At 40.1% G+C, this 988685-nt stretch overlaps 9 protein-coding genes, 3 long non-coding RNA genes and 2 other non-coding genes across 32 annotated transcripts; 7 read left to right on the forward strand and 7 right to left on the reverse strand.

The window, feature by feature from the left end:
• The first annotated feature begins 224269 nt into the window (after window positions 1–224269).
• LOC132340749 (uncharacterized) lies at window positions 224270–229266 on the forward strand. The gene is made up of 4 exons (XR_009489996.1): window positions 224270–224458; window positions 224608–226434; window positions 226584–228410; window positions 228560–229266. It is a non-coding gene; the product is annotated as an uncharacterized LOC132340749 (long non-coding RNA).
• A 44291-nt stretch (window positions 229267–273557) lies between these two features.
• Window positions 273558–645409, forward strand: EPHA6 (EPH receptor A6). The gene is made up of 18 exons (XM_059871825.1): window positions 273558–273695; window positions 300567–300631; window positions 360112–360775; window positions 450126–450281; window positions 458837–459172; window positions 520606–520730; window positions 539699–539861; window positions 548276–548384; window positions 551178–551248; window positions 553141–553266; window positions 558459–558644; window positions 573545–573667; window positions 586857–586918; window positions 596762–596971; window positions 624672–624821; window positions 629975–630168; window positions 632485–632634; window positions 635588–645409. Exons 1-18 carry the CDS (start codon window positions 273593–273595, stop codon window positions 635700–635702), a joined length of 3108 nt encoding a protein of 1035 aa, XP_059727808.1. The 5' UTR covers window positions 273558–273592; the 3' UTR covers window positions 635703–645409.
• Window positions 645410–646916: 1507 nt separating this feature from the next.
• Window positions 646917–665081, forward strand: ARL6 (ADP ribosylation factor like GTPase 6). 4 transcript variants are annotated; one of them, XM_059871856.1, is made up of 8 exons: window positions 646917–647013; window positions 649626–649776; window positions 651574–651635; window positions 653341–653409; window positions 655853–655947; window positions 659604–659733; window positions 661192–661247; window positions 663763–665081. In XM_059871856.1, exons 2-8 carry the CDS (start codon window positions 649654–649656, stop codon window positions 663786–663788), a joined length of 561 nt encoding a protein of 186 aa, XP_059727839.1. In that variant the 5' UTR covers window positions 646917–647013; window positions 649626–649653; the 3' UTR covers window positions 663789–665081. The 4 variants fall into 4 exon arrangements, with proteins under 4 accessions (XP_059727839.1, XP_059727846.1, XP_059727820.1 ...); XM_059871863.1 differs by having other exon boundaries at window positions 646970–647013; window positions 649623–649776; XM_059871837.1 differs by lacking the exon at window positions 646917–647013 and adding an exon at window positions 647029–647355 and having other exon boundaries at window positions 649623–649776.
• Window positions 665082–677572: 12491 nt separating this feature from the next.
• CRYBG3 (crystallin beta-gamma domain containing 3) lies at window positions 677573–759191 on the forward strand. 3 transcript variants are annotated; one of them, XM_059872060.1, is made up of 22 exons: window positions 677573–677777; window positions 691595–691673; window positions 703475–703908; window positions 714949–719422; window positions 720412–720459; window positions 720801–720916; window positions 721882–722029; window positions 728323–728462; window positions 729735–729849; window positions 730861–730896; window positions 731594–731727; window positions 733485–733611; window positions 737438–737580; window positions 739089–739215; window positions 740215–740247; window positions 744199–744308; window positions 744841–744967; window positions 751548–751687; window positions 754956–755079; window positions 756327–756485; window positions 756735–756894; window positions 757413–759191. In XM_059872060.1, exons 1-22 carry the CDS (start codon window positions 677677–677679, stop codon window positions 757499–757501), a joined length of 7164 nt encoding a protein of 2387 aa, XP_059728043.1. In that variant the 5' UTR covers window positions 677573–677676; the 3' UTR covers window positions 757502–759191. The 3 variants fall into 3 exon arrangements, with proteins under 3 accessions (XP_059728043.1, XP_059728027.1, XP_059728035.1); XM_059872044.1 differs by lacking the exon at window positions 677573–677777 and adding an exon at window positions 679347–679606; XM_059872052.1 differs by lacking the exons at window positions 677573–677777; window positions 720412–720459 and adding an exon at window positions 679347–679606.
• A 558-nt stretch (window positions 759192–759749) lies between these two features.
• RIOX2 (ribosomal oxygenase 2) lies at window positions 759750–770891 on the reverse strand. Of its 3 annotated transcripts, none has more exons than XM_059872088.1 (10): window positions 770743–770891; window positions 767899–768334; window positions 766702–766821; window positions 766007–766135; window positions 765174–765277; window positions 763270–763372; window positions 762797–762962; window positions 762315–762403; window positions 761028–761138; window positions 759750–759991 (listed from the first exon to the last, which is right to left on the reverse strand). In XM_059872088.1, the coding sequence occupies exons 2-10, from the start codon at window positions 768328–768330 to the stop codon at window positions 759833–759835; spliced, it is 1413 nt and encodes a 470-aa protein (XP_059728071.1). In that variant the 5' UTR covers window positions 768331–768334; window positions 770743–770891; the 3' UTR covers window positions 759750–759832. The 3 variants fall into 3 exon arrangements, with proteins under 3 accessions (XP_059728071.1, XP_059728055.1, XP_059728064.1); XM_059872072.1 differs by having other exon boundaries at window positions 759750–759994; XM_059872081.1 differs by lacking the exon at window positions 770743–770891 and adding an exon at window positions 770613–770719 and having other exon boundaries at window positions 759750–759994.
• A 13-nt stretch (window positions 770892–770904) lies between these two features.
• On the forward strand, window positions 770905–772972 carry LOC132340913 (uncharacterized). The gene is made up of 3 exons (XR_009490025.1): window positions 770905–771179; window positions 771313–771465; window positions 772713–772972. It is a non-coding gene; the product is annotated as an uncharacterized LOC132340913 (long non-coding RNA).
• Window positions 772973–773584: 612 nt separating this feature from the next.
• GABRR3 (gamma-aminobutyric acid type A receptor subunit rho3) lies at window positions 773585–800698 on the reverse strand. The gene is made up of 9 exons (XM_059840337.1): window positions 800194–800698; window positions 792998–793110; window positions 785235–785302; window positions 783688–783911; window positions 781480–781562; window positions 780743–780883; window positions 777945–778097; window positions 775639–775835; window positions 773585–774724 (listed from the first exon to the last, which is right to left on the reverse strand). The coding sequence occupies exons 1-9, from the start codon at window positions 800319–800321 to the stop codon at window positions 774422–774424; spliced, it is 1410 nt and encodes a 469-aa protein (XP_059696320.1). The 5' UTR covers window positions 800322–800698; the 3' UTR covers window positions 773585–774421.
• Window positions 800699–828977: 28279 nt separating this feature from the next.
• On the reverse strand, window positions 828978–904048 carry DCAF6 (DDB1 and CUL4 associated factor 6). 7 transcript variants are annotated; one of them, XM_059871884.1, is made up of 21 exons: window positions 903861–904047; window positions 887813–887874; window positions 881460–881552; window positions 878681–878866; window positions 875190–875303; window positions 873972–874107; window positions 872886–873100; window positions 871002–871095; window positions 869565–869684; window positions 869103–869348; window positions 865150–865314; window positions 858198–858257; window positions 852654–852759; window positions 850626–850741; window positions 849773–849856; window positions 849302–849620; window positions 838830–838968; window positions 835141–835297; window positions 833549–833637; window positions 830912–831017; window positions 828978–829422 (listed from the first exon to the last, which is right to left on the reverse strand). In XM_059871884.1, exons 1-21 carry the CDS (start codon window positions 903952–903954, stop codon window positions 829358–829360), a joined length of 2766 nt encoding a protein of 921 aa, XP_059727867.1. In that variant the 5' UTR covers window positions 903955–904047; the 3' UTR covers window positions 828978–829357. The 7 variants fall into 7 exon arrangements, with proteins under 7 accessions (XP_059727867.1, XP_059727858.1, XP_059727875.1 ...); XM_059871875.1 differs by having other exon boundaries at window positions 849302–849623; window positions 903861–904046; XM_059871892.1 differs by lacking the exon at window positions 865150–865314 and having other exon boundaries at window positions 849302–849623; window positions 903861–904044.
• Window positions 895894–903771, reverse strand: LOC132340815 (uncharacterized). Its single transcript, XR_009490016.1, has 2 exons — window positions 896467–903771; window positions 895894–896095 (listed from the first exon to the last, which is right to left on the reverse strand). It is a non-coding gene; the product is annotated as an uncharacterized LOC132340815 (long non-coding RNA).
• Window positions 904049–904600: 552 nt separating the features above from the next.
• Window positions 904601–911761, forward strand: MPC2 (mitochondrial pyruvate carrier 2). The gene is made up of 5 exons (XM_059871991.1): window positions 904601–904822; window positions 908234–908274; window positions 909780–909864; window positions 910929–911040; window positions 911535–911761. The coding sequence occupies exons 1-5, from the start codon at window positions 904717–904719 to the stop codon at window positions 911572–911574; spliced, it is 384 nt and encodes a 127-aa protein (XP_059727974.1). The 5' UTR covers window positions 904601–904716; the 3' UTR covers window positions 911575–911761.
• A 754-nt stretch (window positions 911762–912515) lies between these two features.
• Window positions 912516–950093, reverse strand: MPZL1 (myelin protein zero like 1). 4 transcript variants are annotated; one of them, XM_059871957.1, is made up of 6 exons: window positions 949967–950093; window positions 935850–936010; window positions 932477–932690; window positions 926880–927012; window positions 923468–923573; window positions 912516–918169 (listed from the first exon to the last, which is right to left on the reverse strand). In XM_059871957.1, the coding sequence occupies exons 1-6, from the start codon at window positions 950076–950078 to the stop codon at window positions 918068–918070; spliced, it is 828 nt and encodes a 275-aa protein (XP_059727940.1). In that variant the 5' UTR covers window positions 950079–950093; the 3' UTR covers window positions 912516–918067. The 4 variants fall into 4 exon arrangements, with proteins under 4 accessions (XP_059727940.1, XP_059727950.1, XP_059727959.1 ...); XM_059871967.1 differs by lacking the exon at window positions 923468–923573 and adding an exon at window positions 925249–925322; XM_059871976.1 differs by lacking the exon at window positions 923468–923573.
• Window positions 950094–954365: 4272 nt separating this feature from the next.
• Window positions 954366–954437, forward strand: TRNAP-AGG (transfer RNA proline (anticodon AGG)). Its single transcript has one exon. It is a non-coding gene; the product is annotated as a tRNA-Pro (tRNA).
• A 370-nt stretch (window positions 954438–954807) lies between these two features.
• Window positions 954808–954879, reverse strand: TRNAP-CGG (transfer RNA proline (anticodon CGG)). The gene has a single exon. It is a non-coding gene; the product is annotated as a tRNA-Pro (tRNA).
• Window positions 954880–955861: 982 nt separating this feature from the next.
• On the reverse strand, window positions 955862–986103 carry RCSD1 (RCSD domain containing 1). Of its 3 annotated transcripts, XM_059872013.1 has the most exons (7): window positions 985906–986103; window positions 964860–964967; window positions 962348–962437; window positions 961017–961088; window positions 959563–959757; window positions 958262–958985; window positions 955862–957443 (listed from the first exon to the last, which is right to left on the reverse strand). In XM_059872013.1, the coding sequence occupies exons 1-6, from the start codon at window positions 985909–985911 to the stop codon at window positions 958275–958277; spliced, it is 1182 nt and encodes a 393-aa protein (XP_059727996.1). In that variant the 5' UTR covers window positions 985912–986103; the 3' UTR covers window positions 955862–957443; window positions 958262–958274. The 3 variants fall into 3 exon arrangements, with proteins under 3 accessions (XP_059727996.1, XP_059727989.1, XP_059728005.1); XM_059872006.1 differs by having other exon boundaries at window positions 955862–958985; window positions 985906–986102; XM_059872022.1 differs by lacking the exon at window positions 962348–962437 and having other exon boundaries at window positions 955862–958985; window positions 985906–986101.
• Between the last annotated feature and the right edge of the window lie 2582 nt (window positions 986104–988685).

The raw sequence follows: 988685 nt of genomic DNA on the forward strand, positions 1-988685 counted from the left end.
GACTTCTGAGATCACACCTTTTGCTTCTGACCCTTGCTAAGTCTCTAGATGCTCCCTGAATCTTTGTTCTCTCTCAAAATCAACCCAAATCTCTTTACTCCTTCTTGCTCTCCACTCCCTGTAGGGTTTCACTCAACAAGCCATTCCCACTGAAGCACAACACAAAACAGCTTCTCTCCTCTTTACTTTTCTGTGCCCTTTCCTTGTCAATTTTTCAGCAGCTCTTTGCCCATGCTGTCCTTCAGAAAGAACAGGCAACCTTGAACCATCCCATGAATTTTAGCTCCACAACACCAGCCATATCAATTTCAAGAGCAAACCCACAACTTCCACAGGAAAGCAAACCATTTAAAAGCAACCCACTCAAACTGCAGCCCTGGCTGGTATGTAAAGAAATGGGGACCATTTCAGTGCCATTTTTCAGAGGGAACAAGAGCAGCAACCTCCTTGCTTACTGTGCTGGACCTGCACCAGCCATGACTTCAGCAAAGTGTGCGACCACCAGAAACTTGGGACACTGAATCCCTGCAGTTGGCTCTCAGCACAGCTCCATCCTTACACAAACCAGCTCTATGTGCTCCTGCCTACTCAAACAGTGTAAAACAAGCAATATGCAAACAGCTTTCTTCTTCCTTGCATATTATTAGTTCAACATTTTAATAGTCTCCGACCTGCAAGACCAGAAACCAATTCTGTTTCACTTCCCCAGTAACCCCTGCCTGTCTTGTGGCAACATCCCATTTTTAGTACAGATGTGGTGTTCTTATTAGCCAAGTGATACACCTCATCCATGGCAAAAACTTCCCAGAGAAAGAGAGTGTGTATGAGTGAAATCTAATGGCAGTGAATGCAGAATTCTGGCAGCAGGAAACAGCCATTTTTGTCAGTAATAGCATAAGATTTTAACCATTCCTCTGCCAGAAAGGAAAAACTCAGCATAGTCAGACTAACAGGTTTTCTGTGGTACAGGAAATGATGAGTGCCATTGCTAGACCATGATTAAAGTTACAGCATCACTGTAAGATTGAATTAAAATTTAGATTACAACACACAGTCTGCATACAGTTGTCTAGAGAAGCTATACCAAAATTTGTGCATAAGATGTATTGTTAAGGTTGCTAGAAGCTTCTGCTAAAAGAACTACCAGGCTAAGCTCAACACCATGTGAAAAAGTACCCACAACTTGTCCTTGTTTCTGAGATAGCAGCTCTTACATTTGCAAATGTTAAACTAGAATATGTTCCATCTCACCAACCAACAGCCTTATGACTGTTTGTCTTCTGTTAAAAGGGGAAAAAAAAATAATTTCCATATGCATATATTTTATGTGGATATCTTGTTATCCCGGCTGTCTACAAGAGGAGTGGAAATCCTGAGTTTTCAGCACGTGTGGGTATCAGCCATCCCTGATCAGAAATCTGCTGGGGTGCCAGCAGTAGCCAAGGGGCCTGTGTGATCTGCCCATATGCCTCCTCTTTACACAACAGATGGATGCCATAGCAAAGCAGTTCAAATGTTTTCAGTGCTCCTTCATCACGGCCAGCAATCTGCAAACAATCTGAAACTGCTTTATTTAGTCACACTCTACAAGTGCAGGTTTTAACTTGGAGCATAAGCTCCCCATTCAGACAAGAAATGCCTCCACAGAGCTGAAAATCTTCCTGAAAAGATGAAAATCCTGCTTTGAGGAAGTCTGGGTGGAAATCTGTGACTGAACTTTTCAACAACGTTTCTGCATTAAGGCAAAAATTCAGGCAGTAGGAAATCTGACTAAAAACCAAATAAAACTGCTGATTAGTTCTTATTTAGAGATTATATTAATTAAAAATTATGTTTGTAATGATGGCAAGAAAGAATTGAACATGCTCTGGGGACCAAATCTAGATCCTGGTACCAGTAAAATCCAGTAGCATATGACATCTTGAGACTCCAGTTTTTGGTGTATATGCTGCAATCAAATACCAGACACTAAGAATTTTTTTTTTTTAATCACAGCCCATTTCTGAGTATAAAACCCTGTTCAGAAATGAATATAATACTCAGCAGCAGTAAATGGAAAAACAAAGTGTAGCTGGAGAAGAAAAAGAGCTTAAAGAATTCAAACTTCACAGCCTGACCTAACTTTTCTTTGTCAGAGAACTACTAAAATGCTTCTCAGGCTAAGGAAAACTTCCTTAATTCAAGATACAGTCTCGTATTCAGACCACTTTATCAAAAGTTGAATCACATCAAACACATCCCATTCTGTTCTTTACCTCTTACAGGCTGGATCTCAAGCTTGCTCATGTTTGTAAAATTACTTGTTTCTCCCAAACTGCAGGCAGGTAAGTGAAGTCTACAAGACTGCATTGAAAATTGGAAAATCCTATAATCAATCAGACAATCAATTTATGGCTTTTACCCCTATACTTTGACATTATTTCAGAAGTGGGATCCTAATATTATTCCAGTGTATGGCAACATAATTTTGGTGTCAGAAGTGAGACCATAGCATAGCAATAGAACACATTTTAAATCACTGAAATATCCCCAATACGAAAAATAATTCTGCCAGAAATAAATGTGGTGATAGAAAGGACAATCTAATCATAGTCACTTATAAAGATTTTATATGCCCTTACATCCTATTTTGGCAATTTTCTGCTCAGCATGGAAGCAATCACTGATCTTGATCTACTTTTGGCCTTAAAAAAATAGCTAAAAAATACTGTGCTTCTCATTTGTTGTTTCTGCAGCAACATTTTACAGTGGCTAAATTTTGGAATGACATTTTATATAACAGAGTTGTTTTTCTGGTTTAAAAACTTATTTATTATTGATAATCAACAGTTGCTTCAGACTTCCTGAGGGCTGTATCACCTAGTGGGCCCTAACAGGCAAAAATGAGAAACATTCCTAAATTGAAGAAGATGAGTTCAAAGCAAGAAAACTTCCACAAAGAACAAATTTCCAGACCACATTGGAGTGGCCATTTCTGTGAGAAACACTGACTGAGAAGTCCTTTTTAATTTGATTTAAAATAAGATGAGATGGCCTTATTCGCATTTCCATGGATTACAGTAGAAACCAAAATTATTGAAAACTAACAAAGCTGCCCCCACACACAGTAAAGAACTATGTTACAGAAGATTTTTCCACATCTGTTCTGGCAGCACCACTCATAAATCACAACCAGCAAATATAACTGATTGCAGAGATTAATGTATCAACTTCTACAGGATCTTTTCCATACATGCCTTTCTGAAAACTTTTTGCTCCAAGAGACACGCTGTAATTAGAAAATCAGCAATGAAATCCCAAACAATATAAAGAATTATGGCACCAATTAATTACAGTGCTTTCAAGCTGAAAAAAAGCAATTTGCTAATGAAAACCACCATCGCTTAACAGTAGCCTTAACAGCAAAAAAATTGTTGCCATAAATCACTCTTCATAAACATGGGCTTCTATTGGAAGCCTCCCTAATCCAAATGTGTTACACTCAGCAAGTTAGCCAAGATGTTCACTCCTCCAGGATCCACTGTCCACATCCAAAAAAAAAAAAGTGACAAAGGCACAAATTGTCAAGGGTGGGAGATGCTCTGCAACAAAGCCATACCTGGGAGGGGACAGCAGGTACCTAAAGGTTTCCTTGTACTACACTGGAGAAGGAAAGGCCTGGGAACACTGGTTAAACTCAGGAAAACAGGATTAGAGCAGAAACAGTCACACCACAGTTCTTGGAAAGCAGAAGGAACCACAAGTTTCCCAGAGGGACTGTGGAACCTCCACTTCTGAAGAAACTCAAGAACCATCTGGATGCACTCCTGAGCAGCATCCTGACAGGACCCAGCTCAGACAGGAAGGTTCCTCACCTTTTCCAGCCTCACCCATTCTAGGATTCCATGATTGATAACTGGGGATAACTGGAAGAACAGTCAAAGAAGGCCTTGAAACAGCCAAAGAACTCCTCTCATGTTTCACACATTAAACCAGCAACACAAAAGAAGCAGTTTATTTCTCAGCTGCTGTGGTAAAGCAGACAATGGTGACACAATATAGGAACGTCCAGTGCCAGAAAATGCCAGACAAGTCACTGTAAGCATCAACATTTATACCTGATCATTTGTATCTTCTGGACACTGGCTAAAGATGATATCCTAACTGATCTAATATCCCATGGAGCAAAAACACACACAAAGCAAATAAAATGTTATGAACAACATGAAGAGCTGCAAGGAAAGAGATAGACCAACCACATGATTTTGTTTAGTGGAAAATTACACAGGTACTTTTTACAAAATCTCAGGGAAGAGATCACATGTCTAGATGCCAAAAATCTATTCAAAAAAATGAGGTATAACCCCTTTTTAAGTCAATGCCATCTTGAAAGAACCCTGAGGCACAACTTCAGTTTCCCTCACACAGAAGAGTTTGAGAGTTTGGTTTCAGTGAAGAGTTGAGGCAGAGGGTGTTTTTGTGGAAAGAAATACACATTTAACATAAAACACAATTTAAACTATTCCCTCACACAGTAAAGGGTCCACAGATGGACCACTTAAAAGGCTTCAGCTGCAGAACACTTCTGCAGCTCAATTCTGATCTTGATCCTCTTGATTCAAGTATAAGCATGCATTGCTTTTATTACCTGCATTTAGCCCTTGTGCATTTATTTAGTTTTACACCTTTTTTTGTCTTCTATTTCCAAAGCAAACTTAAAAATCTCTGGAGCTCACACTGCTTTTGTTCAGCTAGGCACATTTTGCATACATGTCTTCATGGAGTATTTTTCTATTCAAAGTTTCAGAAATGGCTGAAATTCCTGCTTCTTCAGTTTTGTGACATTTTACCAAATTAAAAAGTCCAAATCTCTGCTGAGGAGTGTCAGCCATGGACTTTTCTACATTAAAAAGTTACTCTCATTGTCTTGAATGTTTATCAACTGTTATTCCCTCAAAAGCACATGTTACAGATCCCTGACAGGATTCATGATGCAGATTAGAACATATTGTTTACAGCTCATAAACACATTTTATTATAGTTTCATCATAAGGTAATTCCATTCTGTGGGGTAAATTAACATATATTCCAGGGCTCATTAATCCTCATTTAATCACTCAGTGAACATGAACCAAACCCATTAAAAGGAAAATCAAGACATGAACTCTTAATTTAAGCCACTATTTTACTAATTGCATTTACCTTCAGGAAATCCTTATATATAATACTACAACTAGTTTCCTCTTCTTTATATTTAGTGTACAAAAAGGCCTTGGGATATAAACCATCCTCTAAAAGCTCTTTTCTCCCTGATCCTTGATTTCAACCAGTACCAGTGGATTTGTAGGAAGCATAGCAGGATTGCTCTGTGTCCAGCAAAATTATTCTCTTATGAAACATGCACAGGGTATGTGAAAAGGGGTCTTTTCACTCATTCAAAATATCCAAGCTATAAACAGGGCTCCATTGTGTGGGTTTCTTGTGCTGTTACAGACACATCCCACTGAGAACTTCCAGGAGAATAAATGGACATGAGGCACAGGCAGAGGGATGCAGGGGAAGCACCAGGAAGGGACTCAGTGATGGAGGAAAAGATGTCACAACCAGTGACAAAATTTTCAGGCATCAAAAGAAAAGAGTTTTATGAGGAGCAGAGACTGAGGGAGAGAAAGAGAAGGAATGGGAAGCTGAATTGAAAAGTGACCTGAAGCCCAGCACCTGAAGAGCTGAACTGCCTGACAAACCCTTTGCCTGATGAAGCTGTGCATGCCTCACTTCTGCCTCTCCTTCAGGCACTGGGACAAATTTGCAACCGTTTGGAAGTCAGCTGCCCCCAAAACCCAAACAAATATAATTCCCTCTGTAATTTAAAGACAAAACAGACAAGTTTGAAGATACCAGCTTGCCAGAGGCTCAGACACCACTTTTCACAGGCTCTGCCTCTATCACAATCCCACTTTAAACCTTTTTTTCCGGCTTAAAGATGAAATCTTACAAGAAACAAAGCAGTGAACAAGAAATTCCTTGAAACATGTACTGGGTAATACAAAAGAAATACCACATATTCTGGGACAGAGGACCAACTATTTTCAGCATTTCCCAAGGCAAATAAACTATTCCACTTGAGAGATGCAGGAGGCAAGCACGGGCAACCCAAGATTTTAATTTATTTTAGTTGTAAACCCTTCCTTACATCTAGAAAACCCAGGATGGAAATCAAGGGGGTTCAACCAGATCCCTCTGAATTTTCCAGCTGTCCCACTCATTTCAAGCAACATCACCTTAAAGGCCAGTGATGGCACTACAGATGTTAAAAAAAGTGTATAAAGAAACACAAAGTGCTTGCTGCAGAGGGCTGCTTATTCTGGTAAATCTGCAACACCTCAAGCAAACCAAAGTTGCCTGGATAAGTGGCTGGTTTCATTGTAAAACAAAAAGGAGTCATTAACATCCAGAAACTGGGGATTGCAGCTATCAGTTAAAAAGCTGGAGGTCTGAAGTTTTTCTACCACTACTAATTATAAATTAGATGGAAAAAAAAAAAGAAAAACCACAAGCTTCTTCTGGACAACTGAAAAGAAAGTAAACTAGTTTTTTTACACACTCTTAAAAAAATGTTTTAATATTTAAGGTCTCTGTGCTATTAAGAGGCCAGAACACAATGCAGAATGAGAGAATTAATTCACTCTCTTCTAGCCAAAGGCAAATATAAATAACAACCAAATAAATTAAATGAGGCCTAAAATGGGATCTATAATTAATGACATTTCTGCTGACCGTTTCAGTGACAGTATTATTTTAAAAGTTACTTTCACAGAATGTCAGCCTCTAAGATAAGATACATTAAGTATGAAGTTAATTGCATTAGTACATAAATCCACCAGCATTTATTACCCACAGAAAAGAAACACTGCCCGAAAAAAATACTGAAGTGACTTTCTTACATCAGTGTTCTTCCCCATGAGTGTAAGGAACCAATTGCAAGCAGATTTTTAGTTTAGAGTTAGAACTCTTTCTAGCATTTTCAAGCAACATTTTTCTGCCATGTATGGAAAATAAAGATCTCAAGGTGCTGACTGCCCTCAGCAGAAATGCATTTTCCCCACCCAGAGAAATTAGTTTAAAAGGTAACACTGAATACAGCAGGCTACTAAACTCAAATCTGAAACATGAATCATTCAACACTTCCACTGAAACAGTAATTGGTAAGTTCTTTGGGGAAGAGATCAGCTTGTGGTTCAATGTTTATATAACTTTCAACACATTGAACTTCTGATCCATAGCGCTCTAATTTAAACAATAACAATCCCTTTAAAATGGGGGAAAGGGTGTACTCAGCTTATTTATGATCTAAAAGGAAAACAGAAAAATATCCACCTGAGGCTAATGTAAAACATTCTCCTCTGGTCTTTGGACTTGACACAAGCCATAATTTTGTTATATTTGGGTTGAATATCATGTGTCTTATAAAGAAGATACAAAGTAAGCAAGAGCAATGGTGGTCAAGAATTTCTATTTTTACCACACTGGTTTACTCAACTTAGAACAAATCTATAAGGTAGTTGGATGACCTGATATTGCCTTTTGCTTTAATGAAGATCATTTTGGCCAGACAGTTCTGCTTCACACTGCTGTTAATGCATTTTCTGGACATGCTGAAAATACCACCAACATATGGTTTGAGAAAATTTAGGTTTGCCTTATATAGCTCCCAGTTTGGTCAAATCAATATTCTCTTTTCAAAATGGGACCCTTATCCTCAGTACATGAAATATATCACCATGATGGATCAAGTACATAAGAAATACCTGATGAGGACATGGCAGAAATGCTTTCACAAATTTACATCAGCATTCCAAAGTATCACCTTTCCATACCACTCCGCAAAACAGGAATTCTATGTGGGAAAGGGAGATTTTCTGCATTCCAACCTTTGTTCTGTCAACAGCAGGAAGACTGGATACAGGAAATTATCCACCAGGTTTGTATGGATTTATTTTCACTATGTCTCTTTGCTGAATTAGCACTCAGAATTCCTTTTCCTTTAGCAAAAGTGATCATCCCAAAGTGATTTTGGGGAAAAAGGATCTTAAAAGCATAAAATATTATAGCTAAAGAGGTGATAAAAGAATAACAATATATATGAATGTATGGAGTTATCAAAATTCATCTTTGACATGCAATGTGCTGTATTAATAGAGAAAAGGGCATTGCTCACATCCTAAGGAGCAAAGGCAAGGCTAGAGCTGTAGGACACAGCATTGGGACTCTGTGTGCCCTGCTGCTTAAATGTGACCTGTTCCACATCAGGAGTTTCTGTTATTCACAACAGCTGCCTTGAAAGACACATTGGAGCTTTTAGGACACCCTCATCTGTCACTGCTCCACCCCATGTCCGTCCAGGAACACAAACATCCAACATCTACCAAGAAGTGTGAGCTGGAGCAGGGAGAACAAAAATCTGTGGATAATGCATTGGTGACTAACATGTCATGTCCTTGGAGCATAAAAGACAAAATTAATACTTAATGTCATGAATTATGGATGCTGCTGAAAAGCTGTGCTGGAAGAGAGGCTGGGAAACCACTGTGGGGCTCCATGTTCAGGAGGCAGTGACAAACCCTTGAAGGACAAGGTTTTCTGTCTGCACTTAAAAACTTCTTTGGCCATAATATTAATCATTATTGTCCCTATTTATTTTTCAAATAAATAATTTCTCAAAAAAGCTGAACTGGTAAGAAACGTTCGGATTTGGCAGTGAACAGACCTAAAAACACAAAAAAAGTTCTATTTCAAGGGACAATGCATCCTGAATGAAAATAAATGTTCAGCATTATTGTGCTTCGCTGACAATAAGCAATACACCATTATTCCCTTTTTTTTTTAGTTCACCTTCAGTACCTATTTTCATGCCACTTTTTCTGTCAGGTGTTCAGAGCCCCCTTTTGTAGTTCTGTGCTGCTAAACAGAGCTAGAAATGGATAATTCTGCCAGATTTCTGTGAAGAGTCCCAGAAAACAAAACATAATCAAAATATCTACTTGGGTTTCTGGCAGATATGCTGAAGGCTGAGCTCTCTGCTTCTTGGGTCTCTGACTTCAAGATTAATGCAGCTCAAACTAGAACAAACCTTGAAAGAGAGGAAACCTGCAGATAAGAAATGCTGCTTTCTGGACAGTGCTATTGTTAAGTTGATAGTGCCTTTAAAAATTGTCCTATGAGTCTATAAAAATGAAAAAGAAGCTAAAAATGCATAAAGATAGAAAAAACTCCAATCCACAGTTTGATGATCCAGCTCTTACTAATTCTCAAAGAATGAAAATTCCTGCTATTTCAAGAACATCAGTATAACTCTTCCTCCAACATATAAAGCAAAACTGTTATTATTTTGGCTAATTTTAATTTTACCTTACTCTAACCGTTTTTCTTTGATTAAAAAATGAATTCACTATTTGCAAAAAGTAAAAAAATAAGACAAAGCTCACATATGAAAAGTCAATTATACCAAGTTGATTTGACTTTCTTTTCTTCAAGTCAGCAAAAATTAAATCAGAACAGAGTTTTTTTCTTGTTGTCCAAACTTCAGAGTTTTTGGAGTATGAATTAATCAAGTTTAAACCTTTATATCTTTCCTAAACATGCACTCATAGATTGGATATGGATTTCCAAAGTACAAAACACTTAAAAAAGTTGAATTTGTCTGTGTGATAGCTGTGAAAAGACATGACAGTGCTGAATAACTGGGCAGCAAAAGGAGAATGAAATCCAAAATAAAAAATAAAACAGACGTAAATGCACTTCAGAAAAAGAAATAATCCTAATTTCACATAGAAAGTAATGGGCTGTACTGGACCATGCAGGTGGTAGAACTTGTATATTTATGATACACTATTATATCCACAAAATATCACCTCAGTGTCCAGCAGTGGCCAAAAAACACATGTGGGAAATAACTAGAAAAGAAGCAGAGACCCAAAGAATTATCAGGTCAGATGAATACCAAACTGGATTCAAGACAGCCTGCACAAATACTTTTTGGAATTAAATAAATATACATGTGCTGATTCCAAGTACCTGTTGCTACAGACCCGGCTCAAAAATGCTAAAATCTCAGCTGTTATTTGCTAAAATGTATTGAAAGTTTACTATGAGCAAAAAGATTTTGAACATTTTGAAGACAAAATGGTTCCAAGCAGGTATATTTTCCCCACATCCCTGGCACAAAGGACACCACCATACTTAGAGCCACCTGTACTCTACAAAAATGTTGCAGAACTTGTTGAAAAATTGGCAAGTTAATCCTTCAACATCCTAACAAAGCTGAGCTCATGAAGTTCTTTCACTTCGTGTTGTACTACTGCTGAAAATGAAAAAATACAGAGCCAGAAATGAACCTGAATATCATATCCTAGCTTAAAGCTTCAGTTCATTGGTTTAAGCATAGGAAAGAGAAAAGGCACAAAAAGGATGAAGGCACCTCTTCTACTGAGAAATACTAGATGGTTTTACTGGTAGGTACCAGTACCATAAGTGCAGACATGGTGTAAGAAAGTTGAACCAAAGAGCAACTGGTGAAACTCACACAGTGAATTTCATCTAATTAAAAATCCACTTGCATACTCATTGTGTCAGCCTTGTTCTGAAGGTGCTTTTCCTCAGATCTCCAGTGCAACACTGCACACACTGCCAGGCTCAGCTATCACACCACAGCTACACAGCACACCCCCAGATAGGCAAACACTTCCCTCCTAAAATATTCAGCTGCCACCACTGCTGTCTGTCTGTCTCACGCTGGGGGGTGCATGAAAACAAAAGAACCCAGCTCTTCAGAAATTCCTGCCAACAGCACTATATCCTCCTTCTGCTCTGTGCCTCTAACTTCTATTAGGGAGAGATAAAAACTACAAACTCTGCATGACTCCACTGGTTCAACAGCTGCTGTGGTGTTCTTTTCAAGCCCTGCAAAGTAATTATTTAATTCAAAAGCAGAATGCTACTGCTTATGATGAGAAAAACAGTTATTACTTAACTAAAAGTGAGCATAGCCAGTTCCTTGGAAATTTAAATTAAGAAATGACTTCACCGTTTGCAAAAGACTTTGCCTATTTATATAAGCTGAAACTCTGCCTAGAAACTCTGAAATGGAAATAAGTTCAAAAGGAAAAAAAAAGGAAAGAAAAGTGCACTGGCAAAATCAGAACAATAAAAGACACCATCAAAACAGATAAAATTACTTAAAAATAAATGAGCCTTATTGTTTTCTACCAAAATTTAGCATTCTCAAATAATTTCTTTCTATTCTATAAAAATGAAGCCATAATGATTTCTTTTTACTGCAGTGGGAAGAACATCTCTACACCCCTATAATCATCACAATTTAATTTTTTTGTTCTGCTTTAGATTGCACATTGTAAAACAACTTCCTGAGTGAGAGATCAGTGCCACTCATATTTGAAACTTGTTAAAATATTGTTTCAAAAACAATGAGGCTGGAAAATGTTTCTAAAAGCAGAATCTCTCACCAGAGCCCCAGCTCAGTACTTGGACATTTTGCAAGAGAAAGCCACAACAGATTTATGTTATAAAACAGAATTTTTCTATTGCTCTTACCTTGCCCACTCTTTATATTAGTTGCCATTTTTGTGCTAAAAATAGGCTGTACACATCTCCCACCACCTTTAGGATAATTCCTCTCCATTCATTTCTCCATCTGTCCTAAATAATTGACAGTCTCTTCACCTCGTTTCAACCCCATCAATTACATGTGTGCTCAAAGCACTTTCTGTATGACACAAAATTAATGTTTCACAGGCACAGCATTTGAGAACAAATAATTCTGCTTCACTGACAAAGTATTTAATCTGGGGTTGAGGAAAAAGTACATCAACAGCTTGGGTAAGGAAAGCTTGTACCAATCAGAGATCTTGTAAAATTCACTTCATTGGTGTTTTGATAGAAAATTTCTGTGGAACAATTTGACACTTTTAAATGATTATGGGTTCAGGCAGAACACCTCATTACTTTCTCCCTGTAGCACATAAGTAAATGCTTTCAAATTTCATCTGCCTCTTCAGTCCACTGATGCTGCACCATTTTATCCTAATTTAGAACAGCAAATAAGTACAAACAAAAGACCTGGGAACCCAAACCCTGTTACACTGATGCTTTACTAGACTGAACTAGACTTAAGTGTGCAAGGAAAGAGAATTTGTGAATCAGAGCCTTAGACAAATTTCAGGCAGCTCTTGGGTAACTCTGACATCAGCCTGAGCACAACCCTTGTGAACACCAAGTCTTCCAGGGATTTTAACACAATTTCCAGTGCTGTCTCTTTGTTCTGGCCTTTGTTAGACCTTCTTCAAGCAGGGACCACAAACTCACTGCTCAGGCACCACTTTTCTGCTCCACCTCTTTTCTATGTCCAGTCAAGTCCCCAGAGAGGAAAAGGGGAGAGGCAAGGCCATACAACAGCTAAAAATCAGTCAAAGGTATTGAATGAAGAATCTCTTTGATGTTTTTCAGCAAGATACCACAAAGACATAGCCAAAACACTTCACCACATCCCCTATGCCCTCCTGCACTGCCTAGGCACTCCTTTACTGCTTAGGTACCATCAAAACTGGCATTCACCAAAGATTAAAGACCTGCATCCAGAAGAATTGAATGGCTCACTGCTTATCAGAACTGCCTCCAATGCTAGACAAAAATTCCTAATGAATGTTCAAGTATTGAAAAAACCCAAAATTACTTAATAGCAATGTATTCAACCATAAGGATCTACTTTTCTTGCTGGCAACATTTTAAAACAGTAAAATATTGACGATTTCTACATAAAGGAAAAATAGAGGTGCCCATCTGCTTGTCTGAAACGTACACACTTTTAGGGCTTTTTTAAAGTTCTGCTCCTAAATGTACCATGAAAATTTGTTTGATGACATAGACATGCATGAGGAATGAGAGTTGGTAGAATATTTTCTTATTGCTACATGGCCGGAGCTGTGATGCAAAATTCCATCTTTAAAATTTCCCTTAAACCCTCACTTCCAGTGTTGTCTCTGAAAGGTTGTGCATTTACTGGTGTGTCCCAAAAAGCAAAATATCCTTCTCCAAAGGCTCTCATGAAAGGCACAGGCACACTTCCAGGGGACCTGGGAAATTCCTTGTACATCCACTGAAATATTTTGCACATCCAAGGTTGGGTTTATGGAAAATGAACATCTTAAACTATAAGATGAACATCTGTTAGCACTGAGAAATATTTTTCTCCAAATTTTTCTCCTCATGCCAATAAGATAGAAATGTTCCAGGGAAATACACAAGACACTGCCCTTGGAAGTGCCACAGCCATTTCTACCAGCCTAGGGAGGGTTCTTCTCTGTAGTATGACTGCTCAATATATTTTCATTTATTATTTAATTTGGGATGTATTTGCAACAAAGAACTTCTACGATCTGAATAATGTTTTGTACATCACTCTGGTACAGAGTAGCTTTTCTTGTAATCTGATTTCATTCTTTCCAACTTGCAAATTGAAAAAGAAAAGCTGTCAGGGTAGATCATAGTTGGCATGTCACTTTCCAAATATCATTTACATTTTTCTTTTACATTCATCTTTAATAGTCAATTTCCTTTTTTCTATACATATTTTAGTGTGAAAATGTTTGCCATCAATATTAAAATATGAATTATCTGCATAGCCATGTACATAGCTTACAGAATTACCTCAAATCTCATCTATTACTCTCATACTGAAAAGCCAATACCTCTTTTTGCTATCATATTTTAATATTAGGTTACTTCCTTAGCTGTGCACATAAGGCTTTCTCAGTGCCTTCATATATATATCCTCCTAGAGCAGAAATTAAAAGAAACCTTAGTAAGTTTTGTGATGTTTAAGTATTGATAAACTAAAATTGAAACCCACAGTCCTAACATAAAAAATTAAATTCAGCTGCATTTCAAAATTAAATATCTTGTAAGGTATCTTAGAAATTCTTTTTAATGCTAAAAAAGCCACACTTGGAAGTGGTGACCAAATACTTGTAAATCACTCCATGCACATTTGCAACTTCTCAGCTTGGCACCACAGCAGAAAAACCATAAAAAAAGGTTTAGTGTTGATCCAAGCTGCTGGTTGCAATTCCATATTCTCATGGCTGAATGGAGATGACACAGAACTAATACAGGTGAAAAAAATTCAACTTTGCCATCATGACCAAGCTGTGAGACATTCCCTTCATGAATTAGTAAACTTTGTCAGTTTGCCCTTAGTATCCCACCAGGCCATACACCAAAGAGTGGAACAGATCAGAAGACAAAAGCAATTAAATTACACTGAGTTTTACATGCTAGGGACTAATGACACTTCATTTGTGTCTTTTCCCATGCAACCCAAAGTAAGAGCCATCACCTATGGCCTGGTTTGTAGACATGTGCTACTCCCAGCAATAACTATTCATGCAGAGGCCCAGGTCTAAAAAAGAAATGTAAAAGACAGAGCACTGCTTCACTGTCTGATATTTCAAGTTGTGCAGGGGGCTTCTACCTAATTCACAGATTTTGCCGGGCACTAAAAAGGGGAATTAGAGGGGTCATTTCTCGTGGCAGCCAACTTGAAGCCAAATACTAAAAGAGTCTCTGTATACCAATATTACACCTTAAATTACCAAGCCTTGTAGAACACCCTCTATTAAAAGACACCTGGATTGGAACTTGCCCTAAAGATAGATGACAAATCCTTTAAGAAAGAATGGCGCTGGTTGCATTTTCAAGCTGAGGTAGTGACAGTGCTCCTGCTGCTTCTATTTCTATCCTTGTTTAGTTTTTTTTCAGCAGCTAAATGGTTTGATGAGGTAGTGTTATCCCTGACAATGCCAAAGCAAACCCAGCCCACCGACTACAATTATTGCTGCATGCCACCCCTCAGATCGAAATCATGAAGCTTTCTGGGATTCAGGCTAATGACCACTTCAGTTCCTTGCAAAATTGAGTGGATTTAAAAAATGTGTGGTGTCTCCAAGAAGAGAGACATTGAGCATCTCAACTTATTACACAGCGTCATTCATTGGTCCCTACCAAAGGCCAGAGGTGGATTTCAATGTCTGGGTTAGAGGATGGAAGAGCATCATGAGCATTCCTCAGCTGGGAAGAAACCTGGAACACCAGGCTGCAAACAAAAACAAAATATACCCATGCTGCTCCTTCAGACAGACAAGAATTGCTCTCAATGCTACATCTGCCCTTCCCTGGGGACCTCTGAGAGGTGGGAAAGATGCAGATGCTGACCCTCTGTCACTGCTCAGGTTCCCTGGGCTTACAACAAACCCCAGAGTTTCAGTCCTCAGGGAGCCTACACTTCAAAAGCTGAGTCACCCCTCCCTGTGATGCCTGCAAGGTTGTGAAAGAGTTTGTGAGGATTTCACACCTGGAAAAACCTGCCTGCATCTTCACTGATTGGGAATTTTTGGAACATAGCAAGAGAACACAGGACAGAGTCACTTGAGGTCATTGATTCAACCTCAAAAATCCATAATTACACATAACAGATGCCAAGGCCAATAAACTCAGCAGGAATAATCACTGCCATTGGCAGGATTAAACATTTTCCCCGAGATTTTGCAGGAAAGTTGACATCAGTGAAATGCACCAAACTCCTCCATGTGAGCAAATAGAGCCCTGGGAAAGAGCAGGAAGAAAACAAAAGTGCAAGTGTTCATTGTGATAAAAGTGCTAAAGCAATGAACTACTCTTCACATTGCTAAGTGATTCTCACTATATCAAAAGTTTTCTTTTGACAAACTTCCACTGGTGGTATTTTCTCCAGGTCAGCTGCTTGTTTCAGGCAATTTTAGCTCAACCCTTTGCCCACTTCAAGACGTGGAAGGCATCTGGTCCCAGGTTTTTGTGTGCTGGTTCATCCAGTGTATACTTAGCAGGTACAGGAATTTGTCCAAGCAAAGAAGGAAGGGTCAAGAGTTTAAGGAGCCAATGCTTATGAAGTCACATCTCAGTAGCTTTGCTGTGCAAAGACAATTTTGAAGCATCAGTCTTGATAAAGATTTTAAGGGGAAGCTTTGAAAACCCACAAAAGAGCCAGAATCTTAAAAAGGAGACTTGCAATCTTGTTCAAATGCTTTTGAAAAGCCTATCCACAAACCAATCTGAGTATTGATACATGATTTAAAGGTCCAAAGTCAGGCAACACAGAAAACATACCAAAAAGTACATCATGAAGACTGAGGAAGTTGCAAATAGAGACATAAGACAAAACACAAGATGCAACAAGGAGAGGAGAATGACACTAATAAAAAGAAAAAGTTTGGGGAGATATATATTCTTCATCCTTCATGCCTTTTCAGTGTTTAAACACATGGCTGAAAATGACTTACTAGGCTGGAAAAGCTCCAGCTACTCTGGTGGCATGGCACTCAAAACAGCAGGTGGTTTATGGTCCATTGAGCAGAATGAGGGGCAATGCCCTCCTCCATTTCCCTGTATTCAGACTCTGCTTCCTGATTATGTGCACGTTCAGTCTTGGAGTAAAATTCCACACGCTCCATAAATCTTGAATTAGCTGTTGTACTGGAGGGGCTTTTTTATTACTGTTAGAAAGCTCCCAACAAAGCTGTCAACAATAGCAGGCCACCAAAATATTTCTTGTTATAAAAATGGCAGGAGAAATCTAGAGGCATGACTGTCTGGTAATAATTTTGAGCTGTGGTTGTAAATTGCTCCATTCATTAAACTGAGTTGAAAATTGCACTGACTAGATGAGAATTCAAGAAGACTCCCATAGAACTTGCAGGGAAAAATGGCCCATGGGAGTCTCCTCGTGACTACCCAGTAACTTCCAGTGCAGGAGCAGGGGGGGTTATGTTTGCATAGATATATATACATAGAAAAAAAGCATCAACTCAGGCATATATGTGCATATTTTATAATCTTAAACTGCTGGGTTTTCACAAGAATCTTATTATAGCATAGATGGCACTGCTGGCTGCATTCAGATGGCAGATTCACAGCTAACAACCTAAATTAATTCAACACAATTCAGGCCCTGTCATTTTCTATTTATTAATTATCTCAGAACAGTAAGAAAGTCTACTGAAATGTGGGAGAGCAGTAATTTGTGTTATGAAATATAAACGGTCATTTCCTACAAAATTTGCTTGTAAGCTTTTCCAATGAACTGCACACATGCACACACAGGTCCTCTTGATGCACAACTGAGAACTGACAAACCCAGGGCAAAAGATTCTGCAGCAGCAAACACAGGGAAGAAACCCAGACCCCATGAAGCAGCAGAAACCAAAGCATTTAATCCACAAAGAGAGCAATCAAGTCAAAGATAGTGTTATGTTTATGCAGAAACAGAAAAGTTTTCAAATTGGAAAAAAACCCAAATAAGACAGTGAACCTCATCTGATAGATTCAAGCAAAGGCAGAGAAATTCATTCCCTATTGGGTTTTCGGTGATTTACCAGTAGCACCTTCAAAAGCTGTACACTGTGTTATTAAAAAATGAAATCTTCACAGTTCATGTGCACTGTGCAAGGGTTCTGCTATAAAATAGCCTGCTATCCAAAAGGGAATGTCACTGGGAAAGCAGGGAAGAGGCAGTGCTACAATATTTAATTTAACTGGCTGTGAACAAGCACTGAAGAGTCAGGAGGAAGCATCAGGGACCCCATCAGAAGTCTGGGTTCAGAGAGTAGGTGCCAAATTCAGAGCCACAAAAGCCCAAGGAAATGAAGGGCACCGAGTTGCCCTGACCAGCAGAAAGCAGAGCACACAGTGCCAGTGTGCCAAATGGAAGCAATGAACCTGGCAGGTTTTTGTCCCAGTTTTACCTGGAACAGCCCTGCAATCCTGAAAGCAGCACAGGAAGATACAAGGAGTAGTCAGAGAAGGTTTTGTCACCAGAACTGCTCAAGGGAAGAGCAGCAATTTGGGATTTTGAACCTGAAAGGAAGTGCTAGAAGATGAGGGGCTGTAGAACACTGCATCTTCGTTCATTTCTCAAATATCCATGGCACCCAGCTTCTGGGGAGTTTGCACGTAAATCTTCACTTTATACAATGTTTAAAGTAATGCAAGGAGTTAAATAATTTATAAACTTTAAGTCACAAAACACAAAAAGTAGGACAATGCTCTCCTTTGGCAGTCTCTTGACTATATTTTTTTCCCAGTGGCACAACTCACTCACAAAAGGTGAAACACAGAAATTAATTTTCTGCTGAAATTCCCTTTTTCCCACATTCTGACTACAGAAAAAACCATTTAAACTCAAATGTAAACAAGATTATTTACCAGTAAAGCTGCATTAGCATTCAGTATGTGGTGACGGGTAATCAGCCTAGGAAGCATCCTAGGGATTACTTAAAAAGAGAAATCAAGACTTGAAACATTTTTCAGAATTTCCTGTGCATGCCATAAATACAAAAATGTGATGAACAACAGTCAGGCACAAAAGATGGCAGCCTGCACCCTCATACTGCAGTAGTGACTAGTCATGAGGATCAGTGACTGCCTCAGCCCTCTGGTCAGCTGAGTCCCTGCCCTAAAAGGCTTTGCATCTCAAAGGGCACGAAGGTGCAACTGCTGAAAAGGAGATGATTTTAACTTCAGAGGTGATCAGCTGTAACATTTCAGACTAAAAGGGTTCACTGGGATTTCATTATCCAGTCTGCTGAGTAGTGTCTCAAGAAATCCAGTAAGTTTTTCTCACTCCATTTTACAAATAATTATGACCCTCACAAAGGGAAGGCAATGATCCTTAGTTTTACTTGGGGGATACCTGGAAATCTTAAAGTAGATTTCGGACATGCCATGATAGCTTCAATAATTTCTTTTGGTCACCTCAAAGCATGGCAACCTGAACACAGGAAACTATTAAAAATCCAGGCCCTTGAGAAGGGGAAGACTTGCACATGATTTATAATTGGGTTACTTGCCTTGGTTCACTGGATTCCTATTAAAAAAAAAAATAAAATCTGGAAATCTTTAAGCCATCACAGTTCAGAAGTTCCCTTCATACAATCCAAGGCTGCAATGTGGTTGGTCTGTGCCACCACAGAAATCTGACCCTGCCATTTGCTTTCCAATGCTGGAGAGAGCTTCAGGCAACTTTGCCCAGGTTTATAAAGCAAGCAGAAAGTGTTTAATGAGATGGTTTACCCGTATAGGAAATTCAGTGGAAAGCTCAACCAAAAAATCACTAAAATGTTCAAATATATAGGATTATAAAATAGGCTTTGTCCTTTTTATAAAAAAGTCATCTTAAGGTGGTTGCTGTACATATATAAAACCCTTAAGCATTTAAATTTCAACTCCATTATCTGAGCATGAGCTCTAAAATCAAGATCGGCTCTCAAGATGAGAATCTCAGTGCTCCACATTGTCCACCACGATGGATTTTAAAAGAACATTTGGGATTTAATTTACTGCAGCCCAGCTATCTCCAGTCATGCTCTGTTCACAGGGCACTGCCTGTGAACTACCATTCCATTTCCTGAATTACAGCAAATTACAAATTATGTAACTAACATTTCTCATCACATGCATAGAAGCTCCTCATTAATGTTCCAGTTATTTTTTTTTCCTTTTTTAAACACTTCATATGCTTGCACAGAACTAAAAATTAGGATCAGGCAAACCTGCCAACAGCTCAGTAAGGAGATAGAAGGGGAAATGCAGAAGCGGGCTGCTTGCACAGGGAATCATCTGCCACCTGTATGAACTCAAAGGAACAGACACAAATTCATATGTTTATTCCTGAGCTCAGCACAGGTATCATCACTGCAGCAGCAGAGAGGTAAAACTCTCTATAGAAAGAGTCATTTGTGCCACTCTTCTCTAATTTGAAGTAAAGTGGAACTGCAAATACAATTAAAACCATGTAGGCAACAGCAGTAATGTCAGTTAATTTAAGCAGTGTCCAAAAGCCTTTAATTTTCTTAGAACAGGAAAGAGGCCATAGGAACTGCAGTCACAATCTTATTCCACAAATATTGATTTTGTTTTGGGCAGTGACACGTGCCTATTGTACTTGCTGCTATTTTGCAAGTTTGGAAAATTAAAAAACAGAAATTGAATACTCTGCTACACTTTTAATATAAAAATAATTAAAACAAAAGACCCCTAACAAATGGAGTTTCCTTCCTCTGGAAATCACTGCCTCAAATTGAATCATTAAAAAGACTTTAACACAAACCATTATCAGTCTCACTGTGGCAGAAATGTGCTTACCACTGGTTTTAGTTATGCAGATAAATGATGAGCACTGGTTCTGTAATTGAAAAGCTCACGACAAAATGGCCTTGGCTATAACAATATAAAGGATGGTTATAAAAGTGCTGGAATAACCATTGTTCCATCTAAATAAATGTGATGGATTGCTGCATCCCCTGCAACAGTGTGGAAACAAGAAGGGTGCACAGCACAAGGCACCTGCTATGACCTCAAACTCTTTAAGGTGTCAGCAAATGCTTCTAACCCATCTTTGACATAAAACTGATCAGCTTTGGTTCCATACATTGTAATTTACCACAGCAGAACTTCCACAGTTAAATTGTCCCCTTTCCCCCTTATCAGACAATGCAGATTCATTCACATGAAAAGGACCCATGTTTAGCACATAGACATTTCAACAAGAAAAGAAATCCCAAAGGGCTTCTATCCATTTACTCATAAACATGCAACACAGAGGGGGTTTCAACCCAGCGACACCAGCTCAAAGGTCAGCAATGTGCTTGCAGAAACTAAGTAAAGAAGCCATATCACCTACAAAATTACTCCTACAATTGCTACCCCTACCACATCTTAAGAGTATATTTTTCCCCAGACATTTGGTTTTTCACTTCATGAAAAACCTCTATGAATTGGCACGTACAAGAGACACTACTGCCTAAGCCTGATGTTTTTGACACCCTTAACTGGAAATGCATCATTTCTGCCAGGGAAACCTCCCCATCTGCCTGGGGGCAATTTGCATATGGAAATAAGTCTTCTCTTTTTATTGAGCTCCTTGTTCTTACACATATGAATTCAAATTATTAACAAGCCTGAGACACTAATAATGAAGTGACTTGAGATAAGGAAATACAACACTGGAAAATCATCTCCTGCAGCAATTTGAGGTTTTAAATGAATATTGCTATTCATCTGGGCAATGGAGACAGCACCAACCACATTTTAGTCATTACTCACCACTCTCCTTGTTCTCCATTACAAATACTTATTAACCTAATATGAAATGGTGGGAGCTTAGTTATATTTGAGAAGGAAACTACCTAAAAATACCTAGAAGCAAAGTAACAAGTGCTCGCACACTTTTCCCTTGTATTATTCAATTTTCCATTGTACCAAAAGCAGGATGCAATATTTTTGCTTCTGTAAAGCTTATAGAATAAAATGTTGATATCTCTGAATAACCACTGGCATTTCTCTTAGTATTTTGGTATTCTGCTGCAAAGGAACAGAGCAGATTTATTTCAGAACTAGGGAATATTTTAGAGTTTGCTTCTTTGATATGATATCACTCTTCTCCCTTTTTCCCCTTCTGTGCCAGAGGTGCAGGTGAGTGGGCAGGACCAGGACACTGCAGGGCATCCCTTGGATCCAGTACTGACATCCCTGTAAATACACTGTGCCTAGTCCTGGCTCATGGCAGAAACCTGAACACACTCCACAATATTTTCTGTTACCTCCACACTTGTTTCTCCCTTCTAAAACAGAAGGGAAAAAAGCCAGCCCAACCACCCCTAAACAAAAACCCCAAACACAAAAATAAACACCAAAAAACCATATCTGATAAACAGAAAGAATACAAATAAACAGTCAGCAAAAGTAAGTGTTTCACAGACAGAGTCCTGTGAGGAAGCTTCAAATCCAAGTCAAGAGTTGAGAAGTCAATTGACTGAAAATTCTTAATTATGATATTTATCCCCTTTGAGTAACAACATACTAATTCTTCTAGGTAAGAAAGGCAGATGGAGGCACTCTCCCAGCTCAAGTTTTCTGCAGCTGTAATTCTGCATTCCAATTAGATCAATGGAGACTCTTAATCAAGATACAGAGTAGAAAATTTTAATTACATACAGAAAACTCTAAAGAACGTGGCTGTTTAATCTACTATGTGGTACTTTAAGAACATGAACATGTGAGTTGATTTATCAGGTGCCAAGATGTGAACTTAATGAGCCACAGCAGTCTATACCACACGCACAGGATGCTATTTTCTGCTGTCTCACACAAATGCTTTCAGCTATTTTATATCAAATGCACACAGAGAAACACTCTTCTGAAAGCAATATGCCAATTTGAAGTTCAAAACCGCAGCATCTTCTGTGCACTGGACCTAAAGTAACACAGCTGACACCAAGAAAGGCATTTTTACTTAGTGCTAACTTGCACACACCTGTATTCAGTTGACAGCATTTCAATCCTGAACATTCAGGACACATTTGTCATCACCCCAAGCAAAAATTTACTTCTACAATCTGAATATCCTTAAACATAACAGCACAAATGGTCCAACTGCAGAGGGAAAAACCTCAGTGCAGTTCTCAGGTTAGTAACATGGCTGTTAGCAGAACCCTGAAATTCAAACTAGCATGGTGAGCATTAGCAGCAAAGTCTGTCTCCAATTTCTCCTTCATTTTGCTTTGCAGATGTGCCAACTGACTCTAATGGGAAAACAGTAAAGCAAATGCAGGATACTTCCAACAAAGAACCCTATCCTTGCTTCTCAGCACCCCTTGCAGTGCCTGGGAGCTCATTAATGAACTTAAAATTGTAAAACACAAAAAGCCAGGTTATTCTCAGAACTGAAAGCAACAACACAAAAACTACTGGAATGAGTAAAGAAGCAGAACTGAGGAAAACACATATAGTCCCTTGCATCTGTGATCAGCAAATTAATAATTTCATCACCATGTCAAGATACCATGGTGAAAATTTACAGCAGCCCTACTTAAAGACCAGATTTGCAGAATAAATTCCAAGCCCAAATAAGTCCCCACATTTTTTAAACTTGGTGACTTCCTGGAAAATTCTCAATTGTTTTCATTAGAGCCATGATTTGCTAACCTGCAACATCAGTAATTTTTTTGTCATTTTGCAATAGGATGCAGAGATAACGTGTCATCTGTACTTTGTGTGATGTTAACAGGTGCTCACTGGCACAAGGCAACAGAAAAAAACAGGAAGGTAATTTGTCCAAGCTGAAGATAGTCCTGTGTTATGAGGAGCAATATCTACACAGATATCAATCTCTTAGATTCTCAAGAGAGGATATTTTCATTTTAGAGCACCTGCTACTTGATGTCAATCTGTCGAACAGTTAAAAATACAAGAATACAGTTTTACCTCAGGGGGAAAAACCCTGCTAACAAATTGGCAAATGAAACAAGAAAGGAGGCTAAATATTCACACAGATCAGCCCATAAGATGCTGTAAGACAGCAGAATTTATGATAAACAGTAACAACAACAAAACTGTTGTTTTCTATAGAATGAGAGGAGAATGTCACCATGGACAATCCACAGCAGTGATAACAGGACATAGCTAATTTACTCCCTGGATTTCCTCTATCTCAGATTTATGGGTTCTCAAAAGATTCTACTAGAAAACATTGGTAGAAAACAGAATATATTACTTAAGAGAACTGCAATAAAATTAAGTGCAAACATTCCTTACTCAGCATTTAGCATGCATGTGTATATACACACATTTACATATGTACATTCTCTTAAAGAAATATATTGATTTTTGGAGCAGGGAAAAAGAACACAAAAAAAAGGACAAGACCTTTTTCTTCTCTTAAGCAACACTAACATGAGCTTGGCAATCACAATGTGCAGAGAAGAACCCAGCAGATTTATAACCCATTCAAGTCTGGCTTTTCAGACAAACACTGAAGTAAAATTGGTGTTTATTAAAACAAATGGACTATAATACATTAACAAATGCTATCCTTAAGAAGAAATATCTGCAGTTAATGTAATAGAACTCGGGATGTTCACTAATTTACAGTCAGCAAAGACATTTGATACCCACAACACATGGCAGCAATTTCTTTACAACATTTGAACAGCAATTTTTATCAGGATCCCTGCATGGGAGGGCTTGAGCATCATCATTTACATTCTGCACCACTCAGGGAAAGTTGCCACCACATTTCCACAGCAAAAAAACTTCATCATGCTGAAAGAAATGGGTGGTTAACTCAAATATTTTTTCCATTTCAGCTCCATTTTGCCAAGACAAAGAATGGATTGCAAAAGCACAGCAGGCAGATGAGTACTGAGTTAAAAGACTGCTTGCTCTACAATTATCAATATTGTAGAACATTTGGGTTATCTTTTAAGGGTTTTGATTTAAAATTGCCAGAGTTCTTGTTTATGTTTGCTTTGCAAAAAAAACCCCCAATTTTGCATATAAATAAACCTTGGGTTGCCTAACTTAGATGACTTAAAAACCTCAAGCCCTAGATGCAACTAAAAAACAAAATCAAAACCAGACACCCATTTAAGAAGAACTCAACTGCTCTGTCTGCTCTTCTCTCAAAAAAAAAAAAAAAAAATCCCCACAGAGCTGAAGAAAATGCTATCATTACATTTATCTACAGTACTTCATTTTACTGACTATGCAAAGAAATTCATCAGTTCAGTGAAATGCTTTGAGGATGCCTCTTACTGCAGCTGGAGGAAACACCAACATTTTTGAGTGTCCAGATTCTATTGTCACCCTGAAACACTGGCCAAATATTTAAAACGTTCAGCACACTTAAACACACCAAAGGACAGGTCTTGAAATTCAGTGACAGGAACTATTCCCAAATAAACACAAGTCCTCTGGTTCTCTGGAAAACTGAAAATTAGGAAGACTCAAAAACATTCTTACAAAAGAAAGGCACATGACTCTGTATTGGTAAATAGGTATGACAGATGTGGATATTTCTTCTGTGTTCAATACTAAAGATATTTTTGGGTCTGGCTGCAATAGGAAGTCCTTGCCTTGTTGGTTTCGGTCCTTTCAATTCTCAAAATTTCCAGCATTAAGGGTTTTTTAAGAATCTGGAATGTGAGAAATATAATATGATAAATAGATCTATGAAGAATAAAATGTATGATTTATCCTGTCATATAAATCCAATCCCCTTGAACACTCAGTCCTACAAGCTCACAGGTGTTTGATGGCTACAAAGCCAACAGATTAGTGACAGCAGTGAAAGACAAACTGAAAAATTCACGAGTGTTCCTTGAAACAAATACAAGAAACACACACTCCCCATCTTATTTCTTCAGGCATGCTTCTCTAATTCTATGATCACATCCTTTATTCTTGGAGAATGCATTCAGTCTGCCACTTGAATGTCAGGTAGTGGAAAAAATACAGCTAATTATCATTTTCATCACCACTCTTCAAGTGATTAACTTTTACTTAATGAAAGTATTTCTGAAAATCTCTTTCAGACTCCCATTTCACTCCCTACATGTGATCTGCTGGGCCCACTAAGGCTTCCAATTATCCCCTCTTTTATACAGGCATCCTTTTGGATTAACTCCACATTTTTAACTCAGTGCTTAATTTCAGCTAAATCTGAGGCATCTCCTTGCAGAAACATTCTGATGATTAGTCTTCATCCCAACTTCATTCACCTAAGGAAAAACAAGGCTCTAAAATAAATTACTGAGAATGGAACAGAATGTACTTGAAGATCAATATAGAAAATGAATCAGTCTGTATTGGAGGAAAGCACCATCAGATATGAGTTCTGAATTTTCTTTGGGATCCCAGACACTGATAGGAACTCCAGTCACTTCTGCCATTAATTTTGCTAAGCCCCAGGACAAACCAGCCTGAAGCAGGAGGGTAACTCAGGATATTTTCCCCTGACTTAATTTTTACCATCTACAAATGGCTGCTCAGTGTATTTCTCCAAAGTCAAAATAAGTTATCTACACCAACCACTGCTCCTGGGATCACTGTATTTTGGTCTAGGTACCATTCTACCTCTCAGGAAAGAACTTTCAATGTAGCTTTCTAAGTAATATCAGCAAATGGTGCTCATTTTCCATTATGCACAGAATTCCCACATAGATTATTTAATATGGAAAAAGGAGTTAATAAAAAGTCTTCAGTCCCAATTAAGTCATATTAAAACTCCAATAACCAAGACTCTCTCATCAAGTGATATTGGGACAACAACTTTTAAGTTCAAAGTAATTAACTGTATTCACCTGATAATTTCTTGTGTAAGGATGGAAAAAGAGTGTGTTTTGCTGGTCCCTAAGCAGTATTTCACAATGAAAATAAATTATGTATTGGCATGGTTTACCAGATTGATTATTTCAACTTATTCTGACCCTGAAATGCTGAAATTTAATCTAATTTATACAAATATATTACACAGAAAATAATAATTTGTAAAACCTGGCTTAACATGTTTTCAAAGAAGCAACATGAAGAAACAAAGGTGAAGCTAGCACTTCTAGGTCTCTAAAGTCATGAAAATCATCCAAAAGATCCCATCTCTCTAGGCAGGACAACTCTTTGGGGTTTTGACTGGTTTCTTTCTCAGTTTCCAGGCAAGCAGGCATCCACCCTTGAGATCCTTCCACATCCCTCTTAAGGGCTGCTCCAGCTCTCACTGGCACAGGAATAAAACCCCACTGCTGCTGTGAGCCAGCCTCATCCTGCAGGGCAAGGCTTCCTCAGGAAGGTTCACTGCATCAGCATCTTTGGGATCAGACTCATGACAGCAGCACGTTGGAGGACACTACCCCAGCACACACCACCCCACTAATTGCAGCTCTGAGATTCTTTGAGCACAAGGAAAAAGGTGCTTATCTTAGGAAACCTCAGTGCTGTTCAATACTAGCTTCATTAATATAGTAGAAGGAATTTTTTGTGATTCTAAGTAAAGAACCACATTTGCAAAAATACATGTAAGATTAAAAAAAAAAATCCAACTGTAACAAACCAAGAAAGCCTCAAACACACAAAAAACCCCCCAAAGAAACAAACAAAAAAACCCAACAGCAAAGTCAAAGAAGCAGAACTTCTGCTTTGTATTTTCCACAAACAAAGCAGAAGTAGCATAGTGAGTTATGCTCTTAATGTACAAATTCTAAACATTATTTATTTATGCATAATAGTCTCATCTCCTGTCCTTTTTGGACATTGTATACCTCCCAGCAAATGTTAGAGTGGATATTTTAGTTACTTATAGAAATACTAAATCACTTCTGAATCTTCCTGAGCTCTTGGCCTGGCTCATACCTTGTTGCAATGAATTTCACCTGTTATGAATTGCATAGAGAGGTATCTGCAAAGTGTTTTGCTGGAAATTAATTTCAAGTGAACACTTCATACACCTTTCACCCCATAATTATTATGGGGTGAATTATATTATTAGATATCTGCTTTCTCTTTGTGCTCAATTATAACAACTCTGTATTGAGGATTTACCCGTTATTTTCATATTCAACTTCAGTGTTATCTGCAGTAAACACATCAGAACTTTCAGATGTGTTAATCACCTTCTTAAATAAAGAACTGCCTTATGAGTATGTTCAACAATGAAGAATAAAGTTCTATGTGAGCAACTTAAAATGTGTAATGGGAAAAAATTATTTTCTTTCAAGGAAATTAAACTCAACTCCACTTATTATCAAATGACATCAGTAAGCAGATAAGTTTGGAATCGTGGGGTTTGAAAATTCTCAGGCTGTCTGCTGTCAGCTAGAAGTATGAAACCACCTCCTGAACATACTTCTCTGTAAACAGTTCTAAATAAAAGTGGGGTATTTTTAATTCACTGACCCAAAGTCACAAAGTCTTTTGGGTATTTCTGTACAGACTAAGCCACTGTGTCCCTGTAAAAGCAGAAGGCACCAACCTTAGTTTGCTAAAGAATTCATCTTATTCCTCTCTGGAGTCTCAGCAGCCTGACATCAGGGCTGCACTTCTGGACTGAAATGCAAATTTTTCAACACAAAAAACCTAATTTGAGCTTATGATTATGTTCAAATTCATGAAGAGTAAAAAGCTTATGCTTTTTACTCTTCATGATTAATCCTCTGGTACAACAAGATCCAGTGCAACCCTTAGCTGGCTTGCCACTGATTAAATCATTCTGTTGTAACTCATTTAAAAAAATCTTAAAGCGATTTATAACAGTTTTCAAAGAGCTGTCAAATGACCTGGTCTCTGCCACAGCCTCAGAGGGACACAGGAAGGGATACTGTAAACATCATGGGTGTTTAAGAGAGGTGTCTGCACTGGTTTTTGCTGCTGCTATCCAAGTATCTGACAAAGCACAGTGAATGGCACTGATTAAATGCTTTCTTCAGCTATAGAAGTGAAAATTCACTTGGCCATTTTTGTAACTGGTAGCACTAAGATAGCACAAAGATGCTGATATTATGATTTTCCTGTTCTTTACACTAACTGCACTAAAACACCAAAGTAAATTATGAGTGTTTCTCTTTCTAATGGAGATAACTAAAATCCAGGGTCTCTCTCATCATGACAGCTGACAGGCTGCAAATCAAACCTTTCAATAAATTGGAATCACAACCTTTATCCCACAATCACAATGAAACTTTCCCTACAAAAGGAAAGCTGTTTTTTAAAGACAGATTTTCCACTTTCAGGGTAAACTCACGAGTAACAAAACCCAGTGAGAAGCTCCCTGAAAGCATCAGCATTTTGTTTCCAGCAGCAGAAACCCCCTTCATGTCACCTCTGTGCTCACAGAGCATCAACACACTAAAACCATGCAAAATCACACAAACTTTCTCCCCATCCTCTTATGGGCCAAGGGGGGTGTGGTCCAACAGTAATGATTCAAGTCACACCACCTCCTGCACTCCTGAATGGAACCTGCTCCTGGGATTTAACCCCATGTCTGACAGGAAAGCAGCAACTGCAGCAGGAAAGCTTCACTTCCACAGCAAAGGCACCAAGGGCAGCTCCTCCAGACCATACAGGCACAAGGTAGACCTCTCAAATTATTTCTGGATGAATTCTCTGCTTAGGATCTGTATTGGGAGCCTCATGGACTTGATTCTGTTTTCATTTCAACTCCAGGAAGCTTCTCTATCACTCTTTGGGGGCTGAGGAAATGGCAAAGTGAAACTCTTCCAAGCTAACACAGCACCTACATGTAAGTGTCACCTGATTGCATTTCATTTCTCATAAAAACTACTGGTTACTTTGGGGGTTTTCATGTGATTTGCTCCAATAACAGATTTTTCATAACAACTGAGCAGTATTGAGAGCACCTAAATACCAGGTTTACATTAAAAGAAAAAAGTTTAGCCTATTTACCCACTCCAGTGTCCATGGTGAAATTGTGTGCTGCTTCACAAAAGTTCTCCAAGTGCACACCTACAGGGTGCTGTGTGTATCTTCATTCTAATTGCTATCAGACTTTTACTTTGATTACTTATCTCAAACTTACCCAAACCCAAGGTTATTCAGTTCCACTTTAAATTAAGTGATTGAGATAAAGAATTAATTGCAATATAATTAGATACTTATAGTCAGTTAAATACTAATTGAAGGCCTTACTTGAAACTAAATGCTACTGATTTTTTTCTAATGAAAAGGCAAACAAAAGTTTAAAAAAAATGTATCAGGCTTGTCATTATTTTTAAGTAGCTGCTTTGTACATTTCTTTGTGATCTTCTTTCAAAAAAACTTTTTTTAGTGTTTTCTCACAGAAAATATCTACTCATTGATCACCGCTGATTTAAATAAACAGGTACCTTCAAGTTACAAAAATTGCCTCTAAGGAAAGTACTGGTCCTGAAGAACTTTATGAAAATTAGACAGTATTATGATAATGAACTGAAAGAAGTGCAGTCAAGGTCTTCTAAGAAATAACTATTCACTATGTAATTTTCTCAGTGGAGCCTAACTGCTTAACTCTCTTAACCAAGCAGATACAAAGAAGCACATGAATGACTTTAAACTGAGGGAAGGCAGCTTTAGACTAGATATTACAAAAAAATTCTTCCCTGGGAGGGTGGGAGGCCCTGGCACAGGGTGCCCAGAGAAGCTGTGGCTGCCCCTGGATCCCTGGAAGTGTCCAAGGCCAGGCTGGATGGGGCTCTGAGCCATCTGGGATAGTGGAAGGTGTCCCTGCCCATGGCAGGGGGTGGCACTGGATGAGCTTTCAAGTCCCTTCCAAGCAAGGCCATTCTATGACTCTGTGAAAGAAAGACAATATATTTACTGTATTAAGGAGTGAAGATTATTTCACTTGGAATCACTCATGAAGTTACTCAAAATAATGAAGTTATGTACCAAGTGTACCTCTGGCAGCATTTGTATTTTTCATGTGTCAAAAAATAATATAAGCCATGCCGTTCTGTTTGGCTTTTATGCCTGTGCAACAATAAAGCATAAAGTTATTATACATAATCCATAAAATATTTTTGTTTCAATAACTCTTCACAGACAGCTACTAATGTATTTTTAAAAACACCAACAAAGGTGTTACCATTTTTTTACAGGAAAATGAGAATTTAAACAACCTAAATTTTATTCAACAGGAGAAGGATACATTCATTGAGAACAAAATGATTCTGAGAATTAATCTAACATATTATTCACTAATTTACTTAATCACATTTGAGTGAAATGACACTCTAGATTTATTGCTTTATTGTGGTCCACAACCCAACAACATATTTACACTCATAAGTCCTTGTTATTTCTCTTGTCTATTTTGGAATTGAAAGCCCTCATTCACATTCATCTTGCAGAATGCAGATTGGTGCCAGAGCAGATCTCATCTGGGTCACAGGAATAAAGTCCACAGCTCTGCTGCAGAGTTAATTGCCTGCTGCATCTGGTATTTCTGATCTACATCAAAACCAACCAGTCTGATCCATTTCAGGAGTCTCAGCCTTGATTTTGTGCACATTATCAAGGCCATACTCAGCAGAAGGCACCTAGATTTGGGGTTTGGATTTCAACTTCTTTCTGACCTGACATAAACCTATAAGCTTTTAACAAAAAAAGCTGCACATATCCATCAAATGGAGTGAGAATCTGGATGAATCAGGACCAATGTGGCTTGCTGGAAGTACCCAGCTGTGGGCCTGCTCCTGCCAGCAAAGTGCAGTGGGGTGTCAGAATTCCCAAGATCACAGCTTAATCACCACATGGGGAAAGGACAGGAAATCTACCCTCTGCTGGCACCAAGGGCCTCCTGCTAACAAGGCAACAATCTGCTCATGCCAAAGATGAGGATGATCAGATTTGGAGGCAAGCAAAGAGGACTTTGCAGGAAGCACTGCTGGGCAACATTCAATAACAGCTCATGAGTCAGAAAAACTCCAAACATCTTAGGTTATCAAGGGGGTTGAGAAAGTGCACAACAATGTGATAGAGACCTTCAGAGGCTAGAAAGTTTTTATCAAAAATACCTCTCCACCCCTTTCTAGATAGCTTTCAGCACCACAATGCAATTAAATTCTAAAGCCTTAGTCTATTTCCCCACTCATAAAAGATGTAGGCATACCATTTGTCTAAAAAAAAATTCCAAATTATTCTTTTTTCCACATCAGTAGTCTTCAAGTACTAAAAACAAAAAAAAAAAAAATCTGACTGCAAGGTAGTAAATTTTTCCCAGATATGTCCAATATCAAATAAATAAAATTTCTATTAGCATATTTTTATAGCACCTCCCCAACCACAGAAAGACAAGAGAAAGCACAATGGAGCAAACAATGCAAAATTCTTCACAAGTTTTTAATAGCAAAGAACAATGAAATTGGCTTTTGCCCTCTTCCCTCCCACAAGGCACTCCAGAAATAACTAAAACCAAAGACACCTGAAAATTGTGCAGATCCAAATGGAGAGAGAAAACACAGCAAAACACACGTTAAAAATCTCTCTTTTTATATTCCCAGAATTGCAATTGTTGGGTGGTGCCTTTCAACACCATTTAAAAAACAAGGCACTCACATAAACCATGGTGCAGACTCCTCCATGCTCCTGACAAATGAGCAATCACCCACAGGATAATTTTTGTCCTGCTCACTACATCTGCATACACACAAAAGTCCAAGCTGACTGAAAAACTTCATTGGGAAATCCCAGGGTCAAGTCCCTGATTTTACTCAGTCCGTGTTCAATCAAGCTTTCAACAGCCTCTCAAAAATGAAGCTCAAGTCTTTAGGATCTGGTTCTGCCTGGTACCTAAATTTAAATCCTGCAGTCACCAGGATTCACCACAGTCACCTCAAGAACCAGAAAAATTCTGCTTCATTCAAGACTTGTCCCTGATGCTGGGGTTAGGGATGCCTGTAAAGAATTCAAAGGATGCCCTACTCTCCTTTTGTTTTTACACTCAACAGGAAACAAAACTATGAAAATTATTCTCAGCTTGAAGTTGCCCTTTCTCCTTCTTTCAGTGGGAAATTGGAGCAAAAAACCTCTACCCTTCCCTTCATTTTGTAAGATAAAAGCAAGAGGTCGCACAGGTGGCCACTATCTGCAGAAAAACTGAGTCCCAGGACAAGAAGTCAGACAACAGTGTGACAACTGCAAATGCAGCCCCCCCCTTTGCCCTGGAGGAGATCTGAACCTTCCTCAGAGTTTCAAAGGCGCTGAGAAAAATCTCCAGGAGATCAAAGAGGCCAAGAAAAGTTCTCTCCTGACCTTTGCAGGCTTCTAGAAGAGATCTGAAGTACGTGGTTCACTCAGTACAGGTTATGATGAAACAGATGAAATGAGGAAATGAAAAAAAACAGCTGATTGATGACCTAAGTGGCACAATCAGCTTGCAGTGGCTGAACTATTTCAGAGCTGAGTTTATTACAAAAGACTCCAACTTAATAACCACACTTCGAAGATGCATAAAAAGGATCTTTTTTTTTTAAATTAAATCAAGTAAGGAGCATCAGAGTCAGTGGTTTTGAATTTTTATTTTCTCTTGAGGTATATCTTGATGGAAATCTAAAACTCGAAGCTTGCACTAAATTAAGCAAACCGGTTGAAAATTCCTACTACCTTGAAAATCTGCCAGTTCATCTCAGACTCTGTTTACACCTGAAATCTGGAGTTGCAAGAGGAGAGGATGACAGGAAGGAACAGATGCTGCTACCTTTTTCTCCTTCCATTTGACCTAAGGGATTGCAGGGGGATGGGGTGAGGAACAAATCAAAAAAACCCAACAGCAGAATGGCATTTCCCTAAAAATGGAGTTGAAGCACTCATTGCTGGGCAAACACAAAGGAGAGCTGAGGATGGGAGGGGTAAAAAACAGAAAAAGTACTTATTCCCTGTTAAAATTGAACCTCAAAACCCTACCAGTCAATGTTGTAGCAGTGATCAAGCTGACCAAAATGTAGATTAGTAAACCACATGCTTCATCTTAGAATCCTTAAGGGAGGAACATTAAGCTATTATATCCATTAATTAGTTCATGATTGATGAAATTTAACTGTTCCTCATAAGACAGGAACTGGGGGGGATAAAAGCTCTGTTGGTCCTTACACAGTACTGTGTTAACTTTATGTGATTAAAATTTCCTGCACTTGGTTAAAATCAGAGGTTTATCCAGCCACACAGAAAAAATACTCATTTCAAGACTTCAGAAAGGAAAAACATTTAAGTGAGGAATCAGCTTGTTCGGTGCCAGTTTCCTTATGTGAAAAGGAGATCCACTACCAGCTACTCAGCTGCGTGCTCTTAGAGGAAAAATACACTCATCTCTACAAAAAGAAATTCAAATTCACTGACAATAAGCAACTTCGAGCTGAAGAGAAAAAAAAATTACTGAGTTCAGTGTGACTTTAGAAACTGGCAAACATTATGCTCTTGTTCTGTCCACCAAGACCATTTTAATATCTCACTGACATTTGCCTACCCAAACATTTTCTATAGCTGACATTTTCTCAAACAGCACGAACCTTACCTTGGTGGAGACACAGTTTCTCTGGCAGGATTGTAATAGGATGACACAGCTGTTGCCATTTACAGATATAAATACAATTGACTGTTATAAAGGAGTTGAAGCTCTCCTGAGCATGCAGAAAGAAAAGTTTTTAAAAAAAACCTCAGTAATTCCTTTTCAGAGGAACTTTCAATTTCAAGCATTTGTCACACTCCTACTTCAAGCACACAATGCAGAGCTAAGGCACAGTAAGAAAAGAGCATCTAATCCTTCTATGACTTACTCAGAAATGCAAATAGACTTTACAGGGGGTTTAACAAAGTAAAAAAATGTGATTAAAATATATTTCTCAGTTTGTGAACTTATGTTAAAAAAAACACATTAAAAACTAAAAAAGCCAAACTGTTCACAAGTTAAAACACTGCACTCCCTCAAGGATTTTCTTCTCCAAAATCTTTTTGCAGTCCCAGAGGTTTGTGGGCAGTTCTAAAAGTCCCTGAAGTAGATCAAATGACCCCATACATTTGTAACTATTGCAAAAAACCGTGGGCCATGTGCAAGGGGAAACGCTTTGGTGCTGGGCTCTGTGCATGGACACAGCAGAAGACAAACATCACCCTAAGGAGCTTGAACAGAGATACAGAGAAAGCAGGTAAAAGCCACCTGAAAAAAAGGGCTATGACAAAGATTTTCTTCAAGAAGATTCCAGAGAAAGTTCCTGATCTCACAGCCACGTGGTTCCTTCCAATACTACACCTCTTCTAGCTGACCAGATTGTTTTCAGAATAGAGAGTAGCTCTCACCCACTCCAGTACAAATTGTATTTCATTTTAAGCTTAGATTTAAGGGAAAACTTCTGTAGAGTCTTTGCTCAGCTACTGCAAAACCAAATTGGAACCAGGCAGCAAAAAAAGTGAAGATTAAAGCAAAGAAAAAGAATTTCAGCTAAATTAGAAATAATACCTAATACCTAGATGCACATCTTGTGATAATAGCTTCAGAAGTTGTGGAATTACTTTTAATTCAATCAGAACTACTAATTTTTTTCCTCATATTTTGTCTTTTGCCTTTTTTCATGTTCTTTTCTGGTAGGAAAAAGGAAGCTAACAAAGTAACTAATTTATACAGCAGTCTGGGGAAAAGAGGCTCTCTTCAGAGAAGGTAACAACCACAGAAATTTTCATAGATTTGGAGAACACAAACAGCTACTTCTTCAAAATCTATACAGACCCTGCTCTTGAGGTGAGAAAGCTGAGATCTTCCCCTTAAGTTTTAGAGCCACCTCTTAGGATCAAACACCTTTTATGTCAAAGTATAAATTGTCAGGTTGAAAATACTCATCAGACTCCTCCTCTATTTCTTGTCCTCTCTGTCGCTGTCATATGCAATCTCTGCCAGTGATATCTGTGATATCACAAGTGATATCTGACTCTGAGACAGGAAATTTAGATCATAGAGGATGTCACTGAAGAGAGAGATGTCCAAAAAAGAGATTTTTCATTGTGGTCAGAGAAACTTAGAGGTTTTCAAGCACAACATCCCAAAACCACACAATGCCAATTTTTTAGAAAGTTATTCCTAGGAGAAGGAAGGAGGGGGAAAAAAGAGAAGCTCCTTTACAAACAATGACTGGTCAAGCAGAAAGATGGTGAAACAAGCCATTAAAGTCAAGGGAATCTTAAGAAATCTTCATAACAGGCATCTTAAAATATAAAATTTGATAAGTAACACATTTGGAAACCATTGATCAGCCCTGTTACAGACTATCTTACCATTAGATACAGAAAATAGTTTAATCTGATGACATTATAATACTAGAGATACCAGAAAAAAAGAAAAAAATACATAGATAAAAATTTAAATCTAAAATCCCTCTTACCATTCAAAGTAATGTTGCTCACTTTCATTTCAAAAGGCACATACCAAGTAGCTCTGGCTTTCTTGTATTACAGAAGACACCAAACTCACATTTTTAGTACATGAAGTAGAAAGAATAAGTTAACATACAGCTATTGAAATTTGTCACCCTCTTTAAAAAATAAAAATCCCAATCTCTTTTCTGTGTAATGCAGTATTTAGAACAGCATTTTTAGCATTTATTCACCAAACTGCCTCTTCAGAGCAGGCCTTACATATACACACACTCACATCACACCTACTGTTTGTGTAAAGCTTTTGTTCCCCAAAAATTGCAGAAAAAGATGAAAGGCAATATTTAACTTGCTAAAATAAATCACATTGCTCCAAAGAACATCCCCTTTGCTGTGTGCATGTGTTCCAGAGCAAAGCCAGGCTTAGATAAAACTCCCCAAATAGTCTGGGCTTTGCACTGATCCCTGCCACACCCTAACTGGACACAAGGAGCCCAGAGCTGTGTTCTGCCCTGCCCTGCCTGCTGAGGCACTGCTCCTTCCTTATGGTGCTCAATCCCACAAGGAAAATAATGCCCACACTGCAGCCCTCTGGCACAGGAACAGGATGAGAAAGCAAGAGGAGACTCATGTGAAATTCTCACATTCTAAGAGACTGGAGAGAAAAATCCAGAATGTGACAGGCACACCAGCTAAACTGTTCTAAAAATCATAGCAGAGCAACAAAAATGCTTCAGATAAATCTTTCTCAACCTTTTCACCCTGAGCTTAAATTCAGACACCTCTTGATAATCAATGCCTGTTGGGGTTCCAACTAATCCTTCACACTTCACTTGCTGTTCATAGACACTGCAACTGGAGCTCCACATTTCAGTGAGCCGGCACCTCCACTATCAACTTCTCTTCTTTTTTTGGTTCAGCTAATTGTACAGGGGGGAAATCATTCCAGACTGAAATCAGGAACACACGCACAAAGTTATCCTTCCCAATACTGGAGACATTTACACATGATTCATCTTTGCTCAATAGCACTGCTTTTTTGTCACACTCTGGTTTCACAGCAAATTAAATGCAGCTCTGGAATTTCAAGTCCCAAAAAAGTACCAAAAGTCCCAAAAAAATCAAAGCTGCCCCATCATGATCATGTAAGCACAACCCATTCATTACTTTCCCCTCCCCAATTAATTTATTTTCCTTAGGGATAAAAGATATTTCTTTCATTCCCTGTCTTTCAGAACAGAGTGTGGATCAGCAAAATCTTAAGGCAGATAAAAATGACAGCACTGGCAGGCAAACAAAACTGTCAGTGCACAGTGCAACATACACTGAAGGATGTACAAAAGATGTTGGAAGAAGGTACAACACATTTTTGTCATGTTCCTGAGGTTTTTGAGTTTTCCACTGACTAAAGCAATGCCCCTCAGTCAGCAAAAGGAGAAAACAATTGTCATTTATGCAACAGGTAAGTAATGTGGATGCATTGTCAGTTAAAAAATGACAAAAATATAAAAAAAAGTCATACCCTAAAAATGTAATCTGATGATTTCAAGATACAGAGTGATAACACCACTTTTTGCATGAAACCTCTGAATCCTGGATATATCAAGTGGACAATAAAGGAAAACTTTCTGCTTTTGTGAAATTTCAAGTATTGTCCCTCACCTTCTGGGAGTTCTCAGTTTCATCTCATCTGCTCAATACCAACACTATTTAATTTAGATTTCTCAAAGGTCCATTTATTCAAAACTCCACTAGTGGTGTACTGTTTATTTCTGTACATAGTCCCTTTTCACTTGATGAAAATAAATGTGCAGTAGATACACTCTAGAAACAAAAATTCATTAGCAGTAAATATCACCATTAGAATTTTTAGCTTTGTTATTAAGAATACATTACTTCAGGGAGTCTTTTTAAGCAGAACCTACTGTGCCACTGTCAGCAATTATGCAAAAAAATGAAATATCAAAATCCCAAGTGATACTCATGAAGTTGAAAGGTTTGGGCAGCAGTGGGAGTTAAAAAGCCAAGTTCCTGACCTGCAACTGTCTTCAGACCTTAGGGAGAGCAAACAAATGCAGACCAAACTCCACAGGACCCACAGGGAGTCAGGGCGATTTCTCTTTGAACCTCTTCTTTCTTTCACTAATAAGATTTTTAATAATAACTATTCATTTATTCATATGATTTGGTCAAATAGGAGACATGTCCCTCTCATGCTTTTCTTGCTGCATGCTATGAACACAAGTCACAGGATTCCCTGTCTTCTCTGGAATGCAAGCCAGGGAGCCTTGCCATACTGAGCAGCCTTCCACATGGTGTCAACTCTTTCCATTAGGTAATGCAACAGCAGTGACCAGATTATAAAGAATAAAAAACCAAAAATAGTCTGATAGTTTGGGCTGGACACTCTACTAGCTCATGCTCTTAAGTGGGAAGCTTTCCAGACTGGTGTTTCAATAATGATTTGTTTTCAGTAAGCAACTCTTCTGAGTTCAGGTCACACAAACCAGAAGAGAGCATGGTGAAAAGTGAACACAAATTTGCTTTCAGAGTGAAAGACTAAGGAAGAGAAGGACAAGGTCAACCTTTGTCTTACTGGGCAACTGTCCTAACAATTTTATCTTGTATACAGAAAGAAAACACACCACCAGAAAATTACACAAATGTGCTCAAAAACTTTTGACCATTAGGGAGTTAGATAGAAGGATGAGCTCGTTCATAGTAAATATTAAAAGCAACAAGAACACAAGTCTTCAAGCTTTCCCAAAGACTACCTGAACTCCAAGGAAGGAGTCCTGCAATCCCCAGTCCCTTATAAATGATGATCTGATCATCTGACAAAAGATTCCCCTCAAATAATGCAGAGATTTGGGTCACGATGGTAAATCCTTACCCACATCTCACATTTGTGGGCACCCAAAAACTTCCAAGTTATTCCTCTATGACAAAGCTACCTTTCTTATGCTTATTTCTGCAGTAAAGACCTGAGTTCAAACAATTTAAGAATGTGTAAAGTCTCATATCACTCAAAAAGCATTCTGTAGAAATGACAGTATTTTAACAGTCCATACCAGAATTCAACCAGAGAATTCCCCAGTTTAGAAATGAAACAATTGCCAGACATAAATTTAAGTCATTTGCAGGAAAAATAGTGGAGAAAAAAGAAAGGGGGGAAAAAAAAGATTAATGAACAGGTATAAATTGTGGCATCAGAACTCCAGAACAGTGAGGAGGAGATAATTTTATTTAATCAAGGGAGCTCTTTGATGTGACACAGGATAGGGAGGACTTGTATACTGACAGTAATTGTTTTTCCCCTCATTTAATGTCAGGGTGAAAAAAAAACAGTCATGGACAATCTAACACTACATCAGATAATTTACAGTCTTGATAAGGGTCTTGACAGTACCCTGGCCTTTCATATCTAATAGCATTCTTATTGCTACACATGCATTGAATGGATGTTAAAAAGTTCAATGTATAAAAAATGCAACAAAACACTACAAATATAGGAGAACAAAGGCTAAGATAATCTTAAATAATTACTTTCTTGAGTATACCAGAGATACTTGAAATTGACCCTGCAAAAAAAAAAAACCAAATAAAATTGTGATAATGACAATTGAAAATTAGCAGAGAATTTAGAAAATGAGAAAATGACCTTTCAAATTTTTTTCAGATTACAATTTAAGTAACAGAACTTAAAATTTTTAAAATAGCAAAGTTTTAATTTATTTTTTAATCTACCTCTTCCATAGCTATCAACCCTCTCACACACAAGAAGGAAAATGAAGTAGAAGAAGTAGCAGTCACTTTCACCCATTTCCCTGCTGAAATCTGAAACAAGTTCTCCTCCTTGTGCCATATCTACAAGTATTCCTAACAATACTTTTACAAGATTCAGAGGTTTCTGAACAAAGTTATGTGGAGAACAGTTAGAGCCTTTCAGTAAATGAGGACCAGGTGGTGTAGCCCAGTGAGAAATCCTCAGGAGGAAACCATGATTTTCTCTTGTCTAATAAAACAAGAGTCACAAAACCTTATCTAAGGGGTAGAAAGAAGCTCTACAAACACTTCTGTCAAAATTGTAAAAAGGTAGGGGAAGGGAGGTGAGGGTGGAAGTAGAGAAGAAAAAAACTACAGAAAAGAAGATGAACTTATTCTCAGAACTAGAAATCATTCTGTATGATGTACTCCTGCTATATTTTTAACCTTGACACTTTCATTAGTCTGTGACATATATTAACTAAGGATGAACAGCAGAGCATGACATGATTAAACACTTAGCAATGCAGCATTAAACTCATTAGGTTATACCTCCACTACCAGCAATACCACCCTCTGCAAGAACAACACTGACAGAAATGAATGACATTGACAAAAATGAAGGTATTTTCAAGCATTTCTCAGTTCATCACACCTGAGCTTTAACCCTCATGTTCAACATCAATGGAGCAACATCACTTCACTATAGCAAGGGTAGGTGAGGCTATGCAGGTCTGCACTGTAAAAATGAAGACACATTCATCAAAAAGCCACATGCAAACAATCTGAATTCTCTGTTAGATCAACTACACTTTCCTATCATGAAGACATAACAGTAACACTCATGGATTAATGAGACACTTGGCAGATGGGCACTGCTACCAGGGACACCACCACCACATGCCATTTCCATGCCATTCCTAATGTTTTCAAGACATGATTCTTCCCCTCTTCTCTGTTGCAGGAAATAATAATAAATTTTCAAAGCCACAAAAAGGTGAAACCTGACATTTCCTGCTACAGCATCAAATCAGCTGTAACACACACTCAGCCCTTCTCTCTTAGCTGCAGCCAAAAGGAAAAGAAGGTATAGATAAAGAAACATCTCTTATCCTTTTACTTGTTCAACTCTGATACATTCTTCTGTGTCCTGCATGTACAGGCATCATCAGCATTTTCTTAAGTCATCTGGAGAACAATTACTTTGTTTTCTCCTATGTCAAATGGAGCTACAGTAGAACAGCCTAGTGGCACTAAGAGAACTCCTTTAAAGTCCAAAGAAAGCTGGAGGACCCAAAACAACAAAAAAATAATCGTTTAAGGACATATTTATGAATATCTATTGTTTCTTTGTTAGTAAGCCGTCTTCTACTTCCTTTCACTTTCTTATGGCCCTCATACAAATAATGTCCACCAAAGAGCACTTGAAAAACAGTAAGAAGAAAAACCAGCAGGTTTTTTTAATTATTATTATTTGAGACTTTTTTTTTCAAAAGGAAACCTCTGCTGGTTTCTCCAGAGTTCTCCATTATTCTTTTAAAATTCCCAATCATCCTGTCATCCATTACACCTGCTATTTCATAATTAAACTTGGCACTTAAGATCAGTAAATTCATGCTGCTAGGTCTCTTGGTCACAGTAATAAAAATCCTATGTTTTTTTCCTTTTTTTAATAAGTGCAGAAGTGGAACAGAAGGCTTTTAAGGTGTGTCAGAGTGCAAAAGAGGAAAAGAAGGCTTTGGAGATATTTTATTGAAGAACTTTTTTCAATCTACTTCAGAAGTGGAATTGCAGAAGAAAACCATTTTACAAAGACTGCATGCTTTGATTCTGACTGTATTCTTTTTACTTCTTGCACATCATGTCTTTCTCAAAGATGTGAGTAAAATCTCATTCACTCTACCATAATATTCTTGCTTTATGTACACCAGCTTCCTAATGAGCTGGCACATTAGTCAAATGCAATCAAGGTAATAACCTAATTCAGGTTTAAAATATTATCAAGATGTTTTACAAATTGGCTCAGTATTTAGCTATGCAACATACATTTAGAAAGTTCCTTTCATGATGAGAATAGCAATGCACTGTAGAAAAAGGTGGGGGGGGGGGGGGGGGGGGGGGGGGGGGGGGGAAAGGAACCAGCAACAAAAGAAGAGATTTCACAGTTCTGCCAGGCTGCCTGGAACACCTGACATGGGTTATGTGCTTATCTGGTTTTTCAACTCATCCACAGAGCTGCTGATCCAATACCCTGGGCAGAGAATTTTGAGGCCTAGGGAATAGATGACAAGGGCTCCAGCACCTGACATCTTTAATTTGCATTTGGAGATGATTAATAAATGACAATCTGTTACATACATGGCACTGGATGATGTGGAGGAAATGAAAGTTTAGCTCAGCAGGACTGAGGTTGTGGAAGATCTTTGAGATTAGAAGTAAAATGTGAAGTGAAAAATTAAGCAGAAAGTAATATATTTAGGCAGTGACTGGAACATGTTCCTCAACTGGGAATTAACCAGAAGCACTAATATCTTCAGTCCTCAAACTATTAAAAAACCTGCTCATTCCTAAAAGAAATCATTTATCCTTTCATATACACTGAATAAATCCCCTAAACCTAGGAAACAGCAGTTACCTAACTGCCTGTGAAATCAATTGTTGTCCCCTTCAAACTCCCAGGGCAAAGTCCATGAAGCACAGCAAAGATCTACTCTTAAGATCATCAGCTGCCACTCTTAATTACTGAAGGTATAAGGAGAAAAAAACCTCCCTTTTTTCAGAAATAGCCCACAAGGTTCAGTTTTAGACACATTCAAAATAAAAACCCAGCCCTGTATTTAAGAATCAGAGTTTTTCTAGAAATTAACACTCCTTGTAAAGCCAGATCAGTTACACACTGATCCAGCTACTCTGATTCAACACCTCTGACACCTCATTTCAAGCAATGCCATCGGGGGCTATGTTAAGTGTTCCCTATATGTGACACTGGGGGAAAGGCACCCAAGTGTCACTGTGACACCAGAGCCAAGTTACTGTCAATATTATCCTCCCCAGAATTTCCACTACTGCATTTTCTTCACATCACAGGGACAATTTTCCACTTTATTTCTAACTACAGAATGTAATAAACACCAGACTGAAAAAGAAAATATTTATTAAGTTACTCTAATTTACTCATCACCTACTATGAGAAAGGTTGTATTTGGTCAGGACTCTAAAGTTGTCTCATCTCTTGTTTTAATCAGAGACCATAAACACCTAGTTTAGAAATAACATATTTAAGACAAGCAAAGAATTTCAGAACTCCTGAAGATTGAATTTTATATCTCTTAAGTACCTTGTTGAGCAGAAAACCAAATGTGGCAGCATGCTGAGACAAATTATATACCTGCACACATACCACTGGCATGAAGAGAAATAGTTATTCACTGCCATCATTGCAACCTCAAATCTCTCAGATACTTTTCACAGCATTCTTCCAGGACATTTTTAATAAACTTTAATGAAGCTACAAAAAATGGGGGTTTTTTTGACATTAGGAGACCAAAATTTTACTTTGACTTTTTTTTCCTGTTCATTTATTTTTTACTCTGCTTCCTGTTTCATATAAAATTATTTCATTCTCTGACATTCACAAGCAATATAAATGCTAAATTGAAAATATTCATGTTAAACTGTGAACATTTGTAAAGACATATAGCTGTCACAGAACAGCATTAAAATATCCATGGTTTGGGTCAACACACACAAATCCCATCAATGGCTTCCATTGATCCTTGGATTCTTTTGGAGCAGAGATCCTCAGACTTTTTAAATTCCTGGTTTCATTCTCATGCTTCTCACACTGTGCATTTAGTATTAACATTGCCTCTGGGGGAACTGCTCTTTACAATGCCTTCCAACTCATGAAGCACTTCGAAGCTTCAGTAAAAATTATGGGTTTGTAACAAAATAATTAGGCACAAAAAGAAGCAGAGCATTGGAAAAATAGGAAATTAGATTTTAAACTTTTAAAGTTTTATCTCCAGAACTAAAGTTTAATAGAACAAATAATCCTCCTACCCGAGCAAGGAAAGTGACTGCAACAGATTTTATGGGACTTCCCATAACAATGCTTCAACTAACTTTATTTGTTTTGTTACCAGTAAATATGATGTATTAGAAAATTCAGAATACATCTAGCTAGTAAAAATCAGAGTATTGCTCTTTTTTGTCCCCCTTTTGTGTTAGAATTTTAGTGCTAAAAGGCAAAGCTTAAGCAAAAATAGGTTTGTGCTTTTAGAGGGCTACAGGTGCAGAAAACTGTGCCCTTAATTTTCAGATGTATCTACCTTTTTATCTGGTTCTCTTTTGCTGATTTGTTTCTTCAAATCTCATTCCAATATAAAGGGAAATAAATTGCACCTTTTTTTTCCACCAGGGAAAGGGATGGCAGGGGGCTGTGGGAAGGGGAAGAATACTAAAATATCTTTGCAAAATTTTAAGGTATTCCTTGTTGCTACACCAAGATATACACATTGATATTACTTGTGCTGTGTTTATTTACTTTCAAGAACCTGTACTAAATCTTGGCTGTAGAAGGTCAACACAGACTTGAAACTTTGGGAAAACACTCTGCATTTCTGTAAGAACATGGCAACATACTTGATAAAATTCACAGTGATCATAGCTTATAAAAATATAAAAGGTAAAATTTTTCACAGAAACATCGATTGGCAATTAAGTTTAAAAGACCAAGGATCCAAGTGGCCAAATATTGGAAAACAGGCTCAAAACCTTGAGTTTGGAAGAATCGGTTCCCAAGAGAAGATCTTGCATTCTTTTACTCCTGTTTTTCATTACATATTGCATCTGAATGCCCCTATTTGAAGACATTGGCTGAGCGTTGTTAAAGCCCTCAAAATAATTGCACTGACCCTCTTAGGAGTTCATGTGATCTCTAAGTCAGGTAGAGATTATTAGCCCACTATTAACTGCAATATTTCAGCTCAGCAGCAGCTGAATTTCATACATGGAATGACTGGACTGTCCATGTGACTTAGAAAGTGCTATAAAATAACCTGCTTTGAACATTTAGTCACTCTCCAAGACCATAAGCATTATCTGACTTCATACATAGTATAATAGATGTATAATGAATGAAGTGTGAAGTTTTAGATGTCCCATTATCACATCAATATGACAGTTGCTAGGTGTACTTTAAACACCCTTTTTTGTAAATAACACTATTGTGGGATGAGTAAGTACCTATTAAACCAGTCTAAATTATCAGCTTGCTAATTAATGATCAGCTGCTCCATGTTTCTGCTCTGTTTACAGTTAGTCATATATGTTCCTCTCTCACACCTTGTTCCTGTATGAATAATTCATCACTCCAGCACATCAACCCATGGGGCAGCCTTTTTATCATCGCCATACATTGGAATTTTTTGTTTTAGATTTTTGTTAATGGTGGTTTTGGTGAGTTATTTTGGAGCCAGGACTCATAGCTATTTGTAAACAGTAAAGAAGCACCTCCAAAGATACTCACAGGACTTCATAATCAGCAATGTAATATGATATTTGGTTTCATTTTTTTCTCTTTTCAGTGGCATTCACCTAACCCATGAGATATTACTTGAGTCAATGTTGTAAAACATTCTTATTTCTGGTTTTTACCCAAATTTTTCCCCATATCCTCCAGACTATCTGCCAAAAAGAAACTCCTTTTGTCATACATCATCTTCCTCTCCATCTGCCTACCTAACCCAACAAAATCCCTACTCAATGAACTGTGTATGCACCAATTCTCTGTGAAGTGCATGAAAAAAGCCAAAGTTCATACCCTGTTCTAACCACTGGTTAATCCCGTGGCCCTCCAATAGCCACCAATTTTAGCAGCTCTGCTCCCAAGAACTTCCAGTATTGCCAAAGAGTTGCCTGTGGGAGGAGACTTTCCTCCACTTTTCCTGTCACAGAAGCTGGGTCTGCTCTGGTGCCAAGAACCCGACTGGGACACAGCAGGTTTGCTATGGAACCTTGCTCCATTCCACCTTTTTAGGCTGTTTCTTTCATGCTGTTTAGTACCTACAGCTGTTTTTGAGAATTATCCATCCCTGGCATGACCAGGGATAAACCCACAGCTCCCAAGGAGTTCAGAGCTGAAATCCATCACTGTCCAAAACTCACTGACCCTAAAGGTACCTTACAGTATTTTCTGTCCACCCAAACATAACAGGGCTGAGCCCAAGACAAATGTGTGTCCACGTTCAACCTGCTGACTGAGCAACTCAGGCAGTGCCAGGAAGTCTCCAGGATTCATGGATTCTGACAGCCACCACAGACCCAGCTTCAGTGGCTGACATTTCACGAATTCCAGAGGAATCTGGATCTCTTTAGAACAACTTACACATATTCAACTGAAAGCAACACTTCTGGGCTATGCTGCTGTGCAGTAAAACACTGAATTTTCTTGTAACAGGTTGGGGGACCTTTATCTCAAAACAGAATATGAACAGGAAAAATCCAACACATGATGTTGTTTTGCCCTAATAAATAATGTGGAGTTTATGAAAAAAAACCAAAACAACTACATGCAAAGAAAACTGGAAAATGTTTTTTCTAGCTGTGAATAGAGAGAAATAATGAAAAATGCCTCTTTTACATTTACAAAAATGCCTCACTTACATTATGGTATGGATCTAAAATACATTTTACATCCATACCATCAAGGCTAACCATTTTTTGAAGTTGCATAACACCTATTGAGAAATACATGCAGTTTTAGTTCTAAATTCAAATTACTGTGCAATCTGAACTCAGGTGAATTTTCAGAATGAATAATCTCATGACATAAATCATTCTCAACCAAAAAATAAACAAACAAACAAAAGCAGCAAAAAAGCACTACTCAACCAAAACCCAAAGGAGAGCACCAAGTCTAGGCCACAATGACAACTTTAAGAAAACTTGTCATGGAGCATGAATTAATTGCTAGGGCCAAATTTGTTTGGCCTAAAACATCCTTATCTCTCCTTCGTCCTAGAAAAATGTAGGAGGCAGAACTGGCAGCAGGGTGTTACAAGTAATATTATCTTGGAAAACATTTGTCAAGGAAAATAAGTGTTTGCTGCTATAACACCAGAAAGGAAAGAAAGACCAAAACAAACTTCTGGGTTTATAATGAAAGTCTTCCCCGATTCCTTTTTGTGTTAGAATTAATAGATTAAAAATTCAGCATTTGAAAGACTAAGCCTCTGTCAGATCTTTTTGAGTTCAAAGATTTCTTTATATTAATTTTGTTTTGGCAAAATTGATCAAAAGGGAGTAGAAAATATGCAGCTATTTGATAATGCAAAGAAAACTCAAGGAAGGAGAAGAATATGTTAAGATTTTCTTGCCTGTATAGGGAATTTTATATTTACAGCACTTTTTAGTATTGTTGCAAATAATTATGTACATATGAAAACTCTTTTATCTTTCATCATCAAGCCTTTCCAGTCTTACTCTCTCAAGCCAAACACTGATACTGAGGAGAAAAAACAAAGTCTAAAGTAAACTGGAAGCATCCCATGCTCTGCTCTTGGTGCCTTCTGCCAGCTGTGCCAGCAGCAGCCCCAAGGAAAACACCAAATGACAGAGGACATCATTCTTGTACACTACAATGCTTTTAATAAATTTCTATAAGCATGCAAATCTGGGTGTGCTGATTCTCTTTTTTATTTCCCCCTTTGGATGTAAACAGGGCATCACTTCCATCACTCCTTACTGTTGTCAAACTACAAATGCATTATATTGATATGTCTCTGTCATTTAAAATAATTTAAGGTTTTTTCAGTTTAGTTGATCTAAAAATTCCTAGTGCTCAAATAGCTACACAGTCACAAGGTAACCATGCACACCAATCCACAACTCATGTGCTTTTCCTTAGTGTTTTCAGGACTTGGCAGAAAATTTTTAACACCTCTTATCATAAGTGAACTGTTTGATTCAACCTCACTTCTTCCAGTACAAAAAAAAAAGGAATTCAAGGTAAAATACAAAGAGGAATAACAGCAATGCATTTTCTTGCATTGACAACAACAACAACAAAAATCTCTATTCAATAACTTATCCAGCATGAACCAATCATCACCATTGAGGGCTTAATAAGGTGCAATTGACACTCACAGGGATTTTTTTTTTCTTTTTTCCTCAGAAAATACTTCCTTCATGATGCCTCAAATGTATTTACCCAAATTAGTTAGCAATATTCAGCCTGTGCTATATAGAGTACACTTATCTTTTCATGTAAGGAAAATAAGCAGTTCCAAAAGGTTTGTGCCTGCAGGAAGAATGAATTTCAAATTTTAAAAGGATATTCACAGTATATAAAATACAGCAAACAGCTACCAAGCAGAAGTACATCATTAACATTTTGTGCATTTGGTTTACTGATAAGTCTGAGAAAGATAAAGCAAAATTCAATATTAATTACATCTTGACAATCTCTGTCCATATAATAACTGTGCTTTCAATCTGTAAATGTGTAATTATTCTGCATATATAGTATATTAGAAAAGTTCAAATACTATTTGCAACTGCCTAATTTTCTCATTCATCAAATAGTATCATCTCATCTCAGCATTTATTTTTTTCCTGGGATTTAATCACTTTATTGACATGCTGATTTTAAAGTACAATAAATGCTATTTTCTAATTAACATTAACACAACCACCAATTTAATGGATTTGATGTGACTGAGGTGAATGGGACAACAACATACAAGCTGCTTCTTGTCTATCATGAAAATATCCAGTGGTTTACTGCAAAATGAACTATCAAGTCTGCAAAGTAGAACGTAAAACCTGCCACAACTGGCCCTAATGCAACAACAAGACAAAGTGTAGTTACCCCCCCCCCCAAAAAAATCAAGTATTTGAATGGAAAAAAAACCTTGGTTCCCTTCTGTAACCATGTCCCAAACTTTGCATTCTTATTAGCTGTACAGAAGTTAATAAGAATGTATTTGTTTCTGCTCATATTTTCAAAAAGAAATTCATTCTGGTTGATAATGAAACAAACAAATTATCATTTGCCTGCCTGCTTAGAAGAGTGAAAGGAGTTTTTCACATGAACACAATGAAATCAGCCCAAGTTAGCACTAATAGTTATTACCATGTGCCACTCAAAAAAGAAATAAAATCTTTTCCGTATCATCAGCACTCTTTTTAGCACAGATCCCAAACACAGCCCCATTCCAGCCACTGGGAAGGAAATTAATTCTACCCCAGCTCACACCAGCACAGCCAGAGAAATGGATGAGTATAGATGGTTACCCTTTTACCATTACTCTATGAATATATTGTCTCAGTGGCATCTCTTTTTTTTTGTTATTTCTCATCACTGAAGGGACAGGACCTGCCAGATCCCTCAGAAAAAGGTGTTTGAGGTATTAGTGAAGAGATCTTTATACCAATAGCCTAAACAGAACAGGTGAGCTGAATTCTCCTGCAGAGGAACATATTTCAGTTCCAGTCACTTAAATTCACCTCCAGATATCAACCTGCTAAACTGTAACTTTAGTAACTTGCAGAGACTCCTGTGAGTGCTTGGGTTCTGAGCCTTTGTTTTACATGTTGTAAATCTCATTTATTTTGCCTATAAAATGATCTGCTCACTAATCAAAGGCAGCTTTTTCATCTCAAACTTGGGAAACTCCATTTAGCAACTTTTAAATAGCATCAGTCAGGTTCCCAAGGCTTCAAACTGTAACTTAAAATTATCTGCTATTCAGACAACATTAACTACCATCACATTCAAAGTCAAATGCATCATACCTGCCTGTAAATCTATCAGACCACCTCTCCGTATACATAAGCTTAATTTTTGTTGACAGGCCTAAATGGAATTTAACTTGTAGCAGAAGAGCATTTAAATGTAAATTTACTTTTTCACAGCACCAGATTTTCCAAACTTTGGATGAAAAACCTGAATTTAATCAAGATATTTGCACACACAACTTCCTGTGAAAAACAATCATGCAGACAAATTTAGCAAGTGAGTTATTTCCATTTGGTTGCAAGTGTCAGTGTACATCCAATCTGACTGGGTAAAGCTTTGCACATGCATTCAATCCAGCAGGAAAATTGCATGGCAAGCTGCCCAAAAGATAAGGTTTCAAGAGCTGAAAGTGTTTGAAAGATTAGAATACTAAAGAAAATAATACTTAAGATATCAGTGTTTCTTAAAAACCTCATTACACATTTGTATCCACATTAAAAAGCAAAAGCCATGGGGCAAGAAGAGTAAAAAGGAAGAGAGAGAGGCTTTTGTTTCCTTTTGTTAAAGATCTTATTGTAGTACTGTCTGTGTGGAAACTGGTATCAAAAAAAAGAGAAAGAGGTATAGAGAAAGCAATATTTTATAATTTAATGTCTCTTTGTAAAGTCTATTAGCAAAGGAGATAAAAACCCGTGCAGACACAAGTTATTTGCCATGAAAGTTCTGGTAATGTATCTGTTTTCTAAACCAATAATCTACTCTGAGTTTAACCTAAGGTTGAATTTAATACAGTGTTAATGATTATGAGCAGCAAGAAGATCTGGACAGAGAAACAAAGGGGGCAGAACCAAGTTTTGTTCCAGAGAATCACAGCAGCCCCTGCCACCCTTCACATCCACTTCCCAGAAAGAGCTTGACAGGCCTGACAGGAGCTGCAGAGCAATGCTGATAAAGAGTGACAAAACTATAATGGATCTTCAGATATTTAGACACATCAGCTATTTCTCTCATTATCTCCTCAACAGCTGCTTACAAACAATGAAAATCATTAGCAACTAAAATGGAAATGAATAATGACTAAGTTGGCTACGTCTCTTCAACAGCCTCCTAGATTGAATTCCCAGGAAGATGGAACTTGGTGGCCAATCCTTTACATCCTTTCTTTGCTTTCACTCCTATATGAAGACTCCACCATAAATATTAGGAGTGAAAGCCTCAGTGCCACAGCTTGAACTGAAAATGGGGTTGCAAAAGGGCCATAAAGCGCAGGGTGGACTTCTTCCACCCGAGTCTGAGTCTGTAGTTAAAAATAAACATGTAGGTACTTCATTATTAAAATAATGCCAGCATGAACAATTCCATACTGTCTGGTGTAATTAAAGTATTTGGCATGCACTGTTTGGGGGGGTTAATATAATATTTTAGATAAATTAAGATACCATGAACTCAAGTTTTACCAAAGAACAGCTCATCTCCATGGCTGCAGAGAGTGACCTTACCCCATCTTTCTCAGCCTTCAGCTTATATCACTTCATTTAATTCCAATGTACTGACTATTTTTTCTTTTTGGCTACTGAGTTATGGAAAGCCACTAAGTGTAGACTGTTACCAATTTTACTCCTTTATGGCCTTTGCTTATCTTCTTCCCTTTAGAGCTTTTCAGATTTAAAACAAGAGGCCCTAGGTCAATAATCTTATCCATTCCCAAGGGTAACCAGTGATGCCACCAATTTTGCTAAAAAAATAGACCAACAACATGAGACACTGTCACACAAGTCTGAAGTTTCCAGGTTTCTTTTGCAAACAGCACCTGTTGTACTGTAAAAGTAAGAATTTTAATTACTCTGGTTTCTTCCTTTCTTTTGGTACAGAAAATAATCCTCACATTACTTAAAACTTGACCAGTTTTTCCACGAGCACCAGTTTCGGTTACTGAAACTGAGTAACTTCTCTCTTTCCACTGGCACCCTCCCCACAGCTCCACTAATGCAGGAAACCTAAAGAGAAGGAACAAAAGATAGGGGAGGTTCTTGAGGTTCATGCTACTCTGGAAGCCATAATACCCACAAAGTTAGTGAAAAGTTGACTTAGCCAATATAATACACTCGAGTTCGGACAAAAAGCTGAAAGCTTTTCCTTCTCTTATGAATAATGAGAACTTTCATGCAGGCAGAATGGCTCAGAATTCAACAGCAAAGGGTTCATGATATTGAGCCATGTGTAGCTCTGGCAACAGAGTGGCCAGAAACAGAACCTGGCAGCAAAAAATTTTGCAAGGAGGAAAAATAAAAATAGTGACTGTATGGAGACAGGATGAAGATGTGTTTGTTTAACCACATTATGAACATGATTGTGTTATTAGCACAAAAGAGTGGTACAGCTAAAGCAATAACAATCCCTAACTGTACAATGGTACTAGAGATTTATTTATTACACTCCAGGTATAGTCAGTGAGCAACAGAAGTCAAGCCCTTAAGCATAACTATTAAACCACTCACCCAGCCATTACATAGTCAAAAGACAATTCTGAAGGAACCTAATGTTTAAGACCTAGAATATACATAAAATGAATCAAGACAGATGCAGTATGACCTGCAGAAAATCTGAAAATTAGACAGCTCAATTACTCTTTGGAAGTAAACAGGAAAGTATCAGGGCAGCATACAGAGCTTAAAGCTTTTGACAGAATAGAACAGAACGAGGACAGAGGAGTGCCTTGTTTTGTAATTTTGGCCTAAGAGTCAAAAATAAGATGGCCCAATGCTCCCAGGATGTGAGACACACAGAGGCAATAAAGCTCCAGCCCCAAATGATGGTGACAAGGACAACACCTATTCCAAGCAAGAGCCATCAATGAGAGGGTTGGGAAATTTTTCTTCCTCTAGGAAAACCAAACCAAAAACCACCACAAACTTATCAAGTATTTAAAATATTTAAAATGTTCACATCTTGTGAACATTCACTGTCTCACTATGTGCATCCCTAATTAAAGCAAGGTAGGGCAGTATCTGCACAAACTGCAACAAAGAACATATGATAACTGTATCTTACTGCACCTCAGGCTCCAAAATAACTCTGAATATTTGGCACATAAATGGTGACTGGAAGCAATCTTTGAGGAATACTGTAATTGTGAGTACTGCCTGTTTAGACAGGGGAATACTAATAACTGAACACAGAAACATCCACTCAGAGCAGAAATAAATTAGATAGTGATCCCTAAAAAAATTCAAAGAAGGACTATCACTTGAAAAAAACCCTGATTTAAAACAATTTTTTAAATCTATTTATTGCAGGAAGGCAAGGAACATGGTAAAATAACCACTTTAAAAGTGCAATATAAAATTTTACTTTAACAACTGCAATAGGAGTTAAGTATTAGAGTTGACCTGCACATAATTTCTTCCTCTGTACTTGCTTTCTCCTCACTGTTGATTTCTCCTTAAAACCTTTTTCAGTCTTTTTTTTTTTTCTTTTCCCCTCCAGGCTGCTATCCTCATTGTCTACTTCAGCATTATATTCAACACATGCAAAACTTGGAAATCCTAGGCACAGGCAGTGCCTGTTCTATTACCTCACAAATGGGCTGCTCTATTTTCTTGGTCAGCATTACCTAAGGGATGACACCTTCACAGCAGTATTTACTACCCAGATGTCCCTTGGCAAAGCAGGAACAGCATGGACTCAATCTCTGGGGTCTGGAATGATGCTCTATTTCCAACACTTCTCTGGTCCTGTCTTTTAATATTACTTGATCTTTTGGTGTTGATCATATTTTCCAAATACACATTTGCTCTGACTGCAGCCATCTGGAAGTCCAGCACATCTTTGGGTGCCCTAAGCACATGTCATCACCTGATTTATCCCCACATCACCTTTTTTGTGATTTCTCATGGGCTCACAGCTGCAAGACTTTTAGAACTGTGTATTTGTTTTTCCCCTCACTGACAGACCTGAAGTAGAACTTAAAGGGCACAGGCTACTACAATGCAAATGGTGAGAGCTAACAGAAAATATGTATTTCTTACCAGACAATATAACATGGTCTAGAAAACTCTTACCCATACAATATAATGCAACTCATTGGTTGCTTAATATATAAGTATTAGATCTTGCACTAAAGGCTGAGACTAGACCTCTGCTCACTGATTGCTAATTTAACCCTGCAGGAAAGAAAAAAAAAAAAATAAAACTAGGGGAACACACAAAGCAGAAATCCCCAGCACCCACAGGTAATGTACCTGGATAATGACAAGATTATTAGATCTTAATTACCAAGCTCTAAGAATAGCTGCTATTCACACAGCAGATTGGAACAGCCATTCAGATCTGCCCATCAATTCTAGGTTTCAACTCAACAGAAAAATGAAGACATATTTATACACATATAGATCCATATCCAGCCAAACACATATGGATAGATTGATATATATATATTTAATTTAGGACAACATTCACTTCCTAAATCAAAAGAAAACTGCCCAAGTGTTCATTGCATTCTTTTAACTCCCTTTATTGCCTTTTTTCCTCCTGCTTTTTCTCCCTGTCTTAGAAACTACCTGAGACTTATGCCTGGCAGCCAAAACTGAAATGTAGATGGCTGTAGCCTGGCAAAGATCCAAAGAACTGAAAGCAGACTTTTACTTTTTTACTATAACAGGTGCTGAACAGATTTGTCTGCACTCAATGATTGTAATGGCACCAACAATAATCACAAAGATGTATTAAGGTTTCAGAAGCAAATGGATAAACATTCAGGTGCATTGCTACAAAACAGCAGTATAAATGTGAGAGTACAAGAGCTCTGTTTAAGTACTGGAATTTGTGTGAATGACACAATAGCACAGCATTAAATTTGGTATTAGCAACATCAAATTTAAGAGCAGTTTTGAAAAAAATGACTTTTTGTAGTAAATATCCTATAGAATATTAACTTTATCATAACCAGCTATAAATAACTTCTACTTCAGCATTAAAGAGTAAAAATATTTAATGACTGCATTTCAAAGAGTCTTTGTCCTCCTCATACTATGGAGCTATGTCATGTGCTGGGTTGGAAGAGACATTTAGGATCATTTATCCCATCTCCCTGCCATGGGCAGGAACATCTTGCAGTAGATCAGGTTGCCTAAAGTCCCATACAAACTGAACTTAAACTCTTCCAGTCATGAAGCACCCACAAATTCTCAGGGTAATCTCTTCTAGTGGCCTGCACTATCTTTGTGCACTTTTTATCTTTATTTGCAATCTAAATCTACCCCTTTTTCAGTTATTAAACAATGTAAGAGTGTAATTTATTTATACCTTTAGATAACTCAGAGTTCTGGGAAAACACACATTTAAATCTCTGTATTTTAAGGATCATTTTTCATGGTTCTGCTTATCCTGAGTCCTGGCAATAAAAGAAGGGTTAAGTTAACATTCCATTGTACTTATACATAAGTCTTCATGTTATTACATAAACTATTGTCATTACAGAGTATTTAACTATATACAATTTAAATATGTATAGAAAGCTTTTTTATGTAACATATTATTGCAATGATATATTAACCAAAATCCAAAGGTCCTCTTGATCTCTCAAGCCCTGTGAATGAACATTCAGTCCAGTGGTAATGAATAAGCACTTATTACACTGCTTCACTTCTCATGGTACCTTTGTTATAATCAAGTTGATTGATGCCAAAATAACAATAATTACTTATTTTCTGTGTCCAACACACTGCTTACATATACATTTCATATAAGGCTACTCATGCAGGTACATGTTAATACCATTATAACAGATTTCCAGATGATTCTCTGTTCCTCTTCCTAAAGGGTTTATTCTGTGTCCTTGGAATTAGAGCCACTCTCCAACTACTAAGAAGCACCATCAGCCTACAGCAAATAACATTTCTTTCCTATTAAGAATTCACAGGGGTAATTTTTGATTAAAAATTCCCTGCTGAAGACCAGAGATGAAGTGTATCACCATGCAGTAACATCAAATCTCACACTGTTACACCACAATCAAGACTGTGTTAATCTTTTTTCAGTACACATTGTTTTCCATTTGAGATCCCTGCAAATAAATTTCTTTTGCTGGCCCATTGTTAGATCTTAAAAGGCACCCTGCTTCCCAAACAGTGGGTGCTTAGCCCTTTCTAAAAACTAAACCATTTCAAGGCATTTCATGCAGAACAAGTAGTGCTGGACAAAACAACTCAACAGCTTTTTCTGCTCTCAAGACTAAGCATTACCATGAATTTTTCCTGAGAGAAGCTGCAAATAAGAAGGGCACTTGATTAGTAAGAGGACTGGACAAGGGGGCAACCCAGTGGAACTGAAGGTCTCTGGTGAAGTTTTTTGGGAGTTGCCTTTTTTTTTCCTATCAAGGACAAAAGGACAGGGAAAGCCTTTGAAGAGTTACTCCATAAATTGTACTTTTAATCCTTTGGGGTGAGCACTCTGGACACTGGGACACAGAACACACATGATTTCAAAAAGTTACCATATTTTTCCCCCTCCCAAAATCCAGTTGTCCTAAAATAAAGAAATGGATGAAACATACACACTCTGGTGACTTCTGTACCAAATTCTTAATTAGATGCTTCTACCAGTAAGCAAAAGATCTGACAGAGATTTGAAAAACTGTAGATGAGAAATAAACATACACAAACTCTACTAGATTCTTGATCCGAACTTTTTTCTTGGTGTTTTTGTTGGTTTTTTTTTTTTTTTTTTAATTCTGTGACCAAGCTTTTAGAGTCGATATAAAAATCTTCCTTGGATGGTTTAGGACCCTTCACAGAAAAAAAAAATCATTAGGAAAATCTGACAAAATTATTTTGAGGGTTTATTTTTTTTCCTCAAATTTACACTATTTTATTTGTGAAATTGGCAAAAGGATTCAGTATTATATGACCAAGAAGACAAATCACACAGGAGCATAAATATAGAATAGCTGAAGACAGTTTGTGAGGATGCCAAGTGCTTGCCATGCTATTTTTAATAATCAACAAATGCATTAAGCTGTAACAACAGATAATGTGCAATAAGAGAGAGAAGAAACTACACTGAATAAATAGCTGACAAAGTTTCACAGAAACTGAAGGAAATAACAAAGTCATTCATTCACCCAGGAATAATTCAGAGCCCAGAAGTGGAAGTGGCCAAGCCAGAGGAGGGCCAGAAGATGTTTTGGGGGTTGGAGCCCCTATCTTCTGAGGGCATCTCTGCAAACTAAGAATTGGGTTTCTTTAGCCTGAAAAAAAGGCTCTGAAGAAACCTTACAGCAGCTTTCTAGTACCTAAAGGACACTTGCAACAGAGCTGGAGAAGGCTTCAAGCAGCCTGGACTACTGGAAGGTGGGAGGTTGGACTTAAATGGTCTTTGAAAGTGCCTTCCAAGTCAAGCCTTTCTATGATACACATGGCATTCCTAAAGAAACAAGTTGAAGATGGAACAGACAAGGCAAAGAATATAATTTCTGCATCACATTCAGCTCTTAAAGGTGTTTATGCACATGATACCAATACATCTCCACACCTCTCCAGATAAGGCTACAGCTTTGGGGGAAAAAGTGTTCATTTTGCTTAAACACATTGATCCAACTTAACTGAAAAATCAGCTATTGCATTCAGAGCCTAATATCACTGAGGCAGCTTTTCTGAGTACAAGACCACCATGCTTTTTTGCATCTTACTGCTGATTTCCCCTCTCCTAAAGCAGCTGCTGAGTGCTCACCATGCTCACAAACCTACCCAAAGCACACACGATATCAATAAGGGATGCATGTTTACAGAAGCCCTGTACTGAGCTTTGTAGCAGTCCCAGGCCTTTAGCCTGATTAGTCTGGAGGGCAGCAACTCCCAGCTTTATGTGATATACAGCTTGAGTCAGAAGGCATCAGAAAGAGCAGTAAGAAGTGAAAGGTTCCCCTGGTGAACACTCTTTGCTGCTGTTCTTTCACGCTCGAGGACACTTGTGTCAAAGGCTGTGACTAAAGCCACCTTGCTGGTTTAGACAACATCATAAAGGAGGGAAAAACAAACAAGTAGGGAATTCTATGGCAGCTCTATATTGCTTTTCATTGTTCCTAAGCAATCTATCTGAATAGAGAGGCATTGCATTGAAACTGCAGCAGAAAAAAAGGCAGAAAACAAAGACTAAATCTCCAAAGATAGATACAGTGCATTGTCATAGTCTAGACAGTTTTGATCCAGCTAAGGCTGCTGAGTGATAATCCCTAAGAGGCACTTGTTTAATATTCAAGACAAATAAGCAGGGTGACTAGAGAGTATTTAAAATAAAAAAAAAAGCTTGAAGATGAGAATGCCTCCCTGGGGATAACTGCCAGGATTCATACATCTCTGAAACCTCTGAACAGTAAAGAATAAAAGAAATTTTCTGTTAACTTCTTATATCTGGGATGACACCTGTAGTTCATTTGGGTTTGTCTAATTAAAATATCAATTAGTCTTTGCAGTCCTATCAGCCTTATGAAACACTTTAATCATAACACAAGCCTTGCTGTGATCCAAGTCGCTGTGCTTTCTAAGATACATATTCTTTGGGTTTTGCCTTTCAATATCCATTTTTTTTAATACTCTGGCATCAATTCCAACCATATATCATTTCCCAGAGTGCTCTAAATTGAGAAAGAAGTGACCTTTGGGTACTCTCAGAGAACTGTCCTTTAAAGCTAATCAGTTTACTCTAGCATTCACAGGACTGCCACCTGCAAACCCCATGAACTGAAGGTGGCACCATCATGCCCCAATCACCAGGCTTGCTCGTCAGAAACAAAGAGTGTGATATGCCAGGGGGCTGCAGACTGCAAGAATAGAAGTTATCAGATAGCTGACAATGAAACAAGATGGTTGAGTCTGAAAGAAGAAAAGTTAGTTATATCTCAAACTGAGATATATTGACAGCTTGGATACAATTTTCATTTGCTTCAGAGAAAAAAAAATCCTCCATTTTCATAGTAAGGGACTGAATTAGTAAGGAAACACACTTGTCTGAGGAATTCTAATATTTCATATTCATCTCTTCCAATTTATGTAGGAATGAATCTTCAGCTTATTGTCTCTTTCCATCCTTACAGAGCTCACTTTGGCCTACTTGCTCTGCCAGGGTTTCCTGGTAGGAAATACGAAGCTAACCCACTGCAAACTGTCATCTCTGAGGAGTCACTCACTACAGAAACAGCTGGCCCAGGCTTCACATATAACTCACAGATTCCATATAACCGCTGAAATTCCATTTCAGGAAGCCCCTGCAGGATGTAACCTGCACCAGTTTGATTCATCTGCTGTCCCTATTCCATCCTCTCATCAACTCTTCCAACCTGATTTCAACAAACAATCACAGAATGGTTTGGGTTGGAGGAGACCTTAGAGACCACCCAGCTCCAAGACCCCACCACCACCTCCACTCCCCTCTAGGGTGCCACCCACCAGATCAGGTTGCCCAGGGCTTCATCTAATCTGGTATGAACACATCCAGGGATGAGTGATGTGACACCCACAGCTTTTCTGGGCAGCCAATTGTAGTGTCCCACCACCCCCTGAGTAAGGAATTTATTCCTAACCTCTAATCTAAATCTCCTCTCTTTTAGCTTGAAACTCTTCCCCTTTGTCCTATCATGTCCATGTAAAAAGTCAGTCTCTCTCTTTTTTGTAAACCCCAAGCCTTTTAGCCACTAGAACCACCAAGTCTTTATGCACAGGGCTGCTCACAGTAAGAAGTTCTACCAGCCTGTACTAATATCTCAGATTTCTGCCAATTCTGGGACAGTGGACTCTTTTGCAGGGAATATTACTTGCTCAGATTCTGCATTTTACCAGCCACTTCTGCCAGATTTCCAAGTGTTAAGAGAAACGTGAAAAACAAACAAAACAGAGGAAACAATAAAAACAGATTCACAGCTTGATCTGACAGCGAGAAGGAAAAAATATTTTCCCAGATGGAACCGGTATCTTCTCTCAGAAGCCCATCTCTACCCCAAATCAAGGTGCTGAAGAAGACAGAGCACTCTCTTGTACCAAGCACCATCCTGGTTTCAAAATTCATAGGTGCACCACTGTCACAGAGCCCTCTACAATAAACCCCTGCACTGTTTCATAGGACTTTTAAATGAAGAACTCAGATATACACAGTCACCATGGCTGACTCTACAAGGGCAAAGGAAGAGACTCAGCAAAAGCTCCCTCCTCCACACACAAATTTGCTATGGAAACAGGATGAGGGCAACCAAGCTGTTCATGCAGGGGGCTGTACTTTATTCCTGAGCCAAGTTATGTAACACAGTCTCAGCTGTTAGCAGCTCTTCTGTTTTTCTTTTGCCCTTGTTGCTGGAATCTGTGTGAAGAGTTTATAGAAACATCAGGGTAAATCCACCTGTATCCTATGTTCTGAAATTTGCCATATATTGCTTTTCAGATATTTTATGGCACACAGACATCCCTACTAGATGGTTTTATAGTACTCTCAGAAAGAACAAATTCCAAAAAACATGGGAGTTTTCCAAGAGCCCCCAGCAGCATACCTGTGTTTCACACGTCATAGTCAAATGTGCTAAACTGAAAGAACATGGAATATTTTTCCAGCAAAAAATCTATTACTTCCTGGAGGGAAGAGCCTGTGTGTAGTTAGTGATATGGGTGCAGTTCAAATCCACTTTTTCTGATGCATTTCATACCTTTTTTAATAAGCTTTGTAAAGTATCACTGAAAAATACATCTTTGTTCAGAAGACCTGCACCATGATATCAGATAAAAGTATTCTGTGAACCACATCCCTGTCTCCTCATTATACAGTTCTCTCCATTACTAAGTTTTCAACAAATAGAAGCTGTGCCTATTATCCAAATTTAATGGGAACATTCTTCACAGCTCTGTACATAACAGAAATGCAACAGAATCTATTCAAGTGATTATCTGACAAAAGAATGGATTTGCTAAAATGTAGGCCAACAAGTCTCCATTCTCTGCAAATTTTCAGCACAAGTGCACTCCTCCACAACCTGGCATATTCTGAACTCACTGTCAGTGTTAACTGCAGGCTGGGATGTTAACCAGGAGCAGCATCTGCCACTTAAAGTACTATAAGTTTAAGGATTAATCTATTCATTACTTTACTTCCCAAATCTTCACCTCCATCTAACTTGTACCACAGCACTGCCATACCATCACAACCCAAATACTCCTTCCATCCCTCAAGGGCAAAATAATGAAAGGACTGATTTATAAGAGATACCTCTTCTGAGATCCTTGGTGAATGTGTGTAAAAAAGCTCGACTGCTCCATGCCAATCTACAATGGGAGAACTACAGTTTCCATCCTCAAAATCTTGTAAATCTTTCCTTTTTCTTCTTTTCAGTGTCATAAAGCAGCTCCAGCAAACTGGGGCAAGGCTACAGCATATGTCTCAGCTTGCTTTTGTAAGTTCTGCTGTAAAAAATACACAACAGGATTTTAAACCCCAGAACTTGAAACTGCAATTCACATTGCAATGCATGACTTGTCCTCTTAGCAGCTTTCTGTACTGGGAATCCAAGCCTGGGGATATATCTGCTCAGCCTCCCACAAAGAAGGAAACATAAGCAGGCAGAGATTAACACCCTTCATTTTGCTTCTATATTAATAACTTTCATCACTGATTGTAGCCTAATATTTGACTGATTTTCAGAGTCATTAGTTTATCACTGTTAAAAAAATATTTGGGGAGAAAGGAAAATTTCCAATAGCCTGAAATTGCTGATTTAGGGGTGAAGAACAAAAAAGGGAACTCTGGTGTTCCACTTTATCAGCTGTTCAAGCTTTCAACCCTTCTAAAACACCACTTTACCAACACTTTCAATGGTAACTATGTACAACTTTTCAACTCACCTTTTCTTGTCAAAGTTCCCTAAGCCTAGACTGTAAGCCAATGCTTTCTCTTGGTTCATTCTTGAAAAATTCATGTTTTTACCATGTCAGGTTCCCCTCTCTTTTAAGATCAATGTGAGCTGCATTTTCATTCTCCCAAAAGAAACTCCTTCTATAGTGAAGAAGATCCAAGCACTGCAGGTGCACCAAGTAATACTGAGGGCTTTAGCAGTAGCCCAGGGCTTAAAAGCCTCTGTTTCTCTCTGACCTACTTTTCACTCAACATGGAGTTTTTTGAATCAGTGAGACCACAAAGACTCACCTGAGTGAAAAGGAAAAGCCTGGTTAAGACAGGTGAATTCATGCTAGGGACAAAGGCAGGCACAAAAAGCTATGCTATGCAAGGGAGAAATAAACCAAAACAAACAACAAGACAACAAAATGAACAAACCCACACACTGCACACCTAATCCACTACACAAACCAAACACACACACTGCACACCTAACACGTGGCTGTCACACAGAATTCACAAGCCAACCACATGCCCAGCAAGTGACAGTGACATGGCCTGTCCCATGCATGTCACCAGGAGATCACCACCACTCTTTGTCCATCATAACAATCCCCCTGTATTGCTTTTTAGCCTAATCAACATAAAATCAGCAAATTCTGGGTACTTGTTTAATAACTCTCAACCAGAAAAATAAGATTTGATTGATTTCTGAGCTGTGTAATGTGGGGTTGATATGGGCACATTTAATGAAGTATAATGTTTCCAGATCCATCCAGCTCTGAAAGTTAAAATAGTGCAAGGTATAAATAGAGCTGTATCATCCTGAGTTTTCTTTTGCATTTTGCTCATTCCTTTGATATGAAAAGCTACTACAATTCATTACCTTGGCAGAAGGCAATACTCTAAGGATGAAACAAGTAGTGATTTGAGGTGAGCTAAATCAGGGTGGAAATATTTTACAACAGGAGAGCTGCAAGGAGCAAAAAAAGAGTAATTCTGCTATTAAAAAGTTATTGCCAAAAACAATAACCTTTATGGAGTCATCATGCCTTTGATTTAGCAGAGCACAGAACTGAGGCTTCAGTCTGAGATACCAGTGCAATACTTAACAAAGACAAATGATGCTTTGCATGAGAAGAGGCCTCTCTTATTGCCTCACACATCAGCAGTCTAAACTTTTTCCACTTACTTTGGTTTATTAATTTTGAAGATAATGACATTTAGAGGCCACAGTTGTCACAGGTGTAGGTATGTTTGCTGAATTCCATGGACCAGGAGGATTTAGAACAAAAGAAAGCCAATTCTTACTCTTTGCCTAAAAAAACCCTAACTCCTTTGAGAATGGCAGATGAATGGTGCCAGTGCTGTGCCCTTATGTTCTTAGCATAAAATGCAAACACAATCTTTTAATATTTGTCATACATACAGCTAAGTGAATTAGCATTGCAGTGCTAGATTACTTTTTCTTGAATACAAGAAAAGGTCAGAAGAATTCTTCTTATTGTACCACTTGATCTTTAATGAATAGATATTTTGTTCCTCTGAGGATGTAGCCCTAGGCTTTGACAAGAATGGAATCATGCACCATTTGCTGTCTGAGATAAATACTTAACATTTAATTGGTATTAATTGATATCATGCCAACAATAAGAAACAAAATCACATTCTTTCATTGAGAGAGCTGAGAATGCTCACTGTGCTTTGCATTTGACCTCTATAGAAAGGATTAGAACAGTGAAAACCAAAGTACCAATTTTTTGGCAAAGCTAAACATACTGATGGCTTTTCATTGCTGTCTGTTACGTTACAGAAAGTCAGTTAAGAAGTTATTAAATTACTTTCTCCATCATAAGTCCTATGCCACTGCATTGCTTTCCATCTTTATTGGGCTGTACCTAGTGGACATTGGGCAGGTCAGAGAAGCAGCAAGAAGAGCAAAGACCTGTTATGATGAATATGAGAGCTCTTGGAAAATCAGAAACAAAAAGGGACCTGAATTTATTTTTATCATGAAAGCTACTCTCTCCTTTAATCTTCATAGCCAATAAAGAAAAACTAATTACTCATCATGCAGTCACTCACAAAAATGAGTAACATGAAAGCATTTTCCTTTATAACTCTTTTATAACCCCCTGTAATTATTTCCCCCAAACCTGTAGACTTCCTAGTATTACTGTACATTAAAAGACTGTCTCACATTGAAATCTATGATCTCCACTGGGGGTTGCTGACATTTACAGGGTTGCTGCCACAAAAAACAAGGTACAAACTCCTGTCATTTCAGACAATGAGGAGGTACTCATCTACCATGTGCCAATCCTCATTTACAAAGCAGCTGGCAGTGAAAAGTGTGGCTAAAAGTGATTAATAGCTACCTGCCAGCAGCATGCTCTGCCTACACTGGCTGCACCTCTGAGCTCCTAAATATTCCACAGAAACCCACATTTGAAGCACTTAGCTATTCTGCTATCACTGCATCAACCACACAGATGGTAAAAAAGATTCTGGAGTCGACTGCCAAGAGACTGCTGAAAGTGCCCCAACAGTGGTGGGAAAACCCTGATAACTCCATGTAGATTGGCATGAGATGTGCACCAGACTGACAGCTCTGCAGACCTAGCCCACAAAACAGGGAGGGCAACAGCTGAGCCATCTTCTCCATCCTGCCCTATCAACTCTTTTCCACTGCTGACCTGGAGGGACCACCAGCAGAAGCAAAGCAAAGTTTCATTTATTTTGGCACCTCTGATGAGGCTTCTAGCAAGGGTGCCAATTAGCACCAGGTTTCATCATATCTGTAAGGTGGAAAGATGTTTACTCAGAACTGGGCTGAGATCACCAAATTAATTTTACATGGAGCACTCAGCCACCAGGTGGTAACAACTTCCAACTGCTAATGATTTGGCTGGCTTTGAATCCTAGAGGGAAAATGGGAAAGGCTGCCTGTCCCACTGGTCCCTTGACATACCCTGACCTCCACTAAAGTTTTATAATGAGGAGGGAAAGCTGTTCATCTGTTGGGCACACCAGGACCTGAGGAAGATACCTGTTCTCATGCAACTTTGCTTTTCAGACTCACTTAGGGCTACATAACATTGCAACATGTTTATAGTGGTTCTTTCAAATGTGGTATCTCAGAGCTAAAGTAAAATCCCTTGTTTGTGGTAGACCACAAGGACAGCCTTCTGTCACCAATGATTTTTAGTGCTTTAACATGCATTTTGCACTGTTTCAGTAGCAGGAGAATTTGGGGGACTAATGCCTCCTGCCCAAGGCTATGAGGTGTCCATTTTGTTTTATTGAAAAAGAAAAATCTCCAAATGTTTCCTATCACAAATGTGCAAATAACACAGAGGCACACTTAAAAGAAATTAATCTTACAGTTGAGAGTTCTATCCAAATTTTAAGGAACACATGCCACTATAACTACACTTACATCTGGAGCACAAGTATCATGAATTTGAGAAAAAAAGGACTCTAAAATCTGTCCCTTAAAACCATGCCCAGCTCCTTATTAAGCACTACAGCTGAGAAATTCTTTTTGACTTTAGGAAAATAATCCAACTTCTCATAAATAACTTCAGCAATGCTGTATCTTGTAACCCCCTCAAACACCAGGCCACCAGAAGTACATGTGAGGCACTACAAAACTGCCTGGTACTGTGCTTGACATCTTTTCTGCTCAGGTTTTCACCACCATGAGCCTATTTGTGTGCTTTTATTTTTTTCTGACATGGACATTCAAACCACTTTTTAAATGACTGGGAACCAATATAAAGTACTCCAGCTCACATTAGAAGAGGGATTAGCATAGCAGTTTGCCCAGCTGAAGTATAATGAGCTACATTTTTGAGCCCTAAATTTGTAGACCTAATCTACATTAAAACCTGCATTGTGAAGCTCCACAGGCAGATAACATCCTTCAATTTTCATAAGGTTAAAAAAAAAAAGGTCCTGTACTTAATTTCATTTACCCACCCTACAACCTTGCAAACACACCTGAGCTTTAGTTCAGCATCTTGGGCTAGGACATTCTTTCCTTCAAAGGCCCAGATGATGACGGGAGTGAGAAGGGGACTCACCCCCTTCCTAAAATAAACTTACATAAATTTGGCTTCCACAGGGAAAGCCTATGAACACCACTATCATGGGGGCAAGATGAGCTGGTAGAAAAACAAGTTCAGAAAGTCCAAATGTAATCTTCCCATCACAGCAATTCACTGGGTCTTCCTGAGATGGGGATAATTTTCCTCATAGCAGTGCATGTGATGCTGTGTTTTGAATTTCTGAGATAGTGTTGAGAACACACCAATGCTTTGGCTGCTGCTGAATAGTACTTGCACAGTATGAAGGGGTTTTTTAACTCCTCTCTCTCCCAACAAGAAGGCCAGGGGTGAGAAAGAAGTTGGGATGAGACACAGCCAAGACAGCTGACCTCAGCTGGCCAAAGGAACATTTCATGCCATAGAATGTCATAAAATTCCTAAGCAGAAGGCAGTTTTGGGAGGTGGTGATTCCTCAGAGACTGGCTGGACATCAGGCTGCCAATGGCCTTTGCATCACTTCTGGGCTTTTCTTGTTTGTTACTCTTTCCCTGACTTATCAACTATCCTTAGCCTGAATTTCCTAAACTTTGCCTTATTCTCTTCCACATAATGCTGAGGGGGAAGTGAGTGAGCAACTCGGTGATGATGGCTTAGATCATGACTGGGGTCAATCAAGCACAATCAACTATAACAGAAAGTATTCTTTAAAGCCATGTCCAAAATAGCATTGCAGCTATTTTCCTCCAATGAGTAAGGTTAAGGAGGAAATAAGGAATCTGACATAGCACAGATAGTGCTGAATTTAGAGTCCAATTTTAATAAAATGTATTAGTCAAATTAATGAGATTTAAGACAGTTATTAAAATTGAAGAACAGAAATGTAATAGCAGATGTTCAATGAACTCTATTGTTAAAATTAGTTTGTGTGAAAGAGATTAGAGAAAAGGGGAAAAAGTGTTCTGTATCATAGAGGTAACCTCTGACCTATTCTGCAAGAGACCAGAAAATTTGCACATGTGTGGACACAGGTGAAAAATACAAATATACAGGCCTGCAACTGTAATGAAAAGGAACACGCAAGGAAATGCCTTATCTTTGCCACAGACCTAACAGGCATCTCAGTTTGACATTTATAGAGAGAGCAAACAGCAGGAGTTACAGAGCAGGGTGAGCACACTGTTTGGGAGGTCACACCTAAAGGCTGCAGTGGTTTCACACTGCCAGGGTAGCCAGGGAACCACAGCTCTTGCAGGACCAGAGGCAGATTGCAAGACATCCATGGTGCACTGATGAAAGCACTCTTAAAGGCTGAGAAATTACATTCAAAGCTGTTGGGGGGAGGTTTTATTTTGAACTTTTGTGTGTTTATATTAAACCAATCACTATTACTCAAGCCCTGGTTTTATTATCAAGCCTTCTGATCCCATAGGCCTCTAAAAAACCCCAGAAATGAAGGTGGTCCTAATTGTCTTGGTATTTCACCCCAATCAACAACATGAGGTTAAATTCCAGTAAAGCAAAACCTTGTGTAGCAACCAAGCCTTGCACTCGTGCTATGTCCTTTTTTTAGTAAGATTGTCTTTCAGACTATTAAGGATACTTTAATAGTAAAAGAATAAATTACATATGAGGGTGCTGGGACAGAATATCCCACAGCCAGTGATGAGCATACATTGGAGAGATGGAGATGCCAGATATTATGAGGATATTGTCCAAAACCCCAAACCAATTAGGGGAACTGTGGTTTCACTGAGAAATAAGTAAGCTAACTGGTTAAAGAAAAAGCCTAAGAAAAACAAAAAGATCACAAAACCCATTTATTAAGAGAGAGTGCCACCAAAAAGCAGAATTCCTCCCAGAAAGAAACTGAAAAACTGAGTTGCAGTACACACAATAACTCTTCCTTTTTCTTCCCCAACTTGTATTCTTCCTTCTGCCAGCTATATGGAGATTTTAATCAATAACTTAATTGAATCTTCTATAATATTACCACATTCCATGCTAATTTTGCAAGGCCACAACTATATCAAGAGCTGTGTGCAGTTATCACTGCCATCATTTGAGTTTATCCAGCCTACAGCATTAATAATAGAGATAAACTTAACCAAGAGCCATAATTCCTTCAGCCACTGCACTAAAGCAAATGGTGTTTACAGTTTGTCTGGAGCATTAATACAGTAAAAATGTCAAGTGCAGAGTTTTCTTCCAATCAAAGCAACAGGAAATAAAAGCCTTCTATTTTTAATTACTCTTTTGTATCCGATTTAAAAACAGAGTTGGAAGTTCTTCTGGAAACAGCATCAGCCTAAATAAAATAACCAAACACCCTTAACAACCATTGTCTTCAATCCATCTCATTGTAAACCAGCCTCTACACCATTTTTCACTTTTACTCTGAATAGCAAAATAGTCCACTGATGAAAGAGAATTTATCCAGTTATTATAAGCAAAGTAGCTTTAACTTCCTTTAGATTTCCACTAACAAGATATAAAATGACACTTCCCGGACACATCACCAGCACAACAGGGCCTCTATTGATTTTCAGATCATGTTCTTTAGCCTGAGATGATTCCCCTGTGGATTCTGCTTCCCAGCAGGAAAAAAATTGCCTTTTCTATGTTTGAATTCAATCTATTAATGCATCCCTTGCTGTAGACTGTGTTCTTTTTCTTCTTTCCCTCTGTAGTTGAAGTGTCTACACCTTGCTGGCATGGGGTCCTAATGGACCCCAGGGTTAGAGGTCAAGGTACAGAAATGAAAAATGCAATTGCTCAGCTTGGGAATCAATAAAAAAGTCTCTTAATCTTTCTGAGGGTGAAATGGGCAACCAATGAGGCATGATAAGTGTGTTCAACCTTATGCCAAAGCTATAAATAGAGTATCAAATCCAAAAGAAGTTACACACCTAAACTAAGAGTTAATATTATTGTTCAGCTGGCATTAATGTCATCAGGAAACGCCATTAATGCCATCACAGCTGGAGGAACAGACACTGCTCCTCTTCTGTCATTAGGAAGGTTTCTCTGGTGCAATGTTGGCATCATCACTTTGCCTTATAATTTAAAAGGCTAAGAGACATTCCAATTACTTCTGAGGTAAGGTTCACATATTAGGATTAATTAACTTTTGTCATATGTCTGCATTTAGCTGTGATTACAAATTCCATCTGGGAAAAAGAAACAGCAATACAAACTCTTGGAGATAGCAGGAAGAAGTTCCCACAGCCTTCACTTGAATTTGAAAGTACAGGAAATAAGCTCTGTATTGTGCAGTCTATGGCTTGCAGGAAAGGATGAACTTGAAGAAACATTTCAAGCTTGCAATATCAAAATAGCTGTATAAAAACACAACACCTGATATCTTGTACCACCCAGTACAGAGTAAAATGGTCCTTAACAGCCAACATTTACAGAGCTTAGATCACTGGAAGATGAAAAGAGGAAAGTTAAAAAGGCACAAAATAATTGCATGGCTCAATTTTTGCCTATCTTTGTACCTGATATAAAATAGAACTCTGTGACAGCTCAGACAGGAGCTAACTCCATTACAAAATGAGGAAGTCACTTGACAGCTAAAGAAACTCATTCTGATAACAGACACTACACACACTGAAAACAGAGCTCTCAACCATGAACCCTACAACATCCACCCATCTGCAAATTCACTCCTCTGTGCAAGGGTGTAGCAGAACATCAACACTTGGGCCAGGAGGTTGAACCTTCATTCCCCATAAAGAATAGCTGTTTAAAGACATGGCATGCACACAATCCATGAGTCCACCCTTCTGGATCTTGGTCTCCAGTTCTTCTGTCACACTGCAGACCCAGCTGATGTACAAGTTCCCCTTTGCCAGCTGGGGGACAAGAAGATCTACTGCAGCCTCAATAATCATCTGCTCCAGTCAGGTGTCATAGGCTTAATTCTGGGGGAATAACGGGAAGATCTGTCCACCTCCACGTGGACACCCAGGGACAGTTTATAAGTGTTCACAGACATGAACTGACAGCTCTTTCACTTATCTCAACACTTAATGACACCAGAACTCATGCAACCAGTGGGGAACTGTATGCATTGTTGTTTTCCACAGAACATTTAAAACAGTACACAACTAACAGTGACCAAACCATCAGGTTTTATCTCTATGGGTTGCATCCCCATTTGCATTTTTAGAGAGAATGAGAAGTTAGGGGGACTCAACTAGCAATTTGAAAGATCTCAAGAATGTTTTGTGCACATTCCTGCCTCCCTGGCAAGTTTAGCAAAACAGATGATTACAAACCATTCAGCAAGAAAAGCAAACCATACCCTCACCTGCTTCTCTTACTTCAATTATCACAGTCACCAAGATGACGAAGAAATCCAGCTCAAGGCCTTATCATCCAGTTTCTACCTTATACCTGAACAGTTCTGCTTCCAAGCATCCCATCTACTTAAAAGTTAAATGCAGTAAAAAAGAAAGAGTCCTGAAAGAATTTATATGAGATTGATTTTTTTTTTTCCTAGTGGACCAGAGTCATCTGGACAATTTTATTGGGAAACACCAAGTTTCTTAAAACAAATATCTTCATCACTTTGAACTTGCCTTCCTTATAAACATGAGAATGTGGTGCACTGGTCTCGACATGGGATTCAGAGATTTGTAAGAGCTTGAGATTCCTCAGCTCTCCACTTATCATTAGCAGTCCTTTACCACCTGCCAAACCTTCTTCCATGGTATAACAGGGTATCCCTGCAAGGTGTCTGTCTCTGGCCCTGGAGAGGTAACTTTCACCTCTTCAAAGGCCTGCTTAGAGGAATCCTGTGGCTTAGGGCTCCAGAAAAGAAGGGGGTCCAAGAGGGCTGGTCTTGGAAACAGAAGACTCTGAGGAGGAGGAATTTCTGTATGACTTCTTTTGCTGCTGAAGGTTGCCCCCAGAAATCCCACACTTAGGAGGCAAGAGCAGAAAGCTGGACAAAAGAATCTTTTCACAAAACCACATTTTCAGTAACTCAGTTGAAGTCTATTGTATTATTAGCATCAGATGATTAATTAACCATCTCCATACATTATATATTACTGACACTTACTAGGATATCTATGACCTACTAGAGGGGATATTTGCCATTCAGCTCTGTTGGCAAAACACCTGCTGAGCAGACACAATCCCAGTTTTGGCTGGGACAGCACAGGGAATGTGCACACAGCAGGAACCCCGCAACAATGACTCGGTCAATTGATTCAATCTGAGCTGTGACCAGCAGGTGTCTTTTCAGTGTGCTTTGAACAGCTCTCCATGAAGCCCTGTGATTCACAGGAGCTGGATGCACATCAGTTTGGTCATACATCAGCTGTCAGGATTTTCTAATGCAAGATGCAAGCATTTTAAGCTCTCAGAGGTAGCAGCTCCCCACATGCTTCAAATTCAGGTATCTCCTCGGGAGATCTCTCAAAAATTAACAAAATCAAAGACAAGAGGAATGTACTCATTCGAGTTGGCTTTGAGGCAAATGAAACCCAGTTTGATTTGTGGCTTTTCCTCCCTGTGTAACAAGTGAAGGATCAGAGGAGCACTGCCATAGCAGCCAACTCTTGCTGCAAACTGTCACTGGGCATCTGAAAAACAGACATTTGATTCTGTTGTGCTTTCAAAGAAGCAAAATAATTATATACTTCTCTCACATTCTTCTAGCATGCAGTTTGTCAGATTTGCTGAGAGGCTCAGGGTAAATGCCTGACTGTGAAGAGGGCTCATGGCATTTCACCTCATTCTTGGAGTTTACTGACCATTTTCCATATCCCCCATGACACAGCTTTTCTATTCAAGCCCATATAGGGCCTCTCAGTAGCATTAAACATGCACCAACACAGAAAACACAGCTCTTCAGTGAACTGCCAGGAAATTCAACTGCACAGTTTTGGTCTACATAGCAGTGCATTACAAGAAGAAAAAGTAACTTTGAAAGCAACATGATTTGAAAAATACCTTCAATATACACACCACCATCCTCAGAGTTTAGACACAGTAATTTCAATCAGATAGTCCAAAGAGGGGTTATTTTAAATGTCATTAAAAAAATAATGGCACATTCAATCTCTGCAGATATTATAATGAGAACCCTTCCAGCAAAAGGAGCCATGGTATTCTCAGTCCCAAAGCAATACCAAAATCCCAGAAGCAAACCAGGTTCACACACAAACTCCAAATTCTTTCACTTACAAAATTGTCTGTCCACACCTTAGTCTGATAAATTTGGTGTCTCTGTAAAGGCACCACTTAAAAATATTTATTTTCTCTGCACAAAAAAGACCTTGCATGTGATAAACTGACAGTTTAGTAAATGGCAAAACTCAGCACATTTTGAAACAGAAAATAGAACATACCATTATTTAACAAGGTAACAACACACAGAAGAAATGGTTCTACTGTCCAGAGCCACAACTGACATTAAATATCTTTTGTGGATGGATCAGTAAACATTTCCCACATCACATGACAAATTCATGCCTACTCATTAAAGATCCAAATGAGATATAACCATAGATGTACCTTTATCTTATGATTTTTTAAAATTATTTTTCATAAATGCAATTCCACTAGCAAAAACAAGTACTGCACTAGACTAAGTTTGAATGTGCTGTAATGCAAATCATTATGGTCTGAATCCAGGGACATTCTCAAAGCATTTACCTTGTGATCTGAGTTAGGTATTTGTATCTCACACAAAAAGTGAGGAAGTTGCCCAGGAAGAATTGACAGTCTCTCAGTAGCAATGTACACCTTTGCACAATCAGATATTTGACCTTTTATATTAAACTGCCAAATGCTACAGTGGCTTCACAAGGGGAACATGGCACTAGGGCAAACTCCAGCAGAAGGGAGCTGCAGTGAGGTAAGAAGCTTTTCTGATCAGATTAAGCCCTCTGAAGGGTCAGCATCAAAATACTTGACCAGAGAGCAAGTCTGGCAGTATTTTATGAGCAAGGTACCACTGAACTTGCAACAGTAATTTACAGTACACACTTCTCTAAGCACAGCCATCATCTGTAGGCTCAATAAACAACGCATTACTCAGGATCAGCTCCAGGCTTCTAGAGGCAGCTCTGTCCTTCTGAGGAAACTCTTCATCCTTGAGGAGCTCAGATTCAGCTTTGCCACAGAAAAAGGGGAAAGTCAGAGGGGGCTGGCAACATCCAGGGGCCACCAAGGCACTGGAAGTAGCTGAAGCCAGCAGAAAGAGTACAAAACAAAAGCCTGCTGAGGCTTCTTGGAAACAAAAGCTGCAAAATACAAGACTGCTGCTCCAGATAGGAGGACTCTGGGTGCATAGGACTACTGATGTCCCCAGCAGCAGCAGTCCTATGCACTACACTGGCATTCCAGACCCTGACATTGGCAAAGGTCATGCCAGAGGAAGATGCAGGGTTTCTGTGCAATTCTGACCCTGCCCTTACTATTCCCCTTTTGTACCAGTCGGCATCTTGGCCAACTCTTTCCTCAAATGAGGATTTTACCCAGGTGCACTTCAGATCTCCATTTTATACAGCTCTTAAATTCCACTGGGGGAAGAAAAACTGAGCCAAAAGTCTTTACCTTGACAAGCAAGGGCTTGTAATCTTACAAGTTATGATTTCTTCTTCCATCTCAGACCCCAAGCACAAGCAGCACTGAACCACAGACTCTGAAATACACAAGCCTAAGGAACCTGAGGGCTTTAGGGACACATTCCTCATGAAATTGCCATCTTCAAGTCTTCCAGTTTAAGATTTAGGCAGTCTCACTACTCATTCAAAATCCATCTGTGGCTTGATATGAGCCACTGCCCAAAAAAACACTGAAAATCATTATCTGGAGTATCACTAAAAATACAGACAGAAGTATTTCCACCAACACAAAAGGCTGAAAATATCCCTGAGGTTACAGTTTCCATAACTAACTGAATCACATCAGCAATCTTATAAATAAGCTGGGAAAGGATTTAGAAACACTTGACCTTCAGGAGTCAAAGAAAGATGCAGCTGTCCTCGTTAACATTTGAAACTTCACTGCCACTTGCAGAGGCAGATTTAATGCATCCTCCAAGCTTATCAGCAGAAATGGTAAATAGTCCACATTAATCAGCACATAACCATCTCATTGTTCTGGAGATGAAAGTCCATTAGGGAATCAAAAGTAGATAAAGCAGAACTTCAGTATCTTGAAGCTTCTGCTCCGATTCTGCCTGAATTATCCTTGGGTTCCTCATAGAACCAGGGTGGAAGAAGTGATTTATTTTCCAAGGTTTTTCCCATTAAAAACAAGACAACAGATTTCCATTTTCTTATCCAGTTTTTTAAAGCACATAAGGGCAGGCAGATGCCAATAAAACTAACAACTCAGTGTTTCCTGGGTTTTCAGCAAGCAAACACTGCTCTACACTCTGCACTTCCAGATCAGAGCAGCTGAAGGTGCTTTCAGGCAAGTTAGGTGAGAAGAGACAAAAAAAAAACATCACCAGCTTTTACTCCATGTCCTTTTGAAATAATTTTTCAACTGTTGTAATTCCCAATTCTCAAAATTAGCTGAAGTTTAGAACACAAGAAGCCTGGATGTGGTACACAAGCCATTATCAAAGTTGTAGTAATTCTTCATGTGACAACTGGTGTGACTCTCAGACGTTGCACTGGGATCAGGGCAAACACTTATAATGCAAACATGTTACAGTGGGGTTTTTTTCCTGATTATACTACTTTTGGCATAAATAAGATTCCATCAAGAAGCATTTTCCAACAACTACACTGTTTCAACAAACTTGGTGCAGACATAAAATACTGATTTAGACAGCCAGGATACATCTGGACAACCATAGACTTCAGTTACTTCTATCTCATGGGTTTTCATTTTCAAAGGACTACAGAACACACCCTTCCACATTAAACAATACCTTTAATATATATTTTGGCTTCTCTCCCTGCACAAGATAACATGCTGTAATTCTTACTTATATCCCTGCCATCTCAGATAAATTCAGATGAAATCCTTCAGACTGAAATATTTTTAAAGCCCATAACAAAGCAGGAAAACGTGGAAGAAGAAAGCCTGAAAATAAAAAGACCAGCTGTGTATATTTTGTGTAGAGCCACACTCTTACTTCAACCCCCACTCACTACTCCCAGGTTCTAAGCAAACTGCAAGGAGCCAAATTCTAAACAAAGTTGTATTCAGTGACACTGTGGAGCCACTCAGCATTCAGAGCAGCAACATGTTCATTCCTTCCATGCAAGGAGATGTTGTGAATGCTAGCAGTAAGTGGCTGGATTTGCTTTCATTTAATCCAAAACAGTAAAGTTCTTCTCCACAGAGATTCATTACAACACATACCACAACCATTGCAACGTTTCTGGATAGAAACGAGTTAATTTTGTGTCCCCTCTGAGAGGGGAGGCACAGTTCCTGAAGAAGGTCACAGTGTAAGAAACTCTGTAAAAGGCCTAACAGCATGTAAGGCTGGTTACCCAGCCTTATTCTTCAGAAAGATACAATACACCTCTCTCAAAAAGCTCCTTTCTAACTGATGTTTCTGAATAGCAAGAAGAACAGAGACCTATGTCAAAAACAAAAAAATTTATTAAATCACTAGTTCTCTCAGACTGAATCTACTCTGAAGAGGCTGACATCATGCAAATCCATCTAGAGACACAGTAAAGCCCCACGAATTAACACTGTGATCTTCTTATAACATTTTGTACATAAGCATACACAGTACTTATTGAGAAAAAAAGTGGTTTATGAATGCCCTTTTCCTTCCAGTGGAACACAATCATGCTTTGCATAGAAAGCTTTTGTGGAAAAGACAAATGCAAGTTCTGTCATTTATAAAATCACTTTTTCTAGGAAAAAAATGCCATCTCAATCCCCAGCTTGTAATAATTTCCATGGGTAAGCTTGTTTTGAAATTATAAACCCCCAGACTGAGTCTTATAATTTCAAAAGACTCAGAAAAGACCAATCCAATACCAACAGCTTCACTGTGGATCCAGGCACTGAGAAGAAATACTCAGGAACATAAACCTGGGGCAGGCACCATTTGTGGTGCTGCATGCACAAGCAGCTGGCACACTGCAAGGAAGCAGCACATAGGACTGGGACAAATTTAGCCAGGTACATTCAGAAATTACAGCTGCTGCTCTTGGAAGAAAGCTAAGTTGCTTTCAGAGTTTGCTTTGTGCATTTTTGAGGATATTTCTTGGCTTTTGTGGCATTTATCTGGCCACTGCTTGCAGGGCACACCAAGTACAAAATTGGCTTGGTTTTACTCCTCTGTATTTAACAGCCTCGACACACAGAGAAGTCTGTCAATAATCAAATGGACTGGCATAGGAGTAACTCTTTTTCTTTCCTTCAAGCAGAGTTGCAGAGCAGAACAGGCAAATGGGAAAGGACAGAAGCTGCATTCTCTTCCTCTTGGGAGGAATTCTGCCTCCCTACAGAGACTGCCAGAAGCATCCCAACACACAGTGCTTCCATATGAAGGGCTCTGCTTTAGAGCCACCATCACCCAGTCTCCTGACAGATGAATACAGCCTGAAAAAAAATTATCCATTGAAAGCAATTTATCCGACACAGTGATATTTACTCAAAATTCCTCTCAGCAGGTCATTATTTGACCAGCTCCACAGACTGTCCACATCCAGCAAATAACTCTTTCAACAGTTTTTTCCCCGCTCCTGAACACCTGCTTAGGAATGAAGATTTTTATTATTTTACAAGCACATCTGTCAAGGTGCATTTTGTCTCCACTTTCAGTGTAGTGGCACTACAGAAGCAGAGGACACATGGCAGCATCTCTAGAGGAGATTCAAGAAAGGCTACAAACCTTGCAAGGTAAACACCAGAACTCCTGATGCAGAAGAGTTCTAGCTGAAATGAAGATGGATGTAGCACCCACTAACCCTCTGCCATCACTCACACAGAGCAAAGGAACCGAGTCACTAGTTCTCCACTCAGAGATAAATGTGCTTGTGTTGCAAACTTGCAGCCTGCTACCAACCTGGAAGTGGATTTCACCACACACAGCAACCTACAGGACTACTCAGATTGTACAGACCTAGGGCCTGAAAAATAACATTCAATCCTTACCTCTGCTGGGAGGTACAGGATGAGTCTAATATTACAGTCTGACCCTTTATGTCATCACTTATCATGGTGTGAGCAACACGACAGGACAACTTTTTAAAACAGTCTTATAATACCAAGAAACTGCAAAAACAGCAGGTGAATGAAGCATTTGCACCCCTGTTTTAAACAGTGAACTCTTCCTGGTGTCACAAGGAGATGCTATCAGGGTAGACAAGGAGGAATATTTCCACCATGGATAGCCAAGAGCAACTATTCTATACTGTAGAGGAAAAATTAAAAGTCTAAATATAAAAACTGAAAGGAAACTTACTGGGTTGCATCGCTCTGTTCTTTTGCCCCTCCACATTTACAATTTAAACATAAACAACTGGAACTACAGAGAGATTTTTCTGGGTTGTTACTTCCTCTATCCCTCCTTGCAAGGAATCAGCAAAACAAACTGCTGTACCACCACACAAACTAAAGCACTCCCTTCTTGTACTTTAAAGTTCAGCCCTTTTTGCCTGAGGAATTCTCTTGGCTCACGGGTTTGATGTCAGCCCTTGATTGTGTTTTGATGTTTCTGCAGGTCTACAATTGAGTTCAATTCTCAGCAGCCAAAACAGACATTTGTCATCCTGTATGCATCAAATTTCCTGTGGCACGCTGCCCACTTAATCATGCAGGCAAGGGGAGCTTTGACAAAGCAAGGGGCTGTCTGCAAGCCCCCGTGACCCAGCATGTGTGGAGTCACTTGTAATTACCATTACTTAGAAGGATCACTCAAGGCTTCCCAGTGTTGCTGCACACCAGCTCAACCACTCCAGAGTGTCTGAGTAAATATTTGCACGCAACGAGGAGCTGGTGAGAGGGTTTTGTCTACAGCCACAGCCCCCAGCACATGAAATATTCAGCACGTTAAATGTCTCCACTGATGCAGAGTGGTGGGTTTTCACTCTGATTTGATTAGCAGTGATGATTCTTTCATGAGGTGTGACTGTCCTTCTAGATTAGCATCAGCCCAGATTCCATGCAGCAGTCACGGAAAAAGGGAGAAAGAGGAGCCTGACATGTTACAAGGGTTACTGTGCACAGTCCCTGTCAGGTCTCAGATTCCTGGTTCACAAGAAAATGCTGGAGCCTAAATTCTAATTTCATAAAAAGCATTGCTCCAAATGGAAACACAAAAGTGTAGCTCAAATGTCAATATTAGTAGTAATTAACTAGGAAAAACCTAAAACAGAGGTTTAACTGATGGAATGTCTGAACAAATAAGACATCAACTCTTTATCCATAACAAGCTGGAAGCATTTCACCAGAAGACATGCTTCCATGTTAAGCATAATGATCATCTCCTAATGAACACTGTAGAACTTATACTGATTTAAAATGTGGCTGCATCACTCCTAAAAATTTTTCACCTAAATACATCTCCTCACTACCCAAGCAATCAGCAATTTTCGATGATGATGATGTGACATTGGCTGCATACTTTTAATATCTATCTATTTTAAACTATTCCCTTATGGTAACATTTCCATATTATTTCTATACCATAGCAGTGAAGTGAATCTAATGGAAGCAAGCAAATTCTGCAGGAAAAAGCAGTTTATTGGACTGAGTAATGTACCTGGAACAGAGATAAAGGGCTGGTACTCACAAAAGCTACACTTGTTTGCCAGTCTGATCAGTTGCCTTGACCAACAGTAGTTTGGACACAGCTCTGACTTAGACAAATTGGATTTTGAAAATATTTGAAACTCTGCAGCAAGCATTCTGCCTTAATAGGAAAGGCTGACTATGCACCCACTTAAAAAGCAGAGCACTAACCTCCCTAGTTAAATCTTGGTATGTATGTCAATACTGGCTGCACTGGGGACAAATGAAAAGTCTCTACACAAATTCACAGGCACAGCAAAGAGAAAATCCAGGGTCTATCAGACACAGAATTTTCACAGTGCATCAGCAGTAGTTATTCAGCACAAGAGGACTCTAATTGTCACTGAATAGGAAGACTCAGAGTAACCAATAAGCTTCTGTTCCCTGTGCAGGCTTGTGTTTAAAAAGTCAAACAGAGTTTATCTCCAGAAACTGATATGCTTCTATCTTCCACAATAAAACTAGTTTAGAAACAGGATGTCTCACAATCTGCTTCAAACCATTAGAAAAGTTTTTTAAAACTATCAAAGGCCAGTGTTGACCTTGGAAGGCTTCAATCCCCATGAGCAAGCTCATCAGCATGGTTTAAAAAAAAAGACAGCAAGGGGTAGGAGCCCACCATGCTGCTCACAGAACTCCTCTTCACTGCACCACAGGCCCCAGACACAATCCCACTTTTCCATTTAGCTCCCATTTAAACTGAGGTGACAGGAGGCTGCAAGTTACACATGCACAAGATGTCTCACTTCCTAGGAGCCCAACCAACAATTGTATTTTCCTAATTAGACCAGCAAGGATGATGGGGGAAATTGAACTACCCAGGGCTAGATTAAGAAAATTGTAGCGGACATCCAGTGCTTTTAAGAAAAGCATTTTACAACACTGTCACTGGTGCACAGCAAACTCCAAGGTGAAGAAGTCATAGTACTCCTTGTACTTTCCCAACTTCCAGCATTGTAGGTAGATTATAGTTGCCTACATACAGAAACTGATGAGAATACTATTATGCCCCCAAAGAAGAAATAAAGCTACATGCACTTGCTCCCAGCCACATGCAGATTTCACTTCACTCCATGTACAAAATGTCATTTAGTTCTCTCTGTATTTTCAGCTAATTCTTTCAGGAGCCCTGAAAGAATCAGCTGAAAATAGGAGCCCTTGAATAAGAGCCCTTATTCACCATTTCCTCAGTCTTCACAAAACAGTGGAAATTGGGGTAAGTGTACACTTGCTGAGGAAACCAGGTGAGGATTTGCTTGCCACAGTGGCAGAGCTCATGGAAAACTTAAACCTTCTGTGCCTTCTTACCCTTGATTACCTGAGGTATGATTTGAAGGGCTACTAGAGCAGATTTTCTTTCACACATTCAGGTAAGGAGAGGTAAAATTAAAATGTGTCTGCCAAGACAAAACCCATGTTTTATAAACCCCACTTTCCTCTAAACTGGCACCTGCAACCTGTGGTATTTGCAAAGCAATTGCTTCAGCCATTCTCAGGGTCAGCATTTTACCTTGGAACAAATAAAATCCACATCTACTCCATATAAACCAACACTGAGATGCATCATCATTCACACAAGCAGCTTCCCAAATCACAAACCAGCACTAGGTCTGCTCTGTAGAAATAGCTACAGGAGTGCCAGCAACCTCAGGAATCACTAATGATGACAAATGGCAGGCCTGGAAATTCCACAAGATGCCAGTTTTTCATAAACTGCTGAATCTCTGCTTTCTGCTAAGTGTGGCCCCTTGTTCTGTCTCCAAAAAGGAACAAGCAAAGAAAAAGCTACCTAAAATTTCTGGAGTGGGAAGCAGAGAAGAGAGGAGCAGCAACGCAAAAATGCTGTCCAGCCAAACAAATCAGGAAATGCAAATAAACAGAGTGAATTCCCCAGGAAAAAATTCCAAGATTTCATGCACTGCAACAGACCAATCACTCAGATTGTGTGACTCTTATTGACTTTTTGATAACAATTGCACTAATTGATATGAATTTTGTCAACAATTTCTACCAAATTTGTATGGCCTTTTTTAGCTTTGTTAGAAAAGATGGAGTACCTGCAGAAAATTCTCATATCCCTCTTATTTCTTATGGTGCTTTGAAAACTCACTTAGAGCTGATAGGCTGAATTTTCAATTTCTGTTGAGGCCCAAACCTTACCTTAAAGGGCTGTTTAATAAAAATGTAACACTCTAATTATAAAATGCTACTAAATAATTTGCATTCCAACATTATGCAAGCTTCAACATAGGGTTACATTTTATAGAGACTGAATAGGGTGAGCCTGTAGATCACAGAAATCTAAGATTCAATAAACCAGCAAGTTAATTCTTCACATGTGCAGGGGTACATGTGAGCTCAACAGCATTGAAAGCCTCAAGAGACAAAAGTGCATTTCATGGAAAACAATACTCAGATGCTGAAGTAGCTAAAAAACCCCAAAAACCAACACCAAAATGAACTACAGCTGGAAAAGATCAAATGCCAACCTGATTTGGACTGAGTTGCTTTTGCTGTTGCCATTCTATGTCAAGTCAAAAATCCAAACTAAATAATAATAATCAAATTAATGGGATATATCAGTTGTCCCTGAAGTACCAGGCAAACATCATATAACCTTCCCCAGCCATAAAGTGTTCTTCAATTAACAAAAAAAAAAAAAAACCCACCCCAAACAACTAAAAGCACCAAGCCACACACATAAAAATAACCCAAATGCAAACAATCTTAAGTGATACAATTTGATTTTGAGACTTGGTGTTTCAAATGGCAAAGACAAACACGCTCTTCTCTACTCAGCCTCTCTGCCAAGTTTGAGAATCTGAAAATCTGTTCTGTTTCTTTGTGAAATTTCTAATGTTAATATTCAAAATTAATTATGTTGGTGTCATCTGAAAATTACATGAAGATTTAAAACGAATTTTTAAAAACCTTTAAAATATTTCAAGCTATTTATAAACAGCATCACTAGATTTATAGTACATAGACATAAAAAAGGGGTTTAAGTTTACTGGCATAAAGTTAAGAAGAGGAGAAATGCCAGCATTAGTGATAAAAGAACTGAAATTCAAAAACAGAATTAAAAATTGAGAGGAACAAAATAAAACAAAAACCCCCAAAAATAAACAAAAAATCACACACAAAAAAAATATATGTAACCAATCCAAGCTCCACTTCTACCATGCTGCAAAAACCTCTCTGTTGGGTCAGCCCAAAGTCTGAGGTTTTTTAAACCTTCATCATTAAAACAGGCATGAGAGAAAATTTTACTTGATTTGGCATTGAACACTCACAGAGAAATTTAGCAAGTGGAGAAGTATGAAAGCTGTTCTTAAAAAAATGATTCGGCTCCAAACCTCATAAAAACAAAAGTTGAAAACTCATAATTCTTGGAACCCTCTGAACACAAAAGGTTTGATGTTTGCAAGATACTGGGCACCACAGGGCTGGCCTATTTCTCCCACAATTTACAGCAAATTTAACCTTATCAGTATTCAGGACCAACCTTAACAGGGAGAAGAAAGATATCATAGCAATAGAAGAAGAGGAGATAAAAGGAAAGCAGCAAGGAAGAAAAGCACATCACATCTTAATTGAACTGGGGATGAGATGGGGATGGCTGATACAGCCTGGAGCAATGGGAAAACACTTCTGATGGTGCAGCCTGCAAGCCAAGCCAGGGTGGATCGGCCCCAAAACCTGTCACTTCTCGAGGACAGCTTCAGCAGCACTCAAAGCACAGCAGCTGCTGAGTGCTCGTTAAAGCTGAATGAATAATTTGCCACGAACAATACGTTTGACAAACTTAGCCACTCTCTTTTCATCGTGTTCCTAGAACACCGTGAATGGAATTGCATTATTCAGATGTAGCTAAATTTCTCGGTAGCATTTCCCTACGTAGAGCTCAGCTGCCAGTATTCAGAGGATTGCTGAGCTGTGTTCAAAAAAGACAATCTGGTACTCTTCTCCTTTTCCTGACTGGGTGAACAAATGTAACCTACTTCTGAAAACAGACATGCACAAGTATTTAAAAATTGATTTCTGTGAGTAACAGGCTATGTGGCACATTCAACAAGGAAAAAAAAAGGATTTAGCAAACATGAGTAGGACTCCCTTGCACACCAAGTGTGGTATTTTATGAGGCCCCCATTGAAGGGAGAAATGAGTGAATCTGACTCCATGTTCTTAAAAGGCTAATTTATTATTTTAAGATCTATATTTTATTAAAAAATGCTATACTAAAGAATAGAGAAAGAATACTTATAGAAGGCTTAACAAGACACTAATGAAGAACACATGACTCTCTCCAGAGCCTCAACACAGCTGGGCAGAGATTGGCCTTTAAGTTAAAACAATTCACATGAAACAGATGAACAGTCACCTGTTGGGGAACAATGTCCAAACCACATTCCAAAGCAGCAAAGCACAGGAGAAGCAAATCAGATAACTATTGTTTTTATTTTCCTCTGAGGCTTCTCAGCCTCTCCTTTCTCAGGAGAAGAAATCCTGGCAAAGGGATTTTTCAGAAAATATGACAATGACACACCGAAAGTTGAGTTTACTGAACAAATTTAACTGCACCAAAACCAACACACATTACTGTATGCTGAAGGAAGATCTCTCTCGTAAAACTCACATTTTCTGGCTGTTCATGAAATCCAGAAATTAAGAAAAGTTTAACCAATTAAGTTTAAATATTTAAAGTTAAGAGTTATGGCTGCTTACATTCATGTCATTGTACAATACTAATCCAGATCCCACTAGCATTATTAAATTGTGTTATCTTTCTAAGGCACTCAGTCATTTATAACTACCTAAAAAAAAAAACCAACAAACTACAACTTCTATCTCACTGTCCCCAGGATCTGCTTCTCACACAGTACAGCAGTGAGAGCACAATTACTGAAATGAAGATGTTGGCAGCCATCCAGGTGCCAGTAAGAATACAGTGGGTATTACTCACCAGTTCCTTGTGTGCTGTAATCTGCCAGCTCTAAAAACAGAACATTCCCAGCAGTGCCTGTTCCCTCCTTTTGATGCCAGATTCTTTTGTAAAAGGCTGTCATCTTAGTTTAACACAAGCATTACTTCTTTTTTAATTCCCTGGTGATATTTATTTTTCCTGTTCTCTAACATGGACCTCTGAGATGGCTGCCCTACTCCAAGAGCCCAAAACACAGTAAATGAGCACCTAAAAATCACTGCCACATGAAATTTAGCTGAGTGCAAACAGGGCCTAAGAGACAATCATGGGTATTTCTTGACCTGTGGGTGACATGGATGGCTTTCAAAGTCAAATCTGAGCAATGACTTCAGAAAAAAAAACATCATTCTAGGCATTAGGAAATTACCACTTTGGATGATTATTTTCCTGCAGATACCAGTTTTGCACTCCTCAAGCCCAGACCAGCAAGGCAAAATGCAGAGGGCTTTTGGAGAAGCTGACAGGCATCAGCCAAAGGCAAATTAATCAGGGAAAGGCAAACAGAATAAGCATTCTGGGTTTAATTGAGGTGCCTGGTTACATTTCCTGTTCAACTCTTGAACACTTGGTTAACCTTAGCAGAAACACTCATATTCCTTTGTAGTCTCTCTTCTGCAAAGATGTTCTTGGTCACCTACCTTAAACATTGTGAATTCCAGAGTTATTTTGGCATAGCACTAGTTGGTACAAGAAAGAAACTTTCACATGACCTCAAAAAAAGCTGTACTGGTGAAACAAGGCCATTTTTAGTGTTGGATGTTCTCTTTTGTACTCCTGACCCTTCCCCAGCTCCATTGGCAGTGTCTGGTCACTCTCCAGTTCCTCACTGTCCCTCCTGAACCAAGGGACCCAGAACTAGGCACAGAACTTGAGATACCCCTCATCAGTGCTAAGCACAGGATAAGCTCCCAAGATACAAGCTCAGATGCTGAAAAAATTTCCCTAATGCATTACAAGTATCAGCACAAAATCAAATCACTGCTGCACATCCTAAAGCATTCATAGGTGCTCAGAAGCCACAACCACCCCAGGACCAGCCAGTATTGCACCTACCTCCATATGGGCCTCCAAAGGAGCTGCTCAAGATGCAAAATTCAGCCTGGAGGAAGGGCCAGTGTCAGGACAATGATGGAGGCATAACTAACACAAAAGAAAACTTCAAGCATCTGCAGATCTTTCTTGTTCTACAGTACAAACTTTTATACTCTTCAAACCAAATGCACTGCACCTGTGTGCCCCCTGTTCCCTTTGGTGGTTGGTCAGTGCACTGGGCACTCCATGGCTCATTGCCTTCTCACAGCTGTCGCCCATTAAGGATGAGGATGGGCCACAGCCCCACTCCCAGTCACCACAAACTGTGTGCCTACAACAGGTCAGGACCAGACACGATGGGCACCTGCCCTCAGCTGTGGTGCTGCCCCAGGTGTTGGACATGATACAAAATTTAATTTTTTTTTAATGTAACTTCAGTCAGTTTTCACAGAATGGCAGAATGAACTAGGTAGGAAAAGACCTTTGAGATCATCAAGTCCAACCTCTGTTCACCCTTGCCCCATGGAAGTGAATTGAAGTTTCTTTCCAGGGCATTGTTCCACCAGGTGAGGCCTGGTGAGACCTGAGCATCTCAACAAGCTGGGAGTAGCACAGAGGATACACAAAAGATAATAACCATTAATTTAATTAATTTAATTGACTGCAACATCACCACTAACTCCAAACAGCACCTCTGGCACTGTTGGAGACACCTGCTCTGGGAAAGAAGAGATAAAAGAACCAAGGAATGAGGACTTAATTATAGGAAGCCAAATACTTTGAAGTGTGTTTCTTGGGGCCAATGAACACTGAACCAATGAATTTCTATGGGTTTTGACTATATAAGTATCTGAAAAATCTAGTAAAATTCATGGGTCATGGAATGATTTCCTCTGCACAGCCCAGGCCATGTGTGGCTGAAATTATTTCTGTTGTACATCCTGGCCAAAACAGCATCCTGGCCGGCATAAAGTAATGCCTTGATTCTCCTGCACTAAAAATGCTGTTGGAGGGGTTTTGTTTTTCCCTCAGTTTCAGTGACTCAGGTGTGCCCTGCAGGGCCATGAGGGATTGCAGGGACAGCCTGGCCGTGGGTGGGGTTCTGGATCTTCATGGGGCCACCTCAGCTCACAGGACCTCACAATCAATTAGGTTGGACAAGTCCATCATCAAGTCCAGCCTGTGACCAAACACTGCCATGGCACTGAGTGCCACCTTAAACACCTGCAGGGATGGTGACTCCAACACCTTCCTGGGCAGCCCATTCCAATGTCTCATCACCCTTCCTGTGGGTTCAATTACTCCAAAATTCCCCCTGATGTCCAACCCAAACCATCCAGGGTGCCTGTGCCCACATCAAAGCATGGCGAGGGCTCAGCACCAAGTCTGGGGTGCCAAGGGGGTGCTGGACATGAAAAAAATTAGTTGCTTATGCAGAGGAAATCAAGCTGGATGCTAGACTCATTCTTTTGGCTTGTCCCCATTTTGTAAAAATCATTTCCTGCGTGATTAACATGCATGCTATAACCCTGAGCTGGGGAAATCCAGCACGCCTTGCTGTAATATTTTAATGGGTTTGGATCTGGATCCAAGGAAACAAGCTGGCAGAGCAGTAATACAGCACAGCCATAGACAGACTGATGTGAGCTGCTGCTAGTAAAATCCCAGCGGGTATAATGATAAAACAGTTGTGGCCATAACCCCAGCTACTGTCAATGGCTCACACAGATATCATTCCCAAGGAAATTTCTTGTGTGTAATAATAAGTCTGATCGTAGCCTACTGATTGCATATGAGCCTGAACGCCTTCCTTGGGAGGATGTTAACAGATAGGCACTGAGCCTTGCAGTTCCCAAAGGCTCTGCAAACATCACCTCTTTCATCCTGAAGTCAGCTAAGCAGGCTGGATAATGCTAGCTCATTTTATATTCAACAGCTACAGCAAGCAGATTTGGGAAAATAAATAAATCTGTTATTATGCCTAGAACTCAGGAAAGACTTTCAGGGCTGGTACAGATCTCTGTGTTTTCTGACACCTGTGGTGTCTATTAAGGTAAATTCTGACTCACTAAACAGTCACCTCAAGTATTTAATGGCATCCAGCTTTGCAATGTGTTGACATTACTTTGAGATATTGCAAAGTAAAAAAAAAAAAAAAAAAAAAAAAAAAAAAAATTTAAAAAAGGCTGCATCACTTTAGACTTCAAGTTATTACAGCAAGCTCAAAATCCATCAAAAACACCACCAAGCTTATTCCTTTTTACATTTATATTTACAAAAATAAACCAGAAATAATCCATGCAATAAAAACTGTTACATTTCTCTTATATTAAAAAACTTCAAGAGAACAAGGTGTTTTTCTCTCATCCACAAAGAAACAGCAGCACATTCTGAGAAAAACTGTTAGTGAAGTAGAATTGAGAAGTTTCCAATGAAAGCAATTCAGTCAGTTCTACTACAGTATATTGTCATCCACATGTCTCAAGTTATTATTTTCTTTTAGAGAAGACCATAAAATCTTTTCTTAAACATAAAATGAAAAGAGTGGCCCAAGCCTCTCACTAAGATACAAAACCAGAATCTTTGGCTCCCGAGACCAAACCAAAATCTGACTAATAACTATTCAGTGCAAAAATTACTCATCTGGAGTGCAGCATGATTTTCCAGCCTTCAGTCAAGATCAAGTTCTTGATTATCACATGCACAATTAACGTCTTGCAGCTGTGAGTGAGGTTTTCTCCAAAATTTTCCTTGCTACATTGGAATAATGAAGGAAATTAAGATAACTGATCTTTCCAGCTAAATATAAAGACATTTTAAGTATATAATGCACCCTAAAGCTGAGAGGGACAGCACTTTAGCAGACAGTTGGAGAATAGAAATTGTGCATGAAATTGCAAGTGGTTTCTGTTCATTTGTTAAGAGAATTACATCTAGAAAGGACCTGGCCACTTTTCACTTGCCTTCAGAATGTGAATTGATCCATCTATGGTCTTTTGGACCAAGCTTTAACTTTTTTATCCAACAATCAGGAACCTGTGCCCTTCAGACTTCACTATTCACATAGATCACTTCCAAAATAACATGGTTTTTAGCCATAAATCCCAGTTTTGATAAATGAAACTGTTGTGTCCCCTTTTTTCCCCCTTAGTTTTTCAAGATTTAGTTGAAATTCCCAAGTTGCAGTGAAACTATTCAATGAAAGTCATAAATAACTAAAAACCATATTTTCTTCCAGGGGTTGGATTAGCACACAAAATAGACTCTACCTTGAAAGAGTTTTTTCTCTGCATCAGTCCTGTACAGAAGGATTGTGAGCCGGTTTTCCAGGCAACATTCCAAGACAGCCTCTTTCCTCTGACCATGGTAGGCTTCAAATGGGCCATGCAGAGAAAGACATTGGCCATTCACAGGGATGTGGGTTTAAATGTGAGTTTTCTCAAATGATAATTTTGTATTTTGAAGGAGGGAGTGGTGGGGTTACTGAAAATAAGGTGTAGGACAAATGGTTTCCTTTAAAATTTTTTTAGAAGACACTCTTTGGAAGACCAGAGAACTCTGAGTATTGAGCAAATTATATTTCATAAGTATAGGGATAAATTGATATACATTATTTAAATAATGGAGAAATATCAAGAAAATATTTGCAGACAATCTCCATCAATCACAGCTTGTTCTGTTCTATATTAAAAATCATGGCATGGAGCAAGAAGGAAGAGCTCAAGTTTGTTATTTTGACAAGAGATTTTTTTTCTGGAAAAACATCAAACTGACTGTGTGCATATGGTCAAAACCCAACAAGATAAATCATTAGTGCTTCTATAGAATATTTAGCCTCAGGATCTCATAGTGTTTTGCAAACTTTAATTAATTCCTACATTATTTTGGCAAGACAGGAAATGAAGTGCTACCTCCAGATTGCCACCTCATCAGTAATTAGAGCATTTCTTCCAAGGCTGCACACCAAACTGGTTCCCAAGTGAGGAGCTGAACCCAAGTGAGGCTTTCTGAGTCCCTGCTCTGACAACTGCTGAGCTCTCACAGCCACTGCAAAGCGAAGTTAAAAGTCCTGCAGGTTTCTGGTTGCTCTTTATTGAAAAAGAGCGCAGAACCTACAAAAACCAGAATTCAAATAAACTGCTGTCAAGGCCACTGGCTTCTGCATTTGTAAATTCTGCTCCAGACTCCCTTTATCTAACATTGTAAAGCAATTTGAAACTCCCAGCTTTGATTTGGAATGTCTCTGTATAATACATAAACCTACCTATTTTGTGGGATGGTGATAAAGAAGACTGAATTGTTTTCACTGTCAGCTACTAAGCACGTTCTTAGCTGAGAGATCAGGCAAAAAACTTAAGGGGTTTATTTTTTATAAATGCTTTTAGACCTCAAAGAAAGCAGAGCAAACCCCTATTAGTATAACAGTTTCATTTCTATCACCCACTCCTCCCTTTCAAATCATCATGGGACCAGGCTCAAGAGAAGATTTCCCTTTCAGATTTATTTTTCTGATTACCAGTGACATATTCATTACATTTTAAGGCTGATTTCTGACAGTAGGTGCACTTGCTAAAATTATGAGCTGTGTTCTAATGAAGAATTGACTTCAGCTGCAATGTGTATGAAGTACTCTCAGTTCCTTACTCAGTTTTGACAGGGCTGTGTGTCATGGGACTGAGATGTGTTCTTACTACACCAGGACCTATAAAGCAAAGCAGTCATGGTGGGGGCCCATATATTTCAGAGAAAGGTGCCAAAATCTATTCCTTTTATTCTATTTATTTATATTCACAGAAATTCCTGTGCTAATGCCAACCAGTGTATGAAACAATGAAACTGGCAATTTGACATTTTAACACAATAAGTAGGATTTTTTAATTTTTCCTTTGCCTTTATTTACACTAACTTCTTTTTAAAGATATATTTTTATACATTTTCTCCCTTATATATACTGACACAATTGCGTGAAATCTGTTTCAAGGGATCTGAATCTGATGGAACCTGGAAAGAAGCCCTGGATTGCAACAGCATTTTGGGCAATAATTAACAACATTTTAGCACAAAAATCTCAGTCAAATTAACTTTGGTTGAAAATTACCAAATTAACTATTAACTACTTTTGTCCTGCAGAGTTTTCATTGGCCCATCCTACTTCATCCCCTGCAATCATTATTTTGTAGAATAATGCCTACAAAAATAACAACTAAAACCCAAGGAACTGACTCTTCTCTTGCTCCTCTTTCACCCTTCACAAATGTAGAACTTACAGAGAGGAGCAGAGGAAGGCTAAATGTTCTCTCTGCATTTTGTCCTCTTTATGATTTAAAACCTTCTGTATTGCTTGAAAGAATGGGGGGGGAAAAAAAGAGGTTTAGTTTCTATTTCTGTCAAGCCCTGCTGATAGAAAAGTTGTGTGTCCTTTGACAGAACTCATGGTGTCCATTAAAAATGTCATTTCAGTCCTTTCCCAAGAAGGGGTAAGTGTCAAGTGCAGGTGTTGTTAGCCTGCAGCAAAAACCATATTTTTTGTAAAACGTGTAGTCAGTGGAATTAAGACCTTGGTGAATGCTCAGGTAAAAGCACCTGGCAGCACCCTATCTCTTGCAAATCCCACAGTCTCTCTCTCTTTAAGTTGACCCAGTTTGCAGAGGATTTGGGAAGCATTTAGAACATTGATTCCGTGTGTAGGCAACCGGTATTGATTGCTTATCCAAAAACCATCAAACAGAGAGGTAAATTTTAAGAAATTCTACATGATTTTTGCTTAATTCTCTACTTTAAACCCTGAATTCACTCAGAGAAGTTGTAATTTTCTTGATTCTAGCAAACACCACGATGAATTTGAGACACTGTCTCAATTCTACATCAGCTTGTCAGTGCTTGATCATTAATTCTCTGCTATCATATGAGTGGAAGGTCCCCAGCAATGTTTTATCCTATTAGTGACATCTGCTGTCTCTCTCACTTGTATCTGCGTAACCCGTAGTGTATTTTCACCTATTTCTTTCCACTAATGCAATCCTTTAGCTATGCTGCTTTAGGCAGAACACTTGAAAATGCAGAGGATGTGCCAGTGGGTTGGCAGAATCAGGTATTTGCACAATGGTATTTTTATGTTAATCTGAAGTTTGACAAATATTCTATTTATATTCAGCAGCGCTTCTGTGTAATAAAATGTGCCTGTACATATGTGCATATTTTTGGCTAAGCAGAGTACAGAATAAAAGTATGATTTATGAACAGTGCCAGATTTCTTTCATGCAATGTGCAATAATCTCTAACTAACAAATAAAACAGTTCCCTTATAATGCATTAACCCCTAAATAATCTACCACAGGGAGAATCAGGTACATATATGTCTACTAGATTATAGATACACTCTCTTGTCTCCTCTTTTTCAAGCTGAAAATACAAACCAGCCCCCAAATTTCTGGCATGCAGACCCATAGCAATAGCTGCACTGAGTCAGAGAATGAAATGACTTATTTAATGTATGTGGGTGGGTGCAGATGCTGGGACACAGGTATTAACTGTCATAAAGAACAAATTGCCCTGTTACATAATGCTGAGAACTGGGAGAGAGCAGACTTTTAATCAGAAATAACTCCTCTAACTGAAGAGAAATGTCCCTCTATGCCTGTGGTCATTTTCACTGTTCAGCCTTGGACCTGTGTCTATTTATAGTTTTTATAAGGAGGATAATTGAAGAGAATATTTGTGATGAGACTACCAATCATATGACACCACTTTACATAGTTCTATTATTATTATTATTATTACTACTACTAATGTAGAATTTGTTCTTCTGTGGTTTCCAGACAGATAAAAGTATCCCGGGATGTTGTACTCTGCAAATTGGGCCCCTGCAAGAATCCAGGTTAAAAGTAAAAATTTAAAACTGCTGTTCAACTTTTTTTTTCTTTTTTTAATTTTTTTTTTTTAATCACAGTCATTTCTGCAGTTTGACTCACCCTGACTCACCACAACCTCATGAATGGGAAAAAGAACAGAAGTGACTGGCTGGAAGAAGCTGTAGGAGGTGGAACAATAAGTGGAAAGAACACAGAGGGAAGGTAGTTATTAAGCTGAAGAAACACTGAAAACCCCTGCAAACAAGCTTAATTTCTGATTAAAATTTTCATGAAACTAAATTATTCATCTGGCTCTGAGAATGTCAGGGCTGATTCTTGATTTTTTAATTACTATCAGCTAAAGAAACACATTTCTGTGTATGAGGTGAGGGAGAGAGAGGAAAAGCATCTTGGAACAGACAGGTGGGGCCAGAATTCCTGCCCTTTGGGAAGTAACTGTTCCTTAAGGCTCCTGGGAATGGGAACTTCCCTTCCCTGTGCCAGAGTGCATTGGCTGTAATCCCAAATCAGTCTTCATCCATTTGACAGATGCTCAGGCTTAGCTGTCACCTTCTTCTAGCAGCTGTCACCTAATCCCAATTTGCAGTCCCTACTCAAATTGTGCCCCTACCCACATTTTAGGCACCTCCAAACCATCATTCCCAGGGGATGTAGAGTTTATTACCCCTGCTGTACCTGGACCACCACTCAAATGACTCCTCAAGGCTGGTACAGGTGACGGTCCCAGCCTTCAGATCTGTCACCTCCATCATTTGTCAAGTGCTGTCAGCAGTTCCAATCTTCATTGGACTGCCTCTCTCAGTAGATCCAGCACCATCTTTGCAAAGTCAGTGCATTATAAATCTCCTCTGATGAATATTTTCACTGAAATTCTACCTGCAAGAGACAGGGTTTTTCTCTCCTCTCTGGTCTCAGAAGGCTCTGTGCCCTCTCAGTGGTGGTCAGGGTGCTGCTCTCTGCATTCACAATGAAAATAATTCCCTGAGAGAAGCATTTTTGAACATAAATCCAAGTGTTAAAGATACCTCATCTTTAAGAATACATTTCTGTAGAGGGTTTTATTGTTTGTTTTTTTCTTTAAAAATACCCCAATTCTTGCACAACTTAAGCAGACACGTTCTGGCCTGTCTGATCATATTTCCTAGCTGTTCAAAAAGGGAATGAGGAAAGGAATGGAATAAAAGATGAAAAGAGGTTTGAGTGTGCAATGAGAAGGAAGGCCAATGACTAATGTGCACTTAGGCATAGGAAAGGAAGGCTGTAGCAAAGACTCAGGTCACTGTCACAGGGGAGAGGTGTTCCAGTCTAAAAAAAGCCAGAAGTTTCCCTCTGTGAGAGGGGAAATACATTAAAAATTGGTGCTACTGCCCAGCTTCAGTTCCTGGATAATTTTTCTCTACCATCTTTGGTATTGACATTAGGAAGCAGTCTCTTGTACAGATCTGCCCTGATTTTGGTATTGCTCTTGTACCTCCTAAATTGGCAGTCATGCATCTGGTTCCTTCCAGTTCTGATCCAGAGACAGCACCCTCCTTAAATTAGGCTTCCATTTATCTTAGTTATCTTGATTTATGCAGCGTTTTGTGGACCATTCATCATACAGCTAATCTCAAGTAACCTTGAGGAATATTTTAATCTTGCTGCCCCTAATTTCACCCTCTCTTTCTCAGCATTAGCCTTGAAGACTTCTCTTTCTGCCCTCAAAAAAAAACCTATGAAATCTTAGCAGGTAGCTCATACTTTCCTGCTAAATTTTTCTCCCAAACTCTTCCCTTCTCAGCAGGTCTTGTTCCCCACCAGGACTAAAACTGTTGAAAAGTCTGAGGTGTTTAAAGGGGCATCTCACTGGTGTGACACTGACTGCCTACAAAATCTTCTGGAAAATTTCACAACATGAAGTGTTTAAAGCTTTGGTTCTTGCCAATTCTCAAAATCTGGTTATTTAATTTGGGGTTGCAGAGATACTTTTATTAGGAGTTTTTGCTTCTCTAGAAACTTGAGACTGTTTAAAACATTGTTAAATTGTCTGATAAACCTTGTGTGCCTCTAGACCAAATTGCTAACTGAGGCATCAAACAATATCTCCCAGGCATTCTATTTCAGAGTCCAATCTCCAGGGACTAGACCTTATTTATTTAAAGTTTAATGCTTTTTTACACCTCAGCCATTATCATTCTCCCACACACCCATGATCTGTCACCTTCTGAGGCCATGTCTTCAGCCCAGCTTCTTCCCAGCCAGATCCCCTCTAGGCTGCATTCTGCAGCCTTCAGACCCAAATTTGATAAATTAGGATATTTCCATGCCTAGGCCCTCTGGAAACAGCTCTGCAGTGATCCCTGGCAGCAGAGCTAAGTCTTTTCTCATTGTGATCTTGAGGCTTCTTTTGGTCTGGGCCCACCTAAGCCTGAAACCAAGCTTGCATCCCTCAGAAAGGGGTCACTCCACTCAACCTCACTTATTTACACTGATTTACTAGGAGAGAACTCTCAAATCTATCCAAAGGTTTGCACTAATTCCTGTGTTTCCCTTCTCCTCCCTGTACAATCTTATTTTTATTTAGGAAAAAAAATGGAACAGTAAAAGGACTCACTCCATATTTTGATGGCAAGTTTATGCAACTGTAGCATGAAAAATTTAGAGGCCATGATAAAACTTTATTCTGCAGCTCAATGTAAAGTGTGAGGATCTAAAAGGTCTCCAAACAGCAAGTAATTTCTCAAAGTGTATTCTATGCACAGTGATTCAGAGTGCACTAAGGACAGAATCACAGGCTAAATGAGTTTTGTGCCTTGATTTCTGCACAGTTTAGTGCCTTAATCTGAAAAATTAGCCAGAGACACCCAAATTGTGCAGTTCTTACCATCTCTGTGAAGCTGTTTGATGAAAATTTAGAATCATACTTGTTGCCTTTGCTTTCTCTAGAGCTCAATTCAGAGCACTTCATGAACCCAACTTGAACCCCGCCAAGGCACAGCTTTGCTGCCTCTCCACCTTGATGAGTTCCTGAAACTCCTTTTGCTGAAAACAAAAGGGGCAGGAAAGATTTTACTCAGGGATTTCCCACAGGAGAATGTTTTGTTGGCTGGGATTTTTGCTAGTAGTACAATACACAACAAATAACAATATTTGGTTAAATATGAATATGAAAGAAATAGAAATGTGAATATCAATAGGGGCCTGAACAACATGGTTTAATGGACGGTGCCCCTGTCCATGGTAGTGGGGTTGGAACTGGATGATTTCTAAGATCCCTCCCAACCCAAACAATTCTTTGATTCTATTTCAAAAGTTTTCCTAGCAGGAAGCAGGAAACAATGTCCCTGGAGACCTTGTGATAGTCATAAAAAACACCACAGCCCCAAAGCCTTGTTGTTAGTAGCCTGAAATGTCCATTCTTAACTCTCAAATCAAGGGGGAAACAGTAGCTTGCAGGAATTTTCAAGTGTGTGTTGAAGGACTCTCAAGTTTGTTCACTTTTCCCCCCTCATTTACCAAATACTTTCAAAAAAGTATTTTGGAGATCCTGAGTTTTTCTTTTTATCTCTTGTTGGAGAAGGAAGTAAAGATGATGAACATACAAATAGAAAAGCTCCCACACAAATACTGCTTGTGTTCCTCCTGGGATAAAGCAAGCAAACAACAAACTTTTTTTTTTGTGGAACAAATTTTAGTATATTTTTAATAGGAGAATTTCTGTCTGGGAAAGGTTATGTATTTAAGAAACATGCAGGTTTGTTCAGACAGTGTTTTGTTTGTGTCATTTTTTGGGAGAAGATCCTCCTTTCATATCAAGTAGCTCAGAAACAGTATTAAATATTAAGAGAATTTAAGTTCCTTTTTAGCAAACACAAACCTGGACTAGTAAACATTGCCAACTTTACAAATTGGATCCATTTGAACAAGAAAAAAAAGATTTAATATTCTTTTCAGAAGAGATGAAAGATATTTGAACTGTCCATCAATAATTAAAGTAGCACTGAATTTGATGATACTTTGCTATCTCGCTGTGTGGTAGATAGTTGGATAAATCCACCTTATTTTCATTTCCTTTTCACCCAGCAGGAGTTCTGCTATTTGTGTCCATAAAATGCTGCCACTTCCAAGCATCTCTGAGTTATTGGAGAATTATTCAGGCCACGTCACAACGCCAATAGCATGGCACCACACTAAAAACTGTTGAACCTAAATAAATTATGCATTTATTGTAAACCCAAAAAAATTAGGTTTATTTTGAGACTTATCTTCAGCCTAAATGCCTTTTCCAGAAAAAGTGAAATCATACAAGTGAAAATACCAATGCATAATTTGAAAACACAGCAAATTCTATACTCCTAAGGAGATATTTTGTGGAGATGCTGAGCACTGCTCATAGGCAGTGAGTCAGGGAGACTGAGATTCCCTCCTGGCAGTTTCTGTCAGCTGTGAAAGGATGTGTTGAATGCAGTGAAAGGATGTGTTGGATGGGTGTCATGTGGGGACAGCCCTTCTGAAGCAGTCACTGCTTCAGCTCCATTGATTTTGGCAGGAATCTTGCTGACACAGAGCTTGATATTGAAAAGATGCTGACCTCCCTTATTACCCCAGGAGATGGGGGTCTCAAGAGCTTCACTGGAGACTATTTCCTATTGATTTTAAGTCTGCTTGTTGTGACATGGATCACATTAATCTTACAGGATGAAGGCAGCAGAGCAGCACCACAGCAGACAGGATGGCCTGGGCTGGCTGCCTTTGTGGTGCCATCCATTCCCAGCAGCTGGGTGCAGTCCAGGTGGGAAATGGTTATGGAAAATGACCCAAACAACTGGCAATTTTCAAAAGCAGAATGTGCTCTGCTGAGGTTTGCAGGGCAATCTCCTACCACCAGAAGCTACAGGCTGGGGTTTCAGCCAGATAAGGGAGAAGCTGACCCTGTGGAGGTGGGATAGTGCTGCCTGGAATAAAGCATAAAACTTTTTTCCAAATGGTGTTAAAATAATATGAATATTATAATTAATACAAAAACAATCTAAATAATACAGAAAAAGATACATAAAAATATAAATAATAGAAAATCTTCAACTGAAAATCTTCAAGGTGCACAATATAGTGATATGCACATGTGAGACAGTATTTCTACAATTTTATGAGTTAGTTGATCAATATATCTATCAAATATTGTCCAATTAAAGGAGCAGTTGGTGAGGTGATTTCCCCCCAGTTTCTGCCCCATTGGAGCCCTCCTCCCCCAGTCTCTTAACCCTACACTTTATTGTGTCTGTGATGTACAGTGCAAAACAAAGTGTCCTTGCCAGACTGATAAGGCAAGACTAAAGAGAATTTCAAGAATGTATTAGTAAGGGTTTGTTAAATCATGGGAGAAGGAAAAGTACCATAAATTATAACTGTGTACTAACAGTCTAAAAAGTTACAAATACATGAAAAATATCTAAAAAGCTAAAAATCTTTAGGCATCAGTGCTTTCCATCATGCCAATGCCCTCCCAGGCACAACTGGCCCAGGCATAAAACTCCCCAAAGTGCCCCAGATTCATTTCTGGGTCCTTCCATTAGAGGAGTGCATGTGACCCCTAGTGTTACATCAGACTGTGTAAAACTCACCCCTGAGGAGGCACCTGAGTGTTCCCATGTAAACCTGAGCATTTATTAATTTATAATTAATTTATGAACATTCACGAAGTTTGTGTTTCATGGGCTTCCCCCACCTCAGATGGATCAAGGTGGGACCATCAACCAATGGACATCAAAATTAGAATAATCAAGTCCTATCTCTAATTCCATGAGTGGTGATCTCTTTCTATTCTTATCCATTATTTCTCTTTCTTTTTCTTGTACATTTTCTTCAATGTTATTTTTATGCTTTTATATGGCTGTATTTCTAGAGATAAGAACCCAAATGGCTACAAAACTCCTTTCCATTGCAACCAAATTGTCCTAAAATAAACCCACATACATATACACACACACATAGTCTGGAAAATAATTGAGCATGAAAAAGATTGAGGATTCCTAATTCTCTTTAAAGGGACTGCTGATCTTTTGTGAAGAAACCAAAGAGAAAAAGTCTCTATGACCCCAGCATGTTTCCATGGGAAGTAATGTTTTGTATCTTCATATTCCATTTTATGTCTTTAGAAAGCACTTTTAAGGTACTAAAAACTAAAAATAAATCCTGAAATTAATTGCTAAAATTCAACTAGCAACTTGGAATGACCTGTGGTTTGGAAAAAGCCATATATATATGTGACATAAAATGTATTTTTGTTTAATATATTTGAACACAACACTCCCCTCAAGACAATCCCAATGTTTTTGCACAAGTTAAGAGGTTTCTGTGTGTATAACCCTCACAGAACAAGTATTCACTAAATAAAGTGTTGCTATATTTATGCAGCCAAAGATTAATTTCTATCATTTTCATTCTGTGATTACTTAGCTATCCCAAGATTTTTTTTTTTAATATCAGAATTTTATATATATATTTTTTTAATATCAGAATTTTAGTTTCTCCCTACAACTGCAAGTTTTCTGCCACACTCACAACAAATTGTATCTGTCTTTGGGGTGATGCATCAGTGCTACTCTAACTCTTTAAAGTTGGTCTAGATCCCCAGACAGCTTTTTAGTGTTCCATTACTTTGGGATTCTAATGCAGTTTCCTGTAAGCATTTCAAGGGGGAAAAAAAAAAAAGAAAAAAAAAATTAATTAAATTCATTCCATTACAGTCTCCTCTGTTCTTTCAATGCTCACATGTGGTAAAATGTTTGGAAGGCAGACCTATAAAAGGGTGGCATTGTGGCACTGCCAGGGCAGAGGCATGGGGTATGGAGATGTAGGATGCAGTGGGGCAGTGCTCACCCACCCCACAACACCTGATCTTTGTCCTGCCAGAGCCTAAAAAACAAGTCAGACAATCTCAAACTGTTATTAAATGAAAGCAATGTAAAAATAAAAATTTTGGTATAATAAAAATTCAAATGACAACTGCACATTTCTTCCTCATAAAATTTCAGCCACAGTGGCCTTTCTGATGAATATTAAGTTATGTATCCACTGTAATGTTTAGAAAACCTTCCTTAACCTCAGTTAAAAAAAAAAAAATATTTTTTTTTTCTTTATCAAAAAGAACACAAGTTGTCCAAAAATGCACTGAGTAACATTTGGGAAAACAGAATTATTAAAACCCACTGAGTAAAATATGTGACTGGATATGCTAAGCATGAAGCAAAGGAAGTATTTGAAGGGAAACCTCTGAACCTCTTCTACTGACACTGTTTTGCTGTGTGAGAATGAATACTAATTAGAGCAAGGAGTAAACACTGAGTGAGCAACACTTGGATCAGAATTTGGCCCGACAGTGGGGAGGAGCAGTGGTTGGGACACTCACCTGGGCCGTTCTCCAGTGGACACCAAAGTCTGGCAGCATTGGCAGAAAGAGCTGAGAGCTCCTGCTCAGAATCACCTCACCATGGGGCGTTTCACAGGAGGGGGGAGAGGCAGGTTGGAAGAACTGACAGATTTGGGATTGCCTGCACCCTTGGGGGACACCCCCACCTCTAAGCTCCTGAGCAAAAAGCTGGGCCCAACGATGCCATCTCCTAACTCTGCATTTAATTAGCTCCAAGCCCCCAAGATCTTGGAGTTATCTTCCTGAACGTTTTAGGGGCAACGGAACCCACAGAGCTTGGCTAAGTATCATATGCCAAAAATATCAATCCATTTCACAGGTCTAATTGGCATAAGTTATTCCTGCTGGGAGTCTGGGGGATTGGATGTTTGCCAATTCCTCTTGAAGCTTGTTTACTGATTTGATGTGTTAGAATCTTTTATCATATTAATTATTTATGCCATCAGTTGGAGGAAAAAATAATTGTAAGTAAATGCTTGCTGACTATTGAGACAGCTTAAAAAAAAAAAACCACAACAACTCCATAAGCTTGGATCCAGACAAAAAACCTCCAATCTATCTTCAAAGTCTCTACACATTTATTAGTGTGCTCAGAAAATTGTTTTGTACAAACTGCTGGTGCATTTCTTTAATTAGATAAAAATATGTGTCACCAGGAACTTGCACCCTCCCAGCTCCTTAATTCTGCTTATAGAGAAGAAAACAACAAATCCATCTGGAATGCCCTTCTCATCACTAATAACATAAACCGTGTTTGTTAGCTGACTTAAATAAAGAAATGAAAAGCAGATCTTACACACAAACACAGCCTGTGTAAACTCCTGCCTGTAGGCAGTACAACCATGGGAATGTTTAGGAAAAAACCCACTACCTACTTTATTCTAATTAATTTGTGAGAAATTGAAAACCAAAGGCAGCATCTTTAACAAAAAGGGGAAAGCTCTAATAAATGCTAACAAAATTAGAGCTTCATGGCCTTTTATAACTTAAATTATTGACCAAGAAGAGAATTTTCAAACCTGCTCATCAATTTTGAGGAGGTTTTTTTATGTTTCTTATTCCCATCAAATAATTTTTGAGGTGTTTTTTATTTTGGGAAAAACAAATTATCTGAGATGCTTAAATTCAGACTTGTCTAGGCAGATAAAAACTGTAAGTCAAAAGAGAGCATCATTCTTTAGTGTTTTCACAGACAAAGTACAGTTTCAAATTAAAAATAAATGGCACAAGTAATTTTTTTGGTGGAGGGTTGGGAAAATAGGGGAAAAGGTCTTTCCAATTAAACATAACAAAACCCATCAGTTGAATAACAATGGCACTGTAAATACAGAGTGTGCATCTCATTACATGCAAATTGAGACTTGAAGAGGAACAGTCAAAACCAGCCAAGTGCTCAGCTCCTCTTTCCTACAATGAAAATTCCACCAAAATACTGTGAACACTGATTTTGTAGATGAGATTTCAAACACAGCATTGCTGCTCTCAGAGGGAGGACCATTTTTTGGGGGAGTCCAGTGCAAGACCAGGAGTTGAACTTGACCTTGTGGGTCCCTTCCAACCCAGGATATCCCATGATTCTGTGATTCTGTGAACAGGAGCATGGGCTAAAACCGTGCAGGAGAATGGTTAATTTGAAAATTGAATTCCCACATTCAATAGAAAAAACTGTTTCTTCCCCTGCCAGAGTAGCTGGATATGAATTCCAGTTTTGCACAGTAGATGAGAATAATGTATGAGAGAGGTGCCTTGATACCAATCTTCCAGCTGAGAGGGACGTCATTGCACAGCCAACTGTGGCAGTCTCTTTTGAACAGAACAGCAAAAATCTTTTGCTATAGGACATCAGCTGTTTTCTCCCCTTAGTTAAGAATGCTTTAGATGATGAGACAGCTTAATTTGTTTCTTCAAATAAATTTTTGATTTCATATGAGCTAAGTAGAAATTCTGTCTGCTAGTGAATAATAACTTCACAAAAATCAGCTAAGCAATACAAACCCACTCACAAATCACTTATGAGAAAAGGATGTGTCCAAAGTTTGATGCTTTTTAAAAATCATTTCAATTATATTGTTAAATCTAAACTCCCTTGTTTCTAGGGATTCCATAACTTTTCCTGTCTGAGTCTACAGCAACAAACAAGTTTGTCTCTGTACTGAAAAGAATTAGTTATGCTATTGCACATTAATGATGTAGAAAAATGAAGCTGTTGACAATCAAAAGCTGACAGTATTGACAAGTTAAAAACTGCAGGGTTAGTTTCAGATTAGTGCAAAACAAATCCTATTTACCAAATAAAAACTTATGACTTTTAAACCAAATCATATGGGCTTGAGCTTTTGTTTGTTTGTTCTCTGTTTTGTTTTTATTGAAGAACAAACAATGATAGTCTGAATAAGAAATGTTCTAAGTAATGCTTAAATAAATATTCAGACTGAAAACTTTCTTCAACACTGCAATAAAAAACTGTATGAAATAAAGTGACTGAAGATAAAATGGGGATATTTCTGCTCTTTGTTGTTTGTTTTTGTCCTATTTTTCCACAGATTTTCAGAGTAGGTTTAAACCTTGGTGAACAAAAACATAATCTAAACAAAGAATATAATTTTTAATGCTTTTAATTTATTCTTTGGAGCAATGCTGAGTGCAGGGTCCTAACATCTCTTTGAATTGTGGCCTTCAAACAAGACACCATCAGGGTTCACCAGTTTTTATTTGTTTTCATAACACTCTTTTCTGAAGAAAAAGGCCCAAACCATTGGTATTTGCTGTCCCTAAGTGAATGGTTGGGATGAGCTGTCAAGGAATGGTCTGGATGAGATCGTAAGGAATCCTTACTCTCTGCTTTCCTTTTCTCCTGGTGAGCATGGCCTTATCCCTTGAGAGCACTGTGGAATTTGATTTCTTCTGCAGCCTTTGGCTGCATTGGGGTCTAGCTCAGATTTCCTGCCAGGCTGCCTAATCCCTGAACAGGGAGCAGACCATGCCCCATGGGCTGTTTAGGGTCCTCAGGACTTTTCCTGGACCGTGGATCTGGCAGCAGCAGTGGGCTGACAGGAACTCTGCTGGAAGTTTTTTTTTCCTGGGGATCTCCAGAGGGTTTGGAATGCCAGGGTAGAGCCTGGCAGTCACTGCTGTGGTGCCCTTTGTGACAGGCTAGAGTGGCACTTAAAAAGTAATCAGCTCCTATTAAGGAGCTTCATGGGATTTTTTTCCAAAACCTGACCCTTGGCCAAGGCAAGAAGAACTTTAACCAGCTGCTTCCATCACTCAGAAATTTTCCATGACACCAGCTCAATGCAGGCTGTAGGAAGCCTGAATGGCAAATTCTTGGCCCTGAGGGCACATTAAAAAGCTCTCAGAAAGAGCAAATTCTGCAAGGCTTGTAGAGTCACTCTCAGACTATCACAGCTAGGAGGATTTGGTGCTCAAAGAGATTTTTTTTGGCATAAAACCCACACTGGATTTTCCTCTACTAAGGTCCTTTGGGAACAGCTGGTGCAAAGTTAGTCCTCCTGCAAGGTATGAAAGTTAATCCAAGCATTCCCATGCCCTGTGGGAGGCTGGTTCAGGCACCAGCCCACAGAGGCAGCTTCTCCCTGCCTCTGCAGATCCCTGCTTGAACACCAAGAGGCTGAGCAGGGTGGCTCTCAGGTGATGTCTGGTTCACAGTGTCCAACAACAACATGAAACCAGAAAAAAGGACTCTCCAGATGAGCAAAGAGCAATTTCTACAGCCTGTTGATTGCTGTGTTCCTCCTAACATCCTGCCAGCACAGTATTCCCTCAGCTTGGGTTTTGCCTGTCTATGGAGAAAGCACACTCCCGTGTTCTACACAAAAATTGTGTGTATTTTCTGCACCCTCTCTCACTGACCTTGATCTAAGGCTGGCTCTTTATTCTCAACATACTGCCAGGCAACTGTAATTATTGCTTTATGTGCCTGATACATTTCATGTGAGATAACACATTTCAGCTGGAGGCTGGTTTGACAAAGGGAATCCAGAAAAACAGATTTGTTTACACTGTCGGGCTGGCAGCATGTGGACTGCTTGACTTTTGTTAAAAAAAAAAAAAAAAAAAAAAAAAAAAACAAAAACAAAACAGGCACTCTGAAGAGGTTTCCAAAGTACTGCTATCAAGATTCAGAAAGTTAGTCTTTTTCACCATTGAAAAGTGTGGCATTTTTAGCTCACTTGCTGAATGTTTTTTTTTCTTTTTTTCCCTTGTGTATGAGTAGCTCTCAGCACATTTTAAAAGGAAAACTTGAAACATCCATTAAAAATAATTGAAGCTGGGGGGAAAAAAAAGTGAGCGGATAAAATTACTAGTTTTTCACTTCCATAGAAAAAGGCCAAAAAGGACACACATTGCATAACAAAAGCCAAAGGAAACTTTTTAAACAGAAAACTTCTCAAGAGTTTGAGGCAAGTGTCCTGCAGTTCAGCAGATAACCAGATCACAGACACAAACACTTTTAGTTTGGAGCAACTACAGTGAGGTTCTGTGCTCCAAGTCAGTTTTCCTTGGGATTTTTTTACTGACCTATATACTAAAATAATGGATAACATTGAATATTAGTTCAATCGCACTGCTGACTCTCTGCCTTCAGATTATTTTACTTCAGCTTTTTCCCTGCATCTGTAAATTCAATTAGCAAACAATAAACTCTTTTGTAACACTTTCTTGTCTTTTCCATACAGTGCTGGGTCATGTACAATCCTTCTTGCTCCATACTCATAATCTCATTCCTCCCTGTAATGGCCAGTGTTGTATTTCTGTCAATTTACTGCTCAGAGTAGCTGCTGCAACCTCTGTAGGACAAGAGTGGGCTTAAAATGCAGATCAGGAAAAGCTTCCAAAGATATGGCCAGCAGAGCCCTGGGAGAGACTTCAGGAAGGCTCAGTTGGAGACATTCAGGGATAGATCAAAAGGGCTCTGTGATGAGAGAGGATCCCCCCCCAGGACCTCCTGGTGCTTGTTCTGTTCTTCTTTAGTAATTTTCTAGAAAAATGTTTATGCAAAGCAGAGTGTGGAGTTACCTCAGGACTGTCACAATGGGACATCCACCCTCACATTGTTCCTCCTGTCCCAAGGAACGAGAACTTCCTCTTTCACTTCCCATGACTGGTCTCCAGGTAAGTGTTTGAGCCCCAGTGCCAACTCCTCCCCATCCCTGTCTCTACAGATTCTCCCTTTCCATCCACACCTTCCTCCAGGCACATCCGCCCCTGTCTCTGGCAGTCTGACTGTGCTTTCTCCTCAGCTCCATAAACCCCCTCTTAAGTGCTCCCCCACTGGGCATCTCCACATAACTGTTCCAAAGGAAATACTCTTTGTCCTCCTTTCTGCTGCTTCCCATGGCAGTGTGAACACACAGGGAGCTCTAGAAGAAGAAAGGAAGGGACAACAAACAGTGAAAGTTATTGTTTTTCTTCAGTTTTTCTGTGAATAGTGTCCCTCCTGCAAGTCCATGTTGTCTTTTCATTTCCACTGAACACTTTTCTGAGAGCTCTGTCTTGAAGGTGATTCATTTTTAATTGTTCATGGGATTTTGCTTCCTAATACTTTGCATTTTTATAGCCATCTCTGTGAAAGGATTTTAAAGCACTTTCCAAATGATAAATGATAAAGCCCTTTCAAAAACTCCTTATTGTGGCAAACAATGTGAAAAGTAATACACTTACCTCTAGCTGAACATTTGGTCTCCAAAATGCCCAAGAGGAAGCCCCTAGCTTTCACTGCTTACTCTTGTACTCTAATATCACTTAAACTACATTGGTGGGGAAAACTGCAATCAAATGGTTTTCTCCATGATCACAGTTCCTGGTATAATAATGGAGAAGGCTTCATGCCTCCACCAGAGCAGGTCAATAAACCACATTGTCTTTTCTAGACTTTTCTCTGCTACTTATTTCAAAACAAATACCTGCAATTGGATCTTACTCTTATGAAATATATGTGTTAATAAATAGATATGTATACTATAAATATAAAATAAAGACATCTTCTACTAATTCACTGAGAATACATTCCAAAGAAAAATACTTTCCCAAAATTGCGTTCTGCAGGAAAAATTCACAGGAGAAATAGGAAACATCAGTTGAGTTGTTTGATGTGTTTTAGGCAGAAAATGTAGTCAAGACTCAGGTGTGCTCCAAAGTTTGCCTATCCTCTCTCAGTTCATTGGTTTCACAAATGAAAAATTGCCTTTTAGTGTATTTGAGGGGCTTAGGAAAGCTTGGAAAGAGAAATAAGCCTGAGGACTATTAGAGATGCATTTTGACTTCTTTTGTATTTAACAAATTAATAAATAAAAAGAGAATTAAACTTGCTACTGAGGTTTAGGGAGAAGAGGAAAGAAGCCACTCTGAATGAAAATAACAAAAATGAGACAAAGAAGCTGAAATGAGAAGAATCTTTATCAGGGTGAATTCAGCTCAGTTCAAATACCAGTCTTGCTAACCCTGCCCTGACAGCACCTCAGACAGGCTTGATCATCAAAGGTGGCAAAAACTGCCCCAGCACTGTGGTAGCACTGAAGGAAACTTCTCAGGGAGCACTGCTGGGAAAAAAAATTAATCCTCAGTGCTTGGCTGCCCACTCCCTGCTGATAATCCTCTGCAGAGGGAGGCTCCAAGCAGAGCCACAGTGTCCCTGCCAGGACACCCACGTCACCCGAGTAGCTCCTGTCCTGTCCAGCTCTCCAACCTCTCCAGACAGGTTGCACCCCAGTGGAGGGGTTTCAAACTGCAGCCAAGCAGGATTTTGAGGCGATCAGAGCACAGTGTCCCACCTGACAGTGTTCTTTCTGCTTTGGGTTTTTTGCTCTGGGAAAACTCTTGTGCTCAGCTGCCACTTCAGAGCCCGTTGTTTATTGGGAAGCTCCTGGCTTCCCTTGGGAGTTTTGTTCCTGGGAAAGCTCCTGATCAACAAGTAGCAGTTGAACACAGATCTCTGCAGCTGAAGCATTGATCTGGCAGGACCTGTTGCAAGCTCAGAAGCACAATCTCAAGCTGTCACAAATGTGACCTCTTGCAATTCCTTCTGCTGTTCACAGTATTTATTCGACAATGTGAAAATGCACTCCTCCGTGGTACTGAAAGGCACTGCTTCATTATCCCACATAAACTGGCATAAAATATATTAAACTTTTATGGTTGTTATTGCTAACATTGTGTCACAGTGAAACCTCTGCTTGGCTAGGGGTGTGAAGTGCAAGTATAAGGAAAAGCTGCATGACACTGATATATCGAGCTGATGGGAATGTATTGGCAACGGTCAATAACACTCTCGAGAAACAGAGTTTTGAATTTCTGATCAGAAGAACCAGGCATGTTATGAGTAGGTTTTAATTTTTTAGTGATCTAAGGGGGTTTTTCATGCCACAATTAGGTAAGGGTCTCCTTCTCAGAGGTGCCCCTTTACCACACAGCAGAGCAGATTTTCTGTGTGGGTGATTTGCTGCAAGCCACCAGAGCTTGTGATGTGCTCTGCTGCACATCACCTGCCATTAGCACTTAACAGGAGTTCATTAACAGGGTAATTTCACTGTGATGCTGCAATAGCCACTGCTGAAGCATGTGCCAGAAACATGACTGTTTATCCATAAATATCCATTTTCTTTTATTTTGGTAATAGAGCAATATGGGTTTTCTTCCAAAGCAGCTGGATGGTTGGTTTGGTCCATGCATGGCTTATGACTGAACTGAAGTGGAAAGTGCTTGCTAGTTGCTGGAAATATAAGTCATCTTTAGCATCTGCTGCCAATCTGACCTTCCTGGGAAGGTGTATTCTGTAGGAAATTAGAGGCAGAAGTGGCACAGAGTGAAACAAAGTAAACACAATCAGTCAAGCAAAAAAAGGCAGATGCTGCACATGTTCCTGTCTGCTGGAGTAATATGGGCAAGTGCCATGGATGTATGGGGGGTTTCTACAGGCCAGAAAGAATGAGCACAAACTAATATAATATAAAACATAAACATATTATTAATATAATGGTATAATATAGCCTAACACAAATCACTGCCTTCCAATACTGAGAGATCTACTTCGAAATGTTTGGCTAAAATAATATTTTCTCCTCTAAATGAACTGGCAATAAATCTGAACTTCAGCAAGCAGTTTGGGGGTCTTAGATGTTGGATGGGGAGTCAGGAGCTGCAAGCCCTGCCAAGAGAAGTGCTCCTTGAGGAAGTGGTTCCTCCTTGTCTGACTTTTGTTCCCTTGGGCATTTTCACTGGCAGTCCTTAGGGACGGGGGCTGTCTTTTACCAAGTAATATAAAGACAGGTTTAGCAAAACAATCCCTCCCCTGCCACCCTCTCTCCCTCCTGTAATCCTACCAGTCTTTAGCTATTAATTGTGTCAATATTTCTGTTTCCAGGGGTTTTAGGCTCCTCTGAAGTTATTGCAGCTCCTCTTCCTCAGCCCTTCTGAAGGAAACAAAGATTCAGATGTAAATTATCGAATAAAAACAGGCAGGCATCTTTACCAAGATGTATTTGTGCAGATTTGTGCTGGCTGAAGGATGCACCTGAAAGACTGCTGATGGGAATTTGGCTCACAGGATGGATAGAAACCCAGAGGAGGTTTGTTTTTGCAGTGAATAGTTCACCCTCTTGAAAGGCTGCAATCTGTGTGAGGGTGTACACATATATATTTATCACTCTTTTTTATGCTCTTGCATAAAGATACTGTTCTAGCAGCTGTTTCAAATAAAAAAAATCCTCTGTGACTGGTGTGTTGGTAAAGATCATTTGTAAAGAAAAGATCTTACTACACTGTGGATCTGTGTCCCATGCAGAATACTAGTTTTAGTTACAACATTTCTGGATTGCAGGGTAGAGAAAATAAAGCATCACAATGAATTTTTTAAAGTTTTTTGTTTGCTTGTTTTGGGGGGTTTTATTTGTTTTTGGTTTTTTTGGAAGAACTGAGTCAAATTTTTTAGAACTAAATAAAATGATACTGAAAACTGGAGCCTTCCATCAGAAACTCTTGATGCTGAAGGCAGAACAGGCTGGGGTCTAGATCCTGGATGTGAACTTGGATTTGCATGTTTTCTTGTCAGAAGAGTATTTTTTAGCTCAGAGGCAGGCCAAAAACCAATGACATAGCTTCACTGAAATTTCATAACATCAATTTCTAAGCCTTCTTGGACCTCAAAGTCAGTAAAATTCAATTTGCTTTAAGCCACAAACTGTATTTCTTAATGTGTTTTGGTGGGCAGCCAACAGTTCACATTTGACAAAGACTTTTGTTCTGTGGGCATTTTCTGAGCTTCTGACATTCTCTGGGGGGAGCCTTTTTCCTCTCTTCTGGATTATTTCAAAGAGATGCAGACTCCTGTCCCACTGCTGAAGTTCCAAGAGCACAGAGGCTCCTCCTTCCAGATGCAGAAATGATGGAAGGGGACAGAAAACTCCTCATTCTGCAGTGGGGTTGTTGACATCTTCAGCCTTCCTGAGCTGAAAACATCTACAGCCTCTGGACTTCGAATTCATTAATCACATGATGAATTGGGAAAAGTATGCTGATTTGAGTATTTATTTTCCAAAGGCTGTGACAGTGAATATTTAGCAAAACAAGCAGGGTTTTTATCATAATCTGCTTTTAAAAGCATCTGGCAGCAGGCAATACCTGTCCAAGCTACATCAAAGTGTTGTGGCTGCACTGACATTAAAAAGAGAGACTTTTTCTCTTTGTATCACAAAATGTGAAATACAAGAAATCCACTGTTACAGCGCTGCAAAGGATTTCATCTGAGTTATTCTAGAGTTACCCTGGTTTCACTTGAAGCAGAAATGGGAACAGAAGTTGTCCTCCAATTATTGCCAGAAAATTCATGATGACTGAAATACGCAGAAAAATCCCACATAGCTGTGATGAGCAAAAATCCTGCCAACTTGTGCTGCATCTAGAAGTGTAAACATGTCATGGCAGAGAGACAAAACTGCTTTGATTAGCACAGGTCACCGCTCGTTTATTCCAAATAATTTCATTTCTCAGAATCCCGTTGTGCGCATTCAACCCACTTCACTACTTCTGTGGGAGCAGAGACAGATTCTGCTGCTCTGCAAGAATTTCTTTCTTTTTCAAAACTTTGGGTGTGGGTTGAGGTGCTGTTTTCAAGTTTGTCAGCAGGCTGCTCTGAAAAGGATGAATGATAAAGCAGGCTCTGATTCCAGGGATGTGTTTTGAGATGCGATGCACGTAGGGAACGAGGGACTGACTAAAAATCTTGGAGAGCAGGGAAAAGAGGACGTGGGGAAAACATTTAAGTCTTCAAGCTATTTCAAAAGATGTTTGTCATGATTTTGGAGGTCTATCATACACAGCAGGTGTGGATTTATTGCACAGATGTGCCCTTTATTGACTCATAGAGTGCAGGCTTTGCGTCTGTGTTGTTCTACACGCTCCTGAAGTTTTACAGCTTCACTGATTTCTGCACTAGAGCTTGGGTGGCTTAGAAAGCAGGAAACAAACCCCCACTGAATATAACTCATAATTTACCTAAAGATTAAAAAAAGGATGGGTGAGAGAGAGAAATACCATGGCTTTGGGCTTACAAGTGAAGCTGTTTTCACTTTTCTCTCAGATGCAGATATGTTCATCTAAGCCCTCATTTATTTTTGTCATGTATTACAAATCTAGTTGCAAACAGCAATACATGAGTCCGCAAGATGTGAATATTTCAGTAAGGACTGGTAGAAGTTGAGACGTAATGATTGTCTTGAAATTGTCTTCCTTTTGACCAGCAAGAGGCAATTCCAGTTCACTCCCTTCTGAGCAGTGATAATCCAGTAAAATCCAAAAATCTTGTTCCCAAAGTCCACTGAAGCCAGAGAAAAGAGCTGTTGATTTCAGCGAGTTGTGGGCCAGGCACTTCTGTTCTCAGAAGTGCTTGGCCTACAGGAAGAGGAATGACCAGAAGGGAATGTATCATGGTTTGCCATTAGGACAGAATTTTAGACTAACATCACTTGAAATGATAGTGAAAGAGATTTTGAGGGTAATAAAATTACAAAAGTGTGGGAAATAGTGGTCTGAATAGGCATAGACCTCTTTTGCTTGAATTTATTCCATGACATTTTCCTTGTTACAATGAATTTCTGCGTGAAAGCACACATGGTTTTGCTCCCATGGAAGTTAAATTATGTTTTAGAGAGAAGGTTCTTTTTATTTTCTCACTGCTGCCTAATGATAAAACAAGTTGGACGATTTGTAAGGAATAGAGAATGCAATGAAATTCAAAAAGAAACAAACAACAACAACAAAAAAAAAACCCCAAAAATACAAAAGGAAACCCAAAAGAAAAAAAAAATACTGAAGTGAAGTACTTTAGAAAAACTTAAGAGATTGCATCAGCTACTGCTGTACAGTGGAACACTGTCCTCTGGGTGCTTTATCTCCACAAGCTGGCCAGCTGTTACTGTGTTTTTAGTTGATAGGGTGACATTCCAGGCAGTCTCCCTAAACCCTGGGATGGGCTGAAAGAGAGCAAATTGATAGCTCATAAATGCATATTTGTACCTATCTATAAGTATGTTTGATATTTGAAACGGTCACTGACTTCAAAGCAATGTTGCTCTATTAGCACAAGTTTAAAATAAGAATTCCTTTTGAGCCACAGCAAAGGGCATATTACCATTTCTTCCAGAAATACTTCCAGTGGCTGATTGTACAAGAATTTTCATTGACATAAGACCTTTAATAAACCTCTCCTAATAACAAGAAAACATGCAAAGCATGGGGAAGGCTTTTCTCTGGGTCTCTAACCTAAACATTTTCCCTCCTTTTGTCTCTTCCTTTCCCAGAGGTGTCAGCAGCATTGTGAGGACCATGTCTGCTTCAGAACAGGAAATCTTGACTAGAACAGCTGCCCAGAGGCAGATCTCTGAAATATGTGACAATTCTAGTTTAAAATTGTCAGAAGAGTTGATAAAACTGGAGAATTAAATCTAAAGAAACATCATTTACTGACTTCTTAACCATATAATCAGCAGCACCCTCGTGCTGGCTTCCAGGGGAGGACCAGTCAGGTTCAGGGCTCCTGGTTGTGAAAAAGGTTCTTTTCTGACAAGCTACCAGAAGGATGTCACAGTTTCTTGGTGGGTTTCACAGGTTTTAAAGGGTTTCTCCCATTGAAATACAACAAAGGAAACTTGCTGACTCAAAAACATTGAAACTCTTCTTTGCAGAAGCTGTCATTCTATTTAGAATGAAGAAGAAATTAAAAACCATGTGGAATAAAAACAGGTGACTCAAACAAGGAAAAAGGAAAAAAAACCTGTCTAGCCCAGGGTTGCTGATAGAGCACTGAGGTAAAACCTTGCACCCCACAGCTGCTGGTGCAGCAGGTTTGCAGACATCTCTGGGTTTAGCTTTTACCTTCATGTCTGCTCTTGATTTCCTCTTTCAATTCAGGAGCAAAGCTGCTCCTCTCTTCCTGTTTTTTGTCACAGATCCCATAATATCTGACTTATAGTGTGTGCAGATAAAGCAGATATTAATTTAATAAATTAATTAATTTAGATAAAGCAGAATCTAGTGAAAGGATGCAAAATACATGGAAATAATGTGAAATTAGATGAAAAGGGTTACAAGTTTAATGGAGGGCTATTTAAAATGCAGGATGAGATTCTTACACAAAAGATGGTTGTTGTCTGAACTCCAGGTTTTCCAGTTCTCCTGAGAGACATGAGAAGCCTCCAGAAGATGGAAGACCAAAATAAAATCAAAATTTTAAAACAGGAACCATGACTCTATCCTCAAAACAAATTTATTTTCCTCAGAGCAGATGATAAATACTGTTTGAGCGTTTCCTAGCTGTTCCCATAAAAATTCAGTATTTCCCTGCAGGATTCTGAATTTATTTTCAGTTACAGCAAGTAGATCTTCAAGGATAAAAAGGGAGAGTACCAAACTTGCCTCCAGGCTGTGTTTTTCACCAAAGTGCATTCTCTGCCTCTATTCATCATCATTTAGATGCTATGGGCTACAAAACCCATTCCCAATATTGCAATTCCTGCTTTCCACTGCTAAAACCCTACCCCAGTTGCCTTTTTTTCCTCTACCCTTTTTCCAGTCCTTCTTTGAATCTTCGTAATTTTAACTTAGTGATCACTTCCTCCACACCTCTCTTGTATGCCAGAGCCAGAGAAGCTTCAGCTCATGTCCCAAGACTCACTGGGAGGGTTTTATTTCAAGTTTCAGGTTCTAAGGGGGAGTCTGTTGGCTCCTTGATCTGTGTGTAAGTCATACTCTATGACTAAAAAGAAAGAAAAAAAAAAATTGGACTTATCCCCAACAAAATTCACTATTTTCAGTGAGGAATGAAAAGGACAATTTTGTACTCCTGGACCGGAAATTCAAAGATCTTTTTTTTTTCCCAACAGACTTTGTAAATTTCTGCAAGTTATTTTAATAATTTTGACCTTTTTTTCCTATTCAGGAAAATAATCTCAACCAGGTGTAATATCTTAGTCTGCATCTTTTTTTTCTCACTGGTCTGGTCAGCAATGAAGCTTTGTGTGGAAAGGTTTTATTTTTGGTTTTGAGGGGAGGGGATGGGGATATTGGTGTTCATGTAGACTTTATATAAATTTAAATGAGGTCATAATTTTAGCTGGGTTAAATTACAAAAATTCCTATGACTGGTATGATTAAATCTCCTAGGCAAGTCCATTTTATTTTGAGAACCATGAGGCATTGGTGTTGCCTGTTTTAGTCAGTGAAAAAGAAACACCTTTGACCAATTTTTCCAGAAAGAGAAACCATAACAAACTGAGAGCATGCAATGTTTTTTTTACTGTCACTCATCCCCAGGATGTTTCTGAAAATTAGAAAAGCTACTAAAATTAGAAATGCAGAATATTATGTCAGATCCAAACTGGAGAACTACAAATAATGTTTGCCAAAGCTGAATGGCTTAGCAAGACCAGTTCCTTGAAGCTTGTAAAGAATAATGAAAAAAACTGAGAGATGGAAAGGAGAACTACTTTAAAAATATGTGATTTGATGGCAGGCAGCAAATTATATGGCAATTATATGGGGAGTGGGTTTTGTCAGTAAATAATTGCAAATATGAAATAAAAAACTGCTTTTCAAAGAAAGCACAAAACTTTATTCTAGAGCAGAAATAATGTGAATACTGTACGTCCCCTAACCTTGAGTAATCTCCAAAATACACAGGGACTGCTGCTGCAAATTAAGGCCTTGAATTGGTGATACCTTGGTTTAAACATTAAGGTTCTGCTACTAAAGACTTGAGTAAATAGCAATCAATTTAGGCTGTGATTTTCAGTGTCTGTATTCCATGGGGACTGGGTACTGCAGGTCTCAGAGCAGATCTATTATCTCATACCCAAGATGATTTTTCATTAGTGCTATTATTAATTTAAATCAGATATGTGCTGTGGAGGAAGCTTTTGTAATCCCCCTGCTCTCATAAAGCTGGTTCTATTACAATCTAAAGAGAGTGCTCAGTTTACAGCCTTGTTAACATGCTAACAAGCAAGATTTTATGTTCTACAAGCCCCTTAATAAAGTGATAAATTAATTAGCTGGTCTGGACAATAAAGGTCTGAGACCATCAGCTAATATGAATTTAATTTTGCTTGTGTTCCTAACAAGGTCACTCACATTCCCACAACAAAGCTTCCAAGGTCAGGTCAGTGGTGTCAGGACTGGGTTTCTACTTGGCCTCTCTTCAAAAAAGAAGAGACAATCTCTGACAATCACAAGCAGAAACTCCAGCCACCACTGGAGTCCTTCTTTTCTGCTCTAAACTCAACAGTAAGTAATATTTTTCCTCTGTGGGAAAGAAGATTCCCTATAAGTACTTGGCTCTCAGTACTCAGTGACTTTATTAATCTTTTTTTTCTGCTTCCACTCTTTTTATGCCAGTGGAGAGAAAGTTGCCCACCTCTAATTAGTGAGATGCAGAATTGATCTGCATTTCCTATTCCTCTTTGGAATTTCAGAAGTTTATCCTTGCTTCTGCTTCACCCATACCTATTACTAGAATTTCATGTCATCCTCAGAAGTAAAATATTGTTTGCCCTCCTCTTCTGGCTCTATCCTAGCACCCCTTTTGCTACCCTTCCTCACCCAAATCTTTTATTTCTTTATCTCTGCATTATTTTGATTTTTTAAATCTGTTTCTAAGAACATAAAACTCAGAGCTCAGCCTGAAGCTTGCCCTTTCAAACCAAGTCTGTTTGTTTGCTTCTTGGAAAACCAATATTTTGTGGGGATGCAGGGAAACCATGCAGCCCAAGCTGGGAATGGGACACAGCTGGATTATTGGCAATTGGCAAAGAGAAAAGCAAAGGATTATAGAGGTTCAATCCATTCTGTGTGAAATAGAGGCATGAAATATTATAACCTTTTACCATTAGCAGCAGCCATAAAGCTGAGAAAACTTATTGGAATCCTGCTTGCTTAAAATTTAATGGTGTTTTCCTGCACTGCAGATATTGTTATGGCCAGATCATAGTTAAGCACATTATAGGATTCTGAAGTGTAGACATTAGTGGAAGCAGACACTAAAATCCAGAAGGGGGTATCATTTTCTAAGTGAGCATAAGAGGTGATCAATCCATGTCTTCCAAAAATCTCATTATAAAGTCTAAATACTTTATGGATAAGAGATTCAGATAATTCCCAAGCTGTTTAGCAACTGGAAACAGGTGATGGCTTTACTAATGGCTTTTCAGCTGCAAACAGTTCAAATTGTGGCTCCAAGGTTCTAGCACTTCTGTTTGTTTGTTGGTTTATTTATTCAATGTTTGTTTCTTTGAGAACAGAAATCATGGGCTAAAGTTTTATTTGGTTTTTGTGTCTTTTGGTTGGTTTTTTCCCCCTAGAGATCTTAAGGTAACACATGAAAATTTCTTCATCTTAAAGGCAGGCAAATTAGAAGACCTTTATAAACAAGAAGCCTCAAAGAGTTTTGCTAAGATTACCCTGGATGTCTAAGGACTGTCTGTCCAGAAGGATCTGCAGTGAGCAGCCTCTGTTTGGGTGACACAGAATCCTCACAGATCTTTGCACTGGCAGAAACAGAGAAAGAGTCCCATAAATCAGAGGAACAGACACCAGTGAAGACTGAGTTTTAAACTTCTTGCAACCCATTATTCTTAAATACTTTCTAAAAATTAATTAAATAATCAGTGAAGACATAGGAACTATGCTGAAAAGCAAAATGTAACCAAATATTCAAATAGCTGCCATGTTGCATCTGAATGAGAAAGAATTTATGTTGATACTTCTGATTCATAGACAAGGTTCAAAAATAGTTTTTTGCTGTATAAGAGGGAGAAAATTGTAGACTGGGTGGGTGGTAATGAATAGGCTTGGAGGAGTTTGGTTTGTATAAGGAAATAAACACATTTGAACCTTGAATTATGAAAAGACACAGGGCAAGAGCATGTGATTGAAAGATAAAACTTGTTCAACAAATAATTTAGAGGTAGGCTCTAAGGGGTTGGGAGAATACATCATCATTATTGCAACTGTAACATTAGGAAAAGAGGTTTAAGATTAGTAGTATCTTTAAAGAAAAGAAATATCCTGCTTTTAAGGGAGGAATTATCCATGAAGCACTGTACAAGGGAAAAATGAGAAACCAAGGTCATGTCAAATTCTTACACTCAGTGCATGTTAACAAAGAAAGCCATTCTTACACATTTTTCAAATCCATCCTCTTTTGTCCTTCAATGTCAGATTAAGTGCCTGTGATGAGAATGGCAGGAGGTGAAATCCAGTATGGATTGGGTGCACTGTGCTCTGTGATCAGATCCTTTCAGTAAGAACATTGGTTCCTTCACAATGCTGTACACATCTCCTGACACCCCTTTGGTGATATACAACCCCCTAAGGTTAAGAAGGCCATTTCTGCATGAGTGTGTGTTCAACCTGTGATCTTCAGCAGAGCTGCACTTCTGTATTTTACTGGCACAGGCATCTGTCCACCAGGAATTGGTGTAGGCACTGTAGGTCACTGACAGAGAGGAAGGAGCAGCTGCTATCAGAGCAGAATTTATAAGGGATCTGAATGGATCTTTTCTCATTTCATCTGAGACACCCTGTCTTATCAACAGCAGTGAGATGTATTTTTTAGTTTTTGCCTGGCTGGCAATCTTTCCAGTGGGAGAGCAGCATTTTCAGACTAAATTGTTATTCTTCAAGATTTCTAGTTATGAAATACTCAGGGTGTTTCATAAAAAACTCTAGTCTAGTTTTCAAGAATAGAGCATCCATTTCTCCCAGAGAAGTACCAGACTCCTGCTATGTGTGGCCCAGGCCACTCTGGTACTGCCTGGGGACCCCAGTGAAGTCAGATACTTGGGCAAAAGCTCAGACCTTGGCTCTGAGTTTGGGGAACATTTATCAAACATAAGCAATTCCAAATCAAGTGCTCTGGTGTTGGAGAACTGGTGGTTTTCCATAAACAAAACTACCAAGTGTGCAGAAACATAAAGGCGAAAGGAACTGCAACCACTTCAGAAGAAATGTTGGATTCCATCCCTGTTTCCATCTATTATAGCTATGTTCTGAAAAATTGTATCCACCTATGCCTGAAAATCAACTTGTTATAGTCAAGGAGAAACAACCACCAAGACAAATGTAATTGACTGGATTGCAGTTCTACAGAAGTGGTTCACAAACAATATTATAGCTAATAATGCCATGCTGCTGGGAAAAGGAAAAAAAAAACATTCTGGAGCCAGGCTAAGTAAGACACAGACCAGTCTTCTGTTCTGCCCAGCCCTAGAGACACCTTGGCTGGATTATTGTCTCTGTAATGTGGGATATTTAAACAAATACAATGGCCCCTTCATATTCACAGAGAGACAGAAATATGATCCAAGCTCTAGAAACCATGATCTGTGAGGCAAGATTGAACCAAGTGGCTTTGTTCAGTTTAAAGAAGAGACAGAAGTAGGCTGGGTCTTCTCTTGGGGTGCACAAACAGCTGCTGCTGAGTAAACACACAAGGAAAACAGTCAGTTTGCATTTGAGCTAGATAGAGGGAAGAGTAACACAGTGACAGGATAGACTGAAGGAGATGTTATAGAATTTTCACTGCAGGAGCTAAAAAAAACCAGGCTGGGCAAAAAACTGTTAGGATTTAGTATTTCTCACCATGCCCTGGAAGTGAGCTGAACAGATCCTGCCATCTTGAGCTTCATCCTTCCCAACCTCTGATTCCCAACCAGCTCTCTGTGTTAGAGAAACAAATTTATTCAAGGTTTCTGCAGAAAATATTATTGCCCTTGATGGGAAGAAGTAGATATGTCATCATCAGTGTCACAAAGAGCAACCCAAGAGAAAGGAAAAGGCAGGAGAGCTCTGTGCAGCCTGGCTGGCTGAGGAACCCTTCCTGCTTGTGCTGAGTAACCCAGAGATGTTTATCTGCCTCCCTCTCTTCCCCCTCCCCTCGTCTAGAAAGCAGTCTAGACAAAAAAGATTTAGATTTTCTGGAAAATATTTGTTCCATTTTATCATCACATGGTAAGGCAGGAAGATTTAATGTGCTAAAATAGAAAAAGTAATTGATCTTTTATCTAGGGATAATTATCTGTCTTTCACATTGCTTTTTCCCACACAGAAGCTCAGCTAAAAACACTCTTTTACTTTTCAATTATATTTTTTCTGGAAAACCTTTTGCTTGCTAAAGCTTCTGAAAACATGGAACAGGTTCTACACAGTACAGCTAATAAAAAAAGGCTCTATTAATCATAATCATAAATTGTGATCAAGTCCACTACAGGTGTAATTTCTCTCTCTCAAAATATGATAAAAGATAGAATTAATCATCTAATATGCTAGTCACAGCAGTATTTTTCTTTTAGACACATTCTGGATATACAGGATATGCTGAGTATCACAAAAAAATATTTGGGAGAAAATAATAAAAATATAGTACTTTTTCAATGGAAATCACTGTAAAGAAATCTGGCAGTTCTGTTTTTCTCTTTAACTTGTATCACAATTTAGCCTTATGCCAGAAAAGTCATAACCTCCAAATCTGCCTCTTGAAGTTCCCACCTTACAGAAGTTGAGACCATAGAAGGGGATCCTTAATAAAATATCAAATGCATTCATCTACAAATGTCATGAGGGCCATAAATCAAAATCAGGGTTTTCTGAAAAGCTTCTGTCTCTATAAGACATGAAATCAAAGTTCAAGATTCACTATAGATTTTTTAAACTGTGGCTAAAACTCAGCAGTTTTGTAGAGGCCTTATTAAATTCTAATTTTATATCCATGATGGGCAAGATTCATATAAAGGCACCCAGATTTCTGCCTGATTGGACAGCCTAGAAGGTGAACATGGCTCTAACAGTATTTCATCTGTGCTGTATAAATTTGCTATTAAAGCTATGAATACAGCTTGTCCTTTTAAAATAAAACCCAACAGGCTAAATAGTCTAATTTACATCTCCACTGAACTCCATTGTAATGGTATTCTGTGATCTTGTTAACTTCTGTGTCAGCAGTTTTGCTGGCCCCAAGACCTTCGAGCTTCCTTTAAATAGAAACTTAACAATTTGCACTGATGACTTGGAGAATAAAGTCAAAAATTCCTTGATTTAGAAGAAGAATCTAACAGCAAATCCATGCGGATGTTCAATGGAAGTTCTGAATTTAGAAATCCTAATGCTCAGTGAAAAAAGAGCAAAGACTCACTTCTGTGCAGCTTTTAAGCCATACCAGGAATATTTTGTTCAGCTTTGATCTTCCCAAGTTTGATAAAGACAATATAAAAATTGCCTATATAATGTCCTTGAGGGATTTCATAAAATTCTCAAGGAGAAAAATCCTCATCTCTGTTTATAATTGACAATATGTATCTATTGGCATCTATCAGTAAGTACCTACATGTCTAAGCTCCTGCCTTGTTAAAAGAGTAGTACAAAAAATTCCAATTTAATTTCTGATTTCAAAGCTAAGCTCTTTTAATTTTTAGGAGGACTATTACCTTAGTCAAAATTCAAAACTTTCTAATTTTGTGCCTGCGCTCCAACTCTTCTGGAGGTAACTTAAGCAGCCAAAAAAAAAAAACCCTTTTAAATATTTTTACTTTTTAAGAATTCAGGCCTAGAAATGTATGAAGTTACCAAGATGAATTAATATAATTTCATAGCTGATTTTCTATTCAACAGCCTAGGCACTGTCTGTAATTTTTTTTTCTGCTTGGATGATTTTTTTTTGTACCAAGTGTCATTTTGCCCTCTGTTATTTTTTGTCTTCACATAAAAATTGTCATATAAATGTGAGACAATGTTTAAATCAGCAATCTCTGTACCCTGTTAATGTGAATTTTATTTATACATATTTGTGCTGGTAGACAGAATTCTACAGTAGAACTGCATCACTTGTAGAACTCTTTGCCACTGGAGATGAAAATGTGATTTTTGTCTTTCTTTTAGTTAAAGGAAGCTAAAGATAGATGAGTTCTGTTCAATCCTGTTTTTTTCCCACATCTGAGTTATCTAAGGTGTCTGATCATATCTTGACCTGAAGATGTTGAGAAAAATGTATTATCTTTGCAAATTCAATTAATTTCAAAGACCTGATAATTAAAAAGGCTGGGGAAAATTGTGTAACATTATTTTCTTCAGTTAATCAAAGAGGAGAGTAGGTGGCAGTTTCAGAGGGTTCAAACAAAAAAAGTCTCTTGTTGGACCAGCTCCTAGGATAAGATAGATACTACAGAATTTGCTTTTTACCTCTTGTAAAATGTGCAGGCACAGTGAGAAGACATGGGTTGAAATCAAGCATAAAAATAAAGCAATTATTAGACACTTATGATCTTTTTTTCAGGGTTTGGAGGTTCTTTTTCATAATTAGCATGTACAAACCACCAAATTTGTCAAACAGTGTAATAACAGATGAAAGCCATGCCTTTCTTACATTGCCCTTCTGGAGCTGCTCCCTGACAGATGGCCTTGCTGTCAGCATTAAGGCTGATTTTTATTTTTCTTTTCAAGCATGCTGATGAATATTAAGGCCTTTTAAAAAGAACAAGCATGTAGGTAAAATCCAATACTGATTGTATTAATTGCCTGAAACCTTGATTAAAAATTTAGGATTTTTAAAGAATGGTTGTTGCTCCCCATTGGAAGGAGCAGGAGAAACCTGCTAGGCACAGTATTTTATTGTTTCATAGTATTTTGTTCAGTCCATTAGATCTATACATGCTTTAAGCTGCACAATAGTTTATTTTACAACTGGCAAATCATTATATACTTAAGAAAAAGTGCAGCTTCTGAGTTTCAGCACAAACTTAAAGAAAAGGGAGAGGCAAGGGCTGCAATTATCTTCCCAAAACCTTTCACTTTGAATTCTGTGGTTGGTTTTGGGGAGCCTTTTTTATTCTCTTCTTCTTCTTTTCTCTGTTTTATTTAAGCAAACAGTTATGAAACAGCCAAACAAATTACAAAACAGGCTCCAAGTTAAATTTAACCTCACTATATCTAGAATTTGAGATGGCAAGTCAAGCACAGGCAGCCTTCCAAAAGACCTCAGTCCAGCTCTACCAGGGTCAGCAGCCAACACAAATCCCCAGGCTCTGACTTTATCAGGAGAGGAGATAGCTATAAAGGAAAAGCAGCATTTTCCCTCAAGTAATGTGATTATTTTTATGCTTCCTCCACCAAAGGTGTCAGATGACATCTTTACAACAGAGAAATAGATTTTCTTTCTTAACAGCCCTACAACTGAAATGGGAAAAATTGGCTGTTATCTCCAGTTTGTAGCTGGGTAGCAATGTGGAGAAAAGTTAAAGGATCTGACCTGAGGCAGAGTCCCAGGTGATTGTGCAGCAGAGCCCAGTCCCCCCTGCTCCAAAGAACCCATCAGCACAACAGCATCACTGTTTTCAAACCTCCACACTCCTTACACAGCCAGGAAATCTGTTCCTGCCCCTTACCTGACTCTGCCATCCATATGGGGACCCAGACAGGTGACATTATAAATGTTAGCTCATCAAATTTCATCCAAGAAGCCACACTAGGAAGGACCTTCAAAGTATTGTTTTCTCTTCCAACAGGATTCCCTGACCTGTCCATGTGAAGTGTCTTGGTGTGAGCTCTCCAGCACAAGGCAGACACCTCAGGGACACACTCTTTCCCCACAGAAATCAAAATTTAAAATATTTAACATTGCATAGTTCTTCTGGCTTCAAAACTGGCACTACCTGTGCATTGATTGTTGAGTGGAGTGCAGCTACACAATTCCTTATGAAATCAATGCTGTTGGAGCATCACCCATTGAGGTTTTAAGCAAAAAATACATCTTGGAAATTCCTGAACCTGTACCCTGCTCAGTAATTCATCTTCTGGATGACAAAAACATGGCTAATTTTGACACTTTTCTTCTATTTTGACATTTTTGCTGGTGTTTCACTAGTGCTTGTGGAAGTACAGGGAATCTCTCCCAGATCAATAAATCCTGTCAAAATGTGGGGGGAAAATCTCTTAATTTATTAATTGTCCTGAATATACAGAAATAATCCACAGAGCTAATGAGATCACCAGGTCAGAAACCTTAAGCTGAAAAGGCAGATAAAAAATCTGTCAGTAGGTATCAGAGATATAATTCCTTTTTTTCTCTTAGTCAAGCCATTCTTCAATGCAGACAGGTTTATTCTCAGTCTCTGAGCTCTCATCTGCTGCAGTAAGGCAGTAAATGCCTCTTCACAAATGAATCCACTAAAATCTAACTAAATATAAGAAATTATACTCAACAGAGAAGACAGAACATGTTGTGTTATGTGTGGGGTTATAATTGTCCACATAGGATTTCCTCATGGCTGGTGAAAATGAACAATAAAGATTAATGTTGGCACCCTAAAGACATTTTGTTTCATGCATATGTGAGTTCTTATAAAGTCTCATTATGCCTTTACCCAGACAGAAGTAACATGAATTATTCTTTTATGCAGCTTCACCTTCCTTTCCCCAGCCTCCTCTTTCTGTGCATGAAACAGTCAAAGGCAACACTGCAAAGTCAGATTAGATAAAATGAATATATATGTAAAAAATATATTAAATATATTACACGAGTTAAATATTTGCTCAACATCTGTCAGGGCGGGTTGAGCACTCTCTGTAGGCAATCTGCAGTAAAACCCTGAGTAGATGAATCTTTCTGAATCTTCCCAAAATCTTGCTCACCTGTTCCCCAGCTTTGTCAGCACAAGTAACTACAGCTGTCCTGTCAAAACTGCAGGGCTGTCCCATGGCACTGACACTCACTTCATTTTTACTTACAGCCACATTGGCCAGACATCCGCTCCTCACAAGATTTTCACTCAGCAGCAATGCACTGAGATCCAGAAAATCAGGTTTTCAGAAACCACAATGGACCCTCTGTTTAAGTCCTCCTCAAAATTCACACACTCTATAAACCACAATTGCAGCTCATGGAATCTGGCTGTATAGAAATTATATCTCTTAGCATTTTTTGGAACTGATTTCCTGCCTGGTTTTCTCTATGAAATTCTAATTTACCACTCAGTGACTTTAGAGAAGGGTCTACAGAGAGACTGTCAGGGTACTTTGGAGATGATGAAATATGATGGACAACATGATGATGGAAATTACCAATGCCTTGGGAACACCAGTAAGGTAAGATTTTCTCTCTTATAAAACATATCTTTGCAAAAGCAATCTTTACATACTTCCAAAACCTTCTTGCACTGGATATATTAAACTTGAAGTTACATAAAAATTCTGAGGAAATGTCAGTTCTTTAGACATTACTGGAAACAGGGTTATTCATTAAGTCTAATTACCCACTTCTAGTTCAGAAAAGCTATTTAATTTGTGGGCTAACCCCTCTCTCAGATATTTCAGGGGAACTTTCAGCAACATGGGATCCTGTCCCTGAATTACCCTTAACAGCTTTTAACATTTTGGTATTTAATTTTTCTCAAGTTCATGACACTTGAAGTTGCATCTACAAAAAAATCTTGTTGGGGTTTCCTGGCAGGGGGGGAGATTTCAGGGGTGGTGATCTCTGTGCTGTTATCAATTCTTGCATTTACCACTGAAATTTTCCTACTGCTGGTCTGCAAATCCTTACAGGGACATCTAAAATTAAATGTGTGCCCATAAGGCCATTCCTTTTTAGGACTAAAAGAAACCAAACAGCTCATACACTCAAAAGTTCAGTACACAGTCTTAATATCTTACTGAATATTCAGGCAAGAGGGCTTCAGGAAGCTCATGGAAGGCAGTGTTGATGAAAACATCAGGGAATTGAGTGACAAGTGGTTAAGATATTTTTTAACAGCTGGAGAGAATCAGACATCAATATATCTTAGTTGCAAATTACTGACTGTCAGTATTTGTTTTACAATTGTGATGTTTCTGTTGCTGTTGACAACTGCTTGCTGCTCAAAATTGCAGAAAGTCTTTACATAAAATACTATATAGCAATTTTTTCAAATCATCCTTTCTTTCTCTAGTAATAAATTTATTTAAAGTTATACAGAGATCACTCTATTTTCATTGATAATATAAGAAGTCCATTTTAACACTGACCTGTTTGCCCCTTTTAGCTATTTTCCCCTCTTTTAGGAGGAGTTTAGGACTAGAAGAATAATCCTAACACATAGTATTAAACTATAAAATATTTTCCTTTTTGCTTTTCCTGTCATACATTTCCTGAAGAATCAATGTCTTCTGAACTGGTTGAACAATTAGATTTCTGTGTAATACAACACAACACCTGACCAGCAGGGTCTATTCTTAAATTTACTTTCCTCTTTATGTTTTTTATCCTACAAGCTGCACAGTGTGGGGTGTGAGGAACTCTTCCATTTAACCAGGAGGCAGCAGGTGCAGCACTCCCATGCCCTGACAGACGAAAATAATTTGGCAACAGGTAAAATCAGCAGTGCCTAGAAATCAAACAGTGGTTATCAAGGAAAACAGGTGGAGTTTTTTTGAACAGCTGCTCCTCTGCCCTGTCTCTGAGCCCTGCCTTGCCTGCAGTCACTGTCGGGGATCAGGGTGCAGAGCAGCTGCTTTTATCATGGTTTTTTTATCATGTTTTATAATGGTGTTTTATGTTTGGATATCTACCTGAGATATCTGTGCTCATCAATAAGTTCAATAGCACAGACGTAGAATGAGAATGGAGAGGGTGAGCCCCCTCAACGTGGCACCTGGTAGAAATGTGATGTAAGGTGCTCATGGCTGTCCCACTCCCAGGTAATTTATAACAGCCTCAAGCTCTAGTATAAAGAGCACAAAGCTGCATGAGTACAAGTCAGCTTTCCTTACACTAGCTGTCATTCCCTTGGAAACATAATAATTAAGATGTCTGCTGTAACTGCCTCTGTCAGAAATATTTTTAGATTTCAACCCATTTCAAGAAACCCAGAATATAAGGGGGAAAGAACTGTATGCTAAATGACAAACTGGGGAAAGTCTTCCTACTGTCAGATGAAACATTTCAACAAATAGAGGCAAAATTCCTTGTCAATAATGTGAAAATTGTCTTTTCCAAAGAAAATGTAAATGTCAAAAAAAAGTAATTAATGACAATAGGAAAGAAGAGCATTAGTTTGGCAAGGAACAAGGGCAGCTGCAACAGAAGTGAAATGGTTGGTAGTGATGTGAGAGATCTCCATCTGCTTAGATGTGGAGTTTTCCAAGTCTGGAGGTGTTGGTGTGAGGCAGCAGCTGCCCCTGCAGGGCTCTGGATGGATGTGGGATGATGGGGCTGAGCAGGGGCTCAGGAGCTCTGCTCTCCCAGCTGGGCACTCAGAGGCTCTCACCTGCCTGAGAACAGCCCTCAGGAGATGAAACAAATGCAGTGAGACAGGGGCACAATACTGAGGGTGCTGCTGGCCTGTCAGAAATACTTAATTCTCATTTAGTATTAATCAATGAAATAATACTCAATTAAACAAGCTGCAACCAGGATTAACAAGCGACATTAATTTGCCAGTTTGGAAAGGATGATTTTTCTGCCCAGTTACACCTTTTCATGTAAGTTTCCATCTGTGGAGCTATTTAAAGGGAGATAAGTCTGCTTGAGTTGTGTTCCCAGGCTTTTCTCTGTAAATATTGCCACAGAAAGGCTACTCAAATATTAAGGCCTATATTCTAATATACATTAAAGGCCAGGGAAGAGCTCAGACTGCTCAGTGTGGAGGAGAGACCCCCTTGGCTGCAAGTGCTCAAACATCACCTGCTTCTGAAGCTGATCAGAGAAAGCATCCAGCAAGGATCAGGCAGGAATCACAATTCTTTGGTTTTAGGAATTGCTCTCTGCTGTCACCCAGCAAGTTTGGGAGCTGGAGGAGCCAAAGCAACAAGCATGGCCATGATTAAGTAGTAGACCAGGGAAATAAAATAACAAAATTAGAGAACAAAAGGTTAAGAAAGGAGGAAGGAGAGGAAAACTGGTCATGTTTTCAGTTTTCCACATCTTTCCAGGAAGGTGGACACTGAACTCCAGCTGAGACTGAGGATGTAGAAATAAGTGAAGCAAAAGGATTATTTTTCATGCCTTGCATAGGTGGGCCCACTTATGTACATCATTATATTGTCTGGAGTTCTTGCAAGAACACAACGTTGTTAACATGTTTTCACCTGATAACTGTGTACCTTTTTTATGCAAAATTGCCATTTTCCAATATATTGTCACAGGTAATTGTTTCCCAGGATTTCTACCTTGCTCTTATTGCACTGTGCACTTTTGGTGCCTTCCTCTACCTCAGCAGAGTCATCCTGAATCTGAATTGTGTTCTCCCCTGTGTTTGAAGCAACCCTAGTTACAGTTCACCTACAAATTCCATATTCCAAATTCTCCTACCCAGGTCACCCATGAGAATTTTAAGCCATCAGGAAATCTGTTGAATCTCATTTTGGGCATCCCTCCATTTTGAAAGCAAAGCTCAATGATTATTTCCTTCTGGAATTCTAACTACATTCACACAGAACTTACATTTTTCCTTTTTTATTTATTTTTCCCTATGTTGTGGATAAGAATGTCATCTGAGAAAATGCCAAAAACTTTATCAAGTTTCTGACATCTCTTTCTTCTCCCTTTTCCAATGAGTTATGATTCTGCCTTAGAATGAAATTAAGTAAGTCTCAAGTGACTTTTTTCTTGATAAATGTATATGGGTTCTTATCTTCTCCTTGTCTTCTGGATGCAAACAAATATTTTGTTGAACCATGAATTTCAGCATTTTACCAGGAAAGATAGGTCAATCAAGTTAACCTTTATGCTTTAACTGATTCTTCTTCTCCCTTATGAAAAATAGCTGCCTTTTTTCTTGTCTTTCACTTTTTTTAGTGCAAGAATTGCCTGTGCAACTGCAAACTGTCTGTATTTTTAAAATAATTATTTCAGTGGATATGGTAAATTGCCAGTACTTTATTTGCATTCAGTGCCCTAAACAATTTTTCTATGAAGAAATATTTATTTTCCAATGACAATTATAAGTCTGGGTGATGCTAAAATTCTCTAAATTCATTGTAAAAACTTCATCTTAAAGATATTATTTTTACTTTCCCAAGCATGGTGAAACACTGATTATAAAAGTTGGGGGTTTTTTAGTGAGTTTTTCTCTGTTAAATATTCACAAGATCAGTAATTTTCTGTATTAATGATCCAAATGGGGTTTTTTCCCCACATCAGAAGAAAACCTTGCAGAAAAGAATGATTTGTATTCACAGACTGCTGAAAAATATTCTGGCCTTAAAACCTGAAGCTTGACCCTGAAGAGGTTGTAGAGACCTATGGAATTGCAACTGGACACACACATACACACAGACAGAAGTCTTTAATAGAAATAACCTGAAATGATTCTAAGGATTGGAGACCTTTGATTGAGATGATGAAAAAAACTTTCTTCTACAATCTGGGTTGGAAAGAGCTCTCCCACTTGCAACACAGAAGAAGAAAAAATTTCATTAAGTGGATACCATATTTTATCAGATGAATACATTATTTACCCTTTCCAGTCATGGGTCTCCATAATTGAAACATCCTTTTGGAAGGGCTGATGTATTCGGTTTATTTTTGTCCTCAAGCACTCCATCCACTTTTTTTAAAATTTTTAATTTAACCTTCTGTACTCCCATCTGCCTTTATATGATTATTCCAACTAAAAAAATTCAATTCCCTAAGCTGTCCATAAATAAATTTTGTGTTGGCTCTATTTTACAGCTGCCAAAAGATGCTGAACAACAGAGATTAACCTTGTAGTTGTATTAATTCCATCTCCAACTATCTTTCAATTATTTTTCAGTTTTAACTACTGAAAGGAATTACCCAAACCTTGCATTTTAAAGCTAAATATGAACTAAATTGTATTTATCTACAGCTTTATCTCAACCATATAGCCTGACACACTTTTCTTGCCATTCTCAAGGTTGCTCAGTTTGTTGGTGATCTGACCTTGTCGCTTGAAGTTCACATCCAAAATTGGAGTAATTCCCACAATATCCTGCATTTTTTCCCTTATGAATTGTCCTGGCTACTTCAGAGATTCCCAGCCCTCTGAATAATGAATGAATAATTTAAGATTCAATTTCTTAATCTGTTGCATTCATGCATTTTGCAATGACTTTGATGAGAAATGAAGGCACTAACCATCTTGCAGGAATGAACGTATCAGATGTGATTTTTTTTTTTTTTAATGACTTGTTCTCAGAAAAAAAACCCATCCCCACACAAAAAAAAATTAGATAGAATTTAAAGGAGTAATTGAAAGTGAAATCCATGCACATACAGACATTAATTAACCCCCCTCTCTTCCTAACCCCAGCAAATGAAGCCTGTAGTTGCAGTTTAATGGATAAATTTCACTTTTATCACCTCACCAGTACAACACTGTGTGTGCAAGGACAACATCAGCCACGTAAACAATTTCCCACTCATTCCCACTCCTTGAGGAAATGAATATATTGCAAAAAGATGTTTTCAAAATCACCTATATATGTCTCTTAGAATTCGCCAGATTTATTTGAAACAACCACCTGAACATTATCTTCAACTACAGAGGCACTTTGTTCTGCTGTCTTCATGATTAAAATAATTTTAATAGAAAGCATAGGAATTTTAACACGTCATTAATAATTAATATTTCAAGGATAAAATCTCTTAGAAGTTCTTGTTTTAATTCTGTTCTTTGGAGTTTCACAGAAAACCTAAAAGAAGACAGTTTAGGGTAGTTAATATGCATAAATGCTGGAGGTGAGACTCACTGGAATCCAACATTTTTGAACTCTTTAATTAAAACACTGATTATGAACAGGTTTGTTTTATTTCCTAGCTTTGTCTATACAGGCCCGAGTTTAGTTAAGAGAAGTTAGAGAGAGCAAAGGAATTGTGATGGAAATAAATAAATAAGGAAAATAAATTTGAAACAGGAAGGAGTGGTTGAATTTAACCCATGAGATACTTGTAAGTGCTAACAGCTGAAGGAAGGACTGGTCTCTGCTGGGAGACAATGCAAGGAAAAACAGCTTTTAGGGTACCCAACCAATTCTATCAACAAGAGATTTCATAGCTGGTGTTGGTTTTGTTAATATCTCTCATTTATGTGCCCCTCATGGGGGCCAGCACAGCTCAAATGTCCTTTTCTTTGACATACAAATGATATAATCAGCAATGATTGCAGAGACCAAATCAGGTGCTAAGTGTTTCTGCACAGGAGAGGCTCTGGGGCTGCATTTTATTACTTAGAGGAGTTTCAGTGCTAACTCCTGGAGAGAGAAGGATGGCAAGCACAAAGAGAACATAGAGCTGAGCACTGTTACTGACAATGAAACTGCTCTCTTGCACAGAAGGTTAAAGAGAGCACTGAGAGCCCCTACACACAGGTGATAGGACAAGAACCCGTATTTATTGATGGTGATGGATAATTGGTGATTGTCATTAGCTCTCCTGAACCTGACTTGGGCTTACAAAATATGCCTGGAGTGCTCATCTGCCTAATGAGATTGTGGTATCTCTTTACACTCTCATTATGGGTATATTGAGATAGGTATACCTATCAAAAAAGCATCTCATTTATTTATCTTTTCCTTCACCAAAATGTCCTCTTTGCTACTCCTAAAGATTATCCAAAGCTAGTAGGCTGCAGTCTCTTGGTTAGAGGCCTTTGGATAGACATGAAGAACTGAATTAGGAAATCCAGGGTGCTGTGGGATTGTTCACACAATTCCTGCTGGCTTTTTGGCTACCCCAGCTCATGCTGAGCCCTGATGTGTGCTGGGAGCTCACATTCGGTCAAAGCAGGGCGTGGCAGGCAGGGCAGGAAGGGCTAAAGGGCATTTCTGCAGCCATGGTCACCTGCAAATCCCTGTCATGTTTGGTTATTTTAATTCTTAATGAGCTCATGAAATAAAGCTTAAGTCAAAGTACAGGTTGTTCTGCCAGTTTGAGAGATCTAAATGGCCCTTGACATGCTGTCAGATTTAAATATCTTAAAGAAGTGTTCCTTACAGGAACTGCAAAAATAACAAAAATAAAAGAAGCTGAACTGAAAAAAATTGAATGCAACTGCTCTGAGGTGTACTCTTTCTACAAGCAGCAATTCTTGAGCTTTGTTGAACAAAGCTCTGAGTGCTTTTCTTGTCACAGTGTTTAGAGAGAACAAACATTCATTGTTACACAAGCTTCACCTAATTAACCTGACATGCATCCCATGCTCTAAACCAGCCTTCCAAAGATTTAAAATGTTTCCAATGTAGTCTTGGCATTTGTGTCCAAATAGGATCAATTGCCTTTGTGACATTTCCTTAAAATATAAGAAAGGTGGTTTTTTACCTGTGCTCAGGCTCCAGTGACTTAACTCCTTCTCTCATTAAGAAAAATTCTGTAGTTAGCAGGTGGATTTGTACACCTGAGAGCCCAGAGCTCTCCATAACTAACCCTAGGGAAAAAAAAAAACATTTATGAACATGTAACTCTTATTTACTCACTGGACTAAACCAGTACCTTTTTCACTACAACTCTTGCAGTACATTCTCTTTTTTTGGCTGAGCACTGCAAAAAGTGCCTCAGATTTTAAGTGGCATAATAGATGTTTCTGGTGTGTGAGTCAGGTGTTTGAGAGTACAAAGAGTTTGAGCTCAGTGTGGCTTTTCCAGACTTTAGATATTCAAAAAATATACCTCTTGTTAAGAAGAAAATACATATTTGGTTCATTTAAAACAAATTCCTTCTGGATTTTGCCCACTTTGCAAAAGAAAACTTTAGCAATGTGCAAAAAAAGCAAATAACAAAGGTTTTGCTGAATTGAACTTCAAATTTCTGCTAGGATGTAAAACATCAATGCCAGATGCTAATCAGCAAAGAGATTCTTTTCAGGTTCATCATCATTTCCTTGAAAATTCTCAGATCTGCCTAACTGTTGCAAATCTGCTTTCAAGAGACCCATTGCATGAAATTATTTTTCTTTTAACATTTCTCATGGCATACTAAACCCCATCACCTCACACATCATCAACTCATCTTCTCTCTCTGATACAATTTTGCTGATTTTTCAACAATCCTTTCACTAACCTGGACTATGACAACTTGAGAGAATTCACATTACTCTCCTTCATGCAGCTGATCCTTGCTAACATAATTGATCTCTTCACTTTAGTAAGATGATATTCTTACTAAATATTCTTACCTAAAATAAAGCACCTGAAAACAACAGAGTGCCATGTTTCAAAAATCTCATCCTAAACTTTTAAAGTGTTTGGGAGAAAAAAAAATCCTTGAGGGGTGTTTACTTCCAACATCCATGTTCTTCTGCTCCAACAGTAAAATAAATGAGGCACTGTCAGTAGGGCACATGCTATTACACCCAGGAAAAAGAATGCAAAATCTTTACTTGTACCTAATCCAAATGTATGCTCAAGGCAGAAAAGATTCCAAATTTTGCAGTGACAGAGTTGCACCACTCTATCTCTTTTGGTGTCTACTTCTCCTAGAAATTAACAGGTGTTTTAGATTTCAGACCAAGGAACTGTCTCACATAAATTACTTCTCAGAAGAATGAAAATATTGAACTTACTTAAACTCTTGGATTAATTTTTTTTCACATATATATATATATATATATTTAAAAGCAGGAAGGAAAAGATTCTTCCATAAGGTTAATGACAGACTTATATGGTTTTATTGACTTAGTTCTATATTTTCAGTGGCTAGAATAAAAAATAATCTTGAGAGTTTATTCAAACAAGTTTTCCTTCTGCAACACCAGGCTCTGCAATCAACTCATACTCCAACTTTCCAAGTTATGCAAATTTGTATTTGCTCAGCTAATGCTTGGTTACAGAAAGTACAGACACTTATTTGCATTTCAGAGCTAATAAAAAATCATGAAGTTCCAATTTTAATCAATTTTACTTAGTCCCCATGGCAATCCTGGAGGAAATATGAGGGGAAACAGGGTGTATTTTTCCTATAAATATAGCTGATTGATGGACTGATTGACAGATAGATAAATAGATGATGTGTTACTCCTAAAAGAAGATCAGAAGCCTCCACCATAATAAGAATACCATTAAAGGTAATAGTTCTAAATGTGAGATAAAGTGCTGTGAGAAAAGCAGGTGCATTGTCAATACATCTTCAGTTTTTCCCTCAGTGTTTTACACTGTCCTGCTTGGATTGATGTCCCCCACATGCAGAAGCCTCCTACTGATAGATTTTGTTATTTAAATTCAACAATGGGGTAACAATTGGTCTAGTTAGAGCAGATGGATTTGCAGCATGGCAGTAAATAGAAATACTGGAAAGGCAAGTGCCAGGCACTTGTTGGTTTTGCATTATGAGTTTTTGCCTTTATTTTTCTGGACAGTTTGGAAAAGGAAAACAAGCATTCTCAAGTCCAAGGATAGAGCTGGAATAAACCTACCTACTCAGAACTAATTGGTATTCAAATGAATAATTACTGGCTTTGTCAAATAGATCTATTCTGATTATTTTCCTATATTAGGTCTGTCACTCCTTCTAAATTCAAACACTGTGTTTACATCAACCTGTCTTTAGCAATTTGCCAGAGCTACACATTTGCACACGTAGCGATTAGAGAGAACTGGGCATCAAAAGCAGCTCCTAATAGAAGTGTGGATCAGTACATTCATTCATTAGGTTATTATCACTGATAACATAATGACAAATGGACACATTAATTAAGGGATTTCTTTTCTAGATAATGATTGCTATGTTCAAAACTGTTTAAGGAGATATTTCCATTTATGTCTTCTTCAATACTACATGGAAATAATAGTTAAGTCACTTATAAATCTAATATTCGTGTGCATTATTTAGGCAACATACATCCAGCTGTGTACACAGCACACATATTTTCCCCCATTATGTGTGATTTTACCTTTTCAGTGTGGTATCTAAATTCACTGCCTAAATCATATGTAGAAGCAGGGACTTTCCAGTTCACGTCTTCCACAAATATTTCTGGAACCTCTGGTGCAGCACAGGTTAACATACGGCAGATGCATGAGCTTTCAAACAAGAAGATTCAGCTTGGTTCCAGACAGTGACAACCCAGAGCTCTCAGCTCTGCCCTTGCCCTGCCTCAGTTTCCCCCCTCCCAACCCTCAAAGGGGTAGCAACCCCTAGGCACAGGTTACTCCTGTGCTTAAAGCATCATTCCTGCAGCCCACAGCCCACTCTGCCTGCAGATGTGTGACAAGAGCATGGCTACAAAACAATTTGGCTTTAAAAAGCACGCTCCAAACCTAGATCTCATTAATAGGTGTGGAAAGGTTCCCTACACTCATTTGCCCAGAGATATCACAACAAGATGTACCCCATTTTCCCTCCTAACTGTGTTCCTCAGGAGTAATGTTTTGTCATAAATTCACTCACTGGAAAATTTCTCAGGGGCATTCAAGCACTCCCTGGGCCCATTTCCCACCACACATGCAAGGAAGATGACTGCACACAACTCTTGGAGCTCTCTGGAAGATATTTTTGAAGATATAAGCAAGTCCCTAAGCATGAACACTAAAAGCCTCGTAGACTTTAGGCCTTACAGGAGATCTCATATTCTTGACTAGGACACAGCCTGAGATTCAGCTCCTCTGATTTTATGTGCCAGGAGCTGACTAGATTCACATGTGATCTGGGTGCTGTTAATCCCTTTCACAATTTATTTACAGTGTCCCCCAGACTGACATGCACAGGACTTATTTCTGTGACTTGACGAGGATTTCTGCTGACTCCTTGAACCAGTGAACCCAACAAGTGCTCCCAGTAGATCAGCACAGGCCAACATGCAGGATTCCCAGAGCCAAACACATCTCCTGCTTCCCTGGAATTCACCAAGGACAAATACTAAAGCAGAAGTGCTGGAAGAGAATATCAAATGTAGGGTTTAGGTGGGAACTGGATGCCAAACTGCTCAGCCCTATGGATGTAAAAGTGATTTCAAGTGGGTCCATGGGACAAAGATCCTTGCAGGACAAGACCAGTGATTTTCTTTTTCTCTCCCCTGCTTTTGCACTCAGCTTAGGCCCAGCAGAACAGTGGAGCTGCACATTTGGAAGTTTTCCTTGTAACTCAGACAGATTGCAGCTCAACAACCTTTTCCCTTTTTCCCTGAAATCGGCAATGCTTGTGGAGTTACCTCTCTGAGCTTAGAAACCCAAAGTAACACTCAATTCCATGAGTGCATTTTCAATAAAGTCACACTTCCTACACAAAATCCCACCTTCAATCACAGAAAGTGAGGTCTATCAAAGCCCTAGACAAGTGAAACCTATTCCCATTTGCACAATTTAGACATATTTTGTAGTGTGTTTTACGATATTAGCTTGATTTAAAATAACCAGCCACTCCTACATGAGAGAAATGGTTGGATTTTCTATAGAAAATCCATAGAATTTCCACATTGCTAGATCAATAATTACTGAACAGAAAGAAGTGCAAAAAACAAAATGATATGACAGGTTCATTTGTAGACAAAGCATGGTGTTTTGTATTAATAAAAAACATTCTCACTCTAAGGCTAGTATTAATGAGAAACTTATTGATTCATTCAAACTTCTTTAGTTTTTCTGTAATCCATATTGAGCTGAATTTAAAACTCACTGAGTTGTCTATAAATATTTTGCATAGGAATAGCAATGTGCTGATCTGTGAAATATGTGGGCTTTTCTGCATAAAACGTTGCTTTTCATTTTGCTTGAGTGCAGAATGGATGGGTGTACACATCTTTCAAATTGCTTTGTTTTTAGTAATGCTTAGATCTGTAATAGCTAAATTTTTTAAGTGCTGGCCATTTCACAGGTGATATAATTCTTCAAGTTACCATCAATAACAATTAAACAACAACAACAAATAACAACCCCAACAAACAAAGGAAAAAAAAAAAGAAATTGCAGTAAAGAAAACAGTACATTTAAGATCACCTAAGAGAGAAGCACTTCTTCAGCTCCATGCTAAGATCAATTGTGCCAGCTGCACTACTGGTGACAATCCAGTGGAGAGAGAAAAATGAGGTTATGTTGGAAAAGGACGTATCCAAAAGAAGTGAACAATTTTTTTTTTTGCTTGGATCATTTTTGTTGTGGGGTTTTTGGGGGGGTTCCTTTTTCTGTTTGTTTTGTTTTGAATGAAAATCCAGGTCACTGCACAGAGTACTGGGAATATGTGTGAGGTCACAAAAAAATCAGTGACAGGACTTATACTAACAAAACACATTTAAAAGTTGCAAACATATGAAAAAATGTCCTCCCAAAAATTAAACCCCTCAGGTTCATGCTAAATCTGATGCCAGCACACAACCCATGTGTTCCCCAGCACCAAACCAATCTGTTTTTCTTGCTGTGTGCAAGAACAGGGCACCTACAAGCCTTGCTTGTGAATCAGTGCATTCCATAAATAGGCCAGTGGCTTCACTTCATCATTTCCCTCCCCACTCCTCCACCACAGTCACTGAGAAAATATTGGAATAGTTGTGGGCACAAGGCCACAGAAGAGTTTCAGTTCAGGAATTTATTTCTGCAAACAGAGTGCAAGTGTGCATCTCTATTTTCCATCAATTTGTGTTGTGCTGTTAGCACTAAAAAAGTCTTTAGTTACATCCTTGGTCATTGAAGTCTGCACACTTTTGCAGAGATAAAACTGAGTATTATTTGCCATTTCCTTGTTCAGGGATATATTGTTACTTGTTACCTGTAAATAGACATTTTTAGGTGTTGCTTTGTCTCCCAACTACACTTCCTTTCTTGCAGGCCACTTCAAACCCATTATGCTGTAAAATGCACCACCAGTACAAAAGAAAAGCACTAAACACTTCAGAGATCTTCACTGCCCTTCTCCACATTGCCACCCTATGAGAATAAAAATGAATATTGGTAAAAATCTTACAAATTTTCAGATTATTCCAGGACTGGCACTAATAGCTACATCGTCTGAGCACCCAGGAGAAATATTTTAAAAGGGAGAAATAAAGCGTTCCCATTTCTCTGATTTTTACAATCCCTGGGTATAGTCAAGTGCCTGACTGTCTGGTTCTGGTCCAAATAATCTCCAATGTGGGCACTTCATGGGGCTAAGTGTGGGGAGTGGTGGCCACTGGAAGATTTCCTTCCAAAGCCCACTTCTGATCTGATATACAAGGTTTGAAAATGCTACTAAAACCAAATAAATCTCAACTTCTGAACATCTGTATCCACAGTACACCACAACTGCAATAGGGTCACAAGTTTGGCAGTTTCTGGAAGTTCATCAGTGAAAAAACACCTCTGAAAAGCAAAGGCAGCTTTGTCTGTGAGAAGCAGGGCCTGTTTTACCATCTTCTGCTGCTCACCCAAGAACTTGTACCTTGCAGTGGGATCAGCAAACTCAGCATGAACACTTTCTACAGTCACACTGGCAGCTGCTCAGCTTGAGTCAGCAGGCAGCACATGCAGTCTGTAACTTCCCTAGATCAGGAAGATAATACACAAATAATGCAAATTAGTTACTATCAAGCCCTCTGTTCACATAATAAGCAACTGATCAAAATTTTCTAGTCAAAAAAGAGTCAGCAGAGTAAAGTAGTAAATTTCCTTAGCATCTGTTGTGATGGAGATGGAGTAATGGTTCACGGGCAGGAGCTGGAGCTCTCAATCAGCTTGGTGCAGTTATGGGAATTATCACTGTGGACAGGAGTGTTTCAGGGAAAATAGAGTTCTGGATTAACCAATTGGCTGTGAATCATTAAGGGATAGGGCATGAAATGATATTAAGCCACAGCAACAAAGGACTTCCAATTATTTATGAAAAAAGTCAACCGAGACAAACTGCTGTAGCATTCATTAAACTAATGAGGGGAAGCACCATGGACTGCAGTTTGAGGATAATACCTCGAGGTCAGAATGCAATTTGATGCAACTCTGGTTTGATCTCTCTGCTGAGAACTATGACACTGTTTAAAAATTAAATTTTATAAAGATCTGAAGCTGTAGATGTGGCTGCCCTTCTTTCAGAGAACAAAAGGGAGAAAAAAACATGAAAAGTGCATCTCTGTGGTAAGAATGTTGGAACCTGAAGGGCTGCATTTGGGTTTGATAATGATATACTTAAGGAATAAAAGCTGGAAAAAGGATGAAGCGGCAGAACTGACCTGGGTTGGCATCTGTCCCCCAGCACAAGCACAGCAGTACCCTCAGACTTGTACACCCTCCTGGCTAAATTCTGGCATGGGCAGAAGGACTTCCAAAGTCAACAGGAAAACATGCTACTCACAATTCTGATTTATTGCTAAGTTTAAAGAACAAAGTATCAGGTCAGAGACCTAAATACATATTGTGGTTGTGTAAGGTCTGGCATGAAGCATTCAAAAGCTGGAGAGGAGGGGTTTAGTGCCATATACCCTGTAGGAGCAATGGCAATCCTGGCAGACCTGCTTCACATTCTGTGTTTTTTCCAAGAGATAGATGAGCAAGTCCTCACTGCCTACAACTGCTTATTCAAGAAGTAATTTTCTAATACCAGAAAGTTGTCACGAGTGACACAATCAGATGCAACAGCAAGGTCAGAGGTTGATCTAGGCAAAATTAGACAAAAAAATTGGGAGCAATTTTACCCAGAGCTAAGACTATAAGCATTGGAATGAAAATGGCAGGAGGGAGACAGGCTTGGAAAAGAAAAGGTGTATTTTCCAGGGATTACTTTCACTCTGAAAAACAAACAGAAATAAAATTGAAAAAAGCATGTTTAAGTTCCAAACAAAATTATGTTGTTGCTATCAAAATCAGGATCTTCTATTTTTAAAGGTTTTGCCATCCAGGAGATCAGACCAGGCAATCTCAGTAACCCAGTTTGGATTTTAAGGTCTTTATACACACAGGACAGGAAAATTATCATAACACCTGGGCAAGCCTAGAGCAGGAGTTTGCTGAGACATTATGCATGTCAGCTCTGAAATCAGCCAGGCCTGCTGTCTAACAATCAGCTACAGCACAGGGATCCCTGACAAGAGGGCTTTTCATTCAGCCCCACTCTGCAATCACTTCTGATTTTCTAAAAGTAACAAAGCTGTTATTATTTCAAACAAGAGAGAAGGAGACAAGATAATTGAGTTTTAAAACTCCTGCAGAAGCAAAGCAATCCTCCTGGATTCAGGTGGAACAATTTTATTTGAACACCAAGACATTGCATCTCTCAAACTTCTGTTGAGCCATGGAAGTGGAGTCACTTGAACGAAAGTTTGAAATAGATGTACGTGCGTGATCTGTTTTGGGTATAATATATATTAAATATTGTAAATAATATTTATTATCTGTACAAGGACTGCATAAGTAATATTTCTACAAAGGAAACACCATCACAAACTATTAAATGCTTCTGAGGCTGTAAGCAGCTATAAAATGCTGGAAATAATAAAGAAGAATAAAGAAAGAATGGGATTTTCTAAAATGGTTCAGAATATTCATTAGGCAAGTCTGGTGTTCTGTCTCTGTCCTCTACCATGCAACTCACAAAATGAAAGTCCTTCAACAGACCTGCTAAGCTGCAGAAAAATAATATTTCCCTCAGCTGCTCAAAATAAGAAACCAGCCTTGACAAATGAGATTTGATTACTTCTGTTTCAGCCTGAAAAATAATAAAAAGTCATCACAAGATTATCCACACACACAATTTGAATTCAGAAATTATATTTGGACCAATTTTCACTACTGATGTACGTTTTATTATCTCCACATGTTATGGTAGTTTTAGATCAGAATTGAGTTTGTCCCTTAAACCTTTAATTTTCTCCTTCATGAGCTCACAATAATAATCTGGCCATGTTTTAAATTATTCAGTTATAATTTGCAAGAAAGTCTCGTTTTCTGTGCATCCTCTGGTATCAGTGAAAGATTAAAATAAAGTGTGTTGTGCTGCAGCTAAAATGTGCTGCAGTGTGCTTCAACAGAATTGCTTGAAAGAGCAAAAAATAGTATTAAAAATGAATAAAACTGCTTGTTATTGATTGACAGGATCAGCACTGCAGAAAAAATGTACAGAATTGGATCATGCTTCAGAAAGAAATGAAGGGAAGGAACCAACACTTTCCAAACAAGGACAAACTGAGAGCAAAAGGATATAGGCTTCTGCATGCCAGAACTCATGATTTTTTTAAAAACACTGAGAAGTAAAGAAAAACAAAACCCACAGCAGAATTCTTGAACATTTCCCTTTAAATGCCCAAGGTACTGCTACAGCTTGGATTATGATCCCAGCCATTCCTGCTGGAGCAGGTGTCCTTCACATTCTGGGCTCACAGTCCTCAATCATTCATTGAAGGGGAGAGCTGCAGAAAATGCAGGGAGACCACTGGAAGTCTGGGCATTGGATACATTTTTTATTTCTTTGCATTTTCAGTAGTCAAAAAAGAAAACCCCTCATCCATCACTTTGATAGAAGTCCACAGGGCATCCATTTATTCTCTTCCCAACATGATTTGATGAGTTTGGATCCTTATTTATGTTCTTTCAATGCTCAGGTGTTACATTTTTTTTGGCCATTATCTGAGCATTACTATTTATTATTGGTCCACAATGAAGATCTTATTGTAATGAACTGTGATACACTGACATTTTTCATCTTTGCTGGTTATGCCAGATTTATTGCAATTACTCTTGAAAGGGATGGAGTAATTTACTGAAATCTCATTGTGGGAAAAGGAACTCCTGCAGGAGGTTTTCACTGAATTTCTATGAAGCTCTGCTAAGATCTTCTATTCCAAGAGCCTGAATGATTGCCAGCCTGCCTAACGCTCATGCCTTACAGAATAGAAAGTTTTAATTAAAAATGAGCCATAAGTTCATGATAGATTTGTCTCATATCAATAGCAATAGCACACAATTCTAGTATTTTTTTTAAAGGTCTTGTTTAAAGATGTGTTACAATGAAATTCCAAGCAAGATGATGAGGAAAAGGCTTTAAAATAAAACCTTTCTTATAAAACCAGGCTGTCTGTGGAGATGCTTGGTTTCCAAGGAGGTGCTTGGTTTTGAGAAGTTCAGCTGCTTCTTGGATGTCTCTGGGAATTTCTCATTTCAGCCCTCAACCATCTACACCCATGACCTGAGCCCTGCCCCTTCCTGAGGTCAGCAAGGTGTGTGTGACATGAATATGCTGACACAGATTTTCAATAGATTGGCCCTTTCTCCAGGCTGAGCTTTTGGATACATATTTCAGATTTCATGTAATTAAGAAGCGTGCTTGAAAATTTAAAAATGTTTTCAATCAAAATGATCAGACAGACATCTTTCAGTGATGTAGGCAGCTTTCCTTCATTCATTTCTGTTATATTATTGATTTTGTTGGTGGTACACTTGGGATGAATTTGGCTGCTTCTTCCTAAGAAAAAAACCATTTGAAGTCTTATTGATAGTAACCAAGTGAGCATCTCATTATATTATCCCCTAGATTCTTAACAATAGGAGGGAATAACCACCAGGGAAGGAGGAAAAGGCTAATCCATAAATTTCTCATTAGCTGAAAGAGAGAGAAACATTTGCTTGAATAATGGAATATGTTTAGCATCACAGCCTGCAGTTAATCATGTTTACTTGCCCTTAGTTTTCCAATATTCACAGAATGAGAATGCATGGGTTTTAGCACAAAATCATCAGCTATCAATATGTAAACTGGCTGTTTAAAAGTACATCTAAAGATGCACATTTTTAAAGCAATGAGAGAATAACTGTGTTCAGAGTAATAATAAAAACAATTAAATTTGCATTTTGCACCATTATTCTACCTAAACATCAATAATCAGCAAAACTTAGAAATCAAACTAAATGGAATAATTCACAGCAAATAAATTATTCAAATAATTTTCCTTAGTTTTCTGCTTAGGAAGATTAGGATATTTTTTAATCCATTCATTGATTTTTTTTTTTTTTCACATAGACTAGGAGATTCACCAAAATCCAAGTTCTGTTCTTCATTTCTACAGTTTTATAAACTATTTGGGATAAAAAAGACAAATCCAACTGATCACTAGAAATAATTTGTGACTTGAGAATAGCTTGGGAACAAGAGAGCCAAGGGAGATTTTAGCATTGAAAAATTTTAGGAAAACTTTTGGTAAAATCTGCTTTTGTCCTTTTCATCATGTATGGGGAGAACAGGTTCTTCTCTTGCTCTTCAGGGAAGAGCTCATTTCAATATTGAATTTCTTTTTCCAGGATTGAAGCTGACTCCAACTTTCCTTGCAGCCATTGCTTTCTAGGTTTTCTGGGTGAGCCAACTTGTTTCCCTTGCCACATTAGCGGTGATGATTTACATTAATTTTATAATATAGCATGGAGAATTGGTACAAAGTCTGTTTCTCAGCCTGTATTTGTGCTTATCAGCATTTATACCTCAGCAAAACCTCCCTTTCAAAGTCCACATCTCCTATCTGTCAAGATCACCTGAACTTCTAATCCCATCTGCAAATTTTCTTACAGTCTCATCCACACGAAGGCATAAGCAAATTTTAGTCAGCAAATTTTCACCTAAAAGTAGCAAAAAAAATTGGATACTCACAGGCCCAAGAGAAACCTTCAGCTATATTCAATACATTCTTTCATTTTCATGAATGAGAAGTCACTTGCACTTGATTTTGGTTTTTTTCTTCAGTCGTGTTTTATATCATACAAAACTGATATCCTGTCATAAAGTATCCTTCACAATAAATGTCATGATGGAAAGGTTCATGAAATTTCTGTGATTGCAGATGCTTTTCTTGTATTTTTTTTTTTTTGGCAGTGCCCCAGCTAAAATATCAAAGTGAAGCTTAAATTTTGAACATACAGAAACGTAATTGTTTAAGTACCAGTGGCAAACTTAGAACTTCTTCAGTGTTTTCATTTGGCAAATGGCCTCATAATTCCTTCTAAATACTTTGACTTCTATTGGACAAGAGAACTACTTTTCTAAGGCATAACTCCTACTGCAAGAGAGACAAGTTGGAAAAAACCTTCCTCATAAGAGCTCTAAGCAAACTGAATATGGCATTTAACCCCTTCCCCAAGCAGTGCCTCAGATGCCAAGGTAATTCCAGCTGCTTCACCTTTCTCTGTAAATGTTGTATGTGACTTCAGTAAAATATTTGGTTTAAATGCCTTCAAATTCCAACTCCATGGCTGACAGCAGGAGGATCATAAGTAGCAAGTAATACAGATGTACTGATAATGAGTATGCCCAAAGTACTCAACCACAGACAGGTGGGACACACCTCTCTGACAGATTTGCACAATTTCTGTGCCAAAACACCAAGCAGGTGCTCACAACAGCACAGGGCTAAGACCAAACAGAGCTGGCAACATGAGCCATCTTCTCAGAACTGAAACAAGGGAGTTGCTTGCCAAAACTAAGATGCAGGATGAAAATACACTCAGAAAAACCACAAGCAATAGTGTTTCTCTGGGTCTTCAAAAGCAGATTTCAGATGCCATCATTTTTGTGCATTTGTTTAATTTAAGTGTAATAAACTGACAACATATTGACAAGTGGTGGCCCTTAAAATACATTATATAGATGGCTTAATGCATTTTTAATTTTTTTTTTTTTTTTTACCAAAATGGTGCTATTGGTATGCTCTAAGTAGCTTGCAAGAGTCCTGCTGTACCAGTCTTTCATGGAAATGTAATTAAACATTACAGCTTCTTGCTTTACAGAAAAACCAAAACCTTCAGGTCCTTGGAATATGTGTGTGACACACAGAAAATATCTTTACATCTAGAGCATGGATGTTTTCAGTTAATTTAGCAAGAATTATTGAAACCATTAGTCTTAATAGCATTATTGAGACTAATAACTGGGTGGGTATTCTAGAAACCATTAATTTAGTTTGACCTCCTATTCACAGATAAAAACAATTCCTTTTCTTTGCAATCTAGACCACAGTAAGTTCTACCTATGTTTAAAAAATTTAAACAGAAATGCTCATCACCCATTCTGTGCCTTCAGAGTTACATTTGAAACCAGGAATGTCTTATCTTAAAAAAATTTTTTAAGTAGCCCGTTAATATATTTCTTGGCAGAGTTGAGCTATTTACTAAAGACAACCTGTTCTCAAGAACAGAGACCTGGAATGTGCCTCCCACCTCAGCAGTGTCCCTACTCTGCTATTTTAGTGGCTTTACCCTCTTTATATCATCCCACTTATCAAGCTATCAAAAGCTTTTTGGGAAGTGTCAGCTTTCTTACCTCCTCCAATATCCCCACATCCACACATTTCTATTGGAAAAAAATCCTTGCAAAGATGATCCTTTCAGTTCTCGCCAGAGCTGAACTAAAGATCAGACCCTTTCTGTCTCTTTGGGTAAGAGAATCTCACTGCTCCACTGATCTTCCCTGAATTCAGGTCAGTTTGAAACCTGTTCTGGAGCAAAGCCCGTCAGAGGTGAACAAAACCCTTCTATGTGTCAAGATTACCCAGAAAACACTGATAAACCTAAAAATCTTGGTTTATCCTGCTGCACAAGGAAGAACTCCAATTTTAGTTGGCCAGCTTAGCTGGGAACTTCCAGAACAGCTGAGAAATCCATGTGCATGTGCTAAATCACTGGCCTACATTTCTGCTGTGCAGGAGGTCACCAGACAGTGATCACAAGTTTCACAAATACATTGAGAACTTGGTGTGGGATGCATTTGTCCATCACACCAAACTAACTTTGCTATGTCTGTGTTCAGGACTGTTTTTCAAAGCTGGTCTGGCAGTGTTGGAGATGTAAATGAGGTAGCAGGCACAAATAGAACAGCATTTCTCCAGAATTTCAGAGTAATTGCTTTTAAAACCATCAGAGTTGGTTAGTCTACATTTCAGTGATTTTTTAACAAGTTCCCTGCTTTGAATCCCAAAGTTGGTAAAGCTCCATATTTATTTTCCATAAAAATCGAAACAGACTGTCCTAGAGTCTGTAATTTTCTTACAGTCTGGCTTTCCACTGTAGTCTGAGCTACAGAGCAATATCCCTGAAAAGAAAGGAAGTCTTTAGAGATCACAAATAACCAATTTCACAGTACAAGCAGTTGTAAATAGAGCTAAATTCCCTTTAGTAATAAACTATTCATCTTTGTGCTTCATTGAGTTCAAAGAAAAGCATTTTTCAGGTTTAAGCAATTAAGTTTACATTTTATTTTCTCCTCTTGAAAGGAAGCTATCACAAAAGCAAGGGATTGAGAAGCCACTGTGGTATTTCAGGTATTCTCTGCCTATGAAATTTCAATTTAGCAAAGCATCTAAAACTCTACAGGCAGTTAAGGTTCAATACACTAAGCCCACTTTGTTTTCACACTGTGTTTGTTTTGAATCATCACTGACCCAGCTGATTAGCTGCTGAATTAGGATGTCTGAACATTAGAACCGTAGAATTGCTGAGGTTGTAAGAAGACCCTTAAGAGCATCAAACTCAACCATTAAGCCAGCACTGCCAAGTCCACCTCTAAGCCATGTCCTTCAGGGCCATGCCCACAAGTTTTTGAAATACCTTTGGGGCTGGAGACTCCAGCACTTTCATTTTGCTTTCAGCCCAGCTGTGTGACTCAAAATTCACGTTCAGCCTACACAGTCTGAATCCCAGGGTGCAAAATACCTGCACTCCTCCTGTGTCCTATGACAGTGAGCCAAGCACAGGAGACAGAGGGCCCTAAGAGCTCAATTTCTGTTGTGTCAGTGGGGATATAATATTATATCTCTCTGAAGAAACACAAGGTGAAAAACCAAGATCCCAGCCACTTATGGATGCTGGTAATGTTCCCATGGCTCTCCTGTTAAGTGCAAAATTGTTAATCTCAGTGTCATGGACAGACTCAACCTCAGGTAATAACAGTTTGTCAACCTAAACTTCCCATGCAGATCCAAGCGGGTTTTCGTTTAGCTGAGCAGTCCCTTTGTTTCACAGCTTTTCAGCAGAGCATGAAATGATTTCTGCACAAGATTTGAATACCTTTAAAGTTTGCCTTCAGCTGCACAGAGGTAAGACCAGCATTATTGATACCATATAGTTGCATGGTAGATTTTGTGACTTCACTTTTTCACTGGTTCCAGGGTGTTAGAGCTGTATTGACAGTCCATCCCACAGTCTTGCACAGGCCAGGTAAAATCCCTTCAGATTTAATTCCCTTTATTCTTGTCATGGTAATTGTTTTCTTTTACACTGTAATAGATGAAATGCAGTTGAACCAGCTGCTTTGCACGGACTCATTTGTCTAATTTTGCCCTTTTTTCCAAGAAGCTGAAACGTGTGTGGCACACCATGATTGTTTATTTGCACATTGATTCAGCAGTACACTGAACCAGTAGATTGGAGAAATTACTGGAGCAAATCTCATGAAAAGGTGAATGAAGACAAGGTGCTGTGATATAGGTGCAGCCCACTGAAAATCCCTAATTTTAAAACAAGCCAGAAATTTGGAAACAAATAAGGAAAGAGCTGGTGAAGCATGTGACCTTGGTGCTATAAAATCAGAGGTGGGAGCCTAGCAGCAATTGAAAGAAATTCAATCTGTCAGGGAGAAGCCTGTGAAAAAACAACACCCCCAATGAGCTATTTCCATGAGGAAATATGAAATCTAAATATTCTGATGCTAGAATCCAGGCAAGGAATGTTGGAGCTGCTGAACGCTTGAAAACAGAACAAGTTACCTCAGGAATATTATCTTTTGATGCAGAACTCAAATAGATATCATTCAGTAATTCATTCTATAGTCTCCTTTCTACATATGAGACAGATGACACATGAATGAAAGCTCTGCCAATTCACTCTTGGATTTCAGTAAATCTACTCTTTACCCACGCCAAACCAGTTGCTCGAACCTACAAAGCACTGAAGAAAATATACATTGCTTATATAGTATTTCTTGGATTCAAAAGATTATAAAATTTAACAAGATAAACATTTCATGCAAGTATGGCAGGTATCTTTAGGATAAAAATCCTGGCATCATGATTAAGATGATTTGCTGCAGTTAAAGGATATCACACCAGGTGTGAATGCCATTCACAGCATTTCTTTATGAGGTGCCAGCAATACACAGCCCATCTTTTCTTTACAGTACCACTGCTGTGCTAAGCACATTTAAGACTGGTACAAATCCCAGATTAAGAAACTCAGAGTAGTCAATGTTCCTTTATCTAGGGAGGGGACAGCACTCTTTCCTCTTTCCTTTTCTCTTCCTCACTCCTCAGCACTGCCTGTCTTAAATCAGATACTGCTTTAAATTTCATATTACAACTATTTTAAATATTGTATAGCAGTCTAAAGGATCAGAAATAGTCAATACATTTAGCTCACTATGTCTTTTCCCATCTGAACAATTCTAAATGCTTAAGGTAAATATCATCATTTCCATTTTTACAGAGGAAATACTCAGTCCAGCTTGCCCAGAGCCACAGGGGTGTTTGGGTCATTGTGGTGACCTAACAACTGGATTTCTAGATATTGAAAATCACATAGTTTAAAATGGCAGAATGACACAAAACTTGTTCTGAGGCAGCTCTAAAGTGGAGTTCCTCTGATCTTTATCTCTTGTTTTCTCTCTACACACACCATGGTGTGGCAGAGAAGAAAAACTGAGAGCAGTTTTTTGGTTGCAAATAAGTTTTCAAGTAATAAGCAGTACAATTATGTCAAACAGGTGCTATTAAAATCTTTATACTACAATTTCAAGACCCACATAATTCTACACTGAAGTCGTGTACAACGAAATCTGAGTGTGGCATTACCAAGCATTGAAATCCATGCATATCCCTATTAGACAAACACTCTCTGTATCTGAATATATGCTTCATATTGATATAGCCTCTAGCTACCTTCCAAACATTTTTTTAATAATTTTCTAAAGGTAATTTGTGCCTTTGGATCCATTTAGCAAAATCCCATGGAACTTGCATGTGCATATCTGAGCACAGCCTTAATAACTTGTTTCCCTTTCCCAACATATTGCATTGTTACCTGTAACTTCTGTATTTGCCTTTCTTTTTTTATCACACCTGAATCTTTGGGGGACACTATAAAAAGAAGTGCAGCATGTTCTATTTGTTGACAGCTCATTTCTAAAAGAAGATTCAATAATGCTGTACCCATACTGTTCATAGGCAAGTGTAAATGGGGTCTTGCTGCCAGTGCTATCCCTCAGACACATTTCTTTTCTACCCTCATTGAGCCTAAAAATAAAAGTTGAAAAAGGCAGAAAAGTCAAAATGAGCAGAGGAAGGCAAGCTATCCCTACCAAGATCATCAAAATACAGTGATCTTCCAAAATGCTGAACACAGGATAAAAATATCAAAATACAAAAAAATTGCACAATACAACACTTTCCTCTTACACATAAATTTTATAAACCTCAGGGTCCAGCTCTTCTCCTCCCACTCTGACTCAACACACCCCCTCAAGAATTATTAAAAAAATAATAAACATCCATTATATCATTAGCTACAAGGTTATGGATTAGCCCTGATCACAAACAGACATACATTTAAGTTACTGAGTTCAATCAAAGTGAATCTCTGTCCAAACCTTAAAATTTGGTTTTGACTTAGGATCATTCAGTTGATAACTACTAGTTTAAAGTTTCTTTCACAACACCCAGATTCAATTTGCTTTTTTAACATTGTAATTTTTTAAAAAGTGAAAATTTCACAGTTTAGGTGTCATGAATTTTAACAATTGTGAAAGAACACAGTAATAAACGTGTTGTCCTTGCTACCAAAACTGTGCTTTAAAGGCCCAGAGCCCAGTTTCTGGGAAATGAAAAAAGGCTTTGCCATACATTTTCCATAAGAAGAAAACAGTTTTAAACAAGTCAGTTGCTTTGCAATAAACTATATTTTGGATTTATTAGGCAATGTTTGCCATGTGGCATGCATAATGCTTTTTAATTTTTATTTATTATGAATATCAGTAATGCTAAAGGACTTCCTGCAAGGGGTTCAAGGCAGGTACCTACAGGAATCAAAGATTTCTTACTTTATAGGCTCTTACTCTGGATATTTAATAATGATTCAATGAAACTCCTGACCATCCTTAAGGACCCAAGAGTGCTCTCCAAAGTTGTCTTGCCCTAAAAAAATTTCTTCCATTAATACCTTGATTAGAGGATACCTGAAAACCTGAAAGCATTGCAAATAATTTTGAAACGGGTCAACCCATCTAACCAAACACTCCTGTATCAAAAAAAATCCCTGTGTAACATCAATATGAAAAATAACAAATGAAAAGAAAAAAACAAAACCATACTGGCATGCAAAGGAATTTTACCTGTAATATTTGCCTCAGGTTCAATAGACTTCAACTAATCTATACTTTTATATCCCACTGTCCTACTTACAAGCCAAAATCAGGGAGACTGGACATTCCTACAACAGCAAAGGAGGCTGTTTCTGAGTGTGAATTTACCAGGCTCCTTTATCTGGATGTTTAATACACTTGCCTGGAGTTGTCTCCCCCCCAGCCCCCACCCTTTCCTTAAAAAGGAAGAAACAATCCTTTAAGCAAGTTATTTATCTGCAGTAAACCTCCCATGACCAGATCACAACCACCACCCCAGCCTAAGCTTTTAATTGAAATAGATTACCATGGGTTTTTCTAAATTCCTTTTTTCTTCAAACACATAACAAATCCTCCAAATCCAAGCTTTCTATTTTCAGACCATTTAAAACTATTACAGCTTTGAATCACCATACTGCCATTAGTGGCCTAGCTGCCAGTCACATATTGTTGTGCCACTCTATTTTGAAAGGCCTAAGATTTCTTGTTAGCTTTCTGAAAGCAAAATTTTTTGTTTGAAATAAGTTTCTCAGACTATTGTGTGCAGCTTGCAGTGTAAAAATAAACACAGGGAAATGCTGCAAATAAATTGCTGTAGAAATACTGACATTGAGCATGGCCTTTTGAAAAGAAGAAAAGAAATCTGGATATGGTAGTTACTGTCAACATTATCCTTCCTCTAGGAGAGGAATTCAAAAGCAGACGCACAGTTACACCATTTATAGCAAAACCTACTAGTCCATGAAATCAGAAGCTGCTAGAAAAGAATGGTTTTTTATTGTATCAAAATAGCAGAGAATAGAGCTTGGCTCTTGCAGCTCCCAGAGAGCCTTGAGGCCTTGAATCATGACTGTTTAATAAGCAGGTCTAATTCTGCAGCAAGTACAAACAGGACAAAACCTCTTTGAATGGGTTTGGAACCTCTTGTAGTAGCTGCAAAGACCCTCTTCAAAACAGACTTGCCTCTGTTTTCTATGTTCTGCACATCAGGAAAACCAAACTAAAGTAGGAATTAAATAAATGAAAAGGTCTAAGACATGCAGAAAAATTAAAATCTAACCTTTAATTTTTCCTAATCCAATTTTTTTGTCCAACACTTACAGCACAAGAACAGGGAAATGAGAGAACCCAACTATTTAAACACCTACCCAGTCCAAACAAACTAAAAACCCACTGCACTTTTTTTTTTTTTTTATTTTTTACCAAAAATATAACTAGCAAAACCTGTCATCAGATTTAGGTTTTGGAGGTTACAATTTCAGGCAGAAATAGAGGCCTTGTGCCCTTAAAATGTTTGTTCAATATTTAGTTCCATGTGATTTGTCTTCTGAAGTTGGAAAAAACAAATAAGTTATTTCTGAAGTTAAAAGTACTGTCAATACTGTCATTTGCTCTTAAAAAAAAGACATCTGGCTATATTTAGATATGGAACACTGTATTATCTCAAGAATATTTGCCCAGTGACTGGGGAAGGACTACAGCAAACATTTGGAAAAGTACAAATTAGAGGGAATTTGAGCTTTTTCATTTTTCTTATCTCCATGAAAATGAAGTTTTTACTAGACTTAAAAAAAAAAAAAAAAAAAAAAAAAAAAAGGTGAGGGGGAGAAAAGAAAAAGTACATCTTAAAAAGCAGCTTCACTGTATTCATTAATAACACACAGCTACTGTGTTGTTGTGTGCATTCAAACATACAAAGACTAATTTAATAGGACTGTAAATGAACCACTGGTCTTTGCAGGCTGTCTTGTTTCCAAATTTCACAACAGCAAGGCTGGAATAGTAAAACAAGTTCCAATTGAAATGCCTTTTTTCCTGTACCCTAATTGGGATAGTGAATAGAATTACATGAAAAATACATAAAAGGATCTATTGTAGCAGCTATGGGCTCTATTTGCTGTACTCTGTCTTCTTTCAATACAAATTCTGAAAATAGAAGATACTCAGAATCTAAATCTCTCTCAAGGCTGAAAAAATGCTTCTAATAATCAGTGCCTACCAAAAATAGATTTTAACCATACATCACTCTCTGTTTACTGATGTCATTAATAAACAACCCAGAGTGTGAAAGGTACACCTTGTCATGTGTCATTCATTTGAGAGCTGACCAAGTTTTCATGTACTGCAGCTTACAGAAATGCTGGACTAAATACATATTTCCCTCATAAAAGTCACCTGGAAGACTGGTAGCTTGAGAAGCTGCAGAAAGCCATTAATCTCTATAATTGTCTTCTGCTTTTATCACCTAAAACACTTTTTAACCCAGATACTTGCCAAAGCTTTATAACAGACAAGACTGAGATATTTTGAACATACCATTTTAGGAAAAAAAAAAAAAAAAGAATTAAATATTTTTAGCAGTAGAGATGCATATTCTTTTTAAAACAGCACTTGTTAAAAATTATTGTGCACCAAGAGGCAGAATAAATATATTTTACTCTTCTTCTTGTTCTAAGTAATAAAGACCAAAAGGGAACAGAAAGCTGTTATTACTCATTAAAAACTCACTATATTTTACCAAGGATGCTTTGGACTTGTAATGGAGTCCCAAGATCTGTGTGAGACCCACATGAATAAATCTCAACCCTCAAAAATCTTTGGAAGTGTGGGAGAACACTCCTAAGGATTAAGAATGTTTATCAACTTTTGGTGACACATCAGGACTCAGAAGACTTGGGTTTGATCCATTAAGCCTCACCTAGTTTACAGAGCATTTTAAAGGGATATAGTTTGCATATTGAAAGTTTCCTGTAAATATAAATATTCATTAAAATTTATTAGTATTTTTAAAACTAAATAATATGCAATCCAATGCTTGTTCACAGAGAAGAAAAGCCCAGGGACCTGTCTTAAAACTAGAGAGAATATTTTATTGGTAAAGTGCTATAAAAAAACCATGCCTGGATGAAATACTGAAACACAGGAAGATGAGACAACTATTTTTTCTTTATTCCATGCAAAAAAAAATTGCATATTTCATGCATATTTGACTTTTCTAGACTCATCAGTGTTTAAAAGCTTCTAATTTTGCTTAGAATGCTTTGTATTAATTTCATTCCAAAAAAAGTTCTGTCCTCATGTAGAAACAGAGGATGCACTCGGTCCTTTGTGTGCTTCCTGTCCTTCTAGAGCTATCTTCATCTTGAACTGTAGCAAAAATGAAATATCAACCCACCCAAACACTTTGGAAAATAAATTCTAGAAAAATTTCTCTACCAGCTTGCCAGTGTTTTGTATTTTCTTAAAAGATCATCTTAAAACAGCTGTTAATCAAGGTGGTATTTTCTGTAGGTTTGTAGGTTATTCACCTTGAACAGCTCCTTCCCTAGGCTGAAGTTGAACAAAGTTCTGCACTAAAGACCAGATTTTTTTCAGTTCTCCATCATATCCCAAAGCAGAGTCCCAGTCCTCCTGGAGCAACAATTTTTAGGTTTGAAGATTTTGACTTAGATGCAGAAACAATTTTAAATCTGACATTTACAGAAGTGGCTGAGCACATCTTGGTGCTTTCAATCTTCTCCCCACAGATGCTGTCCCCACCACAGCAGCTGCTGCTACTCTAAGGTGATGCCTGGTAGTTTGGAACACGAATCTCAGGAACAAAGAGAAAAAATTAAACAGGGGAATGGCTTCTAATGTGCTAACATTTGCAAAACAGAGTTCCAGCTGATACGAAGGCAAAATAGAAACAAGACCTTTAGGATGAACTTTGTATTTTTTAGCAGACGGCCTTTTTGTGTGCAAAAAACTCAAAGCATTTTCTGCTGACACAAATGGAATTTAAGGAGAAGTAAGAAACAGTTTTGCCATTAGGCTAATTATTACGTTTTGTACAAAACAATTATGATAAGAAATCAGGATATTTTGTTTCTTCTCAGTTTAGTGGGACCTTGACATTTGGATCCCTTAGGCAGCACCAAAACTCTTTGTCTTAATGCTCATGTTGAAGACTCAGAAATGCATTTCAACCTCTGAACTTACTTTGCAGTACAGGCATAACCCTAAGTAAGCACAAAAACTAAATAAAAAAGAATAAAAAGTCTATGTGTCTAAGCATTCCCTATAGAATTTGGGAGAATTCAGGAAATTCTTTCCTGAGAAACAGGAAAGAATTTCCCAAAAAATCTGAGAAACAGATATTGGCACAATCTACCCTGAAAGGTTTTTACAGCTCAGTGGAAGATTAAGCAGACAAAGGGAGACAGTGTGAATTCTGGATTTTAGCAGAAGTCTCAGGGAACCTGGCAAAAGAAGACCATGCTAAAAATAGGGGTAAATGGTGATGTAAAGCAACACAATTACAACAAAAGATGTCACATAAGACATCCTACAAAACAGCATTCTCCTCCCTATCCAGGCCAGTATTATTTAACATGCCAGCAGAGGATCTGGGGGCACAAATCATCTCAGCAGCATTTTCAAAGCAGCAGCAAGATATAACTAGACATAATCAAGTTGAGTATGGATTTATTTTCCTAATCTTATGGTTTTACCCAGAATTTTGTGAAATGCTTGTCTAATAAAGGATCAGTTCAGAGCAAAAAAAAAGCATTTAAAGATTACCTCCATGTCATTTTCTGTAGTCATATGATTTCTGGTATACTCTTTAGTAAAGGCAATACTGTCTTTAATGCTTGATTGTTCATGATAAGCAAATGTGAGGGGAATATGCAGTAGAGATGAAAGAGTAATTTCTATTCCTATTTACTGACTTCATGACAGTGATTTAAAGATACCACTTCAGGCCCTCAGCATAGAGAAGAAAATAATTTTCCAAGAATTCTTTGCCACTTTTCTCTACAAGGAGTGTGAACGCCTCTCTTCACCCTGCCCTACAGTTCTCACTGCTGCATTCAGACTTCTTGTCAATTCACAGACATTTCAGTGGCACTCCTCTGCAGCAGGAATATTCATTGATCCTATGCAAGGAGCAGAAAGCTGATGTAAGTGGAGCTGGCTGGAAGAGAGGTGATGAATGGGATCAGCACAGCTCAGCTCCCGGGATCAGGGCTCTGCAGGGGTGGGCCCAATCAACTCCTCTTCCAACCCTGCAAAGCAGCTGAGTGCCCCAGGGCAGGATAAAAGGCAGTGCCCCACTGCCAGGGATGGCCTGGAGGCTGGCAAAAGGCATCTGAGGGGAAGTCCTTGAGAAGCTGCTGGATTTATGTAGCAGGAGCAGAGGCTGGGTGAGGCTGCTGGAGAGGAACAGAACCATCAATCACCCCAGGTGCCCAGAGCTATCAGTGTTTGTAGGTGGATGGCAGTGACAGAACCAAGGGAATGCCTCCTCCAGGAGCATTGCAGAGCTTGCCATCCTCATCTCCCGAGGAGCCAGGGCAGCAGCCATAGGAAACCTTGTTACCAGGGTCTCAGTGCTTTGGAGCACCCGGTGCTGGCCTGCCAGGCATGGGAAGGATCCTTGGCCTCCCAGGCTGATCAGGACAGAGCCATTTCACTACTCTCAGATGCCTGAGATGGCTCCAGAGTGAGGGAGAACAGGACTTGGACATCTCACTGTAGGACAGCAACATCTCCCTTGGACAGGCCCGTGGCAGATGAGAAGACCAGGCTCAAGAACATCTGAGGAGCTAAAGGTGTACAAATCCTTGGGTTCTGATGAGATACATCCACAGATCCTGAGGGAATGTCCTGAGGAAGTGGCTAAGGCTCTATGCAGCACATTTGAAAAGCCACAGCATTCCAGTGAACTTCCCACTGACTGGAAACATTGATCAGAGAGCTGGAACACCTCTTCTATGGAAACAGACTGAGAGAGTTGGGGTCATTCAACCTGGAAAAGAGAAGGCTCTGGGGACACCTTATAGCAGCCTTCCAGTACCTAGAGGAGGGTACAAGAAAGATGTGAGTTTTTACCAGGGTTCCATTGGGAGGAAAGGGTTAAAAGCAGAAGACTTGGTGAAGAGGGAGTAGCTTTGCTCAAAGTTACCCTGCAGCTGAGAATGCTAACAATATGGCTGTGGGAAACCTTCCCTTCATTATACCTATTGTTGTTCATCCTCTGCCTGCTTTGAGAGGAGGAATTCCTGTGTGGAGATAATGCCTTCTGAAACACAAGCTTGAGTCTCCTGCTGGGAGAGAGAAATCATAAAAGCAAAACCTGGTGATAAACCATGTGTGCACAGAGCTCTTTGATGTTTTGGGGCAGACAGCAGCCCATGGATGAACTGAGCCTAACAGAGTCCCTGTGAGTCTCTGCAGCCCAGCGTCATTAGAGAGGCAATGAGATAAATCTCTTTTGCATGTCAGCTGTGGTTTGATGGTCACCCTGTTTACCTGCATGTGCCCATTCCCACAGGCATGCAGTGAGTGATAGAATGAGGGGAAATGGCTTCAGCTGGAAGAGGACAGGTTTAGATTAGAATTTAGTAAAAGATTCTTTCCTGTGAGGGTGGTGAGGCTCTGGAGCCAGTTGCCCAAGAGAAGGTGTGAATGCCCCATCCCTGGAAGCGTTAAAGGCCAGGCTGGATGGGGCTTTGAGCAACCTGGGACAGTGGAATGATTCCATGTCTATGTTGGAATGAGATGATATCTAAGGTACCTTCCAACCCAAACCATTTTACAAAATACTTACTCAATAAGAGCTTATTGGTTGATACATCTAAGAAATTTTTGCTGACATACACACACCATTTAGGGTTTGCAGTCCTTTTAGTTTTGCAGCTAACAATCTTACCTCTGACCCACACTTCAGGAGAACAGTGTGGTATGTGCTTACACAGCCAAATTAACTTCAGAGTTAACAATCCCACCCACTGAACTGAAGATAAAAGAAGTAATAAATGAGGAACCATATTGCTAAAAGAAATAAAAAGTCATCTTTAGTGTAAAACAAAAATTAGAACTATCAAGATATACACTATAGCAAAATCTTATTATCAAATGACATCTGAATAGACACACAGGTTTATATTAATAATGAAAATAATGAATATCAGGTGTGGAAGAGGAGGCACTCAAATAACCCAGTCCTATATACTGCCACCAAGAAGAGTAATGAAATCGCAGGGTTTTCTTCCCTCAAATCTATATATTCTCATAGCACTGTGATCTTCCATTCATGCTACACTATTTCACAAGTGCTTTATTATAAAAACATTTTGCTGTTGAGGAAAAAGCTTTGAAAATATTTTTCATCTAGAGCATGCCAAGAAAATCAAGTTAGTGTGGATGAAGCAAGTTGAAAGCTTAGGCAGCCACTCCTCATTATTATCCAGTTTAAAGGTTCCCATTCTCCAACAAGTGTTACTCATTGCAAATTGAGATAATTCAGTTTATTAAACATGTTTTAAATAAGTCACCAACTGCAACAACAAATTAAAAACCCCAAACATCCATGCTTCTTTCTCTGGTCTTCCTTCCGTTTCATCTTGCTGCCTTATGTTATAATAAGTACAAAGATTTTTGTTTGGTCAGTCAGTAATACAGTCTGAGGAGCACATACACTTTTTTGGCATAAAGACATCTCAATTAACATGATCTAGAGAATAACATCATCTTATGCCCTAGAAGCACTCAATAATACTTGCTTCCTTCAAAAGAAGGTTCATTTTTAGGCCTTACTGCTTTAACCTGTCCAGAGGCAATAAAAATCCAAAGGGGAGAAAAAAACCGCGATTCTGAACAGCAGAAGTTTTTATGAGCACTGCTTTTCAGAGCTTGAGATCTCAGAAATAATCTTAGTGTTTAGGTATTTTGCCAAAAAGCTTTATTAATTCACAAGTCCTGCAGAATTATAGTCAAGAGTTCACATAAAGGTGGAGAGGAAAGAAAAAGATAATGGTGAAAGAGAAGCATATACATTTCATAATGCATATACCACATGACTTTACATATTTTCAGCAGAACTTTATGCTCTTGGTACTTTCAGCCTTATGGGTAGGCTGAAAAAAATAAAAGCTGTTTCTTTTTAGAATTATATTTAAGGTAACTTACTTCCCTTTCTACCCTGCTTTTAAATTTTTTATTGCCTGTAGCAAATTTAGAATACGTGGTTGAGTTCCATGGAGAGCTGTCTGATATGGCACCAAACAGAGAAAGAAATTTTTGCTAAAATATTTACAAAAAATATCCTGAAGAAATCATAGAAAAATTGACTGGGTACAAAGGAACACTTCCCAAAAAATGCATTTATAAGTATGACATTTCCCAGAGATATGGAAATCTTGATTTAAGGATGCTGTTATATAAAATCAAATGAGCCATATTTATTTACCCCGAATAGTTTCTGGAGGTCTGCTGGTCACTGTGATCCATCTCAGAGGGCCTGTATTTGATAGTCATAATAAACACTCTGATCATCTAATCTGGTGATTTGGTATTTCACACAGAACTGTAAGAAAGCTCAGTGGCCAGTGTTTGAAAAAAATCTTGAAATCATAATGAAGAATCCTGAAATTGAGCTTAATGAAGCTCAAATACACTTATTGCATGCATAGGTTGTAAGAATAAGATCTCTGTTGGAATTTTGAAAGCATCATCAACAACAAATAATCTTTAAGTGAAACCTATTTATTATACTTTAAATTAGATCATGGGGCAATACCATGATCTAATATAACAACAATATAATTACATTTCTTTTAAAGTTCTGAAGTTCTTTAATGAGTTTAATAGAAGACATTTTAGAAAATTTATTATGAAAAGCTCAAATTCTGTTAAATTCTGTTAATGCTAGATTATTTTAGCGGCTTGCCTTTTTACACTGCCCAGTATTTTCCCCCAGCCATTGAGTGGATTACAAAAAGTCCTTCTAGTGATGACTTGTCCACATTATGATAAGGAAAAACACAAGAAATACAAAAACACAAAATCCATTTAAGGAGATGTTGGGGCATTTTTTCCCCTCTCTCCCATTGACTTTGCATGGAAAACACCTGATTATTTCAGAGAAATTACACAAGAAGTGAATTCAACACTTATTTTCTTTCTGCTCCAGGCTAACCCTGTCAAAACTGTAAGTGATTACAAAATATGCCCAGAACTGGAATGTTCTGTTTTGAGTCTACAAATTAGGGCTCTTTTCAGCACACACAGCAGTTTTTTAAGAACCAGGAATAGTCATAGAACTGTTTTTGTTCTCTCCAACACACCATTAGTGAAATGATGAAATGGGGATTTTTCAATGAGTATTGGCATATTTCTATTAACTCATCCTGTTGGCTTTCCCCAAAACACCTCTCAGCACAAAGCATAAAAATACAGAAGGATAGAAATACCCTTAGATTTTGTTCTGTCTTCAAGTTCTTGGTCCCACGGGAATATAGTCCTAAAGCTTGTTTGTCCCCTTTTCATTTCTAGCAAGTGATTCCACATGCACAGCTTGGACATTCTCCCCCTAATACTGAGGAGGTTTATTTCATGGAAATAACTATAGAGGTATCAGAATTATATAAGATATAGAGGTATTAGAAGTATATAAGATAGGCATCCTTATTGTTGCATGCAACTCCCATAATACAAGCCCTAGAGGAGCCCAAAAGACATACAAATATACAACAAATCTAATTTTCTCTTCTGTATTTATCTTTCTAAACTACTGAATTACTTATATTCCATAAGATTCAGTTTTAAAACTGATATTAAAACTTGTTTTCTCATTTTGGCTTTTTTTTAAAAGCTTTTCCTTCAATTCTATGGTACAATGGAACAAACAAATCTCTGGTTCTCCATTGTTACACAGGCAGGCAGATTGCAAACTGACCTGAAGTTAATGAAATTCTGCAAAGGCAAAAATATATGTACCTGTATAGGTTTGGGGTGCAGGTGTACAACTAGCATAGGATCTTCCTTCATGTTTTCCTTCATTAAACTATGTATAAAAAACCCCAATCTCATACAACCAGTTATAGATAAATATCCCAGTTTTAAAGCCTCACTACATTTAAGCTCAACATTTAGGTCTAGGAGTGCTGGAACAGAGGCTAAATAAATTTGAAATGGACTTATGTGCAAAATTATTCATATTGGTTTTGACTGGAATGGCAGGAAGTTATGTTCAAGCTGAACTGGCAGCAACAGTGTTGGAACTGTCCTCCAAGCAGCCAGATGTTCCTGCAATTAACTAACAAGGATGGGCGGATTACTGGGTGATCCATGGTAACGTTAATGAACCTCTTTTCCAGCAAATGCAGGAGTCCAGGGAGGTGTCAGGGAGATAAAAATTGCATAGAAAGGAGTGTGGACACATTCTGTACAAAAGCAAAGCTATTTACATTTGAGATGTCAGCAGTATCTTGCCTGGCATTTCTCTGTCTGGAACAAGTCATATTTCAAACTGTATTGACATGCCCAGAGCAAGCTTTGCTTTATCCTGAATCGATCCCAGCTCAGAGCAACATTATCATTCATCAAGTTATAGACAAGTTAAACCTGTTTATGGACCCAGGACAGCTCACAGGCAACAGAGGGACTTTTCCCTGTTTGTTTCAGCACTGAGCAAAATTCTTATGATCCAAGATTTGTCTTACACACAGAAAGAGGGAGATTTGGTCTGTAAGTCTTGATTTACAAGTAAGTCATGGTAATGCAAGTCTGAAATAGCAGATTCAGAAAATTATATATACAAAACCCTACCAGGTTTTTTCCATTCTTTATCCTTCACACCCAAATACTGATGGAAATACGTGGTCTTCCCTCTATTTTTTTGTAAATCAGGGAAAGATTGATTTACTACCACTTTGATACCAGCTTTCAACCAACTTCTCAAAATATTTTCCAGAACATCAGACTATTAACGACTTTTCAAAAATGGAGAAACTGACCTTTCAGGTGCTGGAGATCTGAGCAGTCCAAGTGAAAATGTAATTCAAGACAGGTCAGACAAAAGCCTCCTTAGCTATGATCATAGTGAGAGAACACACAAACTGCATTTCCCCCTCTGTTCCTCTTTTCTCTACCAAGTGATTTCAAAGACCCAACCTGTACAGTGTTTCAGAAGGGGAAAACCAACCAACCAAAAAAACAACACAAACAAAAGGAAAACAGCACTTCTAAAAAGGCAAACAGCAGCTAGTGTGACATCTTGCTATGGTTCTTGTTTGAGCCTGTAGGACTGGCACACACAGTGTTACTTCAGTGCAGTAGTGGGCAGTTGCAAGCAATCCCAAACACTTACTTTGCAGTTAAAGGGAATGCTCTTTTATTCAGGATAAACTTGTTAGCCAGACATCTCAGATCTCATATATTAATAATTTTACCACCACTCAAGGCAAGCAGAATTAATCAGTGAGAGTGAAAAATGACACCTCACCCAAGTCTCCTAAGCACTCTCCTGTTTGTCATAAGAGTTCTCTCATGAAAAAAAATTGTGATGAAAGGGAGATAGAGGCAGATAATCTTTAAAAAAATAAGGAAAGAGCTTAAAGCAAGAACCTGAAAGGGGAAAACGTGGGAGAAGAAATGCTGTTCTCTTGTTTGAAACATTAAAATTTGCAAGAGATTATTCTGAAACCCTCAGAAATTAGAGAAAGTAAGAATATTCTGTGAAAACCTGAGTTGGAGGGGACCAACAAGGAGCATCAAGTCCAAATCTTAAGTGAATGGCCCATACAGGGACTGAACCCATAACCTCAGCATTATTAGCAACATGCTCTGACCAACTAAGTCTTGTAGTCTTAGGTTTTCTATCAGAAATGGCTTCTTAAGCTGTGTGAAAACATTCAGTTTATTCTCAAGGTGATTCTCAGAATGTCCAGAGAAGAGCATTGGTATCTAACTGAGGCCAATGTTTGGTATCAGTCAGATTCCTGACTCCAAACATTTTAGTGGAAATCAAGCCCTTAACCAAGGGCATTTATAGCAATTCGGACAGAAATAAAAATTCACAAAAATCACAGTGTTGGAATAAAAAAGCAGAGTCTGAGAAACCACATTCTGCAAATATTTAGGACACAGCATTTGCTGAAGGTTCTCCTCCATTCAGGGCCTCACTCTGAAGTGAGCACTAACAGTGCTTTCTCAAGAAACAAATATTGGTCAGGCTACATTTCTCCTACCTGGCATTCAATTCCTGGATACAAGCTTAGCAAATCTAAGCCCACTCTACATCACTGGAGTTTTAAGTTCCACGAAGAAACACTGGCATGAAGCTTTTGTGGAGAGAGCTGCCTGCAGCAGGGGCAGCCAAAGGGAAGGGAGCCAGGATTTTGAGAAGGCACATGAGTGACACTGCCATGGAAATGGGATCACACACACCTCTCTCCCAAGAAAATGTGTTTGAGAGAGAGTGAAGGAAGCATCAGCTGATCAAAGCCTCCAGGGAGCAAGGATCACTTGGTACATCAGCAGTCACACAGCTCTCCCTGAGAAGTGAGGGAAAAGTTTCCCTCCCACTCATCAGCTTCGCGTGTGCCTTCCCACTTGAAGCAGCTCCTTGGAGCACCAACACTCTTAAAAGCTCAGGTCTAAGAAATTCGCAGAAAGAACTGATGGAAATAAATGCATTTTTAGCAGAACTCCACCAGTTTCAGCTCAATTTTGTCATCTACATGACACTTGCAGCAAGTAAATAATTTCAGATGGGAAATCACAGGTGGATTAGTGTAAGCTTATTGGTTGTCAAGATAATCATTCTGCAGCACAGAAATCTGAGACCTCTTGACCAGAAAGGGAATAGAACACACATCTTACAGAAGCAGGCTTTTATGAAAAGATAATTTAGAGGCTTCAGGGCAATAAAGACCAGTTTGAGAGCAGTTACAATCCACTTTTAGATTATATTACCTCTCAGTCCTTTTCTCCTGAAATAACCTGCTTCTCCACCTCCCTCTACCTCAATCTTCCTTCTTTCTTTGCCTTTCTTCAGAGCAGCAAGGGAATGAACATTATGAATTATTGATATGAGAAACACAGAAATCTCATCAGGAGAGGGTTGTTTTTTGGTTTTTTTTCCCCCAAAAAGGCTCAGGAGAAAGTTTGGACAGGAGCAGAAAGCCTACACAGCAGAGGAAGGCATGTGCATAACCATCTGTAGCAGCTCCACACTTCCTACTACTTTTCAGAAATCACTAAGACAAGTGACTTAAGTAGAAAAATCCCACCAGAAACACAAACAAACAAACAAAAAATCCCATAAGACCCAGAAAACACAGCAACACCCCACACCAAAAAGAACCCTAAACCAACACCAAAACCACCGGCACCACCCTATCCAGAATATTCATCACAGGCATGTGTGATTGTTATGCTGATTTAGACATTTTGAGACCTAGTCAGTCCCACCTGAGAGTGCCAGTGAAATAATTTGCATTCTTTCAAGTTTCTTATCAATATCAGAGACATTCTAAGCAGCCTTTGGAGTTTTATATTAGCAGGGGAATGTCCTCCTTGTGTTTCCAGAAAAGGAAGGAGGTTTTACTCACCTTTTTTTTCCCTTCACTGACCAAACCTGCATCAAACATCAAAGGCTTCCTGCCTCAAGGCTTTCACATTTCATTTCTGCCTCACAAGGTGACAGTTACAAATGTCCATGTGTGTGAGCTGAGGCCATGCCTGTACCCAAAAGGACCTTTAGGAGGGCAGCATAATGTAAAGGAGCTTGTAAGACTCATACAAGCCTGTCAAATACCTATAAACTTTTACAGACACCATGGTTAGATACTGGCTACCAGTCTGCACTGGAAGACCTTAGGTCAATTCTTTGCCTTTGATCCTTCTGGACATGATTTCACTGATGGAAGGTTGTGGGTTGCCATTACGTGTATCCCAGAACTCTCATGCACAGCAAAGATACATTTAATATTTGAAGGCATAGGGTCAAATGTGTTTTTCAGTCTCTGTCTCTCTCTGTTTGTTGTTTTTAATGCACACTAATGGGATTTTAGGGATTATTCCAAGTTCTTTGAACATAAATGCAACCCTTAAGCCTTTCTTAACTTTTCTCTTACTCCATTAAAGGGCCAATCATGCCAAATGTGAATTTTCAAAGCAGATATCAATAACCTGAATCTAGTTCCACATCTACCTTGAACAAGAAAGAGGAAAATACCACTGATGCAGCAGAAAAAAGCAAAAGGTATCAAATATGCAAATGGAAGTCTGCAGACTGACTGCTCAAACTGTTCAAGCTGATAGATTCAATACCACTCAGTTTTCCTTCTCACTTTGGCAGACATGTCTGCCTTAACCAAATGTCTTTGCTTCCTTTCCCTAAGACTAGGGAAAAATGCATCCTCATTTCTTATCTTCCTCTCCCCCCTTCTTCCATATGCTTCATTGATGTTTTTATATAAGTTTAGGTTTAGTCTCATCATCTTCAAGAGTTTTTTACCTCAAATTCTGCTTTCCTAAACTATGGATAGAAACCTCTGGCTGATGTCTGGAGGATCCACTCATTGTTGCATCTTCATTTTTACATATTCTGCTCTTGGTGGTTATTGCTTCTCCATAACTGCTCTCTCACTTCAAGAAAAAATAAAAAAAACCTACATTTTTTTACTTTCTTTTTCCTCACCATCTCCTGTTCTCCTTCACTGTACTGTTTGCTATTCCAAGACTACGTCTGTGTTTTGCAGTTAATCCCTACTTTGCATTACTGAAGTGCTGCGTAACTCTGCAGCCATATCAGTTATTTTTAGTGCTAAAAACAATTATTAGGATCCTCCATTTTACAAGGCTATAAACTGGTTTCCACTTAAAATGGAAATGAGTGAAATCTTCAGCATATATCAATAGAACTTGTTTGTAGAGTTTCATGCTCTGCTAACCTTCATCTTTATTAAGGCTGAAGAAGTCAGTCCCATGTGTCACATTTAGAGGAACACTGGCAGAAATGGCCCTGAAGACATAACAACCCACTAGCCCAAATAATTTGCACTTTAAATGTAAATGTCTATCTTTCCATCCCCTGAAGCTTCATCTCCAAAAATCACCTCTAGAGGTTTATCATCTGTATTCAAACATAGATAAATGCTTTCCATAATTTAATAAAAATAAAAAAGAGAGAAAGAAGAGAAAATCATGAGGAAAGGAGAGGTAGGATAGTGAGCCTGAAACACTTATTAATCTGCTGTGGATAATCAATTTGTGGACTACTTGAACAACTAAACCAGTTGAAATAACCATTAGTAAGTTCTGGAAGACACAGCTTCCACTTTAGTTGTATTTATACGTTGTCATTGCTTTAGTAACAAACATTTACGGACTGATTACCTCAGACGTTTCAGCCCTATGGAGTTACAGGAGGAAGTCAGGTGACATTATTATAAATCCTATTTATTCTATATTTGAAATAGAATCTATTCTACATAGCCTGCAAAATGCAGAGTCAGAAATAGAGACATCATTGGGGGGACACACACTTAAGCAAATTCCTGAAAATTGCTATGCTTTGATAGTCAAGTTTACAAAGCTTACAAAGATTCCCTGACTTGGGAGCTGTGATTGAACAGTGTTCTAAATAAATACAAGGAGATGAAGCCCACTAAATAAAAACCTAGGTGGAAATTATTAGGGAATGGAGATACTAAAATCTTGCAGAGCTTTGATTACTTCAAATAATTAACAAGTCAAAGGAACAGGCAAATAATGTAAGATTATCTGTATATACAAATTCTATACAAGTAGTTTTACAGTGCAAAACCTTTAGTCATTACATTATGGAGTTCTCCTACACACCTGTTACTAAATTTAACAGAAAATTACTAAAATTTTCAATAAAAGATGAACTCATGCAATGACATTATAAGCTGGATTTAGAATGTGAAACTTCCTATTCTCTCACATCTGTACAATTTTCCCACTTAATTTACATAACAAATGAATTCCATTCAGATTAAAATACTTCAGGCTCTCTGTTCTTACTGTATTTGATCATGAAGAATTACCGGGCACACTGACATTTCAGATAAAAATCAGAGTATTGAACATTTTTAAGGTATTTCCTTTCATAATATTTTAAACCAAGAAATACTAGCATAACATCTGTATATGCTTACAAATGTGTGCTAAATACCTATAAGCCAGTAAGAGTAAGCAAGGCAGGCATCACTCAACACCTTCCTTGCCTTAATACTGTTTAGAATATTGGGGGAAAGAGCCATTATGTTCAGTCATTTCATATTTATAACAAAGAGGCAAATTGTCAGGGAAATAAAAAGATAAAATAGTCCCCAAGCTGTCATACACCCACTGAAAAATTAAGAATGAGATGATTTTGTCATGTTTCTGTGTTTTACTCCTTCAATGCAGAATGTGGATTATGACATCCAAAAAAGGAAGGGGAGGGGAAGATGAAATATTGACACATACACACACACCAAATCCTATAAGTTCTTTCAAAGGTAAAGTTCGGGCACAATTCTGGTTGCAAAACTGGCAACATCGTCTTGCTGCATAAAGAAAAACACACTTCTTATCACAAGGGTTTTGGAAAAAAATTGTTTAGTCAGGTAGACTGATATGTGAAGACTGGATATTCAGTCAAGCCCCTTCCTTGAAATAAAAAATGACTTTGCACGAGGTGCTGTAGGAGGTCAGTCCCTGGCATTATGAAGTGTGGTTGGCATTCCAGCTTTGGGGATTTGGGTTTGTTCCTGCATACTGCAAGGGGTTTTCTTTTGTTTTTAAAGAAGAGCTCCAGAAAGATCTGTTTGTACCTGTCAATAAATATGTAAAAGTGCTGAGGCCATAGGAAAGCTGAAAGAAGAGGCTTCAAAATCAAAGTTCCTAGCAGAGCTTCTATCCTGACACCAGATCTCCCTGCCTATACCCAAGAGGTCACCTTCCTTATAGGTTCACTGTAAACTAAACACAACCCCAAACAACCCTCTAAGACCCCTCTCTTGGAATTATTCCTCATTATTCCACAGGAGAAGATTAGCACGTGACCTATTCAAGCCTCTATTGTTTGATTGTCAATCACAACCTGACCATGAGGCTTGAAGAGGTTTCATGAGCCACCACAGGAGCACAGACCCTCCCATCAGCACCTGGAGTGGTCAGGTACATTTAATATCAAGCACCTTTATCAGCCTTGCAGTTTCAAGCATCAAAAAACATCATCATCCTCAGAAAAATAATCCCTTATTGCAGCACTTCCTCACAGCAGGGAATGAAACAAACCCACTAAAAAAAGCTCTTAAGAAGTTAAATTGGGACATATTGTCACTGAACAAGGGAAAAAGGAATAGACTTCCGGTATAAAAGATTCCCCAGCAGAAAAACAGCAAAAGAGTACTTGGGCATAAAAAGAAGAAAACAAGTAATTGACTTTAAAAAATGTCTGCTTTAAAGGCATTAAGTCATAAAGACACAAATGCAAAGTTTCTGTTGTGTTTGCTCAAGTCTCTCGTTGTAGAAAGTGCTGTTACAATGGGTGCTCTCACTGAACAGGGAAATTTACAGTGGCATCTGTAAGTACAGAAGGCTGCAAGGACAAGCCTATGCCAGCATTTGTAACGTAATGCTTTTCTGAGGAGCTGAACTGCTATTTAACATATTGTTTAGTTTTTCATCTGAGAAGGAGATTCATTTGACACTACCACACCAACAGGGTGAAAAAAAAATACCATGTATTCTCTGCTAGAGATACTGATCTACCAAAACCAGCTTTTTAAGTCAGATGAGAGCTACAGTGAGGGTGAGAAACCTGGGAAGATATCCAAGAATGACACTACAGTCTTTCCATTAGTGGGGTCTCGTCTAGTCCCTGCACTTTCACACTCCACAGTATGGCTGGAAAATGTGGCAAAACCAGACTCTCCCCTCATTCCCATCAGACCTGCACCAACCCCATAAAATAGCAGCACAGCAGTACCACAACAGAGAGTTTGGCCAAATGTCTTGTGAAACACAGTTTGTGATGTGGGGATATCTAGACCCAAGCAGCATCCTCAGGTTCCAAGGAGCTGTGAAGGAAACCTCAGCCTGAGGCACCTGTTTGTTTACCCCAGGGAGAATCTGCTGTGCAAAGTACTTGAAGCTCAGTCAGACACCAGATATTGAGGTGGGTTTTGCTCACAGACACTGCAAACCTAATGAAGTCTGTGAAAAACAACACCAGCTTTGTGTGTATTACCAAAGCCAGGCTGAAAAGTGCAGCACAAATCACTGGGATGTCTTCAGCCATTTTCTTGCTGTCATGGTACAAAAAAATAGTGACATATGGGTGCCAGCAATTTAGAACCTTGTCTGTACTTCACCCAAAGCAGAAAGGTTACCCTAAGCCACAGTTACATTTCACAGAAAACATCCTGCCTGCTAACACTGAGAAAAAAAGGAAAGCAAATTTAAAATTCAAAGTTTTCAGGAAGCTCAGGATTCTGCAATACAGAATCCATCTTAAGCGAATCTTGCTCTGTCACAGCCAATTGTGGTCAACAAAAAAGCAAGCAGAAATTTAAGTGGTTAATCTTTTTCTTTCTCTTTAGATTAACTGAAATAGCATTTTCCTGAAAAGATGCAGATTTCATGCTCTGACCCTTGATTTTGAAAGGCAAGAGCTGACAGTCCAATTGAAAACTCAGGCTGGTGGCAGAATTATGCTCATTCTATTCCTCCTGCAAGTAAGTGGACAAAAAACTGGCATGTATGTGTATGGTGTACAGGGAAGGAAAAGAGAGGGGAAGTAGCTCAAGTTTAATATTTTGTGTTTTACATCCATATATTCACAGAATAAGACGGAATTTGCAAGTGTCTACCCAACAGATTTATATTTTAATATCCCACCCAAATTTAAACCTGAGATCCAAACAACTGAAAATAAGTCAGGCGTTTGTAGTGCAAGCTAAATTGCCTCACAGAGAAAGCTGTAAAATATGTACAAGTTTATGAAGCCTGTCAGGTATCAGCCAATGGGAAAAAAATTTATGCATAGCAGGACATATGCACGTTACATAAGCAGAGAGTGCAATCAGAATGTTAGGGGTGGAAAAGAAGTAAAGCACCCAATTTCTGTGAAAAATCAGTGACATCTTAACAGAGTTTAGCAACCAAATCAGCTCCATGATGTTCATGACTTCCCTTCCAAAGTAGCTGTCTGAAAATGAAAGTCATGCTGAGGTGAAATGCATTTCTCCACACTCTTGGGTAGGGAGTCACCCCTGAATCACCACAGTGATATTCCAGAATGCACACAATAAGTGACCATGGATTTCCACAGTTCTGAGGTTCTGTTGGGCAAGAATTATATTTGAGAGGTGGTGGCATTATGGCATAAAACTATTCTATCTACAGTAATTTGTAGCATGAATACACTAGAAAGTGTCTTCAGTCATTTCATTAAGCTGCATCATTTGCTTATGAGTTCAAGGTAATGAATGAGGGAAATAAAGGAAACCTCTGAAGGCTGTCCTGAAATTATCAGTAGATTTGGTGCTGCCTTTAATTCAATGAGACTCTCTGGTAATTGTAGTTTTTAACTGTATGATTGCATAAAGTCAGAACCAGCCAGCAAGTGCTTAAGATAATTTCACAGGAAAAAGCCACACTTGGAAACCAGAGCTCGGATTTAAAGACAAATATCACTATCCAGCAGACTTTGGATGGTAAGACGGCCTAGTTAAAGAAGTTTCCACAGGTCACCCTCCCAGTTAGTTCTAATAGTTTTAAGGCAAGAACATGACATGTAAAATAGGAGGTATACTGATATTCTCTAATTTATGTCAAAACTTGAACGTGTTTTGCATTAAAATGCTGCCACAAAGTGTCTTGGCTCAGTGCCCAAGGTAACATTCCTTACGCTGCTGTCTTGACTCACTGCCAAAAGGAGGCAAAGGAGGCATTTCCCTCAGACAACTCTGCTAATGAAAACTGTCAAAGTCCTTTCAACACCCCTGATTTTGTTGTGCTTGTCATCTCAATTGTGCAGCTTGCTAGACTTCTGTTCTCAGCAATATGCTCGTGCCTTAACAATAACACTGAAATCTTTCCCTTTCATTGAAAAGGGCACTCTGAATACAAGAGACTTCACCTTTGGTTTCAACAAAAAAAAAAAAAAAAAAAAAAAAAAAAAAAAAAAAAAAAGACAACCAAAACTCCCCAAACCAAAACTCTTCACATTCACCACTGAGACAATAATGAAAATCTGTTCTTCCTCACCATTTTTAGGAACTATCACCTCCCTCCCACCCAGCAAAGTTCAGGCTGGGAAGGAGGTGGCAAAGGAGCTTGAGCTCTTGTAATCCTCTCTGCCCTGCTGCACAGCTGTTTGGCTGAAAATGCCTCACTTCAGGTGGGAACATTTCCTGAGAGCCCCACCATGTGAATATTATAAAAGTTGTTTGAATAAGAGCTGTTATCTACAGCTTTTCCACAACAAGGAAGCATTTGGCCTTAGCCTGATAGCAAATATTTTTGAATCAGCTGAAAGAAATATCAGATGACATCTGTAGCCTCTGCTTCCCTGGAGGAATGAGATATGGTACAATTCAGGTGCACTGTGAGGAAGTCATCACTTCTCCTGACATCTGGATAAAAAGACAACTCTGTTTACCAGAGCAACCAAGTGCACCATTCACACAAAGAGAGTTTGTCAGACTGTCTCAAGGAGAAAAAGCATTGCTGTGCTCATATTCAATCAAACTGGAGGCTTGAAAGCCACAGGAGGATGGTGGCTGGAGGCTGAGCATCTGTCTCACACATAATCTGAACACCATGCAAAAAAAAAAAAAAAAAAATGGGGGGGAGAGGAAGAAAAGTGGAACAAAAACATCCTTTTGACTTAAAAACTCTATCAGAAACAGAGACTGCTACAATCATTTCCTCCCAACCCATCCTGTCACCATCACACACTCCCATCGTGCCTTTTTCCACATCTGCAGAAAGAATCAAACACAGCTATTCCATGCCACCCTTTGGTAGCCAAGCTTTCCACATCTCACAGCTGCTCACAATGTGCACTAACAGGAGGGGTGAGAATGAATCCAAGACACCTCCACAGGGGCCTCCCCTCAACTCACCAGTTTCTTGTGAATTCTCTGCCAGTCTTCCTGACAGTGACTCTGGAAATACCAGCTATGAGGTATTATTGGTAAATAGAAAACATTTGGGGTTTTTATAAAAGCCAAATGATTTTAGAGCTACCTACCATACAAGACAGGTTATGGCTGCTGACAAGAATTAAAAAAAAAAAAAAATATTTGGAAGAGAAAACTTGAAAAAAAAATTTAGGACTCCCAGAATATGCTTAGATCATTATTGGATAAAATTCTGGTTCACACTCAATATAAAACATCCCAGCAAATAATAGAAATTAAGCACAGTGATGAATAAATTTTCCTGTCATCCCACAGAATCTCACTGAAATGTGAATTGAGAACATTTCATATGCTTAAACCATTAAAAGAGACCAAGAACGATTTGGGATAAGTTAGGAAACATAGAATTTTGATTTTTTTTTTCAATCCCATAAAAAAATTATTGCAGAGCAGGAATAGATTACATTAAGAAATCTCACAAATTTTAGACAGATGCTGCATACACAACAAAATCATATCAAGTTAAATGACACAGACTGCCCAGTGAGGTATAAATTGCCCTTCAACCCTTACCACCCACAGAGTTAACTCCTCTCTCCACAAAAATAAAGTCAGCATTGCAAGAAATCTTATTTTGCCACAAGTGACTTAAGGAAAGCAAGATGATATAACCAAGGCAATCATTTGCATATTACAGTGCTGCTCCACCTCAACCTACTCACCACATTTCATCACTTCCCTTCCAAATCCACGGCCTAGAAAAGCAAAAAGAAATGGCATCACTATTTCTGTTCTTACATGAGAGAAAAAAACATTAAAAAGTGTAAAAAAACATGAAAATATGGATCAGTTTTCCATTATATTTCCTAGGGTGTCAGGGTGCACTCATGTTTCCTATTAATTGATGCTTTTCTGTTTCTCTCCTCAGTTACATCCTGATGCTTTGTTGGATGCAATTTACCAATCTAAAAAGTGGAATTTGCACTGCTGCAAGTCTTGGATGCCACAGACGGGTCAGAAGAAAGTAAAAGCTCTCCAAGCACCCCAGAGCTGAAAGAGAAAAGGGATTCTTGAGTGGTCCATTTACTGCTTTTGTGATCTTTTCAAAATCAAAAGGAAAGTGAGAGAATCAAAGGCTGCAATTTCCTCTCCCTGCTTTTCATTTTATGTATTCCTTTACTTGTCACCCTCTGTCTGAAGAAAGAAGACAACCTTCCACCATCCAAAAAAAAAAAAAAAACAAAACCAAAACCAGTTGCTCAAACTTCTACACCTTTATCTATCAAGATCTTAACAAAACTACCTTTACTGTATTCTGATAGCAAGATAGTTGAAAATTAAGAGAAGAGAGTACTGCTCTTGTTCCCAAGTAGGTTATCAACATTTAGCCCTTGTCTAGCCCAATCCTACATAACCAATATAATTTAATAACATTTTTAAATGCCATATAAATTATTTGTAATACACACATTATCAGTCCCAAGTATCAGCACATTTAGTTTTCTAGCTATCACACATACAAACAGATCTCTTGGAATCTATTTGGCATTACTACAATTATTCTCAAACAATAAGGCATCTCAACCAAACTCTTTTCACTCCTTACACTCTCAGCACCCTGCAGAGAGGCCTACATCCCCTTGGTTAACTTTTAGAGAGATATTATTTTCAATTCTATGAGAAACAGAAAAAACTCAGTCCATGCTTTTTGAATACTTACCAGACCATGCAAAAATTCGTCTTTCTTTTCATGCCCTCGCATTCAGTCCTAACTGCATTTTTTGGTGTTTTTTGATAATTCTTCATTTAAAACAACTGTTTATAGACACCTTCATGCTCAGAGTTCTTTCTGCAGCTTGCTTAAGGACAAGCTCAGATTCATCACAGAGATCAAATCCACCTGAGAATACAAAAAATACTTGAGATAGCCATCACCTGGTTTGAGTTTTTCTTGATTTGTTTTGGCAGTATGAGTCCTGGTGTCAGCAATCTCAGTTAATTATCTTGTTCCAGCAGTTATACTGATCGTCCCACATCCACCTAAGGCTAAAATGTCTGTGGAGAAGGAGGAGTGAAGAGTTGATTGTGATCTGCAATGGCAGAAAACTTTGAATGAAGGGAGTGAATTCCTATTGCAAGCAATTTTTCCCCTCTAGTGCTTTCTACTGACCAGTGACATCCAGTTTTATTGTCTTTCCTACAAAGGTTTTATTGGAGGATCCATCTTGGTGAGGGGGTTAATTACTATAAGGCTGGGGAGATCAGCCCTCCATCATATACATCTGATAAGAGTAAGTTTGTAAGAGTAGTTCCCATTTCTGTGTTTTCTTCAATTCTTAATCAAAATAAACATTTTTAGGGAAGTTCAAGATTTAGGCTGTTCCATATAAAAATTTCTAATTGTAGAAAGACAAATTTTTAAAAATAAAGAAATATTCCTAGTAGCCATAAGAAGATTTAGATTCTTCTTCTAGTACTCAACTAGCTCATAGGTAATAAGCAACTTTTATTTTATATTTGAAAATTTAGGAAATTCAGGAAATTTTTGAGGCAAATTCATCTAAGTGTCTCAGATCTCAAAAGATTTTGTGACTTTGACACCTGGGCACTAAAGTGATTTTTTTAAAATGAGTCTGGGTTAATGAAAAAAAATAAACTAAAAATCTTTGTCTTTATTCCTTTTGAAGGTAGTATTCTCTTTGAATTGCATCATTTCTTGTACCATTATCTCAAGAAACAGTAAATAACTTCCAGAAACCTTTTTATGCACGTTCTTTTTATTTTTTTGATTCCTAATTGCCACTTTAAACTTATGCATCAATTTTTGCTTGAACATCCCTGCAAAAGAATGGGATAGAGTTTCCACTTTTCAGGACTACTGCAGCAAACAGAGGAAGCTGATCTATTACATCTAATGATTTGTCAAGTGGGAGCACAGTTAGCTGGGGGAAAAAAGGAAGCTTTTATTCTGCTCTTAATGTAAGACAGAACTGCTACCAGAATAGGCACGAGATCCTTTTCCTTTGATACTTCAGTAACAGTTAATGATCAAAACTTTAGAAATGTAAACTGAATTGTTTAGGATCATTCCCTTCTGAGGGGTTTTGAGTGACTCCAGAAAACTTGCACTGTGGCTTGGATTGTGTAACTGCTTTTGTTGGTGTGTCTTCAGTAAATAATAGCAAGAGCTTCTAATAATGAATAGCAAGTTGAAGCAAAAAGAATGTTTTTGCTTTTATGGGTATCACTGAAATGCCATACTGAAGAGCATGTAAAAAGGGAATAATTAATAATTATTTAATATTATTTACATTTAATAATTAGCGTAAATCATATAAATGATGGCCTATTTTTTACATAACACATTTTCTCCTGTAAGATGGTTGATTAATACAAACTCCTTCAATTGTCTTTTTTAAGTCTATGTTCAAAACTGCCAAGTGCTTAACAAAGGAGACAGTGAAGGCAGTTTTGGTCTCCACAAGCCTCCCCCAAATGCTATTCTATGCAACTTCTACTGATTTCTAAAGGCATCATTAAGCTGGGCTGAGGACTTGAGCTGTTTCATAGATTATTCTGTCCTCCCTCTGTGCCCCATGCCAGCTGCAAATTGTGTGGCTTCTGTCTGCCACTCATGGGGACGTGGAAACTGAATGGGGAATCAGCAAACTGCCTATGAGCAGAGCCTAGCTCTGGAGGAGAAAGGGTGGGAGCAGCTTCATCTCATGGCACCAGCAGAGAACCTGCTGGTTATCTTAACTGACTGCAGCTCCTTGCCTGCTGGCAGTGAAGGTGGCACTCAGGGACATGACTTGGTGGTGGGCATGGCTGTGCTGGGCTAATGCTTGGATTCAGTGACCTTATGGTACTTCTCCAACCTAAATTATTATATGATTTGGTGAAGTCATTCTTGCTTATGAAGCAAATTGGGCTGCAGTTATGATAAAATATGAAAACTGCTCTGTATGCTGGAAATCTAAAATTCTACCTCTGTGGTTTTTTGCAGCAGTGAAGAGAAGCTCAGTTTCCTGTACTACAAAGGAAGATTTGCTGCTCTTACTCAGCTGAGTAAGAGGGGTGAGCACACCATGAAGTTCACATCCCAGATGCTGAAGTACCACTGAATGAGTAAAGGAAAAAAAATTTTAGATGCTTCTTCTAGTAATCAACTAGCTCATGGTAATAACTAACTTGATCATGGATAATAAGCAATTATACAAATAAAAAAAGGCAATCCTTGGCTATGGAGTATTTCAGTCTGTTGGAACAATGAGGTTTTTAATATATTGAATTTCAACTTTTTAGAGGTCAGAAGACAGTGCTTCATCCTCAGTCAGAAATTAAAGCTGCATATGAAAACCAATGTGATCCTGTTTGTATGTTCCTTCTGAGTGTGGCTTTTGCAACTATTCTCAATCTCTGTTTCAGATAGAGACCTTATTTCAAGAAGGCTGGCAATGGGTAAGCACTCAGGAACAAGAAGCTGCAGGTAAAGCATTCCTCCTTGCTGAAGGCTCTCTCCCAGTGCCTCTTCAGTTGTAGATATCAATTGTAGCAACTGTTTGGGAACAGTTTTATTTTAGTTTTCAACCCAAGCTCATATGAACTGTAACACACACACACACACAAAAATTCCACGATTTGTTTCACCTAGTATTTAAAAAGCAGCAGAAGTTTTCCATAGGATGTGCCTGGATGGAATAATGCTTGTTAATGGTGTGGCTGCCTTGCCAGGCTGCTCAGATAAAAAACAACATATGAGACAAGCCTCCCATGTATGCTTAGACACAGCTCCAACTCAATATATACAGAATGTATATGTATTATTTCTTGAGAGAAAGAACATTTTGTGTTTTGAGAGCTCCAGGCTGATACTAGAAGAGCACAAGCCAGCTCTTCTTCCACATTTGTCTTTCAATGCATCACCCAAAAAAAACCCCTCCCAAAAAAAAGCTGAATAGATCAAGTATAAGACAGTAGCAATTGTGTGGAAAACAAAAGGGCTCAAATCCAGGCTGTCAGCCCTATATGAAATTTTTCCATAAACTTCTTGGAGGACTTTTCAGAATGTCATGAAAATAGAGCAGTCCCAGGAAGGTGCCATTTGGTACTCCAGAGAATTCTCCTTCTATTTGCAAAGAAATATCACAGGAACAGCCTGTTCTCATAGTGGGATGGGAACTAACCCTCTCCATAACATTTTCAGTGCCAAGCAGCAAGCCCCCATCTGTCTGCCAGCAGGAGAGAGAGAAAACAAATGAAAAATGGAAAGGAGAAGCAACCAGAATTTGGGCATAGGAGAGAAACATCTGCTAAAGGGACAGAAAAAAAAGAGGCTCTGAGAGAATCAAACAAAGAATCATAAAGCAGGTAAAAGAACATAACCATGTTCCCAAAAAAGAGAAAGAGAGGGAGGAAAAAACAGGTGGTGGCCGTAAAAATGAAGGACATTTTTAGAAAGAAAGGAAGAGAAACAAAGCCAGATGCACTGTAGGTATTTACCTGTGTTAATAACAAGAGATTTGATGAAAAGAATGGCTGAAAAACAGTGGTTTCTGATTGCTGCAATATATGGGCTTAATCATTTGGTTTGGTCTTAGTTTCTTAGCTTTTGAAATCCATGTCATTAAAATGAAACAAAATCAAGATCATTCTGTTACATCTATTTTCCATATTTGCATAGGAATTGAGAGCAGGGGAAAAATCCGCCACTGACTAAAACTTCTTGAGTTTTTTGATTGTTCCAGTACAAACAGAGGAGCATTCCTGTGTGCCTGGATGAAAAATGTGGGTAAAATTTATTTAAAAATCTATTTTAAAAACATGAAGAAAATAAATTGGAATTAAGTACAAAATCCCAATTCTCCCAGAGATACACACAAGTAGCCACAGATGGAATGATCCAGCAAGATGATTCAGTAATAAAATTGTTGGGATTGACTTTTAGTCCTCAACACTTCAGATTTAGAAATTGGGCTTCTCAGAATTACCTTTAAAATACTCATACATGAAAAAAGTAAATAACATCTGATTTTTTTGTTTTGCATTGAGATAGATACATTCTGAGCACCCAGAAATCATTCTTTGGAGCATTTTTTTTTTTTTTAAAGTGTAAGACTTTGTTTCTGTATCTAAATTTTCTGCCTTAGTTTCACTAAACCCAGAAAAAGACAGCACAATAATTCATTGTTACTTCATTCATGCTGCCATGACAATGATTAAACAAATGCTTTCCCAAGGCATTGCAAAGGAAAGCATCACTCTGCTGTTGCAGGTTTCCATTGCTGACACCCAAATGCGACAGGTAACAACCATGAATTTAGATTATCCTGCAGCATATTCCCCTTTAATACTCTTTATTCTGTGTATGTAATTTTCTGACTCTGTCAGCATTTTTGGGAAATGCTTATCTTAGCTACTACAACATTATTGTTTTGTTTTTATATTTTAGCAGAATTCTAAACTCTTAATAAAACTCTGACGTTCAGTGACAGCTCCCAGTACTATTTTTGCATTTTATCACAGCTGCTCATTATAATATTAAAAGTGCTCCCAATTTGTGGCCAGTCTTGAACAAGCAGAAATGTATCAAGTGTTTAGAAAAGGAGAAGGAAAAAAAATAGACACAGATTTTCTTCTACACTTTGATCTTTCCTGTTCTGTTGTCTCATGCAAATTATTTTACCTCTTAGTGATGCTTTCTTGGTGGTGTATCAGAGATAATTCACAGAAGAAAATATACCTGCCTCAAAATACAGCAGGAGCATTTCTAAAAAGATTTCTAGATATGTAAGCCTTTGATGTTTATTAGTCTCACTGCATACTTAAAATTCAAATCAAGTCATCAGAAAACCCTTAAGACAAATGCATAATTCATATTTTCTATTTACTATACTTGTTCTATGCATTATACCAGCTTTTATTGATGTCTGTTCATGGAATATTCACAAAATACTAAAATTCTCAATATTATTAATTTCTTCAGAGCTGACTCCAAAAAAAATGACACTAATGTCATTATCTGTTTGGCCATATTGGCCATATTTTTTAGATTAATACATTATCAGGGATTGTGGGATTTTCTGAAACACACATCAGCATATTTATCCAATTATTTTAGGAATGTCTTTCCTACTCAAGGGAAGAAAAGCTGATCATTTTTTCTCACTGTACAACTGCATCATATATCAATAGGGGATGGATATTTCCCATTCATTTCTGATTGAAGAAATTATTTTAATGCTTGCTGTATAGGAAGCTCTTTTTATTTTAGATTTGTCTGTTTTCCACACCTGTCACTGGCACAGTTTGGTGGGGCACTTTCCATTGAGATGTTTCTACAGCTGATGACAAAAATATTTCACAATTAAGTGCTGTCAGCATGACTGAATCAGGTACTCTGAGATCAGCTGCACCTCAAAGATGGTACACTTTGTGTAGGAGCTACAGTAGGAAAATCAAATTGCAGATGGCTTGAAAGGGAGTAAAAAAGGGGCCTAAAAAGGAGGTAAAATTTCAGACAGTGTTCTGAAACTCTTCTCTGGAAAAAAAAAAAAATCCACATATGAACCTGGGAATAAGAAAAAGCCTTCAACCTTTACCTACAGGACATCAGCAAAATCTATCCTGTGGTTTCAAATCCAGCTTTACAGAGCCCAGCTTAAAAGTATTGACTTAACTATTATCTATTATATACTATAATAGCAAAATTTTACTCATTATGAAGTAATATTTAATTAATTAGAGGCATAGAAGACTTAATAAAAATATGGCATTTTATCAAGGCTGATGAAATTAGAATTGTTGTCAACCAAAATCTTCCTGCTTTTCCATTTGAAAATACCTGAGAAGCAGTTTTCAGACAAAATTTGGAATCTCAGTTTCTGAAATATACCTAGAATATAAATAGGATCAGAGTCTGAGTTTCTTATGCACCTATTATGCAGTGAGAAGTACCTCTGGCCTTGATTTTTGGAGTATTACAATGCTTTTTCTAATTCTCATGAGATGTAGAAGAAAAAAATACACAAGCTGAAGGACAAGGACTTGCAGCTGCATCCTGTAAAGTTAAAAGAAAAAAATCAAAATCAAATTAAAATAATTTAAGACTGTACTGCTTCTCAACCATCCTAAGAGTATTAAATATTGTGTAAATTATGCTTAAACCAGCATTTGCTGAGAGAACATTAGTCCAGGGAGGAACAGTTACTCCTTTCACATTATCTGTTGGACTATAAGATCATTACTGCTGACCACTTCCCTATTTACTGTTTATAGAGCATCTCAAAATTGAGAAAAGCCCTGAAGTATAAGGTTTTCCTATTATAAAAACAACAAAAATTTGCTTTTTTTTTTTTCATGTAAATGTGTCTATATGTGGAGGGGAGGGAGGTGGAGGAAAACAGACCCTGTGTTTTCAATGTTTTGAAATACAGGGAATATATTTTTGCAATGAGTTAACCCACAGAATGTACAATGTGAAACAGAAAGAAGATTATGAAACCCATTTTTCAGTGGTACAACTTCCTAAAAGATAACAGGCGTACTGGAGACAGGATTTAAACTTAATTCAGTCACAACTTATGTAATGAGGATAAAATGGAAGATAAAATGTAGTAAGATTTCCATATGATTTCAGTAATCCACAAAAACCCCAGAGTTTTCTGTCACAGCACTTCTCACAAATGGTCACTGCAAGACCTTCCTTGGACAATGATTTCTCAGATACAACAAAGAGAATAAAAATGCAGCAAACTGCAGTGCATAATTCCTCAGGTCTTTTGGTAGCTCTGTCAGGGAGTCTCAGCATTCATCACACACTAAAAGACAATTTTAGGAAGCATCTAAGGGAAAAAACCTCTTTGAACTGCATTTTTATACATCTCTTTTACCTCAGAACCTGGTTTATAGCTACCAATTCTTTAAAGATGAGACCACATGACAGAGTATTTGGCAATCTTAGCATTTTCTGTTCAGAGGGACAAATGCACAATGAAGAGTGGGGACACTTCTAAAAGAACTTTTAGAGGTTCTAAACTTCTAAAAGAACAGTTTTACCATGCACACCAAAACATGGTCTTGTTTTAGTAACTTCACTCATCCAAATACAGCCTGGAATGGTTTGCAGGGCTTGTGCTGCCTCTGAGGAAAGGCATGAGGATATTCCTTGTCTCACAACCACCCCTCATTTCTCATGGTTTACTTCTAGGCTTAGTTACAAGCTGCAAGCCATTCTCATCAATTCCCATGGAAGCAACTGCAGGATTTTAGAAGACTTTAATTTTATAAAATTGCCCATTTCTAAAGAGCATTTTCAATGGGCATGGCTCAAATGGCAGTGTCTGTATTGACAAATTCAGTCAGGAAAAAAAAGAAAAGCCTCATTTTACATCTTATTTATCACACTCAAGCTGCCAAGTATGGCTGTGAAAAATCTGTCAGTTTTTAAGTGCTACTTACTGCATATTCAAAACCTCCTCAAAGAATATTTCTTGAGTTACGTCACATGCAGCCACCCACACCTCCCCACGTCCTGCCTGCACCTCCAAACAATTCAGGGAGCAGGGTGACAGAGAAGCATTAACCTATCACATCTGAAGGGTATGTAGGGTTTTACTTTGATGGGGAGTTTTTTTAAAGACAAAAATAGAACAAAAACCCCTTGCCTATTTCAACATTAGGTTTCCTAATACATAAATTCTCTTTTGGAGACTATTTCCACCAGTAACAAGTGCTGGCTCCTAGGGCCCCTTTAGGTAATGATTTCTGCAGGAAGTCTTGTTAAGGAAAAATGTAAGAAATAACAACCTCACCCACCAGAACTCCGTGTTGTGAATATTTGTACAGAAAAATTCCAGCAAGGATTCCATTCTGCCACTTCAGCTCTAGAGAGCAACACCTAGCTCAAGATGAACAGCTCATTTTAGACAGAGGGATTTAGCTCTGGCAAGGAAGGATTACTCACCATGAGTTAGAATGGCAGAATTTGGCTAGAGAAGCCAGGGCAGCCTTTGCAATACCAACACATCAATTTAAAACAGCTGGGAAATGGGTATTGAAGAAAAAAAAAAAAAGGTTATGAAGGAGGATCAAATGCTGTCTTAATTGAAGCAGGAATTCTGTCTTTAATTCATCTAATTGTGTTAAACTGCTAATAAGCTAATTTGAAGAGCTCAATGCATTCAAGAAGCTGGTATTTAATTAACAAAATCACATTTCACACAATGCCAGACAAGGGGTCAATCCTTGAATGAGGAGCTCCCTTGAGAGGAAAAGGCACAATTAATGCTGCAGAAACTTCTCATTCATTCTTCTGCTACTAAATATCACTGATTGGGAAGGACACCACTGGTCCTTAGTTAACTTTTTTTGGCATAGATTTCCCTCTTTCCCTTGTCTCTGCATCTGACTCCTGCATCCTTTCCTCTAGTGGATTTTGACCTCTATCTGGCTTCATGCATTTGTGATTATATTTACTATAAAGAGAGTATTATCCATGCAGACTTCTGCCATAGAAGAACGAGTTTCAATGATGCCATTTTAGTGTCCATCTAGAATTTCCAACCATGTGCCAGGAAAATGGCTTCTCCTGGCTTTGAAGGATTTTATACACCGCTAAAATTACTGGGCAGACTTCAAGGGATTCCTTAAAAATGTTTCAAGCTGCTATGCCAGTCAGCCTCCCTTCCTTAACTTCAGGATAAGACCTTGTAAGTGTTCATTACCTCAATTCAATTTTATTTGGAGGCATTTCTGGACATGAATAAGGTAACAGAATCCAGTCCCTGTCAGGGCAGCATGCACACACCAAACTGAAGTAGTGAGAGGCTCTGGAAATATCGGTAAACAAGGAGAAGAGGTTATTTCAACAGAAGCAAAGAGAGACTACTTGGTGAACATATTCAAGAGTCCTGGCAGGCATGATTATAGAGGTAGAACTCAGAATAATTTTCAGTCAGGGAAGTTTCTTCCTTGGTCCTTAAGTTCAGAGCATTTAAAATCAAAGTTTGCTATTTCTCAACTGAGGAGACATTCAGGAGAACATCTATAAATAGCCACGAGGGTCTTTAAAGGTAGTTTTTGTCAGTGGCAAGATGCTTTCACAATTAGAAAACTCTGCCTGCAGTTCTATTAACCACAACAGCCTTTCCTCAGCACCCAGACTTTTCAATTAGCACTAAGAGTTGCTTCTGGCTCAATACTTCCCATAAATAATACTGTGCTTGTTATCCTCAATTGTTTAAATTAAGGTTAGTGACCATCTGTTATTTATTACATGACAGTTATTTGGTGTTGACCTTAAAGAGAAGGTGTTTAAATGTATATGAACATGCATTCATAACACTTCAGGAAAAAAATTTACATTTATATTGCATGGAAAGACTACAGCTTTCTGTTTCTGGCATTTCTGGTTCTTACAGACTATTCTGCGGACAATGCTAATGACTTATAAAGTGTAAGACTTTTCTATTTTAAAGAAAATGTCACATTTCCACAACATATGTGGAATATATGATTCCTCCCTGCAATTCAATCTGTACACAGTACTTGAGCAAAAGATCAAGTACAGCATCTTTTGAAAGAAAAATAATTAAAAAACAATAGAAAACAATACTGGGATGGCAATGTGTGGGCAGCTTTTGGTAATAATCTAAGAAAAAAACAAATTATATTTACATTCTATCAGCAAATAGCTTGATAAAAAATACTTATTCATTGGGCACAACCTCTTTCCTTTTAGGCTTCAGCAATATGTTCCCCTTTCTTCACAGCTGAAATAACTGCTTTCAGAATTACTTCACAGGTCTGAAAACAACTCCCTGGAAAAATGTCACTTCTGTTCTCTTTTCCTATTGTATTTGTATGATTCACCATGAATGTTCAGCAGTCTTAGGCAGAGAACTTGGGTTGCAGCAGTGCAATTACAGAAAAAGCAATTTTATGGTGTATCTTGGGGGGAAAAAATAGCATTTTATTAAAAATATGGGCATGATTTTTATTGGCTACCTCTGTGATCTAACTGTAAGAACTATAAAAATCCTTTACTATTGTCTCTCAATTGTTATGTCAGAATTAACCGGTAGAAATTAAATCTATTATGAGAATAATTTCAAGTGGAATTTTCAGTAGAACATTCACATACCCAAAAATTATATCCTTCTCACCTTTAATATATTTAAACAGAACAAATATCTGAAACAGCAGATAAGCTCTACTCTTTTCTCTAGGTGAGCAAAACCTTAAAAAGAAAGATTCTTTACCATTTCATGTTAGACTGAGCCTTCCACATCTGTTCAACCCTCTAATTGCAAATACAAAAAGAACACAATCCTGAATTACACCTTTAAAAGTTAGATTAAGTGATTTCAATGTCTGTGTATGATCCTTCTTCAATGCAGCACAGATTTACACTGCTTTTCGTGTAGCTTAATTAAAAATGAAGAAATAGGTTCTTCCTGGAGAGCATGAAAAGCTTTCAAACAATGTGACTTATATAATAAATAATTTAATTTATATAATCCAAAGCTTCCCTTGAATGCAGTCACAGAAGCACAGTCTTACTACACTTCTGACCTGTGACATCACTCAGGGGCTGTTTCAAACCTGATTCTAAGACAGTTTGTAGTCTTCAAAGTGTTATTAAGCATTATTGCAAAGAAAAAATTATTAGAAAAGCAAGAAATTGAATTCTCCCCACAGTGCAGATACACAGTCCCATAAAAAACTCCACATTCTTGTGAGAAACAAAAAAAAAAAAAAAAAAAGGAGAGAAAATACACAAACATTGTGTATGTACAGTCAATAGAAAATTGACTGTACATACAGTTCTACATGAAAGTTTATTGGAGCTCTTTGCCCAAATTCATCTTATTTATCGATTTTAGTTTCTTCATGCAGTTATGCATGCAAGGGCTTCGTAATACCCTCAAGGTCCTAAATCTGTTGGTGTTCTTACATTTTTACAGCTTGTTAATTGTCTTTGAAATAATTTATAAAATATTTCCTTAGAGAGTGTGCCTGTGGTTCCTAACAGCCTCTAGAGAGACAAGTGAGTGAAGCCCTTTATCACACGGGGGGGAAAATGTTTTTTTATTCATCAGATGTTCAGATTTTCATTTAAGACCTACTGGATAAAAGTCCAGAACTCATTCTTTGGTTCCTTTGTTTTCATATGTTCAATAGAAATTAGCATCTGCTTTATTTTGAAACATTTTAGAAGAAACTTCATTGGAAAAAGAGATAGCAAAATAAACTGACAAGTAGGTAAATATTTCTTAGCCCCTGCATGGACTGGAATCATACTGGAGGTCCTAGAAGTGAATTATCAGCTTTTCCCCCTTTTTATAATTTTCAGGACCTTGCTTATACCAATAACCTGAAACATCTCTATTTCTTTGTTTCAGAATAATACTTTGTGAGCAGAGTAATGAAAATTGAGTAATGAATGTTCTCACTGTAATGACGCAGAACTTCTGAAAGCGTGAGGAATTCAGAATAGAATTGTACTTTCTAATCCTTATGTCTTCCATGAGATAGAGAAGTTAGAGATCATTTAGTTGAATTACAGGTTTAGGATCTGTTTTCATTATTTCATGAAACCCTACTACTTAAGTGGCTGCTTTATCAGAAATTAGTATTTTTGTGTTAAAAATATTTCCCTCATAGAAATAATTTCTTTCATGCACTCATAGAAACCCTGCTATACTATTACTCTGAAGGTTACCAGAAAAAAAAAAAAAAATCAATGGATTTTTCTAGGAATCAGTGTTTTTATTAGGGAAAATTGGGGTTGGAGTAATAAACAGGATCCGTTTACTCACCTGAAATTAGTATATTCTGCATCCCTGCACTACCTCACTAGAATATCTCTGAATAGCTGTCATCTCAATGGCATACTCTGTTCCAATTATATAAATTTTGGGTAACAAGAATAGAAAAAAAAATAGTTTCTTGATGCCTGCTACTGAATTGGGTTTTCACATATGAATTTTGATAGGCTTCAGATTTTTTCCTCTGTTCCAACAGCACCAGAGAAATAAATTCAGATTTCTGCTTTAAAAGTGTATTTATATGTATTTAGTTTCCTAAAAGCCTTGATGCACAACATTATTTCACACAATTTTATGTAGATTTCAATTTTTTTCCTTTCTTTAGATTTTAGAACATCCTAAGAAGGAAAAAGAGATTAAAGATTCATAGACATGAGGAGAGATGCCTAGGTGGGCAAACATTTTCCTATATTGTGATGTAATTCTAAGGGCCATTAAATGCTGAAAATTTAACTGAATCTCAGTAGAAAATTACAATTCAGATTATTACAGAAGCAATAAAATAACTGAACTCTGGAGCTGTTCTTCACTGATATAAACTCTCACATGTCAACTAACTGGCTGGCCTGTGGAAATTAATGCCAACAGACCCAGACTTGTGCCTTTGGTTTTCTCACACTACTTTATCTTCCAGTTTTTATTTTTGCTGTTAAGAAGGTTTAAATTCTATTTACACTGCAGCCTTTCAGTGTTCTCTCAATATGTTCCATTTTTTTTCCAAAAACATTAATAGGTTGACTCTCATTACGAACTCAAAATAACCCCAAAGCATGCAAAGCCAAACCAATAGCAAAAAATAGAAAATGAAAGACCCTAAATGTTATATATCAGTTAAACAGGGTTTAATATTAGCATAAAATTAGATTGTTTATTCATACATTGCCTTGGTACATATACCACCATCTTGTCTGTAAAGATCTTCAGCATATTAAAGATTTTAGCTCCTTCCTCACAAAGAACCCTCTTCTATTCTAGACACGCTTAATATAAAGAGAAAGTCATGTTGAGAGCTTTTCTGCTTTGGCAGATTGGTTGGAGATGAAGTATTTCAGCTTTGAAGAGCATAATTTGGATTCTTAGGAAAACATTTCTTTACATGTTCACTTCTGAGTTCGTGAAGTGTTATCCCTCCTGCTTTTTTACATTACAGGGACACAAGGAATTTAAAGTGTAGCACTTAAGTCACTCTGAGAAACTTCTCCATGCCCAAAGATATGAGAATTTCAGATACCTTTTTACACAAATATTTTGAGATTGGGCCTCTCACATAGACAGATCACTTCAGTGCCTCGTTAGACAACAGCAGAAAATAAAAGTATGACATCTGTAAATAAGGAATCATGATTCAGGGAAAGAAGTTGAATCTGGATACAAAAAGAAATAGAGTAGAGGAGGGTATAGAAATTTCTATTCTTTAGTATTTATTAGCTGCAACCACAACTTCAGCACAAATGACTGATGGATGATGAGTGAATATTTGTGTGGTTTCAACAAGCTTCATAATTCAAAAGTGGGTTTTTTTCCTTCTCTTAATTTCCTTTTTACAGAAAGCCCACTGATGCTTTAATCAGGCATATTGGACATTAAAAAATTAGCATAACTTTAGCACATCACAATTTTTCACTACACTATCTATACTCCCCCTCACATTACTACGAGCAGATCAGAACATCTATCAATTTCCCTTTAACACAGGCCACAGAAGTGATATTTTTACTACACATTCCAGCTTTAAAAACAGCCTCCCAGCACCATCCTTACAGGCTCAGCAGTGTTCTCTTTGGTTTGTTTAATGTTACCTTTTAATCCTCAAGTAGAGCCATGTCAGATTTTCACTTGCCATTACTGTGAATTGAGAGGGTTTTCAGTTGTTGAGTTCTTCAAAGAACAAAGCACAAAGAGGTTTTTGTGCACTTTTCTGCAGGTGTCAGGAATTAATGAACTTGTAATGAGCCACACATGTTACTGTGCTAAGTTCCTAGAGATGCAGACGACAAAATATATCATCTGCCTTGAAAGATAGTGGCAAACAATTTTTGGGACAAAAAAAAAACAGTAGTCCAACACAAAGTCTCTTGTCTGAAGCCCAAACTCTTGAGAATTGTGCCAGTTCCCTATTTTAGCTCCATAATGGCCAATATTTACCTTAGGATTTGGAATGTTCTAGCAAAGACTGGCACAATAGGGGAACTGGAAAGGAAGGGAAGGGTCTCATTAGTAAACAATTCTTCAATTTCTTATATTCCGGCCTTTGGAATATGCACTTTTCCACCCAGAAATGGAGTCTTTTTCTTTCCTCTGCTGCAGAACTCATGAAAATTTTCTTCCTCTTGGGTTAATCTTGGGTGTTTTAGGACTAAATAAAGATATTAGATACAGTATACAGAAACAGATTAAGTAATAGCTAGAATCCCACTGAAACCTCTTTTTTTCCAAAGAGAAACAGCATGACATCTTGTAATTACATATGAAATCCTCATACTGATCAAGACAATTTGGATTCCACAGAAAATAGCATCACCCAGAGAAAATTAAATATGTACCACCTAACCAGTGACAGTCACCCCTTCTTTTTCCTTTTTACTCCTTATTGAGAAAGCTTTCATTTTGTTGTTTTCTCCAAAGCATTTATAATTATTCAGAATTCATTTCTAGTTATTCAAGCAAGAGAGAAATCAGTGAACTTGAATATCCCACATCAAGTCACTGCCCTTTGGTCAGTATTTATCAGGAACTGCATCACCTTTAATTTTTTTAGTCCTGGAGATGAGGAGAAGAGTTTAGGATTAGCAATTCAGAGCTTTTAAGGCCTCTTATGAGAAGTGATTTAATGGACTGACCTTTTTGGAGATATTCATGACAGAATGATGAGAAAGAAAACAGCTTAGAAATTTTTCTGTAAGCATGGGGCTTCCAAAAGCCTTCCACAAGGCTTGTGAAATACTGGCATCACTGAAATTGACTTAAATACTGAAATTTAATTTGTTTTCACTCTCCAAAAGGTGAACACTACCAGCAAAATTATATGCAAAACATGCAAGCTACATGTAAAGAAAAAGGGATTAAATATGCAAAGAGGTGTTGACTCAGTTCTCCTGGAACACGCTTAGAAGCAAAAAGCCTGTTCTTTAGCAGTGTTTTACTGCTCTGTTCCTTCCTGGGAAGCTCTTCAGAGAATCCCCAAGTCACCTCTTCTCTTTTCATAGGTGTTTTTTGTTTGGTTTTTTTTTTTTTTTTTCCTTGAAATCTCCCTTTACATTTGGTGGGAAAACCTAAATTCCTCACCAAAGTTTTTTGAGATTCTTTCCTTCTACATCCTAGAATTTTTCAGCCTCTTCAAGTTTCTTTACCTAAACTTCCCCCCTTTTAGAGGTACCAAATAGCTTCTCTGATTATCAAAAATTGAAGTATCGTGTATGTATTGCATAGAAAATATACAATTACATCTACCTACACCGCAGAGCTGAAGACAAAAAGCACAAGCAAGCAGCTGGCAATAGAGAGGCACAAACACTTCTCTAAGTTATAATTTTATCCATTTTCTCTCTGTTTTCAAGTAAGATATACAAGAGGAGCCAATATTGTAGTAAAATCTTCGTACTTGTTATTGCAGTGGGTTCTTAGGACTGTTATTTGAAAGTCAACTGCTGAAATCTGGTTCTGAGAGCTGTCATCTGCTGCCTGCCTACAAGCTGCCAATAGATTTCCATTTCCTATTGCCATGGAAACAAAGGCTGGCCTGACTTGGAGGGGGAAAAGAGAGCCTTTTAGACAGCCAGTTTTCAAACTTTGACCCAAACTGGAATTCACCTTTATTACTCATAAAGGTCACACTGAAAGGGTCAGGCAGGGATAATGCCTGGCATTGTCCTTTCCTTGTCTGATCTCCCAGCTGTCAAAACTGTGAGCCTGGCCAGATTGAGTCATGGATACCTTCTCTCCAAAGTAGCTGTAATCAGGAGTGGGAAAGGAGGATGAAAATCTGGGATTTGTCTCACCTGGAAGCAGGACAGAGCTGCTGAATGTGCCATGTGTGGGAACCTGCAAAGGATTTGACAAGCATCACAATCACTTCAGGCCCTGCCTGAGCACTCCCATACTACAACCAGAAAACACATTAATCTGTAGGAGCTGCATTTCTCATTGCAAGAAGAAAGCACTTCTGAACTATCAGCTAAAGAAGATCTTTTAATGTCTGTTTAACAGAATAATCATGGGATAGGAGTCAAAATTTACCCAGCTTTAAAGTGGAATAACCCCTGTCACAGATTTAGTAGCCATTCCCTGAGTCTGCCAGGTTTCAAAGGCTCCTGCAGGTGTTTAGCTGTTTTTATTACAGCTGACCACAGCCAACTAGAAACGGAGCTTTAAACATTTTCAAGCTTCCTTTCACCCATTTTTTCTCCCTGATACTTTGTCTTCATTTGTCACCATGCATCATTACAAAGTTATCCCAACTCTTTCATTTTTTTATCAAGTATCATTCATGGTTTTGAGCAATCATTTCACTTTTAACTTAGCACAAGGAAAACTACAGTTTAATAAACAATTGGAACACACTGTTGATCTCAGTTTAGTTAGCTGGTGTACTTATGGTCTGTTTATTAAATTTTTCTAATGATGCCTTGCTATTGACTGCTTGAACATTCTGTCCATTACAGCTCCTGTCTGATGCACATTTCCCCCCCCCTATTTCTTAACTTCTTTTTGTATGACCCTTTCTTTGCTTCCTTTTACTTGAAGGGCACTAGTGGGGACCTGCTGGTGTTTCTCCTTGATCAGTGAAGTGCCCCCTGTGCCATCCTCTAAATCACACTGTGTAAGCCAGAGACTTAAGCACCTTGAAGTTTCTGCAACAGACAGTACCTCATCTCCTGAGATCATACAGAGGAAGTAGATTCTGTGGGCAGTATTGTACCTGCAGAACTTCCAAAATTACTGCCCTGAATACAGACTGGTAGATAAACTGGAAAATGAATAAGAAAATACACCTGGACACAGGTGTCCCTACACACCTGTCAGATTCCTGTTCTAAAGAATTTAAGGGTAAAAGTCACAGGTATTCTGGCTTCATGTGATGCTTCCAGATCAATAAGGTGGAGCAACAATCAGGGCTAGCAAAGGTGACAGAACACTACCAGAGCCATAATTTCAGGGGTTCAATAGCAGTTTCTCAGAAAAGTAAAGTAGAAATTTCTTTTCCCTTCATATTCCCTATCCTTTATGAAATTATTTTTAAAAGAAGTTTGCTCTGGCCAATATCACAACTGGATAAAAACTCACAGTACAGAACATAACAATTTGGTCTATATTTGTGGTTTGGTATTAAAAATTTTCGGATTCTATTTCCATTTTTCTAATTACATATGGAAAGGGTAGCAGTGGCTTTCTTGAAATGCACAACAACAAATGATTAAATAATCGTGTAATCACTACCCCAGGAGAAAAAGAAAAGCAAAACATGAAATATCACATGGCTCACAAGGAAGTGCAAGACCTGAAAAGCAGCAGTGACACTCCCCTGCCAGCCCACAGGACTTGGGGAAGCAATTAGATCCTGGTGACCTGCAGACATTTACCTCCCCTTCACAGCTTGTTCCAAAGGAAGCCTAAAAAAGCCCTGCAATGAAACAGCTCTGTTCTGCTCCAGAGGATTGTAGGCACTCTGAGAGGACAAGATTAAGCAAGGGAGGCCAGGAATAATGAAGGTGGAGAGAGCAAACAGAGGCAAAGACAGAAGTGACATTCAGAGAATTAAGAGATGGAATACCAGGTAAGCAGAGGTGAAGAAAGATATGGTATTTTCTTGCCCAGTGGAATCAATTGTGTTTCAAAAAATGCCAACATGCTGCTCAAAAGAGGGATCAAGGACACAAAGAAAAAGTTTAAGGAAAAAAGAGGATTTATGAAACTGCTACACAAACATCCCTCAAACTACAGGCTAAAATGTTGTATTCAGTCTGCTCCTGCAGTGGGTGAGACCCACAGCCACTGGCCCTTGCACTTCCATCGGATTATTTCCACGCAGAGGTTGTCAGGGAATCCCAAAACTTGCCTTCTCTCCCAGGTCCAAAAAGCCATGTTTAAGGCTACTTATTTCAGTCACTAATCTCTTTTCTTTACCACTACTGTCATTTGAAATACTAAGCTTTAGCCACCAGCAGTTTTCAGTTTCTCCAGTTGCTACATTTTTTTGCTTGAACATTTAAAGATTATCTGAAAGTTAAGGTCTTTTAAGAAAAATAATAATTCCTATTTTTTTTTATGGTTAAGTATCAGGATACAAGTTCTTTATTATAGTTATATGATAAAACAGGCTTGACACAATATTGGAGAAGACATACACAGAACAGGCATGGAGCAAAGAACAATTTGCTGCTCCTGACTGATTTATTTTTCAAGACCAAAGATTCCCACCTCAGAAACCTACTGAACAAAAAACATAAAAGTGGATTGAAACCTCTGTCAGACATACATAGGCAAGTCAATGCCTCACTATTTTCCAAACACTGCTTTTCTCAAACTCTGGACTCCACTTCTGGGGAACTCTGGCTGGACTTAAGTCTGTAGCTGAAGAAAACACAAACTGCTGTGAAAAAACAGCATGGATACAGTGCAGAGACAGGAATTTTTCTGGGCCTGCCTCCAAAAAGAGTAACTGTTGGCTAAACTTTGCAATTAAGTGGGATTTTTTTCCCAGTCGTTTCAAAACTCGTCAGGACCACTGTGGCTTCTCACAGGCACACTAAGCCTGGCAGCAGACACAACCTTCCCCTCTCTGAGCCAAGCATCCAAAATGATGCTGCCATGATTCTGTCAGTCTCTTGTTCTCTAAGCTTGAAGAACCAGTTATAAGAAGTGACAATCAGAGAGAAGAGGCATCTTTGGCAAGGGTTTCCCAAGTCACTTTGGCCTGTCACATACCTGCAGTGAGATCACTCCACAGAGTTGCCCCTCCTCCCCCCCACCCAGAACTCGACAGTTATTTATATTCTGTGCTTCTGCACAAAATATGAATTGATTTCATTATTTCAAGCACCAGCTACCCCACAGAATTTTACTCCTGAGCAGCATCACATGGAGTAAACTTCTCCCAAAGACTTTTCAGAAAACCACTTTGGTGCCAGCATAGCCACACCACACTTTGTGTGTAGAAGTTGCTCAAGTAGGAATGATTTTTGCTCCTTGGAGAACTCCATACATGGAGTTGCTGCTTGATAAAGCCCAGTGCAGCAGCATTTGTTTTCTAGTGAGCATCTCTTGGAGTGTCAGTGACAGCTCTCTCATCAGTGCTTTGTCTCAAAAGAAACATGTAACAAAACTTGACACATGTTCAGATTTTTTTTGGCACAATTGAAAGCAAGAAAGAAATCTCCATTTATAAGAAAATGCAATTATTTTCTCAAGAGGTGTAATTTAAAAGAAATAAGCCTATTTTACTCTATAGAGGGCTTCAAACTAAATGAGCTTGAGGAGAGTGGCACTTTGAAGAAGTAAAGTACAAAGATATTGCCCCATTGATGAATTTTGAAGCATCATTAATAAAAGTGAAGGCCAGGCTGATCCCAAATGTGTTGTAGAAATGTGTTTTTTTCATATTTGTCTATTTATCCTTGGTCTGCAAAACCTTGCTAGTCCTAGTATGCATTTTTAAATCAAATTTAAAAATGTGAAAATTTTGTGATGAAGAATTAATAGTTTTTAAAGCATTATGCAATCATTTCTGTGGTATATTTATCAGACCAAAGAGTGTTTTATCTATCTATTAGAGAGAATAAAAATCAGTGTTTTTCAACATACTGCAGAAACTTGGTAAGAGAATGTAAAACATTGCCATTCTCCAAGTTAGTCTATTGGCAACCAGGCAAATAAATGTTGGAAAGATACGTGCATTAGCACTTTAAAGCACCCAGAACAAGAGAAATTAAGGCAAAATCCATGATATTAGACAGAAAATATTATCTTGCCAATGCTTTTACACAGAATTTTAATTGGCTGCCTAGTGAGTGCAAATTACCATTTGTGATTTGTTGCCACTACTACAATGTTTCATTACAGCAGTTTTGGAAAAAAAGCCATGTAACAGATCTGCTTAATTTTCTATATTCCAGTGCAGGAGTTCTATGACAAACAGTAATTGCTGTATCAAAGAGGTCTAGCTAATTCTCAGTGTTCCACATTCATGCTGATCTGCCACAATTGGTAAGGCAATTGTTTTCCAATATTGCATTGAAAAATAACAGATAAAGACCCCATGCTGATTTTTCACTGGCAGAGGTGGGAGAAGCGAGAAGAAAAATTTTAATCTTTCTCTCTGATTGATGCTGGAGATGACACTTCCTTTCTCTATCTTTAATATGTACCTCATGTTCTAACCCAAACCAGCAAGTGAGAACCACACAGAACTTGTTCCCTTCCCTCTGCCCTTCCTTGGTGGGATGGGGTAGAGAATCAAGGGAAAAAAGTAAAACTCATGGATTGAGGTAAAAACAATGCAATAGTGGAAACAAACTAAAGTGTACTAATAAAATTATAATTATAATTTTAATGAAAGAGAGGGAGAGAAAAAAAACCTGAGGGAAACAGGTGATGCACAACAAAATTGTTCACCATGCACTGAGCAATGCACAGCCCAGCTCTGAGTAACAATCAGCTCCTCACAGAAAACCTCCCCAGGTTTATACACAAAATCTCTGGGGTATGGAATCACTTGTCCTGGCTGTGCACCCTCCCAGCTTTTTGTGCACTGGCAGAGCATGAGACTCCATGGACTTGGGGTGAGCAACAATCCAAACATTGCTGTGTTACCTTTGTTATTCCCATAGTAAATCCAAAACACAGCATTGCACCAGCTGCTAAGAAGAACAAACTCTATCCCAGATGAACCCAAGACAAGGCAGCTCCACAGGAGAAATACTGGGGAGCTATAGATAGGAATTTGAGCACACAGACATTGTTGTAAAAATAGCATGTTAAAGTACAGATATCTGTAAATTGAGAGGATGTCTTGATTGTATTTTCTCGACCTTATGCTGACTGCCCTTTCAATCAAACCTCCTCCCTTCCTGTTTATCATTCACAGTGGATTTATTCCTTCCTTGCACCTCTTATATTCTTCCTTAGCCCTCACATTCTCCCTTTTCCCCTACAATGTCTCACTCCACCATCACCTAGAGGTGGCAAGGGAAAACAGAAAATACGGTAACTTTTTGTAGAAAGTTTACTGGGCTTTTCCTTGCTACATGAATCCCAAATCTTCAGCTTGGTTTTACAGATAAATATCCTCTTTTGCAAAAAGCTGATTTCTCCAAACTTGCATAATGCCCTGTGGCCATGGGTCTGGTTCTTGGTAACTCTTCAGGACCACTGTGCTGACCGCTAATTCTTCTGACTAATTCTTCTTGGTATCCACAGCAGCAATTCAACAAAGGATCTGAAACCCATCCATCAGACACTGTAGCAGATGATCTACATAACTTTAAAGGGTCAGAGCTCTACAAATTCTGTCCCAAAGGGAGCCTGGTCTGGCTATGCAGATTACATTGCCACAGTGTAAGGAAAAGGTTCTTCCAGCACACACACACGGCAGCAGATGCTCTGACATGATACATCTTTATTTTCATCTTAAAAGTCCCTAAAGAAGAGAAATTAGAATGTCACCCAACAAAAAGGTGTTCTTTCCTTAAGAATGGCGAGCTCCCAAACTGAATGGTATCAAAGAAAATCTATCTGAAAACAAAGCATCTCTTTTTCTAGCAGATGAGAAAAACTCTGCAGTTTGCCTAGGGCACTTTAGAGCATGCTTTTTAAAGCATTCATTAACTTCAACCTTGTTATCACCCCATCTCCCTCTGTTCATCACCGGCCATCATTAAGTTCTTTTAAACTCTAAAGGTTAATTACAACATAATTGTTCCCCTTACAGTGACTGATCCATAGATATACAAGTTTTTTTCCTTTTAAGTAACAAAAAAAGAAATGGAACAGAACTATTCTTATTTGGGATCTGTTCTGAAAGAGCTTCGTTAAATATTAATAAACAATTTCTATGCCAATAAAACCCAGCCAGTACCTATATAATTTACTTAAACCAGTGGGATGCCTTGAAAGGGGGGTTTAAAGGAATTGTGGGGAGGGAGATAAAACTACCCTTGTGGTCCATATTTTTCACATCAGATGCAAAATACAACAGTAACTGTCACAGTGCAGCTGCAGCAGCTGAGCAGTTAATGGAATTTGTAAGTAGGATTAGCAATGGGTTTCAACTTTGCTACTCACACAAGCACACATAGCTTTAATCTGGAGGGGAGATGCCATTTTGCTTATCTGTATATCAGTCAGACATGGAAAAGTGCAAGCAAGTCATAACAGAAACAGACAGACCTCTCCTCACACCCATTTCATCAGTATCCCAGGCTTTAGTTTTTGTTCTTTGGTTTTAGATTCACTTTCCTGCCACAACAGATGACAGATTCAGAGGTGGCAGATTAGCATTACAGAACTTAGGCACTTTTTGGTGACAGACCAAAACCTTATGCATAGTTTAAAATGGTAATTATGCAATTCCAATGTTCTGTCAATTTTTATTATATTTTTGGTTTATTTTCATTATAAGTCACATGTTAAATTAGACTGTTAGTCTAAACAGAGGCCATGAGATAGGGGACTTGAAGGGGCTGATGGACAATATCCTGACAGAGAGCAGTAGTCATGCAGTAGTCAAAAATATATTTTTGATGATGTAAAATCAAATAACAATATCAAGACAGAGGTGGGATTCAGTGACAGCACAGACATATTGTCAAGAGTATATCTGTGGGGAAAAAATGACAGAGGGCAAGTATGTGAAGCAGTAAGAATAAAATATCACTGATAAATTAGTGGCAGACAGTATAAAGAGCTCCTTTGTTTAGGTGCTTTAATTTCAGTTGCCTGTAGAGAGGCAGCAGTTGGTGGCAGATGCGAATAAAGTGTCAATAATAATCACTATTTTAGAGATATGTGTTCCACCTGCAGCAGGGGAGAGGGAAAAGTCTGGCAGTGAGAAAGACACAAAAATTAGAGAAAGCAATGAGAAAGAAAAAGGCAATGGAAAAAGGGAGGTTATGAGTATGAAATATAGATTTGTGCAGTAGGCTGAAAAAGGAAAAAATAAAGGTCATAGTATAAAGAAAATGAACTACTGGACAGAAAGCAGACATCACAATGCAGAGAAAAATGTTGTGAAAGGCATGGGAGAGTGCAACACAGATAATGGTTGTTAAACCTGTGCCCCAAAGAAGAGGAATAAAGAAGCTCTTAGACAAGCGAATAGGGAAAAGCAGAGAGGGGTTTGGACAGAAAGGGTTGTTATCATTAGGAAACATTTTGACATTTGGTAAATCTGAGCTTAGATTCATTGGTACCAGTTTCAGATAGTGAAATATCTGTTAGACATTCAAAAACTGAAAATCAGATTTTAGATAAATGGCATTTCCAAATACTTATGTCCTGGATTACAGATTGCAACATATCTCTTAGTTACATTAGGACATTTGTTGTGCTGGCAAGATTCAGAGCTAAACACTTCAGAAAAGGACATCTCAAACTCTAAAAGCCTGTACAGTCCAAGAAAAAAGGTAATAAAAAAAAAATCTAAAAAAATATTTTCTCTGCTGTTCTCTTTTCTAAATAAGATAAAATTTTGAATTTCAAAGGTAGATTTTGGTCTTCCTTTCCTTTCTAAAATATTAAAGGCAGTTGATTGTCCTTCCAATTCCTGATATTAATTAAGAGATGAAGTTTGCTTGCATACAAGCTGTGAATGTTTAGCTTCAAGTTTCTGGCAGAAAGCATGTCAAATCTGTGTGTCCATAGTATTTTTGAAAGGTGTTCAAAAGTCTCACTAATGTTACAGAAGATGTGATAAAATCCAGATGAAAGCATTGCACTTGGGATGAAAAAGACAAAAAAATCACTCAGTTATATGAAATTAAACTCTTTGAAGATGTTATTCTTACTTTCTTTTGAAGAGCCTTGAGCTTATAATCATTTTCTCATTCACATCTGAGATAGGAACATCTTTGGAGCAGCCATTGCCTTTTGTTTGAGCAGCCAGCTGCACCCTAAACAAGGTTTATGTTCGCCAGCTTCAGGTTAGAAACGGGTTTATTCCTATACTATCTGTTGGCCTTTATTGAGTTGACTTCATTATTAAATTAATGCCAGATATTTCAAGATCTAATGAATATAAATATCAAGAAATCTTATCTCTGTCTCTTGAACTCCTTACAGAATAAGCATGGAGTCTGCTTCTACAAAAGTCAGGCATCAGAGTTCTGTGTTGCAGCGCCAAACTGAGGATAATGTTGGATTAAATTAATAAACAAGTAATCTTGTTGGCAAAACTCTCTCTCAAGAATCTTGGTAAACACTTTGGTTGGATATCTATTAAAACTTCTGAGTGTTCACAATATTTTTCTATTATGGTAACATGTGTCAACATAAAAATGCTACTTGTTTATTTCCCGTGTCAGTCTGCAACTTTCATTTTCTGTTTTCCCTCCCAAAAGTGAAAATATAAAGTAAGAGGAGCAGAGAAATTTAACACTAATTGGTAGCAAAAACAGCATCATCATTTAAAATCACACCATGTCATTAAACTTTGTTATGATGAACTACTGGGGTTCATTTAGCTTGTGAATCACTTAGACCTTTCACTTCAGATGAAGTAGTGACAAAGCCAGAGCTCATGCAATCAGGTAGTAGTACATAAAATTAAGCAGTCACCAGCTGCTCCATCAGAATTAATGGAAATGTGGAATACAGAGTTCTTCTTGAGCAAAATGAGATTAGACACTTGGGAATATGTTTAATCTCACTAGGACAAGGTGGTGCAGTTACAACTGCTTAGTGGAAAATCATAGGAAAATCCAAAAGGTACTTAAAGTTAGTATATCAAGGTTTGGTCTAACAGAATTAATTTCCTCCATCACCATGTTTTATAAGCCATTCTGACATTAACTGAAATATTCTGCAGGTTTCCTGCTGTATAGAGCCTTCTATTCACGCAGGAGAAAAAACCCAGTCCAAATCCCTGTTCAGTTACTGGCTATACCCAAACTCCCTGCAAGGCATCACACTTTACCTAGAAAAAAAATAACAAACCAACCCACAGCTGAAATGTTGATTTCTGGTTACAAACCAAGCTCAGAAAGCAACAACTTGAGAAAGCTTGTTAAATCTCTTCTGAGAAGACAAATATTCAAAACTCCCAATTAAATAAACCAACAACTCCCACCAGCCTTTTGCTCCACCATTTAATTTGGAGTAGTCAAACATGTGCAAAGGCTAGAGTTTGCAATATTCAGTACAAAGTTTCATTAAGGTACCATGCTAAGGAACAGCTTTTTCAAAAGCATTAACAAGTGACTACAGCTGCTTCACCAGATCTTTCTCATTACAGCAAATGATTTTGCAGCACTTTCTTTAGTGCCACACAGATGTCCCATCCACCATGAGAGGGGATGCACACTCTGGATTTTAAATACCCTGGAAAGGAAGCCAGCCCAAGAAAACCGGATTTTGTCAGTGGCCTATCGGTGATGAAGAGAGATGGGGAAGACTGAGGTGGTCAAAGAATCCAAATTTATTGTGGAGTACAACTGTTTATATACTTATTCTAGGAAGACTAGTAATGTTTACTACAATGATTAGGTTAATATCACATATAGAAACTTAGGCATATTACAGCATCTCTTGCTTGCATAGTTTAATGAAATTTTCTTTTTCCAGTAAACATGTCTGATTTAATTTTCTTGCAATCTTGATTTAATTCCCAAAGTTCCGTTTGCTTTTGCCAAGCCATTTTATTTATCAAATCTCTCATGCTAATAAGGCCCAAAGCCCATCATCTGTCTTGTGTCCCAATATCCCAACAGTGGCCTACCTACAAGTGATACTCTGTAAAGACCCAAAGGTCAAAAAACCCCATTCTGTAATAATGCTGGCCCAGTGAAGTCAGTTCAGTGACCATTTCACTGTTTTTAGCACAGGTATGTGGAATTCTGCTATGGCATCTCAGAACTATAAGTGGCTATAAACATTGGGGAAACCCTCAGCAGGTTCTGAGAACTACTAATGACTTACAAAAGCAAGCTTCCAGGCTTGAAAAAGCCTTAAAAAAGAGAATTATTATGACAAACAATACTTTACAATTAGGCTGAACTATTGTATTTGCATTGTCCCCAGACGAAGGAATGAACAATGAATCTGACTCCATGTTCTCAGAAGGCTAATTTATTACTTTATATTAAAGAATATTATACTAAACTAAAGAATATAGAAAGGATACTTACTGAATGCTAAAAAGATAATGAAAACTTGTGACACTTTCCAGAGTCCCACAACAGCTTGGCCCAGATTGGCCAATGAGTGGAAACAACTCACACCATAATCCAATGAAATAACCACCTGTTGGTAAACAATCTCCAAACACATTCCACATGAGCAAAACACAGAAGGAGCAAATGAGATAAGAACTGTTTTCCTTCTCTCTGAGGCTCCTCAGCTTCCCAGTAGAAAAATCCTGGGCCGAGGAATTTTTTCAGAGAATATGAATGCCATATACTCCCACTACTGCTCTGGTGCTGCTTAAGAGCAAAAGGACAAAACCATACAGTGGTAGGATAAAAACACTTCTTGATGAAAGCCTTCAGGTGCACAAATATGGCTCTGAACTCATGTGATAAAGAATTACAAGAATTTTTATATTGTTAATTCATATATCTTGCAGGTACATCCAATAGGAGACCAGTTACCCCAGCACCCCACCCGTGATTCAACCCCTTGGAGTTGGTCCACAGGCTCCTTTGCCCCATTTCTTGTTATGTCTCAAGTTCCAGTAGGAAGAAAAAGTCAGAAATTTTCTTCTTAAGGATAAAACTAAACAGAATTTCAACAATATATCAGTAAGAATCTGCTAAACTGTGAGAGAGGGCACAAAATGTACTAGTACAAAATGTACTACAAATATATAGTACATTTTGTACTAGAATGTACAAAATGTACTATATATTTGTGCAGTACTATTTGTACTGCACAAATACATATACTGAAAATCCACAAGGCTAAAAATATATGAAAAACAGATAAAAAGCTGTAAAAAATCTCTAGGCATGACTGGCACCCTGGCCCTGTTGACCCTCACTGCACACCCACAGGAAGTTAGTCTTCCCCCGCCCTGCAATCTTCCCCTCTTTTCTTACCCGCATACACTGACCACTTAAGACACAGGACATGCTTACTCCAGCTTGATTTCTTGTTGCTCAGAAGACTGCTCTATCAGGGCCTCTAATCAGTATAATCAAGAACACACTTATTACTTTCTCAGCACATACTGCAGTTGCAATTGCTAGGATAACAAATGGAAAAAAGGAACAGTAAACCCCTCTGCTAGTTTTCAGTATTCATTCATTTCACCGCAGTATTTTTAGCTTGCTGCTTACTATTATTCACTTATTCCAAAGCTGAGACTTATCAAAGCTTTCAAGGAACCGTGGGTGAAAAACTCCTTCAAGATCTTCAGCTGGGGACAACGATGGCTCTGCCCTTCTTTTGCAAAACACCTCTCAGGATGAGCACAATGAATTTGTAACAATTCGAGTGAGACTGTTCTGCAGCCACTTCCTTTATTGTTGTGTGAAACATCTTTCTCCAAACTCTTCAAAGAGGCCTCAAAGATAGCAATTCACCACAATAATCTTATTCATAATGTATCCATTCTTCTTTCCATTTACATTTGAAAGTACTGCTCCTGGACTCCGCCACAGAACGGTATTCACAAGATTAAGCACTTCTGTCCATTGAAAAGATACCTTTGAAAAAGTAAAAACCTCGGTTCTAATTGAAGAGAACTTAATTGCTTCAATATACTCTCCTATCTACCTTAATAAACTCTGTTCCAACAGCCCTGATTAGGTCTTTTTAAATCTAGTTTTTCTTTGCTGAGTGATTACAAGACAAGTGACTCAGAAGATACATTCTGTAGGAAAAAAAAAAAAACCAACCACATTTAGGCTTGGGAATAAGCTGTACAACACCTGGGGAGTTAAAAAGAATGACAAAACCATTATACTTCAAGACAAAAGAATGATGTTTGGAAGTTGGCTAAATCAATAGCTAATTGTAAAGTATACATCCAGTCCTAGAGGTGATCCAATAATTGAAATCTGCTGCTGGTCACCTGAGTCCTGTTTAGCAGGGTCAGCTCATAATTCAACCGACTTTTGCACTTCTCATTGATTTTATTTAGCAGTAGATTTGTGATTCGGATAAGACTATTCATTCCTCAGCACTGGTTCAGATTCAATGAAAGCAATCACACTTGATTAAATGTGTTTGTATGTAATCATTAAAAACATGTAAATAATCTTTTTTGACCATATACTAATAAAACTGTGCACAATAAAAATTGCTGGGTTTATTTTCCTCTTTAACCTTACAGTATTCACAGGAATGCTGTATTAGTTTCCTGATTCAAAAAAAAGCCAGTTGATAATCTTTTTCTATAAATATTAGTTATCAGACTCAGGAGTAATTAGAGCAGTAGGAGACGAAGGTATAAAAAGAGAGAAAATCTCAAGAAACTAAAGAAGTTGTCTCAATTACAGAATCACACATTAGCAAACCAAACTGCTATTTTCGCAATTTGTCATGCTGCTTCTCCAATGCAGAGAAATAGCTTCCCTCTTTTTTTTTTTTTGGGGAACTTTGACAATTCTATTTTATATGACATGGAATTAAGGGAGGAAAGAATAGGGGATGTGCTGTCTTCAGGAGTCATCTTCACTGAACTGCAATGGGACACAAGATCTCCTCAAAGCTTCACCTTGTGTCTGGCACAGGGACTGTGGGGATCAGGGCCTGACTCTAAGGAAAATTATTAACAAGATTTATATTCAGCTTTTGTAGAAAGAATATATTTCACTTTTCATTCATGTGATGAGAAAGTATTTCATTCTTGACTCACTTGTGATAGCTCAGTGGTGTCAATGGATGTGCCTTCTCACTGTACCTATACTTTGCATTTCTATACCTTCAACTGTTAAAGTTTTTGTTTCATGGTTTTTTTCTTCTGTCTTTTTGGAGTCCACCAGACAGGAGCCAATATCAAGGAACTAAGAGGGGAAAAAACCTGCAACAGCCACTGGGAGGTGAAGAGCCAGGATGCTGAGGCACAGGCAGCAAAGCTCAGAGATAAAAATGGAAAACTCTGTTCCAACTCCTAGGCTGCCAACACTTCTCTTCGAGAGCCCCAGCAGATCAGCACAGGAAGAAAGACAGTTACAAAATTGTGGTTTGACATAAAATTCAGGCAATCAGCAGTGTGAGAAATAAAAGCAACATGAGAATTCTTACACCTTTCAGCTCTGGGGTATGTGCAATTCAGGCAAATAGATATTTCTGAACCAAGAGGGGTTTTTTACCCTACTCTAAAAACCTAAATAACATTCTGCAGGTACTTTATACAGGTTATTTTCCTTTGGTTTAATCTCACCATTAGCATTTCAGGCTGAAGATTTCTGTGATGCTCTGCCACAATTCGCTATTGCCCTGGTTCCCATTCCTAACCCATGACAGAATTCACCAGACAGAAGGAGCAAGAGAGAGAAGCAGAAAGCAATGTCTATGAATTCTTTTTCAGATCTGCAGAAGCTTGTGGTGCCATTATAATCTTTGTGGGTGATAGAGAACTGAGCAAGTGATAGCAAAGTTATAAGATTTTGATTTAGAAGCAAAAGTAAAGTGTCTGTGCCCTTAAACAGTTGTTTAGAAAATGCTGCTAACCACTTCACTATTTAATTTCTAGCACAAATTCATAGCAAACTTGATGAGATGGTAAATTACATCAACTTTAAAAAAAAACCTCATGTATCAGATTTTCCATGTGTATTAAAACCATCAGAAAGAATCAAGAGGGGAAGAGGACTGAATTTTGTTTTATAAGACCATGTTCACAGTTTTCTTTGCAAATTTTCCAATTTATTTATGATGAGATACTTAAAGTAATATTTTCTGATCCTGGTTCTCCCATGTTAGTTCAGAATGCCTCCATTAAACCTTTTTCAGTATTCTTTCATTTCTGGGACAAGATTAATGGAATTGAAAAGATGGCATCTTTACTAGTTTACCTAATGTTAAGTAGAAGCAAGCTGGAAAACATGGACCACATCTTCATTTTCTGTCTCTTTCTTTTAATCAGTTTTGGTTTGGAAATTTGCTGTCAGTGCTCTACATCCTAAAATAGCAGGAAGGTCCATGTTATTTCTCACAAGAGAGACACTTCCCAGTTTTTAAGTGGTAAGAATTTAGGCAATTTATTGAGAAGTCTTCCTCTAAGTCAGTTTTAAGCTAAACTGGCCCCTTTTGTGAATGAATCTGGAAAAGACAATGTCATCTGACAGACTACAACAAGCATTTATTAATATAACTTGCTTATTCACCTGAGTGAAGTCTCAGAGAACTACTTTAAGAGAACTCCAAGAATAGCAACCCTTTTAGCCTGTCTTGTCTGAACCAACAACCTTAACAGAGAAAAAAATCTAGTCCTAGGCCTACAGAAAAGCAGCTTCCTAATTAATATAGAGAGCTGATTATGAAACCTAGTCCCATGTCCTGCCTAGAAGCTGTTGAACAGGTTTAAAAAAAAAAAAACCACAAACAAAAAAACCAACAACAACAAAATAACCCAGGTCCTTAATTCTCAAGTAAGCAGAGCATACAAAAATTAAATCCCTGTTTCTCTTGCATAGAGCTGTTCTAACACAACTTGCCTTTGTGCCAGCTGGGTGGTGCCCTTTGACTCCTGCCTAAGACAGAATGCGTGATTACTATTGGCAAAAATCTCACTCTAACAGGTAAATTGCAGAGGACAGTTGAAAATTATGCTGATCTAGGAAAAAAATAGAAAGAGACCAAAAAACCCTGTGAGCAAGCCTTATCATATTGCAGGCCTGCTGCCAAACCTCTGAGCTCCACAAATATGAGAGGTTTGAGGCATTAGTGTAGAAAACACAAATGTTCCCTACCCTCCATATCATTTGCAAGAAGTGTTGCAGCTATGTAATCAAAACCTGTGTTTAAATACGCCATTTTCCATGAACATGATAACTTTATTAAACTACACTGTGAGCTAAACAAACTGGGTTAATACCCTAGAACTGCTTGCTTTAGGACTTTCAGGTCAAATTCTGTCACACTAATTGCTGGGAATAATAAGTGACATTACAGCTATATCTGTACAAACAACTTGATTTGCTCCAAATCCCAAATAGGTGCTTCAGAATGCCCATAAATGAAGGCCCTTAATTCACATAAAACTTAATTTCAGTGCTCAGAAATTAACATCCTCTGGGCTATCATACCATGCAGCTGTGAAAATTCCCAGGTCACAAATCCTGAGCTAGGGAGCCTTTAGACCATGCTCTTCCATATGAAAAAAATCAATCCTACAACTAATGCAGCGACCTTCTGGTTCCTCAAAACAGTCATTTTCATTTCCACCTTGCCCAGCCTGTGCCTGAGGCAGAGTGGTGGCACTTTCAGGGAGTACAATTTCACATCAAGGGAAGAGCTGTTTTCAACAGTACTTCAGAATAATCTCTTTTTTTGAAAGAGTGTTATTTTAAAGTAATTCTTACATTTACGGCCTCCTCTACTTTTGAAAGCACTTGAAAAGACCAGTAAAAAGACTTACCAGCTATTTAGATAGAAAGGACAGTAGAATATGATTGTTAGCTAGAAAATCCCCTGGCATCTGTGCTTGTTTGATGAAACCCAAGACATCAGGCTTGGATGCAAACTCATAGTAGCTGATTTCATACTAAGACAAGAGCTTTAGCTTAGCTCTTTAAAGGTACATGAGGTTGTACCTTTAAAACAAGCAGGAGACTTCAGCATGAAATACTCCTTATTTGAGGATGGAAAGTACAATGCAATCTTTTGCTTCATTATTGTGCCCCCTAAGAAAACTCATGCAATTGTCCCATTTCTTCGCCAGACAGGGTTCATTTCTCTGGTGTCCACACAGACCAAGTAACACTAACAAGCAAACCCCTTCCAGCTGCACCTCACACCTGAACAGATCACAAACATGGCCTAAATTCCATTATTCATTCCAAAATTAATCTTGGACTGCCAACTAATGCCCCAGTAATATTTGCTGCCTGCCAAAGTACTGTATAACATTAACCTTGATCATACATTTAAAGTAAAATTTGTTTTTTACTTTTCACTACACACTGATTCTGACAAAATCCAGTATATTGCTGTCACTCAGTGGTGCTAATCCCACAGTTACCTCTAGGAGACTTGGTATTTGAAACTGCTGTAGAGAAAAAAATTGTTGCTACATCTCTTAATAGTCACACGTGGAAAAAGAATCAGCCATGCTTTTGTTTAAGCTTATTTTCCTAAGGATAAAAAAACCTTTTAAAAACACATCATGGAAAAAAAACCATACATGCTTATACCACCACATGTTTCTAACGACAAATCTTACATAACCAGCATAACAAATAACAGACAAAATGCCATCTATAGAATTGCTTTTAAGAACACAAAACATTGCTGTTCCTACTACTATTTACTACTATGATTCATAGTCTTGAAAGTGCTATGGAACAATTGGAGACTTGATATTGCTAATCTTAAAGATTTTATATGGAAGCTCTAATTAATGTTTTCAAGTAGCAAACTTGCATGTAGACAGCCTCCCTTCTGGTTTACCTGCAAGTTTCTGACAGGGTTCACAGAATGTATCAGTGATCAGTTGCTACATAAACTGTTTTAATTGCTCAGTGGAATAACTTTCAGGCAGCACTATACTTGCCTTGCTATATAGTGACCATCCAGGCTGTTTTCTCTTACCTTTCATTTCCAAAAGGACAAATGCTCAAAGTCAGAAAAAAAGAAGAATTATGTTCAAGTCCTACAGCACTTGAGGCAACTCAGATAGTAAAATAAGCAAAAGTATTACAATTACTAATCTTCTGAAACACTGAATAACAAATAATGAGACACTTAGAGTTTGTTACTAAGATGCATCCTCCTACTAGCTTTGGGAGGTTTCCTTTATAGTGCTGTTTGTGTTGCAGGTGGGTTTGGCAAAGTGTGATCTAATTAAAATTATATGTGTTAGTTAAATTGTATTGCAAACATCTGCAGTTTTCGCCACACAGACTTCATTAGCACAGCATCAGCCTTGGAAATACAGCTGAAGCTAAAAGCTCTTCTAAATTTCCTGTGACCTTTGAATCTTTTCCTGTCATGCAGTCAAATATCTCAGCCTCAAAATTGTTCTCTTAACATAGTCCTAGAGATGCCATTGGCTACTGAGAAACACTGTTCATTCTGCAGTGAGAAAACAATCAAATATTATAGGAAAAAATATATTTTTTACAAGTTAAAAGCTACTTGTTTCAATTGCCAGCTAAGAAGAAAAGATGATGATGTGTTTAGATACTGCTGTGTTAATGCTCCTAGTTAAAGAACAATTTTACATACCTTGAGATGAGATGAAAATGAAATGGAATTTGACTTGAAATTCATGTTAAATGCTGTATTTAGCAGTTCCTAATCAACTGCTAACCAAGACTCATCTACAGAATAAAGCATAGAGATTTTAAACAGTTTATTAAGATGGTAAAGAATTAATGCAGAACTCAATAAAAATCTTTGAAATATACAAATAATGCAGGTATAAAGCCTAAGCTCAGCCAGACAGATAATGTAAAATTACATATAAAATACAAGATAAATGTAACAAATTTACATATAGCCAGATACTGACAGCAACATTTTATCTGACTGGTGAAACAATGAACAGTAATTATTATTTATACACTGTTATTTTGATTGCTACCCTAAGGTTAAAAAAATAATCAGCTTGGCTCATCTTTAAAAAAAAACACTGGAGAATTTAGCAATAAGAATCAGAAGCCATGCTGCCAAGCCATGGGACATGTTAGATGTAGATCTGTGACCCTTTTTAAAAATGCCAAGGCCAAAGGTGATAATGTTTAGAGTCACTTTTGCAGTTTGGTACCTGTGAAGCAGCAGCTTCTGGAAAGAATGCAGTACATCATACATCACTGCAGCCTTGTTTGCTTGTGCTAAACAAAATAAATTCCTCGAATTATTTATGTATGTCAGTGCATTGCTGATTCACAGCTTCTCTAATTTCAACTGTGTTTGGCATTTTGCCCTGGATTTGCTTCAGACCTCTGTCATTTGTCTTTGCAAGGAAGTAATCGTTTCCTTGGCAAAGGATGTGACACTTATTGTGAGATACTAAGTAGCCAAGCAGTTGTTTCCTTAAACACAGAGGGAAAACGCGTTTTAAATAAAGAAGCCTTTAAACTAAATAGAGTAAGTGTCAGGGGCTTAAGATGTATATTCCATTTCACTGAGGGGTGATATTGCTCCATTCATTTTCCACGGGTATGTAGTAGTCCAAAGAGTTGTTTATATTCCCACACTACAGTAATGAATGCTTGTAGGGATTTAATCTAGGAGATGACAGCAAGGCTGACAAGGACACTAAACAAAAGGAGAGGGACAAAAGAGCCTGGAAATAAAATGGAGGTTTAAAATAAAGGCCAGTGGGACATCTTAGTCTGGTCTGCCATAGAAGATAACCTGGTGCCCTGCAATCCTGAGAATATTCTCTTCCTACACCTGAGAAGACTTGCAATATGGAAATTGTGTTTATGCATGTCACAGACAAACCTGAGAGCTCCTGTGAACAGTGAAGGCAACAAACCAAACAGTAATGGGGTATGATGGAATTATTAGGGGTAACAACTTAAAATGTAATCTCAGGCCTGGCTGGTACTTGTACTAATCTTATTCTCTGTTGTTAAACACATTTTTGATGGGGTTCAGGCCTGGATAAATCAGATGGCTGCTAGCGAATAAATCACACTTGTCAGCTCAAGATCCAGCAAATAAGGCTATTGCTCCTGAGAGCCACAGGAAAGGAGAAATTGCTTTATCACTGGATATCCCAATGCCTAGTGAGAGAAACATCCAGTATGTTCACTCATAACACAAAGGGGGTAAAAAACTTCCAATATAGCACCTCTTAAATAAGCACATTTTCGGATTCTGGTGATATTGCAGAAAAACAAACCAGTTTATTTTTAATGCTTTGCATGAGACCGGAGTTTAGAGGCAGGAATAAACATATGAACACAGAAATGATGGACTAAACCTCTGATTTTGAAAGGTAAAAAGATTGTGTAGCTCTGGACAAACCCTTGCAAGTAGAGGAACTGTAACTCATTCAGTTTAAAATAGAAATAGCCAGCAGATTGTGTTGTCTGTGCTCACACAAGGCTGCTTATTTCCAACAGTTACCAAAGGAGACTCCAGTGTGATGCAGGGAGGAGATTGTTTGCTGAAGGATCCTGGCCTTGTCTGTGGCCTTCACCTATGAATGCCAAGAGAAAAAGGGTAATTAATTCTTCAGCATTCAGCTATAATTTATAATTTACTGGGATAAAAACAGCCAGAGTAATAATTTCATCATTTGTAAATTTTCATCCTGCTAAATAAAACTGAAATCAACAACATATTTAAATATTTACTCACCACTTTCTCCTCCTTGCTCCTTCCCTGTGGTACCTAGAGGTACCCTGGGGCTTATGGGCCCTCCTGAGGCTCTCAGGGATGTCTTTTCCAGGGCTCCAGAACCCCCCTCAGCCCCCTGGGACTGCCAACCCCTGTTCCCAGATGTCACATCAGGGCTGAGGTCCCCAGGGACTGTCTCCACCTTGGCAGGGGCTTGGGGCAGGAGTCCCTCCTCTGCCTGGACCATCAGCAGCCATGGCAGGCAGCAGGTCCTCTGTCCAGGTAACCCTGAAATGCCTGGAGCCCGAGCAGGAGATCCACAGGGATGTGGGACCAAGGACATTTTGTCTCTGGGCTTTAACCTAGAACAACCCTCCCTGCCCAGTGCTTGAGATTTTAGCCTCTGGTACATGGTGGTCATCAAAACACACATTCTCACCCTCCAAAACCTGGTTTTCCTCTCCTCACCCAGTGCCTGGGGGGATTTGGGATAATTGTAGGAATTTTAAGTCAGGAGAGAGGGCTCCCTCTGCTTCCAGGTTTCCCTCCACAATCAGCACATGGAGGGGCAAGGCAGATGTCTTGGAGCAGCTACCTAAACCAGAGGGTAGGCAAAATTAAGGGAACAAAAGTGGGTGTTTATGGAAGGCCTTCAACAGATACACTGTGGGCAATCAAAAGCCTCTGAGGGGCTACACTCAGAATGGATGACAGCCATGAGTTTTTCAGACAGATATAATTTTGGTCCATTGACGTATCAGGGGTTAATCCTCCAACTACAGTTTCAGGTAATGAAGTAATTTACTCCAAGTTTGCCCCCCCAAATCACTGTTGTTTCCATCTTTCAGGGCCTGAGACAGTCCTTGAGTTTTAGATCCAGAGAGGAATTGTTTTGTCTGAAAAAAAATAGGAGAACAGTAGCTGGCAGGCCATGGAGTTTTAGAGGTATACAATAAAGCAGTACAGGAACTGAAAAATAAAAAAGCTAAATCCTAAGGCATCCCTGGGATCCCTGTGCCAGCCCTGAGCCAGCATACAGGGCCTACATGAACCCCAGGGCTTTTTTTTTACATGAACGCCAGCTGCTTTGTTTGCAGCTCCTGGATGAAGAAACACAACCCTGATTGCCCCACCCTGAGTAATCTGTGCTCACAGACTAAGTGTCAAGATGAAAAAAATCACACTTTAAATCATTTTGCAGCCACAGTAAGGAGGGTGAAACTACAGTTTAGCATTTCCTTCACCACTGATTACTCACTGTAAATATATTCAAGCAATTGTGCTCCAGTGTAGAGAGTAAAATGACTTTTTCTCAGGGGAGCCATAGAGCTGTGGAACAACTTTATAACGTGAGATAAACTTCTGACACACCAGACATAGATGGGGTTTTGACATTTAAGCACCTCTCTGGCTTCTGAGTGTCATGTTAAATAGAATACATTTTCTCTGGTGAAATAGACCTGTAAGACAGAAATATGTTGCACACTGTATAAACAGGGAGGATAAAGCTTTTCCTGTTTTAGTGCCTTGTAAAAAGGGAGAGATGCCCAGACTCCTACAGCACAGGTTGGGAGAAAAAATGCAGACATTTTGTCTTCTTTTTTGTAACTAGTTCATGCCTACTGGTACATGACATCTAACCAGTCCAATCTTTTAAAATACTTTAATTTACTGGGGTTTTATACTGGTTCCTTTTCCATACAGTCCAATGGGGTGAGCCACATCCAGATCTACGACAAAATTAATACTTGTTAGTACTTACTAATTGTTTATTTGGGTACAGATCACTCTGTCCCTAGTAAATACATACAACACTATCTAACAAGTGTTACAAGAATTTTGGGGACTTTTGGGCTTCCCATTCAGCATTATGAAAGAATACACCTGGCAGAGCATTTAAATTCCTGCTTTGTGTATTGGGAGACATTTCATCCTTCCCCATGTTAAGCTGTCATTAGGGCCTGATCACCAAAATGAGCAATTTTTTAAGGCTGTAAAAGAATACTTTGCACCACAACAATTTTTTTTCCTGTGTTCTTTCAGAGGAGCAAGTAGCCAATGTAAACAAATCTTCCTTGTTGACCTCACCACAAGAGTTTCCTCAGATACAATTTCAATGCTTGGATTCTCTTTTAAGAAACTGAATTATGGAAAACAGATTTTCCACATAATAGTGTTCAAGAAGGTGGACACAAAGAGTAATAGGTTAATAAAGGCCATAATTAAGTCTGTAAGGGTAGTGTTACTAAAGAGAAGGACAAGCTTCACACAATTTTCTGGGGGATTTACATTTGGCTTTTAGAGAGAGCCATACATAAGAGAGAGCATAAGATGATGCTTTGGTTCTTTTGAAGTTCAGAACAGTGAAAGTCTAGATGATAGTCTTCAAATAGATGTTAGTTTATAATCTGATTTAACATCTATTTTATCTGTTTAACATTCAGCCCTCCGTGTTGGTTATCCGTGAGCATAGACTGAATGCAAGCACATCAGTGTTACAGATAGCAGCTCCAGTGAATTAAATATGTACTAGCTGGGATCAATTAGCATTGCAACCATCCTAAGAATTAACAGGAGTGAAAAAATAAAGTCTTGCTGTAGGTAGTTCCTAATTACATTTAAGCTTTCTTAGCTGTATTTGACAAAAAATCCAGAAAATGTGAGAAATGGCAAGTTTCCTACATCTTAAGGACCAGGAATTTCCTGTGGCTCTGTAATAAATTTCAACATATATATTTCTAGATTTTTGGCAAATAATATATTAAGTCATTGTAGAGTATCTAAAAAGTTTCTGCAAATGTACCAATGGATTGGATATTTCAACATCCACAGACTGCCAGTAATTTATTGCTCTGCACTCTACAGCAAGAAACTTCCAGCCACAGTGTGTTAGCACCTGGATAAATTACAGTCATTATTCCTCCATCGTCATGCTGTAGCATCACCCCAGTGATAAGATCTGCTTTTGGTTCAATAAGAAGGTTGTTGGAAACCGTGCATTTTCTGCTCCCTGGAGAAAGGCATTCATTTCCACTTGGAATCAAACAAAAAAATCTATCACAGCATCACAGAATATGCTGAGTTGGAAGGGACCCATCAGGATCAGGGAGTCCAACCCCTGGCCCTGCACCGAACACCCCAAGAATCACACCCTGTGCCTGACAGCACTGTCCTAACACTTTTTGAACTCTGTCAGACTTGATGTACCATCCACCTTGATTTATTTTAATTTTTTTTTAATTTCCCAAGAGATTTATTGTGACTTACTCAGAGAGACCTATTTTTCCCATATGTGGCAAAATAACATTCTTGCTGAGAAGATAATTAATTATATATATAAATATTTATCTATTATATATATAAATATAATTATATTTCAGTTCTTCAGATCATGGTTCTTGCTTATCTTTTTGCTCAGATAAACTTTGGTGAAGTGGTTCCTGATTTGGAGGGTCACTGCTGGTGGTAGAGGTGCCACATCCTTGATATTGCAGCCACTGGATTCCTTGTGGCACATCTTGGGTGCTGCTTACACTTGAAAAACCAATTCTGATTGCAGAAAGACAAAAAGAAACCTATGCAAAAGTTCTGCTGCAGTAAAAACATCTATGAAATAGAAAAATTTGGCCTTTTTTATTACTGTGCAAACCATAAAACCCTGAAAATATAAATGTCTGTCTTAATTGATAAAAGCTACATGAAATTGTAACATCATTCACTCTTTCACCATTGCTGCAATAGAAGGAGAATCAAATGCTGGGGAAAGGAGTGTGAGTTTAATTCTTGCAGGCATGTGTGGAGCCTTGTCTGGTTGCAGAGCTCCCAGCCAGGGACTCAGTTTGGGAACATTTTGTGTGACTTACTCAGTGAAGGCAGGTGTTATCAGGCATTGCCTTTTGCTTTAACCTTTTTGTTGATTCACCAGACCCGGCTGTCTTGGCTGTCACGAAAAGTTAGAATACTTTGCCTAGAAAAAGAAAAGAAACAAACTGGCAGCATGGAGCAGCAAAAAAAATGCCGGTTTGTGAAAGTAACAAAATGGCAAAGGTTTTAAGTTTCAGCTCCCACTTGAGCAGAAAAATTTATTTTCAAATTAAGTTGTTAAAACACAGTATTGGTATAACAAAATACTAAAATGAACTAGTTTTGAGACCTGCATAAAATAAAAATAAATTATGAATTTTCACAACTGAAACACCAAAGAATCAGTGGTGGTTGACTACATTTTGTCTGGGTCCAAACTCTGTTCATGGGTTGAGGATGATGTTTCACCTCAATCCTTCAGAAATTTTCAGGGAAAACATTTCAGCTTTTTGAGATTCTGAGTTAATATCCAGTCAATGGATCCTGAAATCCTTGAAGCAATTCCTACACACAGCTTTTCTGACTTCCAAATTTGCCCCAATTTCTCTTCAGTCGAGTTTTTGTGCTCTAAGATGGAGACAAAACTGAATGCACACTAGACAATTTTAATAAAATCACTTTCAGCATAATTTTTTTTTTAAAAAGATGGAAGATGGGCTGTGGAACAAAGAGATTTATTTTAAATGAGTTTTAAATGAGGAATAAAATTTAATTTCTTAGCACCAGTTAAAACTCTTAAACAATAATTATATCTCTGTTATTCAGGATTCTGCTAGATTGAAAAAGCAAAGAGCATCATTTCTGTTGTAACCAAAAAAATCCTTGCTCACAGAAAAAAAAGAGAAAACAACTTTCATTATGAAACAGATTTTATATTAAACTAAACTATTTCAGAGGGTTTTTTTTCCCACTCAATGCTTTTGCCAGTAATTGCCTTTTCTGTATGCCCCAGATGAAGAGTCACAGCTCTTTAGAAGCATTTTGTGTAATAAATGTTACTTGTTTTGTTTCTCTTTACTCCATTTAATGCTGATTCTATTTTTCTCCTATTTCTGTTGGTCTAATGCCCACTTATACCTTCCTGGGAACACCAGAAGTCCAACTATAACTTAAATTCCATGGGGATACATCTACATCTGTAGGAAGCAGACAGAAAAAAGCTGCTTCTTTAAAATTGATTTGGCAGTTTGGAAGCTGAAATCATCCACCCAGATGGAATTAAGATTCTCTAAAGGTTTTATGCTATGACATTTCTGATAAATCTTTTCAGAGGGATATATTATTCTGGGAAGTGGCACAACTCAAAGTTGTAGAAGACAAAAAGGCAATAAAATACTGCTATAAACTCAAAAGGAAGTAAATGTTTTTAAAAATCTGTTTAAATAAAACTTATATCAATTTGATGGTTGCAGGCATGTGTATCCTTGCTTCATGCACTGTCTGAATAAAAATTAGAAAGTTCTTGATCTATATTTCAATGACTAGACACAATTCTTCTGAGACTAAATCCAAGCACGTGTGTCCACCTCCATCTTACCCAGGATGAGTATTGATTATTCATTAAGATTCATTTGCATGAAATTCAGGAAGAGGAACAAATCTGCAGTTGACTAAATATGCAACAAAACCATTGCAAAGTAAGATATGCCTACTTCAGAACTAGAATGTGGCTTGAATCTGAACCTGTATTGAATTTTGAGAGACTTTTTAGCTCCCTGACACAGGTGCAGATAGAGATGTTTTATATTTTGTTTGGGGCATAAGACTTCATGAGGTCTCTTTTTTAAGAATGGTGATGTTGAAAACTTTGATTCCTTAAGAAGAAAAGTTCTACTTTTCTTAGGGCAGAAGGAGGAAGTGAATATTGTAGTGTAGTCTTCCACAACCCCAAACTCACCTTGGAAGGCACCCTAGAGAAATGAAATTGAATGTTTTCTAGGAAATTATGTTTTTGTTATGTAAACAGATAAAGGTGTTAATGTTCTGCTCTGTTTTTTATCCACTTATTTTTTAATTTCTTTCCCATATTTGGCTGAAATCTACCTCAAATTACAGACACTTTATTAACATCCTTTTGTTCATTTCCTTCTTTGATGAAAAGTTAGAAACTACCTTTCCAACTTTCACCTAAGTTTTATATCCTCCTATCCTTAAGGTGAACAGATTTATTAAAGTGCATTTACACAGTTCTGTAGAAACTCTTGACATTTAATGGACTTTTGACAGGATGTGTGATGTCATTTATAGGATGAATAGTCTAGATATGATATAGAAACAGAAGGCTGAGGAGTTAGGGTTAGTTCCTTGAGAATAGTCTAGATATGATATATAAACAAAAGGCTGAGGAGTTAGGGTTAGTTCCTTGAAGACATTGAACATTTTCATTTGCAGAAAGAAATTCAGTAATCAATAGCTTTCAGTATGCAATTTATAATGTCTAACATTAGAGAAGATTGGAGACCATTGAAAATGTCACCAATTACCTATAAAAAGGCTAAATCTTCCAGGAATGAAATCAAAAAACAAAGAAGTTTATAACTATGAATTGTCTTCATGGATTCTGATCATATTTTCCTATAACATCAGTGATACATGAGTGGTCTTAAAAATTAGGTAGCTCCAGGAATAAGAAGAGAATATAGAGGAATAATGAAATAAATACCTTCAGCTGAGTTTCGTAAGATAATTATCCAGACAAGGCATAAATGCTTTTATGAGATTTGCTCTTTCAGTCTGATCTAAAGGTTCACCATATGGGCCTGACATTTTTTGTAGGGGTATCACATTCAGAACTCACAAATGAGATGCTCCCTAAACTACCCTGTGTCTATAGAGCACTGTGTGGGGCAGGTGTCAGCCTTGAACAAAGCTCAAAATGTGCATAGCTCATTCTGAGACAGGGCCTCAATTCTTACAGCCAAAGATGTAAGAAAGTGTAATCCATATTTTATACAGAAGGGAAAATGTGGCATAGTTAGAAAATTGTTGAAGGCACATAAAAAACTTTATATTGAAACCAGGTGCAAAAGTCAATTCTCCTTCCAGGCCAGTTTTAAAAAATCATTTTTTCTTCTCTGGTCTTTTTATTGTAACAGCATCTCTTGTTTGACATATCAAATTATCTTATTTTCCAAAGGCAGAGGGGAATAAATGAGAGAATCTCTTCCCTTTGATTTAATATTATGGTACTAAGATGAAGATTTCACAGAACCCTTGTGAATCAGCAGCATCAGGGCCTAACCAAAGCTTTTCCCTTTTGTGGGGCATTGCTTTGTAGTGTAACAACAGCTGGTGGTAGGGAGGGATGGAAATACAGAAGAAATTCATTAAACAGCACAGATACCATTATCATCATAAAAATGATAGAAAAATATATCAATTTAGATAGCGAGAAAAAAAAATCAATTTAGGTAAGGTAAGAGAAGGAGAGAGACAGTATGGAAAGGAAACAAGCAGCACTTGTTTATAATGATTGGGGGAGTTAAAATGGGCCTTATGATGTGAGAGAAGGGATTTATCCTTTCCAATAAAACCAGGAGCTGAAAATCTCTAAACATCATGAAAACAGCTCAGGGTAACTTGAGCTCTTTCATCTGGGAAGTTAAGGATGTACCAGAATGTGTCTGTGGAGATCTACAACATGAAATAATGTCAACTATGCACATTTCTATACCTTTCATACTGCTGTTTTAAGAGGTTTCCTTGAAATTACATAACTTCCCATGGTTTGCCTTTGAAAAGTCCAAATGGAAATAATGTCCACCTAAACCCCTCAATCATCACTAGGGTTTAGTGTAAGGCTGATTGTGTCTTTCTCTCTCCAGACCAAAATTATAGATGAAAAAGTGGTAGATACAGAGCATCAGACAAAGTACAATTTTCCCATCTCCCCTGTTAGGCAAAACCCTCCTTTTGGTGTGTCAGAAAAGGGAGTTCTTCTGATGGAAGGCTGGAATTAAATTCTGGTCTTTTCAACTGGCATAAAAGCATTGCACAAAATGTGCTCCCCATAAATGAAGTAGTCAGGATAAGTTTATTTTTTGTCTTCATTTTGAGGGGATGCATCAATATCTGGAGAATAAACCACAGTGAATTGACTCAACTTGCATGAGAGTATCTTTACTCAGACCTTTGCTGTATCATCTGCTATTTGCTCATGTTACTGTTCTCATCAAGAGATGGTGAAAACTGAAAGGGACAATTGAGAAAATATTATTGTACAGCTGATAATTCAAAGATTTTTCAACTTTGTTCTTTTCCAACTCACCGTTTTCTTTTTTACTGGATGTCTGTTCATGACAGGGTCATGAACAGACAGAGCCAAGGTACAGTGGGATGAAGGAGATGCAGTGCAGTGGCTGCTAAAAGCTTGAAATTTTGGTAGCAGCATGGTGAAAGCGGAGTCCAGCAGACTGCTCTTATGAAACCATGAAAGCAAATGAAAAGCAGAACTAGTACTTCTAAATGGTGTCTTTATTTTCTTGTGGATTTTACAATCTTTCTCAAGAGGTTTTGGGACATATCTTACCTGGTTTATATGGGCCTTTTCCTATTTTCATAGATACTATTACAAAATTAGTGTCAGATAGGCTGTGTTTAATGGTAAATGTAGTATACTAACAAAATTTCAATGTTTTTAAGTAATTGTTACCTTTAATTTCCTTATTCTTTTTGAGACATTGGCTGGTTTTTGAATATCCATGATATAGCTGTATTCCACCTTCAAGAGACAGAAAATCTGCTGCTGCAAAAATGATCTGAATTATTTTACAAACTGGAAGTAGATTTTCTTCCAGTTTTGCTGGGTAACTCAAGTCCTGGGTTTATATGTTTTTGCTTACATGAAAGGTTGATAGAAAACACAGCCCATCCTCCAAAAGCAAACGTGCATTTGGATTTGGGATTGAAAATTACCACAGGAAACAGCAACACAGAACTTCTGGGGTGACTGAGAGCTGGGTTTGGCTCCCATCTTCCCACTGTCTGTGCAAATACAGCCATGTATAACACACAGATATCTCCAGATCAACCTCTTGTGCATTCATCCCGCCCATCACCAAAACCCCTAGATTAAAAATCTATAGCTTTTTAAACAAAAAAGGAGGAGTATCTTGCCTTAGAAATATTACTGTCTGTCAGGGTTTCCTTGCTGCAGAGCAGAGACTTACCTGTAAAACCTGCACACAGTAACTTCTTAATGATTTTATCCTGGCTCATTAGGAGAGCAGCTACCACTGAGACTTAAGAGTAATCAGGCAGATGTACCAGTGACACAGCTGCCATGCAGGTTGGGATGGAACATCAGCATTAGCTGGACTGAAATTGAGATCAAAGCCAGACAATACAAAGCTTGCAAAATGTCTCCATGATGTTGTATGTTATAACAACACCAACTGTTGACCTGCTGGAATTTTGTTGCTGTTTGCTTTGCATATTTTATTGGAAAAAATTGTTGGACACTGTTTAGAACAGTACACTTTTAAAATTTTGGATTTGAAGTTTGCTTTACGAAGGATCATCATGAGTTATAGATTTGCTGAAAGTATCTGGAGTCCCTTCTTGCTTTTCTTTTACCCTGTTCAGAACATAAGTCATGCCTTTCCAGTCATCCATGAGAATTTGGGTTCACACAGTTGGCCTAAGAAGCAAGCAGGATTTTGGAATTTCTGGTGAGATTAAACAACTGCATACCCATAACTTACAGCTAGGGATTTCAAGTCATTCTTGGAAATGTGTCCTTTGAAAAAGCTAATTTAATATGTGAACTGTGTTTTCCAGTTCATGTCAGCTCAAGCTTCTGTGTGAATGTGAGAAAAGCTCACCAAAACACACTCAAAAAACCTCACAAAACACTGAGAGCAAGTTCTCAAACAGGGAGATATTGGTTGAAGACTCTATGTCTTAAAAAATCAAAGAGCAAATTCTTGGAAAGAAATTAAAGGTTTTAGGCAAGGCCTTCTTTTTTCATTATGCCAAATTTTGAATCATTAATTTTTTGATTCTGTCAATGGGACAAGCAGAAGCATCTTTTAAAAGACTTTTAGGAAGAAAAAACCATAAATACATCAGGATCTGATAAACACAGAATTAAAAAAATATGCAATAATTGGAAGATTTGAATTAAACAAGCCATCATATAACTTCCTTTTTATTTATAAAGAAAACAGTCATAATTTTGTCCTCGAATGACTCAAACTGTAAATCAAAATGCTATGAGCAAACCCATGCAATTACACTTGTTACTTTAACAAGACACACAATTAATCTGCTTGGTCATGTAGAATATGCTAACTACACACAGAAAGATGTTGAATTTTGACACTGCTTCATACACCAGAAAGCAAATAGTTGTGCTAAATGTCATTCCCTACACATTATTTATTATACAAAAGTACCTTGTATTTAACTGAGGTGGTGGCAGATGCCGTGATTGTCACTGAGGGGGGATGTGGGCTGTGTTGCTGAGGGGGCACCGCAGGGCAGGGATCGCGCCCGGGGCGGCGCCCTCAGCTCCCCTCAGCCCCGAGGGCGGGAACTCGAGGCCGCTCTGGTGGGCAGGGGCGCCCCCGCCCCTCAGCTCCCCTCAGCCCCCCTCAGCCCTGAGGGCGGGAACTCGAGGCCGCTCTGGTCGGCAGGGGCGCCCCCGCCCCTCAGCTCCCCTCAGCCCTGAGGGCGGGAACTCGAAGCCGCTCCGGCCGCCAGGGGGCGCCCCCGCCCCTCAGCTCCCCTCAGCCCTGAGGGCGGGAACTCGAAGCCGCTCTGGCCCCCGGGGGGCACACTCGCCCCTCAGCTCCCCTCAGCCCTGAGGGCGGGAAGTCGAAGCCGCTCTGGCCCCCGGGGGGCACACTCGCCCCTCAGCTCCCCTCAGCTCCCCTCAGCCCTGAGGGCGGGAACTCGAAGCCGCTCCGGCCGCCAGGGGGCGCCCCCGCCCCTCAGCTCCCCTCAGCTCCCCTCAGCCCTGAGGGCGGGAAGTCGAAGCCGCTCTGGCCCCCGGGGGGCACACTCGCCCCTCAGCTCCCCTCAGCCCTGAGGGCGGGAAGTCGAAGCCGCTCTGGCCGGCAGGTGCGCCCCCGCCCCTCAGCTCCTCTCAGCCCTGAGGGCGGGAACTCGAAGCCGCTCTGGCCCCCGGGGGGCACACTCGCCCCTCAGCTCCCATCAGCTCCCCTCAGCCCTGAGGGCGGGAATTGAAGCCGCTCTGGCCCCCGGGGGGCACACTCGCCCCTCAGCTCCCCTCAGCTCCCCTCAGCCCTGAGGGCGGGAACTCGAAGCCGCTCTGGCCGGCAGGTGCGCCCCCGCCCCTCAGCTCCCCTCAGCCCTGAGGGCGGGAACTCGAAGCCGCTCTGGCCCCCGGGGGGCACACTCGCCCCTCAGCTCCCATCAGCTCCCCTCAGCCCTGAGGGCGGGAAGTTGAAGCCGCTCTGGCCCCCGGGGGGCACACTCGCCCCTCAGCTCCCCTCAGCTCCCCTCAGCCCTGAGGGCGGGAACTCGAAGCCGCTCTGGCCGGCAGGTGCGCCCCCGCCCCTCAGCTCCTCTCAGCCCTGAGGGCGGGAACTCGAAGCCGCTCTGGCCCCCGGAAGGCGCCCCCGCCCCTCAGCTCCCCTCAGCTCCCCTCAGCCTGAGGGCGGGAACTCGAGGCCGCTCCGGCCGCCGCTCTCGGCGAGGCGACGCGCGGGGTTCCACGCGCGGGCCGGGAGGCGCCCTCAGGCAGCCCCTGGGTTGAGGCAGAGGAGGAATGGACGGCCCTCACGCGTCTGCACGGTGCTTCGGTTTGCGGGAGGAAGAGATGAGGTAAGTCAGAGGGGAGAAAAAGAACTTCATGGGGGAGGAATGCTGGAACTCCGTGGCATCACCTGGAGAGCACGGAATGAACATTTTGAGGTAAAATTGAGGAGTGTGGGAAAAACAGCTGCAGTAATCTGTGGTGATCACATAGTGGACATTTTTGGAAGGAAAAACCTTTCTCCAGTGAAGAAAATTAGTTTTGGAGAAAAGTCTGAGGTAATTTCTGGAAGCAGTGCAGTGAAAGTTTTGTGATAAGACCTGAGGTAATTTTCAGTGGCCAGAAGGAACATTTTTTGGGGGTAAAATGTAAGGTAATCTGCAAGGAACTGAAGGAATACTTTGGAAAGAAATCCTGAGGTAATCTGTAAGGACCACAATGAGCAATGAGGGAGAGGTGGCTCTCCAGGTGATGCTGAGGGGATGTGAGAGTCACTGAGGGAATATGCGTGTCAATGACAGAAAATGTGTCCCTGAGGGCATGGCAGGTGTCCCACGTGTCACTGAGGGAGTAACAGGTCACCAAAGGAATGGCTGATTCCCAGTGTGCTGCTGAGGGGCCATGAGTGTTCCTGAGGGGAGGTAGATGTGAAGCCCAAAGCCTGGCAAGAAAACAAAACTCTATAGTCAGATGGCTACAGAGCAGGTGTTTGTTTATTCAGAGCTGAGAGTGAGGTGAATCTCTCCTCCAAACCTCACTCAATATTGTTTTGCCTTCAGTTGGATTCTAAAATGTAAAGTTCCAGTTCCAAGCTATCATTAGCATACTCATATTTGTGTAAAGCTGTGTCGTGGTTCTATGAGAGTTTGTTAATTTCGTGCCTGCATCAGTTTCTTTGTGATCCTCAGTCTAATGGTGATCTTTTGATGAAGATTTATGTAGTCTTCCCTATGTCTGAAATTTTTACCTCTGTCTTCAGGACATTTCTGGTGCTTCCTGATTTTGTTCAGTCCATTATGTTTTTAGTTTTGCAGTATGCAACTTCCATTACAATTTGCAGTTTTGGTCGTGAAGGTGATTGCTATGTCACTGGCTTTGCTGTCTTGCTTGTTTCACCTGCACATCTCAGTTCAATCTTACTGGGTACACTATTACTTGTTACCATTACTTGATACAATATAACGTGCAGCCTTTTGTCACATACGGTTTAGGATTCAGGTGCTGCTTGTGTTCCTCGGAGGGGAAATATGGGAGTCATTTGAGTGGAGGCAGGTGCCCCGTGTTCCTCGGAGGGGCCATGCTTTTTCCTGAGGAAAAGTAGTTGGGAAGCCCAAAGCTGGGAAAGAAAACAAAACTCTATAGTCAGATGGCTACAGAGCAGGTGTTTGTATATTCAGAGCTGGGAGTGAGGTGGATCTCTCTGAGAAACCTCACTCAATGTTGTCCTGCCTTCAATTTCATTCTAAATTGTAAAGTCCCAGTTACAAGGTATCATTAGCATGCTCATATTTGTGTAAAGCTGTGTCATGGTTCCATGAGAGTTTGTTAAGTTCATGCCTGCATCAGTTTCTTTGTGATCCTCAGTCTAATGGTGATCTTTTGATGAAGACTTCTGTAGTCTTCCTTATGTTTGAACTTTTTACCTCTGTCTTCAGGACATGTCTTGTGCTTCTTGGTTTTGTTCAGTCTATTATGTTTTTAACTAATTATGCAGTTTGCAAGTTCCTTTGCAATTTGCTATTTAACTCTGGACGGTGCTTGCTATGTCACTGGCTTTGCTGTCTTGCTTGTTTCGCCTGCACAACTTTGTTCATTCTTACTGGATATAATATTACTTCTTACAATTACTTGATACAATATAACGTGCAGCCTTTTGTCACATACGGTTTAGGATTCAGGTGTTGCTTATGTTCCTCTGAGGGGTAATATGGGAGTCGTTTGAGGGGAGGCAGGTGCCCCGTGTTCCACTGAGGGGACATGAGGGTCACTGAAGGGATGATGGCAAATGCCCTCCATGTTACTGAGACGGCATGGGGGTCACTGAAGGAGAGGTGAGTGCCCAGCATGTTGCTAAGGAGACACAAAGGTGATTGGAGAGGGAGGCAGGTGCCTCGAATGTGGCTGAGGAACCCGTGAGAGAGGAACGCGAGGTACCCTGCATGTAACTGGTGGTGGCAGATGCCGTGCGTGCCACTGAGGGGGCCTGAGGATCACGGAGGGGGGATGCGGGTTTGCCGGCTGTTGCTGCGGGCACGGGAGAGTTCCTGATGGGGATCCGGTTGCGCCCTGAGGAAGGTCCCTCCCTGAGGGTCGGGGGTGGGGGTGGGCCTGTTCCCGTCGTGCGGCCGCCGCCTCCCGATTGGCACCGCAGGGCGAGATTCCCGCACATGCGCGGCGGCCCAGCCCCGCCGCTTCTGTCACCGCAGAGGCGGGAACTCGAAGCCGCTGAGTCCGCCCGCGGCGGCGGCCTCGCACCCCGGGCCCCTCAGGCCCCAGTGCGGGAACTCGAAGCCGCTGTGTCCGCCCGCGGCGGCGGCCTCGCACCCCGGGCCCCTCAGGCCCCAGTGCGGGAACTCGAAGCCGCTGTGTCCGCCCGCGGAGGCGGCCTCGCACCCCGGGCCCCTCAGGCCCCAGTGCGGGAACTCGAAGCCGCTGGGTCCGCCGCTCTCGGTGGATCGCCGGGCCGGGAGGCGCCCTCCAGCCGCCCTCGGGTAAGAGAGGAGGAATGGACGGGCGGCCTGCACGGTGTTAGTTTGTAGGGTTAGAGATGAGGTAACTCATAGGGCCAGCAAAAACTACAGAGGGACCACTGCTGGAATTTCCTGGCTTCACCTGTGGGGCAAGGAGTGAACATTCTTGTGTAAATTGACTAGCGTGGGAACTAAAGCTGCGGAAATCTGTGGGGATCGTAGAGGAGACATTTTTTTGGCTAGAAGGTTACAGGGGATCTCTAGGGAAGAAAATTGTTTTGGGGAAAAGGCTAAAGTATTTTCGGGAGATGGGGGCAGAGAAAATTTTCTGATAAAACCAGAGGTAATTTAAAGAGCCAGAAAAAACATTTTTTATTTGAAATCCAGTTAATCTGCAATGGAATGAATGAAAGTAAAAAGGTAATTTGTATGGTATAGAATTTTTGAGGAGCAAAATGTGTGTTAATCTGTAGGAGATATTTTGAAAGCTAATACCTAACAGATTTAATAGATGTAAATGAATCTTTTTGAATATTCTTCCTCAGAATAAAGGATTACAAACCACATCTATTCACATAAACTCATGTAATTTCTCATTAAGATACACAAAAGTATCTTAATGAGAAATATTTACTACACCATAAAGACGAAACAAAAACTAGTGTAGTGTAATACCCAATCTGAAACAAAAAATAATTGCACTAAAGCTACAAGAAACCCATATTCAATGAAACTTAATATGGAAAAGCCATGACAAAAAGAGAAGAAAAATCACACTTGCTACACTATAACAGAGAACGGAGGAGTGTCTACAATCAGGGAGAAATCTGTACACAAAGCACTCCAAAACTAAATATATTTCAAAAACAAATACTAAAATTCCAGTTGTCGTCCTTCAATATCAGCCTGTGGGGCACTTGGGTGGCGGTTCCCTGCAGGCACAGGGTCTGGAGCTTCTCAGGCTCTGAGTGTGTCGTCGTGCCTTGGCAGAAGCCGTGGGACGACGAGGCAAGAGCGGCAGCGTCTTCAGGATCAAGTGTGGGACGGCGAGGCAAGAGCAAACTTGGAGCTGAAGAGGGACACGAGGGGCCCTCTGGGCAAAGGGCTTTTCCAGGCCAGGGCACCTTCAGGGTGCCGCGGCCGGCTTTGCGCTGGGCGACCTCCCTGTGCGCAGGGCTGGGTCTTTGCTGCGGTTGGCCTTTTGCCCTTGTGCTCCTTTGGCTGCCCGGAGAGAGGGGCAACCCTGTAAAGGAGGGTGAGTGCCCCTGTCTCCGCACCGGAGGGGGGAAACGGAGCTCTCCCGGCCCCCAGCCCAGCTACCCTGTAAGCAGGGCAGGGCTTTTCCCCAGCCCCGGCAGCTTTCTGCCTGCTGCCAGCCCCTGGCCAGTGTGACCCCCTGTACTCGGGGCGTGTCACAGCCCGTGTCCCCGTGCCAGGCCTGAAGCGCTTCAGCGCGTCGAGGCCCCTTGTGGCCTCCTCTCAGTGCACGGGCAGGTCTGATGCTTTCCTCTCCCGCTCAGCATTAGGAATGGCTCCCTAGAGTAGGTTGGCTGCACAGAGCTTGCTCCCTCTTCTGGGACTGTCTGTCTCCCCCTCCCCTGTCTGTCTCCCCCTCCCCTGTCTTCCCCTTAGCTGGGTGTGAGTGAGGAAGTGTGTTTGTGCTTTAGCCCCCCGCTTTAGAAACAGAGCAGTGTAGCTCAGACTTCCCAGGAGGGAAAGAGGAGCTCTGTGCAGCCACAGGCGGGTGGCCAAAATGCACGGGTGGCGAAAGCGTCCGGCCTTGCCCCTGCTTTCTGAGGACGGCGCGAAGCCGCTTAGCGGCAGCGTGGGCACCACGACCCGCCTGTAGCCAGGGCCTGGGCGTGCGCCCACGCTGCCGGTGGTGCTGGTGAACTGCCAGCGTGCGGGCCCCGTACTCGGGGCACGTGTCAGGACCTTGGCGGCACCCTTTGTCCCCAGGAGCAGCCCCGCCCAGGTCCCTGTAAGCAGGGCTGGGGAGGCTCCTTTAGCCAGGCGACAGGAACGAGCGCTCCCGGGCCCTTGCCAGGGGGCAGCTTGCAGAAGGGCCGTGCCGCAGGGCACGGTCCCGCCTTTGGCACTGCCTCGGGCTGGCGCCACATGCCTGGCGGCCTTGTAGAGGAGGCTGCCGAGGCTCTGCAGACGGCTGTGCTGCCGTGCTGCGCTGCGGCCGGGCTCCGGCCTGTCCCTAAGTGGGGTGCAGGCCGGAGCCTGTGCTCCGCAGTGCTTGTTGGGGGGTGCCGGGCAGCAGGGGGCGGCCCCGTAAGTGGGGTTCTGTGCGTCCCCTGGCCTCGGCGGGCGGTTGGAGGGACCCCCTGTAATCAGGCGGGTGTCCCTGGCCCCGGTCTTTCAGAGGCATGGGGCCAGGAGTCATGGGGCCGGGCGTGTGCCCTCCCTGTCCTCGGGGCTGGGCTCGCGGCCCCTCGGGCCCCTCGGCTTTAGGCCGTGAGCTCGACTGCCTGACTGTAGAGTCAGGTTCCTGTTGCCTTGGGGGAAGGCCGAGCTCCGTGGCTCCCTGGGTGTGGACCGGCCTGTAAGCAGGCTGCGGGTCTGGGAGCCTTTGTGCTCCCTTCAGCTGGCAGCCTGTGTGCGGCGCCCGCCCCGTTAGTGGGGAGCGCCCCGGAACTGGAGAGAAGGAGCCTCCATAGGCCTTGGGGACCAGAGCCGCCCTGTAAGTGGGGGCCAGTGCTCTGGAGTCCCGGGCACTTTGAAGTCCAGGCAGCGGCTTGAGCCCCCTGTAAGCAGGGGTGCAGCCTCTTGGCCGCTGCTTTGCGTGCCCAGCTTCATTTGCCCAGAGGGCCCGGCTCCCAGCACGGCGTGGGACTGCGCCGGACGTCGCCATGGTGAGTCAAGCTGAAGTTGTTGGCTTTTGGGCAGCCGGGGGGCTGTGTGGGTGGTGGCATGAGGATCTCGCTGTGGGGCTCTGGGGTGGCGGTTCCCTTTGGCAGCTGGAGCTCCTCAGGCCTGATTGTGTCCTCGTCGACGTTTGCAGAACCGTGGGACGGCGAGGCAAGAGCAAACTTGGAGCTGAAGAGGGACACGAGGGGCCCTCTGGGCAAAGGGCTTTTCCAGGCCAGGGCACCTTCAGGGTGCCGCGGCCGGCTTTGCGCTGGGCGACCTCCCTGTGCGCAGGGCTGGGTCTTTGCTGCGGTTGGCCTTTTGCCCTTGTGCTCCTTTGGCTGCCCGGAGAGAGGGGCAACCCTGTAAAGGAGGGTGAGTGCCCCTGTCTCCGCACCGGAGGGGGGAAACGGAGCTCTCCCGGCCCCCAGCCCAGCTACCCTGTAAGCAGGGCAGGGCTTTTCCCCAGCCCCGGCAGCTTTCTGCCTGCTGCCAGCCCCTGGCCAGTGTGACCCCCTGTACTCGGGGCGTGTCACAGCCCGTGTCCCCGTGCCAGGCCTGAAGCGCTTCAGCGCGTCGAGGCCCCTTGTGGCCTCCTCTCAGTGCACGGGCAGGTCTGATGCTTTCCTCTCCCGCTCAGCATTAGGAATGGCTCCCTAGAGTAGGTTGGCTGCACAGAGCTTGCTCCCTCTTCTGGGACTGTCTGTCTCCCCCTCCCCTGTCTGTCTCCCCCTCCCCTGTCTTCCCCTTAGCTGGGTGTGAGTGAGGAAGTGTGTTTGTGCTTTAGCCCCCCGCTTTAGAAACAGAGCAGTGTAGCTCAGACTTCCCAGGAGGGAAAGAGGAGCTCTGTGCAGCCACAGGCGGGTGCCCAAAATGCACGGGTGGCGAAAGCGTCCGGCCTTGCCCCTGCTTTCTGAGGACGGCGCGAAGCCGCTTAGCGGCAGCGTGGGCACCACGACCCGCCTGTAGCCAGGGCCTGGGCGTGCGCCCACGCTGCCGGTGGTGCTGGTGAACTGCCAGCGTGCGGGCCCCGTACTCGGGGCACGTGTCAGGACCTTGGCGGCACCCTTTGTCCCCAGGAGCAGCCCCGCCCAGGTCCCTGTAAGCAGGGCTGGGGAGGCTCCTTTAGCCAGGCGACAGGAACGAGCGCTCCCGGGCCCTTGCCAGGGGGCAGCTTGCAGAAGGGCCGTGCCGCAGGGCACGGTCCCGCCTTTGGCACTGCCTCGGGCTGGCGCCACATGCCTGGCGGCCTTGTAGAGGAGGCTGCCGAGGCTCTGCAGACGGCTGTGCTGCCGTGCTGCGCTGCGGCCGGGCTCCGGCCTGTCCCTAAGTGGGGTGCAGGCCGGAGCCTGTGCTCCGCAGTGCTTGTTGGGGGGTGCCGGGCAGCAGGGGGCGGCCCCGTAAGTGGGGTTCTGTGCGTCCCCTGGCCTCGGCGGGCGGTTGGAGGGACCCCCTGTAATCAGGCGGGTGTCCCTGGCCCCGGTCTTTCAGAGGCATGGGGCCAGGAGTCATGGGGCCGGGCGTGTGCCCTCCCTGTCCTCGGGGCTGGGCTCGTGGCCCCTCGGGCCCCTCGGCTTTAGGCCGTGAGCTCGACTGCCTGACTGTAGAGTCAGGTTCCTGTTGCCTTGGGGGAAGGCCGAGCTCCGTGGCTCCCTGGGTGTGGACCGGCCTGTAAGCAGGCTGCGGGTCTGGGAGCCTTTGTGCTCCCTTCAGCTGGCAGCCTGTGTGCGGCGCCCGCCCCGTTAGTGGGGAGCGCCCCGGAACTGGAGAGAAGGAGCCTCCATATGCCTTGGGGACCAGAGCCGCCCTGTAAGTGGGGGCCAGTGCTCTGGAGTCCCGGGCACTTTGAAGTCCAGGCAGCGGCTTGAGCCCCCTGTAAGCAGGGGTGCAGCCTCTTGGCCGCTGCTTTGCGTGCCCAGCTTCATTTGCCCAGAGGGCCCGGCTCCCAGCACGGCGTGGGACTGCGCCGGACGTCGCCATGGTGAGTCAAGCTGAAGTTGTTGGCTTTTGGGCAGCCAGGGGGCTGTGTGGGTGGTGGCATGAGGATCTCGCTGTGGGGCTCTGGGGTGGCGGTTCCCTTTGGCAGCTGGAGCTCCTCAGGCCTGATTGTGTCCTCGTCGACGTTTGCAGAACCGTGGGACGGCGAGGCAAGAGCAAACTTGGAGCTGAAGAGGGACACGAGGGGCCCTCTGGGCAAAGGGCTTTTCCAGGCCAGGGCACCTTCAGGGTGCCGCGGCCGGCTTTGCGCTGGGCGACCTCCCTGTGCGCAGGGCTGGGTCTTTGCTGCGGTTGGCCTTTTGCCCTTGTGCTCCTTTGGCTGCCCGGAGAGAGGGGCAACCCTGTAAAGGAGGGTGAGTGCCCCTGTCTCCGCACCGGAGGGGGGAAACGGAGCTCTCCCGGCCCCCAGCCCAGCTACCCTGTAAGCAGGGCAGGGCTTTTCCCCAGCCCCGGCAGCTTTCTGCCTGCTGCCAGCCCCTGGCCAGTGTGACCCCCTGTACTCGGGGCGTGTCACAGCCCGTGTCCCCGTGCCAGGCCTGAAGCGCTTCAGCGCGTCGAGGCCCCTTGTGGCCTCCTCTCAGTGCACGGGCAGGTCTGATGCTTTCCTCTCCCGCTCAGCATTAGGAATGGCTCCCTAGAGTAGGTTGGCTGCACAGAGCTTGCTCCCTCTTCTGGGACTGTCTGTCTCCCCCTCCCCTGTCTGTCTCCCCCTCCCCTGTCTTCCCCTTAGCTGGGTGTGAGTGAGGAAGTGTGTTTGTGCTTTAGCCCCCCGCTTTAGAAACAGAGCAGTGTAGCTCAGACTTCCCAGGAGGGAAAGAGGAGCTCTGTGCAGCCACAGGCGGGTGGCCAAAATGCACGGGTGGCGAAAGCGTCCGGCCTTGCCCCTGCTTTCTGAGGACGGCGCGAAGCCGCTTAGCGGCAGCGTGGGCACCACGACCCGCCTGTAGCCAGGGCCTGGGCGTGCGCCCACGCTGCCGGTGGTGCTGGTGAACTGCCAGCGCGCGGGCCCCGTACTCGGGGCACGTGTCAGGACCTTGGCGGCACCCTTTGTCCCCAGGAGCAGCCCCGCCCAGGTCCCTGTAAGCAGGGCTGGGGAGGCTCCTTTAGCCAGGCGACAGGAACGAGCGCTCCCGGGCCCTTGCCAGGGGGCAGCTTGCAGAAGGGCCGTGCCGCAGGGCACGGTCCCGCCTTTGGCACTGCCTCGGGCTGGCGCCACATGCCTGGCGGCCTTGTAGAGGAGGCTGCCGAGGCTCTGCAGACGGCTGTGCTGCCGTGCTGCGCTGCGGCCGGGCTCCGGCCTGTCCCTAAGTGGGGTGCAGGCCGGAGCCTGTGCTCCGCAGTGCTTGTTGGGGGGTGCCGGGCAGCAGGGGGCGGCCCCGTAAGTGGGGTTCTGTGCGTCCCCTGGCCTCGGCGGGCGGTTGGAGGGACCCCCTGTAATCAGGCGGGTGTCCCTGGCCCCGGTCTTTCAGAGGCATGGGGCCAGGAGTCATGGGGCCGGGCGTGTGCCCTCCCTGTCCTCGGGGCTGGGCTCGCGGCCCCTCGGGCCCCTCGGCTTTAGGCCGTGAGCTCGACTGCCTGACTGTAGAGTCAGGTTCCTGTTGCCTTGGGGGAAGGCCGAGCTCCGTGGCTCCCTGGGTGTGGACCGGCCTGTAAGCAGGCTGCGGGTCTGGGAGCCTTTGTGCTCCCTTCAGCTGGCAGCCTGTGTGCGGCGCCCGCCCCGTTAGTGGGGAGCGCCCCGGAACTGGAGAGAAGGAGCCTCCATAGGCCTTGGGGACCAGAGCCGCCCTGTAAGTGGGGGCCAGTGCTCTGGAGTCCCGGGCACTTTGAAGTCCAGGCAGCGGCTTGAGCCCCCTGTAAGCAGGGGTGCAGCCTCTTGGCCGCTGCTTTGCGTGCCCAGCTTCATTTGCCCAGAGGGCCCGGCTCCCAGCACGGCGTGGGACTGCGCCGGACGTCGCCATGGTGAGTCAAGCTGAAGTTGTTGGCTTTTGGGCAGCCGGGGGGCTGTGTGGGTGGTGGCATGAGGATCTCGCTGTGGGGCTCTGGGGTGGCGGTTCCCTTTGGCAGCTGGAGCTCCTCAGGTCTGATTGTGTCCTCGTCGACGTTTGCAGAACCGTGGGACGGCGAGGCAAGAGCAAACTTGGAGCTGAAGAGGGACACGAGGGGCCCTCTGGGCAAAGGGCTTTTCCAGGCCAGGGCACCTTCAGGGTGCCGCGGCCGGCTTTGCGCTGGGCGACCTCCCTGTGCGCAGGGCTGGGTCTTTGCTGCGGTTGGCCTTTTGCCCTTGTGCTCCTTTGGCTGCCCGGAGAGAGGGGCAACCCTGTAAAGGAGGGTGAGTGCCCCTGTCTCCGCACCGGAGGGGGGAAACGGAGCTCTCCCGGCCCCCAGCCCAGCTACCCTGTAAGCAGGGCAGGGCTTTTCCCCAGCCCCGGCAGCTTTCTGCCTGCTGCCAGCCCCTGGCCAGTGTGACCCCCTGTACTCGGGGCGTGTCACAGCCCGTGTCCCCGTGCCAGGCCTGAAGCGCTTCAGCGCGTCGAGGCCCCTTGTGGCCTCCTCTCAGTGCACGGGCAGGTCTGATGCTTTCCTCTCCCGCTCAGCATTAGGAATGGCTCCCTAGAGTAGGTTGGCTGCACAGAGCTTGCTCCCTCTTCTGGGACTGTCTGTCTCCCCCTCCCCTGTCTGTCTCCCCCTCCCCTGTCTTCCCCTTAGCTGGGTGTGAGTGAGGAAGTGTGTTTGTGCTTTAGCCCCCCGCTTTAGAAACAGAGCAGTGTAGCTCAGACTTCCCAGGAGGGAAAGAGGAGCTCTGTGCAGCCACAGGCGGGTGGCCAAAATGCACGGGTGGCGAAAGCGTCCGGCCTTGCCCCTGCTTTCTGAGGACGGCGCGAAGCCGCTTAGCGGCAGCGTGGGCACCACGACCCGCCTGTAGCCAGGGCCTGGGCGTGCGCCCACGCTGCCGGTGGTGCTGGTGAACTGCCAGCGCGCGGGCCCCGTACTCGGGGCACGTGTCAGGACCTTGGCGGCACCCTTTGTCCCCAGGAGCAGCCCCGCCCAGGTCCCTGTAAGCAGGGCTGGGGAGGCTCCTTTAGCCAGGCGACAGGAACGAGCGCTCCCGGGCCCTTGCCAGGGGGCAGCTTGCAGAAGGGCCGTGCCGCAGGGCACGGTCCCGCCTTTGGCACTGCCTCGGGCTGGCGCCACATGCCTGGCGGCCTTGTAGAGGAGGCTGCCGAGGCTCTGCAGACGGCTGTGCTGCCGTGCTGCGCTGCGGCCGGGCTCCGGCCTGTCCCTAAGTGGGGTGCAGGCCGGAGCCTGTGCTCCGCAGTGCTTGTTGGGGGGTGCCGGGCAGCAGGGGGCGGCCCCGTAAGTGGGGTTCTGTGCGTCCCCTGGCCTCGGCGGGCGGTTGGAGGGACCCCCTGTAATCAGGCGGGTGTCCCTGGCCCCGGTCTTTCAGAGGCATGGGGCCAGGAGTCATGGGGCCGGGCGTGTGCCCTCCCTGTCCTCGGGGCTGGGCTCGCGGCCCCTCGGGCCCCTCGGCTTTAGGCCGTGAGCTCGACTGCCTGACTGTAGAGTCAGGTTCCTGTTGCCTTGGGGGAAGGCCGAGCTCCGTGGCTCCCTGGGTGTGGACCGGCCTGTAAGCAGGCTGCGGGTCTGGGAGCCTTTGTGCTCCCTTCAGCTGGCAGCCTGTGTGCGGCGCCCGCCCCGTTAGTGGGGAGCGCCCCGGAACTGGAGAGAAGGAGCCTCCATAGGCCTTGGGGACCAGAGCCGCCCTGTAAGTGGGGGCCAGTGCTCTGGAGTCCCGGGCACTTTGAAGTCCAGGCAGCGGCTTGAGCCCCCTGTAAGCAGGGGTGCAGCCTCTTGGCCGCTGCTTTGCGTGCCCAGCTTCATTTGCCCAGAGGGCCCGGCTCCCAGCACGGCGTGGGACTGCGCCGGACGTCGCCATGGTGAGTCAAGCTGAAGTTGTTGGCTTTTGGGCAGCCGGGGGGCTGTGTGGGTGGTGGCATGAGGATCTCGCTGTGGGGCTCTGGGGTGGCGGTTCCCTTTGGCAGCTGGAGCTCCTCAGGTCTGATTGTGTCCTCGTCGACGTTTGCAGAACCGTGGGACGGCGAGGCAAGAGCAAACTTGGAGCTGAAGAGGGACACGAGGGGCCCTCTGGGCAAAGGGCTTTTCCAGGCCAGGGCACCTTCAGGGTGCCGCGGCCGGCTTTGCGCTGGGCGACCTCCCTGTGCGCAGGGCTGGGTCTTTGCTGCGGTTGGCCTTTTGCCCTTGTGCTCCTTTGGCTGCCCGGAGAGAGGGGCAACCCTGTAAAGGAGGGTGAGTGCCCCTGTCTCCGCACCGGAGGGGGGAAACGGAGCTCTCCCGGCCCCCAGCCCAGCTACCCTGTAAGCAGGGCAGGGCTTTTCCCCAGCCCCGGCAGCTTTCTGCCTGCTGCCCGCCCCTGGCCAGTGTGACCCTCTGTACTCGGGGCGTGTCACAGCCCGTGTCCCCGTGCCAGGCCTGAAGCGCTTCAGCGCGTCGAGGCCCCTTGTGGCCTCCTCTCAGTGCACGGGCAGGTCTGATGCTTTCCTCTCCCGCTCAGCATTAGGAATGGCTCCCTAGAGTAGGTTGGCTGCACAGAGCTTGCTCCCTCTTCTGGGACTGTCTGTCTCCCCCTCCCCTGTCTGTCTCCCCCTCCCCTGTCTTCCCCTTAGCTGGGTGTGAGTGAGGAAGTGTGTTTGTGCTTTAGCCCCCCGCTTTAGAAACAGAGCAGTGTAGCTCAGACTTCCCAGGAGGGAAAGAGGAGCTCTGTGCAGCCACAGGCGGGTGGCCAAAATGCACGGGTGGCGAAAGCGTCCGGCCTTGCCCCTGCTTTCTGAGGACGGTGCGAAGCCGCTTAGCGGCAGCGTGGGCACCACGACCCGCCTGTAGCCAGGGCCTGGGCGTGCGCCCACGCTGCCGGTGGTGCTGGTGAACTGCCAGCGTGCGGGCCCCGTACTCGGGGCACGTGTCAGGACCTTGGCGGCACCCTTTGTCCCCAGGAGCAGCCCCGCCCAGGTCCCTGTAAGCAGGGCTGGGGAGGCTCCTTTAGCCAGGCGACAGGAACGAGCGCTCCCGGGCCCTTGCCAGGGGGCAGCTTGCAGAAGGGCCGTGCCGCAGGGCACGGTCCCGCCTTTGGCACTGCCTCGGGCTGGCGCCACATGCCTGGCGGCCTTGTAGAGGAGGCTGCCGAGGCTCTGCAGACGGCTGTGCTGCCGTGCTGCGCTGCGGCCGGGCTCCGGCCTGTCCCTAAGTGGGGTGCAGGCCGGAGCCTGTGCTCCGCAGTGCTTGTTGGGGGGTGCCGGGCAGCAGGGGGCGGCCCCGTAAGTGGGGTTCTGTGCGTCCCCTGGCCTCGGCGGGCGGTTGGAGGGACCCCCTGTAATCAGGCGGGTGTCCCTGGCCCCGGTCTTTCAGAGGCATGGGGCCAGGAGTCATGGGGCCGGGCGTGTGCCCTCCCTGTCCTCGGGGCTGGGCTCGCGGCCCCTCGGGCCCCTCGGCTTTAGGCCGTGAGCTCGACTGCCTGACTGTAGAGTCAGGTTCCTGTTGCCTTGGGGGAAGGCCGAGCTCCGTGGCTCCCTGGGTGTGGACCGGCCTGTAAGCAGGCTGCGGGTCTGGGAGCCTTTGTGCTCCCTTCAGCTGGCAGCCTGTGTGCGGCGCCCGCCCCGTTAGTGGGGAGCGCCCCGGAACTGGAGAGAAGGAGCCTCCATATGCCTTGGGGACCAGAGCCGCCCTGTAAGTGGGGGCCAGTGCTCTGGAGTCCCGGGCACTTTGAAGTCCAGGCAGCGGCTTGAGCCCCCTGTAAGCAGGGGTGCAGCCTCTTGGCCGCTGCTTTGCGTGCCCAGCTTCATTTGCCCAGAGGGCCCGGCTCCCAGCACGGCGTGGGACTGCGCCGGACGTCGCCATGGTGAGTCAAGCTGAAGTTGTTGGCTTTTGGGCAGCCGGGGGGCTGTGTGGGTGGTGGCATGAGGATCTCGCTGTGGGGCTCTGGGGTGGCGGTTCCCTTTGGCAGCTGGAGCTCCTCAGGCCTGATTGTGTCCTCGTCGACGTTTGCAGAACCGTGGGACGGCGAGGCAAGAGCAAACTTGGAGCTGAAGAGGGACACGAGGGGCCCTCTGGGCAAAGGGCTTTTCCAGGCCAGGGCACCTTCAGGGTGCCGCGGCCGGCTTTGCGCTGAGCGACCTCCCTGTGCGCAGGGCTGGGTCTTTGCTGCGGTTGGCCTTTTGCCCTTGTGCTCCTTTGGCTGCCCGGAGAGAGGGGCAACCCTGTAAAGGAGGGTGAGTGCCCCTGTCTCCGCACCGGAGGGGGGAAACGGAGCTCTCCCGGCCCCCAGCCCAGCTACCCTGTAAGCAGGGCAGGGCTTTTCCCCAGCCCCGGCAGCTTTCTGCCTGCTGCCAGCCCCTGGCCAGTGTGACCCCCTGTACTCTGGGCGTGTCACAGCCCGTGTCCCCGTGCCAGGCCTGAAGCGCTTCAGCGCGTCGAGGCCCCTTGTGGCCTCCTCTCAGTGCACGGGCAGGTCTGATGCTTTCCTCTCCCGCTCAGCATTAGGAATGGCTCCCTAGAGTAGGTTGGCTGCACAGAGCTTGCTCCCTCTTCTGGGACTGTCTGTCTCCCCCTCCCCTGTCTGTCTCCCCCTCCCCTGTCTTCCCCTTAGCCGGTGTGAGTGAGGAAGTGTGTTTGTGCTTTAGCCCCCCGCTTTAGAAACAGAGCAGTGTAGCTCAGACTTCCCAGGAGGGAAAGAGGAGCTCTGTGCAGCCACAGGCGGGTGGCCAAAATGCACGGGTGGCGAAAGCGTCCGGCCTTGCCCCTGCTTTCTGAGGACGGCGCGAAGCCGCTTAGCGGCAGCGTGGGCACCACGACCCGCCTGTAGCCAGGGCCTGGGCGTGCGCCCACGCTGCCGGTGGTGCTGGTGAACTGCCAGCGTGCGGGCCCCGTACTCGGGGCACGTGTCAGGACCTTGGCGGCACCCTTTGTCCCCAGGAGCAGCCCCGCCCAGGTCCCTGTAAGCAGGGCTGGGGAGGCTCCTTTAGCCAGGCGACAGGAACGAGCGCTCCCGGGCCCTTGCCAGGGGGCAGCTTGCAGAAGGGCCGTGCCGCAGGGCACGGTCCCGCCTTTGGCACTGCCTCGGGCTGGCGCCACATGCCTGGCGGCCTTGTAGAGGAGGCTGCCGAGGCTCTGCAGATGGCTGTGCTGCCGTGCTGCGCTGCGGCCGGGCTCCGGCCTGTCCCTAAGTGGGGTGCAGGCCGGAGCCTGTGCTCCGCAGTGCTTGTTGGGGGGTGCCGGGCAGCAGGGGGCGGCCCCGTAAGTGGGGTTCTGTGCGTCCCCTGGCCTCGGCGGGCGGTTGGAGGGACCCCCTGTAATCAGGCGGGTGTCCCTGGCCCCGGTCTTTCAGAGGCATGGGGCCAGGAGTCATGGGGCCGGGCGTGTGCCCTCCCTGTCCTCGGGGCTGGGCTCGCGGCCCCTCGGCTTTAGGCCGTGAGCTCGACTGCCTGACTGTAGAGTCAGGTTCCTGTTGCCTTGGGGGAAGGCCGAGCTCCGTGGCTCCCTGGGTGTGGACCGGCCTGTAAGCAGGCTGCGGGTCTGGGAGCCTTTGTGCTCCCTTCAGCTGGCAGCCTGTGTGCGGCGCCCGCCCCGTTAGTGGGGAGCGCCCCGGAACTGGAGAGAAGGAGCCTCCATAGGCCTTGGGGACCAGAGCCGCCCTGTAAGTGGGGGCCAGTGCTCTGGAGTCCCGGGCACTTTGAAGTCCAGGCAGCGGCTTGAGCCCCCTGTAAGCAGGGGTGCAGCCTCTTGGCCGCTGCTTTGCGTGCCCAGCTTCATTTGCCCAGAGGGCCCGGCTCCCAGCACGGCGTGGGACTGCGCCGGACGTCGCCATGGTGAGTCAAGCTGAAGTTGTTGGCTTTTGGGCAGCCGGGGGGCTGTGTGGGTGGTGGCATGAGGATCTCGCTGTGGGGCTCTGGGGTGGCGGTTCCCTTTGGCAGCTGGAGCTCCTCAGGTCTGATTGTGTCCTCGTCGACGTTTGCAGAACCGTGGGACGGCGAGGCAAGAGCAAACTTGGAGCTGAAGAGGGACACGAGGGGCCCTCTGGGCAAAGGGCTTTTCCAGGCCAGGGCACCTTCAGGGTGCCGCGGCCGGCTTTGCGCTGGGCGACCTCCCTGTGCGCAGGGCTGGGTCTTTGCTGCGGTTGGCCTTTTGCCCTTGTGCTCCTTTGGCTGCCCGGAGAGAGGGGCAACCCTGTAAAGGAGGGTGAGTGCCCCTGTCTCCGCACCGGAGGGGGGAAACGGAGCTCTCCCGGCCCCCAGCCCAGCTACCCTGTAAGCAGGGCAGGGCTTTTCCCCAGCCCCGGCAGCTTTCTGCCTGCTGCCAGCCCCTGGCCAGTGTGACCCCCTGTACTCGGGGCGTGTCACAGCCCGTGTCCCCGTGCCAGGCCTGAAGCGCTTCAGCGCGTCGAGGCCCCTTGTGGCCTCCTCTCAGTGCACGGGCAGGTCTGATGCTTTCCTCTCCCGCTCAGCATTAGGAATGGCTCCCTAGAGTAGGTTGGCTGCACAGAGCTTGCTCCCTCTTCTGGGACTGTCTGTCTCCCCCTCCCCTGTCTGTCTCCCCCTCCCCTGTCTTCCCCTTAGCTGGGTGTGAGTGAGGAAGTGTGTTTGTGCTTTAGCCCCCCGCTTTAGAAACAGAGCAGTGTAGCTCAGACTTCCCAGGAGGGAAAGAGGAGCTCTGTGCAGCCACAGGCGGGTGCCCAAAATGCACGGGTGGCGAAAGCGTCCGGCCTTGCCCCTGCTTTCTGAGGACGGCGCGAAGCCGCTTAGCGGCAGCGTGGGCACCACGACCCGCCTGTAGCCAGGGCCTGGGCGTGCGCCCACGCTGCCGGTGGTGCTGGTGAACTGCCAGCGTGCGGGCCCCGTACTCGGGGCACGTGTCAGGACCTTGGCGGCACCCTTTGTCCCCAGGAGCAGCCCCGCCCAGGTCCCTGTAAGCAGGGCTGAGGAGGCTCCTTTAGCCAGGCGACAGGAACGAGCGCTCCCGGGCCCTTGCCAGGGGGCAGCTTGCAGAAGGGCCGTGCCGCAGGGCACGGTCCCGCCTTTGGCACTGCCTCGGGCTGGCGCCACATGCCTGGCGGCCTTGTAGAGGAGGCTGCCGAGGCTCTGCAGACGGCTGTGCTGCCGTGCTGCGCTGCGGCCGGGCTCCGGCCTGTCCCTAAGTGGGGTGCAGGCCGGAGCCTGTGCTCCGCAGTGCTTGTTGGGGGGTGCCGGGCAGCAGGGGGCGGCCCCGTAAGTGGGGTTCTGTGCGTCCCCTGGCCTCGGCGGGCGGTTGGAGGGACCCCCTGTAATCAGGCGGGTGTCCCTGGCCCCGGTCTTTCAGAGGCATGGGGCCAGGAGTCATGGGGCCGGGCGTGTGCCCTCCCTGTCCTCGGGGCTGGGCTCGTGGCCCCTCGGGCCCCTCGGCTTTAGGCCGTGAGCTCGACTGCCTGACTGTAGAGTCAGGTTCCTGTTGCCTTGGGGGAAGGCCGAGCTCCGTGGCTCCCTGGGTGTGGACCGGCCTGTAAGCAGGCTGCGGGTCTGGGAGCCTTTGTGCTCCCTTCAGCTGGCAGCCTGTGTGCGGCGCCCGCCCCGTTAGTGGGGAGCGCCCCGGAACTGGAGAGAAGGAGCCTCCATATGCCTTGGGGACCAGAGCCGCCCTGTAAGTGGGGGCCAGTGCTCTGGAGTCCCGGGCACTTTGAAGTCCAGGCAGCGGCTTGAGCCCCCTGTAAGCAGGGGTGCAGCCTCTTGGCCGCTGCTTTGCGTGCCCAGCTTCATTTGCCCAGAGGGCCCGGCTCCCAGCACGGCGTGGGACTGCGCCGGACGTCGCCATGGTGAGTCAAGCTGAAGTTGTTGGCTTTTGGGCAGCCGGGGGGCTGTGTGGGTGGTGGCATGAGGATCTCGCTGTGGGGCTCTGGGGTGGCGGTTCCCTTTGGCAGCTGGAGCTCCTCAGGTCTGATTGTGTCCTCGTCGACGTTTGCAGAACCGTGGGACGGCGAGGCAAGAGCAAACTTGGAGCTGAAGAGGGACACGAGGGGCCCTCTGGGCAAAGGGCTTTTCCAGGCCAGGGCACCTTCAGGGTGCCGCGGCCGGCTTTGCGCTGGGCGACCTCCCTGTGCGCAGGGCTGGGTCTTTGCTGCGGTTGGCCTTTTGCCCTTGTGCTCCTTTGGCTGCCCGGAGAGAGGGGCAACCCTGTAAAGGAGGGTGAGTGCCCCTGTCTCCGCACCGGAGGGGGGAAACGGAGCTCTCCCGGCCCCCAGCCCAGCTACCCTGTAAGCAGGGCAGGGCTTTTCCCCAGCCCCGGCAGCTTTCTGCCTGCTGCCAGCCCCTGGCCAGTGTGACCCCCTGTACTCGGGGCGTGTCACAGCCCGTGTCCCCGTGCCAGGCCTGAAGCGCTTCAGCGCGTCGAGGCCCCTTGTGGCCTCCTCTCAGTGCACGGGCAGGTCTGATGCTTTCCTCTCCCGCTCAGCATTAGGAATGGCTCCCTAGAGTAGGTTGGCTGCACAGAGCTTGCTCCCTCTTCTGGGACTGTCTGTCTCCCCCTCCCCTGTCTGTCTCCCCCTCCCCTGTCTTCCCCTTAGCTGGGTGTGAGTGAGGAAGTGTGTTTGTGCTTTAGCCCCCCGCTTTAGAAACAGAGCAGTGTAGCTCAGACTTCCCAGGAGGGAAAGAGGAGCTCTGTGCAGCCACAGGCGGATGGCCAAAATGCACGGGTGGCGAAAGCGTCCGGCCTTGCCCCTGCTTTCTGAGGACGGCGCGAAGCCGCTTAGCGGCAGCGTGGGCACCACGACCCGCCTGTAGCCAGGGCCTGGGCGTGCGCCCACGCTGCCGGTGGTGCTGGTGAACTGCCAGCGCGCGGGCCCCGTACTCGGGGCACGTGTCAGGACCTTGGCGGCACCCTTTGTCCCCAGGAGCAGCCCCGCCCAGGTCCCTGTAAGCAGGGCTGGGGAGGCTCCTTTAGCCAGGCGACAGGAACGAGCGCTCCCGGGCCCTTGCCAGGGGGCAGCTTGCAGAAGGGCCGTGCCGCAGGGCACGGTCCCGCCTTTGGCACTGCCTCGGGCTGGCGCCACATGCCTGGCGGCCTTGTAGAGGAGGCTGCCGAGGCTCTGCAGACGGCTGTGCTGCCGTGCTGCGCTGCGGCCGGGCTCCGGCCTGTCCCTAAGTGGGGTGCAGGCCGGAGCCTGTGCTCCGCAGTGCTTGTTGGGGGGTGCCGGGCAGCAGGGGGCGGCCCCGTAAGTGGGGTTCTGTGCGTCCCCTGGCCTCGGCGGGCGGTTGGAGGGACCCCCTGTAATCAGGCGGGTGTCCCTGGCCCCGGTCTTTCAGAGGCATGGGGCCAGGAGTCATGGGGCCGGGCGTGTGCCCTCCCTGTCCTCGGGGCTGGGCTCGTGGCCCCTCGGGCCCCTCGGCTTTAGGCCGTGAGCTCGACTGCCTGACTGTAGGGTCAGGTTCCTGTTGCCTTGGGGGAAGGCCGAGCTCCGTGGCTCCCTGGGTGTGGACCGGCCTGTAAGCAGGCTGCGGGTCTGGGAGCCTTTGTGCTCCCTTCAGCTGGCAGCCTGTGTGCGGCGCCCGCCCCGTTAGTGGGGAGCGCCCCGGAACTGGAGAGAAGGAGCCTCCATAGGCCTTGGGGACCAGAGCCGCCCTGTAAGTGGGGGCCAGTGCTCTGGAGTCCCGGGCACTTTGAAGTCCAGGCAGCGGCTTGAGCCCCCTGTAAGCAGGGGTGCAGCCTCTTGGCCGCTGCTTTGCGTGCCCAGCTTCATTTGCCCAGAGGGCCCGGCTCCCAGCACGGCGTGGGACTGCGCCGGACGTCGCCATGGTGAGTCAAGCTGAAGTTGTTGGCTTTTGGGCAGCCGGGGGGCTGTGTGGGTGGTGGCATGAGGATCTCGCTGTGGGGCTCTGGGGTGGCGGTTCCCTTTGGCAGCTGGAGCTCCTCAGGCCTGATTGTGTCCTCGTCGACGTTTGCAGAACCGTGGGACGGCGAGGCAAGAGCAAACTTGGAGCTGAAGAGGGACACGAGGGGCCCTCTGGGCAAAGGGCTTTTCCAGGCCAGGGCACCTTCAGGGTGCCGCGGCCGGCTTTGCGCTGGGCGACCTCCCTGTGCGCAGGGCTGGGTCTTTGCTGCGGTTGGCCTTTTGCCCTTGTGCTCCTTTGGCTGCCCGGAGAGAGGGGCAACCCTGTAAAGGAGGGTGAGTGCCCCTGTCTCCGCACCGGAGGGGGGAAACGGAGCTCTCCCGGCCCCAGCCCAGCTACCCTGTAAGCAGGGCAGGGCTTTTCCCCAGCCCCGGCAGCTTTCTGCCTGCTGCCAGCCCCTGGCCAGTGTGACCCCCTGTACTCGGGGCGTGTCACAGCCCGTGTCCCCGTGCCAGGCCTGAAGCGCTTCAGCGCGTCGAGGCCCCTTGTGGCCTCCTCTCAGTGCACGGGCAGGTCTGATGCTTTCCTCTCCCGCTCAGCATTAGGAATGGCTCCCTAGAGTAGGTTGGCTGCACAGAGCTTGCTCCCTCTTCTGGGACTGTCTGTCTCCCCCTCCCCTGTCTGTCTCCCCCTTCCCTGTCTTCCCCTTAGCTGGGTGTGAGTGAGGAAGTGTGTTTGTGCTTTAGCCCCCCGCTTTAGAAACAGAGCAGTGTAGCTCAGACTTCCCAGGAGGGAAAGAGGAGCTCTGTGCAGCCACAGGCGGGTGCCCAAAATGCACGGGTGGCGAAAGCGTCCGGCCTTGCCCCTGCTTTCTGAGGACGGCGCGAAGCCGCTTAGCGGCAGCGTGGGCACCACGACCCGCCTGTAGCCAGGGCCTGGGCGTGCGCCCACGCTGCCGGTGGTGCTGGTGAACTGCCAGCGTGCGGGCCCCGTACTCGGGGCACGTGTCAGGACCTTGGCGGCACCCTTTGTCCCCAGGAGCAGCCCCGCCCAGGTCCCTGTAAGCAGGGCTGGGGAGGCTCCTTTAGCCAGGCGACAGGAACGAGCGCTCCCGGGCCCTTGCCAGGGGGCAGCTTGCAGAAGGGCCGTGCCGCAGGGCACGGTCCCGCCTTTGGCACTGCCTCAGGCTGGCGCCACATGCCTGGCGGCCTTGTAGAGGAGGCTGCCGAGGCTCTGCAGACGGCTGTGCTGCCGTGCTGCGCTGCGGCCGGGCTCCGGCCTGTCCCTAAGTGGGGTGCAGGCCGGAGCCTGTGCTCCGCAGTGCTTGTTGGGGGGTGCCGGGCAGCAGGGGGCGGCCCCGTAAGTGGGGTTCTGTGCGTCCCCTGGCCTCGGCGGGCGGTTGGAGGGACCCCCTGTAATCAGGCGGGTGTCCCTGGCCCCGGTCTTTCAGAGGCGTGGGGCCAGGAGTCATGGGGCCGGGCGTGTGCCCTCCCTGTCCTCGGGGCTGGGCTCGCGGCCCCTCGGGCCCCTCGGCTTTAGGCCGTGAGCTCGACTGCCTGACTGTAGAGTCAGGTTCCTGTTGCCTTGGGGGAAGGCCGAGCTCCGTGGCTCCCTGGGTGTGGACCGGCCTGTAAGCAGGCTGCGGGTCTGGGAGCCTTTGTGCTCCCTTCAGCTGGCAGCCTGTGTGCGGCGCCCGCCCCGTTAGTGGGGAGTGCCCCGGAACTGGAGAGAAGGAGCCTCCATATGCCTTGGGGACCAGAGCCGCCCTGTAAGTGGGGGCCAGTGCTCTGGAGTCCCGGGCACTTTGAAGTCCAGGCAGCGGCTTGAGCCCCCTGTAAGCAGGGGTGCAGCCTCTTGGCTGCTGCTTTGCGTGCCCAGCTTCATTTGCCCAGAGGGCCCGGCTCCCAGCACGGCGTGGGACTGCGCCGGACGTCGCCATGGTGAGTCAAGCTGAAGTTGTTGGCTTTTGGGCAGCCAGGGGGCTGTGCGGGTGGTGGCATGAGGATCTCGCTGTGGGGCTCTGGGGTGGCGGTTCCCTTTGGCAGCTGGAGCTCCTCAGGCCTGATTGTGTCCTCGTCGACGTTTGCAGAACCGTGGGACGGCGAGGCAAGAGCAAACTTGGAGCTGAAGAGGGACACGAGGGGCCCTCTGGGCAAAGGGCTTTTCCAGGCCAGGGCACCTTCAGGGTGCCGCGGCCGGCTTTGCGCTGGGCGACCTCCCTGTGCGCAGGGCTGGGTCTTTGCTGCGGTTGGCCTTTTGCCCTTGTGCTCCTTTGGCTGCCCGGAGAGAGGGGCAACCCTGTAAAGGAGGGTGAGTGCCCCTGTCTCTGCACCGGAGGGGGGAAACGGAGCTCTCCCGGCCCCCAGCCCAGCTACCCTGTAAGCAGGGCAGGGCTTTTCCCCAGCCCCGGCAGCTTTCTGCCTGCTGCCAGCCCCTGGCCAGTGTGACCCCCTGTACTCGGGGCGTGTCACAGCCCGTGTCCCCGTGCCAGGCCTGAAGCGCTTCAGCGCGTCGAGGCCCCTTGTGGCCTCCTCTCAGTGCACGGGCAGGTCTGATGCTTTCCTCTCCCGCTCAGCATTAGGAATGGCTCCCTAGAGTAGGTTGGCTGCACAGAGCTTGCTCCCTCTTCTGGGACTGTCTGTCTCCCCCTCCCCTGTCTGTCTCCCCCTCCCCTGTCTTCCCCTTAGCCGGTGTGAGTGAGGAAGTGTGTTTGTGCTTTAGCCCCCCGCTTTAGAAACAGAGCAGTGTAGCTCAGACTTCCCAGGAGGGAAAGAGGAGCTCTGTGCAGCCACAGGCGGGTGGCCAAAATGCACGGGTGGCGAAAGCGTCCGGCCTTGCCCCTGCTTTCTGAGGACGGCGCGAAGCCGCTTAGCGGCAGCGTGGGCACCACGACCCGCCTGTAGCCAGGGCCTGGGCGTGCGCCCACGCTGCCGGTGGTGCTGGTGAACTGCCAGCGTGCGGGCCCCGTACTCGGGGCACGTGTCAGGACCTTGGCGGCACCCTTTGTCCCCAGGAGCAGCCCCGCCCAGGTCCCTGTAAGCAGGGCTGGGGAGGCTCCTTTAGCCAGGCGACAGGAACGAGCGCTCCCGGGCCCTTGCCAGGGGGCAGCTTGCAGAAGGGCCGTGCCGCAGGGCACGGTCCCGCCTTTGGCACTGCCTCGGGCTGGCGCCACATGCCTGGCGGCCTTGTAGAGGAGGCTGCCGAGGCTCTGCAGACGGCTGTGCTGCCGTGCTGCGCTGCGGCCGGGCTCCGGCCTGTCCCTAAGTGGGGTGCAGGCCGGAGCCTGTGCTCCGCAGTGCTTGTTGGGGGGTGCCGGGCAGCAGGGGGCGGCCCCGTAAGTGGGGTTCTGTACGTCCCCTGGCCTCGGCGGGCGGTTGGAGGGACCCCCTGTAATCAGGCGGGTGTCCCTGGCCCCGGTCTTTCAGAGGCATGGGGCCAGGAGTCATGGGGCCGGGCGTGTGCCCTCCCTGTCCTCGGGGCTGGGCTCGCGGCCCCTCGGGCCCCTAGGCTTTAGGCCGTGAGCTCGACTGCCTGACTGTAGAGTCAGGTTCCTGTTGCCTTGGGGGAAGGCCGAGCTCCGTGGCTCCCTGGGTGTGGACCGGCCTGTAAGCAGGCTGCGGGTCTGGGAGCCTTTGTGCTCCCTTCAGCTGGCAGCCTGTGTGCGGCGCCCGCCCCGTTAGTGGGGAGCGCCCCGGAACTGGAGAGAAGGAGCCTCCATAGGCCTTGGGGACCAGAGCCGCCCTGTAAGTGGGAGCCAGTGCTCTGGAGTCCCGGGCACTTTGAAGTCCAGGCAGCGGCTTGAGCCCCCTGTAAGCAGGGGTGCAGCCTCTTGGCCGCTGCTTTGCATGCCCAGCTTCATTTGCCCAGAGGGCCCGGCTCCCAGCACGGCGTGGGACTGCGCCGGACGTCGCCATGGTGAGTCAAGCTGAAGTTGTTGGCTTTTGGGCAGCCGGGGGGCTGTGTGGGTGGTGGCATGAGGATCTCGCTGTGGGGCTCTGGGGTGGCGGTTCCCTTTGGCAGCTGGAGCTCCTCAGGTCTGATTGTGTCCTCGTCGACGTTTGCAGAACCGTGGGACGGCGAGGCAAGAGCAAACTTGGAGCTGAAGAGGGACACGAGGGGCCCTCTGGGCAAAGGGCTTTTCCAGGCCAGGGCACCTTCAGGGTGCCGCGGCCGGCTTTGCGCTGGGCGACCTCCCTGTGCGCAGGGCTGGGTCTTTGCTGCGGTTGGCCTTTTGCCCTTGTGCTCCTTTGGCTGCCCGGAGAGAGGGGCAACCCTGTAAAGGAGGGTGAGTGCCCCTGTCTCTGCACCGGAGGGGGGAAACGGAGCTCTCCCGGCCCCCAGCCCAGCTACCCTGTAAGCAGGGCAGGGCTTTTCCCCAGCCCCGGCAGCTTTCTGCCTGCTGCCAGCCCCTGGCCAGTGTGACCCCCTGTACTCGGGGCGTGTCACAGCCCGTGTCCCCGTGCCAGGCCTGAAGCGCTTCAGCGCGTCGAGGCCCCTTGTGGCCTCCTCTCAGTGCACGGGCAGGTCTGATGCTTTCCTCTCCCGCTCAGCATTAGGAATGGCTCCCTAGAGTAGGTTGGCTGCACAGAGCTTGCTCCCTCTTCTGGGACTGTCTGTCTCCCCCTCCCCTGTCTGTCTCCCCCTCCCCTGTCTTCCCCTTAGCCGGTGTGAGTGAGGAAGTGTGTTTGTGCTTTAGCCCCCCGCTTTAGAAACAGAGCAGTGTAGCTCAGACTTCCCAGGAGGGAAAGAGGAGCTCTGTGCAGCCACAGGCGGGTGGCCAAAATGCACGGGTGGCGAAAGCGTCCGGCCTTGCCCCTGCTTTCTGAGGACGGCGCGAAGCCGCTTAGCGGCAGCGTGGGCACCACGACCCGCCTGTAGCCAGGGCCTGGGCGTGCGCCCACGCTGCCGGTGGTGCTGGTGAACTGCCAGCGTGCGGGCCCCGTACTCGGGGCACGTGTCAGGACCTTGGCGGCACCCTTTGTCCCCAGGAGCAGCCCCGCCCAGGTCCCTGTAAGCAGGGCTGGGGAGGCTCCTTTAGCCAGGCGACAGGAACGAGCGCTCCCGGGCCCTTGCCAGGGGGCAGCTTGCAGAAGGGCCGTGCCGCAGGGCACGGTCCCGCCTTTGGCACTGCCTCGGGCTGGCGCCACATGCCTGGCGGCCTTGTAGAGGAGGCTGCCGAGGCTCTGCAGACGGCTGTGCTGCCGTGCTGCGCTGCGGCCGGGCTCCGGCCTGTCCCTAAGTGGGGTGCAGGCCGGAGCCTGTGCTCCGCAGTGCTTGTTGGGGGGTGCCGGGCAGCAGGGGGCGGCCCCGTAAGTGGGGTTCTGTACGTCCCCTGGCCTCGGCGGGCGGTTGGAGGGACCCCCTGTAATCAGGCGGGTGTCCCTGGCCCCGGTCTTTCAGAGGCATGGGGCCAGGAGTCATGGGGCCGGGCGTGTGCCCTCCCTGTCCTCGGGGCTGGGCTCGCGGCCCCTCGGGCCCCTAGGCTTTAGGCCGTGAGCTCGACTGCCTGACTGTAGAGTCAGGTTCCTGTTGCCTTGGGGGAAGGCCGAGCTCCGTGGCTCCCTGGGTGTGGACCGGCCTGTAAGCAGGCTGCGGGTCTGGGAGCCTTTGTGCTCCCTTCAGCTGGCAGCCTGTGTGCGGCGCCCGCCCCGTTAGTGGGGAGCGCCCCGGAACTGGAGAGAAGGAGCCTCCATAGGCCTTGGGGACCAGAGCCGCCCTGTAAGTGGGAGCCAGTGCTCTGGAGTCCCGGGCACTTTGAAGTCCAGGCAGCGGCTTGAGCCCCCTGTAAGCAGGGGTGCAGCCTCTTGGCCGCTGCTTTGCATGCCCAGCTTCATTTGCCCAGAGGGCCCGGCTCCCAGCACGGCGTGGGACTGCGCCGGACGTCGCCATGGTGAGTCAAGCTGAAGTTGTTGGCTTTTGGGCAGCCGGGGGGCTGTGTGGGTGGTGGCATGAGGATCTCGCTGTGGGGCTCTGGGGTGGCGGTTCCCTTTGGCAGCTGGAGCTCCTCAGGTCTGATTGTGTCCTCGTCGACGTTTGCAGAACCGTGGGACGGCGAGGCAAGAGCAAACTTGGAGCTGAAGAGGGACACGAGGGGCCCTCTGGGCAAAGGGCTTTTCCAGGCCAGGGCACCTTCAGGGTGCCGCGGCCGGCTTTGCGCTGGGCGACCTCCCTGTGCGCAGGGCTGGGTCTTTGCTGCGGTTGGCCTTTTGCCCTTGTGCTCCTTTGGCTGCCCGGAGAGAGGGGCAACCCTGTAAAGGAGGGTGAGTGCCCCTGTCTCCGCACCGGAGGGGGGAAACGGAGCTCTCCCGGCCCCCAGCCCAGCTACCCTGTAAGCAGGGCAGGGCTTTTCCCCAGCCCCGGCAGCTTTCTGCCTGCTGCCAGCCCCTGGCCAGTGTGACCCCCTGTACTCGGGGCGTGTCACCGTGCCAGGCCTGAAGCGCTTCAGCGCGTCGAGGCCCCTTGTGGCCTCCTCTCAGTGCACGGGCAGGTCTGATGCTTTCCTCTCCCGCTCAGCATTAGGAATGGCTCCCTAGAGTAGGTTGGCTGCACAGAGCTTGCTCCCTCTTCTGGGACTGTCTGTCTCCCCCTCCCCTGTCTGTCTCCCCCTCCCCTGTCTTCCCCTTAGCTGGGTGTGAGTGAGGAAGTGTGTTTGTGCTTTAGCCCCCCGCTTTAGAAACAGAGCAGTGTAGCTCAGACTTCCCAGGAGGGAAAGAGGAGCTCTGTGCAGCCACAGGCGGGTGGCCAAAATGCACGGGTGGCGAAAGCGTCCGGCCTTGCCCCTGCTTTCTGAGGACGGCGCGAAGCCGCTTAGCGGCAGCGTGGGCACCACGACCCGCCTGTAGCCAGGGCCTGGGCGTGCGCCCACGCTGCCGGTGGTGCTGGTGAACTGCCAGCGTGCGGGCCCCGTACTCGGGGCACGTGTCAGGACCTTGGCGGCACCCTTTGTCCCCAGGAGCAGCCCCGCCCAGGTCCCTGTAAGCAGGGCTGGGGAGGCTCCTTTAGCCAGGCGACAGGAACGAGCGCTCCCGGGCCCTTGCCAGGGGGCAGCTTGCAGAAGGGCCGTGCCGCAGGGCACGGTCCCGCCTTTGGCACTGCCTCGGGCTGGCGCCACATGCCTGGCGGCCTTGTAGAGGAGGCTGCCGAGGCTCTGCAGACGGCTGTGCTGCCGTGCTGCGCTGCGGCCGGGCTCCGGCCTGTCCCTAAGTGGGGTGCAGGCCGGAGCCTGTGCTCCGCAGTGCTTGTTGGGGGGTGCCGGGCAGCAGGGGGCGGCCCCGTAAGTGGGGTTCTGTGCGTCCCCTGGCCTCGGCGGGCGGTTGGAGGGACCCCCTGTAATCAGGCGGGTGTCCCTGGCCCCGGTCTTTCAGAGGCGTGGGGCCAGGAGTCATGGGGCCGGGCGTGTGCCCTCCCTGTCCTCGGGGCTGGGCTCGCGGCCCCTCGGGCCCCTCGGCTTTAGGCCGTGAGCTCGACTGCCTGACTGTAGAGTCAGGTTCCTGTTGCCTTGGGGGAAGGCCGAGCTCCGTGGCTCCCTGGGTGTGGACCGGCCTGTAAGCAGGCTGCGGGTCTGGGAGCCTTTGTGCTCCCTTCAGCTGGCAGCCTGTGTGCGGCGCCCGCCCCGTTAGTGGGGAGCGCCCCGGAACTGGAGAGAAGGAGCCTCCATAGGCCTTGGGGACCAGAGCCGCCCTGTAAGTGGGGGCCAGTGCTCTGGAGTCCCGGGCACTTTGAAGTCCAGGCAGCGGCTTGAGCCCCCTGTAAGCAGGGGTGCAGCCTCTTGGCCGCTGCTTTGCGTGCCCAGCTTCATTTGCCCAGAGGGCCTGGCTCCCAGCACGGCGTGGGACTGCGCCGGACGTCGCCATGGTGAGTCAAGCTGAAGTTGTTGGCTTTTGGGCAGCCGGGGGGCTGTGTGGGTGGTGGCATGAGGATCTCGCTGTGGGGCTCTGGGGTGGCGGTTCCCTTTGGCAGCTGGAGCTCCTCAGGTCTGATTGTGTCCTCGTCGACGTTTGCAGAACCGTGGGACGGCGAGGCAAGAGCAAACTTGGAGCTGAAGAGGGACACGAGGGGCCCTCTGGGCAAAGGGCTTTTCCAGGCCAGGGCACCTTCAGGGTGCCGCGGCCGGCTTTGCGCTGGGCGACCTCCCTGTGCGCAGGGCTGGGTCTTTGCTGCGGTTGGCCTTTTGCCCTTGTGCTCCTTTGGCTGCCCGGAGAGAGGGGCAACCCTGTAAAGGAGGGTGAGTGCCCCTGTCTCCGCACCGGAGGGGGGAAACGGAGCTCTCCCGGCCCCCAGCCCAGCTACCCTGTAAGCAGGGCAGGGCTTTTCCCCAGCCCCGGCAGCTTTCTGCCTGCTGCCAGCCCCTGGCCAGTGTGACCCCCTGTACTCGGGGCGTGTCACAGCCCGTGTCCCCGTGCCAGGCCTGAAGCGCTTCAGCGCGTCGAGGCCCCTTGTGGCCTCCTCTCAGTGCACGGGCAGGTCTGATGCTTTCCTCTCCCGCTCAGCATTAGGAATGGCTCCCTAGAGTAGGTTGGCTGCACAGAGCTTGCTCCCTCTTCTGGGACTGTCTGTCTCCCCCTCCCCTGTCTGTCTCCCCCTCCCCTGTCTTCCCCTTAGCTGGGTGTGAGTGAGGAAGTGTGTTTGTGCTTTAGCCCCCCGCTTTAGAAACAGAGCAGTGTAGCTCAGACTTCCCAGGAGGGAAAGAGGAGCTCTGTGCAGCCACAGGCGGGTGGCCAAAATGCACGGGTGGCGAAAGCGTCCGGCCTTGCCCCTGCTTTCTGAGGACGGCGCGAAGCCGCTTAGCGGCAGCGTGGGCACCACGACCCGCCTGTAGCCAGGGCCTGGGCGTGCGCCCACGCTGCCGGTGGTGCTGGTGAACTGCCAGCGTGCGGGCCCCGTACTCGGGGCACGTGTCAGGACCTTGGCGGCACCCTTTGTCCCCAGGAGCAGCCCCGCCCAGGTCCCTGTAAGCAGGGCTGGGGAGGCTCCTTTAGCCAGGCGACAGGAACGAGCGCTCCCGGGCCCTTGCCAGGGGGCAGCTTGCAGAAGGGCCGTGCCGCAGGGCACGGTCCCGCCTTTGGCACTGCCTCGGGCTGGCGCCACATGCCTGGCGGCCTTGTAGAGGAGGCTGCCGAGGCTCTGCAGATGGCTGTGCTGCCGTGCTGCGCTGCGGCCGGGCTCCGGCCTGTCCCTAAGTGGGGTGCAGGCCGGAGCCTGTGCTCCGCAGTGCTTGTTGGGGGGTGCCGGGCAGCAGGGGGCGGCCCCGTAAGTGGGGTTCTGTGCGTCCCCTGGCCTCGGCGGGCGGTTGGAGGGACCCCCTGTAATCAGGCGGGTGTCCCTGGCCCCGGTCTTTCAGAGGCATGGGGCCAGGAGTCATGGGGCCGGGCGTGTGCCCTCCCTGTCCTCGGGGCTGGGCTCGCGGCCCCTCGGCTTTAGGCCGTGAGCTCGACTGCCTGACTGTAGAGTCAGGTTCCTGTTGCCTTGGGGGAAGGCCGAGCTCCGTGGCTCCCTGGGTGTGGACCGGCCTGTAAGCAGGCTGCGGGTCTGGGAGCCTTTGTGCTCCCTTCAGCTGGCAGCCTGTGTGCGGCGCCCGCCCCGTTAGTGGGGAGCGCCCCGGAACTGGAGAGAAGGAGCCTCCATATGCCTTGGGGACCAGAGCCGCCCTGTAAGTGGGGGCCAGTGCTCTGGAGTCCCGGGCACTTTGAAGTCCAGGCAGCGGCTTGAGCCCCCTGTAAGCAGGGGTGCAGCCTCTTGGCCGCTGCTTTGCGTGCCCAGCTTCATTTGCCCAGAGGGCCCGGCTCCCAGCACGGCGTGGGACTGCGCCGGACGTCGCCATGGTGAGTCAAGCTGAAGTTGTTGGCTTTTGGGCAGCCAGGGGGCTGTGTGGGTGGTGGCATGAGGATCTCGCTGTGGGGCTCTGGGGTGGCGGTTCCCTTTGGCAGCTGGAGCTCCTCAGGCCTGATTGTGTCCTCGTCGACGTTTGCAGAACCGTGGGACGGCGAGGCAAGAGCAAACTTGGAGCTGAAGAGGGACACGAGGGGCCCTCTGGGCAAAGGGCTTTTCCAGGCCAGGGCACCTTCAGGGTGCCGCGGCCGGCTTTGCGCTGAGCGACCTCCCTGTGCGCAGGGCTGGGTCTTTGCTGCGGTTGGCCTTTTGCCCTTGTGCTCCTTTGGCTGCCCGGAGAGAGGGGCGACCCTGTAAAGGAGGGTGAGTGCCCCTGTCTCCGCACCGGAGGGGGGAAACGGAGCTCTCCCGGCCCCCAGCCCAGCTACCCTGTAAGCAGGGCAGGGCTTTTCCCCAGCCCCGGCAGCTTTCTGCCTGCTGCCAGCCCCTGGCCAGTGTGACCCCCTGTACTCGGGGCGTGTCACAGCCCGTGTCCCCGTGCCAGGCCTGAAGCGCTTCAGCGCGTCGAGGCCCCTTGTGGCCTCCTCTCAGTGCACGGGCAGGTCTGATGCTTTCCTCTCCCGCTCAGCATTAGGAATGGCTCCCTAGAGTAGGTTGGCTGCACAGAGCTTGCTCCCTCTTCTGGGACTGTCTGTCTCCCCCTCCCCTGTCTGTCTCCCCCTCCCCTGTCTTCCCCTTAGCCGGTGTGAGTGAGGAAGTGTGTTTGTGCTTTAGCCCCCCGCTTTAGAAACAGAGCAGTGTAGCTCAGACTTCCCAGGAGGGAAAGAGGAGCTCTGTGCAGCCACAGGCGGGTGGCCAAAATGCACGGGTGGCGAAAGCGTCCGGCCTTGCCCCTGCTTTCTGAGGACGGCGCGAAGCCGCTTAGCGGCAGCGTGGGCACCACGACCCGCCTGTAGCCAGGGCCTGGGCGTGCGCCCACGCTGCCGGTGGTGCTGGTGAACTGCCAGCGTGCGGGCCCCGTACTCGGGGCACGTGTCAGGACCTTGGCGGCACCCTTTGTCCCCAGGAGCAGCCCCGCCCAGGTCCCTGTAAGCAGGGCTGGGGAGGCTCCTTTAGCCAGGCGACAGGAACGAGCGCTCCCGGGCCCTTGCCAGGGGGCAGCTTGCAGAAGGGCCGTGCCGCAGGGCACGGTCCCGCCTTTGGCACTGCCTCGGGCTGGCGCCACATGCCTGGTGGCCTTGTAGAGGAGGCTGCCGAGGCTCTGCAGACGGCTGTGCTGCCGTGCTGCGCTGCGGCCGGGCTCCGGCCTGTCCCTAAGTGGGGTGCAGGCCGGAGCCTGTGCTCCGCAGTGCTTGTTGGGGGGTGCCGGGCAGCAGGGGGCGGCCCCGTAAGTGGGGTTCTGTGCGTCCCCTGGCCTCGGCGGGCGGTTGGAGGGACCCCCTGTAATCAGGCGGGTGTCCCTGGCCCCGGTCTTTCAGAGGCGTGGGGCCAGGAGTCATGGGGCCGGGCGTGTGCCCTCCCTGTCCTCGGGGCTGGGCTCGCGGCCCCTCGGGCCCCTCGGCTTTAGGCCGTGAGCTCGACTGCCTGACTGTAGATTCAGGTTCCTGTTGCCTTGGGGGAAGGCCAAGCTCCGTGGCTCCCTGGGTGTGGACCGGCCTGTAAGCAGGCTGCGGGTCTGGGAGCCTTTGTGCTCCCTTCAGCTGGCAGCCTGTGTGCGGCGCCCGCCCCGTTAGTGGGGAGCGCCCCGGAACTGGAGAGAAGGAGCCTCCATATGCCTTGGGGACCAGAGCCGCCCTGTAAGTGGGGGCCAGTGCTCTGGAGTCCCGGGCACTTTGAAGTCCAGGCAGTGGCTTGAGCCCCCTGTAAGCAGGGGTGCAGCCTCTTGGCCGCTGCTTTGCGTGCCCAGCTTCATTTGCCCAGAGGGCCCGGCTCCCAGCACGGCGTGGGACTGCGCCGGACGTCGCCATGGTGAGTCAAGCTGAAGTTGTTGGCTTTTGGGCAGCCGGGGGGCTGTGTGGGTGGTGGCATGAGGATCTCGCTGTGGGGCTCTGGGGTGGCGGTTCCCTTTGGCAGCTGGAGCTCCTCAGGCCTGATTGTGTCCTCGTCGACGTTTGCAGAACCGTGGGACGGCGAGGCAAGAGCAAACTTGGAGCTGAAGAGGGACACCAGGGGCCCTCTGGGCAAAGGGCTTTTCCAGGCCAGGGCACCTTCAGGGTGCCGCGGCCGGCTTTGCGCTGGGCGACCTCCCTGTGCGCAGGGCTGGGTCTTTGCTGCGGTTGGCCTTTTGCCCTTGTGCTCCTTTGGCTGCCCGGAGAGAGGGGCAACCCTGTAAAGGAGGGTGAGTGCCCCTGTCTCCGCACCGGAGGGGGGAAACGGAGCTCTCCCGGCCCCCAGCCCAGCTACCCTGTAAGCAGGGCAGGGCTTTTCCCCAGCCCCGGCAGCTTTCTGCCTGCTGTCCGCCCCTGGCCAGTGTGACCCCCTGTACTCGGGGCGTGTCACAGCCCGTGTCCCCGTGCCAGGCCTGAAGCGCTTCAGCGCGTCGAGGCCCCTTGTGGCCTCCTCTCAGTGCACGGGCAGGTCTGATGCTTTCCTCTCCCGCTCAGCATTAGGAATGGCTCCCTAGAGTAGGTTGGCTGCACAGAGCTTGCTCCCTCTTCTGGGACTGTCTGTCTCCCCCTCCCCTGTCTGTCTCCCCCTCCCCTGTCTTCCCCTTAGCTGGGTGTGAGTGAGGAAGTGTGTTTGTGCTTTAGCCCCCCGCTTTAGAAACAGAGCAGTGTAGCTCAGACTTCCCAGGAGGGAAAGAGGAGCTCTGTGCAGCCACAGGCGGGTGGCCAAAATGCACGGGTGGCGAAAGCGTCCGGCCTTGCCCCTGCTTTCTGAGGACGGCGCGAAGCCGCTTAGCGGCAGCGTGGGCACCACGACCCGCCTGTAGCCAGGGCCTGGGCGTGTGCCCACGCTGCCGGTGGTGCTGGTGAACTGCCAGCGTGCGGGCCCCGTACTAGGGGCACGTGTCAGGACCTTGGCGGCACCCTTTGTCCCCAGGAGCAGCCCCGCCCAGGTCCCTGTAAGCAGGGCTGGGTAGGCTCCTTTAGCCAGGCGACAGGAACGAGCGCTCCCGGGCCCTTGCCAGGGGGCAGCTTGCAGAAGGGCCGTGCCGCAGGGCACGGTCCCGCCTTTGGCACTGCCTCGGGCTGGCGCCACATGCCTGGCGGCCTTGTAGAGGAGGCTGCCGAGGCTCTGCAGACGGCTGTGCTGCCGTGCTGCGCTGCGGCCGGGCTCCGGCCTGTCCCTAAGTGGGGTGCAGGCCGGAGCCTGTGCTCCGCAGTGCTTGTTGGGGGGTGCCGGGCAGCAGGGGGCGGCCCCGTAAGTGGGGTTCTGTGCGTCCCCTGGCCTCGGCGGGCGGTTGGAGGGACCCCCTGTAATCAGGCGGGTGTCCCTGGCCCCGGTCTTTCAGAGGCATGGGGCCAGGAGTCATGGGGCCGGGCGTGTGCCCTCCCTGTCCTCGGGGCTGGGCTCGCGGCCCCTCGGGCCCCTCGGCTTTAGGCCGTGAGCTCGACTGCCTGACTGTAGAGTCAGGTTCCTGTTGCCTTGGGGGAAGGCCGAGCTCCGTGGCTCCCTGGGTGTGGACCGGCCTGTAAGCAGGCTGCGGGTCTGGGAGCCTTTGTGCTCCCTTCAGCTGGCAGCCTGTGTGCGGCGCCCGCCCCGTTAGTGGGGAGCGCCCCGGAACTGGAGAGAAGGAGCCTCCATAGGCCTTGGGGACCAGAGCCGCCCTGTAAGTGGGGGCCAGTGCTCTGGAGTCCCGGGCACTTTGAAGTCCAGGCAGCGGCTTGAGCCCCCTGTAAGCAGGGGTGCAGCCTCTTGGCCGCTGCTTTGCGTGCCCAGCTTCATTTGCCCAGAGGGCCCGGCTCCCAGCACGGCGTGGGACTGCGCCGGACGTCGCCATGGTGAGTCAAGCTGAAGTTGTTGGCTTTTGGGCAGCCGGGGGGCTGTGTGGGTGGTGGCATGAGGATCTCGCTGTGGGGCTCTGGGGTGGCGGTTCCCTTTGGCAGCTGGAGCTCCTCAGGCCTGATTGTGTCCTCGTCGACGTTTGCAGAACCGTGGGACGGCGAGGCAAGAGCAAACTTGGAGCTGAAGAGGGACACGAGGGGCCCTCTGGGCAAAGGGCTTTTCCAGGCCAGGGCACCTTCAGGGTGCCGCGGCCGGCTTTGCGCTGGGCGACCTCCCTGTGCGCAGGGCTGGGTCTTTGCTGCGGTTGGCCTTTTGCCCTTGTGCTCCTTTGGCTGCCCGGAGAGAGGGGCAACCCTGTAAAGGAGGGTGAGTGCCCCTGTCTCCGCACCGGAGGGGGGAAACGGAGCTCTCCCGGCCCCCAGCCCAGCTACCCTGTAAGCAGGGCAGGGCTTTTCCCCAGCCCCGGCAGCTTTCTGCCTGCTGCCAGCCCCTGGCCAGTGTGACCCCCTGTACTCGGGGCGTGTCACAGCCCGTGTCCCCGTGCCAGGCCTGAAGCGCTTCAGCGCGTCGAGGCCCCTTGTGGCCTCCTCTCAGTGCACGGGCAGGTCTGATGCTTTCCTCTCCCGCTCAGCATTAGGAATGGCTCCCTAGAGTAGGTTGGCTGCACAGAGCTTGCTCCCTCTTCTGGGACTGTCTGTCTCCCCCTCCCCTGTCTGTCTCCCCCTCCCCTGTCTTCCCCTTAGCTGGGTGTGAGTGAGGAAGTGTGTTTGTGCTTTAGCCCCCCGCTTTAGAAACAGAGCAGTGTAGCTCAGACTTCCCAGGAGGGAAAGAGGAGCTCTGTGCAGCCACAGGCGGGTGGCCAAAATGCACGGGTGGCGAAAGCGTCCGGCCTTGCCCCTGCTTTCTGAGGACGGCGCGAAGCCGCTTAGCGGCAGCGTGGGCACCACGACCCGCCTGTAGCCAGGGCCTGGGCGTGCGCCCACGCTGCCGGTGGTGCTGGTGAACTGCCAGCGTGCGGGCCCCGTACTCGGGGCACGTGTCAGGACCTTGGCGGCACCCTTTGTCCCCAGGAGCAGCCCCGCCCAGGTCCCTGTAAGCAGGGCTGGGGAGGCTCCTTTAGCCAGGCGACAGGAACGAGCGCTCCCGGGCCCTTGCCAGGGGGCAGCTTGCAGAAGGGCCGTGCCGCAGGGCACGGTCCCGCCTTTGGCACTGCCTCGGGCTGGCGCCACATGCCTGGCGGCCTTGTAGAGGAGGCTGCCGAGGCTCTGCAGACGGCTGTGCTGCCGTGCTGCGCTGCGGCCGGGCTCCGGCCTGTCCCTAAGTGGGGTGCAGGCCGGAGCCTGTGCTCCGCAGTGCTTGTTGGGGGGTGCCGGGCAGCAGGGGGCGGCCCCGTAAGTGGGGTTCTGTGCGTCCCCTGGCCTCGGCGGGCGGTTGGAGGGACCCCCTGTAATCAGGCGGGTGTCCCTGGCCCCGGTCTTTCAGAGGCGTGGGGCCAGGAGTCATGGGGCCGGGCGTGTGCCCTCCCTGTCCTCGGGGCTGGGCTCGCGGCCCCTCGGGCCCCTCGGCTTTAGGCCGTGAGCTCGACTGCCTGACTGTAGAGTCAGGTTCCTGTTGCCTTGGGGGAAGGCCGAGCTCCGTGGCTCCCTGGGTGTGGACCGGCCTGTAAGCAGGCTGCGGGTCTGGGAGCCTTTGTGCTCCCTTCAGCTGGCAGCCTGTGTGCGGCGCCCGCCCCGTTAGTGGGGAGCGCCCCGGAACTGGAGAGAAGGAGCCTCCATAGGCCTTGGGGACCAGAGCCGCCCTGTAAGTGGGGGCCAGTGCTCTGGAGTCCCGGGCACTTTGAAGTCCAGGCAGCGGCTTGAGCCCCCTGTAAGCAGGGGTGCAGCCTCTTGGCCGCTGCTTTGCGTGCCCAGCTTCATTTGCCCAGAGGGCCCGGCTCCCAGCACGGCGTGGGACTGCGCCGGACGTCGCCATGGTGAGTCAAGCTGAAGTTGTTGGCTTTTGGGCAGCCGGGGGGCTGTGTGGGTGGTGGCATGAGGATCTCGCTGTGGGGCTCTGGGGTGGCGGTTCCCTTTGGCAGCTGGAGCTCCTCAGGCCTGATTGTGTCCTCGTCGACGTTTGCAGAACCGTGGGACGGCGAGGCAAGAGCAAACTTGGAGCTGAAGAGGGACACGAGGGGCCCTCTGGGCAAAGGGCTTTTCCAGGCCAGGGCACCTTCAGGGTGCCGCGGCCGGCTTTGCGCTGGGCGACCTCCCTGTGCGCAGGGCTGGGTCTTTGCTGCGGTTGGCCTTTTGCCCTTGTGCTCCTTTGGCTGCCCGGAGAGAGGGGCAACCCTGTAAAGGAGGGTGAGTGCCCCTGTCTCCGCACCGGAGGGGGGAAACGGAGCTCTCCCGGCCCCCAGCCCAGCTACCCTGTAAGCAGGGCAGGGCTTTTCCCCAGCCCCGGCAGCTTTCTGCCTGCTGCCCGCCCCTGGCCAGTGTGACCCCCTGTACTCTGGGCGTGTCACAGCCCGTGTCCCCGTGCCAGGCCTGAAGCGCTTCAGCGCGTCGAGGCCCCTTGTGGCCTCCTCTCAGTGCACGGGCAGGTCTGATGCTTTCCTCTCCCGCTCAGCATTAGGAATGGCTCCCTAGAGTAGGTTGGCTGCACAGAGCTTGCTCCCTCTTCTGGGACTGTCTGTCTCCCCCTCCCCTGTCTGTCTCCCCCTCCCCTGTCTTCCCCTTAGCTGGGTGTGAGTGAGGAAGTGTGTTTGTGCTTTAGCCCCCCGCTTTAGAAACAGAGCAGTGTAGCTCAGACTTCCCAGGAGGGAAAGAGGAGCTCTGTGCAGCCACAGGCGGGTGGCCAAAATGCACGGGTGGCGAAAGCGTCCGGCCTTGCCCCTGCTTTCTGAGGACGGCGCGAAGCCGCTTAGCGGCAGCGTGGGCACCACGACCCGCCTGTAGCCAGGGCCTGGGCGTGCGCCCACGCTGCCGGTGGTGCTGGTGAACTGCCAGCGTGCGGGCCCCGTACTCGGGGCACGTGTCAGGACCTTGGCGGCACCCTTTGTCCCCAGGAGCAGCCCCGCCCAGGTCCCTGTAAGCAGGGCTGGGGAGGCTCCTTTAGCCAGGCGACAGGAACGACTGCTCCCAGGCGATTCTATTTTAGTGTTTGCAGATTTTAAACAATTAATTACTAAACCCCACATATTCATATTAGCACAAATGATGTCTGTTTTCTACTATATTGAGGTGGCAAGACTAATGGATGTGGGGAAATGTTGTTTTCCTTACAAACAAATCATCTCTCTGTCTATCACGGGGAGGAATAAACATATTGATGGCCTGAAAGCAATTTAGTCTGGTGAACAGACGTTCTACTTCAAAATATCAGAGCACAGGTGTGCAGTGTTTCCCTCCTCCGAGTCACTTTACCTGCTAAGAAATGCTACAATGACATCTCTGTCTAAAGTGCATGTAAGCTCTTATTTCCTAAGGATTTTTTGTATGATGTAATGCACAGAGCTGGAGAGGCTATAGTGAAATCTTCTCACCTCATCCTTCCCGCTTCTAAAGACCTCCGAAAAACCCTGTGCCATTTGATATTGTCATGATCATTCATTAGCTATGTGGTGACCTGATGGAGCACGGGAGAGAGTGCCTTCATTGCAAGGTACCAGTAGCTTCAGCTGCCTCAGCTGAAGGAAAACAAACTGTCTTTGTTTTATTGGTGGCTTATATTTATAACTATGTGGTATTTTAAAGACCATATTTTACTGTATTTTATTGTATTGGCTGTTACACAATGTTGCATTTTTAGATTGGTTTTAGCAATGCATTCAATGGATAGTTTACAGTTTCTCTCCTGAGTCTTTAAACAATTTAAAATCTTAGAGTGGAATACAAAATAAAGCAATAATAGACCTTTTCTGTAATTTGGTCCGCCATTGTTCATGTTTTTATATACAACAATGAGATTTTACTCAGCAAGCATTATTTCATTTTGACTTGGAATTACTTAAAATTTTGTTTACTTGAAAATGGCATTTAAAATTTCTTTTCAGAGTGGAAACTATACTTCTGACAGTAGAGACTACCAAGGATAGTAGCAGGCAATATATTCTAAATGGAGAGGCAGCTGCAAATGTTTTATCTCTCTTCCCACTTTGAGTGCTTTCCTCCCTGGCACTGTAAAGCTCTGCTGACTTGACGGGGCTACTGAGAGTCAGAATCTCTGACTGCAGATATATTACTGCACTCACAGCTTGAACACCTCTCCAGGGTAGAATTTCAGTTGTACAGAAGGGTTTCAGTTCTTTTTCCTATCTTATCTGCTACAGATGTGTCAGGAAAGATAATATACTTAGATAAAAGAAACTAAGACATTCTTGTGGCCTTTATTTTCCAGTCCTTACAGACACAGCTTTTCCTACAGTGTAACTCAATCTGCTTCTGAATTCTTTCTTACATAAATTCTTGCTTTATTTTTGTTTCTTATATCTGTTTGATGGACTTTCTTGAGGACTATAGAGTGATTCTGAGAATCTGTGTAAATGAAAATGCTCCCTTCAAGTAATTTTTCTGCATTGATTTAGAACTGGACTTTGTAATATCAACCCTGTCTAAAAGCACCAAAAAGGATGATCAATTAAAATCTCTGGAGGTTAGAAGTAGTTACAATTTTTAAGTTTTTTTTTTTTTTTTTTTTGCAAAAATAATATGCAAAAAATCAGAGTGTGTAAAAAATTACAGTGGTAGAATACAAAAAAAAAAAAAAAATAAAAGGGATTAAATTTCTGTTTGAAAAACCGAGAGGTTTTAAAGAGGAAATTTTGAAGAGGAAATACATGTCCAGAGAAAAATAAGGGAAACCACAAGCAGAAGAAAAGTAAAGAGAAGGTTCCATACACCTCTTTGTAAAAAATAAAAGCTGACCTGTTTTGATCTAAGAATAAACATTACCTTTTACATTCCAGAGGTTTGAAGGACTGCCCCTCCTTATTCCAAATGACATTGGTACATTTAAGAACTTAATAACACAACTGAGAAAAAGGTGCAGGTTGCATACTTTAAATTGGTGAGGAATTGAATTAATGTAGGCTCATGTTTATTATGACTGCCAACTTAAGAAAATACTCTTGTAATTCTCTTGTAGGCATCTCAAATTTTATTTGTTCTTTTAGTGTTGTTCCACATTGGTGAAAGGCTTCCAGTCCAAACTTACCTTTTCAATTGGCATGTTCGAGGCCATATATGATTAAAAGGAAATAACATCTCCCTTTTAGGAGTCAAATTCTTCCTCACACGGAAAAAGACACAGAAAAACCTTGCCCTCTAGTGGCTGGAAAACTGGGAAACAGCCATTAAATCCAATTTTTACTAATTGGTACCCATCCAGGTCAGATTTGCTTGTATCTTGAATCGTGTAGCTGGTTTGAATAACTGAAGTCTTCCTAGCTTTCAGATCTGAAAGAAGAAAGACAACCATGGGGTCACTTGGTATTGGAACTAATTTTTCCTTGGAAGGAAAAGAAAAAGTGTGGATAGAGTACTTGAAATTACCTGGTAATTAGGTTTTGGAACAAGCTGAAGCTGGTTGCATTTGTAGCCATCAGAATAATTGGAATATCTTGCTGTAATGTGCAGCAGTTTTACTTTTCCAATCTTTTCTAATGGAAAGGCAGAAGGCAGACATAATTTCATACACAGCATAATCCATTTTGCAATTAGTAAGGAATATCTGACTCTGATGTAAATCTATTGTCTTCCATTTAAAACTAAATTGCCTAATACATAAAATAAAGCAGCACTAATAGAAAGCCTTTTAAAGAAGGCTAGTCCAGCATTTACAGAAGTAACTCATCCTCTGGGTGTGCAATCTGTGTATATCAGGGCAGGAATTGGGAACTGCTCGTTTCTGCTATTTGCACTACTGCAATCCACTGGATTTGGAAATGGTTACTCTGCATTGGCCCAGTTTAGAAGGATAATTAGGGCATTATAGATACCTCTCAAACAGAAGAATTAGAACCAATCATAACATTGGGAAGGCTAATGACATTCTAGAAAACACAGAACGAAGAATGTGACCTGTAATGTGTCTACTTATTCAAATAAATATCCATTACTATATTGACTTCACAGCTGTTTACCTGTATGTCAAACAGGGGATTTATCTCTTGTGAGAACAAGGTTTTCACTTTTTTGTTCACTGTGCAATGGACTATGCCAGAACAGTGTACCTGGATGTTACTGAACAGCCCATATGGGTCAGCAGGAATCCAGCTTTGGGCCATCATGGGAGACAGTCTGTTAGTTTATTTTTCCAAAGAATGCATAATTGTTCTTTCATTGGCCAATTCTTATTTGTTTACTTAGAAAATTTGCTTCCATAAAGTTTAATGGAACTAACCTTAATAAAGGAATACTTTCCATATTGGATTGGAAAGCACCCAAGCTTTATTTTTCCTGGTTTCACAAGAAAGAAAGATTAGTTATTTTTCCAACATATTTCTTACTTGAAAAAGCAATCACACATTCTCCTTTTGGAATAAAATTTTTTTTATTAGCTCATGCAAATTGTACACTGATTTTCAGAAGAGAGCTAACCACTGCTGTCAGTTGCTGCTATGTAAATAAAACAATTAAATGACAATTGGTTGAGAGTGTAATCACAATCTCTGACATGTTGTAACCAATCAAATGGTAAATATGCAAAGTTTTTTGGGTTTGGAATCTGATTTCACTGCCTCAATTAGAAAGCTCTCAGACTTGTTAATTTACTGACTTTTTGCCCAGTTTAATCTTTTCCTTTCTCATTCTATAGTAAAGATCCTTTAGCCGCTGTCTATGAGTTATGGGGAATCCCATGTAACCAATAATATCCGTGCTTAATAAATTGGATTATTTTCATTGGGTAGCCTGAAATTTGACAGAATATTGCAATTTACAATTCCATAGTAAATAAATTATTCAAGACAGAATGCTCAACAGGCGTAAATAATTTACAGCCTGAAAATGGTGTAATAGGCAATCTCTAATGGAAAAAAAAAATAAAACATTGCAGTAAATCTTCAATACTTAATCATGGTGTACTTAAGAAATCAAAGTCTGTTATTAAACTATGCCCATAAATGTTATTCTCACAGCAGTTTATTTTGTTTTTCAAAAGATAGTAAATCTAATAAAACAAATTACTTCTGTGGATCTTGAGAGAATTCTGGTGTTTAGAAATTAGGAAATATATTGCCTATTACAGAAAGAAGTTGCAAATTTATAAGTTATTAAGTTCCATTTAAGTCACAAAAAGATAAATATAACAAATTGAGAAATACAGCACTGAGAATATATGTCTGGATATTTTAATGACCTTTGAACCTCACAGTAGTTTTTCAAAAACTCTGAAGATTTTATATAAATTCAATATAAGATGGTATTTCTAATAAGAAAATGCATAAATGTAATGGTTTGACAATAGAATATACACTGTGCAAATTTAACACAAAAGCATTTAAAACAGATATGTTAGGAAAAAAATTGTCTATATGCATGGGAAATGATAATATTACCAGGAAATTAATTGAATGGAATTTTAAGAAGGAATAATTTTGACCAGTATCAAAACTTATGTGCCTGTGGAAAAGTGCATTGGGTTCCACTGTGAGAAGATGTAATTAAAGTTGTACATCCTCATTGCAGGAGTTAAGCAACCTGTGATCAAAGAAATGAAGCTTAACATGGTCCATTTTTAAGATATGGTAATGTAGATTTTTTTCCCCAAAGGCTCTTTCAAGGCTCCTTAACTTCAACAGAAGTTCAAGGAGTTTCCTATTGCTGATAACTCTGTTCCCTCCAGTAACATAGGCTTTAACCATTGCCACACTGGAGATGTTTCGGTTTACATCTGTAAACTTGGGAAATTTCAGAAAAATCTCATCATTCGACATTTTCTTTCAAGCTGTCTGCAGCTCAAAAGTTATTTTCCAGTGTATGAGTTGTGATAAATACTTATTTTTTCCTCTATGAATTTTATGTGCAACCTGCTAAAGAGATAAAACCTAACGTGGATCATGGGAACAGCTAAATGAGGAGACAAAATATTCTCCCAAATGCCTCACCCACTCTTAGACTCCTCCCTTAGAAACCAGTCCACAACACACCCACAACAACAAAAATATAACCAGATAAATAAAATACCTACTCCAAATCAAACTCAACAAGAATAATATAAAGGAAAACCTGTACAATACTCATTATATAATAAAGAAACAATGCAAATTATTCAAGGGACAAGCAACCCTAATTACAGATGTAGGAAGCAGTTCTCCCATCTGTAGTGCAGAACACAAACCCTGCCTTCTCTTCCACCCTGCTCCACAAATTTGTGGCATTAAGAATCTAAAACTCTAGCTGAAAAAATTGCATTTTAGGAGTCAACACAAAAAAAATCTGATCATTTCCTATTGCTAGTTCAGACATCCCCTGGTGTATTACTTGTGTGAATTCCATTCTAAAGACTGTCATCATTCCCATATGCATTGCAGAAAATTTAAATGTGTAAATTGAGACTAAACTCCACTACAGGGTCCAGTCTCTAAAAGTTTTATGCTCAAACATTGCACTCATACCTCAGTGCTCAAGCTTCTAAATGTATTTTATGATTTGTACCCAGAATAAAACCTGGATGATGGACCTGGTATTAACTACAAATCATCTCTGATCTCACCAGTGAGATGTGTCCAGGAGACTCTCTGGAGGTCAAAGTTGGAATTCTGTGATGCCCAGGAATTGTGATTTTTCTGTTTGCTCCAACAGCAGCAGCTGAGCATGAGCCAAGCATGTGGCCCCTGGTGGCTTGTAAAGAGGGGGTTGATGTCACTGTATACCCCAGGGAGGGTTCATGATTGCACCAGGCTCTGCCAGACTCTGATTTGATGGAGAATGTCTTTGATAATTGCTGCTGGAGATGCCTCAAGGCAGAGGGTGTTCTTGAGTGTGGCAGTTTCCAAAAGGGATAAACATAAAGGAAGAGGTTTTCTGTCAAAATGACATTTTTCATGCAGTTTAGTAAATTTCCCATTTAGTCTCTGAAACTTGTGTCTTGGATGCAAAGATTAGAAGACACTGGAAAACACTGATAAAGAGAATATTGGAAGAATCTTGTGAACATCTGAAAGGTGAAGTTAGTACAAATACACCTCCATATAAACCTTTTGATATGCAATATATTGTTAAAGGCTAGACCCTTTCCCACAAATACCTCTTCCGTATTTCATGGGTTTTTTTAAGAAGGATTCATGTCCAAATATGCTTAGAAATAGCTGTTTTAATTTAAAAAAAATATTGCCCAAAAGGATGCTTAAGTGCTTTCAAGCATTCATATCAACTAGTTAGAGTCAGAGAAGTGCTCAAAAACCTTAAGCAAAACTATAAGAATATACTAATAAAGAATATATTTGGAAAGAGAAGGACCTTTATGACCTGAGGAATTAGCAAATTAAATAAAACATAACTAGCCATGGAATGACCACAACACAAAAGATTTCAGAAAGGAGAATTTTGATTCTGATAGTAAATTATGTAAGAGTCCTCTAAAAATCAAAGAAATTTTTATGTTTTCTCAGCTGAAATCACCATCAGAAGCCTGTTCCATCTATACACTGCCTTTGGCAAGATTGGAGTTAAAATCTAATACCAAAACCTTATGGAGGCAACTGTAATCTGGAACACAAATTCTGGTGTCAGATATGTCAGTGGTAAAATGATTAATAACTTGATGAAAGCAGTGGAATTTTTTTTTTTTTTAAAGAAGACCAAATATCCAGTTCTGGTACTGAAATTTAATCTCCAACAGATTTGTCAATGAAGAGAGAATGAAATCGGGAGAGGACCGGGAAGCGAGACAAGGTGAGAGAATTTAATTCTCAGGTTGGGATTACGTAGTTTGCCTTAATATGTGCTCCTAAATTCCTAATGGCAAAAGATTTTTTGAAATTCCAATTACTGTTAAATGTTAATGCTTATTTTGTATTTATTTTGTGATATGTGTGAATTTTAACCTGTCTAGAGATTTAAAACAGAATGAATGGGGGAGAAATTGAACCGCCTCTCTTATGTTTTTCACTTTTCCCACTTCACACTCCTTTAGTAATAGTACATGTTTAGATATTGTCAGATGATGTAAAAAAACCCAAGAAACAAAACTATTCAATTTAATCCACTTAATGTAAACAATATTTTAGTTATAGATTTCCATCAAAACCTTTAGTTATGCAAGTCCTCTCTTCCTAACCTCAGGTATTTATAACACCACAAAATTATATTTGGATGAATGTATCTGAAATACAAGCTTCAGCAACTCCTTAAAAGTTAAACTGGTCAGTTCTATCTTTTGATTTTCCTTGTTGCCTAATGGAGTAAATTTTACTTTGGATGTCCAAATATCCAAATAACTTTCTTATGGGTTTTTGTTTGTTTTTTTGGTTTGGGTTTGGTTGTTTCGTTTTTTTGGTGTCATTCTAGGAATTACTTGCTGTGTCAAGTGCAGTTGTACCAAATAGAAAAAAAAAGTCCTTTAAGTAGCTTGAAAAAGATGCAGTGCAGCACTGCATATTTCTAATGCTTGTAGAACTTGGCTGCAAGCTTTGCCAATCTGGATTCTGAATTTACAGTGCACAGCTGCTGCATGTTGCAGCCTCTCAGCATTTTGTGCATCCTGAACAGTTTTTCCCTGCACAGTGCCCAGTCACTGTTCCTGTCTGGAGAGCTTAGCTCTGCAAAAAATCACATCTCCAATATTACCTTTCACAAAGGTGTCAGTGAAACCTCAAAATAACCGGATAAACACTTGGTTCTTCCTTACCTGGTCACTCACAAATTATTGGTTTTATACTCTTCTTTTGTTTCTTATAATTAGATCCAAATCCAAAATCTGTAATAGAAGTGGAAATATTCCAAGACATAGTTGGTTGAAGTAATCTTTCAAGAGACACAAGTAACCCCCATGCCTCATAACTTTGAAAAAAAATCTGATTTTCTCAGAGTGTAGACCCCGTCCATTAATCTCTTCTAGTAAGTCCAGCTATTTGTGCCAGAAAAAAATACACAGCAGAATATTTGATAACCATCAGAGGCAAAGTAATAATTCAGTATTTTTGAGCAGCTATTAGAGGCAGAAAAGTCAACTTCTCTTTGCAGGCTAAGCCTCTGTTTCACACTCAGGAAATACATGAGATGTAAATTAAGGGTGAGTGACAACTTTTCATGGACAAAAAGAGAGATGAAACCACTTGAGTGCCCAGTAGCCAATAAATCACCACAGTCCAGAATTTGCCATGTTTTATTCTTCTTGAATATTAACAGAGGTGGCTGGAAAAAAATCCTTGCAGGAAAGTTTTACCTATGCTATGCGACTGATTTAATCAAAATATTCTACAATGGCATTTTCTTTTCATTGCTTTTGTTTTCGTGGAGGTAAAGTGAGTAATCTTCTTAACTTAATGGTCTGCTGTCAAATTTGCAGTTCTCCTTAAAATAATTAATAGAAAAGTCACACACTCACATGAAAATATTGGATCTGTTCTTATGTATTTCAGGGGCAAAAATAATTTAAATAAAATGTAAAAATATGAAGAGGAGATATTACCATAAAATCAAACTGTTGATCAGACTAGGAATCTATTTTCTCAGTACTCTTGATCCATTTTAAGTAGCACATGGTAAAGTTTTCTACACTCTTAAATTAATACTATATTGGCGACCAATTCTAATATTTTATCTACTATAATTTACTCTCCCACTAGTGCATAAAGATTTATCACATTTTCCATTTGATTCAGAAATAGAACATGTGTTTTAAAGGCACTAGAAAGCAGAATTTTTGTGTACAAGACTTTCAAATTCAAGTTGGAAAGATTTAAAGGTGTTTCTTTTTCTACCAATGGTATTTTTCTAGATAAAATAAACACAGTTTGCATGAACTAGAGAGGTAATAGACATGAACTAGAGAGATAATGACACTTTTTGCTTTGAATTAGATCCAAACATTTCATTAGGGCAAAATTATCATTACCTTAAATGACTTAACTCATTTGTGCCTGGAATTTCAGAGCAGTGATTTTAAAGTTTTAAATTTTATAAGGTCTAAAATTATAGCTAAAATTGAATTGTCTATAGCCTTTCAATGATAAAAGGAAACAGTCCCACTTAATTCTCTATTAACTTAATATAATTTGTCTGGAATAAACATGAAGCCAGCTATTAATGCATTTTAACCACACTTTGAGTTTAACAGCAGCACTTACAGAAATATCTTTTTTCTGATAGTTTGGCTACATACCTCATTCCACAATTTATTTCTTTTTTATAGTAATATAATGTTTCTTTTCTTGGGCTAATGCTGCGTATTTTATTGCCTGGAACAGATGTGTTTAAAAGCTTAAAAGGATGGAAATACCTTTTAGTGCAGTTCAAGTGTTCATTTTATAAATGCAGGGTAGAAAATTCCTTGTCCCATTTTAACAGCTCACTTACATGGTGCAGCCAGATCACTACAAAGACCTCCTCTCAAAATTTAATTGAGAATCCTTCAATCCTTTTGCTTCATGGAATATTCATGGTCTCTCTCTATATGAGTTTCTCTGCATCCTGTTTTATTACATCACCCTGCTCACAAAGAAACAAACAAACTCTTGGAATTGCACAAATTGAATTTTAATCAAGGGGAGTGAGGATAACTTTAAAGGCACTTAAATCAGATTCAGAAATCAAAACAGTCTCTTTTTAGCCATGTGATATAATCATAAAGCTACATTCCTGAGGTTTTTTAGGATGTCAATGTTACAAACAAAATAAATTAAGAAACTCATAAGAAAGACAGAAATGGAAAGGCTGAGTAATTTTTAGGTATGATTAAAAATATATATATAACTATTGTTTAATAATATTTCCATTTTTGCTAATAAATTATCTCAAATTCTTTCTGAAGCCCATATGAGTGACTCTTGGCTGCACATGTCCCTCTAGTGGCACCACGTATGTAAGAGAGCCATAAAAGAATAGTCCTGTTTCTCACTCTTAATCCCTACAACAGTTAAAATCTACCAGTTAAACAAGCATAACAGTACTGAGCTTTAAACTCCTTTCATAGTCCCAGTAAGAGTTCAGATTGTGTTCACATTATTCACATCATGCATCTTTAAGATTAATTTGTTTCCCTGAAAAATTAGCTTTGTTGATATTGCTTAGTATTGGGAGCAAGTTGTGTCAGGTCACTACTAGTTCTGAAATATTAAGAAGGTAAGGACTCTGTTCTCACCTGTTTTTTGGCTTCTGGCTATAAAATAATTTAAAATGGTTTTTACTTTGTATTTTGAAAACTGCTTGTTTAAAGCAGTCAGAAGTAATAGATTTTTTTAGAGCAGCCTCAGTGGCAATATTTTATTTCACCTTTCTCATCTCCATGAGAACAACATTTGCCCTTAGGGCAAAACCCATTAACTTCTGCCTACTGGTAACTTTCAATATAGCATTAAGTAAACATTTCAGAATTAACAGCAATCCACCTTGAAAAGTTGTTTTAACAATTCAGGCTTAGATATTAACAGCATCTGTGCCAAGATATATAAAATTCTTGCTTGAGTTATTATGAGCTACTGATTATCCCATGATCAGCAGTTCAAACAGATTTGCTCTCTTTCAAAGACTCTGTTTCTCTTAGAAGCAGCTACATTTCCAAATTGAAATGTCTAGTTTATACTTATTTAATTGCTGTTTATTGCCTTTTAGTTCCAGTGATTATGGATGTCTTTAAAATTCTGGAATTAAATAAACATCACAGATCAAAAGATGAGGTTATTCTTAGTGTGCAATGCTAAATAATAATGTAAGATTTTAGCTACTTCTTTAGTTGCTAGGTTCCCGGATGCAACACCTACCCTTTATTATTGTAGTTTTCTCCTATTACATCAGCAGTTGATGACTTCAATAACTATATTTAGTCATTTTTATTTACAGAAATATCTTATTCTTTACAGAAATAGTGTTGGCATCCAGGTAGACACTTAAAAAGGCGTTTTTTAGAGGCCATTGTAATTTATGTTCATTCTCATGTGATTATTAACTGTAATTATTAACAAAGCTGTCAAAGTGTTTAAGGTGATCCAAATTAATAGATTTCAGGAACCAAAGTGGAACAATTTCTGTGTTGAACATATGAGGTTTGGGGGGTGGTTTTTAATAATCTTTTAAAGCTCAAAAGCATTGTCCTCCTCGAACACTGCCAGTTTTCTCTAAATTCAGTGGACAAGATGGTCACAACAGAAGCTTTGTTAGTATGTGGATTGGAGATAAAATGTATGGAATAAAATGTTGACAAGCACATGTTCCTCAAAGCCTGTGAAGAACATTGTTTACCCCCAGTCCCTCTGAGCCCTGACAGGATATTTTCAAATAGCCCATGGACATTGCTGATTTTTATGTAGCTTCCACAGCACCACCGTAAATTATACTGTGGATAAACCCTGGTGAATAGAAGCAACCATCCATCTAGGAAGGAGGTGTTCAAATCCTGTTCCACATTATTAGAAAACACTGCAGGGATTAGAAAGAGGCAGGCAGATGAGGTTATGGAAGGGAAAGATCTTGGCAAAGTCAGGCAGAAATTCTTAAGTTCTTAGGAAATAATGAATCACAGCAAAGATGAAGTCACAGACAACTGTGTAGAGACAATCATTGGAAGCAGGGAAATTTCAAAGTTTGAAGTAAGCCCTCCAAGGGGTTGGTAGCGCAAAATTGTCATACAAATGTTAGATTTTAATGGGTTTTTTTATTATTAATTTTTTTCTCTTCTTCTTCTTATTTAATAGATAATTAAGCCCTCTCACTTAAATTTTTAACAGAAGATGCATTTTCTTGATTTACTTCTCCTTAAATCTGTGACTGTACAAGAATGTGGTTTAGTAATGTAGTCTAGTTTAGGGGGTTTGTCCTTTATAACGATATACTCTGTGATAAATTTCACCTCATTTGTACCAGATTTAACAGCAGGGTAATTGGTTCTTTTCGTTTTTTTCTGCTCCAGTTTAGCTCTGACTGTCACATACACCTGAACAGACCTATCCAATAATATATTACAATGGAAAGTGGCATCCCCTTTTTATTCAGAGCAATCCTCCTGTTCCAAAGACCCCTTACACATCTGTCCTTTTAATTTGGTGGAAATTGAAGGAAGCAAACCTGCAATCTGACACTGTACCACGGACAGCTGATCAGTGTGGGTCAAATTAGAAAATGTGCAGTCATTTCTTTCTAATTTACCAAAGTTTTAGTTAAAATCATAATGGCTTTGGCATTGAAAAACTCTGGAAGGTCTTTTGTTTCTTCCCAGCAGTAACATGCCCCATTTTTCTTTAATGTTGTGTGTGATCGGTCAAGCGAGAAATATATTCCAAAACTGTATTCTCACAGGAAAAAAAAGTACTTATAGGAAAGGTTATAGCAAGATGGATGGGGAGAGAGACACACACAATCCAGGAAAAGGATCAGACCTTTTTTAAACTTTCTGACCTTTGGTCACTCCCTGTTTTATCCATTCCTTACAATTGCAGCCTGCACGATCTCTTCAGATACCTGTGATTATCGTTGACTTCAGTGACAGTGTCACAGCAAAGGGTCAGGACAGAATTGAGTTTGTCTTCCTGAAACCCACACAGCAAGTGATGCTGGTAATACTTTGCTGTCTCACTTGATTTTAGAGCCCTGAACACTCTAATCCTGTACATTGAATGAGGCAGAGATCAGACACTAAAATATATAAACTTATACTAGCAAAATAATAAATTTACAATGCTTATTTACAAGACTAACACTCAAATCTTTATTTTTATTTGTTTAGTCCTTGTCACTTTGACTAAAATTATTTTATTAAAGTAAAAATGGAATTTCCAAGATTTTATAAAATAGCCTTGCAGGCACATAGCAACATTCTTTAACAATTCCCTTAATTCTTTATCATGAACAATACTTGGAACCTCATCCTTGTACCTATCTGTTGATCACAATGTCCCAACCCAGCATCTAATAATGGAAATATCTCATCTATAAAAACCATAAGAATGCAAAAAGCTGGGAAATTCACATATGAAAATTATGGAAGTAGCTAAAATTTGAGGTTGTTCTTTCAGTAGTACATATCAGTATCCAATTTGTTATCAGCTTTATCATCTCTAAAATCTAAAAACCTTTAAACACACATAAATAAGGATTTAACGGTCTGTCTGAAGGAATAAACCCACGTCTCCTTACAGTTATGTGCAAAATTCTCTAGGACATTCAAATACATTCCTCAAATATTCAATAAATGAGTTGTCATTGATGGTGGAAGGCAACATGATGTCCAAGCAAAACAGTAATTTTTAGAGCTTCTGACACTAATGAATATTGTGTTTAAAAGTGTTAGATATTTTGTGGATATTTTAAGTAAATAAATTTGATGACATATTGCCATTTTGCAAAGTTTGCATCTCCATTCCAAGATGTCTTTTTCATGTTTTAAGGGCAAAGGAAAGGCTGCCTGAGAGATCCAGCCTTACTGAAGTTACAGTGACTGGCTACTTCCTATAAGTCAGTGTGAGTGTGTGCCAAGGACAGATATTTTCAGATCTGGGAGAGTCTGTTTGATGCTGATACTTTTCCCAAATTAGTTACAATATTTGGTGTAGAATGTAGGACTAAATTGTTGCAGCAGATCAGTTAGGTGGTGGGATGAAGGACTTTTGCATATAACTGAAAATAATTTGATTTATCATTTCTGGGAGTTGTTCAGATTACATCACCTGTGTTGATACAATCTGCCCCCCGTGCCTCACATTAGGTAGTTATTACATCCTTTACCAGTCTTGTATGAGAATTGATTCTTGTGGAGGAGGTCAGATCAGCTTGTGCAGAAATGGATGTGTCACATCACACCAGTTGGTAAAATCATGCAAATATGTACAGGAATCACTGTTCCACCACAACATTATACTGTAGTAATGACAAACACATCTGCTCAGGTGCCTGAAGCAATTCCTGCGTTAGGCTGCAGTTGGATAAGGGCAAAATGATCCATCTTTATAAGCCTGGTTTTTTGCCTTTATTGTTATTTGCACTGAGCCAGCATCACCGTTTTCTCATTTTCATGTACTAGGCAGAAATACCAAAAGGGAAAAACAATCAGGGAGATTTGAATCTTTAAGTACATGGAGTAGGAGTTCAAGTAAAAGAGTATATAGCCACAGGGTTTGATTTCAGAAGCAATATCTACTAAATGTAAAAATGTTTCAATTTTTCTAAAGTATTATAAATTTTAAGTAGGATATTTAGATACAGACAGCTCCACTTTGTCCATAGCTAACACCTACAAAAGCAAAACTCTAGTTTTATCATAACCTACAAGAGGAATTAATATTTCTCAAATCACTTTTGGTTTCATCTTTTAAATGGGTATGGTATAAGTTTTAAGTTCTTGCCTCCTCACAAAAGGGTCCAAATTTAAGTCTCTTTTAAAGTTGTAAATATGGGAGGGTGTGTTAAGTTTTAGCAATAATATTTCAATGGAAACCTGAAATGCATAATTATAACCCCAGACATTAGAACTGGGCTTATAATCTTTTTAATGTCACCCAAAATGTTAACAGCATTATCATTCCACTGTCAGTCATGGTTGTATTCACTGTCACTTCTAACAGCTAAGCAAATATCCTACTGCAATCATTAAATGGAACATCCATGTTCTCAGAAAAGAACCTAAGAGAATTAGGGTGCTGTCAACCCTAAATCTTCTAATTTGCAGGAGATAAGGAGTTATAACACAGCCTTGTTGTGTGCCCTGACTTCACCATCCCCATACCAAAGGGACCTTTTGGATAGAATGAGTAGAATCTGGTTCACTCTCTAGTAACTACAAGGCTTTTGTCTCCTTTTTTTCCAGAACATTTTGTTTATTTTATAATTTTGAGACCCAACTCAATTTGCAATCACTCAGCTGAAATTATTTCATTTAGTGAGATGGATAAAACATTTCTATAAAAAGTTTACTTGTTTTAGACTTCAAAGCTTGATTAGTCTGTAATTCTGGTCTCTTTTGCACTTTAATTCAGATGCTACACATGCATATCTACATCTTTGAAAATACCTCTGCCAACACCATGAGGAAAAGTTTGGCTCCTTCACTCTCGAAGAGGCCAAAATATTTACTTTTTGTGGTCTAGATGCTCCAATCCTCTCCTTCAGGATCTGTGATTTAATTAATTCTTCTGTTTTTATCTGGAATCCCTTTGCTCTGCCACAGCAAGATTACACTCACTAAATTTAAATATTGAAAATATTCTCTGCCAAGCAATTTGTTATTCTTGAAAGATTTCCAGGACAATTTTATTAATGTTAAACCTCCTTCAAAACAAGAACTTCTTAGACTGTATCTACTGCTTTGCCCATTAATCCAAATAATCAGATTTATTTGAAGAAACTGCAAGTGAAAAGCATGGAAACTAACTTGTCTGTAACATTGCTTTAGAATTTGGATATATTGTTTATTTTATAAACTAATATGGAAAGGTAAAAGGAAATACTGGAATTGAAGAAGTGTTGTCATGAGAGTCTTTCTGTAACATCAGTATGTAAACTTTGAAAAATGTCTAAAATTTTTTATATGTTATATAATCTTGTTATCTCTTTATAGTGAAAAAATAATTTGAGGCAGTTCTATGCCTGTGCATGTAACGAGATAGGGATGAAACCATACTGCACTTTTTATGAGTAATTTCCCCAAAATTTGGTTTAGTCTAACTGGTTCACTTTTGCTTAATTAAATTGCACAGTGCAGTGTCAGAATTAGTGTGCTTACTAATAGGTCAGAAGAGGTGCAAACCATACACAAGCCAACTGAAAAGAAAAATGTAATCTAGGAACAGAACTTAAATAATTAACAGGCAACACTTGGCCAATGACTTTCCTTTATGTGTAGGAATCGTTGCCAATACTTAGTGTTCTGCAGCACTGTAAATTCATAACTTAAGTGTTGATGTTGGTTCTGTAATTCAAATAATATTGTAAATTCAGAATTCAATTAGCTATTTAGCCTACTTTTGGTATTCTTGTCTTTCTAGAAGATTTGCTGGAATAGTCAGTTTTCTTTATGACTCTCATACCTTTTTCTTTCTTTATATTATTCTGTATCCACAATAGGAGAGGAGTTGAACCTCAACATTTATTAAACTTCTACTTTAATTCCGTTGATGTGTGATAGAAAATTGTCAAAATCCACAAATACTTAAAAGCACTTCAAATGAATTGCTGCACATACCATGCACATATTTGGGGACTGTGGTAGGAAGAAGAATATTGATAACAGTCTGGTGTCACCCTGTCATTAAACACACTAAAAAATAAAGATGTTGATAAAGTAAAAGGCCTGCTCATTCAAACAACAACAAAAAAGCGTACACACAAATTCTACACACAAGAATATAATGTATAACAAAATGGAATTCACTTTCAATGTTATGGGAAAGTGTCATTTATAACTGAAAAAAAAGAGATACTATTGGAAGGTTCATTTCTGGTTACACTGCCAAATCAGCAGTGTGTTCTATTCACTAAAAAAGCTCTTGCCTCAGACTTCAGGAGATCAATAATACATTGTGTTTTCCTTAGTATACAGGTTGTACTTAAAGTCAGCAACTGTGAGTGCTACTCTTTAAAAAATCCTAATGCAGGTGTCCTGGTCCAAACATCACAGCATTTTTAACATCAGCAAATCCTAATGAGTGCTGCATGGAAAAGGTTTTTAAGTTTATTGTAAATCTGTTCTTGGCCAGTGTCCTAATTAAAATGTTTGCTTTGATCACATTAAAACACAGACAGTAAAGAGTGATGGTTCAAAGGACTAATACACAATATAACATGATATTATGAGAAATGTAAATGAAAAATTAATGGCTTTTGGGGTTTTTTTGAGAAAGTCAGAGGTTTTTTATAATTATCAGCACTAAAGATAAAACATATATAGTTAATTACACAAAGAAAAAAAGACAACCCATTTTGTGTAATCTATATCCTATATTTCCTGTTTTTTGGTTTTTTGTTTATTTGGGGTTTTTTGTTTCTTTTGGGTTTTGTTTATTATTAACAGAAATACTATCCCTTTATTTAAGAAAGTAATAAAAATAGAACAGATGTTTTTCTGTTCACAGAGCAGATCACATTCTGGCTTTTTTAAGAATGGTAATATATGGAATTCTTTGCTTCTACAAAAACATGCTCTGAAAAATCTAAGGATGAAGGTATTCAAACTGTGGTTCTCTTTCTTTATCTTACCTGGTGCAAGTGGCATAAGTTTCAGGGGGAAAAATGTAAAAGTAGGACTCTAGTAGTTTTATATTTAATATTTTTGCCATCCTTTATTGCGTTTAGTATGTTTGCATACATCTGAAAAAACACAAAAATTAAGTTTTTATTTGGAATTCAGAATAATACACAAAGTTATAAAAATTAATCTGTGTGTAGATAAATTAGCACTTATCTCTCAAAGTTGTTCCCCTGGAAATCCTGTTAAAATTCAAATTAAAAGCTGGTTCAGGGACACTGTTGAGGGAATGCCATTCATCCTTTTTAGCTGTTTGGTTCCCCAACAGTTTGCTGTGACTTGTGGAGTTCAAGGCTGGCAGGAGGCAAAGCTGTGAGAAGAAACACACTCATTTTGTCTATGCTCTTGTCACATCTCTCCCTGCCTCCTTTTTGTATTCAGCTGTAGTCTGACATGACTTGTAAAAGCAACAGAAATGGCAAGCCAGACCTTCCAAGCTCCTTGAAGAAGGAATTGCCTGCCTGATGTGCACACAGGTGTACGTGAGGATACAAAAGTGCTCACAAGTGTCTGGAGAGTGCCTGCACAGACATAAGCACATAAATACACATATAAATACACATGCTGCTAGGGTTGTCTGAGAAAAGCCTGGTGTAAAACCCCATATCTGTACCATGCAACAGCAGAAGTGAGGGAAGGAACCTCAGTTCACTTTTGCTGTGCTTATCATTTGTCCTTTCCAACTGATGTGAGAAAAGTTTTTGACTGCTCCAAATGACTCATCTTCACCTGGGGCCCTTTACACAGGATATCCTACATTAATATTTTATGGCAGTCTGGCTGGGAAGCATCCTACTACTCAACGAGGAACTGCAAAAGAATTAAAGTCTGAATTCTCACCCCTTACCCAAAAAGCAAACCTTGGTAGGTAGTTAGTGCTACTTTCCTTCTGGCTGTGTTAATTCTAAACCAGAACAGTACTGAGACTCATGGTGTCAGAATAATTTGTGTTGGAAGGGATCTTGAAGAGTCACCTAAACACCCAAACTCTATAAATTTTACTTTCTCCTTTTACCTGACCTTGTACCTAAGACAAAATATTAATCACTCTTTCACTATTTTGAAATATTTCCTCAAGGTTTTCTTGTTGACTTTTTTTTTTAATAAAAGTTTTCCTTATAGAACATTGTAAACACAGCTAACCATAGGAAATATTGCAATGTTGTAGGCTCACTGGACTCTTTAAAAATCCTTCCAAATACCCACAAATATATATTTCTGTGTTGGCTTTGCTCATTGAACAACTCCTCTGAAAATAATCCTTAAATTAATAACTTTTAAAACATTCTTTATTCTTGCATTACAAAGCGAAGTGTTCTTACACAAAGCTTTTCTGAACATCCATTTAGGCACCTCAGCAGGAACTTTGGTATTCTCTGGTGCAGACTCCTGTAGCTGCATTACCCACTCACTTCAATGGGATTTTTGAACACTGGGAAGCATTGGGAATTAGCTTTTCTTTTTTTTCCCCTCTTGCTTGTGGATTTAGACACCTGGTTTGACTCATATTCAGAAATACGGATATCAGTATCTGTAATAATATTAATAATAACAATAAAAACTACATAGGCCGGGATGTGGAGTGTGGAGGGAGTGCGGCCCTTCCACAGGGAAGTGCCCATCGCAGGTGCCAGCGCACCTGGGCGGGGGGGGGATCTGAGCAGCCAGCAGATCAGATCTGATCTGATCAGGTGAGCACACACACACCCAAGGCGGCTTCCTCAGCTATGCACAAGCTCCTGGTACCCGGCGGACAAATTAATTCAAGAAAAAAAAAAGAAAAAAAAAAGGGTAAATGTTCCATGGTTCCTGGGATGCCCGGACGCGCCCGGCTCACGCTCGGTTGTCCCTTGCATTCCCTGGCCGTAACTTTCCGAAGCAGCGGCAGCGCAGTGCCGCCCCGGGCGGGTCGCCTTCTCCCGGTAGCCGCCGCCACCCGCGGGTGGGGTCCGCACCCCTACGAGCGGCGGCCGCGGCCCTTCCCGAGCGGGGCTGCGCTCTGCCCGTGCCTTGTCCGCGAACCCCCTCTAGCGCCGAGCCCGCCGCACTCGGCCCAGAGCTGCCGGCAGCGCCGAGGCGAGGGGGCGCTTCCCGCGCCCGCCTCACGCACCGCACCGCGCCCCGCGCTACCGTCGGGTGGGCGGCTGAGGAGGGGCCGCCGCTCCGACGCTCTCCTTCCATCCCTCCCTCTCTCCCTCCCTCCCTCCCCCGCTGCCCCCAGGCGCGCCGGGCCGCCCGCTGGCTGGCGGGGCGCGAGTGCCGGAGCGCCCCCGGCGCGGGGCCGCGCTGGCTCCCGGCGGACCCGGCACCCGCCGGGCTGCGCGCAGCGGGGCGGCCCCGCGGCCGCGCCGGAGGAGGGGGCGAGCGAGCGCTCCGCGGGCGGCAGGGGAGCGGCGGCACCAAAAAACTGCAGCCGGCAGCGCGGCACGCAAATCAGGAGGGAGCAGCGAACATCACACCAGAGCCGCCTGGTTTCTGATTGCTCCGCGGCAGAGGGGGAGAGACAGAGACTGACTGAGAGGGGCGAGCGGCAGAGCCGGGCACGGCGGCGGAGGGTCGGGGATGCCGCCCTGCAAGTTTCCTTGATGCATTAGGAAGCGTGAGGAGCAGTCGCCGACCCTTCTCATCCTCGTCGCGCTCCACCTGGGGAACCTGAAACCACTCGGAGCTGCCTCCGGCCGGGGATGCGGGGCACCGTGCGGCGCGGCAGGGGGAGGAGGCTGCTGCCGCGCAGGAGGCTGCTGAGGCTGCCAGGGGCGCTCCTGCGAGGCTGAAGGTGCCACCGGCCCGAGTCGGCGGAGGGAGCGGGGCGCGACCCGCCCCCGCCGCCGCCACCGCCTGGAAGTTGCCGGAGCTCTCCCCGTCCCCAGCGCCGCAGCCCCTCGCGGCAGGGCGGCCGCGGGGGTCCCGGCGCCCGCCCTCGCCCTCCGTGCTGCCGCCTGCCCCGGGAGCCCGCCGGTGGATGCGCCCGGCCCGGCCCGCGCAGCGCCGGGCGGCAGTGCAGGCAGCGCAGCCCGGCGGGGCGACGGCGGACCCCGCCGGCCTGAGGGAGCACGGGCAGCCTCGGCGGGCCGAGGTCGCGGGGCGCTCGGCGGGCACCAGCCATGGGGTGTGGTGAGGTGAGGGCACTGCTCTGGAGAGTCGGCCTCCTCCTCCCCCTGCTGACAGCGCGCCCCGCCGCCGCCGGGCACGTCGCCAGCAACCACGGTGAGTTAGGGCGGCCGCGGGTGCGCTGCGGGGCGGGCTGCCCGCAACTTTCCGGCGGGCGAGGGCTGTGAGGGGATGGATGGAGGGAGGGAGGGGTCCGCACCTGCGGCCGCCAGCTCGGCCTCTCCCGGCCGCGGACGGGAATGCGGGACCACGGGAATGCAGGACCGGGCGCCTCCCGGCGGTTACCCCTTCCTGCCGCCCCCAAAAGTTGGGGGGTTGCGGCCGGAGGAGCAGCGGGGCTCCGCTGCCGTCCCCCGCTGGGGATAACTCCGCGGCTGTCGGGAGCTCTCCGCTGTCGCCCCGGGAACCCTCGGCCGCCGGGGTGTGGGAGTGGGAGCAGAGAAGCGAAAGTTGCCTCCCGGCGAGGTGGAGCGCTAGCAGCATTTTATTTGAAGTGTGGGTTTAAGGTTTGCTTCGGTCCTGCCGAACGCAGATCCTGTAGAATGGTTTTGAGAGAGCTCATCGCTCTCTCCCCAATTCATTGGGGGAATTGGTGCTGGTGAGCGAACTGTTCAAAAGGTGCCTGGCTGCCCTTAACACCTAATTTCTGCGTACTCTGGGCTGATTGTCTGAAAAACACCCATTTAAAATCTTGGTAACAGGTGCATGCTCATCAGGTCGCACCGAAGACGCTATTTTAATGCTTCAAGTTGTAAGGTGTGCATTTTAGAAAATTACCTCTGGAATAAGAAGGAAATCATCCTGTTCATAGGAATAAAAATGCATAGCACGCCCAGAGGATACAGTATTTTGTTAGGAAGAACTAAAAAAAAGAGCCCAGACCTGATTTTGAAACATCATGTTACATGTTATCAAGCATCTGGATAGAGCAGAGAATTTCCTGAACTGCTTGTTTTATGTACATCTGTCTATTTAGGTTGCAGAGGATGCATCTATTCCCACAGTATGAGAAGCTTCTGTACCTTTAACATTATTTTTGCACAATTTGTCTTTTTTGAGGTTTTAGTGTGATGTGACTGAAACTATAGGAACTGAAGGGTAGCTCTAAATGTTGCTGCTGACAGAAATTGCTTTACCTGCTATGTTGAAAGGAACGTTGAAATTGACAGTGGTGGAAAGTAACGGTGAAAGAAAACAAACTGGGTTTAGTCGTGGAGTACTATCAAGTATATAGTTCATGTATTTTCATAGTTTTGTTCTGCAGTCTGTTTTCAGTGCTCTTTGTATCGACCTCAGTAACAGTAAAATCAGAGAATAAGATCTCTAGAAAACAGGGAAGAACTACAGTATGGCCACAAAGCCCCTGTGCCATCCTTATGGCAAGGATATTCCAAGTTAGTATGATTCTTTTACCTCTCCCATGCTAAATGTGATGAATAAATCCAGTTTGCAATTGTAGAGCCTGCAATCATACCAAGACTGAGTTTTGCCCTTTCTTATGTCTTAGAAGACATCAGACTCTCACAGTGGCACAACCCAGTTTTCCTTTGATGTCACAGGCATTAGTGCATGCTAATGTCTGCTGCATTATCACAAGGCCTAACACCACACATGAATACAATTGAAAAATATATAAATTCTTGCGGTTGTAGGATAGCTAGGGCAGCATAACAGGATCAAAGGCAAAGAGTTTTATCAATTAATGCAACTCAGTTTAGGTTTCTAAACCAGTATTTGATATTCTGGGATTAGATTAGTAGTGTTTAAATGGTGTTTTAAAAGTGTTTTAATGGTGTTTTTAAAGGATGGGGAAGACAGTTTCCAAAAGTCTGTCAGGGATGAAGTGGTTTCTTGATGTTGATGTAACTTTTCCTAACAAGTCCAGGTGTTCTGGTGTTCGCTGCAGAGAGTACTGGTGAATTTCCTAACTTCTGAGGAACTTCTTTTTCTTCATGTTGCTTCCAAAATTCAGTAAAACGAGTGGCCTCCTACCCTTGGTACTGCCATATCACCATAGAAATCAAATAATTATCACTCAACAAAACCCAAGTGAACTGAAAATGGACTGAATTAATACAGGTGCTTTCATACACACCCCTCCACCTTGTTAATAAAATGCTAGCAAAAAGTCTGCTTTTAATGATAACTTTATCTAAATTTTGGAATTGAAGGAAAGGAAATTGCTACAATAAAAATATTGCCTATTGTGTAAACACTTAAATGTGGAAGGTTAAAATGTCAGTTACTAATACTTGGAATCCCAGTTGCAAAGAATTTTTAAGATCTTGTGAGGAAACATAACTTCTTTAAATTTTCCTAAAGTGGTATTTTCAGCATGCTCATCTTGAAAACATCTTCACAATAATTGTTGTTGGGTTTCTACTAATAATTATTATAATGATATATTAACTTTGCTATCTGGTATATTTCATCTTCTATTTTGTGTGTAGAAACATACCAGCATTAATAGTAAATTTCAAAGGAATGTCTTGTTTCATCTCTTGATGGTTTGGGTTAAAAGGATGGAAGGAGAATAGGTTTGTTAATCTGACTTGGTAAGCAGACAGCCCTTCCACTTCATTCTTAATGGTTTGTTTCCTATTATTAAAGAGGGATTTTCAGAAAAATAATATACTCTGGTCTTATAAATTGTTATTATAACCATGTTGGGATTAATCTTTTCTGGTTTTGTCAAACAGAAAGAAATAAATGTATTTTTTTATAGAGCTGTAAGGCTTTTAGGTTGTCATTCTTCACCCAGTAAATCAATGTGTGGTGTCTTAGAGAATTTGTAGCAAGGCAGGCACAAACAATAGTATTGGCAGGGAAGTAAGCTTACTCATTCATCTTCATGGAATGGTCAGTTCAAAAACGTATTATGACCATGCCAAGGGCTAATTTTTACTGCTCAGAAAAATCCTGTAGGGTTTGGAATTGCATAGGGGGAGTAACCACTGCCGTGTGTGGCAGAACTCCTTGGAACAGAGGGCTCAGTTAATGGTGGAGGTTGAGTGCTTGCATGTTCATACAGATTTCCAGTGGTTGTACCTCACATCCAGTATGAACAGGCTGCTGTGCAAGGTTTCAGTGTGCTGTGGTGTAGCTTTGTTATTTGCTTGTCAGAACACCATGAATTGGGCAATTGCTGTCAGACCTAAAATTACAGATAATGGCACCTGACCTGTGCAGCTCCTTGTGCAAAACTTGTGGGAGCTTTCAAGATAAAGGTCACACCAGGTAATGGCTCAACAGTTTCCTGTGCTAGGTGTGCACACATAAATGTTTCTACACATATATTTGTTTCCTAGTATATGTCAACCAGAAAGAGTTTCTGTACCCTGGCTCCTTTCAGGTTGTATCTGCCATTATGTATCACCAGACAATTAATTCCTGAAGCCAACTATAGAACTTGCAGAGTTTATAATGAGTCATGTCTATCAGTGAGGTGTAAAAAAGCTGTTGCTTTTTCAGTTTCCAGGTATCATTACTTCTTGTCAGGTTATGCAAGCATGGTCTTTTTATTCATACCTCTAAAAGGCACCTGTATTCCTTTTTCTCCTCTTACAAAAAAGAAGTTGAGGTAAGAAATATTGTCAAATGTCAGTTCTGAAATTCATACAGCCTTTATTTTCACAATGATTACACTTGATGCAAATTGGGTGGCTCAAAGTAGGTTATAAAGCTTTTTGATTCTGGTAGTAAAATATCAGGTAGATTACTAATGACCTTGAGGTATTCATCAGTTCAAAGAAGTTGGCTCATTTTCATTCACATATTTATTTTTACAGAAGTGCAATCTAGGCAGTCTTTCTGAATACAGAATTCAGATTTTTTTTTTCTGTAGCAATAAGGAGACCAAGGACTAAGTGTGGAGAGATTGAAATTCTCTCTGAATGAAGCTGATGTTTTACTGCTAGGAGATATCTCTTACTTTGAGGACTTAAAGTACTGTGGAAGGGCTCTGCTGCTGCCTGTGTTGTGCTAGTTCTGGGGAATTCTGATGTTCAGTTGTCCAGCTCATGTTTATTAAGCATTTACATCATTACAGAAACATGAGAAAGTTAAATAAACAAAATGAGAAAGTTAAATAAACGTAGCAGTAAATGTGTGTCATTCCCCTTTCAGCATGTAGATGAAATCAGGAGCAAAATCATATTTTAGTTTCAAGTTCTTAAGAAAATTTTAACAATATTTTTAGCCATGTGTAAAATCTCACATCCATATGGACTTGTGTGCTAATGAAGGCCTTGGAACCTCTGCAGTTGTAGACATGCATGAAATGACTTGTTATCCAAAGAGCCTCCATTTGTATGCCATGAAATGAACAGATTTGCAATTAGTGGTTCAGGATACATTCCTGGTGTTGTATTTGGCAGTACTAAGGGCTGTCTGGATATTTTGTGATTTTTTTTTTTTTTGGACAAATGAGAATGATTGGTATGGAAATACTAAATTTTAAGAAATGCATAGCTTAAGCAGATACAGTTTAAAACCAAATCAGTACAGTATTTTAATGTAATTTGCAAGAGTGAAAACACCACAGAGGAGCTGAAGTGTTTCCTGAAGTTTACCAATTTAACTCTCTGGTCAGACATCATTTCCTCTGAGAGGTCAAAAAGTTTACTGAGGAAAAAGAGGGAAGGAAAAAGCATACAGGAAATTGAGTTTTTCTCCTTAAAATCTCCTCTCTCTTTCCAGATAGATACTTTTAGATCTTAACTCCGCTTGAGGGTTTGTTTAGGGTATCTGATGTTAAAATTTTCACTTGAGAATTTTAGAAAAGTCAAAAAGTTCAGCAAGTTGTTTTTCAGTAAGTTACACAGAATGTCAGTATCCATTTTGTTGATTTTTTTTTTTTTTTTTAATGAAAAGTCTAATGTTTTAAAACCTTGTTTAACTGATTAGGGATATTGAGAAAATTATGCATTTGTACAATATGGGAAGGATTTGATTGTTCTTAGATCCCAAAATGGCACAGCTGGGTTAGGATCTATTCCTATTCCAGTTGTGTGTGTTAGCTGGAATGTTTCATTAGGATCCTTAGATTTCCCCAACATGACGTTGACACAAAGATGAAGCTGGCCTTGTGTTTGATATGCCCCTCAACATGCTGAACTCTGTGACAGAGAGAATGATAAAATGGATGAATTTTTTATCCATAATCTATCCTGATCTCCAGAAGCCATGTTATAATGCAGGAGAGGTCAACAAAAAACTATGTTGTGAACAATTTGCCTTCAGAATCTGGTTTTTAACTTGTAAATGATATGTCAGTCTTTATGATAGGGTGTTAGAACTGAGAATTACTGCTGAATAGATGTCTCTCACATGATAAAAACACAAATTTTTTTTTCCCAGGATTTCTTTCTGGATTATAAAAAATTATTAAAATTAATCAGTGAAATTATCTTTAGCTTGTTTGTTTCTCATAATCCCCTCAGTCTTCCTAGGACTTATTCCATCTTTCCTTATTTTAGTTCCAAGGATGCCTTCATTATCAATATTGCAACAACTTTTGTGTAGGTCAGCTATTGATCATTACCACATATAAGACCCAGTCTGTTCCAAATAATCATTAAGGAGAAGTCACTTCAGTTAATCCAGCAGCCATTTGTGACCTCAGTACTAATTTTAATGTACAGAGCAAAGCTTAGAGACCAACCTTGTCTTTAAATGAGCTGCATGTTCTTTATTAGAAGCTGGCTAATCCATCATATTAAAAAACCCAAAAAGCCAAACCAAAACAAAACACAAAATTATCTCAACAAAACCTCCTAAAGATTTTTCTAGTCAGTAGTTCTGCTGATTTGTCTCACCCATACAGCATAATACTTCTTGAAGTCAGCATTTCTCTCACTTATTGATACTTGTGTTTGGACTAAATTCTGTCATCCTGTTAAAAAAAAGTGTTGAATACCTTGATAATTAATAATTAGAGACTTGTTAATTTTAAGAAATGAAGGTATTTTAATTAGGCTGTAGATAATTTTGTAGATAATAAAAATTCTCTGCCCAAAAAATGCATGGGTATTTCTATCCCTCTGGTTTATGATGCTGTACAAACAGTTTTCTGCTCTTTAAACAGTTGTTTTACAATAGGTCATAGTACTCCTCCACCTTCAAGCCAGCAGCTACTATTACTTTCTGTAATGGATCTGTTCACTTTCTACATATATAAAGCATCAACAGTTACTCTGTGTTTTTAAAGACAGGGCTGTTTTGATCTTTAAGACTAGATTTAAAAAATGCTGTAATATTATTTACATTTCTTTTGAGAGTCAAGTAGGGTCAGGTGTTTAAAATTCAAAAGCACTTATTTCATGAGGAGATTGGATTGAAAATAAATTTCCTTTCTATAGAACAGTCAGAGGATTTAAAATGTACTGTGTCTCGTCTCTAAATAGAAATTCCTGGTTTGTGTTTAGGTAGATTTCTGGGAAGCTGACAGATTTTTTTTCCCTCCTGAGAGATGGTTTTGTTTGCTGTCAGTTGACTAAGTCCCAGACACTCTTTGAAGGTGTCTGGTGTTTGCTGACAGGTTCTCCAAGAGGAGCAGCATCCTGTTAATGAGGGGAGGTGGGACAGCAGAAGCAATACTTAGGTGAGAAGCAGTGACATAAATGCAGCAATCTAGAGGGAACATTTTAATCTGTGGGTATGTTAACTGTGCTGATAGCACAGCTTTCCTTGATGCCAACATGTTTTTGACATAGCACAGGGCTTAGATTGAAACAGTGCTGTGTCACTTCAGTGCAGAAGGAAAGGTGGGCAGTAGGCACCATGTGTAACAGCCCCCTGTGGAGGTGCACACACACAATGAGAACACAGTTAAAAGGTGAATTTGCTGGGAGCTCCACTGCCTCAATCCACTTAATGGCTTCTGCACCTAGAACAAAAGGGGAAAAGTCACATACAGCAAACAGTATCATTGATGCATGTAATGAGTGATTTGTTTTGGCTGGGGACCCTTGGTTAGGAGTGCACTTGCTGCTGTAATTTGTATTCTCTGACTGCTGGTTGCTTCTTGCTTAAAATAAAGGAATAAAAGAACAAATTAGAAAGCATTCCATAAGATAATGTGCTAGCATTTTAATCTGGGTAAAAGTGACATTCTTTCTGAATGTCCCCAGGCTAATTTTCTCAGTGGGTTTCACTTGCTGGTTCAAAATAAAATTTTATAGGAAAAAAATTTTGCTAAAATTTGTAATTGTTCAAATATATTTAGGACATAGAAAAAAAAATCAAAGGGGACCTTTCTTCTGTAGTGCTTCAAGTATCTGTGGCTGAAAATTGATTGCATGGAAAACATTTGGATGAAGGATTCATATTTCAAAATGTGGTTTGAATTCAGCACTTTCTGCTAAACAAAGTGGGACCATACAAAATTGCAGTCTTTTACTCTCTGTTGTGTGTGGCTGCTGAAGACCTTTGAAAAGGAGAGCAAGGGAAATGTAAAACCTTCATCTCTGGTAGATTGCTTTTGTTTGTATTGCAGAAGTTGCTAAACACTTCCACGCCACAATGATACAGGAGAAGCACCCATTTAGAGGGTTATTTTAGATTTATAATTTAGTTTAGTGGACTTTATTTTTTAGAGGACCATTTAATTTAGGTAAACATGGATACTGTTAGCATTTAGGAATGGATACATGTGATGAGAGCTGTGGCACACAAGAGCTTCTCAGCCAAACTCTCTTTCAGCCTCCATCAGATGCAATGGAAACCCAAACTCTGTTGCTGTTGAGACAGCTGTAGGAATGCTTACCCTGTGATTTTGGTCTGTGGTAAAAAACTTATTAGGTTACAGATTTCCAGACACAGAATTTCTGAGAGTTAAGCAAATTCTCTTGAGAAATATCGATACACATCTCAAGGTAAGGGTAAGAATTTGCCTTTGTGAGATGGTGTTCTCAAAGAAAGAGTGATTAGGTGCACTATAAAGAGGAAAAATGGTCCACTGGAGACAGGTCCACTGTCTCCAGTGGACCTGTCTGTATCTATTTCTTCAGATATAGAAGCTGCATCTGAAGAAATCTGGGATTACAAAAGGCAACCAGATGGTATTCCGTGTCATTTCAGTGGTTGCTCTTGATGCAGATGAATATAATGGTATTATATAGTCCAGTTTTTCTACTGTTTATCTAGAGGGCATCTCATCTAGTGTAGAAAGATTAATGCTGGTGGTTGGAAGGAATCCAGCATTTTTTGTCACTGTTGTTTAATCCAAGGCTTTGTGCAAATTTTAGGCTGCATGCGGAGCTCTTTTTTCAGTGTAGGATCTCTTCAAAACTGCTGTTCTTTTGAGTAAGCCTTCCTGTCTGTACAGCACTGATCTGAGAAGAGTTAAAGGCCAAAGCTTTTACTTCAGGTGACCAGTCTGTGACACCCAGCACAAATCCCAAAGAATTAGTTTTTGATGTGCTCAGATGTAGGTGGCAGAGGTAGACACAGCACCCTGGCTTTTGGTGTGGTCTTCAGTGAAACTTGATAATTTTCTTTGTGTCTGTAACTAAGTTGTTCTCTGCTAGGAGCACTGTCTTCCTGTTTTAAAAATCCGTGATATACCAAAATTCAGTTTTTCAAAATGCTGACTGCAAATGAAGTAGGTTTGTACCACAAAGACAAAATTACTACAAGTAGTAGACAAAACGACTAAAAGTAGTACTGAAGACCTGAAACCTTCTTGCCATTTTGTGAACCTGGTCTCTTAAAGCCTTCCTGAGGGCAAGGTCTGAACCTCCCAGCAGGAACCGTGGCCAGCTGGCCCTGGGAGCTGTTTGACTCCCTGTATCATGGGAACCAGCTCTCTTTGTTGGAGACTCTGAGCCACGGGGACTATTTCAGCTCTGGCTTTTCTTGACTTTTGGGTGTGGTAGTTGATAATCCCATCAGTGTAAAAATGTAAGTAATACAAACTTCCCTACTAGAAATTCTGTATTTTGAAGGGTTCTTTTTTTTTTTTTCTCTGCCTTTTCACATATCATTCACATAGGGTGCTTTATTTAGACTGACAGTGCAATCCTCTACTACATCACCTAAATTACTTAAGGGAAGAGAACTGCCATCTTCCAGGGTATCAGCATAAGATGACAATGAAAACTTTCACCTTACATGTAGTTTACATTAAGCAGCAAAGGAATTTTGAAACTTGCATGCTCCATGTTCAATCCCCATGTTTAGAAGGCAAAAAACTCTGTTGGAAGTTAATTAACAAGAGACAAAACCATAGACAAGGCAAACGGAGGTCACACTTGTAGGGAGTTTGCTGCTCTGTTACTTTCTCATGGCATCCCTTCAGCATCACTAAGTACATTAAAAGTCCCAGTAACGTTCATCCTATTCACTTTACCACTAATAATTTTCCTTACAAATTTTATAACAAGTAGTTTGGATTGTAAGTAATGCCTTGAGGCCTTATCATTAGTGGGTTTCCATTGCTTTAAAGCAAATTAGGAAATTATTTTCAATAGCTCTTATCTGACAGATGCATTTTATACTTGAGAGATGTGCCTGAAGAAATAAAAGCTGATGGAAATTTGTGTCATAGATGAATATTTTGAAAACAAAAAAGATGATAAATAATAGATTAGGCTTGATTAGATGTTGACATTTAGAACTGCACATAGATTATGTGAAATGTAGTGACAACAGACAGTGTTCATTTTGATTTGCATTTGTCCCTGCATTTCAGGTGGATCATGGGACACACATTGTAAAGGTTAATGGATAAATTACCATATAGCTCATCTGATTGTTCAGGCTTCAGCCTGGAGGGCTGGATGGTTTATAATCTAGTTTGTTTTATGTGAAATAGCAATTGTTTAATTCTTTTTCTATGAAATTCTGAATTGCTTAAGTGTTTAGATGAGCCCACCCCTACAACTTCCGAGTTTTGATAAAATCACTAAATCATGGTGTGATTGCATTGACAGAAATCTTGGCCTGGTCTTTGTTTCCTCTCCCGAGTTGCGAGTATTATTTCCATGTTATTTGTGTAAATGTGAAATGTGGTCCTTTAATAAAAATGTATTCTTAAAACCCTGTGAAGATATTTGGCCTAAGTATCTTCTTCACTTCAAAACAGGAGTTTTCAATGTGCTCTGTTACCAGATAATTTGCATTAGTGTCCCCTGCAGCTTTCCTTACCCTCAGTGTGGTTTGTAACTAAATGTGTCAGTGTTGGTGGAATCAAATGACTTCATCTTTGTAAGGGATTCACCCTTTAAATTGGTTCCAGTAATTCACCTGAAATTCCAGAAGTAGGAATAAATGAATTGATGAAAAAAATCCCCTAACAGCCAGTTTCCCTGCACAAAGGTCTTTACTGTATGTCTATTTGCAAACAAGGATGGCTGAAGTGAATCATCTGGAACTGCACTAAGCTGTTTAAATAAAATCAAGGGTACACTGTAATTCAAAAATGCAGTATTTGGTTTATATAAAATAATACCCTTCAATTAAGCATTGCTTAGTTAAGGGTCTTCTTTTCTACAGTGTCTGTAGGAAAGGAGAAAGTTAATGAGTTGATGTTCAGTCTGTGGAGAGAGGAATTGATGAACTGCTCAGTCTTTTGAAATCATTTATTTTGCCTTTAACTGTGATGTTGTGTTCTTGAGTCTCTAGCCCAAGTGATTCTTTTTCTGGTATCTGGTGTTTCTATCTCCAGATGGGATGTGATTGCACTGAATTCAGTGAATGCATCATCCAAATTACCTGATTATTTGAGCTGCCAGGTAGTAGCTCAGGTTGACTTCACAGTTATTCAACATGGACAGAAAAATTACTTGGTACATTTGGGTTTTGGTTCTTTATTGCATGGGATATACATTAGAAGTTCTTTGATCTGGTTTCAATTAAGAGAAAACTATGAAAAGAAATTAAGAAATAGTCTTGCCATGACATGCTTTATGAATAAAGGAAAATTATTTTTGGTGAACTTCACGGAGGTAGTGTTCTTTGAGCAGAACATTTATGCAGTTGTGAGGCACATCAGTATGATTTTCATTACACTAAAGTAATGAATTTTTATGACTAAAGCTAAAATAGCAGTGAGCCATCCTTTATTCAGATGGTTAGATGGAACAGTACATTTCTGATAAGGGTGAGGAGGGGAAGAAAATAGGAAGAAGGAAGAGAGGATAAAAAAATAACCTAATTTTCCTGACTTTCTTATGTGAATATTGTAATTTACAAAATTTTGAGTCTAGCCTGGTTGTAAAAAAAAAAGTGTATATAACAATATGTCATCTATAGCTGTAAGCATAGAGATTTGTAGACTCCAGACAGGTTCAAGAGCTTTTAAAAATGTACATAATTTAAAAAATATTAAAAAATTAAATTAATTCCAATGTTGGGTAGGAATGAAATGTTATCAACTTTAGTCCATTGATTCTTTTTTTATTGCTAAAAACTGCTACAGTTCATAAAATGCACTCTTGCAGGCTATTAGTCCATAATGTGGATTATGCCCTTTGGACACTTATGTTGAAGATAAATGCAGTAGTTTGGAGAGACCTGTATTGAAATTCTGTGAAGAGGGTTCAGTTATTGTTTAAGTTCTTTTTACTGTGAGCCAAAAGCAAATAGGTTGGAGGGAGAGGTGACCCTTGGCTTCCAACAGGAAATGAAATTAGCAGTGGAAGGAATTTGCTTCATTTACATATAGGTGAGGAAAATAGGTTGCTGAAACATTACTGGCATTGAAACTCTTTTTTAATTGTTCTTGAGAGAAAGAATTGTATTTGCATTATAGTCGTACCTGCCAAGATTATTTACATTGCAGTAAGGGGCTCTGTAACACAGCATTGGGAAAGAGCTTTGTTACCACAGTCAAATGCCTCCAGTGATGCTGTATAAAATTATTAATTTTCATCTTCAGTCTAGTTAAGGCATGTTCTCTCATTGCTCCTGTTCTGAACTTCAGTGCTGTGAAATTCAAATACATTTCTGGGCTGCATTTATTAGTGAGTGGTGCTTATTCATTTATGCTTGTTCTGGCTTTGTCTCAAAATCCAAGAACACCTTTCCATTCTCATTTTTTATCCCTCTCACTATTGTAGAAGTCACATCTCTTCTTTTGGGTTTTGGTGTGTGTTTTTCCTCATTCACTCAAGAGATTTCTGATCTCTGTGACAGTTACAGTTGCCTGTGCTTATTCTTCATCCTGTTTAATTCACTATTTCTTGGGAAAAAAAGAGGTGGCTAGAACCACATACAGCATTGGTGGTGGGATTTCTCTGGTACTTGTTGCAATAGTAGTATTTTTGTAATTCTGAATATTGGACAGTTTCTGTGATTTTTCTCTTTCATTCCCATTTTGTTGGATTGGTCCTTTGTTGGCTTGTCAGCAATTAATATGCACATGTCTTTTTTTCTCTGGCTGCTTCTTCTGCAGAAAGGAATTCTGCTTGGCTCCCTTTGGATTATTTGATATTTTATATTTAATGTCCTTCCTTCCTTATTATCCCAGAAGATAATTACTCCTTCTATTCCCATAGCCTCCCTCCTCCCCCCCCCGCCCCAATAGCATTTCAGCCTTTAGTTGAGTTGACAGTGCCTCCCAGTTTTTCCATGGAAAAAACCCCATTAGACCAAGGCTATCCTGGACAAGGAAATTACTTAAAAAACAAATAATATCAGTCTCACTACTTATTTTTGAGGAATTGCACCACTAATTGCACACATAAATCTATTTGTCTCAAAACCATGTCTTTTAATGAACTTGCTCACATCTTTAGCTCTGTATTTAAAGCAGCTAAAAACTCTTCAACAGCTTATTTTAGTTTCCTAACATAAGACTTATTTCTGACATTTTTACAATGAAATGTACATGATAAACTAAAATATTCACTACCAATATGGTGTTGTCACACAAGCAGTAAATTCATTACATCTTAAAAGAAAACATAAATAATTTTTATAGATTCAAAACACTTATTGGTTCGTATAATTCTGAATAAATGCTGAAAGAAGTACTGCTGAAAGTACATTGAATGAAATTATCCTCAAATTCAGCTGTAATTTTACCTTAATGCATTATAATTCAGATGTCAGCTTTTTCTTTCATAATTTGATTCTGCTTGGCTATTAGGATTGCTCAATGCTTACTCTGTTTTATTGCTCTTAGATGAAATAAATTAAGCTGTGTAGCAATATAAAAGATAATATTCATTGTTATAAATTTAGTATTTACACAGATGAAACATCTTAAATTCCCCCTTCATCTATTTTAAATTAAGTATGAGATTTAAATCACTTGATCTGATTGAGAGCAAGCGCTGAAAATGAAGGGACTGTGGGCAATCAAAAAAGCACTCTGAGATTCTGATCAAGGCATTCATTATTGGTGATGGGAAACAGCACTAAACAATAATTGATTGCATTATGGACAGTGTAGAGAAACCTGCCATGAGAAAATATTCTATTCATAGGCTGAGAATGATTTTGAACAGGTAGAAAGTGAGAGCAATAAGTATTTCCACTTGCTCAGGTATGGTGGTTGTAAAAAAGGAGCCTTTGGATCAGTCTGGATTTATGAACTTTGTGTGATAAATTTATATTCAATTTTAAGTGCTATCCCCCTTTATAGTTGCTCTTTTAACTAGGGATGTAATCATATACTTAATTTTAACCATAAAACATTTTCTTTTAACTCTGATTTTCTCCATCTGACTCCTTATAATCCTCAGTAATTTTTTTATAGGCAAAAAAACTCAACCCTATACATGAGGTAAAAAAATGCTTGGCCTGAAACTATTCATAGACCCAAGAGTCTCAATTAAATCTATGCTAACTCTCTCAAGGATGTTGTTCACTCCAGAATAGCTCTATCATTACTGAAAATGAAACCTTGTTTCTTGCAGACAGCCTTCTGCCATGCAGTCTGAAATGTGAAGACAGCTTCAGTTGTCTTAGTTTTAGTGTGTCTGGTAAATTGCTGCATTTTGAAAGACAGTGATCTAGATTTTTACGCAGATCAGTTACTTGCAGCGATTTAGAATTTTACACTAATCAGTTGCTGATGATATATTTTGGATTCTAGCTGCAGTTGTAGTGACAGGTTGTTTTAATGGAAGCAAATCTGTGCAAAACCTGTTAGCTGCATCCATTCTCCAACTCCTTCCTCATTCCTGATGTGCAAAGAATAATAATGTTTCTTTTAAACAGTCAGTGTTCACTGTCTTCCTGTACAACCTCTAAATATGTTGCCACTTCTCAGTACCCATCCTGATTCTGTAGTATTCTCCAATCCCTGTTTTCCTTCAACTCCAGTTCTGCCTTCTGTTGTGAAGTTTTTTTGGCTTTTCAGCATAGCATCTCTCTTCCTCTCTGGCTTAAATTGAAAGAGGGTAGATTTAGATTGGATATGAAGAAGAGATTCCTTACTGTGAGGGTGGTAAAAGACTGGCATAGACTGCCCAGAGGAGCTGTGGCTGCCCTATCCATGGCAGTGTCCATGGACAGGTTGGATGGGGTTTGTAGCAATCTGGGATAGTGGAAGGTGTCCCTGTCAATGCATCTGGACTAGATAATCTGTAGAGGACCCCTCTGACCTGAACTGTATTTCCATAGAATTCTATAACTCTAGAGAGTTATAATTCTATGACTCTGTGGTATGCTGGATAGCCTTCCCAGACAAACTTAGCATTTTCATTATGTTGTAGTCTTCAGATAGGACAAAAGAATATTTTTTTCAAAATTATTGCCTGTTTTTTTTCCCCTTAATAGAGTAACTCATCTCCACAGTTGTGCTGTTTCTGGCCTTCTCATGTTTTCTGTGCTCAGACATTTCAGGCAGAATGGCAAAAGAGGGGGAAAAAAGTTTTGAAGAAAAATGTCATAGAGCACTTTTTAATTCAAACATTTCCTTTGCGGTAATCATTGAAATATAAAGGTTCCTGTTTTCTTCACTGGCAGTGTGCATGTATTATTATATAGTCTATATTTGGCATTGCCTGCAGAGTCCCTGGGCAGTGCTCCAGCCATCCTCAGTGACATTGCTCTTGCATCACTGGGTTGTGTAACAGGCACTTAAGTCTCAAGTAGCCCTTTGAAGCGATGCTTTGAGCTAAGTCCCAGAGAGCTGCTGCCTTTCCAGCACTTGACTACTGATGCAGTGCTGTACCTGTCTAAATTACCTCTTGCACTACAGAAAATCTGAAAAAGAACCCTTAAAAAAATGGAAAAGCAGTCTTTTTACTTTCACTTCTTGATGTGAAATCAGAAAAATTAGTTTATTTTATCCAATTAGATTTTTTCATGTAGAAAAGGAAAAAGGAGAGTAACTATATACTGTGGAATAGGAGCCCAGTTACTCAACTGTTTACTCTATGAATGATGGCATTCTCAGATCTATTTAATACTCTTCAGTTATCTTTGAAATTTAAATCTGGATGAATGTGTATTAAAAGCATATCATTCAAAGCTGAAAGTCTCAGCATAGTAGAGATGGGTACTTCATGCTGTCCAATATTTTAAAGTAATTTGATCTTAGGTTAGATAGTCAGACTTATTTCCTCTCAAGTAAGTGACAAGATGCTATATATTTATTTGTTTATAATGTTAAAAGTATTGCAAACCTGATTAATTGATAAAAACAGTTGAGCCTTCATGTTGATGTTCCACTGTGTGTAAAGAGATCAAGAATTTTTAAAGCCACTGATTATTGGTATGTACTTTACAGCCTGACCTAGCACCTGTAAAATGTTCATGCTGTGAAAACCTGGTGCTTCACACCATAAATTATAAATGAAGAGCTAGTGGAAGAAGGCACAGACTGACAAAGTGGAACAGAGAATTACAAAGCTCAAAAACATTTAACTGACTGGCCATGTAGATATTTAATCAAAGGAGATAAGAAATGTTTTAACATCATGAACAGGAAACTAGTAGATATCTCTGGGAATATTTGTCATGAGAGTGACAAAACTGCTTTCTAAGAGTTGCATTTATTTTGGTATATTTTTGAGGTTCTGCATTAAAATAAAAGAAAATGTAATATAGCTAATTGTTAACTTCGTTTTCTGAGTTGCCTTTCTGTTCCATCCTGGAAGGTTTTTTTCATATAACTTCTTCTAAACTCCTCCTCTGTACGTCATGGTCACTTTCCAGCTATGGTAGTAAGGCCAAGTGTATTAAATATTTCCCTTCTCAGGCAGGTAACCTATCAAACAAGCGATATCACTTCAGGAAGCAAAGGAGAAAAACCGATCCATTTGCTTGAGATCATCTTGCACACTTGAAAGTCATGGCTGCTTCTGCTTTGCTATGCCCACAGCTTGTAGCTCTACTGATGACTTTCCCTATCTACTGACAGCCAAAGTCATTACTAACCAAATTACCTCTACCCAGCAGAAAAAAAACCCCAAATGTAGCCTTAATAGTACTCTTCTGTCCTTTGTATGTCACTTGCATTCTTGGGTGTCATTGTTTGTAAATTGCAAGTACAAGGCAGCCACTTACTCAATCCCTCAGGTGGGATTGGGAGGAGCACCAAAAAAAAAGTATAAATCTTATTGCTTGAGTTAAGAACAGTTTAATAATAGAAACAAAGTAAAATGTAATGTAATGATAATAATAATAATAGTAATAATAGTGATGAAGAAGAAGAACACCAGTTGGAAGTAAAAAGAGAGATAAAACCTAAGGAAAGCAAGTGATGCACAATGCACTTGCTCATCTCTCACTGTCCCATTCCCAGCCCGTTCCCGAGCACTGATCAGCCCCTCACAGCCAATACTCTTCAGGTAACATGCTGAGCATGATGGTCTGGGCTATGGAATATCCCTTTGGCCAGTTTGGATCACTTGTTGTGGCTATGCACCCTCCCAGCTTCTTGTGCACTGGAAGAGCATGAGAAACTAAAAAGCCCTGGACTTGGGGTGAGCATTACCCAGCGACAACCCAAACATTGCTGTGTTACCTTTGTTCCCATACTAAATCTAAAACACAGCACTGCACCAGCCGCTAAGAAGAAAATTACCTCTGTCCCAGCCCAAACCAAGACTCTGGGTCAGTAGGGAAATCAGGGAGCTTGTCTTACTGTTTTAGTAGGAAATACTAACTCCATCCTTTTTGTGTGGCAATGCCATAGGTCTGGAGTGGATAATAATAAATGTCCTGTCACTTCTGAAGGCCCTGTGTTTTGTGGATGAATTCTGAGTTGTAGTTCAGAGTACAGCTCTGCAACAGATGGGCATTGAAAGCAGCTGTGCTTTCCCACCCTCTGTACCACTTCTAAGAGACAAGTTGAACTTTGCTGTTGGCTGGGAAAATCAGGCAAGTCAGGATCTGCCATTTGTGGGGAGAGTGTTTGCTTCGCTTTCTTCATTGTAGCTTTTCTGCCTGCAAAATAAGGATGACCCCATTTCATTTTTTATGATGTAAAAACATGAACTGGATGTAGGTAAACTCAGATTTAGTTGCTGGAGTTAAAAAGTTGGGCTGAGCTACAGAAATAGTAGAAGATGGTTAGAGAATGGTAAAGAGTCTTTGGCTTCAGTGGGTGGGTCTGTGCAGTGCAGAAGAAACCTCGTTCCTGTTTCATGTCTGGAACTGGCCTGACTGTTGTTTCCATGTCTGATTTGCCTATGTGAGGGTTTCAGACTCTGACTGCTTGCCCTTAGCCTGTCTGAAGCGGCTCTGCAGCTCTGAACATACCACCCTCAAGGGCTCTGCCAAAATCCTGGACTGGACCCTTGTCTTAGTCCTTGAGCCAGAGATTCTCAAACAGCTCTTAATGGGGCTGTGCTGCCAGTCAAGCACAAACTTCAGTTGCTTCAGCCTTTGTTCCTCTCCTAAGATTTGTGTGTTCTGTTCCTCTGAGTCACCAAACTGCTAATTTTTCATTATGGTTATTAAGTGACTACTTGAGTAAGCAGTGGCCATCTGTCCTCTCAGTCCCTATTTGTGATGTTATCAGATGTTCTCTTTAAAACTTCTTTCTTTCAAGGGACTCCTGTGGAAAACTTCACACTTCTAGCTCCTCTTAAAAAGAGACAGCTTATGAGGTTGAAAGGTATTAAAGGTATTTCTGTATCAACCTTTCCAGGTATGCATTAGGAAAAGGGAACAAACCTTTGCAATGCCATTTCATTCTTTACTATTAGAGAGGCTGTGTCTTTGGATCAGAACAGGGCAAGGAACAAAGGGTGCCTGAGGTGGGTTTGATTATGCCCATGAACTCCAGAAGGAAGTTTCTACCCCCCTTGAAGAGGAATTCCCAAAAAATATGCAGTATAGGAGCAATAGCCACGGAGTTATTAACTTAATAATTAGTTTGGCTGACTGTTATGTATGAGTATTGTTATAATTTTCCTAAAACTTTTGTATATTGGGGTTTTATTTTTTCACTTATGGGTGTTGTGACATTAATGTTTTGTTCATTCTATCACCACTCAATACAATTATTAAAGACATTAAAAAAGTGCTTGCAAAAATGCAGGTTAACAGCAAAGTGAAGAATATTAAGTTTAGCATTAGTCCCAACCTAAGAGAATTGGCTTCAATACAACAAGTCATTTACCAGTGCAAGGATAAATATGTTTGTCTGAATTTCAGTTGTTTCTAATTTCCCTAATGAAGATATACTTAGGTTAATAAACAGGGCTGACAAAACTGTCAGGTATTCGTGTTCATTTAGGAAATGCTGCCCAGTAATCTACTGTTGACATGAACATGATGGTGAATTGAATATCAATTAGTATTTTCAAGGCAGAATGAAAATTATGAAGTAGGGCAGCTGGGCTCCTCTCATCATTTTGTGATGCCTCTTTTTATCAGGGTTAGCTCTTGATCTTTTTGTATTACAGATGTGAAACCAAAAACATAGAAAAATAATACAGGTCTGGTGGTGTTTTCTGGAGCTGTGAACAGCATTAATTTATCTCACTTCATTTTAACAGCAACCTCTGCTGTAAAGGAGTACCTTAAAGCTGAGTCAATGATAAGAACAGATTGTTTCCCTGGAACCTAAACTCCTTTTTCCCCATCTCATTCTTTGTGAGGAGCACATAAAGTAGAGCAATCTGCCTCTGCCTGCCAGGACTTCCTTGGTTCTCCGCTCACTGCCTGTCCTGCAGGGCTGACATTGCAGAGCTCAGCCCCCTCTGGTGCATTACAAATGTAGGAGTTATGCCTCCTGGCTTAGCTGTGCATTTCACAACCTTCTTCTGCCTTGCTTTCCCGTTGAAAATGCACTGATCAACAAAATCACTTGGAGATCACTTTGACGCTGCTCTTGGGGAAAAAGCTCTGTTACAGGCTAGGAGAATTAGGACATTACCTACTCATTTTCCATTCCACAATTACCTGTGGAAAACTTGGGGCTTCATCTTTTTCTGAGGTAAGCCCATTTTTTTGGATGTGAGAATGCTTTCTTTTTACCTCAGTAGTTTTATTTTTTCTTGTGCTGATGGGTAAGACTCACATGGGAGAAGCAAGTGCCTATGTGAGACCTCAAAATAGGAAATGTTTACAGCTGTCCTAGAGCAAAATAACCTGCTGGGTGGCAGAATAAATAGTTAAGATCGAGCCATATACAATTTGGAATTGTAACTGTTATCCTAGAAAGGTTTCAGTGCAGAAATTGTCATGTGTTTCTGCACTGACAGATTTTCTCTATGCATTGGTGCCACTGAATGTATCAAATGGATTTCCAAGGCTTCATTTGGTATTCGTGAAATAAAACTTGGAATCCTCCTTATTGGGGAAGGCTGAATCTTTTATTGGCTGTTATTACATGCTTTTAACTGATAAATTCTTGAATTTCTCTTCCCACTTTGATATCTTTTCTGGAGTTATAGACAGGGATTAAAATAATGGAAAGAAAAAGAATGCAAAATTTTACTGTTATTTCTTTTGGGTGCAAAAGGATTCGTGTTTATTGAAAATAACTCTGTCTTAGGTATTTATTAATTGTAAGTTACAGTAATTGATTATCACATATTTTGATAGGTGTTTAAAGAATTGCAGTTTTTTCTTTTACAGTGAAATGGCATTGGTAAGGGAGGAGAAATGCTCTTGTTAAAATATGTTTGTGGTTGGAAACTTTAAACCCTGAAGTTAACTTAGAGCTTGCCAATTTTTAAAAAAATCTTCTTTTAAATCCTACTTTCAGAGAGACGGGTGTAACTGATGTAACTGAAGGGTCTGCAATGGTTTGCAACACTAATAATGATGCAACATGAGAATAAAGGGGTTCATGTTGATTTTTAATGTGAGAATAGAAGAAAGTATGAAAAGAGGGTGTAGTAAAACAGAAACATTGGGTATGAGAATGCTGGTTTCCATTCCAGAGAGAGATGGAGCAGTAGGGTTACAGCAGCCTTCAACTTCTCCTCTGAGGAGAACATGCATATGGAAAGGATCATTTTATTGGCTCTGTAATATGATAAATTTTGTTTTAATTTAAAAAATGAACTACCTAAGAAATAGGTAAGAATGTGTTCTAGGGAAAAAAGTTAAATGTAAAAGGTGAGTGGTAGCTTCCCCCCCCCCCAAAAAAAAAGAGCTATTGTTTGTTTTAATCCTGTTTTCTCAGAGCCACAAGACTTCAAATTATATCTATCCAGGAAGTGGTAGGAAACAGTAAGACTGAAACACATAACTGAATCAAATGAGAGAAGAGGGGAAATCATTCCTTAAGCATCTGTATGTAATGTATGGAAAGAAAAATGGTGCTTTGGGGGAATTGGGTTTTGAAGACTCTCACTGGAGACCTTGTGTAATGGAGTAAAACAGTACCAAGAAAGGCATTTATCCAATATAACCCCATCTAATAACGTTGCAAATTTCTTAGCACTGACAAGATGAATGTATCATGAATGGGATACTGGGTTTTGTACATGAAAAATTAGCCTGGACAGTTCTCATTCATCAAAAGAGAATTTTAAAACTGTTTGTGTGAGTGTGCAAATATGAGAATAAGAAAGGTGAAAGGGGAAATTCCTTTTAAAAGTTCCTGATTAGGAAATCACTGATCAGTAAAAAAAAGCCAGTTTTGGATAACAGCTCAGCCTACATTGGAGGTAACATGAAAGCAAAAACTAGAAATATAAACATTTCTCATCATTACTAGAAAACAGAGGATACATGTGGAAATTAGCACATGTTAGAAAATATGTGGTGTAGAAAACTGAAAATAAAAAGTGTGTTAGGTAAATACCCAAGTCTCACAACAGTCATGATAATGGGAATTTCCCTATTGCATTATGAATAAAAATGTTTGTGTGAATGGTATTAAACTAGTTTTAGAAAGAGGCAGAAAATAATGTGTTTGAAATTAGGAAAATCAGAAATAAGTAATTTATTCATAAAATATGACGAATATGAAGTACTCCCCATCTGGTGTAAATAGTTCTCTTCCAAGAGTCCTGAAAGAATTGGCTGAGGACATCTCTGGGCTATTGATGGTAAATTTAATGAGTTTGGGGACTCGGGGAATTCAGGAATACTGGAAAAGCGTAGGTGTTAGAGTTGTGGTTTGAAAAGAAAAGGGAAGCCCCATTAACCAGGTAACTAGATTTTTATAAAACTCACATTTGGAGAAGTCATTTATCTCCTTTGCTCTGCCCCAAGGCAACAGGAGATTATGCAGAAACCAGGCCTGACAGTGTTTAAGGTGTCTTAAAAGCCTCCTGGAGTGGAGATTCCCCAGCTTCCCAATTAGTCACAGCTCTCCCTCTTCTTTACAACTGTAGGGTAGCAAGGATTTTCTTGGAGTCTGACATAAAACTCTTGGAAATGTTGAGGGGAGTGGAAGGATTAGTCTCTCTATTTTGCTGGCTCTAATCCTGCTTATCTCAGGCAAACAGCATTGTCAATACTTTGTTTACTCTCTGATTTGCTGTGACTCCTGTACACTTCCCTGGCAGAATTGCTATCTAGACAGGTGCTCCTCATAGTTTATTACTGCATCTCATTAATCTTGCCTAAACCAGATAGCTGTTGAATGCAAAATAATGAAAATTATGGAAAAGGATTCAATTGATACGTGTATAATGAATGCCAGTTTATTTGGTTTATGGAAAATAGGCCTGGTCATAAAAACAAGCATTTAAATAATATTTCCCAGTTGATTGCACGTTAATTACCAAGGTAACTTGGATATTGCATATCCCCTTCTCTTTCTGTCTTCCTCAGGCAGACAAGCCACAGCAGTAATATGTTGAGTTTTTTTATATTATAACAGATGATGATAGAGTCTTCTGACAGTAAAAAGCTAATTTTTTTTTTACTAAATGGTTTTTTTAAAAAAAACCCTGAGGTCTAAGAAGCCTTAAAGTAGTTTTATTGACTGTTAAATCACAGAATTTGAGATACTCGTTATACACCATTCAATATCCTAACATTTTTCATTAGTAACATGAAAATGAATATATACTCAATACCTGACAAAAGAGCAGTAAGTAAAGAAAGGAGGAGGGTGTGTAGACAGGGAGGAGCCTTTATCACTTAGTAAAGGTCAGCCCTTGCAAATGAAATTTGTTTTAGTATAAACCAGTGCGTCTTTGTACATTCAAGAGCAGAAATTTAACCCAAACTGGAAAAAAAAAAATTACGAAAAGGAGTGAATCTGTACAGGACAGTGATCTTGTGGAGTAGTAACAGCCTATGATTGCAATGCTGCAGAAAAAAAAAAAAGGCTAATGTGACCCTGGATATATAAATAGGATATAAAAATAGCCAGGACTCTTCATACATATTGTTAAAAGGAATGATTTCAGAATACTGCATGTGATCCTCTTTTTAAAAATTAAAAAAAACAAACCATAAAACCTGAAAGAAAATACAGACACTTCAGAAGACAGCAGCAACTCTCTTGAGGACTGGAAGTGAGAGACTTCAAAAGCTCTCTGTGTTTGCCTTATAAATATAAACTTTGCAGTCAATAATAAAGTTCTCAGGCACAAAAAAAGCTGCCAATTTTGCCCATTTCTGGGGGTCATCTGTAATGTGTCCCTGCCTTGCTGGAAGATACTGAAACTTTTACATGGTACAGACAAGATGTTCCTGAATTGTTAGTGCTGTCTTCAGAAATGAACGTCTGTGTATTGCTCTGTTTTCCTAGCAAATCTTAGGCTTACCCACTCTAGAGGTAACAGTGAAATTCTTAAAATGAGCAGATCAAACTGGGTGATCCAATATCAGACTGTGATTCCATGAAGTTGGCCAAAATCCTGTATTAATTGTGTTAATTCACACATACCCTCTCTGGCGATGAAAAGAAGAAAAATGGTGAAATGAATATTTGGAGGGCTTTTTTCCTTGATGATGGCAGAGTTCATCTTTAGAAGAGTATTTTGGAATGAAAATTAAAATTCCACCCTGTCAGTCCTTGGAGCTCTGCTCATTGTAATTTTAGGTAAAACAGTTTCCTTGGGACCAGGTAAAACCTCTGAAAATATTAATTTCAGTTGTAAAGTCTAATAATAGCAGTGTAAGATAGAGTCCAGAAAAAAGGAAACTGAAGCTCAATGTGACATAATGAGTAATAATAATATATATTAATGTATGTGCTGGAAAAAAAAGCTAAACACTTCAAAGAATGAAATGGGCAGGTAATTAAACAATAGGCTTGCAGATATATGTTCAAGTCTGTGTATTATTATGGAAGTGTTAGAATCCCCAGTTTAGTTATTTAAGAAAGGACATTCAAGTGCTGAGTTCTTTTTATCCAAAGAGTTTTTGAAAGGGTCTTTGAGTTCATTTTGAATCATGACATGACTTTGTACTGGTAGACCTAAACTCTTGTTCACTGTGCAAGTTTTAGAGCCATCACCTCAGAAAAGTGCCTGCTAAAAGTGGAGGTTGGATGTCACAAATGTCAATAACATTGCTGAGTCTCAGCCAGTGTTCTCAGAGCTTTTCCCGTAAAATATTCACTGCAGTAGTTCCAGACACACTTCTGTTTATGCTGCCAGCTAATGGCTTGTCCATAATGGACACTTTTCATTTTTTTAAGAAGGATGGAGCTTTTTATGGCATACAAAGGACCATAAATAAGTAAATGTAGGGACAAGGGTCAATAAATATGACTTTGTGATCCCATTAGCTTTTTAGGGAATTTTCTCATTATAAGCATCATAGGAGTAGTGCCCACATTCTTGTTTTAGTCTTTTTGCATATGAATTTCCAGTTCTTTTGAAACTTTCCCTGTCCTGCAGGCAGAGGGGAAGCCTCCACTCCTGTATGTCATTCAGATGTTTACATGCTGGCATTCCTCTTCGCCTGGAGCTCTTTGGCAGAGGGATTTTCTGCCATAAGAGCTGTGAGTTGGAAGCATCTTGGCAGTGCAGATTTGTCTGCCATCAGGGCTGTGCTGCTGGGGATAGGCTGCTTCTTAATCAACTTGTTTAAAGACAGCTTGGGTGTCTCTGTCCCACACTGAAGTCTAGCATGTAGATATCTCCAAACCTCTGAAGTGCTTGAGGAGTTTATTGCTTTATCCATGTCCTCATTTGTATAGCAGACTCTGTTGAATCCACAGCTTTACTGGAGTTTGTGTTTCTTTGGCATAAACATAAGGTTTACTTGATATTTCAGTATTTGCACATTTTTGATTGACAATTATTTTACGTCTTATAATATGACTGCTTTTGGAAAGACAGTCTTTTTATTTTTATGATTTTTTATTACTGACCCTGAAGGTGATACCATTCTAGTTCTGGTTAGTATTTGTTTGGTGGTTTGAATCCTCCAGTTGGAGAATTCTCCAATTGATTTGAATTTTCCAGTTCTTACAGATTTGGTAGCTACAGGTGAGAATATGTGATCATTCAAGAGCCTTTGTTTGTCAAAGGTATCAAAAATTGTATTTTAACAAAACTCAGTTACTCATTGGGGATCATTTGGTAAATGTATATGAGGAATATTATTAGATCAACTAAATCTAAACCTAATATACTTTCAGTGATGAATTTACTCTAGTTTTTAATTTTTTTAATGTATAGCTTTGAGCCTTCAAGTAGTATCTGATTAATTCAGGCAAGGAATTAATTAATTCAGGCTCCACTGAAGAAATGAATTAGTTTTCCTTTCTGTATTTTGGGTCTTGTTCCACAGAAGTATTAATTTTTGAATACCTGGATGATGTTTATTAAATTGCGGTCTTGCTACCACAAAAATTGTAAAACTGAAATGACACTTCAAACCTTAATTAATGCTGCTCAGAGAAAAAATTATTTCTGCCTGCAGGTCTATAGGAATAGCACCTGACAAAGAGCAAGATATAACTTGAAATTCAGCTGGAAACAAAGTACATAACAAGTAGTCCATGTTTTCTGGGTGGAGAAAAGATGGGGGGAAGAGATGGAAAGAAGAAAACAATCACCTAAGATGAAATGTTCTCAGAAACCCACTGAGCAGTTAGTCCTCTATGAAAAAGAAATGTGTAAACCCAGTTTGGTTTTCTTTTTTTGGAGGTAACAGGTCTCCAGTTATAATCAACTTAAAAGTTTTACACAGGAAACTGCTGTGTCAAATGTCAAGTGAGAAGATGCTTTTTTTTGACTCTTCCACAAGAGCATTGTAGCCTGACACAAATAAAAAACACCATGACAGCTATAAATCTGTCAAAAGACAGCAAATAATCTCAATGAGGATAGTGATCCTTTTTTTAAAGTAAAATAGGGATTGTAAAAAGTTTTTTATACTCAAATTATTCACAAAGCCTCATCCAGTGAAGTGATGAAGAAGTGGAGAGCAGAATACTCCCCTCTGTTGAATATATTTTAAAAATGTCATTATTTCTTCACATAAACCATTAAGCTTTTGTGTGGTTTATGCTGAGCTTTTTACTTGCCTGTAAGTCTGTTGACAAGACAGCAAACTTTAGTTTCAGTTTAAAAGTCACCATCCATGCAAACGTAGAGGAGCTCTAAGTGTCACTAGTACAAAAGAGAAGGGAAGATGCTGGGTCAGGCTCCCTCTAATAAGCTTCCAAGTTCAGTGTCCATGCCAAGGTGCCTTTTCCATAAGGCAGAAAAACATGACCTGCTGTACTGCTCTCTATAAACACATTAGAGAGAGCTGTACATTGATTATTTGGACAAACAAGAGGTAGAAGATAGCACACAGCAATATAAACCCCACAAATGTGGGGATAGTAGGGTCACATTTCAAAATAATTGCTTAATTATTTTTCTCGATCATTTAACCATTCAAATAAGAGCTGGAATTAGTGGGCTGTAAGGAGGAACTCAGCAATCAAAACACACCAACTCAGTAATTAAAATAAACTGCCCTGTATAATACTTAATTTTGTGTTTAAATCCTAATGCAGATTTCTGAAGTTAGAGGGTCGGATGTAACAATTCCATTAGAGGGCAGTAGTACCTGTGGGTAAAACGTCTCATGTGCTGTATATATTATGTTTAGCATCAGTGAATGGAAGTGAAAAAGTAAGTTAATTTAATTTAACATTAAAATAATGCCGAAATATTTTGTAATATACAATAAAACACATTCTATCTTATATTAAAAAAAAAACATAATTATGACAGAAGTGATGCAAAATATATGCAGCAAATATTAATGCTGTGGTACTCCATCCAAGAGAGAAACTGAAGTTGCTTGTCTTTCTGTGTTCTCAATTTGTAAATTGTATAACTTTATTTCTGGGATGTTTATGGGTTTCATTAAAAAAAATCTTACTTTTGAAACTGTGTCTTTTACTAGTTTTAATGCTGCAAATTTTCCAGTTTTCCAGGCAAGGGATTGCAGGAATGTTATGTTTGATCAGGCATCTTTTAATGGTTAAATATCAGTAGTATACTGTGATTTGGCAGTGATTTCTGCAGAAGATTTAGGGGTTTTTATGAATTTTGAGACTTTTTTAGGTAAGAAATGTAAGGCATGAAAGCCCAAATGAACCTGGCTAACATGGCAAGTTCAGTCCTTCCTCTTTTAATATTCTGCTGTGTATAATCCAAGCAATACCACAAACACCATTTCTTTTTCCATTTTCAGTTGTGTTACTTGATACTACAACTGCCCTCGGAGAACTAGGATGGAAAACATTTCCCTTAAATGGGGTAAGTCTCTCACTATTTTGGTTTTTTTGCTCTGGATTTTGGCATTCTGACACTTTGGAAGTGAATGGGTGGATATTCTTGCAATATAGACTTGTCTGAAAGAGTTTAGTTGTTCTTGGGACTGAGCTGCCGGTGTTGTGAATTGGAATTACAGATGCAAGAATGACAAGAGTAAACATTGTTATGTTCTTCTCTTGCTTCTCTGAATACTAAGTATCTATCTTTAAATCCAATTCTAACTGTTCTACATCATAAAGTTTCATATGAAAAAATTCCTATGCTGCAGGAATGTGTTACAGCTTTTTTTTTTTTTTTTTTTTTTTTTTTTTTTTTTGTAAAATAAAAGGAAAAATAATTTTCTGTTTTGCAAATTGGAACAAAACTTTTATGGTTAAGTAAGAGCCAGTATGGACTTTAGCATTTGATAATATGGCATCAGATTGCCTAAATCAGAAAAGTGAAAACATTAATAGTGTCTGTTATCCTTGGGGACAGTGAGCATGCGGTAGAGCAGCATTTTTACTCTCTAAAGTTCAGCCAGTGCTTTGCCAGTGGCTGCACTTTCAGAACCTGTTTTTTTTTCCTTTCCACTCAGCTAATGCATGTCACAGAGTTTCAGGGGCATTTGGAGTTTCACTTTTAAAGTAAGATGTACTATTCTGGAGCATTTAACATGTTCTGCATCAACTTGTAGTTCTGATGTCAGTGTACATACTGTTTATCACTTATTTTTATACTAGCTTGCATTATCTCCTGATTCTTGTGTATGAGGCATATAATTACTTGCTTCTCTGAAATGAGCTCTGAAAATACTGTTTTTCTGAGAGAAACATCTTGTTCCATTTTCAGTCATTTTATTTGCCATGTTCTGTTCCAGAAGGAAGTAGAAACTGTCTACCCTCAGCACCTTAATAATCCATTTTTGTAAAATGCCTTCTGTGTCTTTGCCTTCGGGGATTTCAAACCGTATGACATTTCTTAATCTCAGCCTGTTTTCAACTTTATGGATTACTCTTTTTCTTTGTATTCCTAGGCATAATTTCCATCTTTCACAGATACTTCTGTGTTTTACATTTTGTATGCAGTCTCGTGCAATCAGAGTTATAATTCTGAAACTTTCCTTTAAAAATCCCAGACAAAATAAATACTGTCAGACACCACAATGAGAAATGAATCAAGAAATTTTTGCACTAGCAAAAAGTAAGGACTGTCATCTACCATGATGAGAGAATCCAGTGAGGAATGTTTGGTTTGAGCACTGGGCTGAGCTCCACTGAAGTGCATGGTACATTTGGAAAGCACAAAATATATAATTGCAGGTATTGTGTAAATTTTTAAAAGCTTCAGATACTCCAAAATAGCCACAGTATACAAACACAAAAACATGTGCACTCCACGTTAATTTAAAACACAGCTATTATAACACCTAGTTTTTGGCTCCTCGTACATACCCTGAACAATAGTTTTGCAGCCTCTTGAGGGTTTTGAGTATCTTAGGACCTCTGCTGTATATTAAGAATTGGCAGCACTTACTAGAACACATAAAGGAGTTTGCATTTCAGTAAGAACCTGGGATTCAATTAGTAAAATATTTCCCAAAAATGTACAAAGTGGTTTGGAAAAAAAAAGGAGTTAGAGTAAATATTGGGGAGAAAAGTGGTTTGTAGCATAAAATCATGGAATCATTTGTATTGGAAAAGACCTTTCAGATCACTGAGTTCCACTGTTAACCCAAGACCACCATGTTCATCATGTCCCCAAATGCCACAGTCACACACTTTTTGAACACCTCCAGGGATGGTGATTTATGTCCACAGTGCTACCTAATCTGAGTTACTCTTGTATCCTAATATAATCCAGAATATGGTGCAAGCATTGGTGTGATTGAGATTATCACTGCAGAGATAAGAATCTGTTTTGTCCCATGATGGGCACATTAAGATTTTCTTGTTTCCTGAAAGAGAGTGACAGATTTTGTGTTGTTGCTGTTTTTTGAAAGAAATTTTTGTTCAGATACTACTGAAATGTAATTTGTTACTTTAATCAAACCTTTTTCTAAGTGTTTGTGTAGTGTTTATGTGTGTAAGAAAAATGTCATTGACATATGATTACTGCTCTGCTGAACATTTTTGATTTTAGGAGGACGGGTTGATGGGTTTTCCTGAGCCTGTGACATTAGCAGAAGTCATTAATTTACTGGCACACTCAGTAACAAGGAATGTTTTCATTAAATTGAAGAGCAACTGAAATAATAATGCTTGGGATTTGGGTAATATTGAGTATGCCTCAGAGATTTTAAACTAACAGGCCAGGGTGAAGTGGGATAAAAAAAATCAGGAGGTTCTTTTGGAACTTACAGAACCTTAAACTTTGCTTCCCAGACTTTTTATTTATAGTAGATTCATAGCATAACATTTGTAAACTTTCAGCAGTTTCGGTCATCATTGAGCTGCAATAATGTGTTATTCATTTCTTGGGAATATAATATGTGATTTTGTTTTTAAATTTTCTTCTCAGTTTTTTGTGCATCCTTCCTGAAGCATGAGAATGCAATAGTTTTTTTCTTATAAATGTGTTTTATTCGCATGTCGGATTTTTTTTCCTTGTATTTTGAACAGGTAATAAATTTAGTGCTTAGAGCTACAAAAATGCAGCATAAAACATTAATATCTCTGAGGTCAATAGCATCAACTTTTGTTGACTGAGTTCCAGTTTAGCTTCTTAGTGATGGGCTGTCTAAAATTTCTGCCTTAATAATGGACACATCTGATACTTCCTCTGTTCTTTGGGCTGTAGTTCAAAATAACCGATTGATTTATGAGAAAGCATGCACTATGAAAGGAGATCTTTACTCACCAAACTGTCACTCCATAACCTTGAAAATACAGAACAGAGGTTTGGGGCTTTTTTGTTTGGTACGAAAAATGGGAAGACACAAGTTCATGTCTTTCAGAAGAGGATGTGGATGGGAGCTAGTGGGCAGTCTCAAGTGCTCAAGTGCCTGTGAAGTAAAATTCAGCAGTCTAACCAAAGTCAGTTTGCTGACCTTGGGGACACAGTTAGGAACTAGGAAAGAAATGAAAAAAATCTGAAAGTCCAACTGAAATGCAGTGGTCCACAACTTTCCTTTACACATTAGCAGTAATACTAATAAAATAGGGAACCTTATTCAGCTGCAGTTGGTGAGATATCTTTCTTCTGTCTTTAATGTAACATTAAAAAAATATTTTTTATTTCCCACTGCATTAATCATTGCAACACAATTTTGGAGCAAATTTTTCTCAGAAGCTGTGGTTTGGGGACTGTTGCCATAAAGGCATGTCCAGTCCTGATAAATTTCTGCCATAGAATCATAAAATAATTTGGGTTGGAATGAGAGATTGTCCAGTTTCAGCTCCCTGCTGTGGGCAGGATGCCACAAGACCACACTGGTCAAACCTCAGACCATCCAGTCTGCCCTTGAACACTTCCAGGGATGGAACAGCCACAGCTTTTCTGGGCAACCTGTGCCAGGGCCTCAGCACCCTCACAGGAAATAATTTCTTCCCAATATCCAATTTAAACCTCCTCTCTTCAGTTTAGAGCCATTAGCTCTCATCATATCTCTCCATGCCCTTGTGAAGAGTCCCTCTCCAGCTCTCTTGTGGCCCCTTTTGGCTTTGGAAGGTGCTCTAAAGTCCCCCCACAGCCTTCTCTTCTCCTGGCTGAACAAGCCAAACTTGTGTGTAGCCACTTCAAAAATCAGTTTAAAAGGAGGGCAAGCGCAAAGCTGTGAGACATTTACATGTGGAAAAGACTTACAAAAGCTATTTTGACTGGTCATGGTAGACACAATGGATGGCCTCAGCAGTAAAGAACCTACTAGAAGTCCTCTAAATTATTTGACAGCTCTGTGAGTGATGAAGCTACTTTAGTTTCCACAATTATTTGAACAGTTTCCTTGTCAAATGTTAATTTACCTATTGATCTATCCAGGGAAATAATTCTGGTTTGAATATATTGTTTCTTTAGGGAATTTTAATTATTTTTTAATAACAGTTGCTAATATACAGTATTACTGTTCTTCCTGTGTTATGAATTTTTTGAGACTAATCTTGTCAAAGTACTGATGTTTTTTCCCTACCAGACTGTTTATATTACCCTCTCTGTTAAAATAATTGTTTTACAGTAAATGCATTCACCAACTGTTAATTTTTTAGCTGATTCTTACCTGATTAGGAGGCATTTCTGTATTTTATAGAAACAAGTGGTTTGAATGGCTTGGTACTGTTTGTCACAAATGGCACTGATGTTTTCCTGTGCCATGCAAACATTTCTTTCAATGCAGCTACATCCATTTTCACCCTCATCTTTTAAATATCTCAGAAAGTGATGGGAGGGAATATATCTTGGAACATTCTTCTACAATATTTAGTATTTTAAACTATTCATTTCCTAAGGTAGACCGTCTTTGAACTATATTTATAAATACATAAGGAAGTTTAAATACTTAATACTGATTTCCTAAATAAAACAATGGTGTTTTCTCAGCACTGTTTTGGTCACCAGTATAAACAGAATTGAAGGGCAGCTGGAAAGAAATTAACTCTGTCCCAGAGAGACACAGTAAACATAATTAAAATTCAAGTTGTATGAAAGTTACCAGGATAAAACAGCAACACCATAAAAAGAAAGTAAAAATCTGAAAGTATTTCACGTTTCTTCCAAACAAATCATAGAATCATTTGGGTAGGAAATGATTTGGATCACTGAGTCTGACTGCAAATTAACACTGCCAAGTCCCTCACTAGGCCATGTCCATAAGTGCCACATTGACTTTTCTTTCCACATCCCCAGGGCTGAGGACTGAGCTCTGTCCCTGGACAGCCTATTCCCATGCTTGGTAACCATGAAAAAAAATAAATCCTAATATCCAATCTAAACCTCCTCTGATGCAACTTCAGGCCATTTCCTTTTATCAAGCCACTTGTTCCCTGGGAGAAGAGACTGAGCCCTGCCTGGCTACCCCCTCCTTTCAGGTGGTTGTAGAGAGTGACGAGGTCTCTCCTGAGCCTCATTTTCTCCAGGCTGAACCCCCCCACCAGCTCCCTCAGTGGCTTCTCATACCACTTCAGACCCTTCCCCAGCTCCATTCCCTTCTCTGGACACATTCCAGCCCCTCAATGTCCTTCTTGTCCTGAGGGGCCCCAAATTGGGCACAAGATTCAAATTGTGACCTCACCAGTGCCAGGTATAGAGGGACAATCCCTGCCCTGCTGCTGCCAGCCTCACTATTCTTGCTTCAGGCCAGGATGCCCTTGGCCTCCTTGGCCACCCGGGGACACAATGACCAGTCTGTGGAACAGAGAACTGCAGCTGTGAGGGAGATGTTGCAGAAGTAGCAAGAAGTTTTAACTAAGAACTGAGGACATTTTTTGAGGGGAAAAAAAAAAGCATCCAAAAGTCTAAGTTCTTTTACCCCTAAGCAGTTCAGCTGTGGCAAAGTTACATCGGTGAAAGTTCACCAGCAGAATGTCAGAGGTGTTACAGAGGCTGTGGTTTTAATAAGAACTTTAATAGAAGGTAGAGATTTAGCTGTCAGAGCATTTAACAGGGATGAAGGGAAAAAAGCTAATCAGATTTTCACGCAATATGGGGAATTTACAGAGATGACATTAAGAAAAAATATTGGTACTCACGTATTTGAGCTGTAATTTGGGCATAATCAGATACTATCCTCTGCAGTGCCATATTTAGAATCCTTTTTGACAGTCAAGTCATTATTTGAGGAAAAAGGTTAAATCAATGGGTAATTTTTTTGAGATTAATTTCCATGCAGAGATTAAACAATTAGGTATATCCATGATCTAGTTAAATGGCTTCCTTAAAGGAGTTGCAGTTGCTCATATGAGATTACTTGCTTGTGAGAGTCCAGCTTCCATGTTTCTTTTAGGAGCATTTCTTAGACCATAAAGGCTTTTCTTGAAAACTGAATGTCCTAGAAGCTGTCAGTGTCCAGGTCGATTGGTACGTGTCTAAATTTTTGGGTTTGTCTGTATTTCCCGGTAAAATGGAAAAAATCTTAATTTTCTTGGAAAACCCTGGAGCCACAGAATTAGCTGTGGCTGTGCTGGGAATTTGAGAGTCTTCTGGGTGGATTCAGGGTCATGGTAGCATGGTCCATCAGAAATAGGTAAATTCAAAAAATTTTCCAGGCACTGTAATGTGATAGTATTTGTCACCCTCAGTTTTTTTTGTACCTACACTTAAGCAGTATCCTGATTATTTTTGTGTGGAACATCTAATTGCAGATCTTACAGAGGCTTGACTAAATACATGGTTGTGTTCTTACTTTGGGCCCACTGGTGCTTGCAGCTTGCCAGATCTAAACCATTCCTAGCCTAAATAATGACATGTCATAAATGAAAAACAAAACAAAACAAAAACTCCCCCCCCAAAAACCAACCTCCCAGAAAAAAGCCCCCCAAAAAACCCCACCAAACAAACAAAAGTTAAATACAAGCCTACAAACCACTTAGAGGGAAGCAGATACAATGGAGGAGGATTATAAACAAATTTGTATGCTCCAGTACAGAACAGCCATATACTAACAGCTAATATATAATCTGTAATAGTACAGCATTAGAAGCAGTCTCTGAGCTGCTCAACCAAATGCAATTTATTGTATTTTTAGTGTTATTATGTGGTAAATCTGAACTTGATGATAGTAATGCTGCATATATTTTTGCATTAATTTTCCATTCCTGTTTAATTTAAATAGTCTTATGCACATACAAACTCTTAGTAAAGGCAAAAGTTATTGTATATATTGATTATTTTTCAATGTATATTGCATATTATATAGCAAAGGAGGGCAAAGAGTGGCAGTAGCAGTATTTCTATTTTCTGTTGTGTTTATCATTTTATGTGTGAGAACCATTCTAACTCGTGGAGCACAGTAAACATTTAAGTTTTTTAGTTCTACAGGCCCACAGAATGAATGCTAATTCTGTATTCTTTTTTTAAAAAATAGACTGGTTGGAAATTTAAATAAATAAGAGTACCGTGTATGGGTTTGATCATTGATGCACTCAGTGCACAAAAACCAGCTTTTAAGTTTGTGTAGGCTGCACATTCATCTCTTGCATTCACAAGTTTACAATATTTTGGCTTACCAATGTGGGCAGTAAGGGAAAAAAAAACCCAGAAAGTATAATTTAGTATGTATATTCCAAATTAAATAAAATATTTTCTGTTATAATTCATCCTTGACTGTGCAGACTCATGGACACTGACAAACTGAGTGCTGCCCTCAGTAAAAAAATCAAGGAAAAGTAAGAACAAAATAAAGTGGAAGAAAAGCAATATTTATGGAAATACCAGGTGCATACTGAACACCTCTTTATCTGAACCATAGTATTTTCAGAGACTTCAGAACTGCTGCACTGAACTCTTGGGAAATACCCTTTGAAATTCCTGTGTGCTTAGGAAATGGTCTCATAAATGCTAAAGTAGGTGATAAATATCTAGGTATTCTGAAAAGAAATCTCTCTGAATTGTTCCTAAGCCTTAATTTTTTTTTTTTTTTTTTTTTAAGAGGAAAGGTAAAATTGGCTGCAACAGAAGATGCTTCACTGTCTCATGACCAGGTGCCACTTTTTACTCAGATGCTGTGTTCAGTAATTTAGGGAATTTCTAACCAAACTGCTGCTTTCTTTTGATCATTTTTAGTGCCAGGAATAATTTATATTCTAATAGTGGATCTCCTATGTATAATGAAAAACAAAAGAATTAATATTTTCTTAAGGATTTGCAGTAGCCTGAGCTTATATTGGAAGTCTTTACTTAGACTTAACTGAAAAGAAAGGGAAAAAAAAAAAAAAAAAACAACCCAAACCATGCCAACTTTATTTTGAACCTTTTACAGATGTTTAAATACATGGAATGAATTTTTAAAATTACAGAGAAGTAACCCAATTATCAAGCTTGAAGCATTCTCTAAGCCTCTTTTACATACTTAGGCACACAGAGTCCCTTTTGCAAATTGCAGTAAATCATTTATGTTCTGATGGTGCTTCAAATGATAGGATTTTAGGATGTTTGTGGGTACCAGGAGTTTTAACCATTGCCAGGATGAAAATACAGTATCCAAATAGTTCTTCTGCTCCACTGGAATTTTCATCAAGTAAGAAAAAAATACTCCAACTGGACTGGAAGTTGAAGAATTATCCTCTGCTTTGCCCTCTCTGCCAGTAAACGTCCAAACCTCTGGTACAGCATTTGAGCTTGAAAACTCTTCTCTGAAGAACATTAACTAAATAAAGTGTGCAGCAATTGCTAGTCCAAAATATAGAGAATTCTAAACTTCAGATTTAAGAAGATACATTTCAGACAGTAATTTTAACTTGATTTAATATCCTGCAAAGGCATCCAGGCGAGTACAGAGCCTTTACAACATGGATTATGTATTTATGTAAGCAATCCTAGCAGAATTGGATACTCTTCACATAATCCTATCAATCTACTTCAAAAAATGGAAAATAGATAGTTTTTATATATGTCTACTGGCTGCTAATAAGGAAACAGAATTATTTTTAATAATTATAATTCCATGGAGAACAAAATAGAGAGGAACCCAGTATAAAATCTATGTATTTATGAATAATAATTTGTAACTGTATTTTAGATTTAAGAGGATAATCCTCTGCTATTGTATTTAATCAAAAGAATCCTATCCTAGGAGTTTAAAATATAATACATGACTTGCAGAAATAAAGTGAAAGATCACAAGTGCTGTTGAGATGTTGAGCAGTATTTGAAGAGCACAGGTGTTCTACCTGACCTTTTGTTTTGTCTTTTAAGAAGTCCAATAAATGTTTCTTTTCGATTTCCTAGTAGTGTTAAAAGCTGGGCATAAAGTCAAGGAAGTAAAAAAAAAAAAAAAAAATTTAGAGTTTAAGTTAGCAGACACAACAGCTGAATAATGTGAATATGTGCTCAATATGGCCTTCAGTGATTTCTCTCCATGTCTGCTAGTACTTTTCATCAGCTTTCCATGCTATAAGGAATACTCCCAATTTCTTAATTTTTTTTAAGGAAGAACTTCAACATTTTATTTTCCCTCTCAGCTGATGGATACGTGGATACTCTTGCATTATGTCTGTGACCAATAGGTCATGACATGGTGAGCAGTAGAATTTTTATTCCATAAAAAATTGGATAGAAATGTTGTATCCTCGGTATTATCGCATTGTCCCGTTGGTTCTTGGCACATCAGAAGAAAGCTACTAATGATTTTATATCAAAATATTTAAAGGCTTGATAGAGTTCATTATTAACAGTAGCATAACTAAGGAGATTGCTTTGGTTCCCTTTTTCATGTAGGCTACTAAGGGGATTGACTTTAGCTCCCTGATTCTTGCCATGATGATTAAGGGGATTTGTTTAAACACCCCATTTCATGTGGTATAGCTACTGTAAAAGGATTAGTTTTGGATTCCACTTCCACGTGGGAAAGCTAAGGGGATTAGCTTTAGCTTTTCATTCCATGACAAAATAACTAAGGGCAATTGCTTTCACTGCCCATGTGGTTGCATCAAGATTTGTCTTGCTTTTGCTGTTCTTGTTTCAGTTTCTTTCCCTCTGCTCTTACTGCCCAAAGTCATTTGACTTCAGGCTTTCTGCCCTCCTGATGGAACGCCCACTGCCCATACTGAGCTTTCCATCTGTTAAGGAAAACTAAAGAGACTGATGAAATCCCATGTGTTTTGTTCTTTTCCTCATGGAAGCTCAAATGTTAGAATTCTCCTGGATAAAATCAAGTGTACGAATTGCCATAACTGCTAAAAGTGCTACTCCATGTGAGGCAGTATTTGATTTATGGCAGTGGACAGGACCATGAGTTTCACCTGCAAGTGAAGGTCTTGGGGAACTCTTTATGCTGCCATTTGGCGCAAAAAAGTGGAGATTTTTGACAAAATCCAGCAAAGCCACCACCTGAGCCACAAATGGTGTAGCCAATTCAGTGCAGCACCAAATCCACACCAACAGGTACTGTGTAAGGGCAGAATTTATCTAAGGAGAAAAAAACCCTAGACCTGAGTGCTGTCAGAAACTCTGCTTGTGTTTCTGCACAGCCTTGCTCCTGTGAATGCACCAGTCCCAGGAGAAAAAGCTCTCTGAGGCCTTTGTACCAAATTGCATTGTGCAGCCAGCACAAATTAGTATTTTCAAACCACTTAAAAGCAAATAAGATGTCTACATGTAAATTCAAAGCAGGCACTTCATGCCCAGCTAATGAAGTTTTGTCTGAGCTATTAAATAAGCCAGGATCTGTGCCCTGGCTTTGGAAATGGGTGTCTCCACAAAGCTGTTTTAAATACTTGCTCTTAACTGAGTGTCTGACTGGGGAATAAGCAGCTTTTGGTCTATAAATCCAGAAACTAATGAGGTTCCTTCTTTGGCAATCTTTTTTTTTATGTTGGGGTAGTTGTTTTTTGTTTGCTTGGTTTGGGGGTTTTTGTGGGTTTGTTGTTGTTGTTGGTTTTTGTTTTGGTTTTTTGTTTGTTTTGTTTTGTTTTATTGTTATTTACTTGTGTAGTGGAAGTGCTTGAAGCTTTACCTTACAAAAACACTTAAATGTGTCGATATTTAAAAGTATAGCAATTTCTTTTGAAGTGAAGCTTAAAATTAAAAAACAAAATAATTTAAAACATATTTTAATGTTCAAATTTTACAAGGAACCAGCCTTGTGTATCCATCTTGTGTCAGAATAATCATAGATGTGAACAGTAAAGGAAAAAAGCAGATGTGAGCCACTGCCCAGCCCTGGCACTGTGCTGGCACAGACGTAGCCTTAGGAGCAGGATTCTGAAGAGAAGCCTTCCAAAAACACATGCTGTTTTTCCAGTATTTCAGTTGTCCAAATGGAATATAGCAGGACTCTTTCAGCAGCTGTAGTTATGAGCTGTCAGCTCAAAAGCTGGCTAGTTCTACAATGTGCAGCCACTTGAGTTTTGTATATGCAGTCATGACTGTATGTGCATATAAATCCACTCTCCTCTAGGATTGTATGTGCTTAGGTCTGGCTCACTTGAGCTGTACAATCACTGACTCTGAGCTTAGAGCACATTCTGGAATTTACTTCACTCTTTGTGCTGCTCAGTAAAACCCAGTGTTTGAATTTGTCCCTTCAGTGCCCTGCCTCAGCTTTAAATTTCCGAGGCTCTTTTGCTGTGGCATTTTTTCCCTTTGCTTCTAAAAATAAAACACATCAAAAGCAATTGGAAAAGAAAGCCGAGCTGCTATGAAATGTTACACATTTTTTAAAGAGAAAAAAAAAGAAAGATGCAATGGAGAAGTTCCTCCAGAAGTACTCACATGCAGAATGATGTATATCTTTAGTCATTCATGGAATAGCTGTATGTTAAGACAAACATGCAGCAAACCATCTCAATAAAAAAATATAATTCTCTGTAATGTATTTCAAGTAGCATTGCCATGAGAAATCTGACTTCATCTCAAGTCGTGCTGATTTATCCACAGTATACAATCAGTGCTTGATGTAGATGAAAACAATCAAACTTTTTTCCCACTTGGGTCAGTGCAGGAAATTTCCCGAGGGAAAATGTTTTGTTCTTCATAATTTTTTTGTTTTATATACTGAAGACTCTTTATTAGGTTGAAGGATTTTTTGCTTTGACTGCTGCAGAAGAGCCAGGATAACAGGGTAAGAGTTACTGCAGTGGCTTTGATCTGAATATTCCCCTCTCATGGGAATCATCCTGAATCTACAACCTGGTTGCCTGAGCTAGAGATCATTTATAATCTGTGATTATTAAATTTTATATCTCTAGATTCCCTTGGAGTACTGTCACTTCCTGCATGTATTTTAAAGTTATGAATATACAATAAAGTAAAGGAATATCAAATTAATCACAAGCAATGAGATAAATTTTGTGTAAGAGTAAAGCTTGAATCTTTATAGAGTGTTGAGGCAGGTCTTTCACTGCTATCATTTATTTTTTTTTTGTTGTATATAGCAGGGTTTTTTTGAATTCTCATTGCGTGTTTTATGTCCACAGAGTAAAGGTTAGTCAGAAAAATGACAGAACTTCTTCAGTGAAGACAAATTTAGGTCCAGGAGCACTTACTAAGGGCAATGAAAGGTAGTTTTGGTTGAAAAAAATGACAAAAAATAGAATAACAGCAGTAATTTAATACATGGTTATGGTCAAATGCATTATGCCTAGAAAGCTTATTTGGCTTGCAGCCCCACAAAAATACTCACTTTTCCACTGGAAAAAAAGGTGGTTTTTTTTTTTTTTTTTTTCAATATCCCTATTTGTATATTCTCTTCACAAAGTAAAGTAACTATTAGTGATGTGTTGGGAGTAAGTAAACAAAAACAACCTTACTTTGGTTGCCTTAGTTCACTTGCCACCAACGAATGGAAAGTTTCACAACAGAAATGAAACTGAGAATGGACAGTTTTTTGAGAGCAGGACAAGAATGATTTGATATTTATATGAACTGCAGTCTAAAATCTCCTAGCACTTTGTGTTCAGTGAACATTTCAATGAAATTTTATAATTGTGTACATCTTTTAACCTACATTCTGCTGATACATCATTTGTATATAGGTTTAAAATATTTAAATATATATCTGCTGGCTAAACAGGATTTTATAATTTGCATTCTTGTAAAATTATGGAAAAGTATGTTATTAAGATTTTATGTTAAAAATCAAGGAGGGGATGCTTTTGCAAAGCTTCTAAATTTTAGCTAAAATGGTTGCATTTGAAATGACTTTGCAAATTCCTTTTTTGGAGTTTTAATTTTAAATACAACTGTTGCAGTTGCCATGTAGAACTTAAATATTTTCAAAGAAAAGTGCAATAAGTGTTAACCACATGTTAAGAAGCAAAATACTTTGTTGAAATCACTCTTCTTTGATTTTAATGAAGAGGAAATGGATTAACTTCTTAATTGTGATTTAAGAATAAGGTCAAGGATATCAAAGAAACCTCAGATATTTTTGGAGATTAGTGAAAATTATTTCTGTGCAATTCAGAGTATATTTTATGCAGTTTTCAGTTACTTTGGGTAGATTTTTTGGCTTTTCTTTTCCCTGTGTTTCGATTTCTTGAAATTTCATTTCAGTACAAAAGTTGAATATTTAATTCTTATTTTTGATCTTTTAACTTTTGCACTAATACATCAAATCTGTTTAAATTTTAGGAATGATACTGGCATAGAACATGTAAAGAGTGTTGAACAGTGCTATAAAAATTCTTCATCAATTACATCCCACCTGGATTCATTGGAATTCCTTGTTGAATTGCCTTCAACAATTTTTAGATCCTGTTTGGCTCATATTGAAAGGGAAACACAGCCCTTTCAATAAGAAGAAAGAAGAAAACTTTTATTCAGAATCCTAGTTTGTCCAAAGCAATGGCACAACCAATGCTGACTGAGAAGGTATTTGAGGCAGCAACTTTCTTAATCCTAGGATTTTTAAAAATCCTTTTAAAGAGTAAAGTACATTTTGAGACCTTAAATTAAAGGCGAATATAAAGTTCTTACCATTCATGAATTCCCCAGCTATTTTTTTCACTTTTTAAAAGAAAACAGGGGACTAAATTTTATCACTTCTTTTTAAATTACAGCACTTTCTGTCAGAGAGGGAAGCACACTATAACAGAGGAGCTATTCATATTTTAAAGAAATCTGTATCTTTAGTTTCAGGCATGTCTCTACTAGTGCACCTGATTTTTACATCTGCATCCATGGATCTAGCTCTCCATTCACCCTGGATGGGGGCTCCACAAAGAAAATTTTGTCAGAAATCTGTAGCATTTTACAACAGGAACTCAGATCTTGCTTAGAGTGCAGCTGGAAGAATAGACATATTAAGGATAAGGGAATTCAATAAAAAGTTGCAGCTGAAAGTTCGTTTCCATATCCATACAATTTTTACATAAAATGAAATCCCAAGGGTTTCCTTCCTAAGTGACTTGATATATTAAAATATATTCTAAAAAGGAAGTTCCATCTAATTTTAAGTGCCCTACAGACAACTGACATAAGATTTTTTTCTTTCCTTGCAATCTGGTTCTATTTTGACAATTATGAAGGTTGTCCCTTGTAGAAATGCTGTGCATTTTTCTCTAGTCCAAACACAAAGAAATTAGTTTTCAATCAATGGGGCAGTATATTCCATATATCTGATATCATACCTTGTTAAAGAGTTGTTAGATTTCATCTAACTAGGAGAAAAAATAACACTACTCCAAACTACTAAAGAAATTTTGCTGTCTGATTCCAGGAATTAGGCAAGAATAAGAAGTGATGGACACATGCCACATTGCTACTCTGGTTTTCTATGTAGACAGATAATGAAATTAATTTTCCAGCAGAAAATTCAAATTTTTTTTAGGTAACCATGACTATTTACAGCTTAATTAAAATACTATATTAAATGCAGAGAGTATTTGTTTAATTAGTTGGGGACTTGTTAATAGCAGCAATGATATCTATTATAAATATCTGTAGATCATTCTCTATGATCATGCATTCTTGAGCTGTGCTACCTTTTAGAAATAACTATTATTTCCAATTTTTTGTAAGTCTGCCTTTTTTGTACCTGCTGTCTCACAAGTTTTCTGGCTGTATTTTCTAGTTCCTTTGGCTCCCTTCTCCTCCCTTCCAGGCTGTCTGCAGGCTTGCAGCATTTTCATCTCCTCTAGCTGCATTGCTCAGGTTCCCCTCAGTGTTCAATCTGTTCTGCATTCACTTTGCCATGTTCTGGACTGCATTTGGAATCGTGTCCAGAAACAGGAACTGACATTTGGTCAGCTGGAAAATGGGACAGCCAAGAAATTGTGGTGACATCAGTTTAGTGGACTTTAAACCAAACCAAACAAAAAAAAGACAAACCATATCAAGCATAATTTAATAACAAAGTGCTGTATTTATTATGTAAGTATTTGGATTATGTTTTCTACGTCAATAGTGAAATTTTGCCTTTCTAGAAAATATTGATACCTTGTAATTAAATATGTAGTCTCCATTTTAAACTGACCAGCATCCCTCAACTACAGCCAGCCTTTGAAGTGAAATTAATCCATTTATCAAACACTGAATGAAGATTTGCTCTAGTCTCCCAAATCATCTATATCTATATCTATCTATCTATCTATCTATCTATCTATCTATCTATCTATCTATCTATCTATCTATATATGTGTGTGTATATATATATATATATATGTATTATAATGCTCTATCACTTGAAGATGGTTTGGGACTTGGGGTTTTTTGTCATATTTATGTTCATAACATTGGAACCTTAAACACATACAATACATAAAGTATCTTTAAAGCATTGCACAGCCTTAAAAAAAACCAAACCCTAATTCAAAACAGTACCAAGCTGGCCATGCTCCCTGAAACATAACTTTTGGCCTTCCTCTACGTAAGTACATATTGAAAACAAATGTGCTCTTTTTCAAATAGCAACAATTTGGAAAGAGAGATGTTTGTCTTTTTAGCACAGTGACACTGTATGATAGCATCTACTTTTAAAATCTGAAGTGCTTTTTTATCACAGCTATGCATTTGTGTTAAGAGGATGTCAGCAAATGGATGCTAAAATTTTCCCTAGGAAATTTCTGGGGAAAAAAAGAGATGTGTTTAAAATGTTAGTTAGCAAGACCTTTTGCATGAAAGCTATGCTGGAAATTGTGCTAACTACTTCAAGGAACAAGACTTAGTAAGAAAGTACATGCCTTTTCAGGCCATGTTGACCAGGTAATACTGCATGTGTCTCATGCAGGAATCATTGGGAACTGGGTTTGGACAGCTGTTCAAAAATTGAGAATAAAGAACCAGAGATGTTGACAGTTAGGCTGGCACTACTCTATTTAAATGATGAATTTTAAAGGTGTCATCATTTAAAAAGGAAAAGAAAACTAAGAAAAACCCGTCATAATGTAAAAGATTCTTGTCAACAGATAATACAATCCTTTCTTTAAAGTTATGAATGAAAAGGTCATCTTGGTATATTTTGCTATTACTTTTTGGTGTTATGTATGATTTTATTACCAAATAGAGTAATATATCAGGATTCTGGTTTTTATTCAGGCTGATGGGTAAGGCAGATACAACACAGGCCAAATGTTTATAAGGTGTGTAAAGTGCTTCAGAAGAGTCACGTGTATAATATAAATAAATTGCCAGAAAAACAACTAAAGATAATCAGTGTAAATAATACAAAAGTGCATGAAAGTGACATAGGACAATTGGTAAAACTGGTGCAATAAAGATTAGACAGTCATAGTCAAAATACTTTAACTTACAGTGGAAAACATTGATCTGAAAAGTACACAATGATGTTTTGCTGCAGTATTCATTTCAACAGAGCTTAATAGCTGAGTTTGTTTTGATTATAAATTTGACAGACCGGTAGCTTTTTGGGAGACCTTTTGAGTCAAAATATGGATAAAAAATGATGGTAGAGGTGTAGTGTAGTATTGCTTCAGATAGACAAGGTGATAAAATGCATGACAAATCTTTCAGATCAGTAAATTGATTTTGGCACAGTGGAGTTAGCTACAATTTTGGAATGTTGGCCCACTGATAAACTTAAGACATTATGAAATAATTAAAACATATTTTTAAAATGCAAATGTATGTGTCCTTTCTCCTAACACAAAAATAATTACCAATATTCCTATGCTGAGTGATGAGATAGAAAAAGGCTACTAATTTTGCAAGAGAGGCTGGGAGACCTGCAGGTGCCTTGCAGGGCAGGATCTTGGCAAACTGCCTTTTACTGTCATGAAACATTATTTGTTGAGACATAAAAAGTTGAAACAATAGATGGAATTGAGAATGATCATACATTTAATCTGTTAATTGACAGCACAGAAAGGAAAGAGAAGAGAATGATGGTGATTTTGAAACCAATCTTCATCTAATGGGTGAAAAACCTTGTTAATTCCTAATTTATAAAAGTTTCCTATTTCTGTGGAGAGGAGGAATTGTGATCAGTTAAACTATATAGAGTAGGTAGGTCAGAAAGTGTGGAAAGAAGTAGTCTGGCGTTATGTAGAAGATATTGTTCAGGTGGAGAGTGTGCATATGTGAACAATGAAAATTCTGGTAAGATGTAAAAAAAAGTATGAAAAGTTGGTGATAAACCAACATAATTTCAACTAGAGGCTCTGGAGGTGTGGGATCTTTCCAAGATGATGATAAAGTTTCTTAATTTATTATATTGGCATTTAAGTTTTTGAGAAATTTTAAATATTTTAGTCTGATTTTATATGTTTGTGATTTTACTTGCGTTAACTGATAGAAATATCGTGTTTTGTATTACTATTGCCTGTTGAGAAATTGCTTAAAGATAATGGATATTGTGCTCATTTTGTAGGGCAAACACCAAAAAAGCATGTGGTGGGTGTCTTTTCCCTTTATACTCATGGTCATGCCACAAGTCAAAAGCTATTTAGCCATACTTTCATTTCACATCCTTCTGTTCTTCATATTTAAAAATTTTTCCATATTATTGCCTGCATGAGAATTCCAAAAGATTAAAATATCAGCCCATTCCACATCAGTTAGTTGCTGAATCTTCTCAAGAAACCAAAATAGAAGGATTATTTTTAATCTATGAAACACTGTGACCTCTGTTATGACTCATATTTACTCACAATTTTCTCCTCACCACTGCTGCTCTCCTAAGAAAGTCCTTAGAAGGCATGAAATTACTGGGAGCATTTATCAAACCAGTCACACTCCACTGGAAACACCAGTAAGAAACTGGAGGATAAGGAGCCTTTTCCAAATTTTTTTGTGGGTCTGCAAAAAAGGGAGCCAACAAATGAAATATCACCTGAGACCCTTAATATGAAAAAATTTTAAAATTCCCAACTGTACAAAACAGAGATTAAAAAAGATGACAGCAAGCACACTAAAATCTTCCCAGGTGCACTAGAAAAAGTGAGAAAAAACCAGAAAGTTCTTTTTGGATGAGTGCTGATGAGCTGCGTGCTCTAGAAGAAAGACACTATCTTCTGTTTCTTGATTATATCCCCATCCAAAGAAACTCTCTTTGTCTTTTGAAAAGTGGCTTCATCAAAGAAGTAATTAACTGCCTGTGTTACCTATTACGCTTTCTACCAGGAAAATGAATTTTGATCAGTTTACCTTGTTGGGAAAGAAAGCTAATGTTCATCCAGATAAATATTAACCTCTTGAAGTTTTATGGTCAAGGAATAAAAATTATATATCTAATTAAAATTACTCTTTTAGGGACATGGATACTGGAACTCCATTTTGCCAAAATACCAAGTGGGACACTTGGAAATGCAGGGCTTTTTTCAATTAAAGGAGTAAGTTTAATGTAAATATGAAATTTATATTGCCATTATTAACATAAAAATAAGATACCAGAATTCTCAATTTCAGTTAATCTGAAGATTCTTCATCTTTGGAGGGTGTTGAGACCTGACTGGACAAAACCCAGAGCAGTGTAGTTTGAATTCACTGTTGATCCTGGTTTGAGGTAGAGGTGACTTTGCAGAGTCTCTTCCAGTTTGAATGATTCTATAATTAAGACATGAAAAAGAAAAATATTTCTGCCTACATCAACTCATTTTAATTTGTTTAAGGACATTTCTTGTCATTTCTTTTCTATTCTTTTGCCTCCAGACTTAAAACAAACAAAAAAAAAAAAGGTGAAAGCACAGAATTTTTTATCAGCATTTGTGTTACCACTGTAAGAGTTATTGAATTTATGTGATGTAGTGACATGTAGTGCTTAAAAGTGCATGGATACCTGAATGAATACACACAGTGATTGAAACATATTTTGACCCAGTGACCCAACAGCATTTGGGAACAAACAGCTCATTTTAACAAATGGCAAGTTGCTTATTTTTCCCTTCTTTGTAAAACATTTTCTTGCTAACATCATTGACCTCTTTGGGATTTTTTTCTTCTCAAAATGACTTGATATAAAGCTTGTATGCATTATCTGTCATAAAAAGGAAGGCAAAAGATGCAAAGTTCAAGCATTGAGAAAAAAATAATAGCTGACACTATAAGTTTTTTCCTGCTCTACAGAACTGAATCTGAGGAGTAAAGCTGTAGTGGCTCTGTCTTGATCAAGTTAAGATGCTTTTGCCATTTTTATTGTAAATAGCATTACAAAATGGAATTCCTGGCAAGAATGAATCCCAGATCCTGTGAATTTCTCTCTATGCTCTATAACCTCATAAGACTGGGTTTTTTTTTTTTTCCCTGGAACATAATCTCAAGTTTGAGGCTGTGACACTTACCCTGTGGGCTTTGATTCTGTATCAGAGCATCAGTTAGGGAGATTTTCTGTGGGATTATTATTATCTTTCTTAATTTACTGAGTTTCTCAGGCAGTTCTCCAGAGCAGGAAGAGGAGAAGCTTGGTGCAGCTGTAGTTGTCCTGGGAGATGCATTCCCCTCCTGCCTTCCATGGATTTCTCCTCTGTGACTGCAAAAACGGGTTCAGCTTACCTGATATTTCTGTAAAGCAAACAGGTTTTAACCTTTCAGGCTTACTGAGGATAGTGCCAATGATATAATGGCAAATTCTTCCCATGAAAAAGATCAAATCTTAGCTGGGAAATGCAACAAAAAAGAGGTGGCTTATCTCACTCCAAGCTACCTCAGGGTCAGCCAGTAGTGGACCCACATTTGGAATTAAGAAGCTCATAAATCTTGGTTAAAGCTTTTTCTTTCTCTTCCATTCTCACACCATTGCATAGTATTTGGTGATCTGCCTTTCCACAAGAGCTGCAATCACTGATCCTACACTCGGGTTTCTTATCTGACATTTCAAAACCAAGATTTACTGTAGTGAGAATTTACATGGGGAACTTATTTCAGGGAAAACTCTGGACAATTCTACAGAAAGTCTGGTTTCGCTGCAAGAGGTTAGAAAATTTTATCAAAACATCTGATCTGTGGTAGCAGAGCCTTTTCTCTGTAGCTTAATCCCTTAGTTCAGTGGCATGTGAAAAGTTCTCTATTTCACAGGATCACAAAAGTTATTTTTTCCCCCATACTTCACCTGAAGCCTAAATTCAAGTACAGAGCTCTGCACACTGATGCAGCTCTCAGCAATTACTTGGTTTCATCTGAGGCTGAGGAAAATGAAGGAAAATCTGCAGATAGGTGACAAGAGTGACCACAGCAAAGAGCACATCCCGTGGAGCTCAGAACTGGACCACTGGGATGGAGACTTTTAGGAATTATGGGTCAAGAGGGAAATGTACAGATCACAACAGCTTTAAATTACAGCAGCTGCTTCCAGATTTCCTTCAGCCACAGCAAACAGCAGTCACAGCTCTACTCACAAATAAAAAGAAACTCATTGGCAGGGAAAGGCACTGAATTAATTTGAAATCCTTTCTATAAAGATTTCCCCTCTTCATGTGATTACTTGCAAGTCCAAACATATTTAATAGATGAACATGAGTAAAATGTCATTGTTTATCAAGGGTCTTTTCAAAACAAATGTTTTGCATGACTATTTCTGACAGAAAGAAAACGTGGAAGTAATTTGGCCCATGTAGGAATAAAGGTTTCAACTTCTTGAAATATATACATTAAAATTTATGAGAAATAATGCTCTAGCATGGCTATGTAACAATTTTTTAAAGCAGGTTTAATGCTTTTTGGATGGAATAGATAGATTAGAAATGTAATGTAAGTTTCTATATTTTCATTTTATTTCCATTTTTTATTTCCAGATATTGTTAAAGAACAACAAATGGGATAAATTTGCAAATGGGGGAAAAAAGGCTTTATTAAAAACCTACTATTCCACAAAGAAGAGCATGCTTAAAGCTTTTCTGTTTTTTATAGATGATGACCCAAATATTCTCAGGTTGGGCTCTGCAGTGAGTTGTGGGAAATGGAGTTCAGTAAAGGACAAAGCTGCCTACAAGGCTGCAGGTCACTAAAGATCTGTGAAAACTTAAAGTGTGTTTAAGCAGAGCTTTCCTGCTGCCTTTGATTTTGTACTTCCCATCCCATTGAAGGGAGGGTTAATCCTGGATTTGGTATTTAACATAATGAGTGTTTTTAATATCGATAAAACCAGGAGCACTAATGAGCAGTAAGTACCAAAATCTCAATGTCCTGTACTCAGTTGAAGGTAAAATAATGAACATCTTTTTTCACTGTAATTAAGGTGATGGTCCTATGTAGACATAAATTAGACAATGTTTGTAAATAGAATTACTTTAATTCATGAGACTACTTCAGCACACAATCTTCCATGCACAAAAGCTTTTCTTCTGGTCTGCTTGGGACAGACTAGGAAATTTCTCTGCTTTTTCCACTATATCAATTCATCTAGTAAAAACTATAGCAACCACTCCACAAATCTTTAGTTATCTATGGAATAAAATAGTTTATTTCAACATATAAACTTGCAATCATCTAAACAATAAACAGGATGCAAATTTTGAAGCTTTAAAATCTCAATTATGGCAAATACTTAAAATACCATAGCTATTAAAATATTTGTCTAGAGGAATTAGTTAAGCACTGGATAATTAAGAATACATTAGGAATATTGTTTTTGAAAGTATTTTTATTCAGAATTTAATAGAATCTTCCAGATTGGCATACTTTGATGGGAGTAAATAAAAATGCAAGATTCAACAATGTGAAGGGTGCAATTAAATGCAAAAAATACACATTTATAATAAAAATCAGGATCTCTGTGGGGATTAAATAGGGCTAGTTAATGAAATCTTTAGCCTAAGTTCATTTAAATATATGAAGGTTTTATAGAAATAGCTACACTTAAGAGATTCCTGTAAACAAATTTTCATAAATGCTTAACTGTTTGCTAAAAAAGATTATTTGTTTCTTGAAAAACTGAGACATGGATTAAAAAGAATCAAGGAATTGAAGCTATTTTCATGTGGACAGCACTTTAAATAATAAATTAGCCCAAAATTTCATTCAAATTTGTATGCTCCTTCTTTTATGTTTTACTGATACTGCTCATATCTCACTGCAGGGCATGGTCCTCAGACCTCTCAGTGACAATAAGTGGTTTTTATGTATCTCACATATAGGCTGAGTAAAGTAACTGTAAAGTAAAATATGTAAAGCCATTCTGTTGAATATAAAAATTCAGGAAAATTCCACATTTCCAGTAACATTGTTCAGATTTTTTTTAGATAGTAGTTTTGGACCTGCTTACTTAAAAATGTCACTTCTGTGGTTCAGTTCTGTAAATGTGTCTCTGGCCATCATGGCAAAAACCGTGCCATTCCCATTCTAGTTCCTGATAAAGTCAGCAGGAAGAGAGGAGAAAAAAAAAAATTGCTCTTTCTGTGTCTTTCTGAGAGTGCTCTCTAGACTGAACTCAGTACCAGGTTTTAGTTATTATAAAGGAAATTTTTGTTCAGAACAGCATAGATGAAAAGATTTACATCCAAAGTAGAGAGTGTTTAGTCTTTGTGTTTCTAAAACTGATGGTTTATTAAAAGAGAAAAGCTGCAGTATATAGTCACCTTAGAGCAGAGTGGGCCTGGCCATTAGTCTGGAAAAAGTTAATCCATATCGAGCCACAGCATTTTTTCAGAAGTTGCTCCCAAAAAGAAAAGTGGAATTCCTGACAGCAGCCTTCTATCTAATGCCTTAATCTGGCTGGAGCACCACTCCAGGTGTGTGCCTGACAGTGGAACCCCAGAGCTGGGTTTGAGTTTTCTTCATGCCAGTGTTACACTAAATGAGGAGAATGTGCCTTTGATGAGACTGTTTTCTTTTCCAAATAAAGAAGATGTCTTTCTTACCTGTCCTTGGAATACTCCATGGCACAAACAAATCACTTACTTAATACCATTCCAGGTTACTGATAAAATGAAGCTCTGTAATCAACTCTGCTTTGGGGAAAAAATGACAGAGGCTGATGAAAACACACCAGGCTCTCAACAGACTGTCTTGGAGCCTGCTCTACTCAGCTGTGATGACGAATATCTTTTGTCACCACAGTGTATTGCTAATCTCTCAAATCAATGCTTCCTATGCAGTAAAGCTTCCATCAGAGATCTAATCCTGCTCCTATTTAAGTCAGCAAGAAAAATAGAATAGGTTCGAGGCAAGTGTATGCAGAGAACTATAATTCTCTGAATAAACAGACATTGTACTTGTAATCAATCACAGGGCAAGGAGCAGCAAATATTAGGGGGGAAAATACAGATCATTTGCTTCCATTACTGTATTAAGCCAATGATTTTACTGGCTTAAGACTTTTAGTACATAATAGGAGATAATACTGAAGTTGCAAGGACAGAAAATTGGTTTTTGTCTATTGCAATGCTGCCTGTCCCTGCAGAATAGAATGTGGTAGGAAACCCTCCCTAAGGCTTCTGTTCAGTCCAATACCCAGCCAAAAACTACCCACACTGTTTATTTATTTGTCTGATAATGTGGAGCATCTATTCTGAGTCCTAAAAAAATTGAAAATATTTCACCTGTCTGGTGTTGACTGGGGGGCTGCAGTTGGGCATCAGATCACCTCAGTAAGAGAGCTCAGCTACCCAGTCACAAATAGTCCTTCAGAAAAGTTAATGAAAAAGTTGAGAGAAAAAATTTTTCAGCAATTTGCTGGCTCCCCTTTCATGTGTTTTTATGGGTTTTTAACATTAAGCATGAAAAATAAAGTGTATGTCTTGGTACACAGTTCTTTGACACTTTGATTATTCATAGGCATGAATGCCCACATTGTAAATCACAGCAAAAATACCTAATGCAGGTATTTTGTTTTTTGCAAAACTAGATTCTAGAGAAATATTGACATGGCTAATGGTGACTATGCTTTCATTTCCAAAATGAGGAAAACCACGTTAATTCTGTGTACAGCAATAAGCTCTTTTATTTTTTTTTAATTTTACATGCTGAGATTTTGGGCTAAACATAATGACTAATAGTCCCCAGCATAAGCTTGTCAGAATGCAGATTATTTCAAGTACATAAATGTGTAAAAGGGATAGCTGCATCTTGTTTTCCTGCATATAGGGTAAAAAAAAAGAAAGGAAAAAAAAAAGGTGTGTAAGAAGATAAAAAGCACAGTTTACAGGATGGGTAACTCAAGCTCTGGGTGCTTTTTCCTTCTTACTTTAAAGTCTCACTTTTTTTTTTCCCCACAATAAAGGCAAATGAGGCACTACTATTTAAATAGCATTGCAGGAGCTGAGTTGAAGTCATTTCAGTGCCTCTGAAATGCTGATGTGAGGTGGCAGAGCTATCGATAAAGTTGGCTGCACACAGTTTAATGGAGCAAAGGCAGCCTTGGACAAGAAATAAAAAAACTCTGAAAGTACCAGGAAAAAAAATAAAAGGGCCAAGTGACAGAGCAGCAAAAGTGGGAGTGGGGTGAATGCTGAGTTTGTGTGAAATATGGAATTTCTTTTCATATATGTTCTGTGATTTCTAAAGAAGGCATGAATGTAAATGATGTAAAACAATAAATGTATATTTAAACATTTCAGTACATAGTGGGCCTACATCTCCCTCTTTGTAGGTGGATGAATTTTTGGCTTAATCTGTAGAAACCAATATCCAATCCAGAACATCTGTACACTTCTCAGGATACAATAATTTAATTTATTCCTTAGTGCAGTTTCATATTGATGATCCTTTGTATCCCAAACCAGTTGTTTTAGGCTGTTCAACATCTCACAACAGTTCATCCTTAGACTGTTACATTTCTTTTACCAATAATTGCACAGAATGTTATAGTTCAGAAAAACCAGTACTGTTTTTTTTTAAATCTTGTTCCACAAATCAAGTAGATTTCTTGTATCTTGAGAATTCATCTTCAAATACATACTTTATGGAAGGTTAGACAAATGGTTCTCTGTTTGCAAATGCTGTAATTAGAAATAACAATCACAACATCTTTTTTAAACAGCATTTCTTTTAGTTGTTTGCCTTATGTAAATTACCAAAGATTTCTTCTTTCACATCTTGAAGATTCCTTTCTTCTGTGACCTTAACATCTGTGACAAGTCTAATGAAATCCAAAATACAGCTTGATGGATGAGAATATTTGAGAGACTGTTTTCACTCTGTGGTGCCTCAGAGAGGGATCATCATAGAATCTTTTATAAACTACATATTATCAGTAAAAAATCAGTAAGATTGATTGGATTAGATCAATTAATTAGGCTTAGAGAACAGATTGTTTTGTAAGTTTTATTTAATATGGACAAGGACATATTTTCTGTCAAATGAATCATAGGAGCACTATATTTAATTTAGTCTTACAAAAAGGGTTAATGACATGTTATCCTTAGAAACATAATAAAAAAAAATCCTACAAGATAAGCAGTGTAGCTGATAGACTGCACAGCATTCTAAATAAATCATTGGGCCTCCACCAAGCATTCCAAGGATGCATCAGCATTGTTTTGGAAAGTTATCAGATAAATCCTGTTGGAAAACCTGAGTGGAGAAGAGGTTGTTTCAGGAATTTTCTCCTCATTGTGCTTAAATATTGATATTTATGTGTGTTCTGTAGTAGGAAATGCCATGGTAGTGGATCACATAAGTCATGGACATAAGTTTTATGTGCCATACATAAATAAATAATAAAAAAAATCCAGCAGTTTGTGCTATTTTAGATTGACACAGCTGTATATTTCTTGTTACTGTAGTGTATTGAGGCAAGTAGTTCCTTCCTCTTAGGCAATTAGTCGCTTTTTCTCCAGAGATTCATGTTGAGGTTTAGATGAAATACCTTTAAAATTATTCATATTTACATCCAAGCTGAACAGTACAACTATAGCCTTTTTTTTTTTTTTTTAATAATGGACATAAACAAAAAGCTGGAAGAAAGCTTGTTGAATTAGGCCCAAATACAGTACCAGATAAAAACCCTTCTAAAAGGCAAAGCTGACTTGCTGTTGATGCTGCTCTGGAATGTATCTTTACAAGGATTTTATCTTCCTGCATCAATTGTATTTCCCAAGAAGTGCCATGTCTCTCTGTTAATATATGAGCCTTTTAGCTTACTGTCTTCCATACCCTCCAATAAATCTAGTGAGGAATAGTCCTTCCTTTTGAAACCCATTTGATTAGAATTTATTCAGGGGATAATTCCTCTGCCTACTCTAAGCAGCATTTCAGCCTTTGGAGCAGCACTTGTCCTGTTGTGAGACATCAGGGCTACTCGAAGGCTTGTGGGGGGATCCTTCCCTCAGCCATGGCTGATCCATCATCCCCCCTCCTTCCTGACCCTGTGCTCTTCCATCTTTTCTGATGAACTGCCCTCATGACTGACCTCTCCATTCTGTACCAATAGATGTGTTATCAAACATACTTGATGAAAACATCATATTAGGATAGGTCCTTTCGCTGAGATCAGATACTGTGACAGCCAACAGCAATGTAGGAGGAGTGAAAAATCCCTGAAATCCATCTTTTGCACTGCTGGCAATAAAGCAGTTTTTAGAGATGGCTGTTTTAAGGGATCTGTTGCTTTGGGCAAACATTCTGTTCTGTGTAAAAAGGAAAAACCCTTCCTCATATTCTTTCATGGTGAACGTGGGCAGAGTCCTCATTACAGACATTCCAGTGTTCACCTAGACAAGCAGAAACACAGGGATAAAATACATGTTTTCCACTCCCTAACCTCTGTTCTTATTCTAGCAACATTACATGAGATATAAATAAAAGGAAAATGTGCATTAAAGTTCTTTGCAGCATTGATTTATAGAGACTTGTACTTCTCCTTCTGTAAACCGTCATCCTGCTTGATGCAAAATGGATGCAGGCTTTTTTCTCCTCTTTTTCAAATCCTATATCTTAGATGAAAGGTACTGGATTTATTTTTAATTCAGAAAGTGCCTTTTTGAAGTCCTGTCTGTGTTTCTCTTTAATCTCTTTTTATATTATTTTGTCTGATTTTTCTATTTCAAATGTAAGTCCAAGTGAGGCAGTGTACATATTCTGTACTTTTACATGCTTCCAGCCCCTTCCCTACAGCTGTCTCTTCTGCTACATTGATGAAGATTTTTTTTTTCTTTACCTGCCCACATTTCTGCTCTTTTTAATCCTTGGATGTGTCAGTATAACTCTTTTTTATCTTCAAAAATTCTGCTCTTGTCCAAATGCTGTCAGGTACAGTAGGGCTCCTCCCTTGTCTAGATATAAATTTTTTTTTTTCTTATATTCTTCTCTGTCCTTTAACCTGTTCTTTTTAGTATTTCTTTTCCTACTTAGATAGCTTACTGCTTTTAGCCTAAATAATTCATCACACAGGAATTTTAATTAAAAATTTCCTTCAAATGATAAGAACGATGTTCTGTATACACATGTTAAATATTCTGGTGGTTATCCCTTCAGTAGTAGATGAAAACTTTTGATGACTGTATCTGCCTTCATGATCTAAATTTCAAACTGGGGCTGCTGTAGTTTCTATGATTTTTTTCCTTTTTCCACAAAGTAGATTTAGCTTTCTATTTTTTTCATACCATCTGGACAAATTTTCCTTTTGGTTTAGTAGCATAAAATGTACAGTGTGGCTTAACTTCTTAATGCTTATTAAACTTGTAAAAAAAGGCACTGCCCCAAATAAAAATAACTTTCACTGTACAATCTTATATTTAAATCAGTAGCTTTGCTTCACTAACCTTGAACTTAGCTTGAGTAGTTACCACTGCCAATGGGCAATGTTGTGCTGCCATTATTAAATGAAGAAGTAATTTATTTAATAAGAAATGTTTCAGCACAAGTACCCCATGGGCTGAGCTCTGGAGCTCTGCAGTGAAAAGTTGCTCTTTGGAAAATGTGATGAGCTTCTGAGCACCAAGGTGTTTTCTGCTTCCTACAGTGAGGAATTGTGCAATTCAAGTTTGCTTGAGCCCTTCTACTGAAACTAAACATTAAAAGTAAATATAGGAAAATGTATAGCTCTCTTTTTCTTTTTTTTTTTAATTTTTTTTTTAAGTAGGTAAATAGAATATTTTAAATTTTCACATCTGGTGTATAAGATTTTACAATAATTTAATTTCACTGAAAACTAAGGTCACAACAGTTACTACCACCCTAGTTGATGCTAAATTTGGTTGGTGTAGACTAGGTAATACAGGCTGAGGATGCAAATTCATTCCAGAGAAGACAATGTGGGCATAGTTTATTAAACAAAGCAGATTTGCCATCAGCAGGCAAGCTTGACTCAGTGTGGAAGTTGTCTGAAAGCTGTGTTCTAGCAGGAGATGCTGATCCTCTGGCAAAGTACACAGCCCAAACTTAAAAAGCTGGATGGAAACTAATGGTATAACAACTCTGTCAGTGTTGGAATGGCAGCAGACTGGTGTGGCCACAGTTTTATTCCTGTTAATGAATTATTAGGAATGAGTATATGATCAAAAGAGCAAAAGAGTCCAGGAGAGAAACTATTCATTTGGTGTCTGCCTGGGAGAGTTCAAGAAATAGTGTTCAAGTTCAGGTAACTGTGAATCTTTTGTTTACTTTGCTTTTCATGACATTTTCAACAGATGGACTCTCCTAGGATAGAAGCAGCAGGAGGATTTAAAGAGTAAAGAATCACAGAATCCCAGAATCATTTGGGTCAGAAGGGACTTCTGTAGGTCCTCTGGTTCAGCCCCTCTGCAATGTGCAGGGGCCTCTTCAACTCTGTTAGTTGGCTCAGAGCTCTGTCCAAGACTGACCTTGAAAGTTTCCAGAGATGGGACATCTACAGCCTCTCTGGACAACTTCCTCCATGGTTTCAGTGCCTTCACTGTGAAAAATTTCTTCCTCAGAACAAGCCTTTGCTTAAATATAAAGCAGATAACTGGGAAAAAGACCAAGGAAAGGTCACCACTCCCCTATCACCCCACATCTGTCACCACACATGCATCCATCCAGGGGATGTCCAAGGAAATAACTACTTCTCTTCTGGAAAAGGTTTTATTTTCTGGCCAGAAATAAATTAATAAATAAATTTCTTCATTCAGCTAAAGTTGCTTTTATCCATATTCTTTGATAACCATTAATTATACTTCTGTGACTGACTAAGAAAATAAGGAAGTTTCTCAATGAAAAGCAGAAGTGAAGACATAAAGTGGCTTAACACAAAAGATGACAATAGTGATAATGTGGATAAGAATGTGTAGTCTGGCCAGTGCCTTTTCTCAAAGGAAACCGGGTCATTTTTAAAATCCAGCTAAGAACTGTCTAAATGAACAAATGAGTGAATGAAATGAGTATTCAAGTAAACCCAAAATCTGTTTCCTTGTCCAGTTCTGAGTGATGCAGATATCTGGGAGAAAGGTTGTCTCCAGTATCCTGTGTTCCTTGGAGAAGAGAGCTTTGTCAGTATGATGGATTTTTTAATGCTCTCTTCTCCTGCTTCTTTCTCATTGGATTGCCCTTCAATTTAAGGTTGTTAAAATAAATGTCCCTGTTTTGCCAACAGCTTTGGCTGAACAAGTAGGGAATGCTTTGTCCATCTTAATAAACAAAGGACACATTAAGGGTATGAAGTACAGGCAAATTGCCCGTGTCTGGAAGTTACTGATGTTGGTTTGTGTGTGTACCCCAAATGTCCTCTTTTATTACGTTAGCAGATTAACTCTGTGAAAAATTTCCAAGGATGAAATGGTTTATTTGTGAAAATGATGTCAAATGGATTGTTAGGGCAGATACATCAGGGATCTAAAACCGTGGCCATCAGCATAATCAGTTTGGAAGAGAAGGTGCAGCAAAAATATCTTTGTTTCCTCTTCCGACATTTACCTCGTTTGACTTGCTAATTTAATCATTGGTGCTGAAGCTAGGGCTCAGATATTCAGTGGAAGAGGTGAGTGTTTCCCCCTGATGTTGTTAGTTAAAATTTCTGCCTGATTTGAAGGTAAATCATGAAGAAAAAGCCAACCAACCAAACAGGTTGGGGGCACTTCATTCTCCAGTAGGGAGGGAGTGTGTTCTGCTCATCAGAGGTATGAGTTTAATTAAGAGCTGCTGCAATAAGAGCCCCTGTAACAAAGTTCTGGTTTTGACTGGCTAAAAAGGAGGTTTTACCACAACTTCATGCATGGTTTTATAATGTGCACAATTATCTCAGGATAAAAACACTGTGGTATCCTTCCCACTTGGCTCATGGTTGTCCATCTTTGATTTGAGTTGCAGACAAATTGATCCGTCTTCTTTACTCCAGAAAAAAATATTTCTGAAGAGTGAAAACAAGGTGGTGGTTGACTGTAGGCAGCAGTGTCTGAACAGAGATATCCACATTAAATATTGCCTTACTTATTTTGTTGCCAATTCAGAGATGAAAATCATACACCACTTGGTTGGAGTTATTAGGTAATAAACATAATAAAGCCAGAAAGTAGTTCTGAATTTTTGATGTGGACCTGCATTAATTTTCTTACTCATCAGTGCAGGAAGGAGTACTGAAATCACCAGCACTCACTGCACTTAGAAGTACAGTTTTTGTTGGTAAAGGGAGGGATGTAGATGTTGGGAAGTGAATTACTTTCACGCAGGGAAATCATATTTTGCCTTAGACTGAGAGAATCAATAACTCACAATCCTTCTTTGCTATTCAGAAAGGCAAAGCTTTCTGTTAATCACTGAATTATTATATCTTTAGAACATCAGGCACTTTCTTCTCAGATATCATTTGTTAAACATACTGGCCAGGATATCTGCCTGTTTCTGATACAGGCAGATATATGCAAAGTATATTAAAGTCTTAAGGACCTGATGTAGAAAGAGGAGCCTGGGATCTTTCAACAGTCTTCTCAAAATTCTTTAAGAATCTCTAGATTCTTTTTTTGTTTCAGAATTGAAATGTGAAAACTATAAATACTTGAAATGTTTGATAACCTACACTGACCCCATATCTAGAACCTGCAAGCACAGTGACCTTCCATACACCCAATACAAACCGAATTACTAAGTGCTTTTTTCCAAGAATTAACAGACATGCAGTGGAACTTACCAATGTATAATTTAGACCAGTTAGCATACAGTGTGTGTGAAATAATGAATGGACTTTTCTTATTCATACTGTAATAATATACATTTCCCTGGTGCTCATCCTGTCACTAATTCCAAAACTTCGTGCTAGGAAATAAATTTTAATTATACAACAATTCTTAAGATGGCTGTCCTGTTATTGGTATCCTAGCTTTTCTCTCTCTCTTCTCTTTCCTCTCTCTATTAAAAAAAAGAGAACGAGAAAATTGTATAGCACAAAATATTTTATCTAAAAATTTATATTATATGCTTAGACAGAACTTGCTATTTTATTTCTGTTTACTTATTCCATCTATTCATCTTATTAGTAAAATATTAAATAATACATCTTTGCTGACCTACTTGGCTTCATTATTTCACTGTTATTCCTATGGACTTTCATTTCAAATAATTATCAAAACTGTTTAACATGAGTTCGTCTTTGCTATTCCAGTAGCTAAATGGTGTCCTTTTGGTAAAATATCCTAGCTCCTGCCAGCTTTAAAGGTAAATTTAAAGGTTGATTTGTCTTCTATGTCATCTTGGTAAAGGACCCAAGGGAAGGGGCCTCAGCCTGGAGTTGCAGCCGCCAGGATATTGCACAGTTCTCATGGGACAGGGTGTCCAAGTGCTCCCATTTAACAAATGCTGTGGCCTTATGATCCACGGGTGGCCCTACAGACACAGATTCTGGGAATCACTGCTTTAAAGGCCAATTGCTGCCACAGATATTTGTTAGCTGTGTTCCCAGAACAAGCTCTGCTTTCAAAGCCTTGAGCTGTCAGGCACGTTGAGATCAGGATTAGGTCCACAATTTCTCTTTGTTGCATCCAAAGCTTTGCCTTTCCGGTGCCTTTGCTAATGAAGGGTGTATTTTTTTGTACTCCTGGCCTCTCACTGCCTGTGTTTGTGCTTTCCCAGTAAGGAAGTAGGAGTTGCCTGCTGACTTCAAGAAAATCCTTCACAAGAAGGTTTAATGTGGCTGCTTTAACCTACTCGTGGTTCTTACTTACTGTCTTAAGTAATTGAAACTTAATTTGGATGGGTGTAATCTGGGTACTACTGCCTCCTCAAAATTCCTTATTTTCTAATAAAATATTGGAAATACAGAACTTTTGACTATCTCACTCTGTATGCACCGAGATGAGCTTTGTTTTCTGTCACAAATCCAGTATGCACTTTTCCTGTCTGATGAGCTTGAACTCCATACCCTTGCTCATGTATTTTCCAAACCTCATTTCTCTCCTTGTTTCGTGTTTGAGTCTCACTGTTTGGAGAGTGGCTTGTTACCATGACACCTTATTTTGTATTTTCCAACTGGATCTGTAGTGATTTGCAAATGTTAATACTTCAGGTATCAACAGGCACATACTTCAAGGGGAGTATTGGGTTATTACTGGAGGCAAGCTTTTCCAGAACTGGATTTATGAACATGCAGAATAATAGTTGTTTTCATTTTGTAGCTTGCATTATTTTGCCAGTCCTGTAGTTCACATGAGACCTGTAAGCCTCCAAATCTTGGGTGATGAAAGAAACTGAACTGATTTTGTCAGGATTTCAACTCCATTTAGCACCATTGCAATAGTGTGAGGAGACAAGCCACGTAGAAAGAGAAGGGGCTCATTTCCCCTGTCAAAAGTACATCAGCCTTGTGGATCTGCAGGTCCTACATGTGTCCTGAAAGCTGAGGCTTACAGAGGAGCAATACAGGTTTTTAGAGCCAGTGCCTAGCTGCAGTGATACCTTCCCAGTTTGGGGGTCTGATTTGCTGACGAGCTGCAGCTGGGGGACCCTATAAGGATCATTACTTGCAGCTGGCCATGCTGGAAAAACAGAAATGAGGGAACAAAGGAGACTGAAGATGTGTGTTGAATTCAGGGAGGAGTTTTTTAACTAGTGAGAGGTGCATTTAGAACATAATTTTTATAAGAGGCAAAGCTGAGCTTCCATGCTTGGAGACTTTTTTCAGTCCAGGTAAGTCCCGTGTTTGTTGTTTACGGAATGTTTTGTTTGCAGATATTTTTCTCTTAGGTTGTGCTCTGTGCTTTAACTTTTCTGAGTGTGTAGGTAACTTCCCACTCATTTTTCAAGATGTTTCTTTTAATTTTCATCTCAGTTTTGTTGCATGACCCACTTGTTTGTCACATGAGAATTTTGCTGGTAAGCCTGGCAGAAGGTCAGGTGCCTTCAGAATTTATGTGGTTTTATATCCTGTGAAGATATATCAGCACCTGAATCCTTCCTGTCCTATTTTTGTTTTTATTAAGGCTGTAGTAGTGGCTGTATACTGCAGTTCAGTAGATCAGAGTCTGGATCCATCCTGAATAAATTCCTAGTAACATTCAGTCCTTGCTTCGTAGAGTTTACAGTCTACTTCTGGCATAATTCTCCTATCCTACCTCCACAGAGATTTTTTTTTCTCAGTCACTTAGTGACTGGGAGCTAAAAAAGCCCTTTTTTGATGTGAAAGGCTGAATTCCTGAAGCAATTGCTTTGACTGGAAGATTGTGTGAAGTTCAGGTAGGAGTAGTTGATCTATTGTGTGTGAATACAAGAAGACGTTACCTCTCTTGCTGAAGCTCCTGAAATGATGTGAATATCCCTATTTAATTAGTGATTTCTGATAATTTTGGCTGTGCAATTTGTTTTTCCTAGCTAGATAGTTTGCCTTAGCTATTGTCAAAAGGCTTTTAGTTGGAGTAGAAAATTCAGCTGTTAATTAAGTCAAATCACGCTGTTCTACCTAGTTCTTTCTTCAGTTTGAAATTTTCTTGTGCAATTTAGCAACTCCCTCCTGTCAAACCATCTTTTTTAATCTACAAAAAATCTTTGTAAAAGCACTGCTGTACACCTCTCCTGCCCCTCAAAAAATTTCCTCCAGTTTCCCATTTCTCTGTTGTGAATGAGTACTTTCCAGCAATGTATTATTAAAATATTTTCTGTACAGGGTTAATTGAGGACAGGTGTTTGCCTGTTCTGAGAGAAAGAAGGGGTAGAAATGCTGAGTTTTGCATGTGGAAGACCTGAGATGGGCACACTGAGGAGCACCCACAGGTGTAGGATTTGGTACCAGAATGAAAGATCAGTTCTCATGCTTTTAATTCTTTCTTTGTGAAGCAGAGGGCCCATGAAATTGTCTTCATCAGAGCATTCCATGTAGGTTCTTTTGTTTTCTGGAAACTGTCTGAACATCAAAATACTTGCAAAATTTTGATATGCCATAGTAGTAAGTGGTTTGGTTTTTCAAATCTCATCACAAACTGTGTTCCCACCGTCCTGAAGAAGCCCAGTTGGGGAAACTGGGAAAATCCATCTTGTCTTGTGAACAGTATTTCAGCAAGATGATTCTTTGCAAAGAAGTAATGAATTTCTAAAGCAGTGGGAACTGCTGAGTGTTTTCTTTCTGATCTACTGACTAGAAAGCTCTGATGGGGTGGAGATAGTTATTTGTCATGGTGGCAACTGAAAAATAATGTATAAAAATTAATAGAAAAATTTTTATGCGTCATTATAACACTTGGATAGCTAAAGTAAAAAGTAATATGTGGATAATTGGCAGAAAGGCAGGTAATCTAAATCACACTCTAGTCCTGAAGTGTGTGAGTAGAGATATTTAAGAACTAGAATTTAAAACCAATGGGCAATTTTAATAAAATCCTATAAAGGATGAAAAGACTGAGCAGTGAATATTTTCACATAATGAAAAGTTAAACAAAAAATGTAGCAAAAAACTATTTGCATTTATGTGTTTTAAATATTTCAGTGTTTCTGCATAATAATATAATTTTCCATAGTGGAAACAGCAGTTTCAAATTAAAATTATTCTTCATGTTCTTCTAATTTAGTTTTGTCAGTATCAACCTAAATAAGCAGGTTGGAATTGAATATTTTCTGAAAGTGACTTTTTTGGTTAAGAATTTTTTTATCCTCTTTCTATCCTTGTTTTAACACATACATTGCCAATAGCTCCTTCTACTAATGGCCCAATAATTATGGGAGAAGTTTCTGAAGGAAACTTAACACCAAATAATAAAAAACCTGAAATAAAACACTTCTCCTTATGCAGTTGTAGGGAATGACATCAGAGTTATCTATCTTTGCCTGTGTCTCAACTTTTCTGACCGTTCAAGTAGAGATCTTGTGTTATTAGAAATGTAATTTGGTTTTTATGTCCCTAGGGATGACTTCTGTGTGTTACAATGACATCCAGTACAATGAATAATACTGAAATATTTTTTGTATCTACACTTTTTTATTTGTAATGTGAGTAGCCTTTTTTTATTCTATTTAGTTTGCATGCATAAGAGTTTGGGAAACTTTCTGGAAGTTAAAGCAAAAGCCTAAAGAAATTGGGTGAGGCACAAAACCTCCAAAACTGTTAAATTTTGAAGACTTGTAGTGTTCAAGGGGACTCTGTATTCAATACTGTGAATTATTTACTCTTTAACACAGAGCACTGGGTTCTCAATAATACTATAAATAGATATTCCCCATGACTTGGCTCTGGGATGCACTACCAGAATAAGCAGAAAAAACTGGTTTTGTTGATAAAATGGACACTAGCTTATGAATCCCCTGAAGGATTGCATGAAGGAATTATCCTTCATCTACTTGCTGTCTGGAATTTCACATTTGCTCCATGCTTATATGAACACTTAACAAGTCCAATCTAAAAAGCCACTTTGGGGCAAATTTTTGTGCTGTTGAAGTTATGACAAAATGTGCATTTACTCTCTTGGTGTGAGGATGTGTTATTTCATCTAGAATTTTAGGGAGCTGCATCCTATTACAGAAACATAACTTGTATTTCAAATAAACATCAACAGATGGATTTAATATCAGACTAATAAGAAAATAAATAACTTTCTGGATATTTCTGATTAGTGAAAATTGGCTCAGCATTGAGTTTAAAACTTTCTAGTCAGTACATTTTTTGCTGACAAACTTGCACTCAGTATTGGTACTGTGACTCAATCCCTGTGAAGTTAAAAGTCTTTAGTATTTTATTTTCTACCCAAATCTGCTGTCTAGGATACTTCTCCACAGAGGGTTTTTTGCTATTTTACTACAGAATTACAATGCTGTCTTTCTGAGTGTTAACTTATTCCATGTTTGACTTCAGTATTGTTTTGACATTCTAAATATGAAAACTCATTTAGAACTGGACCCCAAAAGGCAGTTGGTGTTAAAATTGGCTTGATGCATTTCTGTGTTTGCATTTGGGTGACTTGCAGGAACTAAATCTTCTCTTTCCAGCAGCTAAATAACAAAGGCCATGTAAATGTTCCTGGTATGGATTTTTATGCTCTCTTACCACCTCTAGGAAAGTTTCTGTGTTGTCAGCTTCTCAAATCACTTGTATCTGCTGAACCTCATCAGCTACTCTGATAATCAGGATTTCACCTCTCCATTGGTTAATGATTGGGATGAGGATTTCTGTGACAGCTGGTGGGCATGAGGCAGCAATTCCTGTAACCAGTTGTCACCAATTTCAGTGAGGGTTGCATGCTCTGGTGGCTGTGACTTCCCAAATCTCCAACACTGTCTCTGTTGGGTTGTGCCTCCCCTCCCTTGGGCTCCAAGCTGAAGTTTAATGTTCAGATCCATTCCCTGCAGAACATCAGGCTGCCCCAAGACCACACTGTCAATCCTGCTACAGCTTTCTGTTGTATTGAAAAATTTAACCGTGGAATTCTTGAGCTGTCGTTTATGGATGAGCCTTTTAGGGCTTATTGAGTTTAAGTTATAAAGGATTCATAGCTTAATAAATTTCCATTTGCCTTACACTTTACAGTATGACATAAAGACAAGCTTGGAAGATGTACTGAACTACTCAAATCAATTGGGATTAAATGTAACAGAGTGATTCATCGATTCACAATGTCAGTTTCTTACCACCTAATAAACTTTAATTTGCTTTTCTCTTGTTTTGTCTGCAAATGATCAATATTGAGAATATCAGGGCAGCTGCAGGGCTTAGAAGATAGGTATTTCCTTGAGGGATTCAAACCTTTTTGTGTCATTTTCTTGCCATATTATTCATTAGCCATTTGATTTGGTACATCTCTTTAATGCCTATAATTAGCAGTTAAGTATGCATAATGACTTCTAAAGATACCTGGAGAACTGTTAAGCTCCTTTGGGAGACTGCTGATGAAAACAAGTAATAAATTAGGGAAGAGGGGCCCAAAACAATATCAAAGCATCCTTTATGTGCTGGGGACATTTATGAAACACTGTGCTAGGGGTGAGATGCTGCTGCAAAGGGATGGCTCTTTTAGGACTTTGTCATTGGAGTTGTCTTCAATGGGGCTGTTTGTAAAGAGATCAACTTCTTAAAAAGAAATGTTGAGAAGAAGATGATTGAGTGTAAAAAAGTTGAAGGATTAGGTCTATACAGGACAGTTGCATTTGTGTATTGCTTTAAACTTGCCTAAATTGCATTCTCAATGATTTTTTGGAGAGGAAAGGAATCTGTGGTCCCTCTCTGGTGTTGTTGTGTTACCACAAATAATACACTTCTTTCTTGTAAGAAATGTTTTTCAGCTCCTTTGTATTTGTATTAAACATATCTCTTTGTTTGGTCTTTTAGGTTAATATGTGGGATGCAGCTTTCTGGTTGTCTTTATTAATTAGTCTTCTGTGTTGTTGTGTTCTATTTTAATTTAGTTTTGCAAAAATGAGTCAACATGTACTTCTAAATTTCTTGGGGTTTTTTTATTATGGAGAAATATTTTACTAAATATGTCAATTGATGTTCAAAAGAGCTTTAAAAATCTAGTACTAGGAAAATAATGGACTGTGTTGTAAAAGGAGAATGATCTTGAAGCACTTTTTTAAAACACTGGTCTGTCTTGTGTCTTGACTAGAAATATTGATTGAAAATATTCTACTGTAAAGCAATTAATGTAGACCTTTCAGACAGTGCTTATTAATTATTTCTTAGATATGTTGATTCTACATGTGCAGATATCACAGTAAAATTAAAAAGAATTCTGTACAAAGTTGGAATGAAAAGATTCAAAAGGCTGCATTAGTATGTTGCTTCAGCACTAATTGCACTTTAATTACTGTTGCTATTACACCTGTTTCAGGAAAGCTAAATTTTAAAAATAAAACTGCAGCTCTATTGATATTCAGCAGTGTAATAACTTTACAGGAATGACAAATCCTAGTTGAATATTTACCTCTTAAATTTTTGGCCTCTTAGGGAAGGTATTTTGCTGTTGGATACCTTAATGTGTTCAACTACATTTGAACTGTAGTTCTTCGGCAAAATAATGTGAATAAGTTGCTTTGGCTTTAACTTTTATGAGGGTAAAAAAAAATATATAATCCAAAATCAATCAATCAGCTAGGGAGTTTATTTTTCCCAAGAAACAGAAAAATTCATTTATGCTAATAAAAGCCATAGGAAAGGCTTCCTGTTAAGGAGGAAATACTGTTACCCAGAATTTGTCTTGGATATACTTTTAATTACACTTCTTTTTTTCCCTGGTATTTGAGTTTTGAATTTTCTCATGATGGAATTTCAAAAAGAGAAGTGATCTTGCAACAGACATAACTTGAGACAAGTCTATTTTACCAGTATCTCTTGTTAATTAAATTGTCTTTGTTTATTTACTGTGCGTGCCATGTATTTGCCACAACTCTCAGTATAGTCTTACTTCTCCTGTACAGGGAAGAATGTGTATTTCCCCTGAAAACTGCTACAGAAAGGAGATTTCAATAAAAGATAGGATTTTGCTAATCCTGTGTGATGTATTGAGAATCAACTGTCAGGCACTGGAAGTCAGTTCCTTGGTGGTTATGGCAGAGGGCAAAAGTGGCACTGCTTGACTTGTAGTGTGATTCTCCTCTCCTCCCTGGTGCAGTTTAACTGGATATTGATACAGGTTGTTAGGGATGTTACACAGCTGATGAGAGAAAAGGAGTATTTTTATTCTTGGTTATCACAAAACATCAGCTAGGAATATGTATTTAATATTAACTACAGAGAGACAAGAAGGCTCTTTAGGTCCCTAAGAGGTAATGGCAGCATAGGAGATACGAGTAGATTAAATAGGCCTGGGGATGTTTATTGGAATAACTTGAAGCTATTTTGGAGTGTCTTGGCCTCTGGAAGAGGGTCATTGTATGCACACTGCATATTAAAAAGGGCCTGTGGAAAGGTTTGATTTTTAACTCTGAAAACTGTGCCTGGTAGTTATCTGGGGAATTGTTCAGACCACAGAATATCCTGAGCTGGGAGGGAGCCACAAGGATCGAGTCCAGCTCCTGGCCCTGCACAGGGCACCCCAGGAATCACACCCACTGCCTGAGGGCATTGTCCACAGTCTGCGCGAGTTCTGCCAGGCTGGTGCAAAATGTGCAAGGGACCATTCCCTCACTCTGCAGTAGTCCAACAGAACATTGTTTTAAGATTATAATTAGACAGGAATGGCTCCATGATATACCAGTGCCTGGCCTTTTTCTTGGACACTTCCTTTTCCCATTTACTGGTCTTCTTGGCTATAGAAATGATGAACTGACTTTCAAGCTGATTTGAAGAAGCTGATTGTATTTCTGATTGATCAGGGAAAAATCTGTTGTCCTGGAAGATCCATGAAGCAGATTAGACAATTAGTAGCCCAGCTGAAAAGCACCAAGAAAAGGGGCTGAAGCAATGATGTGTGAGGAGCAGCTGGGGACTGAAGTGGGGCTTCTTCAGCTCCTGTCTGCCTGGAGAGGAAAGCTCAGGGGACCCAGCTGCAGCAGAAAGTGACCATGGGCCTGTGACAGTGGAATTTTAATTGCACTGCAGTTTTCACTGCCAAACTCTGAATCAGGTGTCAAGGGGAGTTAGTTGGATGCCCATCCCCAGGGATGAGCTGAGAGAGTCTCCAGGCATCTTCTTTTGTATTTGCTGTATATTTGCTTTTATATCTGCTGGGTAGATCAGATGGTAGTAGACACCTTCCAGATGTTCCTTTTCTTACTCTTTTTTTTTTCCCCCCCTCCCCTTCTCTCTGCCTCTATGCAGCCACTGCTTTTCTTCATCATGGTGAACTTCTTAAAAAGTCCAAAAACTGTTGCTCAGTGTATTTTTGTAGGTTGTAGAGGGGGGATAACTCTTAAAGTATTACATTAAAAAGTACTGTTTACTGTGATAAATAAACTGCTGGAGACTTGCTGAACTCATGCTGAGTAAGGCATTTTAGGCAAGCAAAAAAGGTACTTTTCATCTGTAAAACTAGATATTGATAAATATATTTAATTCTGGACTGTAGGCTCGCATGTGTGCAAAGCTGGATCCCAATGTATTAAACTGAAAATCAAGGGAAACATGTTTTAACTCTGGATTTTGAGTAACAAGATGATAGCAGTTCAGTCTTAACATGAAGGTAAGGTGTTTCTGTAGCTTTGACAGTGTTTTATGAGCTGTTTGCTTGTAGTTGTGGTTATTTTAGTGCAAAGAAATCAATCACAAGGTACTGCTAATTGCATCTTTTTAAAACTTCATTGCATTTAAAAAGTGTGGCTTGAAATACCTTCTGTCATTAACCCTGAAATAAAATTAGCTAGCTAAAATGAGATTTTTCTGAACTCCTATGAGGTGTAGAGTGTACCACATGTATTTCTTTGGGGGGAGTATGTTTACTCAAGTATTTGACTATTTAGGTCTTCAGTGTCAGAAGAACAGAAGGGATTTGTTTGGTTCTATTTTTTTTAAATTGTTTTGAGCACATTTGCTTTTAAACCATGAGCTTCACTCTCCTGTTTTTACCAATTTATTTACTTTTCAAATGTTACCAGAATAAACCATCATTTAGTCCTAAACAGTAACTCTATTCCATAACTCCTTAGCAAATAACATAAACTCCAAAAAAGCACTGGATGGTTTGGGAGTTTGTTTGCTTGTTTTTGTTTTTATTTTTTTGTGGGGGAGATCCAGATGCTTTCAGCAGTCATGTGACATAACAAATATTTTGATTAAAAGTGTATTTCACACATTCTTCCCTATCCCAGATTACTTGCACTATTAACTCCTATTATGGTTTGCAGTGTTTTTGTTGGATATTATTCTTTCTATGCAGATAAATCACTATTGACTTGTAATGGTAATGAAAACTCTTGAAGTAGGATTTCAGTAACTAAAAGCAAATGGTTCTAGATTTATTTCCTTAGGGCCTCCCTTGTGGATTTGCCTGTACTGGGGAATAAGAAATGCAAATAATGGATTTCTGTAACCATTTTACAATTTGACTGTCTTTGCTAAAGACATATTTTGGTTTTCATTACTTACAAAATTTCCATAATTGGAGGAAGTAATTCCAGAATCAGTAGCTCTCTGTTAGCAGCAGCAGCTGAAGATGATTACTGGGGAGTAGGGAGATGTGAAATGGAGCAGGGAAATTCAAACAGCCTTTGAGAAATTCTATTTGTGGCTCATCTTTCCTTTTATATTCTGTTCAGGAACATTTATTTTAAATAAAGGAGCAGTACAAACATTTTGTCATTCTGTGGAGCTGTGGTTCATGCCTTACTTTGTAATATAAATCCAACACTAAATGTACCTTGTAAGTCCTATTTGTGTTTTGCCACTGGAAAGTACCTTTTGAATGGACTAGAAATAAATAAGTAGCTGACATCTGAAGGTATTTTTGTTTAAAATGAACACTAAGGAACAAATATACTTACTCCTGATATTGCAGACTATTTTACTTGTGGTAGGAATGCAGGAGGTAAGAGACAGGTTATGGCCAGCAATTGAAATAAGATTTTTCTGTTTTAATAAATACATTTTTGAACAGTAAGGCATGGTTGTGAACTGCATCTCTACAAAAGATGAAGAACAACCTTTTGTTGTTTTTAAAGTTCTTATTATGGGTTGTAATCTTTGTCATGACTGTGTATAAGTCATGAATCTGGAAGCTGGGCATGAGCTTACCACACTGCTTTTGTTAACACAGTAAAAGAACAAATAAAAGAGCAGTTTTTAGTGAAAGCTTTGTGACTGAAGACAGAGTTGTGGGACAAACACCACTTGATGAACACTGGAAAACTATTGCTCCATGAAAAAAATTCTGGTTTGTTTTCTGGTTTTCCACTTGAGTGGCAGAAAAATCAATGAGGCTATCTCTATTTTATCTGCTTGGCTTGTTACAGCAGTCCCAAAGCTACTTTGAATATGGGTTTTCTTTTTAATATGGGTTTTCTTTTTAGAGCAAAACCTACAAATACTAAAAAATAGTTTGGCCTCATGTTGTCAAAGAGTTTGGTTTGGTTTGCAGAGGGACTTGAAACCTCTCTGCTTGAGCAAATTCTTCTCAACTTTTGAGTTGAGCTTCACCACCCTTTTGAGATCTTCACTTGGATCTTCTGAAAACCTCTCTGAAAGTATGAATATTTTCCCAGACTAGTATGAGACTTTAGAACACTGCTGTTATTGTGTGGTTTTGTAATTTTACGCACAAATGCATATTTTGATATGCCCTCAAGAGTAATGGCTTATTTAAATCACGTGCTGTACGTTTTCATGCTGACTGATGTCACAGCAGTTCCCTCGGCATCTCATCAATTTCAGAACGTACTAAACTTCATCTGCTTCTCTTGCCCAGTTTATTTAGCTTATATTTGTCTAGAATTTTATTATAAAACTGGAATACGAGAAAAATTGCTATCAAAACTATCAAATTTTAATAATAAAACTAAAGTATCTTAAATATTTGATCGTCTGTGTTGCATAACTTGCTGCATGGAGGAAGTCATTAATGCCAGGTTGGAAATGCAGAGGAAACAGGCAATTATTTAAAAGGCTTTATTAATCAGTAAGACACATTCTAAACTAATTGGATTGTTAGGTCACACCATAGTTGCCAGCTCTACTAAGCAGCCTTATCTTTGTGGCTGTGAGAAATGCAGAATATTCTTCACCAAGACTAAAATAGGATCCCCATTATGAATCAGAAATTAATTAACATAAGAAAAGTCTGATGAATTTAAAAGGAAGTCTCCTTTTCTTCAAAAAATAAAGGGAGAACTGACTTTCAGAAACAAAAGGCAAACTCAGAATGGTGTTGGCTTTGACCCTGTAGGGTGTTTTTATTTGGAGGAGGTGCATGCGCACTATTACATGAAGACAGACTCCCATAGGTGCAGAAGGATATGTCTGTCTATAGTGATTAAACTTAAGTACTAAATTCAGCATAATTCATGTCTTCTGATTCTCAAATTTGCTGTTTGTTTTTGTGATATCTATGCTTAAGAAAAATTGAACTCTAGTGGATATCTGTAAGCCTAAAATGCCTAAATATTCTAGGATTTCTTTGAAAAACACCCCTAACTATACATTGCTTGGATTTTTCTGGCTTTCCTGTTACTCTTTTATTTGTTTTCTGTCTTTTAGTGCCGTGGTTTTTAATTTCTGTTACTTGAAACCCTCACACTTTGAAGACTTCATCTTTCTCTCACAGTTTTTATGAAACTTGAGCAAATAGTTTTTTTCATTAGTAATGAAAAACTTTAAACTGCAAGAATGGTATAGGAGCTGACATTTATTGGTATGTTTCCTGGATTTTGAATGTTTTTTAAGCCTGGTAATTATGATCTTTACAGGTTGCATGCAGAGGACACCATAATTTTGAATTGGGGGAAATGTAGGTGAAAATCCAGGTAGATTCTGTGGGTGTTGAACACTAAAGAAAACTTCTGTGAATTCACTTTTGAGAGACATGTTCCTTGTAGTCATAAGGAATAGCTGCAGGTGTGCACTGACAGCCCTGTGGCCCAGGCAAATCCATTACAAATAAGAGTGGTAAATAATGATTTTTAACAGATGATTTATATTTTTTTCTCTCAGTATGTTTTACATACGAATAAAGTATTTTTACTAAAAGACTGAACTGAAAAATATACCTTTTATTTAAAAGTATCTTTGCCTTTTTCCCAGTCTGCATCAGAATACTGATGCCTCTGTTTAGTTTTATTATGCAGAATATCAATTGCAGTTTTCTTACACTGTCAGAATTTAAATTACCAGAGGTCTGCAAGATTAGTCCTGCCTGGTGTGCTGAAGTTCAGTGTGCTCTATTTAGATGGTCTGCCTTAAATTTACATTTTTATAGGCACGCTTCTATTATGGAAAGTAAGTAATGTTAATTTCTAAGGAGGTGGGGAAAAAAAAGTAATCTTGTAATAAAATCTGTGATTGAGCTTGTGGAGCTCAGGGTGGAAGGATGTGCAGCCACAGGGCCCACAAAACAGAGCTGCAATGCTCTTGTCACTAACCTTCCTGCTCACCTTCACAGATGGAGCTCAGCAAGTTAAAAACCCCCCAAACTTTATTACCCGTGCCCAGCAGAGTAAAGGTTGTTTTTCTTTCTCTGGCAATATTAATGACTTTCAGCTGACTGCATTTTAATTAAAAACACCAGGTAGCCTCTCTTGGCTCAGCACAGGGCAGTGCTGGCTTTCAGCATCTGTGGGCGCTACCTGTGCAAGTCTGTGCAGCTAGTGAGGGCCCTTTGTGCTCCACTCTTTGTATTTGGTTTTTTGGGGTTTTTTTGATGGGGATAATGTCAGACACCACTGGGAGGCTCTTACAGACACAAATTCTGGAGCGTTTCTGAGAACTGAGGGTAGAAAATGGGCAAGAATTTGCTGCTGAAACAAGCGCAATTCCTTGGAATTCAGAAATTCTATTCAAATGTTTGTTCATGCAAACTGTGCTGGTTTGGACAAATGTATGCCAGCTATTTTCACCCTTATCAACAGTGAAATGCTACAGGAAATGCTATTTATCATTTAATGTAGCGGTTCTTAATTTTGTGTGCATGGAGAGGCCTAGAAACTTTGTGTTCTGACACCCATGCCCAGAATGGCCACAGCTTCATGGTGCAAAACATGTTACAGAAGGGAAGGCAAAAGCAGCACTTACACAAATATGAAAATATTAATTAGTTCTAAGTATATTACATGCTTTTTAGGCCACGTCTGGCCAGGAACTTGCATCTGAGGGTTCTCGAAAACAAAAATATGATGGAGTGAGCTCTTCTCCATAGAAGAATGAGGACAGAATGGATGAGACTTTCTTTTACTTCCCACTATGCCTGGAGAACAACTCTGAATTAGACCATCCGTTTTTGGTTGCATTGGCTGTTTTATAAAGAGGTTTTTTTCCTGGAAATATACATGGGAACACCATGACAATACAATGTGTGCAGGATGTTCCTGGGACAGTTGTTCACTGCTCTTCATCTTTGCTTTACCAAGTAGATGAGGGTGGAATTGGAGAAACATGAGATTCAGCTTTGCATTTATCTGTTTTCTCCCCATCCAGCCAAATCAAGGCACTTTTATTCTGTTTTCCCTGTTTCTTTTTTTTTTCCTCCCCTCTTGTTTCTCTCCTCTTTGCCTTTCAAACTTTTCTGTGGTTTCAGGTTGTAATTTTTGTTTGGCATGGGAGCCTGGGAAAAGTTTATGAAGATAAAAGCTTGGGGAGTTTTCTGGATTATTTGCCATACCCAGTATTTAATTTCTCAATGACTCTCTCAGTGGTCACTGCTAGGGATAGGATGTTTAAGCAGCTGGGGCTTTTCACTGTTTCTGGCTTTTTTCCACCCTCCAACCTCCTAGTTATTTTACTTTTTCATCTGTAATTATATTAAGAAGAAAATACCTAGATTTAAAAAACCTCTCTACGATTAAAATACTGTCGCGTAGTACACTTTGCATTTTGTGTAAATAAATTTTAATGGCATAAACACCCTTATGAAAAAGGTTAAAAATGGGTGAGCTGCCAAAATTTATATTTTTATTGCTGCTGTGATTTTCTTAAGACTTTATTTGGGCTGAAGCCTGCCTTATCAATATTACCAGAGATTACTGGAGCACTTTGTTTTATTTAAGCATGACTGCCATTTTAAAATAAAATGTTGCAAGTAAGAAAAACTTGATATTAAAAAAAAGCTAAAAGAGCATGCCCATGGGTCTCAGTTTGTATTAAATATTACATGCAGTGCTATTGATTCGTGACACTAGCATAGTTGTTGGTGTTCTGGCATAGCTTTTCAGCAAAACAGCAATTTTAAAGGCCAAATATTCTTTGGGAAAATAAATTGCAGGAAAAAGCAGGAATCTATGCAGTTTCTAACATAACTTTATTTGACAGCATCATTTAAAATAGCATAAGTACCTGCTCATTTCAGCAAGTCAAGTCCTGGCAAGAGAAAAAGCCCACAAAAAGAGTTCCTGCACACCAGAGCTTATAGGATTATTTTCCAGGTGACCTGCTGAAATCAAAATTATGTTTTATGAAGCTGGGGGAGAAAAAAACATGGGTAAAGGCAAAATAAAGACTTAAGTTCTTGATTTCAAAGATGCCAGAAGTGCAGTTCCCAATAAAATGAGGTTTTTTCTGCTCACTTTTTTAGCCCTGCAATTATTATTTAAGCTTCCAACCAAAGGGTCTGAATCACCTGAGCTGACTCAAGAGCTGTTGTTTTATGTACAAGAGACTCATGTATTTATTTTACTGTTAGACTCACTACATTTGTAGCACACCGTGGTTTTCTTCTTGGCAGAAAAATGTTTGGGTGTAGCAGATGCTCTCCCCTATCAGGTAAAAGCTGCTTAAGTGACTGTCATCTGAAATTTTTAGTAATTTTTTTTTATTCTTTTCCAATCTTGGGTCTAAGTGCCTCTCCTGCATGTATGAAGTTGATGCAGGCATATGCACATAAGGCAAAGATGATGAAACATGTGAAATTATAGGGAGGATTTGTGTCAAATTTAAATAAATGTTTTCTACGGAAAGTTGTGTTTAAAGATCTCAATTCATGGGTAAAACTTTATTTCATCTGTAAAGGGGACAAAAATATTAGACCCTACTCCTGAAGTTTTTAAATTCTGTTGCGTGTATTTATTGTGGTTTTGTCAGCTTGAGGCTTTAGTATAATTTTCCTTTTTCTGTTTCAGTAGCACAAGTGTTACATCAAAGCTGACAGTTCATTCTGTGCCTGTCTTTTGTTTTGGCTACTGATCTCATGGTTTTGTATTTATAATGCTAAGATTAAGTATTTCTTGCTGTGCCAGAACAATGAGCAAGGCAGCAACTCATCAGAGCATGAAAAAACTGATTGCTGTCAACTGTGCTGCTCTTCCCTCCCACATCAAAATCACAGGTTGTCCCAAAAACTTCATCTAATGTTTATAATCTCCAGCAACTCTGAAAGGTGAACTTGAACATGCCTAGATTACCTGAACTGTCTAATTGGCCTTTGTGAAAAGTCACCAGGTTATTTTCAGAAACCAGTATTGAATAGTAGGACTGAAATAAAAGCACAGATTGTGAGGTTCTGTGACTTGTGCTGTTACGCCCATTTTATTGCTTTCCTGTTGTTGGTGGCAAAGATTAATGAAACTTTTATAAAGTTGGATAGAAACGAGAAGGGAAGTGCATTAAACTATCCCAGCTTGCTGCACACTAATTATTGTGTCAGATCTCATTAGGGAACGGATGCACACAGCAGACTCTGCTTGCTTATTTTAACACGTCTGCTTCAAGAAAGGACTCTGCAAATTTGAGAAGGATCTGCAGGTCAATATTCTACATATGTCAATTTACAAAAGACATTTTTTGCTTCTAACTATCCTTCATCTCATGTCTCAGCAGAAGAGCAGAATAATTAGGGAAGAGTTTTACTCTGTTTGGGGCAGTGGTGGGTGGGAGAGGACTTGAATTCAGCACGCTGTGGTCTAGGAAAATTGTTAGTTTTGCAGGCATGTAATTTCATGATTGAGACTGATTAGCAGATAATAGAATTTCATGGGTTTCCATATGCAAGCCTCTCAAACATGATAAATAAGGGCAGAAATCTTGAGAGGCGTTTTCATGAGAGTCAAAGCTTTCTATTGAAAACCAGATATGTAACAAAAATGTGCCCTTCCTGTGGTTTTACATAACAAATGCAATGCTGCAAAAATAATACAGCTATTTGTACATGAAATTGATAGAAATGGTTTGTTTCAGTCATACATGCTCATTGTCTATCTCCTCCAAGCTACGTGGCTGGGATTGATGAAGAGGACAAAAGTGTGGTTAAGGAGTGAGCGATGGCTTGGTGATACCTGTGATTATAAGGTTCTTCTCTGTCTCCTTTGGGCTGTGTCTTCCTTCTTGGGCAGCCTCAGTTCCTTGCTCCTTTGAATGGAACCGTGGAGCTTGCAGCTTCCTCATTTCTCACAGGCTCCCATTTTTCTCTCCAGAATAATCAGGGTTAGAAGGAGGGTAATGCATTCCAAGATTTTGCCCCAAATACAAATGTGTCAAAGAGCCAAAGCTTTGAAGGTTGCAAGGTCATGTCATAAAAAGGGAGAAGTGTTGCTCCTGATTACTTTTCCATTCTGTTGTTCAGAGGGAGTTGAAGAACTCAGACTTATGATTTAATCATAGGCTAGTAAAGAAATTTTCAGGGAATTGGGAGTATTGTGTTTCTCCATCGTTAACATTCCGCAGTAGCAAAAATGAAGTAATTTATAAATGTCAGAAAACTACTAAGTGGTTATCATGTAGTGACTCATTTGATTACAGCAATTTATATCTGTATGATAAATATTTTGCCTTTAAAAATGGTAGTTAGATGTAGTCATTGCAGTGGTCCCCAGGACAGTTCTTGGACAAAGAGAGGAGTAGGAAGATAAAAACTGAACATGAAGTTGGCTTCTTCCTCCCTTTTCCTGGAGTTTTGGTTCTTGTCTAACCTTCTAATTTTGACATTGGATTGTCATTCTCTTCATAACTCTCAAAGCTGAATTGTGCTGCCATCTTCCATGGTCCTGTGAATACTCCAACATTTATATTCTAGAAAACTGGGAGGTCTGTTAAAAGCATGATTTTAATAGCAGAAAAGCCCACTAAAGTTTAGTTGTTTCCTAGCAGAAATGCATCGCATTCTACAGAAAAGAGGCTAAATATTTTTAGTCATGTTCTTTAACTATGGCCTGATTTTGATGTGTTTTTTCAATGATATCAAATGAACTTTTATGAAAGCTTTTTTCAATGTTTTACACTTAGACCAGAAAGTCATGAGGCTATTTTAAATTGATATGTGAAGAGCTTCACTGATGTAGCACAGTTTGGTTTAAAAAAAAAAACAAAAAAAACAAAACCACAAAAACAAACAGATTGTACTGTCCTTCATCAAAAAAACACCCTGTGAGGACATATGCCAAGTAACCTTTCTCGTTTTACTGCTCTGAAATGACAAACATGAATGGCTTTTCCTTTAAAAGGACATCCTGCTGGTAGGTGATATATTAACTAGAGGCACTGGAGCAACATCTCAACAATTGTGTTCAGCTGTAACTTAATAAAGCATTGCTCTTTTAGGGTCAAGTTGGTTTTGACAACAGAAAAAGTTCTGGAAGATAAATGTACAAAATGTAATCTTTTGGTAAATTACAAAAGAACCTGACAGCTAATTTGACCTCTAGTTGACATTCCGTGACCACCCCCTGCCAGCTGCAGTGATTTTTATCTACAGTAGGTTCCAAATAGAGATCTAGGTTTCAGTGGGGTGAAAAAAGTCTTATTGTACTTAAACACTGAAGTCAGGTATAACTGTTGCAATTGCAGTATCTGAAAAATAAAAAGATAATTATTATCAATTCCAAAAGATTAAAAAAAATATATATATTAAGCAAACAATAAATGAGGCTAAAAATTGTCAGCATGTATTTGGGTATCTTCTTGATCAGGACATGCCCCAAGCACAGTGTGCCCACATGGTTCATGTTGCTTTGTGTTAGAACAAGGTCCTTTTGGGAAGCCAGAGCTTGTTCTACATATATTGGGGAGAGTCTAAGAAAAATGTGTTTGTAAGAAAAGTGTGAACTGAAAATAGAGCAAGCAGTTGTATAAATCTCTCCACAATAGGTTGTTTTCCTTCAGAAACCTGAACAGCAGACCTGTGAAATAAATGTACTTACTGAAGCTCTCCATGTCTTGTCATAAGAAGTTCTTTGTTAAATACATTTTGGCTGTTTTCTAATTTGGGTGAACCTAAAGGCATTGCAAACCTACATAAGATACCCTGGCCTGCCTACCAACTAGACTGAAATACAGTCAAATGAAATTTTCTCCTTTCTCCCATTAGCTCTGCCAGAAGTTGATTCATAAAATTACTTTTAATGTAGCTGAAAATATGAGTAATGAGATGAGGGAGGTTGAAAGAGCATGGGATTTATTATTATAGTTCACATCTTTTCTTTTCACACGCAGGACCATGTAGAAATGAGATGTCTGAGAGTTTGTTTTGATGATGCACTCCTTGACTGTAGTGAATGGAGTGGGTTTAATGCCAGCTTATTTATAGTATAGGATATTTAAGAGCTTGAGGCTCCCTCCATTGGTGCTCTCAGAAATGGGAGGAAAGGAAGGAGTGCTGGGGAAGGGTAGAGAGTTATTTTCTTCCAGGGCGTTTTAACATGTATGACTGAGCCTGAGAAGACAGTGCTACTCTACAAGTCCTCAGTAAATAAGTAAGTACATAGGAAGGATGGACAACTTGATATACTGGAAAACACTGGGAATTGTTTTATTTTCCTTTCTCTTCCCTTTTGTTTTTTCCTCTGTTCTTGCCTTGGAGTTCACAGACTATAGATAAGGTTCATGTGGATAGCTTTTTTTTTTTTTCCTTTTAAAAATACTGTAGGCTTCTCATTTTTATGTATTCATTTCTCAGCACATTTTGGACACTTTGTTAAGGGTGTTTGCAATCCGTAATACAAGTTATTCCTTAGAGTTTTTTGGCATGGCTCTGTTTAACCTAGAAAATGAGTAAGGTTGTAATGCATGTAGCTGAAATACACAAGCCTATGAATTTACATGCAAATAAACTGAGCTGCTGCTGATGTTGTTATTCAGTTTGCTCCACTTGTAATAATTGGTTCTTCTGTTCACCTCTCAGATTTTATTTCCAGAGGTCTTAGGCTCAGTTAAATGGCAGGATATAATAGCATTGCTTTTGGCTTTCACTGGAGTATGTCAACATGATCCCTTGCAAGCCAATAAATATGAGTTTGTGCCTTTAATTAGTCACATAGCTCTAATCTTGGTTTTCCTCCTTTTGATCCTCTGCCTCGAAGGGATAAGTAGCTTGAGAAAAAACGAAGTCATGAATTTGTTATTTGTAGGTAGGGATAATGCTTGTTAGGATGGTGGTGGGAGGCTGGAGGTGATTTATGAGAGATGCCAGAGTTCAGTTCTCCAGCAGCAGCTGGGTCACAGGTATTCCAGCCAGATGTGTGCAACAGGAATGGGCTCCACTTTACCAGGCACACGACAGCTGGAGGGGAATGAAGAGTGATTCTGAAGGAGCCCATTAGTAAATGCTCAAAGGAAGAGTTGTGCTGCAGGGGAGCTGTGCAGTGTCATCAGTTCAGCTCCTGTGGGTGGTGTCAGATCAGGGCATCCACGCTGATACAGCTCCTGACACACAGCATGCTGGTAAAAATCACTGATCTGTCGCTTCACCTTCCTCTTAATACCTTTAGTTTTGCTTCTTTAGTTTTATGTCTTTAGGCTGAATTAATGCGGTAGTGTTTATAAAGCACTTCACAGATGAAAAGCCTTACATAGCTGCTTTGTGTAATTATTATTTTTAATTGTGTCCATTTGTATAATTTCAATTACAATCTCTAATGGACTAATAAGAACTCAGTAAAAAGTAGAAAAGGCAGGAATTTTTTTCTTTATTTAAAAGAAAGCAGACTTTACAAAAAACTGGGGAGAGATGGAAGAAGTGGACAGATACTCTTCTGGGTTTTAGTTCATCCATATTAACCTCATTGCTTGCTAATTGCAGGAATTTAAATATGCCAATGCCCACATAAAACCAAAACCCTCTGAGATCCACTGCTTTTCAGTGGGAAAACCTGGAGCTTGAAAAGGTATTTATACAATTTCTGCCATCAGTGGTATTGAAATGCTTTTTTTTCCCAGAGTGACTAGTCAGGAAATGAAAATGGGAAACTCTGAGTCATAGCCCTGTTTGTGGGTGCACATAGCCAGGACCACTGGTGTGCCAGGATTCTGTGCTATTCACTAAAACTCCACTGCTTGGAATGGTAAAGGCAAAAAAATCTTCCTGCTGCTGCAGGGGAATTTCAAATATCAAAATTGTAGATTCAGGGCAGGGGAAAGTAAGTAAAATGGAATTGCTATTTGGAAATTTGTGCATTCAAGTCAGATTTGTGAAGTGATGCAATGCACAGTTTCTGAGGAGTTTAAGTGGTGAAAGCAGTCATTTTACTCAGTGTGTGCATTATATCATGGGGCAGACAAGGTCAGCTCTCAAACTGAGGGCTGAGGAAATCTACCAAGTATCTTTGCTTGCCCTGAAGTTGTTCTGGCTTCCCAGCAGGCCAGCCCAATTGGCAGGGTTAAAGTTTATGGGGAGTGCAGGTCTGCCAGGAGGGGAGTTTATGGCCCAGCTTGGCTACCAAGGGGCTCAGTGAGTCAGAGCCAGTGCAGTGGTGATGTGTCAGCCCAAGGCTGCTCACAAACACCTGAATAAGATTAACAGGCAAACTCTGAATTTGTAGAAATTTCTAAACTAGAAATGTAGAGCTTGCTTTAGGTTTGTTATTTGGGGTTTTTTTTCCTTAAATCTTCCTCCACACTGGTTTTCTATTTCTAAATACCTGAGGACACACAAACATTTACCACAACATTATCTGTGCTATTTTGGAGATCCAGCAAGGTCCCTCAGGCCACATAGCTGATGCAGACAGCTATTGTGCAGCATTACCAAAGTACCCAGTGGCTTCACTGAGCAGTGTTGTAATATTCTGCTCCAGTTACTCCAAGGGTATGAGGTGCTGGGAGAGGCAGAGCCAGGATTGCTGCAGCTCCTGATATTTAGGAAATAAATCAACACAGCAGCAAATAAGTCTTCTACTGTTAAACAGCTAATACTTGATGGAGCTTGATTGGATTATACCTACAGTTTGATTTAGTTATTTCGTAGTTGTAATTTATTTCTCAGTCCTTGTTTGTCCTATTCCAATTAAAAGGAAGTATAAACATTAACTAAAAGGAAGTAGAAGCATTAACAGTTTTGTATTTTAAGTCATAATATATCTCATTTACTAATTATATTTACTAATTTTCTGCTACATTTAATAATGTAGTACTGGGACAGGGGGAATGGCTTAAAATGGAAAGAGGGCAGCTATAGATTAGGAGGAAATTGTTTCCTGTAAAGGTGGTTAGGAACCAGAGCAGGTTGCCCAGAGAAGTTGTGGCTGCTGCAGCCTGGCATAGTGCAGGAGTCCCTGCCCATGGATGATCTGTAAGTCCCTTTCAACCCAAGCCAGTCTGTGGTTCTGTTGAGTGACCAAACTTGATCCTTTCATCCACACATCTGTTATTCCACAGCACAGCCCTGTGTTTCAATACCTGTATGTTGATGTTTAGAGCAGTCATATTCTTCAGGTATTCCTGGTTAATCCCATAAATCTCACTCAGCCAAGTGAAGGTTGCAGGGCTCTTGCTCCCCTTGCCCTGCCAGCATCAGCATTATCAGCATTATTCTGTGTTTTATCACAGCAGACTGCAGCTGCTGGCAGCCAAATGTAGCACACAACTATTGTGATTAGCCAGACCCAGCTCTGTTCTAGTGGAAGATACCTGTAAAACCACTGGGTTATGTATTTTTTTATTATTATTTCTTTTGTAAGACAGAGGCCAGCAGAGAAGGTCTCTGTCACAGGTCTCAGGGACTGTGCACTGCCAGATTTTTGAAGGGCACACAGCAGGGTTGAGTGTTAGGAGCTGTAGTATCTTGAAAATGTGTAGACTTTCTGCTCTCACTTTCCATTCTCTGAATACATTGGAAGTGTGGCATTACAAAGGGATGAGATGCCCCTGGAAAGGTGATCAGCAGCACTTTACAAAACTGAATTGTGGCATCTCTCACCACCTGCTGAGGTTTTACTAGTGTGTCTCATTTAAAAAGTGTGGTACACCATCCTTGCAGATTCTTGGTGCAAATCATTGAGTCTTGTATAGTCAGTACTGCATTCAGGGAAACAATGGTCTTGTTCCAGAGTGCTGGGGGGAAAAGTTTTTTCCATAGTAGTGGCTGGTTTCAATGATATTTCATTTTATAATAAACAACCCTCGTGTATATGCATATTTGTGTGAATTCTTTTGGGTTTTCGTCCCATTTTTCTGTACATCTCTTTTCTGAATGAAATTTTTCATTATCTGTTATGGAAGGAATTATGTAGTATTCTCTCTGCCTTCTGCTTTATACTTTCTCTGCCCTGCCCAGACAGGATGAACATGTGTAACTTTTTCATTGGTGCATTATCATGTTCCTGCCTAAATTCTGGTCAGTCAAATAAATGGATTGCCTCACGAGCCTGAGCCCTACATTGGAGTGGGTATTTTGAGATGTAAATACATTTCTTATCATCTTGATCTTTTCTAGTAGATGCACGAAATTCTTTGTTCCAGACCTCTGATGCCCTTTCCTTCTGGAACAGTCCCAATTCACTCTCCAAGGCTGGAGCAGGGCTATCTTATTTTGCCTGTTGATCCTAAAGTCCTATGCTGGCTAATCCCCACATGGGAGTCAATAGTTTCATGCATCTGCAGTTGGTCTCGCTTGAATTCCAGGGTTCATCCCCCAGATCTCACCAAATCCAGGTCTTGCTTGCCTGTAGAAAACATTTATATGAACCAGAAGAGTTTTCAGAGCAGAGTTGGATCACCTGGAACAGCTCATCTCTCAATTGTTCAGTGCTTCATGTAAATAACAGAAAAGCAACTCACTTTTGGATTTCTATTTTGAGTGCATTAGCAACTTTCTCTCCTGTGTTCTCTTGTTTATATTGTCCTAACTATTCTTTATTTATTAACTTCTGATTTTATTTTCTTTTAATCATGTTTATTTTCACAGATTTTGAGGGGCTTGCCCTCTTACTCTCATATTTGGTGCCTGAATAGAAAACAGATGTCACAATTTCCTCTAATCCTCCTTTGTGATTGTCATTTTAGTTCTACAGAGATAACAAAATTGTGCTACATATCACTGTTCATTCCCTAAGCAACTTTAAACCACCTCAACTTTAAATGTAAGAACATAAATAGTTCAGTTGCTGTTCTCTTTTGCCAGCTAAGTCAACTTGTACTTGCTAAGACATATACAAATAGCTGGAGAATTTTGCCTGCTTTTTTTTCAAATAGGCATATTTTGGAAGTTCATTTTTGTCACTCATCTTTGGGGGTCTGAGCACCTGTTTTCACATACAAAATTTTAGATCTTGGGAAAAGTGAAGCCAGAGAAAAATGAAAGGGGAAAAATATTAACTTGATACCTTTACCCTAGAGCAATTCTGTAGCTCTTTTAAATATTCTTTAGTCTTGCTGTTTTCAATGTCATCATAAATGCCAACTATGCCTTAAAATGTTCATTTCCTAAGCACATTACTTTGGGACAAGTTTTTTTTCTTCAGTTCTGTTATGTAGTGTGTAGCTGGTTTTGCCTGAATGTCACTACAGCAGCGAAATGTGTAAATGTGCATTGTCAGATGGCAGCTGCATGCCAAGTGCAAGTCCTCATTTGGTCCTTTCTGATCTCATTTTTATGAAGATCATCTCACTAGAGATTAGTATAAGGGAAATTTTGAAAACTTTTAAAACTTTCTTTATTTTACTGTTCTACTTGTTTCCATGGAAATGGGATCTATAAGATTGTCAGGAGTGAACAGCTGGGAGTGTTCTACATATGTAGATTTCATTAGGTGACTTCCAGCTGAGATCTGGGGTGACCTAAATAAGTAGTAAACCATTTAGTAAAAAAAAAACCAGTTTAGAGAAAACACTATATGCATTCTTTTTGTCCTCCTTGGATGTGGTAGGAAAATGCCTATTTAACTTTTTTGGGGTACATGAGTTGCATGGACACACTTGCAACTTTCTTCAGACTCTTTTTCAGGATAGTAGCAGTTCTGTACAACAAACACAGTCCATCCCTTTGATAGGATGGACTTTTTAACTGTGACCTGAGCTCTCTCAAGTGGATGTTTGTGGGCAATGAGGGATATATATGTCAGAAAATTGCATTTCTACAGTTCAGGTTCGCTGAATTTTCAAATGTCAGCCTATGTTTGCGTGTAAGAAATAGTTGACAATTCCATTTCTGAAATTACCTAGCTTGCTGAAGCCAAGAGAATAAACCAGATCTCTCTAGCATGAACCTTATGTATTTGTTCCTTAGTTTTGAATGGAAACCTTCCTCTTGTTGCCAGGTAAGAATAAAACTTATCACCACTGAGGATTTGCCGTAACAGTTGTGTCTTCTTAGCAGATAGTAAAACTCAGAATGGCTGAAGTCAACAGGTCTTGCTCCCCAGTTTCCTATCTCATGGTGTTTTCAGGCACTACTTCTTCCTTCAGTTCTCTGCATGGAAAGCCAGTGCTTATCCTTGTGTGTTTTGCCCAAGAAGTGGTTTGTGTAGAATATTTTACCCAGGGGCGCCATTGTGTGCCTGATACCCAAATGTGTTCATGTCAAGTCTTCCACAACCTTCTCTTGTTCAGGGTGAGCTCAGATACACTGGTTAGGTATGTGCAGGTGCAGAATCCTTTATTTTTAGAGAATTATCCTTAAAATAAAATGAAAATGATTTCTTGCTTAGAATACAAATTTTGCTGCGTTTGTAAGAGCAGATGTTTTCTTCCATAAACTGGTGAGTGAGGGCATTGGTTACTTATGCCCATGTCCCGTCTTTTTTCTTAAAATGATGAAAAATATCAAAAAAGAATCTTGAGGTGTGCAGGATTCTAAAATTGCCATTCCAGGTTACCAAACTGCTGCTGGGCTCTGTGCCTCAATAACTCTTATCTGAGATTAAGAACCCAATATTAATCCATCAATCAGTGTGACAGCTTGTGGGAGAGGTGTCTTTCACTTCATGTGACGTTTACCTTGATATCTGCTCATTAGGAAGTAGATATTTTCAGCTGCTTGATATATCTATCCTTATTAATTGGAACAGCTTTCAGTAGTGATGTGTACTAAAAGGTTCTTGCTATTTTTTTCTTAAATTTCCAGTGTTTTGTTTTAAAATATAATTTAAAAATTTGGAATCCATGAAAATAGATTTCAGTATTATATAGTTTCAAGTTGCATTATTTTCTCTTAGTAGTGTTCTCTGTAGAGCTGTCAGATATTAGTGAAATTTAAAAGTGAGAGGTAGTAAAGTAGTTTGTAGAGGTATGGAAACAGCTGAGACTTTATCTAAATAAAATCCCGGTGTGGTTTGTAGCCTAATCTCATATTTTTGTACTTGGATGTGACGAGTAATCTTGGAATCTTCTCTCCACCAGTCTTCAAATTGTATGTTCTTCTGTTTGACTGATTTATTCCTCTTTTATGCTGCATGTAAAATGTAAGCACTCAGCCATGGGTTTTTTTATTCCATTTTTTAACTAGAATTTTGAAGTCTTTCCTCCAAATAATGCTTTTAGCATGCTTTTCCATGAGTCCTGCAACTCCAGGTGTAAGAATTAGCTTTTTGCTGCTGTTGCTTCCATCAGCATTTGCAGAGGTTTTCCTCCTTTGAAAGGATTATAATAAAAAGATTTTGAAGGCAGAGCAGCACATTGGGATTGGCAAAATTTGAAGGAGGTCTGAACTGTCAGCTTGTCTAAGCCAGACAGCTCGTGGCAGCTTTGGTGAGTGTCAGGTCAGGGATTTTTGTGGGAGCCACCACGTTCCTGTGTAGACATCACCAGTGAGATGCTTCTGTTCATTTGGTTTTGAAGTTTTGTGCAACTTAAGCCTGAAATTTTATGAAATGAGAACTATAAGATGAAATACACCCAAAAGAAAACCTGTGTGTGTTTGATAAATTGGTTGGTTTTTTTTTGTTGACTGCACTAAATTCACCTGCTGCCTTTCCTAACTGTTTTTATCAGATGAGAAATGCAACTGAAAGGTAAAAGTAAAAGCAGAGTGTATTTCATGAAGGGAGACTGTGTCCACTATCACAGAGTGAGTTCTATCAGATGTTTCAGTCACTGAAAATGACATTTTGGGGTGGTGGAAGTCACCTTGTTTCCACTCAGTATCTAGGACTGGCACCTTAGAGCACATTCTGTATTTGTAACCACTCCTTACCCAGCATGGCCCAGTGCAATGGCTGGGTTGAGGTGTTCAATATTAACCTTTTTCCAGGTATTTTATATGTATGATGTTTAGACTAACAGCTCTATTAAAATTTTTTGCAGATTTTAAACAATTTTCTTGCCCAAAGGTAAATTTCTCTGAAATAGGAGATCTCAGCAGGCTATCTGGGAGCAGAGTGGAAAGGCACAGGCACAAAGCATGAGAGGTCTGCTTTGAATGGACTAAAGCCCTGTCTATGTTTGATCAATCCATTTTGTTTTTATTTCTTTGAAACCACTTATTGAAGTTCTGAACCTTTACTTTCCTGCAGAAGGAACAGATTTATACTATTAACTGCATGGATAACAGCTAACTTTAGGACTTTAATTTCTTAGTTCAAATTGAGATTTGATTCAGAGTGAATATATAAATATTTCTGAGGAGAATCCTCTGGTTAAGAGGAGGATATTTTGTATATTTTTTTCTTTCTTAATAATTTTAAGATACAGTATCATATTGAGGCTTTTAAATTAAGCTGGTCTATGCCATTTTGGAAAGCTCTTCTATATTTTAAAAACAACTTTTTTTTTTTTTTTAAACAGCCAACTACTTTTTAATTCTGTTTGGTGTGCTGGAGTTGTTTGGTGATTTTTTTTTTAGTTCTTTTTTCTTTTTGAGACCTCTCTGGAGCACCTCCTCTTTCTTTTAACGTGACTTTAATCTTGGGTGGTTTTGGTTCTTGTTTTGTGGGGTTTTTTTCCTTCTGATTCTACTTTAATGGATCTAAAGCTAAGCTAAACTCTAAAAGCTAAGCTAAAACTTCTGGTGGGGTGCAATACTTTTGGATACAGAACTGTAAATAGTTCTATGTTTTGATAAAAAAGAAATCTCTAGGGCTATATTGATATCATGACTGCTCAGTAGAAAGTTGATTCAGTTATATTGAAGCTATTTTTGGGATGTTGGTAATCTTTTGAAGTAGCAGATTATAAAATGAGTTAAGCATTTGGTGAGCCTTTGATACAAAGTATATGGAGATAAAGATAAAAATACAAACGTGGCACGTATGTCCTTCTTTGCTAGACCCCAGTAATTTTTTGTTTTTATTAACAGACATTTATTGTGGAGTTTCTGAAATCGAACTTGTGTAGTGTTTGTAGTTATCTTCTTTTAACTACTGAATTTCCACTAAACTTGAATCATTTATTCATAATTAAGTCATAGGTACATATACACAGGGCACGTGTGTGTGTATGCATAATACCTATTTTTCCTGTTTTTCAAACACCTTTATTTTCTTTTCAGTGGGATGCCATAACTGAAATGGATGAACACAACCGTCCCATCCACACTTACCAGGTGTGCAACGTGATGGAGCCCAACCAGAACAACTGGCTGCAAACCAACTGGGTCTCCCGCGACGCCGCGCAGAAGATCTACGTGGAGATGAAGTTCACCCTGAGGGACTGCAACAGCATTCCCTGGGTGCTGGGGACCTGCAAGGAAACGTTCAATCTCTACTACATGGAGTCAGATGAGCCTCATGGAGTAAAATTCAAGCCAAACCAGTACACCAAAATTGATACCATAGCTGCTGATGAGAGCTTCACCCAGATGGACTTGGGCGACCGCATCCTCAAGCTCAACACGGAAGTCCGTGAAGTTGGGCCCATCAACAAGAAGGGATTTTATCTGGCTTTCCAGGACATTGGAGCGTGCATTGCTTTGGTGTCAGTCCGTGTCTATTACAAGAAATGCCCTTTCACGGTCCGTAATTTGGCCATGTTTCCTGACACCATTCCAAGGGTGGATTCTTCCTCGCTGGTGGAAGTACGGGGCTCCTGTGTGAAGAGCGCTGAGGAACGGGACACCCCAAAGTTGTATTGTGGGGCAGATGGGGATTGGCTGGTGCCTCTGGGACGATGCATCTGCAGTGTGGGATATGAAGAGCTGGAGGGTTCCTGTCATGGTAAGAAAACGTTGTTCGATTTTTCTTTTTTTTAATTTTTAAGAGAAGTCATATGCTGTCATATTCTCTTCCACTGTCCATAATAGTTTTGAAATTACTTGAGAATAAGGTGCTTTTTTCTGTGGTAATGGTTGTGAACAATGATATCTCAGTGGCTGCTGAGGCTGTCTGCTGTGATTCAATATTGGCTTTATAGCAAAAAGGGGGAGAGAGAGTCCGTACCCATCCTTTACAAAAATGACTCTGCTCTTTTGCTCAAGAATTTCTCAGATTGGATGGCGTTAGGCAAGCTGCACAGCAGCCTTGGATAATAGAGAGCATTAAAAGCACTACGCACTGTAATCAGAAAATGAAATTCTCTTTGTTGTCTGATCTTGCTGGCATTAATTATCAAAATACACTCATTGCAAAGATACAGTGTTGACAGTGCCATTATTGGAAGCCAGCATAATTTTGTACATAAGGTCAAAAGGTTCCTCTCTTAATGGGATAAGGATTTTCTCTGAAACTTTAATGCTGAATGAATTCCTGTCCATTATGGAAGTGAGTCATACACTACATCTGTATGTGAGCAATATAGGCAGCAGCCAAAGTCTACCAGAAATGTTTTCTGCAGCACATTGACTCCACTGTTTTGTTCAACTGGCCATCTGATCGGCTGAGAAGGACCTTCAGAGTTGAAATGGAGTACTCAAAGCCACAAGTTTTTGCATGTTCTTACCTATTTGCCCCAAGAATTACAAATTACTACTTTAGAAAATTCTAATCTAATAGAGCTTCTGCATGTTTTGGAATATTTTTCATAGGTTCATGTTGTCCATTTAATCTTCTACAGCGAATCTAAATTTTTATGCTATTTTTTTTTTTCTGACAGTTTTTCAGAATACATTTGTCTTACATTGCTTTGTGAATATCATGCCCAAGGCAAGCCCAGCTGCAGGAGATGCCTTCATAACTAAAGAGCACAATTTAATTTCTGTAGTTCTCATTCTGCAGTGTGTAAACCATGAGTGGAAGGGTTCCTCCTGTTCAGGATGGCCACGTTTGTGCCAGAGCTCGTGGTGGAGATGCATGTTTGGACAGCTGGCAATGCATTGGTACAAAGGGATTTTTTCAGTGTGACTGTTGAGGGTTGTGTACTGAACCATGATGTGTGTGTTGATAGACATCTTTCAGACAGCCATAATGTTCTATTTTGAGACCTTGATTCTTGGCTGAGACATGAATAACAAATTCAGAGTTTAAAAGAGTTGTTGCTTGTTAATAAATACTGATAAAACTCTTTAATACCCATTAAATAAAAAAAAATACCTGAAAATTACAAACCTTCTGAGGGGAAAATTTTTTAATTTTACATTGAGCTTCTTTTCTGAGAACCAGAGGGTGGGAGACTTGGTGGGGAAGAGTAGGAGCAACTCTATCTTAGCTTGATAAGACCTGATCTATATTTATGAAATTTTCATATCTTTTGGGTCCTTCCTCCAAACCCCAACCCAAAGCCCTTTTGCCTCTCCCATTCCCCTGATGGAGTTGCAAAAGTGAGTCTTGAAAGTGTTTTGCACCATTCTGTCAGTGCTTTGTGCAGGCATAATCTGTGACATACTCAGGAGAGAACCCTTTCTTTCTTCTGCAAGAAAAGGAACAGTCAGAATAATAATTTTGCATTTTGAAGTGTGTTCTGAAAAATAATTGGGTGGTGGGCAATATTTGCTGATACTTGAATATATCTTCCTACTTACACATGCTGTCAAACTTTTTATACCCCAGCCTGTGGCTCAGTGGGGAATGAGCACTTCATGGCAAATATGGCTTATCTGTCACAGAATTTAAAGAGTAAATTTCTATTTGGATATTTGTGGAGATACAAACACTCTATTCACAAAATACTAAATGGCATAAGGAAGGATATTCTGCCATTGTCATTGCTCATCATTTTGCAAAGCAGCAAGAATGGGAATAAAACCAGTCTTTGATCAGTTTTACTGCTGCTGTTAAAAATCATAGGTTATTTTCAGCTGCCTAAATCTCATTTAGCTGCTTTCCAAACTGGCAACATTTCAATTATTTCAATATATGTCAGATTTATACATCTCTCTCTGTGGACCTCTCAGTATTCCCTATCCATTGCATTTTCTTTTAAAAGCATGATTTCAGAGCCATAGTGTCTGACAAGAATTCCCAACTGGATAACAATATCCATACCTGTTAAATGTATACCCAAATGTCTCCAGTTTGTTCAGAGGCATATTAATAGGGAATTTTTCAGTAATTTGGGACTGTCTTCTGTTTCTGAAGTCAGTGGGGGAAAAAATGGCATTGACAGCAAGAGATTCCCAAGTACTTGTGTGTTCTGTACTTTTTTAATGGGATAATCTGGAATATACCAATCTTTTCTAAGTTTATTATGTAAAAAAATCTATCAGTCTTTTATTGAATCTACTTTTCAAGATTTTCCTTTCAAAATCCTGAAATAGCAACATCATTAATATGCTCTTCTGTATCTTTAGGCATAATAAATTAGAACCAGTATCTTGGCAAAGCAGATCAGAAATGGCTCTCATATGAACTGCTGGCTTTGCTAATTCATTGACACCAGCCCCAGTACCAAGTTTCAGGTTAGAAGGAGGAAATGCTGCACAGGATTCTGGTAAACAGCAATTAAAAGTGGCATGTTCAGTACTCTGTGTTCTCTGCATGTCAGCCCAAGATACAAGTTGGGCTGAATTTAGCAAATAGATAATATATACAGGTCATATCAGGACTTTGTAGTGGGGGTTTTTCCCATAGGTGGAAACAATCATGGCAAGGAGCCTTTTATAAACCTAATCATAATGGTTCAGTTCTGTTAGGGCATGATATAGAAATAATTGGATGACTGTTAACTGAAGTTTGACTTTTTAATGATTTACCAAAAATTATCCGAATTATTCAAGGTTAAGAATTAATTGCAAAGAAAAATTCAATTATATATAGCAAATACTAATTATTATGGTAATTTCAGATTTTATTGTGGTCTTAATCAACCAAACACAGTGCAAAAGTGTATTTTGCCAGCCATAAAAAATTGATTCTTCTTGAGGAATATTCTTAGGAAGCCACCACTTCCAAAGTGGGATGTATTTGGTATAGCTGAAGCAATGCTAAGTGTTAAGAATGTAAAACAACAGGCACTGACAGACTCACCTGGCTTATTTTAATTGAGACAAATAGAGTAAGAAATGAAAATGTAAAATTCAAATTCTCTGACCTTGAGTTGACTGAACAACACTTCCTAGGGATACTAATGTCTGAACACATGGAGTTTTTAATTGAACAAACACTTCTTTCCATTATTCATCACTTGAATTTGTGGTAATGTTTCAGTGTTAGGATTTCTACTGTGGCAGCTGATCTTTGTGTTCTTTAGCCCCTCGATCTGATCCAACTGCAAACTACTCTCATTTTTCAATTAACTAATCCCCTCCTCACACACATATATATATGTGTGTGTGTGTGTGTATGTATATACCTGTAGTGTGGCTATAATATTGTGTAAGGTTCCTTTTGGGTGTTCTTCCACGTGTTTATTTGCTTATGAGATCAAATCTTTGAGGCACTGACAGAAGCATCTTTAAAGGAAAACCATAGGAAGGCTTTTGACTACAGAAAAAGGACAAAATGAGATTAAATAGAAAAATTTAAATGGCTACAAATTATCTTTTTAAGGGAAAAGTTTTCCACCAGAGTCCTTCCTGCAGCAGAGCTGGGGCTGTTCCACAAGTGCTGGAGTAGATCCCTACAGGGTGTAAAATTCCAAATTTGTTTCCTGTCAGCCAGAGACAAGAGTTTCTCAGAGAAGCTGAGTGAATGGAGAACTAAGAGAATCCACAGACTTTTGTCTCTGGTGCAAAATGGAGCAATCACAATCCTGTCTGCTTTGATCTCTCACAGAGATAATTTAAATAGTTGTCTTTTTTAGAAGGATCTGTGACTTATGCAACTTTTAAAAATTGATCTGATTATTTTTTTCAAGTAAATAGCCATATATTTAATGAAATTTATAACAGATTTTTAACTTTGTGACTGCTCTGAAAGGAGTTCACACTTCTTTCCTGGGCTTAGGCAGTGATGGTCTATTTTACATTATTTGTGAGTCTGCAGAGTTTTAGATTTCACCATTTCAATGGTAGTACTTGAAACCTTTGTGATTATTGGTGAAATATATTTTTCACTGAAAAACCTCCTCTTTGGCTGCACATCTCTGTGAACACTCAACACAAATTTTATTTTTCAATTATGGATATGGATAAAGTTGGATTGTGATTTGTCAGTCCCAGATTAGCTTCTTAGGTGGAACTGCTAAATAGTTGTTAATAGTACAATGCAAGAACAAGGACAGGGAAAAAAAATAGAAGTTGTGGATAACTGCAAATGTGTAGGTTAGAAGATGGAAAAATAATTGATAATGACCCATTCAAAGCTTCTGAATGTATTTAACCACATATAGCTGCTAGCATGTGGAAAAAACTCTAAACTCAAAGCCTGTATACATTAGAAAAAAATAATATTTACAATGGACAAAAATTTAAACTACTCTCTGTTCTGAGGGGACATTGCAGATGCTACTGGCAGCACTTTTAAGTTCCCATTCCAGGTTTTAATTTCTAAATGGCAGGTCATGTTCCAAGCTATTTCAGGCTCTATCTCTCATTTGTTCTTTTTCCACTTGCTCAACAAAAACCATTTTGTCCTTAAGGCTTGCAATTAGTGTGAATTAAAACTAACATTGTTGCCTGGCTGAAATAGGAGGTAAATGAGGGATGGTGACCTGTGGCATGGATGGGATATTACTTACTGTCAAAAGGATGAATTTTTAGTGAGTTGTACTAATCTAGAGAGGTCTGACTTGGCTGAATTCAGTAATTTCTCCTTTTTTTTTCAATACTTTTAGGTTGTTTTGATTGCTGTTTCTGGTTTTGAGTTAGTTTGTTGTATTTTCACTTGTTTGGATGTTTTAATTGTAGCATTTTTGCATTATCTTTTCAGTGCCTTAAAAATGGGAATATTTAAGTTAGTTATTGATTTTGATTTTTGAGGGGGTGGGTCTTTTTGGTTGTGGGGGTTTTTTTAGTGTAACAAAGTTGTAGGAATTAAATAAGTACCTGAGGGCACCTGTCTTCAGTGACTGCCTGAGTTAACAGCCAGAAAAATTCAGTGCCATATAAATTCACATTGCAGCTCACAACCAAGCCTTTTTTACTTAATCTACAGCCATCTGCAGATTGTTCAGCTGGATAAACACAAAAACTCTGATAAAACCACTGAAAAGGGATGCTGCTTCAGAAGTAAGGATTTAAAGTACAAAAAAAACCCTTTACATTTGATTTTAGTTAGTAAGGAAACTCCAGTGATAATAAATGAATAAAAACTGTTTGCAAATTCTTGTCATGTCATACTTACATTATTTTGAGCAAATAAAGATCTTTACACTGGTCACTGTAACCTGGTTTCCAGAATATTTCACTGTAAAAATTCAAATCAAAGCCTTGATTTTTGTAATTGCACCTAAATAAATTATGCATAAATAGAAAACTTATTGTTTGCAAACTGAATTAATGTTGGAAATTGCTGTCTTTCACTGCTGCTGAAATGTGCATTGAGTAGAAACCTGCCTTGATAGCAGAACAAGGAAGCCAGCTGAGGTTAAACAGAGAGTTTCAAACTCAAAAACTTCAATATTTTCTGTTTGTACACACAGACATGAAATTTCAGCAACAAAAGCTTGCTGATAACTCAAGTGTGTCTTGCCTCAGGTTTTCGTTAGTGAATATTGCTCTGGATATTGATCCTACCAGCTATCCTTGATAAACAGTAGACAAAAAGTGTCCAAGGGACTGCAGGGATTGATTTTGCTGTTGTGTGTGACTTGGTAACAGAGCTGCATGATTTGACATTAGCAGAAGCCCACAGTAAATTAGTTACTTGCTCTTACTTTGCTGAAAAAAGTGCAGTGCAGTGATGGCCACATGGAAAAATTGTGGTACTAATGCAAACAAACTGTTAAACTTTTACAGAAAGTATAAATACAAGTGTGTTCTGTACATCTGTTTAACTGGATATAGACTAGGTACGTTGTAAAACTGCTTGTTATTTTTTAACTTGAAGTTTCTCCTGTGTTGCCAAAAAGCAGGAGGACTGACAGCTTGGTTGCTGTAGTGTGGCAGGTGGGGAAGAAGGAATGCGCTGACTCTAGGTTATTGTCCTGTGTCCCTCACTGTCATAGGATTTGTCCTCAAATTGTGTGTCACATCCTGCAGACACTGTCAGAAACTGTGACCTCCCTTATCGGGTAATGCAGCTTTTCCTTGCCTTCCACGTTTGGGGTTTTTTTTGGGTTTTTTTTTCCTTCTCCTGGGAGTCATTATGGTTTTTGTTTTTTTCCTTCTGGGAGTCAAATGTTTGAGCTGAGCCAAAGCTTCAGCTCAAACATTTCACATTAATTTGCCTTTGAAGGATGTTCATTGCACTTCACACATGATCTACCTTAATTGTTTCAACAACCAAGTGTATCGAATGCAGGTGACTTTGGTTTGAGTGAGACCCTTGGCCTGCTGTATTTACTGAATGTAAAATTTCAGCATTGGTTTCTTGCATCTTCCTACAGCTGAGGAGGTTTTCCTGCTGCTAGAAGAGAAGTGTGGTGGGGGTTTTTTTATGACAGTGTATCCTCAGTACTTGAGTTTCCTCAATGTGCTGAAAATGTACATCTGAGTTTGGAGGAGGTCTTGTGTGACCAACAAATGGAGGAGGGAAAAACCATAATGCTTCACTTACAAAGCCCTGATAACACTTGTGGAATACAAAATGCCTTGTGCTACTCATGGAAGTTGTTAAAACTTGTGAAAGAGAAATCCTTTGTGAGGAAGCTGTGACAAGCCTTGGCCCCCAGTTTACAAAGGAACACAACTGAGTGCACAGCACAATTGTATTTTAAGGATTTCCATGGCCATTTCTTTAAGGAGAATAACAGTTCTGGCACAATAATAAGGGCTTGATATATTTGTCTTTGGAAATTCAGTTTCTAGAATTATTGTTATTCCTGTTGGAGCTCTGAAAATAAATATAAGCTAAGAAAAAACATTTTAGTCATAGTGCTCAATGGAAGTTTCCAAAGTTTTTACACTACAGTAGATTGTGGATTTTTTTCAATAAGGATTAGAAATCTGACTCAATTTGTAGAATATATCTAATTATAATTATATAAATACATTATATGTAATATAATGACTCAGAAATTCTCAAAATCTAGGAATTAGATCTTTTATGTTTGAAGATGTTTTTTTTTCCTTAGGCTTCTGAGCAAAAGCACTTAAATTTGTGCTTTAAAATAATTGGAACATTTTAGAATATCATTATTATTTCAATATAGGTTATGTCCCCTTCGAGAACCCATAAAGTGGAGATCCAAAATCTGAAGATAATCACTAGCATTTCCTCCAAGGCAGATTATTAATCAGTAACACATTCACAAATAAGCCACAAAGCATGTTCTGTAATGAAACTGTTCCTGTAGAAGTTTAGCATCATTTTATTCAGTCAATTATTAAAACATTTGTGCTGAGAAATGTAATTTCAAAAGTGATCAATAAGAGGTTTTCTCTGGTGTGGCCTCAGAATCACAAGCAGGAGTGAATGCACAGAGAGATTTCTGAGGATGTTTGTCTTGAATACAAAAGAACGTGCGTGGATGTTAAAAACTTGAACTATATTTGCTTTTTGCAAATCTCAGTAATAATGCAAATGAGACAAGATTTCCTTTAGCCAACACACTGCCTTTTCCTACTAAACCTTCTAGTGGAGAATAATATAAAAAAATAGTATCATTTGCCTTAGAAAAACTTACGTAGACTATAAGGTCATTCTGTGCCACAGATTAACTTGGGTTTTAAGGACAGTGGTATTCAAGAGGTTCTCAGAAACTGCACCAACCAAAATTTGTGTCATGTCAGGCTTTTTTTGGGCATAGCAGTTTGGAGGCTGCTCACAAGCTGAAGTTCTTGCTGAATGGGAAAAAACTAAAAACTTTGAATGGAAAGGCAGTACTGTTAATGACAAAATTTATGACTGACACCTTTGTATAATAGAAAAGGGAAAGGAAGAAAAACTCCTGTGAAAGGGGAGGCACCACTTGGAGATTTTTCCATCCTCAGTAGTTTCAAAAGTGATGAAGATGGATTGGCTTTTGAGCTGCACTGCTGTTGAAAGACTCTTGCAGGGCTCTTGGCAGGAGGAGAGGATCAGTAACTGGAACTCCAAAATGTCAGCTACCTCAGTTTTGTAAGCCAAATTCTGAGAAAGAAATTCTGGATCTAAATTAACAAAGATTTACTGTTTGACATGTCTCACAGTCCGTCCCATAGTGTTTTAGTAGATCTGCTGAAAGTTCTCCCTTAAAGGGTTTTCTGGGATTTTTTTGTTTGGATTAGCTTCTACCCCCCTTAATTTTATTTTTAGGAGTCCCATCAGATCCCAGGAGCATATTCTGCTGGGAAGAACGTTGAATTTACTGATGTTGCTGACCTGGAGAGGGTGGCCTATTGAGCAGATTGAAATGAAACATTCATTTCTATGAATCTTTCTGTCCTGAAAAGTAAATATCCCAGCATGGGAAGGTGATCCTTGGGACCCAACCTGCTGCAGTGAGCTTGTGCTGTTCTAGCTGTGTATCTAGGGATGTGTGCACTAAAAGCAGAATAAATTATGTAAAACAGGTCTCATACCTACCAGGGAAACATCTAACACAGTCAAGGACTGCACTTGAAATGTCTCTCTTTAAAGAAAAGTTGCTTCAAAGGGATACTGATCAAAGCATGAATAAATTCCCAAAGGACATGGAAATGTATGCATAGAGAGATTGTACTCCAAATGCTAACAATGAATGTTTAGCTATTTGCTATCTGGCTATTATATAATAATAGTTATGGATGTGAAATGTCTTAATTCTGCTGTGACAGCTTGACTGTATTCCCAGATGTTAAATATTTCAAAGCTTATCTTACATATATTCATAAACAAGATGAAAGTGTTAATTCTAATTAAAATGATGCACAGTTCAGTAGCAGCCCTAATAAAGTCCCTGTGGAACAGTGAATTTAATAGCAGTCTATCTTTTATGCAGAATCAAAATGTAGATTTCAATTTTACTGTAAACCAATCTTCAAGGAGAAACTGAGCAGTCAAGATGGATGAACTGAAAAATTGCATTAAAGGGTTATTTCAATATGTGCAGGATTTTACATACCAGTACCTATGTGCAGTGGTAGTTCAGAAAGAAATTTGGGGGGCGGGGGACGGGGGGGGACTGCAGGCAAGCAACAACCCTTCCCAAATTTAAAGAGTTTTCCAGTGTCCTGAAGTACATATTTCACTTGGTTGTGCTTGTGTTAATATTCCTCATCAGATTTGCCTGTTACAAATTTTCTTGCAATTATTTTTAATCAATATTTGAGAAACCACTCTTTTTAAATGTAATTTAATGCTTACACCTTTGTATGATCAAGATGCCTTCATAAGAGTAGCAATTACTTAAGTGTGGAGTTATTGGGAGATGAAAGATTGAAATAAAAGATGTAAAGATTTTTTTTTTATTTTAAGGCAGAACAAACTTTCTACAACGTTTAACAGAAAAATAAAAATGTAAAAAGTCAGGAGATGGTAAAGACCCTGGGGAGAGTCTAAGGGGAATGCCTGGAGAAAGGGTTAGTTTGTAGCATTTAGGATACCGGGAAAGGCAAATCCCAGATTATAAGGAAATGTATATTTTTCTTTTCAAGATCTGAATAGGGATTCTTTGACATGCAGTAAATTAATGATGGGTTTGATTACTTCTGTCTGTATTTCTTTTTTTAAATTAGGAATTATTACCATTTTGCCTGTTTATCTCAGTTTAATATTATATACCCAGTTACTGCAATTAGCAGATCATGTTTAACTCTAATAGGAAGAGAAATTCTGTGAAGGAATTTCATTTTGCAACAAGTCTTTTTCAATTCTTAAGAAAGACCTGAGTTCTCTTCAGAAGAAAGTTCTGGGGAAAAATTTAGATTGATCAGATTTTTTTTTTTCCTTGTACATTCTTTCCTTAAACATTAAACTGATAGTACAAAAAGAAAAAAAATTACGAAGTCTTAATGCAGTATAGAGAATTTAAAACTCCATTTTAAGAAGCTTTTGGATATGTTGGATTTTTATTTTGTCTTTACTGCAATCTCATGAAATGTTTAACTTTTGTCAGAAAATCAGATTCTAATCACAAGAGATTAGTATTTGGGGTTTGAGGTGTTCATGTTTGTTTCAGTTTTTGTGGGTTTATTTCTTGAAGTATTTCATTTATATTGTTTTGGGTTGTGTGAGCTACATTGGTTTTTTTTACCTTGATCAGGTGACTAAAAGTTTGAAATCAAATTTCATGTTTTAAGCTTCTTAAAAATTGATGAAAATCCAAATATTTAGTAAAAAGGTCCCTAAATAATCTACAATGTTTAAGTGAAAAACATCTAAACAATTATAGCAGAAGAGGATGAAGTCTGTATATATTGTTAATATCCTAGAGGAAATGGTCACCATATTGACAAAATCCCATTACAGAGATTTTTCACTTTGCACTGGTGGATGTCTCTGAATGGCTCCTTGTCAGTCTGTGGGGGGCTGGCTGTGCTTCTCCTGCTGACCTTCCTTTGATTTTCCCTTTGATCAATGGCTCAGATTAGCTGGAAAAAAAAGTAATTTTCCCCCTTCTTTTTATGCAACTGATGTGTTTAACTGTTTATGAACTGTTGTGTCCCAACCTGTTCATAGCCACCACCAAATTTTGCAATCATGTCTGGTCAGCTGGCAATTTTAGAATTATAAAATGCAAGAAGAGGCAAGAAATCATTATTAATTAGGATTAATCTGATAGCCAGGTGGTACAGGGCCATATGAAACAAATCATGCATTTCTCTCAAGTTAGGCATGAGGTGGACTTCCAGATAATTACTGAAATATACTACTTCTGGTCTGGACTTTTAAGGGATTGTTTAGAACTTTCAGTGGTAAATGCTAATTTGTGCTCTTCTTAGATTAATTTGGAGATAGGGTGATGGTGCAGTTTGGGGATAGTGAATGAAAGGTTTGTAGTTTCCAAAGGAAAATATTGGCCAATTTCTGTTAAGGTCATGGAAATCAGAAACAAGTCAGAGCTTGGCTAAGTAATTGTTAACACATCAAGAAAAAAATCTCGTCATCAGCTGTATGGCTCCATAATCCTCCACTATTGTGATTTAATACTTATGCAGCACTTCTCCATAGAGTTTGTTTGGTGCTTTGTTTTAGGGTTTTGTTTGTTGGGTTTGTTTTATAAGTATAAATGTGCAGTATATGAAGCCAAGTTGCCAGGAAAATCTATTCTATGAGTTCAAGCTGTTTTATGCTACAGATCTGACACGTGCAGATGGATTATCTTGGCACTTTTAAACTTAGAAATAACTTTGTGATGTATTTAAATCTTAAAATATCATAACAGAAACTCCTGTGAGTAGAGAAATCTTGCTTAAACTGAGTTCCTCCTTGAAGGGAGGAAGTGGCCCAACTGAATGAGAATAAATTTTACAGCAATCCACTCATGCTCAAGGTAGCTGTTGCAGAAGTAGTAATGACAATATAAATGTAAATGTATATAAACCTAAAAATCTGCAAGTAATCTTCAGATTGCTCTCTGTGGTCATATTTTGTTGTGTTAAAAATACAGGTCATTGCTATTCACCATAGCCTATGGAGAGAAGTAATCTTTTTTTTTTCTTTTAAACTGAAGTAAAAATGTGAGCAAGCTGTCCATGGATAAAATGATATGATTTCATAAAATACATTGCTGAGTCTAATGATCCCAAACTCACCTAATCATGTTAAAAGGCAGCCTGGAGATTCCTCTTATCCCTTGAGCCTTGGATTGGAATAAATTTCCTTCTGGCAGTATTGTAAGATAAAAAGATCCACAGATGAAATACTTTTTGATATCTTACCCCTCTTGTAGCAGTGTCTAAGTCTTCTTACATTGTCAACATACTTCTTCACCATTTTCCAGTCTTTTCACCTCTTCTTACCAATGCTGCCGTGTCCAAGCAAGGATCCTAAATGTGGTCCTGACTCTTTTGCATATATCTAGCAACTATTGCATTGTAAATGTCTTCGGAAAGCTGCAGTTTTGTGATTAGAAAGAAGTGTTTTATCCCCAATGTGAAAGGTCTCATTTCAAAATTCTCAAGTTTTCAAAGGGGTTTTTTGGTTATTGTTGTTTGTGAGTTGTGGTTGGTTGGTTTTGGTTTATTTTTTTTTTTCCTGAAGTAGTATCCAGTCTTCTTAGATATAAAAGTAATATAATTTGTAAGAAATAACAAGCACTGGTGGAATCTATTGGGCAGTAATATTTACAGTGAGTTAGAAAAGGTATTGTATAATAAAAGATTATCCTTCAAGAGAAACCTGTAAAACTGATCTTTACTTCTGATTTATGGACTTTGCTACACTTCAGGAATAAATTAGGTAAACCTGAAAGAACTGAAGGCTCAGTGGCTATAAAACAACCTATTGATTTTTGACTAAATCTGTCTTCAGTAGTTTTTACAGTTGCCTGCATTCAAAAAAATAGTGTAGCTACTATGGAAGCAGTTTAAGTAATTGGTATTTGATTGGCTCTTTATACCTACACCTATTCCCTCTTTACCTAAGTGTTAATAATAGCAGCAGAGCAATTTAACCTGAAAATCAAGGACAAGGGCACAATGAAACTCTTCTGTTAATGAAGAAGTGAGTAGTAGTAACAGTAAAGGTACTCAAGTAGCATTTTTTTTTTGTTTTGTTTTAACTTTGAGAGCATCAGCACTTTTACTTTTCCACATAGATTCTCCTGGGTCTTTCTGCAGCTGCTTTGTTTTCCCTTTCTGAAGGGACAGAGGTTGTGCTTTCTTGTGTGCTTTTGTGGGTTTGTTTGTTGGGGGCTTATTTTCTTTATCAAGAGGACTTCAGCAGAGATACGAACCCTGGGCATTCTGAGGAACAATCAAATGGTTCCAGTGGCTGTCATTCCTGAGAAAAGTCCATGATAAAGCTATTGCAATAATAATAATACATAGCTCTTTTTCTCAAAAAGGACTTGTGCCTGAGAGAATTGAATGATCTCAATTTTGCTGTGAGCAATTAGCTGTGGCAGGTATCTTGAAAAGGGGATAACTTGAAAGAAACCTTCAAGTATTTTTCTTCATTAGGCCTCTCTGCTAGTGACAGTGGGAAAGTGCAGTGAATCCTTAAAAATATTTAAAAATCAGTAGACTGTGCAGTTTGAATATATTGAGTATACAGGAGGTCAGTGATGTTTTGAGCTTTACCATCTTAGTAATCTTGCTTAATATCCTGTTAAAATCATCAGCTTAAAAATATTACTGTTTAACCCTTGCTATGTATCTTGAAGTAGTTTTTATTGGGTCTGAAATGTTACTACACTGCTGTACTCTGACCTTCTTGGAGCATTCATTCTGCATCCAGACTGTGCTGTAGCAGGGTGGAAAGGGGGCAGAACTGGCTTTTTACATGTGGAAAACAGGTTGTGAGTGTATTTGAAAACTGTTTTGGCTTCCCTGCAGAATTACAGCAGGCATATTTGCGAGATTTAAAAACAGGGACAAATGAGTGAAAGAATTTATTAGCAGCATCCCTGAGATATTTCACTCTTTACATTTAAATATTGTTAGAACATAACATTTGAAAACAGTAATTCCCCTGGGAGAGTGTTGTGGCAGAGCTTGCTGTAGTCAGTGCTCATAATGCATTTGCCAAGGAGTGTTTATCTCTCTCTTCTGCCTCAGGTTGTGATGCTCCTCTTTGAGGGGATGTCTGCTGGTCAGTGAATTTCTCATTCTTTCAGAACAAGCATTTGCATATCAAAGGCCTGAGAGGAGTAAACACACTTTATACTTCCATCTGTCATTCTCTTCCCATTGAGACACAAAATAAGAACAGTGTAGCAAGCAAGAGGTTTAATTTTTTGTTCTTTAATTCTATACCATTTTGCTTTGAAATATGAAGGATGCCTGGGTTCAGTATTCCATATCTGTTTCTTTCTATTAATGTCTCTTGACTGAAGCTACCCTCAAAATAAAATCAGTACTCTTTGGAAAAGTGGCACTTCTGACACAAAATAAAAAAACAAAACCACATTTATTCTTCATTTCTTAATTCTGTATTTTATAGTATTTAAAAAAAAAATCTCAGAACATCTTCTCTCTTTGTCCAGTAATAGGACTTGAACTCTACCTATCTTTATCTTCTTGCAAACAAAATATTATTAATATTGTTTTCTAAAGCAGGCATAAATTTTCAGTGCCTATGGGAAATGAGATCAGTTTTTCTTTTCATTTCTCCCTTCTCTTGCCCTGGTTCCCAACATAAACTTTTCTTTGTAATTTCAAGGAATGAACTTGTTCATAAACCAGGTTTAGGGCTGTTTTACAGGTTCCCAGCAGGGCTCCAAGTGCCATTATTCTGAGTGTGTGCATTCAAGTTCATTCTGAAACCTGAACTCATTTAGGGGGAGTTTAGGTGAGCATCCAGCCCACATCTCTGCCCAGCCCAAGCAGAGAGGGGTCACTGGTGAGGATCCCAAGGGAGCAACAGTTCCTCTACTTATTAACCCCTTCTGGGAAAGTCACCACAAGCTCAGCAGGGAAGACACTATTGGGACTCTGATCTCTTCCATCCCAGCATGTGTTTCCATTGAAGCAATAGATTTCCCCTTTCAGTGTGCATCATGGAATCCTCAGAATGAGAAATCCAGATTCAGTGCTGAGTTTTCTAGTCTCTTATCCCTTTTCTTTCTTTCTGAAGCTCTGCTGTTCATCATTTGACAGGAGCTCATTGTGTGAGGCCAAAGAGAAAATCATCTGAAGTTTCTATTTATTGTAGCTTGAAACCAAATCTGGATTTGCTGCCAAAGAATTTTACTGTCTTTGATGGAGAAGATGAGTTCACAAACTCTTTGGAGCATGGATCTCATATTTTCACTTAAACTTGTATGGTACCAAGGCCAGTAGGGTCACAACCTCTGCTGGGTTCCTTGAGCAGTATTTTAAAGCTATAAACTTCTAAGGCATCTGCTTGGCAGTTCACAGTGCTGGATGCAGCCAAAAGCCTCACTCTCTCTTGTCCTTAGAAGTCATCTTTTTGACAGAGGTTAGTGTAGGAAAAAAAATACTCAACTAAATCAACTTTTGTGTCCAGTAAAAAAAACTGCTGTGAAAGACCTCAAAATGAAGGTGGAGGTTTTCCTTTTCCCCTCAGTAAAAGTTTCACGGGATAAATTCATCTGGAAGAACCACTGTGCAACTGCATGGGCTCAGTCAGTGAACAGGTGTAGCTACTGAACTAAATCATCTTCTGTCATGTGGGGGTGCAACACAACAAACTTTATTTTTAAGTTCCAGACAAATATGTCAAAAATAAGGCTCTAATATGACAAAATGCACACAAGGAGAGAATCTTAGAACGTTTTACTGGTTTCCTTCATCATTTGACTTATGCTTCTCATTCCTCATCAATAGCAACACTGAAATAATTAGAAGAATATGTTCAGTTTTTGGCATTTCTTTTCCCAGGCTTTGGTTTGTGGATCTTTCTTCTGATGGATTTGTTCATAGTAGGATTTTGAAACAGAGGGGCTTATAAGGGGATTGATGTTAAAAAAGCAGATGCCTTTATTAAAATGCCTGTAAAACAAGGAACTTGTTTCATAACTGGAATTTTTGATCTTGGATACCATAACTTGAAATTTGTCCTCTGCTTTGCTTGAAGGGGACACAAATCACCCAATATGAAGATTACTTCATACAAATTGTATTTGAAATTAGGACAGTGATCTGAAGTGGCATCCAGTTCTTACAAGGCTGCTTGAAAAACTGAGTTACTATTTAAATTGTGTTTAAAAATATAATTTTTTAAGACCCTGAGCTTTTTTTATCGTGACCATCAAGTCCAGTAGATTTTACATAAAAGAGAGAGAAATTTTGGGAAGCTCTTCAAGGCTGTTGTCCCTTTCAGTGATAACTTGTTATGTTGCTTTTCTTTCACTTAACCTGGTTGCTTTCCACTTCAAAAGCCACAAATTAGGGTCTTTGAAAGGGAGGAAACAAATCTGATTTTCTAATTGATGCCAGTGAAAACCACCCTAATGCTTACACCATGGTTTTTATTTGTAGTGGTCATAATTTTTGTTCCAATTCCACTTAAGATATAAAACCCTCTATTATTATCAAGATTTTACTTGTGACTTTGTGGTTAAAAAGACATAAAAGTATCATTGGTATTTTTCAGAGGTACATACCTGGCAGTTGGATTAGATGATTGTTATAGTTCTTATCTGTTCTAATTAGCAATATTTTGATAAGTCATCCAGCTAAGTATTTATTTTGAGTTTTGAACTGGATATTCAAAGATAGTGATGGCAGGTTTTTATTTGTAATTGTAAAAAAGAGAACAAAAACCACCACACACAAAAACAGCCAAGAAAGAAAGTAAGTAATGAGATTTTTTTGTTTTCTACCTTTAAAGAAACTTAAGCATGTAGTACAACTCCTTCCCTTGCTATTTATTCATATTTAGAAATTTAGAAGGGGAAACGATTCTTTGCAAAGTCTGAATAAGGCAGGTATAGATGTTTTAAATATAAAAATATTTATGTTTGAAATAATTTTACATTATTTCAAGGTTTGGTTTTTTTTTTTTTTTTTGGTTTAATGAAATAAATGAGCATATCAATCTCCCTATACCTTTTTTTTTTTTTTTCCACAAAGCATTCTTACATTTTGGCTGGATCATTTTAGAAGTCACTCTTTGCTATTACTTTCTCATAAACTTTGAGTACATTTGGGTAATGAAGAGGGACTGGAAACAAATTATGCAAATTAGGACAGAAATATCTTTACTGGGCCTTCATTCTGTATCTTGCTGCAGGTGGCAGCAAAGCCAAGAAACATTATGCAAACAGAGACACATTGTCTGAGCAACTTCAGAGCTATGAAAAACATAAAGAATTCTGATAAAATGCAATGGCACATAAATAGCTTCCAACATGATTGATAAATTTTAAATGTTTTAATTGCTGAAGCAGAAGAATGAGTAGTTGTTTCTGCATTTGCTAACCTTTGGGGGATATTTTATCAAATACCTTCTTGGTAATGGAAAAGTCAAAATCTATTTTTTCTTAATTTCGCATGGATTAGATGAAAATGCAGTCAGTGTTGCTACTTTTAAGTTGTAAGGTAAGATTTTTCAAAAATATTTCCGTACATCCCTCCATATATCAGCAGGATGGCCCACAGAGTCTCTGGCAAGGCTGAAATCTTAATTAAAGGAGTTCCATACTTTACATTAAAAAGTCCTTAAGCAGTCGTAGGCCCTCAGAAGTGAGATGATATTGTAGCAATAAGTAAAAAGGATCTGCCTGGATTATTCAAACAATGAAACAGTTCAAACTGATCTTATCCATTGTGGCTGAACTCACCTTTACATAAATTGATAGCCTGGGGGTTAATGAGGGAAGATCATAAAATAGCTCCAGGAATCTTGGGCTTTACAAGGTCAGCAGTGTTGTGGAACTGGGCTAGACAAAGAAGGAACCTAAACTGCCTTAAGATACCTGCATTTATTTGGCCAATTGCAGTGTCAGAAGTGGAAAGCTTTTTTAAATGAGAGTGCATCTATTACAGTATTGATTCAGACAGCAGCTGAAGGGGGGAAGGGGATTGAAAATTTAATATTTAGCGGGGAATTTCTTTGAGAAGGTGCTCAGATCATACAAACTGGTCAGTGCTGGAGGAATGAGGGCTTGTGTCAGCATGTTGGAGTAATTATAAAAAGAGTGAGAAGTCAGATGCTTTGTGTTTGTCAGGAAAAGAAACCAGTGATATTCTTTAGAAATATATCAATACTAAGGAAATCTATTATAAAGTAATACCCATGCCATATTTTGTCATTGTGTTACTTATATTAGCTAAATGCTCAAAGTGTAGAACAGAAACCTGTTATATCTAAGTGCTGTTTAAAAGCTATTATAAGAACTTTCCTAAAAATACACTTACAGCCCTTTTGGCTCCCAAAAGTGAATGCAGAGTAAATGAGTTTTTGCTGGGCAGTGCAGTGTCCACAGTCTTAGCTCAGAATTGGCTTTTTAAAATCATTTGTGCAGGCTTGATGGCAGGTGAGGGAGCTTTTCAGTAGGAATAATGAAATTATTCTTCATATGTTTATGAAGCAGGGAAGCACAAAAATGCCTGACTGGAAAGGTGGTAATGAGGGTTGTTATTTGAAGCCAGCCAGGGAGAGGGGAGCTGGTAGAATGCCAAGGGAAGTGAGCTTGGATAGACCACAAGCAGCTCTCAGGAAGACAGGTGGCTTGTATTTAACACTGTAAAGAAGGAAAAAGGAGAAAAAAAATGGGATGCAAAAACCTGTAGAGGTGATCTTTGCAATAAAATTCTGGCCAGGGATGAGCAGAGCAAAATGTGTTGTCAAGGCAAGGGAGAGGGTGTTGCAGTAATTCAGAATTAATAAATGAACTTTAATGTCTTGGGGATGTAATAAAAAAAATGGAGCCAACATCTGTCTCCATGGAGGAGAAGGCAGCATTTTGGTAGGAGTCTGGTCTTTTAATCTACTGCAGAAGTGACTAAGAACAGTATTTATAAAGCTTTGCTTGAATTATGTTGATCAAAGTCCATGTAGGAAGAAACTCTTAATTGCCTGGCGTGTTTATCAATAAATTCTTCCTTGGATCATCCAAAAGATAGTGATTGTTTATTTTTAATTAGTAGAATTAAGTAGCAAATAGAAAACTATGAATATATTGAATATTTAATATAAGAGCAGGAGTTTCCAGAAAGAGGGACTTCCAACCTTAGACACTTTGTATCTAATTGAAATAGTAGATTTAAATTTGTTTGGATATGACTCCAAAGAAATATGTATTTTTATGCTTTATTGCTTTGTACTCCTTTACCTTAACATATGATAGAAACCCATGATAATATATAATTATTTCATGTTTTTTCTTACTAAGACACACATTTGTGGGTGTTTTGATCCACTTATGATCCTCTTACAGTATATTAAAAATGCATTTCCCCTACACAGCTAGAAAAACACACACTCACTCCCACATACTGAGGCTATTCTTTATTTTTTCCAGAATTACTTAATGTGATGCAGCCCTGAATTCCTTCTCAGATGGACTGTTCTTGTTCTTCCAGTGTCTGAGGATAATTATCATAGCAATTAGATGAAGAGATTGGGTTCCATTTCACACGGGATGCTGGGTGATTTAGATTGATTGAGTAAAAACTGACATGATTTTGAGTCTGAGGCTTGTGTTTTGGGGGCTTTTTTTTGCATAATTCTATTTTCAAATATTTGTGAAACCTCTGCTGAAGCATTCTCACTGTTTAATGCTCTCAGAACATATGCTTATAGTCTCCAGTGCTTTCCAAATACCTCCAGCATTGTCATTTTGTCTTAAGCCCAGACTGTTCATTTTGACAAATGTCTAGTAAATTTTAGAGGCTATTAAGCATTGTTGTAGTGCCAGTTATTTTTCAATTGAACTTGTCATTTTTTATGCAGATAAAACTTCTTTTGCTTTCATACTGCTTGGAATAAAGGTAAAAAGGAAATATTTTCATTTATTCTACTAGAAGTTATTGCAATATCCAATACTGCATTTAACATATGTATTTATTATTTTTATTTGTATTTTATGTATCTTTACCTAGGAGAATTAATTTTCTTCCAAAAAATTATTTTTTATCTCTTTTGCAGACTAAGGTAGAGCTGTTGTTCCACACAAATATGATTTGGATAGAGAGAACAATGAACAGTATTTCAAAATAAAGACATAATGGCAAGAGAACATGATTTCCTATTTTAGTTTTGCTGAATAACACTTGGTCTTTTATTTGAAATTATGTGTTTTTCCAGGAATAAGCTGCACTCTTTCAGGGATCTTAATTTGATTTTTCATCTGCTTTTATCTGCATCTCCTAAAATGTCTTATAATTTGGTGAATTTAAATCTCAGAATGAGAGCTGTTCCTGAAATGCTCCATTCTGTGGTAGAGTTCCCTTTTTTGACCTAAGGAATTAATTTTTCATCTTGCCTGTGTGCAGCAATGATCTGTGCTGCAGTGGCATTCATGCCCTGTATTCTGAGGCTGGGTAACCCTTCTGGGATGTTTTTTGGGTGCACAGTCTGTGTCCTGCTGAAATGAAATGAGTGATGGCTTTGCTCTCACATCACCAGTGATGGTTCTGGCACCTAACAAGGCCCCACAGAGTCCCTTTTAACAGAAGATTTTTGTGTGCTGTCCTTTGTTTTCAGGACAGGCTGTAACTACAGGACCTTAATTCCTTGAGGGAACATTGGCAAACCACATAAGAATTTGTAGGGCATTATTTACCTCTAGCTCTAAGTGAGGCCATTGACTGTAGACTATTTTAGTCCCCAGCATTTGTTTTATAGCAAGAAATCATGAGTTTTGTTGGGGTTTTTAAAAGATGAGTGTGTGAGGAGGGTGATGACTGATGCCATACTTGAATAACTCTGAGCCAGTGAGATGTCTGCCTTAGCATTTGCTGTTACCAATCATCTGGTACCTCAACACCTTCCATTTTTAAATCAGTGCACAGGGACATTGCTGATGATTCTCATGGAAATGGAATAAGGCTGCTTAATTGGGAAAGCTTTGATTGTAAGTGTAATCTTCACCAGAATTACTTGTTGCCAGTCAGGTGTGAAGGGGAGAGCAGATCACACACAGCCTTCCCTTGGGTTTAGCACAATATTTGTTAAACTGCAATCTTTCGTCCTCCTGAGGTTGCTCAAACTGCTGCTCTTCTAGACACCAATTCAAAGGATTCAGAGCATACAAATTATGTATGTATGTAATTATGTATTATGTTCCAGTAGCAGCAGGCTACTGGAACCTCTTCCATTTTTCCACTGACTATCAAAGTTAATCCAATGCATCATCCAAAAACAGCATTTTCAAAATCCCCAAAGGAAGGCACAGCTGCTGCTCTACTTTGTGTTCTTCAGTGCAGCCTGGAAAAGTTTTAACTGAGTCTACCAGAGTCTTGCTTTGCTACTTGCCTTCTTCTCAGGTGCATCCATGCAGTCTGTAACATTGACTTCCATGCATGAAAAATAAGAGTCTGGTTCATCTTGCCTGTATGATTGCACAGTCTCAAATGGTTTGATTGCAAAGTCTTACTAATCATGAATCTGCACAATATAGAAAGATATTTATATAAAACCTAGAAGTTTATTTGCTTACCTTGTTAGGTATTTTTTGCATGGTTGTCTTTTAAACAAGCACTTGAGATCCAAAGCCAAATAGAAAATCCAAGCAGTAATGTCCTAAAGTGTCATGAACTAAATTATTTAAAGGACCCTCAGTGTCCCCAGAAAAGTTGTACACTCAGATCTGGGTTGGAGATGTTTGCTCTCAGAATGCCTCACATCATCAAATCCTCCAATACTTGGAAGCTTTAGGTGACACCTTCTGCAGAACTGTCCCACGTACCTTGTACTTAAAGCCCTGCAGAAACTCTGAGATCACCTTGACCAAAGGTTATCTTTATGCAGCTGGTGTGAAGTGAAGAAGGGAAGCTACATGCTGGCTATAGCCAGCTCCAAGCCTAAGAATATTTGAGTGTTGCCAGTTTGAATTGTTTTAGGGGAAATCACCTGCAGCTCACGAGGGATCATGAGGAAAAGGGAAGACAGAAGAAAGGAGAAGGGACTCTGGGGTTATAGACCTCAATGTCACTGTTATGGGACTTGTGCTCTTCCAACCTCTGCACGGTTGGAGGCACAATTTTTCCATGTTTTCCATCTGATAACCTGACTCAGAATTCACCCCAGTACAGAATAAGATGTTAGAGTGTTTAGGGGTTTCTTGTAAAACCATCAAATGTCTGATGAATGGAACTTGCTGCAAAGTACCAGCTGGAATGGTACTAATATTTCAAGCAGAGCACAAAATCTATAACTAATTTGAACCTTAATTTGAGTAACACTTTTGAAAAATAGTCATCTATAGATGCATTAATTAAAGCATCGTGTGGAACATCCTGACCAGTACATAATTTGACATATAAAAGTCAATATAGTGAAGTCAAAGAGTAAACTAATGAGGTACTTAGTGATTTGAATTCCTAGGATCAGAGGGGCTTGACAGAAGATTCTGGATATTGGAATCTTGTACTTACTGTGGTTTTCTTCTTTGCTAACTTTGGAAATTATATTATCACTTATCAATTCTAATTGATTTTAACTAATTTGTAGTGACCCAGATACACACAGTCCTTTCTGTAGGGTTGGCACTGGAATGAGGAGAATTTAATGCTAATTGTATTTTTCAGATCCTGCAGTGACAAAATTGTAATTTTTCACCTTATTCTAGAAGAAAGAGGCATTTCTTTACCATGAAGAACAGGAAAGTGTAATTGATATAACTGCTGATGAGCATCTTGAAAATGTTTTGCTTTTCACTCCTGTTACACTTTCCAGCATTGCCATCTGTATTCCATTAGGCTAAATGAGAGATGTTGAGGATTAAAATAGAGGAAACAATAAATAAAACTTGTGCCTACCAGATACACCCAGATTCCAGATATGATGTGCTCTTTTGATTCTGTTTTGACTCTCTTTTATACAGAGCTGGGAAGGAATATTTATATAATTTTACTGATTACCTTCCCTTATCCATCTGCCTCTTAACTCTTTAACCGTGGAGCCAGTCACATACATTGCTCTGGGTTTCAATCATTAAACAGCTTTACTTGTTAAAATTTTATCAGCTGACATGGCTTTGTTCCTAAACTGCCAGTTTTGTATAAAAAAAACATAAAATGCAAGGTTTGGCTGAGGTTGACTGGCTTTGACTTTCTTTTTAAGCAGTAAAAAAGGATATTGAAGCTCAGGAATGAAGATCTGTTGTCCTGATTTCTGCCCTTACTTCTCCACAACAGCTGAATTATACAGACCAATTAAATGATTATAAATGAAGTGCTGTATTTATTAATATACTTAAGTGGTTTAGCATCCCACTAATGACAGAGAGCAGCTGTGAGCCCCCCTTACTGAGTTACTGTACTGTGGTTACTGCTTGTGAGTACTGATGATACCTCTAAATTATTTCCCAGGTTTTTTATTCCTCTTTTTAAGCTTTTTAGCATTCCAATGTAAATTAATTAGTTTTTAAAAATTAAAGGAAAATAAGGAAAAAAACCCAAAACAAACAAAAAACACCCCAAACGAAAGAAAAAAAAACCCATCAAACCCCACACCAAAAAACAACAGCAGTGAAGTAGCTTACACAGTAATTTTGAGGGTTTTGAAATGTCCAGTTTCACATTTTATTCCTTGTGGGAATGAACTAAAAGGTGAATTCAGGAGATATCACACATGAAATATCAATGAGATATCTCATTTAAAGCATGACAGAATTATACCATGAATGGGCATATGGGAGCAAACATTAGAATGCACATTAAAACACAATAATGCTACTTTCAAAAAATACAGAAATTATGTTGATTTTGTTAAATATAATTACAAAATATACACAAAAAATTATATTAAAATGAAGTTTAAAAGTACAGACTGGTAATTTAATGGAGAAATTCAAAAGCAATAGTATTTAAACCATCAAATTGCTTAGAGACTTAGTTATGATAATGCCTCAAAAATTGAATGGACATCAGAAAAACTTTGTATTTGCAGGGTCTTGTTCTCATCCCCAGGAGGGAGGAACTACCTCTATGCTGCCAGAAAAATGTTCATTTTGTGCTTGGGATTTCCTATTCTATGTCTACTCTACAGGAAAGAACCTGTTCTACCCAGGACATTGTGTATTTATGGCTACAGAATCATCTTGATTCATGAACTTTCAGGATTTGCTGAGACAACAGCGTGATCATTATTGTGCTAAGAACATGCACAGGGTGGTAGATAATGACGTGCCAAAGCTTTTCCTTTAGTCCTCATTTGCTTATGGTGACTTCATTCCTTATTTTCAGTATGGACTTTTAAAGTATGGCTGAAATGAATCTAATTAAGAACCCCAGTATGTATTTAAATGTGTGTCCATATATGTCTAATTGTCCATATTGATGTACCTATATGAGCAGGCACTTTTGTGTGTACACCTCACATTGCTCCGTTCTTCTCAGGAAAAAATATTTAATACAACCAGAGAGCATTTAAAAGATTTATACTTTATGGCCTAGTCATTATCTCTGTCCTAGGCTTGAAGTATTTTTATTGTACTGGAATCAAAAGTTTTATATCAGTGGGATTTTATCAGATGTATTCCAGAGGTTTTATTAATCTCAAATTTTATGACAAGTGCAGTGATTTCTTTTTAATTATTATTTTTACTGATTTGATGTTCTTCTGCCTCTTAATATTGCTCTCTTTAAAGCAAAGGAAGGATGCTTTTGACAATGTTGCTTAATAGTTACTTAATTTTCTCATACTTATTCCACTAAAAGACTTTATATCATTATAATGGCCACAAGGGAGCATTTATTTCTGTAGCATTAGGATAATATTACTGTACTTTGTAGACTCGTGGAATGGTTTGGTTGGGAGGGACCTTAAAGATCATCCAGTGCCACCCCCTGCCATGGGCAGAGACACCTTCCACTATCCAAGGGTGCTCCAAGCCCCATCCAAACTGGCCTTGGGCACTGCCATGGATCCAGGAGCAGCCACAGCTGCTCTGGACACCCTGTGCCAGGGCCTTCCCACCCTCACAGGGAGAAATTCCTTTCTAATATCCAATCTATCCCTACCCTCGTTCAGTTTAAAGCCATTCCCCCTTGTCCAGTTAAAAATCCATCTTCAACTTTCTTGTATGATAGATACATAATTGTAACAGTGATAACAATTTTTTCACAGTTCTGAAAATTCAGAATTTTCTGAACTATGACAAAATTTTTTTAAAAAAGGTATTTCTCTTTTTTTTTTGATGTATCCTGAACTTAACCTAGTCCTGCACATTTCAAGTCCATGATTCATTGAACGGTTGCAATCTACCTGTGTAAAAATATGCTGAAGTTGAAATGCTGGTTTTGCTTGCTAAATAGAAAAGGGTTTGATATCTAAAGGAAAGGAATTTTTTAGCTTGAAAACAAAAAAAGGAAAACAAGAAATTTTCATTTCACTTTGCTCTTTCACTCCATGTGAATGAGCAGATCATGTCACTTTATTTCCCTCTGTATTATGGAAAAGACAACAGGGTTTTCATGGGTAAAGCTCCAAATTGTGTCCCCTCTGTGCAACATCCAAACATAGTCTGGTCACCATATGCCTCTTCTTGGTGCCATTTGGGTGTTGTCACCTCAAAATTACTTTAATTTAAAGCCTCCAAAGTACTTCCATTCATAATAATGGCTCTGAGTGGCTCAAAAAAAAAAAAAAAAAACCAAAAAAAATTCAAAAACAAAACAGGAGCAGGGAAGTAGTTTACACTGTAATTTAGAGGTTTTTTGAAGTGTCCAGTTACACATTTTATTCTTTGTAGGAGTGAATTAAAAGGTGAATTCAGGAGATAGTACACATCTCATTTAAAGCATGACCATTATTATACCAATTATTCCATGAGTGGGCATATGGGAGCAAAAATTAGAGAATTGTCGTGAATAACACACGTTATTGTTACTTTCACAAAATATGGAAATTGTCAGTAATTTTGTTAGGGTGTCCTCTAAATGAGGAAAGTAAGAAATCATGTCTAAAATAATGCAGATTCTGGATTTTCTGTGCTTTCCCAGCTTCTGAATTTCCAGATTACAGAAAAGAATGGAGACAATACTTTGGAACATCAAACCCTATGCCTCAAAACTGAGTTTCCTTTCAAAAAATCTGAGATGTATGTCTGAAACCTTAATGCTCTGAAAACCATTAATTAATTCTCAAGTGTATTATTTGAGGTAGGGTAAAAATTAGTGCATGTTTTTTATCAAAATCTTGTTAGAAGGATGCTTCAGTGAACATTTCAGTACAAACCTGCTGCCTTAGATACAGAAAAATTACCATTAGGGTTGCATTGATTATTCCCACTTCATTTCAGTTTCAAAGTTCAATTTCAGAATTAGACTACAGCAGGATAGAACACAGTCTTTTATTCTATCTTCTTTTTAATTTTTATATTGCCTAGGAACAAGAGTATTATAATCCTTCTGGAGAACAAGCTTCAAAATCTTATTACTTCACAACAGTGGGATGGGTATACAAGTCTCTTCTGATGCTGAGAGTTGTGTGTAATTTTTTTCAGTTAAATGCTTTTTTTTAATACTTAAATATTTCATAGGAACCATTTGTTAAATTCTCTTCCTGTAGCTAAATAATAATTTAAAAAGCAATCAAATTTTGCCAGTTCTTATCATAAAGATGGTTTTTTCATACCATTGCCAAACTTAGTTTGTTTTCTGTAAGGTAGACCTGTACAAATTCAGTGATCCTCTCAACAGGGAAGGACGGGAAAGGTGCTTGCTAAATCTCCTTTCTGCATCAAGTTTAAAAAAATCTACTTTCACATTTTCTCAATAATTTAAATTTAGCATTACTAGTTTTCCTGCACCAGTAGGAAAACTAGCCACTATTTCATTTTTTCATCCCTTCATGTATTTGTCATTGTTCTCTTTGTTCTGGTTAACATCTTTATCTTAGGCACAGTTTGAACACACATTTTCTTTTTCCTATTGTTTTTTGAAGAGAAGAGCTCAGTGGTAGCAGTGCCCTTTTGCAGAGGGGCAAATTTTGGCCTGAGGCTGGCACACCTGGGCACTGTGAAAGTATAGCTTGTAGTATAATAAAGGAGAAGATCTGCTCTGAATAAGCAGGCTGCCTCAAAATTAGGCATCTGTAGGAGAAAGGAAAAGGAAACATTCTTTGAGATGAAATCAACAGTGAGGTCAGTGAATTTAGGGTCAGGGAAGTATACTCTCTCTCTGATTAGGTTATGGAGTTCTATCTAAAAGTCAAAGTTAATCTTTTTGTTTGTTCTCTTTATCTAGCTCACACTGTGTGAGCACTTTGGAATTTAAAAAGACCAAAATCAGTAAGCAGGATTTGTAGCTCATGAAACTGCCATTTATTCTGTGCAAATGCTTGGAGGAGTACTAAAATTCTCTGAAGCTGAGACAGCAGGCTTGACTTCTCTTACACTCTTGTAAAATTAATCTCTCTCTCAATTTATTGTAGAAATTTGCTTCTTGACTTGCCCAGAAATAGCAGTCAAAGAAGGATAGATACTGTTATTTACACAGCTGAATATACTTAGTTTGAATGCAAAACTTTAATTTTTTGGTTCTTTCCAACTTCCAAAGAGTAAAAATCAGCTTTTAAAACTATTCAACAAAATCCTTCTAGGCTGAGAAACAGTTTCTCTATAGTTTTGCTAGAAATTTCCTGGTATATCTGATGTTGCAGACCTTACAGATGCAACAATTACTGATTTTGTAGAAGATGCAGAGAGGATGCTTTTAGAAACAGCTAATGCAGTTGAATTTGATAGTCTACATCAATTAATATCCACAAGCGCAAGTATCTTGTTTATAGAAAGACTTTTTGACTGGGTCATTAGGTTTTGGAAAGATTTGTAATCTTCCAGGAATTTGATTCCACTGTCAAATCACCGAGGGACTCCTCGCTTTTAGTTGGATATACTTGAATTATGATGGCAGGAAGCGAAGATAAGCTGGTTGTATTTTTGGCTCAGATGCTGAGGCAGATATTACTTGGGGGGTTTCTGTTCTCAAGAAGTGAAACATCCTCATGACAACAGCAGTGGTCACAGATTCTGATCTCTCAGCTGTTTATATACTCTGACTGTTGTGTGTCAGAGTTCCAGGGAGCAGCTTCCCCTCTTCATACCCCCCTCTTCATCCTGAGGTTTGTGCAGAGAGAATAGTAAAATACAAAGGACCCTAAAGTTAGACCAGTTTCTGAGTAACACTTTTAAGTTATTGAGATTTCAGTCAAAAAGTTGTATCACTTAGAGAATTCCTAGTGCTCTCATTAGGGATGAAACAACAGTAGAAATGCTGAAATTTTACACTTTTGCAGTGCCTTACCTCTGTTATACTCTTAACTTGTGAAGTGTCTACTTAGCTAAGAGCTAGAATGTAAAGAGTGTTTTGTTAACATAAATTCCAGCAACTGCTAGAATCTGTTAATTAATCCCATTGAAATACAATTTTGTTGCTCTACTAGTACTTCATACTAAACCTAAATTATCCCACTGTTTGTTCTATTGCATACCGGCGCTTGCCGAGTCAAGTCACACCAAGTTTTCTAAACAGCTTGAAGATTTCCTGAGATATTTGGTAACTGGACTTGTCTTTGCTCATAATATGCCAATCATTTTTTGTTAGTGATAATGCACTTAAACTGAATATTCTCATGGTTTGGAGGTAGTGGATCTAATCTGGAGTATTTGATGAAGTTTTCTCAAGAAAGGAATTATTTAAAAGGGATTCTTAAAAAAAACCCCAAACATTCAAAAATTTTTTCATGTCTATATTTACAAATAAACTGAGACATAATTAAACAGTACCATAAATAAATAGGTGTGATTATTGCTGTGTAAGAGAAAAAGTATGACAAAAGTCTTATTCTGTGTTGCATCTGGGTATCTTACACTTGAAATTTGCTGACAGTTTCACAGATTTTTGTCTCTCTTATGCTTTTTTTCTCACCTCTCTTTCACTCCTAAGTACATAACACCAACAGGGGAGCTTAAAAACTGCAAGCACAAGCACCTTCAATGCCATACCCAGCAAATTACCCTCAAGTTAGGAAAGCCCAGTAGGGCAGAGCCAAAAACTGTTCAGTAAATAGTAACTTGTTCCGTCCTGTGTTTTTTATGTAAAATGAGGATGCACATCCACACCGCCCTACCCGCAGTCCCTGGAACCTGGTGTCTGAAGCCCTTCCATTATTTTACACAACGTTTCATTTTATAGCACAGCAATCTGTTGGAGCAGATTGGCAGAGCTGTGGCCGGGCTTAGAAACGACCGTGGGAGTGGAGGAGTCGTAAAGTTTAGCAGCCGTTTAGATGATGTTCAGGAGATGTTAGCAGATGTTGAGCAGTTTAGCAAATTCCTGCAGAAGGGCTGTTTGATTGTTAGAAAATGGAGCTAAATCTCGCTCAGGAGTGATTCAGATGCCTTAGGGAGGTAATCCTATCAGCCAGAAAAGAAGTATTAATTTTACACAAATGATTGTTATTTTCGTTTCTTCCTTTTCGGAAGTGTTTAATGAAATAGTTCTGTAAGGATCTGAGCTACTTTTCTTGGCTTTAATAATTATTTTCTTTACCAGATTTCAAAAGTCTTTTCATAGGGGAAAAAAAAAGTTTGGATGAGTGTGTGTGTTTTTCTTCCCAAGTGTTAGAGATTATTTACACTGTGGTAGCTGTAAGCAGAATATGACAGTGTCTGAGTGAGCCATGCTATGCCTGCATAATCCCTACCTCATCCTTTCTCCTTAAATGTAGCAGGCAGGGAAGAGTGCTCTGACACTTCTGAAGACTGTAACTAGTAACTGAGCTTGTAAAAGAAATGAGAGGTGATATTTGATAAGCACAGCCTTGTCCTGAGTGCTTGCAGGTTTCTGAGGGGAAGTTTGAGTGCCTGGAAGCCTTTACAGAAGAGCAGCCTTTTTTATTCCTCTCCCACTTTTTCATCCTTGCCACAGATAGTGCCTCATCCTCCCAGTTCACACTCTTTTGAGGGAAATACTTTTATCATTTGCCATTAATTCATTAGCATTTTAGGTGTTACCTATGATAAAAGACATAATCTTCTTTGAGAGGTACCTAATTGGACATGACTCTAAAAGGCTTGAGCTGTCTTGGGTGGGACATTTTGCAGGTGTTCCCTCTTCTTGGGGCACAGCTGCTTCAAGGTGAAATTTCTATTTCCTTTGTTCAGTTACCTCCTGCTGAGGACCCTTCTGTGTCCTGGTCTGCATGCATCTTGGGAGATAAAAGATTTTCCTTCATCACTGCTTATTACTGAATTTACAAGGAATAATTGAAACCAAGTGCATTTCTGATGTCTCTTCAAAAGCTCAAGTGATCCATATTCATATCACCAGTGCTGCTTTGAGGCTGCTGGAGATGCACAACCCTTCATAGTTAAGTTGAGCAAACCTGACTTTTATGAAGGAAGGGACCTCAATTATTGCAGAGGTACAACTTTGCCCCCTTCTTACCTCACACACAAGGTATGCAATGTATAAATGCTTTGAGAACACAGAATAGCTTCAAATACTGCAAGAAACTTTGTCACAACTAAAATTTTCCCAAAGAAGCACACAGTGCTCTGAGCTGTAATATTCCTCACACAGCTGCTGTATTTGATGGAGAAGTGGGAATGTGAGGCTGAGCTCATGTGGATTTGTCAGGCTTTCAGTTTTGGGTTTTTTTTTTCTTTGAGTGCTATCAGAAGCTAGCATTGATTATGCCAACTGTGCACTCTCCAGATGATGTTTGTCCTATATATATCAGGCTATATGGTAAAATTTGTGATTTTTAAACTAGAAGTCATCAGCACCAGCTCTTTGGATTGCGGTTTACATCCTCTCTCTTATTTCAACATATTTCTTCATCAGTGCCATATTTTCCAATGACTGATGACATTTAAGGAGTAGCAAAGTTGGAATATCAAAAATGTTTTGTACCACACCAGCCTTGCATAATGCTGAATGTACAAAACAGACCACTGGAAAAATAGCTTGTAATAAAAGTCTGGAATGAACTGCAAGTCTTATTAATCATCCATAATTGTGCTCAGAAAGGAAAAGGGCAGTGTTTAATACTGATACTGCAAATGACAGACTCTTGATTAAATATGAATATGAATGGAAATGAATCAGCTGAGCACCATATCAGGAAAAAGACATTTTGAGTCTGCTGCTACTTGTTCATGAAGTGGAAAGAAAATAGCTCAAGATGGACAGGAATATTTGAAGGAAAGGGGAGAAGATTAACATAGTAGTTGGACCTGCATTCATCAAAAGCACTTCTGTATAACTCCATTTTCATTTAAAAGTTTGTATGAGATATGTTCATAATAGAAAAGTATCTGTGTCATAAACACAGTTTACTAAATGTGATTCTGTGGTTCTCTAACAAGATAAATTTATTTGAACCACCTGAAGTTTGTAGTTTAAGGGTTTTTAGGGGGAACCTTTATTGTTTAAGTACAACTATATTTAAATACTGGTGGATTTGTGAGTGTTTCCAGAATTCTAATTGCTACACATTAATCAAATACTTTTTTGTTAGCTACTGAGATGTAGCTTCCAGCATTTTTATCAATTTGATCACTGCTTCTCCTGTAAAGAAGCATATGTTCTGTTCTTGTTTCAAAAGCATGTTTGTGTGCAGCTAGGTCATTTTTGTTTTGGTGTCTGTTTAAAATGGCTGATCACTTGCACAGAGTAAGGAAAACCTGCTCCACATGAAGAATATCATTCTTTATAGAATTCTTTGTTGCATCAGTACAGCATTCACAGCTTTTTGCTTGGTGTTGGTCTTTTCTAACCATAAATTTTATTTAAAATCAGATCTAAGGGTAAGTGCTCATGCATTCAATATCTGTAAAATAAAATCTTTTACCCAGAAATATGATCTTTGTTCTCTAATGTTTAGTAGATCATCAGTGCCATTTGAGGTTTTTCAGCCTGTGACAAAAGCTCTGCCACATACTATTAATTGTATTTAACATCCCCATGCCAGCTCTTCAGGGTAGTCAGTCACACAGACTTGAAAATCCATCAGAAGTTCACCCAGAAAGGAAGAATTTGTGACTGTTCTGTGCTTTAAGGGCTTCCAATCCTCCTTCATCTTGCAGGTGTGTGGAGTGTTCCACAGTAGATAATTTCCTCCCAAATTATGAAATCTGTATTTTCCTCTGCTGTGTTACACACAAAGAGCTTGCTCCCCTATGTGATGCTGGTGTGCACACAGAAATGTGATGTTCTGTGTTAGACCTGAATATCCCCTGGCTCTAAGAGACATAAAAACCTATGAATTTACATGAGGTGAGGAATTGATAGCCAATGTTAAAAATACAGAAACATAAATGACGTATGAAAAAGCTTTTGTGCCAGTCTAATATTCTTAATATTCTTGTGATCAGGTGCTTGCTATGAACTGTAGGGTGAACTTTCTTTCCAGTTGTGTAGGGAATCTGTCTTGACATTGGCCTGTGTACCGATTATGGCACTGGTGCACTGGGAAAGGCTGCCTGAGTCTGGAGGTATATATGGTATATATATTTTCTGCCACCCTCTGGCAGGGGGAACTGGGAAGGCAGCACTTCTGTAGCACTGGGCCAGCACCAGAAGTGATTCCTGTTTCTGCAACAGCTGACTCGTGATGTGGCAGAAAGGATGCCCACTTGTCATTTATCATTATCTCAAACCCTGTGATGCACTGCCTTTAGATGTGCCTTAACTTTGAGGAGTGACTTCCCAAGGAAGGTCACAGAGCGTTCTGTGCACGCTGCTCCAGTAAATCCTTAACTAAACCAGCTGGAGGGCTCCATCCTTCAGAGACAAACCACACCAAAACAACAGCAGAGACCCTTCAGTCTTGCTGCACGCAGGCTTTGCTTTATTCTGTCAGAAAGTGGCCTGACTGATAGGGCTGAAGATATCTGACAGAGTGCCTGAGCGATTAGGACCTTCTGGGTCTTCAAATTTACATCAGAGCCGGAGTAATGCTGCTATAAACGTGAAGTGACACAGCACACAGCCAACACTCATGCAGAAGGAATCTCTGCTGCAGTGACGGAGTGTGACCTTCCTTGAGGCAAGCTGCTTCCTGAGTGAGAGCTGAAAAATACTGTCTGCTGCTCATGGTACATGGCTGGCCTTAGAGGAACGTGACATCAGCTTGTCAGCTGCTTGACTTGCAAAAAATCCAGAGGTTTGGCTGTGGAAGATGACAGTTAAAAAAATGGAGAAAGGAATTCTAGATGATTTCAGAAGGAAAATAGCAGGCATGATGTAATACTTTATAATTTAAAATATTTTAATGTGTATCAGTATAGACATTCCATAATATTTTACAATGCAAACAGATGATAATAGCACTAACTCAATAGTAGCATGAATTCATTCCTCTGTGTGTGTTATCCTTATTTTCTCTGGCATACACTTGCATTTCTATTAGCACACATTTGTTTGTGTGAAACTCTGAAGTGTGAATAAAGCCCAAAAGATCATTTGAATATTTGCTGTATGGCCATATGTGCCCGTTGCCATATACACAAAATGTTTAGATGCAGAAAAATGTCAGTTTTACTTGTTTTCCTATCCACTCACAAAAGCACAGTTTGAAGAGGGCAAAGTGTTGGAGATCTGAGAAGATGCTGCTCTCCTCGTGATGGTTTTGAACATGAAACAGGTGGTGATACACTTGTCTGTGTTTTATCTTAAACATGATTTTTTAATCTGTCTATAAAAATAGCTCTTATATATTTAAAAGGAAGTAAGTATATGGATTCATTTACCAGACAAAATAAGGTCAAACTTTAGCATTTATTTAGGTCACTTCTTTCTTGTCTTAGAGCAGGCAATGTTCTCCAGTGAATGGAAACTGCACATACCAATTTCCATGGCTTGTGCTTCATAATAGAGTTAATTTTAATGTATTATTAAAACAGCTTTAATTTTTGAAACCACATTCACAGCCAAGTTGAAAAAGGAATTTTTTTGTCAAAGGAAGATTAAAAGCTACTCCATGTTTTTGTTGTCTACCTCACTTGAGAGTTTTGCTGAAGATTTTGCTCTGTTGTAATGAATATGATACTGTAATTCTGTAATTACAAATAAGGCATTGGGCCTAAGGAGTAGGTGTTAATATATAGGACAGTGATATATTATACTAGAATCAATAAAATGGTCATGTATTTGCTCAAGTGCAGTAGATTCTTAAGCTTCTGACTAGAACAAGGTTAAGACATCTTAGTTCCTAATGATTAATATCCTCTTTCTTTTTTGCTTGTTAAATTCAATCAGTTCGAAAATGTTTGGCTAGCACTTGTAGATACCAGAATGGAATTGCATGAATCTTAATTTTCTGGGCTAAAATATCTTTGACAATAAAGAATAAAACATATGAAATGAACACAAAACATTTTAAAACATATTTTTTTGTTTAGTTCAATTACAAAACAGCAAATCTTTGCCATGAGAGAAAAATGTACTTCTCAGATTGAAATTAATATTTTTTTTAATCTTTCCTTTTGAATTTTTAAAAACTCCTTTGAAATTTACTGTTTTCCTCAGAATTTTAGCAAGTCATTCCCCTGTTGCTGTCATTTGGAAATTTAATAAATGGAGTTTATGCCCATCACAGATTTTTTTTAATGGAGAGAGATTCTTGAACTGGTATTAGCACTGACTTCTCTGCTAGCTGGAAGTGGTAGCAGACAACCTGGTTGCTCGTTCTCATGGATATGTAGTCAGCTAAATCCAAATGTCACAGCTAAATATGCTCACTTGCATTTGTAGGTTTCAAGAATGGCAATAATATGCGTTTCTTTAGGATGGAATAGCCCTCTGAAGGCTCTCTCCTATGAACAAGACAATATTTGGAAACCTTGTCTTGGTTAATGTGGTTTCTAGTTTATTTTTTAATAAATATGGTGTTAGTGAGGCTTACTACTATGCAAGTTTTAATAAAAAAAAGAAATGTGAAGTCCTGGGCGATGAAACTTGCCGCTTTCATTTCAGTGTAAGAGGTGTGATTTCAGTTTTATTTCAGTGAGTACAGTTAAGCTGAACAAATTGTGTTGTGGGCTGCCTACAGCAGGTTGAGAGTTTTGTAAATGCTCTTATTTATTCTGTTCCTGTGAAAAATCAAGTTTTAGAAGTAAGCAAGTTTAGTTCAATTCACCTGCACAAACACTGCAGCACTACAAGATGAAACTTCAGAGGCTTTTCCTTCTCTCTGCAGAGCTGTTCTTTAAAGGTTTTTTCTGGCCCAGGCTATTACTACAAACTCTTCAATCTCCTTTATCTGCAGTAAATGAGCCTTTTGCATCAATTATTTTTTCCTGATTGAAAAAAAGGGACATTATAATCACTCCTTGTAACAAATGTGCGACAGAACTATCGATTTCTGAAAGAGCAGCTATTACTGCTGCTGCAGGAAGAAGGCTTGGTAAATATATGCAACTATGCATGACAACCCCCTGCTCATTCAGCAGCACAGTCTGATACATTCCTGATTGTTTGTGCATGGCCTGCAGCCATCTCAGGCTGCAGCTTATTTATATTTCTTCCCACTTGAAGCCCAGCTCCACAAAATATCTGTATATTACTCTGCACACCCAGTGTCAGTAATGCTGATGATTTCAGCCTTAAGTCTGTGTAACTTTGCTGCAGGTGTGGGTTACAGGGTTAACACTTCTGTGGCTATTTTTTTTCCTCCGCTTCCCACTCTGTTCAAGAATATTATAGTTGTTGGCTGTCACCGTGATCCAAGATTTACTTTTTCCCTGCCCTGCAGGCAGTGTTGTAAGTGGAACATGAAGTGGGATTAATAACATATTCTAATGTGCTACCTGCAGGGATCAGAACGCTCATGGAAATGTGAGCCTTGCAGGGACCTCCAAAGGTTATTTAATTCAGCTGCTGGCACTAATGCAGGGTGTACTGTACTTCATACACACCCTGGATGATGTGTTTAAAATTTTAAGTTCTTAAAAATTTTTCTAAAGGAGACAACCAGCTTCCTGTCGCTGCCTTTCATCACTGCAAGACTGGGAGAACTTTCCCTGTTATTTACCTTGATTCCCTTTGTTGCAGCATTTTGTTTTATACATCATCATTTCTAAGATAGCACCCTCTTTATCACACAGCAGGATGGAGGGGTTTTTTCCTCTTCTGTTCCTCTCCTTTTTTTTATCCTGCTAACCCCATTACTTCAGTTTCACATTATAGTTGTTTAATTTCACCTCATTCTTATTACCTCCTTTCAGGCTGGGGTTTTGTGGGGTTTTTTTAGGTTAGTTTTTGGTTGTAGCTTTTTGTGGAGTTGGTGTTTTTTGGTTGTTTTTTTTTTTTTTGCACACTTTTAGAAGTATCCATTTATGCATTCTGAATTATTTTTAATGTAGTTCATTCACCTTACATTTTGTTCCAATTACTGCACAGGCAAATGAAGAAGTTGAGTTAAAAATGTGCAATAAATGTAGTCAAGCGGCATTACCCAACAATAACATTCTAGAAAAATGTTCCCCCTCTTTTTTTAATGAACTTGGATTTGAAAAATGCACGTATACAAAAGATATTAAAGATAGTTTGATTTCTTTTGGAGAGCAATATAAAGGTTTTACTTAATGGCACAGCCTGCAAGTGTATGATTCATAAGTACCTATAGACAGGGACATGTAAAAACATGACTTGCCAAGCAGATCATACCTGATTGAATTTGTTTATTTTAATCACATCTGTGTTTAATATCATGCCTTGTTTATTTTAATCACATCTGTGTTTAATATCATACGTGCATGTAGATGTCTGTATGAAATTATTTAAATTCCATCTGTGCCCTATGATGCCAATCAGTCAGAATTCCCCTGGATGCCTCTAAAGACTGTGGTTGTGGAGGGCAGAAGTTGAATGTGATGCACTGAAGAAACAACAGATAAAAGTTTAATATTCCTTAAAATGCCTTTAAGTACTGCAACCCTTAAAAGCACAGGTCTGTAAGTACTCCATTAGAAATGGAGTCTGAACTGTAAATCATCTTAAAACAGTCCTGTGGTTAATGGTGCTGGAGCTTTTAAAGAAGATGCAGAGTGGGACCAGGTGATGCTTTGGCCTCAGAAGGTCTTTCTGAAGTGAAGAGAATGAGAGTGCCAAGTGTGGGAATGGTTGTTTGTATGGCACAAGCTTGTGAATAACATAGGCATTTAGCCATTATTTAGAGGGGATTTTCTTAACACATTGGATTCCTACTTGCCTCACTAGACCTGTAGATGTTAATGAGTAGATTTAAAATGACTTGTAGAAGTCATGATGCTGATAGTAAATACCTCAGGAAGAGGCCAGGAAAATTACTTCCCTTCTAAGTTCTGCATTTCTGTTAGTGTAGCCATCTCAGCAGTGATGGTTGAAACTTTTTTTTCCACATTATTTTTAATTTATTTTGTTTGGTCCAGTCATATCTGAATCAGAAATGCTGCATAAATGTATTGTTTTATTTGTGTTCACCCAGTCAATTCAGTCCCATGTCTCTATGTGGATCTGGCAAGATTGTTGTAATTTCTTATAAAATTGAGAGAAGACTCTAATAGAATTTTGAGCAGATTATTACTTGCATATGGAGCACTGGCAAGTAAATAACTTGTTTTGCGTATTATTCACATCTTGGCCTGGTCAGTTGATAGACAAGGAAAACCAAAGGTTAGTCTCTTTTCAAAGTCAAATCACTATCAATAGTCTAAGATTTTATGCAAGAAAAGAGGGATTTGCTCTAAAAATAGGAGGGGGAGAAGTGTCTTTCCTTAAGCAAATCTGGAGAAACCATCTGTCACAGAGTTGGCTTTGAAAATTACTTCTAGCCAAGTGGTCTCTCATCACTCCCAGCTCTGAGCTCTTCAAGCCACACTCACTTGCTCAGAGACTCTCTTAGGAACCCCTCATGTTCTGTATCACCTGTCAGTAGAATTGCAAAGATCTGTAACAATAATGTTAGACATGTTTAGGTTTGTACCAAATGGCTACACTTTATTAGTGCTGAAGTGTGTTTTCCTGTTAGATAGGTGCAAACAGCCCAAGTGAATTCTTACAAGATGCTGGCACCCTGAAGGATTTCTAATGCTGCAGCCCATCAGTGATAAGACCTGTTCAAAAGTTTGTTTACTCAGTTTGACTCTATCAGCCATTTTAATTGTGCTCAAATATCTCTAATGAAGAGAGATCTATTAAAGTGAGATGGCTGATCCCTTTCATTCCTGGTCTCATAAGTATATGAATTAAATGAAGTTGCTTGAGTCCTTCGGGAAAAAGCCCAAATTGTCATGTTTTGGCAATTATGTCACCTCCGGTAGTACTTATTCTACTTAGATGATGATAGTGCCCATTAAAATGAGAGCACAGCACACATGAAAAGAAAATATTCCCTACCATTTACTGTTTTGAATGAAGAGGAGAGTAATAAAAATTATGCTGAAATTTGGCCTGCTTTTAATTGCTGTGCAGTGCACAGCAATTGATAGCTAAAGTGCTAATTATTTTTAATGTAATTACATTTAATTATCATAATTGCTACTCATATCTCCTGTCCTAATAGAAAGATGTTAAGGGTCTTATTCACAGAACTGTTATGTTCCCATCATGCAGGGGAGGAATGAATAGGGAACATTCTGTGGATTGTGAGACAAACAGTCCCAGTGATTGCTTCTTTTGGGGACTACAATTTGCAATAGGTGTCCATTGCAGTGTGAAACTGAGATCAGCTTTTCAGAACTCTGCCTATGGTTCTTCCTTTTGGCCTATCAAAAGAAGGTCCAGAAACTGGGAACAGACACCAGATATTCCTATTTATGGTCTTAAATGTTTCCCAAAAAAGTATCTTCCCCCCACCCACCACCACTTCAAAAAAGAATCAGCAATTATACTCATGATTGCAATTATAGCAGTGATTAAACATGATCTGTGCTGATTGACTTGTAACATTCACCAAGATTTTTGCTAAATCAGTATCCACAGCAGGCAGTTAAGATGTAATGTTCACTATTTCTGGTGTTGGTGTTAGAGCAGATGTTCCATGTTTTGTCATAAAACCTATGAAGTGGGACGTATATCAATGATGTTCATATTCCACACGCTATATAAGGAAACTTGTTTTCTCTTTAAAAACATTAACTAAATATTCAGACGTGGTCACTGGGTTTTTGCTTTCCTATAGGCATAACTGAGTTATTTTCTTCCTAGAAAGTTAAAACTCATAGAAGGACATGTTGCTTGATGTGACTGAAATTCAGCACTGGATCATTATTCACAGACTTTTGCACTTTGATGTTCATGATAACTAAATAGTAGGTACAGCATCCTTTGGGGGGGGATCAAGGTCTTTTGTAGAAAGACTGAAAACCATAAAATCAAGTGGATATTGACACATAGTGTTAAAATTTCCAAAAGCTTTAAAATCCAGCATGAAGGAGAGTGCGCATAGCTGAATGATAAATGGAAATAAGCTGTGCTGAAGAAAGGCAGCACATACCCAGCTGCCTTCTTGTCCTGGACAGCAGTGGTTCTTGTGCTTCACTGTGCTTCTGATGGATCTGAGATGTAAGACAGTGCACAAGTATATTAACTTTCTTTTCAACTCTTCCATCAAGGGAGCCAAATCCCCATGAAACAGAGCATCATTGCAAACCTTGTGATGGTTTGCTGTTAGTACTTCATCAGTAACTAGAATGGGGGAGATTTATTTCATTTGCTCAAGCCTTGTACTGTTAAACTATTCTGAACTGGAGAACCATGAGAAAAGAACAGTTGTGTTTAAAAACCAGAGCACCAAATGCCGTGCGATGGGAACGTGGCCAGTTTGCAATGAGGGAACCAGCCACAACAGATACAGAACGTGTCATTTTGTGTTTGTTGGCATGGAGAGGATGTGCTTAGCAGTGTGAGTCTAGACATGGTTTCTGGATTTATAATTGTGTTTGGAATATTTTAGTCGAGTTCAAAACCGTTCAAATGGAGTTTATGTGCAGGACCAAAATCTAATTAATGTTTGCATGCATAAAATTGGGTGTAACACTCAACAGTAACTTACATTCTTCAGTTTTGGCACTGTGAGATTGTTTCTTTGTAAAGGCATAATTGCTGCAGATTGGATACCTGGAGCTCTAATTGCTCTCTGTGGATTTATATTTATCTGTCATTGTTATATAGTGTAATTCCTGACGTTTTCAAACCAGGTTACATTTAGGAAGCTGATTTTATTTTAAAAGGATGCCTTTTTTTTTTTTGTGGTAAAATGCATAAAGTCTGATAATGTATTTCTTTTAGAGTCTTGAGATTATTAAAAAGGAAAGACCTGAGGAAAAGGGGGAAAGAAAACCATAATGAGTGAGACTAGGAGCAGGATATAATGGAAAAATGGGTGACATGGCTTGGAAGAAAATTAAGGTTATAGGAAACACTTATCTTTTCCAGGATGGGAATTTTAAGATGCAGTACTCCAAAAGGAAGGACACTAACTGCAGATAGGCTGAGGATGGCTTTTAATGTCTATTTCTTTAGGTGCTATACCAATCTCATAAAAACTGATAATTTTTTTCCAGTGTTCTCTTAATGACAAACTGGAAGGAGCACAAGCTATCAGTTTCTGATTATAGCATTACAGTGAACTCTCTCCTCAGCAAGTTGTACAAACACAGACATCAAATTATACTTTGCCAAATATTTTCCTTTTATCCTAAAATGTTTTTCCCCCATCTTATATTACTTTGCCTTTGTTTTCCAGTGTAAGGTCTTTGTCCAGGCCAAGAGACAATTCAGTTTTGAATTGTGTTCCAGTTGTCTCACCAAAAAAACTCTGAAGTGTCAGACTTGTGAACTTTCATCTGACAGCAAGTGCATCTCCTGGAGTTCTTGTATGACTTTTGAAGTACCTTTTCTGCTCAGCAGTATCTCTTCCAGTTCAAATTACTTACAATTCAGTTACTTGTTTTTTGTGATTCTACAAGAGACCTGAGAATCCTTGATTATGCAAGAGATACAGAAGTAGTTTTTACCACTTTTGAAACAGCTATGGATTTTCCTAGTCCTTCTCTTATTTCTTGTCTATTTTCTAACCTTTGAGGAGAAGCTATCTGCACATTGACATTTAAGAATTGCCTCCACTGTATCTATGTCTAGAACAGTCCTCTGCACAGTGTATGGTTGATCTTTCAGTATGTATCCAGGGGCTCTGCCAGCCCAGCATCATTGCGTTCTTAGAATAAAATCTGAGATTTTATTGCAGACACCTAGGACTTGTAGTCCTCCCAAGAAGAGAAGGTGCTGGGACTTGCATTTCAGCAGTTGCAGATCTTTGATCTCCTGAAAATGGGTTCTGTGTAGGTGATAATTCAGCTGTGGCACTGCAGAGCCATTTCTGCCAAAGGAAAATCTGTAACAGGAAAGAGACAAAATAATTGAAGCTGAGGAGGTTGATAACAGATTTTACTTTCTGAGCATTCAGTCGTTATTGGAGATGGATACGAGTCTGTTCTTTGCTGCTTTAAAGGTGTGATTCTGAAAGTTCTTGGGCTGAAATTGGAATAATTTTTCTTTTTTCTAATCAGAGTTAATCTCCATACATGTATTCCTGCACAAGTACAGATCAAGAGTGAGGGAGCAGCAGATGAGCTGGGAGAGGGCAGAGTTAAAACACCCAAAGCAGTGCTGGTGCCTGGTCCCATATGCCATAAATGCTGCAGCTGCATCCCAATCCTGGTGTTACATCCCAAATAAGACAACTTAGTAAATGTTTTTACTATTCCTTCTTCACCTCGTTGCACCACGCTGTTATATTGCTCTTGTTTTAATTAAATTAACTTCTGACTGAAATGAGTTTTCCAAATCCTAATGAGCACTCCCTGATTCACACTTTTTTTTTTTTTTTTCAAGTGACAGATTTAAGATTTGGTCCAAAAACCCCCCCTTCATAGATAAAAAGATAAAAGGCTAATTTTTTAATAGGAATTGAGCTGCTCTAAGTTTCTGGGAATAATTAAAAATCTAGTTGACCTATGAATATTTATAAAAGTGTTAATTAAGGGATGTGTGAGTGAATCCACCTTTCTGTGTCACACAGTCATTAACCCTAGCAACTCCCAGATGTTCATTGTGTCAGTGTTTAGGCTAAGCCACGATTCCACTGTATTTGACCAGTTTGAGGAGGACTTCCCAAGGTGGCGTTAAAATCTCTTTCAATTGCCAAAGGGTGTAGGACAGGCTCAAATGTGCTCCTCCAGGCCAAAGTTTCATGTCTGGGGCTTTCACCAGTGTAGCTGTAGGGGTGATGCTATGAACCCAACCTTGAAGAAACAAAGCACTTTTCAGAATTGTATTTCTCGGTTAATTCTGTTTATCAGACTTGATTCAGTATTGTGCCTATTTAAAAAAAAAAACACAATTGCTGATACATGAGTGTAATAGGGGGGAGGCTTACTGTGTCTATTTTGTTATATTAATTTTATAAAAACCCTGGGATTTTGTGCATGATTTTTCTGAAATTGCCCTATTAATAACTTTTAAGCATCTTAGTGAATTAAGATGCTTTCTGCAGTGTGGCCTTTAATTTGTGTGGGCTGAGGAATTGTCCTCAGACTTGCAAGAGTGTTCTGCTTCTCTCCACGTGTGTCCCACTCTTCTGCCAAAAGACACATGGGATATTTGCAAGGCAAGAAGGGGTAGAAGAAATGAGAATGGGGGAAGAAAAAGTTCTGAAAAATGAGCAGTGTTTTTTTCTCTCATTGCCAAAGCATAACATTGATTGTGGTTTTGTTTTGGGTTTTTTTTGTTTTTTTTTTTTTCTTTGATCTTGGAATACACCTAAGACATATTATGAGAAAGGTGACAACTGTTCTGTATTATTGAATAAGAGTTAGTAAAGTATATATGCCTTCGCCATTGGACTACAATTCTGAATTAAAAGAAACTAATATTAGAATACAGCAGTTTTTGCCTTTTTTCTTTTTTTTTTTTTTAGAGTTCACATAGCATCATTTTAAGAAAAGTTTTGACTGTAAAAGTCAGGACCTCTTAGAACAGTGGCAATCTAAGCCTCAGAGTACATGGAAATAGTGGAAGTCGGAGATGAAAAAAGCTCTGTTAATCACATCACCTTGCATATCAGCAGTGGAAAACCTTGCTGCTTTCTCTGTCTGCAAAACCTGGATTTAAAAGAGCTTAAATAGTACATGGCTGAGTTCTGAGCTGCCAGCATAAAAAACCAACATTAAATGTCACCTCTCAGGATGCAGGAATTTGGCTGCAGTGCCGTGCCAGCTGTGCTGCCTCCAAACACGTCGCTGCCCAGCTGCTGCAGGTCAGGTCAGAGCAGCTGCCTCCCTGCCAGCTGCTCAACAGGTCCTGGAGGGTTGGATGAGCTGCTTTCAGACACACCTGCAGGTACCTGCAGCTTTCACAGAGCAGCTGGACAGGGCTATGAAGGAACTGCATTATTTGAGCAAACTCCTTTCTGTGTTATGCTTTATGGGGTGGCCAACAAGTGATGGGGAGTGCTGGGAATTGGCAAGGCTGAGGTGTGGGGTGTCCTAGGCTGGGGTGTTCCCCTTCTCCTCCTTTTCCAAGTGTCTCCAAGGCTTTCCAGCAGCAGGAGGAGGAGGTGCAGCTTCCCCTGGTGGGGCTGGCTGGAGGGAGGAGTGCTTGCTGAAGTAAGGACAAGCACAGAGCCATCTGGACCAGGGGGAACTGAAAAATTATGTTAAAGACCAGACCTAGAAACCCCTCCAGTCACATACTAGACATAACTTATTTCTCTCTTGAAACAACATATTTCTCAATTTTTGGCACTTTTTCCCTTTATACCTGGCATTCTGTCACTTTGATAAAAATCTGCATATCACACAACTTACATTCAGGAGGCTTTTTTAAATTAAAGTTGTTCTGTTAAACTACCTTTGCTTTAGTTTTCTCTGACAGTGTTCCCTACCATTCCAAGATAAATTGGAAACAATAAAGGAATGCTTTCTCAAAGGAAAAAGATCTACTAGTACTTAAATTTTATTAGGTTTTATTAAAATTAAGTATGGCTGAATCTGTTTTGGTGACTTATCTACATATTGGAAAACTAGGATTCTGCCCAGACTGAGGAAAAGTATTTAAATTCATAATCAACTGTTTTCCCTTAAAGGGCATAAACAATTCAAAAAGATTTAAACTGATATTTAAATGTCAGACTAATTATCCCACTGTGGTCATGCTCCCAGAGGAGAATGAACCTCTGCAAGGCAAAAACCAAAGCTTTTATTTCCATACTAACAGGATTTTTTTTCCTGAAACTTATCTTGCAATAAACATTATTTTTCAAGTTAACAGATATTCTAAGCCAGTATTTAAGAAATACTTTTTTAGTTGCAGGTATGTCTTTGGTAGTAAGCACCTCGGGCTATTTCTTTTCTAGTTATACTTCTGAAACAGGGTGGGTAGGATGTGAAAATTAATTTCAAAATAGTTATCTTTCTTAGCTAAAACCCCATTAAAAAAAAAGAAAATTAAGAGAAAATTCTCTGAAAGTTTCTGTATTTTGTTTTATTTGCATATATATTTATTTTCTAGATCAGTAATAGTGAGCTTTTTACATTTCAGAATGGATACTTCTGAGTATAAACACTGGGATGTTAAGCTTATCTCCATTGAAAGCAATGGGAAGTGGTTTCAGGAAAGGCATATAATGATGATCTGGTAGAGAATGAACATCTCAAACTGAGAGAAACAGATAAACAAAAGGCAAATTGGTAGCTAATAACACTTAGTGCTGGCCAAATACTTTGTGTTTTTAAATGTGTGTGGGTTTTTGTTCTGTCATTAGCATCAGAGCTTAACACATTTTGACAAGATTGCCTTCCTGGGGGTATTTCTGTTTGTTTATTTCAAAGGTGTTGTTTGAGCAGATGACTGCATGGTAAACCAGGCCAGGATTTTTATGTAGTAATAATATTGGAAAACTAATAATCAGGTTAAAATATAATGAGCTGTGTGCTTCTTGTTAAGATGGAATTCATTTTTAGTTGTTTCAGTAGGTGGCTTTTCAGAGGGACTCTGCTGACTTGTTGTGTTAATGGAGAGAAATTATGCCAGTGAATTGAAGCCAAAAGTCAACAGGTTTAATCTTTAATTCAGAATAATCATTGTTAATATTGAAATACCTATTTCTAGAACACCACCACACAGTGTCCTTGTTTGCCAAAAGAAAAGGTTCATTTTTGAGAATGTTTCTTAAAATAAACATTATTCTATTCACACTAACTTTAGGATTCTCAGCTGAAGGCATTTTTCTAAAGTAATAGGGTTTTTTTTTAAAGCATTTTTAACTGAGATTAAGAATAGTCTCATGGAATTTGTTTCTGCAAAAGTGGTGCTTCTGTTGCAGCCAATGTAATGGGAATAGGTTATAATACTTTAAAATTATGTTTATTCTTTTATAAGCTATTTCCCCTTGTAATTCTGTTGGACAGCTCATTAAATGTCTTCTCACATCAATGTCTTTTATGTTTGTTTATGACAAGTTTTTGTGCAGCTTCATTGTTCAGGAGTTGTCATTAAGGAATCTAAGATCAGGGTTGTGCCTGTGGAAAACTTGAACAAATGTATTTTCTCCTTCGAATTTAGCTATTTATATTAAAGATGCAAATTGTCTGAATTGTCATTTACACTTACTAATAAAATTGCATTTATTAATATGATATGATGATCCCAGGCAGTTAGAAGCTCAGTTATTAAAGCTGTCTCTAAAATACAGTGATTATCTAAAAGGTTGTTTTGATTCTTCTAAATTTAGCCAGAGAGCTGGATATTATTCCTCTAGATTAAATCAATTCTGATGGCCAGCCTTGTGGTGGTAATTTTTGTTTTAAATGTGCTATATTTTTATACATGGGAGGGTGAATTTTCTCTAAACTCTAAATTTAGCACATCTTAGACTATCATAATTATCAGGCTTTTTGGTTTTTTGGAGTCTTTTTAATCTGCTTTTGAGATAAGCAGCTTCCCAGATGGGTAGAATGAGGAAGAGCCTCCATTTCCAACATTTCTCATCACCTGGGAAAAAACAGAGTCTTGCTTCTCCTTTGGCTGCAAGCTGAGCTGCACCTTGATTAAATAGAGAAATGAAACCACTACAGTTCTAAATCACTGACATGACCAGAGTCCCTGCCAGCCACAGGAACCCCAGAGCTCATTCCCAGCCTGGTTTTGTAGCCCTGGCTTCCAGTTGTTCTTCACAGGAGGTCCACACTGGGAGAGGCTGAAAGAGCTGCAGGTCCCTCAGTCAATTGCTGGAGAAGGATAAAGGACTTGGGAGGTATCTTTGCCAGTATTTCCACTCTTTTTCTGTTTAAAAGAAGTAAAGAAATCCTTCTCCTGTGAAATTCTTTGGAATGGAGAGGTCAAGGTTGCACTGGACTGCACCAGCTGCTCTTTTTGTGTCACTTGGTGGCTTCTGAGCATGGTGGGAGCAGCTGGAATGGGTGACCTTTAAGCTCCTGCAGTCTTAAATCAAGAACCTGAGCTGTTTCCTATTTTCTCCCTGGAGTAATAAAGTGGCTTTAAAATTCTGTGAGCTTTTTGTTCCTGAAGATTACATCTTTATTAGTGAAAAAGTTCCCAGTTATAGTCCATCTGGGTAAGTAGTGTTATCTTAGTTTTGAATACAAAAGCCACAGGAAACTTTCATAAACTGTACAAAACTTTTTTGGAAGGTTAGTATTGTATTTTATAGGGTAGAAGGTTTTTTTTTTTTCATTCAACAAAAAGCCATTTTCAGGAAATTCACCATTTTCTATTAGTGAGATTTGCAAAAAATCATTTCTTGGTGCCAGTTATATTAGACAAATATTTTATTAGTTGTTTATCAGATGAAAGTATTGGTGTATTAAAACTTTCCCCCTGAGTATCCCTGCTTCATTCTCCAGCTTTGAGTAGTTCAGGAGTCATTAAAATTTTCATACTACTTTGTTTTATTCACATAACTAAATATTTTTAAATTAAAGTAAGAAATAAGACCCTTGGGCAGAAATCAGCAACTATCCTTCACATGTAGATGCAAAATCAATCTTTCCTACTTTTGCTTCTCTAAGTCAGAAAAATCTTCCAAAAATTTCTCAACCTATACATCATAACACATTACTCAGTAGTTTGCAAAAGTATTGGCAAGAAAGAAAAAGACTTTCTGTGGCAATTCAGATAAAAATTTCGCCATTGCTTCTTTTGCAAGTAAGGAAATGGTAACAGTGGAACAAAGTTTAGCTCTATTCTGATGTAGTTTGTTCCTGAGGATTTTATTGCCCTCTGTTTTTTCATCACTGTTCTCTTTAATGTTAGGTGATCTGCTTAAACATTGTTTAATTACATCCCCCTGCAGGTTCTCTTGGGTGCAGTTTTCTGATATTCAGTGTGAATCTGGGTTGGGATGGCAGTAACTTACTAACTTTTCTCATTCTGTTTTTCTATGGCTGAGATTGAGGGTTTATTTCTTAAAAGAAAATAGCAAACTGATTGATGAGGAGACCCTAAATTTGAAATCTGGAAGGCAGGGAACAGACTGCAAATCAAACAGCATTTTCTCTGTCAGTGGAAAAGAGTAACAGAAGGATTTTCAGTTGGAGAAAATCATATGAGTAACGTAAATAGGATCTGAAATTGCCTGCTATTTAAAACAGAAAGAAAATTGCAAATGCAGTTGGCAGAGCCCTCCCTGGCAGCATTATTCCAGAAAGAAGGCCTGAAGAGGCAGATGGATAATGGTATATATATCATGATATATAAGCCACAGAACAGACCACTGGTTTGGGTTGTTTTTTTTTGTTTTTTTTTTTTTTTTCTCTGCATCTCTACTTTTAAGTTTCAGAAAACTGTTGTCACTAAAAACTAATCCAGTCATACTCAGCAAATGGGTCAGCATTCCCCATATAAATAATTTGTTCATTAACAAAAGGTTTAGCTTTGAAGTGCTTGAAATGGAACCTCAGATAGAATTTAAGTAAGCTTTGATCCAGTAGGTCCCCAGGAACTGAGAGTGATGGAGATCTGTTTTTCCAATGGTTTTTTGAATCCCAAGCAGGGTACTCAGGAAAGCCATATCCCATGAGCAGTGTTGTTTTGGGAGCATGGTCATAAGTACAAATCTTTTCCTGTTTTTTCCTTATTTCTTCTTGGCTGGTTCATTTCCATGAGCTGTATAAGTAAAACAGTGTGGGATCCCAGCTGTTCCACAGTCATGTGACTGGATGGAAAAATGGAAAATGGGAGAAAGGAGCTGTAGAGAAACTGTAACTGAACTCTGAGGTGGAAGTAAGCAACACTAAGAGTAAATTGCCTGTAAAATTTCATATTTTAAATATTATGTCAGTGATTTGTTTAAGCATGCATGTGAAATTCTAAACATGCACACATAGCTAAAAGCAATAATATTCAAAACAATAAAGGAAAAAGAAAATTGTCTTTTTTTTCCCCTGATGCTGAATTTCAGCCCTGAGAGGATTTGACTATAAAAATTACAAACTACTGGTGCATCACTGTTATAAAAGAAATGTGACTCATGATTTGACATGTAGCTCCTGAAGGAAATGCTTGATCTTGGATTATTAACATATTGCTATGTTCCCAAGCAGAGCATTATTTCACAGTATTGACCAACTAATTTTTTCCTATTTGTTTTAGCAGTAACTCTGATGCAAACAATTTGGCTTCCATTTCCTAAAGAAAGTGTAGTTTGATACGAGTGGCCTTTATAATTTGGTGTTTTACCTGAAGAGGGAGAGATCCCTTTACTTGTCCCACAAAGGCAGTTTTTAGAGCCTTTTTATTCTTTTTAGAGCCTTTACCTTAATGTTGAGGACCAGACTCTTCACATCACTGTTTCTGGGGTCTGTGAGACATTAAAACCCTTGAAAAAATCAATTTAACAATGTAGAAGCATGACATCCAAGAGCTGCTTTTTAAAAGTGTGCCAGATTTTATTTATAATCTGAATTTGTCTATTTAATTTATTTAAGCATATATATATAAAATACTTTATGAATAGTCTTCTAAACGATTTCTATATATAACAAATCTGAATTAATTTCTCATTTCCTGCTGTGCATGAAACACCCACCTTATGTTAGTTTAGGTTCTTCTTTTTGTGCTAAATGCAGATACTTTCTTACAGTATATGTACACCACACCAAGCTCCTGTAACGCTTTCTAAATATACAGATGGATGGCAATAACAAATTCTATAATTCTGTAAAGTGAATAATAATAAAAATACTTTTGTAGAGGATGAGAACATCAGTGTCCTTTAAGAAACATCCATGTCCTTTTTTCTATTAGTGGCAATTTCCATTTTCATTTAGGATATTATTGGCAAAAGGAACAGGCCAGGATAGACAGTTTTTTATCTTACACAGTAAGAGGAGCTACTTTACCCAAAAATTTGTAATACATTGTGTCTTGATGTATGAATGTATATTAAGTGTTATTCCAGCACACTCAGTCCTGGTTTGGGTGTCAGGACAAATTCTTTTTAGGTAGTTTTTGATGTTGCAGTGTGGTTGTGTGTGTGCAGACATAATTGGAATGGGGGATCTTTGGAAAGCAGGGCAGCTCCTGGTTTGCTGAATGTTCTGATTCAGTCAGGCCAGCAAGTGGGTTTTTGGTGTTTTTATATAGAAAGTAGGTGCATTTAGTGGGCTTTAGAATCACTCCTGACTAATGGTAGCAATATATTCCATGTGAAGTGTGCAAGTGAGCATAGTGACAGGTTGTTTTTCTTCTGTAGTTGCTAAACAACTGCATCAGATAAAAAAACAAGTCTGCAGTAGCAGCCCATGGTATTTGCAGGTATTTTCAGGCTGATGAAGCAAAAAGTGTTTTCTCTTTCTATGCTCAATATTGAAAAGGAGAACACTGAAGAACACAAGGAAAGAATGCAAACCATTTTGAGATAATAAGTTTTGGGGTTTTTTAAAAATTAATTAATTTTGGTGCTGCACTTGTATAGTTATGGCTAGTGAATCATCAAAAGTGACTTCACACTTCTGGTAAGATTTGTGGCTGTTGCTGTCACATGATGTTAGGAATTATCTAAAATATTGGAGTCTGTTGCACAGAATTCCAGCTTTCCTTCAATTTCAGGCTAATTACTGCAGTAGATCAGCAGTTTGAAACATTCATTTAACTACTTTGTTTATATCTAGTGAATATATATTTATATAAAAAATAAGTAATGTAGGAGCTCACATTTGTGGGACTATGAATGCATAACAGCAACAGGTGTTTTATGCCAGTAGGGCTGGATGAGGATTTTCCAAAAAGTCACCTTCTGCTGTCTTCCCTTCTTCTGTCCTGTCTAGGAGGGTTATTTTTAAAACCCTTGCAATCCAGCTCAGAAACAGATACAGGGAGTTGCTTTGGTGGAGAGCACCAAGTGCATTTTGGGGTTTTCCAGACAGGGCAGCCAAGGGGAGAGCAGTGATCAGCCCCAGTGGAGCCAGTAAGAGTGGATTTGGCTGGGGTAGAGAAGGGTAGAGTTTAAAAAGGGACAGAAAGCAGGTTAGAGCTAATAGGAAGTGATCTGAGGGAAGAAAATATGGAAGTCCTAAGCAGAAATTTTCCTTTGGGAGCATGAAGCCTCTAAACACTCAGGTCTGCAAGGAGAAGCAAGTTTGAGGATAAGTGAGGATGGACAACTTTGGGGAAAGAAACCTTTGTGAAATGCACACTTGGGGGTACTGAACAAGTACCAGGGAACTCAGTAGCAGAAAATGCTGTAGGATTTCAGTTGTGAGGTGAAGGACTGGAGGATTAGTGGGGACAGCCAAACTCTGGCATGTGAGACTTGGTTTTGAGGCAAGAATTCAGACAATACCTTCAATACCAGATTCTTACAAAAAACCAACAACAACAACAAAAAAAGGCAGCATAAATGTCGTAGCCTTACTAAATATATCCTGATTTTGACACAAGGCTGCTGTGAGGTTTCCCTGCTTTAGGTACTAGATGTGCTTTCAGGGCAATTCCAACTCTGGAGGTGCAAGAACAGGAGGTGGTGCTGCTGCAGAATGATTGTGCCAATAAAGTTGAAACTTTTCTCATTCAGCAAAGTTGCCTTTGTAGCAGCACATGTGCAGGAGAGGGCAGGCAGTTTGGAGTTCCTTGATGATTCTTGTCAGGTTCTTAACAGAAAATCAGTTCTTGTTTCCCTTCTCCTGCCTTAGGTTCTTACATAAATCTTCACTCTCTTCAGTTTCTTTTGTGTTGTAAAATTCCTCACAAAGATGAGTCTTCTCTTCCATAGGCTGTTCCAGACCTCACTAACTGAATCTTCACCCACACAGTTGGCAAATTTGGCTGTATGGGTCTTGTCAAGTACTTCCCATTAGCTTTATTTTTGACATCTTTATTATACTTCTCTTCACACCAGGTTTATCTCTTCCTTTCTACACACAGGCAGCTTTTCTCTCTCCTTTTGAAGATGATGTTCACACTTTCCTGCCTCACACAACCACAGACAGTGCTTTCAACTTGATTTGCTGCCTTACTCAGTTACCAGTTAGTCTGAAACAACACTGATCAGTCTATTTCCCCATGCTTTCCCTTCTCTCAAAAGAAATTTTCTGTATCTACTCAGTTTTATTACTGGTTTTGCAATAGCCATTATAAGATTAGTTAGCAGCTAAATTTCTGGCAATAAAAGGATAAAACTCAAACTTTCTAAATTCAAATAATGAAAATGGAAATTATTCTCCATTATACTTTACAATTTGTCAAAACATGAATATATTTCTTAGTTCTAAGAGAGTAACATCTTTCTGGTCTCTGAAACAGAAACCTAAACCTGAAGCTATGAGGTCATTTAATGTGCCCTGTATTGCTTCAAAAACTCTAAGAATGGGCATTTTATATCATTATGTTTACAAGCTACTACAGTGTGGCTTTTTAAAATAATAATGAATAATAACAAAATCCTACATATTTATTTGCAATAAATATTCCAAGGACTCATGGGTGTTTTTCATCCCTGCTTCATTACATTGTCAAAATAGCAGCATATGTTTTTTTACAGCCTACAAAGCAATACTTCAAAGCTTCAAGATGTTATTTTTCAAGATGCAGAAAATAAACCCCTCAAGTTGCCATTGACTAAATAGCTTGAATCCCAAACATAGTGACAGCCTGGTTTCCACACTGATAGGCAATTGTAACTTGCCATTTGTATTTATACATTTATAAACAGAAAGCAAGACTCAATTTTGATATTTAGGCAGAACTCTTCGTAGTCTTGCTTATAAAAAAGAAAAAAGTAGTTCAGTTTATACTTCAATGATAAAGTAAAAACCATTTTCTTCATTATAAATTCTGTTAGGAGCATAAAATATCTGAAGCGAAATGACTGAAGCATTTCTATCACTTTAGGATGCTGGGCTGTGTATGCCTTCATGAGATCTACTTATTCTCTTTTGATTAGGGCAAGAAGCTGCATTCTCTGGGTCAGTACAACCTAAACCTAAAAGGAATGTAGTGTTCATTGCCTTTATTGTCTCAATTTTACTGCATTTTCTGCTATGTTAACACTTAGCTGTAAAATAAAGTTCCTGCCCCTCAGCATTGTTTTTCATAAAATGGTGTTGTCTAATAAATGCTAATTGCAGATAATGATTTAGTCCTGATTCTAGACAGTGTCATTTATTGACTAGTCATCACCTTCTGCAGAATCAGGTCATCCTTTAATTGCTCTGGCACTGAGCATTAATGATATTTAAAAGCAATTATAAAAAGGAAGTCACTTTGGTTTGAGTCTATGTAGTAGAATATGTTCTGACTTTTTCTGAAGTTTTGAGTGAATAATCGATGAAGTGACTCCTAGTTGTCCCTCTTAATTTTTATCAGTTTTGATATAAGCCTAATTCTAATTGTGCTTTATGAAACATAGAACCTAAATGGGAAGATAAAGAATTTTTTAAAAATAGGTGATGTAGATTTTCTCCTAGGATGACAAAGATAAAGGCACACACAAGATCATGAAGTTGATTCTGTTAATGATTTAGATCCAGGACTTCACTTAGCAGAAATCAGACTTCCTCTTAAGTACACAAGACTCATTCAGTTCTTTGCTTCTCCATTTTTGTTCCTGATAATTTAACTTTGCTAGGAAGACATTCACTCGTTCTGGTGAGAATTTCATAATATATTGCAATATTGCAACTGACAGTTTAGTAGAATGAGGTTTGAACATTTCTTGCCAATAATTATACCTGTGTTTGAATCCAAAATTGAATTCATGAATAAAAACATGGCAACAGGAAACCATCTGTGTCTGTTTGCTACTCAACACTTTGATTCACTTGGAGGTTGATTGCTCCCTCACTAAAATAGACATGGGGTTTTTTTTTCTCAAACTATTCTGTGACATGAGATGAAGTTAGGCAAATTACATTCAACCTGCATTTTCTTTTGTCATTTCCCACAAAGGAAACTCACTACAGAGTCAGGCATCAGTAAATGGCTGACACAAGAATAGGAGCTATCCTTGCACAGTGGATGTGGCCCAGCAAGAGCACCACCCACTGCTTTGGGGTTTGCCACAGCATTTTCTGTCATTTCTGCCTTTCTCTGCCCTGGCATTCAGGTCTCTGCACTCTGCTGTACTCAGCTGTGCATCCACCTTCAGCTCTCTTTGGAAGACTGGTTAAGTCTTGTAAGGGTTGTTCAGACTTCTGCTTAGTGTAAAAGCACAACGCCTTCAGCATGCCTGAGCACATCTCTTATAAACTTCTCATTTATTTCTGGATTCTACCCTCTAGGAGACAAAGGTTTATAAGTCATTTCAGGTGAAGGAGTATGTCCTAATGGGTTAAGATTTGGTAACAGTGGATTCATCAGATTGTTGTATAATGGATGTTTTCTTGCTTTTTCCTTTCTTACTTATTTGAATATTTGATGCATCTTCTTTGGATTCCTCTCTATCTCCCAGCCTCCTACACTGTGATGACTGAGCAAAAGGAAGGGCAGAGCAGTTTATATAGTTTGAAATTATACTGGTGCTCAAGGCAGCTTTGTTTTTAATTAACATTGCTTTATCTAAAGATAATCCCTTAGGAACTTCATTGAACTGAAACAGAAAGGGAGCCCTAAAATCATTGGAAATGAGAAAATGTCAACTTCATGTAAAAGGGAAAACTGAGCTTTATTTTTAGGTAAATTCTCCTCTGGTTGCACAACTCTCAACCAAAATAAAGTGAGAAGAAACAAAGAAGTTCTCATATTCTTCTTGAGCCCTTCTAATCAATGACTCTTCTTCATGAGTTGAAAGAAACTCTAAGATAATGTTGTTATAGTGGAAGGCAACAGGAAATAATGTGAAGTCATATTTATGGATAAACAGGCACCTTCTGGGCAGTTACATCTGAATATTGAGCAGATGCACCCCGTGGTAACACTGCAGTAAATGTTCCACTGGTTTTAAGGTATCAGCTTTTAAAATCTTCCAAATGTACCTGTTGCATGAGGAGACTATGGAATTCTTCTAAAGGATGGATTTATTAGCTGGGCTATGGTAGAATGCTACTGCAGAATAGAACAGTGCAGGAATAATACACAGTATTTTTTAAAGAATATGTAGCAACCTTTTTGAAATCCATTCACCTGTTGTATTAGAAAAGCAGTTTGAGTTGCTTCTAATTAGGCTGTTCTGAGCTGCTAGATTCACACATTTTAGAAGATTTTTCATACAATTAGATAATTTTGTCAGGACTCTTGATGGCTTTGATCAATATTCTGAGATTGACATTCAGAGATGTGAATATGTTAAAGTTTAGTTTGTAACATCTGTATTATAGTATTATTAGAATATCATCAACAATTCTATACTCTTGCATACATTATTTTTTCTCACAGATTTTCTTTCAGCTGTATCAACTTCCATCAGCCTAAAATGTGTAGTGTCATTTGAATTTCATGATATTTTAAAATAAAAAGCCTCACAGTCAAATATCAAATAAAATCACACAGCTCATGTATAACCTCCAGACTAAGAATAACTTTTTGATTAAAATTAGATGATCTTGTAGTCAGGCTGTAAAACATTTTACTGCTTTTTGTAATTTATGTTACTGAAGTATTCCATATTAGTAGCAGCATATTTGTTTTGTGCTGAAGAGTTTTGAGAGTTTTTTTAGTGCTCTAATATTGTTCATGTTAAGCAGATTACATCCATTACATCCATCACTCCTTTTCTAGTTGCATAGCAAGGATTAAACGTCACTTTTTACGTGCAGGTAATAAATTAAGTGACTTCTTAATGTTCAAAGTTCCTCTTTGCTCTTGCTGAAGTAAATGTGTGATGCCTGCATGTAATTTATTTTCTGTTCTGATGGGTTTGCAAACTGGAGTTCAGCTAAAACATAATAAACATGTCCATCTGCATTTTAAAGGCTGTTACTAAATGAAAGAAAAATCAGGGGCAATCTTGATTTTTGGCACACTCTTTGAGGCTGTTTTGCATAGCATATGGAATTAAAGAAAGCAGTGTATATTACTGTGAGGACTGAAGGCAAGAGGGTTCATCTTAAGAAGCAAAAACATATTTTGATTATTGATGGTCTTTCTTACCTTGATTTAAGAGACTCCTTTTCCTGTTCTATCAAGAAGTAATTACAGTTGATAAATCCCTAAGTGATCACTGTGTTTCATGAAGAGGTTATTGCTCCTGAGTGCAGAGATCAGTGGCAGATCTCACCACGTGTGAAAGATCCATTTAAACCTCAGGGATTCTTAGAAGAGATGAAAATTTTTTGTCTTTTCCAGGGCTTCTCACAGGTGGTCCCCTCCCTTATATTCAGAAGACAGCTTTAGGGAGGCTTCCCTTATACCTAAACCACAACATTTTCTAAAGGGTCTCCTAAAATTCACAGTAGTTTTCTGAAAAACAAGATTTGTGTGTCTGCTTGCAGTAAGTTCAGTGCCAGCCCACCAGTTAGGTGAAAAGATTTTTAGAAAGCTTTTAAAAACAGTCCACCTTTAAAAAACAGTCAGATGGAACAAAGAGTAACTTTAGTCAACAAAGACGTCATCAAACTAAAGCTGAAACTCTGAAAATCAATACTGAGAACTTCAAGAGAGAGAGGAAGAGTTATTTATCCAGTAAATGCTACTATTAGTGGTTTTTCAGACTACAAGTGACTAATGAAAAGATGTCATTAAATAAAAATCTAATACTTGGAAGACTCTGTTAAGAAAAAAATAGTGAATTTGTTTGCAGGAAGAAACCTAAACCTTAAACTCATTCAATTTTTTTCTAGTGGATGACTGTTTTGGCTGTTATGGAAACTGACAGTTCTCAGCACTTTTTTTTTTTTTAGACAAAATCTTTATTACACAGTCAAAAAAAAAAATCGTGGAAAATGATCTTTATCTATAGTAATACTTTACTTACTTGATTTTATATCACAGTGCATGTCTTTTCTTAGTAGCTGGGTCACAACATTTCACTTAATAGGAAAACAGATGTTGCCCTCCTGACTCAGACAACTTCCAGCCACTCCAGCCTCCTTTCTTTGATAAGCCAATACCAAACACTTCAGTACACAGATGTGGTACCATCAGCCAGAGAGTGGCTGCTATCTGGATATCTAATAAGTAAATTGCTGTGAGATTTGTGAACATGAAATTATATAGCTCAACATTTTTCTTATAAATTATTCTGAAAATTATTGATATAAAGATGGTTTTTTTCTTAAAGTGTGACTAATGTACTTTTGGTTTTGCTCTTATAGCAGCAAGCATCATCGACATGCCATATAATTTTTGGAAAGAAGGGCTCTCACTTTTTATATTCACTTCATGTCCAGTATCCACTGACTGTGACTAGGTTACAAAATAGAAAGAAATTAAATCTCTAAGATCTCTCACCCTTTAGTGTTCCTTACCTCATTAATTTTTATCATACCTTTACTGTGGTCTTCTGTGTTGCCTTGAACACTGCACGAAATTTTGATGGAGTAACTAGAGCAGTGCAGATCACTGTGGCATATATCAAATAGATTAAAGGTTGTCTAACCTGTGCAAGAAGCTCTTGTGTTTGGGGAATCCAAGTTGAAGTCTTATAAAGAGCAGGAAAAGGATCCTTCTCTTGTCAGGAAGAGGATGCAAAGTAGAGTTTCCAAGCAGCTCAGTGACTTGTCATAAATGTTGGGCTGCAGTAAACAGGATGTGCTTGAGCAACAGCCAGTATGGGGTCAGGTATCCCCTGGGAAGGGTTGGAGGCTCTTAGTAAATGTTTGCAGAGGCTCTCAGGAAGCCAGGACTGACTCTGATAAGCTTATACTGTGACATTAATGAGGAATTCCTTTGATTACAGTTTAAGTCCAAATTCAGTATAGAACATCACATCTATTTGTAATTCATCCACAACTTAAGGCATTTGCTTTTTGCACTTTTGGCACATTTTGTTCTATATTTTGGTAAAGAGCAGCAGTAAATCTCATTGTTATTTTATATCTACACAAATCTATATTCTTCCCTTTCAGTGCACTGTGGGTATAAAAACTTCTACAGCAGTGATTAACTGTAAAAAGTCAAATATGGGTTAGCAGGTGGTTCAATTTTAGAAGGTAGTCAGTTGCTTTAAATTAAATATTCCATAGTATTCAGAATTTCAATTTTCAAATTAAAATAATTTCTGAAAATGTTGTTGCTGGTTTTGCAATTTCACAGCACACATCATCATGAGAAGTTATTGTCTGTAGCATGCAGAAAGAAAAGTAGCAATCTGTATGAAGCAGGCAGTAGGCATGTAGATTTTATACAATTTCTGGGTTGTAGAAATTGGGATTAGAGTAAAATTGCCAAAAGCACACCAGTCTGTTTGTTGAAGTTTCTTTGATGTGCATATATATATATATATATATATATATATATATATATATATATATATATATATATATATATCTTTGCAAAAATCTTCAGGAAACAGTTCTTGAGTAGCCAGATTTTCAGAGGAGCAGATTGAATTTTTAGGAAGAGCTGGACTTTCTCTGAAACTTGTAGGTTTCAGTACATGCTGCTGGTGCATTTTCCCTGCTCAGAATTTTCAAGGCTAATTGTTACAGCAGCCTGTTCTTTCTTCCCAGCTGTGTGTTTACCTCTGAGCAGCTGAAAAGATCAGGACTGTGCAGGCACACTCCTGGGCTGATTATTTACAAAAAAACATGGATCTGTAACAAGGAGCAAATCCCATTATTGAAATAATTACAAGATGATTATGAAACACTTTGGAGATGTTGTAGTTGAGAGGACAAGGTCATTTGGCTGAAGCCACCTGCAGAAAGGAGACTCAAGCCAGTTGCCCTGGAGCTCAGGGCTGGACATATTGGCCTGAAGATTTTGTAGCAAGAGACAGGTCACAGAAATTTTATTTCCTCACAACGTCCTTTAACAATACACAGACTCCAATAAGGATTTGTCTGTTTAACAAATGAATGGGAATAAACATGCCATGAACCTGATCACTTTTAATCAAGACTTGAATCAGAGGAAAAGAAGTCTTCAGAAAATCTTTTCTGAAGACATTTTTAATATCACCAGGCTTCTCTGCATTTTTGTAAACCATGGCTTGTGATGGTGAAATTTCCAGCCATACCAAAGTATCAACACAGAGCCTATAGTAGCATGAACTTTAAAATAAGTCTCAGCCCCATGGATTTTGGTGGGGGGGGGGAAGCCAATTATAAATATACTTTTCTATTCCTTGGTTTTCTTTAGCATTTACTACATTAACTCCAGCAAACAACAAAGCAGGTACAGGGCTTGTTACGGCTATAGTGTCATCACAACTGATCTTTTAAATAAGTAAAAGTGAGAAAATATTTTGTTTTTAAAATGTAAATGTCTCTCTTAAGCATTCAGTTGCATCCAAAACTTATACTTAACCCAAAATCTTCTATTTGAAGTCTACATCTAACACATTTTCATGTTTCCTGCTTCTTTTGTCCAGCTTATGTAGCCAATGAGCTAACTTGGGGGACTAAGCCAAAGCAAATAGAGAATCAATGGAAGGGCTTCCTTTGCCTTCAACAGGCTTGAGATCAGTCCTGTGTTGTAAACCTGGTGCTTACAGCCCCAGTGTACTAATTTTGGGCAAGTTTCATAGCTGGAGGAAGGTCTTACATTCACTGCACACCCTGGAAATTCCATGGGCTGTGCCAGACACAGCTCAAGGGGACAGAGTTCCCTGTAGAGCAGAATATCCTTGTGGCTCACTGGATTCTTCAGGTCTCTGAAGATATTGCTGGATTTAAATGGTTCAAACAGCCTGGAGATATTTTCCCATTCCTTTCTGACTGTGTTTGGGAATGTGTTGATGTGAATTTGTGTTCAATGCATTTGAAATTAGTCTGGTTTTGCACATTGCATTGCTGGATAATTGCAATTCTCAATTGCAGTTTCACGGGGAGTGAGTGTATGGGGTACAGCAAACTTTCCCCTTTAATATGTACAGAGGAGACCAATAAACCCCTTGGATGTGTTGTTAGGTTTGTGTAACTAGAAATGTTATATGTACAAAGTGTTCTGGATACTTTGGTTTATTACTTTGGCAGTCACAGTTTGCATAATGAAATTTCAGAGAGTATGTAAAATCACTGAGAAACCTTCCATTTGTGTTGGCTTTCCTATTGATGAGCATAACTTGTTACAAGTAATTTTTTTTTCCTTGCTGGCTGTGGCATTGGATTTCATCTCAGAATGAGAGAAAATCTGGCTATATTTTATATAAAAACTTGATTTTTTTTTTTCCTGCTTACTGAGTCTATAATCTTCAAGTTATGTGCATTTTTTATCACAATGCACGTTCCTATTAATAACACATTAAGCTATATTTATCATTGAATTTAAATTTATATCAATATATGGGAGAAAACATTTATATTTAATAATAAAGGTGTCTAGTTAATTGGTGTTTAATTTATATCAAGCAAAAAGACTCTCTGAGGCTCATTATCTACACTTACAGAAGGCAAAGTTTGACAGATTATATTACCACTAATATTCAGTTGTTCTTCTTGTAATCAAAAATACAAGTAGGATAAAGATTTTTTTTTATCCTATTAAGTCATCTTTCACCAGATCATAATGCTGTTGCTATTTTAAGTTTATTCCTCTCTAATTTCCATGTATACCTTGGAGGAAGCTGATTCTAGTGGAAAATCAGGAGAGCAAAATGCCTATCTGGCTGATCAGGTCACTGATGTCACCAAGACCTGCTGTCCCCTCTGTCTGAGCTCTGCTCAGTCCTGCCTCCACCTCCTCTGGGACTAAGGGAGAGCAGTGGGGAATACTTGGATCTCCTGGGTATTCTGCTGAAATGAAAACAAGCAGCTCAGTGATTTCCATCAGCCTGCTGCAACTAAAATAGGAGGGTTTGGATTTCTGAGTGGCATCCTAATGTTTGTGGATAAGGAGGTGCACATGTGGGTAGCATCCCTTATTCCCTTCCCACCTGCTCTGCTGACTGGATCTCTTTGGCACCTGCCACCTTCCTGCCCTTCCAGCTGAGACCTTGGCTCTCTTTATTCCCAAACCCTGTCTCCACGCAGGAGGTCCCAGTGCTCATCTCCCATCTCAGGTTGTGTTGGTTGGGTTCAGATCTGTCTTTGCACACTCCAGCAGCTCTCCTCTGTCCCCATCAGAGTTCCCTTCCGTACACAGCTCTTATTTGGAAAACAAACAAACAGACTGAAAAATAAATACAAATAAATACATTGGTTTTGCCCTGTTTTTGCATTCCTTTTCCACTGGCTCCCAGCCACCAGCAAATTGTTATTCAGCCACATTCTCCTTCGCTTTCCTGATCTGTTTTTTGTCTTTACCCTTTGAGCCCTAACTGTGCCCTCTCTAGTTCAGCTGCACATTGGATCTGAGTCCACCCAGCTCCACAAATATCCTGGGTGGGATTTTCTGACCCCTTGCTCTTATTTCAGATATTTGGCACAGCTGTAGCCCGGTGCAGCCAGAACAAGGAGGATCCAGCTTCAGGGTTGAACCCCTGGCCTGGCTTGTGTTGATGCCTTCCCTGGGGATGATACCTATGGTGACTCATGCACAAGAACTGTGTAGATCAGAAAAATTCAAATTGCACTTCACAGTGCCCTTATTCCAGTCCAGCTGTGTGTCTGCCTAAAGCCATGGCCTGTCTCATCAGCCACGTGCTCCTGTCCCAGCTTCACAGCCACCTGCAGTGGTAATTTGGCAACCACACAGCAAAAAAGATCAGCCCTGCCATTGGCTGACACAAAATGAACCTGTCAAACTCCAGAGCTTTCTCTTAACTCTTCAGGCTGATCCAACTCACTGTGCACTCATAATTGAATCTTACACAAGGAGGAGGTTTCTCCAAGTGGCCAGGTTGAGAGAGAAAAGGAAAGAAACACGAGGACTTTCCTTCTTTGGCAGCATCCACCTTGCAAACCCTATCTGCAGGCATTTGGAGTGGCTGCAAATGCCCTGAGTAGGATTGTTCTACATCCGTGTGCAACACCTTTTTCTTCTAGAAAATCCAGAATTCTGTAGCACTTTGCTTGTGCCATTAGAATTACTTGGCAAGAAAAAAAAAAACCAACCAAACAACAGCTTGTCTTTTCAAGCTTTATTTCCCCCCCCCCCCCCCCACCCTTTTCTGCTTTCCAGTGGTTTAGCAATTATTTGGTTTCTCATCAAAGTGAGCAATCCTTTCTCTATTTCTGTCTGGGAAGAACCAGAATCCTTTGTTCAAGATGTCTTATAACACATGCTTAACTCTTCCTGTTTCTTCTCTACTTTCCCAATTTTTTCTTTTCTTTCTTTTTTTTTTTCCATCATAAATTAAGTCAGCAACATAATTTCTTACAATTTTTCATTTTATGAACTTTTTTCCTCGTTCATTAGTTCAGAGCCTTGGGCGTGGAGATTGTACTCAGAAGGAAACATACAACTTCTCTGTAATTGCTTTGCACACACACAAACACATACAAAATGCTGAAGGGTGTTAAGGGCAGGGTTTTATCTAGGTGATCATAACCTGAAATTGATGCCATGACATGGAAAAGAGACAGATAAGGAGAAATGAAATTAGTACTTATTCAGGGTAGCTCATCCTTATCATCATTTTGCACACTTCATTATGAGCTATAGATCTGAAAAATGCTTTTCAAACTACATTTTCTGATGTTCTAAAATACATTTTATTATCAGTTCCTCTTCTGACTTGCACAGGAGGATAAATGAAAGAAGTGGCTCTGCCAGGTTTTTGGTTTTTTTTTTTTTCCCTCATGGGAATAAGAAAAAAATATACACTTCAGAATCGAAATTTCCTGATGAATGTAGTAGAATCTTCAGCTTTATGGTGCTGCAGCTCTGTAATGGATAGCACTGAGCATCAAAGAGCATATATTTACTTAAGTGGGTTTTCAAGGATGAGCAAAGAAGTTTGGCTGCTGAAGGATTTTCTGCTAGCACTTCCCCTTTGCAGGGAAAGGCAAAAGAGTAAAGTGAGATCTTTAATTATTTCAGCAGCTGCAAATTTTTAACCATCTCTACTGGTGTGATTACTGAGATCACAGATTGTAGTAAAGTTTGGGTTGGAATGTACCATAAAGATTGTCCTGTTCCCATGGGCAGAGACACCTTTTACCAGACCAGGTTGCTCAGACTCCCCCAGCCTGGCCTTGAGCATCTCCAGAGATGCCCAGGAGTGGCAGTTTTTGGGTCAGGGCTCAGTGGTGTGGCAGCCCAGGGCAGAGCCAGATGTGTGGAGTGTAGGAGACAGAGAGCACTGTGGGCTCCACCTGTGTTAGAATGGAACTTGAAAATACGATGCTAGTATCAGAGAAAATGGATTTTGGGGTTTTTCCACTATTAGGATCAGAGGCACGTGCAGACACTGCAGTAAATTATTTTGGCCCTCAAACAATAGCCATGAACCTATAGCCAGTAATTGTTTGGCTCCTGAGTGCTGTGTATTTCAGATCCTGGAATAGTCATTTTTCAGGGGGTGAATTGAGTGACTAGTTCTTCTTTCTAATCTAGCAGGGTGAGATTCATCATACCTGGCTTTAGATGTCTGTGTCTGAACCAGCAGCTGAGCCTTGCTAGTTGGGAGAAAACATGGGTGATTTTGGTGCAAGGGCAGTATGTTGTATTTTAGAGATTTTCTTTATACTTTTATACAAATATATACATGTATGTGTGTGTGTATACATATATATTCTATTATTCTACATTATTTGGCTAGCTTAGCTTAATTATTGTGGACTAAGCAGAGCAGATATTTTGTCCATGACTTGCTTTGTTTTTCTAATCCTTTATAAGCACTGAAGTAATTAGCACTGCTGGAAAACATGTGCCAAATTACCAGTTCTGTATATGGGTCACTGCCAGTTCTCCAGGCTGTGTCTCCTCATTCCCTGAGAACAGAATTTTAGCTTCTGTAGCATCCTCAGGTGTCAAGTCAGGTGTCAAGACTTGCTTTTGGCAAGCCTGGATTCAATTTAATGAACAGTTCTTATCGCTTGCTTTGGAAAACAAACAAACAGATTGAAAAACAAATACAAATAAAGGAAAGGTATTCTGGGTTTCTTAGAGTTTTTTTTGGTTTGGTTTTTTTTTTTTTTTTTTCTTTCCTTCTTTATCCCTCAGTAAGTTTGAATCTTGCTAAGGAATTTAGATAGGATGTTTTACTCTAATTTTGGAGGTGGAGTTATTTTAGATTCCTTATGATTCCTTGGTAGGGAAAATGAACCTTTTGTACTTTAATCAACTTTTACACGTGCTGGATACAAGCATTTCTCACTGGGATTAATATAGTCAGGGAACTTACCTCTCAGCAATGACCATTCATAATTCTGTTTAAAAGTGATAGGGAATTATGTACACATGTTCTTAAACTGGAAGCCACAACCCAAAGCTGTGCAGAGGAAATGAAAAATCCCATGAACTGCATTGATTTCCTAGGGACTTCTTTTATGTCTGTATTTTCAGAAGGGCCTGCTGAGTATAGAAAGTATGAGCAAAGGTGCTAAAATATTTCCTATCAACAGATCTGCTGGAGACAGCAAAGCACATTGTATTCTACAGTCATTCTAAATCTCTCATGGTGAGGAAATTCCTTTGTCATATCCGATTCATTTTCTTATGTATTAGTATTTCAAGATTAATATTTGACAAAGATTTACTGTCGTGAAATAGGGAAATGAATTTTGTTTGATTAGGGATGATATCAGGAACATACCTTTGCTGCTGCATGTTTTCTGGTTTTAGCACAAAAAAAAAAAGAATTCACAGTGCTTCTTTGTACCTCTTTCAAAATTCATCATCACAAGCTCGGTGCCATTTGTGGAAAGTTGAATGACAACTGAAGAAATGCTATAGTGAAAGTTAGCAAGACTGCCTAAAATCTCTTTCTTTTCTCAGTGTCTAGATTTAAGCTTATCAACTTTAGACATCTAAAAATTAGTTTTTATTCTTATCTTCCATAGGAATATGTATGTGGATTAAAAATCACAAACAACAGACAAAAATATTTATTTTCTGAGCACTTCTCTAATGTGAAAATCTTGCAACATCAAGGCAAAAAATAACATGCTATAGTAAAAAAAAACTGTCCTGGAATAAAACCCCCACTTATGGATTAGCTGAAAAATTACTTGGTGCCACCTGGCAAGGCAAGAGCACATCATTTCTGAGACAAAAATCTAGTCCTTGTATTACATGTTGCTATTTTAACTGCCTCATGCAGTAATATGTGTTTATAAGCCACATTTAGGGGCAGAAAAAGCTCAATTTCCCTAGATCAAAGATCCCTTTTTCTACCCCTTGGGAGAGGAAAGCATAAGGCTGTTTCCTCCATTATTAACATTTTGCCTCAGGGCAAGTGGCAATATAATCCCTATCATTTCTACTTCCTGCTGCTCCTCTGGGAAAACACAATCCAGGCAGGTGTTTGTTTGTGGCTCTTCCTTTCGTTCTTGTTTCCTGCTGTGCCTGTGCTATAACAGGACAGCAGCAGGTGGCATAAATAAAGGAGAAATGTGGCAGAAAGCTCCAGACAGCTCCTGAGATTTCCAATTTGGCCATGGGTTAGAGTGCCATCCTCTCCAGGAGAAAAGAACAGGCTGTTTGGGGATTTTTTTTTGTTAGTTTGGGGTTTTTTTGGTTGTTTTTTTAATCAACTCCCCACCCTTTATGAGGAAGCAGAAATAAAAGTAATGTTTTCATGACTTCTAAGAACATAACTTCATGAGTAAATGATATTTTTTGCTATGCTTTCCACTGCTGGCATGCTTTGAAACTGGTTCAGAATTTAATCCAAACTCACCAGGAATCAGTGGGAAAGGAAGAAGTTTATTCATGATACCTGTACATGAAATACTCTTCCGTGCAAAGGCTTCAGTGGATCCATGGATCCATGTTAAATCTGTGAAATTTCTTTACAGGATACTAACAGAAAAAATGTATTTTAATCAAATAACTTCTCATTTTATGGAATAATTGAAATTATTTTAAGTTATTCTATGTTATCTTACTTCGTATTTGGTTTTTGTACATATTTGGTTTTTATACTTGGTTGATTTTCTGAATCCAAGTTTTTCATGCGTTATTACCTTTGATATTTTGAACACCTTTATGTCAGAATGTAAAACAAAATGTTTGTTAGGTTAAAAATTAGACACAAAATTTCAATTTGTTTTGCAAAATGTGGGTTAAAGTATTTATAGTTGTTACGGAGTTTTCACCACCAACATTATTGCTTCACGTTTCTTTTTTTCTGATTCTAAGAGGTAATTACAGGAATTTTAATTGTATCTCTGAATTTAAATTTACACTTTAAATAAAGGGCAAGGGATAATCTCTTTGTATTTTCAGGACAATGAATCTGTCTTTGGGTGGCAGATGTTAGCTCTGCTTTACCAGAGGCAATAATTTTACTGGGAATTTATAGGAATTTAATGCTCAGTTTGCTAGGAAAAGTGAAACCACTGAAAATAAATCTAAATAAGTAATTTTAAAAAAGAAGAAAAAATATTGAAATCACAAATCCATCTATATGAATCTGAAGTGTATTGAGTGCTTCGGTTACTTCAGGAAGTTGATAATAGAAATATATATATATATATATATATATATCTCACTTAGAGGAGCAAAATTGAAGTGACAACAATTGCTCTCTCAGAATGTGGCTGCAAATAATCAAAGTGAAGGATGAAGTTGTTACAGTCTCTTGAATCAGCATGAAACTTTGTGGGCATTTAAAAAATTGGGTAATAAAAAATGTTCTGCTTTGCATCCCACAGAAGATGGCTCACATTCAATGAACAGCAAAGTCCCTCAAATGTGGGGCATAAACAGATGGATGTTGATGATTTTCTCTAAGATTAGACAAAGAAACTCAGCCATAGAAAATCACACATTCTCCACTGAAAGTACAGAGTAGAAAACCAACAGATTGGATAAGGGGATTTCTTTGGCCTCTCTTTTGCTTGTAGTGAAGCAAATTATTAAAATTTAGCTCAGAGAATTTCAAACTTGGCATGTGTGACATACTTCCAAGTACTTACAAAGCCATGTGTCCAGGGAGTTCAGAGCGTGCAGACAGCTGAGGAGGGGTTGCTGCTGTTGCCAGTGCAGATGGTAGGATGTGACCAAAATATTTATAGTCCAAACTGGCTTGAAAAAAACACAAGTTTTCAAGGAAACAAAGGAGATGATTGCTAATGTTAGTCTGTGTCTTGCAGTGTTTGGTAAGGTAACAAATAATATAGGAGAGAAGGGAATTGCTTTTTGCCATTCACCTAAGGTGCCTGGGGAGTGTCAGTGTAAGTCAGAGGAACTTCTGGAAGTCAGATAGGATAGGACGTTGAAAATATCATTATTACATAAAGATGAAAGAAAACAATGCCAGATTTTTGTTTTATTGGTCTTAGCTGACACCATCTGCTCTTTAGCCTCCCAAGTCCTCGAGCCTCAGTGGGAATGAATCATTCAAAGTATTGCAAAATGGAGTTAGGGAGCACTTAAACTCTCTAGAGACTGGCCCGTGGGACCAGACTGGATGCACTCAGGGGAGCTGGGCAAGGTCCTGGTGAAGCTGCTGACACCTTTAAAGGTCACAGTGCTCCATGGAGGTTACTGGTGACTGGAAAAGAGCAAATGTCACACCCATCTTCAAGAGAGACAAGGTTAAGTGCATCCAGGCCAATCAGTATCACTTCAATCACCATGAATACTGTGGAGGAAATCCCCCTGAAAACCATGTCCAGGCACATGAGAGGAAGAAGTTGCTTGGTACAACCCTCATGAATTTATCAGGGGCAAATTGTAGCTGATCAACTTGATTGATGATTGACAGATTCCTTTCAACTTGAATTATTTGGGGAATGAATGAATCAATGAATCTAGAATATTTTTTTCCCAATTATTGTCAGGCAATACTGAATTGAACCATCTTCCTCAAACAAACAGCAAAATTTAAAATGTATTACTAAAACTGAGTACACTTAGACTTTTCATTAAAATGTAAAAGGACAGAAAGTAAGAGAGATTTTTATGCTCCCTGTGACTCTTTTGAAATATCAAATGTTATTTCAGATAATGAGTTTCTGGAGGATGTGGAACTAATAAAAGTTTTAACATTATTCGACCCCGAGGTTGTGGTGTCTTAGCTTTAGTTCTCCCTCTCCTCTGTTCCTATAACCACTAATCTTTGTGGTCTGGAGCACATCTGCTCCTTTTCAAAGCACAGCAGAGCATCCACTCTTTCCTCTGGCCCTCTGAACATTCACTGTAAGAGAAAAATGAACATATTGGAAAACTGTAACCTCTAGCAGCTGACTGTGAAAAACAAGGTGAAGATAATGAACTACAGTGCTTCCTGCTATTCAGAAACAGAATTAGGAATGATTCCTGCTTTGGTTTCTGGCATATAGTAAGAAGATATATTGACTTTGAGTTTGGGGGTTTTTAATTCTCATTGGGAAGATGGCAGGGCATGGTAAAACAAGATATAATTTACAGACCTTTCTCAGTTTCTCATACAGGTATATTTTATTATAGGTAACATATACATTGTTTATTTCTGATTTGTTAATAAGAATTGTTATTAAAATTACTTAGGTAGGGTATTTAAAAACTGATCCAAACATGATTCTGTCGATTTTCCTTCAAGGTCTGATTTTCCAGCAGTATTTGACTGTCAGAGATCATGCAGGCAATTGCATTCATACAGGTTGTTTCTTGTTGGTTTTGGCCTTCCCCAGTTTCTGATGCTGTCCCTCCATCAAACCATGGGAAAGCTCTAAGGAAAATCTTAGTGTACAGAGCCAAAGGCCTTGGTCATCTTTATCAAAAGTTACTTTTTTTTTCTTGCTGCTACTTGCCAGTTGTCATTGCTAAGAGTCCACCAGACTCTTACTTAATTTCTGAGCCCCAGTTGTGCTTGAATCAAAACCTAAAACTGGTCATTGCATATTGTTTGAGGAGAAAATCACATTATTTTTGTTTATACTCTTTTTTTACTTTCTTTTCCATAGCACCTCTTCTATTCCATAGCACTTTGAACATGCTTAACAACATTTCATCAACCATTAAAAATCCCTACTTGGAAAACCTAAAAAGATACATTGCATTGTTCTGTGTAAGTGAAATTCTGGTCTTGAGAACAGATGATTTTCTGTAGACTTCCTCAGATATGTGGCATTTGCATATTCATATAGAGAGGTTGGACTTACTGCAGTTATTTTTACATTCTAGAGAAGATTTACTACTTGTGACAGCACTTGAGAGTGTGAAGTATCTGCCTGCTTTATTTTAGAAATTTAATCGTGCTGAAGTGGAAGGAAATCAATTTAAAAGTGTGGGTAGAAAATGAGGAATGTTCATCCAATATTTGTGTGATAAGTAGGGAATAATTCAATTCAGCACAATCATACTTGAAATATAAACCCATTTAAAACCTATTATTGTAATTGCATTAACTATTACAACAGAACTAGCCAGATTGATTCTGAAAAGTATATATTGACCACTTCTACTGCAAAATGTGTATTAAATTTAAATATCTAAAGTTTTAATTCTTTGTTGTGCTTTGGGTTTAGTTTCTAGACTCTTTTTTTTCTGTGCTGAAGAATCAGGTACAGAAATCATCCTGTCCTAATCATCTAGGATGACACCAGAACTCAGTTTTATTAGTGGGATGAAGTGTTAGAAGATAATATTTTATTCACCATTCTTTAGAAGGTAACCTAATGTTATATCTCCTTCAGACACAAAAGGTGGCAGTGACTAGTGGCTTTTTTTTTTTAAAGAATGGGGGGAGTATTGGAATATTCTCATGTTAATAACCTATCCTGAGTAAGTTTAGTGTTCCAGGAGCCATAGAAGTGCATGTTAAATGTGCAGCATCTACTACTTCATTTCACAGTCACATTGTTTATTTTCTTGTTGACGGCTCTGGCATCATCAAGGTTGAAGGCAGCTAAATAAACTTCTGTTTGATTTAATCACATCAGTGGAATTTACTGAATGTTTCATGGTTTTTTGTGGTTGGAGTTGCTAAGACAGATGTGTGAAAGGCTTAGTCTTGCATCAAGTTGATGTCATTCAAAATCCTTAAAGATATCTAAAAAGAACAGCTCCTGCAGAGCTCGAAATATAAACCTTTTTGTCTAGGAGTATTTAGGATTTGGCATGACTATCAGTTTAGCCATCTTCTTGTTAAGGTAGATTTCCACTGAAAAGGACAATATATTTAAATATATATAAAAGGACAAAAATGGGATCAGGACTAGGAAGGGAAATTGACTTTAAGCCCTGTGGAAAGCTGCTTTGATTTTGTCACATTACCAACCTGTTGCTGTCTCAGTACAAAATAGCAAATAAATTGAGATAGAAAAGTAGCAGATAGCTTTTAAATGTTTTTTAATTAGTTCAAAATTATTTCAGGTGTTTCATCAATCCTCTATTCACTACTGAAGCCTATGAATAAGCTATCTACTTTTAGTTTTATTTTCCCTCGTTTTCTTTGATCCATGCAGATTTGTCTGTGTATGTGGTGTGTGCACATCTGCAGGAAAAACTGTAACAGCAAGAGCTGATTTTCTATAGTTCTGGTAATCAATGTCTGCAGTGCCTGTCTGTGAAGAGCAGGCTCATCCCTCTCTTCCTTGCTGTGCTGATGACCACTTGCACACACTTGTGGTTCCACAGAATGAAGGATATTTACATTTTTATTGCACAGGCTGCACGCCATCCATAGCTTTGACCTTGGGTTACTTCTGTTGAGACTGGAACTTCATGGCCAGTGAATATTTGTATGTATATGGATTTCCTAAAGACTCACATTAATACTCACCCAGATCTTCTGGGCTTTGGCATTTTCCATAATTTCACATCACGTCCTCTAGAAACACGAAGCTTTCCTTGAATTTGACCTGTCTATTGTGCTCTTTACCCATGTTCATGTTTGCAGTAATAGAGCAAACCTGTGTGGAATGGAAAATGGGCCAAGTTCCTTTATCAAGGTGCTCTTGACTCAACAGTGATGTATTAATTCTTTGTAGCTCTTTATTTTCATTAAAGTGTTCTCAGCTGCTGACATGGCATGCAAATGTTTTATTTCAAACTGTTCACTTGGCCACCCAGGAGACAGCTCTTTGAATTCTGGCACTATTAGCATGTTGTAGAATGGGAAGATGTTAATCTTTCCTATATATCTTACACATCCTATAACAATACTACACAGATATATTATATGAAGAGTATAAACATTAGGTATAATAAGAATAATCCCAAGTCTTAAAGTAATGGTTAAACCATGTGGAAAGCAACCTACATCTGTGGGTTGAAGTTGCCTAGGGGCTTTTCCCCCAGTTTTCACACTTTTTAGTTTAATTTTTGGAGGAGAAAATGTACTTCCTTGCTAATTTTTTAGTTCTTTGTGGATCTCCTCTTTGTTGCCGTGCAAGAAAGTTCAGAAAAACTGCAGTAAAGTCATGAAATGTATTTGAACAGAAACTTGTGTCTCCCATCTAGTGCCTCAGAACCTTCACCAGTAATTAAAAACCACAGAAACTGCTTGTTTGGGTAGAGTGGTGTGTTTGGAATACGCTTTTCAGCTGTGGCAACTACACATTTTTGGAGAAGAGTTTGAGCAGCCAAAGCCTGGCAGTCTCAAGGCTTCTGTTCACCATTTCCTCAGAAAGCCCATGATAAAGCTTGAGTCCATCATACATTGCTAGATTTTCTTCCATTTCTTCTGTTTTGTCAAGGTTTACTAATGCTACTCTACCCTTGTTGTTAAGTGCAGATGCAGCTGCAAGTGGCCATCTGTGAGTGTCACTGAAGGCTAAACTGAGCAATCTCTGATGTTGTAGATAATTCTTTAAGGAAAAAAAAAAAATGCAAGCAGGAGACTGCTTTCCTCAAGAATAATATTCCCTATTTTATCACAGACTTTGATTTTTTTATGTTGGTATTATGGGATCTCAGTTGCAGTCCATGGAGAATTCTGCCTCTGAATAGCTTAAAGCTGTTGTCAGGTACCTCTGTCCTGGCAGCATTTGGAGCTGAAGTTGCTGATCCCAAGCAAGTTCTTCAGGACAGCTGGCAGGAAAACAGGGCACGTTGATACAGATTTGTTACAACTTCTTCTTTCCCCTTCTCCCCAATACATCAATTTTCTGCAAGTAGCATTTTTCCAGGGGAAAATCTATTTCAGTGGTAAATTGCTGATCTGCTCTAAACACCATGGGCAGGAGAGGTCACTCTGTCACTTTGGCAGTCCCATTACCCAGGCATTGCTGTGGCCCTCTGAGTTACCAGCATTCATTTATGGGAATTGAATTAATGAGGAAAGGAGGGCACCCTAATGGCAGTAATGCCTCAAGGAGGGAACGAGGCAGCAGATCCCAGTGCCAGGGATACAGATTGTGTATCTGCTCAGAGCATGCCGTGTTCAGGCTGTGGATTCTCAGCCTAGCTGGAAATGCTCTTGACTGAATAAAAGCTGGGAACTGCACAGTGAAGGACTACTGTGCAGGGAGCTGTCTCAGGGAGAACCTGGTCCTCAGTTAGAAGTTGTTACAAATTTCCTTGTAATAAGAATAGAATCTGTTCTTTTTTCCTAAAGATAATTTGACTTTTCAAAGTAATTAGGAGCATTAAGTGTAGTAAAATGGCTTCAGTCACTAGTATTAGTAGATAAAAAACAAAGGGAGCAGATCTGCTGGTTTAAGATTATGCAGTTTTAATTGTGAGAGCTTTTTTTACCTGGTCACATTTCTATTTAAATCCTGTTTTAAGCAATCTGCCACATTGGAAATCTTTAATATTTTAAATCATGTGTGATTTTCTCATTTGACAGTGTTACCAGCTTAGTCTGGCCACAGAGCTTATCAAAATCCTGTCTCTTCAGCACTGTGAATTTGTTCACATTCTAAAACTTCATTTTTTATTAAATTAAGAAATCAATAGCTAAAAGGATCAATGGATTTGGTAGCAGCTGGCTTAATCTCAGCAGAAATGGATTGCTGCCAAACTCCATGTTGCTGTTTAAATTGATTCAGCCAAACATCTTTTGCTCAAAAAGTCAATTGTGGTGAGAGAAACACATTTTATTTCAGAATGGCATATAAAATGGGTAGTCTTTTGTGCACGTGTGCACATGGACACACACGCTCTTTTTTTTTTCTTTTTTAAGAGACCCTAGGAAACAGAAATTTTTTGCTGAAGACACCCTCTCAGCACCTGTTTATAGGTCATTTTTTTCCAAAGTTGGCACTGCTGTTTAGAAAAATGAAAGAGCATTTAATTTTTTTTTCTGTTTATGTGTTGAGTTTCTGCTCTACATCTGTAAGCATTTGATAATGCTGTCTATTTTCCCAGTCATTCAGCCTACACATACAGTACAGGTAATTTTTTTTTGTCTCTGAATGCCAACTGAAAGATATCTAAGTACACAGTAGGCACTTTACAATCCTTATCACACACCATTAGACACTAATGTACTACAATAATGATCTTGATAATTGCTCTCTCACCTCACAGCACACCTGCGACTCACTTAATACATTTTTGGATCCTTTTATTTTACATAAACGAAATCTCCTAATGAAAATTCTGTCATGAACTTTCTATGGTGAACATATAAATCCCCATATGCAGAACAGTGATTTAAATGGGTGTGAAACATGAGAAATTTAATGTGTTTCCCCAGCGTCCAGGTATTTGGGGCATTGCCTTGATTTCAAATCCAATATTGGACTCCCCTACAAAAGATTTCTGTATTTTGCTGGGCATTATAAGGCAAACTGGTAGCTTGACCCAACTCAGGTAACTCTAGAGAGTAAAACACAATTATTGGGCTAACCTTGGAAATATAACAGGCAGTTCCTAACTGAAAGCTGGTTTCTGAGTGGTTGCCCAAAGGCTGGATTTCTCCCTGAATTTATTTCCCTGTTCTTCTTCACACTCTAATTTTGGCAGGATGACGTGCTTGGACTGTGCTGGGGTTGGGCCCCTGAGATGAGGGTAAGACATCATGCCCTTTGTTTTTCCAGCTGCTGTGTATCAGCAGCTGCCACAGTTTTACCTGACAAGATCATCTTCCTTCTCAAATCCTCTTCTTCTGAGGATTTCTTTCAAGGGTGACATTTTGAACCTCACTTCAGAATACCTGTGCTTGAAGATACATCTCAGTGCACACTGAGCAGCAGGGGCACAGAAAACCTCTGTCCCCTCTAGTGACAAGCCAGCAGGAGTCAGGGACTCAGTGAGAAGGCCAGGCTGATGGAGGGGGTGCAGGCTTTTTATGGAAGCACCCTGAATCCCCCAGAAATCTTCCAGTTTGATGAAAGACTGCCTTTCCATGACAGTCCTAGGACCTCTTGTGATAGATCTCAGAGGTCTCAAGACTACCACTGACAGCTCCATTGCTTTGGGAATTCTGACTCACTCTAACCATCTCCCTTCATGACAGTGGGCTGTGAAACAAAGGTTCTCTTCTCTTTTTTGTTTCCCCTCTCCACCTTTGGGGGTGTTCTTGAAAAGTTACACCACCTGAGGCCAGGCTGGTTCATGGCCCCTGCTACTTTAGGAAAGCCATGACTCAATTTATACCTACACTGCCAGCCTGGCCAAGTACCTTTTCAGGTACCACTTTCCAGGACAGCTCTGCTCATGTGGCTCTAGATGTTTTCAGTAAATTTGAGGGGTTGGTATCAAATGAAAGATCTTACTGCAGTTATTTCCTAGTGCTATTGGGAATGCTTTCAGTCTTCAATTCCTTCTTAGTGTTTGACCTTAGAATACAGGCCTTAAACTTCACCAGAACTGGGTGTAAGAGATGTCCACAGTGTGAATGTACAGAGGAACAACACACCTTGAGGTGGCTCCAGTGACTAATGGGTTGTATTTCCTCCACAGTAAGCTCACCATGTTCTGGAGAGAGGCAGAGCATGCTGTGTTTCCTTCCCCTTGTTGTTCAAATTGTCACTACCAGCACCTAGCAATTCTCTTCTGTCACCCTAATCCATCACAATATTTCACTGGGATGGAGAATGGCAGGCAATAAAATGTCTCCTGGAATATAAATCAGCTCCTAATTTGTTTTTCTCTAAGCCATTATTTCTTGTGTGATGGTCTTCTCCCAGGTGTTTCAGGCCTGTCAATCAGCTGCTGCAGGCACTTGTTTTCCTTTCCCAGGTTGTGCTATCTCTGGACCTGGTAGTAACACAGTGAAGCACCCAGCAGCTGTAATGCCATGTTAAACCCAAACAGAATTCAAAGCTTGTCACAAACAGAATCTGAAACACAAACTGCATTAGCAGAGGGCAAAGTGTTCTGCACCAGGACCTAGTTCAGTTCCCTGGGTGTTGATAAAAGAGTGTTCTGAGCTTCCTGATCACTTGTGGGAAATTAGTTGCTGTGAGACGTTGACTGATGGAATGGGAATGTCTGTGCTTTCCATGTCACAACAGAGGATTCTGGGACAGTAACAAAGAAATTCTGTTCTCCAGTGCTCTCTGTATCTGTGTTACAGATATTTGCCTCACAGATGTGCTTTCTGTGCCACTTCTGCTGGAAGTTACATTTAGTCTTTGCTCATATCCTGTAGGCCAACAGAACAAGGTCCCTGACTGATTGATTTCCAGGTAATCAGCTTGTCCAAGAGGGATTGATTAGTTCTGCTTTGTTTGTGAGCAGGACTCAGAAGATCCTTTCTTGGCAACACGGAGCACTCAAAGAGCCACCAATGCTCCTGCACTGACTTCAGTCATAGGGAATTCTGTGATACCATGGGCTATCTAGTTATCAAATTGAGATGGACAGAACTGGACTGAAGTGCTTAAAAATATGAGTTATAACCCCCCAAAACCCACTAGGTTTTGTAATAAAAATAAACTAAAAATACTGGCATGCAGTGAAGAAAGCAAAATCTGACCAGTTGCCAATTTACCATATTAAATTCTAGTTGGCTGTTTTCTTAGCAGTGCCCAGATAATATTCTGTGCAACACTTTCATGAAGTGTCTGGGTCACTGTCTTTACTGACAACACCGAATCATCTCTCTTTTTGCTGTTTTCACTGCCCTTTGGTACAAGACTCCATCAACTGCACCCTCCTTCCTGACCATGAATACCTAAGCCACAGAATGCACCTTTTCAAAGTTCACAATAAATTAACAATCATTTACTAGATCAGTGAAAACAATTTCTAGTCAATGTTAGCAGGTTTCAAATTGCTTGCAAAATTAAGGGTTAGGGTTTCCTAAGGGTGAGGGTCAATATTTTATTATATATTTATTGTTGTTTATAGTTCTCATTTGATTGTAGTGCATCATCATCTGAAAGGACCTCCTCTTTAATTTGACAGCTGGGCTTTTAATGTACATAGAAGTGTTCCTATAAATTGTCTCATTCAAAGGAAATGCTGGCAGTTGCCCGGTGTTTTTCCCCAGTTAGAAGTACTAACAAATTCTATTTCTTTCTGTTCTGGGTAAAGCCTCCAGTCAGTAAAACTCTGCATTTTTCCTGTAACACCTTTTTGCTTTTGAAGCCCAGGAGAAACTGCCAGACATTTGTTCAGGTCAGTTCTATTTCTGTGTGCATTGCTTGAACTTAATGTGGCAGAGAAGTAGAGAAGAAAAGTAACTCCATGTCCCTTGAATTATTTTAGTGCACTGAGATGAGTGAAAGTAAGACAGAAGCCGTGACACATTGCATCTGATGAAATAATGTTCCATTTATTACAGCATTTTATATCCTGGCTGCTGCACTACCAACACTGACCCTGAGAGTACCCTTGCCAGCTTTGCCTTTCCACTAGGGAGGCCATCATATTCTAGAAACATCAGTTTCATCCCATGTTTCTGGTTAGTGCACACCAGGCTTGCCCAGCAGAAAGGCAATTTGGCACTTTAGCTGATATCCCTCCCTTCAGCTTGATATTATGTAATGAAGGATATATTGCATAAAATATAATATTTAATAAAACAAAACCCAGCGCTAACTTATCAAAAATTAGTCCAAATAACAGTTAGGAAGCAACAGCCCTCTGCTGTGAAACTGATCATTAGCTCTCCATCATTGCTTTGAATGTGTGGGCATCATATTTTTTATTTAAACAATGTGCCAACAGCAGGCTGTGCTAAAATGCATAACCATCAGCTGCAACAGCTTGTCTGGCTGGTTATGCATAAATTAATTCCAGCTGCTTTCTTACTCCATTGTGTATCAAACACCTCACCTTTGCTTCTGTATGTTTTAGAGAAAAGATGAGAGACAGATGATAGATACTGTTAGTAGTCATTGAAATTTTTTTTGTAGGCAAACAGACATTCCTGCCTTGGGGATTGCCTTGGGGATTTTAGAATCTTACGTTATCTGTGTGGAGATTAACACAAAAAAGTAGCTCTTCATCTTTTTTATGGTTTCAGGCTGTTTTTAGAAATCTGGGCAAAGTTGTCATTGTAGACTCAAGGAGCCATAAAGGGATTACTGCTGTTTCCTTCTATTTGTCTGTTTTTGAAAAGTCAAGTTACTTCTTTAATTGTAGCACTTTGTTACTGGCTATGAGAGGGGATTCTCCAGGATGATTCCTTCTGTTTCCCACATTGGACTGAACCCCACTCTTCATCTTCATGGCCCACGTCAAAGCGAGCGCATAGGAATTCAGATGAGCTGGCTTCCATCTTGCTGGAGGTGGGTTGTGACTCAGGGGACCTAGGGACAATCTGTGTCTTTCCCCAGAGTCCTGAGTGTTGATGTACCTGATGAGCATTAGCATCAAGGAGAGGAGGGTTGTTGCAGCTGTAAACATTTCCATTTTCAAGTCAACCCTTGGAAAAATACAGCTCCTGCTTCAGCCTGCTGGGGTGGGATGCTGAAAGCAGCACCAAAAACACAAGTGAGGGAGTACAAGAGAAAGCACAAATGTTGCTGAGGTGGCTTACTTACCATGACCAGAATGAACTTTTGGTATTTACATTTATGTTTACAATTAATTTTTTCCTAACCTTCTGCTCAGCCCCTCAGGGGAAAGGCTGACGTTGCACTCTGGAAGCTGATACTGCTGAGTTTGATTAGATTATAGGGACAGAAGATTTTCCATCTTCCCACACCTCTTGCCAATTAAGATTAGGAGTCTCATAGTTGATTCAAATCTCATTATTCCACAAACATCGTTAAGATTGTATGTACTTCAGTTTTGCAGTAGAAAGCAGTCTATAAACAAGCAGTTGTAATATTAGGGATGAAATTTTAAAGACTTAATTGGGATAATGAAGGAGATACTAGAAGCACTATGAAGGCTAACAATTAATGTACCTCTGAACAGAGGTTGCTTCCAATTTTATATTTCAGCAATATTATACCATAGTAACTTACGGATATCCTCTTTGTATTGACTAATTTTTGTTCTTACAGCTTTTGATTGCTGTCTTAAGTTCTTCTGTAAAAAAAAAATATCTGAGGTAATTGATTTCTTCCAAATATTCTCAAAAGTGGCAGGGAATATACCTGACAGGCCTCTTTGTGGGATATTTGTTTGCTTTGGATGCATAGCCTCTCTATGAGAACATAAAGAGACTGATTAGGATCCATTCTGCAAGTGCAGAATTTATAATATATGATGGTGGAAAGGGAGATGAGGATGGAGAGAAGGTGTAATTAATTCCTAATTAAAAGAAATATTATAGGTGTGTAGCCTAAGCTGATATCAAGAACAATACTGGAGATGATGTATATGTTTTTCCAGACCAATGATACCTGTAAATGAAATTACCTGTAGCTCCAGTCCTGTGCCTTTCTTAATTGGACTGCCAGTCAGGCCCCTCTTTATCAGCTGGGATAGGTTTGAAATGTCTAGATGCAAATTAATAACTGAGATGAGACATATTAATTTCATATTGATTTCCATTCTCGACCCAAGCTTCTGCTTCCGTTGAACCCTAAAACATTTATCACTGTAATAATTACAAATCAAAAAGATTGTTATTTACTGTCATAGGTAATATAAAGTAATCTTTCTGTTTTGGGCAATGTTACCATTCACAACAAAAGTTCTTGCACCACATAAATGCCATTAAGCATCATCTAATGGAAAGGTCTCCATTTCAGTTTTTTTGGTGTCTCTGAGTTATCAAATTCATCTTCTTGTCACATTTACCTGGAAGACTAATCCCCACCTTGCTACAACCTCCTTTCATGGATTGTAGAGAGTGAAAAGGTCTCCCCTGAGCCTCCTTTACTCCAGGCTGAACACCCCCAGTTCCCTCAGCCACTTCTATGTGGCTGACTCGCTCAAAATATATTTATTCTCAAATAAAATAATGTAGTTTTGTGGATATATTTCTATATCATGTATCTAGTTTTCTAAAACTAAACATCTGTGGCTGTGTTGCTTTTTATTGTGGTTGAAAATGTTCATGTCAAGTGTAGTTACATTATTGTAGCTGAGTTTAACAGAGTGGCTGTTTGTCTCACTTGAGTTTTCTAATAAAAAATTAGCCTATAAAATAAAAGAGATGCCAAATGGTACAGTCCATTGTTACTCTTTAGAGGAACACAGATTCCTGAATTTTACAGTTCCAAATACTGAGTGAAGGCACCAGTGTCTCATTTACTGTCAGGATTGTAGCTCCTGACCTTTGTCTTGCAGTCATTTTGCTCACAGTGTGAGAAACATGAATGTAAGTGAAGGAAAAAGGTGAAAATTGACCACATACAAGCAGTGGGCCACCCCCAGGTGTGAAATAAATGTAATGTTAACTGCTGGAAGACTGAGACACAACCAGAGCTCGTGGATCAGTGAGTGAGCTGTAGCTCTCTTTATTCCTGTCATGTGTCCACACCTCAGCTAGGACAGAGATATTTATCAACTCAAAAGCTCTCTGTCCTGCACACTTATTAACAAGTATTCAAAAGCTGAAATGGAGTTAAACTTTACCAGAATTAAATTCACAATCCGATGAGGAATGGCAGTGCAGCATCAGTAGTTGTCATTTCTGTGGGCTGTGTAATCCTAATTCTGAATTTTATTTTTCTTTTGATTGAGTGATTATACCAGGCATGTCTAATAATTGGTCAAATATCAAAAATTATATATAAAATTTGTTGCCAGCTTTTTCAGTTGTGTGATTGCCCTGAAATGTTATCAAAAGCACATGTGCCTATTTAAAACTGTAAACATTTTTCTTTCAGAATGTAATGTGAATTTACATACTTTAAAATACCATATTCACACAGTCCTACTAAGGTGATGCTAATAACCTCTAAAAAAATAATTTTTTAGCTAAACAGTCTGTAGTTAAGAGGTCAGTTTCATGCCAAATCTCTGATTGTATGTTTGGAACTGTGAAGAAAAGTGGGATAAAAAAGAATAAATTAAAATCAGTTGTAGGATGACCTTATGGTGCTGTTTTGGGGTGTTTGGCTCCTCATTTAAAGAGCTACAGCCCCACCTGGCCTGTGGCATGTGAGAGCCTGGCACCTGTAGGCAGGATAATTAACTGGTAGAAAATCTTGAATAAGTCCCACTGGCCTCTCTAAGCCTGAGGCTTTTGTTGGGATTTTTCAGGATGGGGATAATGTTATCTTTTTTTCATTTGGAAAATACTTAAAACTGTAGTGTGCATACAGAATAATTGAATACTGGAAATAAGGCTCTTTGTATTTCTTCAGCACTTTTAGGAAAGATTCAGCTTTTGTGCAGATTTAATATGTTTTCATAGTAATACTTACCCGTGTTCTTAAGCTCAAATTTCTCTGTCAATACTAGAATTCTTACTGGGGGGAACATTTTTCATATCAACCTGATTATTTGAGAATTCATATTAAAGTCATGGTTCATCTCTGGGAGATTCCTGTGAAATATCAGTGTGTTCAGTGGAAATACTTAACTCTGATTCTTGTCATCAATCATGTGAAATATTCTAGGCACAAGGATTGAAGATTTATCCCATGTAACTACTTCAGTGAAACACAAATTAGAACCCTGTTCAGCTAAAGGGCACCTTCATGACTTTTGCTTTATTTATATGGGGTTGAATTTGCGTCTTCAAAGGATTTATTCCTGTCCTAGAAGGCCAGTAGATGAATATTTGAGACAGTAGTGAGAGCTTTCCCTTGGGTTACCAAGGTATTGCCTATACATGGAAATTCACACTAATCTGAATGTGATGATGGGTTGGGAGAAGTTGGCAATGATTGCTTACGGGGAAAAAAACCACAAAAAAACCCCAAACAAACAAACAAAACCCAAACCCACAAAAACCTCCCAGAAAAACCAACCCACAAAAAAACTCAGGAAGTTTGGTGTCATCTGTACCTGTGTAAATACAATTAAATAGTTGCTGTAATTGTGCTGGTTCCATGGCAAAATAGGTATTTAAATACTGTGTTAGTTGCTGACATAAATCACAGAATTTTTGTTCACAAGTACCACATTGTGTTACTCTTACATCTTAAAACAATGATAGAATAGAATGAGATTACACAGAATTGATTACAGTAAGTTAGAAGACAAAAAGATGGGTTGAAAATAATTTTTAATAATCAAGATTATTTCCTTGTGAGCTCGTTATTCAGAGATAATACAAAAGAAAATTGTATTTGCTTCTCACATAGGCATGAGTTCTTTATTTTCAATGGTAAGTCAGAACTGAAAGAGTCTGAGAGTCACTAATCATGTTTCGTGTCTTTAAAAATCAAAATTGTGAGCTTTTCTGCAAACACATCCAAAAGGACTCTATTTCAAAGGCTAAATGCCTGATTTTATTAGAACATTTCAGCATTTTTTGCATATGAATTACCCAACTTTACAATTACCTGTCTGGATTGGGGCATTTAAATACTCCCCATGATTACAGTAATTTTGTCTGTGTGCCCAAACTCCTGACTTGTACATGCAAATAAGTAAATAAATAAATCACACATTCAAAATCTATACCTGAATGTGCAATCTTGGTAACCATAATTAAAAATGCAAGCATGATTTTAAGCCTCTCCTTTTAAATATCATTTTAAGTATTTTTAAAGTGGGTCAGATAGTTTTCTCATTGCTATTGCATCTTGCTAATTACATTAATAATTTCACAGAGAAGAAAAAATTGCATCACTTTAGCTGATCTATTATCACAATAATTGCTGTAATGAAAGCATTGAACCCAAAAATATTTAGTTTTAGATCTTGAGCCATTTAAAACTGCAATGTTATCATAAGGCCATAACAAGAAACTATAACCTTGTAAATAGAGTCTGCACTGGTGTTCTGATTTTTATTGTTAATAACTGCCTGTAAGGATATTCCATTCCTTCAAGGTCTGCCTTCTCTAGAAAGCTTATCCAGTTGTAAGGCATGGCAGGAGGAGCTTTTGTAGAATTTCAGTGCACACCTTGAGTGTTTTAGGAGGCATGAAACCAAGTGACATTAATTATTTGAGAACAGCTCTGGTAAATTACTATTTTCACAGGGTAAATCAATCTGACATAAAGCCAGCCAACACAACATCATTGCAAAAACACTCATTGCAAAAACTGCTGGGAAGTTTTGGTCTTTGTGCAAAAGTGGAAAGATCCTCAGAAAAAAAATGGTTACCAAAAAATTCCCACGTGCAAAGCAAATTGAGTAATGGCTACCATAGGAATTAATTAACCCAGGCTAGAAGATTGGTTTGTCATGGATAGAGAAAAGTGCATCTGCAGATTCCAAGGGGCTGTTACTGCACAGGAAAAACAGAAATCCATGACTAACTACTTATCAGATGTTCAGAGCTGAAAACAGAAAGGTTTCACTTTCAAAGGGGAAGAAGGAGAAAAAATGGGGAGAGGGACAACAGAAACTGCAGTTTATGGGATACATAATAATATGTGTTATTTTCCCTCTATGTCCCAATAAAAGGGAGAGAGAGGGAGAATAACATATATATGATAGCATTTGATATATATTATAAGGATGTAATATGATTGACACACTGCTTTCCATAGGTGAGCAATTTTTGTACAGGTATCTAATACAAAGGCATTTTAAAACTTTCTAATAGTGGGAGAGATTTTTTCAGCATTTGGGTTTTATGTTCAGGCCAGGAGATGATGATTCTGTAACTGTTCTCACCAACAGATACAAGAGATAGATAGATAATGTGCAAAGGAATTAGCCACAAAATGCATCTGATTTATTCAGACCATTTTTTCCTCTTGCAGAAAGAAGTATTTGGTATGGTCTATTGCTTGTTTGCAGTGTCTTCTGGTAAGTTAGTCCTCAGCTGTACACAGGAGCATGAAAGGTTCCATGAAAAGAGAAGTTGGACACTTATTCCTCTTGAAATAATACAGAGAAACTCCATCAAACACAGGTTCCTTCTGTATTTCTTGTTGCTGCATTCACTACAGTGTTGAGAAACTTGCCAAACTCCTGCCTTATCCCTTCCCCCCAAAAGTCCTTCCAGCTAATCTCAACAATGGAAAATGATTGAAAAGTAAAAAAGTTAAAAATTAAATAAAGCATTAGTGATATTATACTTTAAAATAGAGTTTTCACAGCTACTGTGGACAGATTTGAGGACTCAGTGAGTAAGTTCTGCATTGCCCTGAAGTGTTCTCAGGGTTATATTTCTCCTTTTCTGTTTAAAGGTGATTACTGGAGATGCTAGAGATGGCTGCTTGGAGCTGTAATGATCTTTTCCTTCCATTCTTTTCCTGCAGACCTTCCTGATCCCAGGAGTATTGCAGGAAATTACTTCCCTTCTTTTTCTCTGCTGTCATGTTCCTTGATTACCATTTCTACTGTGTGCCCTAATTAGCCTGACTGATTCCTTTCATTCACTATCTTCCTAAAACACAGTGATGCTCCTTTAAAAATTAAGCAGTGTAGGAAACACTATTTTTACTGTCTCCTTTAAGGTTTTATTAAATCTTTTAAATTATGCAATTGGTTTTTCTATGGGGTTTCTCCACAAAATATCAACAGAAATAAAGACTGATTTGGGTGTGGAATAGTGCATTTGAGTACTTGTAGTTCCCAACCTCAACCAATTTATTGGACTTTGGGGATCCCCACCACAGAGTCAGCAGCACAAAGCAGTGAAGGTGCATCCTGTTGGATTTCTCTCTCCTTCCATCACTGATAAAGCACCTCATTCTTGCAGCCATTTTTGTCACTTGGCACTTCTGTGAGACTTTAGGAAGGAGTATCTGAAATAAAAGCACACAAAATTGCTATAAGTTGCAATATAGCAACTTTTTCTTAAGAAAAATCTCTTTTGACTCATGAGTACAGTTTATGAAACATTTTTGAGGGGTATTTTGGAAAGGGTGCAGCCCATCATTGCAACTGTGTAGCCTGTGCTAGGAACAGGGGGTTTTTTTATGGATATTATCTTTATCTGGATTTCAATGCTTGGTATTTCAATGAAACTAACCTCTTTTCAGCTTTTTGCTAATTTTGTATTGATTTATTATATTGGAACACTAATTTGCTAATTCTCTATTCAGTGGCACGCCCTTACATGACGTCTACCTGTTTTAGTAGTAAATTTTATTTACTGTATTAGTCTGGAAAAAAAATATTTCACCTGGTTCTAAGAATTAAGTGAAAGAGAATTTTATCAGGATTGAAAACATTTTCCATCTCTTTCTTTCAGTAGTACTTGTGCATTTAGAATCATATTCTTAAATTCTTTTCTAGTGTTTGAGATGCTCATTTTTGTTTTCTTTAAGGGTTTTATTTGTTTGTTTTTGTAGTACTGTGCAGAAGAGGATTTACCTGGGTTGTGTAGCACAGACCCCAGCTCTTTGATGAGCTATTGGATTGTACCTAGGATGACAGGCAGTGATAAAATTAATATAATTAATATCTTGTCTGTATGTATTTTTTGGATAAACCTCAGATTCTTTTGAACCATGCTATGTGACCTGAATAATTGTTTAAGTTATTGTATTGAAACTAGTGATTTATACAGAGAAAAACTGAGCTGATGTGAACTGAAAATACTGTTTGAGAGGTGGCAATTATCTCCTTTGTCATTTCTTCTAATAATTTTCATTAAAAAAACTCCACAGAATATTGAAATGTGGGAATGACAGAAGAGTCACTGGGGGAAAAAAAAAGAGCACAAAGAGGAAGAACATTTAATTTCATTTACCTATTGTCATTATGTAGTCATATTTGAAGAAGCAGCCTTATACCTGCCTCTTTTTGTCTCCTCTGCCTTGCTCCTCCCTAAAGTCAAGGGTTGGAATAATGCTTCTATCAGTTCTCCAAATCTAAGAATAGAAATATTAGAGAGCAGAGATATTGGCAAGAGAAGAGATTGACTGCAGCATGTGAACACACATACATTTCATTGCAGACCATAGCACCCAGAAATATTAATTATCTAATTTATTGCAAAGAAAAAAGGGAAATCAGTCTATTGTCCCCCAAAGCTGGGTCATTCTGTCATTAAGTTTTTTAAGGGGTGTCACCTGTCCCATCCTTACTCTGTGTAGGAACTAAATCAAACTAGAGGTTTGCTTTCTCGATACCATGTCTTTTATTGTTGTAATTTGTACTAACCAGCATGCTTGATAATTGATAATCTGTGACAGCTGGCCTTCCTCCCCTGGATTCTTCCTCAGGTTTGGTTTCTATCAACTCATGCTGCACAGTCTCAGTATCAGTTTGAGCACAACTCCAAGTGAATCCCCCTCACAGTCCATTCATGACCTGAATAAAATAAGAATCATGTGAGAAAGATGAGATTATTTAACCAGATAGTGCTCACAATCAAAGGTTGTCCTCATAGCTTTATTGTCCTAATTCAGTAATATCCTAATCTTGATTTTGTTATTTTATTCTGCCTTTTTTAATATAGAGCATCCAACTTGCATTGCATTCTTTTTTCATGTTCTTTTCTGTCTGTTCTAGACACTTCTACCAAAATATAAATTGGTTAAAGTATTATCATAGTTTTTTCTGCACAGTGGTAAGTTGGAATAAAATGGAACAGGCCTTACTGGATTGCCCTTTTTATAAAGTGAGCAGATAGAAGAAGGGCAAGAGGACTTTAAAATTGAGAACATTCAGAATATAACAAATATGAAAGATACCAGTCTCACAGGGCATTAGTGGGATCCAGTAAGCAAGGGTAAAAGAATATATGAGGTAGAAATACATAACAAAGTGTGTGATTCAGAAAGATTAAAACACCCCTTCCACAGCTACTGATGGTTGCCATTCGTTGTGAATGACAACAGAGTCTTCTTTGATTTAATTTGATTGATGAGTTCTCAGCAAGCTATAAAAAATCCATTTTCATGAAAAATGCCTTCCCACCCACCGACCAATAGTGCCAGACATGCCCAAAAGTTGTTCCTAAGTTTCCCCTGGGGTCATCCTCAACTAACATTGTCGTGGTCAATTCAGATGTTATGAATCTGAAACAACTGAAAACTGGACTCGTGGAAAATGATGTGCTCCCAAAGAGCAGTGAAATTTTTTTGCTGCTTTTGGTTTTTTTAAGGAACAAGGTTTCATGACCAGTCAGATGACTGCTGGATTTTTATTTTCTGGTTTTTTTGTCTATATATTATACACCCCTGAGGCTGGGGAAGAACTTAATGGCTGTAAGAGCCTCGAGCAGTAAAGACTCTTCCACAAGAGAGCCCAGGGCTGTGTTTTGGAGTGATGGAGCCATGGCCTTATTTACTGGACTGGGCAATTCAAAAGACCCTCAGGTGACATGGAGTAAACAAACAAACTTAAATCCATCTATTCAACATTAAATAAGGAACATTAAATTAGTTTAAAAACTTCTGTAATTTCCAAAACTCACAGTCAAATCCTGATGAAGCTGCAGCAAAGCACATTTATGGATATGTTATCTTTTATGAAGCCAATTAAATTATCAGTGTTTCTCTGCCTAATTGCTCATATTTCATTGGAGAAACCTGTAGTGTCTTTGAATTGTTCATTCAGATACCCTGCTAATTACTGAACCTTTAACACAATATACTATCTTTCCCCAGGCTTTACAAAAGTCAAATTTCACACAGTTCCTATAATCAGTAACTCACAAAGTCACTTCTGGTAGAAAACTTTAGGGGAAACAAGATGTCACCCAGTGATTTGGAAGGTAGAAAAAATACTCTGTGATAACACAGATAAAAATAAACCTTTTTTTTTTTTTTTTTTGTGAGTAGTCATCATTAGAAATCATTTGCAGATTTTCTGTGGAAAATGGTAAATTGAGTAATTATTTTGGTTAATTTGCCAGTGAAACACAATAATTTTTATCAGAGCCTAGGCTTAGATATGTACAGCAGCTGAAGTGCTGGATTTCAGACTGAGCATATTCCTGGACTTTGACACAGGAGCAGTTTATTTCCTTCCACCATGAATGCTGGCAGTCAGCTCTGAGTTATCCAGAGGGATGAGTTTTCCCAAGCTTGTGATGATTTTGGGGCTTTCAGCTTATGTTATTTTACCTTGTTTATGAAGGGCTGGTTTTTATTTGGAAGTATCAATAATCCTGATTGTGAGATTCTGCATTTGGGTGAGGAGTGGGTTGTTAATACCTTTGTAAACCTCTCAGTTGAAAGCTTCCCTGGTATCCCTGTAGCTGCTCTGCCACAGAATTTAATACACACTTGACTTAAGGGATAGATGTACTTGAGTTGACTTCAGAAGAAGTAAAATGATCTACCTTAATCCATTTATTTTTTCCCTCCACCTTTTCCATGAGTATGTATCTGCTTTTAAAAGACTTACCATCTCAAAAACGTAATTGCTTTAAATACAATAGAGACTGCCATTTCAGAATAAAACATTTGCTTTTTGTTTTAATTAGAAAGAAATCTTCTCTTTGAGTTTTATTTTGCAATAGTGATGTTCTTGAATTTTATACAAAGTATTGCTCTTGAAAGGAAAAATCTATGTTTCTTTTGAGCCAAAGTAATTTCTTGTTTGGGGGACAGAAGGGAGGAAGGAATGATTTCAGAAGTGACAGACATGAATTTCAGAAGTAATAAGGATTTTAAAGAGCACTCATTTTGCTTTGAATGAAACTGTAATCGGGAATTTTCCACTCGAGTCACAAATGTAGCATATGAAATAAAGCAAGAATTTAATATTTATCAGGGCAGGACTTGAGCATGAGAAGATGAGGAGGGAGCAGGGAAGCACAACACCCTTCCCCCAGTTTTGCCTTACCTCCTCTCTTCCTTCCAGCAAAGCTGAGAGGAGTCAGTGCCTACAGCCCGTGTCTGCAGTGCTGCCTTCTTCCCTGCAGCAAACCTGCTGCCTTTCCAATCACTGGAAAATTGCCACTCACTATAATCACAATTGCATCAGACCAGTAGCCTACTTCCAAGGGGAAAATCCCTGCTGTTCCCACCCCTTTTATCTCTAACACCAGAAATCCTTTTTTTTTTTTCCCAGTCAGTGACAGCAGGGCAGGATACCTCCCTAATGTCTATTCAGCAAAGTCAGAACAGCACACTGGGAGGAGAACTGCTGAAATTGCTGGGCCAAAATTAAGCTCTCGAAATTGCATTTGAAAAATTGGCTCTTGAGTTCTGAGAGGCAATCAAGTGTTATCTTTTTCAGTGTCATCTTACTCCTTTTCATTCAGCTACTGCTGAAACTGCTTTTATATCAAGAAAGGCCTTCGGAATCAGAAGAAAAACTGATCCTGTATATGTTATCTATGAGTTGATACTTTTTAATAACTCAATTAATATGAACTGACACTGAATATGTTAAATGCATACTTTGAGGTACTTTTTAAAAACACCTACTTTTAAATCTCTTTGTATCTCATTACAAGAAAAGGAAGTATTGCCTATTTCCTCTTGCAGTGTAAAGAAAATACTCTTGAATATGTCAAAGCGAGAAAAAGCCACATGGAACCTCAAAATTATATTTTTAGTGCTGGTTTCCATTGTACTACTGGAGGAGTTCAGAGGAAAAGGAATCTGTAAAATCTACACATGTCAGAGTTGCTCTTTAATTTTTAATGTTTTCATATGGGGAAGTCAGAAGACAGAAACTGCAATACATGCTTGGCATGTGCAAATGTAGTAGCTGGCAGGAAAAGAAAGAAATCTCTGTTTAAATGTGTGTGATGAAGTCTGAGGATGAATTTAAAATAATATCTCAGAATGCAGGCCTGAGAGATCTGGGATAAGATTTTTTAAATTACTTGTTTTTGCTTTAAAGGCCAACAAAAAAAAGGCTTGTGAGCTTGTGCTGTGGTTAAGAACAGCAGGGACTCCAGCTCCCAGCAACTGGGGAAGTGATGAGCTCTGAGCATCCCAACATTCCCTGTCCCAAGGCTGGCTGCTCTCCAGGTTGTTCACCAGCCCAGTCAGGAGGGTTGAGCATGTTTGTGCTGGATGGTGTCAGCATGTCCTTTCTTCATCCCTTCCTTCATCCCTTTCTCATCCTCCAGCCTCTCACGCCAGCAGGGACCAGCTGATGTGGCCCTGCTCTCAGAGGTTTTTTGGGGCACTGTAGGCAAGTCAGACCAGCCATAAATATTTGGGGATGTCATCCCTGTCTCATCAGGGACTTGTGGGGGTAAATATTTCAGGTGTTGCAAGTTGTCCATTACTTCAATAAGGAAGCCATACTAACAGCTCTGGCAGATGTAGAAGTTATCTCACTCTGTTTGGTTAATACATGTAGATAAAAAATAATGTTTAGTGATAGTAGTGAAGTTGTTCAGAGACAATTTCAAGCAGCACTGAGGACTGGCTAAAATTTGGGAAGTTAACAATTCCCTATTATATACCAAGAACGGATTCTTTTTATTCAAGTCCATATACCAAAATAAAAAATGTCAAGAATTGTATCATCAAAGCATCTTTATCTAGATTGGAAAGGAAAGAAGCAGCATTATTACTGCTTGGAACAGATTTTATTTATGATCAAAATGTTCTTCTATTAATGAAACTTATCTTCTTACTTTGCAGCTTGCAGGCCTGGATTCTATAAAGCATTTGCTGGAAATGTGAAGTGCTCCAAGTGCCCTCCACACAGCTTGACTCACATAGAAGCAACTTCTGTCTGTCAGTGTGAGAAAGGTTATTTCAGAGCTGAGAAGGACCCACCAACTATGGCATGTACCCGTAAGTCTGATTATTACCAGTGTTGGCAATTCTGTTGCCACCTTTATTTGGTTTTGTATTTAAAAAAAAAAAACAACAAAAAAAAAACTATGAGTCTGTGAAGAATTCCATTCCTGTTAATCAAAAGAGACTTTTAAAATCAAAATTCAAACTGCCTATTTCTGCTTAGTGTCTAGATAACTGTAAACATACCCAGGCTTCTTAGTTTGGTGACTTTTGAACTTGAAATTCTGAGATGTAATAGGAGGAAGAGTAATTGTTGTAATACAGATAACAATATGGTGTTTTCACTACCAGTAATGTGCATTCTATATACTTAAAAATTTGCTCGTCCAAAAACTTTAAAAAAGCTGGATTCATGTAAAGAAAAAAACTGATATAACACGCTTTGCTGTCTCCTCAGATTTAAAAGAAAAGTATAAGACAAATATCCCCACACAATCAAACAAAAACTAAATGCTCTAAAAAAGAAAAGAAAATAATTTTTAGAAAGGAAAAACAAATTATCAAATCAGGATGAGATATAATTTAAAGCTCTTGCAACATCACCTTTTTTAACAGTTATTCCCTCTATGCAACTGTGATAATGAAAAATCATTACTGTTTATTTGATGAATTTTAGAATATATAATTTTGTGATTTTTGACTAACTTATATTTGTTCCTAAGACAAGCCTGATGTCCACCATTCTGGGGGCAGAAATTCTGAGAAGGGATTTTTATTACTTTGATCAATGGGTTTATGTCTCGAAGTACATAGTGTAAGTTTTCTTACCACTTAATCAAATATTTCTTATAGATTTCCACTCATGGTTCATTACTCACTAGGATTAATTTATTGATTTTAAAGCAACTATATCTGTTTAATCTCAAAACTAGAACAAACAGCAGTATTTTAAAAGCTGTGTGTAAAATACTATATTTTAATAGGCTATAAAAATCACTTATTTAATAAAAGTGATTAAAGACTGCAGAATCCTCTAAGGCACCCAGCTTTTGGTATAACACTTTATCAATTCTTTTGGTGGAGGATTTGATCTTGGTACTTTTTGTGCCACAATTAAGAGAATTCTAAAAAACTAACATGTTGAATTAATGAAGTATTTTGACAGATTAAGTATACAAAATTTTTAAGTCATAAAGCTCTAAAGACAAAGTGCTGTTGCAATAACCATCAGTGCATAGCTGCATTTTGGGATGGTTTATGCAGCATCACGAAAAAATAACTGAGCTGACTGAACTGAGCTCATTCTGCTTTTTCCAATGACACTGGACTGGGCAAATTTAGAATAGACCTGATAATTTAAAACTGATTTACAAATTCATAGGCACTGAGGTCATTACCAAAACCCAGACATTGTCCATCCACTCCATGGGGGTGATGGTCACTAAAAATGGCACTCTTCAGACCCAAGGCAGAAAACAGTGTAATCTAACCAGAGGGTTTTCCAGGGGAAGGTAAGTCCCAGCCTGTGGATACCTCAGGGGCTCAGGGTTCAGAGAGTGTTCCCAGTCCCAGCTCACTCTGGAGTAGAGCACATAGGCCTGGTGTTTTGCATGCAGTGTTTGAGGGAGTAAACAGCATCCTTTCAGGCTTACCACAGGAAAATGGTGATTACAAATAATTCCACTCAAATCGATGCCCCAAGCACAGGCCATTAAGAACTTACTTCCAGAGCCAAAACTTCCCCGGTGTTCTTGACACTTTCATGCTTGGGAAGAAGGTTTCACTCATACATTATGCAGATGTGGCTCCATATTATTTATAAGTCATTGATTTTTCATTGCCAAAAGAGAGTTCTTTGAAAAAATTACTCAAACATGGCATTATGATTCCATAATTATCTTTCAGGGCACAAATATAAGCCTTGATATCCTGGTATGTTGATAAGGTAGGGAGGAGCATGAGAGCCCTGCCATCAGAGTGCAGTTAGTTCAACATCCTGCTGCTTTCTTAACAAATGTGAGTGCAGAGAGCTGCTTTGGGTGAAAACTGCCTGGAAAAACTTGGTGCCAGACCTCCACATTGCTGCTGAGGATGTCAGCCAAAGTAACTGAGTGAGTTGAGGCAGGGCAAAAAGCAACCACAACAGGATAACAGTGCCTCGTGTCACCTCAGCTTGGGAGAAGGAAGAACTAAAGGAGACAGTGTAGCACCTCCTGGTTCTTGGTTCAGTGCCACCATGTGCTGTGTCCTATTCAGCCTAGGCTTCAAAGTATTGGTACTTCATTGATTGGCACAGCAGGTGAATTCATCTTACACCTGCAGTGATGATTATTTCACTAATTGTCAGCTCTGCTAATGGCACCAAAGCTCTTGACAGGCAGACTGTGTTCTTACCTTGCACATCAGCAGCAGTAGACAGTCTTCAGGCCAAATTATTCCCTAAGTGATATCTTTAGCCCCACTGCTTTCAAACTAGTATCTCAGTTATTAAAATTATGTTTCTGTCATAAATACAGTCTCACTGCTTTTGGTGGATCTGTGCAGATGTGGAAAATTTAAATTTAATAAACAAAGATACAGATATGAGTGGAATTTAGATTGTCCTTCCAAACTGTCATGTTTTTACTATTAAAAAAAGGATTCAAAAAGTTTTTAGAAAGTTAGGAACTTTGACTAAATAGACAGAAAATGCTGTGCAGAAATGAAATGCCATTTTTATATAACCCCCTTTGGGAAAGATCTGCATTTTCCATATTCATTTTCACATTTCTTTCTTGACATATGAGACATGACAAAAGAAACAGACATTTTTCTTGGGCTCTTTGAAGGGAGAGATATTCCTAAATTAAACACAGAATGATCAGTTGATTCCCCTTACAAATGTCTTCATGTTCAAACATTTTAACTGAATTTATTGATGCCCATTTTATTTGCTCCCCCATGTCCTGCAAGGTAACATGCTTAAGATAGATCCTTTCTTTTCTCTTTTAATTTCTGTGTAGGGTTAGGCAGTATGGGGTTAGGCAGTATTCCTCACTCCAGAGCTCTTCTTCAGTACTGAGAAACTTGCATATATAGCATTATGGAAAAAAATCACCTTGATTTAAGACAGGCATCCACTTCCTTCTAGATGAGCTTCAAATCCACTTTGATTAATTCTGTGAAAGTACTGTGTGCTTTTACAAAATTGTACAGCTCCCATTTTTACTTTATGTAGCTGCATTTCGTAGAGGAGAGTGTTCACTTTGCGGAACACCATAATAGAAATCTAATTTCAGTAAGAGAAATGAAAATTACATTAGAATATATCATTAATCTCCTTCTCCTAGGCTCTTTTCATTTGACTTACACTTCTTATCAATCTCTCACTGCTACTCTTCCTTCTTATTGTATTTCTTTGCCATATGCAAGTACTCTATCAGAAATCTCTGTATACACTGTGAGCAACAAATAGCATCATATCTAATCCCCTGTCTGATTACTCTGTACATAAAGTCTAACATTTCCCACTATAAAGTAATTGGATGAATTGATCCATCTTTTCAAGGTCAGGCAGGCTTATGTTGGTTGTCTGAGTTGTCTGAATTCCTCTCTTTTAATGTTATGCTTAAACAATTTGAACCTGACAAACTTATGCTCTGTTCAATAACTTCTGCCACAAAGTATAACCTGTATTTTTAAGTCAACACTGAATTTCAGCAAAAAAATCAGGCAATACACTTGAAGACTTTACTGCCTCTATTGTTACATACATACACACTTTTTTGCAATTTAACATCATGCTCAGACTTGGGATATTGGTTTGCAGTCACTGGCTTCCATTCCTCCTGCCTGCCTCACAGGAAAAGAATAGTTGACATGGGAAAAATGTAATTCTACATCAAGTGACACTATTTATCTATGCCACATGTATAGATATCAAAACACAATTATGAACTCAAGGGGCACAGCCAGATGCTGATTCTGAGTATCCTAAGGTGATGGTTAATCTTTGCCCTTCTGCTGTAACTTCAGAAGTCAAATGACATAAAATTCTAAGAGTCCAATAGTGTATAATGGACAGTTCTTACTTAAACAGTAACAATTTATTTTCCAGATAGTCTTCACTCTGAAGTGTGTAAAATACTGCATTGCCCTCACCAGACTTCTGCAGTGCTGGGTTTACTCCTCTTCCTTCCATAAACAGGAAGATGCACTTTGCCTTCAGAGAGGAAGAGAATACATAAAAGGAGATGAGGTGCAAAGCACTGCATGAGGCACAAACTCAGCTCTGTTGCTTTCAGAGCAGACCTGCTTCACCATAAGACATCCACCCAGTCTCCTCCACAGCAAGTGTCAAAATACTTCCTCATTGTAATTTGTAAATGAAGCAAAAGCCATTACTCACACTCTGGCTGAGTTCCATCTCAGCAGAAGAGCTGCATGTTTTTATAATGCTCATCCATCTGAACTGTATTTTATTCTTTCTCACAAAACTCAAAGTCATGAATTTCACTGTGAGGAAAGGATCCTTTATTTTCACCAATATACTTGTTTTTCTTAAAAATCAATATAAGGAAAACCCTGAGAGCTTTGCATACAGATGTCTGCAGAAGGGTTATTGCTGCCAGCTTTTTCCAATGTGCCAAATAATCTTTGTATAATTTATAAATGATAACAAAGCAATCAGGCCACATTCATAAAAGCCCAGTGACACATAATTTAGCTGAATCTGAGGATTACAATTAATTGTCTCTCTTTGTTCCAAGTTCTAAATCTTAGTAAATGATTCACTGCATGTCATTACAGCTTAATATTTGCATGAAATCATAGTTTAACTGGCATAATTTAACAGCAATTAAAAAGCTATTTAATCCTCATGCAAATTGGCATGAGGGGCCTTGAGTATGAAGTGTGTTTGTGGGTTTTTCCTGCATTTGCAAGAGGACACTCATATACTTTAAGACACCTCTAACATAATTGATAGTTTTCCTTTTCACTGAAATGTGAATGGACAATAATATGTGATTTTTCTTACAACTGAGAAATAAGTCACAAACCATGACCATAAGAACCTTCACTCTCTAGTACAAATGAAAAAATATCTTTTTTAAAAAGTATTTTATTTGCTGTATTGGTTCTTCTACAGATGCTATTCCATATAGTACAAGGAAAATCTGATAGAAAATCAAAATCCACAAAGCCAGAAAAAACTCTCCTATTGCCCAGATTCATATTCATTTCTGTTTGAGCCTGCCAAAATAGATGAAATAATATCAAAAAAACTTGAACTATGATGACCTGTTGAAAGATGAATCTGACTCCATGTTCTCAGAAGGCTACTATCTGTAGTTTATGTAAGATTAAATTTAAGCCAGTTTTAGAGCACTGGCTCCAATCCTTCAAGCAATTACACAGCTGCTTAGTTTTACGTGCATTAATATTACCAATTATTTCAAGGGGATTACTCAGCTACTCAAAGTTATGCACATATGGAAGTGTGATTACAGCTCATCCTCCATATTTCTAAAACTCCTCCATGGTTTTAACAGTGGGAATTTGTTAAGATCCCGTCATTATTTAATTCTCACAGCATGGTTTTAGAGGAAACATAATTATTCCTGTCATCTGAACATATAAGAACTGAAGCTGTAGTAATGTGTGCTGGTTTTAGCCTTTTCCGATCTCAGGACTATTTTCTAGAGTAGCTAGAACTGTTATAGGTATTTTGTGGGAATATTAGTGATCCATTAGCCATAAAATCTGGACAGATAAATGTATTATTAAATGCTCATCCATTCAAAAGATCTCAAACTTTCTTATCCACTAAAAAAATGCAAAACAGTGTAACACTTCCATCTATTTTGAATATCAAGTGCTTGAAATCCAGCAGGTGACTCATAATTTATGATTTATTTCAGGGCAATGTTAATTACTCTCTTATTACAAGTTGCAGGTAAATACCAGAAATGAAAAAGTGGCTGAATTACAGTTCACAGAAAAGCTTAATGTTTATTATTCACATTAGTGCTCCCACACAATAGCAACTTCTTTATTTACAAGCATTCCAGGTTTTATACCCATGCTTATGCCACGTAAATAAATAAAAGGCATCACTTAAAAATTATGAGTGTTAAACTCTGTGTAAAAATTAGCTGGTGTCATTTGCAAATGTTTCTTGTAGCCTTTCAGTCTGCTTAAGAACCTCTGAAATAAGGAAAAACTTACTCAAAATTTTACCAGTGTCTCAATCAAAACTTTAATCCTAAACCCTGTTGGCAGTTTTATAAATCATCAAAAGCTGCAAAGCAAGCTGAAAGTTTTCCAGGTTCTGCTAACCATTGGTGAAGCACTGTGATTTTATTGAGAGCAGGAAATATAATGCTTATTCATTCAGCCCAAAAATCCCAGAGGTCAGCAGTTGGGTTTACCATAGTTATCTCACATACATCAACACTGGGAGTATAAGGCCTCACATTCTTCCAAGTCCATGTTTCTTATAATAATTTTTATTATGGGATTACATCCAAATTGGTTTTGAAAATCATACATCTGTAAATGCTTGCTTGAAACATATTAAGTGGAAGAAGATGCAATAAGAAATTGAGATGATTCAGATATCCTGTGACAATCTGTACCTTTCTGTCACCCCTTCAGTAATTTCTATCAAAAAAACAATTAGGTGGTAAAGTTCTTCTGTTAGACTGTGGAATCTGATATGGAATCATAGAATTATAGAATCATTAAGGTTGAAAAGACCACCAAGATCAACCTTGGATCAATCACCACCTCGTAAGCCTGACCACAGCACCACATGTCACATCTTGTGGTTTCTTGAACACCTCCAGGGAATTTGGTTTCACTGTCTCTGAGGGCAGTAAATTCTAATGCCTGGTTACCCTTTCTGTGAAGAAATTCTTCTTTATGTCCAACCTGAAGCTCTCCCCTGGCACAGCTTGAGGTCATTTCTCTTTTTCTGTCACTTATTGTCTGAGAGAAGCGACCAACCCCCCTCTGGCTGCACCCTCCTGTCAGGGAGTTTTGGAGAGCAGTAGGGTCATTCCTGAGCCTCCTTTTCCCCTGGCTGAATATCCCCAGCTCCCTCAGCTGCTCCTCATCAGACTTGTGCTCCAGACTCTTCTTCAGCTCCATTGCCCTTCTCTGGACATTCTCCAGCACCTCAATGCCTTTCTTTATGTGAGAGACCCAGAACTGGACACAGGACTCAAGGTGCCACATCAGTGCTCAGTGCAAGGGGCAATCACTAGATCACACTATGTATTTATTTTTACATATATATATATATAAAGCCTCAGATGATTTCCATGTGATCCTACACAGTAACTCAGCAAGCAGCTTAAAACCTGTTGGACTATCCATGACTGTTGTGTGATGAGTGGGAAATTGGAAATGGATCACTTGTGGTTCTCTGGCGGTGCTCAGACAGCTCTAGCACCTGCTTGTTTTCTTTGCATTCTTCCTCATAACCTTAAAGTACTTTTTCTCCTGCTTTCTGATCATCCTTTTAGACCTTTAAGTTGAAAAGTTGATGTCTTCACTGTTATCCTGATGCTGATGAGATGCCAGGTGGGAAAGAAAGAAAACTTGTAAATGGTTTCTTATGCCTAATAGTCTTGGCCTGTTGCCAGCTAACCCTGTTAATGAACAGCAGCAAGGAAATCCCTGGGGATAAGCAGTGAAGGATAGAAAGAAATATCTGGCAGTGCAAAACTAATACAAACAATTTTACCTCTTGTCTTTATTCCAAAGCTGTTATTTTTTTATTACTCAATTTGTCTCTTACAAAATGTCAAAGAGTTTAAGTCTCAGAAAAGCCTACATTACTAGACATAAAATAGGGATATAAATATTGTGGTTAGAGCTCTCCCTCAGTATCCCACAGCAGCAAGAGCCATTTATTGAAAACTTGGTTTATGTAGGCTAGGTTTGATGTTCCCAAGTAATTTCTGTGTTTTCTTAAATTCTTTCTTATTGTATTTGCGTTGCCCCCAGACAAAGGAAGGAAAGATGAATCTGACTCCATGTTCTCAGAAGGCTAATTTATTATTTTTAATATTATATGATATTAAAGAATACTAAACTAAACTATACTAAAGAATCCAGAAAGGATACTTACAGAATGCTAATAAGATAATAATGCAAACTTGTGACTCTTTCCAGAGTCCCAACACAGCTTGGCCCTGATTGGCCAATGAGTAAAACAACTCACAGCAGAATCCAATGAAACAATCACCTGTTGGTAAACAATCTCCAAACACATTCCACGTGAGCACAACACAGGAGAAGCAAATGAGATAAGAACTGTTTTGCTTTTTCTCTGAGACTTCTCAGCTTCCCAGGAGACAAATCCTGGGCGAAGGGATTTTTCAGAGAATGTGAATGACAGACTTTCTGAATTCATTCTGAGTTATTTTGATTATTCAGCTTTTTATGATGTCACCAATTTATTGTCAATTTTTTTTCAAGGATTGGATGTAGACTACTTTTAATTTTTACATTGAATCTGTCACTGAAATGTAGCTCTTATTTGCAAGTAATTGCCTTCAGGCAATTTTTTTCTCCACAGCAGATAACACTGGCTTAACAGGCTTTCCCCTCCTTTTCTGCAGGGCCACCTTCTGCTCCCAGGAATGTGGTTTTTAACATCAACGAGACAGCTCTGATGCTGGAGTGGAGCCCCCCGAGTGACACGGGCGGGAGGAAGGATCTCACCTACAGCGTGGTGTGCAAGAAGTGCGGCTCGGACGCCAGCCAGTGCGAGATGTGCGGCGGGGGCATCCGCTTCATCCCGCGGCACACGGGGCTCACCAACTCCTCCGTCACCGTGCTCGACTTCGTGGCCCACGTCAACTACACCTTCGAGATCGAGGCCACCAACGGCGTCTCGGAGCTCAGCTTCTCCCCCAAGCAGTTCACTGCCATCACGGTCACCACAGACCAAGATGGTAAGTGCCAGCGCTGCGGGTCTGTCGCCGTGTCCCTGCCACCTGGGCGCTCGCTGGGGGGATCCTGTGTTTCTTGGAAGCCTGGGTCAGTGGTTAGGGGGTTTTGCAGATTGCTGAAGGCTTTTAAGTGCCTTCCATGAGGACGTTCAGCTTCTGCTGATGAGGGCATTTAATGCTTTTGGCTGGTGGCCCTTGACCCCATTACACAGGGCACAAACCCACACCTTTCTGTTTAAAATTATGTGCAGGCTTTAGCATCTGAGACCAGATGTATTAGTGGTTCTTCTGGAGTCTGTCTGGTGCTTTTGGAACTTCAGTTTTGCAGGAGTAAAACACCACAGGTTATCCATTACAGCTCCACAATTTGAAGGCAGAGTGAAAGTGAGCTCACTTTCCTTGCTATGTGTGTTTCATAGCACAGATAACAGAGCTTACCTCACTGTAAGATACTTCTGCGCCTGTATGAGCCATTTCCTCAGGCAAGCTATCCTAATAGATTCTTTTTTATTCCTTTAATTGTAAACTTTGCATTGTTGTTTTGAGCTTTTTCTTGCCCCCATTTCAGTTTGAATTTGTGTCCGAGGTGAATCTTTGTGAGGAACATGGGAAACTAGAAGAGCTCACTTTTTTTTTGTTTATTTCTGCAACTTTTTCTTCTTTAGAAATACTTACTGTGCCAGGAAACAGCATCATAGGTTAGCAACAATGCAATCCATACAGCACTTCTCTCTTCTGGCTTGTGTAACTGTAGACAAGAAGGTTATTTCAGAATTATCCCTTGCTGACATTTGTTCCAGAAATGTTTTTCACCTGCTGTGCAGTGACATTGCAACTGCAGCTGAAGTGTTTAATGTAGAACAGGAACTGAGCTGGCAGAACTGCTGTTTGGAGTAGAACACATTTGATGATATGTTTCTGCTAAGTAAAAGTGCTAATGTTCAGGAGCATCCTGTTATGTTCCACTTGTAGGGAAGGCCCTGGGTTCTTTCACTGATCAGCCTAGCAAAAATCTGCTTACCTGTGTATCTGGGACGAGTAGTTTTGTCGATGAGTAAGTAATGACTCGTTTGCCTTTGGGCATACAAAAATGAACAGCTTGCTGTGATGATGATGATAATAATGACAGTGATGGTAATACTAATAATATTCATGAAAATTGATTTGAAAAAGCACAAAACCCACTTGCTCACTGTCCATGATGGCAACAGAAGAGCTAATTATGTAAGTTGCCTAATGATATATAGGTCTTGCATTGAAAATTGCCTGAAGCACTGAGGCAATGTATCATGTTGATACATGGTAAGTAAAGTGAGGTGCCAGAAACTTCCCCTGTGTAAACTTCCTTTTGGATCTTTTGCTCCATGGTATTAAATGCAGTCACTAAGCTTGTCCAGGTGGAGGTCACCTGAAATACAGTTCATTTTTAAAGTGGATAACGCCTGTGTGAGCACACCTTGTGATGTGTATTTAAGTGGTAGGCTTTTAAAAAATAATCTCTTTTGCTGTAGTCTGTCCCTAGTTTAAGGATATAGATTTTTTCTGTGGTTTACTTAAAACAGGGAAAAGACCAATGCTTTGATAGTTTTTGACATACTGACAGTAAACTCTAGACTGTTTGCATTCCCTTTAATAATTCTTACATTACTGAAAATGCTATTGGAAAGGCTTCAAAGGATTTAAGGCCAGATTTTCAGAATATCTGTCAGTTTATCTGGATATAAAAAGATAGCTTTGTGTGAGAAAGCTGTGTAATAAATGAAATGGAGTCATATATAAAGTGTAGTTATAAAGAAAAAAAAAATTTCTGTAGGCTTAGAGGCTGCGTAGTTGTATAAAACTACAAGCATGGTAACTATATATTTAAAAGGACAAGAAAGAAATGCAGTGTTCTTTGAAATGTGGAAGAAAATTCACAGAGTTTTTGTTGATGGAAAGTATGGAGAGAAAAATGGACATCTTTTTGAGTTACTTTTAGTCATAAATAAGAAGGGATATAGAAAAAGCTAGGGTATCCAGCCTCAGAAAAGCAAGCTGAACATTGCAGAGATTTTATTATAAACGCACTGCTGGTAGCCTTTCCTTATACTCTTAATTCTGATGAAATGGGTGGTAGTCATTGCATGATGCTGCAGGTTTGTGCACATATTCATAGAAAACGAAGATCCAAGATTAAACATATAACATTACAACAAAAATATGTTTGTTTTTGCAAGGACAGCTTTATCAGAAGTCCAAAGATATTGGTTTAAAACAATTTTTTTGCATTTGATATGTGTCTAATGTGAAAGATACAGGTGTGCAGTAATTCTTCCCACTGAACATATTTATCCGATATGCAATCTTTTCCTACATTCTGTTTTAATGGTTTTGGTATGCACATTGCATGAAGTGCAAAACCTCTTTATAAATACATTGTTTTATTCAGTTGTCATATCTTTGTTAAGAATACAGACCAAAATCTTCTGCTGTTATAAGTCCAAACCATTCTGTTAGCTACAATAATTTAGAATAGGGTTTTTTTTTAAATTTTATTTTCTTTGAGCATACTGGATTTACTTCCCTCTAGTGGCCTTTTCTTTTGAGTGGTTTGTGTGAAATTAACAGATTTGTCATTTAACATGCAAAATTATTAGCTTGTTCTTCAGGGGGTTTTCTTTTCTCTTTTTTTTGGAGAACAATGTTGCTGAAAAAAGTAATTCAGTGAAGAGTTCTGTGGGCATTCACAGAAACTGAAGAATTGTATTCTGCCACATTAGTGAAGAGAGTAGTCTGGGAGCATCAAAGAGGGGGAATATTTGCTGACAGGAGAAGTGAATTAATTCAGAAGTGATTAAAACTGATTCTTATGCACAGAGCCTTACCACAACTAATATTAAAATCTTAACTGCCTCCTCATGCAGTTGCAAGTATCAACAAGATTAAGCATGGTACTCAGCTTTAACAGTGACAAGGAGCAGACTGAAGGAAAGTAACACTTGAAAAAGGCTTTGCAAACTCTGTCCCTCAAACCTCTCTGTAATTTGATGTCTAAAGCATTACCAGACCTGATCAAATACTAAAAAACTTACTGACATTAATATGAGTAAGTTTCGTAAAATTCACTTGGTAATATTGACTGACTTTTCCTTTAATTTATACAAGGACTCATAAGTTTGACATCAATGGGTTTGTTTTTTTTACCTTTGGCTTCATTGGGAAACAAAATTTCTGTGGCCACATTGTCTGTCAGGCCCCACAAAAAAATATGAACCCATTAGCCAACATGAGTGTGATAACAGCAAAAAAGATTCAACAGAATTGTGAAGAGTGACCCTTCAGTCACCAAGCCCTTGGTTAGATCTGCAAGTTGAAAAGCAAAGTTCAGCTACCTGAGAGTTGCTTTCTGTATTAGATACCAGCTGAATGACCACTCAGTCTGCCTGTTGACTGGCTGGCCAAGAAAATATGTATTTATTTGTGGTCCTGTACAATCACAGCATGTGCTGTGTCTTGTCCAGCCAGTGTGGCAAACCAAGATAGGGCAGGTTGTGTTAGGAAGTACAAATGTTGCAGATGAAGAGATGAGGGAAGTGATCTATATGCACCCATCAGTAGCTTTGTTTGGAAGTGTTTTGAGATACCAGAATAAATTCTCACTTTAAACTCAGATAAATGGACAGATAAACAGGATTCTGCTCAGAAAAGCACTTAAGGAAACTTCCTGCTCAAGGAGGAACATTAGTACATATTAAAGCACTTTGCCAAATCACTGCTAAAGTGATTTGTAAACAACAGAAGGATAAAACATGTTTTCACAAAAAGCCTCATCAAAAAATGTTTAACAATGCTATTGTTCAGAAAAGTGCCTGGATGCCTTTTCTTTATGAGAGCGAGAAAGTTTTATACAGCAGTAAATATGCTGAGTACAAAGTAATTGTGCTCAATCAACTTTAAATCATTGTGTGAAGAAGCAGAGAATTATATGCTGAGTTGTAATTTATGTTTCTCTTATGACTAATGGAAGGAAGAGACATCTAAATATATAACTTTCTTAGCATGCCATAGTGTCTGCATTGCTTAAAGAAAATCCTGAAGTACTGGAGGTTTTTCATGCATAATTAAAGTAGTAAATAATGAATAATTAAGCAAAACAGAACTTAAGTTCCTATTTCCAAATAACAGTCCATGTATGCTTTCATTCACTGTGCATTCATACATTCTACTCCTTTAGAACAGAGGGGGGTTTAACTTTACACTGTAAGGAATGGGAGTATGAGACATATCCCAAATGGTGGAATGTTTACTCTGCAGAAATTCCCTTTCTCCCACTGCATACTGGAGTCTTCTCCTTGCTCAGTTCTGTGGTTTGTGGATGACTCTGGTCTCTGTGTCATCAAAGAACTGCTACCAGCTGCTATCTGAGGCATGAGCAGCTTCAGTCTGAGGGCACACACCCTATCACTGTATTAAACACTTGTCTCATTTTTCTGTGTCTGTCTAGTGTTGACAGCTGAGAGTTTCAGTCAGACCCCAAAAGTGCAAATCTGTCAGGATTCTGTTGTGCAATACATCTTATTTTATGTGAGCTGTTGGCAGATACATCCTAGATGATGTTTCCTCATCTGATGGTAAAAATCTTGCCAGTGTTTGGAAGTGTTTAATATAATTCCTTTTTCAAACAAAGTTAAGGTATATTTCTAGTACAGGTGGCTTCCTCAGACATATTTTTAGTTCAGTGGAGACAGTCTGTAGAAAGAGGAACCTCTTATCACTCATTGCTGTGGGAATTGATGAATACCTGGAAGGATTTCAGTTTCCCTTCCAGGAATAAACACAACTGTTTCACCATGAATTAAAGGCATGAAGTATTATAATCACTGTGGAGATGGTGTAAGTGGTTAAGAGCCTCATCTGGCTGACATTCTGTGTCTCAGTAACCCTACCAGGACAATTTATCAAGATTGAGCCTTGTGGCTGGTGACAGTAGAGTTTTAGGATCCTCACCAGCGTGGCAGAGGAGTTCCCTGTTCCTTCATCCTAAATTGATTCCTACAGCAGCATCCAACATTCACCCTAATCAAAAGTCAACTTTCCTTTTTTCCCCCCTGAGTCTCAAATCTCTACAGGCAAGATTGTCATTTGTGACTTTAAACTCTTTTTTCATAATCACATGATGAAGCCCCTTTGAACCATCTTCCAAACTGTTTGTGCTACTAGCTTGTAAATCTAAAGGAACAGCTCTTCTAAATGGCTGATTATTGGAATAGCAGATCCATAAACAATAAAAGCCAGTTATAAAACATTAACAAAACCCTCCATCAGACATTGCCAAAGCTCCAGCCCACATGAAAGAAAGAACATGACATTTTCATAGATGACAATAAAAAAGAACTTTATGGCATTTGCTTACTGAGAGTTCCACCCAACACTGCACTCTTGTCAGCATTGCTGATGCTACTTTTGGGAAGAATTTGAAGAGAAATATCAACTTCTTGGTAACTGACTAGGGACAGCCTGCAAATGTCTCTACTGAAGGTGATGGGAAGACAGCAAAGAGTACAATTTTTAAAAAAAGCTCAAGATGCATGATAATACATTTAAACAATATATTTTTAAAGGAAATCAGCATCATGTAAACAATATTCAGTGTGTTTATGACATGAATATGTATGCATATTTATAGCAGTGTGTATATAAGTAAGCATTTTCAATTGGAAAGAAAACCACAAGAGAGAAATTCTGCATCTCAGTTCTCAGACTTGTTGAGGTCCGCCAGAATTAAGAGCTTAGAGCCAAGGTCTTTGTCAACATTGTTGTTAATCACAGATTTTCATCTGCTGGTCACCTCTGTACAGCCACACTACTTGTAGCTGATGTTTTTTTGCTCATATGCCCAATTACTCTACAGTATTCATAGGAAAGAAGTGGCTTTTGAAACAATCTTGATTTATTTCCTGAATGGCTTTTTTCATGCTTATAAGTTTTTTAACAGATATATTCTTTTTCTGCTGGAGAATTTGGGTGGCCACTCATTTTTCTTAAATGAGGTAGCAAAAGTCAAACTGGTTGCATTTATTTTTCATTTCTCATACACCAGAATTAGCCATAAGTGAGACAGCCAATGCGTGTATTTTCAGATACATTTCTCTAACTTGCACAATATCAGGAGAATAAAATTAAATTCTAGTTTGAATGAGAAGGGGAAAGGTTAATCAATGCTATATATTTTTCCCACAATTTACTTACCAGTGTGGTCTTTCAGCTTCTGTAATAGTTTCTTTCATTGCAATATGTCCATGACAAGCATTTTCAGCAGATTTCTCATTTCAGTTGTAGTCACTAAAATGCAGCACCCAAGTGCTGCAGCAATTTTATATTAGTAATAATAGTTTATTTCTGTTTGTGAAAGAGGGAATTGTGGAGAAATATGTAAAATAGTCATTACAAAGAAATTGACAGGCACCCAGCACTGAGATAAGAAATATGCCTTGATTTTGTTTGTTCCTGTTGTAGTCAGTAGCTGTGAAGGGCATTCAGCACATGATAAAACCCCTAAGAAGGAAATGTGTATTTATTGACTTTGGTGATTTTAACTAGCATGTCAAATAACCTCATTGGTGCTATCTCTATGCTCGCCTAAGAACCATGTTAAGATAATTGAGCACATTTCAGTTATCTGGAACCTCTCACAATGAATGATAAGTGGAAAGGATCACCATTGAGTATTCTGCTCAGGGTAGGGAACATGGTATTTCAGATATGAACTGAATTAGTGAATTAGAAACTTCTTCAGCAAATGTTAATTGACCAACTCAGGAAAATCTTCAGAGTTACATCAAGAACCTTCTGTTTGCAAAGTTTACCTAAGCATTTCTGAAAGATATTTCATTAAAAAGCAAAACCAGCAATCAAACTAGATAAAACAAGATCAGCACAAATCCAAAGGAAACTCTGGTGTTTCCAGTGCATGATAAGTGAATTTATGACTTATGTTGCATTCTTGGTAAAAGTAGTGATTTTGGTTAAGTGTGGTAAAGGAAGATATTAATCATAAATGGTCAGTCTGAAAAAATCCATGTTTATACCTCTCATGACATTGACACAAATCTTTGGGGAGTGTGTTGAAAATGAAAGACACAGGAAATTACAAACCAATTCTGATAATGTTCAGGGTCTTTAAAGCAAAAATGTTTCAACAGTTTGCCTGAATTATTTGCTTCCTAAAAGTTGTTTCTTCATTACACTCAACTCTTAACTCTTCTGTATGCATTTGCCTAAGGCTCACATTTTGGAAATAGTTTTAATTTATACACAATAATGGCATTAAATTGTGCACTTTGGAATGAGAGCAGACTCAAATTTACGTAGTTTCCTAAGCTTTATAAGTTTATTTTACAGCTCTGTTAGTGTCAATATATTCCTAATAACATGCTTTTACCTTTTTCTGCCCAGACTGACAATGAGAAACATCTGTTTGCTGTCTTCATATCTGTGTTGCATATTTAAATGTTTTCCTACTGTAGTAAAATTTATGCTGTGCTCCTATGAATGAATAATAAAGATTGCTCCTCTGGAGAGTTTGTAGTAGCCAGGGTATGCACATCTAATATTCAATTTAGAAATGGATGTTGTGCTTAAACATACCCTTTCTGGTATTTTAAAAACACCTATTTGAAGTGAGGCTTCATATTTATGTCTGAATCCTCATCTGTTAGAGATGAGACAAGAAGGGTCAGGATTGGGGCATGCATTCTTGGCCAGGGGCAAAAGGGAAAAAAATCCACACTCATAATCTGCTAAATCTTATTTCCATCCAGCATGCAATGTCTGGTTTCCAGTAAGAACTGATTTTTGCATATTAAATATGCATGTTTTTCTTTGTTTCTCTTCTTTTGAGGCTTCCCTGAAAACCTTTACTTAAGCAGGAATATTCAGGAAGTTCTAAAGTGGACTTTTTCAATTAAACCAATTTTTAAATCCTTTTCATACTTCTTGACCTAGAGCAAGTGCAGCTAGTTCTGTGAAGGATTGGCTTTTCAGAGTATTTTGTTTTTTGTGGTTTTCTCTTGATAAAGTGGCATACATTGCATCAGATACAAGTATTTTGTTTTGCTATCTGCTTGTAGAGTCAGGATAGCCAAAAGGAGAATGAAGATGACACACAAAACCATTCCCATGGCAGATCTGTATGAAAGAAAGAGCCATGATAGTGAAAGAATTTATAGTATGAAAAATAAACGAAAAAGTGTAATAATTTAAGATGAAGGTGGAAATCTGTACCTTTTCAGAGAATACAGGTGACTACAGAGCTGTATTAACTTACTTCCCTGATGTGTATTATTGTGGTGCTGGGAAATTATCTTGAGCAGAAGAGCAGTGTTTTATCTGCATTTATCTCCTTGACCTTTTCCTGAAACCATCAGGTTCAGTGAATGGTGCCAGTGTCAGTGGAAACCTTTGCTGCATGAAACAGCACACTGTAATACTGAAAAATTTATTAATCTCAGCTAAACAACAACAAAAAAAAAAGTTTGTGAGATTTTTGAAGGCAAATTTCCCTGAGAATAGTTTTTCATGGTGCAACCCATAGGAGCTGATGTAAAAGAAAGTTGTGTCCCAACACCTCCAGCCCTGCCACAAACACACCAAGGCATCACCATGGACTCTGAGGTTTTACCATCACATTCCCAAGTGTTTCTCAGTGCAGTTCTCTGCAGGGGTAGGGACATGCTGCAGGGGGTTTTATCTATTGGTCAGTTTAGCAGCCTGTCTAATACCACATTTACTTCATTATCTTCTCCTGTTATAATATTTCCCTTTCTGTTAACCATGGCTGTAACACAGGTGGTTCATAAAGATGGCCTAACATTTCTAGCTAAGCATCAGGAATGCAGCCACGTTTCTGGGTGGTGAACAATTCTAAAAGAAAAATCCAGGCAGATATTGGTCTTCCATATTCATATCTATAGCAGAATTCTGGATAAACTTCCCAAATAGTCTTTACATTCTCATAAACATCATAAAGCTAAGCTCTTATAAGCAGCACAGCGAATAAAATTTGTTTGCCTTTCAAGATGATGATTTTATTGTCATACTTAAAGATGTGGCTTTCTAAGGCAGTTCAGGGAGGATAATGGTGACATCTTCAAAAAACTGGAGTGGGTGGAATATATGTCAGTTTTTATGAGCTCATGACTATTAGTCTCAGTTGATGGAAGATTAAAATTAATTACAATATCAAGATGATTTTTTCTATAATTAAAGATATTTGAAGGATAAAAAAAGGCATAATACTATATATTTTTTTGGTTCTACATTCATCCATATATTATAAAAAGAAGTCTTTCAATATCTATATAAATAGTATGAAATAATAGTTAATCAGTGATTTGTTGTCTAACTAAAACTAAATGCAGGTTGACGTGTTAACATCTTTCTATTTGCTATAGGATTATTTAATTTTATGGAAATATTTTGTAATACTTATATATTTTCCATTGAACTTTTTTAGATTATTTGTTATTTCTTTTTAGATATTCCTGCTTATCTCTTGGTGGTTTTAGAAACCCTTGCAATAATTACAGATAGAAAGAATTAATAAGAGTAAATATTATTAGAGCATACTCTATGGAATTTAAAGTATGAAAATATTCCATTATTCTGAGTTACAGCAATATTTGATAGACCTTGTAAAAACTGCAATATTTGCAACAGAAAACAAGAATGGTGCAAATTTGTCTGCAGTAATACAAATTCTCCAGATTTCAATAAAGGCAATTATTTTACTTCTGGTGACTTTCACAGCCATTTTATGCTAAACAAAATACATATGATCAATCCTTTAATGGGTAGTGATTTTCTATGTGGTTTTATTTCTTGAAGCTTATTTCCTGTATGGGACATTTCATGACAAAGTGCAGCAAGTTCCTTTTGGCTGCTTTGCTGGATGATGAATTGGGAAGGGAACCAACTCAGAGTAGTAGAGTGGGGGTAAATGACCCTGTAAATTCAAGAATGTGCAGGGAGACTAATGAGACAGAAAATGGCCCTCAAATCATCTTTGGCTATTTCACAGCTAAAATCTTTGGTGTTTGGTTGACACCAGTGATCTCAAAAAAAAAAAAAAAATAGTGATTTACCAAAAGATGAGGAGTTATTTGGGAGATTGTAGCATCCCTTTCTGGATGGAAAACTATGGCCAAAGAGGTGCTGTTTAGGAAACAAACCAAAACAAAGCATTCCATCCAAATATCCAAATTTATTTTATTTTAACATTTTTCAATAACTCCCCAGTTTCCATAGAACAAGATTGTTTATTATTGTGTAATATAGAGTATTATGGAATAATATGTGGACTTCTGTTTCTCTCCTTCACTCTCTCATTTTTCTGACCTGGGTGGGTGAGTGTTCTTATGACACCACTATATACAGACATGTGGATGTCTCTATTCAGTCTTTATTCTAGTACATGTTTTCAAAAGTAATAAAAGTAAAAAAATATGTACCTATCCATTTAACCTTTTAAAGTGATATATAATAATTCTAAATCAAATTAACTCCTAATTGTGAGATAGTGGACCAAATCCAGATTATTCACCTTCTGAGTGGTTCAGAAATTTAACTGACAGTTATTTTCACAATAAATTCCTATGAAGTGTGTTCTTCCATTCACTAATTCCTCTCAAGTTTTTGCTACTACCTTCCAGCAATGAAATAGTGCATCAAATGTCTGAAAAGAGAACAGTAGCAACAGTCAGACACTTCAGGGATCGACATTTGGTTATTAGTTCATGGTTCTTTAGGTTGGTGCACTCACCTTTATTTGCTTCACAATATTTCCTGGGAGCACAACATCAATAGTCGGCATCTGTCCAGCAAGAGGTGGCTTAGTGCTGCAATAAAAAGTTCTTCTCAGTTTAAAGTGGGAAAGGAACTGTTTGAAACATTAAATTCCTTCTGTCAGGCAGATGGGGATTTAACTGGAGCACTCTCAGTTATAAAACAAGTTTTCATTGATCTGAGTGCTTGAATTCCTAACTGTAGCTTATTTTCCCTTTGATTTTGAAATCCATAAATGCCAGTCTTAGCTTTAAGAATGAAAATCATTGGCATGGGAGTTTAAATAAAAAGTGATAAATTGAGACTGCTGGTGACCACTGCCTCAGCCAAACACAAATGTCATGGCTCTGCCTCTAAATATTGCTACCTGTTTCATTTTAAATTGTTACAAATAAGACAGGAAGTTAATTGCTAGCTTGGAATAAAAGTGATGATGCTGATTGGAAAAGCCATCATAAACCAATTTTTTTCTTTGCAGCAATGCCATCCGACACGCCAAAAATAAAGAAATACTAATAAAAATTAGTCTGCTCTTAAAAATGGGCACCTCTTATGGGAATAAATGTGGCAATGGCTATGTGTAGTGAAGGTGGCTTCCCTTCAGAACACATCTGCCAGCTTAAAAATGTAAGAGAAGACTGAAAGATGCAGGAGACATTGTTCTCCCTCAGCTGTAGGTTGTTGGGGGTTAGGGACATATATCTCTATCACTACTGACTTGATATTAGAGTTGCTATCAACTGTTTTAGTGGCAGCAAGTGCCAAGATGAACAATTGCTCATTAAGAGAGTGTGACCTTAAAAAGCGAGCAAAGCTGTAAATCTTAACTGGTCTCTCATTTCTTTTACTCTCTGTCCAGAAAATGCACAGCTGTAAAAGCAGACACAACAACGTTCAGGGATTCACCAGACAAGAGTTTCCTTTTTCTGAAGTTCCAGATGTAGTGTTAGTTTCAGTATCAGTGGGACTGTTTCACAACTAATCAGTTGTTTATTCTTTCTAGCAATGCATCTCTTCCTTATTAGCAGCATGAAAAGGCCCTTGACAGTACATAAAGTGGTGAAATATTTATCTGTTTGCCTCAGGTGAAAAAGTATAAAAAACCCAAACCAACTACAAATGCTGCATCAATGCAAGGGAGTCTGCCTCCTAAACTAAGGACAGAAGTATTTGAAGTTAAACATTTGTCATGAGTTAAGACAGAGCTCCCAGTGAAAGTGTGAAAGTATAAATAAGAATACTAAACTGAGCTCTCTGTTTTCCTCATTACTGAGCAGCTCACTTGCTACTCATCTCTCCACTCTTCCACTTCCTTTCTGCTCTCCTGCTTGATTTTTTTAGCCACTGCAAATTTGGTGGTGTCACCTGTGGGTGTTGTTCTTCCTTGGAGTGACTTGTAATGTATATATCCATCCATCCATCCATCCATAGGTTGCCAGTTGGCCTGGGAATTCTCCCCCTTGTTGCTTGTTCTTAGAGGGCACAGCCTGAAAGTTAAAAATTGCTTTAACCCATGAGTGAATGCATAGCAGACTTTCAATGTCCTCTGTGGTTTTGAGTCTTTTACAAGTTTGCTGATCATAAATGCTGTATGCTCTCCAAAAATGCAAGCCCTCTTTATTTTTGAGAGTTTTTAATCAAATTTTGTTACCATGCTATGTGGTTCTGCTTATACAGTTAAGAGTTTTCCAATATTCCTACCATGCATGTTTTCAAAACTGGAAGATTCCACCATAAATATTTATTTTTCAAGTTACAGTTTTGTTGTAGAGCATCAGAGCAGGAGGTAAAATTTACTGAACTGTTAAAATAATTATGGTAGGCTGGTATCATGATGAGCTAAAAGCTCCTAGTAGTTTGGAAACCTTTTCTTTCACGACTAAAACTTCCCTTGCAGCAGAAAAAATGTGTCAAGATACTAGATGAAGACAGACCAACTGATGCAGAAGAACTGAAAATTTTTAAAAATTGAAAAACAACTTCTGACAAGATTTTGGAGATGCAAAAATCAGAGCTTTCTGCTCTAACTCTGGTGTTTTGTCATACCTGCCTGCTACTTGAACACCAATGCTAGGACTGGAGCAAGGGAGACTCAGACCTTGAAATTCAGAGTATGAAATCCTTGTGCAGCTCACTCCAGCTCACAGAGCTGGGCATGGGCTCACTAGAGAAACATGAAACGTTCTGTTGAGAAAAAGGCAGCCTTGCTGGCATTATCTGAAATTCAATAGTCCACCATTTGCTGCATTCAAAATCACCTTTTGAAATGTATCTTTTATAGAATTATTTAAGTTGTATAACTACACTTAGCTACAACTGCTAATATCTCATTAGAGAACATGAAAAGAGCAGTTTAGAGAGTAGTTAGTATATCTTGCAGTTCAAAAGTGTTTAATTGTTGTTTAAAAGAGTTGGTTTCAGACATTGGTGCTTATATTCCTTCTCCTGATCTGCCTGAGTAGTTCTATATAAACCACTATTTTTTGGGAGAACTGTGTCTAGGAATAGAATATTTTTACGTCATCTGAAGTTATCACAGATTGTGCTGTGGCATTTTCAGTGAGGTTCTGTGTGTAACTATTTACCAGCTTGCTTTTTAACAAAGAGATTTACCTACTCTGCAGTGATTTAGAAGTGAGGCATCATCTTGGAGTCATGTCTTAAAAGACTGATGTAAAAATCACAATGCTTTCTCCTTTTTTTTTCTTTTTTTTTTCTTTTTTCTGGCAACAGAAGTCTCAATTCCAAAGAATATGAGGCCTCCTAATAAAATTTGTTCCACTTAATTAATCTCTGGAAACTTTAATTATCCTTGTACTATGCCTTCATAAATACAGGTCCTTACCTTGAACTTTGTTAATTTAATAAGTTTTGGTTTCCTTTTGTAGAAAGTTTTAGAAACTATATTTTCTCATATCCAGAGAGATCTCTGTCTGAATATAGGATATAAATAGATCAAGACATGTATAAAGTCTTTATCCAAAGTCATGCCTAGCAAATTTCAGCCTTTTGCTTCTTTTTAATATGTATTATCTCTGTGTTTTTGTGAAATATTCTTTTTTTTTTTCTCTCTCTTAAAGTCTTAATTATTTGTATTGTCAGTAGCAGGATTGGCACTACTTCATTTCCTTCACGTTGGTGCTTTGGACTATATCTTCAATTTCCTACTGATTTGGCTGGAATATGGGCAAAAATCACCACAATTCACTCACAGTTACACATTTATTGTTGGGTCTATCTTCATGCAGATATTGATTCTCTTGGAAGTTACAGAAATAGATCTTTTGGACTTCTCTATATTTGTCTAAAAACTGCCAGTTTTCTCCAAAGTTTTGTGAAGAGCTAGCAAAAAGAAGGGCAAACAGCATGCTCTCATGAAGTGCTTTTGCAGGAGGAAATCTTGTTTCATTTTAAAAGGCCCTATTGCATTTTACTTAATTTTGGTTTGGGTTTTTTTTCCTTTGCTGAAGAAAAGTAATGACAAAGCCAGAATAGATTCCTTAGGGTTTTTCACATTTGTCAGGCCTGCATTCTTTTATGCACAGGCATATGAATAGAAGCATATATATATATATAAAATATATATATAAAAAAAAAAAATATATATATGCTTGTATGCATATTTATGCAGAGAGTTAAAAAGAAAGAAAGCAGTTTAAAAGTTTGACACCTTTCAACCCATTCTGCCTTCTGTTCCAGGCAGCACTTGGCCAGTTCCAGCTTTGTTCTCTGAGCTGTGGCCAGCTGCCATTGCACATCTCTCTGCACCTTGGCTCTTCCTGAAGTCCAGCTTAGGAAAGAGAGACATTTCTGCCATTGAGCTCTTTGCTTTGGCACATTGAAGATCCACATGCCAAGCTCAGCACAGCCATGTCAAAGAATAAGCAGTGAGCCCTGCTGTCCCCAAGCTGTCCCACAGAGCCACAGCAAGACAAGAAGAGCAGGGTTTGAGCCTAGAACTGAATGAAGGGGCCAAGCTCCAGCTCCTGTTGCTGCTCTGAGTTGATGTGCTTGGGGTGGCTGCTGGTGCCCACTGCCAGCTGATGGCAGTGCCTTTTCTCTTCATCTGATGCCCTGGTGCCAGCCTTCAGTCCCTTCTGGCACGGAACAGCTTCTGACAGATTTTCTTCTTGTATTTGATGGGTCTGGAGCAATTGTGAAAGCTTTTACAAATCGAGTTTTGCTCTTCAGTCGCTGTTAAAGCAGCATCACAGCAGACCTGTGTCACACCTCACACCTGGAGAAGTCACACCTCACAGGCCTGTGGGTGACAGATCTGTCATGTCGTGTCAGAGCTCACTGGAAATGGGGAGCAGAGACCCTCCCTCACACCGTGACTGGGTTGGAGAGGGTTGTGCATTGATTGGGAAGCCAAGATTTCTGCCTGCCCTCTGACCTTTATCAGTCAAAACCTCACACTGGTGTACTCTGGGCAGCAACTGTTATTTTACTCACCAGTCCCCTGAAAATTTGGACCAGGTCATTTCTGGAAGATCTGGCATCTTCAGTAAAACCTTTGTTTTGCCAAAATTAAGTTTCTGATATTCATGACTTCTTAGGTAATGATTTTGGTTTGCACTAACTTAAGTTAATGCAAAACTTTAGCTAGATTTTAGGAAAAGGTTCTTCACCCAGAGGGTGGTTGGGCAGTGGAAGAGGCTTCCCAGGGAAGTGGTCACAGCACCAGGCTTGACAGAATTCAGCAAGCATTTGGACAATGCCCTCAGGCACAGGGTGTGATTCTTGGGGTGTCCTGCTTAGGGCCAGGAGTTGGATGATCCTTGTGGGTCCCTTCCAACTCAGCATATTCTGTGATTATATTTGCTATATTTTCAGAAAGGTCTGTTTTAAGATTTTTGCTTTAGGGTACCTTTTTTTCTTTCAGCAAAAGTCACAGTTTCTGTTTTGATACACAAATACTTTTTACTGCTTGTCACCAGTTAAAAAACAAGTTGAAATCCCACAACCACAGAAATCCTGAAAGCAGTTAAGTCCCCAGGACTGAGCTAAGGCTTGAGAACACCTTACTGCAAATAGGAAAATCCTATCTTTTGCTAAACTTCACATAAATAGACAATTTCATTAAGCAGGGCTGATAAGACAGTCCCTTTCCCCATCATCAAATCCATGCTGTGTTAAGTTCTGAAGCTTTCCACGTGTGTGATTTATGTGTGACTGTGCAAATTAAATTATTAAAGCCAAACATATCTGCTTGGAAAATTATCAGAGCCCATTTTCTACCCTCTTGAATTACAAAGGAGTCACTTGCTGGGCAACCTGGAGCTCTGGAAGCAATGCTGTGAGAATGGCTGCAGCCAGGGAATACACTGAATGACATCTTAGTACTCAAAAACACAGAGCAGAAATAGAAATACCCCAAAGAGCAAAGAGCTTAAGATATTTTGGTTTTTCACATATGCCTCAGAGTGGAGATGGTGACAGTTCTGGCATTTTCATGGTGATTTCTAGACCTATAATGTTCAGATCAGTTGTAAGGAAGCTCTCCAAATTATGGCTCAATAGCAAAAGCCTCAGTAATCAGAATGCAGTGAATCAATTCCTATTTTGGTAATTTTATTATCCCCTACTGTGAGTGCTGCTGGTCCTGTTATTTTAAATATTGCCATTCCTCCTGTTGTCCTTATCTAGAGTCAGATGGTTGAGTGGAAAAGGAAAAGGGAGGAATTCTTAGTTAGGCTGTATCTCTTCCCATCAGACTGTGAGGTGCTAACTTTATTTTTTATGGAATTCTTCAACTCAGGTAAGAAACCCCCAGAATTTCCATTTCAAATCAAGGTTTTAAAAACCCAATTTTGTTGCAGTTGCTAAATCCTAGTTTGAGAATGTCTTGTACAGGCATTTATTCAGTTATTTGGCAGATCTTATTACTTGTATCAACCAATATACTTTGGAGGGATTACAGTCTGGGTCACTTCAGAAAGAAGCCTTTGCCTGCCTGGAAGACATAATTTTGGTTGCTAGAACAGATTGCTACCAGTTTCCACCTTCATATGTTCTGCATTAATGCTCACTAGCATTCATTCAATTTTTATTTAAAGTTTTAATTGCCTCACAAATGAAAGGGCAAAAAAAAAAAAAAGAAAAAGCAATTGGGGATAAGGAAAATAGTCCTGTACAAATTGCTACCTTTTTAATTCTTCACAAATACTTTATTTGGCTTTACTCAACATGCCAAATATGTCTGGCAAGAATCTTATGAGAAGCAGCTTTTTTTAGTGCTTTTACAGTTCCAGCTGCTGTATATAAATTTATCATAGCAGTTCACTGGTTTCTGCTGTGCAAACTGAAAATGTATTCTTTTCTGAAAATCTGCTGTATTTTTTTACAAGTCAATTTACTTGCACTAGTTGCCTTCTGAAGTCCTGGTTATGACTTCCATAAATAATAGGAACTTCACTCCTTAACTGTGGCAGTTCTTGGTACCTTCTCAAGCACCTTTTCAGAACTCTGAGATGAACCAGGTGCTGAACAAGCAACTGGGATCTGTTGGTGCTGCTGGTGATTGTGTCCGTGCAAGGAGACTTTATCTCTCCTCTCCTCTCACTAAAGAGGAGAGAGATCTTGAGATCTTTGGAGATCTTTATTGCAGTCCAGAGGGAAGAACTTCTCACCACCTTTGAAAGCGGACATGGGTCAGGGGCTGACCTGAGCATGCGCCAAAAAAATCACAGAATCATAGAATAGTTTGGGTTGGAAGGGACCTTAAAGATCATCCACTTCTAACAAAAACAGGGAGTTGTGGGCTGGAAAAGGCAGCAAACTTACAGTTGAAACCACACAAGATTCTAGGTGTTTATAGGAAATGCAACACAGGAAAAGGAACGTAGTCAAATTTTAAATTAAAAGAAAATAAACCCCATCATTTTAAGAGGATGTGTGAGTTCAGAATGTGTTTCACAGACCAAGTAAATATGGAAAGCCTTCAAAGTTTCTGCCAGTGTAAACGACAGGATTTTCATGGTTTCTGTAATTTCCCAGCTCATCAGGTGTCCTGAGCAAAGCTGTGGGACTAATTGATCCTTCATCTCACTGGCCATAATGAATATTTCAAAGAAATTTTACTAATTGAGAGTTAAAAAAAAATCTGAAATATACGTTTAAGTTAAGCATGTGTAGGGGTCAAAACTATTCTTTCTTCAAATGCAATCAGTTTTTTAACATTCTAAATTCACCACCCTCCTTGATAATTGTTCATCTTCCTTGCCTGGCAAAACCACTTAGAGAAGATAATTAGGTGTTAGACATGATGGAGAGTCCATTTAAGATTTCAGGGGTTTTAAATGACAGGTCTGAGAAGCTGTCTATACCATAGCCATGATTCTGTCAAATGTCAATAACAGGGACTCAGAATTCTGACTGGTAAATAAATTGCTGGATGTGTTTGCTGTTAAAATGCAATGTTAGCCACAGCTATACCCTGTCATGGCTCTCTTCTTTGTTTACAGAGATTTCGCATCATTTCCTGATAAAGAGCTCTCATTTTTAGCAATTATGAAATCTTTTAGTGTCAATCATTAACTAAGCAAAAGATACAAGATGATTGATTCATGATACTTTGTAGGGTTTTTTCTTTTTAATATTATGGATTGATTCTCAAAGAGTAACTTTGGAAAGGGTTTTAGAAATGCAGAAAGAAATAACTGGCAGCATACAATGAAAAGAAATGGTTCCTGAAGTTGGGGGGGATTTTGCCTTTTGCTTCCCTAAAGTTGGTCCTAGAATTTAATTATTTTTAGAGTTTTCAGTGGTGTGAAGTCCTGCCTATACTGAGAAATTAAGAAACCTATATTTCTGTCTGGCAAGTTCTCCTGATAAACATACTCTGTCTATATGATTAACAAAAGTCTCGTGAGAGTAAATATGCTTTACAGAGATAATTTTATTTATAAAGCAGTCATTTCTCTACACAAAGTTCTGAACTTCATTACTTCAAGGACCTTTCTGATTGGCAGTGGAGGGAATTATAATAATTATTGTAGCAATTTATATAATTTTTTACCTTTTTTCAATTTAGCATGGAAAACATGCTTTAGCAGATCAGATCAATTATCCCCTTAAGCCATTAATTAATTTTTCTGACAGTTATCAATACCATAGAATTCAGAGTAAAATTCAAGAACAATTTTCTAGTTACAAAATAATCATCTGAAGTGAAATGCCATGTATTTCACAGTATTGGTTAGATTTTATCCCTTTCAAAATGTTCATGTGCTTTAAAAGAACTTCCTATTGTTTATCTCTCAATATTCAGTGAGTTTAATTACATTTGATTTAGAAAACACAAAATCCTCACCCTCACAGACCCAGAACTTTAGATTTTATTCTAGAAAGACTAATGTTCCTTTATGCTGCAAAGATCTTCACATTGCCCTATTATTTGCAGTAGACTTAAAAAAAAAAAAAAAAAAAGAAAAAAGAAAAAGCTGCAATATTTATGATTCTCAGTGGCTTAGCCAGGAATCTGCTCAGTGTCATAAAAATTTGACATAAAGCTCAGTCCTTTGGGGACTGAAGGTGTGTGGCTTCCAGGGCTGGAGACAGCTCACTGAGAAGGTCTTGCTTTGCTTTTTTGTCTTGGAGAGCTCAAACCCAGACAGTTCCAGGAGTGTCTGCACATGGAATAAAACCACTGTGGGATGATAACAGTGAAACACAACATTCTCCCTGAGGTTGTGAGGCTGTTTTCAGTTTTTTGACTATTTAAGAATATTTTTTTTTCCTTTTCTACCTCCTTCACGTGTGGAATTGGAGCATATCATACATGATCTGCTGAAAAACCTTGGTCTTTTTTAAAGGCTCTTCTATATTTGTCTGACTGCTGATATTATACACTAAAAGGAACAGCTGCCTGAGTTGCCAGTTTGTCACAATGGAATAGAAATACCCATGGTGGTAGCACACTTTCCATTGACAAGAAAGACAGTGGAAAATCACATAACAGCTTTATTTTAGAAGTGATTTATCAAGTTAAAAGACAAGTAATGTGTCACTATTTGATTTTTCAGAATAGTTTTCAGAACAAGAAACTCTTCCCTTGGATTAAAATAATGGAAGTATTTTTACTTCATCCTATTATTTTACCTATTTCTTAAATATATTCTGTGCTCTTTTCTGCCTTTCACCTGTACTGTATGCAGTGTGAAGTTTTCTGGTGATACTGTACTGATACAGCCTAAGACAATTTAAATGCCAGCCTGATGAATGTAGCAATAATGGTGTCTGATCGATTTATCAAGTGTTCTGTGCAATGCTTGGGAATCTGTTCTTACCATGGTAGCACCCAGTGCCTCAGAATAAGAATAAAAGAAGACACAGGGACAAGCATGGAACAGAACAGCAGAATAATGAAATCAAACTGACCAGCTGACTTTTTTAGCTTTCTTTTGTGTCTTCTGAATGTAAGAACAAGGATGAAATTAAGGCATCTTCCTTGGGATAAAAACATTACATAATTACATATTGTTTAGTAAATCATACTGTTCGTATTTAACTGTACAATAATGATATCATTGCATAAAAATACTGTTGGAAAATATTTGATATGGATCCTTACTGACAAAAGTACTTGTCATAGTAAATTCTATAAATATGGAATGAGCAAGAAGTCCCCAAATAAGATGCAGTTTTTAACCTGAAATTAAATCCACAAATTTCAAATGAAATGCCTTAATGAAATTTAAGATTAATTTTGTCTATGTAAAACAAAAAGTGTTGACAAGTGAGGTAACACTGCCAGGAATTTTGCAGAATAAACCTAAACTCATAATCAAAATAATTTCTAAATGTCAGTGAAACTGCCAGCATTAATATCTCATTAGTTAGTTGATAATTCCTAGTACCTGACTTCTTATTGCCCCCCAGTACACAAATTATGGGGAATGCACTGCATCTCAGCTTAAAGCAAAATTAAGCCTGAATGCAGAAGAATAAAAAAGATACAAGGAGGGTCAGGAAAATAGAAAGAATTGGCTGATGTTTTCTCTATTATTTATGGTGGTTAAAAGGAGCCCTGCCTGCCTGTGCAAAACTCTTCTGCAGGACAGTGCCCTGATCCTGCTCAGGCAGCATCAGGTGATTGACACAAATCTGAGAAAGCATCAACTTTATTCTAGACAGAAAGTGAGGCTGATTTCAGAGATATGGGATGTCTTGGGCCGAGTATGATTTCCTAGGACTTCCTGTGCTTCCCTGGATCTGTGCTGTGGGGAGCACAGAGGTAGATCCCAATGCAGGTAATCTGGTGAGGGAGAGCAGAGGAGTTCCTGACAGTTTTGTCACTCTTGTTTGAAATGCTCTATCCTGTGGTGTCTTTTGAGTAACTGTCACCACATCTGCAGGGATATTATCCCAGGTGTGGACAGAAAAGGATGTGCTGACACATGATTCAAAACTTTTGAATGCTAATTAGGAAGTAGGTGTTTCACTGCATGTATTCCTGTTTTAAATGGAAGTTCAGGCAGGCCACTGGAACCTGCCATGCTTTATTGGTATTTCCTTACAGCTTCCATGGGTACAAACCATTAGCTGGCTTTTATTATTAAACTTTGTTATAATATCAAGACAGCTCATTTTGATGGCCTTTTTTTTCTGTATAAAGAGCCATTGTGATTATCCAATTTCTATGCACATTGAGCAGAAGTTAAAAAGCAGTGACAGTAGGGAAGCAGATGAAAAGAACTCAAAACAGAAAACATTTCCTATTCCCACAGAACAGGACTCATTAACTATAAAACATGTGTGAGAATAAATGTGCTATGTTTCAACATTCTTTTTTTCATTTGTGCTACATTACAGCATTCATTGTTTTATTTAATGGCTCTATACTGGCAAATTTCATCACTGATGTTAGGGGTTTTTATTTTTTTTATGTATGCTGTGAACATACTTGCTTAAGGAAACTTCTAAAAGTGTATTTGACAGGTTAGGGTTTCTCTGTGGTGTTGCCTTCAGCACAGCATTTCAGTGAAAATGTCACTGGGTGCTTTCCTTCATGTAAGTGACCAAACTGCTCTTGAAGTCACCACCTCACAAATGCAGTACTAGATCTTTTATTATTTATTTAATTTGAAAATTGTAATTGAAAGCTTAGGTTTTTAAATATCATAAATATCAATATATTTCTTCTCCATGTAAGTGATCTCAAGAAAGAAAGAAGCAAACTGTTTTGTTTGTTCTGTAAACAACCCCCTTTTCTATAATTGACTGAATGTTTATGCTTCAACTGCTATGGTTATGGTGCAGAATAAAATAACTCTTAAAAGACTTATTGGATGAGTTTATAAACATCAGTGACTAAAGACAGAAAAATATGGAATCAATAAATACAATTCATAGCAGAAGTAATTTTTTTCCAGAATTAGAGCATAGAATAGTAAACAGCAAAATAATGGGTAAAAGACAAGATAGATCTATCTGTGGAAATATTTGAATTGATTTTAGTGCAGTGTCCTTCATATTTATTGGGATGGGATTGTTAAGTGGAAAGGATTGACAAAGGGAATCATCGGTTCAGAAGAATGTATTTATTCAGCTGTATTACAGGAAAAAGTGTCAATCCCTTTGTCTCCTTTGACATTAAAGTTAGAAAATTGACATATGTCAATCATAGCATGTAAAACCACCCGTTCCAACAATCCACAAATAATGCAATGCATGCTTGAAATACTGATTTCTAATTCATTTTCTCTCCAGACCAAATAAAATCACTTTCAAGGGAAGACTCAAATCTCTTCTACTTATGAAAATACACGTTTTCTTAGTGCCCTACAGTCATTTTAAACTTTATATATCAGGCTCAAACTCTGTGGTTCAGTCCTTGTGCACAATTTGGTTATGCACAGCTCATGTGTCTTGTCCCATGCCCCAGCTTCAGTCCTGCAGGAATTTCTGCAAGAAAATATCCTACAGGATGATGTAGGAATAGGAGGGAGAGAGATTTTGGCAGTCTTTCATGAATAACAAACTCTCCTTCCAGAATAGTTCCCCTAAGAGTATTCTTCTCATGGCTTCATACCCAGGAGGAAAGAAGTAGCCAGCTGGAAGGAAGGAAAGCAGAGACTTAGCAGAAAAGCCTTTGCTTTACTTGTTTAGGGATGATATCAGTGAGGGATGAGAGATCAGAAATCTCTAAGAAAGAGGCCATTTGGTTCAGTATAAGAGGGAAATTAACATTTACTCAATATACAGTATTACATTGCAAAATTAAGCTAAATTTGCAGTGTTCAGAAGTCTGCCAGTGCAGAGCTTCATAATTGGCTTCAGAGTTGCTCTGTTTGGTAGTGTGAAAAAACACCAAAAAACTCTTCATATATTATTTTTATCTGTTCATTTACCAAGCTGCTATGTTTTTAAGGTATTTTTTAACTTTGGTAGTTAACATCCTAGAGTAGGATTTTAAGGCCTAGAGGAAAATCCTGCTTGCTTGCCTTTTTTTAAGCATTATCCTATGTAAAGTAGAAAATATTATTTGCATTTTCTTTCCATCTGTAAGGAAGCCTCTTGGTAACAAATGGAACCTTCAATACAATAAAATTTACATGAAACAAGCTGCCATTTGAGAGCTGTGTGGTTGGAATGATGCCAGTCAATAATAGATTGCATACCTCTGGTTAATTTATTAGCCACCTGTTCAGAACCCATTACAAGAGCACATTAAGATACTATCAGTCTGGGGGAGCATTTTGAGCTTCAGGCCTTAGAGGATGTGTTTTTGTGTAGAAAGTCAAGCTAATAGAAACCTGAAATGAACAATAGTACATACTGCCCTCCATGGAGAAGGGGGAATATTCCACATGTTGCTATTTCTGCCTCCATCCTCTTTGAGAAATAATAGAGGGGCTTATGAAACCTTCTTCTCAATTAAATGGTAGCTAATAAAGGAAACCTAATAAAGCAAAGATTGCAAGTGTTAGTGCAACTGATGGTCTTTACAGACATGGGAATATGACAACATGATGAGGTATTTTAGGCTAATTTGTTTACTGATTTTCATGAGCAAGAAGGCATCATTTTCCATATGAATATTTCTGCAATTCAGAGCTTAATTTTTCATAATCCAGCTCATGAGAGTGTATCAATCTCACATGCACATTTAGAAAATAGAGTTACAAAACCAGGAGCTGAGAAAACTGTAGGGTGGAGAAAGACATTGGATAGATTGCCAGAGGAATTAAGATTTTAAGACTATGCCTGGATAGAGAAGGTTTGTGTCACTTCTGTGTGCCCATTCAGTCTGAACCACTGACTGTGGTCCACACACAAGTTAGACAAGCAAACAACACAGGTTGGCTCTCAATCCTGAGGAGTAACAGTATGGCACTGAACAACAGGGATCTCATGGAAAAGATGCTAAAATAAGTCAAAGTTCATGCAGCAGGATCTGGCTAAGGAACTATCATACCTCTGCTTTTAGAAAATACCAGAGAATTAAAGAGGCAAAAGTGGGAATAACACACATTCTCAAATTCATTTTAAATAGTACTAATGGCAAATATTTATGTGAACTGAACGCCCCTGGGTGATCAGCAGCTCTTTCTATATCTAAGCTATTTATTTATCTCTTTTTATATACCTATATATATATATATATATATATATATATATTTTTTTTTTTTTTTTTTTTTTTTTTTTTTTTTTATATATAGCTCAGTTGGTGAGAGCTTGATGCCAGTAACACCAAGGTCATGAAGCTGGTCCTTGTATGGGCCATTTATTTAGAAGTTGGACTTGATGTTTCTTGTGGGTCCCTCCCAGCTCAGAATATTCTGTGATAAACAGCACACAGAAACTTTAGCATTGATTGAGTACTGATTAGAGAGTAGTAACTACTGAGCAATCAGAAAAACATTCCTTCAGTATCTGACTTTGTTATAGAGGTGTCTTTTTCAGATCCTTATTGGCCTTGTGTGAAACAAGGATAGCCAGAGGGGTATTGCTGTAGGCATGAAGGGGAGGAGGGAAGAGAAAAGGTGAAAACCCTATTTCAGCATCTCCTTAAAAGGATTGTCAGAAAAAAAAGCCACATCTGTGATTGATGCAGTATACCACCATTATCAGAATTACCACGTTTGGTTGTTTAAGCTTGGATGAGACAGCAGGAGTTTTCATGACCTATCAGCTCTCTAAGTGATAGAATTAAGGAGTTTTTAAGTGGCTCAGTGCTAAAGGAAGAATACAATGTTAAGACAGGAATACATATTCTTTTACAGCTTCAATGCAACTACTTATTTCTGGGTGTAAGATGGAGTCATACTGCTTAAAATGTCATTTTGGATAGTTTAATCTATCTCTAATGCTACTGCTGGATATGCTCAGCTGAGAGAGAATCATTCGGGTTCTGTGCTTGCAGCTGCACTTGGTTTCAGCCAGAAGGAAAAGTAGCAATAAAACACATGGAAATTTGTGTGTGATCCTTTGCTACTTTTCATCTTGTGTGGATGTGCTCAGTTTTGCAAAGAGAAGGGAAATACTGTTATTCTGAGCTGATATCTTTTAGTTTTCATTCTGTATGAATGCAAGTACTTACAGAAGATACATTTCAACAATGAATATGACTCAGTATCTCCTCAAGGAACAGCCTCACTAATATGCCATCCTTTAAAAAAATGTTACAGATTCCTGATAAAGGCTTTGCAAAGTTCTAGACATTTCTCCAAGCTGTCCATGTGTGCAGCTTTTGTTCAAGCAAACTGATGCTGAGAATTGCTAAATAAATAGACTTTTTTTTAGTAGTGATAGCTTGGAGCAGGGTACTAAGTGGTTCAGAGGATCTTCTGTTTGTATTACCAAAGCAGCATTTTTGTTAGTAACAAACTCCCATTAATGACCTCAAAGTGATATTCTGCTTGACTTTACTGTAGGGTTTATAACTTAAGTGACCAACAGAGGTGGCATATCTCTGTTAAATATAAATATAGAATGGCTGATTCCTCTCCTTCCTGTTCTCCATTTTGTTGCAGTATGCTATAAACAGAGGAACTCCTCTGGGACTCTCCTTTTTATTAAGGTGCTTTGTCCTGGAAGCCCTGTGACCACATTGCTCCTTGCCAGGCAGCCACACTGAGCAAGCACAGGGTATTTGAGCCTGTGCCAAGCCTGAACAGCTTCTCTGATTGCTCCCAGCTCTTCTGGGGGCCAAACATCCTGCCCCAAGCCACCTCAGTGGCATTAAGCCCATCTTTTTCTTTCACTGCCTGTGCTGACTTAGGCAGGAGAATAAATTCACTAAGACCAAGCAATTTTAAAAATAGCTCAAAAGTTGGTGCATATATTTTCATGTTCTTTAGAATTTTTATGCAATTTTATTCCATCATTTTATGCCATTATTAAAATGGCACCTGTCTTGCAAATGGCTGTTCATTTTAACATAGTCATAAGTACTGAAAGCAGAACAAAAGATTAAAATATCGCTACTGAGTTATTTTTATGAAAACATCTCATCATCCCTAGCAGATTTTAAATTAAACTAAATTGATTTTAAAGTAGTGGCACTGTACTGTTCCCTCTGGTGTACTCTAAGTAAAATCAGTGGAGAAAAACCCAGTTTAAAAAATCGTGTTCCTGTCAGATCAAAAACTTTGTATTTCAGATTCTGCAAAGAACGAAGTTCTGTCTCACTGTTCTTTATAAAATGTGCTACAATAGTCACCTTTAAGCAATATATAGGCCATATAAGATCTGGTCAAATTCATGGAGTTTTGAAGCAATTATTCCTGACCTTTATATCTGTGAGCATTGGCTAGAGACAGAATAATTTGAAATTGGTTTAGGAGAAAAATTTATTTTAATGTTTAAAAATGCAGTTAGAAGGCTTTCTAAGCAAGTCCTATCCTCTAAGCTGAATGGACTCCTAAAGCAGTGAAATTCCCACCACAGTGTGGGGAAGAGTACTTTTCTTAATTTGAACAGAAAAACATGTAATGTGCATGTCATCACAACAGAGATGTCTGCTGTCAAAAATTATTCAAAATTGTGTGAGGCTAGAAAGGGGCAAATGAAAACACAATTATTGAGAAACTGCTTTTCTAGTACTAAGAACCTTGGGGTAGTTGAGCATAAAAGAACCATCTAGAAGAGGCATAGAAACAAAGAGTTGAGCAGCAGAGAAACCCCCAAATCATTGCCAGGTGGCTGTTTAGAGGGAAGGTAAAGAACTGCATCAACAGGGCATTTTTCTGAAGGCTACCAGTGTGCTGGACCACTTAAACTTTGACAAGAAAGAAAAAGGCTTTCACAGAACTACAGATCTATTCATAAGTTCCTGGTGCCTTATTCAGATTCATTATGAATAGTTTTGCATATTCCACTTAATTTGCATAGAAATTAACTCTACCTGCAAAAAAATAATTCTGAATACTTTATTGAAGTGAAAATGAGCTTCCCTCACCCGTTCCCCTGCCATTCTTGGTCAATAGTAGATTTCCTCTGAGGATAAGAGGATGTTGGTCCAGCCTCCTGAGTAAATCAGCATTTCAGCTGTGTGTCCAAAGGGGTGAAGAGAGGTGTGAAGTGAAACACTTTGTGTTTAGTGGATAAAAGCCTTCCTGACAGATTAGGAGGTGTTGATGTTCACCACCAAGAGTGAAGCCTGAATTCCAGTGAGCTCAGTTTGGTAAATGTCTTTGTGAACATCCCATGGAACTGGTATTGCATCAAAGCAGTGAAAACACAACAGCAGGAAAATAGCATTAACACAGAATGGTCTAGTGACTAAAAATGGAGGATATTACCAAAGGCCTGACTTTATTCTGGGACCACATGACTCTTCAGAGCTCTTTTGCCTCAGCAGCTGGAGAGCTATGGGGAATCAGTACCACACTGACATTTCATTGTAGAGCAAAATCAGGAAGTCTGGAGTCTTAGTGAGTTGGGAGAGATCTCATCTTGTTCCCCTTTTCCTTTCTCTCTGTGTGACTGATGATTGTTGTACCCTTTCAGAAAGATAGGAAATAGGGATTTTAAAAGTCTGTGAGATGCACAGAAATATTGAGCATTGGCACAGGATGTGGAATGAGAGCTCTGAAGCCCTCACCTTGTCCATCACAGGGCATTGCTGTGGGGGATCTGTGAGCACAGAGGATGCTGCTACAATTTCCAGGCTGAGTGTTGCTCTAGCAGTCCTAAGAAACCCAAGACACAATGTAGGCTGGCATTGTCCCTCTCAGAGCAATCTTCAGCTAGAAGGGTTTTTCCTCTGCCTCTTATATTTCTGGGATGTTACAATTATGCAGGAATGAATGTACATGTGTTGTGAATGGAGCATGACTGGTTTTGGGAAAAAAATAAAAATTGTGTGCATAATTTTAATATTAAATGGTGAAAAAGTGGGAGGAAGATAAGGGGAGATGGTAAAGGACTTCCCTAGAATGAGAATGATGAGAAAGAAGAGGGATGCATTTTGTTGGTGAGAGGTTTTGTGTCATTGCAGTCCCTGCTGGGAAAACTTCTTGAGTTTGATTTTCTAATATTATGAAGATGTGTCTAAACCATGTAAATTTTACAAAAGTGCTGAGGTAAGATGTATAAACTTAACCAGATTTGTAATTTTATTTTAGTTGTTTTTATATAAAAGCATTTCTTCTCTAAGTTCTTGCTAGAGTAATCTTCTAATTACATGAATTGAAAGCCTCACACAATGGGATGCTAATAGTATTACATAATCATTAGTCCAGAAATCATAATTCTTTAAATATTAAACATATCCATTAAATTTCATGCACATGTTCATTTAGACTCAGCTCAAGAAAATCTGTGATTCAAACCAAAACTTACTTGTTCAAATGCTTACTGTAGCTCTGTGTTTGTGTGTTACAAATTTCCATGTTCTTCTTTACCTGGTAAGCAAAGAGGCTCTGCTCCTATAAGAAAAAAATAACAGCAGCAACCTGTAGCTTTGTAAATACCGAAAGCAGCATGTTCTCTCCTGCCATTTAGGCTTAAATTATCCTAAATTTCAGATCTGAGTGTTTATGATCTTTGCAGAGGAGCTAAGGCTGGGAAAATCTCCCTTTGTTTGCCAAGACCGCAGCTGGTGTCTCTCCTGTGCTGAAATCCTTTTGATGTCTCATCTGGCCAACTAAATAATCAGTGCTGGGCACCAGCTCCTTGTTGTTCCTGAATCTGGTGAAGTGTCAGGGCATGATCAGAGTTGAGGGACTGCGTGCTGTCTTTGAGCTGGCAGAGCAGTGAGGAATAGTGCAGAATACGTGAAGGAAGCTGCCAGTTCACGTGCAGCACACAAACTCCTTCAATGACACACTTCAGAGAGAAACTCTCCGGGCTGGCAAATCCTTCTCAGGTAAAGCAGCAAATGAGCAGTTCACGGGAAGGAAAGAAAGTGACAAGACAAAAAGCAGCTCCCTGCAAGGGTTTAGGAGGCAACTTCCTTCCTTTCCTCCCTCACATGATGCAAGTTACATAAATATTCAAAATAAACATCTGCTGTGGAGGTTGTACCCAACCCTGGCTATAAATTAAAAATAAAAACCAGAACAGAGCTGGTAGGGAATAAAGGGCCAACACAACACAGCTGGCACCTTTTCCTTAAAACTGAGTAAATATTTGTCTTGGTGTATCCTTTCCCCTTTTGATCTCTGAGAAAATAGCAAATTCTAAAGCCCCTGAAACCAAACATTCCAGGGAGACCCATGGCAATCACTCCATCAATTGCTGTGAGGGTTCCTCAGGCACGAGGTTCTTCAGCTTTGCTCTTGTGGGTGACTCAGGAAGGTTTGGACACATAAGCAAGATGTGTCCTTGTCCTCCTAAAGGGAAGAGCATGCAGTAGCTTGCTACATTTGGAAATTATCTGAATAGCTGTTGCAAAATAAATTATTCCACAGTAGCTGACCTTATATAAGCCTTATTGTGAAATATTTATTGCATTTTCTGACTAATTTTTCAAAGAAAAAGCAGTTTTTCTGAGGTAGAATAACCCCACAGGGAGTTAAAGAGCTAATTCTTTGGTAATCATTCCTGTGAGGTGACCTAGACAGATGCCTTCTTAGCAATGTTACAAGTGGAGGAAAGGGTTTCACTTTTACCTTCTTGTGAAAGGGCACACTAAGTTATGCTGATCCAGTTTCACATTCATTTAGTGATCCAGCACTGCATGAGATTTAATTTCTGTTGACAATTTAAGGAAATAAATATGTTTTGTGATCAACGCCGCTGAGTTACTCAGAATAAAATATAAATGAAGCCCATGTGTATTTAACACTGCATGCTCAATGAATAGATCATAGACATCCTGTTCAATTGTGCAATTAATTTCATCTTTTCCCTTTTAGCATATGTTTGTGGGTGGGAGGAAAGAGAGGAAGTGGTATCTTGCTTTGGAATTGCACACCAGTCAGTTTAGTTCTGTTTTACATGGGCAATACTGATGGAGTTAATTGAGCTGCAACTTGTAATGGAGATAGAATTTTGGTCTCCCAGTGTTTACTTTCCAGTTAACCTGTACTTCTCATTTATTAGTAATTTAGTTCAAAATCTGTGTCTCTGCTTCTTTTCTATTCGTATTAATTAAACAGATCCCTTACAAGCAAAATTCTTTCAAGTTTATTAGTTTTAGCATTCAAACTTACTTCTTTTTTGTAAGTTAAAATGTGAGGCTTTAAAAATACATTGGGGAAATGTAGTAGGGGGCCAAATGAGTCATCAGAAGTCATTCTGGCTCTCATTTACTCGTCTGTTTTCCTCAGGATGTGCTATAATGATGCTCAAATTGTTATCTGCATTTGCTAAGCTAAGAGAGGCTGTTCTGTAGGATGAAAAATAAATGCAGATTGGAAATATCTGAAGGGAGGGTGGAAAGAAGACAGTGCCAGGCTCTTTTCAGTGTTGCCCAGTGACAAGAAAAGAACTGATGAGCACACACCAGCACACAGGAGGGGCTGCCTGAACATTAGAAAACACTTCCTTGCTGTGAGCCTGACCAAGCACAGGCACAGGTTGCCCAGAGACCCCAAGTGGTGTCTCCATCCTTGGAGATAAAAGCAGGCAGACATCAGAGGATGCAGAGGGTTTCCCTGGGCACCTCAGCTCCCTGCTGACAAAATTTTTAGCTTGCAGGAATAATTATATGGCAGGTGCAAGGTTAGTTTATTAGTTTTCATAAGGCAGCAGATTGCCATGTTGCCAGAGTTTGTTTTTCTCACTGCTGCTGGTTAATTTTCACCCTCTGTACAAGGAGCTGATTTGCAGTTTCCCTTTGAGCATTAAAAGTCATCAGACCGAGCCAAAGTCAGGAAACTGTTCAACAGAGGCTCTTTTCCAGGAGATGAGGGGAAAAAAAGTTAGATCCACAGTTTGAAAGTACCTGGTATCTTTTCCAGAATGCATAATTTTTTATAAGTTTTGGTTTCTGAACAGGTGAAACTGTACCATGTAGATACAAAAACGTACTTAAAATAGGTTTAAAAAATCCTCTTTTTTTAAATTTTCCTCCTTTCCATATGGATTTATAATATCTGTCTTCTTCAGGGATGTAAAGGAGCATAAATTGTGATGCTGTTTACTCTGGTTTGAGAGTCTGCCTTTCCTATTTCATTATTACTTCCTACCTAATTAGGTTTGTTTCCTGTAATCCTTTACAAGGAAGTACCCGTGCTGAGCTGAGATTAAATTCCAACTACAAAATTCCGTGTCCTTTCACAGTAAGAGAACTGTAGCTTTGATAGAGAATCTTCTTTTAGGCAATGAAAAAGTCATACCTCTCTTATTAAAAAAGAAAGAAAGAAAGAAAGAATTAGTGTTTTATGTTTCTTCTGTGTAGTAACTGAAAAATTGCTGATGTCTCTATTCAGATTAAAACTGGGTTAGCTATTGATGTCACGGAAAGGGAAAAAAAATAAGTAATTTAATTCATACTTGACTGTTTGACCCAACTCAACATCCCTATATCTGCTACAAAATACATCTGCCAGAAAAGAAAACAAATGATTTCTGGAAATTAGGGCATGTTTCCAGTGTTTCAGCAGCTAAACTGAGAAGGTTATTTACTGTCAGCTGCAGCAGGAATGGAGAGTGGCACAACAAGCACAGGCCAGGCCACAAAAAAGGGTTTGTGTGGCACCAATTCTAGAGCATGTCTGATGCCATTTAAAATCATTACTTTGTGGATAGTTATTCATGTCCTTTTAATATGTGCTGTGGGTTATGGACCAGTCTATGCAAAGAGAAGAATTCTCTGCTTTAAGCAGGATGAAGACCACTGGGCAGCTTCAGTCTCTCATGAGCAGCTGAGCAATTTTATATTACTTGACCTCAAATAATGTGTTTTTATAGGCAGGAGACAGAACTGGGGCTGCCCTGAGCTCCTGTTCTTTTCAGACTGCATGAAAATCTGCCCATATTTAACCTGCACAAATATCCAGGTACCTGTGAGTGTCCCAGAAATTATAAGAAGCTGATTATTTAGAGGACAGCATGAACTCTTCAGGAAAAAAAGAAAGCTGATACACCACACTTGGAGACACAGAGTTCAATTAATTAGTTTTAAAATTGTCAGAGCCAGATTCCAAAACTGTGGATCCCATTTCCAATAAGGATTTTGTCCTGGGCTTTTTTTCTGCCCAGCTCCCTAGAGAATGCACCTGCAGCAGATGCCATATGGTTGGTACATCCCCATGCTGTCCCCTGATCAGTCTTCATTCACTTCTGAATGTTTGTGCTGCAAGCTGTGCTTGTCTCAGGTTTGCAGATCAGTGGAAAAGCTGAGGGTCAGAGGCACGAGGCAGGAGAGATTTCACTTGCAATGACACCACAAATCTCCAAAACCCTGTTTGAAACCTGACCCTGCATTATGCTCCCTTCCCCCGTCTCTGGCAGCTAAGGCTGCATTTCAGAGCTGAACTAAAACCTCTGAGTGGAGCAGTTACATTTTTACTCCTGTTTCTTTCTAAATCCAGTAAAGTACATGTTAAGAACTATTTTAAACAGTTAACAACTGATGAGTCTAAGTAGTTTTTTTAATATAGATGCATTTTAGGACTTTGGTATTAAAAAAATCCCCACAATGCATTAGCCCATAAACAGAATCTAAAGTAGTCACATATATGTGTGCAACATGGATTGAACTGTTTGGCATTGCCTAAAGAAATAAAACTTGATAAATAATTCTGCATTCCTATCCATATTTCCTTTTACTATAGTAATAAAATGGATGGAGAGACCAGATTACATTCAGGAAGGAATTTCAGACACCCATCATCTGCTAAAGATGTGCCCAGATAGTACGGTGAAAGACTTTGGCCAAATTCTGTTCCTGTATAGGATTTAGGACTCCTATTCCTGTTTAGGATTTTTATTTTGCTGGAAAAATTAAATCCTGACAAACTCCAGTCCTAGTGTCAGTGGGAAGCCTGACAAGGCAAGAGCATCAGTGTACTTTGAAACCCTCATGAGAGAAGAACATCAGAGAGTCATTCTAATGTGGCTTGTTTATTTTTTTTGTATGTCACCTATAATACAAATAAGGCAATTAGGGTGGATTTTGCTGCTGCTAAATGACCTTTGTTTTTATAAACACTTCAGTGCTGTTTTAGTAATCACTAGCAGAGGCAAGTTATTGTTTTGTACATTGCTGCACTGTTAAAGCTGTTCCCAAGACAATTTCTCAAGTATTTCTGATAAAGTAAAATGAAATCTTTGCTGCCATGCCCACAGAATGATACATACTGAAGATACAGAGCAAAAATAATGACAAAAATGTCAAGAGCTAAATTGCCTAAGACAGAAGGCTAAATTGATAGAGTCTTTATGTTATGCCTCAACCACTTGAACAGAATTTCTAGTTTATATCTTTAAATGCTCCAGGAGGAAGGCATGGGGCTTTTTTGTTAAATGCAGAGCTGGTGGTTCAGGATGATTGTCTTCAAGCATTACCTTGACTTTCAGATGTTTATTTTGATATGCTGTTAGTCAATACTGCAATCATGACATTTTATGCTGGAAGCTGCTATGTCAATAAGCCCCTTATTCTCTACAGGCAGTGCAGTGGCATTTGCTAACATTTTGTATAAGATCTTCATTGAGCTGTTACAGTGTGAATGTCACTAACTGAAGCAAATTTTAAATTAAAAGAAAAAAAAAAAAGGAAGGAAAATACCTGTGGTTTTGCTTCCATAATATATGACTTGAGATATCTCTGATTTCTATAAACTTATTTTCTTGATGCAATCTTCTTGTTCAAAATGTGTTCTTCATTAAATGCACACCAAATGCCATGCAAAGGTAAGATGCATGTGGGGCCATATCCTCCTTGACTTGCAAACATTTTTTCTATCTTTGGGGTTTGTGCTATCTATAGAATATGTTTTTCTATCTTGAATTATACAGTCTTAATCTTTGTTTAATACCTGAAGCAAAAGAAATGTTTAAGTGCATTTTTAATCTAGGTCCTATTCTGACATGTCATCAAAATAGTACTTTTTATCCTTCTCATCCTGTAGTTGATGAAAAATGATAAAAAACTCCCATCTTCAGATGCTTTTGAGCTTCTTCTTGCCAATCAGCCAGAGCACCTATTCCCCATTGTCCCCCTCAGCTGGATGTACTGCTGTGTGCTTTCTCTGCTTGTTGTCTTTTGCTAATTTTCCCTTTGTCTGCAGCTTCCCTGCTCTTCCCCTTTCATCTCAGCATATGGTGTGTCAGCATTTCATGCTTTTTAGCCCCAAACCTGCCTTCACACACAGTGCCTAGGTCACCAGAGAATATGTGTGCCATGGCTCAGTTGATGTTTGGGTCTTTTCTTAGATCTGTGCTTCTGAAGACTGGATCTGTTTCTTTTTTAACAAAGGAAGGGAGTTATTAAGAAAGAACACCCTATTTGAATGAGCTATTTTGCTTGCATTTGACTTGTAGCTCATGTAAATAGAATTTGCAATTTGATTTTACAGACCACTGATGAAATGCTAAAATATGCAATAAAATCTATGGGCTTAATTAGACTGATAACCAGATTTTTTTTTCACAAACATCTGGTACATATTTATACTATAGGAGCAGGAGGATCCCAAAACATTCTGGTCTATAAGCAGAAAAGGAACGAGTAGTTCTTAGTAACAGCATTTCTAAAGGTTTTCTGCTTTCAGACTTAGGTTTAAAAAGAGAAGTTAAGATTTCCAAATAGGTCAAATGTAAACCTCAGAACAATTTTAAAAATTACTGTGAGCTCCATACCTGAAAAATGTGCATTGCAGTAAATACAAGAGCTCTGTATCCTTAATGTAGAAAGGAAGAGCCCATCTTGGAGAGTAATTTGTTGCTGAGGTTGTTGAAACCATCACTTTTCTAGATTTGGTAGGTAAAGACAATTTCCTGGCTCTGACAGGAAATAAAAAATCATGCAAACATAACATGATTTTAGGGCATTCTTCTGAGCTCTCAGAAAGAAAGCCTCATTCCCCCTCCTTGGTCACTTTGTGATTTCCAAGCATCAGTGTTCACATGAGGTCCGAGCTAAATTATGTATTTTCTTCTGCATTGCACTGTGTTTGTAGATTTTTATCATGTGGCTGTCATGGTTTTGAAAAAAGCAGTTCACATTTGTTTTTCTATGCACTTGTTAATGACAGAAAGAGAAACTGGGGCATTTCTCACTCCTCTTCAAAGGCATGAAGGTTTTTGAAGGTGTTGCCTTGGCAAAAGCCAAGATTTTTGAAGAAGCTCTTTAACCAACAGCTCATCAAACCCAGTAAATATTCTGTTGTTTGCCTCTGTTCACCCCATTCAGTTGAATAAGATTGCTGCCAGATTTGGAGAAACAAGAAACCATCAGCCATGCTGACATGCCCTTCTCTCCTTAGTCATTACAGAGAGAATTGGCACAGGCTGGTGCAGTTCAACACCACATTTACCTTAGCTCTACATTGGGTGGTGGAGTGAAAAAAATCTCGTTTCAAAGGCTACCTGATTTCTTTTCTAGCTGCAAAAAAAGTCTTTCAATGAAAAAACCTACTCATATTCTTCAAAGTAAGGCTTTCCCCCAACTTCCTCTCTACACAGCAATAGAAGGTCGTAAATATTGTAGGAAAATCTAAAAGAAAAGCTTCAGAGACAGTTTTCTTTTACTAGCACTAACTGTATTTTATAGATTGAGTCTCCATTTTGTCTTCATCTTAAAGCTCTAAAACAGCTCAGGCTGTAAAAATATATGATTGTATACTGGTCTAGAAGGACTGGAGAGGCTTAGGGATGGTCTCATGAATTAATGCCATTAATCTTTCAAGGCTAATCTCTAACATCAGTTATTATAAGTCTACTTTCTAATATAAGTTCAGACATCCTCTTTCTCTGAAATGCCTTTCTTTTTTCTTTTGAATTCGAGTTTCTCCTCAAATAAACCTTCTTTTCCACTGATGAGATTTTAAAAAAAGAAACAAAAGCTCCTCTCTTCTCACTCACTCTTGAAGAATTATCCAGGACTAATCCAGTTCCACCATGCTTTGTTTTACCTTTTTATGTGAGTAGTGCTGCAATAAAACAGTTGTGCTAATATTCCATGGCTAGGCTCTATTTTAATTAAAAAGACTTTTAAACCTAAATAAAACCAGTGATTATGGATAACAGGGAAATCATTGTATTCACTAGAACAACAAGGGGTTTCCCACTTGATGATTATCCTGTTTTACTTACAGGTCCCTGTCAGTATTCAGCTGGCTGGTCCAAGGTGTTCCATTTCAGAAAAAAATTCAGGAGAAAAATAACATTTAGTACATAAGAGGAAATGAAATGCCCTAGGTTTACTTCATGATGATGCACACTGAAATGTAGTACAGGGACTACTCTTATTTCCTACTTTTGGGTGCCTCTGTTCTGCCAGCCACTCTCAGCTTCCCACATTCCCTGGGAATGAGAGGCCAGCTCCTTCAGGACATGCTCAAGTTAGGTCTGCCCTGTGTCTTTATGCCACAGCTGTGAATTTCACAGGAAAATACTGGGTTTTGTCACAAAAGGGTCAACAGCTTCCTCGGGGCACATTTCAAAAGCAGTGATGATTTCTAAGCCTTTTTTTCCTCCTCTGATTAAAACTTTCAGTTAGCTGGCAGGAAAAATATATTAATATATCAAAATATATCAAAATCAAAGGAAAATTTATATAACATGAAATTCTGAGGATAATGTTGATGAACTAATCCCAAGAATACAGTAAAAACTTCTTGGAAATGTGCTTTTTCATTATTCCCCTGCTTCAGTCTCTAAAAACAAGACGTATAATAACTTTATTGTTGAGAGGGAATTCAGTCTTGAAAATTAATCTCTAGTGTCTTTCAGGTATTGTAGACTTTGAAAATCCTGCTATTAAAAAGACATGGGTGGCTGGCACTAGCAGTTCAGTGTGATTGACCTCACAGTGCTTCATCTGCACAGCTATTGATTTTTCTTTTTCTCTTCATTTTGACATTTCACATGATTCAATCCAAGATTCATCATTTTGGAAATGTCAAGTTTTAAGGTAGTGTTTTTTATTGTTTGGAAAGAGTGATCTTTGAAGTGGTTTGCTGCCTAACTTTTTCTCAGACACATCAGCACTGAATCAACTCAGAATTGAGTGGTTTGTTTTGTTGGTTTTTTTTTTCTTGCCTAGTGTATTCCAATGTGCCTTTTTACTGAGTAGCTGGTTGTATCAAAGTCAAAGGTAGCAGCACTGTTTTGGATAGATTTACAGTGTCTCAGCACTTTTCATGAGAAAGCTCTCTGGGGATAAAAGCCTTCATGCAACACCACGCTGTGTGATGGGAAAGCAATAGAAAGCAAGCATGGCACATACTAACGCAGTGTATATTACAGAAATATCAGATTTCGTGACATTTATTCAGCACCTAATAATTACAGTTATACTCACCAGCTGCATGGGGAATGAGAGCAGTGGGAACCTGAATGGAAGCTGTCTGAGCTGAACAGAAAATTCTGAGCAGCACCGTGAACTTGAACTTGATGATGTGGAGCTGGTGCAGCTGCCTGGCTCCACTTCACTCCTGTTTGCTCTGCAGATACAGCACTTGACTGAAAGCCAAAGAGTCTCCAAAACATGGTGCAGCCCTGAATATCCTTCTAATGGGTGCTGGAACACACATTTAAAGTGTTGAATGGCTGCTGAAAATACAACTTAGGATGTTTGCTCACTGCATCAGTGTCCCATGAAACCCTGAGAGCCGCAGACCAAACTGCGTGACTGAGCAGGAGGCATGAGCTGTGTGCCACATGTCACAGAGCAGAGGAGCTGGCCACCAGGAAATTCCAGAGGCTCCAGGTTTTGGATTTCATTTTGACACAGGACTGGAATCAGAAGACACCTGGCTGCCAGGAGGGCCTGTAGGGGTAAGGAAATTGCCTGTAGGTGTCTGGCTTTGTCTGCATTGCTGTGGGTCCGTGTCATCCAGCAGCCCCTGTGGTAGCCCTGCTCCTCTGCCAGGCTGGAGATGCAGCAGCCCATGAACCATGGGGGAGCTGATTTTTGGCTTCCTGAAAAGGCCTAAAAGCCCTTTAGGGACTGCTCACTCCCACACATGCCCTGGTGCTGCTCCAGCTGGAGCAGGCTGTGGTTGATCACTGGCCCATGGTAATTTTCTCTCTGTAGAGATCTCATCCAAGGAGTGCTTTTCATTTCTCAATTTTACCACTCCCTCTCTCATCTCTTTTTACTGACTTATCTCCATCTGACAGAGTTTAATTGCTTAGTCTGGTCTCTCTTTACATCACAGGTCCCAGAAGTGTAGACCACTCATGCTTGTCTCTCTCTCTCCTTCCCAGTGTGTTCCTCCCTAATGGGTGCCATTATTTTCACCCTGCTCAGAAACTTTCCCCTCAGGGTTGATGAGGGAGGAGCAGTATGTCTCATGCAGGGCAGTCCTGAGTTTTAAATATCCTGGTGGAATATATAAGGGCAAGATGAAAACAGAGTCTGGAAAATGTCTTCTGAAACAGTGAAGTGCTGTGGGGTAGCTGAAATTAAGGTGATGATTTGTGCAAGCAGAAGCTGTCAAAAAGAACATGCTAAAACATTTGAAAGAAGGTATTATCTCAGTGGTGTGAGGGTTGATTAATTAATTTTTGAAAGACTTCTCTGATCTTTGTCTCTCATGAATTTAGCATTACCTGGGCATGGCAGTAGCTGCATAAAGCTTTGTCCAATTCTATGTCCTCATCATCTTATTATTCAATGCACCTGCCAGGATCCAATTTTCTTCAGTGGTAGTGATTCAAAATTTCTTCTATTAACTCCTACTAACATTCTTATGATATTAAAGAGATGCCCCTAAGCAAATAAGAATTTGATATTCTCTAAAAGAAGTTAATCTAAATTTAAAATACAAGGTTTTATGAACTGTGGGCTGCAGCACACCTAACATCCAGCCCTTTGCTGAGTTATTGGGTTTCTTGCCTTGAAGTTTCACACGTATAGAATGTTTTTCTCTACTCTTTATAAAAAACCCCTTTCATTGTACTCAGAGTTGCATTAATTTTATTCAAGCTGTATAGCTATTTATTTAGTGATTGTCCATACACAAATTGAGCTACCCATGTCAATTTTCCATTAATATTGGTAGTCCTCCACGTTCGGAGTATTATTTGGGTAAAAGTGGAAACAAAGTTATAAATAACTGAATAATCTGCATACATTTTTAAGCAAAATAATATATTTATTGAAGACAATTCAGTAGTAGTTGTAGTAGTACCACTGCATTAGTTAAGGTTTCTTTGTAAAATCCCAGAAAAGCCTTTCCTCCCCCAGCTCTTGTAAGTAGATGACAATAGCAAGTCCGTTCAAAGAGAGACTTGGAACATGATTTTTTTTTTTTCATGAACTATTGATATCTTCCTAAATTGGAATTGACAAGGGAGAGTGGAAATTCAAGAGCATTAAAAAATCCTATAATCAATAACCAGTAGAAATAATATTTCATTTACTCACTTGCTAATGTAGGAGAGTTTTCTCTTTATAAAAATGTTGTTAATTTATTGCTTTTTTAAGATTAGAGGTATCAGAGCTTGAGGCTGAACTCACATCATGGTGGAAAATAAGGGCAGTGCAAAGGTCAGCACTTTGAGTTCTGACTGATCCATCAGCACAGTTTGACTTCAATGCCAGTGGACCATTTCTGGAAGTGTTTTGTCTCCATCCATGGCATCCCACCTAATCTAGTGGAAGATGTCCCTGCGTAGAACCTAAATGATCTTTAAAGGTCCCTCAACCCAAATCATTCTGGGGTTCTGTGATTTCTGACAGACCTGGTGCCTTATTGGTAACATCTAGGGTGTCTGTCTATTAAAAATAAATTAAATTACAGTACTAACATCTATAATTTTACTGTCTGTTTTTAATTTGCAATAATTTCATAGTTTTCCTATAATTTGAGAAATATTTAATGCCTTTTTGTGAAGGGCATGGGGTGTACTCTCTGAAAAACAAAGCAGAAGTTTTTTGTCTTCTTAAATGATTCTAAGTCTTGTACAGGAACCTTATCAATGCTCATGGATTCCAAATATTTCCCATTCAGATGTTTTTTCCTTGCAGTATTTTGCTACCACTTTTTCTAGCCAGTTCTTGAGCAGAGTGCTTCTTACAACCCAGAAGCCATGGTACTGTTGTGAGAGCCACAGGAGCAGATGCCTTTTGAAATTATTGCAGGCTGGATTTATGGGGAGGGGAACAAGAAGTACTTCTGCACTGTGAAATTAGCATTTTTCAGAAAAACAGGAATATTAGAAGTTGTATTTGTCAACTACAAAAACTAGGTGTTGCAAGAAAGAGATAAACAATGACAGAGAATGAGGGTAGAAAAACAGAATAAGGCTGGATTTGTCCAGCATTGAGGAGCTCTTATCAGTTGTGACAGCTGTGCAGTCCATGGCACTATGTGCCATTTGAAAAAACAATAAAACCTCCAGTGAGTGTTTCTGCTGACTGATTGATACTCCTGAAGGCTCTGTAGCACTTGAATTTAGTAAAGGTGGGGCAGCACAGTGATGTGCACAGCACACCGATAAAAATAGTTTGTTAAACAAACATGTTATCTCAGCACTTTAGGTTATAAGAAGCAGTTCTTATCATTAGATTTATAGGTGACCAGTCATAAATAAATATATTTTCTGGCAGATCTTGGAGAAACAGGAAGACAAGAGAATGAACAAGAGAATGAACAAGAGACATTTATTCTGTTCTGGGTGTTCTGCAGCCATTCAGAATAAGGATTATCAGTTACCTTATTAAATGTACCCAGTAAATCATTTTCTTACCTTTTCTTTTCCTTTTTTTTTTTTTTTTTTGGGGTATTTGCCAGGACATTTAATGAGCATGTTTAAAAGCTATCGGACAATGTTTCATACTAGAGCAACTTGAATCAATTTTCTTGATGTATTCCTGATTCCTGACAAAAAGGATAGTGCTGCTGATAGTGCTTGCAAATAACAACATTGCTACTGATCTCCAGTTCAGCTTTATCTTTTTTATTGCATGGTATTTTTATAGATTAGCAGTTTTGAGGCTGTAGATTGAAGGTGATATGGAGTCATAGATTTCCTATATGTAAATGTGGTATTTATTCTATTCCTTTATCAGCAACTCTACACCAAATCCCAGCTCAAAAATACAAGGTGAAGGGCTCTAGTGTACCTATTTTCTGAGATATTTTTTGACCAATACTGTAAAATATAGTTAATATTTTTATTTTTATATTTGTATTTATAGTTAATATTTTTTTTTAAGTAGTGACAGTAACTTTTTGTGCAAAGAGGCCTAGAATTTGGAAGGGAGGCATGAAGGTGTCAGAAAAGCATCCTCTGAAGGGGTGACAGGAGGACATGTGGCCCTTCCTTGCTGTAAGAGTTCAGTGAGACAGGGCCATGGTGCAAGGTAGCCTTGCAGAAAGCTGAGCTAATTGCTGGCATTTTCTTCTGCTTTAGGCAGGGACTCTTTGGATAAGAAATCTGAATTTCTATTAAATGAAATTTCAAGAGGTCTTGCAGTGAGCATTCCTTAATGAATATCTTGTTAACTCCATCTCACCCATGCCTTCTCTATAGACAGGGCAATGCTTTCCTTCCAGCTCACTGGGAAATCACTTGAAAAGTGTGAAGGTTCTGATGTTGGCTCCTTGGGAGGCAGCAGTCAATAAAAAAGATCATGAACTATCTCCAGTAAAATATTGCTGATTCCCAGAAGAACGAGCAGAGTTGTGCTCCACTTAACCGTCTCCATCTAATACTTGTCTCTGTGAATGCCAGGAAAGATCATCAAGAAAAAGCTCCAATGCTGCCAAATCCTATAAACTGTTAAGCAAGGTATGGGATAGTTTTTTCTTGACAAATATTGTCAGGCTGCAGCTCAACGAGGAGCTGTGAAAGTAAAAGATAAATGAAAATCAAATGCAAATGTGATTTAAAACTAAACAAGGCATCTGTCTTTCATCAGTCTGTCAAATGGGGCAGAAACACAGGTCTGTGAAGAGACAAACTGTTGTGTGCAATTTGTAGCAATCACCTTTCTCAGAATGAATGGGAGCAGCAGGAGCAGCCTCATGTGTGTGAATTGCATTTGAGATGGCAATTGAGTCATTGTAACTTAAGGCAGCAGGTTCTAATTGGGAAATGCTATCCGTAAAGAAAACAAAGATGGCCTTTGGGATGAAACTGAAAGATGAGGTGTCAGAGAAAGAGCTCCATCCTGGCATATTCTGTAGATTCTCCTCATGGGTGGTAATTTGAAGTAATGAGTAGTCCTTGTTGAATGACCTTGTACAGCTGCTGTACTGCCTGTTCAATCTGTAACTCGCTTTCCATCAATTGCACTTTTATTACAATTAAATGTGCCATCATAAAGCCCTAAAAATGAGCAGCACAATCTCTGCATATGTTCACAGCCATTTAGCTTGGGACTGGGAGGGTGGCAGAAGTCCATCCTAAACCTTTTGTTCATGCCAAAGTGCAATTTGTTGATTGAAAGATGCTGGGTGATGGAGCTGGAGAGGATGACAGGCTTTGTTCAGCATGCACAGAAGCACTCACAAAACAATTTGAGATTGGAATGCCTGCTTGAGCCAAGCTGCTGCTAAGAGGCCACCTGGACTGAGGCATGAGGAATAAACTGCCCTTTCCCTCCCCACCCTCAACACCCCATCCTAGGCAATAGAAAACATGAACAAAATTGTTCGTGCACGTTGCCATTTTGACAATGTCAATGTCAGGAATGACAAGATAATGATAGCAAGGTAAGAATGTGGTTGACATGTTTTGGTTCTACTTGTAGTTGTAGGGGAGAAACACTCATTCCAGTTTTTCCCACTGCAATATTTAGACAATACACTGCTTTTAGTTACTGCTGAAGGGAGATAGAAGGAATGCATGTTAGCGTTTCCAAAGTTATCGTTAATATCTTTAAAGATTCAGTTTAGGATTAGTTTCAGCATTTTGTTGAGACAAATATTGCTTAGCTTCTGTGTTCAGAATTTTTAAAATGTGAAGTAGGTAGTTGTGTCATGTGAAGGCCAGATTCTGCTGTGTAACAACAGAGTTGCTTTATTGCATTTGCCTTTACACATTGAGACATCCTTTTCTGGATCAGTGAGTAAACAAATGCAATTGAGTGAAATATTTGTGCTGATTACAATGTACAGCAAAGAACTGTATTAAAATTTCATTTAAATTATCTTGTCCTTTAATGTGTTTTAATGTGGTTTGCTAAATTTGAAGCTGTTACAGGATGGGGTTTTTTGTTCTTGGTCAAAGCATAAAACCAAAATTTTTGTGTCCATATAATTTTCTTCGTTGTGCTAGGAGAACATGGAGATTTTAAGTACAAGTAAAATACCTATTTCAAGTCATCTTTCAAAAGAATGGCTGTTAGGATAAATTGTCCACTTTCGTAACAGAAGTCTTAGAAATCTTAATATAATTGTGTGAGCTGCTCTGAAACAATTAATTTAAAGATCATATGCATTTCTTTCTATAGGTAGCTTTAAAAAAAGCTGACTCCATACAGGCACTTTTAACATTTCTGTGGCTGAGTCAGTCCAAAATGATTCCAACAGTAACCAGCACTGCTTTTGCATTATTTAGGATACAAATGCTCTCAGATAATTTCAAGTAATTTTACTAAATTTGTTACATATTCCAAACATTGGGGCAGCCTGCTAGAAGTGACAGGAAAACACAATTTATGTCCTCATTTAGGAAATCATCTCTTACTTCCCCTTCTGTTTTTAATCCTTCATCTCTCATACTGAAGCCTTTGAGACAAGGACCTTTCCCTCCTACCCACAGTTTTCATGTTAGATCATAAATAATGGATCATAATCAAGCACTTTGAAGTACTTTTATTGGCTGCCAGTGTCATCTCCAGTATTTATCTTGTCTATACTCCAGTGTTTCCAAATGCAGTAAATCTGAGACTTCAGCCTGGTAACAGTCATATCTCTTTATGATTTCATTGACTAGGAATTCACATGTACACTTTTCCCATCTGTCACATCTTAAGAGCTTTTACCACGTTGTAAATTGTGCAAGACTAGACTCACTCTGTCTCAGAAATATGATTCTTAGCCTGGTCTGATTTTGAAAATTCCCCTCCCTCCTCCAATGTCTCATTTGCCATGCTTGTGGTGAAGCCAGCCCATAGAGTTCTGGGATTAATTTGAATTCACCTGACCATTGTAGTGTATAAATTCGGTAAGATTTTAGTGCATCATTTTGTTCAGAGGAGTTTTTAATTCCTTTTAAAAATGTACTCTTCCTGTGTCTCACTTATATATTGCCAAAAGTCCTGTGTGCTCCAGGATGAACCAGTGTGCTCACTAGCATCCAAATTTTTTGTCATTTTGACATCTAAATATGTAAGTATATCCTACAGGGAGAAATCAAAAAGCTTAGAGATGTAAATATAGACCAATTGGTTAAAGTTTTTTTCCTTTAAAATTATAATTTTCATTGTGCAAATTAAGTTTGTATTGGAAAGGTTTTGCTTTCAGAAACAGAAATTTGGAAACTGAAGTTTGGCTGTGATCAGAGCTGTAATTTGCTCATGTCACCATCTTCTTCTGTCTCCTTGAGGCAGTTTCTCACATCCATCGCAATGGCCTGATGTCCTAAGGATCAGTTGCCTAAAGAAAGGTCTAGTTACAACAAGGATCTAGTTACAACTAGAAAAGGAATTGTGCATATAGGAAATCTGGTAAAGGAACAAAGTCATGATGTACCTGAATAAAAACTCAAAATGAAACGCCCCAGGCATTCCCAAATTAAAGCGTGAATTGTGTGACCTTTGCATTCTATTTACACAAATACTGAAATGGATAATTGCAATATAAACAATCTTTGTTTTCTGCCAGGATTTTCTCTGGCTGGGAAAACACCTTTCTCTTCAGTGATAAGACAGAAAGGGAAGCAGGATGGCTTCTAAGTAGGAAACCAAAGTAGAGAAGTGTTTTCTGTGTGTTTACTGACCACTTTGACAGATGCCTTCTTTAAGCAGCATGCACTAAGAGCAGAAATAAGCCATGTGGAAAGAAAAATAACTAGAGTTTTATGTCTAAATCAGTTGTATTTCCATTGGTTACTCACCCTGTTGATCCCAAGTAGCATGTGTTTGCTCACAAGGCTAAGCCATAGAACTGTGTACTGTAGATGGAAAGACTGAGAGAAATAAGCACTGTCTTTTATATGCACTTATTTATCAAGTAAAAAATGTCTAGTGCACTTACTAGATCATAATAACAGATTCTGATCTCTACCTGTTATGTTTTATTTTAAACAAAAATAATTCACAGAAAAATATGTTTGAAGGAGTAACTGAGTTACCATAATTGTTAGGGATAGATATGCTTCTAATACAAAATTACCTATGAAAATGAAAGAAAAAGGTGCAAAAAGAACCTACCGTGGTGCTGCAAACTGAAGTGAAAATACATACTTAACATGGACAACAAAATTCTCTCTCTAAAAACATGTAGGGTTTGATATTTTACGTGGGAAGTCTGTTTTTCATCTTGTGTTTTTTTCTTGCATCACTGTGATTTCTTCACACCTCCTAAGTAATGCATACAGACTTTCACAAGTATGCAGTGTACTTCAAGTTCAGAATATACATGTTCTTTGCCTAAAAACTTTTCAGTAAATTGGTAAAACCTGACTGAAGCCATCTGGCATATTTCTGTATTCATACTGTTGTTTCTTGCCACTGGAGAAGAAAACTCCGTTTAAGCTTCCAAAGAAGTTTGTGTCTTTCCCTATTTTTCATTGCATGATAACAGCATAATCGTAAGTAGAAAATGTGGGAGCAGAAGGGATGTTTTGGGCTGGTTTTTCACATGCTGAGAGGCATCTCTCTTTTCTAAAACCAGTTTGCAGTGAATACATATGTAGACACAATGACAGAAAATGTAATGCATTGTAAAGCCTCCCAGAAGCAGCCTGGTTTTATGCATATTGAAGCTCACGTGCCAGGCAGACTTAAAAACAATCCCTGCAGAGCCTTGCTTCCTGGGCAGTTTAGATAAAAAGCCAGTTCCTGTGTTGGTGATCCATTGGACTGGTGTGGGCACAGCATACAAATGTCTGTAGGCAGTGACATGTCCATCGGGATGTGACTGACAGCCTCAAGTGCCACCCTGGTCCCTGAGCCTGCAGATGCTCCTCCACCTGCAGCTGAAGGGGCTGTGGGGGGCTTGCAGGGCACAGGCAGGGCAGGACTCAGCTCTCATCTCTGATTCAGACACGACGTGCCACAGCCCTTCTGCTGCCAGCACACAGATGGGGCAGCTTCAATCTCTACATATGTTCAGTTTGATGAGTAGCCAAAGTGTACTTATTATTTTTTGACCTGTGGAAGGGGAGTAGATATTCCTTATTTTATGTACTGCAGGATATAAGCAGTGAACATCCAAGGTTTTATGAATTACATCCAGACTAAACACACTATGCAAACTTTATGAAGTAATAAATCTCTCCGCACGAGTTTTCCCATCCATTTCCATCTTTACTGAATTAAATGGTTGCTATTTTGATAGTGATGATACTTAAGACAGTGCTTGAGTTCTTAAACCAAGAAATTCGTGTTAAGGAATAAAGCTGATACTTTAAAGAAATTAATGTCTCAGCCACTCTGAGGCTTATGAAAAATGATCAATCCATTGGTGTGTGAATTTCAGCACCTACCTCGTGTGGTTATAAAAATCCTCAGGCAATGCAGATGTCTCTTGGATAATCCACTCACAGATGGACTAATATTTTAGCTTACCCCATCTTTGGTACCACTAACTCCCTGTAGATATTCCAGTAAGTTTCATTGCAGTGCTTCCCTGCAACAGGATCTTTTCTTCCTTTGCTGCTGCAGCAGGTCTGATGTCTTGAAGTGTCTTTGCTCCTGCATTTCTCTTCACTCAATGCATTTCCTGCAGCCTTTGCTCATCTTCAGACCCAATGCATGGATAAAAAATGGTGCTGAGAGAATTCTTCCCATTCCTGACCATCCCAGAGGAGTTTGTTGAGTCTGCCCCAGGCCAAAGACACAAAATCTGTCTCCCCCAGAGTCAGCCAAATGCATGTACCTGTTGTTAAGGAATTCCCACATTTCTCTGGCCTGTCTGCCTGGCAGATTCCCTTCTGGAAGCCTGGCTGGCTGTCCAAAGAGCAGATGTGCAGGGTTTTGGAACTGCCTGACTGTGGGGGCAGCACCCAGTGCCTCAGCCTCCAAATGAGCTGAAGAATTTCTTGGTGACTTCAGGCATGGTCAGCACTTCCCACTTTGTGATAAACTGTCACTCTCCTCACAAAGAATATGTGCAGGTGGACTTGGTGATGAATGACTGCAGTGAGTCTGAGATAGAGCAGAGGTGCCAGATCCACTGCAATATGCAAGATGCAAGCAGTTTCTCCATGAATGTGCAGCAGATTCATTGAGAATACTCCAGGCCATGCTTACATACAGAGAGATGAAAACACAAAAAGCCCCCCCGCCAAAAACCCAAAGAAAAAAATCAAAAAGAAAAAAACAAACCAACCAAACAAAAAAAGTCTAAGATTCTTCATCAAGCCACTAAGTACAAAAACAGGCAGCAACCCTGCTCTCCTCTTACATTCATTTTCTGCTCCTGTTGATTATACAAAAGAGCAGCTGTACTGGATCACACCATTGGCTCCTCTGGCTTCACATCCTGTCTGGCAGAAGCCAAAAAGTGAAGATGAGACCTGAGTGAGAGAACAGAAGAATTTCCTGAATATTCAGCTGACAGGTTGTACTTTGGGGGGACATTATTGCCCAGTAGAGATTAACGATTTATTACTAAATACATGTTAAAGTCTCCGGCATCCCTTGGCAAGGAATTTCAGAGCTTAATTTCAGATTTTATTAAGAATCACATCCTTTTGACTTCACTTGCCATGTCCAGCTTTTGTGCTGCAAGAAGAGATGATCACACCTTGTGTTCTTAGTGTCATTCCTGCTTCAAGCTTTCATTGCATCCTCCTTTCCAGAGCCCACTTCTTTTCTTGAGTTAGCTGTGTGCAAGCCATTCCACAACTTTCATTTACTAATTACTGTAGATATTCCCTATTCTTACATACCATTTTTGAGATGGCAAACCAAAATTACACACAGTGTTCAAAATGTGTTTCAAATGTGCACATATGCTGTCTCAGTGTGAAGGTCTGGCGGCTTTTCTTTTCTTTTGTAATCCCTAACATTTCATTTAATCTTTTTTTTTTTTTTTTTTAATTACATTGGAGCACAGAGCTGCCATTTTCATAGTCCTGTTTATTAGAACCCAAAAATCTTGATACGGGGTGGAAATGGTCAGCTCAGAGCTCATTTTGCTTATGAAATTAGGAGTTCTTTTCCTTGTGCATTACTCTCCTCTGAATTTCACCTGCCATTTTATTATCCAGTCAGCTGATCTCATGAAGCCCCTCCACATTTCTCCATACTCCTCCCTTTTTACTGCCCTGATTAAGTTTAGCAGACGTTCTCATCTTAGCAGATCATTCATGAGCATCTCAAACAGCACAGTACAAGCAAAATATACAGCAAAAGGGTCTTGGTAGACTTGGTCCAATGTAAACAAAAAGCACATGTAGAATATGGACATATTTTTCAGATACTGAGAACAGTCTACATATGACTCTGGAAACAGAATTATTATAGCTGAATATTTCAATTATTTATTTATCATAACAACTGTGTCTTACAAATTATTATTCTAAATCATTCTTAAACAGGTGACATTTTCCTAATTATTTAATTAACATGTGTAAGCATTGAAATATGTCAGCTATTGTCTTCCTTGCTAGTTCCAATTACTTGAGAGTGCTAATAAATTTCTCCTTCTCAGCTGTTTTATATTTTATATTCAGGATTGAGTGCTTACTGAAATGTCAGGTTGTTATTATTATTATTATTATTATTATTATTATTATTATTATTATTATTATTATTATTATTATATTATATTATCAGACTCTGACGCTCCATGCTTGTATTTCTGCCTATTTTGAAAGGAAGCAAACAACATCTTTGAACTTGGCAATATAGCAGGATTGTACCTGATGGGAGGTTCAGATGCAAAAGATTGCATTATGAAGTGTTTAATACTTAATTTAAAATATTTTTATCGGTGATATGAATGTTTATAGAATGGAATAGGGTTAGAGTGATTGTTATCTTAAAAACAAAACCATTAAGGTGGTTCTGTGAGTGTAGATTAAAGGTAACACATTTCACTGGTTGAGGAAAGAGAACTCAGTGTCTTTCCAGTGTAGGCACTGAGGAGAGATGCAGAACATGGACCAGACAGGCTGTGGTAATAATATTTTTAAGATGTGCCATCTTAAAGACTTCAGAAGAAAAAGAATTGCTACATTTCTTCTGCTAAATGGGTCTTGATGCTCCTAACTTTAGGTGTTCCCATGGAATTACATGCTTAAAGTAACTGAGAGTAGATGGTGTAAATTTAATGGGACCTGACCAGCAAATGGAGACTGAAACAAACACTGACAAACTCAAAGAGTTCAAAGAGTTTAAAGAGTTTTTGTCAGCCAGAGCCAATGAATTAATTATCAATATTGCCTTTCTTCCTCAAAACTATGCATGTGGAATTTTTTCCACATTTTATGCAATGTGGAATTTTTTGGAAGGACATTTCAGGGGAAGATCACCTTGTATAACATAAGCAGTTGCAAACACAGTCATGATATATCTGACCAACTGTGTCATGAGTGGTTAAGTCAACACTACAAATACTTTGTGATCATGATCACTAATGAAATATGGAAAATTCTCATTTATTGCAGAGTTAGCATGATGGCTCAGCAAATTCATGATATTGATGCAGGACCATCAAAATGATAACCAGCATATTTTAGAACAAAAAGTTACAAATAGTCCTTTTGTTTCCAGTAATTATTTTCCACAAGTTTTTTGGCGCAGAATTAATTTTTTATAAGCTATTACAAAGCTATCCTGTATTATTTATTTTGTTGGTATTTTTAAACTTCCTTTTTGACCAGTTTTTACTAACCCTTATTTTCTGAACAGTATAAAGAGCTAGAAGATCCAGAATTGACATATTTGAGTGTGTCAGGACCCATTCATAGCCATGGAAGGTTAGTGTCCTCTAGGTGGCATTCAAGGAATTGCTGCATGTGTGGAGGATTTTCTTTTTTTTTTTCTTCTATCAAAGATTTCCTTAGCTGCTGTTTTTTTGGTGGGGTTTTCTTTGCCCAGGTTTCACCATATGTTTGAGTACACAGGGATTTGGGATGATTGTCTGTTGTAGAAATTTTAAGATGAAGGTCACAGAGACAGAGATCACTGCCAAGCACTGAGACATGGCTCTGAATTTGCAGGTCTTACTGTTTGGTTTTGTTTGTGTGCCAAAAACACTTAAAATATCCTGTGTGGACACACTGATTTCTCAGACCTTCCAAACTACAGACACAACTGAATCACACATCAAAGTATGATATTGGGCAAAGAGAATTACTTAGAATACCTAAGGAGGATTCAAAGAAGGAAGATTTCCTTCATGATAAAAATAAAAGAGGCTGAGCAAACTTTTGCTACTGAGATCATTATTTTGTGGGTTTTTCCAATGTAACAATATTCCAGTAGTGCAATACCAATGTCTAACCTTGGTGTTTAACCTGAGCTGTCAAACTGAAAGTTGTCTAAATTGCCAAGCTCTGATTTTGTGCATGCTCTGATTTCTTCTGGTTTTGAAGTGTTAAGGAGCATAGTGGACACAGAGCATAATTTAACTCTGAATATTATTCTGAGGATCAGGCACTTGAAAGTTAGACCCCAGAGCACTCAGCTGCATGTCACTAATGTACTGTGTGGATATGAGCCATTAGTTCTTACAAGCAGCTCCCAGAGCTGCAAGAGCAGGGTGTTTTCTCTCTGTAAAATTTCTGCAGTGCAGAAGGCTCTTTGGGGATAGATGAAAGCTTGTTCCAGAAGGAAGCTGTATGTAGCCAGCTTGCCTTTGGACTGAGCTAAACAGAAAGCTTTGTAACCAGATACTGTATCTGAATTTCAGAAGGCTCATCTAATCCATTATTTTTTTTTCTCTGACAATAAGCTATGGGGTGCACTGATGGAAGGAGATCAGGAAAGTGTCAAATAATGCTTCTCCATATGTGGTACTCCAGTTCCCAGCAGCGTTCAGTAGCATCTTAGTTAGTAAGGAATGTTTTCTCTGTTTCTTGCTTCAGTGTCTGTCAACTCCCTAACTTTTTGGGCATCACAGATTTTTTTATGGTCCTTTTAAAAAAACAACCAGTCCAAACTCTTCATGTGTCAGTAGGTCCCCTAGAGTTCATCCCTGGGACAAGAAGAGATTGTGTAGGACAGCAGTGCTCAGCTTTCCACCTCAAACCCTCCTTTTCTTTTTTGCTGTAGGAAGCACATTTGTTATGCCACTAGAGATAGGAGATGAAAAATAGACCTGGGAAAACATCTCCAAGGGCAGAGTTCAGCACACAGAATGTTGAAGAACACAGAAAACTCATTGAGTGTCAAGAAAAACAACAGAAATACCAAAGGGGCAAAATGGAAGAGTTCTGACAATTGAGAGGCTCTTGCTAGGAGGGCATTCCTTGGATATTAATTTCTTGGAAAGAAAAGGCAGGCTCCTTAAGCTGAGTGATGTACTGACCTGGAGGTGTGGATGCTCAGGTTTCCTTCTCACAGGAGTGTCTGTGAGAAGATTGCCTCTCCATGAGCATGGATATGTGTAATAAGTATTAAACCACAAGCTGCAGGGCATGAGCTAACTATCAGCAAATAGTTGAAGAGGCTTCCCTTTTGAAAGGTTATTCCATAATTACCAGCCTTCCACAAACCTCTCTTGGTTTTACTGCCTATCATCTGATCTAATTTCTACACTTCTCCTCTTTCTTGCTGATTGAGAGAACAGAAGAAGTTTGAGATGCATTTCCTGAGTACTCAACCAACAAGTTGCACGTTTGGGGAGACATCCCTGACCAGTAAAGATTAACAACTTATTACTAAACACATAGTATTTAAAATCTACTGCATTAATTTGCAGAAAGATGTTTTAATTTGTCAGAAAGGTGAAAACTTTTTATGTTCCAGTCAGAAAGATGAAACTCTTTAGATCCCAGTGGTTTTTCAACTGTGCGGAGTTTTGTCTTTGTGAATAAAAGCAACTCAATCTTCTTGAAAGGGGAAAACACACAAAAAGAGGCATTTATTTTTCAAATGCATTTAATATTAGTGTGAATGTTTTCAGAATATGAGTACTGTAGTCCAGAAAGAGCCACTGGCCTCTTCTGAAGTTCAGGTTTTAGACATAACAGAAGTCAAAGGCCAGCAGCTCTTTGCTTTGAGAGTGGATTTGCCCTGGTACCTTCAGGTGTCATTGATTCTATCCATCACCTCGAGAGCCTGCCCTCAGACTCAGAGGTGTGTAAACATCCCCAGTGAGCTAACTAAAAAAACACATAAATGATCTTTCACTGCAGAGCATGTGCCTTGATATTTTGTCCACTTTTTTTTGATAGTTTAAACATGCTACTTCATGTAGAAGTATTGTATAGATACACCCAACTAAAAAAAAGAAAATAGTAGAAATTTATTTAGGATCTTGACATATCTAAAATTACTCCTGCATTGCTCTAGAGGTCACCTTTAAAGAAGATCCATGACTGATTTTGCAATGAGCTTCTGTGCTGATGATAGTGATGCATGTGTTAAATAATGTGGCTAAAACATTCAATCTACCAGCACCCAAAGCAGGTTCAGCATCTCATCTCCTGACTACAGAGGGACTTAAGACAACTTGCCAAAACTAATCCCCAGTTTTTTATCTTACTTGAGTCAAGTCAGATTCTACCCTACTTGACTAGAAATTGAACACCTAAGCTACATTTGACAGCAGCAGTGCTTTTCAGTGATTCGTGTGCATCAAGTACAAACCATTGAATTCCTGCCCTCTTAGAAGTGTTTCTTGTCTGTATGCCAGAATTTAAAAGGGTCTGCTTTTTTGTGCATAGGTTTCCACATCAAAGATTTAAAAGATATTTGATCCTCAATGAAACAGAGCTAGACTAAACCTTTGGAATATTTTTAGCATTTATGAAGTATATAATAAATTACATAATTTTGTTTGTAACATCTTTCTGGGAATTAGTTTATAAGGGCATATTAATTTAGCATTGTTTTAGTTTATGGAATGCCTTGTTACAATCAACATTTTTGGGTAAATCATTTGAAGATGTACATTTGAAGTCAGTATTGGATGTGTCTCTATGCACTTACACACATTCACTCAAAATATTGAAGTACAGTAGCTCTGACATTCTCTGCACATGCCAACAAACACAGCTTTTACAGAAGGTTCACAGAAGATGTTCACATAAAATATTCATGACATTCTTGCTAAAAGAAAAACCTCTTTCAGACCTGTAAAGTACTGTTTGACGAAAATGACTTACAATCTGATCTAGCCTCGTATTTGGATATAAACAAGAGCAGGAAAGATTTGCTGAAATGAGTGTACATTTTATGTTTGCCTTTGTTACATCGCAAGACGAGTGGCAATTAATGGAGTGAAAAGATGGCAGATTTCCTAGTGCTTTTTAACCTGCTTATTTCATTTTCCAACTTCTGAGATCAATTTAGCAGCAGGAAGTTCTGCAGAGCAATTTGGTAGCAGTTGACCCTGGAGGGGTTGTTGCTGAATGAGACTTAGTTACAGCTCTGTTTCCGTAATGCCACCTCGCTGCAATGAGTGACGCCTTCTTAACCTCAAGTTGTATTTCCAATCAATTTATAGCAATACCCAAGTTACACCAGGAGGCTGAAAACAAGGTTCTCTGAAGAAATGTGTCACCACAGGTTGTCCCCACATCACTGGGCACCTAGCAGTGCTGGAATGATATTTTTAACTTATATTACACACGGGCTGGAACACATTTTTCTTCACACTGATTAACATCATTATAGTAGCAATCTGAATCTGCTGATAAACCAATTTCTCCTGCCTCCTTCTCTTTTAACACCATTCTCCTTAAAAAGGAAACCCCATAAGCCACTCTGCCTTCCTTTTTAGAGGACTCCTGTGTGTCAGGAATAGTAGCCCAGGAAAGCACACACACCAATTGCAAACGTGCCACCAGCCGACAGTCAGTGGCTCACCTCAATGCCTGAGTCAGGAGGAGCAGTGAGCAGCACAACACAGAACATTTGAGGTTGTGAAAACAGAAAATATGCTGGTTAGGGACATAATGTTCTGTTACTTCTCCTCTAGGTACCACAGCAGGGTTTATAATCGTCATAAGGAGTGATAGGAAGGGAATGGACTTGCCTGAAGGGGCCTCTTGAGCCCTTCCCTGGTTTTTGATCCAGAACAACATGCCCAGAAGAAGCCAATGAAGAGAAGGGCCTTTTTTCCCCAATAATCACATTTTTACTGTGCCATTCAGCCACAGGAGTTGTTGCCACCTGTTGTGAGCTGATGTACCAGCCCCACCCAACCTCAGTTTTGCCTTCTACCAAACAAGAAGAGGGCAGCTCTGGTTTTCAGGGAGCTGTTCCCTCAGGAATCCCCATGGCCTGTTAGATCTCTCATTGCCTTCTGCTCCTCCAGCCCTAAGAGGCAATTGAAAGGATCCAAGAATCATCTTATTCTGATGCAAATCCCTTTGGTTGCCAGAGACCTGTTGATTTGACATGATTTCCATTTATGTGACAGGCAACCTGGTTTAGTTTTGCAATTTTTTTTTGTTTGCATCTGATTCCTGGACTCACACCCTCCCTCTGTGCTTTTTTGAACTGAATTTATTCCTCTTGCTTTAGACATACAGAGCACATAAAGAAACTCCTTAAAACATACATTTAGGTAATGCATTTGTGGGATTTTTTAAAAAAACTTATAACTAAGATATTTTTAATCATTCATTGTGCTATAAATTGTGTCAGATATCCCACAATACTTTTTACTTTGAGGCTTTGCACTTTCACATCATCAGGGAGAGCAGAACAGCCACACAGTCTGACTGACAGCTGAGAAGCCTTTATTTTGTACTGTTGTTTTAAGTATCTTCTACTAAAATCCACTTTGAAGTAGCAGAAGCTGAGTAGGTCCTGTAAGAAGTAAAGATTTAGGAGCACTTCTGTCTGAAGCTCCAAAAATGGAGAATGGCAGCACATTCATGGAAGCAAAAGAAAATCTGTGGTGTTGCAAAATCGTGTGGATGAATAATTACTGTCTCTTTACATAAGATCAACAATAGATGAAAGAGAAATTAGGCAGCAAGGAAGAAAGAATTGCATTATGGATCACAAAAAAAAAAAAAAAAAAAAAAAAAGCCATGTTGAATCTACATTTACCCTGGAGGAAATCTGGGGGTTGTGTCTATCACGACCTTTAGCCCACAACACTGTAAGCAGAATCCAGTTTTTGACAAGGGTATTGGGTTCACTTGGCTTCCATCCACCATTTCTGAGACAGCAAAGGAGATCTGCAAGGAGAAAGATTTTAAGATGGAGGGAGAGATGATAATTATAACTTGCTGGAGGCCTATTTTCAGTAAATGAAGTGCTTCAAAAGAAACACACTGCTCTGCTGTCTTTTGAGTGCAAACCTTTAGGGAACTAGTGTAAGAAAATGAAGTAAGAAATACTTTTTTAAACCCCAAACTTGTTAATTTGCAAGCTGTAATGCTTTGTCAGGGAAACACCATACTCAACTTTGAACTCCAAGGTTAGTGTCACTAATAGTATCCCCTCCAAGCATTGTAACTGTGAATTACTACTGAAATGATTAGGAAGATAAGAGACTGCATTATGGGAAGAATCAAATATCTTATCTAGTCACTGTACTAATTGAAAGCAAGCTTGTGTGGTAAGAAAACAAATTCTTGCTGAATTCAGTGTAAACCTGAAGGTGTTTCATCCATGTGAACATCTTTAATATACAGAGGTGGGTTATGAACTGGGGATTTTTTAAATAAAAGTTTAATTTCTGTTCATATTTCAGTGGTTTGTTTCCCATGTCAGCTTGAGCTTAGGTCTTTTATATTCCACACTCACACTCCTAACAAGAAAGTGCTCATGTATTGCAAATAAAGGAACTTATTGACATTCACATTGTATGTTAAGATAGCTCAGTCAAAAGATTAAAGAAAATCTCTGGAGCACAACCAGAAAAGAATATAAACAGAGGTCTCCTGGATCCCTATCACATCCCTTGTTCATAAGATACTCTTTCTTCCCTTATCCTACAAAGATAGCAACAGAAAGATGAACAAACAAACACAAAAGAAAGAAAGGAGGAACTGCATCTCTGCTGGAGATTAATAACCCTACTGCAGGAGTGAAGACTGCTCTGGATGATAGACAGCACAACTACATCCTTCAGATGACTGATCATATGCTTCACACATGGCATTAGTAGTGCAGGATCAAGGCTTCAGGCCTCTTAACTTCTCTGGAAAATCCTTGGCAAATAGCTCAAATGTGTAAAATACTGGAGGCACTACCATTGATCAGGAAGTGTTATTTCATTGCTTCCAGTTCTGTCACTGGAGTAAAATGTCTTCTCTAAGAGAGCATCTTTCTACTGCTTGTTACCTTTCGAATAGTCTTCCTAGAATCAGAAGTAAAAGCAATATTTTTCTTACTGTGCCCTGAAATAATGTTTTTGGCCATGTTTTCAGATGTGGCATTGTGAATGAAATCTCAGTGCTCTTTTTATTGATATTTATAATATAAAATCATACTCAGTGTCCAGTAGTATAGGAATGTTAATATAGTTACAGAACGTAGGCTGGTGAAACACTGTGAAATTATGTTAGCCTTTTCTGGTATAGAAGAAGTGCAAAGAGTGTTTGTACCATCTGGAAGAACACTTCAGATTTGGACCTTGATACATCTCTATTCTGTTTCATTGATTCCCTAACATTTTTGTTTAATGGGGTTGGAATTATTAGATAACTATTAGTTCTATAGTGTTAAGCATAGTTTACTGTTGGTTTAATTTGTGCCATTAACCTGTAGTTGAAGCTTGAAGAAGCCCTTTCCTTTTCATGACCAAGAAAACAGTTTTCTTTTGTTTTCTGATCCAACACAGTCAATGTAAAGTAGTCATTACAGCACTGGTATCTCTTCCACCCTCAACTGCCCTTCTCTCACTGGAAGAGCTTGTTCCCCAACAGGAGGAATGCAGGCTCCCTGCAGGATGTTAAAGCAATGTCATCCTCTGTAGGGTGAATGTAGGAGGGATTAATGAGTTTTGAAAGAGAAGCAAGGGCTTTGAGTAGAGTTTAGTCAGTATTGTCCCATAGCTGCAGTTGAGAAGTGACTGAGATAAGAGGAAGAAGCAGGAAGAGAGGTGGATTCCATCCTATGAAGGGAAACCCCTGCTCAGAAAACAGATGACAAAGCCCTATATTTTGCTAAGTGTGATCTCTCCTGTATCTTGAAGCAGGCAGAGGTCTCAAGGAAAGAATAACATTTAATTATGCAATTTAAGTAATCGTTGCTAATGGTAGAGATATAGAAACAACAAACTGAATTAAACACGTGATCCCAAAGGGCATTATTTTACATATCGAGACCCCCAATATTTTACATACTGACACCCACAGCCTTCTTATGAGGATGGTGTCCACAGGAATGAAGATCACCTGTTTTGAAATCAGGCAGTTATGGACAATGGAAGTCAGCCTCAGGAAAAGAAATTTTCTAGGAAAAGGACACTTAGATCCAGTCATTGTTTAACATACACATTTTCTCTCCTGTATGAATCGCATGAGGAAAATAGGATTCTGAAAAAGAGAAGCCAAAGGAATTCAGAATAAAATCAGCTCACTCCGAATTAAAGAATGCACTTCCATTATTCAATAAAAATTTGAAAAGATCAAGAAGCTTATGGGACTAAATTAAATGAGGAGCTCACCACATTGTGGATGACTCATTGTAATTCAAGAAATTTATAACAGTGTAGAAGATGTAACAGATGGTGCAAAGAATCCTCTGTACAAAATACAGATTGGTGCTGAGCTCAAGAGCCAGAAACCAACCTTCAGCCTAGGACCAATGGCAAGAAAATGCTGCCCTTAAAGTGATTAAAACCTATGCTGCTCTTCTAAGCATTTCTTTTTGCAAATGGTTTCATTGGGTAACCATATTAGAGTTCTCCTGCAGCTACTGGATTTGAAAGAACTAATTAAAAGAACTTCCCATTGATTCATCATAGGGACATTAGAGCAGCCTTTAGGAATGAGAAAATAGGTTTTACCTATCTTACAATCTTCTGGTTAAAAAGAGCTTTAACAATGCGTGGATAGGATCTCTAAGGTCTAATTGACTTCTGCTCTGGTGAACAACAGTTATAAGGAGCTGAAATTTCTCCAAAGAAATGAGTGCTCTTTAGTAGCACTTCACAGCAAAAGAAATAGAAGCTCAGCTAGCTATGCTTTTAATTACTTGGTTTTATTTGTCTGTTTCTTCCTGTAATAAATTTCTGACTGGATTCCTGTTTGCCGAAACCAGGATCATCCTTTTGCACATACAGGAAATGGTCAATGGCATTTCTTCTGTGCCTTTTTGTTAAAAAGTACACTCTTTTTTTTCTTTTTTTTTTCACTTGATACAAACACAAATACACTTCTCATATTCACAGCTTTACCTGCACATCTCTGCATTTGGATTTAGAGGATTCATTGCTGGCACAGTGCCACAGGTGTGATGTGAGCCTGCTGTATGGGTTTGTTGGTTTCAAGCACAGGTCAGTCACAGGTGGTTTAGGGGAGATCTAAAGCAATTTTGTTCCATTAATTTCTGACTGAGTTCTTTCCCAGGAAGACAATTAGGATTATTTCATATACTGAAGTTTTGAGAGGATCTTCCAATGCACCATGACTGTGCTTTTGAAATGTCGTTCATCAAATGGAAGAATTACTGTGTTCAGTTCAGGCTGAAAACATGCATGAATTGCTGTATAAATTTAGAAGTTAGAACACAAAGAAAAATCCCCATCATGCAGTACATATGAAAAGCTTGTAAAGTTGAGGCTACAATTTTAAGATGTGTTTATCAGCAGTGTATATTTTATAAGCCTAAAAGAGCCAAGAATATAATTTTATCTACAGCTTAACCTGGTGTTTTCTGTCATCAGTCTTAATAATTTTGCAAGGATTGGGTTGTCTGACCAGAGAGCTCCCAGATGCATGGGATGAAGCTGCGGTGTGCTGGGAAGGGGGCCCAGATGATGCTCATCACCTCTAAGCAGGCACACAAGGGGTACCAGAGGTGTCTGACAGGTTGCTATAGCTCCCTCAAACCCACCTATAAATCACAACACAATGCCATGAATAACTCAAAATAACAAATAGTAAAACTATTTATGTGAGCAGGGCCTTCCTAGGCCCTTGATCAGTGTTCAGCAATTACAAATCCATGTTTGCTAGCTCCTGCTTTCCTTTAAACAGACCTGTCTTTGTATCTTGCTTGGAGAAGTTGATTGTACCCCAGAGAAATATTGTGAGAGTTCAACTTCACCCTCAGTTTCAAGAGTAAAAATTTCATTTTAGCTGAGGGAGTAGTTATACCTACCCAGGGATAACATTTTGGTTCAAATCCTGTGAATGCTTTTATTTATTATTTTGTGTTTTATTCTGTTCAGTTATTTACATTAGGCTGTTTAAGGACTTCCTGAAAACTAGGTTAATTCTTTATTCTGCATGGCAGGAATTTATTTTTTTTCTCTGACAGCCTTGCATCAGACCTGTGGCTAAAGTGGCAAAGGTGTAGAAGTTTCCTATGTAAGCTCTTATCCTTTGGCAGAGTATTTTCTGGTCCTGTGTTGAGTTATCACAGAGAAAATTACACACGTCTCTTTGTAGAGTTTCCCTTTTTTCAAAGACAAACACATAGTTTTGTTTTCTTCAGTGTTTGTTTGCATTCTAGAATTTATTGTTTTCATTTCTTAAACCTCCTGAAATGTTTACAGGAAAGAAAACTAATGCGTGAAATTTTGTGACTAGAAGCAGATTCTCTTTTTATTTTCCTAGGAAGATTCTTTTGTTCAAAAGATAAAACCAGAAGTCATAAAAATGTGTTATTTTTAGGAGACAACTCCATGGAAACTTAGAAGAAGTTAAGTAAGATTCAGAAGAGAGATGGATGGGGGAGGGTTTGCCATAAATGAATATATTTTAGTGGAAAGACAAATAATGAAATCTGTGAACCACTTATAGTAGCTGGATTGTTGATCTTGGTTGTGTTCAAGACAGTTGAATAATAGGACTGGGTTTGCTGTAACATTTGGGAAAGCTGCACATCAATACTATTAAAACCACATAAGTGTCTGGAGAATATTTTTAGATGCTTGACCATATTAATAAAACAAGCAAAGATCATTTTCTAGAGCACAATCTTTGCACCATTTGAAATCATTGCATAGATAACCGTGCACCTTCTTTTCCAAAAAGGCAGAAAAACTGGTTCTTAAAATTGGTTAACCCCAGAGTGAGATAATTTGGCTCCTGGGTGCATCCATGCATGTTGGGTCCCTTCCAGGAGCTGCTTTTTCCCCCCAGTTTGCCCATACCCCAGTCCCTTCCAGGGGCTCCTGCAGGAGATGTCTTGGTGCACAGACACCTCTCAAAGGGCTTGCCAGAAAAGGGATTCATTGCATCTGGTTTGAGCTCTGCCACTTTATTTTACCCCAGAGAGTAAACTGAATGCACATCCTAAACACTTGAATCATAACATTTAATGAAGATTAAGCTGCATGCAGAATTTGCTGCCTCTGCAATGTGGTTCTGCTCTGGACACGGTGTCCCTGGAGCCAGCAGTGCTGCCTGGTTGGGGCAGAGCCCACCCAGCCCAGTTTCTGTCTGTACTTTTGCACACAGCCATTTTCCAGAAGCTGCTCTGCACTTGAGCAGAGGAGTTACCAGCGTGTACTTGAGACATTAATTCCAGGTTATATGGTTTCCCTGAGAATTGCCATCTGTCATGCTTTTCTGTCTGGAGGTCACTCCAAGTTGCCTCGGGTTGGTATCCTCAGACAGGAGGTTGGAAGGATAAACCGTGTGCTTCGTCTTTAACCCGTAGTTATCCTTTTCCCTTTCAGCACCCACCTTGATAGGTATGGTAAGGAAGGACTGGGCTTCCCAAAACAGCATTGCCCTCTCCTGGCAAGAGCCGGACTTTCCCCACGGAGCAATTCTGGACTACGAGATCAAGTACTATGAGAAAGTAGGTCTCACTTACAGCATCACCCACACTCAGATCCTAAAGAGCAATGTGTTTTGTATTCCTAATAGTATTTTTTAAACCTTTTCACTTGACCCCACCTACAATGCCGTGTGTGTATGCCAGACGTTTTATTTCGTGCTGATTTTTTGTTGTTTTGCTTCTAACTTGTTGATGACTGTCTTGTTTCACATCAGAATTGAGTAGAGCAGCAAGCAGATTGTACATTTACTCATCTCATAGTAACTACATTTCAAAACGTGGATAAACTGATCAATTAAAGTGAATGTGAACATTATTTCATTTTGAGGCAAAAGATGAATTTATTTATTTATTATTGCTAAATAAAGCAATAATAGGTGCTTAAAGGATAGGTGCACCAGCGTTGTTTAGAGGGTTACAAAAGGGTTACAAGAGATGGAGTGGATTTCTGGTGCTCTGTCAAAATTAGACAATTTCACAAAACACAGAAGAGAGCTACAACATGCGCTACAAGCAAAGGTACAAGGTGCACACACAGCATGTGTTGGAAGAGCATAATTTGAAGCCTCCTCCATAAGCACGAAACATATTTGGTCATTTCCAGTCGCTACAGGGCCTGGTACCAGTAAAACATTCTGTGCTGACCAGTGCCTTCAATCCTGAAGGCACAGGCAGGAAATTTTTGGCGTCTGTACCTTAAACAGTTCCCTGCTAAGTCAGTTCTTGTGTTTCCCTGCCCCCATCTGAAGTTCCAGTGGAACTGATGGGTATGAAGATCACAAAGAACAGAAATACAAACCAAGTCATGGAAGAAAGTATAAGGGATATTTGGCTCTGTAATTATCTGAGAATTTTATTCCTTGACTGCACTTCTCTGTTGAGATTATGCAGCTTTAATGATGCAGAAGAAAGGGTAAACTGGGAAAAAAAATCCAAACAATTTAAATAGGACAGCTAGAAGGGGAAGACAGATTGCTTAGAGTATTTGGTAAGCCAAAGCAAGGAACTCTTTATTCCTACTCTAATGGGAGTCCTTGGGTTCTGATCCATTATCATAGCAAGCCCCGTTATAGCTTGAACTTCTTTTCTTCATTGATATTAAAGAGGTGAATTAAACACAACAAATTGTGAGATTTTATTCACTTGAATTGGAAGTTCCAAAGATCTGTAGCCATTGGTATGGATGCTAAATTATAAATCTTAGCTATGTATGTTAGAAAATCCTTTCTCAATGGATTATGTGCCAAGACCAGTCAGTGCTGAGTGTCAAGGCAAATAATTTTTCTTAGAAGTCTACTTATTCCTTAGCCTTGACCATTGTGCAGCAAGACTACATGCACAGGCTTTAAGATCCTTTGCTAGACACAGTTTAAAACATTCTTATCTGTTTTCACAGAAAAAAAGGAACAATTTTCTGTTTTTTTCTTTTAAAGTATATAAGGAGCATCTTCTATCTGTAAACTCTTTCCTCTGAGGTCAGAGGAGATAAAAGTCACTGCTGGCACCTTCCAGTGCTGTGGCACAGGTGTAATTTGCAAGACCTCTCTTGGAGACCAGGTTCTAGATCAGAGAGATGAATAATCCAGTACTGCAAGTCAGTCTGCTTATTTACAGCATTAAATTGGAAGATGTTATTTCACACCACTTTAATATTTAAATCTTGCTTTAATCATATTTAAATCAAGAAGCATACATTACAAAGCTGGCTAAGTGTAGTGGCCAAATGCAAATGAAATTTTGTATTGAGAAAGAAAAAGGGATGGTTCCTACCTCAAAGCCAGAAAATATTAATATGCACAACTAATTTTATGTTTCAATTAGTTTTTTCTTCTTCACTGTGGAGCTCTGTATATTAAAAAGCATAGTTTGTGTTATGACACTGTAATCTCTCAGCCTTCCCAGGAACTCTGAAAAAGGGGTATATCAGCATTCCTGTTCTCAGCAGAAGTGACAAAATGGGGATGTTGTTGCATGCTCACGGGAAATATGATAAGAGTGAAATAATTTTCTACTGGATCTAGTATGAATTTATCACAAAGACATCCCTTTAAAAGAGAGCAAAAAATGCAGGTAAAGTTGTAGAACATGGTAAATATTAAAAGGTCAGAAATTTTGTTAATGTCTTAGGGAGTCAAGAAAAAGGGCAGAAAACAGTATTCTTAGCTACTAATAAACACACTAGATAGAAAAATTGAGCAACTTTTGCAATCCGTCTTTATCCCTTTCTAGCTGTCATTTGCATTTAATAAAGGTTTTGTTCTGATAATAAAAGAAATGGCATGTCTCCATCAAGTACAACCACTCAATGCCTCAAATTCAGCTGATTATATCAGTTTCCTAACTTCTTGAAGCTCTGAGGAATTATGCAATATTCTAAACTTTTACAATTATTACTGCTATTTCCTTTAAGGTTTCTTGTTGATGTTTAAAAAATTGTCAGTACATCATTGGTGAGCACATTAGGGGAGCAGCCTGCTTTTAGTTATCAGCAGTAGGAATTCTGTGGCTCACAAATGGAAGTTGTGTCTTGTCATGGGCTCCCAAAGTTCCCTGGAAGAAATGTAAACTTCAGAAATCAAATACCTGCCCAATAAACTGTAAGCACTCCACAAAATGGGGCAGTTTCCAACAATTTCATAAGGCAGACAAAGTAATGATGATGAGCATGGAACATAAAGATCCATCTTTCCTTGCATTTCCAGAAGCAGCACAAGGAGGCTACACTGTGCCAATTATGCAAGAAACTTGCATTTATACTCTTGTAAAATACAAATCACTCACAGAGAACTATCAAAAGATCAAGTCCTCTCTGTGAAAAATATTCTTCTGATAAAGACTACCAAGTTATAAAGAAATAAAGTAGAGAGGGAGAGTTATCCAGAGGTCTCAATAAGTTACAAGTAGGGAATCATACATTAATTTCAAAGTACAATAAAGCAGTTCAATAATTTTTCTGCTTTAAAGTACCTTTTCCTATATGACCTTCATTTCTCTAGGGAATTGCTGTAAAACACTCAGAACTTCAGGAAATATTGTCTCTAAAAATGAAAATCTTGTGACAATAACAAAATTTCATCGTGAGCCAGTTGTACAGATTTGTAGTTTCTTATTTAGGGGTGCACTGGTACTTTTTTATGTCTGACAAGAGGTCATTTTGTTCTGCAGCCTTTCAGCCAAAAATGCAATGAACAAAATCTGACCTAGGACATAATTAGAGAGCTGATTTGGCCTGGGAGAGCAAAAATTCCTCAACATTCAGTCCATGATTCTCTGAGTTCTGTCACAGCAAAGAGAAAGGGTTTTCCACTCTTTGAATAGTTGTGTGATATAACCAGGGAGAGAACACCATGATCCTGAAATAATTGCCTTTTTGAGGCTTGGTAGTTGAAATACCTGATTTCAGGTAGATTATGAATCATTCTGAAAACTCTGCCTTGGATAGTAAGTGAGTCTTTACAGCAACACACAAAAGATCAGTTCAATGTTTGCCCTTGGAGATCTAAGACACGCTCATAAAAGCATTTCTTCATAGTCTTGAGAAACTAAACATTGCAAATGATTCCCATTGATACAGGATGTCTGCCCTATTCTGAATTCTGTCCATTATGTTCTATGACCCCTTGATATCATCCACAAACCCTGTTTCTAAAAGAAAAAAATCTCTCATGTGCCACAGTGTCTTTCCCTTTAAAAATCAAACTCATTAATATAATCTCATTGCCATTGCTAACTGCAAATATTTTTTCTTTTATAGTTTAAACTATTACTCAGACACTGACCAAAGCTTGCACTATTTGCAAGTTTCCAGGTCATGATAATCTCTCTACCTCTCATTAAAAGGGTTTCACGTTTGAGGCAGATGAAGGAGTGGGGCCTTGTTAGAGCCTTGTAATGACAATTCCTCCTTCTGTAGGAATTCCCTCATGGGAAAGGGAACACAGCACACAGTGGATATAAACCTCACCAGCTGCGCTCCAGGTTGTGCAGCTGAACTGGAAAACACTTATTCCTCCCCTTTCCATCCAAACCCAGAAAGTGAATCATCAAAAATTCATGCTCCCTAAGACCTGTGTTAGGCATTCCAAGCTGTGCACGTATCAGCAACTGTATTAAGTTGTTATTTGTTCTCCCACAGGGCCCAAGCACAGCAGCTGGATTTCATTTCCTGTTACACACAAGATAACATATAATTAGCTAAAGGAGCCTGTCTGTGGAGAAGGGATGTTAATGGAATGTACCCAAGCAGTAACCTGAGGCATTGCAGTGAAATCTCTAAATAGAGAAAGCAGAGAATATTTTAAAAGCAGGATTTGGAGGAAAGGGCTGATCTTTCTTTGCTTTCTTGTCTTTTGATGAAATTTAAAGCCAAATCCCTTTGCCAAAGTACTTCATTTTGTTGGGAGATTCAATTTGCAGCTCACAGGCAGTTTTCACATAAAAAAGTTAACCCACCTTCGTAGGACAGTGAGTGGACAGGATATGTAGGATGTCAGATATTACTTTTTCCTTCATCCCAGTATTATTTAGAGTTGAATTAATAAAAAGAAGTGAGAAAACAGCTGAGCAGTAGAGGCAAGGGGGAAATTAGTTTTCCAGTGAGATTTGAAAAAGAAATGAAGAGCTGATGAGGCAGAGAGATGATAGAGAAAAGTACCAGATTTAAAGAATTAGAAAGCAGCATGACCTTGTTAATTTTTCTATCAGTCTACAGCTGTCTTCACTTAACTTATACAAGAAATGATGTGCAGTCTTAAAATCTAATATTAAACCAAAGACTGCTATTTCTTTGAGTAATCATTAATATGAATTAAAATGAGACATCCTGAATTTGAGTGACAGACTTTTAGGTAGATTACATTATAGGAATAATGAGAAATTTTAAGACTCACAGTGCATAATGTTTTGCATGACAGAATTATTTTTATAAGAATTAATATAGAAAATTATAAACACCATGAGACTCATCCCAGATTAGAGGACACCAGATGTTTCTCTGTGTCTTTTCCAGCTAAGGAGATATTGCATTTTGATCTTCTCACATTAATTAACCTGACCCTGCTTGAGTATGGGCTGGAATCAGTGAACAGGAGCCACACGTGTTTTCAGTAGATAAAATAAGGACATTTCTCATAAGAAGCCACCTCATGTAGATCACATTCAGTCCTCAGAATTTCTGGGTGGAATTTTGAAATGTGCAGTAAAATCAGTCATTTCTCTTGTAAATTTCTCTACCTTTCTGTGAGGTCTGCATGGCATGTGTGAAGTTCATTGACCCTCAACCTCCCTACAGCTTGAACAACCAAACCTCTCCATTCAGAAACGGCTGTTACAACTCCCCTGTTTCCTTTAAGCACCAGCTGTTACTATTTTGGTTCAGATTTTTCTTTTGTGGTAGATTTCTATATCCTGAAGAACCATATATGCAGCCGCTCCCAGTGGCATGAGGCTGAAGGGAGCCTGGGGGCCGTGTGACATTATCCATGGCCAGAAGTGTTTGTTTGCTACTGGTGTGGCAGGGTTCTTGGCATGTGCTGGCTCTTTCTTCTGAGCATGTCTCTTTGTTGTTGCTATCCCTGTTGCTAAATTTTTAAAGTCAACATCAGTGATAGGATTGGGGAACAGGTACAGGCTGACAACAGTAGGGATAAGCAGCTGAGCACTTCAGGTATCTGCCCATTTATTGAGTATACACAGTATAAAAAGCTGTTTGCTTCAAAGGATCAACTGGGGAATTTTTAACTTCATGCTAATAATATCTTTTTTTTAATAAACAGTTTTCTTCTGTAATATTTTTCAAATTATGCAAATAATTTCAGGCATAAGTAGCAATCTGCTGCCTGCAAGTAAAATGTTTCTGGTATGCCTGGAACCAAGAAACGTAGGACTCATGCAATAATACATTTTCAACAATTCTCATCAAAACAAGAGTGCTGAGTGTTTGAGATGTACAAGACCTTTTGGACAGTAGTTTTAGGCAGCTCTTAGTGTTTGTTCATAGCATGTCACAGGGAGGCACCAGGGCTCTGAGCAGCACCTCAGGCATTCTCAGCCCTATGTAGCTCCTGGGAAATGAACCATGTCTGCCGAATGTTTTCAAAAAATAATCACTACAAATGTGCTTTGGGATATAATCATTAAAATGAAATCTCCTAGCTTATTTTAGCATAGTAAGTGGTGTTAAACAAGCTCCTCAGTTTTTCTGTTCTGCTGTTATTAACCCAGTTTCCCAAGGGAAAAAATGTAAAAGCCTGAGATTCCAAAAAGAGAAAAAAAAAAAAAAATAGGTCTCAGAACTGTTGAAAATGAGAGCGACTAATTACCAGACTCTCTGACCAGATAAAATTTTTGCCTTGCAGGAAAGAACCTAAGGACCTTGCAGCAGCCATTATTAATGACACAATATAATTACTATTAGGAGAAAAAGAAATCTGGCATCTAAATCTCAATTACATGCAGCAAAGGGTTTATCAAAGTTCTAAGCTAGACCTCTATTAGATGCCTGGTTTGGCTTGTCTACTAATCATTGTTGTCAATTATTTAGAAACAGCTTCTGAACTTTAGTATTTAATAATGAAGTAGCCTTTAGAGGTATTGCTGTTGTTCCTGCTGAACCAGAAACTCTCAGTGAGAAGTATAATGCTGTTTGAGCAAGCCTGGTGGATTTGATATTAAAAAAAGCCCCATACTTAAGTCTCTGCTGATCTTGTGTTCTTGCCTGCAGCCAATATCATTTTCTCCAAGGAAAATTACTGGTACAGTGCTTATTCCAGTAACTGCTTGAAGAGCTGCACAAATTCAGAAAAAGTGTATTAATGGTTTTGTACAAGAGGTTTTCAAATGCTTTCAAGGGCATAGGAATAGGCATAGGAGGTATGCAAACTATTACAAGACAGCAAACACAATTAGTTCCATACCTCAAATAAAGAAAAGCTAAATCCATTGATGACAAAGACTGGTTGCTAATAAAAGGAATTATTAAATGGTTTTCTTCTATCCTCTAAAGCCTTTGAATCTCAGGAAAAATGGTTTTCAGAATTGTACACCGACACAGCAGGAATAAAAATAAAAATAAAAATAAAAATAAAAATAAAAATAATAATAATAATAATAATAATAATAATAATAATAATAATAATGTTAACCTCAGGAATCAGTGTTAATCTTAAATATGTGTTTAGGTGGGGTCAAAAATCAGAAGCAGCTGTTTTATAGAGCAGAAAGTTTCAGCTAAGGCAACATTTAGATGATTTTGATGAACACGCTGTAAAAAAGAAAAGTTTTCTCATCAGAGATAATGTATCAGTTGCACAAAAGGAAGTGGTAAGGAGTTGAAAATGTTTAATCCTGGATGAAGGAAATAGAGAATGTACTCCCAAAGCATTTTATTTTTGTTGTTTCTATTATTATCGACTGCCTGCAGTGTGTTCACCTTTGAGTTTAGGTGCAGTAAGTTTAAGTTGCATATGATAATAGAGTTGGAGTTCCCTCAGACACACTAACACACATTCAGGAGTCAAACTTTGGGTTTGAAAGTTTCACAGATTTTTACCAAAAAAAAAAAAAAAAAAAAAAAAAAAAGGCAAGTTTTGTGAATAATGACCTAAATATAACAAGCATACCTGCCAAAAGATGGTCATCTAAATGAAAGGGATTTCCTTATTTATAAATTAAATACAATGTCTATGTCTCCAGATCTCTAAAACCAGTCAGAATATTTCCTTTAGACCCTCTTAAAATACAAAGTAACCATAAAATTTTTTAAAAATTGTCTGTGAGCCCAAACTCTTAAAAAGTGAAGCTAGCACAGTGATTTTCACAATACATGGATGACTTACTGTTCATAAATTGTTGATTTGCAGCTATAGAGGTGGATTCACAGATTAAATCAAGATACATACCTTGAGACAGGAGTTTATATCTTTGTCTAAATGAAGGAGTGTTAACATAATTTTTCATTTACAGTTTCTTCCTGCAATATTCAATGAATTTTAGAGATACCTGCAGAGGTACAAAGGTGTGAGAGTAAAACCAAAAAAAGTTCTTTTTTTTTCCGAAGACTGCATTTTGGTTGTACTTTAAGCACAGAAAAGGACAGGGTGTTAGTTTTCCTCTTTGAATGGTCTCTTTTTCACATTAAATGAAGCCACTGACTGTGTAATTTTAGTATATTAAGTACCAGTGTCCCCAAAGCAGTCGTTCTGGGAGAAGGGAGAAATATCCAAAGGGAAAGAGGAAGCCCCTTTAGGGAGAGCCCCTCCATTTTACTGCACTAAACCACTGTTTTCCTGTTTAATATCAGTATAATCACTTTACTATGTATTAAACAAAAGCTGTGGGTTTGGTGTGGGGATGTGTTTGTTGGAATCAAAATTAATATTAGAGGAGCTTTTAATTTAAATTAATAATTTCATCAGCCAACTTGAATTCATAAAAATTGCGCCTCATTCAGTAACTCCCATGTGGTTTTGTTATTGCCCCCGAATAAACCCACAGATATTTATTTGATTGATTGAAACAAGCAAAATCTTACAATTCTCTCCTTTTCTTTTGAGTTGTTTAATGTATTTGCATTAATAGTTTCCAAGTGCCCTTTCTTGATGTGCTTGTTGGGATGGCTGAGTTAACAACCTATTATTATGTACTCCTTACCGAGCTGTTAATAGCTTTAGAGTCTTTTGCAGGAATTCACCTGCTGCTCATAAACACATTTATGTTGCTGTAGGAACTTCACCAGGTTGATGCATCTCGTATTTGACCTTGTACAAACTACCTGGTTTTCATGCACATACAAGTATTCATATTATATTAACAAAAGTCTTTAGTGGCTGGAGCAGCTCTTTTTAAAAAGGTATTGACATCCATCTGTGAATTTCATTAACATTTTTTCAGATGTTTTTCATGTTGTTGTTTTTACCACCACCAGAAATGGTATTTCTGCTCAAGTTAGCTACATCAGACATGGGCACTTCCCCAAAAAATTGAGCAAAAACTTGCTGTGTCAGTTTTGAAAGTGCAAAATCAGCTTTTTGATTTACTTGCTAGTTTGTTTGCTTTGCCCTTGAAATTCATGTTCAATTAATTGGAAAAAAGATTGCTGTTTTTGCTTTACACCCCATTAACTCACTGAGGTGTTTGAAGAAAACATAAACTTGAGGAATACGCTGTGTTTAGTGTTGATGTATTGCACTACAGTCATGACACCAGAGGTGAATTCAGGTGAATTCCCTTCTGAGTTAGCATTAGAAGGAAGACCTTTGCTGTTTGCCTGCATTGAGACACAAAAAGATTTTTGCATGTGCTCACTAATACACCAAAAAATGTGATATTTCAGTGACTTCAACAGCTATTGTATGTTTATATCAGAAGAGGCTTGCATAGTGAACAGCAATACACAATTTCTATATAGAGATCAGCAGGTTCCCTCTTGCCTCTGATTTATTATTTGTATTGCAGCAATTAAAGTCAAACATTAGTTAGTGTCGGACTTTGTGTTTTAGGGCCAAAATTCTTCCTCCAAAATTGATTTTTGTTGGATGGTTGAAATCTATCTTAACATTGTCAACATTATTCTAGGCTCATAAATCCCAATTTTCTTTGAAAAGGGAAATATTTGTCCCAAAGACACGTATTCATAGTTAGCATATGAAAGACTTGTTACCATTTAACATTCATATGGTCTGAAATTAATCTTAATGACTTCAGTCATTTTTTTTCCAGAATAGAAAATCTGAATAGCAATCTGAATCAATTCAGTCTATAAAAGTAGATATTTTGCTTACTTAAATAAAAGTGATAGCTTTATTAATGCCACTGAATTTTTTTTCAAGCTGTTGTATATCAAGAAGGATCTTTTCTGGTTTTGCCAGGCAGGAAACATTCAGTAGCAAATGAAAAGAGAAAATCCTGCATTAGTCTGCTCTTCTAATATTAAAAGTTATTTATGTAGAAGATTCAAACTAAGCTGAAACCAATCTTAAAATAAGCCCAGGGAGTCTACATGTCCTAACATCCTAAAAGGCTGCAACACATCTTAGAAAGGAGTTGTAAAGGCATGATTCCACCAGAGATTTTTAGTACAGAATGTGATTTTAGTACAGAATGTGGTTTTTATGAGGGTGTTTGTAGAGCTGCAAGCATCCCACAGGAGTTGAAATTTCCCAGCAAGGTGTTAGAAACCTGACAAAATATTCAGCACTGAAAGGAAGCCCTAATCGAAATCCTGGCCCTATCTTCTTGTGAATATTGTAGGGATTCTGAAATGAAGTGAATTAAGGTAATTTGTCAGCAGCGCTATTAGAGCTGAGTTCTGTGTAGCTGACTCAGTGCTGTGCTAAATTTTTGGATTGGTAGAATCATTTGATTTTCACAGCTTTGAACATATATTGTGAGCTGTTGGGATTTTTTGGGGGGGGAGGGGAAAGGGTTGTTTGGGGTTTTTAGGGGATTTTTTGTTTATTTTGTAGTGGTTTTTGCTGGGGGGTTGTTAAAGTAGAGTGCTGTCTGCTCTGTACTGTAGGAAGTCACCTCCCTGTAGAAGTCTTCTGAAAAATTGGATGATTGCTCTTGTATTGAAATTCCATTCCCTTGTAAGATGCTTCTCTGCATTTAAGTTGTCTTCACTGGAGGAAATGGGATCACCACAATCTGGAGATGTGCCATGAAGGGACACAGCAGTTCTGTGTGCACGGCTGTGGTGCTACCCATGCTGGTAATGCTGGGTATGACAAGATTGCCTGCCCCATGGCTCAGCCCCTTGGAGACCTTCAGGTGTTTGGACAGTGACTTTTTTCACATCAGCGAGTTGTTCCTTTTTGTTATCTTTCTTCCAGGGTATTGCATTTTCAGTTTGAATATTTCATTATCCAGTGACCTACTTCCCATCTGTAACTAGAAGTTCTGTTTCTATGATATACACAGATATTCTGAAACTGGCTGAACATATTACTGATATTGATTATTATTCACTATTTCTTATAGATAAGAAACTAAAGTATATTCAATAAAATAGTCAGAAAGGTAATTTTTTTAAAAATCCCCACAGTATTTTTTAAACACAGTTTGTAATTAAACTTGTTGCCTAGGGATGTTTTGGAGGCCACAAGCAAAATTGGTTGAAGGAATAATTAAGGAAATTCCTGGAAGAAAAGTCCATAAGCTGTAAGACACAATGAAGCAAATTTAGTTAATTCAGAAAGCCCCAGCTCTGCAGATTGCTGGGCTCTGGGAGAGTGTTAAGGGTGAGAATGGGGGGAAGGAACCTGCAGTGGCACCTGGACCTCATTCAGAATTGTGAACCATGAACCTCATACACCAAAGGAATGACTTGGGAATCAGCCCACTGTATATCCAGGGTTCTCTGGGCTTGTTTCACAGCAAAGAAACTCACAGAAGCCTTCCAATCTTCAAATTTTCAGGATTGCTTCTGTTTCCTGTTGCACTGTATTTGTCAGCAGGTTTATTACATCATTATGAAGGAAACCTTAGCATTAGATATCCCAGGAGAAGCTGTGCTTTACTGTCCTAAGGTGAACTTTGAGTACTACTTGAGTTGAATGTTTTACCTAGTTCATGCTTGCAGTAGCTTCCTGCTTCTTTCCAACTGGAAAAGAAACTTAAAATGAGTGAAAAGATAAGAAAAATCTTCAAGGCAGCTGGAGAAGCTGACACTTTTATATTCAGAAGTTAGAGAGACCTCTGGAGGTCCTGGTGCAGAGGTTTTTACTGGTAAATATTTTAAATTAACAAATTTAAAATATTAAATTTGGCATATTACTGCCAGAAAGATGGGATTTAATATCTGTGCTCATCTGACAGCCCAGGCCATGTTCTCCAGCTGCCTTTGTTATATGCTGGATTGCACCCTGTTCCAACCCTAACTGAAGGCCTGGTTTTATTTCATTCTGATCTCCTTGCTGGGACAATCAGCTCTCTCCTGTCTGCTGCCTTCACACCTGGCAGTCCCACTTGGCCCAGCATGTGAACCACACAGCTTTTGCTCTGCCCAGCCCTCACCCCCCTGTGCTGGTGAGAATTCTAACATTGTTTTAAAGCCTCCCTGTCCTCATCTCTCTCCTCATTTAATTTTCTGCTTTTCATGGTTCACCTCACATCAACTCATTTCTGCCTTTCCAAGTATATAATCCAATTAAAATGCATTTTGTCTGGGGTTTGACCTTTCTGTATTTTTTTTATGGTTGGTTATCTGTTCTTCCCCTTGTCATGTTGACAGCTTTGCTTTTACACATGGCAAAAGTGATGAGCTGACTGACAGGCAATCAAAATATAAAATATTGAATGGCCAAACAGGTAAAGGACACTTGAGTGTTTCAGCTCCCCAGACTGTTACATCTCAGATTAATCAGGAGGGAGGCCAGGGAGGGAAGGGACAGGGTTACAGCCTGAAGGGGCTGATGCCTTTAAGTGCTGCAGATTTCTCCTCTGAAGCAAACACTGGAGCCATTGCAATTTTCTATCTGGCCCTGATTTTTTGCTGCCACACTTTTCAACTTAGTTTAGATTGGTCCTCAGATCTTTGCAATCACTGTTCTAAATTTACTTCAAGTATGTGGTTCAGCTGAAAACCAGAGGTACAGGGGTTTTTAGGAAGGCTGTTTTTTAAATAATCTCAGTGGTATTGTTTACTTCTAGTTCTCTTATTGTAATTTTTCCTACCACTCTGTGATACATTAAAAATTTACCTAATCCTGTTGATCAGATTGTAATCAGTAATTAATGTTAGAAGCCCATTTTTGAACATTTAAGTATTTTCTAAAATCTTCTGCCAGCATTCCTCTTAATTGATGTACTGTAGGTCAAAATAGTTTTCTAGGAGAAAATCACACACAAAATTAGTAAATATAAAGAAACATTTCCAATGGCAGACACCAAGTTCCACGGGTGCTGTTAATTTTATTGCTTTCAGTGTAATTAGTCCTTCTCTACAACAATCTGTGTAAGGTGACAAAGGTGCTATGACTAGAGGCGACAGGCATTCAGAAATTGCATTATGAAAATGTTTTATTGTAAAGAAAGAAAATACTTTTTGAGAATCATTGGAGGAAATTTAATTGTGAGAGGAGTATAGGCTCTATAAATCAGGGGCATTTTCCATAAATTAGAACTGTGGGGAATCTGTTTTTATTCATCACAGAGAGTAAGTACAAACTCCACAACTGATGTTATTTGTCTTTAATAGAGTCTATTTGAACTGATTAATCAATTAATGACTATACCTAATAATTAACTACTGTGTTATCCTAGTGGGTAGCACAGCAATAAAGTTCAGGTGACTCTGGAGTGCCAGCATAGCTGATCCCATGGGAAAAGTAAGGAAGAATTTGGAGATTTCTGTGCACAGTGGACTAGAGCTATGATCAGTAATCATTGCTGTCTTCCAGAATCATGGTCATTCCTTTAAAATAATGATGCTTTCTCTGTAGGTCACATTGTGTGTGTCCTCAGACTGATGTATCCAGGAAAGAGGAAAGATGTGACCAAATGGTCTCATAAAAAATTCTTTTTTATTATTGGTGCTTTTATTTAAACATTTATAGCACCTGAATCATGAAACTCCAAATCTTCTTTACTTTAATGTGGTACTTACTCAGCTTTGACATTGTGCTTCAGTGTACAGGATAAAGACCTGGTCCCTGTGGTATATAGATTTAATCTCTATTAGTTCTTCTTTCAGTAAAATAACAGTGCTCTGAAAAGGCCAAGTGGGATTATGTGGCTTAATACAGAATTTTCATGTTGCAGGACAATAGATATAGACTAGAAAATGTGTTTGCAAACAGCTGATAGTAAATTCACTTACTCTCCCTGGATTCTTTCTGCACACACACACTTGAAAGTTGTGGGTACAATAAGTCTCTTTTAGCTGGCAGAAGGTGCAAATCCCTTTCCCTGGGGTCTGTTTAAGAAGATTTTTGTTGCTTGTGACACTCAATGAGCTGAATACCTCCACTGTCATTCATAAAATAAGCTAGACTAAGAGTATATAGCTCCCATTATATATTCTAAACCATAGCAAATTATATTTGGTTATCTTTTTAAATTGCTAAACTAAATACTGATACTGTTTTTATTAGAGCCATGTCTCTTTGAGTGGCTACTCAAATATTAATGGTGAGAGATCTTGTATGCCTGAAAGTGCCAGGATTTTATCAGTGCTTTACTGGTAATCTTTTGAAGGTTATTTCAGCACTACAAGCAAAATTCAGCATTTCAGCTTTAATTTCTATTGATTTTTTTTTTTTTTTGCACTAAAGATTTTGAGATAAATAATCTTTTTCTCACCTACAACATCAGTATGTGCACTCTTTGATTGCCATAGGAGTCCAAATTGATTAAAGGTCATCACATTTTGGTTAGCATTTATCAATATTTTTCTTATATGTGTCCACAAAGCCTTCATTTCTGTTCTCTTTTCCTCTATACTAAGGTGGGGATAAAATTAGGGAGCAATTTTTTCACACAGGTGTGTCATGTGATAGTTTGTCTATTTAATATAGTTATCTATTTATTTAAAATTGTTAATGTTTTTGGGGAATCCTCTTTCTTTTAAGTATATGAGGAAATGGTGCTAATCCTCACAATAACAGAACATCTGGATATTGACTGCTCCTCTGCTGCACTGCAGAAGCAGAAATCATTTCATTAACATTTATCATCTGATGGTGCTTCTCCATTAAAGGAGGTTGTCTAGTCTTAGACCATTAGCACCATTGTGCCTTCCTCTCAGCCAGTCTGTCTCTTTAGAGATGAAAAAAATGCCTTATCTATAAAGCCAGGTATAAAATTAGGGTAGATACAGATCCAGATAGGTAGAGGTGGCTACAGGAAAGAATTTGATTCTGAAAGGTTTTCCTGTTCATGCACAGAGTAAACTGTCATGGATTTGTGAACACTGTCCCTCATAATCAGAACAGACTCCATTTACAAGAAGAATCACACAAATAATAAGAAAAATACAATTTCCTTAGAAACAGAGATAGCATTTTCAAAGTTCATAATATAATTCTGTTTAACTTGGATAGGTAGTCATAGAGTTAGTATTACATTGTGTAATAACATTGGCACAGATTGCATTTGGGTTATATTTATGTTTTAATTACAGATTTTCACCAAGATAAATTTGCAGTAGGCTAGGGAAGAGGTCTTATGAATTTCCTCATATCAGATTGGGTCTCATAGTTATATGAGTATATTACATTAGATAGACTCCTTTAACTCATGTTTAACCCCTCAGCCCCTGTGTTCTCAGAGGTGCTTCTTGTGAGTCCTTTGCCATCTTAAGATCACAAATGCTGCTCTGATACTGATGTAAAGCATCAGAGCATTTCTTGTGTCCCTTCTCTTTTTGTGAATGCTAAACCATACATAGTGGCCAGCTGTGTATTATCTTACTTCTCATGTGCCATAGGAGGAGGTACAGCCATATCACTTAAACTTTTGTTTTCTTTTGCAGATTTTGCAGTCTGTAGTTATCAAGTGCAGAATAAATGCAGTGGCCTTTCCCGTTGATTCTGGCCCTGTCACTGTCTAGGTCAAAAATCTATCACAAGAGATAGATCCTTCTAGCTCACAAAATCATGCTTCCTTTTGATGGAAAATAGGGTGCATGATAAGTGAGTCAATAAATATCTGCATTTTGCCACAGCATGAAAGCAGGATCTGGGAAAAGCATGCACTAACATCCAAGAAGTACAGTTAGGTCCTTCATTTAAAATTGACTTCTTGAACACAGAATCCCTGCAGAAGTGAGTGCATATGGTCTATAGCAAGACTAATACAAAGCATCCCATACTTCTGTGCAGACTAGAATTGTATTTGTTTTTGTTCTGAGTCCATCTTCAGCCTTCCTGGGAAAGATCATGACAGAAGGAGTGGCCAGCCTTGAGAGCCACCTCCATGCATTTCTGTAGAAAGCTCTGGCTTTCCAGGTAGGCTGCAGATCAGTTGTCAAGAGAATGGCAAAGCATCCATTTTTTGGAAAGTTCTCTGTAGGAATCCAGTCCTAAAAGCCTGGATTCTTTGTGCAAAACATTCCAGCCCGGGGAACTTTCCAGCTATGAATCATTTTGTCTTGAGTTTGAGCAAATTTTTCCTCAAGCTCCTGAAGCTTGTTCTCAAACCAAGGTGACAGGTTCCCTTTCCACCATTTCACATGCAGTAACAAATCTTGTCCCTTCCCCATATGACAGCACTATTACTTTTAAGGTTGGGCACTCCCAGACATCATTTTTCAGTCTGTGGGATGGATGGCATGGGAGGCTGCAGAAAGAAAGGACAGGGGAGGGCGTGAGGAAGGGACACTTCAGGGCTTCCTGCAGGCAACCCCAGGCAGGTGGTGAGGAAGCAACAAGCCAGACAGCTCCTGGAGGTAGCCAGGAGGGACAGGCAGTGATGGCTGCCCCTCAGGACCCATTTTGCCCCTCAGGACCCATTTTGTTGATTAATTGTCCCCATCACAGCCCTTGTCACACTCATTGTCTTTGACCAACAACAAACAATGAATTATATTTGCTGCCTGCCTGTCCACACCCCTGGCTATGCAGGCAGTGTATCCCAAATGTATTTTTTACACAAGCAGTACTTAGCCTGTAATAATACATAATTGATTGTTTCTTTTCCAAAAGTCATTTTGGAAACTGGAAAAGAAACAATTTGGAAAAGAAACAATCTCTCTCAGATTCTTTTCCAGAAGTTATTCCCACTTTTTGCTGCTGCTGGCTTTTTTTCTGCAGGCTTCAGGGAGTGCATCTGTCAATGGACCTTGGGGAATCTCCACTGATTTTTTTTTTTTTTTTTTAATCCATTTCCATCCTCCTCTTAAAGACCCTATTGCTTTTTACAATTCCATCAGTTTTCTCTGCAATCTCTCCAGCAGGTCAGAAGAAGCAGTACACTGTTAAATGCTAGGACCTGATTTCAAGCAGTAAGGTAGTCTAGGGAAAAGAAACAGCTTGCAACTATTACAGTGTACAGTGAAATCCCTTAGGTGCTGGTCTCTTCCTTAGCTTACAGAGTCTAAATAAAAATTTCCAGAGCATTCCAAAGTATAAAGTCACTGTCCATCTATGGGCCATGACAGACTCATGCTAATACCTGTATAAAACAAACCTTTGCTGTTTACATAACCTGCAGTGAAGATTTCCAAGGCCTTTTCTTCACAGGAAGTCATGTAAGCCTAATCAGAAAAAAAAAAAAAAAAAAAAAGCACCTGTCACTCAAACAAGTAGGCTTTCTGTCAGAAAAAAATAGGCTGTTTCTGAAATGCATTAAAGTGTGTCTAAAATCCACTATATCTCTTCAGAGTGAAGTTACAACATTTCAAGTAATTGGGAGAAGTCTTATATTTAAAGAAGTAATTAGATGGTGTATTAATTATAGTCTCTATCCATAAGATTACATGTTCATTTTATCCTACTTTTTCAATTTAAATACATGCTCCTCACAGCTTCAAATTTTGGTAACAGATTGCAGGAAAAAATCAATACTTCCTCTTACTGTATTTTCTCAAATTATTTCCACTGCTTGAAGTGCAAGTTAAATGCAGTTATTTTGAATATTGATCATTGTTACCTTCCTCTTGCTCCTTCCCTTAACAGAACCATGGGGTTGCTTCTGTGTGTTTGTTTTTCAGTCTGGTTTTCTCAGCCATCTCCCTGTATTCTGGGGGAGCAGTGATCCACCTGCTGCCCTGTGCTAATGTGATTTGTTACGCATGGCTGAAGTTAACTCAGAGTGTTTGATAAATACTGTTTGTTTTATGTAAAAAGTGCATGCATACTGCTAAGAGATTAAAAGCCCAACAGAATCTGACTGAAACCTAATCCTCTCCTGGTTATATCTCTTCTATGAACTAGATTTCTTTCTGAACAGGCTGGAAGCACCCTTTGAATAACTTACACCTACTCTAAAATCACTGCATGGTATAATAAACCTGTATGGTGCCCTGTGGGTGTCACAGTTGGACTGTTAAGCCCATGCCAAGGACATTCCTGCTCAGTTTTGAGACAAATCCTGCTCCAAGGGAGCAAACCTAGCCTTAAGGCAGCCCATAAAATATTACAGATCAATGGTTTATCAAGTAACTAATGACAGGGAATAAATGTTCTTCTTCCAAGTCATCCTCTCATGTAAAAGCATCATCCAAGACCTGTCTAGCAAAGCAGCGCTCAGTTAAAGCACAGAAGTTGATGTTTCTGGGCTCCATACTGGAGCAGCTGGTCTGCAGTGGTAATTCCCAGAGCCCATAATTCTCAGGGATCTCTGTGAGACTCAGGAATTCTCAGCAGCTGCCTGGGATCAACTACCAGGAGATTAACAGGGGACAAGTGCACAGAGTATTTCTCGTTATAGAGTTTCAAAGTGAATTTCATGTATGACTACCTTACAGCTACCTGGAACAAGACATTGAGCTCAGCAGCAGTGAAGCAGTTGAACCATGCTCAAAGTTGACAGGCTTTAAAGAAAAAGTTAATTCCTATTTTCTTTTACCCACAGGTCTACCCACGGATAGCGCCGGCATTTTGGCACTACCTGCGGGTAGAAGTGAGTAGCGGGTATTTGAATACTCCCACATCTTTATTTTGCAGCTTGGTAGTGTTTCCTGACCTCCTAGTTTGTCCATTGTGCAAAAATAATGAGCTTCCATTCTAGTTGCCATTCTTCTGTGAATGTAGTCTTGTAGAAATTCATGTTGGTTTGACTACGGTTGGGTTGGTTGCTAACCAACCCAAGTCACAAAAATAGGTCTGTATGCAGGGGTAGAGACAAAAAACCCTGAAATCTAAAAGTCAAGGCCATATCATACATTCTGACTATAGCACAGAACCAAAGTACAGAAATCCATACCTGCACCTCCTTTTATAAACACATTTTGCATTCATGAGAAGAATATGGAGCTTCAGTTCTGTTATATAATATTTGCAAAGATTGTTCAACTCAACTTGATATCATTTCTTCCCTCTTTTGTCCCTCAGGAGCATGAGCAGCTCAGCTATTCCTCCACAAGGTCCAAGGCTCCAAGTGTTATCATCACAGGTCTCAAGCCAGCCACCAAGTACATATTTCATATCAGAGTCAGGACGGCAGCAGGATACAGCGGCTATAGCCAGAAGTTTGAATTTGAAACTGGAGATGAAAGTAAGTTTCACTGAAAGGAAAAAAAACCTAAATAAATACAACAGAAGTAGCATCTAATTCTAAACCAGTGAGACATTGGGAATTTGAATGGCTGAACCTATACCATTTGTTTATCAAAAAATGACCAGTGCTATGTGATTAAAAACAAGCCTCAGACTCACAGATCTGGATTTGCAACAACACAGAAATGTTAGCCCAATGCTGCAGCTGAAGGAATGTTCTCTTCCATAATATTTCCTTATGGGTCCCTTCCAAGCTAAGATGCTCTAGGATTCTCTGATCCTTTCTTTCCTTACAGAAATTTTTCCTCTTGACATCTAGAAATACCCTTAGTCAGGCTTTCCCTGAGTCCAGCAGCTTCATGCAAGCTCCCAGTGATGGACTCTTTGCCTTGCAGTTGTCAATGCTCCCAGACTCCACAAATAAAAAACTGAAAACTTTTATATGCATTTCCATCAGCCAATAAACCTACTAAATTTGGCACTAAGAAGCAAGAAGCCTTCCTATTCCTACAAAATATGCAAAAAGGCTTCATGTGTGATGTTCACACTCTGAATGATTTTGTACTTGTCATGTGTTGCCTTCCATGTTCAAAGAAACATAGAAAAAGGTATTTACGTGTCTTTGAGAGGAAATTAGTGTAGTAGATACAACATTAAAACACTCACTAATTAAATTACTTTAATTAGCCAATTATATATACCATGTTTTTCATTAGTGTTTTAGAATTCAAGTTGTTTAAGCTAATGTACAGACTCAGAACTGTGTAAGTGCTTCCAAGAGCACCCAGGGATTTGTGTTCCATTTTTATTGCTTCTTAACTTCTATTTCAAAAATCAATCAGGGATAGATTTCCAAGTGCTTAATGCCTAATTGGACTTTTTAAAATTTGCTGGGTACTTAAGCCAATTGGTTTGAATAGGAGTTGAGCACTTGGGTGCTTTCAAGAATTTCAGTAGATCTTGTCTCTATCTTCTGGTGCAATAAACAGAAGGCTTAATTCATGTAAAAAGAAATAGTATTTAAACTTCTATGAGGTTTCACATTGTGAAAATGTCACTTGCTTATCTAAATCAGGAAGACTGTGGCTCCAGTGACATTTCCCCTCATTGGTATTGAGGGAATCTCCTGGGAGTGACATTCCCCTTAGTGCATCCTGGCCCCATCTCTCTTTCTCATGCAGCTGGCCCTTGGGCTGCATGGTAAGCTTAATTTGAACATCCTTTTTGAGTATAACATAGAAGCTGAACCTGATACTGAAATAAACTGGAAAAATGAAACTGTTTATGATGCCATAAACAGACCTAACACAGTTTATCTCTCAATAATTCTGTTTTCTTTTACTTCTATGTCTAAGCACTTGCTGCTAGTACATGGTTTCACATAGCTGAATAAATAGAATACAGCAATGGTCTTGTCAGTATTTCAAGATACTGAGTAACATTTACACAGAGAGATTTAGGGGAGTTGTGTTGAGATTTGGGCTGCTTGGTTCTGTCAGTACCCATTAATGTTAATTTGCCCTTGCTGGCCTGCATCTGTCTTGCAAACCAGTCCTACTCCAGCTGTGTAGGAATCTCTCTTCATCATTTACTATTCTGGCAGTGTGCAGCTCAGCTGAAAATTTTCTGATTTATTTGATACACATTTTTCTCAGTTTTTCTGAAAGATAACAAATAATATTAGGCCAAGGCAGCCTATTGCAGCTCTCTCCACCCCGCTCACTAAAAACAAGTTACTTGGTGAAAATTTCACTTGTGCAATTACTTTTTGTGGACTCTCAATTAGATCTGAATTAACTCAAAAGTAGCATTTTCATGAGAAGGCTGGGAAGAATAGAGTGTTTTAAAAGTCTGTGATGTGAAAAGAGAATTTATCAACCAACAGTCTCATGAAAATAACAAAAAATATTTTAAGTCCTGTGTTTGATAAAAATCCTCTTTAATTGGCCTTAGATTGTAACATCCTCCAGCTCTCTGCCAGTTGAACGTGTTACAGTGGAGAAGAATTAACTCTCAGACCAGATGCAAGTAAACATCCAAGGTTATTCCATTTACCCTGCTTGAATGTTGACAGAATTTGTTAATAGATGGTGCTAAAATGAGCAATCAAAAATTAAGGTTTTTCTTTAATAGCCTAATTATAGAAAATTAATGATTCATCAGCTATGAGATGTCAATGTCCTAAAGCACACTTTCCTTTGGCAGGGCAGTGTCCTGCCTCCTCTGATGTACTGGGTGAAACACTACCTGTGTCACTTCAGTTATAAAGTTATAAAGGATAAAATAGGTACATCATTACCAGGAACACTTAAACATTTTGGTGGGATTGCTCAAGGTGGTGCATGAGGGAGAGAGAAGAGCAAACCTGCAGCAGTAGTGGAAGAAGTTGGTTATTAATGCTGATGTGTTTTTTGGGAAGCACCCTCACTTACTGACCCACAGACTGAGGCAGCCACAGCCTGGGGAGCTCTGTTGTGAACTCTTCTCCCTGCTGCAAAGACAAACAACTGGAGCATCAAAAAGAGTAGATTTGTATTTTCTTTTTGATAAGAAATGGAGCTACCTAGGATAGTCAGAAAAATCCTCCTCAAGGAAGGATGGATGAATGGATGCTATCAGGCATTTCTCCCCCTTTTAAAGCCCAGAGGCTGCACCTGGGAAATGTGAAACCTTTCCAAAACACAGCGACCACCACTTGTGACTTTGTTTCTTGTTGCCATTTCATTCAGTCTCTGTTTCAGCACCTTACAGGCACAACACTCGTAGCAAAGCTGGCAGGTTTTCATACACTCCAGCACACACACAGCTGCCACTGCTGGGGCTTTAAATTGGAGCACAAACCTCACTTGTAGCTCCTGCTTTTATCTGTCAGAATTACCAGCTATCTGAGTCACCACAGAAACACTCTGGTCCTTCCTAACAGAAAATAAAATGTGTTCTGACAATTAAGAAAAACATTTTTCCTAGGGCAGAGATGCTTTAATCTCTAATTGTTACCCTCTCTGTTTTTTTTACCCCCCTCTCTTCTAACCAGCTGGTTTTGGAATACCTTTTTTGGTTGATTGGCTTTGTTGGGTTCTTTTTTTAATTAATGATTCAAACTTTCTTTTTTTCCCTAGGGAAGTTTTTTATTTACATTACCTCAGAGGTCCTTCTGCCCAGAGGAATTAGTAAAATATTGGACAATTTACAGCTTTTAGGCAGTTTTCATGCCAAAGCAGTGCTTGTTCTAAAACCAAGGGTATTTTCCTTCTTGGCCTTCTCATCATTAGGAAAAAATAATCTGCAAGTGGAATGGTTTGCTTGTTCTGGAAGGGACCTAAGGGACAAAGTAGCATTTATGCACTGTGTACTTGTGCTGGGGCTGAACAGAGAAATAAATGTGAGCACATTATGATATTTAATCCAAAAGCAATGCAGACTTTGTAAACTTTAAATTATTAACAGTAAAACCCTAAACATTTCAGAAATGCTAATGGAATATCTGATTAGGTGTTATATAAAGTTGAAGACTGTGAAAAAATAATTGGCTGAAACTGCAGTCTTGATAGATCAATAACTTTAATTTCTTTACCATAGTCTCAGATGGTGATTTTTGTGTATTGCCAGAAAATTCTGCTGAATTTTCACATTCTTCTCCCTCTTCCTACATCCACAAAATCTATCTTTAACTTTTCATCCTCAAATCAATTTTGGGTTTGCCACTAGACGTGACTCCATTCTTTCCAGAATTCCATAGCTCAAGAAAAGGGTCCTGAATCATTGATTCCAGTGAAGGTCCATTACTGGTTTAAGCACATGCCCTGGTTTATGCCATGACAGAGAAGCCATCACAAGGATTTTTAGAAAATCTATTGCATTACCAATGCAAAATAGAATTTTCTTGGATTTTTTAAGATTTTTAATATTTTGACAGTAGTACACAATTCCTTGTTGAAACAAAACAAATCAGATGACACATATCCCATATTTAGAAACTTCTTGTTGGATCTCTCCCCACCTCTGCCACATCCTACAGTTCATTCAGTATTAGTCAGCACTGGAAACTAAATGAATGCCTCATTGAGTCTTTAATTATTTCATTGCTGTGTTTTAATACTTTTAGCCATTTGTTCTTCACATTTGATTTCGGTCTGTCTGATTGCACCACTGCATGTGTCCAGAAAACCCAGACTTCACTTCTCCTCTGCATTTCCTAAACAAGAGCAACATCCTCATTCAGATCTTAAATTGCCTGCACAGGCTTTCCATGTATCCACTGGCCAGGAAGTGGATATTAGGGGGAAACACTTGGAAGAAAGCTTTTCAAGTGAACAGACACCAAAAAGTTTTACATTCTTGTGCTAGTGACAGTCCCTTTCAAGTTCACCTTTGCCTTCTCATGTCCCCTTAGACTGGAGCCCATCTGCTCACTGTGTCACAGGAACTGCACAGGGTATGCATTTGCATTTGTGAAAATGTAAAGGTTGCCTTAATGAGACTTTGTGTTTTCCTTACCTACTGTTCTTAAGCACTGTTGTTTACAATGCCTTGTAAATCCCCCTGACAGCCTGTTCCTGTCTATTAGAGCTCCAGTGCTCACTGTCCACACTTATCTGTCTTACAACTGCCCACTGTTATCAGTCTGGCTGTCTTCCTGTCACTTTTTTATCTTTCAGTCTGCTGGAGGGTCTGCTGCCTGATAGATGTCAAATTGAAGTAAGCAAGGGATGTAGCTGAGAGACAGAAGTGAGCTGTCATTAGGGCTTCCAGCTCTCTTATACCAAATACACAAACTTGTAAAATGTCTTGGAAAAATTTGCTCAAAGAAAAGCAGAGCTGAAAGATTCTCTCTGCTTTTCAGCCTCTTGCACTGAGAATAAAACATCTGCACAATTTCTTCCAGTGTGCCCAGTGAGGACAAGAGGAAGCCTCAGGCTATTTCCCTTCAGCTCAGAGGGGAGGGAAACTGCAGCTCCTCCTCCATACATTTGGATGAAGAAGGTAGAGAGAAGATGAGACAGGGCATGGATGTAAAAAGTAGATTGTAGGGGTAGAACTGGCACCAAGCTGGATGCAGAAGGGATTTCTGGGCATGGTGTTGAGCAAGGAAGCTGGAACAATGCATTTAGAAACTTGAAGCATCATTTCAGGCATATAGCATGAGTTAAGCATGAAGAGCAATGGCAGTGAGGAGTTTATCTGGATATAAGCTCCTGGGTGCATATATAATCCATGCTGCATTTTAAAATCTCTTGGACTAATCATATCAGTAGCAGGTAAAATGTGCTTGAAGAGTTTTGCCACCCAAACATTGCAGTATACTACTGAAACAGCTTGGATAAGTCATAAATTCTCCCTTTTTCTTGTCTTAGCTACTCATTTTTTAAGTGTTTTCTGTCCAAGTGAACTCACTTAGTAGACAGGTAGACAGAATGAAAAATAGAACCAGACTAAGCAGACAGCCCAGTTAAGAGGGGTGCTAATATCCCTTAGCTCTGCTCTGTGATAAAATTCAGGTGCCCTGGACAGTGCAGAGACAACAGAGTATTGATTTTAGCTATAGGAATGCTGGCCATGTTGTCCAACATGAGATTCTGTAAAAAATGCCTTGTACTTCTATGATTAGATGCAGCGCTCTCATATGTACACTCAAAGGGATGAAATGAGGTTGCAGGAACATGCTTGGCCTTGCAACCTGACAAAGTTGTTTTTTTAAATGTGTTTTTCTGCCTTGCATAGCCAAGAAGTTCTGAGGAGAAGCACAGGGTCATAGACCAATATACACAGAAAAAAAAATAAGAAAGGAAAACCAGGAAGTGACCAAAAAATATTCAAGAACATGCACAGCAGAAACAAATACTGCTCTCAGTATTTGCAATTTCACTGTAAGGGAAAGCTCAAGAAATGAGAAAAGAGCAGAGAGGTTGAGAGACACAAAGAATTTAATTTAGAATGGTAAAATGCTGTAAAAATTCGAGGTATTGAGAGTCCCTGATCACTGTCTTCTCACTGCTTGAATAGTTTTTTTGTGGAACCTTTTACTTGTATGTGATGAGTCTGTGTATAAATATTTCCATCATTTTGCCTTACCAGCCTCTCTGTCAGTTTTTAACAAATTCACATTTTCCAGTTATTCTTGTCTGTCATTTGACAATTTTATCTGACAGGTAAATTAGGGTCATGTGGAAGTTTCAGGCTTGAAAACTCCTTGTAGTGATTTAACTACATGAAGAAAAAAATCCTAATGTATTCAACTCTGGCGTCTAAAATACAAACAAGATAAACAGAATTATCACTTTTCATGTAGGTACAGTCTCAGCTAAAAATCTGTATTGTTTACAGGCAGAAAGAACATAAATCTGTCTGAATTTCTCCCCTTCATTAATGTGACTTTGGTTCCTCATAGAAAAAAGTGTGTTATTAAATGGGTAGATTGGATTCTGTTTTAGCTAGAACACCAAAAAACAGCAGCTCCATCCAGAAATTATCCAGGACACATCTACATCTTGACAGCTGCAGGTGTTTCTTTGGGCCATGGAATCAGCCCCTACATTTGCACCAGGAAGGTTCCTGGGTTTTTGCTTTGGCAGTGAATGACTGTTGAAAAAAATCACAGTTAATCTGTCTTTTGACAAATAAATTTTACTGCTAATTTGGAGCTTATTGTTTGCTTTCCTCCTGCCAAATTCACTATTTTTGCACACATCTTCTTCCTATTAAAAACAAAAGGAGAGCTGCAGTTTGTCCTCTCCACTGCAGAGATGGGCAGGAAAGACTCCTCTGAAACCTTCTCCATGTGCCACTTCAAACCATGCCTGACTTTAATCATCTTGGCCACATTTAGCACAGCTCCCACTAGTCTGAAAATTGGATTCAGCATTTGCATTGTTTCTTGTGAGGCATGATATTTCTTATGTTGCATTTTTCCAACTAAACCTGAGCCTGTGGAAGGTAACACAGAGCTGGAATCCACTGCCATAACATCACCAGATATCATTTAACTATTCAGTCAATTTTTACTCCATCATTTCTTGGCAGATGTGTATATTTACCTTGTCTGGCCACAGGTACAGAATCCCTTGTAAGTTACTGCCTGTGCACGCTTCCATCAAAATTTTTGGACAGAAACCTAATGGCAGAAACCTGAACAGTTGGTTTTGCTGAAAATTACTCTTATAAAGCCAGTTTACACCATGAGTTTTTAAGCCACACACGAATATTGTTCAAAAGCCAAATGCTTTTCTAGGAAACAGTTTTATGAGGCTTTGGATAGCAATGTGAGCATTGCATTGAGCTTCACCTGCTGCAAAGGGAGAGAATATCACCTGCTGAGCTTTCTAGACAGCAGCCTAGGTGATTTCCCTTAGCTTTAATCACCTGATGCCTAAAGAAAGCTGAAGATTTTGCTTCATGAACAATTTGCAAGTTTAGCAAATCAAAGTTGCTTCCCTGACATAAAAATGATTCCCTTTTCTGTATTTACTCCTGTTTTCAGAAGTCATTGAATTGAATTATTTATTCTTCTTTCAATACAATGTTTTATTTCCCATGGAAATAGTAAGAATTGGGTAAATGTCATGTGGTGTAAATGTTCAAATGGAACAGTGTTTAACAAATAAAACTTTGGAGTCACAAGACAGGAGACAGAGAAAAAAAAATGAGCCTAATTCTTTTTCTGCTCATTTAGTATTTGGACAGTGAGGATCACCTGGACTGCAAGTAGGTAAATACTCAAGGGAAAAAATTAATATTATACACAATAAATTAACAAAATTAGGAAGTCTCCAGCAACTGGATAATATCAGGTGATCTTTTTAAACTCCTAAACTCCTACAAAAAGCAAAGAGAAAAACAAGAGGCATAAGAATTTATTTTTTGTCAACTGCAGAGTTGCTAATCACCAAAGCATGGCATGATAAACTATATGTATTTTGTGACAATGAAACTGAATACCAGACATGCTGAAGAAAGTGTGAAGCTAAAAATTAGGTGTGGGGGTTTTGCTTTTGCTTTCTCCTGAGCCCAGTTCAGTATCTTCACATACCCAGCACAGCTGCTGACTCCACTGGGACAGGGGGATGGAGAGAACTTCTGAATGAGGTGCAGGACTGAGATAAAGCTAAGAAAGAAAATACAATTTTTTGTCCAAAATCCTGCCATATTCAAATTTTAGTAAATTGCAAGTGTCTGATAGTGACAAATCATCCTTTTAGAAACCTGCAAACACCTTCCCCCCTCCATCCTAGCTGGGATATGGATTATGGTTTCTCACTTCACAGACACATTTGCATCTGATGCCCTTGCTAAACACTGAGGAAAACATTAAAAACAGATTGCAACATTTGACTATTGAAATTATTTCAGCCATTCTCCAAAATCCCTGGGTGATGGATGGAGCATCAACCCCTTTTCTCTGTGTTTCTTTTTCAGCTTCTGATATGGCTGCAGAGCAGGGACAGATTCTTGTAATTGCCACTGCTGCTGTGGGTGGATTCACTCTGCTGGTCATCCTCACTTTGTTCTTCCTCATCACTGGCAGGTAATTAAAACACTGTTCTCATATAGTCCCATCCAAAATTAAGAATTTAAGAATTATATTCAAGTCATTAAACCACATTTTCAGAGCTAAAATTAGGGTTAGACAAAGTGGAATATCCTCTTTGTTCAGCACTGGTCATACAGTTCTTTTGTAAGTGTGGTTTTTCATAAGGACACAGTTTGGGGAGATAAGAAATTCTGTGAAACCAGGAAGTAGTTTGAATATTTAAAAATAAGTTTCTGGACCCCTTGCCTGCAGAATGATACTTTTAAAATGCAGTAGACCTGCTGCACCTTCAAGGCTCTGACATTACAAGGAAAAGAAAAAAAAGAAGAAAAAAATCCTTGCAGTGTATTTACAAAATCTCATAACTGTCAATTGCAAAACTTTAGGGAGTGCACTACTCAGATATCAAAAGTGCAAATCTAAAAGTGCAGAGGGTGCTGCACTTTTAGATTTGTAATTGCACATCTGTTTTGTTGGTATAGCATTACCTCTTATTTGAACACAAAGTGGAGTTCTATCAGTGCAGGCCAGAGGTTTGTTTTTTTTTTTGCAATACCCCAGCAATACCCTGAATATGGCACTGCAGTGGCTGCCACTATGTGAATGAATTCTCTCTCTGCTAAATAATAAAACCAGTTAAATCTCATGTTCTGGTGAAGGTAATGAGAGCAGTTAAGCTTGGAACATATTGTGGCCTTAGATAATCTTAGAGGCTGAGTAAATATTCCTGAAATTGCTACAGAAGGTGAGAAGCAGTAGGATCTTTTAGAAGAGAGAGGAATTATTTAGACAGAGACAAATTTCCAGATTGATTGTTGGAATCCATATGTGAAATCCTGAAACAGCTCAAACACTTCCTTTAGGAAAAAAAATCACTAAACTTGGGAATGAAAAAAAATATGGAAATGTGTTTCCTTCTGTGTTTCTTCCTCCTGTTTTCTACTGTTAAGAATATCAGAGATTCTCTTGGCTTTCCACTGCCTTACTCAATGGGACCATTTCAATTATGTAAGATAGGAATTCATTTTGAAGTGCTGCTTAAATGCAATGATAAGAGCATGTTCCACAGAAGACAGAGCAAGGAAATTTTGAATAAATACTCAATTTACTCTAGGACTGGAGGCAAATTTCAGCATGAAAAATGGCACTGGTACCCTACAGATGTGCTCTGCTTCACTGTTTGGAATTAACAATTTGATGAGCTGTCGAGTCCCAGGGCTGCTGATGAGCCTATTCAGAGTGGAGAGGCTGGGTGAAATGAGCACCTGCCTCTGCTCTGTGCTGGGTCATTACCCACCAGGAGCAAGCAGGAAGCAGGGCTGCCAACTGCAGATAGGAATATGAAAGCAGCAGAGGCTTCAAGACCCAGGACTGGGGGCCTGGCTCAGTCTCAGGTCATGGGATGTTAAGCTCAGTCTGATTTAGCCTTATCTCCGATTGTTCTGCAGCCAGCATGAGCAGAGAATGAGGAGACTCCTCCACTGGTGATTAATCTCTGGCTTCTGTAGTCAAACTTTGGGGCCACGTGGAAGTGTAGGAGGGTTGGGTAAGGTTAAAGCTTGTTTCTTTGCCTGTTCCCTTGGGCAAGCACTTGCGGTGTAAGAACTTGTGTTTAAGGCTCTGGACAGGTGGCACCCTACAGACCTCATGTTCAGGTCCTAAAAGTGGCACTGGCATCCTCAGGGAGTCCCAGCAACTGGTGTTCAATCTCAAGTTTCCACAGAGTCTGAGAATCCAGTGGTTTGTATTCCCTCCTCAAGGGCACAAAGGCTTCAGGAGTTTCTAACCTCAATTTCCTCCTCATCACCTGTGTAGCAGTGAATGCACTTGTGACTGTTCCTGCTGGGTTTCAGCAGTTTAAACAAACCATTGAAATGAGGTGGGTGTGTTCACCTATTCCTCATGGATCTCCACTGTTAGGATGGATTTACTGACTGTAATTAGTTTTATGTAATTTTATAATGCTGGCAATGTTCACACAGAGGACAGTGGGGGTTTTTTTTTTCAAGCTGGTCTTGGAACTGCATGTCTGTACTCCAGAGCACACATCCACAGGCACTGCTGTTCTCCACAGGCATCACAGCCTCAACAACCCTTTGCTGTCCCTTAAACCAAAATCTTTCCTTCTAAATAGTAATTTTTAGGCTGCTCAGTCAGTGAGAAAGAGCTTTGAGACCAAGAGCAAATATTTTGTTTCTTCTTGGCTGTAACAGTTGGTCCTGCCCTGTGACCCCCTAAATCAGCATTATCAGACCTGCAGGTAGGCAGTGTTCAGCAGCTCAATCTACACAGAGCCACTCAGCAAAAGAGAAAAAAGGGGTCCTGATGTGAAAAAATATTTTCTTTTTCATTAAACATGGTGAAGTCATTATAATTCTGTTATGAAGAAAATGAGAGAGTATTTTACCCACTGTATATGAAAGTTAATGGGATAAGGTTTAATTACCACAGGCCTATGTATGCAAACAGGAATGCAGGAAAGTAATAATTTATTGAAGTATCAGAATTCTTTGGAGGAGTCAAACATAAAAAAAGGATTACATCAAACTTAAACTCAGGTAGTTATTGTCATGCTAATCATTCAACCATGATCTGTTTTTCTATTCTTACAAATAGATTATATATTTGTAGTTCATCATGCATATTTCCCTCTTTAGATTCATGAGTAAATATATATTCCAAATGCAAAGAACTTGGTTTTCATAAAATTGCAGATAAAACTCACTGTACATCTGTTTTATTCATGGCAAGTATTTTATTTAAAACCTCGCTTGTTTTTCTTGAAAGATGCCAGTGGTACATAAAGGCCAAAATGAAATCTGAGGAGAAAAGAAGGGCTCATTTGCAAAATGGACACTGTGAGTACTTCAACACTATATAATATCTATATCATGTTTTAAATGAAGAAAGTCCACAGTTTCCTGAACAACTTTTGCCCTTGATGTTTTAATCTGGTTATTTGAGTAGATCCTTATTGTCGGCATCATCAACGGTCTTTATTTTTGTTTGCAATTCACTATATCTATTCTTATTAAATCTGTTATTAAAGGGGTTTTTGGTATTCAGCTAATAATATTTAGCAGGTTTTCAGGTTTATTTCTTTGAACTCTCAGTTGTTCTGGGTACTGGATTTCTGCCTCAAAATTCCTCTCCTGGTGACTGTTTGGCTTATTTGTATCTAGTTCTCTTTGGATTTAGGGATCTATGCTTCCAGCCTCCCAAGAAATAAGAAGTGGAATGGGTTGTCTTCCTTCATGTTCCTGCTCACTGATCAGTACAGTGAGAGAAAATCCTGGTGATCTCTCATGGGCAGTAATTACTTTATACAGCTTAGTTTAGCTACCTAGTTTAAATTAGTTGCATTACTGTTTCCTGTTGGAGTAACCATTTCAATTTTTTTTATTCAAAGGATATTGCACAAAGGGTATCAGATTTTATTCTTTCATCATTTTGATAACATCTCTGGAAATGCTATGATCAACACAGAAGTTACCAGAAGTAAAATATTTTTTCAGGTGACACCAGTATATCGAGGCAAGTGTCTCTTTGTGTCAAGGAAAAGGGCACCTTTGCCCATAAAGTACACTGCCTAGAAAGATGGTTTTGTCATTTGTTTCCAAGCATGGCCAGAAATAAAGGAAGACAAAAACCCTCCTCCTGGAGAGTTTGATATATGCCTCTGAGACCATGACTGAATTTGAAAAAAGCCTCTCTCAGTGTCTTTCAGGCCAGGGTAAATGATGACTGTATTTCATGTTGACACAAAGCTTCATCTCAGAGCCTTCCATTCATTTGTAGTGATCTCAGCATCACGCTGAAGGGGGCAAGTCTCTACTCATATATGTGCTCCACAGAACCAGGAATAAAGAGGAATTACTGTTTTAGACTCAGCTATTAACTGACAGGAGAAAGAAGGCTGAGAAATGCTTCATTCTTTTTAAAGGTATTCTCTGGACCCAGCTGCTGATGCCTCTTTTTTGTCCTGATAAATTGATGGATTATTAGCATCAACTTCTGATAATGGATTGAAAGTTTTCCAGAATCTAATCACAATATGGCAGCAGCTAAAAAGAATTCCCACACAGATAGTCCAGAAGAAACAACACAAGTTCTTGAACATGCTATACTCAGGAACACAAGGGATATCAGCCATGCCAGAAAATGACAGCTTGTTGGAGCCTGCCAAAGCAATCTGGCACCAACCCACTACTGCCATGGCCATCTCCAAGGAAACAGACAGAAATTATCCTGAAAATGGATTTGGGTATTTTTGTTGTCATCTTGCACCTGGCTCTCTGGCTGTTCCAGCTGATCAGAAGAGAACAAAGCAGCACAGCCCTGCAGGACTCGTCCTGAGAGAAAAGGAACTCAAAGACTTGACTTGTTTGGCAAAGCAGGATGTTCAGCCATCTACTCCTAAATGAAAGGAGTGAAGTAGAAACAACTGTTTTCAAAGTAAAGGACAGATTGCCTCAATTGCCCAAGGAGCAGCAAAGGGAATATAAACTGCTTTGGCAATAATCACTGCTGTTTTGAGGCCATGCTTTTCCCAATATCATTGAGCCCTCACTTGGTGTCCCTGCAGACCCTTCTCCAAGTGACCAGCTCTCCTGTTGGGTTCTGAAATTTTAAACCTGGAAGATATTCTTTTCAGTCCTTTCAATTATCTAGTTAAAAAAAAAGAAAAATATTGTTGCAATGCATGAATGTCAAGGAGTTCCTGATTCCTCTTATTCTCTCTTTCTTGCAGTACATTTCCCAGGACTGAAAACATACATAGATCCAGACACTTATGAAGATCCATCTCTTGCTGTCCATGAGTTTGCCAAGGAGATTGATCCTTCAAGAATTCGTATTGAAAGAGTCATTGGGGCAGGTAAAACTATCCCTACTGTAAAAAAATCTCTAGGCATGGCAATACTGCTTTCACAAGCTTTAGGAAATTAATTCATTATCAGTTTTTTGTGTAGGATTGATTTTTTTCTGCCTGGTTTGTTGGGGATTTCTTTGTTTTGTTCTGTTTTGTTTTCCAGATGTATTCAAAACACTGTGTCACTCAGCATGTGCCATAGTTATTCTGATGTATTCTCAGTCACTGAGGGAGAAATTAGATCAGAGTCTCTTTCTATGGGGATATAAATTCTGAATATAGAAGACTGAGAAAAACTTTTTCTCAAATAGAAAACTGGAGGAGTATGAGGGAGGAAGAGGAGAGGCTGACTTGTGATAGGTTTTTCTGTCTGGAGAAGGACCCCTGGCAGAGAGGGAAAAGAGGAAGATCTGTTGATAAGATGTAGACAGTATAAAAGATGATGCCTTGTAATCCTTTTTTTTTCATATATTGTTTCATATATCTTAGTCACTGTAGAAAGGAAGGGTATTTATCAGTTTAAACCCCTCATTCAATGATGTCACTGCACTGATAACCATGGAAATATCCCCAGTGTTGCTAAGAAGTGTTTTATGCACTAGAAAATGTTGTGCAATAATCCTACAGAAATAAAACCAGGTTGGCAGCAGACAGGAGAGAGAAATTAAAAGAGAAAATTCTGTTTCACATTGCTGTCCATAGAGCTGGAGGACCCCAGTTTACCTGATTGCTTAGGCCACATCATCTGCAGCTGGAGCTGTGCTCCTCTGGAATGATGAGCCTGGGAGAGCCCAGAGGGCTGACCTCTGCAGGGAACATTCAGTTTGCTTTCTTCTATTTCTTCCCTTTCTTCAGACACACTGTAGATATTGATGTCTTAGATTATAAAGCAGATTGAGCTACATTCCACATCTGTGTAACTGCTGATTTCAGTTGAATACATCAGACAAGGATTAACTGTTTTAGTTCAGATTAAAATTGTGTCCTTAATCTCAGTTTAAGTAATTTATGAAATTTTTTCTCTCAGCTTCTCTCTCTGCTTTCTTGCATGCATGGAAGTGTATGCTTTGACATATTTTACTTTTATGGGTTTTATTTTTATGGTTTTTATTTTCTAAAATTACATGGCAAATTTGTCAACTTCAACAATACTCATCTAACAGGACTTGCAAACAGGTTGCAACCAAATTTAAACCCATTTCCATGCATACAAGATACAGGTTAAATACCTTGGCTGAGGGAAGGAGAGTACAAATTCCTACACAGCTCTTCAGTAGCTGCTTAGGGACATCACATATCAGTATAATTCTCAGCAGTCCTAAAGATCTCTATGCATTCTCTCTAATTCTGTACTGCCCATTTCAGTTGGATAAAAAATGGATTTCTTATCACAAGATAATTACTTTTAAAAGATGTTTACAATTTTCACCTAAGTGAAACCAAAAAAATCAACATCTTCTCTTTTAACAAGTCAATTAAAAGTTTCACTTCCAAATTTGTTCTGTTTTAACATTTTTTTTGGCCCATAATTATAATTTTTAATTTCTGTAACTTTAATTTTTCAAACAAAATTTATTTCCATTCAAGAACCAAAAGATTCCATTCTGAAACTGCCAAAGTGTAAAATCACAAATACTTGAAAAAAAAATAAATTATAGCATTTCTGGTCATGACATTTTAAAAACTGTTCTTCTCCTGATAGCAGTTTCCAGTTTGTTTTTTCAGTGGAAAAAGTCATGTCCAAAAGTTCTTGATAATTCACTACTTGCAGTTCTGATGGCTGTGACACTCCAGGCAAGTATTTTTAGTTAGTTTCTTTTTTCAGCTTAACTCCAACCTAACTCTGTATCCAAGTTATACTTTAAAGTATTTGGCAATTATATCTCACCCATACACTTTTTTCTGCTTCATCTCTTCTTGCTATTTGGTTTAAGGGTTCAGCCCTTCTTCAAGGAATGAATTCCCAGAGGTACTTTATCAAGTTTGTCTTAAAATTTACAGTTATCCTATTTTCTTTGTTAAAATGTTGAAACTTGAGGAAGAGACCAACTCTTCAGTTTTTCCAGAGCAGACAATATTCTTTGCATGATCTAAATCTCTTGCAAGTTCTCACACAAGTGTAAAGACTGAAAAGGGGAAGAGGATTGAGCTGTATTTGGTGCTGTGACCTTCCAGTTCTATCTGCAGCCACTGTCTGTGCTCTAAGACCTTTGTTCTGATCCCATGCAGTAATACCAGGCTGCACATCAGACTTTTAAGGGACTGGCCACTCCTGTTTCACTTTCAGCATCACATATGCCCTGCTGAATGCAAAAAGGGATGTGTGGTTTGCACAGATTAAATTTCCAGACTGCTCAATTAGCTCCTTTTTCTATAATATACAGTAAAGTGGGGAGTTTCTGTTATTAAACCAGAGATTATTTACATTTTATTAAAACTGAGCAGGCAGTGGACTCTATCTTTTTCTCTAGTTGTGATCAGCCTTTTCCCTGGAGCAAGGAAAAATGTTGACTTCATTGACTTCTGGCTCTTGGCTTCAACTTTTTACACATGCAGTCATGAACCTCAGCTGCTGCAGGGTCAACATTTATCCTGTTTATCTTCAAACTTGAGCAGTGAGAATGAGATTCTTAGATGTGAAAAACCCCTTTGGTTTAACCCATTCCCCTTTGACTTTAAAAACATTGAAAATTCTTTATCCGAACAGAAGTGTAGAAAATCTACTGTTGGATGAAATCTTGTCAAATTCTCAGTGTAAATAATTCAGTGTTTTAAATTTTACCATTGATCTCCATCTAGTCTGAAGCAGAAGTTATTATACATCTTTGGTTTCTGTCTGTTCTGTAGTTGATGATCTCGAGTTTGACATCATGTCACAAATAAACCTGCTGGTAGTCTTTATCTTCACCAGTTTATCAATCCCAACATCCAAGGGGAGGGAAATTTCTTTCTAACTTTCCAAATCATGCATAAAAAAAAAAAAAAAAAAAAAAATAGTGAAAGGAACAGGGGTTCCTTCCCCTGCTTTGGATGTTGTACAGATAATAAAGCTTGGAATTGCAAGTTGTTCAGCTGCCTCCTTCAGTTTAATTCATTTTAAAGCACTTGGTACCAGCCTTTTTCAGTCCCTGAGGGATGAATGTCATTATTTATGAAATTCTGAAGCTGTCATATTCTTGTATAATCTTGTAGTAGCAAAATGGCTTATTCTATAACCTATGCTTTCCAAATTAGTCTTAAAATGAGATTTTGCAATTCTGCAGATTTATTTGCTACAGAATTTCTTTAAAAAACTGGATATTAAGGCTCTAGTATTTTTGCTTTTCACTGCTTTGTCACGAGAAAGAAATTAGAAAAAAATTCTCATTTTAGATATTTAAGCTTGAAAAACCAGCAAGATGCAATAAGGTCATGGCTTTAGAGAAGTATTCTGGTCCTGCTGAACATGTCACAGAACAGAAGGCTGAAAGACCATGTCTCCTGCAAAACATTCAGCTTTCATCACTTCCTTTTGTGGGAGCACTTTACAAGTCCAAATGATCTACTGCTTTTTCAGTGCAAGTAGTCAGGCAAGCAAACTTTTAAGGAGAGTCTTCTAAAGGTGAAAGAGACAAAATCAGATAGGAAAATCCTTACACAACCTCCCCTCTTGTCAAAAGATTCCCAGAGCATCACTCCAATGACATATATTTTCACATATCTTATGTTTGCACACATCTTTAATTTTTTTTTTTAATTAAGTAGAATTAAATTGGTGGGAGGAACTGTACAAAGAAGACCTGGGACCACTTGATTTTTTTTAGTTCTTTAGGAAGCTGCTGATTTATTCAGAGGTTATGTTCAGCATGTGTTAATTGTACTCCTGCACTTGATGATGCCTCTGTCATTGAAGTGAAAGACAAGCTATGAAATTGTTATTTTAATCTCACTCTTCCTGGATCTAAAGATAATAAAACTTTGCTTTTAGTGGAAGCCAACAGAACCTAATAAAATAAAAGTCTTGTGATAATATCCATTCTAATCCTGTAACATCAGGGAGTTATAATTTTCTGAGGTGAAGGTTGTGCCTTTAATGTACCTCTCTTCTGGATTTGTTTCATATTTGAAGTTGCACTGTTATAGAATAGAGCTCCTTTATTTTTGTTTACTTCTGTCCTTAAAGTTTAAGGAAAACTAATACAGACAGCACTCAATGGAGTGTTAAATCCCCAGTTTTAGATATATATATATATAGATAGATATATATATATATATCTGTTCATTACTTGCTTTTTGGTTTTTTGCAGTTCTGATTCCAAAATGACTGGGGTAAAAAATATAGATTTGCTGTGAAAGCAACCTGCACTGAGAAATGCTTTGAAATATTTCTGTGGGCCTTGTTTTTCCTTTACTGAATCATAACCCATTGAAAACTGACCTGCAGTCATCCAAAACTGCGTTTGGTAGGGGCTCTAAATAACTTCTGTGTGACTTCAAGATCAAAGGAAAGTTGTGATTTCCATACAACCTGAATTATTTAATGTGTAAGGAGAATGACACACATCCTTCACAGGAGCTACACAGACAGGGAAACATCAGGGGAAACAAGTTTTGATATTCCTCTCACTGCACAAGTCCAGATTTGCTGGGACTGTTGGCCTTTGGCTGTCTGAACAGGGAAATATGTAATTAATTTCCAGTAGGTATGCAAGTCCATTTAAATAAACCATGTGCAAGTGCTTTTCTAGGTCATAACAGCATAAAGTACTTTTTAAATGTAGCTGAAGGATGGTCAAGTGTTCTGATAGTCTCAGGGCTTTTCTTAACATACAGGTCTTAGTGCATTTCACCCCTAGAGATGAATATTTCTATCAATAGATATTTTGTCATCAGTGGAATAAAAATCCAGGTGTCATTGCATTCCTTCCTCAGTTATACATGCCAAACCTGTTGATGCCAATGTTCATTCTCAGTGGGGAGGGCTGAAGGTTTGCCTTTTGCAGTACAAGGTCCCATGATCTCTACTATGGCCCAGAGGAAAGGTGATCATTTCTTGTGAATGCTGCTGAATATTTTGATTTTCTGGGATGTGATGACACTCCTAAATCTGAATATTCAATGAGTTATTTCTCTGTCCATTTCTATGGGATGTGTCAGTTCCTTGAATACTCTTCTGTGCAGGCACTGTGAGTTTCTCACAGATATTTGATCTGTTTCAGGGGAGTTTGGGGAGGTTTGCAGTGGACGTCTGAAGACACCAGGTAAAAGAGAGATCCCTGTTGCCATAAAAACTCTGAAGGGTGGCTATATGGACAGGCAGAGGAGAGATTTCCTGAGGGAGGCGAGTATTATGGGACAGTTTGATCACCCAAATATCATTCGCCTTGAAGGAGTTGTTACCAAAAGTAAGTCACCAATACCTTTCCTTAATTCTTTTATGCTGGCTTTCCCATTCTGTCTCATTTAGTATTGAAATTAGCATTATTTCCTCATTCAGTATGGGTTACAGTTCTCAGAAATCTTCCAAGTCATTGACAGTCATTACTGCAAAGTTTGGGATCATAATAGGAAATGCATGGCCTGTCTGTTTGCAATTTGAAATGATTCATTATTGTTTTTTAATAACAATTACCTTCATTCAAGAGAAGTCTCTACAGGTTCTTGTGAAATAGAATGGAGTTTGTTTATGGGCAAGTGGAGAAAACCACAGATGAAACTGTGCTGACCATGAAGTCAAGTCATCTTGTAAAATATCTTATTTCTGCAAAAGTGCTCATTATTTATTTGATTGAGATTTACTGGTTTTGGTACCAGAAGAGATGAATTTCCTATTTTGAAGAAATAAAAAGTAAACTCTTTGTAGCTTCTTGTATACTGCAAATGATTAACTAAAATTCCAGAATAATCTTTGAAATGTTTTACTCCCTATAATTGTTGCAGCTGCCAAGAGAGATCCCTTGCCTCTGAAATCCAGCAGGTTTAGTGGTGTTATGGACTTTTCTGAAAGGCTGAAACATCCAGTTATCACTTAACTAGTAAGAAGTCTAATTAACATGTATGTAATTTCCTCAATGACAACTTTTTCAGTAACGAATTAAAAAGCTCATGGTATATTCTTTTCAAAATCAATCATTGTCTCAACCAAGCCATGTTGTTTGCTAATTTGCAGAACTTACTTTTTTCCTTTAAAGGGAAATGTTAGGTGTATAATGCAGTGTCCTCTTACCATCACAGTAAACACAACAAATAGGTTATGAATATTTCTTGTTTTCACCTCATTACAACATGCAAAGGTATGTTTGAAAAATTAGGGACAAAGAGGAAAGTTTAGCTCTTGAACTCATGTTGTGGGAATGGAATTTCAGTAGGTGTGTGGAATGACTTGACCACGTTCAAATCTGTGTCTCTGTGGTTCTAAATTAAGATGGTCTTTTTCTTGCCTCACACAGTATTGGAAGGATAAATTTATTGGGTTTTAGGTATGTTTGGTTAGTAGGCTAACAAAACCTTAGTCTGCTCTCCTGTCAGTAACAGCTCTGTGACAACAAGCAGGAACACAAGTAAATGCTGGCTGGGCAGCACTGGAGATCTTGTCAAGAGTTATAAATGTGTAGGAACTTAAGTGAATTTAGCTCTTGCTTCACACTGAGCATATCAGCAATTAAATTCCACCAGTCTTCACCAGCAGGGGTGATTTATGAATCAGTATCACAGGTCTGGTTGGGATCCACATGGTGGATCTTGTAGGGTGTGTCTCGTCTGAAAAAGGCAAAATATTGTGGTTTAGGAGCATTGTATAAATCTAATTAAATGGTGCATAGGGAGTACAATATAAGAATGTCCTTGGCAATGGCATGATTGTTTAATCTTTGTATTTGTTAGGTTTTTTTCTGTAATGCCTCATCATCTCAGTCTAGAGAGAAATCAAGGTAGCATTCAGGAAAGAGAAACAAACATATAAATCAGTGCTCCAATATTGGAGTATTATGTGTTCTACAGGAAGGATTATAGAGAACTGTAAGCCAAAAAGTCATCATTAGTAGTTCTGCTTTTCAACAAGGAGTCAACCTCAAACTTCATAAATGTTTTGTAATGTTTGAAGGTAGTATAGAAATAGCAGGTGTTACTGTTACAGTCACAGTCTTGTCTAAAAACATATATCTCTCAGATATAAGTAGTGGAACTTTGAAAGAAATAACTTTGTTGTCAGGCAGGGTTAAAAAAAAAATAAACAATTAAACATAATTATAGAATGAAAACAGACTACATGAATTATGAGCAAAGTTCACCCCCAGGCACAGAAAGTGCAAGTTACACAAGTTGTAAAGGACAGGGAAGGAGCCTGAAGCAGGCTGAGCCATGGACAAAAATGCACTCTGCTCTTCCCATTTCGTCTTTAGGGTATTGCCTTGCATTTATATTGCCCCATCTGGGGTATTTAGAGAATTACATGATTTCAGGAGGAGAGCAGTTGCCTTGCCAAAGTACTAAGTCTAGGATTGCAGAATCCAAATTTCATATTACTGAAAGGTGTGCTCTAAAAGTCAGACAAAGCTTTTTCTAGCCAAATTATTTATGTGTTGATAGCATGAATAAAAGGTGTTTTGTGCTAAGACCTAGATTAATAACAACAGAAACTATTTATCTGATGTGCTTAGTTCCACTAAGCTATAAAGGCACATCAGATACAGAATATTTGATTAATAGATGTGTACTGCTGTTCTTAGCACATGCTTTCCTCTGTGTAACCATTAGTCATTAACTTCTAGCTCTTGCTGATAGATATTGCATCAGTTTGTAAGCAGTGCCTTCCATTACAGTGTCATTGACTATTGAACAAAAAAGAAAAAGGATTTGGTTGTAATAAGCAGAAGTGGTGTACCAGGTCAATAGCTATTGACTGGGGCAATAACAAATTCTCCTGCTCACTGCAAATGAGAGCTTTTATCTGCTGCTACCAGCTAAGCAAATGTTAACTTTTAAATTATACAGTTTTCAGAATTGCTGTGGAATATGTACTGTACAGGAGGAAAGAAATGCTAAACTAAGCCTGCTCAAAAGTAGCTCTGAAACAGAGTTTTAATTCCCTTTTCTTATGGCTTCATTTCTCATTTGTCCTAGCTGCAGTCCCTAATCACAGAGGGCAGTGAGCAGAACAGTTGCTGTAGCACAAGCTTTCTGTTAGCAGGGAGTTCATTTCAAGGGCAATTTGCTGGGCCAAGGCAAACACACCATGGCACAGAATCTGGTTCCACTTGTATTGCTAACCACAACTCACAGGGGAAACTTTATTCTTGTTTGGTTTTGTTACAGCAACACCATTCCTTGCATGGTTTGCCACAAAAGACTGCTTGATTGCCTCACAAATTTATCATAGATGCTTGGGCACTTCATAAAAACATCCATGTTTCCTTTCAAGCCATGTTAGACCAGTGATAATTTTGAGAGCTCTTTTGGGTGTGCCAGGGCATGCTCAGGTAAGTTTTATGTCTGTGGCCAAGCTGCTGCTATTTCATGAACAGGTATAAGAACAACAATTTCCTTCTCCAGTGCAAACACGTGTGACCAACACTGAAAGCCAGGCTCTAGGGAAGATGTCTCCATTTCTACATCATGTTGAAGACTTTCCGTGGAAAGTCTATAAATTAAATTAAAGCTGTGCCTACAGAAAGAAATCAGGCTGCATAACTGTATCTACAAAAGGTATAAAAAGGGTCCCTGACTATGGTAATTGTACTGGAAGAAATCCAGACTGGAATCTTTAGTTAGTTTTGCTCTACAGTGCCTTACACAATAGTTTAAAGCAAAACCTAATGAGTACTGGCTCAATAAAAAATATCAATGCATGCAAGGGCTTTATTACATTCATAATCTGTTTGTTCCTCTCCCCCACAAACTCTACCCTAAATAACTTCCAATTCTTGGAAATCAGTCCTAAGGAATTGCCTCCATTCCAGATTTTGACTGCTGAAGGATTCGTACCCATCACATGTTCAAGATGAATCTTTTGAGGCATTCATTTTCTTTGACAGCATTATGTATTCTCCAGAATTATGTATTCTCTATGTGCATTTGTATTCTCCAGAAGGATTTCCAAAACAGTCCCTTCACAAAAGGAGGATAAATGAGGACAGCACCTAGACCTCTGGTTCTGTGTAAACTCACATCCTCAGACATCAAGCCTGGCTTTGGAATGACACTTATGACTCCCTTATTATCTCCTCACTATTTTGATTTCATGGCTTTCAAGTTGTAAAGAGTATTGCAGTTCTGAAATCTTCAGGCACTCATTTTCAGATCAGTTTAAAGCTTTAATCATTGCTTTTCTTTTCAAATTACTGTATATAACTCATTCAGTGCAACAAAAGCCCTAAAAGCAGTGCACCTTACCTTGTCCATGAGGGAGGCAGAGCAGCAACGTGATCCACTTTCACTGGAATTTACCCTATGAGTCTCTTAATATCTGACTTTTTTTTTCCTTTTTTTTTTAACTTTTGTTTTTTTTTTTCAAAAATTCAGGACACGGTGAAGCCTTTGAGCCTTTATTGTAATGAATTTACTGTTGCTCTTTTCTCCCACCTGTTCAATGACATTCAGAATCCATTTCAGAAGGTGACATATTTTGTAGTACCTGTGTTTATTGTACAGATTATATTGTATGTTTTGCAGCTACACCAAAGGATTGAGTCACTTTTGTGGCAATATTAATCATATTCTTTCCTTGGTCATGGATGGTGAAATTGTACTCCCAGGAAGCATGATCCTGCAAAGTTAAAATGTTCTTTATGGACAATCCACTGTGGTGCTGAGGCTGTTTGTGTGTCATATTAGCCAGTGGACTTTACATGGCATTGAGCATAAAGCTGAATTTTTCTGATAAAATATTATTTTAGTTGTGCACATAATGACAGACAAAACAGCAGGATCTCAGCTGTGTTATAAATTGTTCAGTAAGTGGAGCTGTACATTTAAATTTGGCTCACTCCATTTATTTTCCTTTGTATCCTTATTCCTAGATAAATATTGCAACACATTACTGAATCCAGGGTTGGTGTGGCCATCAAATTAACACAAAAACCCACAGCCACCAACCACCTGCATTGTTAGCCAAATTTGTGAGCTCAAATTATTGAAGTATCATCCAAAATACAGAGCTGAAAGTTAGAGCTGTGCACATAACACAGACAGCACAAAGTATCTGTAGCCTTCTTGAAAAATAGCTAACCCTTCCTGACTGGTACTGGCAGAAATGTAATTAAAGTTGATAGTCCTGTGCTATTTTTGCACATGCATGCATCTGTGTGGACATTTCAATTTACACATACAAACCACCATGCACCCATGTGTTGAAGGTTGCTGGCAAAAGTTAAGAATCCACAATAGTCATTTCTCCTGAATGGCATATACTTAGAAGAAATGAGCTTTTAACCTTCTGGGAAAATTTACATTTGTCTTTCATGCACTGCATTCTAAGAATTTTGTTCCAAAAATCAAGGGGCCATTTTGGTTTCCTGCAGTTCAAATCAGGCACATTTCTGTGTTCTTTTTCCCTTTCTGCAGTTAGCAAGCCATACATCTTGACTGTCAATTCTGCTGCTGCATCTTTCACAGGATGATAAGCAGTGAAGAAAAAGCACATTGTCAAACAGTCAAGCAGTGACACCCTGTTAACAGCAGCTTAATCTGACCAGGGTGCACTATCTAACATAACTAAATTCCATAATTCTGCTTTCATAGGTTACAGCTGAGAAACAGGATTTCAGTTTCTTCAGGATCCTTTGCCTTCAGATGTCTGTGTTCAGGCACACAGGACCTGACTTTCAAAGATATTCACATGCTTTGACGTGAGATGTGGTTGTAGTAGAAAAATAGGTGACAAAAATGATTCCTACTAACAGCTGTAGAAAGATAAAAGTCCTGTAGATAAAATATAGCCAGATATTTCTTTTTCATTTTCATTTGAAGGGAATGCGTGGTCATCATTTTTCATAATTAGCATCATTTTTAACCACAAATGATTGCTTTTCCATCTGAAATATCTGAATGTAATGTGCAATTTCTTCCTCCACCATGAAAGTAAAGAAAAATAGGGTACATTGAGTTAAAGGGCCAGATATTTAGAGTGTGCAGGAGATATATGAAGGCTTGGGGCTTTTTTAACAACAGCAACCAGAAGATCAATGAATATCAGGGGGAGACAAGATTGCACTGTGCTGACAGATTTGCTGCACAACATGGCTGATCTGATGCCTGTGCAGGAAAAACATAAAAGCAACGATGAGAACAATTATAAATGACAATGGCAACTGCAGCTGGCAGGCAAAGGAGAGAGTGGGTTAAAGAGTGTATAGAAAGCAATCAATAATCTCAATTCACAAGTTGTATTTGCTTGATTTATTTTGATAAGTGTACATTCATTTGCTCTTGTGTATAGAGGCACAGACACACTAGGTAAATGTACACGTGATTGAGCATGGGAAAGGGCTGGGGGTAACTCTGCATGCATAGGGCACAGTTCAAGTTGTTTCACCCCATTCCAGGCAGAGCAGCCTGCTGCACCTTCCACTGGTGAAAGCAGGATGTAACAAGGAGGAAATAATTGTTTTAAATGTGAACTGTGTTACTCATCTTTAAATATGTGTGGTTTTTCAATAGCAACCATAATTGGGTTTTAGTATTATTTATTAATATTTTTGTTTATTGTTACCCATAGACACTCCAGGTCTAGTCTCTCAATACAAACTTTTGCTGAAAAAGTTTGCATTGTGATATTTCCTACAGCTTTAAAGCTCACACCCAAATTTCTAATGCAAAGCAAAATGCTTAAGATATCTTTAACAGCAGATTCATATCAACAGGAAGAATTGAGAAGTGGACTGGTAATTTTCTCATATAAATATCTGATATTGCATTTTATAGAAACGTGACAGTTAGATGTGAGAAAAAGAAGCTATTTCACTGACTATAATTATCTTTCTGATTTTAATACATACATAATTCAGGTTCCAGAAGAATAAATAACTTAGATGCAAACTGTTTGGGATCCTTTCCAAACTCCTGGTTGGAAATTCAGTTTGCACAAAATAATCCTTCATAAATGGTACATTTCTTCAGAGATAAACATAGTGCTTGTAAATCAGGAGAGGATGATAAAGCTGTTAAGGGAGGCACAATTGAAAGAGAGAAGCAACGTGGGAAAGAAAAGAATATGATTTTAAAACATCATAATAGATGGTGTGAAGTTACAGAGTATTCACTTTAAGTATGTTCTAAATATAAGCACAAAACATTAATGACAATCCTGTAAACACATTTTCAGAAGCAAATGTATTCTCTCAGACATTCTCAAATAGATTCATAACAACATCCATTTGTAAATATTGTCATTTTTCAACTAAACTTTAACAAGGTAATTTCTGCTGAATAAAACTTGAAAGCAAATAAGTTTAGCTGATAATGACTTCATTTCCATATTTTATCTAGAGAAGCATAGTACAGAATTTTTATAATAGTAAAAACCTGAAACAAACCACTGTACTGTTGCTAGAATTCACATAATCAATTACCTTTCTTCCTGAAGCAACAGAATCTTACTAATATCTCCCTAGACTGACAATAATTAATTTAGCCACTTTGGAAAAGAGTCTCCCCTATTTTCTTACTCTGCTTTTTTCTTCCACCCTGTAGTTGAGCACATTCTTCAGCACAAAGTGTTTCAAGTAAACCTGGCAATTTACTTCCAGTTTTCAATTCATGCCTTTATAAGCATTGAAAAATGTGACTTTGTGGCCTAAGTAAACAAATGCTGCCCAACATGCATCCTGGCAGAGTCACTGTTGCCAAAACCAGCACAGGGAAGATGAAATGAGAGAGGTTTTACCACATGGCATTCACTGAACACCAAGGGGTCTTTGAGCTGCAGAGAAAATCCTCTGAATCCACTGGTATCAACCAGGAGATAATTAACAAGCACAGCTAATTCTCTTTGGTCAGCAGCATTTTTCAAAAGAGAAAGCAGAATTCCTGTCCCTGTGCCTCAGGCTGTCAGAGAGCAAACACAACCTGTCTTGGTTTACCAGGTGTGGGCTGGGACACCTTCAGTGAGCAGAGGCAAAGAGGATTTTCTGTCTAATTTACAGATTTGTAAATCTAAACCAGCTTTTAATCCACTTCTAATCAAAGAGTTTATTCCAAGTCACAATTCTGGTAATGACAGCAATTTTCCACTTCTAATCCTGGCATCTTTTATTTGAGGAAGTCACTTGGTGTTTGTTACAAGGAAGGAAATCAAACCTGTGGGCTTCATTTTACTGATATTACTGCACAGTGAATCATGAATGGATGAATGTGAAAGAGCAAAAGGAATCCTCAATTTGTACCATACATTTGTTCAGCAGAAAATCACTCAGCCCCAAGGGGGTTTCTTCAGCTGAACACAGTGAGGCTTTTTCAGTGATACTGATTATTGTCTAAAAGTGGGGAGTGTTTGTCTGCTAGCCCTGGTTCATACTGTAACAGGGTAACAAGGCTAAAAGAGGAGAAAATCAGAGCTTTAGTTGCAGAACTGCAGAGTGCACAGCAGCTTCATGAACACATTTGCCTTCAGATGTCACCCATGAAAAGCTTCTTCACTCATTAAATTAAAACTTACTGCAATTTCTAAACATGAAGTACAAAATTGAAACCAAATCTCTCTTTTTTATGGAAATACCATGAAAATGGGCAACTGAAAATTTAAAAAGCCCCTGGAACTTCTTAACCATCCCATTCACCCCATCAACATTTCACGTGGGAGTTTCCTGTCTTGAAAGAACAAAGAATTCCAAATTATAGGAATGCTTAGAATTTTCCTTCTAAAAGAACAAAAAGTGGGTGATGAAAAGATAATTCAGATAATTATTAATGGATTCATAATTCCCTGAAATAATGATGTTTACAAAAAGTTTTCAGCTGATATTACAGGCATTGTTTTCTTCTATTATGAAAACTAATTTTAAAGTATTTTGTTTTCATCTAATAATGAATGCATGATAATGAAATCCAAATGTACAGCATACAGTTCTTGTAGCAGTGTCCTGGGTATCATACATCCCTATAAACACATAAAGATTTCAGGTTCTTATTTAGCATTCTGCTAAAGCTATTTTCAGTTTAGCAGGGACTGAAAAACACTGTAGACAGCTTAAGCATACACAGTTTTATCCCATAGAAGCTCAGTATTTCCATTTCTATTCCATTAAGGCTACAAAGATGATTCAACACAGCAGTTGTTATGGCTGTTAAAAGCCTTTATCATATTAATGTTGTCACACCAATCTTCCCAGCAACCAGAACTTCAGTGTGCATTGACATTTAACACATCACAAAATAAATGCCTGTAGTGTTTGTAGAACTCTTTTCAAGCAATTCCCTCATTCCCCCCCCCCCCCCCCCCCCCCAGATCACCAGTTTGTCTAGAAGCAGCAAGGGAAATTAAATTAGATGTTAATATTCTCCCCAAATATTCTGTAACCTACATCAGTTCCTCCTTAGGAACTGAAAGATTCTTTCAGCATTTGCTTTTTGTCCCAGAGAAGTCATAGGTAAAGCCAGAAGTTGTTATAATTGGAGTTTTCTAAAACAGTCTCATTCTGTGTAAATATTCCTGCCTCTGGACTTATTCCCATCTGCCAGCCAAGAAATGAGAGTGCAGGTTTGTAGGGAAGCATTGTCTTCCACAAGGATCTCAAGCTTAAACTCATCAGGGATGGAGATCAGATCTGAACAGCAGCTTTGCCCTGCCCAGTGTTTGTCTTCTTCATGTTTCCAGACAGACCCTGTAAATTTAAATCTGGAGCAGAAATTAGGGAACTTGATATAGAAGAGTAGGACTTTGAAAATATGTTCCCCAAGAGCTGGGCTAGAAGGGTCAGTTCCTCAGAAATGAAGCCAAAGCATAGGAATGCTTCTTCTTTTCCAAACCAGTAAACTGAAGGAAATTCAGAGTTAAAATCTAACTGAAGAGTAAAAAAAGCATTGAAATAAATAATCCAGACACCAGGAAAAAGCAGTCAAAGGACTCTATGAGTTCTTGAAAGTTCACTGAGGGGTGACACAATTATTTGTGGGTGAGATGTCAACGACTCTGGTGGAATCTGAGGAAACAAAATAGAACCACCCCTTTGAAAATCTGCTGCTGAACATGAGAGAATAAATTTCCCTCTGCACAGCACAATGCAGGTTTGGTTCTACTGGTTTAGGTATCCTAGAGCAGAATTCAGCCTCCAGGAGTTTCAGTGTGTTATTTGCAAGGTAATGGAAATCCCCACATGATTCACTTGGACTTAGTGGTCTCCAGAGCTCCTTTCCAACCTCAGCCCTTCTGTGATTTCAGCAGGGGTTAAGCACAGTAATTTTTGTCAGTTCTTGTTATGCTCTAATATTTTGTGATGTCTGTTGAAAAATACTATTTAGTGATCTTTAAAATTAGATTTTCTAAGAGATATGAATTATTTGGGTAAGCATTTAGGCATACCACTCTATCAGCCTTTGCTTTCATGGAAAAAAAAGCTCTAAAATAAATTAAGAGCATATTCTATATCTCCAGATTATTGCATTGAAAAAAGTTTATATTTTCTAAATGTACTGAAAACATGATCCAACAAATTCATCAGGGATAAATTTTTTGCCCTGCTTCTGATTTTTTTTTTTTCCATTGCAAGTCAAGCCTTTTGAGTGCTCTAAAAATTGTAATCTGACATCATAATTTCAAAGTTTTATAAAGCCATTCCTTATAAAAAACCCTCCATATGTTCCCTCATAAAAGATTATGAAGTAATGTACCATTCCTGGTGGTCTAGCAAGGATAAATCAATAAAATCATGTGAGAGAAAAGTCAGCTGATTTTCAGTAGTTTCCATAATGGATATATTTCAAATAATTTTGAAAAAAAATGCTCTAACCCTGCTTCCAACTTCCCCAAGGAAACACTAGTAACAATAAAAATGAGGTCTTGTTTTAGAATGGGAAGTGCTCCTAACAGAAGACAGTCTTCTGTCAGAATTAAGTGATAAAATTGGATCATTCCCCTATGCAGAAGCAGGAAAACGTTCTGCATTCTCTCCTCAGTATTTTTGTTACTAAATGTTCAGCCCACCCTGCATGAAAATGCAGTTTGGAGTGAAAACAGCCAGTTACTTCCAGCCAAGCTGAATGCAAAAGCTCCTCACAGCCCTCACTTCCCCAAAGCCTTCATCTGCAGAGTTCCTGAGCACTTTCTCTTAGCTGGGTTTTAACAGTCCCTGCAAAGAAAGCATCAAGACTGACTGCATAGAAACAAATAGCAATGGGATTTTTTACAATTAATACACCTCCTGTGCATTTCTCCCTATTTTTCACAAACCAAATCTGTGGGAAAGGAACAACAGACTAAAGTCTTCCTTTGCTGGTGCCAATAAAGAGATGGTACTTGTAAAAACAAATAGAAGAAGGCAATTGTGACCTCTCTAGAACTTCTCAATCCACTTTGGTAAATTAAGCAGCCAAAGAGCAGCTTTTGAATTTGAATTGTAGCTGTTAGATGCTCAGAAGTACACAGCACATGAAATGGTCAATTCCACCTGCAGAAAATATTGAATAAATACTTAATAATAATAAATAAGGAAAAACCAGCAGTGACAAAGAACAGGGAACAGTTTTGTTGCTGGTCATGGGATGTGGGCTGGGAGCAGTGGCTGTTCCTCCTGGCTGGCCATGCTGTGACCACACAGTGCCAATTAATGTCAGTGCTCTGGAGCTGAACTAAGCATATGGATTTCCTTTGCCCAGCCACCTTCTCCTGCCCTTCTGCTCAGGGGGATAACATCCCACTTAAACCCATGCCACTTTAGGTTGCTGTACCAGTGACTTCCCTATCAAATTCCACAATTTGTGGGATGATATCCCCCCAGGAACAACAGCTGAAGGTGGAAGGCAGGCTAATTGATTCAGTGCTCCCCCACTGCCTCTGAGTTCAGGCACTTAGCTGTAATTATTGTGAAACAAAAGAATTTACACCGAGTTCTAAACTGGTACCACAAGGCTCAGAAAGTGGTGGATACTTCATGAACTATCAGCTATTCCATGTATTTCTACAGCTCAACACACTTTTCCAACTAATATTGTAACTTTCATGGTTTCCCTTGTTAAGGTGACACAGTGTTCACAGTGTGTGACTGTGGAGCAGGGAGAAGTTGGGGTTTTCTCCTCAGTAAATCCATGGCTGTAAACTGCTAAATAACAACAGCATTTGATGGCACTGAGGAATCATGGCTTAATATTCTTGCCTCCTTTTCCCAGTTTAGAATCTTGTACTGAAAGATCTTCCCATCAGTGTGAGTGCACCCACTGCAAAAGTGAGTGTTAGTTTTTGCAGAAAACAACAGAAGTGGTGGGAAACACCAGTCTCTGTGTGATCTGGACTGACAGAATGGTGTAATTTCTCAAGAAATCTGGTTAACTAGCTGACTCCAGGGGTCCCTTCCAACCTTATACATTCTGTGACTCTGTGTCATTCATTCAAATATTTCATGAATGTTTATGCAAACAAGTAAATGTTTGAGTAACTTCTAAACTACTGTAAATGCCCAAAGCTCTTATCAAAGCTCTGTCCATCTGGTGGTGATTGATGTGGCTTAACAAGAATTAATTTGCTTTATCTGCAGTGATTATCACCTTCCCAACATCAAATCACATAATCAAGTCTCAAATCCTTTTCACATTGTGCACATGATGAAAAAAACACACCTGGGGCTGAAAGAAAGTTCATCCTGGGGCTGTATTTTAATTTAGAGCTGTTCATGTTTTAAGATGAATGAACTTTTAATCTCTCATTTGTCTGCATTTTTGTTGATGGATACTGGTCAGGGCTGAATGTCACCAGCTTTGTCCTTTTCAGGAGGTGTTTGTGGACTTCTGAAAGAGACTAAATGAGGTCTTGTTCTAGTAACTCTGAGTTCTGCTTAATCAGAGACATTTCTGAGGTGACAGGAGGGTGGATGGGATTCAGTTGCCTAAAATGACACCCAGTGCCTCCTCTTAAATATCCAACTGCTGCTTTGCCTCCTACAGCCACTTTCAGAGTGGAAATCTCCTGCTGATCATGTCATGTCTGCCACTCAGCTGGGAATGTCTCAGATTTTTTAGAGCATCTCAAATGACACAAATCATTTACACTTAAGCAACTGAACCCTGACTTTTCAGTGTGAGAGAAAAGTGTTATTTATATGTATTCTTTCAGTTATTTGCTGCATATAAAACCTCAATACTTTCAGCCCTCTTAGTTTTCTTCTTGGTAGTCATAGATTTACTTACCCTAAAATTGACTGCTCCTTGGTTTTTTATTTCTGAATATGTACAATAATTGAAATAAATTTGGGGTTGTCTTCATTACTTTCTATAACAAAGTAACTTGTTGTAAGACTGTTAGGAAACTGGAGTTATTTGCCATTTACCAGCATTTAAATAGAGGAAAATGTCATTGGTGAAGCTGAAGTTGTTTGGCTTTTCTGAAGGTCTGTACATATGGTGTGTGACTCAGTGGCTGTACCTTATGGTTGGCATAATTCACATTTTGAAACAGGAGCAATTTTCTATTTGGGAAGTCTTCATATGTTCATTATTTAGCCTTTATGTTTTAAGATGCTGTTTAGTACCAAACATCTTGGAGTTAATGGAACAATTTCCATTTTAAAATTGAATTTCTGTGTATTGCATTCTGTACTGTCTGTCCAGGATCACTTCTGCAAATATTTTTAAGTGAAAGCCATGGAAATATGGAAACACTTTTATAGGAATGCCAAAGACTTCTCTTGAGTGTCCAGAGGGAAAACTTACCTTTAGCCATCAGATATAAAAGTACTGCATCTAGATCACCAATTAAATTAATTCTTTTTCCACAGGCTGCAGCATGACTAACTAACAAATTTAAAGGACAGATGGACTGAGGGGAAACATTAGAATTTTTGCTTAAAAACAAAACTAAAAAACTCAAAGCTCTCCTAGGCTACTTTAAATTCAGCAAGTGAACGTGTGTTTTGAGGGTAAATTTTCCTTAATGTATTTTTATTAGTGGAAAAAAAAATCTCAACTGTTGAAGGCCATTTATTTTTTTCATTGTCTATAAGGATCAAGATGCTTTCTGTCTCTTAAAAGAACAAATATGAAGTACCTGCTAGGTGAGGAAAACAAACTTGCCATTGCCTAATTTTTTGGATGGATGCTTACTTGATGCACTTCCAAAAATACCCAGATTATTCTGATTGTCAGTTTAGATTTATTGCCAGGTGGGAGAATCTTGACCCTGTGCTTTTAAGTGAGAGGTGCAGAGCTGTCATTTCAGATCCATCTTTGATGCTGGCACTCACTGAGCACTCACATGAGGAAGTTGAAATGATGCCTGCAGATCTCTGTACAAATGCTGAAAGCTGAAACAGTGGATCAAATGCTAAGGCATCTTCATTTCTCACCAGGGCACTAGATATGTCTCAAATACTTGTTTTAGGAGAGGTGGATGAGATAATCATTGTTTCCAGGATTAAAATTGTACATGTAGGCTATAAGAAGAATATACAGTTTATTATAGTGAAAGCATAAAATGTGTTCAGCTTCTGGTGAGAGCAAAGCAGAAAGGGGCCATGTCCACATTGCCTAAAATCAAAAAGTTACAATTATATGAAAAATATATAAAAGAGCTAAAAAACTTTAGGCATTGTCCATACACCTGGTTTTTGCCTGTATCAACACTTTGACAGGTGTTGGGAGGTGTGACAGAAGCTCTGGTTGCTGGAGCTGCCTTGACACAGAATTCAGGGTTTTAGCTGCAAATTCTGGTTCCCCTCTACCCCTTGAGTGACATGACTTTTGTCAGGTGGCTTTAAAATACTGGTGTGAAACAGCTTTGCTGGTATAGCCTCACCTCTACTGGTTTGTCTTTGATTTGAACACAAAATTGTAATGTGCCTCTATGGCGGAGTCCTTTGGAATGCATTATGAGGATCCCACAGGTGCAATTTGCTGTTGAAACACCAGATTTTTCTATTGCTCCTAGAAGTGCTGGAATTCTCCATTTGCAAACTATGCAGAAAACCTTTTTCTGGTCAAAGCTGTGTACTGTATGACTTTGTGAAAAAGCAAACAGAAGCTTTTAACTGCTTTTCATGAGATCTGTTCCCATGAGACCACTGTTAACTCTGCAGAGATTTGGTTGTTCTTTCTTTGAACAGTCAACTTCTTTGGTCAGCCAGAGAACAAGCCATTTGATTAATGATCATTTCTATTTCTTTGAAAGGATCCTTTCCGACCATTGGGGTGAAGTCTCTTTCCAGATTCCTGAGGGCGGGATTTTTAAATGGCATCCTGGCCTCACATCCAGTGGCAGGGGGTGGATCTTTGCCCCCCAGCATTTCCTCTGGTAGGTATTCCAGCCTGTTCCCACACATCAGTTTTTTTCCTTTGCTTCACTCTCTGCCCCATCTCTCCACACATCTCAGGGAAATCAAATTTGGTATTTGTCAGACAGGAAGATCAGATGTCCTTTCCAATAAAAAGCCCAACCAAAAGGAAATGGAAAAGACAATAAATTCTTGGGAACAAGCCATTTTCCTGAATTAATGTATAGGAGAAGTTGTGAGAGAAACTGTTCTGCAGTTAAGTGGCCAGCCTAAATATTGGAAGAGAAGTGCTGGTATCCTCCAATCATCCATTTCATGAAGCATGTCCACATGCACCAAAGGAGGACAACTTTAAACATGCCACTGTAAAATCTCGGAATTTGTGTGACTCCGTGACTCTTCCCTAAAAATTTATATTCCATCAATAAAACATGCAAGCAAAACAAATTTGGAAAGGGAAAACAATAATATATGAATTTGGTGTTTGAAACCTTTATGTGCTTTGGTAGCTTCAAAACCAAAGCACACAAAGGTTTCAAACCTTTGTGTATCTCATGAAAACCACTTTTTTTTTCTTTTTTTTTCTTTTTTTTTTTTCTTTTTTTTTTTTTAAATAACTTTTACCATGACTTGAACTCCTGTAATTCTCTTTAAAAAAGTGAGGACAGGCTTTCCAAGACAGGCTACTTGTGTTATCCATTCTCTTCTGGAGCCATTAAACACCATCTTCCATCAAAAGTAATAAATGAAGAGTAAATACATACAGCTATAGTTAAAACTGAATCAAAGTTCCTTTCCAAACTACATATTTCTGTGTAAAAATGGACCTGTGAATGGGCTAATGTCAGACTGGTATCTTTTCTGGACCTCCTGTGTTATCTGTAGTGTTACTTAAAAGTTTTTCTTGAAAGAAAAAAAATCTCTTGTGGTAAAAAAAGGGAGAAAATTGGAAAATTACATAATGTTATTGACTTGCTATACGAAAGAAACTATTGTAATTCTCTGTGCCCCATTTTATCTACTGCAGTAATTCTAATTGCAAGATTATTCTTATTTTTCTTTTTATTTCAAGTGCTATTATTTCTTTCTTTGCTTTCTTTGAATAGAAGCATCTCAGCAGCTTTGATGTCTTTTCTTATGACTGTTTGGGTTTCTTTTGTCGACAGTTTGTGAAATACTTGCCATATTTTTTTCTCCATGGGATATCTCAGAGTGCTTAATAGCCCTTAGGAATTGTGGCAGTCAGCATCACAATGAGGTGGTACCTGTAACTAAACAACTTGAGCAGGAAACACTGCAGGCCCCATAAAATTCTCTGTTTTGAACACAGTGTTATGTAGAGCATCCCACTGACTCTGTTAAATTACAGATGGCCTCAAATTCATGAACTGGCTTCTCAACTACCTCCCTACCTACAAGTTAATTTTGTAAGATCCTCAGGACTGTTGTTTTTTAGAGTACTTGTAAAGCTTTTGTTCTTACTGACTTAAAACTCTTAAATGCAGTTTGTTTAATGAAGCTCATTCATAATTCCTTGCTATTAAATGTCTTTTACTAAGAATTGTGATTCAATCTGATGAAACTTTGAAAATGGGAAAAGATGGAAATGCACCTGCGTGATGTGTAACAGATATCCTGGCAAGTTAATGGAGATAAATGCTGTTCTTTGATCATGTCAAAAGCAGCAAAAAAATAAAAAAATGAGCAAAGCAGCAACCCCAAAGAAAGGGAAGACTTTCAGGTAGTTGAGAGGCAATGAAGAACTGTGATAAATCCAATGGATGAGATTTGAGAAAGAATGCATGTTGGGGGTCAGGGGGGATGAAGCTCTGTAGTGCCTCTCAACAATCTCATCTGTAGTGCTGCTTTTCAACTCTTCCTTTTTTACTTTATCATATTTACATTTATATTGATCATGGTACAAAATCTGAATTGCCTCTTTTTTCATCAGAGATGACCAGGGGATGCCCTTCCCTTTTCTAAATTGCTAAAAGCACCTTTGCTTTACATGTGAGCAAAAAAACATCCTACACATTTTTGGAAGAAGAAATGACCAAAAAAAAAACCCAAAACAAACAACAACAAAAAAAAAAAAAAGTGAAAACAAATCTTGACAAGGTAGTGCTCATCTGGGATGTAAGAGGACTGAGGGTCTTGCTGTGCATGATTCAGGGGAGATGTTTGGGCTTGTGCTGGACAGTAGCTCTCATAAGCCTAACAGAGGTACTTAACACTTAATAACTGCAGAATTATAACCTCATTGTTCCACATATTGGTTATGAGTAAGATTTCAGTTAATTTAACTACATGGGAGACTTAAAATGCCAGCATTATTCTGCTATTAGGGTCATTGGGAACAAAGATAATGAGATGCTTTTTATTTACCAAAACCTTTAACTCAAGCTAAGTGGCAGATTCCCTTCCAAATACTCAGAAAATTTATTTCTAACTAAAGACAGAATGCTTTTAGCTCTTTTTTCTACAAAAATTGACACAGATGTTTTAATGAAACACAGAACTAAACTAGGAAGGATGCTATAAATAAGTGTCTGGAAAGCAGCTTGGCAGGGCCATGCAGCTGTTGGTTTCCTTTTTTCCTTTTCTACTTTAATCTCAGTAGTTGAGAGGACTGTATTTCTTTTACCATTGCATTGCCAGCTGATGTTCAGTTTTGTGTAATTCAGCTTTTACACTGCACAGAGATTCTCTTATGCAAAAGCTATCCTCATTTAGCCAATTTAAAGATTAATTTATTCTGCTGGGACAAGGCATTACGTCTTTCTGCATAAATAGATTGTCTCGAATGTTGGTGTTTTTTAAGCCTAGACATAACTTCTAATGCAATAGTGCTTATATGTGATACTTATATCAAAAGCCTGTCACTGCTGTACAGCAGTTTCACCAGAAGCAAAACTTAAAGCAGGCCTGAAAACCCCATCTTAGATTCTTGCAAAAACAAGACCATTTGCAGACAACAGCTTCCTTTTTATTTAGCTATCATTTATGTCACAAATTACTTCATCCCTTGTTATTCCACCTGTTAGCAGTACAAATTGTCATGACTTAGCTGATGTAGATCTGCAATGACAGATGGATTCACATGAGCAATAAGTACTTTTTCTCAAGTGATAGCCTTGCATATATTAAATAGAATTCTTAAACCACTTAGCATTTACACTCCTCATCACACTGGTGCTGGCACAAGCTGTGGGAGCTTCCTTCATGACACAGACACACACACACCTTGTGAAAACCCAAATTATAAATTGCCAGAGCTGCATCTCTCTCTTTACATTCTCTTCCAAGCTACACACCCTGTTCTTTGCTCCACTTTGGGGAAGCTCTCGGCTCGCTCCTCTCGCAGCTCCTGATTGAAGTGTTGTGTGGAGGGTTTGTTTGTAAATGCCCACAGAAGTTACAGGCAGGAAGCTTCACGGTGCTCTGCTGTCTTTGAACAGCCAGAGATTGCTCAGCTTGCTGAGCTGGGAAGGAAAAAAGGGAAAACAAATACTTCTCCTACTGTTCCTTTCAAGCTGAACTTCTTCACTGAGTTTTTCTGTCAACAAGAGCTAGAGATGGGTGCCAGGCTATGAGCTACCATGGAAAGCTTCTGTTAGCCAAACCTCCCCTTCAGGCTGTTCAGCATTCAAACTGCATTAGCAGGAGAGAACCATCAAAATTATTCTTGCCATAAACTCCTCTCTGTGAATATCATCTCCCCATCATGCTGTGGTCAGCAGCTGGATCATTTCCCCCTGTTCCCCTCACAGAGCCCCTCTCTGGAGCTTCTGTGGAAGTATCCTGATGTGACTTTTTTAAATAAGTTTGGCCATCAGTTATTTCCTGCCACTTAATTTGTGAGTGTTAACTATCCAGCTCCTTAACATTGTAGGAAAAATAGAAGCAAAGAAATTTGGCTTGATGAAACAACCCACCTTTGTGAACATCAAAAAATATATTGCATGCAAGTAATTGAGAATGCACTTACTTTCCAGAAACTGGAAGTGATATAGGATGGTTTGCTCACTGCTCTCCTGGGCTCCTCTTCAATAAAAAGCACATTCTACCAAGGATATCCCCTCTTCAGTGTTTTACTGCCTAGTTATTTATGGCTCTTTGTCTAACACACATTACAGTGTTCACATTTATTCCACAGAGCTCCTCAAAAAATTCATGCATAATTGTAGAGTACTAAACTAGATGATTAACAGTTTTCTTTTGCCCAAAATTAATATTTTATTACAATTTCCAAGTGCACCTGAGTGAGCCCATTATTCTTGATATTATATAAACTGACATTTGAAAGCAAATTGTATTGACAGACCCTTATTGAACAAAATTACTCAACAAGAACCATCAAGGAGCAATTGTACATACTGAATTCAACTATGATTATAGTACTCCAATAATGAGAAAAGTAACTTTTTTTTTTCCCCCAGTTAATGCATTTTTCTTTATTCTGAACTCCAGCACCTCCACTTCTATATTTGTGGTTAAATGAAAACTGCTAATCCTTTCCCAGTGACTAACAAATTGATTCTTCTATTGCACATGCATTTCCTGGGACACCTGAGCCAAGTGGCTCTTCCAGTTTATTCTCCCCAGCCTCAGTGCTGTTCCACTGGAATGTTTACCTTATAAACCCTATAACTAATACATAATGGCATGTATTTTCTGAGAACAGAAGTCCAAATGTAGATGGACTTTCCCATTAGGCAGGCAGGGAGTACTTCAGAACCAAAATAAGGATGAGCAGAAAGTAGCATTAATACTGAAAGAAACACATTTTGTGCTGGTCAATTAGGGTTAAGATTGAGCTGTAAAAGTGAGGTTAAGCTCTGAGTGTAGGACGTGATAAAAAGAGGTTGTCCTTCTTTGCCCTTACTAAACATCTAATTTCATGCTCAGGTGGTCATGGTAAACAATTCCAAACATTTAAATCCTAGAAGTTCAGAAAAAAGTATTTGCATATGTGGTCATTTTTACATAATATACACTACTATTGCATATTTTAAAAACCTGACTATACAAAATGTGGAAATTTATTGTCACAAGCATGTTACTTGAACCAAGTTGCTATTCCTTACTGACAGAAGCAGAAAGATATGAAGAGAGCAGGAGGAACTTGACAGATATACACAGAAGTATATTTGTAAATGACATGCACACAGATTTTCTTTGTTTCAAGATTAAGGGAAAACTGAACTCCCTTTTTTGCCAGTCTTAGAACACTGGATGTAAAAGCATAATCAGATCTGGTTCATTTTTGAGAGATGGGAGGCAGGAGAAACAGCTAACTTGAATAATGTTTAAATACTTTTGGTCTGTTTTAGGTAGGAAGCCAGTATGCCTTTACCAAATTCAGCTTGCTGAAGTCGCATTCCCGGGCCCAAATACTGGAAAATAATCTGCCTAAATCTGAATTTTACACAGTGGTATTGTGGCTTGTGCAGTTGGTGAAGCCTAGACAATCCTGTACAGACTCATGTCACCTGTCTGTGACACACAGAATCAGAATTGGAAGGAGAAGCTTGACAGTGTGTGCCTTCATATTCTGAAGGTAAAAACCCTCAAAGAGAAATGATGAAAAACCCCAGGAGATCACTAAAATATCCCAGTGTTGGGTCCAGGGCATCATGTATTTGTTGGAGCTCTGACTTGTGATGTTCTGTTTTCTTAATTTTGGATTTAGCAGCCCACATGTTCCAATCAAAGGATCCTTTGGGTTCCAGAACCTTCAGGAGTGTTGGTGTGTGACCTGCACTACCTCTGCACGTGGGAAATGATGCCTTGGTCATAAAGGAAGAGTGGTGGATTATGAGTTTTTTATATCTCAGTGGTGTCTCAGATGTTTAATCTTTATGTAGACTAAAGGGAAATGAGGCAAAATGGCTCAAATGGTAAATGGAAAAATACACAAAGGATATCCTAAAATCATGTCAGAATCCTATCAACTTCTCAATTAGGCACAATATCAAATAAATAACAAATGGCATTTTAGAATAGGATTGAAATAATACCTTAACCACATCATTATGATTATGAAAACACAAAACCCTGTTTCATTGTAACCTTGTGCATGCTTTTTTAAAAAATTTGCTCCTTTTCAAACTTACATTGTAGCTTACAGCTTCTAAATATAATGCCCCTGTGATAATAGGTAAATTCACAACACAGGTTAAGTGGGATGTGCTTCTTGTGTTCCCTGAGAACTTGTTATGAATTGTGGCAGACTGAATATGAAGTGCAGGAGCCCAGATCTGTGCACAGATTTCACATTGTTCAAACTCCTTTACATGCTCTTGGGGTCAGCAGGGCAAGTCATCATTGATGCAGTTGGACTCTGTGGTCTAATTCTGACCCAAAGAACCTCCCTTTCTCCTTCCACAGGAGGATGTGGGTTGGTATGAACCCTGAGCAGCTTCAGGGTGAGATGTCATTAGATTAAGTGAAATATGCTGAAGTTCAGTTATGAAATAACTGAGGAGAATTGTTTTGGTTAATCCAACTGGGCAAAAGTCTCTCTCTTGAACTGAATCTGAACAGAATACATTATGTCTTATGATTTTTTTTTCTCTTACTGTTTGTTTCAGTGCTAAAGCAAAAGTGCCATTTTTTGTATTCCTATAATATAATTTTAGCCGTTATTTCTCTCTCACCGACCCAACCCCCAAGTAGTGACAAAAAACTCTATTTCTTCTGTTTTTACCCTCTCCTGTATTTCACTTGCTTCTCTCATGGGAAGATAAGGATCAGGAATGGAAACAACATAGCTGCTTTCTCTTTACAGATCCACTTTCCTTTCCTCAAAATCTTCCAGAATATCTTCTGTAGGCACCCTGGGGGATTGATGTGGATTAGGACTTGCAGGAGGAGCAGGACTCCTCAAATTTCTGTTGTCCAAAGCACATTCTCCCTTTGTCATGTGAGGAGCCAGGAGAGCCACTTTCAGTACTGCCTGCAACACGAGGTTGCAGGTTCTCAAACCAGAAGGTTTGAGAAGGTTTTTATAAGTATTTAATATTTAATATAAATATTTTATAAATATACATACAGACTTTTCCTGGCTTCCAAAACACACCAACAGGCATAAATTCTTGCCAGTGGGTCACAGGGTAGTAAGTGGAAAAGCATTTAAAGTATAATTACAGGAAAACAGGATTATGCTATGAAATATTTTCAGATTGTGTGGATACAATAAATCTTCAGGTAAGAATGGTAGCTGTGTGGCCATACCTTCCTAACATTTCAGCAGTATCTTATGGTCATTCATGTGTTTTGAAGTGTTATTCATTGATTTTGAGGAAGTATCTTCCCCTGACTCAACTAATTTAGCTAATGATATTTGGTCTATAGACATGAGAAGATCCAAAGTGCTCTAGCAGCAAGATAAATAGGTTATATCCATGGGAATTCCTGTGGTAGCAGGATGTAAATATGTTATCCCATCCTGTTTGCAAACTCTGGCTTCTAAACTCTCAAAAATTAGTTTGGAACTGCAACTTTTATTTTTTGATGCTGCTTGGACACAGGTCTTAGTCAGGGGCCTTCTGTGAGTCAATAATCCAAGTGTGGTGGCTCGCAGTAAAATTCACATTGGCTTCATGTGAATTGATGTGGGCTAACAATGCAAAACCAAAAGTGCAAAATGGCAGAAATATTTTTATTTGCTTTTCTTCATAATCTTTAGTTTTCTTTCTTTTTTCCTGTTTTGTATAATGGAAAAAATGTTTTTTTAATCACTGAAATTAATTCTTTCTGGTGCATACAAATGCATTTTTAGTGATGACAGGAGAGAAGCAGCTGCAGTGCCGTGGCCAGTGGCTCTGATTTGAAGGGGTGTGCAATGAATGGAGCAGCTGGGAGCTCCAGGAGTGCCTCCCAAGGCCTGGGCATTCCCCTGGATTTCCCTGGCAGTGTGGAAGGCACAGCCCTCACCGAGGGTGTGCCCCTGTGTTTGGGGCTGGCTTATCTCTGCTTCAGCAGGAGATAAATCCCTGGCAACCAACAGCAGGACGTGGCTTTGGAGTGAAGAGATGCCTGATAGGGAGGTGATTTCCTGAGCCATGTGGACTCTGATCCACAGGAGTGATGGAGCAATTTTTCCTAATGTGAACCAGGGAACAGGTGCCAACCTGTGCTGTTTGAAGTGAAAGAATGAGGATCGTGTGTTCATGTTAACAAATCTACCCCCAGAATTGGTATTAGAGGTTTCATTGTAAGTCTGTACAAAAAGAACACATGCTAACTATTCTTTTTGGAGGATTAATCTTACATAAAACATTCATTAAAGGAGGCTTTGCTGTATTATTTAAAATGACAACAGGAGACAACAAGCTGAATATTTTGTCATTGATATGACACTTCAGATTCTCCTCCTTATTCATCACTCTGGCACTCAGTTAAATAACATGCTATCAAAATCTTCTGTTGTGGAAAAAAAAAACCCTTAAAAATATATACAATGTGAATTTCAGATTTAATCAGTATTTTACATTATTTGGAAATGTATGGGGGGTTTGGGGTGGGTTTTTTTGGGGTTTCTTTTTTTGGTTTTTTTGTTTTTTGCATTCCTGCTTATTAAAAAATGACAAGCAGATTGATCAGTAGAAAATACAAGATTGCAGTATATTCTGGGGTGGCATGACATCAGTACAGGTTGTTTGTCATTTTCTCTGGTTTTGTTTGAGTGGCATTGCAGTACAGCTGAGTGGGAGAACTGCACTGAAGAACTTTCTTAGGGAAAGTTGTCCAAAGCAGTCACCCTCTTGTCACAGGGTAGGAGTTGCTTCAAAACAGTGAACAGCCCCTGCCCTTTCTATAGATTCCTCTCAGTTGGGATAAATTGAATTACTGTCCTTTTCCTGCATCATGCCAATCCCCAGTGCTGCTCTTGTGTGTTCAGTGTGGCTTTTTGAGATGCTGGCACTCTGAAATGATCTCCCAGAGCCACAGTTACTCCATGTGCAAGGAGGGAAATCTGCTTCAGTAAATATCCCACATGTGTCTGGGGCAGGAATATTTATGCTTTCCCAAAAAATCTGAGAACAGAGAATGTGGGGATGGTATCAGTGTGTGTGTCATGTATAAACACAGTTATTATTTCTTGTTGTTATCTTAAATATGTAGTAAAATGATCCATGTTATAATGTACTGCAAATTATAAATGTGCTATATGTGGTGTGTAAAATCTGTATTTAGGGTTCTCAGGACACTCTGTAATTCCTCTGCTTTAGAAGGTCTGTTTTCTCCCAGGACTCCCCACTCCAGCAGTGCTAAGCATCTAAAACTGCTGCAAGTCTGATTTCTTTGAGTGATTTGATCATTGAACCATCTTCAAGCATTTTTATTTCATTCTCCCCAAGTTCAAACAAGAAGCTGTGTCTTCTCCTCCAGCAGCACCCATGGTTTTTATCTCCTTGGTTCCAAGCCCTCAGCTGACACCTTTTTCAGTGTCTTTTTCCCATTCCTTTTCTTGTGTGACTCTTGACTGTAAAATTAACTCAGTTCTTCAGATCCTTCTCCTGTCCTGAGTGGAAACACCTCCCTGAGGTGGGCAGTTCTTTGGGCTGGAGATGGGTGTGTTCCCATCCCAGGAGGTTCAGCCATTTATGGAGGTTGTTATAACTCCCAGGAGTGCCTCGGCTGCCATCTGTATCCCACTGCTCTTTGTCCTTAAACCTGTTTATTCTCCATCTTTTGTGCTGTAAGCAATCCTGGGAAAATCATTCAATGCCTTCCAGCATTGCATTAGCCTACCCCTTGATTAAATCATCAAAGATTGCTTCTCTGTCTTAGAGACTTCTCTGCCCCACTCCCATTTATTCATTCCTGATCTTGTTTTGAGGATGAAGAATTTGTAGTGCCATGAGAACAATGTGAATTTTTGTAATCTAAGTAATAGGCTTTCTTAAAAATTTATTTAGATGCAAACACCACGCTAGTTTAGAAATCTCCCAGTACTATTTTGAAAGTCAGTTTTGTAGCCCTCTTCAAAACTAAAGCAGTATTTTGTGTTTATACAGGGGTCCAGCACATACAAGTTTTTCTGGACTCAAATTGCACTGCTCTGTAAAGGATAACATACTGGCAATAGAGCCCGTGTTGCCACTTTGGTGATAAAAGTTCCCACTGGACTCTACTGTGTACCAGAGTTTTTTACTATGTCTTCAAGCCACCCTAACAACAGCTGAGACATTTTCAATGCACAGGTGCTCCAAAGACAAAATACTGTGCTGACTAAAAATGTCACTGTCACAGTCTGGCTTGGAATACATAAATAGCTCCAGGGATACATTAAACTTGCAGCCAAAATCAGGTGGCTTTTATCAAGTGCTGTCACACTAAAGACTGGATTATTTGAGAATTTTTTGAGATTGATTATTTGAGGTTTGTGTCCAGATTAAAGATTTTTGCTTGAGATAATCAAGTGATGGAGCCAGGTTTATTTTCACGGTGTCATGACACATTGTGGTGTCTTGACACAATCCCACCTCAATTTCATTTGAAATTTTGGTAGCATGGCAAGTGATACAGACTAAGTCACTGGGAAGCTATCAGCCTAAGGGACTAAATTTATTCATGATTTGCTGATTCCCTGATATGCAGCAACCTGTTAGACGGAAAAATGCTGCACTTTTTGGTGTATTTAGTGCTATCCCTGTGCTGTCACTTGGAAGAGTTGGTTTTGTGTTAAGGCATGTCATTTCAAGTCATTCAAGTTGAGTGTTTAAAACCTCATTGTTCAGTGAAAAAGATACTTAAGTATATTCTTTAAATCCACAGATGAATGCATATAAATATGTTTCATAGTTACTTTAACCTAGGAGCATAGGGTCTGAGCAAAAGGAAGTACAGGTGAGGGGTTTTTTTGGAGGGAAGAATATTTTGTGAGAGAATGTAGAAAAATTAACAGTTCTGTTTAGCAAGTATGAAAATAATTTGTGGGGAAGGATGTGAATCTAAGGAGCATAAAAGCTGCAATGAGGGTCTGTGAACCTCTAGGGAAAATTACAGCTTCTGGAAAGTGTAGAGTGCCCAAGGGTTCCCCACAGGAAACCAGGGGTGCTGTTCTAAAGCTCCATTTGTCCTTCCCTTCAAATGCAAATTTTCTGTACAGGTGTTTTAGTTGTTGATTTACCCAGAAAGAGAAATTTCTGACCAAATATGGAATCTGAAAGCCAGCTTTACACCCCTAAATATTGAAAAATGCTATTGTCTGTATCAATTCAGAAATTACTACTTACTCAAGAGGGTTTTGCACAGTGGAAGATTCTCTAGCATCAGGCTGTAGGTTGTTTACTTCTCTATGTTTTAGGATTTTCCTTTCATGTGGAGGTGTCAGCCCTGTGACAGTAAGGAAATGATAAAGGAAAGGGAATGTGGGGCATGAATGTGCTGGGAACTAAAGAGAGTGGGCTGTACAACCAGTCATCATTAGCAAACTGAAGTAAAGGAAACATGAATTTTTAAAACCTCTGATCTCTAAGAGCTTAAAAGTGATGTATCTTTTAAGTTTCTATTGCAAAACCAGGATACAACCAATGGGTGTAGATTAATAGAACTGATCTGGTGGCAAATGCATGTCAGCAGCTGAGGCTAAACATTCAGTTAAAAAGAGAGAAGCTGGTTGTTCTTCACACTTCCAAGGGCTATCCAAAAAGGCTATCAAGGCACCTCGGAATTTTCACACACACCAAACAAAAAAAAAAAAAAAAAAACAAAAAAAAAAATTGTATTGTGACAAGACTGTGAAGTGTTTTAGTTAATGGAAAATGTGAACACGAGAGTCAATACAGAAATAATCACAAATTTTATTAGAAGAAATGAGGGAATATTGATAGGAACTACAAAAACACCAGACTAAGCTCTGTGAATGGGCATTGTCAAGAACCCAAAACTCTGGGTCAACATGCTGGAGCAACCACAGAAATGGATCATTCACTTTTTCAGATTGAAGGGAAACTGTAACATCTCAGGAGAAATATCTGGCTGTGGCCTGTTTTATATTGTTTTTAATAAACACTTCCACTATTAACCCAACTGAACAGAAATAGACAGTTGGGGTAGAACAATCAAAATGCCCTTTTATGTTTTATCAGCCCAACACTGTGTTTGTTTCTCATCCCCTCATCCAAAAATATCACAAACATAATTTGAGCAGAAGAGGGGGAAAAAAAAAAAAGTGATGAAAGAGTCTTCTTCTGGGCTTGAAAAATATTGGCCCAGCTAGTGTAGAATTGAGGAAGGGAAATGGTGGACACACAGTGTCACCACTTGGCATAGCTCTGGTTTCCCACAAACCCCAAAAGAGATGGGCATTCCCAGGAAAAGAAAAGTCTGCCATTTTAACCCTTTCACCTCCTTCCTAATCTTATTAACATTCTTCTTCATTAATTTTTTTTGTGTAGAATGGCTGCTTTGGGATATTAATAATTCTAAGAATTGCTGTGCAGCCTGGTTGGCAGCCTGACTGCCCCTCTCCTGTCAAGCACTTAGAGAGGGTTTTATTTTTAAAGGGTACCAGCAGTGAGCTGGTGTTTAAGTTAAGTACACACTTCAAAAGTGTATCAGATTTGGATATCCTTTCAAGAAATAAATGTAATGTTTTGTTCTGCTTCAGTTTGGATATGGTGCCACCCTGGGACTGTGCTGGTTGAGCAAAACCTTGATTTGAGTAACACTGTGTATATTTTAGGTATTTACAAATACATGAATTCAGAGTTTATCTGGATTGTACACAGCAGATCTAGGAGAACTTTTTCTGTGACACCCCTTTCTATCTTTCTCCTGTGTTCCTAAGTCACTGAGATATTTTTCTTTGAGACGAAAATTATCACCCTCAGTTTGTAATTACTCAGACATGGCTTATGAATATTTGGGTTTTGCCTTATTTCAGATACATTGCAAAATATTACACGGCAAGTTTTGCTATTTGGAGATAGCAGGCTCTTCTTTGATCATTTTTTAAGAGAATACACCAAAGGGAATGATGTGTATCCAGCTAATCCAGGAAGAACAAAAGCGAAAAAAAGTGCATAGAAAATAATTCTTGGGAGTAACACAGGGAATTGTGCTTGTGATATAAATGAGAATTTTGGCAATATTTTATATATTCAGCTACTGTGAATAACCTCTGCAGAACAGCTAGAATTGCAAAAGCCCCATAGTATGTCCATAATGCTGATGTGTCTCTTTGCTGTTTTGCAGGCAGACCAGTAATGATTGTAGTTGAATACATGGAGAACGGATCCCTTGACTCCTTCCTGCGGGTGAGGTGCTATTTTCTGCTGACATTTGAATCAGAAACCATTCTAGGTTAAGATTTTAAATCATTTATCACAAATTAATTTCTGCATAATGTTATTCATGGATTTCTAGTGAAGAATAGAAGCCTTTTCCCCAGGGTACATTTCTGAGGTACAGTAATACATTAGAGCATGGCTGGAAAAAAAGAAGATTTAAACTTCAGAATATAATTGATTTCTTCTACAAAAGTAGTTCCTGTATTTAGCAAAATGTATTTCAAATTGTTTTTGTGAAAGAAAAGATAAATTGAAGCATAAATGCCTGGCCTTATGGAAGTGGTTCATTTTTCTCAATCACCTTCAAAAAGACTCTGTTATGATTTTTTTTGGTTGGTGAAGCGTAGAATATAATCAGTAATTGATTTATAATATTTATGGCTATTTGCATTTAACAAATTGAATTAGAAAACAGTTCATGGGTGAAATGTCCTGACATTAATTAACCCCCAAACCTCCTTAGTAAACAATAAAGAAGGGCTACAGAAAATGTGAGTAATATGCTGGCAAAATTGTATTCCATTCTTTTTAGAAATGTAAAAGGAAAGGATGACCCCCCTCTGCAAGCTAAACTTATCCTCATGTAGTCTCTTTTTTAAGAGAACGCCTGAAAATGCTCCAGAGACCCACTGACCTAAGAACCTGCATGAATAATTTCAATGTCAAGTATCTCAGATTTGTCTTAAAAAAGTAAACACCAGCCCTCAGTAGCCCACTGTCATTTCCATCCTGCAGAATGTTAAACCTGGGCTTGTGGGAAGTCAGGGACCTGTGGGTTTGGGAATTTGTTTGAAAGGGTGTCCCAAAGGAGAGACATTCAGCAAGGAGAAGTGGAAATACTGGCATGAAAATCTTGGTGATGGTGATTGATGGCTCTTTGTGGTAGCAGGAGGAAGGAACTGCTTAGAGAAAAAAAGTGAATAAGCAGGAGGGAAAAGCAGCCAGCACTTCAGAAAGATTTACACGAGAGGGGAGAAAGTCATGCAGGCAGTACTTGCTGGGAAGAGGGGAAGCCACCAGAGAAGAGCACTTGGAGCAAGGGATACAGGCCTGGGAGTACAGCAGTGCCACTACCACAGATTCCAGACCCTGATTCTCTTTACTTTTAGGTTTGGATTATTACATAGTAATTTTTCTCTGACATGTCTGTGTTGTCCTCCTCACCTATTCTCCCAAATAATTTTTTATTTTTTGTTGTCAAGCCACATGACAGATATCTGTTATGTTGTCAGAAACATACCAGCAGTTTCCTGTGATAATTTGCTGATTTCTCAAAATCAAGTTATTTTTATGGAGCATTTGATATCATCCATGTCTTGGACACTGGGTGGTTTTTAAAAACTACTCCCTTTCCTTTCTGGCTCATGTCTCTGTCCATTCCAGCACAGGAACTGCCCTTGATTTGAGTACCTGCAGCTTTCCTGCTCTGTGATTTTTCAGCCCCAGGAAGACTTTTCTGGGCCTGAAACATTGTTCTGTGCATGTGTGTGTGCGTGGAGGATTTCATAGAAGAGAATAGAACCAAGTCCTGAAATAATTCATGAGAGAGAATTACCTTTCTCTGAACTGCTCTGGTGTGATATCTGTATTCCAGGTCTATTTCACAGGCATTCATATATCAGAACAGTTACTACTTATTAGGATACTTTAATAGAAAGTGGCATCAGCAGAATGATGATGTTACTGTGGAGCAATGCTTCTCACATTGCATCAGATATATTTGGAAGCAGAACTGCTGGGGGGAAATGTGAGCTAATAATTTCTGCAGCTGTTTTTCATGTATATTATTTTACAGCTTCAATTCATACTTCAGATATGGGTTATTCTTCTAAAAGGCTTTTTAAATGTACTTTAGATAATATTCAACATCCCAAAGCACTGTAGATATATGTCAGCATTTTGGTTTATAATTAGCAGAGCAAATGGCTGCAAAGTAACCTATTTAAAAAGAAATCCAGCTGCTTCATTAATAATAGTTGTTTCCTGCAGATATTAGTCCACATTTTTAAAAGCTTTTGTGAAGATACAAAGCAGCAGAAAGGCTTTATCTTTAGCAATCCTAATGAAAGGCGTTCAGTGACTATAACAAATGTTGTGGGATTTGGAAGGGCTTATCACATAGTCTGTCTTTCTTATTATTTAAAGGAATCAATTGTTCCAGTACAAAGTGTTTTTACACAGAGGGGAAAAAAGTCCATTTCTCACCATAAGAAATATTTCCCTACATACCACAACGGGCAAAACTTCCCCAGCACATCCCTCCATCTGTCTTTCTCAAAAAGCCTGCAAAAATGGATCAGTCTTACAAATTCAAAGTGAAATTCTGTGGTGACCCATGTATGGGTATTCCAGAGGAAGAATTCCATTTGTCATCACCCTCCTCACAGCCATGGTGGGATATTTGCTTTCATGCCAGTACAGGCTGTGCCACGAATCAGAAGCCTTCCCCCACCCTTTAATCTCTCACCCCTAAAATCTAAAAAGCCTTTACTCTTTGCTTTAGAGACAGCAGTGCCCACTTTCTGCTATTTGTATGGATTTACCAGCAAGCTCAGATGAATTATGTCTTCCCTACAAAGGATCCTGTATGCTGGCTGCTGACGTTGAGCTTTTGGGTGAAAAACATTGGCATGGATTTGCAATATGAAGCTGCTTCAGAGATATTCTGAAGTGGGAAGGCATCAACTAATTAGAACCAATTTTGTAAGATGATGGTAATTAATTTCAGTGATTGTGCTTCATCAGACATCCTAAATTGCTGGATACACTTGACACTGAATTTTCCTCTGAAATATTGCATTATTTTTGCAATCATATAAAACTCATTTACAAAAGATGAAACTTAGTTTTTTGGAGTGTTGTTTGGGAGTTTTTTATCACATAAGATTGAGACATGTAGGTTAATCGTCCCACAAAAGTATACCTGAAATTTGCCATTAATGATACAATTGTTTGACCAGAAATGAGGTTCATGTGGCCTCATTTCTGGTAACACTTGGAGAGATTTCTCTTAAAAAGGATGTGGGTTTCCAGCTAAGCATTTCCTTAGGGGCTAGAAGCCTCTTCCAGCATTACACCAACAACTTCCAGACAGAGGAAATCTGTGCTTGGAAAGAAAGTGGCTAACCTTTGGGAATTGAGGAGACACAGGTAAAATTTCCTGTTAGCACACACAGATTTTGGATGGGGCTCGTTGTCATTATGTTTTACCTGCCTGTGTCATGGAGATCTCAGCAATCCTTTGTTCTGCAGGCAGATGAGGCAAATAATAAAGGCAAGAAGGGTTGAAAGGGCAGCTCTCTGTATTGATAGAAAGATGTTAGTGATTAGACAGGGCAGTTGCAGTCAGATGTGTTTGTTTGGGCTTGTGGATACAGGCTGCAGAAGAGATGACAAGAAAGACAACCAAGAGAGATGCAGAATAACCACAAAGTAGAGGAAAAAATAGCTGAAAACCCACAAAACCTTTTTAGCAAGCAGTTTGGCAGTTTGCCCTGCTGGGGGTTGGAGATAGCTGTTGGACCCAAGCCTATGAGATGATTGCAATAATTCCCACAAAAGTCCTTTCCCCAAGGTTGGTTTTTTCTCCCCAATGCATCGTCCCCCACTCAGCCCTCTCTCCAAGCCTGTGCCTCACAGATTCATGGGGCTATTCAGATTAAAATCTCATCTACTCCATTTTGTTCTCACAGCTCCATTTAAGGGGTCATTCTTGGCTAAAATAACTGGATTTAGCATCACATGGAGAGGAACAGGGTGGTTAGGAGGCTTCTTGGGAAGAAGGATTCCTGGAGAGCTCTGAGCTGGCTGTGGTCTGTGCTCACCTCCTCGTGCATCAGGCAGTGTGGGCATGGATTTAAACACAGAAAAGGAAGGTGTCTGGAAGCTGCCCTTTGGAGGAGGATCATGGTTGGCTACAGAGAATCACATAAATGAACCAAAAAGAGTATCACCAGAATACTGAACTTCTTTCAGTATTTTTCTGCACCTGCAGACTACCAGAGTAGTTTCCTGCTCAGTGTCCAAGGTGTGCTGAATAGACAGAGATATTTAGGTTTGAAAGATGCTCCAGTCTTCCCCAGTTTTGTGAAACTCAGAGCTGTAAAAGGAAGGGATACGTTTACCTGGGGTAATCACAGCACCACCTTGCTTTCCTCATTTTTACTATTTGCCATTGTAATTCTCCTCTTCCTACTCAAAACTGGGGCTGATGGATTTCCATTCACTTCAGAAAATTAAAATCTTTGTGGAAAAAAGTTAGATTTATATACAGGCAAGCATAGTAAGTGAACATGCTGCCACACTTTTTTTTTTTTTTTTCTTTCTAAGAGTCTATAAGAAATAAGCTTAATTGCCTTAGAGCACCAGCTGCAGCAGACTTTTCAGCAAATGAAACCCTGGAATTCAGCTCTAATCCCTCGAGGCTGGCCTGGCAGAGGCTAAGATAAGTGTTACTAGACAGAGAAAATATTGTGATATATTGCTGTTTCTTGCAGTAATCGTTAAGAAGTTACTCTCAGAGCAGCTTTGCCATCACACTCACCCTTTTTTCAGCTACAGTTTAGATGCTGTGGCAGACACATTTAGCAAGTTTGGGGGGAAAGTGAGAGAAGACAAAAATGAACACTTGCAGCAAATTCTGTGAAGCAGTGTTGTAAAGTGTGTGTTGTATATCCATCTAACATGGCCTCACCAGGCAGAGTAGGCTGTGGGGGGAAAAAAAGCCAGATGGCCTTTCCTAAGTTTAATCGTTCCTGTTATTATTTATCTGCATTCAGAGAGGCAAAAACACTGGAGCTCATAACTAATATTCCTTATTTTGCTTTCCCAAAGTGCACAGTATTCATGTGCACTTTAATTTATTGGAGGCACGTTCCTTTCCTGGCAGGATAAAAGTGGCATTTTGCTTTCAAAAATCAGTCTGTAAAAGAGAAAACACGCACTGGGAACCTTGAAACTGCTGATACTTTTTTCTTTTTTTTTTTTTTAACACTAAAATTGGATTGAGCAATTAGAAAGTGAATTTGAAAGACTGCATTACCTTAATAGTGAAATTGTAAGCAGCATGTATTTAAGTGACCTAAGATTGCACTGAGAAGCTGTCACTGATGCTACAGAGCCAGCATTTGTTCTCAAGCTATGTTTTGCCCTCCTGAAAGGATGTATAGAACAGCATTTCTGATGCTGTGAGAATTTATTTTAGAAATGCTGGACATTTTTAATATTTAGATATTCTTACTTAGACATTAAATACCGTAGATATTCTTCGTACTGAGCAACAAGAAATGTTTTACAAATGGTCTTGTATTTGAAGACAAAAAGAATTTGAAACATAATGTGGACTGTCTCAGTGTGCTCTTTATGAATTTGTCAGGAATGAGAAATCAGAAGATCAGAACAGAGCCAGTGTCTTTTAAATGAAGGGATTTTGAATGTCTTTTAGAAGAGAGGCAAAAAGAAGCCAAGAAATTACAGGCCAGTCAGCTTAATGTCAACTGCTGTAAGATTTCTGGAACAAATTATCAAACAAAGTCTAAGCATCTTGAAGATAACAGTGAGATAAGTGTGAGCCAACATGGATTTGTCAAGAACTAATTCTGTCAAACAGATCTGGTTTCCTTTTGTCGCAGGGCTCAGGCTTTATGGCTGTGGGAGAAGCAGTTGATCTCATAAACTTTGGCTTCAGGAAGGCTTTAAAACTCTCTCTAAAACATGAGATGCTTGTGAGCAGCCAGAGAAATATGATTTTCATGAAATTTCTGCTACATCCTGTGTGGAAGGAATGGAATTTGGATGGAAAGATGTATGAGGTAGGGCTGTTCTGCACTCTGTGTAGGATCACTCATTAGCATTTAAAATTAATTAAAGTAATTAGAAAATGAATTAATGGAATCTATTAATAATAATTAAGTCTGCGTGGAGCTCTGTCAACAGTTGCATGAAGAAGAAATTATCAGCTGACCTCATTTAGTTCCAAAAAGATAAACTTTATTGTGACACACATGATAGTTTGAAGAATGAGTTACACTTCCAAGAAATACCAAGCTGCAACTTGAATTTTGGAAGATTTGTCTTGAGAAAGTTCCACCATTTACTTTGCACAGTAAAACTGTAACAATAAATGCATAGCAAAAACTGCATCTTTCACCCAGTGACCAGTAGGAAGTGTCAGTGGTGAATATGATCTAAGTTAGACACAGACACACCATTTTCAGTGCTGTTCTTCATCTAAAATGAGATCTAAATAATCTGCAGTAAAATTTTTAGACCTGTAGTAAATCCTGAACAGAGGATAAAGGCCTAAAGGTATTCTGAGTTATTTGGCCCATAAGGAAGTGGATTTTGGAATTGATGGAACTCCAGAAACAATACAGAAAAATCCAGTGGCCATGCCTCCAAAAGATTACTGGGTAGTGAAATGGAAAAAACCTTCTCAAGAAGAAAAATTCCACAGGCTTGTAGAAAAGCACTACACTGGGCACTGGAGCTGAAAACTGGAGGGCAAAATGCAATGAGAGAAACTCTGGATCTCCTCCTTCTTCCCCTACAGTAACTGAACCTCTTCAGCAGCCCATTAAAGGTTAGTGCTCTTGAAAGGTCTGTAACATGAGGAGAATATTTCACTTACATGAGGTTCTTAAAAGCAAACTGTAGCTGAATAAAAATAATTTTTTCAGGGTATTCTTAAGGACTGCATGAGTGCAAGAGCAGCTACTCAGATATTGCATCTATCCCCAGCTGTTGAGAAAAGTTTATTTAGAAAAGCCATCAAAGCTTGATTAAAATTTAATGGGATGATAGGATAAATGTGGTGAGTCCACTGAGGTCTGAATTGCTGCCAGTATTGATTAACACCCTTAACAGCCCAGTGGGAATCCTATCAAAAGCATATTTCAAATCTAAGCTATGGGAATCAGAATAAAGCCCTTGGTAACAACCATGCTATCAGTCAGATGAGTGTTTTATTTCCCTATATGCCAAGTGAATGAAACAAGATAGAGGAAAGTTGCCAAAAGATTGTACCTGGGGGCTTGAAAAATGCTGAAAATACGAGGTCAGATTCGATCTGCTATAATTTCATCAACCTAGCTGAATTTTCCAAAGGTTAAATATAGCTCATAGTCTGTATCCCGATCAGCTTACATCAAAAATTTTTTGATGTATTGAATGATAAGTTTATAGATTGTAAGGGGATACAGCTGGCATGGAAACTGGTGCAGAAGTGATTACAAGGAGACTTGATTGAGAAAAGACTGTTCTGCTGACAGTGAAAATGTAGTTGGTCCAACTGCAAGGCTGGCAGTGAAAAAAGATAAAACCAAGCATGAGAAAAGAGAGAGGAGAACAGATGCAGTAGAGGATTCTGAGAAACACACAGAGGGAGAAGGAGGACAGAATAAAATTGCAGTTGGTATGTTACCAGGTCTGTCATTTCTTTAGCAGTGAAGATAAGAAGCTTTAACTTTTTGTGTCAAGGCAGAATCCCAAAAAAATTTGAAAGAACGACGGAGAGAATGGCAAAAGCGTGAGATTGTTTTAAACTCAGGCATTACAGCTATACTGGTAAGGCAAGTACTGAGACTTGGAAAGAGCAGACAAAAGGTTGTGTTTTATGAAAAATCAGCCAAGCATGGTCTAGATTTGAAAGAGCAGAAATTAAAAAAGGAAGGAATGAATGCTTGCACTCCAAGAAGACAAAAGGTTAAGGGAGGTGCTGCAAATGACTCTGAGGTTTGTTGAAAAAATGGAGCTGTTAAGAAGGATAAGGAAGAGGTAAAATCTAGAGGTTTGAGGGGTTGACTTAGTTTGGTGCTTTGTTGTGGGGGTAGAGAGGGGCTTGAATGGTCATTTTGCAAAAATCAGGTGGCACTTTGTTCCAAATCCTAATTCTACGGTTAGCTGAAATAAGTAATCCCTCCATGGCAAGTATGAAGAGTACTAACTGTTGGCAACCAAATTTGTCATTTTTTAATCAATTGAACAATTAGAATTATTAAACAAAAGGCAAACCCAGAAATCCCATGTGGCCTCATTACAAAAATATTGGCTAGAATTCCTGTCCTTCCTTTACAGCAAGCAGCTCAAAGTAGTTAAGAATACAATCTTGTGTCCCTCTTTGCTTAATTGCTGGAAGGAATTAGTTTATTGAAAACATCTGTCACTGGTAGTCTGGGACTCACAGAAGTTGTGTCTTGGGCCTCAGCTGAGTGTCCTCTGCAGAACCAGGTGTTCGTCTGTGGCCTTGATGGTGACAAGGAGAGAGGGTGTGGCCTCCTTGGGGAGAGCTGTCTCTACTTCAGTGTGGAGATTTTGGAGACAGAAAAGCTTTACTGCCCTGACATAAAACACTGAGACATTCAAGGGGAAAGAAATTGCTCTAAATCAGTTGTAAATAGCTGGTTTTAAAGAAGTGTCATTAAATGTGCTTTCCTGGGAGGTGGCTGTTGTGTTTGGAATGGCTCCTTAAATACAAGTGTTGCTGAGAAGTATAATAAGGCAGTGAGGTCATCTAGCTGACAAGGTGTGTTAGTATCCTCCTTTTACCATTTTCTTTCTGATTTTTGTCATAATCTTTAAATATACATATCCTGACTGGATACAGTCCCCAAATCATTGAATCATTATGGGAATGCTGAAATACTTTGCTGACCAGGGATAAAGCTAAGCATAGTTCAGCCTGTTGCTTAGCTGAATCTAATGGATTTGCTGAACTTCCTGTAAGCTACTCCCCTTATAAAAAACATCTTGCTTAAATGCATAAGCAAAGCAATAGAAGTGTTCTGACTGCTCATCAGAGCTTGTTATTTGTCTGTAGCCCAGTGCTAGAAGTGTTGAAAGAGAAAATGGAAGGTTAACTTGTTTGCAGAAGTTGTTTTTGTTTGGCTGTTCCTGTCAACATAAAAAGCCCTGGGTCACTGAATAATCCATGAGAAGTTAAATGTCTGCCAGTTCAGGTCACAAAAATACTCCTACAAGCAGTCTGCTGTGAATGGTAGAGAGGGCAGGTCTAAACAAGGCAGAAATTTCTGTGCAGGTCCCCACTGCCACATAATTCAGGAGCTGTCTGATGCAGGACACAGAGAAGCTGTGATGAAGCTTTGATGCTGCAGATGGAGAAACTGAGCCCCAGTGAGGCTTCCCAGCTGGGCAAGCACAGTTAATGGCATAACTCTTATGTACAGTAGATTCAGAAAGTGTCCAAAAGTTTTATGCATTCATGGATCTGATCTTAACCTTAATCTGCCAGGAAAATTTTGGCAAAGCTGAATTCCTGAATTTTACCCCATTTGATCTAGTGTTCAGAGATTGGGTATAAAGTGCACAAGCAGCATGAGGTAAAGCCCCAAATTTTTTTTCAGGTTATTTTGGGATTTTTTTTTTTTTTTTTAACAAACAAACTCTCCCCAAAAAAATACTGTAAAAGTGAGGCAACAGCAGTACCTCAATGCAGACAATCAAGGCTGAGACAACAAAATGAGGCCATAGGTGAAGAAATTTGTGTTGTTTCTCATTCTTGCACTAAAAATAGTGTTGGGGAAGGCGTTCATAGTAACCAGGTATGAAAGCAATTAAATGTTGTCAGCAGGAAGACTGTGAAATGTGTGAAAATGTGGAGGAAAAGGGGATAAGCTGCACAATGAGAGATGTGATGGAATGCACTGCCAAGCAACTTAAGTCCTCACAAAAAAACCAAGCTTACAAGTGTGCAGCTTTGCTGGACGGGTGACAGAAGGGTTTTAAGTCAGAGCTGTGGTTGGTATCTCTGGGATGAAGCAATGGGAAGTAGCTGTGCTCTTTGTCCCCTTGCAGAAGCACGACGGGCACTTCACGGTGATCCAGCTGGTGGGAATGCTGCGGGGCATTGCCTCTGGCATGAAGTACCTGTCGGACATGGGCTACGTGCACCGGGACCTGGCGGCGCGCAACATCCTGGTCAACAGCAACCTCATGTGCAAGGTCTCAGACTTCGGCCTGTCACGGGTGCTGGAGGATGACCCCGAAGCTGCCTACACCACAAGTGTGAGTTTCTTATCTAATTTGAGCAGCTGATTGCCTGGTGCCTCTTCTCTTGGGTTTCATGTTGTTGGAATGGCTCCCTAGGTATTAAAAAGTCTTTTTTCCCAGCCCCGCGATCGAAGAAGTTGTTGAGATTCCTCGGCTCTGGTTCTCAAGGTTTTTTGTTTTCTCTTACCTATAACATTCTTTCTCTGACCTGCTGAGGTCTGTCTGGCAGGTAGGGTTGAGGCACAGTCCCTGCCCTTGGGGTGTTGTCAGTTTTTTATCCTAAGAACTACATGTACTTTATTTACAATAATTTTCCAATACCTATCACCTGTGTTAGACAGTCTGTCTCTACTTTAAACCAATCCAGAAGTATCAGCATCACAGCAGAAGATGGAGAACAAGAAGAAGAAGGACAGGACACGCCCAGATTCCTCCATCTTGCCTCTTGAACCCCATTCTAAATCCCCCAAAATTCTACTTTTTCACCCTGTGACAACTCAGCTATCATTCTATTCAAACCCTTGTGGCTTGTAAATCTTCACACAAAGCTGGTAGTTTTTTCCAAGGGCTAAAATCAAAGGCACAGGTGTCTTTGAGTCCGTGCCAAGGTCTCTGAGCTCCTTGCCAGGGTCTCGAGCCCTCCAGGGCAGCCAGAGGAATGTCCTGGGTTCCGACACTATTCCAGTTTCAGATTTGTCTGTGCCACAGGAAGAACAGTTGGAATTGGCTTTGTCCCCTTCTCAGTCATGTGATTCAGCAAACACACTGGCAGTGCTAAGGGAAGTTGTTTTGATTTTTGGCTAAGGGATGTGTTAATAAACTTTGGCAAAAGTTTATTTTAAGCAAATGTGCAAGTATAAGTGGGAGAATTTTTTCATTCTTTGTGGTTTTGTTGGCTGTGGAGGCTCTTTTCCCGTGTTGTCTCCTCTTCTGGAAATTTGTTTACAAATCCTTGTTTGTTTACAAGGATATGTTGGTAAAAGAGAGATGGGACAGGAGAGAATCTTACCAGCTTCACTGTTGGAAGCACACTGCCAATGCAAGCCTTGCATTCATAAATTAGAATTTTAATTTCATTTTACTGAAGTTTATCTTCTAGCAGGACATGTAGGACCTTCTTTGCATGGTTTTGGTCTCAGTTTATTAATACTTAATTCCTTTTGTAATGCAAATAAAGTGGAAAATGGGATTTGGGTGAGGGGAGCTGGGGTGGGTTTTTTTTGGTTTGTGATGTTGTAGGGGGGTTCCAGTGAAGTGAAAAATTCTTGAATGTGAAGCAGACAAATGACAAGTCCCAATACACCATTTTTCCTGATACCAAACTACATTTCAGATGCAATTATTATCACAACAGTTAATTGCAAGCTGATTTTTGAGTAACTTTCATCTCTATCATTTAAACTGAAACTATTTCAGAGGCAGAACGTGTTCTCATTACTACTCTCACAAAATGTGCAGAATTTGTTTATTCCCGTGATAGGGCACAGTGACAGAATTGTAATAGAGAAGATAAATGAACATTAAATAATTTATGTTACCCTTTTTTTTCTATTCCACTTTAAAAAGTGATGTATGGCCAAAATAAGGAACTCATCTAATTTCTCTGTACTGCAGTAAGTATTGTGGTGCATCTACTGAATTCAATTAAGATATTGTAATGGGATTTTAGATCTTATATATTTATATATGTAGAATATATATTTACTTTTAGTTTAGGCCTAAAATAGAGGTGTTGTGATAATTTTGCTGCAACTTCAATTTCTTAGAAGTTCTATACAGAACTGTAAGCTGACTTAGAGGAAAACAAGTCACTTTACAAGGTTTTCTATTGGTTTTAATATGCCAGCTGGGGGAAAAAAGACCCCAGGTTTTACTTGATAGCAGAAATTTTCTTCATTTAGTTCTCAAATCCTGTTTTGCTTCACACTGGTTCTTAGTGAGAGGCTTGAAAGGGAAGATAAACATGGCTGCAGCTGAACAGGCTCTCCCATGAGGGCTGAGGCTGGCTAATGGCCCATGTGAGGAGCTCAGCTGGCACCAAGTGCCCCAGGGACAGGAGTCAAGTGACACTCTCAGCTCTGAGCCCAGGCTAATGGCCCAGCTGGTGCCAGGCACTGGGAATGGCCAGGCAGCCCTTCTCCCAGTGAGGTACGGGGAAGACACCAAACGAGAATTGGAGGCTTTCAGCTATTATTTATCCTGTAATTTTCTGCTGGATACTGACACAGAACAATTAGCTTTGAGCAGTAGTTAGTGCCTGTCCTGGTCATCATGGCTAGAGCTGCTTTGAATCTGGAAGTGCTATGCTATGAAAAACACAAACAGTGCCATGACATATTCCTTTTTTCCTTTATCTGTGCTGAAGGACTTCCTTGAAATGTAGAACAGGCTTTGTTGAAATGCTCCCTGTTTTCCTTTTCACCCAAACCTGAGAGCCAGGTGTAGAAATCAGAAGTGCCTCAGAGCCACTTCTCCACCCTGCCAAGGCTGCAGCTGGTGCTGGGCTACCAAATGCTGCTGAGCAGGTACCTAGAGCATGCCCAGCAGGAGGGATGTCACAGAGGCTGATGGCAGTGGCAGCTCCCTGTGGCAGCCAGGCATCCAAGGTGAATCTGTTTTGACCATGAACCTCCCAGAGAAGATCAAAAAGCATTGAAACTAAGGTGGAAAAATGCTGTGTACCATTATGACATGAACAAAAAACTTTGTAAATGGGAAGAGTTCAAAGCAACAGAGTCAGGTATAAGGGAAATGAAAAGCATTTCAAATCACTTATTCCTTCAACTTCAGCTTTCCTGTCCTTGCAAGTGGGTCCTCCCACACTGAGTGTTTTAGTCACTGTGGCAGAGCCTGCCTAGTTCTTCCTGTCACCTGTGGCCCTTGGAAAGTGTCCTTCCCTCATTCCAGAGGGCAGACTGACAGCTGCAGTCCGTGTGCTGTGTCACACTCACTCTCTGTGAACTGGGGACAGCCAGGTTTCTGTGGGGTGCTCTTGTCTTCAGTGGGCTCCATCCTTGGGGTCTTGTTCCCCTTGAGCAAGTCCAGAAGATTTCTCTGTAGGAACACTCAGCAGGAAGTCAGAAATCCTGTCAGTTTTAAAAGGACTCAGCACAACTCTGACCAGAATAGGGTGGGGACACAAAGAAGGAAAGATTTGTCACAATGCCTGTGGAGGACTCAGGGAAGGCTTTCATGGTAACAGAAGGGGCAAGAAGCCCACACTGGGTGCCAAATCCTCCTGCAGCTCTCACTGCCCATCACTTTGGCACTGACCTTTTTCCCCCTCATGAGCATCTTCCCAACAGCATGCCATGTGTATTCCTGGAGGATTTCATAGCAACTCTTTAGTTCCATACTGTGTTTTCAACATGAGACAGTTAAACACTCAGTGTTCTCTCAAAGATTCTTGTACTTTTAGAATTTATGTTTTCCCTCCACAGAGATTTTTATTGATAACAGCCCCATACCTGTAACTGAAAGAAATCCACAGAGTGGGTCTGCACATTGAATAGTGGTATTTTCAGTCTCACCTCTTCCTGTACAGCACTGTCAGTGCTCAGAGGAAACTGATTATTTTATCTTCCCCTTTTTGTCTTAGTCCTGGTGCCAGAAACTGAATGGCACAATTGGATGTTTTCCTTGGAAATTATCTACAATACACTGTAAGCCAAATATAAATAGACTTCTGTATCTATGATGCAATGGTCAGTTATTGTGTAAATGTATCTTTTTGTTTCCTAGCCTATTGAGACAAAGGATGTAAATATGTCTTTGATGAGAGCGTTTTTAGGAAATAAAATATTGATTCCTGTTTGTTAAATGGAATAAAAAAATTTACAGCAAGATACCATTTTAGAATAGGAAGGAGGAATTAAAACCCAGGAGCACTTGTCTGCAAATCTTTGTGTTCCAGATTGATCAGGAAAAGATAAGACAAACTTTGGTATAACTGAGTACTATGTGGGCTTTGCCTTTGGAGACAAAACTTTCATTTTTAGTAATGGTTTCCAAGGCAACAGTTAGTCATAAAAGGACATTTCTAGTATATAAACAAGCATTTCTGTCCATACAGAGTTCATCTAGTCTCTTGCATCTCTGTTTTTACATAGACTGTGTTAGTTGTTGTATGTTCATTTAGTTTAAAACATGGTCAGCTGTTTGTTTAAAAGTAACAGAAATCCCAAACTGAGCCATTCAGTGCAGGGTGTGGTGCTTGCTATTTATTGTATTTATTCTTGTTGTTTGTCACGGTCCCTGAAGATGAAAATATGTGACAAAATTTAAATATTTGGAAACATTAATTTTCAAATTCTCTCTTCAGCTTTTATCCAGCTGTGATCCCAAGTTCATCCTAGAGGTTTTCTGGTTTATTTAACCCTCCTTAAATTTAGTAATAGGAACAAAAAGGCTATAAAAGACCTCAACAATAGCAGACCCTTAGGAGGAAAGTCAATTCAATTATAAAATTTAATCTCATCCCTGCTTTTTTCTTCCACACCACTTCAAGGAGGAACTCCAAATATAGATTTGGCAGAGAAATACAGTTGGAAATTTGCATTTCACTTTTTCATTCCCAAAATAATGATGTTGATGAATTCAACACAAGTTTGGCTGTAAAAAAGGTGGTATTTTATTCCTAATGTGGCTTTCAAAGCAACATCCATCATTCATTGTAATCCAATTTAATTTCAAATCAGAAGAATATATTGTAGTGTAATCAATCTAAGGGATGCTGCCTTTAAAGATTTGCAAGCTCTGCCTTTCTTTTAGCTTGAATTTCAGCTTTTTGTCTCTCTGGCTCCTCCTCCCATTGTCATATTAACAAATTTGAGTTCTGAATTCTACATGTATGTGCTTTTGCTGTTTCTCAGTTTGGCTCTCTGAAAATCTCTCAGTGGTTTTATTTACAAATGTTTCATAGGATTGAGAATGAACTGCTTACACATCTGTAGTGCTGGTGCTCTTGGGGATCTTTGCATCTTAGGAGATAATTGATGCATCTGTTTCTGACATTTAACCCTGGAGGTGGTTGTATTTTTTCCTCTTGCAGAGAGTCATGAGTGTCAAGTTTGTCTTTGGTGTAAGATTCAAAGCTTGCCGGTATTCAGTCCATACAAACATGCAGTGTTACATCTCTGAGCAAATCTTAAGTAGCTGTGCAAGAGCAGAGGAGGTGGAAAAACTCAATGCACTCACAAATAATTTCTAAAGTAAGAGTTCAAGGAGGATTGTGAATCTCAAAAAGCCACAGGTGGTGTGTTTGAAAAGACATGGGGCTGACCAAAGCACCAGAGTTACTGATCTCTCAGCTGGGCATAAAGACCTTGAAAAATGGTCTGTGCACACTGTTCTCCTTGGAAACCAGCCCAATAAATGTAAGCAGCACACTTCTATGTGTGTGTATACATGCACTGCATACTATGAGCAGTCATTTTGTTGTAAATTCTTCATACTGTTAATAGAATTTTTTTTAAAGCTATCAATTTTCAGAATATTAATCTAATTTCAGACAGCTGGGATTTGATTGCATGCATTTATATTTTTTAATAAGAATTGTAATTTTCAAACTACAATTGAAGAAGCTATTGTAAACATGCAGAACATGGTTATACATTTTTAGTGAGATCTTTATTCACTCAGAACAATACTATCCACACTTAGGAGTAAAAAAGTAGGTGTACTGGCATAAAACCAAAGTTATTGCTCTGTTGCTAATTCTGTGAATGGATGTAATTTTGAATACCTGGTTTGTTTATTGCAAATGAAGGATCACAGGTCACTTAGGATTTTAGTATTCATTGTATCGACCAAGGTGCAGTAAATCATAAAATACCTTTCCTGTGCTGGAACACACCTGCACTATGCACAGCTCCTGATACACTGCTTAATGAACTTCAAGGCAGTCCATTAAGGTCAAAGCAGTTGCTTTCAGTGGCATGTCAGCTGAAAGTAATTCCCATAGGTTATGGTATTTTGATCTATAGAACAAGCATGACAATCTCTTGAAAACCTTGAAAAAGAATGTAGGTTATTCATGTAGGTGTAATTTTTTTTTCCCATTAAAAACTACTGGTACCTTTCAAAAATGAGTTAAGAAACTATTATAAAATTTGTTTACTGTGTGCTTACAAGAGGTAAGTAATTTACTGGGAAAAGAAAACCATTCAGCTCCAGTGAGCCAAACAGCTCAGCCCTAACTCCTTTATTTAGTTATTGGTAGGTGAAAGGATATGAGATCTGGATGATTTTTAGTTTTCATTTTTGTACCACTCTCAGTGGGAATTTATGAGCCACATTAAATACCACTGTAAAAAGTAACTACTCTGCATACAGGCATATAAAACTTCTGGGTTGAAAATTTGAAGCACTTGGCTTCACCAGGCTTTTGTAAAGCTTCATAATTAAATCTTGACATATTACCCAGCAGGATGTGTTATGTCCATGAGTATAATTAAATGAATTCTTGACTCTAGTCAAAAAAAAAACCAAACAAAACAACCACCTGTTGGACTTACTTATTTAAAAGCAGTCAGTTGTTCAGGCACAGTGTATATTTCAAAGCTCATGTGGAAGGAGCTTGGAGAGGAGGAGACTCTTCCTGTGTCTTCAGCTGCTGTAGGTCATTTATGGTTCTGTCTCATTTCCCCTCCTGTACTGTGTGTTGCACTGAGCTGGCTGTGTCAGCTGGACAGCAAAGAGTTATGACCCTGGAAGAGATGGGAAATTCTCAGCAGTGCTGCTAGATTGTGATGAAATCCTGTTTATTTTTCAGAGTTGGGAATTCCTGTGTGCTAAAGATCTGACATATGGTTGCACTGTTTTTTAAGGGGTGGAGGGTTTTCTGGCTGGTTCCTGAGGAATTACCCTACATTGTATTTGCATGTGACTGGCTAGGCCTGTGTTTCTTCATGACTGCCATCAATTTGAAATTTATCAAAGAGAAAGAAGCATTAAAATTTCAGAGATGCTATCTATGTTCATGTTCCAGGAAAATAAATGGTAACACAGCCAACAAATTCTGTTAATTTAGCGAGGACTGGACCCTCATTGATTTTAGCCTGGGATTCCAGAAGTCTGGGGAAAACTAGATTCCTTTTCTTCTTTTACTTAGGTTAAGAGAGCAAGTGGGGATTTTCTGGGGGCAGATATCAGCATTATGGATATGTTGAGTCACCATGTGGATGTGGTACTTAGGGATGTGTTTTAGTGATGAACAAAGTGGTGATGAGGTAATGACTGGACTTGATGAATTTAGAGGTATTTTCCAAACTAAATGATTCTGTGATTCTGCCTTTTTCTCTGGGTAATATTGCACACCTGGGAGGGTTTAGGATACATTATTGATTGAAGAGTTCACAGATAACAAAGGAGTATCTTTCCAACTACTCCTTGTATAAAGAATCTGCCAAAGGGTAGATCCAGTGAAATAGGAAATGGGGGAGTTCCAGCCTAGTGTGATTTTTGCTTTTGTGTTTAGATGCAGTACTGATGTTTCATAATCTCTTCTGGGAGAACCCGTGGCCTGATTGCTGTTGTGTCAAGATTTTGGTATTCACTTCAGCTAGTAGAAGGAAGTAAAAAAAAATGCACGTCTCACATGCTGATGAATTTTTCTACTCACTTTGATACTAATTCTAATATTTCTCCTGTACATGATATCAAAGTTGTTGTAAATGGGATTCTGTAATTACAGAAGGAAGTTTCTGAAGCAAGGTAGACACATGTGTTAAACTTAATCTTCTTTCATATTCTGTAATAGAAATGTTAACTTGGGAATAAGACTGACCTAGTTATTCACCTAAATTAATCCCCGGTGAAATCAAGCAGAGGAATTTCCACTGACCATGTAGGAATTTTGATTTGCCCTAAATCAAAAGGATAACTACAGAAAGAAGCTTTTCACTGTTGCCTTTTTGCTTGCAAGAATGAAAGCTAGATTATCTTCAGTCATACACAAGCACTTGGGAATCTCGTTTGTGTGCTTTCCTTATCAATCAGATTTTCAAAACTTTGCAATGGTAAACTTTTAGTTCTTTGCATTCTTTTTTAGGCTTGCTCTTTGGCAGACTTTCAGGATAGCAGCTTCTTGCCCAGCTGTGAGTTCTTCCCTTCTTTATAAGGGGGGGTTGGGAGGGGAGGATGATTCCCAGTTTGTGATTTCTGGTTTTCCCTTTAAGCAGAATGTCGCAGGAATATTGCGGCACGGTGCTCGTCTGGCTGAAAAACGTGTTAGATCGGTGTGACTCTGAGAAATTTAGGTCAGACATCACAGTCTTTGCTCAGTACTCACTCAGGCAAAACTCCTGTTGAGGCCAATGGGAGTTTTGCCTGACTAAGCACTGTGGGATTTTGCCCTTAGTATCTAAAATATTTGATCTGTTCCTTGTGCTTTTGGAAGTTCTCTAGAGGCAAATCTGGTATCTTGTCCTTGACTGCCTCACTGTGGCTGTATCCTCCTCAGCTTAAAGGCTCACAGATTCTTGTGCTTCCCAATATTAAGCATCTCTTCATTAACAGAATATTTTTAAAAAACCAAAACTGCAAAACTTCATAATTCCAAAATCAATGTGCAGTAACTGTGTGTATTAGTGCATGAAAAGGAAATTATATTTTTTAATTCTGGACTCCTTGTTCTACTTTTTTCTGCTCTAGAGACACAGAAATTTGTTTTCAGTTATGAGGGCTTGGGGGGAGAAAGAATTTTTACTCTTAAAAAAACCTCATGGCTTTTTGTTGTCTCCAATAAATATTTCACAGGTTCATATCATTGCCTGTTTCATATGAGGCTTTTGGTTCACAGTTCAAATGTCAGAAATTCATTCAGTGAGGACCAGGGTCAGTTTTGTGGAGTAAAAGATTTGGCAAACTGAGTCATTAAAAATCTCAAAATAGTTTTGTTTGCAAGTAAGGCATTAGATGGACATGCTTAACTGCCCTCACAAAGAAATGTGTGGCATTTGGATATAAAGAGAGATACATAAACACTTGAACCCACATGGAAGATCTAGTTTTCTTCTTAGTAATGTCACCACGCTTAATGTTATGATTTGTCATTGTTTTTCTAAAATTAGCTGAAGTGCATTTTGAGATGAGACTTATCATCCTCCCCCATAACTCCACATCACTGACTGTGCTTTCATTTCTACCCTAATTTTTATCTGCCTCTGTCTTCACTCTCAGTGCATTACCTATTAGTGCTTCCTCTGTTTCCTCTTTTCATTGTATCTTGTTTTATATCAGACCCTCTGGAACTGGAACTATCTCTTTTTTTTTTTTTCCATCAGGCACTCTGCTTTTCATTTAAATTCCCTCTTGAAGATCCATATCTGAGGGACCCTTTTGAATAAAAATGCAGTCACCTACTCTTTATTTAAATAAAAAGCTCTAGGGTAAATCTCATCATAAATGTGTTGCACATCTCCTTAGAAGCTTGCTTATCCTTACTCAGGCTGAATAACTCCCAAATCTTCAGAACTTCTCCTGAAATTAATACTTCTAAACGTGGATAAGGTGTTATCCAGCATGAACAATTACCTTGAGCTCTTTCTCCCACTGCAGCTGTACAAAAGAACACTTGGTAAACAACCAGTTGTAGCCTAAGAAAAACATGCTAGAACCATTTCTCCAAAATGAGGAAGCTGGGAACAATTATAAAATATTTGCCTCTCTTTACACAGCCTCCCTTAAATTCATTATTATAACACAGAGAGTGAACTCCAATATTAATTTCATGCCCAAATCCTGCAAGTCAACCACCACACTTGGCCATTCCTCTTATTTCAGCCTCCTTAGCAATGTCATGATTACAGATTAATTTATTTTATTTTTAAACGCAGAGAGGTTTTCAGTGCTGATACACTCCCAGAATTACAGGAGCAGCCCTGTTGATTAAATATGTAGGCAGACACACTGTTCATAGTCATTTTTTCCTGGAGAAGCATGGGATGTCCATCAGCCTGGCCCTGGTTTCATTCTGTGTTAGTGAATAAGCCTTGCACAATCATTGTAGTGTCACTTTTGTCTTATGCTTAGTGTACTTTAACAGATTTCTCTGAATTGATCACTGAATTTTCACCAAACTATTAATGAAATTGTTGGTTCAGTGAAAGTACCTAATGTGAAGAGACTCTCTTCAGCTTTTTCTCTAACAAGCTAGAATAATTAATTCAAGTTGCCAAATCATGTATTCAACAACATCTTTAAGTAAATGGTCTTGATATAAAGTTTAATTTGGTCTTTGTTCCCTTGGTCTGATTTTTGAGATAATTTTCTCAGAAATAGCTCTCTGCCTAATCTTTTCCTAATAAGTTTAGTATAGTTCATTACAGGAGTGAAGTAATTCAAATGTGTTTTTAAAATAAACAGCTCCTGTGCTGGGGCTGTGGTTTACTCAGGATACTCTTCAAATGTGCAGATGCTGATTAGGGATGAAAATGGATTCCCAGAAGTTGAGAGAGCTGGTGTGTATCTGTCTTGAGTAACAATGATTCACTTGTGTTGTTCTAAATTGAAAGAATATATCGTATATTGGTCTAGATTTACTCAGTAAACATTTGGAGTTGTTGAAAGGGGAGGAAGTCAATAAAGCACCCTACAAATCATCCAGGGAAGTCAAGGATACCTATTCCAGCATCTCTAATTAACACTGTGTAATTACACACGTTTAATTATTTTATTTAATTTTAATGCCTAGCCATGTAGCCTTAAAATGTTGTTTTGCAGAATTTCCAGTTTAATATGTCATATAAAAAATATTCCTATAGCCAGCTCTTCTGGGTAAGAATGGGAGCAGGATTCCTACAGTCTCCCTTGGCTTTAGGATCAGAGATGGGCATTGAATTGCCAGTTAAAATGGCAATTTTATTCCATGTGCTAATTGAAATAACTCTTGGATTTCTCTTGTACTTGCACTAGAGTAAGCCAGCAGCATTTCTGCTCTTGTTTTTCTAGTGAGTCTGGCCTTGTGCATTTGCCTCTCTGCTTCTTAGGATTTCATCTCTGCCCCTTGTTCCTTTGTGCTGGGGACAGGCTGATGCTGGATGAAACAGGAAGGCATGCTTTGTACCATATAAATGGATTATTTCTTGTGAGCAATAACTTTCTTGGACTAGGCCCTTTTTTTTTTTTTTTTTTATCAGAAAGATGAAAAAACTTTCTGGGATTCCTTTAGTGTCTTGATCAAATTCTGGTTTTTTTCATGGTACAGCAATGTCGCAATAAAAGCAGGTATAGAAAAAAGGAAGCAAATAGAAAGATATACCTAACAGCTGTGACTAACAAAAGGAATATATTTCATTGTATAGTATTTCTTCTAAAATTTGCTCAGTTTATAGAATAAAAGGGGAAAAAAAACCCACACCACAATACACTGTAAATTATTTAATGAAATGAATGCACACTGTGTGTGCAGACTTTCTTTTCAGTCTTCTCAAAATGAGAGCTGCCAAAAGTTCGTGAAACTGTCATGCTCATAAATTGTTTAGCAGATCTGCTACTCTTCTTGAAAGAAATATGCTTGGATCCATAGCTTCAGTATTTGTTGAGGTTTTAATATGTTTTTTTTTCTTTTCCAATTGCATATAGAACATTTGGTCTCTGTCAGAAATAGGACCATAAATAACATGTGCTTCTTAGTTAAGAGAGAACAGTGAGGGGGCTTGACGTATTTTTGGCAACAACTAATTCCACAGAATAGCAATATCCCATTGGTATGTGACAGAACAATCTAAAGGGTTATTTTGACATGTGGAATATACCAGGTTTCATGGTTAAATATTTTAATTTCATCAGGGCTTTAAGTCCCTATTGGAAGTTGAGGACAAAAGACTTGTGACAGGACCCTGCGTCAGCCAGAACTTTGGGTAAAAAAAAATGCAGCTCTTGCTTGAAGGTTAGGCTTAGTCAGGGACTTTATGAATTGTGCCTTCTCATCTCTAGGAAGTTCTTCCTCTCCTCTCTGAGGTTTGGCTGCCAGATCATCACAAACTTCTTGAGGCTGTCTCTTGCCTGCTACATCTTCCCTTCTGTGTCCCTCCCTGAGCTGAGTCAGTGGAAGCCCAAGCAGAGGGGTCTCAAAAGTAAAGCTGGAGGAAACCTGGAGCCTCCTGCAGGGCTTTCACCTAAAAACCCAAAGAAATAGGAAAATATCCATCCTACAGGATTGCTGCCTTTTTCCTGTTCTAAGAGGGCCTATTATTGCTCCATCTCCTGACTGGATGACTGACATAACAAGTAGCAAAAAGTATTTGTATTAGTCAGCTGTACATGATGGGATGTTCTTTGCTAATCTCTGCAGTAAAATAGAAATATCTAAAGCTCATACAGAATTTTAAGTAAAGATTGATGTGGCATGCCAAAGATTCATCAAAATACAGATGACTACCTCAGGCTCTGAAAGTTCTGTCCAGAAGGTCTGTTCCATTAAGAGAAATAGCTTTTTCATTGCTAGCTTCAATTTGTGTGCAAATTTAATTACAGCAGACACACAGGCTGGGCCCCACAAACTGCTGGCATCTCACTTGTCAGAATGGGTCATTTTACTCTGAGTTATCTTTGTTTGGGAAGCTTCAGCTGCTGGAGTGATCATGGCACTGAAATACTGGTGCTTTTCACAAAAAACCTATAAGACGTGTGTCTTAAAAATTCCCCCTCAAAGTACTTGTTCAAAATACAAATTGAAAATACAGTGAACATTTTCCACTGGGCCCATAATTTTTTTCATGGGAGATTAGGCTGGGACAGGCCTTTATGAGGAGCCTACCTCTCTCCACCCAAGATCTTACCCTGCTGCTAGAGAGATGTAAACTTTGATAGATTTTTTGATGGTAAAAAAGCTATTTTTCATAGCTAATATGCACACAACTCTTGCTGCTGGCTGTGCAACACCAGTTTTATGGCCCATGTGAACAGTACCTCCCAGCTGTTCAGTGTTCCTGCAGGTTTCATTTGCTTCACACACTTCTTTTTGCAGTTGCTGTGTTGCTGACATCTCCATGGACCAAGCTGTTCATTGCTCATGAGCAATTCCTTCATGTAGGCACATGTGTTGTTTTCTTTATGTCAGAGCCCTTCAAAATACCAATTCCCAGTTTTCTGTCTTACTGAGTTTTTATAGGCCAGTATCTTTCAAGAGCACAGCAGAAGTTGGTGAGACCCCGTGAGGATTCTGGGAGGGTTATTCATGCACTTATGAGCTATCACATTTCTACCCAGCTGCTAAATAGAATTTCACAGTTTTTCCTACTTCTACCTGCCTTGTTGTTTGTAAGAAAATATGTATCTTGCCACAACAGGGAAAACAATAAACAAATCTTCAAAGAAGGAAATCTTCTGGGATGAGGCATGAAAATCACATGGATTTTTTTCCCTTTTCCCTAATTTTGCTCCCTTTTCACTTTTGCTTCCTTCTTTGTGTCAGCTTATCAAAAGTACAGAGTAGGTGGGGGGACTTAGCTGATCTTGCTGCTTACTTATCCAGGGTCATGACAGTGTGGATAAAGCAAACTATGATGTTTATCCTAGAAATGGACCAAATGCTGTGTGTTCATTGGAACATCTGTGAGTTTGGCTCGATGACAAGTCCCAGAGCAACACAAGAAACCCAACGTTTTCCTCCTGCAGCTTCATATTGCTGATGTGTGTTTAATCAAATTAATGGTAAGAGGAATAAGACTTAATAGAAAACACACACACATACAAAAAAAACCACCCTAAAACAAATCCAAGCCTAAAATTTGAAGCTGAATTTCCATTATGAAAGTTAGCATGCAAGCTGAATAACAGTAAAAGAGAAATTAAAAAAATACAACAGATTGTATGATCCTAGAGCTTGAATGCCATTCTGCTGGCTTTGTAGTGTTTACAAAATCTGAGGCAGGAGATCAACACTCTGTACTTTGGGACATGCAACACAGCATTGCACTGAGGAAAAGGTTTGATTTATTATACTGAGTATGATTCATTATTTAACAGCCTAGAGGTTTATATGTGTTTCTGTGGCTTAATAATTTCAGCAACATTTCTCCATTGCATGTGGAATATAATGCAGGACTGGTAAGCATTATAAAGATTGTTCCAAGGTGGAATTGTTAGAAGTAATACCTTTTGTTGAGTCACATAGTTTAACCTTTCCTGGTTAGGTGCATACTGAGAATAATTGTAATTTTCCATACCAAATTAGTACTTTGCCTAGAACTATTTCATTCTTTAAAATCTTTATGTGAATTTTTTTACTGAAATGAACACACTGCAAATGAGAAAGGTGCCCACATAAGCATTCATAGTAGTAGACCATTATTTTGTTCTATTTTTATAAGTAAAAAATCTATCATAAGTCACATGTGAGATGAAGGCACAGCCCAGGAACCCAGCAACTGCATAAGCTAAAACTTTATTTCAGAGATTCTTCTCTTCTACCTTGCTGGTTTAACCATATAAATCATTTACAGCCTGGTTTCAGTAACAATGAGCATCCAGAAATCCAGTTATTGCCAGTGGGAGTTGCAGGTATTCAGAATATTTGATGGTCCTCAACTTTGTCTCTGTTTTTCCCACTGTGAAATGGAGACAGCAGCTTCTTCAGAGGTTTGCCATGAGAGTAGTTAGTTGGGAGCTGTAAAAGATGCTGAGGAGCAAAATGGCTGAGCAGTGTTACTGCACCATTTTCATGTTTAATCATTTCAGCAAAATCACCTCTTGTTTTTGGAAATACACATAAAATAGGAAGCGTGAAAAACAACTCTGCAAATCTGGTTACAGTGCTTGGAAAAATCATTATTGGTCAGCATACCTGAAAAAAAAACCTTTATAGGCTTTTAGGGAATTGTGAAGACAATTGAGCAACAAAACAAAAACAAGATTGTTTATCTGACTTGAGGTTTTGTATGGTGCATTTGCTGTGATTATCATGAATCTAAAGAAGGCATTTTCAACACTGAGCTTTTCAACCCTCAAGTGCCAAAATAAACAAAATTATTTAAGTGTACTCATGCTTATTTTTGCTATACATTTTTAATGAAGCAGCAATTGTCTGTATTCCACTGCTGAAAATCTTATACAACTGAAAGATTTTGAAGCACTAAAAAAGATCAAATGTGCAATAAAATGCTATGGCATTAGTCTATGGAAACACTGTGTACATTGCAAAAAGCAATACACATGAAAAAAGATTGTTCATTGCTTTCTTTAACTCTTTTGTGATTGGGAATAGAGAGCATTACTTTGTTGTGGTTGTTTGTTTTTTTCTAAATTAAGCTGAGTCGTGCCAAAAGTGCAGCCTAATCTCCCTTTCACTGGTTAGAATACATGCCCCAGAGCTATTGATGCTGTAGTCATGGGGAGAGTCTCAGAGACTATTCCAGAAGGTGTGGAAGTTTAAGGATAGAGGACTGATCTGTATCAATTTCCCAGAGCACATTCTTTAGGCTGTAATTAGTCAGCTCTCTGGTACCTGGAATAAATCAAGTAATGTTCTGGAAGTTGCTGATAAGGAATGGTGGCTTCTTTCCAGTGTTGTTTTTGGTGGTGTTAAATCAGTGGACACTGAGTTTACCTGATTGTTTTTCATCCTGATGGAGCTGTTTTACTGGGTGAAAGTATGATCCCCATCCTCTGAAAGATTCAAGTTCTTCCTTCAGTTCTTTCTCTGGATTTCTACTGGTTTTTGGGAATTGCTGAGAATGATCACCAGGCTGCTCATGGAATTTCCAGTCTACACCAAAAACAAGCAACCAAGGAACGCATTTGTTATAAAATACACCCTACTTTGCTGTGAGCATGAAAAAAAGTATTGTCTTGATTAGCATTCTGGGTTGGTTTCTTTTCAAGTGATACAGATTTTGAAGATATGGTTGAACTTTAGCACTTTACAGAAAAGACCTTAACAACAAGAAATCAAAACCATGCATTAGTATTCCATAACTTTGTTGATATCAAAACCATTTGGCTTTAATTTCCTTAAGTATACAAGGTCATAATGCAGAAATCAAGTGGGAGCAAAAGAGTAGGATGTTAACTATCTAGAGGCTGAGTAGGGAATGTATTTTCCTAAAATGTCTTTAAGTTCTGCTGAATGTTTTTGATTTGCTCTACCTGAAAGAATTTGCCTTCAGATGCTGCAGGCACAGCTGTGCTAGAACTTCCTGTGCTAGAGCAATGCATTTCTTTGTTTGTCCACCAGAGATTTGGAAATCCATTTATATTCATATATGCATGTGTTCATTTTTCAGTATATAAATGTAACTCAGATGTTCAAAAAAGAAGAAACTGTCAGTACATATGATTTCATGGCACAAAAAGATGCTTCCTGCAGAAGTTGCACCCATATATAATGCAAGTTTCCATGTAAGCATGGCTGCCCTGCACCTGTGACTGAATGCTGGAAATTATTAAAATGGCTGTCTCTCAGCAAATTTGGGCTTTAAGAAGCTTTGTCATTTGAAAATCTACCTCTACTAAATTACTGATTCTAAATTAAAAATAATTATTAAAAAAACTCTGAACTTGTTTTCCAAGATTCTGAGCTATGTTGTTGTTTTTTGGGTTTTTTTAAGTGAAATAAATGTGCTGGGTTTGGGGGTTTTTTTTGTAGAGACATTCTAAAAGGTCAATTTTCAGCTACTTTGATGAAGCTTTGTGGTGAATTTATGAAGGTAATGCAAGAGTTCCAACTGCTCAGAGGGTGTCATTATAAAATAAACCACAGCTGGTCTAGCACCAGTGGCAAGTTTGATTTCATAGAATAGTGATAGAATCCCAGCATGGTTTGGGTCAGAAAGGACCTTAAAGACCTTTTAGTTACAATCTCCCCTGCCATGAGCAGGGACACCTTCCACTATCCCAGGTTGTTCCAAGCCCCATCCAACTTGGCTTTGATATCCAAGTATTACTTCATCAAAATGTTTCCTTCTGATGATGTCTTACTGTAATATGTCATGGAAGTGACATACTATATGATAAAGTAAAATATCCCCTGAGCAAGTTGCAGGAATGATAAATTATGTTAATGTGTTACTCCCATTCAGATGATGATTTAGTATGATGCACTGTCAGAAAAACTCAAAGTCATCTGGGGATTATAAGGTGTAAATCCAACTGATTTACAGAACAAAAGGTATTCCAGTGCCACAGTTCACAAACAGCCTAAATTAAAGTATGTCAAGATACAGGAAAAAGTACAAAAGTCTAGGAAGTGCCATACTAGGGAGTGTGATTGTTGAAAAGGCCAGAAGCAGATCCTCAGTGTCTGTAAGCCAGCATTACACCAGTATAAACACCAGGATATGAAACTGGCCTTGCCACTGGTGTGACTGGAGCTGCCATCAGGCTCATCAGTCAGGGCTGTGCTCTGGTGAGCTGCAGATGAGCGTGACATAGAAACCAGCTTGATGTGCAGTGCCCTTTGCTCAGGCAGCTGGCAGAGATCTGGGTGAATGTGGCTATCTGCAGGAAGGCTTGGCCACATTCCTGTGCCAAGCTATTCATCATCCAACAGATGGTTATCCTATTATTCAACAATTTGCATTCTGCCACACTGCAGTGATCTATGGACACTGCCACTGTGTCACTACACCAAATAGAAACATCAGAGAAGCTTTGTTGTGAAGCAGCCCTTGCTTGGACTGAAAACTACTCCTGTACGTCCATTCCTTTGGCATTTTTTGGCAATACATTTCATCTGTGTTTGTGCAGTTAGTGTCTGACAACACTGTGCTGAACCTTCTGCTGGACTCCATGACCCTTGTATGTCTCTTGCTACTCAGAAAAAAATCTGTGAATCTGTGGGATACCTTCCAGGGTCAGAGGAGAGGGAAAAAGTTACTTCATTTATTTATTTTAATAAAGCTCTGTGTCCTAGTGCTCCATTACAGACATCAGCTGCATCTTCATGCCACAGTTACCCTGGTTTTCAGGCTGCCTTCTGCAAACCTCTGTAGCTCATCTTCTGATCTTCTGAGAATCTCCCCAGACACCTTCACAATACCTCCAGCTTCAGCTCTTCCACTTCCCTGCTAAAGTTTAGATCCTTCCCATGCTCCTGTGGCCTCATGCAATATCAAATTGCTCATAAGCCTTCCACATCCCTGTACCTGTCTCCCCAGTAGCCCAAATATTTGCCAGCTGGGCAACCTGTGTTGTGCCTGAAATTGTGCAACCTGATGGGCCACGGAGCTGCTGCCTGGCCCAGAAGTACAGCAGCATCTTGAGGTCTTCCAGCAGGAGAAATACAGGATCTCTCTGCTTTGCTTGGTACTGGTTTTCATTAAACACATGGGAAATAGGCAAGGGACCAGCTGTGTACCTGTAGAGGCCCAGTGGTCCCTGAGATCTCTGCAGAGAACTAGCAGACAGACACAAGACAGTGGGAGACCTGCACTTCCTAAAGTGACAGCTAGTGAGCAGGTGACAGTGCCAAAAGGGACACTAGAGACCATGTGGAGGGGACTGGACCTAGCCTTGGATGTCTTTCCCATCCTGCCTTCCTTCCAGCCAAGCTTTTTAAATTCCCAGTGGATCTGAGCCCCCAGCCTGGGTTTGGCTGGCAGGCAGATGTGCTGGGGTGCAGCTGGGGCTCGTGCACTTATTTTCTTTGGAAAACCAGCAGGGTGGCACTGGGAGCATTTTGGCCTGTGTGGGGGAAATGGCTGTTACCATCCTCTCCTCTGCTGAGCCTCACTGCCCACCCTGCCTTGGCAAAGCCTTCCTTGTCTTTGTCCCTCTGTCCCCAGATGGGAAGGCAGGACACAGTGCTCAGTGCTTGAGACATCCCTGGTCCCTGTCATGCTTCTTGATCCATGGCCCTGGACTCAGCTGCTTCTCCTTCATCAGAGCTATTCTCCCATCTCCCCTTCAATATATATATAAACCATACTTTTATGCAGCATGGGCTGATTTAGACATGAAACCTGCATGATTCCCAGCAGTCTAGGAATACTTTTATTCCTTTTTTTTCTCCTAAGTGCAATTCTTTATTGCTGATGAAAGGGATGCTACTAAAATCTTTACAAGATAGTGTTGTGTCTCTATGCAGCAAACATAAGACTTCCACGTGCTCATCCAGGAGTCAGCCCCCACACTCAGGGCAATACTTCTACAGATTGTTCTCCTTAGGATGCAGTGCTTTCTCCTTTGCTAAAACTTACCAAGAGTAGAATTGATTATTTCCTTTTGTCAAAAGGTTTGGTCACAAAAGATATCTGTGAACATGGTGGAGACATAGGAATGTAGTCATAGAATCAACAACAAAAAACGACTTGTGATGCTTCAGATACCCATCTACAGTTACACTCTTTCCCATCAAAGAACACCTTACTTCAGATGATTTCCTTTGAAATTAACTTTTTAAATTTTTTTTTAACTTTCTTTTCCCACAAAATGCTGTTGACATGTGCATCCTTGGCTTTTTCCAGTGACGCTGTTAACCATGTGCTTATATTTCACCTGCAAACAAACTGAGATGATGGGAAGAGAGTAATGGCCTAACTGAAACAGCTGCAATGCTTGTGAGCACCAAAGCATGACTCCAAAAGGCAAAAAAGCAGGAGATTCCAAGGAGGAATTCCAAATTCTCTGTAATAAGTGCACATGCTGTGCACACAATGCATTCTCAGTTCAGGTTACTGAGCTTTCAGCATTCTGTGGCTCAAAGACTTCTCTAAATCAGAGGCAGGTCTTTGTGTGTAATACCCTTCACAAATATTTCTCCTGTAAGTTTACCTAGTAGCTTTTGGAAAGGTTTGAATTTTTAGAGTTTGTGACATCCTGTAGCAATGTGTTTTCTTAAAAAAATTGTTTTGTTAATGTTTTCAATCTGCTGCTTGCCACTTTTGTTTGATGTACTTTGGGTCTATTCTCTCCATCTATTATCTGATACCTTCTATTCAGGGTTTTATAGACCATTCTTACTTTATTTTATTCTGTACCTTTGATCACCTATTCTGTCTGTCAGTTTCAAAGTGTCCTTTTGGAATGAGGGATCAAGACTGTGATCAGTAAGCAATATGCAGCAATATCCTAGGTTTCAGCAGTGCTGTGCTTCCTCCTTTTCCTGATTATTTTTACAATTTCATTCCATTTTTCCCTTTACTCTGCTTTTGAGCAGGGGGTTGATATTGTTATAGAGCCAAGTCTGTGCTGTTACTACAAGATCTGTCTTGTGACAGCTTAGTACAGTTGTGTTGTTATGTAAAGTCAGGAGCATTTTAATCTGTGTGCATCACTATAATACTGAATTTTGTGTCATTTTATCAGTTTTCAGTTCAGTATCATAAGGTTCTTCAGCAAATTTTTCTGGTAAATACTCATCATCTTTACTGTCATGAATACCTTTAGATTTCTAGTACAATTTTAGATGTTCCCAGTTCATCCTGTATTATAGATTCTACAGACACTGCCAGCAGGACATGAGCATTGATCTCTGGGGGATGCCACTCTAAAAACTGACCTTTTCTTCCTGACTGTTTGTTTCCCATCTTTTGACCAGCTACTTATCCATGAATTGACTGAAACTTAAATAACCAGCCAACTCCTTCAGGATAAAATGAGAAGTGACCTCAAAAAAATGTGAGCAGAAAATGTAAACCTTCTGTAAGCTATTAATTCTCCTCTGCACTTCTTGATGCAGCTGGGATGAAAACTAAAGCAGTGATACTTGCAGAATAGCTCAGCCTCATAATAATTCTGATCATCATCCATGTGTGGCACTGCAACTCTCAGAAGAGAAGCCTAATTTTCTTGGTGTTTCCAGCTTGTTTCTGGAATAAATTTTGAAGAAGCCCTAGGTAAATAAAATCTCACGTACCCCAGAGCAAGCTGTATGTTAATTCACTATCTGGATTCCTACAGTCTCTCTCGAACAGCATCCCAAATAATAGAATATTAAAATGTTTACTTGAGACAGTACTATAGCTTATATAGTGTTAATTTTACATTTAGATCCATTTCAGTTTGTTCTCACTTTCCGAGCTCCCAGATGCTTCTGAGTTTTTATTGGCCACTTCAAATTGTGGGGTATAGAAGGAATTATGGCAGGGTTCAGGGGCAGGGCAGAGGAATGAATTATCTGGGCATTATGGCAATGCAGAGAGAGGCCACTTGATTCCTGAAACTTGGGAAGTGTTTGCTGTGCATGTCAGCTCAATACGAGTTTGGAAATCACTAGCCGTGAAATCGTTAATGATGGATAATAACATCCAGTGTTCAAGCAGTGCCTGTAACAGTTTATTTTTGATCCAATAATAAATACTTCATGAAGCCCTGGGCAAGGCAGGGGCATAATTTCAGAGAGAAGCCTTCCTTGATGCTTTTAAGAAAAAATAGTGCCAGGTAAGTTCTTTTTTGTTTTCAACTTAAATTACTTGAGTTTAGAGAAATATTTGTGTTTGGTAACTCAGCTCTGAAGAATGGACCACGTAGCAAATTCCTTTGTTGCAGAGTTGTGCAGCGTAAGGCGTCCTTCAAATAAGCATCTCAGAACAAAAAAAAAGAAAGTCCTTTTCACCTTATCCATTGACTTTGGTAGGACTCCTTGTGTAAGCAAAGTGGATGGGCTGGATGTGCAGACTGAAGGACTCTGGAGGAGTAACTCTCAAGAAATTGGTTACGGCTGTAATGTGAGCTGTGCTGACACAGCTGGCAGATAGCTTGAAATTGATGCTCTTGAAAAGAGATAGATCTTTGCCAGAAATATTAGTTTCAAGGAAAAATGACATTTTTTCCTGTCATTACTGTCAAATAGTGCTGTAGTTTCTAAACTGGGTTTGGTAGAGATACATGCTCCCAATATTTAATTTCAGAAGAGGAAAGGGTTTCTCTATGATCAAGAGCCAAGCACACAATACTGTAAAATGCATTCTTAATCCCCAAGAAATGTGAAGTCCCACTCTCTAAAACAATATGAGACTCCTTGGCCCCTCCAGTCTCATCATTACCTTACAAAAGAGCAGTCTCAAAGAGGTTTTACAAAATACTTGTGATTATTTGTCTTTGTACACTTGACTGGTTCTCACCAGGGCTCTGAGGACACTACCAGTCCTCACTAGCCTGCCTGGCCTGGGATTCATTTTCAACCTAACAAACATTTTCAAATTTATATTCCTGGCAAAAAAATCTATCTATTTTCAATGAGCACCTGGTAGATAAAGGCATCCTTTCTGACAAGAAAATATGTATAATCCAGTTAGTTACACAGACAAGAGGCAATGGTATCAACCACTTGTATTTGGGAGTTCTTTATCACCGTATAATGTTCCTTGAACTGCCCTGTCAAGAAAATAAGAAGGCAGAATAGATGTAAATGGTCAAAAATAATCTCTCTCATTTCACTTATGTGGATTTGGAAGGTCAGAACTATGCATTTTTCTCAGCCTTCTTACTATCTCTCAGCCCAAGGTAGGATCAGTGCCTCAGAGCAGGCAAGGGGCTGCTGAAGGGCTTTGTTTCAAAGGAAATGAATGCTGCTGCCACTCCTCATGAGAATCTCCACTGTATTAGAGAGTGTTTCTGATTTCATAATTCTTTGTATTTTAGCAAAGTCAGAGCTAAAAGGTGACAGGGTAGGATAGATCTGCCTTGCTGGAGGTTTGAATATGTGTGCAGCACTACTCAGTTCATCCATCTCATGGCTCTCAGGAAGACAAAATGATAGGATGGGGTGGAGTGTTTTGGAGAAGCACCCTGATTCACCTCTGCTGGTTAATGTGAAGTATTTCTGATGATCTCTGGACAGGCATTCTATCTTGTCTGCTGTAATTCTGCCAGTATCTCAGTGCTGATTCCTTCCATCCATCAAGAGCTTTCCCTCTTTTGAAAGACACAAATAGATGTGCAGTGGAGGGGTTAACAGCTACTAAAATTAACATACTCTCAAAACCATAAATAACTTGTTCTGAAAATTTGAATAGCTAACTTAGGGGGGAAAATCAAGTTCCACATATTGAACTTCAGCATTGTTAATCAGGACATTTGAAAGAAAATTAATACTTTCCCAGAGATTAAAAGCAAATTCAGTCTTTTTGAAAATCAGGTGGGGTTTATTCATTTCAGTTCTGAGTGAAATGAGACTGGTAGAACTAACTGGAATTGGCATAATGAGCACAAATTCTGAAATGCTTTTGCAGAGCAGTTTTGTTATCTTGCCATGTTTCTCTGGTATTTCAAGAGACACTTTTCAATAGGCACAACAGAAGACTGTTGATAGTACTGAATAGTTCTAAATTATGATTTGAGGATGTTAAATTCTGACTGCTTGTAGCTTTGCACAAGAAAAATTCGAGCATCAAATAAAAGCATCACTCTAGTGAAGTGGCTGAAGGTTTTTGTACAGAATGATGAATTATGTCCAATATTTAAAACTAGTCTCTTTCATTACTTGTGTCTCTCTTCACTCTGAAGCTCTTTCCCCCCACCCTGTTTCTGTCATTGAGGTAAAGACAGGTACTCTGCTTCTGTCTTGGAAAGTGATTGCACGATTCTGTGACACCACACATGAAGGAGCAGTAACTGACAGATGCACAGGAATTCCTGTGCCAGGTCAGACTAATGGTGCACACAGTTCAGCACCTTTTCTCCCAGAATCACACAGTTCTAGATGCCTGTGCATCTGGATCTGATGGGTTTGCACCTCAGCATTTAGGAGACCTGCAGCCAGCGCTGTGACAGTGCCTCTGAAGTGTCTGTCATTCCAGGAAAATACAGAAGGGGCTTTTCCACAGAAACAGGCATTTTTCACACCCCTGGGGCACAGTCAGCCTAATGCACTCACTGGCTTTGCTGCTGGCTGCTCACACACCTTGCCTTTAGTTTTTCACCTTGGGCTCTCACTCCTCACTTTAATTAGCTACCAGGGCATGCCAAAATTCTGGGCATCTGAAAGGCTTTCTCCTTTGTTTCTTCACATCACTCATTTTGAGTTTGCTGATGCATCCCCACCTTTTTTTGGTAGAATCATAGGCTGTACCTGCCAGCTACACTGTTCTGCTGGAGTTTGGAAATTTGGTTAGATTTTAATTAAAGGAACTGTTAATGCATCCTGCTTTTAAAGAGATGTCTAACATGTAGAATAGGAAAAAAAAAAAATCAAACTGGAGAAAGCAAAGTGCAGCTGTGGCCACACAAGACATCATAAGCACTTTTTGGTGGTGTGAGCTCAGAGATGGCACTTGGTGAAGACTGTCTCTCTCTCATGCATGGCCTGAGGTAAAGAATGAGGTGTTCTGCACTAGGGAGTTCCAGTCCTGCCTTTAAATGTGTGGCAAACTGTGCTGTTGTCAGTTCTGCAGGGAAAGCCAGCCGGTGTGTAGGTGTGGCTGAGGGGGTAAATTTCATTTCAAGGGCTCATCTCTGAACAGTTCTACAAGCTAAGCAATGTGAACCTAATATTATAATTCCAAGGGGACTCTTATGCTGTGTGGTGAAATTGCTTATTAAATTACAATCACAAAAAAACCAGGAGATAGGCACTGTTCAGCTGGCAGCATACAGGGAAAAAAGGCTGAATTCTAATTATTTGAACAGTGGAGTTAGTGTTATTTCACTGTGTGAAAACAAAATTAGGTTATCACTGATATCATTATTAATGTATGAGATGAAGCAGAAAAACAATTTGTTTCCTAACACCCATTCTGCCCCTCCTCCCCACCCCCTCCCCCAAAAAGATAAAAAAAGAGAATATAACTTAAAAGCAAAAAGGGATTTCTAACACAGGCAGCTCTGAGAGATCTCATTGCTATAGCAGCAAAATGTAGATGATTTATAAATTATCTTAATTTGAAGGTGAGGCATTGTACAAACAGCATTACATTTATTATTTCCCCAGTTAGATTAAAATATAAAAAGGCATATCCAATATCAGTAACACTATTTATTACTCTAATCAGAAACAGGAAATATATTTTCAGCCACTCTAAATCTTAGGTATTCTTTTATTATGCATGAGCAGCTATTACTACTGTTCAGTCATACATGTTCCTTAAGGTACTCATATTGCAATCTCTACTTTTTGAATGGCTTTCAAATAAATAAAACAACTTTTTGCATAAAAATATATTCTGCAACCATAATTAAGTATTGAAATTCACATTTTCATGAATATAACTATTTCATACATGAGATGAATCCATTGTAAAAATTTTAGAGGTTTTTAGAGCCAGCACAAAAGTGTTTTACTTTACATTACAACTCTGAACACATCTTATGCCCTTGAATGTGAACTGCCTTGAATTTTGTTAAGATTCTGTTCTTCATTCTCATTTTCACACTCAATGAGCCGCTACTGTTTCAGTCCAAAAGGGATCAGTCAGTGAAGCTGTGTCATGAAAGTAGTTACAGAGTCTGATAAGATTCTTTAAAACTCATTTTTATTTAGCCAGGAGTCACAAATCTAGCTGCAAACACTGCTCAAGATCTCCCCTCTCTTTTGAGTATCATTTGAGAATACAAAATCAGATTTAAGAACAGGATACAGTGTAAAGATAGTTTTCCTGTTATGTTATCCATACTATGTTAATATATCCATTAAAAGCAAAATCTATAAATATCCAAATGCCTTTGATTCACGTGTATAATTTTGTCCTTTACCTACAACTAGATATTTAATTATTAGCATTAAAATTTCATTAAAACTGAAAAATAATAAATTATTAATAAAACTGTGCAAAACAGGAATCTTTCTGAGGATGGAATTACATAAGTTTGGTGATAAAATTTTTATAAGTAAGGAACTACACCCAATCCAGTAGAAGGGACAAGGCCCATAACTCTGAGGTGTGAAGAGATGTGTTTGGAGTATCTTTTACAGTTAGACCCTAAAACTCTCAGTTTCTCGGATGCATGCTTTTGGTTTGTGTAAGAGGTGCACATTTGTGGCATTGAATAGCTGATTTTTCCACTACCTCAGGGAGCCTGGCCTTGCATATTCCATGAAAAGACCACTGAAACCATAGTGGGTGATCAAACACCAAGTGCTCTTACCCAATTTCTTTAGAAGGTATAAATAAATGTTTTCTGGAGAAGAGACAAGAAATCAGCCTGGCCTTTCCTTGGAGAATTTCCTGTTACAACTCTCTTTTGTCCCCCTGTTTCTTCATTCACATTCCCAAAAAGCATTTTTAATTGCTTCTGAAGTGGAACAGGTGTACCAGGAGAGGACCAAGAGCATCACACTGCAGTGCTGGTGAGGGCAGGTGGCAGGAGGTGAGGCACAAGGTCTTTGCATTTCTGATGTGTCAGATGAGTGATCTGACCAGCAGGATAATGGATAAATAAAAGGCAAATAGTGGAGGTACTTGGGGAAAAATACAAAAAATACCTTATTAGTGCTTAAATCAGTAAGTGATTTACCCCATGTGAGGAAGCAGAAGCTTTGAAAAAGCAGCTGCAAAAAATGTAAAAATGTCCAAAGGATATCTTGGACACTGTCATATAACATAAATGTTAACCATGCATTTTCCATCAGCAAGGAGAGCGTGGCTGAGTGGCACATCCCCACAGACACAGAGCCTGGATTTGGAACAATTTATTGGTAGAACAAACAGCCTCTCAGCCAGCCAAAGTCAGGCCTCAACAAGTCTCAGATAATTTTTCATATATTCAAAGCAAATTAGCAGAGATTTACATACTCGTTTTTAACTGTGGCCTCTCTTCATTGCCAAATGGATGTTCTAGTTCATTTCCTCTTTTGTTTCAGTCAGAAGTACAATTAAACACTGAGCAGAATCTATTACTGTTTGTTGAAAGCAACTACTGCTGAGTGAGCTCAGCCCTACTGACTGCCTCCTTCTACCATCTAGTGGCACTCTCACTATACTGCTTTTCTCTCTCCAAAGGGTTCAGTGAGAATGATAATAAATGTACACTCTTGAAAAGAAAAAAATACACTTTTGAAATGAGTAATGTACCTGGAGAGGAAATCCTTTTTTTTTTTTTTTTAAATATGGAAAAGTAGTTTTCACACAGAAACTATTTATGAGAGAACAGAAAGGATTCAGTGGTGTAAAGTACTTATGTCAGAGAAAAATTCTGCATCCTGTGGTCTTGTAAATGGTAAGTTAGGTTTGTTGATTGATTTCTTCTCTTTTTTTTTTTTTTTTTTTTTTTTTTTGGTGGGAGAGCTTGGATTTTAAGTTGCAGGCTGCAGAATGGCACTGTTGAATATCCTAAGGAAGTGCCTATTTAGAAGCACACTTGGTTTGTTTTCTACCTGGATATTTAAAGGGCACAACAAAAAGTAAAATATCTCATCAAATGTAATGCTTTGAAGGCATATAGAACCCATATGGTTTCTTTCCTGATTATACAATTTTATTAAGAGCTTTCAGTGTTCTGTTTTGCAATAGATGTTTCTGTTTCATTCAGGGAAAAAGCTTAAATGTCAATGAACTAGGAATTTAAGGCTTGGGATGTTTTCAATCAAAATGCATGTTCTGGTTATTTATGTGACTGAACAAACATTAATGATCTCAAATGCTTTCTGCTCTTTGAGCTGAGTTGTTTTCACAGAGTGCAGGTATTGATGAATTAGACTACATATGAAATCAATTTTTTTTCAAATTCCATAAAAAAGGCATATTTCTTCCTTTTCACTTGCAGCAAATTGACACAACAAACTGATGGAAGTCAGAATGTAGAATATCAGAATCCAGGGGTTTTTTTTTCCTTTTTTTTTAAAACATGTGTTATTCTGTATCCTAATCACCTTGACAAGTTTTCAACCTGTTTCCAGGGTGGGAAGATCCCCATCAGGTGGACTGCTCCGGAAGCCATCGCTTACCGCAAGTTCTCCTCTGCCAGCGATGCCTGGAGCTACGGAATTGTCATGTGGGAGGTGATGTCCTACGGAGAGAGGCCCTACTGGGAGATGTCCAACCAGGATGTGAGTGCTGCCCAGGATTCATCTCTATCTTTTTCAAATGTGTTTTAAAAGTTATTGCCATTCCCTGCCCTGCTTTGCTGTCTCATTCTCTTTCTAGGCTGGAATCTCAATTTTAAAAAAGAACAAATTTTCTTCTAGTATAATTGAAAGCTTGTTCTAGAAAAAAATATGGGAAAGGGGAAATGGTAGAGTTTTTTTCTCTACCACAATTTAAGTTTTCACAAATTCTCTTGTTTGATGGATCCCTGTGACAGCTCAAACTGGTACACTCAGTCTTCACACCAGCCATCAAGCTCTGTGTCAAAAAGTGGACTATCGGCCAAGCCACCTTAACCTCTCTCATCTATGTGCCTGGAATATCCCTGCATTGGTTCTGAAGAATTGACAAGACATTCCCAGATGGCTGTTTTTACACTGTTGCTAAGTTATTCAGCTGTTCAAGTCTGGTTGCTTGTTAAGGCTGATCGGTCATTTGGGGATAAGGATCTGAGAGAGATTTTGATTTTAAAAAATAATTTCACTGTTTGAGGAAGAAAAGGAAAGAAGTAACCAAACCTGTCAGAAACATAAAAAAAGACTGTCACAAACCTCTCCATTTAGAATATATTAGATAATCAGCTACAGCATGAAGATAGCAACATTTAATTACTCCTACATCCAAAATAAAAATGTCTGTTAATACAAAACGATGCTGCAGCCCCTAATGATGCCAATTGCTGGGGGCTTTCCCTGCAGTTCAGCAGTTCCCAGCACAAAGGACTCCTTTTCTCCTACCCAGAGGATTTCAGTGCCAGAATGTGAGCAGTGAGCATCTGTGACCTTCTACATACATTTAGTCACTTCAAGTGTCATTGGGAAATTTTGAGTTATTAGACATAATGTAAAGTTTATTTTACTGGATATTGGGACCATTCTTTTAGTACAGTAATTGCCCTGAATTCACATGGGCTTATTTTGCAAAAATAATAGAACTTTCAAAGGTCAGTGGTACTGTACAGCTGGCAGGGAAAACAACAGAGAGGGATGTGCACTAAACAGATTCATAAAAGACACAGGATGCAAACAACAGTTAATCAAGTCTTGCATGGGTATAGTCAGAGGTTCTGCTACATCAGAATGTCTGCTGACATTACCATTAAGACACTTACTGAGTTTTGATCATTATAAAGCCCTTGTCTAGATAGCAATTAAAATATTTCTTGAATTGGGTGGATTTTGGTAGATCACCAAAAGTTTTTTCCAAGTATAAACTCTGCAGAACCAGGTCTGGTTTGGGGTTGTTTTCTCATTCCATTACCAGTTGCTTTTCTAATTATACAGCTTTGGAAAATGAACTAACTTTTTTTTAGACTGATGAATACAGCTGATGAGATAAGCTTTTCTGGTATGTGCCACCTAAATAAACCCAGTCTGGTGTTCAGAGACTACAGCTGCTCACAGGTATCCAGAATGACTCAACACCTCTGCAAATCCAGCATCCTCTGTTTATATTCCCCAGCAAGGATTTGGAAGCTGAACTTAAGGAAACCAAGTTGCAAAATGCTTCTCATAAAATTAATACTGTACATATAATAAATTTAAGCCTCTGCATAATGCAGAGGCTTAAAAATGTTGCTAAGTTTGAGAATTGCTCTTGTTTAAGTAAATAACCATTTTATTATTGTAGTAAGTCACTTCCAAACTGTGTCAGTGCTGATTAATGCACTTCTTAGATGTGTGGCAGGCACCAGAGGTGTCCATTAATTAGGGCTGCTGCACAGTCTGTCGTGTCTTATTGCTTAATTAATAAACATTAGCCAAGATATTGAACTTTCCAAGGAAACTAGTGTACTGATGAACAGATTGTGCTAAGAGTCTGGCTTGGTAATGCTCATGTGAGGGAAGGAAGATTTATATTCCATGCATTTGGTCTGTAGAACAGCTGTGAGTGAAGTCTACTGGGACACCTGTTAGAGGCCACCGTATAAATTAATGCATGTTGCAGAGCTGCAGTATTCAAAAAGAAGGGAAAAAATGAAAAGAATTTTTAATGGGTTGTAATTGGTATGCAAGGAAACTACTGTAGCAAACAGAATAAAACTCCTTACACTCCAGAAAGTTTCTTGTAATACTGAAAAAAACCAACTTCTCCTAATATAGCTCTTTCAACTCACAGATATCAAAACACTTGGCAGGCGCCTGGGATTGGCTCAGTACCATGAGGCAGCAGCAGCTGCCTCTCCCTCCTGGTAGATTTTTCAGATGTCAGGAGGACACAGGGACAATGTCCCTCTGGACTCTCTTCTGTCTCAGTCTCATTAAAAAAGCTGTCAGTTAACTTTTTAAAGCAAGAATCCTGTTACTATTAATAATGAAACTATCAGGAAGATTACAGCTTCATTTTCAGATGGTATTTTTGCCAGTCGCCAATTTTTTTGAAATTGCACATGTATAAATTTTGTGTAGAAGTCCATAAAATACTGCTCAGACAATTATAACCAATATGTAATATTAACTCTGTTAATATTCAAACTTCACAGCTATGTCTAACATCAAACAAGCTGTTGCTTTACCCTTCCTGTAGATGCAGATTTCATGACTGATGTGGTGCTTTGTCAGCCTTAAACTGGCAAGGGGAAAAGGCATTTGAGAGGAGTTAACATGTAAAATCTTTACATGTTTTATAATATACAATTTTATATTACTAAGAAAAACTTAATACTTCTTCCCTTTTAGGTACATGGATATCTGATTTCTCTGAACAGAGAGAGATGGCTGCTATGCACATGGTAGAACAAGAGCTAAAATAAATATATAAATAAATAACGAACTAAAATGCTCTAATTCTTCCTTTGAGACTTGATTCCCATTGCAGTATTAGACACTTATCACATCTTTACTCTTGCTTCTTGGAATCTAAAAATAATACTTGCCTCACAAGGGATACTAATGAGGCAATATTTCCAGTTTATTTTTTAATGTGCTGGTATTAATGAGAAATTATAATTTTCCCAGTATCAGCTGGCATTTCTCTTCATACTGAAATGTTCCTTTTGAAAAGAGAGGAAACAAAATGCACTGTGACTTCATTTTCAGAGATATGTTAAAATAAAGTGCGGCAGAGAAAATATATCAGGAAAATTGTGGTTGCTTTTGGGTTTTTCCTGAATAAATTACTTCAGCAAAACCTCATCAGCCCTCTATTGTTGTGTTGAGCAAATGCTATATATCTCTGAAAAGTAGAGCAGCTTTCCTGTTGCCTTAAAAACAAAATACATTTCATAAATTCCACATTTGCAACAGGCACAGTTTAATGTAAAAAATTTCAATATCTGCATTTCTGGGCTGCTAAGGATGGCCAGTACCAACTAAGCTCTGCCCCTCTCTGTCAGGAGTGTTTTATGAACCCACTTCTGACAAACTGCTTGAGATACATTAATAATAAATGGAAAACCAAATGTGATTAAAATTCCATGCACGTGGTTGAGTTTCACCCATCCTGAGTCCATGGGGGCATTTTTATCACTGGGAGGCAAGGTTCTGAAGGAAATATTTCCCTGGCAATGGGACAGTGGCATTTTTTCTTGTAACAGCAGCATGTACACTACAGGCCCAAGTCTTCTGTGTTTATAAAACAGACAAGCAGCTGTGAGCAGCTACAAAAGGCTCATTCCATTTCCTGCCATGCAATCAAGGGGAGCTCAGGTCCTAATGTGGCTTCCTTACTCTTATTTTATTTACATAATGCTTGCAGCATAAGCATTAGGCATTGCTGAGCAGTGCCAGCATTAATTCAGAATTCAAATAGAGAATGGGGATATATTCCAGGATAATAAGATTTAATATATTGAAGCCAGAGCTGATGCTGTAAAACATTGATTTGCTGTAAACAGTTTAATGTAACCCCTTCCAGCTGCATTAATACGTCTGCAGCATGTACATACATCTGTGTGAAAATGATGAATGTCTCCTTGCAGCTCAGGGGGTATCAGTGCAGCAGGTATGTTGCTCCTAAGTGCACTGTGTGGTTATAAATATTGTCTGCAATCATTTGTACATTAGCAAACATTTAGCATTGGCTGGATTTTTATGTGTGAGGGTTATGCATGTGTGGTAAGGCTGGTCTTTATCCTAGCTTTGTTTTTGATCAGCCACTGAGTAGCTCTGCATTCCTTTTTAAGTAAAAAAGAACCCTGACTGTGTAATTTGTAACATCATCCCCGCTGCTACCACCACTTATTGCAGAACCTCCTGACCTTCCCTTGTGTTTTTTAAATCAAACCTTACATAGGATGAATCCGTGTAAGCTGTTATGAATCCATGAAGCTTTTCATGTAACTTAGCTAGTTTTTCTAACTCCTATCAAGCCAGGCTGCTAATCTTCTTTTCAATCAATGTTTTTTGCTACCCATATTACTAAAAATAAGCTTTCCTTTGACTTGGATCAACCTGTGATTTACATGATTTTCTTACATGTGATTTACCTGTGGCAGCAGATCTGCTTCTTTCTGAATCTTTACCAAACACATTTTATGTATCTGCTGAATCTGAAGGTCTCACTCACTTTAGGGTAATATCATAATTTTATTAACTTTTGTTTAGTCACGAACATCTCAGACATCCAGGTTTTTGAGGGAGACTGTGCAAAACAACATTGCTGTAACTTGGTGTGGGGGACATTGTCAGAATTAATCATACTCCAAGGATCAGCAGAAAAATGGGAATACCAAGTAAATTATCTGGTGCCACAATGTGTATTTGTGGTGCTTGATTGTATTGGATTATTGCAACACACAAACACTGTGTCAAAATGCAAATATTAGAGCACGGTGGGATGCAGTGGCCGCAGCAGGTAAGTTTGTGGCCCCCTGAAGTGGAAAATGATGATGGTATTGCTGAATTCTTTATTCCACTCCTGCTTGCTTAGCTGTTTGAAGGGGATGACCAGTGACCCTAAAAAAGTTCCTACTGTGTTTCATATGCCTACAAAATATTTCCTGTCTCCTCTGGTCACACCCCTGCCAGTCCTGATTCCCCAGGTGAAGCCCCAGCAATGCATAAAGTGATGGTGGCTGTGCCACGGATAATTTATCATTCCTGGTTTCTAATTATTAGTGTCACACTGTCCTTTCAGCATTTAATGCCTGATAACCATACAGATTGTATTTCTGTAGGTTATACTGTCCATTGAAGAGGGCTACAGGCTTCCAGCTCCCATGGGCTGCCCAGCTTCTCTTCACCAGCTCATGCTTCACTGCTGGCAGAAGGAGAGGAACCACCGTCCCAAATTCAGTGACATTGTCAGCTTCCTGGACAAGCTGATCCGCAACCCCAGCACCCTTCACACCCTAGTGGAGGATGTCCTTGTGTAAGACTCTTTTTGAAACATTCTGTTTTTTCATAACACATAGTGGCTATCATTATGGGTTTAGGGCATTAAGTAGGGGTGGAAGAACGACCTACTTAATGTTCTGAGTTCATAAAGTCATGCAGGTTCAAATAATTTTAAGCTCCTTTTAAGGTTTGCTTCATTGTTAATACGCTGTTGTATAAGGAGGTTTTTTTCTCAAGCCATGCAGATTATATTAGGCTTTTTTATTATTATTTTTGTCTGAGTTCTGTTTCTGCACTATCTATCCTTAATCTTTGTGAATCTCTTTGTTCTTTTTTGTGTGCGTGCATTTTTCCTATGTGCTTGTTTTCTCTTTGTAATTTTTTTTCTCCATTCAGCAGCCTGTCTCTCCATCTGACAGTGCTCAAGCAATTTGTGAACTGCCTTGGAGTAATATCCTGCAGAAAGTAGCTGTGTCTTAGCTTGTTAAATCTTTATTTTCTGCAGCAGAATGGCAGCAATGATCAAAGAAGAGACTATGCTGTTACCATCCCACTAAAAATTCTTGCCCAGGGTTTGTTTTTTTTTTCATTAATAATGTTTCAGAAATGAATGCAGCCACAAGATAAGCAAGGCTGAGGTAGAAGAATTTGTCAGTATTTGTAGGCTTATTGATTCGAGCTGTCCCTGCATATATCAGCTGAAATCAGCAAAGGTCCAGGTGGCCTCACTCTCTCCAGTCACTAAGAGTGACCTTAAGATAAAGGTGCTTTCATGGATACCCCATGGGCTTTGAAAGGGTTCTCAAGCCCTGACTGGGGCTCGCTGAGAACCTTTAAATGTTTTTGAGAAGGGCTGAGCAACAAGACAAAATTGGGGCTGGTACCTTGCTGTGGGAAATGCTGAATGGAGAAGTTGATAGGAAAACCTGGAGTCAGGGCTGCAGCCATTTCATCAACACAGACTAGGGAGACTTGGCATGGATTAAATATCATGCCTTAGAGTTAGCATCCTCTATGTGTGTATGCATATAAAAATATATATATGTGACTTGCTATTTGTACCTGGATCACTTTATTTAGCATCAGAGTAATGTATTTTTATCTCTTTTTATTTAAATCATAACTTAGGGTCTAAAATACTTACACTTTATTGAACTATGACTGACTTCACCTGCTTGTGAAAGTTTTTTTCCATTCATTTGAGAATGCTTGATGCAGTTGTTGGGTAACCTTCTATAGAATCATAGAGTAATTCAGATGGGAAGGGACCATGGTAGGTCTTTAATTACAGTTTGTACTTAAGTCTGTTCTCCTATCCTTCACCTTCTCCCTCTATCATTTTGATAATATGAATGAAAATCACAGTACTTACTGTATTTGAGTATGTGTGGGTGAAACTTGGTTCATTAAGATATGAGGCTGTGTTGCTTCCTATGTTACACATGAAGTCATGTTCCATCAGTAAATGTTGGCTGGCTTTTGCTGTGTAAATTTTCATTTACAATAAATTGTGTCTTTCTCCTAAAGACTATCACAAAGCTTTTGCAAACAGCAGTGTGCATTTTCTGCATTTTGTTCATACAATTTCTCTATATAAAATGCATAAAGCAAGTGGAACTTGTGAGCCCTCCAAATGTGGCACACAAGAGAAGACTGGAAATCAGTGCCCCAAAATTACAATCTTTTTTTTTCCATCTTTCTGTTTCAGTTGTGATAATATTAGGGGAAAGAGCTCAAAAAGAAATGTGACTAAATTAGCTCCTTCCATTTTATTTGCTACTCTATGTAATTCTATGTAAAGCAAAGATAGGACATTTTATTCTTTTGACTTCTTTTAGGGTGAATTTTAGCTTTTGAGTACTGTAATCAAAGTGTTCTTGTAGCATAATGGTATCACAATGAGAAGCCATCTGGGGTGATTGTAGGTAAATGTAAAAATCATCTCATGGTGGTTTCATTTTTTTAATTGCATCTTATGCTAAATTTTCATTATTCTCTACATTGAATACTGTATCAAAAATTATTATAATCCTGAACATGTTGATCTGCAAGGAAACATTCTGGGGAGAAAAAAGAAGTGCAGTGGGAGAGGCCTACTCCTCAGTGTGTTACTGAGCTGCAGTTCTTTAATAAAATGTATTGTTTAAATAGTGCAGCTTGGCAGACTGAAGTGATTTATAAGTTTTAGACAAGAGGTTAAAGAGATCTTCAGTTAAGGTCTGACCTTTACAGCTCAGACTCCTCTCTCATTCCTTCTGCCTTTTAGTAAAAGCTATGTCTACCAGGGTAAATTGGGTGTCACATTTTGTATTGCTTGGTAACCTTTGCATTTTTTGTTGTTTGTTTACAGAATGCCAGATTCACCTGGTGAAGTTCCAGAATATCCTTTGTTTGTTTCAGTCAGTGACTGGCTGGATTCCATAAAAATGGGTCAGTATAAAAATAACTTCATGGCAGCAGGTTTCACAACTTTGGATATGGTTTCAAGAATGAATATTGAGTAAGTATATAATCTATTATCCCTACTGTGACTAATTAATCTGAATTTGGATGCTGCAGACACACAAATTTTGCAGAGTATGGAACAGTGCTTTCATTTCCTTTCCTTTCTCAGCTCACAAAAGACAAATACATTTATTTAGCAAAACAACACAAGAAATGTATGATGGAGTGACCCAGAATTGTTAGATCCACTCTGTGACTACACCAAACACAACCAAAGGCCAGGGATGAGTGCTTCTTGGGGAATCAGTTTTGATCTAGACCACTGAAATCAGTGGCAAAAATATTTTCTTACTTTGCTATGAATATCATCCAAACTTTTTCAGTCCTAACAAAGAAGTTGTTCCAACCATCTCTGACACCACCCTGTGGTTTTTCAATGCAAACCCTTCACTCAATACAGAAGTGTTTGGGCAAACTATGGATTCATATGGTAGCATGATGATGGGATCTGTTGTGCTCTCTACTCCCTTCCCAAGAATTCCCAATCTTTTATTTGATGCTAGGACTGCCTGTATTAATGGTAGCTGTCAGTTAAGATTGAAGAATTTTGCATGTAAAGTTAGGACTGATTTTCTCCCACGTGCATCATTTCATATTCACCTACATTGAATTCTATCTACCACATTATGGCATAGTCACTTACTTTTGTGAGATCCTTCCAAAACTCTGCACAGCTGCCCCTTTCCCTTCCTGCCCTGAACAATTCAGCCTCACCAGCTGAGTTGTTCACCTCTTGCTCACGTTTTCCCAGACCATTTACTGATTTGTTGAACAATAATGTTCAACATTATCCCAGCAGAGGTCCCTGCAGATTTAAATCAATGACTACATTGTAAAACCTGACCATTTTCTGCTAACCTCCCATATTTAAACTGTTATTTAGTCATGCAAAGACCACACTATGCTACATATTATGTTATACCCCATATTACACAGAAGTTGTTGCTCATTTTCATTATAAAGCTTTTGTGAGGAATCTTCTCTAAAGCTTTTGGAAATCCAAGTGAGGTGTATCAAATGGATCATCTGCATCCACTGGAAACAAGTAATTTAATAAGACAGAACTTTTATTTGCAAAAGCCATGGTGACTCAAGTAGCTCATTCATCCAAGCATCCAGTAATTTTGTACTTTCCTGTAGTTTCTCTTACGCCCTGTAACGATCACAGACTCACGGGTCTGTGGTTCCCCAGATCTTCCCTGGAAACATTTTGTCTGGCACCATGCTCCATACTTCAGGCACCAAGAAATTAACATGTGGAGCACAGCTGGTAACTCCCTCTCTCACAACCCTGATAGTAAGTCCATTATTTCATCTTCATTTTCTTTTGGAACTTTTGCCTAAATATAATCTTGTCTGGACATGGGCTGCTGCTTGTTTTTACAGTTTTTCCTATAACCTCTCCTGCAGTCACTTCAGATACTCTGGCAAGTCCCCCAGAAAGGATCTGGCATGGGAGCCATTTCCATTTTTTCCACAGTGAATGTCAACTCAAATGGTTAAGTTTTCCAACAATGGCCACTCCTTCAGTGCTCTTTTATGCCCAAATCATCATTAGACTCTACACATTTTATGGCAGGTTTCTGGTACCCAGTGAGTTTGCAAAAAGATTTATTATAAGTTTGATTTTTTCTATTTTATTATTGGGGTTGTTTTTTCTGTTTGCTCCTCAAGCTCCTTTTTAGTCTGCCTTACTGTGCTTTTACAGCTAATCTTAGGTTATTATCCTTTCTACTTCCTTTAGATACCATTTCAACTTTTTGAGAGATTCCCTCTCTCTTCAAATAATTTGTGTTACACAAGACCTGCTGGCTTCTTTCTGTGCTTTATCAGGCCTTCATTCCTGATAAATGCTAAGCATTGGTCTTGCATTTCTAAGACCCCTCTCCACTGTAAAGCTTTATTCTTTACACTGACTCCTTTTAGTTTCTCAGATGCTCAATACTTTTGCTGACCTCAAGTGTTGTCTGTCATGCCCCATGAGAATGTTAAGCCTAAGCACATAATAGTTGCAAGCTCTGCAGTGGTTCCTCAGCTGGAGGATACAGATCTGGAGATCAGATGCAGATATCTGGAAGTGCACATCTGAAACTCATGAATGCCATGCTTTATCCCATGAGCTCCTTTACTGGTTGTATAATCATACAGTTTTTGAGGATAAAGAGGCAATATCTGTGTATATCCCAGTGTGGGATTTGCATAATGGACAAATCTGGCATATCTGAAGTTTCCTCTCAGTGCCTCTGTGATCTTTCTCAGCTCTTGCAGCTGGGGGTGTTTATAGAAAAACTAAGGTGGTGGATTGTGCTGAACTCTGGTGGCTGTTGACTTCATTCCTGCCAAAGAGTTGAGCCCTGTGGGTGACAAGAGCTACCTACTCTGGGGTGCAGGGCTAGATGAGATGAAGGGAAACTGGGAGGGAAATCAGGGTCAGTCTGGAAAATTCACTGCTAGTTTCATCTTTAGACCATCTCTCACTACCTCACTCACATTCCCCAAATCATCAGAAGCAGGACCTCTGTTACTTCTGCCTCAGAACTGTTGATACTGAGTGTGTAAGCCCCAATCCTTTTCCAGTATGAGTGGGAAACAGTTGCTATAATACCCATTACTAAAAATGGGCTCTTGGAACTCACCTGATTAGTCCTTGAGATTTGGAAAGATTAATTGACCATTAGTATCACTAATAAGCCTCGGTATCACTAATTTAGAGCACTAAGCCTCAGAGCTCTAAATAATCTTTTTATTATATTCTTTTTCTTAAATGACTGTTTTTTTCAAAAATTGAAATTGACAGATGCAGAAACATTTAACATTTGCAGCTTTCTTACATGCCGTGGCCAGGAAGGTAAACTGGCCTGGAGAAGAAGTCATCATATATCATATTCTTTTGTGCACCAGAGGCTTTATTATATTTGCATCCAAGATGAAACTTTTTTATCTTGCAGTGACATTAGAAGAATTGGAGTTGCACTCATTGGACACCAGAGACGAATAGTCAGCAGTTTACAGACTTTGCGGTTACACATGATGCACATACAGGAGAAAGGATTTCATGTATGAAAGTAATAGAAGCAACTGTGTTTTGTGCCTCAGCATTTCTAAAATGGAAAAATATTCTCATTCTTCCCTCCTGCTCTTCCCAACTTCAAGAACTGCAGTCTCCAGTTCAGACTATACAAGTACTTCTATGTTAATGCTTCCAAACCGGAATTTTTAATCACACTGCACAGCTCCTCCACCAGTTCTCTGCCGATAAAATCCTGGCCTACTGCAAGACTCTTGCTACACATTGATGAATAACTCAGCATGGATGTGTAACTTTGTATAACAGTATTTGGGAAACTTTCATGGACTTACTTGAAAGTAGTAATCTATTTGGCCTGGTGTGGCTTCTTTATTGATGTATTTAGAATTTGCTGGTAGATCAAAAAGTATTTGACTTCTTTCATGTTCTGTGACCATGTAACTTCCAACACCAAATGTGCAATCAAAAAGAAGTTTAACATAAATATTTATTTTATCTCTTAATTAAATCCAAAAGTATGTGTCCTATCATTATATTACTTTCTAATAGTTCGAATGCTGGTAAGCCGGTGCCTCAAAACATTAGTATTGTTTGCAGAAATGACTGATGATTTTATGTAGCGAGTTTTCATTGTGTGAATAATTGGAAGCATAGTGAGGAAGGTTCTTGATTTTCAATTACTTTAGCACTCGACACTTTTTATGCTTTAAATTTTAGATTAGGTTGGAAAATTTGTTTAGCCTTGGGATTCCTCACCACCCTACAACCCTTTTTTTTTTTTTTTTTAATGTAATACTCAGCATTTGCTTCTACTACTGGAAAACTGGTTGTAGTGTTCCCATGACCACATGTAAAACACAGTTGTCAGCTCTGTTGCGGACGCACAGATTTCAGAAGAGCTTTCTGTTTCCAACATGCAGGTCTCTATTGTTGGATAGGAAATCATCTCCAGCAGCAGCAGCAGAGCTCAGAGGGCCAGCCATGGGTAGGATGATGGGATTATTCCTGTGGGAGCAGGCTGGCCATATCCTCTTCCAGCCAATGGCAGCAGTACAGCCCCACTGCTGCTGGAAGTTACAGGCTGCAGGATGCAGACCTTGCACAAAGGCAGAAAAGGAGATGCAGGACAGCAGTGTGGTAACATGTTGCCTTGAGCCTACTTCTAACTGCTTTTAGAAGTTAAAAAGCAAACTGCTGAAATGGAGCTCTGGTCATTCCAGGCCAGATCTTCATTTAGTACAGATCTCTAAAGGACATTGGAGGTATTACCTTTAGAACACTTCAATAGCCATATTTACATGCAAGAAAATGTCAGCAAAGGCCTAACATAATATTTGTACCTCTCTAAGACTTCCAGCTTCCATGTTTTGTTCAGACAACTGACACAGACGTGCTGGGCTACATTTCCAAACTTTTGCATGGGATATGCACTCCTGGGAGCAGGGGCAGGACCGCATGGCCGTGCTGTGGGAACCCCACGCAGATCTACAATGCATGTCACATGTAATCCTGTGCAGAAGCTTCTCTTCATTCTTGTGTCCTTTGGAGGGTATCTTTGAGTTCCGTGGCATTCCAATGTACTCAAGCATTGCAACTCTTCTGTTAAATTGTGCATTTGGGTAATCAGTGTAATCTATGTGTATATCAAAAGGATCTAACTACTTTGTGTAATCATGATGGTATTTACTGCTTCATTTACAGCTTGTAAATCACAAGGTATTTCCTAAATCTTGGAAAAGGCTGCCATTGTATATCAGTGACAAAGAATGAAAATCAGAAAGCAACTCAGAATAGATTATGCTTCCAGCCAGATCACAGAGTAAGACACATGAGGCCTGATTCGCTGTTGTCAATTTATGTTGGAATAATTGCATTAATTTAGGTGAGATAGCAGGAATGCACTAAGTATTTTTTTCTTTCGTTAAAAAAAAAAGGGCAGATGTAACTGAGGAAAGAGTTTTCTGAAGATCAGGAGCCACTGGTGTTCTACAATGCCAATTTGATGAGCTTGTTTAAAGAAGGGCAGCTTCAATCCTATTGTAGCTCCAAAGGTAATTTTGTCAGCAGGAGTATTTCCACTGAAGTCATCAGTCCAGCACAAGGATGTGAGTTTTGTAGGATCACAGCCCTTCAGTGGGGAAAAAAACATTTGTTCTTTTCTGTGACTGTCACTTGAAAAATTCTCCCTGAATTCCACATCTGAATAATTTTTTGGTAGAGGTACTCTTACAGAAAGAAAACCATACTTACCTGAAACCTTTTGAAAAATACTGACACACCACAGAGTAATTTAAAAGTGGATTTTGCTTCATCATTTTATTATCCATTTTGCGTATCATTGCTTCCATGGCCAACAGCAGGACATCTGTGGAATGAGCCTTTCTCAAAACTTAATCCATTACTGAGAGGTATGAGTCTGTTATTTGTTTTTGGGGTTTTAAAATCATTCACAGCTGACCCAAACCATGTATGTGCACTTTTAAATTGTCTTTTGCCAGTTTTTTTTTTGTTCCTGGTAGTGAGGATGCAGAATTGACATAGTTATATGCACACAACCTGGATATATTTAATGAAAATTAATTTCTAAATTTATCACACTACTGAAAATATTTTTCAATAGAAAATAATATAACAAAAGTAAAACATTTATTAATCAGATATATTTTTTATATAAACAAAAGTTTGGGTGACCAGAAAGGAAAGAACAAGGGATTCTTTGAGTGAGCACAATAACAATTCTTTGAGTTGTTAATAACATTGTAAATCCAGGATTTTGTGGCATTATACAGCTTGTTTTTCTGTTGTTGTTTTTGTAGTGATGACACTTTTCTAATAGTTATCTTGATGACATTTACATTTTCCCCATTTTGGAAAAGTTTTATTTGCTCTTGCGCTGATTCCTAGTCTATTCTTGCTTTAGTTTAGTGATTTTTTTCATATATTTTTAATTTAAAAACAAAACAAAAAAACAACCCTAACAGGTGTTATTTTTCAAATGTGAAATTCTGTACAGGCCACAAACGTATATGTGAAATTAGAGTAACTTTCTTTACAGGAAATTCTTTCTTCAGGGGAAATTAGCTCTAATTATCCTGCATACTGCAGTGTGCAGCTGGAATTTCAATTTGATAAATTAAAGCAAATTAAATAGGCTGGTTTTGAGACTCTGGCCCACATTACAGAGTGCTTTATGACTAAAAGTACCCATTGAAAGTTCACAAAATAAAGTGTGAGCTATATGCAAGCAACAAAGAAAAGGTGTTATAACGTGGATGTGTATAAAGAAATAATTCTTACCTGTTTCTCTGCATTCGGTGACAGCTCATCCATTCCGATATTTGTGCTTGGTCAGATGAATTTCATGCCTTAATTGTATCCAGTCGTTTTGCTGAACCTGTGAAACAGAGAGGGTCTTGTTCATGATGTTCATGGTCTTAAAACTGAACAAGGCACAGCAGAGTGTTTAATACAATTTACTCATGAGGTGTCTGCACATTGGAATTATTGAGAAACAACAGGAAGCCATGAGGTGAAAGGAAGAAAATTGAGCCACGTCATTGAAATTTTTCTCAAACAAAATTTACCCTTTTTGTTTCCCATGAACTTGAATCCAGTCTCTATCCAATAAATGCTTAGAAACATGCCGTGCTTCAGGACATCAGACAGCATAAAGCAATCCTTTACTTGCAAATAGTGCACTCAACAATAAAATAAATTAGTGAGTAAATTAGTCAAATAAATTCTGTGTCCAATATTCTGTTAGGTATTACTTGGATTATTCTGACACAGAACTCATCGACGGCAGTACTTTGATTTTTACATCACTTAAGACTGACTATCCATTTGCCATTTTTAATATGAGCCTAACACAGGGCTTCATTAATTTCTTTTTCAATGCAGATTCCTACAGGATCCAAAGACAGGTCATAAGTAACAAACAGACCTCCTTTATCCTTGATCAGCTGAGATTTACCATGAGGGATAGCAGGGACTGTGGAGGTGCCTAGTGAGACTGCATTACCCGCAGCAATTTCCATGTCAGAATGACCCCATGGGACCACATCAGCCACCAAGGTAAAGCAGCTCAGAACATTCTTGACCTTGTATTGAAGAGCACTTCCTCATTTCCAGCTGGCCCTGTTGTGAACTGCAGCAGTTATTGAACTGTTTTACCTCAGCTGATGGAATGGTTCTGTGGGACGTGTTCTGGCAGCTCAGAATTCTCTTACGAACACAGGGTACCTGTAACTATCCTGTCATGGGCTCACTCTGTCTTGGAATATTCCTTCAGAGAGTGAAAAGCAGGACTTGCCTCTAATCCAGTCCAACATTTCTTCAGTTAAAATCATTATAAGAAGTCTGTCTTCCATTGCATCTTCCAGGAAAAGCACTAAAAATAGAGACACTTGTGGCATTTGCACATGGTTGAAGAACTCTGTATTCTGTTAAACAGTTTTCTTTCAGAATACCCTTGGTCACCAATTGTAATGAATCTTTTCTGAATAAATGGCAAAGATAATTTCTTTTTTATAACAGTCCTATAATTATTTTTTGAGAGTGAGGGAAAAATGTGTTGGCCTGAGCTAATTCTTAGTAGGACAAGATCTTGAAATCTCCTGGCGAGACAAATGAATCAGCTCTGGGGGAAAAAAAAAATACTCCCTAAAACCTACAATAAGGTAAAAAGGGGAAAACTGTCCATACTGTGCCAAGGAGCTCTAAAACAACCTCAAAAGTTGCATAATACAGTGCCAAGTACTTACAGCTGGCAAAATTTTCCACCATCACATCCTATCTTTAGTAGTGCACACTGCCCATCCATGAGAGTTGTATATAATTCTTCAGATTACGGACCAGGATATGGTGAACATGTTGTGGTTATAAAATATTTGTCTATATGTACATAAAGAATTGTAAATAGAATGTATATCGTAATAATCAGATTTTTCAAACCTACAGGATTAATTACCTATTACCAACAGCATTAATGGGGTTTATTTGCTTTTAAAAATTTTCGTGGCATGCACTATGTGTTTATAGTTCTTCCCAAAATTCCTTGGCTTGTCAGCGAGAAATGGACAGCCTCTCTTTTCCTCCACTGGTAGACAAAACCATTTTCAAACTGGCTCAGAGAAAGCTGCCTGCTCACCTTTCTGCTGCCACGTCACCCAAACCCTTCCTGCTGATTCTCTTCCACTCAGCTAATTACTGCAGAAATTAGTGATCCCAAAGGGGAAGCAAGGTGCCCATGAGCCAGCAGAACTACAAGATGGAGTCCATGCTATAAAGAGTTTTCAGTTCCTCTGCTGAAATCACCAAAGATGTTTACAGAGGATATAAATTATTTTCTTTTAAATGACCATTTATGGATACCTAGGGGGTTAAAATGTGGAAAATTTTCAAGGGCATATAAGTAGGGATATGCCAACATATAGCATAAAAAGACAAGCTGACTTTTAGAAGGGAAAAACAACAACAATGTTTGATGAAAAGCCTAAGGTTAAAAAACAGATTAAAGTATATTTCCATATTTTATATGTGAAATAAGGTAACACCAGTTCAGTGGAATCTATTTCTGTGTATATTTCTTTAAATAACTTGCACGAGTATATCTTACTTTCCTTTCCTGCAAGAGATTTCCCAAGTACCTATCTCTTCCAGAAACGTTTAGCATATTATCTGATATTTTCATACCTGAATAATTAAACTGGAATAAGAAATGCAAGTTCTGACAGTGAAGATATGGGGGGTACAACAGAATGAAAAAGATCAGTCTCAAAGTAATTTAAAGTTTTCACATCTGTTCTGCTTTGTTCCTGTCCAAAATTTTTACCTGTATCTGTCTGAGAACTTTGACTGGTTCTGCACACATCTCAGTGCTACCTCAGAAACTCCTAAATCTGTAAACAGTTCTGAGTTTGTGCAGCTTAATTCATATAAAAAGGCTGATTTGACATGGGACTGAGTTAGGCATAATCAAAAATCAAAATCCCTAAAAAATATCTGTTAAAACACCATGAGATAAGATATTTTGCCTTATTATACTAACACCTCTTCATTTCTGACAATTCAGTGGAGAACTGGCCAGCAGCAGCATGTATGTTGAGTGGTAGGTAAGCCAAAACCCTGAGACTGAAAACCCACAAATCAAAGAGAAATCCAGGTCTCTGCATTCTGAACTATGGGATGTCAAGGGACTCCAGAGAAAGTAACCTTGAATCTAGAATCTGGAAAGTCAGGTTTGGGAGAAATCTGCTTTGGAACCCAAATAATCCTTTCTGGTTGTGGATGAAGGAAAAGTGTCCAATGCAACAGTCTAGGGACTATTTTCATAGTATCATCACCACATAATGTTCTGAGTGATAAGAAGGAAAAAAATATCTATTTTCTGACCTTTCAGGTTCTAGCCCAGGACAAAAAAAAACTGATACAGTTGTCATAATTGAAATTGGAAAGTCCAGCAGACAGAAATCTGAATGACTAATTGTTCTTATAGCTACATACTGACTTTCTTGAGAGGAACCTAAATAAATAATAAAACATAGAAATCTCCAGTTAATATTGGCTTGGAAACCAATTTTTCAGTTTTCTCTCATTCAGACTGCTTTTTAACTGAAAATTATTAATAGGAAAAATGAAAGGCATAATAGGATTATTATTTTTTTCCTGTAAGAAGCTGGGTGCTCTGAGCTGTATAACTTACTATCACAGTCTCTTTGTGTAAAATAGGATTAGCTGAAAAAGACAAAGTGCAGCCAGTGTTCCAAATCTCTGGATTATTTGTCACTAAATGTCAGTTTGGGAAGTTCCATTTTTGTTTTGGGCGAGTTCTGCTCTACCACACCCAGTATTTCCAAATCCTGCTGAATGATTTTAATGAACATCTTGATTAATTCCTGGGAGAGTGATGTGACTGTGAGGAATTAAAAGTTTCTGTGTTAATGGGCAATAGTGTTGCTGTGATCTAAAATCATGAGAGTTTGTTACTGACTTTCATGGCAGTGAGAAAAGCCCAGTGTTCATATTTTCTGTAGGGAGGCTCCAGCTCTGCAAACAGATTCTCCTTTCCTGCATCCCACTACTGTCATGGTTAATTTCTTGTTAGAGAACCAGCATTTATTGGGACACAAGCTGTCTTGTCATTTTAATAGATTGCTAAAAGTTTTTGCTGGTTTTAATTGTTCTGTTGAAGCATTTCAGGTTGAGATGTAGGTTGGTCCCTCAGGGCATGATCCAAAGTCAGCTGTATCTATAAGAAGAGGTCAAGTGAGTGAAACAGGTTTTGAATCAAAGGTTTTTACAGATTTTCCTGGAACAGATGACCTCATTTAATGAGGAGAAGAGAGTGCACTGAGCCTAAAAGACAAGGCTGCTACCTCAGGGATGTGATCAAGTAAGCTGTGGTTACCTTCAACATGGAAAAGGTAAAATGCAAGGTACAAAATTTGGGTGCTGCAGTGTTTGTTGTTTTCTCTGGCATGGATGGTCAACTCTGACTTTGGAATTAGGTACCTAAATGACCTACACATCTAATAGGGTATCTAGCAGAAATTGTCTGGCTTTGTGGGGTTTTTCTCCCCAAATAATTTCCCAAACTTCTGGATTTAAATTCAGGATGAAACCACCAGCCCCATCAAACAAACAAAACTTCCAAAACAAATAGGACTTTTCTATCTTTCTTCTTTCCTAAACATAAATCAGGATGCAATATGGTCTCCCTTTCATAATACAAGTTCTGACTGATGATTTGCCTCTTTGAACAAGCTGCTTCATACTTCTGGTGCACTGCAGTCTAAGTTTTCAGATTTGCCAGTTAATGAATGGCACAGTAGCAAATAAAATAACAAATGCCCTCTTAGTGGTTCCATTTTCTGGATTCTTTTACTAATTCCCTATCTGGAGAAAACCAGCCCACCCCAAGATTCCTAATAAGGAAACCTGTAAGCATTTTACAGCCTAAAGGCCATGATTCCCTATCTGCATCTCCCCAAGAAACAGTGAGCTTTGAATTGGCAGTGCAGTTTTTTACTACCATTTCTTCTGCAGCACTTTCTTCTCCCAGCTCTTTTAAGGCTGAGAAGTCTATTTCACACTAAAAGTGGGAAAAGTTGTTTCTTTGTTAACTCTGGTGACAGGGTTCAGTGTTTGTTGCTCTTACCCAGAGCCTGCCATCTGCTTCTGTTGAGGCCAATACCAACATTCTCTGGTGGTATCAGTTACATGACACACAGTGCTGCCATGACTGAAAACCCAGAGACATAAAAAGGGCTCATTCTTCTCTGGGGTGGTATAAATCCTACTGACTTCGGGAACTTCTCTGCACTTCTCAGGATTGCACCTGCAGTTTAGCAAGAAAAACAAAAATCTTTAAAAGATCACATGAAACCCTGTTTACTGAAAGGCAATAGTTTCTTTTCTAGCAAAGTAACATTCATTGATCTAGTTGGAATTAACAGTTTTAATTTTGTCATCACTTTTTTAAAGAAAAACAAACCACTTTGACTTTCAGAAAAAAAATACAAAAATAATATTTTGCTACCTTCCAAACATTAGCTTTGATTTACTTTTGGAAGATAACGTGGTTGGTATGTTTTCTCAGGATAGCCTCTATCTATTTCTGTGTGTTGGTTTTAAATGTATCTGAATTAAAAGGGGTTTTAATCTCTGTCTCTTCTGTGAAATTAGATTGTAAAAATCTAAATATGACTGCTCTTCATAGTTTGCTGTCCTAGCATAGCCATAAAATGTATCAATGTATGTGTATATATGAATAAATATTTGATGACAGACACTTTAGATTATATATTTAAGCAGCCATGTCAAAACTTCAGAAGTAGATGGCTTCAAAAGCAATGGTATAGTCATAATACTTGCAAATTATTTTATAAAATCAAACCATGGCCTCAGCACAGATCTCATATCCCTACCAGTAGTCTGAAATCCACCTTTTCTTTAAAGACCCCTGCTAAGGTTTGTTTTGCCATTGCTTCTTTAACCAACACATATTTGAATAATGACAACTACCCGTGGCTCAGTGTTCAGCAGTCATCTCCCAGAAGAGCTGCCCTGGTGCTGCAGTTCCAGAGGCTCTGGGCTCCACCTCCATGGGTCTGAGCTCTGTGGCTCTGGAGCTGCTCCTTCTGGGAGATGAACATTGCACAGCCAGTGTCGCTGCTTCCCCCTGGGACTGCCTCACTCCCCACAATTACTTTTCTTCACCTAATACATCTTCCATACACGTCCCACTGCACTTTCTTTTTGCCTATTTATAACAGTACTGTAGGAGTATCTGTGGAATAAAAAGCTTACCCTACTGATTTGCAGTCCCAAGGGGAATTTACATTAGACGTGAAGTTGTTATTATTTCCTGAAAAGTGGTGTTCTCTTCTTTTCTTTATTATTATGATTCTATTCCTATGATACTATGATGTTTCATGTAAATTTTCATGTGCTGGCATGCCTACAAGTTAATAGTGTAATAGAATGCTCAGCTCTCAACATTAGAGTGTTTTTAAGGTGAATTGCATCACATATGCCATCTCTTTGCAGAAAGAATATGGGGTTTGGCAAAACTACCTGCTGAGCAACATAATGAGATTTTTGTACAAAGTACAAGTTATTGATTATTATTGTATTTTATTTTTCTATGATTTCCTAAGAGGCATTATCAGGTCTTACAGATGGGGTAAGCCTGTTTATTAAGATATTTATTAGCAAATAAAAGTTACAGTACTGGTGGTTATTTTTGAGTTAATGGTGTTTGTCTGGCCTTAAGTTACAAATATAATGATCCACAGTGAAGCCATACATAATCATGCAAAAAAATCCCAGCTGCTTAACACAGGGTGGTGTACTAATAAAGATGGACTGGCAATACTCTCCAACACTTGAGATGCTTCAGGGTGGTGTTGTTTTCTTCAGCTAAAAAATGCTCTTCTGTGCTTACCACTGAGCATTTATGCTCAAAAAGCACACACAGTTCACAGCATCAGGGAGAAAAAAACATGCACATTAAAAGCTGCAAACAGCCATGCTCTCTCCTTCTTGGGAAACACTGTGAATCTGAATTTTAAATGGCTTTTAATGCGCTATTAAGATTCTGCAGTACGTTCACCCTCCTCATGGTGATTCACTGAGCCATGCAACTCCTCTAGTATTTGTCAAAGCTTTCACTGACAAAAGCAGTTTTAAAACTGATCATATTATGTAAATAATTCCAGGGCAATGCACAACGATTCACAGAGAAGTGAATGCCATATACAATACCCAGACCCTACCTCAAAAAGCTTCAAGTTATAATGAGCCTTTCATTGCATAAAATCACTTGCATGCAATGCAAGACTGAACAGAAGTAGCTGTAAAGTAATAGGAAATGAGTGTCAGATGCCCACAGTCCATTACATCATCTTTATTTTACATGGGAAGAGCTTTCTCACTAAGGACTGTCAGGTTTAACACAGTGTACATAATGAAGAATGAATATTTCATTTTAGAGATCTGGTTACAGAAATGCCTTTGCAGTTCTGTGTTCTCCACTGAATTCTGAACGACTCCACAGATACGGGCTGATTTCAAATAGAAACACCCTCCTCTACCATATGTACTTCACAACTTGATTAGAGTCTAGGAAGTGCTTCCTCACACAGTTTCACTGTGGGATTAATGCTACCTGCCTGTTCCTTTAGTGGCTCATAATGCCACTACAAGAGAATCTCATCTTTTATTTGGAACCTTCCTGATACAGGAAATACAGCAAACATTGAAACAATCTGACAGGACTATGCTACGCATTAAAAAAAAAAAAAAAAAAAAAAAAAAAAAAAAAAAAAAAAAAAAAAAACTGAAGTGTATTTTCAGCCTCTGTGCCTGGCCTGGCCAGCCTGTCTTCCCCCCAAAGCCCTGATGCTGCCACTGCCCCAGTGACGCGCGCATTTGAGATTTTCCAAACACTGCCAAAACGCCCGCTTCGGAACGGGCGGTGATGTCAACACCTCGGGTGACCGTTCTTACTCAGGGGTTTCCTTCTGTGTTCATCGCAATCCTCACGAGGATTTATCCTGGCACTCTTGTCAGAGGCAGAGCTTGGAAACAAGCAATTCCCGAGGCGCTGGACACGGAGAATGAAGGGGACGCCCCTCCAGCCCGCCCCGGCCCCCTCAACCCCACGGCGCCGGGGGCGTGGCCTCAGGCGGGCCCCGCCTCAACGCCCACACCCCATTGGCCGGAAGAGGCGGAGCGGGTGGGGCGGCGGGACGCGATTGGTGGGGCGGGGAGAGGGCGGGGCTTCGGTTTCCTCGGCAACGGCGGCGGCGGCGCGGGGGCCCGGCCGGCGCCTCCCGGGCCCAGGTCGGTGTGGGGGACGTGGGGGCCGCACCCGGGGAGGGGGGACCCGGGGCCGGCCTCCCCTGGGGACCCTGTGCTGGCCTCCCCTGGGGATCCTGTTCCGGCTTTCCCGGGGACCCTGTGCCGCTCTGGGAGAGGAGACCCTGTCCTGGCCTGGGAGAAGGGACGCGCGGCCGCTGCCGCGGCAGCTCGAGGCCCTGTGGTGCGGACGGGAGGGAGGGAAGGCCGACCCTGGGAGCTGCGATCCCCCGCACCCGGGAGCTGCGATTTCCCGCACCCAGGCCTTGTCCCGAATTAGGTCCTTGCACCCAGTGTGCCAGAGGCCGAGCCACGCACAGAGCCGAGGTATTTGATTTATTTCTGGTTCTCCGCAGAAAGGGGAGCTGGGTGGCAAATCCACCAGGCCAGCACGGCCACTACCAAAGCTTTTTACTGTTTAATGCCTTTGTTTGCTAACATATATAATGTTCACTGGCTGCAACTCTTATCAGTTAGTATCCTCTCTTCTGTTGGCTAATGACTCTCTTGCTTCCCATGCTAATTACCCTACATGCTCAGTCTTTCCCTCCTTTTGGATCTTAGACCATTGAAATACACCCAGCCCTAACCCTAAACAAGGCAGTTCTACCGAAAAAATTTATTTGTCTTTCTAACACGTGGACATCACTTAGAGCTTGTTTGTTGGCTGCTCTCTATTTCACGGATTAAATCTTTGTTGTTGATTAGGCGTTTGAAAATAGACAAAGATCAGACGTGAAAGAACATTCTTTCTTAAGAAGAAAGCTTAGAGAGGTTGCTGTTAAGCTCCTGGACGAAACTCTGGCTTAAATAATTTTCTGGGATGTCTGATGTATGCTGTATAGCACTGTAGGCAAAATATCAGCTGGCAAAAATGAGGGGAAAAAAAGGCACCTGTGTTAGCTGTAACTGCTGTAACTCTTCACAGATGAGAAAAAACATGAAAATAGGTGCAGGGCAAGAAGTCAAGGGTACGTTTCTTTCCATCTGTGTTCTTAAATAATGACTGTGCCAACTGCTAGGAAATTTTTTTAAAAAACATGGCTCTAATTAAAATGTTGCTGGAAACTGTTGTGTATTTAGGGTTTTGGATTTAAAAGTGAAGCCCTAGAAGTATTTTTAAGGACTTGTACTTCCTCCTGTTTCATTTTAGGAGTGCCTACAATGTATTTTTTTGGCCCTCTAGAATGTATTTTTTTGACCCTCTATTTTTTTTTATCATCTAGAATATATAGATGAAGTTCTTGATTGGATAAGAAAGTAATGTGTGCTGGAGCAAGGTTTTGTCAGGTTAATTTGATAATAAACAGCTTTAATCTGCTCTCTGAGTTGTATATATGTATTAGAAAAGGAGTGGGGCATAAAACAAAGGGAGTTAAAATGAGAGACTTGCTATAACTAACGTTGGGTTTTTTTAACCTGGTAATAATTCTGTGTAGCTGTAATGTAGTTCATGACCAGTCCTGAATCAAAATGCACCAGAGAAAACTCTAAGAAATACATGTATTTAAAAAGGAAAAATCATCCTTTAGCCAGAATGATTACTTGTGTGACTTTATTAAATGCAAAGTTCTGAAATTACTAAAAAGCAGTTAACCATCGTTTTGTAATCAGTTATTGAAGAAGTGTGATCAAAGATTTGTTATTGATGCAGGTTTTTTTACTTTTTCACCCTCCTGCTATGATTTCCTCAGCTTACCTCAGAGTTATCCAGTGCTGTGTGTTTTTAATTTATTAAGGAAAAATAGCCTTCACCACTCCAGAAATCCTCTGACATGAATTAAATACTTTATTATTCAAGGCATCTCAAAGGTTTCAGTTGTCTGATTGCTGAAATTATTTCTAGTGGAAATCATTCAGGGCAGACAAGGGTTATCCTCTTTGCAGAGAGCGTTTAGCCAGGTATTGCAGGGCAACACGTGATGTAAGCTCCTCTGAATGTGCCACTGCCAGGTAACTTCAGCCAGAGTCTGGGCAGCAGCAGAGCTTTGGCATCTCCCTGACGTGTGGGTGAATGTTTTGGTTCTGTTAGATCTATTTTAATCAGTTTCTATTTGTGGTGAACAAAGAGTTCCTAATTTGTACTTGTCAATATTGGCAAAATATTGGCAAAGTAGAGTTTGAATTGAATCAGCAGAGAGTGCTTTATTTAATGCAGGGTTCAGTAAATTATGTAGCAGGTGCTGAAGAGGGGAAATACTGTTTTGTTGTCTGAATGGTGTACTGCTGACAATTTGAGGTAAAGATAATGACCCTCCTTTTGGTTTTGCTCACTTTGGTGGGAGCCCTGGTGGTGCTGCATTGTGCCCCTGTTTGGGCTGCTCAGAGCCCTTTCTGCCCAGTGAATCAAGGGCATTGTGTGATACAGACAGGGCTATAAACAGCCAGTCTACTTTGGTATCAAGGCCTCCTGGCTGTAATCAGCTTACCCTCCATGTGCTTATGTGCAGAGCCAGCCCCTGGGACAGTGTTTGTGTAGGGTCCTGCTCACACCATCGCTGCCAGGTGTGAGGCTGCTCAGCCCCATGCCCACCCTTGGTGCCAGTGCTGCCCTGCATGTAGCACTTTTCCAACATCTCTGATTCCCTGACCAGCAGGTGGTCCCTGTGACTTCCAGCCACAGCCATGGGATTGTTTGACAAGCTGGCAGGATGGCTTGGGCTGAAGAAAAAGGAGGTTCACGTCTTGTGCCTTGGCTTGGACAACAGCGGCAAAACAACGATCATCAATAAACTTAAACCTTCAAATGTAAGTAGCCTGCTTGGTTCACTGCTGAGTGTTTGTTTGATCTGGGTTTGCATGCTGTTACAAAGGGTGTGCCCATGGAAAAGATGTGAAGAGTTTGTGATTTAGCACAGTGGAACAAATCTATTTTAAGATTTTCCAGCTAACTAAAACTAAGGGTAAGCATTCACATGCACATTATTTTCCCCCCACTGTTAACGTGGCACACTTTTGTTAAGATCACCCAATAAGCAAGGCTTTATGATGGCTGAAATCAGGATCTGAAACAGTCACTTAAATCACTTAAATAATTATCACAGGATTGCAGTTACAAGTGATGTTGATTTAGGATTAATACAATTGTACAACAACTTATCATGTTTATTTTAATCTCTTCCTGAAAAATAGTAAGTGCATAAGAGAGAACAAAATAAGAAATAAAAAGAAGGTGGTGTACATTTAAGGGTGACTTCACTATTTTTAAGGCAGAATAATTTTCGAAATAAGTACCATTAATACTTGCAATTCATTCATCCAGTGAAAAGTGTTTGAGGGCACTAGGAGTGCCTAATATTCTGAAAGTAGGATCCTTGTTTCTAGGTATGTTTATGGACTAGAAATAGATGAATTTTGGTAGGCATATTCAAAGCCAAAGGTTGTGCATCTTGGTTATGTGCATCTGGGAAACTGATTTTTGTTGTTTACATTCGGACACAGCTTTTTTTAAAATTATTATTATTAATTTTCACTGACGTTTATCCTATGAGTCCACTGGACATTGTTTAAAATGTGTGACATATTGGTGAGTCTGCTACTCTTCCATTCCTGGCAATTATTCTTCCACTGAAAATTTAGTAGATTTATAAACAAAGACTATAAACTCCTTGCTATATGCTGCCAGTTGTTAGGGAGAAAGGCTACAATGTGTACTAGGCAAATTGTACTTTATGTAATTACTGAAACCTTTTTTGTAGAGGGTTTTTATATCATGCCTTAAGCAGTAAAAGATTCCTAACTACAGTTGAACTCAAACTTGAAGATTTATCAAAATAATGGGCATTAGAGAAGCTCTCGGTGGAATTATATGAGTAGAATAAGTACAGTTTGTTTGTAATGAGAATTTATAGGAGGATAACTTTACATCCAACTTGTTTAAGTCCTACCCTTGCAAGCCATGCCAAATAGTCTAGCATGCAACAAATGTCATTAGATCAAGGTTAATAAAACTGTTCCTTTTTAGTAAGTTCAATGGACAGCTGATTTTGAGCTCTGCGTCAACTCGGTCTTCTTAAGAACTTCTGATTTGCCCCAGGAGCAATATATTAGGGCCTATTTACCCTATAGGGTAAATCCAAATGTTTTTCCATCTGTCTGCAGTTGTTTCTGCTGGACCTGCCTATTCATGGTGTTTGGAATAAGGGGCTCTAGGAGTCTGTGCAAGGATTGCATGTCACTTTCTCAGACAGCTCTGTAATCTATGGGATGTGACCTTTCTTCCTGCTCAATATCGATGCTTCTTAGAGGAGCTATTCTTTTCCACCAACTTAGCTGATAGGTTCCTTGACCAGCTCAGTAGTAAGTCAGTTATCAGACAGATCTCTTAATAGTGCTTTGTGTTTTGGCAGTTCCAGTAGTGTTTATTCCCCAGAAAATACAAAACCCTTGATTCTGAATTACTTTACTTTTCTGGGAACTTTTTTAATATTTCACATTTTGGGGCAAAAATAGATCTGTAATGTATTCCTGTTTTAAATATATTTCTGTATATTCTAATACATTTTCTAATTTTGTTGTAAAATCTGTGCTTTCTTTTCTTCAAAGGCTCAAACTCAGGACATCGTTCCAACAATAGGATTCAGTATAGAGAAATTCAAAACTTCAAGGTAGTACTTTCTTTCTTCATTAGCAGTTATGATTATTACACCATAGTTGGACTTAATGATCTCTTTCAGTGGGTTTGTAACTGCGTATCATGTCTAGTGGTGTAATGACTTCACATTGCAGTTTGTTGAAATGTAGTACCCACGAGACCTAATCATGATCCAGGATTGAGTCTGTTAGAACATAATGTGTGTTTTGTGCTGCTATAAAAGTATTATTTTTTTTTTAAGTTTTTTAGTTTCTTTGCAGTAGCCTGTATAAACATCTGATCCCTGTCTGTTGAGAGTTTCAGAATAGGGCACTGTTACAGACTGGAGGAGAGACAGCTGCTGAGGTGGCAGCCTAAATTCCACTCTCAATCTGGTAACCTAAATTAAGCACTCTCACTGGAGGTACTCTGAACAGATTGCAGTGTAATCTCATTAAATGCAAAAGGATGGCAACAGCATTAGCAATGCAAAGGTGGCAGGAGCAAAGGCCAGGAAACAGAGTAATAAGTCATTAGTTGAATGAAGACTAAGATTTAGATTAAGAATGTCGTGACATGAGGATATTTCAAGGAGGCAGCATCATTTTGTTATTTTGTGCCCTTCACTGGATGTGTTTAGTGTGTGCAGTTAGTCTTCAAACCAAGCAGTATGGCCTAAATGGGTGGGAGATCTGCAAGAAAATTGTTTATTCCTTGATCTGATATAGTGAAAGATTTCATATTTCTCTAAGAGCTTCTACAACTGAGCCTTGTCCCAATAAAGTACATCAGACAAGTTTGGGACTTCACATGTGAGAATGTAAATTTATATTGCTTTTTTTTATTCTGATCCTGTAGTAGGAGAGGTGATGACCTGTAATTACACCATGTAGAATGTTTAAAAAAAAAACAAAACAACCCCTAAAAATTCCACCCCAAAACCTCATACTCTACAGACTGACAAACCCAGAACTCTGTGTCTGGACATGGAGTGGCAAGGATGTCTGGAGAGCTTCCTTTTCCTAACCTCCTTGCTTTGGTGGCCTCCACTTGGGGAGCTACTTGGGGCTACCTAAAAAAGGAGAGCCTAGTTCTGAACTCAATGTTGCCTCTGTAAACATTTTAGGAGCAGATGAGAACTTTTTGCAGTGTCCAGTAAGCCTTGCTGCATGTAGTGTTTGGGTGAAATCTCACAGTGGCAAGGACTGCTCTTTGTAGCTTGGTCATCTGAACTCACCTGCTTTTACCAAAATGTACTTTTTTTTTTTTTTCTTCCCCTAAAGGTGGAATTTATTTAATTTTTTTAAAAAGCCTTTTATTTTGTCCACATTTATATCTGTCTAGGGACAGAATTTAAGACAGGCTATGGTCTTTAAGTCATGGTTCATCTGAATTTCGCTTACTCATAAACAGTATTTGATATTAGCATGATAGCGAGAGAGAGAGAGAGACTAAATGGGAGCTTATTTTGCATTTGATGTAACTTCAAATAATTGGTTTAGTTCTTTTATTCAGATAATAAACACATTTCCCACTGTGAAATATTTCTGTAATAAGGCTGCAAAACTGAGTAGGATTGTTTGAAGGAAATAGTGCAACCAGGGTTCATTTGGGAATTTTTCTCAGTTAATTTGGACTCAAACTGATCTGGCTTTTTTTTTTTTTTGGACAGGGAAAATGGATGTGGTTTGGGTTTTTGTTCTTTTTCCCTGGGCCTCATGCACTTCTTTTCTTTTCAGTTTGTCTTTCACAGTGTTTGATATGTCAGGTCAAGGGAAATACAGAGACCTCTGGGAACACTACTACAAGTAAGCCTATAATTTATTTTAAAGCATTGCTGTTCATATTAACTATTGTGTAGGTTATTTAAACAGAGGTATGGTAATATCTAGTGGTTAGAAGTGATTCAGAGAAGACTTATACCTGGTGTTTGACAGAAGCTTTACTCTGGATAAATAAAACTTTCTATTCTAACAAATGAAAATTTTTATCCGGTGTTACTCTGTGCTTTCACGGACATCTTTGGGGAACATACTAGAGATGAGATTTAAATGTTGAAACCTAAAAACCAATCCTGTAAGAAAGCTCAAGATGAGTTAGGTTTCCAGCTTTTCAGTTCTTCTGTAGGTCAACTACTTAAAACCTGCAAGATATTGGCTGATGGTTGAGATTTTTAAAGGTGAGGGAAATGAACCTAAGAGGATAAGGCACATGTTACTAAGAACCTGAATGAACATTCTTAATGTCATTTATTAAACAGTATATTTTCTGTATTTTATAGCACTCTGGTATTGCCTTCTGGTAATAGATGGACACCATTCTCTTGTTTTGGAGCTTTTAGTGAATCTGTATTATTTATATAATTTCTTTTATATATTTAGTTAACCTTTCTTTGCATTGTCTCATTGCTATTCTGTAATGCCTGATCCTGATCTAGATAACATGAACAATACTAAACCATGCAGAAGTAGCTTGGAGAAGTAGGAGGGATAAATTCTGAAGATTATAATATTGATTAAATATTAATATCAGTTGTGGTAGAGCTTAAATTGTTTTTTAATTGAGGATTAATGCTTCCTCTCCTTCCTGTGCAAATTGTGTTAGCATTGAAAACATTTGGCCAGGAGATCTTCATTGTTCAAGAGTGTTAGATTTGCATTTCAGTAACTGATGCCCTCAGGCTGCTCTCAAAATGCTAGCAGAGTTCTTCATAAGCAAACAATTTTTGTGATTGCTGTATTTAATGCAGTAACTTATCCCTTGTGGGGCATAAATGGCTTTTTCATCTTAACAATAACTCCCTAACAGTAAGGGAGTGTTTTAGGTTATGCTGACAGTGAAATATGCACTTGTATCCTCCTCTGGTCCTGAACAAGTGCACTAGGCACGTATTTAAGATTAACTTCTAAGAATAATATAAAAACAATAATTTCTATTTCTATAACAATTCTATTGTTTTCTATAAAAACAATAATATTAATAAAATAATTATGTGCTGTTCAGTTTATAAAGTTAAGCAAGATTTGATTTTGCAGGAAATCAAATCTGGGCAAGTGTCAAAGTAGTTGCCTTGGAGTCCTTCAAGTCTGGACTTTTCTTCTGTTTAGCTTGAAAGTATCTTCTAGTTCATTCTCTAAGTACATTTATCTTAAATAACCCCAAAGTCATGTTGTGTCCCTATCCCTGATACTTCTTTGTGAAGGTTTTTTTTGATAGGAAATACATGCCAATACTCTTGATTCCTCTGGTAAAATACTCTATGCTCATGAAAATTGTTTAGGCATTTCCAGTTAATATGCAAAAGCTTTATTTACTAAAGGTTCTGTGCACCAGAAAAGAGTGAGCCTTCTCACACAATCTTGGGCTCCTCAGGTTATTTCTGGTTTCCAGCAGGTATAGATCTGTTTCTTATCAAAATACAAAGATAGATGGTGCTGGAGGGTAAAGAATGTATTCATAATGGTGTCTCAGAGAAATGTAAAATGAAGGAAAAGTGATTACATTAAAATATAAAGTAAATATATTTCTGTGGGTGTTTACAACAGCTGAATTATGAATTGGTGAGATTTTATTTGGTTTTCAAAACAAGTTTCAATAAATGGAACATCAAGTCAAAATATCAGTAACATCTTGAAATAATGAGTTGAGTAGCTGCATTTATGTTGTGACTGTGGTCACACTATCAGCAAAATGTCCTAATGATTTGAAATAGTTGAAAGTTTTTACCTGTTATTAAAAAAAAAAAAATCCTGTTTATGCAGGATATGTAAAGGTTAAGATAAACTGCATATGCCTAGCTGTGGACACAGGTTTTGTCTAAAAAGGTATTTGACCTTTCTCTAAATAAATTTAGTACAGGAAATACAGAATTTCTGTAAAGATCTATCTTTATTTGGTTTTTTCCTGCCTGACCACAATGTCAAAATAGCAGTTGGTTACATTTTGAAGTTCATTTTTCAGTCTGGGTAGTAAAACCAAGCTTTTCTAGAAGGTGTGTGGAGACTGAACCTTATAGGGGCAGGAAACAACCTCATGTCTTAAAAAAATATACATGTTACCAAAAGATTGAATTTCAGATATAAGACAGGATTCAAGTGTTAATGGTAAATAACAATGACAAAAATTAGAGGAAAAATCAGGTTTGTTTGGACTTTTTTCTTGGTGTTTCTTCTGAAGCCTTTTCTTATTCACAGAATATTCATTTCTTTGAGAACCTATAATTTGCCTCTTTGCTCTTTTTATGTTATGCAGAGAAGGCCAAGCCATTATTTTTGTCATTGATAGCAGTGACAAATTAAGAATGGTTGTGGCCAAAGAAGAACTTGACACCCTTCTGAATCATCCAGGTGAGGAGGCTTTTTTCCCTTCTGTGTCCATATTTGTTATGTTGCCTTAAGAAAAGCCCTTATCTGACACATTCTGAGTACTTCACAAGTATTTTAACCTTCCATGAATATTAGCACAATAATCTTCCAAAACATGTGGGGATTTTTTTACCTATTCACATTTGGAAATTGGTCACACTTCAGCTTTCTACACTGAGTTGGGTTGGTCTCTTATTAATCAATATAAATCAAAAGTTACATTGTTTTGAGAAAGAATAGACTCTGAGTTAGAAGCTGGAGAGGCTTCTTGTTATGACCAGCAGAGACAAAACTGTCTCTCCCTGTCTGTTTTTTCCATGAAGACAGCTAATTCCTTTAATGTAACATTTAACTTTCTTTTGTCATCTTCATTATAATCTTTTATGCTTTAGCCAGAAATACAAAGGGATAATTACACCAGTCAGTTTCAGTTCCCTATGGAAGAGGATATGAGAGGATTTGTGATCAGGGTCTTGTTTTTAGGGGTTTGGTTTGGGTTTTTTTCACATGAGACTGCACCTGAATTAAGTTCTGATATCAGTCAATTCTTTGCCCTTCCATGTGTCTGTACACAATATGCAATTTTGACTGTCAGTACTTTTGGTAGTTGTTCTGCTTAACCAGAATATTAAACTACATCTAGGAAGTTTAAAAGTGAAATAATCCTGTGATTCCTTAATTATTTATTGAAATGATACAGCCTTAACTTGTGGGAATTCCAAGCTGAAAGTAAGAAAGGAAAAGCTGACTTGCATTTCAAGAAAAACTGTGTGATAGGGACAAATATATTCCCATGTCTTTATTTTCCATGAAGACTGTATACAACACTTTATTTCATCAACAAAGGTGCTGGAGCTGACTGGACTTTCTTATTCTCATGCTCTAATTTCTCATTCAAGGGTATGGGCTACTTCAAATTCAGACACTGAAAAGACAGTGTTACAAAAGTCACAGGGAGGATGAGGTGAGCCAAAGGCTGCAGGTGGATTACACAGAGGCCAGGGCACTTTGTGCCAAGTCAGGAATTAACTGCAGCAGTAAAACCCAATTCTGTTAGTGGAGGGCCAAGGGTGAGAGGTAAAGCTGCTGGAAGAAGTTACTGCTTTAACAGTGGGCAGAAGAATAAAAATGTTTAGACAGAATAGAAGCAAACTTAGGTGGGGCTTTTCATTTAGGCATTAATAGGTCACTAATGCTGACTTAGCAGGTCAGTGCTGTTCAGTTGTTCATGAGTTTGTGTCTTCAAGTTCAAAAGACCAGGCTCTGGCCACTGAGTGCAGTCCTGAGAGCCAAGAGACAGCAGTTGTGAATTGCTGCCATGGAGTGGCTTAGCTCCAACACAGCAACAGTGTCACTGATTTATCAGTTTTGATATATCACATGTAAGAGAACCAAAGAGCTTAAAAAGTTCTTTTAGGATAATGTTCAATAAAAGTAGCTGTTAGGTTTGCTGTATCAGTACTTTTATTTGTATTAGTATTCTACCTTTCTTGCTGCATACCCTACTTTCTCTCAGTCTATGCTTGTGTTTGTGTCATCCTCCTGGAGTGGTTTAAATGTATGTATTTTCCTAAGTTTTAAATGGAATCGAATCAATTCCTGTCTCTGAAAATCTTAGTAGTCCCGCAGTAAAACAGTTCCCTGTCTTTTTGCCAGGCTTTGCCTGAGGGAAAGGGAAGGGAATGTGTCCTGTGAAGCATTAAAGGGTTAGAAGTTGTACTAGCTGGGACTCTTTTGTGAATCAGAGCTATAAATTATTTTTACTTACATTAATGGACAATGCACTCTTCAAATAACAGTTTGTTTAATGATACCTGTATCATATTTTGGTTTTTTACTCAAATTTCATTCTTCAGCACTTTGAAAGATGGTGCCTGTAGATTACCTGGATTAGATGATGACTCTTGGGTCACTTCACCTCCATCACATGCTTCTAAACTAAACTGAAATTCTCGTAAACTTGAAATTCTTTGTGTTAAATTGCACATCACACATCTAGTGTCTGGAATGTTTTTTAATGTGTTAATTCATAACCACTTGCAGCTAGAAAAATTTTGCTTTCCATTAGTAACTGTGAAAATAGTGGGAAGGAAATGATGCATGTTAGGAAATAATATAAATTTCTGTGACCATTACTTTATTTAGTAAATATCTTTGGGTATGCATTATGAGTCTGGGTGGGTAGGTTGTGCCCCTTTCTAATTTTTTAGGAAAACACTGGAAACTCCTTGATTAGCTTGGCTGTTTCCATATGTGATGTCAGCTAATTTATGTGGTCTTAATTTACCCATAACCTGCAACCTGTGGCTACCGGGGTTCATTTAATTATACTGTAAATTACTGTAAAAATTTCAGTCAGGACACTCAATAGCTGTTCAACTATGGAATCAAAACAGATATCTAATTATACTGTGCTTGTATTTTGAGACCTTTGACTTGTTTTTATGGATATCAGAGGACAAAAGGGCTCCAGGAAGGGTAAATTGTTTGTGAAAATTGTGTTTTGATCAGCACTTGCCATCTTTGAATGATTATGAGGAGGTAGTGTTATCTCCACTGATTCTGTGGAAAGGTTTAGTAGGAAGGTGGAAAAGAACATAATTAGGAAAGTTCAAACCATTTCAGCCCTGACAGTTTGTTGGGATTTTGGGGATTTTATCATCCTCCTGCCCATCAGCAGGGGTGGATGGCTTATGTTTGACATTTTAAAATAAATCTTTACCTAGTTTCCTGTGTGAAATAACCTTTTCTTTTTACTATTTTAAAAAGAGCCTGTGTAGCAATTTTCATTGAGGTGGTCATGTGCAAGTTCTTTTCCTGTCAAGCACTGATGGATAGACTAAAATCTAGATTTTCTTTAATCCTGGATATCATTCTTTGTATAAATAATATTAAAAACTTTGAGAGTTAGTCTTGGTGCTGGTAGTGTTCTTGGCAGTGTTGCATCTGTAACATTGAAGAGAATATGTTTTGTTTCCTTTCAATCACTGTATAGTCTTTCGGGGTAATCTGTGAGGTTTAAACTTGTCTTTTTGTAAGTATCCCAGAAATTGCCAGAGTAATTTGTTTGGTCTGTAGTTCTCACTGCAAGCTGAAAGAGATTCTGGAGAAGAAGTCCTTCTAGTGAAGGGAGAATAAAGGATGTCCATATGTGCATTTTTTCCAGTTTTATGAATTCTGTGAAGTAATGGGTGCTTTCCAGGACACTAAAGGATAATTCAGACTACCCTTCTCAGCTATTGTTGTGATGTTATGAATGAACACAAATTATTTTTTCCATCCATTTTATACATTCAGTCCTCACTTAGCAGAGATGGGCAGTATTTGTAGGCAGTGGTTTTATCTCTTGTTCCTCAGCTTCACCAGCAATTCCTATTCCAGCTTGAAGTGTGGGTATAAGGTAGAGGGAGAGGGGGTGGAAGATTCCAAAGCCTGCAAGGAGGTTTGTGAGCATTTTGGAAGCATGTAGTAGAGGCCAGGTGACCCAACAGTGTGTGCATCTTGGTAGGATATAACCTTCAGAGAATTGCAGCTACAGGTGAGCAAAAGACCTTGCTGTGTTGTTTGTACCTTGTCACATGCAGAGATGAATGAGTGCTGCCTCATGTCCTGAGAGTTCTGTCTCTGCTCACGCCTAGACATTAAGCACCGCCGGCTGCCTATTCTCTTCTTTGCTAACAAGATGGACCTCAGGGATGCAGTGTCATCTGTGAAAGTGTCTCAGTTGCTGTCCTTAGAAAACATCAAAGACAAGCCCTGGCATATCTGGTAAAGTTCTCTTTTTCTCTACTTTTATTGGCATTACTTTGTGCATTCCTATTTCAGCCCTGTTGTGTCACTGACTACTGTGTAAAATAAATGGAGTAGATAAAAGACAGATTCCACACACGAAACACTAAATTTAAAACAGGAATATTAAAATATTTATGGTGAAACTTACTTTAAATGTATAATGCATTCATTTAGACTGTGTCTTTAAAGTTTTTACAGCAGAACTGTTAGCCAAGTAATGGAATGGAGGATTTCCACTGAAATCAGAAAGCAGGGTTGATATGAGAACAACAGTTGACATTATATTTTGCTGGGAAATTGAGTAGAATTGTTATCAAAGTGCTCCTGCTAGATTACCTTGCAGGTTTGATAATATCAATAATAAAACCTTTGGAGTTTTTTTTCCACTCTGTAGGTGCTTCAGAAGCTGTTGTTGAAAGGCCATTTAGTAAACTGTTCTCTTCTGTATTCAGAGGGACACTGTACTCTTTGTACCAAGTCATTTTTGAGGGGATTTTTAGTTGTAGGAGCTTGTCTTTTCTTCTTGAAGGATGTAAGCTTTACTTAGTGCTGGTGTTCACAAGGAAAAAACTCTCCTTTTATCAGAAATGCTTTATAGAAGCTAGCTTTTTATCCTGTTAAAGTCCTCAGCTATTATAGATAAAAGTGAAATCAGCAGCTAAATGCTGCTGAAAGCTACAATTTTCATTTTAGGCCCTTTCATGTTAAACTTGATTACCTGGACATTGTTTTTGTCCAGAAATCACACTCATGAATTCCCAGGCTTTTTGGAAGATCGTTTTATAGGGGACTGCAGTTACAGTCCAGATTCACTGCTGTGCTGGTTTTCATAAATTGAAGAATGAAGAGCATTTAAACAGTTATCCCCCAGTGATTCAGAAGATAGATTTACACTGCTCTCAGTGTAGCAGAATGGTTTTATACATTAACAGACACTCCTGGGGTTGCTGTTACAATGAAGTGTGTACACACACATAATTCCCCCTTCCAGTACTCCAGCATTCTCACTGTGTGTATGAACTACATGGAGGACATTTGGGCTTGATCATCTTCAAGATCTTATCCAGCCTAAATGATTCCATGATTCATGGCTGCTGTTGGAGGGAGTAAACATCTTTCACAGCACTGTCTGAGGAGGGAGGTGCTGCAGAACAAGGTGTCTGCATCGTGTGGGAGCTCTCCCAGAGCCCCTCATGTTCTAGGAAAGATTCCTTGTGCCTTGAAACTGGAATTAAAAGAGATCACATCATGAAATGGTGTTTTCCTGTAGGGAAGGTACCCTATATTATTTGAGGAGCAGTCTTCTCCATAGGAAGAAAACTTAAGGAAACTACCTGATGCTACTTTGCAATTATGTAAATTACAAGTTTGGTGATGACTCAACTAAAACTGGTATTTTTACAAAGTTTTTGAAATTTTATTTGTTTCTTTCAGTGCCAGTGATGCTCTTAAAGGAGAAGGATTACAAGAAGGTGTGGATTGGCTCCAAGGTATATCATATGTAATTCTCTTGTTGTATTTTCATTCTGTTAAACTCTTTCATTTTGTAAGGTTTTTTTCTTTATTGTTTCCTTTGTTTTTTTTCTGTCCATTTCTGCTGTCAGATCAAATTACACAGTGAGTACTAAAGCTCTATCTCATACTTGCCTTTCATTTATGTCCTTAATGTACACAAAACATCATGTGGGCTTCCCTGACCAGAGTGTGTATTATGAAATACTAATGCACACTTTTGCAAACAGTAGCACTTTCATTTAAACAATACCAGCTCCCACACTTCAATTTCTTATTGTGGTAGTTCAGTTTCTTCTTTAATTTATTCTTAATGTCCTGTCCCTGTTTTACATAACTTAATGTTATGTATCAAGAAATGGTGAAAGAAAATAAGCCAAGTACACAGATAAATACACTGGTTTTAATTATACACCTTCAGCTCTTTAATCCAGAGCCAAAAGAAGAAATTCTTACACCATAACAATTATAGGACATGCAGACACTCATAACTGCATGGAAAATATCAGATCCAGCTTGGATGATGTCTGACATCCAGCATCCTTAATTATAAACTTGATACAGATGTTGTGTAATTACAAACTCGGTACAGATGTTGTGTCTCCTTCTGTTGTGTGTTGGTAAGGCTCTGGTCTCTCTTGTCCTCCTGCTCAATGTTAGATTAGTCAAGTGTGGCATAGTTTTGGCAGACTGATCCCAGTTTTAGCTCCCTGGCTGGCGTTGCTTGTGCCGTGAAGTGCTTGGGGTGGCGCGGGCTCAGCTGACTGCAGCACCCGCCTGTGCTGTGCCCCGCCGGCCGCCGGGTGTCAGCGCTGGCCCGGGGACAGAGCCTCCTTCCACAAGGGTAACAGCCAGCTCTGGCCCGGGTTTACCCATCCCCACTCTTCTGGGGACACCAGGCTGTCCTTTCTACTTAGGCTCGTCCTGCTGGCTTGAAAAAGATGGTTTGTTTTACCCAGTTATTGTAGAGTACAAAAACATTTGGTGATGTTTTTGTTTCAGAGGGAGAGCTGCTCGCCAAAAATAGTCTTTAGAAAGAGATTTACTGCCCTACAGAAGAGCAGTGATGTATCCTCCACCAGCTAAAATAATTCTGGAGTGGGGAACCAGGATTTTGGTATCAGGTTTACTCCTCTTCTGTATCCTATCATCAGAGAGACAGATTCCAAATCATAATTTTTACTAATTTCAGGCACAGTTCTGGCTTAGTAATGTTTTCTTGCTATGTTCAGAGTCTCCACTTCTCTTGGAAGAACCTTTAGAGTTTCAATCCAAATTTTAGGTTTTTACATAGCTTCATGCTACTGAAAAGGATCTCAAATGCTTGTGTAAATATTTTCTGACAAAGTATTTAGATTATAGATGTAGATTTTTTTTAAGCACAGCAAGCAGATGCTTCTCCTGTCACTCACATAGCTCTTACAGCTATTCATTTCTTATGGAGTGTTGAACTCCATAATTTTCTGAGCTGAAAATCCTTATGAGGGGGCTCTATCTGAAAATTTCCTTCAAGTCACTGGTTCAGTGAACGCAAAAGCTCAAGAGGGGATGAGTTTAAATGGTACTGTTAAACTAAGCACATGTAGTTTGGCAATTTTATGTTTAAAGGCTGAATACTTAGATATTTCTAGGAGAAATTTTTACTCTTGATTCTCCTCATTCCTAGAGCACCAGATGGAAATATTTGGAACAAATCTGTAGTTATGGTAGTCCCTAAATCACAGCCAGGGGATGCCATAAAATTCAATGGACGAAATTACATTGGGGAATGAGTACACAGTTCTTGTCAGCAACCAAGCTTTTCTTACTTACCCCTTCCAGACCCATTTCACAGTTGGGGTGGCAGAGGCAGAAAGTTTTGTGGGTTTTTTTCCCTAGTGAAGGCTGGGTTTGCTATTTCCCTATTTTTAATGGGGTTGCTTTTGCGACAGCACATCCTCCATAGGGTGAAACAAACCTGCCTCACAGCATTCCCCCTGAGTGGGAGAGATTGTGCTGATTTCCACATTTTGTAATGGGATGCTGGCTGCTTTTGGTAACCAAGAAAATGTTTGAAGTGAGTTGAGAAGTGGCAATCAGGAAGCAATATGGAGAAGTGTGGCTACAGACTGCAAAGTTTTCATGTGAGTTATTAGAAACCAAACTAAATCTTTTGCTGTTGGGCGGTTCATGTCTGTTAGCTGGAAGCCAAAATGCCTAAAAGGAATTGAAATGCATACTTCATAAAACAAACATCCAGGTCTTATGGTCATCAAAGTGATCTTATAAGCCTGTATTAGGTGGAAGAGTCCCAGTTAAATTTCCAAGATTTGAGGGAAAAAACTTGGGTGTAAGTTTCAAAGTGGATGAGAGAGCAAGTTGAAAACAAACTCTGCATTGTCCCCCATTCTTGTAACTACACCAAAATATTTAGATCTATTTTATGTTTTCAAAAAGCAAAATGCAGCAAGAATTCATCTTGTGCTAACACTAGATGTTTCTTTTTATTAACAGGTCAGATGCAAGCAATGAAGACATGAGAGATAAATAAAGGCTCTATGGGGTTCTTTTACACCCTTTGTCAGTAGGTGAAGAACGTGTTCCTTGGAAAGGAAGAATGATTTGAAGAAGATGAACAGTTCAGCTAAAATATCCTGTATTGACCTTTTTCAGTTTAGTATCTCTTCCCGAAAAACTGAATGTAGACAACTTAGCACCTCAGGTATGCACACTGATGAATTAAATTGAATCTTGTGACTGGAGAGCATGTACTGAAAAAAAGAAATTTGTGTTAACAATAAACATCTGCATTCATTTGAGGTTTAGGTGATAATTAGCCATCAGTAAATACCCCTCTGTTATTTGGGGGGATGCCTTTTGAGCAAATGGGAATATTTATTTTCCAGAGAAAGAATAATCAGCACTTCCTGAAATCCATCTATATAAGATACCTACTGATTTTAGATGCCCAGGTTTAGGCATTACTGCCACTTATTTTATATTAAAGTTTGATGTTGGGTTTTTATTATCCATCTCTAATATACTTCTATAAGAGTATTTTGATTAAAGATATAAGGATTCAAGTGCTCAGTATATTTGTTATAGATGATTGCAGATGTTTTTAAGAAATTGCTTTTAATGAAATGTTATTAATTGTTTTTTGTGATTATACCATGGTTATATTTGCATTCCCATCAATAAAACTTCAAATACATGACATGCCCTGATTGGGTTTTTTAACTTCAATATGCTCATTAATTGTCTTTACATTCTAGAGATTTTTGCTTTTCTATTCACTTCATTTGGAATTTTTTTATCCATATTCAAGTGGATACAGCACTGTAAATGTAATAAAATGGTATCTCTGTTGCCAAGGGATTTTTTTATTAATTGCATATGTTTTTTACACTACCTAATCCACTAGACTTCTCTTCCAGATACTTAAGGAGCATATGAATCACAGGATGGGTCAGACTGGAAGAGACCTGAGTGGGGTCATCTGGCCCAACCTCCCTGCTCAGGCAGGACAATCCCGGAGCACATGGGACAGGATTGCATCCAGGTGGTTCTGGAATATCCCCAAGGAGGGGGACTCCACAGCCTCTCTGGACAATCTGTCCTAGTGCCTGGTCTCTGCACAGGAAAGCTCTTCTCATGTCCGGGTGGAACTTCCTGTGCATCAGTTTCTTGCAAGTTGTTCGAAAACACAATTAAGGGAAAGCTCACTGGTTTACTAGATCAATATTATGCAATGTCTTATATATTTATCTTGTGTGTAAAGACTGTTTTACTTCCAAAAATAAATTTAATAAACTTTCTGGCTCCAAAGTGTACTATAGGTAAAAAATTAAGAACTTTATTTTTTTCTGCCACTTCAGGAAAGAGCAGACTGACCCTGGCAGTGCTGAAGACTCAATTTAACTCAGTGATTACCTGATCCCTGTGGGATTTGTAATATGCAGCTCTTGCAAAAGCTTCCCCCCACACCCATTAGCATATAAAACACACAAATGTTCTGTCAGCATGCATTCTAGGCCTCACCTCATAGAAGAGTATTTGGAGCAAAGGGAGCTGAAATGGGAGAACAGTGTCATGTACTCTCGGTTATTAAACAGTTACATTTAACTCCCCTGCTTTGCTGGAAGAAAATCTGACTCTAAGAAATCTTTCTTTACAGGATGCTGTGGTTCTTACACTTCAGTTTGTCATGGAAGTATTTCCATGTCTCTTTTGTGACACTGTTGGCCTTTTGTCAACTCTGAATCTAAGTATCTCTACAAAAATCAAATACAAAGGAGGAACAGTAATATATCATTCTGAAAAGTTTTCCGCTGAATCATGGGCAGATAATTTTTGGGTTTACTTTGCTTTGGATAATATAGTAATTAAAATAATGGGTTGGAAGGGACCTTAAAGATCATTGAGTTCCAGCCCCTGCCTTGCTTGGACAAGGGACACCTTCCACCAGACCAGATTGCTCAGAGCTCCATCCAGCCTGGCCTTGAACAATTCCAGTTTTGTGGGAACAGCACAAACTCCTTGGGCAATCACTGCCAGTGCCTCACCACACTGTCCATATAGAATTTCTTCTTCATATCTAATCTAAAACTATTCTCTTGAAAGTAATACTTGTACAACTGTTTTGCTGTGTGTAAGTATTTTGTAATTATTCTGGATCATTTATATGTCATATTTAAATGAAACATTTAGTTTTAAGCTAACAGTTTCTTTTCTACCAAAGAAAATTTAAGTTCTTACATAGAATCTGTCTGCATTTCTGACTTCCTTGAATGGTATGGATCTTGATGGTTTTCGGATTTTTTGTTTGTTTTGTTTGTTTGTTTTAAATTACATTAAGCACTATGTTTATCCTGTGGGTTGCCTTTACTGTCATGGGAAGCTTTTTGAACCTACTGCTTTGTTCTTCCATCTGCAAATCCAAGGGAAACACTCTAATTTTTTTTTTTTCCTCTCTAATGTGGTTAGGAAGTGCTTTTTGAAAACAGCAGTTAGTTCTGTACTTATATTATTGTTGCCCTTCTTGATTTTTTGGTGATTGATTTTGTTCTGCAACATCTCTTTCTGTTCCTCCCTTATGGGGCCAACTGGGGCCAGTGGTCTGAATGAAGACCTCTTGGAAGGAATGGAAATAGGAAGAGGTCTATTAAAAAAAATGCTGATTTTTTATTCCCCCACCCCTTATTACTGCTTCAACCATTAGTTATGTCTTACTTTTAGAACATTTGTGAACATAAAATCTCCTGGGGGCATCTCTGTATGTTCACCTCTCCTTCCCACCTTGGTGTACAGACATAAGTCACTAACATCTACAGGTGCTGGAGCCCTGAGTTGCTCTAAAAATGTTGAATTTTGTACAAGGATCATATATTGCACAAGATCCTCAGGTATCTGTGCAGAAAGACTACTTTGGAGTTGGTTTTTGTGGCTATCAGACGTCCATGCTATTCTCCCATTACATTTAGGATGTTAAAGTAACGAATGACTTCTGTCCTTGGTGCTCCAAGATAGTTTGCATTGACAAGTTCTTTGTGCCTGAGGAACAAAGCAGACAAGGGAATATTCTTTTTTTTTAATCCGTGTTACTGCAGGTGTGTGCATTAAGTGGTAACTTGAAGGGCAGTAGAGTGACCAAAAGAGACTCAGGGAATTTGGTCTTTATACCCCACTCAGTGTTTTGTGCTGTTGCTTCTATGCACGCTGCCCACCTACATTTTTAATGATTTCCTTTAAATATTCCTGGTCAGGCTTAAGACTAGCATTTTCAGCTGAAATATGGTGCAGTTGTTTTCATACACAAAGTGTTGCCTTCTAGGTCTCTTTACTGAGGAGGGGGCTATTGGGTAAATGTGTAAATCCTGATTTTCCTAGCTGTGCCTCTCTAGTGCTGAGAGCACCAGTCCATGGGAACCTTGTGTTTAACTACTGCTTGCAGCTGTGCTGAAAGCCTGCATGGCCTCAACACTCCTGGGCAATTTCACATGAAGCAAGTGCAGTTCTAAGTGTGAGGATGTAAATGTAATGGAGCTTCCTTTTAATCTCAGCCCTCTAACTGTAATTTCCTTGGGGTGTTTTATTTACTAATATGAAAGATAAGCTGCTGTAAAAGACCAGACATAACAGCTCAGCTTAGTTGTCTGCAGACAGATATTCTGATGTGGTAATACAAGGAATGGTAACGTTGAACTTCAGAGCTTCTATAAAACAGCTGTGCAACTGTTTTGGAAAGCAGCTTATCTCTTAGGAGCTTTAAGTAAGAAATATCATTTTGTTTGTAGTAAGAAGTAAAATAATGCTGATTCTAAATGCTTGTCCTTAAAAGCAAACTTTTATTAAGCTAAGAAATGGTGTTTAATCTCAAAAGGAATAGGGCTGGGGGGAGTTTTTTTTTTTAAGTTTGACTTGGTTTTTAAAGTTTTACTTGGTTGGAAAATCACTCTTTTTATCATTAATTCCTGTCATCCTTTTTTTTTTTTGTTGTTGTTCTTTCTGTCCTGCCTCCTTCCCGTTTTACAGAAATCCTTACAAATCTTGATCCTCAACTTTTTAGTCTGCTTCTTTTAAATTTAGCTGAGTATTCTGCTACTGCAACTTTGCAGCTCCCTTCCCTGTTGTTTTGGTTTTGGGTGGGTTTTTTTGAGTAACGAAATAGATAATGAGAGAAGGTCACAGAAGACAGCACTAAAAAAGCAAAAAAGGATACTACCAAGAAAGTCTCCAACTCTCCTCTTTCAGAAGGATCAGGAAAGTTTGCTTTCAAAGGTTAATTTTATATGCCCTGATCCCTTTTTATTATTTTTCACTGCTTAAATTTAAAAATGCGCTGTTACTATGCAAAACTAATACTGTGTGGAATAGCTAATCAGAGTTCAGAGCTTTAAATGCTCTCTTGTAACAAATGCCAAGTGTTTTTAGTAATATTTTGTAACCATCCTTTAGTTCAAGGCTCTGTAGCTCCTGTCACAGTAAGTTACATCAGGGAAGCATCTGTGTTTGTGTGAACCAGCACTTTGTAATTAATTTGCCACTGTTCAGCCAGTTGGATTTACCACTTAATTGGTTGAATTTTCCTGGCCATATGAAATTCTTGCTCTCACAAGTACAGCATGTACGTGATAATGTACTGTTCTCCTTCAGTGCATGTCAGGATCTCACCATGCAAATCTGCCGTGTTTGCTTTTCCCACTCTCCTAATGACAGCATGAAACCCCCTCCCACTACTGTTTTTCAAAATAAATCCTTGAAATGAAAGCTAGGCTCCTAATGTCTGTCTACCATTAAATGATCTTGTGTTCTCCAAACTGTTTCCCAGGAGATGAACTTAATTGTATTACAATCATATTACTCAGGCACCAGCTCGAAAGGGGTTGTTTGTAATTTCTCTGGGATTCAGGGAGCACCTTTGAAGAACAGAGTAACTTGTGTAGTAAAGGAAGTGTAAATTTAGCAACTTCATGCTAGGCAGTCTTTTGGCAAACAACATTGTCTTTGAAGACCAGTAAGTAGATTGAAGGCCTAGCAAAATAGTTACTGAACCAAATTTAGTTTGCTGAAGAGTTGCCTAATATTTTCAATAAGGGGAAGAAAAGACACTAAGGAAATATTTAAAAAATCGAGAAAATTGGGATGTCTGGAGGAAATTTCTTTGGGCTGGAGTCATGCTAGTGAATAATAAAGAAACTTAAGCCTCATGAGGCTCAGTGAGGTGACCATGATAAATGATTGAAGTGGATGCTTGGCAATACAGACTAATGAGAGCAGCCCCATCAAACTGCTTTTACAGAGCAAAGAGAGCTGGTGCTGAGAGCCTGATGTCCTAATCTGTGTGGCCTCAGTTTCCCTCAGCCTTTCCAAGGGCTTCTCTGTCCTTGGAGCATGCTGTGCATTCTTGACTTTGAGGTGTAGTTTCATCCAAAAAGAAATCAGTTTGTGACCTCCCAGCCAACTCTGCCATGTAAACAAAGGCACTTCTAGTTGGGATTATCTTTAAAATACCCTCCTGACCTGAATTAATGCATAAGTGGAGGCATGCCTGTACAAACCTAAGAGGGAAACAATCCCAAAGTTTTCAAAGCATGGCGTTGGAACCATGTGAAAGAATAGCAGAACTTGGCAACAGGTCTCCACAAGCCAAGGTTCCCCAGGAATAATGCATGTGAAATATTTAGGGAAAATAAAAGTTTGTAGTGTACTTCACTTCGAACTGGGAAAGTTTAGTTCACAAATACAGGATATGACCATTGGACAGCGATTAAGGGGTAACACTTCCAGCTTGAAGGAAATGGCATAATGTCACTTGTGAAAAAACAGGCAGTCATGAGTAAATAATGAATAGCAAAATTTTTATGTCAATAATAAAAGAGTTGTCTGTCAGGCATCACTGCTGTTCTTGCCATTTTCTGTATTTATGATCACACAGGTTTAAAGGTGTTACTAGGAAAAGAATTTGGCAATCTTTTTTTTTTTGCTTAAACTATCACTCTGTAAGTAAATCTCTCTTTGTTTTAAGCTTATCAACCAACATTTATTGGCACAAAGTGAAAAGGAAAAAAAGTGTCTAAAAATTGGTGTAATGAGTAACAAATGGAATCAATGAACCAGAAAGTGGAATATTGCTAGTGATAGCAATATTCCAAGGATTTTGTTCATCATGTATTACATCATCAGTGGGTTACATGAAAGCATCTGGGACCCAATTTAACATTTCTGTCTCTGAGGTGATATTGGCCAGTCATTAATTCTTGCTTTAGAGAAGTAAGGGCTGGTGAAGGGTTTCTTTTCAAGGGTGGAATGTTTCTGCTGGGAAAGTTGCTGCTTTTCTCTTGTAATACTTGGTTTTATTCCCTCTTCAGCTCCATTTTTTGAGGTGGTCTTTTACATCCTTAGGTAGTTTTTGACAGGGAAGTGTTACTATGTTTTGAGATGCCTAGAACCTATGCATAATTGTTTTCTAGGTCCTCTACTGAGCTTTAAATCTAGAGCAAGTTAATGCTCTAAAAAAAATTTGACAGCGGTTTCAGAACAGGCTAAATTGATCTATAAACTAATCCAATCTATGATTAGAAAGAATTGCTGTATTTTGCAGTTAAGTTTTGAGTCTTACTATTTCCTTCATTGGTACCATTATAAAATAAGATCAATCACTATTATGTTAGAAAGCAATTGTAGAACAGCCACTTCAATGCTGATTTACCACTATTATTATAGGTACATATAGTATAATAAAGCTGTGTTGTAGCTTTACAGTTCCTGGAAAGTAAAAGACATATAGGCAAAATCAAGTCATTCAGGTTGTAGGAATAATTTTAAGTACCAAATTTCCTTTTCACCCATTCCATAAATGTTAAAGTACTACTTTTTTCTCTGTCTACTCTGTCATGCAATGATTTAAAAAAGCATTAAAACCCCCTCTTTTTGTGGGTGATAAGTCTCATGCTTTCCTTGAGGTGTATGTTCTGTCATCATGTCAGGTAATGCATTTAAGTCCTTAATTTATGCAGAATACAAACCGTGTGTGTGATTTCTTAAAGGCTGTAGCAATGCCTGAGCTGTGAAGTGAATGACAGGTGATCTGATAGAGGCATCAGACTAAATAGGAATACTTCAATCAGTTCCTAATATAAAGACAAAATGACAGCTTTATCCAGAGAATTGATTTACCACAGAGATAATGTGGGCCTTTTTATTTTCAGCAGCAGTTCAGCACACCCTGAAAATTGGAAAACATGGAGTACCTCTACTGTTTATGAACTACACTAAGTGCATTCCCTAAATACCATCTTCCATTGTAGAGAAACCCCCTTTAGTCTTCTTAGTCATATTTTATTGGACTAGAGATGTGCATTAAATACAGAAAATATTTCTAAATAACAACATCAGATAAAAAGACTGTTGCAGGCTCATAACCCCATTAGCCTGACCTTTCCTTGTGATGGCACTTACTTTGTTGAAAAAGCTTTTCTGCCTTGCCTTTACTAACAATCAATGCTTGAGTGAGGAAACATGGATTACTCAGAATTTTTGTTCTGGGGAATTAAAAGAAATCTTTCCTCTATTAAAGGTTTTGTTGTGTTGGGCTTAAAAATAAAAAGAAAAAATAAAACCCACAAAACAAATGAGAGTGTGGGGGGTCAATTATGCTGTTACTTACCCAGCTAACCAGGCAAAGTCTGATCAATGGTAACTTGAATTCTTACAAACTTGGCCTTTGAGATTTCTTTCTTACCCTTTTTCTGTGTGTTACACAGACTGTTTATTGTTATGTGGAACTTGTGTGCCAAGAATTAGACTCTTTTTCTGTTTGTTCTGTAATAAGATTGAAGTATTTTCTCCCTGTTTGGAATAAGTCATGGATATAATCTGCATACATAAGAAAAGATCTCTTCTTTGCTTTCTCTCTCTCTCTCTTTTTTTTTTTCTTTTTTTTTTTAATTTCTTACCGGGAGCTTAAATGGAGAGGAAAATAAGTTGTCCATGAAACCAGATGGGATTCTGCAACATTAGCAGCCAAAAGCTTTTATGATTCTGTTTGCCTCAATCCATAAGAATTCTCCTTGTTAGAGACTGGTATACTTAGAGTCATTTCTATATACAGAATATTTTACACTCCAGACACTAAAGATGATTATTCCTTTTGGAATATGCTTACACACATGCTCAGTATGAATGTGGTAAGGGGTTACTATATATATATATATATATATATATATATATATATATATATATATATATATATACACACATTATATATGTATATATACATATATTATATAGATGTATATATAATATACATATATTATATATGTATATTATATATGTGTATATATATAATATATATACATTATATATGTATATATACATATATTATATATATGTATATATAATATACATATATATATATATATATATATATATATATATATATATATATATATATATATATATATATATATATATATATATACATTATAATTTTCAAACACTTTAAATAATATTTTATAAAGAGTCCAGAGCATTGGGTTAAAAATGTTCTTCTTGCTGTGAAATCCAGCAGGAAAGACAAGGGGCAACATTGGTGTGTCTGCAGTCAATGGTTCTAGGAAGCCTTGGGGTCCAGGGACTTGTTTTAGGAAATCTTTGAAAGGTAGTTAAGAAAGGCAAGTCTGCTGTCCAGAGGCCTAAATAGACTTGTACCACAATTAAAAACTGCCTAGAAAGCTGCAAATTTAAAAATGCACATTTATGTACATGCATGGAAATACGGTAAGCCCATTAGAATAGTAATTTGATTTTATATTTGAAAGTGTGTATATTTGTAGGTGAAAAGGTGTATAAAGGGTGTATTAGAAAGGTGTGTATTCATTTTTAACCACACATCTGATATTCAAAAGACATTCTAGGTGGAAAAGTGGTAAATTAATTACAATGTATAAGTAGCTGGTAATGTATTTCATGGATTTCTTTTATTTGCATGCAAGATACCTCTTTTGAAAGCTCTTGCATTCTTATGAATATTGAATTATTTGTTCTGCTTTTTACATTATCTACAATATTTGTTAGAATTTGGATGAAATCAGCTTACTGAAGCACTTTGTTTAACCACAATTTTTTGTGGAATGCTGATGGTGAATAGACAGATTGTCTTAGCAGGTGAGCAGACTCAGAGCAGGATGGTTTTACAGAGAGCTCATTACATGACATGCAGACTTTCCTGAGCTCTAGTTAGGGTAGTCATTAACTTGGTAAGAGGGCAAGTGAGCTTAATCTTTATTTTCAATTCACACAAGTTTAATTGATATGAGGTGCTGTCAGAAACATCTTGGGAGCCTCCCAGACAAGCTGTGCTAATCAGCTGAAAGTTGTCAAATCTTTCGGAATTAGGTACATACATCCCAGCACAGTATGAGGCTTCTGAGTGCTTTTTGTTCCATGTCCAGGTGCAGCAAAAGTCTGCTTTAAAAAAGATTCTGTTGGTGGGTTGGTGGTTTCTTATTTTGTACTTCAGTTAGTTTCCCCTTTTAGCACTTTTGCTACTGGGTAGGTGTAGATGTCACAAATTTACAAGTGAAAAACAAATCAAATTGAAAACAAACAGAAGAAGCTTTCCAAAAAGATGATTTAAAGATTTTAATTCTTAGACTGAACTTTGGCCAAAGGTAGCACAGTGTATAAATCTTACCCAAAATAATAAAGAACACAGTTATGGGTCTCAGAAGCTGCTGTTTAACCCCATGAGTCATTTCCAGCTGTCTTCTCCAGACATGAAGGCATTTGAACAAGAGCAGCTGACCACGTGGCTGTCTTTTAAACCATTTTCAGTAAATCAAATGGAGGAACTGTGTGTTTACACTTAAAGGATGACGATTGCTGGAAGCTGCACAGCACATACTTTACAGGAGGAGGTCATGGCTAGATAGAAAATAATCCTAGAAATCCTTGCTAACATCCTTCATCTGTGTAATAACATAGCCAAGACACAACTCTTCATTCTGTTGGTCACCTTCATTTTAAAGTATAAATTAGAGATTTGAAACCCATCTGTATTTGTTTCAACATCTGGACAACTAACATTGTGAAAAATGGCTAGGAAATATTCCACACCATGACTCCTTTATATGTATTTATTAATTCATGGTCTCGTGGCACCTATTAAAATTCTTGCCATAATAGATTATAGACTGGAAAGGAAAAAGGTAAGGGCCTATTCATTTTAAAATATTGTTGCTATTTATGCCACATCTACCTGCAGACATGTTCTGTAAGAGCCTGGAAAATGGGAGTGCTTATTAACAAGAAAAAGTAGCACAGCTCTATAAAATATTTTGATAGATAAATGGATTAACATGTATGAAATGGAAAACTGAAGTTGCTTTTGCATAGCAGAGTTACATCTCAGAACACAAGAGCACTTATTATTGTTGTGGTCCAACAATGGAAACAGTTTGAGGATGTTTTCATTTAATAGTTGTGTGAAATGTGCTTGCAGGCAAAATGTTTCATTTCGAGGTTTTAAGACTACATTTCTCCCCTAGTTACTACTTTAATGTATCAGGAAAGTTTTGAAAGAAGGGTGTGAAAAGAGGGCTCCTCCTAAACCAGCGTGATGGAAATTTGCTTTCCTTCTTGGTACCCAAACAAAACAAAAGATTTGACTCAAGATTTTAAGAACCCATAAAAAGGAGGAAATACAAAAAGCACAATTAAAATTTCACCATCTGCTCACCCTAAATCAGCAAGGAGAAGGGGGTGGTTTCCCTTCTGCACAACCATTATAATCAGAATTATAAGCAGAAAAATTAAGTGGATGTGGAATAGGCACAGCACCCTCCCCTCTCTTACACAACATTCAAGTGACACTCTGGGCAGGATGAATTATGGAAAAAAGAAGTATTTGAGAGCCCCTGCTTGACATTTTCCTCTTCTGTGCAATTCTATCCCTCTGCAACTGTGTTTTAATGGTTTCTGCCTGCCTTTGGTGTTGCCTTATTACTTCATGTGGGCCACATGTGTGCACTTTAATCTGAGGCAGAAAGGAACCTGTTTGCCCCATCTGTCTTGGCTTGCACGTGTTGGTGCTGCTGTTAATGCTGGCAGCTGTGCTAATGTGTGAGGCCACCTGCCACATGGCAGATACTGCAGCTTTGGGTAAAAGCTTCCCTTTCCCCCCTTGCTGGAAGTGTAGGTGGCTAAATTTCCCCTTTTATTATTTTAAATGTGTCAAAACTATTTACTCTTAGGTCATGTGATACTCAATTACTCCACGGTAGAAAAAAACCCAGAAAGGGATTCTCTAGCCTGTGCCATGTTCATCTCTTATATTGATACAGTTTTACTATGTTGATTAGTTTTAATATTTTTGTTATTTGCCTGCAATAGAACTGTCCTTTAGTACATTCCTGTAATTTCTGCTTTTAGATGCAGTGAAGAAAGGAGGAACAGATTTGAGCTCAAAATGTTACTGTTTGAGATTAGCATTTCTGATTAGGTTGGCTCTTTGTTCTTGGACAAGCAGAGCCCTGGTAATGCTTCATGCTGCCCTGTGGTGCCCCTCTGGGCACATGTGGACAGCCTTTGGATGCAGCAAGATGTTCTGACTGCCTCTGTGTGTGCAAACCACTCACCATATTATGCTTAACTACATCCTGAGGTGATTACGAGGATTAATTAATGCTTAAATCCTTTGAAGACACCGGATGCTTTATAAATGCTAATTATTATATTCAGGTTTGCTACCTTGCTATTCAGGGATTAGATCTTACTTAAGCAATAGGTAGGGAAGCTGTGAGATGTGTGTGGCAAAGAAGAATTAAAAGTAATAAACAGTCAGGGAGAGCCTAAGCCTCCCTGCAGCCTGTTTGTGCAGTCTAATAAATTGCCACTTTTCTAATTTGGTTTTGGAGCCTAATTACTTCTATTTTGAGTGTGAGAAGGAGTGTCTCCTGTATAATGTTTCATTGGGAGCTGCTGTTAAATTTTGCAGTTTTAACCCCCCATTGACATTTCTTTGAGAATTGGCGACTATGTGTAGCTACTCTAAAAATGTGGCTTCTTGTTTTCCTCTATACTGTTCTGGAATGAAACATTTCATGGCTGTGTGCAAAGCTTGGGGCATCTGTATCACTGGGAGAACTGTCTGCTCCTGGTCTGGACAGTGAAAACTTGACAGAACCTTGTGTACTATGTGCTGGTCCCATGAATAAGCTTTGTGACTGGTTTCTATCCTGTGAGAAAGCTACTTTTTGTAACCTGTGATCCAACAAGCTAGTCCCAATTCTGACTGCTCAAGAATTAAGTGCACATCCAATATCCAGCTCTGTCTGTGTTTTTAAATTCCACATCAAAGCTATATGAGACTTGGACTATACAAAGCAGAGCTGTTTGCACACTTCTTAAAGATTTGTTCATAGCTGAGGTAGGAAAGAGAGGACAGAAAAGCAGACAATAAGTTTTATTCAGGCTGTTTTATTGCTGCTGCTCTGCAGATGGGCCTAGAGTACCAGCTTCATATCTCCCTGTCACAATGACACAGGTTAAGAAAGAGGTTTGGTTATGGATTAAGGTGAACAAATGGAAAAAACCTTACAGAAGAGAGGACATTACTGGCACAGGTTACCCAGAGACCTTGGAGTTGGAGATATTCAAAAGCCATCAGGACACAGTCCTGGGTAATCTGCTCCAGGTGGTCCTGGTTAAGTAGGGGATTGGACCAGGTGACTTCTTAAGGTCCCTTCTAACCTCAACCATTCCACAGTTCTGTGAGATGGCACAAAGCAAAGAGGGGCTGATAGAAAGGTGAAAGGTGGAGGCAGTCACAAAGAACAGCAGAGATGCTCACAAAGATGAGAAAGTGTGGTTCTGAATTTAAAATCCTTGCGTCGAGGCTGGTCTATTTTACCAGTAGCTCCAACTCAGTGAATCATTAAGGTTTTGTGCATCACCTCGATCTATAAAATTAGGGTAGTATTTGTCACTGTGCTGTTGCAATGGCAAGGTCATCTGTAGGGTGGCCACAAGTCTTGGAAGAAGCAAAATTAAGGGATTGGTATTAAAAAGCCCCAAACCAAACAAAAATCTAAACCAAACTCCTTTCTAGGAAGTAAACTTTTTAAAAGACAGGAAAACTCCTTTCTTCCAGGCCACTTTTCGTCAGCAAGCGTGGTCTGACCTTAGCCTCCAGTGGCAGAGAGAGGGGAGAGCTGAAGCCTCTGCTGCCCTGTGCCTTCGCTCGATACCAATGTTTACAGCGCTGGGCAGCAGGCACAGATGCTGTGGCAGCCGCGCCGTGTCCGGGACAGCGCCAAGCCAGTTTCTGACTTTGCATGGACAAACGAGCGCAGATCTCCAAGCTGGCCCGTCTCACAGAGCACTGGGCTGGCGCTGGCGTTTGCAGTCAGTCAGGAGTGTAGGTTCTCAAGGCTGCCTAACCTTTTTCTTCAGAGGTTTGTTGTTGTTTTGGGTTTGTTTTTTGTTTTTTTTTTTTTTTAACCGCTGATCTTTTCTCTTTGTTCACACTAATTATGACCCATTAACTTAAAAAAAAAAAGAAGCAACAAACCCAAACACAACGCGCCACCCTCCCGGCGCAGGGGCGGCGGGCCCTCCTCCCCCGCGGCCCCCGCTTCCCTCCGCGGCCCCGGGCCCTACCGGCGGGCGGGCGGGCGGACGGGGCTCCCGCATCTCCTCCTGCAGCTGCCACAGCCACCCCCCGCCTCCGAGCGCGGCTCTCCCGGCCCGCCCCGCCGGCAGCAGGGCAGGGGCGGGGGCGCGGAGCGGCGGCTCCTCCCCGGGGCGGAGGGACGCGCTCACCGCCTCCCGCCTGCCGCCGCCGCGGGGACTTGGTGCCGGGCGGCTGCTGGCGGCGTCTCCCGTCCCGTCCGGTCCGGTCCGGTCCGGTCCCATCCCATCCCGGGGATGTCCGGCGGGGGCAGCCGGCGGCGGGCCGGCCCCTCCTGGCACAGCACTTTCTCTCGCTTCTTCTCCAGGAGCCCACCCGGCGAGGGGTCGGCGAACAGGTACGCGGGGCTCGGGGGCGGCGCGGTGCCACCTGCGCGGCCGGGGGACGCCGGAGGCCACGGGGGGCGTGGGGCTGAGCGGGGCCCCGGGCCGTGTTGCGACACTGCTGGGTGGCGGGGCAGCGGGAGGAAGCGAGCGTTCCCCGCGGGGAGTCCGCGCGTCCCGCGGGCCGGGGGCGGCTCCTGGGACAGCGGCGGGGCGGCGGCGTGTCTGAGGGAGCTGCGGAGCGGGCTGGGAGCGCGGCTGACAGCTGCCGCCACGGCCGGGAAGGGCGGGCTGTCCTGGGGCAGCGCTGCCGTGCGGGCACGGCTGCTGCTGGGCGCTGAGGCGGGGGGACTCCAGGGCTCCCCGGGAGTTTCATCGAGTACCCCCGGCCCCGCCAGGCTCGGCGGAGCCCCGGTGGAACCTGCTGGGAATGGCACACCCCGCGGCCCCGCCGCGGTCAGCGTCCTGTGGCCCGGGTCGCAGCCCCTTCCTCGGGGACTGAAAGCAGGGCAGGGCGCCGAGGGCTTTGAGGGCTTTGTTTGTTTGTTTTTCCTTTTCAGTTTTCACGCTGGAAAACTGGAAGTTTTCTTTTGGACTGGTGTAAATCAGGCGTTAATGGAACATAAATATTACTGATATGTTTAAGTCTCAATGCAAAATTTGTGGTTTATGGAAACTTCGTTAATAATTATTTTTTTAGAGCAGGGAGACTTCACAAGATGAAAATGTTTGGAAACTTCTTGTGTATTTGTTCCTCTTCCTTTTTTTTTTTTTTTCCTTTTTTTTTTTTTTTTCATTCTGGTGGCTGATTTCTGTCTGTAACTAGGAAAGAAGCACAGATAAGTTTCCTTCAGTTTCTCAGGCAGCCTCATTGTCGGCCCAAGTTAACGAGCATATTTCTGTGGTGAAAAGGTGTTAACTGCCTAGGCCTTACTTCCTCAGGTGTAGTATTTATTCTTTGCTTTTAACATGTTGGTTTTAATCTGAGTCATTCTTGATATAGGGCATAGGTTTGTGTTTAAACGGTCAAACAGTAAATGCTGTTTAATCAGGTAGACAGTGGCTATCGCAGTAGTTCTTTCAGCTAAAAGCTGTAGGATCTTGTGTTGCATATTCTCAGCAATCATGGAAAACAGAAGAGCCGATTGCTCTTTTACACTCACCATCTTCAACAGTCTTGTAAATGCACCATGAGGATTTTTCACTTTGTGGGGTTTGTTTCACTGTAAGCATTTGACGTGCCAGAATGCCACCAAGAATCCACTGGTCTTTTATGAGCAGAAAACGTTGCTTTTTTATTTCATAGAAAAAAGAAATTGGGAGCAAGTCTGCTGAATCAAGGCCGTCTTTACAATTGCTGGAATAGCCTGGCTGTTTTGTCTGATGGGGGTGGTTAAGATGTGGGAGAAGGCGAAGGTTTGGATCTGGCTGAGGACCCGGAGAGTCAATAGGACAGGTTTCATCGGATGACGCCTTGCCAGCTCCCTCCAGCCGTGGTTTGGGATAAACAGAAAAGCCTAGCGGTCACCTCGGTAAGGAGGAGAGTGATGCCACTTCATTGGTTTGGGTTTTACATGGCCGATCTGTAGATAGCACTCATGGCAGGCCTACTCCACTTAACTTGGGGCTGCCGTCTAATCTCTATCCCAATCGCAGTTTCATTTCCTGCAGCCAAGAGCCTTTTCTTTATTCGGAAGCTGGGGCAGTCCGCGCAGATATGCAAAGGCTCTGGCTCCTTGGCCTCGTTGTTGAGCTCCTCACGAGGTTCGCTGCGGGGCGGTGGCCGTGACTCCTTCCTGCAGCGGAGGCAAGCGAGAGCCCTCGCCATCCCAAGTCCCATTTGGTATGTTAAGGAGCTTTTCCTTGTTGTGCCGGGCTGCAGCGTGGCACGTTCGTCAGGAATGCTGACGTTCTCGTATTTGGTTTCCAGTGGCAGCCTTGTTCGCAGATTAGCGTAATTGCATACATTACCCAGCGCCGGGCTGGGATGAGTGCCGCAGGTTCGCTCCTCGTGTTTATTCAGCGAGCTCGGCCGTGCAGCAGAATGGAACAAAGCCGGAGCGCGGGGAGGGGGACCAGGGCTGCCCTGGGTGTTTGTTGTGAAGGTGTGGAGTGCGTGGGCGAGTTGGGGAATGCAGCTTTTGTGAAGGGCTAGGAGAAATGTATGCAATGGCATGCAATCCCCTTCAGGTTATTGGTAGGATATATGTTGGAACCAGACCAAGTTTGATATATGTATATAAAGCTTTTCTGTGGAGGTATTTTACTTACTGATGGATTTCAAAAGAGTAGAAGACCTAAGTAGAGGGGGAGCAGTATATCATCACATACGTCCTGTGTGCCTGCAATGACCTCTGGAGACAAGCATCACGCTTGATGCCTCTGCAGAATGTGATGGTTTCCTAAGTTATAAAAGCATGTGGAAATGAGCCTCTGTCCATCCAAAAGTCAGTCTCTCTCTGCTTCTGCAAATTAGGCAGTGGTGGGTGGCCGGGAGCTGCTAGCTTTCCTTCCTCCATGGGCAGAGCTCCCCTCTTGCTCCAGACCCTGCTCAGATTTACCTGTAAAAACCACAAGAACCAAAACCCAAACTTGCCGTGACCCTGGTTTAAAAATAGGAGGAAGGGGATGGGGGGGCGGTAGGTACATAGCTTGTTAATCAGTGTCTTAGACTCTTCTGAGAACCTCATTTGACAAAAAGCTTATGTTAATAACTTGCCCTTACAGCAATTTGTAGCTCTGATGAACATGAGACTCGCTGGAGGCTTGCTTGCTTGCTTGTGGAAAAAATAAGCTGTGCAGGTTAGTTGTAAGTTTTGTGGCAGCAAAAAGCGCAGCACATGCCTTAGAGTTCACTTGGCTTTTAAATAAAATGTAGCCAAATGGAAAGCATCTCCCACCCAGTGCTTGCCTGCTGCTTAAGTGTGTTCTTCGAAGTTGGGGCTGCTTTGAATGGCTTCAGTGCTCTTCATCCCAGGTCTTTATCATTGACTTCCATCAAAGGCAGTCATTATGCTGTACTGAACTATTTGCTATTTTCAATAGTACACAATTGGTTATTGGTTACCGCAGTGTTTGTCCTGGAGCAATCTAAATCCCCAGGGTGACAATACCCAATTGTATTTTCACTATTCTAATAGGAGTCTTATAACTTTTATTTTTTTATTTTTTACTAATGCATGTATTTTTAGTCCATCTGGAAGAAGACACAGCTTTTACACTATAAATCTACAGTGTGGATTCTTCCCGAAATATGTGGCTTCTGTGGCCGAGCAATTGTTCTTTTGAGAATAAATGTGATCTTTCAGGGAGGTGTGATTCTTTTTACTGAGGTACCACCCAAATGTCCTTTCAACTATGGGTGCATTTTATTAGATATTCTGTGTAGTGTTTAGCAGTTCATTTCAGATTTCTCTTTTTCTCTCCAAGCACTGTTGGCTGGTCATAGAACTGCCAGTGCAAGCTTGGTTTGTCAGAATATTTTGTCTGCATTGCTGAAGTATACCAGAGCCATCAAACAGGGAAGAGCAACCTTTTATCTGGTTTAGAAGGATTTGGGGGGCTGATTTTTTTTGCTGGGATTTTTTTTTTGGCTGAGGTTGTTGTTCATCCATTAGTATCCATTCATCCATTAGTATCTTACTGAGAGCTTTCAGAGATGAAGAACTTTGTTTATTCTGCCTGAGGAGAGATTAGAGAGTCTTTTTCTTCCTTTGGGACTGCCAGTCATTGTTCCTGTTTACAAAGAACATGTATTTTTGTAGTTATAAAAACTGCATTTGAGGGACTGCTGGAAATTGATGGAAAAGGGAGAAATAAATTTCAAACCTAGTTCTTCTGAAATTGCTGCCTCCTGGCTGGGTTTGATTCAGATGCCATTGGCGTCTTTGAAGAAATCTACTGTCTGCTGGAAACATCAGCTTTCTAATAAAGAACCTTTTACTTTCAAAAGCCAGAGCAGGATTCTTTGTGTTGTTGTTAAAATTTAGCTTATTTATGAGTCTACATGAGGGGTGGTGGTTTGTGGAACCAGCAAGGGCAATACTCCAACCATATAGAAGAATTCAAATTAGACTTGCCTAAGTAAGGTGCATTATGAAAATTTTCTGTACATTTGTTAATTTGGGGTTTCTTTCTTCCTTTTTGCTTCCTAAATTTTTCTATTATGGCTTCCATGGCAGGATAATTCAAAATAGTATGAAAGGCCCTGATTCAGCAGGGTACCAAAGTGGTTGTGCATAATTAAGCAGGTAAATAGTTCTGTGCTCTCTAGTGGGACTGCCTGCTTGATCAGAGCATGTACTTGGATGTCTCATGGGACTGAGACCAGGAGGAGCAGGGCCAGCAGCTGGCCATGTGTGTGAGAGACATTTCCTGAAGGAAATGTTACTAGAGCTTTAATTATAATAGAAGAGCTCCTTGGAAGAAACAAAGCAACATTTTTTCCACTATTTTAAATGTTAACAGCATTCTCTCCTTTTCCAGTTATTGACATTAGGGCCAGAGTTAATGCAGAAATATTTCCAAAACAGCTACAGGTCTGTGTTTTAAGGAAGAGTTTTGCAAAGATCAAAACTTCTTGGTCTTCCCCTCTAATGAACAAAAGGCTCCCAGATGGAAAAAAAATTAAGATTCTGAAACATCTTGCTGTGGGGATTGTATTTCTAGTTATTGTAAGTTCTTGAAAGGGTGGAAACCCAGCTACTGCTTTTAATTTCTGAGGGGCTTTTGGATTTTATACAGTTCAGTTAGTAAATGCTATTATACTTGCAGACAGTAGCACAGCACTGGGTTGCTCAGGTTTTAACTCAATTCTTCTGGTACATTAATTTTCATTTCTGAAATAATTTTTATCTGTTCTAACTGGCTTTGGAGTGTGACTTTTGAAGACTTAAGGTCGGAAATGTTGCCTTCTTTATTACTTTCACTTTCTCATGTTAGTTTCCAGATACAAGTTATAGTCTCCAATAGTGTTATTATTGTGATTTCATTACGTGCCTTATTTTGAAATAGAAAGATGTTTTTATGAATGTTCCACTGCTTCTTAAGTTGATAAAATATATTTCCTTCTGCTTAAGGAGGTCTTGAGATCTAAGTGTGTAAACACCTTGGGGATCTGCATTTCACCTACAGTGTTGTGTTGGGAAAAAATGTAGGAAGAAGTTATTTCTTGTGAGCACAGGAACAGAAAAGGCAGAAAGAATTGCAGTGATAATATACTTTTATTTTTAATCATCAGTTACAGGCTGCAAATTTGGCCATAGAACTTATTTGGGTAGGAATGGAAAATGCACACCTTCAAAACTAATTTCAAAACAAAGAGGGAACTTTGGTGTCTGTAGGATGCTTCCTGGGATATATTTTTTGAGCAAAGATGGGAGTTCTGGAGAGTATTTTCTTGAGTTCTGGAGAATATTTTCCTGACATAGCAGCCCTCTCTACCTCTTCCAAAAGTTTTCTCCTCCAGCCTAACTAGAAGAGCTCACTGCACTTTACTGGTGACACCAGTCTCTCCTGCTTGTTTTTTCTGGGGTGATTGTCCTTAATGAATCTTTTTGAAATTCTGGTATGCTCTGTTTATCAGAACACCAGTTGCTGCTGCTTTAAAGCTACCCTGGATTACTTTTTTTTTTAAATAACTCCTATTTTTATGCCATTTTTTAAGCACCACTGTTGATCCCTCACACCGCAAGCATGCCCTTTGCAAACGGTTCTGTTCCCCGTTAATTCAATAAATTTAACCTTAATAAATGGTTTGTAAATCTCTTTCTGATGTTATACCAAGTGTTTGTGTTCATGACCAGTAACATCTATGTCATAAGAATGCTGGAAACTGTCTAACCAATCAGACTGGCAAATAGGGAGCAGATTCCAGAGCAGTGTTGGTTACTATGCCTGACAGATGCCAGAAGGAAAACCTTGATATAATCTGCTCTAATCACACTGCCCAACATTGGAGTAAGCTCTGCTCAGAAACATTTATATTTCTTTCTCCAGCCTTTGTAGGGCTGTTCAGTTCCCTCACATGTAAAACAGATTAAGTTATTTAGCAAGGGGCATCATATTTATTTCTCTTAGTTCTAGCCATTAAACTTAAAGATACTTGTTCAGTGTAACGACATGGTTTGGTTCTTGAATTTTTTTTCATGTAAACTTTCACTGGAAAATATGGCCTATCTGTGATTTTTCTGATGTATTTATTTTTCATTATAGTTCTGGTTGCTTGTTTTAGTCTTCATTTACTACTAACATACTTTGTGTAGCTGATATAAACCATGCAACACAGCGCTGCTATTGAAGAATGTGAAGCTGACCCAGCTTTGCTGCACAAGCAAAGAATAGTATGTAAATCAGCAGCTGAAACAGGTCTGAGAGGAAAAAATTGTTTCAGTTAAAACAATCTGAATTGCTTTTTGCTGTCTATAATCAAACCAGTTTCAAAATGAGGGTAGTTTAATTGAACAGAATACATTTTGTGTATTTCAACAGCTAAATTAATCAGCAATTGTAACACTTCTTCTGCCTAAGTTACTGCTTTCTCCTCCTGGCTCCTTTTTCTCCTTCCTTATCTTTCTCTGCTTTCTTTTCCTTTTCCTCTGTTTCCCTTCTGTATTTTTTTTTTAAATGAAACAGCAGCTTTGCTTTCCTTTGACCCTCTAATTTCAAACTCAATAACTTGTTTTTATAATTACCATTTGTCTTAATGTCTTCAGTTCATCTCCCCTATGTGTGTGGCCTAAGCTTAAGCACATAAGCACTAGCCAGAAACCTCACATTCAAATTTTCTGTGCAAAATTCTCCCTCTCTCTTTAAGACAAGCCCCAAGAGCCTTGCCAGAGACTAGAGGCAGATTTTGTCACTGCTGCTGATACTTGGTTTCCCAAGAAGTGTGCTAGCCTGGGAATCTTGATGAAAAGTTCACTGGAAATTTCTCATTTCAAAGCTTTTCAAAAAGCACCACATTGTGGTTTTGGGTGGAGGGAAACAGGTTTTAATTAATTTAATTCATTGGGGTATTTTTCTTCTAAAATACTAGCATTTTTATTTTCTGTTAAATACTAATATATTTTAGCTATCACTTGATGCACAAGCCAATTTTTTGTATCCAGTTGATTTCCTCATATCTTGTTGCTACTGAGCTTTACAGGAATATTTTCCTTTCAGGTAATTTAACAAATGGTTATTGTACCCTTGCTCATATTCCTCAAGGAATGTGCTGGAAGTTTGACTCTTAAAAAATTGACTTTTTAGATTAGATTCTGATAGTTCTCCTGGCTGCACAGCACACAAATGGCTTCACAAGTATGTTAATAGTGCCTTGAGGAAGGTGTTTCCCCTTTAGAGTCTATTTTATTTAGTTGGATTAAAGGGGAAGGATAGAAAAATTGATTTACTAAGTCTCCCAGGTGACCTGAGAAGTTAATAAACATGGGATTGATTGTAACATCACTGAAAGACGGGAATTGTCAAGCTCAGTTTTGTTTATGTGATTACAGCTTCACTTGACAAACTGCTGAAATATCATCCTTAGATGCTTAAGACTTTGCACTGATGCTCCACTTAAAATATTTGCAAGTGAAATAACAGCAGGCTAAATCTCAACATACAGAGGATTATAAAAAAACCAGACATAATAAATAATTTTGTGCTTGATCTGTTTGAAGAAAATGAAAAGGATGTATTTTTGAATCAATTTAATATCTTCACAGATAATTTAAAAGAGGACAAAACTGTAGTATGTGAAGTTTGCAGATGATTTGAGGGAAAAGTATGGAAATCACCATGTGGATGACATTGGAAACAAACTAAGTTGCCATGGTTGGTAGCCAGTTAAACATGAGCTGCGAAAGTGGTGGCTCAGAGAAAAAAATACGATTGTTGGGTGTATAAACAACAAACCACGTGTATTCTGTGAGTGCTTTGGTTACTGGAGTACCAAGTCCAGTTTTGGTGTCTGTGATTTATCATGAAAAAGATGCTGGCACACTGAAAAGGGCTCTGAAAAGATCTCCATAACAATTTGATGTCTGGAAAAACTCCCTCACAGACTAAAGTGAAATAGCTCAGTGGCATTTAGTTTAGAAATGACAATGTTAAAGTTTGAAGAATGACTCTGCCTCAAGGAATGTAACTGGAAGGGAAATCAGATTTAAGTGCTTTATGTTATAGGCCTGTGGCTTCAAGAGGTTATTTGAATGTGAGACCTTTATTATCTGTCCCACATAGAGGTAGATTGATTGAGAGATGAGACTTGAATAGTTAAGCCTAATAAGTAGTGAATTTAGTAGTAGTTTACATGGAAAGGTCTTATTTACAAATGTGGTCGTTTTTCCATAGTTTGTTGTTTTTCAACCAAAGCTCATAACTTCTTGTCATGTGTTAAAGGCTTGATGCAGGTTACTCTTGGTGAAATTTCATAATCTAGATTATGCAGGAGGCCAGCTGCAGTAATCATAAGGGTCTGTATGGCAAGCAGGGCAACGGGTGTGTGTGTATATATATATATATATTAAAATTTTAATTTAAAAGTCTGAATTTTTTGCAGTCATCTCTATAATTATCACTCAGAAACTGGGACAAAAAAGAAACCAATATTAAGCAACCTATGACTCTTTGCAGTTTTATAATAAAAATTTCATTACTAGTGCTGGTTTGTGGATATGGTGTGAGAATTCCTGTAATGTGCTGAAACCTCATTGAGTTCTTGCACATCTATATTTGATGGTATTATTAGACTTGTGGATTTCAACTCATTTACATTCTTCAGGGAGGCTCTTGCACAAATGGATTTTAAAGTACTAGGTGATGAAATCCTTGTTTCAATGTTTCTCCATTGAAATATCTTTCTGGAAGGTCAGGACTGCACGTGTAACTGTTGGCACAAAGTAAAATTGGAAAGAAGTCGTGACATCAGAACCACATGAGGTGTATTTTCAAGAGAGAGATGTTAGCTGTGTTCAGAGATAAAAGAGAGGCAGGGATCAGGAGCTGGCATTACACCCCAGAATGCTGAAATAAAGAAATAAAGTAGACGTAAAAGACATCTTTGAGGTTGGGCATTGCTTCTTCTCGTGCCATTACGAGCCATCACATTAAGTAGTTCCTGAGTTAATCTGAGAGGACCAGTTAAAAGCAAATAATGCCAGCCTTATGTGGTAGCAGGGTGGGTTTGGCTGTTCAGGGAGTCATCTGTCCCTGAGAGAGAAGATGGCAAAATGCTGGAGGACTCACCTGGTTGGTCCCATGTGGGCTGCTTGAAAAATGAATGCTGGAGCTGCTGCATTTGAAGAGATTTGATTCAAAGCCGTGGGAGAAGTAAATCCACATGTCAACATCCACAAGTGCTGTAGTGGTGCTGAACTGAAGTTCAGCTTTAGTCAGCTGTCCCCGTTTCTTTAAGGGAGTGCCCATTAATTTCCCCCTTGCCAAACAGCAACAAGCTGTCCGTGCCTTCTGCTCATAAAAGGAAACTAAAACATCACAGCAATTGCTTTCAGTTTGAAGAACTCTGCATGTGGTCAGTCTCATCCAAACTTGTGTGTTTGTGCTTTATTCCTTGTATGTTTCCTGTAGCTTATTTTTTTTTTTTTATCTGTCACAACACATTCACAATCTGCTGCATGCATAACATGGGTGGAGTGGATTAATAAAGGAAGAAGGGGATGGGCTTTTAATTTGCAAGTTCTGAGGGATTGTTATGAAGGACAAGGGTGGAGGAAGCAGACTTCTCACACCATACAGAGATGCTGTGAGGGCCTTTTGAAGATGTGATTGTTTGTAATTGTCTTGTTCTGTTTTTAGAGGCAGTTGCAAAAGGCCTTGAAAGCTATGTACTTAAATATGCTCCATTAAAATGCCTTTTTTTTTTTTTTTTTTTTTACTATAATCCCTCATGTAATCTCTCTCTGTGGGAGCAGCAATGCAGAATTTGAACATGTCTTGCTCATAAGAATCTCTAACATCTCTAATGTTAGAGATTCTTATGAGCAAGACATGTTCTTGCTCTCTTTCCAAAATGTAATGATTGAAAACTTGGACCACAAACCTGCTTCTAGTTCAGACACCACCTGTCCAAGTAATACAGAAAGGTCAAACAGAGGCAGCAGCAGAGGAACAAAAAGCAATAGAAAATGGCACAAAGAAAGGTTTGTTGAGAAGATACAAAAGATACCATTCTGTAACTTAAATTTAATCTTGATTAGTTAGAGAATAAGAGTGATGCTAATCAGGTTAGGCATGCTGGCAAGACAGTAGAAAGAGCAGCTAGACAGCTGAGGAGAAGAAATCCCTCTAACCTTCCTCTAAACCTTCGCTAAAGATTAATCCATCTCTGTTGGATGCACTAATATGTAAGAGAAAAAGGAATGTCTAGCAGAAATAGCAACAGAAGGGCAGTAGATTACATGTCTGAGAGGCTTGAGTTTCTAGAATTAATTGTGACAGTGTCTTTTTATTCAGTATTTCCATGTCTTTTTTTTCCTCACTTTAAATCTATAAAATTAGAGTAGTATCTGTCTAAATATGTTAACAAGTGGTTGTGACAATTTGTGATTGCCTGGATAGGTAAGAAGTCCATGGAAGCAAGAGCTGCACCATGACAGAGGTGTTTTCTTTCTTCCTAAGATCGCACTTTGTTCTTTTACTTCTTAAAAGCAGAGATGAGTTGATTGATGTGTTAGTAGAGGCCTGTTTCTAGGTGTATATTGTAACAACAGTAGTTTGTGAAGCACAGAGTTGAAGATGAATTCATCTTCCTGACTGGACCAGTGTGAAATGCTCTCCTGAGAGGTGGGTGGTTAAGCACAAGCCTAGCTTTAGTTGTGCTCAGCTGGAGAAAACATTGGTGGTACCTGCCGTGGCAAAGTGCTCCAATAAAGCACTTTATTGGAGTGCTCCGGCATTTCCACTGCTCTGGAAAAGCTTAAAACTTTTTGGAGCCAAACTTGATGAATACAGCTGTAGTCCTAGGTCACAGTGATGCCATGGATGCAATGATAAGAAGAGGGAAAGCCCTAAAATTTGTAGGGAGTTGTGGGGAGTGCTGAGTTGCATTGTGTGAACGAAGTGAACAGCAGCCAGCAGGTTCTCCAGTCCCAGGCACTGAGTGTGGCCCAGCCCTTGTGTCTGTGGTGTTCAGGCTATAAAAGGTAACCTTGCCTCTCTGAGAGAAACAAAACCATTTTATCCTAAACAACCCATGAGGCCTTTGTGCAGCAAAGAAACTTTTGTGCTGTAAAACTCAAACTGTTTGGTTTCAGAGATCCATTTAGAACTGGGCCCTGGCTAAGGGGAGGAGAGGTTCACCCCAAGCAGCCTCTGTGGTGATGTGAGGGGCAGTGGTTTGTCCTTCCTGTTCCTGTTGAGTGACATTTGTTGCCCCTTCATTGTGTTGGAAATCACTGCACTGTAAACTGGGCCGCAGGCTGGATTTTTCCTCTAGGAAACTTCTGCCCCCCTCTTGATTTTATTGAAAAATGTCACCCTACTGAGAGCCCTTCTTGGCTGAGTTAAGGATGTAGAGATAACTGAGGTTGAGGAGGAAGGAGTAGAGATTTCCAAAGCTGGTTCTGCTGACAAAGTAAGCATGTTTGAGGAACTACACCCTAAAGCAAAAGGGTAAGGAATGTAGGAACGCTAGAATATAAACCATGAAAGGGTGTGGGGAAATGCTTCCAGAGTTAGGGTTATTTTATGGTGGAAAGGAAAATTTTGATACTTTTTTTTCACTTGTTGATTTTAAGATGCTTATCTGCTGAATTGCATTCTTTCAGTTTTGGTATGTATGCTGTGGAATTTCTATGGCTAGCTAGAAGAAAGTAATTCAGACACGTATTTGAAATATAAAAAAGAAGTAGGAAAATGAAAAAAGTTTTGGGGAAAAAAAACACATTATGTAAAGGGAAGAATATGAGCAAAATAAAGTGATGCAATAATTCAACACTGGTATAAAATATGCTGGCAGGACTTAATGAAAGCAAGGATCTCACTTGTGGTCTGCAGACCAGTTCCATAAAGAGTGATACATTGAACTTAGGAGGAATGTCTGGTAGACATCAACCTCATTATTCCACTCTTAAGTCCAGGGAATCCTAGTTCATGTCAAATGTATCAACATTAGGAAAAGCCACGTAGATCTGAGAAGGGTGTTTTGGTTTTTAGTTTGTTTTTTTTTAAACCAACAACAAAACAAAAAGTAGGAGAGAGAAAATTTGTTGTGTACAGAGAAACACTTTTATTAGCGTGCCAGATTGCCAGAGTGATTGTGACATCTCCTTCATGAAACACATTAGCAGCAGAAGGAATTAATAGGTCAGAATATTAATTCATCTGCTCTGTCTTCCAGGGAGGGAGAGAACAGCCAAGACTTTCAGTCTGATGCTGTCCCTGAAAAAGCATCTTTGTGTTTATGAATGCATTATGGGAGATTACCTAAGGTGATGTGAAAGTACATGGTTTTCAACTTGGAGATGATCTCTAAACAGGAGGAAGAGCTTTTTCTTCGATGCATCTGAAAAGATGCAAAAGATCTTGAAAAACTTAATTGCAGGAGAGTTCTACTGTCATTTTTGGTCAAGTAGTGATGTCTCTGAGCAGCTGAGAAGGAAACTTAGATTTAGTCAGAGTGGCTTTTGCACTTTGTGTGTACATCACTGTATTCTGAATGCAGATGCCTAATCCCCAATGGGAAGAAAACCTTTTATTTTGGGAGTCTTGCTGGAATGTGTTTACCTGTGGTTTACAGTCAGGAGCAGTAGGAGTACAGCAGCACCTTAATTCCTTCTCCAAATCCTGGCAGACTTTCACCAAACTGCTAATAATTGTTTTTTTTATTTAAAGAGCTTTCAGTTCATCTCTTCACACTTGTGCATTTTTCAATAACAAAGTTAAATGTTTGAGACTGGTGAAGGATATTAGAAGTGATTGTGAATTAATTGAAAGACTTACTCATATGATATGTTAGCACAAAGTTATTTTTCTTCATGTAATGGTACACAGTGCAGGAGCTGATGTCTATCATTAACATCACCTAATGTTTTCCTTGATAATCTTTTAGCTTTTAAATTGGTTGTAGCAGAAAGGTTTTTATTAAAATGCTCTCTGCTCGATTGTGTGTAAGGATTGTTCTAAGAACTGGGGCTGAGGGCAGGGAGTTGGTTCCCTTCATTCCAAAGATGAACTCTCAAGAAAATTTGAATTGATTTGGTGAAATTCCCATAAGGACACACGTGATTTTGGACTTCTGACTTTTAAAATGGAACAGCAGGTGTTGCCTTGGTAATAAACACATACCTGTTGTCCCCTTTCTAAAATTCCTTCTGCATTTGCATGGCCCATTAAGTATGTTCAGTGAAGAGCTGTTCAATGTGGTGGCTGTGATTTGAGATGATTCTACCTCCCAGCAGTACATTCCTTTTGCTCACAGGCCTCAGAAAGGGGTGTGCCTTGGAGCTGCCAGGTGTGCCAGGTGGTCCTGTGGCAATGAATGCTGCTGTGGTAGATCATTGTTCAACTACATTTGAAAAATAATACACAGGCATGGAAATCTTGTTACTTTTCAGCTGGAAGAGCTGAAATGCTGTTTGCTGTTCCTAAATGCTTGAGTTCAAAAACCTCTGTATGAGGTGAAACAGTCATTATGGTTCTGTCTTCAGCTTTTTGTGGCTTGGTTTGTTCATTTACAATATCTGCAGAGTATGTACTACTGTTTGAAAAATATGATTTTCTGTCCTTCTAAGTTAAAGCTCTCTTGTGTTTAAATTGAATATGTTGGCTCTTGAGAGGATTTGAATAATGCAAGTTCTCAGCATTACAAAATGTTTTTGTTTTTCAGTTCTGGAAACAAAGGGAGCACAGCCATAAATTCAAAGAGCAGCCAAAAGGAAAGCACAACTCTGCCTGCACTTTTGAAGGTAAGATTTTTATTGACTAATACTTATTTTAGGTAAAACGTGCCACCTCTGCTTGTGACTATTTGTTGGAGTTCTCATGTTTAATACACTCCTGTACTGCAGCGTGGCACCTGATAGCTATATTATGAGTTAGGGTCCACTATGCCAGGGTTCTAATGGACATGCTGAAAACAGAATAACTATTTGTGCTTCACATTCTTTAAACAAAATCCATGTATTTACTTAGAGGAAAGAACTGGGGCTTCAGTGCTAATTCCACATGCAGCTTGCCAGTGAAGAAGAAAACTAATATTTTTATCAAACCATGTTTTCAGGCATTGCTCTAAAGTACTATTTCTGTATAATTTATGAATATCTAACCAGCAAGTCTGTGCTTGCCTGAAGGTCTGCTGGTTGCCAGCCAGAGCACTGTAAGATCTTTGTGCTGAGATTTGTCTGTACGTAGGGTGCTCCTCACCAGTTACCCATGTTAATCATGCTTGTCTTGTCCTGTAAGTGTTGTACTGCAAGAAAAGGACATGTTCCTCTGTGATCAGGGCTTTCTCCTGTGGCACTAGACACACCTCTAAAGTTGTGCTTAGATTCAGCCAAATATCATAAATAATTATGTACAGGACAGGTGATAACTGCTGTCACATCTTGCCCTTCACTGAGCTGTTCTAGTGATCCAGTCACTAAGCAATTTTGCTTGAACTTTTGTTCCTTTTCTGAACTGTCTCAGTGCAGTGCACATATTATGGTGGCTGCTTCCCCAAAAGGGGCTGGGCTAGTCTACCAGATTTCTTTGTAGGCTTCTTAACACACTTAATCTGAGATTTCTATCCCATGTTGCATTTATTGAGCACTCATGGTGTATGGAAAAGGAGGTGCTCACCTTCTGTAGGGCCCACAGTCCCTGTGTAGTTGCATCCTCAGTATCTAGGGACCATTTGGGCTTCACCAAAGTTGGACACTTTGCATTTGCCTCTGCAAAGACCCCAGCAGAGTTATTTGCTCAATAAAATTCCATTTTGACTGTGGTTTGTCTACAGCAAGGTGGGAAACAATGTTTGTTCAGAAGCCGGGTGGATTCAAGCCAACTCTGTCAGTTCAGAGCTCCTGGAGAATGCCACTGCATGGCTTCCTGTTATCATAAATCATTGATTTTATGCCTTGGAATGCAGGCAGAAAGGTTTCTGATAAACCAGAGAAGACTCTATCTACTATAATAGAAGAGAATTTTCTCAGTTTTAAAAAAAATCTCATTTTTCTGTGTCAGATCAGTGAAAAATTCCAAACCAGATTTCCTTTGGAGGAGGGTCCCCGCCCAGGACAGGACTGAGGAAGGGGAAGCATTCAGGATTCAGCACTAGGAGTTGCTTAAAAGGAAGTATGAATAGGGCTAGGTCTCAGGGAAAAAGCAGGATGTGTAGGTGGAGCAAAGCAAGTATAGCAAGTTTAAATTACCTAACAGTATTTCTTTCTTGCCAAAAACTAAATCTGATTAATTTTTTTTTTAATTTACAAAAGCCACAATTCCGAATATTTCCTGCTGAATCTGTTTCAGTAGTCTTTTACTCTGAACTCATGTTTTTATAATACTGTACTAAAAGCTGGTGCCAAAATTAGTGCTGTAAAGTTTTTTTCCAGGCATCTGATCTCCTCTTTGTCTTGCCATAACTTTTTAATAAAATATATTGGTTTAGACCTATGTTAAAAAGCCTAAAACCGTGACATTATCTTTGAAATAATACCTGGTGTTTGTATAGGGTTTAGGAAGAAGGTGTGGTTTTCATACTAGTAGAATGTGCTGGCTCTTCAGCTGTACTGAGAGCTTCCTGTCTAACTTTCCTCTTTCTTAAGCTGATCAAAAACCTTGCAATACACTTGAACAGTTTCATATGCATAGTAGTGAGTATTTTGAGCAGTCTAACTTTTTATCTTGTGTGCACAGAAATTACAACTAGATAGTAAAAACTTATTCAGAGGAAGTAGAGAAAGTATTGGTTTTCTGATGCTCCCCCTGCTATATTTTCTGAGGAATATATTTTTCTGTTTTTTTCCTCTCACTGCTTTCTCCAGTATACACTTGAAATTTGGTAACACCACATTGGCCAAAATAAACTGTCTTCTGCAGAGCTCACCAGACTGCACTTGAGCAGTTGGAGATAACTGATGCTTTCTTAATTGTGGTGTTGGGATAATCTTAAGAGTCTTTTCCAGCCTAAATGATTCTATGAAAGGTGTGATTTGTGTTATTAAAAGATGCTTCAGATTTTTTCATCCAATCATCAAGGTTACTGTAGGCTGACAAAAAAATGTTACGGAAAGTGTGCTTTGGGAAGAATGTCTGAATCTGTACTTGGATCAGTTTTGGGCAGGTTTCTAGGCATGCCCATGTCTCTGAGCTGTGCTTCTACCTGAGCATTTCAGGTGGATGGTAACTAAAAGTGAAACCATGCTGTGTCTGTGTTAGCTGTCATCAAGTTAATGAGCCATCCTATTTCTGATAGACTTCCATGCTGTGATTTTGTATATTCATTGGCCATCTTAGCAGGAGGCCAGGGGCGAAATGGCAGAGGAGCTGTAAGTCTCTGATTTAGCAGCAAAGGTCGAATGCCTAAATTATAACTGACTGGGTGAGTAGAGCTGGGAATTGTGCCGAGCTATGGTAGTCCTTTGACTCTTCTTTGGACACAACTTCTGTACTTTACCCCTGTTATTTTTTCCCTACAATGAAACATTTAGCTCATAAAGGGAGGAAAAGATATTTTAATATGCACCTTTTGAAAATATTAAGCCTAATTTTTCTGTACGCCAATGGGGACTTTGTCAGTCATCACTTGATCACTTTCCAGAAAATATTACTGAAATGTATTTGCTGTGTCTGTTAATTGATTGCAGAAAGTACACCACCCCCTCCCAATATTTATTTACAGATTTTGTTTTGCTTCTCTTTCTTTGAATTAGGGCTGTAAAGGGTGTCCTTTCTGAGTAAACGCTCTGTTTGAGCAGCGTGATTGTTGAACAGATGGTTGTGTGGATGTAAACAGCTCTTGAACTTCATGTTTAGTGTGCTAAGTATCTGCACTACAGAGTGTCCAGTACACATTAGTATATCATTAACCTCGCTTTTAGTGCTACAGGGACTTTGTTTTCAAGGGTAATATTGTAACAATGGTCCCTGAAAAAGGGTTTCATGGTCACTGGGTATCTTTCCTATAGCAGTGCATGGAGAAAATAGCCCATTCTTCCATTACCTATTAGGAAGGAATTCTTAAGCATGTCAGCACAGAAACCACCCTGTGGGCTGTGTCAGGCAAACCCAAAAGTTCCAGAAAGTAAGTGCAAATTTGATACACCAGATGTATAATTTAGATTACAGTATTTCAGTAGCATCGAGTATTCAATCATTTGGCCCATAGGCTCAAGCCTGAATTAACCCGAGACAGTTTCAGCCTTCACAGAAAACTCAGGGGCAGAAAGTACAGCAGAGATTATCAAGTCTGCTCCTGTGCCCCAAGCTGAGATCTCTGTATCTATGTCATACCTGATAAAAGTTTGTCTGACTCGTTCTCAAAGACCTCCAGGGATGGAGATCTCTTAAGATCTCTCCAACCTCATCAGACAACTGTTCTACCAATTTCATAGACCTTATAATTAAAAACCCTTTTTCTTAACATGCCATCTAAAGCTTCTGTGCTACAAATTAAACCTGTAGCTAATTGTCCTCTGAGAAGTATTCCTGTACACTGTGAACATGGAAAATAGAGATTATTCTGTAGCTCTGCTTTCTCACAGGAATTTCATTTCAAGGTAACATAAAGATGGCTGTATTTAAGCAGGAGACATGGTATTAAATTCTGATGGCAAGGACTGCAATTATGTGATAAGATGGAGCCAGCTTCTTTTTGGAGTTGCAACGGGTACAAGTTGGAACATGGGGAATTCCAGTCACCTATATGAATTTACTTCCTTTTTTTTTTTTTTTTTTTTCCTTTATTATAAAAATGGTCACATCTTGGAACAGTTTGGCCAAGTGAGTTGCAGGGTCTTTATGCTTGGAAATACTCAAAACAAAGCTGGATGAACCAGAGCTGCTTTGTGCAAAAGCACAGACTGCATGACCTCCCAAGCCACATTCCTTTCAGCCTAATTTGTGCTGTAATTCTCTGTCAAAAAATTTTTAATCCAGTGTGCCAATTTACATTAGACTTTTTTAGAAGTCCCATGAACTTGCTGGATATAGGTTGCTGTTCCTACTGAATGTCCCTTATTCTGACTATAGTTTTAAATTTTACTAAAAAGTTAGAAATCAAAATTAAACCTAGAGTCTTAGTTAACCACATACTGTTTTCCGTATAGCTGGGGTGGGGATTTATATTGTCATGGTTCTATTTTATGTTGATTTTATTTCAAAAATCTCATCATTTTAAATTTCATCACTAATTATCTAAGTAATGTCTGCTCAGGCTGTCTGTGAATTCCTGCTAAATTCCTGACTTAATAATTAGAAATCAGAGAGAGGCATGCTTTTTCTTTTGGTAGTCAAGGGAGATGTACTATTGCTGCCAACCATGATTTTTTTAAAAACCTGAAGGTTACTTTTAAAAACTCTTGCTGTCACTGTCCACAGCAACAAATGAAATATAAAACAAAAATTGTTTTGGAGTTTGTACCATCAAGATTTCTTTTGAGAAAGCTGAAAGCAGATTTTTTTTTTCCTCAGCCATGATGTAGACTTTTGTGGAAATGGAATCTTATAGGTGGTACCTTTTAGTTTCCCAGGGTACTTTGTTAAATTGATGGTTGATATTTACAGCTGTATGTGTTGAGGGGAATATTTTAAGATCATCCCATCTAAAGTTCTGGTAAATTCCCTTGCAATACTGAAGATTTTTAGAAAGAGTGATCTTGAAATGTGCTTCCCTCTCTGCTAATTTAGTTCTTCAAAGAAGGGATCACGAGCACGGAACTTTGTTTCAGGATAGGTGGGGGGAAAAAAGGCTTAAATCTTGGTCTGTTTAGCTCAGAAAACCAGCAGACAGGTGAAGCAAAAGTGTGATGCCAGGTGCTATAATCTGCCAATAGAATGTGAATGCAGGTGGAAATCACACTGTCTCATCCTGTTCCCAGGGTACTGTCACCTTCTCCTTTGAAAAGGTAAATTTCACCTTTTTTGGTTTTTTTAACCCAAGCTTCAAGAAATTGTCAAATAAAAGAGAACAAAAATTGTTTAATGTTTGTGAAAACATCTTCATTAAAAGGCAATGAAAGTGTAGTACTGAAGGACTTTGGGGGAAAGAACAGAAGTAAAACAGACAATTTACTTCTGTTCTCTCTGGCTCTACAGTAGCCCTTGAGGTGATGGTTGCATACTCAGAAGTGAGTACCAGTTTTTAGTCTTCAGTCAGAGCTTTAAAATAATTTAATGAGAAAATTGAGAAAGGAAGATTTTTGAGCAGCTCTGCAAATGGTGTGAAGAGAAACTTTTAAATTAAAAGTTAATTTGGTCATTCTAGAAACTTTCACTGAGTAGAAAATCCCCTGTGGAGATGACCCAGCAGAAACTTTGCTTCAAATTGTACTTCCTTTTTTCTACCTTTTCATTTGAAATGTTCACCCCGGCCACTTTATCTGTTGTTCTCATCAGGGAATGTATCTCCAGATACTTCCTCAGATTTTCGGAGAATACTATAGAGTTTCAGAGAATGCTTGTTTCATCTTTTCTTTCCTCATCTGTCAAATTAAATATACATTAATGACTCCTTGCTCTTTCAAGAATTCAAATGGATAAACAAATTTTTAAAGTCCCAGTGCTGAACTTTGAACAGATGCTGTTGTCTTTCCAAATGTTAAATAGTCATTGACTTTAAATAGGTTTGTTTTTAAAAATGCAAAACTGATACAGTTTAACTAAAAGTCTCTTCCTGTTGTTTAACTTTAACTCCTGATTATGATGATGCCATGATTTCATTAGTTTTCTAGTTACTTTTGTCTTCCGGGGTTGCCATGACCTGATTTTTTTTATGTCAAACCAAGCAGAAAAATGAGGATGTGGAAGGAAAACTTCACAGTATTAGAAAGCCAAAATATTCAGGTTAATTGGGTATTTGTAGAGGTACTGAGTTAATATCTTTAGCTTAGATTCCTCCAAAACCCCAAGTCACTCCTTGTTTCTTTTGGGGGGTTTTGCTTTTTCTGATTAGTTAAAAGGTTTGTTTTAGTGAAGACTACATAGTTTTTTACAATGGTGGACCTCCCTTACATCTACACCACCACTCTAATTACTGGCTTAAATAGGAAAAACCCACCTTAACCATGTATTTTTTCCTCTCATAAGTACTAGCAACAGTGGACTTTTGGGGGTTTCTATTGTGTATTTCACTCTTAGTGATAGTACATTTGCCTGAATTTTTCTTAATGACATTCTAATTTCCATAGAAAAGCTTTGTTCTTAATCTATGTGTCACTATACCCAATAGTTTTTCATTACGTTTCCATTGCCTCCTGTTGGTTGCAAAAGCCTAAAATATTTTCCTCACAGTATTTGAGAAAGCAAAAGCTTATTTCACATGTGGATTTAAGGTACCTCAGTGTGTCCTACTCACTGAGAAAAAGCGGGAGATTACACCAAAGATGCGGGAGATTACACCAAAGAGGCTTCCCAAAGAAATAAAATCTGTTGAAAAATCTGCATTAATGACTTACTGTGGGGATGAACTAACCTGCCACCAGCCCCAGCTATATCACTGTGGATTTTGCCTAGCACAGAGAATTTATATACTCTGTCAGTCTTCAAACTGAATGAGATGCTCATAATTGTTAAATGAAATGCAGCCATCTCAGTGGTGTTGAAAGGTCAAAGCTAAAGCTAGGAACAAGATTAATTTTCCTGTACTATATGTGACAATGCCTACATGTGCTACTTTGAGCACCCCGCACTTCACCCTGAAGCTTTTAATTAATTTCTAAATGCCAGCAAACAGAAACCCAGGAGTGGTGCCATGACCCACCCGTTCTCAGATCAGGATGTCGGGGTTAAATGACTTGTTGGAAGTCCCTGGAGTGAATTAGTGATGATCCTAACTTTCTGATGGCAGGCCATCTTCTCCCACAAGTGCAGGAGAGATGAGGTGGTAGAAGGGTGTCTGTGGAGGAGGCAGGATGTTCTCAGCGCTGCGGGACAGGCAGCCTGAGAGGTCCCTGCGCGGCTGTCTGGGGTTTCTGCTTCGTAATGAGCATTCATTCATGGGGAGGGAAATCCCAAATGTCTGGCAGTTGTTGGCTGCAAGCTAACGCTTTGTTCACAGAGATCTGTGTTTTGATGCTGGTAATGTTTTCATTTCCCTCGTTAGGGCAATAAAAGAGGTTGTATTTTTGGCAGACGGACGTAGCCCTTGCCGACTGAGAACCTCTGGCAATTCAAATTTCAGCCACCCAGCTGCTTTATAAAGAAAAGATGCTTTACAAGGGTGGTCATAAGGGTTCCCTGCTGGGCAGGAGGTGAGGAAAACTGAGGTAACCTGGCAGGTTATCCTCCTCGGGGTGCTGCTGTGCCACCTCGGGGGTTGTTCACCTGGACCTGCCTGCCGAGGTGCAGCTGGCCAAGGGCGGGTGTCCGTGCTGTGGCCTGGAGTGGATTACAGCCTGGAGAGCATAAATCAGCTGGGATAACAATCCCGCCAGCCTGGAGAGGATAAATCAGCTGGGATAACAATCCTGCCTGGGATGTGGTATCGGGGGCTTGTCCCCTGAGCCTCAGCTGGCAGGCTTCAGTGCAGCAAAGTGGGAGCACAGTGCCCAGACACAACCTCACTTATGGCTGAGGTCTTCTCAGTCACCTGATTGAAGTCATAATCTTGTTTCACACTCTGCCACTCCAGCCTGGTTGCATGTGAGGGCACAGGCCCATAGGATAATTCAGGTTGAAGGGACCCCAGAATGTCACCCAGTCCAGCCTCAGTTCAGCTACAAGGTCAAGCCAGGTCACCCAGGGCTTGCTCAGTGAAACTCGCAGGAACGAGTTGTCAAAGGACTAAAAGCTAATTAAAGCTTCATGAAGCATGTCACAAGCAGGAAAGCTCACAGAGAGTGGGAAAGGGGAGGCAAGGGGAAGACTGATGACAGTTCATTACAAGAGGAGCAGAAAGACAGCACTATAGCAGGAAAATTCTTTTCCTTACATCAGCAAGGATGTCAAAGGGGATCTGGCAGGTTGGTTTCAATCCAGAAACCACTGTTTTCTTGGTGAACCTGAGAAACTATTCAGACTGCTGTGGCACTGTAAGAAGACTTTTTGAATTTATTTTTCTTTGACTGATGACATGAAGTGTAGGCAAAACAAGAGTCACTGGGGTTCCTACAGTGTGGTGAGTATCAAACTGCCCAAGCTTAATTGTGACAGGGAATCAAATGCTCTGTCAAGATTGCTAGAGGCCCTGACTGTTGAAAACTGGTGGGATGTACCATGGAAAGGATTACTTTATACAAACCCTACGCCCTTACGTTTTTTTCCCCGAGTGCTCACGAGGAGCTTCTGTCAGAGACAGACTGGGAGAGAGGCAGGGGAATGCTAAGTGAAAGTTTCTGTGATACTGGCTCGTGGAATTGCTGCATGTTCATCAGGCGCTCATGCCTGAAGGCTCCTGCTGTGCTAGAGGCTTACTGGCTTTCGTAAAGTAAAACCGTGTGCTTTCGTCTCAGTAATTTGAATATGGCACCATCTTAAAATACAAACTTGAAAATCTGCAGCAGAAACAGTGCTGCTTGTGTAATGCTTCAGACTTTGACTTGAGATTTTGTGTGCAAATGATGAAATACCAATAGCTCGAGCTGTCTGTTATGGCAAAGTGGAACAGGAGGGAGAATATATGGAGAGTAGGATTGATTATATTGAAGGAAAGAAAGAAGGATTTGCATAGTTTCTGTGTTAGGACTTAATATCCACATATATCTTCAAATAAGCACAGTGTAAATGTTCTCTATGGCTTTTTTTCATGCAAGACGCTGTTTATGGTTAAAGGTATGGAAGGACCCTTTCATATTAAAGCTTCCTGTTCTTTTGATTTACCAAAAGTTAAGTAAAGAAAGGAAGATTAAAGAGGAAGCAAAGTCTAAATAGATTTCTGTTTCTGGAAGCAGAGACTACAAAACAGCTTTTCAAGCAGGGCATAAATTATGCTCACAAATAAGCAGTACAGTCTTTACAAGTGTTATGTCTCAGAGCTGCTCAGAGAAGACTTTCACATGTAGAGATTTAACTATATTTGATGTCTCAGCTCCTAATAGGAAAAAAAAACAAACCCTCCACTAGTTTCTGAATACAAATGGTATTAAAAAATGGGCAGAACTGCACCAAACAAAACAACAACAAACAAAAACACTCATAAGACTAAACTGTTGTCAAGTTTTTAATGTAACAATTTATTTTATAGTTAATGCATTTAGTTGTTTAACTTCATAGATATTTTAATAGTTAATATAAATGTTTATGGCTTAAAAGGGTTGTGCAAAGAAAAGAATAAGACCTGTGTGCATTTCCTGCACTGAGGTACTCTTTTAGATTAGACAAATCTGTGTGAACGGTACAAAACTACAGAGAAATGCCTTCCTTCACTTAAAGTTGAATTAGAATCTGGCATTAAAGAATGCTGAGGTGTTAGTCAAAGTGAAGGAAGAAAATATGACAGTAGAAACTGACATGGTGAACCATTAACTCATCAAATGTTGGAAATAATTTTGTTTTCTTGTTTCTGTTTTGTATTTCCTTATGCAAAGTACTCAGTTCCTCTGAGATAAAGTCAATTATTCAGGAGGTTCATTCCAGGCTCTTGCGTTACTTGTGTGATACTGAAGACAGCAGCCAGAGCTGTGGCACATTTACAGGCTGTACTGTTGGCATCTTCATTTCCAGGGGTGGGTTTGGGTAGAGTTGACATGTAAAGTGGTAAATCTCTGATCCCAGAGGGGTGACTGCATCTCTTTGTGATGCATCAGCTGATCAGAGCAGTATGTGAGGGAGCAGGTGAGGTTTGTCATAGGTGGGATGAAAAAAGGCCAGAGTTTGACTTAGCCCACTTTTAAAAGTTTACCTAGAAGTTCAGTGTGGCTGTAAAAGTGCCTTGCCTGTACACAGAAAATGGACGTTGCGTTGATTTCTCAAGGACAAATTAGTGCTGTTCAATTTCTATCCTCACACTTCCAATTAACAATTCCATTTTCAACACATGCATCTTTTAATATTAAGCAATTGCATTTGCTCTGTATTTAAAGGGTAAAAAAGCATTGCTTGAAGTTTAAAGACCACTGCTTCAGTATCACTAAATATATCTTGAAAGTTCTTAAGAAATTGCTGTTCCCCAAGGATGAAGCTGAGTTCATTAAAGCACTTTTTTCATCATTAACATAATCCTAGGTGGCCTATTAACAAATAAGCCTGCTGGCTTATTTAAGATTACTTCAAGTAGAAATAGGATTGGTCACCTAGTGGAAATAGTAGCTTTCTGTGTAGGTGTTGCCCCAATTTGAAACAATTACTCTTATCCAAATGCATTGTTGACACAACTAAAATTTGCATAGGACTTTTTGTTCATGTTCTTTCCCACTCCTGTTGAGCAGGATAGATTCCATCTGAGAAAAGCTTGGGGTAGCTTTAATCTGTTAATAAACTGAGTTGAATCAGGAATTGAAATTACAGGGTTGTACTGTAAAGATAAAATAGGCAGCAATAGCCTATGGCACCCACTACAAAGGGTGGGGATGGGGGAGGGAGGTGCTACCCAGAAAGCTTCAGTCCAGAGAAAAAAAACACATTTGCAGTTTGTGAAGCTTAAAATGTGGCTATGAGTGGTGTTTGTGAAGCCTTCCAGTGAACTTGCATCACCCTTTTGGGCAGATGGTCTTGACAGAAGTAACATGAGCTTGGACAGCAGTCCCTGGATCTCTGAGAGGAGCTGACCCAGACGAAATTCAAGGGCATAAATTGGTGAGGAATAGAGCTTGCCTTGCCTCTGGGTGTAGATGCTCAGCTGAGTTGAGGGAAGAAATGAACATGTGGTTTGAATGAGGTGAAGCCCTGCCTTGGTGCTCATTCATTTCAGTTCACTGATAGGGCTAATAGGCAGTTCAGAAGGTCAGAGGTGCAGGGCTGGTGCTCTGTAGGACCTTGGCTGTGTTTAAAGCAGGGAAAGAGTGCTGGAGACTGTGGGAGACAACAAATCTGTTTGGAAACAGCTGTGCAGTTGAAGGAGAGCTGGCCAGAGGGTTCAACATCAAGTTGCTAAGGATAATAGGTAGGATTCACCTCTGGGATGTGAGTTGAGTTTGTTTTATCCCCATTCTGTTCTCGATTCTCCTCAGTTTCTCAGAAGTGCAGAAGGCTGTGAGTTGTTTGTGTTTGGCTGTAGTGTTCTTGCCTAGATTTGCAAGCTGAAAACTGTTCTCACAAGCACATGGAGGTTTGTTTGTGAAGCTGTGCTTTCTGAGAGGATTAGTCTGAAGTGTGAAATAACTGTTCCTTGCTTCTTCCCCATGTTTTTGATGCCAGTTGAAGCAATTGTTACCATCTGTCTTGTATTTTTTTTTCCACTGCAGCTGCTTTGGGAATATTCTAGCCTGTGTTAGTCTTTTTTACTTTTTGTGGAATAGGGTCCTCTTTGGTACAAAAAGAGAAGACAACAAGGAGTGGGCTTTAACCTTTTTAAATGACAGACCTCATGAAAGGAATACAATGCATAGGTTCAAATTAAAATCAAGGAGTTTGGGAATGTGTGAAAATAATAGGAACCATCATCTTTATGTGCTTTTTGTATTTATCTTAGGCTTGTCAAAATGAAGAGAAGAACCATTCCACAGAAGACCTTAGCAAGTCTGAAATTCAGGAGGAGCTGAAAAAGGCTAATAGCCTTCCTAGTTTGACTCCTGGAAGCAAAACATCAGATAAAGACAAGCAACCCCGAGAAGGCTTTTTTCATTTCCTTGGCAGCTTATTTAATATTGCAACAAGATCATCTTTGGTTGAATCTAAATCCTCTACCTTCCAAGATGAACCCAACAGATGTGAAAAGGATTTACAGAGCACAAATACCTTTCCAAAGGACATGCAGCCAAAGCACCCAAAAATTGAAGAGCCTACAGCTAGAAAAAAAGAGGATTCTGTAAATAAAGATGATGCCATCTTAAATAATATTGGGAAAGAGATCACACGGGATCTTCAAGGAGGCAGGAAACAATCCTCAGATACTTACTCAGAAAAGTAAGTTTTAGAATTTATTATTAAATATGTTGATGATTGTGTGTGTGTGTACAGAACTATGCTGACCAAGTTCAGCTGACTGTATGAGAAATGTCTGTCATTTCTAAGGGTGGTTGGAGTGTTCCTGACTTGACTTTGTGCAAAACTCCAGTAGCAACTGCCCTAAATAAATGAGCATGGGAGAAGTCAACTAAATGCAACAAAATATGACTTTAAAGAAGTTGTTTAGAAGACTCCTGGCCAGATGTGGCATTTACAAATACGTTAAGAAGTGTAAAGAGCTTCTTTCCATCCATATTATGGCCTATATTAAAGCTTGAATGTTTGTCCTTTTAATATCTCAGCAGTTCAGTATTTTTACTTCTGCAAGTAAGGCTTTCTCACTTTTAAATTATCTTTCCTTTATTTGACTGGGTGATTTTTGCTTGTGTGATTTTTTTTTTTCCCCCTAGTTCTTTGGATTTTTCCTGTGTGGTAAAGAAGGTTATGTAAAACACTCAATTTCAATTAGCCAAAACATGGAGCATTCTTTATAGTTCTGTAGTATTTTTAAAAGGAGGTTTAAAAAAAAAAAGTGGTGGCAAGGGCACCATTGTGTGTTTGAGACTAGAAAACTTAAAACACTGGCTGTGGTCAACACTCTATATTACAAAACCTTTTATGACTGTCATAAACATAGATATTAGTTTTCCAAAATAATTTGTAGCTGTTATGTTGGAAATTTGGCTGCTTGTGGGTCGGCCCAGCATGGATTTGGAGTTAGGTGTGAATGCATGCCTGTCGTACCTGTCCAGTTTTTGATGGGTGTAGAACATGGACTTGTTTGTGGGCAGTGGATCTGCAAGAGATGATGACTCAAACTTTCATTATGGTCCAGAATATTTATTTCAAATTTAAGCAGAAAGTAGTGATTGGGTGTAACCGATTAGTCTCTCACAGTGCTCCTTCTTGCATTGCAGAATGGGAGGATGGGCTCAGAAGAAACACCTTTTTTTCTTTTAATTTTTTTTAAATTAATTTGAGTTGTGCTCAGTCTGTTTATTGGTGGCATGTGAAATGTTCATCTCCATGCAGGAGGTCAGAGACAGCCAAAATAGCTGCTTGTTGAATTCCATTTCCATATTGGGGATGTCTCCAGCACTCTGCCCTTACCAATTATTTGGCAGAATAATTATTTGAAGCTTTATATTATAAATGCAGTGGCTGATCAGGATATGAATAGGTGATGTGATACTTATTTAAGTGAAGTTAAAACTGTATTTCCACCTTCAAAATACAGTAATTAATAGTAATAGTAGTAGTAATGGTTGTGTTCTTGTGAGCACTCTGGTTTGGTCTGTGACGTGGTTGACTGGTTTTTATCCCAGACTCTTATCATGATATCACTCATCTGACTGTGCTTTTTCCAAGCTTCAGCTCAGCACCAGCGCTGCTTTGATCAATGCAGGAGAAAAGTTCTCCTCCCCTCAGTTGTTCCCAGGAGAGCCCAGGAGCATGATGTTATTTGGTCTGGTTCCTGAGCAAACTATATTCCCTAAAACCTGTTGGGCAGGCTGGGTTGCTGCATCAGTCTCTTGCTGCTATTTGCTGTTTCTGTAGTATGTCCTTCACTGTCTATGCACAATTTACAGGGTAAGATGGATCTCATTCTCCTTTTTCTTCTTGTGAATTCTTCATAAAAATGTAGAGTGTGAAGAATTTGGAAGATGTGGATATTAACTCACTGAAGTGACCTCTTTGCTCTGTACAGAAACTTTTGAGTTATTTTTGTTTTCCTGAAGTCAAAATTCCAGTTGGATTTTTCAATTGACCATCCCTTGGTGTTGTCCTGTTTTGTTAGGTAATCTTTGCAAACCAGTGTAGATTTTTTTCAGTGTAGATTTGTCTCATGGCTAGGCAAGCATGAAAGAATGTGTGTTGCTAGTTTGGAGGTAAGGGAAGGTTGACCTATATACAGAATTAAGCTTTTCCATGGAAAATAACTTTTTCTAATGGAAGAAAAATTGTATTTTCTTTTCATTGTAGCTGTTGTAAATTAAGGGAAACATTAAACCAATCTATGTCCTTTTAAGCTCATTCTCAAAAGTACAGTGTACATTCTGCCCTTTTTGGCTTGGGATACTAACAAGTTAGACAATCTCTGTGTAACTTTAATTATGTTTTTCTCTGCCTGACCACACAATGTGAACTGCTCTTCTGAAGCAATTAGTAAAGAAAAATAGGAATGGCTGCAGGGAAGCAGAGGCTTGCATTGTTTACCTTTCTAAAAAGTTTGAATAACTGTTTTTTTAGTAAGGATAACTGGTTTTGTTTTTTTTTCTTTTATGGAAGTGGTTGTGCTGGATTTGTTCTCTTTTAGTTTATAAAAGTTTAAAGGATGTAGAGTAGTTTATTCTTTCCACTACTAGCTGGGTTTTTTACTAAATATTAACTACCTGGTATTCAATTAGCATGGCTAAACTGTAAAAATGCTCTTGGTTGCTGCCAGTGAGCTGAAGAGTCTTCTTGGGAGTGGATGCTACAAGCACAAGAGGAATGATGGGGAGAAGGAGTAAAGACTTAGCACACAGCAGCAGGAAGGTGTGGAAACCATGAGAGCAAAGATGATGTGAACCTAAGAGTGATTGAGCCCTAAAAGTCATGTGAGATGTGCTAGTGAGCCATTTAAAGCCAAAAGTGTTGGTTCCATTGATTGTTGCATTAAACTGCAATTTCAGCATTTTCTGTAGAGGCAGGATGTGGAAGAGACTTTTACAAATCCTTGTGACCACTGCATTATTAATCTTACAGCAGTTTCCTTTGTCCTGAGGAAGATGTAAATGAATTTGTTAATTCTAAACTACAGTGAAATACAGCATTAGGGACTGTCTCTGGTTAGTGAGGAGGTTGCAATAAGTGGAAGAGGGATGGTTGTTAGATTGCATAATCCCCATTAGAGTTGTATAAAAAAAGAAAGCCTAAACCAAACAACCTTTCAGATTTCAAAAACCTACCAGATGGTCTCAGATGCCTCTACTCAGACAACCTCATTCTCCTCATATCCTTAAAGCAATATTTGGTGAAATACAAGGATATCAGAGTGCTCTGACCTGTAAACTGAGGTTAATTTTGCCCTCAGTGGGAGGTCTGGCACTTGGTAAAGACTTGAGTTTCCAGGCCTTGAGCCAAGGAAAGTGGAGTTCATGAGCTCATTCTGTGGAAGTACATGTTTTTGAGGGACAAAATGTGTAGGTCACATTATTTATTCCTCCATCACCCTGTCTGGTTGGCTCAGAGGTAATTTGTACCTCAGAGGCTTTTGCTCCTTTAATCCCAACAGTGGCAAGTGGTGAAGAAGGAGCACAAAAGACAAAACCATGATGCATTTGGCAAAGTCTCTAGACAACAATTACTAAGGACAATAATGGCAGCACAGGAGATGGGTGAGGAGAGTTGGACTCAGTCTCCAGTTATTTCACCCCTCAGTCTTCCATTTCTCTGGGGTGCTTGAAGGTTTCTTTGCCTTGAAGAATTGAAAGGGAGCAAGCAATTGCAAAGTAGGTATTTGCTACTTAGAGTAGAAAAACCCTCTTACTTAGCTAAGATGGCAGCTTCTGGGTAGAATAGTCCCCTGTGGCAGACTGGTAGGTATAAAAGTGAAAACTTTGTGTTTACTCTTGGGCTTTGCACTCCTTAATGATGTTAAAAGACAACCTTTAGCTGATGAAATAAGCCCTAAAAACAAAACCATGGAACAGTGGGGGTGCACTTCACCTCATTTCTCATTGCTGAAACTGTACATGAGAGAGATGATTTCACGAAGTACGTGACAAATATTAATCACAGATTTTCCCCATTATCTTTCTTTCCTATAATGTAAAAATCTTTCACTTTTACATATATTGCCTGTCACTAAAAAGCAGTGATTTGTCTTCAAAATTGAGAATGGACTTCCTGCAGTGAATACCTGCCATCTTCTCAAGAATCCCTGTGGTGGTAATGAGTGGTACCTTGTGCAGGTGACTGAGGACAGAACTTTGGTGTTTTCCTCCTGCCCCAAAGACATATGACCCACATCTGTTCCATTGACTGCTTGCCATTTGTCTATTTTCCAGTAGAATTTTTTTTTTTAATATCCATTAACAATAAGTGGATGTTACAAATAGTGGTGTGCAGAACAATAGTTCTTTTGAAACTGCACAGCTTGTTCTGGAGTTCAGCAAGGAGGAGCTTTATTGCATTGCTGAACATGGCTGAAGAGAAAAAAATCAAAATTTTCCTTACTCTAAATGTTTTGATTAAGTAGTCCTGCTTAAGACAGTAATACCTGAATTCAGCAAAGTATTTTAAGATCCCATCTTCTTCCTTCTGTTATGAACCTTGTAGATATGGATGTGAGAAAAAACTCAGAACCCCACAACTGCAAGGGTTTTCTTACTGTAGGTAGAAAAGGGGGTGGGGGTGATTTCCAAAGCAGACGCTCAAAACATGCATTTAAATTTCACAGCCTACTAAGAGCCAGGTACTAGGAACAACTTAGTGAGAGCATTGCAAGCAATTTCATTCAGAAGGGAGGTAGCCCTAAGGAGAATGACATTTCAATCCATTTCCAGTTCTAGTATGTTATACATTAGTGGGTTCTGTGAAGGAATTTTTTTATTATTATTTATTTATTTTTAGATCTAGTAAACCTGTCGTTATACATCCAATTGATATATGTTAGTATTAGCAAGTAGTATTTCCCACCTTGCTACTGTCAGCAAATCCTGCCCTTTTGTTTTGATAGAAATACATCTCGTAAAATCCTTCAAGCTTACATAATTCTGGTTAATAGGTTTGTTTCAGAGCTTGTAATTCTCCTTTGTGTTGCTTGTCAGAGGCAGGCTTGTGGTGATCACAAAACACAGCATTAATTTGTCTGATGGATTGTTGTGCATTGTGGTTTTGATTTCAGTCAGTAGCAGCAACGTTCATCTTTCCCTATAGATGCCTTTGGCAGAAAATCAAGAGTGAATGAACAGAAATTCATCACTTAATTCCAGACAGTGGTCTCATCAGGTAATTCCTGAAGGTGGGGAAGCAGCTGTATTGATTTGTTGATCTTTTGATGGCTTTCTGGCCATGGAAATGCAGTGTTGTTCAGTTGCTGGTGCTCAGGTGGGCAGGGAGTCATTGCTGAGAGTGACCTGCTGCCACTTTAGGAGGGGCATAAACTACCCTTCTAGGTCAGCCAAATACCACCCAAAATTAGAAGGCTGTCCTGCGAAAGGAGCAGGATCATCCTTCCCCTGATTTCCTGGGTGAACTGTGGAGGGTGGTCACTCTCAGGGCTGTGCTGTGGGAGAAATGCAGACCTCAGAGCATTTCTCTACCTGCCAGAGAGGGGTGCCTGCCCAGAGATGGGATGTGGACCAAAGGAGAGGTTCTTGTTGGTGCCAAAGCAAAGATTTTTGTGTTTCTGAAGAATGAAACTTTATATTTTAAGAGTAATTCTTAACAGATGTGTGATGCAAAATTGAGCTAAATAAATTAAATCAAAAACTAATTCACTGGATTGTTTTCTCCACTGAACTTTTTTTTTTGGTAGGGTTGTTCAACTGTGCAATGTATTCAACTGAGTCAAACCCTTTGCTTTTCCTACCACACCTGAAGCTACACTCTTGTTTGAAGAGTGCAAAAGAATGTCCTGGCTTTGATTCCTCATTACATCTCAGAAGAGGCCAAGGGGAGTGGCTTTCTTCAGCCTTGAGATGAGAAACTGAGGGGAGACCTCTCTGCTGTCCCCAGCTCTTGCACACCAGTGAGAGCCGCAGCTCTGCTTGTCCCTGCTCCCTGGGAGGGGCAAGTCCTGGGCACCTGAATCCCTGAGTGGGACAGAGGAAAAGGGAGAGGCAGCAGATGAGGACAGTTCTCTCAGGTGTGGGGTAGGAAGGCTGGCTGCTGCCTGGTACTGGGGCAATAGGGCAAGGAAGGGCTAGGAGTGATCCCTTTGTGCTGGTCTTGGTCTCGCAGCCTCTGGTGTTTTGGGTCAGCCTTGATGTGTGCTCTCTTCCTTGAGACTCAAAGAATAGGTTTTCCCAGATGTGGGAAATAATCAAGAAGTACTACCCTGAAGGGGAAGGAAAAACATTCCTTCCAAGGTCACAGAGACTGTGTTTGCTTTTATTAAAATTGTCGTTGGCTCTTAATTGCTCTTATGGAACATTAGCTTTGAAATTTCCTGCAGAATCAACTGCGTGTAAATCACTTTGTTCAATCAAACTTTTGACCTTTTCAAACATACATTGTGACGTCCCAGGACACTAAGTATTTCAGACTGCAGATTTATATCATGAAGCTACCCCCTCTGGCAAAAAAAATTTCTTTCATCTAAGTTGTGTATGGCAACTATTCAGTTAGGCACAGAGTCTTTTTTTCAGCAAGTCTTTCATTTTTCCCATTTATTAGTACCTTACATGAGCATAGAAACCAGCTGGCTGAGTAAGCTGGGTTCCACCAGAAGTTGTTTCAAAGTGACTTTAGGACATTTGTTTCCAGATGAAGTACCTCAACATAATTTTTTTTAAGAGCTGCCAGTTAACTATACAGTAGAATAAAATTAAAATAAACAACAGTGTAATTTTAAGATGGTCAGAGAGGGGTAGCCAGGAGTCGCAAGTACCAATCTAGATGAGTGATTTTCAGCCTGTAGCCTGCAGATCCCTCTGGTAGCTCCCTCTGTGAGGTCTATGAGAAGAGATTGGGGGAATCATGCATGGATATGCTTGTAAAAGCAGCAGACTGCTGGACTGGGGAAAAAGTATCTGGAAGAGTGAGGTAAGAGGGGAAAATTCGCCATGGCATGTTTTGGGAGAGGCAGACTGGGCAGCAGTGTCCTGCTGTGCAGATGAACTGTTCTGCTGGGGGCCTGAGATGCTCTATCAGCCTGTGTGGTCTGCCTCCACCTTTTGGAAAATGTATGGGGCTCTCTGCTTTCTGCATTACTGTGTGGTACGAACAGGTTTGGAGGGATTGCCATCTCAATGGCAAACACTTGAAAAAATGCAGACAATGTGTTCTTTACGGGTGCACTGGAATGAGCCATTTAAGGTAGCAGGTTTCCTCCTGATTCTGGCCTTCCAAATCAACAACACTGTTTTATAACCACTGCCACTTGGGCAAGTTACACAAGATGTCTGTCATATAAGATGTCAGAACATGTTCTCCTCTCCTCCTTGAGTTAGTCCCCCTTTAACTTTTTATATCTTTTTCACAATAGAAGAAATATCTACAAGCACCTACTTTTGACGAATCTAACGTAACTCATGTTGACATCCTCTCTTGTTGCTGTCAAAGTCTTTTGTGAATCTGATTTAAGGCTTTATAGGGAATTGAATAGCTTCCTGTGAGGACAGGAAAGAAGAAATCTCCTACTATTTGAAATATGTGACAGAATTCACACTGCGTTCTTTGTATAATCAGGCTTTCATCTGCATCCTCACATGAGCTGAAAAAAATTTTTGCAAGGAGTTTTTAAGGTAAATTCTGAACTGACATTCTTTTGGTGATCAGAAATGAAACAAGTCTCCAGTGACACTTTCAGAAGATTTTTTTTTTTGTGGCACAGCTTGCTTCTACATTTGTTTCATAAGACTTACAGCTGAGTTGCTGGTGTTGCATAGGAACATGGGTTTTCATTTTTTAAATGTCTTGTTGCATGGGAGCATTCAGAGTGAATATGCTTCTGTGTGCTCTGAAAGGAAATGCATTAGAACTAAAAGGTCTGCTGGTAAAATTTTTTATAATATGCTGAGGAGCAAATTCTTTGTCAAAGGTCAGAGACCCTGAAGTTGCCTTGTCTGTGGAGGATAGATTGGTTCTGGTTGAAAATAGAGCTCACTGACAGAAGTCTTGGTAGAGTGAAGCCTGCAGGAGAGCAGAGCTGTGTGTTGGGAGACACTGGCACCGGCTGGGGCTCTGCAGCTGCAGAGGGGCTGGAGCCAGTGCTCCTCAGATTTGGGTTTGTGCACAGTTCTCCAAGGGGCAAATGGCTTGGAGTCTTCTGACTTCAAATTGGTCAATTGGAGCATGAAATTCCCTCAGAAGACAGAGAGCAAAAAGAATTGGGAGAAATTATAAAGGTTGCCACATAGGCAAAAAAAGCTTCTGAGTACGTTTTTTTTTTTGTCTGGCCTTCTATAATAAATTTTGGAGGGATATGTAGCTCCAGTCAGTGTGGATATAGAACCCAATCATCCTGGCTTCTCCTTGGCATCCCTTCTGAAAAATTTACCTATTCATCCCATATCTGGATGCTTTGGGTTTCAGAATTTCTGAGTTCACATGAAAAATTCAAAGGCAAAGTTGGGTACAGAAGACAACTGGAAAGGTATGTTCCAGGTTTCTTCTGGAATACTGATTCTCACCACATGTTTGTACATAAATCTGAATTTTTCCCACTGCATGTCATAAAAAAATATCAACCATGAAATAAAAGACACTCAATAAAAGCTAGTTCTTGTCAAGCTATTTATTCATAGTCATGCCTTAGTTTTGGTGAAAATGAGTGTTTGACATCTTGCAATACCATTTATATGCTCATTTCAAACGTGTCATTACAGTTGATCTGTACAAGAATCCATAATACTTTTTTTGTTTTGGAGAAATGGTACCAATATGTGTTCTGCTTGTTTTCTTAAAAGAAATTTCATCTGGATTCAGGGTACCTGTAGGCCAACTTTTATTTTTGAGGTTGGCCAAAGTATAGAGGAGCTGGTGGAGTTCGTGAAAGCTTAATAGTGATTATTTAAAGCAGGAAAGGTTACTCAGTGAGGTTAATTCTAAATAAGAGCATGATCAGGTCTTACATTCTTAAGACTTATTTTTAGTATGACGGTGACTGATGCTGAGTAAATAGACTGCACTTCAGAACTCAACAGATCCTTCCCCTCACATTTTTAGGATATTTGAAGTTTTAGAAAATACTAGAATACAATTTTCTGTGGAAAACAATAATGATTTTTTTTTACTACCTTTTTTTTCCACTGTGTTTTGGTTTTTTTCACTCAGAAAAGTTTATGTTTCTTTGGAGGGTAGTGAATCCTCAGGTCAGCAATTTTAACAAATGGAGTGTGTGATGTTTAGCAGCTACCACTGCTGGTATCTCTGGAAACCAAACTGGTGCTATAGAAGACTAAATGTAGACATCTAAATTGGCAAGCTGGGAGATGTGCTATTTATACAGGACTTTCCTGTTTCCTCTGTGACTTAATATACCTGACCATCAAGCCCTATATTGAGATTTTGCTCCATCAGAGATGACAATTTAATCCCAATACAAATCAAGTTCTCACAAAGTCTAAATGCCCATATTGATGTATTTTGTCATTAGCCTAAGGGTAGCTGACAGTGTAAAATGTGCATATAAATGACTGTTTATATCTTTCTCTTTCAGTGTTTATGAATTTGAATAATTCCACATTTAGTTCACTTGTGTGTATTCTTTACTTGTGATTTTAAATAGCAATAAGCTCTCTCTTTAAAATAAAATTTAAAGTGAAGTGAGAATATTGGCCTCTAAAATCTTGCCAGAAAATAGATTCTATTTTTAGATTGGTGAATCCATTCCATTTTTATATTCTTATGTATCTTTTGAGAGAATATATGCTCAGAATCCATACAGATGAGATTTGAAGGTACAGTTACTCAATGATACTCAGATGTTTCAGTTTCCTTAGTAAATTTATTTTTTATTTCTCATTAAAATTATTTGTTCTCAACTGTAGAGCTGTAACAACTTCTAAACAAATTGAACTAATGGGGAAAGGTGCAAAGAGCTTTTAGAAGCTACTAAGCTATCTTTGTATATTGCAATGCTTTTATATTAGAAATCAAAATCTTAGCCAACACCTTTTCTTGTTGCTGTTATTTTTGCCCAAGATAATCTTCTGAAATGAGTAGGACAATTTTCCAGACAGCTGAATGGCTGATTCCAACATTCCCTGTGTTAGCAGATATAGGGAAGACTTTGAAAGGGTTTCTTCTTAGTTTAAGTGGAGGCTGAGGCAGACGGGAGTTCAAGTCTAGTCTGAGCATCTACTTTATCTTAAGGTGAAGAATGGAAAAGCTGACAGTGACTGATTTTTGCAAGAATTCTTTAACAGGCGGAAAAATAGGGGGGAAAGAGAGAAGCATTTGAAAGAAAGGTGGGTATTTGTGATGTCTTATAGATTTAAGAAAGGAGAAAAACTGCCTCTTCAGAAAATTGAAAGTGACAGGCTCTGAACTTATTTTTAGTATTACGAGAAAGAGCAGTGAAGGAGCAGGATCACAGTTCCTCTGTGGTGTTTCTTTAATTTCTTAGTTTTTGCATTCACTGTTTTTTGCTGCTAAATTTAAGAGTAGTGAATAGCTAGATCTATCAATTCCTTGTAACATTTCTAGCTTTCCCATTTTGATTTTCTCTCCAGCATCCCAAGGGTCTTCATTCTTACCCATTCCCCATTCAATCTCTTTCCTTATTACCTTGTGGTTCAAAAAAACATCCCCTGTTATATACTTCCTTTTTTTCTCCAGAGGTTTTGTGTCTCCTCCTCCTCCTGTTTTTTGACAATATGTTGAGAGCTGGGGTAAAAGTTTAAATTTCAATTCAATATTTTAATGAATGTTAGTATAGTAAATTTTTTTCAGTTTTAATGTGCAGGCCTGCTTTAGAAGGATCAAACACCTTCAAAACAGGATGATTGATTATGTCTCTGCAAATGTTGCCTTACAGTGACACTTGTCAGTAGTAATTCCCTTGTCTGGTACAAAATAAATGGTAGAAGTTGGTTAAGCCAGCATCTACTTTTTTACTTAAACTATGGGTTGTCTTTTTTGGAAAAAGGTGGTGTCCATATCATTTGTCACACAAACCTATATTCAGCAGAAGAAGGAGGAAAATAGTGTTGAGTGCAATCTACAGTTTGTGCCAACCTGTGGGATAAAGCAGTACTTTACATCATCTACAGCTAGTGCTAAACTTTATTATTGTGCCAGCAGTTTATTGTCTGTCTTTTCTGATATTGATGATCCTCGTTCCAGGCAGACACGACGGAAGCCAGAGGCACCCGCAGTCACATATGCAACGTATCGGGGTTCTGCAAGGATCAGGCAGCTCCTGAGGAACCAGTCAGAAACTGGAAAAGGAGAAAAAGGTCCTGAGAACAGAAATGCTTCAAGAGTCAAAGAAAATGGAGAAGTCCAGACAACTTTGTCTGTGAAATCAGGATGCCTAATAGAAGAAAATGGAAGAGATGAGCGTGAAGGTCACCAAGATGATGCCATGTTAAATTCTTCTGCAGTTAGAGTGGGAAGCAAACAGTTTGATAAAGCTCAGCATTGCTTGAGCAAAGGTAAACGTGAAAGAACTTCGAAGGCCACAGCTTCATCCACTGAATCATGTCATGAGTTACACTTAAGAAATGCACCTGCTTTAGTTGCAACAAAAGTTAAAAGGACGTATTCACTAGATTCATTATTGCCATTTAGTGGTAGAAAGAGTGGGATCCTAACCAATTCCACTTCCCAGAGTACTCATTCCCTTCAAGTCAGTTCTGCAAACGACTTGGTTGGAAAAGAAGATGGACTGCCAGGAGAAGCAGAAACTCTCTTTCAGACAGACAGAAATGCTACTTCTAACTTTGATAAAGAAAATTATTGTAGTAAAGCAGGTAATAAAGAGTCCCCAAAAGAAATACAGAATAATTGTTTACATTCACCTAAGTCAAAAAGAAAGACAGTTAATGAAGAACTGCAGGAGGGGAAGGGAGAACTTTGCTGTAATCATCAAGTGAATAATCATTCAGAGCGAACATTGGGTGTCCAGAGGCTTCATTTCAGTACCACTACATTTCAGCAGAAAGCAGATCAGCACACCAGGAGTGACAATAAAGATGGTGATCCAAGAAATGGCGATGCACAGAAAATAATGACAGCTGTGGAAAGAGAGCAAAATCCACAGAACTCTCCTGCTACTGTTCTTTTTCCTTTTAATCAACAAATACCTACTTCACTCAGCATGGAATCCAAAGGAGGAAAGTGCTTGGCTACAGGCAATCTAATTGCTTCAGTGTCTTTTATTGGACATGATGAAGATACAGTCATGGGCAGGGGGACTTGTAATGAAGAACCGAGTGGGTCAGGGAAAGCAGTGCATGTACAAAATGGTCACGGGCTAATCCATGTGGAGAATTCTAAGGATACTGCCTCACAGCAGACTGGTTTTCCTTGTCCAGGAAAGCAGAGTGAGGAAACAATGAAGGTTTTGTCTGAGGTTGCAGTGGAAAACCTTGCCAATGTGTCACCTTGTGCACATGGGTGTCAACGTGTGAAAACACATTTTGATGAGCTGACAGTGCTTCCAACCCATAAGTCTGCCTCTATGATGGTTCCTCATTCTGCCTTGAGATCTGAAGGAAAGCCTTTGACCAACCATTCTGCTTTCACCTGTGAAAAAGATGATGTAGACCTAATTTCTGAATCTCCACCTGTTTCTGAAAGCAGGTGTATTAATTTTTCTTCCAAGAAGGAAAACAGCAATAAACTTGGGCTATCACCCACAGCAGTTCATTCTTCGTCTGACAAACAAGGAAAAATGCTTCCTTCTGCCACTAGCTCTGAAAATGGCCAGATTGCTGCTTCTGAAAAGGACAGCTTTATTTTTCCTGCAGAGTCTGGGAGAATAATCCCTGTGAACAGGATGACCGAGGGGCCACCTTGCTTAAGAGACCTGAAAACTTTGTGCCCAGCAAATTCTGTGGAACCTGAAATTACTCCTCCTGTGCCTGATAGCTGTGCTGATGGAGTAGATGCAGAGGTTGTTTGCATCTCCAGGCCCACTTCTCCTCCTCTGGTATCCAGAGAAGCCTCCAACCTTCCTGTTTCTGCCTTGAAGGTGTCCAGCACTACTCAGGGGAACAGTAATTCTTCCAGTCATAGAGCTAGTGATGGGGCAGATGAGGTCTCCACACAACAGGCTGACAGCAGTGTCCTGGCAGAGGCAATGCCATCACCCATCTGTCCCTTGAAATCTTTGGAAACTGCATCTGAGTCAGCCTGTTCTGAGACTGTGTGCAGGGATGCTGTGGGACAGGTGATTCTTGGTGCTTCTGCTCCTTTGGAAGCCCCTTCTGGCCAAAAAGCTGCTCCACCTGCCCAGGCAAATGGTCTCTCTTCTGGGAAAGGACAAGAATGTTCTTCTTTCCCAGATGCTGCTGTTTTGCTGAAGAAAGCTGAAGAAATTGTGGACTTGGTTTTACACTTGGCTACAGAAGAAATAATAGCAAAAGAAGGCTTTGGTGTCTGCCAGCTTTGTGGGAGCAAGGATAGTTTAATAAATATGGATATTACAAATTATCAGAAGGCTGAGAGTGTACAGCTGGCAGCAGGAGAAATGCAGTCAGCTGTGCAGTCATTAAAAGATTTTAATGAGCGCAGTGGAGGAGGCTCATCTTCATTTACAGGAAATGAAAGAGTGGATACAAATAATCAAGATAAAAAGATACTCTCTTCCATTCCTGATAAAATTGACCTACATAGAGCGCTAGAACTAAAAGCAAAAGAAACAGTTGATGGGGTCATTAACTCAGCCATACAAAAACTGGCATCCAATCAGCAGCAAGGTACTGACAGGAAAAGGCTTTCTGGAAATGTTCAGCCTAAACCTGAGGCTGAAATGCCAAAAACTTTAAGTCTAGATATGAGGTTTCCTGCCAATGCTCAGGAACCAACAGAGATGGTTGAAACTCAGACTGCAGCTGTAAACTGTGAAAAGGCAGATTGCTCAGGTCCTCCTTTGCTTCCACATTGTGTGGAAAATGGCATAGGTTGGCCCCAAGAAGATGAAAAAGTAGCAAATAAAGCAATTACTCCTCAAACAAATGGATTTCTTCCCTCTGGCAGTTTAGCAAGGCCAGAATCAGATCTTCTGACACCAGCAAAAGAGAGGCACAATGGAAAGGTGTGTGACCATTTGGCTGCAGCAGAAATGTGTGGCAAAGTATCAGCAGTAAGTAGAAAATCTGATGGAACTTTACATTTTATAGATAGAGATGCTGCTGTGGCTGAAGAAACACTTTTGCCATTGCATTTAAAAGGTTCAAGCAATAATACAAATATGCCAGAGTGCACACTGCTGCCAGCTGTAAATGTTAATTTGTCATCTTTTATGTGTGCTGAAGAATGTATCACCCTGCAGAGGAGTGACTCCAAAGATAAAAGCAGCCCTCAGATGTCCGTGGAAAGCAATGCAGAGGACAGTCTGTACGAACACTGTGGGGAAGAGGCTGCAGAGGAAGTACCTGTACAAGTAAAAGCAGCCTTACAAAATTCAAAGGCAGTGGAGAGTGAAGAGGAACTAGCAGAAGGGGCGAATGAGGGAGCAGAAGTTAATACTGGGTTAGATACACAGTCCATGGTACCTGCACTGTCTCTTCCTGGAGAGGGTAGTGAAGGGAAACACTGCTTCAACACAGTCTTTCTCCAAAGTAATGAGAATCTGAAACTGGCAGAAATCAAGGGTCAAGACATGGAGAGAAATGATCAGCTTGAAGAAAACGGCCTGGACTGCAGCAATGACATGAAGGAACCAAGAGAATTTTTGGCCTCTTCTCCACTAATTGAGCAGTGGGAAAACAGTTCTTTTACCATCATTTACGAAGGTGCTCTTCAAACTGAGAACAAATCCATCTCAACTGATGAGATACAAACTGGTTCTCTTTCTTCTGATTTGCCTTCAGATAATAGAGACGATCTAAGGCGTGCTAGAGCAAGGAACAAGGAGGAGTCAGTGTGTCTTTATGGGCAGGGCAGCAAGGTGAGCGAAGCAGCAGAGAGCCGCGGCTCGGAGTCCTTCCTGAGCGTGGAGGCCAAGCGCTACAGAATTTATCCTTTCTCTCTGTCTCCCATCTACGAGGACGACAGCTCCCAGGAAGATGTGCTGTCCACGGATGTGTCTCCAGAAAGCCGTGCTGGGGGAGTCTCCAAAGACAGCTCTGAGCACACTTCTGTGCTTTCCCTCCTCCAGTCGGTGTCCGAGCGCTTGCAGTTCACTGCCCACTTCAGCAAAGAGGAGGAGGATGAGGAGGATGGGGTGGAGGAAGAGGAGGAAGAACCTTCATATGAGGAAGATATTCTTGATGTTGAGAGAGAAGACAACTGCCTTTCCAGTCAGTGCAGAGGGAATTTTAAAGGAACCCCTCAATCAAATGACCAAAGTAGATCTTTTCTTGAACAATCATTTCTTCTTTCAAAAGAACAGCTTGACTCACAGGAGCAACCAGAGCAGTTTCCAGATGTGTCTTCTCCCAGTCAGACACCTTGTAAACCAGTTCCAGAGAAAGCTGATGCTGCTCTAACACAGCCTCCTACAAGTGTGTACTACCAATACTTGAAATCTGCCAGAAAAGGCCCTTCTGAAAAGGGGACCAGGTTTGGAAGCATTCTCCAGGATATTCTGCAGCCAAAGATTCATTGGTTTCAAGACAACACAGTGCCAAAACTGGAAGAATTGTCAGCGGTAAGATGTCATGTCGCATGATATTTATAATCAAAGTTATGAGTTAGCCCAGATTCAAAGTTGCTACCTCCCTATACTCCTTGCTTCCTTTTAATTACGTTTTTATCATAAAAGCAATCAAAAGTTTTTATCAGAAGTTATTAGGCTTTTTTTTATTTCATAGTCTTAAAAAAAGTCTTCTGATAAAATAAATTTTAAAAGATAGCAGTCTTGGTTCAGCACACAGGTGAAAGTGATTTAACTGTAAAACAGAATGTGTGAACAGAAGGTAAAATAGGGAAATATGCATAATAAAAAGTCTCTATAATAAAACAAGACAGACTTCTCCATGTTAAGGACATGTCAACCTGAAGATGATGGAATTACCTTTTATATGAAAATTGTTCTTTTATTTCTTTCACTTCTGAGATTAATAGAGTTGTCTTGTCCAAAAAATGTATAACTATCAGCTTACTGGGCTCTTTGATTGTTTCATCACAGTGTCTTCTACAAACTATAGCTCAGTTAGCAAGTAGGTAAAATAGCTGCTTCCATAGATTAGGATTTCTTTTTTTAGTTTGCTTAAAGCAAATGAGGGTATGGAAAGAGTTCTTCCCATGTTTAGGATCTGAAAGTGCCACATAGACCAAGTGTGTAACTGAAGAAGTCTTTCCACGATGGTGGGAATACTCAGGCCTGTGTTGGATGTATCTTTTGTTCTTTCCTTGTTAAGAAATGCAGTTTATTGTTTGCTGGGTAGGGGTAATACATTTGTAAAGGTGATAGCTTCCATAACAGCTCTTCCTTCCTATCACATGCTGCTTTCTGTTGATTGACCCTGTTAAATAATTTACACCAGCTCTGAATGGCAGCGAAAAAAATCTTGTTTTTTTTTCTACTGAACACAGTTGTGTACATGTACAGGAATAGTGGACCCAGAATAATCTGCCTGTGCTTTGTGCCACTGTTGTAGTTATTAATAGTTGTTTGCCATGTCCTTTTAATTTCAGAACCTCATTGACAGGGCAAGTCTCAAATACAACCCAAGACCAGGGAAGGTAAGCAGAGTTTGTGTCACAAAAATCAAGATGATACATGGAATAATTTGTCATACTGTAATTTTTGAATGGAAAGCATCTGAAGTTGTTTGTCTAATTTTCTCTATTATTATGTATTAATAGCATGTTCTTCCCCATGCTAATAGTGAGAATATATTATTTAAAATCCTGCCACTAGTAATTTTACTGTCTTTCTCAGCAATTGTTTTCATTCAGTAGTGGTTCATAAAGGAAGAAACTGTGTAGCCTATCAGTTGAGTGGGCACAAATTGCAAGCAAAAAAATAACTGTGCTCTGTGTTGAAATGGGCCCTTATTTGCATGCATTGTGTATTGTTTCAGATTATTATTTATGATACTTGTGGCAACAAAAGTAAACAAGAAGTTCATTCAGATGTGCTAGATGCCTCATCGTGGATCTTTCCCATTGGAACAGTACTTAGGATAATTAGAGGATGGTAAGAAATCCAGGTCATATTTAAATAATCTTTCCAAAAGACTGCCTGTGTGTTCCTCTTGTGTTTTTATTTCTTTTATTTATGACAAATGTCCCATCTGCAGCAGTGTCATTTCCTTGCTTTATAATTAGACTGATACCAGTGAAAAAACATAAAGCAAGGCTTTAAATGTTGCACTAAAAAAATACATTGTTTCTCCTGGGAGCTAGCTTCAAACAGAAAGTTTCTAATAGCACCACAAGTGAGTTTAGAGCTCTTGCCTGAAGTGCTGAGCCAGTGCAGCCATAATCATGACTAGAAATATATGTATTAGAAAAAACAAAGGTGAATTTTTACAGTTCAGTTTCATTGTACAGTAGCTGTTGCAAAAGGACCATCAAATGAACATTCTCAGCTGCTAGTTTTCATGTGGCATTGAAAGGAATGTGGCTACAGAAGGATATATACAAGGACCTTTACATTTGCAAGTGTTCCTCAATTTGCTTTGGGAAGCTGGGACCAGGTCCGTGTCAGTTGTTGCCTTGGAATTTAATTGGTGGGGCTTACAGGGAATGTTTTTGGCTGTCAGCCATGCATGTCACATTTATGCAGTTTTCAGGCAGCCTTGTGGGGTTTTGCATTCACATCCTAAGGAATTCTGAATGTCGTTATTAGTATGTTTTCTGCCTTTTATAGTGTCTGCCTGAACAGGACACATTTTGATGTGAGAGTTAGAATATTTGGCCTGGTAAAATAAGGCTGCTCATTCACATTGTAGTTTAGCTGCATAGCTGCATTTGTATTTTATATTTTTTCCTGGAGAAGAATAGTATATTTTACTTTTCAATACCAAAGTGAATGTGACTACTGAGGGACAGCATAAGAAAGATGTGATATTTGTTTTGGAAAAAGAAGAGCTTTTTCCTGGACTTTCCATCAGATGTGCTCTACCAGCAATGACTCAGTTCATTTTATCATTATTGCAGTTGGATTTTTTATGAGAAACCAAAGTTCCAGGGCCAAAGACATGTACTAGAAGAAGGAGAAGCTGTGCTGGATCACCTTTGGGATCTCCCAGGCATAAAATATCATCAAAGAAACCTCACAGTTGGTTCCATCAAACATGTAACAAAGGTAAAGACTTTCTCCACAATATTCTCACATGCATAATTGATTTGTTGGTCACAGTAGTGTATTACCCATGGACAATATGTGTGTAGTGTTCCTGACTTTATTCAAATTTGCTGTGACTCAGTTTTTTCACTTTCTAGGTGATAAGTGCCAGGGCTTTTGCTGACCTAAATTTCCATTTCTTCCTGAATTATTGAGCAGGTGGATTATGTTTCTTTGCCACCACCCTCACCTGACAGAGGTTCCCCTGCTTTTAGATGCTTACCTCTCCAGCTATTTGAAATAAAATTGAATCAATTCATTTTTTGGAAGTTTTTATCTTAAGCTGTCTGCTGTGTCTGTATGGCTTCTGTTTCAGTAGTGGTTGGGTTTCCAATCCTGTTTGTGCAGTGTAACCTCTAAAAACTGCTGCCATTCCCTTTGCAGTTTTTGTGCCATCTGTAGGATTTCATCTTGGACCAGTGGTACACCTACAGCATGTAGTTCTGCCTACAGCCATCAGTTTAGAAGGCTTTTTGTTGAAAAGATAGGAATCAAATGTCCAAAACTAAATATAATGCATCCATTGTTATTCAGTGAATGAGGAATATATTTTCCAGATCTTGTGATTTAAGAAGACTTAGTGGGCTCTTTGTTCAGTGTAACATTCCAGTTGCTCACAAGGCAGTGGCCCTTGCTGTGACTGGGTTATCACTTGTATCACAATGTGAAAGATTTCCAGTAAAGTGGTTTCTCTGTTTTCTGCTGGTATAGAGGTAATTTTAAAATTGATAACCTTCTTGTCATCCATACAGGGGAATATTGTCATAACAATTAGAAATACTTTTTCATTTTCTTAAAAAACTTAGAAGTTAATTAATTCAAAAGAGGCTGACTGAAGGCAAGAATAATGAAGTTAACATTTATTTGAACTAAACATACTGAAAGCCCTTGACTGATATGCAATATGAATGTTGATCAGTAATGTGGAAGACAACTGAATAAATGAAGGTACTCCACAATAACAGCCAAGGAAATCTGGATGTGTCTTGGCTATGAAAGAAGAATCTTGGATGGGAAAAATACTTGTTTAACTTCATCATGCTTGATGAAAACCTTTGCAGTACAGCTAAATAGCTTTGACTTTTGTTCTTCTTCCAGTCTGTGGTTCATTGATGTAGAACACAGATGGAAAGCTTTGTTGCTTTACACTAGTTCAATAATCAACACTTTCCTCGTGTAAATTAAACCTCTAGCAGATGTGGTTGGTGAGTTTAGGGCCCTCACCCGGCCAGGTTTTGTCCTCTACACCTTGATTCATGAAGGTATCCCTGCTTTTTTAGGTTGTTTTTTAGCTGCTGTGGAACTGCTTTTGGAAGGTAGTTTCCCGAAGTGCTACTTTTTTTTTTTTTTTTTTTTTTGGTGACAAATATACGCTTTGTTTTTATTTGACAAATAGTGGATTTTTTTTTTCAGTCAGCTGGTTGTGTGTGTATTTTACTGCCATTTTCTTTTTCATAGGCTGTCAGTGTCTTTTCTCCAGGGCAGTTTGGCCATACTGGCTCTGTGTCCCGGTTGTCTGGCTTGTTTTCCAATTTTTCAAGTAGTTTTCTTAATGGTCTTTGTTTAATGGCTGCTCAGTTGCCTTGAGTTATCAGATTTGAACATTGGCTAAATATTTGAGAAGAAAACAGCTTGCCAAGAAGAGGAGAAACAGTTTTTTACTGAGCGAATTGTAGGAGGTACATTTAATATTTTATTTTTTACTAGCATATTGTCTGAAGAACAGTCTGCCAGTAGTTCTGTGCTCTTGATTTGGCTTCAAGCCTCCCCAAAAAGCAGAGATTCTGTTAACTTTTTTGTTAGCTTGTGGCCTGGCTAACCATGGATATGCATTAGGTGTATCCACGTGTATTTCATTTCAAGAAAACTGTGGGGAGGAGGTTCCAAATAAACAGATTGTGCAGCCAGTAAAATGAAGACCTGTCTGAAATGATGTGCAGATTGATTTCCTCTAAGACAGAAGTCAAGGCCAGCAAAGTCTGCCTGCACATCCAGGTTCAGTGCAGGTCCTGCAGCGCAGTCTGTTTAGCCAGGTCATTTCTCTGGACTACTGTAAATACATATTTTGACTTTTTTGCATGTTGGACTTTTTCCTATCTGTTTCTGGAAGCCCAAAGAGGGTGCTAAATGTTATGTTCCCAAAAATCAGAGCCAAGAAGAATTCCTGACACCTTGTGAACCACTGTTTTGCAAGGTGACAAGGGATCTGAAACAGCAATTTATAATCACTGTCTGCAAGATGGTTAGGCAGGGAATGCCTGAATTCCTTGTGGAGTCTCCTTAAGCAAAGCTCTTTGTAATGGGATTGTTCACACTATTACATGAAGGGTGTGTTTCTTTTGTTGTGTGGTTTGCCAGGTGAAAAGAAGCTAATAATTTAAGCAGGGATTACTCTGTCAGATGCCATAGGAAGACACTCAGCAACTTCAGATGGTCTCATTTGCTGGCTGGTTTTTACAGGACAGTAATAATTTATTTCCTTTGTATTATTTTATTTGCCACCTCTGCTGAGTTCTGTATCTGGTGGTGGTGAGTGGTAGCAAGAGTGATACAGGGCTGGAGCACTGGGAGCAAGAATTATGAATGGGTAAAAAAGCCTGGAGGACCAACAGGTCGAATAAAACAAAAAAAAAAAAACAACTCCAGAAGCAGATAGCATCCTGAAGACAAAGTGTGTATCTAAAGTAAAATGGTGTCTAGACTGTATTACAAAGCAATCATGTTAATACCAGAACTAATTAGGCCTGGTTTTCAATAGGTTCTTCTCTCATCCTTGTTTTGGCATTTCCCTTAAGAAGCCAGACTTCAGTCATTCTTTGTCCTGTTGTTGACACAAAACTACCCCAGTTAAACAGGCTGATTTGATCACCACAGCTGACCAGTCCAAGGAGAAGATCTAACAGTGCTGGGTTTATTTAGCCCTGTTGGAGCTGTTAGGGCTGTAATCCTAGATCCAGAAAAAGGATAAACACCCAAGAGCACCTTGAGGGGATCAAAGGCTTTAGGTCTGTCACTGCTGCTGGACTGCTTGGTCAGGCTAGAAGAATGTCAGAGATGCACTGAAGAGGAATATTTAATGCTAAAGGTTTAAGGGTTGTGTTAATCCTCTTCAGGAGGAGCTTTCCCCTTTCTGCTGAGGGCCACGTTACTCTTCTGGAGGTGTCTGTAAGTGTTCCACTGCTTTGTAAACATCCCAGCTCCCTAAAGCCCACGAGGGAAGCACAGGCATTCCAGGATGACTCCGTGGAGGCAGGAGGAGGATACCACAAAGTAAGGCAGGCAGAGAGGGATGCCTGGAGGCTGTGATCTACCTAAGCATTTGCTGGTTGTGTATTATCACTGCAAATGAGCACAGCTGCCTAATGTGTTGCCCTGCTTTTTATTCTGGTTTTGCCTGGTGTGTCTGTTCGACAGTGAATAGGATGAGTCTGGACTGCTTGTGATGGGGGATGGCCCAGTTTGGGGGGTGGGTTTAGGGAGGAAACTTTCCAGTTTAGGATCTGGGCTGGAATACTGTGGTAGCAGTTGAGCATGATAAGAGTTGTGCATGTGTGTATCTTATTTCCAAATCTTGACACCTTGCAGATGGCAGGGCTTTGGACTGAAGGATCTCCACCTGACTGCTGTCATATTTGTATGGTTTTGGTTTTGTTTCTAAAGATGGTGGCTTCATTGGGAATGTTAAAGGAGCCTCTGAAAGTTATGAGGACTGTTAAATATGCTCAGGCAAATATGAGCATGCTGGGGCCAATATTTACCAAGCTAAGTTTGCATGCTTGAATTGTATAAATTAATGGCATGGCACAGAGTGTACATCTGCAAATACATAGTGTTCATCTCAAACAGTAACAATAAATGTTACCATTCTCTGCAGTCTGTGCATCAGTACAGGTAAATTGAACTCCATATTTAAGTCACAATGTGTATTTGTGACTTTAAAAAAATGTGCTTAGAAAATAGGATGTACTTCTTGCTCGACCGTGTTACCACCTTTAAAAATAAATATTTGAATTGGTTTTGATGAAAACCTTAGTTTATTGTGTGGGACTTAATGAAAGAAATTCGTGGACTTAATCTAGAACACAAACAAAAATACAGTCACTATGAGTAGAGGTTTTTTATTGCTTTCAAAATCTGGCTGGAGAGAGATGGTGATAAATAGGAGAGACTTTATTACGAGCGTTTGTGCTTTACCTCCCCTGGTACATTTGTCATCTCTCCAGCTGGAGACTGCCTCAAGAACTTCAGAGTCAGGAGAGCAGACTTGAAAAGAGCTTACAGACTGCCTTTTTCCAATCTTAAATGAAAAACAAAAACAAAAGCCTACTACTGAATTAAAATTAAGCATACTCCATCTCATATTCTGTCTGAGCCCTCAGGCAGATACTTTTATTTAGCTACTCGTCTAGTCTTGTAGATACTTAGTTTCAGAATTTATCTGAAGCCTTTAGGAGTCTGGCATCATTATTTGTGGAATTCTTCTAGGTGAACTTCCAATTTTCTGGATCGAGCTTTATTGCTGGATTTATGAATTTCAGCCTTCTTACATATCAGATATTTTTAGAAAAAAATCCACAGACTTCAAATATTTCTTAACTTTGATTTAATAAGATACATACATGTGTGAGAAGTATAGGGAGTGTTGCTTTTTTTTCAAATCTTGTCTAGAAATACGCTTAGAATTGAGGAATGGACTTCCTTAGCATGTTCCCATAAAGCAGCATTGTACTAGAAAGTCTTTTTCCTGGTTTTTCTGGGTTTGTTAATCTGAAAATAAAAATTCCGGTGTTGCAGTTTGTGCTCTAAAAACAAAGAGCGAGCATTGTTTGTAAGGTACAATACAGAGGAAACGTGGTTGTGCAGGAGGGAGAGTTGCCAAGGCAGTATTGCTGTGTTACCTCAGGTCTCAGGAGGAAAGTGAAACAATATCCTGAAGTGCATCCATTCTAATTGCCACACTTGGTGCTGACAGTTCAATAGCTAATTAAAAAATCCTGTGACCCAAAAAGTGGGATGTTACCCCATGAAAAGCCCTATAAAAACCCTCGTGCAAAAGGAGAGCACTGCAGGTGCTATCATGAGATGAGGTGCTGTAGCTTCCAGGGCTTTTGTGCCCTGTTGCTGGGTTTCCCTGCAAGCTCTTGTGTTCTTCCTTTCAGAAGACAGTCCATGCAGGATCTCTGTCATGGTGTGCCCTTCCTGGGTCCTCCCCAAATCCAGAAATTGGGTGGTTCCCTGGGGGCACCTTCAGAGACCACTCCTCATCCCTCTTCTCTAGCACACGTGAAAGGGGACGTCTTCCTCTAGCCACATTAGGATTTTGGGAATCTTTATATGCTGTTCCAGTCCTCTGTTTTAAAGCAAATGGGCCTGTGGGTGAGGAGGAGAAGGGGAAGTGTTCTGGGAGGTTATAGCTGAGAAGTGAAGTTTTCCAGCTGCACACGTGAGCTGCCTTCCACTGGTCTGGAACACCCTGCTGAAACAGGGATTTGCAGAAGATCCTCATTGGTTCATCATGTGTTTGAATGCTGGGGAGGAAAGTCTTGGCAATGCATGTTATATAAATACTGCAAAATGAGGGTGGCTCAATAAAATCTCTGCAAATTCTAGAGAAGTGCATGGGGTAAACAAGTTTGTTCTCCAGCGTAGTATCCCTCAGTAGTAAGCCTCCAGTGAAGAAATAGGGGTTGTTGCTGTGTGGTAACAGGAAAATTGCTGAAGTGTCTACTTAACAGAGTAGATGTTTTCTAATACTGATCTTTTTTTTCTTTCTTTGTCTAAAATGCTGCAGATTTATTTAGCACAACAAAAACATTGAACTCGTATGGCTTGATACTGTAGTTGGATTCTGCATTACAGAACTTAATTGTCATGGAGGGGTAGAGGAGGGAATGTAATAGATATTTATGGAAAGTTTTAGTTAATGCATGCATCGTGTGTGTGATGGAAGCATTGCCTTTTAAAAAAGAAGTCAGTCTTATCTTAAAAAATATTTGGTTGGAGAATATTTAAACTGGCCTTTATGCAAATAGCCTGACAGCCATAAATTTCTTCTTTGAAAATTAGTGGGAGCTGGAAATTTACCTCCATTGGCTTTTCTAAAAATTCCAGCCTCCATTTTAAAAAGAATAAAACCCTTCTATTATATGAAGGTTGGAGAACGGGTGAGAAGATGGGGCAAAAAAAGAGAATGTTTGTTTGGGGGCAGAGTCTGGAAGTGTGGATGAACATTACCCTTTGATTTGTTTCCACAGGACTGTGGCATTCCAGAGGTGGAGTTCTGCCTGGCAGCTGGTAATACAGAGGGACTTCCCATCTGCATACAGGGTGCAGTTGCCAATTTAGAAGAGCTGGATGTTGAGAAAAACCCTTATATAAGAGTCAGATCAGGAGTGTGAGTACTGAACCTTTTTAACAGCATTTTGCCAGCAGGTAGAAGAGTAATATCAGGGGAGGAAAATCAGTCAGCAACATGAACAATATTTGGGGGGTTTTGCCAGAAATTAGTAAACATACATTAAATATTCCCAGCCCTGCATGTCAGCATTGTGTTCTGTGGGCTCCTTGTTTGAAGGCATTTTTTCCTAGTTGCTGGCAGATGTCTTCAGTAATTCCATATTTGAGTAGCTTTATAAATAGAGGAAGCAACTCAGCTGTAATTAGCTTTTATTTCATTGGAGAATAGATACTTCTCCCGAGTTACCCACCCTGTTACAACCATAATAGTGGGGCTGCGCACCAGAAAAGGAGTGTTACATCACCCAAGCGTTTCTCAAGCTACGGCCAGATCCTGACTTTCTGGAAGGAGGTGATGCAGTATGACACAGGCCCCTGGGCAGCCCAGAACTCCCTGTATTGAGCAGAATGGGCTGTTGTTCCCTGGGCCAAAGCATCACAGTTCCTGAAGTTTGGGAGTTGTGTGGCTCTTCCCATAAGTAATTGCAGAATGACAGCAGCTCTTCTATTACAGGAGTCTTGCCTTTCCATGTGAGCCAAGACTTCCTTCCCACAATCTCACAATAATTCTGTGAAGTTTGGGGTGGTAAAGCAGTTAAAAACAGAGTCCTGTCTTAGTTTTGACAACACTTGGTAGTTTTAGGAAAATAATTTTCCATATGGCTCCATGCCTCTTCCTCCATTCCTTGTGTGGTCTCCTAAACCTGTGTCCAGCTTCTACATTCAGGTTTCTTTTTGATTTACAACAGTCTGAAGGACTCACAGCATTTTTAATCCTCATGTCAAAATTACAAAAGCTTTCCAAAGGATTCTTGTAAATAATCATTCTTTAATAACTTCCACTGAAAAAAGTTACATGGAGCTGATGTAAGAAGCCCTTTAATTCATAGGGTGGTAATCTTAGATAAAATTCAATGCAAACGTCTCATCCTCAGTACTGGTTTTTTTTTTAATACTCATAGAGTAGCAAGCTGGCTTTTTTAAGTGAGTGAACAAATTGGTAATTTTCTTCTCTTTATATTTAGATTGGACTAAGAAAAAGTATCTGAGATCTTCCTAACAGCATATTTAAATACAGCTTTGTTATGATGTGCTGTCTCAAACATTATCTAGCTCTTATGAGTACAAAAAGGAAAATAACATTAATAAGATCTTTGTATTTGGAATGTGATTGATGAACTGACTGAGTCATTTATCCTTACTGTTGTAGATGGCTTGCTTATTCAGACTTGAATTACAAGGGAGAGATGACAGTTTTGGAAGAATGCGATTCACCACCTGAAATTCCTTCAGCAGATGTAAAATCTCTGCGTCCCTTAAGAATGGTGAGGACTTCACAATTCCCTAATAAGTTGTGGGCCTTCCTTTTTTTTTATTGTTGCTTCCCCAGATGTTTTGACCTAAATACTGCTTGGGCTCTGACGTTCATTCTAGGTTAATCCTCCGTGGTGTGCTTGCTTTGGTCACCGTGACTTGTCAGGCTTCTGCACCCCCCAGCATCTTCCTGGGAAACTCCTGTTGTTGGGAGGTCAAATAAGACAGAAAGGCTCTTCATTTTATTGCATCCAACACCACATAATTAACCAAAAAACCCTTCTGAAGTTTATTATTTTCTTTTTTTCAGTTAGGGGCTACTGGAGATGGAAGACCAGATAAGGACTGTATTACCCAGTAGAATAATTCTGCACACAAATCTGGGGAGGTGCAGCTGGTTTTTGTGTTGACAGATAGCACTTGGATCTGTATGTGAGAGAGATTTTACTGTGTACATAACAAGCCCACAGAAAGACAGTTTAAAAGCCATGAAGGAGTAAGACCTAATAGCTGTCTCTTTAGTCACTCAAGTGAGGTCAGTCTCTTATTCCCTCACAGGGCATCATTCACTCACATTTATAGAGAAGATGCATTTGTTGTATTTGCTCTTTGACCATGAACATGAATATGTCAGACTATATTTTCTCTCTCTCCTGCTGTTTTCTCTTTCTTCTAGTGTTGCACCATTTGTGCTTTAGAAATTTGAAATGCATACAACAAAGCTTTAAAAGTTAATTTTAAAAATTGGTCAGTATCAATTATTTTAAAAACATTTATTTCAGAATTCTAGGCCATGAAGGGATACTTTGAAATTGCTTGCAGTCTAAGAGGTTTGTCAGTGCACTGATTTGTTTGTAGGTCAGGTTTATAGTGTGCCTGGCCTTTTGAAATCTATAGCCAGCACTGAAAGTGGTGAATATAATTGGAAAGACTTCATGCTCTGATAGTACTGTAAAACACGTGTCAGAGTGGAACTTGAGGTTTAATATAAATATCTATTTTTTCCCCCCATCTGTTTTCAGGGTGGACTAAAGGTGCAAATGCCAATGAATGTCAAGGTAAGCACAGAGGGCATTCAGAATAAAATATAAGCACACTGGGAATATGAAATCTTTATGAAAGCTGCTTTCCTTTTGTTTGGTGTGTGATCTTTGATAACTATTCAGTCCTTGCTGCTGAAGAAAAATTCCTTAATGCTGTCAAGTTCACTTAGTGTTTGATGAGGTGTAAAAGTACCAGTAGTTTGTTTTTTCTCTTACTAGGAAAGTGTGAATTTGCTATAAAATGAGTTTTTCTGACTTGACACATTAGTCACTGTAATGATAAAGGGATTGGGGGAGATTTTCCCATTTAACATACTGAGTTTAAAAAGAAAAGGAGAGGGAAGGGAGGAAGAGGACAGGAATAGAACCCTTCAATCCTAGCCCCTATTCCAGTACAAGAGTTGTGAGACCATGATTGTGATTTGAGGAGCTGAAAGCTGATCCAGAGCTATTGCTCCTTTTTCCTCCTTTTTCTACAAAAACGCTAATGCTTTAGGTAACTTTTAATTATACAAATACATGCATGACTTGGGTGTTTTTCTAATAAATGCTGCAACAGATACAAATATTGATAATAGCTGATCTGTGTGATTCAGCAGATAAGGAACTTGAAGGGGCTGTTAACTGCAGTCATGGAAATAACTTCAGCAAAGTACAGGGAGAGGCTTCTTGTCTACTTTTGATGGATTAAGCTCAACATCGTGTTTTCTAGATAATAATATATGAGAAAACCCACTTTGGAGGATGGTCTAAAGAGTTTTCAGAAAACATCACTTCTGTCCCAGCACTGTTTGCTGGTGAAGAGGAGTTTCAGGAAGTTGGATCACTACGTGTAATTGGTGGAGTGTGAGTATATTTTACTTCTCTATTTATTTATTTTAAAACAGAGAAGCATAATTACATGCTTAAAAGTGCTAACTAAGGGATGGTTGGAGACTTCCACAGGTGAAATGTTTTGAAAAGAAGGGAGTGTATATTTCTTTTATTATCAGCTCTTCAATTTTCAGCCTACCAAGCTAAATGTGTGAAAGGTGTGAAGTCAGTGTTTACCATTTGGATGCCAATAAATTAGGCCACTTTGTTCACACAGAGCTTTAATTTGTATTGATTTATAGTTCTGGTAGTCTCTCCTTAATTTGCTGAAATGACCTTGGGTAGGTGTGGTCAGTCTTCAGTTTGACATTTTAATACCTCTGAAACCTACAAACTGTTTTATTGTCCTAATGGTTTTCCTCTGCCAGCTGTTGCATTCTATCTGGCATTGGGAATGTGCTGTTATATTCATTAATTGAGGCACTGGATGGATTCTGTGTTGTCCTGCCCCTCCCTGTGTCACACACACATAGGACTGTGTCACACCTGTGTCACAGGTGGATGCTCTGAGGTAAACTCAGCACCAGCCACCAATCCCTCATGTTGTTCTTTCACCCTCTCCCAACAGGACAGGACTGTCTGAGAGCAGGCAGGATGTTGGCTTCTGCCTAAGACTTCAGTAATAAAACAGTTTTCAGAAAATCTTGCTTTTGTTTCATAAGGGATTTTCCACTTCAGCAGAAGGATGGAATAACATACATCCTTTCAGGCTGCTGTCAGAATTTTATGAGCACTAAATTCAAAACAAACTTAATTGTTAATACTCAGATAATCTATTCATAAGTGCATTGTGTGTTCACTATCAGATAATCTATTCATAAGTGCATTGTGTGTTCACTATCTGGGAAGCATCAGATTATTTAAAATCATTGTTCTGTCTGTTGTGGCAGCTTTTATTTTTAGTGCTGTGGTAACATAAACAGCTGAATTAATGTAAACCAAATGGTACTAAAAGTAAAGCTATCCCTGCCTGCCAAATTTCACTGCCAACAGAATTTGTACAGCAATTCTAATATTTACAAAGAAGCTTTATAAAAGAAATGATGGCAAGAAAAAAGGTGGGAGAAGCACTTTTTAAAATTGACATCCATTAGTGTTTTGAAGTTGATAAGGAAACACCTTCTTTTAACAGAGCCTTATCTATTTATTCCAAAATATTTTGAAAATTTCTATTTGTTTACTGCTAAAACATATTTCATGTACAATATGGTTTATATCTTCAATTTGCTTGTCTCTTTATATGTATACAGTTTTAGATTAAAGCAAAAAAATATAAGCAGGCAAAATCTTGTTCTGCTGAAATCTGTTAATTTTGTCACCAGCTCCAGCAAGGGTGGGGTCTCATCATTTATTAGCACACTGAAGAGATCCACTGCTTGTGTTTTTATCACTGAAAGTTTTGGCATCTATCTGCATCCTGGGCTCTGTGGTACCAAATATTGCTGTTGGGCACGTGGCTGGTTGAGAGGAGGTACATGGAGAAGCATTACATAAATCAACTATTGTTGGATAAAGAATCACATGGCAGGATTTTGATCCACAAAGAACACTTCATGGGTGCCTGTTGTGATTCCAAACAAGCATTGCTTTGTTCGTTGGCTGGGTTTGTGATACTCATTTTAGTGTATTTGGGGGGGTTCTCTTCTCCCTTTACTTGTTAGAGAAAATCATGTGTTCAGTTGTTTTGCCTTCACTGACTTATCTTTTCTTTTGTTGTGGGGCTGCCACAGATGGGTTGCCTATGATAAGGAACGTTACAAAGGCCATCAGTTCTTGCTGGAGGAAGGAGATTATGAGGACAGATGCTCCTGGGGGGGAAGTGACAGTGCCCTGCTCTCCTTCCGCTTCCTTCAGGCTGTAAGTACTCACCTGGATTTCTCACAACGTATGCACAGCCCTGTCCGTAAAGAGCAAGGTTATTCTTTGTAATGGTACAGCTGCCTTGGGTTGAGGCATTCCATCTCTTGCCCGTGTTCATCCTCATTCTTTTCCTACTGGCTGAAATCTAGACTGCACTAAGGAAGAAGCAGGTTCTGAACAGTCTTTGTGAAGTTCATACAAAAATTGTATCATGCAGAATTCCTTGTCTACCTGCCAGATTTTCCAAGTACCTCAGTCCTGCACCTCAAGCTATTTGAATCTCTCAAATGGAATTTTCTTAAAAGCATAACGTGCCTGAGTGTACAGAGTGGTTCTTGATTAAAACAAAAATAGCTTTTCAATGCAGCAGCTGTTGTAAGCCTTAAAACAGCATTACCCTCTGTCTGTGATTTTTCTGCCAGAAAATTTTGGCAGCAAAAATAATCGTGGTAAAAAATCCCTGCTACTAAAATGTGTTTAGTGGAGGCAAGGATGAAATAATAATAATAAAAATTATTTGTAAGAGTCCGCTATTGGAAGCAAAGTTAGATTTTTTAGCAATGGGGAAACATGGGGTTAGAACTTCTTTATAATTTCCTTTGTTTTGGGTTGGTTTTTTTCTGTTTGTTTGTAGAAGTGTTTGAAGGTTGTTTTTTTTTTATAATGGCAACTCTGTGAGCATTAAATACAGCTGCAAAGAGTAAGTTCTTCTGAGACTAAAATTGTTCACTCTGATATTACCCAGTTTTGTAAACTCAGATTACTCATCTCCTCATCTGAGGAGATGTGATATTCCTGAGCCAGGAATTTTGTGGAAATTGAAGATGGGGATTTAAAGCAAACTCACTGTCTCAACAGTCTTTTTTTTATTTATTTAATAAAAATTAAATGTGAGCCCCAGAAGGCCATACTTAAATTCACAATTTGCAGGTTTGTTTTTCATGACAGGCACCTAGCAAAAGCTGTATTTATAATCAGAATCTATCAAAATAAAGATAGGAGAATGAATTGAATTCAAGAAAAATATTCTTCTCTAAATAATTTATTTTTAGGTTTCTGAGAAAAAAGTAGGTAGGAAATTTCTTCAGATTCCTCATTTTGAATGTGCAGAATACTATTCAGTTACTGAATAATCTTAGTTTTCCTCTCTTTTCCAGCTGTATATAGGATACTTGAGCAACTTAAATTGATCTTTTTAGATTTTTCTCTTGGCAAAGAACATAAATTCAAGTTAAAATCATGCATGTGGGTAGCAAGAATGACCTTCCATGTCATGTATTTAATTTAACTTGCATCTAAAAGAGTCAGAAGGCTCAAGTCATAAACATTTTAAAATCATTCACAGTCATATATCAACATATATCATTCCACTTGGCTTATCAATATGTATAAATATTTACCTATTGATAATAGAAGTGAAAAGGAATAATTCCCTTTAATTTGCTGCATAACTGAAAGCAACCAGCTTGCCAACAAAATGAGTAATGGCCCTGGCACTGTGTTGCTTGGCTTGACCAGCAGATTGCCTCCCTCTGGGCAATGTGCAGCACACAGGGCAGTGCCCAGGCTGGCCATATGCTTCCTTTGGGACTTTGTATGTCATACAAAGATCTGGATTTTAAAAATATTTTAGTACCAAACACTCCGTTTCAAGGGGACCCGGGCATAAATCCAAACTCTGTGTGCTTGAGGCCCCTCACTGCACAGCAAATGTCCTGGCTCTCCTCCCTGAGCTCAGGAATTCTGTCAGGGGAAGGTAAAGGCTGCAATGGTCTCAGAATCCACAGGGATATTGTTATCCCCCTCCCCAGGCACTGGTGAAGTGGTGCACACATGTGAGCATGCTGTAAGGGCTCTCAGCTTTTGGCTCACTTGAATATTCCTGCAGTGAACCCTCACAAGGGCTGATGGGGCTTCAGGGGGTGTTTGGGAAGCAGAGATAAAAAGATCTTGTGGGGTTTCCAGCTGCTGCCAGCTGCCTGCCAGCATCTGTGTTGAACACACCTGAGTCAAATGCAGAGTCCATTCCTGGGGGCAGGCAGCAGTCTGGACTGTGATCTGCTTTGGGGGACAGTGGCATTTGCTTCTGTTCTGCAGTGTCAAATGCCTTTCAAACTGGGGTTTGCCCATGGTATTCCCCATGGCTCAGTGAAAGAGCAAAGTTTGAGTATGTTGCCTTTGGAGCTTTCCCACTAATGTTTTCAAGTCTAGAATGATCTGCCTTGGTCTGAAAGTCTTAAAAAGTATTTTTCCTATTGCTTGTTGTCAGTGAAGTTGTAGTGGAAGTTCAGGCAGAAAAGAGTGATGGCTGAATTTAAAAGATGTTTTAAAATTAATTACAACTGTGGATATATTTCAGTATTATAAACTTAGTTAAGGAAATTATCTGTAGATTTGATCTCTGACTTTTTGGGTACTCTTTTGCTTTAGGACTGTTAAGAGTAGCTGGTTTGCATTTGCAGTAATACTGCACTAGTTGGGTTGTTCTTTCCTTCTCTCTTTTTTTTTTTCCTAAAAAGTAGTCTGAAGCTGCAGTTGTTCATGATGATTTTTCCAGACCTGTCACTTTAATTTCTAGTATACCTGAAATAGTTGCAACAGTTTAAGAGTTCAAATAAATGAAGGAAGGAAGTGGTCAACACAGTAAGAGAACCAGTTTTACTCCAGAATTCATTCCATCACCTTTTACTGTCCTGTAAACAGTGCAGAGAAGTTGAGCCAAGTCAAGTGTTCAGTCTGAAATTGGTTTTCATTAGTCATTGTGATGTGTCCTGTGAAAGACATGGTGTCCTTCAAAGAGCCTGTCTGATCAGGTTCACCTGGCCAAATTAATCTGGCTGCATGCTTGCTTTGGCCTTAATTTGTAGGTGTTTTCTGATAAATCTTTTATAAATCTTTGTTTTCTCAGAGTTTAATGTAATAATACCCATGGTGGAGTCCTCATATGTTCATGAGTCCCTGTCAGCCACGTTATTTGACAGCAATTGTTTCTTGTTTGCAGGACTTAGTTTCAATTTATAACACAGTTGAATGATTGAGAAACACTGAAATTGAGTTCCTGCTTTCTGTTAAAAGTTAAAGGAGTAAAGTGAATGCATTGTTGTTTTCTGTTTTCCCAAGCAGGAACTGAACTGTGTGCTTAAAATTGCTAAGTTAAAAAGCTGAAGATTTGAAACCCAAATTCAAATAATCTGAGGCTGTGCAGGTAATCTGGCCAAGAAAGTAAGCTGGCTGAAAGCACAAAGCAGTGTCACACAGCTATGTAAGAGAGAATGTGGCAGTGTTAAGCAGGATTTATTTATAGCTATAGTGGATGTATCCAAAAAGTACAAACCCCTTGTGCTGGAGAGGTGATCTTGCCCAGGCTTTTCCTTTCCATAATTATTGCCATGTTGCTGGAAAGGGATGAGGAAGGAGAAGTTTAGTAAAAAAAAATATAGTCATGGTCATGCTTGGAGTAGTTATTTGTCAGGCTTTTGGAAGAAGATCAGTGCTAAATTCTTTTCTTCTTAACTCTTCTCCTTCCCACACAGGCATCTTTGCACTCTGAGCCATCCTCAAAGAGGGAAGGATGATGCTCAGGGGCAGCAGACTCTTTTCCCCCTTCAGTGCAAACCCCTGAAGGCCATACCAGATTGCCAAGCTTCCAGTTATTCCAGAACTTCAATGCCAAAATATCCCATACAGATCCACACCAGGGAGCCAAGTCCCTTCAAGCTCTATAAAATGCTGTCTTTCTGGCTACAACTCTGTCCCAAAATGTTTTGTGTTTTGAGGAGTCATTGAGCTGGGACAGTCTTCTAACTCCTGTGCTGCCTCTTAGGATTTCATAGAGTCTTCAGTGGCACTTTTCCAGTCTGATGATGAAGATGGGAAAGCATTTGACATCATCAATGAAGAAATCCCTGATTTGGAGCAGGCTGGATTTGGCCCTGAGACGAGGTCGATTCTTGTGAAAAGTGGAGTGTAAGTCTGCTCAAATACATGGAACTGTTAAATATTTGGAGGAGAAAAGTGTTTCTTTAAATTTCCTTGGGTAGTGGAAGGGAAATTATAATTTTTGTTTTCTGTAGCTCTCATGCCTACACCTTGATTTGGATCTAAGTGTTCGTGTTCATAGAAAAGTTTGTGATGTCCCCCCAGAGGAGTCACATAGTTCCATGGCAGTAATACTGAAAAGATATTTTAAATATATTAAGAACTGGTATAATTTTTGGGACATGTAGAGCCTGTCCAGAAAGGATGAGATGTGCTGTGTAATAAATTTAGAATGCTGGCACTGAAAATTAAAAAATTTTTATAGAACTATAAAAACTAAAACATAGAAGACATTAAGGGAAAAGAGCACTGTGAAATCATGTGGGTTTCAGACATTTAGTAGTAATTTTTAAAATGCAGTATTCATATTGTCATAACTACCCTAATGGTGGTGGGGATCAGGAACTGTGAAGTGGGGGACCTGAACTGCTTATGTAGGGATGGGTGATTAGTGTCTCATGAGGATTAGGTGCAAGAGTGAAAGGCTGAGACTCAGTTTGGAGAGGGTGGATACAAATGAGAGCTGCAAAATCCTGAAGGTGGTAAGACAAGATTAATGCATTTCACAGAATCTTGCATGACAACAGTTGGGGGAAATGCTTTACAGACCTAGAGATTGCTTTAAAGCTGATTTTGATATGGGAAGGAAAAAAGCTTTTCCTACACCAGAGGCAGTGAGTTTCTGGAACTTGCTGCTGAAGGGACTGTGGTAGAGAGAGCACCAGGAGGTTAAAAAAACCACATTAGATAAATTAGTAGCAAACAAATTTGTCAGTGGGTGACAGAAGTAAAATGAGTAAAGACATGTCCTGTTATATCCCTAGTAAAACAGTCCCGGTGCTGGGTGAGTTAGAGAGGTGTCACCACCAAAGGTGAGTGATTTAGAGGTGTCTTTCTGACCAGCCCCCATCTGCTTCTGCCACTGTGCCGGGATAGAAGGACCCTCTAGTTTGGGGTTTCTTTCTTCTTAAATTGCAGGAGAGAAAGCAGGCTGGGAGAAGCTTGAACTGCCAGCTATTGTAGGCTTTTGCTTAGTCTCCTCAAGCCTTCCTCAGTTACCTCACTTTCTTCTTGCACCATTTTTCCTAAATCCAAGTGGAAAAGCTGCAAGAAAGCCCTGTCCGGGGGATGCCAAACAGGCAAAAATTCAATTAAGAGAGATTCAAAAAGTTAAGAATTAAGTGTCTTTCCTCTGAATTTCTGAGCAGGGCATCTTCTCACCATGAATTTGGTGGGAAGGCAGAGACCCAAAATCTTGTTTGTTGAAGTAGGAAAAAGCAGAAAATCAAGTGTGTGACAGTTTTGTGCCTCTCATCAGGTTTAGTGCTGCACTGTCTGCCAGGTGGACATTCTGTTGTGCTTGACTTGCTGTTATTGTTATCAAACTACTCAGAAAAATGCAATTTTTTCAGTTTAATTTTTGTGTCATTCTCCAGGTGGGTGGCATATCAGCAGAAATATTTCTGTGGAGAACAATATGTGTTGGAGAAAGGAAAATACAAATGTTTCTTTGACTGGGGAGGATCTAGTAAAACCATCATGTCAATTCGACCTGTTAAGTTGGTGAGTTACCAGAATTTAAGGGAAAACCTTAAAAGAAATGAGACCTTTGGAGTTCAGAGTTTACCATAATAATTAAACAAGAGAGCCTACATTATAACAACCTGTCTATTTGCTTGGAAACAATTCAAAGACCCTCATGGAAGGCATAATGAGTCTGTTCAGGATGGAGACTTAAATGGACACTGCAGATCTTTCTTGTCTTTTGAGAAAATTGTCAGGAAAACTTCATAAGAAGAATTTCCCTTTGGCAGACTGCATACATGGAGAAAATAGCCAGGCCTGGAAAGATTAATTTGCCTTTAAACATAGTAATTTATAATGTATTTAAAAATGCTTGAGAATTTATCTGGCCTGTGTTGTTACATAATAGAATTCTGTTGGGGTTTTTTTTTCCTTACTTTTCTGCTAAAATATTTGTACTAGATACAGTGAAAAAAGACAGGAAATATTTTTAATCCATTATTCAATCCAAGGTAGTGCCAACTCACCCAAGCAGATTAGTGCCAGCGCTGTCAAAACCCTAATGCAAAACAAAGGCATTCTACAGCCATAAGTATTAAATGATATTAAGTAATAAATTATTAATAAGTAATAAATTATAGGAATGCAAAAGGAATACTTAACCTTGTTTTGAAGAATACATGTTGAGAGAGGTGTCATCTGTTGGTTTCAGTTCTGTCTTTTTTTCAAGAAACAGCCTCAAAAGTAAATGCAGAGACATTTACATGGACTCTAATGCACATTATGGGAACTAATTAATGCTGATGCAAGTTCTCTGTGTGGAAGGCATTGAACAATCAGGCAGGTAATTGTGAGCTTACAGGCAGCTCATGGCAGAAATTGGGCAAGAGAATTGTGCCAAGAGCATGGGAAGTTTTTTTTCCTCTGCTCCTGAGTTTGTACTTTACAAATTTCAGGCAACGAGGCATGTCTCCTAGGAAATGAATTGTAATTAATGTTGGGGCTTTCTAATGTGTGTATATGTATTTATTGTTGCAGGAGCCCCTTGGGACAAATGAGCCTCCACATTTGGTAAGTTGGCATTACATAACAGTCTCTAGTACTAAACTACGCTTAACAATTAATTTCAATATTGTCACCTTGCTACAGCAGATCAGTGATGGAGAAAACTGGTAGAGAGATAAAAGTCTGCTAAATGTTCTGGTCTTTGCTTTATTCTGGATCATACCCTTTAGTATTCTATCCCCAAAAATGCAAGCAGTCCTATAGATTTTGAGTGACTTTGGATCTCTATAGCTATTGATTTTCCTCTTTTTTCCCTCTTGTTTCTGGAAACTCACCATCCCATCCATTCATCCTTCTCTTTATGGCAGACTTTCTTTCCATTATTTTTCATTGCAATCCAGTTTGTCACTCCTGTGTTTATGTGTGAGGTGAAGATGAAAATAGAAACTGCAGGAAATGGAACTGCACATTTCAAACCTGCAAATGCATCAACACCTGAAAGTTGGGTTTTTTATTTTTAGATGCTGGTAATTCTGTTTTCCAAAGTCTTCCAAGCAGGTAGAGCTGCTCCTTAAGTTTCCCTTTTTGTTACAGTAACATCAGAGGTTACCTGGACACATCCTGATAATGACAAATCTGTCATAAATCTATGATACATTCTGACAGTTTCCCTGAAAGTTCTGTCCTACTTGGTGACACCTTACCAAGAGAAAGCAGTCCCTATAATTCACTCTGAGTGTCAAAAATGAGTTAGTTTAGGGTCTTACACTCTGGTCCTTACCTCACAAGGTTATATTCCATTGATGGGCCTTTACACAAACCTGCTCTGTGTCCATCACCATGTGTGCTCTGTGTTCCCTGCAATGTTTTGTCCCAGCAGGGCTCTTCCCTCATCCAGCATGAGTTGTTTGGTTGATCTTTTCCTGTCCTGCTAGCATGGGTGATGATCTGAGTGATTTTATTGCTCTCTCTGACATGCTTTTAATTAAGCAAATTTGGGAGAATTTATTTCAAGAAATATGACTTATTTTCAGACAAAAGATTCTTTAGAGCTCTGTGGTTCTGTTTCAGCACACTTAAGTATTTTGTCATCTGGACACAATTTCTCTCTTTCTTGCTTGGATGGGAAATGTGCATTGTGTTACTTAGCAGGTGGACCACACCCTCCTTTTTCTCCAATTCTACCATTTTATGATTAACCCAGGACTACAGGAAATGTTTCCTGTCTGAAGACATAATTGGTGTATTATTTTAGCCTTAAACACTGACTTCCTGCCCAGCCTATTCACATGGCAGTTTGCAGCTGAATCCAAAGACTTGCAAGTTTGTTCACCAGAGGGCCTTGGTAAATGATACCAGATGAAATAACTGACTCAGGTAAAACTGGTGGGGTCTAAGCAGTTGAAGATAATTTTATTTTCATCTCAAATTCTTACATTTTTTCAGGATCTTCCAAAATCTATTCTTTGAGTGTATTATTCCAGTGTTGCAGACCTTGAAGATCAGTTCCAACCTTTGAAGTTTCAATAACTTGTGCTTTACAGGATTTTTTATTTCCAGAAATGTGAAAAAAACCTGTGTGTGTGTGTATGTGCACAGACACCTTTAAATACTGACATGTACTGGATTGCATTTTGCCTCTTGTGGTCTTTAATAACAGTCTTAACACCATTTGTGAAAAAATTACTATCCTGACTTATCACAATTCTGGTTTTCATAGGATTCTGCCTTGGGGCTAGGGAGGAAAGAACATATTTCATATCACTACAGCTCTTATAAGGGAAATATTTGGAGTAATTTTTAAAGGGAAAACATTTAATCATTTAGGATAAGTAAAAGACAGGCCCTTAGATAAATATCAAGAATTTCACATTCAGAGTAAAATTAAAGTTTTCTGCATGAAAACCAGTCTCTTAGTTTGGAACTTCTAAGCATGGTGCATATGAAGTGGCAAATCCTTAAACATCCTGATGTTTGACCCTTGAGTAAGTCATATATTGGGTATTTTGAATGATTATACATTCTCCCACCTTTAATAAGCATATGTCTGAACTAAGGGAGCTGTTTGCACTGTCTATAAGAGTGTAATTTTTTTCATTTGTTTTCTTATCAGAAATTGAAAAGCAAAAAAAAATTTTCTTACATCTCTGAATTACTCCCCTGACCTTTTCTGCCTGCCAAGCTTCCTAATAAACCGACTACAGAGAGTGTAAGAAATCACCAACTCTGCAAAGCCATTCATTTCATTTATTAAAATAAAGCTTTGCTCAGCAAGAACAAAGCCTCTTTCAGCAGCAGGTGACTTGTAGAGATGCTGTAGGAAACAGAGATAATTGCTGTGCAACTCTGCATTTGTACTTTAATATTCTGTCCTTTGGACTTTTGGGAAGTGAAACCTCACACATTAATGTCAGACCCTGACAAAGTGGAGATGGCTGCAGTTGGAGACTAATTGCAGTGTTTGCACTGAGGAATCACTGCTCCACCCCAGCTTCTGTCAAATTAAGACCCTCATTCATTACCAGATAAATTCTGTGTTAAAATGACTTGTGAATCTTTCTTAAAAGCCTTTTGCCATAGCACGTGGGCTATGAAAGAGAGGCAGTGTGTATGTATATATATTCCCTTTTGTAAAGAACTTGAAGATGAGTGGGTAGAAAATACAGTGTAATTACAGCTTAAATAGGTGCTTTGTGACATAGCAGTGCAGTTGTATTTACAGAAAAGTCAGTTACACTTTATTCATTTTATTGTAGCTGTTCCTTGCTCTCCAATTAGCACTCATAGCCTGCAAGGCCAGCTTAAGCCTTTCTTGTTCTTTGTAACAGGAAACATTCATTTCTTTTAAAAACATAGACTGAAATTTTCCATAAAATCATTTGCTGACACTTGTGTTTGGCCTTCTCACTCTGTGCTGGCAAAAGCACTTGATTTCTTTTCTTTGGCAGGAAGCTTGGCCAATTTGGGGCATGAAGGGGGAAGTAGCTCTTGCAACAGCCATCGTGTTTTTCTTCCATTACAGAATTTGAGCTGTTCTCTTGATACACTTCAATTTTTCATTCTTTTCCAGCCTCTCTTTCAGGGTTTCAAATGAAATTCATCTCAGTTACACAGTGGCAGCCCAAGGGTACAGAATTTTGGGTGTCTTTGCTATAGATCATAGCCTACATCATACCAGGATTTCTTATTGTTTTGGTGGGGGCTTTAGGGAGATTTTTTTGTATATTTTTTTGGTTTGGGATTTTTTGGGGTGGGTTTGTTAATTTGGGCTTTTTGTTTATTTGTTTGGGGAAGGCTGGTGTTTTGGGAGGTTGATTTGGGGGTCTTTTTGTCTGTTTGGCTTTTTCTGTTTTTCTTTTGCTGCAACATTTTGAGCCTTCTTGCTTTTTAGGGATGAACTGATCACCCCTTACTGATGGGGTGTGGTTCACTGTGACTTGCAGTTCTTTACCATGACATACAAAAGCAGCTTGGCTGAACCTCAGAGGTCCCCAGTTCCTTCAGAAATCTTCCTGCTAGTTCTGAAATGGAAAGCCACATGCAACCACTGTGATCACAGAAGATTTCAGGGCACTTTTGTCATTAGCAGCTCTGTATCTTTGACCAGCATTTCCCCATCCTGCTTTGAGCACTGGATTGCTGAGCTGTAGTGAGAATTAAGCTGCAGTTCAGGGGGACTTTGGGTGGATGATAACAGCCTTGAGTCCTACTCTTCTCATTTTTGCCTGAGCCCCCTCCTGCTGCAGTTGAACTTAAACTTGATAACTCTGCCTGCCTTAGCATCTCTGGGAAGCCTCCTGTGCCAGCCCAGAGATGACAAAATACTTGATATATTTCTAAAAATAAAGCAGCTGTATAAAATGTAAAAGGTTCTTTGAATGACAATTCATTCAGTTAATTGTATCTTTGTGAATCGAATGGATACTTCTCTGAGAGTACAGCTTTCTCTGTTGACATTAATGATAATGTATTCATTTTCCTTCTAGTCATTGTTTTTGTTTTGTTTTGTTCTTGTAGCTCAAAGCTTTCAGTAATACACATTTCCAAGGAGCATGTGTAGATTTCACAGCAGAAGTTTCTGATTTTACATCATTCATACCATGTTCTTTTAAGGTTCTCCGGGGATGGTAAGTGTCTGTTGTTTTACATGCCATCATTTTCAGTATAATGATTTTTTTTTTTTTTTCAAATGTTACAAAATTTCAGGCCACAGAAAGCACATAACACATGCCCATCATCTTCCATCATGTCTTAGACCCTTTGTCCTGCAAGGCATCTCAGGAACTCTCATCCTCTCCTTGGTTTGGGTGCTGTGCATTTTGCTCTCCCTGGGGAAGGTTTGCACAGTTACCATGACTCTTTTTTAACTCCAGTTAGAATTTATTCCAGATTTTGAGAACTTTGGTACAGTGGAAGTGTCTGAATTCCATTCAACGTCATTTGACTCTGGAACTGAGGTTTCTGTACCACACAAATTGATTTTGCTGTTTGTTTTTGTTGCTTTGCTGCATAGCCTTTCAAGTCACCTTACTTAAAGCTTGATGAGTACAAAGAGAATTTTTTATTCCTTTTGTCCTTAGCAAGTATTAATCTTGAGAAAAACATACTGTAAATAAGCAGCTAGAGCAGCTTATCTTTTTTGTTCCATTATTCTTGCAGTTGGCTCCTGTGTTACAAAGGGGAAACCACTGACAATCAGTGTGTGCTGGAAGAAGGCCTCTATGTTGACCTCAGTTCCTGTGGCTGCCCAAGTGCTACAATCAAATCCCTCAAGCCTATTCAATATGTAAGACTTTATTGGGGAAAAAAAATAACATTTCGGAACCCTTTTCCCTGTCAGATGTCTGAAGTGAGTACTTGCCCTAAACAAACTCCCAGTTAGGGAAAAGAGTGAGGTTTGTTTTCTTGGCTCACGGGGTTTTTTGGGTTGGGAGCAGGTCAGGCTGTGTGCACACTTGCACGAGGACACTTGTAGCTGCTCTTGGGTGTTCTGGGTTTAAAGCTGTTCTCTTTTTTACAAGTGAGACACAAGATCCTCCACGGCCAGGGGGTTGGACAGGAATGCTTTTGGCCCTCCAGAACAAGAGAGATACAACCTTTTATACATCCCATTGTAATCCTGCACACAGGACATACAAACCTGCAGTCTTGATGTGATGTCTGTGCCTTTCTTCCACATCTTGGTGTGCTCTCATGCAGGAGCATCAAAGACGAACTGTAAAACATTTGGTAAAAGAGAAGCAAGTGGTTTCTCTGCCCCCTCCTCTCTGGCCACCAGGTTCTCCAGAACTTCCTCCTTCCCTGATCACAGGACACAATATCAGCTCATGTGGTGTGTGTCCTTCAATCCAACTCCTATGGAGCTAGACTTGTGGGATTACTCAGTTCAGCTTTTTCACGTATGAAGTCCTTTTTACCATTTGTGAACAGCTTTTAAAAAGAAAAGCAAAAAAACCCAACCAACCAAATTAAAAAAGCCCCCCAAAAAACCCCCAATCCCCAAGCAAATGCAAACACCAAATCCATGGGTGTGGTGGGAAGGATGTACAGCTCAAATTTGAGAGCTGGACTTTTCACTAGACTGTACAGATACAGAGATTCCCACCTGCTGAGAGCCTGGATTTTAGATTAAAGTTCTCCTTTTCAAGTTAGGCTTTTGGACTCTGCTGTGCCAAATCCAAGTGAAGTTTTGACATCAAATAATAGTAGGCGTCATCCCAATCCCCCTGCCTGTAATCTCACAGGGAAGTAAATATGAAGTTTGGCATGGTAGGAGACTGCTGGCAGCCCTTGTTTCCCAAGGGCCAGGCCCTGGAAGAAGTTTGTTTGGCAGGCTGTGTGTGGGGAGCTCACACACATCTTCCTCTGCTTTTGCACCTCTTAGTTTGGCTCTTCTCTTGCCAATAGTAGCCCTTGTATTTCACAAATTCAAGGCACTAAACAGCATAAAATACCACTGATCTCTACCTGTTTGTCCTCAGAGCCCCCCGGGCAGTGCAGGGAACCCTGGTGTGGCACAGACGTGACCCAGAGCATACAGCAGGTCACGGCCAGGAGCAGCCACAGTTAATTCTGAGTATTGTCAACAGTTCTTGGAACAGAGCCCCTTCTATTACAGCATATTTCTGTTAGCTCATTCCAGAGAGGAGCAAGCCTGTTCCCAAGTGCAATTGTTGTGTGGCTGTATTGAATTCATTTGTGGTGTTGGGAACCCCTTCCATTATTCAGCTTTGAATACCAGCCTCGTTTCAGAGCTAAGGTGTGTCCCCTGGTAGCCTATGTGTGAGAAGGAGAACTTTTAACCCTGACACCAAGCCCTGGATGTGCATTGTCTCCTGCTCTCCTTTCAGTGAGATGTAATTGCTGCAAGTGGAACTGTGGAGGAGTCCCACGCTGGGAACATTCCATTTGTTCTATAGAAAATGCAGCTTTGATGGAAGCCAACTATGCAAACAAATATAACAACTGCACTAAATAGGAAAAAAACCGATTTGTTTCTATTGAAGAAAGCAAACTTTTGATTTTTAGTTTGAAAACTCCCAGAAATGTAATTTCTCTAAGACCTTAATTGCATAACAAAATTAAAATTTTCCTTCTAAATCATTGAGTCGGTCCAACTAAAATAGAAAAAAATTAGAAAAAAAACCCCCAACACTTTCAGAGCAATGCAAAATGATTTGGATAAAAAAATAGGCTCACAGTAGTGATAGTTAGATTATTTCACTGCAGTGACAGTATTTTAGGCTGGCTCATTTTTATTCTGGCTCTTAGCTCTTGGAGGGGTGTTTTATGTGTTGTCTGGTGAAAAGTGAAGTTGTCAGCATTTAAATACATTTTTTAAGTATGGCATGCTTCTCCCACACCCTCTACACACACACTTTCCCATTTTACAAGAAACTCAAGTTAATATTAATAGCCACTTTGGTTATTTCCCCATTTATTGTGCACTGGCATCATGAAGGAATTCAGCACATCTTTGCAACCAATTTCCTCTGTTCCTGATGAAGTTTCCTCTCTCTCATCACTCCTTATTCTCCAAAGTGTGCAATACTCAAACCAAATCTTTAGGAGGCCCTAGCTGTGCTTTGTTCCATTTTGCTCAAATAGAGGTTGGGCTGTTTCATCATCCTCAGAGCATTTAGGAAAAGCTGTGGAGTAACAGAATGGTACAACGAAGGAACAAGTGACACTGATGCCATTTGCCTCTCATCTCCTTTCATCAAAAAATCCCAAAGCACTCTTCCAGCAAAGCTTGTTGATGAAATGTGCAGTTGAATTGTTGTTAACAGCCCTCCTGCAGGCAGGTTCAGAGTTGCTGCAGAGGTGCAGGTTTCTGTGCCTGCATCAGCAAAGACTTGCCTTTTGCACTGCCGTGGATTCATGGAAAGGAAATGTGGGCCCTTGCCCAGCTGCAAGGGAGCAAGTGAAGGCAGCTGGGCCATGGTTGCTTATTGGGGCATTTCTCCAGTGTTTGCTGCTTGAGGAGGTTAATCTTTTAGGATAGATAATCTTGCAATGGGGAGTTCAACTCTGGTGCTGCCTTTTCTCAGGTGTGTTGTTTTGACAAACTCCCTGTCATATTTGGTGATATCTACATGGACAAAAATGCCCAGGATTCTTGCAATGAGCAACTAACTTTCCTTCTGAAGTGTTACCTTCAACCTGTAAATTAAACCAGTCTCCTGGTTTCTAAAACCAAAAATAATATCCAGGTTGTAGGTTGTGCAATGCTTTCTTTGTTTGGTTGGGTTTTTTTTCTCTTTTCTTCTGAGGCATTCCTTATTCTTGCTCTGATCAATCGTGATAATCCTTGTATTTCTACATTATCTTCTCTAAGTTAAATACAGCTGTTAACTAATCTCCCAGCATTCCTGTGAGGCAAATAAAGAAATCAGATACAAAAACTACCTGCAGTTTCCCAGGGCTAGGCACTGAGTCACTCTGTGTGGCTGGGACTGGACCGTGGACATTGCATTGTCCAGGCATCCATCCCACACTGAAGGGAGCAGCCAGGCAGGAGCAGCTCCAGCAAAGGCACTTATAAGTGATGAGCTGGCTAAGCCTGGAGAGTGAAGATTTTCCCAAGGATGGTGTAACACAGCTCTGGAGGCTCCCCCACTTCAGACTCTGGTCAATGCTCTTTGCAAAGCAGCAGCTCAGCACCAATGGGCACTGCAACATCCCTTGCCATGGCTGGGTTACACTCAGCCTTTGCTCTGGCCCTTTGCATTTCTCCCTTTGCCTTTGTTAGGCTTTCCCATCAAAGTTTGCAAAACCTAGGTTGGCAAAAAAAAACAGTGTAAGGTAAAATGTGGTTTTTTGAGAAGGGATGGGCTCTTTTCAAAAGGGTTTTATTAGTAAAAATTCTCAAAACTTTCATAGTAGAGGAATAATCCATAGCTAAAATTATGCTTTTTGCTTTATGCATGTGTGCAAATTCACCTGTGCACTTGGGTTTCAGTTCTAGTGCCCTCTGCTCATCTTCTTTGTGTCTGTCCACTACTGAGGGAGCTCATCTTGCACTGATCCATCTCAAACACTTCGTGCTTGCGTTGTGGCTTTTTTCCTGAGCTGCTGAAGCATAAAAATCCTCTTCTAAATTGTGAAAAATTGTTTTGCACAGCTTCACTTAAAGCAAAGTAAAAATCATTGAGGGGGAAGTCTGAGCTGAGTTGAACTGTGCAAGAGATTTCTGGTGTGTTGATTTTTAGTGTTGCCTTTCCATGGTTTACTTGTGTCATTTTCATTGCACCATGTGCTGTGCTAGCCACAGAACACCACACCTGTTAAGTAAAGGATATCAGTGTATTTAACAGTTCACAAGGCTGCTCATATCTTGAAATGCTATGTAAATATAGCTTTCCTTAATCACTGGCCTCTTGAATATAATCAATCCCTTCAAGTTTCTTTCTGGATAGTTGCATGAAAAAAAAAGGACAAACAAAACCTCCTAAAGTGTTATTGGTGCTGGTTTAAGCAAAGGGGCAGTCAGTTCCTTCACACATAAAAACTGTTAAGAAATTCTGTAGTGCTTTGTTATTCTCACAATTGGCAATCTTTTCCCAAAGCATGGCATATTAGGTATTTTCCTTGAAATAACTGTGAAAAGAAGCTAAAGTAATGCTGACCTAGACATGGGAATAGGTAAATATACATGTCTTTGGCTCACCTTTCAGGTGAAAATGTTCCTCAGCATTCTGCAAGAAAGGCTGGGAACAAGATGCCTCCCAGTCTAACAGCATAGCCCCAAACCTTGTTTTTCAATGTTCCCAGTTTCCATGGAGCTGTGAAAACAAAGTCAGAGAAAAAAGCCAGGCCAAAGTCACTGCTGCCAGCTGTTGGCCTAGAAGGGAATACAGAAGGTGAGGAATCAGTGCAGTGCTCTATATATGGCTGTGGAACAGGAGAGCTCAGGGCTTGGCACAGCAGCCTGGTTTCTTTCTGGACTTGGTGCCTGCAAGGTCACTGCATCTCTGCTGAGGTCCCCCTGGGACAGAGGGATCAGAGCCATCAGTGGTGTGTGTGTGTCAGGGACTCTGAGCAGCTGGACAGGGAGTTCTCAGAGCTCTCAGTCACAACCACAGCAGAGCTGGAATCACTTTAATTGACTCCAGCAGTTTGCTGTTGTGGTTCCTGGTGTTTAAGTGGATATCCTGGGTCAGGTGACTTGTCCATCTGGTACAGCAGCCTTGTCTGTTAACATCCTCAGTGTTGCAACAGCAGGATCAATATTTAGGTTTGGGCAGTAATGTCTTGCACTCCAGATGCCAAATGGTGATTCTCATGGCCAGCAATGCACTTGTGAAAACTGTTGGGCCTGTTCTGGACAAGACTTCTGGTGTCCACTCAGGTGAAAGGCAGTGCCAGGGCTCCTAGAAACAGGAGTGTGATGATTCTGCCTGGTTGAGCAAAGCAACTTCAAGAGTAGCTGTCTGCACTAGGCCTGCTGCTCTGGCTTTCAAAGTGAGCCTTTAGCCACCCTCTGTAAATCTGATCCAGCCCATCCAGCAGAAGGCACGTGGGAAGAGCTGACATTCCAAAATAAAAACATTACAGGTTTTGATCCCTTCTGGTGTGTAACATTAGATTTGAGGAGCACAGTAGGATTTAAAAATCTCTCTGAGTGGATGATCCCAAGCTGTTCTTCAAAATATCTCAGTGAGCTCTCTATCCCTGCAGTGTTGCTTGACTTGGGCTGTCCCTGCACTGGCTGGCAGAGGAAGGCAGAATCTGACCAACCAGCTGCATACCAACTGTGCTGAGTCAGTGTCAAGCAAATTCATATGTCCTGACACACCCCTGAGCTTTTCAGAGGCACTTCCCTACACTCCATGTGCCTCTTCAAACATGAAAATTAATTTCCCTTAATTGCTCAGTGCCTGTGTCAACTTTAATTCAAGATTTTGTTTCATTTATTTCACCTGAGGCCATGTCTTTGCTGCAAGAGAAATCCCAGATTTTGCCTGAGCCAGCTATCTCAGGGTAACATCTCCTAAAAGAAGGTGCCTTTCCTGGAGAGGCAGCTCACTGAGTTAGTCAGACCTGTTCCCTCTTCCTTTCCAGGTGTAAACTGCAGGTACTTTTGCTTCTGGTTTTAAGTTAAAATGCTGAAGCATTGTACAAGTATTTCTTGTACTAGGGCACGGAATTGGTGTATTTAAATCTACTTCCTCTGTTTTTCTGCTGTCCTTATAGCTGCACCACATTTTTATGCAAACTGATCTTTTTATTTGCTTTCACAGGCAATCTGTCAGCTGTAGAAAAGGGCATTAAGTGAAAAATGTTTCAATTCTACATGAGATTATAGAATTGACTTATTATGCTCTTCCTTCAAGATTGACAGAAAAAAAAATGGGAATGTCTGTTAAAAACATTGAGAACCTATTAATTGACATTTCTGACCTTTTATAATTTGTAGCTACTTGAAAATTTTGCAGTGAACTACAGCTAATTGAAGTCTGTGGACAGTAGACTTTGATTTGACTCACTATTTTAGGTGCATGTTCCATCAATAAGTAAATAAAGTGGATTTTTGAAAAGCAATCAAGGTCCTGATGATACAAATCTGATCAAAATGGGTTTTTCCAAACAGGCCTCTGCATCACTTGGTGACTCCCTGTGCCTGGCCTGTGTCAGTGGGGCACTATGCTGATGACCATGCCACTGATAAATGCAGTTTGTTTCAGGTCTGTGTGCTCTGGGGTTTTCCCTTGTTGTAACATTTGCTGAGGGAGCACAAGCTAACCCAGAAGCATTGTAGGAAATTCAGCTGAAGTGGGCCAATGTGTGCATTGTATCTAACAACTAAATTGTACTATTCCCACTAAAACTTTGTGGGTTTTTTTTCTTCCTTCCTTCTCCCCCAGGTTTTTGCTGAGCCTTCCATCAGTCTGTTCAGCCTGGAATGCTGCAAGGGCAGAGAGCTGCACTTCAGTGAAGCAGTCAATTCTGTTTTGAACGAGGACCTTCATTTTTACACCCAGTCTGTGTGGGTGAGAAGTGGATTGTAAGTATGGAAGAAATACCCCTGTCAGTTTTGCAGTGTAGCAGCTAACATTGTCTCATGATTATTGCCTTGTTCATAGGATGGTTTACATTCTTAACTTCTATTCTGAGGCACAGACTTTACAAGGCAGGTAGTGTAAACCTGGAGGGCCTTTATTAACAGGCTGTAAAATGCCAGCTATAAACTGCAGTGATTTAAACTACTGCAGTGGCTCAGGGAAGCTTGATGTGCTGACTGGCTGCCAAAGAAGCAGCAGCTTCTGAGAGGGGCTCAGGGTGGATCTGACAGCTGGAACAATTATTTGCTTCTGTTATTAGTTTAACCCTTCTCCAGGAGTGTGAATGTACACCCAGGTTCTTCTGTGAAAACATTTTACATCTGCAGCAGTGACCTTCTAACCTCTTCCACGTCTCCCCCTTTCACCTTTTGGAAGAGCTCCCAAGTGTTCTGTTTTCAGCCAGGTTTTCAGCCTCCACACCCACAGCAGCAGCAAATAACCTGCAGAGTCTCATCCTGCAACTGAGAGTGGCTGGAAACTGCTGTTCTCCTAATGGGACACACATTTCCTATGTTTATGTTTGACCTTTCCCCACCGTTTCCACATGGGCAAGGCTGTAATTTTCTTGAGAAAATAGTGAACATAAACTTCCCCACAGAGCTGTGCCAGTTCACAACTTTTCTACCACTTCCAGCCTGAACCTTTGCTGAAAATGCAGAAGTGTGTGTTGTCTGGAAATTCAATCTCTTTGCCCCAGCACTTGGCTGAAGGAAGGGTGATGGTTTTGGGACCACGTGGCAAGAAAGCACAGGAGAATGCAACAGGCCAGCCCCTCCTGCCTCCTTCTGTTCATTTTTGGGTATCCATGCCAGGTTAGGTGCCTCCCTGTCTCTGGGATAGGTTCAGGGCAGAAATGCTGGGTTTCCTCTGAGATTTTTTTTGATGCTTCCTAGGAAAGAGAGTAAAGATTTTCCCAAGGATGGCGTAACACAGCTCTGGAGGCTCCCCCACTTCAGACTCTGGTCAATGCTCTTTGCAAAGCAGCAGCTCAGCACCAATGGGCACTGCAACATCCCTTGCCATGGCTGGGTTACACTCAGCCTTTGCTCTGGCCCTTTGCATTTCTCCCTTTGCCTTTGTTAGGCTTTCCCATCAAAGTTTGCAAAACCTAAGTTGGCAAAAAAAAAACAGTGAAAGGTAAAATGTGGTTTTTTGAGAAGGGATGGACCCTTTTCAAAAGGGTTTTATTAGTAAAAATTCTCAAAACTTTCATAGTAGAGGAATAATCCATAGCTAAAATTATGCTTTTTGCTTTATGCATGTGTGCAAATTCACCTGTGCACTTGGGTTTCAGTTCTAGTGCCCTCTGCTCATCTTCTTTGTGTCTGTCCACTACTGAGGGAGCTCATCTTGCACTGATCCATCTCAAACACTTCGTGCTTGCGTTGTGGCTTTTTTCCTGAGCTGCTGAAGCATAAAAATCTCTTCTAAATTGTGAAAAATTGTGTTGCACAGCTTCACTTGAAGCAAAGTAAAAATCATTGAGGGGGAAGTCTGAGCTGAGTTGAACTGTGCAAGAGATTTCTGGTGTGTTGATTTTTAGTGTTGCCTTTCCATGGTTTACCTGTGTCATTTTCATTGCACCATGTGCTGTGCTAGCCACAGAACACCACACCTGTTAAGTAAAGGATATCAGTGTATTTAACAGTTCACAGGAGACTTCCACAGCCTGTCCCCATCCCGCACAGCACACAGGTAGCCTAAAGGCTGAGGGTGTCAGGTGAGTGTGGGATGTCCTAGGGGTTTGTTTGCCTTATCTGGGATTCAGAGTTCAGGAAGGCAGACTTAGAGGCTTTGTTGGCTCCTGGTCCCAAAGCCTGCTGTCACCTTTGGGCAAATAGCAGAGATTCATGTAAATACTCCTATGGCATCTTGTTGCCAGGCTTAGGTAAAAGGCTCCTTCCTGAGCCAACTGGCTACCTCAGTAAGGCACAAACCTGGAATCTTCCTTTGCAAAGGGTGCTGGGGTTCTCAGAGCTGTGGGAGAGGTGGCACAGCCTGTGTGAGAGCAGAGATGGGTTCTGCCTGTGTCACTGAATGCCAGGAGCCCAGCTTGGCTTCAGATGGTGATCACTGTCACAGTCTTTCCCCTCTGTTCCCTATAAATGTCTGCTTTGAAACTGCATTCCACATGAGACTGTTCATGCTCCAAAGGTAATGTTAACAGTGAATTCTCAGTGACTTGACAGAAGTCATTGCTAGGGGAAAAAAGCCAGGAATATGTTCAAAGTACAAGGAAGACACAGGGGTGCTCAGGCTGCCCTGAATACCTGTTTGTTAGAAGGTGTGGACTTTGTTTGAAGTAACAGGGATCCAGCCTCATTGCCAGGCAGCTCTCAGCTGGCACAGTTGAGCCTCCATGGAGGCCTGAGCAGGGCTGGCTCTTAGTTGTGGGCACTGGGCAAAAGCAATTCCAGGTGCTGTGAGGCTGTGGGTGTTTTTCACTGACTCAGAGCACAGCCATCCCTCATGTTCTTGGCAGCTGACCTGTACAACAGGTAACCTGGGAAACCAGCACTTGCTTGTGCTCAGAGGAGTTAATGAGTCAGGCATTCAGGAGTCACTGTCCACACAGCAGTGTGCTATTGATACAAACAGAAGGGATCTGTGCTCCTGAGGCTGCCATTGTGAGCATTTACTGAGCAGATGCCCAGATAACAAGGGATCTGTATGAGCCAGTGCTTTAACTGGGTGTTACAGGACTCAGCCACGTCCATGGTGTATTCATGACAGGAAAATCTGCTGCAGCAGGATGTGGGGTTCGGAGTGAATACCTGTAATGTGTTTTCAGACAAGTGGAATTGTATAAAAAGCTTTAACTGTAACAAAAGCACGAGATGAGATCCTCTCATAATTAATGTGCACAACCAGGCAAAGCTGAGCTGCAAGTGTGGCTCCCTAGTTTCCTAACACAGGCCTGCTGAAATCAGCATTATTCCCATCTGAGCTCATGCAGAGGTTCTCCTTTTTGTGGGGGGAAAAAATGTAGGGGGAGAGGGGAGATGGGAAGTGTAGTTTATAAATTTTAGGCAGACAGACAGAAAACAGGTCTGAATTTCAACAGAAGGCAGTCATCCCACTGAAATGGATGGCATTTTGCAGCACACAGAGAGAGCCATCACTGTGCAGAGCTTTGGGGGCTTCCAAGAGCACAGATTAGTTTTGCTGTGGACAACAAATGCCCTTTCATGTTCTGTTTTGTGTATCCAGGTGGATTGCCTACGAGGGATGCAATTTCTTAGGCAAGCAGATTCTGCTGGAGCCCAGGGAGATTTCAAACTGGAGTGAACACAGTGGCTGGAAAGTGATTGGCTCCCTTCGTCCTGTGAAGCAGGTACTGCAAGACTGAGTGAGGAAAAGGGGTTTTTATGGACAGGGGTTTGTGCACAGGTATCAGCACATTAGGGTGTGTTGTACTCCTTAAATCAGGCCTAATGATGACAGCCAGAAGGACCCACTGAAGATTGCTGAAGCAGAAAATGCCTCTTGTAGCAGTTATTGAGATCTGTGTTAGGTTCCTAAAGGGAAATAATTTCCAGTTTCTTGGTGCCAAGTTTTGTTTTTCTGAATTGCATGTTCCGTGGATACTCTATTTTTACATTTTTGCCATATAACAATATAATGAGGAAACCAATTCCACACTGGCTTGTTTCATAATTAACATAAATGGAAACAAGAGCAAATTTTATTGTGCTGTAGCCTGGGTTTCCAAAAGAGGCAAAGCTCATGCAGTTCCCATCAGGTTTTCCCTCTCTGTCTCACCCCAGGTAAATCCAATTTCAGCCTCATTCAAAGATTCAGGTCTCTAAACCACAAAGAATAACTAAACTCTGTACTGATAGCGGGTTTTTTTATGGATGCTTGGTGGGAGAGAGGCCTTATTGTCTGTATCTCAGGGTTTGTTTTAATATGGAAAAAGAAGATGTAAAGCTCCCAGAAAAAAAAGCTGTGCTGGCATTGGGGTTCCAACAGAGCTGGCCTTTGTAACCCACTGCTTTTTATTTGCACTGAAATTAGTGAATAACAGAGCAAAAGCTTGAAACCTGCAGTAGCCCTGCAAAATCCTCTTCTTTTTTTGAGTAAACCAATAAACAGGGATACCAGGTCAGTGCCCTGTTTTCCATGTATGTTCAAAAACAATGGTGTATCTCTCTGCCATATATTCCAGTTAGTGAGGGCTGAAGTTGCTGGATATGTAACTCAGTAAGTTTTGTGTCCCAAGAATTAAAAGCTTATGGAGTACAGCCCCTTTACTGCCCTTGGAACGAGTGAAATGTGCTGAACCAGGCATATTTGCAGGTCACAGGAATTAGTTCTATAGCCATCATTACATTCTTTTGAAAAAAGACCTATCTACCATCGCTGTTTATAGCTGCCCATCTGCATGTGAAAAACCACTTACTGTGCTTCACATGCACGTTGGTTTCCAACCAAAACATTACTGAACATCCTCAACCGAGAACAAAAATTGAACTTTAGGCTTTAGAAGACTGATGGAGGGAAGGATGGTGGAGGGGAGGCCCTCTCACATCAATTTTCTTGATCTCTGTGTTGTCAATCTCCTCCCTCACCCCCTTGCAGCCAGCAGTGTACTTGAGGGTGAGGAACAGGGCCCAGGGCAAGTACCTGACCGTGGCTGGGAGCCTGGCAGACATCCGGGCGGCCTCGGTGTGCGCGGCCCCGCGCAGCCGCAGCGACTCCCAGCTCTGGCACTACTGCCGGGGCCTCCTCAAGTCCAAGGTGAGTTTCAGAGTGGTTTTCTACTAATGGTGCCCTTGATGGTCTGCTACTAATATTTAGAATGGTTTAACATTAAAGAAATGAAGTAACAAAGACCACCACCTTTGATCAAGCAGCTGGTCGGGTGTTGAATAATCTGTTCTTGGCTTGCTTCCCATGATTTACTGCCATACGTTCAGTGCCTGAGAGAAATCAGGCACAAAACTGAGGCTCTGTGGCCTGGATCTCACTGCTCTCCTCGTTTCTTAGGCCAACAATACCTGTCTGGATGTCATTGGGGGCAGAGACCTGCCTGGAGCCAAAGTCGCCCTCTGGACAGAACATGGGAGGGACAGGCAAAAGTGGAGATTCAACGAGGATGGAACCATCAGTTCATACCTCAGTGAGCAACTGGTGCTTGATATTAAAGGTATTTAAAAACAAAAACTCTCAAGCTCACAGGTTTTACATGTGTTTTTTGATTAAGGTTAACTTCCATAGTCCAGTTTTTTTTTTCCTTTTTTTTTTTTTTGGATTAAGATCAGAAACTGAATCCTACCTTTCCCATCCAGTTGCTTGCCAGAGGGACAAGAAACAGAAGGGCAGGGAGGAACCTTTCTCTTTTGATTCCAGGGGTTTATTTTGATCAGATCAACTGTTGTGCTTTGGGGAGTTAAATAGTGCAGATGGCAAGGAGAGCAAGTTACAGAAGACAAAGTTGTGAAGGACAATCAACCACTGAATAGCTCAGAAAGAGAAAAGGAGTTGAAAAAATAAGGCTGGTTAAAATTGTCATTGCTCAGTTGCAGAAACCAGGCCCCCTACCTCATGGAATTCCTATTTTTCAGCTGATTTTCCTACTTAGTCACACTTCTCAAAGATTGTGTACAATTTTTATGAGTATTTCTTTCTAAAGCTTTTCCTTCATGACTTTCTTTTGTTTTTAAGGAGGAAATTACTATGACAAGAATCACATCATTATGAATCAGCCAATAGAAAACAGACCTTCACAGAAATGGGATATTGAAATATTGTGAGTAAAATCCACCCCACAGATGGACTTTCTGTGGGCTACCAACATGTAGAGGAGAAAAAAGAACCCAACTACTGAAGTCACACACCACTGGAACCATAAGCAGCAACTCCTCTCTATTTTGCTTTGTGCCAAGCACCAGCTCCTAAAAGAACTGAATTTTGCACAAATCTGGAAGATGGGAGGTTGATCCAATGTCTCTGCAGGGAAGCTGATTCTGCAGAGGCTGCTCCTGTGAAAGTCACCATTACTTTTCCTCTGAAGTATGAAAGGTAAATGCAAAAAAGCAGGCAGAGGTTCTGCAGCATGGGAAGTGCAAGAGATAAGAGGGGAAAGGCTCTTCAGAAATGCTGTCTTTACCTTCCTCTCACACTGCTGGAAGCTCACTGAGGAGTGAATGCACTGATGAGCTTCAAGGAACTTGAGTTGGGCTTTTATGTCCCAAGTGAAACTGTTTAGGCTCCAAGCGCTCCTCTCATTAAAATGCAATTTATTTTGTTCATAAAGACACCTTTGAACTGGAATTCCAGCTCAGCATGTGAAATGAGGCAATACAGGGGCCTTCCACCCCCCAGGTGATACTGGTAAGCCTTTGTCTTCTCTGCTTTCAACAGCACCAAAACCAACTCACCTTGGCATGTATTTCCAAAGGTGCCAGCAGCCTGCACTCCAGGGCTGGCTTCATGGTCCCAGAGCAGCGTGGGGACATCAGGGTCACTGTGGCACCAAGGACAACTGATGGTCAGAGCTTGGAGTGCCAGGGCTCTCCTCCATTTCCACACTATGCAACCACAGCTATTGCTCCAACAGAGCCAGACCTCACTGACTGCAGGTGCTGCTTGGAAAGTTTTTCCTGGCTCAACCACAGACCCTTGGAAGGCTGTGATCACCTGACATGGAAGAGAAAGTCCCTCAACTCCCTGGCTTCAGCAGCACTAAATTAATTTTCATTGAAAATATATTTTTTCCAGCATTTGTACATTCAGGGTATGTATTTCTAGGACTATTTAAAGAGTTCAGGTTAGCTGAAGACAGATATTTGAGATTCCAAAAGCTATGCCAGCTGGGCACTCAAACAGGATCATCCCAACAAAGACATAACTCTAAGTTTGCCATAGAAATAAAATAAATGGATGTCTATTTTTGTATGAAATGGAGTTCTATATAGTACTATTTAAAAAAAATCTACTTGCACTTACTATTTTACATTCTAAAATTATCATAAATCTGCTGTTTGAGTAAGACCTTCACATGTATGTATATATTTTTTCAACTAAAGCACTTGTTAAGCTTTTTTCCATGTAAGTCAGTACATCAAGTGATCTGCATGTGACTTTCCATATGAAAATTTAAAAGCCTGTGTAAAAAGTTGTAGTTTTTAAATGAAGAATGACTAAATCATACTTGGTGTCTCAGTGTTACATAACAAAGTAAAGCAGGCTTTTGTACTTAAGAGACCTTGAATGTAAAATGCTAAAGCATGTATATTTTAAGTGTATAAAACTTTTCAGGAGAAACATTTTGCTGGTTGGATTCTTTTTAAACAAACTAAATAATAGTTTTCAGCAGATGTTGAGCACATTCCTGTAAAATATTTCTTTTCCGATGGCAAAAAAGGGGGATAAGTGTATTGACTATGTGGCTGTGCTGTTACATGAGATTGCACATTAAAAATCAATGAAGTAATAAAGTAACTGCACCAGACTCATCAAAACCCACTCAAGAGAATATTGAAGATATAGATTCCATCTACAGGCTTTTGGGTTACTTTCACTTGAAATTGGTGCTGGGGGAGGTAGAGGATAAGTATTATTGGTTTTTTATTCCAGGGATGGCAGCATCTGAGGGAAAAGGGGTTTTCTTGGGCAAAGTCTTCCCCCTGTGGGAATAGCACACGCAGCTTTTACCAGGAAGCTTTTGTTCTGTCAGGGCAATCAAAGAGATTTTCCTGCTGATGAACTTTACAAATATAAAAAACAAGTTAATGTTTTATGCCCAAGGTTTTGGAGCCTGTTCCATGTATAACTTTAGATGCTCCACATCCCAGCAGCTCTCCAGAGGGAAGGGGACACCACAGCACTGGGGGTACTGAGGAGTGACTTCATGCAGCCCCAGACCTGGAGCTCTGCCTCACTTACCTGTTTTTCCCCATGCCCATTTTCCCAGAAGTGTGGAATAACAGCTAACGTTTGGCACCAGAAAGTAGCCAAGATACTGCAATGCTTTGTTAGCAGTACAAACCAGAGGCTGGATGGATTTAAAAAAAAAACCTAATTTAATAAACCTTGGTCTCAAGAGATGCCTAATAGCCAGGAGCAGCTAATTCGCAAAAGCATCAGAGAACTTCAATCAGACATTCAGTCCAGAGTGACAAGGCAAGGTTTTCTTTCTCTGCATCTGAGGTAAGGTTAAGCTCTTTAACAGTAACAGTGCTGCTACTCCAGATCTGCTTCAGTGCATCCAAGTATGACAAGGGGAACCGCAGCCCGTGAGTCTGCTGGGGAAAAGGAGACAGAAAAAACCCCTCAGCAAAGTGCAGTGACTTTATTACACACCCCTGTGTGAGGCTGTGGGGAGGGAGCAGCAGGAATGTGCTCAATTCCCACAGCACACTCCTGTTCATGGGAAGCAGATCCCAAAAGACAGAGTTTTATCCAGAGCTATTTTACTTAGAGGTAACTCTTCCATGCTGTAGCACATTTTACAAGGTAGGGATGTTTATGGCACACATGACATCCTCCTGCGATTTCCACATAGAAGAAAAAGAAAAAAATTTAAGTTTACCCTCTTGCTAACCCTACCCATTATTTTAGCAAGGTCACAGAGCTTTATTTGTAGCTGACAAATGCAGTCTTTGGGCACAGAAGCACACAGGACCTTCATTCCCAAACTCTTTTTTAATGGCAGGAAGAAAGATCCTGGGATATGTATGTGCAGCTCAGGTACCAGTGTCCAGCCTCAGCTCTAAAGGAGCAGTGAGAATTACCCCAAAAGGAAAATAACAGCCTTGCAGCAATGGCCAAGCCAAGGCCAGGCTGTGCTCTGTTCTGCCTCTTTGGTGGAGTTGTGCAGACCTGAATTATATTTTAGAAGAGTGAGTTCTTTACTCCCAGTGCTGACCTGCCCCAGGCTGAAGGGAGCAGCCCTACACAGGGTGTTCCAGTGCCTACAGGAGCTAACACAGGTTTAACATGACAGAAATGAGGTGCAGTGATCCCTGTGGAATGTATGCTACATCTGCAGCAGCCTCCAACAGGACCTGCTGAAGGACACACAAGTGAGAGAAGCTTTTAGTTGCTCCAGCAGCTTTGCTAACTGGGCCACAGGGCATGCACAAGATATCCCATTAGCATCTCAAATGTTTAATTAAGCATGAGATCACATTACTTAGTTCTACTATTCACTGCCTGCGTTGCAGATTCAGCTCATCCTGGTACTCTGGAAATGGGCTGAAAAACTCTGGGTGCTGAAGAACACAGGCAAACCCACAGTGGCAAGAAAAATTTTGGGATGTGTTTGCAGCAACAAACCTGTGCCAGGCCATGCTCACTGGCAGTGTCATCCTCTGTCCCCATCATATGAGTTTCTCTCCTGTTCTTTAAAGAATGATACACATAAACCATCTCCTTGCGAATTTCATCCTAAAAGACAGCAGGAAGAAAATGGTCACAGGTGATCCTCACACTCACCTCACTCCAGTGCCAGCTCCTTAATTCCAGAGGCCACTGTTACAGCAAGGAAAGCAAGTCACCTTCTCAACTGAAGGACCAAGAGCCACCTCCCACAGCAAGAAGGGACTCTCCAAAACACCTCTGAAAATTTATTTACAACTTTCTGCCTTAAAACTGACCCTGCTGGAGTCACAGGACTAATGCTGTGTAGAAAACAGGCCATTTTAGGCACCTCTCTTAAAAAGTCTTAATGAACAGGTGTGCATCAATAAATTGCCAGTCTGAGACTGATCTGTCTTTTAAAAATCACATGCCCATTATCAATCCTTGGTCAAGGTTGTGCAAATCAGTTGCAAAAAAACTGGAGAAAAAAGTTTCCAAACCCTACACAGTCTCACAGCAATATGGACACAAATAAAATGGGGGAGAAAAATCAGAAAGTTCTGGGTTTTTTTTTTTTTTTGGAGGAACACATTCCACTCATAAAGAAAACAAACAAACAAACAAAAAACAACCACAGGAAAAAAACAACAACAACAAAAAACCAAAAAACCTTTTACACAATAATCCATCCTCTGTATGTGTTTTCCCTCCCCCATTTGTTTAAAAAATTAAGGTAACTAAAAAGCACTTCTACAATTTCATACTAATAAAACCTCACAGATGAGCAGCAGAGTAAACACACAATGATGCAAAATGCCAATATCTATGCTGTGGAACAATTGATAAGTGCCACTGCCACCCACTCAGGTACAGAGATAACTCAGTAGTGAAGACTCAATGCAACCAAGAGATTTCCTTCTCTTCAAAAATCCTAATTTTATAACTTCATGTTCTTAAATAAAAACTTTTTTTCAAAATTCTGTTATTGAGAGCTGTAGAGGCCATTTTAGCCACTGTAATGACCTACCCCACATGATTCAGATAAAAGCCATGCAGAATCACAGACAATTTAATTCTGTACCTCCCTCCAAAAGGCTGGAATGTGCTCAGCAAACAGCCCCAGGATCTCCTAACAGCAATAATGGGATGCAGGATCCAACCAAGCAGAACTATACAACCCTTTTAGCACAACAGAGCAACAATTCATGTGCCTCCCATCCCACTCACCACCCCAGGCATGCAAGGGGGGCTTCTTATACTTACACCATTCTCTTGATCTGGTTCCACAGTGATGATAGCATGGTCTCTAAACTGCAGTCTGATTTTGCTATCTATTTTTGGCAATTTCCCACCTAAGAAGAATAAATTCTCCCTTAGAAAAGGAAGAAAACCAGACATGATACAAATTGAGCCCCCTGTGCGTTACCCATTCTACCATAACAAGAGTTTTTATTAACCTGTGTTTCCACAGCCATGAGTTCTCAAACTTGTGTTGGAAAGAGAAATGAGAAAGATTTTTTAATTCTAGGATAACCTTAATTTCAGTCTAAGGGAAACAGGTCATCTCTTCTAGCAGACCCTGGGAACTGACCAAGAGAGGTGTGCAAACACACACAGAGAGCCAAGCACCACAGAAAGCTGGGCCTAGACTGTGATCTTGGCCTGCCTTGAAATGCTTCAAGTTTTAAGAGGCAGACTCAGGCACCACCATCACATCAGCCATTTTTGGGAAGATCAAACTCTACCTGGAGTCAAAGGATCAGAGTCACATCCCAAGCACGGTGGCAACCGGTGCGTGATGAAATCCTTCTTCATGTCGGATGATCTCAGCTCCCTGGAGTTCTCCAGACTGTCTGCAAGCCTTCTCAGAAGGCTGCTCAGCTTTTTGGTGCAGTCAGCTGTGTTCACCTGCTAAACATCCACAAAGGATTCAAGCTGAACAGATCAGCCTAAAGCAGTGCAGCAAAGCAGTGAAAATCTGGACACTTGTCTTTTATCTTTGCTCAGTCCCAAACCAAGCTTTGTTTCTTTTACACATTCCCCACGAGCTGTTCACATATCAAAGCTGAAGCAGCAGGACAGGACCACCACAAGGAAGTTCCACAACAATTCACAGCTTTACTGACTTAAAGATTGAGAAGCTTGGCCTGACAGAACTTTTTCTGCCTGACAGACCACCTGGATGCACCATTATTCCCTGTGTCCCACCTACACTAACCATGAGCAGTTGCCTTGGAATGCTTGTCCTCAGTGCCACGTCCTCTTTTGCTGTATCAAACACCAGGCCAGGAATTACATCCAATAAGAAATCTCCCCAAGAGCTGAAGGACAGGAAGAAGAAAAAACATTATTGAAACAGTTCACTGAAACAAAACACACACCCTACTTTTTGTTCCTAACTAGTGTTAACATATAGAACAATTATTATAGTCTCCTTGGGTTTTTTTATCATGTCTACTCAAATGATTCATTGTCTGCCACCAAGTGGGAAGAAAGAACTCTGGCCAATAAAAGGAATTGGACATTCACTTCTTAGTGCTTCTCTTGCCCCCAGTTTCTACCTGCCAGCAAATGCCTTCAGCTACCCACTGCTTTTCCAAACTGTCCTGCTTATCCCACACGTGCACACCTCTCTGCCTGCTGGGATCTGGTCCAGACAAACTCTGCTTCAACAGAGATGCCCCATTTGTCTTGGTGCCTAAAAATACCTGCAAATGCCATCTCCACAGCTATTTTCAAATTCTATTCAACTTTCCAAGGAAATATTTCCACATCATACTTCCATCTACAAGCCAAATCAAAACACCAGGACTGCTGCTTATTATACCTACACTTGCTGACAGCAGGGCCAGAGGAAGGCTCTTACACTTCATTGCCAATAACCTTAATGGATGATGATTCCACTTTTTAACTTTGGAAGAAGAGCAGTCTTGAAGCTTTTGCTGCTCTCTGCTCAGCCATGGCAGACATCCCCAGGGAATGTGCTCCTGACAAGTCACGCACTGGACTGGCCCTGGGCTGGGGCAGCCATGGAGAAACTGCACTGACACCACACAAGGCTGCAGATCTCCAGCAATCCCATTACAAGGAGCTGAATCCTTGGCTTCCCAGCACTGCTTGGCCAATAAATCCATACAGATCCAGCTGGACAAACTCTGCTGTGCACAGAAGAGTGAGCAGCAGCACTGACACCCGGGGCTTCCACAGCAGCACAGCTGGTGGTTAGAGATTGATCTCACAGTTATCTAAAATATGCCCAGACTTGTTCTGCCCTGTTTTGCAGCTAACAGAAATCCTTCCCAATTCCTAAGTCAGGCCAATAACTCCAAGCCCAGCACTGAGACCTGACAAAGTGGCAGCAGCAGCATTTTCACCTGTGTGATAACAATGTTTCCATGGAGGGGACAAGGACCTGACCTGTGTCAAAAAAAATCTCACTCTCATGCATGGGGTAGAAAATGAAAAACACAGACTAGCAGAGAGTATTAGCATGGAAGAATTTCTCTGAAGAGGTGTGGGTGACCATCAAATACAGGAGGAAACCTGATGAAAGGAATAACCCATGGTTCTTTATCTGGATTATGATATGAACAGCAACTTCAGCCACTGGTGAGGGGTTTTTTAAAGACAACACTGAGTTTGCAGATGTAACATTATCTTCCACATTAAAGTCTCCAGCTGGTAAATAATAAATAAAGCAATTAAAAAGCAATCAAGCTTGCTGCTTGAAAACCTGGCAAAGAGGCTGCTTCAAATAATAATGGTCTCACTCCCCTCCTTCTCCCAAACCCCAAAACTTCAATTACTGCTACTTCAACATTTAGATTCTGTCCCTAACAGCAGGGCACCTGTGTAATAGTGGGGTATCTACCCATATTCCATGTCACCACACCTCTGGGGGGAAGCTGACATGCCCTATCCCTGTGATACCCACAGGAAAACAAACCACACAAGGGCTGAATGAGATGAACACAGGAAAGACTCAAGCAGAGCTCATTACAAGGTTATTTCTTTAAGAAACAGGACATCACTTCTTTGAAACACCAGCTTCAGGTCTGTACAACTCACACACATCATCTGGCAGAGGAAAGCCATAAAAAACAAGAAATAAAGAGGAATTACTTGTTTTGGTAGGTGCTGATGGTCACGTGTGTTGAATGGGAGATCCCATGAGGAGTGTCAGCCTGGTGAATAGTCCCTCTTGGGAAGTACAGTAAGTCACCTGGCTGAAGGAAAATGAACGAGAATTGATACATTTAGGCCACTTGGTCAAACCTTACTGTAGCCCAGAGGAAATAACCCTGAGCAGACAGACTGACAATATATATTCTTTAAAAATCACAAAACTGAGCAATTTTCCAATGTACACTTTAATAACATAAAGCACTCAAAGCCTGAAGTCCAACACCTCAAACTTTCCAACCTACTGTCAATATTTGCTCTGCACCTGTCTGCAAACACAAACTTTTAACATGACAGAACATGCACAGTCCTGCTGAGCTGCAGGAAGGGGACAAAGAATCAGCTGAGATGAATCTGCTGGTAATTCAGTGCCTGGGAATTTGGTCAGATCATATCAAAAGAAAAGTCAAATAGTCTGAAAATTTTGGTTAAAACACTTAAAAAAACAAGTAGAACCTTCCTCCTCCCTTATCTTCTCACCTATGTAAATGAAATATCGCCACAGAGAATAATAGAGAACAGGGAAGTTGAGACAAGAAAGAAGTACAAAGCACATGAAATTGCCTCCACAAAGGAAAAATCAGTTTACTCATGGCTTGTCCTATAAACACCAGCACAAAGAGAAAGTTCATAAAGCAACAGTGATGAAATCTGATTCCATTTTAACCTTATGGTCCTTAAACTTGGTCACATCAGCTACTTCTAAGAGCCTACCAAGCATGATTAGTTTGCTACCACAGCCCAGCCCACCTGAAGCAATAAGATTACAATACCTTTAGCAGGAATTCATGTGTGGGACTCCCAATCCTCTCTTCTGGCTCAACGTTGTACTCCCGAGCCAAAGGCACTGTTGGTTTGTAGAGCCTCCAGTGCTTCTCTCCTTCCAGCTGGAGGATGAACACCTGCAAAAGACCATGAATTCAAATTTCCTGGGGGGCCTAAGGAGGCCCTGCTGCCCCTCACACATCCAGCTCATCAGGTATTTTAATTTATCCTCTGACTTGCCAAGTCTGTGGAACCAAGCCAGAACCAGGGACAGAAATCCTGGCAGAGGTTGCTTTTCTGACAAATACAGGTTTTCCCCTTCCCTGCCCTCAGCTACTGCACAGCAAATACAATTCCTTTCACATCACCTTGTAGCTATTTAAATGCAGAAATTTACATTTGAACTAAAGTCTTGTATTCTATTTAGAGACAACAGAGAAAAGAGTTGTGAAGTGTGATCTGTTTTATCCTGAATTTCAAAATCCCTGTTCCTCTCCAGTCACTTAAACTTGGCCATTACTATGAGTACAAAACATATAAGGAAACACTTGCAAATAATTACCCTAAGTTTTCAGTGGAAAACCAGAACTCTTTCTAGAATGTTTATTGTGGGGGAGAGGTGGAAGCACACACACACACACACAGAGGCATCCACTGCCAGGAGCCCACAAAGGGTCACACAGACAAGGTGGTGTTGTCCTACCTCAACATCATCGTAGTGAGGGGGAAGGCCCTGAGACCCCTGGGGAGTGATGTAAACATTGGAGCCCACCAGGGACCCAAAGTAACACTCCAGCTTCTCCTGAATCTTCCACAGCTCCTCCTATTAAAAAAAAAAAAAAAAAAAAAATTGCTGTTAGTACTGAAGAGCTCAGGGGCAAGCCTGGCTGCCACTGGCCCATCACTGGGGAAGATTGGTGACATCCCCACAGGAACACACAGCCTGGGAAGCAGCTTCTCCTCAAGGCAAGCATTGCACTAGCAAAGGAGATCTGCCATGAAAATAATGGGTAAGACAAGAACTCTTGGAGCCTCAAGAGAAGAGCACTGATGTTTGCTCTCTTCCCTGTACCAACTTCAGGCTGCAAAACCAGGCAAAAAAGAGCCTGAACAGAATAAACCACCCTCATCTCATCAAACAGGGAATAACACAAAAATTAGACACATTTTACAAGTGACTCCAATTGTTTATACTCAAGCACAGACTTACTCATTCATACCTAACATGGGACAGGGAAACATCAGGAGATGCCAACCACTGAGATCAGTGACACTACTCGTGGGACTCAGCTGTGTATTTGGGTCCTTATTTAGGCCTTAGACTGTGCTGACACCTTGGGACAAAAAAGGACTGCCTAAATCAAAGTACCTATAAGTATCCAAGTCCTTTACAACAGTGCAGCACCACTGTCTCCTTCCCATGCACAAAGACTGAGGACACTCAGCTAAAATGGGGTGGTCACTTCTATGGTGAAATACAATGCAATTCCATTGGCAAGAATGGTGGAGTGTCCTGGAAGTACTTGACATGGTTTCACTCCTCATCCTTGATTAAAGGGCAGTGGTACAAAAAACCCTGTTTGCACAAGGAAAAAGTGGGGGAGATAATTTAAGCACAGATGCCTGATCATCATATATGCATTTAAAAAGCACACTTAATATTACAGAAAAACATTACAGCACGGATCAGAGCTTACTCTAACTGCAGAGCACTGAAACATGATGAGCAGTGCAAAGTGTAAACTGTGTTTTATACAGTTCATGTAAAGATTGAAGCAGGTCATCAATGCCAACCTTCCCTGGGGACAGATATGAAGCCATGTCTAGTGCCACTCAGCAAAAACCACACCACATTATAAAGCAAGCATTAACTGCATTAATTACAATTAAACAATCCCACCTTAAATCTCTGAGGTTGATGAAACTGTATTGTTGCCTTCTTCTGGTCAAAATCCTTCTTCAGCTGCATGTAATTCACTCTACCTTCTTTATTTAAAACCTTCTTTTTCCCATTGACACACCTGCAGACATTCACATCTCGCCCATAGTACAGGCCCTGCCTGCACAGCTCCTTCAAGTGGGACAGCTGGAACAGGGACTGGTAGTAAGCAGCCACCAGGACATCATTTCTCTGAACAAGCAGCGGCTTCTGCTCCCAGTAGTCCCTGAAAAACTCCTCTTCCTCGATGGGAGAGATCAGGCTCCTGAAGAGGCTGTCTGGGCTCTCAAAACTCAGGACTGATGGAGAAGCAGCTGTGTCCAGCTTGGGCTTTTTGCTCTGAGCCTGTGTTTCCTTTGCCACATCTGCAATCTTCCCTCCCTTCTTGGGCATCTTCCTGTCCAAGGGGAGAGAAACCCAGAACAATCAGCAAAGCACAACCTCAGGAGATCACAGGCCCAGGGCAGCAGCTCTTGCCCTACCCAGGGGGATATCACAGTATATTGGGCACAGCTGTGGCTTCAGGGGCTCACTAATTGCTCCCAGCAGGCCCCAGCCTTCTCCCAAACCTCAGCAAATTCCAAAGGGCTCTGCTGGGAGCCACTGTTCACAGGAGCTCACACCCCACAGCTGAGGTAAGAACATGTTAAAGAATATGTGATGGAACCCAATGGATCACTACCAGTGCAGGAACCCACCCACACAAAGAACCTGTGGGCAAGTGGACATGTAGCAAGAGCTGCAAATTATTTTTCAAAAAATCAACTCAGCTTTCAGAGATTGAGTGGCAATATGCAGAGCAAGGTGGAGAGAGGGGGCAGGATCAGAAACTGGTATTCTTATTACACTGCCTTCAACAGTAACAGTTTACAAAAGAGGGAACATTGTTAGGCCTTTCTGGTGATGCTATGTAATTACTAAATCTACAAGCCTGAAACTTGTAAAATGTACCACTTTAAAAACCAAAATGTCAAGATTCTGCTTTGATTTCTGCCAAGCTGTCAAACTTTGTGGTTTATGTAGAATAAAAATAATTCTTTCATACAAGTACAGATATTTAATTATAAAGCTGAAAATCATTTACTTTGTTTTTCCACAGTATGTTGTATAGAATTATGCAAGAACAAAAAAGTCAATTCACAAATTGTTTAGCTGCCAAGTTCTCAGGAAAGTTAAGGCACAAATCAAGTTAGCAGTAGGTCTAAATCATGTGCAGACAGACTTGCCTGGAGTCTGCTCCAGCATTTCCTCCCCCAGAGCAGCAGCAGAAGCCTGCCTGGGGAGCTGAGCTAAGCATCCTGAGGATGAGCCAGCCCCAAGCCCTGGAGCAGCAGAGCCTGGCAGCCAGCTCTGGGCTGGCCAACCCAAAGTGACTCTGGGCACGTCTGAGCAAGTCTGAGAAGCCAACCCATGAGGAGTCAGAACATGCTGATGCTTTCAGTGTCGAGTAAAATTGCACCTTTACTCCCAAAAGCAAACACTATCAATGTACTGAGATGCTTTTGCCTGCACAGATCCCTTATCCTGAAACCTAAACTCCACTTGTGGGTGGTATTTCCAAGCAGCAGGAAGTTCTCCTGTGCAGCAGAACACCCTGCTGATCCCCCAGCTCCTGGGCAATGCTTCACCAGCAGCTCCTGGAGCAGCCTGTCCCTCAATAGTAATCTGTGGTCACCTCAGTCCTGCAGGAGGGAATTCACATCATCACCTGCCCAGCAGGATGGACATTCCCAGCTGCAGAAAGCCACTGTTCTACATGAGGCAAGGAATGCTTAAAAAAATTAAAGACTGAAAATTAGTCCCTGGTTGGCAGCAAGATCTGAGGATGCTGCTGGCATTAGGATCTAAAACTGGCGCTCCCCAAATGTCAGGAAAACAAATGCAACCAACTCTGAATTGATGGTTTTGAATTGCAGACCTAAAGCCATCATTTCAACCTCTTAGCTCACTCAGATTGATCTAATGAAGTTAAATTCACATATGTACTGTTCACAGAACTCAGCTTCATTCACACCATGTGCTTCTCTGCAGTGCTTTGTTATTTATTACAGCTGCAAACCAAGGACTGGTTTGGGCTGGAAGAGATCATCTGGCACAAACCCCCTGCCACGGGCAGGGACATCTCCCACTCGATCTATTTGGTCAAAGCCTTATTCAACCTGGCCTTCAACACCTCCAGGGATGGGACAGCCACAACTTCTCTGGGCAAGCTGTCAGGGCCTCACTACCCTCGCCAGAAAAAATCCTCCCTTATATCTAATCTAAACCTACCCCCTTACAATGTAAAACCTTTCACCCTTGTCCTGCTGCTACAGAGCCTGGTAAAAAGTCCTTTCTCTGTCTCTCTTACAGCACTGAAGTACTGAAAGGCTGCAAAAATATGCCTGAAGTGCCTGCTGAACCAGTCCAGCCCTCTCAGCCCCTGCTCACAGCAGAGGTGCTGCAGCTCTCTGATCATTTTGGTGGCATCCTCTGGATTCGCTCCAACAGCTCCCGGTCCTTCCCGTGCTGGGGACCCCGGAGCTGGGCGCAGCTCTCCGGGTGGGGTCTCACGGGGCAGAATCCCCACCCTCCCTCCCTCCGGCCACGCTGCTCTGGGAGCAGCCCAGCACACGATCCAGGACACGATCCGGGCGCTGCCAGCGCGCATGGCCGGCCCCGGTCCCGTTCTTCACCTCCCGCACCCCCGGCGGCTCCGGGAACACGCGGTGGCTCCGGGGACACGCGGTGGCTCCGGGGACACGCGGTGGCTCTGGGGGCAGGCGGCCCCGCCTCCCTCCCCTTCCGTCCCCTCCCCGCACTCACCCCGCGGGCGGCAGGGAGGGGATGGGTCCGGCCGGAGCGGAGCGGGCTGTCCCCCCGCCGCAGGATGTGCCCGCTGGAAGCGGGGGGCGGTCGCTGCCGCGCTGGGTGTCACGGGAGGAGACGCTTCCGGGCGGCCAGGAGGAAATGCAGCGCTGCTCCTGTGTGTATTCCAACGGGAACGCCACGGTGTCTCCGCTGAAGTTATTCGGAGGATTAAATTTTGCTTCGTACACACGACAGTGTCTGGGCTTTAGCTGCGCGGTCTTTTCCTGGACCAAAATCCTGTTCCAGAGTCCCTCTGAAGCTCCCTCAAAGAAATCTTCAGAATCCTTACCGACCACATGAAAACTTCCAGAAGTATTTTTAATTGCCTTTACTAAAGAGGCCTGTTAATGGTTTAGTTTACATTGGCTAGTGACATCAGAAGAAGATGTTAGGTAGGCTTTGCTAAAGCTTTATTCTTGTGTACTGATAGTTTGAAGAACTGTAAAACCTTTAAGAATGAAGTTGTCCGGACTTAAAAGTTTGCATCACCTATGCTAACACCCACAGGATGTTTTCTTATTACAGATGGGTGTAGCAGCAGATGTTAAAAATAGTGAGGCCACATCCTGCACCTCAGCTGATGACAGAAATCGTGACGAGCTGTTATTTCTGCTTCAGAAATCCACAAAGTACCCTCAGCATAACTGCCTGAGTGCCATCGGGATGAACACTCACCCAGTATGTATTTACATCATGCCTGTGGTGCTTTAACTCGCAGTAAATATTGTGGGATCTAAAACCCACGCGTTGGACTGGCTGCCACACCAGCAGGAAGGGGAAATACTCGTGAATACCTTTTGAAAGACTTCCGTGCTGGTCTGCAGAGACAAATTGACTGAAAGTATTTATTACCATACCTGTCGGGAAGTTAACACACACTTCACAGGGTCATGGGAGCTTAGCCAGCCCTCTAGCACCCTCTAGACAAGAAATAGTTTTGTTGAAATACTGTTTGTTATCTTTTACTATTTATACGACCAATAGATTTTTAAAAGCATAATTTATCCTGATATCATCCCTGTTATTAAGAAAATAAAAATTATAAGCCTTACTGTAAAAGCATGCAGTTAAATGTCATCATCATTTACAAGAGCATGTAGTGACAGGACAAGGGGGAATGGCTTCAAACTGAAAGAGGGGAGGATTAGATTGGATATTAGAAAAAAAAATTCTTTACTGTGAGGTTGGCAAGGCCCTGGCACAGGTTGCCCAGAGAATCTGTGGATAGCCCATCCCTGGAAGTGTTCAGGGACAGGTCTGAGCATTCTGGTTTAATGAAAGGTGTCCCTGCCCCGTACTCTGGGTGGGGAGAACCCCTGGCCAATGGTTTCATTCACAGCTGAAAGTAACAACAGCTTTCTCCACCAAAAGCAAGCTCTGCAGCTCTCTGGCACCTGTACAGATGTGCCTGGAAGGGAAATGCAGGCAGGAATCTCTTTTCCTCCACACCTCCACGTGAGGACATTTGCTGCAGCCTACACAGGGCTCAGGCATGCTGTACTGCAGGGCTCCTGCTGCTGCAAATCCTGCAAGGAATTTAGAAAAGGGAACTGATTTGGAGTATTTTCTCCATTGGAGGCTGAGGCTTCACTGTTGGCTACACAATAAATACTTCTTGTAGGGCAGATAAAAAATATGTGAAAACAGTGATGTTGTATTAGTTCATGTGAAAAGTTTAGAAGACACATTACACATCTGGAGCAGCTAGATGGGATCTTCTCAGGCAATCTGGAACATCTGTGCAGGATGCCTCATAAAGGCAGTGCAGGAGCAAGGCTGTGATGGTATATTTTTATATACAGCTACACTATACATCTGCTCAGCTTGAGCTCGGGTGTGCTTTTACTGTTGCCAAAGCCTGTGTGTCCTTTGGCTTAGCATTCCCAGCATTGTCATTCTTGGTATGGTTCTGCTTTCCATGACAGGATTTCCTGGAAGAGTATCAAAGCTGTCTCAGCTCTGATACATTTGTTTGGCAGCGATCTGTCCCACTCACTCCGTGAGATTTCAGTCACTCAGCAGGCACCGTGTCACCACTTCTCCAGCTCTGGAACTGGGAGCTTGACAAATGCAGCTCTTTGAAGACATTAAGAGATGTCACCATGCTCTGAACAAACAAGATGGGAGCAAGAAAATAAGTAAATTGAACAAGAAAAAAAAAAGTAAATAAAATAAAGTAAATAAAGAAACCAGAGAGTGGCTTAGGCTTCCAGATTTATTCCCACTTCCTTGACCAATAAACTTGACCAAGCATTTACCTTGTGACACTTTTTGTCACCAAATGATCATTTTGAACTTCAAATTGATCATTTTGATCTGACTTTGTAAATATAAACTCAGCTCATTAAATGACAGACAAACCCAAGGAATTTAGTGGAAAACACTCCATATTTAGGAAAGTTACAAACGTAATCTTGATTCTTTTCTGGATCTGTGAAAACTTTCTGTGTTTATCCCTGAAGATCCTTAATTCAGCCTCCTTAGCCTGAACCTAAGGATATTTCCATGCAGGATTCATCTGAGACTGACAGGTTTCCTGTATGTGTCTCTGTTTTGGCACAGCTGTTTCCTTTTATTTCCTGGAACTATGCTGGGGATCACTGCTGCAAGGGGCAGATGCAGCTTCTCCTCATTGGAACATTCAATCTCAAAAGCCAAAGCGAGAGGGAGGGAGGCAAAACCCCAAGTTCATGTGCAAGAGAAAGCAGAAGACCCAAAGGCGTGGTTGGTTTGTTCTCTTGACAAAGTTGTCTCAAATCTGTGTCTCAAAGCCTGTGTTTCTAAGCCAAAGGTTCTGCAGGAAGCAGGGGATTACAGCAGGTCGAGGTGAGGCAGAGGTGTGTGGGTGACTCATGAAGGACACAGCTCGTGCTGGGGATGCTGCTCACCCACCTGGGAAGCAGCTGCAAGTGCACAGGGTCTGTGACCTCTGCTATTCCTGTGCTGCCTCCGGGACTGGTGAGCCAGATTCTTCCAAACAGAGGTCCTGTGGAGAGTCATGGACAGCTGACAAGGGTGAGGGGTTTTCTTGAAGTGTTGCTGATGCACAATCTACAAAGCCCCATCAGCCTGGCTTCCTGCTGGTCCCTACTGCACTGCTAAGCCATCATTTTCCCCCTGGTTCCCATCCAAGGGCAGAGCCTGCTGAGGTGCACAGGGGTTGCCCAGGAAAATTGGAATGCAGGAAGGAGACGTGGACAGGAGCTATCCCAAGGCTGTCCCAAAGCTGTTGGTGCCAATTGCCAACCAAAATGGAGCACAGGTGAGGAACAGAGAGGCTGATTCGAGAGGAAGGGCTGGAGTGCAAACACAGGGCAATAGCTCAGGTGGGAGCTGCTGTCTGTTCAGGGGGCTGACAAAGGGCTCCCTTAGTGAGCACACAGCTCCTGTGCTACTGCAGTGGAGCCTGGCATGGGATCACCCCACTGAAGCTCTGCATAGTCCAGCTGGAAAAGAGCCCAGACATGAGAGAGTTTTTCATGAAGAGTTTTGCTGCTGACCAAACCAGCCCCGGTTTGATGCAGAAGTCTCTTTTGGAAAATTGTAACCTTTTCCTCTACTGCTGTTGCATTATTTTCGAAGTATGATGCAACCCTCATACACAAAATAAAGTCTAGCTTATAAGCATTTTTGTTCATATGTACAAACCCCAGTAAAAAAAGTTGAACACAATATATACACTGGGAAATATAATCCTGGAATACGTGTCAATAACATGATTGTTCTGCAAAATAATCCTGCCCACGTTTCCCTTCAGAGATCTCTTCCTCTTCAGGCGAGGTGTGTCAGCATTGGAGATGTTGGTTTGACTTGCCCTGGTCTCATTCTCCTCACAGGGCTCTGGGAAGGGACTCAGGTCCATGTCCTCATCCGTGTCGTGGTAGCAGCCGTCGAAAGCCATCGCTTGCACTGCGTCCATGCTGTACATTCCTGAAGCCTGGCAACAAAGGAGAGTTACTAGCAGGAGCCATTGTGGCAAATCATAAATGAATAAACCAGAAGATAAAGAAAGCTCTCCCCTCAGTGTTGAGCATGTGGAGAACAGAGCTGTCCACACAGTGTGGCTCTCTGTGGGGCCTGCCCCCCTGAGCGGGACATGAACAGGGAAATGTCATCAAATGTCATAAAACACACTTGGCTGCCTGATCATTGCCAGCTGCTAGCTGGCAATTCCTGCCTCAGCTTCTGAAATAGAGGAATCTAACTCTCTCCTGTAGGTCTGTGTTGCTGGAGTTGTGGGAAATTACTTCAAACATTTCTGGGAGTAAGTTTTTGATGAGATTATCCAATCATGTGAGCAACATATGCGTTCTTTCTGTGCTCCTGCCCCCATGATATTCCAGCAAATGAGTTTACAGTGGGGATATTCTTCAAGCAAAGGTTTTAAGTGAGAGCTTCACAGAAAGCAGATGTTTAACTTGTGACTATTTCTGCTTCAGGCACACTTTTCTAAAAATTACCTTGTCATTCACCTAGTCTTGGAACAAAAAAATATCCAGGAAACAGGGAGGAATATCATATGAGGGCATGCTGAGGTCTATTTCAGAAACAGGAGAAATACCTTGATTGATAGGCATTTGAAAATAGAAGGAAGGTTATATTCCTCTGAGGGGCAAAAAAGGGGGCAAAAAAATATCCCTAACCTCTGCCACAAGGGAAGGGAGAGAAAGCACAGACATTTCAGGATCTCAGAGAGGAGGACACTTTGTCTCCCTTCACCCAAGTGAAAAAAAAAGTGAGATCCAGAGTGGAGACAGAGATTGTTACTGTTTGTTATCACAGTGGTGTACCAGGACTACTCTGTGGCTTGCATGATGCTTTCAGAAGGCAACAAAACACAGAGGGTTGTACCTTGCCCCTTTTTTTGAGTTGTTTTCTCTCTTCAATTGTGGTGAGATAGTTCACCGCTGCATACTCGATGACTGACAGGAAGACAAAAAGGAAGCTGATCCATAAATACACATCCACAGCCTTTATGTAAGACACTTGAGGCATTGAGGCACTTACTCCTGTCATGATGGTGGACATTGTCAGCACTGTAGTTATACCTGCCAGAGAGAAAAGAGAGGTTATCACAGTTCTGGCCAGCTGGTTCTGTTTAGCTCATCACCACTGCTTGGACAGCAGAGCTTTGTGAGGGAGTGTGATTGACACCTCCTTTAACTCCCTCACACAGGCTCTGAGAAGTGGAGTGAACCATGAAGGACCCATCACACACAATACTGAGAGCACTAAATCATCTCTCTGCTCAGAATGGTCCCTGAGCAGCATAAGGAACACATTTCTGTGGCAGCTTTGGGCACTGCCACACACAGGTGAAAGCTGGGGTCATTCTTCACTTCCCAGAGCCAGGTCTGCCACTGAGTATTTTCTTGTCCAGAAAAATCACGAAAGAATCATTTTCCCTCCCAACCCTTTCTCAAACTGTACTTCTTGAGAACAAATATCAGCCTCTAAGTCCCTGTCATAACTCCACAGCTCTCTGAAAACAACCTAGCATAAAAATGCTACAGCCACTGAAACTAAGAAAAAATTATCATTTGCCTCAGTGTGACCAGAATTTCTCCTTCATCTTTTCAATCTCTGCTCTTACATCAGTGTTCATCTCATTTTGGTTTGCTCTAGCTCAGGGAAAAAAAAAACAACACCTAACTCAGGCTCTGCTTTTAAAGAAATCAGTGTAACTCTGGAAGTGAAATCTTGACATCTGTGAGACTGCACTGTCAGCTGCAGCCCTTCTCCAGTTCTACACCAGTTTAAGTCCAGCGGAACATACAAGAATTTTCCCCCTACCTCTCTGCAGCTTTTTTAGTTTGAAGGATGGAGCTTGAAATACACCATATAAGAGGAAATCAATTTATTTAATGTGCATATACTCTAGGCCAAGGAGCTAGGCTTATTAAACTTTGTTGTTAAGGTTTCCTATAAATTATGTATGATTATGCTAATGAAATGTGCTTTATTCATGGAACTCCTGATGCATAACCTTCTGCAGAAATCCATACATAAAAAACATGATCAGCAAAACCATCTTGACAACATTCAAAATTGCCTATTGAGAATTAAAAAGTAATTTTTAAAGATGAAGTCAAATTTCTTCTAAATAAAAGGAATTCATAGATGCATTAATAAAAGTAGGTAGGAGGTACCATAATTTGTTTACAGATTAACAAAGAGATTTATATCTCATGTATTAATAGCTTTAGACTGTGCCAACAGAAAGGGATCTGAGTGGCTACAGTCCTATTTTCTTCTAGATTGATAAAGTTACAGAGAAAAATGAGGGCTTTTTGTCTTGTCTAAGAAATAAGGCAACGTACAGTTGGCTTCTGGGACCAGCATCAGTGAGAAGAAAGAACAGGAGCTTCTTTATCTTAACCTGGCAGTTGCAGGACTCAGGTGCATTATGGTTGGATCAGATATCTTTACAAATTCCCATCAGATCTTCAGGGATCCTAATTTTTGAAAAAATGTACTCACTCCAAAGCCATCAGCATTATATTCACAACAAACACAGCCTCAGAGTGGCATCCAATGATACACCAGTGAGGGAAAAATCCCAAACTTCTATAAAAAAGGTCCTCTTCTCCTGAGCTGCGGTGTTCAGAACTTACTTTTTGGCTTCCACAGAAGATTGTGTGCCTTGCACAGCTAAGACACCAAGCAAACATCTCTAAGGTGTCCCACAGTGAAAGGCTTTGCCACAAAGGCAACCATTTCCAAGTTGGTAGGAAGATAGTGAATGTTTCTTGAGAAAAAGAAGAGCTGCAGAGTTTTTCCATAGATTGGCCTACACCTAATGATCCATGGATTTGGGGAGGGATCTGACTGCCTGTTCCTACCTGTCACTTTGCTGGCAGGGAAGGAAAACCCAGGTTTTGCAATTAAGTAAAATTCTATCAGGAAATCTGCAGAATCATCCCTTTTTGCTTTTGTGGTGAGTGAGCTGTTTCCAAAAATAGCAAAGCCAGCATGAACAAACATCCCCTTTCCAAATGTAGAGACTGACTACAGGTAATGACAACAGAGGTAATAACAGTGTTGTTCAGGCAATTATCTGGTATTTTTGCTCATGTCCTGGGTAAATAAGCTAAGGTAACTCCAAACCCTCCCCTCTCGATTCTATGCCTCCCAAAGAACAGACAGCAAAGATTTACCTAATGACACCCTGGCAGGAACAGCTCTTCTATCGATCCAAAAGGAAACCCAAGACAGCATCACCATCAGCATGGCTGGGAAATAGGATTGTAGCACAAAAAAGAAAATATGTCTGCGGAGTGCAAAGTTGATAAAAAGTCGGTTGTACCAACCTATAGGGGCAAAACAGGGAGAGGAACAGGTTGGGGGAGAAGAGAAGAGAGCTGTGTTATTTGTGAGCTCTGTTTGCTGGCCCCTCCTTCTGACAGGAGTGGTGCATCCACAGCAGGAGCAGAAAATGCCTCAGAAATCTTTCCAACACCTTAGTTTTACACAGTGCTTTTACAAATTGTCCATCCTCCCTCACTTATGAGAGTATGTCTAAAACACTCTGTTATAACTGAGGTTGGGAAATTGAAAAAAATCAAATCGACTTGAAGTGAAACTGCCAGGAGAATACAGACAGGATACAATTGTTCAGTGATGCCAACACCCTGCCTTCTCTGAATTACCTGACAAGAAGCAGCCCTTCCTTCCTGGTGGTTTTTTTTTTTTTGTTTTTTTTTTGTGGCGGGAGCTGCCTGCCTGCCGGCCCAGCGCTCACTTTAGAGGACAGGGTGCCATCTAGTGAATTTGGGGCGTGCTCTGCCTGTGCAGCACTGCATCCGTGCTGTACCTCCTGCCACGGCAGTGAAACCAGGTTTCAGGGAGGTAAAAAGGCAGAAGTGGGTGGCTGCACAGCATCTCTGCCTGTCCAGGACAGACAGAGGCATCTGTGAGCCTGTGCTGGAGCAGTCCTGCCATCACAACGAGTGACTCTATACAGAAGAACACATCAAAATGAACCCCAAATAATATTAAATGTTCTATTGTGGTTTTAGTTATGGAGAAGGTTTTTTACTTTAAAGATTATTGTCTCTAAAATGGATTTAAATTGTTGCTCCTCTGAAGGTCTGGGAACTCCAAAAGCCTGAACACCACATGTGTTGTTCACTGAGATTCACAGGAAATGATATGCAGAACCTGAAATGCAGAAAGCTGCTTTGTGGGAATGATGACTCTCATTAGAGTGGTGCTGTTTGTTCTCCACCATCATTTACTCGGAGGGTAAATTTGCTTCCAACAAGAAACAAAAAACCAAGAGAAAGCAGAACCTCCTGAACAAAACAAAACCTCAAAGCCAAAGACAAGTGTAAGCCCAAAAAGGACAGCATTCTGATTACCAGATAGGCTACAATCATTATTCAGGTACTTCCCAGTGGTCTCTAGGACTTAAAAAAAGTCTTTGCTTCCACCTTTATGCTGCTGAATAATCTCACCATCAGGACCTCTGCATGTTAAGTGTAACTTTTTACACTCTGCAAAGTTAAAGATGCTCTGAGGTGCTGCAGAGCCCTGGCTGCAGGGCCATTGTGAGGGTGCCCTGCTGTGAACAAGGCTCTATTTGCTTGCCTTGAGTGTTTTTTGATGAGAATAGCAAGGCAGAAAGAAGCCAGCTGAGCTCCTGGGACCCAGTCTGGTGGAAAATATCCCAGTCTCCTTCTGGCAACAAGGACAAATTTGATGCAGCTCTCAGCAAGGCACAGTTATCATAGCAGGGTATCCACATGACAGTGGCTCTTGAAAGATGGAGCTCTGTTCTTAGCTCACACAGGAGCAGGAGATAAGGGTGAAAAACCTTATCAAGCTGTGAATTCCTCACTGCTTAGGCTGCATCATAATTTAAACTGAGATTTCAGCATTCAGTAGCAGCCACCACAAATTTGGCTGGCCTTCTTTTGAAAACAAAAAGAAAATAACCTGTAAATCAAATACACTAAATAAATATATCTGCTGCTTTCTTTAAAGGCTTTTTCCAAAGACTTGTGCACTTCATCATATTAAGTGGAGTAATTTCTCTTTATTCATCTGTTTTGATATAAAGGGCAATAACCAAACTGAAATGAATTGACTCAGACTTTAAAGTACAATAGCAAGAGTGCTGTTTTCTTTGGTTAAAAACCTATGGTTAGATTACTTACATAAAGAAGTGTTTCAAAATTTATAATTTCATGTAAAATACAAGGAAAACAAACCCTCACCCTGCATGAAATCAAGCAATGAACACCTAAAGCCTTGTGCAGTTTACCAGAAAGTATAGAGCAAGATCTACAGGGAGAAATAAAAACCTGTCTGAGGCAGATTAACCTGAATTTAAACTATGTTGCACTGACAAAAAGGAATTTTTTCCCTGCAACTTTATGTATAAACAGGGAAAATTAAGCAAATCATGAATTAGACCTGACTATTAGACAGGTAATAGTCTCATATGAAAATCCTCCAGTTAGCAGACTTTTAGTGATGTTACACAGCTCCAAAAGTGAGGATACTTCAGCCAGTAAAACACACTGGAATTCTTCTTGTTTGCTTTCTAGTATCTGATCCTTTAGGATTTCCATTTTCAAGCTTTTCTGTATAGCAGGACATAAAGATTCCTGTAAATTCAATACTCCAGTGGCTTTCAGAGAAGCACCATGATTTTGCAAGAGCTCAGAACAGCACATTTTTAGTGATTGTGCTTGGTTTTTTTTTTCAGGTTCTTGGTGCCAGATATGAAGCTACAAGTATTATTATGGCCTTTTTTTCCCTAAAATAAAGTTTTATACTGGTAATGCAAAGAGAGCCAAGGCCCCAGACTGACAAGACCTCATTTGAACTGATCTCTCAGCAGCCACTGAGAGATCAGTTCAAATTTATTAGCAAATAATTTGAATGTGAAAGACATTCTGCATGATTTTATCCTGTGCTTCTCTCTTTTGAGGAGAGGGGCTTACTATACCAGTACTGCTGTAAAAAGCAAGTCCACTGGAAGCACTGAATTCCTCAATGAAGAACTGGGAGAGGGAGATGTGCTCATCTGTGCTCAGGGACTTGTTGCCATGTTTCCAGTACAACATCAGATCATCTTCATTGTATGCATCTGTGAGAGAGCAGAAACTGAAGTTATAAAGTTACTAAAGTTAATCACTCCCTCTTTCCTTTCTTAGGGAGAGGAGGCCACTCAAGCAATCTGGGAAAACCCCAAAGAGACATTTTTTCACAGCAGTTTGTCAGCTGGCATGGAAAAAGTTTGCCAAGAGCATGTTCCATCTTGTTCCAAGTGCAGCTCAGCCCTGTGCCCTGCCAGCAGCTTACAGCTGAGGCAGGGGTGAAAAAGCAGATGTTTCACAGCAACACAAGCACCCATTTTCATTTTTCCAAGAAGTCAAATATTGACATTTTATTTTACTTTTAATCTGCACATCTTTTTTCTCAGAGAAAAAAATCTCATGCTTTTTGACAGATTTTTAGATTTAGGCCTTGGAATAAATAGCCACTGGGAATAAAGCAGGGTGCATCATGGTTTTTCCACTCAAAGTTCACTGAGGTCTGGAAAGACCCCAAGTTGCTTACAGTTCAATATGTACATGCTGAAGGGTTCAGGTGACACATCAAAGTAAGTGAAAGAGGTATTATGCACAAGATGGAGTGCTGGTAAGAATGCACGTGTGAAGAACAATTAGGAATTAAACTTACAGCTTTCCAGTTCTAAAGAACAGTTCTGTGTGTCCAGAGGAAACCTACTGAAATCCATGAAGCACATAGCAGAAACTGTTATTCTGCAGGAAAGAAGAGAAAAGCAGAAATAAAATGAATAATTTCACACTTAGCTGTGCACACATCTTAGTACCAATCTGCTGTTGAGAATCCTATTGATTGAGGTTTTCTGCCTTTTAGATGCTTCTAAAATAGCCTAAACATGGTGAAATAAAGTTAAATCAGTGAGAGATCATCTTTTTTTTTTAAATCAACATAAATAGTCTTTATTATTAAATACATTACCTTTGATTTTTAAACCCTATATTTGGCCTGATCCTTCATTAGCCTTTCACACATTTTAGTTTGAAGGTTTACAATTACAAAGATTAATAAAGAGAATTCACATTTCTTGACTTGATTTCTCATAGACTGAAGTAGATAATATTACAGATTAGAGCAAATATTATTCCAAGGGATGTTTTCCCAGCTAGAATGATTATAATATTTAATTGTAAAAAGAGATTAGCTGCAATTTCTGGAAGCTTAGTCTGCTCTTCAATGAAATGCTTTATATTGTAAAAAGCTTAAGGAAATCTAGGCAAAGCCTATTTCCCATTCCACCTGCTTTTTCACAAAAGTTTGAGAGGACAAATACCCCTTAGTACTTAATAAAGAACAAAAAAAATTGAACTTGCTAGGGGCAGAAAATTAAATATGGTAAATATTGCCAAATTTCCCTTTCCTGTCACAGCTTGCATGCCATTTGATGGTTAAGTTCAATTTTTCAGTTTTGCTCAAATGGAATCCCACAGGAATTTCGGTGAGGGTTACACAAGTGCCCTTTGAAAACCTGTGCTCAGTAACCACTCTGTAGCTGATTTTTTACAAATATAAGACTTTACTGGCTTGAAATGAGATCCCAAGAGTAGGACATGCATATGACTTCCAGCTGTGGATGTTGTTTCCATCCTTCAGCTATTGGCTAAAGGACATGGGGAACAAGAGGAAAAGAAAGTCTGTTTTAGCAACAGATCTGAATTTTGGTTTCACTTTGCTTCAATAAAATCCTGGATGCCAGGCACTAAAGGAAAGCTGTGAAATTTGCAGATTTATTTCATGTAAGTATTTGGAATTTAATTTACTTGCTACATATAAAACTGGCAATACAAGAAAGGGTGTTTCAAGGCACATCTAAGGAACAATTCCCACTTCTCACTTGGAGAATCACTCATACAAGCCTTAGTGGAGGGATATAGTTCCTCTGATCCCTCCTTCTCAAGAATTATGGAAATTAATACAGCAATAAAAAGCACACTTCACCTCATTGTTCCTTACTGTCAGTGTGACTCTTGAACATACACTACTTATAAGTGGTGTACAGTTGTTGTGAGGATTTCTGCATGTCCTCATGACAGAGGAGATGAATTCATTAATTGTTGCAACAATTATTACACGGCCACAACCTCAAATGCTTCCATAAATCTTCAAACTGTCTAGATTGGATGAAATATCACTTCTGTGCTCACAGCTAATTAGTACCAAGCTGAATTTCTGCAATGCACAGGCCTCAGATCCCTTACCCTAGAGGGAAAATAACTCCATTAAAACTATTTCTGCCACATCATCCAAATCTCCTTCATATAGCAAAGCAGTAACATACAGAGGGAAGGGAGACACATTAATGACCTTGCTATTCCAGTTCTGGAATTGCTGTTTCACTTTCCAGTTCCTTTCAGTCCCACAACACTGGTGGTATCAGCACCAAAAATCTGCTCTCTGGGCCTATGTAGAGCCCAGGTTTGTATCACTGGCATGTTAACTGGTAAGCCAGGGTGAAAATAGCTGAGACAGTTTCAAAAGACTCAGAAAAAAGAATAAAACAACGAAAACTATGTTTTTTCTTTCTTAATAATTTTGGGCTTTACTGTACTCGGTAGCAATACTGCTAGAGCCGCTGGCAAGGAATTAACACTTGTTAACTCTCTTGACAGGAAACAATATCTGAATGATAGAAAAAATACATTTTCAATCCTCAATTTATTTTCCCACTGGCACACCAGTTTCCCATGATGTGCTGCCAGGGGATTAATGCCAGCCCAGTATGAGAATCTTATAATTACTTGCAAATGTTTCCAGTCATTTCAATTACAGCCAATACATGACAGTTTCAGCCATGGATGTTCTTAGGGAAGGGTATTTCCTCACCTCAGACTGAAGAGGACGTTGCCATCGGGGTACACTCGGAGCATGATGTTTTCCACAGTTGTATCATGGATAAAAGATCTCTTGGAGTGCACAAAAAACACATCAGGCACCCAGATCTTTTTTATCAGCCGTCCATCAAAAGTCATACTTTTGTTTTTGTTGCTACGGAATGAGAGCCTCTCATCCTTCCAGTAGTGTCTGAGATATAAAGTCATTGTGAAGTCCTTTGTTTTATTAAAAATAAAAGGAGACAATACTTGTTTTTAGTCATGTGCAATAGAAAACACTACAAATTACATATGCAAAGGATCAATTTCTTCTCTGCACATTATCTGAAAGATCCTCAATAAGAGGAACCAAGCACTACTCAATGAGTTTGATTTTGAATATTGATGATATTTTTGTCTTGTCCCTGGTGTCTGAGGCTAAGACTTCATTTATCCTTAGATAAAACTTCTACATATTTCAGTGGTCTTCTGGATTGGGCCAGTTGTGCAGTGATAAAGAAGCTTTAAACCAGACAAGGATAAATGAAAAAAAATGTTTCCTCTGGAAATCTTCACAACCTTCTCCAAGAATGGACTATGGTTCCTTTAAGGTTCCTTTACAAAGGGATTAATTGGAGTTCTTCATGAGCACTAGGTCAATTTTTAAAATCCACAAATCTGTTCATTATGTACAAATATTGTATAGGGGCTGAATTAATACATTTATTAATTAAATGCATCAAAAAGAAACAATTCAATGAATATCATAAGAGTAAGCAGTTAGATTTTACAATAATTACAATAACTATACTATTCTTTTAATATAAAATGTTATTACAGATATTTTATGATCCTATTTAGAGAAACATCACGACTGCAAATATTCATGTGGGAAGAGATGGAGAGGATGCTGCAAAGCCAGTGTAAGCTTCTGCACAGCCTGACTGCTCTGTGTTCACCAATATAAATTTTGCATTATTAGGCAGACACCATTTATTTCAGTAGAACAATTGCTTCTGGTAAGAATACTGTGAAGAGAGTTAGATCTTCCCCTGTAATATGATTTTATGGCCCTGTAATAGGATTTTATGTCTCGAGTAGGTTTGTAAAGAAGTGCAGGAGCTCATACTGACAATATTAGTGACAATTTGGGCTGAAGAATGAACAGTCTGCATTCCAGTACCACAGGCCCTAACTGCAGTGTCTCCTCTCCAGGACCATTTCTGGAACTGATGTTTCTCTTTCCATTTGTTATGATCACAGCTCCACCCATGCCACAATGGCATGGGATATGGAATACTCAGATTTGCATAGGCAAAAGAAGCAAAGGACATGAAGCCTCATCATGCAATGGAGCAGTCAAACCAGAGCACTGCTCACTCCGAGCTGTTCCTCCGTCCCAGGGAGAAATTGAACACTTACTAGTTTAAATGCATGCCTCAAGGCAAGGATGTGCTCTTTAGAGTCTGCTTTCTCTAACCACATTATTCTGTATCATCCATCTGGATGTTTCTGAACCCCCTGTATTTTTACTGAAACCTTTATTCCAGTTCTGCTCACCATGTCAACTTCAGATATGCTGTCAATGCTCTCCACCTGCACATCAATGCCCACAGGTATTGGCGACCCTGCATGGGAACAGGAAGAGGCATGAGGAGCAAAAATCCTTATTTTTAAAGGGAAGACTGCAACACCAGCAGGATACAGAGAGTACTCTATCCCAGAATTTACTGCAGTCTCTCCCCCTTAAATCGCTGAATGATAAAAGGCAACAAAGTAAAACCTGAAGCTAAGCAGTTGTGAAAATAAGCACAAGAAAAATTACAGCCAAATATTAAATGATTTCCACTCTTTTCAGTGTGAAATATCAAGAATGAAGGATCTAGTTCTATGTGGGTTATGTCATCCCACTAATTGATTAATCACTTCCTGACAGGAGAGGAAGAGAGGAGCATGCATATATGCACATACACACCACCACCCCAAGAATATTCTGCTTTTGGCATGAAAATCATTAGTAATTATTGTACATGGGATTCCAAACACTTTTGTCAAAAATAGCCAGCTAAAATATTTTTAAAGTACACATTTCAAATAACCAGTTAAAAACATGAATACAGGGAAGTCTGAACAGCAACAGCTTTTCTAACTTGTCTTTCTCTTGTCTTTTCCTTTTAGCCCTGTCAAGCCAAAATAGTCCAGGAACATCACTCTTGTGATAACCAGCCACAATACTGTGTCCCTTTTTGGAATTATCCTTAAAATAGCAGCCTTCGAGGATTACACAGATGCCTCCAGTTCTTACCAGTAAGGATCTTGAACTATTTTAGAGGTATTTTTAAATCTGGCTCTGTAATCTCTTGATTTTACTTGTCTTTTTTAATGGGTAGTCTGTCCCTGCATGGAACAGATGAAGATGCATTGTGCATGGGTAAGCAAGGTGAGATGTGCTCAGAGTTTGCAGGGCACACCAGAAAGTATTTAGGTACTGACAAGAGCTGGGCTCTTTGGCTCAGAAATCATGTCTCTCTCTGAGAGGAATGCCTCCCTCAGCCTCTTGGCCAAAGCCCAAAATAAGATTTGGGGCTCTAGAGAGCAAACTTTGTTAGTAAAACACCAGGCAGCACTTGGAAAAATGCTGCTTCTTCTGGAGAATAGAGACAGGAAAAGACAGCTGCTCCAGAGGCTGATGCACAATAGTATCAATAAATATATTCAGCCAGACTCCTTCATACCAAACAATGGAAGTTTTTATACCTCTCCTAAAGTAGTTTTGCCCACTTCTTGCTTTGTGTTGATCACAACACCAAAATAGTTTATTTACGCTAAATACCAGCTTGTACCAAGCACTGGTACAAAAGTGTCTGGTTGTAATCTGAATCATCCTTTCTGTATTCCACTGAAATCTTGTAAACTAAAAACAGGCTTAGCCAAAGTAGAAGTCATTGTGGAATTTATACCTGATGTGAGCATCATTCACAAAAGGCATTCACACATCATTTAAATGCAAGCAGCAATTTATACTGAATTATGTGGGTGGAACAGGAGGAAAGGGGGAGCAGCTCTCAATGTCAAGAAAGGTTTTACCTGTTCCTGAGTCAAGGACAAATCTAAAGCAAATAAAGTTAAATATCTCCCATCAACATTCTTCAGGCATCAAGGAGCTAAGCACAAATCATATCTCAGAATCAGACATCTGACTTTCCAAGCCATGTGTCATGTGTAGTGAGGAAAAGGCTTAGTGACTGCTGCTCCAAGTGTGATGATAGCAGTTCGAGTATTTTTTGGAATTTCAAAATTACAGACAATTTCTTACCCAAACAAACATTATTCCAGCATGGGCAAAATTTCCATCAACAATTCAGCTCCTCTGAGCAGATACAAAGGAACTGATCACAGAACTAGAAATCAGTGGCAGCTTATGGTTATGTTGGTTGCATGCACACAAACCAAAGTGACACTTTTCTCTAAATACATACAGAGACACCTGATTCTTTGAAAGGACAGCCTGTACTGCACTGGGAACTACTGTAAAAATATGTTGGTGATGACAATGAATAGCATAAAAGAAATCAAAACCTATGGCCAGGAGAAATACCGTGAACAATTCTAAAGTGAATTGAATTAAAAGGGAAGTGTTACAATTAAATTTGTTCCTGATTAGGCAGAAATACAAGACGTGTGAAACTGACTGCTTGAGAAGAGATTCCTCTTCTCTGTCTGAAGAAAGACAAAGATGCTTAGTGAGGAAACACTGCCCAGTCTAGCATTCACCACAGAGAATTATAAAAGCCCATCCCCTACCCCAGCCCTGATCCATTACTAACAGATCAGAGCAGCTGCAAATATTTCCTTCCTATTCTGACTCTACTTTGGCAACAAATGTAAGTAGATAATAAAGAGAGTAAAGACTGCACAGATGATCACTGTGCTGTTCAATTTTCTCATCTGGAGCACTTCTATATCGTTGTCACTAACAAACCCAACAAGATACCTACTGGCCTCAGTCTGGTCTAATCCTTCATGGTTTTTGGAAACATTTGTGTGTGTGTGATTAAAAATCACCTTCACTAGAAACAAGGATAATTAGCTATTGGGAACAGGCTGCTAGGAACTGTAATTTCTTCATCCCTTGGATTTGTTTTGTCACAAGAGGATGTTTTTATAAAAAAACATAATTACAGTAAGATTTGAAATGGTTCCTAAACCAGCCAAAATAGGAAAGCAATTTATCTACCTCTGTGTCTGCACCACAGCTTTCTCCCTGCTAGACTGAGAATTTCAATCTCTGGCTGACCATCAGACAACAGCATCAAATTCCCTTTAAAAAAAAGCAACCAGGGTAAAGCTGTGGTTTTTATTTCCCAGTTTGACAAAACTGGGGATGGTAGAGAGGATTTTGTTATTAAATTGAGCAGCTTCAGTTGCTTCTAGAGGGTCACTACAAATCATTATTTTAGAGGGATTAGTGATTTTCACAATGGAGACTCCACAGATTTTCAGGATAATTACTCCTCAGCAGAAAAAAAAGCATTGTTTTCAGACAGGTTTAACTTCATGCAAGCCATTTCCAGTCTTTTATTTTAAAGGTTTAAGCATAGCAAAAGAATTCCTTGATGATCATGAAATTTTATTAATAGATAATACACCAGGCAAATTCTGTAATACCCTTTCTAGAAGGGATATTATGTAAAAAGGCTATCCTTTTAGCATTTTTAGGATCAATTTCCACAGTGATAACGACTGCTTTAGTGAATGCTATAATATTTTTATAATAGCCAGACCGTTGGGCACAAAACAGATTGCACCTGAAGGTCTATGGGATAAATATTGAATTTAGAAACAAGTGAACCCAGTTGGCTTTGTAAGAGTATATGCTGGGAAAAAAAAGGAAGGTCTAGAAAAATCTGCCATTAGGAGATAGAGATCAGGGGAGAATTAAGATCTATAGGTAGACTTTGTTCTAAAAAAGAGGAAGAAAACTGGACAGAAATGTAATGACAGGAACAGGAGAATTACAGGCAACAGTATTTTCATCTTGTTACTACTGTATTTATTTCTTATTTATGAAAGAAACTAAGGTGGCCTGGTATGAGCAGTAACCAGCTCTTGGAATGGAAGATAATAGCAGTGTGAAAGAAAAAATCCAGTGGAAGACTATTACTGGTCTTTCAAATAATCAATATATTTCCCCTCCCCCCTCTCCTGGACCCCCAGCTATTCATTCCAGTAAGAGATAATAAAAAGCCATTCCACTTTCACCCATGTGAGTCTTCACTGCAGGGGGAAGATGTTTTTCATCTTTCAGGGAGAGCTGTGGTGCAAAAAAGAAAAGATCTTGGTGGCAAAGAGCTGTTAGAATTGCAGCACTTTCTGAACATACACTGGGCCATATTTTCTTTCCTGCCCCCTCCTTTACCTTCATATGAATGTAAATGTTACTAATTTATTTTGAAGAGGGAGGAAGCATAAAGGGGGAGTGATATAATGGGATTTCTGATCCTCTGAAAATTCAGACTGAAGATTATGTTTATTTGCAGATAGACATGCAAATTTTCAGGAAAGACTGCTACCTCTTGATTAGCCAAATGCTGCTAAATTATTTTCATCATTTCCAATACTTGCTTATGTTATTATCTTCTATATTGGTTGAAAAATAAGAGATCACCAATTTTAAAACTTTAACACAATTTTACAACTTTAACTAACACACAATTTTAAAACTTTAACTAACACACTACACTTGTAGTGTAGGAAACTACCTGGTCCTTAAGACACAATGTAAAAGGAAAAACAATATATATATATATATATATATATATATATATATATATATATATATATATATATATATAAAACCAATAAATATACATATATACACACATGCATCTGTTACTTCGACCAGTACTATGAAATAAGATAGTTCAGAAAGTAAAAGTATATAGATAAATAGATGTATAATAGGGGAAAAAACAGTAGATTTAAAGCACTTCTAAGGATTTGCTCTAAGACGTCTCTCAACGTGGAGTTTTGGCTGCTATGGCAGCCTGCATGGTGGCACTCAGATCTGAGCTGTTAAAATTCAGGATATGCTGAGGAGTCTCATTCATTGGCTGTGTTCACCCTTTCTTGCTGAGTTTTAAAACTTGGGGATAAGCAAGAAGTGCTGGCAGCATATTTTCATTTCTGACTTTTTCTCCAATCCCAGTTTAAGCTGCCTTCTCACTTCCAAATCATACAGGACCATGACATTACACAGAAGGCAACAATCAAACATCAACCACAAGAAAAAAATTAGGAAAGGAAAAAAACACCACCAACAACTCAAGAGCCTGGCTTTGGGAGTAAATACAATGCAACAATGTCAAGTTTAGATTTTTAAAGCTTGGGTGCACTGAATTGTTGGTTTGCCTCACTTATCCTCACTGTATAATGAACTGCAAAGTTACATTTTTGAAGAGTAGGATCAGCTTGCCAGCAGTTGCTGGTTTTGCTTCATCTCAATGCTCTGTGTTTCTCTAGCTTTGATATCTAATCTGCTACTAAACACACAATGTCAGGACTAAATTTTAAAATTTATGGTCAGAGAGTCAAATTCTGATTGTGCAGCTGCAGTGGCACTGCAATCAACAGAAGAATGCCAAAATTTAAATGGCACCAGAGCTGTGTTCATTTGGTCAAAAAATGGATCTCTTACCTCCACAATTATTTCCGGTAACACTGCAGCCAGTAGCATCAGTGTCCAACAGTTCTACATTTATTTCCCCCACGTTTTTTCCTGTGCATGTTTGCTCAGCTGACAAATCAAATTCAGTATGTGCTCCCTCTGTTTTTCCTTTGTACAACTTAACTGTAGGAACTAAAATTTCTGGGTTCTGTGGTCTGCTCATTTACATTGCATGTGTGGGGCTAAATGAAGTCAAGCAAGGCAGACTTAGATTTAAGAGTTCCCTGAACTAATCTGAGGAATCTGCAGCAGCATGAATTTTATTGCTACCTTTTCTCCTAAACTGGTGCAAAGGGTGATTGACCTTCTCAGGCAAAGGGGCACAGTGGAGCCAGATTAACAAAATCTGTCATTCCAACTCCCTGACATACCAAGAAAATCACAATGGGGTATAGGAGAAGGGAAAAAGCCTGTCCCTCTTCTAAAGGTAAAGAATAAATACTTTTTAAAATAAAAAAGGTAAAGAATAAATACTCATTTTTCATCCAGCCTTCCTGATCTGTTTTTTTTACTGTTGTAAACTGATGCATGGTGCTGAGCTGTATAAATCATGTGATGTGGCACGTGACAGATACAAGCCCCTCATGAGTCACAGTCATGAGTCACAGAGATGCTTCATTAAATTTGATGAAAATAAACCTAACATTTCACCTGTGGTAACTGCACAAAGCCACAGTGCTGTAAGTCTCAGTGCAGTTCAAAGTTATGTTGTAACTGCTGTGGCAGTGACTGTAGCAGTGATATCTCTAATTTCTCCCTCTCCTCTGGGTAAGTCTCCTCCTGCTGCACAATCATCACTATTCTTCAGAGAAACCCACACCCCATGTCTGCTGTCATAAAATAATCCTGAGGATGTTATTCAGAGTCATGTTTCTGTAGAGAAATTTGTCTGATGAGGTCACAATTGTGTGTTAAATCTCTGCTACTGCCTTATGAATGCCAAACCGCTCCTTACTACTGCAACACCACTGAAATCAATGGTAAAACAGGAACTCTGGAGTAGAAATTTGGGATTGACACTCATTTCACTGGGACTTTTTTCACTTTGTGTTGTAAAAATGCCAGTGGATCTGTTTTAGTCTAAGAGAGATTCACATTCGACATCTTAAGAGAGTTCTGAAAATTTGGAGGTGTGTGAAGAAAAAGGTGCTTCCCATGCCACTATGGCATGTGGGTGACAGAGGAGAAGCAGAGCTGAGACACTCTCCAGCTGAAAGCTATTTCTGAAAGACAGGAGTACAGCTGAAATCACAGCCAGGGCAATGTGATGAGTGAGAGGCCTGTGCAGTGAAGTCAGTGGAAAAACTACAGCTGGCTTCAAGAGGAACTGAATGGGCTCTGTGACGAGTCATCTACAAAAAAAGGACAAGGAGAAAAAGCCTGGGTGTGAAAAATCCTCACTGCCCGTGGAAAATTACAACTGCCAGATCACAGGGTATGTTCTCAAAGCTGCTTTTATGTACATCATCAATACTGTTTTCTGGCATGATCCAGTGATAAAGGACATCCCAAACCACTGTCTGCTTTCATGGATATGCTACCTTCTTTCTGAGGTGACACTCAAAAATTTAAATTCCTTGCAAGGTAACAGGAAGATGTCCGGATTAACAGATATTAGACAAGAGGAAATCTGAATTTCTGTTGCCAAGAAACAGACTGTATCTCAACTATTGTTCAAAACCAGGCAAGGTTTTTGCTGTCTGACAAGACATCATTTCTATGGTAACAAGAAACCCTTTCCCATTCTCCCAGTGCATCCGAAGATGCTTTCCTTACCCATTCTCCCTCTTGGCATGATCAGCAGGCCCCAGATGCCAGCAGCTGGTGTCAACAAGAGCAGCTCCCCAGACCTCAGCTTCCCTCCCAAATCTGTGTTTGTCTACACAAGTGATTATTGGTCCCCATGTATTTTATTTTGGCCTCATAATCCAGAGGAGTTCAGTCTAATTTTCATGAATCATGAAGAGGGAAGTGGTGACGCAAAGGCTCAGACAAAGCTTATTAGTGGGGCAGCTTTCTCATTTTCCCTTCCATGAAGGAGAGTCAAAATTGAATCCAAACTGTGAACATCCCATTGAATACTCCCTTGATCCAGATGCAATTTAGTTAAATGAACAAATAATCATCATAGTGCCCAACAAGACAGAAACAATATCATAATAACCTGAAGGCCTGTGGGTACTTGTTTTTGTTTTAATTTTGTTTTTAATTTTGTACACAGCAAACAGATTTAGGAACCGATGGATCATTTCAATCTCTCAAAACAAATCTGATGACTAAATAATTTGCTAATTGCTACTAGACTGTGCAGTTTACAGGGATACCTTAATCACTGATCTCAAAGAACCTTATTCTAACATTATTTTTTACTTAGTTCTGTAAAGCAGACAACTTGAGCAGTTTCTCCTATTGATACACTAAACACAGAGAAGGCCCTTGTCTTTGACTACTTCTATATTTCTTTATTTCCTGAAGTACAACAACTGAGGTGTGCTGCCATTAAGTCTGCCATTCCATTTGAAACGACAAAATTGAAGTAAACTTCCAGAGAGAGGATAAACTCTTACCCAGCCCAGTGCAGGCATGTGCTGCTTACCTCCAAATCCAGGTCTCAGTGCAAAGTCATGGTCCTCTATGTGAAGAAGCTGCTCAGATTTGAGTGGTCGGACCTTCGTGCTGTCAAGTTTCCTCATTTTAATTTCTCGTTTGCTATGTTTAAAGATAAAAATTTTTAAAAAGTGAAATACTTAATTTATTTCTGCTGCCCTGACATTCATAGTGCTAGTCAAATGAAATAGGGACCTGGGAATACTGGACAGCTGAATCTGGAATGTTAAGGGTAACAACTGTGCTAATAAAACTGGAGAAAGATATATTGGGAAGGGTTGGGAAATGAGGTATGAGGGTGCCCAGGTCCATGAAGAACACCAAGTATTCATAAGAAGTCCCAGGAAGAACTATTAGATCCTCTGCTGTTCTCCTCAGAGATTGTAGCTATCATTATACAAGAGAAAAGAACTGTTTAAAATTATTATCCACATAAACACTTGCAAATCAAACTTGGAAATAACACCACATATCCATGGTTTAACCACTTCATACATTATCCACACTACAGAGACAATTATTCCTTTTTTTTTAAAAATGTGGGGTTTTTTTCCTAGAAGCTCAAATGAGTCTATGATTTTTTGTAGAAGGACTGAGAAAGGATGATCCTGGATCCAGGGACTTGCAGGGGGACTGGCTTTAAGTGGAAAGAGAATAGGCTTAGATTTGATATCAGGAAGAAATTCTTTCCTGAGAGGGTGGTGAGGCACAGGTTGCCCAGAGAAGCTGAATGTGGATGCCCATCCCTGGAAGTATTCAAGGCCAGGTTGGATGGGGTTTTGAGAAACCTGGTCTAGTGGAAAGTGTCCCTGCCCATGGCAGGGGGGTTGGAATGAGATGATCTCATGATTTTATGTTCTACTGTACACATTAGGAACACCTTTATCACAGAAGTGTTCTCATGGTGAGAGCAGTGAAACATGGGAACGTGTTGCTTGGGCAAGTTTTGAGATTCCTTTCACTCAGGCTATTTCAGAATAGGTCAGACATTTATTTGCAGGAATGACTTGAATACAGCTGCTTTGCCACAGGCAAAGGACTCTCCCTAGACACAATTTCTTTCACGCCTTCTGTGATTTTCTGGGACTTTGCTGCAAGCAGCTCTAGTTATTACTTTTGACTGAACGATACAAATGTGTTCTGAAGATTGGCCTTGTAGTCAAACACTGCTTAAGGCAAGGTATGGAATACCTTAGGATAAGGTGTATGCCTCTATGTACTTATTTTTGTCCTCCCTCTCGCTTTTTTCTTAATAAAGAAGCCCAAGAAATTACTTCTACGTTACAGGAATGATGAGGTGGCTGCTGGGCCACTCAGAATTGCTGGGCTTGAACAAATTCATTTACCTTAGTATTCTTGAATGTCTCTGGCAGTGCTGTCTGAATCAAATTACCAGGTCAATCAGACGGTCCATGAGGCATTTCAAATACAGACTTTAGTTTTCTGAGTATGAAAATCATGTGGATGGTGAAATGCAAGCCCACGCTTCAGAGAATTAAAATCACCACAGATCAAGCCTACATCAGGGTAGAATGGGCAGCAGAACTGAACAGCTGCAATGTTCTACATGAGGAAATTCTGCTGCCTGGGATCCAGGAGAGGAGAAAATGATGAATTATGTTCAGAATGCCATGGCACAGCTAATACAGCTGGGAAGTATGAGGTTATTTGTCATCTGATGTGTCAAGGAAAATGCCTGTTTGATGCTCCAAGGATTTCACTGGAGGAAGCAGGCTGGAACTGATTCGTCTATTACAACTTCTCACTAGAAGCAAGTCTGTGACTAAGGAAGACTTTCCCTGGACAAGAGAGGCAAAACATAAGCTACCAGGGCAGGAATCCTCTACTTAATAAGCCACTGGGAAAGGATCTTATGGGGTTTTAAAGCACAAAGCTATTTGGAAGGAACATGGCCTGCTAACTGCTCAAGGTAATGAGCTTAAGCATGCTGAACAGATTCTTACACTCCTGCAAAGTATTTGGAAGCCTATGGAAGTAGCTATCATGCATTGCAGAGGTCATCAAAAAGGGATAAAAGCCCCTGAAGTGGGAAATCACTTTGCTGATAAAGCAGCAAGAGGGGTTGCAGAAAAGGGCATTCTTGCAGTGGTACCAGAGAAAGAAATAGATTTGTTGGAGTTTACTCCAAAATACAATCACAGGGATCATAAATTAATTAAGTTTTTTAAGGCTGTGATCAAAGAAACAGGGTGGGCTGCTATCCCAGCAGCACAGGTTGTAGTTCCACCTCTGCTCCTTCGAGAAATAGCCCAGCAGGAGCATGAGAGTACCCAATGGGGAACAGAAAATCCTTTAAAACATCTGAAGAAAGTAGTAATAGGGAGAAGAATTATTGATATTGTACAATCTATACCAAGCAACTGTGAAACCTCTATACCAAGCAAGTGTGAAAACAACCCTGACACAAGCAAGAGTTGTGTTAGGGGTAACAAAGACAGGAGATCTCCCGGGAAATTATTGGCAAATAAATTTTGCTGAGATGCCACACAAGGAGGGATGGAAATAAACACTGGTACTGGTGGATCCCTTCAGTGGATGGCCTAAAGCTTACCCCTGTCACACCAACACAGCAAAGGAAGCAGTGAAAGCTTTGCTCAATCATGTCATTCCAAAGTTTGGGGTTCCTTTGGGAATGCCATTAGATAAAAGAACACATTCTGTTGCGACGGTAGTTGGGGAAATTAGCAGGATTCTGAGACTTGTGGCAACCACATATTCTCTGAACAGAGAGAGACATAGTTCTCCCAGGATTTTCCTGGGAAGCTATGAGAAGCTGCGGGAAACTTAGAGAGAAGAATTCCAACAATTATTATCTCTCTTTTTGTAACCATTGTTTATAGATATGATTCTCCTGAGTATGCTATTCATAGCTCACCAATAGTGTGAGAGAAGATTCCTAAAGGCCAATCAGGTCTTAGGTCCACCATTGTTTCTATAAGAACTGTAGATTTCTAACAATAAGATGTCTTTTAATGCCTTCTGATGATGGAATCTCTGTATCACCTTTGGCTGTCCCCAATACCCCTTTGGTGATATGGGACTTACATGGGACCTGCACACACCATACAGGCCCCAGGTGAGTAGCAAAGTTGAATGTATGAATGGAACCCTCAAAACCCAGATTTGTAAGATTTGTCAAGAGACATCCAGGACACAGCTTCAAGCCTTGCCTACAACTTTGCTGAGAGCCTGCATACAGCCAAGGCAGAGAGATAGCACAAGTCCCTATGAGATTACATGGCAGGTCATATCAGGTTCCACATGTCCCAAGGGAAATTCACAGGAAAGGTAAAACTGATTTGTGGAAGGACTTAATTGCTCTGAGTTCCATCTTGCAGAAGCTCCAGAGATTTGTTGTGTTATCCAGGCCAATAGGATTGGACACACCTGCTCACCAGTTCCAGCCCAGAGATTGGGTCTATACCAAGTGGTGGGACAGTGACTCCTTGCAAGCCAAGTGAAAGGGACCATTCCAAGTTTTACTGACCACCCTCACTGTGGTCAAGGTTGCTGGCAAAGGACTGTGGATCCACTACTTCAGAGTGAAGGAAGCTCCCGCTCCCAAAACCATTAAGACAGAGACTGGTAAAAATCAGGAGGATGTGATTTAAACTGTTTTTTACATGTCTGTTGTCTGCCCAACTGGTAACCATGATTCAGAAGACAGATGCACCTAAGGACAGGAAATCTCTCTTCACCTAGCTGCAGTAGTAGTTACAAAGAGAACCCTGGTATTGGTGTAGGTCTGGGCAATAAAAAGTTATTGGTCTCAGTGAGGCATATGCTCAAGAAACTACTGCTTCCACTCATAGCTGTGCTTCCCACAGCTGTACTTCAGGCAAGGGCTTATATTATGTAAATTAAATGGCAATCTATAATTGCATTCCAAAAGAGGTCATAAAAAGCACTTGAACTGTTTCAGATCACATAGGGAATTCATTCCTGTTGGTATTTCTATATTAAATAATTGGGAGCACTAACTTTTTGGCTGAATACTATTGCATGGACCTTGGCATTTGCCAGAGATATCAAAGAGCAGTTAATCACTGCCTACAAAACCAAAGCAGCTAATTCAGAATTAATTGACAATGGACAAAGACATGTCAGGCTTTTAAAGACAAATTTAGCTGCTCCTACCTAGCCTTGAAAACCATTAGTGAATGAAAGGCTAAAGGTGTGCTCAAGGGGCCTTAGATCATTTTTGGTTAAAGCATTTAATCACTTAAGGTCATCAGTGTAGCTCCATAAACCAATGGCATGAGTGGTTCATGCCCCATCTGGTTGTCTTTAACTTACCAGGCTATCCAAAGTTTATGCTGGTTCAAGGAGGAATCAGACAAGTTCATGGAAAACAAATCCACTGAATAGCACTAAATCTACAGAAATTACATCCAACACAGGATGTTGCTGGAGGAAATTTGGTGACTTGGTACAGCTGTGAATATTAGGGGGAAATATCTTATATGCCCTGTCCTTATTCATCCAAGGCTGTGCTTGCAAGCCCTTTTTATAAACTCAGTATAGTACAGGGATCCCTGGAAAGATCCTGCTTGGCTGTTCTTCTGTTTTAGAGCTCTGCTAATAATATGGTAAAACTTCTTGTAGGAAACTAGAGAAAGGGCTTTTTCCCCTACCATCCTTTCATATTCAGAATTAAACTAGGTAAGTTTATGAGAAGAATACTGTTAAGGTGCCTTTTGTGAAAAGAATATGCTGGATGTCATGGCCATAAGTTTCTTTCCAGTGTTGTGTCCCGAAGATACTCTGGCTACTACTAAATCAAAGGTATCCAAAAGGTAGAAGTTACAGAAATCTTCTTCCAAGGGGAGTCTGTGGGGTAATCCAGCAGTGTGACCTCTTAAATGTTTAAATACATTCATCAAGCCTTGAAGCCCAGATAAATGAAATAATCTAAATTGCACAGTTCTCTCTCACATACATGAAAATGCATTTCTAATTGTTCAGTAACATCAGCAATATGTACTAAGGAAAAACCTAATATTTTGACAATCAAGTGTTTTGTTCTTTGCTGTAGGAAATGGACTATGAGAATAATCGCTTTCTCATGTACTTTTGGTTAATGCTTTAAAATCTTCTTTACAGGAGAATGCAGACAAACAGCTTTGGAGGGAGAATTGGGTTACTCTATTAAAACAGTGGAACTTGTAGGTTAAGTAACATTTTCACATGGGATTCTTTTTGAAAGGCCACCCATTTAACCAAGGCCATCTGTCAGCTGTGTCCCTAATAACTCTAGTGCTGGCTGAAAGATTGTTCCCCAGAAAGAAAAAGATGCTGGTGGAAAGTCAGATGCAATGTACTGGAGGATAATGCAGCCTTTAGAACAAAAGCAGAGAATGAAACAAAGAGAAATTAAACACATTTGGATCCTTTGCAGAGAAAAGCTGATTTGCTGCTGTTAAGCTTTGGGATCCTCTGTGGCTCAGATTTTGCAGTCTTCTTCCCTGTTCAAAATCACCAGGACCTTGGAAATGAGGATGTGGGATGCCAAAGGTTGCCTTGTACAAAGAAAACTGCCACACCAGGCAGCAGCAGATGGATTCCTCCTCGTCCCTCTTCTTCCTTTCTGATAACACACTTGTGCCTGTCTCACAGGATTGTCACGTGGATTCATCTGCATGTGCCAGTAAAGATCTGTGACAATGCAGAGGACACTGTGCTAACACTGGTGTTGCAAGAGGATTGTCATCAGGATGCCACAAAATTTCCTGTCTCCTACCACCCAGGCTCCCCTCCTGCTTTGTGATTTTTTGTGTCAATGATGGAGCAACTGCTTTCAGCTAAGGCAGAACAGGATAAATGCAAACAACAGCAGCATATGCTCCCCTCTTACCACAGACAAAAGTGTAGCATCTGAGCTTAAAATAGACCTCCCTTGCCACTACCACAACCAAGGTATTTTATTCTGTTTCCATTTGATTCTTAAGTGCTTCCTGAGACTGGCAAAGCACCAGATGAAATCTTATGTTGATACTGGGGCTAGTTCTGTTTATTTTCCTTTGTTATTACAAATAATTGTGCACCAGCACTCAGACTGTTTGAAACAGCCTGCAGAATAGCCATTCTTTTCATGAAGAAAAGAACCGGCTTGCACCAAACTTGGACCCATAACTTTGAACAGAAACCCAGAAGTCCTGAGTGACACAGCACCTCTGGGCACCTCTGTTGTGTCATCTCTTACCTTGCATTGCTAAACAGGATTTTATCAAGACTTGGAGGGTTCCAGAGATATTTCACTGCTGGATGATTGCATGAGAAGTGATACAGGATGTTAACAGCTGTACACCTGCTGCAAAGCATGCAATTTGAGGGGGAAAAAAAACAGCTTAAACACATCAGAGGAGTCTAGTTATGTTACTTTTCTTCCAAATGCGATATTGTACAAATAAACTATGACCTCCCAAGAAAGAGGAATTTTTCTTGCATTATCACTGGCAGCAATTGGTCTGTTCACACAGTATTAGATTAATCTAGAAACAGGTTGAGAGATCTCACATGGCAGATGTGAGTTGCCTTCCTGGGGGAAAGCACTGACACTTTGCCCAGAAATATACAGGTAAAAACCTCTCAATCATTAATAATTTTCAACCAGCTACTTGATTGAAAGGCCAAGAACGAGGTCTAAAAGCATTAAATATATTCCAGAAAGGGAACACGCTCCCTCATCACTACAAATAAGGTGCAATTCACCTCATTTACTGCCATAAAAAAGTCTTCTGTAGCTTTATAGCGTAGCTACTCTGCTGTTTAGGTAATGGAAGTCACTTTGTAACACTGGCATAGGACTTTGGAAGGTATTTCTGCTCCTTGTGATGGGAGTTAGAGGGCAAGAATACTTGTAACATCACAGCAATAATATGGTAGCCTTGTATCACACCAGGTAAAAGAGCTGTGTGTGGGTGTGAGTGGGTACATAACTGCGTATTTATAAGACATTCATAAAATCACAATGTGAAAGGTCTGGTTATGAAAAATTAATTAATACTTCACCATTTCTGCTTTGGGAACATCCTGTCAATACTATGCAAACTATAAACCCAGAAACTGGAAAAACAGTACAGTGAACAAAAGGGGTGTGCTGAATGGTGGCTGACAGCATGGAGTCTGCCAGTTGAACAGAGACAGATAAAGTCTAATTCTTACCTGTTATGTTTTCTTGAGAATGACATTTGTTGCCGGCGATGAAGACGGTGATGCTGACTGTGAGAACTGTGTAGTACTGCTGTTGGCCATAGGCAGGTGAGGAACAGAAGTTTCATGACCAGGACCATCTCTTCCAAAAGAGAAATGCACCTGATCACCCAATCCACCTTGCTGACTTGTTATTTGTTAGTGTTTTTACCCTTTAGAAACAGCATAGCAGACAAAAGATGCACATGAAGCAAGGCATCCCTGAAGAGAGAAGACCGGGGCATCCCAGTTCTGATGTCCTCGCCGAGTTCCCCTCGTATTTTGGCAAATCATAAATATTCCCTCAGCTCTACATCCCTGCAGCATCTGCTGTCCAACCAGAAGCACCTTGTTTTCAGCACTGTGGTAGGTAGGGCAGTTTGCTTGGCCAGGCTGTTTTCCTCTGATCCATTGCTGCCTCTCTTTCAGCAAAGGCGCGGTTTTAAATTCTCCATCACCCGCTCAGTAACCTCTTCAACATAGCCTGTGCAGGCAAAGTGATGTCAAACATTTAATCCCCCTTAAATCCCACACAAAACCATACAAAAATCTGCCTTAATGACAAAGGTCTCTAAATTAATCTTGCTTTCCATATATGTGTGTATCTGCTCAAAATCATCTTCTGCACAGATCATGCCCTTTTGTTAACTGGCTACATTGCCCTGTCTTCCCAGCCATTAACACCAATTCTGGCTCTGTCAACTGGCAGCATTTTGTCAGTACACACACACTTCCTTCTGAACAGAACAATATCACAGTACAAGCCCAAACTAAAAATGAACTCCTGTTTTGATATTCCCCAATAGCAGATAATACAATTTCCCCCCCTCTCTTTTTTCTTCTTCATTTTACTAAGCTCTGCAGCTATTTAATTCACCCTACATTTACAAGGTATGTGCATGTCTAAGATCCAGTATCCTTCCACCGACCCTAATTTTATCTTTATTTCACTTAGCCTGCCCTACCTGCTCAACAGAAGGTTGAATTGCAAAACATTTTATTAACAAAATGTTGCTTAAGCAATAACTTGTACATGGCAGCTAGAAATGATGGTAAGATTTCTCAGGGGCTTAAAACTGGAAAATATTGGGGACACAATTTCTTAGGTGACACGGTCAAATTTATCCTCTTCAAGCCATCAGCAAGTTCAGTTGTTATTAAAAGTGACAGCATAAATTTCTTTTTCTTTATCTAAAAATCAGAGATTTGAAACAGAAAGATCAGGAAATGGAATATCCCACCCCTATCTAGCAGCTGGAGGAGTAATTTGGGTCTCCTAGTAGGAGGCTTCTTCCTAAGTAAGACAAACCCAGGAATAAAACCAAGCCCAATACTGTGTCTGCAGAGACTTTGAGCACCTACACACTCTGGGACAATAACCATGTCCTGTGGGCATCTACCTCCTCAGAAGCTTCCTGATATTTCCAACCAACTTCACCTGGGCCAAGACATAATTCTCAGGTATGGGTGATTTCCAGGTGGAGGTTACCAATGGACAGCTAATTCCCACTGTTAGATTGAACTGGGTCTAAGATCAAAGGCTCCCAACTCTACCATCCACGTCATTCAGCTGTTTTGTAGTTTAATCCTTTCCTGTTCAGCAAATATAGGGAGGACCATTTGCAGCTTGGCCCAGGGACAGTCAGAGAGTGCTTCTGGTGTTATTCCCAGGGTGGAATTTCCAGATATGGTAAACATGAGCTGCAGTTAATAAAACCTGTAACAGGTTACATTAATTTGCACTATCATTTGGGTAGGAAAAGGAAAATAAGACAATAACTCTAATGAGAATTTATTCCAGGTGGAGATAAATGCAAGTTCCTGAGCCAGTCTGGTCAAGTTCCCTAGTGTCACCCAGCCTACATATATACAAGTATTAGTTCACTGATTAAATTACATGTAAGAAAAAATCCAAGAGCCTTTGGATCCTGCTCTTCCCCCACCCAAGCACAGGCCCAAAAGAAGCAGCAAATGATATAAAAAGCAAATGACACTGCAGGCTGTGTGATAAATATGTTACCACATTTCTGCTTGTCTGGCTACCCGCACATCCATCAGAGTTAACTCATTTCCAACTACTTTCCTCAGCTATAAAAGAATACAACATTTATATCCTATCTTCCCTACTAATTCGAGTTCCTATTGTTTCCAGATACTGTGGAGAAAGTCGTGTTTTGGATGTTAATATAATCCCCAGCTGAAACCACTGGCTGTTATCCCCACTAAGCAGGAGACACTTAGGAATGGGGAGAGAGAGGATGTTCTGGGTGCTGAGGTTTATCCACCAAGAGCTCTCTAGGATACCTTTGGTTACATCATGTCATGCTAATGTAGAAACGTGATGATTTTGTGTGCTGACCTCAAGGAACTCAAAGGAGTCCATTAGAAATAAATAAGTAAAAAGTGCTTCGTGGATTTATTCTCCAGCTGGAAAAGGGAGCACTTAGAAGTGCTGCTGCTCCAGAGATGTGGCTTTGCAGAAAGACTGGCATGTCCCTGGCCAAGCTGCATATGGATGTCCCTCCCCCAGGAGAGGGGAGTCTTTAACAGAGACACAGGAAATTAGAGCAGTTTTCATCGAGCTATCAGCACCCTGCTGCTTTATTACTCCTGGCTGTAGCAGCAACTTTACCACTAAGCTGGGCTGTTGAAAAGACTGCTCCGTGGGGGATTTCCACACATGCTGAATGCTCCTTTGACTATCCCTGCTAAAATCAGCTTTAATTCAACAAACTAACTAACTAAATAAATAAAAGGAGAAAGGGCTGCATGCATTGACATATTCCACCACCTTCACCCATCTAATGTCATAAATATACCTTGGGAGGCCTTGCCTGAGCACACAGAAATTCTTAGCATTACCCCTCTGTCCTGTGGCACATTTCCAGGAACAGTCCAGCCCACACTGTGGAGGGGTGCCCCTCCTGCAGAGGGGAATCAAAACCACTTCCACTGATGGGCATAAATATCAGTGAGAGCAAGCCCACAGCAACAGGGTTTCTTAATGCTGGACCTGATTTCATTTCCTCTGGGGAAGGGAGCATTACACAGAGCAGATTATACCACCACTATAAATTACCATTAAGAAAACAGGTTAATCTCCTAAGCATTTGTCAGTAATAAATTCCAAAAAGATCTCTCATTGGAGAAGAATAAAAACAAGATAACACATTTTGCTTGTATCGGGCAAGTTGATGATCAATTCATGTTTTAGACACAGAGCACTGTCTCTTTGCTATCAGTAAAATTATTTATTTAAAATGATCTGTAGCCTATTAGAAGTTTGCCATGCTTATCTTCCTGGGAATAAACCTGGCACATGGTAACAGTGCATCAGCTCATTGAACAGTTTGCAAACAAGCAAGCAAGGAAAAGAAGCAAAGGTGAACACACCACCTGGTTTCAGAAAATGAGATGCCTTCTTCTAGTCAGCAAAATAAAACATTCCTTCTGGTAACTGCAATCTGGAGCTACAGACCCCTCTCCACCACAGATCACAGAGCAAAGCAGATTGACAACAGCTACTGTAAAAACAAGAACAGAAGATTACCAGGGATGAAGAAATGCTTCAGAGGCTTGAATTTTGCAGAAAATCTGATCTCACCTACAGGCCATTTTAAACATATGGAGATGAAAGGCCACAGCATTCTAGCACTTTTCAATCTATTAAAAATAGATTAGCAGCAGTGAGAAGAGATGCAATGTAGAATGGGGAGTGAAGGTTTACATGGCAAGTATTTTTTTCCTCTCCTAATCAGAGAATGAAATACAAGGAAGAAAACATTAATAAGGCTCCTTAGAGGCACTCACTTCTTACAAACAACCAGAAAATCACAGAAAGCAGATTAACCACATCCATGACTCTGAGAGAGTAAATGCAATACAGCAGCACGGGAATAGGCAGCATTTTGCTTTTCTAGGGTAACAGACTCAGTGCAGAGCACTCACCATTTATATCACGGTAACTTAGAAAAATTAATGTTAGAATTAAGGACCGTTTGTCCCGCTTATATTAACACAAATGACAAACCACGTTTCAGGAATTAAGATATCCATTCACATTTCCCAACAGGATGAAGTGGGAGGAAAGCAGAGACTGGGAATTATTATTCCAGTTTGCAGATCTCAGAACAGAGCAAGTGCTTTTTCTTCTCATTACAGAACAACCAGCTGTTATTTTTCACTAAGGTAAAGGGCAGTTCATTAAAAAGTAAAGGTCATCTAAACAATTTCCTGAACACAGCTGCCATGTGATATGAGGTCTCCTTGGGTGTCCAAGAATCCAGTCACAAACAGGGCAAGGGACCTTGTACAAAGTCTGCAGCTTTTGAGAGCAGAGCTGGACAGTTTCCACTAAAATGGCCAAAGACTGGAGACCAAATTCCATTCCTGAGCCTTGTCCAGTTTCTTACTGTCTCTGTCCATTGCCTATTCATCCAAAGGAGTGTTTTAAAACTGTAGTGCAGGATTCTCACAAGACCGTAATCCACCAAAGGCAGGTATATATTTTCCCATATAAAACAGTCTCTAAATAGCAGGCTTGAACAGGTGACTCTGTTTGGCAGAAGGGTCTTTTCTGCTTTTCCTTCAATTTACAAAACTCAGGCTTCTGTTTGCTCTGGAGCTGTGTTGGCTACATACTTTTTTGTACAATCAGACATTTGGTTTGAAAGAGTGACAAGAAAAACAAAGAAAAACCACACATTTCCCCTAACTCTTTGCATTCCCCATTTCCAGAGTCTCTAAATCAGGGATTCTTTCCCTTTCATCATTCTGCCCTGGATAGAACAATCACTGAATTAATTTCATCCCTAAATCCCTTTACTTAGCTTCTACAGCAACAACCTTGAAAGGAGAACAATCAGTTTTGCTGCCTCTGGTTAAGGAACATCTGCATATTGAGGGTGATCTCTGACAAAACAAGTTGCCACATTTTACCCAGATTTACATTTGTTACAGCCTCAGTGGCAGAAAACTTTGCCTTTTTGCCACCTCATGCTGACCACGGGCATGGAATAGAGCTACCCTACTTCTGCATGTATATCCATTTTTTTTCCCCAGGAGCAGTTTCTAGAGTTTGTTTCTTTATTTCTGTAGGATTCTTTATTTTAAATCTTTTAGCCTCTTTCCCAAGTCAGAGAGGATCAAGGGGCTGACCCTTAAGCCTGAGCAATTCTCAGAAAGCAAGTGTTTGCAGCAGCACAGTGTATCCCCCAGAAGAAGGCTACTTTGCAATATGTATGGCCTCAACACTGTGCTTCAATCCCAAAAGCAATATACACTGCATGGGATTACTTTTTTTTCTCCTGATTTCCTTGGCTGTCTGGTCAACAGCACAGTCTCTCATCAGTGCTTACCAGTCGGATCCTAACTGCTACCTGAAGTTCTTTGCCTCATTTCACCCCACAGACCAAAACAAAACAATTCAGCAAGTGTGTTTACTCTTTTCTTGCTGCCAAGCTGATGTGTATTAAGTGTTTCCTCCAGCATTCCCTGTTTGCTGTCCAGGAATCAGCAACTTATCTCTGATGGGAACTAATTTATGAAATGTACTGCATCTCTACAAAGCTCCTTTTCTGTCACCAATGAACACAAGGAGAAAAAAAATTGTTGAATAGTGGGGGGAAAAAAAATGTGCCTTTCAGCTTTGGCACTGCAAACTTTTTCACCTTACAGTGAAAATAGAGACAGATTTATTGATTAAAGTCTGATCTCTACAGGTCGCAGAACAGCTTCAAAAGCCATCAGGCACAACTCTCAGTGGCTGTTTTCCAGGCTTTTCTTTCCCATTGATATATTCCAGAGAAACATATGCTAACATCACAGAGCAGGTGCTCATTTCAAAGTGGGAAGCCAATTTTTACTGTGTGAATTGTAGTCTTAAGCAAATATATATTTAAGTTTACACACATTTGAGATTTAAGAGGAGATAAGTGTATTTGGGTTTTCTAAGGCTTTACAACTTCTGTTTTCCTAGTGGCTGAAAAAACAATGTAGCTCTAAATCAATAAACATCTGAATAATTAATGTTAAAATCTTGAAGGAGAGAGAAGCTAAGTGATGGAAAAGCAGCAGGGAAGGATGGTTGGAAATTTGCTCATAGAATCACTGAATGGTTTGGGTTGAAAGTAACCATAAAGACAGTCCCATTCCAACCCCCTGAAATGGGCAGGGACTCCTCCCACTAGAACAGGTTTTCCAAACTCCATCCAACCTGGCCTTGAGCACTTCCAGGGATGGGGTATCAGCCCAGCTTCTCTGACCAACCTGTTCCAGTGTGGTCCCCATGCTCACAGGAAGAATTTCTTCCTGAAGCTAAAGCACTTGCCCAAACTTGTGCTCCTCATTCATCATTTCCCTGTTAAGATAATGCCCTACAAATGTCTGGGCTGGGAGATACAATACAGGCATGCTGGCTATGCCATGTTCCATCCTTAAAAGATACATAAAGTACAGCTGAGATCCCCAACAAAATGGAGCACCTGCCCTGCAGGATCACCCTGCTGTGATGCCTTCAGTGCAGAAATCCTGACCTGCTAATTGCCTTCAGATGCACGAAAAGCTGAAGGGGATTCTGGAATGTGTCAACATGGATTTCTGTAAGATAAAAAAAGTCACCCAGAGAAATCCAAAGTGGCAGGTGCTCCAGCTCTGCCTCCTCACCCTTGGGTGCCAACAAAGGACTCCAGACAGACAAACTCCCCTTTTGCCCCCCTTTTATTTTTGTGGGGAAAAAGCCCCAGGGCTGCTCACTGGTTCACAAACCCCTTTGTCATCCAAAAAATCAAATTCACTACCCGGTGTGCAACACACCAGTGATTACACACTGAGAGAGACATTGGTGTTTGCCTCAGGGCTATACAAGCCTGGCTGCTCCCAGGTATTCCACAAATCCAGCACCTAGACTATCAAAACTTTTCAGTATTTATGCATATTGGCAAACAAAGGAATTAGCGTTCACTGGCTGCAAATTACACAGTTCTCATATCAATTAGCATTCTGTCTTCTCTTGGTTAATGATCCTCTTGCTTCCAACGCTGATTAGTCCATATGCTCAGTCTTTCCCTTATTTTGGGTCGGTGGTCCCAGAGTCAGTGGTCACGGTCGGCCCCTGCCGGGATTACCTTTCACCCAGCTGGAGCTGATTCCAGCACAATTGCTAAATTGGCTTTATTGGTTTCTTCCTTATATTGTGGGTCCTCCCGAGTGTCCATGTGGCCTGTAAATTCTGCATTCTCTGCCGCTATCAGCGGCACATCCTTCTTCCCGAGCTTTGTTAACCTCCCCTGCATCTCAGAGCATTAAACCACGCCGAGCCCTAAACCTAAACAAGGCAATTCTACCGACAATTCGTTTGTCTTTCTAACACCTGCGCATCGCTCGGCGCCTGTTGGCTGCTCTGTTCCACGGATTAGATCTCATTTCTTGTCGAGTAGGCTTGAGAGTATGCAAAGATCGACCGTCAGCGAGCATCCCTTCGTAAGAAAATCCGTACACCTTCCAGGTTCGGCAACACTTTCCCCCCAAAACGCGGCTACACCGCGGCCGCCTCCGCCCCAGCAGCGCCCTCAGGCCGCGCCGCGCCGACATGGCGGCCGCTCCCTGCCAGCGGCCGCGAGATGGCAGCGCCCGCCGCCCCAGCCCCAGCCCCAGCCCCGCCGGCAGCCGCGGCCCGGGATGCTCTCCGGAGGGGAGGATGAGGGCGGATGGGAGGCTCTATCCCGCCCGGGGCTCCGGTGGGGACGGTGGTGAGGGGCGAGAAGGGCTGCGGAAGGGGAGAAGGAGAGAAAATGGCCGCCGCTGGTGGCAGCGCAGGGAGAGGCCGCTTCAGGGGAGAGCGGCCCCGCACGCAGCTGTGGGAGAAAGGCCAGCGAGCAGCAAGTATGAGGTTATAAAAACGAAGGGGAAAAAAGAAAAGTGATTGTGAGGCTGGCCAAACATCCAGGATGTTCCAAGAGGTTCCCACTTCACGAGTCCGTGTCCAGCAGCCTGCTGTTCTTCACAGTGGCTTCCCTGATGTTCCTTACAGAGACTGACTTCCAGCCCCTCAACACAAGAATAAAACAGGCTCTGGTGGCTGAGATCTTAATTCCTTCAGTAATCCTCGCTGTATTTGGTGGTGTGAGAGACCACTGGAAGTCATTTAAAATTGAAATAAAGACAGCAGCTTCGTAAAGAGTGACAAGAAGGTAGAGAAACCATTGGAGTTTAGTTGGACTTATTGGAAACGAGGCTTCGAGAAAAAGGTGAAGTCATTCATTAGTAAGAAATGAGCACACACATACACACCCTCTCCCCAAATAATTCAATATTGGGAATAGCCTATTTACTTTATGTACAGTAAGAATGCTTTAGTTCATAGTACACAGGAGGAGTCTGCTCAGGAATGGTGCTCCTGGCTGCAGCCTGAAGCAGCAGCATCCATAGGAGCCTGCAGCTGGAGCTCCACAGCCTCCTTACCCAGTGCAGGGATCAACACCTCCTTCCTTGTACTTGTCCTGAACACACTGCTGCCGCCACCTCTTATGCCATTCTTTGTGCCTTGTTTTCATCTTTATTTACTTGAGGTTGCTTGTATTGGAGACCTTACATATTTTAATTACTGACTGGAAGAGGTCCCAATTTCCCCGAGTCCTTGTAATTCACATTGCACGTAGGGTGACCGAGGCCCCAGCCCAGATGCTGGGTTGTGCCATCAGGCTCAAACACATCCTCCACAATTGTATAACCTGACCCAGACACTGTGTCCTAGTACCGTGTGGCCCCTGCCAGGTTACATAAGGTGACACCATCTGCACTGACATCTGTGACCCGCTGCAGGTGGCATCACTCCACAGCACATGTTAAGAAGGGGAGGAGGCTTCTTACAGCCCAAGTCTTTTTTTTTTTGACATTTAATCTGATCACTTTAGCACAAGGCATCCCTCGCAACGCAGCAATGGTCTTTGTCACCAATACTAGCAGGGGTGATATATAAGATATATATGATATATAAGATATATATATATATATATATATATATATGGTGGAAATAAACACTACAGATTTGCTGATGTGGAAATAATTTGAGGGCAAACATAGTAGGCATTTTGCCCCCAAGTTTCAAATGTTGTCAAGTGCAAAAGTTCTTCAAGTAAGAAATGCTATTTTGCTTGCCTCCTACTTTGTTAGTCCTGAGTGGTCATGTTTAAGATTTTCCACTAGAGTGGAAAAGTAAGAGTAAAAACAAAGAGTAAACAAAGTTTTGTTTTACAGAGAGTGTGGGTCTATGAAGTATTACATTATAGCCTGTTCTAGACCCACAGTGCTCAAAAGGAAGAAGGTAAATTTGCTAGGTATTCTTGTGGCAGCCACCATTGTGTGTGGATTTGGAGAATATGAGGAGAAAGAAAAAGAAATGCTTGGGAAATGCAGAGGTACTCCAGCACCCTGAGATGGCAGGAGTGTGATTAATACTGTTCTCATGGAGGAGTGCATGTGCAAACTCTGGCTGAGACATTTCCAGAAGTATGAGCTAATGGAGACTTGACCTTGAGTCCTAGTGACAAATAAGGGTAATTTTTAAAGGCTCTATGCCGCTTTTTGAGTAAACACTGAGCTGATTAAAACCTGTAGCAAAGCCCTGGGTTTCACAGGCTCAGGGATTCGGCACCTAAGAAACCACTACAGTATTTCTGAAGTGGATTTTTTCTTCTTGTAACAAAGGAGCTTCTCTCAGCACACGGAGGACAACATGCCGCTGTTATCAATGCCCACCGCTGTGTACCTCACTTGATCAGCCCCAAGCAGCAGGAGATATCTCCCAGCCCCAGGACAGGCAGAGTCCTGGGGCTGGGAGATATCCAACACAGAGAGAGTTAAAATCAGCAGCTTCAATTCACACCCCTCGACTCCCAGCCCCGCCGGCTTCTCACAAGCACTCTCCTTGCACTGATGGATGGAGGGCGTGGGTGCCTCCCACCAGTGGTGATAACGAGGGGCTTTATTCATAGGTGTGTTTGAGACAAAAAAAAATCACACTGAAAATGTGCGTGATGAGAGCATCCCCATCTGCATCTCATCTGAGTCTCTCTCTGCTGCACCCCGAGAGCTCTGAGCAGGAGGCAAGAAGCTCAGGACTCCGGTTTGCAATTTGTGAAATGTCAGGGAAAATAGAAATAGACTCCGATTGTCTCACTGGGGGGAAAAAAATAAATCTCTCTTTTCTGCTTTTCACAATGCTGCTTCTACCTCTTTGTTTTTCAGGCTGCAGATCAAGGTGTTCAGCAGTAGAGAGAAGGGCAGCGTAGAGAGTCCAGCATCTCACAATTCAACACAAGAGAGAGACAGGGTCAGTTATTAAATTGGGCAGCTTACAGGACTTTCAGCACTGGGTAAGGAAAGCTGTTTGAAAAGCTATGTTCTCTCCTGCAGAATTAAGTGAAAATGCATAATTTGTGGGCTTTAGGGTATTTGTAGTTGAGAGTATTGGGCAAACATTCACTGCTTGGTGTCCATGGAGTTTCCAGCCCTTCTGTGGTCAGTTCCCTGATCCTGCAGGATCTTCATTCCAGCCTGTATAAAACCAGTGTTAAAAAGACATATATTAACACAAATATTGCTACTACAGAGGGAGTGAAGAAGGCAGCTGTATCACTACTGCTAAATACTTTTCCTCACTAAACTGTAGATCAGTTATGCTTTGACATGAATCCTTATCCATGGGAGGACAAAAAAGGGTTTGGAAAGATTGTACATCACCTAAAGTCAGCCTGAAAGTGCAGCTATGCAAATTGAAGTAAAAAGCAGTCATGAAGCTTAACATCCACTGGCAATGATTCACACTTCTGTTTACACTTTGAAAATCCTCTTTGCCTTAAATTTTCTCTTGGGGACATGTGTTTTTACGATGACAATTTACGAGACAATTTCTCACTTTCATCTGTTCCTGCCCAGAACAGAGCTACTCAAGTAAAGGCTGTAACTCTCAGCAAACCCTACCAAGTATAGAAAAGGATTACGTAGGGGTGGTATTATTTGCCTTGTCATTGCTGGAAATAATGCATTTTCATTACATTGGAATATCCTACTTTTTTAAGATCTTACACAAAGACAAAGGGATGATTTGTACCATGCAGGTAAGAGAATTTAAATTAAGATAGGCACTATAGGTCAAGATGCAACAATAGTCATGCTGAAGTAAAAGCTCATGAATCATCTCCAGTGTGTCTTACACAGTATCAAAACAAAACAAATTTTCTTTATCTTTCTCTCTTTTTTTTTTTTTTTTAAATGACGACAGAGTAGCTGTTATTCATGTAGAAATTCAGGAGTAGAAACAGGGGATCATCAAAAATCCATTTTACCCTTTCTGCTGATGGTGGGAGGCTTTAAAACGTCCTATAAGAGCCAGAACAGCATTCTGGCTGCTGGCTTTCATTTCACAACAGATGTAAAATTCTTCTTTAGCCCAGAGGATTGAGGAACAGACTTGTAAAGAGAAAGGGAAGAGAACAAATGCAAACACACTTTGACTAAATAGGTACATACATGCCCAGTAGATTCAAGTATTTCAGGCCAAACCCATTTCCTATTTTCTTTAGTACTGAGTTTTAGAGCTAACACAATAGCTCACAATTTTTATTGGAGTAGAAGGCAAGTGATTTTCTTAATGTCCTCAAAGCCCCTTTGTCTTAAAAGTCTTGATAAAAATTAGTCTTTTGAACATAGGTAAGTTTCAAAAGAGTAGTCAAGGACCAGCAGCAGATCAAGATCAAAACCAGAAAATACAATTTGCATCAAAAGGAAAAGCCTTTCTGGAGACTTAATTGGGTTACTGGAAGAGGCTGTTCTCTCAGAAGTATCTGATATTAAAGGGTTTCCACCATGAAATGAGTTGTTAAATAAACACCCATCAAGATAACGATGCCTTTTCTAAAGTTATTTGGCTGTAGGGATTAAAAAAAAAATGAAAAGGACATAAAGTGGTGTTCTCCCACAGATATCTGTTCTGCTGTGGAGGCCAATCAGGAGGAATGTATCTCAAAAGCTAAACTTCTGATGGTTCTTTTGATAAATGGAGGAGTCTGTTTCATTCAGCATTTTTCCGAAATTTAGTCTGGCCTGCAACCAAGACACAATTTCTCCACCAACTTAATGAGATTTCCTGCCACTTAATATCACAGCACACCTTATGAGCAGTGAGAAATCTGGGCCACAGTTCCCTAGAATTCTTCAGACTCCATGGTCATGCAAACACACCAAAACAACTCTTAAATTTCCACTGCAAGCTTTTGGTTCCAGTGGATTTCAGGAGGTGGAAGTGTGGGCGAAAACCCTGGGATGTTCTTGTCGTCACTGTAGGAATCACACTGATTATAGATCAGTTAAAAGACCCACTCTGTTTTTTTTTTTTAATTGGAATGGAATTTTTATGATGAATGTTCCCTGGATCCACATGTCTTTCCCTGTGGGCTGGGGGGACCTGAGACCACTTACTTCATCCAGCAGCATGTCCTCCTCCTCAGAACCTTGCAGGAGTCTCTGGGACAGTCCTGTGACCAGACTTGCTGCCTTTCAGCTCTTGCTTGAATGCTTGAATCTTAGCAGTTCCCTCTCCTAGTCCCACAGAAGATCATTAATATTCATAAAAATAAATGCTGTAATCAACCCAGCGAGGCTGAGAAAAGCCAGGATGCTTTTTGTCTCCTTGGACAAAACTCCCAGGAGAGGGATGACAGGAATGCTCTGCATTGGACACCAGGCAGTCAGAAGTGATGAGCCAACACCAGAGAATGTGGGACAGGGATCACCAGCTCAAATGCAAGTACAAGAGGATGGAGAAATTGAGTCTGTGTCTGCTTGTACCTGCAATAATTAGACTGAGTGGGGCTAGGAGATGCAGAATTCAAGAGGGAGATAGAAACACTGTAGTCAAACAGTTGGAATTGGCAATTTTTTGCACAGATCACTTTTAAGAACACTTGAATTCCCTAGTTTGAAAGAAATTTACTTCCTCTGCCTCCCTTCCTTTCTTCTGTGCATTATTGCATCCAGCAGCCCTGCCAGCTCCCATGTGAGCGAGTATGGGGGGCTGTTGCTCATTGCTGGCCATGTGGTTCTGTCAGGTGTTTATTTGCACTAAATAAATAAATAAAATTGGGCTACCAATCGTTGAAAATCCATGGGGGGTGTGGCTGCTCCCCACTCCTACCTCATTCCTGGAGCCGTGGGCTGCACTGCAGTCGAGGAGCAGGCGGCTCCCAGGCAGGCAGGGAGAAGGAACAAGACTCAGAGGCCAGGCAGGTGTGGGACATGGAGCAGCAGCCTTAAGCTCTGAAGGATGACACAATTCCTGGAAGTAACACAACCCCTCAGCAGCTGCAGAAATACCACTCACTCTAAAGAGGAAGATGTTCCTTTCAAATGATGAAAAGCTGGTGAGAGGAAGAAGAGCCAAAGTTGCCACTGCCTCTCTCTCTCAAAGTTGCCCAGACTCTCTCTGTTAAACTATCACAGGACTTTTAAACCTCAATTAAGAGCTTGTATCCTATTAGTACCATTATTCTTAGCCACAGTGAGGCAAATGAAGCCTAAAGGTAATGCTTCAGTTTTATCTCTATCCTTCTTTTTAAATGTACTTTTAATGTCCAGGTTACTTACTGGCAAGTTTGGATGTCCACAAGACCTTAACACAGGGAAATTCTGTGTCTCAAGCAAGAGGCAAAGAAGTGCTCCTCAGAGAAAAGCTGATGAAAGGGACAGCTGTAACATAAAAATCTGGAGGATATCACAGAATAAGATGTTCACTTTGGAGTCTATCCTCAGTACAAGCTCTGTTGGTGATAGTATTTGTTTTTTAAGGTGTACTTAACTCCTGAAAAGAGTTTTGGTAGCTCTTATTTGATCAATGACTGGTCTTATGCCACAGCATCACCATGAAAAGGAGGCAGAATTTATATTCCTTCTGAGAAAAACCACAAGGTTTTGTTTTCCTGTGTTGTGAAAAGCAGAGGCAGTCCCAGTATCTCGCAGTCTGGCCCTCCTGGTGTCTATACATGAGAGGATTGTTAGTTATTCTTGAAACCCTGTAAAGCAGTTATTTTCAGTTATTTTCTAGTAATTTGTGATCTGATAGATGTTGCTCCCAGCTTTCAGGAGATTCAGTTTTCGACAAAGATGTCAGTTGTGCTAAGAGCTTGGTCTTTTCAACAGCTTATGGGAAGGCAATCCATTTTGCACTTAAACTGTCCCTCTACCTTTCCATGTCCTAATGTGCCCTCCCCATTATTTTAAATTGCTTCATTTTCTTTGTTTACAAGTTCTCTACTTCTCTAATCTTGGAAAAATTGCCCTTCCTCACGCTCTACCTTTCTGACTTGCAATAAATTAGCTGCTGATTCCATGACAAGAAAATTGATCATGTCTCCTCAAGCTGTCTCCATATGTCTCAGGCAAGTTCATGGGACCTTGTCTTCTCTGACAGCTCATGTCCTGGTTTTGCTGCAATACCCTCCAACAGTGACTGCTTAGTGAAAGGAGACAGTTCTGGTGCTGCTTTACGTGATTGTTCTGCCACTTTCATGAGCATTTGCTTCCCTGGCTATCAATGATGGCTTTTTATCCTATTCACTTCACAACTTGACAAATTTAAACTTTTGCAACCTCCTGATTATTTTTTTTCAGCCAATATCAGTGCTCCTACTTGCTTCTCATCATTTATAGCCATTAACTGTTCCATGACAGAGGCAAGTGTCTGGCTGCAAATCTGCAGTAAGGGTAGAAGAGCAGCCATTCCTAAAGTTCAGCTCTTCAGCCAAACCTGTGTTTTAAGAGGGTTTAAAAAAGTGCTATTATCATAGCCTGGATACTCTTACCGAGTAGGATCTAGAAAATATGAAGGTGAGCAGATTACCAAAATTCCTGCTGATTAGCCCAAGCTGCTTGCAGTATGAGTGGAATATAGTCTGAAATCATTTGGCTTTGGGAGGCCTGCAAAATTTAATCAACTGTTTCATTAATTGCCTTGTCACTTTTTGACCCACAGGGATATAGCTGCTATTTCTGCAGATAGCAGGAATCTGGTACTAATGTCAAGTCAGTAGCTTGGAATAAAATGAGGGATACTTTGGTGGAGATAAGGAGAACAAAGTTTGTACTGTCTGCATGTAGACCAGAGAACAATCAGGTTTGCTCAGAAGTGATGTGCTCAACTCCTGCAAATTCAGGTTGAAAAAGTCTTTTGATTAGAGTTAGAAAAGGAGCCATGGCCAGCAAGGTTCTGTCTCTTGACCCCCTATGGAACAATAAATCCTCTCTCACAGAAGTAAAAAACCCCAACTTTACCAGTGGTTTTAGTACTTCCTTTCTTCTGAAAAGACTGTAACTTATTCAAAATTCTGTTTGCAATAGCTTAGCAATATTCTGCCTGCTCCACACGCATGGGAATTCTCACCCACAGCCACCCTGCAAATTCCTTGCCACTCACTGTGCAGTTATCAGCTTCTTCATGCTTGAAATATCTCCCCTGCTCCCAGCTGACGTTCCCAGCCCACAGGAATCTCAGCATTCCTGTGCAGCTCCTCAGTTCGGGAAATCTAGAAATAACACGCTCTTTTACTATTATCTTTGCAAGTTTAGGTGAATCTTCTAGAGGTAGTAAAACCAGGAGAAAACTCCTGCATGTGCAACACTGAAATTCAACAATACATAACTGAGCTCTTGAGCTGAGCTCATTTGTCACCATGGGGTTAAGTCCTCAGGATAGTTGGTGCCTCATGTAAGAGGAGCCTGGATATTTTGGCCACAGACTTAGAAAGGTGGCTCTAATTTCAACTAAAAATACATTTGCTTTCCTTGTGCCTTATTCTTAACCACACAGCTTCCCTCTCACAAAGGCACAGCTCTTGAGCACTCCTTTCTTGCCTGCCCAGACTTTCTATGCATCTTTCCCAGCTCCCACTCTCAAGCCCCACATTTCTCCCAGATTTAAGTCCCCAAAATCATCCAGAACTCAATTGATTTCTCCTTGTTTAGGCAAAGACAGAGAAGATTTCAGAATTTGAGGGTTATATTATACAAAGTACATTGGTGTGTAAGATGTTATATTAAAATAAAGTCACAGAAATAATTTTACTCCATTTGCACCAAGGTTTACAAATTTTTTGCAATTCTTGTTTAACCAAGACAGGTTTCTTTCGCAAAAGTACTTAATTACGTGAAATACTAAAGTACATTGTATTGAATCACACTAAATACAATGAAGTAAACCTTGTTAATTACTAAGCTAATCACAAAGTATTACTTTTACCCAGATTTAATCTGGACAGAATATTTTCAGATTCACTGTCTCAGAAGGTCAGTATAACACAGAATTTGCTAACTTCTTAACAAGCAAACAAGAGTAAAAGGCTAGATAATCACGACCATCTTGGCATTCCTTAATGTTTCACATCTTCTAGGCAGAGATGCTGGGGATCAGTTCTTTCCTTTAAATTAAAAATCAAAACAAACTAAAAAATCACCTCACTTTTCCCAGTGTTTGGTTTGGAAGGACTAACATAACTTGAAAAAAGCTGCCTTAATGTATTGTTTTATTGTTTTTTGGTTTTTTTAAATGCACTTGCCCTGTCAGTAATTAACAGATCCAAGTAATTTTAACTGGATAAGTTTTTCTTTCTATTCTGTTTATTTTCTTCTGTTGTACAGCCAACCTCATGGCTGGCTGCCAATTCATTCAAAGCTGTTCAGTATCTTTGCAAGCTTCTGAGAAGAATGTTTTCTTCACTAATTATTCTTGAAGAAGGTAATTTATATTATTAAATGTTCTTCAGGTCTACTTTCCTTTGGTTCATGAGCTCTTGCTAGCTTCAGTCATCTGGAGAGAAATAAGACAAGTCTCCAGAAAATAATATTACGATTTACAACAAGCCACACAAGGGAGATAGCATTTTGAAACCAACAATTATAAAACTTTTCTGTTAAAATATTTCTGTAAATTGTAAGTAAAGTCCATTGGGGTTTTTTAAGAATGAAAATATTTTTCCTGGAGAAAATATTTGTGTCTAAAACAGTGGTATGTTGTCTCTGGGGACCCATTTTACTGAAAGCAAAGATGGGGAGTGACTAGCTGGCTCAGAGTCATTGAACAGGCTTAGAGAATCCTGCTCTTGATGTAGCTGATTGTGGCAGTAGCTTGAAAAGTCTTGGTGTGATCTGGTACCTTTTCTCACTGCCAGCTATGACCACAGCGTTTCCATTTCCCAATTTTTTGGCAGCATCTGTAAAACTCTTCATATCTGAGAGTGCAGCTGCTGAAAGCTTGAATCAAATGCTGCAGGCACTGAAGAGTCTCCCAAGAGCACCATGTATAAAATGCAAAGTCATTATGTGTACATATCTATAAACCCAACGTGTGCTTCATCTTGTTTTTTCTCCTGCTGTGAATTTGGTGTTCATCTGCATCCTTCAGTGCATAATTATAATTTTTAAGTGTGCATTTCCTTACCTATCAGGGTCGACCAGCTTTGGCTCTCACAATACATCTCATATTAGCTGTCCTCTATGTTTGATACATCGTTTTAGGAATACAATTATTCTTTGCTGATATCTCCACCACTTTGATTCATAAAATGAATTAAAACCCTTACAACAGGAGGTAATTTATGAAACACTAAATAAGAAGCCCTCCCTCCCCAAGAGCTAAGACAAGCACAAGGAGTAATCATGGGTGATAATTGCATTGTCTCATTCCATTTTCTTCTGAAACTTTATTACAGCTGTCCCAAGAAAACATGCATTATCCAATCCAAGTAATGAAAGAGCAGTTCTAAGAGCTAATTATCTATATAAAAATCTAGAGTTGATTCTTTATTCCTTGGAAATAGGAAGCTTATTGCATTGGTGTGCCAATTCATGATCATCATCACTGGCTATCACATCCAGCCTCAGAGTACCAACTTCTCCCTTTCATAAGGTGTTGGAAGAAAAAAAAAAAAAAAAAACACCTCATTCAAATGTTGCAGTGAGACCATTCCAGCACAGATGTGATTTTCATTCATCATGGGTCTGTATCTGAGAGAAAAATGCATGCAAGATCCAGTGGCTAAAATCTGTAAGAGAAATTCTGTGGCCTGGAGCAGGAGGATTATCCTGGCACCTTCAAGTTTTAAAACCCTTTAAACCACTACCCAAGTTAGGAAAACGCTAACATCTCTTCAAGCATTCCTTCCAAGCCACAGGAAACTAGAATGAGAAGAGGAAACAAATCACAAGTGGTTGCTTACTTGTAATTTTTTGGTGCTCAACTGACCACATTTCATGGCACAGGAGTTACCTCAGATGGCAGCAGTGGGGCTGTTCCAGAGGGTCTGATCCAAGACCAGACCTGGAAACTGTCTTCACTCAGCAAGCCTTGGCTTTGCAGCTGCTGCAGACACAGCAAAAGAAAGTGAGTAGAAGCATTGCTGTTCACCAAGGGGAATGAGGATCCAAAGAAAAACGCTGAAAAATGCTTTCTGACTGAAATGTAACCCTGTGAAAGAAAATGTATCAACTCTGCTTGGGAGTGGATGAAGAAAGTCCTAAGAAAGGAACATGAAACAGTATCTCAAATTATCCATTGTTATTTCCACAGACTTTGTTGGGGGTTTTGTTGGTTTTTCCTTCAAGAAGAAATCGTTAGGAGACTAAATTTGGACACCAATCTGCCACTTACTGCTGCTTCTGCTACTAGCATGGTAAAAAAGCAAGAGGCCAACAGCCAAAATACATTAGGAACTCAGCTGACATCAACATCTCTCTGCTGAATGTCTTGTACCACATTAATGTCTTGGTGCAGATCAGCAGTACAGGTATTTAACAGTGACTTTTCTGTGCAGACAATGTGTAACAGGCCAGAAACAATACACAGGCATGCAGTACCATAAACATGCATTTTACAGCAGAAAGAACCAACCAGCCTCACCTCACAAACAAGAGGAAAAACAACCCTGAATTCAACTATTGCAAATATCCTAGTAGAAAAAGGCCATAATTATTCATCTCTACAAATGAAAATATGGACTGATAAGTGCAATCCCCCCTTCAGATTAAAATTCAAGTTTGCTTAGTGCTGAGGTAGAAGAGTTTCAATAAATGTAGAAGTGTGTGAGAAAATGGTGTCTAGGAATTTATCTTCCTTGATGATAGATCACTATGTATATGCAAATCATTGTACAGCAAATATAAGTTAGAGATTATTAAAAATAAAAATAAACATGCAGTTTCTCAGTGATTTAGTGAAATGCTGTTATCTGAGTATAAAGGCAAGTGATCCTTTTATGCAAGAGAGTAGCACATCTCCTACTAGGCCCAAGAGATGGACAAATCATACCCACAAAAATGAGCAAAAATTGGGGATCCAAACTTGTTTTGATTAGGGATCAAAACTTGTGGGATTTCTATCCTGTGCCTTTAAAAGCTGGCAGTTTAGCAAAAACATCAAGCTGCATAATTTCCCACTGGCTAGAAAAATACTGCTGATGATCTCTCAAGTGGAACTGAGCAAAAAACCTTATCTCATGCAAACAGTGAGATGTGTATTTTGGGGATTCTTTTTTCCCCCTGTGTGTTACATAATAAGAAATTAGGTGTGTTTTCGATGGAAATACCGATTCCTCATTTCAACTGCTGGTTTTTTAAGAGCTGCCTTCAATGTATATATTGGTTATAGGATTGAACATTAATCTATAAAAAATGTCTGGAATTAGATTACTACACACTCAATGCGGATTAATGAATCTGCAGATTCAGCTACACAAGATCCCTGTGCTCATTGCTCAAGCAAGGATGTTGATAAGTGAAAAAACCTGTCACATTTATCCTGGACTTTTCAGGTTGTACTGCACAGACAGATCACATGGAGCCCAGAACAAATGGAAGCATCCTAAACCCACCATCCCTTAAAGCTCAAACCCACAGCCTTTAAAAGCAGTTCATCTCTCAGCTGGTAACTGCATTTTTTTGGCCATAACAAGACCCTGTGTTGTTCACAATGGCAGAGCCCAAAGTGATGCACAGTGAATTAAGTAGAGAACTAAGAAGCCTCCCTGTGCTGCTGCTATTATGGAATCATTTTTGTTCACTCACCTGGAGGAAGAGCTGCATTTAACTCTTCCCTTCTCTGCCCTCTCCTGTGTTCTCTCTGCTTTGTCCATTAGCAAAGGGACCTTCCTGGTTGTGCCATTTTGGAACTGGCATTCTTAAAACCCCAGTTTGGAGATGAGAAATTTCAGGTAATACTTGGAAATCCAGAGGACGCTGCTGGAAGCTGCTGATACAATTCCAGTGTTCATCCATCTACTGCATATGGAATATAAGGAAAAGGAGTCAACTCAAAGGTTTCTGAAGTTCATTATGTTTTTTTCCAAGTAAACAAAAAAGGTATTTTTTTCCCTAAAGAGTAAATTAATTTCTTCATAGTCTAAATTTTTCAGCAAGTGAATTGAATCTGATGGGTTTTTAATGTTCTTGTAAAGCCAGGAAAATGTATTAGAAATTGCTAACATTTATCATGTTCCCAGGTAGAATAGTTAGATACTTTGGTTAAAAAGAAACCCCACACAGATTGTCTCTCTTGAATAAATACTTTTAAGTAAATAACTGGGACTGCTGAACAAATTAAAAATAAACAAAAGATAAATAAAATAATATTTCTGCAAGAAAATAGTGTCCAAATTTAGCCCATGCAATTTTTGTCAGAAGAGAGAGGCTAAAATTATCTCCAGCTAAACCAAGGCTCTCACATACTTGTCATTTAGGAACTCTTTCAGTGACATGCAGGCAAAGACTAGAACTGACAATTATCTCTACAGAAAAAAGAACAACAAAACGGAGGTTAGAGGGCACGTTATTTATTGTGCTCATCTGACAGCCCAAATGCAGTGAGATGAGGCAGAAGCGCCCAGGCACTGTTTACAGGAAGAATCATCTCTTGAAATAGATTTTCATTTCCCTTTACTCTGTCATAATTAGAAATGTCAAATTTCTTTGGGGAGGAAAAAGAATAAAAAGGCATGGGAAAAGTTTTTGCTTCCTCTTCTTCATTAGGAAATGTAAATATGAGTGAGAATTGAAATATCTGCAATAAATGTTTGTTTTCTTAGCCTAAAATGTATTTACATTTTTGGAAGTGTGGAGTGCATTGTTCATAATCTAGTTAGTTCATCAAAAGTATATCCAGAATGAATTCTTTACCTTTGAATGATGATGAATCTGTTATCCAATGAACTTAACCTGAGATACCAGCAAATCAGGAAAAGTTTAGGAAATGCTGAATGTAGAAAGCAACAGGGTAGCTGAGAAGTGCAGGAAAAAGTGGCCCACACAATCTGTTCATAGATTTTGGATACCAAGATATATCATGTTTCTGAAAACAATCTTGGAAAATTAATTTTATATAACAACACATCTATTATGGTGGACTTACCACTGCACACAGGATAAAGGAACCACAATAAATGTGGTTCACAATATCCCCCAACCCACAGCAGTAATTGTTAAAAACTAAGTTGACTTTTGCTACACCTATGGTGTGGTTATTTTGGTTGGTTGGTTGGCTGGTTTGTTTGTTTTTCTCTTGATTTCTGCTTTTAAATCCAGGAGCTTCCCATATCCGCAGGTCCTGTGCACTCCAGCTGGCTGACAAACCCTTACAAGAAATGTTCTTGTTAAAACATGGTCCTGTGCCGTGTTGGAACAGGATGTTTCTTCTCTCCTTTCTTCATTTCAAATTGTTTTGTGAACTGAAAATTCTAAGGACATTCAGTTTTCAAAACATTTCTGTAAGGAAATACGCTGCCTGTGCTGTGAGAGGGGTGCAGTGACTCCAACAACATCAATTCCAGCTCGCAGCTGCATTTGGATCCCAAGTCCTTGGCTCTGGGCATGTGTCAGGTTGCCAAACAGCTCAACTTCCCAGCAAAATGGGAAGCCCTCCCTGTCTCTGCTGGCTGTTCATGAGAAAGGGCTGTGGCTTCATTGAGTCCCTTGCTCAGTTCAATCCACAAGGCTTTCAGGCAGGCTTGGATTACACAGGAATTCAGCTAGCTCTGCATGTTTCACAGCTCAGTGAGCAAATCTGGGAACAAATTGATGGTTTAAATTGAATTTTGCTGCTGATGTGCCAAATGGACCACCTGGGTAGATTCCTAAATCTGAATATCTGGCTGTGGAGTACCACCCTCTGGGGCAGCTAAATCCCATCCATCTGCCACCCTCCAGCCTACAATTTAGCCCAGAAGTTGCATTTTTCTGAAGTGCACCCCATCCTAGGGGGTTACCATGGCAACTGAGGGACGACTGGCAGATGCCGATCCTGCTGCAGCTCCACTTGTGTCAGGAGACAGCTGAATCACTAGAGCTCTATTTTATGGTCTTTATTGTAAGACCTAAGATGATTAAAGAGCTCAGGTCACACCTACACAAACCCACCCCATTCAGAGCTGTTATTCCCCTATCAGTGACAAGTAATTCAATTTTTTGCACCAGCCTGTTTACTGTTTTGAGAAAGTCCATGAAGCACTCAGCTTTGCCATCACACAGCTCACCAAGCACTGCAGCAGCAATGCTACTAATGGTTTACCAAGAAACACACGTGCTCCCTCTCCTCAAGAGGTTAATGTGAAGCTGCCAGTGTGGAGAAACTTGTTAGAAACTGAGTCACCTCCTATTTTTAAAAGGCTGGTGGAAGGGGACTCACCTCAGAAATGTTAAGGCTCCAAACCCTGCTTTTATTATTAGGCTGATAAGGGATAATAGACAAATTGTTTTCTCATTCATGCCCAATTTCTCAACCTTTTGAAGAGGACTTTTGATGTTGTCTCTCTCTGTAAACTGGCTCTAACACCATTTTAAAGCTAAATATGATAACCACTTACAGCAGCACTGAGGCGATTGCCGAGCATTGTCAGAGGAGGACAACATTTGACTCAGAGCCTCATGTCTTGATGCTTGAGCATCCCTTGTTTGCTCTCTGGCTGCCAGGAAGAAGAGATTCCCAGCCTCAATTTCCCATCTACTCTTTCTTCAGGAATATATCCTGGTGGATGTCCCTTATTTTTCAACCTGCAGTTTCACTGAGATGTCAGCTACCCTCTCATGGAAAGGAGAAGCCCATTTCTCTTCTGCAGCACAGCAGAGTTTGTTAACCTGCATGGATCTGCAACTTGGAAATACTTTGTTAGAGCTGTGTCATTTGGCCACTACCCAGCAACACAGGAGGTCACATCCCTCTGACGGCTTTTAATGCAGGATACCCGCTGCCATATTGCAGGCACGTGGCAATTGGAGCAGTTTCCTGCAGCCCAGCTCCACTTCACTATTCTCTGTAATATCCCTCTGCTTCTAGACTGTCTTTCAGTAAACCACAATATCATTGCTGCAGTGAAAATGTTTCTCTTCTTTGTGTCTAACTCATCTTTTCATTTCTCCTCACATTGTTTGCTTTCAGCTGCTTTCTGCTTCCCAGGGAATGAATATGCAGAGGGAAGTGGAGACCTTTCTTCTGCCCCTCCTGTCTCCTCTCTGCCTGTCCACTGATGGGCCCAAACTGCATCCTGGGTTCAGTCTCTTAAACTTTTGAGTCACTTCTCCAAACTGCTTCATAGAATGCCAGCAAGCAGAGGGGAAAGACAGCATGAGAAGCAGGATGACAGAAATTAGATCAGTTTCTCATTTCTGTATCTCTTGCCCAGCTCTCCTCTATAAAAGTATGTAACAGTCCAAATTTAGAGCCTCCAGACTGCAATCAAATCCATTCAGCGCAGCGATCTGGCATTCAAGTGCTGTGAATGAAGCTGAGTTTCTGAGCCATCACGTGGAATTTCAGTGTGGTGGGGGAGTGTGTGACTGTCACCCTCAGTGGCCCCAGAGCAGGCTCACACAGCGTGATTGTGAAGGAGAGAGGGGCTGGGAATTGCTCCTGCCACAGGGAGGGGATGCTGATGGAGGTGCTGACTGTAATTCTGGGGGTGTGCCAGTCTCCATGTCCTTGGGGTGAGCAAGAGCTCCTGCCACAGAGAGAATCCCCTGCTTCAGTGTACTCATTGCATAACCTTTACATGCAATGGTAGCAGGTGCACAGTATAATTATATCTAAAAAGAAAAAAAAAAACCTGAGAAAAATTGGAAAGAACTTTGAAGTAGGTCTTCTATGCCCTTGTGCCTGGAAAGCTGCTGTAGTGCAACCAGCATCCAAGCCAAACGGTTTTGTCAAAGTGCCTAACACTATTTTTAAAGCTATGTTCATTTAAAGACTTAGAGAACTCTTCCTTGCTCTTTCTAATCCTGAGTAAAATAACCACAAATTATTTTAAAGCATGGTATTTCCCCTTTGAGTGGTCATGGAATTAGACAGGTAACAGTCCCAAACACTTTCTCCCATGAACAAAGTGCTGAATGAGCATCCTCAGAGCTGTCTACTGACAACTATGACAACATTAAGTCACCAAGAATTGAAACCCAAGTCACCTTGCACAACTACTGAATGGTCATCACTCTCTGAGGAATAGAAACCTCATCTTGCAACTTGGCAAGTGTCACATTCAACCCACCATTAAAAGTACCTTGTGTTAATTGTTGTTCCTTTAGATGACTTAACTGTTACAGGTTTGTTTTAAAGGTATGTGTTTTTTAACCAAATTTCTTAAGAAGTGAGGTGAGGAAGGAGAGAATCTTGGAAACAGGGTCTGAGCATGGAGTCATCCTGCTGAGGGGAAGGAGAACTGCAGTGCTGTTTGTGAACAGCTGCAGATCCCCTGGGATTTGTCTTCCAATTAGTTACAAAGCTCATTAACAAACTCTATTTAGAGGGTTTTCTATTTAAGTGAGATTTTCCTAAATTAGTAGCTATCAGTTCTTATTTGGATAGTGAATCTGTCAAATTCCATGGACTATGCTAGTGTACAGCCATCTTCTTGCAAAAAAAGGGCAGCATGATAATACGGGTAGAGTCGTAATCAGAAAAAAAGGAGCTTGCTTTGAAGAGTAGCATTTCCCTATTTTTCCTGTCAAAACACCTTGCTGTGGGTTGTAGTAGTTGTTGTTTTTTGAACTTCAGTTTGCTCTGCCCGTAGAGGGAAATTAATCTAGAGGGGAGCATTGACAGAAAGTTCTTAAAAGGCACTGAGAAGGTGGATAGTGCCTTTTCATCAAAGAGAACAAAGCAAATGCAAATGCTAAAAGGAACATTTAAATCTGACAAAAATATATCTCTATTACCTTAAATAACTCAGGCTCAGCAGTACAGAATGTCACTGAGAAGACAAACTGGATGCTCACACAGATAAAGGTATTTGTGCATGTTATGATTATGGAAAGAGTTTAAAATTTATTTCACCCCACATTTCAAAGACCAGTTCAATCTCTGTTTAGGCAGGGCAGTGATCTCACAGATGCCTCCTGTGTCATTCCCTGTGCTTCAGCTGAGGCTTTTGGGGTTGGCCTCTTGTTGAGTGTGTGACTGGATCAGGAGGAATATGGGCTGGGATCCAACTGCTGCTAATTGCAGCTCATTTCTTAACACTGCTGCCAGGTCTGCCCACGAAGCAGGACAATTCCAAAGGATTGTGAGTGATGGCCTGAGCCTGGCTCAGTGGGATCTTTCCATAAAAAACTGCCTTTCCATAAAAGAATGGCTCAGCTCTCCCAGGCAGCCCCTCTGAGCATATTCATCCCCTGCACACAACCACACACACTCAGTGGTTATTTTGTTGGTGCAAGGCCTGTGAAATCCTTATTGAACATTTGCTTCCACAATTTCTTCCTCAAAAACATCATCTGGGATATTCTAAAAGAGCTAAAGGTGTACACAGTAGCCTACTGTAACATTTATCTACTGCTTAGGTAAGAAAAATTCACAATCCAAGTGATGCAGGATGCCTTTAATGAACCTTGTCCTTCCTCCATCAGGGGAAGCACAAAGAGCAGAACTCAGAGTGGTTTGAACAAGCTCAGCATCTCTGTCACTTAAAGGAGATTGTGTCCTACAGGGACCATCTGCCAAGCTTCAGGACACCAAATTATTTACTAGGAATTGTTGCAACATAGAGAAGTGGCTTTTGATCTTTGCAATGGTGTTAAGAATATCCTTCCTGGAAGTGAGCAGTGACACCTAAACCCCTGCTCTTCCCAGCACACAAGCAATGACAGTGCTGAAGTGCATGTGCAGTCCTCACAGCAGGAGAAGATGCTCCCTGTATCCTTATCACCATCCTGTCCATTAAATTTGGGCTGCTATTAGACAAGAGACGTTTTGGATATGTCCGAGTGCAGCAGGAATGGGGCACTAGAGGGAGCTCCAGCAGCACCACCCACCTCTGAGCCCCAGCCTGAAACCAGACCCCAAGCAGAGATTTCCTTCTCAAGTTGTGAGGCTTTGGGATGGCTTATTGCTTTGATTAACTTCTCTGCACATTTGAATAACATTTTCCAATATTCTTTTGCAGCTGCAAACTCTGGAATTGCCAGCATTCCCCATTTCTGTCGACAGCTCCCATTATTGTATGGTTCTAGGAACTCAGATTTAGCCCATTACATAAATGTTAATTAAAAAAAAAGCCAACCCAAACACTCTAGATATCTTCATTTTATAAAAACTGCCTGAAAATATTCAGTGAAATTTGAAAAACCCTCCAGATATTACATTTTTTTTCCTTATTGAGATTAAATCCTCCTTTTAATCAGTAAACCCGCAGCTGTGCATCAGGAATTAAAGCTAATATTTAGCCTTTGAATAAATAAGAGACATTTTGGGAATAATGTGCCTATTGGAGAACTATGGGGAAAAAAAGACAAGATTATTGCTGTTGGTATGCTCTTTGCTGGCAGTTGCTATAACTAAAGCAAAAGTGGCAGAAGCAGCTTTTTTATTTTTAGAAAGACATCCACAGTGATTTATTAAACCTCTCTGGGGAAGACAAAAGCTATCTTCTCCATATATTTACTTGAGGAAGAATATATTTTCAAGGCAGAAAACTAATAATTTCTAAATAAGAAGAGTCAGGCTTCTGTAGAAACATCAGGGCTAATTTTGGAAGAAATTACCTCAAAAATCAACTACAGAGAACTCGACTATATCAGTGTGTTACTCTATTTCATTCACAAAATTGCTCAGGAGCCCCAGCAGTGGAGCAGACAATCCTATTTTATCTACACACTAAACACCTTAGATGTACCTTAGAACACCCTGTATAGTTCTTTTAAATCTAATGAAAGCAGAATCCCTGTTATAAAAATTCAAGCTTCATTTACATGTGATAGAAATACATTGCTCAGTGCAGTGCTATGAGCAGCAATGTTTGAATAGTGCTAAACCCCTGTGGTCCCCCTTTCCAAACAGATCCACCACAAGTCATAAAATATTCTTTCATTTCTTACTGATCTGAACATGCTTGACTAAAATGTTATCTCATGAGAAAAAAACAGTTATGCTCCCTTCTCCTACAGAAGGGCCACTTACTCCACCAGAAAAGACAGATATCCATATTAGCTGTTCCTCTCACTCCATTTCCTAAACAAACAAGCATCTTACCTTGACATTTTCTCCTCTCCCTTGCTGATGTTAGGTAAACATCAAACACTTAGCAGATCTCCATCCTCTCTCTGTTGCACTGACTTCCTCAGGATGTGAAGTTTCCTGGTTTCACAGCACTCAGTGTTTGAGCTGTCCATTCTTCTCAGCACCCTCTGCCTCCAAAAACCTCTTTCCCCAACAGTTATTTTCTCCTTTGCCAAATTCTCTTCACTGCACCACTTTCAATGATTTCTTAACTGCTCCTTTAAAACAAACAAGGAAACCACCCAGCCACCCTTATCCATCTCCTCACACTTTTCCTCTCTCCTTGTTATTTTTCCTTTGCCCTAGGGAATGTCTTCACTGTTACTGCCAGCTGAGTTCCATATAATTCCCATTTCTCCTCCCTCACAAATTTATCTCTTTCAGTTGTTTTAGTTCTCCCTTTATATCCCTTCCCTGTGTCCCTTCAGCCTGCCTGCACTGTGAATCAGAACATCAGAATGTTGTGCTAATGTTCTTTTTTATTTAGTGTGGGGAATTCCTTTTGTTGATGTCAGCAAAGTTTGTGCAGCTCATGTGATGAATGTGTATTTTAATGTCCACAGGGTAATGAAGCTCCAGGACCCTCATCCCCCTGATTTAGAATTCTTCCCAGCATTCTGTATTCCCCAATGGAGCCTCTCAGCATCTGCCATCCGTGGCAAGAACTGCCATTGAGCAAACAGCTCTTTCCACTGCTCCACCTTCCTTCCTTCACTTTCTCTTCCCCATTGCCATCCAGAAATCTGTGGAGGAAGGGTAAAGCCCATAAAACAGACTGAACAGCCGTCCCAAATAATTAATCCTAGGAAACAATGCACAGGAATTTTTAAATTCATGTTCCCTAAATCCAGTGTAAGATGTACCTGCTGCTGTTGCAAAGGCAGACTCACAGATCTATCAGTGAAATGCAACTATTTCACTAGCATTACAGACCCAAGCACAGGGAATGGAAAGTGACATTATACAACTGAGGGAGAGATAATTTTTGCTTACGTAAGTGTGGGATATGCAAGAATTAAGAGACACAGGGTCTTAAAAGTCCCCAGTGCTCACTGCAAGAAATAGTTGTATTTGTCACTTCACAAACACTGTAAGAAAGAATGCAAATACTGCAAAGGCAGACATGGGGTTGTAGTTACAAGGTGATAACCCATTGCTGCACAAAGAAAAACCAGAAAACTACTTAAAACAACCAAATCTTTTAATTAGAAAGCAACAAACATGCAAACAGCAGATATAGAAATTTATTTGAACCAACGTTTTTACTATCATGAAAGTTACTTTAAAACATTGATCCAAGCTCTCACATTTGCTGTTTAAGGAAAATATTGCACTTGGCATCTTCTAGCACCCCTCATACATGGCAAAACATTTTAAAAACATTTTTGTTTATTTTAACTTGCACACTCTCCCCAAGTCATGCACACAGTCATTCAAAAAAACAAAAGGTTAGGTTATCCAAAAGCAATACCTCAGAATTGCACTAAAGCTCTGTAAGGAAAAATATAATTAATGTCTTTTACAAATTTCATTGACTACCAGGTGCTCACACACAACTGTTGGTTACTCTTCATCTTCATTTTCATTCTCTTGGCCAGATCCTTCTGATCTGTCACCTTCCAATCGGTCTGCAAAACACAGATTTAGTAAAAAGAACTTGCAAGATTTTCTTTTTCTGGTAAATATTTATTACATGCTGTCTCCCTGGACTATTACACAATGGGATAAGGCTGTGGGTTTTAGGGTAGAAGAAACTCTCTGCTGTAAGTGCACACAGACTAAGTGCTCCTTTTCTCCTTTCTTCTTACCACAAGAAAGGAGAAAAGGAGAAATGCCTTTAAGGATTTCCAGGCATGAAAGCAAAATCTGTGTACAAAAGGAAAAACCTTGTAGCTGCTGACTGGCTGTCAGCTCAGAAAAGACAAATGCAAGTATAACATGAAAATGAGATGGTGACTACAAGGGACAGAGGTGCTGTGCTGGGGAGCTGGAACTACAATAGCTACAGTTAGAAATGGGAATAGTCCAGAAACTGGGGGATCACTGCCTGTCACTTCAATACATCAGAAAAAGTGCCTTTTCATGCAAATATTTAGATAAGAGCAAATACAGAAATGTGTGAGGGAACATGACTTGCTCACGACCAATCTCTCAAGCAACATGCAGTCAGATTTAGAAACACCACCCTGCCATAACAGATTTTTGCTGAAATTATTGTAACTAAAGTGTTGGGCAGTTCTTTTAGCATTTCACTCAGAAGAGATAATGACAACCAAAGGAAACACAGGAGCATGGAGGTGCAGCACTGGGCTGGGGACATGGCACTCTCCTGGCTCCCAGAGCAGCCAGAGGTGAGAGAGGAGCAGCAGCTGCCACCAGGCACAGCTTCCTTCACACCTCACCACTGCAAGCCACTGCTCTGCTCAGCCAGAGTTCCCATATTCAGTATTTCCCATCACTTTCACCTTCATCTACAGGTCTGTTAGGTTTTTGCCCCATATGCCATGCCAGCCTCCCAAGACTTCATCTCCTTGCTTCCTACACAGTGTGTGATGTCTCTCCACTGTCCTCCATCTTCAGGGTCAATCCACTCAGCTTCTCCAGCACCAACATCCAGTTCCCAGTGATGATTCTTCCATGCAACCCTCTTATCACCAGTTTCAGCCCCATGGGAACTGGAGGGACATCCTGCTGCCCTGGGAACAGCTGCCAGCAGCCTCAGCAATGCCTCCCACAGTCCTGAGGCATCTTCACACCTTTCTTTGCCCCTAGATAACTCCCACAATCACAGCCAGTTTATCTTACAGTTCATTCCAGTCCTCCCCAAAAGTTTTCCCATCATACTCACTGAAAAGATCAGTCCTGAAGAGAGTATTTTTCAACACCTAAAATTATATTTTGCTTTTTTTGGATAAAATAACAGCTGCCAAGACGTTTCAAGTCTCACACCGAAGAAGCAATTCCTAAGTACTTCTATTAAGAGAACCTTGAACAACCCTTGAATCTTCTCACCAGCCCCAAGTACAGCCACAGCCAGCTGAAGGGCTTGATGATTTCCCAGCCAAGCTGCTATTTTATAGACCAGTGCTGTGGACAAGCTCTTCAGAAGTCTCTCACCTGCTCTTATGTGATTCAATGAAGCCAACATTCGGAGCATGAAGGAAGCTGGAACAGTGATGGTGTTTCTGGTCTCTTCCAGCATTAATTCATTACGAGTTATAACCTGAAGGCAGGGAAGGGAGAAGGCCAGCATCAGAAATAAACACAGAATTATACTGCATTGATAGGGGTTTGTAGATACAAAGTTTCTATGCAAAAGCCATTTTACAGAGTCCAAAATTACCATAAGGAAGCAATATTTTAATAATTGCTATTGAATACTGTTGTCTGGGTCAAGAAAAGTCATCCAGTGGACTCGGCCTGCAGGTGTCCAATTATCTGTCTAAAGAATATTTTAGTAAGATCATGGTTCCATTGTCCACATGCATGGCAGATACCAAGATTAGTGACTAAGAAAAACTTTGGAAATCTTTCATGAAGTAAAGCAGATCGATGAGAGAAAGAGCTGTTTCCAGATGGCAACTGTTGTAGAGAACAAAGTTCTAGCACCAGTGCTGGCCAAGAATGTGGGAAGGAAAAGAGATGAGGTTACCCTCAACTCCTACCTTCATGCTGCTTGAAATTTTTGGAGACAATCCAAGGAACACAAGCCATTTCTATCTCACTTCAGGAACATTCTTTAGCTCCATAATTCTTTGTAAACAGAGCTACAGCTTGCCTCTAAATGACTTGAAAGAGCCCGTTCCTACTGTCTCATTTTCAAGGAAAAAAAAATCTACTAATGAATACTTTTATTTCTCTTCCCTCATTCCTTCCTCATGGTACTTCCTTGCCATCCCTCTTTCTTCCTTCACAAATTTTAATCCCACACTGAAGGTTGTCTCAGCTTTAAGACTATATTCTTTTGTTATCATTAAGCACAAAAATTTCTTTAGGTGGAGACAAGTTATGACCATTTTTCAGCCTTTGCTCCCAGATCAGCTGCTGTAAGACATAAAAATAATGAAATTCTTGTTCTCTCTGAGACTCTTCAAGCCTGTTCCTCTTGTGAGGAACATGTTCTTTGCAAATGTTTGCAGTTTCTTCTCCCTTCCCAATCAAAGCATCTATTTTCTGTCATTCTCACCTGTTTGCCAGACACTTGGCACAGCCGATCCCTCCCTAACAGAAGCAAGCTGAGAAGGCAGCAGGCTGCTCTTGATTCCTCTTTCACCCCATATTTCTGCAGTGCATCATCAGTAAACCTCCTCACAACCTGGTGCTGAGGCTTTTTCTCCATTCAGAGGTTTGTCCTTATCCCCACTGTCTTTTCCTATTCACTAAGGTCATGACCTCTCTCAATGTTTAAATACATTTCTGTATCTATATGGAACTTTCCTCAAACATGGTGTTCTCTCCTCAGACCTTCCCCCTTCTCTGGAAAATTCAGTTCATGTATGTTGGACACTTATTCCAGCCAAACTTAATATAGTGAGAACTATTTTATTGCTATGAACATCTCCTGTCCCCTACATAGGTAAGTCAATACAGGGAATAAATTAAAAAACAAAAACCATGTAAAATTACAAACTGCGCTGCAGTAAATTCTTCTGCAAGTTCTACATTTTTATTAAAGAAAACGTAACTTAAATGTTTAAATAATTTGCAATTATTAGAAATAAAGGGAGGGAACTAAAGGACAATAATTCATTTTAGCACACATATATGTTTAGCAATACTTCTAAACCCCAAAGGCTCCAAAACATGTAATGACTAAAGCTGTCACACAATATGCAAGGAAGTGTCACTTCACTCAGAGCTAAAATAATGGGAAAGGTTCAAAACTCACAAGTGGATGGTTTGGGGTTTTTTCAAGGGATGTGGGGTGGCTAAGGGTTGTGTGTTTCTGTTTGTTTAAAATATATTTAGCACTATTACAGAGTAGATTAAATTATTAAAAAAATCCCCAGTCTTCTCTATCTGTAGTGCCCAAGAGATTTCACAAAAAAAGCCCCCAATCTGACCACCCCATAACCAAATCTGTCCTATAATATTATTTACAGAAAACCATATAACCTTTTGATACATTGTGTTATGTAAATCACTCAAATATGATTATTCAGCAGTCAGCTATATGGTCACCCCAGGCCAGTTGCTATATCCAGTTATTGCTCAGAGGGCAATATGGAAATAATGAGTTACATAACTTCACATTGGACTTTTATAACTGATTTGGCTTGCAATGTTTGCTTTATTCCATGAAGTTCCCATGTGCAATCTTACCAACCTTTAAGTCCCTTTTATGCCACTGAATATTTAATAGGATTGATTTTTGTACTCTGTGTTGTTCTGTATATTCTTGTATTACCTTCAGTTCATTTCCTTCATCTTCCCTTCATTTATTTGTTTAGAGACAGGCACTATATTAATTTATTAATTCCTGCCAGTTTTCCTTCTGTATCTGAGTGATCACACTTCTTCCAACTCCTTTCATGTACATAATAGCAGATCATGTTATATAATTTCTAGGAGAGCTGAGGAAATGCAAAGTGCCAAGGATATGAAAGTCAGCTGTTCTGAAGGGCAGCTTTTTATTTGTAGCTCATTTGTTGAACATTAAATAACTCTGCTAATTCAATATCAGTAATTTGTACCAAAGGCTTTTATAGAATTAAAGACACGACATTGCTGTGAAAAAGGAGGAAAGGTTCTTACCTCATCTGCAAGTTTTCTGTTAAAAATCTTGGATTCTTCCAGTGGTGACCAAATTTTTATATCATAATCAATACCAGAAGAAGCCAGAACTAGAAGAAAATAACAGTAATTCTAAATTAAAAGTGTTATGTTTATTGGTATTTTCTGCTCTTAAATGGAAGACAAATATTTCACTTGAAGCATTTATTTGCAAATGTCAGATCTCATGCTGAACAGAGCTTGTAATTACCAAGTCTCCACATGAGGTCTGCTCCATAGATTATTTGTTTTTGAATCTATCTGTATAGATATGAAGAAAACAAATGCAAACATCAAGAGCCCCGTTTTACATTTGAAGAAATCACCAAAATATACAAAAGATAGAAGCAAAAAGAGAAAACCCAGCCACTACTGATCCATTTCTGCTGATAGTATATGCATTAATAAAAAAGCTTTAGAATTTGTAGACCCAGTACAAAAGCAGAACCAAGATAATTTCAAATGTACCTTTGACAATTTCAGTGAATTTCATGTAATTTTATTTGATATTTAAATATAAAGATGCAATGGATGCTCTTATAAATAAAGTATGAAGAATATGAAAAGTTGCAGAACATTCTCTAGATCATTGCACAAAAGCCACTGTAGGAATTAAAATTCCATAGAAAGCTCTCAGTAACTGGGAAGCTGAACAAGAGTAACTGTCCTAGAAGGAGGATGAGCTCTCTTAGTGACACCTTCAGGGTGTGACACACTCCACAAAGACATCAGCAAAGCTACAGGGCACTTTGAAAGCTGCTTCCAAAGGGAGTATCCAACTCAGGACATTTACAAGAACTCAATTTCAATAAAAAAGTTTAAAGTTCAAGGCTTACCCTATGTAGGACAGTATTCCATGTTCCCCCAAAATGTCTAGAAAACTCCCAGCCTCTCCTAGTATTATTGTAACAACTTCACTTGCTAATTTACAAATAGCTCTTACTATATAGCCAGGTAAGCTGTGAAAAAAAGAGTAATGCAAATACTTTCTCTGACTGTGTCAGAGGCTGGAGGATGGTTCAGATTTCCCAACTACATGTGATTCCTTCTACTGCTTTGGTCCATCTTTGCTATGAAGGATTTCCTCTAAATACAAATTATTAGGATTTCTATTAATTTCATTAATTATTCTAATCTCACAATGCCAGTGAGAGGGAGACACCCACTACTGCATTTTTTTAATAGGGCCAAGTAGAGACCAGATTCCAATATAATTTCCAAGTATTGCTGGCATTTCAGCAACCCCATATTTCCCTCATTAGTGTCATAGAAAACATTTTATGTGTTGAGGGAAGAAAAAAAATTGAGATTCTTCTTATTACATCTGACAGTATTTCTATAAATTCTGTGCCAGGAGTGGTTTGATTTCAATAAATTTTTGAGTAAGGAGGGATTTAAGGGCCAAAGGTCATTAGTAAGAGGCAAAATTAAAAGCACTATTATCTGAATTATACAGGGAAATATGAACAACATCTCATTAATCATTGCAATTGCTCTGTTGAGACAGAGTTTAAGACTGAAATGCTCTAGTGCAGATCAGCTGGATGTGCAGAGTGTGAGAATGCTGCTCTTACTGGGGTCAAAGGGGTGAGGCTGCAGGCAGTTCACCACGTGGTTGTCAGCCTCCAGCAGCATGAGGTGCTCAGCAGTGTGGCGGTCCCAGATGAAAATGTGGCCACAGTCTGAGCCACTCATGACAAAGTTGGATCCCCAGAAGTTGGCTTCCTTTATCTGCAAGAAAAACAAAACTTTGTAAGACCCAGCCAGTGAAAAGCCCATCCAAGAGCACACTCCTGTGTCCCTGTGTCTGCACTAACAGTGCAGCTGAAGGAAAGCTCATGCAGAAATGAGATTTAAGAATTTTTAAAGGAAACATTTAAAGAAGAGTGATTAAAAAAATGGGAGTTCAGAAAGTTTTAGATTTCCAGAGCAAAACAGCTGCAAACAGAAAACAGAAAAAAAAAAAAAAAAAAAGAAGAAGAGAGGAGTTGGGGCAGACTGAACAGTATAAAAAGAAATGTCAGCAGATCTGTCACTTCCTGAAGTCACAGAAATGATACTGGAGACAGGGGTATGCAAAGGAGTTTTTAGGAAAAGTTTGGCCAAGTTAAAGTTTGTGACAGGCTAATCCCTGGGGGGGATTTTCCACTACAGAGAAACAGGAGACAAGACAGAAGCTTGTGATACCTTCCTCAGAAATCCCTTCTGATTTTACTCAGCATAGGACCTCAAAATAACCATTGTGACATGATATAAATTTGCTAACCTGTGTCCTCGGCAGGTGAGAGGCTTGATGGGGTGGCAGAGGGAGAAGGGGCATTGCTTCAATGACAGCCAGAAAACTCAGTCACGAGTGTGAGCTGAGAGCTCCACAACACCCTGGTGTTTGTGCTGCAGGAACAAGCCTGGAAGGCTGAAGTGCAGCCTTGTGAGCAGAACTGTTATTTTGAGAGCCAGCAGTACCTCCTACAAACTCTTCCAACTGACATACAAGGGGCAAGAGAGGTACCTGTGCAAGCAGGAGCTGCCTGTGCAGCAGCTTGGAGCTCACACAGACCATTTCCAATGCTGGAAGTTCAGATTGGCATTTAGGAGTAACTCCAGCATAAGGGACAGAATCTTGAGTTTGAGACTATTTACACAGAATCCTGCTGTGAATTATTTTGCAGGTAAGGCTCTAAAGAGGGCCGTGCCTGGATCCTTTTCTTTCTTTTGGCAGACTTCCCTCAGAAAATGCCCTGAAGAGAAGGGCAGAGATGTTGCCTTGCTCTGTGCTTTGCCTCAGCTACCTTGATACAGATTCATTAGTAAGTTGAACCCTTATGCTGTTAGAAATATGTGGTTTATTTCCAACATAAGCATGCCCAGTTTTAGATTTCAGGCTTGGTAGATCTCTGTCTATAGAATATGTCCCAATGACTGCAGTCAGTGCAATACAGTCATCTTGATGTCTAAAAATAAACCAGAGAAGCTGCATTCCTGTAATGAATTCCAATATATTAATCTTTCAGCAGCTTTTGTCTTATAGCTCCTTGTAATACATATTTTCATTATCCTGTTACATCTAGATTATCCCCAATAATAAAAAAAATTAATTTTCTATTTTAATTTTCAAGCATGACCTCTTCCTGTGTCCTGCGTATTCTTTTACTCATATTTCTCAATACTCATAAAATCTAATTTTAGCACCCCAGAAATGAATAGAACTGAAATTCACATTTAAAAACATTGGTTTTCAAACATTTCTAAAAGTCACTGTTTTAAAAGCAGGACTATAAAAAAATGTAAGATTGTCAAATTAAGTTTTTAAAAGTAAGGAAGAACCAGAATGATTCCATTTGCTTGCATAACCTTAATTCACTATATATGCATACACACACACACCCATATATATGTATGTACATGTAAAAATTAACAGCCCAGAACACCAGTGGGTTCGATTATGAACCATGGAATAACTTGTCACCTTTATAGAAAGAGATAAAAGCCACAATAGTGTAAATAGTGTAAGAATAAATAATTACAGAGTCTAAATGTAGGTTTTAAGATTTTTGGTATAGGGGTTTCTGGTGACAAGATGGAGGGATTTGGGCGTGTCTAGCCTTTCTTCTTCTTCTCTACCTCCATTTTGGCTGGTGATGTTGGCACTTTTAGATTGGTCTAAAGTAGAAACTCACTGTCTAATATAGATGATAGGTATTAGAAAATAACTGTAAATATTGTACACGTAGTTTGTAGTATATAAAGATAACACCGCCCTGGAGGACGAGGGAGTGCCTCTGGCTGTCCTGCCAAACGGATCTCAGCTGGACAGGGAGAAGGAACTTTATAGATAAGATGCAATAAACAATCTTGAGACCGAAAAAATGAAGAGCCCTGACTTCTTCTTCAAGCACCGAGCTGAGAAAAGAAACTTTCGAACTTTAGTCGGGGTCACTCTGACCAACTAAAAAGAGAGACCCCGACAATATATAAATGGTTCATGTAGTTGACAACATAGCTTTATCCCTGGGCTGCTCAGGTGTGTAGGAAACAAAGCTTTTTCAAGCTGTCTCCTTTATAAATTTGAAAGGGAAAAATCATTAGCTCTTGCCTTGCAGGAATGAGGGCATTACTCAAACCAGCAGATCAAAAAGAAGTTTGCAACCATAGAGACCAACAAGGAAAACAAAATTACATTTTCTTTCATTCTGTGCATTCCTTGCCATAGGTGCTTGTGTGAAACAAAAGCAAAAAGCAACCCACATCCCCAAGAAACCAAACAACAAAATCTGTTAAATAATCTATATAATAACAGCTAGGCAGACAGAGACTGAATTAATCCTTAGATGAACTCACTTTTAGTATCTTTTAACCACAAAGTGCCTGATGCCAGGACTTTTAAACTAATCAGGGTTTGATCAATTCAAATACATTTCTGAAATACAGTGCAAAACTCCTTGTCATTAATCAACATTCATTCTAAATCCTGTTGCTTATGTAGACTGAAATATGTATTTAGTCAAGCATTTTTCCCAGTGTAATCAAAGCTATTCACACAAACCCTAGAAAATGGCTTTTTGGGGGTAAAGGGACTACTCCTCACATCAGCTGCAAAATAACACACCAGCTAATTCTGCAAAATACCACCTAGAACTCAGAACTTCACATCTTCAAAATATTGCAAAAACCAAAAAGAAGAAATAGCAAGGAAAGCAGCATCTGTTTTTCATGCACCATTGCTTTACAAACACAATAACTGCATTTTCTTAAAATACAGGAATTTGTGTGAAAAAGACGAGGCATCTAGTAGCTAAATTATAATTTAATTCCTAGCACTCCTTCCTTTTTTGAATTCAGAGATGTCAAGGTTCTTCAGAACTGATTTAATCCTCACTTTCCCTTCCAAGCTCTTCAAAGTTAAAGATGAAATAATTTTGAACAGCTTGGAAGGGAAAGTGAGGATTAAATCATAATTTGGAAGCTAGGCACATTTTATGCCACATAAGCTGAGAGAGAAAATGAAAAAGAAGAAAAACAGCCCAAATTTTTATGGATGTTAAGGGGAGAGACTCTTAAACTCAGGGGTATTTAAATGCCTTTCACAGTGCCATGAGTCACACTAATTGTAATTTTCATTAGGAGCAAATTCTGTGCCTTCTAAGTGAGCACAGAAGCCAAATTGCTTACAGAGCATCCCCAGATCCTTTTTGGCAAGCCCAGCAGGGGCAGCTGCCCTGGGTGAGCCCACGAAGCCCCCAGCCCCAAGCCCCAGAGGCTGTACCATGGTGCGGGAGTTGCGGTGACCTTTGTAAACCATCTTTATCAAGGGGCGCCTGATATTCAGCGTCTCCAGCTCCTCCATCTCCTTCCTCTCCTTCCTCCTCCTGAAGAGCTCCTGGATGCGGGCCACAGCAGATCGTCTGTGAATCCAGAGAGAGCAGCACTGAGAGCCCCTCCCCAGACACTGCAAGGGGCTCCCAAACATCATCATTAGGCACGCCACCACATTCTCCATGAGTTTGACACAGACATCAGCATAATCCCAACTGTAAAATTACAGATGTGAATTTTTTTCCATCCTGGCTTACAACAAGAAGAGCATGCAAGACAGTGGAATGTCAAGTGATGCCAGGTTTTATTCCCCCTCTGTAGAACAAACTTCAGCTGCTGGCAAAATTCACATGCTATTTTATTTTCATCCTCTACCCATACTGAGGTAGCAAAATTCTGAAGTGAAAAAAAAAATCTATGCCAGAACAGAAGTTTTTAAATTTTAAAAAGCCATTAAGGATCTAATGGGTCTCTCAGTATGATGTGTTTTTTCATAAGATCAAAAAATTTTTTCAAAAAAATCTATGCCAGAACAGAAGTTTTTACATTTTAAAAAGCCATTAAGGATCTAATGTGTCTCTCAGTGTGATTTGGTTTTTCATAAGATTTTGTCCAATGTATTTCTCGTCAGTATTTCTCTATGACAAGATTCAAGATTTACACAGCTTTTAAGAAGTTCCTACTAAGAAAAAGATGATTTGAGATCAATTATTGGAGCACCTATCCCATATGGTAGCAGTAAGGTTTACAGCTGGAGATTTCCTAAAATAACAGAGGAAAAAACAAAAGCCAAATCATGTAATTTGTTTGTGGATGTTTAAATCCAGGAACTTAATTTTTTTATTAATCTGTGAAAAGACCTTGGTGTCAAATTTTTCCTGTTTAGCTGTTCAGTTTGTAGATCCCCATAATTCCAGCTATAACCAGTCACATCTCAGTTCTTTTTCTTCTGTCATTCCTTGTCATTATTAGCTTTGAGGTTCTGAACACAGTCCAAGGGGAATGTCCCTCTCAAGAAGAAGCAGGTACAGATTTTAGCAGAATGCAAGGAGTGAAATTATTACAGCAATTTATTCTAAAAATTAAACTGATCCTGGAACCTCACTACACTGCTGCCAGAAAGTAACCTGAATTTGTTTTTAAGTAATGTTTTCCAGTGTTTTAGTCACTGATCTTGGAGACTCCAGCAACAAGTCCTCTACTCCAGAAAAAAACCCTACCAGATCTATCCCATAACTACTTCTCTCAGGCAGTGATCTGCTTAGATTTTTGTCCATTTTCTGCCACAGGAGAAAGTTGCACCAAAAAGTTAAGGTGAAATAAATGTTATGCTACAGCTAAGCAAAGAAGGAGAAGGAATATAAGTCATTAATGCAAATTTATTTACTATAAAAACAAATAAACCAACAAACCACACACTGTTTTACTAAGACAGATCACCTAATACAGCTAAGCTTTCAAAATAAATTTTAATACTTTTTTAATAGAGACCAGAAGAGTTTTGAAAGCACCAGTCAATAGACCCACTTAACAGTGTGCTATTTATTATAACACATTTCTTAGATGTTTGCCTAGCAAACAGCACCAGAAAAAGTAGACTACTACTACTTCCTTGGTGAGAGTTTTCTATCCTTTCAATCCCCAGGCAATTTCCTGGTTCATCTTTTTTATACTACAGTAAATAAATACACTGTATTTTTTAGTTATTCCTTATAGTATGCCGAGTTTCAACTTTAATCTTCAACAGATTTAAGAGGGTTCTTCACAACTTCTTCATAAACAGAGGGGTAAAAAAAGAAGCCTACGTTCTTTATCTACTGTGCTTTAAAGATCACTGAGTTATTCTCCTCACCAGTTTGCTTCTACATAAAGGAAAAAGGGTGACAGACACATGATAGGCTGCATCAAACACTTACAGAAACTTCAAACCATTATTTGTGCAGATTTGGGTTTCACTTGCTTTTAAAAAAAGATGGGGTTTGTATGAGAAAGTAAAAGCATCTATCATTTACTGTGATTCCTTTTCTTGCAATTTTGGTGCATTTATTCACATTAATTAATTAAGGATGTGCAGTGAAGAGGCTGGGAAGTTAAACATCATTAGGACTGACAGAGCAGTAGACTTGTCCAGCTGTTGCAGAAGGGTTACTTGCTGGACAGCAGTAATAAGTCTTGGGATTAGAAGATGATATTAAAGTAGCTAATTGGTAAAGCAAAGTAGTTTCTTGCACAATTTTTCATCCAGACATCTCTATGAAAATTGATTTCCTCCTCCCCATTTCCCTAGGCTGAAATATGCAGACATTGCAAAAAAACCTCAATACTACTCAGCAATCAGAATCATGCATTTTTAAATAAGAGCAGAAGCACAGAAGCAACTTTTGGTTAAAACTGTCTTTCAACTAAATGGAGCTCTGAATTTAACCTCCTCATTTGGGGCCTCATTTTAAAAGGCAGAAGTGGATTTCTATTTAGTTGTCTTGGAAGCCAATGATTACCTTTACCAGCGAGAAGGCAGCCAAGCACACACAACTCTCATACTGGGATTGAGCCTTGCAGAAAGCAAGAACATGGCAGAGGCAAGTCTGCTCCAGAAAACATAAATATGAGCCCAATTTAGTGACATTTCAGAACAAAGAACATTACAGGAAAAAGCCTTCTTTCTGAGAGATATTACTTGTTGATAACTATAGATTTTCTATAATTATTTTTAAGTCATACACGTGCAGGAATTTTAAAATCTGACATAGCTGTTTTCATTTGTATTTGTGATGAGCAATTCCTGTCTTTGCCAACACAAACACAGTAGCAGCCTCATCACTTGGAGCCTCAGTGGGTACAGAAGTGTGCTGTGCCATTTGAACTGTTCTGAGGTCAGCTTGAGCTGAGCCTGGCTGAGAGCTGCTGCTTCCCTTCCACACTGCTCTTCCAAGCACAAAATGTCAGACAATGGAATTTATGCACATTGTGTGGGAACTCCTCAGGCAACCCCATCAATGGGTACAGTTCTAGGAAGCATTCACAGAGCACTGCTTTTCCCCTTATGATCAGCCAGGTTTAAAGCCCTCAAAGTTAATAGTTCTAATTAATTATTAAAAGTCCATTTAAATTAAGCCCGAGATTAATGGAGTAGGGATTCTGAAGTGAAGCCATATTTTTTTAGTTAAACATAGATTCAAGATAGGCAAACAAAAAAACAAACCCACAAAAATCCTGTGATGCAAACTGATCCACAGCTATATATTATAAATGGAGAGAAATGGAAAATATGTATACACATAAGCTAAGTCTTAAAATATATAAGTTGTCACATAGGGTGTTTTCTGTATATTTAGAAGTTCTGAAGCGTAATGAGGATTTTTTTAAAAACAAGAATCTGTACAATTTGCACAATTAAATACCTGGTTTGTTTGTTAAAGGGCAATAATGTAGTGGCTGCCATAAAACTCATCTGGTACCTGAGATAACCCTGCTTCTTCCAAATACCATTATCCTAGGCTGATAATGGCCAGTCTCCTGAGCTCAGCTGCGCAGAGCTCACGTCTCCCTCCTTCCTTGCTCCATCCCTCTTGTCTCAGCTCTGCACTGTGTATTGAGCTCAGTATTGATTCCTTCAGTACTGAGGATTTTTTTCACTTCCCAAGTTTCCAAATGTACTCACACACAGACAAAAATGGTCTTTTTTTCATTGTAGACAGCTTTGGGCTGGAAGAGACCTTAAACATCATCTCCCAAGCCCCTGGCAGGGGCAGAGACATCTTCCAGTGAACCAGTGCTGAGGACCACAAACTCTGATTCTTTCTCTTGAGCTCCCTAATGTTAACATCTTATTTTTTATCCACTGTTGTTACCATCTTCTCCTTTGCACTGTTTTCCCTATCCAAAACAATTGCAGAGAACCTAAGGCTTATAACCATTAACTTAGATCTTATTTCTCCAGCGCCCTATGGTCATCTGGACAATGCTCTCAGGCACATGGTGGGATTCCTGGGGGTGTCCAATTGAGTTGGACTCAGTTGTGGGTCCCTTCCAACTCAGGGCATTCCATGATCCTGATATTATCTGTGTGCGTATCTAAACCACTGCAGCAAACCTTGATCCAGGTCTGGCATTTCTTCATTGATCCTGCAAAGAAACCCACTTGCCAGCTACCACTGATCTGCCCAAGAATTCCAAAGGCTTGCCTTAACCACCATATTAAAATAGATTCTTTGACTAAATGCCAATATTTGATTATATTTCTGATATTGATTACTTCCTTTAGGAGCCTCTGAACCTGTGGAAGAGATTTACTGCTGCTGTCAAATTTCAAGCATTAAGACAGCTCAACACCAAAGGCAAAACCATCCTGTTAACAGCACACTGTCACTACCCCTAAAGCCCAAGTTATTTCACTGCTGATAATACAAAACCAAATGTTTACTGTAATGCCCTCCTAGGTAATTTCCCAGCTTTCAAACACAATCAATGTTTAAACTATTCTCAGTTACAAAACATTTAAAAATTTTCACCTGATATGCTGATGAATGATGATGAAAAGCAGAGAATAACAGACTGATAGAACATTCTATGTTGAATGCATCATTTATTTTATATTAAATTTATAGCAATATGAAACTAATATTCCCTTGGGCTCTGCTGAAGAGCTAAAGAACTCCTTGGTAAGCATGCTGAATATAGAAAGAAAGCCTATTGTAAAATTTCAACTACAAACAACAAAGACTCCTGAACATCTAAGAAAGCTGGTGAGTTAAATCCAGGTATTCCAATTGCAGCTAATATGAAAATATAAGACAAAGAAATACAGATTTGCACCACTCTCCTGGAGGCATTTAAAATAGAGGACTCAGGCTAAGTCTTTTATGGAACCTCATCCTGCACCTTTGCCTTTGCAGCCACAGAAAGCCAAGATGTTCATTTTCATCACTGTAACAACTTTGGGCCATTTCCCCTCTAGATGGCCTCTGGCTGAAATCACAGCAGAGGAGTTTGTCCCTCTTACAGCATGTGGCCAAACACAATTACCCAAATTGCCTTATATGTTCTAACAACTGCTTCCCTCAAGTATTTCAATGAAGAATATGATATCAAGTGTTTGGGTTTTTTTCATTTAACTTCATTAAAAGCAATATTGTGTAAAATTTAGCATCTATCTTTCTAAATGTGTATTACCCAATATAGCTCTAATAATTAAACTTAGTTCCATAATCTTGTTCAGGCAAAAAATATAAATGGTTTTTGATTCATGTAGTCTTATATTTTTGTCCAGAACTGGATGTTCTCTACTACAGACAAAGCAAGTCAGCAGTAGCCCATGCAAATATAACTCGTTCCTCAGCAGCTCAATTAAAAAAAGAATAAAAGGAATATTTCTTTTAACAAGCTACACACTTTTCAAATTCCATTAATTTCTACGGCACACAATAAAAATGTTAATAGGTTGTAAAATGTATACACTGCCATTTCTTTTCAATTTCCATGCAACACATGCAGCTAAATATAACTCAAGCAATATGCTCTGTAATTCATAGCATTTGAAGTACAGCAATTCTTAAAATGCCAGTTAGATATGAAAAACCAGAACCTGATAAATCCAATATATGGCAAGAAAAAGGAGGGGGGAGGAATAAAATAATTAATTACCTCATTATTCTATCACCTATCGCTGTTCCTCTGATATTATATCTAGTAAAGGGAATAACAACTGAAGTCATTCACAAATGCTAGGTACCATGTTTTTCAAAGGTTAGCATCTCTTACAAAACGTGCTCTATGAATTCCAACTGAGAAGGCTCCTTCCCAGTGTATGAGTCAGTATATGAGACTACTTATATTTCAGCAAAAATAGTATTCAGATTACATAACAGCACAAAAAGTAAAGTTATAAATTGCAGTAATTCTTCATAGATCACAGCAGCTGTATCATCATTTCCATTTTACATTTGTATTTCTTTACTTTTAACCTACTAGTTAAAGCTAGTTGTAGATTTTTTTTTTTTCCAGGCTTAGCCTCCTCCCCCAGATCAACTTCAAAGTCCAAACAAAATTAATTCAGTCATTTAAGTAAGAAATCAGCCCTCAGAGAGTTCTTTTGACTAATTCATAAAAATTAAGATCAATCCATCAAAAAGTGCACTCTCTGTGTATGAAGAACATTTTGCACATATTTTTTTTTTCCCCTCCCACAGATTACAAGGTACCACCCTCTGTTTGAACTAAACTTACTGGATGCAGAAAATTTTAAAGGAGAAATGCCCTTGCATATGTCCATACTGAAAGACCTGCATAGGTTGTCTTATTTGTCAGAGAAGGCACCTTTTCCTGGGGATTCCCTAAAATGCACAGGAGATTATTTACTCTGATGAGTATCTAGCTAAACTGCTCTGCTGTATAGAAAAGGTTTTAAGTTTTTATTCATTTTAAAATATTCTGTGCACTTCCTTATCCATTTTGTTAAAAAGAGCATGCATTGACTGCCCCAACAAAAAATGAAAAAATGAAAAAATGAAATAACTGCTAGCTTCTTTTAGTCACTTGTGAAGACCATTCCTACACTGATACTCAGTGGCTAAGAAATGCTGCTGAAAAAAAGTCAGATGTCACATTCTCAATTATTTCTTTTAAAGAAATGTCCTTCTGTGTCAAAACTCTTCCTAGCTGTCTCCTAGTCAACATGCAGCTGACTTAGGCAATCAGTAAGAATCATGGTATTTCTCCACATTTTGCTGCTACTATTTAAAATCCTTTTCAAAATATTAAAGCAAGTGCAGACTTTGCACAGTCCTTCCTGATAGCTCAGTTTCAGGTTAGTTGGTGAGAAACCACCTATCCTCATTATGTTTTGAGATTTATAAGTATCCACAATATGAGATTATTTGAGGAAATATCAAACCCTCAGCTTGAAAACATTACAACTGCAAATAATATTCAAATAATGGAAGCCTTGTACAATTAGATTTGCAAAATAAACCATATTTATTAATAAATCTGAAATCTACATACATCTTAGTAAAAATAAGGTGAGATGCAGCAGGAAGTTCTCAATTTATTTAGAGCTCTGTTTAACAGAGCTATCAGAAGGGTAATTCTGCCACTTTTTTTCCTTAGGAGGAAGCTACAGATCATTATTTCAGAGTACAGAATCAGATTTTTCAGTGGAGAAAACTGTACTTCACAGTGGGAAAATGACTCAGACAGATTCCTTTACCTGAATTTCTCAACCTGTAGAATATTCTGCTCAACGTAAACAAGAGCTCTTTGGTTTATAAGAAAACACAGCCTAAAGAAAAACAAATTGACTGTAGACAAAGTCAGTACTGCTACATATTGGAAAAGGCTTATTAGTCAAACTTTTGTTTTGCATTCTGTCTCAGAAGGCTACAACAGCCTTTTTATTTTATTTTTTGTCCTATAGAAAAATGAAACCTTTTTCCTTCATTATATAAAACATGTTCACAAAAGGTAGATTATTGCTAGTCTTTCTTCTTCAGGAAAAAAAAAAAAAAACCACAGCAAAACCAAACCAAACCCACAAAAAAAGAGACCAAAGTAGCTCCCCCTAAGCATTCTACAGAGAAAAAAAATCTACTTTATTACTCAGATATTAATGCCATTAATTATCTTATAAGATGACACCTTGGAAAGTAAAGTATTAGATAAACTCGAAAAAAATGAGATTTAGTAAAGGAATTGTTAGATAACACAATTTACTGAGGAAAGAGAAAAGAACCCTACAGAAAGCATCCTGGGGGAGTGGAGCCCCAGACTTGCAGGCAATTTTGTGCCATGTATTGCTACTGGTCCTTGAGCAGGGTATAGGAATGGAATCATGCAGAACATTGAGGGTGGGGAACTTATTAATAGAGGAGACTGTGGGGCCTTGAGAAAAAGAAAATCAGCAGTATAAAATTGAGTTATACACCTCTAAGCTTCCTTCTGGTGAAAGGGAACACTCATTAATTAGGAATGACAAAGTAGGGAAGAGTGCAGGGTGCAGGGCTTGTGCCTGACCACAAGCCCCCACTGGAACAAAGACAGGCAAGAGAGGAGGAGGAGGACACAGCCCCTGCTCATTGTGCTCACAGAATCCTCTCTAGATCAAGAGTAACCACAGAATTACTCCAGCAAAACCCAAACAGTGCAGGGGGCTGGGCTACCACATTCAGGCAAAAAAGTGAACATGAAGAGAAGACAGAAACCAGCATGTTGGCAGGAAACACGTGAATTTTTACTGCTAAGAGTGAGAAAAATTTGGCACTCAGTCTAAGGAGACAAAACCTGAAAATGGACAGGATGAACATCATTCAATGATGAGCACTGGGTGTAAAAAATTATTTCAATCAAAACAGATTGTTAGCACAGAACAAAATGACCAATTTTAGTTCATGTATACCCAAGGTAGCAGCAGTGCTTTGAGTTAGCTTCCTACTCATTAAGGGACATGGAGAATTTTATATAAATTTGGCCAGTTTGTGAAAGGGGTTTTAGGCAATAACAGCTGCCATAGTACTACTAGAGAGAACTTCCAGTTCTTTTCACTCTAATATGAGAGATAAATACTAAGAGGGCTTAGAGCTATAGCTTTCAGGACCATCAGTGTCTGCTACCTTTCTGGAAATCCAAATTCCTTTGAGCACACACAGGATGTCTTACTTTTCCTTAGTATCTCAGAGTTGGAAACTCCTGAAACCTGAAGAATAGGAGGGAATATAATGCTCAGTAGCTAAACTGGAAAACTTCACTGCTTGCACACACACAAAAGCAGAACAAAATCGTCTGGTTGGGCATTAAACCTGAGCAATGAAAGCCTGCAGGAAATCCTAAACCAACACTGACTATGAAGCAACTTTTTTTCAGATTTTATTTTTGGGGAGAATAAGGGAGCAGGGGACTGCATAAAAGATTTTAATGGTATCATTAATTTAGCTGAATGATCTTTCCTAGGAGATAAATTTAAACTGCTACAGGAAAAAATCTCACTGCACAGAGAGGAAAGAAAGCATGTCAGATAAATCGTAACTTCATTTAGGATGTCCCCACTAGTGGCAAATGGTAACAGCAGTGTGATACCTGGAAGTGTAATTCTTATCACATTGCTACAGAAACTATTACATCGTAGAGACAACATGGTGCATGAAGAGAAGCTATGAATCCTGCTTGAAAATGGAGATGGGATTAAAATTGCAGGGCTCTTCACAGCTTGCTCTTCAATCACTGGATCATAATGAACATTGGCTCTGCAGGGGAAAATATTTCTGCCATTCCATATCTGCCTACAAATACTTAGTACTGCATGGAAAGTTAATGGGTTAAGACAGAATCTGTGTATATTGGCTTCTTCATAAAAACTGTCACTTAGTGAGCAGAATTACTTGTGCTTTGTAATAAACAACCACTGACTGTTCTTTTTGCCACTATTGACAATGTGCTGGCTTATGATTTCTATTTTAACTGCAAATTATTCAAAACCTTCTCAAGAAACAGCTATTAAATTCTTCCTGATTTCCTAAAGAATACATATTGTAAATTCCTGTGAACAATCTTCATTGCTAGCATAAGACATTAATAGCACTGTCTTTGAACAGGAGTAAAGGAAATGCGACATGAGGTTAAATTACATCTAAAGCTAGTAAAAAGGTATTGTATGGTCTAACAACAGAAAGGTTGCTTAAATAATTTAATAGTTTTGAAATTAGTGAAGAAAGGTATTAAACCAAAAATAGCAAATTGAGGGTTCAGTTTACTGAATGATCAAGCAAGTATGTACAGCTTTTCATATAAAAAAAAGCACAAAGCTTTATTCATATGAAGAGCTGTAATACTAAATGCATCCTTTATTCATGGTAACAGCTAGCAGTCTACCTTTTTTTTTACTGACATACATAGTAATATTGAATAACCAACAAAAGGAAAAGAATTACAGTTTCTCTTTCAGAGAAAAAGAAGAATGAAAAATTGAACACATCAGTTTTAATATATGTACTACAAACACACCATTGCTGCACAAGAACAGTTAAAAGCTCTTGCTTTGCCAGAATAAGAACACTTAAAGTACAACTGAAAGAAAATGTAGGTCCCTGTCCCCAAATTTATGAACTTTCTATACTTATGACTAGATGGAGAATAATAACAAATAAACTGCAAATATTTAGCACTGAGGTATTCAGCGGGCAAGAAATCAGCATAAGCAGGTATTAGATCTGCAAGAGCCTTCCTGGCTTGCAGGGGAAATGCAGCTGTACATATCTTACACATAGGCAAATTACACTCAGCCATCAAGCTCTTGGCCAGTTGACAAAGAACAACTTTAAGGATATGAGGGCTGAGTTTCTCAATCTTTCATTAAAGCAATAAAGAAGAAAAGAGAAAGGGGAAAAAAAAGCAAGAAGCATTTTGCCAAGCAGAGACAGGTATTGGCCTCACCTGTGCCCAGGGCCTCCTCGATACCTGGCCCCCGGGATGAGGACAGGGTCGTCATCGCTGTCGTCGGTTTCCTGCAGGGCCGAGCTCCTGGTGGAGGCCTCGTCCGGAGCCGCCAGCCCCGAGGATTCCGGCTGGGACTGAGGCTCCTCGCTGGCCAGCGGCGTGGTGGCACTGGGGTCAGTGCTCTGGCTGCAAATGTCTTGGTGTGCCCCCTGCTCACTGGAGGCTTCTTCCTCTGCGTTCCCAGAGACAGCATCAGCATTGGGGCCGATTTTTTCTGCTTGAATTCCGGAGTGCTCAGGAGCAGCTTTATCTGATACTGCTAAAAAGCAAATATTGGGAAAATAAGTCGCACCAATAATGATTATAGTCTATTTTAGAAATGGTCAGCAAAGTTAAATTATGCAAACTGAGTTAATATTTCATTCTCTACTTCTTCCTATAACTACTTGAAAGAGTACAGACACATACTTGCTTCTGTTGTCTCTGCAGCTTCATCTGTATTTTTCAGCTCTTCAGCACTTGCATCTTCCTTGAGAGATTCATCAGGAACCCCTAAATTAGGCAATTTAATGGTAAACCACATGATTTCAATTAGATGCACATCTATAATGACAACAGCACTCCTAGAAGAAACCAATCCAAGCAATCCACTCCAAACTCAATGTCTCTACTGAAATCTCAGCTATCAGTCACATAAAAATCAGTATATATAAACCTATCTAGTTGACCAGGTCAACACACTAACTAAGAAAAATTTACTCATTTCTTGTTCCTTAATGTATTTAGAAGCCTATGCTATGAGAACTTTAGCAGCAAAAATAGCATTTCTACTCTTAATACAGACACGATTATTTCTGAAGACAATTGAAGTTATCAGTCTATTAAAAGGGATTTTTAAATTTTTTTTTTTTTAGTATTTCTCTGGAGCTAGTAATTTGACTTGACTGTCCTATTGGCAATGAACTGAGCAAGACAAACACATTTAATAAAACACAGTGAAAGCTTGAAAGAAATGTAACAAAATTCCAAGCACTCATTTACAACTGCAAAGTGCAGTTGTTCTATTTTCCTATACAAATCAGGGCACAATATGCCCCTAAGAAGAATACTGTTTTTAGAACTGAAGACAAGGTAAGTTAATGTTTATATTTATTGCAGCTATCTCAGGTTGGTGTCTTCTTTCCTAAAAGAATTCATGCTTTATTATGGCTGTGTTCTGCCTTCATGTGCACATATGAGACTCCCAGTGTGTGCAATGGGAGTCAGGGACACAGGAGGGCAGAATTTTTGCCTTAGCGTTAGAAATCCCAATGTATCTTACTTGTTTCTTCCCCATCAGGCCCTGATTCATCCAAAGCTTTTGTTTTTACAGAGTCTTCTTGGCCTTCAGTTTTGCAATGACTTCCACTCCCTCTAGAGCTTGAATTTATGCTACTCCTGGCAACAAAACACAGAAAAAGAAAATTATTTAGGATCATGTAAATACATAAATAAATAAGATCATTGCAACAGCACAGCCTGACCAACATTGTGTATCTCACTGCAATAAAGTGAGAGCTCCTGGCAGCAGCTACAACCAATTCTCAGGAATTTCAAAATTCTCTTTTATTGTGTCCATTGCCACTCATCCCACACAATTCCTCTGCATCACAGAACCCTGTTCTCTCCTTCCTATCTTTTTTTTTACCTTTAAAGAATATCGTCATTGCTTTTCCAAACATTGTAAGAACTCCAAAGGATTTGCTTTATTTCACTATTTGCACACTTTTTAGATTTATAAATAATCAGAGATCATCTTATAAGAGGTATGACAAGCTATCAACTGAGCACTAATAAGTAATGTTATCTCATTCAATTAAAAATTTGATTCAGATAAAAGCCTCCAGGTCCTTCACCACTAATTATCATTCCTGTACCTTTCAAGGTATGTACTTTCAGTTCTCAAAGTTTTGTTATTTCTCAAGATTCACTATAAGCTGGTATTTGACATTTACTCCCCATTCATGTTTAGATAATTATTGTGGGACACCAATTTCTCTTTGCAACATGGAAAATGAATACTCGGAAAATATGTAAAATGTTATCCTGAATGTCATTGAAATTCCTGGTTTTAGAGACTCTAGCAAAAACTTTCAGTAAATGAAGCCTTGTTGCTGAGCTCTCTTATGTGATGTGGCCTAAAACTCAGGCAAATCATTGGAGAAAAGCAGAAAAAAAGGCACTTATAAGCATGATTATCAATAATTTAGAGTGTCTCTTTACAAATATCTTCTGATTTGTGGATGTTATTAGCAAATATTTAATATGCTACATTGTTAGAAGCAGCACAGATCATGCTTAGTAGAGATTCTTAAAAATTCAGTCTAGACTTTAAGAATTTTATGTCTTATGTTAAATCAGAGCTCTTACTCCTCTTGATGAGCAATATTCTGTGTATTCATTGCTGTACTGGATTTGGAAGCTGTAGGGAAGTTTTTGTTAGCCCTTTCAGTATTTCTTCTAAATCCAGAATTTTCAGGATTGCTTCTAAATGGCCAGACAAGAAGGGTACTACTAGACACCAGGTGGAGGATCTTTGCTATTTTATGTCTCATCTCGCTATAAACCTAACCTCAGCCTAAACAGTAAAATATTTTTTTGACTCGTGTCTTCCTCTATTTCATTTTCACAAATTCCAGTTCTCAGATTAGGGAGTTGTTATTTGTTCTCAATTGCATCATTTTGTCAGATGGAATTGCATCCTGTTCCTGTTGCTCCGCTCTTCAGCAGCAATGTTTTTAGTCAGCCTCTGAACTGACAATGACTTGCAACTTTGTCCTACCAGAAAATGCTTTTTCCTCTCACTACCCACACCACACTACCCACCACCAAACTCCATGAATTTGCTGACTAACTGCAGAATTACATAAAAGCATCATAGCAAAATTAATTTTTTCAAAGTTTGCTGGATATTGGAGGCAAAAATCAGTGTTTTAAGTTTCCAAACTGTGAGCAAGGTGCATGTGTTGTGTCTAAAGCCACAGCACTTAAGAGTAGCTAAATGTGGCAATTTCAGTGTTTACCACTCAGGAACTGAGTCACACAAAGACTCTTTTGCAGAATAATTATGTTTGCACTATAGAGATTCAGAGTAAATACACAAAAAAAGAAGTCTCTTTTATAAATTTCACATTAAAGTACGTCTACCTTATGTTCTGAATGTATTAAGTCTACAGCCATTTCAAATTGTGTAGATACACCTAAAAATAGACATAAACCACAGGAAAAATAATTTATAGCTATGCTAGACAAGTGTTATTGATATGTCCTAATCACGAACTAGTCAAAACCAAAATTAGCTTGTTCTTACCACTCATCAGTGAAGTCCAGTTTTATTGTGCTTGTAGTCGTTCCTTCTGTACTGTAGTGCAAACTTAAAACTGGTTCACCTGTTCCTGTTCGTGGCTTATCACTCTCTGTAAATATGGGGTTGATAAAGTTTGAACAGGCATTAGAAATGTACATAAAGTTGCTATAATTCTGAAGATTAATTTATTTATCAAATGTAACATATATAATGTCTGTGTAAGGTCTCTTACAGCCCAAGCAAAAAGTTAAAAAGTTCCAGAGTAAACACACCAAATTTGCAATGCTTGTAAAATGGTCTAACATTATATATAATTATAAGAGCAAACAAAGGAGATGCTGTCCTTCAACATGCAAGTAAATAAAATTTCAGATAGATACGTGTACACACAATATAATCATTAATAAGCAGATCCATTTTGTAGCAAATATATTAATAAGATTATTTTTAAGTGGTATTCAGTCTTTTTGCCGTAGTAAATACACATGAAAAAAAGATTATGAGATCTAGACATAATCAGCCTAGAAAAATCACCATCCTCTACTTGGTTGCCTACTTAGAACCCAGACAACAACTAGTACCTTTATCCTGCTGTAAATTGTCAGTCAGTTGTTATAAAAATACTGTAAATTCATGATTCAAGAGTTTTATGCTTAAAACCCTATTTTGTATTATAATAACTGCAAGCAGAAGGGAGCACTTGTAAAATGGGCTCATTTACAATTTCCAACAAAAGTGAATGGAACTGAAAACCACAGCATACTGGTCACTCCTCTGCTGCAGAGATAGTCTAAGGATGTTAATGGGCTCCCTCAGAAGAGAACTGCTGAATGCCATCCATCCATCCATCCATCCATCCATCCATCCATCCATCCATCCATCCATCCATCCATCCATCCATCCATCCCTCCCTCCCTCCCCTTGGAGTAAAGTTCATGGTCATCACTTATCCACAAATGGCAAGTTTGCCATCAGTCATGAAGCTGGGCAATAATAAAAAGTTCATGGAAAGCAGCATCAGGCGGAGCCTCACTACAGAGGTGCCATTCTCTCAGAACTCAGAGGAAAGGTTTGTTCAGTGTATTTAAATGGCCACTAAAAGTCTCTGCTGTCTTGCTTTTCCTGACTACTGAGCCTTTCATCTCAGGATTATTTGGACAAAACCTTCTGTCCTTTCTTTAGTTTCTAGAATACGAAATGGAACTATAAATATCCTTGCAGTATTGGCAGCACACTGACAAGTGTAATAAAGGAAAAGCTGCAGATCATCTTTGGAAATCAGTTAAAACTCAACATTGCATTTAAACACAAGCCTACAAATTTCCCCACTAAAAGGGCTGTTGTCATAACAGTAATGGCTACAATACTGGCACAGGATACTTAATTTTAAAGATACAATTAAATTATAGCAACTATGAGATAGCACATCAGAATTTAAGCTAACAATCAATGCTCATATTTTTAAACTGCTGACAGGCAGAAGCCCACTCACAGGATCAGAGCAGTTATCACAGTGATCAGCTGTGCCAAAGAACTTTAAATATGCACTTCTACATCTTCTGAAGAGAAATTTAAAAACCCAAAACATACCACAAAACCCCTGAAAGAACAAATTAGAATACTTTTTTTTTAAATGAAAGAGAATTAACCAATTACAACCATGACCCTCAAAATGCACAAGGCATGGGCCCCACTCCATGGGAAGAAAAGCTAATAGCCCCTTTAAATTTAAAGTTCCAGTTACACTCTTGTTAGAGTGGAACAAGGATAAAACTGATTGAAAGAAAGTTTATTTAAGGAACTGGAAACCTAAGAAATGTAAGGAAATATTTTATAATGCTATATAGACAGTTTGAAGAAAAGTTACATTCTTTCTTAACTAAATGGGTGCTTCCTCTATTTTTTTACAATCCATGATTTATAAAATATCTTTTTATAAATGTCTGTTCAGACTTCAAACATCCCTTCCTCAGCAAGTAGAAATATTGATTGATCCCACATACTGCACAAGTCACCAGGAACTGACATTGAAAGCCAAAAGTGGCTTTCAATGAGAGTGGGAGAATTCTTCAGCTTCCTTTTAACAGCCTCAGACAGGACAGATCTTTGAGTTGGGAATCCAGCTAAAGACAATTTCCTGCTGTGAATAATCCAAGACAACCCCCAAATAATGACTTTACTCATGGACTTCCTACTGCTGTGCAAGGTTGGCTTCAGCACAAAACCACTTAATGCTGCCAATCAAAGTAACCAAACCTGGTATCTACAACGAGCATAACTGATACAATACCAGGATTGCATTTCTTAAAACCTCAGGGTCTGAAAATCTAACCAAGATGCTAAAGGACTGGCTACACTTACTCTGAAATTTGTTCACACCCAAAAATTTGGAAGAATTGCTGTAGACTTCACTAATGAGGGCACTGACTAAGAAATTATTTTTACAAGTTTCTGGGAACAGATAGCTGTTAAACCATACTGGATAATAGCATTTTCCACAATCTACAATAACATGAACTACAATTTGAATGGGGTCAGTTTCTTCTTTCAAGTAACTTTAGGACATAACCTAGGCACTAATAAGAACAAGGAACTTTTAAAAAGACAGATGAGAGAAGAATCTAAAAGTAAACTGCAGAGAATTAGTTGTGTGGTTCAATATTTGATATTGAATTTACAGTGCTAATGAAAGTTGACTGGGAGCATCTGTGAAGAAAATGCTTTGCCTCCTACATAACCGAACATATTACAGTTATGAAAGAATAACATAAACCCTATAAATCTTGAACTCTGCTTTCTGGGAAAAATGTGATGGCTTAAGACTGCCCAGATTAGAATGAAGCTCTGTTCTCTTCCTCATCCCATCAGAGCAGATCTACTTCACACTGATAATGAAGAGAAGGAGAGGAAAATGGTCCAAATTCTGTGATCTAGGCAATTCAGTTTATTAATCTGGTTGCCAACTCTAGCAGAATAATCACTGCTACAAGAGAAAGCTGTAGCTTGTCAACACCTTACTAAATTTTATTCTAAATTCCTCAAAAATACCTTGAAACTTAATTTTACAGTGAAACACAAGATATTTTGAAGATACTATCAACAACTTACAGTTATTTCATAAACAACACTGTCTAAAGCACATTCCCGTTAAATGGTCCATTCTCCAGGTGCCTACAGCAAGGAGACACTTTTAAACTACCACTCTTAAAGCTGAAGACACAATTTCATTCATAACCTGACATGAAAAACAAATCCACAAGCCAAACTGCAAAACTGACAGAAACAACCTTCATTCAGAGCCACTTTTTCCCCTAGAAAATGAACCTGTGCAAGTGTAACTTCACAGACACTGAGGGTCTCTACCAAAAAGAGGTAAGTGCATAAGGACAAGTTTACAGAATGGATTTCCTAATTAAACTAACACTGTAAGGAACATCAAGCCAGTTTGCCACATCTCAAATGCTGCCCTGTTCACTTATCTGTTGGCAACCTGTTGAGAAGAGGATAGATAACTTCTCATTAAAAAACCCCTAAAATAATTCCTATCCAGCACTATATGCTGTGTGAAGACTTAAGAGAGATACTTCTGGAAGGGAGAAAAATTGATCCAAAGAGGAGAAAATAAGTTGTGTATTTCAGAAAAACAGGAATTCTGTGAGAAGGCTTTAACACGTGAAATTTAATCAGGCTTCGGGTTCCCTCTTTACTCATTCAAACTCAGGCAGTACCTTAAAATCCTTACACTGCAACAGATCTAAATGTCAACCCTCCACTATAACAATCACAGTCCAAAACATTTTTAAGAAGTCAAGTGTAGATGACTGTGATCCATTTGAAACCATTTTGTACACACAGCAATGACTTCTGGGTTCTGCTGGACTGTCAGAATGCTGGCATTATAAATGTACATGATTGCAATAAGAAACAAAAGATCTTTAAACCCCAAACTAGTCTTAAAACATGAATGCCAACAAGAGAAACAGGTCCAACAGAAGACAGCTGATTCAGTACTAAATTAAGAGAAGGAGGGAATAAGAAGGAAAGGTAATTTTGTATGAAAAGAACTATTATGACTTTCTTCATTAACTACTTAAACTATTTTGAGACTTCTAATGGAAGTTAAACTAATGCAGTTAAACTTCAGAAATTCAGCTGGATCTCAACAACATTGTCTGCTAACAAAGCAGAAAAATATTGTCTTAAAACAATTGGAGAACTGGTGTACTGAAAAGCAAATGTATTTTGGGTTGGTTTTTTCCACATATTAAAAAACCTGAAATGCTTCTATGAGAGGAAATCTCTTAGTTCAAGTAACTTAATGAAGAAAAAAACCAGTTTTCCTAAATTTTTAGTTGTAAGAATCTTAATGTAAGACTAATGTAAGAAACTTACAGACTTTCCATGTTAGTTCTAGGTTATCCTACTCTGATCAAATAATGTCTTATTCTGAGTTCAGAACAGAGAGCATAACTAGATCACTTGTTATAAGCAGGGTTTCCAGCTAAACCTGATTGCTGGAATGAATAACTAGCAAATTTAAACATCGAGGTTTAAGATTATTTCATCACAAAATGTATTTCCACAAAAAGAATTTATTTTGTCAAGGTGTAGCTTGATCTTTTTTCCCAACATTCTGGCATCCTAAAATAAGCCATAATCTCAATAGTTGCCAAACAGACTATTTTTCAGAAGTGGGATTTCAAAATTGCTTTCTAGTTTGGAATGTGAAAGAAGACAAAGCTGTTTTGTGGGATTTAAACTATTAAATCTCTACAGACACTTTGATATGGAAGCATAATGCAGACTGTATGGCAATCTATTTTTAAATTAGCGTCTATCGCTCCTTAATGATTCAGCCATTAATATTCCCTACAGATGACATTGATGCAGCTGGAATAGGGTCACCTCCAGCCCACTCCAGTGCTCACAGTCTGGAGACTGATGCATAATGGGCAGAGAGAAACCTCCCAATCATTCTGTCCAGTCACAGGGATCCTACAAGAAACACCAGTACCTGTTCAGCAGGAGGGGTGAAGGACAAGGGGATACAGAGGGAAGATGCACCTCAGTGCAATGGGTGCTCTGGAGTTACTCCAACTGTGTAGGAATAACAAAGCTGCACATCATGGATAAGAGAAATAATATGGCATTATGAAATTAAAGGTTATTGCAACCTTGATATTTGCCCTTTGATCCAAAAAGAACCATTCAGAAAAAACCCAACCTTTTCAAATAATTAATTTTACTTTGTATTTTACAAAAATATTCCATCTGTCTGTAAAATATGAGACATTTACTGTACCTACACTGAACCGTAGTAATTGCAGGAAGAATTGAGCTTAGGATGGCTTTCAAAACCAACAATTAACCTCACTCTGTTAATCATATTGATCATTAAATAATGGGTTTCCAGCAGATCTGCTTACAGAATTCTACTATATGTGGATGAACAGCATTTTTAGACTGTTTCTCATAATGAAAAGCAACTTTAAAAGAAGCATTGCAATCAGCTATGGCTGGGTATAGCGCATTTCCTGTCACACGCACCCTGTGGCTCATCAAGTGACATGGATCCAAGCTGTTTGTTAACCACTGAAGAAGGAGAATCTGAAACAAAAATGAGATTTCAACTTAAAACATAAGCAGCAGAGAACTGCACAGCAATGTCACGATCATATGTTAGTTTAAAATAAAAAAGCAGCAACATAAGGAAGCTTTGGGTTTGTTTAATGAGCAGCCAGCCATATTGCATTTTCTAGGCATGACAGAAGCAAAGCCACTTGTTTCAAACCATTATTTATTCACTGAGCAGCCTGAAGCTTGCTGACATGTTGATAATGAAAATGCCTGTCCATTACCAAGTATTTTACTGTGTTCTTCACACTTCTGACATGTCAGGAAAAACATAGAAGAGTCATGACTCCTAAAGCCTTTGCTCCAGCTACCAAATGACACCAGTATTTCACACCATGTGCAAAATGTAAATTTCAGAATATTTATACTTCAGCATAAAATACTCCGTGGTGTACCAGTACCTCCAATAATTAAATTGCTCTTTTAATAATAATGTTTTAGAACATCAAAGCACCAAAACACATCCCACTTATATGACACTTTGGTAGTACTGCATTCTTAGATGCTGCACCTCTGATGACTGAGAACAAGTCTTGATGAGTTTATCACAGTACCACACCCATCAGTCTTACAAGCATCACCATCAATCACATAAACAAATAAATAGAATAATCACCCCCCTCAGCAGGTAAGTGCCTTTTTCCCCCCGACACTAACAGTTAATAACTATCACCAGCACTCATTCATTGCACAGACACAATAGACGTAATATTCAGTATCTTTCTGTGAGTCTATTTCCCTTGTCACCTCTGAAGACCAGATCTTTCTTCTGTATTATCTGAAGATGAGCTGATGTACATAAATTAATGCAATATTCCAAAGATATTGGCTAGAGTATCATATCTTGGTTCCATTTGATAACCATCTATTATAAACAAATTCATCCTAAACTGAAAGGATTTTATATCCTGTATTACAAACTGAGTCACAGTCTGCCAGCATCACAGCATGCTAAGTGAATTTTAACAGAAATGTACATTTTATATAAGGAAAGCAATGAAATAATAGTCTCTCCTACAGGAAGCTCCCTTCCAGCTTTGAGCCAGAATCACCAGTGAGACCTGTTTTGTAGCACAGCCATTAGACCTGCTAAATTGACCAAGCTGCTTTAAATACATATATTCTCAAGCAGTTGTTCACTCCCAGCCATTGGTGGAAGCATGACAGTGTGCTCCTTTGCCACACTGATATCCAGGAGCAGGGAAGGGAAGGAGGAGCAAAGGAGAGAGACCAGAAAAGTCTGAGGAAGTGTGTTCTGAAGGGTACCTTGTTTTGGGAACTGGGCTTGCACAGCTTATTTCTGTAACTGAGGAACATTTAATTGGTTCTGGTTTGTCTTCCTTGTTCAATCCATGCCTTGCACCAAGCACACCTAAGTCAGACCACAGAATTTATCATCTAGATTTATGGCATGCAGCGATTAAGTAGAAGATTTGTAGCATTAATATATTTTACTTTCCAAAAGTGAAGTGTGCCTTATCTATAATACCTAAATCAGAAGAGAAGGATTTACAGGGGAGTTTTTTCAATGGACTAATAAGCCACTTTTTAGAAGGTAAATCAGAGCAAAAAGCTGGTGTACAGATGCTCCACGACATGAGATGATCTCCTTGTGTTCCAGCAGACTCAGCACAGCAATCTGTGCCTCTTTCAAGGGCTCGCTTTGATCTCAAGCTCACAAAGTCCATGGCTGGGATTAACTTGTATCAGAAGGGCTAAAGGGAGGGCAGATCCTGGACTGCAAGCTGAGAAACCTAATGCATGACAGTGATCCCAGCCATGCTCTGTTCCTGCACTCCAATCCTTTCCAAAAGCTCATATGCCCTTGTTTAAAAGGTATTTTGTGCTGCCAAATATTTCACTTGGCTGGAAAAGCTCATCTCATCAACTCTGTAATTCAGACCTGTATGATCAGAAGCCTGAACTAATATATATAATTAGAAACATTAAGAAATTACATTTACTACCCTTACCAGCATTTCTAATTGTATTAAGACCTCACACTCAGCAGCAGTAAGTAAAAAAGTAGGTATGTTTTCCCATGTGCATCATTCAACCAAGTAAGTGAAAATTAAATGTTTTCCAGGTAGAAGCCCATGCCAAAGGAGGCTTAAACCTCCCACATCTCACTGTTACACCCAAGTCTCCATACGACTTTGTGAATGCATTTCACTTTAATAAATGAATTTTTAACCAACATATAGGAAACATCCTAAACACCTGAATTGGCAGGGTTAAGAATAGAGTTGTTTGTAGCAATATGAAGCCCCCTTGTTTCCTTTTCCAAGTACCCTGAAGCCACAGATCACCAGCACCCCCTCAAGTGGCTCTGCAGTCTGGAACTCCCACCTCAGGCAGGGAAATCAGCATGACCATGAAACCAGCCTGGAAAAGTTCAGGTAAATGCCTCTTTTTTTAATATATGGCTTTGTTTTGTAAAAAATCTGAAAAATATACTTTCATAATTTCTTATAAAGCTTTTGGAAAAAAAGTATTACCAAAACTGTGCCATATAGTTAAAAAAACAAACAAAAATCCAAACTCTTACCTGAGCCTTCACAGGCTGGGTCTACATCCCAATGCAGTTCACCACTGGTTGTAATGTCACCAGTACATTCTAAACTGGAGCACCACTTAAAGAGGGAACTGGAGATTCATAAATTTGGGGAACCTCAAACAGAAAATAGAAGATAATTTTAAGGTCAGTTATATGCTGAAGGATCTTCCTATAGTTTGGGCAATCTGACTTCACCAGAATATTAGCATGCCACCTCAGTTTTGGTTGAAAAAAAATCTTCCTTGTTTTACCAGCTTCAGGGTCTAAAGCAGTGAGAATTGTTTCCAAGTCCTGAACATGATACATGTAGAGGAATCTAAGAAATTAAATACTTGACTAAATAACTATAAATAGTTGCTTTGCTCAGTGAGTATGCTCTTGCTTACATATTGTGCACTTCTAATATTATTTCTACACCTTCAAATAAAATTTCTACATTTTAGTGTTAGCAACGAATCTAATGATAAAAACTGCTGCCATTCCTTTGTTCTTCTCCAAAAGCTTTACCACAGAAATTAAGGTCCAATTTGCTCTGCTTTAATGACTCACTGCATAGATCAACCAAAAGCTTAAAAAAACCCCTCGATTTGCAGCACAGGTTCTGTAATCTGCCAGCACACACATGTATATATATCTGCATTCCACAGCAAATGCAGTATAAATCAAACTTTTTTCTGCGAGAAAAAAAAAAAGAGGCTAATATTGATTCATGGTTTTGTGGGTAAGATTAGGTATAATGACCACTGCAGGAACCCTTGATCTATAATATGTTTTTTCTTTTTCACTTCATGATCAGCTGGTTCACGTTTCTGTTACTTTTCAAATTAAATTCTCAGAATGAGAAGTGATGTAGTAGTGGTGATGAATATGTGGCATAGCAACAATAACAACAGGTTAAAAAGGTTTACTTTCTTTGTTGTTTGCATATAGCACATAAATGCAGTTGGTTTAAATACTGCACAGGATGTAAATGTTATGAAATGCAACAAAAATGCAAGGAAAAACTAAGTTTTGAGGGAGAAACCATACAACAAATAAAAATCCAACTAAACGGAAATATTTACTGTAGTTTCCCTAATTAAAGTGGCAACCAAAAATATCTGAATCTATTTAATACCTAAGCAAAGGCTTGAAGACAAAATAGACCTGATCCTTGCAGCACACACTGCTTCTAAAATTCAGCCAAATTCCAAATTTAGACAATACTTAAGAGGGGTATCCACTAAAACAAAATCTGTGTCACTTGAGACCTTTTGTCTCAGAATCAAGTAGTGAATCATTATTCATCTACCTTTCACATTCAAAGATATAAACTTTTGTTTATATTTTTCTAAACTGGTTAACTACTACAGACTGATCTTACAAATTTTCATGTAACTGGGAGACAGACTAACTACCACACAGTCTAATTTTCTATTAAACCTGTAAAAGCTTTCAGCTCTTGACATTTTCTACTTGTAATTTCTTACATGGCTGAAATATTTTTCTCTTCCTACTCAAGCTTCTGTGCCTGCAAAGATAAGGATTAATAAGGAAGTACAAATCAGAAGAAGTGGCCTTAGTCTCACACTGAATTCCCTCCAGAATTGCAAGTGCAAATTATACAGGTTTTATCAGAGCAGAGATTGAGAACTTGTGGGCACATTTTGTAGTGTATTTTCTTTTTTTTTGAAAATTTACACTAGTATGTGCCTGAAAACAGAATACCTGCCTCATGACAGGGCAGCAAAGACAACCTTTCAGGAAAAAAAAACAGAGACTGTCTCTGTATAGGAATTTATTACTTTTAAAAGACTCCAAACAATTCAAAACTACTCACTTACTTTTCTCCTACCACATTTCTGAATAGCCAGCTAAGCACAGGCTTAGAAAACAACTGTGTCTATGGAGAAGCTAGAGACCAAAAATGTGCAGCTCTGATTTTCCAAAGGAATAGATTATGAACAAGCAACTTGCAAAAATAAATCTTGGGAGGTCAGAAGAGGAAAACAAAACAAAGTAACTTTCAAAAAAAAGAAATGAGCAAGTACAGATAATATCTCCATGTCCAGAGTGCAGAAATCCTATTAAGTAAATAAAAAGTGCAAAGCAGATCCCCAGTCAAAAGAAATGAGCTTCATTTGTTCTCTCCCAGAGCAGGGGAAGGAGGAATGCAATGAAAGAAGCTGATGAAGCACTACAGGAATATATTATTTTTACACATACAAATAGAAAGGAAAAGACAATGTAATCTTTTATCAAATTTCTTTAGAACTAATTGACCAAACATTAAATATTTTCAAATTTAAATTTCCCATTTTATAACTTCCATTGCCTATACTGCTGAAGACAAAAATCCCACCCACCAGACCAAGCCTCAAGAAGATACATCTCAACGAGCTGGAGGTCAGGCAGAAAAATGGTTTCCCCTTTGTCTCCCCAAAAATAAATGTTTCCACAGAACTGAGTAAATCTGTCCTTTAAAGCAATTATTTAGTAAGTAAAATGGTTAAATTTGCAAAGTCACTGTCATGTACTTCATAATATGACAATGTAAAATGTAAATGTAAATTCATTTACATGCAGAAAGAGATAAATATTTGAATATTAGTTTCCTCCAAGGCTGTGGCTCCTGGTGATCCCAAACAAAAGGACTGGACGTTTCCAATAGTTCCCTTTAAGTTCTAACCATGTGGGAACTCAAAAAACTCCAAGAGGCAGTGTTGGGGAGGTCCAAACTATGTACAAGACCCCTCTGCCTCCCAGTCAAAGCAGTTACTCAGCTTAAACCCTTCCTTTGTGGCACTATGGATCCTACAGTGTGCTGTAGGAACCCCACAGGCAATAGGGACTAAAAAAATTACATTGCAAAAAATTACATTGAAGGAGCACTAAGGAAAAGATGGGAGAGATGTACCAAGTGAAACACAGACCAGCACACCCTTCAGAGGTAGTAAAATCCTCACAGATAAACCTCCAGACATGGCTGTAAACAAACTTCATTCCCTACTTCAATTCAGTGGGAAGCAATTTAGCAAAAAAAATTAAAAATGAAGCCATTCTGAAAAGGAAATGGTAGATCAAGATTTATTGACTGTGTTATAATTTTTCCTCTATCAATACTTATATTTGAATTAATAAATTCTGATGTTCAGTTTGATGAAAAAAAAAAAGAAAGACAAAACCAAAATTGGTAGATTTTTGGGGTGTTTTTTTTTTTTTGTCCTGGCAGGAAACTGCAGCCCCCTACAAGGCCACCCCTACCACTGCTGTTCCTGCTCTCCTATAGGTACCCATGGTTGCCATCCCTAAGATAGGCACACCCCCTCCCAGGATGTACTGGTTTCCAAAACACTCTAAACCTCACTGCAGTATTTTCTAGTGTAGAAAGTTATTCAAAATTCAGTAACTGCATATTGTGACTAGAGCATCAGCCACTGTTACATTAAATTGTTCTGTGGCACTCCAGATTAAGGAATAGACTGAACCACGGCAAGATAGCTGTAAATGTGTGACACAATCCTTAAAAGCAATTTAGCCACATCTCAACTGTCACAGGATTTATCCACAGAAGAGACACTGCTAGACATGACTTTGCAACACAAAATACACTGAATTCTCACACAGCATGCAGCTCACTCATTTTTACATGGTGCCACGACAAAATTTGCTTCAAGGATTTGCCTCTTTATTCATATGCATGCTTCTGCCCTAACTTTCTCAAATATGTTATTGCAAACATATTTGAGTCTTTCTTGTAATCATTTTTAATTTCAGTAAGACAAGAGAAAAAGAGGATGGTGAAATGAAAAGTTGCTCTGTTCAATAAAAGGAAAGCATATCTGGGGATTTTGGCTAGGTACAAGTATTTTCACTACACTTATTGTAAAACCATAGCACTGAGGAGTGCCAAAATTCTATTTTACTGAATTGTTACTCTGATTTAGAGCACATGCTAACCCAAAGCCAAGTCGTAAATGTTACTTTTGGATACAAGTAGCACCAAAATGCAATTTCAGTGTGCAATTCTCCTACTCAGAACACAGCAATTTCTTGCTCAGCTGCTCTAACGACTATTGCACAAGCCTGATACCATGCACCTAGAAAACCATTTCCACATAGTGTCACTCAACCCAAACATGTTAGATCAATAAACCTGTCCATCCAGCTGTTTCCCTGACCATGTGATGATAAACACCACCACATGCAAGGCAAGACAAGCAGCGAATGCAGGAAATGCCTTGTTCTGGAAGAGAAGCATCTCAGCAAACAACAGCAGCACAAACTACAGCTACATCATCTGCTGGAGAAACCTTGGCAAGTGACAACCTGCTGCCTGAGGGTCCTGTGAGGAGCCCTTAGGGGTGGCCTGCTCAGAAGAGGAGGGCTGTGCAGAACCCTCAGCCAGCTCTCGCTGTCTCTGCTGCTCTGCCTTCTTAAGCCTCAGTCGCTGCAGGCCCCTACGGATTATTGCTAACTCGGGTCCCATTAACTCTGACAAACAGGGAGGGGAAACAGACAAAGGGGGAAGAGAGAAGCATTGAGTAATCAATATATAGAACAGAGAGGAGGGGTGAGGGACTGACCAAAGAGACGAGCAACAGGTACTACGTGTCACTACAGTAGAAAAAAAAAAAATTACTAACAGCCAGAAATCATAAAATAGAAATATTGAAATTGGTTTTCTCTTCCTAAAGGCATGAATCACAGGACTTAAATGTCGAGGATTTGTGCCATACAATACAGCCCCCTCCCCATTTCCAGCAATGAAACCATTAAACAAAGAATTATTTCAGGAAAATAGATACAGCCTGGTTAAATCAAAACAAAGCACACGATAGACACATTCATTTTGATGTTCCTAACACACAGAATAAAAGAGAATATTTGGTGTAAAACTATGCAACTTTGGTCTACAGGTAATGTTTCAAAATGACTGTAATAGCTTCCTGATGGTTCCAAAAAAAACCAGATACATTTTGATCAAACCAAACCGGTGCAAAAAGTAAACTGGTACTATGGAAAGAGGTGTCAGAACAACAGCTAAACCAAAAATTAGACTTCTCTGTGAACTCATTTTTAATTTCAGACATTGCCTGTGGTTGAGGATTCACAGTCTGAAATCACTGTTAAGTGGTCCTACAGACAAAGTAATTTATAGGATCAAAAACAATTCTTAATAGAATCCTCTTAATAGATTATTGTTTTAGTCCCATCTTCAGAGGCTTCACTGTTTTCATCATTTTGTCTTTATTCCTTTGCCAGTTAAACTATTTTGGCATGTCAAGTTCATTGCCTGATTACCAGTACTTTTGCAAACTACTTATAAAATGGGATGTCCAAGCAATTTTTTATTCTTTCCATGCTCTTTGTAGATTTCCTCCACTTACACAAGTGCTGTGTGGCAAGTGCTCCTCTTTAAATAACACAGATTGTGTCTTTAATAGCAGTGCTTGGATCACATAATGTTAAAATAGCAGAGAGCATTACATTGGCATGGGGCCTTTCAGTCAGGCAAAAGCTTAACAAATATTCTGTAACCCTTATCCACACAGTGAAACAAACAAATCTTAAATTTTCTTTTATAAAGAGAAACAAACCCATACCAGAATCCAATAATTGGAAAGTTATTGACAAGCACCACTTAATACTGAATGGCCATGAGGTTTAATGTACTTAGCCTAGTATCATTTCTGGGAAAAACATACTCTCAGTTTATGGTTGATAAGGTGTAACAAAAATAAAGATATAGTTCCTAAAAGGAATATGGCATCAAGGAGATTTGCTCTGAAATATTTTCATGTCCCAAAACCATTTATGGAAATAAAACCCCCAAATAGCCTAGGGAATACTTTTATGAGAATTTCAATGATGCCAAAAATTGCAGTTTTCAGTACTTGCTGCTGATTCAATTCCACTGAGTTAAGAGACAGCCACAATTTAAGATGTAACAAGAACTACAATACCAAATGTAAAAGCTGCTATCCTGGATATGCTCAGCGACAGCACCTTTTAATATATTCCAGAATATCTAAGCAAATGTTTATTTTGCCAGCAAATGGAGTGAAGAAATAGCAATAAACAACCCCCCCCAGTTACTGTCACATTTCCATTCAAAATTTAAAAGCAGTTACCTTATATCAGAACATGTATTAGGGTTAAGCTTTGTACTAATTATCCAACTGGCCCCCTGCATCCCCTCCCCTGTATCTGGAATTTTATTTATGAGAAAAACAGTATTATATTTTACTGTTTGTTGTACCTGGTGTTTATTAGTGGTTTAAAACATCATCATCTTAAAACTAATATACAAAAATTAAGATTTCCACTGAATGGCACAAGAAGGGCAAGAAAATAAAATTGTCGTATTTTTCCTTAGTGACAAGCATGACAATCTCCAGCAATTGTTCTCATTATATAAATATATTAAAAATTATTCAAATGTTCTGGCAGTAACAGGCTACTGAGATTTTGCACTGATTTTGTTGTTTAATTGTAACTTGAATGTTCAAACTTCCAGAAAATGTATTGTGCTAAAGAAATCTATCCCACAGAGACCCAGCACCAAACCATTTCTGTACTGAGTCATTTTTGAGCAGGCATTTTATCTCTAAATATTTTAAAAAGTAATTCAGGTATAGAAGCTTGAATGCTGACCACATGACACATTTTCTGGAACACCAAACCAACAATAAATTTGAACTGTATACTTATGCAAAGGTATTGTGATTTCAAACACACGATTACCATGAGTGCCTGTGTTGAGTGTAGAAATGATTTATGGAAGCTGTTTACAGGCCTGGGTTAGGAATTCATGCTCTGATTGTAAAGAAGTCGTTTCCTGAAAACAAGATCTTCATTTGCTGACTCTTTGCTACAATATTCAAACTTGTATCTGCCATGACTTTACACAAAATAGTGGCTAAAAATCTTTTTTCCTTCTTCCACCTTCCAAAATGCTTTCCCAGTCACCCACTTCTTACAACACACTTCTGTCTGGGCTTCCTACTCAGCCCCACTGTATTTAAACTATTCCTATTAGCACTTGCCCTCTCCTGTAACTCCAAAAAAGCAGCAGGTTTTATTCACCTTTAAATGCAGATGAACAAGCTCAGGGAATCCTGTCCTTGATGCAGATGGCAGATAGATTTATAAACTACAGACTGTGAGTAAATAAAATCTCACAACTGAGCACAGCCACAGGATACCAGGGTACATAAATGTTGCAAAAAGGACATTTCCAATGCAGCTTGCTCATTCATAGTGCTATCCCCAGTGCTACCCCTCTGCCCAGGAGCTTCCCCTCTTCCTGAACTCACTCATGTTACCCAAAAACTTGTTCTACAGTCACCCCAGTGTCTCTTTTGCATTGCTTCTGAAACAGGATGCTTACTAGCTGTGCAAACACCTTGCACTACTACATTAATGCCTGCATGAGTCCTGTAGACAATTTTAAGCTGCCAATCTGACCCTGATTAGATTTAGTCAAAGAATCTAACAAATATTATACAGCAAATTAGAAAGTATCCATTGTCTCACCAAACATCACTACGCCGTTCAAAACAAAATATATTCTGAAGTCCAAAGTAACGCTGATAAAGAAGAAATACTCTTAGAAAGGAGCTAGACTAAGAAATATCTTCAGTTTCATGCTAGCAGAATAAACTTTTGCTTAGAAATTCAAGCACATTCAGACAAAAATATTTTTCTGGTCAGCACAGATTCTTTAAAATACCGGCTAGAAAATGCATCACAATTCCAGAAATCCTCTCGGGTGCATTATCTTTTTGAAACCCACAAAGTTTCAATTACATAGCTTGAAGCAATTATGTTTAATATGGTAGATACTGACTCTGAAATGTTGAGGATGGAGTTTCTTCCTGAAGGACAAATCCCCCACCTCCCCTGATTTTAACAGGCAGAGGTTCTGCTATTCATTGCACTGATGCTGCTACAGCCAAATCCCAGTGGAAGAGGGCAAGATGTCATTATACTCCATGAAGACAACAGTGAGTTTAGAAGAAAATAAGCAAAATGTTTTTATTTCTACTTCAAAATACTGGTGATCCCCTTGCAAATTTCTTTTTCAGACAAAGGTATTTAGTTGATGGTTTCACTCTTTCTTTAAACCACAGCTGCAACCACTAGGTAACTATAAAACCCCTAAGTCTCATTAAGGACGTGCAAGGAAGAAAACAGACGCAGATCAATTACCCAAAATATCCTAAAAGAGAATTGTTTCTTATTTTTCACAAACAATGACAAGATGGATTTCTTCTCACCAGACTGATGCAGCACAGGCTGAGTTGAGGCCCCAAAAGAAGGCCTTTGTTCATTATCAGGAGAGGACAATAATGAAGTTGAAGGGGGACTTTCTGTTGAAGATGATGTGGAAGGAGCTTGAGCTGACATGGTAGAAGAGGAAGATGATGGAAGCTGTTCAGAACCATCTACTTCCATTGCAGTTTCTGATTCTCTACTAGGTGCCATGTTATTAGTAGAAGGAGCATCAGTCCGATTAGTCCCACCTTTGATTAAAAATAAAACAAAAAAGCAAGAAAAAGAGCTCAAAAGTAAACTTACTCTGCCTCTAAAGATTCCTTTGCACTATCATTTCTAAGGCAAATAAATGTGCTCAGTTCTTCAGTGCACTAAAATTTTATTTGCACCTAGGAAAGGCTGATATTCCAAGCCCGCACATCCACTATAAACACAATTTCTGTTGTTGAAAAGAAGGAAATCACCTCTGGACCGTGATCTTCCTCGTCCTCGATTGCTCTGTGCAACTTCACTGGCTTCTTCAAACCACCTTGACAGCATGTCTGACATCCTCTGCATCAGAGAGACATTGGGACTCTGCTCCCCTGTAGAACAAGGGGTGCTGAAGTTTCATCTACAAGTTTACCAAAAAGTATCTTCCCCTCCCTCATTTCTTCCAGGAATGGAGACCACCCCTCACCCCCTTCTCCCACAAGAAACAGTTCCCTTCAGCCTGGTCCCAATGCCTCTGTCTATCCTCATTTCAACAGTACAGGTCTCTGACCCTCTGCTGGGATCCCTCATTCCCCTCCTGTACCTCAAGCAGAGCAGCTCTGACCTTAAAAAATGGAATTGCAATGGCCAAAGAAAACAGACTCATAGTGGTTAAAGATGCCATAGGGAATATTAACAACATATTAAAAAAAAGGGTTTCAGAAGCCCACAGGCAACAGAACCACATGCAGATTGTAAAGGAGCAGATGGGATCACACCCCCCAGTGTTTCTAATCCAGTAATTCCAAATACAGGAGGAGGAAAAAGACAGACTAAGGCAAGAGGACAGGCTTGTGTTCTCTCCCTAAACAGCATCTCCTACTGCCTGTGTCAGGTACAGAATCCTAGACACTTCTGTTCTATTTTGGGGAAGCAGGAAAATGAGAACAACAGCACAGAAAATCTGGAAAGGGAAACTGTAAGCAGAAAAGGGAGGAAGATTTAAGGGAACTAGAGTCAAATACTTGGAATCCCACAGCTTGTCAGATTTAAACAGAAACACATTATTAGATGAAAATTAAGATGAGTGACAGAAAAGGCTCTGCCCTGCCTTGGTATCCCAATTTTTGATATGCAAGCTTTGGAAATGCTTTATTTACTAAAATCTCAAGCAATTGAGTAATATATTATAAACACGAAAATATAAGCATAAAATTACCCACCCTGTGTCACTAAATGACATTATAAAAATGAAAAGTATAATATAAGAATCCTATTGCTTTGAATTCCAGTCCCCTAATGTAACCATTAAAGAGCATTTCATTTGTAATTGTGACTGCATATGAGGTGTGACTGGGAAAAAAAAGAAATAAGTGCTGGTGTTAGCCCCTGAGCAGTGACAATGAAAAAAAAGCTCTCCTTTATTACATCAGCCTAAATGAAAGAATATAATTTTCCTGGTAAGAATATTTTCAATATTTTCAATTTTAAAAATCATTGTACAGTAGCAGCTCTATGCTGAAGTCTAAGAAAACCATCTTAAGGCTTGACTGATAACCCAAGGACAATCTGAAGCATGTATTCTGGGAATTCTTCAGAAAAACTGGAAAATAAAACCCAAAGCAAGAAAAATACCCAAACCAAAACAAAACCCCAACAAAACACAGCAGCAAAGACACCAACCCCCTTTGAAATGCAAATGCTTTTACCATCTCTCTCTCTCTCACTCTCAGGCCTTGCTCTTGGCCCAGTATCTGACCAATCCCCTCTGAGCCGCAGACGTTTAACGGGAGGCTGACGTAACTGGGAGAGAGAAAAAAGAGTGAAAAGCATCACACAGCTATTTATGTTCTACAGTACAGAATTCTGAGCCTAAAGATAAATCTCTATTTTCTTAAGTCACCTAAATTCATATCTGTCACCAAAACACAGAACGTCAGCCTTATGTTCGGACTAACCACGAATAAGCACAACACTTATCAACAAAATGCACAAGTTTTAGCTTGAACAGCCTGAATAAATAACTCCCAGAACTAATGCAGCTTTTATTTTAAACTAGCTTCATAATGTTAATTGAATCTTACTATAGTGACCAATAATAGTTAAGATTTTCTTAAATTCAGCCTCAATTCTGCAGAAATATTTACCTCTTCACATTAAAAACTATATAAGAGTTTCAGCTTAACAAAATGTGGATTTGTAATTAAGCAAAAGGGAAAAAAAATCAGACATTAAAAAAAGAGAACACTTTATGCAAATAAACTCTGGTTTATTTTTCAACCTAATTTCTTTCAGCTTTTATAACACTTTTTTTACAGCAGGAAGTATAAAACAATCACTAAATGGGTGGTGTTATTTTCACCAACTTCAAGAGAAACAGCGAGTGCTTTGCTCATTTAGAAAGGCAGGTTAGAGTTTAAAGTCAGGCATATTGGCTGGATATTTCTGGCCTTAACAAAAATGAAGAAACCAAACCAAACCAAATCAGCCAGCCAATGCAAAAACTGCTGGCAATTTTAAACTAAATGCCTGTGGTGAAAGCACATAAAAGTTTTAACTTTCATGACTCCACTAGTAGATTTCGGAAGAAGTCTTTACATTTCTTCTACTCTATACAACTTTAAGCCAGGCTGAAATAAAAATACTTAAGCTATAATATTTTTAGGGATAACAAGGACAAAGAATAAGCATTTAAAAGCAAAATTTCTGACTCTATTCCTGACTAAGAAAACACATAATGTAAAATATGTTTGAAAACATTTAAAAATGGTTCCAAACAGATTCTAAGAAAAAGAAGGAAGGAAATGTCAACATCACAGTTCTTACAGCAAAAAGGAAAGAGAAATCATCATCATTATCATCACATTGATCCTGCTGGTGAGGACAGCAGGATGTTGACAACTCATTGAGAACTCCCTTGTGGCCTCAGACTAAAGATGAGGAACTTGGGATACAGAGTTTGTGAAAGGGTGAGCAAAACACCAGAGAAAAAAGCAGTGGATTGTTGGGAGAGTGGAGGGAGAGACAGAAACAACTTCATTGCAGTTAAAGGCATTTTTTAAATATTGATCAGAAAATTTAGATTGGAAGGGTCAGCATCATTTTAACTGAGCTGATAATTAACAACTGCTTGAATTTTGAAAATTTTAATACTGCTCAGTAACAGTGGCTCACCTTCTTGATCTAAACATCTTGTACTCCCTCATATCTGCCAGGAAATGATAACTTTTACCAAGGAGTATTAATATTTCATTTCAAGGAATACACTTCTCATGGCATGAAAAGTAAGAGAACACAGAGTGACCTGCCAGTCTTGCTGATTTTATGCCCCAAGGTTCAGGCAGATGCCTCCTCATCTCTACGAGAGGGAAACCAGATGAGAAGGAAAACCAGAGTGACAAAATATTGTAAATAAATACATAAATGAATATGTATTAAAAATGCACCATTTTTGTGACAATCTACTTGTCACTTCTCAGTCTATGACCAGCAACATTATTTTCAGATTAAAGGGGAAGACAACTGATGGTATTTCTTGTGTGCTACAAGCTATAAAACATAAAAGATGAAAGGAGGACATCTTAACCACTTGCCTCTTCCCTTCTCTCTTCTGCAGAAGGGACTTTAAGTTCTCGTGCTGTGTCATCCTTGGGATCAAACAAGTAAATGTAATCTGAGGAGTAGCTCACAAGGATCTCTTGGCCATCTTCACTGTAACACAGGGATGTTACCCTGCAGGATTTGTTGTTGAGATGAGGAGGGACAAAACGTGCCACCATTCCAACAGTGCCCCTGCCAGCATAATTTCCTTTATTAAAAAAAAAAAAAAACCAACAAAAAAACAGGGGAAAGAGAGGAGAAAGAAAAGAATTACAAATTTACTAATGCTTATTTTCAACAGTTTCAATAAACCCCTTATTTGGGATCCAACAAAAGAGAATCAGAGAAAAGCCATGTATCCTGTAGTTTTTCTGCAATTATTTTAATCTGGAGGACGACATAGCAGATTTTACAATCTTTATTATTTTTGTTTACAAATTCTATGTACATAACAAAAAATAAAAGATGAAAACACATTCACTTATATAAATGTCTCACATACCCATCACATGATGTTGTATGGAAGCTATCTGCCAAATGTGGCATAAATGGAACTTTTAGAACAAAAACCACAAAATAATGATGCAAAGCCATATCTACACACAAATGAGAAAGGAATTTAGTGCCTTTGCACTACAAAGGCAAGCACAGTGCAGGATATTATGGAGTTCATAAGATCTCCCCCCAAAAAGAAGCATCAAGTTCCAGCATGGTGGAGTACAAGACAAGAACTTAATAAGAATTCAGGTGGACCACTGGAGGCTGCAATCCCTGGCTTTTTGGAATCCTGGAATCACACATTTCAAGACAAAATATGAGACATTACAAAATGCCCTTTTCTGCATTCAGTACACAATGCATTCTGAGATGCATGAAGAGATTAGGTTTACTTCTTTGAAGATTTCTCCATTAGCAAATATTAGAATGAAATGACTCTACTATTACAAACAATAGTTCCCAGAGAAGAAAGTTACACTTCTGCAGTGTTACACTTGAGTCATTCACCACCTATTTTGAAAATAACCTGAATTTGGCACTGCCAGTGGGTAGAAATGCTCACTGCACAATGTGGCTCCTACCTGTTGCCCTTGTGCCAAGCATTCTCCTGTCATAAATCCTCACTGAGCTGTCAGAACAGCCTACAGCCAGGTAGTAGGGGATGGGTGGACAGATAGCAACAGAGGTGGCAGCACGACGACAGTTTATTAAAATATCCTGGAACACACAAAAATGCAGCATTGAAATAAAAGCTCTGAACATTTGAAGTTTAATTCTTTGTTTTGTTTCACTACACAGGCCCCTCCCTTAGTTAAGGAGATTTTGAGAAAACAGGTCTGGCCTGTGAAGACAGATCATAAATGTGTTATCAGAAAAGCCACTGCACAGAAGGAAAACCATCAGAGAAAGAGAGCTGGTACCAGAACAACTGAAAAAGAAACCTAACCAAAGCAAAAACACAGGAACATTTAAAAATAGATAAGATAAGAACTACAAACTTATAAACTACCTTGCACATTGGATTTTCTTATGGAAACACAGTAACTGTGGAGGTGGAAGAGTACTAAATATGCAGAAACAGTTTAAATCAATTAAAGGATCAGAATAGGTTCCATCTACAGGCAAGTAACTGGGTAAATGGGAAAAAAAAAAATGAAAGAAACCCCTAGAACTGGTAAATGTGCACAAGGCTGAACAAAATAATCAAGACTAGCAATACATACTTTGTAATTTTGTTCCAATTCAATATTAAAATTGTTTCTAAAATTCAAACACAGTGGACATTGGAAATACCAGTAATCTAATATAATTCATTACTAAATCTTTTCTTACAAAGGGACAAAGGATGCTCAAGAACACAAGGCTGCAGGTGATTCACAAGGCTCATTTTTTGCCTCTAGTTTTGCACTCTACATAATTAGTATAAACCAGACTAAAAGATTCAATTTCAACAGATGATTTTTTCTACCATATCTGAAGCCTCACACCAAATATTTTTTATAAAATAAATGTGTTTTCATAAAGTAAAAAATGCCAAAGGTGATATTAAAATTAAAAAAAAAAAAAAAAGACTCCCCAAACTTTATTGTTTCATGGGAAATATACTGTCATCTCCACCAGTGACCCTGAAATCTATTATTTCTAAAAGCTTTACCAGAATTCATGTCACGTGTTTGTGTGATGCACAGCTCTACATTTAGGTAATCTTTATAAAAAGATTTTTATTAATATTTTATTTTACTTATTTCATTATTATTATTATTATTAAAGAAATCTTTATTAAAAGGTTTCATTCTTACATCTTTACAATCTTCCTTTGTGCAACTTGTTTTGATGCGAGTATCAAACCATCTCACAGTGCCATCCTCACCACAAGAGAGGAAAGTGTAGGGATCATTTGGTACTGTCATAATCTGCTCAAAAGAAAAAAAATAAGATTATTAATGCCTCCAGAAATAGCACTAATTTAAAAATAAAAGCATCAATATTTGGAGCAGCAGTAAGGCAGTTAGGACTCAAGTCAAGCTTTCCAGTGAAGTAATGAGAAAAATTGAAAAACTGATGATGTTTCTTCATTTTCAAGAAAAGGTTTGAATTGTTGAAGTCAAAGGAAACTTTTAAATGTAAATGTAAATAAGATTAAATATCCACAGATCAAGGCTTACAGTTGTTTCTATTATCTTTAATGCACAACATACATTTACTGTAATCACTTTTCAGATAAGGTATCAGTTTGCTGCAACAACCAACAACAGCTCTGTTTATTCTCTATCAAGTAATAGGAGACAATTACAAAGTCCTCAGAAGTCTGAATGCCTTGAAAATACTAAATGGCTTTTATTCCCATTGGGCTATTCCTTTACATCCTAGGTAGTTCCCTGCAGCAAGTCTGCATTAAAGGCTGCTACCAAGCTACCTCCTCACTGCAATATTTTTTTGAATTTTTTTTTGAGAGAGCACTGTACTGCACCATTTTCCTGAGCTCAGCCCTTCTCCAGCTAGGGATAACTCAGATGGAGTCTCACATGAATAGCTTCACTCAAAGCCTCCTCAAGACAAAATAAAAAGGCAGGTGACCATAATGTTAAATATTACCTGAATTCCACAGGTCAGTGAATGCATAGGAAATACCAGTTTACTTACACTCTGTCTCTTAGAAGAGAAAACAGAGAATGTTGTGGCAGTATTTTTATTTTCCTACACTTCTGTTACTATAAGTGGAATTTTATAAAACAACAACAATGGTTAATAGTGTAATACATTCATGGAACACAGAGCATGAGTGATTCTTTAACATTTTAAATGAGATGATTTATCATTCCCACCTCCCAAAATTCTTAATAAAAGTAACTTATGGATATCTGCAAATCTCTCTACCTGAAATGGGGTTACAAAGGTAACAGTTGAAGGCTTCATCCTCTCTTCTAAGGCTCAGCAAAGTAACTGAGACAATGCTTGCTGTGCCAAATAAGTATAACTTGCTGAACAAAGGCAAGGTTTGAATACCAATAGATCTGCTGAGCTATGACCGCTATTCTTCAATATATCAGTGTAACACATTGAAGACTGTTTTTCACTACATATTTCATTCAAATTAATTTTATTTGCATAGTTATAAAAGTTAGCAATCCACTAAATTCTTTAAGCATTTAGCAGAGCTTTCAGTGAAAACACTTTGCTCCAATAATGTTGCTGAATGTGACAAGCTCTTATTTCTAATAGCTGTGTTTTATTTTTGTTCACACTGATGCAATTTCACCCTATCCATGTAATATAACTTGCACATGGCAACTTTTATGTCCAGCGTTCACAAACATCCTAAGTGATTTATAAGCACTAAACCAGAGAAATAGAGAAGTGCAAGCTCCAATAATTGAGTCAATATTAACTACATTTAAGTTCATTAAGTACATTTAAGTACATTAAGTTCAACAAGTACACATTATAAATATATATATAAAATTTGTTTTTTACTAACTAAAAACTTGTTTGCTACTTAACTTTAAAAGTGTATCGCTGTATGATCACTTTACTGTATTTAAAACAAGAAAGTAAGAGGTGTTCGTAAAAGCACATTTCCTTTCTGAAACGCAATTCACATGAAGGGTAATAAAGAAAAGATTTGGCTGAGAAAACACAAACTTGTCAAAGTCTTGTACAAACAATAAATTCTTCAGAAACACGTCTCAATAGCCTCTCCCTCTCTTATTCTCACTGAGAACTGAAAACAATTGTACAAATATCTCACAGTTTGCAACAATCTACACCAATTTCCACATTCTTCTGTTTCACGTTTTTGTAACGTCTTGAACTGCCAAACTCCAAGGGCTGCATAAATCCACATTCAAATTTAGAATTGGTACCTCAGGGGCAGCTTTTAGCTTTTGTTATTTAGAGAACCCAGTGAGTCAAAGTTCTATATTTAACATGATGATGTGGTTACGTACAGCTGAGCAGTACCATCACAATATTTAGAAACTATCTCCCCACTCCAGGAACCTCCCAACCTCAGTGCAAAAACAGGATAAGAAAAATAACTTCATAAAGAGACAAAGTTGTTAAAACAGTCAATGTCATAAAGAAATTTTGATATTCCTTCCATTAACAGTTTTTAAAAGCAGCAAAAACAACCAAAACTGTATCAAAACTGTCATTCAAAACAACAATAATGCCCTCTTGTTAATATTATTGCTGAATAAAAATCATCCCAAATAAGACCATTTTGATGGTGCAATATAGCAGGGAAATGTAATTGATGTAATTACAACCATAAGGACACTTTTACTAAAGGAAAAATTAACTCTGGCAGTACTTCAGCTGCTTTCTTTTTTCACACAATTAAAACTTCTCATAAAAAGAATTGGAAAGATTTTGTTCCCTTAACATGGAAGGAAAGTGATCTAAAAGCTTGCTATGAAATGTGAGCTGAATACATAAAAACCCAATGGATTTGGGATTTTTTTCCCCGGTGTGTGTACTGCAGTAGTGTCAAAAAAGCCCCAACAAATAAATAGTGAAAGAAACGGGAACATTTATAATCTATCAAAAAAATTACAATTTTTTCTATTTTAAGCACAGTAAGTTTTGCAAGCAGCAGCTTTTGCTGTTATTTAAAAGAAGCAGATAGAACAATAAATCTTTCTATTTTCCTAACTTAAGTAATACTTTGCTTCCTCACTCGCCTAATTTATATGAACAAAACTGCCATGGGAGGACTGAAAAGACTGTGGCTAAATTTACACCTAACGAGTTAACTAGAATACACAATAGAAAAATTATCTACAACTGTAAACACATTTTTCAGATTAAGCTATTCACACATGCTGAGCTAAGCATTTCTTAGAAGAATCTAAATTGTGAAAAAGGCATGAAACTGCTGAAAAGTTCAGGGAAGAGAGGAGGAGTTGGGGGGGGAGGGGAGAAGAATAAAAATAAAAATGCAAAACAGTCACTTCCCCTACCCCCCAGCCTACTTCAGGAAGAAATTCAGAACTCAATTTTAATCTGCTTTGCATGCAGAATATTCCTTCAGTGAAGGTGAATTCATGTTTGCAAAGTGGTTTTAATAGTACAACTTTTTGCAAAGTTCTCAATTTAATTTAGACAGCACATTTCTCTGTTCAAGGCTACTTTTTAAAAGGAAAAAAAAAAGCAACTGAAACAAGACAGAACAAAATTTGTAACTCTCACTGCAACAAAGTTCTCAGCAGTCTGGTTAAAATCTTGGGCAACAATACAATAAAATATGTATTTCACCCATCTTAAACTTATGATTTATTTCAGGAGGTACCTCGTAGGTAGTCCCATAGTGGCAGGTGTACTGGCATTGCCTGTTGGTCTCTGCATCCTGTTCAACATTCGTGTAGAAAATGACTCCGTCTCCGGAACAAGAAACAATCTGTTTGTCATTGGTGCATGGTAGGAACTTTGCACTGAAAATATTGGCTCTGTGTCCTGAGTGAATCGTTGTGAGAACCTGAACAACAAAGAAAAAAGGAGGCTGCAGTAGGTCAATGTTTTCCAAGCAAATAAAGGATGGAAAAAACTCACTGAGAAATACCAGGTATGCACAGGCTGCCAGGGACCTACATTTCAGTACAACAGAACAGAGAAGCTGCCTTTACACCAAATTTCTTCTAAGAACAACGTGGTTCTACAAGACAACTTTGATCAGGCACTTGCACAAAGCAGTCAGCAAAACACAAGGGCTGGAATGCAGCTGCCACCTTAGTTTTTGCAATGCTGGTTCCAGAGCACACCGGGTTTCTCAAAGTGAAACATGAGGGTGATGGCACAGCCACTCAGCTCGTCAGTGAGGAGAGACTTAGAAGATCTGGGATATTGTAAATCAAGAAGAATAAGGCACTGTAATCCAAGCCAACTCTATAGACTTTAAAATTTTATGTTACTTTTAAACTCACTCTAAAAAGGAGAACTGATGTTTACAAGAAAGAATGTTTTGAAACAAGCCAAAAATAAATAAACATTTAGGAACTTGATTATACAGGGTAATAAACCAGGACTTGACTTAGACTCTCATTCATCTACATTAAAGCAGAGAAACATATGATTTACTTCACCATCACAGCTGATTTTAAACACTTTGTGGTGACTCTTTATTCTTCCCCACATATTTAGTTTACCAAAACTGAAAAAACCTCCACATGCTTTCCTGTGAACAAGCAAACATATTCTTATTTCTCCCATCTGCAGCACTTGAACCAAACTGCATTTTCACCACTCCCATTAGGAAAGAAATACTCACCAAGTTGTTTACAGAATGAAAATTACTTCCAAATTTCCACTCAATTAACTTAATCAAAGGAAGTATTTTGCAAATGAAGTTTCTCTATCAGTAGCAGCTCATGCCTAACAGTTCAGAAGAGCTATTTCACACCTTTTAAATGATTCCCACTAAAAAAGTTTAAATGTATCTGCATATTCTGAAAGATACAAAATATTGATGGCTGAAGTCTATTTTTGCTACTCTACCTAGATAATAACAGAAAATATGGCAATAAGGATATTTGCCAAGACGACAGAATTACAACATTCTGATACCAATTTGCTGCCTTTTTCTGTATAGATCCTCTTACTCAAACCAGAAAAAATTAAGCTAACATAAAAATAGTAACACTCCTTAGAAATCACATCTCTAGTATAATTCAGGAATAACACTGATTATTGAGTCTTCTTGCTGATACCTGCTGGTTTATAATTGCATTTGCATGTATTGGGGGAAAAGAAATTCAAAAATCATCTTCTCCTCTGCTGTTACAAAAAATAAATAACTCAGCTAACTGTGAAAAGTAAAATAAAAAAAACCAAAACATCTAAACATCTCCCACATTCCTCATTAGGTTTAAGTAGAGAAGTAGTACACAACAGGGGGAGAAAACTGTCCCATGAAAGCATAAAGCTTTAAATTGCAGCACCTTTTAAAATATTACAACATTTTAATGTAAAAATTATATAATGAGCAATTATCCCATAGCAGGATATTAAAATAAACTCTGCAAAATAGACAACATTGAACATCCTTTATTTGCATGAAAAATTCTTACTCTGCAAGTCACTCTGCCAACACTCACTTTGGGATATATCCATGATCCACTTCACAGCTGTCTTGGATACCACTCTTCCAGCAGAACTCCAAGTCCAAGAGAAACCCTACCTAGTGATACTGATCTGAACTTTGCCAGGCTGACACCAAAATTGAAAGGAAGAGATGAAGTTTGGAAGCTCTGGCTTACTTGGAGAGGTGAGCAAAAGGGCCTTACCTATAGGCACAGGCAACACTCCAAAGCACCACAACCCTTCAGGAAAGCAAACTATTATTTTCCACTCAAACTCTCTTCCACCATATCTTCTGTTTCTCCCACACATTTAATTTTTGATCATATCCCTGGGGTTTAGTTGTCAGCCTCTGAGAGGACACAGCTCAGAGCATCTGTTCTACCAAACTATCAGCAGTTCCTTCAAGAGAAAGGTGAGGAACAGTGCCACTACCTGATGGATGCCAGCTGGCACTACTGGGAGTCTTTCAGCTGCATTGCAACCCTTATTTCAGTAAAAATTATTCTCCATCCACTTGCAGGCACACACAAGGCAATGTAATTTTACATTGGAGTGAACTATTTTAATCAAGATTGACACCCCAACAACATTACACAGAAAGACATTACATACACTAGATTACACAGAGCAAAAAACACAGTATTTTAAAATGAGAGGAAAACAGTTTATGTGACTACAAGATTTCATGAGAATTACTGAATCCTATTGCTGGTCCTGACACTAATCTGTGGTGAGACCATGTTCCCTTTGTGCCCAGCCATGTACCGTAAAATGGGATAATACCAATGTCACAAAGGATTAGAACTCTCAAGATTTAAAGCACTGTGAGATTTTATTCCCATTTATATACACTAGGAAGTGCATGATATTATCTTTTTCACATAATAATTAATATCTGAAAACTCATATATTTAAAAATATCTTGTAATGCCTTGAAAAATAATAACTTGCATCCTATTTGAAAATTTACAAGCAGCCAGAAACAAACCTACCTTTCTGCTGTAGGGATTAGTAATGACCAGGTTGGTGTCATCTGAACCAGACAAGATATATTCTCCTGTATCATTCCAGCAAATTGTATTCACCTGCATGAATTTAAAAAAAATATTGCTTAGACTTATATTAATTCAATTTTCACCATAATAAAACATTAATACTCATCCAACACTATAGAAACAGGAGTAAACAAATTCAAGTGAAATGATGTCATTTCTAAGCAGCTAGCATTAAAAAATAATAATTGTGTTTTTAAAACAAATTGATAAGGGAATCACCTGCTTCACCTATGGCATCTCAATTACTCCCTCTGCCTCTCAAGAGTTCATCAGGTAAATTAAGCTTCCCACAGTAGCCACAATTTTACACACTCAGGCGCTTTAATGTACCAAATCTACTCCACAGGGAGTTCTCCGAATTTGAACTGGAGGGCATCACAGTGCTCTCATTACTACATCTTCACCATATCCAAATTCTGACCATCCATTGCTTTGCACACTTTTCAGTGACCACACCTTCCCAGGGAAAAGCACTGCAGAATCCATCCCAGATCCCTTTTGAAAAGTGTGAGTAGGCTGGGAAAGAAGAATCCTACAGTGAGGTACAGGATTGTACTGGGAGAGCTTTACAATACATTTCCTTATCAATTCTCCTTTTCACAAGACTGTGCTAAATGTGTCAGTGAAACAAAGCTGTGAAAGCACTCAAAATCCAGGAAGCTCAAAAGGTATCCTCCAAGCAGCAGATCATGCACAAGCACCAAAGACTGCATGCAAGACCATTATTATTTCAAGTAAGCCTCTAAAATACCTTCAAGTGTCAAACTGCAGCCATCACCATTTTCTGCTGGCTAGATTCTGTTGGCAGAACAGCTGCCTTAGTGTGATGTACCAGACTGGATTACAGAATTGGTAAAAACCCCACTTTGTTCTGAATTATTTTCTTAAGCCTTTTTTTTTTTTTAAATTCAAATGTTTCACTCTGAGCCCCCCAACCCAATAAAAATAATTTTTATTTAAAATAAATACACCCATTCTAGTTGCTATTTTAATGGCAAGTTGAGTGGGGGTTAGTTGCAAAATCAGAGCTAGCAGTTTCAGGTGGATCACAGGGACAACAGCACCTTGATATTCTCACGTGGAGGAACTTGAAGAGAGATCTTGGTGTTAAACCAACATGCCTATGCCAGGGCTAGCTCAGTGCTCAGAAGCAATCAGATACTGTTAGGATTTATTAGGAAATGCACAGAAGAGCAGGATATACATCCAATCCCACGTGTCCTATGCTACACAGTTTGGTTCACATCCTGCTCCTGTATTCTCCATTTCTATTACTGCCCACTTGGGAAGAGAAATTATGACAAGGAACTACTAGGGTGCTAACAGATATCTAACACTTTTTATTGAAGGAGCAAATAATTTGTACAGCTCTAGGGAAGGGAAATTATAGAAGCTTATTAGAGCATGAATGACATGGAAAAAGTAAAAAATAATTTTTTGTGGATCTTCACAGTACAAAAAATGGAAGGCCTTAAACGAAACAATCCAATGACACATGGCTTTTTAATGAAACTGGAAATCATTGTTATGGAACACCCTAAACACCAGAAGTGGAAGGATATACATATTCATCAAAGAGAAATGAAAAATGATCAGAAACAAAGGTGCAGCTTCCACCTCTATCTACCCATTAAAGCATGATGTGTTCTCCAGAACACCCATCAAATACTGTCTGCTTGCCCTGTCTCAACTTCCTTCAAAAATATGTGCTGGCCAATTTCAGGGCCAAGTTCTCAGGCTCCACTGAGCTTTGGTATGACCTTGCATGGCTACTCTTATGATTTCATAACTCTGTCTGTCAATCACCAAGAACCACAATTTCAACTAGCCCCCAGAACCATCTATCATTGAAATAACCTGTCCTGACAATGGCTGTACTCTAAAATGTTGTCAAACATTGCACAGCACTACAGCGAGGGCAAACACACAACCCAGCAATGTTTATTTTCATCTACATTTCCTCTCAGGCAGAAAAGTATTATTATCATTGCCCTAAAGAAACCAAAATGCTAATGTAAGAATACAGGAATAGAAATAAGAATGAAACACTGAAAAAACAAGGAAGCTACCAAAAATTTTAAAGTCATGATATGAGAAAGAAAAGTTAGCACAAAAAATTAAACAAATTGAGGGGGTGGATGTGTATATTTATGTACAAACCCAAAATCCGAATGACAGCAAAGCACAGAAACACTGAAGATGCAAAGGAGAGACTAGATTATCTAAATTGCAACATCACAAGTCTACACAAGACATCAATCATTCTCTTCCAAAATCCCAATTTCATTGCAATTATTGCCTCAGTAAAGCAATTTCAATATACCCTGCCCAGTCCAAAGTTGGTTCAAAAAAAATCCTGAATGACACAACCAAATTACTAGAAGTCTGCAACTAAACAGGCTTTTTTATTCTGCAGCAAATCACCTTCTCAGCATTACTAGCAACAAATAACTCAAAAGTAACAAAGTTTTTCAGTGAAATCAGCTTGTTTGGGGCTTTTTTCAGAGACTTCCCAGTCAATATACACAGTGTTCAGTACAACCTACTGACCAACACTGAATAACCCAAATAAATTTGCATATGGATCACTAAAAAACCAGAATTCAAAAATGCTCTCTCCTCATTCCACGGCAGTAAACTACTAAAATATAATGTAAAACAAGAACGGGTAGAAAATTGCATTTTATTTTGAAAAAGTTACATATTGTACTACCTGCACTGCCACTCTACACCCAACTAAAAGTACAATGTAACAGTTTTTATTCTGAGAGTTTGGAAACCTTGGGAAAGGGTGTTGGACCCAGAAGAAAGGAAACATCAAACACAAATGACAGACAGTTATTAACAAGGTAAGAAAAGCCAAAGGGTGTGAAATTAGCTTTTTCTATTAAGTACTCCACTCTATTATTAATTGCATCTAATTTTATTTGTCACTCATCTAGCCTTGCAAGGAGTCAGCAGGCACTTTTGATTCATTAGTCAATTAGTCAGATATAAATTTACTATCCCCATGTTTTCCTCAAAGATGATGCAGGAGGCAGTGCAGCCAATCCTTAAAAAAACCAAAAAAGCAAAGTCTTCGCTTCCATGCAAAGTGACCTCAGAATCAACTCTTTTGTGAACAGAAGATATTAACAGAATACAAAAATAGAAGAAAAGAAATAAAAATGGCTGTAGATATCCAGAATATCAGGAATATCCCCCAAGCAAAGAAGGAATAAAAAAGGCAGTGCTTTTCCTCTGTGGAGTACAAGGGGAAAATTGTTTCTAACAAAATACAAACTCCCTATACTGGTTTAAGCCTGGCTTTGAGGAGCACATCTGAAAAGGACTTGTTCCCAAGTGCCATCCTGAAGGAGATGAATGCCATGAAGGATGCTGGTTTGTTATTGATCTGAATGCTGTACATAGAAATGAGAAGTTACTCCTTCAGGTAATCTTTATTTCAAAATGTAGTATTTACTCATGTCAAATGCTTCATCTACATTCTGCATTTTATCCTTCCTCAGCTTTCACAGGACCAAACCAGGAAGAAAATAATCCATATTTTTACTGCAATTCAATATGGTTTAGAGTTTCTTTATCCTCTACTTTCCTCACACTTCATTGCTGCTGGTCCAGATTGCTTCTCTTTCAACATTTCTCCTTTGGATTTAATCACTTCATACAGAACAGCTCACCCACCTCTGTACATTTCCTCATCTTCTTAAGCTCCCTTTACAGCTAACACAGAAAATGGCAAGTTCTGGCATACAAATGATCTTACTGAATTTGACCATGTGAACTTTGTTGAAAGAGGCAAATCCTGCCCTGGAAGGATGATAAGGCTACTGGCAGACATCAGTAATTCTGTAGAACCAATTCAATTGCTTCACACACTGCTGCTAGAAACTGTGTCTTCAAACCAAGGGGAAAATGGGACTGTTTCAAAGAGAATTGCCCCTGAATTCTGAGGTGAAAATATTCAGACTTTAAACAAAAGGTGTTATGGTAATATTATTGTTACAAGAGCGTGGATACATGAAGTAATTAATGGAATATTCCCTTCTACACAGATATCCTGCCTGGGTATGGTTACACACACAGTTGTATCTCCCACAGGATCTTTCTTCTGTGTAACAGGCAGAAACTTAGACTTTACTTTTATGCTCAATTAGTAAAAAAATTTCTTGCCTTAAGTAAGTTGTCCACCGTGTCCAATTACATAGCATACTTTATATAGAAAATATAAACTTATTCAACAGAACAATGAAAAACTTCTTAAAAACACCAATCAATCAAACAGCAACCAAAGAAAACCCCCAAATCCCTGACATCCAACCTGCATTAAAAAAACCCCAACCACCCAAAAACCAAACCCAGAAGCACCTTTTAATAGGACAATATGGCATTCATTCCCTACATTTGAAATGCATGCTGAGTCAACAGTTGTGGGGGGGGAAAAAAAAAAAGGCCTAATTACCATTGATGGTAATAAAGAGATAAGAAGTTTAATCAGTACAAGCATTGTAATTTCATTGATTTCTATGTCACAGGTTTTTTAAAAACAAATAGTAAGAAATCATATTGAGGGGTTGTTAGCGCTAAAAGATTATTCCTTGCAAAAAACCACACAGTAAATGAGGTAAGAGCTCCCAATAGCCCATTCCTTAAAGCTAGAGTTCTGAGCAAATTTAACTTCTAAAGATGTTTTTTCAAACTGTAAAATTTTAATACTGTATTTAAATACTGTAGTATTTTAAACACCTGCAAATAATACTGTAAGTTTACAATTTAAGTATTTTCCACCCACTGAAACAATTAGGCCATATGTAAAAGCATACTTTCAAAGCTAACATAATCACATCAAAATAAGTTTTTAAATAAATATACATCAAGTAGATTAAAGCAACATCAATAGCCAACACCAAATCTGCAACTTTTATTACATGACATAGAGGCAGATAATTGAATAGAGATCAGTCACTTAACATTTAACAAGTAGTGAAGAAATAATATTTTCCTATATTCTATTTTAATAGGAAAAAATTACTTTTTTTACAAGGAAATAAAGAAAAATTAAATAAAAAGTCCTAATCAACTTCAGGAAAATAAACTTGAAATTTTTAATCTTAAGTATTTGAGAAGATGAAAAATTACTTAGAAAAGAAATTTGGAAGCAGAGTATCACTGTTACAATCTTGAAGATGAAAATTAATAATTACACACAGTATCAGAGAATTGTTTGTGTTGGAAGAGACCTTACATCATCATTCTTGTAACATTTACCGGGAAAAAAACCAAAGAGAAATGTATATATTTGTGTCATTACACCACCACCATCTGTACTAGAATATTAAACTTATAATGTAGTCAGTACAGGAAAAGTAGCTCACATTTATACACAGCAGTTCTAATCCTGGCCTTCCCCAGACTGTACAGGCTCACAAAAACACAGGCACATCAAAATCATACTTCTGATCTCGAGAAGGCTGGATGTTAACAACACTTGTTCCTTAAAACTACTACTGTGTTAGTCTAAAATTACATTGCTCCTCAATTAAAAGTCCAAGCAACTCAAGCTAAAATAATCATTATGTTTGTACAGTTTTCGAAATACACATTTAAGTACAAAAGCTTTACTTACATTTTCATTTTTATAGAACACTTTCATTTTTCATATATCTTGTACAACAAATACTTTAACAACCATAAATTTCTGCTCTAATCCTCAGAGGTAACATGGCAGCCTCTTTGTCCTGACCCTAGTTTAGGTAAAAGCTTTATTTAAAAGGGTACGTTTTAAAATATCTGTACCCCTTCCAAAAATTAATATTAATATTTAAATAAGCCTTTCAGGAAGGCTTATTTTTGTTTTCATTGCCTATAAGTCAGCATGTAGCACCTGATAATTTGCTTTTTGAAATTGGAAAATAAATCACTCAAAACACTAAAAAATTTTTAATTCAACACAGTATAACAAAACAAAACAAATACTTCATTTCCAGGTTTAAGATGAGTCCTAACTGAAAAGGTAGGAATGTGTTTAAATGGCAGGAGAGATTAATTCAATCAGCAATAGACACAACAGGAATGGGATATTGTTTTGCTTCAATGGTAAAAGTGCCAGATATTCAAGAAGAAGCAAATAGCAAGAGAATTCAGATGTAGATCTCAACAAGCAGAGTGGTCCTGCTCAGCTTTAATGTACAAATATAAGATATTTGCCTTTTTAAGTTGAGGGGCTATTACCATGGCAACAAAATCACAATTTACCAATTTTTAACAAAAAAAAGCAACAAGTGACTTACACATCCATCATGCACATTCAAGGTTGCTTCAAGTTTTAATCTTTGGATAAATTCTCTTCTCCCTGTGAAGAAAAATACCAATTACATAACTTTTAAAAATGAAAGTAGTTAAGAGCCTGCTAATGACCATTCACAGGTAAAAACCTAAACAGTAAAGAACCAGAATATAAATTTATATCTTGAAACAATTCATATGGTTCTCATTTTACAAATCCTAAGACAAGCATGACATTTGCTGGTTCTTTCACCACCTTTAATAGGAGTACAGAAATGGCAAAATGAACATTTCACAGGTTCACAGGCTGATGCTCCCTCTAAAACTAATAGCAAGAAAACAGAAATTAATCCTGTGGTTATTTGCTTCACTTAGCTGAGAGGGAGCTACGATAACATAGTTCAAGCAGTACAACCCTTGCATTTGGAAAATTTACATTTAAGACCAGTAACATTCCATTTCATACAAAGTATGTGAAAAGAAGAGATGAAGGAGAAAGGTGAAATCTATAAACGCATATGAAGACAGAGCCCCAAGAACTTTCATGTCATTATACTCTATGTACAAACTGATTTTACCACTGCACTCAAAAACACTACTAAACACATGAAGAAGGAAAACCAAAGTATATTGACAAAAATGTGGTCTTTTCCTGAACTAGATGTTTCAACACATGGCTCCAACTCTCAGGTTATGCTGAACCTAATATTCCCCAGAAAGCACTCTCAGAAAAGACAAATACTGGTAAATCTAATATTTTTAACTTCAATCCCAAAACTTCTAAGCTCAAGGACCATTATCCCTTTTTTAATTCTGTGTTAGCACATCTCTCAGAACAAAATTCCAGGTAAGAGCATCAGACTGTAGGCTTATGCCAGGCTGCACTGTTTCCAAATATGTAACTGTGAAATTCACTCACAACGAACCTTAAAAACTTAGAATCAGGAAAAGAACAGCAAGAGAATCCACATCTGAAAAATCCTACATTTGTGAACTTGCTTTGGTTCAGCTCAAGGCAGAACCATGTCAGAGCTCAGTGTTGCCTCTGGCAGTGTCGCACATATTTGGAAAAGTAGTTTCTCCTCTCTCCACTTACTTCTTCTGAATGCTTTTTATTTCTCCCATACACTCTCCAGCCCTACAAAAGAACACCTGATATACACACCTGGTCCCTCACAACCACCTGTCTGGAAGCAGGCATTGAGCATCCCCGCCCCACTCCCTCCTCCAAGGCCAGGACATCCTTCCAGCAGCACCAACACCTGCACCCCGTCCAATGTTCACACAGCCTTCCTTCCACCAAAAGGTTTGGGCTAGAAACCTCAGTTTTGCTGGAAGTAGAAGCCACCTCCAAAATTCAAAATTTCTCATAACACTGCTCAAGTACCACATTAGATGAAGATCATACTTTGTTTCAAGAGGAGGTACTTAGTGGGTGAAATGGTTATAAAGTGCTTGCACTTAAAGCACGCCTGAGCCAGCTTTAAAAAGATAAAAGCCAGACTTCCCTCATGCCCCATTTTATAAACACTGAAGTTGTGACATCTCAGGTGCTACAATTTCTGTTAACCAGGAATAAGCACAATTAGAGAAGGTTAAAATAATGACATCTTATGCACCATGCTCTACTAGCAAGAATGTATGCATTCTTTGATATACACATCAAGGAGTGCACATCTACCTAGTTCACTAGGCTTTCTTTGCCACTTCTCCTTACACATTTCTTCACCCTCCAGGAACACACTTTGACTGTAGATTCTTAATGGTTGGTTTATTGCACCTTTCTGTGAAATCCTCTTATTTTTTCAAATAAAATTATTTCTGTGTTTTCAACGAAGATTCCTACTTTGAGGTTAATCTGATTTCTTCAATTGCTTGTAAGTAAATGTGAATGCTGAGGTGGGAAATAGCACCTGCTGCATGCTTGGCTATCACTTTGCATAACAGAAACTTAAAAATTCGCTTCTGGGGTGCTCCTGTATTGCAAAATACAGAGCACTAATACACTACCTCCAATAGGATAACTTCACTAAGAATTGTATACTCCATAGATCAACACAAAAATACAGTGTTTGCCAGACCCATCACACTTTCATTGATGAACAGAAAAAATCTGATAGCAGTGGATGATTGTTGGGCATTGCACCAAGTGCATAAAATACATGTGGAACGAGGTGATGTCTGCAGAGCAACAGGCAGGTGCTTGCTGAGAATCCTCTGTACATACAAACACCAAAGATGATTCAAACTAATTTTTAAAGACAAACAGAGCAACAGATTTTTCTCCTTCCTGTATGCTCTGGTTTTAATCCAAACCACTTAAACCAACAAGTAAAAAACAATAACTGTGTTCTAATCACATTTTCAGTTTAATTTTTTATTTCCTTACAGAAATCTGTTGACAAAATAAGATGATAAGATATGATCAATTTGTTGCTGTTAAATTAGGATTTTTGGTCTTAATAAGAACACAGTATCTATACAAGGCTCGGTAAACCTGAGATGCAGGCATAAGGTGTCTCATATACTCAACACCTGGCCATTTAAAACATTTTTTTAATTGTTAGGATGGCATATATGACTTGTTATATATGTGTTTAGTTATTTATCCTTTGATCATTTTTTATCTATATATTTGAGAAAGGATTAAATACAAACAAAATTACAACCTAAATAGTTTCTATATCCCTAAAGGAAAAAGGGAGCAAGGGAGAAAGCAGTTAAAATGTTTTGCCTCCAAACCTCCTCTTATTTGACTAAGTACTAAATGCAGTAAGACAACTGAATTGATTGTTTTAGTTTATCTGACCATTCAAAACTAGAACCACCAGATCCTAAGTGGTGCTTTTACTCTTAAATAAAAACCTGAACTACACAAATAAACTGATCTGAAGAAAATACTGCCTCTGCTTTTGTCGTTAAAAGCTGAGCAAAGTCAGTGAATCTGCGTTCCTTGTACTTTAGCAATGACTCCCACATGTTCACTTGGTTTGATAAAAAATGCTGCAGTAAGTATTAGAATTTGTCACTTGAATATTTTTGTCACTGATCCACTTTTATGACATTGAAAAAAATTAAGAAGCAATACCTCTTGGTTTGTTTTGTACCTACTCTTCAGCATCTCAGCTCTTATTGCTGGACTTCCTAAAAGTCAGATTCTCCATGTCAAGGGCTCTGCTCTCCCAAGTGACAAAAATCTCAAAAATCCTTCATTCCCATTCACCTAATCCAAAGGCTGCCAGTTCCTTCCACCTTCCTACAAAGGTAGCCCTCCTGGCTCCCCTTTCAGCTACAATGATGGATGAAACCCAGTCTTCTAACAAAACCCCAAAGTACTTTCCTCTTACAATACCAGCATCAAGACCTCTGCTATGTTTAGATTTTTCCCACCCCAATACTGAGAACAGGCTCTCAAGACAGAAACTATTTCTTTTCCCCCTTAACTATGTAGTACCCCTAGAAAGGCAATAATTTAATTCTGTGAAGGTGCTTCAATATATTGTTTCCTATATTCAAATAAGGCCTAGGACATGGATCAAGTGATCAAGCTGTCATCACCAAGATTATCTCACTGGACACATGGGGTTTGCTCAAAACTGCTAAGGTGAATTTACTAACAAGAACACAATAAAGCAAAACAAAAAAAAAAGCACCCTGTTAAATTTCAGATGGCTGTGATGACCTCCCGGTGTTTACACAGCTGAAATTTGGAAAGCTGTCAAACTAATGCTCGACCCACCCATTTTCACTGGTTATGCACCAAGTGAAGCCTCAAGGTTCAGCGCTATTCTCAGTACAATGATCACTAATATCCCCAGTTTTTAGCCATCCACCTATTCTCACCAAACATTATGCACTACTGAAGCCTCAAGGTACAGTGAAACTCACAGTGCAGTGATCAATAATGTTTTTAGTTTATATTAAGCTGGAGACTTAGGGACCATTCTTTGTATGAAAGAAGCCCCACCTTGAGTCATTCATGATACAAATTTAAATATGAGAAAGCAGGTGAAAGAGAAGCTGCAACTGTTTCTTTGTAACTTTATTTCTTCAAAACATCCACTGTGCACAAGGTCAAACCAAACGCTGCTTTGCAACTCCCACTTGGAGAATTACCCAGCCTGGGTGTCTGGGCAGTGCTCTAATCTCACTTCAGGGAGCAACACCAAAATAAAACAGCATCCCTTGTACTCCCCACTCACTGTCCTTACGACACCATTTAGGTCACAATCCTCAGTTTAAGAATTGCTGATCAGGTGCTTCCTACGTGCCCGTTTTGGCAGAGAGACACATACCTTTCTTTTGTAAGTAACTTAGGCAAAGCTGCTTCAGAACTGATGACAGCAGACAAGTTAGATGTTTTGAGCATGCAAAACCTTCATATATTTAAAACTGGGCTCCAAAGTTTCCCCATGAAGAAGAACAGATCACTTCATGATGAAGGTTTAGCTTTAAAGCACACTTGTACTCCATAGAAATTTAACTAAACTTTGATCCAAAGCAGCACCAGCACAGTATAAGATGTTAAAAGACAACCCTTATTCAGTAATAGACCCCATTTATCAAATGAACACTCATTTATATCAAGCTGGCTCTTTGCAAGGCCAAGTCCCTCAGCGCTGGCTCGCTGTGACATTTGGAATGCCCTAGTTTAAAGCTGAAATGGAGCCAGAATCTGTTCCCAATGCAGAGCACATGTTATCCTGCACTCTGAGTGCATTTCAAAACTTCTCTTGGTTTTTCAGGGTACAGTTTAGGCATTTCTGAAGTAACCCCATTTGTATATAGTTTATTTTGTTGATTAACTACATCAAACTCTTCTGATCCACATCGAAACACAATTTTTCCAGCAACCAGAATTCTCCATATACCATAAAGCAAACAGGACTACACATAATAAGCACTGAATTAACTTCCATCAAGGTAAGTTAAAATTCATGAAGATTAATTACAACCTTAGAAATCACTTGTTAGCTATGTAGGCCAACACTGGCCCTGCTTTATAACCATTGTGACAAAGGCTCAAACAATTTATCAAAGGAAAAGAGTGAACCAGCAGTACTGCCAGAAACCAAATCCATGGGTGTAACCTCCAATCCTTTGAACAAGGCTCTGTGTTATATTTCTTCACTCTTCAGCAGAACTGCAAAAATTCCAAAAAAAATATAACTCTTGGTTCTGTCAATGTTTAAAAGACTACCTTTCAAGAGACTATGATCAACTATTTCATTATGGTTTAAGTTCAAAGCAGATAACTCAAATTATTCTTTGTTCCTAATGACACATCAAAAAGCGTGAAAGAATAAACAATACGAAGAAAACACAAAATATTTTTTATTGTCTAGAAAGAGACTTTTTCGCCATTTTAATATTTCAGAGTTTTGCTACTAACCAGCCAGCATCAAACAACTTGGTGCTAATCAAGCCTGTACTCAAATCCTAAAATAGGCTCAAGTAATGAACTTTAGGTATTAAGAAACACAAAACTTTCAGATATTATAACACCAAGACAGAAACTACAGAAGACAGGACACGATGCCCTAAATTATAAATCAGCAACTATAATATCTCATGGTGAGTATATTAATAAAAAATCTGATCTCAAAAAACCCACAAACGACAACAACAAAAACAAATAAGGAAAAACAAAACAAAAACAAACAAAAAACCAAACAACCAAAAAAAAAGTAGTTCAGCAATGTAACACCATTTAGGGTAATAAATAATCACTTTAGAAAATACTTCTGTTTAGGTTTGCTTCTACAGAATCTGCAAAAATTGTTTACTGTAGGTAAGAGCACGGATAAGATGTGTTTGGTTAGTACCAATGGCTGTAATTAACTTTGAAACATGTTTTGGATACTGAAAGTATACACTCCCAAATATAAGCCTCCACTGAGCTCCATAACTGGTAAGGTTACAAGCATTTGAGCTTTAAACCAATGGCTTTGATTTCTGTTTGATATTTACCATGGTGTATGCCTGAAAGATTTCATAAAATTCAGCTGCATTAATACAAAGTATTTAAGGTGTTCTCAGTGACAAAAAATGTAGGATAAAGCACAAGTACCTTTCTCAGGGAAGGCACATTATCTGTGCTGTACTGACTGGTGCTAAGTGGATTTCATTCACAAGTACACCACATTCTGACAGATATCCTTACACTTCCCATATTTAAGTCTTCTGTATTGTTCTTGTCACAGACTGCAAGTGCGGTTTTGTGACAGGAGGAAAAATATGACAGTTTTCAGCAATTTTGATATTTATTCAATCCTTGAAAGCAGTCAGATGATCAAATACAACTACTCTCTGAGACAAAAGGCATTTGAAATGTTTCTATTATGCCACAAATATTTCTAATTTCTATAGAGCAGAAGACAAAATTCACATGACAAAACTAAGAGAAGCTCTATCTATGTAAAAGATAACCCATATCACCTTACTCCTCTCAACAGAAAAACTATCTGGCATAGCTTAAGTGATTAACTGGACATAGGATTAACTACATGCAAAAGCTTTTGCTGTTTTCTCCACCAGCACTAAAATAGGCCTCCCAAAGAAACACCTCCAAATTCTAAAACAGATACTAACACAAAAACAGTAGTTATCAGATCAAGAAAAATACACTTGTACCCTGCTTTCTTCTCCAAAGAAAAGTCACAGGATGCTTCTATTAACTGAAGGCAAAAATAAATTATATGCAGATTGTTGCAAGCTGGAGTAAACAGTATTACTGTAGGTTTCAATACATCTTTGGAAATGCCTTCCTTTGACTTTTAAAAGTCTTCATCTGAAACAATGTGGGCAGCAATGTCGAATACTTTCTTATAAAAATGACATCAATGTAATAACCCAGCCAATCCTGAACAACGCTTGGAGAAATACCCATCAGGAACTCTGCTTTATGTTCTCAGGTACTACTGACCACGGTGACACGGAAGGTTCCTTAAGAGCTCCACCTCCCAGCAAGAAAAGATGGCATGGAAGCTGAAATGCAGTGTTGCTCCAACCCAGTGCAGAAGTTAAAATTGCTTGTAGCAGAAGCAGGGTCTCCCACCTCCAAGCACTCAGGCAAAATGAACACTGGAGCAGGCAGAATGGCTAGGAGAAGGAAAGAAAACGTGGAATCTGCTTTTAAGAGAGCATTCCTAAAGGAATGTCCTCTTTGCTGCTGAGGAGGTGTGTGCCCCCATTGTCACCAGTCCTGCTATCACCTTCCAGTGCCTGCCAGAGGCTGTTGCTTCTCCCACTCTACAGCAGGACTAACCCCAGCAATTCCAGACAAGGGCTCCAGGCAAAATCAAAGGCTACTATTTAAAGTTGTTTAAGCTAACTCAATACTCATCTTTAAACAGATTAAGAAGCGATTATACAGAAGATTACCAGCATATCTATAGCCATGTCTTCTAGCAAAAAACACCCCAGGGGCTGCCTTTCCCACAAGTGAAATTGAGAACTTGGACAGCATGAAACTGAATTAAGGCATTTAACATTCTGCATACCTGCCTAATTTACCATACCATTTAATCCTGGGTAGTATAGGAATTGTATGCTGCTGAGTTTGTTTGGGAGAACTTGGGAAATAGATAAATAGATACCATAACAGATATGGGTCATAACTCCATAAGATTGCAAATGTAAACACCAGGAAACTGCCCAGGATTGAAGACAGATTATATCAAAAGTTGAGTTCAAGTAGAAAGCTGAGTCTTGATGGTAGATGACCGATAAGTTAACAGTGTACTGACATAGGTTAAATTATAGCTGGGTATTTAAAAATTAATGGTGAAAAAAAACCCTTTTAAACCCCTTTTGTTTAAAAACAAATGGGGTGGAAAAACCCTTTAAAAATTACACTGCCTGTTGCATTAAACTACATGTATTCATCCTAGGCGACAAAAAACAACCTGTTCAACTCCAAAGACTCCTTTTTTATTGAAGAGAGTTCTTAGGACACAACAGTGTTTTTAAAATAAAACTAAATTAAAAAGGAACCAGATTTTTTCCTCATTTCCTAGAAAGGTAAATAACAGGAACAGACTACAATAACTGTAACAAAGCAATGCAACTTAAATACAGAGATGGGTTGGGTTTAACAGTTTAATTTTAACAGTTTGTTATTTTGGTGAAGTTTCAGCAGTTCAAAAAGGGCTGAACAAGCACTGATGGTTCAGAACACACCAAGTTCACAGGGAAGAGAAGGGACAGATTCTCATCTTGCCCATGGTATCTGTTAGAGAACAGTCAGCACTGATGACACAATCTTCCAAGAGGAAAGCCTGCAAATCCTTGAAGAACAAGATGAGGAAAATAAGGGGTTATTAAAATTCACTGATGTGACTCAGATTCCATCTCACGATATTCACATTCAATATTTAATGATTCAACACACACTAGAGCACTTGGGACACATCTGAATCAGCAGCTCACTAAGCTCCAGTGACACAAAAAAGCCAAGACTTGCACTCAACCAGTGAAAAATCCAGCTTTGTTCAAAGGCTGGCATAGTTTGTGTCTGAACTTTCCTTAGTGACAGGACAGGACTGGTCTCAAGTGTCAACAGGTTCTTGATACATGATCAGTAATATCCCACTAAACTATTCTGGGGACACTCAAGGATAGAAGATCAGGAATCACATGCAAAGTCACAAGAACTCACAGAGCTGCAGTGCAACATCTTGGAAGTGACTGAACACAGGCAGGTTTAATGGTCTGCCCTAATGCAGTTAATGGAAGCAATCCAACTGGAAGAAAGCTATGGGAGGGAAAAAAAATTTAAATAAATAAATAAAGGAAAGAAATCTAAAGGATCTCTCATCCCTGCCTCATCCTGAAATACAAATCCAGTACATGCTGTACACGACTTGTTTTTGCAGCGAGAGACAGCTTTCATGTATCAAAGCTCATTATTAAAAGATCAAGGTACAACTTAACTACGAAGCTGTCTGAAATACTCAGCATCAAGGCAGGCAGTTATTTACAAAGCAAACACATTTCCTGTACAAACACAGTCTTTAAGAGCACACAATGTAAATGCAATGAAATATTGCAATCAAAAATGAAAATATATTAGAAGTGCACACAAATGTCTGCAGTCTCCAGCTGTCTGCAGAAGAACACTGAGGCTCCAAAGGATAAAAGCAAATACATTTGCAACCTAAGACTTAGTATATTTCAAATATTATAATACATGCAAAGCCTTGGGACTACAACCCACTTACACACACTCCTACTACCTGGCAGCCATTAACACCCATGATTAATGTTCTGTTAATCACAGATATGACACATAAGGTTAATCCCTTAAAATCAAAAAAGTACATCTGCATAGTTCTGTCCATTTGAAGAAATTATGACAAATCTGCAGACAACTGGAAAGGCCTCCTGAATTTCTGAAGGACAGAAAATCAACAGCCTGAAACAGTTATACCAATTTTTCATCATTTCTTTCTGGCCAAATATAATGCCAGAAATCCACCTTCCATTTTAATTCATATGTCAAAATGCAACAGCAGCAAAACAGCTGGTGGTTTAGAAAATTAAAACATAAAAACTCAGTAACTAGGTTCATTGATAAGTTCTGATCTAGGCAGTAGTATAATAATTTTTTAAAAATTTAAAAAAGAAAAAACAAAACCCAAAAAGCAGGTTTCTGCAAAGTAATCCCACCAAAGAACATAATAATGTGACCCATAAGGGCCTACAGTTTCACACAAACTGGCGTTTGTTTGTACATAAAAACCAGAAGCTGTGCTACTATGAATCCCCAGCATCCTAAAAACAGCCACTGGAAATAATTCTCTTATTTTAGGACAGAGTGACAGAAGGCACCAAATAATACCAGACCCTGCATGTAATTTTTCCTTTTTTTTTAAAGAAAATACACAAAAATTATCATCAACACGTCATCACTGAATGGAAGTAAAATGGGACAACACTGTAGAGAAAGAAGCAGTAACAAACTATATCAATTAAACCACAAAACACACAGGAAGATGTAATTGAAAAAAGGTCAATGATATCAACCACGTGTGAAGATTTCTAAGATAACAGCAAAAAAAGTTGTCAAATTACCTAGATTAATGCTACATGGCTGTACCCCTTGCAGGTCCAATTGTCTCCTGTTCTTCACTCCCATAGCTCAGTTAGTCTATGCTTGAAATAAGCCCAAAGATAACAGAAGGCTGATTAAACTGAAATTAAAGCTAAACATTCAGCACTCAGGCCACAGAAATACTCATCTAACCTTAATTCTTCCTCCCGGCTCACATCTCTTTCTGGTTTTCTGATATCTACTAAATTATTACCAGCCAGCATTTTTTGTTGTTTTGTCCAGATGATTCTGTCACACTGTGCTTTTACTATCCTTTACCAACATTAAAGGCATTAAAATGGGTGTCTTTATTATATGAGCTGATTTACTTTGAAGTAGGAAAAAAAAAAGAAGTCATTAATCCTGTATGCTAGGATCACCCCTCATATCTTTTCCTACAAGCTGTTTTAGACATACATATAGTGCCTTTCTGCTCCTTGGTACCAACTAAAATGAGATAGTATCAGGGAATTCATTTCAGACACAGTCTCTTGATTAAACTCCTCCAAATTCAATTTGTTATCAACAGGTCTCAATGCCACATTGTTCTTTCATTAGCCCATCTGTAATTTTTTTTAGGACTGTAGTCACTAAGCCTTGATTTTATTAACAAGGGGGAAAAACTCCAAAGACATCCAGTTTAAGGCAATACCTGATCACTGTCCTCTCTTGTGGATTTTTCAATTAAAAAGTTACATCTCTTTTCTGCAATGCTCTCAGGCATCTTAAGCTTTTCTACACAACCAGTGAAGATCCAATGACTACACCAAATTTCCTGCCTTCCTAACGTTTCCTGCCTCCTTCCAATATTAGACTGAGCATGTAAAAATTGTTCTACAGATGTGTTTTCCTCCAAGTCATTCATTACACAGTGAACTTGAATTCTGCCTCTGCCTATTTCTATTATTCAGAAATAACTTGTAACAAAAAAAATCTGAGGAGTTCACTTACATCGTTCTATACACTTCAATTAGTAAAGTTTCACACAGTATTTGAAGTGTAATAGAATATATCACTACAGAACTGTGCTCTCATAATCAGACCATCAGGTACATTTATAATGCTTCTTTTTCAAGCAGCAGTTAACCTGTTAGACTTGAAGAAGAAATAACATAAAACACCTCTACCAGATCTGGAGTTTAGCTGTGACAGATGAGTGGTTTTAACTCATGGTGGAAAAGAAAATTAATTCCAGAGGTTTAGGACATGAAATATAACAGTGTACAAAAAACAAAAACAACAACAACCACCACAACAACAACAAAAAATCCCAAAAAACAAAAACAAAAAACTCACAAAAACAAAAAACCAAAAACTAAACATCAAAAGTATAATGCAAAGAATTTAAGAAGAAAGGCTGATTAAATACTCTGCCCATCTCCAAGTCCACAAGAGCACCAGCTACAAAGCTGATCATGTTAAAGCTCTCTGACCCTTCTTACTCTGCATTATTTTCAAAGACCGAGATACCACATGTTAAAATATAGCTGGAGCAAAAACTGGGGAAAATAATGCCTTTCTTTTTGGTTGTTCTCCCCAGCATTCAAGTTTCCCTTCTGCTGGGTTTGTTTGGTTTGTTTGACCAAGCAAAAGCAAAAGAGAGAATGAAAGTTTACAGTATTTTAAGGAAGTATTTTAATTGCACTCTCACACTCTGGGCAATGTATTTTAGGAAATACCAAATGTTCAACAGCAACATCCAATTCTATCTTCATTCAACCAGCCACTACTAGTTTTATAAACTGACATGAATGGAAGGCAGTCAGTATCCAAACTAATCAGTTATAACAGCTATTCTTGCCTGGTTTTCAACCCTACTTATGAGCAGGCCAATCAACTAACTTCAAAACTGTAATTAGCTCTGGGGTTACTGAGGTTCATCCCTATAAAGAGGGGGAACTATTGAAACCTAAGTGATTTGGTGAGTTCTCCCTACATACAAATATTCACAGATCTCTTTTTACTAAGGACTGCTGAAGCTTTACAAAATTCTATCACAATGAATCTAACTACTGGTTTCCTTGCAGTGAGTTTTTTACAGACATCAAACTTTTCCCATATCTTAAAAACCAGGATGATAAAAACTTAGAAAGATATGAAACAATCTTTTAAGGAGGAGTGAGAGCTCATGGGAAAGCACCACAATGCTATCTTTAAGATATATGCTGAACTTAAAAGAAAAAGAAGGAATGAAGATTTCAGGAAATAGTATCTGCACGAAGATATCAGAGATTGGAAAGAGCTGATTATTTTGATATTTGCTTCCACTGTATGAAGCACCACAGCTTCCAACAACCACTCTGAGTTAAAATACAGCATCAGTTCTTCTTTTAAACTGAGAGACTTTTCTTTGGATAGCCTGCTATGTCAGACAGCAAAAATAAACCACTCAAACAAAAACCCCAAAACAAATAAAAATAAAAAGGAAAAGTCTTCATTCTTCCTGCTGTCTAAACAGAGCCATTCTTGGCAGCAGGAGCCTTCACAGAAAAGCAAATAAACCCATCACATTAAATACTTCAGAGGAATTATGGATTCCTCTCTCTTGCAAGAAACCCATGCTGCCATTTCTCTAGCCAGATCATTATATGCTATATTTAATCCACACAGAGGCCTTTATTGTGCTGGCACAGAACACTTTACCTGCCACCAGAACAGGTTTGTTCACTCCAAGCTGAAACATTGCCACAATGATACAAAATTGCAAGATTTGGAGATTCCAGTGAAAGTATCCTGAGTAATTACACTTGCCAGCTTCAAGGCAGAATTTAACTTGGATCCTACAGTTTGTACCAATGTTTTTCAGGGTAAAAGCCCCACCACACGCTACTGAAAGCAGTCTGAAACTCAGTTTCCATCTGGGATCCAGCAGCAGGGCTCCTCCCACCAGTGCCAGGCTAAGAGGATGCCTAAACTGAACTAAAGAGAGTTGCTGACAGCCTCCCCCAGGCCCGCCTTCCTCTGGAGACCTCAAATACAAGAGCTGTCTGAAATTGAGCCTAATTAGCCAACAAATGCTGAAGGAAACGTAGCTAACAGATACATTGCTGAGACCCACATCTTCCTTCTCTCATCACAGCAGGAGCTCTCACCAAAGGATAACATCTGAAGGACATATCCCAGGGATGCACCTACAGCCCCATCTTCATGAGCTGTTTCTCTGGAACTCTGTCCAGAACTGACTGGGCTTCAGAGCAATTATTTAGAGATCTTGCAAAATCAGACAGAGTTTTTGCAAGGCAAAATAAATTCCAAAATAAATTCCAGGGGTGAGCTATCTGCATGGAAGGGTACATTACACAGATCCTTCCTGGAGCAGCTGTCTTCAGAAGCTGGGAGAGGCTATTTATAGAGTGCCACTTGATTGCCAGTTCACATGAAACTAAAACACTGAGTAAATAGGAAACAACAATTAGTTCTTAGATGCCTAACTTCAAAACATGGTCACTGTCGATATTTCTGATATTTCACACTGTAGCACAACACAACCATCCCAGCGAAGGGCTCAATAAACAAGTACCATCCACACAGACACATCTTCCTCCCAACTGCATTGTTAGTCATGGACTTGCTAAAATACTTTTCCTTTGATTTGGTGGCTGAAAAAGTGCAGCAAGCAAAGAAGAGATATATAAACTACTTCATTTTGTATCTGAATACATAACTGTTTAGACAAATTTGCAAAAAATAATTTGCCCAAACAAAAAACAAAAAAATGCACATGGACAATGCCTCGAGTCTCCCAATACTATTCCTAAGTTACAATGAAATTCCTGTCCTCCATTTTTTTCTGACAGACTGTTGAAACACTACTAAAAAAAATAAATTATAAATAGCAAGAGGCCTTACTTCCCACGCAGATCAGACCAGCAGTGACCAACAACCAGTGGCACCCAGCTGATCACTGCAGTCTTGACTAGTGGGTCAGAGAACAAAGCTCCTACACAGAGCTGCTAAAGTCTGAAAGAGAAAAGACCCACACCTACACTGCCCTGCACAGAAGAAGGCACAACAACAGACCTCTTTTCTGGGAAATCTGCACTTGAACAACCACACCCGACTAGCAGCCCAATCAGTGGGTTTATTAAGGCCATAAATGCCATTTGGGGTAAAAGTGCAGCAGCTCCACAAGACAAGCACATCCTGTGCCAACCCCTTGGTGAAAAGCAGGAGTCAGTAAGGACTGAGCATGTCTTGCCACCACCAATGCAGATCTCAACATCAATTCAGTGGGAAAGCTTTGCTAGATTCTATTCTTTCAAGGCTCTCAAGCAAATGAACTTGTTTAGGTGACAAGAAGAACAGTAAATATGAGACCTTAACCAAGGCATCAAAGTTCTGTTTTTAACCAAAGTTATGTGCATTTTATTGGAGCAGAATCCAGAAAAGACATCTTGGTAAGTCTGGGAAGATGATTTCTACTGTTCAAATCTTCGTACTTCAACTCTCAGAGACACAACCACATAAAAGTAGAAGAAAAAAAAACAGCAATAGTCTTCTTCAAAAAAAAAGGCAGTTCTTCAGAATCTGCACACCATAGTCCTAATTTTAACATTGAGCCTTTCTGCTCCAACTGGAGCAGACAAAAAGAAGGATTGATCACTAAAAGTTAGAACAATCCTCAGCTAAGGCTTGGCCAAACACAGCTTGAGACATAACCAAAATCAAAAGCAGATAGATCGTTAGTTTTTAATCTTTTTATTTTAGGACTCAACATTTCTTTCCAAGGGACTTGTGCACTGCACACACACACCCCCCTCTCTGTAATCGGTAGAAACCTACGAGCAATAACCTTGATTTCCTCGATTAACCTTTTGTGGATTACTGAGCGCTCAGGGACTACAGACAGAAAACTCCTGAGTTAGGCTTGGTAATGTGATATCCCACCTTAAATTCCACCAAGAAAAAACCAAACGACAGACCATTACCACTAAGCACAGCCGGGAAAGCACAGATCGACACTCGTTTTACAACGCTGTAAATCAAGCTCTATCTCGAGTACTCGAGGTTTCCACTCCAAGGCAGGAATTGTTTTGCCACACGATCATAAAAGAACGCGTTCCCGACCCACCGAGCCATCTACCCCGGAGAGACACCCTCCCAAATCCACAGTGCCACTACGATGGATCTTCACGAATAAATGCCAGTGTTTAAAAATATTTTTAGCAACGTTTTTTCACAGAACCTGAGCCACGACAAAGAATATCGATAGCTCCTTCACGCCACGGAAACCTCCCCGGGGCCTCGGGAACTAAAAGTGGCGCTGGCTTTAACTTGGAAAGTGAAAATTCCTGGCTTGGACATGGAGGCGAGGGCAGCCCGGGGCTGAGGCGCCTGCGGGGACCCCGCGGTGGCCGCGGAGCACTTGGGGACACAAAGGGCGGGCGGACCGGCCGGCACTGAGCGCGTTCCAGCGGCTCGGCTTCCCCAGAGCCCCGGGAACACCTCGAGGGCGCCGGGACAGCGGCCGCGCCATGATCCCGGAGGCGTCTACCTGCTTTGTTCCCAGCCTCCGGCAGCTCAGCGCCGGTAAATCCGGACCCTGCCTGGCGCCGGGCACGGAACGCCGACACCGGAGCTATTTTGAGCCGCCGCCCAACTTCCCGGCTGGATCTCGGCGTGCAACAGTTCCTTCGGGAAGCAAGGGCGGCGGGCGAGCGGAGCCGCGCACCGAGGGACCGGGGGGTCCTGGCGGGCCCCGGGCCACCCCGACAGCGTGGAGGGACGGGGCCAGGGTGTCCCGGACCACCCCTGAGGGCGCGGAGGGCCGGGAGTGGGTTTGGAAAAGGCTTCACCGCCCCACACGGGGCGCAGGAAACTTCGGAGCTGCGGGACAGCGCGGCCGAGCGAGGGAGCGGCGGCGCCTGGAAGGGGCTCCGGGCCCCCTCCCCGCTTGGTGTGGCGCCAAGGACGGCCGGAGCCCGTCGGCACCCCCCGCCCCCCGCAGCGCCCGTCCTTACCGAGGTAGTGCCTGCGCAGCAATCCGGGCTCCTCCAGCCCCAGGGTCCGCTTGCGCACGTCCCAGAGCAGGTGTGGGCAGCGCCCGCGGGACATGGCCCCGCGAGGGCGGGAACGGCGCGCGCCGAGCGGGGGGGATGCGCCGGGACCGGCCGGGCGCGCGCGATCACCATGGGAACCGCCGAGCGGGCCCCGCGCGCGCGCCCCGCGCCCGCCTCGCGCCGAGGCACCGACCGCGAGCCACAGGCGCGGCGGGTCCGGGACACGCCCACCGAGAGCGGGGACACGCCCACCTCAGCCGCCGGGACCATGCCCACCGAGCGGGAGGGGGTGGGAGGGGGCCGAGATTAATGGGCGTCTCGCGCGAGCCGTTGACGTCACCCTCCTCGACTGAGGGGAGGGCGCGTCGTGGGCGGGGACGGTGACGTCAGCGCGCCCGGCTCCGCCGGGAACAAACCCGCCCTGTCCGGTGAAGCGACGTGAAGCCGCAAAGCGGCCATCTTGGCTTTGGGCGCATTACTCGCAGCGCAGGGTTCCCCTGCGGCGGCCATCTTGAGGGGAGAGCGAAGCGGAGGCGGCCATCTCCGAGCCGGGCGCCCGTGCCCTTGCGAGGGCGGTGGGCGCGCCAGCTCTCCCCAGGTGCCCGGGCCAGCGCGCTCAGCCAATAGCGCCGCGCGCAGCTCCCCGTCTCGCTCCGCCCCCTTCAGCGATGACCAATCAGAGCGCTCTCTGCCTGGTGGGCAGGTTCGGGGGGCGGGGCCTGGGCGGAGGAAGGACGGACGGACGGGACGCGGCCCCCGCTGAGTCCCCGCTCGCCCCTCGCTCCCCGCTCCGAGCCCGCTCGCCCCGTCCCTCGCCATGGCCGCCGCCGCCGCGGGACTCCGCGCCTCCTACCACCGCATGCTCGACCGCATCGAGCTCATGCTGCCGCCGCGGTTCCGGCCCTTCTACAACCACCCAGCGGGTAATGGGCGGGGGTCACCTTGGCTCCCGGTTGGAGCGGCGGGAAGGGCGGAGCGGGGGATGTGTTCCGTACGGGTGCGGGGCGGTATCGGGGCCGCAGTAACGCGGGTAGGGTTGTTCTGGCGCGGGAAAGCGGCTCTGGAGCGGAGTCCTGCTCCGTAACGGGGAATTGTGTCTGCGAAGGGAGAATGGGATAATCGGGTGGTTCCGGGAGGGATGCGCTGCTGTCGCTGTCGCGGTACCGCGGCGTGGATCCAGGGATCGCGTGGGCTGCCAGAGCCTGGCCCAGGGGATGTCGTGGGTTTAAAGGGGCCTGGAGGCCTCGGCAGCCGCTTCTTTCAAAAGGGTGTGCTGGAAAAATCATAGAATGGTGGAATGGTTTGGGTTGGAAGGGATATTAAAGATCATCCACTTCCACCCGCTGCCACGGGTAGGGACACCTTCCACTAGAGCAGGCTACTCAGAGCCCCATCCAGCCTGGCCCTGGACGCTGCCAGGGTTTCTGATCTTGGAATGTGCCCTGGTCAACTCAGGCAGCCTTTGGTTTTATTTCCTTTGTGCTGAATCCCACGGTACTACCAAAGGCAACTCGTGTCCTTGGTGAATTCGCTAGAGGATTCCTGCGGGTAAAGAATGAGCTCCCCTCACCTGACCTACAGTTTACCTTTCCGTGGGGGTTTGTGTTATTAGGGAGAAACCTCCTGTAAAATTATCTCATTCAGAGCCATCTACGTGGTATTTGTCATGCAAACAAATTACGTCGGTTGTTAAAACGAGTGCCCGATAAAATCCTGGCATTCCATAGGCTCTGTCCCCACTGCTCTGTGTCAGTGCCACAGGCATCCTTGACTCTTCACCTACCAGGAACATGCACTGTGAAAATGGACTTTGGTTTGCAGTCAGTTGCTCTATCCTCTTATAATGGCCCTTTTTTGAAAGGAAAATCGTTGCTCTAAAGAAATCACAAAGAGTCAAAAGTGCAGTTCTCAAAATGTTTGATTTGTACTGAATTCACTTGACCAATGTATTTAACATTAACGTATTGTTTTTATATGTAAAGAGACAATATGTCCAACAGTGAGAGACACATTCCACTGGTGGGAAATGTGGCAGCTTCCAGATGCTCTTAGTGGATGCAAGGCACAGCAGGTACTGGGAACATCCATGTTCCTTCTTCAACAGAGCTGTAGTGGGAATTGGAGAAGGTTTTGCAGGTTCTCTTGCAGTGCTTTTCACTTCACAAAACTGCCTGTGGGCTGCTTTTGGTCATCACCATAATGTTGTAATTAATAAATCCATTTTTAGGCATTCTGTGTATATATGTATTTATATATACACACACATATCTACCTGTCATAATCCATACTGATGGTATAAGTGAGAAAAGTCACAGCACAAACAAGTATGGAAACTGAGCCCCTGCAACTTCTATTTTAGCCTTGAAGGTGTGTCTGTGAGAAAGTTATGCAATACATGTCACTCTGACTGCAGAAAAAAAAAAGTGGATTAAAAATGAAAGGTTTTCTTTTATCTCCAGTGACATCTAAATCTCTAGTCTAATTCAGGAATATAAGCATCATTGTCATGAAATTATAAATCACTTGTGAGGCATGAAGCACTTCCTGGCATAAAGAAAGCTTCCAGCAAAATAATTGGTGCCTGTTAAAAACTGTTTCTTTGGCTGGCATTGCTGTAGGACAGTGGAGAGCCTGGCACACCAACGCCCCAGGCTGCCATGGGAAAGCATGGGCTGAGCTTGTGCTCCCTCCCCTTTGGCCTCTCTGGTTCACTTTGCCTGACTAAACTCAAGTTTTCAGCACAAAGACTTCTTATATTTAATAAATAAATAAATTCTAAATAAATAAATAAATTCTATTCATAAATTCTATAAACTGGTCACACACATGATATCCAAATTGGCTTCTTGTGTCCCCCTGCTCTCCTTGTGCTGCTGTCATATTAATCCTCAAAAAATTCTGGATGTCAGGAGCTGGGAAGAACTCACCCAGGCTAGGTGTTTGCTGGAGTGCCTCCAAGGAGAGGTGTTTGACAGTCTTACCTAATTACAAGCTCAGCTTGGTACCTTCCCTGTCTCCAACTGTTTCTTAGTTCTGCAGTCAGAAGTTTGAAATGGTTGAGTTTTTATTATTAATAAAAATTAATGTCAGTCTTCTTGAAAACTCTACTAGATGTTTAGGGAATGTCAGTTTAATAATTTATACTCAGCCCACATCCTCTAGTACTCCAAATCTGAATTTGTGTTTTAGAATAAGATAAATGTTAGTAATTAAAGCTACTCTGTAAGACTGATTTATTTATAATAAGCTGAATTTGCAGCCTGATACTGACACACCAAATAAGTGCCTAAGAGAACAGCAGCTGAAGTTTGTATCTTTAAAGGATGAACATTAAGCTGCTGTTATTTAATATTCAACAATATTAGACAAAAGATAATGTGCTTGTAGTTATTACATGCAGTTTGAAACTTGATCACAAGCAGGGTGGGTTAAAAAGGCCTTTATGCAAAGCTGCCAAGCCAGTTTTTGTTTCCCAAGTCGTAGTTTTAAACTTGAGGGTGTTTAAAACTGGAAGTACAAGTAGTTAGTGCAAGGTCTTTTAAAGACTGGATTATTAGTGAAGAAATAGCTCTCATAAAAAGTGGGCAACCAAAGTCCTGGTGGTTACTCCTATGTAATATATTACAGTGAAAACTTGGCTTCATCTTGCATGTTATCGAAATGCTGAGCAGTGACCTAAACGTTAATTTTTTGTGATAAAATTAGAACAGTGTCCTGACTGTTTCACAGGGGGGTTGGTACTTTGGATTGTGGTCTCTCATTTAAGACTTGGAGCAGAAGTCCCAGATTAATGATTTCTGGCATAGTTGTAGGTGTGGCTTTGCAGGGCTTTGTTTTAACCAACCAGTTGCTATTTTAGCACCACTGGAAATTATGTGTACTCGTAAGAGAGTTATTTTTTCCCCAGGTCCCATGCAATTGGATTTTTCTCCCTTCCTTCTTGAGATTTCATCCTCTTCCCCATAATCCTCCTTTGCCTAGTGGTAGATTTTTAGAATTTTTTCCCTATTCCAAGGCCTTTTCCTAACTCTTTCAATTATAAATGCATTTTGCCTGCTCTGGTGTCCTCAATTGCTTAAACATGAACATACAGAATCCTATCCAGCTGTTGCAGAAATGTATGGAGTGATTACACAACTGAAGGTTGATGCACTGGGTTGATGAATTAAGAGTATTAGGTGCCAGAGCTAATGTACAGCAGTAGAAAATACTAATATAAACAATTCATTATTTTAAAAAAATTAAAATAAATAAACCAAGTTAATCTTACTGTGGGTATTAAAACAGCCACATTTACTAAATAATTTAACTTCTTTTCTCCCATCCTCCCTCAGGTCCCAAAACAGTGTTTTTCTGGGCACCTGTTATGAAATGGGTAAGTACAAGATGCCAGCTGGTGTCTTGGTGTCATGCCCAGGGCAATCTGCAGCAACACACTGAGCAAGCAAGACTTTCCCAACAGATACTTGAGCCTGCAGAAAGATTAGAGGCTCTAATTCTTAATGTATAGGGAGGAACAAAATTAGCCTTAATAACAGATAGCATGAAGGGGATACAGCATGGAGAAAATGCTTTGTAGAAGAATTGTGCTTTTCACTGGGTTTCACAAAGGCTTTCTCTTGTGAAACACCACCTGTTGCTCAAGGTAGGCATGATGCAAAACTCATAAAGCATGTGTTTCTTCTGAGATTGAGGATTTTGAGAAGTATCTTAAGGAAGTCAATTCCAAAGGCTCATAGTTTGAAGGCAGGCTGAAGCATGTCAGAGTGCAAGGTGGTCTTAACCTAAAAGACAAAGGCAGCTGCCATTGTGGCTGTCAGTGGTTCTCTGCCTCCTGTGAGGTTCTGCTTCCCACTGCCTACAGCCCTGGGCTGTGTTTGTGCCCAGGTGATGCAAATGCCACCTCCTAATTCACTGTGCTCTTCTGAGGTGTTGCATTGATACAGATAAAACAAGAGATCTCCAAACCCACGAGGGTTTGATTTTGTTTGATAACAAGGATGTAACCTGCTCTTACCATTGCCAGCTGCTTTGTAACTTTGCCATTGTGAACCCCAACGTTTTATAGGCCACAGGCAACATTGTTCTCTAAGCTACAGCTTGGTCTCTTGGTCAGTTGTCTGGACTGGAGCTGCAGGAACCATGGTTAACCTTCCCCTTCCTCAGAGGTTCTCCCCGGAAACACCCTTCTGAGCCGGAGCACACAGGCAGCTCTTCTGTGCCCAAGGAGTCCTGGATGAAAGCGTTAGGACTAACTTTCTTAGGGGTGTTGTTTGGGGTTTTTTGTGAACTGGTGTAACAGGAACATGAAATTGTATTTCCAGTAGAGGGCAATAACACAACAAACAATGCAAGCAGTGTTTGCTGCTAATGTCAAGTAGATCAGCCAAGCTATTCCTCAATTCAGCTGCACGTTTTCTACTATTACTGAAATTATATTTTTAAAAAAGCACTTTTACCCCCTCACATGAAGCTGAGTGAAGGGGGTCAAGTTTACCAGCAGTATCTTAGCCTGATCTGTGGAAAGAAGGTCCTTATTTATATAAGCCTCTACTTGTTGCATGAAAACAAGGGTGGATTTTTTCAGCTGCTTTCTTAAGCAGCTGTGTTCAAATTAACCTTGTTCTTGAATTAATACAAAACTACCAGTGCCTGGGATTTTATTGCCACACAGTTGTAGCTGCCATAACTGTGTTCTTTTTCCTACCACAAAGGACTGAAAATGGATGGTGTCTCCCAGTCTAACTGCTCACAGAATGCATCCCATCTCCTGCATAATGCAGTCGGATAAGCACTGAGCTGTGAAGCAGCCTCCCCTTGTAAAACTCTTCATCTGTTACAGGAGTCCCAGACTGGTGCTCACTGAATTTCTCTTTGCAGGGCTTGGTGGGGGCTGGACTGGCTGACATGGCCAGACCAGCAGAGAAGCTCAGCACAGCACAGTCTGCAGTACTCATGGCCACAGGTAAAGCCACACTTACTCTGTGTTTTCACACAGAATCTTACATCAGTACTAATACACTTCTACAGAAAGCCTTAATTTTAAAATGCTAGCTGTCACTATTGCTGTTGGATGCTGATTCTAGGCCAGACCTCTACTTGTTATTAAATCAGTAAGCATTTGTAATAACAGTTTTCTACACCTGTCTTAATTTGGAATTGTTCAGCACAAGTTGCTACGAGTTAGACATGAGTATCATCCATTAAGTTACCACGATACCATTCATTGCAGTAAGTGACCTCTTTTCCTTCAGATCAAGTAATTTTGAAATCAGTCCAGGATACAGTGACTTTTTTAGAACAGACTTTGAGGGATTTAAGAATGGTAGGGTAATTACACTAACATAAATGGAAAGAATTTCCAAGTGTTACAAGAAATTGGAAGCAGTGGCACACGGACTACTGCACTGCTGTCTGCCAAGAATTCTCACACTGGCAGAAACAATAGTCTGTAATTCTAGAATCATTTAGGTTGGAAAAGACTTTTAAGATCATAGACTCCAGCCATTAACCCAGCACTTCCAAGTCCACCACTGAAATGCGTCTCTAATTGACACAACTACACTTCTTATAAACACATCCGGGGATGGTTCTGCACCACTTCACTGGGCAGCTTTTTCCAGTGCTTTTCCTGTCTGAAAGGGTTCTCCAGACTTTGATATCTAATGCAGTCCTGTGCATTTAGCACAAGTTTTGCATAATATCCAATGTAGTGCAGCAAGCTGGATATACAGCAAAATACCACTACACGGCAACATTACTGGAGAATTAAGGTCTAGGCTGCTGTAGACTGCAGAGTATCTTTGATATTCAGACTATGATTGACCTTACTGTAGCTATTTCAGAAAAATGCAGTACATACCTGTAGATGTCCCACTGGCACTTTTCACTGAGAAAAAAGTACTTATAAGCAAAGCAGTTGTCTAACATGAAGTTATGAAATTTGTTTACTTCAACTGGCCTATGAATCTGCCTCCAAACTTAGGGAAATATCTGAAATATCTTTAAACTTGCCATTTCTTTCAACAGGCCTTATTTGGTCAAGGTACTCTCTGGTGATTATCCCTAAAAACTGGAGTCTGTTTGCTGTGAACTTCTTTGTTGGCTGTGCTGGTGGTTCCCAGCTTTTCCGAATATGGAGGTATGCATCAGTAAGGGTACAAGTACTGCTAAGCATTAACAAGGAATTTATAAATGCTGCCAGCCTCTCTGTCAGTGCAACAGGCAAGAGGAACTGAACCATTCATGAAACATTACAGAATGATTTTGCTACATTGTTAGTTTTACAGTTAAGTTAGAGTGAAGCTGTAAATATTTTCAGTCTACCTAGAGCAGCATTGAATCATGTCAGCTCCAGCTGGCTCAAAGGGCTTTTAAGCAGAGCAGCATTTTTCAAAAAATAGTTTCTTGAAGGAAACTGGGAGTTTTCTGGCTTCAGTATGGCCAGGAATGTGGCAAACTTAGCTACTTTGGAACTTCCTACAAGAATTAAGATATCCTATCCCCAGTTTCCACCCTCAAGTCCATTGTAATTTTAAACCTCCTCTGGTGAACAGATTGCTAGGAAAACACTGTTATTGTAACTGGTGTTCTATTCTATTCTTAGCCTGTGCTCTTTCTTTTTTATTCCTATAGGTATAATCAGGAGTTAAAAGCACAAAAGCAAGTGCAATAAAGAGATGCTTAACCCAACAGGTCAAATCTAGCAACGCACAAACCCATCCCCATGGGACCTAGCTTCACTAATTTTAATGTTTTTTTTCTCTGAGAAAATGAAAGAGGAAAATAAAGGAGAGCAAATGTTTTCTAAGTGCAAATAACCAGGTATCTCCACACAAATAAAGAGCAACCTTTAAAATGAAGGCAGAACTGTTTGTGTTGTATTGTCTCTTTAAAGAAACTGGCTGGATTTTGCCTAAAAAGAGTTGCTGAGCCTCACCTTATCAGACTCCACTGAACAGTGCTGGGAGTGACACAGTACTGGTAACAGCCAGAGCCTCAGACTGAAGTGATCTTTCCTGTCACAGTCAGAAAACCACCTGGGCAGGAGTTTGCCATATTTCAGTAAACAACAGTTGCATTTACATTTCATATCCTGATGCTCTTCCTTGCCTGGTAGCATAAGGATATTTGTTCCAGCTTCAGCTGTGTGTGTCTTCATTTGTTCCCCAGTCACCACTGTCCTGAAAAAACAGACAAACAAATGTGCCACTGGTGTTTTAGCTTCCTTCACAACTCCAGGCAGAAGATGGGGGAGTTGAAGCACCAGACTTAGACTCAGGAATTCACATGCAGGGAAAAACATAACTGAGGCAAGGTAGGTTCTGATGAGTCTCCTCTTTTTCAAAGACTGTCCCATCATGAAGTCAGCTCCCCTTTTTCAAAGACTGTCCCACCATGAAGTCAGTTCTCTGTTCTGCCACAGTTCCACTTTCATGTCTTGGTCCTTGTGGCTTGGTCCTTGGTCCCAGGGTCTCAAGTGGCAAGTTCACCAGCTGTGTTGGTCACCCAGTGACACAGTGACTGAAGAAGAATACTGCTAGGAAGAGAGGTGGTGTATTTCAGTCCCCCTCCCTTCCCAGTCCCCAACCAGGTAAGACTCATCCAGCAAACCAGTAATGGGAAAAAAAAAGTGTATTAAAATATTCACAAGATTACAATAGAAAACATTAAAGTCCATTCAAGAAAAAATATCCAAGATAACTGTTTCCAGATGAGTCTGTAAAAGCAAAAGCACTAACAGTTGGTACACTGGCTCTTCATGTAATCAGGCCATGCAATGCATATCTAGCTCCCTCACACAGATTATACACCTGTCTTACAGGTGTTTGTTGTCTTGCACACCTCCAGGACAGAGGTTTATGAAAGAAAAGTACCCAGTCTATGTTTTCAATTACATTTACCACATAAAAACAGTTGGCATTGCAGGGAGACAGAAAACATTGCACAGCACACTGATCTCCAAAGGCATTGAACTTATATTTTAGAGTGCAAAAATACCTGTAAATGAAAGGGCTTATTAGCTTTAGGGCAGTGAAGAGAAGGGAAAGAGAAACCTAAAGAAGAGAGTAATTGCTGAGCCTTGTTAATATGATTTTGTAGTCTCCCATATAAAAATATTACACTGCAGAGGCGTGGCCATAGCCCAGAAGTCCCACCCACCTTCTCTCTTGGTGGTTTTATTGAGGAAGTATTTCCATCACCTGTGATACAATAAGAACTTTTTGTATTAGAGGTCCTTGGCAGATACACTAATAATGTAGAATTCCAAGACAAGATTCCAATACTGAGTGAAGGTGTTCTGGTCACAAATCAAAAACTCCATACCTGACCTCAGTGAATCCACTCTAAGGGGATGCAGCTTTTAAGTTGCATGCACGCCTTTACTGCAGTTACAAGACAGATGGTTACCTAGACAGTTCTCACAGGTTTAAAAAGTTTAAAAACCTAATTACAGCTCTTGTCACAAACTGAAATACCACTAAAGCTTTGAGAGAAAACAAAACCCTACAGGTCTCCAGTTATAAATTACACATCAGGCAATGAGTTGCAGGGACATATCTGCCCCCCTGTAAAGGCTCTTGATGTTTTGTGAACGTGGTGAGCATCTTCATCACAGAACAACAGCTGAAGACAAAAGGGGTCATAGGAACCTGATGGACTGAGTACAGCTACCAATTTACTTAGCTTGGTACCTTATTTGTAGTCCTCTTGAAATTCATTTATGATAATGAAAAATAAGGAAGATTTTAGACTGATCTCAGTTTTGTTTGCATGATGAATAAGACAGAATTTATTGCAAGTCTGTCATCACATAGGCCCTCGAGGTCCACTATCCAAGAGCAAAGACCCCCCCCCCAATTGTTTTAGTCACTGGCTACTGCCTCAAGAGAGATGCCTGCTCCTCCTCTGGGCTGCTGCAAGCCTGGCATGCAGCACTTGTTTTGAAAATAGATGATTCTAAAAAGAGCTGGCAGCAATGCTACAACAGGACAAGGACAACACCCCTCTTGTTCCTCAAAGTCCAAGCTGTTCTTTTCCTCTTGCAAGTAACAGCATCAGAGAATTAAGAGAACAGCAGCAGCAGAGCAATCAAAGTTAAACTTCTGGTCACCAGAACATCAGAACCAGACCTTGTCTGACTGAAATCTCTGCTTGCTGTACCCATCAAGGAAGAGAAGTTCTCTGTCTCCTAAGACTTTACTAAGTAAGCCAACTCAGCATCAGTCCCTTTCATCAGCACAGGTTAACATATCATTAAACCATCTCAGATAACCTGAGGAACAGGAAGTTCACAAGTGTTGTCTCACAATGCCTGAAGTTCTTTTGACTTCAGCATGAATACATCCATTCCTGGGGGAAGACTTTCGTTCCTTTCTAAAAGCATGTTTAGTGTTTTTTAAAAATACTTCCAAGTTCATTCTGCCTTCATATAAAAGAGCCAAGAAGCCTTGCAGGGAGCCTCCTCAGTCTAGGCAATATGAACATACCTGTAGCTAGACACAAGCTATGCAAGGAGATGTCTCCTTAGGTCAGTTAAAATCAGCCAGACCAGTGTGTCTCCTAAAGTTAGCACCAGATCAGTCCTAAAGTTAGCACCGGATTCATGTGCTTCCTAAAGTTAGCACCACATCAGAATTGTGCTCAGATTCTCCAGTACATTCCAGCAGGAAAAGAAGCAAACATTAGTAGCAGACTTCAGAGGCAAGGCTAGCCCCATCTTCTCATAGCAGCAGTTTCTGATCGCCACACTCATCACAATTCTCCTTCTTACTCAAAAATGTTGGGGGAGCAAGACGGTGATGCTCAGGGATGAACACAGGCAGATCAAAATCAAGTTTCTCCATCAACCACATCCAAAGCATTAGTCTTTTATTATGTGTAAAATAAATGTTGGGAAGTAACAGCCTGATAGATAAAGAAAGCAGCAGCAGTAGGATCCTGATCTTAATCATAATTTATACTGGGTTGGAAGGGACCCATCGGGGTCATCGAGTCTAACTCTTGGCCCTGCACAGGACACTCCAGGAGTCACACCACGTGCCTGAGAGCAGTGTCTAAACACTTTTTGAACTCTGTCAGGGCTGGTGCTGTGACCACTGCCCTGGGGAGCCTGTTTAGGGTCCAACCACCTGGGTGAAAAACATTTTCCTGATATCCCACCTAAACCTCCCCTGATTCATCTTCCTGTCATTCTCTTGGGTCCTGTCAGAGTGAAGAGAGCAGTGCCTGCCCCTTCTCTTCTGTCATGAGGGTGCTGAAGACCACAATGAGGTCTCCCCTCAGTCTTCTCCAGGCTGAACAGACCAAGTGACCTCAGCCATTTGTCAGAAGGCTTCCCCACCAGTCCCCTCACCATCCTCATGGCCTCCTTTGGACACTGTCCAACACCTTCATGTCTTTTTATATTGTGGCACCCAAAACTCCCCCAGGACTGGAGGTGAGGCTGCCCCAGCCCCGAGCAGAGCAGGACAATCCCCCCCCCCTTGCCCAGCTGGTGATGCTCGGCCTGGTGCCCCTCTGGATAGATGTCCCTCCTGGCTGCCAGGTGCAGAATTCAGCACTGGAGAAGATCCTATAGAACCACAGAATCACAGACTGGACTGGGTTGGGAAGGACCTTAAAGATCATCTGGTTCCAATCCACCCACCATGGGCAAGGACACTTTCCGTTAGACCAGGTTGCTCAAGGCCCATCCAACTGGACCCTTAACACTTCCAGGGACGGGGAATCCACAGCTTCTCTGGGCAACCTGTGCCAGTGCCTCACCATCTTCTGAGTAAAGAATTTCCTGACTACAGTCACCAACATGACCACTGCAGCAACCAAGGCAGTGGATCTTATGAACAGATCGAAGCTTGAGTGGACAAACTACCCCTGATTGTTTCTGGGGTGAGTAGGTCCCACTCTGTCAGCTTCCAGCACTGGGTACAAGCACCATAGCCCTTCATGTGGAGTGTTGCTAAAAAAACCCTGCTTAATCCATGAAGTAGAAGAAGATCTTTAAAGGTCTCCTGTGAAGAAGAAATTTGTCAATTTTTCATTTTGTATATGTTATTGCCAAAAAATAAAATGTTAAAATATTTACAGAGTTGTTAGTTAGCCACAGCTCGGTGTCTCAGTTCCCTACAAGACTTGGCAAATACTTGAAACTGATGCTTTAAAACTGAAACACGGCCTCTTTGATACCAGCCAAGTCTTGGAAGAAGAATTACACAAATTCAGATATTGCAGGATTAGCAACTGACATATGGCAGAATAAATTAATCCATGGTTTCCTTCTGAGCCCCAGTTTTAAGAAGTTGGTTCTGGCTTTGAGGACAATGTCCTAAGATCTACCCAGTGCATGTGTACAAAAATAAAGGCAGCTGTTGTCAGGAAACCAGAGAAGTCTGATCCTGATGAAAGAATATAGTGTGGGCATACCTAATTTTGTTGGGAAAAAAACCTCCACTTTACACAAAATAGTTATTAAAATTGCACTGTTGTAATTAAAGGATTAACTAATGTGGTTGTGAAAGGGTCTGCCAATAGGCCTGTAACTATTTTTCATGTATTGGTGTTAAGAGTGAGATGTGGGCTTGAGTTTCTTTGTAACAGGTTGCCCAGAGATGCTGTAGAGGTCCCACCTGTGGAGATGCTCAAAACTGGGCACAGTGCTGGGCAGCCTCCTCTGGAGGAAGACTGGATGATCTCCAGAGGTTCCTCCAACCTCAACCATTCTGGGACTGATTCTGAAACAGACTGAACTAGGAAATGGGTAAGAATCAGAGAAAAGAGGCTACCACAGACCAAACTGAAAATTATTTGCTGCCAAAAAAAAAAAAAAAAACCAACCCAAAACAAAACCATCACATTGAGATGTACAAAACAGAAATCCTTCTTCTATAAGCCACTTTGAAAAGATCTCTGCTAGAAGGCCACTTCTAGTTTTGAGCACCAAATTTCAGGATACAATGGGTCAGCAAAAGAAATCCTCATCAGCAGAGATCCTTAATAATCTAGGAGGAGTTTAACCTAGAAACAAGAAGAGGCTGGAGCATTGCATTCAAGCAGTAGACTTGCAGAGATGAAGGAAATAAACTGTCCATCCACATCTTCTGTGCAAATATTGGCCACACAAAAAAAACACACATCAAAAAACCCAAAGAGCCCTAGATTTCCTCCAGAAGTTGTTCAGCCTCCACTACAGGCTTTTGAGAACAGATAAAGCACCTCCAAGGAGGTGACAGTGGCATAATGGAGCCATGGGAGAGAGGTATGGGAGTACTACAGCTTCCAGATCCCTTGGAGCCCTTTTTAATGCTTGCATGAAATGACAGAGCTTTGAGGAAGAAATATTTCACTGAAAGGTTCAACAGAGTCTGAGGTAACCACCTACAGCTACAGCTTCCTATACCTTTAACTCACCATGTCCTTAGTTTTCACAGGTAAACTACCATTTCACAAAATTCATTAGATCAACACTATCCCTGCCCCTTAAGGACTAAGCTTGAATAGCTGGGCTCATTGAGAAGTAAACAGTTTTGTGACCCACGTTATACAGGTCAGGTAGGCCTAAAGGTTTCCTTCACTCACACTGCTAAGACATACATTTCTGATAGCTAGGAGTCACAATTTGGCTTACAAGACCAAGTGAGAGGGTCTAGTTTACACGAGAAGGCAGCCTGTACTGAGAATCTGACCAAGGAAAGATAAATACCCTGTATACATAAAGAATTATGAATATAAAGAAGATTTCTTCTTTATAGTCACCTCAACAAAAGAAATTAGGCCCTATAAGCAAAGAAAAAAGAATCTCCAGGTCAACCTAGAATCTTCAGGCATCTTCCAGTTTCTCCATTAATAATCAAGATAAAAATATTTTAAAATTGTGATGCGAGTTTTCACTTTCTCTCTCGTCACACAAGATACAAAAAAAAAAAAAAAAAAAAGAATATTGGCAATTTATAAGCAAAATTCTTACCGCATTTCAACATGCAACATTGGTCTCACTTCTGTACGATTAAATAGACTATTTACACACAATACATATATATCTCTCCCTCTGTATGCACATGCATTGGTCCTAGCCTAGGCATCAAAGGCCACATGTGAGTTCTCTGGGTCAAATCTTGCTCAAGCAATTCCAGTCTGAATGTGTGTTGTCCTTTGGATAGCTGAGGATCTCAGTTCTTCCGAATGTCGGCGTAGACCACAGACTCTGACTTGTTGATCTTGTCGCTGTGCTGTCCCCCGGAGTGATCTAACTGCGCGTAAATGACTGGGCCCTGGGGACACAAGGAACAGGCATAGTCAGGCTTTTTCAGAACTGCCCACACTGCCCCTCACTTCCATGGGGGCTGCAGCAAGATGAAAGCTAAAGCAAGACCACAGAGCTTTTATGACTGCGAACGGCACTTGGAAGCAGGTGGAATGAACCCTCAGCTGCACGTGAGCTCTAGTCTGCCACCTTTCTCCTCTCAGGAGCATGCCAAACAGCACCCTTGCCTCCCTCCAAACCTGCCTGCTGCCACAGAAAGTAAAATCTAGGATCCCTTGCTCTGAAAAGCAGCAATTCTTGTGTGCTATGTAGCAAAGACACATGGCTTAGACAGATGCATGCCAGATTTAATACTGTTCAAGATAAACCGTCCTAGAGGTTACCAGTCAACAGCAGTGTACTTCCCAAGCTGCTACTCAGGTCCTGTAAATCCCAGCATGGCCGTGCCACTTGGATAACAAGTGGCACAGCCACAGAAGCTGCAGCCACCCTGTGACTCAAGTCACTGCCCAAGCCAGTGACGGGGCCAAGACTTACACAGCAGTGAGCCAGAAGTGCTAAAATGGTGCAGCAGTACAGAATTCTTACCTGACCTTAAGCCAGCCGAGGCAGCAGCAGCTCTCAAACATCTTGGGCAGGCATGGCCTCACATTTGTGACATGTGCTGGGATGCAGGGGAAGACATTACAGCCCTGCCTTTCAGCTGAACGTGTGAACACTTCCTTAAACACCATCCTCTAAAACATAGCCCAGGAAAAGGCAGCTGAAGCTACTGAGGACAGGACTGCAACCTCCATGCATGCAGAGGTCCAGCAAGACAGGTGGGACCTTGATGACAAGAGAGCTGCAGCTCCCATACTGAACCCCCCAGCTGAGACAAGCACAGGGCTGCCACCACACACCCCATGCAGGAGGCAAAGGGACTGTGTTATCTCAGGGTGACTGGGGGGGAATTAAAAATAGAGAGCTTTTAGTTTAGTTGTGGCTTTTTCAGCAGTTTTTCCTTCGAAACCTTTCATCCATTTAACTGTTCTGGTGTCCCTTATGTCCCAGGAAGAAGTAGCCTTCACTGGCACTCCTCTACCCCCTTCTTGCCAGTACTTTTGGAATCCTGAAACATTAGGAAACATTTGTATAGACCTGACACAAAAATTTTTCCATCTATTTTGCAAAGCAATCATGAGCCAGAGATGAAAACAGACCTTCTGTACAGAAAATTAAGCTGCTGAAGGACCACAGATACCTTCCTGCACAGCTGTTTTCCTCCCAGTACAGTGGCAAAGCTCATACCTGATAAATACCTTGTTCTCTTTGAGAAGTGATTTAAATCCACATTTTATTCCTTCTGGATAAAGTATTTCCAAAGTAATAAAGAATAGAGGAAGAAGATTGACTGAAGGGTGAAAACTTGCAAGTAGTTATAAAATCCTGAATATAAACAACACCGAGAAAATGAAAAAAAAAAAAAAAGACACTAATGTCCTAGAAAACCCTGGATTTCAAATCTCATTATAGCTACTTTTTTAAAAAAAACTTCTCTGCTATTTGCTTTCATGTTGTTCTGGTCTCCAACACTGTATTGAGATTAATAATTCCCATCAGATCACAGTGTCTATATAAACTTCAAGACAAAGTAACCCTGAAGTTTAATTGCAAGCAATTTTGGAAATCTCATCTGCCTGAGGCCAGAGGTCAAGGGTGTGATAAATTCAGCTTGAGAGCACTACCAGTTAAAAAAAAAAAATAAAAATAATAAATCTAACTGCAGAAAGTACTCACTGTGACATTCCCAATTTGTTCAAGTAATTCTGCTGGGTCAATTGTCTACCAGTGGAGTTTACTCAGTATCAGTTACCACTGTACTGGATTTTTGCCAGTTTAAATATAGTCACTGTGCTGCAAGCAGCATGTTAATGGTGTGGATAGACTGACTGCTGTGATCAGCTGATCCAAACCCAGTTATCATTGTCTCAATGTGTTCACTGTCCGTCACCTAAAAAAGGGGTAGATAGCCAACACAGAGAAAAGGAGAGACCAAGGATTTATTGCAGTCTTCATCTATTTGATTTGCTGCCAATTGATTCTCTAGCTGACTGTGGACGTCACCTGGACTACTTTAAAAATTGTCTAAACAATTCAAAACTTTCATCTAATCCCAAGTAAGCTCATCCTGACTCTTCAGAACCAGAAGACAGACTAGCACTCCTGAAGCCTTGCAATTTTTCCATTCAGAACTGAAGGGAAAAGAGCAGCAGGGGTACCTGCTAAGGGTTTGACAGCAGTCATTAACTGCAAGTTAGAAGAAAGAAAAAGGAATTACGAAGTTAGACCTCCATGGTCCAACAGGAGTCTACATAACATTCAAACTCCTCAGATTCTGCACGATGTTGCAACTACCACAGATTCAGGCTCTGGGAAAGTTATCTGAAATTTCAATCAAGATTCTTGGCATTACAAATTGCTCCTTCTCAGGGTCCTGGGATCCAAACAAGGACATCCATGTGGGAAATCCATGTAGTTCTTGCCTTCACTGTAAATCATTTCTTACCCACGCAAATAACAGTCCTGGAAGAACAGCAGTCACTAGAGAATGACGGCAGGGACAAGAACCACCACAGACAAATCTGACAGGACAGAACAAACCTGCTGAGAAGGAGGGCACAGTGAAAACAAACAGAGCTGATTCAAGCAGCTGAACACTCACAGAATCAGATACGCAAACTCCAGAAAACAAGGTCCACACCTGAGTAACTTGCCCTCAAAACATAAAGGAAGTGCAGACTCAGAGCACTTTCAGCTGAGATGTGATGCAGACAAATACTCCATCACTGATTCTTGAACTGATACATAAATTAAAAAATGAATAAACTTAATGTAATTCATTTAAATGGCACTCTAAGAGCAACGCCTCTGTTACTGTTTCTAACTTGCAGAGGCAGTTTTGTTTGTATTCACAGTTTTTTTCCACCAGTGAATGACAAAGCATTCATTCACTCCCTACACATCCTACCTTGTAAAAAAGCTACAAGGAAGACCACAGGCCTCTGTTGTTTGACCACAGCACTGACTGTGGGAGCCACTGGTCTAAAACTGCCAGGCATTCTAAGAGACAAGAGTGTGCCTGAATCAGCAAACAGCCTGCAACAGCTCTGGGAACTGCTAGGAATGAGTATCTGCCTTTCACCTGCACAACACTTCAAAAGCTTGAATACTACAACTTATTTCTTGATTACCAAGAAACACTTGTATGTGATGAAAGATTTCAAATACGTTGATTTGCATGCTGATATGACCCTTAAAGAAACAACCAATCAACAGCTAGAAGCAAACAACGTACGTGTAATCAACTGAAATTCAGCTTCCTCGCTTGTTTAAATATTCTGTTCAAAATCTGATCTACCCTGATTTCACTGTGGATCTTTGTAAAGAAAAGTAAATATACTTAGTTGTTCTGTAAGGATGGGGCAAATGCTCAACTGGAGGTAGAGGAACTACTTGCTGCTACAAAGATCTGCACAAAAAGAAACTGTCTGCCTGACAAAAGAGATTAAAAATCTAAACACTAAACTAAAACTGAATGAAACAAAAGCCATTTGCAGTATTTTTCAGTTGAGGTCAGCAGTGCTCACACTTTGGGCTTTCCTTTAGGAACTTACTTGCAGGGAGAACTCTGTCAATGAAGAAACAGACTGGAGTGACTACAGAAGGGCAAAAGCACCCTGATTCTGAGTTAACATTACAAAGCTTAGATTTACTCTGCTGCTCCTTCCAGCACACTGAGACTCAGAACCCTGGAGACATGGAAAGGTGAGGACACAGCAAGTTTTCACACCAAAACATTGGAGTATTTTTGCTTTGAGGATGCAAGCACAGAACAGCATCTGTGTGTAGCTCTCAGGGTACTTGCAAGTGCTCCTTCAGGCCATGACAATAATTAGCTGAAACTTTTTGGGTTTTTGACCTACGGATGTTTACTCCAACAGCTACTGTATCATAAATCTCACCATGCTGGTTTTACAAAATCTTTTTTTTTTTTGGGGGGGGATGGTGGGAATCATCTGTCTCACTTGCCCATTCCAGAAGCATGTCCCATGATCTAGAAAAGACAAGTTTTATCCAGGCCTTATAGGCAGCCTGCTGCTACAAGACTTATTCCAGTCAAAATCTGACTACTTTTAAATCCTGATTATATAGCCTCGGTGAATAATTGATCTCTGAAGGCAGAAGGCAGCTTTGTGGGTCTGTGTGCTGAAACTTTGGAAATACTGCATGGCCCAGAATAAAAAGCATTTCAAAACCAAACCAAAAGCCCAGCAGAGTAGGAGCTTGGACTTTACTGAGCTGATTGTTAGCATATTTGGTTTTTTCCTGTAATGTTAATACATTAAGACACGCCTCCATTATTTTGTCAGGAGAAATTAAGAAAGCAGGTATTAATTTGCACACACTACACTGCAGCCACTTACTAAAAGGTGGCTAATTCAGAAAAAGTCCATTTTGAACCTAAACTCTCTCAGGACCTGTATCTTCACAGGAAAATTGCTAGGAATACTCAAATCAAGAGGGAAGAAACAGCTTCCAAATAAGGAAATCCTGTACTACTAACAGGTAATGATCCATTGCATAGAATCCCTGCCTGACTCACATTCTGTCCCTACCCATGGGATGCTAAGACTGGACAAAAGCCACTTTTTCCCTTCAAAGTCATCAGAACTTTGCCAGATGCAGCAAACACAAAGACTGGCACTTTCAACCCCACAAAAGTTGGGAGGCTCAGCAGGAGAGAGCTCTTAGCAGCACAAATCATCTGCAAACTGGTCAGCACTTAGCTCCTCCCCTTGTGAAGGAAGTACATGCCATGGAGCATGAGAGTGCAAGGCAAATTCCTCCCCATTACCATCCCAGAACAGACTAGGCAGCTTTATGGGTTAATCCATATCTGACAGACATTGACTGTCTCTGCGTAAAACAGATACTCACTGACCACTCCCCATCCTTGTACTGCACTACCACTTGTGTATTCACAGCACAAGATCACAACCATGCTTTTTTATAATTTAGTATGAAAAGGGCATAAAATTCCATCTCAGCTAATGTGAAGATGCTGCTGCTCTTTGAACTGCACCAAGCCTTCTACAGCAGAGCTCACCAGTCCCAGCTTCCTGCGCACCCCTTTGTGCAGCGCACACGCTTTCACCAGCAGACAGCCCCTAATGCACGAATCCCACCCTGCCTGGATGTTCTCCATAGCAGCTGCCCCAGGCTGGGGGGAATCCTGCCTCGGGGAGCAGCAGGAGCAGTTTACCTGGTGTGATCTGGCGGGCACGCTGTTTACCAGGCCCTCTGTGTCGGAGGGCGCCTTCTGCGGAGCTTGCTTAACCGGAGACATCAAGCTCTCAGAGGTACTGCAGCTGACGAGGTGGCAGAGCAGAGTTTGCACGACAATGTTCAAGAGGCACACGAAGAACAAAACAAAACAAAAAAGAACAAAACAAAAAGAAAAAAAGAAAAAAAGAAACAAAAACAAAAGACGAATGATGGCAAGATGAAATGTGGCAGGTTACGCCAAAGTAAAAAAATGAACATAATGGACTCTGAAATAAACACACACAATTCTCCATCTCTCCCGAGACATTTCCCTGTCCTTCCTCTGAGCTTCATGGGTAAGCAACAGGAAGGAGCAGTTATTAACACAGGACAGCAGCTCTTCCACAACCCCTGGTCCTTATATACTCCCATTCAACTCAGCTTCTCTAAAATCATGTGTTTTCTTCTCAGTTAACAGTGGTAAACAGCAATTATCTTCTAACTAGAAGATAAACAATCCCAGTCACTGAGGCAAGTGTTGTACCAGAGCTAGGGTTAGAGCCAACACTTGCAAGAGCTACCAGCTCTCTCGACATAAGCTAGGTATTTCCTACCTAACTCTGCATTAGTTCCCTTGCTTTTATAGCTAGGCTGTGAGCCCAAAATAATTCTCCCAGCAAATGCCAGTCTGTGGAGCAATTACATTAAGAGTCACACAGGACATTTATGCTGTGTGCCCTCATATAGCTACTTGAGTATCTAATCAGGCGAATTGTGGTTTTCAAACAGAAGAACAGTCTTGTGGTGGGAACCAACACCCCTAAAAGAAGGCTGCTGATTTTCACCCTCTGATTGCTTCTTTTCCTCTGCTTAAAGCAGGACTGAAAAGAAAACAAGCCTGTGATAGAAAAATTACTACCACAGAGCAAACGCCTTTAAAGTTGGTGACTTCTGGGCAATGCAGCGATGGGTCTCTCAGTGCTAAGTCTACCTCCCTGCACCAAAGCACCCATGAGAGTTAAGTAGCCACCTCCTTGGCAGCAGTCACAGGAGTGTCCTCTGCTACAACCCCCTAACCACTGGGCATCCTTTTTTCTCAGTCTTTGTAGACAGTGTATAAATTGAGTACAGAAACAAACGAAGATAGTAACATTAAGCAGACCACCTCCTCACAGGGCAAGCATTTTTTACCCTTTGGTAGGTCTTACCATAGAAGATTTAGCTCCTAATACATGCAGCAGTTAGAATTAGAACAAAGATACTACCCCAGCCATCGTGGCAAGGGGTCGTGACTGTCTCAAAAACAATGCATCCCTTCTGTTACCAAAATTATGTAATCATTAATTGTTTTATTCACAAAACTCCTCAGATCTACACTATCTAAATGTTATTATTCAGGTTTAAGCAACTAATGTACTTAGATCCCTGCAAGTTCTCCAATACCCAAGCTGTCTGAGCCAGAGGAACACCTACAGGGAATTCACTTTTTATTTTGACACAGAAAGAGCTCTGAATTTCCTGTGCTTGAGTCAATGCACTGGCAAGTTCACTGTTGGAAGAGATGGAGGGACATCATCTGGGATAAACAGCAACTCCACCCCAGTCAGACACAAGACAATGAAACCCAAGCACCCAGTGAAATGCATCATCCCTTTGCTAACAGACTCCAGCGCAAATTACAGTGATGTTAGTAGAGAGCTAGCTGGTTAGTCAGCAAAGGAAGAGGAAATGTGTACACACACACAGGTATTAACAGCAACCACCAACTTGATTAGTTACCATGGTGTCTAGTGGGACTGGAAGAGAAGACCCAGCCCTGTTACATTCCCAATCTGGCGTCTATATCAGGATCTCTGTAAGGAGAGGAAGGTAAGCAGGATCCGATCCCAGCACACCAGAGCAGAAAGAAAACAAAACAAAACAAAAAAACACCGAAGTCAGAGCATGAATGGAAACTCTGGCCATGCAGGGATTCCAGATGCCACGCAGGGCCCCAGCCCACCTCAGTTCAAGGCAGAATTGTTATCTAAGAGTAAGTGTTTCTCTCCACCACCACACATCGGGTTAGCATCATGTAGAAGACAGTCTGTAAGTTTGGAGGGGGTCACAGCAGACTTGGTTTCTTTCTACACATCATGCAGAGCTGGCATGGTCAGTGAAAGCAGGATTTAAACCTCAGAGATTACTTTCTCAAGAGAGTAGTTTAATCTGCTACAAGAAATCACAGTGCATGAACTACTTCTCCAGGCTCAGCACCAACATGTGTCCTCCAGAAGGAAGACACTGGAGAGCAGGTCACTGGGAAGCAGAGCAAGCAGGCCACCTCAGGCACACTGCTGGTACACAACACTGCAGGGTTCTTTTCAGTTCTTAGAGGAAGGACACATGCAGAAGGGGAAAACCAGGCTTTCCACACAATTCTGAGCACACACAGCCACCCTTGCTGTATTTAGCCTTACCATTGGGCAATAGCCAACTCACTTTGTCTAAGCTCTCCAACTGGGAAAAGGACAGGGCAAAGTTTAATTTGGAAATCACCACAAGCTTATTTTTGGAGTTATTTTCTTTTATCCCACAGGCAACCCAAAGAACCTGCAATAAGCAGGAATATTTGTTGGGCAAAGAACAGAAGAAACTTGTATGTTTTGGGGTTGTTTCTAAGACTACATACATAATTTTCATTCTTTCTTAGAGAAGCAAATTACCAGCTAATTAGAGAGGAGAAAAAAGGAAGCATCTCCTCTACCAGCAGCAAGTTTCATCACCACAGCACTCTCATCTGCCTTTGTCAGTTCTTGTTGCTTTTTCATATGCCCACTCAAAGAACTGTGCTTCACTTTGGAGTTATCCTCCTAACACTAAAAACCTTGCAGGTATGGTAACAGTTAACAAAAAACAGACAGTGAATGAGAATAGATGCCGAGCGGCTACTCCTTGCTTCCTTTTAAGTGTGGTGATGAAGGAGGTTTTGGCAAGTATTTTGGTCCAGGCTTAGGAGGCAGACATTGGTAACAGAAAAATCCAGTCCTAACCTCAATACACAGCATCCCTTAAAAGTGCATGTGTGGTGCTTTTCCTTTGGAGGTGGTAAGGAAAGGAGAGCTGGAGGGAAGGGGAACAGACCAGAGCTAGAGTGTCTTGGATTAAATGCTCTGAGGGCATGTATCCTTGTGTCTGGGGATCAACTTCAACACCTAGTGATTTTCAGGTGCAACTCATGGTCAGTAGGTCTCTTCAAGCTCAGTACAGAGGTAACCACTAAATGCAGATGATCACAGTTAGTTCCACATGACCATAGCTATCTCTAGCTGTGATTGCCAAGGCTTGGCTGAAACAACTCCGACCCCCCTTAAGCCCTCCCTCTGATCCTGCTGCTGGATCAGCCACGGATGAGGAGGGAGATCTCTTACCCAGAGTATCGTTTTTTAGAGTTGTTCTTTCTGATGACAAGACACACGATAATAGAGATGAGCGATGAGAGACCTGTAACCGTACCGATGGCTATCCCTGCCACGGTGGCAATGGGGAACGCAGGCAGGCTGTCTGCGGAGAGAAGGGAGAAAACATTCAACTCTTCTGCATTCCCTGCTCAACACAAGTGCAAACCACAAATGCCCTTGAGCCTGGATTTGCTTAGAGCAAGAAGCACTAATGTAATACCCAGAAATTACAGCATGCAGCCTAAGTGGCAGTGGCAGCAGGCAGCCAGCAGAGTAACATGAACAGAGCACACACCAGGAGTGTTCTTAGTGTCACCGTCCTTCAGGAGAGAGTTCATGTTGAACCAAAATTTTTTACATGTGAACACAAGTGACAATGAGGACAACCCTGTCTCATATTGTATCTGAAGTTGGGAAAAAAAAAACAGGTTACAGCCATCTGGCAATTCCCAGCGAGGTCAACAGGAAAAGGCAGGCACGCTTGAAAGCAGATTTGGACACAGCACATCGCTAACCCACTAGGAGTGCTGAATGCTGGGTGTTCTCCAGGGAGCATGCAGCACACAGCAGAGCTCCTACCCAGGATCACTCTTAGTAGTGTTTATACATGACTCTGGTGTCTTAAAACACAGCCCTGTACATTTTTTTATAGACTCATTTTTTTCCCTTCTTATGTCAGGATTATTGTACAATACCAGGAAAACATGTAGAAGAACATAGTATTGCTTTACTCACGTTTTCCCTAATAATATTTTGGGGGAGAGTAGGCCAAAAAAGAGCAGCCAGAAACAAAAGCCAATCAGAGAATGAGTACAAAATACCTACAAGTCAAAGAATACACAGACTACCATTACAAATGAGAAACAAAGTCCTTTCCTTCCCCCCACATCACGGTTAACACAAGGAACAACTCAGGCCAGAGCGTTTCTTACAAGACTCCATGCTGCTCTAGCTACTTGTACCAAATACAAGTGAACAGCAAAAAATCCAACAGGTAAAACCTACACCTATATAGAAAAATCTGTCTCAGACACTTCCATCTGATCGTCACAGAATTGTTGAGGTGGAAGGGATGTCTTGAGATGGTCTAGTCCAAATCCCCTGCTTAAATTAAGCAGGGCCAAGTAGCACAGTTTGCTCAATACTCTGTCTACTCTGGATTTGACTATCTCCAAGGATGGGAGACTCTTCAGGCAACCTAGCTGTCATGGCTTGACAGTGGCCCAACACCAGGTACCCACGAGAGTCACACGCTCACCCTCCCCTGCCACAGCTGGGCAAAGGAGGGAAAAGGAAAAAAAGTTAACAAAGGTTTCACGAGTAAGATAAGGACTGGGAGAAGCATTTCAAGGGCAAAACAGCCTCAACTTAAGTTGCAAAGTTAAATGCATTACTAACAGAATCAGAGAAGGATAATGAGAAATAAAATAAGCCCCTAAAATACCTTCTCCTTCCCAGCCCCTCCCTCCTTCCCACTGACAGGGCAGAGAAACAGCATGGAGGTTTTGGTCAGTCCATCACCAATATTTTCTTCCACTGCTCAGGGAGAGGAGTCCTCCTGTGAGGCTGTAGGATCCCTCCCACGGGAGACAGATCTCCATGAACTTCTCCAGAGTGGCTCCACTCTCACAAGCAGCAGCCAAACCACACCTGCTGCAACGCGAATTCCCCCATGGGCACTGTCCTCCCAAAACTGCTGTGGCATGGGTCTCTCTTTCCATGGGGTACAGTCCTCCAAGGACAGGCTGCTCCAGCCTGCGAGCAGGGCCCTTTCTCTCCACCGGGTTTTCCACTGGATCACTGCCTCCTCCAGGCATCCACCCATTCTGGCATGAGCACCTCCTACAGGGGCTGTGGGTGGATCTCTGCCTCCCCTGCAGATCTCCAGGGGCACAGCTGCTTCACCATGGACTGCAGAGGAATCTCGGCTCTGGCAACTGAGCACATCCTTCCCCTCCTTCTCCACTGACCTCAGTGTCTCCACGTTGTTTTTCCTCACATAATCTCACCTCCTCCTCTTCTCTGTCTAGGAGCAAAAACCCCTTGTTTTGATTTTTTTTTCTTAAATATGTCATCACAGAGGCATTACCAGCCTCTCTCATTGGCCCAGTTTTGGCCAGCAGCACGTCCATCTTCTGGGCCATCAGCCACTAGCTCTGCCAGACATGGTGGGAAGCTTCCAGCAGCTTCTCACAGGAGATATCTTAGCAGTCCCCTGCTATATATAAAAGCAGGCAGTCCCAAACCAATACACTAGTCCAGTGTTCCATCACAGTAAAAATGTGGGGGTTTAAGTGCAGAATTTCCTGCGTTTCAACTTATGCAGATTGTCTCTTGTCCTGCCACTAGGCACCACTGAAAAGCCTGGCTCTTCTTTAGGTGCTAGCAATGTACACGAATACCTAGCAAGAGGATTCTCCAGTCTTTCTTCTCTTTTGCAGGCTAGATCACCCCTCCTTCTCTTCTGCAGGCCAGACAATCCCAGCTGTCTCCATTTCTCCTCATATGAAAGGTGAATACTCCCTTAACCATCTTTGTTGCCCTTTGCTGGACTCGTTCCAGCAGTAACAACAGACCAGCAGCATCCTGAAGCAGGGGCATCATACTGAGAAAATAGGGCTTACATTTAGTCCTGTTCCTTTGGAATTCAGTGACTTTCAGCAGAAGGTTTACCTGACTTCTGACTGTTTCACTGACCATAACCTCATTCAGCCAAATGTCACAGCAGCAACTTTCCTGGCTCTCCAGTGTCATGTACCAGTTAACAGATATGGTAATTCAGAGTCTTACAAAGAAATGAAAAATGAAGATATGAGCGCCACAATGTAGAGGAAGACATTCTTTCCAGAACCTTTCAGCAGCCCTTAAATCTGCTATTTAAGGAAGAGTCCTACACGTGGTAATACTCAGATGTGTAAGATATGATTGGATTTGAGGTCCATGCAAAAAATGAAGTCATTAATTTTGAGGCATATAAGGAGTTCCCTAGCTTCTGTGCTTTTTCACCTTCCCAAAAGTGCAGGAAATAACTGTTTGCAAAAGCATCAAAACAGACATGCATTTCTGATAGCAGACCTGCTGCTGCCTTGTACACCAGAAAACGTGCACATTTTGTCAGAGCAAGGAAGCAAGTGACAATCCAAAACCATAGTGCAGAGTATCTGCTGAAAGAATGATATTAGAACTCTGATAATTTTGTCACTTCTTTGACTCATGAAGGTTTCTCTGGTTGGTTGAATCTGAGTGATGGACAGCACTTAGATCCTGTTAGCAAACATTTTTAAGACCGTATTAAAAAAATGCTAGTGTTTGCATGTGAAACTAAGAGTCCGGCTTTACTGCTTTTCAGAAAACAGTCCCTATATTTTCTAGCATTTCACAGTTACAAGAATTCCTCATAAGCACTTCCAGAGCAGCCAATGACTTTGTTATAAAAGACAGACCCAGCTACATAACCAAACACCAGCTCTGAAAGCTAATATTTAAGTTAACAGCTCAACACAAAATAAAAATCCAGCCATTCAGAGACTACTTTACACTGATTATTACTGAGATTCAGAGCAATTTCTATTTTACTGAGAGCATGTCAGTATTAGTTTTATGAAAGAGGCAGGAAAGTGAAGTTTCCATTGCTCCTAAGTGTAAAGATTTTTATACCATTCTATTCTTTTCCCCCCATGTGTGTTCAGATCAAAGATCAACCACCTCCAGGTAACACAAGCTGTCTTGAACACAGTGTTAAGCAGATTCATGTTGCAAGAAGGATCAACCTAACGTAAGAACTTGGAATTCCTATGAATTTGTTGTTTAGTCTTTAAATGGTAGTCCTTTCCTGATTCAGATAGTCTATTGAAAAATCCAGTCTTGTTTTTCATCCCTGCCAGTAGAATTGTTCCAACACACTTGATAGAGCTGTTTGTGCAAACATCATGTAGGTACTGCAGTGACAATCAGCTCAGTCAGTTTGGCAATTTTTAAAAACAAGGCCACCATGGAACTTATTAAATGTTTAATCCAAAACCTAAAGCTAACATATCATCTATCAGATCATTTAAATGTGCAAAGAATGAATATGGCTTTGAACAGTTTATACCACCAGACATACAATTCAGAACCATTAGATGCATACATGGCAAAAATCCAATGTGCAAATGTCATCATGTATTTATTCCAATTGAAAAAATTGCTCCGGCTCAGTTCAGGATGATTTACAACCTATTACAAGAGCTTGAAAACCCATTTTCAGTCTAAAAATGTTAAGATAACTATTGCAGCATTTTCTCCAATGGTGAGAAGTGTTTCAAATACAGGGCTCCATACAGAATCAGATTCTCTTCCAGGTGCCCCACCTATGGGGAAGCCAGCATGCAAGTCTGTTGAAAAATATGAGCTGAATTAGTGTACTGAGGTCAGTCTTTAGTTGCTTAACCTGGACTAAAATCTGAGAAGGCTTTTCCAAGACAGCCTGACTTTGCCAAACCAGCAGCTGCTGTACTGCTTCTTCATAGTGACTATCATTGCGAAAAAATAAACAGATCCTGTTTTATATAGGCTTCAAACTTCCAACAAATAGAAAGTTCTAAGTGATAGTTGGACCTCCAGAGGTCCTGCTCAACCCAAACTGTTCCATGAAGAGAAAATTAGATAGAGACCTTGCCTACGTAAGAACATGGAATGACCTCCTGAGCAGGGGTACACACCTGCTCTAGCAGCAGAATCATTCCAATTAGGACACACAGATAGGTATCTTCCCTAACATATCAAAACTAATGGAATAGCTGCATCAGCACTGTCATTTATGAATTCTGCATTTATTCTTGTCTTTCCTGAATTATAAATTTGAAAATGCAATTACTGTAACAATCATTTCATTGTACAAAACACCACATTTTGGCTGACCTCAAATGTTTTGGATGATAAAGGCAAATAAAGAGCCAAACTGAGAAACAGAATCTTAGTGCTCTTCAACTGTAACAAATGTTACCAAATGCTAACCAGAAGCCTCATGGGACTGCAAGTAGCCAGTTTGAAGTTGGGCCACCATGGATTCTTTAGAACACCTGAGTAAAAGAGACTGAATGCACATTCGACACAAACACCTTTGCATGGAACACAGTAGCATTTCACTTTCTGTTTGGACCAGATTTATAACTTTGTATTCCATTAAATACACCAGAAGGGTTTCAGAAAGAACAGTCTGCTATTTTTTCTACTTGCTCACCAGACTTCATAAGTCACCCTAACCCTTGATACAGCATAATGCAGGAATATATACATAGGACTTCAAAATGAGAAGATGTGTTTTCATTAAGCCTTCCATTAGCTTTTCCTAATAATTGTTTAAACCACAGGAATTAGTGGGTATAGAGGAAAAGGGTACGACATACACTTTTTAGACAGCTAATAGATACTGGTTCCATTATTAGGACCTGGAAGAAGAGAATTAAAAAAACAATTGTTCCCTCCAGGCCACTCCCCCACCCCCAATAAAAGTGATTTAGACAAAAAATGAAGGGGGGGAAAAAAACAAGTGAGAAGAAAAACAATCATAAAGGGTGAATGAATACCTTTCTCCACAACTCTAACTCGGATTTCTCCTGGTTTGACAACAATGTCAGGTGGGTTCTTGACATCACAAATGTACGTGCCGTTGTCCCGGAACTGCATGTTTGATATTGTGATAGAAGCATCTTTCTTGTTAAGATCTCCAGCCCAAGTGATCCTGTCTTTAAATGGTATGTCTTTTCCAGGGTATGACTTCCCATTAGAGTAATAGAAAAACTGCAGTCAAGGAAGAGAGGATATAAGAACAATCCAATTAGCAAGTACAGAGCCACCATGCTTCTCCCACTATTACAGCACTCTCCCAGAGCCAGCTGTATTACAAAGTCTCAGCCAGTAGCTGAGGTTTTTCTCCTCCTACTTCACCACTTCTGTGGTCTATCAAGTCTACCCTGTTGCCTCTTGATAACATAACCATGCTTGTACCTCAACCACACCAGGACAAGAGACTAAAAGTTTCAGTTTTCTGTTGGTTTTGATTTGTTTTGTGGTTGGATTGGCTTGGGCTTTTTTCTGTTTTGCAGGGGACAGAGTTTTGCAGACAAGGAGGTGGGAGAAAGAAAAAAACCTAGTAACCTGATAATAATTAAAGGACAGAACACTCCTGGAACACAGCCATCTCTTTCAGGCACAGGAAGCCGCCTGCATCCTAGCAGAAAAAGGATACCAAGTTTCCCATCTTGTGTTTTGCTGTGTGTTACTTGCAACTAAAGCACAACTAAATTAACATGCAATACTCTCCCTTCCTTCCACCCCCTCAGAAAATCCCATGACCAATTTACAGTATATCTAGCTGTTTTCCAGAAACCTTCAGGTAACTAAATATAACTGTTTCCCAGTTTTTAAGTGACTAAGCCGCACATTGGCTCTGCATTCCCTATACGTGACCAAAAATCCTTGAAGAATAAACCTCCTTAGTACAGACTAAGGAGGAACTGAGTATTTCCTAACTATACCTGCCCAAAATTGGAATTTACAGCAGTAGAAGTGCATAGACTTGTACAGGACAACTCTGCTTTCAAACATATGAGATACCTTAAGAGAGGCATCAAGGCTGCAGGAGAATTGCAAGAGCACATTCTTTCTTAATTGCATATTCTGCAGGACAGCAAGATAAATCAGGATCTAATCAGGAATCAAGCTGAATAAATCTAATCAGGAATCAAGCTGAATTCCCTTCAGTTCAGTCTCCAGAGAACAATGAAAGAAATTTAGGACAGTATTCCAGCTTCCTCTTCCTCCAGCCTTATTTACAAAGCAGTGGCTCTGCTACAGAGCAGTCTGACTGCTGCCCCATATTTCCATTCAAGTCACCTCCTATCCTTTTTCCTGCCCTTGATCTCAGATTTGCTATTCCAACACCCTCTCTATCAGATCTGCAGTCTGAATATCAGGCCTTATCACTTGGCAGCATAAATCTTGTCCAGATCAGGTACGTGCACATCATGGCCATCTGTCCTGCTGCAGTCAATCTTATTTGTTGTCTACAGATTAACATAAATTCAATGAAGTATTTCATGTGGTAGAAAGCTGGCAAGCACACAGCCAGCTGTCAACATTTTGGAGGGACTCTGCATCAGTCTGCAGCTTTTCTAGCTGGATTGTAACCTTTAACATAGCAGCACTGCATTACCACACCCCTGTGCACAGGGGAAGTCATCCCACTGAGGTCTAGAAGGCCAGAGGCAGATTACTCAGCTCTCTAGATGTCCTGACCTGGGGGAGGAGAAATCACAAAGTAAAATATGTCCTGAAACACAAGTTAAGTGCCTCAAGCCATCCCTTGCCTGTGGTGGAGTGAGATGAGACTTTGGAACATGTGGTGACGGAAGGGGACAAGCAGGGGAAGCTCCCAGTTGAGTCAGGTTCACTACATGGCCACAAGATTGTCAGTTTGATTCTAAAGGGACACAGGACCATCCTTGTAAAGAGAGGCATGGGCTTACCTCAGACATAAGCTGATCATGAGATTGGTCTTTCAAATTCACACCCACCAAGCTATGCAATACCATGACTCAGGCTCCTAAACAAACATCCCCAGACCCTCAAAAGAAGCTACACTTTCTACAGACCCTCAAAAGAAACAGGGAATTAACATCAAATTATGCTGGGTCCCTGCTGCTCAAAAAAAATTTGCTTTTCTTTCAGTTGTGCTGATAGCTACATCCAGGCGGAACACCAGAATTTACTTCAATTCCAAAAACAATGTTATGTGCTGAAGCTGTATTCCTACAACTGAACAGTGATGCAGAAAGAGAATGGCAAAACAGGATATATGGGGAGCGGAAAACACGCTAACAGATGGCTTCTCTTCACCCATCCTGTTCAGCACTGGCAGGAAATATGCCCTACTTCCCTTACTTCTCCCCAACTCCTGCTTTGGATTCCCAATGGGAAGAGCTCCCTCTTCAAAACTAAATATTTATTTCACTGAGAATTCAGAAGCTTGTTCTTCAGAACTCTATACACTGAACAAGATGCTCACAACACTGGTTTTGACTTTCTCTGCTCTGAGCATTGAAGAGCTCCTAGAGTTTAAATGAGCTCATGTCTGTAGCAGAGGCAAGGAGACAAACACAAACAGGCTGAGCAACCTGCCGTCCCCACATCTTCAAAGGTGTCCCAGAGTTCCTTGTTCTGCTTCCTCTAAATTCTCACTCAGTACAAGGAACAAGAAAGAAGCAGAAGTATCTGAGGAAGAAGCGGAAGACGACCGCTATCAACCTACCAAAGCCATTTCTTTGAAGACTTATGTCCAAAGGATCTGAGCCCCCTTGGGCCCAACATACAGGAACTGAGCCATGACAAATATTATTTGCCTAAGTTCCTTGCTAGCCTGATTTTTCACTTGTCAAGTAACTATAATATGAGGATGTAACTGCTTCCTGATTTGAGCTATTCAATTCTGTTCTGAAACCAGGGAGACTGGTCTTACTTAAACCCTCTCAAACAGAGGCTATACAGTACACAAGCAAAATAAACAACATGCACAATACACAACGTAACACTGCAGTTACAGCGGTAATTCAAATTCTCTGACTGCTATATTCAGTCAAATGCAAAAGGATAGAGGACATACAAGATTCCTGGATGCTCATCTATTTCATATATACAGCTTCCATGCCAACATCCCTCTTCTAAGACTAACAGAGTAACCAGTATATTCTGTGGTCACTGCCCACTCTAGTCTTGGCAGAGATCTAGCAATATTTTCATACAACACTAAAAAAAGCCCCATAAAAATCACAGTGATGGAGATAAGGCATATGAAGGAGGGTCCAATCCATATCTGCTTGCTCCCTAGAACCAACTAGAAGACCACAGCTCAACTATGCCAGCCTCCCCTCGCAGGTCTGTTCCCCTCCAGCCATTGCTTACTGAGATACGAGTGGCTGCTCCCTCTGGTTGAAAGCTCCAGGAGACAGACGCTGCACTGCTGATCACTTCTACGGATGTGAACGTGCACGGGAGCTTTGCGTCCGTCCCGTTCTCCACAAACATCTCCTCCGGGGTGTTGACCTCTACTGCTGATACTTGGACTGCATGGGAAAGGCAAAGAGAAGAAAGAAGGAGAACAAGACACATCAGTGCTGCTTTGAGAATGAGGAAGTTCACATCACACTGCCTAGAAGGGCAGAAGAGAAGAGGCATCAATAACTCTTGCATCGGGTGACTGCACAGACATTGCATTATACCTGCAATCAAACAAGTATAGAGCAGGCCAAGTAGATTCACTTCTCCTTCCTTCTATTATCTGTGACAGGATGTTTTCCACTCACAGATGTTTCCTCTACAACACTTTGTGGAAGTCAATTCTATGGTGCAAAGGATGAGTTTAATACTTTTTCGTACCAGCTGATAGCAGGCATTGTAATAATTAAGCCTCATCAGAGGAACCAACAGCCTGGCCCAGCTATTACTCAGTTTCCTCTCTGGCACACACCTTGTTTCATATCTCCAGATTTTCCTAGCTGTAGGTAAAACAAAGGCTCACCTTCAGAAAGCTGAGGAGCAAACTTCTCTTACTTACAGCTATGCCATCTACTCCTGCTCTCTGCCATGCTCCCAGGTCTGTATGTGCAAGGCCTCACAAATAATCACTCTGTTATAGTTTAGAAGCATGAGAGTACTTTGTTTTTCTACCTTATGCACAGTGAAAACAGCAAGCAGACCACAACCATCCCTCCAAATTTAAAGTAATCAATGTTGATATTGTGCTTGTACTGGTAGTTTTCCTAACAAGTAATATTCATCATCATTTGGAAAACGTGTTGAAGATATGCTTTATCTGGCACCTTCTAAACTGCCAATGCACTATCCCTATCCAGATTTAAGCAGATGCATCACTACATTCATTCAGATTTATGTAGAAAACCAAAGCATGATCTTGTGACATCACAAGAGAATGTCAGTGCTCATGTCACATCCACATGAAAGCAAAAATCTTGTCAAGTCAGGGTGGGTGGGTGCACATGTAACTTGTGTTCCTGGTACCTCAAATATAAGTTTTGATTTTTATTAAACCATGATTTTCAGCATAGAGATGGTAACAGCAGTCTACTTCTGTTCATAGGATTCTATGTTTCTGGGCTCCAGTACCTTAAATCCCCTTGCTAGAACAGGAGAACAAACCTTTCTACTCCATCAGTACCTCAGCTGATTTGCTTCACAGTTTTGAATAAAGTAGCTCAAAGTAGTCAGACCAAACAGAAAGATGCAACTTTAAGACTGTTTAGATAAAATAAAGAAAAACCCACCTGTTGTACTTTGGACCTGATTAGCATAAAAGATTTGATAATCAAGGTGCCGTGGCAAGAACAAACAGAGCTTTGAAGACTACCAGAAGATTGAATCAAGACTGGCTGACAGGAAGATTGAATCAACTTCTGCAAGCAAGAGATGTTGCAAAATGTACAAGTTTGTTTATATGATGACTAACCCAATCATTGTAGTAAAAAATTACTAGCCTTCCTAGATTGTATATAAGCATATGTAGTCCACAACAAATTCAGATTCTGATCACCACTCAGTCCCCCCATCTCTCATCATCACTGATACTCACCTACCTTAGTCCTTAAATCATGAAGTTTGAGGTTTTAGTAATCAGTGAGAGCAACAGCTCTGCAGCCTTCAGAAGTTGGACAGCAAACATCTAACAGAATGGGCATGCAAGGAGGGGTGGGAGGAGCACATCACAGTAATTGCAATAACCAAAAAAAGAAGAAACTACTGTTCATTAATTCTGCTGTTCAGGGTCCGCACTGTTCACTTCCAAAATTCACTAACTCCTCTGTCCCATCAGGTTATCTCTTGATACCTCAAGATTCTACTGTCATCACTGTTCTCATTTCCAAGAGAAAAAGCACTCCAAGGGGGGTGGGAGTAAGGCTGGTGAATTTTCATCATGAGGTTTCTTCAGAGCTTTCTTTCTCTTGTACATGCTCTGACTATGGGCCAAAAAATATTCTTTTGTAAAACAACTACCAAATATTTATTTGGAACATACAAAGACTTCTAGCAATCAAATTAAACGAACTGAGAGCTGCTGTGCTTTATGTATTTTTTCCAGCTAATGGTGTAGAAAAGAAAAAATAAAATAAAATAAAATCCATTGTAGTAAGTCCAAACCACAGAACAAACCTCCCTTTCAAGCATAAAATAAGCAAGATGCCCTCAGTATTTGTGTAGGAAGAAAAGAGTCTGCACAGACATTGTCTGCTTGTACATGGTACAGAGAACTCCTTGCCACACACAGGCAGTGGGTAGCACAGATCTGCCTAATCTAAAGAAGTCACTGTTCTCACTAGAACTGTAGAGAAGCAAAAAATAAAAAGGACTTCTCCCTACTTCTTCCCTAGTCTAGAAAGGAAGGAACTGTGTAATCCTGTACAGAAATTTCTATCAAGGTATCAAGTTTAATTTTCATCTGTCTTATTGCTGGTTCAATTTAATGTTCTTCTTTGCTGATTTTCTCCCCTCTGCCTCTTTCATGGCTTCAAAAAGAAATTTCCTGCTCCTGTTGCCTTACAGCATGAGACACAGGCTCCTTAAAACATAACCTGACTATTTGGTAGAGAAACCACAAGATTTGTCAGTTTTTCACCCTTAGCCCTCTAATCCCATATTTTACTGATATGGTGGCTGTTCCCACTACCTTGAACTCTTTGGCCTCCTCTGTCTTAATAAAATCTACATGGATCATCTCCACCTCTAGCTCTTTCTCCTCTTTCCACATTTACCAGGATTACATCCACCTTCCAGCTCCTACACCTATTTAAATATTCCAGTTGGAGAAAGTTGAATTTTGAGTCATATTTCAGTCACACTTACATACTGCTCTATTCCTCAAGCTTACTCAGCCTTAGTTCCTCTCAAGAGGAAAAAATGATCACAGGAAACTGTCTGAGAGAGAAGAGTGCTATAGGAAGGGAAGGTCAGCAAGGTACACAGGGCAAAAATAAATATTTGCTTTTCTCCCATGCATCCGCCTTGATCCTATCACCCTGTCCTACCATCTGTAGCTCCAGTATTTCCTTCCGAACATCTCATCTAGTCTTCAGCTGCTTTTATTCTTTTCAGCAGAAAAAGTGGTTCTCATTTTCTCACCTATCATCAAAATAATTTGAAAAAAAAAGCCCACCTGTGCCTCTTCAGCGATTTCTTTTAAGTCTCTAGTGTTGTTCAAGCAGTTTTACTCCAACTACAATAACTTTCTCCAGCTCCATTTTCAACCCCCACACTACAATTAAAACTCTCCATCTACATCTTCCTTTCCAGACAATCCTCCTGCTCTTGAAATAGGAAAAGACACTCATATTCTTACTAACTTGCTAACCTTACTTACTAATCTTTTTTTTTATTTTCCATCACAGATCTTCATTCTTCATCAATGCCCTCTCTATACTCAGGTCTCTCTTTCCTCAGTATCTCACCTCAAAGATCTCATTTGCAAAAAAAGTTCAAGCTCCCATCACTGCACTGACTGCTCAGATCTATGTCTCTGCTCAGGATCTGTCTCCTTATATTCTAAGAACAGCCTCGGTCTGACATCTTTGTCAATGCTAAGTTGTCAGCTCAGACTAAATGGGACTAAAGCAGATCTCAGAGCTTTCCACAACTGCTTTTACACTGTGGCAACTCAACACCTGTGCAGCACTTCTGACTTTGAACTCTTCCCAGGTCAAGGCAGAGTCTTTCAGAGTTTCCAGTCACCTGTTCAGCTAACACCAGACTAAAACCTTCAGTTTGTACTTTGGCCTTCATTATTGTGATGTCCTTTTTGCTCTGGACAGATGGACAGTTATTGGTGATGATACAGGGAAGACTGAGAGACAGGGAAGACTGACTGGTGACCAGAATACTAATTTATTATAGACTACATATGCTTATGCACTATTCTAGGAAGGCTAGCGATTTTTTACCACAATGATCGGGTTAATCATCACATAAACAAACTTGTATATTTTGCAACATCTCCTGCTTGCAGAAGTTGATTCAATCTTCTTTCCTGTCAGCCAGTCTTGATTCAGTCTTCAAAGCTCTGTTCTTGCCAAGGCATCCTGATTGTCAGATCTCTTATGCTAATCAGGTCCAAAATACCTTCTGTCTGGAGTTCCCCAACAGACAGTGACAGACCAGTAAGTACTACAATTCCTGGTAACCAAGCTGCTCCAAGGGGGACACTAAGAAAAGGGGGACATCACATATGCAAGATCACTGCTTCCTTCCCTGAAGTGGAAACAACACCAAGCACACATCCCCATTTCAGTATGAAGAGAATCTTGTCTCCAACCACATTATAGTATTGGTCTCATCCAAAACTTTTCAAATCCAAACTGTAGCACCTCCTCCTAAATGCTGTCCTTCAGGCTTGGGAGGATCTGCTCAAAACCTACAAAATCCTTTCACTTCCTTTGAGCCCTCCAAAGCATGTGGTAACTGCATCTATAGGAATCCAACAGTGCCTAAGCTGCCAGTGCTTGGAGATCAACACCTTTTAAAACTGAAGTCATCTTTTCCTACTTTTATTTGTACTCCCTGGTTGCTTACACTTGCCTCAGTGATTTTTTAAAAAATTACTTTGGGCAAAAATTGTTTTTAGTCTACATTTTTTATGTAGAAATATGGTTGACCATTTGGTTTGGTAGCATATCACAAAGAAATCCTTCTGTGCGCTGGAATTTTACACTAACACATAGATAATTAAAATTTCTTTGTAGACCACTGTTTCTACTGAGATCTTGGGTCCAATGAAAACGTTCTGTTAATTAAGACTGTGAACCCACCAAAATAAACTCAATTCCCCTGGATTCAACTCAATTTGATCAGTAGGAGACCTAACAAACCAAGAGAGCAAACAGCTAACACTGTAATCACAGGCACATTATTTCTACCAGCACAAACACAGCCCACATGGAAACTTTCATCACACTGCTAAATACTGGATGCTCATGGCTGCTATCATTCCCATCCTACTCCAGGAAGAGTGTTACACCCCTCTTCTCGAAATGGCTTCGAGAAGAAGCATCAGTTTATTAATTAATACAAGCAACTTGCTTTGTTTATCTTAAAGGCACCCAGTAGTACAGCCATGTATACAGTTTATAAATCAAGTCGCTTATGGATGCAAGGTCTTGACAACATGACAGAAAATTCAGTGTTTCATTATCTTCACTCTGGTCTCCGCATCAGCCCAGAAGTTTCATCAGAGAGGAGGATGTGGTTTTTTCTAATAACTAAGGGTCTAAAGTCACAAAACCAATATACACTTGAGAAGCAGTGCTTTCATTAACAAATACTCTTACTCAATGTCAAGTGTCTTGTGAAACATCTCCTGTTGACAGCATTCTCAACTAGGGTTACATGGCATTTAGTCCTTTCTCCCACAAAGCAGTTGCCCTGTACAATCAGCATGAAACAATAACAGCCAGACCCCTACAAAACATCCCAGAAAGCCAGAACAAAGTTACAGTCCCCAGCTGCAACCACGGGCACTTATGTCCCCACAGACCATTTCTTCACTGTGGATAAAACACCTGGTGGAAAACCTTAGCTTTCCTGCCTTAATAGACAGTAGACATGCCAAAATTGTTCCTGGTAAACTGCACAAGATCTGTCAAAGCACCCAGATGCTGGATAGAATTTCCACACAAAGAGTTCCTTCACATCATTTAGCCTTAACAGAAAAGTAGAACCCACTCCAGCAGTTCCACCATGGTGTACTTCATAAGGACAACAACACACAGATATTAAGAAGCCACATGTGTGCAGCCCCTCCTCATGGAGACTGTCCCCCTGTCACCACAACCTTTATGTCTACAATACCTACATTTACACAGGACACTAAGCAATAACAGCTACAGAAACCATGACTAGACAGAGTCACACCAACCAATCTTGACATCTAAGTTTCAAAGCAACAAATTCCATTGCCTCAAAGGGGGACAGAAGAATTACATTTCACTCTCAAATGCCAATTCACCAGAACAGCTTTTAGCTGCTGCCACAGCACCTCCCCAGGTTGCCAATCTTGTCAAGTAACCCAGGCTGCTGGAGGAAAGAGAGCTTCCTGTCTCCAGTAACACAGCCGGTCCTGCAGCACCCTTCAGCTCCAGGAATCAGAAAGCACAGCTGTGACACCCAGCCCATGAACACCTACCAACTCCTGTCACCATGCTGCTGGAAACCTTCATCCCCCAAGCAGAGACAAGCATCTGCTGAAGAAACATTCATTTTCTCCTGGCCTCTTTGCAAATTCAGCAAAGCTCTGCCTGACTCAACAATGAGGGAAAAAATAGCATCTTGTCACCCCAAGTGAAAGGAAAGCAGTTTCACTGAGAAGTCTTGAGCAGGCTGTGGCTAAGCTGTCAAAGCAGACAATAACATCCATGTATCTCAGCCCTCCATACCTCCATGCATCTACTCTGACAGGACTTAAAATACAAGTCTCCAGAGTCACCAAACTTTGTTACTTCCTTCTCCTCCCACACCTCAGGTCAGCTTTTGGCGTGTTCTCATCCATATGACGCAGAGCTGCTCATTGTTCTGCCAAGGAGCAGCAAAAAGAACCTATGCTGAGATTTACTCTCAAAGCCCATGCTTTAACCATAAATTAAGAAGAAGCATGAGAAACAGCAAAAAATGCTTGAGCTCCCTTGCCAGGCAACAGATTTCTTGTTCAGCCCTGAGGAAATAATTTCACTGCTACATCACTCTCTCAACTCTCTCATCTCATAAAACAGAGATGCTTGTAAAGGTGCTCAGAACTACGAACAAGTAAGCAGTGTAGCTGCACAGCTCCTATTACAGCATCAGTCATATGTCAGGTTTGGGCAGATACTTAGTCTTGAGGCAAGTAACTTCTAGTTACTTGTAGTACTTTTCCCTGGGGATCACAAAGCAACAGTTCCCTGCCTATGCTGCAGGCTGGGACACTAACCAGCAGCTCAGGTACTTTCCAAACCACACATTGCATTTTTCTGCTCAACAGCCCTGAAGTGGTTTTCCTTCCTTGCCCAAGTAAGTTTACAAATGCTCAAATCCAAGCAAACAGTTCTTGTTGACAAATCCAAACCAAAAGAGTGGAGGACCCAAAGGGGGCAAGTTAAGTAAAACTGTTCAAAGTGCAAAGGGTAACTGGAACAGCTGATGGCAGCTGTTCTACCTCTAATCTTGCAATACCAACAGAGTCACTAACAAACATAGCACATTATTTTCTGGGCACAAGGAAAGATGCCAGAAAATGGGAACACAGATTACAGAAAGCCAGAAAAGACAGAAAAATCTCCTTGAAATACACCAGATTTTTCCCCACAAATAGGGAATGAAGCTTACTTAACTAAAGATCTGAAAGAAGCTGGGTAAACATCTCAACACATGGCAGAGAGAATAAAAAAAGCATCCCACCATCACAAGCATTTCCTAAAATTGCTATAGCAATCCACTAAAACTGTCACAACTACTAAGGAAATGAGAGTATTAAGGATCAGAAGTTGTAGACTAAAAAACCACAACCTAACAACAGCAAAACCCAAATCCATGGAGTGGACAGTAGAGACTGACATATTGCTGGCTGGGACAAAAGCTTCCCTCCAGGTTTTTTTCTTTTTTTTTGGTTATTAATACTATCTCAAGTGAAACTATGTTAAAAATACCAGTCATGCTGCCAACTACTGATGGCAGGCAGCATATCTTTTTGACAAAATTCATCATTAGCAGCATGGGAACTACCAATTTCCAAAACAAACTAGGCAGCAGAATTTAGGATGTGGATACACAAAGGATGTGGATACACTGTATGTTCATGAGGACACACAGTGCAAAGCCTACATATCAGACATAGGAAGCTGCCCTTTTCCTGACCCTTTTACAGCAACCAATTCACAAAGCTGCAACCAACTCAGTCTATACACGCCAAGAAACATCTGCAAAAGCTGCACTTTGAACCATCCAAGGTATTAGCAGCATCCCATGAACACTCACTCCCACCTGTCATCATTCCTAAACCAGAATCATGTCCATCTCTTGCAGTATTGGTATTTCCACCAGCCTGAAAGTTGAGCACAGGATTTTCTTCCTGTATACAGAGACTCAATTAAAACCTGCTAAATAAAATCCTACCATTTAACTGAGCAAGAAGATAAATGAAATTACATAATTGAAGTGATCACCCTCCTCAGCTGACAGGGTATTGATGCAGCCAATCTCTTCTGGTGTGACTAGAGGCTTACTTCAGCAGTTCAAGCCAATCCAAAGCCCTTGGAGGACCAGATTCCTTACTAATCCATGGACTGCTGAACATCTGCAGCCAGCTCTGGCAGCAAGCTTGCAGCAATCTCGCACTTGCTAACTGAACTGCTGAGCAAACTCATAACCAGCTATAACCTGCAGCAGCACAACCACAAACCCAAAAGGAAAAGCCCATGCTAAATATTTCAAAGAATTGTTCCACAAGAATTTGTCAGTGGTGGTGCCAATTTAAATAGCTCACATGCACACTCAGAATGAGATGAATCTGATCAGGAACTAATCTGTGTTCAAAACAGCCCTTTCACCATTGTTTTCTTCCAAACCAGACCAACACCCTAGCCCAGTCCACTGTATACTGTTTTCTACAACTGAGGAGGGTTAGGAAGCACCAAGTAGGAGCCTATTCAGCTGGTTTTTCTCAGGAACACTTCTTTTGTGAAGAATTTATGGCCTTCCTTGTAGCACACTACATCACTTCCCCAGTTTACACATGTGGTGATTTCTACAGCCATCCTTTGGATTGGAGTAGTGCCTTCCATCAAGATCCTGCCAGAGCTTGATCTGAACGCCTCAAGACACAGAAACCAGTTTGATTTCAAAACTCTTGCTGCACATACAGCTTTATGGAATTTATTACCAAGTGGGAGCCCTGTTCACCACCTTTCACTTGCACACATTACAAAAACAAGTTACTAAATAACAGGTGGCTTGCAGCCAACTGTAAACGCCTCCAGCAATGGCCATTTCACCCACCTGGAGGTGACCTGCCCTGGTTTACCCCCACCTCATGAGCTGAAAGTGCCACCAACCACTGACAACTGCTACACTGCCCAGAATTTAACCCTCCCTTAAGGATCAGGATCTCAATCTGTTTTGAAACACTGAAGGTAGGGCATATATAACCAGTGTTTCCAGGCAAGCTCCCTTCATGCCCCTTAACACCAGTATGTAAAACATCAGTAAATGTACCACAAAGCATATTTTTCTGCAGGGTTGGAGAAAAGAGAGCTCACAAGAACAACCACAGCCTTCCAGTTTTGCTTATGCACTTTAAGCCAAAACCTAGCAGTAGCACTGAGTGGAAAGTGCCAACTCAACAGATACATAAAAACGCAGGAGTTGAAAGGCACAGCAGCCAAAGGGAACAATATACAAGGACTATGGGCTAACCCCAGCAGGCAGCTCAGCCCTGCACAGCCCCTCACTCGCACCCCCAGTGAGATCAGGGAGAGAACTGGAAGTGTAAAAGTGAAAAAATTCGAGGGTTAAAACGGTGTAACAGGGAAAGCAGAAGCCATCACCCACTGCTTCCATCAGCAGGCAGGTGTTCACCATCTCCAGGAAAGAAGGGCTCTGTCAGGCATAACAGTGACTTGGAAGACAAATGCTGTAATTCCAAACAGCCCCCTTCCTCCTCCTTTTCCCAGCTTTTACTGCTGACCATGACTTCTGTGGTGCCCTCCTAACTCCTCACGCACCCCCAGCCCATCTGCTGTCAGGGAAGGGTGACAAACAAAAAAGGCCTTGGGGTGTGTAAGCCAATGCAAAACAAGTAACCAATGCAAAACATTGTTATCCAGGCTCTTTTCACCAGGTGTCCAAAACTTAGCACCATCCAAGCTAAGAGCAAAATTAATTCTGTCCCAGATTAGTACCAACACATTTATTTGATATAAACATTTTCAATTTAAAAAAAAAAAAAAAAGCTTATTCAGAACAAGTAACAGAATAGCCCTTTAAAGATAAAAGATTGTGAGGAAAAACTTTATTTCTACCTGCAAAAATACTGATGTTAACCTTGCCTTAGGATGCATTGCCACATCTTCTGTGCTATGGGTACTGCTTACTGTTAAACCCTAATCTGAGTAAACACTTGCTTTTTCACATGACTGCTGTTAGAGATAACAGTGAATCACTGCAGATACAGTTCCCCAAGTCTCTTTGCTGGCAATAAAGCCAGTTCAAAACTTCTTGTCCTCTTCTGGCACAGCCTTCTCTTACACAAGATATTCACATCCTCTCCATTGTCCTAATCACTTCTCGTGGGGTGCCACTAACCCAGACCACTAAAATAATACAGACAAATAAACCACACACAACAAAACAAAACAAAATACAAAAGAATATATGCCATAAGGATGTTAATGTTTTCACACACAGAGCTTCCAGCTTTCTGATGTATTCCTAGGATATCCTGAGTTAGCATTCAATAGTTCAAAAATGTATTTTCTTGCATAGCAGTCTGTTTATTTTGTTAATTACATGCAGGTGGTAGAAAGGGCAATATATGCCATACATGATCAAACCACATCACACCACACCACACTTGGAGAACTCCCACTACAGGTGCTAATAATAAGCTTTGGATAGATGACCTGATGATGATCTCTACGGCACTTCTCCAGAAAAACAGTAAGTCTTTAGAAACTACTCAGACTAAAATCTTTCAAGACAAACAGCACAGGACAATACCAGGTTTCATTTTTTTGCTCTTCCATCTCAACTCTGTATGGGATACAGGACATCCAGCACTAGTCAGGACAAGATGGGTTCACAGACAGGCAGTGGAATTGCTGTTAAATACAATTAATTTTAATTCAGATAGCAAGCAACAGAGCTATGCCTACTAATTACACAAGTAATTCTCAGAGACTGAGACTATTGATAGCTGGGGCCACAGAGCATCTGTCCATTTAACCTCATTTTATCACCCAAACATTAAGGTACAGACTTTCCAACATATTCAAGAACTTTTTGTTTCTGCTGCAAGCAAGGTGAGCTGAGAGTTTATCTAGCTTTTGCCTTTGCAGAATCCACTGAGCAGAGCAGGCAAGGCAGTTTTCCCACCTGCAGCATCAGTGGGCTGAGCTTAAAAGGACTAACAGCTTCTGACGGGGGTGACTACAGGAATTCTGACTAAACCTGGCACAGGCACCAAGTGAGCATTGCAACCCTGACTTACACTGTTATTTTCAGGAAATATTTCAAGCAGCAACTGAAATGGGCTGGTGAGCTCAAAGCAGTAACAGGCACTTGAGCTATTTAACATCTCAATGCTCTGCTTGTTACTGACCCATGTGTATGTGCCCACGTGCACTTGTATGAGCGTGTATAAAAGGGGTAGTAGGAGAAAATTAATTTCAAAAATGATCAAGCTTCGTTGGTCTCAAAAAGAATAATAAAAAATATCATAATTATTCTTTCCAGTAATATCTAGACTTTTTTGAGAATATCAGGAGTAATCAGGCACCACCCTCAAGACAAACACAGGCAGGATACCATTTTAAGTCATAATTACATGGCTTACAAATGCACAATTGCAAAATACTCCATTTTCTTGATACTCTTGGCTGTTTGCTCCAGCCTCACTCATGCACATTAGAGATTATACCTAGATTAACAACTTCTGCTACAAAATGTCCCCAGAATCACAGACAGCACATCTGACAATGATCCTTCACTCTTACAAGTAAATGAAGCAACAGGGTTTTCAGGTGACCGAGCATAACGAAGCAAGATGCACTCCTAACCCACACATGCAGGGGCACATATGAAAATAAGCCTAGAACTGTGTTATCTGTGTCTAGCTGTGAAGCAACCGGGCTTGGCAGAGCAGGCTGTGCTGTTTAATGGGGCCTGCACAGCAGAGCACCCTAAGCAATGTTTCTGTCTCACTGCAGGTTATCTGCCACAGGAGCAGGCCTGCCACAGAGCATATGAAGAGGAAGAAGAGCAGGCACGAGGCATGGCAGCCACGTGTGCAGCACATCACCCAGCCACACGCCACACCTGAGAGAGGGAGCAGCACAGCCCGCTGCAAACACCGCTCCTGCTCCTGCCAAAAAAGGCAGGTTTTGATTTCTGAACCTCTCATGACTGGAAAATCCAGCATGAGGAAAGGGAATGGGAAGAGGGCCCTTGAAAAAACATCAGGAGCATGAATGACACAGGCAAGAAGAAATGCACAGCACTGATTATCCAGGACTCCTTAGCACTCCAAACTCAGGAAAAGGTCATCTTTTCCTTCCCATCACCAAATTCTTTTGGGTATGCAAAAGAGGTGAAGAGCCTGCACTCTGATCACTTACTCCCATGTAAAGATGTAAACCTTGCTTTTCACAGCAGACAAGAGGAGTAAGGATGTGCAAGGAGAGAAGAAGCCAACACAGGAATAAATTCAGACCTTCTACAATGACCTACTACTCCCACCTACCCATAGCATTACTATAGCTGTACCTTTTGTTGTGGTCAGGAGAAAATATGCTTCCTTCTTCTCTTGCCTCCGTATGTATTTTCAAAGGTCTCAGTTTTACTGTAATATATGCATATTTCACAACTACCTACTTAATCCTAAATACTAAGTCTGTCTCTGAAGATACACAGGAAGCCTTAGCAATCTCTACTTCTCTATTGCAAAATGCACTCATCTTAAACAAATGCAAACAATGCCCTTCAGGAATAGATTTAGGAAGAGGAATAATAATAGGAATTAGATATTAGGAGGAAGTTCTTTGCTGTGAAGGTAGGGAAGCACTGGAACAGGTTGACCAGGGAACTTGTGGATGCTCCATCCCTGGAAGTGCTCAAGGTCAGGCTGGATGGGGCTCTGGGCAACCTGGGATAGTGGACAATGTCCCTGCCCATGGCAGTGGGATTGGAACAAGATTAAGATTTGTTCCAACCCAAACCATTCTAAAATTCTATGAAATAAATTTTAAGTTCCTTACCACTCAGCACAGTGGTAAGGAAACTTAATAAACCTCTTCCCAGACAGACTTATGATTTTACACAGTTTTCCGGACACAAGAACTGAGGAGGCATCAGGCTTCTTCATGTCTCCTACTAAGGTACTTTACAAAGTTTTACCCACTAAGCAAGTACTGCCAACCCAAAATATTCAGATATTTGGGACATATAATACTGGATATTTCCTCACTGTCCATGCCCAGCATCTACATACAGTGAGCTGGCTTGGGAAATGCATGTAATTTGCCGAGTCCAAGTGATGCATGGAACCCTCTGAGAACACAAGCCACAGCGGAGTGAAGCATCACTCTTGCTATTCCTACCACTCCATAGCCTTGTACTCCTCACTGAAAATATTCCAGAACCATCTGGACGCAATCCTGTGCCATGTGCTCTGAGATGACCCTGCCCGAGCAGGGAGGTTGGACCAGATGACCCCACTCTGGTCTCTTCCAACCCGACCCGTTCAGCGATTCTGCACTTACTCTCCTCCTATACGAGTCATAAGTGCATCACTCGACTGACACAATTCCCCTCCACCCAAATACTTCACCACTGACCCAACCAAGTCATTCACCACAACCCCAGCGTCCCCATTCCTCGGTCACCCCGTGGCTCTCCCAGCAAATGCCACCCGCGTCCCTGGAGCGAAGAACCCACGGCGGTGCTCGGTCCCCGGCTGGGCTCGATGATCTCGGGGATCTTTCCCAAGCTAATGGATTCTGTGGAACCAGCGCTGACACGGGGCCGCCGCGCATCACTGCCCTGGCACCGCGGCACCCCTGCCCTGCCCACGCCGGCTCCCGGGGGCTTTGTCCCCGGCACACCGACCCTTCCCCCGGGGAGGGCGGGGATCCTCGGCCGCCACCGACCCGGCTCCGAACCGGGGGGGCAGCGAGCGGCAGAGCCGAGCCGTGCCCTGCCCGCGGAACCGCCCTCAGCCCCGGGAGCGGCGTTGAAGGGCGAACCGGCGGCCGGCCCTCCCTCGGTCCCTGACTCACCGGCGGTGAGGGCGGCGGCGGCGATCAGCAGCCACGCCGCGCAGGGCCGCCCCGCGCTGCCTCCGCCCGCCGCCATCTTCCAACCGCCGCCACCTCCCCGCGGCGCCCTCATTGTCCGCCCCCGGCCCCGCGGGCACGCCCCCCGCCCCCTGCCCCACCCGTCTATTGGCTGCTGCTGCTGTCATTCACACACACCCCCGGCGCCCCGCTCGCCCCGCCCGCGCCCTGCCCCGCTGCTTCACGAGGATTGGACAAGAGAGCCATCAGTTAAGTCCAGTTGACCTATGGACGCAGGGAACGCGCTGTCCCGCCCCTCAGCCGGGCGCGTCGCTGGCGCCCCCTCGCGGCCAGCGGCCGGTGCTGCGGAGGGCGCGGGCGCTGCGGGGCCGCTCCGGCCGGTGCATCCCGGGGGGCACAGAAACGCTGAATCACAGAATCGCCGAGTCAGTGAGGCTGGAAAAGACCTGTGAGAGCATCGAGCACAACCTATGACCCAACGCCACCATGTCAACTTGACCACGCACCGACTGCCACGTCCCGCCTTTCCTTAAGCACCTCTCCAGCACCTCCCTGAGTGGCCCATTCCAATGTCTCATCAACCTTTCTGTGAAGGAATTCCTCCAAATGTCCAACCTGAACCTCCCCTGGTGCAGCTTGAGGCCATGCCCTCCTTGTCCTGTGGCTGGCTCCCTGGGAGAAGAGGCCAAACCCCACCTGGCTCCTTTCAGATGGTTGTAGAGGGTAACGAGGTCATCCCTGAGCCTCCTTTTCTCCAGGCTGAACACCCCCCGCTCCCTCAGCCACTCCTCACGGGGCTGCCTCGAGCTCTGGTGCTGTCCAACAGTTACCCTGCAGTGCGGGAAGCTTATCCAAGTGCCTTTGGAGGCACGGTACCAACCATTCCAGCTGGCACTGAACCTGTCTGGACAACCACTGAGAGACACAAAACTGACAGTCGCTCCAGTGGAGCTGTGCTTCCCGTAGCCAAGAACACCCGGGAGCTGTGCGGTGACTGTGGCCCGTAAGGACCGCAGCGGTTTCATCACTGTGGTGTGGTGTCCCATCACTCCCAGCTATGGCAGCCTCCTGCCGTGCACCACTCGGCCCAGTTTCCAGCAGGGAAGTGGCAGCAGGAGCAGATCCCGGTGCTCATGGAGTGCCCCCAACCCCAGCCAGCCTCGAGTTCCCCCGGGTGCACGTTGCGGTGCCGGTCTGTCCCAAGGGAAGCGGGAGAGCTGCTGCAAGCTCCGAGCACAGGCAGTGAGTGGTGGCTCCTCCTGCCTCCCCAGACATCCTGCCTGCTGTTCCCTGCTAGCTCAGAGAGCCTGTTTCGGCGTGCACTGCCTGTAAGCACAAGCTCCTTCAGAAGCTCTTCTGCTGCACCAATCGCACAACCACCTTTGCCTTTCGCCTGAAAATACCTGCCAGGAATTTCCCTCTGCTTGCTGACTGTACTCCCAGCTGCTACACGCCCCCCCACCCCGAGACCAAGCTTTCATCCTTCCCTCTTCCTCTTTGCTTCTGAGAACCTCTTTGTTGTGCCGTGTTTTCTCAACCATGCATTTTAAAGAAGTTGCACAAGCTGAGTCATTTCTCAGGGCTATTGCTCACTGCATCCCTGAGCCTCCAGAAGCCTGGGGGGTGCTCTGCTCATGCCCAGTGCTCCATGGATGCTGGTCCTTGTCCAGATCCCTGTGCCATCAGTTCCCCTGCCACTCTCTGGACACCTCATCACATCTGCAGGTGAAAGAGGCCACAGAAAAGGCCACCGTGTGCCATGCTGAGGAGGGCTGTGACAAAGCAAGCCTGCAAAAACACAGGCAGATTATTTTCTTTCCAGCTGTGATGCCAGACACCACCTTAAAATTCTCGTGGGATTTAGAATGTAACAGCTTGTGCATCCATTATTTATACCCTAAGGGGAAGCTCTGGAGCACATTCCTCATCTAACTGTTGTACGTGTTTTCTAGAAACCCAGCCTAGCAGAAATCCAGGGCACCTCTTGGGAATAAGTATCAACAGCACAGGCAACTCTTTATCTTACAGGGAAATATCACCTTGTTTGGTTGGCACCTTATTTGACTTCCCTGGTGGGTGTGTCTTTAGCCAATTCATCAATACCCCGGCTTTCCAAATAGAGCGGAAATTGATGGGCAGTGATAAGACTTTCATTGCAAGCCCTTTTTCCTCTATACTTCCTCTGAGCTCTTCCTTTCCATGGAAGCTCCACCCAACCTTACTGCTCTCCTGGGGGGCTGGAAGCGCTCTTACCAGCATGGAAGCACCTCAGTACTCAGAGATCGCTGTTCACCTCCAGGTCCTTCAGTACTGCACAGTTTAAAACTGTTCAATCCTCTGAAGAGGCCAAGCTTCACCCTTCTGGGTAATTTTGCAAGACAGTAAACCTAAACAATTTTTTTTTTAAATTTGAATTTTTCTTATTCTCAAGTTGACTGTCCTTCACAGAGTTCATATGCTCTCTTTGTGTATACTAAACCTGATTTGGCCACACACAGCCCTTATCTACACTGTCCCTTCCCTGACAGAGCTGAGATCACATTGCCACAGGTTCTGACATTGCCCTGACTTCCCTGTTTGTTGTGCAGTAACACAGGTGTTCAGTACAGAGAACACCTGGGACAATATCTGGTCTACATGCAGCAGAAAATTCTTTATCCAGATAGATATGATCAAATTATTCTCTTCTGCTACTTTCAGAGAGGAAACAGGGTGCTGGGACAGCTTAATTTGTACCAAGGAACATTTATTGCATCTTCTTCCTTCTTGCTGTGCATGTTAGAAACTCAGACCTTTGTTATCCTTATTATTCTTTATTTTGGAGAGGTTTCTAGTAGCTTGCAGGATTTTTGTGTTAAAAAAGGGGGTAATAACTTCTAGGAAGAGAAAAAAATATATTTAGACTGATTTTACATTTTTAACGGCTTTGATTGTTTTCTCTTTAGCCTGCATCTCTGTCCATCCTAGAGGAATTGTACAGTGTACACTGTTTAGTGTGCAAAGATATGCACTCCTGCAAAAAATATCCTACCCAACACACTCATTTTGAATTAGTAATAGAAGAACATGAGAGAAAAGGGGAAAAAACAGGCTCTATTTGCACAAGAAAGCATTGTGTGTTCCCTACAGCAATATTTTTTCTTCTGCAAGTTGAGAGAAACTGTGACTAGCAGATAATGCCACATTCATGTTTACTTTGGTTAAATAGAAACGCAGGGTTTTTTTCCAAAACTCAAGAGCTGGCAGCAGCACAGTAATTGCATACAGACTTTGAAGAGTTTGGGAACTATTTTTCACAGAGTCAGTGTTGTTGAGGCTGGAAGGGACCACTGGAGATCACTCAGTCCAAGCCCTCTGCCAAGGCAGGGTCACCTTGAGCAGATTACACAAGGAAATATCCAAGTGGGGTTTAAATGTCTCCAGAGAGGGAGAATCCATGATCTCCCTGGGCAGCTGTTCCAGACCTCTGGCCCATTAGCACAAAGAAGTTCTGCCTCATGCTGAGTGGAACTTTTTGTGGTTTAGTTTTTGGCCACTGCTCCTCATCCTGGCACTGGGCACCACAGAAAAGAGCCTGGCACCATCCTCTTGCCACCCACCCTTGAGGTATCTGTACATATTGACAAGATCCCCACTCAGTCTTGTCTTCAACAACTTGGCTTTTTCATTGTTCGATTCAGCAGAATGTCTTGGATCACCCAGTAAGCAAGGATAAGTGTTCTCAGGAGAACTTAGGACAAAAAAGGATGGGAATGATGAGCTATTCCAGCGCTGAATGGACGCTAAGGAACAATTTCAGTCATGATAACCTTTCCTGATAACCTTGATACATAAGAAAGCACATAAAACAGAAGCAATTTGTCTCCCTGTCTCTCCCTCCTACCTTTCCCCCAGCTTCTTGGAATATATTGGACTACAGGCAAAATGAGTTTAGAGGCTCTTACTGTACAGAGGCAAAAGCCAAGGTAACAGCGACCTCCACCCTGACCAACATCAGCGTTCCAAGACTCTCTGTTTAAGCAGGTCTCCATAAGATCATCATCTGTAACTTAGAAAGTAACGTTACCTCTACTCGGCTGTGGTACAGTGTGAAATTATGGAAGTGAACCACGAATTTCCCCTCACCGCACTGGGGTTTGTGGCCTGGTGCTGCGGTCGATGGCTCGCCGTGCACGAGCAGCTTTCACACCCACAGGGAGACAGGCCTGCCGCGGGGCCCGTCAGGAGCCTGGGGAGCGCCGGCAGCCACAGGGAAGCGCCTGTGCCCCCTCAGGAACCGGGAGCAGCGCGGGAATTGGGACAGGCCAGAGCAGTCCCGAGCAGGAGCTCACGGCGCCCTTGCAGCATTCCTGTACAAGGGAGAGGATTGCGCTTTCACGGCGGCTCGTTGGTCTAGGGGTATGATTCTCGCTTAGGGTGCGAGAGGTCCCGGGTTCAAATCCCGGACGAGCCCATTTTTTTTTTTTTTTTCCCCCCTCCTTCTCCGCAGCAGCGGCGGCTCCTGCGCACAGGGAAGGGGCGCGGAGAGGACTGACAACGAGACCCACTCGCTCCTTTTTAGTGCAAGAAAAAGCTTGAAGAACTCACCAAGGACCTGCCGCTCCTCTTCGTCTAGCACCGGGCGTCGCTACTCCCATTTTTCCTAGGCAGAACCCCGCCTTTCTCCTCGCCCCTCCAAGCGGCTGAGCCTCGGCACACGGTACCGGCTCGAGCGCCGTCCCCGCGCCCCCGGTCCCGCTCGTGGCGGCCCAGAGGCGCAAAAGCGCAGGAGGGCCCCGCGGCAGCAAAATATAGGAAGGAGACTTGAGCATCCCCTCCCCGGCGGGCTCGTCCGGGATTTGAACCCGGGACCTCTCGCACCCGAAGCGAGAATCATACCCCTAGACCAACGAGCCGCTCTGCTAGTGCTTTCCCAGCTCAGCACTTTACTATCGTCCCGCCTCCTCACGCCCAGACTACCTGTATTAGTGTTTTTGCGGGTCGGTCCTTGCCGACCACCGCCACCGGCTTTGCCCAGCGCTCCGGAACACACCGCTGTTCTCCCGAACTGCGGGGGTTTCGGCCATTTCTTCCTGCTCGCCCCCTCTGTCACCTTTCCCAGGGTAATCCCTGGCATCGTCCTTCCCCCGACCCTACGGTTCCGCTCGTTAGCGACGGCTCCGCGTGCCCGCGGGGGGGGGGGGGGGCAGTGGCCCGCGCGGCGCTCCGCTGCTTTCCCCCGCGCGGACCCCGCTCCCGCTCTCATCCGAAGGGCGCAGGAACAACCCAGCCTTCCCGTTCTCATTCCCACTCCCATTTCCACTCCCGCTCCACGCGCGCGGTGGCGCTGGAAGCCGGGCGAGCTCGTTCCCAGGGGACGGGGAGGCGGACGAATGGGACAACCCAACGCCCCCCATTCCCCCTCAGCGGGTTTGGTTCGTCCCGGGCCGCGCCGTGCCCTGCGCCCCCTGGCGGTGCGGAGGGGTCGCACCGGGTCCCCGCGTGTCCCGGGTGCGCTCGGACGGTCCCGGGCTGATCCACGGGCAGGACAAGCGCCCACGGGAGCCACAGGCATCGCCTTGGGGTTTTGAGCCCACAGCACCCTCCTGGTTTGAATCCCGCTTGTCCCTGATGTGCTCTGTCCTGCTAATGCTTCCTGATATCCTCATGTTTCCACGCCTCTGCATCCCAGACGTTTGTCAAAAAGTCCTACTCCTCCCTGTTCTTCAGTAGTTGCTCTCTCATATTAAATTTAAATTTTGAAGTCCTAATGCCAGTGGAATTCTCACTTTTTTTTTTTCTTTTTTTTTTTTTTTTTTTTTTTTTTTGCCTGCTGTTACCAGTTCTGCCCATTCTTCCTCAGACTTAATTTCTCCAGGAGGAAACAAAAGACAGAGATTTTTGTTTTGCTTTGGTTTTATTCCACCATTTATTTATTCTGCTTCTCCCTCGGATTTCCATTCCCATGCTCGGGACACACATACACATTCTCTACACAGGCACACATATATCTGTATGTACAGTAAGGCACAACCACTCACATCCGGATGGGACACTGTGCTGAGAGAAGAAACAGGGGGCAGCCAGCTATTGCAGCCTGCCCTGGAATACAAGCTAGAGCAAGCAGATTAAAATGGATTCAAAGGCAACAGTGCTCCACAGCATGGCTCAAAAGGGTGTGGAGGTCGTGTCTGCCAATAAGCCCATGATAATTCAGGAAGGCAAGTGCTGCTGGCTCTCAGTAAGTGTGACCTTAGTCCACGTCACAGTATGGACATTTTGTTCTGTGTGGCCAACACAGCTTCAGGCACTATTGTCAAGAAAACTAGTCAAGCAAGGGTCTGACATCACCTTCCCCCAAATATCCTCCAGATTTAAACTGTAGTGACTGCTAGCCTGTAACTTTCAGTAGCCCAAGAGTGAATGCAAATCTAGTACAGGGCATAAGTACTTTGGAGGGACTGGCTGCCTGAGCTTCACCAATTCAGCCAGGCAATGCCACTGGAAATTCAGCCAGCTAAGACTTCTTCTTTGACCTGCACAAAATTAATTGGCTGTTTCCAGGAAGCTGGGATGCTTTCTATAATGAGTGGCTCTTGGTGGCCACACACCAGAAGTTTCAAAAGAGACTGGGTAGGGTTTGGAGGTGAGAAAGATTGATGGACAAGCAGCCCTTCTAAATCTGGACTGGAGCCCAGAGCCAGATAAGAGAACCTGCCCTATTGACCTACTCAGCACATCTTTTCTTTGCATACAATCTACATTGTTGTCATTTTCCACCACACTAAAAGCACCCCAAAGCTGAAGCACACAGAACCTATCAGCCTACCACAGGTGGCTGTTTCACAGATTAGCCCCACTTCAAAGGGATTTTATTTTTATATTTTTATCATTAATATTAATATATCTTTATGATCAATGCTCTAGGAGTTTTCCCCGTGTTCAGGGTTCACATTGTCTGCCATACAGAATATATGGAGAAAACAACTGTTTCCTACTGTTAAAACATTATTTTCTGAAGTTTTAAAACCCAAAGTCCTTCAAAAGAAGCTACCAAAAAGGCACCATACATGTATGTATGTAACTGATGAACTTCATCTAAGACCAATGCAGGGGAGAAGAAAAAGACATTTTGGAGCAGGATGAAGAAGCAGAAGGACTGTGAGTGGTGATGGCTGTTGTCTCCAGGACAGTGGGTATCAGATCTCTCAGTCTCCAAATATCACCAAGAATTGCCAGCCAACACCTGAGTTTTGAACCCTGAAGAGATTGTAAACTGTTCCAGCTGTCCCAAAACATGATGGTGCAAAGCAGAGAGCCAGCAAGTGGCTACTCAGCTCTGTGATGAGTCTGGACCTCAGGGGATTTCTGCATTCTGCTCCTCTCCTGCCACTGAAGGTTTTCCAGTAGCTTCCATCTCGATTGGGTTAGGTGGCTCTTATCCCCATGTTAAGTCTCTTCTGCCCTGATTGGGTGTGTCCTTTTGAGAGGGGAAAATAAGGAAATAATGAAAAATAATCATGGATCTAAGCAAAGACAGTGCTGGGAAGTCCTGGGGGTTCTTTGGTGGTTTTGGTGCTAGGAGGCAAAGGTGAGATGCAGCCTGACCATGGGAATCTTTCCTTCAGCTGCTCCTTACCAAAAGAAGGAAGCATTTGAAGAGGAGGTGGTTGAGGTGGGAAAAGACACATCCTCAGGCATCTGTGGCTAGGTCATCAGTGGTTACAGAACACACAAGAAGGTGCATGGAACAAGGCCTGCTTCAGACAGTGGAAATCCTTTATTTCAGTGGCAAAGGCCCATGCTTGCATGCTTTCAGAGCTGATCGTGAAACTGGTGTGCCCTGGGTTTGCTGGCAAAGCTAACAAGCTAAACACATAGAGAATATATATATATATATGTACACATGTATACATACGTGTGCACACATATAAATATTTATATGTAAGGAGTCATATTGATATAGTGTATAGATGGTTACTGCTGGGGAAATGTACTGCAAGTACTTTGAGATTGCTTTCAAAACAGCAATGCAGGATGGTGCCTGGTGAGCAGAGCCTCTCCAATATATTGAATCTACAATCAGCTTTGCTTCCTTTCCATCCTCTCTGTAACACCACCCAGGAAGGCTGGTTGTTTTGAATACCCTGCTTCACAGTCTCTGCAAGCCTGAGATCTGAGGCTTCTGACATATGGGGAGCAGCAAAATTGATGTTGTGTTCTGTCACAGTTGCCATTTCTGCTAACAGCAAAGCCCTCAGGTGCCTCAGAAGCCATCATCACACTGTCCCATCTTACCTGTGTGTCACAGCTATGCTGTGCCCTGGTCCTGTGTGACAGACACTGAAGGCTCACTGGCAGTCCCTAATCCCACTGCATCCTGCAGTGGTTCAGGTGCCAGCGCTGTTTCTTCAGTGTCTGATGTTCTCTGTGTGTCTGTGCTCTCACTGCTCTCCTTTGTTTCAGCTTCAGTTTCCTCCTTCTCCTTGTCTCCCTTTCCTTGTTCACAGGCAGTGCTTTGCTGCTCTTTTCCCTGGGGACTGTCACACATCTCATTGTTTCCAGAGGGAGGCTGAGGAGAGTTCTCCTCTCCTGGGCCATCATGACACACTTCCTCCTCCTTTGTATTCCCTGTGTTATTCTTGCAAGGAGCAATTTCCTCTGCCTGTTTTTCTCCTTTTTCCCCATCTTCTGATCTACTGGATCCTCTCCTTGATGGGGGCTTCTCATCAGACTCTGCCTGTTTCTTCTGCTCTTTGCTCCCTTTTTCTTCATCCTCTGATCTGCTGGATCCCGTCCTTGATGCTGGCTTCTCATCAGACCCTGCCCATTTCTTTTGCTCTTTGCTCCCTGTTTCCACCTCTTCTGTCTTGCCATTGGGCCCAAAGACCTCATCTTCCCTGGCACCATTTTCTGGAGAGGACAAGTTGACCCCTAGATCTTCCCCGTCTCCGTACTCGGACAGAGATCTTCGGAACCTCCGGGAGGGAGGCCGGCGCTTTATCGATCCTCGTGTCCGCACCTGAGAGGCAGGAAAAGCAGACATGGAAGCAGTCAAGAGAGTGTTAATGGAAAGCAGGAAAGCACAACAGAGGAAAATGCCACTGGAGGTACCAGCTTTTTCTGCTCTTGGCAGGTTGAGGAAGGAGTCTGTATTCCAGCTGGTGATGGTGAATGCAGGTTATAGTTCCTCACTTAAGTGCTTAGCGCTCTGGTGACACCTGTGAAACTGAGAAACTCTGTGTGGCTCCCCAAACTGAGCCTCAGCCACCTCAGACATTTGCTGGAGTGTGGCACCACCTGCTCACAGCACCCCCTGGCACCAGCCACGCCGTTACTGCCGAGCTGAGGTGACTGGGTCCTGCGCCTCCATCCCTTCCCTCACACACACTGGGCTGTCAAGGCTGCTTGGCAGGCAGAGAGGAGACTCCACACAGCTACACTGAAAGGCTGTTTGGAACCTGATGCACAAATCTTCTCTCTTGGCCACAAATACACACTCTTACAGCAGGACTGAGGGCTCAGCCTCCTCTTCCTCCTCATCCCCAAGCAATAAGCAAGCCTTTTGGAATGGAGAAATCCTAGCACATATACCCTACCTTGTTGTAGAACTGCAGCTGAGTGCTCTCTGGGGGCTGATCAAAGCTGACTGGCGTCTCGCTGGGCTGGGACTGAGTCCCTGGACTGGTGGGCGTTGAGGGAGGCGTGCTGAATGGAGAAACCAGGACTTTCATCCCAGGGCTTTTGGGAGACACTCCCGGCAGCAGAGCAGCTGGAGCAAAAGCCAGATTGGCCTGCAATGAAAAACGCCCATTAGGGGCATGCGGGACAGCAGCGTGTGCTACACACGACAGCCACACAGGGGAACCCCTGCCCTGCCACATCTCTCAGCTGTCACAAGCCACAGACCTCCTGGTTGTGGGTTCCTCCTGGTGACACTGTCAACAAACAAGCCTGGGCATAGAAGTTATGACTGGACATTTGTCTTTCCCTGGCAGCTGGAACTCAGGACATGTTCTTTTGTCATCCTGAGTCCTTTCGGGATTTTCCAGTGACCCAGCCAATACACCACAGTCTGCAGTGGCTGAGCGGGCAGAAAATCTGAACAAGCAGCCAGCAATGGTTCAAGATTTAAACCCTCCACGTGTGCCCAACTGGAGCTTGCATTTTCCAGCCTGATCTTGTAGACTGACCTGTGCAGCTCTGAGAAGACCATGGAAAGCTTGTGATTAACTTTGGCAAAACATTTCCTGCTGGTCTCTCACTGGAAAGCTCCACTGGGCAAATGTCCTTGGGTGCATCAGGAGGGACAGTGCTATGAATAGTCTCAGGTTGTGTCAGGGTGGCCAGGAGGCTCTGGAGTGACATGTGCTGCTGGGACAGGCGGCTGGCAGGGGCAGGGCACTCTGTCTTCAGGCCATCGAGTGCTGAGCTGCCCTCAGCAGCACAGATCAGGCACCACAGAAGCACAAAAAGGGCAGGAAGTGCTGGGTGTGTTGTGTGTAGCTGCAGGAATCCAGATGAGGGAAGTGCAGTGCAGAGCTTCCAGGCACGCACATGGGACAGCCAGAGCCTGGAGCACACCCCCCACTGTCAGGATTGTCACTACTTGTGCTAGAGGCCAGCATCCCAGTGGAGAGCAGGAGACTCAAGTGAGTGACACTGCTGTGAGGAAAGAGTGGGAGGAAGTCTCAGCAAGGGCTTCCCTCACTTTCTCTCAAGAGCTGCACTTAAACTGAGGCTCCTACCCCTGCTCAGGTAGTGTTGCTGCCATGCCCATGCCCAGCTCGTACTCCACAGATCCAAATGATCCTGATCCATGCCCTGGCATGCTTATGGGCACACCTGAGGATCACTGGACTGCTTCTGGTGCCCATTACCATTACCAGACCTACTCTGCCTTCCTCTTTGTGTGTGGTGGGGCTGGTTCCTCCCCAGTGAGGCCCTGTTTACCTGGCTGTCACCCCTGCTGCTCTGCAAGGGAAGTAGCTGTGACCAATGCCAATCAGTTTTAATTTGCTGGGGAAGCCATGTGGGCTCTGCCAGGACCTACCTGCAGCTTTTCAATCATGGGTGAACTTTTCACCTTGACCTTGGGAATGGGGCAAGCATTTGGCGACCGCTTCTGCAAAACAGAATGAAACAGGAGAACATCACAGTGTAGTAGGTGGAAAAGAGAAAATACAATAAAAGCAGAAAACTTGGAAGAGATAAGCAGAAACTTCTTGTAGGGAAGCAAATGAAGCTTCATACAGTGCTCCAACACAAAAGTTTCTTTTTCTTCATTCCTGACCCTGTTCTCTTTTTGCTATCCAGCCATCCTAGGGCTAGATACATGTACCTCTCCTCTGGGCAGAAAGGGCTGCTGTCTGAAGTGTCTGAGTTAAGTGAGGTGTGATAGCTCTGCTCCTACATTGTCTTCATTAAGGTATCCAGCCAGTGGCAGAGTTTCTCCTGGTATTATTTCAGGACCAGGAAGATTAAAATTCTACCTCTTAAACCCTTAAAGTTGGCAAATATTGTGAACTTTCTGTAACGGGGAAGACTTTCTGCCACCACTTGAGTAACCAAGCTAAAGGATATCCAATTAGTATAAGCAGGAAGGGGCTAACTGGCAGGAAAGGTAGAGCTATGAAAAGGCTGGAAGCAGTTTGAGAAAGAGAGAGCATTGCTTTGAGAAGGGGCATATTGCTTTTTTCAGAAAAGGAAGGAATCTAACATTTTAAAACTTAATGTTTCTTTGGCATGGAGGCAGCAAGAGCCTGTAGCTCACAGCTAAGAAGGACAAAGAACTACCTGCTTGTTAAGGGCAGGTGACAATGTGAAATTTGGTGGGTAGACCTCATACCCTGAAAATACCAAAGGACAGAAGTGACCAAAGGGGGCCTGAGTGTAAAATTTCACAAGTAGCTGCCAGCTTATTGGGACCTTCTCATTCAGGGGTCCTAAAGAAATATTCTGTGGGTATTGCCAACAAACCCTCTCTTCACTCTGGATTAATTATTCCCTTTTTCTGAAGATGGAAAAATCTATGAGCAGAACTATTACCCCATTATGCCCAACAAACAGCATGGGTGCTCCCTGTTCAAATCTAATAAATACCAGTGGTTCCTCAACAGTGGTAACTGGATGGATCCATCAGTGTGCCAAGGGTGAAAACAAAAGCAGTAGAAATGGGCTGTGCATCCATGCTGCAGGAGCAGGGAACAGCATGGAGCTGATTCTGGGTCAGTACATGTGTGAGAGCAAGGGCAGGTTTGCTGCTGCCTGATTGATGGCTTTGACTGCACAGCCTGACCTCTCTGCCACCTCCAAACCCATGTCTCAGGAGAGAACAGGCTGCAGAGAGGAAAGACCTTGGCCCCCTATTAAATTGATACTCACTTGCTCATCATTGTCACTTGTCTCAGTTTTGTGGGAATACAAGGGAAGGGAGCAGGGTGGTTTCCTCCGAGTTGGCTTATGTGGTGGTACCTAAGAGAAGAAAACAACCAACTCAGCAGCAGGGAAATCAGGTTTCTTAAAAAGGAAGTGAAATTCAAGCATCAAAGGGCATGCTGTGTGAGTGACCTGCTCATGAGGCAGGGCTCAGCCTGCCCAAATGAGTCATCCAAAGGCAGCAAAAGATGGTATTAGCACATGGCTGTGCTTGTGGCATGTAGAGCCCAGTCCTAGTGTTGGAAGAGTAGTTTGTATCTCTTTCTTTGTGCAACACACACTCTTCTAAGCTGTGGAGGGTGGAGAAGCCTTCCCAGAAACTTTGCCTGCAAAGCATCCTCCTGGAAACGCCTTCACACAGGAGAGGTTGTTACTGTTCTCTTTCCTGTCATTACCAGGACTTCCTCTCAATGAGTCTCAGCTGCTTGGTTCAAGATTTCCTCCTTTATGTCTGATATATTTTTGGGGCAAAAAGGAGAAATCTGACTCTTTCAGAATTTCAGCCCCATTCGTTTCTCTTGAATGACATAAAGCAGTGCACAGGGACAAGGCCTCAGCTGCAACCTTAAATTTGACTAAGAAACAAATTCTCCAGAGGAGAAGGAACAAGGCAACTTAATGGCAGGGACACTGATTCCTTCTGAATGTCCTTGGGCTCTCAGAACTAAGAGAGAGCTCCCGAGGAAGGAGGGATGCATTGCACATAACTATTGCTCTGGTCTTGCAGCCAAGCTGTCTCTATTTTTATAGGTTTGTAGTCTCCTGCCAAGCTGTTAACACACTTTTCACGTGTTAAAAAAAAATAATCCAAAATAACTGGCTAATATAACTGGAATCTTGGATAATATCCACAATAAAGTATTTGCATAATTTTTTTGCCTTCTCACAGGCTGGCATGTGAAAAGTTAGATTATGGCATCTTTGCCCTCCCTGCAGTTGGCTGTCTAAGAGGACCTGTGGACCTGATGTGACTTAAATTCTGGAGGTGCTGCACCCAGCCATGGCACTGCTGCATCTCTAAGCAGCCCGGAGCAGCCCTGCCCTTATCCTGGTGTCATGTTAGGAAGCAATAATGTGTCTTGTGGAAACCCCACCATTCTGCAACCATGAAATGCTGAGCTGTGCCACAGTGGATGTGTCAGAGGTTCCCTGGTTGACAGGATTTCCCTCTGCTGGCATGGGCCAAGTAAGGGTTAAAGACCATCACTTGGGTCATTAATCTGAAGCTAGCTTGAGAAAGCTGGTGGGGAAGTGACAGATGGCTTGGAGAGAAAAGACAGGAAACTTTGTCCTCCTCTGTCTCTGGAGAAAATGAGTTTCTCTGCACTGTGAGGCCCCTCCATGCTGCCCTGGCTTGGGAGCAGCAGAGGTCTGTAGATAACACAGGAGAGGTCTGGGAACTTTCTGCCTTCTGAAGGGTGAGGGACTTAGTGCAATTAAATCCCATACCTTCAAAAGAGGAAATTACTGTAATGGGATGGACGGAGTGGTGTGCTGGTGACTGGAAGGGAAAAAAATAGAGCTTGGGAAAAGACTGGCTATTCCCATCCTGGGAGTGCTAACCTCTGATAGATGATGGCATGACAGCCCTGCAGGGCAGAGGTCACCACTGCATCCAGCCAAAGACAGGAGGGGTGACAGGGAGGATACCCTTAGGCCAGGCTGGGATCCGGAGCTGAGGGGCAGAAGGCAGCAGTTCAATTTCAAAAGATGCCTGAAAAGGGCCACCAGCAACATTTATGCTTCTAAAAGAAAAAGGCATAATGATATAGGAGGCTCTCTAAAAATGTCCTCCTTTCATAAATAACCCTGACTTTTCCTTTCTTCCTAAGAGAGGTATTCTAGTGTTTTGCTTAGCTGGAGAAAGTCAGCGTGTGAGGCAGTGCTTGGCATAGTGAGATTTCATTAAAATAAAGTTCAGCATGATAGAGATAGGCACAGAGGCTGAAATATCATTGGGAAGAGGCACTGAAGGTGAGTAAAGAGGCAGCTTTCTCTCAGACCTACAGAAGTAATAACCTGGAGGAAACTTCCTTTTGTGAACGAGGTGCTGATGACATGCCACTGGCTGCTACACTGCATCATCTGTTGTTTGTTTCTTTTCCCATCAATATTGGCTATTTCATTATTCACTGCTGCTGTCTGCTCACAAAAGCCAGCCCAAACAGGACATGCTTGCACTGCTGTCTGCTGCTGTTGGGTAAATCTGTGCACTTTACCAAGCTCTGCAATGTTTTGGTTAGTGTCTCTCCCAAGACATGGCTCTAGCAAAACACTCATCCACCAATCAGCACAGCACGGAAGATACAGCCACAGCTTGCATTGCACGAGGAGATGAATCCTTTGTGCAGATCCAAAATCAAGGTGGATTCATTCTCAGATCACTGATGTTCCAGCAGGAAGAGACAAGTGATTAACTTCCCACCCATTTCCTGCTGGTGGCTGCAGAGCACCTTACCTCTTTTCCAGGGATATTGGCTGCTTGCTCTTTGAACTTCCCTGCTAGCTGAGCCACTGAGGGTGATGCTGACTTGTCTACCTCTGAGTTGGTCTCTGCTGGCCTGTTCTGAGAAACCAGGGACAAGAAGTTGTGAGTGAAGGTTGGGAAAAGCAAGCCTGTGTATGTGTTACAAAGTTCAAGAGTAAGCAAGGACTTGAAGCAAAGTTTCTCACATCTGGCATCAATCAGCCAGCCTGAGAGCAAGAGGTTTTGGAAGACAGGATTTAGCAGCATTTTCAAATATCCCAGAAAATCAGTAATGCATGCATAGCCTTTCAGCTCCAGCTGAAGAGCCTACGCTCAGTACTTTTCAATGGAAGCAAACCAGGTGTCTCAGGCCAAGTGTCTGCTCCTTTTATCCTTGCAGTGAGCAGATGGAGCAGGCAGTAATGTACATCCCCATACACATCCTCAGCCCTCTCATACTCTTGTTACTGCCCTGGTCACCATCAGCCTTGCTTTTCCAGTGGTTCTGCTGTGAGAAGCCATTTCCAGTCCTCACAGCAAGCCAACATCTGCTTGGAGATGTGTCCCTTGCTGTTCTGCTTTTTTCTCAGTGAAATAGTGAGGCGGGTGGGGGGGAAGGAGGAAATTCCATGGCTGAGAGAAGCCTCCCCTCCCCTGGGTCGACAGCAGACTGAGAAGCAGAGGCTTGTGCTGCAATCTGGATGATGCAGCACTTCCCACACCACACTGCCCTGGTGTCATCCCACATTCACCTTGTTTTCTTCACTATGTGTCTATTGAGCAGTGTGAATAGAAAGCCTTGAAATCAAAGCTGTTAAAGGAAACCTTTGTTCTTCATCTCTAGTATCTGATGCTGGGGAAACCAAACCAGAGGAACTGAGAATAACTATCCAACAATTGTTATTCCAACCAGGAATAACAAGCCTGATTCCGTAAGAGGTGGAGAGCTCATAACAAGGAAGCAGGCTACAAACTATCTGTAAGGAACCTCATACCTCACAGCTTCCTGTACCACCACCATGAAATCATGACCAGCACCACACTTCTCATCCCACTGCCTCAGTGCCCTTCCTGTTTCTCAGTTTTTGTTTGCATGGTGGAGAAAAGCCTTTCCCTTTCTCAGAGAGCTGTAAATAAATACTCCCAATAAATGTTATCTTCTTTTTGCCAGGTCCGCAAGCCCCTGTAGGTGTCTGCCATTCCCTGTTAGATTTCCCATACACTTTGGAATAGCTTTCCTGAATCCAGGGAAGTCATAAAAAGCTGTCTCGTCCCAGTGACCTTCACGCACCTTCCCCCCATCTTTTCACCTTTCACTGGAGCAATTACAGGCAGGGAAAAGTGGCAGATAATGGAATGGAAGAAAGAGTGAGGTAAGCAGATCAGCAGGGTAACCTGCTGCACATGAAAAATGATGGCTGGGCTAAGTGGGGAGGGACACCAGTTCCAAAATGCAGGCTGTGTCTCCCTGCTGTGAAGGGAAGGCAGGCTGGAAAGAGGAAGGAGTAAAGAATGAACTTGGAGAATACAGGATGGACTGGGAGGCTTGGCTCTTCATACCAGCTCCCAGGATACCTGGGCATGGCAGAATGGACACCTGAAGTAAGGACTCAGTTAAAACTGAGCAGCTGCAAGTACCCTGTCTGTGGCAGAAAGGCTGCTTCCCTTGTAGTCCATTTTTCTCCAAGAGCTTCTTTCACAGCCCTTTGCCTTTTCCCAGAAAAGACACTGAACTTCCTCTTGGCCTCTCTGACCTCTTGTTTTCGGGGTGAATTTTCCCTTTCTTTCTTTTTCTTTTCACTTCAGTCTGAAAACACAGCTGCCTTTCTTTGATCAGAGCTGGGAGGCCAGCAGGGTTCCATGGGTGTCTTGTGCTGGCAGCTCCTGCGGGCTCGGGGCGCGGGGCCGGGGCGCAGGAAGCTCTGAACATGCCATTCTAAGATTAGCACCAGTAGCCCACGGGGCTGTGTCCTCCAGAAACTGCCAGCTGCAGACTCTCCCATTACGGAAAATAAAGAACATGAAAGGATCCTTACTCAGATCCCTTCTGGCAGTTACACCGCTGTGCTGTATCCAGCTTTTTTTACAACTTTTTTTTCTGCCCCAGGTGATGCACCAGGCTCCGTGTCTTCTGGTCAAGGGAAGGTGTTGTATTTTGGTGCAAAAAGTTCCCTTCCTTGCACTGCAAGGAGAACATAATTCCTTTGACTCCCAGGAGCTGGGCTGGCAGTCCCCCTCTCCTCCTTCCCACCACTGTGAGGAAGGTGGGAAGCCTCATTTTATCACTTTTAACCCAGAGCATGTACCAGCCCTCAGCCTCTTCCACACATAAGACTAAGACATCTGCTTCTCTCACCCCAGAGCTCAGTGCTGGCTCTCTCCTGCCCCACAATATTAATTATGCAATCTTTCCCATTCCTGGTCATGCTGCCCACCTTGGTGAAATAACCCAGCATGACTTTTCTAAATGGTTATGAGAAATAGCTCCTTTTCTCTCTCTCTCTCTTTTTCTTTTTCTATAACAGTGAAGTTACTCAGGCATGATTTTTGTGCTTTTTGCAGCCAAGTGCTGATTCTTTTCCTTTTCAGAAGAAGAAAAGCATGATCAGCCTGCATGAGCTAAAACCACTGAGCTAAGGTTAAAAGCTTAGTCCATCAGTAATTTGGCAACTGATACTCTGAGATCTTTTACTGTTCCATAAAAATAAGCATTGTATGTTCTGAAAACTATCAGACAGAGCTGTAAACAGGAATTTAATTATACCATCAATGTAAGCATGGCACTGTCTGCAAAAAAAGGAAGTGCAACTACCAAGTTCTCTGTAAGGGGTTTGTTTCACTTTTCTCTTCCAAATAAATTTATAACATTGAGTAAATTTGAAAATGGTTTTCAAAACCATGTTTCTTCATCTGCTTTTAAAACTGAGTCTACTCCCTGTTAGTACCGGGGAAGAAAGTTCTGCCTTTATCTGTGTCTGGCCTTTATCTGTGCCAATCTGAGACCCCCAAACCTCTCCTTCCTTATGCATCGGAGTTCTTGCCTCTATTGTGAGAGCAGAACTGCCCACCAACCCCTGGCTCTGCAGATTGTGTGAAAGGAGGCCACTGTTTTAGCACAGATCCTGCTCCTCTCACAGGTTAACTGGGTCCACTGGATCCCCACAGAAATGACCTGCTCCACTAGGTCCCCCCTGAAATGTCCCATCATGTACCTGGTTTGACTGCTGAAAAGAGGAAAGTTCTACTGGCTGTCATTCAGTGCACAGTTTTGGCTAGATATCAGTTGAGTAACTGCAGAGATCCATACTTTCCTAATCTCCTTCCCTCCCTACGAATCCTCTGACTCATCTGCTTTTGCAGGTAGGACATTTTGGCCAGATGGGTCATCTTTTTATCTGAGAAGCAACACCTCCACAGCACCTTGCAAGGCTGGAGTATTCAGCAGCTATAAAATCAGTGATGGCTACACAATTTTTGGTACTGGTCCCGTGCAACTATCAGCCCAATTCTCATGCAGCTGCATCTAGACATGGTTTTGAGGCCAGTCCCTGATCACCATGTTTTGAAAATGTCCTGTTTTCAAAAAAGCTTCACAGGAATGATTCCCTGCAGCCTGTTCTCACACCAGCCCACCATGCCAGATCCTGTGCTCACACAAGCGCTGCAAAGTTCCCCTGTGACTCTCATAGGGATCTTTTCATTGCTGCACACACAATCTACCTCAGCAACAGCAAATACGGCAAAAATAATTTTAAATACAGCGTCTCAGAGGCAGATACAATAAGGCATCCAAGGCTCAGGGCTAGTGTCTTGATTACAGATCCAGAAAGGGTGATATTCAGCACCCAATGCTGCACCATGAGAAGGGAGTTGTCAGTATGCTAGAGGAAAACAAGAGGATGTCAGTGGTTTTGGGGCACAGTTTCATAAGCCCTGGGTTTCAGACAGCTTATGTTTCCAACCACTCATTCTCCCCTGACCTTTCCTTTTCCCCTTCCCCCCCTCCCCTGCACCTGTGTGAGTTTGTGGGGCTGTGCTGTAAACTGGATCACTGAAATGATCTGGGCTTAAAATACACCCCTTAACTCTTTACAGGGTTATTTTTAACCCGGATCATTTCAGCCTTGGAGTTCACAGCATGGCCCACCACGTGTTTGCCCTGCTGTAGTGGAAAGGGAGGGAGAAGTGGCAGGGACAGCCTAAAGCACAGAGGAGAGGGCTCCCCTTTAACTGCTCCAGCCAGAGCCTGAGGAAATTACATCCCTATGTGTCCTCCTGTTCTGATAAGACAGAAAAATCATATTTTTGCACGCCTGCTGGTAGAAGCTGGTCTGGTCTGTAGCACTGGTGTTTCACCCTGCAGTCTGTTGCCACCCACCCAAGGCACAGCCAAGTCCAGGCCATGACCTCTGAGCCACCACAGGGAGCACATCACTGGTAAGAAGTTGCCATTAAGCACCCACAAAACACCCATAAATACCGTGTCAGCCATCCCCAGCAGCTCTGCTTCAAATAACAGCAGCCACAAAGTGTAAGCAGGTTCTCTTTGCTGCATGGCAGAGGCCAAGCTCTACACCTGTAGGACCTGCTCAGCTAAGGAAGGGATAGGGGATGCATCTCCAGGGAGGAAACTCCTGAAGTCAAAATAAACCATCACCATGCTCTGCCTGGAGGTCAGCAATTGGGAAGCAGTGCTGTGGTTTTGCTGGGATTAAAGCATCAATCCTGACCAAGGCTGGATTTCAGGAGGGAACAGAGCATCTTGCAGACCCTTGCTTCCCTGCCTGGCTCAGCTCTCCCAAGGCAAAGCATTCTGCACAAAGCCTTCCCAGGACTCACCCTTCTCATTTTTCAGTGAGGTAGCTGCAGGATTCGAGGAGCCAGCCAGCCACAGCCCTTGTCTGCACAGGAAAGCTTATACCAAACTGAGCTAACTCTCCCAGCTTGCATGGCAAAATACAGCCTTAATCTGATCGAGGTACTGCTTTTCTGCCTAACTGAACTCATTTGCAGTCAGCTTGGCTGAAAGGAGCTGTTCTCAAGCTCACAAGTACCTGATTCTGACACAGAAAGCAGCATTTTGGGAATGACACCGTGTGCTGCATCAGGGAATACTGCTCCTTTCAGGGCTCCCCAGGGGTTGGAGGGGGTGAATGTCTCCTACTCCTGCACTGAGGTACTGCCTCTTCCCCGAAAAGGTTTCCCTGCAGAGCTGGGGTTTGATGGACTGGAGATGTCCTGCACACCTCAGACCAAGAAATGGAGAAGTGATGACAGTACAGCTCCAATTTGGGGTGACAATTTCCATTGGCAAGAGCCAATTCCTTCTCCCTGACCCATCTTTTCTTCAACCACAGAGGCCAGCTGGAGGCAAAAGGTCACTGAATAGTCACACAGGGCACGATCTAAGGTACACTTCCTGTTTATCTGCAGAGGACATGAGCTTATGCTCTGGAAAATGCACCACAAATGCATCTCAATTATTTTGGCTCTCGCATTTTTTAAGTGCAGATAAGATTAGATGGGCAGCTCACAAGGAACGCTTCTTTAAATCAACTAAAAAAGCTCAAGAGTAGTTTTTAATTAGGATTGGACCCATGCTACTGAATGGAAAAACCTCTCTAATTTGTAGTTTCATTCAAAGTCATTTCTCTGTCTCTGACATTTAGATGAATCCCAGCTTGGACCCTCCTGCCAACATAACCTGAACTGATTTGTTTATCTGTACCCATGTGAGTACGTCAGTGGCATCAGGATCATACTGAAAGGGGAACATTGTTTGGACTGGGAAGGGAGGGGCAAGTAAGCAGAGTATGTTCAAAACACAAACTCCCCCAAAAGAGCAAGCTGAAAGACGAGAGGGTGGGAAAACACCTGAATCACAGCATAAGGAATCAGGCAGCATAAAGCAGGAGATGCTGCTACCCAGGAGCCGAGCCTCCCTGTTCTCCCTGTGACCCACAAAAGCACAAACACAGGCTGAACACAGATTGCCCAGGAAGTAGGTGGGCTCACACTGGTCTTGGCCCATGTTCCACATCCCTAGAAGGAAATCTCATGATGCTTGTTCTGACTGGAGCTCAGCACCATGCTGGGCCCCTGACTCAAAAAGCAACACATCCCAAGATGTAAGCCCTGAATAAACAAAACTCTTCTTGCTACTCTGACCCCTCTTCAGCCCAGCAAAGCATCCTTCTTTGCATCTCTCTCTTTACTCTTCTTCACAAATCATTCTCACTGGAAACCTTCCAGCTCTCTGTTTCAGGAGGGATTTGTGTGATTTATTTACTCACTTGGCGTCTTATCTGGCAAGGAAGCTGCTCCTTGTCTCATTGTAGTAAATTTTAATTATTGGCAGAAGCCCCAGCTGGAAGTGGCTGCAGCTGTGGCTCTGTGATACCTCCTAGCCAGTCTGTCCATCATTGTGTCAGTGTAGCCTGTAGCACTTTGGGAAGCAAGGCCAAGGCTCCTACCTGCCTTTCCTACCATTTACAGGGCAGCAGGGGCAATATTTACTGTGCTGTGCTCCACCAGAGCAAAAGCTACCCTGTGAGCCACCTCTGCCACTTCCTCTGGTGGGGCTAGGCTAGGCCTGAGAACTTTGTGAGCATTTAGAGCATCACCACAGTTGCTTTCCAGGAGAGGACAAGACAAGAATATCTTGCAGGTCTTTTATATGTATCCTAAACACTACCAAAAAACTAATACTTTTCTACTTCTACCTTTCTGCAATATTTTCTTTGATCAACTTTCACCAGATGCTAAACACCTCATTTCACAATCCCAATGAGAATTTTGTGAGCTTTATGAATGGCAGCATGCAGAGTCCTCATCCTTTTCCCCCAAGCTGCCATCAGATGGCTGAGCAAAAAGGAATAACTGGTCTCAGTGTGCCATGGGCCCCTCACTGCTAGAACACAGGAGTGAAACAAATAGAAAGCTGAGCAAAGAAAGCAAGATTTCCACTTCAAAGGTACAAGAAGAATTCAGGAGCTGATACCTGGCCATAAAATCTGGTTATGAAAGAGGGTAAGGGTTTTTTGAGGAATATAATGATGACCCCAGCATGCTCTGCAGAATCCTTGGGTGCTGTTTGCTAGGACTGGCATTTTGAAGGTTGTGCAAACAGATTTCTAGTTGGACTTGCAACAAAAGGAGTTAATGTCTCATATGAGAGTGTACACAACTGTGCAGAACCATTGCATGTCCAAGACAAAGCTTCATCTACATTGTGAAGCCTCAGCCAGGGCAGAGGAAGCCTCCACATCTGGTTGATGTCACACGCAACAGATTCATTCTTGCAGCTTTAGGGAAAGCAAACTATGAATTATATTGTGAACGCTGGAGTCTGGGCTCCAGATTTCTGAATACTCTGCAGAGACAACAGGACCTCAGATTAGGTTTGGGACCAGTCTGAGCTCCTGGCCCCAAAGATGGGTTTTAGACTACTCTGACCCAGCCACACATCTCTTCTGTACATATCTCTACATAGCTGTAGATTGTGGTTTCCTTGAGACAAGGGAGTGCTCGTTAATTGAGAAATGTCAACAAAGTAAAGAAATATTGGACATGGAAATTTTGGAGGCAGTCAGGAGAAGGTAAGGAGTCCTGATTACCCGTGCTGCCTTCAAGGCAGTCAGTGTTGCTAGAACCCAGAGATCCCTAGCAGCTCTCCTCAGTTCCATCTGAAAACAGGAGCTCTCATAGCAGCCCTAACAAAGATTCAACTAAAACTCCTGAAATGCAAATGGCAGGAAAACACATCAGGTCTTCTCTTGAACTCTTTCTTTTTGAAGTATTTTCAGCGGAGAGCAAGCTTCTTGCCTGAGGGTAAATCACTGCTGGCCTTTCTCTCAGAGTCTATTGAGTAAGTTAGCCACAAGAACAACACATAAATATGACATTCCTTCTCAGAGTGGCACCCAGGTCAATGCTTATCCCACCACAGAGAGGTGAATATAGGATGAGTGTATGCCTGGTCTCAAGTGTAAGGCTATTGCACAGCTGTAATGAGGGTGATAATGAGGAAGAAGCTCTGACTGTAATCCAGGGCAGAATAGTATGAGGAATGTGGACTAGAAGGGATTGTTTGTTTTTAAGAGAAAGGGCAGAAAAATTCCACTTTACATAAAATATGTAAAAATATGTAACACTTCCCTGAGTTTGGAAAGAGTTTGCTTTAGGGCAACATTCTCCTCAAGACTTGCAGTGATCTGGTCTTGATTTTCTCATTTTGAGAGCTCCCTTGTGAAGTGCTGCCATCTTGGCACTCAGGGTCAAGCACTGCCCAAAGGGTAACATGAGGATATTCCAGCTCAGCAGAAGAAGCTTTCATCCAGAAGACTACAAGAAAATCTCTCCAATGCCTCACTTGAGAACTACAGAGGGTTGGATCTGCCATATTTAAAGGCTAACCCAGGCAAGATTTAGGAATTGGGTAGAGGCTGGTAAGTAGCCCGAAACTAGTAAAGGGACAAATGTTTCTCAAAGGAAGAAGCACTGTGTTGAACTCATCCACTACACTGTAAATAAATGGTTTGTGTACTCCCAGCCTTGCCTACTAAAAGTAGAGGGGAAACTCCGATAGCTTTCCGTCCTTTAGTGGCTTGAGGTACCCAGGACTATTTGTCCCTTTGAGGTACCAATAGCCCAAGTGTGCTGGGCCATGGGGACCACTGGGTGGTGGCTGGAGTGAGATACTGCGGTGTCAGCAGAGCCAGGCAGTGCCAGGCAGGAGGAGACAGGCAGAGGAGAGCAGCCAGTGCTAGACACACAGGAGAGGAGTTGTGTCCCTCACAACAGAATTATAGGAAACATCTGTAAACATCGGGAAACTCGATGTGGTGAATAAACTATCTACCTTCTGTTTCAGAGAGGGACTACAACGAAAATAAAATGAGATAATCATTATTTTAAGCAAGTTGTTCTTTCCTTTGTGCCATGGTACGTAGCTCTCAGGAGTGCCTCGCTTGTGCTTGCCAAGCTCCATCTGGAGAGATTAGCAAAGGCAGCAAGAGTCACTGTGAAAGGCACAAGTGAAATCTTGAGTTTCCCTTCTGACAATGAAAATATTTGGCAATTGCCTGGTGCCTGCATGTTCCCAACACTGCATGGGCTGATAATGTCAGCAGCATTACCTCAAATCACTGTCAGGAGCATGTGCTGAGAGGGCAATGTATGGGCTTGTGCACTTTAATGCCTGTACAGCTACTGCTCCATACCCTCCAGAAATGGTCCTGAAACAAGCTAGGATTTCACCTGTCAGGGGAGCACTCAGGTGACCAGGCAGGTGTGTGAGGTCTCCTCTGCCCCAGCAAGCCTTGAATTCTTTGCTACATGTTGGCATGGCTTAAACAAGCAGGCTGGCTAGTGCTTGTCCAAAACCCTGGGTTAAAACCCATCCCTTCCTGGGCAGACCAAAGGGTTTGAAGCCCACACCCTCAGAGAACAGAACAGAGCCCAGGCTTCCTGAGCAAGTGTCTTATTGCTTCTGGCAAAGGCTGCCAAGAGTGGATCCAGCACCACCATTACCAAAAGAGGCAGTGAACTGCAGCACCTGGTCCCTAGCGGGCAGGGTGCCTGTGCAGGGGCAGCATGTGTGAAACCTCAGCCTGCACCCTACAGAGACACAGGCAGCTCTTGGCTCTGCTGTGCCCTGAGCAGGAAAAGGCATCTGGCTTTTCAGCAATGACTCTCTGTGCAGGGGATGGCAAACCAGTTAAAATCAATCATTTAAATAAATTCTTTTGTGTTTGGGAATCTATGACTGAAATGACGACAGAAACCTCCAGCAAAGCATGGATGTCACTGTTGCCTTTTCTGCAATAAGTGCTTTTTGTGAGATGCCTGATCCTGTTTGCCATGTTCAGAGTATTCTAATGGGAAAAGGAATGCTGGGAAAATATGAGGATGTGGGACAGGGGAATGTAATAGGGACCCAAGGACTGGTCAAGCAGGGCGAATCCAGGCTTGTGCAGAAGCAGCATCCCAGGCACTGGTTAAATTTTAATACAGAGCAGGCAGGTGCCCAGTGAATTGAATGAACCTACAGGGTCAGGGAGTGACTGCAAGATATGGATTGCAGTCTTTCCATTCTGCATTAGTCCTGTAGTTGATTACGATAATTCCCACTACGACACGATAATTCCCCTCAACTACTCAAAAATCCAGGAAAGAGTTTTAGTCCAACATCTAAAATGAGATTTGGTCCCAGAAGCCAGAATGCTCGAGAGGAAAGACACAAAAGGTACTCAAGAAAGGACAAGGTGACTTCTACTGCATGGAGAAGACAGGAGGTTGGGATGGGAGGTAGGAAGGTGAAATAAAAGGCTGTTAAATACCAGTGAGACCTAAGGGGGAGAGGCTGTGTGACACACAGTAAAAAGAGATCATGATCATCAGGATTATTTGGTTTGTAAGATACATAACAACATTTGCCTGCAGACAAGGAAAAACAGGAGGGCTAAGCAGAGACACAAAATTCTACAGTGCCAGCCAGGCCAGCTGCCAGGGTGTCCAAGAGAGCAGGGAAAACATAGAACCTTCATTAAGGAGTCCAATTAATTCAAGGAGAGACGGCATCCGCCTTTCCTGTAGCAGGGCCCTGCGTCTGCAATTGCCTCACAACAAGTCCAGCACAGCTGCTCGCAGTCAGGCTGAGCAGCCAACATGGAAATAATTCCAGGCAGCAGGAAAAGGATTGTGGATAAAGTTGATATGTGGCTGGATGCAGTCATACCCAGCCACACAAGTGGAAAAAGAGGGAAAAGCAGAGAGGCTGTGCCCACACAGGCTGCATGGCAGCCTTTCCCTGAGAGGCTCCATGCAAGGGGGGTTCTCCTGCCACCTGAAGCAGCACAGCTTTAGAAATGCACTCATACTGGGTTTTGAGCCCAGACACACCACACAGGGTTCTCCCTTTGACTCCTTGTGGTGCACTGTTGTCTCTGCTCAGAGGCTGAGGCATTTAAGATGATGCAGCTTCAAGGAATAAAAAAGAAGTACAGAACGACTAAAAAGCTGGTAGTTTACCATGTGGCTTCTGTAGGTGGAAGTGTATTGCAAACCATCTGACTACAGCTCTACCACTGCAAACTGGAGCTCAGCCATCAGCAACCTTAAGTACTGAGACACAAAAACCAAGTAGTTGAAGACAGATCTCTACAACTACTAAGTCTGACTACACTAGGAGACTAAATTAATACACCTCTTCCCTTTATGAAGTCCTGGAAGCTCAGTGTCTTGCTGTTTCCTTTGAGTTAATACATTTGTTTTAAAAATACTTGTATTTCTCTGGAACAAACAGTTTCTTAAAAAAGGTGGGTTTTTTTGCTCATTTAGTCTTAAAAGAACTGTGTTGATGCTGCAGAGCTCTTCCCTTGCTCCAAGTGAACACCAGGGACACATTGGAAGCAACTGTCCATCAGGTTTACCATATCTCTAAGTCTCTTGGGGGAAATAGTTTGTGCTGCTTAAATGGGAGTCCTATCAGTAAGCCAGAACCTTGCAGCAGATACACTGAGCATTCTATTATTGAAGGTTATGAAAATTCAGATTGGGATGCTGAAAATAAAGTCCCTTGCTCTGGAATGGCCTGTCAAATACAGCCCTCAGCTCCTCACTGAAAGAAGGTCACAATGAAGGAGGCCAGTGGGAATATAACAAGAGAAAATGGCCTCAAGTTGCCCCCCCAGGAGAGATTTAGATAGGATATTAGGAAAAATTTCTTCACTGAAAGAGTTGTTCAAGCACTGGAAAAGGTTCCCAGGGAAGTGATGGAGCCACCATCCCTAAGGACATGGATATGTAGCACTTAGGGGTTTGTTTTAGTGGTGGGCTTGGCAGGGCTAGGTTAATGATTGGACTTGATGATCTTACAGGTCTTTTCCAACCTAGATGATTCAGTGATTAACTTGGCAGCAGGATTTCAGGGTCATCTGAGAGTTAATACACCACTTTCTTAAGTAATTGATGATCCCCACTCTCCTTCAAGCAGCACTACTTTTCATTTCTCCAAAATTAAATTAGGTGGACACCTACACAGTTTTCAGCTTAGTTCAGGAAGACATCTGGGTTTTCTGGTATGTCAGGCAGGATATGGATGTAAAGTCCTGTCATGAACTCCTTCTCTCCATCTGATGGGAGCCCTGTAGCAATAAATACTGTCTGAAAGCTTGGTGATACGACAGACATGAGCTATAGCAGATATCTAAACTGCTGATAATATGCTTGAAGGGGGGGGGGGGGGGAGAATGGGTTATTTCTCAGAAATTATCCATTGAATAAATAAGTTGATGAAGTTGTGTTGTTTTAAGAATCCACAGACACTCCCAATGTGGAATTGCTCCGTTGGAGCCAAGGGCTGATCTGTACCCTGGCAGGGTGATGCTGATGTCCTGATTTACAGCTGACAACAGCTGTTAGCAAGATGTTGGTCTGGCTGGCCTGGAGAGCATTGCTTCCCGTGTATCTTCAGCAGCTTGTCCAGGCAGATTCTGGGATGTGCCCTCGAGACTTCCAAAGGCTGCTTCCAAAAGCTCCATGGCTGGAGGGGTGTGGTTGCAGCTCTGAGGAAGAGCAGTGGTGGCCACTGTAAGATGTAGCTGCTTTCCTGGTGAGCTGCCTCCACCAGCTGCTTGTACAGAGCTCTGCTCCTGGCCAGGGCTTCCCTCAGGATCCTTCTTGGCTTCCCAGTGTTTCCCTTCCAGACATCTGTTTTTCTTAATGGTCTGGGAACTGTACACAGCTTGTCAAGCTCCCCCAAATTAATTGGTGCCTCTCTGTGTGTACTTCCAGGCCTTCTTCTGGGGAGCTCTTGCTGCTCCAGGAGAGTAAGGGGTGAGCTAATGGAGGAACAACCAGCAAAACCTCCCAGGCTGCCCGCAGAACAGGAGACAGGAAATAGTGCAGTCTGTAGGGCAAGTGCTCCACTCTCACATGAGCAAGTTCTAGACTAAGACACAGAGTGGAGAGACGGCCAGGAAGGCTGGACCTGCATGTGTATTACTTCAGTGGAGAAAGAAATGCATAAACCATGTTTATCATATTGTGCCTTGAAATAAATCATTATTTTCTGCCATTTCAAAAATGGTGTTCCTTTAAGACTTGCTGTAGCTTCAGACACGATGGGAGGCTACCCCCTGCTCTCACCTGCAGACCTTTGGGAGACCCTTGGGCAGTTGCTCTGTAAGAAATGGGCTGAGCCAATGGAACAGCCCCTGTAGCAGAAAAAGTCTCAACCCAATGGATCTTCTCCCTTGGTTGCCTCACGGTGGGGGGGTCAGGAAAAAAGCCCTGCTTTTAACAGAGCCTGAAAAAATAGAGATGAATTTCAACATGAGGAGGCTCAGACTCAAGATGCTTCAGGTGGGATGAGGAAGGGATTGCTCTTGGCTTAATGAGTGGTTAAAGAGGACAAACTTTAGGCAAGTGCATATACAAAAGGCATAAATTATCTAATCTGAAGCTACTCAGAAGGTTAAATTAGAAACTGAAGTCACTGAACTGTCAAATAAAGTGCACAGAGAATGCAAGATGCAGGGACAGTTCAAAATACTTCTGATAAATGCTGTAAGTAGACTGTGGTACCTCCCCATTTAAACTCAGAGACAGCCTAGTTGGAGCAGCACAGGGATTCAAACTCCTCTTAATTTATCAGGCTGGGAACAGAAAATCAGAAGGGTAAATGAGCCTACACAGAGCTTCCAACTACAGAGGCTTCCAGACTCATCAGTTAGGACTGTGCTATCTTTGTAACACATTGCTATTAAATTAGGTCTACACTGGATACAGGCAGGACAGAGAAGGAGGTTCATATTTATCTAAGCCAGGAATTTAGTCTAAAAAGGTACACAGATATGGAGTGGAGGAAAGTGATAGCAAGCACTCTGCTGGCAGCCAGCTTGAGGTGCGAATGCTGAGCTATACCCACAGAGATGTCTTGTTAGTTGGACCCTGGAGGGCTCAGTGGCCCCAGTAGCACTCAGGACCTGGGTCTGCAAAGCTGCTTTTCCACCCTTTGGCTTCATCCAGAGTCTCCAGCCTGCAAGACTCCTGAAAACTGGGCCAAACACTGGGAAGATATACCCAGGCAGCTGTAATTTGCTGTTATGTTTGAAAATGCCTGAGTTTTCAGCCCAGTCTGGATTTGCCATAATGATGCATTGAAAATTTAGTCTTTTCCACTGGTAAGCAACTCATGTATATAACCTAAGGAAAAACAAGCAACATCTGAGCTGCAGCTTAGCCTTTGACATAGATTATTTTTTGGTGAAGTGAAGAAGATAATGATTGCTGTTTCTGAGTAAAACTGCTCATAAAATTCTCCCAAAATGCTTTAACAGAGAAACCCAGTGTTAGTAAGAGCTTTGAAACACTCCACCCCTACTTCAGTGCTCCGTTTCTTTTACCTGCTGGCTGATTGGACCTCATCTACATGTTCTTTCTCTGGCAAGAAGAAGAAAGTTCCTTCAACCTCAGGCACAGTTTCTCCAGGTTCAAGCTGGGCCACCGGAACCAGGTGTCCAGGAAGTGTGGGCTCAGTGCCTGCACAACACCAGCTCAGTGAGTGAATCAGCACTAGGAAGCTCTGGCCAGCAAGGCTCTGAATTCACAGGTGTTGAGAAGAAAAGTTGAATTTAACTTTTGATCTCTGGAATCACTGGATCGATCTAGTGATTTTTCAGTACCTTAGTTGACTATGACAGAATGATGTATAACAGGAGAATGAAGTCCTGATGTGAGTGGAAAAGCAACTTTGCATTGAGCTGGGAGATGAAAGACAAGTGCTAAGATTGTTTCTTTTTTGTAGGAGTAACCAGTGTGATCAGGAATCCATCCCTTTTCTTCCACTCTGTGCTCTTCACAGGCCCCTGCTGTCTGGAGCACCATGTTTGTTTGCACAGAGAGCCCCTCTGCCTCTAACTGGGAATGAACACCTTCAAACTGGGAATGGCAACCCTGGGTTCTCACGGAAGGACAGTGTTGACAACTCCAAGCACCTTGTAAAGACTAAATGGGAAATCACATTAGACTGTACACATTTCACAAGTTAAACATGCCCTCACTGCAAGGCCCAAGAGAAGCCTGGCACACCAGCTCAAGTGTGTCTATGAAAACAGGGCATGTTTCATCTGAACTTACATCAGGAGGAACATGGCACTCAGCAGAAAGGTATTTCAAGATGATTGACTTGAGTAAGCCATGACTGCTGTTGTAGTATGCAGTTTTAAAGGATAAAGAAACCCATTCTAAAAACAGGAAGAAAGAATAAAAATAAAATTGGTTTTGTGTGTTACACAGGCTATAAAATTACCATTCCCAGACTCTTGCAGATATGATGCCAATTTATTTTGACCTGAGCTTCCCACAGGCAGAAGTTTGCTGGGCTTGAACAATGCACTGCAGCAGGGAGGAATCATAAACACTTTTTGGGCCTGATGCTGAATAGCCACTGGTTTCTCCTAGCAGCCCACAAGTGGAAGAACTGCAGAAGCAGCATGGTGTTGCCTCTCTGGTGGCCCTATCAGTATCACTAACCTGAATACAACTGAAGATTGCTTCTTATCTTTCTACCACTCAGTCCAGTCTATTTTTGAATCATTCATGGGAAAAAGATTTTCTACTACATTTGGTTTCCACTATGCTTCTCCAAACCATGCCAGACCTCACTGTTAGAAATCTTTCCCGCTATTTGGTGAGATATAAATCTTTCCTTTAATTGGATCCCATTATTCCCAGGCATACTGCTTTTTCCCATGCACAAACAAATTCTGTTTCCTTTCTTTTCTAAAACAGTTTTACAGTACTGTCCTCAGACTCCCTGCAAAGCCACACTGACTTGTTAAATTCTAATCTTCTGAGCCAGAATTCCCTCTCCTTTGCATTTTTGTGCCTTTCTGTGCACAAGAAGTCACTGGTCTGCACCCTTTAGATATCCAGGCTTTCCAAACCACACACGTTAATTCTCGGTGCATTTGAGAAGACTGGGATGAACAAGACTTTTGTTGAAGCTGGCAGTGGTAAACCAATATCCTTTGCAGATTAGCCACCAGTCATCCACACTGACCAAAACCCTGTGTGCATCTCATTAGAAAGGGTAAACAGGTGTATTTGCATATGCTAAAAAAAAAAAAACCAAAACAGCTTACAACTTTGCAACCTGTTCTATAGGTGTGGGAACTTAGGGCAAACTACTACATGTAGGGTTTGAGTTCTTTTAAAATCTGGTAATGAATAATGAAGAAAAAGCATGCATGTAAATATGTTGTAAATCTGGCAAGGGAGGTGTGGGTCTTTGTTTGCAGAAGACTTCCAGAAACACCTTCAGCAAATGATGTGCTTGCATCTGACAAGAATTTGGTGCAGCCTCTTTCACTGTCTTTCTGAAAAGTGGCCCTAATTGGGCAGATAAGGCTTATCCTCACCAGTACATTACCAGGACCCAGACACTGGTGGTAAGATATAAAGATACAACTCAGATTTTATGTAAAAGTATTTCTTCCATGAGGCTACATAGCTGGATACATTGTGACCTGCATGAAGTATGTCTTAAATCCATGCCTAGGTGAGATTCTGTAAGAATGAAGGGCCCTGTGCCTCTGTCACAACAAGGCGTGAAGCAACTCTGCAGTGAGTGTGTAATAACAACTTCTCCTTGCACAACAGCTCTGCTGTCCCTAGACCACATTCCTGGCTGCTGTCTGCAAAGCACCAAACAAGGTCCTCCAAAGAAGTTTCCTTGCTGCTGGGTTCAGCTGCCAGCTCAGGTCCCAGATTCACAAATTCAGGCTGTAGAGCTGTTGTTTAAGGAAAATGAGCATCTGCGTCTCTAAAACACCTCTGTTAACAGACCAAAGTGGAAACAGAATGGAAAACCAGCCCCAGTTTGTGTGGGCTGGTTCATTTCCATGATAAAAGCCAGCAAGTTTCCAAGCAGCATCTATTGATAAAGCAGTGCTGATGTTTTCCCCTGTTCTTCAGATAAGCAGCTCCTGGGAATGTATGAGAAGGTATGCATGATATGCTGCCCAACTGCAAAGCATCCTGCCAATTAGACTGTGGAGCATAGGACAGAAGGCGTTTCCAAAATGCTGTCACCATGGCTTGGGAAACTCAGACAACCAAACTGGGGAGTGAGGAGACGTTCAGAAGAATTCTCCCTCTCTGGTGACACAGGAAAAGCCTTAATTCTATTTATTCTAGGTGGAAGAAAGGGCTACAGCACAGCCCATGGGATTTGGTTTTGCCGTTTCTTGTCCTTCGAGAGGGAGGCCTCCAGTCACAGGGATGTGGAAGTCTGGCAAACCAGATCCTTTCCAGGACTCCTTGCTGCAGACATGCTATTTACGTCAAGCAGGTCCCAAAACTGCCCAGACCTGAGGGGTAAAATGGGGTCATATAGTACCTCTCCCAGTTTACTTAAATACTCTTCTCTTTATTTTCACAGACACACTGCGTGAATGTGAATGCGAGTTTGAGAGGAAATACTAAAAACAAGCATATTTGACATTGAACCATTCTGTTAAGCAAAAAGAAAGAAAAGAAGAGGGGAAAAAGAACACTTTAACTTTTAGAACAAAAGCCAATCATCAGAGCTTCCTGAGAAAGGGATATTGCTTCCTGGCAGAGCTAACCATGGCGTAATGCCTGTTCGTAATCTCGGCTCCACAGCTGCCATGGTGGGCAGAGACCTCTCTCAGCCCAGCTCACCTCCTGTCCTGCTGCTCTGAGGACCAGGATGGTCAGAGATTTCAGCCCCCCTCATCTGCACAGTACCCATTCCTGCATCCCCTCCAATTCAGTCCCTTTGGGTGACATCTCCTCAGTGCTGTTTTCCTAAGGACAGGGTGGGTGCTGCCCAGGAGGTTGCCCCGAAGGGTGAAGTGAGCAGAGAACTGCCCTCAGCCCTGGAAAAGCTTTGCCACTGCTGGGTCAGTGCACCAACAGGAAAAATGGAGATCTAGCAGGAGTAGTTGCAGAAAAGAGACATGGCAATGGAGATGTCACAGAATTAAATGGCATCTGTTGGCAGGCACAAAGAAGGGGGGAGCCTTCCCAAAATACACCTGGCTGCTGCACCTCCGCACGCCTGAAGCTTAGGGAACCCATTACACTATAGGGAGCCACTCAAGTGAAATTCAGTCTTGGATTGTTTCCCATCACTGTGCAAGTAGAGTTCAAGTGTCTCTATGCTCCCAAGCCCCTACAGAGAGGCTGGGAAGAGGAATGCCATGACTGCTGTGGAATATGGGCTGCAGAAAGCCACAAGCACTTTCAGTGGATGCCTTAACTCACAACATCTGTAGCAAGGTTTGGGAACCCACAAGCCATGGGAATTAGACAGCTTGGGCCAAATCTGAAGATGTAAACTAACAAACCGACACAAAAATTTCTAATACTTTCTGTACCATAAGTGCAAAGAATGTTTCGTGGCTGCTTTTCTTACAAGTGGCTTAGCTTTCCCCAGTGCAGTTTTACACATTTTTTATATTAACTCATGTTAACAATCTGTAGTATAAACGTCATTATTTCTTTTCATCTGCCGTAACACTGGAAAGAAAACTGATTGTCAAATATATTTTGCATCAAGAAGATGGGCCAAAAAAACCCCCAAACAACAAAACAAAACACTGAAGATCACAAAATTATGTCAACTGCAAGGGCAGGGTTTTGCTGCCTGTTCCTCCCTCTTTGAGATCTTAGTTTCAGTTGCAGCTTTCAATGTGGCACATTCCTGACAGCAGGATGGCTAAGACCATAGGTACTAGTCCCTAAGTAGCAGCAACTGAAACTAACCCCTTTAAGAAAGAGATCCCAACTATCTTGCTTCTGTGGCTTTTTCAAAACTAGGGTCTTCCTGCCAGGGACGTGATGGAAATCAGCTGGCTAGGTCAGCCCTCTGCCCTTTTCCTCCTAATGCTGGTAATCCTCATGTGTCCCATTAGAGCAAAGAGCTTGCCAGTTATGCCAGCAGGAAAGCAGGGAGCAGCTCTGCCTGCCACTGATGAAGCAAACAGGGAAATGACAGGACTCCTCTTGTTCCTGCTGCACAGGATCATTAAATATGGTTTTAAAGAAAAATCCTCTGATGACCCTTTGTGTCCTGCCTGTGAAAAGCCCTTGGGAAGAAACAGAGAAGAGGATCAGCTGGTGAGAAATCAAGCTCTTGCTCTTGGCTCTATTTTAGTCTAATATCTTCTTAACTTTGGGACACTAAACACCTTTTTGGAGGCTTGGGGCAAGACCAAGCACACTACTTATAAAATATCTTGGACATTGAGATGTTTTAAAAATACAAATGGATTCAGTAATCTAAGATGACAAAAAAAAAACAGGTAACACAAGGAAAAGGTGGGAAATAGAGGTAAAGGGACAGAAACAAGAGCAGGGAGCTCTTAGGTCAGAGGCTTCAGAGAAGCTTCCGGGCCACCTGACCTTCCACATGCGTCTCCAAAAAGGAAATGGCAGGTGTGTTCCTTTCTACTCCACAGAGACAACAGAAAATACTCGAGGGGTGCAATCCTTTGTGTGTGGAGAGGAGAGGGGGTGAAGGAGAGTGTCCTCAACATGCCAAAATACCTGTTTCAGCCCTAAATAGTAACAAATTAGGAGCTCAATTCCCCCTCCCCTCTGAAACATTACAGGATACTACAGTGAAAAAGAATCAAACAAATGTTCACAGTGAGTGACCTAGGCTCTGTCAAACCTGAAAACCCTTGTAAAGCCAAACATTTGTCATGTCACGTAAGTAGTCTGTGCTGAGCTGGTTCCACCACTGCTTGATCCTTCTCCGCCCCAAAATCTATTTAGATAATTCGGTTGAGGACATTTTTTGTAACAAACACACCTGAACAGGCCAAATCTTTAACCCTTGCCTGTGGGGCAGGTCAGCACAGATAACAAGGATGGTGATGTTAGCACCTGGGTGTTATCACAATTGCCTAGCTGAGTTATGCACTGGAATTCTTCAAAGAAAACCTCAAGTGGTGCTTGAAGCACACTGTTCCCTGGCTCTGTTGCGTGTCCCCTGCTACTGGGGCTGCTTCCACGCAGAAAAAGGCTTATCTGGGAAGATAATATAAAGTGTTTTGTAAGGTCTCTGTTTAGCAGAGAGAAATACCAAATGTCCTCTTTCATAATTTGAGGTTTTGCCAATGTTGTAATCACCTTTCTATTTCCTGTGCCCCTCCTAAAAATAAATATTCCTTTTCCCCTGCCACTTTAAAAAACTGAAAAGCTCACAAATCCAGCCTGACATGACCAAAGCAAACACCACCATCCCCATTTTAAATGAATGGGACAGGAGGCAGGGGGAGGTGGACTGCCTTGCCCAAGAGGGTGTTACTCAGGAGAAGGCTTGAACACAAACCCCAGGGAAGCCAGACTCCTGTCCTCCAGCCGTGTGCCCACCCTGAGACATGAGATCCAACTCTCCTGGAGCACAGGGTGCATGGAGAAAAAGGGACAGAAAACCCTCTGGAGGTGTGCTACTCATCTACCTCACTCAAGCACAGGCTCTCGGATCCCCTTCCCTGACCCAAAATGTTCCATTGATAAGGAAAATGGGATCTCCCAATCCACATGGGACAGGAGCTACACACAGCTGAGGGTGTGAATCACAAGTGCTGCTGCATGGGTTGGGAAGGAACCAACCCCAAGGAGCTTGGAAGGTTTGTTCTCTTATGTCCCCATTCTTAATGACTCCTTAAAACCTCCTTTCAAAATGATACCTTTTAAAACCTAGCACACAAATCCCACCTCGGAGACTAATAAGTAAAGGGCAGGTCTTCCTCATTCCCCTTTCACAGAGGTAATTTCTTCCCAAACCATCCCCCTGCTTTCCAAATCTGGACTAAAACGTGCAAAAGAGTCTGAGGTGCACGACAGGAGTTGGGGTGGGAGGAAAGAGACCTTTATCTGAACCCTAGCTAAAAGATATTTTGAAGCTGCCTTCAGGGAGAAATTGCTTTGCAAGGTGGAGCTACAGCAAATCGCGGAGCCAGTCACAAGCTAGTGGAAATAAAAAAGTTTTCTTTACCTCCATGTCCTGCAAGAAGAGAGGTGTCCTCGGGGCAATCTTTCTTCCCCACCCCTTTCCCTGTTATCTGTGGGAAAAGTTCAGCCGAGCCAGAGCAGAGCCGTGCCGCCGTGGAGGGCTGGGAGATCCCAGCTGCTGCTCAGTCCGAGCTGACAGAGCCCGGAGAGTGGCCCTGCACTACGAACAAGGAAGAAGGGCGGGTGGGTGAGAGGAAGGGAGGGAGGGAGGGGAGAGGAGGGGGAGGCAAGGCAATCAGGGTTTAAATTTAGACACAAATCTAAACAGATACTGTCCTTCCCGGAGCGCTGGGCTCGTGAGACAACAAGCAACAAGCTCTGCCTCCGCGCCCAAACTTGGGGACACCGCATGTGCATTTCCTCTCCCTTTTTCTCTCTCCCCCTTCCTATTTTCTATTACCTTATCTTTATTCCCCTCCCACCCCTCCGTTTAGTCTTTATTTCTCTCCAATGCTGGCAGTTCCTGCCCTGCTATCTCTGCTTCGATCTCTCCGCTGTCCACACTTCCCTCTCCCAAACTGCAGGGTCTCTTGCCTGTTTGTTTGTGAGGTGTTTCTCTCTGCTAAACAGAGAACTTACTAAACACTTTATATTATCTTCCTTCTAACTGCAGCTTTCCTTTCTCTTCCTTCTTTTCGGTAATTTCACTCCGCAATGAACTGTCTTCAGAAAGGCAGAATAGGAGGAGAGCGAGGGTGATTACTGGGCTTGAGCAGAATTTAAGGCGTTGTCCTGGTGCACGGCTGGGACTCCCAGGAAGGACAAATATCTACTGGGTGATCCCGCAGGGAGAGGACAGAGCTTGATTGTGGGCACTAGCAGGGTGTCCCCATGCAAGGTTGTCACTGTCCAGCTGTAAAGCAGGACCAGCTCTTTCCACCTTGAATTTGTGTCTCACACCACCCGGTCGGAAGGTGTGGGTTGTTCTCCTCTCCCTTCGCAGGGATGGACAGAGTAGTGCACTGAAGTGAGGAGCTTCCGTGGTGGTAGAGAAATTCAGATAGGGAAAAACTGGGCTCCGGAATGTTTTTGCTTCAGTTTCCCTTTCCACGCTGATCACAGTGTTGTAAACCGGACATCTCTTTTAGCAACTGTTTGCATATGCTCCTTCTCAAAGAATTTCAGTCCCCACCTCTCGAGAGCAGGGTGGTGCAGAGGAATTTGGAAACGCTCCCTTTGTCTTCTGCTGGCTTCCTCGCTTTGAGTGCAGCTGCAAAGTGACACAATGTCATATCGTCATTTTGGCTCGATACCTTGGGGGCAGAAGAGAGTTAAAGCATGTTTTCTAGAAAGGATGCATATTTTTCCTTTGCAGCGTTTCACAAGTCCCTGCTGGCTGTGGCTGAAAACGCTCCAGCACGGATTTAAATGCGAGCATCATGATATCCCAGCTCCCTATTACTGATAGTGGTTCTTCCCGTGTAGTTAACTGTTGCTGTCCTGCATGCTGCAGGACTCCTGTGGAATTTGAAGATTTAAATCGTGATCCAATTATCTCCCAGATTCAATATACAATAGTCACTCTGTCCTTAGCCAAAAGAATGGTAGGCTGAGTTCCTGCAATCTGCAGATTGGGCAAGAGGACTAATTAATCTTTTGTTGTTGAAACACTGGATTAGATGAAACCTCTCTGCTGTAAGCAACCAGAAGATGCTGCAACTGTAGATATAAGAAAATAAAATCTCAAATAAATATGAAAATGGAACTACCACTTCTTTGGAAATCCTATTGATTTCTTCAAGTCCTGACAATGGTTCATTAGGACAGGGAATAGAAACTGAACTGAGAAATAGGGTTGAGGCAGGGAGGGCAGGATTCTTCTACTGCCCATGCTTTGCCTGCTGTGCGGACAGCAGGAGGATTTCAAGCTGAGGGATTTCACTGGACATGGGTTGCAAGTGTTGTTTTCTAGATATCTGCCATGTAACACACCGTCAAAGTCACACCTCCCATAACTGCTTCCTGCTGCTCAGGGGCTGTTTCAGTATTTTCTTTCTGCTTTCAGGGGCTCTGCTGTGCAGAGGAAACCATTTGCTTAGGTGTACAGAAAAGGAAACTGCTTGGGAGAGGCAGTATCACTTCACCCATATTAGTAAAGCAAAAGCTGTTGCAGCTGCCCCACCACAATTCTTCACTCCATTTATTTCTGCCTCCAAGTATCTTGCCACAAAGCAAACCTTTTCTGCCTGCTGGATTCCGAAATGCCATTGCACGGGGCATGGCACGCAGTACTCAGAGCATTTTTATCATTTTGTCTGTACTTTTGACACTTTTCAATGCTGAATCTTCCTTCCTAAAGGAGCAAGAGGCAAATGCACAGAAATATGGTATCTGTTTTTCTCCAGACAGGAAGACATAAGGTGTGGATTTGTTCTCCTCTCTCTCATTTCTGGACTGAAAACCACTAGAAAATCTGAACAAACAACCCACGTGCTTTAGATGCAAGACCTCTGAAACAAACCTTTTTTAGGGAGGTTCTACAGAGAAACTGGGTGTTTCACATGATGTGCATTTGCAAGTATTTGGAGGTATCTTTGACTATGACTCTTTGCATCTTTCTGTATATCCCTGCTTACAAACCTGGGATGCAGCAGTGTCTATGAGACTCACTTGTTCTTATATCCAAAAAAAAGTTCCACATCCGTTCAGCTCTGCAGGGGAAAAAAAAAAAAAGTTGTCACTAGTGCCATTAAAACAGACTCTGGGGGGAAATTTCATTTGACTGAGAAAATGTTGCAGTTGTGGCCCCCTGGATTTTGCAGC

This window comes from Haemorhous mexicanus, chromosome 2 (genome assembly GCF_027477595.1).
Source record: "Haemorhous mexicanus isolate bHaeMex1 chromosome 2, bHaeMex1.pri, whole genome shotgun sequence".
Taxonomy (NCBI): domain Eukaryota; kingdom Metazoa; phylum Chordata; class Aves; order Passeriformes; family Fringillidae; genus Haemorhous; species Haemorhous mexicanus.

What these genes read in the sequence shown, in the direction of transcription:
- EPHA6 (XM_059871825.1), top strand. Translation starts at nt 273,593, where the DNA reads ATGGGGTGTGGTGAGGTGAGGGCACTGCTCTGGAGAGTCGGCCTCCTC. An exon ending in AAACATTTCCCTTAAATGGG is followed by an intron (nt 300,632 to 360,111) that starts GTAAGTCTCTCA and finishes TTTTCTTTTCAG; the next exon opens with TGGGATGCCATAACTGAAAT. An exon ending in ATTTGAAACTGGAGATGAAA is followed by an intron (nt 539,862 to 548,275) that starts GTAAGTTTCACT and finishes TTTCTTTTTCAG; the next exon opens with CTTCTGATATGGCTGCAGAG.
- ARL6 (XM_059871856.1), top strand. Translation starts at nt 649,654, where the DNA reads ATGGGATTGTTTGACAAGCTGGCAGGATGGCTTGGGCTGAAGAAAAAG. An exon ending in CACCCTTCTGAATCATCCAG is followed by an intron (nt 655,948 to 659,603) that starts GTGAGGAGGCTT and finishes GCTCACGCCTAG; the next exon opens with ACATTAAGCACCGCCGGCTG. An exon ending in GACAAGCCCTGGCATATCTG is followed by an intron (nt 659,734 to 661,191) that starts GTAAAGTTCTCT and finishes TGTTTCTTTCAG; the next exon opens with TGCCAGTGATGCTCTTAAAG.
- CRYBG3 (XM_059872044.1), top strand. Translation starts at nt 679,362, where the DNA reads ATGGCAGGCCTACTCCACTTAACTTGGGGCTGCCGTCTAATCTCTATC. An exon ending in CTCTGCCTGCACTTTTGAAG is followed by an intron (nt 691,674 to 703,474) that starts GTAAGATTTTTA and finishes TATTTATCTTAG; the next exon opens with GCTTGTCAAAATGAAGAGAA. An exon ending in TCAGATACTTACTCAGAAAA is followed by an intron (nt 703,909 to 714,948) that starts GTAAGTTTTAGA and finishes TCCTCGTTCCAG; the next exon opens with GCAGACACGACGGAAGCCAG.
- RIOX2 (XM_059872072.1), bottom strand. Translation starts at nt 768,330, where the DNA reads ATGCCCAAGAAGGGAGGGAAGATTGCAGATGTGGCAAAGGAAACACAG. An exon ending in CACATGAATTCCTGCTAAAG is followed by an intron (nt 765,278 to 766,006) that starts GTATTGTAATCT and finishes ATTTTCCTTCAG; the next exon opens with CCAGGTGACTTACTGTACTT. An exon ending in CTCTGATCCTTTGACTCCAG is followed by an intron (nt 762,404 to 762,796) that starts GTAGAGTTTGAT and finishes TATTCTTCTTAG; the next exon opens with GTGGGAAATTGCCAAAAATA.
- GABRR3 (XM_059840337.1), bottom strand. Translation starts at nt 800,321, where the DNA reads ATGGTCCTGGTCATGAAACTTCTGTTCCTCACCTGCCTATGGCCAACA. An exon ending in ACTGAGACCTGGATTTGGAG is followed by an intron (nt 785,303 to 792,997) that starts GTAAGCAGCACA and finishes GTTCCCATGCAG; the next exon opens with GGTCGCCAATACCTGTGGGC. An exon ending in TCCTGCCAGGGTGTCATTAG is followed by an intron (nt 775,836 to 777,944) that starts GTAAATCTTTGC and finishes TCTCTCTGGCAG; the next exon opens with GTATAACTACAGTGCTGACA.
- DCAF6 (XM_059871875.1), bottom strand. Translation starts at nt 903,954, where the DNA reads ATGTCCCGCGGGCGCTGCCCACACCTGCTCTGGGACGTGCGCAAGCGG. An exon ending in GCTGCGCAGGCACTACCTCG is followed by an intron (nt 887,875 to 903,860) that starts GTAAGGACGGGC and finishes TTTTCTTCACAG; the next exon opens with GGAGAAGAGAATTTATCCAA. An exon ending in ACTATGGGACTACCTACGAG is followed by an intron (nt 875,304 to 878,680) that starts GTACCTCCTGAA and finishes TCTTTTGAGCAG; the next exon opens with ATTATGACAGTACCAAATGA.
- MPC2 (XM_059871991.1), top strand. Translation starts at nt 904,717, where the DNA reads ATGGCCGCCGCCGCCGCGGGACTCCGCGCCTCCTACCACCGCATGCTC. An exon ending in GGGCACCTGTTATGAAATGG is followed by an intron (nt 908,275 to 909,779) that starts GTAAGTACAAGA and finishes TTCTCTTTGCAG; the next exon opens with GGCTTGGTGGGGGCTGGACT. An exon ending in CAGCTTTTCCGAATATGGAG is followed by an intron (nt 911,041 to 911,534) that starts GTATGCATCAGT and finishes TTATTCCTATAG; the next exon opens with GTATAATCAGGAGTTAAAAG.
- MPZL1 (XM_059871948.1), bottom strand. Translation starts at nt 936,161, where the DNA reads ATGCAATGTCTGTGCAGTCACCCGATGCAAGAGTTATTGATGCCTCTT. An exon ending in GAGCAGCCACTCGTATCTCA is followed by an intron (nt 932,691 to 935,849) that starts GTAAGCAATGGC and finishes CCTTGACTGCAG; the next exon opens with TTTTTCTATTACTCTAATGG. An exon ending in TGCCCGCCAGATCACACCAG is followed by an intron (nt 918,170 to 923,467) that starts GTAAACTGCTCC and finishes TTGTGTCCCCAG; the next exon opens with GGCCCAGTCATTTACGCGCA.
- RCSD1 (XM_059872013.1), bottom strand. An exon ending in CCAATATCCCTGGAAAAGAG is followed by an intron (nt 962,438 to 964,859) that starts GTAAGGTGCTCT and finishes TTCTTCTCTTAG; the next exon opens with GTACCACCACATAAGCCAAC. An exon ending in CAAGTGACAATGATGAGCAA is followed by an intron (nt 961,089 to 962,347) that starts GTGAGTATCAAT and finishes TCTGTTTTGCAG; the next exon opens with AAGCGGTCGCCAAATGCTTG.